Here is a 1,083,133-nt window from a genome sequence, read left to right as displayed (position 1 = left end):
GTGAATTGATTTGAGAATAGCTGGTCAGAGGTGAGAAATGATTAATTCTTTTTTTGCTGGTTATTGCTTTAATGTTTGGTCTTATGCTGCATTTGGACTTCGGAGTGTCCAATTTGGTGAAGAAGAAACCTTATAATCCAAAGATTAGCTGGCAGACATGAAAGTGAAGCAACAGGCAGTACTGGTCTCGCTGTGCAGATTTTCACTAGTTATACATTACTGTCCATTCAAACTTATTCACAATGATGTTGAATTGCTGCTGTGTTGGTAAACCCACAACATGGTTGTTGAATGAGCATTGCAATTCACGGGTAGAAATGGAAGAGCTCTCAGGATCCTCCAGCTACTCTGAGTGGGTGTTATTTGACATTTACAACTGAAGCATATTTGACTGGAAAGTACCGTTATCATATCCTTAGGCTAAACTTCGGAACACAGCCAATAGTAGTATTTGTTCTCCTACCTCATCAATGCCTGAAAAAAAAACAGTTATTATTGCATTTGCCTGTTTGTGGCTGAGAACTACAGGACTTCGCACTTCATCAGGGTGATAAGCAAAACGTTCAGCTGCTCTTTTTTTTAACAGAACTACTGTACGTCACAGTCCTTGGTGATGACAAAAATATTTATTGTTCTGTTCCATTGTGAAGTTAGTGAAATGTTAAAGTCTGGCTTTGAGAAAGACAGAGGAGGACAGCAACAAGATATTGTTTTCTTGACATGGTCAAAAATGTACATTTATTTTCACAGAATGGTTTTAATCTTATACAGTATGTTTCTGTGTACCATTCTGTTCATTTGAGAGCCACTGAACCAAGGAAGTCAAGTTATTTACATGAAAGATCAAATATAAAAGAGTATGAAATTCAGGTTAGATTCCCTGAAAGTATCAGTAAGCCCTTGGCTCTCCTGTTGTAAGTACTTTAATGTCAGCATTACAATATGAATCTCTCAATAGAAATCATTATATAGACACCATAATCCACCCACCCCTGCTGTTATTTCAGTTAGGGAAAAAAAATGCTTTCCAATATCCTGATCATAAGGTTGGTACTGTGGATCATAAACACTGAGGGAAGATTTGAATGAATTATTAAAACATTAGAAAGGTCTTGATTTGAGGCAATTAGGAACTGTGCAAAGTCATTCCTTGTACACTGATTGAAAAATGTTTATTTTTATCATCCGAATGAACAGCAAGCTGTTAGAGTGAGGTTTTATAGTCACAGTTTGATATTTACATTTTTGACAGAATCATTACTAAAAAAATTGAAAAGGAAAAGAAATCAAAGCAGAATCAGCGAGATACAAGATTTCATCTCCCCTTTCCCAGGCATCAGCTTTGAATAAAATATTTACTATGTCTGGAGGCATTTGGGCTGCATGAAATGAAAATGTGTCAGAAAAAGGCAGGAAGAAAGAGATGTATCTGTTTTTTGGAGGGATTATTTTGTTCTGTTTAAGTATTTTCAGCTGGAGGCTGTGTAGAAATGGAAAAGCTGTCAGATATTGGACCTGAAATGTAGACAACCCACCTAGTGAGCTGACAGAGCAAAGAGATTTTGACTTGTCTTGTCACAAGGTGGCAAGCTACAGTACAGCACTAGGCTTAACAATCCAGGGAATAGAAATGTATCCCTTGCTCATCATTCAAACGTTCTTTTTTGTTGAGGTGAACAGTTTGCTTTAAATTATGTCAGTGACTAATGCATATTTTTTCATTTGTATGTTGAACATTTCTGGAGTGCTGATAAAAGCTGAAGGTGCATAATAAAATTATGTTAAAGGCTTCAAATACCACAAATCAGGCATTGTTACCGAATTCATTCGAAGAGTCACAAACAGTCCAATTTCCATACACCCCCACCCATTATGTTCTCACCAGGAAACAATTTGTTACTCTCACATTAACAATCTGGTTTGCTGTTCTTGTTGAGGAGAAAGAGTTGTTTTTTGTAGGCTTATTTACACAAAAAAAAACACAGAAAAAGCACTGGGGTTTGAAGACCTGTGGCGTTCAAATACCAAATAACGAAGCAAAAATCATTTAAATAAAATAAATAAATAAAACTGCATTTGAATGAATGTGTATATCGATACATCTGTCATATATCTAAATGTGTTCTGTTTACAACTGTTCTGTGGCATTGAGTTCAGTAATACTTAACACATGCTGTATTCTGATGTGGTTGCTTCAAGAGATGAAGTATACCAGTGTTTAGTAGATGCATTAAATGTAGATCGGTCTTGCTTGTTCTCTAGAACAGCATAGCACTGGGTCAATGAATTTCTGAGCTGCAATTTATTCTTCTAGTAAATAGAAACCTTGAAATCCTTTGATGCACTGAGGCCCTGTACTGCAGCTTACAGCTCTGCCATTAGTTGACCCTCCTCCTTTGAATTATACGAGAAGACCACAGAGCAAACAATAGAAGAATTAGCAGAAAACATAGAAGAAAGAAAAGGCAAAGACTGCTAAGAATGTGTTTAATCGCCTACTGAAAACAGGAATCCCAATCATTTTAGACTTGAGCTTGCAGACTCATGACTGTTGGCTTCAGTTCCTCACCATTACTGGATAATTGGCATGGGTGCCAGCGAGCTTCACTCTGGCTCTGTTTGATAACAGGTGACAGCTGAACAAAAATAAGGTAAAGGGTGTGTTGTGAAAAATGCTAGTTTACTCAGAGAAAGGTGTTTTTTTTTAATAACGATTGCTTTTTTTCCTCACATAAAAGAATAGATTAATGTTCTGCTATCAGCCCTCAAGACAAAGTGCTGTAAAAATAGCATGTCAAGAACGCACATTGTTGAATATTGTTCTTATTTCTTGTTTATCCTGTGATTCAATGGGGAAAAGGGTATTTCTGTTTTTATGTTGTTTTTTCTTGTTACTTTATTCACCTGGCACATGGTATCCCACAGTTTCTGGCGAATGGTCTCTAGGCTGAGACACAGGCAGTGTTCTTTCCTCTGGACCTCTGTCATCTCATTCTAGGCTGGGCAATGGCAGCATATATCCAAACACATACCGAGCCTCCTGGAATTTAGTACCTGTCCATGCTGACATTAACCAAGGCCTCCAACCACCCAGTTCAACCGTCTTTAAATGCAAACTAGATATGTTGGAAGGAATCACTAATAAATGGTTTGGGGAGAAAGAGGAAAAGAGGTTAAAGGACATGAAACCAGGGTTTTAACAGTTGCACACACTCTGAGATTAATATAACTCCCATTAACAGGATCTGCGCCTGTGGCTGGAAGGTTGCCGGTTCGTATCCTGGGACCCACAGAGAAATCCTGCTCCACTGGGCCCTTGAGCAAGGCCCTTAACCCCAGCTGCTCCAGGGGTATAAATGGCTGACCCTGCACCCTGACCACAAGCTTCTCTCCCTGTCTGTGTGTCTCATGGAGAGCAAGCTGGGGTCTGCAAAAAGACTAATTCCTAATACAAGAAATTGTATATGGCCAATAAAGTGATCTTATCTTATTTGCAGTAGTAGTCATAGTGATCCTGGGCAATAGAAGCATATTTGAACTAAGACCTGATATGTGTTCACAAATAATACTTGTATCTTGTTCACATAACACAAGAATCATTGCTATCTTGGTTTAGGCATGTTCGTCATTCACATTGATTGATGGGGAATTGTTTTAGTGTATAAATTTACTCCAGTAATATTTTAAGCACTTCATAGAATTCCTATGAATAAACGCTATAAGATTGAATAAATATTTTAACATTTGACGGGAATAACCCAATCTAGATAATGCTGCCATTCCATTACTTTTTTTTAAATGTAGCCTCCTTTCAGGAACTTAAGTAAATTGAATGACCTCATATCACTCTGTCTGCCTTGTCTTTCTCTTTAAACCTACACACATGATGAATGGATGGTATAGTATTACAGTGGCCTAAATGTTTTAGGACTGTGGCGGGCTTGGAGAAAGCACTTCAGCTCATCCTTAAAAGTTAATGAGTATTGAAAAGGTAGGACCATGTCTGTTGCCTGTAGCTGTGTGAGCAATGACTCCACCAGGAAAGCTCCAGGCTTTATTCCACTCTCCCCAAGCCGTGTGATGGATATCAACAGGGAAGCACCATTGTGCGTTAAGGTAATTTCACAGTTCTCTTCCCATTTCAGCTCTGTCACCAGATGTACTAGAAATTGAAACAAAGCACTAATAGACTTAAAAGAAATGGTCAGTTGGATACACACATTATTAATGGGCCTAGGTCAGCAGAAAACGGAGTACCACTACTACAGTGGCAAAACCTCATTCTGCATCGAATAACGCATTAGCCACGCTTTTACCAAAAGTCAATTAACACTCTAATACAAACATAGGTTTGTAATGTGATATAGCTAATAGTGCTGCCATTTATTTTTGCAGCAAACATCAGAAAAGACAAGCAAGACATTGATCAAGACAAATAATACAGTTTTATCTAATATTAGGATATTTTTACTTTAAAAATGCTTCTCTACGAGTTCGTTTGCAATACAGATTTTCTCTCGGAGTGTCTGTTTTTAAATTGCATGCAGTTGCATTTCTGCTCATTTGCACAGTTCGAAGACCTGAATGGTGTAAATGCAACATAATAAACTGCAAAATTATCTATCTAAATTGCTAAACATAGCATCAGATTTATTAAAATGAACATTAACTGGTTTCTAATGTGCATCAACATGTAATACTGTATGCTGGGGCTTTTTAGGTTTCAAGTCTAAAACCTTTCAGCTGTTGTCTGTAAGATGACAAATTGTATGACTTCAGGAATGCATGAGGTGGGGGGTTATATCTAGGTACATAAATAAATCTTGAAGCATGCAGCTCAGACTTGTCTACTTAATCAACAGGACATTGAATTAAAGGAGGTCATAGTGGCATTCATTCCCAAAATTGAATGAGTTGTAACACTAGAAAGAATAAAAATATGGTTCAGGCAAACCTGTCCCTGTGCATTTAAATACTATCTTGACAAAAAAAACAGTCCCACAATCCCATATTATTTGTGATGTCCTTTTTTTTATTCCAGATGTGGAGACTAACATATTAACTTATTAGTGAGGGATTTCTATTGTATATATATGACCCTCTCCAGGACAAGCTAACAGAAAATTGACAATTGGAGCTACAAGCTTTATGGACACGTGTAAGTTTTTGATTTTGGGTGTTTTCTCTGTTATTAATTATAATGTAGCTCTGAAAGATGGTGCTGGGTAAGAAAATGCACATAGTGTGTATTGTTGTGACAGTTAATCTTACAAGGTACTGTATATCCTCCCTCCCTATCATTTTAACATGCTTTCATTTAACATTTTATTGCTGAAATCAATTAAATACCAAAGACCCTTTCAGATTTAGACTGTCATTTATGTAGCATTGCATGAATGATGTGTTTTGGACAAGATAGCAGATCTGTGTCAAATTACTGAAGGAGAGTTAAGTTATCCAGATGTAAAATTTGCTGTCTTACTGTATAATGGCTGTTCTGTTGTGTTACAGTTTTATCAGCGCATCAGGTACTCCTGTATGTGTGGTTTATATGAATAAAAAGTAGGAAGGACTAAGAAACCTCATTCACTTCCAGCTGCCAGCAAGCTCAGGGCAGGTCTATTATCCTAAAGGATGACACTCAGTCCCTGTGTAATTCCCAAGAGACAGGATTGTACTGTAATCGCTCTGAAGGAGAGCTGCAGCCGATATGCTCCACTTCAGTTAACTTCAGAATGTCACCTGGTTCTTGAAAAGATTCCACTAGCACTAATTTCCCACCCCCACTCTCAGACTTATCTGCAACTCTCCCACAGTGACTAACCTGGGTTTATTACACCTGCCAGGGTGCCACAAGACAGGCAAAACCACTGTGTCGTTTTTCATCCTCGCTGTAGGCCTGACCTTGTCTGGAGTCTTATTTTTATTCATGGGATGTCTGTGTAGCCAGCTCCACTATTGTACTATCACATCCAGGAAAATGTGTGCAACAATTTTTTACGTTCCCTGCATGTAATGTAGAATGTCCTCAATGCAGAACATATAATATCTGATCTTGGATTTATAATTTCCTTTCCTGTTCTCAATTGTTGAAAAGGGAATCAGGGATTTAAGCAAAGCAATGCTGTCTGATGTATGGTATAGCTTAAACAGTTCTCAATGGTGGTCCTAGACTATTTATGTTTATATTCCCCTATGCATTGCTGCTGAACAATGCAATTGCAGTTTCTGCGCTGGCAGAGAAACATGACTACATACATCAGTCATAGTCCCTTAAAGTGTTTCTGTGGCCCATTGCCATATAGAGGAGTAATTAGTAATTCCAGTAGGAAATAAAATCTCAAGTTTTATGTGAGGATGTTCAAAGTGCAGTTTAAGGGCCATGGGTTGCTTTTAGACCCTATCTCCAGTCACCAGAGACTCTTGGTCAAATCACAACTCTTGACCACCATGTGGAACTACAGTTCCATTCAGAAGACCAGCGTGAAGGGACAAACACACCGAGTACACAAGGGCGTAGTAAATCTTACACGTGTTTTGGAGGGTGACCTTGCAGTTCTGGGTTCAGTTCCAGACCTGGGGTGCTATCTGCGTGGATGGTCTCTCTATGCTTGTGTGGGATTCCCCTGCCTGCTCTGGATTTCTCCCTCAGTCTAAAAACATACTGGAAGGTTAATTGGATTCTGGAAAACTTAGTCCTGGAGTTTGTGTGAGTCTGCCCTGTGATGGACTGGTGTTCTGTCTAGAGTGTATCCTGCCTTGCACCCATTGCTTGCTGGGATAGGCTCTGGCTTCAGTTTGACCCTGAATTGAATGAAGAGTTTTAAAAAATGGATGGATAGACATGTTTTGGTGAGGTGTATCCATGATATAAAGTACAACAGGATGACTTCCACAGACTGCTTTGCAAGACAGTACATCCCACACAATCTGATATATTGTCGGTAGGTAGAGTAAAATGGGCAGTAACTATAAATGTAAGTATTGTCTATTAATTAATATCTTATTTTTCAGATGAAAGAGTGAGGAGTCCTCAATTGTCTCATTTGTGTTGCAGCTTTTAACCATAACCTTTAATTGCAGATGAAAGTCAGTGTTGGCACAGTGTACTGTGTATCCCAGATAAATACAGAAAGCTTGTTGCACAGATACCCTCTTGACATGTGCTATGAGGATTGTTTAGGGTGCACAGTATAATATGAGGTTTACTGCCCTCATGTGACGAAATCCATAACATGCGTAATACTAGTTACCATCAGTTTCTATAGTCAGCATTATTTAAAAATAAATCCTGTTGGATAGGAAAATGCTGCAATGTTTTTTTATGTGCTGCTATCTGCTCCTAAATATCTGCCCCTTTTTTAAGAAATGCTTCAATCAGCATAGCGAATGTGTGTTCTCCGTGCTATCTACATGACTGAGCTGTAGGTAAGAGAAATGAGACAGCTGTCGGCAGAAAGTCCTCCCTATCCTCATACACCTAAGTCTCTTTTTGTACTTCTGTTGTAGGACAGATGCTGTAGCAGCTCTGGAAGTAACCATAGTTTTTTTGCTATAAAATGTTAACCTTTATTCTCATCAAAATGATGTTTGAAGAAAACCGAAATGAAACAGAAGGAGGGTGGTGGCTTCAAAGAGCAAAAAACAAAAATGCAAAAACACAATGCACAGTGAAAGCTTGTTTTGGCTCTGAGGCTGATAGACACCGACCTGTGATTTTTCAAGTAAAGGTCAAAGACATTTAGCAAAGAACCGGCACGGAGTGACACATCAGAGATGAACACATTGCTCTGGCTCTCTGACAAATCATGTCTTTAGACAGAGGGCTCTAAGTGGTCTGTGTGATTCACTGACTGTTCCCACTCACAGCCTCTTATGGCTTTTTAAAGAAACAAGTGGCTGCTTAATACTGTATGGTATGCTGGAAAAAATGAAAACAGAGATGAAAGATAAGTCTGGTTAGTACTAGAAACGATCTGATCACCTTTTCACAAATACTAAGCTCTTTATACAGTATATGCAGACAAAGGAAAATAAAAGAAGCAAGGAAAAAAATGAAAATTGGGATGTGTACTAGTTTTGTAAAGATTAGGGCTTATGTAAACTAGCTCTTACAAAATATTTAAATTGCTTGTGATGTATGCACACAATTTTTTGAAAAATATAATAACTATTTTCACAACTTAAATTATTGCAGATGAACACAGTCAGGGGAAGGAGATGCTTGGCAGAGGTTTATAACATCTGCGAGGCTTGCTAAGGATTTTCTGATGTAATGGTGAAAGGTGCTTTAATGAACACTTAGTCGGGTTTTCCACCACGTGCAGGAAAAAAAGAAAACCTCAGATGATTGGTTTCACTCTGGCAGGCTTGTTGACTTGAACTCCCTCACTGGAAATTGCAGCCAGGCTGTCTTCTCACCCTCCCTATCCGAGATGTATAGGCATGACACCCTCATTCTCCTGATCCTTCATATGTCTGTCTGGACAAACCAAACATGCTGAAAACCTGACAGCATTTTGGTCTTTTTTATTGCTAGGGAATTAGACAGATCAGCCAGAAGCTTGTTATCGATGTCTGATCTGGCCAGCAACAAACGCATTCAAAATAGTGCCATGGTTTGCAGCTCTTTGTGTCTAAAGTTGATTATTTCATGCTAATTTAAAGGGCCCAAATGAGGACTCTGATGTCAGCATTATGATGAAAGATGAGCAAATCTGTTTTTTTTGTACCAGGGATTAGTTTTCTCCCAGCCTGCACAGAACTCTACCTTATCTTAAATGAAATGCTTCATTTTAAGTGACTACATGTTTTAAGTTAATAATGCTGTGTCCATCAATCTTGGCTCAGGAGTCTCTGCCGGCTCACGCATTTGAGAATAAATACTATACTTTGTCCCATTTCAGTATGATCAACTCCCCAAATTTCACATTTGGCAACCAGGAGAATTTGAAAGCTTAGAATGGTGAAACTTCAGACAAGGTTCTTCAGACTTTCTCTGTTCAAAGTTTCATTCCATTGGGTGATTCATGATTTTGTTCTCCGGGGCTAGCAAATGTCTTTGGCATCCTGTGTGGTATGAGTAATGAACTTCAATCCCATACTGCCATTATTCATCCATTGGCAAACTGTTTGCATTTTCCAATAGAAGGCTCTTTATAAGTGACTGTTTTCATCATCAAATTGTAGAATAATCCTGAAATTTAGATCGATCTCACTACAATTCTGTAGGCATCAAGTGACATTTGCATTGGCACTAGCATGATTCTAGTGGATTTCTAAGTCTCTAGGTCCTTAATATCCTTGAAGATAAAATCTTTGGGTGATAGCTACGTCATGGGAGATGATACAGGAAACATACTGGATAACAACCTCAGTAAGAGATAAACTATATTTAATCAGAAACAACCAACACACACCAGTTTTTTTCAGAGAGGTCCAGGTCCCTGTGTTCAAACTAGAAAATGGCATCTATTGCCATAGATACTCTCTAGATTATCTAGATACTTGTCCAGATACTCTATTTTAAGACGTTTACTGACTTGAGGAGCTCTTACAGGTGTGTAGTGAAAGAAATAAAATCTGTTCTTGCTCTGTTATAAATCAGAGGGACCTAACTACAGCTCTGTAAACCCATCTGAAAATGAAATTACTTTCAATTGTTCCTGGCAGTAGTGACATGGAAACTGTTGAGTGTTAGAAATGAGGAGGCAGATGTCACAGCCAGCAATGCAAACTACTGATTCATGTGTCACCGATCCATGCTTTCATCGGTCTGTCATAAATGACTTTGTAAATGACAAATCTCAATGCAATGGTGCTGTGCACTGTGCAGTGTGTTGGTGGAATTAATTTAACACATACATTAGAGGGTTTTTATTTGGTGCTTCTAGTCATAAAAACATACCTTGCCAAGCTAACTGTCTGCGTGCTTTTTTAGGAGTAAGTTAGCAGTGTTAAAAATCCCTGAAAGAGACTTCTGAGCTTCTCTCACCTTCTGGTTATGTAGGAGCATAAGAATGCCTACAAACAAGAAGACACCACTGAGGCCTAGCTCGTTTGATAGTTAGGAAGCAATTTCAGGGACGTCATCTAATCATTCAAATAATGTTCAGGACAGTCTTGATACCTTTACTTTGTACCGCATTACACTAATGCGGTAAATCGAGCACTCTGTGGAAACAGTGTCTTTCTGGATTTGCACTGTTGCAGATAATAAATTTGCTGTGTCTTGTCCTTAATCCAGTCAGTGGATTGTGCTAAAGCACTAAAAGCTCAGTGTCTGCTCAAAAGTGTCTTTTATCATGAAACAGTGCAGCTTGTGTCCACCTGCTCATTGTTAGGAATAGAAGCTGTTATTAGTGTAAGTGCCATTTACCCATAAAGTCTAACGCTCAGTCATTATCTTCAGTTATGTTTAGTAAATTGCAAAGGCCAAATAAATAGTTTCACCCAATTGCCTTCATGTGTTGTTCTAGCATTCCTTCCGAGAAAATAATGAGATTTGCAGTAGAGACACATGCGTTTTGGATCACTAGAATTTTGTGTGCCAGACCAGACTGTACTGTAGATATATACAGTTATGTCGAACAAAAAGGTATGAGCTCTCATTATAGCTGCTAAAATTAAGACTTTGTTTGATAATTAGTCATAAATAATGAGAACAAAATGCTTGTAATGCTTTGTTCCTGTTTATATTTTTACTTGATCTCTCCCAAGTGATTTTGAGACTAATTTTCTCTTTGGGCAAGCTTTGAGAAAATTGCCAGTTTTACTCCTTTAGATCGGTCAGTTTGCCTGCAGGAAAAAATAATGATCATGAAGTTATCTAAAAGGGATAATTATATTTTATGGATATTCTACACTTACTGGAAAGCTATTAAGAGCCAGAAGGTTAGACCATGTTACCATTAATAATTAACATTGTGCGTCCTATTTTCAAATAACTGTCAGTAATGAATGTTTAAGAATTTCGGTTAATAATAAGATCATTTTTTAATTTTACATTTTGTGAATGGCACATAGAAAATTCTTCTGGTATAAAAAGTGCACCATATGTTTTGAAATTCAAATATGCCACCTGAAGATGAAGGCAAATAAATGACAGGTATGTGAGTTGAACAATGTTTAATTGTTTATTTTGATCGACTCCCCTGCCCCTTCTTTTGAAGACGGCGAAAGGATCAATCTTAGTGCAACACTTTGAAAGGTGTTCTGAAACAAATTTGTGACAGCCAGCATCAGTGGGGGAAGTCTGGGCCTTCTCAACAAAGCCTTCAGGCATGTAGCTGAAAAAGACAGCCTAACGCTTCCCAATGGGATACTGTAGCCCAGGCAGAGAAAGAAAAGAAACACAAATGTCAGCAGAGAAGCCTTCAGATGGAAATGGAGGGGGACAGGAATTGGTCTAGCAGACAAGTCTCATCTTTTTGAGCTTTCTCTCCTGTAGACAGATTTAATCAACAGCATTTTTAAGTGTAGCTGCTTCTCTGCAGGACATTATTTATTGGTGTGTTGGAGCCTAGGCCCTCATTTACTGCCATCGATTTTTTTTCCCCCGATGTACCCAGGCCCCCATCTCTGCACAGTGTTAATCACTCAGCTCCACCACAGCCCTGCTCCACGCATCAGGTGGGGGGCTTGAAAGGTTGTGGCGTTGAGTAATATTTCCTGACACTTGACAAGACAAGGGGGCCTAGTTCAAAATGCCTTTCTCACCAAGCCTGATGTTAACCCTTGAAATGCTGGAGAGCCTTTTGTGTGGATTAAAGGTTGCCCAGCCTCAGTAAGTCACAGCGGCTGGTTGTACTGTAGATATCTGAGGAAGCCAAGGGGCAATTGATCTGTTTTAAGCACTGTCCTCCTACACTCACTACCTCAACAACTAATGCCGCTTTTTTCTGTGAGATGAAAACACAAAATGTTGGGAATCACGCACTTCAAAAGCAGGCAGCATCTCCTTGATCCAGCGACCCATTAAAACGGTCAAAAGAAACTTCACATTTCCTCAGAGAACCACTGAATAACACTTAATTAATAAGAATAAGCTCACTCAGCTTATGTTTATCCGGCTGAAGACAAGCCCAGGGAGCTGTACACTGTGCAGACTATACTGAAAGTGCCAAACAAAAAAATCAGCCCAATTTTTTCCCTAGAACACATTGAACTCAAACAATGAGAGCCCCCTTTCTTAAACCTGATTGTCTTTCTTTGATGTCGACTTATTACTTTTAGGTCATTTACCATCTTGGTATTCTGTTATCAGTTTAGGTAATCAAACTGGGCTGGAAACAAAGCCTTGGAGTGACAGAATGTCTCCCCTGCAGCAAAGGCAGTAATAAAACAGCTCTTCAACCACTTTATTCTGCTGACAGTGTTAGTCAAGTTAAGCAGTTGCAGTGAAATTATACGTTTTTATGGGCTTTTTTGAAAACTTAGTGATGATCCTCTTTTTTGTAGTAATTTATGAAAGATAATGTCTCCTAACATCATTGAATAATGTGATCAAAAGTAGCCACAGAAATCTAAGCTTTGGTATTTCATGGCTGCAATATGTGAGTGTATACTCATTTAAAATTCCAGCAGTCTGAACTCCCCTGGGAATATAAGATACAGCAACCACTGTTGCGAAATAAATAAAAACATTTCATCTTTCGAATTGCATTAATGAAATTTCACATCCATAGAAGGGCAGCATATGGTAATGTAAAGTTAAACCAAATGTCAGTATTTATTTGTACAGAAATCCGATCCTTTCCTGCCCCATATTCTGAATGATAAATGTTTTATAAAACATGCAGTGATGCGTGGAATGTGCGAGATCTGATGAGAAACAGGTGTGTCTCCTCCTGAGGTCAACAATGCTTTTGTAGAGTATGTGGTAAACCAGTCCCCGGCCTGATAAGGATTTCGCACACAATCTAAAACAGTATGGCTTCAGCAATGCTTTCTAAAGAAAAGGGCACAAAACAGATTTCGCAAACACCTTTCTTTTGGAGGCGTTATTGTAATAGTGTGCTTCAATGATGTAAAACAATCAGAGTCCCCTAAAAGCACAGGCTTTTATTTTTTTCATTTTTAACCGGTTGCAAAGATGTCCAACCGACTGGTTGCGATTGAAACCTGTTTGTTTATTTCTTTTTTCTTTTATTTTGAAACACTCAAAATAAAATGATGTCCATGTCTTAATTCTGTAAAAAAAAATAAAACTAGTTTTTGTATTTCTACTGTTCTTTAAGTGATTTTATTGACCAGCTTATCTTGTCCGGTTTAGCAATCGAATATCCTAACAAGTTTTAGTACAGGAAACACCATGGTATCTTTTTTTTCTGCTGACTGCGATAAGATCCTAACTTTTAACATCCTAAAGATCACCTTGGTTGACATCTCAATATATTACCTTTAAGTACTGACTCAGAGGAGAGCAAAATGGAAGCTATTAATCAAGAGGCTACTCTCCTGTTCTAAAAGCACAGATAAATCTCTTTGTGGGAGTTATATACAGCTCTAAACTAATTTCAGACTGCAGTATAAAGGAAGTAACACAAGGGGATCACATAATTTAGTCATGGATCTCTAAATGTAATGTGATTTCTTTCTGTTTTTTCCCTTTCTGACTCAATAAAAGTCTACCTGGCTTCAAAGGAGGCTTGAAAATTAATCAGTAAAATCAAATTAAGAGAGTGGGACAGAGAAAGCAGGAAAGGAATTCAGCTTAGAACTCACATTCGGATATCAGTCCTGCACTTAATATCTCTCAATCAGTTTCTGCTGCCAAAGTAATTCTTCAAAATATGAAAGCCAGATCCCACAGATATGACAAACACATCTTTTTTTGGTTGCTAAATCTGTTTCGAATTAAAATACACTGCAACAGAAATATTTTCATGCTGCTGTAGGTTGCTGGGATTTGTGATTTAGCTTTCATTGTTCGACTAAAATATCATTAATAATTTAAATCGTATTTCATGACAAAAAATGTTTCTAAAGGCAATCATTTTGTTCAAATGTATGCTATTTGTTCAGAACTGTAATACGTATGGTCATAGGCCTTGCTGCTCGAAGTGTTTTGTCTGAAGCCATCAAAACCAGTTGAGAATAATAACACACAAACCAGAGACAGTGGTCAGTGGCTAGAGGAATTTTATCCAGGCAAGTTTCTCTTTGTTGTTCAATGTGGGATGAGAAACAAATGACAAACCCCAAGGCTTGACATCAGGCATATGGGGTCTGCCCTCGTCCCGTTGCATTCAATTACCAGTCGGTAGGGTAGGTAATTTCCATATTCAAGCCACAATGGCGCATTGGGCCAGAGCTTAAACTGGTTTCCATGGCGGTAAGTGAAACAGAGGACACAAAACAGAGGACTCCAGTCAACCACAGGGCCATCCTCCAGGAAATGCTGATCCCCGCTCATACAGTTCACTTAACTGTACAGAATGTACAGTACTTTGCCGCTGCATGGTAATTACATTTAGATATGGTAATTAAATTGAGGAAATACATACTGTAAAAATCTTTGCAGTAAAGGTCTTGTATCTGGCAGGAACTGGTCAGGGTGACAAGTAGGAATGGCATTTGGATGTTTACTCAAAGTCTGTGCTCTTCATGTACGTTACTACTATACCAATAGAGGGCTGCGTTTGTGATTTCTATTCTTCCCATGTTGGCCACATCAGTACAGGAACCACATACCTAGGCACTTTTAATTTTTGCTGGGCAGTGGGCACAAGGTAGTGCTGAGCCTCCCACAACAGTCTCCTGTAAACCAACCCTGGCCCTGGAGAGCCCCGATCCAGTGAGCCTTATAGGTCACCAGTTTTTAGAAATCTGCAACACCTGTAAGCTGTTGATGATTCAACCAAGTAATCTGTTTAATTTAGAGAACTCCAGTTCTTGAGGGTTCAAGAGTAGTCATAGATTTTAGTTGTAGTTCATCTCTAAATGAATTAATTTAAGAAATCACCTGTTTAATTGATCACAAATTGCTCCAGTTCTTTACTACTGAACTAGTGCTGAGCTGGGGTCTCTCCTGGACCGGGCTGGGAGATCTCTGCTCTGAAGGGTCATTCTATCACCATGTCCTCTTACCAGACAGACTGACCACAGTGTGTACAGCTCGGTAACAGTGTTGTGTCCCTCTCTTGTGTCTTTATTTTTAGATTTATTCTGCTATTTGTCTTCTAAAGCAGGCTATCTATAGGGGGAATCATTTACTGTTCATGGAAAAGGGAGACACAGCACTTTTACTAGATATGGAGAACTGTAAACCTTCACTTCTTGTAAAGCAAGGAACCAGTCATGCATAGGAGCTGCTTTTATCTTCCCCAAATGTACATAATGTATTCTCTTTGAGTCATAGAAGTATTAATGGACTTAACCATGAAAGTTCAGAAAGACCTCACTGTCACCTCAGCAGCCTTAATTCATCATCATTCCTGATGTCATTTCCTAAATAAAAAATAAAAATACCATACGTAAGGCTTTTCTCCTTTGTGTGAATCTCTTGTATCCCTCCTCCACCCCATCTCCACCAATCTACCCATTGGTTAGCTCCTCAGTCCACCTGTGGGATCCAGCCTCCTCTTCATACAGCCCGGTTGTTCGCTATCAGCCAGGCGGGTTCAGTCAGATCTCACTATGGGTAAACACTCAAACACTTCTCAATACATTTCGTTCTTGCGTGGTATTTATCCCTCCCAAATTGCAGCTTGTCTTACCTGGATATCTTGTGCCTCTTGAAAGCAGATCCCCAAACCCACTTTCATGCCCATGAGAAAATCTTCTGAAACAAATTGTGAAGCCCACTGTACTTCAGAAATAGGTGGAATTTGAGTTTAAAATCGTGTGCATTAAGATATTGATATAACTGAGTTTCAACATATCAGCAACTAAATAATGGTATAGGATTCATTTTAAACCACAGGTCTGCTCAAGTCAGACAGTTATACAGTGCTTTTAATATTATCTGAGAAATTAGTTTTTCTTTGTTGGTTGCCTGCATTAATTGGACCATTTTCTATTTTTCATGAATGCAGGAGCATGGAGGTTTTATGTGGCCAGGGAATTTAAAAATAGGTTCCAGAATGATACACAATTACAGGACATACCTGTGAATTATTTATTGAATATCTCTTCACGATGCTGGCTGAATGTGGCATTAAAGACAATATGTCTCACAGCAGCTGTTGTAATTTTTTTTCAGAGCTAGATGCTAATGATAGTTCTCTAAAAAGAAAACAGCTCACAGCACACAATGAAGTATTGTGGCAGTACTATTATCTGCAGTGTGAATGCATAATACCAGGTTTCTGTAGTTTTTAATCAAAAGCATAAGAAGGTAATCAGGGCTGCTGAAAAGAAAGCCCTTTGCAAAGTGAAAGGCATTAGCAGTAATTATCATGAATGCTATGAATGATTTTGCCAGGTACCTAAGAAGCACATACTGTATAGGCCATCTTTATATTCAAAGTATAGTGTCTTTTTTCTTGGTGTTACAGCATGTTCTTATGCAAGTCTTAGGTTTCGTGCTGTTTCCAAAAGCATAAGACAGCTGTTTTGAAGCCTTGATGATGGGGGAAAAAAACGTTTTATCTTAAAAGCTGTGCTGCTTCTAAGACTGAACCCCATTGTACAATGGGATAATAGTATGCTACATTAAGATGCAATGATGGATTATGTTTATGCCATAGTGCAATATGAGTATTCAGTAATGGATTGTAGGTATGGTATAATGGATTATTAGTACACTAATGAAATGTTGGTGTTAGTATTATTTTTGACATTGTGCATTTAGAAGAAGCAGTAATGGTGGTGGGAGGAAGAGGAGTTGACATGAAATTTGAGGTGACTTGAGGCTGGTACAGAGCTCTTGCAGACCCTCTTAGAGGCTTTCAAAAATGTTTTTGTATTTGGAATGTTTCTCTGCCCTTTTATCTGAGAGGATTCACTGACATTGCCAGGTTTAGTCTCCTTAACAGCTAGTAAAATATTGAAGAGCTTGTCATCAGATGCTTTTAATCTTCATCCAATTGTGAGCAATAAGGAAAGTCAACCTGGGGACATAGTGCCATTTAGCCCTCTTTTTGAAGAATGCAATGTACACTCTCTGGACAAAATATTAAGAACCCCCTATACTCTTTGAATGGCTGGTAATGTTTGAGGAGCATGAGACTTTTACATATTTACAGTATGTCCCCTTTCCAGGACAATACCTAGCTCTCAATCTCTTTGAAATGTAGTGAAACAATGTACAGTTCAGTGACACATACTGTACCATTGTGTAAGAAAGGTTAAAGATTGAGAGGAATTCACTCACCCATCTATCTTGTTTAGTTGCAAGTAACCAATAATCCAAGATCTCTTCGAACCTCTTGAAAAAATTAAGAAGTATCATATTTACAACATGACTGGGTAGCTTATTCCAGACTCCCACTGCCATTCAGCAATAGCTTCCTGTTCCCAGTTTACACCTGTGTGCTCTGGTGTGCGTTTTGTTTATGATTCTGGAGAAGGCTGTTGTCTCTGTAAATGTCTTTAAGGATTTTAAATATTTGAATAAGGTTCCCTTGTAGTTTTCTCTGCTCAGAATTAAAAATGTTCTTTTAGCCTGGCAGTGTAGAACATTCCTTTCAGATAAGGAATCTGGTTGCTTTTCTCTGGCATTTGTCCTGTTGTAAATTACATTTCTTTTTAAGTTTTGTTGAAGACAACGTCTTCTGTGTTTTTACCATCCCTCTTATTTTGGTATAATTTGAAAACATGACAAGTATAATAACTATTCCCCAATCTAGATCATGTATATGTAATATGTAATATAAATTAGGAAGAGTAGTGGTCCTACAGTAACACAACTTCCTGTAATGTTCCACTAATGACATCACCCCGATTTTAAAATGCATTTCTTATCTGTAAGTATCCAATAGCCATTTCTTTATCCAAATATATGCATTATCTTGGATGTCTACAGTCTTCAATTTAAAAAAATACCCTTTTATGTGGAACTATATCAAGTATATTGTCAACTATATTGTCAGTTTCTACATTGGTAAGCACTTTAAACATTTAATACCTTTCCCATTTCATCTGCTCAAATGTTCCCTTTATTTTCTCTGAGACACTTCAATTCATCCTTCACTGTTCTTTTGCTGTCATCGTATGAGGAAAAATAAATTTTTATTATTTATTTCAAAAACTCCGGTGCAATGTTCTCTTTTTTGTCTCTCATGTTTCCGATATATTACCTGGGTTTGCAATTTATTATACTCATTCCATTCCTGGATCTTTTAATCATTTTATAAAGCTTTCTCCTTGCATTGTTTCTTAGTTGATTTGTCAAATCAGTTCGGTCTCTGCTTTGATGACCTACTCTTGGGGTGACTCTGCCATCCATTCTGTCCTGCCTCAGAAGCTATTTTACTATTCTCATTTTAGCCTCAGCTGAATGAAATATTACCACAAAACCGGCTTTGGCTTACAAATATTTCAAAACTTTGTTGAATATGAACCATATTCTATTGAAGTTGTTTTTTAATGTTTTGGTATGGGGTTCCAAAATATGTTGACTAGTAAAGTTTATAGACAGCTAAAACCCTGGAATATTTTTGGAGCCATTTTAGAAGACATCCTATTAGTTGGTTACATAAAAATTATGTAATAGGTGTAAACACAGACTTTCTTCCTGCATAAATAAAAATGATATTTTATTTTAGCCTTGGGTTGAAAAAAAAACTTAAATAAATGCAAAACAATGCTGAGTTCAGTAACTGAAATCCTAAAAGGGAATCAAGATGATAGTCTTTATTTGATGTGTTTTTCTACTGTTGCAGTCATTAATTGAGCTGTAGTCATTAAACTAAGGTTTTGAGTAAAAAGTAGATATGAGATTTGTTCCTGGGCATTGCGTTTGTCTGGGGAAATCAAGAGAGCTGCTGCTTAGTTCTTCTATTGATCTGATGAGCCGTGCCAATGCAGCTTAATTTGCCAATCTGTTGCATGTGTTTTTGCTTGACTTGGGAAATTCTTTTTAACTCAAAATCTTTGCGATGTCAAGACTGCCAAAACCAGCAGGAATTGTCCCTCTCCTCACCACTTAAAGAAAGGCAAAGTGCCGAGTTTTGATGTGTGCTGATATGAATTTCGAAGCGTGTAGAGTTTAAAGTGAAGGAAAAAGGAAAACTTTGCAATTTGTGTTTTTTCTACACCTTGTCCTCCAGGCACAGATTTACAGTCCTAATGTTAACAGAGTAACTTCCAGCTTCAAGGGGCTGAGATGTAAAAAAAACCCACTTTGCTGCTAGCTACTGGTTCCCCCAACATAAATAGAAGTTTTGATATTCATATTATTGCAAATCCCATAGTGGATTCCAGCCTTTGCAAAGTGACACGGTTAATAGCTGAGATACAGTATGTGTGTTGGCATGTATTACTATGAAACTGGAGGCAAGTTTTAAGAAAATATCCCCACAGGGATCGTAAGTATCTCTTGACAGACAACAGGAGGACGTTATCACACATCTAAATGACTTTTCATCAAATGGTTTCTTCTCATATGACACTTCATTGGAGTGGAATCTAGAGTAGTAAATGAATAGAAAAAGAATGGGAGTCAATGGGAAATCCCCCAAAATATAAGAAGGCAAACAAGTGTGTGGTTACTGAACGATGGTGAGAAACAGTGTTTGATCATTTAGAATGTGTTTAAGAAGAACAGAAGAAAACTGGCAAACATTAAGAGGCCATTATACCACTAATTGTACACTATCTTGGGTCCCTCTGCCTTTTAATGTGTGAATCAAGCTTTTGTCTTAACAAAAAGGATTTCTGGAAAACTATATCATGTGATATACTGTAGTATTATCTGTTGTCATTTTTGCTCTCTAAAATGTAGATAACCCTGTCCTTCCTTTTAAAATTTCATGTTGGCTGTCTCTTAAAATGTCATTGTTTTGTAAGTATTCTTATAATTCAAATCTAAGAACTGTTTCTGTAATTTCACCTGTCAGAGAAGTAGGACTGATTGGTCTATAAATTCCTGGTTCAGCTTTATCTTTAGGTAATGCTCCCAATTATAAGTACTGTATAAGCCAAAATATCCTAGCTAGAACATAATATAGAATTATAGGAGTAACAAAATAACAATCCTCACTTCCTTAAGTATAACGAGTAAAATACCCAGTGATTTATTCATTTTTTGGTGCCATAACCTTTGTGCGAGCTCAGTGTCAATTATGCTAAGAAGACTTACAGTAATATTGCTGGAATGTGTTCCATTACATGGGTCATTTTATTGATGTCTGTTATAAGAACATGAATTATTCATAATAGTATGTTTACTGTATTATTATAATCTTTTTTATTAATCCTCTACTACCTTGTAAACATTCTGCTTCCATTTATACAGGTCTTTAACTGTTCTGGTACGATGAAATGTTTCCCTCTTTTCCAATATAAGCTTGGTATACTTTTCTATGTTCTATCTTCAGAGTCTTAGGCTCTGTTATATATTCCATAGAGAGCTGTTTCCTTCTTTTCTTTGTTTTTCCTGTTTACATCCTGAAAAAATGATGAAGGAAAATAAACCTAGTTAAACAAAATTTCTAAGGTCCCTACAGGCAAGCAAAACGTGTTCTAGGAGAAAAACAGTTTAAGTTTTGCCTAAAATAAAGAAAATTGCTCCACTAAACATAGTTAAGTTGTGATAAACCATGTTTCTTCTACGATTTACTCCGTGTCTGTTCTACATCCATGTAGATCCCACTAGAAAGAAAGTCTCCACTGCACAGCAAAGTCGAATTGCTCTTCTTTAAGTGCAAGAAGTCCAAAGCTAAAATAAAGCCTTAGATAAACAGGGCAGGAGAACTGAGGCTACCAATAGGTCAGATGGAGTTTTATATTTTCTTAAAGGTTTGGGGAGGAGGGATTTGCAGACTGCAGTACCATTCATTGTGTGTGGGTACATGTGGTCTCAGTTTCTTGGTTGTGAGGTACTCAAGGTTTGAGCCTTATCAGATGGTTGACTGCTCTTCCTTTGTAGAACATGTGAACCATCCACCAACCCCTGTGGTGATCAGCATGAAGATCCATCAGTGAGGGCCTGATTAGTTCCTGGGCTCCAGCAGAGAACTGGCACTAACTGATCAATCATCAATGATGGCCTGACACTCCCTCTTCTCTGTCATTTGGCAGAACCACAAAGGTCACTAACATACCATTGGGAGCCATTGACAGTGGGCCAAGAATTGAGCAAAAATCTTAACTGTAGTACTGTATGTAGCACTAGTACTGTTAAATTGATGTTTGACAAAATGTTTTTTTTTAGTTCTGACATGTTAAAATCATGTTAGAGAGTCTGATGATTATTATGTAGGGAAAAACAGGACTTCATGAAGCAATTCTTATGTAATTGATAGATCTAGGTTTCACCTTTGTTCACACAAATCCCTGGAAAAACGGGCAAACCGGGATGGTTTTATGACTTGTAAATAGACTGGTTTATTAGATTTATTTGGTTCAACCCCTTAAGTGTGTCTCCTTCATTAAGTTGTCTTGAGCCATGAAATTACTGCTTTCTTGGTTACTGGTTAGTGCATCTTAAAAAAATCTGGGCTAGACAGGGAATGAGGCATTAAATAATGCGCTGACATTTCCAGAAGATTATTGTAATATAGCGTAATAATATAAGAGATTTTCTTAAAAACATACAGTATCTATTCGGTTATACTATATTTAAGAGACAAGCAAACTTCAATTTCCTGTTCTCCTTACGAGCTTCACAACCCATCACTTGACATGGTTGCTAATCCGTGATGAATCATTCCACATTATTGTTAGTAATATTCAAAGCCATGTCTGCCGGTTGCATTTTCTAGCAACAGTAATTATGAAATGATTGTGCTGGCCAACAAAGTCACGAGTTACATAAAGGGCTTGATAAAATCTACATTTTATCGCTGTTCACTTATAGTAGTTTACTTACGTGTAAGGCTGTTAGTTATCTTTTGTTTAGTGAGAAATGAGTTGTCATTCTATCTTAATTAAGGTCTTTAAGAGAAAGTTGATTAATTTTCTCAAATGCAATTAGAGAACAGTGCTACATTTGAAAGCTTGTGAATTCCATGCCATCTAAGGTTAAAACCATACCTTTGATGAAAAGCTTTCAATAAGAATTATTTGAAATTGAAAGAGCAAAAAAGAAGTATGATTAATACTCACTTCCAAAAACAAAGTCACATCCTGTATTAGCAATGTACTGTATTTCTTATCCTATGTGTGCTCCACTGTACAGTATATGTACTATTACTATTACAATTGCTTGTATACTTCAAGGGGCAGGCCATCAGAGTGCAGAGTGAAGAGAGCTGTGGTGAAGTCACAGTGCTATTTCTGTGAAAGAAGGGCTCTTCTGTACCATTTCTCATTACTCTTTGCGTTATAAGCCCTTGAAAGATAATTTGATTACCTTGGTTTTTCTTGACAACTCGATTACGCTTGCAGAATGAGTCCTGTCTATTTAGGATTATGTTTTTTTTAAAGGCTACATGAAACGAAAGTTGGTATATATATATATTCTCATGTGCCCCTTTATCTTCGTGCTCTTCAATAAACAAAGACCGGTGAATTAGCACACCTGTCATATTTCTACTCACAAACAATATACTGTATGTCTCTTTTGTTCATAGATGCCTGAAGCACACCTCTGTGGCATCACACAATGTCCTGCTGATTTTATGTTTTGGTGAAATCTACTACATTTCTAGTAAAAAGTACATTTTTAGGTCTTTTTCCTGATTGATTTTTTTCAGTTATTGTTGTTATACAACCACACACTTTGGATTTACCAATTGTGTTTTTTCCATTTTTTCTATTTTTCAAATGAATTGTTCCATTCTATGCAGAAAAAAAAACTTTTATCCCTGTTTTTAAACAATTTGGCTGGCCTTCTTACAAATGAACAGTTAAAACACAAGCCTAACACCCTGAAAAATGGCCAATTCATAATTAACAGTTCTTGCTTTCAGTTGAAAGTCAGCAGAGACTTAAAAGTGGTCAGTGTAGCAAAGGGTTAACCTTCACACATTAGCAGCACTGTGTCATGCTGACTTCTTACTTTGCCTTTTTTATTTTTGTAAAGAACATCATTAATTAACGTGCCATTGTTGAGCCTGAATGCTGGCGAGGCTGAGATTAATGTTCCGAGGAACTGCTTCTGGGCTAAAGGTCGCATCCTGTGTGTTAATCACCAATGACCTTTGCCTCTCTGAGGAAATGCCTGAGAATGGGCATATTATTGCCACCAGACTTGGCACCAATTATTAACATAATAAAACAAAAAAAGAAGCTGGAGACCAGTGAAAGAAGGGAAGCAGACATTAGAGAAAGACCAGTCCAATCCTTCTCAATCGGCAGCTCAAGAGATTCCAGCCCTCATTCAGAGCTGGGGACTAATGCACTAGGAGACAAATATCAAACACAGGGTCAGACACCAGCCCCAATCCCTGCCTCTCCTGTGTGATGGCCGTAAATATGACAATATATTTTCTATTCCTGAGAGATTCTGATGGACGAAACACCTGTTTCTTATTATTTTAAAGCTTGGGTCGTCAAATAGGAGATTTTGGACTGGGTTTATAACATCTCAGTCTGGCATCCAAAGATGCAAAGCTTTACAGGGTGCAGAAGAAAGGCTCTGCTTCTCCTGAACTGCAGTGTGGTTTTGGGGACGCTCGATGGCTTCACTCCACTTGAGTGAAGAAGGGATCAGGGAGAAACATAGTAAACAAAGTGACAGGTTGATGCGATCTGATTCGCAATCTGTAGAGCTGCCTCCACAGCTGTTCGTTTGGGGCTTCAAACTTTACTGCCAAGTAAAAGAAACCATTGCCTAATATGGCCAAAACTGGAATCACTACTAGCTCCCTTTTATTTTATGAGAGATTATCAATGTTTCATGACACTCTAATAAGAAATGGTGTTCTGTAGGGAAAGCTCAAATAATTTCTGTCATGTTATTGCAATTAGGCTGCAAATCTTCGGCCAAATGTAGGAAAAACAAAAATCAGGAGATTTAAAAATGTATCGGTCACTCCATCATTGGCCTTTAAGGCATTAAAGCAAAATGCGATCATTTTGCCTTTTAGATCCTTTTCAAAAGATGAAGTCAACAAGTCAAATAAAGCACATGATAGTCAGGAAATTCCCAGTAAAAATCAGCTGGAAATATGAATTTGACTTAATAAAATTGATAAAAACAATCATACAAGACAAACTGTACTGTAAACTGTCAAGCATGTCTTAACATAATGGTGAGTTCTAAGTTTAGACTTAAAAACAGTCAAAGAATGTGTTTCTGGAAGGCAATGAGATCTCAAAGGGAAAGAAAGCTTTGTAAATAAGCAGAGGAGACACCCTATCAGTAAGGCTAAAAAGGAAAGGATGGCATTAACGATCATGTATAGAAAATAAAACAGTTTGATTCTATAGAACGTTAAAGGCATCCAGATTTAAGTTAATTTCTCGCTGTAAGGAAGAAACACAGTAGGAATATGAAGAGATTTTTTTTCCGATCCCTATTCATGGGGCAGTGACCCTCAGGATGGTGTGAATGGACAGACACAGCTGAATATAACAGTTTCTTTCCCTTCCTTCCCCTATGACAACATGGGAATTATTAGCAATTACAACCTGTCAGTCTCAGGAAAGTGTATTTCCTTTCAATATCCTCTCACAAAAGCGAGAGTTATTATTTCTTTATGTGACTCATCTTACCTATTTGTGTCTATTTTCTGGTTAAAGTGCCAGGCTCAGAGAAACAAGCCTTGAAATAGCTACCCTGATCATATGTTCAGATGTGGACACAAAAGAGAGGGGAACATTTGCTGTCATCAAGAAAGATGTGTGGGAAGTTAAGATTTGAGGAACAATTTTATGTCTTTTACTGTTAATTTCTTGAGACGTGTTCATTTGCACATGTAAAAAAATAGCACTTTATACCGTACAGTTGTTTTAAATAACTAAATCCTATTGACAAAAGTTGAAACAAATTACACTTGCTATGCTCATTATTAAACTAATTTTTACATTATCAAATCACAATACCAAATGAAACTAAATCTGCTGACACTGAGTTAGCCTTGCATATTTCGTTTTTCATACTATGGGATGAGGTTTTCACCTTTAAAAGAAAGGAAACCAATAAAGTTGACATTTTTATGTGTGGACAGTATCAATTTCCAGCATATAATAGCTGCAGTGAATACGCATAAAAAGAGTACTAGGATTTAGGAAGATTACATTTCTCTTAAAAATATGATGTACACTGAACAGATAGATATAAACCACCAAAGGAAATTTTCAGTTTCCAATTTATATTTTTTATAAATCATCGTCTTCAAGCTGGGGCTTCAGGCTTCAGAAACTGGAGTCCTGTTTTCACTCAGGTGAGACATGAGTTGATTTTCAGATTGATTGGTAATGGGGGAACAATATGTATCCACCTGGATTCAGGCCGGTACTTTAACTTGTTGCTGGTTTATTTCTTGTCTCCTGCCATAAAATCATCTCCTGTTTAGATGCAAAACACCGCTGGTCATATGTTCTTCCCACTGCACCACAGAGAGTCCTTGAAATCATTGTTTCAGCGCAACTAGAGCATTAGAACATCTTCTCAGTGAGTTTATCTGGGGGGACTGTCTTTAATGCTCTCCACTTCATTAGTTAGAATACCTCTTGGAGATGTCAGAGGCACTAATGGAGGGCTTATGACCTTTATAGCTTGGTATTAACACAGATGTGTGGTCAAAGCTTTTCACTCCATCTTCGTTTTCACTGCTCCTTAAGGTTAAAACGCTCAGAAATGAGGGGCATGACGAAGGCTCCTCAGACACAGTATGGATCCCAGCCTCCCTTGTTAAAGTAAAGACGAGGAGTGGTTTTCTCGTTTGCCTCATAATGAGAACACACCTATTGAATGCCTTTTCATTTAATCTGTTTTGAAAATCTCAAACAGCTCAGAAACCAGAAGCCGAATGTACTGTTACTATTGTACTCTGGGCATTCCTCTTATCGCATCTATTAAATCCCCAGATTATTGCGATGAGCAACAGTACATCAACAGCAGGCATTGTCCTAAAGTTGCAAGGTGTTTTATCACAAGAAATGCTTCCGTGTTTCTGTATTAAGACACACCATTTTACAGTGGTGGCCAAGACACCTCATGCAGGGTATTTTTTGTAATTTTCATACACTCATCTGTGCCGAACTTGGAAAAATCACAGCCAGCAAGTGCAGTAATTACAGTATTGAAAACTAGAGTGAAATGGAAACGAGGAACTCCCGTGGTTCTCCAGAATCTCACACCGAATGGATATGTGAGGCAAATTTTAAGTGTTTACATTTCTCCAAACAACAGAGCAATTTTTGATCAACTGTTTTCCTTGCATTTGAGGCTATAAAAAGGGTTAGAGGATTTTTTTGTGCTGTGGACCTCAATGGTGACCTGTGAGATACTGTAAAGAAATAGTTTGGTATTTTCAAACACACGTGATCATTCATTTTGGAGCGTCCTTATATCTGAAATCAGAACATAGATATACCGTTGAACCTTAACAAAAACGTCTGTTCTTTATTTTCCACAATTTGCTGTAAAATTTGGAAGATACTGCAAAATAACACATTCTCTTGACAAAACCACAAGGATGGTGTAGACAACGAGACTATCTAGACAAATGGAAAAGGACATCTTGTAAAACTCAGCTGGAAGCAGTCACTTTTGAGAACTGGAAGTGCAGTCTAAGAGACAACAATACTGCATTATGTTCTAGAGTTTTAGGAAAAAGCAGACACTGAGCTATTGCAGCAATGGTGACTTTGTGTGACTTCCCAGCGGATGTACACCTTCACTGAATGCTATCTGTTTAGAGAGAACTCTCCATCCATTATCTGTAAACCACTCACCCTAGTGAAGGTTCTGGAGCCTGTTCTGGAAGCACAAGGTACTGGGCTGGATTGAGAGCACGTGACCACCCTCCCCATGAGCAGGATGCCAACCCTTAGCAATAAAAAGAACTAGTTTTCATCATAAAGCAATCATTTAGGTTCCTGCTTAATTCTGTGCAATATTTGTATTAGTCATACAGTACGTACTTACAGTCTTACCTGTAGTACCCACAGACATATAGCGTCAAAAGTAAATTCCCAGATGTTAGCCCCATATGAAATAACTCAGGTGTAATGCCTTTTAAATTGGAAGCGGATAGGGCTGATTATTATTAATGTATTTATTTATGCTAAAATATGTATCCACTGTGAAAGCATTGAGACGTAGCATCACATTAGCAGGCTTGACCTGTCAGAATAGTAGAAATAATAAAGCTTGGAGGAAATGTGCAGAGTGAATATGCAAATTACACCGGAACTGTACATGTAAATGCATAATATCAATGAGCATTACCATAAAAACAATATGCATATGAACTCCAGCGTGACTTTTTTCATTTCAAAGAAGCAGGGCTGGCTTCTGAGTGTTTTCTGTTCTTTTATTATGATTATATTGACATTTAGGGATAATATCTTTTAGAAGGTGAAATGCTTCAAAATGTAAAAAAACAAAGAAAGCAAAACAGGGAAAAATATCTAAGGCCTTCTCCTTGCTTACTCCTTATAAATATTTCACCATTATTTTGCAGTTTTAAAATTCTTACATAATACACTTGCCCTTGTTTTTCCATCTTTTCCTGTGGTGGTAGATACTAGGAGAGGTTTATTTACACATCAAACTGTGCTTTCATCCTAATTTGACTGCAGCTTACTCCGTTGTGAGTCTGCTATGGCTTTGGAAAGCTTCCGTGTACTGTTACAAGTGTTTCGCCCACAAAAATCAAGGGAGAACAAGAATCGTACATGGATTCAGTTTTTAAAGCAGGAAGAAGCTTTTTTTTTACGAGAACATCAGGACCCATCTAGTGCTCCCTGCACAACAAATTCTGTCATTGGAATTCCAAATCCCCGAACAAATCGGGGTGCAGTGTGTTCTACCATTTCACCCAGACAGTAGCTGGTCCTTGGGAAATTACTGACACAGTAGAAAATGCTTTTCAAAACCCTCTAAGAATGTCCTTCAGGAACAGAGTGCTGGGATCTCTGTAGCCACCTTGAAGAGCTGGCTCCTCTGTCTGAGGGCTGTGTGCACGGCAACAGTGAGTCGTGTTAGCCAAGGACCAAAGCCTCCATCAGACTGTTAAAGATCGTTAAAGGAGATTGTTAAAGGAGCAGAGCTATAGAAAAAAACCGTGACATACAACAAGCACCTAGAAGTCATTTAGGGAAGAGCCGTGTTATCTTATGTTATCTTAATGCTTATTGTTGTATTTTAAGTATCCTTGATATTTTGTAATATCTGTTGAAAACAGTACTTTATTTTTATGACATCATTATTATTTATTTGCTAAGCAATCGTCTGTGTCTAAAGCATCTAAAAAAGCAAATACATAATACACTATTGTAGATGTCGGCTTCATAGACATCTAACCTTGAAATCCTACTGTAGTCTACATTTAAAATTGTCTGTAGCAGGTAATTCCAGAGCTATTATTTATTCATAAACAATACCTTTTCAAGCATAGCAATGATTTTTTGTGCTTTGGTGGTTGCTATTGATTTTTGGACCTTGTTTGTGAGTGTTTTTCCCATTCAAAGTAGAACTTTAACATTTTAGATGTGTTAAGGAATTATAAGTATCTGTTCATAGAGAGCCACACACCAAGGGAGGTTAAACTTTTAGCCACTTATTTTCAGTTTTCAGAATGTTGACCTTCGTGCATTGTACACATCACTACCATACAAGGCCCTACCATAAGCGAAGCATGTTACTGATTTGCAAAAATGGCAGATATTCATTGTAAAATAAAACGTTCTTTTAAAAAAGCATATATTAAATGATTCTGAAATTGAATGTTGCTAGATTTCATTTTGGCTTCTGAGACCTTCTTGTCTCAATGCACAGATAAAGTTTATTCTCTGTAATTCATGCAGCCATGTCCTCATAGCCTGTTCTCCTGTCTCCTAAACGATCGCCTGACCTTTGTTTTTTGAAAAGTAAGCAAAAGCTATTGAAAATCAAAAGCATCTGAGCTACTAATGAGTCAGATTGTTCACCCAGCCATAACAAACCTGTCACTTCATGATTCTAAGTATGAAACTGCTACGGGCAGGCAGTCAAGCATGATGTGCCTCTAACCAGAAAGCTTCCAGCTCCTAGAATAGCCCCAGTAGCACTCCATCCCCATTCACACAAAAGTAGCTTGTAGTCTAGAAGACTGAATTAAGTTAAGTTTATGAATTTGCCCCTGATGCGAGGTTACTGCAACTTCAAGGGGTTCACTAATTTACTGTATTTGAACCTATCACTTATTTGTTGTAAACTGAAAATTGGACTGAAAGATACCTCTTTTCTCTATTCAGGAAAACACACTGATGGGACAACGAACATGCAAATGGTTAACATGCTAAAGAGGTAAACAATGCCAGGATTACAATGCAAAGAACATTACAGATTAAATATTTATAGGAATGTGTTATTTCATTAAACAATGATAGCTGGTGGTATCTGCTCTTTGGTAAGGTCTTTCAAAAATCTAGCTGCACCTATAAAAATCATCACTGTTTGTTGCCACTGAAATTATATACACACATGTACTGTAAGTAAGGCTTAGTGATATGTTGATTATCAAGGCATAAAATAAACAAACCCTTCCCTGTAAATATGTATTTTGTCTTACTGAAATGGTCCTTTTTCTGCAAATAGGAGAAGATCTGCTTACATTCACTTACAAAGCATTCACTCTTTCCTTAATTGTTTTCACAGCTGCAGAAAAGCACCTTTCAATTATCTGTTTGCTGCTAAAAATACCGTAACTGTCCTATTATAAAAGATTCTCTCCCTTTTTGTGTTTCTAAATTTAATTTGTGCTGTAGACAATAATTACAAACTACGTGGCATTATGAATCATTTAGGCTTTAAAACTAAAAGCTGGTCTGTAAGGTAATCAATTGTGCTTTATTATTTAAAGGAACATGTGCTCAGAATAGAAAAGATGTGGGCGAGTACCAGGTGGATTTGCATTGTGCTGTCCTTGTGAGTGAGTGGCCACAGCCTTTTCATCAGAACATGTAGGAGAAATCCAGAGTCTCCCTTGTTTGCTAAGGTCATTTTTTATTATTGAGCTGTAATGAGCAAGCCATGTTTGATCTAATATTGAAAGTATTTTTTCTTCCTATCTCATTTTTAGATAGTCATAGATGACGCAGGGAGGGATATTTCAAACAAATGAAAAAAACTACTTAAACGTCATAATATAAATATCGGTGACTTATTTCACTTATATTCTAATTATTTCAATCATGTTGAAAGGTATATTCCTTAATAATGTGGACTTTGTTAAATAAAAATATATATTTGTATATCTGGGCATACTGTATGACCTAGACCTCAGTGGGGAAAAGAAACATCTTGCTACATTCAGCATCTTTAGTCCCTTTATGCCCTTCCATGGACTATTTTGGAGCTATGAAGCAGTCCAAGGTCTGATTAAAGAAATTTGTCAAGTTTAACAGAAGATGGTTATTTCATAATTGTACTACAACACATTTAAAAAACAATGGAAGGTTTGAAATAAATTTGAAATTCCTTGAGTGGACAGTAGACATTAGTACGGTTAGTAGTTACTTTTTAAACATTGGTGAAAAACAATTTTCACCAACAATTGTAAGTTCACACCTTGTTGAAGCTCATGAATTCGTCGACAGTGTTTGTCACAAGTGCAAGCACTTGGTGGTGAAAAACTCCAAAAAGTAATTACTTTTTGTCGGCAGTAAATGCAGACAAGTGGCTTGAGTCTAGCAACTGGTTAGTAGTAGCAGACAGAAGATGTGTTTGAGGTTTTTCTTTAGCTGACTGCTGTTCAGTTTAAGGAAGGACTGGTGTCTTAGTACTTAAGGAATTGATGTCTCCAAGGCTGCAGGGGTAAAGCCCAGGGCTACAGTTAGCAGAGAGAAGATAATATGTAAGGCTGGCTACAGTACAAGTTCAAGATATGGGCAGGCTCCGAGACATTCTCATACTGCCAGGCACAACGAGGGAGATTTGTCTAAGGCTGAAATACTCCGTAACGTTTTTCTGGGAAAACAGATAAACAAGCACGCACAGAAACAGAGAGTGTGTGTAAGAGGGCAAACTGAAAACGGAACATCTCGGTTTTTGTAAGGGTGGTCACCAGGGAATGCTTGTGTAAGCAAGGGAAGATGGAATGTAATGCAGTTTCAGGCCAAAAACATAGAAATCCTTTTGATCTTTTTGCCAAAAATATGTTGAGATGTGAAGTTGTTTGTCTCTTCATGCTCTCCCGGACCTCTGTGTGTAGTTTTAAAGATGCAGCCGTCAGCTTGTATCATATTCTCTTCATGCGCTGCTCATAATGGGAGTGAAGCTGTTCTAGTTTCCCTGATGTTTAACACCCACACATTCCCACCATGGTAGGTTCACATCTTCAGAACTGTCCTACATCGCCTTTTACTGTTTACATGAATGGGCTGGTTAATTGAACTTTAAACTGAAAGTCAAAAAAGTTCGTCTGAGTTTAAAAGCACTGCATTTCTGTAAGCTTATAGATTTATCCTCCCCTTGGAGTACAAGTGGAAACGTCTTATCTCTGCGTTGTTGTCAGATTGCACACAATCATCTGGGGACTGGTAAATCTCGGTAAACTGAAGTTGCCTCATGTTGTCTCCCCCCTTGAAATGGGCTGGATTTGTGGGACATGAGTTCTGTCTCCCCTGTGGTTCAGTAGAGCACTTCTTCCCAGACAAGGTTAATGTGATTTAAAAGATGTTTCAGGCAAGACACCAGGTTTAACATTAATGTTATTTTAAAACTTAAAGTAATGATTAAAGCCACTTCCTCTTGCAGCTTTTTTCAGCCGGCTGTTGCAATAATTAGCGCAACGACTCTACAACGCTGTCAGGGAAAGAAAGTGTAAACTCTTCCTGCAGCTGATGACCATGCTGGCTGCCCATGTCACTGTGGAGTGGTGGTGAGGGAAGTGCACTTATTGATCATCAACTATTCTGTTAGAAAAATGGGCCCCAGGATGATTTGAGTAATTTTGTCTGGACACTGCCCCATTGTACCTCCTTGTGCTCTGAATCTCAGATTTATAAGGATAAGCAGTGGTTTCAGTGCTTGACCTACCTGTACTACTTCTACAGCACCACGTTGTATAGACAGTTTTTTTATTTCTCCATTGTCCTTATTTCATTCTCATTTTTCACATAACAGTTTAGTTTCCCTTCCTGCCATCAAATGGTTGTCCAGCCAGGGGGCTCAGGAAACTGATTTTGATATGTAGATATGTAGTTTTTCTTTGTTTTTTTAACTGTCACACATACTGGAGTTTGCATAAGTAAGGGATCGAAATCCTATTTTTAAGTTTCCCAAGTCACACAAATGACCTTTCAGTTTTGTTTTTTTTATGTGAGGAGCACAACTATAACCTTTAAGGATCTGAGCCAGACATCTAGACACGAAGGCATAAAGTGATGTCATACACTCCAAAGAAGCCCAAGTTATAAAATAAGACAAAACACAGAACTCCATTATTCTTTTCAGATTTTTTTTTAAAAAGAGGAAATACTATACCACCTCCAAATTCCCTCCTTACTGTGAGAAGTGAGACCTAACTCTTACTAAACCCAGTTGGTTGGATTAATCTGGCTTCGGTCCCATTATATAATATTCTTTAAAGAGGTTTCATGTTGTTTTCCAGGAGAGCCACGCCTTTGTTATTGATGATCTTTGAAATGGATCTCCTTACTAGTTTTACAAAGAGTGAACATAAATCAGCCCCCCAAGATGGTCCGTGGGCATGAATTCAACCTCTCTCTGTAAATGAATACCCATTTCATTATGGTTATTTATGGGAGTTTGGCCTGCTTTTCCCTTTTTCTGTGCCTCTCAACGGTCTCACAGCAGGTGCCAAGTCTTGAGGGGATGATTTCTTCTGTCGCATGCTTTTAAGAAAATCTCTGAGCAGGATGGGGTGACTGTGCTATGTTATGTGTTAAAAATAAGAAAAGACCTGAGCATATAATACAACTAAAGAAGCAAAAGTCACATCTTTACTCAAATCACCTTGTACGGGTACAACTAACCTACCTTCTCATGAACTCCTGGTATAAAAAGGCTGCCAGCCTACACACAGTGCTTTTAAATGCTACGCAGCATAAATGAGTAACTGCACATGAGGGTTCTGATAAACCGGAGCGTTTTACAAGTGCACATTACTGTTATGTTGAGAACTAAATCAGTTCTTACCAAAGATCTCTGTCCTGTCTCCGAACTGTTTCCCCGAACTTCTTTGGTTTCTGAACCACAGCTCACTACTTTCCTTTGCAGCTGTTTCTTTGTCCAGTTGGCCCCAGTGGATCTCAGCCCAGGTCCTCATCACCCTGGTGATGGCTAGTTTTCCGTCGAGCTGAGCTCTTGTTTGTTCAGTCGTATACCTAATTGAACAAATGATTTCATTGAATCAGGTGGCACAGTGGCGCAGTGGATAGCAGTGCTGCCTCACGGCGATCAGTTGGTTCAATTCTGGACCTGGGGGGCTGTCTGCATGGAGTTTGTATGCTCTTCCCATAGTCATGTGGGTTTCCTCTGGGAGCTCTGGTTTCCTCCCATAGTCCAAAGGCATACTGGTAGGTTAATTGGCTTCTGGGTAAATTGGCCCTGGTGTGAGCGTGGGTTTGTGTCTGTGGCCTGTAATGAACTGAACTGAATTAACCCTGTCCAGGGTGTATCGAGTGTTGCTCCCCTTGCTTCCTGGTATGGCTCCCCAGCAACCCTGTACTGGATTAAGCCGTTAGACAAAAGAGGGATGGGTTTGATGGAATCGAGCTCTTTCATTGTTTCCAGCGAACAGAGCCTCCTGTCCTTGAGGGTCGCAGTTTCTCCATTTTTCTCTCCACCTCTCATTTAACCACTTCTCTGTGCGATCTCTGGTAATACTTTGTGTGTACAAACCTCAAAGGCACGAGGGATACAATGATTTGTGTATTTTTTAAAGAAAAGCATATGCAAAACACCCACTTCTTTCTGTGAGGCCCTGCGTTTCTCCTTTAAATTTAAATTTAACAGGATGATTTCAAATAACTGTTGATTGAGTTGATTTGAACACATCACAGTAATGGTAACACTCAGATAAGTTCTTTCAGGAAACTGCACTATGATTAGTTAACAAATTTTAGTTATTAAATGAACCAGTTTACTGCCCTTGTAAAAGCTAATTTAAAGCCTCATTTTTGTTTCTTGTTTTGTTTGGGATGGAGGGGGCAGTTGATAGCATATTAGAAGACTTTATGTTTTTGTTGCTTGAAAAATCCCAAAGGCACATGACAGAAACCTTTCATGATATTGTTGTCAACATTGCAGCAAAGGGGTTAATGCCTCATTGACCATTTGTGTTATTTCTCTAACGCGTTGAAACAACAGCTGCCATCTCCAAAGTATTCCTTTAGGAATTCCCAAATGTGGTTGTACTAAGCTGACCCATGCTCTGTTTATAAGTATCCCCCTTGGTGATTGATTACTGCATGAAAAATGTAATTTGTCTGGTATTTACGGAGAGATTCACCCTGTGACTCATCAAAGTGTCCCATAAAAAGAAATAACAAACAGCCCTGGGTCTTCTTGTAGTCACTTGGTGTGCTGGTGATAAAGTATATGAAGATTAAACAGCCAGAACAAATGAGCCGTGGAGTGAATTTGGCATAATTACACTTGATGGAATTTCTAGGAAAATATCACTTCCCTTGGTGAAGTGAAATTTGGTGCCAGATTTTCAATGTATGATTCACTTGTAAGCGTTTTGTCCTTGTTAGATTTCCATAAACTGTTAAAAGGCTGAAGCAAGCTTTCACTTGAGTCAGGTACGTAAATCTCCTTCAAGTTTCAACAAGCTTGAACTTTCTCTGTAATCTTCTTTGCCTGAGATGGGCACCTGCAGACTTGGAAGTCTGTTGGCCTGGTTTTGAGCACCACTGTTTCTAGATTTTTGGTTGTGTGTAAAGAACCTCTGCTGTTAGTGTTTCTGATTTTCCTTCCACTGCAGTATTTTTTGGACAAATCGGAAGAAAAAAACATCTTTGTTTTTGTATTTGATTAAATGTTTTCCTGTTTTCTTTTCATCTTTTGACACCCTGCAAGTTTCTCTATGACATAGCATTGACTATAGGAGTGGCAGAGTCCCACTCTGTCATTACTACAAGCTCGTAAGAGACAATGCATTTGCAGGGTTGCTGTGTTGTTGAAAGATGAATGAGCCCTCGTCAGCTAAAGTAATGCCAACTCTAATCCCAGTATCACATTAGTTCCCACGACAGCTCCAATCCCATTGCATGCTGCCTCTTGAGCAAACTGCCTTCCCAGTCGGCCAGTGGTGTGACACGGGCTCATGGCATCTGGACCTCGGAGCTGTGTGTTTACTTTGAGCAAGGGCCTTTACTGGTTGAGCCACCTGGGAGATACTGAAAGACACTAGAATAGTGTTTCCCAGGATCTTCTTAAGGGAGCAACATTTGTTGGCCAGCTAATTTGACCCAGAGTAAAAAGAATAGAAACTAACAAACACAATCCAGACTTTAATACAAAAACAGCAAATTTGTAATGTGACTATATAATAAGAACCCCCTCCTGACCAAACAACCCCTAGAGTGGAATTTTATTTAACCAAAGCTGTCAAGACTAGTTTACTCTCAGGTTTATTGCCAGCTTTGTTAAATTTAGTGCAGTCACAGTGACAACAGATTCACATGTGAAAGATTTATTTTGTTAAGATTCCCTTTCAGTTGCTAGTTTGCACAATCCATGAGGTAGGTCCTACTAAAAGTGACACACCAAAGTGGAATAAATAAGGTAACTCAGAAAACTGTTTAAATTATTGGTTACATATCGGATAGTTCAAACACGAGTGAAGATGTTTTAAATGGTTTATGTGGTTAGAACTGAGCCCTGCTATTTGGTTTGTTTGTGTCCATTAAGGGCATTTACACATTCAGAAGTCTCAACAGAGCAGAGCAAGGCATGTTTAGAGGAGAGCAGAACATCAGATTACCTCAGCTGCTCCAACGTCAGTTGAGACACTACCTAGCGACTCTTCTTTTGACAAAGTCAAAGTCAGCAGTACCACTTTAAGAGATGAAAGTCAGCCAGAAGAAAGCATTGAACAGGCTGTGTTTGATTTGGCTCAGCCTTTCTATACCTCCGTTGTTTTTACTTGGCAAAGCAGACAGCTTAAGAAGACGGAGCCAGAACAATAACCCTGAGAAAGATTAAAACAAGAAAGTTGGACAGGCAGTGCAGCCAGGTATCAAATTTGTACAGAAAGTCTTCTAAGCAAGAAAATTGAATTCTCTCATGTATTCAATGAACTGAACCAAATGTTTGTGGTCACACAACAGTGTATTTGTTAATCTGTGTAAATCTTCTTGAGTAATTGTATTTTTTTCATATAGTGGTTCCAACTGTGTTTGACAGTGTTTCCTAGTAAAGAGGTGTGGTAGAGGAACAGTATGAGTAAAAAGTGCCAGAGTTGTGATGCTGTGTTTCTTTATCCACTGTGAGCCATTGAAAGAAAAGTACTAATCTATTGGACTGTAGCTAGCTTGAATCTACTTTAAGAGATCCACATTGAGGTCTGGTGCTTGGTCATGTAAATAGTGCTTACTTGATAAGCCCAGGGGAAAAATTCAGATTCCTTTCATTATCAAACACGTGCAAACACATCTCCCTCTCCACCTCTGCTGAGGCAGAAACAACAGCAAACCTTCCTGCCGTGCTAGAAAATGCTTCTCCTCCACTGCCAATCTTCAGTTGCTCTTCATTTAAGTGAAAGGAGAAGGCCTTGTTTCCTGTAATTAAAACTGTGGGTGGTGGGAACATGTCGCTGTACACTGAATGAGGTTTTACATCCTACATCTTCTGGACGGAAAACAATTTTTTATCTATCTGCTTATGACAGCTGTCTTGGAAGATATTCACGCAATGAGCCTCCTTTATGCTTAGATAAAAGTAAAAAACAATGGTAGCTAGTTTGTTCTTTTCCTAAGACTACCAAAGTGGGTTTTGTAGTTATTGTTTAAATTTTCCTTTTGTTAAGTGAAGGTCACCAATTTTTCCACACTGTCTCTTTCAATTTTGAGTTCTGAATTACAATGTTTGATGGCGCAGTGGTTAGTGGTTACCCTGTTTCCATCCAGCGGTGTTATGGTACCTGTATATTCTTCCCTTGTTTGCACGGGTTTCCTGCAGGCGCCCCGGTTTCCTCCGAAAGTCAAAAGACATACTAGTAGGTTAACTGGGTTCTGTAAATTGGCCCTGGTGAGAGTGTGTGCGCGTTTGTGTTTCTGGCTGTGTGCCCCGCGATAGATAGGCGTCCCTTACAGGGTGTAGCCTGCCTTGCAACCAAAGCTGCCTGGGATAGGCTCCAGGCCACCATGACCCTGTTTTGGGTCAGCAGTTATTGAAAGTAATGTGATGATGATGTGAATTCCAGTGTTACTTCAATATTTATATCCTGCTGATCAGCTGCAGTCTGATCAACCACAGTAGTGATAATACAATGATTTGCTTGCATCCCCTAACATAAAGCATTCGCTCCTAACCTTTGAAGTGGGGATCCTTACTCATGGTCATGGGGAGTCATAGGATATTTTGCAATTCATTCTTAAATAACACAAGTGGGCCAATAACTGGCTAAAGGCGTCTTTATTAGAATTGCTTCCAGGTCTGTAGTCATTAAGGAGTGTGAGTTCCTTGTAAAACCTGCAGAGTTATAACTTGTCAAGCATATGAGAAAAGAGCACTACTGCAAAACCTAAAATAACCTTTTTTTGTCAAACCCTGAAACCTCTAAGGCCTTAATGACCACCACAGCAGTGCTCCAGCTTTTTGTGTGTAGTTGAGCCTTCCTATTGTTTTGTTTTTGTTTAACTTGGATGTGCAAAGCAGAGACCCAGAGAGCAACAAGGCTACGATTATGAGGGAGAATAATAAATATACAAGGAACTGCGTTATATTGCTGGTGCTTGAGCCAATAAATGTCTTTGCTCACATTGGGGCTTTGGGGTGGCTTATGACTCAGAAGAAAGCTAGGAGCTCCTTGGCTTCACTGCATTTTCTTCTACTATCCTATGAACCCAGATCTGAAGGGAAGACAGTGTTGTGTCCCTGTTTAATTACACACTACAATAGGAATCTTTACACAAAAACTGACTTTTTCTACAGAGTGAAAAGGACCAACTCAGAAAGGAGATGATTTGAAATGGGATTTTAAAAACACATGTACTGTAGATCTAGACTGATGTATTTAGTGAGGGGGTTCAATAAATAAAAAGCTTGACATGTTAGCTCTCCTCTCTAGCTCATTTAGTATCACACACATAATTGTTCACTGTCACAAGTACGCACTTTCAATGGCTGTGCCTAAATTCTTAGTGTAGGAGCAATTACCGAAGTATTTTAATCACCTAATCATCCTTTACATTTTATTAACAGTATCCATATTCTGAATGCATTACTTTGTATATATTATTGTATTATATAGTATATTTTATGTATTATGTTAATAGCAAGAGATTGAGTGGAATTTATACCTATGAAATGATTGTTTTTCTTCCATCCACATCAAGTTGAGCACTGCATGAGTCATGTACCATGAGCACAGTGCCCAAGGATTGAATTTAATAATATAATGTGTAAGTGCTGAGCTTAGCTTTCTTCAGAAAAGAAATTGCCCTTCAATTATATATTTAAAGGGTGGTTATATGGGTTTATCATTTCATCTAGGTTCTTTAGCTTTCGTTTCCCTTTCTCTGTGTCATCTTTGCTATTTGAATACTGATTATTAACAGTTATAATATCTCTATTTTATTTATACTTTATTTCTATGTCCTATGTTTTCAGTTGCATTCCAATATGGGTTATCTGAGTCTGTATTATTTCCTGGAGTGTGAAGAACTGTATTTGCCTGTTGTTTACAGTTTGAAATGCTGATTGTTTTATATATGATTTATTTAAAAGAAATGCTGGTTCTTTGAAATACAGATAAAATGCCATCTAATTGAGTCACAACAAGTTAAAAGACAAATTTTGAAATTACACTTCATTGTCTGCTTTGCTGGATGTGCACACGAAGAGAAATGACATGTCAGAAGAAAGCAGAAAAGAAAATAAAGAGGGACATATTGATTTGTATCATTTCTGTGCGTTTGGAAGAGATTGGAAGGGCGTCGCGTAGGAACACAGCTGCAGGTGGGTAATGATCTGAAATGCTCCTCTGAGTGTAGTGATCTTGAAAGATCAGTCATGCTTCTCGCCTTTGTCCTTGTCCCAGGAATGAGGGTGAGTAGAGTGGGCTGATGTTGTTTGACTCTGGTTCTGTTGAGAGGCATTATAAGCAACATGAGAAGTCACGTTTCCACGAAATAGTGAAGCTGCACAGGTTGCACAGTGGCTCGGTGTTAAGCAGTGCTGCCTCACAGCACTGGGGCACTGGGTTCAGTTCTGGACCTGGGCTGCTTTCTGAGCGGAGTTTGTATGATCTCCCCGTGTTTATGTGGGTTTCCTCGGGGAGCTCCTCTTTCCTCCCACATCCCAAAACATGCTGGTAGGTTAACTGGTATCTGTGAAAAGTGGCTCTGGCGTAAGTGTGAGTCTGCTTCTGTGTGTCTGCCCTGCAATAGACTGGCACCCCGTCCAGGGTGTGTCCTGCTTTGTGCCCATTACTTGCTGGGAAAGGCTCTGGCACCTGCTGTATGTGAGCCTGCATTGGAAGAAGCAGAAGGGAATGGATGCATTAAAGAATGGTGAAACTGCACCTCTCATTTTGGCATCTGTCACCAGATTTTATTTATCTAGGCAGTAGTACTGTATACTACACATCATGGAGAAAAGGGAAAAAACAATTAAAACAATGGCATCTCTCCTGGGGAGAGTACTTTCTTTTTTAGTGTGTTGACAGTCTTTGAAAACCAAGTTTTGGAATGAAACTCCTATATCAAGACTCATTTCAGAAACATCGGCGGTTATGTAAAGCACATTCAAAAGTGGTGATCTGAGACATAATAGAAAGCGCTACTGTATTTTCACCTCAGCATGAGGTATACAGAACACAAATGAGAAAACCTGAAGATCTGGAGCATCAACACTTTTTCAGGCTGCATTCTGGATTGGAATTAACTCTAATCATTTTACTGGTAATTTTGTTGCCCCTAAGTGTATTCTTGCATATACAGTCCTTGTTTAAGAGAACAAGCTCTTTACTTTATCAAACAAGTGGTGACCCATGAAGCACAAAACCCATATGGGTGACAGGAGGGGAAATGAGACATTGTTTTACCGATTGAATAAAGAGTGAAATTAACGATAACCAGATTGGTCAAGCCAGGAGTGGAATTTAGGCAGGACAGCAGAGTTATCATCTCTACTCAAACAAAACCTCTAACAAGAGAGCAGAGAGCTGGTCCATGGCGGCCACAGACAGGCCAGAATCTGCATTGTTTCTCCTAAACCTGAAATTTAACAAGTGATTGGAAACATTCTGATATTGGCACTGGGAGGGAGGCTGAGGAGTGTGATCCTAATACAGCGGGAACATATCTTCTGGTCCTATTCTTTAAAGACGGGAACCACTGCACCAGTTTGCCAGTCCAGAGCTAAAGTACCCACTTCAGCACTTTGCATCATTTCTTCCAAGGAGCTTGCTGCTGTTGCCTTGCCTTGCATGTTCCGATGAACCCCCATACGTGTGTCACCTGTGGCCTAGTGCTCTTGGAAGGGTTTCTGTTGCCCAACAGGTATGAGGCAAGAGCTGGAGTTTGTTGAACAGCTCTGTAGATGTGCTGTCTTGTACCGTAGGAATCTAAAGCTTTATGGTTGTATCATCAGACCTTTGGCCCTGTGCTCTGGGTACTCTGATAAAGAGAGGGACAGAGCTGTGAGCTGATCACCGCTTGCCCATGTGATGTTTGAGGAAAATTACATCAGTCAAGTAGATGACACTATGTGGCTTGAACGCCCTCCTATGCAGGAACTCTTATTGTATCCCAGGACAGGTTTTGTACTTTAAAGCTGATGGGCCATGTTTAGGTGTCCTATGCTATTTAAAACTACTTTCAATTTTGAATTCTTAAAAATTTATATTTAATAGTGTAATTTCTTTTTCATTCTATGTGGCTAATTGCAGACCTCGTGACATAATCCGTTCCAAGTCATCAGTACTACTTAGTTATATTTTTCCTAATTAAATTCTGTCATGAATAAAATGAAACTAATGATCTACCCTACTACCTCACTGTGTGACTTATTCATGGGCTTTACATAATCACTTTTACATGCTACCATTTTTTTTCAAGATTCATACGAATTCTTGAAATGAAACAGAAATGAAATCCACGAATAGAAGCCAAACATGAAAAAATAAGCTTTAATTCTCCCAGTTGGTCTACTCACTGTAGTAGAAGCTCATATTAAAACCGCACTGAATTAGATCATCTCTTTTGGAAGAAAAATAACACATGCAGTTAATAAAAAGTGCCAAACATGTCCACAGTAAGGCAGGGAGCAGAACTGGAGTTTAGCTAATGTAGCCTATCAAAACGTAAGGCTGTGCAGAGATCTGTGATTCTGAGAATTCTGATTCTGAGAGATTCTTTTCTTGTGCGCAGGGTCGTTGCATGCACACCATTGTTTCATTAAGGTGGTGTAGTGCTGTTCTTTAATGCAGGATGGGGCTATTCTCTCCTCCCTGGACCGTGCTTCAGACAAGAGAGAGAGAACTGTTGTGTCTATTACCCGTATTTGCTGTTGTAATGTGGAGGCTCATGCTCCTGTTCAAGGAGTCTGATGTTGCTTTGAATCCTATATAGAAAGGGGGCCGACTGGGGAAAGGATGAGGAGGAAACTCCATATCATGTCAAGAAAAGGAAATGTAATACAGCCTGCCCAGGCACATACTGTAGCCTTCCAGATGGTACATTTCGTTATCATGCGGTATTTATGTTGTTATAAGAAAAGTGTCATTCCAGAAATGTTAAGAGCAAATTTTAGAAATAAATTAAGGAATAAAAATAAAGATTGAATCAGGACAGACAGCAGCTGGGTTGGCTTGCACTTGGAAAAAATACATGTACCCTGTAGTCCGATGCTTAGACATTCAGTATTGCTCTGCTCTTTTAACATATTGCTTTTCTTGATTTATTCAGAAACACACTGGTACGGTGATCACTCAGTGAAATTTTAGCCTTTTTTTAGCTAACAGTTAATCCAGATAATTTTTATTTTGTAGTATGAGTAGCCTTTTACTGTACCTTGATTAATTCGCAGAAAGGAGCACATTATCTTAATTACAATGAACAGCTGACCAGAGTCAACTTACAATTAATGGAGTTTATAACAAAAGTTCGGGAGGGATGACAATCAGACACAGCTGTCAGTAATTAGCAATCACTCCTAACAGTCCATTCCTCTCCCAAACGCTATAAATACCTACGAGATCCTTATCTCTCTCTCTTGCACCGTCTCTTGCATCCCATCTCCACCTCTCCAGCTGCCCCTTGGTGACCCTGCATGGGGGTCCTGGTCTCCTTGTCCTGTGGCCGGGAACCCAGACCTCAGCCAAGCGGGTTAAGCCACAATTGTGCTCCATGACACTTTCATCTTGGGTGTTTGTCATTCCACGTGAAGATTTGATTGGTAAAAGTGACAACGCTATTTTTTCTTTAATTGTTGTGATCACGTCTTTGAGTAAGCTGAGTTTAAGATTGTTTCATGACAAGCTTGAATTTATCTTATCTTAAGTATACAGTATAAATAACAAATATCTTTTAAATAGTAGAAAACACTTGTGGACGTTTTGTGTAAATTGTTGCTTCCCTTAACATACATACTACTTTTGCACAACAGCGTAATTAATAAATTCCACTTGGACTTTTCAGTTTTCACCTTTCTTATCATTTTATTTTTTCCCCCTTTTTCGTCTTCTCGTAATGGCAAGATTTTCTTCTGGTATGACAGATGGAATCAATTTAAAGTGTATTATTTCTACAGATCTGGAGCTTTGGTTTTGTTGGAGACGTCAAAAGGCATTTGTGTTAGGATTGGCATCTGGGACCACAATCCTAGGTTTCAGAACTCCTAAACACACCATTTGTATCCAACATGCAGAGTGTGAGCACTTTACTCACCAGATTTAATTACTTAATTGCTTTGAAGGGAGAAACGATGCGAACTAAGTGGATTGGATCACTACTGAGTGGTCTGTTTGGACAAAATACGAGGTGACAGTGTAATGTAGCTGCGTAAAAGAGTTTTGGTTTATTTTGCTCCAGCTTCAGTGATAAATGCACACATCTTTCACAACCACTCTCACACAACCTTTGTAGACGATGGATCATGACTAATGCAACAAGGTGAGAATTCTTTTTTTATTCATCTCCACAGCACAAAGGCGAACAGGGCTGAGCTTGGTAACCACAAGAATGCTTTTAAAAAGTCGGAAACTCTCACAATCACTTTGGAAGAGGTGAGAAAGCCTTTTGACAAACACTGAATTATAAGTGAAAGGGTACATAATTATATGGCTCCTTGCCAACACCTCCTGTGTTTAACATGGTATATTAGGTGGTCATCAGTTTCTATTTTAATTTAAAAGGATGCTTTTAAATCTTTCAGCAGTTGAAAACACACACAAACTCCTGATGAAGTTTTATGGGTTTTTTTAGGTTGGGCAACAACTTACTTTTTAACCCATGGTGATTATTACCATTAAAAAAGCATCATTTTCAGTCTATTTTGTTTTTGCCCTGCAATAAATCTGGTTCCCATTTCACACTTTCCCAGACAGAAATAGATTAAATACAACACTAACTTGTTGTTGATCTCTTTTTGCTAATAAAACCAATTCTACTAGTGTCAGAAATTCATAAACTAAAAAGGATTCGGGGTAACCAAATGGTGCTTTTTTTCTAGAAAGCAAAACCATTTCTTTTTCATTGTTTTGACATTATTCAGGTCTTCTTATACCAACTATGTGAGTAACTGCCTTTCACGTAGGTTATGAGAACATATCCAGAAGTACTGTAAAAAAGTTGATTCATTTTATTTTAAAAGCCACAAGCACAGTTAACTGAATGGTCTGTTCTCAACACTTGGGCCGTGATGTGCACTTTCCTACAGATCTTGCACTAGATGAAAAATCAGGCCCACTCCTGGCAAAGCAATTTAGAGTTTGCAGTGCATGGGAAACAGCACAGGACATCAGGGAAAAGCCAAAGCCACAGACTCACTAAACCTAAGACCTTAAGTAGATGCACACAAGAGGATTGTGGCAGAAGAAAGACTGGACACCGACCAGTCCAGCCCGTAGGGTATTCTAGTTGATGAATACAAGGCGCAGGAATGTAAAATAACTTTGCTTTACAATTTTCATATGAGACATATGGTTGTAATAAGGCTATCATGGCGACTAAATTATCCTTCTAGAACATCACTGTGGTCAAGATGGGGCTTATGTATCTAATGCCAGTTGCTATGGTGGTGATGTCCGTCAAGGTCAAAAGCAGTGGCAAGCATTCATAACTACTGCTGAGTTTGGCAGCATCCTGCTAACACCTGGATTTATTAAGTTTCACTCTTCTTTAATACTCATGTGCAGTTGCCATAACACACTTATTTTATGAGTTCCTGCTGCTGTCACCTAGCTTATTTTAAATGAACTTGTGTGGCTGGGCTGAAGAAATGTAGTGGACTAGAATATACCCAAAATACTTCCATGCAATCTCTTATCAATGCAAACGTAAATGGTAAATTTTTGGTATAGTTCTGCCTTCTCACTTAAATAAAATTTAGCCAAAACTGTGACGGCGCACACAGCGCTCGAGAACCAAGAGGAATACCTTCTTCTGTCACCACTGCCTCCCAGAGCTCTGTTAATTAGAACCGCCGTGCAGAGAGGAGATTTATGGGGGGGATGAGACGTAGAAAAATGACTTCCTGGGAGATTAAAGTGCTCTTCTTGAATGTTGGTGACATTGTGATGCGCTCTGGTAGCCTGATGAATGAGGAATACTGGATTGTTTGCCTTCCGTCTGAGATGAAAACCCCCAGCTGCTGGAGCAGCTCTGCTGTCACTCTGAGGTGGATGGGACAGGCTGGCATATTGATACACTGCAGACAAAATAGAACCTGCAAGTGTGTGCAGTTTCCATTCTCTTTGTTTACATTATTCGTTGGGCATGACGGATGAAGGCAGAGCGTGCTTTTCCACCAGGATTAGAGGTAGGTACAGAGAGTGAGCTGCCTCAGCAGGGTGTTCCCAACACCTTTCTCGTTTCAGGAATGTGTGTGTCAGATATTGTGACATATTTATGTGATAGTTGTCTGGATAAAAACAATCATTCTAACTTACTGTACATGCCCAGTCTTGCATTGCCAATCCAGAACATGCTGAGCCTTTTTCGGCCCAGTGGTCTTGCCTTTCTATACCTAGTGGAAACTGGAGAAGATACAGACACATGCAGCTGCCCCAGAGGCCAGAGTCAAACCCAGGAGCGCCGGGAGGTGTGTTTCAACAGCACTAACCGTAACCCTGCTCTGAAACAGCAGCAGAGGTTCAGAAATCTGAACCCCCGTCTTTATTAACCACTGTTTCTCTGGACCATGTGCTGTTCTTCCGTAATTCTGGGCAGAACATATCATAACACTCACTCGCTGTTTCTTCACTTCAAATAGCAATATAATGACATCCGCCCCCTCATTTTCATGCCTTGGATCAATGAAAAAAAACAAAAACAACAGCCACTATTTAGTTACATTTTCATTTGTCGTTGCTGCGGATTGCAGCTGTCACCCCCACAGCATCTGCCTGTGCTCACAAGGGAATCGGCGTGGCCGCATTTCTCAGAACACATTTAAGTCCTAACTCTTGGTAGCTGCGCCTTTTCAACATGCACTGTCTATGCATAATGACCCCTGGTACCACTTTCTCCCTTACAGGCATCACTTCAATCTAATTAGCTCTGTTTACACTTAACCAACATCAGGCACTTAATTACATATAATTTCAAATCAGCAATAAACCAATAATCCAGTAAACAAGGGAATTCATTGCTCTTTTCTAAATTCTTGCCCTGTAGCAGAGCCGCTTTTTGTATGTAGGAAAATAAAACATCTTTGTGATTTTCCTCATTTCTAATTTTACTAAAGAAAAATGTTTTTTCCCAGCTCATCTCACAGACACACTTACTCCTGTTTTCTTAATTAATAGGTTGGCAGATGATATGGACTCGGATTTGTCAACCTTATTGTGAAATGGCTGGAAAAAAAAAGTCTCGGATAAATCACATAGATTAAATATTTAAAAAAATTAAAAAACAAGTTGTTTTTTTCCTCGTTCAAGAAAACAAGGAAATGTTCTTGAATTCTTTTCTTCTATTTGGCTATTCCACTGCAAATGTGTTTCCCATATTTTAATAACTTTATTCGTTGTGCTCTTTTAGCTACAGTATGTACTTAGAGGCCATGCTCAAAGTCACTCTTGATACTTCAGTAAAAAAAAAATGTTTCGACTTTTATGTCATCGGCCATACAGTAATTGCGTCTGCAAGTTTTATCATTCTGATTAACCAAAATCTAGGTGGTAACCTGCTCGAAACTGATTCAAGCCTTAATAGAAATGTGATTTTTTTATGTTTTAGGTACTGTTTATGCAATGCATAGATAATCCTGACTGTGGTTCCTTGTCACAGAGAAGGTATCGCTACTCTGGATTCTGTCCAGACGAACAACCAAATATATTATTAGGCTTAAGGAAATGTTCTACACTGAAAAACCGAGAGTTGTGGGAGTCTAGAACAAGCTACCCAGTCATATTGTCAAAGCTTACACCCCAGCTCATTTCATTAAATGACTGGATGATCTCCTTGAATCAATCTGTTACGAGTTGCCAAATGAGTTTAATGCCTCCTCTTTTTTTTGCCGCCTGTTTTATATTCTTTTGTTAGCTTGGCCTGGATTCTGTATATCCAGTCTTTGCATACAGAAACCCATTTTTTTTGGCTTGAGTCCCCCAGGAGATGTGTATTCCTAGAGCAATTGGAAAAGACTGAGTGGTAATTATCTGATATGTGCACTGAGATCTGGAAGGCGGTGTGAGAAAGAAAGCCCGGTGAGTAATGCACGCTTTTTTGCAGAAATAAGTAAAACAACAGGAGCTAGAGACAGATCATTTTTTGTGTGAGTGTGATTCTTTGCTTTACAAAGCAAACTCATTTCTTTCCATTGAGCTGGTCAAATACAATAACATGATGATGCTGGCTTGTTGTTTTTTAAAATCTTTTTTCTTCCTCGTTTTACAGTAATCACAGTTTTTTTTTGTCTTTAAACTCATGTTGTGGAAATACATACCCTATTTCACCTCTTTAGTCCCATAAGGATAAATTATTCTGCTTATTATTGGAACTTGAATGCAAGAATATTGAACAAACTCTTCCAAGGAAAAGGCCCCAAATCCATCTAAGGCCTGTGGGTCAGGTTGAATACAACCAACACATATTGACTCAATCCTGACTCAGAACAAGTCATATAAATGGAAATTGCAGCAAAACAAATAAGAACCCCATCTTCCTTTTATCTATGAAAATGTCACAGGTTTAACATACTTTGGATACTATTGGAGCATACTATGGACTGACAGAGGGTGAACCATCCACGTACAGTATGTGTGAAATCACAATACAAATACTTTCCCAGTCTTTCCTAAAAAAAAGACTTCTTTCCTATGGCTAGGGCTTTGGCCAAAACTAACTCTGAGGTGTTGTAAATGGATTCCCTTTGCTTGAGAAACTAATTCTTTAAAAAAAATAAAAAACACACACTGTCAAGTTTCATGGTTCCCAGAAGGAGCAACAGCTTAATGGAGAAGGCACAGGCTGTGTTGCTGTTATCTGGCAGGCTGAGGACGTTCTAATGCCACAGCATAGCTCTTTCAAGACTGGTCATTTATGAGTCAGTTCTGCATTTCTCAAGAGAGAAAGAATTGTTTAGTTTTGAACAGGAACAATAGCTTCATTTTTCCAACACACCTCAAAAGCCTGTTACAGTATACTGTATGTGAGTATATTATACAAATATAGAGTAAGCTGTATGCAGTTTATCTAGGTTTATCATATTTAAGAGAGTACATGTGTGTCAATATACATATGGTGGTCATTGTATGATATTTACAGTATATACTGTACCTGTATGTATTAAGTGCTATATACAATATATAAAAAACTATAGCTATAATTGGCATTTTTGAGTACAGATAAAAAACAAGGTAGAAGTAGTGCTGGTGTTATAGATTTACTGCATTAAGAAAAGACTTGTATAGCTACATTTCTATAACTGTTCGTCATATTTAATTTATTGTTCTCTGGTTTTAGATTACTGAATTCAGAACATTGCCACCTCAGACTTTTCTAACCACAGAGGTAAAAATATACCTTACTAAATCAGAGCTGTAAATGCAACATTCATGCGCCGTTTGGGGATTTACTTTGTAGAAATGTGTTTCTAAATGAATAACTTTGTCAAATACAAGTTAATTCCAGCTCTGAATCTTAAATGACTGACAGCTACACTGAGCCATGTCCAGTAACACTTATTACCTGGGGTCCTGGTACTGCAGGAAGGTAATAAATTTTGGGAGAGGGACTGGCATGGCCCACTGGCTGATGGATTTCATGAGCAGGAATTGGCAGCAGCTTTAGCTTTAATTGCTTTAAATGTTTTTAACATATTTCCAAAACCTCTGTCGGCCCTGACTTTGGAGCCTTTAAACGACAGGGAAATAGCTGTGTGCTGGCTGGGGGTCAAAGGAGCCCCATTTATTTGGTTCATACCTCTGAGGCACAAAGTGTTCCCCTCCCACTGACTTAACCACATGGACCAGCCTCCTTTCAATTACCTTTGAAACTGTAGATAGAGTGTGAGGCCTGTGTTAACATTTGCTCTACTGTAAGCAGTGGATCTGTGCAGCGTTTCTGCTTCAGCACTTTTCCGATATTTCTTTCTCTAGTATACCCTTGCTCATTCTTGCTGCTTATTACAATTTCTGAAGTTACCTCTTAAATATTTTTTCGAATTAACGGTAGTACTTGATTTCCAAAGGAAATCTGTGGAATTGTAAAATAACTGCGTGCATTTTTTTTATTTGGAAATTGTTTACACTTTGTAGTCTTTGGTTCAATATTGAATCTATCCGTGCCTTGTAAGTATTAACCCTTCTGAATGCTGAATTGGTACACATTTTGCCAGTTAAAGAGAAAAATGACATTTTGTGATTATATAATTTATCAAGAGGAGAGAGAATGACCAAGCTTATATACCATTTTGATTTGTAAGATTCTTTCACTGTACTAAAATGTAACACAGGATGTACACATTAGACTCATTTCTCAAGCTACAAATGAGGCTAGAAAGATTGAATGGTCTTCCCTCATTGGTAATATATTAAAAAGAAAGCGACAAGAACCAGAACGCATTGGGTTTGTGCACAGAAACAGGCATGGTATATTGACCAGACTTATAGAAACAAAATATCTGATTGGGGACAAATGAAAAAAATTACACTGCTTGCCAACACTCTACAGTAGGTCATCGCTATATCAACAGTATATGCCATCTATCAGATAAATGAATAAAACAAGACAGCGAGGATTTTTCACCTTCTTCACAATTGCAGCTGAAATTCTCATTTGAACCCAGGTTATGAAAGATCGATGATATCAGTAAGTCTAGACTGGAGGATTACCAGAGACATTTACATGAACACTCCTGTTTTCTCACCAAACGAGTATTTGGCATTCACAAGGAAAACTCCTGGGTCTAAAAGAAAAAAAACACATTTAAAAGTCAAACTGTTGACAGGTGTGACTGTGGCAAAGCAGGTGACTGTTATTTTATATTTTTCATGTAAAGCCAGAATATGCTTCGCTGATATGAGTTACTTTTCTTCTTGGGCCCCAGATATATTGTACACTGCAACTAGTAGAGGCAATCACCTCAACACAGGCTAAGCTCAACAAACATGGGTTCGAGCCATAGTCATGGCACTAGCTGACTGCGAATGTGATTCTCAAGCAGCAGAGAACAATTGGTTGAGGTTTACTGAGGGCAGGCTGTGATCAATACAACCCATGTGGACTCCAGGCAGCTTCCATTCATACAGGACTGTTGGTGAGAGACACGCCTCTCCTCCAATGAGATCTGAGCCTGCGGTAAGGAGGGCTGTACTGCCTGTGACAAGTGGCATGGAGGCGGCCTCATTCTCCCCTGTGTGCGGTCACGGGGTTTGTAAGCTGCAAGCAAAGCAGAGACCTGAAAAAGACACATCGACTGTTCTAAATTAGGTACCTTAAAATAACTGATCATTCTAAACGAAAAAAAAATCAGTACACACCTACTAAACAAAACTACTATTGGTTTTGTTTGTTATCTGCACTCAATGATCAAAATGTTAAGAATCTTCCATAGAAGTGACCCAGCACAGCCTGGATCAAAACAAGCAGGTGTTATAAATCACCCTTATGTCACCGATTCTTGAAATCCAAGTCTTGGAACATATCTGGGTTTTAATCAGTTTGCTAAGTTAATTGGTCTAGTTAAGTCAAGATTGGAAGTCATTGAGAGCTACAAGATTTTGTTTTTGCCTTGTCAATTGGTCTGTAAACTGCCCACAGTTTTTTTTAAGGAAATTAAATGTTAAAAAGCTAAAAGAAAGTGGTACTCCAAATGATAAAATCAGTTTTAGTATGATGAATTTCCACGGAACCGCAAAAATTCCACATCTACCAACTGACTAGATTGCAAATTGTAGTCAGATCTGAGTCACAGTGAGAAAACAGTCCAATGATACAACCCACAGAAATGTTACTGTGAACTATTTTGTTCTGCCTAAGCATTCTTTTGGTTTGATAAAATCATCTATTCAGTAAATGTTAATTAAAAAGATGCCCAGTCATTTTATGTCATTCAAAATAGCCTGTAAAAGAAAAACAGATTTTAACTATGTCTGCAAGATATTGGAACAAGGATATTCCCTTCAAATGAACTTACAGTACCAAAGGGCCTCATTTCAAACTTAAAATAAGAGAAACACAGACAATTCAGACATGGGGATTATGTAATTTCTGATTTCACTTTGAAACTAAGCAAACAGAAGCGTGTAGAAATGCAGTAGAAGTTTAATTGTGGAGTTTCAGTTCTTAAAGAAAAACATGTGGAACTGATCCGTCAGCCAGTGTCTATATTACTGTCAGCCAGCCTTTGCATTATTTATGGACTCAGTGGGCTGGGAAGGGCAATACCCTCCATGGACTCTAAATCTTTCTGAAGTAACTCATACTTATCAAAATGTGTATTTAAAATAAAGCCAGCTTCCCAGAATTGCGGAGTCCTTTTCCAGATGAACATTGTGTCCGACAACGAACAGACAGTTCTAAAGAAGGCGGGCCAATGTCTCTGTGATGTATCTGAATTGATTAACTGGAGAGCCAAGGACACACACAAATGCACCTTTCAGTAAGACTAATCATTATATTAATAAGGGCAGAGAGTCTCTAAGATAAACACAGTCATACAAACCTCCTTGAAACTTTCATAAGAAAAATGTGACATGCATTCCTTTTTGAAAAGCTTTGCTATATCTTCTGACATACATTTTGTTCTCTATTTTTTTCCGTTTTCCTCACATTTGCAGTATAAATATAGAACTCCTGGAAATGAAAAAGAAAAAAAAAGAATCTTGTACTAGGAACACATAAGAAATGCTCACCTCTTGGTTAACGGCTTATAAAAAGAGCCAACCCCAAGATTAAGCATCTGTTTTACTTGACTTTTCAAAGGTTACGGAAGAGTAATTTGTTTTGCTTGCCAGTTGAAGGTTAGAGAGGAGCTCCACTATGTTTAATGTCAGTGTGCAAATCCAGAGAGCACATGAAATGGCTTTTGACATATTAAAGTTCACTTTTTACCAAGCCAGCCTGAATTACTGCTGCTGACTATAGTGCTGAAGCACCATGCCTGTTGACTGAGGTTACAGTGTGATCATCCTTTTACTTTAGTATATTACACAGCAATATAATATAAAATATAATATCATAATTTCAGTAGGTCTAATTCAACTACCAAAGCCACTGGCTTTATTTTCAGTATAAATTAACTATTGTTAGTTTTCGAATGGGTTCAGAGAGTGAGGATAACTTCTCAGACGTCAGCACAAGATATGATGAGTTAAATAAAAAAAACATTTTTAATGTCAGTTGATTTGTCAAACATTTCCAATATCTGTAATATGCATGGTATGCACCTGTACCATCAGGTGCTTAAACATAATAAAACAAATAAGCCACTCTTTCACGGTCGTAAGTAGGAAACGTTAGGAATGTTTTGGCCACATAATGTCCAACTAATTAGAAAAGGTTCAATTGATGATGATCCCATCGGGATTCATTTACTGAAGGTGGGAAAAAAACTGATCCATGCTGGAAATGTCTGACTGCCTGTCTCACATGGAAGCCTTAGGTACCTTGTGCAGTTGGCCTTAATTTCCCACACAATTACTCAGCTAAATGATTTGAGTGATTTGTCTGCAACCACAGGGCTTGTGTACTTATGGGCACCCCTGTATGCTCACATGTAGGTGTGAGGAGCTCATAGTGGGGGAGTATGAATTTCTCTGCATGAGAGGGTAAAGGTTTCAGATCATTAAAGGGGCAAAGCCTGGACATACTTCATTTGCCAAGACCACAGCATGAGATGCTGTGATCTTCCAAGTGCTATCCTTCAGATTAGACACTACACTGAAATTCTGTCTGCTGTCTCAACTTCAAAGGCCCCAGGGCAGATGTAGCAAGACGAGAGAGTGGTTACGCACAATCCCTGGTCAAATGTCTCCCAAGACCTATTATTTCCTGTGCCTGAAAAAGAGAAGTTGGAATCGTATTGTTAAGCCCACAAGAGCATCGCCCGCTCCAAAAGTATTGTAAAGGTGGTTCAATCATTTCTGAATCTTTGGAAGTTCCTGTGAAAAAGTGCATCGGGCTCATTTGGATTAATTGGTTGGATTAGTAATGAAACTGTGCCCTGCTTCTTCACCCTCTGCGTTATCTAGCTGGGATAACTTACACTAGCTGTGAGGAACAGTGTGGCTATTCCTCTAATGTAGCACATGCAGTCCAAATATCAGGGCTGCTCACACAAGGAAGAAGGATCTGTTTTTTGATATTATGAAGCCATGTGAAAGTATAGGTATTTTTTCTTTTATTTGAAAATTCTTTAGGAACCTCATGTGTTGCTCGGGCAAGTCTGTCAAGAGATATATCCTGATGATATTACCTTTCTTTGTGTACTGTATGTGCACCATTTCCGCTTTGACGTGGATTTACAGTAGCTTATTGTTTAGAGTGAGCTGTGGTACCTCAGCTCCTCACCAGCACATCCCGGGTTCAATCCCAGGTAGGGGCAAGTGCTAATTCGTTCCAGACGGCTCCCAGGTCCACTCAGCCTGCTTTCCAAATAATCCTTCTGGGGGTAATAGGCCCACATCACCTCTACCTCCACTGTTGGATGGTTGAGGAAAAATGGTGGCCCATTCCCCTCTATGTCCTGAAAAGTGACCTACTGTAACTATCATTGTTTAGAGAGTTACTTCCTTTGTTGTAGTTGTGCTCTAGACTCCAGTCCAACAATGTGCACAACATTCTAACAGAACCTGACTGGACCCTGTCAATTCTAAAGCAAAATGTATACAGTGTGCATCAATTCAAGTATAAATCATTCCCTTCTGGAGCAGCTATGCTCAGAAAGTGGTGTGCAAAAGAGAAGAGCTCACTGTAACTATCTAGGTACAGTATGTGTAGACAGATTGGTATTCTGCTGCTGTATGATATTTACTTTCTTGGGAATGTATATTTTTTAACCTCTGTATAATTAGAGTGGCTGAGTCTGTGCAAGATCACATTCTAGATCAGAGTTTGGTACTTTCAGGAAGAGCAATAGTCTACAGCCCACCAAAACAACAAACACATTTACATTTTTAAATTATTTAAAATTGGGCTCCAGATTGCAAACTTTTGGACATCTGAATCAGATTTAAATCACCTGTGAATCCTGACAATTTTAAAACAAATATTTCATTTTATATTAATAGGTGTATAACTGTTCATTAAATATTAGGTCTATGAGTAAAATAATTTCTGGAAGAATTTAGTCTGAAAACATAGAAATGTAACTGTAAATTAATTTACTGTTATTTAACTGTGCTTTTAATTTCTCAAACAAATAATTTAATTGCATTTTTTAAATCAAAGTATACAGAAGATTGCAGACATGTTGGAATTCACTTGATTAAAATAACTGTAGGAAGATACTGTAAATATAAAATCACATTTTATATTTATACTGTATATATAATAATAACACATTTTAAATAAAATTAAACTTTAAAAACTTACATTGGATATCGGTTTACAGGAAATACATCATTTATTTGCTTTGAGGTATTATTGCATAACTCACCAGAAACAGCAAATAATTGATCTATTGTATTTCTAGGCTGCACAGTTAGTCAGTTGTTTCTTTTGCCAGAGCTGCATAACGCTTTTATGTTTAAGCTTGGTGAAGAGTATGTCTAGCGATATCATTTACAATACGCAGTTTCCATTATGAAATCCACTGTGGTTCTCTAGTTTTCAAAAAGCAAATTACAGCTGTTTTTGCTATAAGTAAAGAAATGTACTCTTGTATTTGTTTTTCTGTACAGCTATGTCTGTTTTTTGTACTATGGAAAAAAAATAACGACATTAGAAGTTTGGAAGAAAGCCCAAGATTGTTTTTTTTCCGATTTCATATAAAGGTTCTATCAGTCTAAATCTCCAGACTTCATTATTTTTCATCCACGCGTTACTAGAAAGCTGCCCATACCCGGTACAAATCAAGCTGAAGTCTATCCTGGAAGGGTGATTTGGAAACAGACTTTAACAGAAATCAGCCAGCGTGTCTTTGGAAGGTGGGAGGGAACCACAGCACCTGGAGAAAAATGGCACAGACCCTGGGAGAACATGCAGGGTCCACCCAGAAGGTTCTGTGTCCAAAAAATTAACCCAGCGCCCAAACCAATGTGAGGTTGTACTCTGCCTCCACCATAGCACAGCGCAGCTCTGAGACCGATCAAACTCTGTGTGAAACATTTTAACTGGTCTGATTGTTTTCATGATGCATTCTTACTGGTCCCACAGTTCTTCCACTTCATTCGCATTTCACCTTTACATACCAACATACAACTTCATGAGCCCAGGCAGAAGAAAGGTCTTCAGTGCACGTGGAAATCCAGGACACAGAATTTCACGCTTAGCTTTGCGAACACAGTATTTTCTTTTTATGGTAATCTAGGTAATGTAAATTCCAGTTTTTGGTAATCTAGGGAAAAAAACAGTCCTCAAACACTGATATAGCTATCTAACCCAGAGTTGCGGGGAAGCCTGCACCTATACTGGCCAGCAATGAGCAAAAGGCAGGGCACACACAGACACAGACACACACACACACGCACTCACACCCGGCTCGATTTTCCCGGAAGCCAATTAACCTACCAGTATGTTTTTGGACTGTGGGAGTAAACCAGACGACCCAGAGGACACCCACGTAAACACAGGTGAGCACATACAAACCCCATGCAGAGAGTAGCAACCCAAGTCAGCCCCAGCACTGTGAGGTAGCAATGCTATCCCTAGGCGTGTCTGTCTGTCCTCCGATGGACTGGTGTCTTGTCTAGGGTGTACTCTGCCTCCACTCATTGCTTGTCATGGCTGGTGCCAGTTCCCCTGCTACCATAAATTGGATAAAGTAGTTTGAAGACTGATGGATGGATAAACTTTTGAAATCAGCAGAACGTTGCTTTTACTATACATCCTATGGAAATTCAGCATTTTAAAGAGTTTTCCTTATTGCGGAAATGTAAAATCCTTTACTGACTACTGTACACACAGAAACGAGTGTTGATTTGCAAAGCGGCTGACATGATACACAGTGTGTTGCCCCGGGCTGCATGATAAATGAAACAGAAAACGCCTCTCCTGCATGAACAGAAGATGTGGCAATATCCGTAGATCTGGGGTGTGCTGTCCCTTTAAGGGAGGAGTGAACACGGCTACGTCTTGAGTGGTGGTGCTGTTTTGCTAACAGTATTGGACCAGAGCCTTCAACCCCTTCACTGAATCTTAGACGAGGGGCTTGCAGACTTAAAAAAAACGACCATAAAGTTATTCGACTGCCTGTCTGAGTGAGTGGGAAGAGGGAACGAGAGAGAGAGAGAAACAGCAGGAACAGCCGAGAGAGAGAAAGAGAGAGAGAGGCGCACATTCAAGGCACAGACAGACCAGACACGACATTTTCAGCAAGTGGGAGAAAACAGAGCAGGCTGCAAAGAAAACACTCGGATCCGTGGATTACTGTAAAATAATAGTGCAAAAAAACAGATTCGCGAGAGACAAGAATCGTCCGCGGAACAATCGTGGTGGACGAGCGCTTACGGATTTTTGAAAACAAAAACCCAAACGCAACCAAACAGACCACAGAAGCCGGGATTCAAAAATGAGAAGGTCTCCTAATCGGATTTAGTAGAAGGTAAGGCGGAAACGAGGCGCTTTTAAAGGGCTAGTGAGCCTTTTTACCCCTCCCCTGTCGGATAAGTCGCGGATCAAGACATTATTTACAGAGCCACTACACTTGTTTTCTGCACTAATTGTAATTGAAGGATGCTGTGCGGTCTACAGTAACTGGAGAAAGTAGAAGCAATAACCAGTCCCGTGAGTTCAGTGTACAATAGCTTGCATACTTTCCCGTCTTGGCTAATGCCTCTTTATGGGTTTTTTTTTCTTCCTTGATGTAAAAATCGCATATAATCCAGATATTCCGACTGGTGTCACTGATTTAAAGCAAGCAAGCGGATTTCGTGCAGACTAAGCGCATGGTTTGAATCGAGGTAGCCTAGATTATTATGAAATCAAACACCACTAGCTTCACTCAGACGGTTTCTGTTGTGTGAAAAGTTGGCGTTTTGGGGGGGGGGGGAGGAGGAGATGGTAGTCTCTGTTCCCGAGAACTATGCCCGTCTGAGTGCAGTTGATTTCTCCCTGCTCATCTTTGATACGGGGTTGATCCATCCATTACGGTTGAATGATGGTAAATATCGCGTCTAACCCCTATGGTGTTGGCCGTAAAAGTCCTGTAGCTAACCCGCCCGTCCTGTGTGCAGGTGATTGAGTTTAGAATAAGGGGGACTTCCCGTCGGTGTGCTGAGCCTGGTGTTGTCGGCGCAATATTGTTTCTCGTTTGCTTTGATGGAATTTCATTGTGTGACGTGCGCGTAGCGCTCACCGCACCGGCGGCGTTGTCGCCAGAATAAACAAGGTATGGGGGTTTCTAACTAAACGCCTAATACACCCGACTCTTGAAAGTTTTCTTTTACTAACTTGAATTAAAAGAAAGTGGTATTTCGTGGGGCGTTTTTCCCCCCCCACTGACGTTTTACTTTTTAAAATCTAGCTAGTGGTGTAGTTTTCAGTTGTAAATGGTTGGGCCTTCATGCGATGATAATATTAAGTTTAATCAAGTATTTACAGTGATGATTGATTTATGTGTTGACTAATGAAACGGTTTGATAGCGCCATCTCCGATGGGGGTAATTGCTCTCATCTGTAGGTACGTACCAGCCTGCAGATTTGTTAATATTACATCATTTTTGGGGATGTGCTTCGTAATACTGGGCCATCTGTGAATGCTTTAAAAATTATGAAGAATGGTGCTCTTAATTAAAACATACTAGTTTGTTCACAAAATTGGACTGGTTCCTAAACCATCACAGACAAACTTCACCGCTTCAGCTAAACCGATATGATGAGAAGACCTGATTATTCGTTTTACATGTCTGTTCGATATAAAGTGGCATATCGCTTTTTTAAAATAAAGTGAAGACATGCGTGTTTTCACAATAGAATGTAATGCATTGATTCAAATCAATGATCAGGTAACTCTTTACCACTGCTTTTACAGACCGCATTTGGCACTAATTGTGGCCCAACTAATGTTATTTCTAGTTAACAGTCCTAGGGCTATAACTATTTCAGTCGTTACATTGCCATTACTTTCTGCTCCAAGTTGTAAAAGATAAAACTTGCTTGAGAGCAGTGATTTATGTTAATGCCAATACTGGACCTCCTGTAGTGCACTGATCTAGGACCGAAGAAGTGCTTCCCTGAGCAACTTTGCAGTCTATGCAGAAGGCCCTGGAATGTCAGTATGACCTATTCTCCTTTTGTATCTGTATCAAATGTGTAAGGGGGGAAAAAAAGCTGACCCATCGCTTTTCGTGCAAGAGATCATTGCTGCTTTTGAATTTAATCTCCCGGACACTTATTTTTTTCTTAATTAACGAAAGGGGCTGCACAGCATGACACATCTGGCTGGTTTTCTGCCCAGATCCCGTAGCTCCAGGTCTTCTTCTTCTGCGCAGTCAACTGTGTGGTCGATTTCTAAAGCCTGTCTGCTGCAATTACTGTCGATCTTGCAAACATCAGATGTCTTCTTTGTGGCAGGCCTCGCAAAATAAAATCTTATGACCGTGCTCGAAAACATTCCATTTGCCAATCAAGGTTCAGCCTGATTGAACTATTGTGCTGTTCCTCAGTTCCAGGCGGCAAAAAAAAAAAGACATTTGCATTTGGTCCAAAGAATAAGCAGTACAGACTTTAAACTCTTTGATACAATCTACAATCAAAGCTGATTTTTTCTCCCTGTTAAGACATATTGATCTGAAAGCCATCAGTGATATATCCGTTTGTAGTGTTTTAACTGCTGACAGGTGTGTCTGTAGTAAATCCTTGTCTTGGAGTTAGTTAGGTGCTGAATGATAGCTAGATACAACTGCTGTTGCAGCTAGCGACTTTAGAACTCTAAAACAAAGCCGTGTTTGTTTTGTTTTTCCTTGCATTGTGTTTAAAGAATGTTTCTGAGTTATTGTTTATGTTGAGAAATTTGTATTGAAGGTTGTAGTGTTATTTGTTTTTAAGGTGGTAGTTATGTTATTAAACAAATGTATGTTGTTTCCTGTTCGCTCAGGAAAGCTCAAGTAGCTTTTTAAAACGAAAACAAAAGCAATACCATAAAACACAGATTTTTGGGGTATTGTGGATTTTAGGAAGACCAATTGATTGGCTAAATAAAGGTCTCTCCCTTGAAAACAGAAAAAAATGGTCAATTTAATTGCTAGTGGCAAGATATTGCTTAAATCAGAGTTTGTAATGAGCAAAAAAATTGAATGATGGGTTCTTTTTGGTTTAAGAATGGTCTGGTTTTTCACTTGGTACTGACTTACAAAGAGCTTATATGATCACTTTTTAGTGGGTTCAGTGCCACTTTTAAAGTGTAGCCAAGACACCCCAGTCAATTGGACTTTAAGAGTCTAAATGAGCATTTAACTCCAGAACTTGCCATCAGTGAGTTTTGTGCCTCTCTATGACTTGTTAAATTTTAAATATTTCTTTAACATATTGGTTGTGTACAGCACAGTATGTTCTTCATGTTAAAGATATTATAGACCATATCTGAATGCTGTGCTTGGGCTTTATATTAAAGCACACAACCCTTTCCAATATTATTTTTCTTTGTATGCATTTCTGTATTTTTCTTTGGTTCTTGTTATGCAGCCAAAACAAATCAAAAACGTTTGAAGATAAATAAATTGTGTAAAATAGTCTGAATCCTAGAACAATTAATGAGTTAAACTACTAAACTATAACTGAATGACCGGTTTAATCCATGTTTAATTTCACCCTTATTTTAAACATAGACCGGGATTCTCCTTGTTCAAATAATGACAAACACTCAAGCCAACAGCAATTAATTTAGACTTAGTGAAAATCTGATCCATAAATAACTGCTCGGGAAGTAAAATCCCTTCTGATCAGATAAGTGGACTTACTAGGCATACACTTTTACTTTTTGAGCATTTAATGCTTTGTGCCCTATGCTGTATGTGTCCTTTAAATACAGAATAGGTGTCTGTAATGGCCCAATAGATGCCATATTTGCATAAAGAAGTCAGATGGGATAACAGCTGCTAACAAGGGTGGAGAACCCAGTCTACTGTCTACAGAAATTCTGAAATGCATGTAACCACAGTGTAACAGCCTTGGCAAGCACTCACTGTGTGCAAGGCTGTGCTTGTAAGGTAAACTGGTTTAGAAATTGCATTCCTCCTGTGTCACTGTGAAGGCAGAGATGTATCCTATGCTGTACTTGGCAGACAGTGTTGGCAAACACTGTTTTCATTATATGTTTCTAAACCTTACAGCCTTTGGCAGTTACAGGAAAACCATTATTATACTGACCTTCACTGACCACCTATTCTTCTGCTGAATTGCCAAGAAGCAAAACCTGAAGATTTAGAATTGTAGACATGACAAAGTGCCCTTCTTTTCAAAGTGTCTTTCTACATATCTCTCCTATCCTTGAGGGACATATTAACAGCCTCTTGAGACTGTCAAGAATGTTATGAAAGTGTGCAGTACAGTGGGATGCAAGCAATTATATTGCCTTAAAGCACGACAGTTTGTGGCTCCTGCTTAGAATTGGTGGATAGTACTCTACTGATGATGACACCCGATTCTAGACAGCCCCAAAGGTTCTCTTGGGGAGTTCCAGCTGAATTCCCTCTGGCACTATTCTCTACTTCTGGAATCCATACTGGAGCACACAGGCACTTCTGCACTGAAATCTAGCAATATGGGTGCCCAACAAGGCTGCCTTCCTTCTAAGAACAGATGAACAGCACAGCCCAGCTTTTTTTATTCCCAATCTTGGCTGCTTAACCAAAATACAGCCTGTTATCTGCAGGAGGGTGAATACATTTGTAATTTCACCTGGACACCGGGCCAAAGCCTTCTGAAGTTCAGCCGTCATCACATTGAAGTCACGTTTAAAAAATGATTCGCACCCCAACTGTGTATGTGTGATTATCCCACATTGGTGATATTCTGAGAGGTGTTACATGCCCACTGTTACAAAAACTGAATTAATGGGGAAGCCAAGCTTGTAAAAAAAAAATCTATTTGCTATTAGCCGATTGGAAATCGGGCATAGTGTGTGTATCATGAGAGGTCTTTGAAGGAAGGAAAGGCCGGAGTCTGTTAAGCAGCCGCTGCAGTCTTGTTGGTTAATGTAATGGAAAGTTAAATTACTGCACTTGTCAGTGTGGGTAATTGTACTTAGAACTGAACGCAGCCTTTACATAATTTATATATAGGACAATCCTACTCCTACACTGTTTTTTTTTTCTTGGCTGAAATTAAAATCCTTAATTGAGGTGATGTGGGTAGAGCTTCTCTTCGGGGGGGAGGGGAGGAGGGAGAGGAAATACTGGGCCTGTGGGGGGTGCTGATTTTTCTGTAAAGGGTGAATTACTGTGGCGGGCAGCAGCCTAAATGGCCTGTCTTATTAATGTGCCATGTGCCGTTTCGCTCAGGCTGAGGATTGTGATGAGGAGCATGTGTTGTCCCTCGGGGAAGTGGGCTCCCCCCCTCTCTTACTGCTCAGCCAGGCTGAAAAGTTCCATTACAGCTACAGTGGGCTTCACTGGGGCTTCGCATCTCGTTAGCAGGCGGGACCCCTGACATTTGTGACGAATATTTTTCGGGTGTGCTGTAGGGGGGAGGGAAAAAAAAACGAAGCTTTTTAACATTAGACCTTTGTTACTGCTACAATAAAAAACACCCAATCAATGGCGTAAAAACAGGGAAGTTCCCTTCGTGGTTGTCTAAAATACCATATTTGTGTTTTCTGTTGTTTTGTTCAGTGAACACTCGATAATAGATGAAAACATATTAGTTGGTGATGTGTTTATTTACATTCTTTACTGTGAAGCCATCTTTTACTTTCGGATTTTTTCCAATCTAATAGACATCTTTTTTGTGTGTGTCTCGGTATTGCTGCCTGTATATCCCCTCCCTGAGAAATGAGTGCTAGAATTCAATTAAAAAAATCAACTGGAAAAAAACAACATATTTTATAAAGAATAGTGGAAGGGTGAAGGGGTGTATCACTGTGTATTTGGGTTTCATTCTGACCTGGCCTAAGCTCTGTGGAGTTTGCATGTTTGTGTTGTATTGCTCCAGGTACTCCAGTCTCGTTCTGCTTCCCACAGACATGCTTGCTGGGTAACCTGGTGTGGCTAAGCATGTGCGAGTGAGGCCTGCCTTGAACTAGTGCCCAGTCCATGGGGAAACCCGACCTTGTGTCCTGTGGTTGCGGGATAGACGCTGGCCTCTCACAACCCTTATCAGGAATGGAATAGGTAGAACAGTTAGGTAAGCCAGCAGCCATATCGCCATGCACTCACAACTGGCAACCCACTGGAGCTCAGCAGGTGTGAGTCTGGTCAGTACCTGGATGGGAGACCTCCTGGGGAAGCTACGCTTGTTGCTGGAAGAGGTGTTAATGGGGCCAGTACGGAGCGCTCACCCTGCTGTCTGTGTGGGCCCTACTGCCCAGTATAGTGACGATCAATATATACCAATCACGGCCTCCTAATAATCCCTTTCTATGAACTGGCTTCATCACTCTGTTCTCCTCTCCACTGAAAACTGGTGTTTGGGGAGTGTACACTATGGCTGCAGTTGGATTATCCAGGTGGATGCTGCACATTGGTGGTGGTAGAGGGGATTCCCCATTACCTGTAAAGCGCTTTGAGTGGACTGTCCAGAAAAATAAAGCTATATAACTTTAAGGAATTATTATTATTAGGATTGATGTCGGTCCTTAAGATTCTAAAACAGAAATGCTGGTAGCTGGTAATGCCTTAAAATTGAATTGGGCTTTCATTTTTAATATACAAATATAATTTATTTTCTTCGTTCAGAAATAACCATAAGAGGTGTATTAGACTTATTTTCCTTATAAGGTTTATCTCATGAGTTAAATGTATTTGTGTATGATGGGTAAGGATTGTGACAGTGTGGAACAAGCTACCCAGCCATGTCTTAAAAGCAGATACTCTGGTTTCATTCACGAAACGAGTGGATGGGATCCTCAGATAAATGAGCCCAAAGTGACCCCCTCTCTTTTGTCATTTTTTTTATGTTCTTATGGTGCTCTTCCTGTAGTCTAGTTGTTTCTTTGTCAGCATCTCTGAAATGTGCTGGTTCCATAGTATATTGGTTCCAATCATCTGGTGTGTTCTTATTGCCATTCAGTGTGTATGTACTACTATATTCACATCAAGTCCTTTATATTTCTGTGGTTCAGGTACTATAAAGTAATGCACCACTGTAATGAATGAGACCTGTATGTGTCTGGAATGGAGAGACGTGTTGATATGCAAATGCCACTCTATTGATCCCATAATTAGCTGGCAGCATTAGCCCTGCTTCAGATTCATGACTGCTTAGGTTCTACATATTAATTAACCAAAACGAATCCCTTCATGCCTCTATAATCGTCCGCCTCTGGAGGATAAGGAATCTTTTCATCTTCACTTCTCAGACTGCGCTGGCTTTTGGCGGATTAGATTGGACTTGGAACATGACAGTTTCCTGATGCTGTGGGAGCCTCTTACTGAATTTACTGCCACTTTCCATGTTTAAATTATTTTTTTTTTGTTTGCTCTGACAAAATATCCAAAATAATAACGTTGCTTCATTTAGAACGTCCTGGGAAGAATCCCACACCCTTGATTCAACATAGCGTTCATCACGGGAGGATGGGTGATAAGCGCATGTCTGTTTAGCCTATTTCTTTATTTAAAAAAAGGTATTTTGCTCAAGTCAGCTTAAGTGTAGTAGAATTTCAGGGTGCAGGAGCTTCCTAGTCGTTGCTCTCCTATTTTCCAACCTTGTAACTTCCCACTAATCCTCCTCATACAAGCATTACAGCTGGAGATTTCTGAGGTTTCCATCAAACAACTGTATAGTTGTGGTCTGTGTTACCTTGAGGTAAGAATGTCCTGGAATACCAAGCAGGTTGTTAGTAGGATCTGTATTTGATTCCCTTCCAGTCGCAATTCCCTAAAAAAAACACATCAATTTGTAAACTGAAGTGCATGTTTCATCATGTTTAGCCCTATCACAGCGTTATACGTGCATGCTTATGGGGCTGAAAGGGTTAATTAATTAAAAGACGCGAGCTGTGCGATTTTGCAGGTGGCTCATGGGAAGGACGGGGTTTCTTCTTGTGTTGTCGGAAAGTTTGCGAGAGGAAATTCCCTTTCCTCTGTCATTCCAGTGGCTGGTCAGAGTCAGGAAATGTCAAAAATGAAGCAAGTGGCCCAGAAGGAGTGGTGTTAATGGGATTCCTCTGGTGGTTTGGAGTCTACAGCTAAGCCCTGGGTGTGACGTCCCTACCGCACACAGACCATGTCAGAGCTGAGCTTTGATGCCTGGAGTGCGAGCATGCGGTGGCCTTCTCCCTAGTGCCAGCTTGCGCTCAGTAATCAAAGCAGTAGACTGGTAATCCTGTGTGGTGCTTGGTGCCAGGGGTTGGGTTTCTGGTTTACTCTTGCATTATGAAACCTGAAGCTGTTATGAAACAGGCTTAGGAATGCTTCACTGCGCACTGTATATGTGATTGTTCACATTTTAAATAAACTGTCGGACATTAGACATTGTCCTGGCTGAAATGCAATCCTTCATGCTTAATAAGAATAATGCTTTTGCCATTTTCCATGAATACAGTTCTTTTTTTAATTTGAAATGTCATTTAACAAAGGTATTGATGGTGTATAATCTGTTCTGTAACATCACATGCATTTCTGTCCAGCAATGCACTCCAAGACGAACCAGAGTCGCTGTCGGAATGTGTTTGTTAAAACTCCGCCTTTGTACTGTTGCCCTTTGAAATTGGTTGTCTTAACAATGGGATGTATTGTTCGGTGAAGAAAGAAAGGGGGCCTGCGTGTGTTGTCTGCACGAGTAGGAGTTTTCAGTTATCTACTGGCAATTGTTGAAGAGACGTTAAAGGAATATAAAAAATACTCCAGTGTTAACCTTAAACCCTGAGCTGTTTCCCTAATGAGCACAAAGCACAGACCCGGATGACATCGACAAACGAATCCCAGAATCCACTTGAAGTCGTAGCCAAACGGAGAGAGGAGCTGATATTATTTTTTTATTTATTTTAGTCAGACAAAACAAAAAGACGAGGAGGCCTAAACCTTCTCTTTGGTCACCTAGACTGTTGTGTGTGGTGACTTAAGGGGTAGCTGCAGCTTCACAAAGCTTGTTCTCACTTTGGCCTCCAGTGTTTCAGGAGTAAGATGTGCTGCTGTACAGGACTGCTGTAGCATGACTCATGTTACCTGCGGGTGAAAGTAATTTCCCTCTAGATAGCAATTCATGCAGTATTTATCGCCTCCTGCTGCTCTTTATGTGGCTAAAAATGATTCCACTGTGGCTTTCAAAATCCACATGGCGTCTCAGTTTGCTGAAGGGTAATTTACCTCTGTTCTTTCCTCCTTTTGTTTGATGACCATGTCAGTTTGTGTATGTGGGGACAAAGTTCTTTGAGTTAAAATGAAAACCGACAAATAGTGATGCTGTTCTTGGAGTGTCTCAGTTGGAATATTTATTTCATTACAGTAAAAGGGTTTTCACTCCTAAACCTGTGATTTTTACCCTCCATTTTTGTGGTGAAGTACATAAAAGATGCAAGAAATCCTTCAATGAAAAGCATTTCTACCTACCCTTTTTTTAACTTTAAACTCAACTTGGTCTTGTCAGAACCTGAAACTTATTTTTCTGTTTTTTTTATTTTATTTCCTTAGTTCTAACTTCTAAAGGATGGGAAAGCAGTCTCTGTTGTCATTAAAAATACTTTTAACTTAAACTAGTCCTCTCTACCCTGTCTCACTCCAGTTCAAAACAGAAACAATGTTGCAGCTCATCTGGGATATAGAAAGCATTATATAACCGATTCAGCAGAATTACTTGGGTATTGCCCATTTGAACCACAACAGCAGACAAAAAGAAACAAACAGAAGCAAAGCTTAGCAAGCAATTATTTTTGACAAAGAGCTGTCATCACTCACACATGAGTTAACTTTCCCGTTTAATTTGTTTTGCATCCAGGACGCCCAAATGTGCAATTTGCCTGGAGGTGCATTAAGTGTGTGAGAGGTTACTTGGGCTTGGGGATCTGGCTAAAAGTAACAATGTGCTGATGCATGCTGTGGACAAGGGTGTGTCTGCAGCCTTTCATTTCCTCTTGGCTTGTAATCAGGTCATAACTGGCTTAATTTGACTCATTTACCAACTTTTCCCTGCTCTTCTTAGGATTCTTCTGCTGTGTTTCAGACCCTCAAGGACCACAGTTGGTCCACCCTGCTGTGGACAGGAGTACACCAGATTTTCTGTCAGCTCTTTGGCCACTAATGTAATGGCAGTGAAGCTTTGAAACCCTTCCTTCTTGGTAATGAAGTTTTAGAGATTGCAGTCGCATTTAGGATAAGTGCATATCAGACATGAATCAGCCTGTACTTTGTGTTTAATCATCTGATTTAAAATTGTGATAGATCAAAGCATGTTGTTCTTGGTTTTAATGGTCTAGAAATTGAGTTTACTTGAATTTGCTGTTGAAGGGGCATGCTTGAAAGAGTCCTAGCCTTTCAGCGCTAAATTGAGTTTTTCAGTATTTGTTCCAACTGCCTACCTCCCATTAATTAGTAATTAGCCATTGGGTCTTCACTAAACCCTATTTTAGTAACAGATATGTGTTGCCTTCTAAGTTTAGGTTGATTTTCTAATCTTATTAGCCAGAATGCTTTTAAATGTTGTATTTATGATAATTATGCACCACACAGAGAACATTTATCTGAACGTGTCATTTCACTGCTGGCAAAAATGAGCTTGCAACCATAAAAAACGCTTGAGGCTCAACTGTGAAAGTGTAGGTCTGAAATGCAAGACAAACAGGCCCTGAGAGTAGGGAGCAGCATTACCTGTGAGCTCTGTGTGAAGACGTGATGAGGCAGAGCACTCAGAAGCTGTTAAGAGAAAAGTATCTCCTCTTGTTTCATAGGGCTTTTTGTGTTACCTGGGAATCAGAATTGGCTAATGGTAAAGTTCAAGGCATTTCACCTGATTAAAAATAAACGCCTTGAGTGGAGTTAGTAGTGGGATGGACTGCAACTCAGTGCAAATAAGAACTGTGGCACAGAGCCATCCAGGAACAATCAGCATGAGATGTCTGTGTGTATCCTGAAGGCCAGGCTGCATTTCTCCAAATGGGTGTTGTAACTGCTGCCAAGTTGACAGTTGGCGATTTCGTAGGGAGAAAAAGAATAATAGTCTTGTTCCTTTCCATAAGGTACAACAAAAAGATGTGTAATAAAATCATTCCAGCTACTTGCTTGGATTGCTTTACAGCATTTTACTTAAAGGATGTTTGATTCTGTTCACTGAACTGGGGTTCATAGGCACATCAAAGCTTCAGAAAGCTGATTTGTATGAAATGCTGACACTTTCCAGGTTTGCTCTCAGAATGGTTCTGAATGACAGAGAAATGAGGCGCATAGATAAGCATGGTCTAGTTAATCTCACCGACTGAAATGTATGTATTAGTGCTGTCTGCAGGCAATTTGTTTCTTTTTGTTACCTTTCTGAAGAACAGGCCTGCGCTTAGCATCTACTCTTTATTATTTATTTAAAAAAACTTAAAGAAAGAGGGTCTCAGCGCGGCTATGAAGTCATTTATCTTGCTGATTAAAGAAACTGCAGTGACACACATTTTAGAGCATGCTGTAAACAGCACAGTTTAGGAGACAGAATAATTTGCATTTCAAGGTAGTGAAGAAGATGCAGTTTTGAAAAAGCAATGGCAACTGCGATTAAAATAATATTTGTGAAATAATATTTGTGGTTCCTCCAGCATGTGTGTAGGCTGGTAGTGGGGGAAATGCCACTTGTACTATAGCCTTCAATGCCCTGGACAAGATCTCATTTAGGTACCACCTTGTTTTGTTGTCTGTATAGCTGCTTTAATTATGCCTTTCAGAATTAGACGACATGAAAGTTAAGTAAGATGTCTGCTTCAGCTTGCTTACTGTTTTTCACCAGTTTGGACATCTCTGTGAAGTGGTAATAGAGGGACAAAAATAGGGCCGTCTTTGATTTTGAAGGTGACGCTTTGCTTTTTGTGGTTAGACCCATGCTGGGAAATTCACTTCCCTTTTTCAGTTCCACATTTGAAATATTTCTCAGGTGCAGGTATATATGCTACAGGGTCTTGACCTTCTCTTAGGTGTAGCTGAATTTGGCGTTCATTTTCACCGAGTGAGCTTAGAGGAAATGCGACACGAAAGATGGCATTTAGAATGGCTGAGTTCTTCCAGCCAAACCAAGGCCTTTCTGACCAGTTCACTTACCAGGCAAAGCTCTGGACCTGAGCACACTATTGGTTCCACAAGCGGAGAGAGCTCAGCTAATGCCATCTACTGCTGCCTGTTCCGTCTCTCTCTTGAGTCAAATCCTTCACCCCCAGACAGACTGAAACAGACTGAGCACTGCCCACACCTGAAGAAGGCTCCACAGCCGAAACATTGTGTTTCCTTTCTTTTCTTTTCAGCAGGGAATAAACCTGTTACCTGTTCCCGAGCACTGCAGAGGTAACTGTATTTAATGGGCCCAACACATCTCCTCCATTTGAAAATATTCAATTCCACTCCCGTCAGAGACACTTCGTTGCTTATACTCTTTAACGTCGTGTGCGGTATTGGGCATGTATGGAATATTAGACATTGCCCCCTGTACATTGCATCCTAAGGATGAAAAGCTTGAAAGATGAAATGTTCACAGCCTCAGAGGTGATCCTCTGTGTCCTGGAGAGCCGCAGGATCCTCAGATTTTCATTCAGCCTCTGTGGTGATCCTCCATTAGACGCTGGGTTTTCAGGGTTTTTGTCTAGCCTGACTTCAGTGAATCAACTAGTGACTTTACTGGCCATTATTAGGACCATTTCCAGCTCTTCAGTTGGTTGTGGAACTTGGTTCCTCTATAAACCACTGTGCGATCTCTATGAGTGCGAAAGGCCCATCACTCTACATCGAAACACTGATGTTCTCACTCATTCTGGGTTGTTCTGTGGCAGAATGGCTTGCAGATTATAAGCCCTGTGGCTATACCTTGTACAGAGCCCTGGAGCAGATCAGCAGTGGAGATGCTGCAGGCTGCATCCAGCTCCGAAACATTACCTCAGGCCGTATGAGAAATCCTAAACTAGACGAACCGCTGTGCTGAACCTTCTGCAGTTGGTACTTCTGTCTTTTCCTCGCTGATGGTGTTCAGAAGCAAAGGGTAACAGGATAGTGATTGGTCTTGACGGGTCCACGGTAGGAGCTGGGGCAGAAGCTGAGCGGTCCGCGTCAGTCGCCTTGTAGCAAAGTCTGCGTGAGCACATCCACACTTCTCCTTCGCCTGCGGGAGGGGATATTCTGACACAGGCAGGCGGGAGAGGTGCTGGCTCTTAACCTGACGTGACCTTGATGTGAACAAACATGTTGAACAGGAGAAGGTGTTCACAGAATTCCTAAGTCACTTCAGCTCCCCTGAGGGGCCAGACAGAGGTGAACAATAGGCTGTTTCCATTTGATATTTTTAAAAAATGGAAAACAAACGTATGGTTTTAACTGTAGGGTAAGTGACCTCGGTTTGTGCAAGACTTTGTGCTTGTTCTAAAGCTGTAGCTTTGGTCCAGCTTTGTAAATATGTAAATATGTCAGCTATTGTGTCTTCTGGTGGAATGAGCTGATCCACTCTTTCCTGTAGGGAAATGAGCAAAACCCTTGTCTGATTTCCTGCTAAGTAAAAATTCCAATTCCTTTTAAGGGATTTGATGAATGTATTGTACCATGAGGACCTAATAAAAATGAACATCAAGTTTTTAAGTTCAAAGTTTTTAATTTTCCTATCCAAATGCCTTTGTAAAATTCGTGAACTGATGAAAATATATTTTTTTGCTTTTGGTTGGGAGCTAAATAAGTTTGTGTTATACATGTGCCTCTTTTTTTTTTTTCAGCCTGAAATGGATGGTCTTGACCCCCACCCTGTACAGTGATGAACTGTCAGTGGAGGTGAGCTGGGTTAGGGCGTGTGATGGGCTAGCAGTGAAAGAGCTGTGTCAGTCTAAGAAAGAAAGACCTTTTTTTTTCTTTTTCTTTTTTTAGTCCTTTAACAGGATGAATCAAGCGAGAACAGGTCTCCGTTTACAGTGAGGATCTCGAGCTTGCCCATTCACTGGCACGGTAGGAATAAAGAACCTTGCTCAAGGATATAACCGCTACGCCCCACAGGGGAATTGAACTGGAAAAAGTGCTCCTTATTGAAGGGGCTCCAAACCGTTTCAGGCTTTTTTTTAATTTTTTTAGCCGTTATCCCACCAAATCCTTTGTTACATATGTTCCCCTATCCTCCTTGACTTGCGTGCCACACTTTGTGTGCATTGTTTTGGGAAGCACAATTTCGAGTGGCTTAAAAGTATGCCAACTAGACAGCCTTTTCAAACATCTCTTTGAACTCGGGGTGCTGTCATTTCCTTTTTCAAGTAGTGTGCTGTCCAGATATATGGGAGGGTTTTAGATGACTAGACGACTGGGGACCCTCGAATAAAGGATTCCCAGAAGCTCGGTAAGAGATTCAGAACATATGGTGTATATTTTATATAACATATGGTGTATATTTTGTGAATGTATGGACATAATTCAGTAGGGGTTCACCAGGCTCAAATAGTGAAAATTGAATGGGACTACCTTCAGTTCTTCAGCTTGTCCTCCCTTTCTGGTTTGTCCTGGGAAGCCCTAAAAAACAAACTGGCTTCACACATTTGTCCCACACCCTTTTGATTTAGCCATGTTAATAGCAAGAGCAAGGCACCGCTAATCGGAACGCTGTTTGAGGCTAACGAACACTGTCAGATCTCCTTCATAGATGCTACACAACACAATTTAATCAACACGCAGAAAAACCAGGTAGGGTACAGAGGTATTTTGCACATCTGGGCCACATTGGCTCATCGGGACAGAGTTTATCCCTAATTTCCGTGGTGTCAAGTGGTCAGGAAAGCACGTCATTTTTCCTCCACCTCAGACACCAGCCCACTCAGGAGCAACTAGGGTGAAGCACTTCGCCGAACAACAGAAGTGTCTGTAGCAGGGAATCAAACCCATAAGCCACTGTCTAGTAGACATTGCTGTACATACCCCCGGTTTCAAAGAAACCTTTCAGGACCATTGTTACTGAGCTGGATTTTAACAAAAGCCCTTGCTTGTCCAGAAGTTCGTCGTGGTGACTTTCATTATTTTCACTTCTCTCTATCTGGAGTTCTGCTCATAGCTAATAGCCGAAACTGTAATGATTCGTTACAATCACTCGTGCGCCTTTAATGACGTTGCTGTAATACTGAAATGTATGGTGTTGGCGGAGGGGGGTTAGCTTCACTACAGTACCGTTTGAACTTTCTGCTTTGACAGTCACTTCCTTCTGCAAAACCCAGCATGGCCTCCTTCCTCCCGCCTGGGATAACTGTAGTGGAACTGAACATTTGTTCATTGTGCCGGAGTGGTGATCACGGGCTGCTATCGGAGATGATTAAAAACGGCTCTGTCAGATAAGAGGGAGCAGGGTCTTATCCCCTCTGCGATCTGCCAGCATGCTTTCTTCTTGTTGCAATAACAGGACAGGGCGCGCTGCTGGAATTCTTACGGTTAGGTGCTGAGGGGCTCTTTTCTTCATCTGATGATCACGGCCGATGTGATAATAACACTTTTTTTTATCGTTGTATGCAGAAAGGGAAGAGGATTACATTTAAATGCTATTATGATTAATGAAGCCCTCTAATTTTGGGGATGGGCTGCCCAAGTAAAGTAGCTGCAGATAACTGACCCGACAGAGTTTTGCACATTGCCTTAATGTGTTTAAAGGCTATTAGGCATAATTTAGGGTTTAGTTTTCCCTTCCCCTTTTTTTCAGAAGTTAATTACAGTTTTCAGTAGCACAGCAATAAAGGAGTTGTAAAATAAGAAGCCCTGTGAACGTTTGCCAGCATTTAGATATTACTAAATAAAAGTGCATTTTCTCATAGACGATGGGATATCGTCATGATAGCCTATTTTGTAAAAAAAAAGATTAAAATTAGGAAAGAGTAATTCAGCCCATCGTGTGATCATGTGCAGATCAGACTTTGAGTCTGTTGATCTGAAAGTCCCAGTGTTTGGTCATCTGCTATAGGAAAATCATCGTGATGCCATTGCAGAACAATAGATCAGAAGGCTTACAAAACTGTAATTCGGGTTGGCTTTGTAAGCCAAAGAAAATCCTCTTTCTTTTTTCCTCAAGGCTTTGTTTTGTGGGCTGTGGACCACAGGAGTCAAAAGCAGATCATTTTATACTCTTAAGGCTTCTTCTTTTTTTTTTTTCCCCCCGTCTTCGGTGAGGAGGAATCTATTCTGTTGGCCTCCATCGGTTGATTATTTCAGAGCGGGTTGTCGGGTATCGCCACAAAATGAGCAATCTGTTTGGTGCAAACGGAGTGGATTGGAGAACTGGCTGGCCTGTGTAATTGTTCACATCTTTAATAGCCTGAGTGTTTGCAGATATACGTTGCTGCTGAATTCAAAATGGAGCCCTCGTTGATTGTTGGATATAGCGCTGCAGAGTGCATTAATGTCCCGTGGCTTCTCTCCTGGCTCTTGGGCTTCATGCTGAACTGTTTCAAAGCACATTAATGAAACGGCGAATGTGTGGTTCCCTCCTGTGTGTCTGCTAGCTTTTAGCAGCACGGAGAAAAGACCTGCTGGGACTCACAGTAAATATTGACTGTCTGAGGTCTCCCTTAGCCGTTCTCTGGAGCCTCCCTACTAATGATACAGAGAAGGAGGTGTGGGGGAAGGGGCTGGTAGTTATTGCAGGACCCTTTCCTCCCCTGCTAGACTAACCTGTCTCGAATGCATTTCATCTTAAGCTCCTAGCAGCCAAGAGATTTATTGTCCAATTGTGGAACTCATTAAAGAACTGGGGGATGGGGTGTTGGAGGGGGAAGGGAGCAAGAGAGGGTGGGAGGTTGGACGACAGCCTGCACTCTTTCAATGAATAGTCTCTGACCCAGGGGTTAATGGAGTCTGATGGCAAGACAGACCTGCAACCTTGTTTATTCTTGGGGCTTCATAGCGCAGATGACACTCTGGCCGAATGGATTTATAGGTTGTGGGCGTTCTCATCAAACGGCAGGGGTGGAAGCAGCGGAGTTCCAGGGAGGCAGGGGTAAGAGTGGGGCGAAACTATCCGTGTAAAGTGTGAGCAGTCCACCAGAGTGTCTCGTGCCAAATGACCAGGGGCCGATGAAGAGAGCAGTGCAGACTTTTGTGTGTGTGTGTGGGGGGGTGTTTCCATTCTGAGACCTTTCCGTTGGGGTGTGGAAGTCTGGGACCCAGCCAGTTATTGTAAGATGACACCCAGGATTCTTTCAAGGAGCAGCTGGATGAGATCCTTGGATGAATTAACTATTAACAACTAAACATGCTAGGTGGGCCGTCTCTTCCCTTTGGTAACTGTCCTTATAATTCCATGCTTAGTGTGGATCCAAAGGAAGTAAATGATATCTGGGGGTGGCACAGTGCTGTACCAAGACGCAGTTGGTTGTCTGAGTTTACTTGGATTCCTGGGCAAATGGCTGTTTTTTTTCTGTCCTTCGTTGTGCGGCTTCATCCTCTGTGCCGTTCGTGAGGTGCTATCTGAGGCAGTTGCTCCTTGCTGTTTCTTAGCCCACAGACAGGTCTCGCACCTTTCCTTCGCCCTTGAAGTCTGTTCCCTTGCGATTGTTTTTTTCTTCTTTGCAGCTTCATTATCAGAAATGTCAACTGCTTCCTGTTTGTTCTTGCTCAGGGAAGGTAGGGGAGGGGGCGTAGCAGTAGGGGTTTCTCAAGCGAGTGTATTTCCAGTAATTTAGTCAGCGGGGTCGATACGCTTCACCGACTGTTATTGCTCTACATGTAGATCTCCAGATAATAAGTAAGACTGCAGTGGAGGCAGGAAGCCTTATTTAGATAGCAGTTAGGTCAGGGTGACTTGACTAAAAATTAGTATTAGTGTGGGTAAGCCCACTCCACTTCTGTATTTCTCTCTGCTCCTGGCCTGTTAACGTGTTTTGTAACAGGTTTTTCTCTGCTGGGATTGATGAAGTATTGTTCCTCATCTGGTGGCTACCGAGCACTACTTATAAGTTTCTTCAGCCTGTGCCTTAAGCCTAATGAGACACATGTGAGCTTGGGCACTTTTTCCCTCCCCCCCTCCTTGTATGCTCTCTGCCGGTGCTTAAACCCAGGTGCGTCAAATGAAGCACAAACAAAAATCGGCCATAGTTTCAGCTGCTTTCCTTTGTCACCCCTGTCTTTCAGTTTCCCCCGTGATCTAGAGTTTGCAGGCAGGCGTGCAACATTTGGACAAAGGTGCATGACATGTATTTGCTTGCTCGTTGGTAGCATAAGACCTGGAATTTGCTTTGATATTTTCTGCTCTTTGGAATCCACTGTGCTGAGAAGGGGGTGTGCTCTTTGCCTTTTGCCCAGTGGACCAAGAGTCGATGCAGTGAGGCATGTGTGACATAACGCTAAGGCACTGTGGCCTTCTGCAGTGAAATACGTTGGGTCATTCCATGTCAAGTCAACCAAATCCAGGAAAATTCCCACTGAAAGCTTTTGATTTTATTAATCTTTTACTTAGTGGGAGATAGAGGTCTGGTGTGAAACAAGGCCAAACATTTAAGATCACTTTTCTTTTTAAGGGGGGTTGTTGAATGGTCACATGCTTGACTGGGCGATTTTGAGGATCAAATTGCATCTAGAATGCCAGCAGCCCTATGAATGTTTTGTACAGACTTAAAAAAACACAGGTGTCATGACTTTGTCTGAGGCTAGAGAACCAAGGTGTGCTTCCAATTTAAAATAATTTCTTTATGTTCAAAGTATTGGGATGGGTCCCATCTTTGAAGGTGTTAAAAATTTTGTGGGACATAAGTTAACAAAGCAATTGAAAACATATATGCTGTGAATCAATCTGCAAAACAACAAAAACAGCAATAAAATGCAAGTAACTCTTGTATCCAGGTAGTTTATCATGGCTACAGATATGTTCTCTTCAGAGATACTGTCTTAAAAATAGGTCATTCTTGGACAGATGAAACAAGTGTTGTGCCACTGCCTGTGTTTCATCATGTTCTTTCAGAGTACTTATCTGGCTGTGTGCCTCCTGAACAACGTTTCTGACCATACATGTGAATAAAACATTCTTACACTCTGATCGTGGTAGGCTAGGAGCCATTCATTTATCCTTGAACTTTTTGAATGTGGAAACCACACTAGGTACTGTGTAGCTCTGTAAAGTTTTGTATAGGAATTACAGGAGTTGTTTGGTTTGATCTTCAGATAAGATGCCATTTCTGCATGGTGCAGTGGTAATATGTTTTTCAAAGTTTAGTCTTCTTTATAGACAGTAGTAATCTTGTTCTTTTCCAGAAGCTTCTATAAACCCTCTGGGGATTTATAGAACTGCTAGATGACTTAAAAGCGTTAGATTAATACGGCACTCCTTTTGCTTAGTTTGAGATTCTTCAGTTTCCTTTTGGATAAACGCAACAAAAAGATGAAGTAATCAATGGATCTGCATGAAAAGGAGAAGGAAGAAAGAACCACACATTCACATGGTATGAATACATTTGGAAATTATGCATTTAGAAAAATGTGAATTTTAAGGCTCTATTATATTACATTCCTCTTACATTTTAATTGGTGTTGATTTGCACCAATATTTGTTTTCTCAAATACGCCTTCAGTTACAATTTATAAAGGGTATAAATAAACGTGTAGGATACTGTTGCAGCATGCACAGTGGAGGTGGTTGGCATGGATGTCGGAGGTGATGTTTACTCACCTTAATCCATAGTAGAGCCCAGAGAGGGCTAGCAGTGATTATGGCTGTTCCTGTGGTAAATCGCCTGGGAACTGTTGAGTAATGGGGAAGCTGTCAGGTGAGGTTGTGGAAATTGGTATGGCAGGGTATGAGGCAAAACACACGTGTTCTGCATGAGAGCTTTTTGAAGAGGCACTGGCTGTAGTCTCTTTCCCTCAGTCTCCCCACGGAAAGAACTGCAGCCTCAGCGTTGCCCTATTTTGTTTATACCAAGACAGCTCTTAGTGGTTTGCTTTTTTTTGAGGGCCTTTTACATTTCTCTGGTACCACACGCTTCTGTTGATTTGTTTCAGCCCGTTTTGGTGGTCAGCTAGCTGTTTTCTTCCATGCCATACAGTGTTGTCCTGCAGTAATTAAGACATTTCTCATACTGTGTTTGCTGTGCTGATGGTTTCTGCAGTGTGTGTAATACCAGGATGGGTAAACAGTTGCCTTTTATTTACTCATCACACAACACAGTCATGGTAAGTGCCAATGCAGAGAAAGTGCATTATAATTGTGGGAATGTAGTACTAAGCCGCTTAAATCCATCCATCCACCTCTTCCAGTTCAGGGTCGCGGGGGACCTGGAGCCTCTCTCAGTAAGCAAGGGGTACAAGGCAGTGTACAGCCTGGGCAGGAGCACCAGTCCATCGCAGGACACACACACACACACACACACACCTTAAAGACAATTTTCCCAGAAGCCAGTTAACCCACCGGTCTGTGTTTGGACAGTGGGAGGAAACCGGAGTGCCCAAGGAAACCCACCTGACGTACAAACTCCACGCCGATAGCACACCAGGATCGGGGTTGAACCCAGGGCCCCAGTGCTGTGAAGTGGCAATGCTCACCACTGTGCTTCCACTATGTCGTCCTCTGTTCAAATCATTTAACCAAAATATCCTGTTTAAAATGTGTTTTTTTTTCTAATCTCCTTTCCTATCTTCTGTGTGGCTACCATCTGTAGAGGCTGTGCTCTTTTTTATGATTTGTTAAACCTAAATTTTTCTGTGATGCGCCAGTATAAGAACCTGCTTTAACATTTTCCAGCAGGCTTGAGTGGTAACGGTATTTCCTCTTTGACTTCAAAAAAAAAATGCAGGAGAAGGATCTGTTTTTTTCAGGAATGCAGAGTGTCAAATAAAGGAAGGAAATGGTTAAAGAAAACAGAGGATATTAGTCTGTTGCCCAGGAGATAGCTGTTCATATTGAGAAGTTGCTGAGCAGAGCTGTAAAAGGGCCCAAGTGATAGATTTCAGCTCTTGTAGTGTCTGCTGGCAGTGCTCCAATGCCGCCATGGTTACCAGGAATTATTACTCACTGCCAGCACTGAGAATAAAAGCATATACTCTTGGCTTCTGAGCTGGAGGAGTGGGTTTATGTAATCCACACAGTTTACAGGCTGTGGAGGCTCAGAGAAACAGTGAGAAAATTATTAAAAGCTCTGGTGCCCACATCACAGACTAGAGCCGGTAGGTCTCTGTCCTTTGTTGAGAGTCTTGTTTGTGATTCATATCCGGCTAATCTATTTTCTTTCCATTGTGCGTTTGTATTCCTGTGTTTTATTTGCGTCTCGTGTTTCCTCGTGGATTAAAAGGTAAGGCCGGCCTCTTCTTTGAAAATGGCTGGGTTGTGAGGAGTGAATCGGGTGAGAGCACCACACTGTCCCGGTGTGGGGACTTCTCCTTTTTCTTTTTCTTTTTTTTTGGGGGGGGGGGGTTTGTTTTGTTTTTTTGAAAGGGCACACACAGGGAATCACCCTGACAGGACTTCGGGCTTGGCAAGTAGTTGAGATGTTACGAGCTTCAGAGCTGAAGAGAGGGAGAGTTGGCGGGGGGGGGGGGACTCTTCTGAAGGGGAAGTTCTTCAGTTAGGGGGAGTTTTGTGCCACGCTGCAAGTTTTGAATACACAATTACGATCATATTTCAATATTTCTATGGAAAATCTAGGAGACTTTTTTTTTTCCCTACCTGGTTCCACACTTCTTTAGTCTCATTTTAAATTGTTGTTCGTTGCACTTCTTGCTCTGAGGTCGGGGCTTCTGACCACAGTTGGTGTTGATGCCCCGGTGGTTCAGTCTTGTGCTCGGTGAGCCTGGCAGTCTGCGCCGGTGTTGAGGCATGTGGGGTCGCTGGTATTTCCCTGGCAGCAACTCCCGGTTACCCCCATGGTTTCCCTGTCCCACTGTGCCCGCACAGCGCTTTCGTTTCACTCGCTGGGCTGCGTCTCAGCCCTGTCTCATAACCTTTCTTTCTCCTACTTCATGTTCGTGTTGCCTTTCCCTCCTGCCCCTAATCTCCACTGTCTCCTAATGTTTGGGGCCACAGCTGAAGCGCATGTCCCCTGACCACTGAAGAGGGATCGTTTGTGATTGTGATCTTTTTTTTTGAGCGATTTGTGTTTTTAAGGAATTTTTTTTGCACAGTTTTCCTTCATTTTCTGTTGAATTAGGTTGCTATTCAGATGTGCTAATACCAGAGTTATTCCGGCAGTTTCGGTGATGATCTAGAACTGTTGTAGTGACTTTATAGATTATTGGACTCAAAATAGGTGAAAGAATAGATATTAGATCTTAGGCTTTAAGATGGAATGGAATTCCTTTTGTAAACTAAATTCTACATAGATTTCCTGTAAATGCTAGATTACATTCGTACACCAAATAAAGTTGTGAATATGCCAGATGTGATTATACTTAACAGCAGGCAGCCAAATGAAGGATTTTTTAATGCATCTGCCCTTTTAGCTCTATTCTGTTCAAGGTTTTTTATTCAGGTCGCCTCAAAGGCGCTTATAACATAATGAAAGACGAGCCTGTCTACGTTTTTGTGTAACGCACTGATCGATCCAAGCATACACAAGTTGATTTAAGATACTTTCAAATAAAATACACCTAAACTTTGAGGTCATTAAAAAAGATCCTCTTGGCAGAAAATGTCATGATCCACCAGGATATCGCACCGGTGCCTTTATTAGTTCGATAAGAATTTAGATATACATTTTATTTTTACGTAGTAGATGTCGGCCTCAAAGCAGTCGAAAGACAAAGTGTGATTGTATCTTAAGGTATCAAACCATGCAATCGCAGGGGAGTTACATAGTACTGTAGGTGATTGATACACAGTGTGAGGCTGCAGACTGCTTATTCAGAAGTATATAGTGTAGGGATAAAAGCTTCTCTGAATTGCTGCCACAGCTGTTATGTCAATCATTTTAGTTCCTAATTGACACCATCCTCTCTGCTGCTAGAGCAGGCAAGCTAGATTTCCCATGGCCTATTACTCTCTGGGTTGGTTTGGAAAGACCTTTTCATTGCTTTTTATCCCTTGTGAGTGTCGGCGGGTTACTACAGAACGCTGAAAAACACGTAACCTCTACACTTGACTTGCGCTTGTAGCTAAGCCAATCTGTGCTGTTTGTTCTGCAGTGTGTGTTATGCCCGTGTAGCCTCTTCAAGGCTGTTCAAATATTGAGATAATGTTGATTAACCTGCCAGCAAAAATCTGACCATCTGGTTTGACAGATTGTAACAGTGTTGTAACTCCCCCAGCCCCCTCCTTCAAAATACACACACGCTCCTGAGAGAGAGTTACTGGTTTTGCATTGTAGCATAGAGGTGGATGTGGGTGGTAGAGTGTAGGTTTCATTCACTGTCAGCGCGAGTGTCTGAGGTTGTTGATTACGTGAGGAGCATCGTCTTTGTGGGAGATGAACTGGCATCTGTTGACACGTTCTGGAGTCAGTCATTCTGGCCAGGCTGGCATGTTCTTGTTACCACATATTGTCATTCTCTCCACCTGCTGACTTTCACCTCGGCTTAAACTGCCAGTCCAGTCCAGTCCAGTCCAGTCCAGTCCTGGTGGGCTGGTGTCTCTGCAGGTTTGCTAGGTCTTTTTCAACCCGAAGCAGATGAAGAGTTGGGAGAGGCAGTTCAATTAGTCCGTTTTGAGCCAGTAATCAGCCTATGTCCCTTGTGACCGGAATGAAATCCTACCAACACGCCAGCCCTCCAGGACCCAGACTGGAGAGTCGTGGTAGTGAGGCGAGGAAGCGGCACAGTCAGTGACTGTTAAGTAGCGACTTGGCAATTGCTTGATAAAATCTGTTTTTTTTTTTTTTTTAGGGTGTCGACTAAAAAACAACAACAATTTTTGTTCCTTTTATTATTGTCAGAAACCAAGGTTTTGCCATCTCTGAGGCATAACTTCTTAAGCCAGTGATTGGTGTTCAAGCAGCTCTGTGTTGGGAGTGTCACAGGGGTTCCACTGCAGCAAACGTTTTCCAGATGTAAACAGTTAGTCGTTTCCCTTGGCTGGCAGGTCCTTTATGAAACATTGCATCTTCTTTTTTCCACCATTATTTGATTGGGGCTTCCTGGTTGCCTTTTCCAGAGATGCTTTCTTTGTTTGGTCAGTTTAATGACAAAAAGCAAAAAATGTGGATTCTTGGTGTAAATGGTGACGGCTTTGAAACCTTTGGCTTTTGATTTTGGGACCTCACAAGGCATTCCTGGACTGTATTTTTTCTTTCAGGAAGCAAAAATAGGACAATTGGCACAAGGAGTGGAGCAAGCTTTCTGAACCTTCAGTGGAGGCTGTTATGCAGAGAGCAAAGCACTGGAAATGTGAGCTCAGTGAAACAGGATTATCAAATCGCCCTACATTTTCCTGGCTGGTGCAGCTGTGTCCTGAAGGATGCTGAGGCATATTAGTATCTGCAGAGTTTCTTCCAGCTGGATCTTGTGCTGGAAAGTAATCTGCAAAAACCCACCTCCCTGCTATCTTCAAATCTTTCACAACAAGCAAGAGAAGTCTGATAAGCCTGTTGTGGCTTAGATTATTATCAGTGAAGCCTGTGTCACAATTTACAGACTCCCGGTGGTGACGGGAGCTGTGATATCGGCAGGTTTTTAAACAATGGTTACGATGTACCGAGCCCAGAAGAATTGGGGGCGGGTTGTGTGTAATCTCTCGGTGAGTTTACCCTTGCATTGGTGCATTGGGGTTTTGGGTCATTTTTGTGCTTCTGTGCTACTTTGGACTATTATATAAAAGATTTGCGGACGCTCAATTATGTGGGTCACCCCACGTGCTGAAAACAAACATAACAGACACCATTCCAAAGTTGGGATAAAGAATAACGAATATAGGTATAAAAAGTTCAACATTATTTCAATGTGCAACAGCCACCTTTTCCATGTTGCCTTCTTGTTTTCCGTCACAGATTGCATTATGGGAAGGGGTCAGTTTCCTTTTTTGGCCTCTGAAATTTTGAGCAAATGTGTAGTTGCAGATTAACCCCATGCCAGTAGCCTATAACAAGTAAAGTGCACATGGCTGAGCAGTCTGAGTCCAGTCTCTTGGACACTTATATCAGAGTGGAATTTTGTGAACTTTCCAGGCTCCCTGTGCAGGTTTCTGCCATGAAAGCTCGTATGAAACAAGACACATCTTGATCAGGCCACCCTGTGGTTAATAATTTAAAATATTTAAAAATTCAGATAGGGTGTAGGTTTAGGATTGCATGTAAGCTGTAGAGGATCCGTGTTTATGTAGAGGGCTGAGGTTAATTACAGCTGCAGTTGCTCACATTTCTGAAGCAATTCTTTTCTATTACAACTGCCAAAAATCTGGGAAAAAGGTGTGACGGCAAAGGGTCTGTGTTTTCTTTATCTTAAGGTCATCCCATTGGTATTTTGAACAAAATAAGTTGACATCGAGTCAAGACTTGAGTATCCCATGCTTCTCCAGATTGTGAAGTTTGTCTAATGCCAGAAAACTGCAATTTTAGTTTTTATTTTTAAGTGTTATTTCCTCTGACGATGACCTTGCATTACCTTGATAACCTCTAGTAACCTTTCTCCTAATGAAGGAAATTTTGCAATATAACATGGCTTTAGTGTTTCAGTAGAGCAGCAGTTTTCACATCCCAGTTTCTAACAGCCAAGTGATATGGCACACTGAAAGATTTCGCAAGAAAAGGCGCAAGTTTCAAGTTCATTTTATCTGAAAAGTTTCTTCAAGGAAAAAAAAACCACTGCTGGTGTCTGTGGCTAAATTTACTGTTCCAGACACCATTAGAGCCAGATGACTTCAGATAAACTGGCAAAGATGTGGGGATTTTTTTTTTCTTTACATTTTCAGCAGCAGTTGTAACCTTAAGTGTTTGTGGATATAGGACTATACAATACACCAAACTCTGTTCAATGATACACCTGCAGAAAATCCAGTTATTTCTGATGCACCAGGGGAAAAAAAATTAGCCCAGCTAAATATGCAGCATCTATCATTTTAAAAATAGCATTTGTCTCTTAGTTGCAAGAAGTGCTTTGATTTGTTGTTTCCCGTTTTGAGGAGAAACAGAGTTAAACAGCTATTTACAAAGAAAACCGAGTGAGTTTAATGAGAATTTCATGCACTGCAGTAGCAGTAGTTCCTAGGGCGATGCTACTGTAGGATGGAAGAATGCGACAGTTCTGTAATAAAAATGTTTATTCCTCCAGTGTTTCCAAAGCATATTAGCCCTGTGAGTGATTGATTGGCTTAATGTAAATATATGTTAAAAATAAAAACAATGTCAGTGTAGTTAATGTAGCAGTGGCTTGAAGTCAGTCAAAAAGCTCTCATCTTGCCTACGATAAAAGGTGTGGAAAAGAGAAATATCGAGAGCTTGGGGAACATCATGTTGGCATTGCACCCCACTTTCTCATATGCAAAATGAGAAACGTTCCACAGAACATTTCTTCCCCCCCCCCACAAGATGTTTTTCCACTTTCTACAGTTCCTCTTACTCCTAGAGTAGGTCTCTCCGAGCGTGTCTGACCGCTTTCTCAGGTTGTGTTACTCATGGCACAGGGAACGTGCTCTAAAGTGGAGTCATGCTCCACTCTGGGTGACTGGGGGCTCGTGGAGATGAACACATGTTGCCTTCACCCTGTATCGAGTGTTTTGAAATGTCATCCGTTACTATTTGACATTCCTTGTTTCAGTGTTTTATCAACTTTATCAGCGACTTCTATTGCTGCCTCCCATTGTGAAAGTTAGTGCAAGCTGCCAAGCAGTACAGTAACTGGAGGACACAGGCAGCCACCATTACTGACGACGCTATAGGGTTTTCAAGTGCCCAGTTGTCCATGGAGGTCAGTGTTACACAACAAGCATAGGACACCCTGGCCAAGTCTCACATCAACCCACTCGGCCAGCTCTTCACTGCTGCCCTGCAAATCCCTGTGGCACTGGGCTCATTGGACTGGGCCAGTCCAGATCACAACCAGCCATTTCTTGAATTGTGGAACCTTAGCTACCAGGCAATCAGCAGACTTTTGACACCATTGTTTTAAGTTTTTCCTAGTGGTCTTGCTGCTTTTCATGTTTCACAATGGCACATTATTTCTTTAATTCCTTTTTTTTTTTCAGTGCAAAACGCAGGCGTGACCTTCAGCCAGGCTGGAAACTGTGACTCGACACTGGCGAGTTTCTCGTATTGTGTTTTTAATTATTTGTGCTCCTTGATCATGTCGGGTTTTTTTTTTACACAAAATAGCATTGTAAGCCAGCCAATACCAGTGCAGGGAAGGGCAAGCTGTCAAAAATGAATCTCTGCTCTAGATAAGTGGTGAACTCTGTGAACTTACACAGAACAGCTGGTTACACTTGTTTCCTGTTTTTTTTAAACAATTAGTAGAAGACGCTAATCTGGCAGTGTATTATGCTCATGCAAGTGCCTTTTAAAAGCCTGTGGTGCTTTTGTGCTCTCCTGTCATTAAAGGGGTGTAGATTCCTGGAGAAGTACAAAATTGTTTGTCAGGCAGGTTAAAGACCGAGTTGTACCCCTAAAGTGGATTCATTCTAATGGTGTTCTGCCATCACAGTTTCCAAGATAGGGTTCCTGTGCTGTGTAGCTCTGTGTAAGTAGCATAGTAAATACTGCTATAGGTTAAATATTGCTTCTGGGACCGTATGATGCAGAGTTTAGCCTGCAATGTTTAATAGTTCAAAAGCATTTTCTCAAGGTTTTCTTGTTTGATGCTCCTGCTTTTTCCACAGTGGCGGCTTAGCGATGGCTATTTAATGGAGTCATTTTGGAAAGTCTTCTCATTTTCCCCGGCCCTTTAGAACAACTGTTTGAGGGTTGGAATAGTTTGGTGGAAGTGTTCGCCCCACTGCACCCGCTCGCTGGTTACAGTATAAGATTAGAATTACTATTGCTTTTATCTCCTGTGGAAAATGGAAATCATCTGTAATATGAGGTCAACTGTTCTTTCTTTTACTCATAAAGTTCATTTCAGCAGAAATGGTTGTCTATAGGTGACTGACCTTCCAAATGACTCTTTTAGTTGTGCTGGATAGATGAATTTTTGGGTGTCAGCCAGTGGATCTTAGTGTTCATATAAGATGTGCAATGCAAAGCAATCTTTGGTAGGTCAACCTTGAAGCACCACTGATAACATGTTCAGCCAGCCCTAGCCCTCTGGAATGAAGGTCTTTCAGAAGACTTCATGCATTTTCATGGGGTGCTACATTCTTGTTTGACAAGATAAGGTTCAAGCCCTCACAGCGAGAATGTTCTTTTATAGGTTGGGGGTGGAATGAAAGTGGGGAGGCTGAAAAACAGCGATTCTATTTTTTCAAAATGAATAGGATACCCCCCCCCCCCCCAACAACTGCCTCAATTTTTAATGATGTGACTTCCAGCAGCTGCTGTTGCCATATGTCTAGGTTATGAAACCCAGGCTGCTACTGTACTATGAGTGTTGTTGCCAGTATTGTAGTTCTTTGTCTCCGTTTCGGTGACGTTGCACACGCCACTTTGCTGCTAAAACGTTAATTACAAACTCGACGAGGAATTGTAAAAGCACAAATGTGCAGGCCTTGAAAAAATATCTATAAACAGCCTGATCCTAGTTCTTCTTGAAAACAGGGCATGACGAGCCTTTTCTAGGCCTAGCGTGTACTTTGCAGAAAATCACAGGAGAAAAACAGGAAGTTGAACGTTTTCTTCACTATATTAGTCTCTCCAGCCCCATATTTGAGGTGATAGTAAAACTGGCAGTGGTTGTGGGGGCCTGTAGCAAGGGTGAAGGTAGTGAAGTTATCCATTAGCAGTGCTGGAGTGGACTCTGTCTCTGTTACCTTTACTGTGCATAAGGTACTGTGTCACAGAGGTGCATGGAACCAGAAACATACAATACTTTTTAGTTAAGAAGCTAATCATTACCTTTTTTTAAGCCCTGCACAATGTCATTTATACATCAACTTGGTCATTCATCCCTGTGCACCCTATATAAGGATATACAAGTAACTGGAATAAGTGTTCTATGTTTAATGACATTCACGTGTATAAGAAGTCTTGCAATGGAGTACTTGAGAAAAAAGAAATTGTGTAAAATTTGTGTGTTTTTAGACACTTTTTTTTCTTAGGCTGTCCATAAGATTGGGTATTTTCATAAACCTGTGACAAATCCATGCTATACTATGCCATGGTAACAAGAAAGTGGGCTGCTTTGTTTTATTCTGTAATCCGTCATCTCCTGTTAGGTGTTAATTAGAAGGATGAATTTAAACGGTAATTCGGTGTGAATTGTCATGTTTCTATATATATATAAAATGCGACCTTAATAAAAAGAAGCTTTAAAGCTTTCATGAAGTCTGGCTCGCAGTGGCTGTGCCAGCAGGAATTCTGTAATCTGTTTGCCTCACTGGTAACCTTTTCTCTTCTACATCCACACTGGTTTCTCCTCCCTTTAAATGTTCCTGCTCCACCCTGTATTGGATTTTAATCGCTGAGGTAGTAAGTTCGAGGTAGAGGCTGTTGGTTAACCCTGGTGACCTCCAGTACTTCACAAGCCCTTCCTTGATTTTTTTATTTGCATTATATTAACAGGTTAGTATTTTATGCTAGACTGACAGTTTTCTTTTCTTTTTTCATTTTCTTGCTCCAGGAAAGGAGACAGGAAAGGATTTTTCTGTGACCACGTAACTCCTGGGAGTGTTCCTCAGAATACTACAACCTGCACAGTTATTGCCTCAGTATAGGTGTTGTTTTGTAGATAGCCATAGTTGGAGAACAAGGAATCTGTCTGGAGTTGCCAAGTTCTCAGCGGGGAAACTGAATAAAGCAAGTGAAAAAGTTGCACCTGTAAAAATGTACTGTGCATTTGTAGGATGAAGATGAAGTTTTCTGTACCCGGTGCTTCTCTTGAAATCAAGTTTGCTGGGCACAGGGTGTTTTTTTGCCGTTATCTCATTACTACGTTGCTCCTGACGCCCCAGTGCTGCTGTTGTTACCCACAATATTTTTCTGTGGAACATTACCTCTTTGCCTGTGGCAGTACTCTGAAACGATGTTTAACTGGTACGATGCCTCCTTAGGCCTGTACCTTCCCCTTACATCTTATTTAACTTTGTGGGCTACGCCGGCTATCGGTCTTTACCTGGAAGTCCCCATAAAACAGTACCATGTTTTTCAAAAACCCAGGAAACATTCTTCTGAAAATTTTATCTGGAACACCCTGCCCTTTTTAATGGTACAACTGGACATAAAAATGGAGTGTACGTACCATATGCCGTAAAATGTGCATTCTGTTCTGTGAAATCTTTGTAGTTCAACAGGTTTCTGTCCACAGGTAACCCTAATATTATGAAACTACTTGCTTTTCAACCATAGGACAGCAAAAGTGTGGTGAGGTACGGTGCTGAGTAAGGCATTGGGTTTCTTTTCCACACTGTGATTTCTGCAGTGCATTGGGCAATTTTTGTGATTGTGCAAAGCTTTCTCAATGTAGGAGAGCTTTTGCACACCAAGTTGAAACTATATCGCTTTAATTATAGTACAATCGCGCGTTTTTGAGCTTCTCCGTCGCGCCAGACCATAGATGCCTTGCCTTGATCTGGGGTGAATGAGTGCGTGTTCATTCTGCTTTGCCAGGTTTCCATGTGCTTGCTTGAGCACAATGTTTAGCTTTATTTGGCTGGGCAAGCTGTTTGCCCTAGTGGATTTGATCGTTTTTGTGTTCTTAAGGAATCCCGGTACCAGGTTAGCCACTTTCTGTGAGCACACACTTTTTTCTGTGACAAAGATCCTCTGGCCATTGATAACCATCTAAATATTGTGAAATGCTTGAGTAAACTGAGACGTGTTTGAATGCACGAGCTCCCCCCCCCACTCAAGTGTAATGTGATCTGACTCGGTATTTAATATTTTAAATCCGGCTCCGTTCATAATTAAAGTTATTACATATCTAATTACTTTTCTCATGCCCTTACTCTGACAAGTTATACCAAAGGGAAGATATATACTAGACATTCGGTTCATTCATGTAGTAGGACATCATTATATTGCTGAACAGTATTTTGTCAGAAGTGTGACTCAGTGGGGGACGTAAGGAAGTGTAGGATTCCTGTACACTAGCTTTCATTTCAGGTGTATTCTTTAGTGCATAGTCGCTCATGTTTCTCTGCTTTGTGTCTTTGAGGTGCTGTTTTCTTCTGTCTGCATTCTGCCTTTTGAGAAGAGTGCCATAGGCACATATGAAGCGGATAGGAATAGGGGAAGGAAGAGTCTTTATGGTGAGCTGTAGAAATTCAGAGAGGAAAAGAGCAGTTTTGGGATCCAAGAAGAAACCCTGAGCACTGAAAATCAAGAGGAGGATAAGAAGAATGCTGTGCCCTGGCCTCCTTTTATTTCTCCAGTGTTTTTCAGGGGAGAGCTAATTCCTCCACAGCAGCCTTGGCCTAAATGGCCATCTGAACTGCGTGAATGTGCTTGTGTATTGGTAACGGGCAGGAAAGCATGTTTTTGTGAGAGCCCAGTTTGAATGATTCACTCATTTCCTTTGTGAGGCCGTGCTGAGTGCAAAACAGTGGACCTCTAACCACTGACACTTCAGACTTAACGTTCTTATCCCCGGCTCAACTCCACCTGCAGGTTTAATTTTAATACTCGGATGACGACAGCTGACAGTTTAGTCCTCATTTTTCTCTGGATTAGACTCTGTGGGTTTGTGTTGCAAGGCTTTGATTAGAAAGCCACAACTCATCCGCACTCTGTTCCTCAGAGACTGACAGACGGAGATTCCCAGACTGTCGTAGCTTGAGGATGAGGGATTGAAACTGGACACAGTGCGGAAGGAATAGTGATGATTCCCAGAAGCGCTGAAGCTGAGGCAGTGGTTCCTACTACAGTGTCTGAGCCTGTTGGACTTGTTTGGCGCCGGTCTCAGGAGAACTACATGAGAACCTGGCCTGCTAATTCTAGCTCTTGCGTTACTGTGAAAGTTGGCCTTGTTAGTCCGTAGTGGTATCTGTGGTTTGCTATTACAATGCAGCTTCCTTTCCTCTGTTGATTTTGAAAATCAGGCGCTGTGTTTCGTGTTTGTTTAGTTGGCGCTTATTTGCACAGTGGGGTTTCCAGATCGCTTTCACACTTTCTGTTATGAGCAGACTTGTTACTGTGCTTGGGCTTCTTCTGAGCCGCAACAGACCTGTTCATATACAGTGATGCAGTGTGTCATGCGTGTTCCAAGACAACTGAAAAGATTAAACATTTTTACATTGAGAAAACCCTGACAAGAGGGACAGTTCCCCTTCATTTGCGTTCCCTGTTTCCTGTACAGATAAGATATCGAAGTGGATTTTTTAAAATCAAACATCTACCTCATTTGCTTTCATTTGGTGGAGTCATTTGCTTTCATTTTGAGTGTCATTGGCTAGTACGTATTGAACATATTGAGATGGCAGTCAGTTGGGGTTCAGTGGCTCATGTTGTGTAATTGCTTCTTTCATTAGTGATACGCAATAAAAGAGATTACCATTTGGTGAGTTTCCAATTTAAAAAGAATTACAAGCACACTCAGCAGTCATTAATAAAGAAGTTTGGTTTTAGATTTATAGTTATAGTACAAGGAGAACCAAATTAATAAGCAAATAAAAAAAATGTTTCCTTCCCACAGTCTGCTACAGGCCATCGAACACAGATGAGGGAGTGCATTGTTATACGGTATGCAAATTTGGTTTAAACGCACTACAGGATTTTACGTAATTAGAGACCTATTCATGCTTTGTTCAGCTCCCAAGCAAGTTATTGGAACACACTTGAAGAAGCTCAGCACCAGAATGTTTTTTTCTTTTTATCATTCAGCATGGAATTAATCTCCGCTTGTTCCCTAGCGGCTTGCACTCTGATGCAGCTTTCTATTAATCTATTTATTGCATCTATAAAGTTCTTCTCTTCCAAAAGGCCCCTAAACCCACTGCATGTATGAAAGGGTCTACTGCAGCACACACCTGGGTGATGCACTGCAGGCATTCAGAGCCAGCGGATCAGGTAGAGAAGTGAGCAGCTACTCTATCAGTTGGATGGATTTAAGGTGGGCTTCTAGGGTATGCCAGGTTTTGCAGGCCCAAGTGGATTTTAGCCAGGGCACTTGAGTTAAGAGCCCATACTCTGTCAAATGACCGAGGAGTCAGGAGCAGGTTTTGATGGAAGACAGTGCCTCCTACATGTACTGTTTAGTATCCCTGCTTAAAATACGGTGGTGGTGTTTGGAAAATATGCCTCTTTGTACTATTCTGGGATCTGCTTGAAGTCTGTGAGATTATCCACGATCTGCTCATTTCTCTGGGAACTTCAGACAAGAGAAGATGGCAGTGTCTGGAGAACTGCATTGGCTTCCAGCCACCACTCCTTGCAGAGTCGCATTGGCACAACAGGCAGGTCGGCAGCTGACGGGGCATTTTGAAGTCTCATCCTCCACTGTGCCTCCCCAGGGGCTGGCAGAACCTGAAGAGGACTTATTAGAGGACAGTGGGCTGGCTGAGTTCCACAATTTCTAGATTTTTTAGAAAAACTAATTCTTTCTGACTCCAGCTTATTTTTTTAAACTTGAGATGAAGGTAAAATATTTTTTTACCAGAAGTGTCTAGCTTACTTTTTTCAAGTTTTTAAATGAACAAAATGAGGAGTGCGTTTCGTGCTCATTTGGGGGAGGGGGGGGTGGGAAGCAGTTGTCGGTCAGTCGCCTTTGGACAGGCGTGGACAGTGCTGTTGGGGGATGAATGGAATTGGCAAGGGTACATCTAAAACAGAAGCGATGATGTGTATCACAAGGTTACGCACTTTCTCTGGCTGTCCTGGGATCTGTTCCATTCAAGTGCGCTACGGAAATGATTCAGCGTCACGAATGTGAACGCTTTCATCCTTTTTGCAACTGCTGTGAACTTGAGACCCGAAATCGTGCCTGAGTCAGCAGATATCCACCTTATGTTGCTTGTCAGATAATAAATGGCGGAACTTCATCTTACAGTTGAAAGAGGCACTTTCTGCACGGTGAAAAGGACATAGTGACTCATCATACAGATAGGGATATTAAATAGGGGAGGTTCTGACCCAGTCTGAGTTCTTATTAATGCAGTCAAAGTAAGTGATAGGACCTCAAGAGTAAGCTGATACTTAGACCAGGGGCAAGGGAGAAGGACTGCACAGTAGCTTCCACAGTAGCCACAAAGTGTGTAAGGTTTTTCTTGACCCTTGGTAGCATCGGCACTTTAAGGACTCTTATTCCCCAGGAATGTTGACATTTGTGTAGATCCTGAACGGTCTTATTGTTTCTCAATATGTTGCATGTGGTTAGTGGGAGAATGTTGATAGTGGATGGTCGTTTTTGCTTTTTGGAGTACAAAGCTCAGCTGTGACCCTGGTATAGAAACTGACCACTAGCTCATGCAGCCAAAATAAGGAAAAACGTTTTTTATTCTGTTCAGAGTGATCTATCCGGCCAGAGCTGAGGCAGTTTTGTTCTTTTTATTCACCTCTTCCCACAGGGGCTAATAGGAAACCAACAGCTGTTCTTTCACCAAAAGTCCCAGGTTAGCATTTCGGAGACAGCTCAGCCTGAAATACCACCCTATTTTGCCTCTTCAGACGCGATTTGGGAAAATAACGCCTCTACCAGCTGCAGGAGCTCAGTGAGCAGCCAGTGATGCTCGGTTCTCTCTCCAATCTCTTTCAGGTTGACCATGAGCATCGCATGCAGTGACTCCAAGCCCACTTGCCACCTGTAGAGGGACTCGTGCCGTCCCCGACATGTCCGGACACTCCCAGCCTGTGCCCCAGAGCAGGCGGCCGGTGGAGAGCCGTCATCTGGCCAATCCCCCTGTGCTCCCACTTCAGCTGGCCAGAGCCCACCCGGTAAGCTAAGCCCGCTGCGCCGCACCTGTCCGCGACTTCCGCGTTTTTGGAGAGGTCATCTGTTCTTGCTTTTGTTAACAAAGCACTCCATCACTGCTCACTGCAGGCAGACCCTCACTCCTGCCTGCCAGTTCCCCCTCTGTAGCAAGAATAACAGTTATCTAATGGGGCAGCTATGTCACATGTTTCGTGCGGGATTACTAAACATACGTAAGCTGATATTGTAGCACTTGCCTGAACTCTGTACAGCTATGGGAATGCAGGCAGGGTGAAATTATTTACAGATCAGATTATTTAGCTGCTTTACACAGGTTAAGCAAATGGGTTCGCTCCTCAGTCGAATAGCACACTTACTTTCATGAGAGTTCATGCTTGTATATTTATAGTCATGTGATTTTTCAGTGGCACTAGTGTTGATGGCTTAATAGCACAGGGCCAGAACACTTAGGGATTTGTAAGGAAAAGGGCAGCGTGGATCATCTTGCCTGAACGTGAGAGCATGTGTCCATTTAACTGTCCTCACTCTGACACTTAAAAGCAATGAACCCCTATTGGTCTTCTTGCTGTTTACAATAGCGGCAAAAGATTCTTTTTATAACCACGTTAGAATGTGTTGCATCTTCATGCTGTTTAAGTGTAAGTATGCAATTATGTTCCAAAAACAACATCAAAGGTGAAACAGTCCAATTTCCCCCATGTGGTTTATATTTCAACCTTCTGCACAACTGACTGCATCTGCAACAGGCTTTGCATAGTGTCTAAGGGCAAGATAACAGACCTAGCTGAGCTTTATGTTGTTTTATACCCAGTGCTGTGCCTGCCTCATCTCAAGGCTATGCAATATAACATTAAATGAAGATCTATTACCTAATAGTGGTTAAGGAGATACAGTGATGTTGACGATTACATAAACTTTTATTTTCCTGCTCAGATTGTTAAACTCTGAAATGTTATCTGCCTGATAAAGGCTAACGTTAAAAGTGCAATACTTATTTTTTGGCTTTTTTTACACTGTTGTTCCTTCGACCTGCTCTTCATTCTCCCCAGTTGTCTCTTGATGTCTGCTTCCTCTGTTACAAGCCAGATGCCACAACTTTCCACCTCTGAGTGTGTGGCTGATTTTTCTGTTTTTATTGCACATCAGTTCCAGAAATAGCCATGCTGAGGTTATGGTCTTTATTGATTGATTCCAGTGCTGTAAAAAAACATTTTAATGCTGCTAGTGAGGGACAGGATATAAGCAGAGACACCAAGGGCACCTGAAACCATCCAGGCACTGTGGACTGTTTATCTAGCAGTAATTGGTGAATGTGAAGTAACGTTTCAGTGGTATGAACATACGTGATATGAAGGGCACTCTTCAGCATGGTGCATTCTTTACTGGTTGGTATCCTGTTGTCATGTTGCACAACTAGTCTTTTTATAATGAAATATATTTTTTGATTCAATATTTATTTTCAAGAATATAAGAATATTTAATTCTTTAGAATATTCTCCAAATATTTTGAAGGATTGCACCGGATGAGCGCTCATTTTTGGGGAAATAAAACAAGTGTGTGAGATAAAGGCCTGTGGGTCTCAGGATTTTGGCAGAAACCCATTCTTGGATCAATCAGCTACTATATACAAAATGTGCTAGATTGGCTCACTGGTCTCCTCTTTTTTGTTAATGTTCTTATGTGTGAACATTGTGCTTATTGTAGATTAAAGCGAGGCAGTGCTTGCAAAGAAAACTCCCTTTTGTGCTCTATCACTCTTTACACGAGAGGGTGAGCCATAAAGAGTCTAGCTGCAGTGACCAGCATCCCCAACTGTCACTTGGTTTAAATAATTGAATAAATGACTGGATTAAGCCCAGTCTGTCTTGGTGAGCCCTCGGAAAACTGCGTTTTAAAGGCGTCACATGGCACTCGCTCTGTCACAGTTCACTCCCATCAACAATTAAAGGACACAGAAATACCTCCCTGGATCAGCACAGCTGTGTTTTGGTTTGTTTTTCCTCTCATTTTCTTCTCGTCTTTCCAGGCCTGTGATAATAGGAGATGGCAGTTGTGCGACATGCAGTTAAACCACAGCACAGTGTTTTGGACTTTGTAAATTGCTGTTCTCATTATTGTGTAGTGTTATTACAATTCAGTAACTTTGCATCATTTGCTTAATTTATGACTCAACAGTTGTAGCCCTAGGACTGTTCCGATGAACGCATCTGTGAAGCAGAGGCATTACACCAATAATTGACTCGTGAGACCATGTTACCAGAAGGAAGGTCTCTGTCTTGGGTCTTGACTTAATTGTTTTCACCGGATTTTATTGGATCTGCAATATGAATATTTCCTTGAGAGAGGTAGAGGCAAAAATCAAGGCCTCTGTTGTCAGCCTTAGCTTAATACCGTATTTTTGCAGCTCAGCTTGGAAAGCAAGCTTACAATTTTTTTTCCTCCTGCCCCCCCTGTCATTTCTCTGTGCTTCCTATGCTGATAGCCGCCGAAGAAACACTTCCTTCGGTAAATGCACAGAGACGCAAAAGGAGGCTGACGCAGCCTGACACGATTCGAGCGCATCTTTCTCCACGCAGAAATGAAAGTGGCGCCGTGCATTTCTAAACGTTTCGGGATTTTGCCTTTTCTAGGACGTCGGGATCCCCGAGTACCATGCTCATTCTCGGGACTACAACTCCCACATCGCCCATGGAGGACTGCCTCCGCCTCATCGCCGCAGGCCTTCCCTGCTGTCCGAGTTCCAGCCCGGAAGTGAAAGGTATGCGCTTTCTGTCTGATTTGGATGACCCCGCTAAATACCCTAAACATGGCCCTATGTGTGCCCGGGATTGCCTCTCCTCGCTGATGAGCCAGTGTTTTTGTCTCAGGTCCATTCGAAAAGCTGTCGGCTGGCTGCTCCTCACTTCACTTAAAAGGTTTGCAGCTATGGTACATATTGTGTGAACTGAAGAGAGAAGGTGGTTGACTCTTGAGCTTTTTTGTAAGAATTTTCCCTGCATCCTGAATTCAGCACTGAGGACATTGCTCTCTTTCAGCTGTGCTATGTGCTCGATTGCCTTTGACAGTTCCGTTAAGTCTCTGTGCTTTTACAAGCTTAGCGAAAGGATGAAAACAGATCTTGGATGCTGGATCCCAGGTGCGGCTGACAGGTTTAAGTGCGAGGCTTCCTCTTGTTCTCCCTCTGTGATAGCTGGGGCCTTGCAGATACATTTAGTTTTCTGCAAACATCTGTTACCAGGGGATATAAATTATTTGTGGGCATCATATAAATTTTGCATGGAGGGGAAGAGGCTGCTGCCAGCTTTCAGCCTATTGTAAGCATCGGGCTGACATAAGAGCATTTGTGAAAGGTAGGATTTAGACATGGTGCTGTTGGAAGGTTTTTAGGATTCTAGCCTAAAGGTTCTTTTGTTTCTGCCCCACGTTTTGTATTAAACAAACAAGAATGTTGCTCTAGGAGGGAGGTTTCTTCTACTGCAGGCTCCCAGAAATCAACATTGGATCCATAAGGGTCAATCAACTCAAAATTGGTGTGGAGTGGCCTCAAATCAGTCTTATTAAACCGAAAGTATTTGGGGACGGTTTGGGCACACGCAACCCTCCCCCCCGTTTGGCACCGTCCACCTTCAGACATAAGGTGGCATGAGAAGGAGAGCCAGGCCAGCAGAGTGAGACAAAAAGGCTGGACTTTGCACAGTGAACAGCTCCGTCGGTAATTGACAAGTGCCACCCCTGGTGGGCAGCATTTAAGCTTCTCCTGGCATGGTTTGGGCATTGTTAAATAAAAATAAGTCCTGGCTGGTTCTGTAGATGGTCGCATTTGTCTTCTGTTGCCTTTGGAGGCCAGGGATTGAATTAAATTAAAATCTCAAGTGAAAGTGCTCCCTCCAGGGCAAGTCTGACAGTTGGAGCTGTATAACAGCTGAAATTGGGAGCATTGTATTCTCGTGCCTCCAGACGGTGTTTGTGCTCTTGATGTTGAGATAGTGGCATTCTAATAATTGCTGGAAGGTTTGCTTGAAGGCGTTTACTAAAGCGCTGTTCAGCACAATCCCCCGAGCAGTGTACCGCTTTTCATCTCTGGGGCTTTATTTCACCTCAGAAAGATTTCTGGGTAAATATTTGTTCACCTGTCACTTGCTTCTTGCTTTTGTGTAGAATATTTGTCCCTTATTTACGTCGGACGACGAATTCCAGGATGTCCTAGAACGGTAGCACGGTTTTGAGTACTTTTTACAGGTATTGTGGTGTAATCGGGCCGTCGTCTTCACATTTAAGATTTTCAACAGGTGTGTGTAAAAAGACAACATATCATTTAAGGAGAAAGTCCCTGATATTATAGGATGTAAAGAACTTGCATTGTAAGAAAAGAAAGCTGAGCTTCAAGTTGCATACAAATGAGCACAGGTACTGTGGCTTAATGTGCAGGTGAAAAGCCCAGGATTTCAGACAACCCATCTCTTTGTTGCTGTGAAAGACGCCTTCAGAAAAAAAGACTGTATTGACGTGCTGCCAGGCTAATGAATAGGCAGTGGCACGGCTTCAGAAATGCTAATCAGTGTCCTTCAGTTTCTTTAAAGGTTTGAAATAATACGGCTCTTTTCATGGCGGTACAATAATGACAAGTCAGGGTTTCCATTGATCAAACACCTCTCTCTTCTGGGGCACTTAAAGTGTGAACTACCGTGATTTAAGAACAGCCTTACAAAATTACTCTCGCTGGTGCTTCTAAACTTGAACTATCATTTTCCCTGAATCCCTCTTTTGTTTGGCTTTGGTTTTCTTTTTTCATCTGTTGTCTACTTTGGAATGATTGTCTTTTACTCCCCCCACTTTCCACGTATAGTGTGTTGTGAGATCATTGTTCAGTCGTCTTAAGTGATCACTCCTCCTTCCTCTATCAAGGGTCCGGTTGTATTTAGGAAGTAGAATATAAATAACATCCTTGTGTTTTTCTAATGTGAAAAAAAATTTTCATAACTGAGCAGTAGCAAAAGGATTTCCCCTTGTTCGGTGGCAGTCTCATGATGCCCACGGGCAGATCCAATTTTTTTTTATCTCCCTATCACAGATCTTTGGAAATGAGTGCCTTTCAAAGTCTGTCTTTTCTTCTGTATTTGAGAGCTGTGCCCTTAGTTTATTGCTTTCCAAGTGCGAATCATGCAAATGTCCATCAGTTTTTTGGAAAATCAAGACAAATTCTTGCACAGGTGTCCTCCTCTTTAAGCTTTCTTGGTGATAGGCCTGGTGTAATGATGAAGACCGTCAAGGACAGCACCTGTTCTGAAACTGAGGAGGATCTTTTACGATTTAGTGCCTTAGTGGTTTTTGTTTCTGTTTTGCCGATTTCGGACGTGCAGACACCTAAAATTTGCGTTCAGTATTTACTGGAGATGGGTAGGGATTACAGCAGAAGCAGCTGTATGTGGAATAAATTATCAGGGAAGACTGAGGCTAGGAGGGTTTTTAGTAACAGCACACAGAACAGAGCAAAATCCAAGTGTACTGGGGTACCAGGGCCAATGGAAGCTTTTACAGCTCAGTTAAAAGCAATAATCTGAGTGCCTGTGGATTGGATTCAGAAACAGCGCAATTTATTTTTTGATATACATTCTGATGATGTATAAACAGTGATAGGAACGTGTATGTAAAATATCCAGATTAGATACATTCCAACAAGAAGGAGCTACACAGTAAAACTTGATGCCAGTGGTGGTAAATGCAGATCCTGTAGAATAAAGAACTTGATGAGCTGGAATCATAATAAGCTCTCTCCCATGTGGGGAGAGACAGAAGATGATTTGGAATGAGTGACTTGTGCCAAAGTTATTTGGCCTCTTCAGTAAATTAAAGGTCCAGCTCAGGTTGTAACATTTATATTAGTCTCTCTTCATGAAGCTCGGGGGTAAGGGAAGTCTAATATTAAAATTGGATCAATGATTTTAGGAAGCTGGCCTCCGCTTTGTGTAATAAAGTATAATAAGTGGTATGTCTTCCTTGATGGGCCCTTAAGATTAATCCGGGCACCTTGCATTGGTTGCTGTAAGTATTTCTTGAAAAGCCATGATATGAAAGTAAATGAATCATTGAGGAAACTTCAGAGACAATCTGGCATGATAAGACTGGTATGTTGCATCTCTTCAAATTTATCAGCAACAGAGGAAAAGACGGTCACCCTTTATTAAGGACTCCTGGCAGACGACTATAGCAGTTACCCAACAAGTGAACATCATTATAAGGACCATGTACTAGATATTTGCCAATTCTGCGCAGCACAGGTGATTGAACTCCCTGAGATCCCAGCCCACACAGCCCCAACAAGAGACAGACCCACTTTGCCAGCCCTTGGCTAGGAAGAGTATGAATACACATACACATAGCATCCTAATGGGATTCATCTTACCCAATACTATTAGTCCTGTCATTGCTTCATTACTGGTTCATTACTCTAAAATACTTGGCTGATCTTAAAGAGTGAAGATTTTAGAGAAACCAAAGGCACATTACATGTTCCTTGGCCTGATATCAAGAACAGTCCCATCAGTGGGCTGCTACGTTTGTTTCTGAAGCCAAATAAAGCTGCGATTAAAAAACAAACAAACACCGCAAACAGCTTTTCCTCCCGTCATTTAGTGTTTATAGTGTGTCAATAACAGCTTTGATGCATTTGTGATCTTTGATTTATTTTGAGTATTCCAAGATCATAGGAATGTTACTGTTATGACATTGCTATCACTGTCTGCATCACTGGGAGAAAATCCATTGTGACTCTTTAAGTGTCTCACTGGACCATGCCTTTTAGTTTCCACCTGGACCTCCTTCTGATGCATGGGGAGATTAGCAGCCTTGCTACCCAGCAATCAGGCGGCCGAGAGCTTTTTACTGTAAGGCTGTTAAACCCACTTTCCATGTGTGCAAAGTGGTGTTTGAGGTTGCAACAGTTCATCTGAGCTTAATCTGCTGCATGGTAATCTGCTAACAATGCCGGCTCCCCCTGGCCAAGCAGATGCCCTACTTTGTACTGTGATGGCAGTGGGAGGGTAGCAAGCGAGGCAGCCTGGCACACGCTTCAGCTAGGGAACCCCCAGCGAAGGAGGGATGGTGGACAGTGCTCCGGAGTACTGCAAGCGGGTGCATTAAAACTCAGTCACACTCTTGTAATCATTCCTGAAGACGGGGCGATGGATCTTTTAAAGGTCATCAGAGGAATGCAATAGGTTTTGAGTCTGTGAGGCTACAGAAAGCCATTTTGACATGTCACTGAACCCAGGTAGAGAATGAAGCTTCCATCAGGAGTCAAAGTTGTTAGTGAGTGACCACTGTGTGGCCCACAAATTGAGCTGTTTTGCATCGGCTGCAAAAGTTTGCCATGAAAAGAAAGTTTAAACTGTTGATTGCCTTTAACATTATTCATGGTTGTTTTCACTTGGTGAATGTGCTTTTTATGACAGTGGGGAAAAAGATTAAGTGAATCTCTTGGAGACGGATGTTATGAACAAAGCCTGTGGTTATGATGTAAGGCTATGAATGTTAAATGCATGTTGAAAAGGCTGTTTCTGTTTCACTTTGATAATGCAGAATGATGTTTTTTTAACTTCATTTTCTTTGACAAGACAATTCATAGTTTGCTATTGGCTAAAATAAAAAAACACAAATATTTAAGATGTAATACATTATTTCAGTTTTATACTAAATCTTGATTGCAGAGAGTTTTTAGTTTGACATTCTGTTCCAAACATTTAAGGTGGTATTTCTTTGGGAGGCTCTTCATCCTTGCCAAGACGTCTACTGTAGCTTTTACCATGTGCTTGAAACCTTGTTTCCAAAATCCTTTAAGAACACCTTAAATCAAGAAAATGAGTTGGGGTTTTTTTGTGAAACTGTGGGGGAAATTAGTGAGTTCTCATTTTAATCTTACAGTATGTCTGTAGGAAGCATCTTGTGACTCTTAACTGCTGATATCACATGCAGGATGATGACGTCTGCTCTGGTTTGGTTAGCATTATCCTTCTGAAGAGGGTGTTGTGGGACTTGAGGAACAAGAGTCACTCGGTGCTTTCTCGGTGAAAAATAACCTTTTTAGTCATGTTGTACCTTAACATCGTTCCTAATGATGGTTAGAGGGCTCGTTTTATTTGTCCTATCAAGATCAGTTATCTTTAAGACTAAAAAAGAGAAACCCTTTTTTTAGTCTAGTCACCCCCACCTTCTTTTAATAAAATCATACATTTTTGATAGCATTTTTCCATGCTACTTACTAGTTTGTCTCATAAGTACATAAACAGCTTGAGCACTGAAATTCCTCATTCAACACGGTATGTACACTGCATACGCTGTTTACAAGCAGTGATTTTCTTTCCTTTTGTTAAAGTCAACGTACATAAGATATCCTGATGTTCTTTTTTTTCTCTTGATGTATGATGATATGACAATCGTCTCTCCTTTCCAAACAGTATTTTAGACCATGACACATACCAAGGGAAGGAAAATAAAAGAAAGTGACTTTGGTTAGGGTGACACTTTGGTTAGGGTACCTAGGAAAATGTGTCTGCAGTGGCTGTTTGATCAAAAAAAAAAAGAGAGCAGACAGCAAAGTAGGGTAGAGTGAGATCTTCCTTTCGTCTCACAATCACATGGCACCATATAGTTCTTCTAAACTTCTTGAACATTTAATGACTTGCATTTAATGCCATCTAGTCATTCAGGCACCGAAGGAGTTCTTGAGCTGCCATTATTATAAATAGAACCTTCTTAGAGTGCTTTGGAAATATGTGATCTGGTTAACTCTTTGTTTGCAGGGATTTTTCAGCTGTAAAGCAATTTCACTTTTTTGATTGTTTTTTAGAGGGGATACCGTTTAGTGACAAGAGACAAGAGAGCCCATCGAATTGCAGGGCTCACCTGGGTGACAGCAGGCCAGGTGAAATGAGAAGAAACGAGGTCAGGTTATTGAAACCAAGCCTGGTGTTTTGTCAGTCCACTGGGGTTATCACCCTTGCTAACACCAGGTTTCCAAATATAGCCAATACTCTTAATCTGAGGCTGATGCTAAACACTGCAGTTGGATCTACATTGCCAAGTAGACAGGACCTCATCTTAGTGTGTCACACGCATGATAGAGAAAGACACAACTTCATCACCCCAGAACAATCCTTTCTGTCTCTGTGTCTCAGTTGCATTTGGAATAGCTTCTTGCCTTGTCTGGTTCGCATGGAGCGCATGGAATTGGCCAAGCAGTTAATGCCTGCAGTGAGATAGGAACCGTCATAATGACGCTCCCAACACATTTCAGCTGTGGAAACCACAACTCAGAAGGTCAGGTTAAATTTGGGAATGAGCCGCTTTCAGTTAGAGGAAAGGGAGCAGGTGAGAGGGAGTTTCAGGCCAGGTGCAGGTCCTACCATATTCCGAATGTTTGGTGGTCTGAGAGGTGCAGCTGGGACTATCGCTCCATCTCGAAGCCAGGCCTGTTGTGCTGGATCAATTCGTACTCGGTTCTGCGGATTTGTGCCACGGGCATTGGGATAACACAATGTGTTATTGCAGTGCCAATCTCAACCGGTAATCTGCCCTTAATGTGATGGCAAATCTAGGGTAGAAAAAAGCTGGCTGTTGTGTGTCAGGGATGAGATTATTGTATTATTGTGTGTGCTCGTGCATGACAGCTTATTTTAGGAGGAGGAAAAAAAAAAGATGACCCGATGGTGTGATTGTGAAAGCTGGTAAGACAACATTGTAGAAAAACTGCTAGATGCGAGGAAGGATGACCTTTACAATCAAGGAAAACTCACCTTGACCACCATCTCTGCCGTGGAAATCCAGCCTCCCTGTATATAACTATTATATTGACAATTAATTCTTGGCTTTTCCAGAGTTTTTTTTTTTTACAATTTCTATTTGTTCATTAACTATTACATCTTAGAATGTCCTCACCTTTTGGAGTTGGGAATTTAGCAAGGTAGATTTTATTTAAACACTACAACATTATTTTTTTTCTGTGTTGTTAATGATGGAAGAACTGTGCATTTCACGTGTTCGGTATTAGAGGAAAGCTCATCGTCTAGCCCTGTGTACCAGGCACTTACAGTATGCCACTCGGTAAAGTACAGTACTGGATGGATTTCTTTCTTAGAAGAAGCCTCCCCCCACGCTCACCCACAAACCAGATGTTTTCAGTGCTGCTTGGTGCTGTTTTAACAGCTATCCTGACTTCTCCGAAGTGCTTTGTTTTCTACAGTAGCCGGGCAGTGGCACCCATAGTGCTTTTCCATGAATAAACATCTTCTTGGCAGCTGAGGTACAAGGAAGTGTGGGAAAACCATAAAGAAAGATAAAAAGACAACAATTTGTATGTCATCACTGTGCTGTAGTACACTTCATGCTCTCAGTTAATAGCTTTTGGGCAAGACGTGTTGGAATTGCTCTCGGGTTCTGGAATATGAATTCTGAGAGTAAAAATAATCAGCGTTAACAAAAGCAAACAGCTTTGTTTTTCCACATTTTGCATCCGGTGTACCGAAGGGATTTTCCAACGTTCTGCGAATACAGAACTGAAATGGAGCATCCCCTCAAGATGTAGCTTGAACAACCAGAAATTAACAACTTGACAGCTCAAGAAATAAGTTTCTGTGCTGTTAATTCCACATTTTAAGCTAAAATTGCAGTCATGCCTGCATGATAAGAAGAGAGGAATGGCCTGGTGACATTTCTCAGACTGTTCTTAAGGTTATGTTAGGCTGAGGTGGCTGTTTCCAATGCCAACCTCCCAAAATAACTAAAACCAGTCACTGAAAGAAAACAAGTGTCAGCTGATGTACTTTTTATTGACTTCTCCTCTCTGACTGGAAGCTGCTGCTCAGTTTCACAGTGGCATTGAAAGACACTGTAATGTGCTAAAGGGAGTTTTTTTAATTCCTCTTGTCTAAATCCTTCATTTTACGTTTCTGTAGAGTCGCTTTTGGAGCCTGTAACGCATGTCAGGGGGTAAAGAGTAGAATCCAGGGGTTTTGTATAAAATCTAAAACAGCAGATTTGTATATTTATGTCCAGTTTTAAAAATGCCTTATTTTTTCCAGCTGTTGCTATTTAAATTGGATAATTTGTTCCTGAACTTAACTCTTTGTGAAACGTTCCAAGATATGCATTGGGCGGCACCATGGAGCAGTGGTTAGCATTACTGCCTCGCTGCGCCGAGGCCCTGGATTAAGTTCCGGACTTCGGGTGCTGTCTACACGGAGTTTGTTTTTTCTCCCTGTGTTTGCTTGGGTCTCCTGCCACAGCCGTGTGAAGCTTGGGGTCTTTTACATGTCGGTGAAAGGATTGGATTGCAATGTAAAACCCTAGATAGAGCACAGAAAATACTATTTCGAAGAGTATTTAACAAGAACTTGTGCAAAGTATACAGCATGCCCATATCCACACTGTGTTAATATGCACAGCCACCTGACCATGACCTGTTAATCTGACACAGGATATACTAACTGTTGTGTGGATGTGGTTGTAGTATGTATTATTTGGTTTAAATGATAAACTCTGGGTTTTACTTTTGAGGGTTTCCCGTGGTGTGTATGGATTTAAAAACTCCATCTCACAAACGGGAGCTGAAAATAAGTAAAACAAGAAGAAAACAAATAGACACAACCATACTTTTTACAAACTTCATGGCAGTGTGTTTTCAGAAAATCCAGTGTAGAAGGCCTTTCTCAAGGTTTCTTTTTTTGAATTGGATACATGGATTTGATTCAGAAATGTCTTGAAACCCGCCCAGCCTTGTTTTTCCCCCCCCTATCTTTGGCATAAAGAGAGTTAAGTGCGAACAGGACAGCTGGAGCTGAGTCAAATCTGCATTATGTCATGAAATCCATAACTGAGTATTGTGTTCCCTGGCTGCAGTTAACCTGTGTCCTGAAGCGGACATGTGGAGTTGCGTCATTTCCAAAGTATAACATTCTAACTGAGGAAAGCGTCCGTTAAATACCGCATGTTCAGTAAATGCCATAATCCAAGGATAGTGTTACAAAAAATGTTATTTCTTTAGCTTGAGAGCGATGGAGAAATAATGGGGATTGCCTTGTGACCGAGTGGATAGTTTTGTCTAATTTCCTTGAAACCCAAATAACTGTGATTTAAACTTCCTGAATATCGTTTTCGATATTAAACATTTCGGAAACGGTTTTGATTCAGTTGATTATTTTTTTTTGATTTGCAGGTTTTAAAACGGCCTCCGGTCACACAGCAGCATATTCACTTTTAGTTTCTTAAAACTGCAATTTCCAATCTGGGCGGGGTTGGTGTGCGTCACACGTGGGTTTTCAATCCCAGGTTCGGACCGGGGTTCTGCTGTTGTCCATTTCCTCTAGGCGTGCGAGGGATTGGAAATGCGTACAGAGTTACCAGTGACGGAGGCAGGTGAACTGGTCACACCTAGACCAGCCCAAAGCCACTCAACACCAGCTGCTTTGTTGGGAATTGCCACACCCATTCTGGGCTAGTGGAATATCCCATACTCAACCTACTCAACGATTACCCTTCGTCCAAACAAGTCTTTTTATACAGACAGGCTTGTTGGGAGCCCCTTCAAAATGATATTCAAAGGTGGACTAAGACTACACCCAAATATCCCAGTGTAGGTACATGTCATATATAAATATATAAATCTGTAATAAGCATTTTACTCTCCCTAGATCAGACTGGTGTGGTGTGGATAGGAATGGGAATTGGGGTTATTTAAGGTAGGCTTCTCAGAAGGAATTGCCAAAGAAGCTCATTAAGTCAAGAAGGAAGGTATTTATATGCAGTTCAAATCTGTGATTATCTCAGCAGAGAAGAGAAATCCCCCCAGGAGACCGACCTCTGAGTTTATTTCCTCCTTTCCCTTCCAAGATTCTCTGAAGAGACAGGAAAGATGGGTTTTGGTTTTTATTTGCTTATGTATGGGAGTGTGGATGAATGGGTGGATGAATGAATGCTTTTTTCTTTATTTTCTGGGTGAGAATCATTATTGTTGGGGCTGGACCACTATTTGCACAGGAAGAGACAGACGCTTACCACTAAACTGTAATTTTGTGGTTGAAACCACAACACCAGTCTTTTTGCTGCAACGGCTACATCTAGCAGAGCTGATGTGAGCTCCATGGTCAAAAACAGCCGCAGGTGATCACAGACATTTTTAAGTTTCATTTAAGTTCTGGCCAGCAGCAGCACAAAGTGGCAGGTATCGGAATAGGGATTATATGACTGCTTTTTTCTTGAGATAACCTGCAGTAAATCAAGTGATAAATCATGTGTGCTGCTGTATTCAAAAGATACTTCATCCTTACAATTGAGCACCAGATCCAGGTTGCCCTGAACTATATGTGATGTGCGACTTATGGTAATTAAAGAGAGTCATGCCAATTGATGTAACCTGACTTTCTATTAAACAAGTGCAATCTATCCATTCTTTGTTTACCAAGCTCTTATCTACAGAGAGCTGCAATAGTGAATGTAGAAAGGATGTTAGCTTTCTAAACCAACAGGCACATAATAATGGTCAGACCTGTATATAATGACACTTGTGCACAATATACAACTTCATAATTAGGAAGTTCATGCTTCTGCAAAATTCAGATCCCTTTCAGTTCGTGTCTGGAAGTTTAAAAAGCTCCATCCCAAGTGGCATGTAGGCAAAGCTAGGTCAAGTTAGATGCCTGGAATCATGGGTAATAAGTGACATCCTAGAGAAAGGGGATGAGCAGGAGTTGTGTGGGAGCTGTGCTGAAAAGCAGGAATGACAGCTTTGTGGATGAGAGGCTTATTCCTGGATCAATTTACCAGTTTTTTCCTTTATCACCCCCGATAAAAGAAGACCCTTCACTGTTCAGCTCTACCCCCTCTCCCAGGATGCGAGTGTAATCCCTCTTCAGAGGAGCAGAGAAGGTCGTGTGGCAGGAAGATATTTTGAGCTCAGATAGGATCGAGGATCAGTAGCCCAGGGATCTGAACAGGTATGCGCCAGGGAGGCTGCATTATTGTACAGCTTTGGTCTGATGTCTTTGCATTGTTATCTACAAAACGTACGATCAGGCAGATGCTGTTCGGGATTTCTTTCACAGGACGTTTCAAGAATTCAGTGCCCCAGATTTCTTACAGGATGCCTGTTCTCATTACACTTGGGCGTCCTCCTCAGTGCAATGGATTTTTGTTCTTAGTTCTGTAGCGGCTTGTCTGGTTGCACATGTATGCTCAGTGATGACGGTTGTGTAACTGGTTGTCCGCAGAGTTTATTAGATTGCTGCAAGAATTGATCTTGATGGCTGGCTGACTGCAGGAACACAGGGGCTGGAATTAATGGCCTGCACATGTTCCTTTCGTGCGCATCTGTGTGTGCAACAGACAGAAGGTCCAAGCAAGGTTGAGACTGGTATTTTTTGGTGTCTAAATCAGCTGCCAGCTCTGGTTTACACAAGCGCACACACAGATGCCGGCCTGCGGTCCTGTCAGGCCTGCAATGTTCTGAGCTGATGGGATGTGAGGCTTCCAAGGTTATTTTTAATTCTTATCTCATCATGCTAATAAGCGCAAAAAGCCTTTTCATTAGAAATGAAGGGGAAGGCTTTTTTTTTCCCCCAAGATTACTTTCAGCATCTGTCAAAATGAGTCAGGAGTTTGGCACCAAACCCGAAGGCTCTCTTTGAAGGGTGCTGTGCTGTGGTTTTTGGCCTGGGATAAAAAGGAGCAATTCTGAAGACAGAGAGATAACTTTCTCTTCATGTCTTTCTCCTCTTCTTTTTTTTTCTGCTACAGCCTTTGCCACCTGAATACTAGTGTTACGTACACATCCCAGATTGTGCCTTTTGTTCTTTTTATTTTGGGAATTGCTAAGCGGCTGAAACGTAATGTATTGATACAGTGTATGTAAGACCTACTAAATATATATAAACCATCTCTCAGATGCTGTCCCTGTTTTCATTGTTTTTTTTGGTTTATGTTGCATTTTCTTTTTTTCCTTTTTTCCCTAATCATGTGTACGTACAGGGGATCTGCTACTGATGTACATACCAGCCACTTTCCAGAGACCTCACTTTAATTGATCCCTTGTACCATATAAAGCAGGTGACCAGTATATAGGTTTGGATTCAATTAGATCCAAGTACAATGGAGGTGTTCAAAAACTTTGTTCCCAATGACTGTTGTTGTCTGACAGATGGACACTCATATGTATGGAGAAGACTTTTTCTCCTGTGTCTGTCATTCTGTTAGTCAGTGCTTTTGATGAGGGTTTTTCGTGTCAGTAAAGGTCAGACTGTCAGCTAGGTTGGCATTTCCTATCAGACCTGAGACTGTCTTGTAGTTCACAGATCTGTTTTGATATCTCACATGGACTCACTGTATAATGTGTGCTGCATTTGTGTTAAGGAAAGCACTAATGTTGATTAACTTGGAGTGTTAATGTATAGTAGCAGATCAGTTTTAAACCACCAGTCCGTAAGTCCAGGGGTGGTCACAGGAGTTATACAAATTACAGGACATCCAAAAGGGGAAAGTGTCAGTCTACTAGAAGAGCTGCACTGGTACTAGAAGAAAAAGTACAAAACGGGAAGATAAACATTCAACAAAAATAAAAATCTGCAGTTTCACCAAGCAGTTTCCTACTACAAGTTTCAAAACAACAGGCTTTCACTCACCCAGGCTGTGTAAGAACACACAGACAAGGATACTTTGCAAAACTAAGACGAGACTGATTTGCCACACAATAAGTCCCAAGTTAAATACCCTGAACTCCACCCCTGGTACCTCTTGGAAGAACAGGTGAGCCTCCATTTACACCAGAGGCAAGCCAGGGTCTGTCTTAATGTGGTCATTAGGTCATTTTGTGTGGGATTACTTGCATGTAGGAATGGATTCAGAACATGTTCTGATCGTAAAGACACTTCTCACAACTTTTTTAGATGGTTTTTGGCATGTTGAAAAACAGACCCTTTAAGTGGATGCTCTTATCAAAGATACCCGGTACTTTGAGCAGTCAGGGTCATACTTATTTCATTATATTTACAGTAGATTATTTGTAGGAATAGGCTCCGGCTTTCCCGTGACACTGTATTGGATAACGTGATTAGAGAGTGGATGGATGGGTATTTGTGGAACCATTTAGTTAGGAATTTTGTATTTGTGTGTCGCAGGGAGACGTGGGTAATTGTAATCCTTCATCTGTACTGTATGACTTGTGGATGCAGCCTACAGAGGGCAGTTTGTTGGCCTGACCACCGAATGGAGTGGATATCGGGTTATTAGCAGATTAAAATAAGTTCCTTACACTCAGTGGAGCAGAGCTAGAATGGATCTTCAATATACTTTTTTTTGGACGCTATCTGATTTGACATCCTACTTAAATCCTGCTATTCCTCGTTTTGCATTTGAGATCCGTAAAAACAGTGTCACGTGCTTTGACGCCTCATGTGGTGCATCAGCTTTAAAATTGCTTCCCGTCTCTTTAAAGTGTTGCCAAATAATAAACCAGAGACAGCCAAGCTGTTGGGAGCTTGCATATATAATTAAAAATTAATCTTTATGTATATATAGGGCTGTTAATAAAACAAAAAAAAAGCCAGTTTGCTCCAAATATCCTGCCCCATATAAAGATGAAGCCCAGCCACTACTTGGGTAAAAAGCCAGGGTCTCCCAGTCCTTGTCCCGGTTTTTTTATTCCAGCCAAGCTGTCGGTTACACAACTGAGCCCTTAATTGACTTAATAATAGGATTAATGTAAACTGATTGACAGTGTTCAACTTCCAACGTGTTCGGGACAAAACAGAAAAAAAACGGGTGCATGCATCATTCAACGATACTTGTTAGTTCAATTAGAGCTTCAATTAGGTAATTAAGATTTGGCCACAATGAAAATCCACAGACATAGTGAGCCTCCAAGAGGAGCAGTCAAAGGAAAAAGCAGTGTGTGACCATCAGAAGGACCATTCAGCCAGCCTTCCCTGAAGAGCATTATGAGCTTTAACTACGTCTTCAGTTGTCACTTTAAGGGGCCAAATGATGTTTCCATGCTAGGGGACTAAATGATATCTGTAACCATGACATCTGTGTGGCGGTGTGCTCTTAGTGATTTTAGCTTGTAAGAACCAAGAGAAAGTGAGCACGAAAGTGAAATAAAGAGAGACAGTACACCATCGTAAAATGCATTTGCTGTGTTTTAAAGAGTGCCACTTCAGGAATTTTTAAGAGGAAAAAGCATATTAGAACAGAAGATAGTTTGCTGAACCTCTTAGTTGTTCTTAAAATGTAGGTTAATGGTTTTAATTCTAAATGTGTTAATGTAATGGTCTTGTGGCACTTATAACCCTGAATTAAATACCCTCCAGTCTGCTAGTGTTTTGTATCCACTCCAGCTGTATATGCTAGCTATTGTTTAGGTATTTACTCTACTGCATCTTTATGTGATCTTATGGTTGAATTACACTTTAGCCACATTGTGGTGCTTGTCATTACTGTACTTTTAGTGCAAGAATACAGAAACAATTCATTCTGTTGATTGTTTCTGTTTGTCTCCATCCTTAAAAACGTACAGTAAGTGAAAAACAAAACACTGCAAGTCCTTGTAGAGAAGGTCCTTATTATAACTAAATTCCAACTGAGCAGCTCTGCAAAAACTGTACACCTTCAGAGATTTGTATATGTGCTCATTTGGGGTTAGAAAGTCTTTTCAGAATTTCTTGCAGTAAACTAGATATATTTCTCAGGCATATGGCAGCACAAATGCCCCTATTTATATGCTGAAGCAGCAACAAAAAATACTGGAGATATATTTTCAGATACAGTTCTTGTGTTAAGTACAATCATCTGCAGTTGCCTAATTAGACAAAGTCTACGGGGGGCAAGGTTAGAATCCATTCCATTGAAAGGGCAATGTTTGGAAATACCTCAGTGGCTGTCATTTCTCTTTCTGTCCTGTTGGTTACATGTGAAACCCCCTCTATTAGGTTTCTAGAAAAATTAATTATCTGTATTACATTGGCTGTTTAACGTCAGGCTATTTCCAAGGGCTAAATTTGACAAAATCAAAGATCTTGAGAGAATTACTCTGACGTTAGAGGTTGGGTTGCAGATATGTGCTCTAGAGGTTCTGAGCTTTGAGAAAGTGTACCATAAACATTCAAGCCCTTTAGCAGCCCAGATAGCAATGTTTACCCAATAATACAAAGATTAAAGTTAACACAAGGCCATGCATATATGAAAAACACTGTGAAACAGGCCTTTCACAATCAACCTGTTTGTCTATGGGTAAGGTCTAGGTTGGTTCCCATGGTTACAATGGATTCCCATTACGCTTCAATTACCGTGCCCCACGCTCCCTTGTTCCCATGTTGGCCAGTGCTGAAATGTGGTCTCTTGCCCGAGAAATGGTTTTAAATGGCACTTTCTCACCGGAGCAGGAGCGGGAAGGCCTTTCTTGCAGCGCTCTGTCCTGCTTGTTCCGCGGCCCAGAGGGGCAAGAACGAGGAAGAGGCTGATAAAAAAATGTCTGTCTCCTCTGTGTGCGGGAGCCGGGCAGCCCCCCCCACGACTGTGTTTGGTTGTTGAAATTGAAAGACCACTGCTAGGGTTCAAGATAAAGGCTCTCTGTGTGGCATGAAGAGGTTTTTGAGGTGAGGAACCTTGACCTGGTTTGCCCGCCATCACGGCTGCAAGCTTTGTTTTTCAAGAGCACAGGCAAGCGGAGGAACGCTCTCCGCCGGACAGGAGGGCGACAGCTGTCCGCCTGATAGGTGAAGTGGAGTCTTGCTTGCACTCGAGTGCTCTTTATCTTGTTCACTTTGTTTCTCTCGCAAAATGAACCCTAATTGGTCGTTTAGCAAACTAAATGATGCGTTATTAAAAAAAAAACCTCAGGGTTTGTATACGGACATGCGGGCACTTTTGGAGAGGTATGTGAAGGTTTGGAAAACGGTTGCGAAGATCTCGGACCTCCTTATAGCTGTTGCTTACTTAATGACAGAGTAAGGCAGTGGGTCAAACAGCAGCCTGGCTAGTCTTGCCACATGAAGTCGGATAACTGTACATCGATGGGGCAGTTATGTTTGCATGTTTTATTGCTCAAATTGGCATTTTAAATTTTTACCCATTCAATTTGGGTTTTTCCAGGTATTCGTTAACACAAAAAAGGATTTCTGAAGCAAAGGGAAAAGCTTCCGTATCCGTTTTGAAATGTTTCGAACGAGAGGTGTCCATCATCCAGACGTTTCTGGAAATCCAGCCTGGGTCAGTTTTCACAGCAGGGCTGGGACGTTTGTTCTGGGTTCCCATAATCCTTAGTGTAAAGAATAGTTGCTGTTCCCAGTTTTAACTGCACGGAACAATTGCTTGTAAAGTAAGGGAACAAGTAATATGTTTATTCCATGCTGAAAAAAAGAAGAAAGGAACACAACGTTTCGGCCGTGAAGCCTTCTTCAGGTGTGAGAGAGACAGGGCAGTAGGCAAAGGTAAAGTAGCGGGAGAACAAAGGTTGGGAGGGAGGAGGAGTGAGAGGCGGGAACAGGGGACAGAAAGAGAGGCCAATCAAGGGGTGTGAAGTCAGAATGGGTGCAGAGAGGTGTAAAGGTGTAAATGCTTGTAAAGTATGCAAGGCAGGGTGACAGGGGTTATTTTGTGCTTTGACAGTGCAAGATGCCTATACTGCAAAAAAAAAACGCCACCACTTGAACATTAATAGATTCTGTGCATCACCCAGCAATGCCAGCGTTACGTGCTGATAGGAGTATACCAAGTGCCCACAGAAGTTCTGAAACGTTGGCCACTTCTCCATGCTCTCAGTTCAAGTCAGAAACACCTGTGAAATACAGTAGTGGTTAATGACGTCATCACTGCAGTGAAACAGTTAAGCATTCTCCATGTAAATTAAGCTTCTGAATGATATTATTGAACTGAAATATTGCTGTGTAAACAATCCTTCTACTTATTCACAGAAATTTCATATAACAAAAAGCTCCACCGATAAAACCATTGGAATAAAGCACAAAATGGGGGGGATGGAAAGAGTGTGTGTTTTGTGTGCTCTTATGAGACAATGAAGAAATGTACCATGGCTAATCATTACAGTACAAGAAATCTCAAAGTGACTTTTTGTAAGAATTGGTAAAAAAAAAATCTGTTAAAATGATAAAGGTACAGTTCATATTTTAAGGGCAATAGAGGTTTGTTTGCAACTGTGAGATGAATGTGGCAATCATTTTTTTGTAACCTTATTATTTGTATGTTTTCCCCTCAGAGGTCAAGACTCCCATATACGCTATGAACACGTTTACATGCAGGAGCCCAGCAGCCAGTCCGAAGTGGAGTATGCAGAGGCCAAGCGGCCCAGACTGGACCTGGGGGCGGAGTCACTGATACGACACCCCACTCACCTGACCCCAGCTCAGATGGGCGGAGCCGAGGACATGTCAAAGGTCAGTAGGACGTTTCTCTCAAAGACCCGACATAGGAGATGGGTTGCTGGCAGAGTTTTCATGGGGAATGATATTTAAAAAGAAAACCAATTTTTCTTTACTCTATTTGATTGGTTGAGAGAAGTTCTTCTTCTGGTGCTTTATATGAGAAAAAAATGCATTTTCATTAAAAAACAAAATGTGTAAGAAAAATAACACCAGCATTTGACTTTTACAAAGTTTTCACATTTTGGTTTATGCTATATGTGTAGTGATCTTGGATCAGTTTCTGTGAACTCATAGATAAAGACTCAACCATTTTTAATTTTTGCTCATATATAGAATATATACAGTATTGCAGTTTTTTGTATAAGGTCTTAATTTTATTGAACTCTAAAGAATTATTCCATTTGCCCTGATAGATAAGAAAATGGGGTGGCACTCTGGCACAGTGCTGGGACCGTGGCACCTTAGGTGCTGTCTGAGTGGAGTTTGTATGTTTTCCCTGCGTGTACTGTACATGGCTTTCTTCTGGGTGCTTCAGTTTCCTCTCACAGTCCAAAGACGGACTGTTTATGTTATTTGGCATTCAGGAAAAGTAGTCCTGCAGTGAGTATATATGAGAATGTTCTTATATATTGTTATATATGTTATTTGTGGAACTGTAAATTAATTTGTGAAAATGTTCTTAAAATAATTTGGTTGCTGTAGGGGAAGTTGTGGGAAAGTAGAGGTTGTTATTAGAATAATGGTCTTTGATTTTTTTACTTTTAAATATCTGCTGGGCACTTCTTGCATTTTTATATCTACTGTATTAACTATACCTCCTTTTTGAAAACCCTCTGCAATATGAACTCTCTGAATCAACATTCCAGTTATTTATCATATTATACAAGTGTGGTTGTTGATTAGGTAATGTAAGTTGTTGTAAGCCTACTGTATTTGGAACTGTGGCAGGCAAACCAGGAACAGGTGGTGTATTTAATAAGTTAATCACGTGTAGAAATCAATTAACTTCAAAGTGTACAATGTAATATGTTTAGACAGTGCAATGTTTAAAATTAATGGCAGCAAGCAATGACACGGCAAAGATCTCTGATTTATTCCCGAAGGACAGGTTTAGAATGAGTGTGTGGTTGGTTATAATGCAGTTTGCTAGATTTACCTCAGGAATTAAACTGTCCACACCTACACCAGAAAGTTAATTAAAGATATGCATCAGCAAAAAGGTAATACGATATGTCAGAAAGTACTTGAAACACTGTGGTCAAGAGTTCCAGAAAACATCCTTCTGTAGAATCCTGAAATATTAGTTCTCATAAGAGCACATTTTGTAAAGTAGTGTGTACCCTTTCTAAATGAGGTCTTATTAGCATATGTTACAGTATTTACACATCCGTTGATTCAGTCCAGCCCATAACTACGTTCCTCAACACTTTTCTTTTTGCTCACATTGTGGGCGATGAAAATATTGTGGTCACATAGACACCTACCCTTTTCTACATAGCCCATATATTTTCCACTCTGTAGGTTATTTTTGGATGATTTGTATTTTTTTTTTAAATCTTGAGAGCCTCAACCGGGAAAGGCCGAACGCGATTCCGTACGGTGGGATTACTCGCATTTCCTGGGCTCCTCTGCATCGCATCGCTATGTGAGCGTGCCTCTGCTGCCAGGATTAACCTTTGCCGAGTTTTCCAGTGGGCTGGGTCAGGCAGCGATTAGCGGAGCCGGCAGTGATAAAGATGGGACTTGGCGTCCATCCGTGTGGGCTGGGGGTTTTCACAGTGTCTCGGCGCTCAGTTTCTAATTGAGTGATCCTGCGCCCCTGTGCCGGGCGCTCGGGAATCATTGGAGCTGTTTGCAGTGGAGAGAAAAAACATCAACAAGGTTCCCCCTCCCCACCCCCCCACCTCCCCCTCTGCCAGTTCTCTGCACTCATGCAATTACAGGTGAGGTGACCTTGTTTGCTCTGCCTGATTTTTTTTTTTGCCCCTCGCTTAGCATCTTATTAAATTTTGTTATAGACTCCACTTGTATCGCCACTTTATTTTAAATTTCTATTTCAGTTGCTCTGAGACGTGGGCCGAGTCTGCCTTAACTCGCTCTGAATGTCCCCAGAACCTACTGGAATATATGCCACCTGTCTAATCTCTCTCTGAAGTAAATACATTTCTACTGATCTGTCTGTATGTCGTCCTAAGTAAGAAGAGCTATTTAACTGCTAATTGGGGAAATCTGTGGGTTTTTTTTTTCTGCGAGTCCAGTGTTGGACAGTCATTAGTGAGTCTGGAGTAGTGGAAGGGTCCTGATACATGGCCACTGTCTTTGGATGTATTATCCTTTTTGTTACAATTGGCTGGGCTGAGACTCCCAGTGCAGCCTAAGTGAGAGCAGAGCTTTCAGAATGCATGATGTAATGTTGCAAAGATCAGCAGGATAATTCCATTCATTTAGAATGCAGAGTAGATCATGATTGCTATAATGGCTCCTCTGTCTTTTTTTTTTGTGTAGATAGAGCTCTAGGAATCTTGCGGTTTCAAATGCCATGACAACTGTTTTGTTCTCCTTCGGCTGTGCGCTGAGTCTCGGCTCTCACTGCCATTACACGGGAAAAACCTTTTAAAGGGAAGAACAATGTTCACACTGGATCCAGGACAGTAGATGCTCTGAGCTAGGCAGTTATGTAGGGAGGGGGTGTAGAGAAGAGATGTTTATATTACAATAAGTGGAGTCTTTTGCTTTTTATTTAATATCTCACATCTGCAAGCCTTTTATGAAGACTGGCCTCATGAGCCCATTCCCATCCCATCCTCCCATGGTGACACCAGTCTTGCTGCTGTTTGTGGAGTTGTGTGGATGGCCCAGTCTACCACTGGGAAGTGGTCTGGAATTATTACGGTCTTTAGAGCATTTTTGGGTTTTCCATTAGGAAAGAATCTGGATGGGCTGCAGCTGCCTTCTCTCTGCAGATTGAGCGGAACTTGCTTCTAGGTGACGCAGTTGTGAAACTGAAAGCCAGCAGTCTACTGGTCCGCGAAAGGTCTTGTTAGCATAAAGGTACATTTGTTAGCAGTACTGGAAATGCACTCCCTACCTCTCCTTCCTTCCATGGTTGGGTTCTTGCAAGCCTGTGGGTTATTAACTGCTAACCCCCTTATCGATTCTGGGGATGTCCCCAGCACCAAGGGGTTCCCCATGAAGAGGGTGGTACTTGTGCTTTAAAAAACTCAGGGCATTAGGAAATGCTGATCCTGTAAACCTGATTTCGGAGACTTGTGCTGTGAAACACTTGAAACCACTTTCACCAGTATGCTGTGTGCCTTTTCATCAGAATTCTAGACTCAGGATCCTTCTCCTTGATGTGCTGTATTGTGCAAATGTGAATTTGAGGAGCAGACACATCTGGGCACATGAAGATTGTCTCTCAAGTTCAGTCCTCTAGAGACTTCTTGTAGTAACAAGACAGCAGTAGGAGAAGCGGTGGCGATGCATACCCTAGACAGCTATAGTTTCTTCACACTTGCGTAGAAATATTTATTGATCCAGGTTAAGTGTAGCACAGTCATGTATTTTTACGGTGTAATTATGATAACCTATTCATAAATTAGAAACTCTCGAACAGGCTCGAACGGTATGGCCTACATGAAGATCCACTTTAATTCAACTGGTGAAGCAGTTTCTCTCTCCTTCACCTGATATGGTGTGTCGATCCCGTTTTGTATTTGGAGTGTTTCCCTGCCTGCGTGTAATATTCTTCACTTGTCTAATATAAACATCTTCTGCCAGGTGTTTGCCCCTTCTTGAATCGCATCTAGATCTTTTTGAAATGCATTGGCTTCTTTCCTCTGAAGCTGAAGCTGTTTTCGAGCTGCTGGTGCCTGCAGGCTGCTGCACATCCCCGGTGGACGCCGCACTTTCTCAGTGACGCCCTCTTATATGTGCAAAGCGGTTTGGGGGCGCAAGCGTTATGTAAATGCGAGGGATTATTATTAAGTCTCTATTTTTAAATTTTGCTGAGAGGATTTTCTCCTCTGTCCCAGGAGATTCGTGGCATTCCGCTCTCTTCTCTCATGCAAACTGCTTTCCAGTGAGTTTGTCTCTTCCAGTCAGTGTTTCAGAGCATCCTCTTGGACTAGAACCCGTGAGAGGCTGAAGAATCGCATCGATGCCCCTTTTTAATATTATCTCCACTCCCGATGAAGCTTTGGGATTTCATGCAGAGTACAAACTGTGGCGCGTTATTCACTTTGTGGTGGATATGTATGATTAAATCCCTTTAACTGTGATCTTCTCCATTAAAGGTGGTAATTCAATAAATAACATGGCAGATTTGATTCAATTGCTTAGATGAACCAACAGGTAAAAGGGATTTCATATGGAAGCACTTTCTGCAGGGACAGCACCTGAGTGTGTCATTATGATTTCAGTCTCTGATGAGGGCAGAGCTGGTTGTGAATGTTGGCTGTGCATGCAGAAAGTTTTTTTTTTTAGCACTGCACTTTCTCATATCACATTCCTATGATCTGCCAGGTGAGCTATGAGGAGAGCCCATTGGTTGCTGTAAAGATGTTCTGAGGTCTGGGGTTTGATTTGTTTGTATAGGCGTATATTCTATGCGCACTCTGACTTGTTGCACTTATGCAGCTGCTCATGAGTTTGCATGCATGTACAAACTGGTATTGTCTTTTGTGTATAATTGTTCTGTTTGGGCTTGTTCTACCGTTTGGAGAACTAGAGATTACACTAGAGATTATTGTTGCCTGCAGCAGTGTGGAGGAGTAGTTAATGCGTTGGACTTGTAACTGGGTCCGTACCCTCAGTGGGTGATTGCTTTTGTTGTGTTGAGCTGGGTGTCTTACCCAGACTTGTGAATGGCCCTGTTTTATCAGTGGGTATCTTCAGGTCAGCATTGTAAAGAAGGTTCTGTTCTCAATTGACTTATCTGATTACATAAAGGTTTATTATAATTCTATTATGTGCATGGCTGCCTGAAAGCTTGCATGGGATGGGTTTGATTCTCGACTGGAATGCCTTCTGTGCAGAGGATGTCTGTTCTCTTGTTTGCATGGGCTCTCACTGGGTGTTTTTAAACGGTCTGAGTGTGTGTTTGTGGTCCCTCCATCTGCTCTTTGCCTCCAGGATAGGCTCCAGATTACCCTGGGCCTTCCCAGAATGCTCAGCTTTCTGATCGTGGATGTGTGGATAGGCTGTAATTATATAAATGAAACTAAATGATCTTGCTTGGTTCTGTTCTTATCTGAATTCATGTAAATAAATCTATTGAAAATTCACGTTCTGATGCATGTAATTAATCATACACGTCTTTTGGACAGCTCCACCACACCAGGACTTGCAACGGCCTGGCTCTGAGTCGTTAATTGTGAATGACATAAGAAACACCCTAAGGGTATCATGGCTTTTTTTAAACTGGCTGTAGAGTGGTATTGTTGAATTTGTATTTCCCATAGCCTGGACAGAGTGTGTGAGACCCTGAAATGACTGCAGAGCCTTAAACATCTTTAGAGCACTTTGTATTAGGTTATTGTCAGCAGAGGTGTGGGAAATAGGACCGAGTGCTAGTTTCAGCTCCTGAGGTAAAATCACCGTGGCGTACAAGTGTCTCTTGCTGGGATCCTGTGAAGCGTACATTATTAAAAGGATACAGCAGGCTGCTTGAATCGCTGCTCTCTCTCGGCATTCACTGATTGCATCTGACAGGTCTTATATAACAAGGTTACTGCCTTCAAAGTGCAAACGGAATAGCTTGCATTTCCTAAAGATTGCACTGCTTCTGAAGCAAAGCTTGCTCTGCATTTCCATTTTTGTTTGTATTTTTCTGCCACTGCTGATTTAATAATGCTGTTTTGGGAAACTTTGTTGAAGGCAGCTGGCCAAATTTCATAGTATGTATAGGAAGCAGCTGTATCTCATCTTATCACAGTTTTGAGTTGCTTATCATGAAGATCATTTCAAATTTAGGTCATTCTTATTTGTTATTTTGTCATGCTAGTTCTAAAGATAAGATGGGGCTACTCAAAACAGCTACTAATTACAATGTGCAGCAGTTCTTAAAAATTACATGATAGAACTAATCTTGTCAAAGTGATGCACCCTGTAGTGTAATTAAAAGAAGCTTTTATGGTGAAGTACTAAATGAAAGGGATGATGGATTTTGGAGAGTGACTCACGAAGTAGCAACAAGGTGTTGTAAAATCACCAGATGCAGAAGGCTACAGGTATCACATGTAAACCAAAAGAGACATTGCATATGTTCCTGCTTACCATGCTTTCAAATTCAGGATTGTGTTTGGACGTCTGGGGAATGCGCCTGGAGAGATTTGTTTGACCTAGTTTGTATCTGTTAGGTGTATCAGCAGTCTCTCTGTCTAGCCCACTGTCTGTCTAGTCAGTGTTTACTGGAGGCGGGGGTGGGGGTGGGGGGTTGATCAGGAGCGACAGCTTTTTATTGCACACCTTGTTGTGAGCATTCCACGTGTTTGTTTTTTTTAACAGTGCATGTCTTCTCTGTGAATTCCTGTTAATGAGAAGGAAAATGGTTTATACCTTTCTTTAGGAATATACAAGAGTGTTACATTCCCCTTTGCTCTCTAAGGTTCTTTGTGGTAATGTGTGCAGAGCTGACCAGACATTTTCCCTCCTGTTGTGGAAGTTTCAGATGTATATTAGGTGCTCTGAGACCAAGAGGTACTGTAGTTCTTGGTACTTTAGCAGACCCTTTTGAATCTCAGATCACACTCACACGTGCACATGTTGAATTTATGGATGCTCGTCATCACAGAAAAAGAGTTATTAATTGATAGAGTGGTGATGTAGTTTTACGGTGATTTGGCAGTAGAGTCAATGATCCAGTGATCTTGGCAGCAGTGTTACCATATTGTAAGCTGATCTTATCAGATCTTGGAACCTATGCAGGGCTAAACCTAGCCAGCACTAGAGTGGGGAAAATTCTCAGGAATTCCAGGTTGCCTCTGTAGTTGCTGGTGGTAGACCAATAGATGGAACTCATCCCTCTGAGCTGGAATACCACTGTGAAGTAGGAGGTCCTGTCTTTTGAATGAGACTTTAAATTGAGCATCAATTAAAGTATTAAAGTTCCTGTGGTGGTGTTGTTAACATAAGAACACTTGCAAATGAAAGGAGGCAGTTTGGACTGTCTAGCCCCTTCAGTAGTCAGTAGCTAATGGATCTGAAGACCTCATCCAGCTGTTTCTTGAAAGAAGCGAGTCTGTCAGCTTCAAACACACTTCAAAAAACACACCTGGGTAGTCTGTTTCATGCTCTCTCGATGCAATAAATTTCCATGTGGCCAGATCTTGTGTGCACTAGTTGTGTTGCGCTGCTTGTTCTGAAGCCGTCCACTGGATTCAGCCTGTCAGCGTAGTGAAGTGTAGGACAGTCCCCAGGATTTGAGTTCCTGGCAAGTCCCTGACTCATTCCACAGTTTCAATGCCTTTCACAGTGACCAACATCGTATGCAGTGCTCTAAATGAGGTTTTAGTAGTGCACAGTCCAATTCCTTGACTTTCCTTTTAACTACATTTCCTGCTTTTGTATGTCTTTTTTTTATTACTTCCCCATATTGTCCAGAAGATGTAAATACTATGTAAGATGCACCTTTTTTGTGAACGGCCTCTGCCAGCTCAGCATTACCCCATTTTGTATTTTTAGTTTTTCGCTGCGGTCATATAATACTCTCCCCTTGTCAGCATTAACCATCTGCCAGGTGTTTGGCCGGTCTTGATTCTAAATAGAACTTCTTGACTGACTCAATATGTTTTAATTACGATTTCTTCTTTTATAGAGTTTGCTGATCCTCATATTTTGGTGTCATTTGCAAACCTGACTTGCTGACTAAAAAGGTTGAGAGAGTAGAGGTTTTAACACCCATGTCCTGGACTTGTAAATCTGTCCTCTCTAAAATTCTTCTTTAATTTAACTGGTGAAGAAATGTTCTCACTTCTCCTCTTAATCCGGGACTGAAGTACAGCCCCCACCTGGGAGATACATAGCCTTTGTGCACCAGTAGACTCATTGCACAGCAAATCCAAGTGATCTCCTTTTCTTTGTGTGAAATGCAGTGGCAGCCTTTGAGATAAAAATGCTGTACAAATGAAGGTGATCTTTGTCATTTCTAGGGTCCCACGTCGGAAGACACTGGATTTTAAATGTTCTTGCCCTGTGAGGCACTAGGTTTTGTGGCAAAAAGAGATCATCCAGTTTGAATAAAAAAGAAACCTCCAACATTTACCTACTGCAGAGACATGTAGTTCACCTACTGTTGGTCAATCAACATAGCAGCCAAAAAAAACAGCGTTCTGCAAAAGAGTGTAAAGTTGCCAATATATTTTAAATATTTTTGTCCATTATATTTTTTTATTTTATGGAGGGCAGAGTAAGAGCAAAGCGGGACCAGGTACGTACTGTACATGACCTAGTCATAATGTGTAAAACAGAAATATAAACGACTGCACTGAATACACAGACCTCTTAAACCACAGACAGGCCTCTTGATGTAGACTGCTTTTTATATTTCAAGCTGGGGTGCTAAAACAAGGCTGTTGCTCAGCCTCGAGTGTGCCTTACGGTTTCTGGGAGGTGTTGGGGTGCATTGCCTTCCTGCACAAAATCCTGCTCTGCACGGTCTTCATGAAGAGAGAGGGGTGTTCTGCAGCCTTTGCCGTGTCCCTGCAGCTGTGGGTCTCCAGCTCCTGTTGCAGCCTTGTTACTGTGCAGCTGTTATGATCCACCATGTGCCCTTGACTGGAAACCCCCAGTGGCTTTTTGCATATATACTGTAGCACAAAAAAAGAGGGGGGGGGAGGACAAAACCGAAAACGACCTGGTGGTAAAACGTGCTGAATAGCAAGAGATCTTTATCAGCTGCCTAAGGAGACTGAAGCCGAGAGCTGAGCCCTGCAAATAGATTGTTACACACTGAGGCAGGATGTTTTCTTTCTTCTGTGCTGAATTCATAGACGGTTCCATTCATCCTGCGATGAGATGGTGAAGGAAATATCCGCTCGTAAAATCCCCTCCAGATCATTTCCAGCATGGAGGATTACGAGTGTGCTGCCAGAAGATTTATTTTTTTATTCTAACAGTTTGATTATTCAAACTTTTGAGTCCCAATATGTCACATTAATTTTGCCGTTTTAAGAATTTGTTTTGGTGGTACTTTGGGGAAAATTACAGTTACAGTCCTTTTTCCCCCCCTTGTAGTACTAAACATCAGTAAAGACTACAAAGCAAGACTCATGCATTCGTTTTCTAAATGGAGGAGGTCAGGAGCTGGATCAGGGAAATGGATGAATACACCATGCTCTCACTAAAGAGGGGTGACTTGTCTCCTTCAGATGGTCGTGTGTATTTGCCAGGCTCTTTCTGTGCTAGTGTGAAGATTCGTGCTCTGAGGATAGGTTCAGGAGTTGGCTGAAAGAGGCAACTTTGTGGTCACACCTCTGTGACTCAGTCTCCCGTGGGCGATGGTCTGTTTCGTGTCTCACTTCTCACAGTTTGAAGATTGGGAAATGTTTTAATTTGCCACCTAGCAGATGGAGGAAATTTGTCCGGTCAACATCGAGTCAGAATCCTGCAACAGTATTTTAGACCTTGCCAATTCACACTGCAATGTTCCAGTATCATATAACACTGAAACCCCCCTTAGTTTTCTGTCTCTCTGGTCGATGTGAAAAGCTTCTGACACCAGCTCTCATCTTCCATGCTCTCCTGCCTATAGAAACGATTAAAAAAAACACAAGTACTTTCAAACAAGTACTTAAAAAAAAACTTTTCTTGGTTCTGGTGTTCTTTTGATTGAATGTATCTGTCAGGCTTCACAGTCAGTTAATTTCACTGTACTGTGGACTACAACAGACACCGGTTTGAGGAAAATTGTGTGTGTGGGGCTTGCTCTGTTTCTCAGGTCTTGTGTTCTGACAGGAAGCAGTGGTTTCCAGTGCTGGTCCTGGACCACTCTGCGGTTGATTTTTTTTTCCCCAGCCGAGCTCTCATTTGCACAAGTAATTAATAAGTATTAATTGACTTAATTCTAGAATTAATAGGAACTGTTCGACTGTTTTCAGCTCTTGAATTTGTTTGACATTACCTTTTAACGATTGTAAACGTAAAATAAGATCCCAATGGCAAATAGTCCATTCAAGCCACTTGTAGTTCGATTTAAGGTTTTGTTTAAATATTAAAGCTGGGCTGGAATGAAAAGGACCAGGATTAAGAACCCCTGCTCTAGGTGTTGCCTTTGCTGCTGAGGATGCTATGTTAAAAGTAAGGTTAATTTAATGTTTAGCAGTGCTAGCTTTCCAGCTCCCCTCTGCCCACAATGTGCTTTCATTCCCCCCAGCCGTAGGTGTTGGACAATCTTGGTGTGGAAGCCTCCAGACCCGACTTTTTTCACAGAAGGAGAGGGGGAACTGCTCACCTGTCAGGGGAGACTCCTCTCTCCAGAGGAGCGGTATGCAGCTTTTGACTTCGCCGTCTAACTTGAAGATGGTTCATCAGGTTGGCCGGTTTGCTCTCCTGCTGCAGCCCAGTAAAAAAACCCAGTGTGTGCTCTTGAGGAGAAGGCAGCTTAGAAACAAAACCTGCTGCTGCTGCTGTGTGGCTTTGTCATTTGTTAGGGCTCTTGTCTGTTGTCACCAGCTACCCTGACAAATAGGTAACTCGGTTTTCTAATGAATGTAAGTAATTTGGGAGAATTGGGATTTTTTTATGACCTAGATATTGCTGCGAAAGGCTTAAAACTGCATGAATCAATACGTTAATGAATCATACATGAAATTTGTCTCTTTTTGTGAGCCATTCTCTTGACCCTGTTAAAAATGTATCACTCCAGTGCAGTAGTATTCCCCGAGAGTGATGGAAGGAGAAATACAGAGGTATGATACTGCACCCCAGATACTCCGCTACAGCACTTCACAGTTAAAGATAAGAGGCATCTTTTTCATGGAATGATTTATACAGTGTGGGCTGTCGTTGAAGTACAGTCCTGATGGTTTGTCAGTTTAAACTGCGATTCACATCGTACAGCCCGAATGGTGTCTACTGGGTGCAGCTGAGAGAGATACAGATGTAGTCGATTTCCGTGGATCAAATTGCCCTTTTCTTGCTGACAGTGTAAGCATGTTCAAAACTCCGTCAAGGTGCCTTATCTGTGCTTGTTGTTCGCTCACTCTTGTGTGTCAAGCTTGTGTTTCTGCCATTCCTTGATTGCTGCAGACTGGAAGTGCTTTCAGGGTTTTTTTTTGGGGGGGGTAGAAAAATACATGTGTTCCAACATATCTCCACTTCTAAAGTCAACCTCTGTGTTTATTTTGTGTGTAACTTCAGGGTTTTATTCAGCCTAGCAGTGGCGAGCCTGAGCAAAACAAGCCTGGAAGTGCTGGGGCTTGATACCAGATGCTCAGTCTGGTGTGTGGAGCCACGAGAGCCACAGAGAAGATTTATGACCTTCATAAAAACACACCCTGGCAGGCACTTGTGTTGTAGAAACGCCCAGTTCATCAGCATTGTCTTTCTCTGTGCATTGATGCAATTGCAAGCAGCCTTCTTTGTGCAGATGGCCTCTGTAGGTTCCCAGTGTTCCAGGTTGTTTTCTTCATGAAGGGCTGTGAAGGAGGAGGATGTGCTGTCATACACACACACACTCATGCGCGCAAAAGGGAAGATGTCTGTTATGCTTGGCCTTAGCATTGGAAATTTGAAACTTATTGCAAGGCCAGATTCTGAATCCATGGGCTGGTGATACACACACGTTTGTGTTTTCCCTCTGAGCTCGGGTAGTGTTCAACTACAATGCAGGAAAATCACAAAGCCTTAGTAATACTGTATGCCAGTATTCAATAAGTACATTTTCTTGGCCGTTTTTCTTCAATGTGCTCTTATAGAACGCAGAACCAGTATTGGCAGTCATCACCAGTAGTTCTTTAAACCCTTCTTGCATCACCACTGGAGGTGCTGTTTATTTCAAACAGAGCTCTCTTCGCTATTTGGAAATATGATGGACACGCTTTCTACAGACTGCAGTGGACACAAACTAATGCATCATGTGTGGAGTGTGGATGGCATGTTTGTTTTTTGTAATGTCTGGTGGCCATATTTTGCTTGATCATTATTTGAGGATCAGATAAGCCTGTGTGTGGCCTGTCTCCTGACTTTACTTATTTTTGGTTACAGATTGAGTTCTGCCACTACTGCCACACTCCTAGTAAAGGAGCAGTGAACACTTTCAGCTTGTATAAACAATGCCTTTTGTGATAAAACCCATCAGAACAAGAAACTATGTACAGTAAAGGCTCCTCATCATGTTAGAATTAGGGTTAGGCTGTCTTTTTCTGTTTCAGAAAGAAATCAAAACAAGATAGGAACTATTATGGACTTGCAGATCCGTTCTTAAATGCTGTTTATTCTTTGCCTTGGCCTTTTAAAAAGTAATCTGATGTTCCAATACAGCATTTTTCAAAGACACTCAACAGCAGTTTAATGTAATTCACACAGAATGCTGTGGGCGGTTACTAGCCAAACAAATGGATATAAAGCTTAAGCATGCAAAAAAAACTCCACACCCGGCAAGAGCATACAAATATCGTGCCTAAATCTTGGAGACATAACTGCTTCAGAGGAATTGGCATCAGGAAAAAGCTGTTGACACAGAGTGAAATTAGTGGGAGGTCTAGACACTGAAGGATCATCTGAGTCCCGAGAGAATTCTCTGGTAGAAGAAGCAGTTCCACTTCCCTTTATATACTGGCAGACACGACTACAGTGTTATCTTTGAAATGTTTAAAGCTTGCATTGCTGGAGTATGTGTGTGCCTTGGTCTTTTATTTTTTTCAATCTTGCCGTGTATCGGGTTGCTCTGGATTTGCCAATCGCAACAAGGATGAGAGTTTATTTTCGTTTACCTTTGCTGACTGTAATAACAGTTTTCCTGTGTCTGGCAAAGATTGAAATGTAACACTGGAAACGGAGTGGGGTTCGAGGACCAACTTCCTGCTCTCCTGGAAGCCTTGGGGATACAACCAGAGGGGTCCTCCTTGTCTTGGGAAAGATCTGTTATTGAGGCTTAAACAAACACAAAAAATAACCAAGTTATATCATCAGGCCCACATCCAGCTAAGGGAGGGAAACATGACATATCCATCAAAAAGAGCTGGATAAAGCCAGCAGCATGGTTCCTTCAAACAAAAGATGTTGAAAATATTTCCTCTGTAAGGGGATTCTGGAATAAAAGAGTTTCCTGTGTATAGAAAGAGCTTGCCGTTCAGACTATATATATATAAAAAAGGCCTTATGAAGCTTGTGTTCCATTCCAATTATTTTCATGTTGAACAGATTTTGGTTTTTACTACAGAGCTACAGCACATTAAGTGATTTGTTTGGAATAAATTGTTTTTGGTGAACGTGTCTCAAGAGGGCTGTCTTGTCATTCTGATTACTGAGCCGTACAGTTTTTAAAAGGACATTTTTTAAATAAAGACCTGCTAAGGGTATTTTGTGGTAGTTTGTAAATTAAAGCAGTAGTGCTTTGCTTTCCAATCCCAATGTATAATCAATGGCAGTGCTGCCATACTGTAAAAAAAAAAAAGCGCTGAAAAGTCAATACAAATCAAAAATGATTCCAATCAGCATGATGGCCTGTTTGGTCCTGACAGGAGTCTAGCAATCAAGACTGCGGTTCCCTGTCTGCCATTCTGGTTTCGTCAGGGACTACTGAGCTGCCTGAAACATCAGTTATTTTGATCCCTGATCGCATTGACAATCACTTGATATTCTTTGGATTTGTTATTATAAGCAAGGCATGTGAAATACGCGTTTCCTTTTCTTACCCAGCTTCTGAAAATCACTAACAAGGATAATAATTTAATGCCCCTTTTCTGTCTCAGCTCCTCCCACTCCTACCCTCCTTTCTTCTTGGTAGCCAGTCGTACAGTATATATATATCTAGGGGAACGACACTGCTGGGGAAACATAAATAAAGATCATTGTCAGAGGTCTGGATTCGGTCAGCTTAATCTTGTTTGGCACATGAGAGCACTGCAGCGCAATTAACAGAAAAAACGACAGTCCGTGAGAGTGATGGGTAGGCTGTTTTCTCAGTTCCTTAACAGAGCCAGATTCTCTATATTCTGGCATCTGATAATAAGGTTTTTTTTTCTTCCGTAACATTTCTATATGCCGCTGACATATGAATGATTCTACCATGAGAGACAGGGCTGAATTATACACGTTACTAGCAACTATAATTTTAAAAAATCCCTCTAACCACAGAAGAGGCCCACAGCACTGTACATATGAAACGATTTTGGCAAAGCATTCACTAAATGCTTATCTCTTGAAAACCAATACTACGAAGAATCAAGTTTAAGAAAAACACCAGGCCTTAATTCCCTGGCACCGGTGTAATTAAGGAAGAGCTTCATGCCTGATACAGAAGGGACTGCAGCTCAGTGGTCCAGTTGTAAAAAATCAGTATCAGGTTGTTTTTTTGTGGGAGTAGGAGAAATTAATTACCACGTAGTTTCCAGGACATTTTTAGAACAGTGCTTCTGATGAAGAGCCCCAAATCACCAAGAGCTCTCTATTCATTTTAGTCAAACAAGGTGTCCTCCGGGTTTATCTACCCTTATCTAATACACCGGAACATGGCTAAATTTGAACATTTAATCACTCATTTAGTAATTAAATGTTTGTTTTTTTGTCAACAGTCATAACCACACAAATGTCAGATTGCTTACATGTGATTGGATAAGGCTTTGCCTGTAACTTTCTGAAGGTTGCAAGTGAGTGGCAGTGTCCTTGGGCCTTTTCTTGAAGTTAGACATGTGACAGGCTTGCTGCTCCTCTGAGACACTCTCTCTGTGTTTATCATCTTTGCTCTGGCTCTGGGCAAGCATGCACATTAACTAGGTTACTCCACAGATAAAGGAGAGCTCGAGCCATTAAAGAAATAAAAAAAAATGCAATTAAAACTGCCCTTATTTTTCAGACTTTGTGAAGCCTCATGAAAACTGTGTGAGCTTTAATTTCAATACTTTTTAACGTGGAACTGTTAGTATTTTTTTGAAAGCCGGAATGTATAACCTTGACATGATCCTGCATAGTTTGTCCTCCTCTGTATAACTGGGATTTGTACACATTGAGAAATGAAAGCAGTATTGGAGAGTAAGAATTCTGATGCTGGAGTCTGGAACAGGCTACTCAGCTGTGTTGTTGAAGTTGATGCCCTGGTTTCCTTCAAGAAACAGTTTGATGAGATTCTGAGATCAATTGGCTATAAAATACCAAACAGGCTGGTCTGTTCTCATTTGTAACCTTTCTTATATTCTTAAAGGTCTCTTAAAGTGACAACCTTTGAACACCCCCTAACACTGGCCCTTCAGCCCTGACATTTTAAAACCAGTACAATTAAAATTATACATGCACATACAGTAGATGAGTCCTGATATACAATGATCTTTTCTCTGTTTAATATAAAAAATGTACCAATTGCGATATTAGATTGCTGAGATCTTGCAAACCAGTTGGTTTTTAAAAGTGTAATTATTTACCTCTGAAAGCCCTTGTGTTGTTTTTTTTCACGCAAGACGAGCGTTTATAACATGAATTCCAGAAATGAAGAGTGGTTTGTTTCCCCAAAATGTACAGTGTGTACACTAAAAGTATTTTTTGTTGAAATACATAAATCTAGATAATATACACTCTGTGTGTGTGAGATTACCCAAAAAACCTGGAGAAGTTCTGCCTGGAGGAATCCTTCCTCAGATGTGCCAGAATGTGTAATCCCTGCCAGGGGAAGATTTACAAAACACTAACTACAGGGGCGTGAATGTGATCCTCGTGTTTTCTGGACTTTAATCGTGATGAATGTGCTTTTGCTTTGTGTAATGGTTTGACGATCACAGTACAACATTTTTAGAATTGTTTTAATCAAATCACACAATCTAATCTGTTAATCCTTCCATTATATAGTTTTTTTCTTTTTCTATAGTTTCATCAGGATTAAGGAATTTACTTTATGTAATGTGTATGTGCACAGTAAATCCTGCATCCTGGTAATGTGTAAGTAATGTCAGCTTTTATAGCACAGAAGGATCCAGTGAAACTTTATATAGGTAACTTGGTAATGTTTTTAGCTGTTAGAAACATAATATGAAGCATAGCTTAACCGGGTCACAGTTATACTGTAAAACTGTCTCTCTTCTTGTGCTTAATGGACACGTAGGTTTTCACAGACCACGGTCTGTGCTTTGACCTACTGCTTGTCCTTCAACAAGTTTCTCCGAGTACAGGCCATTAATGCTGCATGACAGGGCTTGGGCTTTTTGTAAAAGACAGGCGATACTTGCACACCCTTCTGTCTCTGATATTGGCATAAAATGACTTTCCCCTTGACATTTAGAGGATAGGCTTCCTGTGGGGCTAGAATTACCACAGTATGCTCCTGATTCCCCCCCAAAAAAAAAACTATTCACCTCGCACCTAACTGGACTTCAGTTAAGGTCAGCAAACGCAACTTCTGTCAAACTTTTACCCCTAAAGATACAGGGGGGAAGCATGGGCAGGCAGGAGCTGTTTTGAATTTAATCAGAATTTAAATGTATCCTATTTTTGTTTTTGAGTCTGAAGCACATCCATTAAAATGCAGGCTTTTGTTGACCATCATAGCTTGTGGAAAATGGCGTCGAAATTTGAAACGTGATGCTTTTCAACCGGCTCCGCTGTGAGAGCCGGGCAGGCTTCGGTGGTGGGTTTGTGGGGCGGGACAACAGTGTAGGGAGCTGCAGTGTGATTCTGGGTGAGTCGAGAAGAGGCTCTGAGAGAAAGGGGTGCGTTCCTGGGCCACAGCCTGCAGGAGGAAGTGAATGACAGTGCCCACCTAGCACATCCCCACTGGGAGAGATCCGCAGAGCCCTGGTTTCTTGGGGTGGGTAAGCCTGCCTTTGAATTCAAGCCAGAGATTGTTTTCCTGATTTGAGAGGTTTTACACTGCTTGTGCTGTCCTGCTGTATGTTTTCAGGTCTCAGATACTGTAGTAATATTGTAAGCATTCTGGTTCCTTTAACGACATACAGTCTGACCTTGCTGCAGTACAGTAGGAGCCACAGGTTCTGTGGTGTCTGTGCTTGCTTCAGGATCTAAACTTAATCGCCTCCAAGTCAGAAGGAATATGTGCTTGCTCAGTGCTAGCATTTCATCTGATGATTGAGCTGCATGCAAACATGGAAGCTTTTATTTAATTTAAGTAAATTTGCATGAATTTAATTAACAAGTTGTCATAAATTTTCTTTGCTCATTTGATGTGGTCTGGACCACAATATGGAATCAAGGGTTTGTGTTGAAATTGAAATTGATTCATGCAATTTTTTGTTAGGCCTGCTTGACCTACAGTGAACCACCTTCCAACAAAATTTTATTTGTGTGTTTTATCAACATTTATTTGATTTATATGCGTCTGCGCTTGTATTTGGGTGCATATGAAGGCATCTCCTTTGCTGGAGTTAATTATAGTAGGCATACATGTACAAAGAAAATAATACTTTTTTTGCAAAATCGAATAAGTGGTACAGCTATAACATGTTTAATTATTAGTCAAAGTGAATTAAAGCTGAATATTTGTTGTTCGCAAAAGTGTATACAGTGGCTTATGAAAGCTGTCCTTGAACATTGTGAAGAAATGTCTCGCTCGGGCACAGTTGGAGGATTTATTGATTCATATGTGAATTTTTTTGAATGATCACTGTCATTAGCCTGCCCTTGTCCTGAAGCACTGATCTTTATTGTACGTTTGTCTGTAGGGAAGAACAGCTTTCAGTCATGGTTCTCCATTCAGGAACATGGGTATCTTGCTCACCTAAGAAATGTTTGACGAAAGCTTGTCCTAGAGTTCTGTTTCGGGTTGGTGGCCATCACGTAAAAGATTTATATTTATAGAAGGTGTCAGAGGGGAAAACAACCCAACAGCCATAAGGAAACCGTTTACTCTTGCTCTTGCTTTTGCTGGGGGTTGATTCCTTTTTGTTTTTGAAGAGTCGTCTCTAGTACTTCTAACCTCTTCTTACAAGAAGCTTCTCTTTGCCATAATAATGTCTTTGTCCTATTTTGCAATTGGGAGAAGCAGTCTGCAATGCATCCAAGGTTTGGTTGCACAAGTACCATGTGCTGTGTAATCATTTTCACAACCTCTCGTAGTTTACTGTGCTGTAGACAGCCTCACAGGCTTGCTGAGCAATGACTGTGAATCTCTGAAGTTTCCAATCAACCTTTTTTTGTTGTTTTCTAGGAGAGGAACAGTACAATTGGGAAACTGGAGCCCATCTCCCCTGTGAGTCCAGCCCAGATGGACGGTGAACTTGATCTGGTACCAGCCAGATTCTCCAAGGAGGAGCTGATCCAAAACATGGACCGAGTGGATCGAGAGATCACTATGGTGGAGCAGCAGATCTGCAAACTTAGAAAAAAACAGGTTGGTGCTATAGTGCAGTTCCATTTCCTAGAACGCCCCTACTTTCTGTTCCCTGGTTAATTCTCTGTCTTTCTTCTATACTGTAGTTTATTCTAACATGCCGACTGTGTAGAGGTTACGAACAAAACGAAGCCGTTCAGCCCATATGGCCAATTTGGTAATAAGTTAATTAAATCAGGGATTTCATTCAGCCCTTTTATCTGGGTGTTCTAGGCTTTAAATGCACCTCCCCATGCGTTTGACTTGTGCCTTCTGGTTTGTTTCACTATTCATCCTGAAGAAATCCTCTGGGTCGTCTTTGTCAATGCCTTTGAGGATTTTAAATACTTGAATTGGGTCCCATCGTAATCTTCTTTTGAAGACTGAAAAGGTTCAATTTCTTCTGCCTGTTAGTGTACAAAATTCCATTTAGCCACATAATGTACTGTATCTGGTTGTTATTTGGACTGATTCCAGGGCAGCAATATTTTCTCTATAGTGTAGTCACCATAATGGTGCACATTATTCTAAAAGATGCCTTGCTTGTGTGTTTATGCAGTTTTAACATAACATTCTTAGATTTAAATTCCACTCTTTAAATATATGTATATTTTGTTTGCCCTTTTAATTGCCTCCCCACATTGTTTAAAAGATGTAAACAGTGTCTCAACTTAAACACACAAGTCTTTTTCATAGGTAGCCTCTTTTAACTTGGCTTCTCCCACATTGTATTTGTTTTTGCTATCTGTGTGCAAAACCCTGCACGTATATACATTAACTGTCATCTACCAAGTGTTTTCTAAGTCTTGAATCTCATCTAAATCTTTAAGTAGTTGCTTTTTTGGTGTTTGATAATTCCCCTAATTTGGTATGATCTTCAAACCTAATTTCTTGACTATTACATAATCTAGATTATTGATCTAAATTTAAAAAAGCAGTGGTCCTAGTAGAGATCCTTGGTGTACTCCACTTTTTACATCACCTCAATAAATCTCATCTTACCCAAGTCATGCTGAGATGGATTCAGATAGAACTTAAATAGCAGAAGAAGAGTTGTAATGAGAGCCAAACGAGTGTTTTAGTGTTCCATGCTGTAAATTGGAAGAAGCTCACAAGTCTTTAAGATTACAAGCGATTACAAAGAACAGCATTTTATAGGCAACACAATTTTTAAGCAAGTTCACCAAAGAAATTCCATTCTAGTACAAAAATGCAGGCACAAAGGAGGCTGTTATGCAAGAACAAATATGAGAGTTTGACAGTTGTAGTTGTATAAAAGACACAAGATTTGAAAGTAAAAGGAATTCTCTTGGATAGAAGCTAGCATATTGTCCACTAGCAAGTTTTATTAGCCCTGCTTTCAGTCAGAACAGCACCTGTGTTACAAATGATCCAGGTGGGTGCTGCACAGCTCTTGTATCCAGTTACAGTTTTATTCTGTGGAGGGGTAGGGCTATTAGCAACCTCCAGGTGCATTCTCCCCCGTCACCCTGACAGACCTGCTCTGCTTCCTGTGAATCTGTGGGCCACATGTGCTGTTGACTTGATTTGCACATCAGGCTGTGGAAGTGCTGCAAGTCAGAATTTAAATCTGGCTCCTTGCACCTAGTTGTGCAAGTACCTTAGAGGCGCTTGGATAAACAGACGTACTGTGGAGCAATCGGGAAGATTTGGAACCTGCCGAGACTTGGGTTAACACTGCCACGTTTACTTCCCTTGCCAGCAGTTCAGAAAACACTCCCGGGAGCTGAGGCTAATAGTTCTTGAAAAGTATAATTTTCTTTGGCTTTCCGTCTTGAAGTGTGTGAATTTCGGCGTGAGCCGCTGCATTGCGGTAATGTGATTTGGAATAATAGCTCTTTTCCCTGCCCGAGCACTGCGTCTGAACACGACAATTAAAGTGACTTTTAAAAACTAGGTTAAAAATGTATAACTCCATAAATAAAACCTTCCCAGAAGAGCAAGAAATTACGACTGAGGTTTTTTTCTGTGCCTGTTAAACCACTCAAATTCTTTCCTAACTGACTCCCCGTTGGCTGTGTGCCATGTCATGTTTTATAAAACAGCATTCCGCAGCAACTTTCTTATTAATGGGCTTTTTTCTTCCCAGTGGTGTATACGGCCTGACTCCCATTCCTCCTTCCCACACTTGGCAGCAATTCACTGCACAGTTTCATAAATCAAAGACACCTGTATTTTGTACAGAAGGAGATGGGGGGTGGAGGGAGAAGTGGGGCTTAGCAAGGGATTTCGGAGAAGACTGTGGCACCATATAAAATAAAACAACTTCTTTTTTTAAGCTGCATTTACCTTCTTCCCCCCCCTGCCTCCCCAAGCTTTAAAACATCTGGAGCAATTAAGAAGTGTGGTAAAGCTTTATTTTAATAGTTCTGGGAGAGAGGCCTGGATTTAGGTTACAGCGCGGCTGTATTTTGCCGATGCGGAGATGCGAGTTTGACTGCCGTGTTTTCTCTTTTCTTATGTGTTTGAGGGATGGGAGAGGACAGTGCTTTGCCGAGCCCTTTTAGCTCACACATCCGAAATCACAAACATGAACCAGAGGATGCAAGTGGAAACGATGTGGAAGGGCATTTAAAACCAAGGCTAGGGAACATTTCTTTACCCAAAGAGTTTTGGGAGTGTGGAACAAGCTATCCAACCATGTGGTTGAAGCTGATACTTGGGATTCCTTCAAGAAATGGCTGTGTGAGATCTTCGCATCCTTATATTCCGCACGACCAAATGAACCTGATGGGACGATTGGTTTCCCGTCATGTGCGTCCTTCCTTATGTTTTTATACACACCGTAATGGGATGGTATGCTTGATGACGAGAGAAGCAGAAAACTAGGAAATTCCCTGCTGTGTAAAGGAGTATGCAGGTCTTCATTGTAAATGAAAATTGAGTTGCCTGATTAATAATAGGTTTGATCCCGTTTCTGCAGCTCCTTTGAAATGGCGTCTCGAACTGCAATGTTTCAGCTGCCTCCCAAATGACAATCAGAGGTGTAGCGTGCCGGAATCAGGGTATACCAACGAGTACACCTTTTTTAATACAACGTCATGTTTTGACATTGTAATGAGGTATTCTACCCCCTGTAATGTCAGAGAGAGAATTGCAGGTCCCTTGGTGTGTAATAAAACTATTGCATTAGTGTAACTCCCTGCAAGAGTTCCCACAGCTGTACACACAACACACACTATCTCTACCACATCTTTCAAATATTTCCTGAAACCTGGTGTGGTATGCAAAACGAATATTAATATGCAGATATACCTGGCTCACCTGAGCTCAGAGCTGTTTTGAATTCAGTCCCTGAATATCTGTAGTCTAGTCCTTAGTCACACACGTAAAAATCTGTCAACTAAAAAGTGACTCTGAAATCCCTGAGCTCTGAAATGTATGGTCTTACAGTTGTTTTGTTTTGTACGAGTTAGTTTTTGACATATTACTGTTCTGTAGTGTCTACGAAAAGTACACGTGAATGTAGCTAAACACAAAATTAGTTAATTTATAAATGGAAAATCATTGGCCTCAGACAGGACAGGCGAACAGCGAACAACTGCGCTTCAGGAAACCGACAGGAGTTTCCTTACGAGCTGTATGCGCATTTTTATGACAGAAGGGGTGATGGGAATCTGAAGCAAATTCATGTTGTACTGATGGAAACTTCAGGACGTGTAATGGACACAGTATGTTTAAACCAACAAATAAGTATTGCCCCTGGCTCAAATTAAATCATTTCCTTGAGGTGTTTCTATTACTGAGTTAATAAGTAAAAAAAAAATGACGTCTCCCAAATTAACGTGTATGAAGACTGTATGTTATGCATCCTTTTTTTATGCAAACACTGTATTTTTTTTCCCTGGGTAGTAGATAACAGGAGAGGATTGCTTGCGCCCTGTGTGTCGATACCTGGTCAAAGGCCATTCCTATTGTGTAAGCATTGTGTCCAGTCCACAAAAATGAATGTTTTATTCGGCAGTGAAGCGACTACCAGCTTATAGTTACAGTATACAGGCTTTGGGAGCAGAAACAGCTTACTTGCCTCAGGATCTCCAGTCGTTGGCTGCCCTTTGAGGATATCTCTTAGCTGAGCAAAATTGTGTCCATTCCTTACATTCCTGTGCTTTTGACCAGCTGTTCTTTGTGCCTGAAGCTGTGTTCAGGAGCACACGGTTTCAAAGACTCTTTGCAAGCTAAATGGATGTGTTGTCCAGTGCAGGACCAGTGAGGGGAATCCTTTCCACAAACTCTTAATGTTTTATTATCATTTTAAGGTCATATACTCTGTAACTTTCCATAAATACATTTCCCAGAAAGTTGTGGCATTTTTCTTTTCAATAACGTATTAATGGAATCTTTTCTACATCAAGTTGAATTAACCCCCCCACTGTAGAGAATTTAGCACTAGTATGTATTTTCTTGCCTGGAATTAATATTTAAATGATTTTGTGACTGTATAATGTAAATTTTTATGATTTTGTTAAATTAGTGAACGTCCTCCTAGCTGTGGATCATGAATTGGATAGCTGCCTGCAGCAGTGAGCTAAACAATTAAATTTAACATAAAACCATCAACATAAAATTTGTTGGATTTTGGCATCTGAGCACTGTGTTCATATCCTTGCCTGGCATTTTCTTAGTAGTCATAAAACACTAGTCAATTCTTAAAGCTGGGCTTTTTTATAAGAGTCCTGAGGGGTTGGTTAAATGGTTTTTAAATGGTTTTGCAGATAATACTGTACTATAGATGAGTATGGCAAAAAAAGTTTTGTAGTGGATGTTTTAATAGACTGATCGTGACCAGGGTGTGTGCTACTGTACATGCATCATCTACCTGTTGGATGTTATTAATCGTTCTGATTCAGTACTGTTTTCCTGCAGTTCGCGGCAGGTTAGCACATCACTTATTTAATCCAAGCAAGTTGAGGTGGTGTTGCCTGCATGATCGTGCTCGCTGCGCATGGAGTGGGAGGGTGCCTTTGTGAGGCCTTGCTCAGGAAGCAAGTTGCTGCCATCTGTTCCTGGGCAGGCGTTCGGTGTGATGGATTCAAGCACATGGAGAAGGGGCAGGAGTTCGAGAAGTCAGCTCACAGCTTAGGCCTTGACTAACAGTGTTCTAATCGGTATACCTTGAGTCTGCATAGAAGCTTCCTTGGAAAAGCAGGATTTGTACATTTTTGATACTTTTAAACCTCAGGAAACAGCAAGTGCTTCAGGTGGAGCTTTAATCCATGTCTGAACTTTGCTAGCCCAAGCCGAAAGACGAGGAGTTCTCTTTAAGTCCCAGTTTCCCTTGTCCCGGTGTCTTTGACAGTGTGTGTTGGTATAGGAGGGCTGCCACATCCTCCCCCTGGAGGCCAAAGGAGTGAGGTGCTCAACTATTTGGCAGGGGTAAAGTTGTGATGCACCATGGGAAAGAAATGTCCATTTATTCAGGAGTGCATTCGAGAGATTGCAGCTGTTCAGTATGTTAAAATAAATCCCTAACCAGGTCTGTTCTTTCACTTCTGGCCTGGAGACCATGGGGGATGGTGGGTACTGCCTTGCTTAGATTTTATGATGTCTGCACTAATTTCTTAAAGTCTCGTGAATAGCTCAGGTGCTAATTACCTGATGAATAAAATGGGCTGAATGGCCAGGATTATTAAACATTCTTTTTTTTGTGTCAATGTGTTTTACAGGTATTGAATCTAAGAGCCTGCTTTCCATAGATATGAGCCACAGATGGTGGGCTTTTACCAGAGCTGAGTGCATATGCAGTACAGTATGTGGGTGCAGTCCTTGACAACAACATGGAAAGCATTGGAACACAGCAGCAGAGATGAGGAAACCAGTAGATTCCAAAGCTCATCCAAAAGCTCAGCTGCACCTTTCCAGATGCACAGTGGTTCTTCTGCTCCACTGACTACAGTGTAATTGCAGATGCGAAGAGATTGCCATGCAGTGTAGAATGGAGAAAGACCTTTTTGTATCTATATGCAAAAAACATAGCATCTTGCACATAGTCAAAACCATCAGACTTGGCCATTGCAAATATTACTTTTTTGCATTTAGTACACATCTTGTCATTGCAGGAATGTGTCAGTGGAAAGCATGTGTTACGAGTTAGGCAAAAAAGCCCTGTTTTTAAATCCCTTTTATTTTCATCCTCATAATGAAAGTGAAGCCCTTCATTTTGCCTTCATTCATTAGATACTGAGATGTGGTTTATTCTCAGGGCTACACTGCAGTCCGGTTTGTCATTATAAAGAGGAGAAGGTGTCCTTTGATGTAGAGTTCATATTTCATGTGACTTCTGAGTTGGAAAACACTCAGTAATTTTTAATTGGAGGCTATTACACCATGAGATTTAAGCCCTATTAAACCTTGTTACATTGCGTCACTGCAGAAGATAGCTATTGGAAGTTCCCCCTCTTTTAATGATGTGTAATTTATTATCAATTTGTTTAATTATTAATGCTTATTCACACTACTTGCTTTTTTTCCCCTCAAAGGCGCAGTTGCTTACTATAGTGAAGACTGGCTGATGAAATAAAAAGAGCTCAAAGTTATCAGTTAGAAAGCAGATACTACAGTGTCCTAGACTGCTTTATTTGTAAAGATAGAAGCAATATAATTGAATATACTTTAGGTTCATTCCTAAACTGTGTGGATAATCTGTGGTATTATACAGTAGGTGGTGTTTCATGATATTGCAAGAAATAGCTTCTTTTTGATTCTCTATCTGTTGTGTAGTCAATTTATATAAAGTTCTTTTGCTTATAATTTGCATATAAAATGGAATTCATTTTGATTCCTTTTCAAAATGAATTCCATTTTCATTTTCATCTGAAGTGTGGATTTTTCTAAAGTATTTTGATACTACATTTTAGTTGTTGTAGATGGAAACAGACATGACAATGTTCAGTATAAATGTCCTTGAAGAAGTCATTTGCAATATGAGGCACTTTACCATTTAATTATTTTCACACCATTTCTTAAATTAATGAAAAGAAACAAACGACGTAGTGGCTAAACATGTCCAAATTGAAGAATAAAGCAATGCTTATTAAGGTCTTTGACTTCTTGAATTTCTTCGGGAATGTTAATTCCCCCAAAATGGGATAAAATACTAAAAAAGCAGAATGAATCTGTATGCATTGTTCAGTGCAGTAATAAGGAATGATTAAGGCTTAAAGAATTGCCTTTGTTTAAAACAATATTCATTATTTCTAGACATTAATTTTCATTTAGCAAAAATGTGCTCACCATGCAACACCAGGCTCACGCAAGGCAATCTCAGATATTTGTCACTAAAGCTTGTTTATATAATGCCATGGAAACCCTTTAATTAATGGAGCCCTGTGGAATTAAGAGCAATTTAAAATAATTAATTTTTTTGCCTTTTATCACTTCTCAGCCAGCATCTCTGCTGACAAGGAGGTTTAAGCAGTGGATGAAAACGAGGGGTTTCCTTGGAAACGTTCTCGAAGCAGAGCGAATTTGTGTTTCTTTCCAGAAAAATGTTGTGACTTGTATGGAAGAGGCCTTTCGTGTATTGTGTAATGTTGGACCTGGGATAAGAAAGGCTTCTGGAAATAGTCTGTGTCCAATTAGTGGAACGGTGAATGGTGATTCAAGAGCTGTTGTAGCTTACTATAATACAGTTAATATATTAATATCTGGAAATGTTTTAAAAAAACAAATCCCATTAGCATGTTACCATATCTCCTTGCATTGCCTCTGTAAAGACTTTTCTCTGTAGATTCCAAAGCAATCAGCTCATTAAGCTCCATTGATTACCTTCCTTTGCAAGATAATACAGAACAAAAAAAAAATGAATGCCAACACTTCCAGGGCGGAGTTCATAGCGCAGCAGACAGCATGTGGACAAAATGGACTGAAGGAACTTCAATAACGTCGCTGTTCTGCTATGCTCTTATCATTTTTTCTAACAGCAACAGCTGGAGGAGGAAGCTGCCAAACCGCAGGAGCCGGAAAGGCCTCTGTCCCCTCCGCCCAGCGAGGCCAAGCACCGGAGCTTGGTCCAGATCATCTACGACGAGAACCGGGTGAGCACACCTCTGGGCGGCCCGGTCTGATCCGTAGCTGCACAGCGCTGGACTTTTAGAATGGCAAAGGGGGGGGAAACCTGGAAAGATTAGGGGGAAATTTGACAGGCCTGCACTTAAAAACAGGCACAAAGAATTCTGGTCAGCCAAGGGGCTTTTGAAAACGCTCTCCGTATGAGAAGAAGGGGAGGGAAAACTCATCCGAAAATCAAGGCCAACACCTGAATGCATAGAAATCTTTCCCTGCATCAGCGCTGGGTTAAAGACTGCTCTTTGTGATGCAAACTAAGTTATCTGACCTCATCGCATGGCCTCTGGAGGTTTTGCTTTGCCAGTTAAACCTCTTGATGTTAAAATGCATCACTGGCGGCAAGGTGAAGGAGCCTTCCCATTCAGGGTCTGAACAGCAGTCTGTTTCGCATGCATGGGGTGGTTTAAGCACAGCACAGTGCAGCCACTGTTCCACGTCAGCTGCCCCCAAGTTCCGTGCCAGTGCGGGCCTGTCATCAGTGCCATCATTGCAAACGCAAGGGGATGTCCCCTTATGAGTTTGGCTGGCCTTCATCGTGCTATGTTAAACAGAGTTGCTGCAGTTACTCCTTGATTAAAACCTAGTAGGAAGAGGAGCAGGTCCGAGACCCGAGGAGGATCAGTGCAGTCTGTTTCATGTTAAACTGGTGTGAAGACATAAGCTGGCTGTAGCCAGGATCCTTAAGTACCGACATGCCAAAGGGCATGGGCTGGCAGGGTTGGGCTGTTGGGGGTCAGCCATCATAGCATCATGAGCTTGCTGCATAACTACACAGTATCGGATACCGATAAACCCGAGGCCCTGAGCGTGACCTTCCTGCTCTCTCCAGTGCAATGCTCCTCTTAGCAATGCTAACATTGTGGGTTACAGGGGAGATGAAATGGATGGCCACGCGTTGCACACTTTGAATGGTGCGTGCGTAATGATGCCTCAGTTAACTGAAGTGTCACTAATGAAATTAAGGTCAAGTGTGCCTGAAGTCTTCACTTTGTATGAATGGTTTAAAGTGGTTTTTATATATAGAATGCGCTAACCCAAATGAAAAAGCTACTTCACTTTCCTGCCTTTACCTGCCTTATGATCTGTATTGTTTTTTGGTCGTTTGGGTGACATAATGGGGTGATAAAATTACTGGAGTGCTGTCAAACACAGGATAAAATACATGCTCCTTTCTGAGGAGCTTGAGTAAGAGTGACAGCCGACTGGCAAACCTCATGCCTGACGGGGGCAGACATGGTAGCCTTACGCCCCCTCTTCGCTGATTTGCTTCCGATAGCTTAAGGGAACCCCAAGTGGTTGTGTTCGCGAGGCAGGGTTACCTCGGAAACCCTTCATGCAATTTCCAAATGTGTTTCCAAAATCATTCGGTTTAATGATAATGGAGTTTCATTCCCAGAGGATATGATAACTGAGGTATTGCAGCATATTGTCGTTCACCTTTCTGTGCTAAGCTGGGAATTAGAGAGAAAACACTAATGAGTGATTAAAAAAGGTAATGTGTGATAATGTATATTGTGCTGGGCTGCTGGAAGTGATAGGTTAATTGCTCTTATAAGGGACTCTAATTACCAAATGCCTTTGAATAGAAGCAGCTGCAGAGTTGAATTTTATGGGGGACAGGTTTTGGGATCATTGCACAAACAGTCTTTTCCAAGACAGGTAGCTTCACATATGCAGCTGTACATCTCGTCTTGTGTGGGTGGCACCATGGAGATCGTGGGGCAGGTTGGACAAAACAATGACGCAGAAGTGGAGGGTGGTGGAGGTTTGGGACATTGACTTCAGCTGAGGCGTTAGAAGCAGAAGCAGGGGGGTCAGGTGGCTTTGGTGGCCCTTCCTGAACGGCGGTCTGGAGAGACAAAGGTGTTGAAGACGGATGGCTGTTGTTGAAGGACTGCGGCACAGACGCTGGTGCGGGGAGAAAAACGGACCTGCCCAGGCCTTCCCCCGGTCCTGGAGATCCGCGCGTCCCCCTTTGCCGACCCTCGCCTCTCTGCCAGCTCCGCTCTCGCGTCAAGCCGTTTCCACACTTCTATAAATAAAACCAGGCCAGACAGGGTTCAGCCCGGCGCAGCTTCTGGGAGTATTTGCAGAACGGCGCTGGAGGCTTTCCAGGGAATAGTGCTGCCGTTTGCCTCTGGCTGTCTTCGATCTACAGAGCCCTTGTTTTTATTTTTCTTGAGGGGAGGGTGGCTGTTTCAAGACATGCACGCTATTTTAAGGAAGCATCTTGCCCGACTCTTCTGATTCATTTTTTTTTTTTCCTTTTTCTCTGAAATAGCCAGTCTGCATGCCCTGCTCCCCCAACAAGTGTGGTTATGTATAGGTACAGGGTCTCAATTCATTGTGAGCTTCTGTTCTGTTACTATTTTTTTTATGAGGGGGCACAGGTGTGTTGTGGTGTGCCTGTTTCTGTGCGCCGGGGTGTCACATAAGTCATAAGGTGCCCTAGCAGGCGATGACTGATCTGGACCTACTGTAGGCTCAACTTTTCTCATTCATTGGATGCTGAGGGGATGATAAGGATAGGTGTTGATCTTCTTTAAATAGTGGGACAGTTCCCTGACCAGTCCAAATTCTTGTTCTCCATTTATATCAGTGTAGTTCAGTATGTTGAGTTACACCTTAATAATAACAATGATTATGACGAGTGCTCATCAGCTGTTGGTCTTATTCAGAGTGACTTGGCCAGACTAGGATTTGAACTACACATGTACTACATCTGCTTTGAAGTAACTGAGTAAAAAAGCCTCTTCAAGCAGTCCCTTAGCTTTCCAAAATCATGAAAACTTGTTACTTTTTTATCTTATGTAATATTTTTAGAGAATTAAATACAGAAAGTGCAATGGTGTGATTCATTATTCAATATTCAGCTTTACTTGCATTACCCCTACACAATCTGCATTAGATGCACAAAAACCACAGATGATCCTGAATTCAAACCACAACCCACTCTTGGAAAAAGCAGGCCAAAGTCTGTTCTCTTAACAGTATTATGTGACTTCATTAGAATACTTGTATTTTGTTATACATTAGTTACCTTTTCTTAAGTTGAGTATGATGATTGTATTTCTTTAATACTTTTTTTACATGCTGATCGTAGATTATCTCCTCTGAGGCTGACAAGCAGCCTTAAGAATGTTAGTCATCAAAAAAAAAAATCAGCTGTAGTAGTAAGAGCACTTCTGGCCACAAGGGGGCCACGCTATCACTTCTATGTCTTAAACAGTTTTTTTGGCATGGGCTATTTACTGAAATGCATGCACATCAAGCTTACGACCAGGGTTCATTTACATCAGCGTTATTGTGGATTTGATTATAGCAGCCTCCTCTGTTTTTTTAAGCTGATGTTTGTGCATTACATTTTGCACTGTGGCTAAAGCTATTTTTTCACCAGCAAACTGGCCTTTGTTAAATCGTTGTAACGGGCTTTGCAGTAGAGCGCTGGTGTCAACAGTCTTGGAGACTTGTGCTATAATTTGCGTGGTTTGTGTGGTTTTGAATAAATGTCTGAGCTGGTGCTTGGTGTGTTGCAGTCAGGTGTCTATACGGTCTGTGTGTATTTATATTGTAAATACCAAGCAGAAACATCCTCTGAGTTTGAATGAGCTTGAATTAGATTAGAGGTTGGAGAAGGATTCAGCAGCTGCAGAACTTGCATTGAGGAACTGCTGAAACAGATGAGAAAGAGACTTGTTACTGTAAGGCTGGAACTTTTATGATGTCCTTAAAACTGAAAATATTTTCTATTACGGGAATGTGATACCGTGCAAATTCCTGCCTCTTTGTTGCTTGGCAAAACATTACCAGGGTGTTGCTTCCGTCGCTGAATTTGACAGTTTTTCAAACCGGTTACTTCCTACTTCTCTATGAAGATTTGTGTGATTTTGAATAAATGTCCAAACTGGTGCTTTGTGGTTGCAGTCAGGTGTGTATACTGTCTGTGTGTATTTGTATTGTAAATAATAAGCGAAAGCCTTTCTAAAGTAACATGACGTAGCCTTCTCCATTCTTCATGACAGTCATAAGACACTGTGTGTATTGAGCTCTTAATTCAATTTTTTCACATGGGGTTTAAAAGACAGGTGAGCAATGAGCATAACAACGGCTGATGGTTGAATGTAGAAGTGAATTACTGTGTAGCTCTCCAGCTTTTCCAGCTGACATTTGCTGTAAAATTTCAGTTTTGTCGCCATTTAGCTACAAGAAATGTTAATGTCGGCCATCACGCATCGAGAGAAGTGAGAAAGGCAGGGGATCAGAGGGGGAAGAGGTTTTAACCTAAATCGGAATATCATCTCCATAGAACTGAAGACCAAGTTTGTGAGTAATCTGACCAAGAGGAAGAATATAAGTGATAAAAAGCAGTGGCCCAAAGACAGAATCAATGGAATGCAGCAATTGACATCATGATTGATTGAATGTAAAGAGCAATGGACAATCCATGTTTTCCCAGGATTTTTCCCATCCTAATCAAATGCACTTTTTGGTATGGTGCTGAACTACGCCTGTCTGCGCACTGCCATGCTTTTACCCTCCTGTCTATCCCTGTAACTTTACCCGACCTTGATCATACCAGAGTTAAAATGTATAAGAGATTCTTTAAAGAAAAAAAGGTCTTCCTCTTTTTCCCTGACCTTAAAGTGCAGCGATGTGTTGTTGGGCTGGAAGGAGAAAAGGGAAGAGGCTGTCCTATTTCTAGCACAAAAAAAAAGCTGGGTTGTTAAAAAAAACCCCACCAGAAATCATCTTTTATTCAGAATAACTCCAGCGATGACCCTGTGTAGGCTGCGCTGGCACTGATTAGTAACTGTGGTTCTGTCTGTGACACTTGCTCTTGTTTGTCTCCAGAGCTCAAGGTGTTCTGAGCAGCGAGGAGGGACCTAGCACTTGAACCAAAACCACATGGGGTAGTGGCTGATGAAAAATAGAAAAGGGCATTTCTCTCTCACTCGCTTGCTCAATCTGCACTCCCCCCACTCTTCTCTCGAACGGGCTCTCCAGCTATCTCTCTCACTCTGTCTGATACTGCTGAGGTAATTGAAGGAAATGAAGTGGGATGGAAAGTGAAAGAGAATTCAGCTGTCGCTGAGGGGAGGCGACTGAATGAATGAACAGAGTGGTGGTGAGGGAGAGACAGTACCAGGCTGTGGGAGCTGAAATAAAAAAAAAAGACACAGGAGAAGGTGCTGGTAGTACCGTATGTGATGCTCGTCCGTTCAGATCTGGCGCGAGAGAGTTTTTGACCTGCGGAAACGCTGTAAAGCACAAAGGGAAAACGAGGGCTTCTCCTCTGTCCTCCTCGCTGACGGTGTTGTCAGCAGGTCTGTACCGGATGAGGCTGTAAATTACAGTGCTGTCTCGTCTCAGTACTCACTCTGAAGGTGACAAGTCTTTTCTCTGCATTAGGCTGTGTGTGTAGAGGGGTGCTTTCTGTTTAAAGCTATAATCATAATACACAGTAGCCCTGATTAAGGTGAAATTATTAGCGGCATTTAACGTCCAGGATTATGTTCTTAATGCCACAGTACTACCACTGTGCGAATGGGGAGAAGTAGTGATAACTGTCTGATTCTGGTCTTTTTTTTCTCCTCATTCTGGGCAGAAAAAGGCAGAAGAAGCCCATCGCATCCTGGAAGGCTTGGGTCCCCGCGTGGAGCTGGTGAGTTGCGCGTCTCTTTCTGTGGGAGAAAGTGCTGGACACTCGCCCGGCCCCCTGTTTCACTCTGACTCCAGTCTCGCTGAGATGAGCACAAGTTGCTGTGTGTAGAGAGGAGGAAGTTACTCTGTGGGTTTAGAGTCTCAAAAAAAAAAAAACCCTCTGAAAACTCTGGAACAGTCTGGCAGGGGAAGGGCTACTGAGGTGTTGAGGTTGATGAAATAAGATTGAGCTGTCCAGAGGAAGGCTTTGTCATTTTTTCTGATTGATGTACAACTTCTGGTTTGTTGTGCCAGGACAGTGGTTTGCATGGTGTGTGGCACTTGATTGTTGCTTAATTGGGAGTATTATGACAATGATGATTGATATGCTGGTGCTGGTCTCCAAGAACTAATTATGGCCTCTGACATTAGAGCTATAAAGATGTTATCTTAAAAAAGGAAGAGCTTTTTGAGGTTGGTATATCTTTCTTTAACAGTGCAATACCCAAAAAAGTATATTATTCATTTAGCTTTTTTCAAGTTGGTCAGACATGGTACAGTATATTTGAGCAGATTGCCAACTTGAGAGGTTTAGATTGTTTTGTCCCACTGTACTATAGCCACACTGGAGCTTCATAAACTGTGGCCATGTGGGGCCGTTTGAACAGGCGGAGATTGCTGAAGTGTAAGTAGCTAGGCTGGTGATATTGCTTGTGGTTAGACCCGTGACTTGCAAGATAACACATTGAGGGGTAAGCCAGATGAATGCATGGTTGCCCTGCTCTGCCCTGGATCACATGCCTCGCGCTTTCCCATTCTTTACTGAGCCTGTGTGAACATATCTAGCATGTAAAATAGCACTCGGCCAGTCTGTGTGTTTATCCAGATGTGGGAATCCACAATGACTTTGTGTATCCCCAGCATGTTTGCAGGGGACAGTTCTTCCCATATCCTTTTATAGCTGTCTTTAGAAGCAACCCTAGAAGTAGGGCTATCAGTATCGGTTTTATGTTATTATTTTCAAGCCACTAAGAAATGAGCAGTAGTGATTATGCTCCACAATGGTCAGTGATATCTCTGGAAGTTTCACAGCACTCTGTGTCTGACTGGGAAGTTATCTTTTGTACCTTTGAGGTGGGAGCAACACCTCAGTAGTGAGCAACATGGATCTTTCCTCCCCCATGGGAACCTTTTGGGTTAAAAATACAGTCCAAATGCAAGAGGGAAAAAGAACTATTAGTACTCTCAAAACAAACCTTTCCAGAAGGTGAATTGAATTCGGAAGAAATCCGATTTGTAAATTGACCTTTTTCCTTTGTTTTTAGATAAGAATCTTTAGAAACTCTTAATGATTCACAGAGGTACCATTGTCATTGACTTGTAAACTGCATAGAAGAGTTTGGAACGCAGTTGTATAAAAACAAAACAAATTTGGGGCTGTGTTAAATGGAACAAAACCCCAAACCAGAAAAAGGGTTTTATCTTCACAAGTTAGGCTGTTGAATCGAAGATCTCGTTGAGCAGCTGCCTGCAACAGAAAAGCAGTTCACTTACAAATGTGACAATTCCGCACACTGACATAAACGTTTATGGTTGCAGTAATTGTCCGTTGTTTTACTTTTATAAAAATCAATTAAAACTTAAGGTTCACAGTAGATTTAGCTGAGGTTATGCATGCTGCCTTGGTCCATATTACACGGTCTTTAAAGATCCCATTAACCTGGTTTGAGAAAGGAGGGCTGTTAAGTCTAACATTTTGATAACGTCATACAGTAGGTAGTCTCTGTCCTCTGTGAGGCTCTCTCAACTGGTGAAGTGATTTCTCACTCATAATGATTAATAATGCTTCCTCACATTCATGTACTGTAGCGCGTTCCTTCCTTGAGCCTTAATTTTGTCTGCAAGTTGGCTGCTGGGACAGTGCCCCATTGGTGGACAAAGTGGAACTCTCCTTCCGCATGGAAAGAGAAAAACACTATACAGACCCAAGGAGGAAGATGAACAGGAAATTCTCGTAGGCTACTACAGAGCTCTCTGTATTGGGGACATAATGACAGTCGAGAGAAGTAGCTGTGAAATGTGAGTCATGTTAGTGTATATTTTGTTTTGCAAAGGAAACTGGCTCATATCACAGCCAGATATGGTGGTTATAGGGTGACTTATTTTTATCAAGTTTGTATGAACTACTCCTTTTTTTTCTTAATGTCTAGATTCAATTTCGGAGAAATATTTTTCGTTTCCTGTTGGCGTACAGGCCACGCTCCCAGAATGATACTCATTGTTCCCCCAAAGGAGCGGTCTCCAGTGTCTTGTGATGCTTTGTAATGATTTCTTGGAAAGCTGTTGAAGTCTGAAGTCTTTCCAGACTGAATTATAGTGACAGAGCTTTTTTCTCCCCAAGGATATCTCTCAGTTGATCATCCAAAAACCACAAACAAGGAATTTAAATCTATTAACAGCATTCAGTTCATTGCGCTATAGTTTTATATTTGCTGAAGTAGACTAGATTTAAATTTTAAAAGATGAATGAGCACACAAATAGATTGATAGTTGGGTAGGTAGGATAGACATTTAATACAAATGTCAGTTCTCGCTAAGAGAAACTAACATTTTTGGGAACAGATGCGTCCCAACCTTCTTGTGATGAAAACAAACTTTCTTCTTTCAGATCCATAGAGTATGCCCTTTGAAATGTCTGACTGTTCTGTTCATGCTTTCATCTTTTCATTTTTTCCAGCCACTCTACAACCAGCCTTCAGACACCAAGCAGTACCATGAAAACATAAAAATGTAAGTACTGTATGTGGTGATAATCCACAATGTCAGGTTAGGGGTCAGCTTGATGTACGCAGAAAATGTTGGCTCTTTGATTTCTCATCTTCTAAAGCTGAACTAGAATCCTGTCAATTTCTTTTAAGCAGTTGCTTCTAAAAATACCCGAAATGCCCACTGCACAGTACCTTTTTTTTACTGTTTTGGGTGTAATTATTTTTCAATAAACGAAAGCACTTGCTGTGATTCAGCTTGACTTTTTTGTACAGTCCTTCTGAAAGCCAAAATGCTCTTAGAGTTCTGTTGTATGTGTCCAGATTACAAAATTATTTTTTAATGTATTCTGAAGCGCCACAGCATTTCAAACCACATAAATAATTGCTTATTGAGGTTTGTTTTACTTAGCCAAGGGGTCAGTTGTGCTTAAATTAGCTTGTGGTAAACCCTTTTCTTGTAATAGAGAATGAAAACATCTTTAATGATTCCAGTTTTAGAGTTTTGATTTTCCAGCTCTCAAGGGTGGGTTGGTAAATCCATAAACCACTTTTTTCAGGTTATCATGTCTGTATTGCAACTATTTTACTTTAGTAGTAGATTTATTTAATTAAAAGTATTTTGGATTTTGGAGATGGGAGGAAAAATGCTACGTTATAGAACCCAGCATTTCTGCTGATTTATATGCAAGTGTATGCAAATTGGATTGTTAATTCAGTAATGCTTCTTGACTGCGTTGTGCAAGATTGGTCGTGATAAATGAGAGAAGATTTAAACTTAGTGTCTTTAACACGGGTGTCATATTAAATTATGCTAACGCAAGCAAACTGGGGTAAGGTTATGTGTGAAATTACAGTAGTTTATTTGATATGGTATAAAAGTGTGATTAATGCTGTTACATACGTTTGGGTATCTGCAGCTTATTTACATGCAATTTATAAAACTTAGATGATAAATCCCTAAAATAAGGGACATTATTTTTCACATTTTCAAAACTCAACCTGCAGCAACAATATTGGATTTGTTTTGTATAACCCTGAATTAACCCTGAACAATAGATACTGTTGGTTTCTAATCTAGAAAGAGAAAAAATGCAAAGCACTGAAAACTCTGAAAGGGTTCCGCTTCTGGGATGATCCAGTTTGAAAAGTGTGTGATGTAAGGCTGAGCATGATAGGTCATTGTAAAGGGCAGTGTTTTCTTCTGTGTGCATAAGGGCGCATACAATCACACGCACATTTTGAATGAGAATCTGAGACTTCTTTTGCATGGATGTGTTGCATGACTCATAGTCATCTTGAGTGTAATGGTTCACCATGTGTTTTAAGGCATTATAGGTGTCAGCTGTGGTTGCAAAGCAGGAGATCAAAGCAAAGTTGATCCTGCCTGTCTGGCACAGCTGAATTTGGAAGAAGTGAGAATTATCGCACTTAGGCACAAAATGCTTGGCTGCCTTTTGAGTTTGTAGCAAGTCGCCAAGGTCGAGACAATTTCAGCCTGCTGAACACCAGAGTCCATATTTGTTTGACGAGTGCCGTGTACCGCGTATGTTTCCCGAAGTCTTCCAGCTCCTTCTGTGAACATTGTTTTGATAAGGTCCTGCATAGGGTTAAAGGTTTTTCTTTGTTTGATGACAATTGTAGATTTTGTACACATTGTAAAATTGTGACACATTGGTTGTTGTTTTTTTAGCCCCAAGACACTAGTACCACTCTTTCCCCGAGTCTCGTCAAACCTAGTGCCACCAGGGGTGGCCCTTAGCACTGTGCAGAAGCAGTGCTTGATCATCCAACTGGACCGGTGGTCAGCACCGCCACCCAGTCTTTCTCTCTGCTGTTCCAATACAGATGCCCTTGTCTCTAAAGATCCATTGTGACGTTTGGGTTGAAGAGGAAAAGCCACTTCTGTTGGTCTATTTAGGAGAAGAGATTAATTAACGACTGGTCAAGTGCCAATTCGTTGGCTTTTACCCTCAACTTTTTTCTTTGCTCCAGCCCTTTGATCTTCATGCTTATTGTGTCTAAGCAGTTTCTATGAAGGCCTCTGTTACTAAATACCTCAGCTGGGCTTTGATCACCGAACAGGCAGAGCTTTGTCCACCCATTTTTCTTGGCACCATCTTCCGACGTGTAAGAGGAGTAGCAGGACTCACCCTGCAGTTCTCTGCTTCCCAGTCATGGCTGCTTCCTTCCTTCCTTCCTAAAACCTTAAGGCTCACGAGGCGAAAGTCATGAGCACAGAGCAGGTGAACCTGGGAATGGAAGAGTATTGGAGGTCCTAGACTTATGGTGCTTCAAGAGGCAACAACAGGGCTCTTCTTGACATCTCTAAATAAGCAGAAATGTACTCCCTGGAGGTGAATATGTGGTGTTACCTTTTTCGTTTCTGGGCCTTGACATACGGATGTAAACTCAAATAGTTTTAACTCTAAACTACAGAATAGGTGCAGCATCACTGAAAAGCCTCTTACATAAAATAGGCAGTACTATGTGTAATGTGCCGTCTCATTCCTTATTGATAAAATTCTGTTTCTCAACCATGAGTCTCTTCCAGACACTTGCTGGACGAGGCTGCTCTATCTCTTTTGCTGTTTTTCTCAGCTATCTCCTCGCCACAAACCATGCTTTCCAAATCCAAACCCACCAGGATTTGGGTTCAGCTCATGTGGTCGTGTGATGCTGATATCCGTCAGGTTTTCCATTCATCTCTTTCGAGGCAAACACAGCTTTGCAGGTTATGGCCACATTATTGAAGTAATTAATGTGGACTAAGATTCCATTAATCAGGTAGAACCTGACCTTACCGCTGACAGAGATTAAGTGTCAAAAAATCCATTTTCTGCCAAGCCTGAGACGAATGACTCCTTATAAGCTGATTACTTCTGTGACCTTTAATTGAAAATTTGAGCTTTAAGTGCAGGCTGTTTTACCCCGGGTTTGCAGTTTTTCTGAGCTATTTTAAGTTCATCCACTTTGTGCTGTCACAAATGTCTGGGGATTGGCAGAGGTTCAGGAGGCCTTTACTACAGTAGAAAACACGGAGTTTCCACAGTTTCTATCTACGCTATGACGATCGAGCAGTTGTCCTTTGGGGTATGTGCTGTAGGGAGTGGCAGGGGGTGTTCCACGTGGAGAGGAGCAATTTAAAATGTGGTTAGAAGCTTTCATTTATGTGAATGTTTAAGAAATGACCTTGTTTTTTTTGCTTTAGAGCAATAGTAACAATTTTCCTAATAGCTTTTTCTTAACATGATCATTATTAATATTGTATATTTATTTTTATAACCATAGACAAAGGCAATGTCAGAGAGTCTCCATCTGCGGGGGAGTGTAGGGTAGTGTAAACTATATGTCTACACACTACAAAGTTCAGCCTCCTGGGGAGCAAATGAGGAATAAGAATTGTTTCTGCATTCCTTCATTTGAATTGATATTTGTGCTTTTTGGTTTTCAGTGCAGTTTTTTTCTACATCCTTCTAAGCATAAACTTAGAAAAATGCAATCAGCAATGCAATCTAAATGTTTAAAATTCATTAGGTGCGTAAAGATGCAGCAGTTGAAAGTTGAGATGCAAGAAGTTCTCTCCTTCCAGCCTCTGTTTCCAGTCCACGTGCTTTTGCTGTGCTTTACTAGAGTCGCACCAGGAGATCAGAGTGAGATTTCTAATCGCTTCACTTAGATTTTCCGTGCAGTGTTAAACAGAGCGCAATAAGAATAGACAAAGGTGTTTACTTATTGACAGTTACATTGAGCTTACATATGTTTTCCTTCATTGGCTCAAGCTTTTGCAGCTCACATTTTCATTTCAGCATTTCATGCAAAATGGGAAATGCTGAGTTAGAAGAGGCTACTACTGAAAAAGACTGAGGTGAGAGTCTGGGGAAGCTTAAATGCTCAAAGGCAAATAAAAGATTAGGATGTATAGAGTTTAATGTTTTGAATTTGAATCAGGGAATTTTATGTTAAATTTGTGTAAAGCACTAGTAAGGTCTCAATTAGAGTACAGTATATCATTTTGCTCACCTGATCCAAGAAATGTTATTGCTGCTCTGGAATCTGTCCAGAGAGGCACAACCAGATACGTTCTGAGGTTTAAGAAATGTCCTACACTGACAAAAAAATATTTTTAGCCTTGAAATGAGAATATTGCAAGGCGACCTAATATATTTTTCAGCATCTTCAAACTCATGAACAGTGAAACATGAATCATAAAACACAAGGGGAACCTATGTGGAAATGCATTTAAACCTGAGAACAAAAGGCACTTTTTTTCCCCAAAGGGTTGTGAGAGTTGTTCCAGATCTGCTGTAGTCTGTAGGTTTGGCATCTTATTTTGGCACTATTAATACCTTATACAGTTACACGAGTAGTTCGAACCAGTAACCAGAGAGACTGTAATGTTAGTCCATTTCTAGATAGGAAAATGGACAAAATTACATCCTAGAAAAGATTTTGTGCTGCTTGTCTGATGTATAATTTGTCTGATGTCTTGCTGGGCTGGAATGCAGTGTTAGAGGGTAAAAATGGTGTTGTGAGAGTCTGGAATAGGCTGCCCAGCCATGTTGTTGAAGCCGGTACACTGGCTTCTAAGAAACAGCTGGAAGAGATCCTTGGATCAATTAGCTATTAACTATATCAAACAGCCTAGCAAATTGCTCCCTCTTGCTTGTAACTGTTCTTATCTTCATATATTGTTTCATTTCTTGGTCAGTTATTACTTCAGAAACTGTGAGACACCTGCCGATAAGTATCTAAAAATAGGACATGCTGCTCTGTTTTTGTTGTTCAATGTCATTCCTAATCAGTTGTTAAGGTCCAAGATGAGAGAAATCTCGGTAGCTTTGTGCTGAGAAATTAATTGTTGTAACTCTTAGGAAAATAAGTGAAGCAAGTGTTTGAATCTTCTTAGGACAGGAGTGTCACACTCCTGTTCATGGTGAGCCTAGGATCTTCTGGATTTAGTTTCAAACTCAGTTGTCAATTAAGCAAGCAAATTATTTTTTTCTTATAAGAAAATGTGAGATGTTTCTTAAGGTCCGTAACTCAAAAAATTCACGTCATTAAAGAGTACAGTTACAGAAATTCCAATATAACAATATATACATTTTGGCATAGACTTTTTATTTGACCCTTCTTTTTAGCTTTGCCAAATGGTTTCCAAGTGTGTTCTTCTCTATCGATCTGTATTAAACAAAGGCCCATTCTCTAACCTTGGATGCAGTAACAATTCTCTTCTTTTTATTTTATCATTGATGAGGAGCAACATATCTTTGCCATTTGTCCCTTTCTCGCTCTTCCAAGTCAAAGGAAGCTCAGTTCATTGCTTTCTAAAAAATTATATCAAGCCTGTTGACGTATTTCAGGCAGCGGATACATGACATTGATTTTTTTTTTCTTCTCCTAGAAACCAGGCAATGCGGAAGAAGCTAATTCTGTACTTCAAAAGAAGAAACCATGCTCGTAAGCAGTGGGTGAGTGTCAACAGCACAGCAGAAAAAACACAAACGGAGGGGAAAAAATTTCAAACTAGCTCTTTAAACACAGATTGTGCTCAACATATTGTTATTGGTGTAGATAGAGGTCGTAAAAACCAGAAGTCTAGTTCTACTGCATTAGGTAATCTGTTCTTCTGAGTTTGGGTGGTGATTGTAAATGTTGATCAATTTTTCTTAAATCTAAATCTGTCTAAAAATCAGTGTGGTTTTATCTCTGTTTTATGGCCTCAGGATTTAAAATCCTAAACAAAAGGGTAAACCCCCCTGTGAGTTTTTGTCTTTACAGCCACGATCAGCTGATTTCCATCTTTTGGAAAACAGATACTTGATTAGAGACAAAGAACTGCTGGGCTTTTGTAGTCCTCTCACATGTGCTGATTTTATCACTTCTGTATTTCTGAGAAAAGACCTGGAGCTGACTGCATGCCAAACTTCCATAAATCAGAAATATTTGTGTTTCTAATTCTGGAGAGCCCACTTAAGAAATCATTAGAGGGGAATGTTCCGAGATGGTGTTGCTGGCAAAAGTGCTCTTGGAGTGACTGTCAGATAGTCGAGTTCTCTGCTCGTCTTCGGCTGTGGGGTCATATTCATGATCTGCTGCTGATGTGGCCTCCAGGACTCTGTTAGGTGGTGGAAGTCAAGGTTTCTGAACTTTCGCTTAAATAGAGCTTCCTCTTCTATGACTCTTGTGGCAGTCAGAGCCCTCCCCCTTTTTAAACATGAGACTGCACTCACGGTGCTTTGTCTTGGTTGCCCTTCCTTTAAGACAGAAAGAATTGTGGTAAGTTTGCTAAACACCAGACTGGGTCTTAAGCACATCATGTGAAATTCACTCTGAGTCAGAAGCAGCCCTGATTTAGGCCAGACATTATAAACAAGGACTTCATCAGAATGGTGTTCTTGGTAAGACTTTATTTATTCTAAAATGCATTTTAAATTGCTTTTTAAAATAAAATGATCAAACAAATCAATTTTAGCTGTACTAAGAACATAGTTGAGTGATTATGACCTACTAGTGCTATTAGTAGACTACAGTATGGCTCGTGCCTTTAGACCTTGAGTGTGCCTGTGACAAAAAAAAGCTGTGGTTAATGGGCTATAAATACAGCAGAGATTGATTGTCCAAATCCGATACAAAAACAGACACACAGAAATCTTAAATGCAGCGGTTCTTGACAGAAAATCCATAGGGCTGTCAATTATTTCTTTCTCTGACTTGAGTTTGAAGGAAAAGGAGATAGAGAAAAGCATGTGGTCAGCACTTTCAATTAGAGCAGTGTTTGGAGAAGGAGGTTTCCCTAGAAAAAAAAAACAGTTTCTTCCTAATTTCTTCCCTTTTTTTGAGTCTTTTTCTAAAGAAACTGAAGTTGGCAAGGAGCTGTGTGGAGAAGGACAATTGGATAGGGATGTCATAAGCATATTTTTCTATAAGAACAAATTCAAATAAAGCAAGAGCAAGTTACAATGTACTGTCAGTCATACAATTTGATATCCAAATACTGTAGTTACCCAGGACAACTCCTAGCTTGTATATCAGGTCAATTCTGAGCAATTTCATTTTTTCTTTATTTCCTTGGGTTAATGATCTGCCTTTTTACACACTGTTGCATGGCTTCTACCCGAGTCAGATCAGATCTGTTGCTTGTAATCTGCTGCTATGTCCTGCTGACCTGGTGTTGGCACACTGTGCAAGTGTTCGTCTTTGGAAAATAGTATCTTTCTAACTGTGACAGTTAAAAGGGAATGGCTGTGAATAACTGAATATATCTTCATGGCCTGGACACTTGAGCTGCTCTTCTGTAAAGACTGGATCAGGCAGTTGTGTTTATATATTACATACCCCCTTCACTTTGTACTGGCACGACTCAAACGTAGTATGCACTGTAAGTTGGCGCATAAATATTCTCAGCCATTGAGAGGAAAGGTTAATTATTTCAATTTCTTAATTTTTCATTCATAGCGTTACTTGTTATTTTTACCGTAGTTTTGTTCTCCTGACCTAGAAAGCGGGCTGATTTTGTCTAATGCTCTGACTCATTTGGATATTTTTACTTCGTCTTCTCTGGACGGAATTGATTTTGCAATTTTAATTTCCGGGATGAGTATTTCACCTTCTGCCCAAGGGAGTTTTCGCGGTTTTTTTTTTACGGGGCATTTACGGGGCCCTTTGGCAGTGTTTTCGACCCACCTGCTCGTGCCTGGGCAGTTTTGACTCTGCAGAGCAGCGGAGAGTCGTGCGAGAGGAGCAGTGGGGGAAGTCGAGAGCAGTCTGTCTGAGGTGAAACTGGCACTTGTGTCCCGAGCTGAACTCCTCGCAGAAAAGGGAACCTACCGTTTCGTTCCGGTGTCTCGGGGACAGGATTCGACACACCACAGGAGGGGCACTTCAGCTTTCAGTCTTCTTTAAAGGGAAAGGCCACATCTGGGGGATGTACCAGAACAGTGTTAATATTATTGCTGCGTTTTTTAATAAGATCTTACCGCAAAACTGTGAGATTAACAGTCTTTTTCTGTTACCATAAAGAATTCTACCTAAATAAGGAAACGAGATTTAATTTAATCAACACCTGGAAATGCTGTGAAATACATTATTCCACACCATTTTTCTGAAGCAGTTTCGTAAAGGACAAGAGGTTTTCTTTTTTATTTGTCTGGAACATCCCCTGGAAACACCATATATAATACATATATACTTCATTTCAGCTGTTGGCTAAATTTGTAGGGAAAAGTGAAGGTGAATTCCACACTGAGATATACAAAGGAAAAAACACATTTTGGCTGAAGATCCTCCTGTTTTTTTTTTCCAGGGGAATTAACCTCAACCTCAAAACTGTAACTTCATTAAAATTCAGAAATGCCTGTGGAAAATTATTATTGTGGATGATAATGGACAGTTATTCTTTAAAAACCGAAGTAAGTTTGTGGGTTTTCTCTCACGGTCCAGAAACATGCTAGTAAGTTAATAGGCTTCTGAGAAAACTGGGGGGCGTCCCGTCCAGGGTGTACCCCACCTTGCACCTGTTGCTTGCTGGTATAGGCTCCAGTTCCCTCGCGAACCCCGAATTGGATGCAGTGGTTAGAGGCTGGGTGGGTGGATTTGGGGCCGTGGCGCCCGAGAATCCTGACCTCACCCCCAGCCCACGTTTGCCTCCGAGCAGGAGCAGAAGTTCTGCCAGCGCTACGACCAGCTGATGGAAGCCTGGGAGAAGAAAGTGGAGCGCATCGAGAGCAACCCCCGCCGCCGCGCCAAGGAGAGCAAGGTGCGCGAGTACTACGAGAAGCAGTTCCCCGAGATCCGCAAGCAGAGGGAGCTCCAGGAGCGCATGCAGAGGTGAGTGGCGGGGCGTGGCAGTCGAGCGGTGGGGTGGGGTGGGGGGCACCCCAATCAGCTGACCTTTCAGAAGCTTGCCGCGGTAGCCATGGTATTATCCCTGCGTCGTGTAGAAAAGCACGGTGAAGGCGTGCTGACCTTGACCTATCTGTTGAGAATAAAATGGGGAAATGTGTCTTTCGGAGCACTGTGAAAGCACAGGTGGACGTGTGGCATGCTTGGGGCTCATGCGGTAGGGTAGAAGGTGAAGTTCCCATGCTGATTTGCTGTACGTGAACTTCTGTGAAGGCCACCGTAGGAAGCAAACGGGCCCTGAAATAATGCAAGTTTATGCAAGAGTTTGTTTAATTTCTTAAAGGCTTGTTTGTTGCAAAGAAACCTTTTTTTTTAATAGGGCATTTATTACACTATGTTTGTGTTCTGTACCTTTACAAAGGTGTATTTGTATTGTTCCTTTCAGAAATCACTTTTTTAGTCTTTAGAGGTGCAGACTGATTTAAAAATTAAAAATGCTATCATTCGGAAAGTCTTTCTCAGAAGCTCACATTACCTTCTGCATCTGAAACCCACTATGGGCTGGAGACAAAGTATTCTTAACTGGCACAGTGGCAGGAATACATTAAGGGCTATTAACTGTCTTCTGATCATGAAAAAGCCATGTTTCTTCTCTTGTGACAGTTTGAGTAAGAGGTCATTACAGTGATTGAGCCTAGGAGTCATTAATGCTTTCTCTGGATTGCCATTATTAAAACCTCTTACCTCTGCATGTAATCAGACTGGACTTTTGGGTGTTTTTCACATTAATAAATAACTCTTCAAGCTGTTTGTGGGGATTTTAATGTCTGCTTTATTCTAATATGAATACCAAAGTAAAAATAAAACATTCATTATCTCTATGGATTGTCTAGTAACAAGTTACTGTTCTGTATGGATTATATTTTTCCCTCTTCCTACATTGAAAAGCTGGTATCATAATTTGTAATGGGTCTTTTCATCTGGGCTGAAGACTGTCTTAGCTGTACCTCTGGCTCGTGTGTTTGAAGTTAAGCGGCAGTAGCCAACCAAGACTGGGTAGTCTCAGACCTGCCTATGCTAAACGCCAGCACTGGTTGTATAAATATGGCCCAGTTCTACTCAGCACATATGTGGGGTTGAGCAATGCTGTGCATTCATTGTTGCTAGAAGTAAGTTGTACTCTTGCACGTGTGTACAAATACAATATGTGGGTTTTGGGGGGTACCCTCTCAAGGTTCTTTGGGTGTGGACCACTGTGTGGCGTTGTGGTATGAATTGAGGTGGCTGTCTATCAGCAGGGTCGGACAGAGGAGTGGGGCCCTGTCGTCATCAGCAGCAAGGAGCGAGCACGAGGTGTCAGAAATCATCGATGGCATCTCAGAGCAAGAGGTGAGAGACGACTGCTCTCCAAATCTGTCTGTATGTGCTTCTTCAACCAAAGGGGAAAAAAATCACCTTGACGTCGTCTTTCCCTCCTGAAAACGCCAAACAAATCTCTGACTCTGAATGAAGTCAGCCCACGCCAGAGCAAACTGTCAGACAGATTGCTTCCTTGAGTGAATAAATGTGGGATGAAACTTTCTCTAGTTTAGAGAATCAGTGTGCCATCACTGTTATTGTGTGACGTGCTGTATGTGGAAAAAAATGACTTGTAAAATTCCTCCTAGTTTGTTCAAGTATTCTCAGTAGTTTTCATGTCTTGTATATACAGTATGTGTGTGAGTTGAGTTCTTTGTTACAAGCTACATGTGACAAAATTGCAAGCCCTCTTATGCAACAGTAGCACACCGCAGTCTGGAAACCACCAACGTGTGGAATAAATAAATCGCACACCCTTCAGTCAGTGCCCGGGCACTAGCTTCACTGGGTGTAGTAAAGAAACCGTTTTTTTTTTTAAAAACAAGAATAATGGAAAAGAAAAACAACATGTGCAGGCTTCTTTCTGTCAAGAGTTCAAACCATCCAACTGTGAGAAGTGCTGTCAGGAGCCGTTTCGAGTTCTTTATTGTCTTACCCCTCCTCCCACAGGCTTCCTCAGCTGCTGTACGTCAGGTTAGCAGTAAGCAATTTGTTTCTGCTGTATTACTCTGCAGGCTTCTGGGTGATGCAGACTGGCACTGTGAATTAACACCTTTAACTGATGTCTTTAACCTCCTGGTTCTGTTCCATCATTTGACTGTTTTAACTAAGCATAAGGAACGTGTTTATAAAGGTCTTGTTATTCAATTCGTTTAGCTGCAATATACTAAAAAAAGTTTCTTGTTTTAAATTATTCTTAATGCTTGATAAACACTCATTGTAGGTGTAGAGACGATGTTAGGTTTTATGTTTGCTTTGTTTGTTTTAGGTTTTGTATTTGTCTTGTAATTTAGGCACTGAAAACAAAACCTTTGTTTGAGATTAAACTCTTTACTACACCTTTGAGAAAGGTGGATAACAGAAAATGGCAATCCCTTCTAGGAATAGTATTTCTCTATATAGATAGATACACTGGCAAGTAAATGAAATGAAATCAAAATGAAAGTCCCGTGCAGCATGTTACAGGTCATTTCTTGAAAGGCCAAAATGATTCCTTTTTGTTTTAAGTTTCACCTTCACACACGAGCAGTGAGCAATTGTGGAAGACGCTGTGCCACCTTATCATCCAGCCACAGCCTCTTTTTCACCAGCCCGGTCTCATTGCCTGACTGGGCTCATGATGGCCGTGCCAGACGGTGACTGTGCTGTGTGCTCCCCGTGTCTGGAGCACTTGGCTTTAGTGCAAGGAGCAAAAGTTCCTTTTCGTCGTCAGCCTTAGCGACTTCTTTTCATCTTGTGTCGATCGCATCAAATTTAGCTTTTCAGAGCTGCCGGTGACCTTAATTTTCTCATCGTTACGGAACGGGGGAGCTGAAAAATATAAACCTGACCGGTACAGTATATAGACAGCAGGTTCTTGAAAGGGCTATGTTTCTGAAGTCGATGGGGGCAGTGACTCACAAATAGACTAGCTGAAAAGGTTGAAAAGGCAGTGGGGTGAAGGACAGCCAGGCGTTACTGCTTTTATACTCTTTTGCCGCCTCAGTTCCCAGGGCGGTGCAGTCAGTGCATTAACGGTTTCAGATGCACGAGCAGCAAGGCTTGGTGTGAGGTTGTTTGCTAGCCTGGTGTGATACCTCAGCAGAGTCAGGTATACCTTTGTTGGCGAGCTTCTCTGCAATTATTTATGATCGCGACTACAGATGGCCCCCAGGCGCACTTACTGTCCCTCTGACTGTGTCCTACCTCTCTCCTCACATCTACTTTTGCTCTTCTGTGCTTTGTCAGCCTGGCGGTGGAGACCCATTATCAAGGGCTTCTGAATCTTACATGTGCTGTCATCGGGGCTTTGGGATTTTTCGCTGTGGCTGGAAACGGCTGTTTTTCGATAACGCTTGTGAGCAGCAGGCGTGCCATGCCACACAATGGGCTTTCTTCAAGCATGAAAATAATAATGCTTAATAATAAATAACCAACTTCTCTAGCAATTGCTAATTGTGTGACATATTGAATGAGAGGTTCAGATCATTTTGAGGGTTGTTGCTTTTTGTGTAGAAGCGGTTTTGTTTCACAGGAGGCATTTTCTGAACAGCACTATTGAATTGAATTAACCTTTATTGTCTCTAAGGGAATTTGTCCTGCTCATAAACATATAACATGTATGACCATAATACAATGCAACAACAGTACAAAACTAAAATACGAAACAACCTTTAACAGCATCACTCAGTCAGAACTCTTCCAGCAGCATAATATTAAAAACAATTAGCTGGTAAAGCGTCTAAACCATCAATAATAAGAATCGTACCTGCAAACAATCACAGTTTTTCTTCTGCAAGCATTTTATATGCATTTCTCAAACAAATTGGGGGGGATTTAATTTTGCAGATTTGCAACTGGAATCCCCAAAGCTATTTCGGTTCAGCCGTCACACTGTTCTCTTCCTGTTCTCCTCCTTCGGTCACTTAAACGGGCCTCTTGGTTGTAGAACTCCGAGAAGCAGATGCGCCAGCTCGCCGTCATCCCCCCGATGCTGTTTGACGCCGAGCAGCAGAGGATCAAGTTCATCAACATGAACGGGCTGATGGACGACCCCATGAAGGTCTACAAGGACCGGCAGGTCATGAACATGTGGAGCGAGCAGGAGAAGGACACGTTCCGCGAGAAGTAAGTGACCGCACTGGGGCGGGAGCACTGGGTTAAAGAAAGAAGTGAAGGGTCCTGCCCTGTGGGCTGAGTCCGCCCCCCTTCGGGGTTGAAGGAGATGGAGGCCCTGGCTGAGCTTCGCCCTCCACTTGTGCCTGTTTGTGCTTCACGAGGCGAGGTTGCTCTCTCTCATGGTTATCCCGCTGCTTGCTGCCTGATGAAATGTGTTCTTTAAACTGATCGCTAGCGCTCTCTCTGTGTCGAGGATGTTTTTGCACTAGTTTTGTGTGCCGAGGAGGACAATGATAGTGAATTCAATTTTAATGTAAGGCACATCGCACCGATGCACTTTGTAAGGTCACAGAGGAATTGTGAAATGCAGATAAATGCATAATAATGCAAATAATAAGTGTAAAAATACTTTCATATGTTTTGTGAAGGAAAAATTTTCAAACAAGGCTTTTTCAACTCTGAATACTTTATAGCCTCCTCGGGAGCAAATACACCTCAGAAAAGGCTGCACTGATACAACTTTGTCTCTTGCTGCAGAACTTTCACTTTTGCCTGCATGTTGTTGTTTAATAATTCAGTTCAGTTCGATTTTTGGTTGGTGTAATGTCCTTTCCAATAAACTGCCACAGAGTGATTTCATAATCAATAATAGGTACATCGTGCAAAGGCATACACCAGAATGGACAGAACAACCACTAGTCACGGAGGGGAGGATAATGAAAGGGGGAGTTCAAGGCCCATGAGTAGCTCATGGATGTGTGCGGGGATTTCTAAAGGGTTCGAGCGCTTGTGCCTAAGCTGTAGAAATCATGGGCTCCAAAATCTCAGATCCAGCATTCTGGGTTAAACATTACTTGGGTCCATTTTCCTGGACCATCAGTTCAGAGAGTGGAAGAGCGTTGCTTAGCGTCAGTCTGCTGTAAAGACGAGAGAGAGCAGAATATACCTTTAGTACAGGTAGGAAAAAATGTATTGTGAACATACCCAAGTCCGCTGTCTCCTAGGTTATTCACAAAGAAAAGGTTGAGGCATTGGCATTATTCAGGATTAAGAATATGGGTATTCAAGAAGAGTAAAGAAAAGCTTCAACTTTGTTTGATTTTGCCTTGGCTTGATTTAAGCTCCATCTGGGATGGATTTTCTCACAACCAGTAAGACATTTGGGTGCCACAGAGGTGTGGAGGTTAGCACTGCTGACTCACCTCTTTTGGGTTCAGGGTTCAATTCAGGGTCTGAGGTGCCTTCTGTGTGGAGTTTTGTAACACGTGTTCCGGTTTCCTCCCATCCTCCAAAGACAATCTGATTCATTAAAAGGGATGGCAGCCCATAAAGCAATTTTTCCCCCAACTTTGCATCCTGTGTTTCTGTGGTAGCCTCCAGATTTCCTCGACCCTTACCAGGAATTCGAGATTTTCTAATGGATGGATGGATGGAATCAAATTTGCCGACCATAAACAGTGCCTATTAAAGCATGGATGTAATGATATGAGTATAGACATATAAATTATGATAAATAAAAATGATCCTCACAGGCTGATCAGTGTGAATATGCAAATAATCACTGTGTTGCAGCCAACTAGAAGTTTAATTTGCAGCCTAATTTGCAGTTTTAATTAAACTTTGCAGCTTTGCAGACATGAGAAATACAGGCTCAGTTCTCTTTATAATCAACCCACAAGTGAGTCCAATATGCATTCCTGGATATATTGCACTGCCTGACTGGTATTTTCCATAAAACATACTCGTATGCTTCAGTGTTATAGAACATATGCTAAGCTTCAATGCTCAATCTATAGATAAGTGCTATAAATAGTGGTCAACGCCACCATCCTGTAAATGCAATTAGTCAGTGACACCATCACACGCTGAAGCTGAGCAAATATGACAGTACTATCCAGCAGGTTTGTGTACATGAAGTAAGCTGCAGAAATTGTTTTCACGGGTCTGCAGTTTCAAAAAGAAGTAAAGGTAGCAAAGACAAATGATTGTAGAAGTTGAATAATGAGCTATGAGCACTTGGGGTCCCAAACGTTGTCATATCAGTCACTTAATTAATGATCCAGCCCGTAACCCCTGAAGCTGTAAAAAATATTCTTGTCGCTTGCCAGGCAGATCAGTGGACAGCTAAGCTTTGCACTGGTATCAATGTTGTGACCTCCTCTTCTTTTTCCTAAAAAATGAACTCAATCTCTCTTGGATGATGCACTGCATCACTTAGGATGCACGCAGGAACCCTGAGTATTATCTAGGCTGTTAGTACCACTTTCTGAACAGAAAAAAGCAGCAGGTTAAAATTTCCCTTAAAGGGAAAATGGTGCCAATTTTCTTCAGATGCAGAGCCTTATTAAATCTGGCCTTCATTGTGTGCTCTCCCTTGTCACTTTGAAATAGCCTTGGCTAAGATTACAGAGTGCTGGGAGGTGGGGGATAAATGCTGCCAGCGATAGATATATCAGTTGCGATCGGTAACAAAATTGCATTAGTTGTTAAACGGATGCAGCAACTAAGTGCTTTATCTTCATTGAGTTTTAACTTAATATGTGCCTCTGCCCTATGAAGAAACCTGAAAGCAGCTGAAGGTGTTATGGCGAATATCCTTTCAGAGATTTCTGTATCCAGCTTGAATTAGCCTTTAGTTACATTAAGACTCATTGGCTTATTCTCGGGAGTATACCAGACTTGATCCTGCCGTAAATACAGAGGGACGTGTGTCCAGTTCCTCTTATCACCTCTGTATCCCTTCTTGATGTGACTGAGGAGGTGAAAAATAAACAGTAAAGACTCTGGGTTGCAGAACTCAACATAAAAAAGGAACATGTGAAACGGGTGAGCTCACACACAAAAAGAAAAAGGTGGGGCTAATTAAATGTGTTTAAGATAAGAAGAGTAGTTTGGCCAGCAAAATGTTGCCTAGATGTACTTCTTCCTGTTAGAGCATTTTCTGCAAATGAGTGATAACCAACTGTGATCTGACGATGTACTGCATCACTGTCTACCCAACCCTGCAAGATATATTTTTATAGATTTTTCTTTAGAATAACCCTTTATAAAATAAGGTTTTGTCTTTTTAAATTACCAGGTTACTTTAAAAACAGTTTAGTGCCATTTCAAATGAGTTATCATAAGAGAAAGCTGATGTGATCCCTGGCGAGGTGGCAGTCCTGTGCTCTGACACCTCTCTTTCCTGATATTTCTCTGAAGGGCGTTGTGAATACTCAGGGGTACAGGGGTGTATGCACAGAAACAAAAGACCAGGAAATTAATAAGCTTGGCTAAATCTAAGGTCTAGTTTTAGGTTTGAATGCACGCAAACATCTCGAGTTTATTTGAACAAGGGTTGGCATTATAAGAGAATCCTAGACAACTGTCCATTTTGGTCACTGGACTGATGAATCCCCTTACCAGATTTTTAATTACCTTGCCAAAAACTGACCTTATACTTCCTTGCCCATATGGACCTGAAAATTACTTCAAACAACATTTATACACGTATTTTGTTTGTTTTTTTCCGGTTGAATTCCTTGGCATTTCTCTGTTGCTCAAATGCCTTCTGAGAAAGAAGAATGAAACTGAGGCCAAGTTTAATGTAATTTTCCTTCAGGAAAATGGTTTATAGGAGTGGCTTTGGAAGACTTTAGTTGGCATGCAGTCTCAAAGCTAACCACATTTAAAAAAAATATAGAATTGAATGAGGTCAGCTGTCACTTTTTTGGTGCACCATTGGTTTCAACCAAAATGTCCACATCAAGCAAGTTCATCTTCAGTTAGAACTTTTAAAGCCAAAGTATTGCGCCTTAAGGATTTGGCAGAAATAGATTTAGAAACAGCTATGATAGTTTTCCTTTTCTCTTTTCACCCTGATTTTGAAAATTGATCAAGACTGTGAGCAATATTAAAATGACTTCCGAAACAGCTGTTTTGATTGAGAAACTTGAGTCGGCTTGACTTTTTTTTTTAGTTTGCTATAAAAAAACTACAGTCTGTTTCTGCAATAAAATAAAAAAAATGAAAATGGTGTCTTTCAGTGAAGCATTGTTAAAGTATCCCTGGTGTTGGAGTGAGGCTATGAATGTTAAATATCTCGAGGCCATGCCATGAGTAGATAATATCTTGCAGTACAAGCCCTGTATTGAAGACTTGAGGCTGTGTGATGTGAAGTCCTGGCCTGCTTATTTCAGTTTTAACCTCTGCCTCATGGGACTCGCAGTGTTAAGATATGTCTGTAAGATTGTGAAAGGAAATTGATAACTTTGTCTGGAGGTTGTCGATACTTCTTTTTTCAGAAGCTACTGTCTTCTCACCAAGAACAATGAATCCAAATTCGTTTTTAAACTAGTGAATTATTTCTGTTGCTCTTTAATTCTGAATGTTCTCATGTGCAGAATTTGTAAAGACATTGCTTTTCATTCTTAGAAATGTTGCCAGGCTACATACTGTGGTTTCTGTCTGTAGTGGGGAAAAGTGGTCCATGTGTTTGTCTTTTCAAAAATCGTTTATTAAAGACCTACTTGTAAGAGTTTATAAAACTACCTTAAAATTGTAGCATACTCAGAATTCGACAGCTAGACTTTGACTCACAGAAGTGATCAAATCACTCAGTAAAAAAGCGTTGAAGAATCCAAGATATTGTACCAAGTTCATTTTTGGTTTTGTGCATACTTGCATTGCACTTCATTTGCATTATTGTAAAGTACTTACCTTTAATGAAGTTTTATTTTTCCTAATTTTACTTAAACATATACCTTTACTTTATGTTCAAGTAAACTTGCACTGAATGTTTACATTTTCAAATGTTATGCCCTATTCTGGGTGTGTGCTAATCATATTAATAATTCACAAAAACTGTATAGTGGTGCAGTTACAGATAAAATGTATTGTTATGGTTTAAAGTTTAAACTGCCATGTTCAAATTGAACAGGTTTGTATTCAGGAATATTATTTACTTTAACTTCCAGCTAATGTTACTGTCTGTTCCAGACAGTCAGTCTTGGTCACACTTCTTTCAGATTTGAATCACGTCAAACTATTGAAGGGGAGATTTTCTCTTCTGTTTTTAGCTGGTTTCATACAAATACACGTGTTATTTCCATGCAGCACAATACATGCCACATGGGTAGTGCAAAAAAAAGCTGTTTAAGTAAGAAAGAAAGTCCCGAGACTTTTATATTACAGCGTTCACTGCCAGTCCAGAATGTGTGCCAGTACTTCTGTTTACATGATAGAAAAGGAGTCTGTCTGGCTTCTTTTGCTGTGGGCCTCAGTACAAAGAGGGTGTTGGTCTCGTTGGAACTGAAGTGAAATCGTGACATTTTTGCAGGTCTGTATTAAGAAAGAAATGTCCTTCCAGAGAATTTGCCTGTACTGTAATTTCTAATTTCTCGTGGCTGTCCGCAGACCTACTGTATATTCGAAAATAAGCGAAGAGTTGCAGCTGAATCCATCGATCCTGTTTGGTAGTAGTTAATTGAACAAAGTATCTTATCAAGGCTTTCCTTGAAAGAAGGCAGTGTATGGGTTTTAAACAGGAGCTGCAATGCTATTTTTATATTTCGGGGTTAGAAAGAATCAGCGCTGATGAGCGCATTGCAAACCACATTAAAAGTCAAATGTACACAGTAAGAGGTGAGTGAATACTATAACCTAGTAAGACATTTACTCAAATGTTCAACTTATTTCAACTCATGGAGCGTTTTTTCTTCTGAAAAAGTGTGATAGGTTTGCTGTAACAGACATAATCTTTGATTAAATACTGATGATGCCTTATTAAGACCTATGTGCACTAAATATAATAATAGAGGCCATTATCTATTGTGAAGCTTTTTTGAACAGCAAAATAAAATAGCTTGGTTTTGTCTTACTGCCCCTAAATCATACTGTTGCTAGAAATTTGAAACTGTTGTTACATAATGTTTAGGTATTGACAACATCTGTGTTTATTGGGCTTGGCAGTCAAGTTTAAGAAGGTTTTGTTATCCATCCTTTACAGAGGACTCCTGATATATGTGTACTGGTGGGCGTGTGGTGGTTGGGATGGGTGTATGTATTCACTTACCAAAGCAATTGACCCTTCCTACAGAGAAGAATGATGCTAACAGCTCTGGTCAGCACAACACTGGAGCTCTGATGTGTTCTGCAGGTCAGGTGGGGATAGCACTTCAGACACAGACGTGTATGTAGACGTATACACAGATTTCTAATTAACAGGTCTCTCTCGGAGATCAAGCCTTAGGTCAAGGGAGACGGGACCTGGTCCAGTTTCTAAACTGAGCTTGGCCGAGGCACAGCTCACCGGCATCACTGGGGTCAGGAATAAACAATTCATATGTCCGATTTTTGTTTTGTTTTTTAATTCGCTCTGTTTTCTTTCTTGGGTCAACAGGTTCATTCAGCACCCGAAGAACTTTGGTCTAATTGCTTCTTTTCTGGAGAGAAAGGTGAGAGCCCTTCCTTATAACTGAGACTATACTGAGACACTGCACACTGTGGGTTAGAAACAATCTTCCTGTGATGTGCTTTTATTCAGCTGTGCAAAGAAGCTTCGGTATTGATATCAGATTAATAGAAGCTAAAGTTGGAAGGAGGAAGATCCTAATGAGTCAGCTTTTAATGCCTAAGCAGAAGTGTCTTCTAAAGTTAGAGTGTGTATTCACATTAGTGCACACATGTATATATACAGTAAGAATTATTTATTTCTCTGTGTGTTTGATCAACTTATAGCTCTATGTTTAACCTTTTAACTAAAACTAATTGAACATGATTTAAAACCTTTCGCTTTCCTTTTACAAAAAACAATGTCCTTATTATAGTATTATAGTAGTAGATTATTTTGGTTTGTGCCCTTTAACAACACACCTACCACATGTCTGTCAACGTGCTTCTTGCAACATCTTGGTGAATTTAATGCTTCATTTCCTTAATCTGATAGCTGGGAATCTGACGTGAGATACTTAAGTGTTTCTTGTGTTCAAAATCAAACCCTTTGACTTCATTATGCAAAGCGTTTCATCTTGCTCTGGAGGAAGGATGTTTTCCGTCTCTTGCCAAATGAAAACAAAAGCAGTAGGGTGAAAATTAGAAGCTTGAACATGTAATAAAAGAGAGGAAATTAAATGGTGGACAAATTTCAAAAGGGCCACAAAGGTCTGTAAATGATTGTTTTTCGGGATGTCACTGTCCTTGCCCTTGAAAAAAAAATCTTATAAGAATAATATTCTTAGTACTAGTTCCACTACGGTTATTAATTTATTGCTGGTATTCTGCACTATGGCTGTAAGATGGAAAGATAACAAAGAAAACAAACAGAAAGCTAATTAATTTCTTGGATAATGAGGCAAAGACTGGAATTAGAGCTCTAAATAATGTATGTGTAATCTTTTAACACCTCAATAGTCAATTAAGGGGAAAGTGTTATAAAAGAAGAGGTTTTCATTCTGGGTATCAGGAGCTATTAATTAGACTCACATTGATGGCGCTAACACACACTGAGTCTCTTCCCTCATTTACCTCAGAATTAGAAGACCCTCGGCTGAGGTAACAGGCACTGCTAATGCTCCTCAGGTCCTTATTAACAGTTGCCCGTCAACCTTAACGAGGAGCTTTGTGTGATGGTCTTTAGATTTATTTTCTTGTTTAATAACCTCTGATGTCCTGTCAGAATGAACAGCTTTTATGCTTCAGTATCTCTACCAAGTTGTTTTATCTTTCCAGTGTCAGACTCCAAAACTCTGCATTTCAAGGCGTCTGAATCCTTTCGTTGTCACCCGAACATCTGTCTGTTGCCTGTACACACCGCAATGCCGCAATAAAGCAGAGCAAGTGTTTCACTAATTAGATTCTCGGCTTGGCAGGGTTCTGGAAATGGCCTAATTTGTTCCTTGAAGGATAATTGTGCATTTGAAAGTTCATTCCTCCCCTCTGTTTCATCTGATCGCTTAAGTCCATGCTCTGGAATCCCAGCCAGATGCATGTCACTGTTGCTCACTTGTGTTTGTTTAGTTACATTAAAGTGCAGCATCGTGCCCCAGTGAAAGTGTCCAGGTGTGGTGGGTGAGCGCAGAGAGTTCGATGAACCTGTGTTGTGTTGTTTCAGACTGTGGCCGACTGCGTCTTGTTTTACTACCTGACAAAGAAAAATGAAAACTACAAAAACATTGTCCGAAGGAATTACCGCCGCCGTGGAAGAAGCCAGGTAAGTGTGTTCTCTTTTGCTCCCTTTTTCTTTCATATCACCCATGATAGTTCATATTTCATGATGTTCTAGTCACCTGCTAAAGTGTTTTTGTTTTGCTGTTCTTGGTTTACAGATATTGACTTATCTCAGAAGCTTATCCAAAATGAACAGTACTTCTTAAATTTGCGGTTCTGGGAAAGAACTTGTTTCTTGCCTTATTTCTTAGCCTTAGCGAAACACTGGAAAGCATTTGTGTGCTAGTAATTTTGCCACTTACAGCATGGCATACATAAATGTTTAAACAGCAGCTTCAAACAAAAATGAATATGGTACTGTATGTATTCCTAAGAGTAGTGGAATAAATAGGTCAGTCCTGGAAATATAAACTCATCCCTCATTAAAAGAGCACTTTTCAGAGTAGTATTTGCTAAAACAAGAATGCATATCCATACCTATTTTTTTTTATATCCGTTAACTTTACTCAGTTATGCGAACTCCAGATGTTTCACTCATTCTTCCATTTTTACTTTTTACTCCTGTCTTAACATAAAATGTAAAAGTGTTAAAGCCAACAAAGGCTGGGAGAGAGGAGGAGTGAGAGACAGGAGCATGGGACAGAAAGAGAGGCCAATCAAGAGGTGTGAAGTCAGAATGGGTGTAGAGAGGTGTGAAATGAAACCTCCAATGAATGGAGAAAATTTGGAAGGAAAGTAGTCTGTCGTTAAGAGAAGGGAGAAGGTGTGATCCTAGTTGCAGGATAATTTTGGTTTCTGAAGTCTTTCTGATGTATGAGTTCGGAAAACCGTCTTTGAGAACACAAAGGAGAGATTAGAGTGGTCATGGCCGTCAGAGGTGAAATGGAAAACAATGGGCTTGGAGAGATCTTTAATCTTCACAGCCCTAACATGTTCTCTGAAGCGGTCTCCGAGTCTCCTTCCTGTTTCCCCAATGTAGATGGCTGCGCATTTACTGCAAGAGATACAGTAAATAAGGTTGCTGGAGGTACAAGATGCCATCTGGGTGATCCGGAATTGTCCTGAGGGGCCTTGAATGAGTGTGGTGTTAAATATGTACTTGCAGGTGAAACAGCGAGCTCTGTTGCAAGGGAAAGTGCCTGGTGTGGATGGTTGCTGAGGGCGGTCAAGGGAGCTGTGAACAAGAAGGTTGCGCAGATTAGGTGGTTGGCGATATGAGATGATAGGGCGATCAATGGAGGGATCATCCTGTAGGATGGAAAAGTTGTCGTTAATAATCCTGGGGATAGGGTGTGTGTTGGGGTGGTAGGGAATGCGGTTGTTAAGGTGGGGGATCCTTCTTGAGTTGATGGTCCGAGGGGTGTTTTTGGCTCGGGCAAGGGCCCCGTCAGTAACACTGCTGGGGTATCCTCTGTTGATGAAAAAGCTGCCCACCTAAACTACTGAACTACTAATGGGAATTTGTCAGTTTTTCACCTACACAATCAAATTTTGAAATCAACTGTGCTCATATGGCAAGAGATGAGTGTACTATAAAATATTCACTGTATTTAGTTTTGACAGTGTACTATCATCAAGTTAATGTATTTGGTCCACACAGGGCTCTTGATATGTGGTCATTATTAAATGGTGAATCATTGTTTTCTCTGTGCCGGGCTTAAGTAAAAAGAAGTGTAAATTATTGTAAGCTGTAGTTTTCCCTTAGCTTTGCATTGCCTGTACAACACTCACTCTCATTACCATCCTGTCTTCCAGTGCTAAGCACCTTAGTTTCTTTAATCAGGAACACGTTAGCAGAAGGTGATGTTAATAGCGTCTAATATAGAACCTGGGTGAAGAGTAACAGCCTTATGTGAATGAAAGTGAAGATTGCAATAAAGGGCTGGATAATGAGTCTGAAGTCTAAATGGATTTTTTTTTAATAGCAACATTGACCTCAAAGAATCGTTAAATATCAGCGATGTTAACGAGCAGGCTATCGATCTGTTTAGGTGCAGAACGCAAAGCAGCAAAAAATTAGGTGATTATCAAAAGGTGATTAGAGTGATTTTTTTTTTTTTTTTAGTTCTGAGATTTTTAGCTTGTAGCTTTTGGTGGTGTGTGTTCATGACGGGTTTATCAGTTACAAGATGTCTCAATTCAGAATGTGCCTTCAGAAATGTTTCTAGCAAGGGAACAAAACATAAAACTAAACTGGTACAGTAGATATGAACTAGATAAAATTTGTTAGTCCTGTAAGGAAGTGTAGCATAATACTATGGGCCTATTTTCTTGTGATATAGAATTAACAGAAGTAGTACCTTATTCACAAAGATAAGGTAAAAAAATTACAAAAGACACGTGTAAGCAGTGCCTGTTTTGACTTGTGTGATAACTGTAACGTCATACTTTATTCACTTATGTAAGTGCCCCTTATGTAGACTAGACAGTGGAAGTCATAGACAGCTGCACACATGTAGATGTGTGTGTATCTTCAGTACAGGTCATATGAAATTGTTTCAATACGAAGATGCTTGTAAAGATAATGGACAACTACAGTAAGTGTTATGACGATGAATGTAAGCATCACTAACTGTAAGGAACAGAGACTTATTGTGTGTTCAAAGGTGTGGGAGGAGCAGTGTGTGGAGGAAGTAGTTTTTTTTTGGAGAATATGAAAATGATCTGAAGTATTTAACATAATATTCTGAGTGATACTGTCCATTTTCCACTCATCATTGATAACGGCACCTCTCAATGTGCGCTAGGAGTGCCTTTGTGTTCAGATAAATCACTTGTGCGGCAACGAGGCCTGACATTTCCATCGCAGCTGGATTTTAAGTGCAGTGTTGGCCCCCCCCCTTGTCGGAGCTACCTGGCTTGTGTTCTGTCGTTACCCCATCCTCTGGATGTGTGGGGGCTTCTGTAGAAACCTTATTAGTAAAATCAGTCATTTGGTTTCTCTCCACATATTTAAGCCTTCAGTGGATCTACAAGAGTGCATGTTTGCTGAACAAAGTCTGGGCCTAATAACTGGTAAGCTTAGTCACATCAACGAGTGGCATTTTGTTTCCTTCGATAAGACCCTGCAGGAAGCTGGTGGCGGGTTCTGTCAAAGACAGTGTGTGGCAATCTGAGGCAGTAGATAAGTCCCTTCAGAGATAAGTCCTGAGGTGCAGCTCAGTTGATAATCATGATTTGTTTCAACACTCGCTCGAGCGCAGATGCACTGTAAGATAACCATAGGAGATCTTCATCTTGTGCCAGCTCGTTTATAGATGCCCACCTCACACCTTGCACCAGTCTTCGGCCAGATTCAGTGAAAACTAGGGCCCTGGTGCCAACTGACAATTGCAAAGCCACCTCTTTGGAACATTCCTGGATTTAAGAATGGGCAGGTGGGCCATAGTTCATATGCTATAGACAGGTTCTGGACAGATTGTACCTGCAGTTGTGGGCCTGTACCTGGGGAGTTGCCTGCTATTTGAAGAGTTTCAGAGACCACCAGGCCAGAGGGCTAGATTTTAAGCATGTAGCCATGCGCCTGTTCTTCTTGGATTAAATCCACTGTTTCTCCACTGGGATTATTTTAAGCGATGGAAACGTGTGTTGTGTGGTTTACTTTTCCTTTGCAACGGCCTAAGAAAATCAAACAGATTTGAAAAAAAACGTTTCCCAGTGGAGGTGTTCGTAGGCTAGCATGCGAAGGAAAGGGAAGTCATTTTGGGGTGCTTTTAATAGTCGCCTGAGGCAGGCGCTCCAAATGAGAACGTGCCAGTTTTAAAAATCAGAAATGTGTGTCAGTCACTGATTTTCAATTAACAAGGAGCAATGTAGAACAACTCTTTAAGTGATAAGATTTACTGTAGGAACATCATTTTTTAATCTTTCGGAAGAAGGTTTGGTTTTCTAATTTGTAAAAAAAGCTAAGGCGTTTTACTGTCCAGATAATGAGTAGTGAGAGGGTGGAGCTGGGTAACTAAGGTGGGTAACCTTAGTTTTCTTTGTGACAGGATTTGTATTAATGAGTCATAATTGCATTTTGCTCGTTGGCTTGTAGGATGCTTGTGTGTGTGCTGTATTCTTAGGAGTGTGAGTGTAACTTTCTGGGATGTCTGTGTGTTTGGAGGGGCTGGGAGTGTGGGGTGCACAGGTAAGAAGCTCAGCTCTCATTTTCTGCAGATGTCTCCCTCTGTCTGAAAGTGCAGAATAAAAGAAGAGTGCTGCGCTGCTCTTCAGAATCGGTGTCCCTGAGGATTAATCACCACTGCCGAGCAGCCCTGTGGTTTGGGTTGCACCACTTGTGGTTTTTTTAGATTATGAATCATAGGCCAGGCTCTGAGCTACTCCAGTATTCCAGTAAATTGCAAAATCATAACTGGAATGCTGTGGTTAGTTGACAGGCTCAGTATGCAAAGTAACGAAAAGAAAAAAAAAACGGAAAGGGAGAGAAAAGCAGTTAGTTTAGCATGACGAGAGAGGGAGAGAGGGAGCTGTTAGCAGGGGCTCAGATCAGAGGCTTCACTGAGTCAGTGCTCAGCTGCGATGAGGAGCTCGGGGCTGCTGTCAGCTTGCTGTGACCCAGCGGAACAGAAGGTGGGTTTTGAGAAAAAAAAATGTCAGGCTATTTTGGCTTGTGCTGTCGTGCGTTTCTTAACCCCCGCGTGGCTGGTGCTTTCGGTAGGAGGCTTCCTGCTGATAACAGCGCAGGGATGTCCAGTCCTGCGGGCGGCAGCCTGTAGAGATTCAGATCAGCTGAGACAGGAGAGGGACGGTTTCAGAAGGAACGCCTCCTTGGTGTCTAGCAAAGACTCGTGCGGGCTTGTCAGGTAGTGTGGTGTGGCCTAGCGGCTGACTGACTGTTTATCTCTCTCAGCTGGCCTGGGATAAACTCCCTGAAACAAGAGACACGTGTCAGCTCTCTTCTACTGCTGGGCGTGTGTGCCTGTGTTTGCAGAAGCAAATTTGTCACACTTTTTGTTTTCTGATTTCAGAGAGGATCTGTTTATGATGTGGTGGTTTTAACTCATTTGAGTCAGAAGACAATGGCGCACCGGCAGGGATTATAATAAAGAGATCTGTTGTGTATGCCTACATAGATCTAATTAATGTATAATGTATATACAAAATTATTAATGTATTGTTTTTTATCATTCAGATTACATCTGGGTGAGCCTCTGTCTTTTGCGGCATGAAACATGTCAAATTATTATCCTTATCCTAAGACACCTTATTGTCTTCCTCATAACGGAAATGTCCTGTAGGTTTTCCGTTATTTCTCATTATAGTGCGGTGTGCCTGTACAGTACAGCACCAGATGCGAATGGCTGTAGCTCAAGGGTGGACAACTTCGGTCAGTGGGAGCCAAAATAAGTTATTGAGAAGCACCTTCTTTCAGTAACCAACTGATCAGGAGCACATTTGATTTCCTACGCAAATAATTAGGTCAATTAAAAAAGTTTGGAATGAAATCTGGAGGGCTTAAGTCTGTTGTCTTTTAGGAATGGATCTGTCCTCCGTGGCTTTAGCAGTTACACTAAATGCAGGGCCCACAGCAGGTTTTAGCTGTTGATATTGCTGAAGCCAGGAGTATCTGTCCCTGTTCCTAGAGATCCGCATTCCTCTCTCCAGCAGCGAGGAAGTTGCACCAAAGCCAGGAACATGGGGGTGAGGGAGAGGGGGAGGGAGCAAAGAAAAAGTTTCCTTCCAGTCGTAGAGACCAGAAGTGTGAAAGTCTGGCGAAGGACTGATTCTTGCTGGCTGGCCTCAAATGTCACATGTTGTGAAGGGTAGGTCTTGGTGTAGTGAAAAAAATCACTGAGGCTGGATAAACAGGTTGTGTTTTGTCTTGACTGGGTTGGAAACGGGTATTTCACTAAAAGGAAAGGACCTTCATCATTTCCCTTAGGGGTGTCTAGGATAAGTGTTCAGGCAGGTGGGGTATTAATGGAGCTCTCTCGCTTAGTTGATTGGTTTCGCTCCTTCTGAGCTGTTGATATCATACATAGTAATGGTTGGTCTTAATGAGTCTTTTCACACAATGTTGTCATGTGTCATTACAAACATTTATGTACAGTATATAGAGGGTGTCAAAGCCTATCTTTAATCTCTTGTTTTAATTAGCTGTAAACAGTTACTGGCTCAGAGGGACAAATTTAATATTTTTCCAGGGTCTTCTCAACGTGAAGATATAGGGCCATGCCAAGATGAGTGGTGGGATCCCTCATCCGTCCCATCCCCTCCACTGGAAACCAAATTTGGCCCCATGGTTTTCATACCCCATGCTAACAAAACCATGCAAAACTATTTTAAAAAACAGGCGCCCCAGTGTAAAAACTGGTGCCTTTTAACAATTTTGTTGAGCTCAATTGAGTGTGGGCTGGCTGGTTCATTGCTTGCAGCTTCCACGTCTCCAGCTGCTCCTCGAAAGACTCCAAGGAGTCTGCTTCAGCAGTCTGGCTGGGCATCTTGTTGCAGACACCCACCAGCCTATGCGCGAAGAGGAACATCTTGGTCTCTCTCCTCTGCGTGCTTTCTTTAAGTTTCTCTCTCCGGTCACCGGAACGTCATATTAACGTCTTGGTCTTGTGTTACAGCAGCAGCAGCAACAGCAGCAACAGCAGCAGCAGCAGCAACAACAGCAGCAGCAGCAGCAGCAGGTGAATCGGAGCAGCCAGGAAGACAAGGATGAGAAAGACAAGGAGAAGGAGGGAGAGAAGGAGGAGGAGAAGCCTGAGACGGAGAACGACAAGGAAGAGGGCTTGAAGTGAGTCGCCCACTTCTCTCTCTCTCTCCTCACTCATTCGTTGCACCAAACTCTTTGGAGAATCTGGATAGGCACAGTTCCCGCTGGTTAAGCAATGGCAAAATGCAGTGCAAATTCCTCCTAACACAAACATACAAAAAGCTAACCATCTAAAACGAACATTTTGGTCAATCGCATGTCTGTCTGTATCACATGTGACACTACAGATCAGTCTTTTACATCATTAACCTGGTTAGCGGTCCTTGGTAGGATTCCATGGCGAATGTTAAAAATGTTGGACAAATTCCAGTGGTTTCTTAGTTTTTGAGACGTTAATCTCGGCAAAGGACATTTTCCCTTAGTGTTTCAAAAGCAATTTAAGCTCCTGGCTTCTCTGTGAATACTGTTGTCATAATCGTATTGCAGTCTTCTTTACAAATTTTCAGTGGGGTGAAGTTCCACATCTCATTAGTTTGTCATTGTAGGAGGTTTTTTCCCCCCATAATCTTTGTACGGGTCAGGCTTCACAACAAAAGGTTTTTTGCTTTACGTGCCTTAATTCCATGTGGTCTTTATGATTTGGAACTCAGCGCAAAAAGCTTTTTTAACAGGGGGATCTCTTTCTTGAGACTTCATTTTTAATTGATCTTACCAATTGAAATGTGAAACCAAATTGAAATGTGCAATTATGAGAAAGCAAATCCACTTTTAATGCTAAAGCTATATCCTAAGTGGAGTGAAGCATCAACACATCCATCAGAGGCTTTCTCAGAGCATACTCTTTTACACACTGCGTGAAGATTGGAAGTTTATTTAATGTCAAAACTATGTGTTCAAGTACGATCAGGTCAGTTTAACCTGCTGCAGGTCTCCAGAATCGGATTACATACAGTACTGTGGGTTACGGTGTCTTCTCCGTCTCTGCTCCCTGCTCATAGAGAACAGCCTCCCCAGTCTTCTCAGACAAGAAGCTTCAACTGAGATCATGAATATGTTCTCAACCAGCAGGCTTTTCACCTTCCAGTACTATAAACTGTCTGATCTCCTTTGTTCTTCTTGGTGATTTTTAAGTCCCTTGACTTCTCCTTTTAATGTGAAGCACATTGACATTCACTGTAATGAAATGTGCAATATAAATTAAAGTGGGGAGCTGCGTCAGCATGCGTAGGCTGCAAAGGAACAAGTAATAGGTTTATTCCACGCTGAAAAAAAGAAGAAAGAGAACACAACGTTTCGGCTGTGGAGCCTTCTTCAGGTTCTTCTTCAGGCTTGACACCTGAAGAAGGCTCCACAGCCGAAACGTTGTGTTCTCTTTCTTCTTTTTTTCAGCATGGAATAAACCTATTACTTGTTCCTTTGCAATATAAATTAAATGTATTAATTACTGGGAAGTAACTTCCATTCGAAGGAAGCCTTGAATTGTTTTGTTCTTTTGGTCAGACATAACGATGCAGGGATTCTGTCCAGGAAACTGAATTAGATTTGTGTGAATGTGAGGTATGACTCCTTCCTCCCTCCCTTTATTAAATCACAGCCCAGAATATCTTTATCACCAATGCCTTTCTCCTGGAAATGCCTATCCAGTGATTAATTTTCTTCCTTTTGTTTTTTCCATGCTTGGAATGCCTCATTTCTAACAAATTCTGAAAGTTTCTCTGCAAATCCAACCAAATTAAGCATGTTGGCAGCAGTTCTGGGCGTTCAGGTTATTGATTGCCTCTCTTCATGGATTCCTCACAAGTTATTTTCAGCCAGAGCATTCCAGAAGTGTCTGTGCCAGCCAGTTCAGTGCTAACCACATGAAGAAAGCGAAGGAAAAGAACAAGAACAAAGAACTGAGACATATTCCAAACAGCACAGCTGATGGTTAAAATAAATCATAATTAGGCAATGGTGCTGGAGTTTAAAATGATGAGATCAAGGTTTTGGTTTATAATCATGGCTTTTGTTTTAATGGAATCCTTTCACACACAAAAAATCTTGCTTTATTTCCCTGTTGGAGGTGTTTTTTTATCAAATGTATTGGCTCAGCTTCAGTTTTATTTTAGCAGATGCATTAAGAAAGAAGATCAGTGTGTAAAAGTCCTGTTTGATTGGTAATGGGTCTTGGGGCATTACCATATTGAGTTCACATCAGTACGCCTCCTGTTTATAGCACAGTTCTCCACGTTTTGTAAGTGCAGATTTTTTATGACAGATTTCCGTGCCATTTTCACAACTGCTATTCTGCCCAGCATGAAGGTTTAGAAAACAGCACATTTTTTTTTCACTTATGCTTCCTATGCTTGTACGCAGATTGAACAGGTTGCTAAAAGGCTTTTTGTGGGACTTGGGGTCGAGCGTGGTGTGATCATTCTGCCTCTTCCCCTGGGCAACTTGGGAAAAATTGGAACAGGTCGGATTAGTCTGTGTTAGTGCAGTCTGAGTCACAGTCGTTTTTCCTCTCCGTCCTGATGAACACAAAGATTTGTTTTAAATCTTTATTGCTGCAAATTTCTGAAACATCCGATTGACTCAACACAGCGTCTCCTCGGGTCTCTTTTTATTTCTTCAGTTACACGACACGTTCCACAACCACTCAGCACCAGTGGTCACAGTTGTTTTCCATTACAGCGACTGGTAATTGGTAACTTTAGCTTCTTAAAATTTCACATCGACACTGTGGTCTCCGTGTTGCTTGTGATGTTCATGCTTTGCGAAATGTAAAAATGTATATAAAAATAGTATGAAGTTCAACTGCGCTTCTTCTGCTGTGAGTATTCAAAACCGTTTTAAAGTAGAGGTCCTGTAATATTGTACATTTGCATTTCAAGGATAGATGTATCTGGATTCAGCTGAGCGTTTTTCTGTGATTGAAAGCTTATTATACAGTAGAGTACTGATACAGTATGTGACAGAAATGTTTGTTGTAGTCTAGGTTTGTAGGTTTTGAGCCTTCAGGTGCTCCTGATTGACGCTGGAATGGTGACCTAGTCTAAAAAGTACTGGAAGTGCTGGAGTTGTTGCTCATTGCTTTGGAACCACAGTAGTAAACTTGTGGCGAAGATGCAGAGCTGGTTAAATATAGGGCATGGTGCGCAGGAGAGAGGTATTTTTTTCACCCTGAAATCTCGAACGGGGGGAGACAGAGGGCCCACTCTCTCACCCAGCTGCAACCAGAGGGAACATCTGGCTGTCCTATATTTAGTGCAGCCTGAAGTTCAGCAGCAGGTTTCTTTCAGGAAGATTAATTAGGAGCCAGGAATGATGAATTCAGAAAGGCCACTTTGCAAATAGCTTTCTGTCAGCTTGCCGATTGTGCTGATGCTGGAAATGCAAGCTTGTGCGAAAGCTATTTGAAGGTCCTTTCAGTGCGAGCCTGTTTTTTTCTTCTTTTTGCACAGTGCTTCACTTTATTGTTGAAACAAATGACTGGTTCATAAAGGACGCTGAAGGAGATTTCTGGAGCTCGTAAAAGCCAGCTTTACAGATGAATTACCTTATTCCCAGTTTAAGACCTATATTTGTGGCTCATCTCCCTGGATGAACCGTTTTCTGGGGAGTCTTTTTTTTTCTTGCTTCTTTCAAAAATTATTTTGTGTGTATATGGACGAACTCGACCCGCGTTTTTTCTTTGTCACCAAGTAAATCCTGCTTTTCAGAAAGTAGAAACTAATATGGAGATAGAAATGGTGTTATCCTTGACTTTTGTTACTGATTAAAAAGTGTTCTGAACTGAGCTATTTTGCTCTTTTAAAAAAACAATCATGTTTGAAATATTATACTGATATTTTACATTCTACTTATTTTAGTACTTTTATATTATTAATATCCAGTACTCTACTGAGATGGTAATTTGTAGAAAACTCTGTGTTAAAATATATTACACAACTTGCTGTGGCAAAGAGTGGATGAAATGTGATACACCAAGCCAGTTACTGGACATCGCCTACAGTAGAGACTTTACAGTCCAGCAGGGCAGAGGCAGCTGCTGTGCGCCACAGCACCTCTGCATCAGGACGTGGTCCCATGTGCAGGGGTGGGGGGGGGGCGACTTCTTCATTTAAACACTGTCCAGGTTCATCCAAACAGAATTGGCTCCAGCTGTTTCTACACACCAGTGGCCCCCGAGGATCACAGGGCTTGAGGAAAACCACCCCAGGCCTTTGCCCACGCCTCTCCTGTCCTCTCTCTCCCTCTCGCAGGGACGACACCTCCGGGGAGGACGGGGAGGACAAGGAGCCAGCTGTTGCCTTCAGGGGCCGCCGCACTGCCAACAGCCAGGGCCGCCGCAAGGGCCGCATCACCCGCTCCATGGCCAACGAGACCGAGGAGGCCGCGGCCCTGCCGCTCAGCAACGAGCTGGGTGAGGTCCCTGCGCGCCGCCGTCCGGCTGACCTCGCCTGCTGTGTGCTTTGGTGTGCCAAGCTGCGACCGCCTCAGCCAGCCCCGCTTAGAAGCTCGGAGATGCAGGTGGCAGGCCAGGTTACAATGTGGCTGAATTAAAGTCGGGCAGCGTGGTGTCGCAGTGGTTTCATTGTGTGTTCAGTTTTCCGGGCTACTATCTGTGTGGAGTTTGAGTGTTCTCTTCCCATTTGCATGGGTTTCCTCTGGATGCTCCTGTCTCCTCTTACAGTCCACAGTCACACTAGCAGGTTCATTGGCTCCTGGGAAAACGGCCCCTGCTGTGATTGGGAGCATGTCTGTGTCAGTCGGTCTCCCTGCCCTGCGTCCTGTCCAGGGGATATATATCCCCCATGAACCCTTTACTGGATAAAGCCATTAGAAAATGGAGGGATGGATGTATACATGTCTAAGACTGTCTGTCTTCTGATCAATTTACTCTGACAGTCTCTGCGAATTGTGTAGTTTGTAGCTTGCACAATTTGTCAAGGTATTACGAAACTAGTAGTGGGGAAACTGTTGAGCCTGTACTTTTATGTATAGACTCAGAAGAGGAAGTTGCCAGTCTGCCCTCTCTGCCCTATTTTACAGACAGGGGTCGTTTGTTCCGTATTTAATAGCTTCATGTGCAGCAGAAGTATTTTTTGCATCTAAATTACTCCACACCTAGCCGAGACAGAACGGCACAAGGAGCTCATGCCAGTCATGCCGAGGAGAGTTGAGTTGACCACTGCTCTTTTGCATCCCCGTGCTCAGGATACTCTGTGCGCCCTGGAGTGCTGCATGATGGGAAGGCAGTGTGACGGGCCAGTGCAGCTGCAGGCTCCCCTACAGCTGAGCGTCTGACAAAGCCAGTCTTTTTATAGGCAGTGTCGTAGTCAGGCAGCTGTGTCAGGAACTTGTCCAGGACTAATCTGCCCTCCTGATTGCCTAGAAGAGAATGATCCCTTTGTCTGATGGTGTCACGAAGCTGGAATGGAACCAGGCTGGTCCTAGTGTTTGCTGCCATTCCCAAACCTGTCATCCCCAGGGGTGTCGGCCTGTACGCTGGCTTCATAGTGACCTTCACTGAGACCCTGAGCTTGATGGGAGGCTAATGGTGCAGCACCCCAGAGCAGATTACAGTGCCTGTGGGAAATAAATTGCCTTTGTTTCTCTTGTCCCAGAGAGAGCAAGAGAAGTTTTTAAAGGGCTAGTAAAGATGAATTTTAAAGCTCATCCGCCCAAAAATATTTCAAGTTCAAAATTTTAAAGGATCGTTACAATGACATAGCTGATTTTCCATAGAATCTGGATATGTTGTTTTACTGTTCTGTTATCCTACTGATTGTGTTTGATCAAGTTTGCTCAGCTTATCATGTAAGGATTTAACCATACTTAGAAATCCTCCAGATTTTGGTCTCTCAGAGACCGCATTTGGACACTTATTCAGTTAAATCTTTAATGAAGCTTTAAAAACGTTTTGTTTGTTAGGGACATCATCATCAGGGACAAACATGCCCGCTTATTATAAAATGATTTATACACCTTGGATTTTTTACAGGTTTTGAACCAATCGGATAGCGTTCAGTACATGTGGCAATAGGTGACTGACTTGTATGGACTGTCTTTTTTGATACTATACAGAAGGGCTGGATCTTCTTCCCGAGTCTCATCGCATAAAATTAATGTGCTAGAAAATAAAGAAAAGATAAGGACAGTGTGGGCCTTTCTTTTCAGATGAGCCACCTAAAGCTGGTGAAGCTCAAGTTTTTATTTTTGGGTTAATTATTTTCAGCCCATGCATTCATTCTGACACTGTCTTGATGAATGATGGAAAAATTCAACATGACATCATATGTCCACTAGAGGGAGCCAGTGTCCACCCATAGACTTGTCCCCGTAACTGTCAACAAAGCTGGCTTTTGGTACTGTACATACATGTATGGCACATTATGTCATGTAGAAAATTAAAAATAAATCATATCCATCAAATAAAATTACATTAGAATAATTATTTCGAGGAACTCTGAAAGAAGATCATATTTCTTTTACTATCGTATCAATTTTGAATGAGTGTCTCCTACAACTAAGGACTAGGATTTTAAAAAGTGCACTTCTTTTTCCAAGAAAAGAGAGTCAGACATTCGGATTGTGTAAAATATGGTGATTCATATGGGTTCCTTCTGTATTGTAGTAGTGTTACACGTAAAAGCCCAGCAGATCTATTTGATCTCTGAGGGAAAACTAAAGCCTGTTTGAAACAAAATGGTTCCTTTGAGGTAAGGTCTGGTCTGATGTTTTTGTGGTTTTATAATAGTTTACAACAGCCCCTCTCAGCAGTGCACACAAACTCACACCTCTGTATTTTGCATTGAATACTGCCTGTGGAGGATGGGGTTGTGGGTGATTTGGCCTTAGCCTTGTTCTGCTTCAAGCAGGGGACTACAGAGGTAAGAGAGAAAAACATGGTAGTAATAACTGTAATGATTAACTGAATTTTATGTGGGCTTCCTGCTTCCTAGTTGATTAAACAAACTGGGTTGAAAGGCAGACTGAAGCACACTAACACTGCCTGCTCTCTGCACATTCTCACCGTCAATAAATACTTGCTTTGCAGCTAATCTAGAGATGAACGAGAGCTCTCGCTGGACAGAGGAGGAGATGGAAACTGCCAAAAAAGGTGAGTGCAAGTTTTATTTTTCCCTCCTCAGGATTTCGTGGTTCCCTCAGCTGTGAATGAAGTCTGCCGAAGGCTTCCTTCTTCGTACAGTGCAGCCACTGCGGAGTGGAAGCTGGCTGGCGGCAGGAAGTTTGACATCTTTTGTCGTCTGCTTGAGTCCTCTGCTCTTTGACCCCTCTGCGCCTTTGTTTTTGTACCGAGGGGCTTTTTCACTTGCTGTTGCCAGAAGCTTTGTACTGCGATGATGAAGGTTAGCGTACTCTTGTGAGGTTTCGCTGAGTGCCAGCGTTCATTCCCAGATGTTTGAAGCGCTCTCGGAAATGGCACTTTAGTGCTCCCAAACGTTGGTGAGCGCCGCACATCTCTACAGATCTCTTCGAACCCGGTCATCTGTTCACAATGAAAAATGAGCTCTGAGATAGCAACATCTAATCGGTGCTCGGGTTAGGTTTATCTGTGCTTTATTTCTTATCCAGTAAACTGTGCCTGTGTTGAATTGTTTGCTTAGTTTTCTAGGAATGTTGGCTTTTTAATGATATGTCGATTTGCATCTGCTGTATATCGTGCGTATACAGGCAAACAAAAACTCTTGGTTCTTTTTTATACTGGGTCGGTAAAGTGGGAGATTTTCCAAACTAAGCTGTGCTTTTTTCACAAATGTTTTTAGATGCAATGAGCAAAACCCTTTGACTGCAGGCTTTCATCTCTGAGTGTGATGCATGGTCTTTTAAATTAAAAACACAGCAATACAGTGCTTTACAGTTTACTCCTAGCGTGAACGTTATTACCAAAGCATCCTAGAACATAACAGTACATAGAGGCATGATTCCAAAATCAGCTGCAAGAATACACATTCAGACAAATATGTTTCAGACCAGACCCTGGAACTGACTATCCAGACATCCTTGTGGGATTCTTGTGGGATGAGGCTCCAGTCCAAGTGTTTTATCCTGAAAGCTAAAAGAAACAAGCTGGTAGCTTTCATCTTGTAATAGCATCAAGGGAAAAAGTCACCACTTTTATTACTTGTTAGTTCCTCGCAGTTCTGACATTTTCAAGTTTTTTTCTTCTTCTTGTAAATAATATAATTAATAGTGGTTAGTATATCGGTAACATTTTAGCCTTGTCTAGTTGTGTACGTCCTGAAATCTGTCTTTGAAGAGGGTCATGGTGGCTGTACTTGTATCTTCCTCGATTTTCTCAGCCAAATTGGCGACAGCTAGACACTTGGCCATTCCTTTCATTCATTCACCACAAACGTTGGAGCGAAAGGAACCCACACATGCGTGCTCAGAAATAGTAGCATGCAAGCAGACGTGAGGGTTTTATCTGTATGCACAGCAGTGCATGGCAGCATAACCCAAAATTGTACGCTGAAGGTTGTCCGTTTAACACTGTTGAGCATGTGCTGCAATGCTGGCCACTTTGACTTTGTTTACTCACAATGTCAGATTTTCAAATCCTTTCAAGGTGGGTTTACCACTAGGTTTCAAACCCTGTTCGAGGATAAATAATGGTACACTGGTGATCTTAAAGATGCATCCTTATATTGATAATTTAATTGGTACTTCTGCATACTGTATTGTAACTGTAGATACGACATCAGGAGGCAGGATTTCCATTGAAGACTCATTACTTCTTATTTTCTTTCAATATAGGAAAAAAGGCAAAAACAACTCTGTCTAATGACTATTGTTTAGCTCTCGGTAAACACCATCAGCTCCCTGTGTGTATGTGGTAGTGAAAGAGCCCTAAGATAATGAACAGGTAAAGTTAGCCAGATCACAGATAAAATCTAGACAGAAAATTAAAAAAAAATGATGGGGTGAGCCTCTGTGTTCACTCTTCCGGCTCTGTGTTCAGTATTGTGTTTTCTCTACTCAGTCGTGTGTGCGGTAGTGGTTAAGGCTCTGGAATCCAGACCCCAGAGGTTTACGGGTTCAAATCCCAATGGGGTACAGCTGTTGTACTTTTCAGCAAGATGCTCATATATGCCCTGGCAGCACACTGTGTTTTGAAAATGGGTATTGTTGTAAATGAACATTCATACCCAACTGACTTAACAAATGACTAAAACAAAACTAAAATTCGGCTTCTCCCCGACAGCCCTCTATGTCTGTGACTTTGTCCGAATGGACAAACAGCCCCCAAGGGCTCCACGTACCCTGAAATCTTGCTTTCTGTGCTCAGTCTACAGTGAGATGGCAGTGGTGTGCTGCCTCTACCCTGACAGCTATGTCCAGTAATCCCATCTGAGGCGTCAGAAAGCTGGGCAGCCCAGCATCTTCCAACATGGCGTTTGTGCCCTGGCCCTTAGAGTGCAGAAGTGGCCATCACCAACACCTCCATTTCACTTGACTGGGTGATCCCACCCTGGGCTGACTGCTCTGGAGTGCGTCCTCGTAATCTAAACTAATGTTTTGAGTTCCAATCCACTGCGGGGAGATGAGCAGACATCGTTGTCCTCGAGGCTGGGTGAGCCTTACTCGCAGGGCGCATATGAACTAGATACTTACAAAAGGTTTATGTAACTAAGAGGTGGGGGGTGGGGCTGGTATAAATAGGATCTGCTGGATTTTAAGATGATTTCTGTAACTTCCATTAAGAAAAAAAGGATAAGCGTCTTGGAATGCAGACGGAAATGTGAAGTGTCTCTCGTTTAGAGCTTTTTTGGTTTGATTTTATAGCATTTTTATGTAGCACTTTATAATGAGATGTGCCTAACTTAGCCAAATGAGGTATTACTGTAAAAGGTTTATCCCTCTTTCCTATAAAACCCTCAATGCTAGAATCTGTAGTTCCTGGCTTAATGATCAGATGCCTGTTAAATTTAATGAAAAGGGTTACTTCTGTTAGGCAGGTGTTTTTTTTTTGTATTATTCGCTCAAAACTCCAGACACCTAAACTGCTTTGTCAGAGGATAAAGCAGCTACATTCTCTAGCCTATAGAGAGGAATTTGGTGTTACAGACTTACATACACTTTAATATACTCTGTTGTACAGTATGTCTACAGGGTCTACATCCGCTACACATTATGTGGTGTTCTTGCAGGTCTGGTAATGATAAAAGGCTTGTGAAGGATTGTATTGTGACCCACAGGGCTATGGGCTTTGTGTAGTAGGACAAGGCTTGTAGTTTGTACTGTAGTCTTCACTCTGCCCCTGGGGTCTGGTTACTGAGGGCTTCAGTCTCAGTTTAAGACCTGTGAAGTTGAATTGTCTAATCAGGACTATTAAACCTTCTCTACTGGCTTAAACTGTTGACAGTCTAGAGATCTAAAAAGCCAGCTGGGTTGTATTCTAGGTGCCCTTGAGGCCCATATTCGGGAGCACCTGCTGTTTCCCGCAGGGCGCATATGTGCAGTATCGGTCTTTGTTGTCTTTCCTCTTACGGTTTTGTTTGTCGCTCGGAAAGGTGAAGCAAAGTGTCGACTCCAGAGAACACGGTGCTCAGAGTAATGGCATCCGTGCCTCATTCCCTAGTCCGTCACAGGTCTGCCAGTGAGTTTTCCATTGTGCGCCTTGGAAAACAAAGGAATCCTGCCAAAACAAATTTTTCCGCACTATTATTTTCACAAGGGATGACAGGTCTGTACACCCCTCCTGTTTCTGGGCTTGACTCCGTATCGAAACGAACAGAGAGGCAGATTAAAAAAAACAACTCGAAGAAAAAATGTAGCAAACCCTGCTGCACTTTGGGTCACTTTTTATGTAAGGCTCCTAATCTGTCAAGCTGTTCCTTCAGCGTGTACAGCCAGATAATCGCCTCCTGCCTTGCTCTAGAAAAACTAACGGAGCTTCAGCGCACTTCAGTGAATCCCGCTGTGTGGAGCAGACTGGAAAGCTTTTGTTTGGCCCCCCCAAACCTACATCCCCCCCTCGCCTGGCCTTGCTGACAACCAGAATGCGTGCTGTACGTTTAAGGCAGTGGGAAAAGGAGAGAGGGAGAGAGCGAGCGAGCGAGAGAAAAGAGAGTAGTAGGGGCCAAGTCTTCCACAGCCTCTGCCAGCCCGGGCCTACTGCCACTTTTTTTTTTTCCTCTGGTTATTAAAGCGCAGTCTGGAGGTCACATTCAGACGAGCTGAGATGCGGGTCAGCCAGGGGAAAGATTAGACCTGCTTTACGACTCCTCCTCATAGCAACGGCATCAATCCTTCTCGCCAGTGGCCGGCTCTTTGCTGTGCTGCCAGGCTGCCATCCTTTTCTGTCCCACACTCCCCTCCCCGCCCCCCCCCTCCGTTCCGCCTCCCTTTCCCCCCCGTCCCTCTCTGTTTACTTGGCAGAGCCGAGGCTGTGGATAGGACTCCTCTGGCATTCACTCGTGTCATCGGCTCTGTGGCAGGGAAAGGATGGGTAAGAGGACCCAGGATGCCTAGAGGGGATCAGATACGAGTTCCAGGCGCTCCGACAGTTCTCCGTCAGCTGCGCCGCTAGAGGCGTCTTGCCCCTCTGCCCCGGCAGCTTCGCCCCGAGGGGCCGCAGCACGTGGCGTCGCCGAGTCTCGGGTGTCAGCGGGGGGGAAGGAGGGCGCCAGACGTTTCGCCCAGGGGGGCTCCGTTCACCTCTGAACCTCTGGGACTGCTGCCTCGGAGCCCCGCTAGCGCCGCCGCCGCGTCAGACCAGAGGAGCGCGGAGGGCACTGGGAGAGAGAGTAGCTGCTTTAGGGACCTCTGTTCCGTCAAGGGATACGGGCGACAGGAGCGGAAAATATGTGAGCCGAAGCCGGCGAGTCCGGAAAAGGAGGTCAAGGGGCAAAAAGCTGTCACGGGAAAGCACCTGTTTTGTTTTTTTTAAAACATTTTTTCATTTGACCTCAAGCACCTGGGTGGGAGTTGAAGCTCTTTTTATTTTCCTTCTCTGGCAACGTCCTGTGTCAGTAGTGTATGGTTTTAAATATCCTGAGCTCCATGCCACAGCGGATATTCTTGGAAAACGGGGTCGTTTATATGAAAGTTGGAAACACAAGTGACGCGTATAAACATGGAAACTAACAAGGGGCACCTGGATTATGCAGTGTCGAGCTTGCGTGAGGTGAGGAAGATAGCATTTCTTATAAAAGTAAAAAAAAATCCTTTCATGGATTGCTATTCAAACAGTTTACAGATTATGGCTTAGTGGCATTATGCAGCTGTGGGACATTCTTTATCAAAATGATTTATCACGGGCATATTTAAATGTTCACTGGCTACCAAAGGTTAACAGTTTTGTATTTTAGGTTCAGCTTGCAGCCTTAATCACCTCGCGGATTCCAGACTCTTTACTGTTGGTGTCATCCTAAGAATGCAGCACATTCCTGGTCTCGATTGTTTGTTGTGAATTTTTCAGAAGAACCTGACCGTAATATGAGTTTTGCTTCCTCTAGACTTCGCTGGGAGTTTTCCTTGTTGTTGATTGCTGGGAGAGAAAACCTTCAAAGATCACAACAGAGGTTGCAATTGAGAGGTGGCCTTTCTGTGACTCTGGCTCGTTTGGTTGCTAGTTCTTGATTGATTGCAGAACTGTTGACGCATCTTACAGAGGCACCTTCTGTAAATTCGTTTTGTCCTCAGTTAATTTACAGCAGGTGCAAAAGTTCTGTAATGATCATTAAAGCACCTGCCAAGACAAGTCCTTTTCACATTTTCGGATGTGTTGACATTATCAAAGCAATCAGTCGTTACCATTGTTAAGGTAAACAGGTACAGGTCATTGCCCTACTGCCTCAGTTAGGAATTGAAATCAAATTCTTCACCTTTGAACCCAGTACAGCAGTGTCTCTGAAAGGAGGATGCATTTCAGAGAGAGGAGCATTGTGGGAGTTTGCACTCATCCAGGCAGTTGTAGCCTGAGTTCAATGCGGATGTGTTCCTAGGAGAGCTAATTCTTACATATGAGCAATATGCAAGAGCTTTATTGGGGTACCGGTACTAGTATTATGGGTATTTTTCCCTCAGAATATAATGGGGTGTCAGTTTTCTCCAGACAGGAGTTTTGTCGAATCCAAATCTTTAAATTGTAGTTGTAGAAGAAATAGAGTATACTGTATCGAATGTGGCTGTGTAACACTGCATTCATCAGAGTTTGTGTGGATTAACTGCCCTCTGCCTTCACTCCTCCCGCTTGGCAGCAGTGGGAGACTGATGGGAGGAGTCACATCTGCCAGGATGGATCTTCCGAGACTTCTGTTTAATTAAGCGAGTTGTGAGAGTTCCTTTTCCCGTGCAGCTTATAATTAAACTGCTGGCTCTGCAATAAACTTATTGTGTCATCCCACAGTTGCATTGGCGGAGAGCTTGTGTGCGTTTTCCTAGATAGAAGGACGCACGACCTACCCTGGTGTGCTCAGGGTGCTTCCACCCTGTCCATAGGTGCATTACAGGCAAAATATACTTTCTGCTTTTATGCAGGTGTGATGGGAGTAATTAAAATACTTGCCAGAGCAGAGAATGCTATGGTGAAGGCAAGGCATTGCTGGACTGATTGAATCAGGTACAGGGATGTCCAAAAAGCATGGTTCATGTTTTGCAGTTAGAAACTAAACAGCATTTCACCATTTGCCTGATGGCCACAGTTCTGCATTGTCATGTCATTTACCAAAACCAGTTTATACCATGTGGTATCGCGGTAAGCCGGAGCCTACCCGGCAAGCAACGAGCGCAAGGCAGGGTACACCCTGGACAGGGAGCCAGTCCATCGCAGGGCACATGCAAGCCAGTCATACACGGGGACAGTTTGGAGGCCACAGTAAAGGCCGAGGGGTGGAAATTTGCCCCAGACACCAGGATAACGTCCTACTCTTATCAAGAAATGCCCGGGGATCTTTAATGACCTCTGTTTAACATCTCATCCGAAAGACAGCAACCACTATAGTATAGTGTCCCTGCCACTATTCTGGGGTATTACCCACACAGACTGCATGGTGGCGCTCCCTGCTGGTCCCACTAACACCACTTCCAGTAGCAACCATAGCTTCCCAAGAGTCCTCCCATCCAGGTACTGACCAGGCTCAACCCTGCTTGGCTTCAGTGGGTAGCTGGCTGAGAGCTGCAGGGTGATACAACTGCTTTAGTTTTGCGTTGTAAGATCTTTAATAAAGTGGATCAGAGTTATTGCTTTGCTTGAGATGCAGTTATTTTTATGTGCAATTTAGAGACTTTGCCTAGAGCTACAGTATGACCTGTTTTATTCCATTTTGACTGGTCTCACAGGTCCCAGTGGAAAACAGAAACATTCCTACTTTCTAAAGAAAACTAAAACTACCCTCTCCTCCTCACTCATCTTCTTTTCCTCATGGTACAGAGACTGAAACGTAATCTCATTTCAACCTGCAACTTAACCTGGGGAAGCAAATTAGTACTTTGGTTGCAGAGCAGTACAATTCATTTCAGATTTTAGCGGTTGCTCACTCTTGCACGCATAGTGATGAAACACAAGAAAATTAGTTATAATAGTTAAAAACTATTAAAAGTGTTTTTAATATTAATGTTACTTACCTGTCTGTGGAGGTTGACTCGCAATAAGGTGCTAAATTTTATAGCCCAGTGTTGGACTTTGGCATAAGTTGTATACAATCCTGCAATCTGTCCAGCTTGCTGTCTAGTTCAATTAGGAATTGTCTCTCAGCTCCTTCTCTGATGTACTTGAATTTTCATTTTTTCAGGGCTGCTTCAGTATGGAAGAAACTGGTCATCTATTGCTAAGATGGTGGGCTCCAAAACAGTGTCCCAGTGCAAGAACTTCTACTTTAATTACAAGAAGAGGCAGAAACTGGATGAAATTCTGCAGCAGCACAAAATGAAATCGGTAAGGCAAAACCAGCATTGTCACAGCATCAGACAGATTGCGGTCTGAGAAAGCCACAGTTACACACACACTAGAGCAAGAGAAAGGCCTCCACTCTTCCATCGCCTTTTGCTAAATCTTTAGTGACAAATTTTCACCTTTGAAGCTAAAGGTGATGTAATGAAGAATCCCTGTGTAACAGAGTGACTTGACAGGAGTATTGTCAGGTTTCGTTCCCAACTTGGGCTAAATACATAAATCGGAGGTAATAGTAGGTTTTACATTTTATGACATTTTTGGAGTTTTTTTTCTTTTTCTGTAATACTAATTAATACTAATAAAGTGTTTTTTTTTATTTAAATCTTAACTCAAATATCAGCATTTATAGAGAAACACTGTTGACATATTTTTGGAGAAAGGCCTAAGAGTTGTCTTGCAGATGCTGAAAGATAACGTTTGACTTTCCCCAAGCCTGTAGAAAGGAATCTATAATTTCACAGAAGCGTTTCCCTCAGACGCGAAAGAACTGTACTGAACGTTTGGGCTGTTCCTGCTTATTTTGAGGAGACTCTGAACTGGTGGTCTTTTCCCACAACTCCCACCCCCAACCCCCTCCCTGCCTCACGACAGGAGAAAGAGAGGAAGGCCCGCAGGAAAAAGAAGGCAGCGCAGAACGAGGAGGCCAGCGCCCCCGAGGAGGAGATGGAGGGGTCGGGGGCTAGCGGCAACGAGGAGGAGATGGCCGAGGATGGAGAGAGTATGTTCCCGTTTGCCACATCCGAGCCGGCCGATTGCTTCGGAGGCAGAAAATGCTGAAGGAGACCGTTTTGTGTATAAGAACATAAAGAATGGTCGAAAAGGAGAATCTGGCCCATCTAGCTTGTTTGCTAGTGGCTTTTGGGAATTGGCTTCAAGATTATGGCCGGGCGGCTTGTTCCACACTCCCACCACCTTTTGTGTAAAGAAGGGCCTCTTGTTCTCGGTTTAATATGCACTTGCACTGCACGTAGGTTCCACTTGTGGCCCCTATCATGATTTTCAGGCAGATCTTATTGGGAGGGACACTGCAGCTCTTTAGTCTTGTGGGTAAAGTCACAGGATATAGATTTCCAGGTCAAAAGTTTGTAGAAAAGTTAAATATCCTGGAAAAGTTGTGAAATACAATGAGAAAGTTTGTATTAACAGAATGGCTTCATGTGTGGATTGTAGGTTACTAGGTAGCACCATGGCTAGTAAATATTTACCTTGGACAGCTGAGGGTTTCAAAGCATGTGATAAACTGAAAAAGTTGGTTGCCGATTGGAGAGTTCTGGGGGTTGATGAGAGAGCTTGAATGCTGTTGAATAAATTATAGACCTTTTCTGGAAACCTATCCTTGAGGGACTTGAGGTGCCCTGTATTTGCACTACTTCTGTATCTGAATTACCAGATACCACGTTTTTCAGTTTGTGTATCGGGCTTCTGAAGGACTCACTGTATGCTGCTTTATTTAAAAAAAAAAAGCTGTTTTCTTTTTAAGTCAAAGCCTAGGAGATTTTTAGTAGGCAAAACATCAGAGCCTTAGATTATCAACACACAACAACAGCAGCTTATGTAGAGTTCTGTCAGTTTTATTAATCTTTTTCAGACACTGAATGAATAAACTTAAATGTAATGTGCCGCCATATTTATACATCTAATATGTACTTGTTCTGTGTCCCCTTCCGTTACATTTTTCCCCTTTCAAGCTGCAGCTAATAATAGCTCAGACACAGAGAGTCTCCCCTCTCCCAGATCTTCGGAAGACAGCAAAACCAAAGAGAACAGCGAGAACAGCAGGCCCAAGTCCGAGACGGAGAACAGCTCAGGAGCCAGCGCCAGCATGGAGGACCCCGCCTCGGGAGACTCCCAGAAGAGTGCGGAAGAGGAGCCCCGTCCTCCCGGCCTTAAGCCTGACAAGGAGCAGAAGGAGGTCAAAATGGACTCTGGGGAAAGTCTCACCGAGGACACGGTTAAGCGTGAGGCTGTGAGTGAGGACGCAGAGCAGCACATGGACTGCAGTGACAAGAAACCCCCAGCTGACACCGAGGCTGAGAAGAGCGCGGGGAAGGGTGCCAAAAAGACCGGTTCCCATGTGGATAGCGACTCCAGCGCCACATGCAGTGCAGATGAAGTGGAAGAGCCCGACACCTCTGACAAGAATAGGTGAGTCCCCTGGCCTCACTCCGTGAGAGAGGGACACAACACTGAAAGTCTAAGGCGTCAGATGTGTTTCACAGAGTTGTGTTGTTCAAACCTTTTTTTTTCTTTTAATTTCCTTTTTCGAGTGTCTTATCGGTACAACAACACGACTCATTTGGTCTATTTACCAGAGTTTTTAATTATCTCAAAGAGCATTTTTTTTCCCCCGACTGTCCCACACTGGTAATAGTTGAGCCAAGTCTGCCTTCATACTTCTTGGTTTTGCTCTTTATTAATCTTGCGGGGGATTCTCCGGCCATCCAGTATTTATTCGACAAGCCCTTATTCCTTGTGAAATGTTGTGGCAATGTAGACTTGAACATGGGACACAGACCTACACACTAAAGCGCACAGGAACAGTCTAGAGACAGTTGTTATTGTTCCTCCTTTGGATAGGAAATTCAGTATGGAGAACTCCCTAGCTCGGGATCAATAAGATTTAAGAAGGAATCTATAGGGTTGCTAAGCTACTGTATACTGGATAACTACAGTCTGCTTTGACACTCCAGTGTTTTGTGCTGTATTCCATCACTTAACGTCGCTGTTCAAACAAAACTGTTCATTTTCTTTTTGCTGTTATTGGCGCAGAATTGCCAAGAGTACCTTAGCTCAGGTAGTCATGCCAGTTGCTCCTTGCCTGCCTGCCTTACTCGGTTATGTGCCGTCCAGTTCCGCTGCCAGGTTCTCCCCCTTCTCTACCTCCGTCATCCGTGAATCTCATGGTGTTTTAAAGGCTTCTGGGCTCCGTGTGGGCAGGAACTCTGGGGCGGAGCCTCTGCACTGATTTTGTAAGGCTCCCCTCCTCTCAGGGAACTGGAACCTGCACGCTTTACTCCTGCCAGACCTGGAAACCTCTGAGTTTACCCCTGTTTGTTGTCCTTTTGCGACAGAGGAATGAGTTGACTGTACCTCCCCTTTGGAGCCCTTCCTTTCCCAGCCAGGGCTGGGTTTGGAGAAATCCCATCAGACCCCTTTTCACACCTGCGTCTTGTGCTCCACACCTGCGCTGCATTTTCCCGTGCGAGTAATGACCGCCTGGCCGAGGTCACACGCAACTCTGTGCAGCCCGGAACGCCCTCTCAGAAAGTTCTGGGTTGCCAGAAACTTGAGGAAGGGGGTACATAAGAGGTGAAGCAGGCTTAAAAAGCAGCAGTGCTTCCACAAGATGATAGTGATGCGTTTTGACAGGGCAGGGGAAGAGTTACGCTGTGGTCTAAGGTTGGCAGTCAGCCAGGTGGGCCCAGGAGTATCTAGCTCAATTTGCAGGCTGATATTTCAGCTCGCATGCAGGGGCCAGCAAGCCAGGGGCAATTAGGAATGTTGTTTGTTTCATTTTCACTTTGCCTGTCCAGTGTCTGAATTATTGGGCCCCCTTGTGGAATAATGGACGGGAGCTTTGGAGCATTAGGGGGAGCTGTTTCACTGTTGCAAGATGTGCCCTTAACAGGCTGAGCAATATAATAATAATAGTAATAATGATTGCTTACACTTATATAGCACTTTTCTTGACATTCCACTCAAAGCGTTTTAGGTAATGGGGATCCCCTCCACCACCACCAGTGTGCAGCCTCACCTGGATGATGTGACGGCAGCAATAGTGCACTAGTGTGTTCACCACACACCAGCTATCGGTGGGGAGGAGAGCAGAGTAATGAAGCCTGTTCAGAGATGGGGATTATTAGGAGGCCATGACTGGTAAAGGCCAATGGGAAATTTGCCCAGGACGCTGGGGAAGCACCCCTACTCTTTAAAAAAAAAATTCCCTGTGATTTTTAATGAGTCAGGGCCTCGGTTTTACATCTCAACCGAAGGATGGCGCCTGCTTACAGTATAGTGTCCCCGTCACTTTACTGGGGCATTAGGACCGCAGGGTGAGCGCCCCCTACTGGCCCCACTAACACTTGTCTCCTATCCAGGTCCTGGCCAGGCTCACACCTGCTGAACTTCAGTGGGTTGCTAGTTGTGAGTCGCAGGGTGATATGGCTGCTGGCAGTATGTTGTTAACAGCTTTTTTGTTTAGTTATGAAACTCCCTAAGTAAGACATCTACTACCTTGCATGCCCTTTCAGATGCAGATGGTCCATTTTACATTTTAGCGTTTGTGTACTGTTTGAAGAGCCTGTTGGTCATTTAGATTGTATTAAAATAAGTAGCTCTGACAAATGCCCCTCAGGCCTTGAAGACATTAAGGAGTGTCATAATTTCCGGTACTGTCTGAAATAAGTAAGGCATGGAACTGGGGTAACATTGCCCCTCATAGTTAGGTGAGAGTAATAGTGGTGAAAGAAAAATTGAATTTCTCTTTTACAGCCATTGTCACAATGTAGCTTCATCAGGATGCAGGGCATTTCTTGCGAAGTACATAAAAATCCTTGCTAAATTAGCAGCGTTTTGCCATGGAGTTCAGTGAGTGCGGTATTACCGTAATGGTGACCATGTTGTTTTTTTAGTCATTATTGGCAGAACTGACTTCACTTTGTCCACTTGTGCAGAACTCTCGCCATATTCATTATGTCTTTGAAATCCCTTGTAATGGCCCAAGGGATCAATAAAGATGGCACAGCACTGCTGCCCTGTTGTCTGGGAAGGACGCGGGGTACAGAGTGATTTAGTGGTGCTTGTGCCTGCAGAATGACCTCGCCCAGGATGAGCTTGCTGAACTACTCCCATGACAGTGTCATCAGCTCTCCGCTCCAGAAACCCATGGACCTCAAACAGCTGAAACACAGGGCGGCTGCCATTCCACCAATTGTAAGTGTGGTTTTGTTTTTTTTTTCCCGTTTAAAATACTACCATCACAAAGCCTTGCGTTCAGATAATAGCTGACAGAACTGGTCAAAGGCTATTTGGGCACATGTGGAAGCTGTTAAATAAGGATGTTGTATACCAAGGTGCAAGGTTTTGTTCATAAATAAGAATTTTAATCAAGCACATTGTGGTGTCCCATGACCATTTTTAGGCAGTTTGACTTCATTATCTTAGTGACATAGTTGAGATTCAAAAGTAAGAGAGCTATGTTGATCAAGTGACGTGCTAGAGCAATTGGTTTGTATGTTGCCAGTGTTTGTTTCATAGTCTTGTAATTCCTAGAAGACTCCTTTAAAAGTGCATTGCAGGGTTCTTTCTTGTCTTTAACAGGACTCTTTGTGCTTTCCCTCCTATGAAAGTGCACAGGATAATATGCAAAATGTTGTTGGTATGAAGCATGATTTTGCAAGTTAGCAGCCTGTCAGTGTTTGGAGTGTGATTTCTTACTCAGCTTTTCATACTTCATATTGACCAAGTTATTATTACAAGACCATATTTCCTTATAGCATGTGCCCCTCACCAGGGCAACTTGAACAATCTACAGTAATACATTAAGTAATTGCTTGTATTACTGTATGGTAAGTTAATGCAAGTACATTAACAAGAAAGTGATATTCCAAAAGTCTGTCAGTTGGTGTTTATGTGAAGGGCCTTTGTAAGCAGATGAGGTAAACAGTTCCTTGGATAATTACGAGTATTGTGGGAAGATCAAATGGTTGGACTTTTACTTGCCAAGTGCAAAATTGTTTCCTTGTTTCCACATGCATTCCTTTAACTAGCCACTCGAAAGTTGAAGGCTTTATTTTAGATGTGAAAAGCAGCCAATCCCACTGGCTTTTTCTTGGGCGGTATTTACATCTGCGCGTAATTCTTTTCTTCCTTGAAGTAGAAGAGTCAGTTGACACTTCAGGAAGTGAAGCCAAGTCTACCCTGTGATTGTTCTTCTTCAGTAAACTTGAAATCCTCGGTGATCATTATCAGCAGGCACAGGAGATGGCTTTCCAAGTTAAAGACCTTAGCGCCTGGTGGGGAAAGGGGCTGTAATTTAGTTCACCGAACGGAAAGCTTTATAGTTGTTCATGTTTACCGCTGTCTTTTTTGTTTTTGTTTTTGTTTTGGCCCGCCCTTCCCGTGCCGTTGTGAAATGCTGCGTTTGTCTTTGCCCCTCACTACGCTGCCACCCAGGCCGGTCGTATTTCACAAAGAGCGGGCCGGGCTCCTGCCCCTGGGTATCCCCTTGCCTGTGCGCTGTGGGAGTCGCTCCAGACGGTCTCATCTGAGCTGTTTACTCCGGAGAAACCTGTGGTGAAGCCACGTGTGGGGCTGGCGGCATTAGTGGCAATTAAATCTAGAGATTAGGGCTGTTCTTGTTCCAGTGGGATTAAGTGGGCCTGCTAGGTGTAGAGTGACTGCAGATAACGATGCTGGTAAATAATTAAGTTCAAGGAGAGAGGGGTGTGTGGTGGCGGGAGCTCTGTGCCCACTGCCCTGTTTATACCACCCATGCGCCACCAGGAGAAGGTTTTCTATGTCTGTCTGTGTTCTCGGGACGCAGGAGATGGCCTCGCAGGGAGGCGGGCGAAATGGCCCCCATGCCTTGGCACTCTACCAGCACGAGATCACTATGGCAGTGGAGTTGTGCCAAGAGGGCTCGCCGGTCTCCAAGCAGCAGCAGCAGCAGCAACAACAACAACAACAGCTACAGCAACAGCAGCACCCAACACAGCAGCAACAGCAGCACCCAACACAACAGCAGCAGCAGCTTCATCATCATCAGCATCAGCAACAACAGCAGCAACAGCATCAACAGCAACAGCAACAGCAGCAGCAGCAGCAGGCTGAAAGAGAGCAGCAGAGGACAAGGAGTCCTCTCATCAAAACCAGGAGCCCTGCCACCACCTGCGACAGAGAAGGTAGGGTCCCATTTTCTTCTTCCCTCCTTAGCAGTACTCGGTAGTACTTGTCTACGCCTCCTCTGGCCAGGTTAGCACTAAGCAGATAGTGGTTTGTCAAGGGGATTCAGTTGCAGAAATTTCGGAAGAAGCAAAACTCTCTAAACTAAAACTTACGGGTCCGAATGTGTATTAATTCACTCAGTTGCTGTTTTTTCACTTTTTGCAAGTGATATGTTTTTGGGAGAAACAGTTGGATAAAAAAAGAAATCGAGGCAGAATGCATTTTCTTCTAAAAGAAATGGAACCAAACTGCATATCAGACATTGAGTGATGCCTTACAGCATTTATAAATGGGTCGATTTCTTTAAAAATTTATTAATTTTCTATTCATAGTTCGAACTTGAATTAAGATCAAGCAAAGTGAGACTGGACATACTGTATATACACGTTGATATGTGGATGTGTTTCCTTTCAGAGGAGAACTGGAGTAGTCTTCAGAAATTCCACTATCGTAATTTTGTAAACAACAGCATCGTGTGTCTCCTATTCTCTGTAGAGTCTGTGCTTCCTAAGGGCTTTTCTCCTTGTAAATGACTGGGGCACACAGGTCTGTCTCATGGCTTCGTGCCCTTTTCTTTTCCAGGTGTAACTAGGTGGAACCTTTAGCTTTAGATAGCCTGATTATTTCTTATTATATGGAGCAGCAGCAGGATAACTCTTGTGTGTTTTCTGTCATCAACTTATCTGTGCTCCATGTGCAGTATGTCCCACCATAGCAAGAAAAATCAAGCAGTCTGCTATTTCTTTTTTAAAGGAGATGTCTTAACTGTAAATACACAGAAACAGTTGCCACCTTTCTCTATAAAACATCTCTTATTGCTCCTTTTTTTTTTTGCTTTTTTATAAAGTAGAAATCTGATTATGTATGGAAGAAATTGGGCCACATATGTTTAATGATGGAAAAAGAAAAATCTCAATATCTTGCCCAACACTAATCAAGGTTGACTCTGTTCCTGGGGCATTTTGTGTTAATTACACTGTTAGAGTAGCAGCATGAGGTGTCCTTTCTAGGATAGTAACCAGGAGAGTACAGAGTTACAGGTGCATCTGATCAGCGATAGCAGTCTGTCATTGTAGATGCTTGCTGAGAGCTCAGGACATTTTCTCAGCTCTGTGTGGCCATGTGCTCATGTTAAAACCATAGACGTTGTATTCTCCAAACTCCTTTTTCCTAATGCAGGATTCCAGGTTCTGCAAGGTAAAATACTTTCTCACGTTTTTTTGGATGAAACACTCAGTATGCCTGGGTTTTACCGAACTCATGGAATTAACAGGCGCTGGCCGCCACACAGTGGCAGCCATGGAGACAGGAGTGCACTGAATGCCAAAATAGCTGTAGCATCCCACTGTGCTGTTACATGAGCTCCACAGCATGTACAGGTGAACTGAGAAACCTGGCGGCGATTTTGGAGGAAGAGCCAAGTGTTCTAATTCTGGTTTAGTTTTGTTGCTCATTACAACTCAGTGTTAGAGCCTCCCAGAAAGAGCTTTGCTGAAAGACGGGCACTTTCACTTCTCTGGATCATCGTTCTGAGATTGGGAGGCCCAGTTTGTTTTTTCCTGCCCTTGTGGCAGCTGGAGAGCTGCACATACTGTACACTTCCTTCTTGTTCAATCTTAACACACTTCAACAAAGCGGATGGTTGGCAAATAATAAAAAGGCATTTTGGCACATATTTCAACAGCCCTTGCTTTGCCAGGTCTTATTTTGTTGCGTCCCGTCAAAAGGCCGTTTTTTTTACCTATCTTTTATATGTCACGTTTTCCCTAAACCCAGTGTACTGTCTTTCGTTTTCATTCTAAAAGTGCTCCCTGAGCATTGCGGTTGTGCATTGAGTAATACCACTCCAGAGCTGTTTGTGTAGTTTTGGGTGCGTTGCTCTCATAATCATAAACAACTTTGTTTCCTTTTTTTAGAACATGTTACCCCCCTTTTCTAGAAATGCCGGGCGGAAAGATTGCAGTGCCATTATTAGCACAAATGAAACTAATGTTGAGGGCCTGGGGCTGGGTTCATCAAAGACCTGAGCTTAAATTTCCCTTTAATTTAAGTGTTTGTCACACAAAACATCTGAAGATGTGGATGTTGATTCTCCTGAATTAATAAGGGCGAAGGTATCCATCCAGTTAACTAGTTAATTCTTAAGCTGTTTTATGATGTTTTAAGCAGAGGATGCTTTGGCCCATCTGTCTGAGTTCTCAAAATTGTGTGACCAAACAGTTGTTGTTTCCAGTTCAGTGGGAAACACACCAGCACCAGGCGTGAGAAAGTTATGCATGTGCTCCCCCCTTCACTCACACACACACTTTACAGCTTTGTTTCACTGTGCTGTACCTAAGACATGCAGTTTAAGAAAACATGTTTGCAGCAGACAGCCATACAACACTATGTGGGGTTGTTGGGATGTTTCTTTAAGAAGCTCCAATAAAAAAAAAATTATGCTCAGGGCTCTTTTTCTCCAGGCTGGTCTTAATTCCGCCCCCTTAACTCACATGCCCCTCACCCTGTGTTCCTACAAATTCGATTGTTATTGAGATGTTTGCTGGTTTTGTGTTTTTTTTTTGTGCAGTCGTGGTGTTTTTCAGTCCAACTGATGTCCTCTGTGCACGGCAGGAAGTCTGGCACAGTCTGTTCTCGCTGCACTGAAATGACATGCGATGTCATGTGGCATGTCCCTTCAAATGGACTGAAGGAGACGGGAGTGCTAACTAGGCTGTTTGACAGGGGAACTGGAAACTGGCACATGGTGGCTTGCCACATCGGCTTCAGCAACTTCATGTTATGTTTTTGCAGTTAGCAAAGCAAGTGTCATCTGTTTTCAATAGCGGTGCGGCATTTGACACACAACGATGATGGGAATTGCTGTAGTTTAGGTGCCCGTATGTCATGACTTAAAGAGTAAACCATCAAAGACGATGCTTGTCTTAGTCATTACCATGAAAGAATACGTTTTTTTTGTAGTGGATGTGTGTGAAGGCTTTTTCATATTCAAGAGAAGGATATGTATCTGTGTCCCAACAGAAATCGATGATAACGAGAGATGGCTGCAGACTCTTCTACATGGATTACGTAGGTTATTCATTTACCACCTTTATGTGTAGAGAATGTAGCACTTTTCTTTTCTCTAGATTAAGTTTAAAGAAATAAAAAAACTACGTGTTGTTTTCATTTAATGGTTAACCTTTAAAATTGTGTTATTGTATGCACGTGTTGCAAGTTCATGCGTGGTCACCTTCCAACCAGTTTCCTGCTATCGCAAGGCAGAGCATGGGTAAAGAGTGGCACATTGCATTCACTGACTGGCACGTTGTGTAACTCAGCTTGGGAGGAAACTGACCAGCACATCTGGAAGAAACTCCTCTTTCACTTTGAAAATGGAACCGTTTAGCATATCCTCAGCACTTTGCCACCTCTCTCTGGGGAAATGTGTGGGTGATGGATCTTCTTATCCTTTCTGTATGTAATAGGTTCTCTGGATTGTCCGTCCCTTGAACTTCAGTGTGGGTGTGGGCGGTTCTCTTGGACACTACCAAAGTCTCAACTTGTCCTGTTCCACTTTCTGTATTTGGCTGAGAACTTTTCAAGGGAGCTGGCTGAGAAACTGAAAGATTGGCAATAGACGTTCTTCAAGCTGGCTAGTTACTTCAACACAGCGCATCGCCTGTTACAGAACTATTCAGATGCAAAATGAAGGAGTGGTCCTTACTTTCACTTTGAACAATCTGTTGACAAACTCCCCACGCCAGAGTAAACAAAATGGATGGGCGGCTTGCTGGGAAAACTGGAAATACTGGGTTTTAAATTTTAAATCATGGAAATAATTGAAAACATTAATGAAAAAGACAACACAAAGAGGGATACAGGATCTAGTGATGGCTTAGCGTTAAGTCAAGGGAAGTAACATTTACAAATCATATCCGATCATCATTGCTACGTGAAGTAAAATCATTAGCTCCCTTGATAAATGAGAGCACAGTGTTTGGGCCCAGAGGCCTTCTGTAACGCTCTTTAGCTCTTTCTGGTGTCCAGCCGTAAACGTTAAACACAAACACTACCTCAACTTAATGCATCATCTGAAGGTGGAACGTGAAATGCTTCTTTAACGACTTACCTCTTCAGTTCCTCCAGGCATCCTATTTTACTTTTTTGCTTTTGCATAGTTAGTTTTCTCGAAGGGGTCATTGCATCAACAGAAAAGCAAATCCTCAAGATAACACTGAAGAAGACAGATGTGGAAACGTCTGTTCTTCTCCATTTTCCTTCTCCTTTTTCTGTGGATTTGGTCTCCAGTGAGATGAGTCATTTCAAGGTCCTGCTGTTACAGGGGGCCTTCTGAGTATTCAGTTTGCCAGCTGCAGTGACTCAGATCACTTCAACAGATGTTAAACATTATTTATTTTCTGTTCCTGGTTCTGTTTGGTAATTTTCATACCAGCTTTGGTAAGAAAAAATAGCTTCATTGCTCTAAACGGATCTCTTCTCATATGTTGATGTTTAAACAGTTACTTGGGAGCTCTTGAGAGTGAGTGATCTTGAACTGCTGCTCCTCCTCTTCTAGATAAACCCCGGTCCTTCTCTCCTCATGCCGAAGGGAAGCGACAGGTTGCAGAGCCGGATTTCAGGCCTACGAACCTGAGCAGGCCCTCGCTGTCACCGTTCCAGCACTCCCCTAGGGAAATGGCCAAGCTCTCCTCTCACCTCGAACCACACTTATTGCACTATAACCCAGGTGAGTCGCCTTTCCTATAAAGTGCATCTCCTCCCTCTGCTCCTGTCTCTCCCTCTCCCCTCTCTCTGGTTCTCTATTTTTCTGCTTCTCCATCTTTCTGCCTCTTTCTCTTCCTTCGTGGTCTCCATCCTCGCCTTCTTCATTTCCCCCTTCTCTCCCTGCCTCCTCCTCCTCTCCCAGTTTCTCCTTCTGTCCTTCTCCTCTTCCTCCTCTCTGTTCTTCCTTTTCCCTAAGGTGTCTGTTTGTCATGGCCACCGGCCTGTGTGTTGTGTTTGCAGGTTTCCCGTCGTCTCCTCACCCGGCCATGCCCTCGAACCCGCAGCAGGAGAGCGGGCGGCTAGCAGCCATCAGGCCCCTCCACATCCCCGAGCCCCCCCCACTCATCTCCTCCGGCAAGTCTGGGGGCTCCATCACAGAGGTAACCTGTCCACCTGCACACACTTTCCACTGCTGTCTAAGGTTAGAACCAAGCAGTGGATATTCACTATCTCATACACAGAATGAAATACGGCCAGCAGCTTTATAACGCTGGCACTCACAGCTGGCAGCCCACTGGAGCTCAGCAGGTCTGAGCCTGGTCAGTACCTGGATGGGAGACCTCCTGGGAAAGCTGAGGGTACTGAGGGAAGAGGTGTTAGAGGAACCAGTAGAGGGTAGCTCGCCCTGCAGTCTGTGTGGGTCCTAATGCTCCAGTACAGCAATATGGTGATAAAAATCCCAGGGTGTTCCTCGAGTGTAACAAGTGTAAGGATTGTTATTAAGTGCTCATGTATTGTAGAAATGCTCGCTTCAAAATATTTCAGTAAGGGGTGAAGCACATTTTGTGTGACATACATCAACAATGACTGTTGACACACAGAGCTCTTGAATGCGTAGGATATGCAGTATATTCTTCACAATGCTTCTTGTGGTTTTAGGGTACTCCTGTGCAGCTCTACAGCTCGGCCTACAGGTCTGAGCTTGGGAAAGTTCCTGCTGGAGCACTGCCAATGGGGATACCCAGGATTGACCCCAAAAAACTGGGTGAGATATCCAGTATGTTTAAACAGGCTTGTGTGGCTCAGCTAGATGTCATAGGATAAAGTCAGCTGTACTGTTTTTCTTTTCTCTCTTTCTTTGTCACCCCTTTTTCTCCCCTTCACGCAACCTTTGCTCATTTGATTCTGGTTCACTATGTGTTCCTGCTGTGATGTCTGCCCCTGTGCTGCTCTGCCTCAAATCTTGCGATCACCATCCCGAAAGAACTCTGGGCCGTAGTCACGCATGGTGCTTTTCCTTCTCGCCTGAAAATGGACTCTTCTGAATTTGTTCTATCGTTGCCATTCTGTTTTTGTCGTTGTTGTTACCATTTTACGTTCTGTAAAGCGAGATGTGAGGCTGGTGTTTAAGGACGCGGTGTAAAAGGTGGGTTTTGTTGTCTCATTTTCCTTTCTCTTTTTTTTGGGATGCTATGTCCTTCCTCTTGCAGCCGTGCCCTTCCCGCTGGTGAAGCAGGAGCAGCTCTCTCCACGCAGCCAGACGAGCCAAGCGGAAAACCTCAGCACCACGGGCTCAGCGCACGAAGTCTCCATCATGAGAGGTACGACACTGCTTCTCTTCCATCTCCCCTGCTCCTTGTGCATCTAAAACGAGCTTTGGGCTCAGAAATCTCTCACGGCTTTAGAGTTTCCTCACCAGCCTTCCGTGCAAGAAAGAGGCAGTCACCTGGAGGCAGGTTGGTGAAATCCCTCCTTACAGCCGCCAGTGCTCTTTAATGTCATGACTCTGAGAAACGTCCAAGAAGAACCTCTCTGTGAAAATAAAAATGAACAACACATAAGTTGCAGTGAGGGAGGGATGCCATGGCCTGTGTTTGAACCTGCAGCCTGTGTGCTGTAATATTTCCCCTGCACGGCTCTGAGCCAAGGCTTTTCCCAGAGAAACCACTCTGGAGCCCAAGGGGTGGGCTCGTGTGTCAGTACAGATCACAAGCTAAGGAGACGCTGGGCAGGGAGGAAGTTCGCCTTCAGCTTTGTTGGCTGTTTAAATCTCTTTAATGAAAATTAAAAAGGAAGGGACAGAGTATCACCACCACTGCCTGCCCCCCCCCAGAAAAATAAAGGCGACACGTTGCCGCGTTGCCACGAGCTGTGAAAGACACGCACGCGGATGGCAGGGGCCATGCGTGAATCGCAGTAGAATCCCTTCTGAGATTGGAATCTCTTCTGTGTTTTTATTATGCCCCCCAAACCTTCTTGGAATTGATGGAGCAGGTTTAATCAGCAGCAATGTTAAACTCTGGTTTCCTTCCAGAGGATTACCTGGACATTTTAGATGCCCAAGTTGCCCTGTTTTGAACCAAAACATACAGGTTGACTGGAGCCATTGTTGAAATTGGCTTTAAAATGCCTTGTTCCTGACAGCAGTGTTTCAGAAGGAAAGGTGGGGCCTGGTCACGAATGAGACAGGAGACCAGGAAGGGAAACCACTTGTGTAAAATGGCTGGTGTAAAATGTTTTTGGTGGACCAGTAGGTGACACTCTTCCCCCGGGACCACATCATTTCAAACCAGTGCACCAGTATGGTGACCGGGAGACTGGTGGATGAGACATTAACCCATTGACTTGAATATCTGAACATTGAAGATCCCGTGGTTTTGTTCATAAGAGTAGGAATGTCCTGGGTATTTTCCTTCTTGGGCTTAGGCAATTCTCAATTTCTCACTTCTCCATTGGTGTAGTTGGTCTACCAGTCTCACCTGGTATCACCAGATGGGGCTGAAGTGGGCGCCTTCTTATAATGTATATATTGCTCTTTGGGGATGAAGAGTGCTGTAGAAATTTGTGTCATTGATTATTTTTCAACGGCAACGGCAGCATTATGTATGTTACTCTAGCTACGTGACAACATGAAGTTTTTCTTTGTCCTTAGTAACAGGAAGAAAAGCTCAAAAGAGACTTGTGAGCCGACAAGCTGTTGGGGATACAACCTGGCTAGGTATTGTGTTAGCCATACACTGTAAACGATTGCTTGAGAATGGGAATAATACTGGATACCAGAGAAAGCCAGTTGCGCCACCTGGCCTCTTGCTGACGGACTCATCCACGGGCTGTTGTTCCAGGTTCTGCCATCCTGGCAATGCAGGGGGGAAGCATCACCAAAGGCATTCCGGGCACTCGAATCCATCAGGATGCTCCCATCACGTGCAGAGGAGGATCCATCACTCAGGTAAGGTGCAAGGAGACCGTGGGCTCAATGAACGTAAATGACGTTCGGCATGGCTGTGGGGCACCTGGTCTCTCCGTTCATCTCCTCTGTAGTAAAACGCCGTGTTGGCACTCTGATTAGGGGGGTAACGTGTCTGGGGCCCAGGGGTTCACTCCATTTTGTCACAGGAACCACAGACTCCCGAAGAGGAGATCAAAGCTGACTTGCCTTCTGTGCTTCTGAAAGTGTTTTCCCATCCCATTCCCACTCCCATCACTATCACACACTCAAACAATAATTCTATGCACTAGACTGAATGAAGCAAAATTATTCCTTTAATTTAACCTTTAAACCTACGCTAAGTGCTGAGTGCACTTTGTGGCTCCAAGGTTTTCGGAAATTCAATCCTAAAACCGGGAGATAATTGAAATCCGCATTGAGCTTTTCAAAAGTTTTTAGTACAGGTCATGGTTTTATGTACATGATACCTGCCTGATGATGTCTAGTGATTGTAAATTCAACTGCTTCTCTGTACTGTTCATGTTTTTTAAAGGTTAAATTAAAGGAATCATTTTGCTTCATTCCGTCTAGTGCATAGAATTATTGTTTGAGAGTGTGATAGTGATGGGAGTGGGAAGGGGATGGGAAAACAGTTCATGGCAAACGTCGTCGTGTTGAAAAGGGGCTTGGAGCGATGCGTCGGGAGAGCGTTTGGAGGCAGGCACTGCGACACGTGGGAGTGAAAAACAGCTGCTTGACCTTAGCCAGCTTGGATGGCATAACCACGCAATCACACTGTATCCCCGTCCCCATAGCAACGGAGGGATCCTGCCTGACTCGGCCCCCTTTTCATCCCAGCCCAGAGGCCGATGTGCGCCGTGAGTGCGTTTTGGAAGAAAGCTCCCTGCGTCACAGCTGCGCGATGAGGGGGTGGAGGCACTTTTCTACCCAAACGGGCAGTTAGGCAAAAGAAAACACATTTGCTTGGGGGGGGGGAGGCAAATCACGTGGTCATTATGTTATTTGACTTAATCTCCAGTGATTTCAGTGCGCGGTGATACGGGCTTAAGTAGAGATAAGCTACATGAGATGTTTCTTACGTCCTTGTTAATACCCCTGAAAGGAGATAGAGAGGAGGCTCAGAGTCCAGGCAGCGGAAACAGTATGTCTTGGCTATATGGGCCCAGGCTGAAGCCAGTTGAGTCTGACATTGTTACTTGCAGGCTAATCTCTCCTACCTCAGGGAAGTATTTTAATCAAACCTAAAGGCACGTGATATCTGGAGATGTGTGGGACTCAAGGAGGAAAAAAGGCAATGCTGTAATATGTTTACAGCAGTTTGGGAAAATGAGGACCGGGTAATCAGGGCTGGTAAAGCATGTCTCTGCAGCTCTGTTCACCCAGAGTCATACAATCTAAAATGACCTCGGAGGTAGCACCAGCCTGATCCTCAAAAGTCATAAATGATTTAACAAGCAGCTGTTACTTTTGTTTTGTAAAGCTTGGTCTTTTCCTTCTGTATGTACTAATATGAGGGAAAGAAACAAAACTGAAGATTAAGAATGTGAGCATTCCACTCTGCACTTGCATTTAGCATATAAATATCCACTTAATTGATTTAGATACCTAATTTGTCACCACAAAACTTACACCACAGGCGATACCCTTTGTCTGACTTTTAGACATTGGGATTCCTTGACATTCCTCAGATGTGCAGTACCTTGTTTAATATTTGAAAGTGACATCAGAAATGGTTATAGAATGTGTGGCTCTATGTTTTGTCACTTTTTCTGAAGCAGAAAGTTGTAGTATGACTCCAGTGCAGGCCAACACTTAAAATAAGACTCTTCTCCAGTATTTTCATCAAAATTCCGTTTTTTGCTGTAATGACAGAGTTCCTTGAATAACAGCGCCTGAGGTTTGTATCTTAGGTAAGGTTCTACATGGTGTAAAGAAAAGATGTTTGAATTGCTTAAGTGTTTTGTTTTGTTTAACTTGAAGGGGACTCCAGCTGAGGTTTTGTACAAAAGCACGATTACGAGGCTGATAGAAGACAGCCCCAGCAGAGCTGAGCGCGCCAGGGAGGAGGCCTTGTCCAAAGGGCACGTCATCTACGAAGGCATCAGTGGCCATATCCTCTCGTATGATGGTGAGTGAGGGGTCAGGCAACTGCTGGGATTATAACAGGACTGTCGCCAGAGTCCATACTCTACACCTGGATTAAAATTAGAGATCCATATTGCGGATGGCACCTAGAGGAGAATTCTTCAATTATATGGTAGCAGCCAACTGTCCTTTTGTCTGAAAATCTTAAATTTAAAACGGAAAAGCCTGTTGTTGTTTTTTGTTTGCAAATTAAATGAGGTTCTTCCGCTGTTAAAGTTAGGTGTTTACAGTTCAGTTTAGCACAATGTGTGTGTCGGGTGATGCTGCACAGAGCTGTGATCTGTAGATTAAAGAGAAAGCCCTGCAGGCCTTGTACTGTATTTCTGAATGACTTTCCCTCACTTTGTTTTACACTTTGCACAGTTCCGGGCTTCAAAGGGACTTTACAGCAGCTCAGCAGTCCCGTCCTGTGGGAGTTCTTATTCTGACACAGCAGAAATTGGTCTGCTATGGCTTTCCCTTCCCTTTGAATCTCGTTCATTAGTCATCACAAAATTCCCCGCCATTACCAAGACGCAGAGACACACTCAAGTTGTCGAGGAGCGTTTGTCAGTTCTATATTAAGACATATTTCACGCAGGTCTGCTCATCATCTGCGTCTCAGCGAAAGCTGACTGTAATGCTGCATCCTTTCCTGCTGTTCTCCAGCTGTAGCCACCCCTGGTCAGTCGTCCAATCACAAGGCTGCGTTTGCCCCCTCAGTGTTGTGATTGGCTTGTGTCTCTCTGCAGGGGCTCCTGGGCAGAACTCTAAAGAAGAAGGCAGGGGTTCCGGAACGCCGGGCGAGATCCCTGGGCTGAAGCGGCCCTATGACGTAATGGAAGGGGGAATCGCCCGGGGGCTGCCCATCCGGGACGCCATGGCTTCTGTTAACTGTGAAGGTACAAGAGGGCCTCGGCTCACACACAGAGCAATCTGTAGCCCAAGCAGACAACCCTTTTAGATTTAATTGGAAAGTATCTGGTGTGAAATAATCCGTGAAATTATAACATCCTAGGTCAAAAGAGCGCATCTGATTGTGCTTCTTGTGAAAGCCGCAGAAAAATATCCCATTTTTAATATTTAAGTCGAATGGTCTTTCCCACCCATGTTGTGCTCGGGCTGGATGAGCGTCCAGAGATGGGCATTTCGTTCTCTTGAGAAACAAGTAAAGGTTTATTCCGTGCTGAAAAGAAGAGAGATGCAAGGTTTTGGAAACGTTGTGTCTCTTTTCTTTGCCTTTCAGCAGGGAATAAACCTTAACTTGTTCCTTTGCAGCCTGCACATGCTGGCGGAGCTCCCTACTTGAATTGTATTCTTGTGTGTTTTGATGGCTTGGCTTGGGGAAGTGTCAATGGCTCTTCTTGCTGTGTTGATCAGGTCTTATTGGGAGAGCCCTGCCGCAGGACCGGCACAGCCCACACCCCTTCAAGGACACCCATCTTATTCCAGGCTCCATCTCGCAAGGTCAGCAACTAACAGCACTCGCCGTCCCCCACGCCACTGTCCATCCTGCACACACCACTCTTGTAACGCACACCCCTCTCGGTACTGTCTTGATCCTGGTCATCTGTGCAATCAGAAGAAGAAGAAGGCAGAAAACTCAAGTTCGGGTGCAATCTGGACTAATTGACTTGTGCACAAAATCTTCTGTCAATCCATTTGACCAAAAAATAGTCTAGTGTTCTCAAAAAACAAAGAACAAAATTAAATTTAAATTTGCCACCGACCTAACATTAACATCCTCATGCGGTGGGTGATGGAGGGTTAGAATTAAATTTAAAAATGGAGTTGAAAAGGACTAGCAGCCCTCAGCTGAGCCTCGTGGATTCACTGCTAACTTCACTGCTGTTCATGAGCAAACCAGCAGCTACAGAAACGAAAGCGACAGCATTGTCCACGGTCGCCTGTCACGCTCGCGTCTGGTGTCCCCGGTTGAATTCCTCCTTGAGCAGCGGCTGACGGGCGCCGTGTTTCCCCAGGGGTACCTCGTCACATGGAGCCCCCAGAGGAGTACATGCGGAGAGAGGCCAAGCAGCTGAAGCGCGAGAACTCCCCGCCGCGGGGCCCGCCGCCCGACGCCCTGAAGGGCCGCACCCACGACGGCCTCGCGGCCCTCAAGCTCCAGGGAGGGCCGCACGAGGGCCTCATGGCTACGGTGAAGGAGCCCGGGAGGTCCATCCACGAGATCCCGCGGGAAGAGCTGCGGCAGATCCCGGAGGTATCGTCGAAGCCTGCCAAGGAGGGATCCATTACGCAGGTGCGCCTGGGTCGCCCACGGCCGCTGGAGTCGCATTCGCAGCTCGTTACCCAGCTTCTCGTAAGTCGACAAACCGACCATCGAGATGAAGCCCCAGGCAGTAACGCATTCCTGTTTAACCTCTCAGGGAAAGGTGCCCAGGAGCCCGCGCTTTGTATCGGACATGTTTTGTTCGTGTCGGGTGGCTGCAGGGCGTCTCGTTTTTGCAGCCCTGGGCGTGACGCCGGCGCCTTGTTTTCCCAGGGCACGCCGATGAAGCACGAGGGCGGGGGCAAGCGGCACGACGTGCGTTCCATCATCGGGTCGTCCTCGCGCTCCTACCCGGCCCTCCAGCACCACGCCGAGCGGGCCCGCTACGAGGAGGGCCTCAAGGGGCGGCCCGGCTCGGGCGTGGGCTCGGCCGGCTCCATCAGCCGCGGGTCGCCGGTCATCATCGGCGAGCCGGGGAAGGCCCACAGCAGCCCCCTCGCCTACGAGGACCACAAGGGGTCCCTGCGCGCCGCCTTCTCCGGGCACGCGCACCGCGGCTCGCCCGTCTCTTCCAGGGACTCCGCCTCGCGCCAGCACGACGGTAGGGGCCCTCCTGCTTTTCCCGCCTTTCCTTTAGTGTGCTCGCTTGCTCAGAGGTTGTTCCCACTTGTTTTTCTTTTCCTCAGTTGTGTCGGTTAAGGGTTTTTCTCTTCCCAGCCACAGGCCATGATTTGTGCAACAGGTTCTTGGTTAGTTAGGAAGTAAAGTGATAGAAGACACAACAATTGCTGCAATTCCTGTAGTGCTCGCCCACAAACGTTTATTTATTTATACCCACAAAAAAGTTTTTATTTGCCTTCTCTCTGTGTCACCTTGTTAGACTGCATCCGTTTCTTTATTCCATTTTCTGCGAGGGTTAATAGTAAGATACCCTTGGAAAAAGCTTTTTCCAGTGGGTGAGGCAATTAGTGAGTTTGTGTTTTTAATCGTTTGTTTCCCTTGATCATGGCAGTGTATGTACAGTATCGTTACCTGCAGTCCCTAAGAATTAGAATCATTCTATCAATGCCTTAAGAATTATCCCTGGATAGATCAGATACACACTTCTAAATACTGGAAAACCTCTTCAGCTAAAAGAAAAAAGCATTTAATAAAGCTGTGTAATTTAATAATATGGGATTTTTTGCCCATAAGCAGGTGGGAATTGCTGATGCTCTTTAGGATGTGTAATGCTGCAGTGTAACCTTTCTGACGGACTTGTCCGCTGGCCGCTGTTCTTTCCCCACAGGCGGCGGGATGGGCTCAGGAAAGGCTCCGCCCCAGGAGAGAAAGGCCACGCCCACTCCGCGAGAGATGAGCGCCACCAAGTCCCCACTGACAGGGGTCCAGGAGCACCACGCCTCCCTGGCCTCCTATGAGCGGCTACTACAGGGCGCAGGGGCAGCAGACATCTACCGTGGGCAGATCCCCCTGACCTTTGACCCTGCGACGCTGCCTAGGGGCATCCCCATTGACCCAGGTACGATTTAGATTGATAGCAGAAGCATTCAAACAGTAAACGCTTTGAGAAGCCACCTTTAAAGGCACTATATAAAATAAAGTTGATTATTATTATTATTATTATTATTATTATTATTATTATTATTATTAAACCTTCGTCAAAATTTCCTATTAATGCAAGTTTCTTTAAGAATTGAAAAGACATTAAGACCTGTTAAATAGGTGACTACTACCATCATTGGGCATCTGCCCTAAAACATCATTTGGCCGAGAAAGCACCTTTTTTTTTTAATCAGCGCACGGTTCTCTTCAGTGCTCCTCATCTGTGTAGTGTCGTCACTTAAAATAAAATCGTGCTTTTGTGTTTATTGTCACAAAAAAAACAAGAACTTTTCATTGACTGGATCCGTTAAAAGGAACCAGCTTTGTAAATCGCAAATGAAAAGACAGGTCCAGGTGGATAAATGTGTCTTTAGGGGAAAGAGATGAAAACGGGAATGGACAGCCCAGTAAGCTCCGCTGGTCAGTGCAGGTGTGGGGTTAGTGTAGTTCTGTTGGAAACCACTGCGTGTGTCCCAGCCTGAGCCCTCCTTGTCTTCTTCTTGTAACCAGCTGCCTATTACCTGCCACGGCACCTCGCCCCGGGCCCCGGCTACGGTCATCCTTACCCCCCTTATCTGATCCGGGGGTTCCCCGAGACGGCCGCCCTGGAGAACAGGCAGACCATCCTGAACGACTACATCACCTCCCAGCAGATGCACCACGCCGCTGCCGCCATGGCCCAGCGGGCGGACCTGCTGCGGGGCCTGTCGCCGCGGGAACAGGCCCTGGCCCTCAGCTACTCGGCAGCGCCCCGGGGTAGGGAATGCCCCCCCCCCCCCCTGCGCTAGAATACTGGCGCGAGGCGTGGAGTCTGGAGTCTAGGGAGGGGTCACAAAAGATTTAAAAAGTGTATTCTTAAATTGAAATTGCATCTTCAGGCAATGATAAGGTGTGCGTTTCGTTAGTGAGGCTTCTTAGCTTTCCTTCATTTTCTGTTTTGTATTGTACATGTCTGCTTTCTTTATAGTGAGAGAAATTAAATTAAAACAGATGAGTACTGGAACCAGCAGTGTTTTTAATCTCAGGATAATTATTATATAGTGTGATTATTATACAGTACATTATCTCCGTAAGAGTTCTTCTCTTTCGTGCAGAGTCCTTTGTCCTTTATACTTCAGGATTAAATACATGTTAAATTACTGTTTTGTCAATGTAACACTGTAACTGTTTCACAGCCCGCATTGGCAGCTCAGATTGTGTACAGTAGGTCTCTTAACGTTGCTGTCCTGCTGTTAAGGGATGCACTCGAACACTGTAAAGTTCTGTGTGTTTCTGTCTGCAGGCATCATCGATTTGTCTCAGGTACCACATCTGCCTGTGCTGGTCCCGCCTTCTGCTGGAGCGTCCAGTTCCCCTATGGATCGCATCACCTACATCCCAGGAGCCCCAAGTCCCTTTGCAAGCCGGACCTACGCTACCCCACCCATCTCTCCAGGTAGGGGCCCCAGCCGGACATTCTGACACCCAAATTAAGAGACCGCGAGGGCTAGACTGCTTGGGTGGAATACTGTAAAAACAGATCAGGGACATCCAGCTTAGTGACTTTCTCCAAATTAAAACAGTTACCTTTCAAAACAAAGAAAAAACAGAGAGAACAGTTTCTAAATCCTTTTATTTCTATGCGTTCATGAGGAGAACAGCACCGTGGTCTGTCTCTGCTCGTGGTTGTTCTTCACTGCTGCTTTGTAAAATCCTGTGTGTGCTGCGTGTTTGGACACACAGGGCCCTTAGTTACAGGTGGCATTTTGTTACCGTCTCAAACAGTGCGGTCTGTTACATGATGCGGTGTCTTTTTTTTAAGTTTCAGGTGGGCCGTCTCACATGGCCAAAATTCCAGGGACTCCGTCTTCAGAGCGAGAGAGGGACCGGGAGCGCGAGAGAGAGCGAGAACGGGACAGGGAAAAGACACCTGCGAATGTGGAGCACGCACCCATCTGGAGACCTGGTGAGAGCTCGGCTCCCTGGCTTACACAGCTTTTCAGCAGAGGGGAAACATTTTTGGGATGAGATGCACCCGTTTGACCCAGTTGGAAATATCGTGGTAACCCTGAAGTGCCTGGCAGCACAAACTGGGAGCATTGTTCCATGCACCTATGTATCCATATGCAAAAAATAAACACATCCCGTTTACCATTGCCTTCACTCTCGCCTTGGTGTTTCCAGGCCACATTTTGTGACAAAGCTTTACAGGAAGCAGGCTGTGAATCTTACTAAATATTCGCAAATCTCCTGTTTTCAGCCTCTTAAGGTCAAAACCCAAGTTATGTAAATGAGTGGAGGAGTACAGCAGATGACACAGGGCGACAGACAGTGCCACACCAATGTAGGTGTTCCAAGAGAGGGCACCTTTCTTGCTCACTTGGCTGTTGGTAACCTAGCAGCAATTTAGTCTAAGGATCACGCCTCTCTCGTGAGATCTCGTAGAAGCCGCTTCATCGATGTGTCGTGCAGTTTGGCGGCATGAAAGGGGTGTAGAATGAAGTGCTTCCTGCCTGCCCTGTCATATCCTGTACGAGTCGGCAGCAGGCACCGCTCTTGCCCGACAGGCGTGTGTCTGCTCTGTTCTCTCCATGTGAGGCTGGTTTTATGGGGGCAGGGGTTCTGTGAATGAAGTCTGTAAAAATGCCCTGGGACATGTCCGCGGGCAAGCACTTTGTCAGCAGAGGCCTGCAGCAGCCTGGGCTCAGCTCGTCTCCGCCTGTCTTTCCCCTCGCAGGCACAGAGCAAAGCAGCAGCAGCAGCGGCCCTCGTCCTTCCGCACAGAACTACCAGCACTCCCCCGTGTCCCCTCGCACCCAGGACAACGTGCAGCAGAGGCCCAGCGTGCTGCACAACACCGCCGGCAAGACGCTGACCGTGGCAGGAGGGGACGCCAACAACCCCTCTGTCCTCAGGTAAGATTACTGAGAGCGAGGAGGAGGGGTGGGGGGGGGTGGTTCGGAGTTCGTTCCTTTCGCGTAGTTTTATTCATCGTGTTGGTTGGGGTTTAACACGGGGGGGTGCGCAAATGCAGACTAAGTGCTTCACAGATTCGGGCAGAGAACGTAGTTGAATTAAAATGTCGAGGCAATGATTGTGAGGAAGTGAATCGGCTGATGAATAGTGGGGCCAGGAGGGACAAAATAAAGAAACATGGCCCCTACAGCGTTCTGACCCTTTTGAGCGGCTGCTGAAGAAGAACGGAAGGGTCGTAGATCAGACGTTGGTTCGTTCCTCTGCTACTCCACTCGTCCCACTGCTGCCACTCCTTGTTTTGTTTTGTTTCTGTGGTCGCAGGCCGTTGTCCTCCGCGGGCTCCTCCTCCTCCTCCTCCTCCTCCTCCCGCTACCCAGTGTACACCCCTCACCTCCAGAGGGCGGGCCCCTCGGCAGAGCCGTACCCCGCTGGCCTGGACGCCAGCTGCGCCAAGGACCTGGCCCGGGGCCAAGAGGGCAGCAAGTCCGAGCGCGCCCACGGCAGGGCGGGAAGCGGCGCCGGGCCGAAGCCCCTCCAGGAACACGCCGCCGCCTCCTCCAAAGGCGAGCCCAAGCCGGCGGGCGCTGGCCCGGGCGCGGCGGCCTATTACCCCCCTCCCCACGGGCCTCAGGGCAGAAACCTGCCGCCTCTGCCCACCCAGCACGCGCCGGCCCCCTCCCTGGAGCCGCCCGCCCACGAGCAGCCGCCCAGTAGGGAAAAGACTCAAAACAAACCGGTTTCCCTGCAGGAGCAGGAGCTCCGAGCTCTCGGTAAGACCACCATGACAGCGGCCAACTTCATAAACGCGATTATCATGCGTCAAATTTCTTGTGATACGGGGAAGCTAGACAGAGGCTCGCTCGCTGCCGACTCCACTTGTGATGGTAAGAGGCCCGGGATCGAGCGGTCCCCATTTGTGACATATTGCACGCTGTGGTGGTTGGCATCATCAAATCAGTATTAGAGCAAATGTATGGAAATACTTCTGGATTTTTAATACAATCATTGACGTGAGGTTTTTGTTTAATTAAATGCAAAGAAAGGGGAGATGTGCGCGATCCTTCTCCTCGGCTTTTAGATTTCACTGAAGATCTCAGCTTTAGTGGTGGCCTCTTGGTGTTTTTTCTAATCTACAAGTTAGAATAAGGCATTCAAACCAGCGTTAATCTTCCTGGCGGCTCTAGAGATTTTATTTTATGAGAGAGTTCAGAAAAGTCTTAATCTCGCGTTAGTGTAGCAGTTATGTTTCCTTATATCACACCTGTAACACAAATTTAATCTTACCATTATTTGACTTTTAGATGTGTACCACAGTACAGTTTATTTTTCTTGTGTGAGGTGTGGTCTAGTACAAATGCTGTATAAACATTATCCCTTGCATTTATCAGTTATTAGCTAGAGTCATTTGTCTTACTCCGTCTGCCCTGAAGGATGCATTAATGTAATCCAAATTAATGAAACGTACAGTATTCCATATTTTTACTTTAGGCCCCTCTATAAAGCCCCTTTCTCTGAGGGTCTTAAGTATAGATGGTTCTGTTGTGTGGCTAAGATAACACAGTGTTGTAATCCATTCTGTTATCAGAGTGCCCTATTGCCCATAAAAACCTCCTGGAATAAAGATACAAAACCTCAAAAAGTAAAGATAAGAAAACACAGAGGTTCTCACTTAATGCTGATGGGTTAGGATTAGGGATAGATGAATATTTGAGAACTAACATTTGTTATCTAATGTGCCCTCCTCCCTACAAACAATGCATGTACTTTACATTGAAGTCGTTTCTGCATTTAAGAATACCAGGACCAGGCTAGAATTAGATTGCCACCTCTTTGTCAGTCAGGTTCACAGTGGGATCCAAAATGCAGAAAGTCAAGCTTTAAAGATCTCTACAAATACACTAGTGTGAGTAGTCTAAATTGTCTGAGCCTTAATTCAAGCATTTGCACAGTGTGCTGCTCTATGATTTGTATGTTGAATGGACTTTGCAAAGTTCTGTCACAGGCAGTCCTTTTTGTCTCCAATAAATACAAAACATGGTGCTGGAGCTTAAGAGCTGCCCATGAAGCTGGTCCAAGCTTTCATGAACTTCAATGCAGGGTTCTTGGCAGTTGTGTAAATCTGACCTTTTACTCTAAAACTTCATTAGAAAGAAGTTGTGTTTAAATTGTAATTAAATGATGCAGTAACCTGTTAATGCTGTAATAGTGAGTTAGGTGAAACAGATGCAGTAGTTGTGGTGAAACTGTTAAAGGTATATTTCAGAAGAGACCACTGTTAAAACTGAAATATTCTCCAGGGTTGTCTTTGGTCCAGGTGACCTACTGTAGCAAGCACAGATGTTGCCTTTTTGGCTTCTCACCACTGAGCTCTATGCTCCTGTGCTTGGGATGGCATTGAGACACTGCAGCTTCTTGCCTTGTCCCATGCATGACCAATGTTTTTTTTTGTGTTCTTTTCTTGCTTATTTTAACAGTGCCTGACTAGAATCAGATTTCCTGAGATCCCCTTCCCAGTGCTTTGATTTAACACCTCGCTTTTGTTTTTTGGGGTCGGCACATCGCTGTTTATTACATGCTCACGTGGGGTGGAATACATACAGATTGGCAGGGGCTCAGTGATTAAGCAGCGAGAGTGGAAGAGACTACATTTGCAACCACCACATGTCTCAAACCAAGATCTCTCAGGGTGTTGAATGACATAGGATAGTTGGATGTTTCCATGCCTTTTGGGTAAAATAAACTGAAGAGATGCTGTTGTAAAAGGCATATAACCAGTGGAAAATAAACCACTACCTGTTGCCAAATGAAAGGCTGGGTCAGTAATTCATATTAATTGATTAAATTCTATTGCAACATTTCTATGGTTATATGCAGTTATTGCGCTAGGTAAAGTGAGTCCTGGGATTTTAGAGTCTACAAACACTGTCAGCAGTACCTAATATAGCAGTACCTCTTCCTGAGTGTCACGTAAATGAGGCGCCAGTGTAGGGTTTCAATAATATTTGAGAACAGTATGATCTGTGCAGGACTTAAACAGTGCAGTGTCTCTTAAAACCACAGTAGTTAATGGGGATCTGGCTTTAGAGATGCTCATGTTTTCCTTGCATTAAAGAACCTGGAGTAGTAATCAGAACCCAGTGATTATTAGTTTCTCAAGGGATGCAATTCTCTTCATTCTGGTTATTTTAATGATTGGAAACGATTTTCTGGAAGGACTGTAAGAGTTTGTTTAACACTGTCACATTGAAAAATGCAGTGAAGGGAAGCTGTTTTACAATGGTCATGTAAATTCTTTTTTTATGGTTTTAGCTGTCATGGCCTGTAGTATCTAGTTCTGTTCTGAGCTAACTCTATTTCGTTTTGATCTTTGCTATACTGTAAGTGTATACTGTAAATCAAAGACGATTTAGCTAGACTAGATGTCTGACTGCAGTTAAGAGCTGTGTGCAACCATATTGGATGACCTTATATGGCACTATAATAAGAGATTAAGTATGATACTTCCAAATGTGTGGCAATGTTTTTTTAGTACAAAAACAGCTTAATGTTTTCACAGTGGAAATGCATACATGTTAATATTTTTATGCATTAACAAACTGAGGTAACTGAACATTTCCTAGGTTTACTGAATTTGGAAAATGGTATGTGTGTAATGCATATATCTATATCTATTTATATATCTATATATGTATTAAGTACTCACTTTTCATGTTTTTATAGTGTCTTTAGCTTGGTTAAAGAAAACTATTTTAAATTTTATATTGAGGGGGTCTTCCAAATGATATTGAGGAGATTATTGAGCATGTAATAAACACAAAAGAGCTTTGCACATTGTGTTACCTGATCATCTTTGTAGTACAATATGATTGTTCTGAACTTGAATATATCAAGCTTAATAGAGTTCAGGTTCCCTTGGGACTGAACAAATTCCCTTGGTTTTAGTAAAGAGAACATCAACTACTAAACTGTACTTATATACAAATGATTGCAGTTTTTAATCTTCCTGTGGTATGGCTCATGATGAAGGTGTCTTGAGCCTGTACGGTGTGTCCAAGCAGGACTGTTTTTTCAGTTCTTTTGTTCTGTGCCCCAGTGTCTTGAACATACTCCTGCAGTTCCTCTTCTGTAGTTGATCAACCTTTCAGCTATAGGCCCGCACTCCTTATGCAGGGGGTTGCCCTTCGCAAAGGGGATTCACACTGCACAATGCCTTGTGATCCCTTTTTCATTTGGAAGTGGTCATACAGTATAATCTACCCCGGCCTCTTCCTGGCTCAGCTTATTGACTTGGGAATCATGAATACAGAAACATCTGTCCCATTGGCAACAAATCCCCCCAGCCATAGAGAGGGGACTTAAACAATGCATGAAGCGTCTTTGAGGAAACCACAGGAGAGTTAAAACTTCTGAACACATTGCTGGAATCTAGATTTTTGTTGGGTTGGGATTGTTCCAAACCCTTTTTATTTGAAAGAAAAACAAGTACTAGTCCACTGATGTGTAGCGATTTATATCAGAGCGTCATCTAATACATTAGTGGTTCTTTCTTAGCCTAATTTTATGTGTATCGCAATGTGAAAACAACAGCGCTGCATTGCCTTGTTTTAATGCTCTATTTCGATTTTTAACAGGTCCAGCCGGCGGCTATAACTCAAATAGTTCGGATGGGATTGAGGCAATAAGTCCAGCTAATTCGCCCGTACAGCTCAATGAGAAAGGCCGCAAACAGAACCACCAAGCTGACAAAGGGCATAATGTTATAGACAAGAGGCACAGACCACAAGGTCAGGCTTTAAGAGTGCAGTGTGCATGGCTAGTTAGGTCCCTTTCACAAAGACCTGAAAAAAGCCTTTTTAAAAAAAAAAAGCTCAGGAGACATTGTAAAAAGAAACAGTGCAGTATAAAAGCTGACAGAACTAGAGAAAAAAGCTAACGTGCTGTGCTACAGATAAGGAGACTAGCTCTAGGGGCGCACATCTCCAGTCCTGGAGGGCCAGAGGGTTTTAGCAGTTGCTTTACCTGAGCCATTGATGACCTAATTCAGGGATTCTCTGTCCTGGTCCCGAGACCCACACACCTCCTGGTTTTTGTTCCAGCCAAGTTTTCAGTTAAACCATTGGATTTGTAATTGACCTACTCACAGGGTAAATTTGAACTGTATGACTGTTATCAGATTTTAAACCTCCTGGAGGTCGCCTTTTAACTCTCCTAGTTAAAATCAAATCTGAAACTCTTGAGTCAGAAAAAGCGACTTGCACATGTTCCAGCTAAGGGTCTTATTAATTCAGTTTAGGCTTCAGTTAGGTAATTAAACTGGAATGAAAACCTCCTCTGTGCCTCCAGAACCAGGATGGGAATCCCTGAACTCATTATTTGCTTTATTGGACAAATTGAAGCCTTTATTTGTTCTTAAGGAGCTGGAGATTGTGAAGGGGCCTGTCTGCTGGACAGTGGCCCCTCAGGCCCGGAGCTGGGGTCTGCTAGTTTAGATGACACAAATTAGCTACCTGAAAACCTCAATGGTTGCTATGCAACAGGCTTCCCATAATTAAAATGTGTCCATGGAGTTGCTTGGTCCTAGCTTGACCCTTTTCATCTGTTGTCGTCCCTAAAAAAAAGTTGCTATCAAAAAAAAAAAATCTCACTTTAGTTTTAAAACATCTAAACTCATATTCGGAGATTTTAACCAGCAGGGGATTATTTCAGATTTCCACTACTCCCACTGCTGAAAAGCTAATGATTTCCGATTGCTTCTGAGAGTTTAATCCCAAGTTTTATCCATCTTCTTATAGATGTAGTAGACTTCTATTAACCAAACCTGGCTGTTGCCTTTACTGCAGTTTAATACTGATAGTAACTGACTTAAGTAAACAAAACTTAAGGAGAATGTTCATTTGCTGGTGTCACTAGCAGAACACAGTTCACTGAATTAAATAAACTAAGTGAAAAAATAAATAATTTGCTTCTCGAAATGTATAAATTAACATGCAGTAATTGGCATGATGATTAATAATGTCAGCGTTACAACAGAAATGTTAGTTTTATTTCTAAGCCCTTTTCGAGAAACTCTAGGTACCGTGAAAATTAACCCTTAAAGCTTTAGTGAAGTGCTAGGGCTTTAAACCTGTCGCCTTTGCTTTTGAAAGTGTTGACACTCACAGAGCCTCTAATGGATATGGGTGATTTGGAGGTGCTGTCCATGAGAAGAATCAGCAGACCCTGGATTAAGACTATTCTCATGCAGAAAGTCCTTACGATAGCCTTGAAAATGACATTCAGCAGATGAAGAAATTCTGAGCATTCGGTTCTGCCATTTCAATCATCATCAAATTGATACTGCACTGTTTAAATCAGTTTTATTTCTCCATTTCAGAACTATTAAAATACTCCTTTTTTGCATCATGGGGTTTGACGTTCTTACCAAAGATCATGTTCAGACTAAAATGAGTGGACCTCCTCATAGGTCAGGCACTGATATCTCGGAGTCCAGTTGTTATCCATGATGTGACCCCTAGATCAGCGAACTTGCTCAGCACTCTCAGCTTAGTGTTGCCTAGTCTGAGAACTGGCGGATTGCAGTGACCAAACTCGTTTTTCTCTGCGTTTTTGTTTCCGTCCTCCAGCTCAACAGAAGCTGTCCTCTCAAGAACCACACCACCCTCATTTACGGCAGGCACCCGAAGGTGGCCAGTCCCCAAGTCACTCTTCCCAGCCCTACAAAGGCAATCAGAGAGTTGTCACTTTGGCACAGCACATCAGCGTAAGTGTCCCCTGAGCTGGTAGGAAAAAACAGTACATTAGGAGGCATCAGTGTTGGAATAGCATTTATTGGGTTATGTGTTCTGGGAGAAAGTACTCTTTGGTGGGTGAGGGTCACACACACCTGCACACAACTTTTGGGATGCAAATTCCATTTGTGAAGTCTTTATTTCCTGTAATCAATTAACAGTGTGTCAGTATCCTGGTAGGAACTGACCTGTATTAATTGAGTTTCCTACCAAAACCCAGATGCTTTATTAAAGCAAGATGGAGCAGTAGTTAAGGAGCTTATTCATTACCGATTGCTGAATTGTCATTTCCTGAAGTCAAGTCTTAGCTTTGCATTGTTTCCTCCTGTATACCTCTTAGTTTTAGATGGGTCATGTTGGAGGAGAGGTTTTGCTGATATTTAATTTGACATCAAAGTAATAATTAAGGTTACTTATTGCATTACAAGCTCCTGTGACTGATTAATTACCAAGGATCTGTAAATAGCATTGTTTGCATTGATGAGTTTGCGTATTACCAAATTATTAGGTGTGTCACCGTAGATCTGGACTTTCTCTTTTTCCTGTCATAACAGGAAGTGATCACGAAAGATTACACACGGCAGTACCAGCTCAACTCCCAGCCCCAGCAGCAGGGCTACCCCTACCAGAGCTCCTCAGTATTGGACCTGACCCGCCCCCCCAGCAACCCACACTCCCAACCGCAAATGCAGCCTCAAGACTCCAACCCCAGCGCTCGCTACACTCCTGAGGGGGCTGCTGGAGACAGGGGCCGAGATAGGTATGTCTGTCTTTCAGCCTTTCGCCCATTCCGTGCTGGAATGAGAGCTGCCTACTCTGAAATATGAATTAGCGGGACTCCCCAAGTTCTGGTCGCCTCAAATCATACTGTCCCCACGGATTGCCCATGGCCATGTGTGTAACCCTGATCAGGGAGGACAGCATTTTGCTTTGTTTTATATTGCTCATGGGCTGAAGAAGACTTTGTAGAAATAATGGAACTCCCTCTTTGTTGAATTGACAATGCAAAAGTCTAGTTATCATCTAGGGATGAGTTGCTTCTTTGTAGTTTGACCTGTATGGCAAGGAACAATGTGCTTGATCTCTGTCCCGTTCTCCTCTGGTGTTCACTAATCTGGGTGGATATGTCAGTCAGTCAATCAATCAAAGTTTTTTTTAATCAAATGCACAACAATACAGCGTGCAGCAGTAATTGCTGGCAATGAAATATCTTCAAGATGGGGAAATTTGACGGTCTGTCTGAAAGATGGGGAAACTTGACGGTTTGTGTGGACGAATGAGAAGGAAGAAAAAGACAAGCGCATTGCGTTTTGTGTTTAGGTCTCCACAGCAGAACAAAGCATCTCAGATGTGCCTGTCTGGAGATGGTATTGAGCCGGTGTCTCCAGCAGGGGGCATATCTGAGCCAGCGTCACATGGAGCGACCTTCCCCGCAGAGCAGGCCGATCAGGGGTAAGGCCAGCTGCCCTCTCTCCTCGGGCCGCCACTCCTCACCTGCGTGTGGGTAGGTGGTTCACGCTTGGGCTGTCCCCATCTTGCAGGGCGAACTCCCGGTTGTCCCCCAGCAACTCCCAGCCCCCGGCCTTCTTCAGCAAGCTGACGGAGAGCAACTCCGCCATTGTCAAGTCCAAGAAGCAGGAGATGATCAAGAAGATGACCGTCAGTGGGAACGAGCCTGACTTCAGTGAGTCCCTCGGCGCAGCTCTGTTAATTCAATGGTGGAGCAACAATGTTGGGAGTGTCCATGTGATCCAAGACCTTTACCCTTCAAAAAGGTTTGACTTGATTAAGAAAACATCTTTCATTCTTCTCGTTGCAGACCCAGGACAACCAGGGACTGAAATATTCAACATGCCGGCTTCCACGACTGCAGGTAAACCTGCAGTAGTGTCCTTTTTGACAGCACAATCATCTCCTCCTAACAAAGCTGTAACTGACCGGTAGTGTCGTTTGGAACAAGTCACAACTTGGGGGCAGGTGCTCCGATTGATGGATCTGCCATTGCTGGAGAGTCTGGTCACCAGCCAAATCAGCCTGCAGCCGATCTGCTGAGTCTGAGTGGTTCTGAGGGTCGGTCCTTCAGATAAGCTGGGTGTGTCTGAGCTAGCCACTCCCCACGCGAGAAAGCTCCCCACACAGCTCTCAGTGGGGAGGAGAACAGAGTGATTAAGCCAGTTCATAGATTGAGATTATTAGGAGGCCGTTATTGGTAAAGGCCAATGGGAAATTTGGCCCAGACACCGCGGTTACTCTTTTCAAGAAACTCCCTGGGATTTTTAATGACCACGGAGGCTTGGTTTTATGTCTCATCCGAAGGACCGCACCTTTTTTCAGTATAGTATATCATCACTATACTGGGGCATTAAGACCCAACAGACTGCAGGGTGAGCACCCCTTCTGGGGGCAGCAGCACCTCTTCCAGCAGCAGCCTTAGCTTTCCCAGGAGGTCTCCCATCCAGGCACTGGCCAGGCTCTCACCTGCTGAGCTCCAGTGGGCTGCCAGCTGTGAGCTGCAAGGTTCTAGAGCTGCTGGCTATATGCGGGCAGCTCTTGGTCCCACCAATCAGATGCAGGGTTTGCTGTTTTTCACTGAAGCATCAGTCTGGATGGTATCTAGTAAGACTGGGATTTCCTATAGATTCTACTGATTCTGTGGCTTTGCCATATGCTACTGCTGTACTTGCAGTGCCAAGCTACTCTTGCAAGTCCCAGGCTGTGCACAGCCAAGACCCCTTCGGATTGTCAATACAGCTCATTACCTCAGCTCAAGCAGCAAAGCAATTTTGTTGTTATTAATATTGTTATGGCTGGTCTGTAGGAGGCTCCGCCCACATGTACTGTATTGCTTGCATGTATAAAGTTAGCTCTTTACAGATTGTTAAAAGTTTCAGCCAGGTGCAATTACACCACCACTTGATTTTCAGCTTTTTGCTTGGGCTGGTCCATCTGCCTCCTTAGACATTTTGAGCCATTGGGGGGGGTGAGTCCAAGTGATGTCACTGGGTATCAGCCGTTTCCTTCAACTAATTGTGAGATTCTGTTATTTCGGCAGTACTCCTTAGCTTAATCCCTTTCTCCTTTTCATTTATGGTTTAGAATAGATGCATCTAGACAGAGGTGCTGCATTTCGTGAAACAAGTGTCCCTTCCTCTTTGCATGAGGGCAGTAAGGAGTTATGTACTCCAAATCCATGGATCTGTGATGTGATGGCCAGCAGAAAGGCTGGGATGGGCACAGAAAATCAGCATGCTTTTTGGTTGCAGATCTGTCCAGTGTGTTTCACTGTACTTTATAAAAACCCCATCTCCAAATCCAGGTTTTTGGGTTTCTAAAATTCATCCACAGCCTATAATACAGTTGCATACACCCGTGAAGACAAGTTAAATTGGAACAATTTAATCATTGTCCTCATTTCTGAAACATTAGCGCTTCCCAAAGTAGGTCCTTATGACTCTTGTTTCTGCAGAACTTGATTTACCTAAATTGAAACCCAGATTTAGCTATTACATTGCTAATTAGACAAATAATTCTGAATTGTGTTCAGTTCTCAAACTGCCAGGCTTTATCACGTATACATATTCATACATAACTTGAAAATGGCCATTTCTGGGATGCACGCAGTTACATTTTTAGTCCAGATAAGGGCAAAACTAAACTTCCTAGAGTCCACTAAGAGTTAAGACCACTAGATAATTAATGTCACAAGAACCAGAACTAAATAAAATCTGCACCCATATTGGGGACCCAAAATGATAAGAAACAGCTTGCTCTATGTGATGCATTTAAGGCGAGGAGGCCCTAACAACGTCTAGTTCTGAAGCTATTTTGGACACCATGCTATTCCAGGGGACACAGCTGTAGTGAGCACAGATAAATTGCAGGACGTTCTTGCAAGCATGCGATACAAAATTATCGCTTAATGGGTATTAATTTTCAATCGAGCGTGATGTCTGTTTGACATTTTTTGAGCATCTATGGACATATTTAAAAGCCAGTAATTTATAACTCGGTATGCTGTTGCCTTGCGCCAGATGGCTTCACTTTGCCCGCTTCAGAAACCATCTGGACTTCGTTTGCAACAGCACTGCCTTGTGTACCTCAGCCTGAGAGCTCATGCAGTGTGCTGGAAATCCATCGCCTCTCTTCCGTTCAGAACAGAGACTGAGAAACACTCGAACAGCACCATTCTTTAACAGCTTCTGCATGCCAGTTTCTAGTGGAATGTTTTGAAGCTGATACGTTATAACGTGGGCATTGTGATTTAATTTTTGAAATGTAAGCCAGGGACAAGAATGTAAAGAAGATTTCGGAGTTTCCACCTTTCAGATTGCACTTTTTATGGGGGGATTCCAATGTAATTGTACAATTGGTAGTACCTTATTTAGGAAACAGGTTCATTGGTTTCTGTCAGCATTTTCTTGTTTGTTTTTAAGCTGCGCTACTTGCATTATAGCTTCTGTAGTGAAATAACCTTGCCGAGCTGTGCTTTTGGCTGCTGTGTATTTTCAACACAAAGGCATGCATACACGTACAGGACCAAATGTGTTAAAAATTCCCCCCCACCCCTTTTTGTTTGCTTCGTTTCTTACTTTTCCTGTCTGGTACCGAAGGGCGGGTGAGGTGTAAAGTGATATCATCTCCATGGGCTTTCTAGGAAACCTAACCCACTCACTTGCACTGACAACAGATGTGACAAAAGTTTTTTTGCTGGCTAAGAATGTGCTGACAGTTTTGTTCTTCCCTTCTCTCTCTCTCTCTCTCTCTCCTCTCTCTCTGTATCTCTCTCTCATTCTTTTATTTCTTCTCCTGTCCCCCTACCTCACCTCACCTCACTCGATAACTTTTCCCGTTTCCTGTTGGTACCCTATTCCTCACCAACCCCCCCTCCCCCCTCCCAGGGCCGATCAGTACTAGAAGCCACACCACTCCAGAAACTTCCGGTAACAACATAGGCTTGGAAGCAATTATTAGGAAGGCCCTAATGGGTAAATATGATGACCAGGGGGAAGAACGCTCATCTCTCAGTGCCAATGCTATTAACCCTCTGGCTGCCAGTGCAAGCGTGGCTACTGCTATCCCCATTGCTCCTGCTGACGGACGGACTGAGGACACTTATTCTTTGGCAGGTCTGCATTCCCCTTTCCGGACTACTCACGTTTTTGTCTTTTGGTAGTCTTTTGTTCATTTGTTTTTGCTTCTTGCCCTCCCCACCCCATCCTACCCACCCCCCACCCAATCCCATCCTACCCCCATACAACCTTCTTTCCTTTAAAACTCCCGCAAAAAAGGCTTCAAGCTTCATTTTATTTTAATAATGATAATCTTCTTTTTTTTTTTCTTAATGTCTACATCTGCTGCTACCACCCTTAAACAGTAATGCCGTCGTTCGCTCAGCTACTACAGCTTATAAACTTATTGCATAGTAGCGTCCCTCGCCTTAGCATGGCAGAGTACAGGGCTAGGAACACTGGTGCAAAGGCTGAGAAAGCCAAAACACTGCCACACGTTTTGTCTATCTTGGAGGTTTCAAGATCAAACTTTACTTCTGAGTAAGTTCAGTTTAAATATTTTTTTCCACAGCCTTCCCAGATATCTTTTTTTAGACTCATACCATATTAAAACAAGCTAGGATCTGTTTGTTAGCTTGACAGAGGTCAGTGTCTGTTTTGAGTGTGCGTAACTGGTCTTGCTTTAGTTTTGCACGTTTATAGTCCCCCCCCCCCGCACTGAAGCGTTGCTCAGAAGCTTAGGGGAGGCATAACTTTAGGATGGCCCAGCTCCGCAGTGCATGTCGAAATATGTCCTGTCCTGTCATGTCATGGCTTCAGACCGTTGAGGGAAATAAGCGCAGCAGAAGCCGTGGCAAATGTTAAATCTAAAAGGCAAACGCGTCTTGTGCTGGCAGGTAGTGGAAAGCCCAAAGGCAGTGGGAGATCGCACGGGCGCAAAGCGAAGTCCCCCGGGCCGGGCCAAGCAGGAGGAGAGAGGCCCTCCTCCGTGTCGTCGGTCCATTCGGATGGTGACTGTAACCGGCGCACCCCGCTGACCAACCGCGTCTGGGAGGACAGGCCCTCGTCCACAGGTACGCCGAGCGTGAAAGTTTTCTTTTTCTTCTCTCCACCTAACTGCTTAGACTGCGCCAATCTGTGCGTCTGCTTTATTTCACACGTGTGTTTGTTTTTTGTTTTCGGTCACGTACAGGTTCGACTCCTTTCCCCTGCAACCCACTGACGATGCGCTACCCCTCAGGCCTGGTCCCCGCCCCGTCCTCCATGCAGCAGGGGGCGCCCGGCGCTCAGAGCCGAGCCTGGGAAGAGGAGTCTAAGCCGCTGCTGTGCTCCCAGTACGAGACGCTGTCAGACAGCGAGTGAGCTGGGAGCGAGAGAGAGAGAGCACGCTGGAGAACCATCGCCCCCTACCAACCACCCCATCTCTGCTGCTGAATTGTTCAAACAGCCTCCCCTCCTCCCAGGCTGCTGAACACTCATGGAGTCCTGGCGTGGCGGAAGATGACCTTCGACCTGCGCCACGGCATATTTACCAGTTTTCTTTTTTCAGGATTGCTGCTGGTTATCCCCTGGCTTACACCCTGGCTTCTTCTGGGGAGTATCCAGTTTTGTGTTTTGTTTTCTTGACAGCCTTATAATGGGGGAAGAAAACATTCGTTGACAGTTTTTTTACTTTGCTCTCTCTCTGACCTTGAAAAGGACTGCCAAGACTCCTAGTCAAATGCCAGTAACAAAGTAACAGTATGCAAAGGTTCTTGTCATACAGTAACAAAGCCCCAGTCCACGTCATGGGTGTGAAGACTTTCCTGATAGTCCAGTGAGCTCAGCTAGACCAGCCCTTGTACAGACTGTGACAGGGAAGAACCGTACAGTACTGCTGAGCTTGTAGAGATCCTGGAAGAGAAACGTCCTGTCAGACTGCTGGATGGGCAGGATTAAGGTCTTCAAAAGTGCTAATGAATGAGCTGAGCAGGGTCTGAGGAACATAGGGAAAAACAACTGAAGCCGTCAGAACATAGTGATTTATTTTGTTTCCTTTTTGTTCAAATAGTCTTAATCAGATGTATTTTGGTTTTGTTTTTGTAATTTTGTTTTTGAATGATCAGGTTAACTGAATGTGAAGGTTGCTCATTTAAGACTGGTTTACAAACACCTTGGGGGAAAAAAAGGAAATATTTTATATATATACATTTACACACACATAGTGGTCTTCTCACTGAAACAATGTTCTGGCCTTATCCCATAAACAAACGAAATGGATCGAAATGGAACAAGTGCACCAGGGCCAAGTACAATTTGAAATAACCCTTCATGGCATCATTCTCCTCTACAGGCAGAAGTGTCCTTGTGTCCTTGTAGACCTTTCAGGATCCATTGTCTGTCTGTTTAGACGTGTGTGCCCAGGGACATGTCTATGGAGTGGCAAAGAGTGATTCTGGGAAGAGTTCATTGTATATGCACCATAACTGAATGTACCCATTGTTTGCTCTGTTTTCATTGTTTGTATACTGGCTTTGGAACTGATTTACCAAAGGGGCAGCTTGTTTCTTCATTTTTCCTCTTCCCTTGCTTGTTTTAACTGATACTTCAAACCAACGCAGTCCATTTTTAGAACTGAGATGTCCCTCAGCAGTGAGCTTCTCTTGAAAAGGATAGGGTTTTTTTCTAGTGGCAATATTATTTTAAGATCCATGTTCTTGGTCCACAGGGTAAATGTGATATACACCTTGGTGTTGTCATGTCTTGAGAGGTTTTTTGTCTTAGGATGGATGGAGCCATATTTTAAAATGTTTTTCTTATACCTGAAGTAGAAAGATGTAGTTGGAGAAACCTGTTTGGTGTGGATTAACAACCAGGAAGCAATTTTCTATCAGCTTGTTTCCTTTTAATTACTACTATTATAAAAATGTATGATATTGACAGTATTGAAGCTGTTTTGGATATCAGTCACTTTGTCATAAATCTTTATTCATTGTTTTGTGAAAGTCCAGATTAGTCAGGTAAAAATACATTTGGGCTTAGAGTTACTGAGTTTTGGATTCATACTGGCACAGATTTCTGGGACTTTGTGTTATGATGCCATCTGAAGATGAAGACATACAGTATGCTGCTCATAAGTTGTTTTGATCAGCAGTTAACAGAAGCTCATGTCAGCTACTTCCGGTTTAACGGTTTAGAAACATTTCTACATCCCAGTTTAGGTTTGCTCATACAGGTGTGTATATATTGCAAATTTTGTAAGAGTTACTGTATATTGTTTCGGAAATGTATATGGTCATGTAACCACTTTGGAAATGACCTCTCATATTACCACTTTGATGGAACCGGATTTCTAGTTCACATCCTGACATTTTGCGCCTTATAGCCGTTACAGCATATCGGACAGTTATAGCATTATCGGATTTTGCTGCCATCAGAGCCCACTGTGGTCTTTTACTGACGGTGATATTCTTAGTTTGAGAGATGGGGGTCTTGCCTTGTACACCCTCCATTTTTCTGCAACATGTCCACATCTGTCTAGCGCTGTTGGAGTACATACAGAGATTTAGAATACTGTAGAGCAACAGAGGACTTCCTTTGGTATATCTCTGATTTACTCAAGACTGCACTTCAGCAAAGCATAAATCCAGTGGGAGATCACACTGTGTTGGCAGTAGATGAAAAGTGTCTGCATCTTGGTTGCATAAGCATTTCTCATAATATCCAGTGATATGATGCTGCAATGGATGTGCAAAAACTCTAAAAATGATCAAGTATAAGGTAACTGGTTAAGAACATGGTGAATGCACTCAAACGATAACACTTATTGCCAAGTTACTGACATTGCTAAGGCTGTGCCTAACCTTGCAGGCTCTCCCAACTCCCAACTGCTGGATACATGCATGTTAAACACAGACCTCATGGTTGTAGCATCTTGTCAGTCAGAATAGCTGCCCAAGGGTCCTTTTTTTCCAGTCTTAATCATTTGTATTTAGTTGTTACAGACAGAACCTGTTCTCCGTGTTGGGTGGAGTACGTTTTTTTTTGTACAGTTAAGTATTTCTAGTGTTAAAGTGCCATTTCTTTAGTAGACAGAACTGGTGTTACCAAGTGACTACGCACAAGTGTTTGAGCTGCCAAGTTGTACATGTTTGATATACATGATCATCCCTCTTTGTGAAAGGATCTGATCATCTTCATAGCTGGAACTGCAAAAAATCAACTGGAAAGGAATGATAACAACACTTTTCCATCTTTAAATGTTTCGGTATCAGACACCACCCAGGATCCTTCTTCTAGCCTTTTTGTAAGCAGAGACAAAAGCATCAACACTGTTTCATGCAAATCCTGTTGTATGTGATGTCGCCAAGTTCAAAACCATGCTGGGCTGATCTAAAGATTTTTGCAAGTTAAAATATACTCAATATTACAGGGATAAAGTCCATATACCAATGTGCTGTTTACACTTCCTTTCTTAAATGCTTTATCGAAACAGACTTAAAAAAAAACGGTTTTACACATGGAGTGGTTTCTGTGTGTGTGTGTACAGGGAAAGGCACAAGAAGAGATTACTAGCCTTTACTAAACTACCAGCTCATTACTTTGTCCTCACTCCCCCCTGTGGCAAACCATTATCTATACACTTGGGAAAAATACATAGTTTATGGGGGTTTTGTGTTTTAAAATCCATCTTGATACTGTAGTAATTAGGACATGTAGAAGGCGAGCTGTACTAATGATGTCTAACGCAGCCCTTTGTGGGTTTAATTTCCTTTTTCTCATTGCACTTAATCACAGCAAAGGCTGCTGAATTCGAACATGACTTGTCCGAATTAAGCTGTTTACCCACGCTTCTGTTAGTGGAAATATTTGATTTGTGCATTCTTTATCCAGTGATTTTATCCCTATTGTAGGAGGGAAGGAAGACGGGCTACTACACCACTACAGATTGAAGAATGCACAACTCAGTGTTACAGTGTGGTATCAAATGTTACTTGTGAAAGTGTCATTTCTGTTGATTTCCAGTAAGGCAGCTCCAGTCTTTTGGTCCTATGCTGCTGATTTTGCATTAACACACATTTAGTGTAATTCAGAGAGTATTTGTTCTTGCTTTGGATTAGATCAGATCTTTGCCCCCTTCTGGTTCAAAGGTGGGGGGAACATCTGGAGCCCAACTATTTCTGCAGAGTGGAGGGAGTGCTAGGGTGAAGAATCAGGAAAACAAGTTCTTTGCAAATTCCTTTGCACCTGACAAGGTGAGCTTCTATAACAGCCACCACAAAATAGTTGCCCAAAATCCAGGTGAAGTCATGCCAAGAGTATCAGCAACTCAGACCTGTTTATATTGTCTTCTGGTTTCTGGTTTCTCAGTCAAGAAAGGGTCAGTAAAAAAAAAACTATGATTGGAACAGAAGCTCATTATTATAGTTCTGGAAAGATAATGTTTGAAACAAAAATCCTCCTATGGTATTGTACTTACTCTTTATACTGTTCCCTTCATATTGCTGTACAATACCCTTTTTGTCTTAATACACCTGTGCCTGTTGGTTTAGAACTCTGAACCACAGTACTAACAACTGTGGAGTTTTAGTCTAAAACTGAAAATAGCCAGGAATGAGACTTACAAATCAGGACTATTCAAATTTTAACACTTACAAAAAAGAAACTTTGTTCTTTTTACAATGTCTGCTTTTTGTTATTGTTGTTCATTTCTTTGGCGGAATGTGTCTTTTTTGTGCTACCTGCTCTGATATCAGTTGACTGTGCAATCAGGAGAACGTTTTTACTCTGAAAGCAACAAAGGATGTTAGTGTTATTTCTTTTGTAATTAAAAAGGAACAAGAAAGGCCAATCTTGTCACAAATGTACAATGGGAAGAAAAAAACGTATATTTTGTACAACCATATTGTGCATAATGATTTTTTTTCGAACCCTGTGTATAATAGAAAGGTTTGTATATAGAACTGAAGAGATGTAAATATTTATGTTGCTTGCTGCAAGATTGGTTTCTTCTACAGAAGAAGATTTTGTTCACTTGTTTTATTCAATATGCCCACCAGCAAGCATTGTGGATAGCAGTGTAAAAACACTGCCTTAAATGTTTAAATAAAAAAGCTTATTGCCATTAAAGATGCTCTTTTTGGTGTTGTCCAGATTCTAGACAAAATAGCTAACACTGGCAGAATTTCAGTTAGCATACACATGCTAGTGTGTAGTGGATTCCTGGCTTTTCATTTGAAAACGGTGCAGTCACATTAGAAGGACACCTATGAAATCAGTTTAATTTCATTTACCAAGGTCACTCCAGGTTTTAACGACATTGATCTTTGAAGATAAGCGCAGTTCGAGAGAGGCAGAGGAAAATGGACAAGAGAAGACACATAAATGGAAGAACAAGGATCAGGCGCCAACACAATGGAAGAGCATTGCTGTTATCAAGGGAAAAAAAATCCGAACTTGTACACTTGTCAACTGCGATCAATGTAAATCTGAGTGAAAAATGAGGGGTGTTTACTACGTCTTCTCGTTAAGAGGGCAGATAAATCGAGGTCGAAAAAGGCTATTACCCTTAAACTCCACTAGGGGTCACTATTTATTCTGGATTAACTCATCTAAAACCCTTAAAAATGTCTTCACAATCTGCAGTGTCAAGATCAGGCTGTAATAATTTGCCAATGTTTCTGTAGCAGTTTTGCTGTTAAAATGTTTGACCTTATCTGGGGAGGTTTGTAGTATAAGTTGGGAGAAGTAAGAATCACAGGGATAAGCAATTTGTTTTCCCGATTAAACCATAAATATCTCATTCTTTTTGAGCTGAAACAACTATTTTCATGATTTACATTATTTTATCTAAACTGTTCTTTTTTTTGCTTTTTGTTATAAAAAAATCTAAGGTTTCAGAAGTCAGTCTTTACTTTGACTTGTTTAGAGGAGACCTTCATGTTTCTAAGGCAGAAATCTGAGTGAACAGGTTAAACACATCGATAAATTCCATAGCCACACGTGTTTTTAACTTTTGGGTTCCTATCCGGCATATAATATGTCATGTTTTTAATTACTTCTGTAATTCACATCTAAAATGTCACCTCTAGTCGCGACTAAAGAAAGTCGCCTCTCACGGCATCAGGGCAGTCCTGTTTCATTATAACGGGTTACTGTGCGATGAAGTTTCAACTGCGTTTCCACCATCTGAAATGCCCAAGATGTGTATTGGACCGTTTCCCTCAAAGGCGTTCACCAAAGTAACAAATTCACGAGATGCATTTATATTTCATATAATTTACTTAGGAAAAAAAAACAGGTTTTCTCTAGGCTCGCATGCCGGCATTTTGTGACGATTCTTGTCTCACCTGCGAAGGTAAGGCCAAAGTTGGCATAAAGCAGTAGTGGCCTCTAGCGGTTGGGGAAAATGAGCCCAAACGACGCAACAAACGAAACTTGTGTTTTATATCAAAGTATTTGACTATCATTTAAAAGAAAAATCTGTTTGACCCTGTAAAACTTTTTAATCCAATCACGGAGTCGGGTGGAACTTTATCAATGCAATATTTAAAATCCTTAGTTTTAACAAAATCAACACATGAGCACAAGGGAAAACAAGAGGTACGGAACATACTCTATCAAGCTACTTTACTGAAAAAAGTCCCAATAACCCAGACTCTAGTAAGCAGCTGAACCAGAAAATCCTTCAACTTACGTGCTCTTGTTAAATATACTGTACGTAATTGCCATTTCAGCGGCGTACAATGGGGAATAATGTGATTAGGGATATTTATAATTATTAACGAGGAAAATGAATCCAGAAAGCAGTCTTCGGAGAAGGACAGTGGAGGATTTAACAGATACAAAAAGATTGGTTTTTAAACTCCCTCCAACCGGTTTGCAACTGCGCCGTTAACTTTTTCACATCAAACCCAAAAAGACCCAGGATTAACTCTGCTCTTATGGCTCATTTGCTGTATCTTACTAAATTCCAAACTTCGTGACCTTTAAAAGGAAAATTCAAAACCTCGTTACCACATACAGTAGGGAAAACAACAGGTGTATAATCTACATTTCAGGTGTACTAGTTTCTTGCATAAGTTGCGAACCGAACCACCTAGTAATGCAAAACGACACCGAGTCGAACGGCAAACGTTTATTTCAAAATTTGACCAGTCTGTTCTTGCCAAGGGAAAAAAAAACACAAAATGCGCAGCTGAAGGTTGATTTTCATTTCACCGGATGCTACCACGACTGAAAGGAAGCTCCGTTCCAGGTAAGGCGTTAGAAAAATTGTTTACCGCTGTTTTCTGTGAATGCTAACACTTCTGAACATCAATGTGTGATATTGCCATAGATAAGACAGTTTTTCATGTGTTTCTGTGGGTGCTTCATATTGGTGGGTGTACACAATATGGTGTTTTATGCGGTTGCGTTTGGGGTGTCCTGTAAGTGCAGTTTGGAAGTAAAGATCCACGTGGATAACTGCCTTTATGCTCTAAGTAGGATGTTCAAAATTTGAATTATAATTTAGTATCTGATTATAGAGTGGTCCATCTTCTCTGAGACGTGTTTATTCAGGCCTAAGCCCGGATTTTGGCAAAGACCCGTCTTCATACAATGGGAAGAAGAACCTTGTCCTTTCCTGTCCTTCATGTCCAACACAACGTCTATGTAGGTGCTCATATCCTAGTTTAGACAGTGCAACTGGAGACATTTTCAAAGCTCGCTCAAAGACCTTTCACTTAAGTAATGATAATTAATTTCAGTCTTGGTTTCACGAAGCCAGTGTGCAGCGCCTTTCATTCTGCTTCTATTGTGTATTACAACATTTTATTGGGGAGGGGCGTATTTCCTTTGTTTAAAAAACAAACAAACACGAGTGGCTAGTGTCCTAAATGAATTCCCAGAGCAGGAAGATATGTGATTGTGTGCTAGCCTTTCTGAGGTGGGCGTATTTCCTTTGTTTAAAAAACAAGCAAGAGAATCTAGTGTCCTGAATTCATTGTCAGGGCAGGAAAAGTCTAGTTTTAAGCAGCCAAAGCTAAGCCTCTCTCCCAGACACCACACAGATATTAAACAGGTCGTCAGTGCTCGTTCTCTGACCTATAAAAGGGATTGTGTTTCGTGTAGGTGGCCAGGCTGGCTGGTGTTTACAGCGAGCAGTGTGGGAAGTGGATAGCTGTTTTTTTTTTGGTGAAGAATGTGCATCAGGCAGGGTCCAGGATTTCCATCTGAGCTGAACTGAAGCACTTCTCTCAGACATCTGTCGCCCACTGTCTGTCTGTCCGTCCGTCCCAGCACGTACCTCATGGTTCCTCAGGATGCAGTATGACTGCTTTGAGTCCAGCATTTGCGCTTTTAGGCGGTGCACACACTTCAAACCTTCTTAACTGACAGCCTATAATGGTATGATCTTACCTCTTCAGAAACCAGCCTGGCATAAAGGCCACTGCCACCCTTTAGATTATAAATGCTTTTAAATTGCGAAAGTGTCCATATTGTGATATATGAAATAATACACTCGCAATACAGAACATGAGGTGTTATTGTGGTTACATTTACTGAATAGACCATTTATCAGTACCCATTTGTCAGAGAGCACAGTATACAGTATGTAAAGAGAAAAAGCTCTTAAATTTCATAGAATGCGTTTCTGATCTGAGTTACATGCAATTTTCATAAAACAATGTGATGTTTTTTTTATTTAAAAAAATCAAAAGAAGAGCAGTTTGTTACCTTTGCTGGTTTGCAAGTCTGAGATTTATGTATTCTGTTGTTGTTATTATTATCACATAATGTTACATTAAAGCTTACACTTTTCTGGTTGTGTATACTGAAGATCCAGTACACTCCTTGAGGGCCTTTAAGTGCTGTAGCTCCAGAACTTGTGAAGTTGATAAACTGCTAGACTATCAAAAAAACATTGCTGCATTTGGTATATGGGGCTACTGAATGCTTCAGAGCAATAAATCTTTATTCTGAAGTCCCTTGCATAGCCTTTCTATATTGGTTGGGTTAAGTTACCAATAAAAGCAGTCAGTGATATAAGCTTACATGCATCAGAACCCACAGAACACATTAGATGTATCTCATATTTTAAAATTCAGCAGTGTTTGTTTAGTGCCTCATGTTAAAAATGTATTACTTGTGTAAAGAAGAATCAGGACCACATTATTTACCTTTAAATGGAAGCTAGAATGAAATACTCCCTCAGCTTATTGCAGACTTTGAAGACAGTGATCATTTACATTACATTACATAAATGTGATATTTTTAGGTTATTTATGTGAGCCTTGGTTCATTCCTGACCCATGCTTAAGAGAACAATAAAAGTGTATATTCATTACATATAATATCGGTTTCTGCCTTTACGCTCACAGAAGACAGTTGCATTTTGTTTTCAAAATCATTTGTTTTCTAGTAAATGTTGAAACAGACTGCAGTTATTGTATTTTTCACATGTGAATTTTGAGATGAAGGCAGCAATAGTAATGTAATTCGATGTAAATCACACAAATTGTTCTTTTTAAAAAATATTTTCCCAAATCATTTTTTTTATCTTTTCCCTATCCCAAACATGCTGACATTTTCAGTTTATTTACTTAGTGTGACAGTATGCATGTTCTAAAAAAGTGTTCTTGAGAAAATATTAATACTCAAAATAGTTCTACTCAAAACCTCTAGATCTTGATTTTAATCATCATTCAGTCCCTCCTCCCTCATTCCTGCGCCACTCCATCAGGGTTACTGCAGAACAGAATAATGGATAATAAGTATGAATAATGGTAAGTGTTGTTTAGAGTCGGAGTGATTTCCCCAAGTTCTGGGTCCGTGGTCCGAACACATTCTGGCAGGTTAATTGGCCATGGTGTGTGTGTTTGTGGACTGGCAACTCGTCCAGAGTGTATCCTACCCTGGACCCCATTGCTTGCCAGAACAGACTGGCTTCCCCAGTGATCCTGTACAAGATAAAGAGGTTAGAAAATGGTGAATGGATGAATAATGGTAAAATAAATATTCAAGGGTTTGATATTGCTCACTGTTGAAAGACAAAGTGAATTATAATCTCATGCAGCCCCAGAGAACAGAAGGATCTTTTTCCTGTTCTTCACTGAATGGGTTGAAACTGAGGTCATTCTGTCTGTGGCACCAGAGACTTGGGGTAACATGTTGATTTTTCATTTGCATGCACTTCTTTCTTATTGTCTTGAAAAGTAGTGTGCCTCTCCTTTCTTTTAAGTGAGAAATATTCCTTTTCAAAAGTTCTGCACTGCTGGAATTGGATGGCTTGTTTATCACAAGGGCTTTACTTTCATCTACATTTGCAATACCTGTTGCTAGCAGAAGGAGTTTTAGTCTCTGGCAATGTAGCTACTTCATTATTACTCTTGGTGTATTACTTGATTGATAAAGTATGTGGAGATATATATTACATATTAGAACACTGAAATAAATTAATAAAAACAGACGCATGCTAAAATCTCAGTCAGACACCTTCCACCCCTCCCCCCCCATCTCTTCTAGTGGGTTATAGCACAAGCAATTCAAAGCAATTTAGCATTTTCTTATGTTTTCATTTTAAAAAACTGTATCAGCTTACACTCTGATGTAAATCATGTAAATACAAAATAAAATACAGCAACAGTCCAGATCTTAGAAATATTTGAAACAAGCCTTTTGAATTAGTATGTCTTTTTTACTTTTCAAGGGATACCAAAGCATTTTACAATAGAATGTTTACAAAGGGTAAGGTGGCAATTCAGGTCCTTTTCCAATTGTTTCGGATGCTCTGTCTTGTTTTATAGTAACCATTTTGCTGTGAAAGCGCAACACTCAACCATTAATGTAAAGAAGTGATTAAGTAAATGGCAGTATGCATGTTTAGGTTTGATTGTGGAAACCTGATTTGGAATTGAGCCAGGAAAGCCTAATACAACAGCTTATAGTGTCTTGACAACAGTATTGACCAGATGTTTTACGATGTAACTTTGGAAGTGCAAAGTGCAGAATATTGGCCATTATTATGAGCTTACTATCTTCAGTTGGCTTAATTAGTTTCTAAATAAAGTACAATAAATGCTGCGAAGTCTCAGAGTGTAGAGTGTAGAGAGAAGAATGACTTCCTTCTGCATGTTGTTTCAGTCATTTTCCATTTCACGAAAGCCACCTCTTCCCTAAGATTTTATTTGGGTCTGTGCTGTATAACATGCAGCCAACTAAAATTTCTCAAGTGAAACACATTTCCTGTCCTTAAATATGAAAAAAGTCAACAGCATTTGCTTCTTGTTAAATTTTGACACGGCCATTTATAATGTACTGTATTTACATGCGCTGCTACACATGTACGTACAGTTTACCTAAAGTGGAAGTAGTGCTTGTGAACACTGGAGGCGATGTGTTTTTGTGACAATATCCATGTAACTGGGGACATTAAGCTGTCAGGGACCGGTTCCTTCTACAAGACTGTAAAAGACTATTTTAAGGTGTTGTGTAATGATCATTTTTTATTTGCTGTGATGTGTAGTGGAATGAAACCCTGGAGTGCCTTTTGTTTGGGAATGACCTAAAAAATCGCAACATCTGGACACAGAAGGGAGAGATTCCCTGTAGTCAAACAGCTATCAACCTTACTCCCTTCTCACAAACTTCTTGAAACACATCTCTGCCATTTTCTCACAGCAGAATTTCTCAGCATAGTTTCCACCAGCCTTTCAAACATCATCCCTTTGTATGAGCATCTGCATCAGGTCCTGCGGGTGGCAAAATGCCATCACCTGCTGCACCTTGTGTTCTGGTCACTGTTATGCTGTAATCTCTGATTTTCCTAAATCCTTCATCTTCTTCCAGGTGCATCAGATTTCATTGAAGCTCTCATCCCAGAGTAAGAAGTGACTGATATTACATCATACAGTACATGATATGTGAGTTCACTCGTATAAACGTACTGTACATACAGTATATGTACAGTATTGTTCCCGTCATGGTGTCCCACAGCATTTAAGCAAATGTGATCTTGTTAAGATTAGGCTCCATTTTGCTTAAACTACTGTCAGGAACTTTTCCTTCGGAGTCTTCTACCCAGAATAGCCCAGGACTTTGTCTGGCTTGGAGGGCTTTCTGCTGTGTGTTCTGGGTGAACCTGATACCACTCCAAAGGTGATATTCAAAGGTTCTTGGCATTATTTTAAGAGAACAAGTAAAGGTTTATTCCATGCTGGAAAGAGAAGAAAATAAATACAACCTTTTGGCTGTGGAGCCCTCTTCAGGTCATGTTATTTTAAGATATGTGACTTTCTGTTCATCACTAGGAACATCTATGTAAATTGGTATATAGGATTACTGTAATTGCTAATATTCAACTTGCTTGTAACTGTTTTTTAACTGTAAGTGTGAAAACTGTATTGTGTTAGTTGTTCCACTGTACATCTGAAGTAGTCAAGGAGTTCAAGTAAATTCATAGACATACCCTCAGAGCTACTGATGGAAGGTTTGCACATTGGCCTGAAGGGTCAAAGGCTGAAGGACTTTTTTCCATTGACTTTTTACAAGGGGATGTTATATGATTCCTTTAAACATCCAGCTAGAATATTGTTGAATCGGTGGGCATTTTTCTTTGAAAAGTTTTAGAAATATGGTTCTTTTATACATGTAGACAGATGAAGCGTGCATTTTTGTCTGCTTTCTGACACTCTGCTTAATAATGTCCCAACTGATAATATCTGTCTGCAATACAGTTACATGTAGAGGAAGGACTGTTGAATGGTTCTTGCTTTTCTGTTTTATACGCAAAACATTAAAGCTTTCAGTTTTGCAAAATAATTCTCAAAATAATGTGCATTTTTCAGTACGTTAAGGACTTTTCTCCTGCTGCATAGATACACTAAGTGACCTCCTTCTCAAGAGCATCGCAGGAAAAAATAAGAAGTCTCCACCTTAAAATAAATATGCATGTGAAAAGAACGGATGAAGTCTTTGTGGGCTATGGTGACAGATTTAAAGAGTGAAGTCTGATGCTGCTGGTACTCTAATGAGAAAGGGATCTGACTCCAGTGTAGAGCTGGAGATCACGATACTCACTTCAAAGGGACTGTTTCTGAAGTGTTAGGGCCGATTTTTCAGTTTTATTAGCTGGCCACATTAATTGTATGACCTTTTCCACGAGTCCCATGGATGTCTGGAGAATTTCCTTCTTTCTGAGCACGACAAATTAAATGCCTTTTCTTGGTAATGAGCTTTGAAAGAAAATAGTGCATTCTGATGAATGATTGTGGTGTTGTGATGAGTTTTTTATTCCTTTCCATTTTCCTATGATTGAAGACTTAAGCACTGCTGTGAATTTCTGCTTTTACACTGAAATATCGGAGCACCTTTTATGAGTAACATTTAAAAATAAGTGTAGTACTGGCATTTTTGTTAAGGTGAAAATGCACACTTCAGTTTTTTGATGCGTTGGTACGTACAGTAGTGATTTTGCATCAACACTGGTAAATAGCCACAAATTACCAATTTAGTATCTCCTCTTTATTCCTCTTTATTTTCCTCATTATTCTGCCATAAAGAATCAGATTATACAGTATATACTATAACACATTGACAGAGCTAATTAATATGACATGTAGGGGAAAACAGATTGAAAGCACATGGCATGGGGTTTTTATAAAGTTTTATTATGATACACATTTGTCTCTTTAAATTATCTTCTTATCCATCATTGAAAAAGAGCATATTTGGGGAAAGATACAAAAATATAAAGGAAATTATGAAGTGCCTTATTGCCACATATACAACATGAAAAGTATTTAACAAGCACATAAAATGTCAAGATGTTAAGAAAAAAAATCAAAATCCATTAATAAAATCTAGTACAATTTTACGCCTTAAGAGTCTTAGAACCTCATCCGTCTCTTCCTCTATCCCTGTTTTCAACTCTACGCAAACCATCAGTAACTTCCTCAGCCATTGGAAAAGCACAGGTCTGGGCACAGTGAAATTCAATTTTTCTGAAGGTAAAAGACATTCAGAAAAAATCCTGAATTTGTATCCAGAGAGAACCCCAGAAGTGAGACCAGTATCTCTTCTTCTGGGATGTCCAATACCGTTTTATTGAATGACCACTTACAGTGTACAGTAAGAATAGGTACAATACAAATGATCAGTAAACTATCTTGTCATTTTCAAAGGGTTTCTCTGGAGTCCAAGAAGTTTTTAAAGTTTAAAATAAATATCTTGAAAATCTTGCATTACAAGATTGCAAGATGTTTGAAGAGTTACACAGCCACATTGCTCTTGCTTGTTGCTAATGGATGTAACAATATAACCCATAACATCAGATTTCTAATGATTGCTTTAATCAGTTAATGCTAAAGATCCCCATTAATCTCTCACCATATACAACAGCTAAACGTTTATCATTATTGCAGCACTCGTAAAATGTCTTCATCATAAGAAAATTGTTTCCCAACAATGTTAAGGCTGTAATTATGGCTTTGATACAAGGTACAGAGCTTTAGTCTTTAAAATCTGCATCCTCCCTTAAATCACTCTAAACTACTAATACGACAAACATCCTTGTGAAACCACATTTCTGCTTAGTAGAAGTATAAAAAAGTGTTTTACTGTCGGTTTTAATAGCCGACGACTTTTTTACTTATTTGGAAATGAAAATGAGAAGACCCTTTTTTTACACTTACATCATTAGAGTACGTCCATCTTTACCAGAATATATATTATTTTTTAGTAATTCCCAGGGCATGTTCAGCTTCTTACTGTACAGCATAAGCATAAACATAAACCATGTTAGTTAAAACCATTCATGCATTTTAATCCAGTGCCAGGTTCACAATTTAGGATTTTGTCTTGTCTTTATATACAGTATGGCAGGCAATATACTATATATATGTGTACTGTACATATTATTGAGTTAATGCAAATGTATATAGAACTTCAATCTTAATCAATTGAGGAAAATAAAGGAAAGAAGTTCAGATACCAAATACTTCATTACCTGCTGCATTCAGTCGCATAATTTGTGATCTGTGAAAGTTTTGCTCCATGTTGAAGTGTTTCTAAATACATAGTAATTACAGTACTATATTTATAAAAAGCATAATTATTAGATTAGTCTTGAAATATACTAAGGCTGACGTGAGCCTAGAAGTAAAGCTGAGCCATTGCCAAATTCCTAACCCAATTATAAATGTTGGGACTGTATAGTGAAGTCATGGGTTTCTCCAATGGAAAGCCACCATCAAGTACTGGGGTTGGAATTTGCCGTTGATGGGTCATAATTCTAACCCAGGCCATAGTGGGTGTTAACAGTCATGTCCACAGCATGGCCTGTAGAGATCTTAATTTTCCCTAAGACTGCGATGAAGGCATTTCAGACGTGTAAAGCACCTATGACTTTCTGAAAATCAAGAAGGCTGATTTATAGACTGTGCTATACACCAAACGATTCATGCAGTCCCTGAATACATCGTTCTTCATGGTAATTAGCGTCATTCATCCTAAATATGTACTGTTCGGAAAGTTGTTGTTTTTTCCCATTATATTTTAGCCACGTTGCAGTGAAGCTACAGCAGCGATATGACTGCTGTAGGAGGAGGGTGTTACTTTATTGCTAACAGGCCAGAGGTTAATTGATAGGTTATGATAATGGGGATGAAGCCAGTTGGATTTGACAGTTTAGGAGAATTTCACTTGGCAATGTATTTTTTAATATTGGCTGAAAAAAAGTACTACAAAGTTTCTTACAAACAAGAAAACATTAGTGGACCATGAAATGTGAAACCTGGCAAGAGTTCAGCTCGAATAAAACTGGCACCAGTCATTCTATAATGTAAAAAAGGGCTTTTTTTAAACAAATTGCTTGTGAATGTGTGCTCCCCTGTCCTCCTGGCACTAGATGGTTGCAGTTCTTGAACCTGCAGCAAAAAGACTGCTTTTGGAATCTCTCTAGCTGCACCTCCTTCTGCTATAAAGTAAGTTTCTTACATATTTATTAAAATATCTTACAGTAGCTGCTGGGACTTAAGCCTGACCCACCTACATAAAGAGGATGTGTTATAGACATTCTGCCACATTTCTTTCCAGTTCAGTTTCCAACCTGAATCGCAGGACCTCATCCCTACTCCCAGTTGCTGCACCAGAGACAATGAGGAAAGTTATTTAAAATTATCCCAAGAGGAACAACATCTTGTACAGATCTGCCCTGTTAATTTAAAAACTCTTTTGGTCTGGTTACCTAGCAAGACCAGTTATCATTCCTAGGTAAGCTTTATGTCTGAAAGATGTCCCAGCTTGCACAGCAAACAAAAAGGAAAAATTACAACAATTACTCTTGATTTCTTCTGCTTTACACTGCCTCTTGACTCCAGTCGCCTTTGAAATTAGTCTGTATTTATCTATAACAATCTTGTGTTGAGAGGTGAGCTCTATGTCACAGTACTGTATGTTACGTAGGAAGTTTCTGTGGCTTGTGAGCAACTGAGTGAAATAAGAAATAATTGGTAAGTTAGTTGATAGATTTTCTTGTAAGGAAGACCCTAACGGTGAACTCTACTAAACAACTTTTAACTTGAAATAACTAATTATAACTGTTATATCTGAGACTCCTTAGATTCAAGTAGGAACATGAATCTGGGCAGGACAGGCAGTGCTGCTGCACTGTTTTGTTTAGTTTAAAATTCTTCTGCAGTATTTATAAACACTGTTGACATGTTGTAAAAATCAGATTTATTATTTGTTGTAGTTCCTGCTTCATGCCCCACTTCTTGGGCCAAGCCAGTGTACCAGGCTTGTAAAATCTCAAAGCAGGGGCTCGCTAAAGGGATTTCCTATCTGTTTTATTTTCTGTCCCACAAAAACCAAATTGTGTGACTCGGCCTCCTAACACACCAAACTCTGGCCCTGGTGCCATTGGTGCAATTAAAACAACAACAACATCAAAAGGTCGGTCACAATTCCTGCTGAATGAAGAGTAGTTCAGCCCCTGTAGAAGCCCATCTGAATTAGGGGTGGAAAACAGCACTTTCTGTACAAACACTGTACCTGTGTGTCCAAGCACTCAGCAATGAGGGAAAAGTAAATTATGGCTGTGTGTTTTAGTGTTGGCCAATTTATATTTTTTGTAATGACAGATTTATAGAAAAAGAGTTCTAATTTCACTATAAATACCCTTTAACCACGCTTTTTGGTTTTACACTAGTCTTTTAGCTGTGATACAACAGCTAGTTCTACATAAAAAGGACTACAAAGAACTTGCAGAAGGTAAATGAAGCAAAACCCAGTCAAAAGCTCTTTATAACTGAGGTGTGAGCTGTGCCCTACCACATAGTTTTCTAATAGTGCTAACCCATTTCTTAATAGACAAGGTCTTTTTAAAAGAAAAAAAGTTGAAAAACTTTGAAGAGTATAATATTAGTCTTTGCAAAATTTTTCCATAATTATTCAGAAGAATAATTTATGATGTGATTATGAAGTGTTTCAATTATGATGAAATAGAACATGACAAATATTCAGACACAATCAGACTAATAAGACTATGTTCACCTGATCACACTGCACAGACTAATGCATGTACAGTACAGTGTGACAGAAGCACAAAATGAGTTAATGGATTTTATTGCATTATTAAATACTTGGTCCTGCCTTAAAAGTGATAGATACTTCAAATTCTCTTTGTCAGAAGAATGTGTATATGTCTTAAAACATTTTAAAGAAATATAATCAAAGCATTAAACTGTATTTTATGACTAATTATCATATTACATACTACACAGCAATAATCAGTTGTAGCACATACTTGTCTGACCTTATTAATCTTCATAAATACATTCTCCTTTGAATTCTTTATGCAGTATATGACATTTTCTAGGCAGTATGTTCACAGAATAATGTATAGTGACCTTTTATCTGCAACAGATGTTAACGTAATAGTTTAAATAAAACTACAGATTTTTGTGTTAGTGATGCCTCCTTTATGTTAACTGAACACTCACCTTTTTCCTAGAACATACAAAAGCTGTTCAGGAAACACATTTTCATTGCCTAGTCTTGATTCTGGCATATCTCTCTTTGTTTATTTAAACAGATATAAAATTGCTAAAGTTGGTTTTCTTTCAGAAACTCTAAATATACTTTCTGGCGATCAGCAATGCTAAATAGGATAAAATCATCTCAGAATGTAAATATTTAAGGTTATATCCTGGCATTTTGAGTTTTTCGCCAATGGAGTTCCGACAGTTCTGACATGTAACAACTATTTTTCTGTAGCTGATATGCAGTTTTCATGTGGCTGAAAACATTTAAAATATTAATTACAATAATATATCAAAAACCTTTACTAACATGGGACATAACTGCTGACAAAATTACACACTAATCCCATGGTTTCTACTGTCCCAGTAGTTTCCAATTTTTTTATTCTTTCCATATCCATTTTTAATATTTTTTCTGCAGTTTAATCACTTTTTTAAAGTTGAAAATGAAAGCAGAGATCCCTCCTGATTCTTTCTGTTAAATACATGTTTTCCAGTTGTTTTGGCGCAGGGGCCAAATCCTGAGTCCCCCTGTCTCAAGGTTCATGTGGGAGATCCCTCGCTTGCTTTTATCACGCTGTCCAGCTAAAGAATGCCACACATGGGCCACTGACCGCCAGAGCAGAAGTGCCCTGCTGTAGGAATGAAGGAAAAGCATCTCCAGATCTGGTCAAACTCAGAAGCTTCTACAAGCGAAAGGAGAGCCGTACTGCAGAAATCAGCAGCAAACAGAATTGCAGCAAAGGCAAAAAACCACAAAAGAGTGTTTCCCTATACCACCTGGACTTAAGCAATAATTTAAAGGAAAAAGAAAGCTATATAATTTCAGATTCCTGTTTGTGGCAACACATGCAGAGACAGACGCAGACACACAGGCACTCATTCGGAACTTTCATGTCCTGCCATTGAGTTTTCAAGTACCTATTCACCGATAGCAAAGAGCCCTCTACCGCAGCATGTCAAGTGTCTCTCTCTCTCTTTCCTCTTCTCGCTCACTGAAGCGTGTTGCCAATCTACACAAGGAGGTGGCGGTGGGGAACTCAGAGGTTCTCGGTGTAGATTATACAGGGGCTGGCATCCTCGCTGGATTCCAGCTGAACGCGGGAGACAAACCACCTGTCGGCGCTGGAGCCGTTGTAGTTGAGGGTGGTCCTGTAAATGTTCTTGGCGTGCTTGGGGAAGATGATGGTCGTGCTTTGGAACCGCAGAGGTTTCTGCCGGGGCTCGAACTGCAGTTCCGTCTTGTAGTTCCGCCACGTGCAGTTAGGGGCCGCTATGACGGTCTCGCTGTAGGAGGTTACGGTGGGAACTGGGGCGCAGTACACATTGTCCCTGTAGTGTTTGTCCGAGTCATACTTCACCTCTGAGTTGCACCTGTCATTTCCAGCACAAAAAAGAAATAAGGCAGGTAAATGAAAACTTTTGCCTCACCCTTGTTCCTGCTTTTACACCTTTGTTTGCTTTTAATTATATAATGATAGTAAATTATATATTAATTGTATATTATTTTATATAATACATTATTTTATATATTTGTTATATTGGATATATTCTATATAGAAGTTAGGTAGAAGAAGAGGTAAAATTAGCACAATTAAAAACAAGGGCTTAGAATGCAGATTAAGGTGCAAGGAGCAGACAAGGAACTAATTAAGTAAAAGACTTTCTGAAGAAGTAGGTTTTGAGTCTGGATATGCGCTCAGGAAACATGACTCTTTGATATCCTTGGGGAAAGAAATCCAGAGCTCTGGGGTGTAGCAAGAGAAGGCCCTATTGCCCATAGAGTGTCAGAGCATCCCAGCAATGAAGAGACTTATAGGTGAGCTTGAGGATTTTGAAGTCAACACAAAACCTGATAGGAAGCCAATGCATGGACTCCAGGACAGGAGTAAAGTGATCACTTGCATGGGACCTGGTCAGGATTCTGGCTGCCGAATTTGAACCAAAACCTGTTTAATTAGCTCCACTTTTCCTTTTTTCTGTTTTCATGCAAGTTCCTGCTAAGAACCACTCTCTGAGCATTTGGTGATTAAAGAAAGTGATTAGTTTTGTTATTGATCTGAATCGAATTAATAAGTCTAGCAGAGCTTAAATGAAATATGGTCGATAAAAGTATAACCCACTCTGAAAAGATTCTTTAATCTGAGCTGTTTTCATCCCAAAAAAACTGAAATTCAAGGTCTAAGCTTTTTCCAACAAAAATTGGACAAAGGGAATAATAATTACAGATATTGTCACTAGATGGCACTGTACCCAACTGAATTTCTGAAAACCACTGAGCCCTATTTATGCTATGTACTGTACTGTATAAACCTACTTCATAAAATGATCAAGTCAGCCATTGTACATGGTGGGAAAATGCCATAATTTAATGCTTTATGGCTAGGTTATTTAATTATTCAAAAGCAAATACTTCCACTGATCAAATCTCTTAATGTACAGTATGTGTTTAATTGCTGGTCAGTATCTACAGTACTTAATCCTTCTGAGACTAAATGAAAACTTTTAAAGAACACAAGTAATTCATCAGATACTAAAGTTCTATATAGGAATAGAGGTTTGGACAAATGTACACTTTCATCACACGTAAAGTGGAATTATTGCTAATATTTTGAATCTCACAATATTGGTGAAATGCTAGAAAATCACTGAATGACAATTAACAAAATATGCATTCACTTTTTAAACGAGTCTTACAAATGCAATGCACAATTCCATGCTTCTTTTGGAAAGATATATATCTAAAATTCTCTCACCTGACTTCACGCTTCGGCTTTGGGCAGACCTCAATGCTCTCCCCAAAGAACACTGGGTACATCCTCGATTTCATCTCCGTCCCAGAGGAGTTCAGCAGCAGGTAAGGCAACTGGGGATAAAAGGCAAGAAAAACTGACTGTTTAAAAGATTCTGCACAACAGGGAATGACACATTCTGACCCAGAAAAAAACAGTACAAAAATACCCAATTATTGTGAATGTCGTGGCTTTTGGAAGTTATATTCTACTGCTTAAGTGGCCAAAACACTCTGAGAGCAACATTATTATAGATGCATTTGAGGTGTGATAAATGTCTGTCAGCCAAAGTTCCTATTTTCTGTCTGCATCCATTTTTCATTGATATCCAGATCTATAAACTGTTTCTGCTCTGATGCCTAGGAAACCACCTTTTCATCGTGCTTCTTTGCAACCAGAAACTGGAATTCGGACAGCTTGTAGTCAGGCATTAAGGAAAGCAGTAGTGAAGTTTTCACTAATGGAATCGGCAGCAACTGTGAAAGTCTGTGTGAGGACAAATGGTTTTCCTTAATTTTTGACAGGAACACCCAGCATTCACATTAACAGTCAACGGCAAGGACAAAATAATGCTGCTAATCCAAGGTTTCTGTAATCACAAGTTCAGATATAGCAGGTGGCTTTTAAGAATACCCTTGTTGTCTATTTTTTATGTTAAATCCTTCCATAGGATAAAGGTGCAGTTACTCTTTTTTTAAGAGAGTGTTGTTTTAAAATGGGTGGACTGCCAAAAGTACTTGCAACATACAGAGTGCTACTACTTTATTAAATTACAAAAAGCACAATCACTGCTTCAATAATAATAATGGGATTTATATTTTCAAAATGCTGTCACAGTTGTAATTGCTTGAGTCTTACTCTTGTCTTTTGTTGTTATACAGTACATCTTGTTGCATGTACTGTATGCAATATTCAGATAGCGTTTAATACAGTTTCTGCTTTTAAACCTAATGTGAGAGCAGGTTTTCGGCTAGTGACTTTTATTTTCATTAGTAAATATAATTTAAGATACGATGCATGTTACTTTTTCATGGGTCTTTTATTCACTGGAGCTGAAAGTTCTTTCGCTGAACTAAGCAGAAACGTGAGAACAATATTCCTTTTGTAATTCAGTTGGGTTTAATGTTCAATCCCTCTGTCTAGCCCTGCAGTGGAGCCAGAGATTTGCTTGACGAAGCACATGTCAGATCAGGTCTTTTGTCATTTAACTGCAAAGCGTTTTATAACTCAGTAAGCCATGCCAATGTTCAGTAACTAAAAGGCAGTTCGTTAGTCTCCTAGTAAACTTTATATTTAAATTAATAATTTGGCACATACAGCATACTCAATATGTACTTTAACCTTTTAAACATATAGGATTTATTTTTACCTTTTTAACATGATCTTAGAAGATTGGGGGGAAATTGCGATAGAGTATTAACGATTCTACAATGTTAACGTATTAACGATTAACTGTAAAAGGCAAAAAGAGATGAATTTGCAGTTTTTCGTCAGTATCTTCTTTTCCTTTCTGTTCCGTAATTTTTGAGATGAGACTACATTATGCAAATGATCAGGTATTTTTCCAGCAAACCTCAAATTAGAATTCAATAAATAACTGAGATTCCCACTTAAGAATATGCTACTGCACATTCCACCAGAGAAGCAGTGTTCAGCATTGTGCTGCACTATACTTATCAGCTAGGAATGGTGACATTTATCTCACTGCTGACATCAAAGGTTTTGGGTTTAGATTTCCATAAATTACAGACAGACAGACTGCCCTGCAGTGTAGGACCATGGGAGTCCACAACTGCTGTTATAGTGTGGGACGTTCCAGTCAGTTATCTTCACTCTTGCTTACAATGCACAACTAGCAGGGAGGGAACCAGCATATAAAACTGTCTTCTTAGGTCAACACCCTAAAAACAGAACATATTTTAGGTCCCACCTGTAATAACCACACCATAAAGACTTAATAGATGCCCTATAGCAGGAGGGTGGTTGTGTGGAATCCTTTAATCTGCAGCCACAAAGACAATATATCTAATAAAAAACAACTTAAATCTAATGTGACAATGTTGTAACTCATAATGTTACAACACTAAGGAAAAACAGAAAACCTTCCTGTCCATTATTGCCACCACAAATGATTAAGAATTGGGCCTTTTGGATACGTATTTAAAAATGCAATAAGTCACACTGGTAGTACTATTAAAACAAAGCACTGTAGCCCATTGGTATTTTAAGTTTTAATATTTTAATATAATGATTTCAAGTACTGCAAATAAGTGTTTTGCTTAAGATGACAGACTCAGTTCAGAATATTTGACACAAATGGGCAGTAAACGAAAAGCTCCCCTGTCTGTTTTTGTTGTAGCTGGAGGAGCAGGAATCTGTCCTTCCTAGTCTCCCCCATTAGGGCACCAGTTTCAGTCCACCTGTTCAAACCATCAGCACACATCAATAAATTACTATAATACTGTTTACAAGTTAGAGCGCGTTCCAGTCGCTGGAGAGGCTGGCTAGCTTGCCAAAAGAGTTATCTGCACTTTTATTTCCAACTAGCTTTGAAAATTGTGTAATGACGTCAGAGAGGTTTCTCACAAACTCCTGTCGTTTGTGAGAAACCCCGTGCACTTTGGGCGGGAGAAAGGTATATTAGAGTTCTGTATGTTTTCTGCAATTTGTGGCCCTATTAGGTAGTGCTTCTCTGCCTGCTTTCACCTTCAAACTATTGTGTGCAGAAAGAACACCACTTTGAAATCTTAAGCGTAAACAGCCTCATCTTTTTTTGAATGCAGTCTGGGACACTAATCTTTACTTTTTCACATTGTCCTGCATTTATGCAGAAGATGCACAAAACATAAAGTCCCTTATCTAACAGTTCTTCCTATAACTTCCCTAAAATTGTCAAAGCAGCATTTACAGTATTTCATCATTCATGTTCAGTTTACAATACTCACATCAAAGCCAGGCTTTTTACTGTACTCCTGAATATAGCTGATATCTGGAGGCCATATACATATCATTTTAATTATTTTATGATTCTGCACACAACTCAGAGGGAACTATAAGCTCCGATGTAATAATGCAAGCCAGCTTGTGGCTTGTGAAAAGCGAAAACAGCAAAATGCCCTGCCACTTCACCCATTTTCCTGCAAGCCCGAGGAGAATAAAAGTAGAATTAAGGATTCCTGAATTATCAAAGCAATGGTCAAAATGTCAAGACAGCAGTCTATTATTCCTACTCGCTTTCTCTTCCTCATGCTGGTTTTTATCCTTCTACTTGTTCCAAATAACACTACTGCGCCAAACCATGGTCCAGCATGTTATTGTGTTTCTTATGACTGTGCCTTATTTAGGTGTGGCACTACAGTACATTTCTTTGACACTGCTGTATATCTAAGTGGGCGATGGAGTGGATTGATCAAAAAAACAAAACCGGTTTAATCAAACCATGGCGCCTTTTCCAACATAAACATTTCCATATCTTTCCAAACGCTGCAAAATTTGCTTTTCCGGTTACCTTTAACCTCTGCTCCCTGCGCATGAACCTTTAGCTGAGATTAAAGAAAACAAAGAGAGCCGTTTGAACAAATAACACTGTCAGCATTTTCCTCAAAAGGCTGAGTTCAGGAGATGAAGATTTACTGGCAGCAACCTAAGAAAAACATGTGTGATACAGAGTGCAGAATATTCAGCAGGAAATACAATGCATTATGTAACTCCTGTGTTCTCTACTGCTAATTTTCTCTTTTGAGGGTACTTTATTTTTTTAAACAGATTTTCATTTGAAATGTTACAGTGGTAAGGTACAGTACTTATGCATACTGTTCACTCCCAGGTGTTTTAAGGATGTGACTTCATTTTAGCAAGTGAAACAACAATAGTTTCACATGTAAGATGCGCCAGTTTGTAGTACAAAGTGCAATACAAAAAACTATTTACCTACTTTATGATTTTGCCTTTATATACGCTGAAGTGAACCAAACATTTGTTAAGACTGTGCCAACATGCTGTAAATCTACGGAGAAAACTTGTGCACAACTTGTGTGAAAGGTGCTATATAAAAATGAATTGAATTGAAATTGAATTGAACAAAACTTAAATAATAAGCCTGATTCCATGTTCTGTTTAATAAAAAAACATTATCCCAAGCTGTCTTTTATTTCCAATAGTCATTAATAAAATGATTAACCTTGTGTGGCTTATAACACCAGCTGACTCAATCGAAGCAAAAAAGAGAGAGCTCTATTATTTAAACATGCAGCTGCAGCTGACAGTGCAAAATTAATCAGTCCTTTCATGTGCTGCCAGCAGCTGTTTCTCCCTGCAGTTCCTGTTGTCCTTCAGTCTTACTGCCACTAGTATGAACAGGCTTTTAGGCTGGGGAGTACAAATGCAGACTATTCCTCAAAAGATGTGCAGACTACAGGGTAGATCGGGGACACCACAGAGACGGTGGGTGGGGGGTGCAGGAGGGGTCATTGTGGATATTGGCATGGTTGACTGCAAAATACAAATTGTGACCTACTCCCCCTCCACATCACTTTCCCAAAACCAGGCTGCGGAAGACGACTCCTCAAGCTTCAGCTTTTGACTCTGGTTATTTTCCATATCCTGACTTTGAATCTGTAAAATGAATAAAGGCACTCTGTCTGAATGTCTGATGGAGCCTGAAGACACCATGAGCAACACTTCTTTATCAGCTCATAAGATGTGCAACCCTTTCATTTATTGAAGGACGCTCAGAAAGTTGGACTTGTCATTGATCATATGAAATCAAAATGTGGCCATAACACAGAACGTTTTACAGTTTGCCCTGGAGTAGCCGTAAAAAGTTACTCCTTACTCCTACACCTGTCTTTGAGTGTTGTACTGTATGTTCCAGGTGCGTTACAGTATTTTCAAGTTGAGCATTATTTGATGATTCAAAATATGAGGGGAATTATTTCAGTAATTATATTTGTTCTCTAAATATACAGTACAACCAAGAGAATTATTTGAAAACAGACCTTTGCTTCCAGTCAATCCAGAACAATAACAGGGAGAACTACAAGCATTAAGTCATGTGCATCTTCTCGAGAAAAATGTCTATGTATACAATTACTGTAGCATCTCGTACTGCAAAATGTAAAAATAAGCGGTCTTTTAATCATTTTCTCGCATCACACTTACAGTAGTTTCTGACAGTCATGCAGAAACAGGAGTACGATATCTACTTATGACAGCCTGGCACAATATAATAAGTATTTGCAAAAGCTTGCATTTCAAAACCAGAAATTCCAGGTCCTTACTCTTCTCCAAATTGCTGTTAGCCTTTAAAGCCATTAATTACCCCAGAAGTGATACTCCACCCTCATCAAAAACTTGGCTTTTCTTTTTCTAGCCTTAAATACAGCTTGGTTGTTTATACCCACAAATGTCTTGGCCTAGTTTTAAAGCAGAAACACTTCAGAATGGTAGGTGGGCCTTGGGTGCTGTAGACACCCTAGTCCTCTCATGGGCTACATTTAAGACACACATAAGGAGCTGACTGCTGAAGAATCAGTGCTGCTGAATTTGGCTGCCCCACAGTATCTGACTGTAACTGCGCAGTTAAATGCAACCCCAATCTAAAGCTGAAATGAAGCCACCGTTTTCATTACATGACGTCTCAAATGAACACCGCACTGAAAGTTTATCTCAGGTAAGGCAGGCTGGTTTCCTGGTCTCCCTGGAAAAGAAAATAGTGTATATTGTTTACTTGAGTGTTTCCAGCCAGTGCATTCTGACTTTCTCTCTATGGCTAAGAAACACATCTGGGAATTTAACTTTGACAAATGCGGCTAAGCCTATTGGAACCGCTGTAAATCAGAACTGAAAAATAAACCAGAGTGGAAAAAAGATAACACTTCATAAGCTTAACTGCCTTAGCAGTGTTTATTGACCTTCCTTCCAGTGCTCGCTACTGGTCCACATGCTGCCTCCATATTAACCCTTATCCCACTGGAAGCCAGTGTGTTTTTCTTCCGTTTATGACCAGAAACTGTGTTATGGTATTTCAGGGGGTGGACTGCAACCAGTTCACAGTGGAGTCGTAAAAACTACAGTATACAACCTTTGTATAAAAATACCGGTTGCCTCATTTTCAAAACGTAACACTAGAAAGTAGATTAAGTACAAAGCTTTTACTTTTGCATATATTGAAGCATCACATTATTAATTCCAATGACGAAGTCAAAACACAATGTGCTTTGCTCCAGCATTTTTTTTTAAACACAGAATCTCACTTGTGTTCAGAAACTGGTCAACCTTTGAGGAAACTAAGGCATTTTTCACCGACCTGAAACTTTTGGAATAACCTGGATCACAATATCTTGCATACAAATGTTAAATAAAACAAGAAATTGTAAATGAAGATAAATTGTATTCCACATAGCACAATTTAGCATCTTGGCACAAAGTGTCTTTCAGTATTCATACAATAACATACCTGTACATTAGTTTTATCAGAGAATAATATCATTCTTAAAAATGTCTTAATTCTATTCCAAGACAGGAAGACGTGTCTTGAAGTTCTAAAAGCAAAATCAGGAATTTCAATACCCTCTTCCTAGAGAGTATGTATTTTAAATGTTTGTTTTGCTAGTATTGCAGTACTACTTCTGGTAAAAGCCTGGAAATGGGTTTTCACTTCAGTCATTGCTAAACCCTGTTCCAATATGCAAGGAAAACTACTGTTCCTTAACACACTATAAAAGGTTACAGTGTGCTGAGCCAAACATCAATTATCAAAGCACCTATTATCCAGAAAAACCACAGAGCACAGGAGTTAACAGCTAGTGACATACAAGGGATTTGCGAAAGATCCCTAATTTTGGGGTTAAAAGCAACCAAATCACACAACTGTAATCTCAGGAAATTAGCTAAGAGCTTCTTAAAATCTCTTAGTTCGCCCCTCAAGATGAAGATTTTAAAACCAAGCAAATTTTTTTAATGGAAAATTAAAGCTTTGTTATCTTGTTTTTAAAAGATTTTTTAAAACGCTTTTCCTGTAAGTCCTGAATGAATATACAGTGCTGCATTCTTAAAAATAAAAGCCAGACTGATAAAAATAATTTTGGACCTGAAAACTGCACTACTTTTTTAACTGAATAACACTCTTCTGTTGCGTATTATTGTGAAATTTGGCGTGAAAGTATAAGCCACCTTGTGAACAGGACTTCGCTAAGAGAGGAAATGAGAGTTGCCAATTGGGTCATTTTTTTGCCTTTTATTCCAACTAAATGTCAGTGTTTGTGCTAGTGATAAGTTAATAGCCCTGTTTACATTTTATGGTTACTTTTCAAGTCTAAATAAAAGCCATAAGCCTTTATGTACATTTTAGTGCTTTACACATGACAGTGAGGCTTTTTATCCTAGTGCATTCCATTGTACTGGCAATTTAAGTGACATAATTTAAATCTTAAACTCAAATTAATTAATTATTTCATCTGTATTTAGTTCATATCTTCTTCCTACAGTACTAACGTGTTTATGTGGTGTATTTGTGTGTTGACCATGAAGCCAATTAGCAGAAACATTAATAGGACTAAATGCTGCAGAGTGGCTCTTGTGATACAAAAAATCAGTGGACTTGCAAAGGTGCAGTGTCAGTACCCTTTCAGAGTCTTGCTCTCAACCAAGCAAGCAAACCAAGGCCCCAGCTGCCCAGGTGTACTCAGCTTTATCAGCACACAATTCTTTTAATACATGTGCAACTATTAGGCTGTTTCTCAAACAAAGGAAAATGTTAGGTCTCAAACCTAACCTGTTTCTCAAACAGCAGTAGACAACTAATAGGATAATTCTTGCATTTCTAACCCCTCAAGAAATTCAACTCAGTACTTCACGAATGCTACGATAAGTGTTTCCTCAGTCCTAAAACAAATAACATGAGAAATTCTGAATGACAAAATTTGGCCTGAAACTACACGTTGTTCAGAGTTGACCAGACTCCCTGCTGCAGTGAAATGTAGATGTGTGGGAGAATAGCTGAACTCATTCGGCAACAGGAGCTGTCCCTCCGAGCTCCTGATTGACAGCCTGCCTCGTCTCGCGCGTCAGCCTGCTGTTCGGAAAGTGCAGGCATGTGGTGGACTTCAGCAAAGTAATCAGTGCATTTTCACAGCTACGAGTAGGGTGCTAATTGGTAGACATTAGCTGCACCTTTAATGTCATTAGTCCAAAATTAATGGGATTACTATAGCTTGTTAATCAAATGTATTGCATTCTGCAAGCTAACATGAGTTAATGCAGAGCATATTCATTTTTTAGTCTGTTAATAGATTGTGTGCTATTATAACATTGATTTAAACTGTTCCTGTAGGAATCAGGTAACAGTTTACAGAGCTTTTAAAATAATATCTAGAGCTTGCAAAACAATGTATGTTGGAACTGGATTTTGCGTTTACAATGACAGAAAACGTAGCACTTCTCAGTGAAACATTTAAATTTGAAAATAATCTTAAATGCAAAACTTTAAGCAAATGATATCACAAGATTTGGTTTAGCTAATACCACATCCTGTTTAAAAAATGCTTTAGAAGGTTTCAAGAGGTTCTAATACTTTAGCTACGATTCCTTATTTCTAATGAGCCATTCTTCTTAGTACTGATGAAGTTTAACTTTTAACTCAAACTAAAACCCCACTGCCTTATTGATTGTCATCTCTACAGTACAAAATAATTAATCCATACAAGACACAAACTGGAAAAAGAATACCTAACATTTTAAAATAATCAAAAGATTTTTGTTTTGATGGTCAGTAAACACCTTTCAGATTTATGTTTGTTATGGTTTACTTAAGTTACAGTACATAATAAGAAATTGAGCTCAGTTGGGGCTCCTTATAAACATAGAATTGATTCCTAGGTTGGCCATTACTATTTCAGATATACAGAAACAATTTCCAAAAATTAAGGCTCTTCCAATGTAAATGGAATAGCATTGTGCTTCTCAGATCGAAATAGTTCCATGCTGTAATTAAGTGCATGCACATTTCTGTTTCAGCGATTCTTACCAGACTCTTCAGTAAACATAAAATAGTAATAGCCAGGTGCAGAACAGTCAAAAATTCCACCTGCAGTAAATTCACATACAGCAAGTCCTAGAGACAACACTTTGCCTGTGTATGAGGGGGTTGGGGTTGGAGAATATGGTTTGATACTGGCCCGTTTTGAGAGGAATTTGATTTGTTTCATCTCCTTGGTTTGGGCATGCAAACTTACTGTAAACTCACTAGTTTACAGGCTAAACCTTTTTCTCCATGTACGAGCTACTCTCTTAAAAGACGTGTTGCATTCTATGTACAGTCTTTAGAAACATGATATTCATTACAAATTTTAAGGAAAATGAATTATCACAAATTCTTAAACCTACATATTTAGGTTTTAGGGTGACATATTTAGATTTACAAAGTACATTTTTAAAAGTGACATAGCTGATAATAAACACAGAAATATGTCATTGTGATTGCATGACTGAAATACAGTCTTGAATCTAATTTGTCTAAAAGCAGTAGAAACTATTTTTGCTCCAACATATAGTAAATAATATAGTATATAAAATTTTATATATAAAAATGTTAACACATGTTCCAGATTTCCAGATTGGCTTTTTTGCAGTTATCTGTGATCTATAAAGAACTGTACAGACAAATCTAATTAATTTTTAATGATGTGAGAACACATTACAGTTTTGTGATACATTACTGCTTGCTTGGTCAGTAAAACTGCATTTGATCATTAAATGCTCTTTGCGAAGAACATTGTATAGGTCTGCTTTGCTAAGACTGTGCAGTGCATAAAAGATCACTTGAAAGTCATCTATTTATTTCCCTGCTAAATATGGTTTGGTAGGATACAAAGATGTTAAATTAAGTATATTGTTTTGCTACAGCCAACCTTTATTTTCGGAAGCTGGGTCTGAAACTTGACAGTGCTTGCTTTAGGCAGTCCAAAATTAAGCAAATAACTGTAACAGAATGGTTTCCATTCTAGTTAAACGTTAGCTGCAGGACCCTGTTGTCAGCTTATGACTTGAATGGCATAAACAGATTGATGATCTGTGTAGGTGACCCAGGTGCATAATATAATGTGGATGGTTCTGAATCATAGCCACCGCCACTATCCTGAAAGTGAGGCTTTATTGTGTTGTGCGTGGATAACCTACTCAAGAATGTGAGGATTTTAGCTAGTTCTGACCGTGAGCTTGCAGAGAGATGTCGAGCCCTTTTCTGAACCTGTCAAATAAGATTTAACTATTCCAAAGCACGCCTTTGCTTTTAACCATGTCATTTCAGCTAGCTGCCTAATCACTTTTAGCATTTTCTTTCTTGGTACTTTACATTTACTGAAGTAACTTTTGAACATTTCCGAACTGGTCGATTTGAAATACTGTACACGTTTCAGCGGTGGTAATATCGCCGTCGTTATCAGCTTGGATCTCCTTACCAGTTTGCCCTCTTTGCTCTCCTTTCTGTAGCTGAATCCCTGCTGCTCCATAGGCGTAGTGCTCCCCCCGGCTCTGCTCTCCAGGATGGCCGGAGACAGGGAGTAAAAAGGTGGACTGGGGCTCGGCGGGAGCCCGGAATCCGGACTGTCAAGCAACCCCTCGCGGGTCTTTCCTTTCAGGCTCTCATCCATCGCTTGCAAGTGTAGATGCCCCACCATTTCTGGGTAAAAACGCACTACAAAACTGAAGGAAACTCACTCCGGGCTTTGCTTTCCGTGTCAAGTCCTAGTGCAACCTGTTATTTATGAAAGACAAGTGTCGGAAAATCCCAAACAAAAGAGAGGGTAAATCCCTGGAGAATTCTCCTGCCGAAAAATAAAATAAAATGCGTTACTTTTTTGTTTTAACAATAATTCCTGTAATTTGATACATATGTATACACTGAACAGCTACAGCTTGGATACTCATAAATATTACACTCACGGTAAGTACAGTAGCTGTCATTATACTGTTAAACGCTTACAAACCGGACAGCGCAATTAAAGATCATACTGTATCTATATGCCATGATTCTTGATAGATAAAAAATACGTCCAGTGGAAATACGATTGTAACATCTGTCCAAAAACCGTAACTATGCATCTGCAATGAAGAAGAGTAATTACATTTTAATATTTGCGCGTAAACGGGCGAATCTGCAGATCAAAGCAATTTTCCTTACCTTCTGGTTAACAACTGCAAAGGATCAACGTCTTTAAATAGACGGTCGCTTTTCCCAAGTACTTTTTAGATCATTTGAAAAGGCAAATCATCCATTAACTTGCAAGACGTTCGCGTATGAAGTGTCGTCCATAGAATCGCGTTAGAGCTACTGTACTGCACGTTATTCCAGTTTACACAACAAAGTAAAACCTTTAAATAACTGACATAGTCGTATTGATAATTTTCATAAAGTTCGTTTCTCTTTATAGTAGTGGGAGCCTTTGCGCTGACTCCCTTCCACTGAAGTGAGCAGCCGGATCTCTGAGAGGTTTCTCTTAATGAGAGTGCCAGCTCTTTTTTTTCGTACCTGGAGCAAATCCAGCCCAGCGACTGGCTGGAACGATTCCAGATCTGGCCAGCAGGGTGAGCTCTCATATACATATACTGTACTTTTGCAGAGAAGCGCACTTCTGTTTTCAAACTTTTATTGAACATTTGAAACGCACTTGAAACTGAGCCCGTCTCTAGTTGCAGAACAGCATAGCTGGTAATTAATGCAAATGGTCTTTTCCACATTTTATTTCATGTTTATATTTCAAAGGCAGTGATATTCATTAAAGTTTTGAAAGACATGCATGTTACGGAGTGCAACAGGGTACTTTTGTCTTTTGATGCCTCCCTATTAAAGCTTTGTTTTGAATTTTTACATGTAAATTTACATTGCAGAGTTAAGGTCCTAAAGGAATGCAGCCTTGGCTACTATTTTTGGAGTGAAAGGCATGGCAGAATAATGTGTGCTGCTTTGCCTGGGAAAGTGTGCTGTGTCTGCAAGACCCCAGACCCCATTGCTGTCCCCCAGGGGTCCCAGGGCCACGGTCCGTCAGCTTCTTCTTTAGAGCAGGGGTCCTCAATCCCAGTTCTGCAGTACCACACACCTGCTGGTTCTTATTACAGCCCATCCTAACAACCTGATTGAAGCCTTAATTCAGCCAGCAAGCTGCTTGACTGGAATGTCTGCAGGTTTTCTTGGGCTCCGAAATTTGGGATTGCATTTTGCTAGTGAAATACAATAGTCAAAAGGCAACCTTCAACATGTTTAGGAGCTGAAAACTGTCAAACAGAGTTCAAATTAATCCTATTATTAAGTCAATTAAGAGTTCAGTTGTGTAACCGAGAGCTTGGATGGAACAAAAACCAGCAGGTGTGTGGTCCGGCACTAGAACTGGGAGCCCTGCTTTAGAATACACATGGAAAATTAGAGTCGAGTTTGAAAATGCAGAAATATGCGACCTGAAGTAGCAAACATTTCAAGTACATCACTCTTCAGTCCTGAACATATTTTTCAAGTCCATTTTTTTTAACTCTGCCAAAAGAAAACCTGAGTCATCATAAATGTGCATTGCTTTCTCACCAGCCTGACGCAGACCTGAACAAGAAGAGTCTTTGTGAAGCGCATTTGAAATAACCCTGTGTTAGGGGTTCGAAAAGAAATATGTACCTGAACCGGGAGGAGAAGAGCGAAAAGTTCTTCTGGTCTTGGCTGCAAGCCATGTTTTGGACAATCACTACAGTATGAGAAGACTTTTCTTGAGTTCAGTGGTACATGAGTTTTTAAAAGAGGCCATACCTTATGTGTTGTAGTCAATTATGTTTGAAACAAGTCAAGGGAAGACTTGTCAGGGTCATAGAATTTCTGTATTCTTTAAATTTCTATTTTTCTGTAAAATTCTTTGTGATTTCATAGATACATGTGCAGTTGCTCATTAAAAGATTAAAAAAAAAGATAGATAAATGTTAGCTATTAGCTATCCTGACAGGACAGGTCTTGTCATGGCAAGCAGTGGGGGCAAGGCAGGGTACACACAGTGACAGACCCTCACACCAGGGCCAGATACCTAGAAATATGTCTTTGGATTGTAGGAGGAATCCCATACAAACTCCACCACAGGAATTGAACCCAGGGCCCCAGCACTGGGAGATAGTAATGCTAACCACTGTGCCACCGTGCCTCCCAGATGCATAATCCTCAAATCCAAATGTTTCTCTGATGTGAAGAAGAGGTTTTAAGTGACAAGATTTCAGAGCTGTGTCTGCACTCTTGAGTACAAAGAGCGTTTTTTGGAGTGTAGTCTCTGCCCCTGATTAAGACTAATGTGGGTTTTCCTCCCCTTAATAAAAGCAAGGGATCCAGACTGTATAATCTTATCTGGGATTGTGAAAATCTGTCAAGCATTTGATTAAGGCAGTTTTTGACATTTGCCTCTTCAGAAGAACATTTGGAAAAGGTTTTGGCCAAGCTCCTCTTGGTTTCCTTCTTTATTGCACTTTTGCTACACGGGGTCGCGGACGCACGCCGCTGAACAAACCATCAATCCTTGCAGGTTGTTTCCATAAGCGCGGCACGGATAAACGGTGACGGCTCAGCACGGGGGTCTCTCTTTGTTTTCCAAGTCCTGAGCCCCCACCCAGCAGGGGAACCGAGGCAGGAGCTGAGGGGAGCACGCCTTGCGTCTGGTCAGGCCTCCGAGTCGAGGTCCGCACACTGCTCTGCACGGTGTAACCCCACATTCTTTCCACTGTCCCCCTCCCCGGGTTGCCCACACCTGCTCATTCCAGTGTATCTGTGCCGCTTCCTGCAGACGTCAAGTCAAGGAGATCCACTCTCCTTCCCAAAAAGGGGTTCAGAGTGCTAGCTGGTACTGTATGTGGTCTGCTTTTGTGTTTTTATATGCTGTGTATAGTATGTATATGCACTACGCTGGAGCGGGCTGTTATTTCACTCACCCTGGCTGGTCCAGTCTACACATTAACAACCAATGTTGATGTTTATATGGTGTAAGGCACTACAAGTGAGAGAATAGTTCACACAGTATTAATGCCCGAATATTCAGCTACTGTCGTATTCCAAAAAGGAGAAAAGAAAGAGACAAAAGCTAAAAAAATCAGTTTATGAGATGTAGATGAGATATGCTACTGCGGGTCAGCATATCAATGCAAAGACAGACAACATGTCACATTGAAGCTGAAGCTCAGCAGGCTTGGGCCTGGCCAATAGCAAGGAGGCTGCTGGAAGAGACGTGAGTGGGATCAGTAGGGGGCATCATCCAGGTGGGGCTTCACATTGGTGGTGGTAGACCTGTAAAGTGTTTTAAGTGAAGAGTCTGGAATAGCGCTGTAGAAGTGTAATTATTATTATCTTCTTGTTTGCTTCCCTGCATCAGCAACCCACTCTACCTAGTTAATCCGAAACCACCAAGCACTTGTTATTTGCAGCCCCTTGCTCGTCCGTCTTGGTGCTGCAGCCCCACTTCTGTATACTCTTTACTCACTTACTGTGTCTGTCTCCGCTCCTCTCTGATTTAAGATCATTCTGCTCCCCGTTTCCCGTTCCTTGTCTCTCCTTATATCGCTTCTCATTTTGTCCTGTATGTCCATTTTGTACAGGCTGCCTTCCATTCTCTCCCGCTGTTGGCTTAGTTATTGATATCTTCACACTGCAGTCTGTTGTGCTGCTCCTACTCTTCGCCTGCACCTCTTTAGTGGACCTGGATTGTCAGGAGCATCAAGACTAATCGATTTCTGACCAGCTTCCCAGGCCACCTCAAGACCTACAGTACTTATACAGACTGTATTTCTGGCTCAATAGGGGCAACAAGAATGGAAATATTTCAAGGGCGGAAAGGAGCAGAAATGTGGTAGGAAAACCTGTGGCAATTTTAAGGAAGGCTTTAATAGCTAGAGGTATACTAAAAAAATGCCCAACTGTGAGAAGGTGTCAAGAAGAAGTTGTGTTATTAATGTAGGTGCTTTGAGGTGGAGATTCAAGAGCTGGTGACAGTCTTGTCAGTGGCAGTGTTGTTTTTTTAGGGTTGTGGGAATGGTATGCCTGTTGTTAGCAAATTTCTGTTCTGTGTTAAAGTGGAGAAAATATTAATTATACCATTAAACATGGGCAAGCATCCCAGATTTGGATTAAGTGGGTGAGTGTGTATTTATTTCACAAAAATCCCGCTTTGGCAGAGAAGCAGCAAGATATTGGGCAGCATTGGCTTTATAGGATGATTAGTATCCAGATGTTGAAGAATAAGATTGATGTTAGGAAACAATTTTTAGGTTGAAAAAAATTGTATAGTACAGAAATCCAGATAAATCTTGTTTTTAAGTGTTGTCGGTCTATGCCATAATCAATCCATATTCTCAAAGAATCAAATTATTCTCTCACGTTAAAAAAAAATCACCACAGTGATTGAAGGGGTCTAGTGTATTTTTGCATAAAAACAATGCATGTAATCCAGCAGCTCCTGTAAATGCTAAAATGGCTTATTGAGAATAAAAAATCTGTTGGCCCAGGGCCCTAACTCTAGATTACTGATAAAAGTCGTCTGAGATCTTTTTCTCATTGGTGTATTCAGTTGCAATAACAGTGGGAAAGCAGACTGGTCACTGGCTTGCCACAGCCAATGTGCACCAGCATAACCCTTTCAGTGGCCTTCTCATTGTGTCTGGGAGGATTCGTAGAGGACCACAGCAAAACACAACTTCAGCTGCCAGGCCTGAGGTTAAAAACCTTCTGAATGTGTGGTGGCGCAGTTCTTCCTGTGCTTCACATTGCTTTAACTTCAGCAGGTTTCCAAAAACAATGGTATTCCATTTCAGTAACTGAAAGCAGGAAGCAAGCAATGCCGTTTCAAAAAGATCCAGATAAACAGCCTTTTGACAGGAGGCATTGCAAATTGCTAATGCTTTAAAAAAAAAAAAATTAGACCGGTTTAGCCATGTAAAATTCCAGGATCCTTGCAGACTATTGAGTATGACAATGCCGAAAAACTGTTTCAACTTGACTGACTGTGATAAGTTCGAAGGAAAAAAAAAGAAACCAGCCAACTGGAAAATGAGATGGGCTGGACTTTAATTGAGTTTGTCTGGTGTGCTGACAGAACCCAGTAGTTCAGTTTTTTTTTTCCACCCATTGGTGTTTAAAATCAAAATAATACTGCAAAACACAAATAAGGATATTTCGTCTGGTGCTCTCTTCCACAATATCTTTTTTTCTCCTTCTATTTTCATAGCCTATTTTTCCATCTTTGGGGACTTGTGGGCTATAATCCCGAAGAATGTTAAGTGAAGTCTGGCTGTTGGACAGCTGTGTGTCAATAAAAGAGTTAGCCATCAAGTAAGTAGTCTAATAGTCAAACAGTTCAGACGAAGGAGATTAGACTGATGGTACAACTGTTTCCACAACCGAGGGACGTTAAGCAAGAAGACTCAATATAATGTTAATTCAAGTCTAAAGGGAAATTGAACCACGCAGTTTGTTTGCTTGGTTTTCTTCACAGAAAATAACCTTGCAGGTGCTTATATTTTTTGTTTAAGATACTACTCCTTCCAAGATAACCTGTGGACTGTGCATTTTGTCCTCACGACAGAATGGGCTAATCGTGTAGCGGATTTCATATGCAGTTACATTCTTTTACTAGTCAAAAGTACTGCACTAAGCCAAACTAAATTAGAAATGTCTCCTGTGTTTTCATAATGAGCTTACTCACAGTTGCTGCAAAGGGTTTTGAGACTGCTTTTGAGAGTAGTTGTTAGCGTCTTTACAAATTCAGATGCAATACAAAGTAAATTATAGTTTTAAAAAAAAAGCAGCGGATGGTCTACTCCAAGGTGCCAACGGTTGAAATGTGGCTTTCTCAGGTAGCTACATTTTTGCCTCTAGAAAAACATATGATCCCCATTCGAGACCTGAGCATTTTTGGAAGATCTGGTCACCCCTTTGGACTTACACTGAAAATCAACAATTCTAATGTATTTTTTTTCCCAGTAGTATTTTGGAATTGGGGGGCTATACAGTGCTGTCCCCATATGCTGTATTCCATTATTTTGTCATCTGTTTTTCTTTGTATCGCTGGACAGGATGCTGCCTTACTGGCTATCTGATTGTTAATGATCGGTATGCTGTAAACCGAATTGTTGTTATTGATATTATAAAAAACAAATACAAATAATATTTTAAAACAGGCAGAATGGCATGGCGATGCAGTGGTGTGCATTGCCTTGCTGCCTTGCAGTGCTAGGGCCTGGGGTTCAATTCCAGACCTGGGGTACTATCTGCATGGAGTTTCTGCGTTCTCCCCATGTTGTTGTGGTTTTTTCTCCAAGTGCTCCAGTTTCCTCCCATAGTCTCAAGACATGCAGTACTGGTTGGTTAATTGACTTTCTGGGAAAACTGGCCCCGGTGTGTGTGTGTGTGTGTGCCCTGTGATGGACTGGCATCCCATCAAGGGTGTACCCAGCTTTGCACCTATTGCTAGCTGGGATAGGCTCTGACTTCCCCAATATCCTGAGGTGGAAGAAGCAGGTAAAGCATGGATGGTTGGAAAAAAAGAAACAAAGTAGTGAACCCTTGACTAAAGAGTCCCCTGTAACTTTTATCTACTGGGTATTCACCAGTAAAATCTGAGTTGTAGTAAGCTCAAAGGCACTTTTAATAATAGCAGTTCTGAGTTTACAGCAACAGAAAATTAATATCAATACGAGTATCACTCAGCTGTAGTTGATTGTATCTTTGATGGTTCAGCAGTTTTCTGTGGTGATTACAGCAAATTGCTAAGAATTGATGCATAACTACCCCAATCCCTTTCTTCCTCTGAGATGAAAACTGAAAATAGTTCATCTTCTGAATGAATTTGTTTCAAGCACTGTCATTACCAGCCTTTTATAAGGACTTATTGTGTATTAATGTGAATGGATTACGTGTCTTTTTTCTGTAATGGGTTAATTTGTAGCCCATAAAAAAACTATTAATTGGAAGCACATTGTAGTCAGTAGCCTGGCTGGCCTTTCTGAATAATGAGAAGTTTAAAAATGTTTCTCTTGCCCCCTGGAGTTTAAGCAACGTGGTCTGAGTGAAACAGACGATCATGTTCTTTCTGCTACTTCTCCTGAAGTTCTGTTACATCTCTGGCAGGCTTCAGCACTTCAGCAAAGACTGTCAAGAACTGAGCAGCACATTATGTAACACACCAATGGAAAATATCCCCGACCGTAGGTCTTGTACGCACTGATCTTAAATGGACTCTTTAGTGTTCCCAAACTTGAACTCGCAATCCATACTTACAGATTTTTAACGTTGTCTTTTTTCTGCATTTCCCAGTTAGGTCTCTCACAAAAGGAAAAAAAAAGAAAGTCTGTGTGAACTCTAACCATGTTTTATTCCCAGTGCGAAGCTGGTCTGCGTTCTCTGGCCTGCGGATTTTTGATGGGGCTCTCCAGAGCCCATACAAAGAACCCAGTGTGTGTGTGTGTGTGTGTGTGTGTGTGCGTACACCAGTCTGCCTTCTCCGGCCTTTCTCTGCTTGCCAGCTTGGTTTGCACAGCTGCTGTTCGAAAGCAAATGTGTGCGTTGGGCTGACCTGTGCCAGTGGTGCTCTCCTGGTATTAAACCTGAGCCTTTCCAGATGTGGACCCCAACATTGCTCATTCTGCAGATGTTGATCCCCCAGGTTGAGTGAATTTGAGGCCGAGTTCTAGTATTTTTACCCTTTGTTCCAAATGCATTTTACTATTTGAAATAATATTGTTGTATATTCCCATTCAAATGCTCTTTTCTTATTTCACTTCATTCATTTGAACTAAAATGTACTTTCTCTTAATTAGATAAAAATTTGAAATAATGCTGATTTCAAAAGGCAAATATAAAGTGTGTCAGGTATAGTTTTAGCTGCTGCAGTTTCTCTATCGCACCCTTTTACCTCCTACACCTTTCACGTACATGTAATACTCAATTTAACAATTTAAAATACCTCATAAAACTAAAAGTTTAGAATAACAAAACAAAAGCCTGTTTTGAAATAGTTTTAGAACAGTGGAGCAATTTTTCAACCATTGGAAGTAAAAATTCATACAGTATGTTCACTGAAAACGTATATAAAATGATTTCACTGCATTATAGTAGATTTGTAGATGTATAGGTGGTCATTTGGAGTATAGAAGACATTTTATTTTGTGGGACCATCAAAATGATTAAGTACATGGTAATAGTTGAAGGCACAAGCATGAATACTGGCTTTGATCACAGCCCAGAAGATCAGATGGCTTCCTTTGTGTACACTTGGAGTGTCAGCCTCACAGCTGTGCAACAGCATCTACCAGGCTAGAAATACTGTATGGATGCACTTACAGTATACTGGCCCTGTCACGTGGGGTGTTTAAGTTATTCTGGACTTTGTCTTCTGACTTATTGAGGGTTATGTGAAGAAGCCAGTGCATTCTGATCTTCTTGTTTGTTGATCTCTAAATCATTCCTCTCATTTCAAATGTTCCCACTAGGTTAATTTTTTCTACTTTCTTCTGATGCCCACAATGTTAATTATAGCAAGTAAGCTTTAACAGCTGTTTTTTAAACATTTAGTGTAGAAGTTGTGTTTGCTGCAAACAAATCAAATGGCTTTAAAGGGGTCTTTCCCAGTTCCCAGTTTCCCCAGATAGTGGGGTTCAGTTTAAAGTGGAGTGGTCACATTTGATTCCTTAACAGGAGTAATATACAGTGTCTGTAGAAAGTATACAGAGTAGAGTAGGAGTTTGGTCTGAGCTAGGGTTAGATTATGAAAACCATAAGGCTGAGAGAAAAAGTGGTGCTAAGGTAAATGTCCCTGAGTGGCCCAGCCTACATCCAATCGGAACATTTGTGGAATGACTTGAAGATGACTGTCCATCAACACTCCCCAAGAGCTTGACGCAGCTTGAACACAAGCACGTAAAGAAGAAAGGTCAAATATTGTAAAATCTAGGAGTGACCTGTCCCAACAGACACACGGCTGTAAGTGCTCCCACAGGTGCCTCCACTAGGTATTAACTCAGGGCAGTGGAGACTTAAACAATTGTGATATTTCAGTAATATGTAATGTTTTGCCCTTAAAAGTATGGAGTGGAATTTGCTAAAGAAAGATTTCTTTCCTCTTACACGAATGAAACTCTTGAGGCACTGACACAAAATGTTGAAGATTTTTGTAAAGGGTATAGACTTTCAATAGGAACTATTTCAACCTGTCAGCCTGAAGAAAGAGGGCATTCTTTTTTCTTCATTTAGGCCGTCGACTACTCTGGATTTCTTTCAGACAAAGTCCTCTTTCAAGAGCCAGCTGTTCACTTCTGCTCTGCACCTTGCTTAGTGACAAGTGTGGAAAATCCCTAGCAGTGTTGTAGGTTCATTAATCTAAGTACTGTGGGTGATGATTAAATATATGAACAGAAAAATTAACAAGGACCTCAATCACCCCACTTTTACTTCTTAAATTTTATGTACTGTACACTACAACAAATACAGTATGTCAACAATTTGACTGTCAGTACTTTTTCCCCTCTTCTTAAGTCTCCACATATGGAGCAGCCAAAATTCACCCGTTTATGCTTACAATAACAATATTTTTCATCTTTAAAATTGAAACAGTCTCTTTCAAGATACGCAAGTCTTTCAAAAATCTTTCTGTTGCTAACACTTAATCATATGCTGCTGTCCTCTTATCTCAATTTTCAATCATAATCCAAAAGAAAAGATAAGGAATTCGACATTTTAGCACTTCAAAGCATCTGATTATCTTTTCCCTGTCGAAGACTGCAAGTTATTTTTGTCTGGTGTAAGTCATAACGTGAAGTGTGATGGGTGTGCGTGAGTATATAAGCAGTCTGATTCAATACCTGGGAGCAAGCTTAAGCCAAAACTCTTATTTTATCACATATCATGGAGCCCGAAAGTCTGTGTTTTATGTAAATTTATCATAGTTAATCAAATTGACATGAAGGACAAACAGGGAGCTGCAGCATTATTTATCATCTGTCGGTAATGCTAGTCTCGTGCCAAACTGTGATACTCGATCCCTGGTTCCTGACTGTTTTGCACCCCAACCACTTAGCGTGGGATACTCAATCAGTTGTCTTTGAGTGATTCACATTTAAACCAGACAGGAAGGTCTGAAATAAGGCATGAGTATGATTCATTTCTGTGTCTGTGGCCATGCCAGCAGGTAATCATTCACATCCTGTGTACATTTTAGATCTTTTGTGCACACATTCCATTGATGTAATTCTGAGGTTGCAGCTACGTGATGCAAAAACCCTGCCCATGCTGATCTTCTAAGTCTGTAATAACCAGCTGTGAAGGGGCAGTACAGGTGTGTGCTGGGCATTCTCTGGTGAAGATTTCCATAAACCTGCAGTTACCTGGCTATACTTCTCTTTGTGACTCAGAGCAGGTTACAGAACAAAGCAATTTCATAGACTGTAGACATTGCTTCACCCAGTATAATAAGGTAAAGAGTTTTCTGTTTGTGTAAGATCAAGTAAGAAAAAATACTTATTATATTGATTGGCTCATCTAGGCAATTAAAATCTCCATGAATTCCAAAAAATGTTTTTCTTAGGTTCTTAGCATATTCAGTACGTGATGAATCAGTTGCGTAAACATACCACTTGAGTTATACAAGTCATAACGTAGTTGAATCTGGATCGACCTACTGTATGTGACTGGGTCTTTTGCCAAAAAAAATGCTTCAGGTTTTTATGTGCCTTGTAATAAAAGCCTAATTTATTTATCCTATCCCTGTAACATGTTGAGTGTGATATTATATTTTCCCCATAAATGATGGTTACCTGTTACTTGTGCTGCTTATCGAAGGGAAAAAAAGCTTTCAACAGAGCCTAGCACTGAGAAGTGCTTCGCTTTTCCGAAGAACATTAATTCTGTTTTTACTCACTACATCTGTCTTGATAAGAAAAGTTGGAATTAGCATTAATTTTGCACCGCAAGTTAACCTAGATTCCCAGTCAGGCTTGTATTCAATGACATTGCAGTGAAAACAATATCTTTGCAAATCCACTGCTCTCTCACACATTGCTCCAGATGCTGTGAGTTGGCACAGTGACTGGTTTTGCAGACAGTGGATGATATATAGCTTAAGATTTAATATATTTTTGACAGCACCACTTTTAAACCCAGCTCTTCCATCACTCAACTGGTAAAGAATAAAAACGGAGATAGGCCTGTTTATTGCCTTTAGGTGTGGTGTAGGATGCATTTAGTAATTTGAGTTTTTAAAAAGAAAACTTAAAGGAGGCTGAATGAGACTTTGAAGCCAAGAGTATTAAACCTTCTTGCTGAAAAGCCATGCATGTCAAGCTAACATTCAGAAAAGTTTTAAATGTTTCACCCTTGTTATTTTAACATTTTTTTAGTTAATCAGTATGAATTAAGTTCCACCATTTTCAGTTGGCATCGTAAATTAATTTGATATTTAATATACAAGTTATTGCTTATTTTAAAGTTTCTGGAAAGATTCAGAAAGTGCTACAACATAGAAGAGACAGAATGTGCTTGAACCACTTTGGAAAGCTAACACCTTTTTGAACAATATTAATGTTTTAAAACTGACTAAGCGTGTCCAGAAAAATAAAGTGTTAGTAACGAAAACATTACAGCAGATGATGTCTAGAGAGATCAAACATAAGGGAAAGTGATTTAATTTTATCCATCATCAGATCAGAGAAGTGCTCCCTTAACTCACAGATGTGTAATAACAAAGGATCAAAACACCTCTGACTTTTCCAGAATAGTGATGCAGGAAGTGTGCATAGTAGATCATATTCAGCCTTACCTGTGGAAATCATGGTGTTCGGAAAATGCGTTTTAAATTGAATCCGATCAATACAAGATAAATATTTTAATGGCCTGGGATACATGTGTATTCCTACGTGTGCAATTCTTCAGGCAGGGAAGGAAAGGTGATAATTTGTTCAAAAGGACAGAAGTACAAAAGGGCACCTGTTTTACTGGAGGTTTCAGTGAGGAGGCTCTTTGTTAAAGGGAAATGAAAGAAGATAAGAGCTGTTTGCTGGAGCAGTGAGCTCCCATCCCAGTCTCCTCCCACAGCTCAAACAGAACTTTAAAGGCCTGCTATGGAAACCAGCCTCCCCTGGAAGGACCATGATCGAGGAAGAGGCAATGGAACGTTTGCAGTGCTTGTTTGTTTAGAGTGTTTGCACAAGTTGGGCATTTTTGTTGCTCAGGAGGCTCTGTGCAGTGGAAATCAATTATTCCCATCAGGTGTGCAACCAAACAACCCATGACTTCACCAGCTTTGTTTTTATTTTTTAAACATGGTCTATTTGAATGAGTGCAGCCTTTGCATAAGCCCAAAGTGTGTTTTTAAGCGCATGCAAAAAGAAAAACAGAGCAGAAGCACTGACACATAGGCATGGCTTTCAATTTCCTGTTTAATATTGTAAAAGAAGATAAAATACGAGCTAAGCCTGAAGAATTTTTCTTTATTCTGATCTCTAACTCATTTTTCCAAGTATTCACACCTGCAAAACGGACACTGAGAAAATGCAGATAAATGCAAAATAAGCAATATATAGACTAGCATTTCTCAGTGCCGTAATCTCTGGGGAGTTGTTATGATGATGCTCAGCACTGAGTAAAATTAAGCAACGTTTAGCTGAACCATAAGGTTGGCAAATGTGAACCATTTCCCCCAGCTGTCTGGGAATGGAAAGGTTAATTTGGAGAAGCAAGACACTGGGAAACAAGAGGAAAAAAAGGCCTATTTTTTTCCCCGTGTAAAAGCCCTTGAGAGCTCAGAGGGGAAGGGGTTGTTTCTCATTATCTTTGCAGAAATAAATATGGCCATATTTCAGAAACGGCTTTTGTTTCTGCTTTCGCCTATGGGCAGAGAGTGAAGAGTTTAGACCACCCATGCTCACTATTCATTGTGGTTTTTACTGAAATGTTTTTTGGGAGAAATTCCCATTGTTGTGAGAAAGCAGCTGATGGCACGGTTATCTCAAGGCCTGGTGGGGTGTTTCTGAGGGCAGGTCAGGTGAGCCGTATCCCTGGCTTGACCGACCTCACTCAGCCTGAACTGGGGATCCAGCTGCCCTGCCAATCGCTCTTGGAAATGCAGTGAAAAAAAAACCCAGAAAAGCTCTGAGCTGAAGCAGAGCACTTCATTTGCTAAAAAGGTTGCTGTACTTTCACATTTGAAATACTTGTCCAACACTACATGTCTGGTGATAAGAACTGAATGGATCACAAACTGGAATGATTTGGAAATATTTCCTATTTGTAACCATGGGATTACTGAACTACTGATTCTGTTTTTATGTGTATTGAACCACTTATGAGCACTGGCACCACAAGGAAAATGATTCTTTATTTTGTAATAGTAACTATGCCTGACATACACCTGTTTACGTAGTGACATATGTACTGTATGTATGCAAAGACATTAATTACTGATTAAATTCTGATAACTATATTGGACTGCCTTTTTCCTAACATGGTTAGTGATAACAGAAATACTGTATCTTCTATCCATTACTTTTCACTACAGTCTCAAAAATCTCCCATTACTAAGAAACTCCAAGTTCCATTCTGATTTTATTTTTAATTTCTACACATGGGATTTATTTCCTAATTTACAGTTACTTTTAATTAATTGGTCTTAAGTAGTTGCTCATGAGATGTTTTAATGGTGGAATACTATTGTTTTTTTAGTCCAACAGAGGCTTACCAAGGGATCATGAAATCAGTAAGTAAACCCTGATCTTTCCCATGGATTTAGGACTCACTTCGTAATCTTACTGGCATTCTGTTGCCAATAGTGTCATTTCTTTCTGTCACTAGAGTTAATTCATTTTAGCGCAGATTTTATCTCTTCAGTGCTCTGTGTTTTATTTGTGATTTCTCTAGAGGTTAATCTTTTTTATAGGCTAGAACCTTGGTTGGTGGTAATGTGTGGGTTTTTTTCAATTTGTTTGAATCGTTGAATGTGTTATGTATTACAAACAGGGCAACGCTACACAAACAGTGCCATCATTCCAAGTCAAACACTGTGTTAAACCTTGACCCACTGAGTCCACAAAATGTACTTTTTGCAATATGCCAAAGTCAAACTGCCTTTATCATTTATTTATTGGTAACCCACAAGTTTGTTCTGAACCAACTTGTGGATTTTGAATAAATAAAAGAAAAATAGAAGGTAAGTTCTCCTATGTTCTCTTTTGCTACTTAAGTCATTTATACATTTTTTCAATGTACTGTACATTGATTTGGTCTCTCTGGTTTGAGACTAGAAAGTTTCGTGTCCTGATCATGTAACGCACACTAATCACATAGCTATGAAAATTGAAGAAAAGTCTGTTCAGAGCCTTCGGTGGTCTGTTATAGGCCTGTAAGCTTATAAAATCAAATATAAAGTAGCTTTATTTAGATAGCAAATATTGTAGAAATGCCAACAAAGGTGTAAATATGCCACACAGATCCCAAAAATTATTTTCATCATTGTTTAGAATAAATATCTCTTCTAATGGGACATCCTATTATGTGATAAAATAGTCTATTGTGATCTTCTTATTTGTTATGAATCAAGGGCACATTTGCAATGTTGCAATCACAAAGCTGTTGAGAAATACTAATAGACTAGAATTTTCACGGATCAAAACAAACTCAACTCAATTTTTATACATGAGCCGAAAGCTGATTATGTTCCAAGAATTCTTTGATACACATTTATTTAGATTAGAGCTTGGCTCTTTTTATGACCCCACGAATATATGATAGGTCTCCTGTGGGCTCAAAGACCTCAAGCTGAGACCTCCAGGGCTCAGAAACCTGTTGCATTAAGTGTTAATAAAAGAAAATAGCCTGAGTCTGGTGAGATTCCACAGGGCCATGCAATCCAATGGAAACTTACACTCTTTACAGACAGCCTTCAGAATCTGTGTATTTTTCCAAAGGTTGAACTTTCATGTAAGTGCAAGTTACCTTTATTTTGTGTTTTGTTGCCTGTTTAACTTCATGTTACTATATGTACTGACTTGTCTCGTCTGTGAGGATTTATTTTGCCTGCAATCAAGCAGGTGCTGGCTTGGAAGCTCCACTAGACCCAGGGTCTTTACTGGCACATAGAACTAGATGTGCCTATGAAAGCTCTACCAAGTCAGCACATGAATGAGAGGCAAATTCTTTACATTTTTCCCTTCACATTGACAAAATGATAGACTGTGGGACTTGCTGCTAAAATTGAATACACAGATCTTAAAGCATTTTGAGGTGTTAAAGGATGTTTCTTGCAGCCTTTCTAATTTTATGCTATTGTCAGTAGAACACATGCATCAATTTATTACATCCTCTTGAATGAATGGAGACTATATGTGTTCTGCTTAACATGATGCTGCTATCTTATATAACAGCTGTGATGTTACTTTTTGTGAGGAGGATTTACATTGACAAAATATTCATTTTTAGCTTCATTATGTAATAATGAGAAAACTTTTACACTACTGTCAGAAGAACTGGGGATTAGAGAGTATCTTTATAGTGTCCACTGTTTACTAAGTGTATTTAATACCACTCCTGTGTATTTCTAGGTATTGATTACACCTGTAGAATCCCGTTGTTCGTTTTGGGGGACAGACATGTTACAAACAAAGAAAAATCCAAACCAGAGTAAGCAGCCATGTGAAATTGTACTAATGCCGTTGTCAGTACCATGACCAGACTTTGATGGTGTAGTTTTCCATTGCTTAAAATTGACGTGGAACTTCCCTTTAGTCATGGTTTGTTCCAAAATGTTAAGAATATGTGGACTGTGCCCAATAACTGGATAACTACAGTATATACAGAACAAATATTGACCCTACCTAATATGCTATTATATACAGAGCCTGTACTATGGAAGGTCTACACCACCCTTTCCAAAGCAACAGATGTTGTGGCCTAGCAGCTTGACCATTCATATCCACAGTACCTTGGGAGTATGATACTGGTTTGACACTGGCACTGAGAATGAGCACATAGAATTCCTATAGGCATGTTTTTCTTTACTCAGTCAATGACAGTCTGATGTCTCACACAGTCACAAACAGGGTAGAAACAAACATAGAATAGAACAACAAAATAGTGCTCTATAATAATAATGTGGACAAGTAGGGTTGTTTTCTGAAAATGACCCTGAGGGTATTCAAACCAGGATGCAATTAAAATCACATCTGTTGACATCCCCACATCATTGCACAAGCCCTGTTCTGAGTAAACAGTCTGTGTTTTGTTGTTGCCCCGTGAAGTGGGCGTATGGATTGCTCACCATCATGCAGTCCTGTCCCGACCTGCAGAACCCCTCGGATATCTCTGACAGCTGCACCAGAAACATGCACCTGTCTTTCCTCCCTGCTCCCTCCCTGTTGTCTCCCAGGTGACCCTGGACAAGAAGCACGGTGTGCCTTTAGTTTGGTTACAGACGGACATTGCAAAGGTCAGAGTGGTCACCTGACTGTGGGTAATCCAAGTCGGGCGCTGTTGCTGGTGCTGACGCTATGGCATAACTAGCAAGCTATTGACCATTAACAGCATTTTGGTTTGGGATTCTACATTTAGCCAACAGCTACAATGTGTTGCTCCTCGTTCGAGACAGAAAGTTGTGTTTGAAGAACATGCCTTAGACTAGGGGTCTCCAACTCTGGACCTGGAAATCTCCAGTGCAGTAGGTTTTGAAGGTCACCCTTAACTTCTTCCTATACATTGGCAACACTTTAATTTTTCAAATAAGCAAGTAATTGCTTCAATTAAGATAGCTCTTGTCCTTAAGCAATAAAGGTTTCTGTTCTAAATGATCTGAAAATTATTTCATAATAATTAATAATTCACTTGTATTAGATCACAAAAATTCATTTAAGCCTTTAGAAATGAGCAGTTTAATAGTTACTAATACTTTATTCCTGCAGAATTTGGGCTCTGAATTCCAATGCCAGCTACATTTTTAATGCACAGATAACATAACACATAATGAGAGGGATAAAAGCAGTAAAAATTAAGGATTCCTGCCTATTCATAACACAGTCAAAAGATAAATCCAGTGAAAATGTGTAAAAGCTCCCTTCAGTTTCTTCAATTGCAGCCGATAAATTCAGATACATATAATAATTATCTTGTTCACAAGGCCATTAATCTTGCAGTGTTTAACAATAGTTTATTTCTAAAGCATTCCAACACAGCTGTGAACACACATCAGCCTGAAGAGAGATACTGAAAGATTTGTTGTGAAAGTTTACCTTAGCATTACCCAGAATTTAGACTCGAGAGCCATATAAGCCCCAGGACACGACATGAGTATTAAGGGAAGGTTTGTTATTATCCCGATTAATACAAATCTCTGAATTCAACAACTTGTCTCTTTAAGAAATATTTCTATTTATAATAGAAATTATTTAAGAATTATTTTTCAATTTACAGTAAGCTACAGTAAACAGGCTTCCTGGTCACTGCTGCTGATCTTCCTTCAAGAGCAGTTTATTTTTACAGCCAGTAATATTGCTTAAAACATCTTTTCCAGATATGGTATCATCACTTTTAGTTGTCAAAGAATGTGGTACAGCACACTGAGAGAATGAATTGATCATGGGATTATATATACTGACACCTTTTGACTTGTTTTTTTGTGATTTACTACACCTGATTTTAATTGCTGTGATTTTGATTACTGTTTTATTGGGCATGTAAGGCTTTGCATATTGCATGGGTTCATAAAAGTGCTTAACTAGAGAGTGATAAAATAATTTTCCTGCCCGCATGGAGTCCTTCTTCTGTTTTTGGCATGTGCACCTGATTTAAAGATGAAAATCTTGGATGAAAAAACCTGCCCAATTTAGCTCTTTCCAAATTGCCAGTCACACTGCTCACATGCTTGGTCTTTCAAGTCACAGTTATCACCACCTGCAATCTGCCACAAGTATGTCTCTTGATCCATTCAAACTTATATGTGTCTATAAAATCATTCCCACAGACGAATTAACTAGTTGTAGCCTGTTAATAGTCTTCTCTTTAAAATGTTTCCCAGAGATTTTAAATGTCTCTATATTCTCTTAAGTGTTTACCCTCCTGGCAGTGTGTCAGTCCAGTGCTATCGGTTACAGAAAAGCAGACAATTAAAATTAAAATGTGGTAGATGTGCTCTCCTTCCTTTGAGCTCGTTCCTTATTTGGTTTGGATGGGCTTTTCTTGGCTTTCTTCACTGCCATTTTTCCCCATCCTTCCCTTTCCTTTTTTAGAGCCATGTATTGTCCCTCGAATACACAGCACAAAGGAGCACGTTCCAGATTTCACACTCTGCTGAACTGAAGATGTCATTTAGATGCATTATACACTGGAGACATCTGGTTAATTTATGTTCTGTGTGCATAGGTTACAGTATGCATTTAAATATTTGTATTATTAACAATGCTTATATTGCTAGAAATCAGCAAATGTCAAATGATGGCGCCCTTGTATTTATCTTCTCTAATCTGCATTTTGAACACAAAACATCTTTTCCTCATGTGACATTTCCTCACTGTTTCAAAATTTAGATTTGATAAAAGAAGTGTTGGTTTCAGTTTTGGATCAATGATTGAATTTACACGAGATATTAAGAATTGAGTTTCTGTTATTTTTTATACCATACAGTATATAGTAACTGGACGTTCATCAGACAGAGAGTATTCTTAATTCTGCTGTGAAGAGTGTGGATTAAGATACAGATGTTACTTTTTTTGTTTAGTAATCTGATACCGTGGTCTTAATGGATAGCTGTTACTTCACGGAAAGCAAAGTAGCTATATTTTAAAAAGTAACTAGATATATTCTATTTATGCTGTACTTTGGGGTTGATTATTAAGGATTTAACAAATTTAGTTATACTATAGCTCGCACTGCTAAATTTAAAGTAGCCAAAGCTCTCATAATTGTGCTTTGGTGCTAGGTTTGTTTGAAAAAGAAACTCAAAGTAATATTTGAAAACATGAAGGGATTTAATAATAGATTATAAAAAGACATTGAAAAAATATCTTGCTGTTGAAAATAGTTAACATCTTCTGTGATGAAAGCCACTTGCTGGAAGTACCAAATATTGAAAATGTAATTACACTTTTTTCACATCAAGAGTAAATTATACCTCCCTTAAGAGTAATCTGTTACTCAGAAATGTACTGTAAAAAACAGAGCCAAGTTATTTTTAGCCTAACCATGCAATTACAGTATTAGTCTGCTGTGATTGTACTTACCTGTACCAATACATAATTTAAAAGGGTCCAATTCTTGCACTGGAAATCATTTGAAATTCATTTTTTATGAAAGGTTTGCATTTGTAAAGCTTCATTTTACCTTATAATAGATGATGAATGGACTTTTGATGTCTAAACTTTCAGAATTGAAAATGTTAGCACTAAAACATAATGTGCTATTTTCTGTAACTGAAAAATGAATTACTGTATAATGAATATGAATATAAATATAAATATACATTTCTCCATATAATTAAAAAATACATTAAAGTCTAGTGTTGAGTATGCTTGTTCTGAATATGATTGTGGAGTAATTGATTCGGTTCACTCCACTTCTGAGATATTATCACCATATTTTTCTTTTACCCCTTTCATATTTGAGTGATTTTGTTAACTAGTCTCGGCAGATTTCTCAAATTTCTAGGTACTGTGGGTTCATTGAAAGGTTAAACCTTCTAGATGTGAGCCACGTTTTTCGGATGCGATAGGAAAGTCAGTTAGCCCTCTGTCCACTGCACAGCTAACCCAGGACTCTGCTTCTAAGCTGTGTTTAAGCTGAGCTCCGTTTAGGACTGCAATCTTATCTTGGGCAGGCTTTCAGCTCCTCAAAGCCACAATTACCGTGAGCCCTCTGGAAATGAAATGAAAAGCAAAACAAAGTGTGGTGGTCTGTAGGCAATTTCCTGCAGAGTTGGAGAAACAGATGAAAATTAAAGTCTATTGCTTTTTAATGCCCTTTTTTATTTCATTTTTAAGTTGTTTCTGCATGCCACTTGTGGAAACGGCTAAATAATCATTAAAAGGGGCACCTCAGCAGAGCAACTGAGTTCGGAAGGGCCTGTGATGGAGGATGAAAGGATGGAGGGTTTATTTGAGCTCATTTTCAGAATGAGAAATGGGTTTTTGTTTCAGTACTGCAACGTCAAAACACTTGACTTCTAGAGCTGGGTTAAATCATAACCCTCGCTACATCTGAAACAGTCCTCTAAAGAATACAGCACTTCTTTCGTGACATTGGTGACATTTCTGGCTCCTATCATTCCGAATCAAGTTTAACCTTCAGTCCTCTTCAATAAGCAGGCTGTGCTAGCTGCATTAACTTCTGATTTTTATCTGAGAAGGCCTTTTCACGTTTCACAACTGTTCATTGACTTAGTACACACACTGCATGGGAGTGCAGTTTCCCATGAAGGTGATTGTTTAGTCGGATCTGGTATTCAGTTTTAAATAATTAAACCTTATTAACCAGTTTGCTAAAACGTAAAAACAAAACAGTTAAATTCCTTTTACAGAAAAAACTCTAAATCTTTTAGATGTAGACGATATACTGTGAGACGTTAATGAAGCACAAATGTCTATTGAAACCCATGGGATTGAAGAAACAAGTTTTTTAGTGTGACTTCAGGACTGATAGTGCTATGATTATTTATCAAATGGGAAGATAATGTACCTCACTTAAAATGTTCTTTTAGTGCAACTAGATTGTGCTGAGTGTAAAATAAAAGCTAATTTCTGCATTTACAGTAATTACACCATCAATGTTGTCTGTGGATTAAACCTGAACAAAGGAGAAAAGATTAAATTGGGGAGATCAGAACTGCCACAGGTCCTCCCCACTGACATATGTTGTTTCTGGTAGAACAATATTGTACCAATACCAAGAGAGGGTAATAGCCCAGAGACACACCAGCAGGAGAATCTTTTACTTGGGACTCATCAGGTGGAGTTGGCCTGTCTGGCTGTCACAAGTGCCCAAGCTTAGGCTGCTCTACACCCCTTGCTAGAATTATAGTATGTGGTAGTCAGTGTGAAGGAGGGTACAAGGGCCCCAGGACACTGTTTAGAATAAAGATCTCCTCTAGTCGAAACTGATGTAGAAGGGTTAAAAGTTGGTTACTAGGAAGTATCAGAGAATTTGAAAAAACAGGCCCCTCACTGGGGATTCTTTTTGCACAAGTTGATGACAAAAAGATTGGTTCTGAATTTCTCAAAGGGGGTGAATATATTTGAATGCATGAAATTCCATATTTTGCAGAGGGGAATGGAAATCGTCTTGTGGTTTAATTTAAATAGAGAGCCACTAAATAGAGAGTCTTTATTGTGCCAAAGGGAAAATGTTCTCCAGAGCTGGAAGAGACCAACTAATCCCTTTTAAAGTTAATCATGCATGCAATTTAAATTGGGTAATAGTTGTATAAATGTTTTGTATGTTTAAAATGTTTATAACATGTTATGTTTCAGATGTTATGTATGCAGTAAATAAGAAATTTCAAGATTGCCATTTTTGTACTTATCATGAGATGGAGCAACCTCCACAGTGTGCTCTTAAGGGAGGAGCTTGAGGTATGAAATAGGGTGTTTTTTAAGAGAGAATAGCAAGAAGTTTAACAGCAACTTCTTTGTTTCAGTTTTTTGTTATTTTTCACTATTGCACTTTAAACATTTTTGCACTAAAGTGCTGCTATAGTACATGCTTGCCTTCAGAACTGACATATTTTCTTTTCTGATTCTATTTTGGTTTGAGATACAGTAACCACACCAAAGTGCTGGTGCAACAAGGAGATTAGGCTGTTGGAAAGTGTTTTCAGTAGATATGTCACTATAGCATTTTATTCCTTTAGCTGTGTTTCAAATGTAAGAGAAGTAGCTGGTTATATAGAAGATTAAAAAGAGTTTACAGATTTGTGGAGGCGTTCTGTTTAAGTTTTTTAGGCCAATACCCACTGATACAGTACTGTATATTTAATAGAAACAGTGCAGTATATAATATATAATGTATAATGTATACAGTAAAATAAATTTCAATTCAAATGCACTGTGTACTAAACTTATACAAGAGAAAACAGAACTCTTTGCAGCCACCTTGGCAAATCTTGTAATGGAGAAATATTGATTGTAAAAACACAGATTGGTACTTGAGCTTGTCTTTAGCAGACTGATGAAGGTGATCTTGTGCTGCCAAGGCTTTCCTAGAGCGGAGGATGAACTGTCCTGCATTTGTAGTTGTCAGCGTGTCTCGCTGTGTCCTCTTGCTCACTGTGCCAGACCTCTTATTGAAAGGTGAAGAGGTGGCTCTAGTAGGGGCTGGCTACCTAAATAAATAACAAGGGAAGATGTGAAACCTACATCTCCCAAAGTGTCACTGATGTTGGTTTTTGAGGTTTTTTTCATCTGAAAGAATAGCACCATTTAAGTAATAGTCATAATTTAAATTCTTCACAAAGCACTATATACCACCCTAAGGATTATGTGTGGTTTGTTTTCATTTAATATGGTTAACATTTGCAACAATTACACCTCTGAGTCAGATCTTAGTACTTCCCCGAGCCCTGGTTTATGAGAGTCCAACATGAAGTAACAACCCTCATTTAGTTCTTGTTTCTTCAACTGCAAAAATCCTGCAAAGACTCTGTATTAAATAATGTGGAATGTTCTCCAATAACAAGACCCCCAGTTAGCTCTATTTTTTCACTGGATGCTTTGTGTTTCTATGAGCTTATTCTTTTAAAGGAATAAAACACTTTCTGTAGTTCTCTGGCCTTCTCTGGGACTTACTTAGATATTTCTGTTCATCTTTGAAGCTAGATTCTTTAGTTCTCCTCCATATTACAGAAATGACAGTCAGGTCAGCAGTGAGAAGAGAAGGGATAATACTAATTGCCATTTGTGCCTTCTTCTTCAGGATGCAGTCGTTGTTTTTCAAGTGATCTCCTTCATTTGAGTCAAAGTAGGCACTGAAGGTGTAGGATCTAGGTCCCTGGGGATGTTAATTGACCAGGAAAGCTCATCCAAGCCCATGTTCTGGTTCACAGATTTTTAGTAGGTATCTACTTTAAATTGGTAGTCCACTGCTAAAATACTAGTAACTTAGAAAGAAAACATCATCAGTTGAATTAAATCACAGCCTGGGGTTGGTGCAGCTGTCTCATTTAATTTTTATGTCGTTTTTAAGATTCCCACACTAGTTTATTATAATTAAAACAGGCTATTTTTAATTAGATAACCAGATGCAACACTAGCACCTCAGTTACAGAAATAAAAAAAAACTTGTTTGCACATACATATTTCAATAATGAAAATAATTCCAGTTGAAATTGCTTGTTGGCAAGTGTGAAAAAGTGCTTACCCCCTTTGTTTTGCAATGCGGTTATTAACAACTGAAGGTAATTAAACTGATAGCAAGCATGTGATCATTTACAGTTTCATGCAATTAGTTACCATGTGTTTCTTTCTGTGTTTCACTCTAAATATTATAAATAAAACAGCTAAAGGAGGAATAAAATTGCTTCCATGCTTCGAGACAAAGTAATGAAATGTTATAATAAAGCAGTCTGTGTGCATTCTACAGTCTTTTCTTCTGTGTTTACCACTTCAATTCCCTTGGTCCTCAAACCACAAAGAAAGCACAAAAGCAAATGTAATTTGTTGTATTGCAAATTTCCATACCGTATTCCCCAGGTGTTTTTATAGTGGAATTATATATCATTGATTTAGCAGGAAACCCTCAGCAAAAATGTAAAAAAATGTAAATATACATTTACAACAGTGCATGTTAATGTATGTCTTATAAGCAGTGTGGTTTGAGAAAGAAGGTTATACCTTATATAGTCTCATGTCTTTTCTTTAGTCAGATGACTTCTCTGAACTTGCCTATTGATGGAATGTTTTTTTGTTCCGATTTCTGTTTCTTTCTTAAGAGCAATTAAATTCAAGCGCTCCATGAATTCAAAGTGATATTGAAGATGATTTTACAGCTCACTGGTTTTTGAGTAAAATAATAGTGCACACAAATAAAGTTTCCTTTTCTAAACTGTCGAAAAACATTTAAACATCTGTAGACATTTTAAGTTTTTCATTGAATGCTGCTGTTTAATTGTCATTAGATGTGTGTCTTGGTTTATGTATGTGGCTGACTGTGGTAACTACATTAGCATAGAAAGAAGTATTCCTATAGGTTTGGAAAAAGGGTGGTGAACATTTAAGGGGCCAGAAAAATGCTTTTCTTCTCAGAACTCAATTTTATTTTACGAATTGTGTTTATCTACGCAATCAAAATAATTTAGGGTGTACAGGCACAAACAGCACAATTAAGTCTAAAAGAGTATAGGCATTGAGCTTTTGTCTCTAGTGCTCCTGATCTTTGTTCTGATTTTAGTCAATAGAGTGATTTTAGTGATAAAAAGCAGAAACAGAAATTTCTAAGAAGCTTCCTAAGAAGCTCATAAAATAAACCCTAGTAATGTTCTCAATGTATAGAGCAGTTTGTTTCAGCCATTCTAATGTCTTATGCCATGCCAGAAGAAATTTTAGTCAAGTGGTTTGAAAAAGATACACCTGAAACGTCTTGAAAATAGGACACATGTATTTAACATTTCTTAACCAGAAGGAAGCTCAGTATGTCAGTGTGTGTCAGTTGAAACATTATCTTGGTGAATGTAATTGATAGTTTAACGCTACGTGAGTCTTGTGTCTGTGTCTGAGTCCCCACTGTGCCCAAATGCTGGATTTGATGGATGGAATGAGGGATGTGAAAATAAATAGTGCAGTAAAAATTCTTATTTTTCTACACAAACAAAAGTGCATCCTAATGATTGGTCGCTCAGTGTGCCCTAGGTTGTCACCATGTTTTCCTTCATATACCATCTTTCCTTGGTGAGATTTCCCTTTCGTAAGGCAGACCCCAATCACATGCTGAAATCTTCTTTGCCCAAAGAGTTGTGGGAGTGTAGAACAAGCTGACCGGCCATATTGTTGAAGCCCATTCCTTGGCTTCCTTTAAGGAATGGGCTGATGAGATCCGTGGATCAAAGAGCTCTTCACTGCCAAATGACCTCTTCTCATTTGCAGTCTGTCCCTTCCTGGCTCTGATTTGTTATTTAAATGGAACAGAGAGTATTCAGTGTACAGAGAAGACATTAGAAAATAGGACATTCTAAATAAAATGGCAGACCTAGCTCAAACCCTGGTGCAGTTTTGATGAGTTGTAACATTTTCTGCATCCATGGTGGAGAACCTGGGTGTCTTCACTCTTACAGCCTTCAAGCCTCGGCAAGCAAGCTGACTTTCGGGGTGGCGGTAGTGATTTGAATGGGCGGTTGACCACCCCCTCCCTCCCAGCTCTGGTAAACAGAGTGAGACGAAACAGGACGAGGCGGAGCCCTGCTGGCGCTGTGAATCATGGTTCAAGTTCACACGTGCACTTCCCACATCCACACAGCGCCTTGTCAGGGCGATCGGTCACTGAGCTCACTCCAGACTGCCACACAGTGCAGTGAGTTACTTTCCCAAGGCAGGACCGCAGCCCTGGGGGTGGCGAGGCTGAATATAACTCCTAGTGCATCGAATTGAAGCGGTCCCATTACATTTCTTTTCAGATTCTTTACTGGATCATTCGTGTGTTCCTGAAATTATGAAACTTTTTATTTTGGACTCAACCTGCACAAAGGCTTAAAAGCTGCCTAATAGTTCTCTCACCCATGTTTTCTTTGTTCTGGTATAATTGTTAGAAAGTGCTGGATCAATACAAGCACTCGCTCTCTCTGGGAGGTGCCCTGTCAAATGATATGAAAGCAGGCATGAGCCATGTCTACAATTTCACTTTCAGCTGCTGACAGCTGCCTTTTGTTAGGAGAAGCAATTGGATTTGATTTCCTTTGAACACCTGACACCAGCTTTTCTCCATCAGCTTCTCTTGGTTGTTCTTTCAAACCCTTTGAGGTCCATGGATGTGGCAGTTACCACATCCTCCTCCTCGTGCTGTATAAATCACCGTTTTAACATTTATAGACATTTGAACAGCAACAGTGTCTTTGCTGTAAAACAATGTCTTATCTCTCAGAAATCCCCTCTCACATGGTTTGGAGCTTCTCCCTCTAGGAGCATGAGTATAAATCATTTTGATGTCCTGATTGCAGTATACATGGCACTATTATAAGGATGTAGTAGTTAATTCCACAACTGTATATATTGGCAGAGTGAGGAATTCCAACAATTGTTTCCATAAATAAAGAATGAAAATCCCCTTTAAAACGACAACATTCCTGTGTTCTGAATCAGTCATTTTGTCTTGGGGGGGGGATGGCAGAGCAGTTGTTTTGAGATACACCTCTAGATGCAGTGTGAGACAGCCACAGCCACTCTCAGCCAGTACCCCGCAGGTGCTAAAGGTTGCTCATGTCTGTGGTAGCTGTGAGTAGCTGGGAACGAACTGCTGAACTTTTCTTGACCTGAACTAAAGGTCACTAAAGGTCTTCCTCTTAGTGTTCGGCCACCCTCTTCCCTGTCTCTCTTGTTTATTGTATCTCTACGATAAACAGCAGAAGAGGAGTACACAGGTATATAAATATCACAATCATTTAACATTATTCTGTCGACATACAGAAATCATAAAAAAGAATAGCAAGGCATATTACATTAAGCAGTTGTCGCTGGTATTAATTATGGGGCTTTTATTTTTTTATTTTTCCCCATTTTGATGATGATGAACTGTTACAAGATGTTCTTAAAATGTAGTGTCTGAAACGTTTTGGAGAAAATTGGTATCGTATGTAGTCAGTAGCTCAAAATATGAAGTGGTGAGTTTATTTCCAAGAAGCAGTAAAGAGACGTGACTCCTGGAATAATCCCATCCTCATTCTCTGCCTTTATCGTTTTCATATACAGTATACATTTAATTTTTGTTGTTGTTTTCAAAACTATGAAAAATATTTCGTGTTGAGGTTTGTTTAAGAATTGTTACTAAAAGCTGCAGTGAGCCATTCTAGCTAAGTTACTGGACTTCAATTATCTCAAATACTCCTTGTTAGTAAAAATCCACTGGTTCTTTGCCTCTGCTATTTCTAACCATTATTGGTTCAGCAAGAGAATAAGAATCGAGGCAGGTGTAAGTCAAATAATTTTATTACCTAACAGAAAATGAAAGCCTTTAAAAAGTTGCTGGTTATGGTCTGTCTCTGCGGGATATATCCTGACGTGAATTTCAGGGCCTCCTGTTCAGACACTGTCCTGCCTTTTCGGACTCTCCACGTAGATATACAGAGGAAGGATTAGGATTTATGAGGCGCTGTCGGGAGGTTTTCCCACATGGCAATTGCTGAATAGGTGAAATTTAGTAAATAATGTAAACATGTGGTGTGTGTGGGACTGAGGGCCATATCATTTATGAGTGACACCTGATAAAACATGGAGCCACTGTTAGACTCAACCATAGTAAACAGTCATAAAAAGCAAAGGCTTAGTTACACAAATAGCAGGCTATTCATGACACTAATCAGCTGCCAGAAATCAGGCAACTACAGTTTGTGAGGAGCTTCATGAATACAGTGTGGTCATTACTGTAGTAATGAATGTTGCTGTGTAAATGTTGTGAGGTTGGGATAGTATCACAGGGGGCCCTTCGGTGTTGCATACTCTGCTTTCTGCTCATTGTTTTCTTAAACATACCAGAAAAAAATGTAACTAAACCTTGGATAAAAAGAAACCTGTCCATACCACATCATCCAGAATCTGCCAAACCTGCTAAAACCTTTGTTTTAAAAAAACGTGGTTCGGAAGGAATTTCTAAATGTTGTTTTGGTCAGAGTCTTGCAATGACAGACTGAACACGAAAGGGGGTTACAAGATTAGTACTGCAAACATGCAGTTTCATGTCTTCCACTTGCGTTTCTCTCCACTTGTTTCTTTCTTGTTTTGCTTCTTTGTTACGTTTTTACTGGTTTGCGGCTCAAGTTTCTTTGAAAGATGGTGATTGTCAGCACAACGATGGGAGGAATATTTAGGATCTGACTGTTTTATTGTATGACAGAGAAATGTTAACATCTGATCTTATACAAAGAATGTTTTGGTTAAGCATGCACAGCAATCAATCACTGTTATTCTAAAGCTGTGGGTTTTTTTAAACGGAAAAACCACCTTTTAAAGGCAGTTTTCAAAAGTAAACAAAACATATACCACATATGTTTTGTTTACTTTTGAAAACTGCCTTTAACAGACAGGGCAGCCTTTCGTCTTAAATCCCTGCTGCACAAGTCTTTCCACAAGGTAATGTTAAGCAGGGAATAAAGTTTAGGGTGTAGCCTATGATTAAATGGGAGACACTTTAAATATATGAGGAAAACCTAAAAACATACCAATGATTCTGAAATATTAATTTTTTTCCCTGTTTTGGATCTGTTATTCATTACACAGATGGGAGAGGCTTATAAAGAATTGCTAAAGAAAAAAATTAAAAATGAACAGCAGTTGCTTTTTAAACATTGTCATTAAAACAGCTCAGTTGCCATCAGAAATAAATACTGTAAGATCATCATATGAATAAGGCTATAGATTAATATATTTGCTAATTGACAATTGCCTATCTACTGTATAGTAAAGCAGTTACATTTGTGTATTTTTCAGATAGAAAAATGTAGACATATCTCCAAATTTATTTATAAAGTGATGTGTAAAGAAACAACAAGTGCTTTCATTTTTATAAGATGTTAAGATTTGTTTTTAAAGCAGGCTCTCTAAAATTAAAAGAGAAAGTATAGTATTGCTCCATGTTTATTTTGGCTTCATATGTAATCCAGAAAGTTTTAATTTAGCCCTGGTTTCTGAGAAATGTTTCTTGTTTCTCTTTTTTTACATTAAACCACTAACTGAATTAGGCTTAACACGGTGCATTTCAGCTATCGCTTTTCCATTCTGTCTGGCATGGCAAATGTTAATTGTTTGTTTGGATTTGTAGTTTATTCTTGTCTTTGGAGCGAGTTGTTCAAGTGATGTTGAACCTTTAACAAGACAGAGCAAGCAGTAACAGCCCTCGCAGGGCTGCTCATGGTGAAAGAGCTTTGATGTGGCTGATGTGCCTTCTTTTTTTCTTTCCTTGTCTGAACTCATCACATTTCACAAGCTGCTGTGAGGCACCACACCCAGAATCCGAGCATTGGTTTTTCCATTTTATACCAATAGTGTACAGATTTGTCATTCCAAATCATTTGTGTTTAAAAGTACAGCACGTTACAGCACAGGGAATGAATCCCTGCATAATCCTCCATGATACAAGGAAGATGTGTCCAACCATGTCTCTGCTCATATTCACTCTTCCTAAGTGGTTTATGCCATTTATTGCTCCTATAGTAAGGACAGTCGCTATTTTCTATTTGATGTATTTTCTATTTGAGTTAGATTTTGTTTTATTTTAACACTGGTCAGTATTCCTCTTGGACATTTGTCTTTTGTGATATTTTCCCCAGTGACATACTGTCTGGCTGCATATGAGTTGTGCTGGAGTTGGTAAAACACACAGGGAGGGGAGACTTCTTTTTTGCTAGCTGGTACGTTTAACATAAAGTCACATGGCAAGGGTTGGGATTGTGCTCAGTTATTTCTTCCAGAAAGCCATAATCAGCTGGTTGGAGGAGGGGTGAAATTGTTTCCAAACATTATTTTTTCCATAGCTTTTAAAAGTGGCTTGACAAACACAATTAGCATCTGTTTTACATCATGCAATGCTTTCCAAAAAAACAGCACAGTCATAATTTGTATTTCATACAAATAACAGAGCCTTTTCAAGCTTGCCGGAATTTGTTTAGCACAGGGGATGTCGAATTCCGAATAAGGCAAGTTTGCCCCTTGTGCGTGTCGTTATTTAAACTGTGAATAATAACTAATCTGTTCTTTCATTGCAGAACAGGCAGCCTTGGTTATGGGATCTATCTTTTTTTAGCTTTGCGGTAAAATCATTTTTTTTCCAAAAAATTCAGATCATATTCACAACTAATTCTTGTGAAATCGTTACCTGTCTTGGTGAGGGAAGATGTGTGCTTCAGGTGTGTTTATTTATCTTTCCAGTGCTCCTGGAAAATCAATTATATAAAGATAATATTGATGATTCTGGTTTCCTGATGACTATGCTCAATTTAGGGGAGGCAGCAAAGTGCAGCATACAGTTGTTAAACAGTTGAGCAACAAGTAAAGGTTTACTCTATGACAAAAAGAGAAGAAAGGAAACACAACATTTCGGCTGTGGAGCCTTCTTCAGGTGTATGTTAAACAGTTAGTCTGGAATTAGGAATGGCTCAACTGAGCTCGGAGGCCAAGAGTCATAGGCTTAATCATTGTCACTGTGCCCATGATTCCCCAAGCTTCAGTTCGTGATTAGCAAAGAACTGCTGGTGAAGAGTGGGCAAGCAGATGTACAGTATAGCTTGTTCCTCCTGGACATCTGGATCAAGCAGCACAGTTGTTGAAGTAGTTCAGGTAGGCAGCTGCATCAGCACACGTAGGCTGCAAAGGAAGAAATAAAGGTTTATTCCAATGCTGGAAAGAGAAGAAAAACACAACATTTCGACTGTGAAGCCTTCTACCTTTGCAGTTGCATCGTTGAAGACCCCTTCACTTGCTTCTTTCAAGTAACGGCTGGATGAGATGAACTACTAACTACAAACTGGAGCAGATGGACCTCCAGTGACCTCCCGTCAGGCTCTGTGCAGTTTGTGTCAAATGTCACATGGCTGTGACAAGAGAGGGCCTTGGAGGAGCACGTCTGCGGGTCCTAGTCCTCCTAGGACTCTACAGGAGTGTTTGTCCAAGCAGTTCTAGTTTGGTTGGATACATAATTAAAACTAATTGGAAAATCCTGTTAAAAGAATGAACAGAGTTCCAGGCAGTTTCAGGAATCTTTTGTGATTCAGTGAATGAATAAAAAATGAAAAATTGCAGCGTTGCATCTACAACACAAGAGTAGGGCATAAAGAGAAGTAAAAATGAGTAATATTTAATGCTTATATCTTAAACTGAGACCTGAAGGTGGTCCTGAGGACTGTGTGAACGGAACAGCACTAAGAATGTAGCACTAGAAAGGCTGTTTGTTCCAGTTTTGAAAACTTAAAATTGGTTTGCAGAAAAAGAATGGGCTGTCTGTTTCTAATAGCAGGTTTTTTGGATGGAGGTGCAGTATGGCATGCTTTGGGCAGAAAAAGATTGAGCAACAGTGGCGTGAGTCTTGTTTTGAAGCTAAAGCAAGCAGCAGTGGTTCATTTAAACAGTGGGAGTGGAAAGGAAGCAGGGGGTTGTTGGTTGGCTTTAGGCCTTTACAACTTCACTGAGATGCAAGCTCTGTAATTACAAAGACTTGCTAAGTGGAGAGCTTTTCAAAAGTATTCTCATAAACTAGCATGACCTGCTATACATGACTGTCTGCTTATGCATTTCCAGTTCCTGCCTCACAGCCCCATCTTATTAAAGTACTGTGGACTATGATTACAGCATTTAGAGATCACTTCAGTTACAAAAAAACATTTGAAAAAAAGTTATTTCAGGAAATCAGATAATAACGGTTCATCTATATCAAATTCTATCCTCTGCCATTTACGATTTCCAACTTGTGCAAAGCTAAGTGTTAGAGCAATGCAGAAACCATTTTATTCTCATTAATTATTCTGAATAATCAGTTATTAAAATATATTATATCAAAACAAACCAGTAAACCAGTATTTTTTACTTTCATAACTGTGATAGTTAAATACTACATAGAGCACCTGCTGAGCTTCCTAATGTATCTATGGGATGGAATCTGTAAGTGGTATCAAGTGAACACTTTTTTTGTGTAAAGAAACCGGTTAAGTGGAATAAAATTAAAATTGCTCACATAGGATGGTAGTGACAGACGTGTTTGTTTTTCAATCAAGACTCGGGAAAGACAGGTTACCAGGAAAGCTGATAACAGCTACCTTTCTTTTTGGATCACGGCTGTCACTCATACTTCTGTTTGTATTTGCCTTGTTGACAGAATATTTCATGGGAAATACTTTATGATCAGATTCCCCGAGTCTGCTTTTGAAAACATGCAAAATTCTGTTAGGGCTATTTACCCTCTGGTGAATATTAGTTTACCTTCATAGAATGAGATGGATAAAGCCCGATTCATTGCAAAATTTTCTGCCCACATATTCTGAGGAGGATTTCAACAGCTTCTCTTAGCAAGAACTTTTTCCTAGCTGCAGAGGTCATGATTTGCTTTAAGGAAGAATCTTAAAGAGCTGGCAGGAACCACACCTACAGTACGTCTGTACAGGACATTAAAATATCATGAAATAATACAAAAATAAAGATGGTCTACATTTCCTCTCAGAAAGTGTCACTGCAAAACTTTTATAGGTGAGCAGGCCTTCATCCTGACAATTTCCACCATTTCTTCTTATTTGCATATTTGTTTGACTGGACTAATGCAAAAAAAATACAATAGTGTCAGCTTTTTAAATTTGTTATGGCTTGCCAAAATGAATAAGCTGCAGCTAACTTCACAGCTTCCTCCTATTTATTTTTCTTGATTTTGTGGCTTTATACTTGTTTACATCCAGGAGCTCCAATTAGAATGATGCTGCGAGGGAACATGTTGGCAGCCGAAGAGTCAAGAGACTATGGGCTGTAAATAGTTACAATTTGTATACTAATTGTTTTTAATTGCTTTGCAGGAATGCTCGTGTGGATTGTTTAGATTCTCTTTCTTGCAAGGTGTTCTCTTTCTTGCAAGGTGTTCTTAGTTTTTGTTCTCACATAGCTTTCTAGACACAGCCTCAGTGGTCAGCAGTTTAAAATGTACAGAAACAGGTTGGAATGACACCGTGTCATTCACCTTGACTTTTAAACAACATTCCTCACTGGAAGGAGCTCTGAACCCTAGCAGCTAGCACAGGGTCATGCTCGTTTCAAACTGTGCTGCTATTTACTTTAGGCCTAAAGGTTAATTAGCTTAATTAAGGAAGAGCCAAGCTGGAATGAAAACTAGAACACACAGGGGCACTCCAGGATGAGGGTGAAAACACACTGATGTATAGTAAATGTTAAGCCTGCCCTGCGCCATCAAGTTAATAATAATAATAATAATAATAATAATTGCTTACACTAACTGTATATAGCGCTTTTAGCGCCTGAAGCAACCTTCAGGTACTGACCAGGCTCACACTGCTGAGCTTCAGTGGGCTGCCAGTTGTGAGTTGCAGGGTGATATGGCTGCTGTTGCAAGTTAAATCTGCTTCTTTTTGTAAATGCGTGTTCAGTGTTGTATACATGCACATAGGGTTTTTTATTTTAATTTGTTTGACACCTGAAATATAAAGTTCTTGAATCTGGCTAATCGGAAGCAAAGCAAGTCTTTTCTCACATTACATATTCGCTTTTCATTCAAAGATTTCTTGTACCACTAATGCATTGCTGTCAGTAAGGATCCCAAAGTCATTTAGCTGTGGACAAATGCTACTGTGAAAAATAAACAAAACAAAGCCATGGTTACATATTTTTCATGAGCTGCATTAGGTGACGGTAAAAAGTTTCATTTTTATATATAAATTATTTCACTAAACTGTATATAGTGGGTGGTATGAAATTATTGTTTAAACCTAAACTGTTTTAGTGACATTTAGTTAAAACAACAATCTAAGCAGTGAAACAGTGATATTTAATATGCTTTTTTTATTATTTTGTATTTACGTACAGTGCACATAGGCCGTATTCGAAACCCTTCCAAACCACATGTGAGGATTTGTGATTCAAAGGGTCCATAAATAAATCAAAGCTGGGATCATGCATAGCTGAATGTAGGGAAATCTGACATGGCTGTCTGGTGACTGTTTGCAGAGCGTGTCGAACCTTGTGCCTGGAATAGGCAGTAACTGAGCAGTCAAGCCTGCTCTGTTAGTGTGTATGTTTGCCATCAGTCATCATGCAGGCTGGAATGTAGGTTCTGCTTTGGCGGGTACGGTATATAATGAATATGCTTCTCGCTTTCATTATGGAGAACCACCATGGGGCTATTAGTTACACTTAATTTGCTCATGGGATGTCTGCTGTCTCCAAAGCTTTGCCACTGCAGTGGCTGCCACTAAAAAGACTTCATTACAGAAAACAATCTGAGGAGAATGTTGTGAATTTTTATGTGGTTGGGCTTAAAAACGTCAGAAATTCTTTCTGGCCCAGTGACCCCTACCACACAGTGCCTACACTGTAATGTGTGTCTTTTTACACAGAGTGTAATGACATTTTACTAGGTTAAAAGAACAATGTTAGCATTGTTGCGTTCTTTCTTGTCAGGATGTGGCCTTTTACATGACCAGTTCTGGAAACAGCATTTTCTTTTTTTTATTATTTTGCATTGAGCTTTGCTATAGGGCAGCACATGGAAAAAAAGAAAAAATGTTTTTTGCTTGTGGTATTGTTATGCAAGTGCAAAAAAAAAAATCACTCATGAATCTAACAGTTTTTAGCTCATTTAAGGAGGATTATACAAACTGATATGTTAGTGTAATGACATGATTGCTTACCTGGTGGTTGAGTGCCGTCGAGTCAGTATCGACTCATGGTGAGCCTATGGACAGTCCCATCATCACTATGCATAGAGTTTTCATGGCAAGGCCTTTTGCCAGGCCTTTCTTCCATGCAGATAGTGTGAGTGTTGTTGCCACCCACACCGCCCTACACTGCTGCTGCCCAGTATGGGTTATTAGAGAACCTTGTACCTGACCTGGGACATGAACCCACTACCCTGAGATTATGAGTCTCATGCTCTACCAACTGAGCTACCTGTATGGATATTAGAATAAGTTGTTCATTTACTTTGCAAGATATAAAACTTACATCATTAAGAGAAACTTGGAAAAAGTGTTTACACAGTTGTTAATTACAGTATTTACCTGACTGCAAAAGTAAAACAGTAGCTGTTTCTGATTAAATCTGGTTCTATTTGCCTTGCATAGATTAGATGTCGAACTCTTCAGACATCAGGCATAATGGCCAGCTTCAATGTCTCTGAGTGAGAAAAGCTTGCGAACTCTCCTTTGTCTTTTGGATCAACATTCCAATTCCAATTCCCTTCATACCAACAAACCAAACTGCCTTTTAATTTTGCTCAACAAAACGTGCAGTAAGATCTAACAGAAGCTCCTCTGAAATGCTTGCTGTGCACAACACATCGGATCCCCACGTGAAATGAGTTGAAGTCTCTGTATCTTTACAGGGGGAAACAGTCCAAGTCTCAGCCCTTTACGAACTCCAGGCTGCTCTGTCTTTTTATAGCCTGAAGACTCATTAGCCATTTCTGGCTGCCACTTCATTTCAGAAGCATTTGGTTACCAAGAAGAATTTAATGTGTACAGTTCTGCTTCAGACACCATTGGGTGAAAATATATGACTGTAAGCTGATAGCATAACAGCATCTGTCACCTTTAATAATTTCAGGGCTGTGAGATCTGTGGAGATGAAAAGGGGCAACACATTTTACAGCACAGCACGTTATTTGCATGTGATCTTGGATGTACATGCTTTATGCTACACATGATTTCCTCAACTGAACTGTAGTTCAATCTCAGAAGAACTAAGTTGAGGTTCACACGACTAGCAGCTATATCACCCTGCAACTCACAACTGGCAACCCACTGAAGCTAAGCAGGTGTGAGCCTGGTCAATACCTGGATGTAGTACAATAACACAACACCTCCAGTGTAGCCTACACTAAAAGAATTCAGATTATAGTATTATAAACCACTGTTTATTTGTGAAGTTTTCTTCTAATTATGTTCCCATTTAATTAGTCTATTTATTAAAACATAGAGTTCACATTAAGTTGTCTTTTTTTCTGCCTTTTGCCATCTTTGTCACTGTTTCACAGGAAGCAAGGCATTTGAAAACAAGCTTCCTTGTATCGGCGTTTTCACTGTAGATGCAGGTTCTTGCAAGTTGTTTTCCGAGCGGTAAGCGAACGCCCTGGTATGGACCACTATGAGAAACGAGGTACGCAGGAGTCTGCAGCATCAGTTTACTTGAAGAATGGAATCTCTGGAATGGCGCTGTGTACGGTACAGTTCAGACCTCCCAGCAGAACAGGCTCGATGCATGTCTGCCTTAAAAAAAAAGCCTTGCAGGAATTCCAAACGAGATGGGTCCCTTACAGCCCCTGTTTGTATTCCCATATTAGCAAGCTGCTGACTGCTACCTGTGGCTCCACTCCATCGTATACTTTAGATAGTGCACAGCTTTGCTGGGCCCTACTGATGGGTGTTGTGACATCTTTGCAGTCTTATGACGGGCGTCTGTCTCTGAATATTTAGAAAGTGACTGCTGCCACCAGTTTGGAAGTTCACTTCCAGCAGCGCAGTCCACACTAATGGGGTCATTCTGTTGTGTACACATCACAGCTCGACAATATAATGTGTTGCGCACCCAGACATGAAAAGACCTTACATTTATGCAATCAGAATAAGAGTGCTCAGAGAGATAGAAATTAAGTTTGTTTTTTTTTTACAAATGCTTTGATTGTTGTGGCTATGTTTTATATTTATCAGTTAATTTAAGTTTTATTGCAGCATGGAGAGTGCTCGAGTCTTTTAGGGAACAGCCTACAGATCTCCAGTGTGGACTAGTGTATGGTGCTCCCAACTCCTGTTCAAAGTTCAAAGATGTGAGTCTTATTCCATCAATGCTCTTACACCAGTTCTTTAAAAAGAAGAATATATTTTAATACTGTCAGATTTATGATACAAATTGCCTGCAATGCATATGATGCACGATGAAAACAATATGTTGAGTACTGTATGTGAGTGCCCCATACTATCAGGCATTTAGTTTCAAGCAAGGAATTCACAAAATATGTTCAAAATATGTCGGATGCTGGTTCATCCTAAATTGAAGTTGTCAGACATGTTGTGAGTGGAATCGGGGGGATGCACAGGAGATATCACGCTAATTGTTAAATAATTTTCTCTCACCTAATTATGTGTTACATCCCTTCTAAAATAGGCAGCATTACAGGGATTCCCATGTGTGCTTTCCAACTGAAAAGCTGAAGTCTTTTTGTGGGAATTTACAAAAGAAGAGGAAGAATGCACAACAAATTCAAGATAATCAGGATCTCAGGGAGTAGATTTACAAACCCAAAACATTTTCTGATTCAGATCTGGTCGACATTTGGGCACCCACCCTATATTTAGTTTCTCAAGCAATCCTTAATTTTTCTATCTGTTTTAATCTTTTTAGTGTAAATAGACTTTCAGTGTGTGTGTGTGTGCTGCTGAGACAGTGAAAATGAGAGTGTTCTGACTTCCAGTTGTATCAGCAAGCTGTGGGAGGACCTACAGTACTGGGGTTTAACAGTACTGTACTAACATGAGATTGAACAGCCAAGTCAGTTCTTATTGTTCCTTAAATTAGTTCTTTATTTTACTGTCATTCCTGCATAGGGTGTTTCTCAAGCTCCGGTTATTATACTGTATGTGCAATCAGGGTGAGTCCTGATCAGATTGGATTCCCAAGAGATAAAAGGAATGCTGAAACAATGGAAACAGTAATCACACACCCATGATGAGGAAGGAATAGCTGGACTTAGTACAGCTGTCTTTTAATGCACTTTTCTTAGGTCATGATTAATAGCATAACTAACCATATAACCTGTTTATAGAAGAAGTAAAAACAATATTAGCATTATAGTGTCGTCCAAAGAATCTGGAAAGCATTTGTTTTCCTCTCAGCTGAACACAAAAGGCAGCAGTGAGATGTGGAATTGTGGACATATTAATGGGAGATTTCAACGAGAGCGTTACATGGTGGCTGCAGTATTCTAGTGAGAGTTCAGGTCTCTTGATCATGTTGGTTTCAAATGAAGATGCAGGGCACAATGCTCTCCATTGTTAACACAACCATTACTACAGTATCTCATACCTTCTTCAGGACAGGACTGCTCTAATGGGCAACAAGCACTGCTAGTTGTTATGTAATATACTGTAAATACTCACTGTCATCATTAAATAAATATACAGTATTACAGTGCACCGTGATTCTGTTTGACTTAAACCTGTTGCTGTACAGTATACATGGCAAAGAGACAGCGAACTTTCTGGCAAAAGAATCATTAAGGCCTTCTAATATACTTATATAGCGCTTCTCTGGACACTCCACTCAAAGCGCTTTACAGGTAATGGGGACTCCCCTCCACCACCACCAATGTGCAGCCCCACCTGGATGATGGTTGTACTAACTTAAAATTCTCGAAGTGTAAAAAATAATTCAGCCTGTGGTCAATGTCTATTATATGTGGTGTAGTTCTGTTTGAAGTGTTAACACAGGTGCCCCAGGATTAAACATTTTACAACTAAGCAAGCAATTATTGTTAAACAGCTTGTCGTTTAGAGCTTTGTGACACTGCGATTATTTTTTAAAAGGGCGCTTGTCAAAATCTTGTCAGCGCTCGCAGCTATCAGGGAAAACAAAGTTTTGATTCAAACCCAAATACTCTTGTTGGTCTGTATATCCCCTGAGGCCTGGAAAGTCAATCCCAGAGTTTTTTTTTCTTTAAGGAGTGTGAAAGTTGCGCTGTGGGGCAAGACTCCAAATGGAAACTGCGAATGAATGAGACTTCGTTCAGTTTAAACATGTTCGTGCTGATCAACTTGGGGGCGGAGGGTGCAAGGTGGAGGCAGCACAGGGAGCACAGTGTTGAAACATGTGCCATTTGTGATTGATGTGGTTTAACTGCTAGTCCATTAAGTTAAACCAAACAGTAGGCCAATGCGGGACAGTCTCCAAGATCTGGCTGCAGAACTGCAGAGGCAAAACACCAGCAGTCGTCTAGCAAATTCTTAGATCGCCAAAGCTGTCAAAGTGCTTGGACTCTCACCTGAGGAAGGTGTGCAAGTCCTGTTACTAAAGAAAAACCTGTGGAGGAAAGAAAAGGCTGTTTGTTGCGACAGCTACTTCATAATTAACTTGAGTCAAAAAATCATATGAACATACAAAAGGTTGCAATCAAGGGGAAGAGACAGCCAGCCCAACCACCCTGTTTGGTAGTTGGTAGCCAATTTATCTGAGCATCTCACCCAGCTGTTTCTGGACAGAAGCCACAGGTTTAGGCTGGGTAGTACAACTGGGTAGCTTGTTCTTCACTCCTACAACATTCCCTGACTGTGGAGTAGTAAGAAAGGAATTTAACTCATGTGTCATGTGTCATAAACACACATACAACACAAATTACAATTACATTTCCAAATATTTTTTGTTCTACCCTCCTGATTTAGAATCCCACTTTTATCACATCCGGGCTCTCAGCTTACAAAGCCCTTGACCGCACACGGGAGGACAACGGGGAACTTCAGGCAGACTCCACTGACTCACCCAATTGCCTTTTAATGTGTCAATGGCGGCACAGCCCTGTACTGTAGGTTTGGTGCCAGTTGGAGGAGAGGCGCATCTCTAACTGATGCCAGAACCTAGAAGGCCTTAAGAGTAAGTGTTCCTGAGAGCTGAGAGTACACTGTCCATCTAACCCCACTCTATTCTCAAAGCACTCAGCCGATGGAGAGACAGAATTTTAAGTTTTAAAAAACAACTGGCATGGACACTGTAGTGTCCTAGACATTATTTCATTCTCGGTTGACATAAAAATAGGTCAGTCGCATTTCCATGTTTAATCCCAACAAAAGTTCCAGCTTTTAAATATCTCTTGAGGAAGCAAACAGATTAATAACAATATTCCTCACATTGATATTATAGCATCCTTTTTAAATGAACATGGATTTTTGATAATCCTCCCATCACCTTCTTCAACATTTCTGCTTTTAATCTGCTAGGTTTTAAAAGGTACATTTTCAGATAGAACAATCTTCATCAACTCGTGATGTCATTAGGCTACCTACAGCAGGCAAGAGTACTCAGATGAGTTTTCATGAATTGCTATTTTGTGTTTATTAGTTGATTACAATTTAAGTGTAGGCGCAGTCCTGCAACACTGGACTCACAGAGCTCTGCTGGGGTAGGATTGGGCGTTAGTCAGTCTGGGTTCTCACAGCTTTCAGGGAAACAGTGATTCTTCCAGCCTGCCGGTGTGACTTTAGGATTGCAGTGACCTCAGTAAGAGGCACACTGCTCCTCCTGTGCTTATTCTCCATACTGACTGGTTGGAGGAGCAGTCTTGAAGTCCTCATTCTCACTGTACTTACTGTAAATGTGCTGGATTCATGTACAGTACATATTTTGGAAATTAATCTGAAGCTGTTAGTATAACTGACTATATACCAGGGTACAGCTGAAAGGTTTGACACTAAATAAACTTCACCCGCCTCCCTCCCAACTTCAGCCCTCAATGTTGGATATTAAAGCTTTATTTAAATAAATTAGTAGAATACAATAATAGAAGGTCTTTTTAAAATAATCTCCTGAGCAAATAGTCAGCAGGGTTGTAATTATCCATTGGTGTGTGAAATGGGAAAACGTTTGACCCATTACCTTCTAAGTCTAGGCTGTACCCAGAATTTATTCTGGTTTTCCAAAACTGTTTTCCAATGCTCTACAACTTACACTGCAGCAAAGAGTTACTATACTTAGACAAACCCCCTCTTCCCTCACAAACACGGGGAATACATTGGAATCATAAAAGAGCAGACTATTTTCAGGTCTGCCCCATGTGATTGTGCACTGTCTGCACTCTCTCAAACCTCAGCCGTCAAACATAATTCAGGAGCACTGAATATTGTTTTCTTTATGGCCTTACCGTACGACCACCTGTCAAAACAAGGCATGAGGCCGGCAAAACCACACAGACAGCTCTGAAATCCCCAGCGCCACACTGATGGCATGCTGCTGGGGCTCTTTACAAAATTTCAACACTAAGGATGCACTGCCGTGCTAATTGTTAACCTTGTCCGTGTTGGGAATGTTTGAATTGGAGGAAATCACACTGAATTAGGTTTGATGTTTCTGATATTTTAAAAATACAAACAATTATCCTGTGGGTGTTAGAAAAAATGAAATGCAGACAAGCAAATGCTATGCATACACTTATGCATTTATGTCAATACATTTTACTTTTTTCAGTTAAATACAGTGCAGAGTGTCATCTCTTACTAGTTCATCTTAGTGATTTCTCAGTTTTGTCATAAACTTTTCTTCCAAGTCAAATTTACACTAATGCTTTCTTTTCCTGTCAAAGCTGAAGTATGTGTAATTAAGTATGTCCGGCTGCAACATAGAGTAGTAACTTCTTAATTGATCATGCTGTTTTCTGGAAGTTCTTATGATAAATCTATGTTGTCATCAGTGAGTGCTGGAAAATAAATATATAGTGCATTCAGGATGCATTACAGGATAAGTAAAAAATGAACATCAAATCCTAGAATGCACAGAAGAACATGATTTGAGATTTAATCCTTTTCTTTTGGGCGTACCTTCTAAAAGATTGGAAATGCAATACATATTTTATATTGCTTGCAGCAAGGCTGTATCATATACTACTCTACACTAGTTCATAGCTACCCTTTACTCTATAGCTACCCTTTGTGTGGAGCAGGTCTGGGATCTGTTTGTCTGTGTGACTCCAGTGCTGGGATTCTGACAGGCAAGAGAGAGAAACTGGAAGGGATTACAGAAGAGTAAATCTGCACAGAGAAATGAAGGAATGTTTTTATGCTTCTATGACTGACTTTTTTTTTTTGCTCCTTTATGCCAAAATAACCTTGAGCACAGCAGCTGAAAAATCTAAACTATTTAATATTTCATGGATAACTATTTTCCACTCCTTTTCGCACAAAAGGCTAGACTGCAGTATGTACACACATGCTCCTTGTTTACTTTAGTAGTGTCTTGTTTTCTGTTTTTTCATATAATACTTAATGGCAAAAACTCTACGCTCCATAAATGGTGACTATCATTATTACTGACAAAATTATCTCTAGCGACGATTGAATTCAGGGGCTCTTGTTCTTTAACTTGTATGGGGGCAGAGAGGAGTTTTAGAATAATATGTTCCAAGTACCATGTCAAGTAAAGAGCTGATCGTCCTTATGTCCAATTAAGATTAAGCCTCTGCCACACTGAGCTACAGTTGAGCTTTCCTAAAGCGGACTGTGTTGGTTTATATCGGTTTGTAAGAGCATCAGGACTTCTCTGCACTCCACACTGCCAGAGCCATTAATTAGCGCTCTTATAGGAAACAGATGACTATTAATAAATTAGAAGCATGCTTTGAGTTCTTTTAATGTACTGCATTCTGTGGCCTAGCTGGTACATGAAAGCATTCTTCGTAGAGTTTAGCCCATTGACTCAAATTCAGAGGGACTGCATGGTAGACAGGTGTGCTGAATGAGAATGGTACCATTCCTGTCCCACTTTCTCCGAGAATGCCTTCTTTATAAAGGTAGGCTTTTAGAAATGTTATTTTTGAAAGTAATTCTTGGTAATGGTAAAATCTGTTGGCTGTAAAATTCAGTCTGTCAAAGTTGCAGGCAACCCCGTTCTCAATTTCTGGAGTTGCTGAAATGCTTCAGATTACAGCAGACAGACCTGTGATGCCAGTGTTGACATTTTTGGGTGAAAGGTGACTGTGCACTGGAGACTGAAGTCCTGCATTGGACCACTGGAAAGGTGAGAGTCTAACAGTTACTCATTCCCTCCCAGCCCCCATACACTGTGTAGAGTGGGAAAATATTTACCTCTCATCTGCAAGAGGGGCGAAACTGGGGAGTGTGAATAACAGCTGATCAGCCATGCCTTTTTTGGGCATGAAAACTGCCGTTATGCTGGCTGTTTTTTCCCCGCCCCTCAGAGCCAGAGCAGTGGAAATCAAACAACAATCGACATTCGCTCACTACTGATGCATTAAACACACATCGCACCCCTCAAAAACAAGTGCACCCCACAACTCGGATACAATGACAATAACTTCTGGTTTGGGCTCCCCTCTTCCACCAATGTGAGAATTTGCAAATCCCCCGACCAGCAGAATGGAAAACCTTGAAGTCTGTCATGGACTAAGGTCTTATGTGAAGGTCTTTCCTTCCTAACAGTAATATTTTAATTCTGTTACCAGATATCATATTATCTAATGACATTAACATACACTTTGATCTGCTTTGAAATTGTACTCAAGCTTCTTCCTTAAACACAGGAAAAACAGCCAGGGAAATATTAGGGGATATTAATGCAGCCCTTACCAAGGCTGAAAGCTACTGAACCTTCAACCTGACCTGAATACACAAAAGCAAAGAGCTCTGAATTTTACTTCACTGCCAGGAAAAGCATTTCCTTTTTTCTTTCTCTCATTGAATTTAGAAAAATATGACTTATGAAAAGCAGGGCAGACAGCCCAGCACAGCATAAATAGTTGCCTGTATTTCATTTGCCATTTGACCTCTGCCAGTCTGAGCACCCCCTTCGGAATCTTGGATTAAATTAAACCCAAATGCCAGCACTTGGCTTCATCCTACACAACAGCTAGGCCTTTTTCCCAGTTCCCATATCTATCAGAAGAAAAGATGTATAATCTCTCCTAATTAAGGTCAAGGATTGTTGACTTGCTCTTTCATAGACTCATTAAATTTAAGTACTATACCCATTTAGATAATTCCATGGACATAGAAGAGAGGAAAATTCCAATATCAAATGACACTTAAATGGCATGATGCCCTTCTTTTTATACATGGGCATGTGTTTTATGTGCGGGCTTGCAGTTTTATTCTTTCCATGCACTCTTAAAAGTATTTGGTCTCATTCTTATTGGGTGCTCAGAATAGTTAATAAGACCCCTCCTCTTACAATGGAAATGTAGAGGCTGCATTCGTTAGAAATACTTGAAAATATGTTAAAACTACACTTTTTTTATAAAGGATTTTAGACATGTAAACAATTCTAAATTAAACATCCCTCAGACGTTTTCAGCAAATAAGCTTAATCTTTTCCTCTTCTCTAGGAAGGTAAGTTTTTGTAAACTCTTTCATTTCATAGTAGCAGCAAGAGTTAAAAAAGTACTTATAATAATTGCTTACACTTATATAGTGCTTTTCTGGAAACTCCACTCAAAGCACTTTACAGGTAATGGGGATCCCGTCCACCACCAGTGTGCAGCCCCCACCTGAATGATGATGTGACAGCAGCTATAGTGCGCCAGAACACTCACCACACATCAGCTATTGGTGGGGAGGAGAACAGAGTAATGAAGCCGATTCATAGATGGGGATTATTAGGAGGCCATGATTGGTAAGGGCCAATGGGAAACTTACACAAACTTACACTTTCTTTTTGAGAAACGCCCTGGGATTTTGAATGACCACAGATAGTCAGGACCTCGGTTTTCTGTCTCATCCGAAGGACTGCACCTTCTTACAGTATAGTGTCCCTGTCACTATACTTAGGACCCACTTAGGTGAGCACCCCCTGCTGGCCCCACTAACACCTCTTCCAGCAGCAACCTTAGTTTTTCCCAGCAGGTCTCTCATCCAGGTACTGACCAGACTCACACCTGCTTAGCTTCAGTGGGTAGCCAGTTGAGAGCTGCAGGGTGATATGGCTACTGGCAATCACAAACCAATACAAAATGCTTACAGTAAGTTCTGTAAGATCAAGCTCTTCCTGCTTCAATGTGTAACTCTTAGAAGCAACCCAAGCTTTTATGATGAGTTTTAGAAGGATGTGTTTATAATCCAAACCTGAATCTTATATTTGTCATCTTGCAGATCTGTGATCAGTTTTGACTTGGCTCACACAAACTGAATACAAGCCTTACAATTCTCCTGGCATAACCCTCTATAATATAAAATCTGTCACTTTATCAAAGGTTGTTTTAAAGACCATGGTGAAGAAAATACTAGCCTTTTTATAGGTGTGACTGCATTAATGCCAGGTGACCTTAATTTAGCATCACACCTGTGACTATTTGATTTAAGGAGGACTGTTGATTCTGAGCAGTAAAAGCCTCTGGTCCCACTTTATGTATTCAGCCTCTGGTCCCACTGTATGTATTCACTTTCTTTAAGACCATGAATTGCCTTCTTTTAAACATCCACCAATATTTGTCAGGTGTGATGGATGCTGTGTTTAACTTTTTCGAAGTGCACGGGCTGGCCGAGGCAGGCATACTCCCCGCACTCCACAAAAGCAGAGAAAGGGCTCTGGGAATGTTTACATGTTGCCTCGCATTAACACTTCAAGGTTACACCACTGCTACCTTCTTGACGTGATCCAGGACAGCTGGCTGCAAATTAGGAACTCTTACTGCTTCGTTAACAGATTAATTGTTCTTTCTGAATACTGCCTTGAAAAGGAAAGCTTATCTGAACTGCTCTAATTAGGAGGTTAATCAACTTCTGATCCACTACGGTATTGAAGGAATGCAAAATGTAATTAAATATACAGAAAAAAAGGCATGCTGCAAAATAGCATTGGTTTCCTGCTCTAGTCACGGAGTGACTCCATCCTTCTGTTTTTAGACTTATCTTTAATCATTAGATTTAATTGTTGATGAATGATTAAGGAATCAGTTGATAATTCTCAGCATGTTAGTGGTTTGGAATAAATCCCAGGTGACCTTATAGAACTCTCAGACCAATGTTGGTGACCATGCTGCGCAGTGAATTAAAATCTTACTTTTTAAAGCATGACAGGGTTACATGTATGATGTACTGTATTTGCAAGTGACCAGAATAACAATGTAAAAATACAGATATGGTGTTTAATGAGATCTGATTCTGACACATTATACTGTATCTTATACTGTAGATGAATAATAATAAGTGAATTTGAAAAACATTTACAAGGAGCGATTTCCAGAACTGGAAGACTGTAAGGTAACAAACACCTCGTCAAATCTGGATTGATGTTTTTTTACCAAGCATTGCTGCATGTAAGGAAATTCCTTTTTACCAAATGATGGTGTGCATCGCTAAATGTGATGTGGCCATTCCTCGAAATTGCTGCATTTTTTAATGTATTTGTAAAGCTGGTATTTTTATTCAAACCAGAAGGAGGGTGGTTTTGCAACTAATGATGGGAGAACCTTATTAGCTATGGGTCATTAAAAATAGCTTTAGTCTACAAATCACTTCCACTCATTAGGAAGTCATGAAACTGCATTACAGCACATCCGCAATGTCAGTTTCATCTTATTGTTATGCTTTAGTCCAGGATTGGACTCCACCAGTTTATTAATCTGATCACAACATCACAACAGACAAAACACATTTTGTACCATTTATTTCCAATGAGTGTATTGCCTGGAAATTGTTTTTATATTAGCACTGCAGGCAATTGGCTTGCTTTATTGGAAATGCAGCATGAAGGTAAGTGTTTTACAATGGCAGATTGTAAGTCAAATTTTTTTTCAATGATTTCTGGAGATTTGGGGAATATATATGTCAAGGTGGCTGTGTGCAGGAGAAATACATCTGCAGTAATCAAAATAATACTAGATACAGCAAACCATATTCCAAATGATTAAAATCTTAAATGGAAACCATGTTTAAAATAATACCACCAGTACATATATACTGTAATCAGTATTTGATTAGAAAGCATAAAAATAGCACTATCAGTTAAACTCCTTCTGTTGGATCAAAGGCACTTTTGTAGAGTGATATTCCCGTTTGGCCGTATTTTACTGCCCTATTAGAATGAAAAGACTGCTTTCAAGTAAAATGCCAGACCTTTTTACAACAAGAGGCCCATACTTAGGAGGTATAATGACCACACTGTTCGTCTTCCACAACCACTCATAACTCCAATAGTTCCTGATTCAAAAAAAATATTTACAGTACCGTTAGGACCAATTTGTTGGATAATAACACTTTTTTCCTTGTTTGGTGCAATTTCAACCTGCCTAAGTGGTGTTATAAAACAGTTTAGCATTTGCTCATGTAAGTAGTTCATTGAACACCTTTGTTGTGTGTTTGTGTACATTGCTTTATGCTGGTTGTTGGCATGTGGAGAACCGTTTAAGAGTAAGGTGATGGACAAGTCCATCAAGCATGTTGTATCTGTCTCAAAGGACATTTGTTTCTTTTTCTACTGAACAGGAATATAGGTCAGGTTTAGTTGCCATGTAAAGGGTGCCTGTTTTATATTAATTATTAAAGAGAACTCCAGCACTCCATACCAGTGTTTTCTTCAGTCTATTTTCACAGAACCACATCTAAAGTTAAATCTCTAAGTGCGTGTTGCCATCTTTACACAAGAGAAGAGCCTGGGACGATTCATGTTTTGTTTTTTTTTATTTCAAAACCCAAAAGCTCCCATCCTGCCACTCCCCAGCTCTTTGGAAAAGCTGGCAAGGCTCTGGAATTTTTTTTTCTTGCTTTTGGTGGCGCCTGTTCTTTTTCCCAGATTTGCTGTTAATCCCTTCGATCTCCTAACAGGCAGATGCTCGTAAGACCCACTGCTGCTGAGGAGTGACTATGCTTAACCCTTCGCCGTGGTCCGGGAGGAGAGCTCTCCTGTTTTTATGACCTCGACAGGCACAATAGAGGCTGAAGTGCCTCACTCATTTATGCATATTATAAGCATAAAAACCTCACACAGTATTTACCATTACTAGCACAGTTTTCATTTGAATGAGGACTTTCAGAAAGAGCTTCACATAACCAGTAGACGAGAGGAAACACTCTTACCTGCTTGCTTTTCCTATTCATTCCATTCACAATTCTTTTCTTCTCCTGTCATGTTTTTGTTTTGCTCTGTGTACTGTGAAGTGCCCTGCGTGAATTGTCTGTAGTTCCAACCAGAGAGGAAGCGATCAGAAAACAGGGAAAGAATGAACAGGTCAGCCAAAGCCTGCTAGAGGGGAGGAGGTGGCTTTCAGACTCGGGAATCCTGGAAGTCTGTGGGAATCTAGACTTCAAGTTATAACTTACCAGTAGATTGAAGAAGATTTAAAACTTGGAGCTCATGTACAGCCAGGTTAAAAAATAATTCATAAAGGATCTAATGCACATGTATGAAACATATTTTAAACATGAGCTTTGTGTGTTTGATTACTGTATGGAATTCATTAGATCTGGCAGGAAATACACTTGTGAAGGCATCTCCATATAATTACTATAGCACCTTTGACATTGTTGTCCTCTAGTTTGCTGTGGTGTCCTCTGAGTTCACTGTGCTTTGCTACACAATACCATGATAAATGTTTCTAAGGCATCTATACCACAGCACCCCCTGAATTCCCAATGGCCCCCCTGTGGTAAAGTGCAGCAAATACCTACTTAAACTGTAGGAAACCACAGCAGATTTACCAAAGTGAACTTGTTTCCTTTTCTGTTTTCAGTTTAACCCCTGCATCCAGATTTCATGCTCCAGTGCCAATAGAATTCAGTAGTTAGAAAGAGAAGGGTTTCATTGGTAGAAACAGAGAAGTGCAATTTCCTGTACTTTCATTATGACTGACGAGTGTCCCAGTGCACAATGGAAGCCAATTTCCCTTCTGCCTGGTTTTGCTGTTTTAAAGTATTCTGTCTGTGTATTCCCATATCTTTGACCGAATGTCTCCCATCTTTGATTTTGAGGTCGGATAAATAAACACTCATCTACTGGGTTCTGACCCTGACATACTCCTTCTTCCTGGTTTGTGACCTCCTCTTTGAAAGAAATAACAAAAACATGAAGCTGCCTCAAATAAATTGATTACTAGCTACATCTAGTTGAAGCTTGCTGAAAAGACCAGCTCATGGATGGCACCCTACCAGGAAACTGGGTCCTGCCTTTGAAAACCTTAGACATCAGTAAATTTAATTGTAACTGGTTATCTGCTGAGAGCATTACCCAGACAATCTGGATAGAGCATGCATGGATGAGCAAATACACAACACTGAAACCTCTGAGAGCTAGTACTCAATGAAACCATCACACCCTGATCTGAAGTAACCACCCTTTGCTCATTTTGGATAGAGAGATGATCCAAGGACATGACATCATTGTTCTTTTTTTACTCAGGCTATTTTTAAATAGAATTCTGAGGTATTTTAAAAATGCATTCTCCATTATCATATAAAACCAACTTTAACATTGCTTACTAGCATTTTCCTTAATTCCTGTTAAGCAGCTTTGTATCATTATGTCTGCTTTTTTGCTAAACATCTGAATTTTGATTCTTTTGTTGCTTTACCCAGAAAATCTGGAAAGAAACTGAAAATGTGGATATTGTAAATTGTTTTTAAAAGCTATGTTTTGCTTTTCAGAGTGCTGGAAGACATTTTCTTTAATAAAATTAGTCCTGGCAGTGGATTATGAGCCAGGCATAGGTTCTTTTATTCGATGTTTGAACGTCTTTGGTGCTAGATTCTTCCGGAGAAAATGAGACAATACATTCAGCTTTATAATGGACAGAAAAGCAACCCAGTTATACAAAGCAACTTTATAACCAAATAGAAGCTTATGTTAAGACGAGATGACTGAACAAGAGCTGGAAGTGGATAGAAAGCATAGAATAAGTGGCTCTTTAGTGTCTTGACTTAAACAGTATAGACAGTACAACACAGTTGAATTGCTCTGCGTTGGGAACATTGTTCAAGTCTAGGTCATTGGAGATGGGCTGATTTTAACCCCCAGTGTAAGAACTAACTCCTTCGACTCCCAAATAAGGAAGAACAATTCTAGACAGCTTGACTCTCCTTCCTTGTCCAATGCTTCCCCATGAGGTCAAGAAAAAAACCCAGGTAGACAACGTAAAGCTTTAGGTTCCTCTGTGAACTCAAACTTGATTATGCTCTTAAGTCACGTGAGTTACCAAGGTTAAAGGAATTATATCAGCATTTTCCAATACTATGACCCTGGAGGTTGTTATTTAGTCACTTAGTTACAGCTGGGATTATATTACCAGTGACACAGGCCGATCCCGCCCCCTCAGATCTTTGGCCCACCTTTCTCATCCCAGAATGTTTTCCTGAGGGCTGTTGAAACCTTCTGAGCTGAGAGGAGAAAACATTATCTGTTCAAAAACTGCTGCCCATCTGCTCCAACCCATCTCGGAGTGGGGTGCTTTTCTGCTCTGGGGGTGTCCATTTTGCACACAATGTCAGCTGTTCAGTTGATCTCTGCAATTAGCTATAATCAGCTTCCCAGCTCCATGGGTGTCCAGTGGAGCTTTCACAAACTGGCACTGGACGGACAGAATGCCCACTTTAATCACCCTGTCTGACATCCAGGCACACTGTTGCTCTTTTATGTTCTGTCTTTAAAACATGGCGAAATTCTCCAATTGCTGTTGCAATCACAGTGCAGCAGAGTGTCAAATTTCTAGTCTTGAGAAATCAGGAGAGCGAAGAGTAAGGTCAGTGTAAGTTAAGCTGACTCTCAAGAGGCTTTGGTTTAATGATTAAGGCCTATCTTTGTTTGTTTTTTTTACTCAAATTTTATGCTTGAACTTTAACTGTATCTGTAGGACCAGCAGTATCTTCAATCACTTCTCCTCTTGCTTAGGCTGAGTTTCCTTTTGATATTTTCCAAACATAGTTTTTTTAATTAATCACAGGGATTAGAGGCTACCAAATGTTTGAGTTAGTGCTGGAAAAAGTGCCTGAGTGATGAGTGTTTGTCTGATGTGGATGTTCCTTTTTAACAATTGGAATGAAACAGACTTAAATAGTGACAGCTTGTGCAACAATATACATGGGAAAAGAGGATATTGACTGAAAGAGGTCAAGGCCACCTCACCTGGAAGCCATTTTAATGCTGAGGGTGTTCATGCAAAGGTTTTAAAGATGTAAGAATCAAAACAAGGAATGAGCCAATTTTGTTGTCACTGATGTATTTGCCTGGTGCAATTATCTCCAACTTTTGCACACATTTATACAGCTGGGTATTTTTACTGGGACAATGCACTTGACATGCTTTGTTCAAGCATTATCTCACCAAGGTTTTAAACCAACAACCCTGGACGTGCAGAGCCCTACTGGTACACACTACTGCATAGAGCAAATATTCACCAACTGTGTAGTAGTAAAAGTAAAGAAACTTTTAAATCCATATTCCCTATATTTACAGCAGCAGTGAAAAGCAAGGAATGCAGTTGGTTCTTTCAGACAGTTCTGATTAAAACAATATCTAGGAATGCCTGTGAAGAAAGCTTTAGGGTTGGCTCAAAGACACTTGATGCTTTATTGTTGTCTATATGGATAGAGGGCTTCTGATCTTCTTCTGCAGCTAGTTTCATCCTTCGGATAAGGAACAGTTTCAAGGAGAACATCTGTTCTGCAGATGTGGAAAGGATTCTGTGAATTGCCCTTTGTAATAAGCAGCATCCTTCACGGTGGTTACAATGTTTCCCCTCGCTGCAAACACTGACCTTGTCCTTTCACTGATTGAAATCACCTTTAATAGCTCTGGATGTGGTTTTTAAATATGTGCACCTTAAAGGCAGTTTTTTTGTGTGTTTGTGCAACTCTTGGGATTTCCTGGATGTGTGCAATAGCCCCCACAATAGTCTGTCCAATCCAGCCCTAATTCCACACAGAAACATGCCTGATCAGAGTGCATAAGCTAACTTGTCCACCACCTGTTTTATTTCATTCATTGCTTTTCTCTGTGCTGTTCTTCCCCAGTTTGAATTGCCCTATTCTCCTGCTGTCCTCACATTTTGAGTTTGAAATTCATGAATATCTCTCTTGCCTTAAAAATGTATTTTTGTTTGATTATTGTTTTCAGCATCCATTGTGATCTAGACACAAAAGGCTAACAGTAAGGGAACAGATCTAAGAATAATATGAATAACAAGTTGAATACTTCCTTGGACAAGTCTTCATCAGATTTCTGAGACACCTGCAGAATCCACCCTGCTGTTCACCCACTTTCTGACTAATGGAGTCATTGCCTCTTAACCCTTGCTTTGAGACATGTTAGATTGGATCTTACATATGTTTGGATAACTTGGTGCAGTAACGTCAATAATCAACGGATCACGTACCATTTGATATATGTGCATTTAATCAATTTTGTGCAAATCTAATCTTGGGGACATCCCTTTCTGTTTTGTGCCCTTAATTGGGCTCCAGATATGTTGAAAGACATTTTGGAGCCAGGACTATCAGAACTATACTATCAGCGTCACTGCAAGTGATGTTCTAGTTTAGCAGAGTACACCACTAGTATCTTCTTTATTCCTTAATGATAGTACTTGAATTTCATGTTCTGTTTTCTTATAGAATTAACAGTCATTGCAGATATATTCATATATGTGTGCAATATGTGTTTAGGGTAAACACATGTTGGATATCATGCTGGCAAATCTCAAACCCCTCCACTGCACAAGCTACTTCCTGTGCTGCTCAAAGCGTGACAGGAAGTGACATACAGTATTTGTTTGCATTTGGCTGCTTCCCCTAACATAAAGTTTTGTCAAGGTGAAACACAGACACCAGGCTGTGAGGCGTTGTACAGAAACCAATTTAGCACTGGATAAGTGAAATGATACTCTTATTGCTAGAACTCAAAAATAACACAGAGGAAACCCCTTTAGGGCACGTTTTCATTTGGAAATTAGTCACAATGAGGGCCAGAAAGAGTATTCTGAATCTGGCCAATTGTATAGTGTAATTGTAAGGTGGATATGATTTCAAGATGAACTGAAAAAGTGACAGTAAACTGATTCTGGGGTTTTATAATATCAATGGATTTCAGGCTATGGGCAAATATGTGTCATCACCAATTAGCACAACATCTGCAACGTATTGAAGTCTTCTGCATGAATAAGTACAAGTTTTGTAATCGATATAACATTGAAAAAATAATAGTATCTTGAAGAGCCAATTATTACGAAGTATCTGTAGTCCACCTGAGTTGTGAATTTAGCCTGGGGGGACTTCTAGGATGGTAGGTTTGAGTGGCAACACACACTGCTGATGCTAACACTTGTTTCCACTTTGTCTGCTATCAGATGACAGAACAACATTTTTTATAAACTGCTTCTATTGAAATTTAATATCTTACACTTTGGTGTAAGAAGTAGATATATTCTTATATAATTATTTCTTGGCTTAAATCCATAAAATAGCCCCACATGTATTCTGATCGACACCAAATTTCAGCATTCAGACAAAGAAGCTTCACGTGTGCCTATAGTTACGTCTTTTCTATTCTGTGTCTCTTTTATATGAGTACTTCATATAAAAAAGAGGCAAAGACGAATATTTACTGTTGGCACAAATCAGAATGTCTCCTACCTCTTTGTATTTCCAATTAATGTTGCAAAACCGAAATGCCTTATCGTTCCATCAGAACATCTGTTATCCAGGTACAGGAGAGAAAAACTTGACCCTGTATAACGCTGTTTCCCAGCTTGTAAGGTGGGGGCGTGAAACACAGGGGACCTGAGGTGCACCTCCAGATCTAGATCACCTCCTGATCTGTCTTAGCCTGTATATAGTGTTATTCAGTATGGTGTATTTACTGTTTATAGTGTTTCCATTTTCATAAGCACAACTGAAGTTGCCGTTAAAGAATCCTAAATGTCAGCAGAATCCATTGACATTACAGATTCTCCTTTGCTACCTGTAGGTAAACATCTGCTGCAAAGAAAATTCAAAGCCATTTTAAAGATGGCCCTAAAATGGTCTGAATGTATACATCACTTTAGGCTTTAAATGGCGGATGCTTGGAGCTGGTAATGGCTGATAGCATTTGAAGAGAAGACAGGATGCAGTATGTTTGGATTTCATTCCATGGTTTGATTAATGGGGAACATTGTATTGTCACTGCTGCTGTATCTAGCTACCGTCGATCTAGGCACTGATGTGCGTGGTGGCAAGTCAGCAGCACAGGCACTATCTGTTTCTCTCACACACTCTGTCTTTCCCTGTCCGTCTCTGATACAGTGCAGGCTACACATGTCTAATCTATCAGCCAGGGGGATTATAAATGGTTGGACAAGAAACATCTATCATATCCAAGCTTTATGCAAAGTGTTGGAGCAGAAGCAAAACCGTCCAGTCTGAGCTGGCGATTGTACCCAGCCCAGCCCTTCTCGCACTGCCTGGCTCAGAGAAATCACCCTGTTTGTGCACGGGATCACTTTCTCACCCCTCCCCACGCACACACCCACCCCTGGCCTCTGCTTGCTATAGATATCCCCTGAGTCATGCCAGGGTCAGTGTTTAGCTAAGCAGAACCAGTGGGTCAAGTTGATACAGTGTCACCAAGGCCTGTTAATTATTCACCTCCTACACGGGCTGAATCATCACGGAACATGGAGTTCAGGGAGTGCGTGAATGCTTTAAACACAGTTTTGGTTCAATCTTAATGAAGGTCTATTGTGCTGGAGGTTTTTAGGAGATTACTCTTAAGAATCAAAGCCTGACAAAATTAAAGTTTACAGAAATGAAGCATTAAGGATAAAAACGTGGAAAATTTTCAAAAGGCATGAGACACTAATCTGAAATATCTGCTTTTTTGATACAGCATCGCTTTACCTCCAATCCATGGTATTTGCAAGAGCCCTCCCATGACGTAGCTTGATGTGAAAATGTGTGAACACTTTTGATTGCTTTAGTCTTATAATTGTAAATGATTGGCATGACGCATAATTGAAATGCAGGGCTATACCCAAATCTCACCACAAGGTGCATAAGTCCTCATTGTAGTTTGCCATCTCTTTACTTATCATTACATTATTTTCCCTTTGTTTTAAATTGATTTGTACCTCATATACGATAAAATACTATCAAAAGCAGCTACGTCTTGATGGCTTTTTTCTCATTTACTTCACCCTTTCTGTTTTTGTGAGGTCCTTACATCTTGAGATGTAAAAATGTCAATTCTGCAGCAGTGTGATGTGCTGGTTATGGTTCTGGGGTTGAAACTGGAAGGTTGTGGGTTAAAGTCCTAATTTGAGCACAGTTGCTCACTGTACCTTACTGTACCATATCTTACTGTACCTACCTAATGGGTACAGGCTTAAATGCATAATAATGTGCAAATTAAATTGTATTGTTTTTTTATTAATTTATTAAGCGAAGAGAAGAAAAGGCATCTTATTACTTTAGTGCAGTACATTCAAGCAAGCTCCCAATGGGTTATTGAAGAGTCTGCAGTTTGGTAAACAGGTTGTTTCTTAGCCATTCATTCACAGTTCACTTCTGTATCTGAAGAAGATCATCCCGTGCTGACCCCAAAAGGCTGAACAAGGGACTACAGTCTTCACATGGTCAGAATGAAGCAGGTAGGAAGGAGACACCTGTTCAGTTTACAGTAGGAAATGTAGCCCAGCTTCTGGTTGTCTTAGAACAAGAGGAATCTCTGGTTTGCTGTGATAAGCATCACAGGTCAAGTGTCCAGAGCTTAATATCGTGACTAACATTTGTATATTAAGTCTAGACTTGTGTGCAATGTTAGATTATAAAAAGAGCCAGACCCCCCCATCAGCAGAGATTCTCCAGATTACTGACATGTGTTTTGAAGTAAATACTCATTCTGAGACCATGTGACCTTCAGATACTCAAGAATTTGAATATACTGGAATGGATTTCTAATCGGAAATGTAACATATTATCATGGAATAAACAACATATTAGTTATAGGATCATTATGTTGCAGTATATGAGACATCCAAATTAAAAAGCGAAAGGAAAAGCTTTCATCATTTCTGCAAATGAATAACATCCCATTTCATTTCTAGAGTGGAGTTTTGTGAGGCACAGGCAATACTTTGCATTGATTGATCTTTTGATTAGTTGTGTCATTCAGTCATTATCAGTTATAAACCTGGGAGAGTTTTCTTTGAACACTAACATGGCTGATACTGCATGACTGAGACAAAATCTGTTGATCTGATGTAAATCTAAAGGGATTAATTAATTACTCAATTAATCAATTGAATTAGTGTAGCACTGTAATCAATATACAGTATGTGCAAGTATTATTGTATTATTGCTTTTTTACATTTTTAAAGCTGTAATCAATATATCCTTTTTTGTTTCGAAGTCCAAATTGTAAAAAGAGGCTGGGATAGTAAGGGAAGCCACAGTAACCATGTGACAATACTCTCTCATCTGGCCTTTTTTTACATTTGGCTTTCCTTCCTGATGTGCTGTTCTCATTAAGATGAATCTGAGCCTGACCTGTGTCTGAAAATAGAGTTTCCGTTGCCAGTCTATGTGTTGCACGTGTGCCCAGACCAGTCCAGTCCTTCCTCAGCAATTTCAGTTTGTCTCACAATGACAGAGCTCAAAAGATGCCTGAGTGTGTTATTTCTGTTGAGCTTTTTGATGGATGTAAAGATCCCATCTATGACAATGATTATCTTATGTTTCAGTTTAAGGCAAATCTGATTTCTTGGTGACTAGCTGTTTGACCTCAATGAATTTCCAAGAAAGGTTTAATGTAGTTTAGCCTGCAGCTATCTACAGGACAATAGCTTAATCTAGCTGTACTTTCTCAGAAGAAAGCAGTGGTCACTGTGCATGAGACACTTTAGAAAGCTGCAGTGTTTGACAAATAAGGAAAATATCTGCTCTGAGTTGTTAGCTCCAATTTTGAGCCAGGCAAAATGGCTAGATTCTATTTTGAAGCTCTATCATCAATTGTTCTTTTGCCCTCAATGCTCACAACCTCTTGAGACCTTTGACCTATTTTAGAAAATATTTGTGCCAAACAAAACACTGACATAAAAAAAACATTTTTTAGGGTTCTTTAGCTGAACGCACCTCAGGTTACCAGAGGTAAAGTGATTAAAACCTACAATTAATGGGGGTTTTAAGTGTTGAAAGGGGAAAAATCCTTTCTTATTATTATCAGGTGGTATTCTGTGGCTATGGAATTTGCATTTCTTGTACCTGTCCTCTTTCTTGTGATCATGTATTTTATCTTGAGAGTGGAAATTGTCTTCTCAGCTGTGTGTGAGCATTTGTACCTAGTGAGTTTATAGCCACGAAAGAGGAGCAGCATTACAACAGCGAGCCTCTGCTGTGCTGTTTGATCAATGGCCATTGGCTAGGATCAACCGATAGTGCTGTTCAAAACAGTAGAGCATTATTCACATTTTGAGGAAAAAAAACGTAACTTCTGGCACGTCGAGTTGCCAGAGGCAGACGCAGTGCGTCCTGCTGCCAGAACTGCATATTTTCTGAGTCAAAATTTGCAAATGTCATAAAGAATCACCCAGGCTAATCTGGTATGAATAGAAAATAGCTGATGTCTGGGAAAATATGAGGAATTAATTTAGGATTGTGTTAAAATAGAAAGCTGTTAGGGAATTGTAATGTAATAACGGGTGATCCAGGGGGACTGGTGAGGAGTTCCTCAAGCAGACAGGTGGAGGATTTTCTTCAGCCACAGCCCCAGAACCGGTTCTCACGGCCGATTGTAACCTGCGCTGCCTTCTTGGGCTATCTGGTTAGCAGGACGCCTTGCACAAAAGCTTTTTATTCAGTGCGCAAGTGGCGCCAAATAAACTCTGAAATACGCTTTTAAAACGTGCTTAAAATGAAACCAGAAGAGATGCATACGCCAACACAACAACGCGTTCCGTTTGTGCGGCCACGCGCAAGAAAATGAAGGAAAGGGGGTCGGGGGGGGGAGCAGAGGATTCTCATGGAGAACAACATGGCGCTCTGGATAGTTAAGGGAGCAAAATCACACCTGGGGCTCCATCCAAAACCCAGCAAGAGGCTGGGGATCAGGGAAGACATTCGCCGCTGCCCTAAACACCAACCGCCATAGTGGGCAGTAAGTGATGGTACAAAAGACGTGCTGTAGGTGAGGACTTCTTCAGCATGAGCTGGTTGAGTGTTGGGCAAGGGGCTGTCCGTGACTGCCAGATCCCCCCCTGTGGAGCAAAGCGAAGGCTGGCTGCCAGTCTGGTACAAAGCAATGAATGCTGGGAAGGAAGGAATAATGACACCTCTGCAGGCATGGGCCAAGGCTTAGCTGAGTGCCGTTCACTGTAGATTGTCCCAGACCTATGTTTCTAAACTGTATTTAATATTTATTTTTCATGCATACTGTACGTTTTCCTGTACATAGATTTGCACCTTTTACTTTTGTTTCAGATCAAAGGTGTTGTCGGCTCCAAAGCCGTACTGAGTACTTGCGCTGGTAATTATTTTTCCCCTTGCTTTTAGCTGCAGAAAACACGGCCGCTTATCAGGCTCCTGATTGAGAGCAACTCTAACAGCAGTTTCTCCAGCTGCTTTTGATTGTGCCTACAGGCATGTGCCCAGAGTCTTGGTGTTTCTGGCATCCCATCTGAGGAAACACTCGTTCCATTTGGGGTTCAACAATTGTCCATGTTTGGCAGACTCCTCTTCTCTATTAATTTCAAGACTGTGGCTAGGGTGTCTGTCTCCCAGCTAAAGAAGAGGGGTGGGGGAAATAATAGCAGGCTGGTAAGGCAAAACCACAGGGCTTTTCACTCCCTCTGGTTGAGCAAGCTGTTCCTGCTCCTCACCCGTTTCCATCTCATGCACTCAACGGAAGGGTTCCTGCTTGGCTTGGACATTTCTTTCATGAATTCCCCAGTCATTTCCCATCTCGGATCAAATTTATGTCCAGTTCCTTGTAAGGGATTTCGTACGGCGATTATCAAAGCAGTGGGCACGCTATACCATTTTAAGGGAAGCAGGGACATTCCAGATCCTTTTTCCTGTTGGCTGATCAAAAAACAACACCGCCTCCATTGTTTTTTTCCCCGTCTATTGTTCATGTTTGCGTTTTTAACTCTTTTCAATGTGTTTTTTTTTTCTCTAACAAAGACTGGTTAAATGACCTGGATGACGTTGGGACAGGAAATCGCAAGGATTTGTAGAGAATCGCATCTTGCTGTCTTTCTCAATATATTGGTGTATGAATGCAGATTGTTGGGGTGCAGTAAATATATTTGATTTCGCCCTGTTTGTAGCGAGGCCAGCCCTGCCCCTTGTTGTCTCTCCTTGACCACTGACACTCTCAGTGTCCCAGGTCCTGCCCCTGGTGCTCAATGCTCTTGCTGTGTCAGTGGCTTTGATGTCAGGCAGGCTGCATTCCAGCAGCCTCACAGGATGCTTAGCTTCCTGCAGCAGAAAATAATGACAGTTATGCAAACCATCTAAAGCCTTTACTGCACATAAAATCAGCAGCAGGGGCTCCTGAAATAAAATCGGACACCATTAAACAAATAAAATGAAAAGAAAGGAAATACCCCAACAACAGGGAAGCTCTGAGAAAACGGACATTCAGACTTTCAGTCACAAATGTGCAGTACTTTTCACAGCTCGTTTGCATCTAGGTTTGAAATAATAATAAAGTTTCATTTTTTCTTCCCGACCAATTCTTTCTTGACCAATAAAAGCACCACTTAGGGATCTTTTTTTTCCAACCGGGGAGAGATTTTGTTATGGTTTTCTCATCAGACTCTCACAATCGTTTTTTTTTTCTTTTGAGGAAATGTGAACCCACTGGTGCAAGTGGTGCTGCTTTGTTTCGCAAGGGCTCAAAAATGAGATGGGAAAGAAGGTTTTGTGTCCCAACCTTTCAAAGACATGATGATAATAAAAACCAAGCGAAATGTAGGACATTTATGAAACGCAAGTGGCAGATTGATACAATGTTGCCTATGATTATTAGGCCACTGGTCCTGCACATGCAATGTCGAGGCAAAGGTAATAGCATTGGTCATGGGCTGTTTTGAGGTGCAGTTAGCATTGCAGAAGCCCTAGGAGACCTTGTAGTGGCATGGCTATAAATCCCATTTCTACTCAGTGTCTTCCTTATGGAAAAACAGCATTAATGCTTTGCGAGTATGGTTTTCCTCAGCTCTCCAGTTCTTACTTAAAAGGATATCCGAGATGAAGCTCTCTGAAACTCACAGAATTTAAGTAAGGGGTACTTACTGAGTTTGCAGGCCCCCCAAAAAAATTTTATTTTCTGGTTTGTTGTGAGGATGCATGCCTGTCTCGGTATGCCCATTTGGGAAGCATTTGGTCTCTAGAGGCATAAAGCTGAAATTCCACAAATGTCAACTGTTCGTCAAGCAGCAGTATGGATTATCACCAGAACAAGAGATGTGTGCTTTCATTATAAATCACTCTGATTTATGATAAGATGAGAGACTTAGGAAAAACTTCTATGAGAAGGCTCACCTTTTATGGTTATTATCTTAAATTGCATTTATGTAGAGTTTCTTTTTGCAAGAAAACCAGCTAGACCACCTGGTATTACTGAGCTGTCATGCTGCAGGTGAAAGCCAGGCCAGAATCTCTTCCTTTCACTGAAAATAGGCCTTTGTGCAGACTCCCTTAGAAGAACCATTCTTAAAATCTTAATGAAACAATTGTACACCTCTTATATCTTCATCCAAGACACCAGTCTCTAATATTTAGCAGTTTCCGGAGCAGTGGAAACAACTTGAGACGTGGACGTTTTTGGCAGCTGCTTTAGATGAACAAGGTTCATCAAATAACAGATAAAATGAGACACGAAAGATGCATGACAGCCAGATGTGGCTCGGGGATTAAGTTTCCAAGCACTGTCTGCGTACGTACACCATTCACTTTGATTTTATTCAGTGTTGCGTTATAGGCTGATGATGTGTGGGCTTTGGAAAAGGGTCTTTGTGTAAATGGACAGTGATACAGGAGCCAGACGTATGAGTTCCATGCCATCTTAAATTTATCAGCAGCACACTCCTCAAAGGCAGTGCTTTCATGGAGATGGAAAGGAGGTTCAGTCCTTGTGCTCATGAGAATTTGGCATTGGGCCGGTTTTTAAATGGTTGCACTCCATTGTGAAGCCAAGAGCAAGATAAATGAAGCTAGGATCCCTTGATCACTATTCAAAGTTCATTTTAATCTCTTCTGGGGGTATTCGCTTCTACCAAAATAGCAAAAAAAATTAGAGAAATTGTAGAAAATTGGGTTTTTGTTTCTTACAAATTGATAAGGATGTATTCTTACCTCAGTGAACAAGTTCCCATTAACCCTCCATGTCTTGCATTTGAAGGCTAAAGTAGGTCAGTTCTGAAAACAAGCCTTACTTCCAGGACTTTTATTGCTGAAACCTGTTCTGAAAATAGGCTGTGACACATTTGTAAGCAGGCAACATTCAGTCTGCGTCTCAGATAATTAATTTCAGAAAGTGAACTCTTACCGACCAGAATACAGACAGGGTGGAGATGACTGTGACCTGTTGAACCAAATATTTGCTTTTATCCTTGAATAATAATTTAATGCAAGCCTTAAACTGCTACATTTGCACAGTCTCGATTCATCTGTCAATAATATAATCTATTGTAAGTTCTTTGAAGAGTGCCTACCTTGAGCTGGAACATCTGACACTAATCTTTCTCAGTTCCTTTTGGATCATTTCCCTGACAAGTTGGGAAGCTAGCAGGCCCATATCAGATCAAGTGCCAGTAATGATAAAAGTCCAAGTCAAAGCCAGCCCGCATTCCTGGCATGGTTCAGTACACAGATAACTGTATACAGATAGGAATGTGATATCCTTTACCAGCCTTTAAAGGCACAATACAAATCCAACATTCAGGTCAGCTTGACTTCTGCCTGTTTAACATGCTCCAAAACTACTGAGCAGTGTACTGTAGGTTGACATGTTTCTGCCTTGACTGAAAGCACTCACCTTACACAGCTAAATTGAACATTACCTGTCAAACCCTTCCGAAGTATTGTACCTTGCTTGATTCTGCTGCTGCTGTGTTCCTTGTAGAAAAGTATGTCAGAGTATATTTCAGGGATCCCGGACAGGTATTTCCTCAACATTTGCATGCATACAGTGGCACATAATATTAATACAAAGGTAGGTTAGAGATGTTTTCTTACAGATTTGATCCCTTTTATATTTGCTTTAAATGCAGGAATTCAAATTGACAGGCCATTACTGGGTGAAATTGTAAGCAAAACGTGACTTGCAGCTCTAGATAATGAGCTATAATGTCCTGCAAATTGATGTTGTTTTAAATGTGTGTGGACACTGAGGCCATGGGATACTTACTGCCTAAGTCTTTCTGTCAAACGTTAATGATTTTCATTCTACAGTGCAACCAAAGATGTTTAGCATGTAGGAAATTACATTCACCATTCGGAGTTCAACAGTAAAGTAAAAGTAGATAAGTGTTTGTTGGATCAGATTGCCTTCACACAGTGTTGTCCGAGCTCTGCGAGACGTGGCTGTGCATTTGCATGGTGCTCTACGTATCCTAAATAAGGACTGTTCTCCCAGACAGTGTTATATTCCAATTTTCCAACACCACTAAAGCCTACATCATTTATCACTCATGCTGTTGGGGACCCACAGAGTCCACTTGTTTTTTCATGGTAGATGTTTCCATCCCTGCCCTTGGTTTATGACTAATGAACCGTGGATGGTCTTGCATAAGATTACTTACCATATCAGTGTTGCAGCCTTAAATTAAGAAGCATAAGAACAGTGGTCTTTCTTCCCATCCAACTTTAGAACCATCTTTTTGGCCAGTTGCAATCAGATTTGTTTTTTCTGACCTTAATATGTGGTATGGTTTTCATTTGTGGCGGTGTTTTTGTGCCAGCTATCAAATGCATACTGTAATTTAAAAAATTGGGATATAATCTAAAGATTCTGAAGGCATTCAGAAATGAGTCTGGCTAAGAGACAAGCTAACACTACTCACAAGTAATTACTGTACACAGAGCGACGAGGGCCTGACATATTGTTTTCTAGCATTGGACTAGTTAAAGGCTCTTGTGAACAGCCATGAAGTGTGACAGAAACAAACTGCGTTTGCACTTGGTTTAATATGTTGGGCAAAACTTGCCAGCTGTAATTTAAGAATTAGTTTTAAATAAGAAATTTCACCTTGTTAAAACAATTTGTTTACCTTTTTTATTGGTTTGGACTTGGTGGAAACCACGCGGAACAAATCTTCCATTTAAACATCTCTCGTAACCTGACCAAACCTTCCCTGTGGACTATAAAATCAGCCACTGTGGCACAAGTTCAGGATTATTTTATTTTATTATTTCTATTCAAAGTGTTGTTAAAATCACTTCAAATGCTGTGCTAACCTGAGCAGATTTTTCCCCAATTTTACCAGGTTTTTCTTTTTCTTTTTGGTACAAGACGCACTCTGTTTAGATCAGTGACCGCTGATCCAGCAAAAAGAAGGGCAGATCCTGCAGAAGTGTTCACCTATTATACAAGGCGAAACAAATTAAAGACTAAGAATACAGGCTGTTGACAGTTCTTTATTCCTAGTTTCTGAGATCTAAAAAAACTAAGCACCCTTTCCCAGCTCAAAAGAGGAATAATGCTCTACGTGAATCAAAGTGATTGATTAAATACTCCATAATTTGATAGGATTGCTTTAAGTACTGTAGTTCTTTGTTCATTTTCTTTCCAATTTTCCAAACCTTTCTTGGCTGAATACTTTTTTACCACCGAGAAATACGTCTGGCAATGAAAGAGCCTGCCATTCATACAAAGCAAAGCTCACTTAGATATTTTCTGTTTTGTTTGTTTGCCTCAGGGAGGATATGCTTTCAAAATGACTTTGTCTGGCACACAGATCACGGCGGATTGCTGACAGCGTTTCAGGCCGATTTTACACTAAGCAGATTCTCCCCTCTGGTGCAGCCCACCTTATCTTCAGGTACTGTAACAACACATGGGGAGGATTTGAGCGAATCCCCAGCCCCAGGTGCTCTTTGTTAACTCTGACATTTAATTCCTTACTTGTTTGCTGGCAGATGAAACAGTCGTGGAGGGTGGCCTACCCATCACAGATCTGTCAGTACGAGGCATCCCTGTTATCACAGAGAGCCAGCATCATTGTTGCATTAATATCAGGGTAGGACATGGTGTTCCTAGCAAAGCAATGAAAGATGTCTTAAGGTGATTAACATCACTGTTATGTTTAAGAAATTTTACTACAGGACCAAAGTATTTGCTTACCTTAGACGTATAGAATGTCTAAATTATCTGTGTGTAAAATAAATCTTATGCATTGTCTTATTGAAAGGCAGATTCTTAGGTCTTTTTGTTCAAGATGTTTTGTGGTTTTTGATGTTTGTTTTTTCTTGATGGTTGGAGTCTAAGCAGTACTGGAACAGAAGGTTGTTAATAGTTAAACAACTTCCTCTTGCTACATTAGTTTTTTCGTGACTCAGTACATGCTCCTTGTTAGCTCCTTGAACTAGAATGAAGATATTTTATCTTTTCCCGTACTGTAGCTCTCTGACCCCTGAACAGACTGCGGTTTACTTAAATGGGAGCATGGTCTGTATTTCCCCTTACCTTAAGGAACTGTTATCTTCTTATTCATTTTTATACACATTCCTGGTTCTTACTGGACTTTTGAGGGCACTTGTCGGTGTAAATATTATGCCTTATTGGTTTGTCTTTTCTTAGTTCTTTGTATGTTGAATAGGAGATTATGAAGCTCTTGTCTTGAGGAGTTAAAAAGCATTAAAGTGTTTTCACTCCAGTAATGATTCAATTGTACGTGCATATGCTAAAGCCACATGAGATTCTGTGGTAAGGAAAAAAAAATATTTCTCAAAGTAGTAGAATTGACCTGTGTCATTAAATATAAAAAAGCAGCCATTTGCCATTAAAGATGGATGAATTGCAATTGCAATGAAAGCAATAATAGCGTTTTGTTATTATAAGTATGTGTAATAACAGGGGTTATAAGTTCACTGTGTTTCTGGTTTGAAAGAGGCTCTGTACGTGTGCCAGGGTATTGCACCAGCCTCAGAAAAGGTTGCAGATCACTGAAGTAAACTAAGAATAAATGTGCACTATTTTCATTCACATTAGATACATTATGTAATACCGAATGGATCAGTTTTAGGCTGCAGTACTCATTCAGGCTCAGAGGCATATTTCTGAATAAATTAAATTATCTCTGTTATATGTTAAGTACTGTGGTATAATACACTACACCTTATATATATCTTAATGTGCAAATAAAATCATTGAAAAAATAAAGTTTTATAAATGTATATGTACCTAATAAAACATAGGTTTGTCCTGACCAAAAAGCAGCAGGATGTGGGTTTAACTGGCCTGCTGTGCTTTCAGATCCTAAAGAGTATTTAATGTTCTGTAGAAGAAATCAGATGCCCTTGTCTTTGAGAAACGTCTTTTTCTAAAGCCCCGTTCATTTCCAGCAGTAAAGACCTCACGTTTGGATTCCTAATTTTCAGAAAGTGAATAGCAGAGATCACTGCATACCAGGCTTCCTGAGCCTCAAACTGCTAGATTGAAGAGGTAAAGCACTTCCCAATAAGGAGTACTACACTAACCCTATACTGTATGTATCTACATCCTCCAGTCTTTACTGTTCTTTAGATAGCAGCTCTGTATCTTTTTATTATTTTATCTTTCAACAATGGCAAAAAATGTATTTTAGAGCATCGGTGCTGCAAGTCTTTCTTGAATCTCTTTCAATGTTTATATTGCTGCTAATAGCTGCTGTAGAAAGCAAGTAATAAAGTTTGGCTTTTCCAGCAAAGCAACTGATTACTTCAATTCTGCAATAACTAAGCTAAGAAAAAGACGCCAGGAGAGTCTGCGTTCCTTCAAGATGAGGTTTGGACACCCCTGCTATATTTCGCCAGAGTGCTGAATGAATACTATACTCCTTAATTCAGCCAAAGCTACCTTATATTACAGCAGTTAAAACAGGCCACACAGGTGAGTCGGGGAACAAAGAGCACAGTATCACATTTGGAGATAAATGCCTCCTTTTCGTAAAGAGAAAAATGAATCCTATTTTATTAGGCTGTCTACCGGTCTACAATGATAGAATATTTCCAATTCCAAACCTGCTAAAACCACTCTGGGGAACCCCTGGCAAAGTGCTGTCTGCACACATCGTTGAACTTCAAAGACCAAATGACACACATTGACTTCTGGGTAACTTCCAGGGTACAGCATGCCTTCCCTGTGTTCTGTGTGGTTTGTGTGATGTACAGTACCTCTTTTTCTGTGTGCTGTCCATTTGCTTCACTCTTTAATGTGTCCTCTGAGGCATGGAGGTAACAAGACAGCTCTCAATTGTACTGTACTTGTTGCCCATGGATCATAAAGTATGATTCATGTTCCTGTAATTGGTGATCACCAGTGGCGCTCGTTCTGCAGTAATAGAGACTAAAACTTTAACACATATTTGCAAGGCCAAAAAAAAGAGAGACAAGCCTCATTAAGCTCTTCTCATGTTTAAGGTGTCTATAAATATGACCTATAAATATATTTCTGGGAGTCACTTCTTCTCTTCACAGTGCAGTTTTCCTACATTTTTCATTAAGCACCTGTTGTATAGTAAATGTATTCTGTGCGTTGTTTTTCTTCTCGTTCATCTGACCCTCTACAGGACATGTGGCATGTAGCTCCTGCTGTATAAATAATTTTTGAACAGGCTGGCTGGCTGGAAAGTGACAGTCAATGAACGTGCAGTGGTGTTACAATCCTGCATTAGTACAGCAATGGGTAACAGGGAAAGGGTGCATTCTTTCATTGTTTCACTTCAGTTTAAGGAGGTTATGGGCAACTTGATTCCACACATGCCTTACTCAACAGCAATCAAGGTAGTTAAGAGTGTTATGTGTTAGAGCCTGAAGAATGGAAATATTTATATTTAACACATGGGAGCTCAGAGGCTTGCTGACACTTGAGTTTTAATATGTTTTAACTGGCACATGAATTAAAGTTTTATAAGCCCGTACTGAGGATTTAATTATGTTTCTGTCAGGTTTCTCTCATCCTGCTCCTTGCCTTTGCCTCTTGCTCTGCAGATTGTTCCCAGAGCCCATTCTTCTCGCTGAATTTTCACCTCTTTCTCGCGGTCAAAGCCTTGAATAGAGGCTGGTGGAGATCAGCATTAGACCTGGTATGTGAGTTCAGATGGCCGTGGTATGCACCATCCCTTCCTCAGCGCAGTGTCCATTGGCCTGACAGAGACCCTAGCCTGGAAAGGCGTGTGGACCTTTGCTAACAGAGTTTGTGTGTGCAAAAGCAGCTGTAGAGCCAATTCTGCTCCCTCACCTCAGGCACTTTACAGCAGCAGAATGCAGAAGGGGGACTTAAACAGCCAAATGAGCTGAAGCAAGGAAGGCAGGCTAGTGGACTAGTGCTCCCTGCTGGGGCCCCCTGCACACCCACCTCTATACCACTACACTTTCATCCCCAAGTCCCACAGTTGCTGCCACCATAATGTACAGTAGTTTCAATCTTACTGTGTACAGGTCCATAGACCTTGCTTTCATAAACATGTCTCTTAATATAGACAACTGATGTAAAACTATTGCTCATTAAGTATTGCAACAGTACATCTGTACTTGTTTTACATAGTCACCATTGATAAACACATACAGTACTAAAATGTCCTTTTCAAACCTTTAGTTTTACATTAGCCATGAGTGGTTCCATAATTGTGGATCCTCATAAGCAAAGGGAAATTCAATATTTTGTTTAAGACGTGTGTGGTGGCTGGATGAGGTATTTATATTTATAAATGCCCAATTTTACTCCAGTGCATGGAATATACATACAGTAGCATCTAATAATATATAACATAGACCTGAAGAAGGCCCTCAAGCTGCCAAGAGCTCGTCTTTCTGCTGCTCCCCACTCTAATGTATGTACCGTGTGGGTTTCTACAGTACATGTATGTATATGGACAGCCTTCAAAATACAACAGCTGAGAATTAGATCCAATAGCAATTGTTGTTCTTTACTCAGAATATATATGTGCTCAGAGGGCATATCTTTGTAATAATTTAATATGCGTTACTTCCCTTTGTAAAGGGGGATACATTTTAATCTCACAGTTTAAAAGCTTTTAACATTTCCTTTGTCAGTGGTACTGCATTGAAAATACCGGAGAGGATCTTGACAGCATGAATGAAGACTTTTTAAGGTCATGTTTCTGTTAATCAGTTTGTTTGAGATATTCTTTAATGATCATCCTATATATATTTTTTGCTTTTCTCCCTGTCTGATGTCATTTCTTTTAGCAGATCACTTTGAAGGGCATCTTTTACAGCTCCTACTTTGTACAGAAATGGTGCTCAATCTTTTCTTGGTTTTGCAGTTGTGCCCAGCACAGCAAACCTGATGTAGTATTCCCGGAGCAATTACTCTCACAGAAAGTCTTGACACTGGGTGCGTTTTCCTTGGCGGCTGTTGCCACGCCTCGACATGCCTAATTGCTCAGCAGTGGTGGGGAGACTGAGCCTTGTTTCACTGTATGAATCTAGTCTTTCACTTTCTGTTGTTTTTTTTGCAGCTGTCTATCAAAGAGGTCGGGGGAGTAGGTATATTTATGTGCCAGATAGCATTGACAGAGCAATTACTACCAGATGCTAATGTGGAAGTCCAGAATGGCAACAGCATCTAACTGCCTTACTATGGTTATAGAGGCCAATATTTTTTCCCTTTAATGCTGAAAGACTTGTGGTTCACCAAAGATCACATCGCAAACTTCTTGAAACAGAAAGCTCGAAACATATGAATATACATATGCAAGAGCATAAATGTCTGATGAGATCTATTGTGCGCGTGTGTGTATTGTACGGTTTCATCTCCAAATGCTAATGAAAAGTTGATTTTTCCTATGGTGGGTTCTGCAGCTGCTCAGAGTCAACTGCATTCCCCTTTGAAGTCTCTTAGTCTTCATGTCACCTGGAATATTACCAAGATTCTTGACCTTCTTAATGGGTCAAACCATTGCAGTGACATGAAGGCTATTTTTTTAAAAAATACATATTTTTAGGATGTTACCTTTAAAATTGGTAGATTCCAGCGACTCATTCTACAGGAATAACTCTGAAAAAGTACTGTATTTTTTTAGATCATTTAGATTTTAGATTTGCTATGCTATGGGAGCTGGTGTGTGTAATCACAGTGTCCAGGTTCGAACTGGACAACACCTGTACTGACAGAACCTCTCAGCAGTAGGAAACCCAGAGGTTTTGCCTTTTCAAACTGCATGCACCGGTTTTTCTCTAATTCAGTCTACAGGACAAAATGTCACATTTATTAAGGTCATCAGGCTGCCAGCTGTGTAGCCTGGGATGGGTCATCAAGCTACTAGCTGTGTAGCCTGGGAGGGGTCATCAGACTGGGGGCTGTGTAGCCTGGGATGGGTCATCAGGCTGGGATCTGTAACCTGGGAGGGGTCATCAGGCTGCTAGCTGTGTAGCCTGGGATGGGTCATCAGGCTGGGATCTGTGTAGCCTGGGAGGGGTCATCAGGCTGGGATCTGTGTAGCCTGGGATGGGTCATCAGGCTGGGATCTGTGTAGCCTGGGAGGGGTCATCAGGCTGGGATCTGTGTAGCCTGGAAGGGGAAATCAGGCTGGGATCTGTGTAGCCTGGGAGGCTGGGAGCTGAAGCCCAGGTGTCCACATGGTCACCTCGAATCACAGTTTTCAAGGTGACCGCGTGGCATCACACTGCTTGTTTGGAATCTACCCTCTTCTTCCCAGGTTGGGCATTTGCCTTATTTGTCCTTCTACTAAAACAGGAAAAGGCTGCTCTCCAGCTTTGCACACCCATGCCTAATTGATGGAGCTTGTTATTGGAAACAGATTGCAGGGAGGTAATTACAGGATGGAGTTTTTTTCTGTTCAACAGCTGTTAATTTCCAGTGCATTTTACAGGATTGTTTCTGGTGATGGATGGTGGGGGGTGGGGGGGTTGTGTATTTGCAATTCATGCTGTAGAATGTACAGAAAAAATGTTAGTCATTCTGGGTGCCAGCTGAAAAAGTTCAGTTCTGCACTTTCAGAGAACCCCAACTCAAAAGAAGGACTTGTATAGCTATTGCAGAAAACACTCATCTCAATCCACTGTGATAAAGTAAGTGTTTTAACACCACTGGACCATAAACTATCACAGATGTAAACATTATAAATAAAAAGTGCTTACAATAGTTGTCTCTTTAGCTGTTCTACTGCACAGTAATGCTTCAGAAACACATTACTTAAAATAACAAGTGCTGATTTAATTCAATTTGATTTAATTCAAGCAGCTAAACAGGTCTTAATAACATGATTTGTGTTATAGACAAGATTTTAATTGGAGGATATTCAAATTGCTCAATTATATCTAAATGACCTCTGAATATTCTCGTTCCTCCTTGATACCCCAGGGCCAGAGGCTAATAGGGGTTGTGTGCCTTGCATCGTGGAAGTTGTGGAAGAGCTGAAACTTAAAAGAGCCCTTGTTAAATGTAAAATCCATTATTAATCAGAGCCAGCAGATGCTGTGTAGGATGGTTATGAATAATGCCATAAGGGAAACAGCCTGATTGCAGCACCGATGACTGACCAGCAGTGGTTTGTTAATAGTTCTCTATTATTTTAGCCCTCTGTGTTAAAACTTAATGAGATTGTTCGAGTCATACAGTACATCATAAAGTTATGGGCCACTTCTTGAAATCATCCAAAAGAATGCCCTTTTAACACTTACAGAAACTCTAATGAGTCAGTTCCAGTAAACAGCATACAAAAATTATGCTTGTTCATTTTATTAATAAATTGCCGCAGCCTTGTAAACTTTAACAGCTGTTTCGTTGCTCATTTGCACTTCTCCACATTACTTATGTTAACAGTGGAAAGTCTCTGAAAGCTAATGCTGTGTGAATCCACTCGTACTCATAGAGGATAATATGATTTTCCATCACTTCTTCAGTAAGAGCTTGACAGACAAGTCTTTAATCTCATGGGGAAAAAAGTAGAGGAATGAATTATAATCAAATGACTTAGAGCTCTGTAATGCCTGCTTTGAGTTTTTAAATGAGAGAAGTGGCACACATTACAATGTGTACCGAGTTTAGCTGTTCCAAAATAATTTTCCTCAGAGACGAGTTAAAAGGAAAATTAACACAACACAGATCTCAAGACAGATCTCTTGAATGCAACTTAACCATGTTTAATAGCAGTGCATCAGCTCGGAGGAGATTTCCTGAAAAGGGAGATTTTCCAGATGGTATATGGAGTATATTGTTACCGCTTCTTATAGTATTTACCTGCTTTTTCTCTTTCAAAAAGATGAAGAACATTATAATTGTTCCTGTTCTGATTGTTGTGTTCGGTCAGGGCTGTAACTCTTATACACGTAGACTCTTGGTCTTTGAAAAGATGCGAGAAACCTATTGATTTGCAATGGAAAAAAGGGGAATTTGTTCAGGTGAATTACTATTTTTATATATTTTGCCTGTTAATAACCTACTAATATCTACTAATAAATATCTGCTAATAAAAGCCTTAGTGCATTGTAGTTTCTTGCGTTGAAGGCTATGAAGCATTGCCCACTTCCAGGTTCAAACACTTATGCATTACCCATTTTCTGGTGGATTAATTAATGCCTTTTTTGCTAATGGGCTCATTAAAGAAGTAACAAGTTCTTAGAACACAGAAGGGAATACAGTTGTTTCCAAATTATGAAGCCCAAACACATTCTTAATTAAGTTTGAGCACGGCAGTTTTTTCAATCATAAACCCTTAGGCTCCACAGGTTTTGATTGATCTCCTCGCTCAATCGTGCCAGTTCACAGTAGTTTGGGTGGAGGGGATCTGTCCTGAAAAGCTGCTCAAACCTCTCTTGGAATGTGCCTTACAGAATCTGAGCATACTTTGAGATTCGGTGGTAGCTTACGATTCTGCCAGTATGTTTTTAGACTGTGGGAGGAAACTGGAGCACCCAGAGGAAAACCATGCAAACACAGAGAGAATATGCAAACTCCAACCAGATAGCATCTTAGGTCCTGAATTGATCATGAAGCTATGTATAGCCCTTTAAGTAACTATTAAAAAGTAGAATTAATTTTTAAACTGTAAAACACTGGAAAAAATATGTACAGTATATTAAAAAATAACTCCATGATAATGATTTCCTGAATTGTTTTTTAATGCTGAACTGCTTTTGTAATGGTTTTCTTACAAGAACAAACATGCACAAGAGAACAATTTGCTCTCGATGTTTCTGAAAGTACAGTAGTACTATACTCTCTTAAATGAGCACATTTACTGTAGACTGTATTAATGTTGACTGGAGAAATGCAGTATTTTGTTAGCTTAAAAATAGTTTGAGAATTGTGTCTGAATGTTATTCACAGCTGGGAAAAAGGAAAGTGAGGAGAACCGTGCACTGGAGCAAAAAAAACCCCTGAAGGTTGTGTGGAATATCTTTGCTTAATTGTTCTTTAGGTCACAGATTTGATCCTCAGGCCAAGTTCAAGGAGATGAAAAGAAGCAGAGGCAGGCTGCACCTCTTTTAAGCCCAGCAGAGGCTGGAATGCAGTGGGAGCTCGGGCTAACACATCCTCTCACCTCCTGGCCGTTTCACTTGGCACGGTGGGCCCCCACCACTCACTCAGTGAAGATGTACAAAGAGCAATCAGTACCACCCACCAATGCATCTCATACTGATTAAAATAATGAAAGAATTTCAAAGAACACATGAACTATTTAACTGTTTAAGACCGTTCCAGAAACAAGCAATGTGCTTTAATCCTCCTGTCACTTTTAATACTGTTGTTGATACACTTTCAGGAGACATGCAAGTGAGTACTAATTTTCTAGTCTGTGCATGTGTCAGGCTGAAGTGACTTAGGCAATAGGTGATATTAACACAAGTAAGAAGTTAATCGAAAAATGTTGTAATTCAGTTCCGAATTGAAATAGACTCACTCATGTGTGTACTTACACGTGTATAATGTTCATCAATCCGTGCTTAGAAGGAGTGTCTTACATAAGGCTGAAACATTTGCAAAGATTGAATTAACTTTCATTTAACTTTAGGTTTCATTCATCAACAGCAGACCCTGGAAAGGGTCCCTAACATTTGTCTAATTTTCTGTGCTATACTGTAAAAAAGGTGACGTCCTCCAGATTAGGTCCACACTCTTAGTTCTCATCCCAAAAATCCCATGACGCTACTCTAAAAGATAAGGTGTGCCTCCCTGGCCATTACCAATCATGGCCTCCTAATAATCCCCATCTATGAACTGTTTCAGCACTCTGCTCTCCTGCCCTCTGATATCTGGTGTTTGGTGAATGTCCTGGTACATCATCCAGGTTGGAGTACACATTGGTGGTGGTGGAGGGGAGCCCCTATTAACTATACTATTGTGCATATTATTATTATTATTATTATTATTATTATTATTATTATTATTATTATTATTATTATTATTATTATTATTATTATTTGCCTCATGGCATACTGTATAAGTGTATTTAAAGAGCACAGAGCCGCAGCTGCCACTCAAATCTCTCTGGCAGCCCCTGTTCATCCCTGCTCACATACTGTTCAACCTGTTCAGCGTCTGATGCAGTTCACACTGTGGGAGATAGTGGCTGCAGCTCTCTTAGTGCTGGTTCCTGGGAACAGATGTGATGAACAAGGAGCGTGTTCATGCTTGGTTATGGCCTCCAGGTCCTCTCACTCAGCCAGTGATTTATTTAGGTTTCCATCTTGACAGAGGCTAAGATTAACATGAATTATCGTTCTGATGAGGCTCGTTTTGTTTACTAAGAAATAAAAAGCAGATTTAACGTCAAGGGTGTTGACACCAACACATTTCAATACATATTAAGGTGAAATATTTATACACTGTTGACACAGCAAACTGTCATTTTTTACACTGTCAAATAAATATTTTAAATAGTATTAACCACCTGCTTGGTATTAGCAGCTGACTTTTAGAGCTGTTTTTTGCCCTGTTTACATAAGAAGACATATCAAATAAAAAACGGAATAAATCATATTTATGCACTTAAAGGTATATACTTGTAGCAGTTAAGTTGTTCTTGCCAGCTGGACAGCTTGTAATGTGTGAATTTCACTTGCAGAGATGCTAGTTCTGCTTACAGTATACATCACAATGACACTGTGTTGTTTTAGAATTAAGGTTTCCTCTTTAGTGTAAATGTAGCATATTAATCACTGTGTTGGGTTTAAACTCAGTATTAGTGTATGAATAGATATAACTGTGCCCCACACAACTTTCACAACAATGTGCGAGAGTGGATAGTTAAAATTTTCAAGTGAAAGGTCTCAAGTTCAAGTGTTAGTGAGAATTACAAAGAAAATGTGTACTGTTAAGAGACGTAGAAAGGGGAAGTATTACTGGGCTGAGATACATATCAGCAAATGTGATGCAGAAAGGAGAGTGGAGTGACCCAGGTCTTTAGGTTAGAACTAGAATTCTAGGTTCAGCAACAGAGACCTCATGCTTCTAATTGCAAGCTAATGACCTGTAATATTTACTTCTTAAGTGGATAATTGGTTTGATTAAGTAACTGAGGACTTAGGTAGCGTGAAAACTAGACCCTGTGGCTGCGGAGAAATGCCGCTGGGTCTTGTACATCCCACTTGCAACACAATTAAATAGGGCCGGACAATACAGTCGCTCTGGAAGTGAGAAGACAGAGAGCAAAAAAAAGAAGCGCATGATAATGTATACATTCAACTGCAGTGAAAACAATAGATGAGAGGAGCTTAAAGATGCTAATTTGTGTTTTACGTCAGGTAACCCAGTAATATCCAGCCATTATTTTTTTAACACTAGAAATGTAAGGATATGGGCTACAAATGTTAGATACTGAGGGGCATTAAAAATTCAAACAAATACACATTGGAACAAACAGCATGTCACATGTGGAATGCCTATTCCATATACATATCACTTTATGACAAGGCAGAGATTACAAGTAAGCTTTGTGGAAAGGCACAGTCAGTAATACCTCTGCGACTATTCATATGAAGAAGCTGGGTTGTTCCAGTATTGTCCATTTTAATTGTACAGTATATGTTGTGATGCAATGTTAAGGGACCACAATATAATAAGAACAAAATGTCTAATAATTTTACTAGACTCATCTTAAAACTATGGGTGTGCCAAACAAACTATGACTATAAGTCCTAGTTTCATTGGGGTAGGTGGGAAGGTAGGAGGGGAGGCTCCCCTTGAACAGATCAGGCTGTATTGATCCTTGCAGGGATGACCATTCAATAACCGGAAAATCAGGAATTCAGAGGAGCAAAATTTCAAGGCAGACTTCGTGCTGAATCTAAATAGTGCCTACTACATTAGGACCAGGAAATGAATGTACAGCAGATTGGCTGTGGCAGCTCAGCACTTCGCTGGTGCTAGGTGGCTAGGAAGGCTTACTCAAAAAGAAACACTTACTGTAGTTCTGTTTAAGGCAGCAGATGGAATAAGAAAAAACAACAAATGTAGGCTTTCATTTCAGAAGGCCTGCTATGTCTGTGTCACCCTGAGCTGGAACAGCCATTACTCAGGGCTGTGGGGAACGTTCCACAGCTGAGTGTTAACAGAGGAATGGCTGGCTGAGCATGAAGCTGGAAAGACTAATTCACAGAGAGAATAATTAGTTCCAAGTTCACACCTTCCCAGTGCCGATACACTCCAGCATTATTTAGCTTTGCCTGGGGGGATGGTTAGAAAAAAAAAAACCTTTGATCTTTCTTTATAAGGTCACTTAAAGAAAATGGGAGCTTGATCTGTAAGGTGTCAATTTAGTAGCGCCCCAGTTACTATAATTCTTGCACCTGCTCCTTTGGATGGTTTTATTTGTTTTTATGGCTTTCTTGTTTTTCTAAATCAAGAACAAGGAATGCCCTAAAGAGTTTAACAATGCAGGTGAATTGCTACAGAATTGCTGCAGAATAGTCTGAGTCAGTTTTTAATGAATACAAAATACGACACCAGACTAGGAACAAAGAAGCAGTAGCTGGATCAAATTAACAGCACTAGCACAGTAATGTGCCTCCTTCACACAGGACATACTATGTAGAATTAGCTGAAAAGAACTAAGAGTTAAGGCCGGGGATATAGAATTTCAGTTAAAAGGAAAATGTAGGTACTGTGCCAAAAGAAAGTGAGGCAGACAATATGTATAACATAAAGGAAAACATTTACAATTAGAATGGATTAATATTGCTGGGCTATGATGGACTGGCTTCCCATCCAGAGTGGATCCCACCTGGTGCCCTTTGCTTGCTGGGATAGGCTCTGGCTCCCCTGTGACCCTGAATTGGATCAAGTGGTTAACCACTTTATGACCAGTATTATAAAATAATTGAAACACTGTTACTTTGTTACTGACTTACACTGTTACTGCTGAAAGCCATTCCTTGCAGAACAAATAGTAAGGTAGTAAGCAAATTAAACAGCTACAAAGGTTTCCTTGACTGTGGCGAAGACCTCAATATGTAATGGTAATTGTTACAATGGAAAGCTACTGTACGCTCTTTTATTTAATTTGCGAATAGGTCCTTTGGCCACTGCCAGTTTGTCTAAATGGCAACCCACTAATACAGGAAGATAGCTTGTATTTCTTTCCTTTGTTTTAGTTCCCCATTTTTTTGTATTCTGCAGATGTTACCCTTTATCGTATCATGTAGAGCAAACCCTTGTTGGCTTCAGCCATATAAAAGGATTATTCTGAGTTATGAAGATGTTCTGGCTGTTGTCTTGAGATGCTGGAATTGGCATCAGCGATATTGCTGCTGCATTCAAAATGACAACACAGCTATAGGTTCTTTTCAACCAGTTAGGCTTCTAAAATGTTTATCACCATATAATTGTCTTCATCCTTTGCAGACATTGTAAACAGAAAGTTTCCAGCTATCTAAAATTGCTGCCAAACAAAGGAGAACAGGATATGAAAATGCCAAGGGGTGTGGTGTCCAGGGTAACAGTCTGCCCTCCAAGAACAACACCCTGGTCTGTAACCAATACCGATCTTTCTCAACACTTGGGTGTTCTCTGAAATCAGTGACAGAAGACCCAGGGCACGGAATACAAAATCTTTATTACAGAAAGTAAACATGGGCCTTAATATGGGTGTAATCATCGCAAAGCTGAAAAAACATCTCTGGTTTATGCAGCCGAACGTTAAAACCTCCACAATTCATGTATTAAAAAGAAATAGGCAGTAAGTTAGTGAAAGAACTTCTGACAACATACTGTACTGTAGCGTTCCTTGAAAATAAGCAGGCCTGGGATCTTTAAGAGATGTTTGCAGATTAATTGCTGTAAAAGGGGAAGCTGAATGTAGTGTTTGTTTGGCTTGCAGAGTAACAGCATCTTTCTTGTTTCGTGTTGGAAGGGCACTAGAGTGCTCTGTGATGTGATGTGATGACACATTCTGTTTGAAATCTTTGTTCAAACTTTTATTTCCCGTAGAAAAGAGAACTGATACAGTACTGTTTTGTGCTTCTGCGTTCATGGTGAATTTCACTTACATTTCTTAATTAATCATTCAAAAGCTCTGGGACATGTGGTGTCATCCATTAGTAAATAACCAAGTACCCCTTGTTCATACAAGGACTTCAAGCTCAGTGTAAAATGTGTAAATCTCTGTATCTTTGCCTTGTGATCCTATGACATTGTTTAGAGATCATCATTCATTGAATTTATGCAGGATTTTTTTTTCAGTGAATTCCATTACATTGATTTTTATCTTCTCCGCATTTCAGTACAATGTAAAATTGAAAAATGCAAAAAAGAATGGTAAAGGACATTAGATATTAAGTGCGGTTTGGGGTTTGAAAACATCAGTTTTTATGTAACCCCTGCAAGTGAATATTTGCTCTGCATCAGTCCTCTGACTCAGGTTTAAATCTACATTTTAATATATTGCCAATTAATTGTAAAAATACAAAGAGTGGTGACTTCTTTGCTGTTTCAGTTGAGATTTTGTCTTCTGTTGAATTCCACAGAAACTCTACTCTCAGACCTATGAAACATATTCCAACATGACTGCAGAAAGTCTTCCACCATTCAGTACCATCCTGAGAGTCCCGCTACATCTGTTTTTTTTTTATTATTTGTGGACAGTAACACAGGGAAGAAGTGAGCACACGGTGGACTTTTTCTAAAATCTAAAAAGTCTTTAAAAACGCAGATGTCTGTGAGGCACTGGGAGCCAAAATCAACCCTTCAAACGTTAATAGATTACTTTTGTAAAACACGTGGCAATGTCAGCACCCTGATGGATTGAACCGAGGAAATAGCTTGCCGATATTAAAATTCATCACCGCGGACAAAAATGTAACATTCTGGTGTCATCGTAGGGTTGGAGACAATGGGAGCTTTCAACCTCCTGAAGAGGAGACTTCAGAATCCGAAAGCGAAGACGGTTGATTTGGAAGGGTGCTGACATCGCTTTTGAGAATATCCTGGTGCTGAGCTACTGTAAGTGGGGCATTGCTGGGGGAACAGACAGATAAATTCCTATGAGGAGAATACACTCCTGAGCCGGGAAACTTGGTCGGTGACCACTGTTGACAGCCTTTCTCATAAGGTTAAGCTGTCTCACTCCTCCTCTTGAGAGGACGTTTGTTTGAAGGGGTGGGTCCAGTTTACCTGTTCTTGATAATCAGTCAGTGCACCGGAGCAAGAAGTGACACAATGCTTGTCCTATAATTTGCATGCTTTTGCCCCTTTTCTGTGCTGACACTTTGTTAGCTGGTGTTTCTTTGTTCCCTTAAAAAAATAACACAGGATGGTAAATGAACAGGGTTCATTTTCTCCCTATGACTATACATGAAGGAAACCTGTTGCTTCACACTGAAGGCAGTGAGACTCTCTCAGTCGTTCGTAAAAGCCTGGTTGTTCACAAAAGGCTATGTGTCTGTTAGATAACGCAACTAAAGGTTATCTACAAAAAAGACCATTCTTTTTTGAAGGGATCCCTGACCTAATATATTTGTAGTTGAATTTCATTTTATTCAATTGAAAATACAAATATTCAACTTACCTAACTTTCAGCTCATGTAGTTTAATCCCGGAGCTGTGTATTCTGAAACTGAACGACACTGGACTGCCACTCTTCTTTCCTAAGCAGACTGGTCGTATCCTACACAATAAATTGAACAGAATAACATGACATTCTAAAAGTCAAGCACCTGCGTACTAAAAAATAAATTTGGTCTTCCCTTATATTGTATACAGGTAAATACTTAACAGCTTAGTTAGAACATTATAACATTTATGAACAAGGAGGGGGATACGTGTCCCATGTAACTCATTTGGTTTTTAGTTAGGAATCTATTTAACCCATTCAGCTGTTTCTTGAAACCAGCCAGGATATTAACTTTTTCAATATGGCTGCACAGCTTGTTCATATTCCCAGAAACCTAGAAAAGAAAGTAAAAATATAAAAGTGCTCTTTATACTTTAGTCTCAGTTTTAGAGCAGTTATATTGTTAGCCATAACCATCATTCACTATAGACAATAACATGCAAGAGCTGAATGTCTTGTGAATGTTTAGAATATTTGGTGAGACAGATCTCAGGTCTCAGGTGAGACAGGATCGAGCACCATTCCGACTGAGTGAACCCAGGGGCAGCTGCTAGGTGGAGATGGAGAGGAGAAGGAATCCTTGAGACGAATTTGAGTTCAGTATACGGTATGTAGCAAGTTTCATAATGAGGGTGAAGGTTACAGCTGTGTGAGATTAACTTGTTGGTATCCCTCCCCAACTAAGGTTTAGCATTTTCATTTAAATTAAGAAAGAATCATCAGAAAACAAAGAGTACTGTTTGGTTGTTGGATTTTAATTATGACATTTTAAATCTGTCTAGAAAATATATAAACAAAATGCACACATTCTTAATCATTTTTATTCTATCGAGACGTCGCAGAACTGGAGTGAGGAGACAGAGGATTGAGCAGGGCTGCTGAAAGCTGTTCCTGTAGTCTGTCACTCAGTCGTTTTACAAAGCTATTCCCTGTATGAATTTAGTTCATTCTCTTATCCAAGAATATTATTCGTCACCAAATTTTAGGAACCCTTGCTCAATAAATCCAATTAAGTTCTCCAGTTCTTTTACCCCTCCAGGAAAGATTAATCATGCTGTTGTGTCAGTCAGGATATTAATACACTGTTTCTAAAAAGGCAAGCTTGACATCTACTAGTATAAAGTCTTCGAGTGCTGAGTGACTTGACATAGAAATAAAATTTGACAAACCCATGACCTTTTAGGTCTATCAAGTCCAAAAGAAAAAACTCAGTCCCTCTAGTTAATTTATGACAGGGCCTGTAATGAACAGAGGCTGGATTGTGTATGCCAGATTCTGCCATACAGATTCTGTATGAAGTGAGTGGTTTTGGTGATACTCGCTCCAGTGTATTGAGAGCTCAGTTAAAACTGCCTGAGCTCATTACACCTGAGAGACCTGCTCAACTTAAATCAAAATGATGTGCTGTACATTTGGTCCAGCACACAAGACTTTTCTGCACAGCAGTGTATTGTATAACTGTGTGTTGTCAAAGTGCTACTGTGCCATGTCAGGTCAAGATATACAACTCCATTCGACCACAGAACAGAAAGGCAGGAACAGGAGGAGGCCTTTCAGCCCACGAAGCTCAGACTAACAGTTAATCAGACCCCACATCAATGTAGATTAGGGGGATACTTTTAAAAATCCATCATTTTTTCACCCTGTGAAAACATCGTTATTAGTAGTAGGTATCCCTCAGATGTTCTCCATCCGTCAACTCACATGTTTAAAAGACTGTTATTATTATAATCTAATATTCTAAAATAGTAATATATAACCAGAATCAGGAACTTTGTCACATACTGTACATTTTAAAATTACTGTTTTGACCCTTGGGGCAATATTATGCATTATATTAGAAGTACTACTGGCTATAACCCAGAGGGGTATCTGCAAGATTTTTTTTTGTCATTCTTGTGAACAGATTTTGAATATTGTGGAAGACTTTTCTCAAGGTGGATCTTTGAAAGTGTTCCAGATTGCTTTGAATGTTTGCTGTCATCTAAAGTAGGCTGTGTAATCTCATCCAAAGATCCCTAATCCTCTTCCACACCTGGAGCTGAATCCACATTCCTAGACAAGGTGCTGACGTTACTTTACACTTTTGTAAAGGCATTTAAGCCAAAATTAACATTCTCTTAATTTTACACATTGCCCAATTATTTTCTGTACAAGGTGTGCATTTTTAAATTGAGTATGAGTACATATATTCTTTTTGGTACAGTCTAAGAAAAGTCTTATTGTAATCTTATACACTTTGAAAGTGAGAAAATATTAAAACCTGCTTCTACGCCAGTAGAAATAGTCTTTAGGACATCGTTCGGAGCTATATTTCAGCATCGAGACCTTCCAAAAGAAAACAGGTCACTTTCTTTTTTAAAATCACTAGCAAACTAGCGTGATGATAGCTCTGGTAAATATTTTAAGAGCTGAAAATATTATCTCAAACATCTTTCCAAATTTCAGGTGTTACAAATAACGGGGCAGCCCGTGCTGAAATGTCCGTGGCAGTATTTTATGAACAGTAGGACATTCCTCAGTGGCATGCAAAAAAACAAGAAAAGAAAAACCTCAGACATAAATAAGGCATACTGGGGGATAACAGGGTCTGAAATAAGGCCAACAAACCTGCCTGAAATCTACCAGTCCTCTTCTGTATATTTGTATAAAGCCCTCAAACCCCATGAGTGCTCATAGCTGCTGACTGCTGGCCACTGCTTGGCCCAGCCAAAGCAAGCATTCAAAACTTTATTGAAGAAGAAATACTGATAGCTTTGTGCTGCGGCTCACTTGGAAACCCCCATAAACCCCCTCAGTGATTCCTGCAAAGGAAGGTGAGGGTTCGTACTGTTTTGATGCAAGTCGGTGCCCATTAGATTTCTTTCACAGGTGCTTCTGCAACCACAGAACGATCTGACAACCATTTCAGTGTTTCGTTCACTCCTGCCCTCAACACCTTCTAAAAGACGGAGGAGCTCTGTGTTAAGTCGAGAGTTTTAAAGAGGGGGTTGAACTTCAAGCGTGTGTACAATGTATTTATCAAACCATGACAGCATTACTTTATAACGGCTATGGCAAAGTCATTGCTCCTAGTCTTATCCTCAGATATTAAATATTAAACTTAAAAATATTTTTTAGGCAGATACGCGAGACAAAATCTCCTAATTTTGCTGAGAATTAAGATAAAACTTTGGGGTTTGGGCTTTGGGAACCAATACATACAATTTAGTGTAAAGGACTTCAACTAACACTTAGAAACGTACAGTTCACAGGCGACCTTCTTAAAGTTCAGAATGTCAGATTTCTTTGTTTTTCTTTAAAAAAAAATCTCAGGCCAATTAAATCTGTCAAGTCTAAAGATAAACTTTACTGTGCCTGACTTAATTTCACTGTGTGCCAGTCAAAGAGGGAAAAAAACACATCTGCCTTTTGGAAATATTTAAAAAATGCTTTTTAAATTATCTGGATCCATAAAACCAGTGATTGTCCTCTCGTGTGCAATCAATGAAACAAAGACTGAGCACAGAAAATATCCAGGACTGGCTTCTCAGCCAAGAGATTGTACTTGTTCTTTCTTCTTGAATACTGTGCATGAGCATGTGTTTGCATGTATCCACTGGAATATGACCTCTGACCCAACAGAGGCTTCTGCACAAACCCCATTGTCCCCATTTCCTGCCTGAAAGCCATCTTTGTCTACTCATTGAACTTTTAAGGATGTCTGAGGCCTGCTTTTTCCACAGTGGAATTTTCCTGCTGCTCATGTTATATCACAATACTGCTTCTCCTTGTTTCAGTTGAACTTCAAGTGTTGTGCTTACACACAGTTCTTTGCCATTCACTGAAACAATAGTTTTACATAGACACTTTGTAAGGAGAGAGCGATTCTTTCACTTACACGGTTGAAATTTATTGCTCTTTATTGTCCAACTTCAGGACTCAAGATGATTTACCTACTGTACTTATTCTGGAAACGTTATACTGACTAAATACAATGGTTATTAGATTGACTGATTGAAATAGTTATTAATGGTTTTAATTTAAAAATGGGCCTTGTATATTTCAGTAAGGAGTGGTATTACTCATCTGATAAAATGAAAACAGAAAGACCTCCAAGAACCTGTTTTAATATCATGTGCTTTAAATTTACCATAGTTTTGAAACCTGATGATATTTGTGCAGGAACATGGATGATTTAAGAGTTTTGTTATAAGAATGTTGTTATTATAGGCAGGTTCACCAAGGACCATTGCTAAAATACCTTCACTGTCATGGCTTGCTATACTGTCAGATTTTTTTTTCTTGACACTGCTTTTATTGGGTGTGTTTAGCGGTAACTTCCATGTTCAGTATCTCCAGGGCCTGTCGCAAACAAAACCTCCTTGCAGACCACAACTGCCATCCTACTGTAGATCCTTGATTGCTTAGTGGTCAAAAGAATTCTCTAGAGAGATTTTAATTTTAGTCTGTCTGTTTGCACTTGTGCATTCTTTATGTATATGGGGACACATTCATTTCACTTGCAGATAGTTTTAAGGTCTTGTGATTAATGTAAATTTTAAACATTTTTGGCTAGGTGTCACTCGTGGTAATGAGTGTAAATGCTAGATAATGCTTCTTTTCATTATGTGTTTGGTGTTGAATTTAAGCTACACAGGCAGGCAAGCCAGGCTGGGAGCTGTGACTTGAAAATAACAGCATGGAAAGTATTTCCTGAAATGAAATTCTATCTCATTTGCCTTTAAATAGCAGAATAAAGATTTTAGGGGCTATGTGAAAAGTCCCAGTCCTGATGGTCGTTACAAGTGCTAAGTGTTGCTTTAATTGCATGCTGTGCAAGAATAGATTTGTTGTAAGCAAGAAAAATGCAGTATTTTTGGTTATAACTTTTTTAAAAATATCTTAGGTTAATGCAGAATGTGTGAAAACACCAGCACTAGTCAGATCACAGTGATGCCACCTTTCTTCTGGCAGTGGACTGGTCTGCACTGCTCTAACATCACCTCCACACAGGCAGGCAAACTTGATACTGGTCGGATAATAAAAGAGGCAACAGAGAAATTGTGAATTGGCTTGTAGAAAAAAAAAGTTTGTAGAAAAAACCCCAGTCCAGATTGAGTAATCTGTAGTGATGATAAGCAAATCCAAATGTCTCAAGAAAAAATAAAAGTTGTTTTTTTTCCGTTGCCTATTTGTGTATGCTAAAAAAAAGTTTCAGAATATATTTCTGTTCCAAAAATCTAGTTGCCACATTAGAGCATGTGGTCAGGAGGGGTTAAAGTAGCTTTATTTTTTTAAACAAGTTTGAATTTTCAAAGGAGCCCTGAGGCAATACAGCATTTGGCTTCTGAGATTTATTTTAAGCTTATTTTCAGTCAAGGTAGCCATTCTGCTCTGCAGGCCAAGACAAATATGTGGTTTGTTTTCAGAACATTAAGACCAGTCTCCCAAACAGACCTGGTTTCCTTGCCTTTACAGTGCGAGCCTTTTTCAAATAAAAAAGGAGGAGATAGTCCCATTAATTTCAGTCTAGATTGCAATGAAATAGAGACTGATGTTAGATAAGCAAGTCTCACTAATAAATAATGGCTTTATTAAAGTATACATTTGAACCATAGCATCTGCAGTTGAAATCAGAACATTTATGTACTGTATGTATACAGCCAGCAAAGACCAGTTTGAGTAAATCCCAATGTGTTGTTGGTCTTATGCAGGTCTTATTACAATATTCAGAACACAAACTTCTTAATATGAAGATATTTCCTGAGACACTGGAAAGAAATTCCAGTTTCCTGGGAAACTCCTGGGTTACTCTTTGAGGAAAAGAAGCATAGATATTGTCCTGCCAATACAATAGATTTGCAATATGAATCATTTCAAGCATAGATGGCGTGTTGATTCACCTGTGGGGATTCCTAGTGGTAAGACAAAGTGTTGGGATCTGCTCATTTACAATGGATCAGCCCTTGCCATATGTGCTATACATGAAAATTGCAGTTTGATGTTGTCTTCCAAAAATAAAATTGACTTTACTGTGACATGAGGATCAGTCATCGGCTGAAAACAACAACAAGAGGAAAAAGCACAGGCCTTTGGTAACCTACTTATTTTATAGTCATTAAAACGAGCTGGAGCCAAAACTCCCTTGTTTTAAAAATTGTCTGTTTAAATAGAATCGTTTATAACCCTCGGTGTAATGTTTCCAGTGTGGGTAACGCTGGATCCAAAGGCTACTGGAAGGCAAACGTGTGGTTCACTTTGAAAGGGGATATTATCTTGGCTTCAGCTGAAGATCGGGAGAGGAAAAAAGGAGCTCCATCATGATGAGCTGTGCTCCCATAGCATAAGCCCAGCAGAATGTGCAGAACTAGCAGGGCCTATGTCCTCAAGATACAGAAAGAGGGAAAGACCTGCAGGTGTGACAAACCAGCCCAGCGAAAGCAGAGTGAGGGGGCTTCACTTTGCCAGGCCTGCATCATATCCCCAGGGGAACTGATCAGCTTTAGAAGGAGCCGTGATGGCGTGTCGAGTGGGGGTTTCGTCATGTTAGTGATCTCCTGTTTTTAGTTAAAGCTACTGTATCTTAAAGGAATACCTCAGGATAAGAGGCTTCTTGGATTTGGTCTGGCCACACAAGCTGTGGAAAATGGCTTATAAAACCATTTGAATTGGCCCAACGGCCTATTTTATTTGGATAAAATTGTAAGAGGATGAGCGGCAGTGCTCTTCTGGGTCCCACGCAAAGCTTTAGGATTGAACAGGCGCTGAAATCCATATGTGTAATGCACAGTATGTACAGCCATGAGTTTATTTACTGCACATGGTTCCAGCCTTTGCATCTCAGAGATTTTCAGATGCAGAAAAGGGAAGGAATAAGCGTTGGCAAGTAATTTATAAGCCAGCAGCTATATCACCCTGCAAAACTCACAACTGGCAACCCACTGAAGCTAAGCAGTAGTGGGCCTGGCCAGTACCTGGATGGGAGACCTCCTGGGAAAGCTAAGGGTTGTTGCTGGAAGGGGTGTTAGTGGGACCAGTAGGGGGCGCTTGCCCTGCGGTCTGTGTGGGTCCTAATGCCCCAGTATAGTGACGGGGACTCTATACCATAATAAGGCCCCATTCTTCGGATGAGATGTAAAACCACTGTCCTGTCTCTCTGAAGTCATTAAAAATCTCAGGACATTTCTCGAACAGAGTAGATGTCTTGCCCAGATTTCCCTTTGGCCTTCATCAGTCATGGCCTTCTAATCTATGGATTGGGTTCATCACTCTGTTCTCCTCCCCACTAATAGCTGATGTGTGGTAGGCATACTGGTACATTTTGGCTGCTATTGCATCATCCAGGTGGGGCTACACACTGGCGGTGGTAATGGGGAGTCCCTATTACATGTACTGTAAAGCACTTTGTGTGGATGGTACAGAAAAGTGCTATATAAGTATAAGGCTTATAACACACTGTCAGACATTTACTCTGCCAGTTGATCTATTAGCACTTAAGTCTACCAAGAGAAGAATTATTAATATCTTGGATCTGTTTTAAAAATCTTGCAAATCTGTATACCTTTTACCACCAGTATTATTCTTCCACTTCTTTTTGTACAGCTTTGTTTTATGAGTTACCGCATAAACACTCTGCTTTGCTTGTCATAATATGCACCCTCACTGTTTAGAGATTTATTTCATACTACAAGGAAGTTAACAAATTAATACTGTCACTGGATTCTCCCCCACCATCACCATCAAGCCCCTCATAAAACAAAAGAGAACAATATAATATAATGTAATAATAACAGAAGATTTATGCATGTAGAAATAAATATTAGTGACCACTGACTACAGGGTGTTTTATCAGTGCATATAGACTTTGATGAGTCTGTCCACTTTAAATGCAGTAGTACACAATACATATGTGAACTTTGTTGAATGGCTTGTATTTTTCTGTTTTATAACAGAGCCATTATTGTGAAGGAGGGCTTATTGAGAGATGGGTTGACAGCCCAACGCAAGAAATATGTCAGATTCCTTTTCTCTCTGGCCTGTTTTAAATGCTCCCAGTGTAAAGTCAAGGGCAGAACTTTCCCCCCTCCCCTGCAGTTTCCAAGCAGAAGCACTGCTGCCTTGGAGCAGTAATTTCACTCTGTCTTGTGCCAAGTGTGCATGAATGAAGGTTTTTTAGCCTGCAAATTCAGCAAACACATGGCCATGACTCTTGCCTATACTGTAATAATGCACATAGTATATACTGAGGGGCATTCAAAAAACAACAACTGAGTACTGGAACCAATAATATTTGTGTTTTTAATGCCTCTTCTTATATAATAAATCACAAGCTCTTTGATAGGATGCAACATGTTCTATTTCACAATTTCCTGTTCCAAACACAGTATTGAAAAAGCTACTTCAAAAAACAGTATGTTTCGCATCTTCAGGCCCAGAGACCTCTTCCCTGGCTTGCCCCCCTCTCCCCCCACTATTGCAGCCTGAAAGTAACTGGTGCAGAAAAGGTCTTTGTTTTGTCTCCGAACAGTCCTTCGTCTTAGTAGCCACATACCTTGTTTTTGGGAACAGCAGTGCTGGAGAAACAGATGTTTTCAGCCCAGAGTATCACGCTGTCACTCCCACGACCCCCCAGATCCTTTCCAGGTGCAGCCCCAGCTAAGCAGAGCAGACAGCTGTCTTCTCCAATCTGCTGAATGAACACTATGGCTGAATCTAGTGTGGTGATGGTGGAGCGATACTCAGACCATCATCTGTTATCAAATGCATTTCATACTGTGGTTTGTGCGCCTGTGTGTGTAAACATGCATGAGTGCGTAATGGAATTTGTCTTTAACTCCTCACTGAGTTTAAAGACAGAATCATTAGTTTACCCCGCAGTTAACAGGCTTTGTGTCCAAACCAGAGATGTATAAACATGTGGCACCACGTGTTACAGTCTGTTCATCATACAGTCTGCTACAGTCTGTATGATGGAAACCAATCTGGTGAACGACTGTTTTGATAAACTATTTCCTAATGACCAGAGAGATTAAGCCTGATTTTGTTGCTTTTACAGTCCTGTTTCATTACTTCTAATCACTTTTTCTGTTCCCTGTGGCTACCAGGATACTTTTTTTATGCCTGCTCTTATGGACAAGATTAATAACCACCCCTGTGTAGCTGTGCTTTCATAACCGTTTTACACCCAGGTCTCTTTTAGCAGTTTGGTTTCAGGGTCTAAAATTTCTGACCTCTAAATGACCATGTTACAGGGCTTACAGACTAAGGACAAAAATTTAACCATAAGTTCATTCTGAAGTTATAGGAAGACCTTGGGAAGACGCCACAGAGACTGCCACGTGTGTCAGTTTTAAGAGGAAGACATACTGAGACTGGTGGGAGAGTTCAAGTGACCCAGGCTTCCACTTTCAGTCAGTAACTCGTTCCCCTCTCGTAGACAGCTGCAATTTGGCCAGACACCTTTGGTGGGGGCAAAGAAGTGTTGTTGTTCAAGAGCTGGCATGTCAGCTCCTCCATTTCCACTGCAGTGTACAAACCCAGAGAGTCCCATTGAAAGGGTCCATCTTCATTCTCCTCAGCCTGGGACAGGACACGAGCAACGTTAGCTGAGATGACAAATGAGCAACTGTTCAAACAAACCAAGGGTCTGGTTGAGGAAGTGATGAGGACTGCCTATGAGCACATAGCAATGTAAGCTGTATTCCAGACTGAGCATCGAGATCACTAATACTACACAGCTCCATTCTTAAGACATTTACACACAAATTCAAATTAATTCCCGTTTTTTTGGTACACAGTTTTACTTTTTCACTAAACAGCCTCTGTTGTGTGGAATTCAGTATTAACAGAAAAGGCTATAGTGGTTTGAAAGAACATCACTGCTTTTCATTACTGCTTTTTCTTCTTAAAATGTGTTGGGCTTTGGGTGCTGTCAGTTTCCTCTTGGTGTTGTAGAAACAGGTCTATGATATTTCTGGAAGAGATTACAATTGATCAGATCTGTAATTGTCTATACAAGACGTCTTGCATAGGTTTTGTTTTTGGAGATTATAATGTCTATTGCACGGCCTTACAGTTTATATGTACCTAATGAGCAAGGCCAGCTTTCTCAAAAATCATATGTGGCCTCTCACCTTTTAATGTAATTATGGCCCTCCGGCTCAGGTTAAAAGCTATAGCTTAGAACAGAAATGTCAGTAAAAGTTCCATATTATGACTAGACATTCTACATGCGGATGAATGGTGTTTATATTGAAACCAGGTAAGGAAAGCAATTGATTCTTTCTTTTTTATAAAAACAGTTCTTGCTGACCTTTATCTCTGTGAAATGAACATAGGTCTATAGTAGGAGTTTGGGGCAATCGGTAAATGTTAGCGCGAGATTTTGTGCGGTATCCAGCTGCTAAAGCACACTATACATTTCAGTGTATGGAAAAGGTGCATTATGCTTCTTTCTGAACATCTGCTTCAGTCATTCATCTGAGATAGAACACCTTTTAAACCGGTGCGTGTGTTTTAGACAAATGAATGTGTTATAACTAGATAACAGAGACATCACAAAAACCGAAGCTACAGAAAAACTGAATGATTCTTAACTTGAGATCAGGCATTTTCTTAGAAATAGAGCACTGCTGTATTTTACTTCCCTATGGCGCTGAACATCATTTCAGGAAAGTGTCTGTCTTTTAGTCTTTGTCTTTTTAGTTTTAGTACAGAGACTCAGACTATGTATGTTTTAGTATGTCTATTAAAAGTTGCAAGACATTTTAAAATAAAAAATAAAACTTAAAGTTAGAGTTCATCCAGCATTCGCACACTGCTACTGTCCATGATACTTTGATTTCCATCTAGACGAGGGTTAGCAATTTGTGATTGGTCTGTTTGTGCATATGTTGAATTGGTGTATTTTTTATTCTCTTTTGAAGTATGCAGATTTTCTTACAAATATTGATTGCTATCCAGCACAACATGGATTCTCGTAGGACATTAAATTTATGTGGGCAGTTTGTAAAAATAACAAATCTCTTTAAGTGGTCCCTAAGTGTTTTATTTTTCAGAGGAACTGTGCTTCTTGAACAGAATTGTTGCCAGACTGTTTTATATCACAAGTGCAAATTTTAGGATCTAAAGCTAGCGTAATTTTATTTTCTGGCTTGTGTGTTATTTCACTTTTGTGTTAATTCCAAACTTACTATGACATCATCCTCTTATTAGGAGTAAAGATAACAGCATAATCGTTGTCATTAAACAAAGGCACTGGTTTGTGTAAGATAGTAAGTTTCTGTTCTGTGCTGATCAGTGTGGTTGCAAACTGTACATTCTCTTCACTTTGTGGTGGGTTTCTCCTTGCATAAAAAGGGGCCTCCTGTCCAATCCTCTGTAAAAGAGACTTGTCCATCCATTTACTATACATCCAGGAGCTGACATCTAGATATTGACAGAAGGCCCTTACTGCATGTGCCCCTTACTTTGTCCTGGGCTCCAGTGTAGATATGGAAGGGATACTCAGGAGACAGTAAAAAGCTGGAAAAAAACACTGCATGAGGCACTGCACTTGTACCTGCCTACTTGCAATCCAGCTACAGTGTTCTCTAAAGTCTCAGTTAAAGGATGGGGGTCTTGGTACAGTCCTTCACACAACTGCCTCACAGCTCCAGAGTCCTTGGTTTGACTCCAGCTTGGGATAACTCAGGGCACAACTCGGATGCTCTGACTTCCCATTCCTTTGGATACTCTGGCTTCCTCTCACCTGCAGGCTGGATGAAACTGGAAGCTCCAAATCATAGTTTCATGGGAAGGGGGTTTGTTCCCAATACATACAGTAGTGGCCTAGAGAAGGAGACTAAAAGAATGGCGTCTCAGATCCAGCTGCTGGAGGGACCTGGGTCTTGTGGTTTCTTTAGCACCTGAACTTAATAAACCTCCATTAAGATTGTCAACCTAATCATTTACTTGCACAATTGTAATATCTCTAAAGCCAGTCTCTGGTGTGCTTGGTAGTTAACTGTAAATTTTAAGTATTCAGCCATATAGAGCCTTTATATTATTATTTGTCTGCCTAACTAAGAAAATAATTGTTTAATTGTGGTCAGAAAAAACCCCAGAAGATTCTATGCTCTGAGAGAATTGAGTTGAGATCCAGTAAGCATGATGATATTCTGATGTTAACTGTAATACTTTTAAAGTGGTCACCTTTTTAATTCAAGTTTTCAAACTTAAAGATAACTCTATCATGCCAGAACATTTTAGTATCCATATTGATATTAGAACTTTTGTGTTTGGAGAGAGAGGCCCAAAATAAAATAAAATATTGCCTGCTGTACAAGTGCCAGAAATCCTATAGCATCCATATGTTTTGTGACTAGCAAAGCTATATGATTTTTGGCAGCTCTGAATCAAGCTACAGTATTTTTTTCATAACGGAGATTAAAAGTTAAAGGCACTGCCAGAATGCAAAGTCCTCATGCTATAAAGAACTTTTATTGAGCATTTTTTACTGCTATAAAGTTACTTCACTCGTTTTTTTGGTCTTAACTTCTTTTTCCAACATGGTATACTGAACTCAGTTTTTTTTTTTCATTTTATTATTACTGCTCATATTTTTGCCAAGATGACAAGAATTTAATTAAAATACCCTTTCATTTTTTTCATTCAGTACCTCTTTCATGTCTCGTGTGTTCTTGTGGCTTAGTTTACCATTAAAACTATGTCATTGATCTGCAACAATGTAGCTCATACTTATCCCAGCATATTAAAAGCACAAGAAAGCACACACTTGAAACACAGATGCTGAGAACATGTGATCCATGAAGTTCGCAAAAATAACAGAAGAGTTAAGACTGAAACACCTTTCCTCTTGAGATCAGGAGATTTCTGGACATTAAACGAATACATTTTTTTTTTCACTAGCTGAAGGGGTTAACAGTTTTTTATTCCTTTCAGAACCCGTTAGTGATGTTGCCAGTATTCCATGAAAATGCTTATTCATAAGAATTTCAATGGTTACATATGGAAGGAGTTAAGAGATGCACTTAGTCAGTTAATATTTAGTACAAGTGCACAATAAAAAAGACCAAAAGAAGCTCCTCTTGGCAAATTGTCACCACAGCCACTGGGTAGGTGACAATGCATGAGAATCTCTGTCTCTTTTGCCGTTCCTGAATTCGCTTAAGAAAATACCTCAATAAACTCGAGAGGTACACTGAATCCAACAGGGGGTGAGATAAAAGTGGAATATTGTGCAATGTAAAGCACTGATTACCTCTTGTCTGGTCAGTCGGTCTTCTCCCAAAGCCTGAGACTGTGCTAATGGTGCAGTGCCTGCCTGTGGAGTTGCTGGATTGGGGCCCAGCCGTGCTAGGACAGACGAAACCTAGATCAAGTCAGTTTCCAGGGCATCTGCATGGAGTCTAACTGCTGCTGTAGGTGAAACAGGAACTGACAGCTGTTTTTGTCCATTGATACCCATAGCAAATACTCCTGAAAGTCACAGCTGTGCAGGATCAGACTAACCAAGGAGCTGCTCCAGCAGCAGATGGAGCAAAGTGAATAAGCCACACACATTCACACTTCACATAGCACTAGGTTAGACTCAGACACAGCGAAAACGTTTGGCTTTTTGTCTGCACTCATTCCCACTCCTCTGAATCATGGCAGAAAGAAGAGTACAGGTATGAATCTGTCAACCACTACAGATAACCAGAGAGTGCAGCCTGATTGGACATGACCATTTACCAGTTACTTTTTAAGACTGCTTTTGTCATCAGAAATACCCACTATTATGAAGACGTTTTAATTGAAGGAGTGCCAATTAAACAGTATTTTAATTAGGAACTGCTGGAACTGCAGACAGAACTTGCCTTTTGGCTGTTTCTTTTCTAAGGTTTTCATGAATGCTGGAGAGGCAACAGAGGGAAGTAACAGGAATGAAATATGTTTGAAGAGCTTGGCAACACCAGATGCTTCAGCCAAGACTTTCCTGTCAACAGTACGCTTTAAAGGGCTTTGATATTGAGTGTCCTTTCGCTTCAAGTACTCTAGATTACTTCTTGCCAAACAGTTGGAATGCATATTCTGTCAAACGTACTGTTAAAGAAAAATCAATCTTGTCCCCCTTACACCAGTATTGATCATATTTAAAATGACATGTGTATGTTAGCATATTAAAATTGTGGACAGAGTATTTCAGCTGATTTTAGCTCATTTGGAATCACTGGCATTTTTTATCGTTATCTACCCACCCTGCTTTGAATGGCCTGTTGTTTAGGGCTCTGCTTTCCAGCAATGGCTGCTTTTCACAAAGGTATGTTCCTCCAGAATACTCACCTGTCAGAGACATTCATCTTTTCACTTACTGATGTGACTGCAGCCCTGCAGGGGGCACTCTTGGACCAGGAGCCAAGAGGACCCTGATTGGATAGTGCACACCCTGTACCAGCAGTCTGTATACAGCAATACCATTCAGGAGCCCCTGAAACCTTTTAAAACATTTTCTGTACTTTATGTACTTTTTGCACATTGTAAATACATTTGATATACTTTGCATGTAAAGACATAATATAATCCACACTACATTTAACACAACATGAACCCTTTAACAATTAGGAAACATTAGATGCAAAAGATAAGAAAAACAAGTCAGCAGCTGAAATCATCTTCACAATATAGAAAAAGCAAAGAAACTGGGTCAACAATGTGTCAGATAAAGACACAAGATTCCTGCGTGATGAAAAAATCTAATAAAAGTTACAATCACTTGTCCAACTTAAGGAGGTTAATAGCTGTAAGATTAATGACAAATCAGTTAAGGATAACCTAACATATGGTACCATGCGAGGTTTTCCTAGCATTCTTTGTATTCTTGCCTTATGAACTGGACAAGCACCAGTGGAGAAGGTCACTTCTGTTGCTCCGATTTAGCTTTCCCTGGCTCTGTAGAGGCCGAATACCAAACTACCAGGGAGAAATTAAACAGAGTGAGGGGGAGAGGAGGGAAGAGCAGGAAGACATTAGACTTTTCAGACACATTTTTGCAATTTTGACTTTTTTATGTATCGGTTTGAAAAGAAAAAACAGATGTGTTTCACCAGTTTCAGACATGCTATCCTTCTTTTACAGCAATCACAGACCATATATTTTTAAATTCTGGGTGGCACATGCTAATGTTGCCAAGTATTCTTTTAAAAAAATTGCCAACTGTCTTTCTGTATTTAAAGGAAGCATGGTTTGGGGCACTTTTTTAAAACAACATCTAAGCAGGTCTGGCTCATTAACCCAGGGACAGCAACCATCCTGGTTACAACACAGAAGCCTCCAATGTCTCCAGAAGCCTCTAATTTAAAGGGTGAGACCTTAAAAGCAATTTTTAATTCAATGGGGTTTTCAAATAAGGTCCACAGGCATAACTGCAATTAGCTGCAACACTGAAGATTAACAAATCTATCACCATCTAGGATTTGAGTTGAGATCGTCTTTTGTTTTTAAGAAAAGGGGCATTCGTATTGTGCCAGTCGTAAATCATACTGTCAGCTTCACAAAGTCTGTTTCTGCTATTGCAAAACTGCTGCTGATTGCTTGGAGGAACATTCATATTTAAATCCTATGATTTTACCCTCTTTTCCAACCTGTTTTCTTATTATTTCCTGTATAATAGTCCTATGCTTTTTTATTAAAGTTGGCTTGAATGGGGATGTTGGAGCATTAGGCATACAGTATGTACTGTAGCCACCTTAAATTCCACCAGCTTTTAAGCATCTGTTTTTGGTCCATTAACTAGTCGCAATTAAAGTGTCGCTTTTTCTTACCACAAGCTCTGACTTACAGGCCTGTTAAAGTGGTTAGACTAAAGTAGTCTTAATCCTAGGCCTGATTGGGACCACTCTGTCTCCTTTTCAGATCAGCTGAGCCCTTAATCAACAGTGCTAATTAATGTGCTGAATGTATCTGCTTGTTTAGACTTTAAGCTTGGTTTCAGAAATACACATGTGAAAGTACATTGTTTACAACAATTGCAGTATACAGTGCCTCTAACAAGTCAACTTGTTATTTAATAGTCTGCCCGCTTAATTTTGACTAAAAACTTAATAGACAATGAATTTATGATGACCAGACACAGATGGGATGACAGTGCACTCTTGCAGTGTTTGTTTTTCCTTCTGCTTAAGTCCAATTGGATACATTCCACATAACACACCATGTTTAAAGATCCCTGCACCAAGACAACCTATTCCAGAAAAAAAAGACTTGGCCCCCAAGAATTCCAGTCCCAATCCACAGAAGTCCAGAAGAATTTGGTCTATGAAATCTCTGTAACTTCTTTAAAATACTTGGACAGATGTTAAAAATGGAAAGATTACTACACACAGTAATTGTAAAATATTACTATACATTTGTACAGTGCTGTGAAAATTATATTTTATGAATGAGAATTGTTTTGTCTTTCAGAAAACAACTTTTTTTTTAAGTATGTAAAGTATACAAGTATACCATACCAAAAGTATATAACCAAACATACTTGTAGAACTACTGTAGCTTGTGTTGCGCTGAACAAAGAAGAAACTTCTCGTGTCATCGTTTGCAACATGGCAACCTTGTTTATAGATTGTCACTCGTCTGTTATTTTTTGTGGTTCATGGTTTCTGGCTGGAAGCCAGCTTGTAGTGGCAGTTCATTTAACTCTTAAACAAAAAGTCAGGGCTGATGATTTCGACCAGAATGTGAAACATTAAAACATTAAAGCATTTGAGCTTTTTTGATTAAAGCAGTTAGTCATTTTCCTTATGAAAGAGCTCTTTTTTTTTTGGTTGTGTTGTTTTTCTTAGTAGGAGAGTGACATTTGGTTTGTACAGGAGAGGACCAATGATTGCTAACCTGAAGATGTACTTCTATCAGAACCATTAAGGATAGATTAGCATGACCTTTGTCCCAATATCTAGCATGTTTTACATGTAAATAACAGCGTTTATTTGCTCAAAGGGACAATTCATAGTGTACTACAGGGGTACTAACCTTTAAATTACAGTATGTACCATTTACTACTATGCTGTTGTATATAAGTAAACAGATATTTTTTGCTTGGAGAGCCCCAAATCTGTGTTCAATCCTGAGGCTGCAGCTGGCAGGGAACTTTTAATAATTCACTTTACAACATTTACAGCACTTCTTCTAGTTGTACGGGTTGTGTGATTTCATTTGTACATCAGAATCTAAATGGAAAATGAAAAAAATGGACAACAAGACAACACATTTATCGAAAGCAGTTTACAGGGATTAGCATTAACTCCGCTTACTGTATTGAGTACAGAATAAAGCTACAGAATAAACAAAATATTACATCACATAGCATAGCTACATCAGGAAATATGTATTCATGTTTTAGGCTTTTACATCACAAAAGACAGCACAGCAAACATATGTAAAAGTACTTGTCGAACAGGCCACTAACATAATGAATTTTGTTTTATTTTCCTCCTGTTTTTAACAGTCATTCATTCATCAGTTTCTTAAAGAAAGAAATAAGGAAGAAAAGGCGCTGCTCTTTCCTTCACTCTACCTAGGTTTGAGATGAGGAAATCCAACTTCTTTAGGGCCACCTGGACTAACATAGTGAACTTCCTTCAGTGAGATTTCCATATATTTGCTGTTTTCATGCCTCAGTTTCTTCTCATTCCTCCCAGCAAGCAGAGACAGAACCAGAGTTCCCATTCTTCCCGAAAAGTTCAAACACTCCGAGATGTGGATCGATTCCAGGCATGGAGTGTGCCACTTTAATGTCTTCATCAGTGCTGAGCCATCTGGAGAAGGCGAGAGCTGTTTGATGATAGCAGGCTGGGACTCTGGAGAATGAAAGGTGAATGAACACTAGGGGTCTTTGAAGCTCCAGTCGTCCGGTGTCCGGTTTCATCAGGGCTTCCATTTTCTCTGACACATCAAATAGCACTGGATGGTTATATAGCGCCTTTCATTGCACGTCAGGATAGATCCAAGCTTCACAACAGTTGCTGACTTACTGAGTGACGTGTGCTGATTTGCAAGCTTGTTCTAGGCTGAACACCACAGGTGTTTGTACCTTTACACACCTCTCATCAAACAGCCTGAATGACAGCTGATACTGGAAAGTACGCCTAATAACCAATTACACCCATAATGCATCAAGAATAACCTGATCTTGAGGCAGGTGACTGAGTACAGAAGTAAATTCAAAAGGATTAAGGGTCTTTAGGACCAGGGATTAAGGCTCCTCTATACGTAGACATATTGGCATTTCTTGATAAGGAACGTCTGTGAAGGCTTCAACATGGATAAAGTATTCTTTTAAAGTAGGAGTGATAGTGCGTCCTGTATGTTCATAACGCTGATTCGTACTTCTGATGATTTTATTGGGATATTCATCTGCCAGTCATGTGCTGTTCCCTACTTACACTAAGCTAGATACACTGCGGCAGTGACCATGATTGTCTTCAGCGATTGTCTGGAACAGGGATGTTGCTAATAACAGGCAGTTGACAGTGCACTATGGGAATTTGAACCTACTTAAAAGACAAATATTGGGCTTAGCTTAGACGTGTATCAAATTAAAACCATGGCAAGTTACATCATTTTAATTAAAATATCAGTGGAGGGAATCTAGTAGTTCAGCCCATTTTCTTCCTGATTGCCATTTAATCACAATATTATGCTAATGAAACTGAAACCTTAGCACTTAAGTACCGTCTAGTTCACTAATGAAATACAGACGTCATGACCATTAAAGAAAAACACGCTCAACAACCTATGTTGAGCAAGTGGATGAGGGGTCTGAGAGCGTGAGGCTGTTTTCTCCTCCCAGCCACAGGAGACGTGCACACAGGCTCGGAGGGTTTGTTTCTCCTTGGTGCCAAGCACAACTCCTGGGCCAAACTGAGAATCCAAAAACACCGCTCTCTTCCCTCAACAGAAACTCCTGGGAGTGCCACAGAACTGATTGAGGATCATCCTTGTCTGCTGCCTTCCAGAGGCTCAGAGTGTATAATCCGTTTACCACACATACAGCTGGATTCACTTCAGATTCGTGGGGATGAATTTCAAGGGAGTGTTGATAACTTACAAGTACCATCCTATGTCTAGCAATTGGATTTTTGTATATAAAATATATTAGTTGCAGATACAAACAGCCCAAGGCTTCAGTGTACTTGTCTGTACTATATTACACACTACAAACAATGTGCTGTATATTTCACACTCACACTGTATTTTTCTGTATATTCTGTATTACTCACTGTAATACTTACTCACTGTTTGCACTGTATTACTCACACTGTGTTTATTCTCTCAGTTCCCTGCTGGGTGTGAATAAATGTGACAAGGCCATAATCTCTGCTCTCGCTGGAGTGGGAGAATGTCCCCAGGTTCATCTGTTTGTCAGTCCCTCTGTTTGCCCATCCGTCAGGCAGTCATGATCTGTAGTATCCCCCCCCCCACCATGTGCAGGTCAGTGATCCCAGGCCAGCTGTTTTATCTCAATTTGTTGAATTTTTATGGGGGAAGAACACGAACATGTGAAAGCCAGGAAGAAGAAGCTATGGACAGAGAGTGGTACATGAATAATATCTCATTTATCAGACTTCAATTAATAAAAACATTTTAAGAAATGCACATTCCATATTTGCAGTAAGAAAAGTCTTGCAACTGATAACCCTCACAGCTGTAGAGTTCTCCGAATGTTTTCTTTTTCCTCCCTGCTCGCCAGGAAGGCTGTGTCAAAACTTTGAAGGTTAAAGGTGTTAAATTATCTGAAGGCTACCTGGTTGTTTATCTTTTAGACATTTTTGAGACACCTACTGCTGGAAAGAATATCTTGTTGAAAATTCCAGTTGTTAAGAAAACACACACCTTCGTAACAAACTCAAAAAGCTCTCTTGTTGTAATCTGAAGCACTGTCCAAAGTACACTCTGATACCCATCTGTGAATATTTTTGAAAATGTAACACACATTCTCAAAGTCTAACATGACACATAGCTGCGAAAAATAGACAAACATGTTACGGTCAAGATTCTCTGAAAGATGCAAACAAATGACGAGATTTACTGAGTGCTTACCAAACTGCGGAAGCCAGCAGCCTTCCACAATTAGTTTTCATAGCCATGTTTAAGAAACTGAATTATTTGTCATCAGCTTTCACTCGGATGAAAAGTTGATTTAGATGTTCCTTGAAGTCTAACCAAGATCCTGTCATGTCAACTTTTATTTTAATTTGAAACACTTTCCTGTTTTTTATTTCTTTTTTTTCTATTGTTTCATTCTTAGAAGTTTTACATTAAATGAAAATAAGGTGGACGATGATAAACTCTGGGATTATAATTAGCATTCATTGTCTGATAAGCCCAGATACATAAAATACAATTCTTAAGTCCAGGTTCGGGCCATCTTTCAGCAGTGTAATCGATACTCCCCTGCAGAGCAGGACTGTGCTGTCTGAGAAAGCTGATGGGACTAGCAGGCACTGGGAAATGGTGAAAGGACACTGGAGAGACTTTATCTGATAAGAAGCCAGACGAATTGTTGGCTTTTTAAGTGTTCAGAAAATGTTGTTTTATTGCAGAGAGTGAAAAGATTTATTTGAGAAAGAAAAGACAAGCTGGCAAGAAAGGCTGTGACGTTCCTGAAGAGTTTTAAACGGAAAAGGTACCTGAATTGCATGAGCTCTTTTGTTTAATAGCTGGTAGACGAGGACTGCACCTAGCGGCAGAACAGATGCAAACTGCAGCACATCTGGTGGACTTTCTGCTGTTTCCTCTCAGCAGTCAGACTGAAACAAAAAGTTTGAAGGGGTACGGCTAAGCCTTTCTTCAGCTACTCATGCTTTTAATTCATATTAATCCATCAAGTAATGTCATCACGTATAATTATGTTTTATTCCATGTAAACTGGGTAGAAAGATATAATTTAATTTAAATCATTCTAGATTCAATTCTATATATATGTATAATTGATCTATAAAGGATAAAATAACTCAAGTGAATTCATAAAATGATTTTCTTTTGAATCAGCATTTATGCCTATATATTGACACTTGAAATTTGATATTGCAGTGATGGTCACTACCCCTTGCTGGAAAATTCAATTAGCTTTTTAGAGTTCAGCCCATTTCAGTTTGCCAACTTCAATATAAAGACAGTAAAACTATTACAACCTGAAAAGTGTTGCACTTGGCATGGCGTCTGTGTGCCTGCAGTAAAGCCTGGACTGTTCAGAAATGCATGGCTTCATTCTGATTGTATTTCAAGGCATTCAACACATTAACAACAGCTGGCACTTGTCCGGGGTTTTCACTCATGCCAACCATTCGAGGGGGTGACTTTCCAGCATGAAGCGAGCATTCCAGTTCTGTCCCTTCCTCCTTCTACTGTTATTGTGAAGTGAGCTTAATAGATCATTTTTGTGATTCACAGCACCAGCAAGTATATGCTTATCCTGTTTAATTAAATTTATAGCCATACCACCAGGCTGTAAGTGATCCCTTTGAACATTTTCAGAAGAGACAGTTGAATTTAACGCTATTAAAAGAAAGTATCCCTGAGTATAATTTACAATCTTGATGCCGGCCTATGGGCTATAAATCTTGCGTAGGTTTACTGCTGTTCCAACTTGTTAAAGGAAGTTATAGGACTTAGATGGCTCCGGAGTTCATGTGCTCCGATTCTCACAGAGCTGCTGAGCTGAGGAACCCCAGGCAGGGCCTTGTGTGTAGAGAGGTCCTGATCTTTCTGAAGAAGCAGGCTGATGGCTGTTCAATATGACCAGCGTGGCAAAGACAAAACATTTGAGCGGCGAAAATGTTCACCTTTTTAATGTAAACATAGTAATTACTGAGTCTCCGTTTAACAAAACAGCTTTATTTTCCTTCTTCTGTCTAGAAAAACAAGAGCTTTGATGTTAACCCTCATCCTCCGTTCCAAAAACACTGGGACACGTTCACATCCGTAGTCTGTTGTATTCCATTCCGGGATGAGATCTATAATTCCAGCACAAATTACAAACATTTGTTAAAATATTATTTGAAAATAGAGATGCTACTGGATTTTTCCAAAGCAACCCAACATCCATGCCTTATGTATAATGCTCCATTAATATATTATTTACTTAACCTTGACAGAAATGTCACTTGTTTTAACTAGTACTATAAAATTAGTACATACAGTATCATATTTTTAGCCAGTTTTCCTTTACTCTTAATATTACCCACGTAGGCAATGTGATTTACAATGTAGAATAATTTGAGCATTCTTACTTATAATGCACAATGTAACCAAAGAACCTAGTTCAAAACATTTTTTTAAGGATTGCTTTTCAAAATTATTCTAGAATTTAGAAAATAATATTCATCATTCATCATTGATACAGCACGTTTGGTGGCTCTAAAAAGATCCCTTTGTGAAGATGTCCATAAAATTACTATCGCTTGACTGGAAGTTCAGTAGCTGATATTTTCTATTGATTAACTTCAGATTATGTGTACCAGATTAAGTGTTCTTTTAGTACTGTACATCCTCATTTAGTTCAAAGTGAGGATTCAAATCATACTGTACATATAACAAATTATGTGTAGTTCCAGAAACTGGTGTGTTTAGATAGGCCTAATAGTGAGCTACAGTATGTCATGATAACCCACAAATGAGTCAGTGAAGTATGAAACACAAGAATAATTCGTTTGGAAGTTAGTTTATAATGGCACTGCTTAGTATTTAACTTGGTCAGGTGGTTGCTCATTATTCAACACTTTACAACCTGTTCTGAAACATAAAAACTTCTTAGGATTTTTTGTTTAAATAAAACAAATTGTGAATAAGGCGTGTGTTTCAGATGAAGAATTCTCTACTTGAGCTGGCCATTCAGACTCGCAAAGCCTCCTCCATTCTGCACAGGGTTCCTGGGACGACTGCCAGAGGCACTAAAAATAAAGAAATGAGAAGAATTTAATCCTTGTCAAAACCATGCCAAAGCTGAAGATACATTAATAGCTGCTTCCAAAGAAAAACATATCATAAGACAATAATTCCATTTATTCAGCCCAAACACTTGATTTGAGATGTACTGTGGAAATTGATTCCTTGTTTTAATTTATCTCCATTTAATGGTAGCTGTACAACAAAAGAAATTCTGCTCACTGGAAACAATTGGGGTATATCTCTTAAGAACTGGGTACTGACTAGTTCAGGCAGAGACAGATTGACAGTGCTTTGGGTTTATTAAGACAAACAACTGCAACAAGAGGTCCACTTGTTTTTTGCCACTGAAAGTAAGTGTTAACATTCCCTGTTGCCAGACCAAGGAACAAAGACGTTCACATAGTCAATATTCTTTTTGTTTCAAACTGAGAAAACACCTGTTGATCTATAAATATTTATACTTAAAGGAAATTACCACATAGAGGGTTTTTATTGCCATCTGGTATGGATTACACATTCTATTCCTGAGGCTGCCTTTTTTCTAGCAAAACAAACAAAATGTTTTCATTTTGGAAAAATGTTGCAAAAGGAACAAAGGTTGGACATGAATGCTCATCCCACTTAGTTTAAATATATTTTTTTAATAGTGCCTTATCAATTACCTACAATTACCTTTGTAAAATATTTTCATTGGATTAGATTTTAAATTTAAATCCAGCATTTTAAATTCAAATGATTACTGTTTTTTAAATGTACTCACACTGTACACAAAAAGTAATATCATTAGTAATGCAAGCAAAAGCCAGCTGATTCTGAAGCCTACAGTTTTTCTGCCCTTGTTCATGCAGCTTGAGTATATATTGTTTTTCTTTCACTCAAGACCCCTGGGTGTAGAGCCTTGTGCTGTGTTTGGATCAGAGATAAAATGTCTCTTATTAGGAATGACTATTGTCTTTCCACAGATGAACCATCATGGAGTTTGTCCTCTTTTAAAATAGCTGGGATTTTGTTTTGCTTTTTGGATGAATGAACCTCATTCTTTCATGTGGTACAACTTTCTTTCTTCTTGTTCCCATGACAGAGCCAGTGCAGGTCTGTTTTCTGGCTGAGTTTCAGATTATTACAGAACTACAGCTGAATTTAAGCTTGGCTAACTATAATACAGCTGTTTAACCCTCTATTATCGGAACGTTAAATATTTACATTGTGCAAGAGTAACGTTACAGTGCAGATTGGTTTACAGTGATGTTTTAGGTTTTGAGCTATGCCTATTGTAACAACTTAGTTACTGCATATATTACAAAACAATACATGATGGAGAAGTAATAGCTAAAGAGGTGAGGGATTATAATACAATGCACATGAAAACAAATATAGTTGTAAGGGAAAACCTCTTGAGATATGATCTTCTCTGGTGTGTGCCAGATGGAAACTCTGATTTGGTTTTGATGGTTCGTACATTGAAAGTGGAGTTTAGTCCAAGGCTTTTTAGGTGCACTCTGAACATGCAAGTTTCAAGCAGGTGTCAGATGGTGGTCAGAGATGACTGATCCAGATGACTCTGGCTTGTCCAGCAATGTGATTCTGTCTTAATGAGCAGGCAGGAGAAACTGGAGTAAGGTGAAGGAACAACCTAGTAAAAGCTTAAGGAGAAAGTGAGCACAGAAGAACAGAGCAGGTGCAAGAGAGACCAGACCCTTCACTGGAGATCCGAGAGGGAAGAATGAAATTATGGACAAGAACAAAAGCTCTCAGGAGCTTGATCATATACAAATAGGTAATGTTCAAAAAGGTAGTTTCCACAAAAGTATTGGGATGACCTCAACTTTGTTGCACGAGGCTTCCTTGAAAACTGCCTAAAAAACCCTGACCGAACTGAAACAAGACTCCTGAAAAATTGAAAACAAATTAGTTTTTTTAAATATCTGCCATTCCAGAGTAGATTCCAAAGAAAATGGAATGATTGAGAAATTGGAAATATTTGCAGTGTGCTTTAAAGTAATAATTACGCCATTTCCCTCACTGACTCATCAAGAGTTATTCTGTTTTGTTCTCATGAATGCTGCTCGGACTGCTATTGAAGTCCGTTCCATTTTCACAGGGATCTGACCTTGACATTATTGTGAACCGAAGCTTAATAACAGTTTGAGGGTCCTCGCCTGGCTGAAATTCTTAGCCAGATATTTTAAGAGCATATTGTTTCCTTCAACCTCAACAGCAGAACACTCGTTAAGTTACGTGGATAGTCACTCAGCAGGTGTGAAAGCTCCACCAAAACCGTAACATAAACTGCGAAATTGAGTAAGTGTATTGATTTAATCTAAAAATGAAGAAAAAAACTAAAATGATGTTTTAAAGTAATCTAATGATTCATTTTTTTCAACCTCAGTCCTACAGTTTCAAATCAGAAATCTATCCGTGTGTTTTAACAATTTTGTTTTTGACGTGATGTAATTAACTTGACACTGCTGTGTTCTTTTCACAGTGCTTTGCTGTTAAGCCATAAATAGGATTAACTGCATTTTTAAAATATAACGCCGTGTTCACTCGTCGTGAGGAAAAGGGGGTGAACACATTTATGGATGCAAAAGTTTTATAAAAAAACGTTAATTTGTAGCCACTATTTTCATAAAAGGTGGGAGAAAATAGGTTGCTGCTTGATGAGATAAGACTGTATAGTAAAGATACATAATATTTAGTAAAATACATATTTTTCCACTCTTAGGGAAATATTTTCATGCTAGATATTGTTCTCCAATGATTGCTGATCCATTAATGCCCTCTACTGTCATCTTTGAGTATGTAATAGTCAGCATTAACATTTATATGTGTAAATAAATTATTCCAGACACACATAACTCTTTGAGTATGTTGCTCCTGTTTTCAGTTGTAAGTTCATGTCTCTGCAGTTCACTCGTGTCCTGTAGCTCATCTTTCACAGTCCAATGTTATTGCTTTATCCCTGCCTTTGGGGATTTTGAATACTGTATTTGAACTGTACCCATCTCAAAAGACTCACGGTAGGATTGTGAGTGTATATGGTCACTGTGCTCTTGACAGATTCCAGAGCACCAATATTTTTTTGTTAATAGTTACTGTTACCAATCTGTCCATTTACCTGTTCTTAAATCAGCTACATGCATAACTTTGGATGCCCATGCCATCCAAAAGCATATTTGTATTTAATAATTACATTAATTGTATTAAATAATTATTTATTAAAAGAATTGGTAGAAAGTTCTACTAAAATAATTAATAGAACTTTATCAAAACTCTATTAAACTCTATTAAAATCTGAATGCACCATATCATGTGCATTTTTTATCCACTTTTGTTGTCACTTACTCAAAGTGAGAAAAGGCAGGACCTTTCTTTTTTAAATTAATATATTTCATAGTCATTATTATCATACAAGTAATTCGCCAGTGTAGTTCTAATTATAATCACCTTAACTCTGCATGCAATAGAAGACATATTGGTCTATAATTGAGTCAATTTTGAATTTTGAATATTTTTTTTAAATCTACGGTAAATATGATTACCTTCACTGGATTTGGCTACCGCTGTTCTAGACATTTAGACATTCCAGACAATAAGCTTGAATTTGAAAAAAAGCAGCGGAGTAGCAACAGAAAATGCGGTGTGGCTCACACTTATTGCAAACTATTAGACATGTAAGGTATTTATTATTCTTTTTTATTTCAGTGTACGTGTGAAAGCTATTGATTTGGATTTGTTTAAAACAATCCATGATGCAATTTGTTTAATAATAAATTCCTCACACATTTTCACAAAAATGTTCAGCTGCGAAAAGTTCCAGAATACATATAAGAAGTACGGAGACGTATTTATTTCTGTTATAGTGTAGAATTATTTTTTTTTTCCTGAATTTAAAACTTTCGAACTGTAATCAGTAATACTTGGCATTTGTCTCCCGTTGAATTAACAACACTACTATATTCCTCAGACGTGCAACCAGCACAGTCGCCGCTAGATGTCGCCTTAGCAACACTGTTAAGGCGAGCGTCTGTTTCTACAGCAACACTGCCGCACTTGAGCCTTGCGCTTGCGCAGTCGGAGCGACGCCGACCTTCATCACGGCTTCCTTTTGAAAAGAAAATCACAATAAAAGTGTATTGGGAGGTCCGCCGGAGCCAACAACGGCGTGTTCACGAATTGTCCTGTTTGAGTTTGACGGAGGCCATCAGTGTTTGGGCTCCTGTGATGAAGTAGCGATGCGAGCCCTTTCGCAGCATGCAAATGAATGTGATGAGTTCGTGGTAGTATCCCATGATGCCTCGCTTTATTTTGGCTGGTAGCTCCGGGAGATGAGCTCGGGCACAACCTCGGTGCGGTCCGAGAGAGCGGACTCCCTTCTCCCATCTACGTTTAACATGCTGCAACACACCTAAAAAGGACTGGATAGAAAGGAAGCTCCGCGTTTGTAAAAGAAAAAATATTTAAATTATAAAGCAGAGACAGGTAAGACCCGTTGTCTTCGCTTTCACCTGTTTTTCACAACACGAATCTCTTTTCTGATTGGTTTATGCGAAACACCTGCTCCTTGTTTATAATACTGTGTTAATACAGAGCCTCCGTCTCTGTTCCAAAAAACACATCTTAATCTCTGGTTACTCAGAGGCTCATTTTGTGCATTTGTCATCAGAGGATTTGTTTGACAAACGAGTTAGGTCAACGGTCCAAGGAGAATTAATAAGCATTGGTTTTCTAGCGCCTGAATCGGTGTTACCAGTAGTGGTAGTTGTCTCCAGTATTTTAATATTGAAAAACTGGGTTGGGATTCCTGTGAGTTAGCTCCTAGGAGTGTGTTATTGTAAGAGTAATGAAGTTGTATGGTTTTGTGCTGGTTCCTGAAATCATTTGAAATGCACAATATTACGTCACCTAGTGTGAGTTAAAATGAATGTGCTGTAATACGACAGACTGTATTGGCGAATTTCCTAACATTCATAGATTCCAGTATCATTTTCTTGCCACTAAATCATAAAATGTTGCGTATCATTAACAAATGTGAATGCACTTCACCCTTAAATAAGCAAATAGGTTGTAAACCCTCAGGAAATCTCCCATTCATTAGATCTGTGGAAATGTGTCGTCGGGTCATGATGATGGTTTTAATTTTGTATGAAACGCGTGCTCGTGTTCTCTGTAGGGCCTGGTTTCGTGTTGGAAGGACTGCCGCACGCACTAGTTTGAATCTGCCCATTTCTTAAATAAGCCTTCGTTGCTTTTAGACCTAGTACTCCGTTTTTGCTCTCATCCGCCTCACAGCCTACGCCAAAACATTGCGTTAATTCCAGTTTCGGAGAGCTACATGCATAGAGCTGGCGCATGTATAAGTGGTTTGTCGGTTTATCGCCCTGTCCGCAATGCAGGTAATATCAAGTACGATTCCTTGCTGCATAGGTGCTGTGGCCCATAGAAAACTGTGTCCTTTGTTAGTCTTGTAGCCCTTGACTGTTGACATCTCCGTTAACAATAGAGGTGTTGCATCACACTGCATGTCGGTCTCTGTAATAGGACTATATTTGCGTTTACAGTAGTTAAGTAGCATTGCTGTTTTAAAATGAATGGGTTCATACTCTCATTTTTTATGGTTTTACGTCTTGGTCCTCTATTCAGCCTTGTTGCATCTCTGAAAATGCACTCAACTGACACACGTCTGTCAAGTTTTTATGTCCATATTCCTTTTCGGTCCCTGTTTATTGTTTATTATCCAGTTTTATTGAGCAAATACCATCGCTTTTTTAAAACTATTAAGCTGTGTTTAGCATAAAATGCCAAAATCAATATTTTGAAGGAGGACTAGCAAAAGAACTGTTCATGTATATTTATAGGACGAAATGTGGCAAATATGGCAGTATAATAGGTGTACCCCAGTAGCCTTATTGTAACTGATGAAAGTAAGCACATGGAATACAGTATGTATCGAGTCATATCATTTATTTTTTTAGAATAGCTAATGTTGACTGCGGTATATACTTTTTTTTGTGTAGGAATAAAACATTTTAAAGTGATACACTTACTTGTGTCTTTATTAATACATTTCTCTCCCCCATTTTTATATAGCATATTTTACTGGCCATCTTAGGTATAAAGAGGGAGTCTTTTCTGATCCTTGAATTCCCGGTTGCTGCTCTTAATGCATTATTTATCATTGCAATCATGTTAGTGCTGTGACTGAAGCCATGTACAACAGTTCAGTAGATACTGGCTTCTCTTAAGGCTGTTTTGTAATGGGGGACGGCACTTCTGACTTTAGTAACCTTGTAAAAGTTCAGTCTCCTTGTTAATATGTAATCATTTGAGACCATTGTTTCCCCCCAGGTCTAGTGTAATCTTATTTGAAGTTGTTTGCACAGGTTATATTTACATTGAAGAATATGGTTCCAAAGCAAGGAAGCTCTCTGGAAAAACTGGGCATTTCTTGGAAATTATGAGAAAATTCTGAAAAAGAATGACAAAACCCCAAAAGGTGTTTTATTTGATTACAGTGTAGCTATTGATAAGTATGATTACATCATTCATATCTAGATTTTATAGGAAGAGTGGATGAGTCATGTTGTAATAGTCATTAAGCGTCACAGCTCGTCATTCTGTAATAGAGACATGTTCATTCTGGGAATGGGCGAACTGTATAAGAGCGTCCCCAGAGAGGAATACGTGTAGGTCAGTCATCATTTACATATTCTTTGTTTTAGGAAAAGCAATTTGAATGGCCCGAATGCATGCCCTGCATTTCAAATTTATATTCCCAGAATCTAAATCAGCAGATTTAGAAAAACTGACATCTTTTGTTCTTTTATATTCCTGAATTCTGTTCTTTGCTGGGAAGTCTCCCCTAAATTCACTATTAGAACCTTGTAACTTACTTCATGGTTTTGAGAGATTGCAATGCAGGTTGTCTTTTAAACTGACAGAGGGTGTGATGTATTGTCTTGGCTTCTGTAGATAATATTCATTAAAAAGATAAGTGAATGTAACATGATAGACTGGCACTATTGCACACAGGTTTCTATATTCTTGTACAAAGACATAAAACATAAGTAGTTTTAATACAAGCGAACAGATGTCTTTATTGTCCAGACAAGAAGCTAAATATTAGGTTAGTGAATGATAAAGAGCGTTCTGCATCTTTGTCTTATTCCATATAAATCAATATGCAATCCAGGAAGCTTTGTATTATCTCAGGGAAAATGGAGAAGCCTAATGGCATAGGAAATGAGTAATGGTCTGAGAGGCCACTTCAAATTGCACACTGTTAGTGCACAAAAGAAGATCATACCAGAGGAGATATTTCTAGTTTTATTTCATACATTGGGTAAAGCAGTGTATTTCAACTAAGACTAAAATTTATCTATGTACACGGTCAAGTTATAAGAACTTTGTACAAAATCAGGCTGACCAGCCCTGTAATGAAAATGTTTAAAGACGTTCTACTGTATATCAGTCTCAGCAAATTCTCGTGATTTGTTGTGTACTCTCAAAGTGCCTGACCTGTATTATACAGCTCCTCTGAATTTCTGTTTACAAATCTATCAGGATCGCACCCACTGTAAGTGCAGTTCAGGAATTCATGTGGCCTGTTGTGGAACTCGGCAGATTTACTGCAAGCCTTGTAACCACCTGGAAGTTTTTATGGGCTGCATCATGCAGTAAAGAAAATTGCTAGTAAGAAATGCAATTACCAATGCAGCAGCAGGAGCGAACCAGGAAATGTGACAATTTATGTATCTGCAGTGGCTTTATTTCATGAAAAGAACTGCAGGAAGCAGGGGAGTTTCAGGTTACTGGTTGTGCAAGAAAAGATGCTTCTCTTAGCAGAACTAAACAGAGGTTTTACTGTTCAAGATCTGCGCACATCCAGTTTTCTCATAATGGCAAACACAGAGCAGAAAGCTCAGTTTCAGGTTGCTTTGTTTGTTCAGTTTAAGAAGTTACGCAGAGGTGTGAAAAAGGTGCATGTGTGATATACTGTACTGTATATTTGCAAGTCAGCAATTATGATTTAAAATAACTGAGTGAATTCCTGTTGTTACCCCTCCTGTTATCACAGTGAGGAGTTTTAGATTTTTGAACACATTTATTTTTACAAGTAATGTCCATACATTCACCATAAAACAATTACATACAGTCACTAATTATGGTAATAAAACTGCTAATAGAACTGAGATACTGAAGAAGAATTCAGTTAAGATGCTTATTTACATAAACCTCTTATTGCAAGTTAATAGGAGTGTTATGTAAGCTCTTTGTGATTACAGTTTTATTAATTTTCTACAAGGATTTGTGAGCCTTTGTATCATGAATGATCTTTTATGTGAAAAGTGCTTATTTCATTTATATCACTGAAATGTAAAAGATTTAACAAGACTATTCTGCTGCGTGGTTCAAGATATCATAGTTATTGCAATTAGAATATGTATTTTGGTAAAGGCCATTGATACAGATCTTATTGTCAGATTGCTGTTCTTGGTTTGATAAATTAAAAACATTGATCTAAAACCAGAGTACCTGAAAGGTAGCTGATTAAAGTTTGAGAGTGAGTTAACAAATGTGATAAATGTTTTATAGGCTTTTATTTCTGATCCTTTATTAGATATTCAGTAATAGAAATAATATTTAACTTTGGATTTTCTATCCTGGAAAGAAGTTTGGTGTTTTTTCTCCTTTGCATTGGATTTTTGGAAATTGCGAAGGATGTATTTTGTGTTTAGATTAGAAATCTAGGTGGGTCTGGAGTGAACTGCTGTTCTTCTGTTGGGTTCTGCGGACCAGCATCATATATTTGTATTTTGTTCTAAATGTGTTCCAGTTGTTTGGTTAAACCTTCGCACTACTGTGATTCTTCATTTCTCTTTTTTTCTTGATCAAATCCTGGGCAGGCTGTTTGGTAAGAATGTAGGTTTAAAAATGTGTGTTCAGAGATGTTTTCTATCCTAGATTTCCCTCTGCCCCCTGCTGTGGCTCTTCCCCGTGGTCCATTAGGAAGACAGTTACTGCACACCCCCTACTGTGAATGGAACAGTACATAAGTAACCTGTTCTACACCCTCAGCATGCTGGATCACAGAGCTGCTGGTGCTCACAGCTGACCACAATGGGGAGTGCAGAATTCTCTAGGCTTAACAAACCAGCTGTTTGTATTGCTCTCCGTAAATATGGGTAATTGTAGATTTTCATGACCTTTTCTTTGTATTGGATTTTCTTAGCAATTAAGTACTGTAATTGTTACATGGTGCTTACAAGGATGTATGAGACCAGATTCATTTTTCGCAGTATCCTCCACTTCGCAGCTCAGCTCCCCAGAGAACAGGTGTATAAAAATTAAAAGAAAAACAGCTATTGGGAATATAGTGTCTTTCTTTACCTGCCTGCTTGGAGGCTTAATAGTAGGTCAGGTCACTATAGAAACCTGGGCACACAGGACTCCTGCTGTGCAGTGGTTGCTAGGGGTGCTTCATTTTCAACAATACAGGGCGTTCTCCTGAGTGAGGAAGAAAGGAGTGGAGATCTGTTTAATTTAATTAATATAATGTATCTCTTCTATTACTGGTATTTTTTACTTTATCAGTTATACTTCACTCATTTGTTAAATGTAGTTCAATCGAAAGGCTCAATGTGACATTTCTTTTGTTCAAAATAGGTCAGTTGTTAAACCTTTTTTTAAAATCTCTGGAGGTTCCAGAAATTAATCTGTTATCCTGATTAAAATTGATGTTTCCTGTAAGGGTGGATTGGTTTTGTTTTTTCTTTGTGTTTCTGTTATTTATCTTTTTTTTAATTCACATTTAAGTGGGCAAAAATCCGGGCTTTCTCTTTTTTTAAATGGAATTGCACCAGTCTAACAACAGTTTTTAAGTCTAATGTGAAGCTGCAGCTCTCTGTGTGTTCCTTAGAATTCTTTGGATGATTTCATCTATGGAAGTGCATTGCTGACATTGAGGGGAAAAAAATATCTCGTAATTACGAAATAGTAAATTATCACATACTTTGTGATTATCACACGATAGTACAATTGTCACATAAAACCTGCATTATCATTAGCTAACTTTCATTTTTAAGTAGTGGAAGTGATAGCACATTCACTCTTGTTTAAGGTTGAGTGTGAGAGTCCTAATGGTTAAAATGATTGTGTTCACATTTGGTAAAAATTGTAACATTTGATTATGAATAAACCCCAGTTGAAATTAAGTCTGTGCATGTTCTGCAGAGCTGGACATTGTCCTGAACACTAAACCTAAAGTCGCTGAATTATCAGTATTTTCTAGGTGCAGCTGTCATTGCACAATGTAACAGGTTGTTCTTACAGTCAAATGATCATTTCTATCTTATAATAATAACAGTATACCATCTCATTATTATGAGATAACATTTTTTTCCCTTGATGGCAGCAATGCACTTCTGTAGTAGTCTCTGCTGGTCTAAAAATGTAATTTCAGTCTAAATATAGCCTTAAAGTATTAATTTTAAAAAATGTAATAAATCACATGATGTAAATGATTATTGGACAATTGCTGTGAACTGAAAGATGACACAAAAGCTAATTCTAATTACCTGATTACTGTGTAAAATAAATGGATGTTGTTTTTAATTATGTTGTGATTTGTATTTCCAGTATCCATAAAGCGATTTATGTCGCTTGACCTTTTTCTGTACAGTGTTTTGAAAGTCTTGTTAAATCTTACAGCTTGAGACACATTAGCGGTCTACAATAAAATATTGGAGACCACTGGAATGGTATAGTTGATGTAGCTTATTACAAAGAATTTGACAATTGCAGAAACTTCTCTGGTGACCCAGAATCTAATTTGATGTTATTTTTTACTTGGGTGGTCTAATTTCTTCCCTCTTCCCAAAACATTCTAGCTACATTAACTGGTGTCTCCCAATTATACCTGCCCTCCAATGGAATGGCATCCCAGAGTGTTTCCAGGGTGGACTCCAGATTGCCTCTACCTATAACATGATTAAGCAGCTGTCCATCAGAGGCCGGATGTGGAGTTGTAGAATGTTTGATGAAGATTTTCTACTCTTTAAGGGAATTACTCTATACATTTCTTGCATGTGGTTTGGATTTGGCCTGCGTGAGTGGGAGAGGTGCTGTAAAACTGTATTCTTTGTTGCTGCGCGCAGGTGCCTGGGTTTCAGCCATGACGTCGGTCAGCCTGGAGAACCAGCTGCACAGTGCGCAGAAGAACCTGCTGTTCCTGCAGCAGGACCACGCCAACACGCTGAAGGGGCTCCATGCGGAGATCCGGCGGCTGCAACAGCACTGCACAGGTAGCACAGCCCCCCATCCCTGGGCACACTGCACACAATCCCGGAATTACAGCCTTCCCGCAGACCACTAAACCTGCTCCCAGCAGTGAAATTTAATATAGCATTTACGCCCAGTCAGGCTCTTTGTCCCGGAATCACGGCCATTGAATTAAAGAAACAACAAATGTAGGTGTATATGTATAATATATCAAATGTATGACTGATCTTGGACTGCTCTATAACGATGCATTCACCAAATTGTATCTTTAATGATAAATTGGTGAAGTGAGACTTTAGTCCTTCAAAAGATCTTTCAGTTTTAATCTTTCTTGAATATAAAAGTGCATATTTATTCATGAGTATTAAAAATAGGATATTTTTCAGGTATTACATTTTGAAAGATTCATATATTTAAATTTTACCAAGTTAAAATACCTTGTGATTTAAGAAAAAATAAGTACACTTTGAGTTGCTTTTCACCTGTTTTGTATAGTTGCCGTTTTCATCTTTATTAATTACAGACTTTTACCAATGATAAATTGTCATTAACATGTCTGAAAACAGTTGGGTTAGGACTGGCACACACGGCCTTGAATTTGATAAATCAAATAATTCTTGTATAAAGTCTGTAACCCCTTTCGTGTTTATACTGTTTTAATCTGAACCACAGAATATATCAATGCAGTTTTTTTTCTTCTTCTGCTTCAGACTTGACATACGAGTTGACAGTACGAAGTTCAGATTCTACAGGTAAGACCATAATTACTTTGCTGAAATGAAATTATATATACAGAGAAATAATACATCCATGTTTTTACCCCTATAAGACTCTTAAGGCTGTGTTTGGAATATTATTATAATTATAAAGTACATCATTATGCTGTGGAAATTAAAAATTAGTTTAGTTCAAAAAGGTTGTTTTCCTTGTGACTGCTCATAAACGTGTTCTTTCCATGGGGAAGACATCAGGGCTTAGAACATGTTTAGACTTGATATTTCTGCTGCAGAGCTAAAACAAAGGAACATTAAAGCATTATACCCAGAGCCTGCATATTAATTGCATGCTGCTCTTGTAGATGTAGGATGAAACCTGATCCAAACGTGAGAATAGATGTGTTCTTGAAGCTGAGGGCTGTAAAGGGTCCTTAGTCTTAAAAATCAAAGCCACATTCTAAAAGAAAAAAAATGCCATCTTATCTCTCTGTAGAACTAGGCTCATAGTAGCTCGATGATGAAATAGTAAGCCTGATGTGAAAGAAAATCTATGAACAACTGGAACTTCATTAGCACAGTATAGTATTATAGAGGCTTAATATTGTAAGAAATAGGGCTTAAGAAAATAAGGAATATCAGAAAAAAGGCCAAATGGGATGGTATGATTAGAGGTATGAGTTCTTTTTCTGCCACACCTTTGGTCAAGAATAATAAATCAGGCACACATGGTTAAACAGATGTTAATTTAATAATTGATACTTCAATAGTTGCTTCCAAGAACCATAACAATATTAAAATAACTCGGATACGTCAGGTGTTGAAATGGCTCAGAGAGAAACATTTTTAAAAATCTGTCACCAACGTATCATAGTCTAAAATGCACTTTATACCTGAGCTGTTTAAAAATCCAATTTAACTTTTGTGAAGCACCACAATGAAAAAGGATATGTTAAAACAGATGTGAATGCAATTGTTTCTAAAGGCTTACACTGCAGGCTTAATGTACACTTTTTCATGCTGTTATCTTATTAATGCCAAACCTTCAGTGTTCCATAAGGAGATTTTTCCCTTCTTCAGTTTTTCATACAGACTTCCAGCACATCTTTATCTCCAGATTTCACATTTCAAGATCAGGAAAAGGCTTTATATTAAAAAATACTATATTGTTTAGAAAGCAGCACAGCAGTCAGACCCTCAATCATGGCAGTAAAATTCAATGAAGCTATTATACCATGACATGATTAATGATATTAATGAATGAAGTTCACTTATACTACTTGCTATGTACTGTATTTGGATTTGCTGTAGTTTTTTACCATGTGAAATTGTTTCAAAGCTGTTCTTGATGAGTACAGCTGTCTGATGCCGGGGGGGGGACTCTGTCTCTTCATTATGGGTTTGTGTTTGACGTTTGTGAAATTCAGGGGAGAACATGATGTTGAGCCTCTGAAGCTGCTGGTTCTGATTCAATACCGCAAAAGCCTTGATATCTTTAATCGCAGAGGTTTTATATTAGATTTTTATTCAAGACTTATATGTAATGGCTAAATAAGATTCCTTAACTTATGCTTTGATAGATTAACTAGAGTATTAATTAGAGTATTAATTTCACAGAAACTGTACAGGTTGAGCAGGTATCTTGGTAATCCTGGTAACCACAAACATTCCCCTAGATCACCTGTGGAAATGTCTTTGGTTGCTGTATCTGATCCCTTCATATGTACTTCTAAAGAAAGGCTGAGCAGAAATAGGGCACTTGTCTTTGATCTTCAGATGGAATGAAAGGTCAATGAAAGGTCAATGTGTACCTCAAAAAGACTGATGTTCTTTTATTGTAGGTCTTGCTTGGGTGAAACTCTATTTCCAATTTACTTACCCTTCATCTACTAGTTTTGAATCTTGGAAGACTATATAGTGTGATATTGATGTCAAAATGGATTTGTGACCTATATTTTATCTATACTCTAGGGAGGAGTACAGGGGAATGATAACAGACATACTGTAATAACTTCCATTTAAATACATAAAAATATTTGTTTAGAAACTGATACTATAGGCTTGTAGGCTAATTATTGAAAGTGTTGTTGGACTAACAATTCCAAAATTAGACAAGCTATATTAAGAACTAGCTTTCTGGTGATACTGATAGTGAGGCTCAGATGAAATAGCTGAGAGAATTGAATCCTTAATGAGCTCATGATCCCATAAAACACCTGGCTTATTTTCAGAGGCTCGGCAGGTTGTTTTTCAGGAATGTAATCCAAAGCTCAACTGCTCTCTTTTCAAGTATCATGGTGATCTCGCTTACAACAAACACCAGATGATTGTGACACACAGAATTAATGTAGCAAAGAGCACAGTGTGCTCAGGCATTCAATATGTAAAATGACTGCAGCATTTTTATGTAGTATTAATTCACAAAAATATCACAAATGTAATCCCTAAGAGTTAAATCTCCACAATATTGTCCCGCTGTGTTATATCATCACTCATCTGTAATCATAAAAATGTCTTAACTAGTTATAAAATTTGCATTTTAGATTTACACAGTGACACGATTTTCATATACAGTATGTAGCTGTGCATTTCTCAAAAAGTACAGTAATACTGTACTGTAAAGAAATCCAGTACAACTGTATAAACCGCACTAATGGAATAGGTAAATCATGAATGATTCCTATACAATGTCTTAGAATAGTGTAGTCGGCTAATAGAATGTTCATTTTTAAAATGACACATTGAAACTATTGAAAAATATAAAAACACATTGAGAAATATGCATTTCATGTAATTCACTTATAATTCACTGTATATGCTCTATGCTGTCTATGCCAGTGTTCTGAGGAAGGCTTTTTACCTATTTTGATTTTTTTTAAAATAGCCTATCCTCTTTAAAAGAATTATTCTAAATGCTGAAACAAATGTGTATAGGGATCACATGAGCAATAGAACAGTTCGGTGTGGCTAATTGTTTATTTTTCAGTAAGGTCTCCTGTTTGCGGTAATAAACCAAGCAAAAGGGAAATTGTCTTGGACACATAATAGCAGGGTAACCAGGTCCTTTACTACAAACCACAAAGCAATGCTGGTAATCCTCTGACCTCCCCAGCCTCTGAATGGTCTTCTCATGGCCACTCCTACTGGGAAAGAGAACAGGCAAGCTGAGAAACGTACTGCAAATGCTGCATGATGTAACCCTGGATACAGGATATAAATAACTTCAGCTTTCACAAATCAAAAAGCATTTTATCAATGTGAATCGCATGTAGTACAAATGCCCCCTTATTTTTTATGTAATGACCTTTGACATATAGCAGACAATGTGAACATGAAATCTTGGCCTCAAGTTTGTCAGCGACAAGCATCTCTCTGAACTGATTCCTGAAGCAATACCATATCGTTCTTGCTTCATCAAAAAAAGACATCCCTGCAAGCTGTATTCATTTTATCAACTTCACACTACCCCTTCTTATTTGAAAAGTGAACCACAGATCTGGTTTAAATAAAACATTTGCCAGAATGAGCAGTTTGAGATTATTCGCCCAGTAGTGTAGTGCTAATGTCAGCTTTTTAATGGCAGATGCTTATTTTCTTCTAGCCAATAGGAACGTGGCATCAAACAATGCATTTGTAGTTTGCATTTGGCGGTGTACTCAAAGCTGATGTTATGATATTAATATTCCAGGTCATAGTTCATATTAACATGAATGTGCACTGAAGGTAGGAGTGGGTATAAAGATAAGCTGGTAGTAAATTCAGATGAGATGATTTCAATAAGCAGGTTTTAATTAAGAATAATTACATTGGGAAGTTTAATTTACTATGACAAAAATCTGTTAAGATGTGATACCTGGATACATTTAGACTTTGTGTTATTTTTCTAATATTTTCATTTCATTGCTCAGCAGAACAACAAAAATGATTATTGATCGCTGTGAATCATCTTTTAGTAATCACTGTAAAGGTGAGAGTTTATCTAAATGATTGTTTTAAAGAACAAATGCACAATCTCAAATAACAGCACAATACTGTAGTTGTAACACAATACAAGTTGTAGACTGTTTTTCTATTAACTTTCTCATAAAATGTTCATGGAAATAAATGTAGTACACATCTGATTTCTATGTTCTATGTCCATGACAAGACTACTTCACAAATTTTGAATTTATTTTCTTTTTAGTACAAGGTTAGTTTCTGATAGTATAAAGATAGCACATTACCCTAACAACATAATCTAATTTCTCTCTGTGACCTACTTGGATTATGACTACTCTGCACCAACAATGTTAAAAGGCTTTTATTCGGTGTATAGAAAGTTAAAATGAGTTATCTTAAAATGAATGAGATTAGAATTGGATTAATTAGATTTAAAAAATTACAGGAATGCCAATTAGTAATTGTACACCATATGCCAACAAGCTTTAGTGCAGCAAGCAGTCAGACAAGAATCTTGCTTTAGGATGTTTTGCATTGTAAGCCAACACTGGTCGGGCCCTGAAACCAGTAGCAGGTATTAAGCTAATTGACGAGGGAAAGTTTTGCAGGTACTTGATCAATCCAGGCTGCATTGGGTTAGGGATTCTGTGCTATATTCAGGGTCACCTAACAGTGATGTTCCAATTCTGCTAAGACACACTACTGAAGTTTTTATTCAGTGTTTTGCTAGTTTGTAACTGTGGTGTTTATAGGTGTTGCATATTGTAAGCGATTCACATGTGGTGAACTTAATTGCAGAAGTACAGTATTTCTGAAATTGTGTATAGCAGGACATGAAGTGCACACATTACAGGAAATGAGAGAGGGAAAGAAATCGTAACCCTCATCTGTCTTTAGATGCAGAACCACCAATAGCAAAGTAACAGCAGTCTGGCTCAGATGATGTAATGCTCTGTGGGTGGAAGAGATGAATAATTGATACTAAGCCCACATGGTCAGGGTGCACCTTTGACTCTCCTGGGCTGCATGGACTGCTTTAGTGAATCATTAAAGACCGCAGGTTCCAGATGAGATATGCATGTCTACCCTTGCAAAAAGGTTGAAGCTGATTAAAGGACATCAACAAATAATGTTTTGGATTTTTACCTACCTCCAAAACAGCAGTCTTTGTACAGGTTCAAAGATGAAGTAATGTGCAAAGGGGTAATTACCCTTAAGCCTCAATTTAGCCAAAGCATTCATAATTCTTTTTTTATAGTTTGTGAAAGTTTAAAAGAAAAATTAGCATTTAAGTTTCAGTGTTATTATTACAGTTGTATGGGTAGTATTGTTAACTAACATTATCCCTAAGAGCCTTCCCAGTGAACTTTTGCTGCCATACTGTCTACTGTTTCTGCAGGTAGCAGTGAACTGAGGTGCGATGAGTTGAGGAAAAAATGTGAAGAACTGGAAGCCCAGCTGAAAGCCAAAGAGGAGGAAAACGTGGAGCTCATGAAGGAGCTGGAGCAGAAAAACGCCATGATCTCAGTCCTGGAGAACACGATCAAGGAGAGGGAAAAGAAATACCTGGAGGAGCTGAAAACAAAAAGCCATAAACTGAACATGCTGTCGAGCGAGCTGGAGCAGCGGGCCAGCACCATCGCCTACCTGACCTCCCAGCTGCACGCCACCAAGAAGAAACTGATCGCCACGTCGAGCGCCACGTCGGACAGCAGCCCCAGCGCCAGCCCGGTCAGCTCTTACAAGCCGGAGCCCCCCAGGGACAAGATGCCGGAAACCCCGCGGCGCAGGATGAAGAAGAGCCTGTCCCAGCCCCTGAGCTCGGACTACTCCGAGCTGTACCGGCTGGGCTCGGACGGGCGCCGGCTGCTGCTGCGCGACACCCTGGAGGCCATGCCGGACCCCACGCCCTTCCTGCTTGCCCGGGAGTCCGCCGACGCCCAGCTCCCGAAGGAGAGGCCGGCGGTCATCCCGCCCATCGCCTCGGAGCGCACGGCCGCCAGCCCGCACCACAGCCCCGCCCGGGAGAGGCAGCACAGGGCGCACGTGGGCGTGGCGCACCGCATTCACCACCTGGCCCCCCCGCCCGCGCCCGCGCCCGCCGAGGTGGAGACGCTGGCCGTGGACCAGGTGAACGGGGGCAAAGTGGTGAGGAAGCGGTCGGGGACTGACAGGACAGTGTGAAAGCATCCAGTCCGTGACGGGAAGACAAGGCAATCACTTCAATCAGCTGCTTTTTATGCAACACTCAGTAACGACAGAAAAACACTCACGCTCCTCCTTCAAGACTCTTGTGCTCCCTGGTAGAAAACTCTTAAGAAAGCATGCCAAAATTTGGTTGAAAGCCTATGTGACAAACATCTTGATTCGCTGAATCCAGCTTCTATAATTTACCATCCCACTCGTTCCTTTTTTTTTGGAAAAATATGCAAAACCACCTAGCCAAAATAAACCTGACTCTATGTTGTTGCTTGCTTCAGTTATGCATTCTGGATACATACATGCTCATGTACAAAAAAAGGTTACACAACCCAGATTTCCATGTTTTCATCCCACCACAGATGTATTATCAACAAGCGAAGACTAACAAGCTTTATGTAGAATGTGCAGCAACACGTTAAAAGTGTCTACTCCCAAATGATTTTTTTTTTGGCCTGGACACCATATACGTAGACGGTTTCCAAAGAGCGGAGTTCACAATTGACGACAAAGCCTTTGCATAGGCAGCAATATATTTAATCTGTGCATATGTAAATGGCAGGAATGGAGTAGCAGACGGCTTGACTTGTGGCGATGTTAGGCAGTTTGTAAATCAATTTTGTAACAACAACTGTTCCTGTACACAATACAGAATTGTAACTTGCAGCCCTGCTGTGTGTTGTTTTTCCAGGGTCAAGCATATGCATTCAGACACTTTAGTGATGTTTTCACAAGGTGTTCACGAACCATGTAGTCCTTGTGCAAAACCAGTATGGGTGGTTTGAATACAGTGTTCCAAGGGGAGCCGTGGTTACACAGGCTCCCAAACATTACTGAATGCCAAGGCGAACCCTGACAAGTTGAAATAAAGACCCTCCAGCAAATGTCTGACGAGTTGTGTGCGTACTGACTGTGAAAGAAGCCTACATCTTTGTCTGGCTCAGGCTTTTCATTTTAAATTGTATGTATGAACCCGGAATTAAGGGGAAAAAATGCATAACATAAAATGAAAATATTTAAATCCCTTAAATGATGAAACAAAGTTAAATCTTTAAAAAAAGGACATTTGTTTCTGACATCTGTGCCACTGGGTCAAATCTCTTAACCGAGAAGCAAAGAGCCAACACGTGTCTTACCAGCTATATAAAGGTAAGTTAAAGTAAAAGGAATGATCTTTCTAAAGTGGAGAGCCTATTTTTTACTTAGGCCCCCATATTTCTACCAGTGGTTGGTTCCCGAGTCATTCCCACACCTCATTTCAACCTTGTTATCATCACTACACATTGAAACTCATTAATATCCCCCTGTCATAAGGATATGTTTGAGTGCTGCTGCTTTGTCAGAAGACCACAAGAAAGAGCTGAAACACTAGAAAGCAAACGTGGATCATAGAGGTCCAACTCACATCACAAGCTGATGTCCCATCTTTCAGCATGTCCTCCAACACTCCCATCTGGGAAAATAAACAGAGTTCAATCAGTGACAAATCTCCAAAAACAAGCATTATCAAGTGCATTCACTACTGTACACCAAGTCATTTGGATACCAGGACATTCATTCCATGAGACTGAGTATGGTTTTTGTCTTGAAGATTAACCTGGTAGCTTTCTGTGTGTGAACGTCTGATGTTAAACTTTTTTTAAATATTGCCAGAACTGTGGTATAACAAAGACCATCAATTTAGTTCCAGACATTATTTACTGTATACCTTATTGATATTCTACACAATAAAATGCTACTGTATCAAATCAATTACATCACACTTGTTCAGGTATTTGCATATTTGTTAACTTTATCACTTATTAAAATCAAGGGCCTCTGATTTTTTTTTCTGACAGAACATCTGTAACATTGCTGTGTAATTTCTGAAATACTTCATTGTTGATTGTAAAAAAAAAACCTTACATGACCACAAAAAACCTTACATGACCATGTACTGTAACACTTAATTCTCAGTTCCAGATGTACTGTGCCTTGTCTTTATCTCTCTTCTTACTGTGCACTGCCTTAATACCCTGGTCTATTCACATTCAGAATTCTAGTATTCTCTTATAAACAGTAGTCCAAATATTAGTAGTCTTATAATTTAGGTAGCCCAGATTGAGGAACCCAAAATCAAATTAAGGCAGGACAAGAGGGTTATCATCCCTAGTCTTAAAAACCAATGTCAATTAGACTACATAGTCAGGACCTTAATTTACCATCTTGACATAGTTATAGGACATTGACTTACATGTCGTACAGCAGGACAGGTTTAGAACATTTTTTTAAAGGTTTCAAAATTCTTTATCCAGACAGGGAATGCTACCTACTGATCTATCACCACTGAAAATGGCAATCTTTTTGTTTTCCTGCATAGAGGTATAAAATCAATTCTGTACCCAAGGACTAAGAAGGCATAGTCTTGTTTAACTTGTGAGATGCAATGGTATCAGGCTACAGCGTGTTATTATATACATAATTTCAACACCTCTATTCAATACTTACACTGATAAGCCCCCTACTCATTGACTGGAAGACCTGCACAACTATACAGGTCAGTAAACCTGGTGAGATGCAGTTCTGCAGATTTTATAGGTAGCCTTAAATAATTCATAAGCAGAGAGCTGGAAAGCGTGTTAACTCTCCTTAATTAGGCAGCCGATTGATCCAGTTAACTCATTCCAACTGCGGCGGGAATGAAAACCAAAAGGCACTGTAGCTCTACAGACCTCGTGCTGCAGGCCCCTGTACTAAAGCCCCCCACGTCTCAGGCAAAAGTGGGTAGAATAAACTCCCAATGGTCCCTGACCCTGTGGCTCCTTTATTTAATGTAAATGTCCAAAAGTCTTTGAATGGCATTTATTAGGTCTCTTCATCTAAATGAGCATTTGTCTTCGCTCATCTTCTCATGGTGCTATCCAGTCCTGATCCTGGAGATCTGGTGAATCTGAAGGCTTTCATTCTAAGTCTGCTCTTGACAAGCCAAATCAATTCACTACTGACTTAACCTGACCAACCAGGGGGTAACCCCTCACAGGAAAACAAATTTGCAACACATCATCCCTTCTGGACATCTCAGCAACACACGCAGTGTGAGAGGTGAGCCTACCTCGGATTCAGATGTTCCCAAAATCAGGCTGCATGCCACAGGTCACGTCAATCACACCACTACTATCTGTAAGGGAAAATAAATACATAGTGCTCTGTCGATCAATCAAATCAGTCACTACGCTAGCCACAAAAATAACTACAGCTTTTCAAATCTTTCTCAAACCCTGCAACTAAAAATAGCAGGACTTACATATTCAAACAAGCTGCTCACACTCCTTCAGTGCCTTAATTTCACAGTCCTGGCTCCAGTACCACATATTCCATAGCAAGACATTACTGATGAAAAAACTGTCGTAAGCATTATTATTTCATCTTTCCACTGAAAAATAGATCTTGACTCCTAAAAGTACAATGTTTACTGCAACCCATTTTAAGCTACATTTCCATGTGCTATAGTTACTCAAATAATAATAATAATAATTGCTTACACTTATATAGCACTTTTCTGGACACTCCATTCAAATCACTTTACAGGTAATGGGGACTCCCCTCCACCACCACCAGTGTGCAGCCCCACCTGGATGATGCGACGGCAGCCATAGTGCAACAGTACGCTCACCACACATCAGCTATCAGTGGGGAGGAGAGCAGAGTAATGAAGCCAATTCACAGAGGGGGATTGTTAGGAGGCCATGATTGATAACAGCCGATGGGGAAATTTGGCCAGCATGCCGGGGTTACACCCCTACTCTTTTCAAGAAACACCCTGGGATTTTTAATGACCACAGAGAGTCAGGATCTTGGTTTTATGTCTCATCCGAAGGACGGGCATGTTTACAGTATAGTGTCCCCATCACTATACTGGGGCATTAGGACCCACATGGACAGCAGGGTGAGCGCCCCCTGCTGGCCCCACTAACACCTCTTCCAGCAGCAACCTTCGTTTTTCCCCAGGAGGTCTCCCCTCCAGGTACTGACCAGGCTCACACCTGCTGAACTTCAGTGGGCTGCCAGTTGTGAGTTTCAGGGTGACATGGCTGCTGGTGAGCAAGAGCTCACCAGCAGCAAATGAGCAAGAGCATTTTCATCTTTTCTTTCCAGTCTCAAATATTGTACGTTTGTTTGACAGAAACTGCCCTAAGGTACCAGTCTCATGTTTTGAATGGGAAAACTAGCATAAGGCATTTTTGCGAATATATGCAAGACATCCTTACCCAGAAAAACAAGCTCCACCCATTTTAACTCACAGCTATTGTCAGTTTTATTTACACGTTTTATTTCATATAGTGGTTTTCATGTCACTCAGTCCCTCTAAAACTACAAAACAATCACACATAGAAACAGTGAATCCAACTGCTTCAGTCGTTTAACATGCATCACGTTATTTTTTTAAAAAAAGCTTTGTTTTCCTTCTCTCGTAATTAGAGACATAATTCAGAGTACTTGGCATCTCTTGATCAAGTTACAGTACTGGCAACGTAAAGGTTCTGTCGACACTTCTCGGGGACCAATAAAAAAAAAGTCAACATCTGCCAACTCATCTTTCACATTGAAAATTACAAACCGCACGGCTATAAACTCTAACACCTTCTGTTCGTGTTAATGCACACTCACTCAAAGCAATGCTCATAAAAAACTAACTGCTATGGTTCAGGTGGGTGGCTGCGTCAGCATGCGTAGTCTGCAAAGGAACAAGTAATAGGTTTATTCCCTGCTGAAAATACGAGAGAAAAAACGCAACGTTTCGGCTGTGAAGCCTTCCTCAGCCGAAACGTTGTGTTAACTGTGCAATGCCTTAGAACTCAATACACCTCTTGGCACGATGCACTTTTGACTTGGACTACCATGTACTTTTGCCCACTACCTCGTATTTACCGGTTCTGTTTCTTATTGACGGTACAAACTATCACTATTACGTAGCGTTTTGTAATGTACTGTCTACATTGTGTGGTTTCTACAATGTACATGTAGGAATAAACTCCTCCATTCTATCATAACCTCTCCCCTCCCGGAACACGCTCTGGAAAACGAAGGTTATTTAGTCATAGCGAAGCAGCACCGTTCCCGTTAGTCTCTCGTATGCTGTATTTTTATTGGATTTATTGGTACCTGAATAAAAAACATACTTACTTTATTTATTTAGGTCTGAAATGTGCCAAGCGCGCTCCGACATCCTCTCTCCGCCCTCGCATGGTCTTCCATTTTATCCCTTACACGCACACACGTGTACACGTACATGCTACTGTCGTCTCCAACAGACAACTCCTAGCCAAGTACGGAGCAACAGCTTCCAGGACAAGTCATCCGTAAAAAAATCTGCATTATTGTTGGCTTCTGCTGCACTACAAGTTCGTACAAACATGCAATATCTCACTTTCCAGGTACGCGCCGCGCCATATTGCCGTCATCCAGGTCTGCTATTCAGAACGCAACAAGACTTCCGGTGAGGTGATGCGGCCTATTCCATTTTAAACAAGCAGGCCTGTAAATACATCTCTTTTAATCTTCGAGACGGCTTAGCCTACAAATAATACCTGTTAATTCTGCATGCAGATCACGTTGGGACATTTCTGCGGTGAAATGTCTGCTGCAATTCTCGATAACTTTCGCTCTCAGCCATTGGCGTGACCAAGAGTTTGCGACAACAATGGCGACCAGACACTACACACAGCACTTTAACGACATTCGCGATTTCGTGCTTAATTTTGAATTTGTATAATTCTGCGATACCGTCAATTAATTTATTTTATTTCCGAGATGTAATGATTAAAGTAATAATGAGAAATAATTTGAAATTGGGACTGCAGTTCCCTTTAATGGTAACCATGTACTGTAAACTGTTGCGTACAGTAAAAAACAGTAATGGAAAATATCCAGTGTTTCCTTCTCGATCTCCCAAACTAAGTTTTATAAATGACAGTAAATATTGTTATAATAAATTAAATACTAGCGGAAGTTTTGAGTGCATTGTTGATGCACATACTGTAGACATCTAAAATAGTTACTATACTGTATATAACATACAGTGCCTTGCGAAAGTATTCGGCCCCCTTGAACTTTTCAACCTTTTGCCACATTTCAGGCTTCAAACATAAAGATATAAATTTTTTATTTTATGTGAAGAATCACCAACAAGTGGGACACAATTGTGAAGTGGAACGAAATCTATTGGATTTTTGAAACTTTTTTAACTAATAAAAAAATGAAAAGTGGGGCGTGCAAAATTATTCGGCCCCCTTGCGTTAATACTTTGTAGAGCCACCTTTTGCTGCGATTACAGCTGCAAGTCGCTTGGGGTATGTCTCTATCAGTTTTGCACATCGAGAGACTGAAATTCTTGCCCATTCTTCTTGCAAAACAGCTCGGAATAATGAGGTTGGATGGAGAGCGTTTGTGAACAGCAGTTTTCAGCTCTTTCCACAGATTCTCGATTGGATTCAGGTCTGGACTTTGACTTGGCCATTCAAACACCTGGATACGTTTATTTGTGAACCATTCCTTTGTAGATTTTGCTGTATGTTTGGGATCATTGTCTTGTTGGAAGATAAATCTCCGTCCCAGTTTCAGGTCTTTTGCAGACTCCAACAGGTTTTCATCCAGAATGGTCCTGTATTTGGCTGCATCCATCTTCCCCTCAATTTTAACCATCTTCCCTGTCCCTGCTGAAGAAAAGCAGGCCCAAACCATGATGCTGCCACCACCATGTTTGACAGTGGGGATGGTGTGTTGAGGGTGATGAGCCGTGTTGCTTTTACGCCAAACATATCGTTTTGCATTGTGGCCAAAAAGTTCGATTTTGGTTTCATCTGACCAGAGCACCTTCTTCCACATGTTTGGGGTGTCTCCCAGGTGGCTTGTGGCAAACTTTAGACGAGACTTTTTATGGATATCTTTGAGAAATGGCTTTCTTCTTGCCACTCTTCCATAAAGGCCAGATTTGTGCAGTGTAAGACTGATTGTTGTCCTATGGACAGACTCTCCCACCTCAGCTGTAGTTCTTTGCAGTTCATCCAGAGTGATCATGGGCCTCTTGGCTGCATCTCTGATCAGTCTTCTCCTTCTCTGAGCTGAAAGTTTAGAGGGACGGCCAGGTCTTGGTAGATTTGCAGTGGTCTGATACTCCTTCCATTTCAAGATGATCGCTTGCACAGTGCTCCTTGGGATGTTTGAAGCTTGGGAAATCTTTTTGTATCCAAATCCGGCTTTAAACTTCTCCACAACAGTATTACGGACCTGCCTGGTGTGTTCCTTGGTCTTCATGATGCTCTCTGCGCTTTCAACAGAACCTTGAGACTATCACAGAGCAGGTGCATTTATACAGAGACTTGATTACACACAGGTGGATTCTATTTATCACCATCAGTCATTTAGGACAACATTGGATCATTCAGAGATCCTCGCTGAACTTCTGGAGTGAGTTTGCTGCACTGAAAGTAAAGGGGCCGAATAATTTTGCACGCCCCACTTTTCATTTTTTTATTAGTTAAAAAAGTTTCAAAAATCCAATAGATTTCTTTCCACTTCACAATTGTGTCCCACTTGTTGGTGATTCTTCACATAAAATAAAAAATTTATATCTTTATGTTTGAAGCCTGAAATGTGGCAAAAGGTTGAAAAGTTCAAGGGGGCCGAATACTTTCGCAAGGCACTGTACATGTTCAAAACTTTTGCACACCAGTGTGTGTACCCAAAATGTCATGATTCTTTTCATATGCTACACAGTACAAGTACTGGACTCGTATACTTATTAGACACTGCACTTTCAAATTTCACATTAAACATGACCATTTCGCAACAAATACTCTTAACACTTAAACATAGTGATTTCACTGTAATTAAAAAAATATATATTACCTTAATCCAAAAGAAACTTCTGACGAAAAGACCAGCTACTCTTCACAATCACAGGCCACAAGAAGTTTTAGAGGCTCTGCGGGTATCACTCTCCAAACATTCCTAGCTACTTTGGCAGTAATCTTGTCAGCTCAAGTTTATACAATATAAACACACTCATTGAAGTAACACATTTTAATTTATTTCACAAACTATGTAAGAACATTATAACTTTGATTGCAATGTAAACTTTAACTTACAGAATGGTAAAAACCTTTTTTTAAGAAAATATACAGTAATCTTTCCTGGATTTCAAAAGTACATTCCACATGTGGACTCCAAGCAGATTTGTGAATTTGAACGAGGCAGCAATGGGCTAGACTGTACTCTGAAGTGCTGCTGCCTCAGTCGGAGTTGAGGCACAGACAGACGCCCTGCAGGACCCAGTGGGAGGCGTGCATGGTAGTGAAGAGGTCTGACTCGAACACCAGGCCTACACCCATCGCGTTTCTTCTCATTGACGTTGTGTACACTGGTGTCCTTAATGTGTTCTGGGGAAGGAACGAGTAAATGACAATCAGCGCAACCTGTTTCACTGAACTCCCCGGATGTGCTAGCTCTGAAAGCAGTGGAGATAAAACCATCAGTACTGTAGCGCAGCAGGAGTTCACTTGTGATGCAGTTCACAAGGTCAGGTAGCCTGCAGGGAAAGACAGCTCACTTGTGCATAAAACAATGCAGTAACTGGAAACTCAGTGTGGTTTCTATGATGTTTGCCCGAGAATTGCACAAAATTCAGCTTCAATGTGTAAAACATTTACTACTGGCAGATATTACAAAAACTGTTTTGCTTGACTTCAAGTTGAACATTGTGAAATATACATTTCTTCCACAAATATAATAAAGAGCACTTCTTCTTTAGATCATTGTGATGTGCTTGTGTCTGTGAGTCTGCCCTGCGATGGAATGGTGTTCCACCCAGAGTGCACTCTGCCTTGCACCTGTTGTTTGCCGGAACAGACTCTGGCTCACCTGAGATCCTGAACTGGAAGAAGCAGTTAGAAAATAGATTGATGGATAAACTATACCACTGATTTTCAAGAATAAAGGTAAATAGTAACTGCTGGATGCGAAGCAATGCCACCCAGAGTGCGTTAATTTATCACCTGCATGTCACAACACATTTCTCAGATTATTCTTTCCGGTTTCTCTCAGTACTTGCACACAAGGTGAAAGTGAGCGTGCTTTAGGAGATTCCTCGTACCTGGAGCTTCAGGCGGTGGGATTCAATCGGAATGACCTTCAGAACGGGCAGCTGCACAACAAGCGCTTTGGGTTTACTGCGAACCAGACAGCCTTGCTCGATATCCCAGTCTGCCCCCTCCAGATACAACCCAGACACAAAGCATCCTAGAAAACAGCGATACTGTTACCCAAAATCATGAATCATTTAAACCATAAAAAAGACTTAGAGCAATACCCCTATGAGAATCTACTTCTCGATTCTTTAACAGGGATATTTACATTGATCTGGATGCGCTTGCAATTGTGAAAGCCACACGGACTTCTGCATTGCCTCTCCCTTTCAAGATCTTTCCTTTCATAGTACACAGAAAGCATGCTATAATCTAATAATAAAGGCTGCTGGCGGCCAGAGCACTGTCAAAAACTGTTGCCTTGATTGTGTTAAGATGGATTTTGATCCCTGAGTAAAGGCAGCGGGACCTCTTCAGTTGGTATGGAATAACACAGTACAATCTGATGTGGAAGATTTGAAGAACAAACATCATTTGGTCCATTTTGTGTACTTTGCCACCATAAAACACTAGGTACAGTAGGCTTACCTCTGCAAAATGTAGTATCCTCTCTATTTCTTAGAATTATTTTAAAAATGCTCTCTTTACATTAAAATGATATCATTATTGAAAATGGTATTATTCAACAAGTATGTAAAAGTCTATTATTAGCACTCTTTAAACTCCATCATAATTGCTTTTTTAAAACTGTAATTATCTCACTGGCTTTTTGTGTGATTCAAAGTGCTAAAAAGGCCATTTTCATCACTACTAATAGTGAGCCCTTTCAACCACTCACACTACAACATAACAAGGAATTCTGTGCGTCCTGTTCAAGTGGAAATTAGATGATATACAACATCAGTTGAAAAGCCTGTATAATTATACCAGCGGTTTCAGGGTTGAGAGGTGCTGTCTGCAGCGTCAGTGCAGTCCCGCTAGTCAAGAGTTCTGCAGTGAGATGAGCTATGAGGAGGGGAGCTGTACCTTGACCTGGCCTCTCGGTGACCTCCTCCTCGGTACGGTATTTGGTGACCTGAGTGTAGAGGGTGGACCGGTCTAGAGGCCAGCAGTTCTTGCGGCAGGTAGCTTGGACCAAAGCAGTGAGATAAGACTCAGGGATGTGCAGTCCAGAGAGCCACATCACATTGGGCTCTCCATCTTCAACCTAGGGAACAGGACCAAATGCAGAAGCAGCATGAGGGGTCTCATCTGATCAGGTCATAAAACGACAGTGCTTATAATTATGATGATTGTCTATTTTAATTATGGCAGGTGATGGGTTTTAAGAAATCTTCTAAAACATGGTGAAATACTGCACAGTAGTGTGAAAATACTTCCAAAAACTTTTATATATATATAGCAAAATTAAAACACTACAAGCAATAATAATATTAAAGATTAATTGGCACATCTATTTAAAAGTGGATGTGAATATTTGAAATGGAAACGTTTATATTTTTTTATCTATTCTGATTTCTAAAACTAAATACTTTTACATCTCTTTAGTATAGTCCTTAGGCTTACCCATGAGCTGTACTGCTCAAACCTCCTCTTGAAATGGATCATCCAGTTGCCCAGGGACTTGAGGGTGTCGGGTGCCAGTTTCCGCCAGATGGCAGGGATTTGACCATTGAAAAGGGCCCGTGCCACTTCGTCCAGCTCGCTGCTCATGCCCACCTCTCCAGCCAGAGCCTGGCACAGCGTGACAGATTTTCACACTTTACAGCTTTACAAATGATTTGTGTTTTAACACAACTTGACGATCAATAAAAGGAACCACTTACAAGCCAATTTTTACTGAGCTCTACGGTCACCCTAAAGAAAATTTATTTTGAAAAGCATAATAGGACTACAAAATAATAAGCATCTCAGCTGGTCTAGATCTTTTTGTAGCCTCTTCAGTCATGCTCAAGTTTTGCAAGTTAGACATTTGATCTGGATCTTTTTTCAGTTTTCTCACTACTTTAGTGTTTCCGTTCCTAGTTACAAAACTCTGAATGCATAACCTGGAGCACTAAATAAGCCATCACTACTTCTGACCACAGTCCGTGAATTTGTAGTTAATATTTTGCAAACCTAAAGCAAGAAGAAAATAAAAAAGGCTGTGAGAAGGAAAGATCAGAATCCTGAGAAATGCATTTCTAAACACTATCTGTTATTAATTAAAAGCAGCAGGAAAGTGCCTGAGAGAGTATGTCATTCCAATAGTTCACTGATACAAGCAAGTATTCATTCACTACACTGCACACCAGCTACATAAACAGCAGGTTTAAACGGTGCAGTGCGCTGCTCACCCTCTGCAGCTCAGCCAGGGAGCGGGCCATGCGCACCACCAGCCTGTTGAAACGTTCCAGCTCCTGCAGCAGCACAACAGAGGTGGGCGAGATCTCCAGGCCAAACTTCTTCCGGATCACGTCCAGGTCAAACACTCTGGGCAGCTTGTTCTGGATGTCCTTGGCAACCTGGCTGATGTACTCATCCCGGCTGATACCTCCTCCAGACTCCCCTATCAGACAGGAAAACAGGAGCTGGAGATCACCTTTGCTTTACTGAGGCTCTTGCTAGAGTGATAAACCTGAGTTAGTGTCTCAATCACTTAAATGTGACAAACATGTGACAAAACACAACGTGAACTCCATGAAGTGTTCCTAAATTGTTAAGTCTGTTCTGGTTTTATGGATTATATAGTTTGTATTCTCATCTTTCTGAAAATGTAGAAGTTTTACAGAAAACGACACTGCTTCTCACTACAGAATGAACTACGCCAATGCAGAACTATAGTAATAAAAGAGAGAAGGTCATCCTGCACGGTCTGTCTCACCTGTCTGTGGCTGCAGCTCTATCAGGTGTGTCCACATGTCCCGGGCTGCCTGGGTGTAGTAGCCAATTTCAGCATTGGAGTGAAGGCCAAACACCTCAGGAGTGTTGGCCAGAGGGAGGGATTCAATTTCCGCTGAAATATTCATACACATCACATTGTTTCTATGCATTTTTTTAAAACTCCAATAATCCTACCACTGGGAGTAAAAAAGACTTTCCATTTTTGATCAAATCAGCATACCTACGTTAGCTGAATATCTAAAGGTAAAGGGTTACTATAATGTAATTATTCTAAATGTTTATTAACATATTAATTACAACATCCAGTTCACATTGCAGGTATTAAAAATGCTAGAACAATTACAGAATTACAGTATGCACTGTTTAAAAATGCTATTTTTAGCTAAATTAAAAAATCAATGTAATAAAAAGCAACAACAGTCAAGTAAAATACTTAAAATCCTACTCATAGATCAAATTAAACTGCACGTAAACCTCACCAACATAGTTATCTTTGGGTCCAGCTTCTGGAATCTTGTAGTCCACGTCCTTGTTCTTAAAGAAATGAAAGGGCTGGAAGGTATCAAATATAAAGTCCCCCAGATATTCATCCATGTAGACAGTGAGGATCCTTCTGTCAAAGCTGTCTATGGCACGGCCTCCATACATCACCTGCACAGCGTTGGACAAAAGATGAGAGAGGTCTATGCATCATGTTGCAAAGACCAGCTTCACATGTAAAACAACAGAAAGCACAGATGAGCCCTACCTCTCCAATCAGGTACTTCAGACTTCCCCATGGAATCTTACTGTCTCCTTGATGGTAGGATTTGGTTAGGTAAGTGTTTAAGATTTCCATGCAAACCTGAAAGGGTTTTGAAAGTACAGTAGCTTTAGCAACCAGCAGGTAACGCATATGAAAGCAATCAAATCTTTAGTATCATCGTGTGCTCAGACAAGTCCGAAACTGTACGGGTCAGTGCAATGCTATGCTGGAAAAGAAATGCATGTGGACTGTTTTTTCTGAGTTATAATAAAAAAGGACCCCTCCCAATTAAATTAACAGACTATCAATGTCAGGCAATGCGTGGATGATTTTGAGGAACATGAGATGTACTTTCTTCTTCCCTGAGCAGAACAACCCCTAGATCTCAATCCTATTGAAAACTGCTATATGTACTTCAGTAACACACACCATCGCCATCACAACATCAGCTGTATACAATTCTTCTAGAAAAACAGACATTTGTGGACTATACGCCATGTCTTGATCTTGCCATGAAACAGTTTTTGCAGCTCACAGAGGCACATCGTTGTATATTTATCCAAGCTACTAGTATGTTGGTCAATGAATGTACAGTATTGAAAACAATAAGGTATAAAAAGAAATAGGCTGGTATGTCGTGCAGACTATGCATTACAAATTAATTGCTTGTGCATTAGAAAGGAAACGATACCAAATACATAATTATGTTGGCATATAATAAATACAGTATTGTACTGTCAGGCAACTATCATGATGTGCCACATTGTCTCAAGGTTACAGTACACATTGCCCAGATACAGTACAGGCAGTGTTGATAGGATAAAGGGGGCTCTTTCTAAAGAGGCACAGGAGCTACACATAATCCAGCTTCACGCGGGTTTGTAAAGACAGACGGAAAGCTAAAGAACACGCTCTTACCTGGAAGTCCGATTCATTGAAATCATAAGGCACATTCCAGCCAATCTTGCCATATTTCCTCCTCTCCTGCACCACAGCGTGGAAGAAGGCCAGCACGTACACCAGGCTCTTGAAGGCTGGGTGAGGGCACTCTGACAGGGCCTCGTGAGGGATCTTGAAGTACGTGGCTCTCATGTTCAGCTTCAGCCCGTTCGGGGGCTCTGTCACCACCTGGGAGGAGGACACAAGGCACAGGAGGTAAGACTATGAAGTGCTGGTGTCTTTCATAGCAGCTGTTAACATTGTGAAAATCAAACAGCTGAATGACAGGAAAACACATGTACAGATTTCTACAATGGATGTGTACCATTGAAGATCGTTCATCATCTACAACAGTCTAAAATTTAACTTGAAAAAATGTATCCCTTATTGAATGATGGCAGCAGCAGGTACTTTATATGTTTTGAGTTTATCCAGCATTCTGTACTTTTTGGATCTCTAATACTTTTGCAATACTAGTCCACTGGCTGCCTTTTTTGCCAACCCACCTAGTTAAGATATCTTTTCTGGAACTGCAGTCAGATGATAATGTCTTTACTATCCTTTAGCTAGGCACTTGATTTTGCTGGACTGGAAGCAGGCCGCTCCACCCACACATACTCTGGATGAGAGAGTTTTGCAACACTTGGAATTAGTGAAAATATTTACTTTACATGGTTCAATTGATACCATGTTTCACAGTGTGTCAAAGCTTTATTTCATGTTCTGACAGTTTGTAAGATAATTACATTTTGCCTTCTTTTTATCAAAATTAAGTATAAAGTCCACACTTCCAGTGATTGCACTCTAAGTAACCTCAACTTCTTCTATTGAAGACTTTTTCAGTAAATGCATCCTACAAAATACCTTGACACTATCCACTGGCTGCCAAAGATCACTGACTGACCTTTACAGCTCACTACCAACAGCCATGTGATTTTATACCATGTATAATTTAAATGTACTTCAATTGTATAACATTGCTCTGATTTTAATTTTCATTTGTTTTTACCAAATCCTATAAATAAATATGTAAAAAATACTGCATAGTCACTCTATTCACGTCAGCCTTAATTCAGAGCCACTGAAATGCTTTGGAATGATATAAGAGCATTAGAAAAGTTACAAATAGGAGGCAACAATTGCCCTGTCTTTTGGTTGCTCCAAGAATATCTTCAAGCCACATCTTGGAAGTCAATTTTGGATTTTAAAGTCAACTTCAAAATCATGGTTGGGTAGCTAGTTCCAAACGCCCAGAGGAGCGATCAAGAGCTTGAGCTACATTATTTATATTGTATTGCTCTTTATTTGTATGTTTTTAATTGCTAAAGGTGACCTCAGTGAAGTAACTCTTAAGATTATAACATTTTTTACTAAAATATTCTATAAGATTAACATCTCAGAGAAATCAGTTATTTTTCCAACCAATTCTAACTAATAAATCACAAATAACAGCCAATTAAAACAGCTAGGTTCAGATTATAAAGCCATGTGCAGTAACATTGCAGCCTTGTCTTATAAGGTACAATTGATCTTGTCTGCACATGGTCTCACTGCACATGTACAGTACCTTCAATGACTTCTGCAGGATTCCGATAGGGAAGTCCTTGGTGGGGTCAGTGGTGAGCCAGAGGCGGAAGTCTGGGTGGGGTTTGGTGATTCTCTCCAGAGACTTCTCCAGCTCCTTCAGCCACTTCACCAGCAAGTGACAGTTCTGCAGCATGAGCCACTGCCCCCGAGAAACAGCCGTCTCTAACAGCTGCAGTGCCACCTGGTGGAGATGGTGAAATAACAAGTATCAACAAGAACATTCCCATTAAAAAACATATTTTAAATAACAATGAACAAACACCCAACATCTATTTCTAATTAAAGTTTTTAAACTTTATTCCTTTCATATTGTGTGAGTACATTGGTTGTGTTCTAAATCAGAGTTTTTCAAATGATGAAGGCAACGGATATTTAGCTTCTGAGTGTTGAATAAAAAAGCTTCATGAAAGTGTAACAAAGATACAATATATCTCACATAAATAAAACACTTAAGCGTTTTATAAAAGCTGAACAGCTGGACTATGTGAGTACATGTAATGATTCTTTAAAATGTATAAATGAAGCCCAAAGATATGTAAATTTCCATATTCGTTAAACATTGCGCCTAATAAAATTTGTTTTTTTTGCAGCATCCATAAAACAGACAGACTCAGAGGAATACAAACCCTGAGTGGATCGATCAAACTATTAAATTGCACAAGCTGCCTTCCCCTCTTTCTATTCTGGTACTGACTGCATACAGCTCCTTTCTGCTTTCCCTACCATTCTTAATGAAGACACCTGATCCAGTGCTTTAATTCATCTCAACATTACAGCTGTTCATATGATTTTCAAATTAGTCCTGAAGATTATTTGGAGCTGTTGATTTATCCTGTTCTGTTTTATTTGAAATCATTGGGACATACTTCTATTGATCAAGAAAATATTCCATTATAATGAGGACACTTATACAGAACATGATAATTTACCCCAGGTGCTCTAGTTTACCCAACTGTGCCCAGCTGTCCATCCAGGAGTCTGACACTCTCGAGTCCTGTTAACGCTACAGACACGAGGACAAGCTCTGGCCTGGCGAGCTGCTGTGACTCTGATTTTTTTTTTAAGGACACTTTAACAACATATATGTCCACCAATGCAATTTATGTATTACAATATACCAGCATTAATTCGAATTTACATTATATTGTGCCCTTCTGTCCATCCATACAGTATATTTTCAGGAATCACTGTATCCCAAGAGGCTGAGGTGGAGAGTGCTCCTGTATGCACAGATTGCAGGGCAAGAATAAGCCTGGATGGGAGACCAGGAGCTAGGCAGGTCTATTTTTACAATTTGGTGTAAAAAAAATTAACTATTATGACCAAGCAAAGTCACAGTGACCACACAGTGAGCTCCTGTACCTTCTCCTGACCCTGGCCCATGGCTAGAAACTTCAGCCGGCTGCCCCCGAAGCCTGTCCTCTCTGCCAGTTTCATCAGATCGCTGGCTGGGTCCGAGCCGGGACTCAGGATGAACACGATAGGAGAGGTGGGAGTGCTCTGCTCAAAGATAGCCTCAAAACTGATGACTGGAGGCTGTACATACCTGGAGGCAACAAGAAAAACAGATAGGGATATTTTACACTTTCAGAACACACTGAAACAGCTGCTTTTTTCTCCTACAGACGAACACAAATTTTCATGACCCGGAGACTCTGGAGTCAGAGAAAGCTGTCGGAAAAACAAGAAGGCACAATGCTCTCTCAGATAGAAGAAATGTGATGAGCATCAGTGTGTTGTTGTGGCTTTACTGGTGTAAGGGTTATCCATTGGAAGGTGTTTTCTTTTAAAAAAAATCTTGCATAAATAATGAAGACAGTCCTGTAATAAAATGTAGACTCATCTGTCGCTAATTATCCAGAACAGAATTACTTCAGAAACCTGGGGATTTAAATTATAGATCAACACCTAATAGCATCAGCTTTTTCTTTTTTTCCCCCAACACCACTGGTATGAATAATTGATTTACTGTGCTTGAGATTTTTTTGGCTTCTTAAAAATTTCATGAGGAAAGCATTCAGGAGATGCACACGCCATTTGGCGACTCCATCAGGTTTGGGTTGCTGTATTTGACAGAAGTCATATATTCAAGCTTCGTAGTCAGAGTCAACCTATGTAACTTGGTCTCCATGCAGCAGGAATTATGATTATGAGCTATTGTGAGATGCTCTCGCTGGGTTCAGGCGGATAAAGGATACGAGTGTCTGTGTGAAAGGAGGGTGACGCCCTGTGAAAATGTCACTCACTTTTCCCCCATGGTCACTGTTACATAATCGGTGACAGCGCGGTACACACGGTCCACACGAAAGCAGCGCAGCAGCAGCAGCTTCTGGAAGGCTGTCAAGACCTCCTTGTATTTCAGGGGGAAAGCGGCTTGTTCTGGCCCATCTAAATCATACCACTAGGATCCAATAAGACAGACAAAGACACCAGATGTCAGTTCAATGGAATACTGATGTAACAACAAACAAACATAAAACATTCTGATACTAGTACACATAGAGTCCTCTCCACCTCCTTTCCTGGTGGCGTATTTTTTATTTACAGTAGTTAAGGGACCAATGTCCCTTACATACATCTACAGTATTCCAGGAAAATGCACATTCTTATTCCATGTTAAATGTAATAACTGTTCAACTCCTGGGAAAGAATACACACATACTTCACATATACATGATCTGAAATAAAGCTCACTGACCCATTTGTAGTGTACATTGTTCACTCAAAAACAAATCATTTCTTCACATCAAGCAAAGAGAAGAGGGATGACAGTATCCTGAGAGATCATTCGCTACGATGAAGTAAAAATCTTTATATTTAAAGGGCAATTATCTGTGAGTTGTATTTAACAAAGTGCTGATCACCTACAACCACAACTGATCACAGTCTCATTTTCAGGACAGGAAATGTGTCTCACCTAGTTGGACAGCCTCTCCCTCTGCTCTCACCAAACAGGGCAGAAGTACAACATTCTGCAGCCTTGCGAGACGCGGAGGCACTCACCGATTTCCACTCCGCCTCGTGCTTCGCCAAGTCGTCGGGCAACGTGCCGAACACCCCGGGGAACAGCTCAGCCAGACGCACAATGTCCTCCCAGCCCTGATCCGGCAGCCAGCTGCAAGGCTTTTTCCGCTTGCTTTTCTCCAGGGAGAGGTTTCCTGAGCAAAGAGGGAGACATTAGCCCTTCAGCCATGTAGCTTTCATCTGTTCCCTACCGATCTGTTACACGGCCCTCTCGCCAATACCCAGCCAGCCTCATCCCAAACATAAGGCAGTGTCCCAGCAATCCCCTTCAGGACTGAAGCAGCATATACCTGCCCTTAATCCAGCTCTATCACCTTTATCCCAAGGACGGAACTAAAGCCCATGCTTTAAACTTAGACCCTTTTAACTTTGTAATGTAATGGATGTTTACCTCTGCCACAAAGTTTTTATATGACACCGCTAATTGGCCTAAACGTCTCAGTCCGTTTCATATCATATTAGAAACACAGGTTGATTTTGAATGAGAATTAATGGTTGATACATTGTAGAGTGTACAAACATGCAATGTGCAGTAAAATATGTATTTCTGTGAATAAATACAATGCTGTTCGAACTCAAATGCTGTAACATTAAAAGCTGTTGATGATAACGGAGTTGAATTACAATATTTTCTGTAAGATTATTGGCATGACAAAATCCTGTCAAACCACTGAAAGATAAGGTGTACAATATAGCTATTAGCACTATTTACCATTTGATCTTAGGCTTAGAGCTACTGTGATTGCAGCTATAGACATGAACGAGATATCAGAACACTTGTCATTTAAAAAATGCTGCCTGCTGAGCAATGCAGAACACTGCAGCAACATAGCTGAGCAGCACTCAGGACAAGCTGTTCATAGTGATTGGAGAGTTTTTTTTATTGAAAGGCTGGGATCATTGCTTACTGTGTAGTCAATCTGTGAACAGTGAGCAATCTCCAGAGGAAGAGAAGAAACCCGCTCATCATTGATAAACCACACTGACGGGTCAGGGGGAAAGTGCCATATTTTGACTGAGCATTTTTAAGAGGCAATCACAAACCAACGTGTTGTTTTTAATATCCAAATTTTTAACTTTAATAAAACATTTAAGAACCATGCAGTAACCCAAATTCCAGACGACATTTAAATGATGCCTTTTGCTTCTCGGTGCTTTAAAGTAAATACAAATGTTTATCCAGGCCACTTCAGAGGAGCTGGTCACGCTTGCAGTGCTGCCTCCGTGTGGAAGAACAGTGACCTACACCTGTGTGGACAGCCTTGGGGGCTGGAATGTGAGAGGATACATCCCGTTGGCAATGCACATGCAGGGGAGCTTCAGTAGCTTTGTAATGAGGGCGTGGAGATGCCAATGCAACAAGGAATACAGTCCCAGGCTGCCCTGTGCAACATACAGTACACAGCCTCCCACAGCTGCTTCAGCAGCAGGAGCCGGTATTGCTGACCCAGTGCATAAACTGTGCCTGGAATGTGCAGACAACAGTGGGGGAATCTTTATATAACAGCACCCTTCCTGCCTGGAGAACGTCAGGCTTCTTTAAACCCAATGTGTGACTGTCTCTCATATAATAACCATGTAATATAACTGAGATTTTAAAAACAAACTCTGGAAAAAACTACATTTCTCAAGCAATTAAAATATAAAACAATCCAGCAGAAATAGCAAACAGATCACTTTCTTATTGTTCTTACCAGAAGCAGAACAATTTAGAAAGTGAGGTTCATTGACCCTGTCTGCTTTAACAGGGCCATTTCTGGCTTGCACTTGCAATTTCCTGCCACACCTTTTAAGCCCTGATTTTTGTGGCTGATCCATGTTTGTTTGTTTAACTTTTAAAATGTCTCTCTGTGAGTAAAACAGCTGACATGAACGTTAAACAGCCTTTGGCAGTTAAAGCAATTATAATTTAGCATGAAACTATATTGTAAAGCAATCTACCCTGCATAGTGATAAAGGATGCATTTGTTTGAATCTGGAAATAATGTAAAAATGCACTATTGATCTCTCTATACAAGCACTGCATTGCCACAGCTGAAATCTTGGCAGCTGTGTCTATTTTAAGGCTATTTATAAGCCTCTTTGAAGAAAACAATAAAAAAAATCTTCCTATTTTAGATTCAATTCTATAAATGAACCCTAAGGGAGAAAATCAAGGGTGTCTTTAAAAAGAAAAGCAGTTTTGAATAAAAACAGAAAACCATTTCCCCCTTTCCCTAAAATCCTCATACTAAGTTGCTGCAGATAGGAATAAAAGTAACCTTCCTCTAAATGCATATTTTTCTCCTGTGGTTTTTGTGTTTTTCGGAGCATTTGGTAGCACATTAGCAGCCTGTTAGGTTTGGTACCAATGTGTTTATGTGTCCCAGGAGGACTGCGAATTCTGTCTGAGAAGGCCACCACTTCAGCCTGTGTAAATGCATTTGAGACCCCACGGGCCAAATCTGCTACTAATGCACGTTCCAGATCTGAATAATGCTTTTGTTGACGATTTCCTAGCTATGATCAGCCTTCAGGCATGATGTCTTTGGTCTTCAGGCCTTGCAAGACCACAATAACCTTAAAAAAACACTTGCATTCATTTGCAGACAAAGTTTATATCAAATATATTATTGCTCTCTACAATATACCCTCTGCCCTGCCCTTATCTGTTCACTTTTGTGAGTTTCCTTCTCTGCATATTTTTCATATACCTATAGTAATTTGTTTTTTGTTGCGTTTTAAAAATGTAATAAAATGTGGTTAAATATAATCTGCTAATTATTTTGAGTGTAATAATCACATTAATCTGAGTTTTATACTGTATGTAGATATTTCATGTCTTGTGTTATCCATAAAATTCTCATCCTAGACACCAAAAGTCAATTCTTATAAAATATCCTGCAATATAATTACTATCACATGCAAGTGTATAGGCAGATCACGTCCACATTAAGTGAAACAGAAGCAGCTGTAAGTATGGTGATGGGAGCGTGGACAGCCCTACCCTTGAGGAAGAAATCCAGCTCTTCCTGTGGTGCTCTTGCCTCTGCCTGCTCTATTTTGATGGTCATGTTAAATGAGAAGAGCAGTTTGTGCTTCTCAAACAAGCCTGTGAACAAAAAATATTGCAAAATATTATCAATGTAGCTTTCTAGTAGAATAGTAACTCCATTTATTACCAAACAGACTAATGATGGATTCCTAATAACATTGACATGCAAGGACCAATCATAAAATAATACAAATATTAGTAGTTATTAATATTACTTCATACTATATTAATATTAATTCATTGTTAAAATACAGATATCTATATTTTTGTTTTCCCATTTGTGATCTAGAAAACAATCAAAATATTTTTTAAAGCTTGATTTGTAATTTATGTTTACCACTACTTGCAACAAGAAGCAAGAATATGCTGCAGGACTGAAGAGTATACTTTCAAAATAACTGAGCAATGAGCTCGCACCGTAAATAGTTTTCTCTTAGACTGACCCTGACACTAACCAGTGCAGCCATAGTTATAGACGTTGTGAGTGAGTGTGTCCATGATGTTCTTCAGTCTCTTGACCAGGATGGAGTCTGGCAGTGACTTCCGCAAGGAAAAATCAAAAACGTCCAGGTAAGAAGCCAGGGAGTACTGGTACATGGTGTTCACCAGCGCCATCTCAGCCAGCACGAAGAATAAAATGGCACCTCTCTTGGCAGCAGGCCTGTAACCATCACGTAGTTTGTCAATGTCAACTGCTGTCTTCTCTGCCAGTTTCAGTTTCTCCGACACCTTCGAACAGCAAAACACAGGAACAAACTCAGTGCCATTAGGCATGGGAAAACCGACTTTTATTGCCTGCATCAATCAAAAAAACACCATTACTCTCTCTTAATGAAAACCCAAAAAAATCTGTTTGAACTGGTTTCACTGCACAAATACATTTAACAAACTTAATAATAAGACCTTCATTCCCTGAATTTACATTATAAGTTTGCTAGAAACTCCAAGCAAAGGACTGAAGGAGATAAAAAAGAAATGAATGATTGCAGAATTAGCTGTTAAAATCACCATATTTCTCAAAGAGTAAATATATTCTAAAACTGTCTCCACTTGAGACGATCTACAGTATGTGAGAATTGATTTTATGGCCAGTTCTGGCATCCTGACAGGAGGATTTACTCACTCAGATTTCTCCAACAAACCCAGCAATATAAAATGGCGCTAAAATTAACTTGTAAAACAAACAGGTAATCATAACCCTTGTACATAACACTGAATATTAGCAGCCTGCCAAATTAATGGTAGGATTCCCAGAGTGCCAGCGGGTGGAATGAGAATTCGGCGATGTGGTGTTGTGGTGTTGGTTCGGCCGGTGCAGGACTCACTTCGGTGGCCTTGGACTTGGTCTCCTCCAGGGTCTGGACCAGCTCCACGTTGTCCAGCATGTTCCCAGTGGAGGTGGCCAGCTCCCGCAGCAGGGAGTCCTCCAGGTCCTTCAGCAGCTTCTTGTTCTCGCTCGTCTCCTGAATCAGACGAGCACGCTGCTCCTCCAGCTCCTTCCTCTCGAAGCCCACAATCACACTGAGCAGCTGGTCCTCCAGACCCTTCAGAGTCACTGCGTGCAGAACAGGAGAGGTCCATTCACAACATACCAGCCTTATTTGGGGAGCTGGAGACCATCCTACAGACTGACTACTCAGGACCTTCATGCTCACTTGCATGCTTTTTATGTAATTCAACAGTACATGAATTACAGAGTACAATATCTGAGTCCAGGTTGACTAAATTTAAAACTGCTTTATTACAATCTCCTTAAGAATAGCATGATAAAATTACACTTTATGCAATCTAATATTAAGATCACACTGATGTACTAACTCAAGACACATGCTAAGACTCCTTAATGGTATTGTACTCAACACAATCAAATTCCAGGTTTGAGTGCTACAGTATCTTGTGATGCTAGATTATTTTTTAATACCTGTGTAGTTAATGACCATTGCCTTTCCAAACACTGAAGGGGAATATTTTGGGTTGGCCAGTTTGGTGTTCAAGTAGAGTTTAAAGTTTGGGTCGTAGTCCACTTCCTTATCACCAAGCACAATGATCTGCCGACCCTGAGCTCCTTTAATGTTCTTCTCGAGGACATTGTCGATCACGGGATCAATGTACTCATCAACGTCTTGGAACAGGAAGGGGAAGCCATACTTGATTGCCATTTCTAGCTGCTTGAGGAAATCTGGATCATTGAAAGAGGAAATCTGGAACAAAATAGTGATATTCAAAACTTCTCAGGAGAATCTTTTGAACACATGCTATGAAATTCAATGTATATTGATTAAAAACATGATTATATGAATGAAATAAAACCAATCTTATAAGGATTTATAGAACACTACAGAATGCAATACTGACAAACCTGCACAAAGTGCCTCTTAGTGAGGAATATTAAAATATTTATAATCTTCAGGTATTACAGCATTTGCTGGTGGACCTGACAATAATATAAAAATCTATCTTACAAGATAGGGTGAAGAATGAGATACAATTAGATTGCACTTGGTGAAATTCAGTCACAAAAAGTGCTTTTACAGAAGGACATACAGCTAAATGACATTTTGCTAGCGCAAAAATCTTGACAACACAGGCAGGTGCTTCCTCCTATCAAGAGGAATACATTCTAATTTCTGTATGAGATTTATGTTTATAACTGTTTATTCTTCTTCTTGCTCTTTCCTGAACATATGTTCACAAGAAAAAAACTACTGCACGACTTATAGCACTCACTGGCTGTGACCATAATTCCCCAAGGGCATTGCACAACTGGCAGAACTCCATCATGGGGTAAGGTTGGCATTACTTAACCCAGGCTCTCCCAGTTCTCCAGCAACTCCCTTCCTGGGCACCAGCAGGCTTACGTGACAGTGAGAAATGCACCACTCCTCCGAATCGTGCAAATTCTCCTGTGGAAGGTGCCAAGTACCTGGTAATGTGACCAGTATTAAAGGACCAATGGCTCTGCAGCACAAGACAACAGCTGCAAAGAAGCAACTGGCAGTTCTACATTGAGTGGGGATAAAATTAAAAACACAAAAAAGACAAATCAGAATGAAAGGGAATATACAGTCACAGCACACTTGATTTGGAAATATTTCTTAAGGCCATACAGTCGATGTACCTTCTTAAAAACTGGCATTTGGATTTGTTTTGTACCTTGAGATTGTTGCGCCCTTCCTTCTTCTTGATCCAGTTCAGGGCTTGCTGCTGGGGGTCAATGCACATGGGAAAGCGGCTGGCCCGTGTGGTCAGGATGCCGTTCTGAACCGACAGCTCGTCTGGCGGCAAGCCTTCAGAGCCCCACCTACACAACAGCACAACGCATTTAAAGTAATGCATGCATGCTTAGTAGGGTAGCAAGGTGGCACAGGGGGTTAGCATGGGAACAACTTCGCAGAGGTTAGGCCTTGGGATCAACTTTGGACCTGGGGTGCTATCTGCGTGGAGTTTGGATGTTCACCCCATGTTCCTGTGGATTTTAGTCGCGTGCTCTGCTTTCCTCCCAGGGTTCTAAGATATACTGGTCAGTTAATTGGCGTCGAGGTGTGAGCATGCACGTGTCTGTGAGTCAGCCCTGCGATGGACTGGCGTCCCCATCCAGGGTGGACCCTGTCTTACACCTGTTGCTTGCGGGGACAGCCTCTGGCTCCCCCATGTACCTCAACTGGAAGATCGGTTAGATAAAGGATGGATGGTTAGTAGTAGGAATAAACAAGGATTGCAGACAGTAGCTACAGAGAAGAAGGCTCCACAGCTGAAAAGTTGTGTTTCTTCTCTTTTCAGCATGGACTTGTTCCTTTGCAGCTATAGGGAAGGCTATGGTCTTTGACCAGTAATGTTTTTTAGATTCTCTCAGAGTTCATAAAACTGAGTTGAGTTGTATGAATCAAGATGTAAAAAAAAGGCAAATTCTGCCATCTAGTGTAGAAAGATATCAACTCTATGAGAACTCACTGACAGATTGGCGTTGATTTTAAAGCTTAAGAATTAAATGTATGTTTTTTTTCCTAAAAAATAAAGATGACTAGCAAATGTAACTGCCCAAGTTATATAATGTTTTTTCTTTTTTTCATACACCAATAAAAAGTAGAGGATTTTCTAAAGAAACAGCATTCCATAATATCATCACTGTTGAAATACAGGACACAAAGCTCCCTCCAGGATACTGTGATGAGGCCAATTAGTTGCACGGTAAATTGGAGGCTACTGGAATTCCCATTGGAAAGCTCAGAAAATTCTCCTGTTAGTTATATTTGACAATGATGGCTGCATCTAAGAAGTTGCCAGCTTCATTACCGGCGATGCTCAGGGGTGCCTGCCTTCCCGATTTCCCGGCTTTGCGGTGCTGGGGGAAGAGTGTCAGCATGCGAGTGCCACTGCCCCGCGGAACACACACCTGCTGATCTCCACCTCGTCGGTCAGCAGGCTCTCGACGCGAAAGGGCTGGCTGACGGGGATGCCCCTCTGCAGCACATCCTGCTGCCACTTCTCGTACACCATCTCTTTGCGGAAGTCCCAGCTGAAGGCCCCCTCATAACTGAGGAAGGCGGCACAGATCAGGCAGTCCCCCAGCAGGCGGACCCTCTTCTGCTTCAGCTCTTCCAGGTCATTGGTCCACCTGAGAACACACAGCACGGGGAGCAGGTATGGTATAGTTAGGTTTTATGCCGACTATATCTATTTTTTTTTAAAAAGGAAATCCACCGCAGTGTTAAATCTTCTTTCAATTGAGGTTTAAATACATGAGGTCTTCTAGATCTGTTCTGAGTTTTTTTCAAATGTTACTCAAAAGCCCTCAGAGTCACCTTTAAATCATAGACAAAACTGCGTGCTACAGCACTGTGATGAGCTCTCCATGCTGCTTACCGGACATTCTCAGATCCCAGTCCTGAGATGAGCTTGTCTGCGGCGATGAGCCGCCTCTCCATGACCTCTGCCTCCGCCTGCAGCTGCTGCTTCTCCCGCATGGCCTCCTCGTACTTATCCCCCAGGGCCTTCAGCTCCCTCTGGATGGCCCCCAGCTCGTTCTGGATACGCTCTAGCTCCCTCTTGCTCTGGAAAAAGTTCTTTTCCAACCTGGCCACCTAGGAGTACAGCAGGAGAATCAACAATCGCAAAACATTCGAGACTTGAGAATCTTCACACACCGAATTCAGCACATGTGGTCCATCTGTGAATCAAAGCTTTCTCCTTGGTGATTTACTGATCTATTGTTGCATCTAGCAATGTGATTTAGTTGTGAAATTATTTTAATAAGTGCTTTTATCCAAGATTTGTACTTTTTATAGCCCTGCAAAATAAAAATACAGATAGTCCAAAGGAAGATTTGTTGCAGATTGAAACAGTGAGCCAGGCATTTCTTTTATAGCCAGGTGGGATCAATTACAATTTTGCTACCGGTAATATACCTGTATATCTGCATATGGTAGGTTCCTTTACCTGCTCCTGAATTAGCTCTGCACCAGCCCATCCATTTTTATATTGTGTAATTAATACAATACCAAACAAGCCAATTCTACCTTTTCTCTTTTGGGTTTAATTTCCTTGGCTACATCGCAGTATCCCATTACAGCTTCCACAAACTTCAGCATTCCAGATCCTGCTTTGCTGATGGCTTGCATTTCTTCAAAGGTTGTGTTTAAGTTCTTTAAAAAGCCTAAAACAAAACATCAGCATTACAGAAGGATTTACAATTCGACACCAGCAATGGAATGCAGTCCTCAACTCTTGGGACTACCTTCTCTAATAGTAGAGAAAACAAAGTTAACCGAAAATAATCTGAGTTTAAGATATTCCATTAGAGCCAAGTTTATTATGTGTATACCACAATTGTACTTTTGTTATAGTAGAGAAACTGCTCAACCACCAAGGTCACAGTTGATCTTCACCTGAGGTGCAAATTCATAAAGCTGATGGACAAATGGACTGGGAAATGTTCTAGGAGAAGCACATATGAATTATGATCTTAATTTGTATTCAGATACTGTAGCTCTATGATATCATTTATAATCTATTTTGTGGGAAATTGTGGTTAGCATTTCTAATGTTAACAATGTTACTGTACCTCTCACAACTTTGACCTGTCCAGCACTGATGCCATCACAGTCCATCTCCATGAGGGATCGCAGGAAGTTGGCCTCTGACATCATTCCTTTAGCACTCTTCCAGCTGATCTCTTTATACCCCCTCATGACCAAGATACACTCACACACTACCTGGACCTGCTTTGGTGGTTTGGCAAATGATCTGTAAAATTTCAATTCAAGAAAACAAAAAGACAAAGTAACATTCATAAAACTGCCAGGTATCTTTTTTAATATTCCTACAGTTAAGCTCTCAGATAGACCAGGGAGGTGTTAAAGACTTATGGGCAGTGACGGTTTCTTTTCCTCTCCCATTTTTAAAGTGGGCAAGAGTGTACTGCACACAGGAAAGAAACGGACTATCACAGCACAGCAACACAAATGAACCATTTCTGGACCCTTGAAAATATAAATACAACAAATAAAACAAACAAAAATACATTCATACTTACATTCTCCTTCACCAGATGCATAAAAACAAAAAATGTCATCTATGTGAATGGGTCTCAGGTAACAATTTAGCATTGAATTAGGTTTTTGCACCTACTGAAAGACACCTTCTTTCTTTCAAAAATGCCTATCAGTATGTCAATATTTACACCTTCTTTGTACACTGTACATTGAAATTATCTCAAAACAATGCAAAACAATGATATTTCAATTAAAAAAAACAGTAAAATGAACCACATCTATTAAATATAAAGCAGTTTAAAAATGATAGCTATTGAAAACATAAAGGCACTATTTATTTTCTTGAAAAGAAGTCTGTGGGATGCTGAAGTGTTAGCATCAGATGTCCATAACAGTGTCTTAGAGTGCTACTGTGCGTAGACTAGCCTAGACCACTGCACCTGATCTCCGTCACGTCAGACTTGTCCAGATCCTGCAGTGCCAGCCTGGCTGCCTCGAGGGCGGGCAGAGCCTCAGCCAGTGAGCTTTCTGCATCCTTCTTCTCCACCGCGATCACCTTGTTCTGCTCCTCAATCTCCACTGCCTTGTCCTCTGCCAGCTTCTTCTTCTCCTCCGCTGTAGGTCAGAGAATGGTTTATCTCACTATTAACACATTAAGCATCAGCACCTGCAGTTGAGGCTGACATCATTATCCAAAAAGCCAGGGTGAACACAAAAGAGGGCGTTAGATGTGGCGTTCATATATTCAAGATGTAATCATGAGATGCTGTTCTCATAAAATACTACAAACAACCTTTCACCATACATACTGTATATATGAAAGTGTTGTGATGATGGGAATGAACGTTTTGTCTATAAATGTAATGAACAGTATATTCTGTTTGCAGTTTGTCGTCAGGTTCTTCTAAGAAACAGCTGAAGGGGATCCTCAGATAAATTACCTAATAGCAACCAAACAAGTTCCTAGAATTTTATAACAAAGTTGTGCTTCAGTTTGTAAGGCAGAACGTGTACATGATGTGGGCCATCGAGATATGCTGTGGGAATGGTCATAGTTAATTTCCTCAGCCATGGCCTTTGGAGTATAATGTTGATCATGCACACTTACCAACAGCCGTGTTGGTGGAGATCTCCTGGAGCAGTATCTCACAGGCAGCAGATTTCTCAGCTAACACCACTTTTTGTTCAGCCAGCTTTGTGTTGAGCTCTGCTAGTTGCACACTTGCCTCCTTCAGTTTATCCAAACCCCCTTCCAAGCGTTTACACTGTCCTGAAAGAAGCAGAGAGTGCAAAAATAACAACACGCCAAATAACAACGCCATCTAGAGCATAGGGATCTGTGGGTGTGATGAGAAATGGTTCGTATTTTGTCTAAATATTTACCCAGTATATATTGATCTTTCTCTTCAAGAAGTTTGGAATACGTGCTGATGAAGTCCAGGTAGTTCTTCGGGGTCACGTAATTGCTGCGTCTCAGTTTCTGCAAGAACTTCTTACTGAATTCCCCAACAGACCCATGCACCATGCACACATGACCAATAACTGCTTCAGAGTGCTGAGATGGGATCATTGGATTTTCACCTGTCATCAGGAATGTCAATTAATACAGTGACTCTACAGGAATGTGTATTATACCTTCAATTAAATTCCCCCCACTTGATACATTCTCTTCTACAGTAAATCTGTATCTCAACTGTGTTTGACATTCTTACACTACAGAAAACATTAACAATTCAACATGAAAAGAAGATTCAATCTTAATGAATATTTTTGTGGTTTCAACATGTTCTATATTTGGCATCGCAGTAACATCCTACTCTTAACCTGTACTTTAAGGCACTGGAGCTCATGCGACGTACCCAGGAATGATTGAGCAACTGCATGCAGTGCCTGTGGAGGCCACGGCAGGAACCAGTCAATCCCAGTGTTATTCACCAGACCTTTAAGAGGAGTAACAACATTCAGTTAATATGTATGCTCTAATTAGGGTTCAACAACCACATAAGCACAATGAGAGGAAATGAGCATGCCTGGGAAGTTTCTGCATCGTGTCCTCAAAGTGTCTCCAACAGGAGACATGCCCAGAACGATGTGGAGGTTGTTAGCACTCTTATTCACAAAATACTGCCAGACACTCTCCTTCGCAGGCCCCACGCCATGTTTCATGGCTTCATCCCTGACCTGTCCCAGCACTGATTCCTTCTCATCATCTGGGAACAGAGCTGGCACCATGCCTGGAAAGACATTGTTTTAGTAACATGCCCCAGATCTACCATTCCAAACTGGTTTGAGTTTCTGCAAATGAACACTGCGTTTTTTCCATTTTCAAAACGTATGAGAAAAATACAAAGAATGTTTATGTAGAAAACCAATTCTGTTTACCAATAAATTGGATTTGCACTCTGTCTTACACCAAAGTATGCCACAAAAAGAAAAAATAGCATGCAATCAACCCCTATAATATATCAATAAATAAAACACATTTCTAACAACAAAATAAAAAAAATTATAAGCACCTGATGTCAACATATTATTAATAAGTTCCAAGAAACCTTCTTCTGCCACATGGGCATCAGTAAAGAGGAAGACCATTTTCTTATTCTCTATCCCTAGCTTCAGGTACAGAGTCTTCAGATCCTCACGGAAGTTATTTTCTGAATAGCCCCGACTCAGGACAATCTCGTACACCTGTTGCAAAAACATTCAAATATACTTAATACTTAATATACTGAAACATTTGTATTTCCTTTCACAACAGAATAAAAAAGAATTGCTTCAGCACTGAGAAGTTTAGTTTCCAACCCCAGAGGTTGTGCAATGATAAAGTATTGCACCCATAAAGATTTGAAACAGCAGGGAGTATAACCTGTGGGTTAATCAGAATGTTGTCTCAAGGTATCAGCTATTGTACTTGATCAATGTATGTCTTCTCCATTCTTTTAGAATGCAATTGGAAAGAGCTGTATGGAGGCAATATGAAGCAAACTAAAGGGAAGGGTACTGTATTCACAACTAAGAACATGAGATACTTCTTTACACAAAGGGCTGTGGGAGTCTGAAAGAAGCTAGCTGGGGCATGTTGTTGAACCTGATGAGCGGACACTGTTTAGGAAATGGCTAGACAAGACAGTCTGATCAATGTTATACTGGAAATCTCACTCACCTCGCACCCAGCTGCAAAGGCTGCCAGTTTGGTGAGGGACTGCTTCCCCGATCCCCCCACGCCCACCAGCAGTGCATGGCCACGGTTTATCCTGATGATCCTGTGGATGCGTGTCAAATGCTCCAGAGCGTCGTCAAACAGCACCAATTTCATACGGGCTCTTGTCTCGTTGTATTCTTCCAAAATTTCCTATGGCAGCCAAAAACCAGAAAAATAGGAATAAGAAAATATACTTTCAGATATATTCCTTTGTGACTTTATTATATTACTTTTATCAGTTTCATGTACAAAAAAGGTACCTTGAAATCTGGCAATAATACTTGTTGAATTGTTTGACAAGAATAAAAACTCCAATAAAATGCTTAGCAAAGTAAACAATACATAAATGTAACAGGATCTATGATCATTGCGAAGAAGAACAACAAACATCTTAAATTATGCACTTCCCAAATTAACTAATTATGAAAGAAAAAATGGGGTTGGGTACAGTAATTAGAAACACGGTTACCTGGAATAAAGCTTTAGAGGCATCATAGTCCTGGATATCTTCATACACCCGAGGCTCTGCTTCATTCAGCGCTGCCCGGTAGTCTCCAAACAGGATAGGGTCCCGGATTGCAGACTCCAGATCAGCCTTAAAATGTTCTTCAATTAAATTCTTGATATGGCCTTGGACCTCAAAACGGAATAGATGAAATTATAAATATGGGTTTTCAAAGTGTTAGTACACTTAAGTCATTGCTGGTGAGAGTGTATTCTGCATATGCCAATCCACATGTTTGGAGAGAAAGAAGAAAATCTAGAACAGTGATAGCATTGTTACTACACAAGAAATATAGTATTTTTAGGAAATTACAAATAATAGCTGTAATCCTAAAGTAATTCCAACATCCATCTATCCGTTTTCTAACCACTTCTTCCAATTTGTTGTTGTGGACAAGCAAGGGGTACAGGGCAGGGTACACCCTGGATGGGACATCAGTCCATCACAGAGCAGACACACAGACATTAGAAGCAGACACTCATACCAGGATTTATTTCCCTGGAAGCCAATTAACATCCCAGTTTTTGGACTGCGGGAGGAAACTGGAGCATCCAGAAGAAACCCAAGTGAACACATGGAGAACATACAGAATCCCAGGTCTGAAACTGAACCCAGGACCTTACCGCTCTGAGGCACCAATGCTAACCACTGCACCACTGTGCTACCCATAATTCCACCATATTCAAATTAAAATATCACATATAATATTAGAAACCTTTGCATGGACATACCAGAACTTTGTCAGTTTCATTAATAAGCCGGTCATGAAAAACACGCAAGCATTCATTCCTCCAAACTCTCACGAACTGTGGGACTGTAAGAAATCTGCAAAAACAGCATTTACAATATATTAAGACTTCTCCCTGCTTAGTTACATCTTTTCTTCTAGATGAAGAACAGATAATCTCACCTCTCTGGATGGGTTAATGTCAATCCGTTGTAGATCCTGGAAAGGTCTCTCAGATTGAAAATGTAATGGAACTTTGATGGAGTGGGAGGCAGATCTTTAATAATGGTTTTGTAGAGCTCCAATGTACAAAATGTAAGCTTATCACAAATAGCTTGTATACACTCCTCAAATGTCTGCAAAGAGAGAATACATCTTGCACTACTATTTTCTTTAGGAGTCCATTTTGCAAAAGTGGAAAGGGTAGCAAGACGGTGACATTACCTTAGTGTGTCCTTTCAGAATGGAGGAATATATGAGATGAAGGGACTCCTCTTCAGGGAAAGGTACATTGAAAACACTGAACAGAGAAATAAACCTGGGGTCTACTTCATTCCTTCCACCACCTGCTTTCCCCATTGCGGCAATAAAGCCAAGATCTTTGAGAATCTTGCAGTTGAGCTCTTTACCCCGATCATACATGCCACCTCTGTCTAGAAGCAGTTTGAGAAGGGCTATAGGCTGCTGTGTCCCATATTCATCAACCTGCAAGGATCAAGAGTTCTTTTAATTATTTGATGGAGGAAGACATCTTCAGAGGGCCCTAGATACAGTATATTGTAACATGTAGTTTACGATTTGGTGTGGCTGGATTTTGAAACCCAGGAGAGTTGTCTCAATGTGGTCTTACCCTTGGCATGTTAAGATCATCCATAAACACCAACAGCCTCTTTCCCATAGGAGGCCCATATGTTTCTTTAGTTCTTTTCTCCACATTTGCTTCAAGGTTTCTTTGGAGATCCATCGAAGTGGTCCGGGATGAGAAATTGATTGTTAGCATTACCTATATGAGACAGTAAAAAGAGTGACAAAGGTGCCAAGAAGACTCCTGAATTCCCATGGTATATGTCTCAATTTCAGATATCTTTTTACTCAAAATCAAATGTGCAGCATTTTAATCCTTGGCTGCATGCCTGCACGTGAATTTCATCAGATCCTCCATCAAACTTTTATCCTTGTACTATGTTTAAGCACAATCTTTTTTAATGCAAAATTTTTTGGACCTACTGTTGTGTCTGTATTGAGATTTTTGAGGAAGTTCTGAGTCGTGGCAGTCTTGGAGGTACCAGACTCTCCCACCAGCACAACAGGGCGCTTGATCTTCACCATCTGCTCCACCAGCCAGCTGATGCGTGTTGTATCCACTGTAGGCACTGAAACAAGCAACAGAAAAGATATGATAATGCGGAGCAGCTTGTACAATAAACTGTATAAATATTGTTTCAAAGAAGAGTAAAAACAGCACTGCTATAATATGCAAAAACCATACAGAAACTCACCAAGGATGTCAATAAACTTGATGTCAGGGTTGTGAATATATTTAGGAACCAGAGAGCTCCAGGGCAGCCATTTCTTTTGCTCCCCATCAAAATGAAAGTCATACAGGGTTGGGAGGTGACCTGCAAAGAAACAGGGTAATAAAAGAAGATGGTTTTTACAACATCACCTACTTATCTGTTTTAAATGGCATGAATTCATGGGTTCTGGTCTGCAAAAAGATTGATGGAGCTTTACAACAATGAGATGATAATACCGCGACTGAAAATGGCTAGATTACCTGGCAGTTCTCCTGGTCCAGCTAGTGTTTTTTCATCATGAACCGTGGACATGGAAGCCAGTCTTTTAATGTACTGATCAAACTTAGTCTTCCCTGATTCCAATAAGGCACCTCCCAGGGAACAGTACAAGGCCTCCAGGAAATAGCACTCCAGTTCGTCTGCCTCCTCCACTTCTTTTTCTAGTAGAGCATCCAGCATCATACTGAGCTGGACCACCTGTCACATCACACCATACCATAAGACCAAGAGAAACTACACACGGCACATAGGTTTAAAACATTTAAAAACAGATACCTCTGGCTATTTAAGAGGTGCAATGTGCCCTGAAGTGGAAATGTCCTAGAAAGCAACCTTTTCCACATTTCAATCTGAAATGTGTAATTATATATTTTTTTCACATTCTTACAACTTACCATGTTTAAGTCTGTTTGCGGAACAATAGTCTTTAGTTTTTCCCCCTGTTTGCCATCAACAATTCCTTCCACTATCATCGCAATGGTGTCAGGAACGTACTTTTCAAACAGTTTATTTAGTTCTGCTTGTTCCTGTCATGGTGTAAAAGATGATGTAACAGTTCATCAGGTAAAACAGGTCCTGAAGATCACATCTGCTAAGAACTGTTTTCACACTTAAATAAGCTCATGTGATAAACTTAAACACTTAAAGATACATGGCTTTTTACAAATTAGTGCCTTTTTATATATTTGTGAGCTCATTATTACTATGCAATATTCTCAAATCTAGAGTCCAAAGTACATCACTGCATATTTCAAAAAAGCATTACAAAAGAAGATCGTTAATTGAACAGATGAATTTGAAAGCACTCTCCTACCTTTGCCGGCCTGCTGTTGACCCACTTTTGCCAGTAGGGTGAGAAGCGTAGGTTTTTGGGATCCACAAATACCATTCCACAGCGGGACACAGTGGCAGGAGAAGCATATTGCAAATCTCCAACCTAAAGAAGAAAAAGAACACATGAAACCACCACTGTAAAACACAATTAGTAGGCATACAGTCTAGTAATTTCTAAAGTGAACATTACTACGGGTTTGCCAATTCTTGTGCCATGGGAAAGGGATAAAATAAGGTAGGTGTGAATGGGGTAGAATGATCATACTGGGCAACACTGAAAAGTTAAGCTGAGTGTTACCTCAAAGAGTAAGGCACAGTGTGCTTGGAGTCGGATACGTTCACCATTAGCCAGGGTCAGCAGCTTGTTGTCATCCATCACCGAGTTCATATTTTCAACCCACAGAGCATCAACATCTCCGTCAAACAAGATATACCTGCAGGACAATCGATATCACGTCTCAGCACCAACAAAAACAGCAATTATAAAAATGTATATCACAGTAATCTGTTCACATCAAGACAACTGAAACAAGTCACAAACAGAATTAAACATTATACATAACTAAAGCCATGCCACTAACAGTTTCTACTATAGAAGGAAATCCTTAAAGATTTCAGGTTGACAGAAAATCCTTGGTCTGCCTCCCATTATTTTTCAGTGAATTTCTATTTTCAACTGGAATTAATGTCACTCATACCTTTGATGTTCAAAGGCTTGTCATGAACAAAAATAATCTGTGATGCTTATATGTGATAAAGAGACATTCAGTAGACTCATTTTTACCTTCTCTCTTTTTTATCTGTGGGTTTATTGATGTCTCTGAATATGTTGGACAGGATGCCATCAGTCCAGTCCCGGGTGATGGGGTCCAGAATGCCATACAGCTCAATTACACTCATTGCTTTGGGGTTCAATGCATACAGCTTAGTCACTAACCCCAGCCTGTAAAACATCACCTTTGTAATACAGCGTATAAAATAACAACACAAGTCCATACACTCACTCTAAAACTGAAAGAAAAAAAAAGCATAATACATAACTTAAACACTAATTAAATTAACACATCTAGCTTTTTAAAATAATTTTTCTGGTGTCAGTAAAAATTGTTTTAAGTAGTGTCTGTACATTATATTCAGTCCCAAATAGTTTGAGGAGACAATTTCTCCTCACTCACCTGGTCTGGGATTGGCACAGGGTGTTGATGACTACTGACTTGCCACCTCCCGTTGGCCCAACCACCATGGTGGTGTGACGGGTCATCATCGTCTCATACATCTGGACCACTTTATCCACCTGAAGGACAAAATAAAACAGCTTTCATGAACTATCTGAAATGTCTTTGGATTTTACAAGACATGGTTTCTAACTAAAATTGTAACCTTTCCCACACATTCAAATCTTCAGACTTTCTTCTTGTACTGCGGTCTTTCCCTTTCCTGTTACAGAACTTGTTGTCTAGCACTGCACTTCTGTCTCCACTGTATGGCTATGTTAACAGCATGTTTTTTGTATCAAAGGAATGACAAGGCTGTATCTTTATGAAAATACAGTATATAACACAACATCCATTAAGGGATTAAACAGCAATCACTGTAGTGGCAGGAGAGGACTGAAATCCCTTACCTGGTTGGGAAGCATGACATACTTATTTTCCTGGATGGTTTGTTCCACGGCATCATTAAAGCTGGGGTAGCGCACACGTGGGCAGTCGAGTCCAGGGAACAGGTCTGAGATGAGCCCCAGGAACAAGGGCACATCCTCAAAAACAAACTTGGGCAGGTTCATGTCCCTCAAAGCTCTCATTAACACCACGTCCTACAAAACACATGACATTTTTATTTCATCTTGTCCACCATAAGATGTTGCGAGGATGCCATGTTCAGGCAAGATGAAAGTCCTCAGCCATAGCCCTCCGTTACCTGACCAGTCCTGGACAACTAGTCAAGTGATGCTTCCAAAGGAAAGGAAGGAGGAAGTGAGATCCTCATGTGGGAAAAGTGCAAGAGATAACAGAAGGCCCTGTGAGGAGCTGGCATTCTGTGTGATGTGGATGGATCCTGTGTGAAACCACAAGTACAGTACAAGTACAGTTTATGCAATGTGAGTTTGAAAGCTTGGTAAGAACCTTAGCTACTTAAATATTGTCAGAGAGGAAACCAGAGTCTAATTAGAAGCTCGAAGAAAAGCTAGGCTTTTGTTGTGGTTATTATGTGTTTCTGCACTGCAAATAACAATCATGTGCTTTGTACCTTAATGGCCGCATGTGTCTGGTTTTCCCAAGACCTGCCTATAAAAACATCAATCGGTATGACTCCCCAACACCTGGGTTTGACGGTTCCCATACTACTTGCTTTTCATGGATTTTATAACACCTGTGTTCTTCACTTTTAAAAAAAACAATCCAGAAATGAAGCTCATAGATGATCCTTTGGCAAAGACATAGGAAATGTACTAGTGTTTGCTTTCTATACAGGGATGCCTTCATAGCAAAAGCAGTGATCCGACAGGTGTGTGACTTTTTGTAGCTACTGTATGTATTGTGGAAGGTGTTGAAGTCATAGGGCAATTGCTGGTTTTAACATACTGTACCTCATTCAGATCTGGAGATCCTCTCTTCAGCTCCCCTGCCATCACCAGCACCGATTTCAGGGCACGAAGGCCAAAGTCATAGTGATGCTGTTTAGAAAGCTGCTCTCTGGCAAGTTTGTATAACACTGTCATCTTTTTAGCCAAGATCTAGATCACAGATAGAAGGATATATTGGATTGAAATGTCAACAATACAATTAATTACAACTTCATTTTGAAAAACATGCAGTTTTATGTTCTTTGGGTAACTTATGACTGCCTATGTGGTGCATTATTTCTTACATGGAGACTTCACCATTAAGCTGCATTAAGCAGTTTTTAAACTAGATTTATATGCATCTCTCTTGTTACTTGGCTAAGAAAATTATTGTTTTCTTCACCTTGGCCATTAGGAAGCCTTCAGAAAAGAGCATGATTTCACAGATTTGCTGCAAGTCGGGCACAATGACAACCACTGGGCGAAACAGGGCCTTCACGGATTCAGGCAGTTCAGTCCGGCCAGCATATCCAGGGTTCATGGTGATAAAGATTCCCATCCGGTCATCCAAACCAATTTCTTGCCCTTCAAACTGCACACAGCACATAGCATCACAATAAAAACTGCACTAAACACAATTCTCTATTATTATTTGCAAAGCTGCAATTCATTGATAGTGTATGTAAAAGTTATTGCATCAACGTTTCCATACAAAAACTGAAGGGATTGGAAACTAAATGCATTAATATTTACTGAAAAAAATCAACATCAGAATTAAAAAATATTTAATGAGTGTGTCAATTAACATAATTGCTTAAATCAGTGGTTTCTAACCTTTCCTACAGCCTGCACCCCTTTCGTTCTCAGAATGTATTCTCATATCCTTGATCAAAAATCACTGAAGCAGGTCAGTTCTCTAAGACTAAAATATATAATAACTATAACATGAAAGATATAGAAGTATATACTTATTTTAACTTTGCAGCAGAATTAAAAATACAAAAAAATACACAATTTTAAAATTTACCTTAAAATACTTAAGTCTTAAGAAACAAAGTAGTTCCTGTGCTTAAACTGCGTTTTCAATGATCTACCTTCTAAAAAATCTGGCGTGTCTCACACCCCCAAATGGTGTGTGAACCCCAGGTTAAGAACCACTGACCTAAATGGAGATTTACTTTCCAGACGGAAGGAAGTTATTTGCTTACATGGAACCTCTTCAGATGCAGAATAAGTGCATTTCTAATGGTCTGGATCTGAGAAGAGATCACTGAAAGCACAGAGGCGTCAATCCTGTTGAACTCATCAAAGCAGCCCCAGGCTCCACACTGAGCCAATCCAGAGAAAATCTTGCCAACAGCCTTAAACACAAAGGTAGAGCAGAGAGGAATTAAGAAAAACACAGTTTATCACAGTGACATCTGAGCTAACGATTTTTATTTTAAGATACAATTTCTCCTTCACCTTATTTTATATTAACGTTTCGTATTAATGCATTGTAATAATGTTATTTACCACCTATGGTTGAACACTGGACCTAATTCTGTGATTCCTCTTATGAGGAACAAGAATGAAAAGGCATTGAGAGAAATACTTCAAATTCATTTTTTAAATTTTTGTTCATAAAAGCACAATTTTTAACCCTTTCAATTAAATGTTATTACCTAATTCATTAAATTTATTATTACATGCACTTTGTGCTCTTGTATCACAGAAGCTACTGATGTGACCTATGAAAGTAAAATCCTTATGAAGTCCAGATGAAAGTCTCCTCATGTACCTACTTTGTAATCCATGCCTTCCCCACAGTTGGTGACCACACACAGCAGGCCCAGGGCCTTGGCCAAGTCTTTCGTGGACTCAGTTTTCCCAGTGCCAGCAGGCCCTGCAGGTGCTCCTCCCAGGTACATTGAGAGAGCCTGGTTCAGAAAGGACAGACTAAACGTACTGAATGCTGACAACAGTAATACAGCTACAAAATAGTGCACCTGATCAGTAGCTTTGTGGACTCAGCACATCCTGAACAAGACGGGATGAAAAGTGCTAGAGTAAAGCACCCTGAAACAGACAGGAGCATGAAGCCCATTCACAAACTGACTTGGCAAAAACATGGGAGAACTACAAAGCATTTCCCTTACAAATCTGTGAAATACCTGTGTGAGTGTCAGATAGATCCGGTCAGTTAGGGGAGTGATGACCAGACGACCGTTCAATCCCATGTATTCATAGCCATAGGAGAAACTAGCACTGCACTGACGAACAAAGAGATCATCCGGTTCGCGATCCCAGTAAAACCGCAGCTGGCTCTCCCACTCGAATTCCCGGGCATCCATGATACTGGAAACATTCCAAACAAGCAGCAATGAGCCGACTCACAGGATCACGCAGTTTCTCACAACACAATCATTACTATATTCCAGATGTAAATTTCAATGTTATTATAATTTTACAGGGACCACAAAAGGCCAGCTTGTTTATGGAAATTAAAGTCTTCGAATACAATTTTTTAAACCATCCATTTCAAGATTCATTTACCAGACATGATTTCATGTGATTTCAAAACTGAAGATTTTTTTTAGAATGATGGTAATGGCATGTAATATTCTTGTTTCAAAAACAAGACTCAAATCCTACCTGTCCCTAACAAAGTTATCTACAATGTCCCTGGCATGGACATCGATGATCAGGACAGTGTTGTATTTTTTGCGATCATTCTTCTTCAGCGGCTGTGTGATCCGAGTGACCAGGTCATCGATCTGCTGGTGCATTTTCTTGGCGTAGTTCTTTAGTGCCTGCTTCTCCCCTTTCTTCACTTTGTGAAAGACGTCTTCCACCTCCCACGTCCACCACACCTGATTGCCAGCCAGCACCACCATACCCTGGTACAGCAGCATCCAGTCCACCCTGAAGCACACAACAGTCAAACATACTCACATTCACAATGCACATGCAACCACATTCCACAATGATTACTTGTGAAGGGTTTTTCGCCATAATAAAAGCAAAGGGATAATATAACTCATGTAAACGATTGCAAAATAAGCACTGTACATTAAAATGAAAATCAGTATTAAACTTTACTTTTTAAGTTATCCAGTCAAAAGGCGATATGGACATGTAAATTAGACACTACAGCTCTTTTGCCTAATATGTACCTGAAAATGGGTCTTGTAGCATAGCACTACTTCAAAAACCAAAAATTAAAATGAATAAAACGTGAAAACCCCTTAGTACTGCAACAGATTTCTATCGGCCACTATAGTTCAGTTTTTACCCTTTGTTTTAGCTGTGTGTCAACTGGTTCCCACCTGTTGCGGTCCTCACAGTATCTGAAGATGGCTTCTTTGGTGATGAGCCTGTTGGTCCTCCTCATCTCCTGCAGGACTGCTGTCATCCACTCCTCCACGCGGCCCTCAGCTGGGATGGCCTGCCTCAGGGTCATCACCTCCCCTTCCGCTGACACCATCGCCACCGCCAGCGTCTCACCGTTGTTGCCCTCCTCAAACTTCAAAGAGGCGATGTTGTCGTACATCTGGTAGGATTAGGACGTATGTTGGTTACAAACAAGAGAAGGCTCTTTGAGGAGTCGTACCTGGCTAGTTTTTTAGTAACTCACTTATCTCATCCAGGCATCTTCATAAAACTCCACTTCAACAGCAACATTTGGCAGATTGTTTCAAACATCAAACCCACTTAAAGAGACCTACCATGCTTATATACCCATCACCCTAAAAAGTAGTGTTGAGTCTCCCTAAAAAATAACCGAAAAGAGATTGTCTCTCATTCTTTTCATCCGGAAACATCTGGATAGAGACAGAAACAATGCATACGAAGCTGCTACTTCTCAATAAAAAACTTTTTTTTTTACAAATATTTACAAGATATAGAATGTTAATGCACAATGTGGAGACTTTTCTATTTTCCATTCCAGCTGGGAAACATACTTGAAGCAAATTTTGAAGAGCTTACATTTTTATTATACTCATAATTTTAACATGGATCTAAATAACACACATATTCAAATACAGGCTTTATTCTTCAGATATAAATCTCCCAATGGCACACATCATTGCACACAATAATGGAAAGATGACAATTCCCTTTGACACTCTGAAACAGAGTCTCCCTCTGCACCTGCTTACTTTGATCATGTGCTCCTGGACACAGGAGGGGTCGCTGCTGCCAAGAATGCTCAGCAGCTCGTCGTCAGAAATGAAGAAGAACCTGGGGAAGGCGTTGCGCTTGGAGTCCAGGTAGTCGTTCAGGCTCTTCTGACACCTTTCCAGACCATCGCTGAGGTTCTGCAGGTCTGACAGGCGGTTCGGAACATGGCAGCACCTTTTAATTACAGGGTCCTTCACTGTGTCCGTCATGATCTGCACAAACACAGACACCCTCAGGTTCACAGCCTCTTCTCTCACACAGCCCGGCCACCGCTTGGTATTGATTCAGGACTTTTCAGAGCTTGTCAGACAAAAACAAAATTCTCAGTATTTCTTCAACCTCCACTGATTCTTTATAGGTTTAAAGAAAAGTATCAAAAAAAGTTACTAAAGAGAAAAAAGCCATTTGGCCTATTCAGTCTATTTGATAGTTAATGACACATTGTTCCAACAGTCTCATCCAGCTGTTTTCTGTTTCTCAGGAAACCAAGGTATCTTCTTCCATACTCCCACAACAATTTGCATAAAGAAGAGCTGCCTGTTCCCAATTTTCAATGCACTTCTATAAAAGTAATTAAAAAAATCAATGGAATTGGAAGGCTTTTTGAAACAAACATACCTTTTTAAATATTTTGTCAATGTTGTCAAATTTTTTGGCCTCTTCTGGCAGCTGAGACCTGATATCCCCGCCTATGAATATACTTTCCAGGTACATCCACTTTCGCTGCACCAGCATCCACACCTGGAAACAGGAATATTAACGCAAGCAAGGATAAACCTCTTTCAAGATGTTTGTTGCTCCTTTATTGTATTATGGGGATTGTAAATGTTGAATGTTGAGCTGAAGATTGAATATCATTTTTTTTAAATATGTCATGTTATGTCATGTCATTTACCAAACTGCTTTATACAATACTGTGTCGTGGGAGCCTACCAGCAAGCAATGAGCGCAAGGCAGGGTACACACTGGACAGGGCACCAGTCCATCAAAGGGTATTAAAAAATATTTCATAGGAAATATGTTCAGGTTGGTATGTGAATTCCAAATAACATGATTTTTCACTTTTGCACAGGGTGCAGCTAATTCTTTAAAATTTGGATCCCACCTAATCTATTAACTCTGAGACAGAGAAGTACAGTAGTCATAAGAGACTAGCTGCAGCCACCTACCGATCCTTTGTCAAGAAAAATATGCGAGAATAAATGTCTTTGTAATTTCCAGCCCGCCAACCTGAGAAAAATGGATCTCAGCTGCTTGCAGCAGTTTGAGGTGGAAGACAAAGTTTCCATATCACCAGGGCTGAGCAAACATTTACTGTGATCAGTTCTCCAAAGGCAAGGGAGTGCTTAAGAGCGCCAGAGTGCTGTGTTCAGGGCGTGAAGAGCTCACCTCAATAACCTCGCTGATTAAGGACAAGCTCTTCTCCCACTGCTGAACAGTAGACAGGAAGGGGCCCACGAAGCGGCTCCCAGCCATGCTCTGCAGGTTCATGGCATTGTCATCCAGGTTCTGCAAGATTTCATCCACTGAGCCCAGGATGGAGCCCCTCTCCTGTGTGCCCTTGTAATACCTCTGAACGGTGAACTTCATGTTCTCCCAGGTATCCACCACATCCTTCACACCCTGGTTACACAGAACAGGCAGAACTATCCTTTACCATTCAGTGGTTCACTTTCATAACATCAGAACCGAACAGAAATGACCAAAAATAAATAATTTTTGCACCAGTGTTACAATTCCTAATTCCGATTCTCACTTTCTCAATGCTGAGCTCCTTCACCGCAGAAGTCACAATCTCACTGATGACATCAGCATACTTGTGAAGCTCCATGGCAAACATGTTTTCCAGAGTGAAGGTGTCAGGATTCATCTCAAAGCTGGTACCCGTTCTCTCCATCAGCTCCTTCCAGTGTCTGAGTCATAACAAACAATATTATTAACTCGTACTGATCAAAAGATAACCCAATCATAACAATGAAGAACATTTCATAAACAAAGCCCAGGCACATGCAAAAGACTCCTTAAAGAGGGAAAATGTCCCATCTTCCTAAAGCACTTCTGTGCCTGTGGCTTAAATATCTGATTCCTGCATGGCTACCAGTATCAATCCCTGCGTGATGCATAAGGCATGCTAAACACTTAATTTTTCCTTTCAGTCAGATTTTCCTAGAAAATGGCGGAAAATCAAACCCACAAAAACTCCACCTTTCTCTCAGAGCCTCATTTTTCAAGTCCAGCAGCAATGGGATGGAGTCTTTGAACTCTTTCATTTTGGCATCAAGGAAGAAGGCGACAGGCAGGCTGCGCACATCCTTGGGCAGCTTCCTGAGGCTCTTGATGAAGCCCTCGATCCCCTCCTGGAGCAGCTGGATGTTTAGATTCACCCACAGGGTCTGAGACCACTCTGCCTTGGCAGCCTATGAAAGAAACAAAGAAGTAGGAAGTTGAAGCAGAAGTAAGGAGATCTTGAAGCTAAGCTTGGACACAAATTACAATTTCTTTTCCTGACAAATCATCATTCAGCTACAATAATGTTTCAGCAAGTGCATTCCTTCTAAGTCTAATTAAATACTAATAAAGCTTTTTTTTCTATTTTAAGCATTTATTTTATATAAAATATTTTTTTATTCTAAAGCAAGTATATTTGGGGTAGTATATACAGAGCATATAGAAAAAGCTTTGATAATCACTTTCTGAGCTTTATAAATGTCATAGATTTGTCTCAAGCCCTTCATCTCTTTCTGCACATTGAGCAGCTCTGGGTACATAGTGATGGGCAGATCGAAGAGCTTCTCTGCGTTTGCCAGCTCCTGCCGGTCCTTTTCAAACCGAGCCAGTTCTTTTTCGTATGATATGAGCACTTCCATCCCTGGTGAAGAGAACAAATATCAGTCCTCTACACCAAAAAATGAAATTCTTACATCGGCATCCACAAGTATAATAAATGATCTTAAACAAAGTAGCAAGGCCCATCAAAAGCTTTCCATTACATAATAATACAAATTGAATCCACCAGGTCCTAAGCAAGTTTACAGCAGCATCCTACTCTGCAGTACAGAAAATCTCTTTTACATGTGTTCTAGTTTGTAGTCACTCATAAAGCTTCCTAGTTTAGGGTGTCTAACCTTTGTCCAAGTTGTCCCCCACTGCACCTGGGCCTTCAATGCTAAAGTTATCTGCAAAAACCAATAACTCCTTCTTAAATTCCTCGGTTTGCTCCTTTGTGATCTACAACAAAACAACATTTAAACAATGTTATTTGCAGCAATTTAAGCCCTTGATAGAATGTCCACTTTGAAAGACAGACTTTGAAACCGTTACCTGAGTGAAAGTCTTCTTCACTCGGCCTAAACTGTGATCAACCTGTCGCGACTCCACAAAGAGGTCATGCCATATCTGTCTGATGTTTCTGGACAGTTCTAATTCCTCTTCAGTTACCTCAAAATACAAAAGATAAATAAATAAATAAGAATCTTTTTTTTTTAGCTATGATTAAATATTAAGCCATTTTCTTTAACTTTGAACTCCAGTCCTCCTGAAGTACCAATTGTTTTAAAAAGAAAAACACAAAAAAACGTAAAATGCAATAATTACAATATTAAAAAACATAAAAACGTACCTGCACTCCGTACATGCCAAGAGTTCTGTATCTTTCTTGAATGTCAGTAAACCTCATTTCCACAACTAAGGACATGTCTCTGATGTCTGCTATGGTCCCCAAAACGAACTTTAAATCCTCAAGCGTTTCTGGGTTTTTCTTGAGGTTATCTGATAGTTGCTGTAAAATACACACAAACATTTAAAAAATATATCTCTGCAAAGAAAGTTCTATACATTATAATCTGGATATGGAAAATATGTGGATATTTTACTAGAAAAAAAAGTCAGTGAAGCTTATGAGGAAATTTTAAAAGCATGACTGGCTAGCAAATTAGTGTCATTTAATTTGTCCACACTGTTTTTTTCCCCAATCTAAATGGTTTTACTGCGTAATGTCAAATTCAATCAATAAAATTCTAGAATCTAACTACTTTTTCTTTTTGGCTGCTGTCAGTCTTCAGACGAACTACAACTAGAATACACAGGCTTCCAGAAATGTGAATCCCTTAGACGCAAGACTTATCACCGTTGGTCTAAATCTCAAAACTACAACACAATTCAACAGTACTATACCGTGTACTGCACAGTACTTTAAAGGTACGTTCTACAAAAGTATACCTGCAGTTCGTCTCTTAGGTTAAACAGGTCTTCTCTGGCCGACTCATTGAGTAGTTTACCCAGAGAGTTCACCCAAGCCTGGGCATTCTCCTCCACTGTCCGAGCTAGGGGTTCTAGATTCAGTCGGATGCACTGCTCTAATTTCACCAAGGGCTGCTGCGCCACCTCCTGACTGATCCTGGCATAGAAATGCAGCTTTTCATCATAGGCCACACAGGAGGGCTTCTTGGCTGCAAACTTCTCCATGACGATGGCTTTGTCCAGCTTCCACAGGGGCCTGTATCTCTTCCAGCGGTTCAGGTAGCGGGTGATGGACATGAGCAGCCTGTGGATGCTCTGGGAGATGGACACGGCCTTCTCAATAACCTGGGGGTTCTGGGAGACGTCGCTGTGGAAGCTGAACACAACCGGCTCGTCTTCGCGTTCCGTGCGCTGGGGAGGGCACTCGATGCAGGTGCCATGCATCCAGCGCACAAACCGCTGCAAAACAGCAGACCAAAAGTAAACCTGAGCAAAAGGAACGCTTCTCTTAACAGGCTCCAAGGAAAATGATAAAAAAATCTTTGGATATTGATACAGCCATGTGTTACAGTACAGGAGTTCATGTCAGGTCCAAACTTAAGCATGTCCATAATAAGGCACTTTATTTTAAGGATTCCAGAATTAAAACAATATTTATTGAAATAACAATAAAAATGTTATTTTTTTCCCCTTCCAGTGCACATTGTCCTAACATTATGTACTGTAGGAGAAAACATTTATCTTGAGCAATAACAGTGAGCATTGTAATGTGCTAGATTAAACTTGAACTTGCTCCCCAACAAACAAACATACCAACCTTTGTGCTATCCAAGCAGTCTCTCACACACTGCATTGTCAGTTTGTAAATTTCATTGCCATTGGGGTGCAATACAATCTCGGGGGCAGACAAGATGGTTTCAATTTGAAACAGTGGCACTTTCCCCACCAAGGCATTACCAAATGTTTGGAGGTTTCTGTTTTATAAAGATAGGAACATAAAATGAATAGACTTAAAGTTACCATTTCTGTAAATAAGTGTTTTGAACACAGGTGGATAGGACATTAGCACGCCTGAAAAATGTCAGTGTCTCCAATAAATAAAACAATATTCATAGGAAATTGTAGTACAATTTGCAATTTATTTATGAAATTTATTTCAAGCATAACTATAGCCTCTATATTCAAAGTCACTGAACCAACAAAAGTAGCAAAAAACAACCTGTTGCAATAAAGGGAATATGTATATGCAGTTAATGAAAATGTTTCCAATTAGGTTTGGGGGAAAACAGTTGTAAATTTTCTAAATTAACAAAAGCAGCCCAGCCATCTATTGCATTCCTGGTTAAGGGTTGGGAAGCCTATTCGGGAACCACAGTTTGCAAGGCAGAATTGGAGCCAGAACAGGAAGCCCACCTCAAGACCATCTTTGTTAGGGTATCATACACTTTGCGTTCCCAGTAGGCATAGTACTGCGCCATGCGTTTGTCTTGGCCGGTGTTCGTGTGCATTATCAAGCCCTCCATCTTGGTTAACAGAGGACCTATAGCAGTGTATTTTCGGGACAAGAGGTTTACATCTTTCATCCTCTCCCGCTCAATAAACTCGAAAAACTCCTTCACTCCTGAAAGACAGCAATAAGAGAAATGATGATTGAAAAAAATACCTATCCTGTAAATAATTATCAAAGAACACTTTACAACGTAGTTTAATGAACTACATTTTTACACTTCAGAATATGAATGTTAAAACTGTGATAAGCAACACAATGTCTTATGCCACGACTACAGCACAAAGCTGCTGAACATACCTGGCAGATCACCTTCTCTTGAAGGACTTGGGAACTTGAATAGGTTTGCCGATTCAATTGATTGTAGTTTGGCATCAATGTCCCGTGCGTTCTTCTGAATTTGGTTCACAAGTGACTCAAACTTGGAAATGGCTTGGGTGCTGCGATTAATAAAGTCTAAAATGCCTGATTGACAGCAAATACATTGAATTAGAAAGCAAATGAATGATTCAGTTTCTGATCACATGTCTGTCATAGTTCAATTTTACAAAAAAAGGAAACACAAAAAGCATCTGTGATTCTATTTTAATTGGTGAGTTAGCTCAATTTGAAAATAAAAATCTGTAAAGAGTGCGATTATATTTCTACTAGGAAAAATGTATAATAATTACATCAAACTACTTGTCACAGAATAAAAAAAAACAGAAGCCATCTTTAATTATTTGAATTAAAGTTAACTGATATACTGTAGCTCCTTACCTAATGAGTTCCAGTTGAGTCTTTTGTACCCAGATCTAAGAACTCTCTGGAGCTCATGAATCTGTTCATCTAGCAAATTAGTCTCAGCTTCATTCAGACTGTCCATCAGTATATGGTAGCGATTAACCATATTCTTTAGCCCACCAATATACCTATAAAACATTCAATTCAAAGCTTTATTTCTGATTCCTCACCCTTCTTGACAAATGTGGAGTGCAGTCTGTTAGTCGTTCAGTGAAGTGTTTGCTTTGTCAATCTGATGCCGAAATTTTTTTTACAATTTTTACATTCGATGATTTGAATCTCTTTTAAAAATCCAGAAACCATTTTTTCAAAAACACAGAATCAACATTCATTAAATTAACCTAAATTTACCTTAATTTTGCACAGAAAACTGTTACAAAATACTGTAGATATGATGTAAAGCATTTCAAATTTTATACTGTAAATGACACATAACATAACATCATAGTAATTACCATTCAGCAGGCTGCCTGTTTAACTGTTACTAACAATTAGAGGATTATTATTACTTTTATTCAGATTAGGCACCTGAGAAACTTGTCCTCCTGCAAAGCCACGTTCCTGGCCAGCTCAGGCACGGAGAAACCCAGTTGCTCCAGGTACTTGGTTTCAGAGGTGATCTCTGTCAGCTCCTGAGAGAAGTTGACAGAGTACCGCACAGGCTCCTCCGTCTTCAGCTCCCCAGAGAGTAAAGCCTTGAACCGACACAATGTTGGAATGAAGGAAAAGACCTCAGGAGACGCGCTCCACTTTCTACAGTGAAGTCAGGATTGCTTAAAATATGATTGCTAACATCAGCTGCAACCAAAGGGAAAATGCTAAATGTCTTTTGGGGTCCTAATACAGGGAGCTATATCTCACCAGTTCTGCAGTATCCTGATCAGAAGCAGGAATGGCTCCTCTTCCAGTGTGTATTTGTAAGAGATTCCTCTTAAGCAGGATTGGCAGTGCTTGCTCAGTTTCCTCTCTCCAGCGCTCATATTTCTTTTCCTCATACTCCTTCATTCTTTTACCTACTTCCAGGTACTTTGCTTTAGCCTGCAAAAAAAAGCAAGAGTGTATTACAGTTGATTCAGATTCTAAAGTATTTAAACAAATTCCTTTTTTCCTCTATGGTATGTGTGCCAGCTCTGTACTGAATCTGAAGAAGGGTATACACCTGAGTATCCTCAAGCAATTTCCTGAAGCCACTTTTCATTTAAATAACAGGAATTCTACCCTAGTACATTTCTAACACACAGTGAAAAATTAATATTGAATGTGTCACGGAAGAGGGGAATAGCATTCAAACTGAACTTACCATTTTTCCCTGGTCACTTTCCAGCATCTCCTCCACCTCGAGGAAGCGGATGATGGTGTGCTTCATCCGATGAAACAGACAGCGCTCCCAGTATATTGCTCCAGCAACTGGGGGCTGATTCTTGTTGAGAGGAGGATTGTCAAGGTTGTTGATAAACAAGGTGTTAATATTGTCAACCTGTCAAAAACAAAGAAACCGTGAGAACCAAAATTAGACAAAGCTTCTGTCTCTGTATCTGTAAGACACTAATTAACAATCCTAAAAGTGACCAGATGCTGAAGTGAGAAATGTTAAGTTAAAATTATTACATATAATACTATACTAAAAATACTATATATATGACACATAAACCATTCTTCACTGTGATGTTCAGAGACAATGGTAATAAATTAGAAGACTTTCCCACCTCTTTACAATACTGCGCCAGAATATCATTGAACTTCTTCATCATCTGGTTATTTATTGCTTCTCTTGAACGGATGTGCTTAAACTTTAAAAGCATGTCAAAGGCAGCCTCCGCAGAACGCAGGGTTTTGAAAGACTGGTCAATGAAGTTGATGGCTTCTCCTTCTATAGCCTATAAAGCATTTCAATGAATTAGGTTTGTGAAAGAAAAGATATGCTGCTACAAAAGGTCACATAATTCTAAAAAGGGAACAAGAACAACCCATAACACTTACATTTATCAAAAGTATCAAAAGAAGATACATTCCACCCAAGAATCAAATTGCATATATGCTGTACGAATCTGCAAATGTGCTGTTAAAGTAAATCAAACCACAGCTTGAGCTCACCTGCACTTCAGTCTTAAAGTCCTCCATAACTACTTTCCATAATCCCATTTTACGTATATTAAAAGGGTCAAAGCTCAGCTCCTCAATGGGTATAACCAGACTGTCCACCCAGCGCAACACATCGTCAATCCGCTTAGGATCTCCAGTCACTGCCTTTAGCTCAGGGCCAAAAATGTTGTAAAACTCCTCAAGGATCTGTAATAAAAAACATTGAGTTTAACTGGTTGCTTAACAAAACAAAAGTATTAATATTTTGTGTCCATTATGTTTTATTTTCATTCAACTAAACTGATGTTTCCAATTTTACCTTTACCATGAACAATCAACGAAGAGGCAAAATAAAAAGCACAAATTATAAGCCTGTTCATAAGTTATTTATAAATCACTGAGACTGCAACATAATTCATTGCTTCTGTATTATGTGTGAGAGGACCTCAATCAACACTGATTCTTCAAGAGAGGTACTATGAAGGACCTCAGTAAATCCTATGATTCTTTGTATAAGTAAAGTACCGGTAACTGCAAACACTAGTTACACTGATAACACATTGCAGCTACATTGCCTGACCAGATTCTGCGAACTGTCTTCTTACAAAATTTCTAAAACCCTGACCCTCTTATTTCACGTGTCAATGTGTACATGTGAGACAAACACTGAATTTAAATGAAAGACAAATGTACTAAAAAATATACATTTTTCAATGGGTTTACCTGTAGGATATTGTACAGGTCCTGGCAAATGGAAGCCATGTAATCTGTCTTCTCAAACAGTCTCTTCCTGTCAAACTCCCAGCGAGGGTCTCTACCTGAGGCCTCAATCTTGCTGCGGACCTCAAAGTACGAAGCCTTCCATTGATCAAGAACCTGCTTGGCATCTAAAGCTTTGGCCTTTGCGATTTCCCTCTTCTCTCTGTAACAGAGGCAAAGAAAAAACACCTCTTTTATTTAATAACACACATCTGACAATACTCACGCTGCCTGAAGAAACACACTGCCCGGGCGACTCACTTGAATACAGTGCGAACGTTGACCACTCTAGCCACCCTCTCTGACAGCTCCCATGCTATTCGCTCCATAAGAGGCACCATCCGCTCATCCTTGTTGTAGTGCCCAGAAATGATCCACACCATCCGCAGTCCGTTCATCATCAGGGGAATGGTATCCAGGATCACGTTAAACCCAGACCCCGTAGCTAGGTTCTGCATCAGCAATTAAAAAGAATTCAAAGGAGAGAACTCTAACTGCCTATCTAAAGGCAATACCGAATTAAACATCCTCCCTCACACTTTGTACAATGGATATTGTTCCTAGAAATATTTGTAAACCATAAAGATATTTATATGGACAAGGAGACTGGTTTGCTTACTTAACTCACTAAAATACTAAAAGAAATTACAAATAGCTTTTAAAAAATCTATTTATTTTCAAGTGTCTACCAACATCACACCCTAAAAGCACCCTTTACGTTGGCCATGTGACTGAGATAATTTCACCTTAAAGTGGCGCTCCAGTGTGCCCAAAAAGCGCACATTCTCTACTGCCTCCACATGGTACTTGCTGAGCTCAGTCACTGTGAGGTCCAGGTTCTGGGTAGTCACAGGATCAGCCCGACTCATCACTTCCAAAATCTTCTTTACCACTGGCAGCTTCAGCTGTTCACTGAGGGCGCTTAAAATGGCAGTGCGCTCCCGCCAAAAATCAATCTCAGCCATGGGACCAGGAGCCTGTGAAGAGATCAACTCAGAACTAAGAAGGAAGCCATGTGTCCCCAACAGGATTCGCAACTAGGAGGCAAATCCCGCATATATCATAAATACAGCCCAGACTGAAAAAAGTGCAGCAAAGTTATAAAGTTATAAATCACAGCTCCCATACGCTTTGCACAAAGAGAGTGTAGTGAGTTGGCATTTTGCATTTTTGGTAGTTTTGATCAAGCAAGTAACTGAGCAATTGATTTTTTACTCAATACAAAATGCAGGCTGCTCAGGTGTGGTATGATCATGTCAACATTTTTTTTTTACCTGTGGTTTCTTCTTCTGCTGCTCCTCAATAACGCAGGTTATTTGCGTTTGCCAGTTCATGACGCACTGCTCCAGCTGCACGACCACAGCTGGACTGGACACCAGCCGGACCACATCACCATCCAAGTCCACATCGGGAATGTGCAACTTAATCTCACCTACAAAACAAGCGGCAGTGCAATCGTTGTTCAAAACAAGATTTGCTAAAGTACCTACGATGTGCTTTAAAATAAGAACCTCATTAAAAATGACATAACAATTTACATTAGTAATAAATATACACAATATTATGACTTGGTAGGACTCATGACTTCTTACTGTAGTAAACTAGCATCTATTCATTGGGATAAGTGTTTTGGCGATTAGAAACAGAATGGTGCGAAATGCATTTTAAATCCGAATTTATAATCTGAGCTCTTGGTCTAAAAACATGGGAGCCTCCTGTGGATAAGAGCTAACCTTCCAGCTGCTGCAGTGTCCTATCAATGTGACCGAGGAATTTGTGGGCACTGTTCAGTAACTCGTCCCTGATGAGCTGTGTGCCCCGAAACTCCACAGGCCTCTCTTGTTCTTTGTGTGCTTCCAAGACGCCATCTTCTTCACCTTCAGCAGACTTTTCTGTTTGTTTGTAATTTGAATCATTGTTTTTCAGCTGACTGACAGAAAGCAGTGGTATAAATACCTAAATCCAGATTCAGAGAGAACATAAACACAACACAATCAGACAGAAACCTTATAATGTTTTGCTCTACTTTTGTCTTTAAAAAATAAGAAATCAACAGACAAGAAAACTAATTCTACTGATACCAAGGGCAAGGAAAGGTTCTACCTACATGACTGAATACATTTTTAAGCATTAATAACGAGTGTCCATTCAACATCCCAATCTCCAGTAATTTAGGCATGATCTCATTAGCTTCCTTCATGTCAAGAGGCTCACATATTGTTTCTAGCAGGAAGAAAAGAACACAACAGCAATAGTTATCAATGAGCACCAACACAATAACCATATATTAAACATCTAGAGTCAAGTCTATTACAATCAAGTATCAAGAGCTGTGAGATACTGTATATATGCAGAAATTAAAGTTCTGCTACGCAGAACAGCCCTAATAATAGCAAAACTGTTCTCCATGCTGCTTTGACTTGATATACAGATATACAGTACACAAAAGAAGAGACCAGAAGTATTTATAGATGGCTTCACCCTTCTGAGTATTATGGAGTGATGAGAACAAATTAATATTCATTCCCATACTTCATAATGTCTACATTCTCTTAAAAAACCATAAACCTAAGAGGTGTCTTTTTCAGGGATACTGTATATTTCAAGAGCAAGCGGCTGCTATATGTTTAGAAATGAGTTTTATCTATGACTGTTCCATAAGGCTGAAAATTATGCAGAATCACCTAGACAAACTTATAATTCCACTTCATATAGTTAAAGTTAGCAAATGTTTTGCACTATCTGATATTAATATATCAAATAAAGATGCATTACTAGATTAATCCTTTACCATCACAAATGAAACAAATTATCATTATTTATACCAAGTTTAAAACAACCAAATACCAAAGGGTTTCACACCACAATCTCTCCCACAGTATGGGATGGGATATTCTGCTTAATGTATATAAAGTTTAAATAAGATCATGTTTTGCTCTGATATTAATATATCAAAGAAATATGTATTACTAGACTCGTCTTTTATCAAGATAAATAAAAAATCGTAGCATTATTTATACCAGAGTTCAAAATAAACAATTACCAAAGGGTTTCAAACCACAGTCTTTACCATAGTACATTCCAGTGGCATATTTCTAAGCTCATCATTTATTTTATACCCACCTTTGGTATTCCTGAGAAAAAAGAGAACATTGGACTCCATTGACCTCTCTGGAACATGATTGAGAGCCACGTGCAACTCAATGTGGTATACTGTCTGGATTTCAATTTTCTGGAGATGATATGATAAGACGAAGACCCATACTTTTCATTTAACAAATACATTTTAACATTTTTCTTAACAAAAAGATAAAAAATACCAAGTAATACACTGCAGGTGGCAAATTGTGAAATCCTGTCCAACAAATTAAGACAACATTGTCTTTAAATCTGAAGTTTACATGCAAGTACTTTGGCACACAAGACAGCATCCACATTAGGAATAGGGAGAGAAAAAGACTTAATCAGAAAACTAGCTCTGTGTCATTTCCTCTAAGGTCTGAAGTATAATTAGAGTAATACAACCAGACATCAGCTGTTTTACTAATGCTTAACAAAAAATGAATAGTCTTATAGATATGTTACTTTTATCCACTGTCAAAGCTGGCCTGTTGTCTCCATGTCACCATCCGACACAGGGTGTGTTATTTGCCCATGAGTTTTAATTAAGATGAAACCTGTTCACCTGCAACAAGGCCACTGACGTAAATACAAAGTAAAGGACAGAGCTTAACCATGTCATCTCCTTACAAGGAATAGGTCACCCTCAGACTGAGATTTCATACTGTGAAAGGCTTACAGTGAGGGGTAGCCCGTCCTGCTCCTCCTCTGCCGTCTCCCTGTGCGCGTCCTCAATGCCAGGGGCAGGGTCCTGAGACCCCTCAGGGTGCCGTGGGGACTCTGGCATCTGGGTGTCGGACATCCGGGAAGCGGAGGTGGATACAGAGTCTCTGCCTTTCCTCTTCTGCTCTTTCTCTGCAACCGAAGTGACTGCCGCGTTAAGAGAAGGGAGGGGATTTCACAAATTCCCGTTTCTGTAGTTTGACCAAATCCTAATGGATGTGAAGTAGAGGCGGAGTGACTGCGGAGGAGCTAATTTGGCACCACAAAGGTGAACTGAGCTGAGGGAACAGCAGGCTGGGAGGAAGGAGCCAGGAAGAAGGTGGGAGAGGAGGGAGGGATGCGAGAGAGACGCACACAGAGGGTGAGGTATGAATGTGTAGAGGAGTGGAAGAGGCCAAGATCAGAAATCTGGTTTCCTCCCATGGTGCTGAATGCTGTTTTTTAACAGAACAATGACAAGATTTGAAACCGAATCCTCCACATGCTTTATGCAAGGTGGACAAGCAAAATCCTTTAATTATTTTTATTCCCATGATTATTCTGATTCCGTTTTGCACCTTATCTTTGCTACCCTTACTGGCCTCCTTCTGGTTGGTCCAGATTGTGTTTCATTTTAAATTAGCAGATAAAACACACGTTTTTTTCTAAATGTGAAAACATATGATGTCAGGTGCGTGAAATCTGCTCTTGACAAACCATGTTCCCAAAGTCACTGTCTCCAAGAGACTTACTGGAAGCCTTGTCACCTTCAGCAGGAACATTACCGGCTGCCCTGGCAGAGTCTGGGCCAGTGTGATCATCCTGTGGGGCGTCTTCTCTGTTCACAGCCTCTTCTGGCCCTTTATAAATAACACAAAATCAATAGCTTGTATTACAAGGGATTTTCCGTATAAAAGAGCACTTGCCACATAAGGTGAAAGATCTGATAATCCAATTAAACATAAGTAAAGGACGCCTTAATAGAATGCACGTTAATGAAATGTACGTGTTATACTATTGAAATATAAGGATACAATATGTGCGTGTCGTAAATTTCGATCGTTACAGAAGAGACCTGGCTTTTTCATGTAATTATTTAATCTAATTCCCAAACGTTAATTCGAGTTTCTGCCCGATAGGGCAAAGGGTTGTCGGAGCGGATATTAATTTGATATAATGTATGCATATTTATCGTGTTTAAAAATGGTAAGCGTGTACACATTTGTTTTTCAACCCCAATCAAAGAGGGATATATAAAAAATAACAATAATGCACGGTTACCGATCTGTACTTCCACCTCCACCTCTTCTTCTCTGATAGCTTTGAAGAACAGCAGCGACGAAGCCGATTCCTCTGAAGTTTGTTCGTTCAAAAACTTAATTATTTTCTGTTCTTCTTCTCCGTCCGCTCTGTTCAGAAGTTCCTCAAAACAGGCCTCGTCTGGGAAGTAAAAGGAGGCGCAGACCCGGTTTCTTATCCATTCCAAGCGAAGATCGTCAAGTGTCATTTTATTTTTGGTTGGCACGTAAATTAACTTTCTTTAGATAAAAGGTTTCATCACAGTAACCAGCCAAGCGTCTTTACGCTGATTTGTATTGAAACTGCACCATACAGCTTGATGTCGCTATAGCAACCATCGCGCAAACCAAGAACACTTCCGGAAACATCACCGCTTCTTCCTATGGCGGCGTTTTCGAGTTGTGTACATTTACTCAGTGACAGGCTGAATATTAGAATAATGACGGCATGACACGATCAAGAAACAGTCTGTTGAGTTTCAGAGACGCGAAAGCAAACCTTTACGCGTGCCACCCGCACTGCTAGGGTACAATTTCAGTTAAGCTCGTCTGCGCTTGGTCTGATGAAACGCATTTGTAGCATTCGCCTTGATTTACATTTGTAAAGTCTACAACTTTAATTCATTTTTTTTATTTCTCTCTCCTTCACTGTACATTCTAGGTATAGATTATCTTTGCAAAAATTGTTTTCATCCCACATTATGATAATGGTAACCATTTGTCTGAAACGGGGACATTAATAAGTTTAGCATAAGGATAAGGACGAACACTGACTGTATTACTAACCATATTTAAATTCTCAACTCTTACCTAATGCAAAAAGAAAACCTAAACCAATTCCATTACCAATCCTAACCCTACCTCAGCTTGCACACAACCCAACTTTAGCCCTCAGAAATCAGTATTAGACTAAACCTAAATTAGCCAATGGAACACACACTGTGACACATCTGAAAAATGCTCCACAGTCAAATAGTTTTCTTTTCCTTTCAGCACAAAATAAACTTAGGTTCCTTTGCAGCCTACGCATGCTGATACAGCCCCCTAAACTTCTTTAATTAACCAAAAGAAGTATCCATGTCTGTTTTTTTCCCCAAGATAATCCTAATATATAACATCTTTAACAGCAATAAGACTGAAAACAGGGACACATATGCATTTATAAATGAAATTAAGACTTTATTAGCTTATTTGAAATTGGAAATTTAAAATGTGGGCAGATTGGAAATCAATGGATTCAAGTAATGCATTTTGGAAAACAATACAACACTGTATATGAAACTTACAAACTCTCAAACTGGGCGTGAATGTTAGAATAAAAAACATTTTTGTTCTTCTTGGAGGCACTTATACCAAATCTACAACATCTAGATTCTAGCTAGGTACATCGTGGCTACTTTTTAATTTCAGCATTTGCAACATTCACCTCGGGGAAGCAAAGACAAGTAAAAAAAATGGTAAGGGGTAAAAGTAGCACAGCATCAGAAAAAGTGAGAGTGCTGATGCCATCTTGGCAAAATAAGAACATAAGTGAGACTATAGATGAGGAGAAGTGCTTTAGGTGCATATTCTCAAGTAGTTTTAATCAGTGTTAATCTTTGAATTCCCAAGTGACTGAGCTTCCATCATCTGCTCTGCAGTTTCAGTTGCACACAGTTTCTCCTCCTCTAGATCCAGAAATAGTGTCCATTTACTTACAGTAAATCCTCTGATCCCGATATCCATATTTTGTTTCAAGTGAAGGCTGTCTTTGTTTATCCATTTTAGATGGTCTTGACCAACCTAGCAATGGTTTTGTTCCACCTTACACGGGTTGAATTGTTTAAAATCTGTCCACATATGGTTTTCCCTGTGTCAGATGTTACAATGTTGTAAGGTAGATTTCCTTGGAACTAGGTTAGATCGGAACACATTAGCAGTTTACGTCTTACACTTTAAAATCAACCTTTAGTTGTCAACAGCCGTGTACAACTAAAAGATATTAATGCAAAATAAAGTTCTTCATTTCACTTGAAAATGGTTCATTCTTAAGGGATTGACATTTCATCACATTAAGTTGTACACCAGGTCCTGACTGTAGTCATATTTTTTAAGGGTAGTAATTATAGCTCTGACTTAACGAGATAAATAAGTGGCACTAATAAAAATGTTGCTCTTGCCAAGACCTCAGCAATTCTGCTAGTTTATAAAAGCATACAGATCAGAAGAACCCTTTAGGCTTCTCTCTAAGGCTTCCAGACTGTTAGTAGAGTATGAAATGTTTCTAAATCTTTTTGTTTGCAGTTCTCATCAGACTGCAAAGTGCTGCAAAAGTTTCTGAAAAGTGGCTTGAGCAACAAACAGTAGCTATTTCAACTTATAGCTTTCAACATATACATTCAATATCTAAAGCATTACATTATGTACATTCAATTATAACATAGAGCTCTTCCTTATGCTATTGTCAGCCACAAGGTCAATGCCAGAAAGCAGAGCTTAAATGTAAGAAACACAAAGGTCACATTACACATATATTCCTAGAATGTATAGAAAGTATATTTCTGGCCTTCATGAGTCAAAAAATATATTAATTTTCTAGTTTTAAAAAGAGCATTCTGTAAGTAGCTCCATCTCTGATGGCTCCTGGATCAAACAACTTTATGCAAATACTCTCCATCCTCCCACACACTCACCACCACAGTTTAGTTTAGTATTGATGAAATATTCACAATGAACAGTGGAGGAAAATGAAATCTCATGTTGAAAGACTGCACAGCATCTAAGGTTTTAAAATCGGAGTTTTACAATAAAACATGATATGTTGGTATTTGGTTGCATTCCGTAAGGCAGTCAGTGCAACAATCCGTTTTAGTACAAAAAAAAGAAAACCAAACTGTACAGCTATGAGGTTCAATGTGAAGCAATCCCCGTTGCAAGCTCTTTGCTCTGAGGCTTTCATAGCAAGCCCTCGTGTTCAAAACTGGAGGAGATGAGTGAGAAGGAGAAAGGGATGAACTTGACGCCTGAGCCAGTGTAGAACTTGTTCTGGAACTCCACCCTGTCAGAAAAAAGAAGCACAATTCCAGTGAGACTAGGCGGCATGATGTCACGTACACTACAATACTGTCTATAGCTCCTCACCTTGGGCAAAGGGATTGCATTCAATCAAGAAATCGTAAGCTTTGTAAAAAATAATTATTTTACAAATATATAAGCTGTTCATGTCATAAAATGAATACACTTAATTTTAAACCCTCAAAAAAAACAATCAACTGTACTTCGCTTCTGAAGCACATTTTAAACATCCTAAACCAGAACAGGGCTTCATAGTTCTAAACACCATTTAGAAAACACAGTCATGCACCGAGAACAGAAAATGAAAAGAAGGGGTGAGTGGGACAACAGGTTTTGTGGGAGGCTTAGTCGTTATAGAAACTTAGCCTTGAACTAAGTTTAGAAACTGCACAATCTGAATGGTAACTTTCATGGAAACACAGACCAGTGCAGCCGCAGTGCGTGCAGGAACGCCGAGAGACCCTCCATGACGAGCAGGATGGAGACGGTGAGTACGGCGAACAGGCCGAACACGGGCACCAGGAACACGATCCCCACCGTGGTGTTTACACGGAGCCCCACTCTCATCACCATTGTCCAGAGGACTTCCGACAGCTCTAACAGGACACATCGGGTAGGAGCAGGAACATCAGAGACGTACCGTGCCCATATTGCTCATTTACAATTCACAGAGGTTTCTAAAGGAGGCTCTGTAAAATTCATGTTATGCTCTTTCGAATATAAAATTTAGAATTTATCGGCTTTATGTCTGTGATATGACTGAAAATGACTATGTCACAAGGTAATTTGTAATGTTGATAAATGTATAAGGAAGTCAAGCACGACACAGGTGTACGACAGGGAAATGTTCTGGGCTTTGGAGTTTGGCTCCTCAGATAGTCAAATATTTAACCACAGAAATCTAAATGCAAAAGTTTAACATGCTAATTGCAGAGGATTCCTTCCTATACTTACGAGCATGTGCAAGGCTAAGGGCCCAGAGACGCAGGTAGGAAGCTGTGTTTGAGATGCATCCCAGACAGTATTCAATGGTGTGGATTGACTGATGCAGGAAAACATCTGCAAAGTTAAACTACAAAACAGCAGTGCATTACTAATAGTTCAAAGAGTTACAACACAGAATTTCAAACCGTTAGCTGCTTCCTCCAATAACATAAATTTGTAAAACTGATTGCAGATGCCATACTCTAATAAGGACAATCTGTATTTTTGTGACAGATTAAATTTTAACATGATTTCTCTGGATAGCTGATAATACCGTAATTCTACAGTAGCCTTCAATGTACAGTGCATTCTATTCCAATCTTCTAGGTACAGCAACAGCTAAAAATGTTTAACAAATCTGGTCATAAACAAAACGCACTGAAACGATACAATAAGTTTTTTATGCAAAATAAAATTGAGTAATATTGCCTGTACCTAGCAGTATAGGTGTCTTCTACTCTTACCATCTTTAAATTGCCTACAGTAGAGATATACATCTTATCCTGTTTCCCTGTTTCATGTTTTCAACTCAGACTCCAATTCTGTATGACTGAGGTCCAGACGCACGTTCCTGTGGTGGAATAAGACACTCTCACGGCGTCTGCCAATGCCCTGCAGATGCGGAGGCTCACAGCAGCCGTCCTTCCCTGCCCTCCGACTACCCTGCGGCCGGTCTCACCTCCTCCGGCGGGCTCTCTCTGCTGGCCGAGTGCTCGGTGTGGCTTCCCCCCTCCTCCAGGTCGAGCGCCCTGAGCAGAGACAGCTCCTCCTCGCTCCCTCGGCGCACCAGCTCGTAGCCCTTCTGGAACCACAGGGGACACACTGAGCGCCACACACCGCGAGCAACGCACCAAGAAAACAACAAAGAAGTTACAAAGGAACCGGGAAAGGTTTATTCCGTGCTGAAAAGGGAAGAAAAGAAACACAACGTTTCAGCTGAAATGTTGTGTTTCTTTTCTTCTCTTTTCTGCATGGATTTAACCTTTTCCTGTTCCTTTGCTACCTAAGCATGCTGACGCAGGTACCTACTTGAAAACATAAGTTATGCAAGCGCTTTCGTGGTTCAAAACAAGTTGCCACCTTGTATCACCAGCTGAAATCCCCTCCCCCCCCCCCCCTAAAGTCTCTACACCTTGTATTTGAAAAATTGTATTTATATCTGAAAAACTGAAATTACATTCTAAAGCAGAGAAAACTTGGTTACTAAACTAAAACCTAATGCCAGAAACGTACGCTTGGGACAAACTGCAAAAAGAATCAGTGAAAAAAGAAAAACAATTTTGTAAAATATACTCAAAATGTGAACTTTCCAAGAAGAGATCTACTAAAGTGCCATGGTACTTGCACGTTTTTTTCATTTTTAAAAAAGAAGACCATCCCCATCCCAGGATAGGTGAGCATCACTTCAGCAGCTAAAAGCTTGCTACGTCTCGAATGACATGTGTGAACTCTTGCTTTGTGGTGGAGTAGATTCAGAATTGAAAAAAAAAAGGCTTAAAAACATTACAGGTTTTTGCTTCCTGATACACTGCAGGAAATCAGAAGTTACAGCCATATCACTCCGAGACTCACAACTGGCAACCCACTGAAGCTAAGCAGGTGAGCAGGTGAGCCTAGTCAGTACCTGGATGGGAGACCTCTCAGGAAAAAACGAAGGTTGCTGCTGGAAGAGGTGCTAGTGGGGCCAGCAGGGGGTGCTCACCCTGCGGTCCATGTGGGTCCTAATGCCCCAGTATAGTGACAGGGACACTATACTGTAAACAGGCGCCGTCCTTCGGATGAGAAGTAAAACCAAGGTCCTGACTCTCTGTGGTCATTAAAAATCCCAGGGTGTTTCTCGAAAAGAGTAGGGGTGTAACCCCGGTGTCCTGGCCAAATGTCCCATTGGCCCTTACCAAACATGGCCTCCTAATAATCCCCATCTCTGAACCAGCTTCAATGAGCTTTCTGGGGCACTATGGCTGCCGTTGCATCATCCAGGTGGGGCTGCACACTGGTGGTGGTGGAGGGGATCCCCATTACCTGTAAAGCACTTTGAGTGGAGTGTCCAGAAAAAGCGCTATATAAGTGTAAGCAATTATTATTATTATTATTATAAGATACGAAAGGTTACAAAGAAGAGGAGACCCCTCAGCTCATCATTATCAGAGATACTGCGGGATGAGTGTTACTCCTTACCCTGTACATGCCAAGAGGCTTTCCACCATGGTGAAGCCAGTAGAGGTAAAGTGGCTTCCCCAGCAGCAGCACCGGCACAGAGAGGACCGCCAGCACCACTAGGAACACCTGCATTCCCGTCTGTCAGGAGCCCAGCACACCACGGGGTCAGAGAGAGAAAGGCAGGGTCAGCAAAAGGCCATCCCAGACCCACAACAAGTCCCTACTCCAAATCACTTCCACTGCACAAGTCAAAAAGTCATCGGTGGACTACTCACATGCTACAACTTGACTGTCAGCCACACAGCAACAAATGTTAGTTAAATGCACACAGACTCGACCTCAGTCTATTACTGTACGGATTGTCATAATATAGTATTTTAGATTAACTATGGCAGACGAGTTAAATAGATACTCCCACTTTAAAGGTTTAAAACCTACTTCCATGTTTCGTTGTCATTTTTATTATTATTATTATTTGTAAATACACCTGTTACTGACTGTTAATGGTAAAACCCCGGGTGCAATTTCATGAACAGTCTGACCGAGTTTCTTTCATTTTCTTCAGATTAGTGCCAGGGTCTCACTGACCTGGCCAGGATACAGGGGCTGTACCCCGCTGTTCCCCTGGAAGAGGAACATGTTGATGAAGTGGATGAGGATGCTGGGAGCCAGTCTGGAGTCCATGGCCGAGAACGCTAACCACTTATAAACGACCATGAACACCAGATAGCCGAAGAGACAGAGCAGAAACAGCAGCTCTGGGAAGAACACCAAGAAGATGTTGAACTTCTTTCTGAAGTGCCTAATTCACAGATAAAAGAAAAAAATATATATAATTACTGGTACAAAGCATGACTCACAAGCTATCTACATAAAACAAACTCCAGAGATGAGATGCTCTTTCTTTGATATGATATAATTAAGGATGGAGCAGCCTAGCAAATAAACAGTTTTATTTTTATTTTCAATGGTGTACTCTTCCATAATAACCTTGGAATTGCACGCACACACAAGATTAAAGGAAAAATAGTTCATCTTCCTTTTCATCCAATGCATAACATTTTTGCAGTGAAGGTTATTTTCAATTGCTTCGTATTTGGACTATGCTCCTGTTGATATCATTATGCTGCTGTCTAGGATCAGTTTTACTGCTAGAGAGATCTACATCAAGCTTTTCTAGAGTGGTTCTGCTGTTAAAATCCTCTATTCAGGTTGCAGGATGAATCCTATTGAGCAGGTTAGTGATCAAACCAAAGGCACTGCCTTCAGATTAAAAAATGCTTTACTGCCGTCTTTTGCAAGTAGTACAAATCTAAACGTTCAAAATCAGAAAGCCATGTTATCAGGAGTAACTATGACATTTCCCCTCCAGTTATTCTAGTGTCTGGGTTCCAGGCTTGTAGAGCTCAATGTAGAAGAAACAAAGAGAACTTATTAAATTAAGTGAACTCACAGGTGATTGAAGACGCTCAGAATGACTCCAAAACTCATGTGAATAATACCCAAAATGACAGACATCTTCATCTTGTAGGAGTTCAAAAAGCTGAGACGATTATTCGCCAAGTTCCAAATCTGGTATCACATGGAAGGAAACAAAATAACCATTGAACCATTAATCCAGTTGTAATTAAATTACCCAGTAAATTTGCTGCTATTCACTAAATGTTTTTAAAGTTCTTCAAAATGTTTTGCATGAAAAAAAAGAGACACTAAGAATACATGGAACTGAAAAATGCTTTTGAATTAATTATTTTAGAAATAAAATGTTGTCACTAACCTGAGGTGATTTATTTACTTAAAAATAACCTTTTGGTCACATCTGTGTGCGTGTGATAAATCACATACTAAGTTTTGACACACACCAAACAGCATTTAAGCACTTAAAACACATCAGTGTTTACTGACACTGATGGAACTGCAACCTTATTTAATCTTTTGTTCATCCATAACTGCTTATTTTGAAGCTAATTATTGGACAGTATAATATATTTCGATGCTTAAAAGTAGAATTCTTCTATTAATACAAAAATGCGCTTTACGTTACTGAAGTATAACATTGCATTACACCAAAAAATATAAATTACAGTTGTAGTTCCATGCACTCACCGGATCTATTCCAAATGGGTAAGGTCCACTGAAGACACCAGTGACGTTGGGATCGAGGGTTAGAAAAGCATTTGAGTGGACATCTGTGTCACTTTAAAAAAACACAAGCATAGTCACATAGAAAAAATACTTTTCAGATCAATTTCACAAGGAGATGACTGCATTGTCACTTTCAACTTGTAGTCTTCACAGATTTCTTGCTCAAAGTCTTCCCAGATCAAGGGCTAGAAAGTTTCTGAGAATTTCTGTAATGTTACTCTTTACATCACTTACTTCCAATGTTTTCCCTCGAACATCGCCCGCACACTCCACCCAGACCCGAATATATTTAGAGACTTGGAGAAACAGTCATTGTAGATGAGCCCCGTGTATAGCGAGAAGAGACCCATCATCAAGATAATGTATCGGCCTTCAAAGAACGTGTTCCATATCTGTTGGAAATAATGACAAAATACCATGTTACCCTAACAGTCATTAAAAACTGTCATAAAAGCACTAAAGCACTTCTACGTTAAGACCGCTTCAGTAAACTCATTATATTTAAAAAATACAGGAAGTTCTTGACATATGCAGCAGATGTGCTCCTGGAAAACGCTATATGTAACATAATGATAGATGTAAACAGGATTCGGGTCTGCTTTCAGACAGAGGGTTTTAAGCCCCAGATAAAAACAATTGCACATATTTATTCAAGAAAGATGTACTACATCTGTATGAACATTTCTAAACTGTAAATTCTAATCGAAAACGTTTTTTAACCTTTAGGAATTTTGAGCACAATGTGAACAGCGGACTTGTTAGTGGTGGGTGGTGATCAGAGTGGAATGTGCACGAGGCTTGAGGCTGTAGGCGTGTCTGGACCTAGCAACAATCCTCAGTCCTTTCACTCTTACTAAGCCTTTTGAATGCCTTTTATCTTAAGAGTCTTGTCAATTCAAATTATTGGCACTGAAAGATTTTTTTTTCACGGAACGTCTCACTTTTTATTACTTTAGGATGTTGTTTTAGATTTTACACAATATAAATATGAAGAACAGACTACGGCAATAAAGCGTCTTTACAGATTGAACAGGGAGATGAACTGTGGTTGGAAGAACACAGCTGGCCAAGAGACAACATTCATCTCGGAGTACCACTGCGTACGCAGAGCGTCTGCTGTCTTGAACACTCTGCTAGTTGTCTCTTCCTGGCTGTGCCCAGGCAAGTGAAAGAGAGAATATGTGTGTCCTAAATTAAGAAGTGGTATACATTCCGAAGACATAGTAAAATAAAAATGTGCAAAAATGAAGAACTAACTCTAAAAACACAATGAGGACAAAAGGCCCAAAATCCCATTAAATACACACAAATACTGCAATATCCTTCATTTATCAAGGGTAGGGCATCAAAATTACTCTCACCTCGTTTCTTGTTCTCCTCAGTTTGGGGTTGTTTTCAAATACTACCATCCACAGTGAAAAGAGAGCCATGACTATCCCATGGCCCAGGTCTCCAAACATCACAGCGAAGAGGAAGGGGAATGTGATAATGGTGTAAGGCGCTGCAAGACATATACAGACCAGATAATGGATCAGCCAGAGCTAACACAGTTAATATCACGTTCACTCTCAATTCAACCCCAAGAGTATGTTGACTGATATATAGACAAAGATATCAAAAAACAACATGACAACCAATGTGGTTTAAAAAACCACTCACTCTGCAGCATCCACTGTAACAGAAACGTACTAGACTGATACCAAGACCAAAACTGTCCCACAATGAAATTATCTAGTCCTCCTGACCCATGTAACCCTGTCATATCAAGTCTACCCAGTAACTATATCACCCTGCAGCTCACAACTGGCAGCCCACTGAGGCTCAGCAGGTATAAGTCTGGTCAGTACCTGGATGTGAGACCTCCTGGGAAAGCTAAGGCTGCTGCTGGAAGAGGTGTTAGTGGGACCCGTAGGAAGTGCTCACCCTACGGTCTGTGTGGGTCCTAATGTCTGAGTATAATGAATGGGACACTATACTATAACAAAGGTGCTGTCCTTTGGATTAGATGTAAAACCAAGATCCTCTCTCTGTGTTCGTTCATTAAAAATCCCAGGGTGTTTCTCAAAAAGAGTAGGGATGTTACCCCAGTGTCCTGGTCACATTTCCCCCTCTTGAAATAACCCCTATCTATGAATTGGCTTCATTACTCTGTTCTCCTGCCCATTGATAGCGGATGTGCGGTAAGTGTCTTGGCACAATCCTATAATCTAATTAAAGTCCCAGGCATTTCTTCATTTAAGGGATCGCATGAAACACAAAATATTCCCTCCTTAAAACAGGAGCTGTTTCTTTTGCAATAGCTAATGTTTTTCACTTTACCTGGATTGACTTCTCTGTAGTTGCCAACTCCATAGGCCTCCACGATGTTCTGAAATCCTGAGGTGAATTTGTTAGTTCTGATGAGTGTTGGCGGTGTCTCTGTGCTTGGTATTCTGTTCACAAAAGATGGAACAGTGGCTCCATTTTTCCTCTAAAAAGAACAGCAAAACTTTGAGTTAGAAATCAGTTACTACAGTATGTGTAGTAACAATATTTCCGAAAAATAACATGAATATTTTTGCAAACATTAAAAAGAGCACAAAACATATACATTGTCTGGCTTCTGTAAATGAAAAAGAGTCACAAAGCCATGATGCACCAGATAAGAATAATATTCTTCATTCAGCAGAACAGTTTCCATAGAAGCATAAACATATTTAAGATGAATATTTTTCTGGGTGTGTTGTGAATATTGTCCAGATGTGGATGATATATCTGCATGATATACAGTACGTCCTTCCATGCCTTACCTGATGCAAAAAAATAAAATGCAAAAGTACATATATTTTGTGGAACCAGGCTTCCTTCAGTAATCATTAGTGTGATATAAACTCCTTTTTTTTCTAATGGTTCCCTTTCCATTAAAACATGAATGGTGTGTTTCAGCATGGCAGGCAGCCACAGAAGCCCACTTTAAATTCTAAATATATGCCCTAACGACACGTCCTTAAAACATTTGAGGGAACCGATACAAATCTGTAGCATTCAATTATGCACAGCCCAGCTATCTGCACTTAAAAGCACAGGAACCAAGGCATCCGATTGAATTATTGATGTAATTAAAACCAGAAATGTCAATTAGCTCATCCAAAGGTCAATGAGGTTTTCTGGCTGACCCGTTTTCTAGAGAAATAAAAATGACAATAAAAACTGCACGTTTCTCAAACTCTCGATACAGCACAGAAGTGCACTTACAGATCCCTCCTCCAGCGCTCTCCTCAGAGTGGACAGGTCATCCACTGGGCACCACACCTCCGCAATCAAACACTTGTTGGTCACGTCAAAACTGCACAGATTCAGGATGTGATAGATGGCCTTCATCTTTTTGACCTGGATCACCCACGTGTAGACAGATTCCGAAGCTTTACTTAACACCTGCTTCAGGTAATCTTCTGTTCTGTGCAGAACCTTTTAGAAGGACAAATAAAGGACAGAATTTATTAAGAAAACTGCACCTTAAGCGCAACCTCTACACATTGCTGCTTGTAGTAAAAAGCAATGTACTGGAGATTTACAAAGTGCTTTTTTTTTTAAACAACAGCGCACTTAGCAGAGCTTGTTACTTTTAAGATTTGCATTACTTCTCACAGCATTTATTTAACAAAAATATATATTACTTTGGTCATTTTCATACATTTAAATGTATCAGTTATTTTTACCAAACTTCACATTGTTTCATATCTTTAATGAACACAGCAGCTCTCATTTGTTGATATTTCATAAAACTGGTGTTAATTTCTGTGCCACAGATAGTGCATCTCAAACATAGATTCACGGTAAAAACAGCATTACAGCTGACACTTTGATTCATTTAGGGGTTGGGGATTCACAGTTCACGCTGCATGTGAATCATGTGCTAAAACATGTGTTAAGTGTATCTTTAATTTTTTTTGCTCTGATAATTCAGAGACTGTGCCAGTGGCTGGAGGGTATAGTTTCCCTCACTGAAGCACAAGGAAGTCAGATGATCAGCCTGAGGCCTCATGGCCAGTGTGATTAAGCACCTGAGAGGGATCCCAGACCCCATACTCCCAAGAGCCTCAATCATTCTCTTCTGATGACATTCTTCTTTAAATCCCTCAAATCATTTTTCCAGGGTCATGCTGCTGAGTGCAAAGAAAGCCGTATATGATTAAAACAACTGCAGTCTGGAACACTGCCTGTGCCCAGCACTGCCCGTGTGAACGCTGTAATTAAAAATCTGCAAGTTTCCACTGTTTAATCCTTTTTTCAGATGAAAAACCAATTCATAGGTTACTTTTTAACCTTTTATTACAGCACCATGGCAGATACCTTCAATTTCAAATTCCTGTGTTACTAGAATCACTGGACGTGTCACTTAACCTCAGCCTAAACCATGATGAGGGGGCCTTCAAGTACATGTTTTGGCAAAGTAACACCTACAGTGTGCAGGTCTTGAATTCGAGTTCGCAGTCCCTCAACAACTTCATTTCTTTCTTCATTACTGCCAGGGTAAGGGTAGAGGTGACAGTGGTAACTGGAAAATAAAGGAGAAAAAAAACATATTTAGAGCAGATACAGCTTTTTTTTTCTTCTTCTTCTTCTTCTTCTTCTTCATTCTCCTTAAAGCTTACGTTGCACAAATGAAAAGAAAACATTTAAACCACAAAAACATATCTTTACCAGTCACATATCTTCTTAACCTTCTGGCCAATCTGCTCACCCCAGTAAGAAATTAGGAACACTACACTTTTTGTGATTTCACCCTGGAAAAAAGAAAACAGAATTTTATCTTACACATTTGTCATGTAAACTTTAATTAGCTCAAAAACTGTATTAGACTGGGCTTTATTTTAATTCTAGCGACTAATACTGATGATTTTATTCCATATAAAAAAACACCCTCTTTGTCACAGCATCGGTTTGGAATTTTATTTGAACTCCAATATCTCTCGCAAAACATTGTGTGCACAAAGTTTCTGGACTGAATATTTCCTATATATGACCCATTAAACTAGCTAGTCTCCACATCTGATCCCACAGAATGAGAATAAAAAGTAGCTTACAATAAAAGATCATTAATAAATCAATAAATGCAAAAATACCAAAAAAGTGCATACTCACAGTATCAGGGTCTTCAACACTTTCATTAATCTCTGCATAACTAAGAATAGTGTATCCTTTACACACCCTCCAGAGCATTCTTTCAAAGGCTTCGATTTTCACTCGTTGTATGAGGCCTGATATGAACCTAAATTCAAGCAAACACGAGAAAATGGTAAGAACCCTAAAACCAGAGTTAATTAATTACTATTAAAATCTTTTGCACTTCTGAGCACCAGAAATGATTTGCATGACCTTGATCTGGTCAAACTAACACGGCACAGTGAGAAAACACACGTTCAGTGCCTGATATAAGTGAAAAGTAAAAGTGAAAAAAGGGTGTTCTTTGCCACAAACATCCTATAGTTACATTCCTGCTCTGTCCACTTCAGATAAGTGCAAATCTATTGCAGGAATAGGGCAGAACAGCACATGAATGCTAACAAGGCTTTGCAATTATGATACAAATCACATGGTAATAAAGAGCATCAGGATCTAAACCTGCTATAAAAACCCATGGAGGGTCTCTCTAGAGTATGTTCAGTCTGCTACTTTTGCCACTCTCGTAGTATTTCCAATCCAAGTCTCCCACTGCCTATCTTTGACTTTCAGGTGTACAGATAAAGATATCTGTATTATCGACCCAAATAAAATTTTAATAATCTTAAAATTATTTGCATGTACAACATCTGATCACTTTTATTAAAAGTAGGTTTCTGAAATCCTTTTTCCATGCAAAGAAAGTGTACAATATGTGATTGTTTATGCACTTCTAAGCCAAAACCATTATTTTTTCCTGTTTTTATTGTTACTTTGTACTTTATTAATCTATCTGCTCTAAGAAAACCAGTTTGAAATTGAAGGTTTTAAAGGGATTTTGCACTTGCACAACATTATTTTATTAATACACATAAAGTGAGTAACTTTAACTGTCACTTCTATATGTGAACTAACATATATCTACAAAATAAATATCTAACAGGATACCTACAAAATAGATTTGTTGCCTGTAATTTAAAAAATATTTTGTGTTTTGCTCTATATTTTGTTGAAGAACACAGCATACACATGCTTAAATGAAAGTCCCCCCATCTTAAACAAGATTTATAATCCCTCTTCAATGCTACTTAATGTTAAGGTTTCCCAATAGCTCATGTGTGCTATGTGGATGTTCTCCTCTCCCAGGTTGTTACACACCCGAGTTTGGCTCCCAGACGCTGCATGTTATTGTAGTCCATCACAGACTCCTTTTCTATGAAAGGAAACTCTTCATACTGGGGCTGCAGGGGTTCCTGCTGAAAACAACACACACCAAGACCACTTCAGTATCACTTTGCTCCTTAGGTTTTCTGTGCCAAGTAAGCCTGTGCATTCACCCAGAAAAAATGTAACGTTACAAATGTCACAAACAGATCTGAATTACTTTATTTCTAATAAAGATGTTGCCGAACAGTGAAATAAGAATTGCAAATAGCAAAAATAGCAAAATGACCTTTTGTTAAGGGCTGCATTTCAACATTTGGTGGAGCAGTTAATGAGTTCTTTAATACAATTCCGAAGTGGAAAAAAAAAACATTCTAACATATCCAGCCATCCATTTTCTACCCAATTCAGGATCGCAGGGGAGCCAGAGTCTATCCCAGCAAGCAATGGGTGTAAAGCAGGGTACACCCTGGATGGGACATCAGTCCATCACAGGGCAGACACACAGACACACGCTCACACCAGGGCCCCTTTCCCCTGAAGCCAATTAACTTACCTGTACAGTACGTCTTTGGACTGTAAGAGGAAACCCACATGAACACAGGGAGAACATACAAACTCCACTCAGATAGTGCAGCAGATATGGGACCAGGGTCTGAAATCGGGCCCCAGAGCGCTGAGACTTCAAGGCTAACCACTGCGCCACCGCGTCATCCTAATCACTCAATACAATACTTAATGCTGCAAATGATCAAGTACAAGAAGGGTGTTTTAAAGCAGATGAACCGCAATAAAACCATCTGCACTATAATAACCCTTGAAAATGTAACCCAGTTAAATAAGGGCAGATTTAATCAAAAGAGGAATGCCAAGCAAAGCCTGCTGTATATTCAGCTCTTTTGAGTTAAAACATGTCCTCAATTAACTGTTATCTGTATAGTAAGGGCCGTCCTTGTTATTAATTCAGGCACTTCAGCAGGTTGCAGACATTTTAGTATTGCCTTTCTGGATAATTTTTTCTGGTCCAATATTCTGGTAAATACTGAAATCAAACAAAATAAGACTTGTGTGATCTCTGACTGGCTTGTATAGTGCATTATTATAAAGCAATTTAAGGCTTTTAGGTTTGATCAAAGGGGCTGTATAAACAAACTGAAACTGCTGAGACACACTGTCACACAAATTATTTTGACTTTCTCTTGCTAACCTTTAAAAGTAGTCATGTGGGGTTTGTTTCTAAAGTCAGAGGTTATTCCTTAAACATCTTGAAACGACCACATTATCCACGTCAGCCACATGGCACAAAGGAGAAAGACAAGTAGCTCGTAAATGTGAAAAAATAAAACCACTGAGTTCTCAGTGCAATTGCCAAAACACAGACAGACATGCTGCCACATCCTGCATCGAGATGATTGGTAAAGGAGTCGACATTTAGCAGATTAGCACAGACTCCACCAACAATTCACCTCTGTGTTTCTCTGGACAAAATTCCTGGTAATCCTCAGCATGTGAGTGTACTCCATCAACTCCAAGAGATTCTTTTTCAGTTTCTCTTTGTTTTTGGTTACTTCACTTAACTCAGCTTCTAGCTTCTGCAACTGTTCCTGGTAAAAATGAAAAAAAAAAATGCTTCATGAATTCATTGTTCTTCTGTACATTTCAGCAATGCGTTAAGTATCCACTGATCCGTTATGCTTGCTAATGCTATAACTGTTTAATTTCACAATACATGGAGGAGTTTATTGCTGTTTAAGAAAACAGAGGGTAAATACAATTTTAACCCCATAGTGTATATTGTAGCACTAATCTCTCTGCTACAGAAAACCACAGACCTTACAACAAGATGGTGGTTTTAACAGCTACAAGCATAACCCACTGCTTTAAAAGTGTATATTTACAATGTATCAGGCCCTGGCTGCTGACAGAGCAAATCATCATCTTAATCGTATTTGCAAGTGCATGTTATGTTAGAAGAGTAAACCATAAAGCAGGATGTTATTTTCTCTAGACAAATACTATTAAAACAGAGTAGCCAATTAAAAACAAACTTACCATTATGACAAGGACATGCTTGGGAAGAGGAGCCACTGGATTGACATCACCTTCAGGTAAGGGAATATCTGCTTTTTTTATTTCTCTCAGCAGATACCCTACAGAGCCACACCAATAAGAAAAACAAGATTATGATGCAGCAGCATTGTCATTGCTTTAGGTTTTATCCTATCTCTGAACTAATGCAATCAATTAATGTTGTACATGCTGTCAATCAACAGTAAGAGGTCTGATAATCTGCCTCAACAGTAACATGTCTATGACACCTAGAGTATTGTCAAGTAGCACAAATACATCATGTAATTCTGTCCCTAAAAAGAATAAATTTTGCTAAGCATATTCTGCAAAAGGTATGTGCACATGTGACAACAAATGTCAGCTCTGTACACTCCTATTACTCACTGGCACTGATAGCCATTACTGCACAGTAGCTCAAGGGTTTCCTAAACACACAGCACTCGGAGCACCTCAGGACATTGCTACTAAAACAGTGCTCCAAAGAGAGAGGGGCTGAAGAATCAGTGATCTACTGATTGCAAATACGCCTAGCAATTGGAAAGAAAAGGCAAAGGTAGTGAAAAGTCTGTCTGCATCAGTAATCTTCAGGATTGATTAGTGCTTCTGGCCATAAAGGAAATTTTAATTCTAAAAACTGTTTTAAGAATGAATCCAAATTTGTGTTTAATAATGCCACTGTTCATCAAAGCAATGACAAGGTTAGACCGAAAAGCCCTTTTGCAATGGTCAGACCTATTGGGAGGAATCAGGTACCTTTCATATGCTAATAAAATGATATTGTGAGAGAAGTGAGACTGAAATACACAGGCAAAAGCACAACAACTTCTACGGGTCCACTGCCTTACTCCTCTACAAAAGCTACCTTTCAGAACAACTGGATGCAGATTTAGTTGATTAGCAATAGACTAGACACCGTAATCTAAGCAATAAAGTGGCTAAAGTATGTTGATCTTATTACTTCATAAGTAGTACCATAAGTGAACCCAGAAACTCAATTTTTTAATTTGGCCATACTTTTCCAGTTCTAATTCTTGACTTCAAGCATCCACTTAAGACATTTGGGAGCTTTGCCGTCTCAGACAGACCTGCAGTTTCCCCGGAATACGTTCTAGGTACAGCACATAACGGAAAGTATTATCTGGAAAGTGTGTGCTGAGAACTTTTCAATATCTTTTCTGGGAATGCAATGAAACACATTTAAAAACTTCACTGCCTTCCTAAAAGATGCTGGACAAACAATTTGTTGCACAGCATAAAAAAAATCTTGAGTCCATTTTTCCCTTTCCCAAGCTTTTTATTTTTTTACTAATTCAAAAAATATCATCTGCCACTCTTTTATCTTCACAGATTGCACAACTCGTTCTATCAAAGGCAAAGATCACAAGTTCCTAAGCCATGGGAAACACAGATGGCAAAATGAACGACATTTCTTGAAACGCAGCAATCAGATATAGGAGCCGAGGCTCATTGACCTCAAATGTTATGTTTCCTTTTAAACATTGAAGCTGATAAATCAACAACGCATCTGCAATTTTGGTGGCAGAAACTTATAGTGGATAGAGGGAAATTTCCACAGGCAGCGGCACAAAAATCTGGGAAAAAAGGAGTGTAACCTGCTGATGATACTGGATTCTAGTGCAGATCCTTAATCCGACAAAAGAGAAATGTGTGCCCACTGAACCAAAGCGTCTCTTACCGAGGATCCTCTCCATTTCCTCACACCTCTTTATCTCGCTGACAAACTTGCGCTGGAAGGAGTTGACGTTGGGGTTAAGCTGTAATGAAAAGAACAGAGGGAAAATAAGATAAGATCAGTTTATTGGCCATATACAATTTCTTGCATGAGGAATTTGTCTTTTCGCAGACACACAGACAGGGAGAGAAGCTTGGGGTCAGAGCGCAGGGTCAGCCATTTATATGGCGTCCCTGGAGAAGTGGCCTTGCTCAGGGACAAGTAGGATTCCTCTGCCGGCCACAAGGTTTGAACTGGCAACCCTCCAGCCACAGGCGCATATCCTTAGCCACAGTGCCAGCACTCCGCCCACTGCGCCCACAATTGCCTTCGGTGTGCAAACAGTGTGTTGACTGTCGACAGTGTGGTATCCACGCACGACACAAAGTATGCTTGGCCAATGAAAGCAACTTTGATCTTATTTGATCCCTCTCTACAATTAACAAGTCTATGTATGACTAGCATCACACTCTTGGCACGACCAGGAGTTTAATTTCACTGTCCACAAAAGACCTAACGAAGGACTTCTCCTCTGGTTTCTATTGATGTTTGACTACAGGCAGAGAGATGATACTTGAAATGTAAAATGAGTGATTTTTCCAGGAATTAGTGGACATTGATTACAAGTTTCCCTACTAGAAGTTCTGACGTCAGCAGATCTACTCATGCTTGCACACAAAACAAAAAGAGGCCAAGCTGTGCTTCAGCGTCATCTCTAATCTTTTAAAAAACTAATAAAATGACAGTATAAAGATGTGTTGATTCGGAATATTTCTGCTCTTTTTTTAACTTTTCTGTATCCGTTTGCTTTAAATTAATTCTCAAACTGCCAAAGAACTGCAAAATGTCATCAATTTTCTTGTCCTACGAATAATAATATGCAACTATAAATTACATTCAGACTCAGTGGAGCAAAACAATTGATCAATGGAAATTAAAGCTGATCTATGATGTACCTACATTTAGCATTAACTCACATCACCAAACCATTCCAGAAAACGCTTACTACTTAGCATAACTATTAACTCAAAGTCAGGTGCACTTTCCAGATCTTGGCAATGCCTTGACATTCCTATACTTCATCTCACTTCTGTCTCCTACTGCCAGCTCTCCTTCACCAATCTCAAACACAGAAAAACAGGAAGAAAACACTGAGCATTTTAGAACAATGCTCATTCAAATTAGCTTTTTCTAAACCTTCTATACACCTCTGTATAAACAGAAATAATTTCCTCGTTAATATTTTTTATATTGCTTGCAAAGCAAGCTGAACTTCCAGCACCCTACCTGAAGGTTCAAAAATGGAAATATGACTGGAATTATTCAAACGACTAGAAGTACCAGACAGCAGATGTTCATGAATATGCAGATGTACCAAAACATGATCCACAGAAAGAGTAGAGCTAAAGGCTTTAAGACCCCAACATAAAACAGTGGTTAGGTCTAGTCTCTAGCCTGCAGGGTTGTGGGTTTAAATGAATATGTGGATGCTACTGTTGTAACTCTCTGAATGGAGTACCGAATACTCCTTCACAGTAAAGTTATCATGGTAAATGCTGATTTGTCCTCATTTAAATTAACTACATAAACCCACAAACTATCCTCCCCGTCATCGGAAAGCAACATGACAAACTTCAAAATGAACAGCAATGCTAAATCAGCAACAAAAACACCATGTTCGCAACAGTAAGAATCAACAGTAATGATGCAGTCCTTACATACTGTACATCTTAGTGAAAGAAAATATGATTTTTTTTATGTATTTACACCTACTTTATGTATGTATTCTTTGCCTGGTTTGGTTTCTGTCTGTGGATTCAAGCTCAAACTGGACTTGCCTGTCCACACAGAGGTGTTTGTTGCTGGGTATAATACTGAGTGATCTAATGTGCGTGTTCCTAAGAGTACATTGTTTTCAACCAAATCAATGACAAAGCACATTACACATAGTATCAGAGATGAATGCTGGAAATCTAAACGGAGCTTATAAATTTACCTGGAAACTCGCTACAAGAAAACTACCAAGTTATAAAGTGACATGCAAAGTTAAATGATTGTAATGCTATCCCATATTTTTTCTTCACTGCCTGTTGTTACTGCTGTTTTTCTAAAGCTTAAATTTAATTTCAGGTTTTCAGTGGTGACTTTATACATAATCTGAAGAATGTGTAGGCTCATAGGATATAATGCAATGTAGCAAAGAAGTCTAAATGTTTTTTTCATCATAAAAATTTGAAGTACATAAATTCCTACCAAATACAGAGTTTAGGGAGAATTGTGTTTACTCTTTTTGTTTATTAATATGTACAAATATATGAAAAATGAATCATGCTATTTTCCACTAAAAATACCACAGATCTATTTTCGTTTTAGGTACATTGTTTGACAATGATAAACTCTCTTCAAACAATGCAGTGTAATCGAGTAAAGTTATTCATTACCGGGAAAGCATCCTCAATTAAGGATGTGTTCAGCTGACACTCAACACAGCATTGCTTTTTATCTGTAATGCACTAACACAATCACATGCTTTATCACACATTTCTCACTGGTGTAGCCTAAGAAGAGCAGCATTCAGTCTCAGCCGATATTACAAAAGCACTTCTATAGACTAACAATCCGGAAATGCCAAATATGTATAAACTGTCATCTGTTGTATCCGCTGAGGTTGTGAAACTATGTAACAGTCTTAGTCATAATTAAGTGTATGAACAGCAGCCTAGTTCCGAATTTAGCGCATTTAAATCAAAATTGGGCTGTTCAAAACAACACATACCCAGCATTTGAAATTTGCCACGCTGGACCTGTCAGTCTACAAAATGTATTTTTTAAGCTCCTCAACACAGTACCCCGACTACAAAGACGTAGTAGTTTAGTGATTTCGCATGGAGTCATCCGGTGTGTAGGGCTGCTCAAACATGTCACGGCAAAACAGTTCAGATAAAAAAAAACAAATTCCGCAGTGGTATAAGCGTTGAGTGAACAAGACTGTCTTTAGCAAAACAGTCACACCATACTCCATTTATACTCACATCCCTGAACTCCACCAAGCCCATCTCGCCCAGCTCGCTGATGCAGTCGTACGCAGACCCAGACTGCAGAAACAGCTGGGCCAGACACATCTCCTCGCTCCTGAACAACGAGCCCATCCTCGGCTACCGGCCGTCCGCCTGCACAGGTCTGCAGAGATTAAAACCCTCGGCGGAGATACACCTCCGGTCAGTCATTAAAAGGTGACACGTATCTGAGCCGCACCTGACAGGGCAACGTCAAGGCAAATCCATCCGAAGCACAGCTCTCGATTTGCCTGCTTCCGAAATCTTTAATGTTAGCTGACGGATTGTAAATTCTCTGAGAATCTCTCCGTATAAAAGAACTAATTCGCGGACAACTTTAAAAAAAGTCCCCTTTCAAGTCCAGTTAAAAAAAACAAACAACCACTGCTATTAAGGGCAGTTTACAATGGATGAGACGCTCACAATCGGCTACACACTGAAACTAAGATTTCAAACGTAATCTCTTTAAACGTGAACATAAAAGAAGGACGTTTTACGTCGCAAGCGGAAACGACTACATCTTCGTTTAAAGCCCATCCTGTCGGCAAGCATAAAAATTAAATAAATCGAGTTCTTCTGACTATTTTATTGACAGATTCCTTCCACGTCGTTTCCAGGTCAAGCTTGTCTTTTCGCTGCCTAGTTTACAGTGCTGTCTTGATACCGGCCGACTGTAGACTTTCCCTGGGATTTGACGGTGCAGGAACAAATATGTCACAGTATTGCTGGCCAAACAAAAGTTTTCATTAGTTTCCGGTGATGTAATAACCTTTATACCAAGCGTTACAGTCGTGCTACTTTTTAAATGCATCAATACACTAAGTACAAAATGCCTACAAAAAAATGAGAAATCACAAGAACCATTAAGAACACAACGTTTACATAAGCAATGCAAGCCCCACCTCCAAAAACACATCATTCCGTATGCAACGCGTCGGTTTTATGTTAAAATACACCTTTCCGGTTTTAGTAAAAATCTTAAGATTATCTAAAAATGTACATCTCCCTTTTCCAACTAGTAAAGCTTAGTCTTAGCTCTTTACATGTTTGAGTTGCCGTTTTCTGACTTGAAGACTTTGAGAATATCATTATAGCAATTCCTTATGACCACTCCCATTCATACAGTACGGCTCACCCTGAAGTTCTTCATAGTAAGAGACCCACTTCATCCAACACTGAAGTGCAGCCCCAACCTGACAGATACTTGTAGCCATCATGCGCAAACTTACCATAATCAGGCAGAGAAATTAGAAATTACTCATCCAATTTGAAAATCCAGTCGTGTTGAGGTTGCTGAGCTTTAGCCTGGATACTTTTTCCACCTTCCTGTCCATTGCAGTTTAATCAGTGGTAATACGTATTCTCAAGGTTATGTGTAAGTAGTGAGACAAAAAATGATAGGAAAGCAGAGCTGAATCTTGAAAAGCAATGCAGAATGATTCTGAAGTTTTATTTCTGATGCCCTTCGTCACAGAAAGAACAAAGCCCAATGTTCTACCATGTAGGAACCCACTGAAACAGCATAACATATAGCAAATATGTTATGAAATATTAAAGTCTATACTTACTAGTAATGCTTCTTCTAAATATCCTGAACACAAATTTGTTCTAATAAATGCAGTTACCATGTTGTTCTGGTGATGTTGCTTAAAGATGCAGAGTGTCAAAACATAACCCTTCACATGTATCCTTATTTAGAATCATTGTCCGTTTTGGTTTGCTTTCAACCCCTTGTTATTTACTCGACACAGTCCAGCATTATAAATTAATTTTATTTAAAAATACAAATTCCAATTTGTGTACATAAATGTGTACAATTTACAAATGTACCATATGACTCAATAAGCATCCACACCCTATTCATGACCAAAAAAATAACACAGTGTAAAAAAATCTAATTTCATACAAAACAGTCATGGTCTAACAATTTGTAAGTTCAAAATGTTGTGTTATTCCAGGCTTGTCGTATCTGATTCCAAGGAGTCCCCAGAACAGATGCTGCTATGAAAAAGAACACCAGTATCAATCCTTTGGCCAGAGACTGGGAGTATGGCTCGCCTGGAAAAAATGCAAGGACACAATTAAATTAAAAAATTGAAGTGTTAAGACACCTCTTTCTATGTTAAGCTGGGTAAATCAGGATAAAGAAATAAGTAACAATATAACAACGCAATATAAAAAACAGATTTCTAACTGCCTTGGAAAACAGGTAAAAATGCATAATGTTAGTTTTTCAGTAAAAGTCGAGGTTGGGATGTACTTCAGTCCGTGTGTGATAATCCGTTAAGGAAATCAGCACTGTTGAAAAAAAAACAAACACTGCAGAGCTCACCTGTGTAGTATCTAGTCAGTGGGAAGGCGAGCTGAGGCCAGCAAACATCATTCCTATCGCAGTCATATTCTGTGTAATTGATCTGAAATCTGCACACAAGAATCACATTCAGTAAGAGATCAGTGCACCTTTAGTGCCTGGGGAAGATGAGGTTTCTATCAATGTCAAGGAAAGCATATGCAACTGAAAAGATCTCTAATCTGTCCTTGACAGTTTTCCATGTGCATGCAGCTTATCTACCTCCTAATCTTACTGATATTTTCCCCTCCCGAGCTTGTCGCAAATATCAGACCTCCTAAATAGGAGGAATCGACCCAGATTTTCAGAACCAATAGTGTTAAGTCCATACATTGTAACTGTCCCTGATGAAAGCTTTACACGCAAAGATTTCCAGTTCATTACTTTGGTAGGTTTGTAATAACAACAACACAAATGAAGACACCCAGCTTGGATCTGTTAAATCCGTAAGAACAAAAGAGCCGGTCGGATGGTATTCAATCTAACGTTTCCTCATCATTTTAAACATCACATCCCGCATCATTAAAACAACACAACAACACAACTGTGAGATCGCCTCACCGCAATGAAGAGATCAGTTTAATTCCATTCGTTTAGTACATGTGTTCCGAATGTCTCGGTGAGGAAGGGGTGAGCGGATAATACCTGGTTTTGGGGGGAAGGGGCTCCGAAGGGATGGCAAGAAATGTCACGGACACGGAGACGGGAAAAGACTGAACAACAGAGCTGTTCACACATGGGGCTGTGTCGCCCCCACCGCACCGGACCGCCCATGTTGTCAGAGCGTACCTGGAGAAAGAAGAAATCAGTTTCAACTCCTGGCCCGTGCAGAGCTGGGGCTAGACCTGGCTGCTATAATCCCCCCTCTTCACTTCACAGCAGACACATACTGCAAAATATACTGGATGTTGCCACATAGTAAGACAAAATGCTAAGTCCCAATGATCTCGATGGCTGCCATTGTATTTATACAGCAGGTTTTAAAATCTTTTTCTCAATGCACCCCCAAAAGTTAACAAAGTCATTAAGAAAAAGATCATTAGACTGCTGGCGCTGCAACGGAGAAAACAACTGAAAAACCCGAGCGATTCGGTATCACAGTACTGTACACATTTCTGTACTGCTTGTTTTGTTGACACTGCCCGTTGTGGAATATGTCAAATAAGGCTGTGCTGAAAAAAGGACTAAAAATGTTTTAGACGCAGCAGACATCAAGGTGGGTGTCCAGGCACTCAGGTGCAGTTTGAGTAAGCCTCACTCACCTAACCTCCACAGCCAGTATTTCCTGCTGTGGCACTCCTGCCACTGCCCCTGCCACGGATGTGGCAATTCGGATATTCAGGTGAGCGGGGACCTGTGTACAGGTGCCAGATATACCTGTTGCATTGCTGGTGGTATTGGGTTGCACACCTGTTTATAAAAAAAATATTTCCATGCTGTAAATGAGATTGTGTATACGAGCTTGTTCCTACCGAAACACGATATATATGATACTACTACTTGGCTTCATGAGATGCCAGCGAAAAATGTCCATTGATTTCAAGGAAGAACAAGGAAAAAAAAAAACATAGCGACAAAAATAAGGAAATCCCTTGACATTATATATCATACAATCAGTAGGAGTGATCATACAGATCGGGTAGAGGTATCCTATTTCTTACAAACAAAGACGGAGAAAAAAAAGTTGACTCTGTTGTAAAACCAAAACTTACTGATTATTGGCACCCATTCTGTCAGGCTGGACAAATTTGAGTTGCCTTTTTTTGCAACGTAAGTTGCGTTCACCAGTGCAGCCAAACCATCCTGTACAGTTTCCCTGCAAGGCAGTGGGGGTGTGGTTTGTACAAACTGACATGAAACATGAGACAGTCAAGGTCTAGATCTGATCTGCACTGCTTTAGCTGTTCAGTAGCATTTACAACACGGTGTAAAGGTCACAGAAGTTCACTTTCCTTCTGATTTAACAAGACAAGGCTAACAACAGGACTGGCATGCCTTCTCTGGGAAGAAGCGTTACAGACCTCAGCTGACTACAGTTAGACATATCCTGCAGACTAAGTCGCAATAAGCAGCCTGTCGATGAATCTTCTCCAAACAAAACGGGGGTAGTTCTGGCAGAAGCACAAAGACCATCCCCAACTGAAGATAAAAAAATAGAAAAGACATTCCATCACAAAATAAATCACAGGATCATGTAGACTTTAATTAGACTATGCCATTGGAAATTAAATAACCATCAACACAACTGCAAACTTTTACAACAATAAATTAAAAATGCCTCTACAGGCCAGTGCTAATAAATGATACTAACTTAAAAAGTACCTCCTTTCTTAACAGTGCTGTTTGTGGTGTTTCTTCAAATATGCAAGAAAAGAGTGCCCATGATACCCTTGTTCTATGTAAATGCATATGAAATGGAACAAAAACCTATCCTGGGTAAATTCCTTTAGAATCATTTTCTCACACAGAACAGCAATACCTGGCTGCCACAAATTAATGGACGTCCTGGTCAACCCACTGTCCCCAGTTTCTTCCTTTGCAGCAATGACAGGCCTCCCAATCTGATATCCTAAAGAAATGTAAGCATTTTAATATCACAAAATTAAAGTCAGATTCTTTACATGGACAATGATGCATTTAAACATCTTTATCAGTTCATCTAATTCTAATGGTTTTTAAAAAAGACAGACCTAATCTTCCTAATATCTGGGGAGGTTAAAGTCGAGATATCCCGAAATACTACAAGATGGCAGGTAAACATTTTGGGATTTAATTACATATTCTCATTAGCTGCCTCTACTCCAGATGCCAGACAGTGATGGGATGGTTACAGCGTTACTATAATTTTATAAAAAGCATCTGTAACAACAAAAAGTGCTAATAACTCAGTATTGCTAACAGTGCATCATTAAAGGTATTATTCTTGTAGTTTTCTCCTTTCGTCAGAATAATAATACAATAACAATAATCTTGGCTTGGCACACCCATAAACCAAGTGTATCTTATGACAGATCCTGTGGGCTGACCTGGATTTCCTGAATTCGTCTGTGAGGCCATGTTCCCACTGACAAACACTGCAGCAAACCTCTGGGTCAGGGTCAGAGGCAGGGTGGCTTAGAAAAGAGAACAAAACAAAATGTTTTTCCCCACCTACAACATTCACTTTTTGCCATTTTTGTTTTGATCAGCAAAAGGAAACAGAAAAGACAGAGAGTACGTGTGGATTCAGAGCCTCATTTTAAAAAAAAACAAGAAATCTTAACAATAAAAACATTTTTCTAAAGGAAGCACATTGGAGTCACATATAACCACAGCAAAAATTGGTATAATCTCGGAGTAAGCAAGCTTTTCAACACAAGTTATACTCACAGTAATTTTACTGGTTTCTCTGTAGCTTTGTCATTTACATACAAATACAGTATCTCCAGGTATAAAAAGTAATTAAAAGGTAAGACTTCGTCATACAAATATTTAAGAAGCAGAAACTCACCATTTGGATTGGAGCACACAGTTCCTATTGTGTGAGTCACTGTTATGTTTGTGAGGCCATTTCCCTTCCAAAATAAAGTGTAGTCAAGTGACAGGGTCATATTTCCACAAAGCCCTTGGGGTTCTGCAGAAAAGTAAGTATTCAAATATTTATGCTACCTCCTTAATTATTCAAAATGGAATTTTTAAAACAAAACATTGTATCACAATACAAATAAAACTAAACGAATGTTGATCATTTTTATCCTCTACATTTCAAAAGGAACTTCCAACTCAAACCTGTACATTGTTTTTATCAAAATCTTTTTAGAACTCTCAAGCAGTAGAGAAAACTATCCTGTGCCCAGAAAAAAGAAAATACATCATGCTTTTATTTATCACCTCCAAATGTGGGCTCCAACGTCTTATTTTCAACTTAAAATCCCAAGTAAAACTCTTTGGTGATGACATCTGTGCAAGTCACCACTAAAAACCACCAGTATAAAGATCAGCACGTAATTATGGCATCCCAATTATGTAGTCAACACTGCACAGGCCTTTGTGAATCACCAGGCTCTCTTTCAGCCAGGTTAATATTCTTTGCCTTTGGACCTACCTGAGTTTGCACCAGGTGGTTTACTTCCAGGGAACAGGGATGACTGTGTAGCACTAAGTGTTCCTGCTCCATTAGGATCAGAGACAAACGTGCTTAAGTCACTGACAATCTCTTCACTCACGCTGATGGTAACAGTGCCTGGAGCCACAAGGTATGCAAAAAATATGTTCAAAATAAGCTATGAATACAATTCTAAAACATATCTAAAGTCGTTTACACCAAAGGAAGCTGTTATTCTTGGAAAGCAAAAAGGGTGATTCTTGTCTTTGCAGTCTGGGCAAAAACTCCTTCAGTTTCAAGGCACAAAAAAAACGTTCTAGTGTCAGGAAGAATGTTGTTCTTTTTAGTCCAAGACCTTATAAATACAATACAAATAAATCCTCTTCTCCCAACACTACACAGCTCATACAACTATACCCTTCACTTGCAAGACCGCATCTGAAGAAATGCATATGTGGTAATCCACTGCAGCAAACATACACACCAGTCCGATTGGAAAACTGTTCCATCACAAGTAATAACCTGTTCTGACCTGTTTTGGAATACAATTTACGGTGGAGGGAAACATATCACGTACAGTACAGTAAGTGCTCACCTCCGAGCCCATTGTTAATGTTGAGACTGAGATCAGGGGCTCTGAGGCACAGGGCTGGATTTGTCTCGCAGGAAGTAAGCAAGACATTGCAGCTGGACTGGAAATTCTGCAGAAAAGCCACAGGGGCGCTCCACATGCACTGGCCAACCAGGGATTGCTGAAATATGGAGGAAAAGGTCAAGCATCCTGGGCGTTCACTTCATTCCTCGATCGTTTTGATGCGATAAAGACCTGCTGTATTACGTAAGGTAACGTTTCAAAGAACACTCTTCGGAAGAGACAGAAAAAGCCAAAAGAGGAGGTACCTGCGGAATTGTGAAATACTCTCCACTTGCGGTGAAAATGGGATCGCCCTGTTTGTAACTATCGAAGGGCACAGCCACAGGGAAAATGGGAGTCTGGAAAAACGGACGCGGTTTGGGACTCCTGGAAAAGAGGACAGGGGCAAGCATTACAGGCCGAACCTCTCGAGGAGCCCAGCAAAGACGATGACGGCTTTGATTAATGGGGTATTTGGAATCTGAACTTGGTTTTCTGGGCTTTTATCTCAAATATTGTTAGAATAGTCGCAGGAGCCATTTTCTGATCACCGAACACTGCTGGGAAATCCAGGCAGCCTCCTGCTGGTAATGAATGCTGTAAGAAGAGTGTGGACTTAAAAAATAATAACTTCACAGGCACCTCTGTGACCACCACGAGCCTCGCAGAATAAAACACAGGGGGTGGAAAAGCAGAACTGGAGGAAAACTAATTCCAGCTCCTGAAGATCTGTTGCAAAGGAAAAATCTCTTTTTACAGAGATGACACGCTGTAGCAGAAATGCCTGTGGGGGGATGCAGGAAAGGGGGTACGCATGAGGTAAGGCTGAAGTGAAATTCTTACACTGTGGCTCCCTGGTAGAAAAGCCCCAGGAAGGGGCTGTTAGCTGGGGGGGAGCACACGCACAGGAATGGGAACCAGTCAGGACTGTTGTTGGCTGACTGCACAGAGCACTGCTGGTCAAAGGGAGGAGTGACGTTCCCGCCGAATATCCCCAGGAAGCACCGGGAGCTGAACAGCTGTCTCGCCTCAGGTGTGCACTCCTGCCACAACCAAGCAGAACGGTCTCTCATAAGCATGGCAAACCAGTACCCAAGCATATTGAGGCCATGCATGTACTACTGTACATGCATGTGGCCAAGATGCCTGAATTAAGATTCTCCTGTGATTTCAGCTGTCAGCACCTGCTACACAATTCTGGAAAACAGCCGCAGCACTCAACATTATTTCCAGTGGAGCATTTTCTGCTCTCCATATCGTTACACATTTTGTTAGCTCTGTTCTCTCAAAACACTCTTCTTTAAAAGCGCCCTTCCAAGTGGGCAATAAAGCTAATCCAGTTCAAAACCAAAAGGCTAAGGTCTCAGAAAACAGCAGCATAAGGTTCATCTATCATATATCTAAAATGATGAATGATAAAAACATAACAGGTATAGAATCCCTGAATTGTATTCAATTTCAGATATACTATGCACACTTAACAAAACTGTCCATTCAGTATTAACTGCAACCAAACAGAACTAAAAGTTTCAGCCTTTGTCCAAGAAATCGTGTCATTTCTTCAAGCAGTAAGTACCTGGTCACAGCAGCAGCGCACGTCACAGGAACCCACCGTCAGATCACAAGGGCATGAGCCAAGGGGCTGGTAGGCTTGATTGGGGATCACTGTTTTATTGTCTAGAAGTCACAGACATGCATTACTATTTCACCTAGGGGCATTCATCAGAACCACCAACTTGACCTTTGTAGCAAACATTAACAAACGGAAAAAACAGGCATCGCTTTCATTTGCTCAGGCTAATAATGATAGCACGTGAAAAAGACATGACGTTTTGGCAAATACGATACTGAATTGTTTTCACTGACTTCAGCTGGCTACCTTCTGTGATATGAAATTCCACAATGTATCAGTCCTGCAACTTTGATAAATGCTGTTTTTAGCCACCAGCATTCAGATATTCACCTTGGCCACACAAAAAAATAAATCTGCATAATGTGTTTCAATGTCACATTTGAATTTCTATTTTCATATTATTTTATTCCACATGTTTAATAGCTATTACACTCAGAAAACCTCGTGTGCTTCAATGCTTCAATTTCTCCTGTACCTCTTCACCCATTCTGCTGTATTCCAGCAATTTATTTTAGAATGTACAGCAGATTTCCCCCATGAAATCTAATCGACTCACCCGAGACGTTTCCAGTGAAGGGGATCTGCGCGTAGATCTCGGCCTGCACCACTAAGGTGTCCTGAGCCACACTGTGGAGGCAGGCTGTTACTTGCAGAGCTTCCACAACACACAGTGCCTCTGGACAGCAGTCTGTCTGATTAAGGCCCCTGCCACACAGCTGCAGGGTTCGATTCAGGCGCAGCGTCACTTTCAGCGTGTTCTGGAAGCGAGGAAAATTAAATGAAATTGGAACTAACCTTCCCACTTTAATGCGTGTTAGAATAACAGTCACAATGACTGACATGCTCATAACGATGTTGGGAAGAAGGATGTCCTTCACGTGGAGTTTTGGTTTGGGGGATTTTGGGCTCAGCCCTGTGAGGAGAATCATGTACAACAAAACCTACCGTTGGTCAATACTGCTCCTAGTATTTAAAAAAGGGACAAACAAAGGGAGTTCCCACACACATACACCACAGCACAGCAATATCAGCCTGATAAACTTGCCTGTCCTACTGTTTCTGCTGTTAGTTGCCACTGCCCAGAGCTATTTCCTGCACAGGAAGCAATAGGAAGGCTCCCTGCAAAGAAAAATTTTAAAAGCCAGCCAGGTTAACCTCAAAATCAAAATAATCCACACTTTTTTTCCAAACAATATAACAATTTGCTATCAGTGCTCTTCAATACAGGCTTACAGCAAACCCACTGGCTACTGTTACAAACACTAAAACAGGACACTATACTGATGCCTTACACAGCCATATAATGTGTGTTTTGACCTCAGTGTTGACGAGGCAGCACAAGAACATTAATCTAAGGATGACATTTAGCTCAAATGCGTTTGTGGTGAGCTCTTCTTTTTCTCCACCCTCTTTTCTCCCCAGCACTATACCGTCTGTCAAACTGGAAAAGAAAGTTAATTAGCAACCTTTACACTTATTTACTGTACATTTGTAATACTTGGGTGTTTTCTTTTTTGATGGTAGGCAACTTTATTTCTCATAATCTTTCTATGTTTATCAAAATCAAACAATAAAAAAGAGGAAACTTGAAGGAGCCCAAATCGATTGAGCCTGGAATGAAATTTAGGGACCTTGGGACCTTTAACGACACATCTAACCAGGACTGAATCCGAATCCGAATATATTAAAATAAATCGCACATTATAAAAATGTCTGCGATCCGTCCCGAGAGAACACTACTAGGATGTCCAGGGCAGGCAATGTGTTCACTTCGCCGGAGGGCTTAGTCTGCTACAGTTTAAATACCCTTCTAAACACAATGAAAATGAAACAAACAGCATCGGGCCGCTTCTTTGTGAATCCCGTACCTGTTGAATTCGATGGGACAGAGGTCCTCAGCATGAATGAAACGCCGGACGTGTTTCCGAGTAAGAGGGCAGTCACGGTCGGACCCGAGGCGAACACGAAAGCAGGTTGGAAAACTGCAACGAAAAGCACCAGGGGTTGACAAAAACGTCACCCCATCTTCAAGCTATTGCACTGCCGAGAAAGCGGACACCAGTTTTCTAAACTAGGTATCGGTAAACCTCGAACGCCGAGCTTTTACGTTGAAAATAAACATTTGAGAGATTACCATGATTTCCAGGGAAAATAGGACGCCAAAGAGTGCTGGGTGTCTGACGATATAACAAATAACATGATATAACTGTTTAATGAAAACCTCATTTATTTTATGATTTCACTGTTAGCTGAAATACTAAGGTACTCGACTAAAACCCAAGAATACAGATTTTACCACCGTACCAACACTGCCGCGGGCATCTTCCATGAAGGCATACAGATATAGCCAAAAACAGAAACAAAATATGCCATCGGACCGTGGCACCATGATCATCGACACGAAAGTTGCATTACAGACACACGGGTGTTACACAGACTGTCTTTTGGTTCAGGCAGGTAAGCGCCATGTCAAAACCGTTGTGATGTCTATGGAAACGAAGCATCGTCCAATCGTAGCAGCCGAGACGGCTTCTCTGTCTCTACAAAGATAGGCAGCACAGGCCTGCTTGTGGTTGCCCACAGCGACACCTCACGGTACTCCCTTGCCACTGCACCCTACAAAACGACAATAAATGTGGAAGTGACAAAATTTGATCTTTAGAATTCATAATCGACTTTCAATTCTTTTGTAACTAAGGGTATAATTGCAGGTTTTAAACCCAAGACCTGCTGGTCTGAAGCTTGTGTGGGTTAATGAAAGAGCTAAAGAGAGATAACACGTTAAGCCAGCAAAGAGGTCGACTATTGTGCAACACAATGCTCAGACACACAGATGCACAAAAAAAAAGAATGACATAATCAAGCATTTTAATTGAACCACTTTATTAAAGGTGAATGGAGTCATTTAATGCTCTCGGCCAGCTTGTTCAGCTCCTGCGAGAGAGCAGTCACAGTGTCCAGGATTCGCCTGCTCTCCAGCTCCCTGAGGCGGCCGCCACAGCGCTGGGCGAACTTGTCAGGGTGCCACAGCGCCTGCTGACGCCTCAGCAGCTTCCGAAAGGCGCCGCGGTCCCCGCGATCGGCCCCGTGCAGCATCACCGACACCATCTCCTGCACCGAGCCCTGCGGCGCCGGCCACGGGATGTCCGCGTAGCCGAGTTTGGAGTCCGACTCGCCCCGGAAGGCGGCCGCACACTTCTCCTCGTATCTCTGCTTCTTGCCCCGGCGGACTTCCTCCTCCTTCCTCGCAGCCCGGGCCAGATACTCGGCGTGCTCGGCCTCCAGCCTGGCCTGGAAATCCCTGCGGCTCTTCGCCTCCGCCTCGGTCTCCGGCCTCTTCCCACGGCTCCGAGCAGCAGACGCGGCCGCCGCCTGCTGAGCCTGCCGCTGCTTCTGGTAGTACTCCCGTCTGACCTGATCGGCCCAGTCCCCAAAATCCTCCTCTTCGGCGTCCTCCCGAGAGAAGTCATCTGACGCAAGAGAAGACATAAACAGATCTTTAAAGAAAACGGTAAAGAGGAACACTTCTGAGAAACCAAATTATTCCAAACTCTTTAAGTTATTAACTAGACACGAGCTTCCGTAAAATAAAAGGATAACCAGGTGCAGCTGGAGAACAGCTCAGAGAAAGAAGGAACAGTGCAGAGTGACATACAAGCTCTTTGTAAAGTATAAACACACCACTGACCATCTGACTATTACTGGGCCTTACCACAGTATATGTCAAGATTACTTCCCCAGTTTGTAGGCACTGTTTCTATTTATAAAGTCGCAACAGATCCTTAAAGGGTACGTTCATGGAGGTAAAAATAAAAATGTCATTAAACCACAATTAACATGACATGAAAGTCAATCCATGTATGGTGATGGCCGTGTGACAGTTTCATTTGAGCTGTAGGAGATCAGTGAATCGGCCATCTCACCATCATACTGTCCAAACGTCTCATAGAATTCATCCTGGCACTCCCCAAAAATCTTCTCACGCCACTCTCTCTCTGGGTCAGGTGTTTCGGGGAAGTTTCTGTATGCTGGTGGAACCCGGCCCTGTGAGAACCCAAAATATTTTATTGACAGAACGATGAAACGTCCTGAGCAAAGACACTTCTTAGACACCAGCACAACTCGTTTGTAAGTCTGCAGAAAAAAAAGTGCTTGAAGGTAAATTCTGAAAAATGCGTCAATTGTAAAAAAAATAATAATTGGCAATTACATACTTCAATACCTCTCTAGAAGTAATATAGACACCAGAATCTGAATCTAAGATCTTGGGAAATGGAAGGAAATCAATCTTCCATGCTCCCAGCAATCTTCAAATGCTGGTCAAGCTAGTCTGTAATGAACTGTAACGCTACTGCCCAGTGGTGTCTACGTGCTCTGCATTAGGGGCCTCTTCCACTGAGACACGTCTTGCTTACTTGTCCCACTTTCATCCACTGCAGAATATCTTGAGGGGTGACTCCCACATTATTGGGCATCTCCATGGCAGCTGGACAGTGTTTCCTGAGAGGGACAACCAGATCATCATAGACTGCACGGAGGAAGAAGGAGAAGGATAATTAAATATTGCACACAAGAAAAGAATTAAGTCTTTTCTGTCACATGCTTGCTGACTGAAAGGATGCGTCCCCCTATCAAAATAGCATATCAATACACTTTTTTTAAATTACCCCCAGAAAATAATTTAAAACTGTAGCTGGTATCTATACTCCATTTCCCCAAATTAGGTATACAGTGATATATGAGAGAACAGTACCACAGTTTTCTCATAAATCCCCTAGTTGTGTACAAATTCTAGTCTCATTCAGGGGTGTTTTTACAAAAGTCATCAATAAGAAGACACCACTTCCACTTGTCGCAGACAAACACGATTTCATTATTCCAAGATGTACACGAACTTCATGCTTTCGGTAGACAAGGCATGTGCTGCCACCCCTTCTGACTCCAGCTCCTGCCCGGGACCTCCTCACCTCTCTTGCCCCGTTTGAGGACCCTTCTCGCCGCCAGGTGAAGCGGCGTGTCGCCTTTCCGGTCCTGAAGCAGGGGGTCCGCGCCCTTCTTCAGGAGCAGCCTGAGCACCGCGTCGTCGCCCAGCGAGCAGGCCAGGTGCAGCGGGGTCCGGCCCTTACTGCCCTGGCTGAAGCTGAGGTCTGTGTCCGGGTGTTTGCGCAGGTAGGATTTCAACTTCAGCAGGCTTCCTTCCTCCACGTATCGCAGCAGCCGCTTCTGCCTCCGAGATGCCATGGATATACTCGCTGCACCCCCGGGGTTACAGCAGCAGACAAAAACAAAGTCGTAGAAACAAAGTCTCCATATTAAATTCGAGTTACGCCTTTGAATACAATTAGTCTACAAGCAGACTGGTAGAAAAGAACTCTCCACTCCTCTTTGCAGATTGTATGTTTCGCTACAAATGTACCACGCACAAACAAAAGCCTATGAAAGCTGACAAGTGACACAGAAGAAGTTTACCATGGATTGTTCTAGATTTAACAAGTCTATACTAATTGCAGCCAAACGTTATGTTGCTAATCCTTTCAGGCGACCAAATCACAGATATTTCTGTACAAAAAGCTAATGTTGACTTGTACAGTAAATACAGTACAGTACCTGCTTGTAGTAAAATTACTTGCTTGAGCTTGTGAAGTCCAAACAGTATATCACTTCCAGATACTAGGTGGTCAAGACTCGTAAAAGTATCATTTATGAACCTTGCATTATGAAGTCATAGTTTACAGCTGTCATAACGTTTTTAAAATTAAGTATCTTAGTTCGTTGTACTTTTAAAAATAGTCATTAATAATTATAAATTCAAGTATTAAGATTATCATTTAGGCTACCGATGCTGTCTGTATATTTTGTAAATAAAATGCCGACTAAACGCCCCTTCCACATCGGTCAGTTTACAATGATACACCACACTTCCGGCCACTGGTACGACAGAAATATATTTCCGAAAGAAATCTAAGAAATATGAGTTCCGGCTTGTTTGTTTTGACAGCAATCGTTTGACAGCAATGGTATTAACCCGATTCGCTTTCTAGACTGCAAAAGCATGAGTATAATCTGAACGTGACAACTACAATTTTTTATGGTACCTAACTGCAGTAAATATTTTCAAAATAATGGAGAAACATGACCCACATTTTAAATGAAAACATGAAAACAAAAACACATTAAAGCACCCATTTACGTTATTTAAGGTCAAATTGTAGATTGGTGTAACGTAAATAACTGTCATTGTTTACTGTGCCCTATATATGATCTGATATACAGTAAACACATATATCTAGTTATATCTGCACTAAACTAAATTAAGTAATAAAAGGTCATAAAAAGGTGTAGTGTTAGAAAAGGGGAATGTTTCTTCAGGTAATTATTAACTGTCTGACACTGAACTCCTTGACTTAAAAAAAAATCTTAGAAATACTGTTTACAAATGTTGATCTGTTAGGATTGGTTGTGGTGTAATCTACAGTAGGTCATTATTGCCTTTGGCATTAAAAAATACTTCTAATAACCCAAATATTAACTTTTAACATCGATATGTTGACATATAAACATCTACACAACAACACTGGTCTAGAAATGAACATACCTCTTCAATTTAATAAAAATGTAGAAGTCTAACAAATTGAGAGATGACATACAGTATTCTGTATAGAACAAAACAAGGATGGCAAAATGTTCGGTTTTTCAATTTAATACTGAACAAAATGTTATTATGAACAAAGTTTAATACCATAAGACAACTGTACTTGTATAACCAAATTCATGTTTAAGAAAATAATTTCTTTTTCATTAAGTTTACTCATCAAGCAGATCTGAAAAAAAAATCATTTAGTTGTTGGTTTCAAATTCAGTCTCTGGATATAGTTTAAAAGTCAAGAACTCTTTATGTAAATGAGAAAACAGAACAGAGAAAACATAGCCGGGACCCATTTCTTGACTAGTGACAGTAAATAAAAAGGAGATTATTTCCCTTCCCAGTTGTATTTTTTAATTTTCCGAGGTCCTGTGTAAACTGAAGGTTTGAAATCAAACCTAAATGAAATTTATTTGGTCCAGGCTTGTCTCAATTACTGTATATTCTCCTAAAGACAATTCCCGATGTCCTTAATCTTCCAGTATTTCCAGAGCAAGAGTGGTGATCATGTAGCTAGTTTTAACTTCTTCTTTTTTGGTTTCATCATCTGAGGCAATGAAATCTTGAAGGCAGTCCTAGAAAGAAACACACACATTAAATAAACAGGGGTACAATAATTCTCGTATTAAATTCACCAGGCTAACTTTAGATAGTACTTACTCGCAAGTTGTGCAGATGGGGCTGAAGGTGCAGAAAACTTCATGGAAGGAAATAAAAATCAGTAAACAAACGCAGTAACAACATACATAACCCTCTGCTACAGAATTAGATCTTAATTTGGCATTTGCTTCAAAATGACACATCATTTTACAAGACCACAAGTAGTTCTACACTCCTGGTGTCACATACTGGGCAACATCCATTTTCTAACTGCTCTGCCCAGAACAGGGTAGTGGGGGAGCCAGAGTCTATCCCAGCAAACACTGGGCACAAGGCAGGATACACCCTGGACAGGATGCCAGTCCATCCCAGGGCATACACGCACAAAGACACACAATACAGCAGGGCTAATTTTCACAGATGCCAATTAACCTACCTAAAGTATGCCCTTGGACTGTGGAAGGAAATCAGAGAGAAAATGCAAACTCCACGCAGAGAGCACCCCATAACTTGAACCCAGGGCCCTGGTGCTGCCAGCCTGCAATAAGTGCATCACCAAGCCCACTTAGCAACATTAAACTACTGAATTAAAGTGAAACAAGTTTCCAGAACATACTTGACAGGCAGACTGAGCACACGTATCCGATCTCAATGAGGTTCCGATGGCAGAAGCAAGCGGCTCTGTAGTCAACGTGTGCAGGAGGAGGGAGGACCAGCTGGGAGCGCTGATCGGCATCGGGCAGGAAGACCCACTGGAGACAACGGATCCATAACAGAGGGATTAACCCAGAGCAAAAGGAAGCATGCTAGTCGCACAGCACACCACACCAGGCGGCTGATGGCCCTCTTAAAAACTCACACACTGATCTCAACCACATGTGCTAACTTAACACCAGCCATGGCTTGGTTAACAAGCCCTTAAAAGATGTTGACTACTTTTGTATTTCTTTATAACAGTTCTATTATAGGGTTAGGATAATGTATGGAGGAGGCTGACTGGGCAGCAGTGTGAAACTCTGGTTAAAGCTCCGGACTCCTGCCATGGGTTCAAATTCCAGCTGGCAATAATGTTGCTGTATTCCTGATCAAAGTGCTTCACTCAGTTCATTGCAACCACCGCATCTGTATAAATAGGTACCAAAAAGTAACCTTGTGAATTAAATCACATCGCTAAAAGTCAGACTAATTAGCATCGTAACAATTAGTCAACACATTGGACTGTGGTCCCCTCCCACATACATTTTTCACAGCTGCTGTTAGATGTCTGCTACAGATTTCATGTTTCAGCATTCTTACCAGCAGATACTGTGCCAGAGCAATCTTCTGTGGTATTTTCAAATACAGCCCCCCTGTAATATCACACGCCTGCAGAAACAGCAAAGGTGCAAACAGCTCAGAATGATACCTGACTGGTATTGCAACAGAAGTATTCAGAAGGGTACAATATAATCAGAAAAATGTCAATCGTGCTAAGGCTCTATAAGCATACTAGCACAATGTTTCCCTCGCCCCTTTCTTTTTCTTTTCAGTGTTGACTAAAACTCTAACAGTTCTCTTGCTTCGGCCTCTAAATATAAATTAATCCTACTGACATACGGTCTCTACAAGACGTACTGGCATCGCTGGCAACAACTAAACATCTACCTGCTGCAGAAGTCCAGAGTCAGAATCCAGGACACATGCGTCTATAAGTATGCTCTGCAACAGAAACAGAAACTAAAAACCTGAATTTTTTCAACACATATTAACAACCACATAGCAGTGGGGGGGAAAAGCAAAGAGATCAAAACGAATCACAGAAAAAATATCTCAAGGATCTTCATTTTAGAAATTCTTACCTCATTCTTATCTCACTAATTAGTGCTGTAACACAAAAATTATTACAGAACAAAGCCTGCTGTAAGAAGAAGGTGTTCCATAAATTTAATTCCTAACAATTTGATATTTTACATGTTTCAATTAACATTGTGAAGGGAAAGCCAAGGGCAGAGACAAATTGTTTTGCATTCATACCTGCTTCTGTGCAGCAAAAATAACATTCATGAAGTTCATGTACTGTAATGCACAATCTTCTGCAGCCTTTATTACCTGGAGAACAACAAAAACCATTAATCCTGGGAATAAATTCCTGAAGATAACTATGCCTGAAAATGACTGCTCACCAGTATTCTTGATTTCATTTCTGGTCCAGCTGGAAAAGAAAACAGACCATATATCACAAAACATTCCATATTCCACATCTTTTTCAATTATTAACTGTCATCTATACTTGATCATCTGTTTCATTGATTTGTCCAGAAATATTCCTCTCTGCTGTAGTTCTGCTATATAACTGATCAGGGGTTACGTTTTCCAGATCATTCATTTACTTTTATGAAAGCCTCTGCCTTGAATAAAGCATATAAATAAATAAAGGGTAAACGAACCAACACAACAGAAAAGATGTCAGAAATTTATGAACTACCTATCCATACAGAAATCTTAATTTGAATTTCAAAATAAAGCAGTAAATATGTGATACACTAAAAAAGCTATGTTAACATTTCATGAAAGACTAGTTAATTGTGAAAGAAAGGACTGCATTACCTTCAAGTTCCTTTGAAAGCCTGTGGATATCTGTCCAGAAACTGTTATGAAAACTAACAGCCCGTTGGCCATCAGCTAAAAATCCAATTAGACATACAAACAAGAGATTTTTTGGAAGACAGCATTGCCTACAAATGAAAGAAAACTCCTACATACTGTATGTCACAAATGGCTGCTACAATCTGTATTTTTCAGTGTAGCCATGAGCCACCAGTTTTTAAGAGTACTGGTGCTACAACACTGAGATGAAGGATACAACAGAGTGCTTTTGCAAGTGATCCTGCCAGCAACGTTTCTGTCTGTTGGCCCCTCACATCAGCTGAAAAAACAGGATGGACAGTATGTTATGCAATCCCTTGCCAGATAACATGGGCTGCTTTGAAAGAGAGAGACTAACTTAAACATCAGAGTGACCTACTTCTCGCCATGAGATTTCTGATCTCTTCAGCAATGAGCTCATTGGCTACCGACAGGAGCTCATATTTGCCGTCTCCACTGCTTGATGCTGCCTCATCTCCTGTAAAATCACCAGCTTTCCAGTGCTTATTGGGGTAAAGGAAGTGACTGCAGAAACAAGGAGCACAACAGGAAATGCGTGATGCTCAGAGCAATGTTCAGCGCTGGCATGCTGCCCACTTTGTCCCTGCCATACTCTGACAGATCCCCAGGACACTTTAACACAAGCACGTACAAGATAACTGATAGTAAAAACAGTACATGTCTGTGCACAAAAACAGAGGTGCGTTTCCAAAAATGATCTAAAACAAGACTGCACTGGCTTTGGAAAGGGAAGTCTTCACCATCAGGGTGCTGTAACAGTTTGCTATAATTTTAAGTCGCCTTTCCAGTAAAGACGCTTGTCTTAGAGCAGGTGGAACTGTAGCATCCGGACGATGCAGGTTCGAGCCTGGGGCATGTCACTCACTCAAAGTAACCAGGATTCCTGAGGCAGAGATGCACAATTAGGAAAGCACCACTGTTGGGATTGGGCTTAATTAGCCAGGGCTCTCTTGGATCCTGGCAAAACTACGCCCCCTGCAAACTCCTGGTGCACTACGTGAACCCCTAAGTGCTGCTTGCACTGAAATGCCTGTATGGAGCTTTCTAGGTTGTGATATGCTAAAATGTAAATATCTCAAAGGTGGGTGGATTGTGGAAGTCTGCATGTATATCCTCATTTTCCTTTGTGTGTTGCTGCAGGGTTCTTAGTTGTGAGCTGACACGTGAAAATCCATAAGTGGCGATTCCAAAATGGGAAGGTATATCAAATAAATGGGAAAATTATTTAAAGTTCCATTATAATAAAAAATATATAGTGTTATCCAAACTCTGGTGAAATAGCAAAAGGCACAGATACATAAAACACACCAGAACAGATAAAATACTAATAAAGGTTTTTGAAACAGAATGGAAAATGGGCAAACGGAACTCAAATCCATCACCCTTGTTCATCGCAAATGATAATACATCTTTACCTCTCCTGACAATGGCTGGCAATAATGGCGAGTTTGTTGCTCCTGTTCATAACAAGGTGCGAGTTCCCCATCAGCATCACAGCATCCATGCACTTGGACAGGGTGAACTGTTTCACAGAGCAATGAAAGTAAACCAAGTGCTGTGAACTTCAACTCTTTTCACAAACTGCAAAAGTTCTTAGAATCCATATTTTCCAGACCTCCACAAATGCAAATACAGAAAAACAAAGGTGACAGATTGTAGGCAGTTTGCTTGCCAGTACGAGCGGCAGCTAAAAGCTAAAACTTTCAAACTGCCTTAAAACCACTTCTAGGTAAATGCTGCGGTTACCTATATATTCTAGCAAGAATACAGCACAAACCGTCTCGTTTACCTCGGGCTCTTTCTGCGACTGTTGGCCCCACCAGATGGGACTAACGTCCACCACGATGACGAGAAGACTGATTTCGTCCTCTGCAAACAGAAGAAAGGAATCACCCCCAATTCTCTGTGACACACAACAAGATTTTAACTTATCTTCTATCGAAAGAATGCCGTAATAACTCAGTTGCACACAAATAATAACGTAATTATGTTTTAGGTAATCGGTGTCCTGTACCAACTAAGGTTACATTTTACATTCTTAAATGAAGTGGATTGTTTCTGGCGTCAAACTTAATAAACAGCAGTGAAATATACTGTACTAATTCCCTCTCATGCCACTGTAACAACTTAAGTAAAATAAAACGAAAGACAAAAAGGCTTGTTTTTAAAGATGCACGAACTAAATATTCCTCGTATTGATCATACATAATAATAATAATCGAAATTAAGTTGAATGAACCCACCAGAAGCCATATCTGCATCACAAACGCAGAAAGATATTCCCCAAGTATCAGAAAGCCATCTTCCTGACAGTGTCGCAGCATGCGGACGTCATCAAACCTCGACTAGTCACTCTGAGCTTGCTCGGCTGCACGAGTGAAATTGAAATACTGATAAATCCAGTATTTTTTAGGAAAATCGATCATTCTTTCAAATGCGCATATTATCGGATTAATAAACAACGATATCCCCCAAAACAGTAAATAATTAAGAGATCTTCTATTTCATCAGCTATTGCACTGAAGGGGGAAAAGTATCCGGCTGTCAAATAATTTCCTTATGTAAAAGTTAATATAATTTGTTTCTAATTACAAAACGTCTGAACTAATTAATCTAGATCGCTTTTATTTTTATAACTTCGATTTTTAAATAAAACAGATTTTACTACGTGTTTGACTTTCGCCTTTTATTTTACTGACTGTCTGAAACAGCCATTCAAGTGGAAATATTCCTGCGTCTTACAGCTGTTGGCTCTTGCCTGGTTTGCACCAGCCACCCTCCGAGAAAGTTGCCTACTTCTGTCTTTCAGAAATGAATGAAAAAGGTATGTTGCCATGGTATATAAATTAGACCACGAATGACCTAACTTTTCATCCTACAGTCTTGACAATGCTAAAATGGTGAAATCGTTAATATATTTACTTTCTTTCTTGTAACGCTGCGTTTTTGGTCAAATGAAATTAAATTTAAGGCCTTTTTGTCTGGTATGACTTTTCTAATGGAGAGAAACGTCCTTTTGGTGGAATTGAACTAGTCTTGCTGAGCCAGTGTGTGGAAGGGTCTGACGAAAAACTGGTATATTTCCATAAAATAACTCCCGTTTATTCACTCCAGCGTGTTCGTTAGGAGGCGTCACAATTCCCCCAAATTGGTTTGATACATGCATGTTGTGATTATTTCCTTCTAAAACTCCATATACGTCCATAAAGTTTTAGAAATAAGCATTAGCACACCATATGTTCAATCTTAAAATTGGGTGAAATCTTACTACCGCTTGCTCGGATGAATTAGTAGTTCAACAAGCGGTGTTTTTACACTTCATTGTTAAGTAGTAACACTGTGGGTAAGAGATAATGTCTTATAACGTACTTATGTCTACTACAGTAGCTCTATGGTTGTGATTTAGTTTTACAATTGTATTAGATTGAGCATTTGCAGTGCCTGGCATTTGTAAAATACTGTACATAAAAGGAATTGGTTTCATTGTTGAGAGGTAACTTGAACAGAGATCTTTGTCATGTCAAAGACCCTTCTGTCTCCCTCAGAACTGGTGGAGTATTTCAGGAATCAGATGCGGCAGGATCCTGACATGGCGTCCGCTGTGGCCGCGATCCGCACTCTGCTGGAGTTCTTGAAAAGAGACAAAGGTAACCGATTCCCGGAAAAAGGGATTGTACTCGGACCCCGTCACGCCTGTTGGTACTACGTTCTTCAAACAGATCAGTCAGCTGAGAGCAGCTTTACATCCCACTGTCTTACATTGAGAGATCAGGGTACTTACTGGAACCATCTGAGTGAAGCAACTCACTCAAAGACTGCAGTAGCCCATTAGGAATTGGACCGCACAGTCCCTTTGGTGGGAAGTCCAGAGCCCTCACCACTACCCCATACAGCTGCCATAACCAAGCCCATCCTGACAGCATCACAGTCATCACCCATGTTATCAGTTCAAATAGGCATTGAAGTTACAAGTCTGGAATTCCAATCTTCATACAGATGGCTGTAACAATCTCACAAGTAAAGGTTTATTCCATGCTGAAAAGAGAAGAAAAAAAACACAATGTTTCGGCTATGGAGCCTTTTTCAGGTGTGTAGTAGTATTAACTAGATAGAGCTGATCCTTTAAACGTGATCGGGGATGGGTCAGTTCTCCCAGAAGTTCCTCTTCAGTTTCCCCTCTGCTGTGGTGCAGGTGAGACCATCCTGGGTCTGAGAGAGAACCTGACTCAGGCCATCGACAAACTGACCAGTGTGGACTCCTCGGTGGCCGTCTCGTCTGGGGGAGAACTGTTCCTGCGCTTCATCAGCCTCACCTCTCTGGAGCATCCGGTCAGTACTGCCTGTCCGTTTTGGCAGAAAAGTACAGAAAACGCCCACTGCGTAGCCGATCCGATCCATGGCAGGTTTTACTGTACACATTGCAGGCCCTTGTACAAGTTCACACATCTTTCTCAAAGTTCTCAGAGCTGACTGGCCTGAAATATCAATCAATATCTTGATTGGCCTACTGGCTCTTACAAGAACTTTCTGCATCTTAATAAGGGTGGGCTGTCCTGCTCTTGGAGGGCTAGTGTGTCTGTGGGGTTTCCTGAACACTTCAAAGTACCAGAAGCCGAAGTGCTGGAAGAAGCTATTTTTTCCCCACTAAGCCAATAAGGATCTGATTGAACTTGTTAAAAGCTGGGTTGGAGTGAAATCCTGCAGACATACAGGCCTCCCAAGACCAGGATAGTCCACCCTTGGTGTAAACCCTGAACTGAAGCTTTAAGGCAGTGACGTAAGTGTCTGTGACTTAGTTTACAACATAGCTCTGCTCTGCCATCCTACATACAGTGTGAAGCCTAGTTTACACTAAGGTAAGGTGACAAAAGGAGAAACTAAACAAATGTCCTCCAGCATCACGGGAGAGCAGTCTCCTTTCCATACCCAAGTGAACATATTCAGCATGCGAGAACTTGTGGGGAAATTGTGAATCCAAAAGGCTCAGATCTTGTAGATGTTTTTTCAAGTGCAGCTGGGGCCCAGGTGTTGAGAACATTTTGTTTCTCCCACCCTGTCCACAGGACTTATCACAATGCAAGAAAGTGATGATTGAAAGAGGAGAACTCTTCTTGGAGAAAATATCACTTTCGAGGAACAAAGTTGCAAAACTCTGTCACACATTCATCAAGGACGGAGCAGTGAGTACCTATGTTGAAGAGTAGTAAATAGCATGCTTCTCTTCAACAGTGTTGAAGTGATATCGACTGAACTTTGTGGAGGTAATTCTTCCTATAGGAAAGACTGATATGTGTTCTTTAGTTGTCATAAAGCAAGTGAGTCCAACCATAGTCCTGAAGAGCCCCAGTCCATTTAGTCTTGTATGTTACCCTAAATCAACTGTTGATGAATACTGGCAATACTAAGTTATTGATCAGCTAAGCCACAGTGACGCAGTGGTGAGTATTGTTGCCTTGCCAGTGGTGCTGTCTGCATGAGGTTTTATGTTCTCATGGGTTTCCCCCCAAGGTCCAAAGACATGCTGGTCAGCTAATTGGTTTCTGGGGGAAAAGGGACCTGGTGTGTTGCATACCTGATTAGAAGTGATTAGAAAATGGATGGATGGGAGGATCGATTAAGAAAGCCATATACTCAGTTAAGGGGCTTCAGGTTCTTATGGGCTGTGAATTTTTTTTTAAACAACCTTACTTTAATATATCATCAAGTAGATAACTTGATTGTTCCAGGTCTTGAGAACTAGACGATTTAGCTCTACTAATGGGGAACTGGGACTCTCCAGGAGCAGGGTTGCTGATTTCTGCACAAAAGCCAGCAGGCATCTTACTGATTTCAGGGCATCAGTTAGCCATAGAGCAGAGAGTATAGCAGACCGCATTCAGCACTGCTGCATTGCTCTGCTGGGCATGAGCGGGAGGGAATCCTGTGTCCTTTCACCTCCTGGTTTTTCCCGCTGTAGAAAATCCTGACCCACTCTTCCTCGAGGGTGGTGCTGCGCGTGCTGGAGAAAGCCGCAGCGGAGAAGAAGCGCTTCACCGTCTACGTGACTGAATCTCAGCCCGACACCGCAGGGCAAGTACATGGCAGCATGGACCCAATAAAAAAGAAATACCAACAAGCGCAGCACTCTATCTGATCTACAATGGGAACTACCCGTCGGAGAGTATCTGGATGATCTATTTTAGTGAACTCTTATTCTTTTGCAGGCAAAATATGGCAGAAAAGCTAAGAAAACTCAATGTTCCGGTCACAGTGATCCTGGATGCTGCTGTGGGGTAGGTACCTGCAGGAATCTCCAAGCTGGAATTTCAAAACCTCCAATAAACTGGTTCCACAGCACAGCCATGTTCACGCGCAGGTATAACCAACACACTGCAAAACCAGCTTTGTGAACGTAGTAATATTTAATGTCACTTGGGCTAAGGGCTGCAGGGCGTAGATCTGGAGGTCAGGTATGTATCCTGCTCTAGACTGCTTATTTGAGTGTGCCAAGTGCCTGTGTACAAAGCACTCAGGAGAATCAGGTGACATAGGGGCTTTTGTACGACAGAAGGGTGCTGTTTATGGATCCAACCGCAGGACAGGAGATTCTTGTTTGTCATTGCAGGTACGTCATGGAGAAGGTGGACCTGGTGATCGTGGGAGCTGAAGGTGTAGTGGAGAGTGGAGGCATCATCAACAAGGTGAGTGGTGTCGCAGACGCACCAGGTCATGTCACAGGATTCATTAACACAGGATACTTTTATTTCTCATTTTAAAACATACTGATTATTTGGTGCTGTGGCATGAAACCGTTTAGTGTTGGGAGGCAAATATTTTGAGGTTTAAATGTATTTTAAATAATAACAATTAAGAAAATTTAAAGACAAGAGCTGTTCAGCACTCTATACTGTGCTAAACATACAGTATGTAATCTGTAAACCATATAATTTACAAACTATCAGAAGTTACATATTGTATAGGAATCTTATTCTAATTCTTTTCTATTGTTGTTCTAATTGTTTTGCAGATTGGCACATACCAAATGGCAGTGTGCTCCAAAGCACATAACAAGCCTTTTTATGTGGTGGCAGAAAGCTTCAAGTTTGTCAGACTTTACCCACTGAACCAGCAAGATGTTCCTGACAGATTTAAGGTAAAGGGCAAGTTCAGAAATAATAATCTCGGTGTCAGCAAAATCAATCTACTTTTTCTGAAGATACTTTTCAGTAGATTGTTCAACTGACTTGTCTTCGCTTCTGATTTCACATAGACGTGCTTTGAAATCATAGTCACAAGTAGAGAGAAAAAAAATATCACAAATTAAGTTATGGCCATCGAGAATGTGAGAGCACTGCTGCTGTTGCACACCGTAGTCATACCAGTGACTCGTTTCACCCAGTCTTTAATTCCTTCATCTCATTGACAACAGTGCTCAGCCAGGCTAAGATCATTCAGACTGAATTATCCACTTACATTCAGATGTTCTGGTGGCATGGTAGCACAGTGGTGACCATTACTGCTTCACAGAGCTTGTGTCCTGGGTTTAATTCCAGGTCCTGGGATGCTATGCATGTGGAGTTCGTATGTTCTGTTTGTATGTTCCCTTGGGTTTCCCATGGGTGTTCTGATTTCCTTTCACAGTTCAAAGGCATACGGGTAGGTTAATTGGCTTTGGGAGAATTGGCCCTGATGTGAGCATGTGTGTGTCTGTGTCTGTGTGTGACAGGTGTCCCAGCCAGGGTGTATCCTACCTTGCACCTGTTGCTTGCCAAGTTAGGCTCCAGCTGCATTACAACTTTCAATTGGATGAAGCAGTTAGAAAATGGATTCATGGATATACAGATATATAGATATTATGTGGCTGCTGCAATAAATGTTTTGTCTTTCACAGTACAAAGCCGATACGTTGAAGTTGAGCACGAATCTAGCAGAAGAGCATCCTATGATTGACTACACACCTCCCTCCCTCATCACTCTCCTGTTCACAGATCTGGGGGTGCTCACCCCTTCAGCTGTTAGTGATGAACTCATCAAGCTATATTTGTAACAGCACTGAAGATGCCAGTAAATTATATATCTAATAAAGCTGTTTAAAGAAATGTCAGTGGAACTATTTTGTGCTTGTTAAAAAAAAATCAGTACTTAGATGTTGAGAAACATAAACCTGACGAATATTTAATCTTCACTTAATGGGACTGAATATTCTATCTTTTGTTTAATTCAGAATTAAAAATAAAATGTTTAGATACTCATAGGTTAGCTCTGGACTAACTACATTTGAAAAACAAATTGCAGATTTGAAGAAACATTTCACTAACATGGAGATTTCCTGGGTACCTGATCATACAGTACCAGAACCAGAATTGCCATGCCTGAGAATAAAAAGTAAGGTTACAAACAACAATAATAACCCCAACATTTACATTGTGCTTTTCTGGACACTCCACACAAAACACTTTACAGATAATGGGGACTCCCCTCCACCACCACCAATGTGTAACCCACACCTGGATGATGAGACAGCAGCCAAAGTACTCCAGTACTCTCACCACACACCAGCTCTCAGTGGAGACGAGAACAGGGTGATGAAGCCAATTCAGATATGGGTATTTTTAAAAGGACATGACTGGTAAAGGTCAGGGGGAAATTTGGCTAGGACAAATTTGGATTTTGTTTGGATTGGCCCTTGGATTTCTAATGACCACAGAAGAGTCAGGACCTCAGTTCTACGCCTCATCTGAAGGATGGCACCTTTCTTTGCAGTTTAATGTCCCCCCTCACTATAAAAGGGGCATTAGGATCCACACATACCACAGGGAGAACACACCTACTGGTCACACTAACATCTCTTCCAGCAGCAGCCTTAGCTTTCCCAGGAGGTCTCACGTCCAAGTGCTGGCCAGGCTCACACCTGCTGAGCTTCAGTGGGCTGCCAGTAATGAGTTGCAGGATGATATACTGTAGTTGCTGGCAAACAAGTGGTTCATTCAGCCCACCTACAACAGTTGCTAATTGATCCCAGGGTAGCCATTTCCTCAAAGTGTCAGCTTCAACAATATGGTTATGGTTAACAATAAGCCCTGTGCAGGAGGTAGCAGGGAAATAAACACTGTTGTATGCAGTCAAGCAATTTTACATCAATTTAAAAAAGGCATCAATGAATGAACAGACTCTCCTTAAGAAGCCAGTATAACAACACAGGATCTGAGCTTCAGCTGTTTAAGTTGCTTCCAGGTGACAAACCGAAAAGGTTCTGAAGAGCATGTGAAATATTTCTCTGAAGTCTCTTCTACTTTACCGTGACTGCAACTTGGTCTTACTTTGATTAAAAAGCTGCATCCCTGAGAAGATTTTGAAAACTCGTCACTCAGCTCAGGGAAAAAGGCAGTTCTTCTGTCATTTGTTTTTCAATTTTACAATTTTTTTTTTGCAACTAGGATTCTAACCATTGTTCACTCTTAGTCTGTCTCTGAATCTTCCTCTTGTTGCTTGCCTGCCGTTTTGGACTGTGAAACACGTGCAGCTGTCACTTGCTTCTCAAAGTCCTCCTCGCTGATCTTGCCCTTCTTGAGCTTCTTCAGCAGTCTGGTGTCGCTGAGCAGCTCATCCATGTCTTCGTCTTCAATATCTGAGCCCTGATACCAGAAAGAATCATCATTAGACTGCTCGTTACAGTTCTGACAGCTGCTGTAAAAAAGTCTGAGATCAATTTTGTAATGCATTCCTGAAGGATATCACCAGGTCAGGTAATTGCTCGCTTATACAATGTTATCGTAACCTCAGCAAGTTTAAAAATCAGCAGAAACTGAGAAACTCTTTAAAACCACATTTAACCAGAAGTGACGGCAATTTCAGTGATAAGTCAAGTCAATTATAATGACTCTTGATAAGTGTTGTTCCACTCTTTTCCTTTTGCTAACTAAACAAGTTAAGGGATTTCCAAATAGCTCAGCCAGAGAAGTCCAGATTTGGGAAAAGAGAAGAGGACAGAGGAAGGCACATGCCAGAACACAGGTTGATGATGGGATTAAACCAGGATCATGTCCCCAGCTCACTGTCACACTCTGGGGCAGTGCAGTGGCTCTGGGGCTAGGAATCTGCGCCTGTGACTGGAAGGTTGCCAGTTTGAATCCCGAGGCCTGAGTAGGAATCCTACTCCGTTGGGCCCCTGAGCAAGGCCCTTAACCCCAGCTGCTCCGGGGGTGCCATATGTATAAAACATTTATAAACCTTCTCTCCCTGTCTGTGTGTCTCATGGAGCGCAAGCTGGGAAATTCCAAATACAATAAATTGTGTTTGGAATAAAGCCAATAAAGTGATCTCTCTATACAGTATATATTTGACAACAATTCCCCCAAACGGCTGAGCACCACCAAGGACAGAGCAGGCTGGGATTCATGTGGCAGGGATCTCTTTCAGAGACAGAGCGACCCACGCTGGCAGGCAGGCGGTCCTGACAGTGAGGGACGCACCTCTCCTCCAGCCTGTGACGTGTTCAAACACAAGTGGCTCCAAGGTGGGCGACTAAAAGGATACTGCCTGCTCTTCCCCATTCACAGCTGAGAGCCGGGACATGAAACACACACACCTGGGCTGTTTCAAAGCAGGTGGCCGGAACAAAAACCTCAGTAAAGAGTTACCTCCTCTCTCTTTCTTTTGGCCGCCACCTTTTTCCTCCTGTCATTCTTGCTTTTCTGTTTGGACCAGGCTTTGTTCTTGACGAAGATCTTCCTGACGGGCTGAGCTTGCTCCCTCTCCTTCTGCTCCGCCAGCATCTTCCTCCTCTGCCTCTGCCGGTTCTTGTCCTTGTACGGGATGGAGTCCGTGTCGATGGGGTCGGGGGTGAAGTCCGGGAAAGCCTTGCCCCTCAGCTCGGGCATCTTGGGCAGCCTCAGCAAAGCAAACCCCCGCGCCAGAGCAGAGAAGTCCAGATCTGGGAACAGAGAGCAAGACGGCGGGGAATGTCCTTCACTTCAGTCGAGGGAGGCCTTGAGGGTGTGCACTGCGAAATCAAAGCTGCTCCATATTGTGGGACTTCTGTAGGCTGATCAGCTCAGCACCAGTGAATCACAAGGATACATTTCAGGTAACTACTGTGCATCGCTGTTTTGCACCGCAGTCTGCAATCCTGACTGTGACTGAAATAGGCCACCGATCACTGAGGCCCTAAGAGGGAGGGAGATTTTCAAGCATGCTGGGCACCCACACCAGTGTATTTACAGCAGCTTATTTTTGCACACACTTTTATCACATAATGTTTTTGCAGTTTTGCGTGTATATTTTTTAAGAGTTTCCAACTGGTTCACTGTATAAAAAGTATACCTAAAGCATAAAGTACGTAAAAACACAAATTACTTATATATGTCATCTTTAATTACTTATATGTGTCTTGTTTAATGAAAAGTACAATATATTACCTTTAGTACCATGCCCACTTCACAAGGAATAAGCTTTTACTGTAATATATTCTTGTGGCAGATCAGCATGTGAATCAGAAAATGTTGGACAGATTAATGGTCCACAAATATTCAATGATCTACTCTACTGCATTATAATGCTTTACACACCTTTCCCTTTATCTATTTTCAATACGTTTCACTACATGTGTGCTGCTGGAGCTACCACAATAAGTACCATACTAGTGTCATTAAGTCATTAGTTGCTCTATCTGGCATTTACTTGAATGTAAGTGTGTAATCTGAAGAAGTACCCATGAGGCTATAACATTTTTAACTCCGTATTTCTATGTAAATTTGCTCAAACCAAAATGCACAACGCTTTACACATCAGCTTTATCCGCAAAGCAAAGCAAAAATCATGAAGATGGAGATAAAGTTCCCATCTCAGGCCACTTCGAACCTTTGACCCTGAAGATGAGGCTGCACTCGTGCTTGGCGTACGCCTGAATGCAGGAGACGAACGCCCTCATCCCCCTCTCGAACACCGCCCTGTCCGCCCGCGCCATGGCCTTCAGCTTGGGCAGGACATCGACCACATCCTTCACCGGGGCCATCTCCTGGAGGGGGCACTGCAACAGACAACCAATCAGCCTGCCCCCTCAACCCCTACTCGCTTTGCTTTCCGATAACATCTGCTGCAATCACGTTGCCTTTTTCATTGCACATTACCAGTGACACTAATGCATAATCCAGTCAAGTTAGATTCTGGCCCATTAGACCTACATATCTTCCTGATTCTTTCATTTTGTCAGGTGTCGGTATTATTCTTGATATAATTTGCTTCTGCATTTATCACAAGTCCAGAACTACAGACGCCTATATAAACCTCTATCCGCAAAACAGGAATGGTGTTTGTTTAACACTGCACCTATCAGTATTCAAGTCTACACAGCAAACAGTGAGAGAAAGCTTTAGGAACCGAGCTCAGGAGCCTATTAAAAAAAAAACCTTTGCGAGAAAAAATGTTAAATGTTATGCAAACCCGTCTAGACTTTCATTTTTAGCAAGCCGACCCGAAGCCTCAGCACCAACTTACTTTCTGGTTGATGGACAGGAAAGTGACGTAAGACTCTTCCATGGGGAGGAGGAAGACGAGAGCGCTGCCCTGGTGGCCGATGCGGGCGGTACGCCCACAGCGATGCACAAAGGCACTGCAGAGAGAGAGAGAGGAGGCTCTGCACTCACAACCAGCTCCCAGTCAATACCCATCCCCGCCCACAGCCCTGGGTTTCGCAAAATCCCGTTTACCCACGTCAGTGTCCCCTCCGTTTACTTCCTCTGGAACTTACTGGAGAGTCCAAGTGCTTTGCTAGAGCCCTCATTACCGTACACACAGGGCTGTCAGAGAGGTTTGTTCGGTAATGTAAGCGAGCGCGAGGAGTGATCAGGGGCACGTCTGGACTGGTACCTGGCACTGCTGGGGGGGTCGTACTGTAAGACCCAGTTGACCTCGGGAATGTCAATCCCTCTGGCCATGACGTCTGTGCACACCAGGATCCCACTGCCGGCCCAACAGAAAGTGTTAGCAAGAAGACAGTGAGATGGCTGCTGACCCAACACATGCAGCCGTTATAATGATGACTTTCAAGCGCAGTAAAATCACTGTCAACTACTGACAGAGAGAAATCAGATGACTGAGAACTCTGTTCTTTCCATCATCCTAACGTTGAAACTAATGCTAATCTTTAGAATAATTAAATCAATGTTGTAAACCTGGTTACAATAACCATGCTTCCAGCATGCATCCACACAGTTGGAAATAACCTTTGCATTTATAATATATACTTCAAAATTCTCTATAAAAGGGTTTCTGGCTCTGAAGACAGATCATGCCACAGCTCTTCTCAAGTACAAGGGTTAGATGCCACTGTTACAACAAGTGGGAAACGGATAACTCATTCTTAGAAAAGAAATAGGCGGTAAAAGTAAACCCCACTTACCTTTTCAGGTCCCGAAACTCTTTAAAAATTTTATGACGCTTATCCTTCATCTTTCCGTGGATACAGAGCACCTTGACATTTTTAACCAAAGCTTCCAGGGCTCTTCCATAATACTCTACACAGGCGCAGGTGCTGGGGAAGAGAAGCTCAAAATCAGCCCCTACTTCTGTCAGGGGAATGAGAACTGCACTTTCTGAATATATTTGAGAATGCATGGAAATCTGTAACCACAAGACAATGGCAGGTTCAGGGTATGCTATGGCTCTGACATCTCTGACAACTGAGTTTTTCCTCTAGTTTTAAATGAGAAAGAGGCTTTTCTAGAGCTGACACTTCCTCTGCATTTTGACCTGGAGTAAATAAAAATCTGGCAGATGACAAACATGACTCTGCCTACCTGAAGAACACCAGGTGCTTCCCGTGCTTGTGCTGACGGAGGAAAGCCACCAGCATGTTGAACTTCTCCTCTGTCCTGCAGACCTAAACACACAATGAACACCGTCTGAGCCAGTACTGTCCTTTCATTGTCAGCACCTTGTCAATACCAAATAGGCAACCTGCTTGAAATGATAGGGTGCAACAGCGCCCTCCTGTCACTTTGTACTCTCACAACACATACAGTATAAATACATCCTATCCTACCGTATCTCCCTGTGTTACTTTTGCACAATCTGTAAATTGTATCGTACATTGAAATTGTATAATTTATTGTATCCTAACTTAACCTAATCCCTATAAACTTCTGTCCTTCTACCCCTCTTAACGAGCTTGCAGATAAAGCATTTCATTGCCGACAACACCGCTGTATGCTGTACTGTCCATGCATTGATAAATCAACCTTGATTGATTGATTGATTGATTGATAAAGGTTATATCCCTACCATCACCAAGGAGACTAGATCTATTTGGCAATTGAGGTGTCTGGTATAATTGTTAGGTCTTTCCTGAGCTACTCTCTCAATGTTTTTAGTCAGAGACACAAGGAGATACTGGAAAGGTGGGAGCAGCCATTTTGAGAAGCTGCTCACAGCTTCAGAACAGCAGAGCGCTGTGGAATGAGCACGGCCCATCCAATCCAGCCCAAACTGTCCTGACAGGAAGTATGTCACATCTCTCTCGGTCACGTCAACCAAGTCCTACAGCTGGCCCCAGACTGGAAGCAGTGGGCCGACGGGGGTCCAGGCGAGAGCCTCACAGTGTAGTAGTTGTGCAGCCTGGCGGGGGTCTTCTGCACGCTGCTGGCCGCCGCGCCCTTCTCCTTGACGGTGATGCGCACAGGGTTGCGCAGCCCGGCCCTCACCAGCTTCTCCAGCTCCTGGGTCTGCGTGGCGGAGAACAGCCCCGTACGCCGCTGCTTGGGCAGGTACCCCAGGATGGCGTTCAGGCTGCAAGACAGAGCGCCACTCCAGCTGGCCATCACTCACACACGCGTGCACGCGAGCCCTTCTGCTCTGCTCCTGCTTCTGAGACAGATCTCTGTGTTGCATTGTATTACATTTATCAAATGACAATGATGACATACAGTAGCTGTATCGATGCATTCGAGGGTGTTGCCATAGTTAAGGGAAAAAAAGCACATAGCTGGCTCACATTGATGGTTTTTTTTCTCACACTGCTCGTCTGACTTTTTTTTAAAGTTGTACGTTATTTAACTTGTTGCTGCTGCTGCTGTTCTGTGGCGATGTTTTCGGTGATTTCTTGAATGTCTTTGTATTGGCACATACAGGCAAATAAGCATTTCATTTCACTTGTGCATATGGCAAATAAACCAAACTGAACTGCCAATAATCACAGTCTACACCATGCTCTTTCACAGCTTCTAAACCTCTGCCATAACTACGGCTGCAATCCGCAAAATCCCCAGCAAGCAGAGACTGAGGACACAGCCTTCCTACTGAGGCTGACAATAAACCAGCAGCAAACCCGGCCCCTGAATTCGTCACCTCGCTTCGAAGCCCATGTCCAGCAGCCTGTCGGCCTCGTCCAGCACCAGGACGTCCAGAGTCTTGACGCAGCTGGCCAGGTCCAGGCCGTCCGCCTTCCTCCGGAACATGTCCTCCAGCCTCCCTGGCGTGCCGATCACGATGTTGCCCCTTTCACAGAGAAAGAGCCGGTAGAACAGGAGGGATCCACCCCACTCCCTCCGATCCAGGCCGCCAGGAGGCGGCGAGGGAAATGACAGTGCTCAGATGTAAAGTGGCCTGCTTTAAACCCCCAAATCAGCAAATGCAAGATACCGCAGGATGACCACGAAACTTAGCAAAGAAAACCCAAATAGTGAGAATTAGGAAAAGCACGAACTCGAGGGGGGTCTGATTATTAGCTTACTTAAACAGCGGGTCCTGCTTTCTTAAAGCCCCACTCGAGTGGATTTATTTGTAGAAGCACAGCTGAGAAATGAAAGAACGTTTGCACCACTAGTTCACCACACCAATCATGCCGTTTCCAGGACTCCCCCAAAAAAACACCCATCCAAAGACAATTTGCGGCGGACGTAGTTACCCCTGCGCTTTAAATTTCTCCACATCTTCTATAGGATTACTTCCTCCGATTAGAAGTATTTGTCTGAAAAGAGATTTTTAGAAACGTCGCATTAGGAAAGCGAACGTTTTAGTCAGCGTGTACTGTAAGGTCCCCCGTGAAGGCCAACCCACTCCACGCAATAGCTAACCTGAACTGAGGGAAGTGCTGGATGAAATGTCCCATCACCTCACTGATCTGCGTGGCCAACTCACGCGTGGGCGTGACAATCAGTGCGCCAACCTGGAAGAGCAAAAAAAAAAACACAATCGCTCGTATGCGTATATTCGTATTTATGTAAAATGACAAGAACATCGGTACATTTAAAAAAAAATAGCTTGACCTCAACTCATTTTAAAATGAACAAAGTATGTATCCGATTTACCTGCATTTTCTTGAGTTTCTCCTCTCTTTTTAGCAGTATCTGCAGGATGGGAATGACAAAGGCTAAAGTCTTTCCGCTCCCGGTGACCTGAATTAACAAATATCAAATCATTTAGTTTTACAGTGTAACGTAAACAAATCAGCAAGTTTGTTTTCGGTCAGTAAATAAAACATCGTGCTTACCGCCTCTGCAGCAACATCTTTGTTGTTCATAAACAGTGGGATGCAAGCAGCCTGTTGAATAAAAAAGGAGTCAATATTTACTTTTTATGATAGGATACGCTTTAGTGATGTTTTACTGCAATTCCTACAGTATCTTCACGCAACACCAGAACACATTGAACTCTAAGAACTGTAACTTATCTTTTAAAGTTTTATTATAATACTTTAACATTTCACCTGGACTGGCGTCATGTGAGTAAATCTCAGTTCACTAAGAGTCTGTAAAATACTTTGGTGCAATTTAACAGGTAAAGTGTCCCATCCACCTTCCGTCACATTCTCCATTTTTTTAAATGTCCAGTGCAAACCCCCCAAAACACGCCGTTTCAACTTCCTGCTTTGCTGTACGTTGTCCGGCCAGCAACAAGTACCGGCATATACGTTCCGGATTAAGGCGTGTAGTACTTTATCGTTATGTGTCATGTCCAGTACATTGGTAAATCTATTTTCTATTTACGAAACAAGTAAAGGGTATAATTCAGGAGAACCAAGCTAAAAATGAAAACTATTTGACAACTAAATGCTGATACAAGTTTGTGATCAACTAAATTAGGTTTTGCAGTCTCTAAAATATAAAGTGGCTATTATATAAACAGGGCAAGAGCATAATTAGAAATACACCTAGAATTCGCTTCAAAATCATATATACCTTCGTAGAGTGGTTTTCTGTCAAGTTTTTTTTATCTTCATTTTATCAGACCTTCATGTATAAAGGCTACCACCAGTGGGTTTAAAGCCATCCAAAAAAAAAACTTCAAATTCATTTTGTCCCGATTCCCTAATTTACTGGTATTTAAGAATTTAACTAAAATATATTTTCCTCAAAGGATTGTAGCAGGTCAATAAAAAGTTCCAGCCAATCTTTTAGTGTACACAGTTTCTCTTCAGAAATGAAAGATCTGCATGGAGGAAGGCACCCAGCTCATTTGACCATTGGAAGCTAATTGGCCAGGGCATCCCATCCAGCTTTTTCATGAAATACTGATATTACCCCTTGGTACCAGGAATAGTAGCGTGTTTCAACCCCCAACTTACACACCTTTGTCTGTATTAGTGGGGGCTATCTATTGGATTTTAGTTCAATTCAAAATGTTCTTCCCCCCCAAGGAGATGGGGCAATTTAAGCAGCAATCAGTGCAACATACCGTACAACACATTCCAAATAAAACTGGGTATAACTTTAAAGAAAACACAGCACAAAGTCCATAAATTGATTTATGAGTGAAAAGATTGCATGTGCATCGTAAGTGCATTTGTTCTCTACTGCAAAATAAAATAATAATCTGCTCATTAGATATTTAAGAAAGTATATGCACATTGTGGGGTGGGGAGGGGTCTATCGGATATATAGAGATCATACCGTCTTTGCACTCGTCGTGAGCCTGATGGCCTCTGGAAGAAAGAAGTTTTTTTTTTGGTAATGTTCCGAGCTCCCTCATTAACAAGCCACACCTTCCTGGTGAGAGCTGCAAGAACCTGGACAGGATGCCAGTCCAGGTCTGGGGCACGAGCACACAGGGAACCACAGCACTGGAAGGGAAACCAGTGGGAGCTGGGCCTACGTGCAAGCTCCCCGCAAAACCACTCCTGTCCGGGATCCCACTCCAAACCCGAGCCTCGCGGGGCAGCCGCGCATTTCCAAATTCCACATGGTAAAAGCAGACCAAACACGGAGTCATTCTGAGATTTCAACGGTACTGCCATTTGGCTCATAAATAATACCAGTTACTTGCCCACATTGTCCATGACCACGACACCGCCCAACAAAGACAGTAATGTTTTTAAAATGCTGTCCCCTAATTAACAGTGAAGCATGCACACACGCAAAGGTAGCACACTCGTTACTCAAGATGGGGGAAAAAAAAAAAAATCAAACACCATTTTTTTTTAAAGAATGTTGTTTTTATTATTTACTAAACCTGGGTTGTAGTTGACATACATCAGCATTTTTTTACTTTACATCTTTACATCGTATTCTGTGGTGTCCGCTGTTACACAAAAATACTCTTGTAATGGCTTTGCAGCAGTCAACTGACCTAGTTTGTTGTCTGCTACAACATCCATATTCCCCCAAGTAACAAAACTTCACCTTGCACATGAATACCTGTAACAAATAGGAAATTAATCGTACAAAATTGTGTTGCTGTTTTGTAAAGTTCTTGTTTTCTTAATCTGACAAAAAGTACAAGTAACTAATTTACACCAGTCACAACATTTGCCTGTTGCACACCCAAACCTTGGAACTAATAGTTAAACTTATCATTAATACACTGGCAAAAAACTCCCCTCACCCAGAAACACTCAAATGAATGTGCCCTGAAGGTGGACAAATATTTCCTATATTTAAGAAAGGGAATTAAACTGGTAGCTGCTTATATTAAACATCACCATGGCCTTTTCAAAAGGTTGCTTACTACAACAAATCATTATGAAATCATTCTGAAGATTTTTCTGCAAAACGATGAGAGACTTTCACCCACAACTGACTGAATCAATTTGCAGTGTTGTATTGTAACAATTTTGGCCAACACAGAATTCAATTTCTCTTTACTCATATCACTTTTACCAAAGAATAAAACACTAGGAGTAGAAAAGCTAGGTGTATTTCTGGTTTCCTCTTTTCAAAGTGACCACAATTTAAACCTGAAATTTATGAGAGCTCACACTGCTTCCATAGATTCCTAGTTTTAGATGCTGCAAACAAACATTAAAATCATTCAAATTAAAAGTTAATAAATTGCTTCCCGCAAACTCAGAGCATTCACCTGCATTATAGCTAAAGATGTTAAATGCTTAGAAATACTTGCCTTTAATTCAAAACATGTAATGTCCTTTTAAAAAAAAAAAGTCTGACAGGTGGATGGGTGAAAAACACATCAGGTAAACAGTGGGGTAAGGTGAATACAAAAAACTGGGAAAGCACAAAGGGATTTAAACATCAATAAACCCCCCCCCCCAAAAAAAACTGAAAATGCATTTAAAGGCTTTTCAAAAGTCGAAGCTGAATTTCCATTCTTGACGTAAATGTTGTGACTTACAAGATTTTGGTAAAATGGTGAAATGCACCAGAAACAAAAAACCTGCAGTTTTTACACGACTCTCCGGACTTCAAAAAACCTCTTTAGGTAATAAATCTGTCCCAGGGTCATGGCTACAAGCACCAGCGCTTCGAAGAATGACCAGAGCACCACTCGGCTGTTCGTGTTGTCGTTAACTAGAAGAAAGGGTGGGAGAGAAAAATTGAATATCTGATAAGTAAAACAATTAACATAAGAGTGAGGGATAAAATACATCACCATACAAAATCACTTTGAGCACAAAGTGTATTGTACTCTCTTCCTTTCATCAAAAAAAGTATTAAATAGATCTTTGCACCCTCTCCACCAGACTAAATTTGTAACTTTTCTACATAGTTTTTGACAGCAGTATAGAGCTCATTGTAGTTCAGGTGGGTAGCTGTGTCAGCATGCGTAGGCTGCAAAGGAACAAGTAATAGGTTTATTCAACGCTGAAAAAAGAAGAAAGAAAGCTGTTGTGTTTTCTTTCTTCTCTTTTCAGGATGGAATAAACTCATTATTTAGAGCTTATTGTGCCATTTATGATGTGCCTGAAGCGATCTGCAAAACGTTTGCCAAAGGCAGGTGCACACACCTCTTACAACTGCAGTGCTCAACAGATCAGCTTGCGTTTGCACAGGCTCAAACACTTAGAAAGCAATCAGACCCAACGACTTACTTGCTCTGTGTATTCTCTCACGGACTTCCATGTACTCCTGCTCGTGCTTGACAGCGGTCATAGCCACAGCCAGCTCATTGATCATCTCTTCCAACTTGTTCTGGTGAGCTAAAAGACAAGAGTTGATATTTAAAACGTGCCTGAGAAATTAGATCTAAAGACCAGCTTGCTTCTTGGGATCAGTACAACACACATGCAGTACCACTGGAAAACCTCAAGGCAAGTTAGTGGCTGAGGAAAAAAAAAAAGTCAACCGACAGATGCAAACAAGCTCTTTAATAAACAGGGAAACCTTCTGTTTATTTGTAATATATGTACTCTGTAATATAAGTAACTGAAAAGAGTTAATTGGATTGGAGTCAAAATATATCAGCTTATCAACCTGCTGAAGTTTGGCAAAATTGCATGAAGAAAAAATTGCTGGATTAAGTCAATGCAACACTTCAAACAACCCCCCTCCATGCCTCCCCAATTCTTAAGAACTACCTTGCATTGCACAACACAAACATGAGCACAAGACGGTGGCTGCTGTGAGGAGTGAGAGGTTCAAAGGCCCACCACATTTTCTGATCGCCCTTGAAAGCAACGGCACTGAGAATCTACCATCAGGAAACCCAGATCTGATCCTTATCAGCAGCATCAGCATTAAGGACTAGATGCCTGACAAGATAAAAACAGCTGTCTGGCCCTGCGGAGAAGCTCAGGGTCTAGGGCAGGGTGCAATGAGTCAGCTAGGGCTCTCCCAGGCAGAGAGGCAAGAGACCTGCCTCTGCACCAACGGGCACTGAAACTGCGAGCACACTGAGCTGTGCTGCCTGTGGTGTGTTAAAAGGCGAAGGACTCGAAGGCGGGTAGGCTAGAGGAGTCTGCTAGGGGCCTCCAGTGAAGAAATGTACAACTTGCGGCCTTCACTTCCTTATTCTCCCCGGACCGAGGTGTGTGACCGAGGGCTTTGTAGCAGGGAGACAAGAAATGAAATGCACATAGCTGGCTATGCGGGTGCATATGAGAAAGACTGGCAATTCTAAATTTATAGAAAAACAACTGTCCTAACTGACATCAACATCAATCATTAGAATATACCTACTTTTTCTGTTGCTAACTTGTAGTGAGTTCACAGTCTTGCAGGAAAGAAGGGTGCATTTAAGACAATGTTGCATTAGTACCCAACAGTGTGCATTCAGGTTATTTTCCACAATTATCTTTAGCTGCCAGGCAACCCACAGACGTTGAGAAACCAGTAAACCATCCATCTATTTGCTTGCAGCAAAGTTGTACTGGCAACACTGTCAAAGCACACCGCCCTGAAGTTCTCAAATCAGCCCAAGCTGAATGATACCAGGGCAACCGAGCTCTGGGGCAACACTCCACCTACCATCCCAAGTATCTCCACCACCTGAGGGAAGGGGGAAGGACAGGAAGAGGGTCAGAGCAAAGGAAGAGAGCAAGGGATAAATGAGGAAAGCAAGGGGAGAAAAAAAATACTACAAAACTGTGTTCCATTTCTTTTGCTCTTATTATCTCAAAGGACAGAACCTGCTTCACTGGGCGACCTGCAGTCGCCACTACCTCCACCTCACCTGCTGTGGCAAAGTAAGAAATGACATCAGCAGCCAAATTAACAGCGAGATGCAGGGAGGTTGGACTGAGCGAGGCTAAGTGGAATTTACCCAGGACACCAGGGTAAACAACTTCTAATGACTATGTAGTCAGGACCTTTATTTCACACCTCCTCTGAAGGTCAGCAGCTCCTACAGCAGTGTCCCGGCACCACAGAGGGGGACAGACACCTCTGACAGCTGCATCTGGCTTCTCTTCAAGGTGTCCCTCCCTAGTATGGACCAGATGCAGTCTAGCTTTGCTTCCAAGAGCTTACATGTTAAGGCTACAAGGTGTTAACACTGCTAATTAACTAATTACATTGTCTCAACCTGAATTTATCGGAAAATTATATTGATGATGGGTAATGTAACAAAAAGTTAGCCTAGCTAAAATATTAAAGTGTTCACATTTCAGACAAATCATCTCATTAAAAGTTGATGAAAATGTTGTGAGGCTTAAATATTGGAACAGGTTTTTAAGCAATAAGCTTAAATAATGTAAGCTTGATCACCACTCGGACGCTCTTACTTTCTGTTGATAGATCTTTTCTGCTCTCTGTTGACGTTCTGAAGTTCGTTTAGGGTAAGACGGAGCTATCCGTTTTAGACTTGAAGCTACAGTCCCACAGGTGTGAAGGACTTGTGTTAGCTCTCACAAATCAAAAACGTGACATTTTTCCACTGAGCAACAACGAACAACTCCTGTTACAACACATTGCACAACAAAGACACTCAGTTGAAAAATGAACCGCTGATTTAGCCAAGTACCTTCTGACATTTCTAAATTAATTTCTCCACCAAGCAACTGATTTATATAAGGCTCTAACTGCATTGATTTGGTGAGATATATCGCATAACCTGTTTTCCAGGCACCCAAGTAAATTACAGCCCTATTATTCTGCAGGCAGACATTTTTCATTAACAAGCTGCTGTCCTGCTCATACTTATGGTCAGTAAAATTTTCTTTTTAAGTTTTATATTTTAAGTCATGTGTACTTTTAAAATCTATTTCCAATACTATTTTAGGAAGGACTTAAAAGCCATTGTCATTATATTATAACTTTTTTCTTTAAATATTAAAGGTATAATAATGCTACAGAACAATCTAAGGCATGTTCCCTGACTTACCAAGTCATTCCTAGATGCTGTTTCTTTCATTGCGATGTGTGTCTTGTACTGATACTTTGTGCCATGTGTAAGTTTAATGAATGCTTTCAAAGAGGCTCTGGGATCAAATAACATGGAGCACAGTAATTCCACAGAGTGTGGGGCTTAAGACAAACTAATGTTGCATCTCCACTGTAAAGAAGCATAAATACATTCTATTGCAAAGCACATACGAATAAGTATGTGATTCCATTTAGATGAGAGATTTTAAAAAAGCAAAATGTACTGACTGCAGATTGCCTGGACAAAAAGGACACACTAGCTGTGATGAACATAACGAGTACTTGTTTCTATATCGCAGCCTATAACAGTGAAGATAAAAAAAAATGGACAGGTGGACAGCCGACAAATTGTTTCTTTGGGCAGCCCAGTAAACTTGTGGCCTCACCTTCTGTCTCCATGTCCTGGCCTTTAGGAGCCTCTCCAATATCGATGGTGAACATCACAATCTTGGGAGTCATTGTGGACATCTTGTTGCTGAAGCAAAACTTGTATGTGCCATCCATGTGGGCAGCAACAGAGTACTTCCCACTAGACTCCCTATCTCCTTTATAAATCTGTTTGCCATCTGGCCCTGTTATCTACAGAAGAAGGTGGGAAAATGTTGTTAAACAGCAATAAAGTAAGATACAAAGTCATTCACAGCACAAGATTTGCACAACATTTCACCCATATATTTGAAACTCTAAACTCTTAATAACCATACAGATACCATTTTTAACTGCAACATAAATCAAACTTATATCAAATATCAAAGTGATATAGAATTCAAGGAAATTCAGAACACATAGTTCTCCATGTGCAGAAAAAATGCCAAGCAAAGAGTTTTCATTACAAAGCATTAAAGCAAAGGAAACACGCCTAGTTTACAAACAAAAAAATATTGTAGGTCTTCTTAAATCACCTTCTATGCATGATCATTCATGAACTATAGCCTACATGCTCTACAAACCATACATAAATTACAAGCAACTTTTAGAAGTCATTTTTATCCTATTTTGCATACAAATCTTCATACCGGTTTATACAGACAGTATAGATAGAGCAGTCTTTTGGGTAATAAATAGACTGTGTCCACACCTAAGATTTGAACCCACAACCCCACAGTCTCACAGACCTAACCACTGCTTAATACTGCCACCCAATATGAAGCTCGGAAACCTCCCACTACAGAAGGAATGGACTGCAAGTAAGAATATAACCTTTCCGTCCAGTTTTTACTTAATCTGAGATATGGCTGGGTGTTTAGGTAGGCAACTCAAAAGAATGCACTGCACAAGCAACATAAATTAGACAGGGAGACTCCACAGATATCTGTGTGAACAGTTACAGCCCAGTACTTTCTTTTCTAACCATTGTTTTTTTCAATTAAATATTTTGGTTTGGTCTCCAATGACTAATGTTATTTAAGGATTTTTTTCTCCAGAATTATTAGATTAATTAAATTTACACAATTGGGCACTAAGTCAATCGACATTTGGACCAAAAACAATACACTCGAAATTTAAGACTAACGATTTGGTCAAGGATCTCTTCATTTTTCAGCAAAGTAATTTCTCCCTTGCCCCTTTCACAAGGTGAAGCTGCCTCACCAGTTAGACACGGTAGCCCCTTGACTCCCGAGCAATGAGTACCGCTGACCCGCTCATGATAAAGGCGATACCTTATTGAGCAGCTGCCCAGGTGGCGGAGGTGATGACGGGACAGATTGTTTAAAAAAAAACATGCATTCAGATATTTCCACCACTGCAGGGCTACTTCACACTGCAAGCCCTTGTGTAGCGCTGTATGGTTCCAGTATTTATCAGGTATAGTAACAACATAATATTGCAGGAGTATCAATTCCCAGAAAATAGTAAGAGATGCGTGTGAATGATTTTCAACAATAAAGGCGGTACACGCCCTACTGTACTTGAGAACTAGATTAGCCATTACATCAAGCTTAAGACGCGACACTACATTCACTGGACTTTAACAGCCGATGAAAAACTAAGACCTTGCTGAGAGGTTAAGAGTCTCTCTCTCTGAGATAAAGTGAATCAACCTCTATCCCTCTACTTCGAAAGCTACGGTTCAATTACTCCAATCGGAAAAGCAGCTTATTAATAAATACAAAAAACGGTACTGGCACATTACGGTAGAGAATACGTATAACCTTCAATTGCTGTCGTTTCGTTGGAGCCTTGATGCACCTGTTAAACTAATACATACTGAATCTTTCGTATCAGCGAGGCTTAGTTTACAGTGCAGGAATCAGACTGCTAAAGCGATCACTTATTTCGACATAAACTTCAGGTAAAAGCCAAAGCACACCTGATGTTTACGTAGGCGGTGATAAATATCTCCATTAGGGATTAATTCCTGGTACAGTAGTCTAAAATGGCTTGCAGTCTGTTGCATGAATCAAACGGGAAGACGAAACTATTATTCCAATGATAAAAACAGGCGACATTTCTAGGTTTAAATCTTATGTTAACGATCTTAACACATCCGCACAAATGAAATGACCTGCAACATTTGTTTTTCTCCAGCAGCGTTAAAGCAGAGAGGCCTACTCCTCGCCAGCTGGCTCGCTCAGATTTGTCTCCACGGCGGACGAGAGCTGCTCCTCTTTCAACTACACGACTGCGTGGATCTGTCACCCCGGCTCGGCCCTCACCTCCACATCAATGTCCAGGAAGCCTCCCTCGGCCACCTCAAACATGAGGCCCATCTTGGTGCCGGAGTTGACCCGCTCAAAGAAGCACTCTTCGGCATGAGCGTCTATGCTGACGAAGTAGCCGGACGCTGTGCTGGAGAAGATGGCTACAAGGACAAGAAGCTCCGACAAGGTAAACATTTTTAAATGTGTTTTTTTGGGGGGCTTATTTCTAGTATTCCCTCGCTTAATTGCAACGAACGGGGAAGGGGACAGAGAATTGAGACACTTCTAACAACCCAGGAAGCCCCCAGCCAGGCACCGCTGCGAGGAGGAGGAGTTAAGTGTCGGAGCAGCAACTGAGGTAAGGAAACGGGGAGCTCCGCTTGCACTGCCACGTAAAGACTTACACGGAGCGCGGCGAGGGACACACTAGTGCGACGCCACCTGCCGTAACGCGTTCTTTTAATCCCTGTCACCGACAGGCGCACGCCTGGAAGTGGACAGCAGTGGGGAGATTTACCTTTTGCAACTGCGGGATGACATCTCACGCGATCTTGGCTCAATATTTCCCCCCCTTTTAAACCTCAGTCTATTCCCGTGAGGCTTATTCTACATCTTGAATTGCAGGCTGCTATGTCGCATCTCCATTAAACCTGTCTCCACTTGTGGTAGTTGCCTGTGTCCCCGGCGTATTAATAACGGACTCAGGAAATGTTTCATCACCGCTGCAGTATCACTCTCAGAACAATGTAAAGTAACTCTCTCATCTCCTATAATATTATTGTCCCGTCTTCTCTGTTGGTAATGTTTGTCTTACCTGTTTTCACTGTTGTATTGGACTGTGCCGTAAAAACAAATGTCCCCCAGAGAAGAATAAAGGCTGAACTGAATTTACGCTCTTTGCATTGTGTTGCATTTACTAACAGTTGACTACAAAAAATACCGCCCACCTCTTCAGTCTGCTTGTCCTGGTGAGGTTGGCAGTGGCGGTGAAAATGTTTTCCCTTTTTGTTTTGAAATTGTGAGTATATTATATAGTTTGCCTTGAACAAAAGTACGCCTTTAAAGTGGTTATGTTTAAGCAGTCATAACATTTTCACCTAAAAGTACACAATGGCTCTAAATTCACAAAACAATAACAGCGTTGTTATGACGAGGTCCCAAGGAATGAATGATTCACTGTAAAACATTATCATCAACATCTCCGTACAAAGGACAATAACAGCTATTTTGTTATTAACTAAAATTTGTGTGGCTTCTTAAACAGACACATATAATAAATAACGCCTTGTAGTGTGAGCACATTCATTATATACTTTCTGGAGCTAAAAAAATAGCTTGGCTTAATTTGTCTAAAGATTTCTAAAGTGTGGTTATATTCTATCATTAAAAAAAATGATATAGGCTGAGCCGGTGACAGCTGTCCACGTCCACGGTACAGTATTGCATTTCAGCAAGAGCTCGTTGGTACATTTCTGTTATAATATAGAGGTAATAATACACAGAATACGAAGACGGGAAGACTCGTGTTCTGTCACCTGATGGTGGCAGCAGAAACAATAAAAACTGGACAGATCACAACAAATGAATCATTTATTTTTTTCTGTAACTCGTTTATTTATTCAGTATAATAAGCTATCAAAATGGCTAACATGCAGAAACCCTTAGTCCCTCAGTCCCTCTGTCTTCTGAAATACGTTGAAATTTAAGTTAAACAATTGATGCATTAAAACTTCACAGACAGCTATCCACCACCAATCGTTGTGTGTTTTAGGTCTTTAATTTTCTTTCTTTGTTCGTGCAAATCGTATTTCTTTTTAAAATGAACCAAGATGGAGCGAACCATCAAAACGATACAAACCCTGTTACTTTTTTTGCAATTAGTTCAGGTCAGAACCCAGGCATTACTGTAACTGGGTTAGTTTCTTGGGAAACAGGAAAACATCAAGGTTCAGATCAGGAAAAATAACGATAATTCTTTTTAGATCTACTCCAGCTTTCTAAAAAAATCCTGATTTCTTTCTTACATGTAAGTGTTCAATTGCCGTATAAGAAATCTCTGATAAACTAACTAGGTGTGCGCTTTTTCCCCCTGAGTGCAATTCTGCTCCCTATTTTTACACGTGTTACCGTGTGTTGTTTGGTAAATAGTTTTATTTTTAACAGCAGCTGAGATCCAGATGACAGCGCTCCAATATGTCGTGAATTAATCATAAGCAAACGAAAAAAAATCCCACAACAGAAAAGCGGACGAAGTTAAGGAACAAAAATATTGACCTAAGAAATTTCCAAGTACATTTATTATGCTGCATCTAAATGTCGCAAAGATTAGGCGTCCGCGAAAAATTGTCGCTGTCGCGATAAATAATAATAATAATAATAATAATAATAATAATAATAATAATAATAATAATAATAATAATAATAAAACTTTATTTATATATATTATAAATAGTCTTAATAGACCAACCGAGCTGTTCGGGGTTTCGTTGTACAGGCTTACAGTATATACAGTCGATTCTGTCTCGACGTGTCCACTAAGACCACTGAAGACAGACCAGGGATGTTTGTTCAGAAGGTGATTCATGTTTAATGAAGTCAGCTACTCGTGAAGCCAAACAGAAGACAGTGCATCGTTAAAGAAAACTTGCATTACAGGTAAATTGCATCGCGTTCGAGGAGTGCCAAAAGAGCCCTCTGTACTTAACAAGGCAGAAGCTGTCAATTGAATCAACACAACCCAATACTTTCTTTTCCACACACGCACAGCACTCACACTCCACCGATCTATTTATACGCCTCGATTTCCAAGTTGACTCAACTTAGCGGCGACCTCCACTGCTCTTTCTGGGATTCTGACATGCGCAGTCGGTGCCTGCGATGCATCCACAGAGACTGGGGCACAGCGGGTTTTGGATTGCAATGGAACCGCTGGAGTTTCAGTCCAATTAAACTCGTATTCCCGACAAAATGGCTGCGGCCGAAGAGGCAACACCGACCGCTGTGGGTGCGTAGGGGTCCCGCGATGGTCTCCGGTAGGCTGCTGAGACGCAACGCATCCAGGGGCAGCGTTAATGCGGTGTTTTGAGTTAGGTGCGGGGGGGAACTTCGATCTCGGACAGGAAAGGAAAAAATAAAAGAGCAGCGCTGCTCCCTTACAAAGAGGCAGGGATGGAAGACTTTGGATCCGCGTTGGAGAAGAACGCGGCGGAGCTGACAGTCATGGACGTGTACGACATCGCCGCCGTGGTGGGGCAGGAGTTCGAGAGGATCATAGACCAGTACGGGTGCGAGGCGCTGGCCCGGCTGATGCCCAAAGTGGTGCGGGTTCTGGAGATCCTGGAAGTCCTGGTCAGCAGGAACAGCATCAGCCCCGAGACCGAGGAGCTGCGCCTGGAGCTGGACCGGCTCCGGCTGGAGCGGATGGACCGGCTGGAAAAGGAAAAAAAACACCAGAAGGTGCGGTATCCCTCTGGCGTCTGTCCGAGCCGGACGCTAAACGGACAAGCCCTGTCACGCTGGTAGCTGGCCGTGTACTGTGAGTGTGGAAACAGGGCGTTTTAGGCACTAGGCTTTCGCCTGAGCAGCGAAGGAAAGGACAAAACTGCGCTAACGCTTTGATCGCATTTTGTTCACCTCTCTCAATTGCTCGAAGATTCAAAACATGTTCTTTGTGTGTGATAGGCGGCCAGCCTGCTCGAAAAACATAATTTTCTTATCAGAATGGCTAGTGAAGAATGCAGCTTGTGAGACTGGCTGTGATTGCGTGACTAAGTGGAACGGACTCGTTACAGAAACGGAAAATATATTTGGCACACTTTTTCTATTCTTGGTATTTCCTGATTTCCTATGCGCTGTCTCTATTTTAGAGATATGACATCCATATTTTATAACTGCCTTAGAAAGAAGAGCGGTTTATCCCGAGTATAAAAGTTGCACGCATTCAATTGTGTTGTGCACGTTGCACGCTAATGTAATGTAGCAGGTTTTGAAAATGCTACTTGTTGCGCGCTCCTGTAATCCACAAGCTTCTCTCTATTTCTAAAACTGTTTAATTGTTATACTGGATACCCAGGAAGGAAAATAAAGACTGGGTTGTTAAATTTGTAATCCAGCCTGATGTTTAAGAATTCGAAGAGGCGCGTTTGCAGACGACAGGATGAAGAGCTCAGACTGCTGCGCCTCTCGGTCTTATTATCAGTTTTGTCATGGTCTGTAATATACTGTGCTTACACCTAAACTGACAAAGCCGCCCTGCTTTCTGTAAGGACTGCGGCGCTCAACATTGTGTAAAACAGTGTGGAGAAGACATCTGGGGAAAAAGAAGCAATAAGTCAAGGGTAGCCACAGTAGTCCTGAACAGTTACAGTCCACCTCAACTGGTACATTTCTTCACTTAGGTAGTTAAGAGATAATCTAAAACGAAAAAATGAATACCCTATAACTGCCAAAGACCACAGCTGGGCATTCCTGACTGAACCAAATTAGTTTAGTACATAGACCAGTGTGTGTCTGTGTTCCAAGTGTTCAGAAATTCGTGCGTTAAGGTTGACCTATAGGGACCTATCGATTGAGGCTCCCCAGGAGAAGGGTTGCCCACCCCTGTATTAAACTGAGGAGCTGCTTTAAGTGTCAATGTGGTCCCATGTATGTAATGCTTTTTTCATATTTTCATATGGTTTGTGGGGGGAAAAACAAATTCTCAAACCTGATGGTCAGAAAGTGGACAGGAGAAAGCAAATTGGAGACAAACAAGCATTTCATCCCCAGAGGCATTCAGTGGTTCTGTCCAGGACTTTTTTGCACTGGGGAAAAAAGCTTTGCAATTTACTTTCCCAATCAAAAAAGAAAAAAATGAATATAAATGTTAAAAAAATAATAAGACAAGACTACTGAAACAACCGTGAAGATGTTCATGACTCATCAGGGTGTTGGGTCTGTCTGCAGTGTCAGTCTCACCTGTATTTGTTGGGGTGTTTGGTCTGTATCTGCAGTATGAATATCACTCTTGTTTATCTTGTGTCTGCGGTGTGAGTATCACTCTTGTTTGTCGGGGTGTTTGGTCTGTGTCTGCAGTGTCAGTCTCACCCATGTTTGTTGGTGTTTTTGTCCTGTGTCTGTGGAGCCAGTCTCACTCTTGTTTGTCGGGGTGTTTGTCTTGTGTCTGTGGTGTCAGCCTCACCCATGTTTGTGGGAGTGTTTGTCCTGTCGTCAGCCTGTGTTGCAAGTGTGGGTTCTTCCCTGTGCTGACCTGTGCCCTCTGTACCAAGGAGCTGGAGCTGGTGGAGGACGTGTGGCGAGGAGAAGCTCAGGACCTGCTGTCCCAGATTGCTCAGCTGCAGGAGGAGAACAAGAACCTGCTCACTAACCTCTCCTTCAAGGACACCGGCATGACTGAAGAGGACCTGCAGAAACAAGAAGGTGACGGTTAAGAGCCCGACCAATAAAAAACAAAAAACAGCACAGCAACACAGAAAACAAGAAAAGTAAAAAACAAAGAAAGGAGCCTGCACAGCTGATTTGTTTAGCATCATCACTGTTCCACAAGCTTCAAGTCATGTCTTGAAGGGTCATGAGGAATTAGCATGCATACAAGTGCATATACTGTATACACCTACATTAATTTCCAAACGAATTAGTGGCCTCTAAATCATCACTGAGTAATCATCAGCAGTAAGTTGTAAGTATTCGGCTCAGATACATTAGTAATGTTGCTCAATCAGTCATCAGTGCTTTAAAATAAGGCCACGAGTCTTTCTGGCATTTGTCGTTTAATACTCTTAATTCCAGTCTAGGGTGTGGGATGAGAATTAATTTAACAAGTTATTAATCTAATACACTAACCTTATAAGCCTTATTAATCAGCCTAATTTCACACCCACTTATTTAATTAAGCACTTCCCAGAAGCCCTGTTGTGAAATTCGGGGCTGCAGTGTGGTTGTGGTATCATTTTCAGTCCTGTTCATCAGTTATCTTTGTAATACATTCATTTCTTCCTATTTTTATCAATAATGTGTGGCTGAACTAAAGCCAGGAGAGGCCGTGGCGCGCAGAGAGGTGCTGGCGGTGTTTTCTCTTGCTGTTCTGTGAGCTGCTGGGGGTGAAAAGGCGCTCGGCGGCCTCAAACCAGCTGCATGGATTCCTGGACGAGCCGAGCAGAGCTGTGCGAGGCACTCTTGTCCGGCGCCCACACACACAGTGGGGCCTTTCAGCGCATAATAATGAACCTCAGCCAGCAGCCGGCATTGTGCGATGTGTGGGTACCGATCAAGGTTCAGGCAACAGTAACGGTGGGACGTTTCAAATCCCTCTGCACAGCACTCGGATGTTGTGGGAGAATTCAGCAGAGTGTAGACGTTCTGAAAGGGTCGTGAATGAGACAAGGCCATTGCTTATTGATCTGAAAATCTTGTTTGGCTGCGTCTGGTGAGATCGGCAGGGAATCGGCTTCACAGAGGGGACTTGTGATTTATCTTGAATCTGATCATTTTCGTTCAATGCAGTGCGATGAATAGTCAAGTTACAGATGGCAGATTTTTTACAGACCTTTTGTTCACGTGAATTTTTTCATTCTTTGATCCTGTGACATTTGTTCTCAAAGGGAAACAATGATCATGCAAATATGTTTAACAGCATTTAGGTGTACAGCATAATAGAGACAAATATTAGGTGCAGTTTATTAACACGCTTACTCGTTTTTTCAGGTAGATTTTATTTTTGATTATGATCATGTATGGAGGAAGTGTAGTGTAGAGGTTATGCCTCTGGGCTCAACTGATGGTTGTGGGTTCGAGCCCCTGCTGCAGACACTGCTGTTGTACCTTGAGTGAGGTACTGCACCCGGCTGTGTGAGAGGGGGACCAGCATTGCTTGGGCTTTATTTCTGCAAATGAATTAATAATAAAAGGGTGCAAAACGGTGAGCTTGGAAAAAAAAAAGGCATTTGTGTTCTCACACAATGTTTACCTTCTAGGTGAATGTGTGGAGGCAATAAAAAGTCTAACAGCAGATAAGGATATACAGTTAAGATTTCATTTACAACATTAAGTGCAATTTTCTTCACCGCACTACTAAACCGATATTGGTTTTCTGGAATTGGTCCAGAGAAGAACAACTTGATGCATTCCAGGAAACTCCTACTCTGTCAGGTTAGAAGAACTGAGCCTTGTTAGCCTTGAATGGAGAAGACTATAAGGAATCTGGATTCGGGTATTCAAAATCGTCACTGGCATCGACCAAGACAGCTCATCTGGGTTCTTCAGAGCCAGCAGGGAAACATGACCCAGAGGGCACAGACAGGAAGGAAGCAGCAGGGAAATGGATTTAATGATGAGACCCAGAGGCACTTTTTACACAGGATTGTGGGAGTTTGGAGGAATGACTTCCTGGCTTCTAGCAGTGGGCTTCTCTCCTTTGTAAACGTTCTCATGCTCTTTGTTTGTAAGAGGTCTGTCCTGACCTTTGGTTCTGTTCCTAAGCCACACCCCACACACACAGGAGGACTCACAGCCAGCCTGTCTTGTCAGCTGGTCTCCGAGTTCAGTATCTAGCACAAGGGGCTTGCTGTATTGTAGTACTAGTTCTTTAATATCTCTTCAGCATAGTAATAAGTGTACTACTAATAAATGTACTGGTTTAGCCTAACTTGGAGATAATGATGAAATAATTCTGCTTGGTGTAATAATCACACCACTGTAATCATTCTTGTGCCAACCTCTTGTTTTAGTGTCAGTTCAGATTTCTGAAGTAATTATCAACACCCTCACTAGAAAACGTTTTGAGAGACATCAAGCATTTAGTTTGCTTTTCAGAATGCTTGTGTTTCAGGCCAGCTGCAGAACTGGTAGGCCGAAGACTGATGCCAGTTTTTGGATCAGGTGTGTTGATGTTGCCATGCAGTCACCAGCAGAGTGTAGGTGTAGGTGAGTGTAGGTGTGAGTCGTGTCACATGACGCCACACGGGATGAGGTGAGAGGGCAAGAGAAAGACAGTACACACGCAAACACACAAGTCCTTGTGCCAGTCTCAGCCTGACCGGCTGCAGTAAAGGGACAGGATGCTATTTTAGAGCAGTCCGGGCACTCGGATGGAAATGCATCCAGTCAAGTGTCTGACATACCAGTTAAGGCTATATTTATTCCGCAGGACACACAACACACCCTGGTGGAAACTCTCAAAGAGGAATTTCCATATCTGCAATCTATATCTCCCATGTCTACATATAGACCCCTGGATCTGTGCTTGCTGTAAACATGATGTGAAATAGTTTTACAAATTTAAATCATGTATTACATACATAATTGAATATTTCATTTTCTATTTTGAACTGCATTTCCAACAGGATATAGTTATGTTACACTACAGTGTAGGTCCAAGAAAGTTTGAAACCTTTAGCAATAATTTAAATAATAAGTGTTCTCAGATCTAATGGGTAGATATAGCCTAAAGAGGCTTAGCACCTCTGATTATGAACATACCAGAAAGTAGAATTAAACCAGAGTTCACTTTTTACTCACCTTGACAGATAGCTTCTGATACAGGTCGGTTTTAATTACAAGTAATACTGTTGTTGCAGCTGGACTTTTGAATAAATTGTTATCTAGTGACTGTCATCTCCCTGTATCTCCACTCTCCTGGCCAAGCTGAGACATGCTGTAAATTGCCATTTTACCATTGCCATAGAGCAATGCAGTAGATTGTCATTTTAAAAATATGACACACAAATATGAAAGTGCAGTACATTTCAGCGTTTGTTGAAAATGTAGTTTACAGACTGAGTGACAGGCTCTCTAAAGAGAGTCTCTGTAGTTACCCTGGATTGTGTATCCAACCCACCTTCCTGGGACCGGGACTGAGGGGGTGCTGGCCTTGTTATTCAGTTGGGTTGCTCTTTTGGTGGCTGTGTGAGCTGAATGACAGCTTGGTTCTGGACCGTCTCAGGCCTCCCTGACGACTCGTGCGTTCCTCTGGGCAGGCATGTCGGAGAGGGAGAGGCAGGTGATGAAGAAGCTGAAGGAAGTGGTGGACAAGCAGAGGGATGAGATCCGCGCAAAGGACCGGGAACTCACGCTGAAGAACGAGGACATCGAGGCAGTAAGAGCTCACTCCCTGCTTGTTGTCCTTGGCTGCACCCACCATTAATCCACATTTTCCAAACTTCATTTCCTTATTTTTTTTAATGGAAATTCTGGTTTTAAAGAAGAAAAAGTGTTAAAAAAAAAACAAAGTGAACCCCAGTCAAAGATGAAAAAAAAAGTTTGATCTGTTTTAGTTTTATGCTGTTTGAGGCCCAAGGATAATGCAAGCCATTGTATCACAGTGTCCGGGAAAGATTGAAATAAATCTGAAAATGTTTAAATCTGAAATAACTACAAACTCTTATGTCTTCACATGCAGTAGGTCTTTAAGACTTTAGAGAGTCTTCAGAGAGCAAAACCAGCTGGTTCTTTAAAATAATCAGCCACTTTAGCAAAGCTGGTGCAATACACAAGTAAAAGTAACTTGTCCAAAATACAATAACTATCCATTCCTAAAATATGCATTAGACACATTCAGTCCAATTGACCTTTTCATGATAACCGTGTATTAGATCATGAGTAGTAAACAGCCTTTGGGCCTCCATGGGAGGTGAAAGTGCTTTTTTACAATGTGACTGCATGCTGAGTTACTGTATATTGCACTCTTTGAGCTGGCAGCTCCAGCAGGTCAGCTGGTTCCGACCTTGACTGCCTGACCTTTCACAAGGTCGGGCAGTGAAAGATGGCGACTGGTAATTCCCCTGATGCCCAACACCAGCTCAAACAGCCAACCCATTGTCATTCAATTCATTTTTATAGAGCGCTTTCCACAACAAGGTTGTGAGGAGAGAAACCAAAAACTCCTTAGTAAAGAGGAAAAAAAATCACTAGGGGTCCAAGGTCCAACCTTGGGCAACCCCTTTGGGCATGCTAACATTATACAAATAAAAAGAAATCAAAATGAAATCCATGCCATCCTGACATGCTCGCAACCAGGGTCGGGCCCGTGCAGCTGAACCCCTGGATCTCCTCTGTGTGTGTGTGTGTGTGGCTCCGCAGCTACAGCAGCAGCAGAACCGGCTGATGAAGATCAACCACGACCTGCGGCACAGGATCACGGTGGTGGAGGCGCAGGGCAAGGCGCTGATCGAGCAGAAGGTGGAGCTGGAAGCCTTCGCCCAGACCCGTGAGCAGGAGCTGGGCAGCCTGAGGCTGGAGCTCAGCAAGCTGAGGGAGAAGGGGCAGGGAGACCCGAGCCAGGGCAGCGAGGAGCCCAAGGTGAGCCCAGCGCGGCGCACCACGCCGGCAGCCGGCTCTGCCGTCTTCTGTGAGAGGACTCCAAACCGGGCACTGCCAGGCATTGTGACACAAACGGGCCTCACGAGCCCTTGATCTCCCAAAAGAAGCGGGATTTCAGTTCATCTCATTTTCAAGGTGCCTCAGTTACTTGTCTGGATTCAGTACGCCATATGGAGCGTCAATAAAACCCCCATTCTTGTGTATTTGGGGTGCCCTCGGCCCTTCTGTTGTGAAGGGTGTAGATTGAGAGCACAGCGTGTGTAGAGGACCCAGGTCATCTCACAGTGTGTCTGGCTGGTAGGAGCCCCAGAGAAATAGGTGGCTGGTAGGCATTGCAGATAACTTGCCTTGAGCCAGAAAGTGAAGCGTTACGTGAGGGCAGATTCACGCCCGGACTAAACATCAGCCAAATCGCAACAATATTGATCTGTCACACAGGAAACAAGCTGTCCAGTAAGAACATGAAAGAGTCTGCAATTTGAGAGGAGGCTGTGTGGCCCACATGACTCATTTGGTGGTTAGTAGCTAAGTAAACTAAGAACCTGCTCCAGCCTTTCCTCAACAACATGGCTGGGTAGCTTGTTTCAGGCTCCCACAATCCCTTTGTATTCTCAGAAATGTTGCACTACAGGAAATACAGAATAAAAGAAAAACATGTTGAGAGAGGGAGTGCTCTGGCCTAAACTAGGAAAGTCATTAAGAGCTTAGGGGGAAAGAGAAATCACAGTGAGAACCTAGACAAAGTAAGATGAGACCTGGAAACAGTGTATTCTAAAAAGTAATAAGTATCGATCTTTTTGTTGAATAGAAACAAATGCATGTTTTATTATGTTACATTTAAAATGGAAATCCTGAAATTGAAATGTATACATGATCAGGGTGGATTATTTAGGAATGTGTGTAAAATGTTCTATAGTGAGTGACAGAGAGAGACATGGGGAGGTTGTGTGAAATTCACAGCCTGATGATTCATGATCTCATTTTAACTGGAACAGAGCCAAAAGAGTTTGAGTCACTCTGGAAAATAGGGCGGCGTGATTAAATGTGCTTACTGAGCTTGTGATGGATCTCCTGTGAACAGTGCTTGCTTCACATTGCGGTCGCATTATGCAGAGAGGGACAGGCAATATCCTGAAGGAGAAATAAAGAAGAATAGACAAAGTTTATGTACATATCCTGCTAGTATTTACATTAAGTAAGCATTTGTGGAACACATCTAACCCCTCATAAACATTTTCTATGATACGTAGCCAAAAGGCTGTAGTGAAATTATGCTTAAAAGCAGGTGTGGTAAATTCTGATGCAAATTATGGGAGGTCAAAGCAAAGTATAAGCCCAGCAAAACCACAGGGCTTAAAATAATGGAAATGTACAGGTGTTGTTCTTGGCTATAGTGGTCAAACTAGATATTAAATGCTTAATTTTTGTCTTGAAATTGTTCCTTGTTTCTCATGAATCAGTATTAAAATATACTGCTCTGTAGTTGGTATAATTCAGGCACTAGCATGCTCACCAGCACAGAAGAGTGATGTCAGAAAGGATAGTGAGGGGCACTGTGAAAAATTGAAATCTATGCCCATTCCTAGTTCAACAATTTGCTGATCAAAGCTTATTGAATTGGAATATCCTGAAAACATGTTATCAGGCCACCTGTATAGGAAATGACCATAATTCAGATCTCAGAACCCAATTACTGCACTATGCAGACTGCTCTGTCCGAGGGGAGATTCCAGATCGAACGCTTTGAGCCCGTTCAGCGCCTCTCCCTGTTCCCCCGGATTGTGGAAGTGGAAAATGAAGAAGAGAGTGAAAATGACGAAGAGCAGGAAGAGGAAGAGGCAGTGTTATGGGTAACTGCACTGTCTGGTTTCCAGGGGTGGTGTGCTTTGATCCTAACCTCATTGTGCTCAGAGTGGCTGTTCCTATAAATCCTGCAGAATCAAGTGCAGTGAGCCCTGCAGAGACGTTTCCTGCAGCCCCTCCAGCAGTGCTGGAGCGTGTGGGAGTGTGTAGTCACGTCACACACGTGGCCTGTGTGTGTGCTGTGATCGTGAATGTGCATGCCTCTCAAGCTCCAATGTGCTGGCCTGCTGCTTGTTTTTAAAGAGTGTTTTTTTCCCCCAAACATTCTGACAAAACATCATCCTTTTAGTCAAGCTGGTGGCAATGAAGTAAGTAACAATTATAGGGTAAAAATTATTATCTGGGAAGGGAAAACCAGATAGAACACGCATAAAGGTTCATTTATTGCTAACTAAATTGTTCATGCGTTATTTGGGTCGCACATAATTGCTGGGTCTGCTGTGAAGTTGTTGAAGTATTGGACTGCCTTTTTTTTCCCCCCAAGTGTGTCGTGCCACTTATTGAACAATGCCGAAATTACCTAAAAACCATTGAGTAAAAAAAGTTTAAAAAAAAGACTTTTAGATTTGTAGTGCTGGAAAGGAGCGTTTGAGAACTCTCCCTAGCATGTGTGTGTTGCAGGAAGCACTGATGTGTTGCTGGATCCCATGCAGTAGACACTGGAATCAGTTTCATCATCCGGGGGACAGCAGTCCTGTAGTGTTAGGCACTAATGTGATGGTGTCGTACCCAATGTTGATATCAAGACAACCACAGGTCTATAGTAATCCCAGTCAAATTTTTCTAGACCCCTCCTGCTCATTTCCCTAGGTTCTGATGTTTTGCACTTTGTGGATCAGCTTGGCCAGAGATGCCTTATGGACACATAACATCAAGAATGTATTAAGGCAAACTGCTGCTGTTGCCTCAGAAAGCCCAGAAGCTCTGCAATGCTAGAAGACCATAGGAAGTGAATTAGCATGCTAGACGTACAGGCATGTACTATACCAACCCCTTTTCATAAAGGGTTCTTTCATTCTTTAAGTTAGATATGACCATAATTTCTCACTGACTCCAAGTAACATCTTGCACAACTGAATGCTTCCCAAACTCAATAGTGCACAGAATCAAAATCCATTAAATCATGGCAAAGCTACATTTGAAAAACTGCACAGAAAATATTTTACACTGCAGTATATCTGAAGAGAACTTGAATTACTCATTACTAATTATATTGTGCAACAAGGTGGTCGGTCTAGAACTAAACGCTTCATTTACAAGTAGTGATAAGCATGTGATTTTGCTAGAGAAGTGTTGGTTTTTGGCCCGTGGACATTTTAGATTGGAAGTTTTGTAGAAGGTGAGACCAAGAGATGCTCAACAACATCTCTCCACGTCCTTTCAAAAGGAGCCGGTGTACGAGGAGGACCTGTCCACAGACAAGGCCGGGCTGGACCTGCAAGACCCAAACCGCCCACGATTCACCCTGCAGGAGCTGCGTGATGTGCTGCACGAGAGGAACGAGCTCAAAGCAAAAGTCTTCATGTTGCAAGAAGAGCTGGCCTATTATAAAAGGTAGCTGAACATCAGGGAGCTTTTATTATTAAAGGGTTAGTTCAGTTACTCAAACTTATTTATAACAAACTCAGGCTCTCAAAGTGAACATGCTGAGATTATAGCAACAACGGAATAAAAAGGTTGAAAAGAAAAACGAGTTCCACTCTTCTGTCAAGGTTACTGACAGATAGTATTATTTTCCTCAGTGCTGGCTCAAACGCTAACTTTATTCCTTTATACTCAACCGGCTCGTGTCTGGCATCCTCTGCAGTGTTCTCTCTTTCTCCTCCACAGTGAGGAAAATGGGGAAGAGACCAGCTCTTCCGCTCCCTGGCCTGCCCCCCCCCAGCCGCCCCGCCCCGCCACCCAGCCAGAGTCTGGAATCAAGCGCCTGTGAGTACCCCCGGGCTCAGGCCCCGGCTCTGCTGAACTGCGTCTCCCACATCTTCTGAGCACTTCTCCCGGCTCTGTCTGCGTGACGGGCGCTGCCTGCAGTCTTAAAGATTCCCCATTCGTGAACCTTAGACGTTCTAATATAGGATTCCTTGTTGTGTTTGCGCAAAATGTCAAATGGAACTAAGGCTTTCACTACACATTTTTTCCTTGCTCTACTAATAAACTCTTCACCTTTTAGTAAGTAATGAAGACATTAACTGCTTCACGAAGCATGATACAGTAGTAATATTTTCTCATTTCTCATTTGCCACTAGGGGGTTATTCGCTAAAATGAGCACTATCAACATACAGTAATAGACTTTGACTTGTTGGCCATTAGAATAACTTAATTGTGGCACTTTGGAATTAAGTATAGTTTTACCTTGCACCAGTAATAGGCTATGAACTCCAGATGGAGTGTGTGAGATGCGTGTCTTAGAACAGAGGACCACAGAATTACTAGCAAATCAATCGTAATCCAGAGCTGAAACTCCCATTCTTTGCGCCTCTAACCTCTCTGCTTGTGTCCCTAATCGCTGTCCAAATGTATCATGCTGTGCGCAGAACACCTCGGCAGTGATTTTTCAGCCTTGATAAACATGCACCGTGTTTCCGGTCAAGCTTCTCCACGTGCCCTGAGTTTTCAGGTCTTGGGTGAGCTGAGCCTGTCACAGGGAAGGGGGGTGCTGGGGGGGCGGGGCGGGATCATGTGCGAGAGTCTAACCTATTTGTGATACAATTATATGTCCTCCCTTCTTCTCTCTCCCCCTAGTGCTGAATGCCAGGTTAAACACAGTAATTTGCTAATTTTTACTTCATGGTCTGTCTGCCTTCTCTACATTGTGATGTTGCTGCAGGTAAAATGAAGGAATGGTTGTCACACGCTTGCCAGCCCTGTGCCAGTCTCCCACTTTGTGCAGTTATAAACACGTGCATGATTTGACTTTTCCCATGTAGCATGTCCTGAACCAGCAGCCCCCTGGCAATCTGGCAGACAGAGCAGACAGGAGATCATTTTCCCTGAGCACCCTGAGGTGGAGTCTGTAGGCCTCTCCTGTGGCCCTGTTGCACTTGTAGGTTAGACCTGTGGATGAACTGAGTTTGTGCTCTAGCACTAGAGGATGTGTAGAGTCCCCTGACTGTAACACTTTAGCATTGACACTACAGCTGTGGGTAGTGCAGAAGAATGTCACTTATTTTTTAAGACATCTAAACTAATAACAAATGAGTTATATGCAGTCTGCAGGATCCTTGCCTCTTTTTTTAACCTTTTAGCGAATCTTCGAAGTGTACGTGTTATTTTTTGCAGCAATGGTTCTACAATCTGAAAAAAGGTGTTTGTCAGGAAAGTACAGTCTTGTCAAATGCTGTACATCTGAGATTAAATCTAATAGCTCAGGCCCCCAGTTCTTTAAATCTGGGCTAACAAAAGATCTGGTAGCCCAAATTAATAGACAGTTGCAGAATACTGCTGGCTGAGTTGCTAACATTTGGCTGCAAAAATAACATAACAGATTTTTCCACAGATTTGAGTCAAACACTACTCTGCAACGTAATGCTTGGATGCTTGGCACCAGCTCCAAGGTTTCTTCATGTACTCTTGGATGAAGCATGCTTAATTTATGAGTTTTGGCTAAAATACATCACAGAAGATAAGGCAGACACATTGCATATTTGAGTTAAATTTGAGAAATAGTCCCTGAGCATGATTACCAATCTATGCCAATTATCCAATGTTCAGTCGAAAAAAAAAAGTCCAATGTGATACATTTCAGATATGATAATGGCTTGTGCTCAAGGCTGTATGATGGATTTTGTGAATTGCCTTGTTTCTGTAGTTTGTTTTAATGATAAAATCTTTTTCCCTCATAGCATACATTCCTGTATGTACTCTATTATAATTCTAACATACATCTGTATGCACACTATTTTAAATCAGTGTCTTTTTCTATATTGAGTTTTTCAGTGTGCTAAATGTTTGACAATAAATTTCCCAAGGTATGTTTCTGCATTAATAATAACTGAAACTATAATAAGCTTGTTAAACCTGTATATAACTCCCCAAATTCAATAAACAACCAAAACTAGCTCATATGCATTAATATAATAATACAGTGCTCTTAGACAGCACTGTTTGAAAATTCTGTTCTAAAAAAATACTTTTAAAGATGAGCATTTGATCTGAAAACCCCAGAGTATTGTGGTTTAGCTTGCTTTTTAAAATAGTATTTTAAGTTTGTCAAAACAGGAGAGGAGAAGCACCTGTGTGTTGCTTTACATCAGGCTGTCATGGAATATGTCAGCTAGTTGTCATTATGAGTGGAAAATGTGATTATAAAATAAACACTTTAGAAGCCTTAATTATAAGACAAAAATGCTTACATTGTTAATTACGAGTTATGCTGAATATGAATATGGTATTAATGTCACGACTACAATATGCAGTATAATATTGTATTGACCAGAGAGATGATGATTAAATCAGATGTTTAGTTAAGACATTGTCCATAAGCAACATGTCAGTGTGTCCCTCTGATGGTCTACTCCAAACTGATGCTCCTGTACCTCTTGCAGTTTGTATTGAACTCCCCTGCCTGTGCTTGCTTGGGCTGCAAAAGGTTTTTTTGTGATGCACAGACATTGTGGGTGCGAGTTTCCAACCATACAGAAAACCAGCCGCCTGCAGTGCATGAGGATCTGTGCGGGAGCAGAGAGGGTGGTGTTTTTACACAGAGGTGTGCTAAGGGCCCGTACAGGTTCATGGGTGGGATGCCAGTTTCAGGGGTCCCTTCATCTTTGTCATTGCTTGACCTATAATATTCACGTCATATGACTCTTGACCACATCATGAATACTTCAGCATGAACTGCGCCTCCGCTAGCTTACCAGGGCTGTCTGATATCTCTGCCCCAAGCGTAACCTGCCCCTGCTGTAGCTCTCACTGGCTGTGCTGTGCAGGAGTGCCCTTGTGTCTGTTCGCCTCACTGTGTGTCAGCTGCTCATCTCTTCGTGTCTGTGCTTTTCCAACCAGGATCTTTACAGCCATAATGCCGATGGTGGCAGCTGGATTGATTCCAGATGATCCCACATTACAGCCAATCAGAAGACTTGTGTCCCTTGTACGATCATTCGGTTGTTGTTTTGTGTCTTTGTTGTTGTTTTTTTACACGTTTCTTCCTCTTTTTCCTGCACGGCCTGTTGCTCTCCCTCTCCCCGCATGTACTGACGTGCACGCTGTTCACTCAGGGCACTGCCGCCTATTCTGATTGGCTGATTGTGGGGTCTGTTCAGTTTTACGCAGGTCGCACCGTTTGGATCAGCCAGTCAGAATCCCCCCCCCCCCCATCCAGTTACTCCTCCCATTTCTTTCACATTCATTTTATAATCCACACTTTCCACCTGTGTTTCTCCATATAGTTGCTAAACCCTAATGCGACTAACATAGGACTAAATCATATCGGTGCCTGTTTGAAAAGAAATAAAATCTCTTCATATTTAAAGAGAAATTAATGCATCTTTGGGACTGTCGTTTCAGTTTTTTTTTGAGAATTAATTCTAACTGTGGCGCCTTGTTTTGACTTAATCCTTTAAAGGCCACATAAAATGCTGAAGTACATATATTGTCTTTTTAAAACCTTAACTTCTTAAGCATATCAAACTGCTGGGATGGACTGGTGCATGAACAGATCCTGACTGGACTGGATGGGTGTTTCACAGAGATGTTATGGAGGGGGCTGGTTGCAATGTGCAGCTGGGAAATTGCATTAGTCTGTCCTTTCTTGTCTGTATACCTCCCACCCCCCCACTCCCTCCTGCAACGTTTTTGATTAACTAATTGCAAGTGAATAATCCAAGATCAATAACAAATTTAAATGATGTGGTAGCCTAACACACCCGTAGATTAGAGATGTTCTACTCTAATCCAGTTTTAAATGAAGTGATAAGCATACTAATACTGCACAGCTATATTTCAAGAAAGATGTTTGAACATCTTTTGCTGTTCTGATAATAATTCAGCACGTCCAACTAATGATGACGTTGAAGCTGTGAATACTTTTTTTTAATTCTTCCTTGGCTATGGTTTTATCTGTAGTTCTTTTTCTAGCTTAAGTAACATTATATAGATGATACCTAAATCTTTTATAGTTGACCAAATTCGATTATGCATTTACTCATATGCAAAATGTTTTGATATATATTCGTTGTTTATAACTTTTTTTTTCTGCTTGCCTCACCCTTCGTTGCAGGTTTAGCTTCTTCTCCAAGGACAAGAAACGCAACTCCCAGAAAAACGTGCGCTTCGAAGACACCTTCGGCAGCTGGGCCAACAAAGATGACGTGTACACGGAGCAGGCGCAGGAGGCCCTGCAGCACCTTTAAACCCGCAACGCGTGACGGAAACTCGGACCCGGACAGCGAGCCCCGCCGCCTCTCTCGTGCATTGCGGGTTTAGACAGGCGCGACCACACACACACACACAAAAGAAGAGCGCACGTTAACCGAGAGGAACTGCATTTCAAAAAGCGAAGCCACCAAAAAGCCGTCCCGCTAGGGGGCGCAAAAGACTCCGCATTGCACAACAGCATTAACAGCTTATTGGTAAGCTTCATAGCCTTTTTTTTTTTTAATTGCTGCAGCACATGTGGACATAGTAGTGTTTTTACCATTTACCAGTATAGTTAAATCTATGCCAAAACGTGTTTGCATTAAAAAAAAATGCACAAGTAGCTAACATCCTCATGGTGCGTGCCAACGGTCCGATGGATGGCGGGCAAGTTGAACTTGCTATTAAGGAGTAACACTGGAACATGAGCTGAAACTGCACAGTAGACGTGTTTTTTTGGGACGCCACTGGATCCGAATGACTGGCGACTTCCCACAGCGGTCTTCAAACGATAGCAAAGAAATGTCTTCTCATTGGAGGCTCGGTGGATACCTTCCACACGAAGAGCGCAAGCAGATTCCACCCGGAGTTTCCTCTGGGAGGCAGGGCCTGGCCAGGGCAGGCAGGGGAGCCCTGGAAGAACTGCACGGTGGGATTGAGAAAGAAGCGGGACGTCGAGACGGGAGCAGACGAGGCCGGAGTGAGAGCCGCGGGCTCGTGGGAGGAGACGGGGACAGGAGAGGAAGGGACAGAGGGAGAGAGAGAGAGAGAGACGCGCGAAGTGGGAGTTCGGGATGACAGAACGCGAGGAAGAGGAGGCAGGTGGAGCAGAGAAAAGGAGGAACTGCGTGCAGATGTGATCAGCTTCAGAAAAAAATAGGAGCAGTGTTTAAAAATGGACACTGAAACAACGTAGTCGGTATCTCCAAAAGATCAGACTCTATCACGTGCCGCTAAGAAACAGCAAGTTGTTATTGGTGGCCCTGCTGTGGTTGGATTCAGCTTTTTACGTTTTTGATGTGTCGGGTATGGGGTACTTGCCTATACTGCAATAGGCAGCTTAGTGAATGATGCATTAGGTATATTTAAATACCTAAATACAGCCTGACGATTAAACTTCCCAGACGATTCCTAAAAGGTTTATCAATGAGGGCCAGGAAGATGTCCCTCAACACCAGGGCCAACAGCCTTTCTTCCAGGACAGAAGCCTTCCTGTGGGCTAGCGTATGCTACACTGGCTGCTTAGCACATGGTGGAGGACACTCACTGTCCCACGTCAGTATCCCTGAGAATTATTTAGCAGACGTTTAAAGCTGTGAATAAAGCTCTTGGAATCTGTTTGACTGTAAACCAATCGAGTGGTTGACTTGCCTGCATTAAAAAATATTCAGTGTTCTTGTCTTCACCAACAATATTGAAAATCCTCAAGGGGGGTTAAGGGGGACCCACCCCAGAGTATCCCTGAAAAGCTTTCTGACTACAAACAGGCAAAAAAATTCTGAAGTAGTTTTCAACAAATACATGTGCTAAGAAAACATATTCCGGATATTGTGCCTTTATAAAACCCTACAAAAGAATGAAAAAAGGAGGAAAGATTGCACAGCACAAAAACTTGATTTTTCACAACTATGTTGTCAAACGAAAGTTACAAATTTTTGAATACCATAATGAGTCGAAACACTGCTGCTAAATACCAGGACTTGTTGTCTACTTTGTCTTGACCATTAAGAGTTTGGGGTTTTTTGTAAGCAGATTTCTTACAGGGAAAATTAGACTCAACATGTTGGGGGTGGGGGGAAGCTACATCATTGTTTGGCTCTTGCGTAAGATTTTTGACATGAGGATGATTTAAGCTGAAAATCCTCCTTACACATCAGTGGAATTATTCAAATATCATATTTTATCTTTTTTTAATTTAATTGACAAAACTGTGTAATGGACTGCATTCAAAGACGTCCAGCTTTCACGGACAGCAGGTCCAAGCTCGTTTTTCAAGGACAGACCAGGTGCCCAACACAGCACAAACGCCAGAAGTCTTGATTGTGTGCAGAAAGGCCCAGTCTTTCCAAATGAAATTGCCAACATAAATCAGATCTGGGGCAATGCAAGCAGTAAAATGGATCTTTAAGTCAACAGGGACCTCCAGAAAGGGACTGAATTATTTTTTTTAAGAATAACATAAAATATCCATTAAAAAGAAGGGAATTCATTCTATATTTTTGATTTGTGTGCTCTGGCTTCATATTTAAATGTTTTGTGATGCTGTAACCCACTTGTATATGATATCCTGTTAAGCTTATGCTGAAGCAAATGGTTGACATTGAATTGTTAAGTTTCTTTTTTGCCATTGTGGATGCTTCAATTTTTCATCTACAGAAGGCCTTTCCTATTTTGATAAGTGCAGTATTTTAGTGGTGGAATGTGCCATGGAAGTGTTTTTGTTGTTTTTTTAAAGCAATACAGTGTTGACTCCAGACATACCTGCTTAATAAAGGATTTACACTCTTCTTGGGTGGTAGAATATTTTCACACACCTCAGAGTAAGCTCTGGGTTAAAAGGTGATATACAGAAAATTGTGCAGAAATGCCTCACTCTTTAAGTGTTGCAAAATTGAGGTTTGAAATAGAATTTATTAGATTAACAGGTGTCAAATGAAAACGCATGAATTTTTTTTAAAAAGCTAAAACACAAAAGTCATCACAATCCATCAGAATTTCATTCAATAAATTTCCCGAAGAAATATAAAATGATTGTGTTCTTGTCATAGTCTCTGGAAAAGCATAGCCCCTTACTCTGCTTGGGGGTAATGTGCCACCTCTATATTAAAGGAAATGGACACTGTTCACAGGTAAAGTGGGGGATCTGTTTTTTTATTTTCTTGGACAAAACCAAGTCTCAGGGTACATCTTGGAATCAAGAACCTCAGCAGAAGGTTCTTAATTGTTTATGAACCTTTTCAATGTGAAAGTGTTGAAAGAAATGACAGAACACTGCCACATTACAAGGAGCAGACTGGGCAGAAAGAGCACATCAGCAAGAAAAACCATCTGTATCTGGAGATGTGCAAACTCATATTCGCAACACATGCACAGAATGAGTACATATGAACGAAAATGAACGATTCCACCACAGTTCAGAGCTTGAGGCTTCCAGTTTTTTTCAAAGGTCAAAGCTCTGCGATTTGTGATGGAGAATCAAATAACTAGTTTCCAAAAGATTTTTGACTCGTATAGCCTTAATCTGAAGGAGAGGTAACATCTCTCTGCAATATCTCCCATTTCGGATGCCGTTCACCTTCTGTCTTTGTGCCTGTCCTTGTCCCTTTGTCTGCCATCATCTTTTTCCCTTTTCGATTTCCTTTCCTTGCTCCGCTCTCTCTCGCGCTTGCTGCTCTTCCTTTCCTTCTCGCACTCCCTTCCTCTGTCGCTACGTTCTCTTGTCCTCTCACGCTCCTCCTTTCGGTCTCTGTCCCTTCCCCGGTCTCTGTCCCGGTCTCTCTCTGGAGGAGTCCTGTCCCTCTCTCTGTCCCTGCGCCACTCCTCCCTCTCGCCTGCCTTCTCCCACCTCCTGTCGCGGGGCCTGTCCTGGGGCAGGGTCCTTTCGTTCAGCATCTGGGGCACGTTGATGGGCTTTCGGAACGGCCTGTCCCGCCCGCCGAACCTCAGCTGGCCCGATTCCTTCTTGCCCCCCAGCCCCCCGCCCAGTCGCCGCGGTACCCAGCCCTTCAGCGTCCTCTCCTGCTCGTAGTCCACAAACAGCTCGTGCTGGTCCACCACCATCTTGTTGGCGTCTCTGTGGGCCTTCACCAGCGAGCGCTCCTCCTTGTACTCGATGAAGGCGTAGCCTTTGGAGAGGCCGGTCACGATGTCCCGCACCAGGCGCAGTCGGCGAATGTCGCCGTACTTGGAGAAGACCTCCCGCAGCCTCTCCTCTGTGGTCTGGTGGTGGAGCCGGGAGACAAACAGCGTGAGGTGGGGGTCTCCAACAACACCCTTGTTGGGGACGTAGCGGGCCACCATGGCCCTCCATACCGCCCGATCGTGGGGCTCCACGTCTGTGCCATCTATGCTCCCCGCTTTCAGGGGGTCATACACCGTCGCCACGGGGGTCCAGTCGTTCATCCTCTGACGCAAGCAGACAACAAAGCGCACAAATGAATGAGCCGGGTTCAGTTTAAGGAGGCGGGGGTTAGTACGAAGGAAAACACAGCCTTCACTAGCCGGTTAGCAAACTTTATTTTGAGAAAAGGACAAGGAAGAATAACGGCAGGTTCTCTCGTCAACTGTCCACCCCACCACACTCCCCCCGGGTCAGAGACCAACGTAAGCTGCTCTCATGCTAAACAAACTACCACAGTAAAAGTGAACCCGACTAAGAACATAAAATATAAAAAACTGCTTAGGAAATATGTTAACCCAAATTAAATACGCGTCACACTGATCACACGGACAATCTTTCCAAACTCGCAGCTGGGAGCCAGTTTAAAAACGCATGGGTGGCATAAGCAGTTTAGGTTATGCTACAACCCTTTATAGTCTGTCCAGCTACTATGTTTTCCTTATGGTAGTAAATAACCCCGCTTAAAAAACAACATAGCATTAAAAACCTCTGTATGTAGAGGGCTACAAGCAGTGTTATACTCACGCCAGTAAACCGTATCTGAAATGGGTGAAACAGAACCTAAAACACACCGTTTAAAGGCCCCCAAACTAGGAAACTTCAGGGTGTGGAAGGAGGACTCTAGGAAAATTCAAATATGCCTTTGTCCGAAAGATACATTGTGACCGCATAAACGATTAGTGCGCATTACAAATGAGAAATTAAAGTAAACTTTATGTGGACCTCAGCAGCAACGAGCGGAAATAATAAAAATGGACTACAGCACAGAACACTACAATTCATTGAACGACTTTCTTGAAAGCCGACTTTGAAAAACATTCAGCGTTTTGCAACTCGCTCATAATCGACTGTAACGCCAGTGTTGCTGAACATCAATATTGCATATTTATTTACAGCTTAACCTTAAATTCAAAATATCAAGAAAGCTCAATTAAAACGACAGTATGGGAAATCAAGATTTTTTAAGACTTACAATTACGTCCTTTTCCAAACAGTTCTAAAAAGCTCCGCAGGGTTTTAGACAGCACGCATCATCTCACTAAATTGTACCTTTGTGCATCTTCAAAAACACTCCGTGTTGAAACCGTTCCCGATCAGAATCCTTTCCGTTTACTGAGAATAAAGGACTGTTTTTTTCAACACATCTATATTAACACAAACCTTAACCAAAGACTCTTACACAGTTTTCAGAGATTTTCTCTGTAATATAAGAACCTGGCTGTAATAATTAAACACAAATAATGAATAGAAACTGTTTTAAGGGTGTAGCCACTTAATTACTGAGCCCATGATTTATCCTATTATTGCAATGCCTTTGTGCACTTTAATGTACTCTTCCAGTGAATGGATTACGATGAATGGTTTACTGCATACCTGTTTACATTGTGTATCCTTTAAAGATATTTTTGTACAGTGTATTGTTTGTTTTGAAATGAAAAAGGTAACATTGCATTCGCATTCGTATAAAATCAAGAATTTATTTTTTGGAGTTTACAGCTTGCATCACAGTAAATCGGTTAATTCATCTCGATTAAAAAAAAAGGTTAAATATAGATTGTCTTCACAGCAATGGGGTATTTTTATTTTGTTCACAATCTTTATTACGTGATAAAAAGTATCGCTGTAACCAAATTCACACACAGTAGCGGAACAAAAATGATCTGGAAACTCCGTCATACGCTTATAAAGTATCACATGCTGCGTTTCACCTGACTTGCTCGCTTGGCTTCACCTGTCACTAGGAGAAGCGTTGCCTCCTGAGATATATACAGACATCGCCGAAAGGGGTTTCACTTTCTGCGAGTACAATTGGCCCAAGGCCGCGTCAGTCAAGGAGGGACTGTGGCAAGTTGCCCAAAGTTTCCAAAAGAAGGAAGTTCAAAGAGGTTGTGCGATGACCAGGGACCCTCTCGCACTGCGAGCAAACAACAGCGAAAACTAACCATCAGACGGATCTGAGCTGACTTCAAAGCGTGAAGGAGACGTTTCAGCTTTTACAGAGACACTTTGTTGAACATAAAAACACACCACCGCGGGCGGCAGCTCCTGCAGCAGTAGCTATGGAGGGGCTGGACACGACCCCTGCTCTGGCTTTCGAGAAAGACGCGTTTGATCTGACGGTGGAGGACGTGTACGACATCTCCTATGTGATCGGGAGAGACCTGCTCAAAATCAACAGCGCCGGCGAAGAGGTGTCCGAGCTGCAGTTCAAAATTGTCCGGGTCCTGGAGATGTTTGAAGCCCTGGTGAACAGGCACAACCTGACGCTGGAGGAGCTGAAAATGGAGCGGGACAATCTGAAGAGCGAGCTGGACCGGCGTCTGAGTGAGGGGTCGGAACAGGGGACGGTGAGCTCTTCGTCTGCAGTGTGCACAGGAGACATTTCTTCTTCCTTGTATTACACTAGCTCGACAACTGGTCGATCCAATGCGCAACTGAAGAGCACTAAGAAACCTGATGCTATTCCTTGTTGACCCAGAATGAAGAACTTTCCCCTTTTATTTGAACTTTTTTTCAAAACGTCCCGTGAGATGAATCCGAGAAATGTTGCGGACAGTAGTTGACTTTTGAGTGTTTTTTTTTAATTTTCTATGTACCAGTTTTTACAATTACACGAGATAATACCTCGAGAAGTACATATTCTGACGTATACCTTTCATATAAAGGTATATAGTAAAAAAAACTATAATGAATTCTGACATTTACGTTTTTTAAAAATAATAAGTACTGCTTTCTAGTGAAGCACGAGTCGAAAAGTGATTTATTCTGTTCTGATTTGTTTTATGTGGGTCGCACTTGTGACCCGTTATTAAATGAATGGGAAACAGAATGACAGCTAACTCCTTCGACTGTGAGAGCAGCTCTTAATGTTCTACGGGAATTTAGAATTTCACACATGTGGACGTGTTCAATTTCTGGACATTGAATTCTGCGTTTAGCTGTTTCTCTCAATAACAAAAACACATTTTATAAATATATACTATTTGTAAAACGTTGCTTATAACCAGACTGCTCAAGCAGAACAGCTCAATTCTTTCACAACACTCATATTAATATTGACAGAGCGTGACTGGTCATATGTGGACATGGGATATAGAAAATAATCTAATTACAGTTTACTTTCAACAGAAGGTTTTGTTCGGGGGAGGAGAATAAATTCGGTGCCTCGTAATGCTTATCCACTGGAAATACTTTAGATTTCACCATTTTGTGCTAATTAACACGCGGCTTTTCTGGATGGGTCTCATCCGGAGAAATGATTCGTATTTTACAGATGACGATCGGTTCGAACAAGATGGTAGTGGACCTCAAGGATCCGAACCGGCCCCGGTTCACTTTGCAGGAGCTGAAGGACGTGTTGCAGGAACGGAACCAGCTCAAAGCCCAGCTCCTGGTGGCCCAAGAGCAGCTGCAGCTCTATAAGAGGTGTAGTCAGATGCGCTGTGTCTCTCCGCGTCCTTCTTGGAAAGGGTTTATTTGAACTAAGAAAACAGGGGATGACGCCGAATGGGGATAATAACGTGGTGTGGTCATGTCTGCAGTGGGATTTTGCCTCAGAGCGAGCCAGCCGCAGTTGAAGCGGATCTCCAGCCTGTACCCCCAGCGCCCTGCACCACGCCTAAAGAAGAGAAAACCACCATCCGGAAACTGTAAGTGTTCCCTTCTTTTTCTTTTGAAGAGCGTCGGTTTTTGTTTTTGTAGATGGTCATCCATATAAATGACCCTGTTTCAGTCTCGTCTATTTCCCCCGCAAGGTGGCAGGCTTTGGAAGAACGGGTTCTGAAAAGAGCCTCGATAAAAGGTGGACATCCTCCTGCATTGTAACGGCAGGACTGCGAGATAGGGGTTTCTCTTGAAGTAAAACTCCTGCCACCGTTTTATTCAGCGAAATGCATTTTTGGCGCACTCACTGCCTCAGATAATTGAATAGTGATGCATGACTTCCTCGTGAGTGGGCTTTGGTGGTGGATGTGTTTTCTGCGTGTGCCTGTGCAGCTTGTGGCTTCCAGGTACCTGGTGCTTCTGTCTCCGGGCTCGTCGTGTTGCCTTTGAGTTCTGGCCGCGCTTCTGTTTTCAACTAACGAGTGTTTGCGCCCTTTTGGAGTTTGACCTCGATGGGAAGTGCACCAGTGACCCCCAATGCTGAGCAAGAGGTCCTTTCCGAGTCGCCCAGCTCTTCCCTCAGCCCGTACGAGTCCGGGCTGAGGGGTCGGCTCTTGCTTTACCCTTTGTGCGCCCAGCCAGCCCGCCCCTGCTTGCTGTCTCCCCGGTTCGTGGGTGTGGTCACGTTATGGGGTTGATGCTCTGGTTGGCTGCTTTCCTTCTGCACGCAACCGACTCTGGGGACGGACTCTCGCCCCTGACTGGATCGGCGTCGCCCGTCCCGCCCACTGGAGCTCTGCCTCACTGGTGTGGTTGAGTTTTCGAGGAGCTGACCGTGTCTTTTCCTTTCCCTCCCCGCCCTGCTGGTGGGACCTGCGGGCCCTGGCTATGGGCAAGCTAACACTCCCGGCTGTCGCCGTACCTGGTCTTTCGAACCTTAATCCCTTGCGCTGGCTCCGTTTTCAGTGCTTAGGCTTCACTGAAGGAGGAGGACAGGCTCTCTCTGGGCTTCTCGGGCGGCAGAGCATTTCCTGTAGCTGCTCCAACCTGGGTTCTTTCTGCCCACTATCTGCCGATTTCGTGCTTCCAGAAGACTGTCTGCAGATTGCCAGGAGACCAGTGTCCATGCTTAAAGAGGCGGTATTCCTCTGTCCTTTAGGATACTCTAGTAGCTGGGATCAGCAGCTCCTCCCACTGGGCAATACAGTGTCACTTTAGCCCAGTGCTCCAACAGCAGACAACTATGTGCTCTGGCTCCAGGTCATAGGCTTTCCAGGCAGCACCCCAACAAAATGGATTGTCCCTGAGGGACACGCCCTGTCGAAATTTCCTATTGAACTTTTAGAGTCCGCTTACCTTGCGTTCCTGTTCCCATGGGCTGCAGTTCTTCTGGCTGTAGCTTAGGCTGGCCGCCTGCTTCTGTTTCTTTTGCTCTCGGTCTGCCATCAGCTGTCTTCCGGCCCAGCCTGGCCCTCGACTTTGTAGTTTCGCTGGCTTCCCCTCTGAATCGCCAGCTTCAGCTGAGGTCTCGCTCCCTTCTCCCTCTGGGCGTGAGGCGCACTGCTGCCTGCACCTGTGAGTGTGGCTTTTTCTCTGAACGTCTGCTTCTGCCGCCCAGTGTTTTTGTAGACTGTGGACCAGTTCATTCAGTTCTCTGAGGGGACAGACAGCATAAGTACTGCCTTGCCCAACAGATTGTGGGTGCAGTTCATCTGGTCCACCAGGGCTGTGTCTCTGGAAGACCTTTGATAAGTGGCAATGTGGGATCGTTGTTTGCCTGCAGCTGCGATTTGAAAATCAGTGGTGCAGCACAGCCCTCAGATAACCAGGGTTCTGCGGTCTGTGACCCTGTTGGATTTGTGACTTGATCACAACCCTGGCAATCTGAGATGAAAGCAAGTTGCTTTCCTGCCTGGGTAGCCCGTGGGTGGTTGTTGTTCATCAAGTCATGGCAGGCTGCCCTGTCAGCTGACCACAGCGAGTACGAGGGTGGAGCTCGGTGGCTGTGTGAGAGCTACTGAGCTGTCCTGGCACATGTACTCACGAAGAGGGGGGGCAGTGATTAGGAGCTTCCCAAGAGGTCATCACTGTGTTTCACAGAACGAGGTTAATGAGAAAAAACCCAGCGTAGATGAGCTGGGACACAGTCATGCTTAAAACACAGACCAGCTGTGTGGGTTTGAACTATTGTGCACAGTGCAGCTTTGCTCTGCTTTTTTTTTTTTTGCCATTTGGTGCTGAGGATATACAAACATACTCCCAAGTGTGCGGCTGTTTCTTTTTTTTTTGGTATGTCCCCAAAATAGTGATGCAACATAATTATTGCATATCGTTTGATTCTTTCAACGAAAAAAAAAAATCTAATATCTTAGAATATTACGGAAGCGCATCGCTGCCACCAAGGGAAATAAAATCGCCCCCTTATCTCGTAATTACGAGATAGCAATGATTACTTCAGTGTTTGTACTGTAACACCTGTTACGTTGTGCACTGAACGTAACAGCATCTAGAAGCTGCCGTGAGCTTGGCTGGCACTTTCGGTTTCATGATCGTGACAGTGTCCAGCGCTGCAGAATTTGTACGGATTTACTTTCGACTGAGGTTTAGTCATAATCAAATCTAGCCATTTTTAGCAAATATGGACAGAATCATTATAAGCACGAGGAGCAGTTTTGTGGGATTTAGACATCAAAGTAGTGATGCTTTCGTTATGAGCAGTTATGCGCGCAATCAGGTCCTTTGCTTAAAACGGTAAATCCGCACGTAGCGACATATGTATTATACAACAATTAATTGTGCTATCCCGTGATCACATAAAGTATGCCAGAATTACTATCTTTTAATTACGAGATAAGGGCGATGATTTTTTCCCCCTTTGCTGGCAGCAATGCGTCTCCGTGGAAAATAATTAACTCTAACCACAAAAACGGAAAAAAGGTATTGTACTCTTTCTGAATGTTATCTGTTGATTTCTTTTCCTCCCCAGGTTTTCGTTTACTAGGAAGTGATGAAAAGAACACGACAGAATTCAAATAACTAATGTTCACCAGCTTTTTATACTAAAAGGATTTGAACAGTATTTTAAACCTTCTGAAAATATGGAAACAGTTATTCCACTGTGCATTAGAACGGATCACAATGACCGTCTTATACACCGGAAAAAAATACTGTACACTGTGAGTACTTTGAAACAATTCTGTTACCTGCCATCTCTGCTGTAGCTCAAGTTAAACACTAAAACCACCTTGTCCAAGGCAGAATAATGAGACAGTGTTGCAGTCTTTTTAGCATGTCTGTTAATACAGTATATCCCTTGTCATTCTGGGAGAAGATGTTCAAGTTGGAAATTGTAATATGATACATAAATGCCAGTCCAAAAGTGAAAGTAGGGATGAAGAAGAAACAAGCAGAATTCCAGATTTAGCTGAAAAGTAAAAAGAAGGAAAAACACTTCAGCTGCAGTTGTGTTCAGATGTGAAATTTTTAGGATCTCCAACTATGTGAAATCACTGGCTGAAAATCAAAAGGCAAAGGCAAAAGTACAGATCTGTCCTATTTACACTGTATTGACTGTTTTCATTGGGTGCTACAAAAAATGATTTCAAGGCAAATCAGTGAGGAAAATATGCACCAGAGATATTACTAACTCTTGGCTATCTGTGTGTTGAGTGTAAAATGATTGGAACTGTGCTGATAAAGTTGTTGACAACAGCTTTTCACATTTATTTATCCCCTGGTGAAAAATGTTAAAAGACCCATTGGACATTCTGCACTGTTAAATGAAACATCTTAACCAAAGAATTAAAGCAAGCAGGATTGTGGGGATCATTGTCTATAATAATAGGGAAAGAAACTCCAATGGTAGAAACGTGCCTTGTTACCCTTCACTTGACAGGGTTGTATTTTGTCAACATGGGTCAGGGGCTGTGAATAAACCATCATCAAAAATGTTACTACGGGCAAGTTGTTTGTGAACTAGTATTTATTTAAAAGTTTCAAAAACATGACACGTGAACAAAACCCTGTAACAACATTCCAGTTAGATCTGTTTTCAGTTTGTTTTGTATCCACTTTTTAAAAACAATTTTCATGGAAGATTGTTTGCTTTTGTCTTTTAAACGGTGTCTAACCCTATATATAGTCTGGAGTTACACAGGTTAGATGTGCATCAAGATAATATACATGTTACTGCTGTTTTCTTCCTGAAGGTGTATAGAACTACAACTACATATGTTAAAGTAAAAAATAACTAAGGAAAAGTAGATCAACTTAGAGTTTGGTGTCTTTAAAGTATCAAGTTGTAAATCCATTATGAAGAGATTCTGGTTATTCACAGATGAAACTAGGTAAATGGCTGATGAACAATGAAGCACATATTTCCTCTCTGCTTCAGGGAATAATGTAAATTAACTGCACTCTTAAGCCAGCGTACAGATTTTATTTAAATACTTTTAACACAAAGCATTTGGTTGTGGACATTTAATAGCTTTCAGTGTTAGAGGTACACAATTTGCTCAAGTTCATAAAATATCTACACTCAGCTTGGCCAAAAAAAAAAAACTTAAAAATAAACAAGAGTTTAACGACAGGAAATTGATTCCAGTTGTCAGATCACGTATACGCATACCTTAGCTTTGTGCAACAACCTGAAACTTTCAGGTACCATAAATAATATTATTGCTAAACATATGCCATTCTAATCTGCAAGCGACCAGAATATAGAATACGAATTTTTGTATAAAAATGCATTAAGTCCTGTTCTACACCTGCATGCTTTGGAAGCACTGGCCTACCTGTATACAAAATATACAAAATGCTTTTAAATCTAGCATTACCACACACATTATATATATAAAAAGTATTGATCTAGGACACTTAAAAGATTGCCTTTTCATATTTTAAGCATCCCACCTGGCAGAACCCATACACACACATTCTCAGCTGCTAAGGCAAAACATTTTTTTAAGGTTTAAAATGTTCTCTATTTTTCCTTTAAAGTAAAACCGTTCGCGTATTCCCTTCATCGAGTACAGGAGCTGCAGACAGAAAAAAAAAAGCTACATCAATGCTTCAGCCAAGGGTGAGCTGCAATCGAAGCTTTGCTCCGATCGCCGTAGTCGTACAGCAGCTCCTCCCCTTCGTCGATGTCCCTGGAGGCCACGAGGATGAGGTGAGGTATTCCGTTGATATCGTGGAGTTTGGTCTGACAGTTTCCGTTTTTACTGTGGTTTATCAGTCTTCCAAATCGACTGGTCTCTTTCGTGGCATCCACACTGCAGGAGGAAAGAGGAGAGAGGGGAAAAAAAACGGTTGAGTGTGGAAATTTGTGAAGCTCTGCGGGGGGGGCTGGGGTTTTACTTGCTGTCGCAAAAATGTGTCCTTTCTTTAAAAAAAAAAAAAAGGTCGGGAAACCGAGGGATTTAACTTCTTAACATCGGTGCCAGCACACCACCCACAGCGCTTCGTTAAATAAGCGCTTTGAAGCCTACCGTGTTTCCTTAAACATTCCTGTTTAGAAGAATGTGTGTACTTAACCCAGTCAAAACTCTCATCTGACCGGAGACTAGTCCAGCCTCTAAGTTGAGGACAGACAACCCAGACAGATGCAGCAGTTAAAGAGGAGTCCTACCAGTAGGTTTTACTGAGATACTGGAAGTAGTACATGTAGCAGCCAGTTGAAGGGTCTTGTGCGTATTCAGCCTCTCTTTTCTTCGCGTCCGTCATCTGCAGAAGATCTCCGTGGTACTCCACCACAAACTGCCCTTTCCGGAAACACGTGGTAGCAAACACTCCCCTGCCTTTTCCTTCAATGTGCTGAACCTATTTCGAGGATTTAAAAAAAATGTGCTTCTTAAATGAGTGATTATAGTTTATTTTAATGGGTATATTATTAATAGGAGAATAATCACAGAGCATAAATAAAACTGCTTTCCCCATCGCTGCTCTTGGACTTGCGGCAGCACCTCTATAGTGGTAGTTTTTCATACCAGGACGTTTCTAAGTCACTTACAGCCATCAACATGCTGAATGTACACTGCGTTTAACATTAATAATATAAGACTATGAAAGACAAGAATAAGCCATTGTACATGACGAAGTATTACTACTAAACACTAATTAATAGTTCTGAAATGCATATAAATGTCAAGGGATTGTAGCATGATGACCAGGCATACCCTATGAAGACTGTAGATATGCTTCTAAAAATGCACGGCATGTATACGTAACGTAACAGCTGAGCCTCGAGACGTTACCTTCATTCCTTCTTCTATTCCACTCTTTATTAATTCATCAATCTGCTTCTTTTCCTCACACTGTTGATACAAACCAAGCATTAGCCCTGGAACTGTGAAAAACATCACACGTGTTTCCAGCAACAGATAACAGGGATGGAATCTCTCGAGTGTGACATGCTGCAGAGAAAGGCTACTGCTGGGAGGTGTCTTTTAACATAACCATGTCTTAAGGCCATCTAGAATTTGGATCATCATTAAAATCATGAAGGGTAGTCACATGAATTCAATTTCTCAACCCGGTTTCTGCAAGAGTTTCCAGTGTCTCTTCATGTGCAAGATTTGCTGCATTACACAAATCAATTATAAACTTATCTGCTTAATCTGAATACATTTTAACAGGCTTATACATTGTCTTAAATTAACAATGCAATAAATATAACAACTAATAGCTATAACAAGATATTGTAAGTGACGGACAGCAATAATCTTACCAGAAATGGAAATGGCATAACCGAAGCTCTAAAAGTAACTTTAAAATAATACAAGTGTTTCCTCTGTGGCTCAGTTTCAGTTCACATACATTACATTATATACAGTTTCCATGGCTAATATTTATATAGAGTTCTGCCATAGCCTGCCAAATAACTAACTTACAGACATTTAGAATTTGTTTTCTATGCTTTCATATCAAGCATTGGAACAGCACAATCTTCCACTGACCTTTAACTCAGTTTTGCTTTTCCTGGAACTTCTTCGTATGGGGAAATAATCTGTGACTTTTCTGTTTTGGGAATTTTTGCTGTCCGCTCTGAAAAGACACACATTTTCACAAATTAGATTTATTCTTATTAAGATAAATAATGTTTCCATATACAGCAGTCTAACACTTGCAGCAACCCATTTAAACCATTCATTTTCGATACCTTCACTTGATAATTATATTTTCATAATTTAAAGTAATCTTTTAAGAAATAGAAAATGAAACCAGCAAAAGTACAACTTGTGTAACATCTAGATTTTAAAAAGCACAGTATTTTATCTTTCTACTTCAGGACTTTGGGCGACAGTTTAATCCGCTGACTTGGTAAATGAGTTTAGCAGCCTAATGCTGATCCTGCCAAATTTTCAAGCGTGATTTCACGCCAGCTCAGGGCAGAGCAGAAAGCCAGACACAGATCTGTCTCTCAAATACAAATCAGCTCTATGGTTGTCAAATGCCTTTTTCTCCAAAGGTTTAGCTACATCCTAGCTTGTTTCTCCCTTGAGGTTCCAAGACTGCACGGTTCCATGATGGAACCCCAACTTACGTTCGGTGTGATTTTACTTTAACCTTGCGCCGCGTTTCCGTTTTTGGAGAGGATCTGTCGGCACCATTGTTTTCTGGAGTCATGTCTGCAGAGGAGTGTAGACGAGCAGCTTCAAGCTCGAGGTATTTCGGCAGGCCTTCAGTCCCCGAAGATTCAAGCCTCTTTGCCTCCGACTCTTCAGATTTAGTGATGCTTACTTCAGGATTTATACCATTCTGCTTCTCTGCACAGAAGAACCAACACATCAGCCTTTAGGGCGTGAGTCTGAAAAGAACCTAGAAATCTGGTTGATTAATACAAGGAAACATTTGCCTACCACGTCTCAAGGATTTTATTGATGAGCTTAATTCTAAACAAACACTACATTCTAATCTAATCATTCTAATTCTAATCAGTTTCCAAGCTGTATTCTTTAAGATAATTAGACCTAAACTTGAACACCTGGGATTAAATTTCTTCATTTTTTTGTAAATAAACGATCTCCATTAACCTTTGGTAGTAAAGATATTTTAAATCTTACAGGTAACGTTTTTTTTCTTCTGGAAGAACGTCTAATAATACTTTTTTAAAGGATCAAGACTTTGCTTATATGGTTCTTTATTAAAATAACACTTGTAATTGAAGGTCTGTTTTCGTCATGTTAAAATTTTAGACTGAAAAAGTTTGTGTATAATTGTTTCACAAGCTAAAATGAAATAAGTGGAATCATAAGATGGCTGCTGCTGAACACAGATGTCATTTATAAACGGAAACAATTTAACAGAGCTTTAACTCAGATCTCCTGACTTGTTTCGCATACGTCTAAAACCGATTCCTTACAGTAAATGCTAAATAAAACGTAACTTCTGTTTACAGTAAATATTCAGAGGAATGTTAAGAGGGGGCACTGGGGGGGTCCAAAAGGTCTAAAGATGAACAATGCAGAGATAAAAGTTTTTGCCTCTCCTCCAGGCTACACTGAGCATCACTAAATAGTAAACGGACCACTGAAATGGAGCTCTGCATTCCACATGAAGATGCTAGCTTATCAATTAGTTCCCTGCGTACAAAGTCAGAGTTTTTATACTTTATGCCTTTATGAACAAATCTGAGAAAGACGAAGTTTTGAACCATACCCTCCTCCTTCTTAGTGGATCCCTGCTGTACAGTACGTTTGCCGGGGCTTTTTCCGTCGTGTATATGTGCGATCGAGTTTTCATCATGAAGTGGAGAACGTGGCTTGCTGGGGCTCAAGAAAGGACGTATTGAGGACTGACCGTTATAAAATATATCCTGTTTCAACACAAGGGAGAGAATGCAGAAAGCAACGTTTGAACATTATTCTCGCCGTTCTTTCACATGACCTTCCTAAGCACAATACATTAGCAGTGTGCTCCCTAGACGTGCTCAGCATCAAGCTACAACAATTAAGAAATGTTATGCTTTGGATTGAAATGTAATATTCATCCATTTTTTGTCCAGTACAGGGTCACAGGAGAGCCGGGCAAATACCGGGCATAAGGCAGGATACGCCCTGGGTGGGACACCAGTCCATCACAGGGCAGACAGACATACACACAGATATGCACACACTCACACCAGGGCCAATTTTCCCAGGAGCCAATTAACCTACCAGTATGTCTTTAGACTGTGAGAGGGAAACCGGAGAGCACACCCATGCAAACTCCGAGAGAACATGCAAACTCCACACAGATAGCACCCCAGGCGTGGAATTGAACCCAGGACCCCAGCGCTGTCTCGCAATGCTAACCACTGCGCCCCCGTGCCACCCCTGGAAGGTGCTCCATTAGAATTAAATTGAAAGAAATTAATTACAGTTGTGTAGGTAACATGCATGTTTCTCGAAAGATGATGCACATCACACAAAGGAGACCAAATTCACCTAAAAACCTATTCCCCCAGACCAGATCATTATATTTTTAAATGCGAGTATACAAAAGCAGAAGCGCATCTTCCTTCTGTGTAACCGACGTAATGCAGATGTTCAAAACAGCACCGATTACACTGTTCATAAACCCCATTTTCGGGTCGAATTAACATGCAGCCCAGATTATTTCTGCAGCCTTCCAACATACTTCAAATAACAGCTCTAGAATGTCTAGGGACATTTATCTTCCTCCCTTTCGGAATTCTTTACACATTCAACAAAGTAACACTGCAATATGGCACACGAATGTCCAGAAATAATCGAGGATGCAGCTGCCCATACAGAATACATTCCTCAGTGAAGCAAGGTACAGTATTCTGTTGTATTAATGTACTAAAGAATTAAAAATTCGCAAAGAACCAAATGGAAGCTTAAACGTCCGCCTCATCACTCCTTCTAATATGCATTTATTATTGGGGTTTTAGCATCATACGTACGTGAAAACATAAGGCTCTCTTACTGTTCTTAAATTTACAACCTGGCCGTGCTAGTGTATACAGTAGTTTATAACATGTATAGTGTGCATAGTTTTCAAATAAACTATACATACAGGCAATGTATACGGGCCGGATATTAGGGAAATAACTTCAACATTTAAAACGACAAACAATATACTACTTTAACATATGTTTGTGCAAATTAATTTGGAATATAAACAACGCAAATGATCTACATAAACATGAAAACTTAGCACCGGTAGAAAAAAAAGCAGCTCCAACTTTTCTAAAGAGGTCTCTTGTACAATTTATATAGGGATACATTTTCTCGTAGTTGTTATTTCTGCATTTTTTCCGTTAAAATATCAATATTTAAAAAAAAGAAGTCGAGACCTACCCCGTTCATTTCGGGTTTGTTTTCTTTTTTTCCTTTTAGCTGCTCCGTGGTGTGGGCAATGTCCTCAGTTTTGCTTTTACCGTGGTTCGGGGTTTTCTTTTTCCCTTGGAAAATGAAAATTAAGGCATTTTACAGGGTCGATATTTCTTGAAAAGCAAAATAAAACCATAACTGCTAGGGCGTCCCTTTTTTTCCTTTTATTTTTTTTTTTAATCAACCCAAGCAGTTTTCACAGTTCCTCCCCTCCGCCATGTTTTTAACTCAGACACGGGGAAAGTAACCACGTGAACATTTAAAGGGACTGCAAACTCTGTGCTTGCACCGCCGCCTCTGTCCAGCAGAGAGAGTTGGGTTCACAGACTCAGTGCACCCACAACGTGACTGGGGGAAAAATATATACGTATGCTTTAATTTTTATTGAATTGATTCGTTTTTAAATGAAGTTTAGTCGATCTCCCCTATTTATCTCCTAGTTTATACATGCGTTTCGATTCTATCTTGTGCATTTCTTTCCTAAACATTAACCTTTTTTTTGCTACAATGAAGGTCGGTTTATCCTAAAGAGTGCAGAAGAAACATTCACGCTGCACATGGAACTTTATGCTGCAACTCTTCAGCTTGCTTATTAATAAGCTGCTCCAATTTTTCTGACTCAACAGTTCTTGATAGGTGATGAACTGATGATGAACGGACAAGACTGACATTGGACAACCTTCACAGCGAGTCAGTGTCTCTCCAGTCCCATTGGTTATACTTCAGCTAGCAGACTTGAGTGAGGGCAAACTTAAAACTCACCACAGAGGGCAGGGTTCACACTAATGGCAAATCCCAGTCAGCTTCTTTAAGGAACTTAAAGTGGGCCTTAAATAGAAAACTGAAATAAACTACCCGTGATTAAAACCCAGTAGACACAGGGGTATTCCACGACCAGAATTTAGAAACCCACGTACTGTGCGTGAGAATTAGATATAAGATCTTACAGATCTCTCTAGGGACTCCCTCAAATTTTCCCAAAGGAATGTCCCGTCTAAAGAAGGGATACTTGCTTTGGAGAATTCCCGACCACCGACCTGGTTTCATCAGCTTCTGGTCTGCCTGAGTTCTCCCTGGCATAGCTGGTTAATTTTATCAGTTAACTCCATCATTATACTACTTCTGCCAAGGCTCTCTGGGTGTTTTTACAGATAAATTACACCTCTAAGGTTTTGAATTAAGGTTGTGTCTAAGCAAATGAGTCAATTGTTTAAATTGCCTCGTCAGGGTGGAAATGAAAAGCAGAAGGCACTAGGCCCTCCAGAAACTGGAGTCTGAGACGCTTTTACTTTAAACCCTTCCAATTCTGCAATGCCTACAAAATGCAGAAAATCTAGACATCTTTAGCTACCACTCCTGCAGTTGTGAATGAGCTTCACCGCTGCACAACACATTCTGCCTGAAGGGACACGATCGATTTCTTTCCAGTACCATCTCCATCGGTATTTTCCAAGTATATAGCACACATGGATATTATATATTCATTAAAAAAACGAGCTCGGCACGTGAATTTCATGCACACAAATTGACCGAAAAACGTTACTCACCTCTCGCCATAATAGCCGAGCCCCAGACGCGAACGTGATATTACAAGCAATGCAAACCAATTTCTCTTAAAGTATTTTAACAGTAACCATAAAAAAATGGGCTGTTAAACTACACTTTTATAAGATGTTGCTCTTTACGAGATAATCCCTACTCTCCTACCCCTATTGGCCATTTAAACAGCCATTCACTTCATATTTCCGTACAAATTATCACCCATTGTTGCTCATGGCCGTCTCAGGCTTCCGTACCACGCTGTGATTGGCTGATTAAATGAATCGTACCCAAACAGTCCGTGAGGTTTGAATTCCATGCTTACGTCCGATTGGCTGAGAAGTTTGAAGGCCTGAAATGTGATTGGTGGAAAACTCTACGATGGCCCCTACAGTGCATTTTCCCATGTGGCTATTGCTACGAGATTCTATACACATTTTGTGATGTCTTACATTTCCAGCACTGCCCCTGTATTGCTGAGCATCCTCTTTAATGACGTTAAGTCAAAACCTTCCGGTCACATTTCAGTCAGATCAAGACTTTAAGTTTCCCTTAAAATAATGTGACACTTAAATTGCTATAAATGTGCATTTACGCATATTGCGTATTAACAAAATAAAATATGCAGATTTAAAAGAAGTGAATGAGGAACGGTGATCTGTTTTACTTGAATGAAAAGTGAGCTGGTCAATATTGGAAGAAATAAACAGCGAGTTTTTATTGTCTGCTGTAAGAAATATGTTAATACATATCAAAAAGGTGCTACAGATCACATCAGAAACAGATCTTAAGCATCGATTCTCGCGGGAAAACTAACTGCCTTATTTCCGATTAGATAGTAGATTTATCTTGTTAAATGGATATTGTGGATTTGTATTCATCCTGGAAATAAAAATTCATTTACGTGATCACCTATTCCCATTAAGGGAAACGTAAAACACCAAGATGCAGTAGAACATCTTAATCTTAATGTATCTAGAAAAAAAGCCTGATTAGTCTCAGGGGAAATACCTAGCATATACAGTATAAGGTTTGTGAGAAACCTTATATAAGAACACAATATTCGGGTGCATAGACTTACATTCAGGCAACAATGTAGTGTATAAAATTGTGATTAAACAACGCAAGGAGAAGTTTCAAATACAAATACACACGAAACAAAAGAAAGTATATGACTTTATTGACCGCTTGTTCATTTTATAATTCATGAAATCTGCAATTCAGTTCATAAGAAATAAATATATAAAATATGGATGAATCCAGAGAAAGTCGTTTCAGTCGTAGAAATTAATTATTTCAAAGAGAAGTAATTAATTGTATGTGTGTGCTAAACTATTCCACAAGGGGTAGCAGCCGAATCCATTGAAATCAGTTGCTAGTTGTATACTCTGAATAAAGCTTTGTTTTCTGTTGCTTTAAATATACAGTACAGGACTTGGTTGGCATAGCAATTTTCTGGAGAGCAAGATGATGAATTATAAAGACGGTTGCAGAACGGGATTAGTTGCTAAGGGAATTTAGGGAGACGTCTTAGACGTTTTCTAAATGAATTTGGGTTTTCCTCAATGTATCGATGACAGACGCGTGAGAAAGGCTACAGCACCCTGTTAGAACACATTCTTTTCATGTTTACTGCTATTGTTTGTAACTGTGCCTATGTCTCTATGACAATAAGACCCTGCTGCAGTTAATGCTGTCATTATTGTACAAGGCAACCAGAGAACAGGGTATGCAGCCGTGCTGACTCATCAGCTAGGGCTGTGGATTTCATTTCATTGAGGCAGAGGAGGCCGATAAGTGAGTATCTTTAAAACAACATAGACGAGGCAGCGAAGGACGCCTTCCTGCAGGAACGCAGCAGCAAAAGCCCGACTCTCGATAGAGGATCCAGTCATCTTCCACGTTTAGTTTTTTTTTTTAATTTTATTTCGCTGCATCCCTTACCTGTCGGTCTTTTCCTCATAGTCGTGTATGGGACTATGCTTGCGCTTTTCTTATGATGCTAGCGTGCTAGCGTGCTAGCGTGGTTACTCCGGCGAGTGATTGTAGTTCGTTTCCATGGCAAATGAATCTAATAATTGATCATTTCAGTGAAAGAACCAGTCAGGCGCACTGGGATGATTGAGTAAAGGAAGCGATATATATTATGTGTGGAACAGTGTGGAAGGAGTGACACAGTCGTGTTAATTTGTTATAATTAATACGTGAAAGGGGCACTCTCCTCATCTTTGACTTTGCTTGTACTGGGGTGTTGGAACAGATCTTGATTATACTGGGAAAAAAAACTATACAGAAGACATGATCATATGTAACCAAGGCAACAGTGAATCTAATAAAATCGCTGTCCTTTCATGCACCAGGTTTGGGGTCGATATCTTGTACAATTAATTGTGACACAAAGCCAGAAAGCACAAGCCTGTTTCGATGCGAGTAATACAAAGAGATCCTGACTGTGCATTTAATAGAAATCATAAATGTGACACAGGAATGACTTATTTCCAATGGGAAGGTTGTTTCCAAGAAGACAACCTATCTATTTATAAAAAAAAAAAACCAAAACCAAACTGTGGCGTTTTATTTTAAGTAGCTGATGCAATGGGCAGGGTCATGTTTTTGATTAAGAACTAGATTAAATCAAGCAAACGTGATCATTACGTTAATTTTTAACTCTAAATACCCCTAACACAATTCAAAGGAACTAAATACTCTTTCATACTTGGACAGAATTAATGGGGACTTCGTGGGCATTCCTGAAACCACAACACAGATCCAGGAACAAGCGGGTTATGCCCAAAATTCTTGTCTTTTTGTCTTCTTTTTACGTTGACCCTTGCCACTCGCTTTCTTGTGCTTGTTTCCTTGTTTAACTGTACTGCTGGAGATCGGATTAATACCGTAAAATACGGTTCAGTAAAACAACGGCAAGACTTGAGCTGTCGAGGGTGAGCCACTTCTTGTGCTGTATAAACCTACAAAACCCCAAACATCAACTCACGTCGGCATTGGATTGATCAGGTAGATTCGATCAGCATTTACCCAAAGCAGAAAAGACGAATCGAAATTAAAATCCGGTTCTCGGCGAGTGCCACAAGCAATAAATGTAAATATTAAGATGATTTTTTTTACAATCGTTACTCGAAGAATAAAACATGTAATAAATTCAAATAAACTACTCCAAACACCAATTTCAATGTTCACGACATTTCAATTATTCTAGTCTAAGGCTCCCTATCCCTCACATCATCTTATATTACAGATATTGTACAAAGAATATTTTAATCCCCCCGCATCAGCAGAGTTATAATTGTAAAGTCTCACCAAAAACCTAACCAAGACCTTCTCAATATGTCCCAAATCGATACTTCCGGTATCCCCCCTAAGGAAGTGCGTCATTCATCGTCACTTCCCGACCAAGGCCACGCCAGTGGTCACGTGATCGGGGCTTTTACTTCTCTCTTGCTTCCCCGATCCGATTAAAAATATAAGGAAAAATGGACCCGAACATTAATTTCGCCGCGCCAAGCCAGCGGGACCGCGTCCAGTTCCCGTGCCGTGGGACCGGCGGCTCCTATCGCGTTTTTCGAGCGGCAGGGACGCGATTCTGGAAGATTCTGCTCTCGGGGGCGGGCGTCACGTGACATCGCACGCGGCTCCGGCCGCTCGGTAAAGATGGCGGCAGTCGGATAGAAAGCGGCGGAGGAGCTATGTAGTAGTCACCTCGAGTCTGCTGCGGTTATTTGGAAGCCAGAACTTCGACAAGTAAGTGTGCGTGTGGAGGCTGCGGGATCGTAAAATGGCCGCCGAAAATTCGTGGACTTCACTGGTGTAAAAAAAATAAATAAAAAAGAATGGGACCGGTGCTGGCGAAACTGTAAAAAAAAAAAATAGATTTGTTTTGTGTTCGCCTTGTCCGCTGTTACGGTGACTGAGCATATCACGAAGAGGTCCGAGGCTTTAAGGACTGGCTTCACAACAGCATTGTCACAGACCAGCCCCGGGCTCCAAGGCGGCAACTCGCGTTTTCTGGACTCTTGGTTCTTTCTGAGCACGTCAAAACACTCTTTCCTCTCGCTAAGGAAGGTGTTTTACAGATGACTCTGCTGGATTTGTAGATTGATTAAATCTTTATAAACAATCTACATTTATCCTCTAAATGGTAAGTATATGTTTTCGTTCATCGAGTGCTAATCTAACCTTACATGGTGTTCTGTAACTATACATTATAAAGCCCCTTGCAGTGTTAAATGATATTTTTTATTTGAAGTTATATTAATTATGGATGATGCACGTTAATCGCGTTTCTAGCCCCAAATAGTGTACAGTAGCCTTATGTTCCCCCACATGTTATCGTATTTAATTATTTTATCTGTCGAATTTTATAACTTAAATTGTAATTCGATGGTTGAAACATTTAACCATAAAGAACATTACGTAGCTAGCACTATCCAAACCCGGAAGTTTATGAATTGAACACGTGTTTGAGTAGAGGTTATGACTCTGAAAATTGACCTTTTCGAATAATACTAATTCTGCTATCACACTTGTTTGGAGGGAAATAATTTTCAAATATACTCTTTGAGACGTGTCGGCTGTATAAATTAAAACATGTTTTCTTAGAGAGGTGACTGTCAAGACGCGTGGGCCATAGGCACATGAACGCACATCAATGTAAATTGACAAAGCTCATTAACAAAAGGAAAATAACTTAATGTGAACGACTAACATTATTTTCCTGTAAAACAATGTGTTTGTTTCCTGTCGTTTCAATCTCCTTGCTTGTAAATACTGCAATTTAAGATTCCCCCTTTATCATATGAGTGACCAAGGGTATTTCGTTTTAAAGTTAAGGTTTTGTAGCTTAAATGCCTTTTTTTGTGTAGTCAAGTGTATTTTGTATGAATACACTTATAGTCTAATCAGGTCTCATGCCAGGTATAAGTGCATTCCGTAATAACTCTGAACACATCCATTGGTGCTTTCTTACCACTCAGTGTCTCCTTTCAAAAAGGTAAAGAAAACTTCCAGTTTCCATTAAAAAGGATTAAGTTCATGAACAGATAATTGGACTGAATATTTGTCCACTTCTGCAATCGACTGTTTGCTGATCCTTAAAATGATGCGAGTGTAGTATTTTAGAGAGGTGAATATTGTCTCGTGCTGCCAGATGAGAGGCAGAAAGGGTTTTAACTTTAGGAATCTTCAGGGAAGTTTGGGCTCTTGTAAACTCTTACCGTAACTAAAGCTATGTAGGATAAGCACTTCAAACATTACTTTTGGTAATAAATTGTGCACTATTGTTACCAATCCCAATGCGTGTTTTAAAACAATTTCCACCAAGCACCAAGTTTATAGCTGACAATGGGGAGCCAGTTTCCAAAAATCCTAACAAAATGCAGAATATGTTTGCTACATTGTTGCTCATGTGGGTAGTTAAAATGTTCATTAATGTGTAATGAGCACATGGTCTGAGATGCATGCTACAGCAAACCACGCACTCGCATCTGCAAATCCTCCATAATGTTTATAGTTATAAATAATCCATAGCAGTGAATGAATGGTTAACTTTTTTCTGTGTTAATCACTAATATGTAATTGGATGCAACAGAATGCAGTAGACCCTGGAAACGAAAATGAAACCTCACTTTCCTGTTATGGGTCAGCTTGTTTCTGTTTACTTTTCTCTGGAGTTTAGTGTGCACCACCAAAAGACAGCTAGCCTGATCTCTAATTTGTAACACGTTGGTGTACAGTGCTTCTTAGTAGTGTGAGATAAGGTATTGAATATTTTTCTCATGTAAAATGCTTATATGACAGTGTATTGAACTTGTCGTTTTTTTTAATTAACTATAGGGCTCCCTTTTCTATAAAATGTATTGTGATTTTGTTTAGTGTTAGCTCAGGCTCATGTTTTTTGCTCCATGGGTGCTTTACTGGAATAAGAAAATGTCCTTTTTGGTTCTTGTCTCTGCTGTGGTAGATGATGGATCCAGGTCAAGATCTGCTGCTTGCTGCTCTGAGCGAGAGTGGGATCAGCCCCAATGACGTCTTCGATATTGACCCTATGGATGCTGGCATGCCATCAGCCATTCAGCAGGTAAGAATTGTTCTTAAAGCAAGTGGCATAAAGGCATAAGATAGAAGAAATATGGCTTGCAGAAGTTTAAACAATGCAAGACAAAAACCCATTCCTGGCTCCAAATTCGGCAATCTTAACTTGTTTGGTTGCTGCTTAATCTGAGATCTCAACTTTTTTTTTAATAAGGCCAATTGTATAGACTTCAACAGTATAGCTGGGATGATTTTCCAGACTTTCCCCACCATGTTATTAGTACTTCTGCAGTATTCCTTATTGGATGGTTAAAGGTTCTGCCATAGTGAATCTGTCATTTCTGAAAAATATTGATGTAGTGCCTCTTAATACTTTTTTTATTGATATACTGGAGAGATTTATGTGCATTCCAGAATATTTCTAGCAAAAATAGACTAATTTATTGTTTACAAATCATGTTTAATTTTTATGTTAGTCCTGTGTCTGCATGTTTTAAAAATATGGTGTTTCTGATTTTTTATCATGTCACTTTAGTGGCGATTGTGTTGCAAAGGGACAGATGCAACATTTAGAGAGAATTTACATTTAAACTTCTTCTTAGAATTATACATCAGATTGGTGATGGCATCTTCAGTTCTAGTTGATCTATAATTAAATCTAGTACCAGTAAAACCATTTCTAGAAATCTAGATTAATAATATTTATACACATCATTTGTTGTGTTTGTGGTTTATTGGTTATGGTTTGATGTATCTGCCTTGTTTTCCATGCGTCTCTTCAGCCAGTGCCTCTGAGTGCCCTGGATCTTGGTTTGGGAACAGAACCACTGACGACCACTATAAAACAAGAGCCAGCAGTGGTGATAAAGCAGGAGCCAGCACTTCCACCCACTCCTACGGTCACTATCAGGGTATGTGCACTTTTCCCCTCTGTAGAATGTATACATCTATTGCTGGGTGTGAGAAGTGTATGCTGTTGAACTCAGTACAGCTTTATTTTGATTAAGAAAAGGCAGTGAAGTGGGACTGATGTTGCTAATTAAGATTGTAAATCAGGTTTTATTTCTAATTATTTTTCATTTTTAATTTGCTTTTCCAATATAGCATCCATGATGATCCTAATGTATGTTATGTCGGGTTGTAAGTTTGGCGGGGGGGGGATTTCTTACTCTCGATTAACATTTTTGCCATTTTACACTGTGTGAAGTCACTCTTGAAAAACCTTGTTAGGCAACCAAAAATATGAATAAGCAAAACATTCAACAAAAACTCTTTCCTTGGCTGAGTGTGTTCCCATTATTTGGGATTGCAATGGCAGTCATGCGTGTATCAGTTTAAGTTATAATATGTCTTATATTCTTATCTCTCTTTCCACGTTCTCTTCATTACAACTGCAGAAGCCTCAGCCATCCACCACAACATTTGTGCTCAATCAGCTCAATCAGCTCCCTTCCCTGGGAACAATTGTTGTGACCAAACCATCTGTTGGCACCACATCCAGACAAACCATTACAGTGGCCAAGGTTGTTCAGACCTCCTCCACGACGCGGGCGCCCACCACTACTGTCCGGACTACCCTGGTCCCACCCAGTAAGGACCAGATCCAGCTGAAAGACCTGCTCAAGACCAGCAGCCTCAATGAGCTGATGAAACTCAAGCCACCTCCAAATATTGCCCAGCCAGTGGCAACAGCTACAAGTAAGTCAGAATTGTTTTTCTTCTCGAGAGATTATAGCTACACAGGCAGCAGTGTTGGACTGCTCTGTTGGTGCTCGCGGGCTCCAAAGTTGCAACACTGATCTTTGTTTTTATGTTTCATTTTTGTTTTCACTTTTCATTTGAAAGAAAACTGCTGGTTAGTTCTCATTTTCAAAGCTAAATTTTGATTCAAGTTTCTTTTTTGGTCCCAACCTGCTCGGCACCCCTGCTTTGAGCAGAACCATCCTTTTTATTAATGCTAAATAAGACTTCTGTTTCTGGTTTCTGGCTCCATAGACTGTAGTTTCAGAATTGGCATTGAAAAGTGCATTGACCCAAATTCCAAAAATACATTTTAAACATCTACCAAAATATTGAACACATCTTTCCTTGGCTTGTAATCTTAAAGCCTATTTTAACAAACTTGTAGTCTGGGATTGTCTGCATTACTCATGGAAACTACAGCATTAATCAGTCTGTGGCGAATGGAAGGCTGGTATCATGAGGGCTGGTAAAAGAGGAGGTTTGTGACTCCATTTGAGGTCTGTTTTCACGTCCTTTGTTTTTACTGTGTATGACAATTTCACGTTTTATCTACATTTATCCTTGTTTTAGCCACAGTAGTTCAGGGTTCTATTTTTTGTTGTCACACAAATTAAAATGTGCATAGCCAGAAATCCTCAGGTTCTATAATTTTGAATGGGTTCACTCTATCAAAGTGTGCTTTGTTCAGTAAACTTAAAAGTTTTCTTTGGCTGCAATGGAGAGAAACATAAGCTAATAAACACTTTGGTCAGTGTGAGGAGGATCCTGACGTTTTCATAGCAAAAACTGTGGTAGTTGCTACAGTGCTTGTTTTGTAATATACCAAATGAAGTAATAACTTACAACTGACATGTAGCATTTCTTAAACATTATTCAGTCAACATGCGAGAAGTAAAAACATTGATATGCTTTAATTTTTACAGAAATTATTGTGCTCTCTACAAAGACAATAAACAAACCAGGTATGAGAATATTACTGGTGATGGTGTACACTGATGCTCGGGGTCTACACCTTAATGTTTTATATAACACAGCACTTCAGTCTAAAAACATGGTGCCTGGGGTTTAGTTTTTAATGTGACAGTGTTTTTGAGGGCAAGTGCAAGTTATTTATTTTTTAATTGCAGCTGAAATAAATAATGGAGTAAAGAAGGAGGTCTCAAACAAAGACGTTGCAAGAATTTGGATCAATGATGACCTTAAAATGAGGAGTTTTTCACCTACCAACGTAAGTATGAGTGTCACACCATGTCTGTCTGTGCCTTGATCAAAGATCTGCCAGGATTTTGCATCTGTTGTAAGGGGAGGGGGGGCTTTTACATAACTCACAGTACAGAAGTAGGTTGAATATTTTATTTTGCTTTTGAATTATTTACAGCCAGAAAGGCAGAAGCTCTGACTTTACTGCCAAGATTTCTTACATTTTTTTTTAACTGGCTACTTGACAGTAATGTTTTATACTAAACATCTTTTAATCTTGCAGAAAATACCAGGCATTAAAGAGGAAGAGGAACCAGAGGAGGAGGAAGAGGAAGAGCTAGGTCATGCAGAGACATATGCGGAATACATGCCAATGAAATGTGAGATTTTTGTTTACTACTGTATATAGAAAGATTAAACTTGGTTAACGTGTAATGTGCAGTCGACATCTGTAATCTGTTGTACTTAAATCTTGAGGTTGGAAGACGGTATGAGAAAGGTGTGGTTTGCACAGAAGTCTGTATGTGATTAGAATGTGAGTTTATATTGAATATTTCTTTTGTATGCAGTGAAAATTGGCTTGCGCCACCCAGATCCAGTTGTGGAGACCAGTTCGCTGTCCAGCGTTTCTCCTCCTGATGTCTGGTACAGGCTGTCTATTCCCGAAGAGACCATTGATAGAGGATGGCTTTCAGCACTGCAGCTAGAGGCCATTACATATGCTGCTCAGGTACAAACTTGTGACTGCTTCTTCCCCAAACGCAAAGCATAAAGTAGTGCTTGACTAACTTATTTTTTCCTCTTCTGCCTGCGTGAATGTACTTTATTCTGTTTTTATTTTTTATGAATGATAGCATTTTAAGTTTCTAAAGTATTTATTTTTTTTCTTTGAAGCAACATGAAACATTCCTTCCCAATGGAGATAGGGCTGCGTATTTAATAGGAGATGGAGCAGGTGTCGGCAAAGGCAGGACCATAGCGGGAATTATGTACGAGAATTACCTCCTTGGTAGGAAAAGGTCACTATGGTAAGCATGGGTTGGAGTTGCAAAGTCTTTAGTTTTTGTCTTTCTGGTCTGTGAGCCGTCTGACAGTAAAAATGTGATCCCGCTTTTCTAGGTTTAGCGTATCCAATGACTTGAAGTATGATGCCGAAAGAGACTTGAGAGACATTGGAGCAAAAAACATTCAAGTTCATTCACTGAATAAGGTAAAGTACACATGTGTGGTGGTTTAGGCTATTTAATGTTAAGATAACATTGAAAATCATCATTATTATTTTCTGGAAAGGAACAAGTAATAGGTTCGTTCCACGCTACAAAGAGTAGAAAGGAAATGCAACGTTTCGACTGGAGTCTTCTTCGGGTGTGAACCAAAGAAGAACCACACCCGAAGGAGCCTTCACATTCTGACGCTACTCACATGAATTATTCTTTTCTGGACACTTGTATAATTTGTTTTTTTTCAGTTCAAATATGGAAAGATCTCTTCCAAGCACAATGGAAGTGTGAAAAAAGGTGTCATTTTTGCCACTTACTCCTCTCTGATCGGTGAAAGTCAGTCTGGGGGGAAATACAAGACCCGGTTTAAACAGCTTCTGCACTGGTGCGGTGAGGACTTCGATGGAGTAGTATCCTTTGATTCACATTAAAAGGTTCTGCATGGAGAGTTTAAGCAGAAATCTGGAATAGCCCAGAACTGTCACATCAATGCTTAATCAGGAGTTTTAAAGTTGATTTTCTTAAAACGTTTTTTATAGTTAATGGTCTTTTTTTACCCATTGGCATCTCTTAGTCAATTAAGTCATATGGCCAGACTTCTTCAAAGCAAGGAAAAGCACCTTTCTGCATGTGAATTTGAAGGACTAACGGAAGTCCTGCTGATAGTAATTGTAATTAAATTTTGAGAAGTCTTAAAAAGCAAGTTAATATGAATGCAGTGATGAATAGTTATGTTCATTGTGGCCTTTTGCTTCAAAGGCTTGAATTACATTGCTGTAATAGTTTAATGGTTAAAATGGTGGAAGCTCAGGTTATTTTTTTAAAGTACCATTTGTTCTTAAGAGATGTTTTTTCCTTTTGCATTACAACAATTCCTTCACTAAGTCTTTAGATTGTGTTTGACGAATGTCATAAAGCTAAAAATGTTTGTCCGATTGGGTCTTCTAAGCCTACTAAGACTGGCTTGGCTGTCTTGGAACTCCAGAATAAGCTACCAAAGGCAAGAGTTGTGTATGCCAGTGCTACAGGTAAGAGGACCTCAAGATTCTTTGTTCTTATATTGGCATTTTGACTCTTAAGGAAAAAAGCAGGGCTTTTAACAAATTAATTACTTTAATCTGAAATTATTTCCTCACATGAGGTCAGTGAGATGGTGATTTTTTTTTTGTGAGCGAGAAAATCTAAACAAATGATAGCAGAATAATATTTTATTATCCCCTCTTAAGCCCCACATAATGATGGAGATACGTGTGGTAGTGAGTTCTTGGAAATCACGTGTGAGTTTGGTAAAGAGCTTGAAGCAACGATTGAGTTCTACCCTCCTTTATGTGGTAACAATAACAACACTAAACGAATGTAGTTGATCAAGGACTGAATTCTACCTCGCTGTTCTAATAAATGTAAAAAAAAAAACCTACCCAGCATTTGTTAAATATTATTTTTGCAATAAAAGCAACATTTAGATAAAATAATAGCAGTAGGTATTTTTATTTCATTATAGCCATAGTATAATATAGGTAACTGTGCTTATGGAATGAAGTAGCCTGCGGGTATTGGCTTTGATATCCAGTATCTAATGCTAATAGAATGCATTTTTGCTTTGTAGGTGCTTCTGAGCCCAGGAATATGGCGTATATGAATCGTCTTGGAATCTGGGGTGAAGGAACCCCATTCAAGGAGTTTAGTAACTTCATCCAGGCTGTGGAAAGAAGGTAAAATGCAAACTTTTTAGCCTGTTGCAACCCCAGTATTTTATCAAAATATATTTTTTTACTTTCAGCATCCTGTAAAGTATAGTCTTTTCCACTAAAATATTTTGTTAATGCTAACTATTCATAGCTCTTGTAAAACTGTAGCTGACACTTTCTTTTGGAGTGAATATTTGTCATTTCTGACTATAGTGCTTAGTACTTCTAGAATGGTTTTGTTCCCTCATTTTAACCAGTAATAGTGTTTCAGAATGAGTGCTGTCATCCTAGTATTTCCTCAGAGGTGAAGTGATACAATCACTGGGGAAGTTGTTCCCCTAATTTTTACAGAGCTCTCAGTGCTGGGTGGGCAAGTTCTATTTAAGGAAGAAACTTCATAACGCTGCCTGAGCATTTTCTCTCTCTTTGGGATTCTTTTTTATTATGGGGCTAGTTGTTTTTCTGTTGTTGGGTTTTTTCTTTCCCTTTTTTTATCGGAATTATTTATAAAAATGTCTTTTAGAGGGGTCGGTGCTATGGAAATAGTTGCCATGGATATGAAACTAAGAGGGATGTACATAGCAAGACAGCTGAGCTTTGCTGGAGTGACCTTCAAGATCGAAGAAGTTCCTCTATCACAGGACTACATAAAGATGTATAACAAGGCAGTTCGCTTGGTGAGAAGTCATTCTTGTTAATACTTGAACTGAACGTACAAAGACTTTCATGCTTAATTCTTGCATTGCGGCAGTGTTAAAATACAATAAAAACATTTGAGTGTCTTTATTTTTGAACATGAAATAAAAAGCTCTACTATGTTTAAGTAGAAAGGGGAGGCGTTCCACAATGAATACTTTTGCCATGCAGGAGTGCTGAAAGTACTTTCATCATTCTAGAAAGTGATGATTAAAACGATTTGTTGGAATCTGTACTTATTGGGTATCTTCTGCTCCGGTGTTGGCCAAGGAGGTTTTAGTTTTAAAATGTTGTGACCTCGGAATCTTTTAGTTACTCTAAATGCCCTCTGAGTGGCTGTTAGCAAGTGACTTTTGCTATATCAAGGGATGGGGAATAGAGTTTAGATTTAATTCTGTCAGTGGGACAAAATGAGTTAAGATCTGATAATGGATCTTGTTGCAAAACCCTTCCAGGTAACATCTTAAATGATTGTGTTTTTTAGGAGCATGTGCTTGGTATAAATTATGCAATATGGTTTAGGTTTTATTTTATTTTAATATGCATAATTCATAGCAACTAGTGAAAACTTTTAAAGATGCTCATTTTATTAGGGAAAGTCAGGTCACCCAGATGAGCACTAATAGAGACAAAACGGCAGCCTGTGGATGCCATCTGTGACAGAATTTGAAGTCTGTTTAGGAGGTTCTACTTTCTAGTGTCGTGAACTTGCCAGATTGAAATTGAGTGTTCACACTCATTCCTAGTTACGAATATATTTTCCGACGCGATTCAAACATATTCAGAAGCTTTGACAAGGTGAAGGATAGTCATGTTGTCAGTGTTGCTGTTTGTGTCGCCGCAGTGGGTAAGTGCGAGAGAGAAGTTTCAGCAGGCGGCCAACCTCATGGACGCGGAGCTGCGGATGAAGAAATCCATGTGGGGGCAGTTCTGGTCAGCACACCAAAGATTCTTCAAATACCTGTGCATTGCGTCCAAAGTGAAAAGGGTGGTTCAGCTTGCTCGAGAAGAAGTCAAAAACGGAAAGGTAAAAATCTCTTCCTCTTATCCTTCTTGATCAGGTTTTTACATCTTAAGTTCTTGTTTTTTTTTTTGCTTGTTGCTTACTTCCTCGGTTTTGTTCCCTAGTGTGTAGTTATCGGTTTGCAGTCCACCGGGGAAGCCAGGACGCTGGAAGCATTAGAAGAAGGAGGAGGGGAGTTAAATGATTTTGTTTCCACAGCTAAGTAAGTGTGTAACTTAAATAATTCACATGTTCTGTTTCTTTTACCACTCCGAGAAAAGGTGGTTTAAATTGACTTGTCTTTAAAAGACCGAGATGGTAGCCTCCAAGTGATTACAGCACCTATTTTTCATAATGCTAGCGGTTTTTCCAAACTGTAATACTGCTAACTTTGTGGATTTATCAGCCTTTTATAATTTGTGGAAACAAAATGTACACTCTTAGCACCCTGTCAAATTGCAATAGTGATAAATCTGTTAAGAAAACCCCAATTGCAGACAATGCCTTTTTCATGTTCTCTGTGGGTTTTAATGATGCTTTAGGATCACGTGATCCCAATCATTGTGAATTGACTGTCTCGATACAGTAAAGAACCCTTTTAGGTAATTTTCTTTAGTTTCTTTGTAGATGCTAAAGATATGTGTGGCAGAAAGCATTTTGCTGGCTGATTTTAGATCTGAAATCTTACAGAAAAAGGCTTGAAATACAAGGCTCCACAGCTGAAAAGCTTTCATTTCTTTTCTGCATGGAATGAACCTTTACCTGTTCCTTCGCAGCCTACCCATGCGGCTCTAGCTCTGCTCAGAAGTAGTTTGTATATGGTTCAGTCACTCAATTGGTTGTCTTTTGCCAGGGGTGTGCTGCAGTCCCTGATTGAGAAGCATTTCCCTGCACCTGATAGACAAAAGCTCTTCAGCCTGCTGGGAATTGATTTATCGGCAAAAAAAACTCCTTCTCCTAATGACAATGCTTCTACTGACCAGAAGGGGAAAAAACGAAAAGGTAATTGCTTCAATAAGAAACGGATTCCTCGCTTCTCTCAAATAACTTTCTCTTATTAGTAATGTTAAGTAACTTTTTTGTCTTACAGAATTATTTTAAAAACTTTAAAACGTTTTGTAGAAAATAAAAGGTTTTTGATATTCAAGCACTTCATGGCACTAAGGGAGACCTTTTATGTTCTGTTAAAATGCATTTGCAAAATTTCTAGGTCAAGAATCAAAAAAAGAAGCAAAGAAACCCCGCACATCTGGCGGTCTCTCAGGCAGCAGTTCTGATGAAAGTGATGTTGACGAAGACTCGGAAAAGGGCTCAAGTGATAACGACAGCTTCAAGTCTGGCAGCTCTGGGGAGGAGGACGAAGACGACTTCAATCCTTTCAGAGATGAATCTAGTGAGGATGACGAAGAGGGTAGGTTTAATAACACCTTGGTTTCCCTATCATGTCTGTGCTTCATATGCAGTGTTGAGTTTCTTAATCGTATGCCTGAGCATTTTTCCTCTTTGCAACGAATCCTGTGTTGCATACATGTTTCAGTAGTTTTACATTTTTTACTGTTTTAGATCCTTGGCTATTCAGAAAAGAGCACAAAAAAGGCAAAATAAAGAAGAATAAAAAGAAAAAGAAGAGCATCGATCCAGATTCTATTCAAAGTGCCTTGTTAGCATCTGGTCTTGGGTCGACAAGACCTAATTTTACAACTCCAGCTGTTAAAACTCCAGCTAGCAGTGCACCTTCAGTTGGTAAGTAGTGCATTACTGTGTATTGCTCTGCATGAAAATACATTTGCATAACTTCAAAAAATTTTAATTGGTCTTGGTCACCTGATTAGTATTTGTTTCGTAACATTGGAGTGTTTTTCTGTTCTCCCCATATCGATTCATTCCAGCAAAAAAAGAGAGCGACAGTAACAGCTGTGTAACTAGTCAAGATGCCGTTGAAATTGCCCAACAGATGAAACGAGCGTTACTTGAACACCTGGAAAAACTTTCAGAAGAGCTTCCTCCTAACACACTGGATGAACTGATCGATGAACTAGGAGGCCCTGATAATGTGGCCGAGGTCAGTCTGCAAACGTTTCTTATTCTTCTCTAATCAAAATGAAGACTGCAAGCTCTTTCCAGCACTGTGTGCATTGTGTTCTTAACATCAAAATGTATCACTCTGTGCATTTTCTGGAAATTAACGTATGTGGAATTTGATTACTTTTTTTGATCACGTTTGATCAACGTTTCTTAAATAACCTGAGCTGAAATACTAATTAAAGCAGCTCATTGGTGAAGGTTGATTATGCTCAGGTGCTGAAGAGATTTAACCTAGTCAAAATTAAGGGGAAAGCAAAGGATCCAATATGCCTCACTTATCAAGGAAACAATGGTAATGGTTTGAGCAGCAGTTGCTGTAGAATGCTCTAGTTATTGATGGCAACCAGACTAGTTGGCACTACATTAATCAAGTCCTGGGACTTCATTTTGTACCCTTTCTGTTGGTTCAACTTGATTTAGCAACCTTCCAGCAGGACGGTGCATATTCTCATACTACTTGTATAGCAGAGCAGAAACAATTCCACAAGATAGCATCCAGAATTTAGTCCAGTGCGGGTTTCGCTTCCAGTTGTAGCCACACACGTTCTTTATTAATTTACCTGTTTGTTCAATATAATGTTTCTAAAATTGTTTCTTTTAATGCTCTGTACATCAAAATGAAATAAATACATTATCAAAGGTCACAAAAGTTTTTTTTAGAAACTGGAACTTGTTTGGTCCTTCCTAGTAGGCCTACTTTTTTGTGGGGGATTTCCCATCTCTGTTTTAAACATATGACCACAGTTTTGCACCTCAAGGCACCAAAGATACCTTGTAAGTTCAAATGAATACATTAGTTTTGGTTCCCACTTACGGTTTGTGGTTAAATTAGACTGTCAGAAACTGAGATGTTCAGGTCTCACTGCCTACTAAAAAAAATGCAAGCAGACTGATGGATATTCATGTCGGAGGCTAAAATCTTGAGGGTTGGAGGTGCAGTTAAGGGATTTCTTGCAAGTCCTTTCTACCTGAGTAGTAGTCTCATTCACGCTAAATGCACAAGCAGAGTTTGACTCATTTTTCCCCCTTATTTCCAGATGACTGGGAGGAAGGGCAGAGTCGTGAGCAATGATGATGGGAGCATATCTTATGAATCGAGGTCTGAGCTTGATGTTCCTGTGGAAATCCTGAATATCACAGAAAAACAGAGATTCATGGATGGAGAAAAGGTCAGGCAGCTGAAGGAACTGGAGCACTGCGGTGTCCTTGAGTAAAAGTCTTTACGCTAAAATGTGCAAACCTGGGAAATGAAAACATTTTTGTAACATTTATTCCTTCCCTTTTTATTTGTCTTTTTAGAACATTGCCATTATTTCAGAAGCTGCAAGCTCTGGTATTTCATTACAAGCAGACCGGAGAGTTAAAAACCAGAGAAGAAGAGTGCACATGACTTTGGAGTTGCCATGGAGTGCTGACAGAGCAATTCAGCAGTTTGGTGAATAGCAGTTTGTTTTTTTTTAATTAGTTAATCATTTGCCCCCTATTCTATGTCCCAGTTTTGAAAAATCCTATCTTGCAAAGCAATAGTGGGTATTAGTGAAAAGCTATGGGATATTAGACTTCTTGGTAGTTAAAGATACCACAGCAGTTTGTAATGGGTAGAGTTGTCTTGGCTCTCTTCCACTCTGGGTTTATATGTTCTGGCTACCCAAATTCAGTAATTTAAGCAATTTATTACTTCTCCAATAGCACTGCTGAATAATGGGACTTCCATGTTTCAACTAGATGGATGTTGTAAAGTGCTATATGAATGCAACAAATTGATTCTTCAGACCAGATAACACTGTTCTTCAGCTGGAATCTGTCTGCAATTAATGAGTGGAATATAGGCTAACAAGCAATATACAGCTTTTAGGGCCCAGCTTCTATTTTGTGGGGGAGACTTGCCACCTGAGCCTCTTCTGCAAACCATTACTTTGTGTAAACTAATACTTTTGGTTGAGTAAATTCAGATATCGTGTATGACAAACCACACTAACCCTTCCTCTTCTGTTCTTTAGGAAGAACACACAGATCTAACCAAGTGACAGCCCCAGAGTATGTGTTTCTTATTTCTGAGCTTGCTGGAGAGCAGAGGTTTGCCTCAATCGTCGCCAAACGCCTTGAGAGCCTTGTGAGTTTTATATTCCAAAGAAGAAAAATCTTGCAAGTTGCCAGTGTTGTGCTTTTGATTGTGCTGCAAATACATTTTTGTTGTGGTAAATCATAGACTTTTCCTTTCTTCATTTCCTCTGTGGTTTTATTTGATCTAATAGGGTGCCCTAACCCATGGTGACAGAAGAGCCACTGAATCCAGAGATTTGAGCAGATTCAATTTTGACAATAAGGTAAGCTGTTTTGTTTTTTACTGTACTGGACATGAGTAATGTATCTTAAGGGAACTTTGCCAGCAGTGGTGCAATTATGCTTTTGTTTATTCCTGCAGTATGGACGAAACGCCTTGGAGATCGTCATGAAGTCCATTGTGAATTTGGATTCCCCTTTAGTGTCGCCACCGGCTAACTTTGAAGGGGATTTCTTCAAAGGTATTGCTTAATCATACTTGTTCCGCACTGCTGCAGCTTTTTAATGTAAGCCTCCTCTCTGTTTAGGGAAAGATCAAATGCTATATAGCAACATGCACTGTCTAAATGTGAAGAGCGGATAAGCATGGTTAATACTGGGCTTTAAGTTGTCCTCTTTATTTTTGCAGAAATTCGTCATGGTTTAATTGGAGTAGGATTGATAAATGTTGAAGACCGTTCAGGAATTCTCACATTGGATAAAGGTAATTGTTCCATCATAACTTAAGAACCGCTTTTTCACAATCAATATGAAGATCTAAATCATTTTACAGTCAAAGTAAACTGTTGTATAATCTATATAGTTATCAAATGAACTGTGGAAGAAATAGAAGAAACCTGAGCGTTATTTACAGCACTTCATTAAGAATCATCTGAGCTCTCTTACGTAGACTCCATTTATTCCAGTGTGAAGCTTTTCTGTTGACAACTTTTCTGTTGCTCCATAGATTACAACAACATCGGCAAGTTTCTGAACAGGATTCTTGGCATGGAGGTCCAGCAGCAAAATGCACTATTCCAGTATTTCTCCGATACTCTGAATGCTGTTATCCAGAATGCCAAGAAGAACGGCCGTTATGACATGGGCATTTTGGGTAAGAATTTCAAAAACTAAAATGTTTGAAGTAAATGAAAGGTTTCTGAAAATAGATAACAGTTTTAACCTAGACTACAAGCCAAGATGTTCAACAAAGTTTCAGGACTGAACAGTTAAATTCATTCTGTACAACTGTTTTGATATAATTTCTGTGGATTATTCTTGCAGATCTTGGCTCAGGTGATGAGAAAGTGAAGAAGATTGATGTGAAGAAGTTTCTCACCCCTGGATATTCTACCTCAGGACATGTTGAGTTGTACACGGTATGTGATTGAATTGGAGTTTAGTGCACCCCAACCTGGGTGAATTGCCTCGTATTGCAGTGGAAATTATCACTCATTTCTATTTAATGTTCTTATGGCGGTGAGCTGTTTTAAAGATATGCTTCTTAATAGCACCTCTTTTCTCTGAGGGATGAGAGTGCTGGACCTGTTTTTCTGTGCCTTAAATTTTGCTACACGAGGCTGCAGTACATTTTGGTTTTCAGCCTTTTATAAATCAATCACTAGCTCGGTATACAGCTTGGGTTTTGTTATTTAACTTTGTGCACCACTTTTTAAATCTCTTGAAAGGTACATTGTGCTTTTCAATTATTGACTTTTTGGATATAATGTGAGGGGTTCTTTTAAAAATGTGTTTCACCAATGGAAAGGAACACTGGCTTTATTGGGTAAGGAAGGTATTGTGCACAATTTACCATGAGCATTGCATGTCTTTTAAACCCCATTGTGTTTGTTGATCGAAAATGTCTTCATTTTAGGTAAGTGTGGAGAGAGGTATGTCTTGGGAAGATGCAACTTGCATTTGGGCTGAGCAAACTGGGCCAGATGATGGCTTTTATGTACAGGTGAGTAGAGGAAATTTCATTAAAAAAAATCTTACTTAGCAAAACCATATCTTATAGAGCCTTGGTCTCAAGCCCAGCCCTTGGGGGACCTAGTTTCTGCTGGCATTTGTACCATAGAGTAATCTGTATTTTTTAGACAAAAGGTTATCAACCTCATTGCTCAAAACATTAGTTTCATTAAAGGGACATGTATACTTATAAAATTCTTCAGAATCTGATAAGAATTATTACAATAATGCAGTTAGTTCTCCTGTGTAACAAAAATATCTGTAGGATGGTATATAGTGCCAAAATTCTTTTCATTTAGAGGGCCATCTTCTGGTTTCCATTCCATCTGGGCTCTTAAACACTTTATTTGAATCAGTTGTTGGCATAATTGGGTCTATATTACAACTGTTTCTGGGTCTTTGTTCATTGATTGTTTTATGATTAAGTGGCCTGGTAGAAAGCCACAAGTGAATATCAGTGGTGAAATGTTTTGCATGCTTTTTAAATCTGCAAAGATTATCCATGACTGTCTATAGTCGAGGTCAGGATAATGTATTAATAAACGCTGATGTTAATGAGTTGAGATAAAAAATTCAAACTTGTATATAGGCTTATTTTGCCATTTAAGGTCAGCATCTATAAGATGATCTTGTTTCCTTTCCCCTCCCTAGGTAAGAAATAATAAGAAGACTGCAATCCTGGTGAAGGAAGTCAATGCCAAAAAGAGGCTATTTCTTGTGTACAGACCAAACACAGGGAAGCAGCTTAAACTAGAGACCTATGCAGACGTCCGGAAGAAATGTAAAAAGGTAAGACTGTGGGGAAAAAATTGCATGCTTGTTGCTTTCAAAATTTAATATTGCTTTTAAAAGCATTTTTTATGTTTTAACATTTAATATTTTTTTTAAATTTTGCTTTTCCTGTTACCAGGTACTTTCAGACGATGCTAAACAGCACTGGATGGATCAGTACATTTCGTCAGCTGACACCTGTTCGCATGCCTACTGGTAAGCCTCTAAAACTGAAGGTGGTGTTTCACTTTCATGAAGTTGAATTCTCCTTTCTTTTCTTGCATTAAACCTTGAATGAAGTACCTCCTTGTTCAACGTTCTCCTCACTCTCCCTTCCTGACAGGCGAGGTAATTGCAAGAAAGCGTCAATAGGGCTTCAGTGTGAAGTTGGGCTCCGCTGCCGAATGTACTATGTCCTGTGTGGATCGGTGCTCAGTGTTTGGACTAAAGTAGAGGGCGTTTTAGCGTCGGTCAGTGGAACCAATGTGAAAATGCAAATCGTTCGTTTAAGAACTGAGGATGGACAAAGAATCGTTGGTAAGTGATGATAAAGTTCCCTCATCCCCACCCCCATGCAAGTCATCAGGAGGCCCCTGTTTACAAGCTTTAGCCCAGTGCTGTTATTTCATTTTGTTTTTATTATCTGTAAGTAGCATACAGCTGTTTATTATAACTAAAAGTTCATATGTTTTGGGCTTATTTAAATTTGGTTCAGGGTTTGCCTACCTAATTAACAAATGTGATTAGTAGTTAGGGTACGATTGGGTAGTTTGCTTTAAGGAAATAATACTATTAGTCTCTTAAGCGTCGGTGCTTCCTTCTACTGTAAAACTATCCAAGACCAATAATTTTTTTAATGTTTGTCATTGACAGGTTTGATCATTCCAGCAAACTGCGTAGCCCCGCTGATAAACATCCTGTCCTCGTCAGACCAGTCTCAACAACTTGCTGTCCAGCAGCAACAAATGTGGCAACAGCTTCACCCACAGAGCATTAACGCCTTCAGTAACACATAGCACCCAGCGTGGACTGGACAGTGGACTTAATGTGTTACATTTAAGAACATGCTCTGTGAGCACATTGTGAGGCAGTCAGAAGGAAACATTCAGGGTTCTTGTCCAAAGAATTTTCTTTCATTAGAAGTTCACTGGAACATTCAACACCTCGCACTTCAGTTCAGAACTGAAGAGACCTCTGTGAATTTCTGGAGGAGAAATGTTGAAACAGATAAAATATTTCTTCCTCTTTTTTTCATAACGTTTCATGTGCTTTCTACTGGCTTCTGGTCATAATTACAGGTTTGTTCTGTATCTTCTGCAAGTGGAGTGCTTGAACTTTATGACATATTACAGTGCTCAGGGGTTAGTTAAAGAAAACAATCACTTTTTTTAACTCTGATATGCTGAGAATATATATTGAAATGCATGTCACCTCCCCCTCATGTTCCTTAATGTGTTGATGCATACATTGTACAAAGCATGGAATTGCAAGTTTACTACACTGCATACAAATGTTTCCTGTTCCTTTCATTTAGTGTACCTTATATTCATGCTTATGAAAATGGTTCTCAAGGTGTAAATTCCTTTTAAGACCATGTTCACCACAGGGTTCAACATGCTAAAATTGTGACCTTGCATGATTTTAAAAAAATATCATCCCTGTTTTCCCTTTGTGGTTCACTTTAGAATAAACATTTCTTTAATCATAGCTAATTTAAACAAAAACATTGGACTTGCAGAATGGCTAGTCATTGATCTTCAATAGTATGTTCATGAAGGTATATACTACCTTTTGTTCTTAAAATCCCCAAGATATCAGTCTGTAAACTGGAATGTCATTTACATTAAGGCCACTTCAACCTTGTCTGGTCTTGATTTATATTTTTTAATTTTCTATTTACACATTTTAATATTTGCTGTCTCTTGAAACAGATCTGATGCATTTAATTTCAGGACGGGACACAAGACTCTTTATAAAAGCTTTTCATTTGTGCTGTAAATGTTATAAGATCGAAAATGTTTCTCTTAAACTGGTATGGATATTTTGCTGTACAAATGTGTATAGTTACATATCTTAAATATGAATTGTTTGGCTTATAAGTAAAATTGATGTTTATAAGATATTGAAGGACAATGTCATTTCATGCTTGCACGAGTTGCACTACTGACAGATTTCATTGTATATTGAAATTAAATCTGTTTAAATTACATTGCTGCAAGATTAGGACATCTTGCATATGACCAATAAATCTAGAAAAACTTTGTGAGTTGTGGCTTGTGTCTAAGAGAATTATAGGAAAAAACTTTTTTGCTTCTTGAAAGTGTTTCAATTTGAAACATTCATTTTATACTTGGTTCTGTGCTTCAGATTAATTTTCCTCATGATGGTTTTCAATGGACATGACCAGAATGTTTTAGAGCAAGCTTGATTTTTTTTAAAGAACATTTTGTACCTCATACAAATGGCATGATTAGTCAAGTGTTTTTTAGAGCAATTTGCTGAATGAGGCAGGTTAGTTTTTTTTATTTTTGTTTCTACTCTTTATTTCTAAAAAGGTATAATGTTTTCTTCTGTACTTCAATGGAGGGCTCAGGTTCAGCAACTTCTGACTGCAAGCAAATGGGTTATTTTTAATTTGTCTGCTGAGAACTAAGAAAATAATCAAAGACTATAGGAAGATGAGATGCAGTTTGCTGCATGCTGATTACCTGATGAGATTAATCAATGAAAGCTACACATTCTTTTTCCAGGCTTGATTGTGATTGATTATGGAATCTGATTGTTTCTATTGCATAATGTATATGACCACATAAGGATTAAATTGTAATTATATTTTGTTGGAGAAGGATCTACAGCATATTGCTCAGGACTATTGGTTGGGGATCTCTTCCACTAGGAATCACCTCATGGAGTGTTTTTCAAGAGCCAAAAGCCAAACCTTCTTGGTTTGGGATTTCTGTTGCACAGAGATTTAAACACTTTTTGCTTTAGTCCTACTGCAAAATCCTGTTTTATGTAAAAAAGTAAATGGATCTACATTTGAGTTCAGTTATACTTTATGCAGTTTACACAAAAATAATAATCTTAAGGTCTATGTACCAAATAAATTTTATTTTTATCAAGTTTTAGATTCCTTGGTAAAACCTGGTATTTGCCTGATAATCCTAACTATAATGTGCTCTCATTGTTCCATACCAGGCCATTCCTAAAATTAACACTTGAATGTACATTATATTTGACTCTATAGTTGACTATTTCTCCTGTTGCTTCACACAGTCAATGGGTTATTTTCAGCTGATGGCCATCCTATTGTGCATGACAATAGCAAATCGTGGCCGTGTATAAACCAGGCTTGTGGACAGGCTCCGGCAGTTTGGGTGGTGAAGAGAGAATGCTTTTGTAAAAAATCTGGCCAGGAGGCTGTTTAATTTTGAAGATGAGCCCACAATCCCCCCATTCTCACACCCCCCAGTTAGGTGCGGAGCACGGAAAACGGTGGAACATGCGTCTCGACAATAGGCAGACAAAGTACAGTGCTAGGCATTCACGAACTCGCGCCATACGTCACTCCTGCTACCCATGGAAAAAATTAGCATTCACTTCGCTCATGTCGTGGGGTGCGAAACGTGGGCGGGGGAGGGGAGCGTGTTACACGATAGGAAGAGGTTAAGAATGGCACGCGTCCCCATTGTCAGACTTAGAAGTTCCTATGGCTGCCTCGTGCTTTTTAGATTTTTATATGCATCTTATATAAACTCATACATTGTATGAGCTAAGTAAACCGCTTATTTTCTAAACGTATTGGGTACGTTAAGCAAAATATGCGGGAAAATAGACCACCTTGTTGTTTTTAACTACCGCTTCCAGACAAACATTTAATCATTTTTGTCTGGAAAAGGAAATTATTGTAATTATCGCAACCCTTTCCTACCATGCATTCTCGATCTAGGTGGTAAAATATTACGACTAAAGTATTTACAGTATGTTCTCTAAATCTATGTGAGGCGGCGGGAACGCATTTTTCTTCCTTGCTTTAAAAGTAATTGCAATTATTAAAATATCAAAAAGTTATTGTTGCACGTTGATGAATAAAAAAAAAACACCTCGTCCCCTTAGTTTTTTAAATTAAAAATACATCTAAAAAAATACGATGGGGTTCTTCCTAAAACCTGTGATTGAATTTTTTTTTTAGAAAGTTTAAAACTTTAATTTGAAGTATAGCTGACGAAGATAACCCATCCGTTATCGTAAGAGTTGCTACGAGCCCGATTAAAGCAAAAATAAAAGTTTCAAAGTTTGACGTGGTCAGTAACCTGATAAAAAAAAAGCCAGGGTTCGGCAAATAATGTTTTTTAAAAAGCGTTGTTTTAAAATAGATTACGACCTCAAAAATATGAAATCTCTTTTCAAAACCGAATTTTAATCGCCGCGGCGTTTCCATATGAGTTTTGGGTCTGACCTCCTCGCTTTTGGTCAAATTGCCATAAATTTCCCATTGTGATGATAGATTGCATTGTGGGTGTCAATATAAAGTGACGGCCATATTTGCCGGTGCGGCTGCTGTAAACAAAAAGTGTCTGAGAGAGACAGAGACGCTTCAGTGAATTTCAGGACATTTTTATTTCTTTAATTTATAATGTCTCTGGGAATGTCTTACAAACCCAACCTCCACCCGCACATTCCTGGGACTTCCGTGAACCAAGGTAAGGCTGAAATATCCGCGAATTCTCCACTGAATCACTGTTTTATTAGATGCAAAATCCGCTGTTATAATGAATACCTGGGGAAAGCCCGTGTCTGTAGTTTTTGTCCAGTTATATATATAGGGTCAGATCCTGAGAGCTGATTCATATCCGCCATTATTACTAATCATAAAAGCTTTTTTTTTTCCGCATCCGCAAAGTAGAGAAACGGAGGTTAACTCTTCGCTGGGGACCGGGTTTGCGGTAGCCGATACCCGCTTTTGTTCGCACGGATGCTGGAAGAGTGTTATAAAAAATGTATCACTTTGGCTTCTTAAATCAGCCCGTTCGGTATCCTCCATGATTGTCTCCCCAGGGCCGATGATTGATCTGGATCAGGAATGTTCTTTTTTTACGCTCTGGGGACACCTAGCGTTCAAAATGGCTTACTGCACGGAAGGCTTACATGAATTGAATGCCTGTAGTGTAGGTGACCGAGAGAGACTCAATTGCCTAAAAAAAAATCACCTCTGAAATACGGAATACCAGCCGAAACGTTGTGTTTCATTTCTTCTCTTTTCAGCACGGAATAAACCTGACGCAGCTACCTACTCGCACCTCTGAAATGTGTTTTTCTAAATTCTAAATAATAATGATAAGTGTCCAAAATTCTCAGAAGCTACGCCAGTACGCACATACAATTGTTTCTGAATTGTATGTGCCACCAATTACCCCGCGGTGCGACGCAGCAAATATACAGAGGCTATCTCACTTTAAAATATAATTAAGAGATTACATATAATTTGAATTCTAATGAAGTCTTACGAGTAGCATTGACAATTGAAACTGTCACGATTTTGCCTTGCGAAATGTAACACAGTACAGTTTAGAGCGTTCACATCTGCAAGCAGCAGCGAATGTAAATCAAGTACAACACAACGTGCCCTGGCTGGAGTTGTTCTTCTGTGTTTCGGGGGGTGGGTCTGGGGTGTGTGGAGGAGCTTCAGAAATGAGAAACGATTCCTTTTGACCTCATTGTCCGTCTCTTTTCCTCCAGTCGGGAATGTCCACTCTCCTTCCACGAGCTTAGCCACACTGCAGTCTTACCGGCCACTGGTGAATGACTACGGGCTGCCATCCTTGGGATTTTCACAGGTAATTTTAGCTCGATCAAACCACCTGGTGGTTAGTCTAACTGAGGCGGAGGTCGTGCCAAGAGAGGCTGGTGAGCAATTCCGTTCGCTCTCCGTGGGCACAGATGTTGCCAGTCCCTTGCAGATGCCCTCTGTGTGGTCAGTGAATTGCCCTTTCTAAGAGGACTCAGCCCAGGAACTGTTCTCCTCTTGCAGGGGACCAGCGGAAATCAAGTGCCTCAAAGTAAATATGCAGAACTCCTAGCCATCATCGAAGAGCTGGGCAAAGAAATCAGACCGACGTATGCTGGGAGTAAAAGTGCCATGGAGAGACTAAAACGAGGTAATTAGTTTTGTTTAAGTGAGTCATTGAATCTATTATACCTTAATCAGCCAACTACATCACAGTGTACTTTGGCTCCGTTTTCAGCAGGTTTTAATCCCGATACAAAACAGCATTCATCTTCCGGGATGCATCTTACTGTGTAAATATAAACAGGTGATCTGTAGTCGCATGCAAACTTCTGACTACTGCAGCCACTACACAAAGTGGAGATGGAGAGAACCACCCAAGGCTCAAGTCCAATATTTTCCCAGGCTCTTAAAACATAAGAGTGGATACAAGCGAGGGGAGGCCGTTCAGAAGATGTTGCCTGTTTTGATAGTTAGTAGGTAATTGTTCCAGCTCATCCAGCTTGTTCCATACCCCCACCAACCTTTTTGTAAAGTTTAAAACTCATTTTCACTTAGTTTGCCCTTGTGTCCTCTGGTTCACGTTGCAGTTCTCCAGTTCTCTCTGAAAAAGTCTGCTGGGGTGGACTGTGGCAGTGTCCTCAAGCATTTCATATGCTTTCTTACGGGGTCCCCTAGTCGCCCTCTCTGTTCAAGGCTAGAGAGATTCAGTCCCTCGGCCTGTCGGTGGTGTACAGTATAGTGACATGATGGCAGGGGCCCTTGAGCGAGCGAGAATGATGACGTGTTGTTTTTCTTTCTTTTCCAAGGGATCATTCACGCTAGAGGACTGGTACGCGAGTGCTTGGCGGAAACGGAGAGAAACGCCAGGTCCTAACCACGGGAACAATGCTTTCACACAGAAACCCTGAACAGCATCTCGCAACCCTGCCTTCTAATCATTCTCTTTTCAGGAAAGCCAGATAGCTTTCCAGGAAAGCCAGATAGCTTTCCAAATAATAATAATAATAAAAAACTTTTGACGTCTGGCCTGAAGAATGCAGAAACGAAAGCTAAAAGACCAGTATATAAAACTATACTTGACATGAACCTCTTCAAGGGTTCTTTATTCTTTTTTTTTCCATAGGGGGATTTCTGATTCTTTCTTGACTGCTTATATATAAAAAAAAATAAAAAAAATAAATAAAAATCTGATGACTTTGCATGCATGGTAGCAAGTGCTCCCAATTAAAATTTAAAACTGCATGGCTTGTACAGATTTAGACTGTAGCAAGGGACATTTTAAGATGGAATAGGGCCTAAGATTCAATATTTTTAACACACTAATACTTAGGAGACTGAGAAAAGGATAGTGCCAAATACACCACACACCGGATTTGGATAAACTATTGTAATAAAGCCATTATTTGCATCTTTGTATGTATTTATTACTCAGTGTAATAAAACTTATTTTCATTAAGACCTGCTGTGTTGAGAGATTCATTTCTGTAGGGTACCATTGCACAACTGCAATTCTGTATCTAAACAGACATAAGATATCATTCAGCTGAGGAAACCTTCATGGTCAGAAGGTGGTTCCTCTTCACACTGGAAACTGTGTGAAATGAATTTACAACTGGGAACAGGAAACACTTTTTTGCACAAAGGGTGGTGGGAATGTGGAACAGGCCACCCAGCGATGCTGTTGAAGCCTATACCCTGGCTTCTGTCAAGAACCAGCTGGATGAGGTGATATTCATGCAACTAAACTGGCTAGAAAGTTCAAAAGCCCTTTGTCTGAAACTGTTCTAATGTAAAGTAACTGCCTGAAATGTGTTTAAGAGAAAAAAATCCATTTAATTTATCAAGCAAGAAAATAAAACACTTGGAAAGAGGCACTGAACTGCATCACAGAGTTAAGTCTTCAAATGTCACTGAAATCATGTCCCAGTCTCTTCTCCTTTTAAGTCTGTCAGTAGACTTTCCTTGAACTGTTTCTTCTTTTCCAAAGTGTCCTTTGCCTTCCTCCTTTTCTCCTGCTTCTTCCGCTCGGTCTCCTTCTTCTGCTGCAGGACCTCCCCGTCTGCTCCTCTGTAGAAGACGTCGAGCTTCTCCTGCAGGATCTCGCGAGCTCGCTTCCTGTTGACCTCTACCGACCGGGTCTGGTGACACTGCAGTCCAAACACACAGGTTCCTGCCGCTTACTCAAAACACAAGATGGGCGAGGGAAACAAGAGGAGGCCATCCGGCAAAGCTTTGATTGCCAGTAGCTTCCAGACCCAGAAATCCCATCTAGCCTTCCTGTGAGGGACCCCAGGGAATCTACTTGTGATCTGAGGCTAAATCAAAGCTTTCAAATCCTTTGTGCTAGGAAACCACACTTGTTTTCAGTCCCAATTTCCATGTATGCTCTCATCATTGGGCTTCACACAGTCCTATATCCTTATAGGCTAAGAATTGAGAATCATGATCTAAAAACAAACAGTAACCACTGAAACACATTTCATTGTGTTATAGTTGTGTTACAGGTCTATATCTCACCAAATCATCAAGCTTCCACGTTTTCTATCCTGGTAGTTGAAAGGGCACTGGAGACAGTCGGTCAACCTCATTATCTCAGTCACCACCCAAAACCTTGCAATTGTTCTTCAGTATCTCTTGCTTGTCTTTTAAGGATGTGTACTCCCCTCTGAAACCGCAATGGCCAAAAGGATATTTAAAATGTCTATGATGGAGCTATTGAAACCTTTAATGCCAAGATTAAATTCAGATTCCTGGCAGCCTCTGACTAGTTTTGCAAACCACTGGCACCAATTACTGAATAAGCAGAGGTTATTCCCATGCTGCAGAGTACAATAAAAAGAAATAAACTATCATAGTTCAGCTCTGGAGCATTTTCTGGGTGTATGGGGACTATGATTTGCAATAATATTTTACTAAACTGGTATTTACAAAGCTATTTTGCAGGAACCTCTGAAACACAGGAAAGTCATTCTGAATGGCCAACAAATAGGTTATATAATCTTTGCCAATTTGGCTTTTTTATGGTGAGTGGAAAAGAGAACGTAATCTGTGCTTCGTGAATATAAAGTATTCTTTATATGACGAACTCAAAGAGTAGCAGTGATCGGATGTTTTAAATTACCTTCACCACGATACCAGACGGGACGTGCTTCAGCACCACGCAGTTACTGGTTTTATTGGTAGCCTGTCCCCCAGGACCGTGGCCCCTTACAAACTGCTCCTCCAGCTCGTCTTCGTTGACGACCGGGAGGTTCAGACAGACTTTTTTCCCGGCGCTGGAAATAGACGACCACGCCAGCGGCTTGCGTGGAAACAGCAGCCACGTCCCGGACAGACCGGACACCAGGCGACACAGCAGAGCCGACATCAAGGTGGACGTCTTCCTCTCGGGACGTCCTGTCAATTAAAGATCTAGATTCACAGGCTTGCAACTAGTTTCCTTTGCAGGTAATTTATTACATCAGGGCATTTGATTGAAAAAGAAACCTTGTTTTGGAATCCTCAATGGGGTAGTTTTAAAAGAGAATGTCTTTGGCTTTGTTTGACATTACACACACGGGGGTAACGTTATTGCTATCCTGAGTTAATAATTACAAAAATAAATCAGGTTGCATCATAATTGCCAGGAACGATGTGCTACACAAATGACGTAACAAAGGTATTGGCAGAAACAAAATAATTTCACCCCACCGCACAGCCCCTCAAGTCAATCAACTTTACACATAAGGTTGTGTAAATCAAGCTACATAGATGGATCGGGGCTTTTGTAAAAGCACCACTATAAATTCAGCAGATTAAAGATCACTGCGGCAGTTTTAAAGAAATGGTTCACTCGGGTTTCTTGAGGCCATTTCTCTGGGTTTGATCCGTTAGAACAGGTTCGCGCTTCCCCACACCACAAGCCCTACCCTAACCCCTCACCTCCCAGGGATCAACAAGCTCTTCTCTTCCTCTTTCTCGTTGCTGTGGCGACTCCACATTGCGCATGGGCGTACTGCCGCGGCCAATCGCAGCGTCCGAAACACAGAGAGGGAATCAGGTAAGGGCATCTTTCTAGCCAATCGACTCCCTCGTTTTTGAAATGACTCAGCCAATGGGAGCGCCATCCTCCTAGGTGTGGGCGGGATGGAGGAAGGAGGGAGGAACCGCCGTTGACTGGCGCTCGGAGAGAGAGGCGCAAGATCGGTGTCTCGCGGGCTTACGCTACAAATACAAATATGGGACAGGCTGGCAGGTAAATCAGGCGTAAAAACGTTTTTTTTTTAAATCCATTTTTCTTCTAAATGTCGTGATCAAAAATGAAAGAGAACACTCGTATGACTTTCACAACAGTGTTTGTCTCGGGGCATTCCGAGATATAGCGGTGTAGATATCAACACAATTTGATAAATTTAGTCCGCACTGAACGGCGAGCTCCGGCAGTCTAGGTAGCAAGACTTTTTCAACATAGCCGCACTGTCGGTCCATTTTTTATGTAACGTATCGAAACAACTGCGTTTGTTTGTTTTTTTTCCACATCTGTTCTAGTCAAAGGGGGGGTGTTTTCCCGAACGCATTGAAAAGTTGGTCCGTTTTTGACTCAAATAATAATAATAATAATAATAATAATAATAATAATAATAATAATAATAAATGCCTCGGGTTTCAGTTCGAGGTAGACGATGGGTGTTGATGCGGTGGCCGATGAAATGAAAATAAATGAACGCCGGCTTTCGGAATTATTTCAGAAATGGAGAACATCCGCTTATTTGGTCAATCCGATGCGCTGTGATGCAGTCAGCGTTCAAGAAAAAAACCAACAACCACCACCAGCCCCCTAATCTCGTTGCATGGAGAGTTTAAACATTTTGTCAACAGTCTAGATGCTCGCTGCTGCTGCGGGACGTTATCAGGATTACAGCTCAGAACAGAAACACAGGGTGACACTTGCCGGACATGTCTTTATTTTCTTGAAAAAATTATCATTTTTAAGAAACAATTAGACGGGAGACTGGGATGGTGGGGTGTTGGGATCTGCAGTTCCTTGTCGGTTTTAGAAATCATTTTGAACGTCTTTGAACGGAACTTTTTTAAGAACTAACAAGGGGCGACACGTAAGATACGCGGTCGTCAGTGGTAAAAAACGTCAGCAGTGTGTGATGTGCTGCTAACTGTAGCAATTGTTTTTGGTCTTCGGAATAATGTTTCCTAACATTGTGATATTCCTGATTACAACCTTCAAATATGTCAAAGTTTATTTTACTAAAACACGTTTTATTGAATGCTGGCGCCTACTTAATACAACTGCAATGCTGATAACTTGTTAAATGCATGCACTGATGTTTAATGGTCGAAAATGTTTTAATTTTATTAACATGTGATGTTTAAATGTTAATGTAGTGTGTGAATGATAGAACAGAAAGCAGTGGATAGGCTACAATATTACTGGTTTTCATTTACAGTCTTTGCAATATATATTGATCATAATGTCAACACAAATGAAAAATACCTGTGCTAGTTTTAAATATGTTGAGGTTTCTCAAGTCTTACTTATTATACCCTTGTTCCACCATTTTTCTCCACTTCTGATTTAAAATGTCCATCAGGTCAAAGTCCTATATAGTAAAGAAAGCAAGTGTTTCAACTTTGAAGTACAAAGCATGATTTTGTACTTTATGCACATCTCAATAATTATATGCATTGCTGTATGTTTCTGTTGCAGGAATAACAGCACCCCATAAGTAAATCCTTCTAGGTGTGATTATTAAAAAATTAGGCATAAGACGTTTTTGCTTCACCCACTCGATCGCAGTCTGAGGCAGTGAGGACCCCAGTGTGGAGTGAGGGTTGCACCAGGCGGAGATCAACTGGAGGAATACAAGCAAGAGAGGGGCTTCATGGAAGCAAGAGATCAAGATGAAGTATGCATTCTGACAAGGAGAACACGATGGCTGTCATCTCTCCTGAACGTCTGTTAAAAACTCCACTAAGACGTGACAGCTTGGAAGCACCCTCCCCTTGTGTCTGAAGCTGTAACGATTCCTTGTTCCTAGGATGACTGTCACAATCTAGTTTGCTGCCCGAACACCTTCTCTATATAATTGGGTGACCATGTAGTGAGTGAGCAAGTTTCCCATCCAATATCTGGCTTTCGTCAAGAAATGGCTGAACAAGATCCTGGGATCCGTTAGCTTCCAGCAGCCCAGCGGGCTAAGTGAGCCAGGTGCCGTCCTCTCATGTGTGACCTTCCTTCTCTCCTGTTTTGTTATGCAGATATCCAATGGGTTTATATAACAAGGCAACCTAAGGATGTCCACAGATGATAGCATTTCTGAAGACGTGTCCACTTCGGCTGCTCTGAGCCACGAGAATGCCGAAACCAGCAGGGGGAAAGAGAGCGAAGCCTCTATCCTGTCCTCCGAGGAAGCTGCACCGGGGCTGGCCGGGCCGGAAGAGGAGCACGCTGCCGGTGGTTCCATCCGGAAGTTGCGCGGGATCTTCCCGACTACCCCCGGGTCAGTGAAGAGCCGAGGTCCCACAGCTCCTCTGCGCAGCAAGAGCAGGTCTACACTTGTTCCTCAGTGCGGAACCGCCAAGGTCACAAGGTCAAGGGCCATAGGCTGTATCCAAGAGGAAATAGCAAATAACTTGTAAGACTAGATGGGAAAACAGTGCACAACTCACATGTTGCACTCTGCAATTACACTTAATCGTAAACGTGTGAATTGTACATATTTTATATGCACAAGCACAAACTTATTGTAGCATTGTGACCTAGTCACTCTTAGACGTGTCAGTAATTCACGTTAGCCTAAAAGCATGCAGGGCCGAATCTGAATGTAGTACTTCCCAGTCACCTGTGAAATTTAAGTCTGACCAGGAATTAATTTCAGTTCTTTGTGGCTTACAGAAATCCATGTCTCGGCGTCGATGAAGGATTCAACTCGGGAAGAACTCTTCCTTCAATAAACCCCAGTCCCATTGACACTCTGACAGCTCTCGTCAAAGAGATCCAAAGCAGCGGAGAGGCCAACCCTGAGATATGGAAGAACTGTGAGGTAAGATTGAGGCACCATTTCACAGCACTAAAAAACCTGCATATTGTAAAAAAATTAAAAGTCCTTACTCGAACCTAAAGCGGGGACACATTCTGGCTCCTGAAGCACCAACGTGTCTGTAGGTTTTAAGTCCAGCTGGACCCTATTCACCAGAATCGGCTTATTTCTGGTTTAATTGGACCACTTTTAACAACTCTTCCCAGGCCTTCAGCTGCTGCTTAAAAGAGACCTAGAAAACCTGCAGACACATTGGTCCTCCTGGACTAGGATCGAGGACCCCTGTCCTAAAGGTCCATGAGTCCAGACTTTATCCCAGTTTTAACACGAGCAGGCTGGGAGTACGTGGCTCCCACACTGGAAGGCATGTTAGTCCTTCTTCAGGTTTATATAATACTTGAGGGTACCATAGCAATGTCCACTGGGGGGCACTCAAGCAAACAGGGTTCCAGCTGGGAATCCAGAGGCTTATCCTCTGCTCTATGCAGCTTGTGTAGGAATGCCAGCGCATTTACTTCCTGTTAATGCTTAGCCAGCAAATCTGCAGCCTTTTTACCTGTTTTTCATGGCTCCCCTGTGGAACAGAATGTGATGAACAGCACAAGTCCATTTCGAGAACAGTTACTGGAAATGCTTTAACACAACCCAGAGCGTTAGGATGTGCTGTCGTGATTCCGTTTCACATTTGTGTTTCTGTAAAAGTCTGTCAGTTTTCAATTAAAATAGCTGGTTTTGTGTAATGTTCTGGCTGTGTTACTTACATTCCTTCACTTCTCATTTTGTAAAAATGCATTTGTGTTTTAACTTACAAATAATGCATTTTTCTGGGATAAATTGTGTGTAAAGTATCGGAGAGCAGTTTTTGTTATTTTTATCTTCCTGCAAGAGCTATTGGTACTGTATTAAAAAAAAATTCAGTCCTTCTATTGTATTTCCCAAATTAGTGTCTGTGTACGTTCTCTAAGGGCAGCTTTTACATTGAAATGGACTGTTTTCCTGCCAATGTCCTCTGAAGTGGTGCGCAGCTGCGCCACACCGATAAAGCCCCAAAAGAACAAAATGCACGTCTGCTCCTGTTTTGAACTCAAATGAAGCATTAGTGTTGAATTTTCTGCACAGAAGCATGCATTACTGCAAAGCTACTACATAGTCTTGCAAATACTAATGTATGATTTATTAAGGTCAGAATAATTTTTGTCTGTCATAAACAGGGCAGATGGCTTCAGCTGTTTCAGTTGGTGGAGAAGCAGTACCAGGATCAGATTTTAGGCCAGCAGGAGCAGTACCAGTGTCAAATTCAGGTAAGCTATATTCATTGAGAAAATTTAAAGTGTTGTGATTCAAAGTGACAGTTCTAAATTGTCTTTGTCGTTCAGCTCATACAGGATGAAATCAAGGCCTTAGTCCAGTTACAGCACAGACAGAGCGCCACCCAAAATGCAGAGGACTTGCTTAATGACAAGCCTGGGGACTCTGCCTTGTCTGGAATCCTGAATGGTGGTCATTCCAGGTCCTTTGTTCTCCACGAGCCGAGCTCAGTACCTTCCGGTCGTGTTCAGGGAGGCCGACATCAACAGCGTCAAGAGGACCCGGCGGTTACCTTGTTGCTCAGCAGTGGCTATGGGACACTTTCTGCCTCAGAACACAGCATAAACAAAGCTGAGGAGTCCAACAGCACAGAGACCACCTCTAGGGAGAAAAATGCAAGGCCAGACCCTCCTCCCTCTGGAAACCTGTCACATCCTCTCAAGTCTGAAGTTGCTTCTGAAGAAACTAACGCTCAGCCTGAATCAAGGGAGAGACTGCTCGATGGAAAAACCCGCGGAAGCTTGCAGTCTGACCCGATCCTTCCTCTTGATCAAAGCAAAGCCAACAGGCGAGTACTTGAGCAATTTAAAAATGACGTCAGTCTGCAACATTTTGTTTAAGTAAATCCTGTCACCACTTTCTGAAGAGTTTCGTTTAGAGCAAAAATTGTTCGGTTGTGAATTGATTGAAAGTTGGTTTACCCTTTTGTATTGGTAAATGTAATGCTTTACATAACTCAGTTCACTTCATTAAAATACATTTTTTACCCATTGTGTGCAGCTGGATACATTGCTTTCCACAAAGGACCTGCCATTCCTCTGAAACTTACATACGTTTCCTTATCAGAGAGGATGATTAGTTTTGTTTTCCATTGTACGAGAGTCCATGTTGCACATGCAGTAGTGAAGTAGCCTGCAGTGTTTTCATCTTGTTCACCTGCCAAGGGGTGTTCATTTCAGTCAGCCATTGACGTCCTGGGCTCAGAAACAGCAGCAGAGGACACAGAAGAGCCGGGCGGTGCAGGATCAACAGCTGGAAGACCTGTCGGACCGAAGCTCAGTTGGAATTCAGGAAGCACACACAGACGCCCGAGACGAAGTAAGCGTGGCACGTTGCCTTTTTCTTATTTCTTATGGGACCTTAGACAACTCCTGAATGATGCGAGATGCCCTGGTTAGTGGAATCTACATTGTTAATTTTCAGGCTGTTCCATTCACTCCCCTTTGGTGGCCAAGATATAAAAATCAAGGTTCTGTAGTTAGACTTAATGTCAGGGTACAGGTGGAAGGTTGTTTGAGAAAAAATACAATTTTATATAAATATTTCTCCCTCTTTCGGGACAGTAATTTGCCCAGAGTTTAAATCCTTAATTTTTTATGTTTAATTATTGCTGAGTCACGATTGACCCCTTGGTCAACTGGATGGTATGATGGTTGGTGCTTGTGCTTTGAAGTCCTGGGTTTGACCCCTTGTTCCGGGTCCAGCTTCTGTCCTTGTGGAATTTGCTCATATTGAATGGGTACTGGGTGTTCTGGTTTCCTCCAAAAACATGCAGATTTGTTTTGATTGGCTGCATATATCACTCCCTGTTCCTCACTGCAAATCACAATGAGAAAGAGGCTGCAGGAAAACAACCCACTTGCTCAATACTCCAGCTGCTGGAATTTATCCCTTTACAAACAGTGTAGACTCATTTATGGATGATCATGGACATTTTTTAATTTCTGTCGTCCACTTATTATTTCAGACAAACATTAAGATTTCAAGCTGTAGTGCTTTAATTGTAGTTAATTATGCTTTCACAGGCATCACACTGATTTTTTTGGTTTCTGCAGAAGGGAAAAAAACAAAATATTACTCTATGTGGACTGTAAAAATACTGCTAACTCCCTGAAACGCCTCTGCTGACATTATTCAGTCCAAAAGGCGACAGACTAAATTAATCTTGACAGAAGAAGCATCAGCTCGGACAACAAAGTGATTAAAGTGATAATGTGAACTGAAGCATGATGTTAGGGGGTTGGAAGAAGTTGCTTGTGATGTTCCTTCAATCTCTTTACGCTTTATCTACAGTGCAAAAGGTTGATAATGCCTCTGATAAGGATCACAAAGCCTTTATTCCTTTATTTTCAACATTAAGAGGAAAATGAGCAGAATTCGGTGCTCTGAACTGAAGTTAAAACACATTTATTGTAAAACATGGTGCATGTGTGTTTTATTTCAGTTTCGATCCAGCTCTGCAGCACAGTCCTCACGTTTGTCCTACCTGAGAAAGCGAAATGACAGCCCAGTCTCCCTGGTATCTGAAGCTTCAGGTAAAAAGCCATCAATAAAGGTTACCTTACAGCTAAAACAAGTGGTACAGAGTGTGATAGGTTTACCCCAGCTGCAGGTCTCTAATATGATGGAAATAGCCCAATAATCATTGTTCTGGGCTAATGAGATTTGATTATTTAAATGATAATTTTACTAATTACGCTTCCGCTTATGGTGGGTTGCTTTCAGGTCTTACATACTGGAAGCTGGATGAGAATGAACTGTATCATCCTTTGCCAGACAGCATTGACAATGGGTCTTATCTGTTCTTTCAAGAGGGATCAATGAATCTGGTATGAAATTTCTGTTAGTGCTGCCCATGCAGCTGCTCTTTCCTGTCTATAAGAACATGAGAAATGACACATTTCAAATCTCAGTCCATTCGGTCACTATTAGATATTCTTGATCTCGTACTGCAGTTTCCTAAAAGAAGCCAAAGTTTTGGCTTCAACATCAGGGCTGTGTTGCTTGTGGAATCATACTCCTATTACTCTTGTTGCATGACTCCAAGGCAGAAATATATTTTTTTGTATGGTGGTAGCCAAAAAATTGTATTCTAAATATGCTACATCATATAGATAAATGATATTCTGTGTAATGTATTATTAGTGCCATTTATATTGTCCACCAGAGCAAAATGTATTCTGTGACCTAAAAATGACTACTTTTTCTTTTTAGTAACACTTGAGCTTACCTGTCTGTTTAACATGCAGCTGCCCAAAGATGAGCAAAGGCGCTCTGTTTCCCTGAAGGAAATTTACCACAGCAGGCAGAGAGAGGATAAAAATCTTCAAGGCAGGGATTCTCCTTCTTGCTCGAATCGGTCAGCTCCACAGGTAAGGACAGATCAGCCAGAATGAACAGAGCAAGTCACCTTCTTCAATGAGAAGGTAAATGTAATGTGGTTCCCAGATCCTGCAAAAGATGCGTTGTGCTCGCAACCTTCCATCTGAAAGATGTAAAGTGCCAGCAAGCCTTTTGTTCTATACTTCACCAAATTATCTAACAGGAAGGTTTATTGGAAGTGATTTTTGTTCATGCAGCTGTTTGTTTTTACTAAAAAATCATATTCATGGGTACATATTAGCATTAAAAACCTTAAGGGGCAACAAGTTGTGTATATAATTTGATTTAACAAACTGGTTTAATCTGTTGGTACTAGATGCCAATCCGACTACTTTTCGTTCACTTAAATATTACATTTTCTAATGTGAAATTAATTGCTGAATGTTTACTATAACCTCGTGAAGATCTGCAAAATACATCTGTTTGCCAGACAGCACAAGTTTGAGTTAATCAGTCACAGTAAAAAAATCACATGTAAGACATCTGTCAAAGTTTTAAGACTGCTACATGGAACATTTACCCTTCCATTCCCTTTTAGGTTTTGACCCTTGATCCGACACTTCACATGAAACCATCAGACAGGATTACTGGCTTCACCTCATCCCCCCAGTTCAGCAGTCCGTCGTTTCCTGCAAATCCAAAAGCTTCAGCTGCCAGAGCTCGCCCAGTCAGCCCGGACTCGATGGCTGAAGCCCCATCTCAAAGCCATACAGACTCTGATTGCACATCCAATGCCAGCAGCTTTTCAGCGGCCCAGGTGAATGGAAACCATAAATACCCTTCAGAAAGGACCTCTGTGCCAAACACGAGCTGGACCTTGCCCTCTACCTCTTGCCAAGCGTCGCATCCCAGCAGACAGCATCCATTTTTCTGCAGTGGAACCCAAGGCTACAGCCTCTTCCACGCCGCAGAGGAAGCCCGACGCTCTCCTCCCCCACCTCGGTCCAGTTTGGATTCCCAAGCGGCTATGCGCAACAGCCACGTTGTAGGTTCACTCGAAAAGACAGCTTCATTGTCCTCGCTGGACGACCCTGTGGTTCTGTCCCTGTAGGTGTAGACTTTGTTGTTTATATATATATATTGAAATTGACTATGTTGATCACTATCATGTTGATAAGTGGTGTTTTGTCTTTCGTCCCCTACCTGCAGTGTGAGGCAGAACTTGAGGGAGAAGCACTCGCGCCATATAGCTGATCTCCGTGCCTATTATGAATCGGAGATTAACAGTTTAAAGCAGAAACTAGATTCGGCCAGTAGACCTCCCAATTATGATGGCTTGGAAAAGACCAATCGGAGTCTTCTTGAGAGGTAAATGGGAGTTTATGCCGCTAAAAAGATCATGCAGAGACATTTAAGATGCCATACACAAAGTATGAAAAAAATGACATAAAAGTTTTTATATAATTTTTCTTTGGACAATTAAAGCTTGCATGTATGGGTTTGTAGCTTCAGGTACAACTCTACAGCGAATGTTTAATTGGAATCATAACAAATTTACTGCAGCATCCTTTTATTCATCTGATTGAAGTTGTTTTCACTTGTGTCCGTTTCTCTACGCCAGATGTGACCATCTTGAGAGAGCCCTCACTGAGGCAAGCAGCTGTATCAGAGACCTGGAAAACAAAAACAGGCTGCTGGAGAAACAGCTGGTACGTTGGTGCAGTTTTTAATCCATTCTAAACGATTCCTTTTTTAGTTGATGGGGTTGGACAAGCCTTTAGAACAGATATGGCCATTGACTCTGTAATGTCTCTTCAAGGTGGACTGGCCAGAACGGTATGACATGGCCAGCGCCACTGTGCAGGTGTTACAGCAGCACCTGGATGAGGTGAAGAACAGTAACAAGGAGAAGGACAACACAGTTAGCAAGCTGAAAGGCAGGGTCAGACATCTGGAGGAGGCTTTCCAAAACGCCTACAAGGTGTCAGATGACAAGGAGGTCCAAATGAAAAAGGAGCACAAAATGTTACAGGATGTGAGTTCCTCAGAAGAGACAAACGACACACTGGTTGTCACTTTTTGTTTTTTTAAGTAATATATTCTCCTTAATCAAACTTTGTGCTGTATAAAATCATTTCACTGCTTATTGTCATGTTTAAGTATGGCTTATTGTCAGTTTATTTTAAAACCACACAGGTAGATGCAGCACCAAACAGTTGCCAATAGTTAAACATTGCGTGCCAGTAGTTAAACATTGTGATATTACAAGGGTGGAATATATAGAAGATATTTAGATATTTGTTCTGAGATACCTATTTCTTTGCTCTTCACTTAATTCCCTTAAGAAATACTGCAATGCAGGAAAACTAGCTAAAATTAATATTGTCCTGTAGTCTGTGGTGTTTGTCTAATGTGTGACACTTTTTTTACAGCTTCTTATGGAATATGAATCCTTAGGAAAAGAACATGAAAGAGTTAAGGTAAAAGTGTTTCCAATAAACCTTGTTAAATGAACTTGTTTATGTTCAACTCCATCTAACTGATTGTTTTTTTTAGGACACGTTGGTCTCAACTGAGAATAAGCTCTTTGATGCAAATGCACAGATATCTGAACTGAAGAGGTAATTAGGAAATGTTTGTTTAAATGAGCTTTTCATCAAAGTTTTTTTTCCGCCTTGGAAGCATCAGGTTCTGAAATGTAGATGTTTTTTTATTCAATCTTATGCTGTGTCTTGTGATTTATTTAGGATCGTTTCGAAACTTGAAGCACAAATAAGACAGCTTGAACATGAAAATATTGTCAAAACACGTCATGCTGCACAGAGCCATTCTCAGGCCTCAGGAGCTGGGTATGGAGATTAATTATTTTCAACTCTTTCATGGTTATATGTATATAGTCTCTGGACTAGTATAGACTTTAAGCTTGCTATTACTCAAACATTCATGCAAAGAACCGCAATCATGTTACTGATTTTAATTGGAACAATATTATTGCAAATATGTGGCAAAAGCTTATTATATGTATTTATTGTATTAGCTTGTATTTCCACTCTTGTTTTTTCTCTCTGTAGTCTATATCACCATCCAGATGTGCTCCACTCCCCTAGTAAAACCTCAGCAGAAGTGGATGTCAGCAGAAGGAAATGGCTGAATCCTGGTGCTGACTATTCCATCTTCACTGGCCGGCCTCTGGAGAAAGATGTGTTCGACAGCAGCAGGTAAATACGCTGTTTAATTGTTGCTGCAAATTAATGCTGGTCCCATATCCATGCTATCCCATTCTTCTCCTAAGCTTTATTATAAGTCTGACTTGAATAGTTTAAAAATGTGATTGTTGCTTTGGCAGGATTTTCCTTTGAGGCTAGGTTTCACATGACCTATTTTTTGTATGCTTTACAAGATCATACACATTATATCCGAAAATAGAATCAAAACCTGGCTGGATCATGCAGAGGTGTTGACTGGGTTTCTTCCATGTTCTTCAGAATATTTTTAGCATTTTATTCCCTTTTTTTAAACATCAGACTCAACCTTTAGAAGGCTTCATTGAAAGACAGGTTTGGAAAAGATCATTAAACACCCTGGTACAGAGAGAAGCTTACTGGTGACCAGTATACAGGTACCATTATTTGTACTATGGTATAATGGAAGGTGTCTCCACTTACTGGTTTTACAGGTGTTATTCACCTCCAGAGAAGGACTCGGCACAGAAAGAGGGGACTCCGGTTAGGGAACCCCAGAAGAGAGAGAGCCCCTTGACTCCGGTAATGAAGGCTCTGATTGAGCTGGATGACATCAAAGGCACTGAGGGCCGGGCCTTGAGAAAATCAGATATCAGCAACTCAAGTAATTGGACTGCTTTGTTATTCTTATTGTTTCTTTGAGTCTTTGCATGAATATGTCACTTAAAGGAAACAACATAAAATATTTTAGTAGAAATACTAAAAGAAATATTGCCTCTACCACTTTAATGTTAACACCCACAGTATGAATAATGTTACTTAAAAACCCTGTTACAAAGCTTCTAGAGCATGGAAGCTAGTAGTGGATTCACCTGCTGTTTCTGGAACAAAACAGTGGGGATTGGGAGGCTTCTGTTCTGTTAAAACTTTCTGTGTTGCTGCCGGTGGATTGCAGGGTTCGGAAGTCGCAGGCCAACTGTGAGTTTTGTTGAGGGGTGTAGCAGGGAGTCAGCCTTGGAGAAAGGGAGCTCTGTGCTGAAGAAACAGAGAAGCCTCTCGCCCGTTGGGCACAGGTCTTCCTCCCTGCCCCCGTGCACTAGAAAGTCCACCACTGTTTCCACTCCAAGTAAGTGTTTATCCTTTTTTTTTTAAATTGTGCATCTGGATATTATCAAGTTCACATTTTAATATTACAAGTGTTTCACAATTCCCCCAAAATGACCATTATTCTTGTAGGCTGTACTGGGGACATGGGGTGTAAGGAGGGATGGGAGGATCACGGGGCAGGCACATGATTTAGAGACACGGTTGATTTACCCAGCATGCTAGCTATGGGAGCTAGGAGGAAACTGGAGCACCAGGAGACAACCCATGTGGACAGAGGGAACACTCCTGCACAGGTGACACTCTGCACGTTTCAGAACTGAGACCACTGCCCAAGAACTGTGAGGAGCCTCACTAAGCCCTGTGTTGTTTTGAGTCAGATCTCAAACATAGAGTATGAGATCTGTGTTGGTAAAACAGAATGCCAGTGAGAAGTATAAGATTGCATTTAAATTTCTGAACTCTTCAGAGATCACAGCTCTTTTTTTAGGAATCAAATCCTAAAGTAAATCCAAAAGTAAAAGACCTCTTCTTCCTCTTTTATTTTTTCTGACAGCTAAGAGGGATACAATGATAACGCCACTTTCAGCAAAGTCCAGCCCAAAGAGATGCCCCACAGAAAACTTTTCGCCAGGGTTCAACCACTTGCTTGGCAAGGAAGAGAACTCTCAAACTCGGTAATAAGAAGCCCAAAATAATCAGTTCTTTCATATTAAGTTGCCTTTCTATTATCACTCTTTTCCTCTTTTCCAGTTGGAAACCAATTCCCAACATTGGCTCTTATTTTTATTTTCATTCCCACAATGAAAATGATGGTCTTAATTGTCTTAAACGTGATGTGGGTGTTAACTGAGATTTTGACCTCTTTTTGCAATTTTAGAGAGCAGCGTTATACCCACATTTTCTGTTCAACCTGTTTCAGGTGACAGAAGCTAGTTCTGTAACCTGTAAAACTTATAATTTTTCATGTGTTTTGATTTATGTAAAAAATACAGGGCGTATTGGAATTAATCAGTTTCCATTTTTGGGCTCTGTAGAATTGTTTAAATGAATTGTTTTAAATACTGTGCAGTAACGGACATGGCTCTAATGAACACATTTCTTCTGCTTGTGTTCTTCAGCTTTGATGTGCACCTCAATGAAATGGGTTTTGTATCGGCTTCACCATCTCACAGTCCACGAAAACGGCTTCAGTTTATGTCGCAGGAAGCAGAAGGTAAATATACATATGCTCAGTGAAGATTTATTCTGTAATATACAATAATGCTGCAAAACAGTTCTTAAGGATCTCAAGAACTGTTTGATTTAATTGACAGTTTGTGAACTGGGGAGGGCGGGGTGGATATAGGTGCATTTAAGTTCAACTGAAAAAGAATATTTGAAAGGAATGAACATGACTGGGACTTTTTTTGAATTAGAACATTATTTCAAGCATGGTTTTTGATTTTGATGCATGTCATGGACTGCCAATATTTTTATAGTAAGTCATCATTCAAGTAACTCTGGACTCAGGCTTGATAGCCGTACAGAGTCGGCACTGCAGGCCGTGAGGCAGGGCGCGGTGAGCAGCCGGCCCACCTGGGAAGAGGATTCGGAGGGTCGTGCGGCTGAACTGCTGACGTCCTACGAAACGCAGCTCCCCTACCAGGCCAGGCTGGAGTCCCTGGCCGAGACAGAGAGGCTCTTCGATGAGCTCACGAGAGAGAAGCAGCAGGTACAAGACATTCAAATCCAATCATTTCTGCTCAGCTGCCTACCACTTGTGCCTAGTACGTAATGGTATGTTTCCTCTGGACAGAACAAAGAAACTTTTGTTACACAGGAAATACCCCTCAAGGATTTCTAATTAACAAACGTAGGTTAGTGGAGTTGAACTATGGGATTGATTATAGTTATTGTTAACCAAACTAAACACATCACATGGGAATACAGTATATATTTCACGATATTCACTTTTTAAAAAGATAAACAGATGAATGCAGAAAAAGTACTGAAATGCAGAAAGTGGCAAAACACAGCTGAAATCTAAATGATGCAGATCTGAGAGTGTTTCATATGGAGAAAATCAGGTAGTTTTTTGACTGTGTACTATTTGTAGGGCTATAAAAAAAGTTAATGTTGAACTCATCCTAACATGGCTAAAAATGCAAAGTAGCCCAGGGAGACAGAAGCAGGCTTCAATAGTTCAGTGAAGTGAAACAGGCAACCAGCTTGAATAAAATACGAACTTCAGTTAACAGTGCTGAAAATAAAATATGGTCTAAAATGGAAAATATACAAGCGATTCTGTAGTGTTTGATCTCTGGTTACGATGGAGTGAAATAACTTTTTCCCTTAGCTAGATCTGGCATATTATCCATAGTGTATATTGTCTGTAGTAACTCTTGCTGCATATTTTATAGGCACAACTACATTTTTATATATTATTGTGAGTCACCCTTGATTGGTGTGTCTCCTAAGTAAATCGAACACTATGCAGTATTTTATTAGATTTATGTTGAACCAATATATTCTAAATTACGAATGTATTGCAGCTCTAAAAATGCTGTTTTCCTTTAAAGAGACAGGAAGAATGTTCTGTAAAGCAGGTCTAGGTTTAATTTCTCACGTCATCATTCTCGTTTGTGTTGATTCGCTGAGTCGTCTAAAATTGTCCCTGCTCATTTTTCATTTGAACAGATCGAGGCTGCGCTGAGCCGCATACCAGGTGGAGGGGGGAGAGTGACCTTGCAGGCAAGATTAGATGAAGTAGGCACATGCTAACACATTTCTATATATACATGGGTTATAGTCCCTTTTAACTGAGGTCTCGGGAGAACATCATCAAGTGGGGAAACAAATGTTAAAAGGGTCATATTAAACTTATCCTGTCGTGCTGCCTCAAACTCTGTAGTTCCTTGTAAATGTGAAAAGATATAACCAAACTACTCGTAATTTCGCTTAACTTTGAGTATCATATTGTTTCACCTGTCCTTTAAACAAGTTTTCCCTTCTCTTTTCAAAAACCCCCCTTTAATTTTACGTGAGCCATTCACAAGCAAAAAATAGACTTCTAATGAGCTTTTGTTGCAGTACAATTACTAATCACATTCCTGCCTTCTGTGTGTTTCAGGAAGCCTTAGAAGATCGACTGGAGAAGATCAATCGAGACTTGGGTTCAATCCGTATGACTTTGAAGAGGTTCCATGTTTTACGGACCTCAGCAAATTTATAGAAATGTCACATAGATGTACAAATTGCACTATATAGATTAACACAGCTATTTGTCAATCTACTCAACATGATTTTCCAATGTACCATATTGTATATGTGCACAGACTGTTTTCTACTTTTAATATTGTAGCATATATTTTCTAGGTTTTATTACAGGGAAAAAAATGTTTAAAAAGGTATATTTTTAGAAATGTCTGGATTTATATAAACATTACTTTTTTAGACACTTTAAAAATAGTATTATATATGCTTACATGCCTTGTTCCAGTTAATTATGTATATTTTATATCTGCAGATTAATTTAAATGGGTGGATATAATGATCAAGCTGCAGTGCATTTTAAAACGTTATTTAGCTTATTTAGGAATATACGAGTCTTCCATTATTGAAGAAATGTTTTTAAAAGCTGTGAACTTGCATTGTACAAACATATAATTTTTTTTTTAAATGTTCATTGATACTTGCCATGTCACCACAAGTTAATTGTACTTGTATGTTCGTGTAAGGCTTCGATTTAAAAAAAATATGTAAGACAGGAGAAGCATGGTGCTGTTTTCACAAAGTGTTTTATGACTGTTCCATAAATGAGAGCAAAAGCCTTTTCTGTTCAAGGCTCTCTGTCAGGTGGAATTTATGGTTTACAAAGCTAGAGAAACTGAAATCTGCATTGTGCATGATTCCATGACTGGAGTAGTTCTTTTTCAGTACTTTCTTATGAAATATTTTTGTCATTGGAGTTATGTGTAGCTTCACAGCCTGATTTGTCAGGTTATGCAAGTCCAGGACTGTTAGTTCAGGATTAGCAATAATCAATGTCTGTGAAAGTTGTTTTTGGACTGCACGATGTTAAACATGTTTTTTTAAACATTCCATGACATTCCTCTTTCAACCTGGATGGAAAAGCATAATCATACATGTACACTTTCTGCCAATCGTGTGCTTGTTTACATGATTTCATCTCCAAATAAACCATCTCACATTGTTTACAGTGACTTTTCTGATGCCAGTTAAACACCAGAGTGCTGTGTATAAAGAAATCGACAAATTACACTGCAGCCAGTTTTGAAATGTTTACTATAATAGCTTTGAAGTAACATCTTTTTCCATCATTAAATTCATTTACTACACATTTTTGCATTGTAGTCTATGTTGTTTAATAGTTTCTACTGAGAGGAGCTGGAAGCTTGATTACTAAATATTAAGCAAGTTTTAAGGCAATTTAAATCAAAGGCTTGCTTCTTTAACATAGTCATTGGAATCTATAGTGGAGGAGAGGTAAATGAAAACTTATAGACCAGAATGTACCTGATCTTTGGGATCTCTGATAAAAAATTTTAAAACAAATATCAATTGTAATTGCTTCAGTGTTAAAGTACAATGTATTCATAAATATTGAAATATAGAAATAACATTTTAAGTAGTCTAATGAGTACAGCATGCTATGTTTTAAATAGGATTCTTAATTTCTGAATTTTCACTCCTCTGGTACACGCCTCTACATAAATGAATCCAGACAAGAAGTGATATGAAATTTTCAATACGCTTTCTTTTTGCTCTTCTAGTTAAAAAGCACTGTACGAGGATAACATGAAACTGTAGATACCAGTACGATGTATCATTATGTAGCGTCAGCATCAGCTGCACCCAGACAGGAGATGGGCATCATCTCCATTAACAGACATTAATCAAACATCACCCAGGGCTGTGATAGGTAGGAGGAAGCTACAGAGTGCAAGTCTGACGACAAAGAACAGGGTATCCGTACAGACTTAAAATGAAACCCAGAAAAAATAGTACAATCACATCAATATAACCAGTCTGATCTGCACAGAAAATCATACTGGTACCAAAGTAAACCTATCCTGTAACATGCAGCATATAACAAGGTAGTTTAGAGGAATTCAGCCTGGGATTTTTTAACATCTCAATTGATTCCGTGCGTTACTGTGGATAAACTGATTTAAAAAATGAAATTATGCGTGCAGGCTGCACTCACTAAGAGTAAAGGTCGTTCGAATGGAAAACATCTAGCTGTTGTGTTGGGTCATGAAAAGTTTTTAAAAAAGGTGTGTATACTGTACCATAATACGCAATACGCTGCCCCCGCAAAAAGCGAAGGAAACATTTTGACAGTGCCGGGGAGGAAGATTCATATCACTGTCATTATGCAGTCCATTCGTCACTCCCGGTAGTGTTCGTTTGAATACACACGCACTGCAGGGAATTGTTTACATAAAATGTTAAATTGGAAGTAATTGCATCCGTTTTAAAAATAATTATCCATTATTGTCATTACAAATTACAATATACACTTCTCATGTAATTACAAATTAAAATATTGTTCAAAGTCGGAATTAAGGCATATAACTGTTAAAAACATTTAGGACTTAAATAGTACTTTGTGCTTTTTGTTTTTATTTTGTGCGGGTCGTGCAATATTATGAATTCGATCAGTACACCGGAAAACACCCGTTTCCAGCCGCAACTGAAATTAAGAAAAAAACATCAGAACATTTTTTATTTCCATTGTATTTCAACACATGGCCGGAAGGCGGCGCCATTTCACCGGTCCGTGCTGTGCCGGCGGGTGTAATGGAAAGCAGGAACGCGAATCGCTGGGGAAGTCGGAGGTACGGCGGAGTGGGCAAGGCTTGTTAAGCGAGCCGAAGCTGCCAAACCAGTCATTACATTTTCGGCTAGCTAGGGCCCTCCCACCTCCTCCTTCTACCTACCAGAGGAGGAAAAAAACACACACAAAAAGCTAACTAGCGCCATCCTCACAGCTTTGTTCTTGCACAGAAGAGAGAAAAACAGAGGGGTAGGCAATCAGTGCGGGGCTGACAACACCAGGGGATATCGAAGAGTCCGCGTACTTTGACTCGTCAGTATTGCACAATGTGACACCACACCGCTTGCCTATCTTCTCGACCACAAAAATGCAGAAGGCCAAAGCATTTTTAGTCCGTTTGAGCTAAAAGCCAGTTGCCCCCCTCCACAGCGTCTGCAATGCCGAATTGAAACACTGCTCCGTCCACGACACTCGCCTCGCCTGTCAGCCCGTCCCAGTTCAGCGGGACCCGAGCGGAAAACCTGCACGGAATTATTATTTTTCACCTTTTAAGCCCCCCGTAAGGTTTTCGCTAACGGGAAATGTCGTATGTTACGATTTTTGCATACGGCGGCCAGCCAGGGATTATATGAACACGTCTGTGATCCCGAAAGAGGAAAGAGCAGTGGGGCGCTTCATTACTTCAATTTTCGGTGAGTAAAAATAGCGGAAATGTCATTGTATCTTGTTTATAGGCTGATGAATAATAACAATAACAACAATAATAATAATAATTGAACATGCTGCGTTGTTGCTAGGAGACCAGCACTTGTGAGTAGCCGAGATGTGAGTTAACTTGGGGTCAGTGTAAAGACTGGAATGCTTCTTCTTTTAAATGAGGATTAGTGATGGAATAATCCTAATATGCAGACTACATACATCGTATAACCACCTAGAGGGGGTTGTAATGGTGCACGGTTTTTAGCCGTTTCCACTTGGTGTTTTTCAACGCGTGTTCTGCATTGCATTTCAGGATACGTCAAAAAAGATACACCGTTTCGTTTCCTTATAATTTCTAGTATAGGTGACCTTCAAAACAAGCGAGGTTATCCCTAGTCATGATACACGATCACATGATGTGATTGCTTTTAATGGCGGTTAATGCCCCATCTTCTCAAATCTGCCAGCACGTAAATACCACCGCGTTCACCCCTATTGATATTCTGTGCCTCACCTGCAAATGTCACACCGCAGCTCCGTTTCACGGCAGAGGAAGATCTGCACTGCCCACCTTGGCATTTTCGAGCAGTTTGATAGTTAGCATGAGTTATTGTTTCCCTGAGTAAAAGCTTATTATGTATTAATACGTCTTTATCGGTTCCTTGACATTTATTTGTGTAGCATACGAAAACGGTCAGCTATTTACTCTTTCGAGGGGGTCCCTCGGTGTTATTAGTTGCGATACCTGGGCTATTTTTCAGGGAACCGATTCAGTAGCTGTTTTCAGGTTGTCTTAAATACGAGGTGCACCACTCCAGGGCATGTTTTCACTGGGACGGCGAAGACAGCTTCGCCTGTGCATATTAATTGGTTGGTGTTTTTTCGCGGTCTGCTTGCAAGTTTTGTGGGTCTAAAGTGGCTTTTTGCTAATCGACTCTGTGCATTTTTAGATTTATGCTGCAGTAAATTGTGTCTGAGCTGCACTAAAAATACCCTTGCTGCTTCCACTGATGATGAGACAAGTCATGATCGCACATAGCAAAAGTCAACAATTTAGCGCGGTGCAAGCGTCGTCAGTACTCAAGTGTTCACGGATAGTGTTTCACATACAGTGGAAGTTATTTTCCTGTTTAGCGGAGTTTTCTTTAATGAAACTGAGTTAAATTCTGTGAACGTGTTTCTTGATATTCTGGTTAGATGTACATATTTTGATATATTTCTGCAGGATTGCAGTGTGACACAACTGCAGTATTGTAATCTTGTCCCTGAACAGAGAATTAGTCGTTTGTGGGTCTGGCATGTGACCACAATTTGTGTCATTTATTTATTTTCTCCCGCTTGGTTTTGGGCGCTCAGTTTGCTGTTATTCTTCTATAGCGTTTACAGACTGCAAACGACTGGTCTACCCAACCAGTACTCTAAGCAGGGGATTTTGTATCCTGGTGTGCTAATGGTTTCTTTTAATTCATCAAATCCAAAAGACTGAACAATTTAACTGTGATCAGTTAACAAGTATTGATTGAAGTATTGATGTATTTTATTAAGTAATTGAGCAATCATTTGGTTGAAAAATCCCACACAACACTGTCACACAGCACTGACACCGTATATTCCAGCTCATCAGTAAGAGTGTAGGGGGATATTATTGCCATTACAACCCAGTGCACATGTTGCTGGATACTGTTACATGAGACTAACTTCTCTGGCCATCCTTTCCCAGCAGTGTAAACTGCGTGCTGTTAACCGCTGGATGAAACTGGACACTATCACAGAGCTCGACTCTCTGAAGAATCGCTAGATCTCCACGCGTTCTGTCACAGCAGTCTGGTGTGATAAAAACAGGCAAACTCATTTTCTTGGTGTCCTACATGTGCTCCGAGATTGCCTTAAGGCTGTCGAGCGAGACCATGTTTTTGCATTCATTCATCCATTTTCTGATCATCCCGTTCGGTTTCGTGGGGTAGCCAGAGCCCATGTTTCCACACGGAAACGGAAGGACAGATATTTAAAGGATGGTTTCAGGTGACATGAGCCTCATCCTTCCTCAGCTGCCTCTGAAAGCAAGCACAGTGTTCTTGCTGTGTTTATGTTAGCTAGATGTTCCACAGGCCTCTTGGGTAAGCCTGTAGGGCCCTTGCATGGAACATTAACGTCTGTCAGACTGGAACAGCTATTATCCTTTCAATTGTAAACTGTCTCCTTCTCCCCCCATTCTGCTGTGTGCATGGCGTTAAAGGAACGATCTTTCTCAAGGAGGTTTGGAGGGAGTTTTGTAGGGTTCGCATGGAAAGGATGACTTGCAAACAAAAGCATTTTTTTCCCCTTTAACAGTTGGAGATACTTGCTCCACCCGCCTTGATGCTGCTATTAAGTGAAAGGACTTGACATTCCTGCAGGTTTTTGGCTGTCTATTTAGAAGGCAGCTTGAATAACATGAGGAAACATGAAAGTTGTTTACCAGGAAAAGAGCTTTCCAGAACCCAAAGCCAGCGGAGAGCAGTTTGAGTGGCTGGAATCTGTGTTGGGATGTGTAATTCTTTCTCGCTCCTACAACAGGGTGGATCACTGTTATTTCCTATGCTGTTTAATTAACATCAAGCCTCACAGCACTAGGGTTCAGTTAAATTCCTGGGGTGCTGTCTGTGTGGAGTTTGTATGTTCTCCCCGTATTCGCATGGGTTTCTTCCAGGTGCTCCAGTTTCCTCCCACAGTCCAAAGGCATACTGGTATTTTAATTGGCTCTTAGGGAAAGTGACCCTGCTGTGAGTGTGTGTGTCTGTGTCTCTGTGCGTAAACCGATGGACTGACGTCCTGTCCAGGGTATATTCATCCCGGTTCATGCTGGGATAGACTCAGGCTCTTTCACAATCCCGAATTGGATAAAACGGTTAGAAAATGGATGGATCTTAAGAAATATATACAGTAATATTCTGTACTAGCAAGGTTGTAAGGGGGCCTTTCTTTGTTACAAGAAAATCTGACCTTAATGCAGGAGATTTTGTCATTTCATTTGTATTGATAACAGAAAGGTAGGTACACATACATGTGGGGAACTGCATCAGTGTGTCTCAGTTGCAAAGAAGACAGACTCACACCTGAAGAAGGCTCAACAGCCAGAACATTGTTTCTTCTTTCTGTATTTCAGAATGACTTGTAGCTCTCCAACAGTTAACAATATAACGAACCAGAACTCGGGTATGGGATTTCATCCTTTGCCTGCAGCCTTCCCAGTGATTTCACCTGAACGCAGTAGTGATTGTTTCCAATACACAGAAGGCGTGAGGTGGTCAGCGTGCTTGCTGGCAGTTTTACAAATGTGTGAGCTCACAGAAAACAAAACTTGTGGTTGGCTGTTGTGGTCTTCCTCTTTCTCATGCAGAGCTGAAGGTGAAAACGCTGTGGATCCTTAATCGGCTCCAACCCCCAGCGGGCAGTGTTTACTCACATCTCAGGAATATGCTGCTAGCCTAGTTACGAAACAGTGCAGTGCAGCTGTAAACATTCAATAATGAGATTTACCTGTACAAAAGGCTCTGTGGTTGTACTAGAGTGCTTTGGCATCTGCCCATGCTTGCATGTACTTTGCATGCCAAAGTGAAAATGGCATTAAAACATCGCAGCTGGGCCTGGAGCTGGGCCTGGAGCTGGGCCTGGAGCTGGGCCTGGAGCTGGGCCTGGAGCTGGGCCTGGAGCTGGGCCTGGAGCTGGGCCTGGAGCTGGGCCTGGAGCTGGGCTCTCCCCAGGCCTGGAGCAGCCTGCTTGGCGTTTCTCTCCTCCACACTTTCTCTGAGTGATTTCCGCTGGAAGGGCTGTTCCTGTAGAAAGCCACCTATGACTCAGCGCTGTGTCACAGACATTGTGGTTATTATTGTCAAGCAGCAGCCTGCACGGCCCCACACATCTGGGGGACATCTGCCACCAGCGGGCTGTCTTGTCCATCACATTACAGAGCACAGGAAAAGGTACGGATGAGAGGAGCCATTCAGCCTGTCTAGCCCGTTCGGTAGTGAGTCGTTAATTAGTCCCAGGACCTCATCCAGCTGTTTCTCGAAACGAGCCAGGGGTTTGGCTTCAGCGGAGCGGCTGGCTAGCATGTTCCAGATTCCCACACAATTAAGTGGTACACTGAGCTGTTAGAAAATTAAGCTGTCAGACTTTCTGGTTCTTTCAGCAGTCATGCTTATCACTACCTGCTTCCTTGCACTTTGGCTCTGACCCTGGGGGTGTCCATGGCCCAGTGGGGCCCTCTGCTCCCATCTGAAAGCATCGCTCAACCCACAGCAGAATCGAAGGAGACGTTTGTGCATATCTGTCTTTAAGCCATTATAGTGTTTGATGATGTTTTCTACACAGGGCATCTTCCTGTGTTCTGCTGTCATGGCTCTTGATGTTATTGCTTCTGAAGAACAGGTTTTGAAAATGCTCAGGGTGCGAAGATAAAGGAGTTTTCAACCTGCTTTTGATATTGTATTCCAGGTGTACTGCTGTTTATTGGGAGCGTGGTGGCGACAATACATTACTGCTCATTTCTGAGTACGTTCCAGTTAGAACATTTCCATACAGTTGGTTAACGCCCATCTTACAAAAAAGCATGATGTCTCAGTGCGTATGCTTCGACAGGAATCTCAATGGCGTTGTATGAAAATAAAATGTGTGCCCATGTGTTTTCCAGCATTAATATAGTTATATGCCGTATAAAACAAGACCAACTGACTGAGGCCACAAAGAAGTAACCTTTACGGCGGATTATCATATTAAACAATTTGGTTTTCTTTAATTAATCATGTTATGAACAAACCATTCCAGAAAGAATGAGTCACAGCATCGATTGCTTGATCACAGGCCACTAATGTCTGCAGTGCACAACCAGCCCCGGCCAGCGATTCCAGCCCGCAGAGCCTCCTGTCTGAGACTGAACTGGTTCACAGACCGGCAGGGAGGACGGGGGCTCTGGAGCCTGGAAAATCTGAGCTACTGCGGGTAATGAAATAGGCTTTGTTTATTAAGCGGCTGTCTCCTGCTCATGAGCACTTCCATCATTTCCTTGGGTCTCGGTAAAAACCAGGCTCTTAGCTTTTAAACCCAGTGCCTTGGGGGTGAGTTTTGCCATCATGTTTCTGTTTTTATTTTTAGTACGTAATAAACAGTGGAATTCTTGTCTCAGAACACCATTACTGCTTTGCAACTAAATTCTTTTTGGGGGGGTGGGTTTGGCTGTTATCTGTAATTTTCCAATAAAAAGGAATTCAAATTTCTGTTCCACATGAGATGTTTTATTGTTGAAGTGCTGTAATTCTTAATTGCCAGTTTTGAAACCTCATATATTACATCCTTTCAGAGACGTTCACATTGCCATCTGAGTGACATATTTAATGCTGTTTTGTTTGACTTTTTATACTGAATGTGCAAAAGTAAAAGGGCAGTTAAGCTATCCTAGGAACAAATTCTTCTGGTGCCTCCTAACATGCAGGGATTAACAGCCCATTGATCAAATGTTAAATAACAAAACAGTCAGAAAAGACCCACAGAAAAAGGAAGCCAATAAAACATAGTTTTGATATTATGTGTGATGAGAACAATCAAGCGGTTTTGACCATCAAGTATCTCCCCATTCGTTTTAAGATTCAAATTTGAGGAACATGCTGGGAGTCTTCCTTTTCTAATCTGATATCGAACTTGAATTCTCTGTGAGGTTTACCTGGTTACATTTTCGTCAGGTGACTGGATTTTCTTACAGTGGGAAATGAGATGAAGGCCGAGTGCAAGAAGAGACATGTTCTATTTTAAATTCCAAACGTTTTCTGCTCCGGAGTGTTATTTTCTACCTACAGGAAAGGCAGAAGAGTGCTTGAGTGCCGCATTTCTTGAGTGTCGGTGTGTGCCATGCAGACTGCTTGCTTCAAAGTCTTGTTCTGAAGGTCTCGAGAAGCCGCAGCAAAACCGAAAAGGCATGATTGCAGAGACATGTGAGCTTATTTTTATTGCCGTCTTCACTTGAACTTGTTAAGCTATTTGAAAATATTTTAAGAAAGGAAGGGAAGGTGCAGATTGTTCACTTCAGTCTGGGCTTCTGGTCGTTACGTAAGTGTTCTGTACTGAACGTGCCACTTGGATGTTCTGGGGGGAGGAGCGGGTCCGGTTTAGTTGGTTGTTCGATTTCTTTTACAGTATAGGCCAGTACCATGGATGGATCGAGACTTTCTGCGGATGTGCAATTGCCTGTTGCTGCAAGTCAGTCTGCCTTACTGTACCTAGTCTTCTTAAAAATGAAATGCCAAGAAAATAGTTCTTATAGAATAGAGATAAAGCAGTGTTTCAGTATATATCTTCATGCATGTCATTGTGTTGAAGATTGGTAGAAATCCATGCTGCGGCACGGTACTGTTCACCTAAGGCTCATAGTATTCAGTGTTTATTTTTAAGCACTCGATGCCCCTTGAAATTTAACTGGAGCTGATTCTGTTGAGCAATTTAATACATCGAAACACTGCGAGTGAAGAAATAAGGCTGCTGTCCTTATTGTGCGCTGAGAGTTTTTTCCTTCGCGAGTTCCTCAAGCACAGTTTGTAGGTGACACTGAGATAAGATAAGAGATAAGATCACTTTATTGGCCATATACAATTTTTTGCATTAGGAATTTGTCTTTTCGCATACCCCAGCTTGTTCTCCATGAGACACAGACACACAGCCAGGGAGAGAAGCTTGGGGTCAGAGCGCAGGGTCTGCCATTGTACGGTGCCCCTGGAGCAGCTGGGGTTAAGGGCCTTGCTCAGGGGCCCAACGGAGTAGGATTCCTCTGCCGACCATGGGATTTGAACTGGCAACCTTCCAGCCACAGGTGCAGATCCTTAGCCACAGTGCCACTGCTCTGTGTTACGGTAATCACAAGTACAACATTTGAAGTCATTCTAGTTAATAATGCTAAAAAATAACAGAAATGGATTTTAAGTTTGTATAAGTGTTACGTTTGTCTGGAGGTGTCTTTTTATCTGCAAATCTCGCTAATTAACAGAGACAGTAAAAAACAGAGCAATTCTAGTGTTTAGCAGTGGGTTACGTTGCAAGCGTTGAAGTAACAAGTAAAGGTTTATTCCATGCTGAGAAGAGAAGAAAACACAGCGTTTCGGCTGTGAAGCTTCTTCCGGTGTGTTAAAGTATGCTGCTAGCAAAAACAAGGCAACCATGAATGAATAAGATCAAATTGAAACTGATGGGGAAGAGAAGAAGTCAAAGGATCCAAATTAAATTACATTGTAAGAAATTAGATTTCCTTATGGAAGCTCAGAAGGAAGAAAAAACAGTTTAGCTTGGTTTTTTCTTACACTGTAACAACTGATTTGTGGTCTCGAGTACTTAATTAGCTTTTTTAAAGAGGTGCTTTGTAGGTGTGCCTGTTGTGTGCCGATGCCATAGTGGATGAGACAAACCAAATTGGCCTGTTGAGCAAATACTGGTTCCACTGTGTGTTCCTTTTGTATTCTGTCAAATGGCCCCTGCATTCCATCTGCATTCTGTGAGGGCTGTGTCTGTGCGCAAAGGTTTCAAAGGATCTGACTAGGGCTCCTGAAGGTAGCAGCAGGCACTGTGGAGTGGCTGGGACAGCGCCGCATTGAGCAGAAGTTCTAGAGTCCACACTCCTAGAGGGAGACGGAGCAGACACGAGGCAGGGGGCTACTTTCTCCACCTGCCTGATGGCGCAGCATTCCTGAAATTCTTGTTCAGTGCACAGAGTTGCTCATCTAGATGCGGAGTCTGGGAACTGTCTCATTTAATTCCATATTGTTCTGTCTCTAGGCATGCTACTCTGTAGTAACCTTTTCTATGAAGAACGAATGGTTAGAATTATTTTCACGTCTTCCTGGGGGTTCAGAGAAAACAATAAGGGTTAAACTCTCTAGAGTAAAAATGACGATGGGTTACATAGTCTGAATGTCAGTGTGAACTGTTTTCAAACACTGGTAAGTTGGCAAAATGTTATTCTTTGAAAACAATTAAAAGAAGAAATGTTTGAAGTTTACAGACCTGAAATTTGGCACATAAGATTAAATCATGGCAAGGTTTCTAGATATGTTCAGGACAGGTAAGTGTGTTACATGGTTTGCCCACCAAATTGGGTCTGTCACAAGAGTTTCAATCGATTTCTTCTCTGAAACAGCTCGGCCGATTCGAATGAAATTGGGTATTTTTTACTTAGGTGTAGGGCAGGAGCAGTAGCTATTAGAGACTAGTTGCAACATTGAAAAATATGTCTGCAATGAAAAAATCAACCCAAACTACTTAGCAGAAGGGAACCTTTAATGTCAATTTCCCTCTTTAGGCAACTGTTCAGTCTGTTAACTCCAGACATGGTACTGTAGGTATTATTTTTGGCATAGTGAACTTAACATATGATATAAGCAATCCTACATAAACCACAGTGGAATCTGTAATCCCTGGTATTATGTTCTCACAACTCAGACTGCCTCTGTTTTGGGAAGCACTATACCAGTTGACTTGCAACATCAGGTGTTCCATCACACTGAAGCCTGCATTGCTCTTACACCTTGTAGCTTGCAGCAGAACGGTTTACGTGACCCCATTAAATGGCCAGCTTAAACCTTGTTTGTCGTTGCAGTTGCCATACAGCAAAAGAGGGGCCATTCATAACCCAGAAAGGTTGTGTGACCACTATGTTGTTCTCCTGTTCACATGCAGCCCTTCTTGCAGATTTTCCTCCAATTGTGGGGTACATCATCTTTAGAAAGGTTAAACTGAAGTATTGCAATATGGGAGCTGCTGCCCGGCTGCCATTGTGCCCTGTGAATTCACACGGCCTCTGTCCTTGGTTGCGCTGGGCTGACTTTGTCGAGACTTTCACGCCCCCCATGTTGTAGGTGCCCTAACTGCCTGCACCAGGCTGGAGTGGAACTTGGTAAACTGGAGCTTGCTTGGAAACTTGTAAAACTGCTGTTTTGTAGTTGATTTATGTATCTGCATGTGTATATATTACAAAGCACAGTAATTAGTTGGTACTGAAACTTTCATACCCTGAAAAGGATTCTGTGTTTCCTCCCTGAATATGTGTCTATTTCAGCCCCCTTTTGCCTCTCTCTGATCCAGATGGCTTTTTCTGTCTGGTCAGAAGGGTAATTGCACAACAAATTGCTTTTTCGTAATATGTTTTCCTGGCTGCCAAAACAAATTGTGAAAAGCCTACTGTACTATGTCTTCAGCATCGATATGAGCAAGGCTGGATGAAAGATTTGACTTTTGTTGTCGTGAGGTCCTTTTGGGGATATCATCTGTTTTTCTGACTTTTTTTCTGACTTTGCAGGGCTTTAGTAATCTTGTGATGAAAAACTCACAAGGGTGCTTAATTTACATTAGTGTTTAGAAAGCAGTGTTTTGCTTTTTTTATTCTAATATTCTTTCCTTTTTGCTTGAGCTTTCTGTACTAAGTTTATGTATAATTGTGAGCACCAAAGTGGATTTTTATTTTTATGGAATTACACTCCATCTTTACACTATATCAGCTTTACAATTAGCTTGTAAAATTCTAATTTAATTTGCAAGAACAATTCTGTTTTTTGATGCTACTGCTTTTTTTGATTAGCTTTAGTTTTCAAAAACTGAAGTAAACAGCAGGATGGGTGGGTAGTATAGGATTCTAAGTGTTTTTATTTGATAATTTAATACATACTGATTCCTGTGGCTGTTTAAACTACTTGGAACAGATGGATATGATCATTCTGTATTAAAACGTTCTGTGTTAAACACTCTGTTAACTTAGTGTTGGGGTTTCGAACTCATGCAATATTAAAGATAATATACTGAAGTTCATTTGCCTGTGATTATGTTTCAGATCTGACGCATTTAGATTGGATAAATGTATTTGTATTGTTTTGTGTACCAGCTTTTGTCCTGTTTTAAAGATATGGGGCCAAAGTCTTAAATGTTTTGAGTTTCAGACATTAATTCAAATTTCAGTGAATTTTCATATTTTTATAGTTAATAAGAGTTCCACGAACATATAGAAGTCCTAAGGGGTCAACATTTCTATTTGTTTAATAAATTAGCTATGTAAATGTGGAAATTTGTGGAAATTTAATTCATAACATTATTTACATAGCCCTACTCTATTCTTTATTTTATTCTGTGAAATTCACCATCCATACCATTTTATAAACTATTGTAAAAAAATCACTTAAATTAATCAAAAACCTTATTCAACATTTTCTTACGTCTGTGAGATGTCTTTCTGTATGTTACAGCAAATCTGAATTTTAACAAACCTTTTAATCAGGATAGGATCTTCCACCAATACCTGAATAAGACATAAGCAGAATGGAAGTCAATTCTGAGATCAAAATTGAGTGTTCACGGATGAATTTGCAATTGTTATTGACCCTAACTCTGGAACTCAGACTGAAGTCTAAACCAAAAGACGGAGAAAAAGCAGTTCATGAAAATCGCACAGTCAGCATCAGTGGCCTAGGGCTGAACTCAGAATCTCTTTGTTAAAATGCCTTTCACCAATGGACAGCAAGGGTGTTTAAAGAAGAATTTCTCTACTACCAGTTGATCAACTGGTAACAAACAGAAGACGTAAAAAACTTTACAGTTCAAATAATTTTGCAAATAAACATCGGGTGCGTGGCCTCATCATATTGTAGAATCACTTTGTCTCATAAGAGCCAATGCAAAATGCATGATAAAATTAATGATTAATGGAAATGAAACGTGCAAAAATTAAACTGAAAAAGATTTCAGGCGCTTCTTTTCAACCCTCTGGGGTCATCATTTAGAAACCAAAGGTCAGGCTGTAAGGAGCTCAGAGTGTCCTGACTTGATCAATTGCCTAATCAAGCCAGTTATCCAGGTCCTGGTGCTGGAGTGTCTGCGGGCTTTCTAGGTCTCTTTAAAGCAGCAGCACCTGAAGAGCTGGGAGAAGCTGTTAAACTGGTCAAGTTGAACTATAAACCAGATGATGTAGCTTGTTAAGTGCCGAGTTGGAATGAAAATAGACAAGCCTTCCAGAAAGAGGACTGGACACTCTTGCTCTACATGTTTGACTATTTGCACTCTAAGGTAAATTTCCTGTTTTGCACTGACGTGTTTTTTCTGACTTGTTTCCTGAGCACGTGGTGACACAGTGTTATCAGGAAGTTCTTAATTGTCTAACACATCTGTCTTTACCACAGAAATCCTGTTTAGATCTTATAAGCTCGTATTTATATTTTTTTTTTCTTGCAAAGAGCTGTTAAGTGTACAGAGGTGGGTACTACTGTCTCCAAAAAGCTTCTCCTCAGAACTGGTGGAGACTTTTGCGGGCAAGCTTTGTTCATGCAGAAGGACTGCAGAAAGAATCTTCTTTACACTAGCAAATGTGTCCTACTGTTCTTCTAGAACGTGCAGCCATTTTCTTTCCAGGAAAAGAGTTTAAGTGTTTAAGCACTGTAAAAGCAGTTGTACCTGAGTGATCTTGTGCACCAGAAAGTTTTTATTGCTTTTAGTCAAAGTCCAACCACTTTATCATTCGCATTTAACCCTGCTGAAAACAAGTGTGCTGCTCAAGCTGAGTCTTTTGTTTCGACACTCAACAGCAGAGCGCAGACTGAGGCGTCACGGGCTTTCCTGGAGAGAGGGTAACGGAGCCGCCTGACTTTCCCCGCAGTTCCCCTCTGTACTTATGAGGCTAGTGCTGTTCACACACAGAGCATCACGACCCAAGAGTGCAGCCTCTACCCTGGAGTTCAGCCTGGTAGGTAACTCGAAACAGGCTTTCTCATCATTCTTTAGCCCTAAAACACAGACACCCATGCAGTGGCCACTAGATATGACCTCATATCTAGTGATTGAACTGGTAGCGCCGAAACCTGGAGTTGCTCTTCCTACAGAGGACCAGGCGCACATTTTCCATGAACTCTTCCTCTCGGGCAAAGACTGTGACTTTAAAAGGGAGTCGTGAGTCCTGCTAGGACTAAACCTACGGAAAGGGGCAGGTCAGCTCTCAGATGAACGCTGCGCGGTTTAAGTGGGCCTCTGTCCTCTCTGACCTGACTGTCTGCTGAACTTTGAGATGCATCACTCTCTAGGGCTAACAGGTTTATCAGACTTGACTTAATCTTGATTTCAGATGTCACCTCCGCTCTGACTATTTCTGCCGTTACGCGTGTTCTTTATGTTGTTTTTTTTAATCTTGGGTTTCCCCTTTTTCCCTTTTTCTTTCTTCCTATTGGTTAATTGGAAAAAATGCTTCCCAATTATCGTGTTGTCAGCAACACAAAAATCAGAAAGACTTTCTTCCTGCAGTCTGGATCACCCCTCACAGTCAGGAAACAGTTAACATGATCTTATCACAGCATCAACTGTCTTAAATTTCCTGTTACTGTCACTCTTTCAAGTTGCCTTTCAGATTATGCTGTACTTCTGTTTTATTATTTGCAAGCATTACTGACATCTTGGATTTAAAGCGAATTCCTTGAAAAAGTTAATCATTTCTGTAATTTCAGATATGAATATGGTACCTTAACTGAATTAGGAAATGAAAGCGACTTCTTCCCTTTACCATACGTGTTCATAGAAAGTGTAGGGAGCTCTGTTACTAGGCTATTCATTGGCTATTCAATCTTCAGACAGGCTGGTGCCGTACTTTTTCATGCATTAGCTTCACATGAAGTAATATTGATATTTCTAAAGTTATTCTATCAATGACAGTAATCTGTTTAACAAGAGTTGGATTGTAATCTGCAATTTAAATTCTCCCAACCCGCCCCTCTTGGGGTTACGTGCGTTGTAACTGGCAGCGCAGCCTGGGGGTTTGGCGCTGATTGGCGGAGAGGGGTCTCCGTGGCGCTGGGATCCGAGAGAGCTCCTTCTGACTCGTCCCACCCACCCCTCACCAGCGCTCCGCCAAATGCGTGCCGCTACTTGGGAAATCCCGGTCTCATTCGGCAGGTGGCATGACCCAGACTCGAACCCATGATCGTAGAGCTCTGCCTGTGCTTCATGGGTCAAACCATGCAGGGGAGCTTCATGTTGAATTCTGAACCTAGAGAGTCTGACGGCTGTCTTAATCTCACAGTGGGTGTTTTTTTTTTAATGCCAGGATTTTCATGTCCTAATCAAACCCTCTTAGATGACCAAAACTTGGGAACGGTGCTTGGATTAAAGCTGTTCCACGGGTGTCGGATTCTTTTCCAAGCTCTGATCGGTGTGATTCGGGATGATCCTGTTCGAAGCACCTGGGCAGAACTCGCAAGGGGTTCCTGCTGCTCGACTAATGGCATCTGGGGCTCACCATTGAAACCTGCTTCCTTAATTTGTGGCCTCGCAAAAGGTGCTGTTTATTCCTGTGCAGACGGCAGAGGAAATATGAGCAGAAGTGTGTCTCTGGGATTTCAGTACTTTTTGGCAGGAAACTTCACCGTGCCGCGTTCATTTTATGACAGAGAGCTTTCTCAGCGTGTCTTATGTTTAACTTTTATAAGATGCTGCGGCTCATTACTCCCACTCTGGCCCTGTGCTGCAGAGCTTTCGAAGGGGCATTTTAATAAGTTCATTAAATGCAAACATGTCAGAGCTGGGAGATTTGAGTTTTATTAACTTTAATCCACAGAATAACATTGAGCGTTCCAGCTATTTTAAAGAGAGAGAGGGGAGTTGTTTTGCCATGTGTACATGTACATTGGGATTCATATTTGTGCTGTTCTTTCAGGATGTTCACAGCACAATAAACAACACAAGATGCACAGTAAATAATACTAAATACTGACAGTAAAAAAACAGTAAATAATCAATAATGACAGTACTACAAAGCACAATGGGTAGTACAGAACAATAAACAATGAAATGCAACACCTCTACAGTCCTAATGATTGTTTCTTGCTTTTTGCAAGACCTAAGTTTCATGTAGTTCCAGGGCTTATCCTGGTTTCTCCAGTGTTGGGGACACTGAGCACCCAAGCCTTCCTCTGGATGTGACTGTATGCTGGCATGGTTAGCAGATATCCCTCATCTACTGGCTTATCCCAGTTTTTATCAGCATGGTAATGGTCCTGGACAGGAACGGTAGAAATATGAAGCATGTTTGTTTCGGATGCATCAGGGAAAGTGCTGGTGGAATACTACACTTGGCTATGGCCGTGATGTGATGATGAAGGTAGGGAGCCCTTCCTCAGACCTCAGCATCAGCCTTCTTACCCCTTTCCCCTTCTATGACCTCTCTCCACCCAAACACCCCCATAAGGACCCACATCTGTCCCCGATTTTAGCTCCAGAAGTCGACAGGCCATTGCAAGAGAACTCCCCAAGCAGCTTCGTCTGGCGAGTGAGGCAGGTGGACGGGCGCGTGGAATGAGAGAGGGGGGTGGGGGGAAGAAGAGAACAACGCTTGGCCAACGTAGCTCGGTGATACGTCCCAGGTGGAGAAGGTGGAAGGCAAGGCTGCTGTAGGCGGTTGGCTGTACAGCAGGTGCAGTGAGTCAGATCCCAGACCTCAAGAGTGCAGAATTAATGTGCAGGCGGGAGGCGGCGGATTGTCATTCGGAGTACCGAGATCGGCTTGCCATGTGATTCTCACTTGCTGTCTGCTAGAGAGCTTGCAGCCACAGTAAGTCACACAGTTCAGCTGAAATGGAATGCAAAGCCTTCCTCCTCCTCACAGACTCAACTGGTTCTGTTCACACTCTACGTGCTGGGAGGTGTACCAGAATTGTAACATTTAGTCATGCCAATTTTAGAGTATGAGTTTTTTTTTTGTTGGTCACCTGACGGCTTTGATTCCCTTTTATCATAAAAGCAACGTATGTTCTCTTGTCTACTGCAGCACCTGTCTCTTGTATTTTTCTCTTTCTCTTTTGTAAATGTTACGTAGATCTGTTACTGTAGCAGATCTCCAAGTCGGGATTGAATATCGCTCGTAACTGGCTGCATTTAATTTTGTCTTGATGGTACCATCACCATAAAAACAACCAGCAGGTTCCACTGTGCTTCTTTAGTCTTCTGCCATCAGTGAACTGACACTCAAAGTGGCGTATGTGTGGCCCTACTGCACATTTTAAAGTTCGTCTTGAAGTTTGTCATAGTGAAGAACAAGGGTCACACTTTGAGTAAATCTTATGCAGTATAGAACTATATCCTGTATCTCCCCGTACCAAGAAGGTTTTTGTGTTAATACTGTGCCAAATTGGGTGCTAACACCAATTTATCACCCCTACGCTGCTATAATAAAATCTCCTACCACTCCTGTTTGCTAAAGATCCAAAGATCTGTTCCCAGTGGCACAGTCTTCCCATATTTTGCTTTATTCTTTATTCTCACTGAGCTGTCGAGCTCACTGGGACTTGGGAAGAGATGCACGCCTATCAGAGCAGAGTGCAGATACTGGTGGTAGCTCCTGTTTGCAGAACTCCAGGCTTGTGTTTCTAACTACCTCCTTTTTATGTGATGGCGTGCAAGCTTGAATATGGCCAGTAGAGGTGCCTGTTGGACCCCGTGTTTGCAGAGGAAGCACTTTCAGGGCCCTGTAGCCAGACTGTGCTTCTCTTTTTCTTGTGTGCTGATCTGCCCCCTCCTGCTCATTGACTAATGGTTTATGGATGCAGACTGCAGTGAATACAAAACCCATAAGCAGTATTAAATGAAATGAAACAAATTATTATGACAGAAAATTCAAACAAAGAGCCTAACGATGTCTCGTGTTCAAAAACAATGTTACAAATCGGTTGCCAGGTGTCTTTGGCTTAAATGCTGTGCTCGCAAGCAGTGACAAATTATATGGAAAGCTTCCTAGTTTGCCAGCATGCAAACACTGTACCTCTTGGGTTGTGAGCTGAGGGATGCTCAGTGATGGATATTTCCTTCCGTTACTGCCCTGGTGCACTGCAGCATGTAAAAAACAACAGGAGAGCAAACTTCCATTCCATTTGACTTGTTCACCACTGACAAAATACCACATTAAAGCTTTCTAATAATATGTCCTTCACGTTGGATATGACCCCCAGGTGGTGGGAATGCAAAAATTGCCATAGTTTAAAAAAAACTCTCCGCACCCTGAGGCCATAGAATGATGGTGCTTAAGATGCACTGAGCGAGGAAATACATAAAGGAAATGCTGATTCCTTTATCAAGGAAATCTCAGCAGTCCCCAGCCTGTCTCTGGGGATGCGTTCGTAATGACACTGACGACTTGCTGTTTAATTAATAGACAGGGTTGCGTGCGCAGAGTATTGTGTTGGGTTACAGGCTCTGCTCAAGTGGTGTGACTGCGTAACCTGACCTGTGTCTTTGCTGGCCACCCTAAACCTACAAGCAAACACCCATCAATAAATTAAAGGCAGTGGGGAGGTTATCAGGCCTGTCCTCTGAAGTCTCTGCCTCAAGCGTACAGTATGTGAGTAAACCATTAGGACAGTAGTTCCCACCCCTGGCCTTGAGTGAACCATGAGTCTTCTGGTTTCATTGATGCCTTCAATTGATAAACATGCTTGTTTAAACTGTTTAACTCTTTTTGCACTAAATATTTGACATGGATTCTCCTCGACTCGTTTGTAAAGTATAAGGTCCCTCATTTTCCCTCTCAACTACTCTTAATAGGTGATTGTTTGACGATGAGAGGACAGAGTGGGCGTGGATACTCCCACAGAGTGAAAGACTCCCACAGTGATTGCTTCTTTCCATCTGCACGGGTCCGGTCAGTTACATTTCAGTTCTCACACCTGAATGGGGTGGGGGGTCGCTTCGGATTACAAACCCCAGTTAAAAGTTCAATTCAGCTTTTTGGAAGCTGAATGCAAATGTGCCTCCAGTAGAAAATTTAAAGCCCAACGAGCCTGTGTCAAAGAACTTGACCAGGACAAAAACCAGAAGACACAGGAGTCCCCCAGTCCAAGGTGGGGTCACAGGTTGGGGTCCCTACTGCTGAAGTTGCGGTGACTTCCTTGGTAGAGAGTGTTTTAGGGAAAAGTGAGTATAATTACATCATGTGTAAGAATTCACAGTGTGCAGCTCAGAGAAAGCCTGGAGGAGAAGCTTCTGCAAGTATCCAATACCAATGTACAGTATCTTGTAGTTCCTTCAAGCGTTTAGTCTGTCGTCATCCTGTTTTATTTGTATTTGTTTTGAAAAAGAAAAGGTTTTATTTAGTCAAATAGCCTGAAATGCACTAAATGAGGTGTTGAAACTGTAGTGTTTAGTGCATAAAAAGACACTTCTGTATTTTGCTTCGGATGTTAGTTTCATTCTTGTTTTAGATGCGAGTTGCATAGAAAGTTCAAATTGCTAAGGATCGAATTCTTATTCATACTTCTGTTTTAACATGCATTGTCAAGCCTTTCTTTTCTGCCAGATATCAACAAATGCCCCAAAGGGCAGTATTTTTTCTTAATAAGAATCCAACCTAAAATTTAATAGGTTTGCAAATTGCTTTAGAATAATAATTTAGAAGCAGGGTAAAATTGCCAGACATATTGTGTTTAAAGAAGCTGCCCTGATAATAATATGCATACTGTTAGCTTTTCATTTTGCACAGTTGCCTAATTTTTTGTCATTTTTTCTATATAATGCAATGTGTAAGATACAGCTCATTGTAATTTTAATGCCTTTATTAATTAATTTTTAACATGATTACATAGATAACATAGATAAAACACCTTCGAAAGCAGGAAGCAGAAAAAGGCAGTTGAATGTAGTTCAGAAAAAAGATGTTGATGCGCAGGCACAGGAAATGGTCAGAGAATCTTGTATTTTTAGTTCTGTGCCTTGACATTTGAAAATGTCACTTCCCAGATGCACCCTTATAAAACTTAAACTACATTTTTTGTCTGTCTGAGAGAAACTCCCGTAAATGGTAAGAAGCTGAGAAGCAAAGCTGTTGTTCTTTTTCTCTGAAATTTTCCAGTCCCATTTTAAAACGTCTCGGGCTTCTGTTTATATTAAGACATTTGTTGCATAAGTGTTGTACGTCACACCTGCACTGACATAATCTGTGAAAACTGAAAGCTGGTTCTTAGCGCAACATGCCTCTTCTCTCTCCACAAGTTGAAATTATATCTTATTTACCTTACTGCTAACCCTCTTAAAGGAGAAACGTAATGAATTCAGTCATATGATTATGGGACTATAGATGCGTGTTAGAATGGGTTAGAAGGTTTATTCTTTTTTCCGTTTGGTCAGAGTACAGCCTGTCTGTGCTAAACTTGCCGAGTCTATTGTTAGGTTTCAGCTAATGCTGTTCGGTTATGGAGTCTTGAGTCAGCTGGTTTCAGCAATGACATTATGAGCTCCATGTGTTCTGCACGTGAGGGTGTGGAAGAGATTCTTGCGAATCATGCGAGGGGGTTCATGTTTCACTGTTGTTTTATTTTACATCTCATGAAGTCACAAGGGAAATAGCAACCAGTAAAAAAATGAGATAGCCCCTCACCTTTGACCCTTGGCAGCAATAATTTTATGATAATTGTGGTGTCTCTGGGGTTGCTTCTCTTTATTATTACGGCAATGTCAGAAATCATCCCAAGACGTCTGTGAAATCTGAACACTCATAAAACTCTATCTGCCACCTGTGTGCTTACTTTGTAATTTTATCCAGACCACAGACTCAAGAGCAGTACTAGTTTTCACTTCCTTATTCCTCATCTGCTTTGCTACACTATTATCTTTTTTGCAAAAGATTATTTCAGTTCATGTCTGCAGGTCATGTAGAATGGAACTGTGATACTAAAATGCACTTCCTATACTGTATATGTTTGAGAACCTGTGATGCGTATGTGATTTCAGTAGACACATTGCTGCTCATTACAATCTCCTTATTAGATTTGTCCCCCCAAGAAAGGAAAAATATACAATTTTAACATGGCATTTATGACATTGTATTAATCCCTTTGTTGGGAATCTCAGTTTTTGTGTTGTTTGTTGGTCTCATGTCACATGTTTCTCAGGAAACATGTAAAGTCAGCAGTAAATTTTATAACCTTAAACAGGCTGAGTGAGCAGACCAGTAAATGTGTAAACACAAGGTGATAAACGCAGTGATCTCTTTGATTTTGGCGTTATTTTAGCATGATAAAAACTAAAAAGACAGTAGCAGCTGTGAGCACAAAGTGCTACTGTAGTTAACTTCTCCATCCCTGGTCGTGTTATTTATTTGTTGTCCCAAACAGATATCCGAGACATCAAACAACACTGTAAGCGGTGTTGTCTGAGAAGCCATGTATGGGTCAGTTCAGGCCAATAATTCATTAAATTAAATTATAGAATATAAAAGACAATCGAACAAAACTTCCAAAATAGATAGCAAATGTGGAAATTAAATCTGTATGTTCATGAAAACCAGTGTGCTTTTGAAATCTCAGGAATATCATTAAATAAGCATTAAAACATTCAGAAATCCAGTCACGTAACGCTATGCTCTGTATCAAAGTTACAATGGTCTTCTAGGCTCATTTGGTTGGTAAAATGTTGAGCTGAATGTGTTTATAAATGCTGTCGTCTCCTAATTGCTTCGGCTGCCTGGCTATCCTCTCTCGGAGACTCTTCCTCTGGCTATGAGTCACAGGGATAATGTAAAATAAAAATGACAGCAGTGCTTCTTGTCACCTTTACTGTGCTCCTTGTTATTCCACTGGCTGAAGATGCTTTGTTTCCCGAAAGCTAAAAATAGAAGCTTTTTGTCACGTATTATTTCCCCTGAGTTTGTGCGTAGATGTGTGTGTGAGCTTGTGTGTGCAAGTGTGTGTTTGTACGTACAGCACAGTGTGTGTGCACATGTTTGTATGCATTCTTCCATGTGTGCATGTATGTCTGGGTGCAATTTCACTGGAATATTAGGCCACGGAAATTTAAGTTAAAAGGAATCCTGGTCATGTGCATATCCTCGGAAAGCAAATGGAACAATACCTCCCAATGTAATGTTGGGAAATGCTATTTGCTGAGGTTGTTATTATAATTTGCCTTAATGTTTGTCTCCACATCAGATTGCATTGATCTGTGTATGTGTATGGCTGGGTGTTTTGTACCATTTTGTTTCCAAAAGGAAAACAAGCACCTTTAGTACAGGATTATTTTCCAGCTAGAGAAAGCCTCTGCATTCTTTCAGCTGCCTAAGTAACACCACTCAGATTGTCAACAACACATGTGCCTGAGCAACAGTGACGCTGATCAGCCTGATGTGCTTTTTTCTGAAACCTGTGAGCATCATTTAAATCAGATGCTGTCATTTTCCGGCACAGGGTGTGGATGTTGCATCCAGCAGATTTGTTTACATGTGAACGTCCTGTGTGTCTTTGTGTCATTAATTTTGGCCAGAGAGAGGTGCTGAACTGAAGAAGAGGTCAGACCCTAAGGGACTCTGCCTCTCACAGGAAACTCACTTGGAGTCTAATTGAAAGGAGTAGGAAGAAGACAAATCTCCCCTAGAAGTGTTTTATGTCCATTCAGTACAGTATTGGCACTTATTAGTCACTGATATCAGGGTTACCAGGACATTGAAGCTTTCTGAGAAGACTTACAAAACAAAATGACATTCAGACCATGGGATTGGATGCTGTCACTTACTCTCTAATGTTTGTCAGCTCTGAAAGACAATTCAGAACATCTCTGAAAAAGCTCAGTTTAATTGGTTTGATCATTAGTCTCTCCTGTTGGACCTTCTCCTCACAGCCAGCTCTGACAGAAATTAAATGGAGCTCTAGATGAGCCCTACTGAACTTAGTTTTGGAATTTGTTCACTCTGCCTGTAGGCATTTAAGCCACTCTCTGGTTTCAGATATCTCCCTTTGTCTACCTTGTTCTGCACATGTCGGTATTCTCTCAGTCCGTATCTGGGGTATCCTAATTTCCAATAAAACTGAGAGTTTTCTAGTTTTGTTAGTGCATTAAGGATGATCATTTCCTCCCTGCGCCTGTATGGTTAAAGGTAGATTTTCACTGGACTTCATGGTCCTCACATGATCTGTCAACAACACCATCATAATTTGTCATGAGGGCTTGAACTGCCTGACTTTTTGCAGATAACAGCTAAATCGTTTACTGCCCTTTTGACATTTGTAACACAAAGGATGCAACCTCTTTATCCCCCGTTTGCTGAAAATATCTAGTTATCTTTTGCTTTTTGTTTCTCCCAGATAAGATGTTCTCTGCTGAATCTTCCTGCCTCTGGGAGAAAATTCTCAGCAGTTTAGAACCAGAATTCTCACAGTGGAATACAAATCAAAACATAAAGAAGATTAAATCATAAAGGAGTTTAGAAATGAAAACCTTTTAAAAATAAACATAAAGATGTCCCACAAAAGTTATTTTTTAGCTACCTATTTGAGAAGATGAAACTATGTAAATGACTCACAAACACGTCCTAAGGTATAGTTATGAATAACAACACAACGTGAACAACCTAGCCCTTTGATGGTTGCCTGTGCAGGAAAGAGTGTGAGAGAATTTCTCTTTGGGCGGGTCTTGTACTGTTCCTTGTGACCACTTGGAAGCTTTTTACAGCTTTGTCAGTTTGCAGTCTGCAGATGTACTGTACCTGCACTGCACTGGATAGGCATTTATTAATTAATCTAATCAACACAGGCAGCTGTTCATAATGGATGCTTCATCTTTATTACAAACAGTCTAGGAAAGAGACGAAGCCTTGCATCACACTGTGCAGAAGACCTCCTGTCACAGATGCCATCAAAGGTGCCATATATTTGAAGTATTACAGGCTGGAGGAGATCCAGACACTAATGGTATTTGGAAGCGAAGCGTCTCTTGCCTTAGCTGTGTTTGCCCTGATGTCTGTGACAAGGAATTACTTTATTGGAGAAACTTACGGATTCTGGACTCCCAAGAGCCCTGCTCTGACAGCTCCATGGATCGATTTGAGCAGCCGAGACTTTTTTTTTAAGGAACAAAAGGAGGATATTGTGGCCGAGTACTGCTAGTTGCTTCTACAGGTTACTTTATCAAAGGCTCTGAGGCAGCAGCTGCAAGTCTATGGGTTGCTGATCCTTGATACTGACTTGCGGTTCTATCACATCTTAATTCTATTCTGGTTGTTTAAAAAGGGGAAGATAAACAACCTCTAAGACAGAATGGCAAAAATGAAGCAATTACTGAAACAAAATGGCAAAATAAGGTTCTTCATCAGCAGGCGTTACAGTTACAGTCACTTAGTATTGAATAACGCAGTGGGTGAGATGCTAAGCAATAATGTACTTAATACAGGAGAATAGAAGAAGAATAGAGAAACGGTTATTCCTGACAAAGGAATAGATCATTTGGTTATCCCGTGGAAAAAAACAAACATGCAGCCCGCTCTGAATCATTTCTGTTGCAACGTACTGTGCACATGTTTGTTTTCGCCGTCGCCTTCCTTGCGCTCGTGCCGGAGCCTGTGGGGCGTGTTTCTCCAGGCAGCCTGCCAGCAGCTGCGGCGTGGGGAACACACCCTCGGCCGACCTGCTGGGAAGGGAGGAGAAGCCGGGCAGCCACACGCCTCCGTTTCTGCACGTGTGCAGTCTTCCTGTCCTGTCGGCCCCCGAAACACAGTCACGTCCAGGCTTTGCAATTTTGCCCTCCTCTGGCTTAAGGGGAAACAAACCAGTCTGCCTATAAAAAAACAAACCTTGGTCACATAGCCTTCAGCCCTGGCTGGGTAGAATATCATGTCTTATTTATGGGGGGGATCGTTCTGGTTCTGAAAGACAGCACTGAGAAAATCATTCAGCTCAAGAGCATGAGTGCAGCTCATTTTCCTTCAGTCAGGTCTTGCTGTTGGGGGCTGCTCTTCGGTTGTCCATCTGCCTGGAGCCTGCAGCTCGTGGAACATGGTGAAGATCGGTCTGCCCCACATTGGGATTATCTTACATCCCTGTGGCCAAGGACTGGCTGGAGTCCAGGGTGAGCCTGCCAACTCACACAGGGCAGAATGGCAGGGTTTCCAGTCAATTCCAGTTATGGGCAATGTGATTCCAGTATGAACAATGGGAGAAGCTGTCTCGATTGGAACTTGAACTTGAACTTTATTGCCATATGTAACCGGTACTGGTACAATGGAATTCTTACTTACAGAAAGTCTCTCCATTGTAAAACAAGTGTAAAAAACAAAACAAAGTGCAAACAGTGCATCAAGACTATATCTTTGCTACAGGCATTGTTTAGATGCATTTTACAGGGCTGCAAATGGAAAAGCAATTGCGATTAAATGAAAAATAAATAGGAATCTTTTTAGAAAAGACAGGATCACGAGATTGAAATCCCCAAAGTATTGTTTTCTCATCTATCTTTGGAGAGAACTGAACAGAATCCCAAAATTAAAATGTACAGTATGTCGCTTTCTGGAACTGAACTGGTGTGAAAGTCTTTTAGCTGAAATGGGCATCTTACTTGTGACAATGAGCTACGCCGAAAACCCAAGCCCAGTGATTCAGCTACTGGTACCGTGTGTGTTCAGCTTCTCTTAGCACTTAATAGATTCTCAGGAGGTCTACAATACACTGAAAAGCACAGTAGAAGAAAATGCTCTGTTGGGATTATTTTTTTTACAGTTGATTTGCATTACACGTATCTGCAGTGTTTCTGACCAGGGGACTGAACAGATTGCCATTTGTATACTGTGCGTGCAGAATTTAATTTGCAAATCTCTCCTTTTCCACCTGTGTGGAGTGCTTATGGCTGCCTTGTGTTCTTTCATGTCAAGGGGCAGTCTCTGTATGTTTCCCTTCACTGTCTCTGTCTGCCCCATTAGACTCTGTCTTGGTGGGGTTTCTGTGGCTGTCTTTTCGACTTCTGCTTATTAGGCAGTTTATTAAAAACATGGTAGTCCAATCAAAGGCAGACACACAACTGTGAATGTTCCGTAAGTGGCAAAGGTAAAATGTGCTCCAGACACAAAGCAAACAGTGTTTCTATAGTGTCAGTGTTTTACTTAACTAAATAAGCCCAATACAGTGAAGGGAACAAAACTCCCTCGATAAACAAAGCACTCTGCTTGAACTCCAGTAACTGTGTCACTCTCTGGTTACAGGCTCAATGTACACCGTGGAACATTGCCTAAACTACTAGGTAACTGCACATATAGTGCAGAGAGATGTCAGTGGTGTATATTTGCAGAGCACTGGTCTTCTTCATAATGGGAGTCTGGTCACAGGGCCCAGCACTGTGTCCAAACAATAGCAGGAAATGGAAGAGAGAAGTGAGAAAATATTTTTGGAAGCAGGTGCTTTGTCCTACACCCTGTCCTACATTCCCTCCCTAACCAGGTGGATGGTACCCTAGGTGTCCCTGTTAATTGGCAACCTATTTTAATTAGATCTCACAGATTCACCTTTACTATTAAAGTGATTTTCAGCACCAGGGTCAATTCAACAATTAAAGTACAAGCAAAGTCAGCTCTCTAAGCTGTGGTAATTAAAGATATGAGTGTCATTTACTTATTATTGTTAAGTAAAAAATAGATTAGTTCTTATTATTAAGTATATTATTTTGTAAATATTATTTCTTACTGATTTAACATCAGCTAATAATACCATATCGTGCTATGCTAGATGCTAGGTTGACAAAAGTGTGGAGAATTGTGGTGGCTGTATTTTCAAAGAGGGAGCTTACTAAGCCTGGTATGAACTGGTTTAAGGGAACTGTTCACTGTAAGCCAACGTGTCTGTCTGATCACTGATTGAAGTTGTCATTTTGCCTTGCTCCTTTCGAGAGCTCACAGTGTGCATATCCTTACTGAACCGGATTTAGTACCATATAATTACAGCTCTTATCTTTGACCTCCAAAAAGGGGGACAGCACTTTGATCTCCAAGGCTACACCCATGCTGCCTCTGTCCCCTCTCTCACTGCGAATTAGCAGATCATTGGAAACTTGTCCTTGAGTAAAGCAACTGGATTACCATTTCAGCTTGCAGCATTGCTGCTGCGTTCTAGTTCTTAATGGCTCTTTGTAAACCAAGCACATGTCGTGATTTGTTATAAATGCATTCTGAGTCGTGCACCCAGGTGGATCTGGAGCCTAATTGCTATTCATGATTCCACAATATGTGAATGAAACAGTGCTTGAAAGAAGAATTAGAAAGGACCTATAGGAAGGTAGTTCCATGTTTGAACCACAACAGCCCATCAGTCCAGAGCTTATCCTCGTTTTGATGGGTTGAAATGAACAAAGACCCATGACACCCGACTGCCACCAGCAAAAACTGGAGCTCAGGGTCAGCAGCATAGACTTGCACCTGCAGCCCACCAGTCATGGGTTCAGAGACTTACCCACCATGATGCCCTGGAAGGGGGCCGTAAGCGAATGAACCAAGAGCACACAGACCTGCAGGTGCTTGCACGCGGCAGTGCCCCCTGCCACACTACATGCTGATCAACACACGACTCAGAAAAACGCATTCGCTTGTGGGGTGCAAGGGATTTCCAAGTGTGGCTGAAGCTGCATCTGTGTCCCTAAAAGGGGAAAGAAGTAGACCACACAGAGGGCTGCGATGTGACGGAACGTCTGCCTTCATTTACCCCTTACTGAGAAACATCAAGAAATCTGCTGCCTTGGAAAGAGAAAACCGTTGTGCCAATCTTTCCAGTGGAAGGTAAATCTGCTGTTCAAGCTGTACTCTCTCTGTAACAGCTAGAATGGTTGCTGCTTTCTTCAGCTGGCTGCAGGAAACAAAAAAAAAACCCACACGGTTGAGCAGAGTGGCGTTATGAGAAGAAAATGCCCTTTTATGGTAGGCTGTGATGGGCACTGTTTTTAGCCCAAGAGAATCCCAGTGAACTGTTCTGTAGATATGCTAACTCACCATGAGTGCACAGGTCCCTGCTGAGGCTGTCGCTCTGTAGCGTAGCCAGGAGACCTCGCGAATTTCAAGCAAAATGTTGAGATGTGAGTCCCGAAATAAAACTTGCCGATTTCTTTTCAGGGTTTACCTGGGTAATCGAAGCGTGGTGAGAAATGAGATTTTTTACTCATCCTAACATTTGCTTAAGATTTTGCATTGGTTTCCACCGAACACAAGGCAAGAAACTACCTCCCACACAACATTACATTCTGTCCTTTATCAGGAGAGAAATGCATGAAGCAAATATTCCAGCTTTCTGATCTTAAATATCATAAATGATGAATGTGTGTGAATATCAGAATTGTATCTGAATTTACTTTCTGTAGGTGAACTTTGAAATGGATAAAGCATTTTTGAGTCCCTGCACCAAAAAGGCTGCATTTTCTATTTAACTGTTATGTTGGTAGGGTTGTTCTGGCGAAGTCACTTTATCTGGGTTGTTTTTCTCTTTTCCTGATTGTAATGAAGCCTCTTTTTTCATCACCTGGTGTTCAGTGTGCAATGGCCAGTCCGTACAGGAGGTTATATCTCACCAAGCCAAAGAAATCCCTAACCTTTCATTAACCCCAGTTGGGTTTGTGGATTTTCTGACTGTCCTTGTCTCTGGACTGAATTAAGTCATTGCTCTCCTGGATGCATTTGCAACTGAATGTGTGGCATTATTGTCCTTTGACAAGTTAACAGAGTGAGTTTGAGAAATCAAGATTATAGGGTCAGTTATAATGCGAGAGAGAGGTCAGAGCTTTACCTGGTATTTCTGCAGGATAAATTAATGCCTATCGTGCTGAAAACGCCTGTGGTTTATATCTGATTTTTTATTCCGTAGTGTATTGTTCACAACAAGACAAAGAATCAGAAAATCTCACTGAGGTCTTCCACTGCCTATGTTGGTTTTGAATGTTTTAGCAGTTATTACTATGTCCTGTGCCTGGCAGGTAAATTACAGTGTCTCTGGATGTTGGGACCTAACAAACAGTCATCAGGGAGCAAAGGTTTTCAGACACTTTTTCAGCCAGCAGATTATATTTATTAACTAATTATTTCTGAAACTGATTTTGACAGCGCTTTTTTACTTTCACTCATTTCTTGTTTGCATGAAGTGTTTGTGGAAGAATTGCATTTATTTGCTGAAAGGACATTGTTAAAGACGCCTTTTGAAGGTTGGGCATTAGGGAAACTTTGCCATCCTAGGGTCTGAGTCTAGCTGATAGTGACGCTTTTATTTTGTTGCTTTTTTATTGTTTTACTTTTGCCCTAATCAGGCTATGGGATGTCTCTAAGCCTAATCCTGGACGTTTTGTGGACACTTTTCTTATATTTAAAATTAACACTACGCAGAGGAGAGGGATGTTACTGTTAACAGTTTGAAAGATGATGAGACTTCTCTGTAATCTGTATGTTTTATCTTTTATTTAGAGCTGATGCTATTGTGGCTCAGTTGTGTCTCCTGGTGCTCTGATTAAACCAGTTAGACTGACTGGAGATCCAGTCTGTACTGGCCTCCTCAGTGCACCTTCACAGGCAGGGAGGGAAATCAGGTGGTTTTCATGTGCTCCAGGTCAATAACGAGCCCTCGGGAGGAGAGAAATCGGATTATTGAGCAAGACGCTCTGAGGCCAGTGTAGTGTTGCGGTGAACATACCTGTGTATAAACCTTGCATTGAGGAAGGCTGGAGCTGTTTCGTTGAAATTCCCATTTTGTTCTGGGAGGTGATTCAACAAGCTTGTGACACTAGATAAACTGTGCAGAACCTCTTACTTGTGTCAGACAGGTCCTGTCATGGAATTGTCATAGGGGAAGGGTTAGGATCAGGTATGTGCAATGTGTCAGGATATTCCAGACTCCTTTATGAAAGCATTCATGTATTTGAGGAAGGAGTGTGAGAACTTCGGAGGTATCAGATGCCACAGCAATACCCCTGCAGATGTTTTTGACACTGATAATTCCTAAAAACATCTTTTATTTTCCTTTGTTAGAGGTCAGAGGTCTTTTTCATCTGTCATTTTCCCATGAGTGCGATCTTTGCTTTAGTTACTGTAAGGGGATCCGGCTCCGACAGCCTGCGAGGGGAGGGGAGGTAGCCCCTGGGCCCAGACAGCTGCAGAGCCTGCTGCAGAGCTGGCAGGGGTTGTGAAGGGATCCACAGCGAGCTGGGGCTTTTCTTCCAGAGGAGTGAAGGGCCGCGGGCACCCTCTCACAGGGCCCGTGAGACTGATGCACGCTGACAGGACAGCGGCAGAAAGAGACGCCTGCTAGCTTCTTTTGAAATTCCGGAGCAGAAGAGCCGGGCCCAGTCTGCACATAAGCCATGACGGAGGCACAGAAATAAGAGCCCCAGTCATGATCATTCTTCGTGAACGGTGCATTAACGGTCTTTTATCCTGAGTACAAAAAATGTAAAAACGGGAAAAGCTGTACTCTGGGGAGTGTCGTTCGTATGTGTAAACCATGAGATGAATGCCGCATGATGTCGTTCAGTTTTATTGCAGACTTTGGCTTTCGTAGGCTACACAGTCCAGTTATTATTCTTTGTTTCACCAGTACAGTCAGCAGCCTTGTTAATTCCAGATGGAAAAAGAAAAATCTCTCTAGCTCTTCGAGGTCAGGTTTGGAGAGGAGAGTCAGCTTCCCCTTGTGTGTAAGATTTTCATTTTCCAGTTTACCGCTCTGCACACAGTTCCCAGAATTAGCCCATTGGCGTCTGGCATTTCATCAAGAAAGCAATATGTTTCTTGTAAATATCAAGCTTCATTTTGTGAGACCTGGAGAAGAGGTCTGTATAAAGCTTCCCGTTGTTAATTTAGCTCTGAGTCTCACTGCCAGTAATTGTGTGTCTCAAAGAGTTTCACCAGAATAATAAGCGTATAACTGTAGCACATTTGTCACTGTCCAGTTTGCTTGATTTACGGTTAATTGGCTTAAACTTTAAAATTGCGCATATAGCCATTTAAACAATTTTGATTGGGAATTTAAAATGCTGCTCTATTTACCCCCACCTTCCAGAAATATGCTCACTAGGTAAATTGTCTCTCGGACATGTCCCTGATGGGTGAAGAAAGTGTCCCACCCAGGACCAAATCCTTCTTGTGTCAGGCTTCCAGGGGAATTACTTGTAATAGGTGGTTCTGTGATATTATGGATGCGTGCTCTAAAATTTCAATACACAGAACATTCCTTATTCCTCATTGAGCACCCATTAATGTTCAGCTATCGGATCATCTGGAAGAGACACAAGCAGCAGATCGGATCTGTTCTGGGATGGCAAGTCTTTTCAAAGAGGCATAAAAGCCAAGCAGATGAGTAACTAAAAAGCTCAGAGCCAATTCCTGGGGTTTCATGCTCTCTCTTCCCTGTAACTCATAAAATAAGTGTCTCTCTTTTGTAGTTTAACGTTTAAACTCCAGAATGATCTTTTTAATCATTTTGAGTGGTGGCACAGGGAGAAACACATGGCTCCTGATTATCTGAGCGTAAATCCCCATGGCGGGTGATTTATTACAGTAATTTAAAAGCAAACAAGTATAGCGACACACTGATCAGCTCGCAGGTCTGTAAGTAAAGCTGGCTTTTTCTTGTCTCGTAAAAAAGGGGCATGTTATTTTTTCTTTAAATCTTTATCTTTTCTTAGCGTAATTTCAAGAGTTGGGAATCACCATTCACTCTTCTGTCAGTCAAGAAGGGGGATCTGAAAATGAACATGGTGCCTGAGGTCTGAAATCTTCCAGCACACCTCTGTCGCAGAACACAAGCCCTTGTTGGAAGTGTGTGTACAGGTTTTGCCTTTTGATCGTTGCTGACGTATTCGGTGTAGAGGAAATGACACCTCCAATGACAAATAGGCTGCAGAACCATGATAATGGGAAAACACCCAGTCAGCATCTTTATCTATAGTGGCGCTAATTGTACAAAATTGCCCTGTGTTTTTTAGTGGCAGTTTGTAAATGCATTCTGGCTCAAACGGTATTTTTGACAGTTGTGGCTGATTTAAAGGGCACATGTAGATGATGGAATCTGAAAGGATGGCGTTTGCTGAGTACCGGTGTATTTCCCAAGCTTAGTAGTCACCTTGATCAGAGAAGTCAGAAAGTCAAGTCAGGGAGAGGAGGAGTACGAGCACAGGATGTGTTTATGTCAGAATTTCCATCTTCGCGTGAACCGTGGCTTTTAAAAAGTGCCTGAACAGCAGTTTTGAGACCGCCCTCAGCACAGAGCACATGAACACAGGATTTATGAAAGAAATGTCACCTTTCTTCCCACCATACTGTATTCCTTTGCTTGAGAATTGATGTGAGGAGAAAAACCTTCTACAAGTCCAGTCGGAAATATGTTGCCAACTTCACACAATTCCTATAATTGTCTCTGTAATTGTTTTCTCAGGTAATTCAAGTATACTTTGTTTGAAAACATGAAGGCAAAGTGAATTCCTCTTTTGATTTCTGTTCACATTTTCTTCTCAGGCTGAAGACAGCTGCGATTGAACCAGGGATCGCTGGCAACGCAATGTGAGTATAATTACTACCACTGTCATTATTATTAATATCATTTTAATTCTTCTGTTAATTAGACTGTCGGTTTTGAAGGAAATGATTGCGGAATGCTGTGCAGAACATAGGTGGTTGTGGGATGTAGGAAGATCCCGGCGTTCGATCAAATAGCACACTAATCTTCAGAAGAGGAAGTTAAGAGTGAGGCTGTAAAGTGTTCGAAGCCCAGATGGGACTGTTTTTGAATGGCTTTGGTTGATTTCTATTTTTGCTTTGTTGTCTGTGAGTTCACCCAAGCAAATGAGATTTTTTTATGAGGAGCTGATTTTATATTGCACAGTGTTTTAGTATTGGGACTCTGTGTGTAGTTGTTTTTCTTTCTGGGATATGTTTCTGTGAGTAAAAGAAGAGCAAAATAATGGAGTAGAAGTATAATGGAGTAGAAGCAGAAGAATAACAGCACAGAAAGTCAATTCAAATGATCTGCCCTTGGAACTGGTTATGTGAAGACAGCACGTTACCTACTCACACCCAAGTCACACACTGAAGTTCGGGCTTCTACACTGGCTTTGTGAAAACATTAGAGGCTGAGGTGGTGAAATGCTTTTGTTTCCCCTCCTGGAATGCCTGGGCTGTGGAGAAAAAAAAAGTTCTGTTAAAAAATGTGGTGGCGAAGTTGCAATATGGTGTAGGGCGCAGGGTGCAAAATGCCACAGGGCAGTAAGCAAAGGGCCTGGAGGCAAGAAACCACATTTGGAGCCCTGACAGTGTCCAGCCAGACAGGAACTTAACTGGATTCGATTAACAGCCATTTACAGGCTGGAGCTGTGATTTTGTTACAGAAATCTGGTGATGGCTTTGATAAGGCCAGAAATGAACAGAACGCAGACTGCGGCTGACAAGTCTTTTCATTTTAAATAACATGTCCTGCTGAACGAGGAGCAGAAAAAGCAGCTGGTGCCCAGAATAAGAAAGCCTTTTAATTGGTTCTCCTCACGCCTCCTGGTCCTCTGCAGGTTCTGTCCTCCATTTTTTGCCATGTGCAGCTATGATGCGTTCGACATTTAAAGAAACGTTGGTTGGGTTGCTCTGTAAAATGAACGCAGTGGCTGTTGATTCAGAACGTTTTCCCCATGTGCGAATGAAACATCGTTCTTCCAGCCGAAAATACAAAGCCCTCGTGTTTTGTGACTACCCTAGGCTCTGTAGCTTCAGTTCGTTCTCAAGAGCTTTTCAAAAGTTTTGGAAAGGTTCGGGAAGCTTAATTTTGAAATTAAATAGGGGGCTTTGAAAATTGATATCAGATCGGTGGGGTTGCAAAACACCACCTCATGTTTAGGCAAAATCTCAGGGGTTTCAGTGATCTAGTCTGTTTGTCAAATTCCAGTGTTACGTACAATTGATTTTGCTGTTCTATGACAAATGCAGCATCTCTTTATTCTTTTAAAAGTTCTTCATTTCGTTTATAATGATATATACCACATATCCAGTGGCGAGCTGACCTTTGTGTGATATCTATTAGAGGCAATTCTCGAATAGAATTTTTGACACTCTAGTCTAGACTAATTCACAAACGCTCCTCTGTGAATAGTTTATAAGAAACAGCAGGTGGTCCATTGGGCTGTGTGAAATGCATGTTTGGATTTGTATGATGACAAAAAAAGGAGCTATCTGCGAATACAGAGCAAGGGAAAAAGCTGTACACATGCTTACACTATGTGTAGTACAAATATAATTTGTAAAGCTCTGGGCCTTTTTCTCTAAGCAAAACATTTTGTTAGGTCCTTGTTTGAAGAGCTTTGTGGCACTGGTCCTCAAACTTAACATTTGTATTACTGTTTGGTTTTATCCATCACGCATGCCTTACTTCTGATACCCTGAAACATTCCTGTTGAGAGTGACCTCCTGTCTTGGATCCCATATTTTTTAATATCCAGTATTTGTAGCTTGTTCATCAGGGACAGTCTGTCATTCTAGCATTTCTTGGGTGATTTGCTTTTGACCTGCTCTTGGCTTTGGTTTGTCCCTGTTCTTTGACCTCTTCAAAGTACGGAGCATTAAAGCGATCTGAACATCCCTGAATCATTATAAAACAACACAGTGAACATGTTGCTGTCGTGCTAATCAGCATACTCTTACAGCATTATTACACCACGCTGAAATGTAATCTTTTTGTCTTGCTTCCCAAAATAAAACATGTTTTGATGAACACTTTGATGAGCAACATTTTAAGTTGTTTGTTACCAGACAGGACAATAAATATCAAGCCAAACTCTCCAATAGCTTCGGCCTTCCAGAAACACAGTAACATTCACATTTTCAAAGGTCGAAGTCGCAAAGGGCTCACTTTGTTTTTGGCTTTGACATAAGAAAGGCAATATGGTTGTAATTCATTCATCTATCCATTTTCTAACCTCTCCTTCCAATTCAGGATCGTGGGGGAACTGGAGCCTATCCCAGCAAGCAGCGGGTGGAAGGCAGGGTTCACCCGGGTCAGGACGCCAGTCTATCACAGGCCAGATAGATACAAACACAGTGAGGCACACACACACCAGGACCACTTTCCCCAGAAGACAGTTAACCGACCAGTATGTTTTTGGACTGCAAACCCCGCAAACACTTAATGCAAATAGAGCCCCAGGATCTGAAAGGAACCCACTGCGAGGCAGCAGTGCTAACTACCGCGCCTCCATGCCGGCCATAGCCTTAATTATCCATTCAAATTATGTACCTGCAGAAAAAACTCACAACTGGCAACCCACTGAAGCTAAGCAGGTGTGAGCCTGGTCAGTACCTGGATGGGAGACCTCCTGGGAAAAACTAAGGTTGCTGCTGGAAGAGGTGTTAGTGGGGCCAGCAGGGGGCGCTCACCCTGCTGCTCATGTGGGTCCTAATGCCCCAGTGTAGTGACGGGGACACTATACTGTAAACAGGCGCCGTCCTTCGGATGAGACGTAAAACCGAGGTCCTGACTCTCTGTGGTCATTAAAAATCCCAGGGTGTTTCTCGAAAAGAGTAGGGGTGTAACCCCGGCATCGTGGCCAAATTTCCCCATCGGCTGTTATCAATCATGGCCTCCTAACAATCCCCCACTGTGAATTGGCTTCATTACTCTGCTCTCCTCCCCACTGATAGCTGATGTGTGGTGAGCGTTCTGGCGCACTATGGCTGCCGTCGCATCATCCAGGTGGATGCTGCACATTGGTGGTGGTGGAGGGGAGTCCCCATTACCTGTAAAGCGCTTTGAGTGGAGTGTCCAGAAAAAGCGCTATATAAGTGTAAGCAATTATTATTATTATTATTAAAATAGACAAAAAAGTATTCCTTGCCTCATTTATTTTATGCTTCTTTAGCCGAGGTAGGCTTTTAAATTGAGCGTTCCGCCCTGCAGCCTTTGTCTTTCACGTCTTTTGTTGTGATCGAGGTGAACAGAACGACTGCGTGTTCCGCGCATTACATGTGTTTGTTGTCCTGTGCAGATGTGCGTGAGCCTTCTCCAACAGGCCCTGCGTGGTAAACAATCGTACAGCCAGTGCTAGCATATTGAAAAGGGAGAGAGTGGGAAGGGAGGGGAGGAGAGGGTGTGGGTGCAGTAAAAACGTGGAGCCGCTCTGATTAGCCGGAGGTTTGTCTTCCTCTGGCGTATCATCTGGCTGGAGAATCGGAAAGCGGTTCAGTGCAAACAGCCTCCTCCTTCTCCATGGCAACTCCATCTCATGGTTCCAGCCGAGGAGCAGGAGCAGGAGAGGGAGAGGGAGAAACCAAGGGGAAGAGCGCGATCAATTCTCCTTTTCGTTGACTCGATGTCTCGCTGCGCTGACAAGCACGCACCGCACCGCGCTCTCCTTGTGCTGTACTGCTGCATGCGGGTCCCGACGAGCTGCAATAACAAAACAGCAGCCGGGCAGGAGAGATCCGTCGGCGCCTACACGGACGTCTCACAAGAGAGGGGCAAACGCAGGCGCTCTTCCCAGATGGAATGCGTGAAAATGTGGGCAAGTCAAGATTCCCCAAGATGTATCAGAGGTAACGAAAGGACCTTTTTTTTTTTTTTCCTCCTGTGCAAGGCAGGGTACATTTCCACTCATGGGCATTTCATATAACATGAGACCGCAGATGGAGGCGTGCATGCAGAGATGATGTCCTTCGCCCGTTTCTACCATTGAGATCAGAAATTGCAAACAGAAGAAGATACGGTACGCGACCAGGCCGATGCAGCCAGTGCCAGGTGCTCTCTGTGGGTTTTCTGGGCACAGCTGTGGTTGGAAGATGTGAACCGAGCTGACTTAAAACATGTCATGCCGATCAGTTGTGAGCCAGGCACCTGTGAGGAAATGAAATGTCTGCAGAAAATATAGATTACTGCATTGCTCTGTGACACGCAGAATCGATAGGACCATTCGAATGCTCTGATCACCGTTTCTCCCCTCCCTTGATACTTACACAAAACCTGCTTTCTATCATTATTTTCTTATGAATCATGCTAGTGTTGGCTATAAGTACACTGAGACGAAGTGTGTGTGTGCTGGGGGTGGAGGCGTACTCCTGACATTTCGAACAGCACAGCAATGAATCACTTCAGCAGTTTTTAGTGATTCTTCCTTCAGTAGTGGACCTTATGCCCACCCCCCCCTTCTGCTTAATTGTTTTAAGGGGGGCGATATTAACGCTGCCACGGCGACCAGACTTTCACTCACAAGCACATTTGTTTTCTGGAGAAATACGACACAATGTTTCGACAGGATTCCCGTTTTATTTCTAACATGCGGATAGAAATAGCGATGTGCTTGGCCCTTTTGAACGGAAGAAGGTGCTCCTTGTTTCTGTTTGTCCATTAAATCCAGTGAGTGAGGGAACTGGGAGCTGTGGGTGTCAGTTTTACATCTTTGGCTGCTCTCCCTTTTTTGACGAACTTCAAACTGCATCACTGATGAAAATAGAAAAATGAACAGGTACATGAAATGTTTTTTTATGCACCCTCTGAGTTTGGAGTAATTAGAAAAAACTGACATCCTTAGGTGCTGGAAAATTCCGTTTCTGGTAGCTAATGGCATGTTGACAGGTCCATATGGTTTGAATAAAACCTACCATTGAGCACTGTGTTTGTCTGAATTCCTTCCAGTGTCATTCCAAAATATTGCTCATTCGATCCAGGTAGAGCGTGTAAAAAATAAAATTAATTGAAAACATTAAGAAAATACTTAAGCCAAAAAGTGAACATCAGCTTAGTTCCAAATGGATCCTTTCCTCAGTCTGATGTTCTCTGGTGTTTCTGTTTCCTGTCACTGTATGAATACAAGAATGTTTACAAAGGAGAGGAGGCAGTGCTGCCCGTTCAGTTCATGTGGTATTTCATAGCTACTTGATCGCCCAGCAGTTTCTTGAGAGAAGCCAGGGTGTCGGCACCATTGGCATGGCTGTGTACCCCTTTCCACACTACCACAACTCTTTGAATAAAAACGCGCCTCCCCTTTTCATCAGCTTCTGTGTAGTTGAGACACAACTTAGACACAAAGAGTAAATTTTGTGGGTGTGAGATTTGTTTGCTTTATTCCATTTGTTGTTTTTTTTTAATATTCGCCATCAGTTGGTTTTGATTGCACGGTGCTGGTATTGGGGTCTTAAAAACCTTCTGGATGATCAGGAATAATTGTTTCAGTGCATATTTATGTTGATTATCACTGATATAATTTCAGTTCGATATGTGTTTATTACGGTCAGATCAGTAGGTAAATGCAGATTTTAGCATTTAATATTTGAGGGAGTGGTTTCTCTGCAACTTTCTTTCAATGAATGCAGTGCAGTGTTCAATTGCCAATACATGCCAGTCTATTTCCAGGAAGTAATCAATGCACTCATGGTATAAAATGGGAAAAAGGATTTGTGTTGATCTGTTAATATACCTCTGCTGCAGTGTTTAAGGTGCTGTGCGGATAAAACACCCACAAATGCCTTTATTTTCTAAAATCCTCCTGAAATAATGTGTGTACAGTAGCCTACCTTTTCCAACAATTGTTAATATATCCTGCAGGGTTTTGCTAGTTAAACTGAGAAGTAATTCTGTATCTCACAAGTGTCTGCGACAGATACAGCCTGTTCTTTAAATGGGAAAAAATAATTGGATATCCAGGATTTCCTTGGGCAGGTCTCCAGTTTTTTTAACCTGACCTCTGATCTCTAGGGTTGATTGAACTTGTTGAGTATCCAGCATCATTCCTCACAAAGGCCCAGAGAGCAAACAGACCAGTTCAGAGCTATTTACTCCAAAAACATCCCCATTTAAATCTTACTTTCTTGCACATACCGTGGGATTCGACGCACTGCAAGTGCACAGAGATTCATATGATACAGACTAATGTGCCGTCTTCATGTGCTTCCCCCGATGCTGTTAGGGTTTCCAGAAAGCTTTTGTAATCCGGGCTCCCTCCACTTTTTGGAAGCTAAGATCTGGTGATGTGGGTAGCTTCTCAGCCCCGAGCTGCTCTAGCTGGGTCTCCACTTGCTCCCCGTTCTGGGCTAACTCCCTCTCTCTTCCTCACTCTCCCTCAGTCTCTCAGCTCTCAGCTCCCCGTCTGATAGAGTGCTCTGTGTCAGCAGTGAGGGTCAGCCTTCAGCAAATAGGCTTGATGTGAGTGGAAAATCTGAGGTGACATTTTAAAGGTCACATTTTGGAACACTGGTTGGTCCTCAAGCTGTTCTGTTCCTTCATCTGCTGTGCGCTTTGGGTTATCTGCAGCAGAAATGACTCCTCTTACCTTTTTTGCTCAGGAGAATATCTATATACTGTATGTAGGTGCTGCTTATGTGCAGTATTTGATTGGTCTTGGGCAATAAGATAATGATCTAAGAAGGCAGATGCACAGTCGTTACTCATGGAATGGTATGGAAGTATCTGATGTGCAGATTAATGGCAGTCACACACAAGCAGCCCAGCTGGGATTAGGAAAGATACAATAAAGAGGTTTGCATTGCAGTGACAGGCCTCCATAAAATAGCTCCTTCCTTATGACATGGCCAAGACAGAAAGGTACTGATAGGCTGATTACTAAGTTAGCGTGCTTTTCTGAAAAATAAATCCCAGCCTGAGCATTTATTCTCTCTCATGACAATGATGCCGGTACATTTCTCTCCTTAAAAAGAGTGTGTCTTGTGATGTTGTGACAAACGTCTTTGTGAATCAAATGGGGCTCCTGTCGAAGACCACATTTGATTGGAATAAGCAAAGGGGGGTTTTACTTCACAATAATTCTTAGTACCAGTAACTGTTGAATCTAACCGAGTCTGAAGCAATTTCATGCTACGCCCACCTGGAAGCCATGGAAATGACTGTCTAAATCCATGCATTTTGTCGTTGCGATACTCTTGAACAGCACAGCATCATTCCTGGTTTTTTTTTATTTGCGCTCTTATGGTTTCTGGTCTGTGGTGGGTGAATGTTGCTTTTCAAAGCCCTGTAAAACGCAGTGTGGTTTGGGAAAGAAAGCTGGGAGAAAATGACAGCAGGCAGTGTGGGAAGTGTCTGCACAGTAGGGACCCCTTTTTTTTTGCCTTCCTTGAGCCGGAGCGCCCGACACTTTTTTTTGTCCCAGCCCACTCCCCCTGTGAACGACCTAAGGAGTACTCGAACAGTAGCAACCAAAGCTCTACCTTAATTCAGTAATTCAAGTAATTCCTCACTTCTCCTGATCTGCTGTGTGGTGGGCTACTGGTGCAGAATGGCTGCTGCACTTCATCCAGGTGGATCTGCACTTCAGTGCTGGATAGATCCTCTCCTACAGTATATGGAGTGTGAAAGGCACTTTGCAAATGCAATACATTATTATTATTATTATTATTATTATTATTATTATTATTATTATTATTATTATTATTGAGCCCTGGGTCTGAGGAAGTTGGATTGGTCTTAGTGAGAGTGAGCTCATCTGTGGGGGTGAGCCTCTGACGGTCCAGTCTCTGACCACTTGGAAAAGGAAAAGGAACAGCGCATTTTCATTATGCATCCATCATCTCCAAACCCTGCAGACCAGGAATCTTGATCGGAAGGAAACAAATGTTGTTGTTTTTTACCTATGTTCATTTAAAACAATAGTGTGCTGTCTTTTCATTTGTTTCAGTTATTATGGTAGATTCTTATTTAAGATGCTTTATTTATTTAGACAATTGCAAAACGCATACAGCGAGCACAATGTTCTCTCCTACCCTTTGCTAGATGACATTAAAAAAATAAAAATGATCAAGAGTTGGAAAGCTGTAGAGTGTAAGATGCACCGTGTTGTTTAAACACTCTTGCTGGGGGGGGGGGGGATTTATTTAGAAGATTACTAGCTTCCAGGTCCTATTTCCTTTCATTTATGGCATCTCTTAAAACAAGCATCCTCTGTGCATTAAATCCGGTCACATCTGCAGTAGCCAATTCTATCGTACTTTTCCGTCATGTCGGAGGTCTCAGGGGTCACAGTCGTGGCCTGCTGTCTGCAAGCCTCTGTGAAGGCACTTCCCCGGGTCCACACGCAAGTCCTGACCCTGCTCCTGCTCGGAGACATTTCCAGCGCGCTTTTGTTTTGGCCTGGTGGAAATACACAGCGAGTGTGACGAAACCGTTTGACGTAGCAAGAGAGCGGAGTCGTGTTTCATTTTCTACTGCCTGTTCGACGCAGGGGGTTCAGGAAAGGGGCTTGTTCTGCAGCCAGACGAAGGTGGGCCAGCCCTCACAGCTGTGTCTTCTCCTCACTGGTAACATGGTGCCGGGGGTGACGTCCCCTGGTTGTCTGATTAAAAAGCAGTGATGCAGAGAGTGGGGGCGGGGGGGGGGGGTAATATTTTAAAAGGCATGTTAACTACAACTGCTCTTGTAAGACATAAGCGGTCTGTTCACTGGGTGAACAGCTACTAGCTGTGAAAGGAACCCTGTCAGTAAAGAAGCATAAGCAGAACTGTGTACTGTGAATGCCTTGAGGGGTCATTTCAGCCTCTTTAGATCAACTTGTAAACCCCGGAGGATCACATTGGTTTTGGCCTTACTTACTTAACATGACAAAACCCATAAGATTACTGTAGGACGGCTGAGCTCTCTCTGTGTGCCAAATGATGCCTCTTACGCTGCAAAGTGAGTGTGTGAAGCAGGGTTCTGACTTGGCTTGTCAGTTTCCTTCCCGAGCTTCTTTCTGACTGCTGGAAGGTTACACAGCTGAAATAAAGACATCTGTGAAGCAGGCTGCCCATGCAACCGGAGGAGTACTGACCAGGGGTGCAGGGTGAGCCCTGTAGTCCACCTCTGGCCATCGTCATTAGTCCAGCCGTGTCCAGGGGTTGGCCAAGCGGTTGGAGCCTGTCAGCTGGCACAGTCCACATCCCTACCATTCCCACAGTGATGTGTTGAAACCACATTGGCATAACAAATTGCCAGTTCAACATGTGGCTCAAATAAAAAGTACCACATTTCTCTAAAGGTTTTTGTTATTTATGCCCAAGCCTTCTGTCTTGCATCTTTTTATGAAAGCAGAAATTAGCAATGTGTACTGTATGCATATCATATCTGCGCATTTATATCTGTAATCAATATGTTGAAAATCTTCCCTTTGCCACTCAGGACAAAAGGTGGAGACTGTAAACGTGGCCAAGAGCGCAGGGCACGTACCCTTCTAGCTCATACAAAAAGCGAAGTGGTTTTGGAAGGGTGTTGTTTCTTTGTTTCATTCTTTCCCTTGCAGCCCTCGATTTACGTAGCTCCTCGATGCTATTTTTAGCCAGGGAAGCATTGTGACGAGTTCACAAATGCGTTTATTTGGTAACACGGCAACGCAAATGTAATTCCAAAGGGGGTGTGGGGATTTGCTCGGTTTGCAATACGAGGTTTACTGACACAAGACTGCAACAAACAGAACAATCCTGTGGTGAGCTTGCAGGTACTGTAGCTGAACAAAACAGGGACCTTTATCCCTGAGCTGCCATTATGCCTCATAGATTCAAATTAAATTACCTTCCTGGCAAACAGGAGCCAAACAGCTGCAGTCTGGTAATAGCCAAATCACTGGAAAGGATTTTTTAAATATTTTTCCCTCACATGCTGTCTGGCTTCACTGTAGAGTTAAATCTAGCTGTGGTATGGATTTACTCGATTACACAGTCCAATGTGAGATTTTTATGGTTTTAGAGTTGATAAAATAATTTGAATAACAATCTTGGCATGTTCCTTTCCCGTAACGCTTTCCAAGCTGGTTTTAACGGCTAATGGCACACATTAACTGAAGCTACTGATTGCTAGGAGTCGGCAGTGTGGGCTGGGTAACTGGTCACGTCACACAGACGGCTCTGAGCCTTTTTACAGTGACATCACAATGCAGCCTGTTGCCTGTGGGTATGTTGACCCACGTTCTCACATAATGTAAGCAGTGCATCATCTGTTCCAGATCCTTTATGAATAAGGGCCAACAACCAGTGCTATTCCCTGGCACCAAGCCTCTGTATCATTACAGCCTGAGACATGGTAAATTTCTTCTTTTCAAAAGGCAAAGCTGTGCACATGGACTCCCCCAGCATCTGTCTTCATCATCCTCATTGAGGAAGAAAATTGCTTTACATTGGAAATTTTTCATTTCAAGTCCACTTTTCATTGAGCACATTTTTGCCTCCTTGTTGTACCACAAAGAAAATCAAAGGAAAAGAACTACCTTTCAGTCTGATGGCTAAATTGGCCCTGCTGTTCAGCAGTGCTTTCCAAAACTCCGGTGAGTTTTCTTATATAAAAGAGCACTCTGTTATATATGCTATCAATATACTTTGTGTTCTCACAGTTCTTTTGTGCTTTAAATACAGGACTCTCTAGAGGAGCAAGGCTTTTTCTTCTGCTGCAGTTATTCTTACATAACACAAAAACACTTCCAGTCCTCCTACTGTTTAGGAAAATGATGTGCCGGTTAGCAAATAATTGCAGTAACTAAGGTGGCGTGACAGAGCAAACATATTTGCTGAAATTGTTTAGTCAAGGGTGTGGGGCTATTCCAACATCAGCCCTCCCCTGCACTGTCAACAGCCTGTCACTGTGTGGTCTGGGAAAACCCCTCACACCAGGTGAACAGCCTTTTTCCCAAGATCATCAGCCTGATTCCCTCAAACCCACGTTCTGTCTCAGTCTTGCATGGGCGCCTGAAATGTTTCCATCGAATAGCCTTTGGTGCTCTGGACGCGCTTTACAGCAGTAGGGGGCATTTTCTAAAATTGCTTTGCCATGACATGACTGGAGATCTACAGCCTTTTGTCTGATAATACCGACACTGTAGCAGTTGGTGGTAATTTTCCCTGAAGAAAAATAATATGAGATATGTTACCTTGTTTCTGATGACATGGGATGATACAGAACATGGAAACACTGTGGAATGGACAGCACAGAATTATCCTTCTGTTCTATTTTGTGGTAAAAGATTTATGGTGAAGTTTCTTAACTAGCCTTTATTTTTAGAGTCAAGAACAGTAAGACTAGGGATTCTGTTTTATGCAGAGGTTAGCTTGCAACAATCTTTCTATTCTTTAACACAGACCCTCTGTAGTGCGGTACAATGGCATGCACAGTAGGGGTGTATGAGCAGTATTGCAATACAGCACGGTCTGTGAGAAGGACAGTAATGTTTGAAAAGGGCTGAAATGCACGCTAGTGTTTGTTGAGAATCCGCAGTGTAGCTACAGCACAGCTTCTGTTATTCCGGAGAGTGTTCTCCGCATTTGTTTTGGGATGTGGCAGAAGCTTTGTTTTAGCAAGACAATTGTCTAACCTGGGTGTAACTTGACAGGAACCATTGGAAATGAATTAATTTATTTTCCTCCTTGTAAATACTGTAGGCATGTGTCAGCAGGTGTTCATCATGAGTGCATGACAAATTTCATTGTAGGTTTATTCTCCGTAAATGTTTCCCCATTATTGCAGAATAAAATAAAAATACATTTCAGCTGTTTGGCATTTCTACAAAGAGTGCAACTAAGTCTACTGTTTCTTGGATCTGTTTTTTCATGGAAGTTTTAATTATTCTGTGTGGATTAATGCAGCGCTGGTGCCAAATTCAGCCTACACACTTCACTTTATTCTAGTAGGCAGCGATTGAGCAGAACGTGCCAAGGGGATCATGGTTTTATGTATTGATTAAATGTTTCCATAAATATGCATTTTTCTTCTTCTTCTATGCCTCTGACAAACACTGCTTGCTTCAGCTACACTAGAGCAGTGTGTGACCAATAATTACCCCAGATCTAGGAACATAACAAAATAGAACTGGATTTCTGAAGTTAAAAAAAAGGATAGAAATGTGCTAAATTATACTACTTTTTATCACTCCTTCAATTCTTCTCATGCTGTATGAGTGCACTGTTTTGGAAATAAACCACGCATGCAGTCTCAACCCCACTGATGCATAGCAAGCTGCCACACCTATTTTTGAAGACGGGAGCGACCAGTGACGTGAGGGTGAGGCTACAATGCATCATGGTCTAGCTTTAGCACGACAGCAGCTGGATTAACTCGTGCTTGATAGGGTGGGGCTGCTCTTCCTCTGCATTTAAAAGATGAAAATATGAAGGGAGGTGGAGGGTGTCCAAAAAAACTGATGCTTATGATTGGCTGGGCCTAAGTTTGGAAAGATTGTTCTATAAATTGTCCCTTTAGTCTGTCTATAATTTTTATTGATTAAATTACATCTCCATAGCCAGGTTTTCTGAAGCATTTCCTACGGAAAACCCATTATGACGCTGAGCTGCCTGCTGTAAATGGCATTGAGATGAGGACGTTTTACAGTCCTAATGTTTTTGGGGGGTGCATCTGTGTGACCAGGGCTGCACTCCCATTCAGCCTCGATGCAGTGGGGGGCTGATCCCTTCGACCAGCCTCCTCTAGAAATCCTGAAAAAAGTTATTCCCCTCCTTCCTGAAAATGCAAGAGAGGAACTCCCAGGAATCCCACAAAAACAAGAGGTGTGTGTAGGTTGGATTTGGCACCGTTGAGGTTTTGCTGTTGATGTGGGTGGGTGAGGGGGGTATTTTATTTAGGTATTTTGGGAAAGCAACGGATGCATCCTAAGGGAAAGTGGTATGTAGATAGACCTTGCCCTACATGTGACTAGCGCATATTTGCTGATTCTGGAAGAATCCCATGGTATGGCAGATGCATGCTGAGATTCCCACATGCTTTTTAACACTTGTGTTGTCTTGTGTCTCATTTATAAATAACGGAAAGAATAGATACATTTACAGAGTCCCCGTGAAATCTTAGAATTATAAATGTCTACATTTATATGGAAAAGGTCGTCCTGTGAAATGTCTGAATTTATATGGAAAAGGCTAAAGGGGAGGAGGAAGTGGTATTTGACGGATCAAGGCACTCGCCGGCCGTCCAGCCTGGTGGCAGTGCCGTCCCGGAGAGGATTAACGCCGGGGCAAGGCAGGGAATGCTGTCTTGAAGCGGCCGAGACGAAGGGGTTTAGCACTGCTGTTTTGCTGCTCACCGAGGTGCACAGTAATCCCTCCTCTCATAACAAGCTCTTTGTGCCAGGTGCGCAGATGCTTGTACGCCTACATGTCTTGCATGGTTGAGTGCAGTAACAGAAGACACTTGGTTTCTGCAGCAGCTCAGCAAAGGTGCCGTGCTGTTGACCCTGTTCAGATAACTGGAGCTCCTCGAGCGGGCAGCTGAACAGGCACGTGTGTTGTGACGAGGAAACGCAAAAAAGGATCAAGTTCAAAACCGCTGTGTAGTACAGCGTGCTTGTGCATGCATATCGACTGGTGCACTGTGGGTATTTTCCGTGGTTCCGTCAAGTCTCTGAAGCATCGGTAATTCACAACCTCTCTTAGAGATGGAAAAAGACAAAAGATACGAGCACCTCTTGGTTCTTTATGGCGTTCAGAAATATCCAAGCTCCACTGACTGATATGACTGCATGCGCCCGCTCATCGGTGGAGCTGAAAAAGCAGCAGCCCCTCTTCACGTCGAAGCCAGCAGAAGAGGCTCTCTGCGGCACTCTCAGACATGAGTGCTCCCTTCTGATTTAAATTAATCCCTGTCTGAATCAGGGAGTCGGAACACTTTGGCAAATTTCTCTTTCCCCCTTATTTCATTACGAAACCTGAAATGATCTCATTTTAAAGGGACTTGATTCTCCTCCTGCCCGTGGTTTTGCATTGCTCAGTGGTGATAGTAAGAACAGGAGAGGCTGAGTGAGCACAGCTGTGACCAAACTCCCAACCTGCTACCTGGTAAAATGATCACAGGTGGAGGAAGTAGTGTAGTGGGTGGATAGATCTGCTGTTCTTTCTCCTCAACCATCACTCATTTCATACTTTGTTTCTTCCCGTTTCTTTCTAGGCATGCATTTTGTAATTGGTCTGTGTAACCTTTCTTGAGCAATAGCTGAAATTTTGCAAGTGTTTGAAAGAGGTGTAGCCTTTTTACAGTGATGTCTTGGTGCTTCTGTATCTCATTTGCTTTCTCATGTATTTGCTATATAAACACCTCTAAGTGGGCTAGTGTTAAGATGTTTCAAGAGCAGGTGTGGTTGGTATCACTATGTTCCCAAGTGGAGAGTTGCTGTCCTGTAGGCGCTAAACTTGCTTTGCATAATGTAGTGCTGTTACCCCCAATTGCCTCATCTTCTGACCTCTGGCCTTCACATTAGTGGTACACCTGGTTGGTGGAGGACTGAAAGCTTCTGGCAGCATGCAGCTAGTAAAAATCAATTGCTGATTACTTTTCAAGAGCTATCAAATTGTGTGGACTGTTGCCATGTTGCCGAAGTGCAAGATTTCATGACATAAATGAACTGTAATTCCAAGTCTCAGGCCATCAGAGGTTACTTCATCATATGGTTAAGCATATGATGATATGGTTGATTTGAGCAGTTTAGGTGATTTTTTTAATTAAATCTGAATATTCTTAGAGAATGTGTATTTATAATGTACTACAGTATTACAGTAATTTAGGCTGGAATACTGTGTCTAGTATTAATATACTTTCTACAGTAGTTTATTTAATTTTTGGATGGGCAAGTCAAACCTGTAATCCATCCATTTTCACTCCAGAGGTGTAGAATGTGAATGGACTTTGGGCAGTGAATTGTGCAGTGGTGTGTGTGATGTGAATTGTAAGATGCTACCAGCCATTGTAGAAAGTCTTTTTTGATTTTGACAAAGCTTTTCCTTCCTGCTGCTCAACCCTGTCATTACCTACTAGGTCAGTGATTAGTACACTGCAACATCTAAGACCATTGACCCTTGATGTCTTGAAGGCCCTGCCAGCAGAAAAGGTCTAGACTGGAGAATGGACCCTTCAGCCTTGTGCCAGACAGCCAGATGAGAATTTAGCGTGCCGCTAAAAAAAATTAAATCTCTGTCATATTCAAGGTGCACATTCCGCAAAGATGTCCTTCGTTTCAAAGAAAAAAAAATGCTTTTCAGGTTTTCTCCACACAAAAATAAAAAGTGTTTTTTTTCTTTGAATTACGTCTCGTCTTTCTATAACTAATATCTCGCTCATCATCCTTGCTGAATGTATAAAGCAGATAATTGTGCGTATGTAATAAAACAGTATATGCATACCACATATAAAACAGTCATTACAACAATAATATACTTATACACAGTAGCTGCAGAGAAATCAGTTGGGACTTTTAAATCCCATTGTGTGTAAATATTTTCCGTGAAAGGAAGCATTGCTACAATAAACTTATACGTACTCACGTGTCGTACCCATTTCTACTTATATGACTTATACAGTATGGGTTGATCTGTAAGGCAGTTGATATTGTGATGCTATGTTGTACAGAAGACTAATAGATAGGGACACCTGTGCTTAGCAGACACTACATTCTGTCCATCAAAGTGCTTTATGGTCACATTGTTCTGTGTCAGGACCTCATACTTCAGGACATCTTAATGCACACTGGGACTGCTGTGTATTTACACCCTAGCAGCCTTGAGCCAGCTGCCAAATAGATCATAAATCTTGCATGTAACGACCTCATGAAAAAAGACAGTGACATTCGCTGTATGCGCGTCAGCAGAAAACTATTCAGCATTAACACTTCAGGAAATGTTGCTTAAAACAGTGTTTCATGGCTGGCCATGATTTCCATTAGATACATAAACAGTATCTGTCAAACTGCAGCACCATTTCTGTATAGGATCAGAGAGGGATATTGTGATGCTTGACCTTTGAAGTTGAAAAGTACTATATTAATCAAAACCTTGATGTGTCTGAAGGCAAGAGTTGCATGTTCACTGAAAGAATGATTTCTTTTCATTGTGGTTTTGTGATTTACTGATGATAATTACATATATTGCGAAACAAATTCTTCAAACTGCACCTATCTAGAAAAGGTGCAATACATTCATTGCAGCAGTTTAATACATTTTAACTCTTTGTGGCTTAGTGCACTTGGCACACTTTATTTTTAAGCCTGGTGTGGAATGGAGGATTAACTTTGATTCTGCTTCATAAAGTTCTTTAAAAGGAAGAATCGATGCTTTTAGAAGACCTGAGGAGATTCAGTAGACAAATATCTGTTAATCTTTACTGTCTAGAAACTGTCTGTGACTGATATATTATAAATTTGAATTTTTAATGGCCTGCCGCTCGGAGTATCTTTGTGCCATCTATAATTCATAGCCAAGGAGTGAAAAAGAAAATGAACTTTTCGGCCCACAGCTCCTTGGAGCAGAGATGAATATTCACAGGATTAATCTGCAGTCTCAAACATTGCAGGATCTTGTTTCTGCTGGGTTTGGAGGTCAAGTCAGGAAAAACAGTGCAGGAAAATTTCAGACTTTACAATTTTCCAACCATAGACGGTACTTAAGAGCTGTGAGGCTTTTAATATCCGAAACATGATGGAAAAACATGTTTTGTTCATCTCCTTAATGGCTCACTTAAACATTAATAGAAACACTGAAAATGGTTTGTGCTGGCTCAAGTCTGAGATGTGTCAGATAAGGGGTCAGGTTTTATAACGTTCAAGCTGTACATTTTTAGCATTTTATTACATCATTTTTAATTATTTTAATTTTGAATTATAGCCTAATTACTGTTACCTTTCCTTTTTTAGACTTTTATTCCCCATAGTGTGCTGTCCCAGTTTATTCTTTACGCCACTGTGAGCCTACTTCGCAAAATCTCCTAATCGTCACCTCGGCATACAGCAGAGCTGGACTCTGCAGTGTGCAATGAGATAAAAAATAACATATCTGCCAGCAATGTCTAATCTTCATAATGAGGTTAAAAGTTATTAATAGTGTAGAAAATGACATTATTTCTTCTTTGTGTTTTATGAACGAGGCAGGTACTGTACCACTGGGAGTGATAATATTTCAAATATTTTTTGCACATCCCTGCATACTATACGGAAAACATCTCAATGAGAAACACAGGCTTGTAATTGCACGCTTCCAGAATGCTACAGAATAAAGTTCCATTAGTTTGCCTGTGGACTTATAAAACTGCTAATGCCAAGTTGATATTTAGTCTTTGGTGCTGTAGAGATGTCACTAAATCACAGTAATTGACAAAGAGAAATATTAATCTCTTAATTTAAAAGTAAAACCCCACTGGATTGTATCTATTGTCCAAAGTCCACCTCCATTTTCTAACCACTTCATCCAATACAGAGCCTAACCCAGCAAGCAACAGGCACAAGGCAGGATACACCCTGACCAGGACACACACACTGACAAAAAAACACACGCAAACTTACACTAAGGTCAATTAACACACCAGTATGTATTTGGACAGTGGGAGTTCAGTTATAAACATTACTTCATTTTACTTTTTGTAATACTCCATAATCCTTTGGAGTTGAGAGAGATGTACAGTCAGTGCTAAGAAAGAAAAATATTTTTTTCCATTGTTCTTACTTGCACAGGAAAGCAAAAATGTCTCTGCTCCCGAACATAATTGTGTAAGGTAAATAGTACAGGCATACAAGTCACAGAGTCTTAGTGGCTTTTCGGAGGAATGCTTTGTTTTGCTTTAATTGTGTCAGGACTGATCCGATTAGTGCATCTTTGAGCTTATAATCTTCCTCTCTTGTCAGGGAGGCCCTTTGGAAATGTTATGTAGATTGTGTTATACATTCTTGGTATTTAGGGGATTACTGTGCAGTCAGTACCAGTCCACATTTACGTGTTGCCCATTGGAAGACTTAAGGAGTGAAAAATGACCTCTCAGTATTATACAATTTTTTGAATCTGAAACGTATTTGAGTGTTTTCATTTTTTTTCCTGAAAGTGATATAGCCATAGCTCGTTAACCTTGTTCTGCATGTCTACAATTCTTTAATATTCTGTGTGTGCTCCTTATCTCTCCCTGTTTTTATTTCTTAAATTGTTTGCTATTAGAGTGCAGCAGGGAAGTATTTCAGTATCACCCAGGATGGACCCTGGGCTTTAGCAGTGCTCTTTCTCCTTTTGTGTCGCTAAGCTGATGTGCCTCCTCCTTTCACTTCCTTGTCAGTCGCCTTTGAAATGGATTTTGGGAGCAGCTGGAGTAAGTGGAAAACCAAACTGAAGAAATCACATAAAAAAAATAATAATCCATACACTTATAGCGCTTTCCTGGACACTCCATTCAAAGTGCTTTACAAGTAATAGGGACTCCCCCCCACCAGTACTCCCCACACACCATCTACCAGTGGAGAGAAAAACAAAAAAGTGATGAAGCCAGTTCAGAGATGGGGATTATTAGGAGGCCATGACTGGTAAAGGCCAGGGGGCAATTTGACCAGGATACCAGGGTAACACCCCTACTCTTTTCGACAAATGCCCTGGGATTTTTAATAACTTTAATACTGCGCCATTACCATACTGGCTCCCTACTGGTCCCACTAACACCACCTCCAGCAGCAACCTTAGCTTTCCCAGGAGGTCTCCCCTCCATTACCATGGCCAGGCTCACACCTACTGAGCTTCAGTGGGCTGCCAGCTGTGAGCTTCAGGTTGATATATCTTTCTTTCTATATATATGATTTCTATATATATGGTGATATATATAGAGCTAAAAAGAATCAGGCACAGCACACGTCATAATGGATGGACCAATAAGAAAAGCATTGGTGTTGGAAAATATAACTTTTTTTATTCTTTTCTAAGCGATTGTTTTTAACAGCTGAATCGGTCTTTGTAAAGTGACATTTCAAAGATCACACAAGGGTATGTCTGTCTCACTGGGCAGCCTTTGCTCACTTTAACCAAGTCTCACCAGGTAACCAATTAGTGACGTGCAAAGAGAGAAGTTCTAGTCAGCAGAAAGTGATGGGGTCCAGGTACAGAGTAAATTACATTTTGCACGCCGTGTGAGTAAGTGTTCTCTTTCCCTGAATGCTGAAAGAATGCCAGACTGGAGGAATGTTCCAATAAGAAGATGAAGGAGAAGATTAAATTATTTTATATAAGTGCCTTTAAAAGTAGCTTCTGACAGTACAAAGAAAAACTAATTAAATTACCACAGGCATCAGAACTGTTCCTTGAAAGATGGCCTGAGATCAAAGAGAAAAAAGTGATCCTTTTTTGATAGACTCAGATAGACTACTGGAGAGCACATCTTTTAGGAAGCATGCTTTGTGTAGAGCTCATGACGTTTGAGATGAACATTTTTTACTGTGCCTGTTAGATCTTTAACTGCCCCATCTGTCACATATTACAGCTCGGTGTCAGGGAGCAGAGCTGTGTACAAGCACATTTTAAATGACTGTGACCTCTCCCTCTTTCTAAATGTGTGTCAGTGTAACTGCGCTAGCAGAATACACTTTTGAAACTGTGGTTGAAAACGGAATGGAATCTGGATTGTACCCTCATGGTGCAAGCTCAATATCTTGAGTCTTTAAAAAAAATATTTGCTCGCTTTTTTAAATTTCTTTGCTGTCCCTTTGCTCACCTTGTGTATGAAGAACATGCTTTTCTCTGTAGAGCGCTGCTCTCCCTGCCCTTGCTGTCCTTCCCAAAATGTAGATCTGCTCTTGCCTGCAGTTTTCCCATACCTTGAGGGTGGGAGAAACTCTGGACTCCTGAGCGCAGGACTCCTCGGTATTATAATGACCGAGGATAATCCGTATTAGACTAAGGGCGCTCACCATGTGATTCAGCTAATGATTTGGAAAGTGCCTTTTCGTTCTTCATCACCTCAGCAGCAGCAGTTGCGCTCCCAGGTTTTCCTCATCAGGAAAGAGCTAACCTCTTGCATGAGTGTGGAGTTCAAATGCATGGTTGGAAACCAAGGCTTCCAGCACTTGAGGTTTGGGGACACTTCTCGTATTCGGCCTGGTTGGACCCCCCGGGGGACAGTTGTTTGATGGACCGATAGTCTTGGAAAAGTAAGGAGTGTTTATCTTTAAATGCAAAGATAGATTTTCTCTGTCTGTTGCTGATGATCAGAAATAAAAGGAGGGTGCAGTAGACAACATGTTGTCATTACAAAAATGAAATCGGCTTGCTGGGTCCCAGGGCTTGTTTCAGTGAAAAGGAAGGGTGTCTTGGTAGGAATCGCAGTAAAACTGAATTACGTCATAAGATTGCTGGAAGAATTTAGTCTGTATAAAATTTAAAGGTGGGGCAGGTTTAGTACAGGGACTCAGTTTCATCTTCAGAAAAGGTCTGTTTGTGTTGATACTGTCATTATTCTCATGTTGTTGTAACATGGCTTCTGGAATTCTACCAGAGCTCTAAATATCGTCTTTTTCCCTCCTTCCACCAGGTTTCCTCAATGAGCATCTCACCAGCGGTTTGATAGAACATTTCTAGAGCCGACCGGATTTCTTCACACCGCACAGCAAGGCTTCCGTGCTCAACATGCTGATAAAAGAATACCGTATCCCTCTGCCCATGAGTGTGGAGGAGTACCGCATTGCACAGCTCTACATGATACAGGTAAGCAAGGCTGGCTCCTGTTGTGGTCTGTTGTGCTGCTTGATCGTGGCTCAGCTTGGGATAGCGTCTTACAGGTCAGTACGGAAGGCAGGGGAGGGGATGGCTATTATTTCAGAAGACTAATCAGTGTGAGTGAAGCTGGTGTGACCCACATTTCTTTTTTTCACAAAAGCTGATCTATTTCAAATTGTAACTTGAGTCTTTCTGAAAAACCACCAAACTAATGATTACATGTAAATGCAGGCTTTTGTTCCTCGGCTTGCATTTAAACAAAGGCTAAAACCTGGTCGGTAATGCTCTGATCAATACGGTGGATTAGGCTACGAAAACAGACTTTAGTTGCGGATAAATGCCTTTGGGATTTGCCTCTCCCTAACTTAGCAGGATAGGAAAAGATTTAGGCCTGGGAGCGCTAGTGACCACAGGATGTACACCTGAGCTAGAGAAATATGTAAAGCATAAGACTACGCATGCTGTGTCATTTGCATTGTGCATAGGTGGTTGAGTTGATATTGAGCATTGCTGGGTTGCAATCCCATTTTTATTCCAGTTGTTCTAATTTAGCACACAGCTGCAGTGAGGTGTGGTATTTAGAATAAAGCTCACCTAAATAATGCAAGCCAGAGGCTCAGATTTATACAGATTAGTTCTAACAGCATTGCCCAGTAATAAAGCTTATTTCTGACTACATGACGAAAACCACTGAGTAATCTGCAGAGATTATGGTGATTAAATTACTGCTGAATGTTATTGCTTGTTGTTTTTCTGGAACAAAGCCAGTCTTTTAGATTTTTTAATCAGATTTCTTGAATTGCAGCGCTGGGGGAGGGCAATTGAAGCTTGCATCAGCAGAAGAGCTGCACTGGAAGCTAACAGTGTGTTTTGTCAGGTTTTCATGACATCAGACTAACTAGCGTTCCAAAGAATACACACTCCCGTGGAGTGCCTTCTCCTGAGTGTTTTATTTTAAGGGAATGAGCTCCCTTTTTTTTCCACTGCTTCTTAAATTGTTGTCAGTCCCCTGAGGCCACCAGGAGATGCGGCCGTGCCTTGTGCTAATTTGCTGTGATGATATTATCTTAAACTTGTCTGGAGCTTCAGACAACGTTGGCTAATGGTCTATAGGTGCTGTTTGTGAAAGAAATCAAGACACTGAAGACAAACAAAGCCGTTTGCAAAGAAAGGATTTTTCCCTGGAAGACTAAAAGCACTTGGGAAACGATGGTGGAGAATATGTAATTGATTTCTTCTCCAGTTTACATTTAGATTCTGTCTAGGACTTGTCGGAGCGCAGTTACAGAGATTGATGATCTAGGATGCATATTTGAAACTCTAGGAGACAGCACCTGTCTAGTTAAACCTTGTAGGAGGCCTATATGTAATCCTGATGCACAAAACCTTTTATTTCCAGTTATTTGCAGTACTGTGTTTCTTCAGTGCCTTGCTGTGGATGTCTTGTCATGGCCAAGTTGCATATAAAGTGCCACAGGTGCTGCACTGTGCATTTCTGATGAAGGAACAGTGAAGATGCTGCAGACGTGAGAGAGAGAGTGGAATACAGGAGACTGCATAATGGCTGTTTTTCATCCAGCACTGAGTAGCATGTAGCAGATATACAGTAGGAAGCAGATCCTTACAGTGAAAGCAAACCTGGTTACGTTCTTACTAGCTAGTAGCCATAACTTATTAGTTACATATGTGGCCTGTGCTCCCACTTTTACATGCCAAGCTGCACTCTTCAGGAGCCTGTACCTTATCAGTGGGCATACTGTATCAGAATTGTGTCAGACAGTGACTTTGCTTCTGCGGTGTGCGGTAGTGCAGTACGTGGATCAATTAATGATGGGAGGCATTATTTTAAGGAAGTGGCCTTGCAGGTCACTTGAGGTGAAATGCACTAAGCTAACCAGCCCCTTTTAGATTGTTAAGATCTGTGTTCATCGCTGAGTTTGAGTCATGTTCTCTTGAGGGGACCACGACAAGAAGGAGACGACAGCAGGGCCTGTAGGATTTGGCTTTTAATATGGAACAAAATAACAGGTGCAACTAACAAATGTGATAATCACCTGTGTACAGCAATCCTATCTTGGAACTAGGCAGCCCTCAAGTCAGTGTTCTCATTGGCTACACGGGGAGGTGGGAAAGTAGCTGCTAAGCATGGTTTCAATGTGAAAAATCCCATCAGTGTGAATAAAAAAGGACACAGCATTTCTAGCTTTCTTTTGTGAGAAGAAGCACTGATGGCTAAATATTTAATAGCAGTGAAACCATTGGTGCAAACTCCTCTCCAGAAGAATGGACCCCCTAAGGTGTTTTTGCTGTGGAGAGCCCTCTACCGTCCTCAGGGTTAGACAGTTTTTGGAGGAACAGAGACCTTCCTTTTCAGTGTCATGCGTGAAGGATGTACATTGCAGCCGAAAGGGCACTGCAGACCTGCACTCTGGGCTCCATGGTTACTGGTGACATCATCAAGTGTTGCATTCACAGTAATGATTTGTTTGCGGAGTGGAGAAGGGTGGAGGTTGGTGGGGGGGGTGGTTGCTGAGAGAAGATAGCCTCTGCTGAAGCCTCTAAGTTGCTGATGCAGCCGGTGTCTCCATGGCAACCGGTGCTGCTGTTCAGAAATGTCCATCTATAGCATGAGGCTGCAGGCGGGCTGGGTTAACATGCTTCCTTTGCTCTGGAATCCTCAGGAGAAGGAGGCCCCAGATTCCAAGGGTCAGCACCAAAATCCCATTTTCAGTATCAAAAAGAGGATTTCAATGTGCTGTGCCGAATCATTCATCTACCAAGCGTTACCAAGAGAGACCAATGCCTTAATCAGAAATTTTTGTCCCAGCCTTGTGTGTTGTGATTTTCCGGCCAGGGCTTGTTGTGTTTTTTTACCCCTTCGGTTTTAATGACTGCAGTTCCAACTCCATATATGGATTTTTCTCTCCTTAATGATTTGATTTTCTGTGAAAAGATGTGAAGCGAGGGAATAGAGGGTGCTCAGGTCAGCAGCTTGTGAGCAGGAGCTCAGAAATGATGCCAGAAGATTGTGTCAAATAGGTCTGTCCTCACTGTGAGCTGAACAAGTCTTGAACTGCAGTGTCTGGTCTGTGTGATCCCTGTAGCCTGTTTGCCATTCATGCCTCTCAATCATTAGGATGTTTTATTGCATCACATTCTTCATCTCACAGCATTTGCTAATCAATAATAGTGAATTTAAATGAGGTTATGACTTGTGAATTCAAGTATGCTAACTGATCTAAGCTCATTAAAGTTAGCATCTAAGTGTATTTATTTCATTACAGTGTAATGTACAGTATGTGTATAAGTGATAAGTGTCTTAGGCTGACTATGATTGAATTTGCACTGACCAACAGGAAGGTCACAAGGTTTTGCCACTTCTGTTTCTATTAGTATTTTACATGCTTTCTTTTAACTTATTGTATATACAATATGGCATTGTATACATTGGTGTGTACTGTAGTGTGAACCTTAATAAAATCATTGATTGCATTTAATGTTTTGTAAATTATCTAGCAAAAACTAACTTAAAACATGTTTTTCAAGAAGGTCTTACTCTTGACCTTACAGCAGGTTTTAATTAAAAAACTTTTAACACCACAAGCATGAAAATGCAGAACGTAGAAGTAGGATGTAAACACAAGAATAAATCTGTACTGGCTTTTTTGAAGTTTTCCAAAATTGAGGAAGAGGATAGGATGAAGAGACCGCTACCTGACATTTCTCAGGGAAGAAGAGGAGGATGAGGAGGAAGAAAGATCCACTTTTTTGGATTCCATTCAGCGGAGAGATTTGAAATGATCCAGTTAGATTGTGACTGACTGGAGAGGGTGTCATTTGTCACTGGGCTAATGAAATGATTTTTGCAGGCGCTGTCGGGCTTGTGTGAAGCCAGCGCCCCTGTGAACACAGCCCCTGGTCTGGCTAGCCTCTGGTGCTTCCAGGCGGCTCTGTGGGTGCTGAAAGCAGACTGCTGGTAATGAATTACATGTCAGATGTAATGAAGGCGTGGAGCAGCTCACTGCTTACAGGGCTGATGGAGGCAGGGTCCAAGGCCACAGCTGACCTCTGCTGTTTGCCGAAGGTATTCCTCCACAACCAGGCTAGGCAGGGCATCCCTGAAGCACAGCCGTTCCGAAGGCTGTGCAGGTGCTTCTGCTGGCAGTGTGGATGCAACCTGATGAGTAAGCAAGGTGTCAGAAACTCTCCGCCAGTCTACAGGCTCTCTCCTGAGCAGGGCTCGATTTTGGTGCTCGTAGGCCCTAAGCACTTTCACTCTGAAATGTGCAAAAAGAGGGGTAGACGCCAGTTGAATCACGTTGATTAACATGATGCACTTTAAACTATTCTCATGCTAAACCACATGGTTGATGGAGCGAGTCGAGCGACCTCTAGTTTCCAGAACAGCCGCTAGATAGAGTATGATTATTGATTTGGAGCACCTAGAGTCGATCGCAAGCATGTTGTTTCAGCTCGTTTTTCATTAGTCACTAGTGTTTCCCTCCACTAGGAGTTAGTCACTAGGCACTGTGCTGCTGAAGCCTCTGTAAACCACTTGCCACCCCAGTATCAGGACACTCTGGTGCTGCTGCTGCGGAGCTGCGTCATCACTTTTTGCAAAGTGTATCTGTGGAATTCTTGAACTGTTCTGATGTGCACGATCCTGGTTAGCCAAACCAGGCCGACTTTAACAAGAATTGCAGTTAAAACCTGGAACACCCGATGGGTAGTCGTAACGGGCGGAATGCTTTTGTTAGCATTCTGAGTGCCGGATTAAATTAACCAATGGTTTTTACAAAGTAGTAGACTGGATAAAAACTAAAGATACAGTAGGTGGTGAAGGGGCAGAGCCATGGGTTGAAATTCAAACCATTTTCACCATAAGAACAGTTTAATTCGGCATGGCTGGGCTGTGTGAGAAATTCCTGCTTGCGAAACTGATTAAATGTTTTGTGAATACTAAAACTCACTTGGTCTAAGTAACTTTGTGCTTACTTGCATGGCTCCGTTGGTGTGTTCTGCTGTTTTTTTCTCTTTGTTACAATGACATTTACTAAGTTGTGCATATGCATTCAAAAATTTGTAAAAGGTAGAAGGACAGAAAGCTAGAGAAAGAGCTAGGAATATTCCTAGAGTAATCCATGTACTGATACCATTTCTTTCCGCTTTTGAGAATGTGAGTCTGAAGGCCTGCATGCACTAAGTATTATTATGTATCATATGGTACAGTATTTACCCCTACATGGAAAAATCCTTTAATTACTCTTGGTGTATTTTATGAATCTTTAATTTTTTCAGCCTGTCTTGTTACGATCTGTAAAACCTCTCATACAAACTCAAGCAGGGGATGAGAATGTTAGCCGAGGTGCTTAGAGAAGACGTATTACAGAAGTAAAGACGGGTTCTTCAGTACAGCAGCCCTTGCTTTGGCCATGAGCTTCCATGTATCTTTGATGTTTTCTTGTGTTCCTGGAGTATACTCAATGTCCTCCAACTCAGCTCTCTGTTTGAGTTTTTTTAATGAATGCTTGCTTGTCTTGGGGGCTTCAAGGATGTCAGTGGTATATGGGGAATGCGGTCCCTGGAGTTGGTGCTGTCTGTGTGCATGTCAGCAAATCATTCACTGCTCTGTGGAAGATTCCCATCTTGAATCAATTCACTCTCTGTGGCTATGCACTTTAGACCTGTATTCCAGTGTGTACAATTCATGCAAATCAGGCTCCTGCTCAGCCACCCCCCTGTCCCTCTGCTCAAGAGATTTACTTAAAATGAGATTGATCTATTTCCCATTTGAGCTTCATTTTAAAACCCGTCTACTTACACCGTGTGCTCTAGGTGCACTCAAAGATTGGTGGTCACACAATAATGAGTTTCATAACAGCTTGATCGTCTCATACTTGACCTTGAGCTTCTGTACTAGGACAAACTAAGCCTTTTCTGAGTAAAGAACAAGGAGATGAGAATCTTTATTTCATGTTTTTCTCTACTCGTAATTATACATTTAGAATTGTATGGGTCTGGAATTATTCTTCTATTGAGCTAGCAGTGACGAGGTCAATGACCTGCTTGATTTCCTGTATGTCGGAACTGAAAGCCGATGCAGTCTTGTAGTTTAAAACAAAAAGAAGGAGTTGCCTTTGTGATTTCCACAGGAAAAAGGTGCAATGTAGCGTGCTTACACTTTTTTTCTTTTTATTTAGGTCTTTTATAGTTAATTTAACACTTTTGGCTTGGTCTCCTGCATGCCCTTCAGATACCTTTATGAACATGAGACATCTTGTGCAGCACAAGTCCTACTCTGGTTGACTTTTCTCACTAAATCGGGAGCAAGTCTGAATCTGTGAAAACATTGTTTCTTGGAGTTTGTAGCTTAGGTGTTAAATTTAAACATTTTTCTTGATCTTTCCTAATTGCATGACTCTGCGTTTCCGTTTTCTCCTCCACTGTGTTTCATCTCCATTGTTGTTTCTGTGCAAGAGTGCTGGATATCATGCAGATCTCTCCACTGCATTACTGTCGGGAGTTTACCTAGTTGCTTTATTGTAAGCAGCTACTAAAGAGTAGTGAATTTATTTCCTTTTTTAATTCAGAATTGCTGATTTTTCTTATACCCAACACATTTAGAAGCAACATTTGTTCAGGACTCTTCTTGTGCCTGCAATTCCTGTACTGTACAAAGAGAATGAGGACTTGCAGACATCCTACTCCAACACCTTTCAAATTGGCAGGGCCATCTGTCTTTTGACACAGTGCAAGCAAGCACTGTTTCTTACAGGGGGGTTAGCACAGGCTGATGTCACTGATGATGGGCTGATGCCTGCAGGTGACCAGGAAGCCCAAGGAGAAGACTCAGACTACTTAATGGTCACCCTGCACTGCAACACAAATACACTACTCCTTTAAGATATGATCTTTTTGTAAAAAAAAAGTATTTTGTGGTACCCGAGAGAGCACTGTACCCATTTATTGGAAGTCTTGTGTAGAATTTGTCGGAACCTTAATTAGCAACAGGCTTAACTAGAAACAGTGCTTGTGCAACATCCCAGTAAACAAAAACAGCAACACCCTTCAAAGACAGGACTGAGCTGGAACCAGGCAAGCAGTGTGGCAATGTGTCGTGTGGTTTCTGCATACAGTAGCATACACACCAGTAACAGCTACAGTCACGTGCAGTTCATCTTAACTGATTTGTCGTAAGTCCGAGGAGAAGATCTACAAAGCGGATATATCATTTTGAAAGGAGAAGGCGGAATGAGCATATTAGCAGGAGAACCCTAATTAGCCCTCCTACATGTTCTAGTTGTAGTGGTTTCCTGTGTTTTTGCAGTTTATTTGCAAATTTTCATTGTATCATTTAAGTTAAGGGGGAAAAAATGATCAAAACAACGTTAGCAAGAGCTGGGGAAAATATCCCGTCATCTTAAATTCTATCAACAATTAATGCTACAGACAGTTGCTGCATCATACCAGTTATTCAACTTTTACAGTGAATTAACTTTTCGAATGGAGTGGTTTTTTAACTGGTTATTTATAAAACCTGCATCAAAATGATTTAACCTACATACAGTGCATTAATGGCCTTTATGCTTTATGAAGCATAGTGTAATTGTAATATTCATTAATGATAAGCATCTCTTCATCAGCATTCTTTATTAGATACAGAGTTTCCCTAATGCCTAGCATGGCGGTGCTAATTGTGATTGCGATAGGGACTTTAATCCAATAATGGCTCTTCAGAGGGCGAGAGTGATGCTCTGTGTTTACTCTGATGTTTTGCGAGACCCATCTTAATAAAAGCCTTTAAGTAACTGGCATTCTCACTAATCATGGTGCATCTGGTCTCTGGGCTCCCCATTCTGAGGAATATAATGCTATTACTGTAGCTGGGAGAGATCTCTGTCACCATCTGTCCTGCAAAGCTGTAGTTGGGGAGGATGGAACAGAGTGACTCCAGTGCTGAAGGAATGCCCGGCTTCCCTCTCCAAGAGCACTGCTTACAGTATGCACAGGATGCTTAATGAATAATAAACCAGTTATTGCAGGAGCAGTACAGCAATTGGGGTCATAGCCTGAGAATCGTTTCTAGACTTTCTCTGGTTTCTTTTTTTTCCTGTCCTGAAGATAATTGGAATGTGTGCCTGTGAGCAAAACGAATGTTACTGTCTGCTGAGTGGGTTTCAATGGGGTGGGAGACTGGGAGGATCTTCAGCATCTGCTGTAAAGCCTGTTTACCTTCAACGGATGAGGGAAACACACATTTCTAAAGCAATTTATAACCTCCTGCAGCAATTAAGGAGTCCTGTAAAACCGTTGTTAAACACTTACTGAAATTGGGGTTTCTGATGTTTGCACCAAATTCAAAGCAAAGAGTTTTGTTTCCCTTAGCAAAATCAATAATGTTTAACCCTTTTGAAAGATTTATCACCGTTCGTTTGCATCATATTTTTTTTCATAGTTGCAGTGTGCCAAACATTCACAAACAAACCCTTTCTTTTGATTTATGACATGTTTTATCATACTGCTTTATGACATAGCAAATAGCTTAGTTTCAGTTTCCCTTAAAGCAATTTTTGTTATCTAATGTGCTGTGTTACAGTCCGTTTTTATAAAGGTCCTGCAAATATAAATACGAGATAGTTGTGTATGTAAATACTCACGAATGAAATCTTGTCTGCCTGTTTGCAACATATCCTACAGTATAAGTGTTTAGTTAACAGCTTTTTACTGCTATTCTGCTTTCAGAGCTTGTGACATGGAGCAGTCTCGAGTGAGAGGCTGGAGCAAACCTAAAACAAAGTGGTGTTTACAGTATCTGTCAGCTCATCCAATTCCTTAAGACACCTTTACCAAATTATTGTAGTTAAAGGGAAGTTGCAAAACTCTTGCTTTTGAACTTTCCCCACCAATGGATTAATGTCCGTAGTTAGACTCTCCACCTGCTATGTGTCTCTGAATTGGCAGTCTTTTCGATTTCGCTTATTTCAGAATGCCACAGCAGAGTGGTGTCGACAAGTGACTTATCTTTTGTCAGGAAGCTGCTGACTCCCAGGAGTTTGAAAACCCATCTGGCCTTCACCCTGATCTAGTGTTTCACCCGGATGTTTGCCAGAAACTTTTGAGATTGATCGGGCAGGACTGCAGGTTCCTGTAGCTGCTTCTCTGTGGCGCAAAATCCACAGCTCCAGCCTGACGCTCTGGTGGCACAGGAACCATGTGTGGCTCTCTTATCAGTCACTGCCTTTGTGTCTTAATCAGTGATCTGTTGATGCAGCTTCTAGATTTCCTGGCCAGATAGCATATACAATATCCATTGCCATTTTTCCTAGGCAGGTCAGGTTGCTTGGATGCCTGCCAAACAAAGTCTTTCCCTGAAAATTAAATTACAGAATTGCGGACCATAAACCATATTAAATGCTTTTGAGTCATAAATATTTCACCATCCTGCATTTTTTCTCCGGGATAAAGTGCAGGCAGAAGTGGTTTGCCAAGATGCAGAAGAGACACAGCTGTGCACAAACAGATTTTCATGTAGTGTTTTTTTTTGGTCCTCCACTCGCTTATGCTGTTAAACACGGTACGAGTGTGTTAGTGGAATTTTTTTTTTTGTCTTCCAATGTGCGCGAAAAACAGTTTGCTCCGTATAAGTTATTCATAGCAACGTGTCAGAAGCAAGTTTTGTGGAGCGTGATTTTGTGATGCTATTTTCAACCACGTGCACTCTACTGCATTAAGCTAGCACAGTACAGCGCATGAAAGATGATTACCAGCAAATGCGTTTTGACCCACATGACTTCTGTAAATGTGTTGCTGTATGTGCAAATTACATTTCCATCACTTCTTCAGCAAAATAAAAACTCCAGCTGGACGACAGCTACAGTGTTAAAATGTTTCGGAGATCTAAGATACAGAAGGATGCTATAAATATGCAGCAGCAGTTGCTTCTGCTTCTTGCTTTTTATCTTTAAAGTTTTTCTGCTTATTTGGCATTGAGTTTCAGTGTATTCAGGGCTTGACAGAGGATCGTACACTTCTTACAGCATGTCACGTCAGTAAAGTACATGAAATCATTAGGCCTTAAGGAAGCTTTTACATCTCACCGTGTACCATTAGCTGTTGTCTGCTGTTTTCATATGAACTTTTACAGTGGAGAACATGTCTGACAAAATCACCGGTATCCTTTCAGTTTTCTTTATGATTGTCTTTCCTCCCCGGTCAAAGGTTGACAACAACTGACAGTTGCTTTTTAAGGTTATGTTTATTATCTCTACATTTTTTACGTCTTACCAGTTCCTGGTCAAGATATACAGTAAAGCCATTTTCCTTCAAAGATAAGAAAACTGTTGAAGTTTATTTTGCTCTTGCCTCATGTGCGGGTTTCAGTTTGTGGTTTATATTTTCTGGGACTGAAGAAAGGGAGATGGTTGTGAAGGATTAGTCAAGATGTCTGGAAAGGCACAAGTGAGTGTGCGCCTTGGAAAGATTTCTCAGTTAAGACTGTCTACAATAGTTGGAACTAACTTTACCAGATACCAGGATGAGGTGAGAGACGCACTCTCAATGCCCTGTGGAGATCAGGGAATGTGTGAGGGAGTTGGTCTTCTGGTGATGCCTGCAGTGACGATTGCTCTTCCCTGGGCTTTCCATTGCAGAAGAAGAGCCGTGAGGAAACATGCGGTGAGGGCAGTGGGGTGGAGATCCTGGAGAACCGGCCCTACACAGACGGTCCTGGTGGCTCCGGACAGTACACTCACAAAGTCTACCACATCGGCATGCACATCCCCAGCTGGTTCCGCTCCATCCTTCCCAAGGCTGCTCTGAGAGTGGAGGAGGAGTCCTGGAATGCCTATCCCTACACCAGAACAAGGTGAGAACAGAAAACGCAAAAAACAAACCTGAAGGTTCCTGGTCCGTGTAACTTGGGAAGATGCAAAGCATGGTGCGTGTACCCTTTGAAGGTGCAAAATGCCTGGTGTATGTGTCCGTTGAGGGTGCAAAACGTCCGGTGTATATGTTGATTGAGGGTGCAAAAAGCCTGGTGCGTGTACCCTTTGAAGGTGCAAACAGCCCAGTGTATGTGCCCATTGAAGGTGCAAAATGCCTGGTGCTGTGTCCATTGGAGGTGCAAAAAGCCTGGTGCTGTGTCCATTGAAGGTGCAAACAGCCCAGTGTATGTGTCCATTGGAGGTATTCATTGAATTTTGATATACTGTACCACTTGTACTGAGAGTGTGAAAGCAATTTCATAGTTACTGTCATGGGGGCAAGTGCTACAACGAAATACAATGTCAGTCAGTAGTGCAGCAGCAGACATAGCAGGTAAACTGTGGAGTGTGGTTATAGGAAGGCATCTACTTCCACTAGTTAATGAAGGGGGAAAGTTAGTCATTGGTGTGCCTTATAAGAACTGGTAGCTATACCTGATAGATGGTACCCATCATCACTGCATCAGTCAGCTGACATTCAACAGGAGGCATTGAATATTTTATTATTTGATTATATCCGCTACTCTTTTGCTTGGATGTGGGCATTCTAATGAGCTGTGTGTTCGTATTTGTAAAGATAAGGAGACAAAAAGATACAATGATACAGTGTTGACGAACAGTTTTTTCCAGCAACAAGGACCTGAGAAGAGATTTTGTCTGTCCCTCCAGACTTTGTGTTGCGCCTGTGTGCTTGCTTAGTGTATGAAGCTGTAAAGGGACATGTGAGAATCTGTCAGACTGTTGTATTTCCGTTCTGTGGGCTTCTGTGAGCACATGTCCCAGGAGGCATACTGAGATATTGCCTTGAGCCGCGCTAAACAAGTGAGATTTTGTCCTCAAGCTACGAATCTGTGCCTCATCAACATTGCTAATGTCTCCAGTCCACGTTATTTTTACACCTTTGTTTATGTATTTGTTAAAAACCCATTAGAAAGAAAAAAAGGCTGAATTCTCATCACTTAGATTACTCTTCATAGTTTAGAGGGAAAAAAACAACTTGATTGGAGAACACTATGAACTGCTTGCCTGTTGCTTTTTTAATTTAAAAGACAAGAATGAAAGGTTCCTTAACTGCTGTTCTTCTGGGATCGTATCTGGCCCCTGTGGATGTTTTATACGCTTTTATTAAAATTAACGGTGAGCATAAAAAATGAAAGTTGAATCTGTTTCCAGTTGCAACTCTCTCAGCCACATTCTTCAACTCTGAACAACCAAAGAGAGCCAGAAATTTTCCCAAGAAATTTTGGGTCCCACTAAAATGTTTCAGAATTATGTAACGCAGACTGAAGAGGTGTGTGAGAGAGCCGTCGGAAGACGTGCGTCCTCTGAATGAAATCCGTGGTATCTCTTGGTGTGGGGTGCTGTGGGCTCTGGACAGAACGCCTGTCGATCACATGCTCCTTTTGTCAAGCCATCGTTGTGGAAAGGAAGCGGGACGGAGGAAGGGGTGGGTGACAGGCTTATCAGAGAGGGGCAGCAGCTCCAGCTGAAGATTCTGATAAAGTCTCCTGTTAGCAGCCTGGCACTTCAGCTGTGGCTGAGTGCTCCTCTGAGACAGGAGATTGTTCGTTCCATTCTGGTCTTCTGTACTGACCCCCCAAAAAACCCTGATTATCCAGAGCACTCTGGATAATCAGAAAACAGGAATGGTCTGATTTCCCAAAATAAAAAAACGTTCAGTTAAACACATAACTTGGGGGGTTGATGGGGGCTAAAATTCAATTCACTGCGTTTAAAGACCAGGGACACCCTGAGAAGTTAATTTATGTGTTTATAACTTACAGCATTGATTGTTTTTAATTGTTTGTGGTTGTGTTTTGATTCCTTCATGACAAAATGTCCAAAGGGCCTCCTGAGGTGAACAGACTGGGTACACTGGGCAGTCATGCCTGCGAGTCTCCACAGCCCTGCTGGTTTTACCACACCGCAGCAAAGATGAACAGACCTTACAAGACCACTGACAAATAGGCTGGAACCAGAAATGTCTATATTCCTTTATTTTAGGATGTAACACCCCGTTGACAAAAAATCTTTTTCAAAAGAGGCAAAAGTGGTTCGGCTGTATGCTTTCGTTTTTCACCCTTTCCTCTTGTAAATGATGTGTACGTTTTGTGTTGATAAATAAAAATGGTTATTTTATATTAGTTATATTATTGTATTAATAAATAATAGTCCAATCTGTCCATCTCAATTCATTGCATCTCATTTCAAAGCATCCTTGAAAACTGTGTTTCTGAACCCGAGCTGTAAACAACAACAAATGAAACCATCGCAGCAATGATTCTTAACCTTTCTGAAGTCATCTAGAAGCCGGATTCCAGAAGTACTTGTCATTCGTGGTTAACATGAGTATTTCTAGCTGTTCTGCTTGATGTTCTGTGTAGAGATGCTTCTTAAGGCTAGTGGAGACCCAGACCTCTCCAGCCTAGGTGAGAGACTTTCAGGGCAAGCAGGCCTAAGGATCCAGCTCATCTGGGAGACTCGCCCAGCAGCTTCTCTTAAACGTGGAGCAGCTGTTTGGAGAGGTGGTTAGGACTCTGTTCTGTGGTCCAGAGATTCAGGAGTCCTAATCCAAGGCAGGATGCTGCTCTTGTATTCTTTCACAAGGTACTTCACTCAGATTGCTCCAGCAAATGCCCTGCTGTCTAAATGGGTACCCTCCAGGTCACCACTGTAAATGAGAATTTGTTCTCAATTGATCCATATGGTTATATAAAGGATTTGAAAAAAGAAAGGCTTTCACAGATCAATCAGACAGCAACCCACCCGTCTCACCTGCTAAATTAAAGAGATGTGACACAGCCAGCGCTGGCCCCCACATTTCAAACAGCACATTACAATAAGACTGCATCTTCAGGGAAGAGAGAGATGCAGCCTCCTGTCGGAGATAATTGTCTCCAGCACTTGACCTTGGGCCTTCCCAGTATCAAGTGCAGCTTTCACAGATTAATAATCACCTTAGAACTCAGGGACAGATTACACACGCAAGCACTCTTTTGTCTCAGTTTAGTCTAGTACTGTGTGAATAGGATAAGCTATGAAGAGGGTGTACGATAGAGAGTTTTCTTTTTTCTCTTTGTGGATCATGAGGTAGCTCAGAACTTTGTATCATGTTACTTTTTTGTAATATCAGACTAAACTCCGTTTTGAATTAAATGCATAAATGCTAAACAAAGGCACTGTTATTTATTTTTACCTTGATCAGGTTAGGCAGGTTTTGTTTCTGCACACAGATCGCAGAATCATGACCAGTAGCAGCAGTTAGTACTAGTTACAGAAACCCAGCTGATCTCCCTAACCATTTTGCAAGAATGCAAGAATGGCAACACTGATGGCTTTCTGAGATGAGCAACACTTGCCTAGAAGAGCAAGAGTCTATGAAGGTAGACCTCAGGAAAGGGGGGTTATAGTGATGTTTTGTGATACTGTTGATTGAAATGACACATTTAGGAAGTTCAGACGGGCAGTAATTTGTTTTACAGATTATATACAGCTGCGTGCACAGAGAAGCATTCCATGTGCTATTCTCAGGCTCGGCTGTGTGCTTCTGTTTTTCAGGTATACCTGCCCTTTTGTGGAGAAGTTCTCTATCGATATTGAAACTTATTACAAACCAGACCCCGGAGACCAGGTGGATGTTTTCAACTTGTTGTCTGCAGAGAGGAGGCAGAGGGTTCTAGGTACGTTAATCTTGTGTGACTCAACACCTTCTGGATTCCTTCTCCATGCTTTTGTTGTAGTTATATCTAGATTTAGATATTTTTTTTTGCTTCCAGTGTTTGTGGAATTTATTATCAACCTATGAAGGAAAAATGCTTTGACCTTTATCAGCGTGTCATAATAAAACTCTTTAAACTACACAGGCCATATTGCACGTTGGACTGTACATAGTGCTTAGCTAAACAGTTGAAGTTCTGAAGTGACTTACAGAGTGTAATCGACAATACAGTGACTTTGCTGGCTTTGACCAATCCAGTTTTATTTTGTCTACAGCCCCAGTGCCCCCTGTGTGGAGGTGAAATGGTTTTGAACCTGTTTGGTGTAAATCTTTCACAAGGCCACGGGGTTAGGGCTCACCTGCAGACAGGTTTTCCATTTAGCGTCGGGGATAAAGGCTCCTTCTCTCCCTCTGATAAGAGGAAGATGGCTAAAATTGAGGTTAAGAGGCCACTTCATTAAGTGAGAGCAAGGGCCCTCAGCACACAATCACGCAGCTCCTTCACATCAGATTAGTTGTAGTTGCTGTCTGGACCCAGACTTAACGCTGTTCTAAGAGCAATCATGTCACCAAATAAATGCCTCATTTGGATCTTCTCATGAAATGAATTGGAAGCTGAGGTGACAGGGACTAGCTACAGTATTTTCTACTTGTATTCTTTATATTGTCACTGAAGTGTACAGCTGTGTTACTTCAACGTTAACTCAAGGAATACATCAGGCAGAATTCACCTCATTCACTGCCAGTAAAACACAAGGGTACACGTTGAAATAAATTAACTAAATATTCAGAGTTCTGTGGTTTGTCTAGAAATTAAAAAAGAAAAATGTGGCTTCAGTATGTCTGGCTAATGGTTCGATATAAAAAAACAATGTCTGTTATTTTTAACTTAATTGTTTCACAAGAATATAATGAGAATAAACTGAGATCCAAACAAGTAAATGATTTAACTAAAGGCTGACACAGCCGTGGTACCAATTGCAGTGTTTAAAGGCTCTTTCTCTGTTTGCTCTTAACAGTGACACACACAGCAGTGGCTGCTAAAGTTTAACATACCCTCTGGTTTATAATTTTATATAGGTTTCATCACCCAGCAACACAGCTGTTATGTTTAACCATGCAGACACACCACATGGTTGGGGGGTTTTGCTTTCCTTTATCAGAGATACCCAGAGGGTCCTGTTAGCGAAATGGTGATGTTTCTCTGGAGAGGAGCTCAGCATGTCTTTGCCTCTGATTCAGAGAAGCCTCTTCCAGAATTCTTAAAGATACGTTGGCAGTTTGTGTAGCAGTGACGAACAGAGCAGCAGGGTCTTTTTCACCTTTCTGTTACATGAGCTGTGCTGGCACCCTCTTCAATCTGGACCACAAACATTTAACATGATGCTTTTTTCATGAAATGGGCACAGGAAAGCTCACTAGGGGCAGTCTTCAATTGCATACAGTATAAAACAGTGACATATTACCTGACCTTTAAATAGATAATTATTCAAAGCAGTCTTAGGGCAAACAGTAATGTAATTGTATGTAAATTAGAGTAATTCTAAAAAGATTAACACAATGCTTTAGCTGTAAAACCTTCTTAAGTTTTGTCTTAAGTCTTCACAGCCGAAACATTGGGTTTTACTCTTTTGTTTCTACTTTTTATCATATACTACTTGTTCCTTTGCAGATAAATCATCAGTGCAGCTTTTTGCTCTATTTGGTTGATGATTTGAAAGCATTATTTTCTTTTGAAAATTAAATCCAGGCATTCCTGTGAGTCTTTGAAAGAGGAATCTGAATAACTCTGAGATGATGTTAAGGTCTCACAGAAGAAATAATGTCTTTAAATGATGAAAATTCGTTCATCCATCGTTATTCATCATCAGTGTTAAATGATGAAAAACACTCACCCATGGTCCTGCCTGTCTATGTCAGGCAGTTCCTAAACACCATGGACATAAGCAAAGGCACCTAGAGGCTATTAGTCACGATTATACTGTCATATTCTTCTTTTATTTAGCAGTGTCTGTAAAAGATCAGATCATTTCCAGCAATGGCCAAGGTAAAAGAGTTTTGTGATAAAAATCCCGAAGCCCACACGTTTCTGAAATTAACCAGGTTATTCAATCCCACGCAGATCCCATCGATATCGTGAAGGATCCCATCCCCCCGCACGAGTACAAGGCCGAGGAAGACCCCAAACTGTACAAGTCCATCAAAACCAAGAGGGGCCCCCTGACAGAGGACTGGATTGAGGAGTTCAACAACAACCCCGGCAAGATGCCTATCATGTGTGCCTACAAGCTGTGCAAAGTGGAGTTCCGCTACTGGGGCATGCAGTCCAAGATCGAGAGGTTCATCCATGACGTCGGTGCGTGGTGCTCTCTTAATCCTTCCTGCAGCTGCGAAATTCCCAAATGCCTGCAGAACAGCTGGAGTGCAGTTGCACAGGGACTGCAGGGGCCTGGGTGACCATGAGCGTCAGTCACAGCATGTTGGCTTGAAGTCGAAGCCTGCTGGTGGTTTGGTGCTTACAGTCTTGTGCTACAGTGCTTTACACTCCCTGTGGGGGCCACCAGATGTGTCAAGGCTGAGATTCTCAAGAAAGAGAACCTAACTGTCACGTTCTGTGGTCTGTCTATCAATTTTCTAACTATTTCTTCCGAATCAGGGTCTCAGTGGAGCCAGGTTCTATACTGGTAAGGCAGGGTACAACCAGGATGGGATCCCAGTCCCATCGCAGGACATGCAGAGCCATAAACACACTCACTCACGTCAGGCCCAGTTTTCCCAGAAATAAAACTACTAGCATGGCTTTGGGCTGTGGGAAGAAACCAGAGCACCTGAAAGAAACCCACACAAACGTGGAGAATACATACAAACTCCACAAAGATGGCACCCCAGGTCAAGAAGTGAACCCAGGGCCCCAGGGCTGTGAGGCAGCAATGCCAACCACAGTGCGACTGTGCCATCTGCATTTTAGTATTCTTGGATTGAAAAGAGGCGTATTAATTATATTTCAAGTTATTGAATAGTAACAGTACATACTGTACAATATGGCAGTCAGACATGGCTTGCCCACCTCACCCACTGAACCATTGCGGACGACCTTCTTCTTGGCTCATTATAATTCAAGTTCCTTCTCTGCCTAAACTCACATTACAGTACATCAAGCCAGAAGGACTTCGGTTTATAGCAAAAGATTTACTGACTGAAGAGACTGCTTCACTCCATTAATCTGTTGTTTTTTGTAAAGGTCTTTAAACCCTGTCTTCTCCCTTCTATTACCTGAACTAATCCTTAAAACGCACTTAAAAGCACTTGGGAGCCTACTGTATGAGGAGCATTTATCTAAACTGATTATTTGAATGGAGTGAGTCCTGGGATGCGTTTCTGTAGAATTTATAGCCTCAGGCAGAAATTGTGGCAGAATTAAAAGTGGTATAAAAATTCACTTGCCCAGACTCAATTAAGGTATCGGTAGGGGTTCCTGTATTCACCAGTCAATGAGTGGATCTTGCTGTGTGTGCCTGTGTACAATGCCTTTTCTGACACACACAGATCTAAAAGCACTCTCCATGTCTCAGTTGTGAGTAAGTGAATGGAACCTGGACCAAAGCATTCACAAGGTGACATATGAAGGGAAAATAGTTCTCCGAGAGTCAGGCAAACCTTCTGCCTGTCTTTTCTAAACAGCGCCCAGAACAAACATAAATCAGGTGTCCAGACAGTGCTGTTACTGCTTTCCATTTTCTGTGAAAATCTCAGAATCTCAGAAAACTTAAGTCCCTCTGCAGCATATGATCCATCTCCTCTTCCTCCTCCTCCTCTCAGATTTGCATTTCCTATTTTAAACTTTCCCTCCTCCTCGCCTGCCGAGCGCTTTCAAATGTCAGGGCTGTTGAGGAGGGGAAAAACACAGCTTTGATTATAGTTATATAAACAGAGAATTGCAGGCACTAATTCCTATCATCAGCTTGATTTCCATTCAAGACATATTCTTGGTTTATTTTAGGCCTAAGTGGTGTTCTTATCGCAGTGTGTAGGTGGATACCAGGTGTCAGCTAGTTTTCTAAAAATCTGGACGCTTAGAAGTCTAGAAGCCGTGTGACTATCTCCTTAATAATTAACTTGCTTTAAATGAGAACCTATTGAAGGTGTTTTATCTATGCAAAACCACACTACAAAATCATAGCCCCAGTGACTGCATTCTGAGTTCATTTCCTTTTTCTGGCTCATTGTCAGTTACTAATTTTAACTTTTTTGTGTTGTATAGCCTGTCTTTTATCATGGCCTTTATGTCATTCCCAGCTGCTGCACTTTTGATTTCAGAGCATCTCTGTATATCTGTTTAAGACAGCTAGATCCCCACAGTTGCTGAAAATAATTATGGTGTGCTCAATTCATTTTGTGCTAGCGCTGGAGTTATGCACGACTGCTTACGTCATTTCTCAAAATAGAGCACTAATATAAAAGCGTGCAAAAATACCAGTCTCTGTGTAGATTTTGTAGCAGACTGCCTGCAACACTTTGATGCCTTTTTGTACACAGCATGCATTTTGGCAGGTCTAAAAAACATATATATATATATGTTGGCAGTACAGTTAACTCATCATCTTCTCTTTATACAAAACCCTGGGTCCCCAGACCTGCCACAGTGGTGGCATTAAGAGGTATGAAATGCAGAGAGGGTATGTTTGCAGAAGAAACCATGGCACTAAGCTAACATGTCTCTTGAGTATATTTCCCATCATCAGTTCAGCCAGGCTGATGTATTCTTTAGCATTTTGCCCTTTAAAATTAATCTGGTCTTAAACGCTGCAAAATTGGCTAAGGAAAGAGCACAGAAATATCAACAGACAGATTTGAAAGAGCTTCATGCACAGGCTGCTGAGTTGCTGACATTTCTGTCTACCGTTTTCTCCTAATTGCAGTTGCTTTAGGATTTTTTTAGAGTAAAACGTGTAATAACACAAGATATACTCACTTATAGCTCAATATAATTGCTTTCCACTGAGGTTCTGTTATCCCAAATGGCATATTCCTTGTCTTTGGTATGAGGGCACACTAAAAATGATGACATCCCTTCGGTATCACTCCAGCCACAAATGGTGGAGTTACCCACCCCTGGCCAGAAAGAGTGTGCTTCTGTTGTGCTTCATTGTTCTTCAGTTCTTAATCCTTCCATGTCAGTCCAGTAGGAGGACTGAAAATCAATGAGTGTTCTTCGTTATTTTTGTAAAAGGTGAAGGAGCACAGTTTGGGAACTGTTCAGCCCAGTGTTATGGTTGCTGCACCCAATAATTCACACATTAGTCTGCTGTGGCTAGCAGCCCAATTATTTTGTGTCATGTAGAACTGAAAAACTGTCTGAGAATGTCAGTGTGGCAGACATTTAAAGCAGAGCTGTCATGGGCACATGACCGATGGGCATGCCAGTTTGGCGTGGTGCGCGGCTCAGGCCCACAGATGTCAGCTTCATAGCCCTAGCCGCTGTGTCAGTAATCATCTTGCGTCATCGCTCAGTGGTGATGTGAATTAAGAAATCACGTCTGCTTTCAAGAAGGAAATCAGGCTTAGTAATCAGGCTTATTTGCAGATAAAGGACTACTGTACCAGAAAATGGGAGACGTTTTAGCCCGATGCTGCACTGGTGTGATGGAATCGTCACAGATTTGGAAGATTGAAGTTTACGGGTAACTGTCTGGTAAATGATAATGAGCTTAAACACACTCACAAGTTGGAGTTTTGCATAATTTAGTTAAAAAATTGACTTTGATGTGCCATTTGAAACTGAAGATGCTCATTGTATTGGCTCCCGGGCCCCTTCGACGTCCGACAGCCGGGTGTTTCAACCTCCGCCTCCAGTGACGCCAGTTCTCCTCGTCGCCCCCTGCAGGCCTGCGGAAGGTGATGGTGAGGGCCCACCGCCAGGCCTGGTGCTGGCAGGACGAGTGGTATGGCCTGACGATCGAGGACATCCGCCAGCTGGAGCACGAGACGCAGCTGATGCTGGCCCAGAAGATGGCGCAGTTCAGCTGCAGCGAGGAGGGCGAGCAGAACGGGGCGGCTGCCTCCCCGGGAGACAAGGACCAGGAGGCCAAGGCCATCTCTTCCATCGAGGCCGAGGAGCCGCCCAGCGACATGGCTGACTCCCTGCAGACCAGAGGCGGGCTGACCAAACAGTGGTCCACTTCTTCCAAGTCCTCCCGCTCGTCCAAGAGAGGAGGTGAGCTCCGTCGGGGCTCTGAGGGCCACTTTATCTTCGTTTCCTTTCTCTCGCTCAGGCTGCTTCAGTTATATTGGCTGTCAATTCCGTGGAGTACCTCAGGGGTCTGTGTTAGGACCATGGCTTGTCTTCTCTGATTTCTATCAAGAGATTAGATCCTTGTACAGTCAGTGAAGTGCTTTTTCATGAGAATGGGCAAAGAGTGATTAAAGAACAGTGGAGAAGAAGAAAAAGACTTGGAGAAAAGCTCAGAGAGTCTTGAAGACTGGGCAAACACAGGCAGATGGCATTTAATGTAGACATGTAAAGAGTGTAACATGCAGGTAGCAGGTACAAATACAAAATGTAAAAAGTTGTGCTTTCATTCTTTTAGTTACTTTTTAAGTTTAGTCATAAGGTAGGTCAATTCTGAACAATTCTCATTGAAGTGTATATAACATGTTTCATCCAAAATATCCCAAAGGGCTTCAGATTTAAGAGGGAGCCACATCAGCCGTCAAACAGGTGCAGAAGGGAGTTTAATTAAGGGGGGAAATACTGTAGAAAGAGACAAGCATGCCAGTCCATGGTGGAATTCAGACAGACACTAGTGTTAATGCTCTTGCCCTTATTAATGGTTAAATGGCAAAAAATGGCAAAAAAAGGTTTAGTTGACCTCTTAGGAAGTATGTCAACTCCTTCAGAACAGTGTCCACTGTCCTTGTACAGGAGATTGTTTTGTCCAGTTGTGGTCCAGAGTTAAGAGTGCCTCCTACTTGTCCACCAAAATTTGGAAAGACAAACCAGAGGGCACCAATTTCCACAACATCCCTGGAGCAGCCATAGTGAAATTCCTTGCTCAAAGGTAGCTACAAGAGCAGCACCCCACCTGGGACTTGAACATACGACCCTCATGTCACCGCGAGCGCTAGCTATGGAGAGCTGCTCTCTCCATCAGAAAGGCTTATGGGTTTTTGTTGACACATCATTTTATTTTTAACAACATTTTAGAAAAAATGAAACCATAATGTTACGATATACTGCATAGCGAAAAGTGTGGAATTTAAATCAAAGGATGTTACATTCTAATTGTGCATTGCATTATTTAACCTTATTTAGAACGCTGTGGACAATTTGGTAAACTTGTTAGCAATGATGATTTTCGTTCTTTCCCTTGATTTTTCCCCTTGCATTAGAACATCTAGCAGTAGCATTTTGGGGTACAGGCTTCTTTAGCACAGCAGACCCCCAAATGCAGGACAATGGCCTTCAAGGTCAGACTCAGTCTGTCTGTGCAGTGAGGAGGTGTAGAAGGTAAAGAAAGAGAATCGTTACTGCTTTCTCTAGGCAATCGTGCTGCCATGCTCCGGGACTCAGAGTAATACCGGCAGGCTGATGCTGATAGACCTCCTGCATGTGGGGACAGTGTAGCACAGGGGTGCTGAGAGCCTGTATTCCGGACAGATGGCGGGCCTCTGATATACATAGGTCTAGTCCTCCTGCAGAGCCCTCTGCATTTGTAGCTAAGTTAATTAAAACATACTGACTGAAAGCTTTGCCTAGGGGCAGTTTAATTTAATACTTCGTTGTTTTTAGAGGAACAAGATAATACTTATCAAGTGTCCCCGCTGAAACTGTAGCTAAGCCGGCCATGACAAGACATTCAGGAAGTGGCTAACACCTTTGATAAGTTTGCTTGCAGAGGTCATACCGGTAACTCTTAAACTGTCTCTTAAAAAGACATTTTTGATTCCTATGTTCCTGGTTTAAAAAAAAATAGCAAGTAAAAAAAAAAACATACAGAGGCCACACCAGGGGAGGAGCCTCTGCGCCTGCTGTCACCTGGATGAAGTGACGTGGCGCTGCCCTGGGGCACCGTATTTATTTGCCTCGCCCCTGCGTGGTGTCGTGACAGCTGCCTCTCTTGAGGTTACTTTTCACGCTGACAGTTTTATCAGCCGCGCTCCCTGCGAGTGACCTCCCGAGCAATGTGAGAATGCTGTCACCATCTGGGCTGGGCCGCACTTCCCTCTGTATTTATAGAAACTATTAGCCTGGCGGCGCTGACGTCAGCGCCGGGGAAACGCGCCGCTGTCGTGCCCGCCGCATTCCGAAGGGGGCTGGGGTGATTGAGGAGGGGAGCAGGCGAGCCGAGACCGCGCTGCAATTAGCCTCTCTCTCTCTCGACGAAGCAGGAAGGAAGGAGGGAGCTTGAAGCTTAGCCCCTGCTGTACACAAATAGGACACGCTCAGAAAACAGCTTGCAGTGGGTGGCCTGCTTCCCGTTTCCCAGATCAGGTCTGCCCCGGGGCCAGAAACTGTGAAATCCCACCTCCTGGCACTGCTTTCTGAGGACAAAATGGCACCGAACGCTTGTGACATTCAAACAGCCAGAATATGTTCTATAAACGTTTTTTTTCTAGCAGTAGTGGTTACAGTCCCGGTGAAATTGTTTATCGGGGCCTTGTTCTGCACATTTCGCAAAATAAAGGCACGAGCAAAATTTTGTTGGATTTAGTACGGCATTGTGCTTTTGCTGATTGAAGGAGTCAGATTACATTTTGATTAGGAATACTAGCATATTCAACTGTGTCATAAACTATGCACTCATTCATGGTGTGGGATTGCAGTAATAATCCCAGTATTTTAAATGACCCTCTGTTTCTCAATCCAGTTACAAACATTATCAGTTTCATGGATTATTGCATTTATCATGTGATTTTTGTCAGACTGATAATCTTATTTTAACTTTTTGTTGCGAAAAATGTGCTGTCTCTGGCTGTCAAAAGCGTTCTCCTGTCTGCAATAGCCTATGTTTTGCAGATCTTTGACATCTTCGAACATGAGGTTTCTTCCTCTGTGGTGTTTTTTTTCTGAGGGATGTTATAACACTGACCCCTCAAGTATAAAGTTACTCCATACAGCTTGTCTCATTTGTTTTAAAATGGGTTAAATGTCTTAGATTTATGGTGCTGTAATATATAAGGCATTCCCTATACAAATATCACAGGACAGATCAAGTTATATAGCATTTGTAACCAGACTGAACATCACTTATAATACAGTGGCAAAGGACGTTTTGGCTGTGTTTGGAGGCAAAGTAAGCCCCAAGAGATCTGTCTGTCTCTAATCACACCACACTTTTTTTATTGTTTATCTCCCCTATTTGCTCTAATTTAGAGCACCCTTTGTGGTGGTGGAGGGGAGTCCCCAAGCACTGTAAAGCAGAGTGTTCAGAAAAGAGCTCCATACTGTAAGTGGAAGGAGTTATTTACAAGAAAACAAGGTAGTTCTTCAGATCCCCACAGCAGAGTTAACAGGCTCTGCGGCAGGCCGGCATCAGGGCCACAGGACTGCTGCTTTTTCAGTCACCCCAGCTTGGGAAAGCACGGCAGCTTTAACTTCACACCAAGCCTTCAATTCCTCCCGGCTTTCAGCCAGGCCTCGTCATCTCAGCACTACAGTGCATCCACTTAGGATCCCCGCAGGAGAGCCAGCAAAGCTCTGGCGCTTTTCCGGCAGCGCCACGCTAAAGGCCCGCTTTGTTTTCCTCTCCCGGGTGGCAGGGAGCCCCTCTCGTCACAGCATATCAGAGTGGAGGATGCAGAGCATCGCGCGGGACTCGGAGGACAGCTCGGACGACGAGTTCTTCGACGCACACGGTGAGCGGCTCCCCCGGCCTAGCCACCATCCAAGAAAAGGATGGTGTTGTGCGGGATGCCAGAGTACGCACCCATCCTGCCAACGCTGCAGCACCCACCGAGGCGCAGAGAGCAAGAGCGCCAGCTCTCTTTGGCGCAGGGTGTTTTTGGCCTGGTAACAACTGCCGCCTGGGCCAATCAAATCGCAGCAGCACGTTGGAACTGTGACTTGTGATCCAAAGATGAGAGTGATAATAATAACAACTCATCACCGTTATGGCAATAATTTAATGAGAAAGATGCAAGCCTACGTTTCCAGTTTTAATTGTCCCCTTTATATCCTGTTTCTCCGCCTTGTAGGGAAATTCAACATTAACATTATCTTTGTATCCTTTTCCACAGAGGACCTGTCAGACAACGAGGAGATCTTTTCAAAAGAGATCACCAAGTGGAGTTCCAATGACCTGATGGATAAGATAGAGAACACAGACACAGATGAGGTCCAGGGTAGGCATATCAGCGGGAGTAAATTTAAAAGCCTTGAAAGGTGCTCTTGCTCTTTTTGTGACTGAAAAGAGCCTTAGGCTCTTGCGTGAACTGCTAATAGGTTATGCAAGTCTGCTTGTATTTTTCCAGGTCAGTCTAGATTTATGCTTGCATCAGGTAAATAACTGGTTTTTAAAAGCACATTGAAGGCTTCTCCCCTCGGGAGAGTTAGTCAAGCTGAACACAAAATCCCATGTTGCCTTAGTGTTGAACGTAGAAATCGCTGAAGGTGAGTTTGTGAACCGATTTCACATTTGGATGCAGGTTTTATCAAAGAAGAATACTCTGCGCGATGCACAGACCTTAACTGAAACAAAAATCGAGTTAGAAAAATCCCGTGCTTTTAAAGTTCAGTGCATTGATTATTGACAGTTGGTCTGCTTGTTTTCTGCTGTGTGACATTTTGGTGAATCTGTCCTTGGAGCGTCATTTAATTTTCAGGAGGCACGAGTTGGATCAACAAACGATGATCAAAGTACGAAGTTCTGTTTTATGTGAAGGCAGATACATAAGCAAAAAGCTTACACAATGGATAATGAAGTGCTATTCTTTCCTGCTACTGCCTTTAAGGGTTGGTTATTCTGTTGACTCAGTGTCATTGAACCTTACCCTCTTGTAAATTCCTGAGCCTTTGTTAATAGGATTAACCTTAAAACAACAATGTGGCTGAACCCTTATAGTTGACTGCATGTGATAGAGACTATGTGCGTTGTCATCTTAATGGAGTTTAATAAGAGTGTATTTTTTCATGTGTCTTACTAAAAGGTCCTGTGATTGATATCATACACTCAATTAAGGCGGGACAGGTTACAGAACACAGTTGCTCATACCAGTCTAAGCAACCAAACTCGTTTTAGTTTGTCCAAATTATGGTGATAGTTATGCAGATCTAAGTAGAAGTGATCTAAGTGTTATGTTAAATTTGAGATTATTTTGTTAACTGAGATGCTCTATCTTACTCTGCAAATAAACCCAGAAACCTGTAGGCTTTTCATGAAACTTTCAAGAAAATCAGAAATAAAGTCAGCGATAATAGTGAATGGCCAAAAACATATTGCACTGGGCATTTTACTGATACCTGGGGCGTTCTTCCTATATTCCCTTGAATCTGATTCAGTTCTCTTTATTTTCAGGAGATCTTTACCAGGACACCTCAGTGTGCTACAATGTCACTTCAAGTGTGGAAAGACTCAGCATGATTGAGGTACACGGCTGTCCTATACTGTACCTGTCACACAAGAACTAATGCTTAATGGAACCTAATGGATGCAAATCAAATTCAATTACAGTTGTTTAGCTATGATACTAGTTACCTCAAAAACACAGCTTCCTGCAGATCATTTTTACTCTTGTATTCTATTCACATATTTTAATGTATTTCTGCTTTTTAGCATTCAAAACTGTTCCAAGATCTGCTCTGTCTGCAGCTCATTACATGGAGATGAGAGTGGCTCTATTCAGGCATGTTTAATGCATTATATGGCTGCAACTATAGCTGCATGGTTAATAAGTTATTGCACAGGTTGATTAGCTGGGCCAAACAGTCCTGTTGCTAACTAGCACCCAGGGCTGCTTGAGATAGAGAGGACTGAGTGATTTTTTTTGCTTTGCAATCTCCATCTTAACCTGTACTGTTGTGTACAGATTCAAACCTCTGTTAAAGGTACCAACGATAGTTCTGCCCTCCCTACCATTACAGTGACAAGAGTGACGGCAGTAAGTAAAAAATAAAGAGCTCCTGCACTTGTGGTTTGTGTGGCTTAGAGATTAGATCATAGACTAACCCTGCTAGAGCATTAGAATTGGACAGAGAACCCCCACTTGTGCTAGACTAGAGTATGTAGAAGCGTTCAGAGTCTTTTGGACATGTGTGAACTATGTGAAAAGTCAGAAAGATGAGGAACAGCTAAAAACAAAGAAGAGCATTTAGGTAATAATCAAACTCAGTGTATCCTTTAAAATGTTGCTGTCCAACATAAATAGGATATCCCAAATGTTTGGAGTCTGTGTGAGAAGATTTAAAAGCTTAATTTTTTATTTAATCAACAGTTGATCAAATTAGTGGTCTGGTTAAATATCCTGAAAGGGGACACATTTGATTGCTGCACCGTGACACAGCTTGTAAGCATCTGTTTCAGGCATCTGGTGTTTGTACAGAGTTATCAGGTGGAAATCAGTCGCTCTTCAAACAAGTAATTCTTTAAAAGTCATGAAACATTTTTCTGCTATGTTAGGATGTTTTCCGTGATCATTTTAGATATTTAACTATGCAGCTAGGACTCTAGCTCCTAGAAGAGAAACTCCTAGAAGAGTTTCAGCTTGACATCTGACAATGGTTTTGGAAATGATTTTGGCATTATGCCATGTTCCCCTCCAGGAAAAGCACGAAGTGAAAATGGATGGAACTTTGTCACTGCAACATTAAATTAAAATTAATAAATTCAAAACATTTCCTTTACATTTAACTGCAGATAATGTGATGAACTAAATATGTGAATACTAGAAATAGTATTCGTTCATTTCAGCGTTTAAGTTCCTTCTTTGCTTTAAATTTTTTACACTATACTGTAAACAGGCGCCGTCCTTCGGATGAGACGTAAAACCGAGGTCCTGACTCTCTGTGGTCATTAAAAATCCCAGGGCGCTTCTCGAAAAGAGTAGGGGTGTACCCCGGTGTCCTGGCCAAATTTCCAATTGGCCCTTACTAATCATGGCCTCCTAATAATCCCCCTCTATGAATTGGCTACATTACTCTGCTCTCCTCCCCACTGATAGCTGATGTGTGGTGAGCGTTCTGGCGCACTATGGCTGCCGTCGCATCATCCAGGTGGATGCTGCACATTGGTGGTGGTGGAGGGGAGTCCCCATTACCTGTAAAGCGCTTTGAGTGGAGTGTCCAGAAAAGCGCTATATAAGTGTAAGCAATTATTATTATTATTATTATTATTATAAATGGCTATTAGTAGTTGTAGAGTCTTCACTAATACTCCAAATAAGAAAAATAAGTTGTCTTCCAAGTTTAGGATTATTATTAACAGTAATGACATTATGTATTGTACTTGAGGTTACTGTACTGTACCCTGTACATACATCTCCGTTCTGTTGCCAAGAATATTGGTCTGCATGTCTCATACTGAAACGGTTAAGCATCCAGCTAGGCTGAGCTGTGAAACTGCAGGGCTGAAATGCAGCTCAGACAGGCTCTGGGATTAGTGATCAGCATTGCCTGTAAACACTGACTGAGGTACATGAAGCAGAACACTCAGCTGCTGAGATGTAAGTGAAAAGCAGCTCGCCTTATTTCATAAGTCATAGACCTTTAGTGTTTTTAACCAAGAAACACATGGCAAATTTAAGATGATGTAACATAAAAATAAACACAGAAAATAAAGAGCTGCAATAAATTTAAAGACAAGCAAATTACTTAAAAGGAGCCTCCCTATAGCAGGAACACAATACGCCAGTTATGATGAGGCCCTTTTATCAATGAAATGTGCAGAACAGTTAACCATACCTTGTGCACTAATAGTGTTAGGCAGCTCATTTGTGAAAATGTGATACAATGGTGCATTTTATTGCTCCAAACAGATTGCTTCAGCTAGAATTAGCTGGAACCCTAATCTATGCTAATATTTGAGACATGCTTTTTGTTGTCTCTGTTTCAGTTTCTCCCTCCATGCAGAGATTAGATAAGCCTGTGCCCTCTTTATCAGCGGCTACTGAAACTTTATTCATGCACTACCCTGAGCAGAAGGCTGCTATTTTTAGCCTGCAGCCCACTATTACTTTCCTCAGGGACTGGGAGGCACAGGACTGATTAGAGGCTGGCAAAATCCCCGACCACCTTAGACCCTGTTTGAATATTCACAGATGGTGTAGGGTGACACGGTCCACAGCTGAACACGTTTATTTGTGTTCTGAGGTTCTCATTACAGCCGTTAAATCTGACACTTACTCTAAGACTGAACGCCACTTGAATAATAATAATAATAATAATAATAATAATAATAATGCTGTCTGCTACATTTTCCTTTATCTTCGATTGCAAAAGATTGCAATCAGTGCTATTCAGTGGCTGTACAGTAGCAGGCATATTACACTGAAATATTACACTGAAAAAAAATGTTCCTGTCTTTTTAAGCACAGGTTGGTTCATCTGAAATACCCAACTCTGCCTGCATGCTCTGAGGAGGGTGTTTTGTTGTTTTGTTTCACAGTGTCTCGTTCTACTGCCGTTTCTTCTAGGAAACGATTTCCAATTCAATGTAATAGTCTGATCCTCCTGGCGCTTGTTTTACTCACATGTTCCTTGCTTTACGTCCGGATGTTTGAGCCATGGAAGCTCTCTGCATGGAGGGAAGGCATGGTGGGGTTTGGTTTAGTTCAGGCCTCGGAGCATGGGTGAAGCTCCTGAGGTCCTGTGACGCACACGGGCTACAGCCACCTCCCTGGATCCTTTCCAGGACGGCTCCACCCAGCAGTCCCAGCAGCCCAGCAAGATCCACGTCCTCATCCTGGTCCTGCACGGGGGGAACATCCTGGACACCGGCGGCGGAGACCAGAGCAGCAAGCAGGGCGACGTCAACACCATCACCACGGCCTTCGAGACGGTGATGCGGGTGCACTACCCGGCGGCTCTCGGCCGCATCGCCATCCGCCTGGTGCCCTGCCCCGCCATCTGCACCGAGGCCTTCTCTCTGGTGTCCAAGTGAGTCCACGGGGGTAAACCGCCATGGCGGTCAGCCGAGATGTATGCTGAAGGCACTGCTGACAGTCAGCCCACAGCCGGTTTGGTATTTTGTAAGGAAAATCTTTCCAGCTAATGGCCAAAGGTTATGTCCTCTCCTCACATGAAACACCACTATAATATTGCCTACAACAAAATGTTTTTTTAAACCTGTGTCCATTTTTATATCTTAATGCTTTTGTGCCTGAACACATCTCCTTTTGTGCTGAAGTAATTTCCACAAAATATAAGAAGATTACACATCACTGCAACACTGCTTTAACTGTAGTTTTACCCCCACTCCCCACAAACAACAGCATGTCATTAATATTTAAAATATCTACAAAAGAACATTAAATGATGTACATTTACACAGAAATGTAGGTTGTGTAAAAAGAAGACGACCACTAAGTTTTCTGCGCTCTGTTTCTGCTCGGCAGCCTGAGTCCCTACAGCTATGACGAGGGATGTCTGTCCAACAGCCAGGACCATATTCCGCTAGCTGCCCTGCCCCTGCTGGCCACTTCCTCCCCACAGTACCAGGAGGCGGTGGCCACGGTGATCGTCCGGGCCAACCAGGTGTACGGTGACTTCATCAAATCGCAGGAGGGAGTCTCCTTCACTGGGCAGGTCAGTGAAGGGTGATGCCCAGTCAGCAGGCGTGGGCACTGCAGTCCTCAAGTCACCATCTGTCAAACTGCAGCGCTTTTGCAAGAGCAGCACTGTGCTATTCTTAGAAATGTGTCAGGAATCCTGACCTGAGCTGTATATCACTCACCTTGAGAAATTTGCATAGCAAAGCTACATTGTCACTACAAGCGGTGTCTGATTGAAAGCCTTGTGAAGGCATTGCTTAAACTGAGTATTTTTAAGCCTGGAAGAAATATGAAATGCAAAAGTGTACTGTAAAAGCATGTAACTGTGATTTCAAGGGGTAGAATTGCTCTGATTGTACTAAAATAGATTCTTAAATTGAAGCAGTTTGTTTCTTTTAAGAATTAAATTAGTTTTATTGTGTTGTACTGTGTTTTTTTCAGATTTGAAACTGATGTGTGAAATGTATTTGGATAAAATTCTTACGTACAGTACACAGAAATGAATAATTCACATAAGATACACAGAAGGAAATTAAATAGGGAATATTGAAATTGATCCAAACTATATAAAATTATTTTAAGTTACATGATACAGAAAGTTCTTTACATGTAAAAAAGATCAGACTGATACATTTTTATTATTTGCTTTGATGCTAAAGAAGTTACAAGTTGCTGTGACCACTGCCTGCTAGCCTGAGATGTAAGCTTTTATCAGGTGTCAGAATTCCTCCGCACGTTTGATGTTCCTCCTACAATCTCAAGTGTAAAATTAGGTTTTTTTTAATGCTGCAGTATTATTTCCCAATAGAGTACCAGTAGGAGCCTCCTTGATGTAAAGTGCAAGGAATGGTAGTTTTTCCATCTTCAAGCTGGAGCAGATCTGAGTGCGGAGACGGATGGTTTGTGCATCCTCTTCCTCCTGTCATGGTCTTTGCTTTGTGTTGCTTTCCAACGCGCAGGTGTGTCTGATAGGAGACTGCGTGGGTGGCATTCTGGGATTTGACGCTCTGTGCAACAGCAACCAGACAGTGTCAGAGAGCCAGAACAGCAGCAGGAGAGGCAGCGTGGTGAGTGTCCAGGTAAGAAACTGTGTCACCGCTCAGCTGACACCGGAGGTCGCTTTCCCTTTGGTTCTGTGACCTGCGCGATGTGAAACTTCATTCCAAGATGGTGCTTGGTTTTTACTAATGGAAAAAAAAAGAATTTTCTGTTTGGTCGATGCCCTGTGATGACTGGCCAACCAGTGTGTACCCTGCCTTGCTTGCCAGGCCAGGCTTCAGCTCCCCCATGACCTTGAACTGCAGGAAGTGCTTAGATAATGAATGGATGGCATCATGGTCTACCTGTTACCATATACACATCGAGGAAGAACGGTGTTTGGATTACTGTGTGTTTGCTGATGGATTGCTCTCTGTACGGGTTATTAATTGTTCCAGCATAACATGGTGTTTCCTTCTGTATTGGACTCAAACCACCCTTGTACCCAGCGCTCTGTGCTCAGCTTTGTTTTTCCCCCCCCATTTTATGAAACGTCTCTTGGTTTCCATTTATAGAACAGCGTTAAGTGTTCTGTTCATTCCTTTTGCCCAAATCAGCTGATAGCCGTCGTGGCTCCTTTTTTTTTGGCTAAGCAGGACAACGACCTGCTGTCCCCGGGAATCATCGTGAACAACAGCTACTGCTCCGGCAGCTCCAACCTCGAGGGCAGCCGGCACCTGAGCCGCAGCAACATCGACATCCCCCGCAGCGGTGCCGACGACCCCAAGAAACAGCTGCCCCGCAAGAGGAGCGACTCCTCCACCTACGAGCTGGACACCATCAAACAGCACCAGGCCTTCTTGTCCAGGTGATCCAGTCAGGGGAGAGGTCGGAAAGAGGGGTTGATCTTCCTTGCAGGAGCATTTTGTTTCCTTTATATCACTTCCTGTTCTTTACTACTAGGAGGGCAAACAACAGTCAGGTCATTTCCCTGTAGATTGTGTAGAAATGCTATGCTTTCACTGCGATCTGTTACTCTGCAGGATGTCTCGGGACATCTGTGCCATCAGTTGTTGTCCTGACGGGACAGGTATTGTCAGATTATAACGAGTTGATACAACAGGCAACCCCAGTGGGGCAACGGGCTCTCTTACAGACTTGACAGAAAGACTGGAACGCGGCTGTTCAAACTCTCTCTCGTGTCCTGTCCAGCCTGCACTCCAGCGTCCTGCGAAACGATCCCAGCTCCCGCAGATCCAGCAGCTCCACAATGCTGGACGGAGGTTCCCTCGGGAAGTTTGAATTTGAGGTGTCCGACTTTTTTCTTTTCGGCTCCCCGCTGGGCCTCGTGTTGGCGCTGAGGAAAACCGTCATCCCCGCTCTGGACGGTAAGAAACCCTTTTGCTTTTTTTGGGGGGGGGAGGGGGCACTTCTGCCAAAAGCAGCCGTTCAGCAAACCCTTCTCTCGTTTCTCCCGCTGAATACCGCCGTCTCCTTGCCCGCTTGCAGTGGCTCAGTTGCGACCGGCGTGTCAGCAGGTGTACAACCTGTTCCACCCCGCTGACCCCTCGGCCTCCCGCCTGGAGCCCCTCCTGGAGAAGAAGTTCCACCTCCTGCCTCCCTTCAATGTTCCTCGGTACCAGCGGTTCCCCCTGGGAGACGGCAACTCCACACTCCTGGGTGAGTCGGCTTCGCGGCACCGGAAACCCCACGCAAGACTAGAGCAGAGGCCCGCAGTCCTGGTCTGAGGGGCGGCGTGTCCGCAGGTTGTCTAGGTCTCTTTGAAGCATCCGGCACCTGACGAGCTGGGAGCAGCTATTGAACTGGCCCAATAACGAGCTGACGAGGTCAGCACAAGTCCAGCTGGACTGAAAACCTGAGGACTCACTGGCCCTTTAGGCCAGTGTTGGAGACCCCCCTGGGTCTTTATTCCTGGACTTTTTGAGTTCTGTTTTTCTTGCAGGTGTGAGAAAACCGGTGAGAGTGATTTTGTGCAGGGCATTCAATTCAGGCGACTGAATACACTTGCAAATCAGTAGACCTACAGTACAGTAACTGGCCAGATACCAGTGCATTTTCCTCAACTGTCTTTGAACTTTTACCAAAAAAACAGGATCTTGATGTTCACAGAGTCTTAAATCATAAATCTTAAACCTTTAGTTTTCTTTGTACGTTCAACATCGGAAGCAGGCTCGTTGCATTTCAAACCTTTGTTTACAAAGAATTAGTAGTCTTTATATGACATGTGCTTGATGTGTTTTGGGAGGTTTGTGTTCATCTACATGTTATCATTAAATTGTTGTTGGACTTATTACAGTCGGCCCTTACAGTCTAGTCTCCTATGTGTTGCAGCTTTCATATCTCCATAGGTAAGGAAGTCTTTGTAGATTCGCACTCTACAGTGGCAGTCTGTGCGGTGACAGCATGGGTCTACATGAGATAAACAGTACTGTATCACATCCGCTACTGAATCAGCATGGAGCAGATATTCAGTCTCTTATCTTGTTCCTCTGCTGGGAAACCCACAGGGCAGGTTGAGATGTCAGGACAGTTGCTGTAAGGGCTTGACTCTTATTGGTCTTGTTGACAGTTTGTGGCTACATGTCTGTTCTTTGTTTTTTTTTCCGTTTGTTTCTTTGTCCTCCCCTACCCCTACCTCCCTGCTTCTAGTCGAGACAGTCCAGAGCAATCCCATTATCCTCATGGAGAGCAGCGGCTCATTGGCTGCTCTCCGCTCCCAGGAGGGCATCAACGAGACCAGTATACCAGTCCCGGTTCTAAACTGGCAGGACGGCTCCATAAAAAATCCAGCTGCCACGGAGTGTGTGTAGTCTTTCCTTACATGGTTTTTTTTGCCTGTCTCTTGATTTCTCTCATGCCTCCTCGTTGTGTTTGCGATGTGCTTTATCTCGTTCTTGGGTTTGCGGGTTTTGTTAAGACACCTTCAATCTGGGAATGCCAGTGGCCCAGCTTGCATTGCATAGCAGTCCCAGCTATTCCTGCAGCTACTCTCTTCTTGAGTTCAGTTTCTAATGCTCCGATTGATCTTTAATTGTCATACAGGAGAAAGAGTGCGTAACACTGTGATCTGTCTTACGTATCCTAAATCCAAAGGCTGTATTACTGAACTTGGAGAACAGCATGCAGGACTTACTGGATAGGTACTGTACGTGCTGTCTTAAACCTGGGGCAGCTTTCCCGTCTATGTGGTGGTTCACCGGAGTTTTAGCATTTATACAAATGCACGATTTGGTTTGTAAATTGTAGGCTGGAAAATCGCTTTGATGCACAATATTTTGTTTTGGATGACTGTCTAGGGGACAGATCAAAGCAATCAGCTGAGAAATAGATCATTTTAACTGGAGTTCTTTTCAAGACTGTTCTATCCAGCTCTGTGCTCAATGATGTGCGAAGATGGGGCTAAAAGAATGGCTTAAACTGAATATGCAATGTTATGCTGTGCTGTGGTCAAAACTTTTAAAGTACAGACACTCTCCACTGTGTTATGCACAGTGACTGCTGCATTCACACCCCCTGCTTTTCCTGTGATGTTTTTGCATTTGTCCTAAATCTTACTGATTAAACATTTGGCAGTTTAGCTGGCTTGAATAAAATGCCAGGCAGAATTATCTGTGTCAGTTTAACAACACTTGTCAATTTTAAGGTGAGGAGGTTGTTCGTGCTGGGATGTTTCTAAACACAAGCTGTGGCCTTAATTAAATCTCAGTACAACTCCATTTTACAGTATTGGAGTTGCTACTTGGGGAATATGACATATCATCGATAAACATAAAGCAAAAAGAGATAAGATATGTGGGAAATAAATTTAATGATTGTTTACTCAAACTGTATATGCAGCACGAATATCGTCTTTTGTTGTGTATGTATGTTCAACATAGAGGTTCTCCGCTTAGGTCATTTTAGTCTGACGTTTTCACAGTTTTGCTGTAAAGTTTTCTCAAAGTTTCTACACAAACAGCAGTTAGACTTTAACATACCGTGTGAAGACCTTTGCATTGACAGCTACATTAACGTTGTAGTGCTTCTTTATACATGACCATAATTAATGAAGCTATTCTGCATGATCTCTTGTTCATCATACAAGAACACTAAAATTAGATGACATGGTATTGGAAAACTAAACTTGTGGCTGTTCGTGTGTGAGATGTTAATGATCTGAATTTGATCTGCTCTATAGTTCCAAAATACTTCTCTTTTCTGGGGAAAGTGAGAAAAGGATGTTTCTGCTATTGATAGAGGGGAAAAAAGGTGCTTAAGTTAGCGGTACAATTGACTTTTTAGCTGTATGTATTTTGTACTGAATTAAAATTGTAAAATGATTAACAACTTCATGTCAGCACTTCGCCCTGTTTAGTCTCTCATTTCAGAAACTAGAGCTTTTCAGAGAACATTTCAGAACTGTGTGTAATAAAGTGCTTCACCTTCCTGCTGGAATTCTCTTTCCGTTGGTGAACCCTGCAGTTCTCTTCAGCTCACGGCTTCAGATACGTTCGAAATTATCTTCTGTCAGTGGCTGTGGACGGCAGTAGGCAGCACAGAGCTGAAGGCTTGTAAAACTCGCTTCTCAAGCTAAAAAGTCGATTGTATCGTTCATTTAACGTTAATGAGAGACAATGAAAACAAAAGCAGGGCCATTATTGTGTTTTTTTTTTCCTGTATTTGTTCCTTGTATCCCCATTTTGTGTGAGGTTGGCTACTAACCTCGATGTGCCCCCACAGCATTTTCTATGTGGCAAACAGCATCTCAGATTGCTTGGTTTTACACACACACCGGTAAAACCAACTTGCATCCGAGTTTCTCCGTTTCACCTTCTCCTGTCTGTGTTTCTGCACCGGTTCCTTCCTCTTCATTGTCTGTCCCTACACTTCTCAGAACGTGTGCCTAATCGGATTTCCTTGTTTCGGCTCAATAGCAGATGTTGTTCAGTCTCATGGTGCTGTCTTCGTGGACCCTTCGTCCCCCTCCTCCCCCATTACAGCCCCTCACTGCCGGGGCCTGCGGAGAGCCAGTGAGGTCAGCATTGCCAGCCAGGTCTCAGGAATGGCAGACAGTTACACTGCCTCCAACATAGCCAACAGTAAGTGTCCCCACTCCCCTCCCTCCGCCTGCACGACACACGGAGCTCACCGGCACGGCGCACCCACACGGCTCTCGCGCGCGCGTGGCTCCTTGGCCCGTCCCTGGTTTAACCAAACTGCTTCTCAGTCAGACAACAAATTTTATTTTCTGTCACTAGGCCTAAGGGCTGCTGAGATTCTTGCAAGGGTTTTAGGAATCTGGGCATTGGGAATTCAATCTTGGATTGCTAAACGCTCTGATTTATCACAGAAAGGTTTCCAAAGGGGGTATTTTTGTGTTTCTTTTGTGTGCAGCCTTAATGCACTACTATGTCATACCAGCAGAGGTCACTGAATAGTGAATAATGATCACTGTTCTCCTCTTGACAGACTTGGGGCCACATACTGGGCTCATACAGTAGAGCAGACAGGATACTTTTAGTATGTACAGTATGTGTGTTCTCATGATTTTTGAAAAAGGCAGTTAGCATTAACTTCAGTGTGAGATGATGATCTTCTTATCGTAATGTACAGCAATGTCAAGTGTACGTTTTATATGAAAGGATATACACTGTACGTACTATCTTTTCCCGTAATTTTTATGAAGTACGTTAATCTGAATTTCATTGTAAATTAAATGCTTAATTCCTTGTATTTATTCAACACATATAATACCAGAGGATCTCAAAAAACGTTTTACATATGGAATTGGACACCCTTCATCCTGCGCTGAAGTGTAGTAGGTGATGGAGGGCTCATTATGCACCAGTAGACCCACTACACAGCAGATCAGGTGGACAATTATTTCAACAAATGGATGAAGGGGGAAGTTTTAAGGAGGGACAGTTATGCAAGCCCACAATTTACAGTTTAGGCAATACATCAGGATTAATGCCCCCTGCTCTTAATTGCCCAAGTTGTTGGGACATTGGTTTAACATTTAAAAGATGGTAAGGTGTCCCTGGTCACTATAGTGCAGCACTGGTTTGGAAATGTATTGCAGCCATAAAGTCGTCAGCTGTACTTTAGCTGGTGTAAAACAAGGCATTCAAAGGCATTCATATCTGGAGTCCTTGCCAGTAGAGTTAGTTGTGTCACTGAGCTGATATAAAGGGAACTGGGCAAAACAGAGATGCAGTGAATGTATTTTGATCTACAGTAGAAGCCCATTTTGCTTCACATCAGAGCATATATTTGTGCTTTGCTTTAAATTTTACTTTATTTATAATCACTACCGTTAAAGGTATCGTTTATGTGTTGAACCCTGTAAAAAATCGGTCTGATCCAAGAGTAGACAGGTTTGCTTAACTGATAGAAACCCCAAATAATGGCAGAGAACTTAAAGGGATTTATCTAGGGACAACAGGACAACAGCATCCAAGAACTGAATACTTTGTGAATGTTTGGAATATTAAGTGAGACAGGTTTGGCTTAACCCACTTGCTCAATGGCTGGCCTCCTGGCCACAAGACAGGGAGGATTGAACCCAATTCAGAGAGCAGCTAACCAAGGGGCAGCAGCAAGGCGCAGATGGGGGGCAGGTGGGATACTTGAGACGAATGCAAAGAGAGATGTGTTCAATATACAGCATAGAGCTATTTTCCGTGATTATGGTGATGAGGAGCAGCTATGCGAGTTTGACTTCATTTTCCTTCCTAAATTTCAGTTCATAATAACTTCCATTATTAATGGGGCAGGGGATTGGCCAGTGACTTTTGGGGATCTTAAAAATAAAAAAAAACAACTAAATGTGTAATTTTAATTTAATTTAAAAAAGGCAGTTTAAAAATGATTAATCATCCACACCTAGAGCCTCTGTTCAGCATAAAAATAAAATCCACAATTAAACAGTACATCTCACACGCCCTCGCTCATTTCTTTTCAGAAAACTGATTTAGAGATAAATAATTCAATAATCATCCCTGGCATAAACCACAGTTTGTCCTTGACAACTCTCATGTTTCTTGTTTGTAGTTTCCTGTTTGCAAATTTTCAAGGGATAAATTGCATTCATCTTGACCACGTTTGCAGTGCTGTGCATACAAAGAACAGAATCTGTTTGCTGCATTTCTCTTTCATTGGTCCATGTTGTTTTGTGTGCGCAGAAATCAAGGAGCTTTAATGTTGTTTTCTGTCATACGTCAGGACTGTGGCCCAAAATGTTCCCCTTTCATCATATTCACAACCTTCAGAACAGATTTTGTAATACAGAAGAAATTCTGTGCTGAAGGAAGTCTTTATTCAACGCAGAATACGGTTTTTCGAATTGTAGAGCAATCATACAGTAATGCGTCTCTTCCCAACCCTGGACCTTGGGACCACAGGACCAGCTGGTTTCCATTCCAGCTGGGATCTCGAATGCGTAATTAAAACTGTAATTGAACTAATAAGGTGATTGATTAGATCTTTTAATTGCTTTCTGCTCCTAGAATGTGCATATTTAAAAAAATATGTATAGGTGAATTTAAAATCTTTTACTGTTGCTGTAAAACAATTAAAAGTGTCTAATTAGTAAATTATTACTTAAATCTGGGGGTTCAATTAAAAAATCAAGGACTCAGCTGGAGCACAACCCACTGGACACAGGGATCACCTGGACACTGGCTGAGAAGTCTTTCTGTAGGGAATATCTAAAGGCATAATGCAAAGGCTCTTATAAAGACTAGCAAATGTTTGAAGCTTTTTTAGATTAATATATATACGTGATAGCACTGCAGTTACTCGATCAAAATAATATTAGCAATGACATCACAAAGAATTCATTACGGGACTGAAAAAGTTCAATAGCCTAAAAATAGTGCAAAAGAAAAGTAGACTTCTGAGGCTGTTATCGTTGTCACAGTTGGACCCCTTAAATCACTGTGGCTGCTCCCTTTTCCTTTCTACAAACGAAATATTTATTCCTAGTGTTACTAATGTGTTTATTTTTTCATGTTTATTAATTTTTTTTTGTTTTTTTTTTGTTTTTGTTTTCTTAGCACAAGCATGCCAACTTAACCATTCCAAAAAACTAAGCCTTTTATCCCAACTCGCTCTCCCCTACAATAAGTCCTTTCTAAGAAGCCCTTCTCCCAAGTCCCGTAGAAAGTCACAGGCAGACAGAGGCAGAGGCCCCGACTGCTCGAATCACGTAGAGAAGAGCAGTTCCTTGGGGCCTGTCCGCAGTCCCGGCACCATTTCGCTGATCCCGCCACTGGATATTGAGCAAGGTATTCTGGAGGGGGGAAGCCAACATTGACATCACTTCCTGTCACAGCCTTCGGAACGATAGCCGCCACCACTGCATTAGCTCCGCTCTCCTGCAGAATCCGCCTCCCACTCCCTTCCCCCTCCTCTTCAAACTTCTTTAGTGTCTCGTACCCTCTGCAAATCACTACTCTGCCTATCCCCTCCAAAAATCAAACCCTGTCCCGGCACCGCCGTCCAGTCAGGTCCACACTCGGCAGGGGCGTTTCCCAGTGGCGAGACACCCACTGTGGGCTGGGGTTTCGCGCCCACTCCACGACCTGGAGGTTTTAAGATGAAATGTAAGCTTTTTCAATGCCTGCAATGTAGCACGTCAACCTGAAAATTGAGGAGGAAGGACATACCTCAGACACGGGCTCATGGGAAGTACTGATAGGGAAGCTAGTGTCCAGGGATTTGGCTGGTGAGGCTTGTGAGGCTCACCTTGGCCAGGTGGCCCAGTGGGAGTGTCACTTTGGCCTCCCAGATGCAAAGGCATCTTGAGAGTACTGAAGAGCCATGACTCTGTAGGTTCTCCAGGGTTTCTTAAATCATCAGGACACTAGACAACTGGAACAAAAGATTATGACCATCTGAAGCTAGTCAATCATCTGATCTATTGAGCACTTAAAACTCCAAGATGCTCCAGTCCAGCTTGGGCCACTCTTGTCATAGCCACCTGGTGTTAACTCAGCATTAGACTGACTTCACTTGACAGATGATCAGTGGTATTACAGCACATTGCTCCCCAGCCCTCGTAGCACTACAGCTGGACAGGGTGAAAGCTCAGATGAAATGCCCCTGCTTGCAAGTTCCACAGTAAAGCAGAAATGAACAGGGCAAGCCAGTGTTTAACATGAACAGGTGAAGCGCCTGGTGTAAGAGTTCTAAGTATAGCAAGCTTGTGTGTCTGTAATCTAAAGGAAGTAGACATGCAAAACAGAGCGAGAATATAAGAACATAAGAAGTAAAACAACGACTACATCATTCTTAGCTATTACTGGAGGACGTGTGATTTTTTAACAAATGCCCTGAGATGAAAACAGTTCAGTATATGTTTGAACTTTTCAAGCAAAGCAGACACAGGGAATATCTGGACATCTAAATTACATAACAGGGCAAATGTTTTTTTTAATTACTTTTTAAAAACGCAGATGATAAAATAACATCCGTGCAAGGATTCTTCCCCAAATTCCTGTCATTCACCAGTGAGAATTGTTTGAGCCTGCTTTGAGCCAGGCTTAGATGTTGCTGAGGGACAGTGGGAGTTCAACCGAGAGTCAGATAAAGGGAGATCTTGGCTCTAATGTCTTTGGAATATCTGCCCTGCTGACACCGCCTGCTCTGCTGAGTTCTTTTTTAATTTCTTGCTGTTTTTTTGTTTTTTACTGGCGCAAGCTTCTACTCTAAGGAAAAAACTTACAGTCACTATAACTTAGTCATGCTACGAGAATGCCTCTTGATCTGTAGTACTGTAGGTGCTTCTTTCTTCCACTGAGGTTTGATGTTACTGCCAAACATACCTTAACGAGAGTTAAAACTGGCCCTCTGCTCTTCTGTTCTGGTATGGGGGGGGACCCCCACATCAACCAAGGATTTTTAAAAAAATGAGGGGTTCATGATCTGCTTTACTGACTACACAGGAGCCTTGCCAAGCAAATGCTTAAGTAACATAGTTGGAAAGAGTAACCTGGTAAAAAATACACTGCCTCTCAATATTGTGAACGGATTGTGAGAGGCCCCGTATCTCGGGCGGCAGTAGCAGGTGTTTTGCGCCTGGCCGCTGTGAAAAGCAGTGCTGACGTGGATCTCTGTCCTGGCAGTTGCGGCGCGCTGGTGGGGAACAAAGAGGATTGATTTGGCCCTGTACTGCCCGGACGCGCTGACTGCGTTCCCCACTGTAGCACTGCCACACCTCTTCCACGCCAGCTACTGGGAGTCCACAGACGTGGTGTCCTTTCTGCTCAGACAGGTAGGGTTGTTCTGGGGGGGTATTCGCAGTACTACTCTCTCATAGATCGAGTGCTAGCACTTCAGCAAGCGTGTCCATTCCTGAGGAGAGTCCCAGAGAGTTCGGTCAAAACACCTAAATTATGAATACACGTTATACCCCATAAATAATCTGTTCTGAGTAACTTTATGCAACACAAACCTTAAAGATTTTGTTTTTGTAATTTGTCAAAGGGGGTGTATTGTAGTATTTATGGGCCTTAATATATAATTTTGCTTCTTCCCTTGGGCGGTGTGATGATACAGTTAGGAGGATGCTCATTTTTCTTTTCCTATCAAAGATAAGTCTCAGCGAGTAGCTTTTGGTGCTGTGAATAGTTTCACATGGCTGTTAATCTATGTCTGTCTCCGGGTATGTGCTGAACAAAAAAAGGGGATCCACAAAGGTCTGCATGTGATTTTAATGCCGTGCTCAAGTGTGCAGGACTGGGTGGAGGGCAGGCATAGCTAGCAATTCTGGGCACAGCTCCATGAGGTACTGATACCTGTGCATTGATGATGGCCTGCAGGTGATGAGGCATGAGAACTCCAGTATCCTGGAACTGGACGGGAAGGAGGTGTCAGTGTTCAGCCCCTCCAAACCTCGAGAGAAGTGGCTGAGGAAGAGGACTCACGTTAAAATCAGGGTAAATATTCCCCGATCCTTTAAGTGTCCTAACACTTAACAGAGTGGACTGTCCAAAGTACTTTCACATGCTAGTTTCTAGGATTTATCTTTCCCATATAGAATAGCGATGCCTCTATTGAGCAGAACACTGGGAGGTTCAGCTAGCTTTATTTATTTATTTTTCCTTTTGATAACTACTTTAGCTTCTAAATGGACGGAAGAACCATCAGGTTGTACATCAGGTACTACAGTAAGCACGTCCCCAGACTGGGGTCAGACGTGAGCCAGGCCATCCTGTTTCAGGTGCCTATGACCCACATTCAGAATTCAACACAGAAAATCTTCCACTTCGAGATCTCAATTATTTCTTCGGTTAGGTTCACAACGCTGTTGCGCCACTTTGAAGTTTGTGTGCGAGTCGGAAAGGGCCTCTCTGCCAGCCGGTCTAAAGAGCGCTCGCATGTTTCCGTCTGTACGCAGAACGTGACGGCGAATCACCGAGTGAACGACGCAGTATTCACAGAGGACGGGCAGCAGGTGGTGACCGGCAGGTTCATGTACGGCCCCCTGGATATGGTCACGCTCACTGGGGAGAAGGTAAGGCCGTCCTCAGGGGGCACCGGGGAGGGCGGAGAAAACGTCTGGGGAGCTCGGGCGCCCTGGAGGGCTCTGCCCCCCTCAAGGAATTGTCTCCAGTAACTAGAAAGACGCCACTCGCAGGTCATCTTACCGGCACAACCTGCTTATTCCACCTCGCTCCGTGTTTGTAAAGAGAAACATAGCAGCAGAAGCTGAGTCCAGTGCTTTTTGTTCCCAGTCTTGGAGACCTGAGGTCATAAACAGCTCTTTTATGGTGTGCAGTGAACAATCTGAGAAGGACCGCCGTTGACTTTCCTGCTGGGGATTATAAGTCGAGTTCTGTTTAACTGCGTGTGGAGGATGCAGCAGTGCGTAGGCAGAAGCTAGTGTATGCTTTGACCCACAGAGGGGTACTAGTGGGAAGCGTGGGGGAACGTGACCAGAAAAGTCACATCCCGCTATGCGGAGAGGGTCTCAGAGGGCTAAAAGTGAATGCCGTGATGATCTACGCTGCTCTTGAAAAGAGGACGGGATTTCAGGCTCTTGTCACTCGGGGGTATAACCGCGTTCGTGCTGTCTTTCAGGTGGACATTCACATCATGACTCAGCCCCCGACTGGGGAGTGGGTCTACTTCGACACCGAGCTGACGAACAGCAGCGGCCGCATCTCCTACGTCATCCCAGAGAGCAAGCGCCTGGGCATTGGCGTGTACCCCATCAAAATGGTGGTCAGGTACGGGGGTTGGGGGGGCCCCATTTAAGGTCCGTCTAGCACAGGAGACAAAGCAGCGTGCCCCCACAAAACACCAAAGCCAAGGCTCGGGAAGTTACTGGACCTTCTGAAATGGAAGCCGCAGCTGTGAAAAGCAGAGACACAAACGGTTGTAAGCCCAAATGTCAGGGTCCAGGCGGTCCTGGTTTTTTGTTTCAGATACCGTGTGGTGGAAATGTAATCGTTAAATACAAGGGGGTGTGGCCTCAGGTGAGTTTGGGGTTGAACGAGGCCAGTCTACGAGACAGGGTACATTGATGACTTCCTTTCTTAATCACTGTTGTCCTGACGAGGACGTGATGACCACCACAGGAAGCTCTAAGCTCTGCTCTCCTTCACGCAGGGGCGACCATACATACGCGGACAGCTATCTGACTGTCCTGCCCAAAGGGACGGAGTTTGTGGTGTTCAGCATCGATGGCTCCTTCGCCGCCAGCGTCTCCATCATGGGCAGCGACCCCAAAGTCAGGGCAGGAGCCGTGGATGTTGTCAGGTAGGAGCTGCAGTCGGACCGGCACCTCCCAGAAATTCCCCCCGAGGGCAGAGCGGAGAGCTGTCACCGCGAGCAGTAAGAACCTCCAAACGCGGGACTCGGTTTCATTACCGAAGGGGACAAAAATGTGCAGGTGTAGGATTCGGAGCACGTCTGGGAAGAAGATGATTTAAGTGATGGTGCAGCTTGGGCCTTCTGAGCCACTGCAGCCAGGACAGGCGCTTGCCCCCGGCATCAGAGGAGCTCAGCGGCCCAGATGTCGCTGCCGTAATTGTGTTGCGCCATGTCACTTGATTCCTGGTCAGGGCACATGGTGAGCAGGGTGCTTGCTGGGGCTGCTGCAGCGATGCTTGCAACTTGCCAGCCACCTGGGGGCTCGGAGTGATGCCTCAGCTCTGCAAGGGCACTGCCCCTCCTGATGGGTACCGGCAAGGAGTGTGTCCGCCGGCCCTCGTTCACCCCACTCAGGTGCAGGACTCTTTGGAAAGCCGAGTCTTAAAACGATAATATTGTAATATTGCAGTATTCTTGCTTACCACTTCTACATATACCAGGAGGAGCTAGGATCAGTAAGATAAGATCATTTTATTGGCCATATAGAATTTCTTGCATTAGGAATTTGACTTTTTGCATACCCCAGCTTGCTCTCCATGAGACACACAGACAGGGAGAGTGAAGCTTGGGGTCAGAGTGCAGGGTCAGCCATTCATACGGCACCCCTGAAGCAGCTGGGGTTAATGGCCTTGCTCAGGGGCCCAACGGAGTAGGATTCCTCTGCCGGCCGCGGGATTTGAACCAGCAATCCTCCGTGCCACTGCTCCACCTGTAGGTCCCATGAGTCCTCATCTTCAGCTGTTCTGCTGTACTAGCAAGTAGTTGGTCAGGCGAGCACAACTGAACGTGTGCACCTGTCGCTGTCTGGTAGGCACTGGCAGGATCTGGGCTACCTGATCATCTACGTGACGGGGCGGCCCGACATGCAGAAGCAGAGAGTGGTGGCCTGGCTGTCGCAGCACAACTTCCCCCATGGCATCGTGTCCTTCTGTGACGGGCTGGTCCACGACCCCCTGCGCCACAAGGCCAACTTCCTCAAGTCACTCATCACCGAGGTGAGAGCGATACCCAGGGTGTCTTGGTGTTTAGGTTAATCAGTAACCAGGCCCTCTCCTAGATCCAGGAAGCTGATCTGACAAAGTTTAATCCTAACAACTCTGATACTGTTCTGATACTGACAGAATCACTGTGTCTGCTGTACCCTCTAGGGAGCATTTCTGTCCTCATGGTTGTAGTTCATGTCTCTACGCAGTGGGATCAAATTCAGATCCCATGAAAGAGTAGGTCTGCCTTTATCCTTTATAAAAAATATGGAAATTAAGTGTTGCAGCAAACTGTCGTTTTAATTTTTTTTTTACAGATTGACTGACATTGTGGGGCAAATGGGTTGGAACAGACAGGAAAATAATAATGCTTTACAGTTCACACAAAGCTCATAATTCTTCAAGCTTATCTTTTTTCTCCTTTTGCCTGTTAGTCTTATATGAAGATCTATGCTGCATATGGATCCACAAAGGATATTTCGGTGTACACATCCATTGGATTGTCGCCTTCTCAGATTTACATTGTTGGCCGACCCACCAAAAAGATGCAGCATCAGTGTCAGGTAGGAATCTTCTGCAGCAGGAGTTCGGAGTTTTTCATGCCGGGCTCAGTAACCGTATCTGTGTGAGAGAGGCGGGATTAAATCACTAACCGCTAAATCTTACTCCTTACCACCTCATGGATACCCACGTCGCGTGGTTCTCAACTCACAGGAATGTGGAGTTTGGAAGCCGTGCTCAGTTAAAAGTTAAACAATGAAAACCAAAATAAAACCATCTTATTTACAGAAATTGTATATACAGAAGTGTTTTTCCACACGATGGAAATTTTGTTTCTCACTGGAAGAAAGGTGAATTTCAATATGACCTAACTGATCAAAATACAAATATTGTAAATGGTATTGCTTCCCTGTCTTTTAGATATGCTTCTTTGATTATAAGGGACAGGGGAGATAGGAGTCCCCAAACCTAGGCAATTTCAACACAGAAATTGCAAGGTTAAATGAGAATATGCATCAGTAGTCCTAGAAATCACAAAGTCACAAACCCTGCCTGATGTCGGCTCTTCAGTCTGGTGTAGATTCCCAGTCTTTCTGCACGCCGTGATCTAGGTCCCGCAAGCGCGACGCCAACATGGATCTCACTCGCAACGTGGTTCACCGAATTTCCAGAATCACTAGCGGCAGACGACTTGAAGTGCTTATTTTTCTGCTTTGAAAACCGTCTCAGCTGGTGTTCCAGTCAGCGAAACCAGTCTACACTAACACAATCTGGATTTTTTAGGGAATTAGGCAGTAGATGAGGCCGGTTTCCTGATTATCCCACGTGCTTCAGAGGTGTTGGTCTTTCTTCGTTAACTAGACCCCCGTTCTTTCCCTCTTGGCTGTGTCTCTTGTGCCGCAGTTCATCACGGACGGCTACGCCACCCACCTGTCCCAGCTGGAGTACAGCCACCGCTCCCGCCCCGCCAAGACCAGCACGCGCATGGTGCTGCGCAAGGGCAGCTTCGGGCTGGGCGGCAACACCGACTTCCTGAGGAAGCGCAACCACCTGCTGCGCACCATCTCCTCCCAGCCCGGCGGCGCCCCCGCCCCCGCCCACGCCAAGCCCGAGCGGACGCAGAGCCAGTCCGACAGCGAGAGGGAGCGCGAGCGCATCGAGCGCAGCCAAAGAAGCATGAGCATCGCGGCGGGGTGCTGGGGCCGGAGCAGCAGCACCAAACTGGAAGCCGGAGCGCTGGGTCAGAAATAGGCCGAGCAGGGAGAGGACTTTCGGCGGCCTAGGGACTCGGGACGGGAGCAAAGGGGGGGGAGGGAGAGCGAGGAGCAGGACTTGGCAAGTCAGTTTCGGGGGACACATCCGGGAGGGTGGGGGGAAGGAGCAGAAGCAAATATGGTGCTACAGTTTTTTTAAAAAAAAACAGGAACAGCATCAACAAAGGAAAGGCGTCGAGGATACAGAGAAGTTGTGCTTTGAGCATCACAAAAAAAAAAATGCAGGCCTTAAACCAGTGCTCGGTGTTCCTGTGAGGAACATTAGCTCTCGTGACTTAAAATGGGGGGAAAAAAGAACCACTGGACGGAAGAGTATGCTTTTGGATGAAATGTCATTTGATCAGGAATGTGCTAAGTTCTGCATCTTTTCTTATCCAGGTTTCCGAGAGACTCTTTACATGTAAATACGTGCCTCCTTCACCTTCGCAGTATGTTAAGAAAGGTCAGTTTGGGGTGTTGTTTGTGTGCAGCCGTGTGGATCTTTTCTGATGGTTACTTGAAATTCAGTGCGGGAGAGTTCACTTGTATACATATTAAAGACCAGTGGTGCTTCTTTAGAATCTTGCTGTAGAGTAGTACTAGGCAATAATGAATCTCTCAATGCATATGTTACAGATCTACAGAACACATTTTTTAGCACGGCCTGCAGGTCACCAGAGGCCTTATCCAACACATTTCCTTCCTGTGTGAGATCAAAAAATGGTTTACACTAACAATATTAAAAAATAAAGCAGGAGTGGTGTGCAAAGCAAGATCTTTATTGTATTAAGAAAAGTAACTCCTTTCACTTTTTTCAAAAATAACTCAGTTTTGGAGAATATCTTTATCTCTGGAAACTGCTTGCAATACCTCTAGTAGTGTGTCCTTCAGTCTCTGCAAGAGTCTGTTTCACACTTGCATTGACCCTTTAAACCCCACTGAAGCACACCAATCCTCATTTGCCTGGAGTGCAGAAGCAGTTTGGAAGAGATCACTTTCTTAGGCGTCTGATTCAAGAAAGATTGTTTTAGAAATAGCTAGGATTAAAACTGAACATTGCTCGTCAAACAGACTGTTCCACAATATTCTGGAATGATTTAGTCTGAACATAGCTGAAACTATGATGGTATGGGCAAATGTGAAAAAAATGACTACTGCTTCTTATCAGAAGGGGCTTTAATGATGCAAAACAAGTTCCATAACATTTTGTCTTTTCAAAGGAACTCTGAAAATTTAAGAGCTTCTGACAGGCTATGTTACTGTAGATCTTCTTGTGCAACGTACACTTGCACAGCATAAATTCCACTTTTCATCTTTTAGTAAAGGAGAACATTTAATTGCATGCATGCCTTAGACATGCAGAGGAAGTGGCGAGCTTTGGTAAAATCAGTGCATTTAGGGAGGGCTAACTGGTTCGAGGTTTGCCTGACTGGCAGAGGTGATCATGCGGGTTTTAAATGAATCACTCTGCAGGAAAGCACACCTGGGCTTCACCTTGACCTTCATAAAAGATCCATACCTCCCCACAGCTCCACTCACACCTCCACATTCTCTAGCGGAATGTCCTGGGGGCAAACTGTATCAGCAGTCACTCAAAATCAACAAAACAGCCAAATCTTTTTTAAAGCTGTAGTAGCTCAACTGTATAACCTCATTGTTTTTGCACTAACTTTAGAATGGAGATCTTGTTACCATCTCATGTGGCTACATGTTGTTATCTGTAGTGCATGATAGCTATTATTTATTGCCTATCCCGGATGTGTGTGTGCGTGCGTGTATACTTTCTTAACTTTCAGGATATAAAAAAAAGTTAACGTGCCAAAAAGGCAGTACATGTGAGTGATTAAGCATGGAAGGGGCCATATCCAAGCTTTCCATTATATTACAGCCGGTCCAGAGCTCTGGACTTCTATTTTTCATTATAGTTACGTGATTTAGTTCTACAGATATTTTACAAATGGATTAACTATAATCCAATCTGTTAATAAATTCTGGGATCAGATTTCCCCCCAGAATTGAAATTATGATCTCATATAAATCTTGTCATCTATATGAAATGTGCAGACATGTCAGGGGTGTTTTATTATTAACAGTTAGCAATTGTGTGAGTATTTTGGAACTGTGATTTTTTTTTTACAATGAAGTTACAAGAAAAATTCCAGTATAATTTTGTGCTTTAAAAGTTAGAATGATTTGCCTTGTACAGTATTATATTTTTGTTACAATCTGTGATATTGCAAAACACTGGAATTGGTAATAATGTGTTCTTTCTGAACATGTGTGGCATTATATTATGACAGTAAGTATTCTGGAAAATTTAGATATGGCCTAAAACCAAACCATAACTGTAGAAGGCAACTGAATATGAGCATAGGCGGATGGTAAATAACAAAATTGCAAGCTCTTTGAAAACTAAATGTGTAGATAGTGTAAAGATTCTGTAAATGTTATGAAAAGTAGGTCTATACAGTCGAAAGTTATTTATTTATGTAGATATAAAAGGTGATGGATCCTTCAGGTTTTATTATATTTAAAAATGTAGCCTTTTCTGTTTCAGATGTATAGAAGTTATTTTAATGGACCAAGAATAATGTATCTTGTCAGTGTGTATAAGTGCAATATTATCACTCTTCATAGCTGAGAAACAGAAGAAGAACGTCATGTGCATTGACAATCAGTGTACCATGTGTACTGGGTCTACACTCACTGGCCAGAATATTAGGAACACCCACCTCCCGGATAACATATTTAGCCTCTGCATGTAGCAATACTACAGCACCGCTGCTGACCTGCGATCTAAAGAGACCTTGTCACACACCTCAGAAGGTCTTGAGATGTCTGCTGCTCCATCACAGCCCATTCTTCATGCAGGCCTGTCTCCAAGCACTTGAGTTGTGTCAAGAGCCATTGGCAGTGCGAATGAATGGCAGGAAGGTGATAGCAGTCTGTCTCACGCTTTACAAGTTAATCATGCATTGTCTAATGCCGAGGGAGTCTGTTCATTCCTCATATTTTGGGTAGTGAGTGTGTAACCCCTTTGATAAACCCATAGCACCATATACAGTAATAGCCTTTTTCAGTTACCAATAAGTAGTACTATAGCATACACACAATAAAACTGTACCCTTTATTACAAGTAGATAAAATAGCATCTTATCCGTTAAGTCAGAATCCAACAGTGAATAGATCTATACATCTGTGAATAGACATGCTGAGTGATGGGTGAGCTTGTTTGGGAGCCAAGCAATATCTACATGTTTTCCTAAAAGTTGTTTAAAAGAAGAACCAATAGTACTTTTCTGAAAAAGAAATGACTTATCCTGCATATTCATAAGTGCAGTAAGGGGGTTTTGCCTTGTGGGGGGTGACTTTTTGTACCATGTAGCTTCGATCTACACAGCAAAGAGAGGCCTGTTTCTGGCTTTATCTTCAGGAAATCACCCCCTGCAGAGGGTGGGGATGGTGTAAAGTGGTTGCCAACAGCCATCAGAATGGAGCCAACAGATCTTGCTGCCAAACTATTGACGGGTAAATATAGTACCAAGGGCAGTCTACAATGTGCAGGAGTATTTTAGTCATTGTTGGTAAACTAGGGCACAAAATTCACCAAATGGGTGAGCACACGCTGAAATTACTTGATGCTAATTTATCTTGGTTATCTACACAGATCATTAATGCCACGTTTCCTTTTGTGTCATCTCATTTCGAATTTGAGCTCAAATGCTCCGAGCCTTTTTCTCGGCTCGCCGTTTTAATTTTTGTCCCCATCAGATCACTGAAAAGCAGAAGCCACTCCACTCACAGCACAGGAGACCGAGAGCTGTCTCTTTGGCACAGCACACACAGCAGGAAGCATGTTAGCCTGCCACAGCACTGGGCTCTGCCCTGGACATCGTCCAGGGCTCACTGGTGTGCCATTGTTTGAAACTTCCCGGGATCAGATTGTATGAGAAACTCACAAGCGACTTTGCTGCAAAAACCCTGAAGCGTTCAGCATGGATTCTGCCTATGTGGTTCAGTGGGACCTGTAAGAACTTTCTTCTGAAATACAGTGTGGGGATGCACTGCAACAAACATACAAAAAAATGCTCTTGGTCAAGTTGCCTTAGGAGACTTTACTATGCCTGTACCAGAGATGGCATAAGATATTGCAGACTGCAGAAAGTATTAAATAGGCAAGTCACAGAGGACCCTAGATATGTTCTGCAGTAGGCCAGCAGAAGCAGATTTTTCCCTTTGCTGTTCTTAATCTGAAAAGAAGCCGGCAAAGCAGGACAAACATACTTACTGAGCGTTTCGCGTCTTTCAGATATCCTGGGCGAAGATGTTTTGAAATATTTACTACTGTCCCTTTACTACTAAAACATTTTATAATAAGAAAAAATATTTTTAAAGGTTTATATTTTACTAGGTCTATAGTCTTGCAAATATTACAGACCTTTTTTTTTTCCATTTAATTCAGTCCGATCGAATTAATCGTATGTACAGGGTCCTGATAGATAATACACCACATGGTCACCATCAGCAGGGGAAAGCAGTTTTGTCCACATTGTGAATCTGTACTAATCGCTGAAGTTCACACCACACCACCAGATATAGAAGAATTTTTTGTTATTTGACTTGATACAGCTCACAAAAAAAGCGGTGTCCATTTTATGCTGTAAACAGTACTTCTTAACCAGCAGGTTTCCTGAGTGGTAAGTACTCCGTTCCAATTATTGTTCAATATCAATAGCTCTACTAGTTAGCTTTGCTGCAGTAAATCAGAAGCCTTATGTTTCCTTTCATTGTTTTATCTCCATGAATATATTGATGAATTTAACGGAAACTTTTGTATGTTTATTATATTTTATTTATATGGAATTGTCAAATATGGGCGTAGGTGAACACAATAAAAATACTTAAGATTTTCCTAGATATGAAGGATGACTGCATACCAATTATAACATCAACACTGAGAAATAAATGTTTCCAAATTCAATCTGCTGCTTAACAGTTTTTTTTTATTTTACTGTATTAATTTCAAAATAAGTGTGTTAAGATAATGTTTTAATCTACTGTGTAACACTTCACACCTGCATATTTCTTCTTTCCTGGCTGTTAGTGCAATGTTCTAATGCCTGGGTGTGCTTTGTGTACAGTATCATTGTATGTAATGTGGATTAAAAAAAATTGGACAGCTATTTTATTCTTTACTTGTGTTCTATGTACAGTGTATAAATAAATATTAAAAGGTTAAAATGATTCACACATCATAGAGGTTTTTTTCCCTGCTAATTTATTTCTCTTTGTAAAGTACTAAAAATTCCCATCTGCAAGGAAATAAAAATTGGTCTTGTACATGTGAGGACCTCAGATCATTAACAATGAATAAAATACCAGTCAAGTTGGACTTTTTTATGCTGAAGAAAATAAGTCTTTGATGGTTGAAAGGGATGTAGAGAGGTGTTACTTAGCATGTAGAGTGAGGCTCACAATTGGATGGTGAATATATTGGCTCCTGACTCTGTGGGAACCCATACCAAAACCGTGAGCAAGGTTTTACTATGGCCAGGGAAGGACTCCTCCCAAACAGCTAGGCCAGACAGAGGCAGACTGTTAATGAGTAAAGAGCAGAACTTTATCGATTCATCCCCAACCTCTTCTGAAAGGACAGCCCGTCACCAATGTTCGCTTGCTGTGAAAACACAGAAGGCATCTACTTTAGTGTCCTGCCCTTGTAATTTTTCTTCCTAATATTATTATTTTCTAGCAGACACCCCTAACCAAGATGAGGTGCAAGACATGTATAAAAAGCATTTAACAATCATGCACACATAAAATGCTTATAAGGTGAAGTCTGGCACAAGCAGGAAGAGCAAGACTACAGCTGCACCAGGCAAAACGAACCAGCACGCAGGCAGTGTGGACACCAAGGAGCAAGGAAGGTAGCCTGGTGGCCTGACCATGTCTACAGTGAGGAGGAGCAACAGGCAAACCACACTGCCAGCCTCAGTCAAGCACACACTGACAAATACAGGTCAGAGCTGAGAGACCACAGAGGCTGTCTGACCAGATGAGTGCTGAACAGGCGTTGAAAGGTGGTCTGGGAAAATGTGCACATGTACTTCTGACTGACACATCTGCTGCTCTCTTGCTTTATACTGCGCTGATGCTGCAGGAACTGTGATGTATCCATTATCAATTTGACAGTACTAGAATAGCAGTTCTGGTGCATCATTACTCAGAAACAGAACAATTCACAAGGAACATTCTGCAGACTTGGAGTAATACAAAAAATAGGATTTGCTTTTTATTTCTAACAATTACCTGTTGATGTCTGTCCAAGTGAGACATTGGATTAGATTAAGGCACTCATAAACAGCTTAGAACCATCTTACTTAGTGAACCAGAAACTTAGTTTGGCCTAGAAATCAAAGCTACAAGTGTAGAAGTCATGAGTGATTTAAATGTGCATTTCCAAGGGCAATACAGCCAGATAACTGAGGAATACAGTAAGAAACCTAGAAAAAGCATGCAAAGGAGCTATAAGGAGTGTCAAATATGTGTAGTTTGACACCTACCACAAACTATGCATACTCCCAACATACACACTTGGAGCGGTCTGTGGACATGACTGTGAACAGAAGAATTTGTGGGACTGTAAGTAGAAGAATTTATCACGAGTTTCATTCGGTACCTTATTGATCTCTTTGTGTCTGTCCTTGCTGACAATTTCTTCCAGTACTTCTCCCTCTCCCCTCACAAGCCTGTGACCAAACAAAAGAGTTTCGTTGGGGTAAAAAATATTTAAACACTGGCCTAGGTCAGCAACTAAGCCCACATTTCAAAACCCTTCACAGCAAGACGCGTAGTTCTCATATCTGTGGCAGCTATTGTTTGCTGTAAACCAGGCATGAACACGAGTAGTGCTCAAAACACATCCAATAGTGCATTATTATTTTTCATTATAAACTTGCAAAACAGATGCCAAAATCCTGGCCACTGTACAGCACAATTTATAAAGCAAATACAAAAAGAAATCAATTAAATTCAGTAAAAAAATTAAATGACAAAAAAAAGAGGCAGGCGGGGGTTAGGTGTGCAGAACGCAGTGCAGAGTGAAAAAAGATGTCAATCGAACAGCAAGCAATGCGTAGGTCAGGAATGCAGTAAAGAGGTGTCATCGAGTGGAGTGAAGTATCTCTTGAAGGACAGTGTGAGACATCACAGGTGCTGGGTATTAGGAGGAGTCTTAGGGAGGTGTTGAAAGGTGGTAAAGACTGAGCAGTTCTGATTTCAATGACGAGTGGTGAAGACAGCGGGAGCTGTAAATGAGCATGTCGACCTGGATGTGTCCACCTCCAGAAAGCCAGCGGGCCAGCGTCACGGTGTGGCACGAGAAACCAGGTGAGCACGGCAATTCTGAGAGCTGAACCGGGGAGGGGGGGAGCAGGAGGAGAGCTGCACCAATCTCTCCGGGAGAGCACCAGGGCCTGGACTAGAGGTCGGTGAGGAAGGGTCAGAGCTATGGCTATCGCTCAGTAAGAAGAGCGGAGATGGGCTGGGAACAAGGGAGAGAAAGGGGTCAAGACCTGGGGTTCTAGAGAAAGGAGGAGGGGGAGAGAGCGGAGGAGCCGAGGGGCACAGAGATGGACAGGTCGACAGAGGAGGGAGAACAGGGAGTGAAGAAAACAAGGTCTGATAGAAGCTGGGTGGTGATGTCAGAAAGATGCGAGAATGACCTCTTGATTTAAAGATTTGAAAACAAACTCCTCCCCATTAAGTCAATTCCTGGCAGAGAGATGCTGACAGGAAGAATGCCAGGTCTGGAGGCAGCTTCTCTGGCAAAAATGTAGTGGTCAAACGGAAAGAGAAAGTGATTATACTGCAGTGCTTTCCTGCCACATGAAACAACCCAGGGGTCTGGAGGGAATGTCTCTGAACCAGTCCAGTACCTTGTCCTGCCTGTCTCCGGATCCACAACCCTGCGGATGACACTCTGCTTGGCGTCCCACTCTTCCTTGGTCATGGGCCTCTTAGTGGCGATTCGTGCCTTCTGCTCATCTGTCATCACTGTGAGAGAGACAAGCCTGTGACAGCACTTCAAAAGGCTACAGTCCACTTGATCTGCTGTGCACACAGAAACTGACTATGCAAATATTAACATATTAAAGGCTATGCCTTTATCTTTGGATGCTTGCAAAGATACAATATCTCGGAAACCATTATAAATCAGAGTAATTAGTTTCACAGTACAATAGCATTTCATGCTGTAAATAATCAGTTCTTATTTCTGACTCTTCAACTCCTTTACAGTTCAAGATTTTCATGTCTTGATATTACATGTGAAATTAAATCTAGAGGTATTGCTATAGATGGCAAGACACTGAACCTTCCTGCTGCCTCTGGCCCTGCTCACCTGGCCTGAGCCATCTGGCCCTGCTCACCTGGCCTGAGCCATCTGGCCCTGCTCACCTGCCTTGTGCTCACCTGATCCTGCTCACCTGCCTTGTGCTCACCTGGCCTGAGCCATCTGACCCTGCTCACCTGGCCTGAGCCATCTGACCCTGCTCACCTGGCCTGAGCCATCTGACCCTGCTCACCTGGCCTGAGCCATCTGACCCTGCTCACCTGGCCTGAGCCATCTGACGCTGCTCACCTGCCTTGTGCTCACCTGACCCTGCTCACTTGGCCTGAGCTATCTGACCCTGCTCACCTAGCCTGAGCCATCTGACCCTGCTCACTTGGCCAGAACCATCTGACGCTGCTCACCTGCCTTGTGCTCACCTGACCCTGCTCACTTGGCCTGAGCTATCTGACCCTGCTCACCTAGCCTGAGCTATCTGACCCTGCTCACCTGACCCTGCTCACTTGGCCAGAACCATCTGACCCTTCTCACCTGGCCTGAGCCATCTCACCCTGCTCATCTGAACCGGCTCACCTGGCCTGAACCATCTGACCCCGCTCACCTGACCCTGCTCACCTGGCCCGAGCTCCACTGATGCTTCACTCTGCCATGTCTCCAGTGCGGTGGGAGCCTTGTCCAGCAGCAGGGCAGGAGTCTGAGGAACAGCAGCCTTCTCTGCTTTCTCCATTCTCTTCTTCAGCTTCTTCATTTTCTTCTTCATTTTCTTTTGCTTCTTTTTCTCCTTCCTTTTCTCCTTCTTCTCCCTGGCTTTGATCTTCTTCAGCCGACGTTTGGCCTTCCTCTTCCTCTTGGCCTCACTGTCACTTGACTCCGCCGAGGAAGAGGAAGACGAACCAGATGAGGAAGAGGAGGAAGAAAATGAGCTTCTCTTCCTCTTGGCTTTCGTCTTGTCTCTTTTGTCATCTGCCAAGCCAGAACACACATCATGCTTTCATTTGAACTCACGTCCATCTGGAAATACCGTAATGCATTATGACCACTCGCGCTTATGTAGACTGAATCAAACCTGTCTTCCTGAGGGAACCTGCCTTCAGGAAATATGAGAGAACACTATACCTTCCAAGATAATTGACACAATTCAGGGTTGAGCTGTAAACTTCAAAACCCACTACAGTGAATGACTGAGTTTACCATTGTGTAAAAGTCTGCAATTGTCACCTTATCTTCTGGAAGAATGTTTATTTTAAATCATCCAATTATTGGCCTCAGGAATAATAAATCTTTAAAAGGAGGCTAAACCACATTTAACTTGGGTCTTTGGTCAGCACGTGTATTTTTCCTAGAGGGGATGAAGTAATGTGTGAAGGGGGGGTCGGGGGTCAGACCTGGCTTCTTGCTGGAGGGGCGCCTGCTTTTCCTTTTAGGAGAAGGGCTCGTACTGCTGCTGGAGGAGGAGGAGGAGGAGGAGGAAGAACAGCTCCTCTGTCGTTTCTTCTTTGCTTCTTTTTTCTCCCGGGCCTGCCTGCTCTCACTCCTCCCCAAGGACTGGTCCCGGGACCGGCTGCGATCCATTGGGCTGTGCGGCCCAGTCCAGCCCAAGATGCCTGGAGGAATATAAAGAGCTGAGTCTGTTCCAGGCAGGCAGCACAGCTCCGGGTCCACTTCAGTCTAGGGGAATCTCCTAACAGGCGATGAAACAGCAACGAGAATATGCCCTGTACAAGCCAGGGTGATCGAGGTTGTGATCGCATTATTACACATTCGCTTGTGCCGTCGATAAAGGTTCATAAGCAGGCAGCTTTGAAGGGTGAGACTGCAAGTCTCCAAGCCGTTTAGTAAGAATCAATGTAATCATTCTACCCGCCAGGCAAATGACATTCTGTTAAAGGAAAAGATCACCAGATGGAGCAGTAAAGGTCCCGGAATCGCACACGTTTTAACATCTAAAGTCCTACCTGAAACGGACAGATACGGAACTATCCCCAGTTGTTAAACCTAGTGTAAGGCCACCCTCCTATTTTTGTAATGATACCAAATTTATTATTTTTAGAGAGGGTAAAGTATAAGCTGATAGGTAATAATCACATATCCATAATGATCATTCCTGCTCATAATTAAAAATAGCTGTTTTTCGTCACCGATAATAAGATGAAAAGCAATTAATGGTACACAATTCCCTCCACGGGCGACGTCACGTCAATTAGGTGTCCCGATGCAGTCCGCGCGCATGCGCAGGTGGCAGAAGGCCATATTCTCGCTGCGGACAGAATTTGGCAGCAGATTCAGTTGGAATAAAAAGAAATGAAATTTCTTACTTACCCTTTAACCACTACTTAAGTACTTCACTCCTGTTGACACTCGGTTTCCCAACACATTTAGTAAGCCGCTTCAAAAAGGTAAGTTCCTTTTATGCGTTTACTAGTTTCAATTAAATCTGTAAAATGCATTAACTAGTTATACATTTAGCTTGACTCTAAATACAGTATGTAAATATGCTTTGGAAGACAGCTAAGTATATTTTAATTAATCTGTAGGTGCATTTGTTAACACCGGATCTAAGACTACTGTTCTATCATGTTTTTATACCCCAACACTATGTGCAACGGCCAATAGCTTCCCTCTAGAAAACTCAGTCCAGAGCAAAAAACTATCCGGTTTCTCTTGCGGACTGTGTGGGATCAACAGACTCTAAACGTATACTTCTAGCAGAATCTAGTCTCACAAATATTACATTTCACACTTACAACTGTTGTACACGCAGCCATAAAAACACATTAAGATAAACATTTTTTAAATGCTCAGTTTATTATAAGACTCGCCCTAAAGGCAAGCAGCACACTCGATGCATGAAAATTCTCCTTTTTACAAAAACGCTGTGAAAGGATGATCACGGTAAAAAAATCACTGTGAATAAGTCATTTATTAATATGCTCGTAAAACGCTTGTACTGTACCGCGCTCTTTCAAAACACAAATTTCTGGTAGCTTTGTAGATCTACTGAGCTTTAGGAGGAAGGACAATTTCACATACTGTATATGACAAAAACGTATTTTTTCTTGGGCAGTTCAGTTTCCTTCCGGGTGGCGTAACTAGGTGCGTACCGTGTCCTGGATTAATACATCTTGCAGGGGAGCTCACTTGCTGGGTTGAGCCGAGCTGTGGTTCTAGGTCAGAGCACACGGCGTACTCGTGGAATTCTGCGAAGGGGGAACTTTTGTGAACCCGTCGGCGGAACCCTCCCCCTCCACCAGTTCGGGCTGCTTGTTGCACATGGGGCAGAGTTTGTTGCGCTCCTCTGAGGACCTCATCCACACAATGAGGTTCCAGCGCTGGCCTGCCGTGATGGGCAGCGCCCCGTGCAGCTGCTGCCCCCGGTGGAGGAGGCCCTCCGTTACACGGTGCTCGACTTCCACACACTCCGATTCATGGATGGGAACCTGCAGAGACGGAGAGACACTGAAGCTAAGCAGGTGTGAGCCTGGTCAGTACCTGGATGGGAGACCTCCTGGGAAAGCTAAGGTTGCTGCTGGAAGAGGTGTTATTGGGCCAGCAAGTGGTGCTCACTCTGCGGTCCATGTGGGTCCTAATGTCCCAGTATAGTGACGGGGACACTATACTGTAAACTGGTGCCGTCCTTCAGATGAGACGTAAAACCGAGGTCCTGACTCTCTGTTGTCATTAAAAATCCCGTTTGTCGAATAGAGTAGGGGTGTAACCCCGTTGTCCTGGCCAAATTTCCCATTGGCCCTTATCAATCATGGCCTCCTAATAATCCTCATCTATGAATTGGCTACATTACTCTGCTCTCCTCCCCACTGATAGCTGGTGTGTGGTGAGCGTTCTGGCGCACTATGGCTGCCGTCGCATCATCCAGGTGGATGCTGCACATTGGTGGTGGAGGGGAGTCCCCATTACCTGTAAAGCGCTTTGAGCGGAGTGAGTTGAATAAATATCTCAATTTAAATGTCTCCAACAATTTATAAAACCCCCTAAAATCGAGCAATTCAGCAGACAAATCCAGACAACTCTGCAGGTGGCGGAGGTAGTAAATGTCTCATCAGTCACAAGCACAACACACAGCAGCAGACCTCAGCTCAGTAAACCCCAATGGTGAGTTTAGATTGTAATGTTGTTTTATTTTAAGGTTCCTGATGTCAGTTTTATTTTGGACCATGAAAATGAATAGGTTCCTGTCTTTTCTGAAGCTGCCAAATCCTCGCTCACTCACCTCTTTCATGTTGCCAAAATACAGGTTTCCCTCGGTAAACTCCTGGCCTAGGGACACGTTCAGTGTGACCTCAGCGTTGTCGTAGTGGTAGCTCAAATCCAGGTCCTCACCCAAGGCGTACTTCACCACAAAAGCCTTATGGCTGTCGAGACAGTCCCCTCCGCAGTCTGGGTAAAGGAGCGCAGTAATGGGGCGGAGGTAGTCGACGCGCAGAGGGGTGATGAGTCCTTCATCAAATCCCAGCTCATTTAGCAAGATCTGTGTCAGAAAATAAAACACAGTGAAAGAAGGCACTAGTGTCATGTGTGTCATATATATATGTTCATTTGAAAAAGGTAAATTGGACATTACTTTTGTTTCAGAGCTAATATATCGTCTATGCTTCATCTTTGAAGTGAAAAATATACAGTTCTGTTTAAAACTCGTTTATCACAATCTGCCTTTTGCTAATTCATTTAATAATTTTGTTACATTTGGGCTGAAAAGGAGGTCAAGTGTTCTCATACCCCATAGTTGTTCATGGTGTTGGGCCGGCCTTTGGGACTGTCGGACTGCTCAAAATTCTCCAGTTCCTCAATCAGGTCTGTGCAGAACTGCTTCGTGAACACAGGCAAGCGGTAGACTCTTTCTGCTTCAGGTGGAAAGAACCATTGTATATTACTGAAAGGCTTAAATCCATTGTGCCTTTGCTTTAATGTTTTGTGCATGCACGTGTAAGAACCTTAAAATCTGATAGACATCTTTAATGAGATTACTTGCACACATAAATCAGATTACACTTAATTTAATGCCCTTTGGTACATTAAAACCGGAAAGTCATTGTAAGGAATCTTAAATTATTTAATGCTGCCAAAATTGTATTACCTGCCAGGGGTTGAATGAAACTGTGCAGGCCTTCTACTGTAGCATGTTTTGAGCGTGAATAGTTCACAATCTGCAGAAATTCAGGGGCCAAGTAGGATTCCTAAAGAGAGCAGAAGTCAGTTCTGTTTCTTTTTTAAAAATATTTTAATTTCACATTTCACAAACTTACATGTTTTTTTTTCTTTTCAGTTTGTGAATGAGCAATTCATCTGCTTCTACAAAAAGGAAATGTATTCTACAGATACAAGTTTCTAATCACACAGCATTTCAATTGAACTAATAGTGGTTGTAGCCAGCACTGCTGCCTTACAACTCTTGGGCTCCTGGTTTGATTCCTGATTGGGAGACCTTTTGTTTTGAGTTGGAAAGTTCACTTTGTGTAGGGTTTCCATTTCAGGGTGCTCCAGTTTTCTTCTGTCTTCAACGGACATGACATGCTAATTGGTGTCTGTAACTTGTCCCTGTGTGTGTCCTAAGATGGACAGGCATCCTGTCCCAGGCTAGCCCAAACTTTACACCTTGTGCTTTTAGTTGGGGATCCAGTTTACTGTGATCCTGGGATAGAGTAGCCATAGCTGATGGATGGATGAATTTTGGTTATGTGGCTGTAATGTAGTTACACATCATAAAGGGATAACAGTGCTGTTAACCGTACCTGTAAAACATACACATGCCTGTGCAGGGGCTTATAGAATTCACTTATGAAAGCTGTTCTTTCAGCTGACTTGACACCTAGTTGTCGTCGTCTCTGAATCTCTGCTTCAATCTGGGGGAAATATTTGTAAAAATTAATTAAGGGCTTGTAAAATGGCATTCGTGCTCAGAATCGTAAGCGTAAATTGACAATTGGTTCAGAACAAAAAATAATATTTCTGTAATTTTATTTCAGTTCTGAATGGGGTGAGGGGGACTATTTGTGAGTTACCTTCTTCAGAATGTCCTCAAAATGCTGGTTAGTTGTGCATCCATGATTTCTCAGCACCTGAAACGGAGGTACACTTGTGAATTTCAAAAGCTTACAAACATCCACTATAGATGGAATCAAGCAATTAATTTAGATGTTATTGTGAGTTATTCTCAAGTGCCACTGTATATATGCTACATGCTTATATTGGAAATGGTACATACCGCCTGATAATCTTTTCTGAACTGCAGCTCAGAAATGAATTTAACGTGTAATTTATATTCTCCAAGATAAATATTGTCCGTGCAAAAACAGGCACAAGAATAGAATTTCTGTCCTACGACACCTTTTGTAGAGTCCATTTTTTATGATTTTGCTTTATGATTTTTATGATTCTGCATAACTAAGTCGTTGAATATGAATTCAGTTAAATTGCTCTCGTTAACATTTCTGAGCTTTCTGAAAATGCTTTTGAAAGTGAACTTCCGTTTGCTTATTCTTTCTACGACCAAATAAAAGAAATGGTAAAAACAGTTGTTTTACTTAACCCCCGGATGTTTTTATCATGTAGCCCAACTCTAAATGTGTCCGGAAAGAAACGTCCACCTTGAAGACATTGGTTCTCACAAACAATACAAAACACAACGAGGCTTCAATATACTGTATGTTTTCTTAGGGTCAGCAATGACGAGTGTCATCAAAGTGAAGAAAGAAGAGAAAGAATGTAATGGCAATGCAGAATCCGTGAAGAGGTACAAGCACGTCTATAAATATATTACTAAAGGAAAATACTCCAAACATCTCCCCGATCATAAAAAGAGAACCATACGGAGGTGTGCTGCAAATTTTGCCGTGGAAGGTAATATTTCTATTTTTAATAGAAGTACATATATATATAAGAATTGTATGTGAAAAGACCTTATTCCTTGTTTAATTTGCCCTGTCTCTTTAATACATTATCCGACGGGTTTCCTTGCAGTCCGTCAGTAAAAACCTTCCGGTTTTGGGGGAGCAACAAGAAGACGTTGAAGGGGCTGCGCCAAAGCCTCGCTAATAATAATAATAATAGTAGGGAGAGCTGTAAGGGCTCACCGGTTTAGTCCGAGTGAGGGGAAACGCGAACGTCGGTGAAATTATTTCGCTTCTTTTCCGTTCGGTGCGGTGGCACCTCGTACAAGAAGTCCAGATGTTGAGTATGGACTCTTTGCAAGTGGCCGAGGAGGAGGTCGTAGAATCCACCTCCAACAGACTGGAAGATATCTACACCTTCCTAGCCGAAGGCTGCTATCCTCAGACCATGAGTCCCATAAGGAAGAAGAATCTGAAGCGATATGCTCAGAAATTCATCATAGAAGGTACCGGAAGTGTGCCGACACGATTAAAACGGGTCTCGGTGGCCTCTGAGCATCATTGTACAAGTGTCGAGGTCAGGCGTCCCCACTGAATAGTTGTTATATCACGTAGAGCACCGTATCGAGAGAGAGAAAAAAAACTGCCTGCTAAATTTATATCGTCGCAGATTCAAGGCCTCGTTTTGTGCAGAGCAGAAACCAGTGGCTTCCTCAGAAACTGTACAGAGGGACTTCATAAAAAAAAAAGGGAAAAATGTCAAATTAGCCCTGCCAGAGCTCATGATGAAATCGTGCTCTGGTCATATTAACTTCACCTGTACATAACTTGTCATGAACATAAGTTTTAGATATTAAATTACAATACATTTATGGGAAGATTGGGGGTGCCTATGGAAAGTGGCCTTTTGGAAATCAGGTCTGCAAGAAGGAACAGGCTGATGCCCGAAGAAGTCAGAACTCCTGGTCTAACAGATGTTACTCATAGTTTTGCCATCTGTTTTCTGAGGTAGAACATTCATATTGTTCATCGTATTTTGAAAATGTTTTGCGATAAATGTCCTGAACTGTCAAAACAGAAAAAGAGACACAGTTCTGAAGTCTAAAAGATGGCATTGGAGTCTGTTCTGAAGAGTTTTTCGTTGTTTGTAAACCGAGATTTATCGCTGGAGTTCAATAGCAGTTTTGAACTTTAAAACATGTTCTTAGCTCTGGTAATACCATTCAAATAATTCCTCCTTCTTCTCGTTTTTAATGGAGGAATGCTGTGCTTTTGGTTAACTGTGAGAAAAGGATAGCTGCAGCCTGAAAAGAAGTCTAAACAATGTTGTTTTTCCTGGGGCCCGTGTATTGCCAGGCGGTCGGCTGTTCTACGTGGGGCAGAAGAAAGAGGAGAAGCGTGAGGTTGTGATCGACGCCGAGAGGAAACGGCAGGTGTTTCTCGAGTGTCACTTCAGTGACATTGGCCACCACCTGGGGCAGAAGAAAACCGTTCACAGGATCCAGAGCAAATATTACTGGCTTGGAATAGTGAAGGATGTGGTGGACTGGGTATGTAGAGGTGCTCTGATTGGGCCACATGCACTGTCAAAATGAGTGATGGCGGGTAGTTGCCTTTTATTAAGCAGCAGCAATTAGTGAATATCTTTTGTATTTTGATTAAACAAAGAATTTTGCAAAGACTGCTTGTAGGGTCCACTTATACATAAGAAGGGCTAAACAGTATTCTCTCATTTATTACCTACAGTATCTCTCTCATTTGATTGATAGAAGTGTGACAGGTAGCCAGTTTGTCAGCTTTGATAACATGGCTGGGCAGCTTGTTCCAGACTCCCACAACCCTTTGTGTAAAAAGTGCCTCCTAGTCTCAGTTCGAAGTGCACTTCCCTGTAGTTGCCACTGGTGTCCTCTGATCCATGTTCTTCTGTGAGTTCTAATGAAGTCCAGTTGATTTCTGCCAGTTCCCTTGAGAGTGTAACCGGGCTGTTTTCAGTCATTGTTCATATTGTGTTAAGTGTTTTCAGTTAATGACTAAAAGATTCTGTTCTTTTGGTCTGTTGGAGAAAGATATTGGTCACCTTCTCTGGACTTTTCCTTGTCTGAATAAGCTCTTGCTCCTGCATTATTTTAACATAACATCCTTTAATGTTTTTTCTGCACTTTTATATGCTTCTTCTAACTAGAAGACAAAGTGATGGCCAGAAGAAAATTGTCAACATAACCTAGCTTTTTCATGCTCAATATCTCACAGGTTCTGTGTATGCTGTATGATATTGTTATCTGCATTGAATATACTAGGTACTTGTCTACATTAAATATCTGTTGGTACCAAGGGGTAGGTAGACTAGGGAAAAATAAACTGATTTGTTTTTGCATTATGTTCACCTGCTGAAATTTGATTTTAAGCATGACATAAAAACATCTGGCACATGAGAAGGAAGAACGTGTGTTAGTAACGAAAACAGTTCATTTTATTAGAATTTGATTTACTCACTGAATCATTTTAAAGTGCTACATAATTATTTGGGCAAATTTCACAATTTGAAAGGGTTTTAACTGATGAAATCGAGGCTTTTTCATGAGCAAAGTTTATTATAGCACACATTACAAATAATCCTTGGATCTTAAACCATTAGTTTTTATGATATTTTTGATAATTGATAATGGTTTTTTATGATAAAGAAAAATTCTAAAATCAATACTTACTGTAGTGTAATAAACACTTTACAGTATATGAATTTTAAATAGGTCTTTGTTTTTGTAGATTCTCTTTACTGAAATCCTGGCCATTTATTGCTTTAAGTGCTATTTGCTGATATGTACTTATTAAAGTTTCTGACTGTGAATAGGATTGAATATTGTTAACGGACTGTAACAAAACCCTTCTTTTTATCCCTGTTTATTTTGATTCTTATTGTGTGTTTTTTAGATTAAAGTCTGTGAAACCTGCCAAAACGCCGAGCGTAATAAAAATATGTCCAGGAAAGTGCGACCCATCAAAGTTGAAGCTCCCTGGGAGATCCTTGGCATCAACATTTTTGGTAACCCAACATCTTATAGCAATCATGTCCAAAGCGAAAACACGTTTTTAAAAAGGATGTGGCTGGAAATCCAGCTGCATGACTGTAAGTCATGCCTAAGCTCTCAAAAGTGAAATAAGTAACATGCAGAGTATCAAGCTTTAATGCAAACAGGGATTTTTGGCTGCGTTTTTTTTTTACTTTAAGTTTCTGAGTATCTGGAAACTCATGAAAGTTCGTTGTCTCTTTTCTGTCAGTTGCCAAGATTTTTGTTTAAGTACTGGCGAGCATAGTGCTGGTCTCTCTCGACATTTCTGTGAAACCACTTCAGTTGGAGTGATTGCAGTTCACAGAAAAACCATACCACCTTGTTCCTGAACTTTTTGGAAAAGATGGCTTTTGGAAAAGATTGCATGTAGTTAAAAACAAACTGTGATAAATTATGTTGCTCTTGAAAATTCATGCAACTAACTTTTTTTTTTAACAATCTCATTGTGTTTTTATGACCCATAGACAAAGTGGTGAATAGGGTATTGGTCTGTCTGCGTTAAACAAACTTCTTCCTTTGTGTTTTGTTTGGGTTCCAGGTCCTTTTCCAGAAACAAAGAGAGATAATACGTACGTTGTCGTAATAACAGATTATTTAAGCAAGTGGGTAGAAGCTGTTCCCATACAGAAGAAGGACTCTCTGTCAGTAGCCCGATGCATTTCTTCAACATTTTACAGGTAATATAAATAAGTGGGACTTCATAGACCTTAGAACATGAGACTATAAGTACGGAGGTCATTTTGACACATCTGGGCCTTGTTGAGTAGCTAATTGATCCAAGGATCACATACAGACATTTCTGGAAAGATGTCCAACCAGGCAGCTGGATGGATGGTGTGTTCCACACTCCTGCAACCATCTGGGTAAAGAAATACCTTCAATTCTCAGTTTTCAGCACACTTCCATGTAGTTTCCACTTGTGTCCTCTGGTTTGTGTTCCACTCTTCATTTGGAATGTCACATGAATTCCTCATTTTAGTTGTTCTTTAAACTTGTAGAAACGTGCTTTGATCTTCACTACTTTTAAGAAAAATCCTAAACGGACTCCTATTAACATCAGGGAAGAAACTCGGCGATAGTGTTTATAAATATGCACCGTAAATTAATGACTACTGCAGATTATAACAACATGAACATCAGATTCTCATATTGTTTTTGTGTGTCAGTACAGTGCAATGAAATACCTAGTTTGCAGCAAAGGTTGCTTGTGATTTAAATGCTGGTTATCTTTGATTATGTGATTAAAGTGTTTTTTTTTTTCAATTTGAATCCAAAACTAGGTTTGGGTCAGCTAAAACAGTGTTTTGCTGTCAAAGCACGGAATTCTGTGAAGAGGTAAGAAAAAAGTTGTTTGTACACCGTGTTCAGCTTGTGCTGTTTGCACAAGTTTGCTCTTCTGTTTTCGTTTTCCTTTGTGTTTTAGCTCACTGTCAATTGGAAGCCTGATTTTTGTCTCTTCTCAGGTGACCAAGCTCTTGTGTGACAAGTGGAATATAGTCCAGAAAGTCTCTCCTGTGGATCAGCCTCAGCTCTCCGCCCTGTATGACCGCAGCAATGACATGTTGAAAGAAGCCATCAGACAGGTGGTGACTGAGAAACAGGCCGACTGGGATGACTACCTCGATCCTGTGCTGTTCGTATTCAGAAACTCCATCAACCCCACTACCAAATTCACACCCTTCTATATAATGTTCAACAGAGAAGCAAACTTACCAAACGAGGTGCGAGATCATAAAGATTTCTTTTTCAAATGTACTGTTATTTACTACAAGGATTTTTTAAAGGCACAGCAATAAGGAAGAGTTTTGTTATAAATTAATATGCAGTTACTGTGCCCTGCAGAGCTGTGCTTTGACGCAGATCTGTCTGAGAATGTGTTCTATAGTTGCAGAGTGTTAGACCTGATGAAAAATCTCTTCTATTCCATCCTGCCACAAGTGCAATGCACAATTTTTAGACCAGTGGTTGGTCTGATGGTTGCTTGTGCCAAAGATCGTGTGAATTGACTGGATGTAATCATGTTTGACTGTGAAAGGGAAGTCCTTGTCTCCACCGGTTTTTAACCCTCCCGTTTTCTTTGGAAAGATCGAGTTCGACCCCCTCAGGGATCACCAAGGGCAAGAGGGGTGCCCCATCAAGGATGAGAGTGTGACCAGCTTCACCGCTGCAATGCAAGAGCAACAGAACACTGTGAAACAGCTGGTAAATGAGCCGTCATGTGTTTCTCTAAGTGCGAGCCTGCCAAACCGAACACACGGCAAATAATGAACAAATGTATAGAATTCAGGTTTATTATGAATTTTGACAAAAATGCGGCATTAACATTATCCTTCCATTAATGCAACTGTGTATTAAGTGAATAAGAACAGGTACCTTGAATCTTCATTCCTTCATGTTTTCCATTTCTGTGTTGTCATCATACCATGTGCCATAAGATGCAAGATGGGCATGAAAACTGCCAGTAAGAGCAGTGGCAGTATAAAAAGAAACAGTGCTGCACTAGGGTAAGACTCCAAAAGGAAAAATTAAAGTGGTGATACAGAAGGGATACCTTATCAAGAAGAGTGGAATTGTGTATTAAAGGAGAGCTGTGTTACATTGTGGATTGGCAGTGTCTCTGCTTTTCATTCACAGGTAATAGCCAACATGAATGCGGCTTACAAACAGGAAAAGAAGAATGCCAAGCGGAGAGCGCGGACCATGCCTTCCATAACGTTCAAGGTGACAGACCCCATATTTGGACCAGGAGACTCTGCACAGCTTAAGAAGCTCAAAGAAAGTCACTACCTGTCTTTTCCAGTGGAAACTGTTCTGACAGCAGACCAGACTGGGCCTGATGGCAAGAAGAGAGACTCGGAGTACACTCCTGTTCCTCATGTTCACTGAAGATGCAGGAGTCTTGGAGGTGTGACATGGAGACGGACTTCCACACTGGTTCTGTAGGGAGTTCCTGCATTCATATGCAGGAAGCAGCCCATATCTTGGCATACGCTTCATTGTCTTGAACATCTGCCTTAATGTGCACTGTAGATTGCACAATATTTTGGGAAGCGGCATTGTCTGTCCACACTACAGACAGAAGAAGTCCTGGAGAGTTTCCAAGCGAAGAACAAGCTGAAGATGAAGCCATGCTTTTTGAATCGGGTCTCCGGCTCAACTTGGTTTTGCATGCTACTTCTTCTATAACTCCTCCAAAACACAAAGACTGTGGAGAGCAGTTTAGCTGGTTTCCCATTTACTTTACTCTGTTTCAATTTGCAACTAACTTTCCGTTTACAGCAAGATACTTCACAGGGATGACTTTTCATCAAAATAACATTTGTTATTTCACAGTGAAGCCATCATTGACTTCAGAAGAACTTTGGGAGATCATCCTTCAAGCCAGGATAATAAAATAACAGAGAAGAGATTTTTTCATTCTTGCCTCTGACCCTTTTAATTTATTTTGGTTTAATTAGGTACTCCGGATAGAATTAATCGGAGACTAAAATTGTAACCAATCTCGAAGAGCCCACATTGAAGTACTGCATCTTATTTTCTCAGTCTTAATGCATATGAACTAAGGTTTTTGAAAACAGATTGGATGCTGGAGTTTCATGTGACAGTGTGCCACAATATTCTGTATATTATAAGTACAGATTATTCCAATCTCAGTGCATATGGCTTTATTTATAAAGATCACACAATCGGAGGCATGTTTGCGATCTGAAGTTCTGCCTCATCAGTCCCAGTCTAAATGTATTCATTTTTTCGTGCCCTCAAATCACTGTTGTTTTTTTCATTACTAACAAAGTTGAAATGACTAATTGCTTCTCATCCATGATCTTCATGGGCTCCTGTTCAGAGTATCAGTAATATTTGTCATTTGTAGTATGCTAAACATACAGAACTGTTGAATAGTATTTTGGAACACATGAAGATAAAATAGAAATGCCATTCTATATTCCAGGATGAACTGCACCAGCTCCTGCAGCCTACTTTAGAAGTAGACTGTGCCCTGAGGTAATCTCAGACGTGATGTTGAATGTGGATGCTAAGCCTACTGAGCACCCTGAGTCTGGTTTGAAGGCAATAAATCTGGTTTAATTGCCCAGTGCGGGCAAGGTCTAACATTATTATTATTAAGCTGTTCCTTACGAGTGGAGGGCCATCACTTCAGAAGTAGAGCCAGTTATCAGTGCTTGTCTTAACTTATCTTTTTCAAATTGAACTGTATGCAGTTCTGTATCAAATGTTGTTGTTGTTGTCATTGGAATTCTGTAGGGTGCAGTGGTTCTCAGTGCTGATCCTGAGGGTTCCTTTGGTGCGAATAAAGAGACAGGATCGAGAGCCCCTGGCAAAGTGTGTGGTGGCCAATGACCTTTCTAGAATTTTTGTGGACTCAAGTGTTTAATTTTGGTTTGCAATAACTTATTTTCAGAGATGTTCACTTTTTATTTCTAATGGGTTTCTCCTGCATGTGCAGCTTTGTAAGATGTGGGACTTAATTTCATATAGGTGCGATTTGTTGAATCCGCTTTCTCCCAGCTGACATCTCATTCAATCTCACAATGACTGTGCTGCTTAAAAAAAACACCTTTTCATACTCTACATGAATGTGGTGCAAACGTAGGAGGGGTATGTGGATCTGTATATATATTTTGCCCTTGTAGGGAATTGTTTGGATTTGGAATAATAAAATAACTTTAGTCTTTCAGCATGGCTTTTTGGTTAATTGGGTAGATTCTTATGCCAGCAGCACTAAAACTGTCTTTAGAAATGTACATGCTTTCCTTTGGATGTGTACAGTACAAAGTGCTTTTTACACATGAATGTAAATATATGGTCTTATCTCTGAATCATTTTCTACTGTTAGTGTCTTCCAAAAAAAATGGTAAATGACAAAACTGGATTAATTTATTTGACTGTTTCAGCTGCATGTTCAAAACTGCTGCCCGAGAGAGCTTTGTTTCATCTCCACTCTTTCAGAACAATATTTTATCTGGTCACTTGCTCTGTGATGAAACCCTTTTGAAAGAGTGGACCAGATAAAGTGAAATGAGACTTGCATATTTTAAAATGCTCATGTAGGTGTCGTCTTGTCCTGGGGGTTATTTTTATATCTGCGGCTGTCATTGATGGTATATTCTAACGGTTTAAAATCTGAAGCATTTTCTAAACCACTTTCCAAAATTCATAACTATCTTTATTCTGCTGTGTTAGCTGAAATGTAACCATTATGTTAGCTGTGTCTCTACAGAAGGGGAAAAATCAGAGTGGGAGTGTTTGAGACATAGGAAGCAGTGACAATATTCTTCAAGTTTATCATCATTTGAGAGTGGTTAAGACAGGGATAAAGGGAACAATCTGACAGCAAATTGTTATGCATACTGATGTTTTCATAACGGTAGTCTTGAAGTATTCTATTTTTGGGAAAGCTATTGGGACATCTAATGGCTGTGCATTAATCTCCTGTGTCATTGCCACACTTAAATTAAAATTGCAGTACTCACAGGGGACTCAACCAAGCTCCATTGCAGAGGTAAGGGCATCTCAGTCAAGCCCTTGTGTACTGTACATAAAACGACGGGTCATACTACTACAGAGTTCAGAAACATATGCAAAATAAATATTTATCAATGAAAGCAAACGACCGTCCTCTCAATTTAGTTTGTGCACTACAGTATTCGGAAGTTGGTCTGCAGCTGGGGTTCTAACCGAGACAAAGATGAACAGATAAACTGTGGAAATAGACAACTGTGGCAATGGGTGGTTGCGTTCCACTGTTTCACAGCTCCGAAGTACCAAGTGCAGTATAGCAACGATGGCACGCTACAGCCGAGTCGCGTTTTTCGGGAGCAGGAACTATAGACCACTGCTGGATTTCAGTTAACGCCGCAAGCAAAACCTCGTTTCTCAATTGTGAAGAAACTACAGACACCTTGCGCAAAAAAAAAACGTTAACACTCAGAACATGTAAAAGAGGTGAGAGGGGGTAGGTAGCAGATCCCCTAGATATGCAATGAAGTAAGGTTTGGACACATTTTGAAACATATCCAACAGACCAATGCAAATAGCAACATGTTACAATTGAGAATTTTCCGGACTGCATTTGGAATTTGATGATACTGTGGGTATCGTTTGTCTCTAGCTCTGACCTCATCATTATTTCCACGAAAATAGTTAAATATTAATTGCTTTTCTGTCTTTTTAAATGTATCGTATTACATCATTAGTATATTAGCAATAGATTCGTTACAAAAACGACGTTTTTTACATTTCTCTTATACGAGCTACGTCCTAGACTCATTCATCGCAGGATTATAGTGTCGCGCAGGGGACGTCGGCAGTAGCGCCTCGCTTCACAGGGGCGAACTGGTTCCCATTACAGTTGATGTAATCAAGGCTCGATTTCTGTAAGAGCCGCACTCGGCGAGCGGCGGTTTTCTCGCCCAGCCTCCAAGGCAGCTTTCCTAAGGCGGCGTGCGGAGAAGGCGGGGCTCGCTCGTCTTTCCTGGGCTAAAGATGCACCGGCCTTCCTCCGTGGTGCTCCGCGTGATGTCCCAGCGCAGTCGGTAAGCTGGACCGAATGTGCGCCCGCTTGTCAGGTCGGAGCTGCCAGAAAGAGCCGTCGGCTCAGTCCCGTGGGAGCGAGGGTGAGTTTAACAACCGCAACTACAGAACTGTCAGTGGGTTTGACATTTTTCGTGCTCAGATGTACAGCATTCAGCACTGCAACATTTTCACCTTGGATTCTTCCTTCTGATTCTATAAAGCAGCCACATTAGTAAATTATAAGTGCGCAGATATTTTTTTCCCTTCGATTTAATGTCACGTTTATTATAATGACTGAGAATAAAAAAAACGCGCTTCGTATTTATATTCAATAATCTGTAACGTTGATACCTGTGGAGGCGATGGCATTTTCGAACGCGTCTTAAACGAATTATTTCTCAACCTTCCGCGATGCCTTTAATAAAAGGTCATGTGTTTTACATCCAGGTAAGAGGGAGACGGTATTCCACTGAGATTTACGTTTTTTAAAATTTTTCGTTTTTTTAAAAATATTTGGTTTTAGTCATGTACAATTCCAATTAGTAAAACCTAACTCATAAATTTAGAATAAAAAGAACACCGCGTTTCGCATAAAAATGTATTTTTATTTTATTGGTGTTTATATGTGTGGTCTGATCATTGCACCAGTGAGCGATTGTTGTGAATTGTTTCAGGCGCAGAACATTAAAAGATTGTAAAGTTGAGGAGTCAATAATAATAATAATAATAATAATAATCAATAATACTCAGCACCTGCTTATTCTCTTATTGATACAGAAGTACAACTTCCAGTATAATGCTTAAATATTCTCGTGACTGATATGTTTAAAGAGTATTGTAGTCTTTTGTCATAGGAAAGAATCAGGTGTGGTATTTGAATATGCTTGCTTAGATTATGCTTGTTTAGGAAGGAATCTTTGCAGCTTCCTAATGTTATTAGAGACTGTTGGCAGACATCTGTTGTATCTGGTATAAGTGGTGCACACTGCACGTGTTCACTGCTTTCTCTGTGACTGTTCTCTGTGGTTTGGTAAAAACGTAGAACTTTGAAATTCGCAGAAAAGCTTTAACAACAGAGGAAAGAATTAGTAGATTCATTATTTTTCTGCTTTGATGAAGGAGCCGCACTGACTCTTGTGGTTGTGATCTGGACCGGGCGAATTTCTGCAGTATTGTAACGCAACGGGGGCTCAGGCGGGCGCCCTTGCCGCATTAGGTCGGCCCCCCACCGTCGGGGGCTCGAACCCGGGACTCCCGCGTCACTCAACGGGGACCCAGCCCGGTGAGCTAAAGAGAGATCTCTCCACAGCCCAGTAGCTGTAGTCCTGCTATCACAGGGAAGGGCGGCGACATCACCTGCTCTGGTAAGCCGGCTCTTGCACACCCTGATGGCCGTATGCGTTACAGTATGTTGGTGCAATGGGGGAAAAATAAATATTCTTCCTCACAGAAAAACCCAAACCCTGTCATGAGCACCTGGCTTTAGGGCAAAGACTAATAAAGCTTTTCTCAAATTGAATGGTTCTGCGATGTTATTAATCCCGCAAAAATGTAATCAAATTCAGAATTCTTCTGGCGTCCTCCATTTCTTCTGGTATCCTTTATCACATGAAGCGTGTGTTCAGAAGGGCGGTCGATGAAAGCGGGAAAGGCAGGCGGCGGGGACTGAAGTCCCAGTCGGGGGTGGTGGTACACATCCAGGGCCCAAAATCATCTTCTCTTTTTCCAGCCCAGCTGCTGAGTGCGTTGGAGACCCCAGTGGCCCAAACCAGACCTCTGCTGGGTAGCAGTAACGATGAGGGCTGTGGTCGCCGTGGCCTGCAATCTGTTGTTCATCCTGGCCGACATCATGGTCACCACCCTCTTGTACATTCGTGGGACCAGGATAAGCCTGTTCATGGAGGACTTGGGTAACTTCGACCTGTTCTGTTCTACGGTCGACTTGTGGGTGACCCTCCTAGTTCGGGTCACCTTGCTGCTGGGGGCTGCTATCGGCGTGTCGAGGAACGTTACGGAGGGCCCCCGGAGGGTGGCAGACTCCCAGAACCTGGCCGTCATCTTGTGCCTGGTGGTCATGGTGTACGCCGTCACCAAGCTCCTGCTCTTTTCGGAGCACGAGGCCTCGCTGACGCACAGCCCCTGGTTTCTGAGCCTGTTCTCGTGGACCTGCGCCTCCTCGCTGGGGACGGTGCTTCTGTGGAAGCTGCTCGCCAGAGTCAGGCCGCCCAGGCCGTCTCTGAAGATCAACGCGGGCAGCGAGGACTCAGGAGACAGGGCGCCGGTGCTGGGCCCGGAGGACTGCAGCGGCGACGAGTGCGAGGAGGAGGGTGAAAAGTGCAGTGACAAGAGGAAGGGAGAGTCTCGTTCCACAGCGACAGTGAGCCAACTCCTGGCCTACTGCAGGAAGGATGCTGGTCTGCTGGGGGTCGCCTTCTTATTCCTCCTCATCTCTGCTTTGTGTGAGTTTTCCCTTTCGGAATCGAAAGTGTTCTGCATTTAGTCTCGTAACATTCACCCGTTTTGCCCAGAAAACTTCAGTTGTGGGCCCAGATGCTCTCATGAAAGGAAGATACCAGCGGTGGGCATCAAAAAGCTAACGATTGCAGTGGTTGACATTTAACAAGACTCAACACACTCCCCTAACAAATTTAGATATCGGCATGATCTATTTGTCTTAAAAAACTGGCCATTAGAATTTCAGACTTTATTTTTTCTGATTTTGCAACAAGCAGTGTAATAGTTGGGTTTTTTGTAATGGCCGCAGATATGCAGATGTGCTTAGTCGTTATAAGCTGCTGATGTTGCAAACCTGTTAGGGTTTTTGATTCCCCCACAGAGTATGACATCATGCTGTTGCTTCGCATGGCCACTCTCCTGACCTTCGTGGTTTGGTTTTAGCAACTGTTAAAGTGCAGCACCTTACTGTCATTGCCAATTCCTTTTCGAAAGCACGAGTTTCCACTGACTTCGAAATGACCTGCAGGTTTAGTAATGGTAGATCTTATCACCTGTTTGAATTGATGACTGTATTAACATCACTTTATTGACCACATACGTTTTCTTGTATTAGGTATTTGTCTTTTTCACAGACCCCAGCTTGCTCTCCGTAAGACACACAGACAGGGAGAGAGAAGCTTGGGGTCAGAGCGCAGGGTCAGCCATTTATACGGCACCCCTGAAGCAGCTGGGGTTAAGGGCCTTGCTCAGGGGCCCAACAGAGTAGGATACCTCTGCCAGCAGCAGGATACAAACCGGCAACCTTCCAGCCACAGGTGCAGATCCTTAGCCACAGTGCCTCCGCTCCGCCACCAAGGGCTCTGCAGTCTGTGGATTTGAATCCAGACCTTCACCGAGAGCAGTTTATTCTGGGGATTTGAACCCGGATCCTCAGTGACTGCAGACCAGCGCGCTACAGGACGAGCCACAGCGCCGCATTGCGCATTTTAATGTTGTAAGCCTGTTAAACTTGCCTTGTACTTGTTTCCTTTTCCAGGTGAAGCCTTCATCCCTTATTACACTGGACAGGCGATTGATGGGATTGTTATTCATAAGAGCATGGCAGACTTCACCAAACCCATAATCTATTTGACAGTCTTTGCACTTGTAAGGTAAATCATGAAGACTGACCGATTACCATGACTTTTATTCCTTATCATACAGTAGCTCTCATGTCTACTGTATTCAGGCTTGTATCGGTTTTCCCTTGAATGACAAACGCTCACAGTAAGCCAAGCATTCCCTGCTCTCCCATCTCCAGTGTGCAGAACCTCTTGTGTAGCAGTGGCTTCTGCTGCTCTCCGCTGGACAAGCAGCAGTAGGAGAGGGTACAAACAAGAGAAGAATGAACTTGTTTGGGTTTTTAGCAACTAACTGTCCAATGTTTTAATCCTGCCACTTCTGGAAAGATGCCAGGCTGTCAGCTGTGACAACATGGGTAGTTTACAGTCTCGCAACGTTTTGCCTAGAAAAGGTTTACTTGTTCATTTGTTACTCTGGTTGGTGTTTCACTGTCAATTCTGATTTTTTTTCTGTTTTCTTTTGCCTGGGAGTGTTTACCTGATTACTCTTCTCAGGGCTGATTCCATATCTGGTTTTAAAATTACTCACACTTATATAGCGCTGTTCTGGACACTCCACTCAAAGAGCTTTACAGGTAATGGGGATCCCCTCCACCACCAGTGTGCAGCTCCACCTGGATGACTCTACAGCAGCCATAGTGCACCAGTACTCTCACCACACGTCAGCTCTCAGTGGGGAGGAGAACAGAGTGATGGGGATTATTAGGAGGCCATGATTGGTAAGGGCCAGGGGAAAATTTGGCCAGGACACCAGGGTAACACCCCTACTCTTTTTGACAAACGCCCTGGGATTTTTAATGACCACAGAGAGTCAGGACCTCGGTTTTACATCCGAAGGACGGCGCCTTTTTACTTTATAGGGTCACTGTACTGGGGATTAGGATCCACACAGACCGCAAGGTGAGCGCCCCCTACTGGCCCCTTTAATACCTCTTCCAGCAACAACCTTAGCTTTTCCCAGGAGGTCTCTCCATCCAGGTACTGACCAGGCTCAGTTTGCTTAGTTTCAGTGGGCTGCCAGTTGTGAGTTGCAGGGTGATATGGCTAATCGTGATGGCTTTTTGTAACAGAGCCTTGAACTATTCATGTCCAGGCAGCATTTAAACTTGGCATTAAAATGCAAATTGTACAGCAAAGGAAGCACCCGCGTTGAGGTTAATGTGACAAGTGTCCCTTTATGTTTGGCTTTGTTTCCAGCTCCATTGCAATGGGAGTTCGAGGTGGCGTTTTTTCCTTGACTTTTGCCAGACTGAATGTGAGATTACGTAACCTGCTCTTCAGGTCGCTGGTCCACCAGGAGATTGGATTCTTTGACGAAAATCACACAGGTAACAATAGACTACTTGCCTTTTCTCTTCATATTAAAATTGCTGCAAAGTTGGAAGACAAAAATCATTAGATTGTAACTTTTGAAGTGAGGCTTTTTTCTACACGCTCAATAAACTTGATGCTATATATTCCCATACATTGTGCTTCCAGACTTTATATAGTGAATATAGTGATGTTTCTTTTTGTCCTTTATGGACATGATTGTAGGACGGGGGTAGGCACCAAGCATGATTTTAATAGGACTGAAGTACTTAAAACAGTAAGTACTGTAGGTAGGTTACTCTAATACACCATTTTTGAATGGGACCACTATTTACCCAATATTTGTACTGGAGTAAATGTACAGGAGTAAATTATTATTCTTACGGTCATCAATAACACATGGCCTTTAATATAAAAGCACAGTTTTTGCTTTTATGTAAAAATAAATGCTAGAATGTGAGGATGGGTTCTGGTTTAATGGAAGGGCGCGAGTGCCGTGCCACAGTGAGGAGACAGCGCAGAGTGGTACCCCTGGGGTTGTGAGTTCAGTCCTCTGGTGTAGAGCATGCTGCTGGCACTTTTGAGCAAGGTGCTCTCCCCTTTTTGCTCCGTTCAACCAGCTGCGTAAGTGGAACTAGCATTTCAGGGGCTTGACCTCAGAAGGGCAAGAGTCCCATCCGCGAGGAAGTCTTGCTCTTCCGTTTCGCTCCACACTCGCTGCAGGGAAGTCAGGGTACTGTGCGGTCCAGTGAGCCAGCTGAGCCATGGATTGTGGTCACTCAGGACAGTGAAGTCTTGCTGTGTCGCCTCAGTATGCCCGAGCCTGACTCTGCTCGGTTCCAGGCGACATCACCTCTCGGCTGACCTCGGACACGACGCAGGTGAGCGACCTCATCTCGGAGAACGTCAACCTGTTCCTGCGCAGCCTGGTCAAGGGCGTGGGTTACTGCATCTTCATGTTCGGCATGTCCTGGAAGCTCTCCCTGGTCACCCTAATGGGGTTCCCCTTCATTGCCATTGTTTCCAAGTTCTATGGGGAATACTACAAGGCAAGTGCTCTCCTGCCCTGTCCACACTGTCTCTTTGCTCTCTCATGCTGCACGCTTGCACAGGGGCTTCTTCGCTGGAACCACACAAGCGTGTTCCTTTAGGCTGCATGATTGCATGGCTCATGTCCAGTGGGTTGTGGGCTGGAGTCCCTGCTGCAGACACTGCTCTTGCACCTTGAGTGAGGTACTGTACCCCAGTTGCTCCAGTCCTCCCAGCTGTATAAGTGGGAACCACATTGCTGGGGGTGGGGGTAATACCTGCAGTGGACTGGTGTCCCTCCTGGGGGGGTCACAAGCTGGCTTGTTCATTTACCTCTACAGAAACCAGATGAGCTCTGGCCTGATAATGAGGTGGCTTACTGTAGATATGGAAGTCGCCTACATATCGCAGTTACATGTCACAGTAGCTGCATGATGCAAGGGATTTAAACAGCGGGCGTGCCTTTCAGCAAAGCCTTTTTACCCAGGTTACTCTAATTAAAAGCCTAGAAATACATGTGATTTTGGTTCTAGCCAAATTCATGGATTTCAGATGAAATGATTAAAAACACAAATGCCTCACTGAAGTATTTAACTCTTGGAAGAACTTAAACATCTATTACTTTCTATGAGGAATTAAGAACTTTAGTGTTTGAATATAAGGTCCTATACATACGAGTACCTGCCAACCGAAGAGCTTTGGCCTAAGCGATTTCTGCTTCTCAAAGACTTAGAAGGACTGCTCTCCCAGAGGAGGGCATACATCTCCAGGATCAGAATGCTGTGGTGTTTTTAGTTTAATGATGTCACCCCTTTCACACAGAAACTCGCCAAGGAGGTGCAGAACTCTCTCGCCCAGGCCAACAAGGTTGCGGAGGAGACGATCTCATCCATGAAGACGGTCAGGAGCTTTGCCAACGAGGATGCGGAGGCCGACAACTATTTTGCGAAGCTTCAGGAGATGTTCCAGTTGAACAAGAGGCAGGCTGTGGCCTACGCCTGTTACATGTGGTGCAGCTGTGTGCGTACCCTGCTAGAGTATCACACCTGGGCTTTCTCACTGCGAATACCCACTCGGGGGCAGAATATGCTTTCGATTTGATTAACATTTTCAGTATAAAGTGCGAAAGACATCTATCCAACTGGAGACGAAATAAGTGTGGGAGACAGAAAATAAAATGAATGTCTGTCACGTTAAACGTAATTTTGGCTCTGTTGTGAGGGCAGCACAGGGGTTAGCGTTGCTGCCTTGCAGTGCTGGGGCCCTGATCTTAATTCCAGACCTGGGGTGCTGTCTGCGTGGTATGTGTATGTTCTCCCTGCTGTCCTGTGGGTTTCCTCCAGGTGCTCCGGTTTCCTCTCCCGGTCCAAAGACATACTAGTTTGTTTTTTTTTCCAATCAAAATAAACGTTATTTCAGGGAAAACATCTCAATCAGTGCAAGTGGGTGATGGGGCCGGATGCGCGCAATGAAAGAGTCCCTCCGAGCCCTTTTCCCTGTCCTGGAACTCTGGAACCTTTCAGAGCTCCCTCGCCTTGGAGAAACCCCATTTGGCGACGTTACGTTTCAAGAACATACTCGTAATAGGTTTATTCCATGCTGAAAAGAGAAGAAAGGAAATGAGGCTCGACAGCCGAAATGTTGTTTCCATTCTTCTCTTTTCAGCATGGAACAAACCTATTACTTGTTCCTTTCCAGCCTACGCATGCTGACGCAGCTACCCACCTGAGCTAGTTTAGTATAGTAGTAGGTTAATTTGCTTTCTGGGAAAATTGCCCCTAGGTGTGCGTGTCTGTGTGTCTGTGTTTGTGTAAGCCCTGCGATGGATTGGCATTCTGTCCAGGGTGTACCCTGCCTTGCACCTGTTGCTTGCTGGGATAGGCTCCAGCTCCCCAGCAAACCTGAATTGGATGAGAAGGTTAGAGGATGGATGGATGAAAATGCAGCAAGATTTTGCAGTGGAGTAAAATGCTTTAAAAGATGTGGTCCTGGAAAATTTTGTGTGGTACACTGTGATCTTTCACATTGCGAAAGACTGCTTTCTACTTATACATTGATATTTTGTTGAATAGTTATCCATTGAACTTTCCTTAAACTTAGCAGATGCTGATGCTGGAAAAAGTTTGTTTTTTATGAAATTGATTTTCATAATCGTCTTAACATAGTGCGGGGATGTTTTAAAAGATGTGAAGTCAGCAATTTACAAATTCAAGATTGATTTTGATGTACATAGAGCTCTCTTTCCACCAGGACCCCACTCATTCGTGTCCAAACGGCAGTGTTACAACGCAGAAGTGAAAATGACGATATACAGTTAGGTTTTAATGAATTTTTTATTTTTCAGATCTCAGAGCTGGCCATGCAGGTCAGTATTCTTTACTATGGAGGACATTTGGTGGTGTCTGGGCAGATGACTGGTGGAACCCTGATTTCCTTTGTCATCTATGAGCTGGAGTTAGGAGAGTGTTTGGAGGTAAATAGAATTAATAGGAACCTTGTGTGCACCCTTGCATTATTGAAAAGCTACAACAATGTTTCAAAATATATCATCTTCTACCATTGGTGTTATGAAATCCAAGATCCTTGTTTTCCCTGTGGCCACACTGATGAAACTATGCTCACAAAAATGCATTAAAGTCATGCACAGCTTGCTAACAGGAGAAACTGGAGGAGACTCCAATGTTGTGGGGCAGTTCAAATCAGTGGATGAAGAAACTGATCTTGGATTAGCAGTTTTTTATCTATTTCATCTGCATTTAAATCTGTAGAAAAACTGTGCTGTACTGCATTGATCAGGCTGATCATTTAGGATGCTAATCAAGAATAGTTTTTAAGAAATACATTTTTCACATTCAGGAAATGCTTGCTCATCACACATTTAGAACTATATTGTTTTATTCCGAATCAGACTGAATTTAAAGCAGATGAAGCTTCTGTCCTTGTAGTTTTGTGCTACTGATGGACTTGGGCATCTGTAGATGGTGGACATACATGGCTGCAGTGAATTCAGTGCACTTGTTTTGGAAAACCTGTGAACACATTTAGCCAAAGAGGTCAAATCAAAATGTATAAATTGAAAAATAATTAATCAAAAACTAAAAAAAAACCCAGTAAATCGATAAATCAAGTCATTCTGAGAACCGTTTAAAAAAAATAAGATGAATGGAGGTCAGATTACAATCCTTCCCGGGGTTGTCGATGACACCAGTGTGTGAAATGTCTTGCAGGACATTGCGTCAGTGTACACGGGGTTAATGCAAGGAGTGGGGGCTGCGGAGAAGGTCTTCGAGTTTATAGACCGGAAGCCCAAACTGTCGCACAATGGGCAGCTGGCTCCAGACACTTGCAAAGGACTAGTGGAGTTCAAGAATGTAACGTTCTCCTACCCCACACGTCCTGACACACCGATACTAAAGGTGAGTTCAGTGTTTTGTAAGTATGTACCCAACACTACCATCTTTCCTGAAGGACTACAATGGACCTTACATAATCATCACAGATAAGGCATCGGTAAAGCAAATAATTACCATTGTTACTAATAATAATCTTTTTTAAAACCCTTTCAATGTGTGTGCTCCCTTATACCGTGGTAAACTCTAACATTAGATATAATGTAGTCTTGATATGATGCTTCTTATTTCTGGTGAATACCTTGGAATCCCCTTTACGCAAGCAAAGTGAACTGAGATCGGAGATCTGAGCGTGGGCGTGTCTGTGTTCCAGGATGTATCCTTCACGCTGAGGCCTGGCGAGGTCACTGCACTGGTGGGGCCCTCAGGCAGTGGGAAGAGCTCCTGTGTCAGTCTGCTGGAGAACTTCTACCGGCCCCAGCAGGGCGAGGTGTTCCTGGATGGCCACCCTGTCCAGGAATACCAGCACAGCTACTTGCATGCCAGGGTCAGTCTGAGGAGGCAGGGTCTCTTTCCCAGCACTGTGTCTTGCCACAAAATGTTTGGGGTGGTGTGATCTTTATTCCCTGATTGAGGATGTCTGTAGCTCCTTGAGGGTTAGACATCCTCCAAGACCAGGGTTAAGGTCCATGGATGTAGTTCTGTCAAAACGAAATGGCCTACACTCTTTAACCTTAATGTGTATTGCATATGCTCTTGTACATATCTCTTAAATCTATCCTTAGTTCACCAGCATGTGGTGTCCTATCTCCTCTGCAGAGGAAACGGAAAACAACTCTGAATAGAAAAGCATTTTTTTTTAGAAACACACTCATTTGAAATCACCCCCCGCCAACACACACACATGCACAAAGCAAAGCTTGATTCTGGCTGCAGTGAGTGTAGTTTCCATTGTGTAATAACATTTACAAAGGCCAGAAATCCAGACCTGTCTTGGAATGAAAAAACTGCCAATAATTTATCTTCACATTTCTCATGTTTTACCCAGTTGAACCACTAGATGGAAGTAGATATTAGTCAGCTTGGAGTATTTTGCAGAGAATGACATGTACAGTAAGTCAAATTGTTTAACTGTATTGGTTGTGGGGAATCTGTGAACCCCAGCTCTTTTGATGTGTCAAGGGGAGTTTTGTTCTAAATGTAGAAACAAAAAAAGAAAACACGGTTTAAAAAAAGAGACTTGCTCATGAAGCATATGTTACATTTCTTTCCAGGTGACTACAATGCATATCTTTTATGAGAGTTTAAACTAAGAGATGGCAGTTAATGGATTTTAACTGGTTCAGGCACACATAAGCAGCCGATTCACAGCAGACAAACAAACTGAGGCCATCTGAACGGCATGTTTTCCAGGTGTCTCTGGTGGGGCAGGAGCCTGTGCTGTTCGCCCGCTCGGTCCAGAACAATATCACCTATGGTCTGACTGACTGCTCTACGGATGCAGTTGTCCAGGCAGCTATAAAAGCCAATGCCCACGAGTTCGTGACTCAGTTGCCAAATGGCTACAATACAGGTAACTATACTGAAGCCTCCAAAGTGCTGTAAGTCAGTAAATGGACATCTTCTTTCTCCAGTAAAGTAAAAAAATATATCATAATGGAGTAACATCCTGAAGAAAGTATTTGGCAAAAGAGGTACAACCAGAAATATCAAAACACAATTCATCTGAAAGGCAAAACAAAGGCCAGAATGAACAGCATCAGAAGGGCTTTTGGGCAGTTTTAATTATCATCTCAAATCTGGTTTGGAAGTTTAAATTCAGTCTGTTCTGAAACAACATGGTGGAGAAAAGATTTACTGCATTAATGCAGTTAATAAAAATGTTCTGCTTCAGATTATAAACAGACAGCTACAAAGTCCAGTACTCACAGATATGTTACCCAGTTGTCAAATGGATGCAATGCAGGTAATCATACTGAAGTGCCAGAATACTGCAGGGTATTAAGCAGACAGTGATCTCTTCCTTTCGACTGTAAAGTCAGAAAGTAGAGCACCATGGAGTAGCTGGAGGAAAGAAAACGGAACTCATCCTGAAACTGTGGCTGTTATCAGCATTTCTGCCCAATTCCTGCACATTAGGGTCACACTGTGGAGGATACAATATTGTCCACATAAAAGATTACATGCGTTAGTTGTACACGAATGTCTTTCATGGCCAACGAAGATGAGAGCAGAGAGTGGACCCTACTCTTAACAAGTGTTAAGAGGAGCGTCCACACGCCCTTGTGTGTTTCTGCAGGGGTCGGGGAGAAGGGTGCCCAGCTCTCCGGCGGTCAGAAGCAGAGAGTGGCCATCGCTCGCGCCCTGATCCGGAATCCCCACGTGCTCATCCTGGACGAGGCCACCAGCGCCCTGGACGCGGAGAGCGAATACATCGTGAGTCCAGGCCGTCTCGTCGCCTGTCCTGTATCCGCGCAGGGGCAGAGGAGGGAATAGTCTTCCTCTGCTGAGCTGGCAGGTCATCTGCAGCTGCTTCCAGGGCTGTGTGAAAGTAACGGAGCTCACCTTGCCTTGGAGGAACACACACTCACTGGTGTACGGCATGCCAGCTGTCTACGATCCAGAATCTCGAAACATGTTTTACTGAAAACTACAGCATTGTTTCCTATTATTTTTCAGACTGTACTGAACTCATCAGGTCTGCTAAGCAAACTCAGCCATTACTGGGAGTCCAAATTGATCGGAATGATTAGTGAAATATTGGATATATGATCTCTTTAGGACAGAGCAGATGGTTGTTGTTTTTGAAAGGCTTCGCTGCAGTAAAAACATTTCGCTGTTAGGGAAATCCCATTAGCTTGTTCTAAAGTGAAAAGACCTTAAATTGTTTTATCATTCCTGACACCATTATGTGGTAAAGATGATATAGTTATTTCCAGCTGACTAATATTTCTCTCACACTGACTGGCCTCAACATTGTCCACAGCATGCAAATCATGAGAAAAATGCAAATCATGGTTCAGACTCTCTTTGAGTAAATATTTTACAGCATCTACAGCAATGCCCTTTTTAGGCACAAATAAAGCTACCGATTCTTTGCAGTAAATGCTGTCCTGAGCAACTTATTAACTCACTTTGAGATAAACGTTTCTCCAGGGCAAAAAACAGCAGGACTCACTGCAGCTGACTTCTCTTCTTCTCCCCCCTCAGGTTCAGCAGGCTCTGAACACTATCATGCACAGACACACCGTCCTGGTGATCGCGCACCGCCTGAGCACAGTGGAGAAGGCGGGCAACATCATTGTGATCGACAAGGGCTGGGTGGTAGAGCAAGGCTCCCACAAGGAGTTAATGGCAATGGGGGGCCTCTATTCCAAACTGGTCCAGAGGCAGGTGCTGGGGATAGAGACGGGAGCCGACGTTCTGAACCCCCCAAAGAACAGTATGTGGCACCTGGGAAAATCAAAACTGAGAAAAGAGGAGAGCAGCGATTCTGAGGAAGACTTCCGTTTGTGACGAGGTTGACCATCAGAAATCTGGTGCTATAGAACTAGGACATACTGTACTGTGTTTAGTGGTATTATTATTATTATTATTATTATTATTATTATTATTGTATAAAACATGAATCCTTTCCCTAATACTTTTGCTTTGTGGTAAAGTCATTGTATCTGGTCCTACCTGCCTCACTTAAATAATATACAAACTTTCACAGAGGAGGAAGGTGATAAAAAAGCAACCATTTTGTTCCTGTCAGATTGTGTGTGCTTCATTCTGAACTGAGTAGCTTTCTTACAAAAGAAATATGCAGATATACTGGTGAAGTGGGGGGTGACTTCAGGACAATAACCGAAAAACAAGGTTTCGCATATTTTAAATTTCTAAGTTCCACTTACCAATTTCTAAACAAGGAGCCATGTTATCTGCACATCTGCTGCCCAGACTGTGCGCCTGGAGTTTTAGACTTTAACCTGTGAATCATTCTTGACACTTCTACAGGTGTGAGATGTCATGCTTCCCTACCTGACTGTACGCTGTCCCAGATAAGTCCCCTTCTCTCGCTATGGTTGTACAATGTCTTTGCAACTTTGACGGCCCAAAATAATACAGTCCCTGGTCCAAAGATACCCCTTCACCTTTGCAAGAGACCAGTGGGTGGTAGCTGCTATGTTAACAATAAAAATGAAGCGTATAGCACACAAGTAGCACTAAAATAACACACCAGAGTGCAAGTTCCAAGACGTTTAAATTCTAAACATTTTTTGTACTAGTTTCAGGGAAAATAGATGCATCTCAATTTTAGTGGGTCAAGCAAGTTTATCTGACTTTATCTTAAAGTCTATGAAATCTAGAAAACACTGTAAAGCTTTTCCAATATGCATCATGTGAATACACAGGGCAGACCTTAATATGTTTATAATAAATAATAAAAATATATTGAGTTGACTATTCCTCTATGAACATGCAGAGTTGCTTTTTTTGTTCCGTTTTTCGTGTGTATATGTTAATTTAGAAATACCAGCTGTCCTTAATGAAAAAATACTCAGTATTCTTTCAACAATTATTTTGTAGTTAATTCCCAGATTTCCAACAACAGCAGAAATGCTGTAAGATGATTATAAAACTCATGCGAAACTGCGGTAACTGAGCTGCTGGAGGCGATATTAAAAACTAAGCACGTTTCTGAGAACAGAGGTCTGAAAATCGGTGGGATGTACTGCTCTAGCCATCGAAACACTTTATTAGTGACGTCAGTGAAAGAGCATTCTCTGACGTCACCGCCGCTCCTTCTCCCTGATTTGACACTTTGGGACAAGAAATCTACAGCACTTCCGGTTTGGAAGCAGTTTTTTTTTCCCCTTGTGTTTGAGCCAGTGGGAACCTCAAGCAGGATTATCAGCGCACAGCCAAGTCAGATATGTCCGGGTTCGGTAACAAATTGAGTTCTTTCTCCATCTCGCAGCTAAACGAGTTGCTGGAAGACGATGAAAAACTCAACAAAATGATCCAAGAGATGGATGAGGTAAGAACAGCGACCAGGATTGCGGTTATGAACAGCTGAACATTAGTCACTTACATTAACCCTAAAACAAGAAGAAGAGGCCTGAGCTATTGAGGTTCTTAAATTGCATAACTCCATACTTATAAATATATAAGGAAGTAGCTACAGAAGGATAGGGGTCTACACCATTTGAATCCTTATCTAGAGAAGAATAAACAATTCTGCCTAATTGTTTCTGTTTAGTCTATTGACAGCTGAGATTCTCACTTTGTTGTGTGGTTCCTACTTTTCTGTTGTTTCTAATGTAGCCAAGTTAATGTTTCTTCTTTTGTCCGCGTTGCCTCGTCTTTTACAAAACATACCAATTGTTTTGTTTTATCGGGGCTGTGTATTCAGATAGCTTTCGTCCGAGCTGTTCAACAACGACGAAGTAACTTTTACAACATTAGAATATATATATATATTTTAGGATGTTTGCTAGAAACCAGGTAACGCCTTGTGTGTCAATATAGTGTGTACGGTTTACAGCAATTGCAACACGGTTTCCCTCACCTGTCACTTAATCTCCTCACTTCGGGTTACACTTCACAGTAGTTTTAAGTTTTTATCTGAAAGGTAAATGTTTTTATTTCTCCTAAGAAAATATTGTGGGTAGCGTCGGAATTGGCTTGTTTACTGTGTAGCAATAGAAACATACCGTGAATATAAAAATAAATATATAGCTACATACCTAGCAGCACCGATGACGATAACACTTGGATTACGCAGCGCGAAACGGGTTTTATATGAAGCTGGTTTTCGTGCGTCAAGCGTTAACTCCGAAAGGAAGTCTTTTTGATACGAATATGCGCAAAATAGTTCTGTAGGAGCAAAGCAGCATTGCTGTAGTACACATACAGTCATGCATTATTTAGAAGGTCAATTTCTGTAAATTTCCTGGAGTTTCTTGTGCTCCGTATGGAATTAATCCTGTTTCAGAATCTTTACTGTAGGGCTACAAACTTGTCCTTAGAGTGTTGCTGCTGCTAACTTCGGATCGTCTCAGGTGTAAAGCGCAGACGGGTGCCGATTTTTAAAGGGGGTCTGGGTTTGTCTCCCAGCCGCTGGCTGAAGGATAATTGTGGAAATTGTTGCATCAGTGTTGAAACCAGAAGACGCATCTCATTGGAATGATCTGTAACACTTCGCGGAATACCAGCCAAACGCTTAGGGCTTCATACGGTACGTCTGCCAACCCACCAGGGCACGTCTGAAACTGGTACCCTGTCATTACTGACCATATTCGCCAATTTCCTGCCGTTGCACAAAACTTACAAAACAAAATCTTCCAAACGTCTCACTGTACAGCTTGTCTGTCTTCACATATAAATTGTCTTTATTATTACGTTTAGCCATTACAGAAAGGGAAAAAAATGATTAATTCCAACCGCAAAGAAGGCACCGTTGTTGGCTTTTTCGATTTTTTTTTGAGCAAGGCGTTCTGCTGCATTTTTCTTCAGCATGCAGGGAAAGTTACCGCAGTAGCTGTAGTGTTTTACACCGTTGCACTGGTATGTGGTTCTGTAGATTCACCAGCAACTCCACCGATTGACTGGGCAGACCTCTGCAATACGGCGTTTCTCCGGAAGCCCTGCATTGAGTGGCCGTTAATGCTGTATTTTCAACGTCTGTGTGTCCGTGAGCGGAGGGGCAAGAGTCCCAGACGTGCGATCTATGTAGCTACTCAAGGGACAACTTGTAAAAATAAATTAGTTGTAAGTGCTGTTTAACTCTTGTGTGAAACCACACCATTCTATTGTAAAACACCCATGTGCTTTAATGTTGCCCATTATAGGAGATAAGCGTTCAGGTAAATTTAAGACGAGTGCAAGTGTGTGGTGTGCTGATTTAGACTTTCTTATCCTACCTGTATATATATATATTATCTTATCCATACATACATCTCTGCCCTTACATTAGAGGTGCTGTAGTACACTATTATAGACACATCTGATTACATTTAGGACTAATTGTTCAAATGAAGACAGGAAAGACAGTGAAAAGAAGAGGGATTGAGCATACAGTAATTTTCCCAGCGGTGACCGGAGCGCTCAGTACTTTTCCTTCATGGAGTCACAGTGGTGGCCGCCAGTTCTGACACCTACGTTCGCCACAGCTTGCTTGGCACGCTCCCTGTTAATGAGAGCAAAATCTCCTCACAAAATCTGAATGAACACAGCGGCCCTGACAGCCGGGGTCTCCTCGGAGTGGTTGGGAGCCGCTTTGAAAGAGACAGTGGCACCCCTGACCTTCTGTAGCTACCCCGCCAAACGATCTGAAGGCTTTTTTAAAACGAGTCGTGTTTGAGCTGAAATACCGACGTTTGAGCGGGCATCCTTGATCATTATCTACCAGGAAAAGCGTTCATTCAAACCATTTATTATTTTTTTGCATGTTGCTATTCGCAGCACAGACTTTTCATTGTTATTCGTCATACAGCACCACTTTCTTTTTTATTCTATCAAAATGAACTTTATTTCACAATAAACATCTCCCAGTAAGCACACACTCATGCGAAGTCACGTAATCTCTGCTATATTACAACGGTTCTTAAATGGAGCGGTTGTCCTTTTATTGATCAGAGCAAGTGGATGCTGGGGCTGGATTTGCACAATGAAAGAGTCCCTCCAAGCCCTGCCCCTTGTCCGTGCCCTTTCCCTGTCCCGGCTCTGGAACTGCAGTTGTCCAGTCCTCTGCAGGAGCTCAGGGCACAGGGATTTCTGTTTTAGTCCCTTCCAGCCCTCTTGCCATCGAGAAGCCCCTCTGAGGTTCACCAGGAACCTCTCCTCCAGCTCCCTCGCTCCCCACTCTGTGCTGTGCGGCTTCCCTTTTGCCTTGCTCGACCTCCTCGAGTCGAGACAGCCCTGCAAAGGGGCTTTGCCACTGTTGCCTCAAGTGGAGATCACGGAAACTTGTCTTCTTACAGGGCCTGACATGTCTCAGCCTTGTAACACGAGACAATTTCAATGCATCGTCTTCAGCTGGAGGCATAGGGGACGTCCCGAAATAACTCCTCATGCAGCCCTGGAAGCCTGTTGCGGTCAATTATCATGCGATTATTGTCTAGTATTGCATAAATTAATAGCACTGTGGGTGAATACAGAATTGTTCATGGGAAAATTCTAATGAATGTGGGTTTTTTTTCAGTGCCTTTTGTAAAATGGCTAGGTCAAAATGCACTGGTTACTTGAGGGAAAATATTGAATTTCATGTTAAAAGGGGAAGGCTTGAATTATATAGAGGGCAGATTCCCTGGCGGACTGTTCCAGTGGATATCTCACCATGGCGCTGTCTCCTGGGACACTGATGAGGATGTGTTCCTTTTCCTGGGGGTGGAACTAATAATGAAGTCATCTGGATTGTTTTTTATTTCCTGACCAGAAGAGAATGAGCTGGTAGCTGGTATGAAAATGAGAAATGTCAAGTGCAGGGTGAAGCTGGGGTGTCACCTCACGCGCACGATCCTCACCTTTCTACTTCACCTTTTAATTGCTTCAGTAATTAAACAGCTGCACTGTGGTGGCATAGCACGACTGTGGTGTGCTGGACTGGGAATCCCTGGTTTTGCTGAAGTGTGCACCACCAAGAAAATCCCTTTGTGAGCAATCTCTTATTTCAACATGAGCTTGTCTTCATCCGCTGGTTTAAGGGTCAAAAATATATACTCCTGAATCCTGTTAGCGAAGGAGTCTCGGAAATTGTGTGTAGTAATGGAAGCTGCAAACCGCACACACAGTGCAGGCTTTGAGCGTGGCTAATCCCCGATACTCAATCCTCATCCTTGTTAAAAGGAGGGGTGGATCTGCAGTGCGCTGCACTGATTTCTCCGTCCATCAAGGAAACGAGTGGAATAATACCCCAGTGTGCGATCTTTTCCCTTGAGCCTTGGAGCCAGTGGAACTTTCATTTAGTTTCACGCTCCCTGAAATTCACTCAGCCTTAATCCCAGAACAGTGTATTCTGTGACTTTGAAAGGACGGGCAGTAGATTACTTTGGTTCAGCAGTCATAAGGTAGGGGTCTTTCAGTTTTTAAACACCAGTTTATACAGAGACCAAATGAGGGTGCTTTTAATCACCAGCGGGGAAAACCCTTTCCCTCACACAGCCTGTTAGTTACTGTACAAACGGAGATTTAAAGGTTGTGTTACAGCTGTATAACAAGTTGAAAGTATACCATAATTATTTTGCAAATTATCTGCTGTTGGGAATTCTGAATTGAGGGGTTATGTTAATAATAATCAGTTCTACATTAAAAAAACACCTCTTGAAATGCTGTTAAAGAGAGTTGCAGGGTGTGGCAGCCTACTTTTTTATGACTCTTTACTAGATGAAAGTGATAGGGAATGTTCACCTCTCTTAGAATGCTGCGTGTCAAGCAGCTTTCAACAGATCCCTTTGGAAACTTTGGATGTTTCTGAATATTCACATGCTTAATTGATTGGCTGAGTGGAGCGTTAATACAAATCTGGAGCTCCTGCTCATTTTAGTAGCTGCTGATTCCAGCATTGGGTGAAACAGAGCTGTGGAATGTTCCTCTTGGATGGGCAGACAACATCAGCCTACACACCTCAACCGCACAGACGCGGAGTCGTCCGCTTTTCGGAGGCAAAGGAGCCTGAAGTCAAAATATAAAAACTATTACCTGACCTGAAATGTTTGGTGTTAACAGGGACCCTGTATGCATCTGACAAGAAATCTTTCGCCTTTGTGTTGTACTTGTGTAGATCTAAATGAGTCAAATGGAAATGCAGTGTCCAGTCCAAGCGAGACTAGATTCTTCCTGCTCAATAAGAGAATATGGATTAGTACATCCCTTACTCCCCTGTTTTTGACGCCTTGCGAGATTCTAAGTGCGCTCTCTATGTGCAGTTGGATTTCTCTGAAGGATTGTATTGTTTGCCGTTTGATTTTTATCGGTAGTAATCTGCCAGCACTTGGAGTCGGCGTGATGGCTTATGGGAAGGATGTCCTTTGCTTTGCTTGGAAGGGAGAAGCTGGTGCTCGGACTTGTTTGATTCCACGGCCAGACCCAGAATCTCCCAGCATCCTCCCTCCGGAGGCAGGGCAGACCCTGCCTGTGGTGGGTGACACTCATGTATGCCTGCAAGGATATAGTCTGTACTGTATACATTTTGGGAAAAAATATAGTTTCTGGTTCTTTTGGGATTCAGGGCCCCTTGCTTGAGCAGTATGCCGCAAGTGAAGCCAAGTTTAGATATTTAAGAGGTGGTTTCATGGTTAGCAAATCATTGTTGGGTTTTAGGGCGGCTTGCAGTCACTGGCGCTGTTTTTAGGCACCAGGACGCCTTTTCCGCGGTGCAAGTGGTGGGGAGGTGAATTAAGAGACGTGGTGCCGTACAACGTCAGAATTAGCCCGAAAGCAAACTGTGTGGGTGGGAGAGGTGGAGAGCACCATGTCGGAGAGCCCATGGAAACAAATATTTGATCATGTCCCCACAAATACAGACGGCGTGGGTGCAACGGAGGTAACGCATTTCTGTAATCCAAATGGCATCTTCTTAATGCCAACAACTTTAAGAGGTTTGCTTTCTGACCCTGTGCAGTTTCATTATAGTATAGGACGGTCTAGAAGAACAGATGTGTGTGTGTGCTTATTCTGGCTTTGTTTTCTGATTTCCTGTGCTTCTTTCTAAGAAAAAGGCCCTCAGCATATTTAGGGGAGCAAACCAGAACTCTTTTTTTTTATCAGACGAAGGACCTATTTCTATTCAATGTCTAAGCCCAGGCTGCCTCTTGCCCCTTGTTTTTCGACTCATTCTTCATTATTGCAGCTCTTTGGCTGTCTTCCAGGGTGCAGGCAGCTGGACTGGAGTCAGTGGGCCTTTGACAGAACATGTAACCACAGACCTTGGCTCAGTGCTGTGGGATTTCAATTAGCTGGGTTTTTAAAATTCAAGCTCAGCACTCTGTTTGATAGCCCTTTAAAAGAACAACAAATAATAAAGAGACAAGCAGTATAAAATTGTGCTTTTGTGTTCAGAAATCGAGCTCTGGTCACTTTTTTAATGTCTTCAGGGTCCAGTGCTATAGAAGATATCATATTGTACATAATGGCTTAATCACCATGGCCTGTACAGCTGAAAACCAGAAAAATATCATGGAAAGCAAATTATGCAGAGTATCCAAATCAGCCATAAAATTGTCAGTGCATGATTTTTCCTGCGGTCTAATATGTAGGCAACTTTTTTATCAAGAGCTGAGCTTAATGTAATATTAGTTAAAATAATTGCCAAAAAAATAGTGTTGAATGGTAAAACTGGAGTACAGGAGAGCGCTTTCAAATATAGACACAGGAAATAAGAATTGAGAATCCAAGGTTTTTTAGATGTAGATACAATTCACCATGGTTGTAAAGAACTCTTTATTTAACATTAATTTAACTTTATATAATATTATTTATTCTGAGCATTGCAGTGTTGCAGTCCTGGGTTCAATTCCAGGCTCGGGATTCTATCTGCATGGAATTTGTATATTCTCCTTGTGTTTGCATGGGTTTCCTCTGGGTGCTCTGATATCTTCACATAGTCCAGAAACACACTGGTAGCTTCTGGGAAAACTGGCCCTGGGGGGGGAGTGTGTCTGTCTGCCCTGCGATGGACTGGCGTCCTGTCCAGGGTGTATCCTGCCTCGTGCCTGTTGCTTGCTGGCTCCCCTGTGACCCTGAATCGGAAGGAGTGTGCCCCCCTCTTGTAGGGGCTGTCACAATGCTTGGTGTTTGTTGTTTCAGGTGTCTGGAGAGGCTTTAAGGTTGAGGTTATGAGTCTGGCTTGCAATTCAACAATTGGTTGAATAGGAGCAAGGGAGTGAGGAGACCAGGACAGTGTTTTCTCTCCCTCTGGAGAGATCGCGGAGGGGGGTGGGGTATCGGGTTTCATGGCCCTGCGCCTGGCCGAGGGAAGGCATGCCTGGTTCAGTTATAAGGGGGTCCTCGCGGTGTAGATGTCTGTGGCTCCTCTGTTACCCAGCCGACTGGGGGAGCCCCCAGGAACCGGAGCTGAGAAGAGGCACATCTCCTGGTAGGCCCACCTTAGGGGAGGAACTCCTATCCCCGGTGCGGAAGCTGAGCCGAGGAATTTCCCTTGGAGGTAGAAATGACGGCGAGAGAGAACAGAAACTTTCCTGGCTCCCCCGTGATGCCCAGGGTGTGGTGGAAACCTGGGTGCCTGGTGCTGGTGGGCCTGAGATTTCGGGGGGTTTCCTGGGGTAACAAAGCCCCCGGGAGGCATGAGTTTGTCGCTGGAGGAGGAGGACTCGTGGGCAGTAAGGGACAGGTGGAAGACAGCCATGGTGCCGATGCCTGTAGAGAGCGGGGGACCCTGCAGCCGCCCCCAGCATGGCTGTCTGAAATCGTGACTTGGGGGTGTATCGGAAGGTGCTGTACCAGGCTCTGTGTGACACTGGAACAGCGTGCAGTTCGCACTTCTCTTCCAATGGCAGTGCTGTTCAGGACTATTCCTGGCTCCAGCCCTGTACTGGGAGACAAATGTGTGTTTACAGAACTGACGCGTTCTGTGCATTGCAGCGCGCTGTGTGGGAAAAGAGGGAGTCATATATGGACTTTGGATCTGTGTCATGTTAGATTGATAACCTGGAGGGACTGCCCTGGACCTTTTTGAAAGAAAAGAAATGATCCTTTTCCTCCTTGAAATATTCACTGGAAGAGTGTTAAAACTTTTTTTTTTTTGCGAGTAATTTTAAAGAACGAAATATCCAAACATCCATCCATTTTCTACCCGTGTTATCCAGTACAGGGTGGTGGGGGAGCCGGAGCCTTTCCAAGCAAGCAATAAGCACAGGGCAAGATACACCCTGGATGGGACGCCAGTCCACTGCAGGGCTGACTCACAGACACGTGCATGCTCACAACGGCGCCAATTTCCCCAAAAGCCAGTTAACCTCCGGTATGTTTTTGGACTGTGGGAGGAAACCGGAGCACCCTGGGGCAACCCATGCAAACACAGGGAGAACATACAAACTCCATACTGAGAACACTCCAGGTTCAGAATTAAATAATATCACTAATTATATCGATTTTTATGATGTACTGCTTAAACATAGCTTTGGAGCTTTTTTTCAGTTTCGAAGCTAATTTTGCAAACGTTGTGATAAGGAACACCATGACTATCATGATTGTCTATCAGTTTTCTATCATTTTGGGGGGGATCCAAATTAAGTCAGTATTTTCTTTTTCTGAACCTGCACTGTCATAAATGGCTCTAATTCTTGCATATTTTAGAGGATGTTGTTCTGTTGGGGGGGAAAAAACTGCTGTCTTTTTGGCTAAGTTGAATTTGTGTGACCTATGCACAGCCCTAGTGTGAGCACCGCGGACATGCAGGTGTTGGCCTGATGGGTGCAGAGAGTTCTGTGGGGTGACCATGACAGGACCGTTTTCTTGCCTGTGTGTTGCCTCAGGTGCAGGATGTGCAGCATATGAAAGAGACGACGCTGGCCAGCAATCGCAGCCTTGCAGAACAGAACCTCATGCACCAGCCCAAACTGGAGTGCCTGAAGATGCAGTTAACCAAGAAATATCAGGAGCTCCAGGACTGCTTTGAGGCACATCAGATGAAGACGTCCAAGCTAGGTAACAGTGCTGCATTTTTATTGTCATTGCCTCGGTCATAGAAGAAGGGGAAACATTTCCAAAACTTTGTTTTGAAGCAAGGTTGTTTTTTCTTCCTACTGGATCCTTAAGTTAAAAAAAACAGAATTTATAACTTAAACAATGGTCACTCTTCCCAGGTTTAAGACTAATGGTATTTGAAAGAGTTTCCGACAGCCTGTTGGATTATGGGAGAGGTTTTAAAGGGTTACACGTTTACTTTGCAGTGGTTTATGCAAAGCTGTTTGGAACTGAAAGCTGTTTGAGAACAGACTCAAACAAGGTGGGGGAGATTAAACATTGTAGAAGAAAGAAGATTAATCGGGAGTGAGACAGCTGAAATTCTAATATTGTCATGTGACTGAGGCCATGACTGGATTCTGCTTCTCTTCTGGCTGCTGTAGTCAGTGTTGAATGTTTCCCAAGGCTAGTTTCTCTTACTAGACCGGTTTGGCCAGTTTTTGTTGTGGCCTCCAATGTAAAACCACACTAGCACTGTCCTTGCTCGTACCTGTGACTAGGGTGGCTGCACTAGAGGGCAGGTTGGGCTATACCTAAGCAAGCTGACGTAGCTCTCAGTGCTCTGTTACAGACTTTGTTGGATCAGTATTTTGTTTCTATGCAAGGGCTTTATTCCTGGAGTCACCTCAGGAAGTACAGGTAGTCCAGCGTTAGTGTTATTTACACCACACCTCTCTGGCACACTGTCAAGTGTAGGTGCTGCTTAGTCATGTGATACAGGGGTTGCTAGGCAACCTGCTAGACAATACCAAGTGTCTAATATCAGCTCAATCTCTCCCCTTTGATTAATTTGTATATTATAATATTATGGCACAGCTCACATTGCATGATAATTAATAGATGTTTTCTAACTTGGGGTAAAACAGTAAGAGCCACAGTTTTCTAAGATTTTTCTAACCACAAATTCTCTGGATTTTTTCTACCTCACTGTTAAAATAAGGGCCATAAACTGAGATAGAAGTTCACAGGCTAAAACATTATTAACACTATAGAATCGTCTGTGTGTCAGCTTATGTCTGGATGATTCTATCTTGCAAGATGTTAAGTATTACAGGACAGCTAACAATGCATTCTCTATCAGTTTTATTTTACCCAATAAATCCCATTTTCTCATTTGTTGACTTTTCTCGGTGGTAGTGTTTTCTTAATCCAGACCTCATGATTCTCAGCTCTTCCAGCGTATCAGCATAGTTCTTCTCTTTCACATAACAGCTCGTTGGGTGGGTCCAAACTTTTCTTCCCAAAGGCAAGAGCTGAACTTCACATTCTATTCAGTACTCAATAAACAGACAGGTTAATAGCAACTTTTTATTTAACAGATTAATAGCAATTTATTTCTAGGGAGGGTGAGAGATTGCTGTGGTTGAAATGTACAGTAGGTAACCCAGTTTCACTGTCCCATTGATGGATTTGTACTGTAACCGGAAACCCCGGCTGTTTCTCTCTGGCTGTCTGTGGGTGACCCAGCTGAATCAAATCTAGCCCTGCAGGCAGAGGGAAGCATTGTTCGATCTGAGTCATGGTGTTTGGGCTGCCTGTATCGCCCCGAAAATCCATCTCTATGGCAACGGCCATCTCATAAAACCCTCTTCTTGCACAGCAACAATGCAGGACACTTGAGTGACGAGGACAGCACTATACACCCGAGCGGCGGGCCCAGGGTTCATCAGAGAAACAGTGTTGCTTTGTACACGCTGTCTAAAGGCAGGACCAGCTGAGAAATTCGCCAGTCTTGGCCTTTCAGTGCCTGGCAAGCAGCCCCACCACGGTTAGCTAATATCCATCTTTTTTTATTTTCAGACAAATTTCTATTTTGGTTTTCCCCATACACAATAAAACAGTACAAAATAATTTCCCCGCACCATACTAATAACCCCTCATCCACTCCTTTTAGGGCTGGATTGTAATTTTCAGCCAAGGGACTGTAAAAGGACAGTCGGATAATTACAGTGGAACCCCCATCCAACAAGGCTTTGACTGCTGTATGTCAGCAGGACCCCCCAGTCCCACTATTCCCCAAATAGTTGTGCAGTACCCAGCTCATGTACCATGCCAAGCACTAGCAACTAATATTGAGAAAATATGTTTATGTGAGTTATGAGGGTGTAATTCTGAAACAAATATACGGAGAGCTGGAATCTGAAGGTTGCGTCGGTCGTTCATTTTCTTGGAACTTAATGATAGTTGATTAAAACCTCCATAAATATGGAGGCCCTGGTCAGGATAGGAGCTGAGCATATTTAAGGAAAATGATTAAAAAAACTGTTGTTCCAAGATAAGCTGGAGTAGGTCAAGGAATCCTTTCTTCCGGTTTTGTTTCTTTAAATTATGTTTCCTTTCATGTGTTGTAAGTTTGAATGTTTGCCATGTAGTAGTGCTCTGTAAGATAACCACTAACCGAAGAATTCGAACAAGAATTCTCTAGTTTGCATAAATCTTCGTAGCATAGTAAAACATGAATGAAACAAAATTGTAAATGCTCAGAATAGTATGCCATCTTACATTTTTGATCAATCCTATTGATGAACTGCAGAATCAGGAGAATCTGTGATTTGTAGAATTGATTTAAAGTGAACAGCTCTTCCTGTGCTCATACTGTACATTGAGCAATCTGGTAACTAGCTGGTAGTTATCAGCTAAAGCCTGATAACATTAGCTAACTTTGAAATACAGTATATGACCTTGAAGAAAAGTTCCTGTTAAAGATCACGTGAAATGTTGCTCAAACAAGGTACCTGTAAATGCCGGTATCATTTGGTTTAAAACAATTTCCAATGGCGTGCAACTTTCTGAATTTTAAATCTAATCTTAGTTTAGTAAATCACAAAATTGCTTCACATGCAATAACTTGAATTGTTTTCACTACTAGACCGTCAGTGGCACTTTTTATAGGTTATACATTTGGCATTTTCAGGAGTGTCTCAGTAGTTTTCCCACAGTGTGGTGAAGTATGGTAGTTGTTAGAATTCCTTGGTGACCAAAGACAGTTGAATTGGGCGTCTGTGAAATGCTGTGCATAATGCCTATGGAGAGCTGGTTACATGAACCCTTTTATCAGACCATTAGGGTACAGGGGACTGAATGGGCTGGATCTGATGACTTTGCTTTCAACTTTTTTTTTTGAGTTTGAGTTACCATGGGCTAGCTTTGTACTGTCAGCACTATCTTAATTTATTCTTATATTACCTGGAAGTGACTCTTGGAAACAGCCTGTAAAAAGAACTACCTTAGGCAACAAAAAACACACTGCAGTCTAGTTTTATTGGTTTAGAATGGCAGGTGACTGTTGCTTTTCCCATGTCAGCTAGTAGAGTCGCCTACATTTCACCTACAGTGAGGTTCTGTAACTGATGAAGGTTTCATCCAGAACTTTAAGGGTATGCCATAACTGACCGGCTGAGGTCGCTTGGCCCACTGCCCTTGTGCAGCTCTCGGGGATCAGCCTGGGGTCAATCCGAGGCTGGACAGTCACATGTCATTAAAACACAGAGATCTAGACAGAAGCGGCAGTTGATCCCACAGTGCTGTTTCGACCAGCTGGGTGCTGTAGGTTAATTGTTCCTGCGCAGGCTCATTCCAAAGAGTTTTTTAGAGATAATCCACGCCCTTGGTGTCTTCTCTCTGCTGCTTGAAAGACTATTGATGTGGTGTTCTTGTCCTGTCTTTGTGAGTGCAGGGCGCAGTCAGATATTAACTGGTAATTTTCCACAGTCGCATCGTGAAACAATATTAAAACAATGTCACCCCTTCTTCGGGGCTAATGTGACTTAAAAGCACTGAACTGTGTTTCAAGTTGTGGAAGTACAACTCTCTGTATACCTGACCATCATTTTAATCAGATTTAGACACCTGTATTTAGGGAAAGTAAACATAGCTTTACACTTAAACATGTCAAGCAATTTAAAGTCTTTGTCATTATTACAAAGAATTAAAAAGAATGCGCTTTACCACATTGTGGTGTATTTATGTTATGTTATTACACGTTACTGTTATTGCTATTTTATCTATTTATATACTGCACCTGAGTGACTAATGAGAAACACTTTTCATTATACTATACACCTGTATATGCCAATAAAGTTGAATTGAATTGAATTAACAATGCGTTAAAATAGAGTTCTGCTTTTTATGCCAGTATTGTCATACTGGTGTTATATATCAATTCTTTTAAATCCATGAGTCAACTGCTCCAGCCTCTCATCTGCTCCTCCAGTTTAGCCTGTGCAGAATACTGATGCCTCTATTTATGCAATGGCTGACTCATTTGACAGCTGATCCTTTTGTTCAGAGATACACGGGAGATCGAACCCAGTCTCGTAGCTTCTCACTCTATTGAAGTAGAACAGACTGTGGAAAGAAAAAACAGTTGTCTTTCTCAAGGGTGATGCACGTAAATCCTTTCGGGAAGAGCTGTGTAGCCCATATTTAGTGTTCCAACTGTCTACTTTTAATGTCTCTTTAAATCAGCCTTTGGACAAATCTGCTGACACAATAAAAATGTGCTAATTGTTAACACATTTGCACATAATGTCTCACCTGCTGAGTGTTATACCTCATCAATCCCTCAAACACAGTTTACCAGGGAATTTGTTCACTAGTTGAAGAGTCCATTCAACTCGCACCCCTGTCCTGTGCTTTACCTTCTGGTAGACGTGAATATGGTTGCAAGTTTACTTTTTCTAGCTGTTAAATGAGAGATTAAGAGAATTGTCCTTTCAATAGAATAAATGCTGCATGCAGGGTAGAACAATCACTTCTGCAATATTTAACATAATGCTAAAAAAATAACATATACCCAATAGGCTTTTCTAAATTAGGATCTAGTGAAGAAGCAGTGAGTGCAAAAAGTAAATTATTTTCAGTGGAATAAAGATGTATGTAGGATAGAACAACCACTTCTACAGTATTCAAAATTATGATAAAAATAACCCATACTTAATAGGCTTTGCTAAATTGGGATAAAGTGAAGAGGCAGTAATTGCTGATTCATTTTGCAAAGGGAGTTGTGTCATTGCAAAATAAATATGTGGAACACGAGCCTTATTATAAAGGTAGTGTAATTGTGAGCACACTGAAGCATTTATATATAGATAAGTCATCTCCCTCCTACACTACATGAGGAGGGTCTTGCCTGCATCCTTTCTCCCGTACCACTGCAGAGTCCTGCCTCTGTCCTGCCTGTCACAGCCAGAGGAAAGTGTGGTCAGGGTTTGAGTAGATAATTGACTGTCATGACCAGATTCTCATCCGCCTTGGAACAGCTCCGAGTGCCTCAATTACAGGTTACAACAGCTGAAGCCGTAATTAAAGGGTCTGAGTTGTTCAGAGCGACGGCCCGCAGTGGCTGGGCGAGATCTTCGGATCCGACAGCTCGCCCCCCCATGATGTGAATAACGTGCGTTCTCGTCCGGCTGTTTTCAGATAACCGTGCGGGCAGCGGATCGATCGACACGCTGCTGGCCCTCCTGCAGGCAGAGGGAGCCAAAATAGAGGAGGAGACGGAGGTGAGTGTGTGCCCTCTTCTTTATCAGCACCAAAGTCGTGTGCCCATCTTGGCCCAGAGAGTCAACCCTTTCACCCTCAAGGAGAATATCTGCAGAATTCTAACCACGGGAGCTCGTGTTAAGATTATACAGTGCATTAGTAAGTCTTTATTTAGATAAGTGGCACACAGTGTGGGTCATTAGTTTCTCCCTGAGACATTGCTTCTGAGGAGTCAGCTCAGTGAAGGGCTGTCTGCTTAATTTCTGGCCTTCAAGGAATGTCTCCTGCAGAAGGCGTAAAGGTACTGAATCTCTTCAGTTATGATCAAAGCAAAGCCAGAGGGGGGTCCGAACGCCTGAAATTAAAAGAAGGAACCCGTCCTCGACATTCAAACCCCCGAGTGGAACGAGGAACCAAGCTGAAATTAAGAGGAAGATGCTTTAGGAACGCTTGCTGGTTTGTGAATGCAGCGGTCGTGGGTGGTCGTGGGCCTATCGTGGGTGGATAGGCCCTTTTAGATTCCAGAGGACCTCATCAACCAACAAACAGCTGAAGGAGACGCCTCGACTGTTCCTGATGTCTGGATGGAGGCTGTCCGGAGGCCCAGCAGAGACTCAAGGTTCACATCACCATGTAGCTGTACAGCCTCTTCCAAGATTAACTGGTGATAACGGGCATGATATCTGGATAATAATCAACACAATTATAGATTTTCTTTAACTACTCAGTTTCCTGAGGGAAAGTGTGACCTTGCTGCCACAGCAAATATGCTGCTTACATATGGAATCCATTTAAACTATTTGCGCATATAGTAGAAGTGCTAAATATTTTAGACATCGCTGAGTTTTCTGTGCACTGCTCATCTACAAGCGTGTCCAGGATATGTTCTGAAAGAGAGGGAATGTGCTGTAACATACAGGCGGGGATGACTAATAAAAGCTTTTCGATCCAAGTAAAAGCAAGACTTGTTGCCTACGACATACCTCATCTCCAAAGCTGGAAAATCCTGCTTCTTGGTTTATATTCTGCAGTACTCTCAGCAGCACTGTATATTAAAAAAAAAAATGCCCTGACCGCTTTTGCTCTCGCGGTGCAGACTGCACCTTGGTTTGCATGTATGAGCTGTGCTATCCTGAAGAAGACCTGCTGGGCTCTGTGTTTCCACCGTGCACACTTACTACAGGTGTATTTTACAAGTCTAAAGGTGGATTGTGTCTAGTGCAGGACGTGCCAAATGTCAATGCAATAATGATGACAGTTAATTTCACCCCTGTATTTCTTCCTGTCCCCGAGAACTCAGGTCAAACCACCTTTTGTCCCTCTTCCTAACAGGTCATCGTGGTTGTCAAAACCCCAAAGCTGCTGCCTCTTTTCAGTAGAAATAATGCATCATACAGGGTATTTAATCTTGTTGTGTTGTATAGGTATTGGAAGATCTTTTTATCATGGTGAAAGACTGAGCACAGACCTAAGCTTCTTGAGCTTGTCAAGCTGGTGATGCTTCTGGACTGAGTAAAACCGCTCTTGTCCTTGGAGTAAAGGAGTGCTACACTGTGACATGCTGCAGTAAGGCACTTGCCGTGGCCAAGTTTTTAAGCGTTTCACCAACGTGATTGTTAACTTCGTTTCATTTACCCCCACCCCTGTCAAAACCACATCCTTCCCATGACTTCTTAAAATGGAAAGCACATATCAAATTCAGTATCAATTAAAAAAAAAACACCCAACAAAATCTGTATTTGCCTTGCTGTTCTTTGAGATGAAAACTCGGTTGCTCCGCTTGGGTTGCCAGCTGTGTGCTGGTGGACGGAACTTCCTCACTACAGGGCGTCAGCTGTGCCACAGCGCCATGCTCGATCGAGGGTTCATCTTCTAGCGGACGATCTCCTTTGATCGTTATAGTGGTTTTCCTTATAGTGATGCACACTTTGTTGCCTGTGCCTTTTTTTGTCCCCTCCCTCTTCGATGAGAAAAGGCAGGTCCGTTTTGCTGCTGGCCATGAGGTGTGGCCAGCGGTGATTTCAGCCTGTGCCACTTGACTGATACCCCTCTCCCCTGGGCAAGAATGTGCATGAAAACATCAAGTAAAGATTCTCTCGATGACTAATGCAATCAGGACCATGCTGATAACATTAACGTTTACTGGTGTATCACAGCTGAAGATTGTATTTTAAAGCAGCATGGATTTAAGCTTGACGCACCGTCTGGTTCCTGTAATCCGCCAACACTGTTGTTTTTGTGCTTCACACAGGGGTTCCAGTGTCTGATTTTTACATCCGCCCTGTGTTTTCTCACTGCAGTTCACCTGTGTCTTAGAGCTCTCGCTCGACGTTTAGAAAAGCAGGAGGAACTGCAGCGCGTAGGAATAAATGTTCGGTCTCAAGCAGAGGTGACAGTGTGGCCTCTCTTTGCTCCCGTGCAGAACATGGCGGACTCCTTCCTGGAGGGCGAGTCGGCCCTGGACGTGTTCGTGGACGAGTACCAGAGCAAGAGGAAGCTGGCGCACCTGCGCAGGGTGAAGATCGACAAGCTGCGGGAGATGGTGCTGAAGGGGCACCGGCTGCCCCAGGCGCCCGTGAAGCTGCCCCGGCTCCCCGAGACCCGTGCGGCGGCGGCGGCCCCCGAGAGCACTCCGCCCACCTTCGCGGTGGACACTAGCACCCCCCCTGCCCCCCTGCCCAGGAGAGTGCCCCCTCTGCCTCCTGTCCAGCCTGTTCCTGCCAGCGTGGCGTCCTCGACTCCACAGGCCGCTCCCCTGCCCTACCCTGCCAGTCCCTACCCCCCCATCCCCCCGAGAGCAGGCCACGCCCTGCCCACTCCCAATCTGCAGCCTGGCTACCCCAATGCCTACATACCTCCGTACGGCCCCCCGCCCATTCCGCAGAGGCCCCCCCCTCACTTGGCACCACAGCCTGGGTTCATCATGCAGTGAGAGGTCAGGGGTCAGAGGTCAGGCGGCTTGGACCAGCGCTCCAGATTGTCTGGTTGCTCCGTTCTAGGTATATGTTTTTGCTTTGGATCGCTGTTGCTGCTGCGCTGGGGGTCATTTCAGCTGCTCTGCACACATCCTGAATTGCAGGCAGGTACTCTGTATGCTGTGTGTCAGTTGAATGTCTGGATATCTTAAAAAAAAAAAAAAAAAAACAACAGCCACTATGACAGAACAGTGAATTACAACACTCAATTTGAATGGGAATGCGTGTGTTTATTTTCAGTAAGAGAAGGGGTGGTATTTGGTCTGGTAATTGTAAAATCGATCAGATTCCTTCCCACCGATTGCTTTTCCTACACAGCTTGCTGCATGCGGTGAAGATTTGTCGAGCCTTTGAAGGGAGAGGCTGCTGTGTTCCTTTACATCTGGATAAGGGAATCTGCAGCATTTCTTGTTTTAGTTCTGGCGTTGAAAACGATTTCCTCCCATTTAATTATAGTAGTAAACTTGGATAACATTGAACTAGTCACTTCCACCTTTTTGAATTGTTCTAGATATGGATCCTCGCAAAATAAGAACATGTTATATGCAAACGGACTGAGATTATACTGTGCTATTTTATAAATGTGCTAAAAATATATACCTAGTTTTTAATCGTATTAGTTCAAAGAATTTAAAATTGACCAGGTTAAACTAGCAAACCTGTATCCAAAGGTGTTTGTATTTGTTAATCCTTTTTGTTCTGTATATTTTTTACAGTAAATATTCTGGGAGGGGGGCTGCAGTAGTTCCTGGTGGTTTTTATATAAAGGTGAGTGATTTAATACTTAGGATATTTCAAAGTAACTAAAAAAACTGGATAATATATAGATGATTGTTGGGGAGAAATACTAGGAAGCCACAAAATGATTTTGATGATAAATATTTGCACTGCATATGTTTCACAGAAATTATTATATGAAGCTGTTCCTCCTCTTTTCTTTCCAAGATATGCATTATGGTTGCAAATTATGACTTTCTAATTTTTTTCTTAGACAAGTATAACCTATATTTGTAATGCTGTTTTTGCAAATTTCAGGGACTATCCATGTAATAAGCATTTCACACACACTGATAACCGGATGGTGCTTTTCGAGGTGCTCTAGAAGCCCCCCACAACAAAGCAGTGATGTGCGATTAACCATGTTATTCAATAACGAAAAAGAAATGGCACTCCATGTCACAGAATCTCTCTCAGTGAAATCTTTGGCTTCTTTGCGATGGTGAGCGGAGAAATGCATACAGAAGTGGTGGATCAGTCTGTGGTTTTGTTTCTGGATGCGTTTTTCCAGCTTGCTTTCTTTCGTCCACACTCTGGACCAGCTAGAAAGATTTTCAAGACGGGTCAGGTGTGGAGGGGGAGGCTGTCTGTTTCTCTCAGCCCTAGCTGGAAAAATGTACAGAATTTCCTTGCTCAAGAATAAGCAGTAAAAGTGATGGCAATTAACGCAGGACTCTTTAGCCAGACTGTGCTTTCTCCTTCAGCACTCTAGCTCCGGATGCATTGGAGAAATTGCGTGAGGAGTGTAGAGGGTGTGAGAAAAATGACTTGCACGCACATCCTAATGGTTTCATTGAGGTGCAAGCCCCAGAAAGCAAGAATTTGCCATCAAGCTGGCATTGATTGCCCCTGTTACTAAGTGTTTAGGAAGGTATGTACATAGTCCTTGTCAGAGATGACCCTGCACTTAACCCATTACTTGCTATTGTTTTATTCCAGACAATTGGAGTCTCAGCATTTTCTGTACATGGAAGTAAAACTTAAGAGTTTAGAAGAATGGCAGCCTTAAGACGTTAAGCTACTTAGGAAATTACCAAATTTGTTTTACTTTGTGGCTGTTCGTTGTTAATCAACAGCAGTGGCCCGTTACCTTTCAACCGGTGCCACCGAGTTCTGCTTCCTGAGTGATTGTGCCTGTCAGCACTCCCTCGCTTGTCAAGACTGCCTCGCCTGGTCTTGAGACTGTTTAACGCAGGTGGTTTGATCATCTCTAGTTTGTCAGGAACCCAAAATAACTCCCGAGCCAAGGGAGTCTTTTTCTATCCGTTTTATTTCGAATGTGGCAAACTTTCAACTCACTTTCTGTTTCATTTAAAAAGGATCATTTTTAAGATGTATTGCTATGCATTTACAGTATAAAATGGGTATATGTAATATGCCTAAGTCTGCTGTTTAGGTGTTCAAGAAAAACATGGCTTAATACCTCTCATGTAACACATCTTCAGTGGTGTTGAAATGCACTGTTTTTCCTCCCCCCTCCCAACTTCACAAGTTTTCCTTTGCCTTTCTCCCTACCATACTGCCTCCCTGAGGTCCAGTAATCTTCTAGTGTAAATACTTTGACTTTTGAATTAGTTTATTTATGTCACGTTCTTACACTGTTATACAGATGTAAATCTGAAGTTTAATGTTTTCAGATACTCTTATCAGGTACCGGTGGTGCAGAATACAAGTCTAACCTCCTGCAGGCATACTGTCCTTAATGCGCTCTAAAGCTAAAGCCATTGCTCCTAATCCTGCTGTGCACAGGTGCTGTCTGAGGTTAAATACTCAGATGCATTTCTTATGACTGACAGGGTATTTTTAGAACCCACTGCTACACTACATGTTAAACTCAGTGGTCTTTCTGTGCTGTTTTCTGAATGTGGCCTTCTTTCTACGTCCCTACATACTGTATCAGCAGTGATATCCTACATATACTTCACTTGGGTTTGAAAGTGGTTTCTTTTATAGTCTGAGGGGGTATCAAACAAGTTTTTAATGTTTTCCAACATTGTTTTATGACCAAAATGCAATTTGGCTTAACCATCATGTTGCCAAGGTGCTGAGATTCCTCCTTGAATTTTGCCGTGTTCTCTGGGCTGAAGGACTGAAATGCTGTGAAACTGCTCGACAGCCGTTAGTGCCTCTGCTGTGCAGTGGATGCCTGGGGGTTTGTGGCGAGTCCCTTGGGGGGGTGAGAAAGTGGGGGCCTCCCTATCTGTTCAGTGAGTTTCCTCATTAAGGTGGTACTATACATCCCTCCTCTGGCTCCGGGGAGGAAGATAGGTGAAGTGTTTGTATTGTGTGTCCCCTGCTGGGCTGTCTCCTGTTAAGGATGCTGTTTTTGATGTGCTGCCCAGCTTTGCATGCCCATAGCAAAAGGCATTGCATGTGAGATTGGTCCATCATGCACTGCAAGGTGGCCCTGGAGTCTTGATCAGGTACCTCAGCCACAGTCTTGGTCCTGACTCTCTGCTGTGACAGATCCCAGTGACAGCAATGCAGGAGTTGCACAGCAGTAACGTGCTCTGTTTGTGGAAACTTGAAGTGAATCTGACTCCGGCTCACCTCCGATACCAGCACTGCTAATTCTCACTCTGAATTTCACAGCAGCATGGCGCTTCCTCCTGGCTCTGGCGCGCTGATGGTAGCCAGTCAGCTCCAGCGCGTCTATGATCATTGACCTCTTGGCACAATAGGATTTCTTTTAAGCTGGACACAGGTTTATATCAGCAATTGTCCTGCTTGAAAGCCTCCAGGCATACGTCTCTCAGCCTTTGTGAATGAGTTCAGTATTTGTTCTACTTTGTGTTTAATAAACCTCTTGAATTCATAAATTGGACTAGCAAAGACCTCATTGGTAAATACGATACCTGGCTAGAACAGAGACTGGGTGCTTATACTGAAGTTGCTTGTCATAGGATCCACTACCATAGGATTCCAGAGTAGCATGTTGAGAAAAAGCCATCAGCCCCTAGATTTAACTCTTGAGATTTTCCAGCACCTAGTTGTATTTTGGGCATCGTGATTTTGGAAAGTTGCTGTTTCAGAGATCAGAAAGTTCCCTATTTCGCTGTTCTAAAAGCTTAAGTGGAAAAAAAAAATTTGCCTTTATTTTCTACTTAAATGTGCTTTCGGTAATTGCCAAACTACCTGTGAGAAAACCAGCATGTTTTTAAACATGATTGTGACTTTGTTTTTTTTTTCCCTAATGTGATTCATTTTCTTGTCTGCATTTGAGCGACATTTTTCTCTTAAGAACATTGTTGAGGTGTCCCATCTGCCATGACTAAACAACACATGCAATATCGATGCTCTGTAACATGGGCCTCGGAAAACAAGATGCTCTCAGACAATGCTGTTTTATAATGTAAAATAGTTTCTTGTACACTCCTAATGTAATATAAGTTGATTATGTATTGTAATACTGTGCTGTATGACTAATGAAGATTGTAGTGGTGGACTGCATAAGTTACCTCTGACTATTTTAATTCTATTAAATAAAATGTTTTTATATCTGTGCTGTTTTACCTGCAATTTGTTCAAATAGGTATTTTTTAATTAGAGTGGGTTAAAACACATGACAAATAACGGTCTTTGCACACTTCGGAAGATTATTCACTGCTCCTGCTTTGTAGAGATCTGTGTGAGAGCATGTTTTCTGAAATCCTAGTTTGTTTGTTTTTTAGCTCTAAGGCCATTGCACGCCAGATCCTGTTCTTAATCAATTTTCTTGCTTGCGTTAATACTGTACATAAAGTAAAAAATGGCAAACATATCAAACAGTGATGATGTGCTAATTGTTGGAGTATTTTGTTTGTTTTTTTCATTATTTTCAGTTAATAACTAATTCCTAATGAAATTAATGCTGACATTTTGGGGAACAACACCAATAAACCTGGAAATACCTAATTTAACCACAATGGGAAATCTATGCTTGGAAACTGAGCGCAAAAGCTTTTACTTTCAGATCCTTCCTTGACAACGTAACGTCTGCTGCTGTCAGACTTGACGTGTCTGCAAAACTCACTCTGCTCTGGCAACTTCTCTTTTTGAATATTGAGCAAGATATTGGAGAAACTGGTGTTCCTATAGTCTGTACTCGGGGCACCTCATATCCAACCCTTCACCTGGAGAACTTTCGTCCAGCACGTTTGACAGGTGACCATAAAATCATCTGTTTCGTAAGACATGGTACAGTTTGACTGTGTTCTACTGCAGCAGATTACTTAAATTAAGTAATTAGAAACCATTTGAACTAAGATTTTGGTCCTCATGGACCAGAACATTAATTTGCTAAACTTACCAGTGTATCCAGTCATTAAAAGTGATTTAGCTTGTGCTGCGAGACTTATGGGACTGTAGCTCTCTGTGTCCGGGACTGGAGCAGCCTGCTGTAAGGTGTGTGTTGAATCTGAGCAGTGGGTGTGGAGAGACGCACAATGCGCTCCTCTGTGAGAGTTCTGACTGGCCTCCTTTCATCTAGACAATGGGGCACTGATGTCTTCATTTAAACAGGCACACAGGGACACGTCTCCCATCCTTTTTCCCCAACAGAAGACACTGCAGTGGATTGACTTCATTAACTGTGCCATTGAAATAAAATTTGAATTAGTTCAGTGAATCGAATAGGGTTTTTCTCAAATCAGTTCAGGAATTCATGCGAGTCATACTGGTGTGCAGAAATAGTGTTACACACACACATTCATCCTGGACGGGATGTCAGTCCATCACACAGCACACACAGACACAAACACGCACCAGGGCCAATTTCCCCAGTCAATTAACTTGCCAGTATGTATTGGGACTGTGGGAGGAAACCAGAGCACCCAGAGAAAACCCACCCTAACATGGGGAGAGCATAGAAACCCCAAGCAGATAGCACCTAAGGTCAGGAATCGAACCCAGGACCCAGTGATAGCCATGGCACTACTGTACCACCTGTAAACATGTCTCATTGCTGGCCATACTAATTGTCTGCATTTCTTTCCTTAAATGGTCTGTTCATGTCTCTCATTTTAATGGCCTCTTCTCTTCTTAATTTGTTTTCCCATCAGTCCTAGTAGAGGTGTATTTCACCTAGCTACAGTATGACAGTTGTGGTAATGGTGATTATTTGCGATACCCTGGTAGGTGTTTGAAGATGTAGGACCTGCAACATTTCAACATTCTAGAGCGCGGTTGGCTTATTAATGAATCCCGACATTTCTGTGTTGCAGGAAGTGCTAGCTCTCCCATGTGCAGTGCCTTGGGAAATGTAGCAGACACATTCTGCTCAGGCCAGTGTTCCCCTTTCCACACTATCAGCGTCTCGCAGCTGTATCCCAGGAAACCAAAAGCCTGAGAACAACAGGAGGGATAATCCGACAGCAGCTGTGACTGTAGCTTAGCAAAAACAAACCAACTTTTGTTTTTCCTCGTCTTCATGTATCTCGAAGGACATGTACAAGTCAAGGATCTCTGACAATATATATATATATAGCTGCCTGATAAACAAATAACCTTACTTAAAGCAGTCTGTGTAAACATCTAAAAAAATGGCCTAATTTCACCTCATGTACAGTCTTTTAATTGCTCCAGTACTGTAATAATTGCTACTTGTGTAATGAAAAGGCTAAATAATGCCAGAAATTACACTAGCATGTTATTTAATGGCATTAATTATGAAGTGTCCTATAAAGAGTACCAGATTTAGTGTTTCTGCTGAACCCTCCCGGGTTTAGCTGGTGTCCTTAATATCCTCTCACAGCTCCTGCTTAGGGTTGCAATAGTGCTAGGTTTCTACTGGGACTTTGGTTGCCTGTATGTAATGGAGTTTGAAAAATGCAGGCTTAATCTGTGTGAAACAGGCAAGACCTTTACAAAACATCAGAAATACACTCATTTTGTACCATTGTCCCATATAGATATCCTGCAATACTCCAGTGTTCTGGCAGCACTGTAACTCCAGAGTCTGTGATTTTTGAAATAGCCCTCCTGCAATCTGTTAGATTGTAAGAGAAATACCTTAATGTCAGTGATAAGCCAGTCATCCGATATCAGAAAGCTCCTCCATCCAGGTACATGTCACGCCATTCCGGAGCCTGTCCTGGAAGCACAGGACACCTGGGGATAATACACACAGGGACGATTCCAAGACACCAGTTAACCCAGCTCGCGTGTCTTCAGGAGGAGGAAGACATTGCATCCAGTGGAAATGGAAGAACACCCAGCAGGCATCCTCTGGCCCAATTCGAACCCAGGACCCCAGACCTGTGAGGCAGCAGCTCCGTCCCCCATGCTACTGTAAGTGACCATTGCGTTTCGTGTTGCAGCAAATACGTTTGTTAAAAGCAACAGGCTCTCTCTGCCCTTTAAACGGGGGACACTGCAAAACCACCAAACATCCATGTGAGCTTTTCTACAATGTGCAATACTCCATTGTTTTCTTTCCAAATGGTGGAACAATTTAGCATTTCCAGTTTTGATTCCCACTGAACCAAAGCCCCGATTTCTGGTAATCAGCCACTGCTTGCAAAAGCAGTTTAGCCTTTTTACTTTTTTAAAAATGCTACGGAAAATAAGACCATTGAATAACAGCGCCATCACCTGTTAAACTGATAAGACTCCTGATGAAGGAATAGTGGGGTTACTAGGCCTGCAAAGAATCTTCAATTGTCCATTGTGAGGTTTCAAAAACTGAATTAAAACCGAGATCGGAATTGCAAAGTTGTCACCCGTAAGCGTACAATCACGACAGCTTGTTGCCCAAATCATGCCTCCGCACTGCGTCTGTCACAGTGAAAAGTATGCCCTACACTACAGAAGAAGGGTCTGAGCTGTACAAGGAGCTCAGGCTAGCAATTCTGCAGATATAATTTAAATAAATGCTGCAAATAAGTGCTTCTGCATAAAAATGTTTTAGTATATTTTCTTCTCTAGGACTGTCAGATAAAGACTACAATATGTTTCGTTTATGGACTGCAAACAGTATGATATTTTATAAATATTTAAATATTTTATAAATATTTAACAACCAAGTTATTACAACTCAAATATCCATTATCCACCTATTCATTACCTTTTGCTCATTAACATAATTATACGTACTCAAAGTTGTTTTGCATTTCGCACTAATACCTATGCCAAAAGCTAGATTTTACAACACAGATGTACTTCACAATTGTACAACCTGTAAGAACTAAATAGCTCGACTCTTCGTTTGGCTGCGAGGCTACTGAAACGGAAGCAATGAACTTGGCGCCTATGGATTGTTTTCTTCTGTCCGGTTCTGCTGTAGGCCTATCGCCTGTCATACAGCAGCAGGCGATAGCGTGAGGTAACTGTACCACAGTAGAAGCAAGGCAAAGCAAGAGAAGGATCGGAAACTAAAAAGATCTGAGGAAGTGCCTGATGGAATCACGCTCCGTTTGGCACGACACCAGCAAGAGCAGGCCTGGCGTAGGGGCTGGCGAGGAGCGAGAGCCGAGATAAAAAAAGAAGAAGAGAGAAACGAGGAAATCTGATGTCAGAAAACCGATGGGGGACAGAAGGCGTGGGCGCTTCTTGCTCAACAAAACGCAGCACCTCTCTTTACGCCCAGACCTTTAAAATTAGGAACCGCTAAAAATATAAAAATTAAACAGCAGTGTGGAGCTAAAATAAAACAAAAATGCTTTAGTTGCACAGGACTAATATTCACTAGTGTGGGTCAGCAAAAGTCCACAATCTTTCTAAAAAATATATATATTTTAAGTAAAAGTAAAAGTGAGAAAGGCTTAAACAGCACCATGTAAGACTGTTTGGGTCAATTCAACATCTTCCCTGACTCCTGTGAAGTTGATCAAGAAGCTGAATGAAGAGTTGGGAGCATCTGCACCAAAAAAAAAAAAAAAAAAAAAACTTAAGTTTCCGAGGAGACCAGAATCGCAGCTCTGTGAATGTGTTGATAGCTGGGGATGGCAGGGCTAGGGTCTGAACATTATACTGTAGATCCTGTTTCCTTCATTTTCCCCAAAAACCCAAAGAACAAAAACAGAGTTTTGTGCTTAGCTCAGACTCCCTATCTGAGGACTGAAACAGTGCTTTCGTCCACAGCAGTTTATACGAACACAAGCTTTTATGATTCGCTGACCTAGCCAGAGGCGTTGTGCTAGTAGCCTGTCTTTTTAGGCTGCGGAGTGCTAATGCCAAGACCTTTGTACACACGGACCTCACTGCTCATCCTAGTTTGCATTCTTAAAGAGTACATACTCATCATTGCAGACAGTCCGAGGAAATGTGGACTGAAAATCACTGTTCACCTCCAGTGGAAGTGACCACAATCCAGATAAGTAAACAATGCCCCTGCAAAATCAGAACAGGCCATTAAGGCCTGATCTACCAGAATTACACTCTTAACATTGAGAAGGCTGAACAGGTTTTAGCTTCCACACATCTTCCTAAAACTGCAGCCTGTCCTGATGATTATTAAAACCACTGTCCCACAGCAACATGTAAATCGTCTTAGATGGCAAGATTACTTTTTGAAGCAAAACATCAAGATTTGTTTCCAGAAATAATTTACTGCCTTTCGCACTCTGCTCGTATTAAAACCCTGAAGTAGTGAACCATACCATTCATCTGTATGATGCAAAGCTGAAACGCTTGTGCGAAAGTTGGGAAATGCAGGCGAGTGAAGTTACGACGGGAAACAGGTGTGAAATCTGTGCTTGTTCGGGTTTGCAGGGTGGTTGTTCAGTCACAGTGTTACGATGAGGGTCTATGTTTTGTCATCACAGAGGAAGTAACACTCAAGGTTTCATAAACTTTTATTGCTCATTTGACATTTACAGTCATTACAGATAACCACAGTAATCTTTACTAAAATATATTAATGGATCTGAGAGTATAAAGACATCCTTTAAGAAAGAGAGAGAAAACATACTTTATAAGACCCCTTTAGGTAAATATATATCATTCGCCCCATTTAGAAAGCACCCTAGGCAGGTGCCGAAAATCCTTCATAACACCCTTAGAAAATATTTACAAAATCATTCCAGAATCCACGTTTCACATTTATCTCCTTGTTCTTCATCGCCATAAACAGCAGCATACTCTGAGTTCTCATTATAAAAAAGGAGAGTGTTAGCTTGTGAACCTTCATTTCGTTCCAGTGGAAAAGACTATGTGTAAAAACGACAATAATTCAAAGAAATTTCCATGGTTCGGATAAATGTAACTCCTAATGTTCCCAACACTAACAAGTACAGTATAGCCATTGAGGGGAACTGAGACTCTCACAAGAGCTCCTGAGAGAACAGTGGAGCAACGTGGGAGAACAATGGAGAACTAATACAATAAATCAGATGGAAGACAAAGACAATACGAGGGGATGTACCACTACTACAAGAAATAAAAACTGAATATAGTGTTTATTACAGAATGTGCAAAAGTGAACTTTTGATTATTTTCATACAATGGAAATAAAATATCCAGGCATACAGAGGTGTGTAAAAGCATGGACTGTAAAGCTGGCTCAAACTGGAATTGCAAATAACTAGAAACTTTGATTAGACAAGACTGGTCACTTCAGAATAGTGCTGAACAGGTATGTGGATTTCCCAACCAATATCGAAATGGTAACCTAGCTGTTGTAGGCTGGAAAAATCCTCTCTTTAAGACCTTCTGCCACTCATGGCCACTCCTCTGAATATTTGGGACAACAGTGCCAATACACTTCATTGAACTCAGATCGCTTTGCTCAGAGATATGATTTTACTTGATGCAGCTTTTGCAAGATGATCTAGCCTCACACACAAGTCATAAGGATCCATTTTTGTGCAGCCTTCTTTCCTGAGCTGAAGAACTACAATTGCTTCTGGAATGAGAATCCACTACAGATGTGGAAAAGCCAGACACCACAATACTGTTTCTGGTTTGTGAATTAAGGGAGCTTGTTGATCCATTCCCAAGGGAAGAAGCAGTTTCGCCCTTGCCAAAAGCATGTTAATGATTGTGCTAAAGAAAAGGCACTTCATTTCAGCGATGACCCATCTCTGCAGGTTTAGGAACTGCTGTCCAACTGTGGTCACACATTCATCTCTGAGTAGGTTTGTAACGTCTGTACTTAATGTTGCATGCGGCACCATTCACTGTTAGATAGCACATACTGCATTTGTTTAAGCTGTTGCAAGATCTGCTGTAAGTTCCTGGTGTCTTAGTCTACTGCAGTGGTCACAAACCTAGGTGACTATGCAAACCACCAGATGGAAGTTTTGCAGAGTGCAGGACATTTTCAACAGCCCCTAAATAAAACGGGAAGTGCAGAAATAAGGCAAACTTTCTAAAATGAGTCACTAAGAAGAAAATGCATTAAAATTGTCCACGGCTTATCAAAAGCAGCAGCTAGTGCAGAAATGGAACACAACCCAGCAACGGCCTTCACAACCTCTAAAACGCCCAACGAGTAAAAACAGCATGACTCTCTTTTCCCAACTTGTCAATTAAATTGTTAAAGGAGAAATAACATACAAATATACAGTAACATTGAGCAGCAATAATATTTATCCGAAGCCTTCTCAGTGAGAAAAATATTGGTAAGATGTATAACCTATTTGTGGCTTCCTGGCACACAGCAATGTGATTGTGCTTCTAGTAAAACACAGTACATTCGGGTATTCATTATTCTCAATTTAAAAACAATCCACACCATAAGGTTTCTATGTAAATACTCTGATTTAAAAAAGAGGGATACCTGGATGTCCAGATGACATCGATGTAATCAACTTAACCTCTTGTACTCGGGCAAGAAATCTCTGACAGACTCACAAACCAATCCGTAACTTTTCATGAGCTATACGGCCAGCATGTTACTTACTGATCTGTATTGGAGAGTAATTACAAAGCAGCCAGATGGGTTATCACTGGGTCCATGGTTCAAAGGCCAAGACATTTTTCGAGAGGCTGAGAAATAGACACACCCTTTAGGCTCCCTGTGCCAAGTACTGTATTTAGAAATTCTAGGTTGTGCTGTGGAATACAGGTAACAAATGTCTCCCTGGAAGCTAAAATAAGCAGAAGATAACCCATCTTTGCTTAATTTAAGTTTTGCTATCTTCTGTAATTTATTTTTTTCAAAGCCCATTAAAACATTACACAGTGGTGTGCATATAGATGAGTAACAGCACTGGTAAATCTCCCACATTTGTTAATGTGGTTTCTCTGCCTGCAAACTGATGTGCTTTGCAAATTCTCTTCTTCTGTGCTTGTTCTTAAACCCCTGAGTTGGGTGTGAACAGCATAAACACCTCCTTGGTGCTGACACCAAACAGTTCACTCCAATTCAAAAAGGTTGTGACTGATCAACAGAATCATTTTCTAGTATTTGCCCTCAATTCAAAAGATACTTCTTTTTGCTGCTTTTCTATTAATGAAAAAACAATGCCCTTTGCTAAAACTTTGAAAAAAAAACAAAAACAAAAATATATTTAAATGGTAGACCTACATTCCCTTTCACCCCTATAATCCCTTAAATTCCTTAGAATCTGAAGTGTCTTGCAGCAAGATTGCTGAAAACGCATTGTTTTATGTCCAAGCAACACCAGAAATAAACATAGATTTCCATTTCTAAATAACTCTGTAACAGTCCCCTTTTTGTTTCTGAAACCAACAACGCTGACTAAAGAAAACAGTCTACAGCAGAACTGGATGTGCTACACACTGACGGTGTACACTATACACAGGTGAGTGCAAACGCCAATTTAAAATTTCAAAAAGAACGTTTCTTTTCCCTATTAAAAAGGTAGGCAGCAGAGAAGAGGAATGAGAGACAAGCAGAGTGAACCGTTAAGATTTGGCAAGAAAAATAAAATAGTTCAAAGCTGTTGCCGTAGCCCCTCTCTGGGCGCAGGAGAGACTCCAGCTCGTTCTGTCACCTGCGGATCTTGACCCAGGGAGGACGAGACTGGTTCTTCATTCTTCTTCTCGCTTTGTGTGTCGGTAGCTCATCTTGTCCAAAAATCCTCTCCAGCTTCCATTTTTTATCTGAACTGTGTAAAAAAAAAAAAAAAAAAGAAGACAGAAATAATGAGAACTTTGTAGCCTTTAGGACTCATCTCAGACACACACACGGGGGCAGGAGGCCCCTGACACGCGCAGGAAGGAAGTGTAGCTCAGCCAGCAGGCCTGACAAGAACAGATATAAGCGATTTCCTTGACCCTTTCCCCTTACGAAATAACAGCTGTTAATTCCCTCACTCGAATCGGGGCTGGAGATCCGAATAACTGTAAGATCGCAAGTCAGTCCTCTCAAGCTGAGACGGCAGTCTTCGCTCAGGTGTGATCTTCAGAAATAAGATTCTACACCACCTGTTTGGTAGTGGGGTGGCACAGTGGCACGGTGGTCTGAGTGAGGTTTGTAAGTTCTTCCCATGCTTGAGAGGGCTTCCTCCAGGTGCTCCAGTTCCCCCCCCACAGTCCTAACAAATACAGGTCGGTAAACTGGCGCTGGTGTGAGTGTGTGAGTATTTGTGTCTGTGTGCCATCCAGGATGTATCCTTCCTTGCACCCACTGCCTGCTGGGATAGACTCTGGCTCCCCCATGACCCTGAATTGGTTACAAAATGGATGTCTGGTAGTACCCCACTCACTAAGAGACCTGACCATCTCCAATTGTGGCTAAACGGTTCTCAGCCGCTCTTACTGGGTTTGCCTTGGGCCTCATGGAAGGTTTCTGAGCCAGGGGAGGTTTCCTCATGACGGCGGGCTTCACCGCTGCAGGAGACACGGGCGCTTGCTTCAGGAAGCCGTTCCCGTCGCTCATCTCCTCTGAAGGAGCCCCGGCCAGCTCGTAGTGCTTCTTCCGCAGCTCTCCCAGCCTCAGTCTTTCGCCCTCCAGCTGCGCCTCCAGCTCCAGGACCTTCACCTGCAGGACACACACACACCCCCCCCCCCGAGTCAGCGCCGCCACCCTGGCCGAGAGACCCCGGCCCTCCCCGTCCTCCATCGCCCCCGCTCCACCCCCCTGTACGAGCCACGGGCGCACGACACCTGGATGGCTTACCCAGAGTTTGCAAAAACAGAAGGCAACACTAATGATTCTGAAGCAGCTTTCCAGATTGAAGAGCAGTTGTGAGATGATAAAACCGGCCTGCTGCAGCTTGTTACGGCCTTCACTGAGGCAGTGAAAAAGGCCTGTCGAGGGGCCTCCTTGAGAGACTCAATTGCTAGAGGCGCTTGCCCAAGGGAAGGTTTTGCTCTATAATCATGGGTTCGAGCCTCGGTTGTGTCTCTGGCCGACTACGACTGGGATTCGCCAGGAGGTGGTGCAAAATCTGGCTGCGTTCTGGCTGATTCCAGGCCCGCAGTGCAATCAGTGAGACACGCACCTCTCTTCCAGTCACCACTGCCCTCAAGGCACCTGTCCAAGAGCAGGAGCACCTCAAGGCACCTGTCCAAGAGCAGGAGCACCTCAAGGCACCTGTCCAAGAGCAGGCGCACCTCTTGGACAGGTGGCTTGAGGGCAGGCAGGTTGGAGGAATCTGCCTGCACCTGCTCATTCTCCCCTGTGTGTTGCTGCAGAGTTCATTAAAAGCAAGTCGTTATGTGAAAAGTGATTAGCTACTTAATACTGAGTATAGCACAAACAGTTGGCATTTATCCATTTAAAAAAAGGCCTGTTGGGATAATCTAATAGGGCTGTGCAATGGTGAAGCCCCTCAATATCACAAGCACCTACCTGGGACTCCATCTCCTCTTTCTTGAGCTTAATCAGGGACATGCCTGAGAAGTCCATGGTGTCTGTGAGGGACAATAGTACAAATTAATTCCATACAATCTAGAACGAGAAAACCATTCCTAGATAAAACACTTTACACCTGAATACAAAATGGTTTTGAACAGGGATGGACCTGTACAGAACATTTGACTTCTTCTCTAAACAGAACACATGCTGTAAATAATTAAAATCAGAGGTTGTTTACAGGATTAAGGAGACGCTGGATATTCAGTCTATGTCTAGAAGCAAAAACAGATGTTGGACTAGAAAGCCTTCTTGTTGGCAGGAGATTCCATCTGCTAAGCCAGTACGAGAGCAAAAGTGGACTGTTCAAAGACTGTTGTCCGCTGTAATGCTGTGTTTCACCACCCCGCAAGGACAAAACCACACACACACAAAAACAAGCACGGGCTTATACAGCGTCCAAAACCCAAGGACTTCGCGGCCGAGTGGGCCGAACCCCTCACCTTTGTCTTCTATCTGCTCCTGCCCGGTCTTGGTGGAGGCGACGAGGTTGGCTGCCGTCTCGTTGACATAGCGGGAGGCCTGCTGCAGGGTGGACAGCCTCCTGCTGCTGCGGTCGGCCTTCACCTGCGTCAAGGGGAATGAAAGAGCTGCTCAGGCCACACGAGACTCACGGGTGCTTTACACGCTGGGGCCCTGGGGCCGGCTCTGGGCCTGGGGTGCCATCTGCGGGATCCTTGTGTGTTCTCCCTAGGTTTGCATGGGCTTCCTCCCACAGTCCAAAGATTCTGGGAAAACTGGCCCTGGTGTGTGTGTGTGTGTGGGCCTTGGATCGGGCGAACCAGGAAACTGCCTGGAGCCTCCAGGCCACCAGGGGGCCCCCTAAATGTGCAACTCAACATAATTTTTTGCAACTGGCACATTCAACTGTCAGTCAAACATTCCCTCCAGTGGCTCTTTCTGTTGCTGCTCTGCTAATATAGACTTTTAAAGTTTGTTAGTTATAAAATATATTATTATTTTAAGTGTAGGAATGAAAGTGTAGTAGTTTATTTCACCCTCGATGTAGGAAATGACTCATCTTTGCCGAAAGAGGACAGTATCGGTGCGGTTTCAGCTGCCGCTACACCTGAAAGCTGTTTGTGTCGTTTCAGAAAGTATTAAATGTTGGGAGGATCGATTTTGTTAATCTTCCATTACATCTGACAGCGCTTCAGAGCCGGTCTTGTGCAGAGAGGCCTCACCTTGGAGGCGGCCACCAGCTGGGCCGTGCTGGCGGCGATCTCGTGCGAGCACACGATCAGCTCCTCGTACTTCCCCGTGTGCAGCACCACCTTGTCAGCAGACTCCCTGCAACACAGCCAGACAGCGCTGTCACTGCATTGACACACGCGAGGCTAATAACAGAGCACTGCAATGGGCATCTGTTACTGTTACAGTTATATAATGCAAGCTTTGCCACAAGCTTCTTAGGCAGGATTTGTAAGACAAAGACAAGTGAAAGAAAATTTCTGTTAAGGCCACATTCATGAGACGAATATACTGTAGGGAGATTAACCATGTTCGATACAGCCAAACAGGCAGCACGCAACAATGGCGCCTGTGTGAATCAGAACTTATTAGCAAGGCAGCCAACATCTCTCCCTCTCTCTTAATAATGAAGTTAAAAATATCATCGCTGCGTTTCAATGTCATAATCTGCGAGGCGGGAGTCCTGCCACAAGAAACTGTTTTTTACTCCTTCACAAAATGATCAAGTGCTTACAGAATTGAAGAAAAAGGACCGATTCCTTTGAAAGATTTGTATATTGACAAACAATCTGCATCATTCAACCAGTAACAAGACTTCCCTCCCACAATCACACTTTTATTTGTTTGAATGTTTTGAAAAAGACTGAAATTTTCACATATCCCTGATTGTTTTACACATCCCAACATTGTGAAATTACTTTTATTATAGATTTAGACTCTTGTCGTATTTCAACAAGAAAACTGTAAAAATGCCTTAGCAAGATTGAGCCGTTTTTCTTTGTCTGACGGCTGTTTTTTGTTTTTGTTTTTTATGTGTTGCTATGTATTCTGTGTTGTTCTTTATGTTTCTTAAGTCTTGCTAAAATTTTCAATTAAAAAAAAGACACACCAGGCACACATAGGTTACACAGTGAGTCTTTCACAAAAATACGTACACAAACTCTCTGGATTAATAACATTTTTAAATGCACGGCCCTCATCCTTACTGTAAATTGTCAAGTGGCAATGTTTTAAGATCTGTCTTCACAGCACGCAAGAAGACTTATTCAGTGGCTGGCGGTCAGGCTAAATGTATGGCTTGCCAGCTACAGTATGTACTGTGGTTTGCCGTCCCAGAGATGGAACCAGCAGTGTACTTACACCATCTGAGTGGCTCCCCAGCCCACTGCTTTGGAAGCTGAAATCAGGCCTTCAGTCCAGCGGGAATTTTTTGCGTAGAATTCCCTTACTGATGCTGCCCCCTGAATGACCAAAACATCACAGGAACAGCAGAGTAAAAAAGCAAATAATTAAATTTTCACATTTGTGTTTCTCTTTTGTATGAAAAAGCCGGTGGAGCTGAAGCCGCAACTGGTCCTGCTCTTTGGCACCTAGGCAAATGAACTAAGAGCTTAACTTCCAATCCCATACTGATGACATCTGAGACATCTCATGCGTGCAAAGAGTAGAAGAATTCAATTTGACAGAACTCCAAAATGGACAGATCACTGGCCCGGTGTTCAGTGTTTCAGCAGTTTAAATTTCATTGCAGCACCTTTTCAAAGTTATCTTGTACAGTACATCAGAACATCAAGAAAGATGATCTGACGTGTCTCTGATTGGCTGGAGCCGGTCTTGTTTGGTTGCTACCAGCTAATCAATCCGATCTCACCCAACCATTTCACAAAATAAACCAGGATACCAGCTTCAACAAACCTGGACGCTGTCTGTCCCAGACCTCCACATCTCTTAAGTACATCCAATACTGGTCACCTCCCATATACTGTATTTTACAAGGCCACGTCAAATGTATTTCTTCCATTGATCATAATACAGGAGTGCTTCAGTTTAAAGACTCACCCTGCCACTTTCCACTATCTCTTTCTGCAGATCTGTGGAAGCGATGACCAGCATATGAATGGCCTGAAGGCAAAAAGAAAGACCTCAATATATGTTTTACAATTGCACCCTGGATGTCCCAGAGCCTGCAACAGAGATTAGGGATTAGGGACTATGCACGACCTCTTGAACAGGAAGCAGAAACCTGTTCAGACCCTTTTCCTCTAAAGTTCATAACGCTCAAAAGTCATAAGCAGACAGGCTTTCAGGGATAATTTAATTTAAGACTGCTAAACTCTGTAGGCACTGCAGTGTTTTAGATTACAGTCGAAAAGTAAAACTAATGTAATAATTACAGGCAAGACAAAATGAAAAGCAACTGGAATTTTAAGGAACCATCTTTCAGTCACCAGCACAAATACTGAGTCAAGCCAAAGTGGTATAGTTTTCCTTCTTTGGGTAGTGCACTCCATAGCATGCCTGCAAGATTAATATGTACCTGCTGCATGTGACAGACATGGCATCAGTGGCACAACGATACTTATTGGGAGACTGATATAAAAAGAAATTGCCAAACTCACCTTCATCAGATCTGTACAAGAGTTGAGGATTCTGTAAGGATATGAAATACATTATAAAACTTAGGAACAGAAATAAACTGTAATATATAAAATTGTGTCAAGACTGTTTTTCATTGTAAATTCTGTCTCTAGAAAAAAGAATGATATTGCTGATTGTGGTGTTATCAAGTAAACTGTACCCAATATTGTAAACTCCTGGTTCCATTTCATACATCAGCAAACATTAGGCAGAAGGATGAGGAAGGACAGTGCGGACTATTTTAGAGACCATATCTGACCTAAGATTAGTAGGTGATAATGCCACAGATTACATGGATAATCATTCAGAACTGACTGTAATTTCTTTCTGTTTAAAACAAAGCAACGTTTTAATAAACATTCCTTCAAACACTTTAGGGAAAAATACAGAAACTACAATCAGTGCTACATCTGTGTATAATCTGTGATTTTTTGTGTAGCAAAAAAAGAGAGTTGGACACTGTACTGACCGCTCATTGACCTCTAGCTTGACCCCAGTGGTGTCTTTCCTTGCCTGGTTCATCATTTCCTGTTTATACAACAAAAACACTTACACTATTATAGTTTAATGTTATACTGTATAATGTATAGCTTAGTTTATAACATTAACATCAGTGGAGGATTAAAAACATTTCTAGGGATATCAAAATATATCCTAGAATACAGTATAAGCTGTCATTTTAAAGGGATAATGACTCAGTTACAAATGTGCAGTGTTCTCCTAGCCTTTGACGTTTACTGTATGCTGCTGCAATTTACTCAGTCATCTGAAAGTACAGACACTAACATAACCAAAAGCCTTTGAACCATTTCAGATTAAAATAAAAACTGTTCTACAAAAGAAAAGGCCATTCAGTTCACACAGCTTGCCTGCCTGGTAGATAACTGATCTTGGGATCTCTTTAGTCACATCTTGAAAGTAACCAGGGTATTGGCTTCAAGTGTGCCTCCTGGTTTCAATAAGATGTGACAATGGTCATTTGCGTAGGACACAACACCAAGGGCAAAAAGGAGTAGACACCAACCCGCCAGTGACTGACAGGGGAGTAGAGGGGGGGAACGAACAGTGCAGCACTGTGAGAGGCGCTTACATCAATCCTCCTCACGGCCTCCTCGATTGCAGTGGAAGTGGCTGCCATCTCCTTGTCCACCAGGTCTCCCAGCTCCTCCTGCTTGATGTCCATGCCCTTCGGCCTCAGCTCCTGAAACACAGCCCCGAGCCCATGGAACCTCACTGGAGCCCCCTCTGGTCACAACTGGAAGTACAGCCTCGCTGGACTGGAGAACCTCTACATTCTGTCTGAGCAAACAGCTCGTCAGATCTGCAGCTGACTGGCCTGCAGTGTTTAACTCAACTTTCAGGAAGCTGATTGTAAAAGGAACATTTTCTCCCTTGTGACAATCCAACCTAAAATCCCAAAATGTAACGCACTGTTTTGAATGCACTGCAGGAAACTGATAGCACCTTCTATTGTTGGAGAACATACCGCTTCTTCGACCTCAACGGTAGCAGTAACAGCTTCAATAAACAATCATAGTATATTTTTAGCATTGCAATTGCATAGCGTTTCTTACTGAAACCCTGTAAAAGGCTGCAGGAAATGCTCATTTTGAATTGCGCATTGAATAGCACCGCTTTTTTTTAACAGTACCACTACAATACTTCTTCAAAGACATCTGTCTTTGCTGCACCCCGATGTGTTCGTGGGGTCAGTAAACCACAGCCGCTGGAAGCCCCGGTGCGCTCACCTGACCCAGGCGCAGGATCTGCTGGATGATGGCCCTGATGGCCGAGGGGTCGGCCCGCAGCAGGGACTGCTTCGACTTGAGCTCCCCGAGGTACTGCAGGCTCTGAGTGCCACAGCCACGGCAGCTATCGGTCAGTCCTGCAGGGCAAAACAAGACAGGAGCACGCTGAGGGGTTAAACTCAGAGCCCCGGCTAGTGTCCGCCCTCTACAGTCCGTACAGTCTAACCTCCCTAAACCGGCGCAGGAATAACTTCCCTAACTGATATTCTGCGTATGTCGCCCCCTTGTGCCCCTACACGAAGTGGTGAACTAAGTGGGTTCACTCCCGTATCTCAGGCCCTTCCGGATCCCAAGGGATCAACAGCACTATTCAAATGCAAGAAACGAATCGACTCCAATGAGCACGGCCCGCGGGAGTCATTCCGCGGCTGTCCCCTGCTCCGTCACACAGCGCCTGCGGCGGCTCGGCGGCTCGGACTCACTGTCCGCGTGGTCCGTGGGGGCCATGTGAGAGGTGGCGCTGGCGTTCACTATGGTGTCGGCCGTCAGGTGGGAGAACTGGGCGAGGGCACGGAGCAGGCTGCCCCCGTCTGAGGACAGAAAGCACAGCCGGCGGTCACCATCACGCTCTTTACACAGCAACTGCAGGAAACTGATAGCGCCATCTAGTGTTGGAAAACACACTGCTCCTTTTATCAATATCGGTACCTGTGCTTGGAAATATTGCCATTACTGGACAGAACACCGTTATGGCAGTTTTTGGGATGCCATTGTTTCAGGAAATATGATATTAGGAAAAGAAGTAGGTTTTTCAAAACGGAACTGGAAAGAAAAGGCAGTACACATCTAGATGATCAATGTGAATGACAGGATTTTCATACAGTAACGCAAAGCAAGTTGGATATTTCTGCCTGTATTATCTTACTATATTATGTCAAGCCATTAGGGCAGGTGAGAGCATGCACCTTTTTCTCCAACTGCCAATCATGTGTATATTGTTTTCATTCATTCATTATGACAGCTCCTGCCTCACCACCCATATAATTGAACTTAATCCAGCTTTAGAGCTGTGTCAGGTGTGCGGGGGGGGAGTGCACCTGTTCAGGAGCCTTACCTGCCATATTCTTCAAGTAGTCCGCGTGGCCCTGCTTCATATTGTCAATGGCGCCCAGCGTAGCCTCTGCCCGGCTGATGAGGTAATCTGCAGAGCAGAGAGAGACAGACGCATGCAGAGAACCATCGAGGGGATGTGCAGTTACAGTATGTCTAAACAGAGGGAGATTATTACAATACTTGGGCTATTGTCAGTGACACTGATATGGGCAAGGCTGACAACACTGTGAGCATGACGTTTTTCGTCTTCTCCAGTGCCTTCAATACTATCCAGCCCCTACTGCCACGAAGGAAGCTGGAGGAGATGCAAGTGGGTGCCTCCATGATCTGAACGTTGTTGTATTATTGTATTATTTTATTACACCGTGCTGTGTTGACTGTGCTAAGCTGCTGTTGCACTGCAATTTCCCTCACAGGATCAATAAAGTATCTAACTGACTTCCCAGCAACTGCCTCTGCTCTGTGCTGATGGAGCACGTTATGCTGATAGAGCTCACTGGTACCGGAGCCCAGTGAGTGCCAGGGCAGCTGTGTGGTTACCTGGGGAACTGGTGCAGCGGACGTGCAGGGGGTCGTCCAGCTTGGCCACAGCATCCTGGATGATGTTTTCAGCCTCAGCCACTGCACCCTGCAGCAGACTGAACTGCTCCTCCAGCATCTGCTGCTTCAGCTGCTCCTCTCTGCTCAGCTGGAACAGGCGTGCACACAGACACACAGAACCGTGAGCGCTCAGCCCGTCTGCTTCCTGCCCCGCGCGGGTTTTCGACCCACGCCCACCGAGCGCATTTCACCGCTCGGAAAATGGATCAGATTAAAAAGGTAGAAAGCACCAGGCTACATCCAGAAACCCAGTGCGTCCAGTCCACTGCTGGGAACCAGACACTGGGGAGAGGGGAAAAACAGAGCCCAGCCCCATCAGATTGAGAAAAAGCAGTGAAATTCCCTAAATCGCTCCTCACCTTGAAGTATTGTTTGAAACCTATGGGTGGCACTCATGCTCTTTCTAGGGGATACGGGGTGGTACCGGTACAGTGGCGGCGTGTGGTGCCCACCTTCTCCCGCAGTTTGCCCTGCAGCTCGCCCATCTCCCTGGAGGTCTTCTCGCGCTGCTGCTGGAGACTGGCCTCCTGCGTCTGCAGGGAGGTCCTCAGGGTGGCCAGCTCGGCCTCGCGCTCGCTCACTCTCCGCGCCAGCACCTCCTTCTCCGCCTGCAGCCCCGCCAGCGTGCCGCTCAGCTTCTCCCCCGCCTGCCAAACACACAGCAGCTTTGTGACTGGCGAAGCACCCGGCCACCTGGTCACTATCAGACAGGAGCGCAGGGCAGGGCAGGAGAACTCATCTCGGCTTCATTGCTCAGTGTGCTGAGGATTCATTTAATCACTCGTTCAAGGAGGTGGCGTTCCTAGGATCTGTCTAGAAACCGATAGGAAGGTCAAGTAATATCTATCAATCTTGCATAACGTGGTTGTTGTGATGCAGATGTATAAAGCTCTAACTGCAAACTTTAAACAATGCAATTAATACACGCACCTCTTCAAGTCCAGTAAGGACAAGACGAATAAGGGTTTTGAGGAGATCAGGCCAATGAGTTTAATGACAGCCTTGCTTTACCATACAAAATACCAAACATACCAATTACCAAACACTCTAGCTTTACAATACCAAAACACACATCAGAGTAACTCATCTTTCAACTGCTCTGATGCAGTCCAGTATAGAATTTCGCAACAGTCGGCTTCTTATTTTATTGCTTATAAGAAGGATTAATGTGACAATAAAGGCGCTGTTAATATTAAAGTGTAAAGCAATGGAGTGGTTCAGAGGGACTGCAAGTTGAGGAGCCCTGTAAATTGGTTTTTTTGCCAAATACATGACAGTGAGTCTAAAATATGAGTTTTTATATTTTAGAAAACAGCTAAAACCTGCTACAACTTGCTTGTTTACACTCTTTATCATGAAAACTAAGAGCTGTAACAATATAGTTATATTCAAATTACTTGAAAGGTGGTACTACCTTAGATTACTAATGAACTGTTTAATAATGTGCTTTATTTCTAATAAATTCACATTCCTTCAAATTCTGTCTGTGACACCCCAAGCCCAAATGAATTAAACCTTTCCTCTAGAGTGCAGCAGAAGATTAGATCAAGTCGCACACTTCAACACTTTCTTCTCTACGTTCGTCTTTGCCCAAGCCTCAGAAGAGCTCGACAGGAAGCCGTACCTTCTCGTTACTCAGCAGGGTGTTCTGAACGCGCAGCAGCTCCGTCTTCCTCTCCCCCAGCTCTCGCTTCAGCTTCTCCATGTCGAACTTCTGCTCCTCCAGCTGCAGGGGGCGAAAACCGAACTGATGAATTTCCAGTCCGTTCACGAGCCGGCTTCGGCGCGAGGACAGAAGCTGAGCTCAGGTCAGACAGGGGCGGGAGTGTGGGGCAGCGGTCGGCAATGAGTTCTGTACTCATAACTGGAAGGCTGTGGGTTCAAATCCCAAGTGAGACGCTACTTAATGTCACTTGAGCCCCTGAACAAGATGCTTTGCCCTCGCCGGTATAAATGTACATTGCTTTGGATAAAGGCGTCAAGCCAGTCAGCAAAGGTTTAACAGTCAACAGTATTTTCCTTGTTTCTGGCGGCCTGCGAATGGCCTCAAGTGGCAGTACCTTCATCTCAGCCTCCTGCTTGATGCGCTCCATCTCAAAGGTCAGCTGCTGCTTGGTCCTGGCCACCTCCTCCTGGGTCTGCTGTGTGGCCGACAGCATCTTCACTGTGTCTGCACTCTGCACGCCAGAGACATTACACACCTCAATGGGTGACAGATGGGGCACTAACCAACACACTTACTATCCCCTGTCTGCTCTACTATTTCCATTACTGAAAAAACACCAAAATACCGCTTCCGTGAAGAACAGCTCAGACTTTTATGTCTCTGTTTCATAACTTTATTGTCTCCCGAGTCCTTCCACTGCTCTAAAATGACTGAAGCAAAAATCTTACGATTCCTGCTGATCAGTCAAGTTTCACATCGATTGGCCCATTTTATAACCTATCCATTTCTCAGAACATTACGGACATCCATACTATATGAACACAGAAATTAAAAGAGACATGACTATTTAATTTGACAAGGCTGACTCGTCCCAATCATTGTGATTTCTTTCTGGGATATTAAAATGAAGGAGATGCACTGGATAAAGAAGCATATGTCCCCAAGTCACACAGCTGCAGGATTGTGCTGCGCTCACGTTACCTTCCTGAGGAGCTCAGCGTGGCTGGACACCAGCTCGGCATGCTTCTCCTTCAGCTTGGTGTAGCGCAGCTCTGTAGCCTGCGCTCGTTCTGCAAGGACAGGAAGGAGACAAGGAAAATTTGAGGTGCTGGTCAGTCTTTGTGCTCTGTGCCTTTCTTCCATAATTAATCTATAAATATGTGCATGAGAAAGACAGGCAGCATGGCCACCAGCAGGTATTATGAAGAGTAATGAAAGCATTCTGTGTGCTTTTGCAAGAGTGGACACTTGTTTGTATATACTTCTAAACTCAGGAGGCTGTAAAAGTTTTTAAAACTTGACTGCTTCCTTTCATGTTTTAGCATTTCTATTTTATTCTTGCCTGCTTTTTAAAATTATTTATTTTCTTCCTATTGCCATTTTTGTACACCACCTCGAGCTACAAGGGATAAAAAAGCACCACAAAAACATTATTCGACCTGACACATCATGGCATGCGCATGTTTTGAAACAATTTGCACGCGTGTGACTGGGAGTCACTGGAAACATCTGTCAATTTTTCCCCCATTTTGGACCGCACAGATTGCCGATGTGCGTGATGTGTGCAAATGTTGCTATGAATGGGGCCTGTGTGGTGTGCGCTGAGGTGCTCACTCTCGGCCTCCACGTAGCTGACTTGCACAGTCTCGCTCTCCGCCTTCTGCCTCCTCAGGCTCTCCAGCTCCATGCGCAGCTGCTCGTTCTCCACCAGGGCGCGCTGTTTCTGCACCCGCTGCTCCTCCAGCTCTGCCTCCAGGCTGTTGATCTGGGACTTCAGCTGGGTAATGTACCGCTGGGCCTGAGGAAGACGGGAACCAATTAGTCCACTGCACATTCTTTCACTCCGAGATCCCCAAAGTTAGCAAGGACCTCTGAACCTCATTCCCAACCCACGATTCCCAATCTCACTGTTGTGATTCCCTGTGGATGTCAGAGAGGAACAGAGTCCTTCAACTGACTTGAATTGGGAACCTAGTAGTAAAAGGAAGGCTTAACTAATTTTAAATTGGATCTCATCTGCAAATGAGCCATCAATGAAATTGGGATTTGTATACAATAATATAGTGTTACAAAATGTACCCAAGGGGTAGGTTATAATTCAAGGCCTGTGAGAAATGGCACAAGTTCTTGATATCCTCTGGCACTGATTTGGTTTAAGAGTAATAAACCAAGGCACACTTCATCAAGTAAATGTACAATCAAGTAAAAAAAAACACAATGTATAACATGACAGAAGACTTTAAATGCTATCATGCACAAAACAATGCCTTTGAGAGGTCTACTGTACTTTCTGGAGATCCACAAACCTAGAGTGCGAGCTATGCAACACCGTACAGGCCATTAGGGGAATATCCATCCTACTTAAAAGAACTGGTCCCAGTGCTACATCTGCCATCTTACAACATAAGATGTCCAAAGGTGAATGGGAATCAATCTCCATATTCTAAAGACACATCCTCAAACTAGTAGAGAACATTTCTGGTCTGTGGATTCCACAATAAAGGAAATCACAATCAAAATAAAAAATAAACAGGGCATCAAGCTCTCTGTAACTACATTCAAATTGTCTGAATAAGGCCCTAAGAACTGCAAATGTTCTAGATTGTGTAGTCCAGCTCATGGACACCTGGATAGAACCAACACCATGCAAGCACCAAAGAATCCATGCTTGGCATCAGTAGAAAGAGTAGCTCAATTAATGCAAGACCCTGCATAATAAACATAGTAACAGAGTTACTTCTACAGGTATCAAATTCCCTGATCCCTAGTTAAACATCTCTCACTTCACCTCAGCTTTGATCTTCTCCAGTTCGGCTCTCAACAGCTCGATCTCTCGCTTGAGGTTGTCTATCTGGACGTCCCTGTGCACCAACCAACACAAAACATTCATTATTCTTCATTTAGTTTGTATGTCGTCCCTCTGTAGTTACTGTAAGTTCCATATCGCTTTGTAGTAAGGAATACTGGTCTTCTTTTTCTAAATAAATGCTCATTTTCCCAGGACTAGACTTAATTCAAAGGTTGAATACGGGTGTTCAGAGACAAAAGATCAGTTCACCTAACACAAAGAGCTTTCTTCGCCAAACAAGCACTAGGGGGAGATCTAACCACATTTTTCCAAGTTTGCCAGATACCACAGCAGTTCTGTTATCGTTGCATTTTAATATATTCATTGCTTAACGATACATTTTATCAAGTGGCAGCTAAATAAAGGGAAAGTAAAGATCCTCACCTGTCATCAAATCCACCATTAGGAGGGCCAAATGTTTGATCAAATATATCAAGCAGCTGAAAAAAATTAAGCCAAATTAAGACAAATGTGAGATCAATGATACTTAATATGGGTACAACAGAAAAAGACACACCCTGCCCTTGTTCGTTTTTCTTAAGTCCCAGATTTTGTGATAAAGACACTCCAGCAGGCCTTAGTTTAATTAGGGGTCCAAGAGGAAACTTAATCACTTTGCTGTGATGCAATTTCAAATTGCTTTTAAGAGGAAATGATTAGTATTACTTTCCCTCTTAATAATAGAGCCAGCAGCTATATTACCCTGCAGCTCACAACCAACAACCCATCTCAGCAGGTGTAAGTCTAGCCCATACCTGGATGGGAGACCTCCTGGGAAAGATAAGGTTGCTGCTGGAAGAGGTTTTAGTGGAACCTGTATGGAGCACTCACCTACAGTACTATAAAAAAGTACCACCTGGCCTTTATCAACCATGGCCTCCTAATAATCCCCATCCCTGAACTGGCTTCATCACTCTGCTCTCCTCCCCACTGAGAGCTGGTGTGTGGGGAGCGGACTGGCACACTTTGGCTGTCGTCGCGTCAGCCAGGTGGAACCGATGCATTTTTGAACAATTTCTCCCAGCTGGTTAATTTTTAAAAATCCATTACAGTTACAGTGCTAGTTGTTTGTGTAAAGGGTTGTTTGTACAAGGGATGACTCGGGGGGCTCCGTACCCGAGGCTGAGCCTGCGCCAGTGGCGTCTGCTGGGCGGGCTGGACCGGCTCGGCCATCTCGATCAGCGGCTCGGGGTCTTCGTCCTCAGGGTCCTCCTCCGGGATGACCACCACCGGCTTCACGTGCTCTGCCAGGGCGGAGGCCCGCAGGAAGTTGGGCGGGTGCTGCGCCCGGAAAAACCGAGGTTAGGGCGAGACAGGGAGAGAGCGGAGGGGCAGGGGAAGGGAAAAAGAGAAACACAGGCAGGAGGCTGATGAGAAACTCATCAGGGCGTATGCCCTCGCTGAAAATGACACACCTCAGCAATTTCAAAAGCTCCTGTGAGGTGTAAATGCAGAACACTAAAGTCACAATGATTATTTTCGATTATTCGGAGGAAGGAATACTAGGAGCTCACAGAAATTCACGCAATGCTACTCGATCCGTGTAAAATGTTTAATTAGGGACGCTGTTCTGGAGACTGCGCTCTGTGCTTCCTTGTCCTGTGCCCTGTCCGCCCCACCCTCCTCTCCCTCAGCGTGCCACTAGCTGAACCCCCTCCTCTTACATCAGGCAGCTTGGGGATCTGGATGAGTCTCTTGAAGTAAAGCATGTCCCTGGCTCGATTGAAGAAGTTCTTCAGGCTAAAACACAAAAACAGGCAGGATTGAGTAAATCTGACTCAACACGGCCTTCGCTTTTGAGTTTCGGACCTAATATTCTGGTTCTGAAGCTCATCCCTACAGACACTCATTTCTCTGCCCCTCCCCTGCATGCTTGCCCAAAGTGTTCAGTGCAAATAGTAGCATGTTATGTAAAATTCATGCTCCAACTGTAGTTGGCTAAGTTTCAACACAGTGACCCATTTGAAGAAGGAATTCTATTTATATAAAATGAAAGCGATTGGCATGACTATTAGATGAAAACGTTTTACTGCAACTCAATGCTGTCCTTCTACATTGGGGGGGGTAAGGATTTTCACTTCCTTAGTTAAAATGATTTTCAAAGCTGATAGAGCTGGGAAAGGGAATTTGCATCTATTTAGGTGAAGCAGGAATGCTGTCATGACAGGTACCATGCCTTCTGTGTCTAATTATAGATCTTGCTAAAACATTAATGGAGCGAAGTGTAGTCACCTGTGGAACTGGTCATGAAAGCGGTCTCTGTGGCCTTGAAGGGTGTCTGCAGGCAAACCTATAAGGGGCATCGGAAAAATCAGGAATAAAAGGATCTCTATACTCTTCATAACAGACTATGCTATTTTTAATTAAGAATGATTAATAGCTATCATAGCCATCAATCATAATCGTTGTAAATACTGCTACTTCCATTTGGCCTTCCACGCAACTAGATGTCATGCAATTATAGCAGTGTTTATAAAATCTTTCTTCTTGCCTTTCAAAAAACAAAAACAGAATGCCCTCTAAAAATATATAAAGCACAACTCTTCTGTGCAAAAAACGCAACGCCTGATTTACTGGATACAAAGTTTTAGACAGTAAGTTGCTTTAGAACACAAGTTGTTCTTGTCCAATGATCTGCAAAAGAAATTCAAACGGTAATTAAAAAAACCTCTTTGCGAGAAGGCTGGGCTTTGCAGGGTGCGCTCGAAGGGAAGCTGATGCAAACACGAGACAAACGTGTGGTGTGTGGTCTGAGATGGGGAGTACCGTCTGGGTCCAGAACTTACAGGCATGGAGCTTGAAGAGCAGTTTGACACTGAAGTGGTACAGGTGGCTGCAGTCCTGGATGACCTGGATCAGGGGGGACAAACGGCACTGGCCTGATGTAGTTGTGGAAATTGCTATGGATGTGTTGAGCTGCCTGAAAACTGGAAGGAGGCGGGAGACAGAAGCACACAGACACAAGACGCCATGTTAGGTCAAGGAAGAAAACACCACCACGGAACTGACCAAGAAACAGGACAGAGACACGTACATTTTAAGTCAACTGGTCAACCTAAAAAGTGAGCTCTGACCTCCATTTTGACTAGACACATAACCTGTCTGAGGAGTATACCAATTACATAAGTTGCGCAAACCCAAAATTAGCAGGCTGGAATGCCTGGCTTCTGTCCACCTACATATTAACCTTTGAGTTAGGTTTATCGCTCTGTTGACAGCTTTTTTTTCTGAATGCACTAATTAAAAAATAAGTCCCATTAAATGCTATTGGATTCAATACTGTTTTCCAAATATTTGTTCACTAAGATGTTGTTTTGTACATTTTCTATAAGAGCAAAGACACTGAAAACAACAAGGTTTTGAAAACTGAAAAAAAAATGGATCACGTGACCCAGTGTCAGCAAACAAATCCCCTGGCAGAAACCTGACAGCAAACCCACTCACATTCCTGAGGTCTGACCAAACCTGCCAAAAGTAGTAAATGAGCAGAGATCAGTGAATGCCCATGGAGCACTGTCAGTATAATGTGCTTTAAATGCCCAATGGCACATTGCAGAAAGAACTCGTACTTGAAATGTTGAGTATTAAAGTGAATCCTTCTCTGCTCATAAAATCACCTGTGAATTACTAAGCCTCTTTATAATTAATTATATCAATTGAGAATTCCAGTAACATAAATAATTCATAGGATAGTTTCTAATCATAAGGTGACTGAAATTGAGTCAGATACTATAAATATACTAGACTTGTTTGTCTTGTTTTTTCATTTATCCGTAACAATAATTTTGCCCTTTGAATTTCAAGGCCTAAAATCCAGTCCAAGTATGCAACATTCACACTGTCAGACTGCTTCTTTTTATGTTCTATCTCCACATCACTGTCTGAAAAACAGCTGACCTTTATTTTTCAAAACTGAAGGTAAAAAAAACCTTAAATTTAGAAAGAAGCAACATAGGCTCGAAATTCCAGCTGAATAATACTCTCTTTCCTAAAGCACAAAAACTGAACTGAGCAGTAAAGCTCTGGTCACAGCACTGCGACAGGGCCCAGGAGCCTGGTCAGGCCAGCGTGTCACTGTGACAAGAGCTGCACTGTGCGCCCAGAGACTTCAAAACAAGTCAGCACCTGTGGGCTGTGACCACAGCCCTGAGCTCTACCTCTCCTGCCACTGGTCATGTCAAAAGGCTGCTATAATAACATCGCAAATCGCTGGCAATTCCAAGATATCGCAAGGAGAATGCAAGAGAAAAGAGCAATGCTTTGCACTTTCAACTATTTATATCGATGAGGAACGAGGTGTTTAAAATAGACAAGAGGACATGTGTCGGTGGGTCTTTTCACACAGATCTGTTGTGTGCTGTACACCACCCCAGCCAGTGCTTCAGATGTGTTTATTTAAAAACGAATGACATTTGATCCACCCTCATGCCCAGCCCTGCAGGGCAGTGTAACCTGACGATACTGTTCTAAAACAAAACCACCCGCGCTTATGAGGAGCTCTGTGTGTCTATCAACTGAAAGCCTCACTCATTAAAGTCATGGGACAAACTGTCATGAAATAACTCATTTCCAAGAATTTAGCCTTTTATCACATTTATATGACTTATTAGTATATTATTGTATTAATCAGTTATTTGGCCCAACTAATAAAAATTAAAGGGCTGGTGTATTAAACATACAATTTAGTGTATACAATTGTTCCTTGGATCTGAAACAAAGCCCTACGGCTTGGCCAAAAATAGAAACAAAACATAGACATAACATAACATGCCACAGTGTTTTATACAAATGCTGCTAACATGTTTTCTACACCCATGTCTGCTTATTGGGCTCCTTATTCAATGCCTCAGGAGCACACGTGAGATGCCTCCTCACCTGTCTCGGCCAGCTTCAGCTCACAGTCAAGGTAGTCAAACACCTCCACAGTCAGCTGGAAACTAGGGGAGAGGGAACAGGAATCAGTTCAGAATCCGCACTCAAACCGGTTTTTTTCTTTCCTCTTGCGAAATGAGAATCAAAGGGTACCCTGAATGTGCATCTTCTGACTAGATTCCCAAACCTCCAAGTATTTCGGCAGTTCCCGTCTCCAAAAAAACAACAGTTTTACTGGTAGTTAATTTGTTCTTCAAGCCACAGTAAAGAGAAAAAATTTCACCCCCAGTTTTTTTCTCAAAATAAATGAAAAAAAAAACTTTCCAGCCAAGACCACAGCCTGAGGTCTCTGCATGATGTGCAAGCTTCACGGCTTTGTCACTCTCGTAGTTGATCATTTTTCTATCTCTCCGTGCCATACGTTGTGTACAATAACTAGCAGAGTACAATAAGCAGCGGAGCATTTCAAAGTACTTGTTATGCAAACGAGACGCTGAAAATAGCAGTAATTGCCGCTGTGCTGCACATATTCTACATCAATCAATCAATCCTGTGCAACAGGACAGAGCAGGGAAAGGACTTTCACAGGTGTCTGCTTGTCTCCTAGGTAGAAGCCAATTTTGTTGCACAAATAAATGCCGATTTGAAAAACAGTTTTTGGAGGGTCGAACTGGGGTTTTAAACTGGTGTCACCCAGACACTCAGAGCTTGTAGCCTCAAGAGTTCAAAAAAATGTTTAAAAAAATGAAAATAAAGATCAGTAGCAGAACCACAGTGGTATCGTACAGTATGTGTGTAGAGGGTTGTCATCGTGTGGGAGTTTGTGTTTTATTTGTATGAGAGAGAGGTTAAAGAGAAAAAACGGTCTGGTTAACCCTGCAACAGCGGTGAACTCTGTCCGGTATGAGATAAAAAAACCCGCCGACCAGCACGTCAGGGGAGAACCAGGCCTTTCTGGAAATTTAAGGGGGTTACATCACCACACAGGGCTCATTGCCAAGGAGCTCTGGCAATACAGTGGTATGATATCCAATTGAAGATGAGGGTGCCTTGTGCATGTGGTGTCTGTCTCCTCCATCGTGCCCTGGGAACCCCGATTTCCTCCCACTCCCCGAAGACCCGCAGGGCCGTACACTGCCCCTTGTCCTGCTGGCCACGAGGCCGCAGATAAAAATAAACTCAATGGGCGTTCTGCTGCAGGAGCTACTGCTACTTTGAGGGTCAAACCAGAGAGAGGGCACTCTGCAAGGTGCTGGGGAGCCCCCATGCCCTGAAATCACAACGCAACCCACAACACTGGCCGTGCCCCCTGTCCCTCCCCCCCCCCCGGCGAGCGCACCCATCTTCCACTCACACATTGTTGACATCAGTGCCCGCGGTCCTTTCCAGCAACTCGTCCGACGCCTCCAGATTGGGTTGAATTTCTGAATGCTGTGAAGAGAAGAAATGAAATATCGCCCTAGTCAGCAAACAAATAAAACATCCCTATATTGTTGACTTAAAAAAAAAAACTTCTTTAGCTTCCCAAAGCAGTTTGTTTTAAAATGATATGCTAAGTATAAGGTTTTATGAGCTAAACCCAGGTTAAGGGAGATGCCTTTATTTGTTTGCATTCCATCCAAACGTTTGATGCGCAAGATGCAGATCCAAGCTTTGGGCTTTGTTTCTCTTACACAGCCTGCAGCTCATCTGGGCTTGGCAGAGCTGGACAGTGTCAGGAGGTGGTTCCCAGCACAGAACTCTACCTATTCAATTATATCAGAAGGGCAAAGTTTGCAGATGCCGTAATGTACAGTAAGAATGGATGTCTCAAACACACAAGACTTTGAGGGGACTTGACACAAGTATTCGAAATTCTCAAAGAGATTGACAAGGTCAACCTGGAGGACTTGTTCAAAATGAACAGTGAAACATAAACGAGAGGACACAAGTGGAAACAATGCGGAAGTGCTTTTAAAAGAGAGAAAAGGAAGAGAGAAAAGGGGGCACTTCTTTACCCAGAGTGTTGTGGGAGTGTGGAACAAGCTACCCAGCCTTGTGGCTAAAGCTGATACTTTTTTTTAACTTCCGTGAAGAAACAGCTGGACGAGTCAATTGACTCAATGAATGAATTAACCCTTGAATTAATTAACCAGTATCTATCGAACGGCCTAGAAGGACTGTATGCCTTCCCCTCATTTGTAACCTTTCTTCTGTTTGCTTGTTATCCATTTGGGGTGGAAAAGGGGAATCCAGTAAAACAAAAGCAGATAACAAATCTGCTAGAAAATGTAGAAAAAGAAGAAAAGAATGAATGTCTGGAAGATAGATAAATTGTACAACTGTTCTCAGACCTAGGTGCACTTACTGCTAAAGAATGTCACTGTCACATATGCTTAAAGCTGAACAAGTCTTTGAAGATTAGCAATTCAAATGAGAATCTCTAAATTTTATGCAACAGAGACCTGATTCTAAATTAAAACAGCATTATCTAACAAAACTGTGACATCCTTTCATAAAGCTGTCTTTCCAGATTTAAACACAATAATGCAATACAAATCAAATCTACAACAGATAGAACTAGTCTAGTATCTCCAGAGCTGGGTAATAATGAATGCTTGGGTCAAGTCCTGCTCTAAGAGTGCCTCAATACCAGGCCATGAGGTCCAGTGTGTAATTTTTGCAGATTTTGCAGGATTGTACCACAGTCAATATTCTGAACACAAACTACACAGGAAAAAAAAACACATTCAAAGTACATGCAAGCAGAAACATGATACTTCACTCTGAGCTAGACAAACCTACCTTTGTATGGAAATCCATCTTCGTACACAGAAGCTTGGAATAAAGTGCGACAAGTTGTCCATATCGATCATGCAAGTTCCCCTTGGAAGAAAGCGAGAAATAATGTGAGGGAATAGTCTTCTTCACTTTAGTCCTAATGCTTGATTAACTACTAATCAAACCACTTCTGGGTTTTACAGAAAAAATACATTACAGCACTGACTGCATTTATGTTTATGACTAGCGATATATTATTAGCACGCATTAAAAATGTCCCAAGACACAACATGCATGGAATGAGTGGGAGAGGAAATTTCTCTCCACAGGAATATAATCATCAGGCCTTTTTACCTTGGCTTGACAGTAATGATTAACTTATCGCACGTACTGTACCTCAAGCAAGTAGCATGTCATGCCTGAATTACTTGCTGAAGCAGCCAAACTCATACCAATTTTATTTTTACTTGCTTTAAAATTTTTAATCACCAAGGTCTACTAGTGTGTGTGGGGGGGCATGGTAGCATAAAATGTAATATTGTTTCTTCACAATGGGTTCAATTCTGGCCTGGTGTGCTGTTTGTGGAGTTTGTACAGTATGTTCTGACTATGCTTCCTAACTCATTTTTTATGTTCCCATCTCTGCATCCATTTTTCTTTTTTATGCAACATGAATGCAGTTAAAATGCGGTTATAACTTTTTTCTTTTGATTTGCATCCGAAAGCAAATCAAGTATAAAAAAACACTTTCACTGGCAATGGTATCGTTATCTCTTATCTTGCTTGACACAACAAACCTGTAACACAATTTCCCTTTCAAGGCTATTTGTTATGCAAACGGGACACACAAATCTACTGCACCATCTTCCCATTCACCTCTCCATTCAGCTCCTGCCACCCCAGTTCTGCCACTGAGACAGCCAGTCAGCAGGAAACTCACCCACAAAGCTCCCGTCTCAGTGATGGTACTCCGGTGTCTCATGCAGTCCTGCAGGCTCTGAAAAGCAAATTCCCGCTGCAATCAGCCTCAGAACATGAGGGTGATGACATCCTACATGGCAGCTGCACTATCACCTTCGAGCCCAATTTCATCCCATCCCAGAAGCTCGGCAAGGCCAACAACCAAGTTGTTGCTGCAAGTGGTGTTACTGGCCCAGGAAGTGGTCCTTTCCTATAGGTGTCAGTGAAGCTACGATTTCCTACATCTGTTTTAGGATCTCTCAGGATTAAAAGAACTGTGCAAAATGCAAGGAATTAACCAAAAAAGCTAAGCAAGTGAAAGAAAAACGGAGCACAGTACTAAATAAACAATATTCTTCGGCATAACAAGGGCATTACAGTATTATCGTCTGTATTGCAAATGAAAATAATTCTGGGTGTATAATTTTAAACTTAAACTATAAACTTCTGTCACTGAATTCAATCAGGTGTGGTTAATCCCCACCAACTCAAGAGCCACTGTCCTGCCTGTTATGCAGAAGCCTTAACAACTGAACAAATACAGTGTGGCAGGATCTGGCAGTTGTCATTCTAAGTAACCCTTCCCTTCAATTAACCAATTAATTACAATCCTGAGGTATCTTCAGCCACTGACGGAAGGCAGCTGCACAACACGGAGGCTGAGGTTGGAAACTCCTGATGGGCACTACCATGCAGATGGCACGAAGGCGACGGCCCCACTCACGTTCAGGTGCCCATCTCGCAGGACTTTGTGCAGGACGTGGCAGAACTTCCAGCTCAGGATGGAGCTGCTGGGCAGGGGCAGGCCCAGGGCGTAGGACCAGAAGGTAAATGCCCCTTTCTCACGGTGGGTGCCAAGAATGATTCATGCACTTGTGTCAAGGAAGGACTTCGAAAAAAACAAGCAGGAGAACGTCTGCACCAACGCTGTATGAAAGCATGACCTCTGCACATTCCCTTCAGTTTCTCAGTCTGGAGTAACAGCATCCACCCCCCACCACCCTCCAAAAAAAGCAGACTAGGACACATGAAAATAGATGTCAAACTACACCTAAAACACAATGAATGTATTCGCCACAAAACTCTTTTCAATACAACCAAAACCCCCCAAAAAAGCATAGATGATCTGTATCTCGTTAATTTGAGGCATCAGGATTGTGAGTATTCATTAAACTAAATGGGTTAAAGTCAATTCTTCAGGTTCTTACTGGCTGCTGTAACAGTCGGAAACAGCGTGCGATTACAAGGTGCTCTTTGCTGCAGGGTTAACAAGAAACTAAGCTATTAAAAGAAACATGCATTTTTATCCTGTATAGACATCCTCTCCAAAAGAGACAACGAACTATCCCATATTACCAAGAAAGAGAATGTGGAAAACACAGTGGTGTCGTATTATTGTGTCAGAAGGCATTCTGTAAGAATTTATCCTAAAAGGAATGCACACAGTGCACTTCTAACACACAGTACATGGAATGATGCATGTTCTACGAATGCACACCACATACTGTAAATAACTTCATGTTATTTTTCTATGCTCCCCCTATCTCTAGTTAACATGATATTCATTTTAATGGCTACGGGCCAGAATTGCTCAGTATTCACAGTGTATTCTCCTGCAGTGACAATGTGTGAGGGGCCGAATGAGCAGAGCACGTCCCCATTGATTGTCTAGCAGCGTGCAGGAGCTGCGTGCGTCTGTCCAATGGTTGTGTGACGCGGAGTGAAACAGAGGATACTGCGTGCATGTTTCTCCTTCACCGGGGTCTCGCTGGTATTGATGGCTTTGCTGATGCTGGCCAACTGAAAGAGAAGGACAGAAAGGATCAGCGTCATTCACAGGGCCCCAGCACAGATCCTGCCAGACCGTTCAGCTGCTGAGTCAAGCAGTCCAGAAACTGGCTGCACAGATACTGTAGGTAGACAATGCAAATGTAAAGACAGAACAAATACAATTAATATACGTGTCTGGGGAATTGTTTAGATCATTGATTTAACATGTTATTTCTTTTCTTTTTCGGATACATCATAATGTTAAATTATTAAGTAACACATATTAATTTTTAACTGATAGGTATCAACAAGAGTACATTGAACAAAGCAAGAAAACAAGAATTTTGATAAAACATGTATTTGACTCAAGGAGTTGAGGCAGCATCACTGCTATAAATTTACAATATGATGTCACAGTGCTGGCCAAAGTCCCAGGCCGCACTCAGTCAACCTGAAGTTGGCACAGAGCCCTTAAGACCACAACAGCAGACAAGAGCTCCTGAAATTGTGTGCTTTCTTAAAATGAAGGGAGGGCTGCCACCCTGGGCAACATGCCATCTCTGAAGAACGAATCATTCAGCCAGGAATCCTGGCCCTCTGGAGTTTCAGGTGAAAGCAGGGCCCAGACAAAATGGTTTTGAAAAGTCTCTTGTAACAAGAAAAAACACGTTCATCTACCAGGACTGTTCCCCATGTGTTAATAGACACGTAAAGGTGACGCATTAAAAACAGAATTCCACGCAACCCACCATGTCAGTCGTCAGCATAGACAAGATATTCTGAGAAATGTAAGAATATTTGAGAGCCCAGGAAAACTACTGCATTATCTAAAGAATTCTACATGCTTTCTGGAACACACAGCTCAAAATCTAAGAGCGAATTCTTCAATATATAGAACTATACTCTTCAACAGTTAATTTGTTTCCTCAAATACATTATTTTTCCCCTTTGAGGCAGTAGTTTCATTTTACTTCATGTTAACTAAACCAGAAGGGCGTCTGGCTGCTTGAACACAAAGTATTTCAGGTTTTCATGCATTAATTTAAAAGTTTAAATTTCATTCGTCTGCTCAACAGTAATTACATTTAAAAACAATTCTGAATTAATTTAATATTTGTGTACACAGTACATAATAAAGTTGGGTAAGTGGATTACCCCCGGACTGTGAAGCATACCAAACCACTACTGTGAAAGGTTTCTCTTTCAGTCCAGTACCACTCGCTGTGGGATATTCTGTTTCCCTTAACCTGAATAAAGAGGAGGCTCATTGTGACCACATAAAGGGGTGTGGACAGACCCCGTGGGACTCGTCCCCCTTCTCTCTGCATTCTTATCCGAGTGGGAAAACACCAAACAGGGAACACATGCCAGGACATATCCGTCACCTCCTGAGGGGGAGTACAGTATGTATCGTGTCGAGCAAACAAGAGGCGTTTCCCTACATACAGTAAAGAAAACTGCAGGAATGTCAACAAAGATTAACTGGAACATCAAACGCCAACAGGTTATGTGTGGTAATATAATATATGATAATAATAATTTCAAATAATGACATTTAGTTTCACGTCTGTGCTGACTAAATGGATTCTAATCAATCATAAAAGGAAAGCTTTGGAAGAGTGTGGTAGTCTTTAAATGACTAACCTAATGGCCACAGGTGTATTTTATAATATTCTTTCTATATACAGTTGTATTTAAGCTCAATGATTGAAATCACATTTAAGTAGTCTGATTTAAGCCAAGAAAGCCAAACTCTATTGTCAACCTGTTTCCGGTCAATTAAAGGTTCACTATTCGCATCAGATGTAAGAGGGTGTAACTAACTAACTAAAAACGCCCTTTGATTTTTAATGACCACAGAGAGTAAGACCTTCACTCTCATCTGAAGGACGGCACTTTTTTACAGTGTAGTATCCCTGTCACGATACTGGGGTATTGACCCAGCATTGTGGGTGGGAGAGTACTTCAGTTGTAGTCCTAAATAATGTCTAAATGACATAATTTAACATATCCCGTTTAATAGATCACAATAATATTGTTCCACTTTATTAATCCACTGTTTCTATTATTAGAACTTCTGATTTCTTGATGACCTACAAACCCTGCTGGACTGGGGCTCTCCAGGACTATGCCCTATGGCATTGTGCTGTACGAAATAACTAAACATAGTCAGTCCCCTGATACAACAATGATGCACCAAAACAATGCACTGCTAACCCAGTGCAGCAGCTGACTGCTACAGCACAATTCAAGGAAGTCCGAAGAAACCGATTCCAAAGTTCCTTTCAGATGTTTCGCGAAGAGGTCAGCCACTCTGTGGGTGTTTGCTCTCTATTCCTAAAAATACAACATTGCTTATCAGGGCCCGCAGTGCAACAGGGAAAGGTGCCTTTTCACTGAAGTCCATTTATAGAAAGAGCAGTGCCAGAAGCATTACTTACACATTTAGGCACTTAAGTGACCAGCTGTATAGTCATTCTGTAATGTTATACAAAAACTGATCCATGGGTTATCATGGTAAGTGCATGTGTACTGCATGTTTACAGAAACGCCAACAAATAATGTTTTTTTATATGAACAAAGCTCACCTACACAAGAGGACAGCTGATTGATTTTCCCGGACTTTTCCCACCTCGCTATTCCCACCCCGAAATCAATCAAGGAACTTTACCATCCTCCCGTTTTTAAACACCTGGAAATGCCTCATTCTGTCCACCCCAAGCAATGATCTCATCTTGCAATAAACAATCAATATCTTCAAGACGAAACTCTCCGATTTTAATCCGAAAAGGGAAACAAAAGTCTGGACACGGACCAGTTTCCTCTGTTAGCCAGGCTCTCTTTTCACACGTGCCATTAAGTTCATGCTGCTGAGACGCTGCCCATTACAGAGCAGGCCTCTAGACTGCTGGTGGGCTCTACAGAGGGGCTTCCTTGGCACAGTGGCACCAGAAGCTGCAGACGCCCTCCTCTCCTTGTCTAGGAGCCCTGGGTGCACACTGATCCTGACCTACAAAGTGCCCATTAACAGCTATGCCAACACTATCCGCTCAGCCAGCACTGAACGTGACTCTGGTAAACAGCGCTGAACTTCACTTTTTCGATATTTATATAAAAAAAAACAGCTGAAAAATTTCTCGCAAGCTTTTAGCGCAGACTTGCAAGATCGTCTTGCACTGGATCACAGTATATGACCTTCTGCGTTGCCCCGAGCAATATCAAGAACCACAGAGCTCTGCAATCTGCTCTTTCCCTTCCGCTGAGGGCAATCCCAGCGTGCTTCATTAGGCACTGTACTGACAGCATTGTCACAACAGAAACTGGCATCCACAGGGACTGCACTTAGAACACTGGCATTTTAAGCTTAGTATGCAAAACAGGTTTGTTAGAAGACGTTTAGAAAAAAAAATGTTAAAAGAATGTTTGTTTTGAGTGGGAGACAGTTGTGGTAAGCATGAGGACAATTTGAAAGAGTTTATTTTCAAATTGTAGAAGAGCCAATAGCTATTCTAAATCACTATACAGTACATTAATTAAGAACAAGAATACAGTCCTTCCCAACTTTTCTTGCTTTCAGTTAAGCAAGGAGGCATTGACAATAAATATGATTCTGTGGATAAAATGGGAAAATAACTATTTGTGTGCTATCACAGCTTGAAAAACATTTCACTGTTGAATAAACCTAGCAGGGACCAAAGATCCCGACCTGATGGCAAAGCACTCAGATGACATTGACGTCGATTTGCTAGTACTTGGGTCCCAGCATTCACTGCAGGAAAGCAAAGAAATGTACAAAGAGCTCACTTTGGAGGACACGGGGAACTGAGATGCATTCAAACAAGCAAAAATAATCTGAATTTGATCTTCACCTGTTCACTGATAAGCTTCTTAGTGCCCTTAAAATGTTCTAGTCTGCACTGATGAGTCCCGAGATTGTATGTTAAAAATAAAAGATGAGAGGACAATGGGATGAGGTGATCTTGGAGACAGTGCATGCAGAAAAAGCCAGGGAGAGTGTTTGCTTCATAGAAGTAGGCATTTTTGGGGATTTTAAGACCACATGCAGTCCTGTTAGTGTTCATTCATGTTTGCCTTGCCCGCCCCAGCCCCATCGCCCATCATCAAAAGCATTAGACCAGCACGCGCGGCTTAAATGATCCTTTATTCCTGGGGACACATTTCTGCAAATGATCTCAGAAGGAGAAGAAGGCCCGTCTGAGGACGTCTGTAGTCAGTGAGCCCCCACTGCATAAAGGCGTCATTTAGAGTCATCGAGGGGGGTGATCTCACAGCACACAGAGCTCTACTGTGGCGTCTATGAACAGAGATCCAAGAACCGGAGAGACGGCAGGAGAGCAATCCAAGTTAATGAAGACCCCTCTTGTGGCGGCACTGGTGTCCCCGGTTCATTATAGCTGGTGAGCAGCACACAAAGAGAAAGACAGAAGGAGAGACAAAGAGGGACTGTGCCAGGGGCGAGCGAGGGCATCGGCCCGGAGACTCTCTGGACATTCTCCAGGCTCTGGTGTGCACTGCCTGGCACCTCTCTCCCGGCAGATGGCTTCTGTAAAGCGCTGCCACAGGGAAGCCTCCATAATGCATTTAAAGTGCCTGCCACTTTAAAAAAAACTGCGGATTAGCCCCACCTCGTTAAGCTAACTCAATATTCGGATAATTCAGGCAATGACCGAGTCGAATAGAGATTTCCTGGCTGACTGGACACTTGGACTGCGATTAATGTTTGCTGGTGTGGCTAATGGCCCCCTTCTCCCGATCGCCAGTGGCACCCATCACTCCGCAGCCCACGCTGTCATCCTGAGCGCTCGACAACACAGGAGCCTCCGCCCTTGCTTAAACAATAAAAACGCAATTAAATGGCGAGCAATACAGAAGCGCGACAGAGGACAGACGCAGCCGATTTTCGGATTCTTAGTGCGAGCAGCATGTGAAAGACCGTCTTAACGCAAGGCAGCTAAATGGGTCAAGCAAAGCGACACACATTGCATCCCCCTCTCGCAGCCTTCAACGGAGCCTGAGCCCCTTGACGAGCATCTGTATCCCAATGAGAGCTTCAAACGCCTGGTGTAATCACCTAGACTAGAGAGCCAAGGGAGACGCTCTGCTTACCTTTTCGTCTTTGGTTTTTAACAGCACCTCCTGTACCTTGTGCTTCGACATCTTGCAGCAGCCCTGCCACAGCCCTGACTTGGGACGGCAGCAGCCCTGTGAGAATGCAGGCTGCTCTATGCATCAGGCACCTGTTTATGCTGGTTCTTATCAGCTGAATTCAAAGGAGACCTGTGTGCCAGCCTTCAAGGTCACCCAGCAGAAAAGCACCAAGGACAATTTCACACTGAAAGATTGCATTAAAGCATGCCAAGACTTGAAGCAGTTGATAAAAAAAATCTTAAGACACACACAGGAAACGAGTACCATTAAAGCAAAGCCTTTAAACCAGGATTTCTAATCTTGGTCCTGGAGAACCCCCCAGTCCAGCAGGTTTTGCACGTGACCAACATGGCACCAGTTTCTTAAGATATGGATTCATTCCATTGTGGTCAATAGGTGATTTGTTAAATTAAGTAATGTAAGGATAAGTTAGGTCTTAATAGGACTAAACAAAGTACTCTTATGCCTTCAAAGACCAGAGATCTCTTAATTACACCAGATCAATTGCTGGATTGTGATTCACCATCCTTTCCATGGGATAGCTTTATCACTGTAATCTGCCAGGATGTCTCTGGGCTGTGGGAGGAAACAGGAACACCTGGAGAAACCTCCGTTAACATGGGGAGATCGGGGAGAACATGCAAACTCCACGCTCATAGCACCCAAACCCCAGGAACTGAGCCCAGGGACTCACAGTATAACTACTCAACATAATTCCTATAAGGTATAAAACATTAACATGCATAAGTACGCTCAAAACAATATTGAACACTGTATAGTTTTTCCTCATGGAAAATGTAAATAAAAACACAAGAAAGACCCTAACTAAGCCTTATGAGAACTTTGGAAAATTGAATGCATGGTGAAAACTGGACAGTCCCATTAGCACACAGTCCCATTACTCATCCAGGTGACAGGCGATGATTGGGGCCCTGTTAAAACCAAAGTTTTTAACTATTGTCTTTTAAAGCCATTACAATGAATTATGTCCTTACTTGGTACTATTAGGCCTGAAAGGAGGGCTTCACCTTAATAACAGAAAAAAAGCTGAGATCTCAGGCAGCTAATGCACAGACTTGTCTTTCGCTGGCGATTAAGCAAAGCTCTGCTCAAACAACTTCACACTAATTTATATACCTCATGGGATCTGTACTGCATAGCAGACAATTAAAGAACTGCTTGTAACATTTACTGTAAAACCTTAGAACATGCTCAAAAGTGACATAAATATCAAGAGCAGTATTAAGGCAGCACAGTAATTCTTTCAACCCACAATACGCCAGTACTACATCATCTACCCTTGTACACCTTTATATGTAACATACCCAATTATCACAAAACAGAAAATAAATTTGAAAAACGAATCCCACTATCAAGTAGAGTGAAGTACAGTATGCAGGGTGAAGTGATTTTTTTCTACCATCTGTGCTCATATAATGACAACAGAGGAGGAGCCACTCAGGGCAGATATGCTGGAGAGAAATAATGTTTGTTCCCCCCTTTTCCTCCTGTTCTGTAAAGAGCAGGGCCGCCAGTCATGTGCTAACCCACACAGCTGCATTCCTGCTGCAGTCGGACGAGCCAGGGGAGTCCAGCCGGCCGGGCGTGTGGAGACAGAGAGTTGAGGGGTGACAGGGAGGAACACAGCAGGGCCACTCCGACCCCGGGCACCCGGTCAGCGTGCTCTCCGCCCCCCATTCTAGAACCTTCCCAGCGTTCCGCTGCGGAACACCCGTTTGTCAACAGTGGCAAAAGAAAGACACACTGAGGGCATAAGAAAGCGAGCTGGGGACTTTTCTGGGAAATATCAGTTTTAAAATTGACATGGGAAAATGGATTTATATACAAGACTTCCTTACATTAGCTCGCATTGTCACGCATAAAAGGGAAGTTTTTCAGGCGTGACATGCCTCCTGTGGTCCTCCTTCCTTCTCCCCCCCGAGGAAGCAGGAAACGTGCTCAGGCAGCGCTGCACTGCCGCCATGTCTGCTGTGACTGACCACGCTGCCTGCTGTCGGAGAGGACCTGACCCTCCAGCTGGACTTGCTGGACAAGAAAGGCAACACAAACCTGGGTGAAAAAACCCTGGGATCTTCTTTCTTTCGGAAGGATTGCGTCATGGAGTACGACATGACTGACTGCTTTCACAGGGAACAGCAAGCTGCCTGGCGGGGGAAGGAACTTCGGTCTGATGGAATGCCTACAAGCAAGGTGTGCACTGCGGCACAGCAGCACAGGGTTCGAAGAGAAAAAAACTTTGTTCTTCAGAGTGGGGGGGGGGGGCAGACTCCCAGTGAGGTTTCTGGCTTTCATTTCTTCCAAAATGGGACGGTGGTTTAAAAGAAAACCCAAAGCAGGTTTTCAATGTGGGACCTGGTTTATGGAAAACAGCAGGATTTAAGAGTGAGATTTTGTTCCGCTGCTTGTTCTGAAAAAGTCATGTTATAATAACAACAAAGAGTTTAATTCAGTGCTCTCTCAAAATAAACAAGGGTAAATTTTAAAATCAGGACATGAAAAAAACCCAACACAAAATGCAACAATAGGTTTGTGTTGTTTGGCTAGCAGCTATCATCTACCTGAGCCGAAAGCTTAATACCAACCACAATATCACACTGCAGCGTTGCTGCCTGTGTCCATAACCTTGACATGTGTCTTTAAATCCAGCTCACACAAAAGAGAGAGGAGTGTTGTACTGTAACTCCCTGGCTGAACTGCTACGCACCCCTGTTTAAAGACTGAATAGAACTTTTTCTCACAAAAATAAATACAGTACTATTCATCTCTCTGTAAAAAAAAAGTTCAGGACTTCTAATGTCACCCTCCTGTAATAGTGAAAAGAGAAAGAACATTTCTCTCACAGCACTGACAGCAATGAATAAAGTGATAATTTACCTCGTGAAAATGGTCTGAATTCTACCCACATGCTATTTAAGGAATTAAGAAGATTTAAACTTCACACTTCTTGACAACCGACAGTAGTGAAAGTCATATTTTAAAATGAGAAACATTTTTAAGTTATCTTCCCCAGTTGGCCTGGCAGTAATGAAATTTGTTAGATTAGATTTCTATCTATAATGCTGTGAGACACCAGCATTAAACTGTCTTAATAGTTAGTAATTTGGTTTTGGATGCAATGTATGATAAATGTGTGATTGTCTATTTACTCACTCTTTTTTACAGCACCGCTAAAAACATACTGTAGCTGTTAGCCCGTATAACCAAGCTGTTTGCGTCAACTCAGGTAACAATGGTACAGACACGTGAAATCAGACGATGTGTCAGCACAAGGTATACAATGACCCTGTGGTTCTGCACAGAAACAGACATTGCACATTACAGTTTCAGTGGTCTAGAAGACCCGCAGGCCATACTGCATTGCAGTAGGAGAGATTGCAAAAGTAGGAAATGTTTTTTTCCCCATGTAGTAGGGGATTCCATCCACTCCAGAAAGTCTTTGCTCTTAAATATAAAGGATCAGATGACATGAAGTTCCCCAGGGTTTGAGGGAATACTGCAGCAGTGCCACGCACAGTGCTGCCTCTGAAGATTCAGTTGCCTGTATGTGCTCTAGCTCTTGCTCACACCTGTCCCTGACCCTGACAGCCATAATGCAGTGGCTCTGGAGTCTCAGAACTGTGCACGCTGACTCCAATGAAACAAAACTCCACCCCACCCAGCACACTGACGCAATGATAGCTCTGCAGCCAGTTACACCACTGTCCCCAAGGCTGTGGACATTATAAGGCAAGATTTGCTTATCAAGTTATACAAAAAGTGCAAAGAAGAGGAAGAAAATGTAATTTCCCAGCATTAATCAAGACACGAGCAACCAGTCAACAACCTCATTGGAACGGCTTTCATGTGTGCAGAGAAAAAATATCCAAACACCAGCAGCCCCCAAGGCACATCACACAAAGACCGTATCTGTGTATCTCTGTACACTAACGCTTTCAACTAAAGGCTTTCTAAAGAAATGATCAAGGTGAAAAACAGAAGATTATTGCCAATGAAAATACCAAAAAAAAAATCACCCCCCAGTGCCAATAGTAAAGTGAGGTACACCGGGTCTTAATGTTTGCTCAGTAGGTGTCAATTGCCTTCACCAGTGGATGTAAAAATAAAAAAAAACCTCTTGATTGCAGTTTGCTACTGTTCAGGTCTTATGCCTCAACTACAGGCACGTGCTAACTCAATTTTTTCTCCTGCGGTGACTGTTCTGCACACTAATTGCTCAGAGGAGTTTGTAAAGATCTCTAGGCCAGACTTAAGCTGCTGCCGTTAACCATTGCCTTACAAAATCATCTACCCAGCTCCTGTAGCTGAATATTACAGCCACAACCACAGGGAAAAGCCTGACACTAGGAATGGCCAGTCTCCAGAGGGATGTATGATCATGGGGGGGGGGGGGCAGTTAAATTAATGTCCTTCATGTCCTTGTTTCTCTACATAGCCTGTAATAATAGTCCCTTGGGCTGGCCCTACTGTATGTATACTTAGGATCTTTAATAAAACAAAACGTTAAAGAGTTTTAACTTCATATACAAAACGATCCTTGGACCATCAGTGCAAAGGTGCAGATTCTATAGAGTGTAGGGAAGCAGAGATGTAATGCAGTATTGCTCTGGAAAAGCCGCAGCTTAGAGGGCAGCAAGAGATCAAAGAAAAGCTGGGCCTCGTCTGCTGCCATGATTGGGCGCACCTGAGGAACAGCATGAAGACGACAGGTCTGGCAGAGAAAGGCTCTTGAGTGCCTCGCGAAAGCCTGTTTGCTGGAATGTTTGCAATCCCAGATGCACGACACAACTGCAAAAACAAAATCGCTTGGCAAAAGCCATCAGTCCACATTATTCGAAGTCATCGTGAGTCACCCCACAGCTGTTTTTGCTTGAGTCAATCTTCCTTACTAATAATCAGCTGAGGCACCGTACTGCACCACATAAAAAACAATACTTAAACACTACAAGTCACAACACCCTGCTATAACAGTGAGCTTTCTAAAGCTCACGTTGAGGTGACGTTGAAGCTAAGAGTGGAAAGATTCGTTCAGACTCATATTAGATCTCTTTTAACCAAAAACAAGGCGATGTCATGCCTCAGCCCCGGCCCTTCCTTTCCCTTTTCCACGTTTCCATGGAGACCACAGGTGCCTTCTCAGGCCATGTCGTAGGGAATATACTACCTCCCTTGTAGGGTCCGCATCCCTAACCACAAGAGGTCTCACCGCTAGGTAGGTCAGGCCTACGTGATGAAGCCCAGACCGCCGCAGCACACAAGAGGGGCTTTACTGCTTCTGCCGCACAGAACCGGGCTGGCTTCCTGCTGCTTCCCCCATCCGATTTGCATCTTGATGAAATGGCATCTTTCATGTCATCATGACGACATGACAAGGCACACGTGCTCAGTACAGCTGGGTGCACATGTGGGCTGGGCTGGCGCAGAGATATTTCTAACAGTCTTCAAACAACAGCCCCCTTTTTCCAGCTCTGGTCGTGCGTGTGCATTGAAATGAAAGGGCAAAATAATTCAGATTTTGTCAGTTTGCTCTCACTGCATTGCTGACCACCACTGCCTACAAGGGCAGTGAAAAACATTCCCCAGTAAAGCTCTCAGTATTCAGCTGTACGTCTGCTCTTAAGTATTCTGCTTGGTGCTTCAAGACAATGATATAATAGCCAAGGGGATAGAGGAATGATTCCAGAGCACAGTTGTGCGTGCCTGTCTCAGCTCAGCTGCTGTCCAAAAGAATGCGTCTTGTCTCAATGGTGATTACATCAGTCAGTGAGAAACAACACGTTCCTCAAGAAATAAAGAGCTCGTCTCTAGAAGCATGGGCCTTCCCACAGAGCACCCCACATTAACTTGCTAAAAAATACGGGCAGCACTTCATTAATAAAACTTTCCGACAGACAGAAAAGTGAACTTGCTTATTTTCCGAGCAGACGTCCTTATCTAGGGGTATTTACAATACATAAATGATTTTTCTTTCCTTGTGTAATACATATATAAAATCTACATGCTGTATGTGTACACACATACAGGACATAAAGCTGAAAAGCAGGGGAAAGATATGTCCGGCACAATCTGGCACGGAAACGATAGTGCTACACCACACAAAACGAACCAGAACGCAGGCAGTGTGGACACCAAGCAGCAGGCCTGGTGGCCTAGTGGCCTGAGCACATTTACAGTGAACAAGAGCAACAGGCAAACCACACTGCCAGCCTCAGTCAAGCACACACTGACAAATACAGGTCAGAGCTGAGAGACCACAGCCGCTGTCTGACCGGATGAGTGCCGAACAGGCGCCGACAGCTGCTCAGTGATCACTGCAGGCACGGCAGGTTATTCCAGCACTGAGGAGCCAGGGTGGAGACAGGGCAGGCTCTGGAAGTCCGAGAACGGGGAGGGGGCACAGGGAGTCTGGTGGGAAAGGCGGAGCAAAGAGAGCAGTGAAGCGAGACATGAGACTGGGGATCGGCAGGGCCAGAGAGGTTGAGACAGGAGTGGGCAAGGACTAAAGGTTTGAGTTAAAAGCTTTAAATAACTTGACACCGGGAGGATACTGATGCATTACACATCCCTTTACTAATTCCCGGAATTATCTTTCTTCCTTTCCACAGCCGGCTCCTACACTTGTTTATCTTGTTCAGGACGTGCACTTTCACAAACGCAGTGGAATGAGGGTAAAGCTGTTTACAGTGCAGCAGCTGCCCTCTGCCCTTTTCCGCACTGTATCTCTGTGCTTCTGCAGGTCCTAATGGACTGTGCCTTCAGGAATTTGGGAGAGAGGGTGAATCTGCAGTGGAAACGAACAGCCAGAGCACGTGTACACAGCACTAATCATTTGGGACCACACTTGACCTTGGTTGCATTAAAAACACATGAGGAGCACTGGAACCTGTGGAAGGCCTGAGCTCCAACATCCATCCTACAGAAGTATTACATTTGCAATTAGTTTTCCCCAGATATCTGAACAGGACACACTCTGTTAACTCCCTTAGAATGCGTTTCAGCATTTATGCAAAGTAATTGTTTTTATTCATTAATTCCCATCCATCTGTTTACCTTCTAACGGCTTCATCCAACTGAGGGTTTGCGAAGAAGCTAGAGTATCCCTTCAAGCAACTGGTGCAAGGCAGGATACACCGCCAGTTCATCACAGGACACACACAGACACACACAGCAGGGCCAGTTTTCCCTAGAAGACAACCAAGCTACCAGTACTGTATGTCTTTGGACTGTGGCAGAACCCCCCCCCCCCAAACATGAGGAGACAAACTCCACTCCAGGTACGGAACTGATCCCAGGGCCACAGCGCTAAGAGGCAGTTATTCACTAATTTGAGCTTGGAAAACGATTTGCCTTTGTAATAAACCGTTTGAGGCAAGTTCAAAATCCAAATCTATACAAATTATGCATGAAACTGAAACTGAAAAGTAGGCATATTGGAGGCTTTTATCATTACGGAAGCCTGCTATCTCTCACTTTATAGCTAACAGAATGGGAGATGATTCACTATACTGGTCTGTTCCTTATTCTCCGTCAAGCTTTTTTAGGGTGACAAGAAATCTGTCCTCGGGCATTGAGCAGATCTCACTAAACCCGGGAAAACCTGCTAGACTAGTTTCTATTAAGAAACAAAGCCACTCAGGGCCCGGATTAAATTGTTGAGAACGTACTGGATCAATGTCAGGGTCAAGGGAACTCCCATGATTCTGTCTAATGAGAAAGACCTTCATATTTTACCTGTCCTGGGCACATGAGCAGATGCATGAAATGGCACTGAATAATACTTCCTAGCACAATGCAGCTTCACTGTTGGGCCACAGTCCTCGGACGCACTTACAGACTGTGCCTTCCAGCAGCCGGTAATGATGAGGAAAAAATGAATACGTGTGCTGGTGCTGCATTTGGAAATTATAATGCCTTGGGACAGATGCATACAGACCAAGCTGCATCCTGCGGTTAGTGGTAAAATGTTTACTTTGGTAAAACATTTCTTTTCAATCAACAGTGAAAAAACGGCTTTGAAGATTTTCAGGATTTGAATTAGGAGCCTTCATAATCTTCTCTGTTCAAGACTCACAGCACTCAGTTGTTTTAGTGTGTCAATGTAAGGCATTTTCCAGGAATGCATCTGACTCTAATTCTCTGGACTGTTTCCAGAGCATCAATAGCTGGAGTGTCTAATTTAAAGTCAGACAGCACTACCTGGGAATGAAAATAAAAGTCCCATTCATTAATTTAAGATACCTATACTACTGTACAGATCAAATCATGTCATATAATGATATTTTCAACTGCAAATCGCATTTAGCAATTTAACTGGCATTTGAAATTTATCCAAGATATAGCAGTCTAACAGCTGCATATCTTATCCACAATGACAAAGAATTACAGAATAGATTTCCACTTTACTGGGTGCGCAGTCTCATGCCTTCCCACCTTACAGATCACCTTGCAGGCCAGGAGGTAATTCCCTAGTGAGTGAAACAGGCCGTCCCCCAAGATTGGTGTCTGTCTGCGGAACTTTCCTCATCACAGACGACAACGCCAGCTGCCTCCTGTCCATGTCTATTTCATTACGGGTTCCTAACGAAGCGCCATTTTAATCAGGCTCTATCTTGCACAGATAACCCACAGAAGTGACTTTCACGATGGGGGGGGGGGGGGGGTGGTCTTGTCTAGCGCCACACGCCATAAACACTGAGGCACTGTATCTGCCCTGAGTCCAGTGAAGCTCCTCATCAGGACTGTTCCAAGATTATCTTTCTGATCAGGTTCGTTGTTTGAGCACGAGTGATTCCAATGCGATTCTATCTAAGAATGTTTACTTAGTCTGCTTATGATAATTATTGCAAAATCTAGTTTCTGGTCGACAACATGGTGGAAGGCCTGTGGAAGAGCATTAAAAAATCCAGACAGATGCCATTTGGAAACTTTCAGTCTCTCTCTTATGCATGCGAAATGTGATGTGTCAGGGGATGCAGTGATTTCTAACCTTCTAAAACCTTAACAATCATGATAGTGCTTTCTTCATCTTGAGTCCACTAATTAGCTTGCTGCCCGTTTAATTTGCTGCTCATGGACTGACTCCCTAGGGCCTCCCAGAATCACAACACTGCAGGTCATCAATCTTTGTCCAAGCTAAGGTTTTAACATCGGAGTGCATTCAATTCTTCCTAAAAAGAGGAACTAATTACATTCCTCAGTGAAAGCGTGCTGACTTTCTACGAACTTTCACATGCTAGTACTACTGTAATACAAAATCATTAAGAAGCAGCAAAACAGACTCCACACTATTATAGAGGTACCATTATGACTGCTTAAAAAGAAAGCATACATTTTGTTCAAAGCATACTGACACCTTAAGATGCACCAGCCCAGTTTGCTTTCAAGGGGGTCCTGCTAGTCTGTTCAAAATTCGACATAAAAAAGTCAGGTCTGACCTAAAAAAAAATGTTGCAGTTATACGGAAACAAATACAAATATTTGTATCACTTTATCAAGAACAGGATTCACTGTATACTGAATGACTCCAAAATCTGTTTCCGTGCGATGTGACCTCCACTGTGGAGGTCGGAATCGCCCCAGCCTGAATGGCAAGAGGGGAGGCCCTCGGCTCACGCCCTCCTGCTCTTCGTCCCCCCCCCCCCCGTCTGCATCATCATCATCATCATCACTCCTCCAAGTTTTTCCCTGTGCTTGGAGTCTGAATTTCAGAAACAAAAAAGACCTCAAGAGGGCGTTTCCCATTCAATCATTGCTCATCCCGAAAGGTGCCGAGTGATGGGATGAGATGAGCCCGTCCCGCTCGGAGCGAGACCGGACAATTTCTCCCCGCTGGACTCGCTTCCTCCCGGAGCTCGCCGCTCGCCTTTTCATTTGGTTTTTGTTATCCATACGCCGCTGGTCATGCAGAACCCCTCCAGTTCTGTTCAAGGGTTCGCACTTCCCAGATGTTTCCGGGTTCGACTCCAGCTCAGGGGACCAGTCTTGTGGAACAGGCATTCTCCCTCCCCTATGATTAATTTAGTGTGCAAGCTGTGTGCTTTTGTCCCCTTCCATCTCCCACAGAGATGAGGTTTGATTGACCCGTTTGAACTGCCCCGTTTTGGGAAAGGGGTGTCAAGGAGAATTAATCTTTTTTGGGGGGGCTGTTCGCATTACAGTGGCTGTGATAAACTGATAAACTGGACCAAATGGCCGTAATGGGTCGAATGTAACAGAAAACCCACTGGAATCACAGGAATTTCCGTCAAGTCTGAAGCTCCATGCCCCAGGGGTCACGGGAGCCTGTTTTCCGAAGTTGTTTGCTGACACCCACGATTAAGCTGCTTGAACAGGTATCGCTTGTACATCAGGCCGATCACGTTAAGTGTAAGCAAAGCCTCCGACAACGTCCTTTTCATTGAATCCTGACGTGCACAACTTCCCTAATCAGCTGGGAGCAAGTCGGTGGTAGCTAGGGAGGCGCCCTCGCAGGGCTACAAGGAGGCATTCATGCTGACGTTCGCCCGTAGCTCAGGTTAAAAAAACAAACGTGGAAGAATGAATGTTTTCATCAGGTGTTGTTTCGTAGCCATCATTTGTGCACTCACCTTTGAATGACGTATTTTGCGTGGAAGACAAACTTTCTAAAAAGAAATCACCACCTTGCCGGTTTATGTATGTAAACCAACACCAACCAGTCCCCTTTTCAGCAAAATACCGCAGACTCAACTGACCTGTCAACTGTATATTGAATTCTTAGCAGTTATTATCCACGTCGGGATTTTAAAAGCGCGAATTTAGGACTTTTATAACGATGCATTTTGAGGGGTCTTTTTTTTTAAGCTGTCTGAGTACTGTGAACTTATTTTGGGACACTTCCCTGTCTAGATTTAAGCAATCTCTTTAATTAATGTGCAATCTCCTCCCCGCCACTGCGCTCCCCAGCCGGGTTTCAACACCGAGAACAAAACAGAAGTAATATTACACAAACAAATTACAAAACAAGGACAGTTAATGACCGCTTTGATAGCTACGGCTACACAGAACAGACACCGAATGATTGACATCATGTTTCTGCCCTGCACATTTTTTTTTTTCAGCTCAAGAAGCCAACCTAGGCTGGCTACCACTAAGTAAACACCATTTCCCCCACAAAATGCTTGAGTTCTCTTCGAAAGATTTCACTGACATGGGGACGACGACACCTTTTGAACTCTTCCCGTCTTGTCACGTAGGACACAATGTATACGTACACGTGAAATTAATTCTATTACTCGCCCAGTTGTAGGACTTTAAATTATCAATGAACCAAGCCCACCGGTTTACAATGCGATATTCTCTTTACCTGCTGCTTGTCAAAATGCTCTTTCTCCGCCCCCAAACTGTTCTCATTTCTTCTGCTTTTCACCCTGGAAGGCACCTGTCGTATCGAATTCATCCTCCGCTCCGGCAGCTCGGGAGACGAATATGCCTCTGCCTCTGGTGTCGATTATGCACTTGATAAAAAATCACCCTTTTGTTTTTTAAAAAACAAAAACAAAAACAAAACAAAAAGCAAGCCGGGGGATACGACGAGCTGGAGCGACCAGTCCAAACGACGCGCGTGTGTTTTTTGTTTTTTTTTTTCCGGTTGCCCTTTAAAACACAAAGGAAAACAAAACAAATAAAAACACAAAAAGCCCCCCCCAAAAAAAAAAACAACAGCTCCCGGCTGGCCGCGCTAGTGCAGGGGCTGGCTCCGCCGTGCAGAGTTAAATGAACGCAGCATCATGGGAGAAGGAAGAAAAAGGCACTGCTGTGTGTTTGCGATACGTGGATCCCAGCCCAGGTTGCACAGAACACGGACATAGCAACGCGCTTTCCTGAATGGGCGGAATGAGAGAAGGGGGGGAGGAGGGATAAGAGATCAGTCTAGAAGAAAAACTGTATACAGTTTTCCCCACCAATCAATCAACGCACAAAGCTGCTGGGAGTCGGATTCACGTTCCGGCCATGCCCGGTAATGTCTTTTTTTTTTTTGGTGGCGGGCTCTGCCAATGGGAAACTCCCCTGCGAATTGGCCCCGATCGTATCAAGTGCGATCAGATTTTCATTAAACGTTTGGATTTGCCTGCTGCAGAAATCAGCAGCGGCATCTGCCATTATAAATACACGCTACACAACGTCAGTGCATTTTATTGGGCTTCCACAGAAGTATTCAGACGTCTAGAAATTTCATATGTTAACATGGATTTCCTATTGCATTATGTAGGCTATATAAATACACTGAATGTATAAAACGGATTGCAGCGTGCTGCTTATTTGAATATGAAGTCGAAGAGTTTAATTAGCTGATATTTATTTTAAAATGTATTTTGTATCTTTAAAAACGGTACACGACATATGTGAGAAAGTTTTATTTGAGCAATTCCGATACAAATAACAATGACCATTTAAAAAAAAACATACAATCTTCAGAAAAATACTGTTAAAAATAATGCACTTTACAAAACCTAAAAAAAAACAATTTCAGAGTACACTTGTGCTCAAATCTGAATTGCACAGTATTGATACATATTAGGTTTATAGTTCTGTTTTCCGTCCTCATGTCTGTAGTGCTTTTTGATATGTACAAGAACCAACGGTAATAATATAGGGCAGTTTCAACCACTTCCCTATAGATGTTCACAATACTGTCAACAGGCACGAAGAAAAACTCAGTACTGACGCCTCTAGAGACTCTGTCTTCACGACATAAAGTCACTGTACTTCTGCAACATGTCCAAATTGTTCTGCATCTCCTTACGTCAACTGCTAGAAAAAAAAACTCACACCCTTGTACACTGGCGGAACTCTGAAACGAGGGGCAATCTGTTTTCTTACGATTCAGAGTGCAAGATACCACTGTAATAACATTCCCACTTGCCCCGCTGCTGCGTAAATATTGCTTTTTAGAGGATTCAAAATACATAACACTCAATTAGACAACAAAGGTTTAATTTAAACCGAGAAGCTTGGTAAATGAGGCTGGCAGAATTTCAGAAAACACCTTACCACTGTTATAGTGCACGCATTTAGTATTTGAAATGTGAGGGAAATAAATTAGCTGTCTGAATGTACATCACGGTAATCTCACGATGTCCTCACCAGCAGTGAATGAAGTAAAACAAGTCACTGTATCCCCTGATGCTGTAGTACTGTACCTTATTAGAACGTTCTGTCCTCAACATTTTAGCTCATTTATAATTTAGAGTAACACTCAGGTGAATACTAGAACAAAATATCTTCTTTGAATTTGAAAACTATCACATTTTTAGCTAATGTTCCCAAATTTGCAGATTTTTCCGTGCTAAAAAAAGGTGTGAGGCAAGACTTTGACATTATCATGTAATGAGTGGAACAGTAAAATGACTGTACAGTCAGACAAAATTTAATGGAAATAGGTTTACTGGCAGGAGACAGCAGAGTTTTAATAGTTGAAGAACTGCTGTCAATTAATATTTTAAAGCTATTGTGGACCTTTCACAAGCCCAGAAAACAAATGATATTCACTAGACCTTGAATGCCAATGAAGTTTCCTCAACATCACTCATTTAGTGTGAAGACAATCTGGGATCAAGTTAAATCTAGGAGTGAAAGCTTGTTTCACCCCTGTGGAAAATACGTCTCACAGAGCCCAATGTTTTAAATACTGCTGGTTTTAAAAATCTAGATTTCTCCAGGTTAATCAGGGGAAAACTACTTAATACTTTTTTGAAAGCCCAGGTATCTCTAATAAAATAGATGCCCACTCAGATTCAGTATGAATCATTTAGCTCTTCATTTCTGACCTGTTAAAATAGTTTCTATTAAAGAGTGCCATGTCTTAGATTACTGTATTTAATTGCTCGTTTCATTCCAGTTACTGTACTGTATTTGTAAGGTGAAACTACATGTTAGTGATTGTATGAAAAAGGTTCTGACATCTGTATTAAAACCCGCAAACGTCATATTTTAGGCTCTAGTGTCTGTGGTGCACCCTTAACAGTACATTTGTATTTCTAATAGAGAAGAGTTGGACTTCTAACAACAGTTTTGTCCACAAATGATTCAAACATAAAAATGCATATACTTAAATATTTCTTTTATAATTGATGTGTCTTTCAGATAATAAAATTATATTTTAAAAAACCCAAGCCAAGACTAATGCCATCTAAAGATCTGGTAGGTCAATAAATCTTAGATCTCATGTGCTATTTTTTCCTATAGGCATTAACAATATATTTTACATGGAAAGTGCAACCACATTCCTGTTGACTACAGATCTCTTTTGTATTTAATACAGAAACTGAAACTCAATTTCTGCTTTTTGGTTACTCCTTTATAATACTTAAGTCATTATTTTTATGTTGCTATCTAAAACTATCGAGGTCTAGGCAAGTGAAAACAGATTTTTGCATTACATTTTGTTTCCAGCATTAATTTAAAAAAATAAATTACTGTTTATTTTTAAAAAACTTTCGCATTCTTTAAAGAATGAATTTATTATCACATGCATAAAATACAGCGGGACTCTTTTTTAACTTTGTGTCTGTTTGCATTGTTAGCATCTGAGGAAACGCCTACCCTAGCTATTAGACTCTAACAGTGGTCTAGGAGCATAAGACATTCCTTTTTTATGGTACATATTTCTGCATCCCTGTGCAATCCAGGCATCCCAGCGTCATTCAGAACTTTCACCTCCACCCACAGTTCCACGGAGATAGCTGGCTTTGAACACATGGGTAGCCTTTGCAGTCCAATTCACGGCCTCCCAGATACCTGATGCGTCTTAGAGATTAACAGGCAGCTGCTGTGTGTCCAGGTTTAAGAGGCTGCCTGCTACACTTCTCTTAGAACAAGAATTTTGGTGCTGTGGAATCAGAAAAAATAACAGTAAGACAAACTGCATCTTTGTTTTCTACGCTTATATTGAGACACAGAATACTCTCACATCACCACTCTCCTAAATCCAAACTTTTCTGCAGTGTTACTCTTTTATGCAACAGGACTGAAAAGTGCATCAGTCTGTGGTTTAATCTTTGTGTTACCCTAGTGAATTATTTCAGCTGGCCACTGCCAATTAATAGGGCGGAGTGGTGGCTCTGTGGCTATGCGCCTGTGACTGGAAGGTTGCCGGTTCAAATCCCACGGCCGGCAGAGGAATCCTACTCTGTTGGGCCCCTGAGCAAGGCCCTTAACCCTAACTGCTCCAGGGGCGCCGTACAATGGCAGACCCTGCGCTCTGTCCCCAAGCTTCTCTCTCCCTGTCTGTGTGTCTCTGTCTCCATGGAGAAAAGCTGGGGTATGCGAAAAGACGAATTCCTAATGCAAGAAATTGTATAGGGCTAATAACGAAAAATTATACATTATTATAAAACATTATACATTATTATAAACATTAATATAGAGTTGTATTTGCACTTGACTTGATTTGATAGCCTTTGTTTTCCCAGCCTGTATTAAGAAACAATATTTACCTTGGAGTGCGTGGAACCTTCAAGCAGCTGGGTGTCTCTGAGGAACTGTTCTCTGCTGTCCAATGCCTCAACACTCTATTCAGAATTTCAGAAACAAAACACCAGTCAACGTACCACATTACCTTTAAGATCAAGTTTTAAGCCTTGAAGTCGGTATTCAAAAATATAAATAATTGTAAACAGAAAAATATAAACTTCAGTTTATTATAAAGTAAAAACAGTCCTCACACAGCAGTCCATCCATCTGCCTTTAAATCCTGCAAAAAATCTGATCTTTTAAAAATATTAACTCTGGATGGTACTTCAACTAAACATTTCTATTTCAGTAGGCTTGAGTGGTGAATGACTGTATTAGACTGTGAATGACAGGAGATTATAAATAGAACAGCGCATTATTACAGGATTGTGTGTGCCAACCTAATATCATATTATTTCACTCAAGTTACCCTTTGTGTGTGAAAGTGAAGCAGAAATACCTAGAGATTCTGCAAATTAGGCAATAAAGCCGCCTGTGCTCTATGTAGCAAAATGTCACAGAACAAAATGCAAGATAGCATGACACAATTCACCCCTAAAAGCAGATTAACAAGGCAGCTCTACAGTAAGAAGATTATGGAGATTAGGAAACCCGATTGATTGGGGAAGCCAACACGAGATCATTCAGACTGACAGGGTTAGTGGGCTAGCAGGCCACAGATCTCTATGAAACAAAAACAATAAAGCACCCCCACATATAAAGTCCAACAAACTCACAATATATTTAAATACGTTCTTGTAAGTTCAATAAAAGCACAATATTTAATAATGTGTTTCCTTTAACAGTCAGGGTAATAATTGTTCTTATTCTTTCGAAATACAGATCTGAAATATATTAAGGCATATTGTGAGTAAATAAAATGCATTCTTTTCTCATAATATTATATGGAAATACAGTAAGCATCAAAGAAAAACAACTGTGCAAGAACTGATGTCACCATTGTAATGGTAAAGCAGAGCCCTATTAATTTATTTTTAAAAGGTTGACAAGTTTTCTGGCCTCAAAAAAAGAAATGCAGATTTATGAAATAAGAAATGGTGTTTGATCTCTAATGGGCTTTGCTAATCCCTGCTGTCTGGTGTCAAAGAGCCCTAAGCCAGAGGGAGCTGCTGGTAGAGGCGACATACCCTGCTGCTGCCACTGCTGTCCAGGCTGTGCGCTGGGCTGGCCGGTCGCATAGTGCTGATCTCCAGATCAGCAACCATCTGCCTGGACTCGGCCACCAAGCGCAGCAGACGAGTGAGGGATGGCTGTTCATCCTGCAAAAAGGGTCACATCTTCACTCCTGCCTTTGATATTCTAGGAGCTCCATACACAACCACTGGAATGGATTTCAATGTCAAGTGTTTGTCACATGACAAAGCCATATTATGACAAGTGGATTGTGGGAACAGAGGACAGCAATCCCCATTCCCAGGCCTATATCACAATTTATTGAAATGCAATCCATTCAAAGTTCAGACCATTGATCAGGACTTTATTGTGTGAGAGATCATTTCTTCACAGAGAGGTCTGACGTGGGTAATTCTCATAAATTCCCCTTCATTTGTTCTCTCATTGGCATTTACTTGAGCGAGGTGAGGTGCAACTGCAGCTCCCAGGAGGAAAGCAACCTCTCCCTTTCCAGGATGCCAAGAGTCCGCTGCTCCTATCACAAGCAAGGAAACGACGCTTCGAGATTTCCCGAAACAAAACGAAACATACAGTACAGCCACAGTCAGGGCTACTCAATCTGAAACATGCGCTTCCTTTGAGGACAGATGTAAAAAAAGAGAATCCTCACGCTGTTAGCAGCTGCAGAGCTGGGACCTCCTTCTCCATTTACAGTATCTTTGGGGGGCGAAACTGCCAGCTCCAGAGTGCCATTTCCCAGGCGTGGGCTCCCTCTCTGCTTCCGACGATTTGAGGCAGGAGAGGAGCCCCCCCATACCGCAGAAGAATCCAGGTGAAGGGAGCCGAGGTCCAGCCTTCCCTGGCTGGGAGAAGAAGTACAAACTCAAAACTATGAAGAGCAGGTACAGACGCTACATCTTGTTCATTCGGCTCTTGTCCTGCTGTACAGTGTTTAAGACGGAATTATTAGGTAGGTTGTGTTATTGTTTTGAGATTATTGTTATTTGCAAATGATAAAATATGACTGTTAAAAATAGTTTTTCAATAAGCAGTGACTAGCGTACAAAACATCAGCTTACCTGTTTGAAGGGTATTACATTTACCCAAGTGAAATCACAAGCTCAGTGGTGCACTGAATATTTAATTTACTATTTAAAAAAAACAGTATTTATGACAATTGTCAATAAAATTAAAACAGTCCATATATTCACAATCTAATATTAGTATAAGAATGCCTAGTGTTTGTAACCCTTCAGGACTCCATGACATATGTTGCCCAAGCACTTCAGCTAGAAGGAGAAAATGCCTAGAAATAGTACCTAGCAGGGTGCAGCGGTGATGTGGTTCCACAACCTGCACCGCATGACAGTTGCCTTGAATCAGCTGCTTCTTCAATACACTTAAAAATTGCAATCCACTCTAAGTCTGTCATACAGCACTCTGCTTCAGCCTCAGCTCTGCGAGGGGTCAGACTTCCTACTTCAGTACCAGCAGCAGCAGCAGTTGCCCTGTGTCCTGCTGTGCCAAGAGCTGTTTGACAGGCAGGTCCTGCTGCCTTCTCTCGGCCTTCACAGCAGTGAGCACACCAGTCAGCCGCCTCTGGTCTGTGATGACTCAGACCCGCTCCTGAACCTCTCTCGGCTACCCAGCTGCGACGTGGACAAGCTGCAGCTCTGTTCAAGCATGTGCTTTCACTCCACGGTCTGAGGTGAGGGTCTCCCTGCTGCGCCCTGGCTGCTTCTGAACAACACTGAGGGCTTTCTGGGATTCCAGACATCGTCTCGCCAACGGGTTTTTGCTGCGCACCTGTAATGTCCCTTGATCTAATCCCTAGCTGTGCAGCCCTGATGTTCTGCTGTAGGCCCGGGGGAACACCTCCTGAATGTTTGCTGTGATAGATTTCACCATGAAGGAGATCTCCTGCTGTCCCCTCGTGTCCTTGATCTAAATGGGATGGTTCCATTTCTGTGAAAGCTTTCTCCAAGAATCTGACCGCAGGGCGGCCAGGCTCACTGCTGGTCAGCACTGCAGGGCAAGCCTTATAATGCGATCTTGCCATTCTGGTGCTGCCCTTCTCCTCTGCTCTGAGAGGCTGAGAAGTCTTCGGTCTTACAGTTTCATTAATCTCTCTACAAGCGTCTGAAGGCTCATACGCTGTCTGAGCGCCGATTCCCTGCCTCCAGCACTGAGGGTTATCTGCCTGTGTCAATGTTCTTTGCCGTCTGAGTTTCACGCTATCTGCTGGGCTCTGCCTTTTATCGTTTCCACAGCAATCTCCTTCTCTCTCTGCACTTTGGCTAAGCGTAATTGCCTGTTCCTCATTTCTGCTTTCATGTTGAGGTCTGAGGGATGTCGAAGAGGAATTTGCACTAGAATTGTAAAAAAACTATAGTTACTCTATGCCTACATTGATTAAACCAGTTATTAGTTAAAATATGTAGTAAGCTTTCTTAAAAAGTTGAAAAAAATAGTGCATATTTTAGTGCAGTTACATATTTAAAATATATAAATTACAGTTTAAACTGCTATTAACAAAGCTAATGCTAACATATAGACAATAATATATAAATAACAGATGTTCTCTAGTATGTGGTAAAAGAACACATTGTTACAATTTTCAGTTTAGCTAAGGCTGGCATAACGCTGACAGCAGGAGAAGGCTCTGCATTTGTGTTTCAGCATGAAGCAGACATGAATGCCCATTTTCACCGAGGAGGTGGTGTCAGTTTGCACAGTACGCACACAATAGTGATTGTCTGCCAAGCTGTAGACAACCAACAATGAAATTTGTGAAAAGGGAAAGCAGTGACAAAGAGGGAGAAAATGAACTGCCAGAGGTGAAAATCTAGACATTAAAAACAATTAATGCTTCAGGTAACCATTATTAATATCTAACTAACTGGTTAACTCTTTAACACATGTAAAAAATATTTTTTCAGAAGGATCCTTATAGCCCAGACACTGCTGGACTGAATTATCCAACAGCCAAATGGGCATGCTGGGTCAGCTGGCTGGGTTAGGGTGGGCTTCAGTCATTCCAGGTGCTCTCAGGAGCAATCGCTGAGCGCTGCAGTGATTTCTGCAAGGACAGAAAGTACTACACCTGTTCTCCCATCGGTGCCCTCTGTCCCGTGAAGCACTTTGAAGCTCGTAACAATGCTCCAACAAACAGGTGTTTCAAGGGGGCACCCGCACAGGACCTCATTTCCCCTTGGCAGTACATGAGTGGATCAGGTGATTTAATTATACATCATTACTTTTCATTCTACATAACGCAAGTAAAGGTACTCATAATCAGTTTTGTAGCAGGTCAATTATAATAATTAGTCTAATCTAAGAGTTACATATCTAGATCTGTTGTTTAATCAAAACCTACCCTACAAGCTGCACATTACATTTTGATACAAAACACAATTTGACTGAACATTTATTCCACTTACTGCTTTTAACTTCCTCCTGGAATACTATTTTTGAGCTTACTTATCTGTTTTTTCTGTTTCCTTTATCCATATGTATCCAGCGTACTGCCTCACATATCCACTAAGCAGGGATTACATAGTTTGCCAAGAACAGGAACACGTCCTTGATCTGTAGCCATTAAACCCACTTATGTCTGCCACTTTCAGCAACTGACGCTGGCACCAATTCTGCTCCTACAAACATCCCTGAGCATACCACTCATACTGATATTTTAACAAGCGAATGAGTTCCATCCTGCAGACGAGACTCTAAAGTGAGGTGCTGACTAAAATCCCACAGCACTGTTTATAAGACTGAATGTGTTAAATCCAGTGACCTGGCTAAATTCCAGTGTGGGCTTGCACAGTCTGGCCTCTCTGAATGTCCCTCTTGGTTTGGTTGTTGAAGCTGTTTCTCGCTTCTCCTCCTGATCTGCTGAGCTGTGGGGCTGCTGGAGCGTAGTGGCTGCTGTGTATCGCCCTGATCGGCTCTGCACTTCAGGGGTGGATGAAGTGGGTCCCCTCCTATGTTTGAAGTGTTTAGGAATCCTTCACATCGAAAGGCACTATACAAATCCAAGCATTCATGTTTTTTATTAAAAACATCCGATTTCAAAAATTTGTGCATCCATTCAGATGCTCACGACGCTCACCTATATGCGTTTCTGGTAAAGACTAAGTTGGCATAAAGAATCACATCCCATTTAATCCAGCATTTTGCAGGTAGGATTTTGGCCAGGCGACCATCACGGGCATTATTCTGCACATGGAATCACACATCATCCGTGTTTGCACGCCGGCTCACCTTCCCTCCTGGGCCCTGCCCTCCCTCTCCTTCAGTCTCTCTTGTGAGCTCTCCAGGTTCAGCTGAAGGAGCTGGAGATCATTCTGCTGGTTCTCATACACCTGTGGCAGAAGGACAGCCAGAATTGCACGGTCACGCTTGCCCTCATTATTAAAATCACACCTGACACACAGCTTGCTCTTGTGGAGTTTGACTTCTCAGAACTACATTCAGGAAAAGGAGCAAAAATAAATGAGTTTGCACCTTAACCTTCTAAAAGCAATGAGATCAGAAAACCATATCAGACTGGTGATGGAGTCTTACAGCACTGTTGTGAGAACTGTGCTTAATAGCTTCATGCCCTTATTCTTTTCCCAATTCCAAAGGTCTACATTTCCCCATGTTAAGTGCATACTGCATATATCATTTTGTTAGACGGGAGATTTATTACAATTTTATTTTAATCATAGGTAAATTTCCACCACATCCTTTCAAGTTACAAGCTGGAAACATTTAAAAATTCTTATTTTCTGACCAGGTATTTCCACATTAACCTATGCTTTCACCAAAATACAATATTTAAATACTTTGGTCTTGATAGGAGGCACCACAGCTTTATACAATATTATCTAGGACAGCCTAGTGTTTTTTTACAATAAAAATAAAAAAAGTTTTGGTTGCTTTTTAGTCTAGTATTTTTTTCAGACATAGACTGGAATGCTAAAAATGAACATCACATCTCCCGTGATGGAATATTCCACTTAACTCCAACAAAACAATTCAGTGCAAGCATGCAGCCGGATCCTTTAAATGCCAGAGAAGTAAGGTAAGAAAATGTAGGTGTGTTTAGTTATGCCGAAAGACTGGATTCACTGTCCTCCAGCGACCCTTTTTAGTCTGCTTATTGAGGACTGCTTAACAAGCAATTGTTCATTAAATATTGGTTCAAGACATCTCAAAATGAAACCTCAAACAGAAATTCTCCAGATTATTGTAGATGCCTTTCATTTACAAATATGACAGGGTGTTAGACGTTTTAGAGTTTCCTTGACTGTATAAGCTGTCAGTGTGACTAGCTGGGATAGGGTGGGCTTTAGTCAGTCCAGATGTCCTCAGCAGTGTTTTCTGAGCGCTGCAGTGATGTCAGTGATGACACCAGTTCTACCATCAGTGTCGGCTCTCCTGCAGAGCACTTTGAAACTTGCGGTTAATCAATTAACGAATTATGGTTCAGACAGATGGGTGTTTCGAAGGAGTATGTGATAACTCACAGGGTTTGCAGTTATAAGTATCAATATTGAGATCTTTCCTAAATAAATGAAATTACTTTTCAGTGTATATAATTCATGTAAACATACTCAGTAGAATCAGTTTTACAGTGTGCATACAAGCAAGAGCACTCTGTCTGAAAAAGTATTCATAATGCTATTAACTAATATCGAACACTTATACGAGTTGGGTGAAAAAGTGAGAGGAGATAAAATAGGTTTTACTATTTCCTTTGTAATGCTAGCAGCTGAGGTTTAAACGTGGCTCAAAAGTTAATTGCCCGTCTCCCCAGTCTGGCAGCCCAGAAGAATTCCTCCAGCCTCATCCCCGGCTGGCCTGACCATTCAGGCAGGCACCTCCTTATGGGAAGGTCACGTGAGCTCGGTGCCGGTGGGCGTGTCTGTGTTTCTGCGGAAAGCTGGGGACGGGAAGGATACCTGCCGGAGGCAGTGTAACTCCATCTCTGTGCGCTCTTGCTTCGACCTGGCCAGCTCCAGAAGCTCGTCTTTCCTCCGCTCACCTTCACCTGGGAAAAGAAGCGGTTACGTTCCGCTGCGCAGACCTGCGCGTGGCTGTACAGATCAAGGGGGGAAAGGCCCCTGTCATAGAGCTGTCAGGGGCGAAAGCTGATCGCCTGGAAAATCTAGTTTTGCTGAGGGCCTCTGGGCAAGTCTTGAAATTACCACCATCCTCCAGGTAAGGTTAGAGTGAGGGTTACTCTACAGCCTGACAAGAACCATCCCAATGAAAAAAAATCTATCACTTCTCTTTTATCTGCCTTCATGTTGTTTCTGGTTTCCTGTCACTGTCTCTCACTCCTGGATACAGTGATTTCCTACACTGGACAAAGGCGAATCCTTCAAAAGGTGGTAAGCTTGGTAAATTCATCCAGAAACTAGACAGACCTGAGGCAGAGTCACAATCCACACCTCAGTCATTTTTCTTTATCAATAAATACACATACCAGACACGTTTAAACAAACCTACTTGTATATTAGAGCTTATAAACCTCACAGTCCCATTATAGAAACAACATGTGGGTGACTTGAATTCAATGACCAATTGTAATGCTTATTTAAATGACTAATCATTTTAGCAATATAAGAAGCTTCTTCCTGTTCAGGAATTCTTGTGATCCTGTGGGTGTGGACAAATCACCAAACTGGGGTAGAACAGCTGATTCACCCTGATAAACAGGTTTTTTAACTTTCATGCCAGTTCTGATTAACTGACATTTCTGCAGATTTACAATGATCCTTAACCCAAAGTTCTGAAGCTTTTATATAAATGAAAAGTAAAACCCTTGAGAGAGAAGTTCTTGAGAGAGAGCTTGTAAGGACAGCACAATAAGCCTGTTGTGCAAACCTACAGTGGGTCATTAGTACTACATACCTGCCAAAGCAAGCTCACTTTGCAAAAGCTGAATCTCTTGTTTCAGTCGGATCACATCTTCCTTTTGATTGTTGTTCTCTGCGGTCTTTTCCTGTAAGTCGTCTGTAACAATAAAACACTGTCATATCAATGTTTTGCATGCAAAGTGGTTTCATTGTTGGGGCCTTGTTTGTTTAATCGTGTGAGTTTGAAATCTTTCAACCTGCAGCACCACTTAACATATCAAATATACTGTACGTAGCACTAGTGGAAATCTACTCGATTGTACTACACTCTGGAATTTCAGCATTCCAGTGCTTTCCTGCTCAAGCATGAATGTACTTAGTAAATGCAGTTTTGTCTCTGCTGCAAAAAGGGCACTTTAATGTGATGTAATACATGTTAATAATACAACATTAATATGTAATAATGTGCACACACAGTAAACTAAGATCTCGTAAAACGATTATGATTATTGTAGACGTTCCATTAAAAACGGTTATATATAATATCCAATATTATATTGCTGAAATGATTTGTCATCAAGGAAAGGCCAACTAGCAATAGACTTTAAAAATACAAATGCAAACATTTTCAAGACTCTTACTTCCAGCTACAGTCTACACTTTCAATTACTGTGCTTTGATTTATACTGCAGAACAAGGAAAAGGAAAATGCAGGTTTCTGGGTGCTGTGGAAAATCTAGGTCGATCATAAGCACTTCAGTAGTTCCCCTCCTTTCATCTTGTGTCTCAAATACCAGTATGAGCAGAGCAGACCTCCCAGGGTGGTGGATAAATTAACTAACATTTACTTGTGGTGCTGAAAGATCTCTTCGGTTTTGTTACCAACAGACCACAGCAGCAAAGGCAACACAAAAAAAGTAGTACTGAAAAACTGCAAGAAAAACTTACAACACCTGGACATTTCTACATATCAAAGGCCGAAAACACCTTTCAATCACCAGCAATGCTGTTTCCTAGAGCTTGGACTGAATAAAATCAGTTATTACCCTAACATTAAGACTTCGACTAAAAAAAAATGGTCAGATTTATCAACTCAAGTCAATTCGTTTAAAAGAAGCCGCGCTAAATCCGTATGCGAGAGAGCAGACGGACACACTCATTTTTGTCCAACAATATCCTCTAACTGTGCCTCTTCCTGCCGCGGGGGGGAATGAAATGTGAGCAGCGGGAGTATCAGTGCTGCCTTCAAGCACTGAAATCCCCATTGTCCGTTTTCTTCTCAGCATACGCGCAACGCTCAATATTTCATTACCTCTGAGCTTTGCGGCCTCGCGTCTCGCTTCCCTCAGCTGCCGTTTGTATTCCTGGGCCTCCTTCAGGGCCCTGTCCTCCCGCAGGCGGCACTCCTTCACTGCTGCTTCCAGCTTCCTGAGGCGGCCGGTGAGGTCCACGATGTGCCTGGTGGCCTCCACCACGTCTTCGTCCTGGCGGGGGCTCAAAGAGGACCGGTAAGAACCACGGGGCCCGACTGCAGCACGAGTACAGGCGTGCTTACAGGATTACGAGATGATGACCTTAGTCCGGACAAGATCAACACTCCGACCTGCCCGCCCACCCGGTGGTGGGTAGGAAGAATGTGGAAGCAAGACATTTAACTCTCAGCCACTGGGAAGGAAATGGGGTTTGAATCTGTAACTTAACAAATCTGTAAGTTATTTCAGTGTTGATTTGCTGTAAGGTCCCTTTCACTCAGCCTGATCCACACTAACTAAAACACACTGCACACGGAGTGATTGTTGCACTACTGAACATACCCATAGTTGTCCTATAATAATGTAGAAACCCGACCCTGGCCAGGGGTCATTCGTGACCTGGCTTTGAGTACATTCTAACCAGAAACCTGTTGTATGGAATATTTCAGAAATAACTGAAAGGCGGGGATAACATTATGAGGAATAACCATTGTGCCACGTGTGAAAGTACTACACCCATTCATGGTAAAGACAGAGGGTGACCAGAGCTGTGCTCAGACTATAAAACTCAACGTAAAAGTGCCTCAGAATTCAGAGCACTTCAGGTGAGACACAGCTTGTGTGTCTTATTTGGTGTTCTCCAGCAGTGGCCTTTTTCCTTACAAATCAAAACTCATTTCATATCTTTGCTGAACTGCACCGTGGCTTCTTGCATCTCTACGACACCTTCTTCAACATCTCCAACAATATTTATATAGCTTTATGAAACATACAATTTGCACTGCCTGGTCTTAATATCATGCACATTACCTTTAATTTCAGCATGGCACCAAGTTCCTGCTCACGAGCCTGAAGCTGCCCAATTTGAGTTGACAGTTCTAATACAGAGGAGTTAAGACTCTGATTTTTCTCCTGTTACAATGACAACATAAAGAAATTATTAATAACATATATTAAACCAGAGCCAATTTACTGACCAGACAACATGCACAGCCAATCATCATTTTATTCAGGGAAATATCAAGAGTAGCAATGCACACATGGGCTAGATTTATCCTGCCATTTGACTAAAACACTGAGTTCAGGATGCTGGTCCTAGTAGGCCTAACAGCTCAGGTTGTCCACTCAGTGGCTCACAGTACATGCAGATGCAGCTTTCTTTGTGCAGCGGTAGTAAGTGATAAGCATCTTTGCTCCTTGAGTGCCCAGTTTTTGCTGGTTTTAGAAGCAACTTTCTCTCAAATAAAATAGTGATTCAGACCTGGAAAAATATTCCTGATCTGACTCCGCACCCCCACATAAATCTTTCATTTAATTCATGAAGGTCCGAGATGGAATGCCAACGAGAAACAGACATCAGGGATTGCTGACCCATACTGTATGGATATTTAGGGAAGCCAAGTCACCACAGGGCCTGTAACAGCACCTACTGGTTTGGAAAGTGGACAGTCTGGCGAAGGGTGTAGCCAAGGCTTTCGATCGCAGCATCTGAGCGAGCAAGATGGATGAGACAAGCAGGCGGGACAGGAAGAACAAGCAAGGAGGGGAAGGCAGGAAGCAGCGCGACCTGTAGGTCCTGGCACTGGCTGGAGGTCTCCTGCTCGCGTTCACTGAGGTCCTGCAGGAGCTGCTGCGTGCTGCTCAGAGCCGACTGGCGGTCCAGTTGCTGGGCCTCCAAGATCCTGATCCTCTTGGTCACAGCTCGGATGATTTCGTTCCTCTTCTGGAGCTCATCTGGGATACCGAAAGTTTACAATAGTGACCTCAACAACAACAACAATCACAAGCAAAAAAAACAAAACAATTTGCTTTACTTGACTTTAACTGTTCTCAAACTGATACTGCTTTGTAAAACTGCGGATTGCTGGGCCCTAACGAGAGACAAAGGAACACTAGGTCATGCGCAAACTGACTAGCAATTCCACACTGTGTCCCTGGTCTTTTAGACCAGAAACAGCAAACTGAAACTGTCCTTGATTTAAATGATTTTACATTTTTGAGTAAAAAAATAATTTAGACAATGTCTTGTCTGACATTGAGTCTTGTCAGACAAGAGTGACGTGGCATGTGAAACCAAGCGTTTTGTATGGTAGGGACAGCTAAATACCAGATCTTCCAATACATTCTAGTCTTTGGCACAACCAACTATATTAAATGTATATTGTGATCAATTACCACATTAATCATGCACTAAAAGGTCTGGTTGGACACACATTCTGCAGTGCAACAGATGGGAAACTCTACAGCGGTTGTTCTTCCTAAGAAAACTCAGCTTTTTTAACGTGTGTACTAGAACAATGGCTTTATTCTATAGAACACTCATTAAATCAGTCCTCATCTTCAAATGTGGTAGACTGATTTGGTAACCTTAATACACACAGTAAAAACAGACCGAGCAGGAGAGTGAGGCCGGCCAGAAAAATTATCAGTGCACAACAGCTACAGCTGTCAGATATCTATGTTACACAAATAGTAAGTAAGGACAATACAATCACTGACTTCCACAACTCCCCCTGGCACACTGAATTTGAGCTCCCTGCATCCGGGCGTTGATTTAGGCTGTCCAGATTCCAGTGCAATAGACCCTAAGGTATCCTTTATTCTCACGGCTATTAACCTACTTAATTTGGTTGCATATTTTACATTCTGTATACATTTATTTTTCTTTCTCATCATATACAGTACGTATCTTATGTCGTTATTTGTTAACGGGTTCATGTCTAGTTTAACGTACTGTGTGTTGCGTTATGTCTTTTACCTGCCTGTAAGGCAAGTTTCCTATCTGGGACAATAAAATCAAGTTGGTAATAGTATCCAGTACTACACCTGAAATTAACCAGCATTATTACATGAAACCCCTGTGGGGGTCTAGAAGCCTCACTGTCCCCAGCGCTGAGCTCTTACTCTCAAAGCGTGCACATCTCTGCTCCAGGGTGAGCACCTTCTGCCGGTCCTCCTCCCAGGCCAGGAGCTGTTTCTGGTGGGCAGACACCATGCTGTTGAGCTCCCTGTCTCTGTCCTTCAGCTCCGCCACCAGCAGCTGCAGCTCCTTCCGCTGCTTCTGGATGGTGGCGCTCTCGATCTCGACAGCAGCCTTCTGCACAGCAGAGCACAAACAGCAGAGAAATATTTGTGCTTATGCGTAAGACGTTGGAATAACATGGAAAGACCCCGCAGCACAGCATGTAACATTTTAAAGGTTTTTCGTAGCCCTCTCAAAGAAACGCCAGGACATAGAGAAATGGTCTGCAGCCATGTATGCCTTTGATGGTTTACTGCAGAAAAAGTGGAAATTGCAGCAGTGTGGATTTCTATGATTGTACTCTTTGATTGTATTCTCAGTATTTCTGAGGTCTGGGATACCCTGTCCTAATGCTGAACGAACAGCGCGCTTCCTTAAAATCACAGTCCTTTAAGAAACCGCGCTTCATCACGGGGAAAAAAAAAATCAAGCACACTTTTAAAAATAAAAACAAACACTCGTCTGGAGCAGGACAGCTGGTCCCCAGTCATACAAAAGCTGCCCAACTCTAGAAAGAAAACTCTGATTTCAGGTTTCTGCCAGAGCAAGAGCTGAACTGAATTCTTCATTGTGCCCACTGGCAATAACATGGTGCCTGAATTCAGTGCCAAGATATATGCCCTTGGAGAAGTAAGAGTCTGAATTATTAACAGGAAGCATGCTGAGTGCCTAACACACAGGATAGTGATGATGTCCAATGACCAGGTCCACCCATGCTCCAGTAAATCTGATATCCTGTGATTCTCTGTGGCTTTCACATCTCACTGGTAAAGGCCACATCTACTTATCTGTAAATATATAATTGGCAGTAATTCCATTAATTCCAAGGTATAGTTGTCACACTATTTAAGACTAGTTCAAAGGCTGGTTTAGGGATAATGGGACTAAAGCAAACTAAATAAATGGAGATGACCATGAAAAGCAGAATAATTTAAAAACACGGATTAAAAATTAAATCTACCAATAAGTTTTGGAAAAATGGAGTATTCTAAATGTCTTCAAAGAGATTCTCAATAACAGTGTTGCACTACAATAACTAATCTTTATAAGTAATGTTCATAAATGATCAAACTTTAATTGTACTGCCACCTTCAGGGCACTACTAAATAATAAATGGAAACAATTCTGCTGTAGGTGCTGCTACAATTACTGCCAAACCCACAGTAATAGCACAGTTGGACTGGAAGAAAGAGGATTATTCAGAACAAACTCTAATGACGTAAGTGTAACCAAAGATATAACAGCCATAAATCATGTATAATCCTGAAGGAACTCTTCAGAATACAGTCGGAATTGTTTCAGCCTCTTTGATGTCTGTGGTCTCGAAATGTGATTTAGATTGCTGCGCCCGCGGTGTAGACCTCACAGCCAGTCTTCTCTTACGTGAACATGCTTCCTTCCCGTGATGGGCTGTGGACAGTCAGAAGGGAGGTCCTGCAAGGGGTCTTCCGTCTGTAACGTCACCGCACTTCCGAAGTGAAGTCGTGTTGGAGGTGGCTGACTCTCTGTCAAGGATTTAAAGCTGTGCTGCAGAGACCCAGAAAGTGCTTCTTTTAAAAAGCCTTGAAATGTATTTTTTTTTTATTGAAAGAGAGGCTGTAATATATTATTTATTGTTTTATCATATTTTAAATGTATTTGTTATTATTATATTTAGCATTTTTGATCCACTGTATGTTATGAATTAGAATAATAAGGATTACTCATTAAGGGTTATTAACAAGGATTTCTTTACTGTTGGTGCGCTCCAAACATATACATACCCTTGACTCCATTTTAATAAAACAAAATAGCAAGTTTACAGTGAATATTTGTTGCATAAAATAAAACTTGACACACTATAAAACTATTAGTATTTAATATCACAAAATCAGTCCAAAATAATTACACATTCTTCAAAATACACAATATTGAAAATATTCACACCAGACAAAACTGTTGAAAATGAGTGCTATAAATGCAATACTGAACTGCTTTGTGGACATCTGGCAGTTTTTCAAAATTTCCAGAATATTTTTAAAACTTCCATTTAATTACACAACAAGCACTAAATGTACACTTTTTCTGCTATTTAAGCATCAATAAATAAGGTCTAAAACTGGAAAGAAGTTTTAATAGTATCATGTCTACATCTTTTTGTGCCACCTGCTAAATATTTTAAAGCGCTCTAATCTTCATGAGAGTGCAGTCTAATTTTCAAACTGTCAGATCAACAATGATCTAATGAGTCCCAGGCAGCTCAATCAATAACCAACCACTTCCAGCTTGTATAGCTCAGGGTCAGTTCAAACTGCAGAGATTGCCAGTTTCAGAGTATCGAACGCCATTAGCCCAATGAAAGCTGTATTTCCTATATATGGAGCTCCCCAAGACTTCTATTTAAGGGTAACAGCCAGCAGGTGCTCAATAGCAGCATGACGCCTCTGAAGACATATTAAATGAGTTCAGTTAAGGTTTAACTGGAGAAATTAAACCCTCCTGCACTGGTCTGATGCTGCTGACAACGTAAGAAAAACTACAACTGTTGCCTTAAGACCCCCTTGGACAGGTGCAAGGCTGGACAGGTAGTGCTGTGGTAGGATGGGCATGAACTCTCCAGGTTATCTTCTGCTTAGTTTTCAATTAACATTAACTCCAGTGACTAAGCTGGGTGCATGTGAGCTTGCAATGTTGTGAATACCAGCAAGGACACCCCCTTATGGGATACTAGTTCTACTATAGGCACTGTGTGGCTCACAGAGGGAAAAGCAGTGAAGAGGCTCTGACAGTGCCTATTTAGGAGGAAGACATGCACTTTTTATATCTCTGCCTTCTAACACAAAAATGTGTGGAACATCCGGTTCCATTTTAATCCAGTAAAAATACGTTGACAGTAAAAGCATTGGCCTACCTTTTTTACCGGAGTACTGTGCCATGGGTCCATACAAACACCTGAGGAAAAATAAGAACAATCATTTAATTAAAAATAAGACCTTCTGTTCAAAGCACTGATGCACTCCTGGTCCTAGAGGTCTGCTATGTCCTCTGATTTTCATTCCTCCCTGAACTGTTAATGGGTTGATTTGAATCACTTGTTCACTTGATTGCTCTGTGTTGCACTGTTTCCAGGTTTTCACTCATTGATGGTTGTATGTCACCTATAATACCTGGTGGATTAGGAGTGAATATCGCTATCACCTTAAAAGGTCTAAGGATTCTTAACACTTACACTTACACTTATAGTATATTGCATATACTTTATTCCTCTCAAACACTTACAATACTAATGTCAGAAATTACACTTCTACAGTGCAGTTATTCATTGTCGCGTTATGGTAAAACACAGTTTGCAACAGATATGTACACTAATAATTACTCTCTTAGTAACATGACACAGTGGCTTACAGTCAAGGGGATCTCAAGCTCAGTTCTTTGATGGCCCGGTGTCTTCTGGTTTCTTGAACCCTCAGCTACTGTATATTTTTGGACTAATTATATAATTAACTACACGATTCTATTAGTCTTCTTCTTACTTGGATCCAAGGTCAATTATAGGTAACTGTACCTTTCCTGTAGTGGAGGTTTTGAGCAGTCAGGTGTAAAAGACTTTGAGGGAAATGCTAGGCCGCAGAAAAGAATTAGGTGGTTTAATTGACTCTTAAGGTTAAAACAAAAACAAGAAATTGCTAGGTCCTCCGGGAATGGAGTTTGTGCTTCCTTGTTTAAGATGAGGTACAATATACAAGGTTTTCTGAATCATAAGAAAGGCATAGAGATTAATTGATTCCATATGGTGACCAAGACAGATGGATGCTACAGTATATAGTGGAATTTAAACAGAACCAGGGAGTCAAACTACTGTGATGTGACTCCTGCTGGATAAACGCATCTATGTTAGAATCCTGAATTAACTTAAATTCTTCTCTAATAAGCCAAGATGACCCAACAACAATTACAAAGTAAAATATGCAGTAGCAGAACATTTAGAAATTCATTTAAAAACAAATGTTTAAAAGGTCGTTTTCTCCCGTATTCTCAATAAAGTGTGTCACTTGTGAAAAGGAAGGACACAACATGGGAAATCGCTATGTTCCAACTTTCCCATCAACAACAGTCCAACTTCTTATCACAGATCCAAGAGAGGTTGACAGTAAGTAAATTCTAATACAACTCTCGCTGAACCGGTCCCGATAACAGCGGTTTCCATGGCTACGGATGAACTCGGGGAGTCTTCACAGTACCTGCAGGGTTGGACAGAGTGCCACAGGACAGCACCGGCTGAGCGGTGTCTTTTGAACTGATTGGTCTTTTTTCTTTTTCCATTGCATAGTAGGCATCCCGACTCCTTCAAAGTAAAATGCAAGAATAGTCAATGGAAAGGATTCGTTACTAATTTGCATGAGTTCTCAACCATACTCAAAACGTTTTTTTTTGCTTAGTGTGCGCGTAAAATCAAATGTTATATTAAACAATTTTATGTATTACTTTGTATAAGTGGAATAAAGTGTAGTTCTTAAGATTTATGGGATATGGAGTTACTTTTTTGTTAGCTTTTCACAATAAACTATTAAATTAGTTTAATGCTTCCAATACGATATATCTACCCCGTTCATGCACATTTTTCGGAAGGCTTAATTTAAACCAGCATGAATTTCACAACTATTCATTATTTATTTTGCTAACATTCGACAATTTAGTTACTTTATTAACAACATCGACCAATGAACGTCTTCGGACTTTTTCTACGTATTATGCAGGGCTCCAAGCTTCCACACGTAATTTAAATATTTTGGAAATTAAAAAATATACATATATATTAACAACTTGAGGTCCCTAGACACAAGTAGATACCTATAAGATTTCCAAGTACTTTCAGAACTTAATTCGTGTTAATAAGGTTATATCGTAACAAAAATGACTGCGTATAGTTTACTAGATATAGTTTTACCACCTTTTTTACTTACAGAAATATTTCTTTAATAATTTCAAACTGCACATCATATTGTAAATATAATCCCCAAAAGCAACTGCAGTCACTACAGGGGGACCACCCCCTGCATCACAATAGCCTGTCGCAAAATTCAGATAGTACCCAATATATTTATAAAATCTTTTAAGGTACTGTTAATAATGCACCTAATTAACACTACATGTTGTTTAAAAAGTTAACACGAAGTTTATGTCCTTTTACAGGTCAGAAAAATAAAAAAGTAGATGGATTTCTTTCAGGCATTTGTGAGAGCGCTCTTTGATGCTAAATCTAAGCGCCCGCTGGATAATCAAGGACCCCGACCAAGACCAGAGAGGAGAGGTGTGCTTTTGGTGATCGTTTATTTTTTAATCATCATTTAGCAGTACTTAATAATGCTTAGGTTTTCGATTGGCAGTACATAAATTAAGGGTTGTAATTACACGGTAGGTATTATTTTAAAAGTTATCTTATATTTATAGTTCATTGTGAAGTTCTATCGTGGAAATGAATGGGGTGGAAAAGTCGCTTGGGAGAGAGACCATATTGGTCTTCTTCATATTAAAAGTTTTAACAGTTAATAGGTTTTCGAAAAAAATATTTTCTCATACTCTGATTTGTAATCGTATGCTTATTCACACAATGCTTTTCTTCCAGAAATAATCCCAGAGATGAATGTCTCTGTCATTGCAATGATACGCCGTCTCCAGAAAAGTGGTCAGCACTTTAACAACTAGCTATATGAGATATGGTTTCTACCATTACGATTAAGAGGGGTTACTTTTTTGACGTGGTTAAATATGCGTTTTCCTTTATCGAGAAATATATCTCAGAAGCGATGTCCCTAGTAGACTTTTCATCCATTTATCATATTTCTGTGCTTAAATATGTGTCGCTGAAACCGTCGTTTTCGTTCTAGGTGAGCCTTCTTTTGAGCTCTGGTCTCTATGCAGTCAGTGGCATCGAGTTGCAGGGTATTGATTATCGCACTGACGAATAATTAGAAATGTAACATACTCGATTGACTCCCTTTTATATAGCGTTCCATGATGTTCATTTTTCATAGACAGTGGTAATATTTTTTTCCAAACTGCTGACGGTGGAGACACTAATTGATCAGTGAGGCTGATCATGACATGCAGTCGTACAACTAGGGACTTCCTACCTTGGAAATTATGTAGTTCTTTCTACATTCCAAGGCTGCTGGGTGCTGTATAGAGCTTTCCCATATATCCAGTACCAGAAAAAAACAGCACTCCTGTAATTATCTGTATTTTTATACAGTCCTTTTAAAACCAAGGCACAATGTTTTTAAGGTGGGTAGCTGCGTCAGCATGCGTAGGCTGCAAAGGAACAAGTAATAGGTTTATTTCATGCTCGAAAAAAAAAAGAAAGAAAACACAACGTTTCAGCCATGGAGCCTTCTTCAGGTTCACCTGAAGAAGGCTCCACGGTCGAAACAATGTTTTTAAGGTGTGTTGTATTTTTTTTGTGTTGCCAGACGTTTTGGTTTCCATTTATTCATCATGCAAATATTAGTTTATACTCGGTTGAATAATTTCTTTTCTTGATTTTATTTTGTTTTACATTATGTGTGCAGGTACCAAGAATGCCTTTTATTGTACTTATAAAATGAACTTTACAATATAGAGTTTATATAAAATTACATTTATTTTCTCATTACTGATATAAACATGACCATGTAACACAGGAAAATCAGTCGTGTTTTACAGGATAGTTAGTTTGCACAATGCAGAATTTAGTCTGATGCAACTTAAAGAAAGGTTTTTAGGTCTGAGCCTTAGCTAATACTGAGCTTCATTTTTCTATGATTCACTAGATGGCACTATTAGGCAAGTTATTTTGGTTGTATACACACCTAATTTGGAAGTGCCAGTTGTCTACTTCTGTCTATAGTGACAACTCCGGTGCTCACACAGGACTCACTAAAAACCTTGTCAAGTCTGATGTGTGTATCTTGTAAGTGTCTTAAGAAGGAACTAAAATCACAGATAACTGTGGTGCACTATGGGGAGTTGTGTGGTGTTAAGATTTTCCTCAGCATCCGATAGAAGTTTCGGGTAGTTTCAAATGTATCGCTCAATTATTTTGTTTTGTGATGACAACTACTTTGTTGTTGTTAGTCCAGAAATGACAGGCTGGCTATGAGTGAGTTTCCGGCCCTCCCACTCATTTTGGCATGCCACAAGCCCCTGACTGAATTAAAGGAAAGACTCATACCTCCTTTGATGTCACCACGAGCACCAGCGAAGTTACAGGGGTTGCTGTTTTGCCACGTTAATATTCCTGGGTCGGTAGCATTCCAGGAAATTGTAGACATCTTGTTAGAAAAAAGCAGGTTTGTCACAGATGACTCATCCTAGGGGAAGGAGCTTTCTGGGGGTAATCCCATTCCATGCATTTCCATTTTCCCTCAGGCAAAACCTGGTGATTAAAAACGGGAATCTTCTATTATTTATTCCGACAGCACTGAGGAATTAAATAAGAGCTTCATTTCACCTCGACATAGGTGTCCACAAAAACAGACACCTACTGATCCTGCTGTGGGCAAGTTGCTGAGTCCTGGGTATGACACAGGTGATGCTCAGAACAAGCTCCTTTGCTGTTCAGGCTACTTGGAAGTACTTGTTTGGCAGTTTTTGAAAAATATTTGGTCATTTTGCTCAAGTCTGTCGAATGTTCTGTTGTGAGTTGCTTCATAATTTAGTGGAGTGTTGCTCAATGGCAACAGTCATTAAGGAAATGGCTAAGAAAGTCAATCTGTGCTGCTAACTGGTATGGCAACCTTACCTGGATCTGTCAGTGCTTAATAAGAGAAATCATGGACCTAGTACCTGGCTTCCCAAATAAATGCTACCAGAACGAACACATCAAGCACAGCTAGGTACTACTTAGTTTGGAAATGGTGGTTGTTAATGGACTGTGATTCACAACTTCAACCCTTGTGCCTGCACAGAGGGAATGAGAACACCATCCTGTGATGCATATTCTCGGCAGAACTATGTATCCTTTACATACCACAAGCAGGGATGTCATTAAGGGGAGGCTGTGAGGACCCCCAACGTGTTAGAATGTCACACAAAGCTTAATAAAAGAGAATCCCCAAATTTGGCGTTTAACGAAGTGCAACTAGAGTTCTTGCAGGAATTGGGTGTTGAAGGTGTTTCATTAGTCCGATGCCTGAGTGTAAGGGCCAGAGTGCAAACTGCTCTGTGATGCTCCTGGGATCATTTTTATTATTTAATCGAAAATGGTTTTCAAGCAATCTGTTGTGAAAACTGAATTGATAATAATTTTCCATTTTTCTTTAGACAATATAACATGGCTACTACTGAAAATGCTGAATCAGGTTCACCAGAGAGCAAAGTGGATCGCAGATCTGCTGACTCAGATGCAAAATACCCATTGAAAGTACTCTACTGTGGAGGTAAGGTGGCAGTTGATTCATTTTAGGATTGCAAATGTAATAAATGTTTTTATTTGCAAGTGCAGTTGTTGCCGAGGCATTCTTATTTTAAATATCAGAGGTTCAGAAATGTGTTTGGCCTTGATGGAAACCACCTTTTTATGAGTCATGTACTCAGGACAGAGTAACAAACACTGCTGATGTATAATGTAAAATATTATACACAGGTGGCAGAAACAGAAATTCTAGATTTGCTGACTTTGCAGAATCCACTTAAGAAAAAGAGGTAGGTGTCTATGCAAAACATGCCTCTTCTAGATGATCTGGGGAAGCAGTTAGAAAAGCAAGCAGAAGCTAAGACATACAGTTAAAAGTATAACATTTAAAACCAGGGATGTTAGGCTTATTCATTACAGTCTCCCTAAATTTTGTGCAGCTAAGATGTGTGAATATTATACATTTCATTATAGGTTGCACAAAGTGTTCTGAACACTTCTGTTTGCATTTGGTTTTCAAATTGAAAATGAATGACAGTTCTTTCCTCCTTTCCAAAGAACCATCTTCCAGATGTGACACTTTATAATAAAAAAACGTGTCGTCCTTTTTCTGACTGATTTTTTTTAAATAGATGTGCTGTCAAATTTTAAACTTCTGACAATTGAGGTAACAGCTCAACACGGCAATTCTGTCTAGGATTAATGTATGTGTTGCTGATTTCTTCTAAAGCCATGCGTCACTGCTGTTTTTATTGCATATTCTAGTTTCCCTTATTGAGAAATGCCCCAGGCTTCATACACTTTTCTTTCTGACGCAATGCCCACAATAAGCATATAGTCATGCTCTCAGGGTGTAATGGAAATGTAAGCACATCTTTTAAAAGTGTGCTGAAAAACGGATTTACTGTATTTAAGTGTACATGCATGTAGACAGGCACTTGTCTATTTATTTTTAGATAGACAAACATTAATGTGTGTTGCCATCCTTACACTTGAATACTGATAGCACTTTGGTAAGGAAGGATATCCGGAACATAAAGTGTTATTGTATTTGTTTTGACTAATGCTAGGAAAACATGTGTTGATGTCATGGAGATAAATGTCTTTTTTATTTTTAACTCCTTGATGCGCCTTTTAATCAAGGTTTTCTGAACAGCGAGCTACTAGCCAGACATTTTTAGCGCTTGGGATTTTCCAAACGAGTAGCTCAGCATATATCTGCATATGTCTTCACTTACTGTCGCTTGTTCTTGTTTTGCAGTTTGCTCTTTGCCAACAGAGGTATGTACAGAACAGCCTTCCTTTTCAAAATGTGTAGCATGTTTTCACAGTCTTTTATGCCTCAAGGAACTTCCTATATTTCATGCTGACCAATTTAGATATGAAAAATAATACCTACATAATACAGTTAAATAATTTTTTTAGATGCTGTCTAAAAAAAAGTACTGAGGAATTATTCCTCTTAAGAGGTGTGAAACCCACCCTGCTCTGGCAAATCTCCAAATCAGGATAAGACAATTATCTTTAAGGAATTTGACCACTTCAAACCTGAGATAGAAAAGTCATGCTGACCTTTTTTTAAATTCCTTTGGCATTGTAATCAAGAACAAATTGTCCACTTAACATGAACATCACATACATGACCACAGGGTGCAGGGTCCTTTTGCTAAAAGTAAACAGGTTTGTGGGTCCTCTTATTTCTGAACTTTCTGATGATCTTGTACTGTCTGCTGTCCTCCCAGTATTGTGAATACATGCCGGAGCCTGCAAAGTGCAGGCAGTGGCTGGAGAAGAACTTCCCAGATGAGTTTGCAAAGCTAAGCGTAGGTAAGTCTAGGCCAAAATTCTGTTTTTTTTTTAGTATTTTCATTCGGTTTTACAGAATGAAATACAGCATAATCAGTGTTTCGCATTTTCATTTTTTATTTTGCACACACCACCCTTTAAAATGTCTGCGCTAGTTTGCAAAACAAATTCATTGTCCTCAGGGCATTAGATGTTTTTTTAGTGTTATTAACCATTATAGTTACAGTGACAATGCTTAATATTATTATATATTCCTGTTCTGTTGAAAAGAATCTAAGATAAGATCACTTTATCAGCCATATACAATTTCTTGGATTAGGAATTTGTCTTTTCACATACCCCAGCTTGCTCTCCATGAGACACACAGACAGAGAGTGAAGCCTGGGGTCAGAGCGCAGGGTCAGCCATTGTACAGCACTCCTGGAGCAGCCGGGGTTAAGGGCCTTGCTCAGGGGCCCGGTGGAGTAGGATTCATCTGCTGGCCACGGGATTTGAACTGGCAACTTTCCAATCACAGGTGCTGTGGCTCTGTGATCCTTAGTTAATCCTCAACGTTAATCTCAGTACTTTGAAAGGTAAATGTGCAATGATACACACTGAGGGAAACTAGTGACCAGAGCCATTTGTAAACTGTGTTTGAAGCAAAACTTCAAGGACTGAGATGTTCAGTGAGAAGCAGTTCACTTTGTTTTGTAGTTTGCAGAGTTTAAATGTTTTTAACCGGGAAGCACAAATTGCCAAAGATAAGTTTAAAGGTACTCCAACAAACCTTTTCTACAGTCATTCAAGTTGCTTTTAGATTTCTGTCTCAAGCAGCACTACAGGTGTAATTCAGGAGACATAGTTTCCTTGAAAACAGTTTTTCTTCCCCAGTTCTTGCTTTTGGCATTTCGAAGTGGACAGCCTCACTCTGGTTACTTGGAAAAGAGTGAGTCAGCAGGATGTTTTTATTACTCAAGTACTGGTTTACTGTAATTAATATACTGCTTACAGAAGAGGCCTGGTCTTAGGCTGCAGGAAATGCAGGAGAGAATGAAATCACTTTTTTTTCTTTGCTTTACTCGACTTCTGTGTCAGCGTTCCACGCCACCCAGGAGCCTGTGCTTGTTGACGCGAGCCGGCTCGTGCTGTGTGTGGCGTGAACGGCCGTGACGGAGCTGTCTCTTGCAGGGAATACTCCCAAACAGGACAGCGGAGGAGGAGAGGCCCCAGCTCCCGGGGAGGAAGAGGAAAAAAAGAAGCAAAAGAGAGGTGAAGGCGGTGTGGCGGGATGCGGTCTTTTTTTATACTACCCTTCCTCTTTCACGACCTTAAAAACATCCTGCCCGGCATTATAATAAACACTTCATTCGAACCTGTAGCCATCGAAAAGAAAATACGGTGTACTAGTACCTCCCTACCTGTGAAACTACATGTTTTATCCCCTGTTTTCAGAAGAGGACTTTAAAATGGCTGCCATGCAGCCAATTCATGAAACTTTACAGTGCGAATTGGCTGAATTTGATCACTGAAAGGGACTTGCAGATCTGCTCCTGGGTGCATTACTGGAGGCACCCTAAGTGAAGTACCTAGCTCAGTGACAGTGACCCACTTGGAATTTGAGGCCACAGCCTTCCAGTTATGAGTCCAGAGCCCAAAGCACTATTTTTGTGTTTTTGCTGACTTGTGTTTTGCCTTCCACTAACATGATACCACTGCATGGGTTTTTAGTATACTTGAATTAGGCTTCTTCATTTTGCCCTGCTTTATTTCCATCTTGCACTCTTCTTTCTGCAGACTGTGAACTGCTAAAGTGACTAGGTACACTTCATTACCAAACCGTTACCCATGCTTCCCTGTTTACTCCCTGTGTGACTCAGATCTCGTGGGAAGAAGGGCAAGCATTTCTCTTTCAAGAGAGTGGCTTACTGCAGAGACTCAGTTTTGCAGTCATATAAAACGGACCATTTTGGTGTCATTTTTATTCATCAAACTATTTGATCCAGGCTGTTATCTTCTTAATTTCTACACCACGCTATGTGTTGTAGCAAGTGTGTGGTCTTCTTTAGAAATTAGGATGTGGTTTTGATAGGAGTGGATAGAATGTTTCTCACATAGGCTAGTGAGCGCTGCTGTTCAGACCAATGCTTGTGATCTCTGGGAGGAAATCTGTATAGTTTTGCAAAACTATTTGGCATTCCCCACATCCATGTCCACTCCTTACCACACTCTCAGAGGAGGTGTACCTGCAGTCAGGACACAAAAGGGCAGCACCCAAAATGATGATGTTAGGTAAATTGCCGTAAAATTCAGTTCAAAGACACGTGGAAATCGAGCTGTACATATGCACTTCTTTGAGAGCTAATAAACTACTGTTAGTACACTACAGGAAAAAATACTTCAAGGAATCATCAAGGTAACGAGAACTAGGCTAAAACTGGTGAATGTTACAAGTACCCCAACCTGCTTTCACTGTAATGTTGTGCCGAAAGCTGAACTCTGACCCCTGCGCCTCTCTCCTTTTAGGCGGCCGAGGCCAGATTAAACAGAAGAAGAAGACAGTGCCCCAGAAAGTAACAATAGCCAAAATCCCGAGGGCAAAGAAGAAATACGTGACTCGAGTGTGTGGTCTTGCGACTTTCGGTAAGAATCGGGCCCGCGTGTTTCGTGTTGGCAGTTTTGGGATGTCCACTTGACAAGGGGATTCGGGGTTCGGCACACGGGGGTGGGACGGATGCACTCTGCAAAGAAAGAAAGGCCTACCACTGCGGTTTGCTCAGTAGATATCACTCCCTGCTGAGCGCATTCCAGACGTGTACTGCAGGGAACGTCGATCCACGTTCGTGGGAAACCACCCCGCAGTGTTAAAAGCTCGGGAGGGATGACGACGACCGAGTTCAAGCGCTTCCTCACCTAAAACATTATAAATACGGTATATTATCTCCTTCCCTCCCTCGCTTATGTCTTTTGCATCCCTCCTCCCCTCCCATCTCTACCCCTGCAGCTGCCCCTTGGTCACTCCTCCCTCTGCGTGGGTCCTAGTCTCCTTGTTCTGTGGCCAGGAGGCTGGCCTTGGCCATGCGAGTTTTAGTAAAACCAATATTAACCCATTAGACTGCAGATGAAGAGCTAGTGAGTTCAAACATGTTTTTGGTTTAAAAAGACTCTGATGTCAGCATTCCTGCTTTATTTTGGGATGGAGTTCCAAAGATAAGGTAGTAACAAGTACAGGCTGCTGCACTTCTGGATCAAGGGATCAAGTGGCTGATGTGGTGGCAACAACAAAATGTAACAGACAACAACCTCCCCTTTTGAGCCCATTAAACCAAGGTGTTGCAGTGTTTTCTGTCGTTAAAGATAATACTGTCTTTAGCAAGGAGTGCATCATTTGTTTGCAAAATGAGAACATGTAGCACAATGTAACTTTGCAGACATAAGGTATCTGTGAGCCTAAAACTTCTCTTCACATGAATTTTCACTTGTTACAATTCAAAAGAGAAAATACAAATATATATTACATTCTTATATATATGTAATTTCCCATTGGCCCTTACCAATCATGGCCTCCTAATAATCCCCATCTATGAATTGGCTACATTACTCCCCACTAATAGCTGATGTGTGGTGAGCGTTCTGGCGCACTATGGCTGCCGTCGCATCATCCAGGTGGGGCTGCACATTGGTGGTGGAGGAGAGTCCCCATTACCTTTAAAGTGCTTTGAGTGGAGTGTCCAGAAAAAGCGCTATATAAGTGTAAGCAATTAGTATTAGTATTATTATTATTATTATTATATGTTATATATAAGAAACATTTATTTTCATGTTAACCTTAAATTTGGTTTAACTATTCAGTTGAGTTTCAGAGTGAAATGACACATATACTGTATCTGTTATATACTGACGTTCTGGGAAACATCAGCCTGGCTCAAGCACATTCAGGTCAGCTCTTCGTAAGGCTGAAGTTCTGTTCCAGGTTCACATGGACACTTGGCTTTGATTGCGTTTTTTCTCCCTCTGTAGATATTGACCTTAAAGAAGCACAGAGATTTTTTGCTCAGAAATTCTCCTGTGGCGCCTCGGTTACAGCAGAGGACGAAATCATCATTCAGGGAGATTTTACAGATGACATCATCGACGTGATTCAAGAAAAGTGGCCTGAGGTAAGGAGAACCTGAAGGTTAACATCATAAATAGAAATGTACTTTCCTCTAGGTTTTCATCCTTGTGTCCGTGATGATAAAGATCAGTTTGTTTTTTCACATGCTGAATTTAACGCTTACCTTGCACAGCTGCCTTTCAGCTGGAAAGAATGAGGATGTCTAGAATAAAACAAGAAAAACACCCACCAAATGATGTGACAGCAATCACAGCTAGAATGAGACACGCCACGATAAAATATCTGCAGCCCATTCCTGTCCTATTCTTCTGGCGCAGACGTCTTGAAGCTTCAGGGCAATTTGAGGCTTGGACAAATCCCTCCTGGAATATGTACACACACACATCTCTCCATCTCAAAAAATAATAAGAAGCATGTCATGTATTACAAAATTTGCAGACGTTCCAGGAGTAAAACAGAACTCCACTTTCACCGACTCTCGGCACAGAGAGTTTCTCCTGCACCCTGGGCCACCAGCCAAGATTTATCCACCCACACATCTACCTCCCTCCCCAGTCCCCACACAACACTCCCAGCCCTCACACAAAGACATTCTGGATCCCGGCACTGACCCTTGCTGAACTCCATCGCCTTCTCCCGCAGTGACATTTCTTTTTAGGTGTCTCTTACAACAGTCAGTTAACAATTTTCAACGTTATTAATGGTGCTTTAAACAGTGATTAAATATTTTTAATTACTCCTTAACCTAAATGGTCACTATCAATGCTTTCCATTTATTATGGATATGTATGCAGATGTACATAGATATACAAAACAGGAATTGATTATTTATCTCCTTTCCCAGATGTTACTAATTTCTGTTGCTTAATGTTTCACAGATAAGTAGCTCTGATAAACAAGTCTTAGGACAGCAGACACATGGCCAGACACATCACGTTGTAAATGCAATGTTTTACTTCTTCATTTTAATATTTTAATACGCCATTTATGCATGTTACCACACCATGTTCATGAATACATCATTTAAAGCGAATAAACAGAAGTGGAAGCATTCATCATGTAGAGCTTTTAATCCTGCATTAAGTATTTTGCTTGAAGCAAAAACACACTTTCAGTAATTCATATCTTGCATTTTATGCACTCTGTATTGTAATTGAGGAAAATAATAAAAGAACCTAATAAATGTACCAACAAATAACCTAGGTGATTGTGTAGACCGTATATTCTAGATGCAGAATCCACCCCCTTTTTTTCCTTATGGGGAAAACTGAGTCACAGTAAGGCTCGTATCTCAGAAGCACATCTCCAACATATTTGGGTACCACTGTAAAAACAAAATGCCACTCGCAGCTTCTCATCTGGAGCATTTCAAATCTGGTACAAGGTACAGTATTACAGTATTCCTGATGGTGACTGCTTAGAAATCCAGCTTCATGATTTCAAGTTCAACACCCCATTGATGAAGGTCTTCTGAATTGTAATGACCAAAAATGGTGCAGTTTGTCTTATCAATAGTGGGGAAAAAACAGTCTAGTTTTATCAAGAGATCCATCTGAAAAGGTATCTTGTTCTCCCGGGTGTGTTGCGTGAGCATTGCGGAACAGGGGCCTCAGTGCTTGTGTCTCTTTGCGTTGGCAGGTGGATGATGACAGCATTGAAGATCTTGGGGAAGTTAAGAAGTGAGCCCACCTGCACTTTTGAGAAGGAGCGCAGCATAACACAATGACCTGGCCAAATACAAACACTCATACACACGAGTAAAGGCATTTTATATCTATTTTATTTACTGTATAGAAACTGTGGACCGGCCCCTGCATTCATTTTTTTCATTTCTGTATAGCTGCTTCTCTCTTGGTTGCCAAAGGTCTGACATAATTGTGAATTACTTCAAAACACTGCACTAAAGTAATCTTTAGGTTAATAAATAGTCAATTTTGGTCGCCTTGGATGACTTGTCATTTCTTTATTAACATTTCCTGTTTTGCATGTGGCCTCACTGTGGACACACTGTCTTTTGCACAGCAGTGTTGAAGCCTCTCGTTTCTAGACTCTGCAGAACGCCAAAGAATTCTCTTCACACCACAACATTTACCAGATTTACACGCATATACACCTGTATGCACACATTTACAGTGCCTTCCATAGGTATATTGGGACAGCAAAGTCACAATTGCTATTTCTGCTGTGTGCTCAAGCAATTTGGATTAAATACCAAATACCAAGTTTGTAGGTACTGCTTTAATTTAATTTAATTTGTCCCAATAAGTATTCTCGCCTAAATTGCTAGGATTGAACACAAAAAGTGCTATAATTCTAAAACGGCACAACATGTAAGTGCAGAAATACCCAGAAATAAAATGTGACATTCTGCACCTTTACCTCATTTTAATCTTTTAATCTCAAATCTGCTTGAAATTGCTTGAATATACAGCAAAATATACAGCAAAAATAGCAATTTTGGCTTCACTCTCCCAATACTTCTCTGTATACATTCAGAATAAAAGTATGAACTAAGCAAATGTTTACACAACCCCTAAACCAGCAGGAGTGCGAGTGTTTTCACAGCTTCAGCAAAAGTGCTGACCAGCTTCTAAAATAAGTTCTTCTGTAGTAATATTCATTTCTAGTCATCCAACCATCTTTGAGCAGCTTCAGCTTCCTTTCTGAGAGCAAAGCAGTGAAACGGGCACTTGCACTGCTCGGTGTGGGTGAGTCATTTTCGGACTGCCTTCCCACCAAGGGACCTGCTGGGACGGGTGTCTGAAGATAAAGGCCCTGCCGAGGATTTCTAAATGGGGGGCGACGAGAAACGGAAGGAGCCAAGTATCCTTTTCCGTACTAGTGAGGATCGCCAGCCTTCCAGTCCCACTTTGAAATCCTTTTCGATCCACTTCTCCAAACCTTCACGAAGTGCTGAGAATGACGGGGACACTATACTGTAAACAGGCGTTGTCCTTCGGATGAGACGTAAAACCGAGGTCCTGACTCTCTGTGGTCATTAAAAATCCCAGGGCGTTTCTCGAAAAGTGTAGGGGTGTAACCCAGGCGTCCTGGACAAATTTCCCATTGGCCCTTAACAATTGGCCCTTATCAAGCAATATCAGACACTTGTATGTCAGTGAAAGTGTGAGCCACTATAAGCAGTGAGACCTCACTATAAGCATTGGGCCCCATATTGTAGGTTGTATGTAGGGATAGTTAGGTGTTCCTCAAGCACTTACAGAAACATGTAGTCAAAGACAGATCAGCTCCTTAGCCAGTTTTTCTGTTGCCTGTCAAATGCTTGCTGTTAATCTGGCTAAGTGTAAATAAGCTTTATTTGCTCAATCTTAAGGTGACCAAAAATCAAAGAGAAAGCACACAGTCTTATTTATGCATCACTTGTTCTTTTGTGTGTCTTTCTAGTCTGATGTAAAGCGGGGGTTTTCAACTCCAAATCTTGGAACCTCGGCATCTGTTATCCCGCAGGTCTGCAATGTCTTTAAGTGTGTAGATAAATAAGTCCCAAGTGGATTAGTTGAGCCCTTCTCCTATGTCCTATAAGTCAATGAAAATCCTACTGGATTCCAGATCCCAGGATCATAGTTGGAAACCTCTGATATGAACTTAAAGTCTTTGTTCAGAAACCTATAGATTACAAAGTACGCAGGTTAACCCCAACAGAGCAACAGCTTAAACATATTGCTTTTTCCTATTGCCTCGCAGCACTGGGGCACTGAATTCCAAAGCTGGATAGCTATCTGTGTGGAGTTTGTGGTTTTTCCCATGTGTTTCCTCTGAGTGCTCTGCTTTCCTCCCACAGTCCAAAAATACAGGTTAATTGGCTTATGGAACAATTGGCCATGTTGTGAGTGTAAGTGTGTTTGTGTCCACTTGCCGGGCCAGGCTCCTGCTCTCCTGCATGCTCCAAAATGAATGGGAACCTATCTCCCTATCTCTCTGTTCGAAAATAGGAACCTACAGCACCTCCCTATTCCAAAACTGTGTCCACCAACCAGGAGAGACCATTTTTAACCTAGGGATTTTCTCTACAGGAAATCAAGTAAGCCTTGTTCTCACCTGATGGGAACTTTTCTTGTAAGTGGAGGGTGACGGTGAAGAGAGGATTTAAATCAAGGGTGTCCAAGGGGCTCCTGCAGGGACCAGGTTCATTTGTTTTTTCTACCTGAGCTCTCACTTACATACATGTATTTGGATTAATTACCAATCTAGCTTCTTAAAAATAATAGCTGCTAACCAGGCTTGAAGGTGTTTTATTGGGGTGTACCTTAAATTAAGTGAATGAGTAATTAACTACAAAAGACCTTAAAAAACTCTGTCATCTGAGAAAATAATTAGGATAATTGTTCAGTTGACAACTCAGAGTATAGCAACAGTCTGCAAATACTGGACCCTCTGCAAAATGAATTTGAGTTCTGGATTCCATATTAAATCTTTGTATCTTTGGAAAAATCAGAGCTCTTTGGTAGGAACAGTTCATAACACATTCACTTCATTAATGGAACCTCCCTGTAACAGACAGCTGACAAGTAACAGACTGCTGAGTGACTCTATCAGCACAGTTGCTCATCTGCACAAATGGCATCAGTGTTTTAATTTTGGGGCATTGTATTAACCAGCAATGCCTAGTACTTTCAAAACAGCATTGCACCATTGTCTGAGCCCTGACTGGGTTGAGACTGTCATTGTCTCACCATTCAGCTACGATCCCTTGCAGTTTGCAAGCGATCAATCATTGATTTTTAGCTACAATCATTGCAAACTCTCCTAGGTGCCCTGTAGGACACGGTATGTGTGTCTACCTGTGCACAGCCTTCTGAAGGTACAGGGGCTAAAATGAATTTGAACAGCAGCTCAAATCAGGGAAAATGAAAAAAGTGCAATAAAACTACGAGCAAGTTCTATTTATGAAACATCTCTGAGTATTAAATATTTAAAACAGTAGTGCTGCCCCTGAAGCTTGTATCTGATCATGTCCTTTCAAACAAAACAGATCAGCATCCCCTCATTGGCAACATTTTCTTTGCAGTGTTGTGGTTAACCTCTGTTTTATTTTTAAGTGAGAAATGGAGGAACTTCATAACTCAACTTCATACTACAGAATTTTCTGGTTCTTGGAAATGTTTGACTTCTGTAGACATGACGTAGAGGATGTAACTTTGAGATATATATATAAAAAAGCTTCATAGTGCCTGTTTAGATAAAGATCTTTGTCTGTTACAAGTGCAAAACACACTGCTGCTGTTTTTGTTCTTCGGTTTTTCAATTGTTGTTAAAAAACTGATGATGAACGACTCGTGTCCAGAAGATGAAACCACCTGCAGGTTTGACGGAAGTGTCCTCCTTTACGTTCTGCCTCCAGTGCTTTTTGTGGAGTGTTTGCTGGCCACCTTGGGCAATGGGATTGCCCTGTGGATCTTCTGCTTCCATCTGAAGCCCTGGAAGACCAGCACGGTATTCCTCTTCAATCTGGCCCTGGCGGATTTCCTCCTCAGCATCATTCTCCCTTTCCGCACCAGCTACTACGTGAGGGGCAAGGACTGGATCTTCGGAGACGTCTTCTGCCGCATCTCGCTGTTCATGCTGGCGATGAACCGCGGAGGCAGCATTCTGTTCCTCACGGCGGTGGCAGTGGACCGCTACTTCAGAGTGGTCCATCCCCACCACCCGGTCAACTCCATGTCCATCGCCAAGGCTGCCTGCTTTGCTTGTGCTCTCTGGGCTCTCGCCATAGCGATGACAGTGTACCTCCTGACAATGCCACACCACTTTTGTTTCGAAAACGCAACACACTGCGAGAGCTTCACGACGATCACACATCACGGCTCCGACAGCGTGTGGCACGAGGCTCTGTACTTCTTGGAGTTTGTGGTGCCTTTGGCTGTTACCTTGTACTGCTCCTTACAAATCATCTGTCAGCTTAAGGGCAGACAAGTGGGCAAACATTCAAAGATCAGGAGAGCTGTCTATTTCGTCGGTGCGGTGGTGATGGTGTTTGTGATCTGCTTTCTCCCCAGCAATGTCACCAGGCTGGTCATCTGGGCCAAAAAGGCTCATCACATTGAACACTGTGACTCCTATAAATCCCTGGACGATGCCTTCTTCATCACGGTCAGCCTGACCTATCTCAACAGTGTGCTGGACCCTGTGGTCTACTACTTTTCCAGCCCCACGTTCAAGAGGATATACAGAGCTGCTGTGAAAGGAAGTCTTCACAGGCAAGATAAAGAACATGAAGAACCTGGTGTTGAAAAGATGGTAAAACAATCAGAGGACTGGACCACTGAATCTAATCAGCCTGCCCAGTCAACCCAGACAACAAACAACACATTATGGTAAGGCCAGTGAAGAGGACTGAGCGTGAAGGTTTTGTTTTAATTACAAGAATAATTAATTTTCCCATTTCAGAATGCATATGTGTATCCCTGTTATTCTGTAGTATGAATTGTTTTTCTCTGTTCCTGTTTTGTGCAGTATAAGGTTAGTTACGACATTTTTTTGCCTGTTGCTGTGCATTAAAATGGTGTTTAGACTGTATAGGTCTTTTAATTTCAGTTTAATAAATAGTATATTCTGCTATAAGTTTTTGATATTGACTATTATTGTGAATATTTACAGTAATTAACAAATATCCATCCATCAGTTAGTTAGTGCCTGTACACCCTGGATCATTCAATTGCAGGGCAGACAGTCAGACAGTCAGACACAGACACACTCACTCCCGGGCCAGTTTTCCCAGAAGCCCGCATGTCTTTGGATTGTGGGAGCATACCAGAGCACCTGGGGGAAACCAACAAGAACACAGGGAGAACATGCAAACTCCACGCAAACAGCACCCCCAGGAATTGAAAACGGGGCCCCAGCGCTGTGAGGCTAACTATTGTGCCATAATGCCTCCCATGAACAAATATAAGATTAAATTAAAATTTTAATCAACTTCACAATCCGGAAGTGATCCGTATACATTATTGGACTTACAGCAAATCAAAATACTGTCATACTGTGATGTTGTTGCCCTAATATACTGTATGTCCTTAAAACACAAAATGTTGTACTGTAAGTATAAAAAGGAGTTCACTGAGGTTAAAGTGTGGCTGGTACATTTTACGTGGTACAAATCTGTGAAAGATCTGTTTCAAGTTTATACTGTATATAAAACTTGTCTGATAAATTACCTGTCGAGTGACCTTATGGACAGCTCATAAGAAACATCTTTCAGACAGTGGTAAAACGAGTACTGCTTACGGCAGCAGCCATATCATATTCTCATAAAGAGTAGGGTTGTAACCCCAGCGTCCTGGCAAAATTTTCCCCTGGCCTTTACTAAACATGGCCTCCTAATAATCCCCATCTCTGAACTGGTTTCATCACTCTGTTCTCCTCCCCACTGAGAGCTGGTGTGTGGTGAGTGTACTGGTGCACTATGGCTGCATCCAGGTGGGGCTGCACTTTAGGGGTGGTGGAGGGGAGACCCCATTACCTCTAAAGTGCTTTAAATGGAGTGTCCAGAAAAGCGTTATATAAGTGTAAGCAATTATTAATTATTATTATTATACCTCAGGACATACAGCTTCACTTGTGAACAACTTGTAAAGATCAGACTCACAAGCGCCATCTTGTGGCAGCAGATCGGAAAAAGGTGTATTCCATGTTGAAAGGAGAAGAAAATAAACACAACGTTTCTGCTGTGGAGCCTTCTTCAGGTGTGAAGAAGTGTCTTTTTGTGAAGACGTTTCTTTTCTTTTCTTTTCAGCATGGAATAAACATTTACTTGTTCCTTTGCTGCCTACGCATGCTGACGCAGTTCCCTGCTTGGACATTAGGAACCAAGTAACAGACGACATGTGCTTTGTCCCTGAAGCACAGGTTACATTTTGGTCCGATACTGGCTTCGCAATACTACTCCCCAGACAGTGGTGAATTGTACACGAAAAGACCTCCTCCAGCCACTGGAACATATTATGTGATGTCATCTTCTCTATTATGCTTAATAGCCAATTACATGAATATGTGTATCTACTGTGTATGTAGCACAACCAGAGGGCACTTGTAAATGGCTAGATTCACTCCAACCTTTATCTCTTCTTCTTGGTTAGTAACATGGCAATATAGGACCTGCACAGATGAACAGGTCACATGGCCAGACTACACCTTGGATAGGATGCCATCTGATTTCGGGGTGCAGAAACACACACACAAGCACACTGTGTCAATTCAGAGACATCGGTTAACTTGGCCAGCGTGTCTTTGGTAGGAGGATTTTGAACGCTCCCCTGCAAACACATGAGCATGGTGAGAACTTCCAGACTATATACAGAAGGGGCCCAGCTCAGTCCAGAGCTGAACCCGGGACTTACAGATCCTGAACATGAGAGGATAAAAGGTCGTAACCCTATCATGCTATGTTTCAGGAGCAGGAGGAAACTGGAGCACCCATGCAAACTCAGGGAACAACCTGGAAATTCCACACAGATAGAACCCCAGGTCTAGAATGCAACCCAGGAGCTTGGCTCTGCAAGACAGCAAGACCGCGCCACCATGTACACAGTATGTGCTATATGAAGTATAAATGTATCTGTTATGATTAAATTGAATAACTTAGCAACTGATGAAAACGAATGGCTAGCAAACAAATGCTGTGAGTGTATGGAATTTGTGCTGCAGGAAGTTCTTTTATTAGTTACAGCGCAGGCCTTCACAATCGATGTAATTTGACAACTCATCAACATCACATCGATTTAAAAGCCTCAATGAAATGGAACATGAATATAAAAAGTATTATTATATTATATATATAATTAAACAATAGTTCCTCATTCATTGCAGCTAATACACTCCCTGTATGCAAGTATTTTCAAAATGTTTCATTAAGTAGGGGATTTCACCAACTGTCACCCACCAGTATTTGTTAACAATAAGTTGGTGAATTCTGAGCACAAGAAGAAACAGGAACTGGAAAATATACAATGCAACCTTGAGGCAGTAAAGTAATACTTCGAGAAAATGACCACATTTTGGCATGTGATTTCCTTTGACTGGTCAATTTCTGAGGAAGTGGCTTGGTCTCAGTGCAATAAATACCTTCTCCTCATCAAGGACCTTATCAGTCTCTAACATCAGCCCTGAATGTACAGGAACTATGGAAAGCCCTGCCTTCAACTGTACTCTCACCAACAACTGGTTACCCCTCGTCTTAAAGCCAACTCTTTTCATCGAGTTCATCATCGGCTGCGTGGGCAATGGACTCGCTCTCTGGGTGTTCTGTTACCGGATGAAGCCGTGGAAACCGAGCACCGTGTACCTGATCAACTTGGCTCTGGCTGACCTGCTGCTCATCTTCTGCCTGCCGTTTCGAGGGCACTACTACGTGAAGGACATAGACTGGGTTTTCGGGGACCCGGGCTGCAGACTCATGCTCTTCATGGTGGCCCTGAACCGGGCGGGCAGCATCCTGTTTCTCACAGTCATAGCGCTGGACCGCTTCTTCAGGGTGGTCTACCCCCACCACCCCATCAACATGGCGTCCGTCAGAGGCACGGTCAAGGTGTCCTGTTTCACCTGGGGCCTCACCTTGGCCTTGACGTCTTACCTCGTTTTCGAACAGAAGGCCACAGAGAGGAACAACAAGACGCTCTGCGAGAGTTTCGACTTGAACGCCGAACTTGTGGGAACCCACCTCTGGCACAACGTCTTTTTCATCGGCGAGTTCATCATCCCCAGCATCGTCATCCTGTTCTGCACCGTCTCCATCTCTGGCCAGCTCAAAACCAGGGGCATGGAAAACAACGAAAAGATCAAGAGAGCCGTGGTGGCCGTGAGGGCCGTGTCGGTGGTGTTTGTCTTCTGCTTTCTGCCCAGCAGCTTGTCCCTGATCGCGGTGATGATAGTCAAGAGCGCCAGGCACTGCCGGGCTTACCAGATCCTCGCCCAGGTGTTCTACAGCAGCCTGGCACTCACCTACTTCAACAGCATGCTGGATCCCCTGGTCTTCTACTTCTCCAGCCCGACCTTCCGCAGGGCGCTGAAGAATGTCTTCAGATCCCTGGTCTCCAAGATGGACAGAGGCACAACAAAGATTCCGAAATCACCCCAGCATGAGTCTGAGGTATTTTGTACAACTACGTCTCTACCTTAGTTACACTACAGGGCTCCAACAGCGTGTGGCTGGATGCTTTGTCTCCTACTTGCCCTGTTCATTCAGCATTTCCTGTCAGTTTAAGGACAGACAAGCAGGTAAATATTCAAAGATCAGGAGAGCCGTCTGGTTTGTCGGTGCGGTGGTGATGGTGTTTGTGATCTGCTTTTTCCCCAGCAATGTCACCAGGCTGGTCATCTGGGCCAAAAAGGCTCATCACATTGAGGACTGTGACTCCTATAAATCCCTGGACGATGCCTTCTTCATCACGGTCAGCCTGACCTATCTCAACAGTGTGCTGGACCCTGTGGTCTACTACTTTTCCAGCCCCACGTTCAAGAGGATATACAGAGCTGCTGTGAAAGGAAGTCTTCACAGGAAAGATGAAGAACATGAAGAGCCTGGTGTTGAAAAGATGGTAAAACAATCAGAGGACTGGACCACTGAATCTAATCAGCCTTTTGAGCACAAAACTTCATTTTAAACAGAAGAAACATAGATCTTCCTACTCCAGAATTCATATTTACATACTTTTATGTTTGATATATGTATGATGGTATCATATTTTTAAAATACAACTTTTTGAAAAGGATATTATCATATGCTGCGAAGTGCTGTTCATGATGTATCCAGAAGCAGTTTTAAAGGTCCTGATTTAGCAGGATGATCTGATAATACGACCGAAAGTGACCTGTAATTGTGTATAACGCTTTGTTGGTTGTGTGTGATGAGTAATTCCTCATCTTTCTGTGTGTGTGACCTTTTCACTTCGTAGTTTTAAGTCATTTCTGTTCTGAAGAATGCAAGAGCAAACAAATGCCTTCTTTCTTAATTGCCCTCAGTCTGAAAGGATATCATCAACAAGCAAAACCCATGTAATGTCTTTTACGTGTAATATACTGTATTGTTATCGCAAAAAAAAGCTGTTGATAACAGCAATGCATTGTGGCAAAATACCTACCAATAATATCTGAAAAACAGCCTAATATAAATATTTTACATAAGATGTTATGTTAAATATTGAATTTAGAGATATGGTTTTAATTAAAAATATATTTACACCGTACTCATGAATGAATTTCACATTTTAAAAAATTGTAGTACTAATGTATTTCCAAACATAATAGTATATTCTGTTATAAAATAAGTACTTGGGTTTGAACCTCATTTGGGATATTTATAGTGATGAGCATTACTTTAATTTAAACTTCACCGGAATTATTCTTAATCAACTTCACGTTGTTGGAAAACAGCAAAACAGCGTACTCGTATGCTATGATGTTGTTGCCCGAGAAACGTATCTTAAAAACACAAAAAGTATACAAAGACGTTTCCTGCGATTACATTTCGGCTACTGGTACAGAAATAGCCTTTCATGTGGTATGTATCTTGAACGTACGGGTTTTAGTTTTATTTATGTCTCAAACTTTGACTTTCGTCACACCTCTAGATACACAAGCCCGCTTGCAAAACCACAAACACGCGCGCCATCATGTGGCATCAGACTGTAACACTGTAGTGTTAATTCACTGGCGAAAATATTATGAACCTCCGGTGAAGAAGAGACTTGATACCTGTTCGTTTCATTTTGTGGTATTTTACTGTTGGATGTATTGTATAATGTGCAGCCATGGTAATGTGAATGCGATTTTTCATCTAAGGATGATGTTATGTTAGTGGAAGTAGAACAGTTCTTCTGTAGACCAAGATTCAATTGTGAATCTCTCAGGGTCGCCACACAGTGCTGTTCACTAGGTAGTGGTGAATGTTGCTACACCAAAAGGCCACCCCTCCAGCCACTGGATAATTCAACATTATCTATATTCGAAAAGGATGACATGACCTTCCCTAACAGACTCAATAACCAATCACATTAACACATGTATATCTGTTACGATATGCACCGGCTGTAGGGAGACCAGAAGGCATTTGAAAATTCCTTGGTTCATACCAACGTTTTTTGGAAAGTCTCTTATTCTTGGTGTCATGGCAACATGCTTTGGCACCAGCAACACGAACAACTCAGTTTTCAGCAGTACTAGGGGATGCAGCTGTGTCTTCATCTCAAGCAGATAAAAAGGTAAGGTTCAAAAGCACACACACTGCAGATATTTTTCAACAACATACAGCTACTAAAAGTGTCATTTACCAAAATGAAATCAATTTCACAACTTCAGAATCAACGAGAGCCACTGCCATAAGATTATTTGGTATTAGAGAGCCCCAAGGTATATGTATCTGCATTTCTGATATAATCTGAAAGTTTAAATCTGCTACAGAAACTGCTAAGCATTGACTATGCACACCTATATTTGCAGTTCAAATGAGAAACTGGAAGTGACTATTATAGTTTTGAATAGTTATTTACTTATAGCCACAAATGTGCTATCCTGGGCAGAAATGTTTCTACATAGGCATTTTTTAACTGCTGTGACTGTGGCAATTAACAGTTTATTTTTCTTTACACCACCTGAGAGAAACTACAAACAAGGATATCAACTTATCTAATTTCACGTAACAGCTTAGTTTAGCTCTCTTAAAATAAACAGAGAAATGTAAATATTCCATTTACTATTATCCTTTTTGGTTAGTCTGAAATGCGTTGGGAAAACAAAAGATATTTCCTTAGGTAAGAGGCTGGCAGATAAAGATATGAACACAAGAAGGAGCCCATTTAAGAAAAAACCTTTTACACATATGGTTTCAATGTGCTGCAAAAGACAGAAGGGAAAACGATTGTAAAAACAAATTAAAATCCTTACTCTGCCCTTACTCATCTCCATTAATCTTCTCGAGTTCCTCGTCTGATGTTTGCAATATGCTTTTTCAGTGTGTACATAGCACATACAGTATCCATTTGCAGCAAAGATAGCTAATATACTTTCATTCTTTATCACAGACTTTCCTTCTTTTCTGGAACTCCTTGTACTCTGAGCCACAGAATCAATTTAGTATATAAATCAGACTGGTTTTAAAGACTTCAATTTTGTAAACTAGCAAGGTGATTTTCAGATGTGTGTGTTTTTTATAAATAAAAGACTGCCAACATTTTCACGCCAGATCATATACAGTACAAGATGCAATAGATTCATGGGTGAAGCATCTTTTATAACACCATTTTTAAGATGCAGAAAAGTAAAGCATTTCGTTTTACAACCTTTCTGTTGAGAACCTTTCTGGACCCAGGTGATCCATCAGGTCTCAAGAGAGCAACTGTTCTTCTGGAGTCTCTCTGCTGTGAAGATTAATTTCACTCTCTTCTGCTCTGCCTGTTCTCATTAGAAGCTGTATTCCAAACCACAACTTCAGTGATCGTCTCCCCAAATAAAGGGTAGAAAAACAACTTACAACTACAAAACCGATAACATGTTCTCCAATTATTTGTGTATGTAAAGTGTGTTAATGGATGTAGAGTATGGAAAATAATGCAGTGATCACATCCTTTTACTCTACATGGAGGGACAATGGAGGTATTTAAAATCATCTGAAGACTCATAAACACTTCAATATATTGCTTACAAATCACAGTCTTTCAAAATCGTTAGCTTTGCAACGTGTAATCTGAGAAAGAGAAAGCATGTTTCGTTTATGGGCACTTTGAAGATCAAACGTTTTTATAACGAGAAACTAATAAGTAATGATCACTTTCTGAGCTGAACGACTGATCATTACAAAATTCATGCAACAAATATTTTGATTTTAACACAAGTAAAAGGTCAATACTATCTCTCAGTATTAACCAGTTGTTTTCTAAACATGGGAAAAACATTCGAAAGCCCGTTCCTCGATATTGCATATCGCAAAACGTTTAGCAGCCCGTGCGATTATTATTCAGCGTTCTTTCCAACGAAAATACCGCATTTTCAATATATTTAAGCACATTATCACCCATCAGCATAAGGCGAAGAAGTCTGTGCAAAAGACAAAAACGGCAACTTGAAAATTGAAAAAAAAAAAACCCACATTCAGCGTTTACTTTGCATACTTCTGAGAAAACTCCAACCCCTGGCATTTCGCTTCCTACTGCAAGTGTAGAAGGCTTTCGAGGAAGTGGTTTGGTCTCAGCGCAATAATTACCTTCTCCTCATCAAGGATCTTATCAGTCTCTAAGATCAGCCCTGAATGTACATGAACTATGGAAAGCCCTGCCTTCAACTGTACTCTCACCAACAACTGGTTACCCCTCGTCTTAAAGCCAACTCTTTTCATCGAATTCATCATCGGCTGCGTGGGCAATGGACTCGCTCTCTGGATGTTCTGTTACCGGATGAAGCCGTGGAAACCGAGCACCGTGTACCTGATCAACTTGGCTCTGGCTGACCTGCTGCTCATCTTCTGCCTGCCGTTTCGAGGGCACTACTACGTGAAGGACATAGACTGGATTTTCGGGGACCCGGGCTGCAGACTCATGCTCTTCATGGTGGCCCTGAACCGGGCGGGCAGCATCCTGTTTCTCACAGTCATAGCGCTGGACCGCTTCTTCAGGGTGGTCTACCCCCACCACCCCATCAACATGGCGTCCGTCAGAGGCACGGTCAAGGTGTCCTGTTTCACCTGGGGCCTCACCTTGGCCTTGACGTCTTACCTCGTTTTCGAACAGAAGGCCACAGAGAGGAACAACAAGACGCTCTGCGAGAGTTTCGTCTTGAACGCCGAACTTGTGGGAACCCACCTCTGGCACAACGTCTTTTTCATCGGCGAGTTCATCATCCCCGGCATCGTCATCCTGTTCTGCACCGTCTCCATCTCTGGCCAGCTCAAAACCAGGGGCATGGAAAACAACGAAAAGATCAAGAGAGCCGTGGTGGCCGTGAGGGCCGTGTCGGTGGTGTTTGTCTTCTGCTTTCTGCCCAGCAGCTTGTCCCTGATCGCGGTGATGATAGTCAAGAGCGCCAGGCACTGCCAGGCTTACCAGATCCTCGCCCAGGTGTTCTACAGCAGCCTGGCACTCACCTACTTCAACAGCATGCTGGATCCCCTGGTCTTCTACTTCTCCAGCCCGACCTTCCGCACGGCGCTGAAGGATGTCTTCACCCGTCGGACACCCCTGACTCTGCCAGGACCTCAAGAGAGAAAAAGGCGCATTCAAGATTCCGAAACCACCCCAGCATAGATCTGTGGTACTCCAAGCACAGAAAGCCCTGTGCTTGGATTATTATTATTATTATTATTATTATTATTATTATTATTATTATTATTAAAATAACACAGAATTTCAGTATCATTACGGGCAAAAGTAAGGAACAAAAACGATCTTGAACGCTTTTATTCGAAACTGAATTTGAAATGTGATTGATTTGGAATTGAATCCATTCATGCGCTGTGAAAGTTGCCTAGGCAAAGTCCACTCCGCGTCTGTGATTTAAACCCCAGATTCCAATCATAAATCGTCTTATTAGTCTTAATCATAAAGTCTGCATTAAAAGTCTCTCTCCCTCCTCTCTGACTCGCCCCTGAGGGCTCCGTCGGGCTGTTTGTGACTTTGCTACAATATGATACGAGATACAAGTTCGCCGAACTGTTGAAGTAAGAATGCAAATATAAGCTCTTCCCTCTTACCCTTTCGTGAGCTATTATTCTGTTGTGCTTTTGGATATTGTTTTTGTTTTGTTCGTTCTTAAGACACAAATGAAGTCGGAGAAATGGGTTCATCTCGCAGAAGGATACACGGCTGTCATCAGAAAGGAACTGCCGGCTTGGTTATATTTCGACAATGAGCCCAAGATGAGCTGAACATTGAGAAAAAGTAATAGGAGGAACACGGGCTGCTACAAAAGAAAGGTTCCGATTGTGAAACTCAAAATGAACAGCTCTCTCCTGAAGATGCTCCAAACCGAAACCTGTTTTTCCTATCTACTTAACACCCTGCTTGCTCCTTCACAAGCTTACGTTACTATATACTGCATGCTGATGTTTCTATAAATGATGTTTATAAACATTCTATCAAAATCATAAAACATTTGCTGCTTTTCTATAACTGCGGGATTTGGGTGATGGTAGCTTGATACTTTAAATGTTAAACGTAAACACAGTTAACGCTTTGTAAAGTTTGAGCTCTCAAGCGGCGATAAGCATTGCATCTGTGACTTGTAAAATTAACATTTGAATATTTCAGGGACTTAGCAACGTTACTCATTGGCTGAAGCTGCAATGGGAACTGATGTGATGTCGTGTTGAATTAATGCTTGAAAAGTGCCTCATCCACGCTTTAATTAGTTACTGTAAGGGCTGTAGGATGTTTTCAAGAGCAGGGAAAAGCAGTGTACTGAAAACTCAAAATGAGCGATTGTGAACAAGCCTCAATAAAAGAATTTTTTAAATCACCGAGACTCATTTGTCTTCATTGATCTGTACTGGAATGTAAGCTCTTTTATTCCATGCTGTCAGTCTACAGATGGACCGTTAGAAATGAACAGAACAGCAGAAAATGCCCAATATGGTGTTTTACCGTTAGAAGGCTCACATTGGGTGGTAGAGTTTAAATTGTTGCAATTCAAAAAAGAGTAGGTTTGTTAAGCGGGTGTCACCTGAAAAAGATCCGATTGTTTTGGGTCCGAACGCCACAATGCATCACGTGTACAGCTATTTGGGCTTTTTCAAGGTCAACGGCAAAACACAAACCAGAGACAAGCGGAAACTATAGGGAAGCACCTCCAGGAACTGAGAACAGGAAGCAGGTCTTTGCAGAGAGGCTTGTGGGTGCCTGGAACAAGCCAACCAGCCTTGCTGTTGAGGCCAAGAACCCGACTTCTTTCAAGAACTGGTTGAATATGACCCCCATATCAATCAGCTAACAGAAACCAAATGAGCTTAATGGGCCAGATGACCTTCTGTCCTTCTCCGGCTTGTCATCAGGGAACCCACTTACTAATAACCTCTCTTGTGATTTCATGTGGGTCATTCTTGTTCGCTTCAGCCTAAAACAGGGGTGAGACGCCAGGGCTCCTGTGCGCCTTCATTCCATGCCAACTCAAAGACTTCAAGGCCTTAATTGCTGGGATCAATGCAAAGGCAGTTCCGGAACCCGGGACACAGGCACCAGGGTTGCCTGCCTCGGGGCCGAGGAGAGTGGCTTCAATTCCCTGCGCAGGGCTGTCCAGCCCTGGTCCTGGAGAGCTGGTGTGTCTGTTCAGCTTTAACGAACCCAGACCGCTTGATAATAGTGTAACTGGACTACTTGAACAGCTCTCTGGGTTTTTCTGATTTACAGAGACCTAGAAAATCTACACCGAACTGTGTCACTTACTTACAAGGCAATTGTTTTGCTATGCAAACTAGGCCCTGGTCCAGTAAGTCATGCTCTGTTTTCAGGCCACATTGCACACTCACTGAGACAGATCCCCCTGTGTTAGTACACCGAGGCGTTGGAATTGCTTGTCCAAGTTGATCCAAACCTCTGTCTGGCTGAGCTTTACAAATAACAGCTAAAATATTTGACACAAGCAGTACATTTGAAATGCAGTATTGTATACATCTGTCTTTTATTGGTAGCTCTACATCCGATCATTTCTAATTTAAAAAGCTAATGGGGAAGCGGTTGGCAGGTGGTTCTTTTTGTGCTTAAATCTCTTCTTACCATTAGAAATTCACCTTGGGTTATCTGGCCACAGAAACAACGGAAGAACAAAGAGTAACGAGTATTGAAGAATGCAGCAGAATGAAGAAGAAAGATGGTTGCTGTCCTTGTCTAAACCCCAGTTCTGCAGAAAGTAAAGCCATTGTGTATGCAGTAAGCTAAGGGAAATCAATTGATAAAATCAGCCAACTAGGACACCCAACAGGCTCAATTTGCATATGAAGTTAGGAAAGAGACTTTCGGACTTCTCATTTTATCACAACATCACGAAAATGAAAGCAACTCGCTCTTTCTAAAAGGCCTTACAGAGTAGCAGCAAATGTAACATTGGTCCAGTCCAGCTTTTTAAAATGACTACCGTGTGCTCTGAGAGATCTGATCGGGCTAGTAAGAGACTAATATGCACATGATTAGAATCATAACATAAACAGTTAAGAAACTAACCTTTTATAACTGCTGGAATGCTTAAGTTACATTTGGGAAAAGTGGCAAAGGTTTTAAAACAGTAAGAATACCACAGTTTTCATCCACATAAACCTCTAGTCTGCCTTCATTAGCATGTGAAGCATGTTAATAATTACACAAATGTCACCGTGCACTTATGCCAACACTAAACATGTTTATTAGTTTCTTGTCGGTGCAATAAACTGTCCACTCTGAAGAACTGGCTGTAGAACAGCGGGTGTAAAGATACACCAAGAGGATATAGTGCATTCGTGCGCTATTTGTAACATGGTTTCCTTCTTAGGATGTTAGTTTCCATTCAAATCAAGTACAATGGCTTTTCATAGAGAAATATGCCTAATTCCCCAGGCAGCTGGTTCTAGTGCTTATGGAACATAAACAAGGGAGCCACACCCTTAGGTGCTCTTGAGAGTCACCCGTGAGACTAAAGCTTCCCATCTGGGTGTCATTCTGTGAAACGAGGTTAAAAAAAAACCTCGGCGCCCTTCGAAAGTCATTTGCATGGGAACAAAAGGCGAGATCCAGGGCGATGCACACATAGGTGCAGCCGCACAGATCAGGGTCTGAAGCTGCTGCCTGCAAAGACAGAGGCTGTAGGCGTGCCAGCCCCCGAAGGGTATCGCAGGGATGGCGAACGTCTCCTGCTGCGCGTTCGAGGAGCCAATCCTGGACCTGGTCCTGCCGCCCGTGCTCCTGCTGGAGTTCGTGTTCGGCCTGCTGGGCAACGCGGTGGCCCTGTGGATGTTCGTCTTCCACATGGACACGTGGAAGCCGAACAGCGTCTACCTCACGCACCTGGCGGTGGCGGACACGCTCGTGCTCTTCTGCCTCCCCTTCAGAGCCGTCTACTACCTGCGGGGCAAGCACTGGATGTACGGCGACATCCTGTGCCGGATTCTGCTCTTCCTGCTGGCCGCCAACAGGGCGGCGGGCATCTTCTTCCTGACGGCGGTGGCGGTGGACCGCTACCTGAAGATCGTGCACCCGCTGAGCCGCATCAACCGGCTGGGCCTGAGGTATGCGCTGTGCGTCTCCTGCGGACTGTGGGTGCTCATCGTGTCCATGACCGCTTACCTCCTCACCGAGCCCCACTTCTTCCTGCAGAACAACCGCACGCAGTGCGAGAGCTTCAACATCTGCCCGGGAAACAACCCCATGGCCACCTGGCACAACGTCTTCTACGTCATACAGTATTGCATCCCCGTGGTCATCGTGTCCTTCTGCACCATCTGCGTCACCCTGCAGCTGAAGACGAAGACGAAGGACACCCAGGGCAAGATCAGGAGGGCGGTGAACTTCATCCTGGCCGTGGCCCTGGTGTTCTTCTTCTGCTTCTTCCCCAGCAGCATGTCTCGGATCTCCGTGTGGGTCCTGCAGGCAAAGCACACGGACTGCAGCTACTTCAGGGAGGCCAACCTGGCTTTTTACACCTCTGTGTGCTTCACCTACTTCAACAGCGTACTCAATCCCCTGGTCTACTATTTCTCCAGCCCCTCGTTCAGCGGGCTGTTTCAGAAGCAGTTCAACAAGCTGTTCTGTAGGAAGACGCCAGAGGAGAATCATCGGCCGCCTGAAAACACAAACGTCGCCACTGCATCTACTGGCGATATATAAGAGCAGGTAATACAATACTGATTTGTTTAAGACCAGGGATTACGGTTCGTTAAAATCAATTTCCTGAAGAAAATAAATCCTGGCATATCTACAGTAGGTGTTTCATTGACTCTGGTGATTTAAAACATGACGCCTTTGGCCATGTGGTGTTTTTTATCCTGCTGTTTTTACAACATGACAATGGTACAGGCCGAGTTCCAAAAACATTTGCAAATGCAGAAAGCACTGTACAAGTTGCATAAGGCAGAGGTCTAATATTAACAAAGATTAGAACACAAAACCCTACGATAAGGTAACAACAAACAAGAAAGATTGTGAGTCCTGAGTGTCAGCACGTTTAAACTTGGCAAGAAAAAAAGAAACCAGAATTTAAAGTCTGTTCCGAATTCGAGATAGACATTGCAGTCACGCAATCTTTAAAGCATTAAGTGAAGAAAACAAGTTGAGCTACAAGAACCAACGTTTACTTTTTATGAAATAAAATGGGGGATAACTGATTCTAATTGCAAGATATACAGAAGGCAAGAAACATTATTGAAGCTTAATATATGCTGCAAATAAAGGTGAAGCACTTTGAAATGAGTGACAGTAATGTCCTTTGGTGGAAATGTAACAGATGTGTGCATATAAAACTGCATCAGTCTTTCTGGTACTCATGTCTAATGGCTCAGGTGATTATCATCAATTACAAACCTATTTCTTGCATCAAAATTCAGCAAAGCTCATTTACAAACAGCTGATGACATTATTAGAAGCTGTAAACCTTTCGTATGAAATGATATAACAGCAATGGTAAACTAGAAAATGGAAAACAGTTAAGAAGTCAAAATTTAAGCTGCAGTTCCAGACCTAAAAGAAAACATTTGTCCCAGTGGACTAGGGTGCTTTGAACTGAATATAAACGGATAGTAAAAAGGCAAAAAAAATGGGTGGAGGTTGTTTAACTGGATAAAAAACACCATGAGCATTAATTATGTCCCTTTAGCAATTAGGCTGTGGGAATCACCTAGGGCTCTGTATATGGGATGTTGTTATGTAGTCTTACATCAATAGATCTAGCTGGTTTCTCCTGGAGCCTAACTTACAGATGCATGACAGTGGAGTTGTGTAGGTTTCTGTAAAAATAAGTTGAAAGACCACTAGTACGTCATGAAATGTTATCAAAGTAACCGATTTGTCTGATTGTCCCCAGCCTGCTTATCAATTGTATAATGAACAATCATGTTATACTGTGTAATGCATAAAACTACACATTAAATATTATAAAGTATGAACTGAATATGTAAAATAAATAATAAATCATCTTTTTCCCCACATTGTTTGCAGATGGTGGTTCTTCACCACCACTGAAGGAATTTCTAAAATTCATTCCAGATTACAACAAAGTGTTAAAACTAACTGCACAGTAACAAGAGGGCAACTCAATACTATATAAATTTCCACTCAATAAAGCCTTTTAAACCTCTCAAACGTGTGTGATTTTAAGAACAAAAAAGTTAAAGCAAAGGCTGGATCATTAGTCACAGATAACCCTATTATTGTGCTTTGAAATCTCAGTTAAGTATGAAATCTGGCAAACCAGAAGACTGTGATATTTACTGTACTGTAGTTATTAGAACAGGAGCAGCATGATGGTATTTTACACAGCACTGTTTAGCTATGCATTTGTTTAAAGGGAACTGTAGCACTGATTATGCAAACAGCTGAATTTACTTACAAAAATGTCTATTGTAGATTATGTGCTGAGTGTTGGTTTCTATATTTTTTTTCTTCTGTGTTTGTAGTTATTTCTCTTATCTCATGAAAAGTAGCATCTACCTGAATACAGGTACAACATGACTAAAAATGTTGTGAATGTTACAAAAGTGTACATGCAGATTCTGTCAAATAAAACTACCTCTATAACATGTATGATTTTGTGAATATAATGGCTTTTACGACAAATTGATATACAAAACCACACCAAAAAAGCATTAAACATTGTGGCTTGTTCATTATTTAGTGTCAAATGCAAATTAAACATACACTACAGAATTGAACTTCTAGTACAAAGAGCAGAGAGGTAAATACAGCATGGTAGACTTAAAACTGTAACACCTGATCTAGTGCCAGTCCAGTTTCAATTGAAAATTTAACGATAAATTAATTCCAAACACAATACAATGATACATTTTTTAATTAGTTTTTAAGTTTTTAATTAGGTTCAACGTGACTATACATACAGATTCACAATGACGATTATAGTAAAAGCTTTCATGCATTACAAGCATCTATTTTTCCAATCTATTTTAGACTCTGAAAAGAAAGAATTGGCACGGAAACTTGGAGCAAGAAAACAAATGATTGAGATATTCAAATGTTGACATAGAATTTTTTTTGAATACCTGCCAAGTTCAAAAGTAACCCATATAATAAAATATTCAAACCATATTAAAATTCACTGACTGCATTGTGTTACAGAAATGAAACAGCGTGGTTCAAATACACACATTACATGTCCAATGTTATTAGAGTGGAATTGTTACATATCTTGCCATAGGAAGATATAGAAGATCAGAAGTGCCCATGGTCTTTGCGCTGCACAATCTACTTCCATCATCCCTCATAATTCTTCAGGAACTCCTGTAAAGTATCAGAAATATGATGATCAAACCACATTTGTCATGAACTTTCCTCTTGAAATAAAGCCATTTTTTTAAAAATATAATTGACGAGGTTCAGAAGAGATTGCTGATACGGCCAAAGTCAGAACAGGTGAAAATCTTTTTTTTTTTTATGGTCTTCTGTTGGTAAAACCTGTTTGTAAAAAAAAACGTTTCATTTGTGTAAAATATGCATGCTGCACAGAAAGGAAACAGCATTCCCTCTAGAACAAAACCAAGAGGAAGCACCTAAAAATCTACCACTTGCACTGCTTATAAAAATGAGAAGGCACACTGAAGCCAAGTTCACATCCTACTGCGATGCAAGATTAACAAGGGCGTGCATCTTTTGTGCAGAATGTAGTTAGAAAAGATCATCTTGGTGGGGCCTTTGTCACGTTCAGAACTACACCAGTTACCTGCAAAACCTCAAGGGCAGTCATGTTGGCGGGCACGTGCTTCCCCCTGAGCTTCATATGGTCGGCAGCCAGAGTGGCGGCATCATCAAGGCTGTAGAGGAGAAATCGCAGGAGGTCAGATTACATTTCGCCACGCAGAAAACAGAACCCCCCACTCTGGCGGGCTCCGACAATGCTGATGTTAAAACAACAGCAGCAGCCTCTTTCCTAGTGATGGTTCTGTTGGTGCTTTAGGTATTTCCATAAAAACACACAAGAGGTTCAGCAGCCTCTGGGCTTACGTGCAAAACACCTGGGAACTCGCATTGGCCCGAAAAAGCAGGAAGTTACGGTTAATTAGAACACCAATGCAAGAAAGAAGGATACGATGGGTGTTGGTTGTCTTGAGGGACCTACCGGTTGCTGTTTACGAGGTAGTCCATGAGATCCTTCACCTGGTTTGTTACTATCACATGGTGCTTCAGCAGAGGAAACAGCTTGCTACTCACAATCTTCTCATAAAGCTTATTTCTGCACATGAAGTTCAACACCATGTCTTTAATCTGAAAACGGTAAAACAAATGGGGGTATACAGGGATTTATGAGACAGCATAAATGATTTTAACATTGAATGCAGAAAAACATACTTCACGAGGGCGGTTCACTGCTCAATAATCACTGTATCAAGCACACACTAAAATTATCAAAGGCTAACAAAAACAGTATAGTGCAAGTACAGTAACAAGCTCTAGATCATATTATGGGAATTTCGAGTAGCGGCATGAGGGGAACTACATAAATAAAAAGAAATACAGGAAGTCATCTTTAAAAAAAAAAGTGGAAAGTACAAAACATATCATCCTGCACCATACACATTCTGGAAGACAATACTCACCTGAGTCGAAAACCCAGCTACTTCTCCAGTGTTCATGTGCTCCTCTACTTGCTGAAGAACTGTGACCAGATTACTGGATGACAGGAAGCCCTGTGGGAAAAGCAATGTTCTTTCAGTCCTGCCAAACAGGTTCATTTACTCTTTACAGCTGGTCTAATTAAGGTGTGGGTTCATACTCTGACCTTTCAAAATCTCTTAGCTAATTCCCAAATCTTATGCTGTTGGAATCAAGTGGTCTTTCCTTTCTATGGCCATTTGGAGTCGAGATCTTACAGATATTTCAGCTGCTCAAAATGGATCAAGCTGGCAGCTCTTCTTTGCTCCCATTGTGACCAGATTCCTATCTGCCTTGTGTTTACGTAGATGCACAGTGTTTTCCGTTATCACTCTCTTCTATCTGTATATCCAAATATTTTGTGGGAATTAATGTTTTTTTACAAGAAGTGAACAGTGTGGTGGTTTCCCCACAAACAGGTCATCAAAGAGAAATTAAAGTATTGTTTCCTTAATGCATCATGTGTCTAAGAAATAAAATTACTTTACACAAGAGCCACTGAACAATGGCTTTTGGCCAGGTGAGGTGAGATTGCCTGAGATGCCAACCAAAACCAAAACAGACTTGATTATACTGAGAGATCCAGGCTTTGCTCTTACTTGGACTTGCTGCTCCTTTTTCTCAGAGCATGGAATCAGCAGAAGAGAGCCCAGAGTAAAGGCTGGCAGGTCAAACTGAGCAAACTGCTTTGCAATGCCAATCAAGTCTAGATCAAAAAGGACTGGGCACCTGCAGGCAAAGGACATGCAATGTAACATCTCTGCAATCTGGCTTTCACCTACAGTACATACCATCTGGTTTATGCCATCGAACAATGAAATGAGGACCAAAGTCAACTGTCTGTTACACTGATAGGGAGTAATGGTTTTAGAACAAAGAAAACTTTTCAGCAACACACTTTTTTTTGAGAAATCAAAGACAGACATGTTATCTCTTTATCTAGTACCTTTCCAGGGCTCAATTCCAGGTAGTCAATGTGTTTAGAAAACTTACTTAATGTGGTTATAGAACTTACTTGAGAAGAAGAACAAAGGTCTGATAGAACATTTCTAGTTGTTGAGGGCTGAGGGGAATAGAGGCTGAAATTCAATGGAAAAAAGAAAAAAAAAGCATGACTTTCTTCTGTTTAGGACACGTACATAGTTAAGCAGTACAAGCTATGTAATTAGTTTAAGATGCACAATTTGCATAATTGCTCTCAAGAGTGTGCCAGTAGTTAAGGAAATAATGGGTTTGCTCTGTGGTGTCTAATGAAGACAGTATGTAATTTAAAAACTTTTAGAGGTCTTTCTTCAGCTATATGTATTTTGCAAAAAAATAAACACTGCAGGTAAGGAAAATAAAGTTTGAATGTACAATATGACTTGTACAAACTGTCAACCAAGAAAAAGAAAAAATGAACATAATAAGTGGAAAACCATCCCATTAAGTCACCTACCGGAGAGAAAAGGAGCCAAGATGACACTCTTCCAGGCTCTGATGAAATTAGGAACCTTTAACAGAAAAAAACACCTTTTACAGTAAGGTACCAGTTTAACATGAACCACTGCATTTAAAAATTGCAGGGATTACCGAGATGAAAAAACTACCTATACTTACCTGCCATAAAGAATGAACCGCAGTTAAGGCCACTAAAACTTTCCGCAAGTAACAGGTCTGAAAAATAAATCTGGTTAGATTCTCACGGGGACTATTAAAATGACTGTGGAAATGGTGGAACTTTACAGGTCATCAGTAGGTGTCAGAGTGAGATTTTTAATTTATGTTCTTTCATCTAGGACACAAACTTATTGGCGTATAAGGCAAATACCAGAGAATTGGCATCACATTATGTCTAAAAACAAAATCCTAGTATCACTCCCATTTATTTTCATTTAAACAAAGACTCATTAGATTCCTTCAATGCTGGTGACATCTTCAGTCTTTATTGGGCTCATAAGAAATGTACAGGACTATTAATCCTTATTAACTATGTGTTTACTAGATGCTGAGAAAAATACTTTTGAAGGATGAGGATCTAATCTTTCCTCACCATCACGACAATAAGACTCTGAATGCAGGAACAAATGTGAATTAAACTAATGATTTGAAGTCATGAAGTTTGCCCTTTTGTGATACATGTAGCTGCTAGAGCCTTGATGCATTGGGACACTTACCATGCTGAAACTGATCAGCTTTTGTAACACCCCGTTCCAGAGCTGAGGGTCATACACCTGGTACTCTAAACTCAGCTCTGCTACAAGCCTGACCGCCTGTGGGAGGAACACAGACGAAGCTGATGTCAGAGAAGAGATACATGACCCCCACAATGCACAGCATGTCATACATCTGTACTCAAATCTGCAGTTTTAACTTTTCTGCTGTCTGATAATCTGCCTGAATCACTTTGTATTTGATACCTCTTCTCATTTCAGGGTAATGCAGATGCTTAGCAGTGTTCTGCTTAACTCTCTGGGCCAAATCCTCAGCAAGTCTGCACCAATACTTAAGAGAGCATGGATCTGGTCTTTCGGCTCGCCAGCACTCCTACCCGGGGCTCGTGGCTGTGGTTCTTCCACAGTCCTTTGATCATGCCCTCCTTCGGGCTGCTGTGAAACGACTCCACAGTGTAGGGAATGTTCAGGACTTCAAACTCCGAGAGGTAGATGCAGTACTTCAGGTAGTGTCTGCAACAATGGGGAACAACACTCTTAGCACCTCATAGGGGTGCATTTACTCCACTGAAGATCACATTTTCCAAAGAAATAAACGTATGCAAAAACAATGAAGTAAACATTAATTTAAGACTAAATTCTAAAGTTTTTGCTGAAATGCGACATAAATTGAAATGACAGGGATGCAACAGTGCCTCGCAATAGGTGCAATGGGCATGTTGAAGAAAGAAAAAAATAAATGCACATGAAATGGAAAAAGGACCTACTTAATTTTTTCAATAGACGTTTTGAGGAGGGACTCCAGAGTTTTTGTGTCGGCAATTTGGATGAGGCACATCAGCGCTCGGCTTCTGTTTCCAAAAGTCAGTCGAGGGCCGGAGTTGGATATGGGCTGGATTATAGAGAAACAAAAATCATTTTTACACACACACACGCACATTCTACAGAAGCTGAAGCTGTGATGTGGTGTTCTTGTTTTCTAGAAAAAAAAAATCTCAGCCTATATAAATGAACTGGTTCTGTAAATTAAGCTTGATTGTGACTTACGGAAACTTCTGCAGTAACAATGGCGTACAGCATTCGTGCACTGAAGTCCATGGGGTACATCTGGAGCAAGTAGATGACTCTGGGAGAATTTCAAAAGACAAACATGGCAGGTGCCCTTAAATGACCTCTGCTGCAGCAAACAGGTGTTTTGTTTGGTTTCGCCCCCTTGCGTCAATGCTCAAACTCAAAAGCTGGGGAGTGTGATGGAAAACAAAAAGCCTCAATTGGAGATGATTTGAATAAAGTAAAATTGTAAAAGGATCTCCACAGTTTCCACTGCACACCCCACCCCTCTCAGTTTCCACTTAGGTCTAAACCAAGCCAGATGCACAGTAGATTCTCATGGTAAATATAACCACATCTTCTGTTACTTTACATGAGAAAATACATTCATTAATAAACCACGAGGCATCTTTTCTGGAATGGCAGGATTCTTGGAATAGTCTGTACCCAAAACAGCCCGTCTCAGAGATATTCAAAAAGCCCTATAAGATCAACAAGCCACAAACAACCCAGTCAGGAAAAGGCAAGAACAGTAACAGGCCTTATGTCCTTCAGCTTGTACAGAAATGAAATACAAACTGGACCCAGGTGTTTTTCTCTCAGTTTTCATGTTATATAGTCACCCTGTAGAATGATAAAAAAATCTTTCAAAAACTGTGCTTTTACTCATCTATGCAGTGCTGTTTTTAGTTCTCAGCAGGCTGAGAAGACAAACACAGCTGACAACTGTACCTCATGAGTTCTGGGTCTTCCTGGATGTCGGTGACATAGTGCTGGGTGTTATTATCCTAATAAGAAAGAGATCCATGTTAAGAAACCTCAGAATCTTTTATCCAAAATACAATCTAGAAATAAAGAACAGATTCGTGACAAGCTACTTCATTACTGAGGGCGTTCTAGGAACTGCATACTCTCTCCTATCTCAGGGGATGGGACCAAGCAAATATATTTTCACACAAGCAAAAACCTCAGGAGAACACATTTAATTTTTGTTTAGTCACTCCTTAATACAAGTCCCTTGAGAACAAATACTGCCATCAGGGAGTTAATAATCTCTTGAAACAGAACAACTGCAATACGAACCCAAAACCTCTCTTACATTACAAATAAACCATCTATGCTTTAAAAAAAACAAACATTGTCTTGGAATGGGCCTTCAATGGGGTAGCTGGTGGATGGTAGACAGTAGCAAACTGTGTTACATAAGAATGTAGTCAGGGAGATAGAAGCTTTTTTAGTGCGATAGCTATGGAAAAAATACTATTGTGTTACGAGAATGATGTCATACTGAAACTGGTACTCACTTTTACTGCAGGCGCTGTGCTTTGACACAGCCATTTGTCCAGCAGCAAATCCCTGATTTTGCTTAAATCGATGTTGTTTATTGATGCGATTTCTCTGGCCACGGCATGTATGTCTCAAAGAAAAAACAAAACAATTGAAATGTGTTCTGTTAACAAAATTACATTTTGTAAATGCTTCTTTTCACTCCTTAAAGCTCTGCATGTTTCTTTTTTTCCCCCCTGTTCAGAGTCACCAATAGTTTGTCCACTCAGCTTTACCACCATGACCTGTTTCATGCTTCTTCAAAACCGAAATTGTGCCTTTCCTAATTTTGAGATCTTCCAAAAGGAGGTGCACAAAATATCTGTCAAGTTAAATTACCGGGGTAGTTTCTGCCTGCGGGATTCTTTAGCCGCTGTTCAATGCTGCTGTGCTCATAGAGGGAGACGATGAGTTTGGCAGGGAAACCGGTGGACTTCAAATACTCGGGAGAGTTTAAATGGTACGATATGAGCGTATTCTCTGTAGCTGACCGCTGGTATTGCAGTTTGAGCTTCTCCAAAAATATTTCCGCTTTTGCGTGAGCTGGATCCTGTGTGTGTGTGGGGGGGGAGAAAATAATGTAATATTAAAAATAATTTAAAAGCAACTTTCCCTTTATGGTCAGAAAAATGACAGGAGGCTGGTCTCACAATAAATATTTAGCGAGTGATGAAATTAGGAGACGGCGAAGATCTGTTACAGGTTGGATGTAAATGGTTTGCCGTAAGCTGTGAAAGACACCGAGGATATTCTTTGTGGAATTGCAAGGCAGAATTAGCAATATTCTCCTGAGTGTCACTGCCATTTGGTTTTCCTTAAGGCACACACCTTTAAGAGTTGTTACAAAAAACTATACACAAAATTAAGTTCAAACCTCAGGGCTTGAAGTCTTCAGCCATTTCTCTGCTAGAAGCAAGCAGAAGTTCAAGGAGGTAGTCTTAAGGATACCTGTGGGAGAAGTGTTTAGTTTTTTTTAATGAAAAGGCAGTAGAAGGTGCTTCTGGAAAAATACTAGGACACAAAAAACAGTTTAGTGGTATTAACTCTCAAACAGCAAAGGCAAATCTACAGAAAAGTATATGCTATATTTCAGCTACTCTATCGCAGGGTGCAGCATCTCTTGATTAGTGAACCACATCCATCTTAGTTTCATTACACCAAAAAATGTTCAAGTCACATGTTCAAAGGCCCCACAAGTCACTTAACCTACGTAAACCATATCCAATAACGCATTCTTACATAAACATTGCACTAAAAAAGAAAACCACAATATCAGGCCATACTGTCAAACATGTCAAATCCAAATCGTGGGATGTTATAATGGTACAGTGCTCTCGCTGGGCCTCATTTGCAATATCGTCTTGAAGAAAGAAGACTATGAGGCGATTTGAAACAAGTAAAGCACTGTCACTTCAAAGGCACTGTCATACTAAACCCAACGGATTTCTTCAGACTGAACACTAATACATGAACCAGGACGCACACCAACGGTATGTGACGTACTTTCAAAACCTAGACTAGGAGGCACGTCTTGACCCAAAGAGTTATGGGAGTAACCCTTGGGGTAGGAGCCGATGAGATCCTGGGATCAATAAGCTACTATCAGCAGGCCAGACAGGCCAAATGGCCTGCAGTTGCTATCTGACCTTCTTATGCAGAGCATGCGTAGATGGATAAGGAGGCTGTGTCAAGCCAGGGTTTGCTGAGGAGTATGGCAACTCTGTCTGGAACTGACCTGTGGGCAGCTCCTGAGCAATCTTGTGAGCTGCAGCTGCAGCCCATTCAGGGTTTTTAATAGACAAAAGGTAGGTCTTGATGGTTTCCATTGTCTTTATGGTTTCTTTGGTCATCACATGAGGCTTTCTTCCATTAGACGGCTTCAGAGACTGAGGCTTCAGTCTTTTGTCAAAGACATGATTGACTGCTGACATATAAAGTTTATCTAAGCACACCTAAAAAATGTTAAAAGCAAGAAAGCAAATAAGTTCAGAGGAAATGAAAACAAAAAAAAATACAAGAGACTATACAAAAGATAACTTGGAAGAGAAAAGCAAACAAGCAACTGAAAGGTTTTATTAAGAAACCAAACGTTCAATGGCCACACACTCAAAATCACAGCCCACATACACATCAACTCTCACATTGCACACAAGAAAAAAAATCACAACTTACCTTCATCAGTTTAGATATGAGGAGCAGTGTGGGAAAAGTCTCTTCACTGAGCTCAGCAGCTGATATCATTGAAATACAAAAACAAAAACAAATTGAAGCAACCCTGGAGGTAAGAGATTCATGCCTGCGTGAACATTTTTGGGGGAGGGGAGGCTCCCTGTTCTGTAGTTAGTGGATACAACTATGAACATTTCTTAAAGGACCTGAACAACCTTGACTTGTGCAATAATTGTTCATTTATCCATTGATATCCTGAGGCATGTGTCCCCAGAAACAGATACTAAAACCTCATCTGAGACAGCAAAGGTAAAAAGAAAATGACACTGTATTCCCTGTATTTGGTAATTACACTTAAAATGACAGAATTTAAAAATGAAAGTGACTGAAAGAGGTTTTATTAGAAATGCAACTGGACACTAGCTAGTTGGAGTCTCACGAGATCTTACTTACAGATAATCTTCCAAAAGTAGAGAGAGGTCTTAAAGAAGATGAGGTGAAATGGCAGCCTAGTGTGTGTAAGAGGAGAGCGCGGCAAGGAATTCTCCTGCAGGTATTGGTGCTCTATATCCATAGGTGTAGAGACGCGCTTGTAGGACTTCAGGTGCTGCAGCAATCCTAATGCCTAAAGAAACACACAAGAGACGTGCTTCAGATTCACACTCATGTCTGTTGGGGGGGGTGTTTTTTTTAATCTGTATTATTCACAGTATATACTGTTCCAGCTTAATTTTGATCACATTCTTAACTTAAATAAAAAGGTTAGCTAAGAGCTTGCACTATTCTTATACAGTGTTATTACTTTAAAAACCCTAAAGGCTAAAAAATGTAAAGGTAATAAAAGTGTTGAAGACAACGCTTCAGGAAAAAAAAACACTTTTATACATAACCACTTCTAATTTTAAGACGGTCTAAGTATTTTCTTCACCTGATCAAGGTGAAAACTTGTGATTTTTTCATCCGTGGTCTGGATTACTCTAAGAATGCCTTCAATTGTTTCGTAATCATAAGGGCTGAGCTGTAAATGAAAGAAAACACACAAGAATTTTACATGGCGAATGCACACGAATGAAAGAGTCCATTGCAATACTTAAAATAAATCAAAAGGACATTAAATCTTCTGATGTTAGACTGCGATGAGGATGTCATAAGCACAAGCAGTGACCTGACCTTGATGATGGCTGTATTTAGGCTGATGACAAGCTCATTTGCACTCTTGAGCAGAGGGATAATTTTGAGGGCTCTGGCCAGGGCATCACTGTGGTCCAGAGTGCTGCCGATGTCTGTTGCTGGCTCATCTTCACTCTGATCAATGCTTGTACCATGAAGCAGAAGAGTCTTAATGTACAGATTTAAGGTAGAATCAGTCTCTAGGTTAAATGTGCTGAAAGAAAAAAAAAGCAGTCATGTTATTATAAACAACAGCATTCACTACACTTACAAACCATCAAATAACAACCCAGATTTAACTCTTTAAAAACATTTAACCTGGACGCATGCAAAATAATTTACATACTGAAAGGCCTTTGTTAACAAGCTAAATGTTAAATATAACTCAAACCGATATATTGCTCGTTAAAAAAAAGATTTTTACCGGCAGTATTTTAATATTAATTCAGAGTTGACATTCCGGTTCTTCACTAGAGTAGAAATCAGGTCCCTCTTCTTCTCAGGAGTCTGTCTGAATACAGCCTGGAAAGAAATCTGTTAAAAAAATGTTCTGGTTAAATGGTACTAAGAGATTAACAGGGTGATTTGCAAAACTGCATTTTAGAGTGAATCTTGTTCCTGACCTTCTGATAATAATAGTGGGAGTGCTACTAAACCACTTCAACATTATCTAAAACTTAATGCATATCTGTCTGGGATTGCTTCAGTGCTCCTTTGAAATATAGCCATGATTCAATGACTGATTGCAAAAGTACACGAAAGGCCAAACCACTATGCTCTACAATAATAAAAGCAACACTGCCAAATGCATATACTGTAGCTGCAGTCAGAAAAAAAAAACATAAATATGAAAAACTAAAGTTCACTTGGGTGATCTGAATGCCCAAGAAGGAGCTTTAGATGAATGTCCCCAGAAGCAGCATGGAGCTTCATCTAAATAATGCAATCTTCTGAACAGACGGATTGAATGTGCAGAAATGAGCCCGTTAACTACTCTGCAGGCACGTAGATAACCAGTTTCTCCACTTGTTCTCAACACTCAAAATGTCAGGCGTATACGTACACCCAGCTTCCCCAGCTCGATGCCCCACTCAGCATCAGCAATCAAGGACAGGAATTTCTGGTGTTCCTCCCCTTCTCCATACAAAACGGAGAGGTGGGCACCTATAGCAGCCACAGCCTAAAGGAAGAAAACAGCATTTCACATCTGCTCTGCAGCAGAGCTCCTCCTAGCACTACTTCAAAAAGAGACGCTTAGTCTGTTTTCACTTCAAATTGTAATTTTCTTAGATAGCTTTTGTGTTGCATGCCTGCCAACTTTTGCACCATCTACTTGTCTGTCAGAAAGCTACCTCTTCTGATAAGAGTCACAGCGGGCCTGTCAGAGGTTAAGGGTGCTACGTGGGACTGAGAGCACACAGCTGACCTTACCCTAGGAAGGAAGTACATCAAACTGCCACAGAGACAGGGCAGTTTAGAAAACAAATCAGATCTAGCAAGCATGTTTTAAAAGGGTGGAAAGAAACCAGTGCACCTACTACACATCCATATGAATTAAGACAGAACATGCAGATGCCACATAGACTGATGCCCAAGGCTGGAGTTGAACCCAGACTTCAGCAGGCTGTGAAGCACTAAACACCATGCTGGCACTCACTTTATAGTATATCTGAAACAATTACCAGAATTTTGTTGTAGTTTTGCCAAGTGTTGTTGATTACGTGCCAGAGTTTTTCAAACACATCTTTCTTTGGTAACAGACAGCAGTACCCTATGGCCAGGTCACAGTCCACCACTCTGCAGTTAAACACCTTCATCATGATGGGGGAAAAAAAGTTAGAAATAATAAAACAGATATGATGAAACTCATAACGTTTATCAACTCCCATCTGGAGGCTTTCTTCAAGCTTGCAGAATGAGACATTTTGAAAAGACACACAAAATAAATCACATTTAAGAACAGATTAAACTGACAGACCTTGATCAAACTGCCAATTGCAAGTCACAAACCAAGTATTTGATGGTAGGTTTCCATTGGTTAGAATGAAGAAGCCCATGACAATTAAAAGCTGAGCTTGTAATTTTCAATCAATCATGTGGAAGACATTTCTGACATAAGCGGTATTTGAAACATGGAGACAAACAGTTGTATCAGCCAACATATCAGACAGAAAGACTAGAGATCACAGTTGGAGATTTCCTTATAATTTACTTTTTAAATCATTTTAAAGACTATAAAAACTATATCAAAATTCTTTATAATAAAATGAACTATGTAACCATATTCTCACCTTATGCAATAAAGCCAAAGAAACATCTTTGATGACAGAGATGGTCCTCTCGCCCAGTGACACCACAAAGTTTCTGTCTTCAAGGAGATGCTGAAGATCATGTAGCTAAAATGAAGGGGACTTACTGATGAGGGTTTTGACTTCCCACAGAACTTGAGCTTTTAAATATAAATACAATCTGCTTAATTTTAAATTAACTATTTGACACTTATAAGTACTTGAGTGCTTTTGCAAGGTTTGCATGTTTCTTATGTACTGTCATAGCTCAAGCCATAAAAAAAGAAGCTAACTTTATGCTTAGCTCAGACCTGGATATGAGGCAATACTTGCTTGACAAGTGAACGAAAGGGTTTGTATTTTCTGCACTTCGTACGAAGCTTAAAGGGAGTCAGTCCAGAAGACTGCACATCACGGTGCAGAACCACGCACCTTGGAGCTCAGAGTCAAATCCATGTTGTTAGATGTGATGTGCTGCAGACACGTCCCAAAACAGTTCATCATCAGCCTCAAGGCCAGCTCCAGTTGGCTGCACTCATGTAGGTTCTGAACCATCTCATTAATGGGGCCCTTGATTTGCCTGAGGTGGTTTTTACCTTCAGGGGAAGACAAAACAAAGGTCAGATGCACCCAAAAAGTTGAAAACTCACTTCAGACAACTGCGAACATCATGGACTATAAAAGAATAACGAATCTTAAAAATATGCTACCACGTGTCATGAAAGTGTACTGATGCCATTTAAAACCTTATCAGAATAAGGTCTAGGACTGTAACCAGTATGAAAGGCTTCCTGTTACCTTCAGTATAAGAGCAGTTGGACAAGCAGGAACAATCCAAAGGATAAAGCTTTGAATCTAAAAGAAGAAAATCAACAATAATTCAGAATACAACACAAAACACCCATTACCTATCAACGTACTTCTATAGTAACATTAATATATTAGTATATGTTAATAACAAAATAATACAAATGACAATGTTACTGGTGTTATTGTGCAGTATTTTACATAAAAAGTATGCCTTTAAAGAGGCATCATCAATGAGGAGCGTTCAGAATGCCATACCCTCTGAATGGGGTACAAAGCTAGTAGTAATTTTGTACAGAACAGGCAGCACTGTTATGGGATCTAGAACTATGCCGTCCTCATTGAAGAAATCCTCAAAGGTCCACTCTCCATAGGGATCCCTGTCAGTCCCCAAAGAAGAGGTCTGCAAACAGAAAGGGAGACCATGACAGCTACTACACAGTCTCAAAAAATAAAAAGCCAGTAGGCAGTGGAATTACTGTAAAGATAAGAAGCAAATCTTGTGCAGTGAAAGCCCATTACATGCAACTCTACTGAGCACCAAGAAAGAAAATGTACCCCATTTATCCATGTTCTTACAAAAAGTATAGGTACAGGTAATTGTCTTAATGTTTCTGGCGTCTCCTCACCTTTGAGATGAAGCCATAGTCATCTATCTGACACTGCCTGTACACATCCATGGCAGCTAAGGTGTTTTTGCAGAGTTCCTGGCAGTCGAGTAACAGGTCTGCAAAAAGCCAAGCTTGATGATCAATATTAACTTTAAGGTTATTAACGTTAAGTTTAAATCTGAATAGTACATAAAAGCATTTATCTTTGTCACCATTATACTTCATGCAATTCAGCTTAAGATATTTAAAAAAATACACTGAACAATCACATTAGCAATGCAAAAGTCATCTATGATGAACATACAGTAGTTGGCAGCTCACAGTCCATAACCAAACAGACAGAGGTACCTGCACTACATATAGTGGCTGCCTGACAGGCCAACTCATAGATCACAGCCGGAAGATTCATTCCATCAGGGATTATCATAGGCGTGTTGGCTTTCAGCATCTGGCAGAGGTCCCGTGCAGCATTGAATAGCACTTGCCCAGTCTTCTCATTACAGTGATGTTGATACAATTCGCTGGAATTAGAACAAGAGGGTGCGGCACAGTGAGGTTTTGTTCTCCGGTCATGGCGAGAATGTGCAACCGAGACGTATTATTCCCAGCAGGTCATATGGCACATGCAGCCTTTGAGGATCAGAGTGGGCAGTTTGCGATTAAACTGAATAAACAGTGGTAGAAAAAAAATGATCAGAAACTTAAATGCGTTCCAAATTTCAGAAAGCAAAGTCTGGGTGTGATCTTGCTGGGGTGCGCTCAGGAACTGGGGTTTGCCATCTCCGGATTGGAGAACTTGAACTGCCCTCTGTTCTGTGACCTCGGGGTCAGCAGTTTTTTAAGGCCCTCTGCTACTGCTACTCACCAACAGATCTTCAGGGCCTTTTCCACCTTGCCCACAGCCAGGGCCCTCATGGCCAGGTCTGCTCCCAGCTCCTCCTCGGAGCGCTGCAGCAGCAGGGCCAGCCGGTACAGCCCCGCCTCCGTGGAGATGGTCTTGGTCTTGCCATCCGGGTCTTTCGCCACCACCGAGGCCTTCTCCGTCCGGGCCCGGGACCGCGTGCTCTCGTAGGCCCGGATGTGCTCCTCCTGGAACTGAGCCAGCACCGCAGGGCTCTCGTAGTCCTCCAGAGACAGGAAGATGTCGAAATCCTCCTGCGGGTTTCACACATAAAAAGAACACTGCAATCAATGGGACTCTCCTGCTTCTCTCTGAAGGAGAGATGGAAATCAACTTTGGAAATCAAAAGAATGATGGCACAAATTAGAACACAACTTCTTAATTCCTCAAGAGACACCTTGGCTGCAGGGTTAAGTTTATAACGTCTTTGCCTCTTATCAGCAACAATCTTAGTGGCTAGCCCCAGCGGCTCACTGTTCAACTTCTACTGAGACTGGAAAGGGAATTCAATCAAATTACAAATCAATTAGAATTACATACCTGTAAGTGGGCAATCGCTTCAAACATCTTCAGATTATTTTCACACTGCATTCTTTTTAATGTGTTGTCTGTCAGACAGAAAAAATTAGAAAGCATTACAATTTAAACCCAGCAAGACAATTAAAAAGGTGGGGGAGAACAAGACCCCTACCTTTCTGAATGCTCAGCAGAAATTTCAATATCTCCACCATCACATGGGCCACAGCTATTTGATGGGTTTTGCGCTTCCAAAACAAAAGAAATCAGATTAGACTTGTGAAAAACCATATGAATAATCTGTCTTGTTCCAACCTACGTCTAGTAATTAATCAATTTTTCTGTTCAGGTGGCTTTCAAACCTTGAGTCAATAAATCTCAGTTATATTCTAGCTGGTTTTTCTTGCTGGGTAGAAAACAAGTCTCATTTAGCAGTATTCTTCTGCTCAGCCCCACCTCTTCAGAGACGTCTGTCTGGTCCTGTAGCTCCAGGCGAGCCCACATGGCCAGCCTCTCTGCAATGCACTCTGCTTCCTCGCCAGGAAGACGCTTAAGTAGATTCAGGCACTCCTCCCTCTGCAAAATAAAAGTTACAAAAAAGCGCCTTTGGTTTTTTTTTTACTGAAACATCCATCAAACACAAAAATAACAGGTGCGAATAGTCAGAGCTCAATGTGTGGGCTGTGAGACGAGAAAGGTATCTGACCAAACTACCAGTTTTTGCACTAACAATGTAAGCAACCCAGACTACTTTCCACAAAAGAATCTTTGGCAACACAAGCTAGTGTGTCAGAAACCAGTCTCCATCGAGCCTCTTAACAGAGTTCCTAGCAATTACCTGATGCACTAACACATAGAGAGCCACCACTTTAAGGGGTTCAATTCCAAAAACATATTTTGTTAAACTGGTACTAAAACAAGATCAAAATGTATATGATGTCAAGGGGTTATTTTTTATTACGAGGCTGATATCCATCTATTTTCTAACTGCTTCACCCAATTCAGGGTCAGGGGGGAGCCAGAACCTATCCCAGCAAGCAACAGGCTAAGAGAAGGATAGGGACACTTCGGACCAAATGCTCACACATGGGGCCAGATTTCCCAGTACTCAATTAACCTACCAGTATATCTTTGGGCTGTGGGAGAAAACCACAGTAAAACCTGGATGAAAATCTTGTTTCTTATGGCACCCACACCTTTTTTTGTATTCGTCTGCGTTTCATGCCCTGTACAACACCCTGTGATTTATTTTTATGAAGGGTACTTTACAATAAGCTTCTTTAAAAACATTTTTCTAAGATTAATTGTCCATGGCCTGAACTGCATTTTCCCAAAATTAGAAATGCATGTTTCATGACTTTCAAAATGCATGTTCAGGTTACATTTTTTGGGGCTTGACTGCAGAGTAGATCCATACGTACTTTCCCTTGGCTGATAAAATGAACAATGCGGAGAATGTAGATTTCAATGGTGGACAGCTTGTAGGCTTCAGCCACCTTCAAAGCATCATCCAAGGAAGAGGGCAAGTCCTGCTTCAGAATGTATTTCACCATTTGCTGTAAAGGAATCAAGACATGGTGCCCAGGTTTACAGGGGAAGCCAGTTATGGAATTTAAATGCATGTAATCATCATATGTGAAGTGCAATACTTTAAAAAATGGAGCAAATAACTGTTGTTTTATACAGAGAAATTTGAAAATAAAGAATTTGAGCACACACTCTACAAAGTAAAGAACACTGTGCAAGAGCTCCAGAAATGTTTTGACACTAACCATGGCCTGCTTGTCATCAGAAAGGCTAAAGCCTCTAATGCCATATCCTCTTAGAAGTTTCTTCATTTCCATGAGCCTGTAGCTCTCCTGAAGCTGAAGGACCCTGATAACAATTAAACAATTACAGTTTAAAGTGTACATGTGCCTTCTACAGTAACATTTCACTTTCAGCCGTGATCACCAGGACTGAGCTGCAAACCTAGTTTGAAAAGTCTAAACTACAGGTTCAAGCTGCTGCTCCACTTGCCACGAATAGCCGACTTTCTGAGAATAGACGGATGCATGGCTGGAAATGCAGGGAGAAAGATTGAACGGATTTCAAAACTGACTTGGGATGATCCATTTCCAGGTGTTGCTGGACCAGATGCTCCACTGCTTCACTCCAAGGAACAACAGCCTTGTACATGACCTGCAGCACTGCATCGAAGATGAGCTGGGAAAGAGGACACGCTTGGTTTACATGCCATCGCAACACAGCAGTCTAACCGAAGGCCGCAGAACATGCGGTCCTGCGTGACAAGGGTAAAAAAAAGCATTCGCCTGCACACATAAACCTCGCTATTGTCACTGCGGAGACTGAAACATGGGGAGAGCAAAAACAACGGCGTTACAAACTACAGGTTAAGCAAGGGGGTTCACTTACATCCGTGTCAGTCATGCAGCTCAGCACAGCCATAGCTTTGGCCTCCCCCTCCGTTTCAAAGAGAGAGGCAGTCCGAGAACTGCAACGCTCCAGCAAATCCTGTTAGACCATCCACAACAAATTCCGCATTACTTTTTCTACCAAAAAGAGCATTTTTCTTTCCATTTTAATTTTCTTAAACAATTTAACTCGAATTAAAAATATATTGTAATAAATACATATATATCTATTGGATAATAGTTCTATTAGTTTCGGTTTAATCTGGGCCTATACAAAGACGTAACTGGGAAAAGTGTATAGTGTTAACAGCTGGAAAGAAATGAAGACTGAGAATGCACTGTTGTATTGCAATGATGCATTTTGACCCAAGGTCTCGCTCCGAACCTTAATATACTGCAGGAGCAGCTCCTCCAGCTGCAGGTTGTGCTCTGCAGCGTAGGGCTTTATGACTGTCTCCATGGTGGATGGAATGAGCTCCGGTGCCAAAACCTTGTCCAGCATGAGGAACGCGATTGTTGTCATATTCTCCTGTAACGACACAAACCATGGGTGACAAGTTGGATATAGGGGAAAGTGCATCTGAAACCAAGAGCAGGAAGCACTTCTTTAAATAAAGGGCTGGGGGAGTCTGGAAGACACTACCCAGCAGCGTTCTTGATGCCAATACCCAGAGTTTCTTTCGAGAAGCAGCTGGATGAGGTCCTTAGCTCAATTAACTGACTAATGAACGGGCTAGACAGGCCCAACGGCCTCCTCTCGAGTAGACCCTTCGTTCTTATGAATCTTCTTGCAAAACACTTGGCTTGCAGCTCACCTTTTCAAAGTCCGAGAGTGGCAGTCTGCAATTGTATTTTTTATACAGGTCCAGCATCTGTCGCAAGTTGCGCACCAAAGCTTTCAACTGTTCGACTTCTTCGCAGTCACCATCCTCCTTCTAGGAAATAAAAGATGCTGTATTAGGCCAGATAAGGTTTTTGATGTCCTCGAGCACCACTTGAGGAAACACAGAAGCCATTGGTTCTGGCCAACACATGGACATAAAGATCAAAAAAAGGCAGAAGATGATTATTTCATAAGAAGGAAAAATGTTACCAAAGGAATCCAAAGCCATGAAGAAGACAGTCCTAATTCATTGGGGTTTCGAGAAACAAAGTATAGCTCCGCCATTTCCAGTCCATTTTCTGGCCAGTTACTCTAGTGGGGGGAAAAAAAACAACAACAATTACATATCGAATTGTCGGTCATACCTCAGAAAAAGGGAAAATGAATACGGACTACCTTTTCAGTTAGCTCTAGGTTCCTTGACCTTTGTTCCAACCATCTTACAAGTGACTTCTGTTAATGGAGACAGAGAAGATCAAATTAAAAGTCAGTGTTGTGCAAGAAAGTTAAAATCAGCTACCTGATCAGACATACATCGGTGGAATAAACAGAATAACATTTAAAAAATTGTTTTATTAAGTTTAAGACTAATTTAAATCCTATATTTTAGATGCTATAGATGCTAACCTGTCCTTTTGGGACTATTCGTCTTACAAATGGGGTGATCACACTTTTAAACCACAGGCAGAGATCACGAGATGGGACATCTTCAGGGATCGTAGAGAGTAGTGTTTCCAGCATGTTTTCATCAAACTTCCTCTCAAATTCGGGCTGCAAGTGTTAATCAAAAGACATGAACATTTTTAATCTTAGTTCTTCTGGAAAACTGTGCTTCAGGTATTAATTGTGAAATAATTTGCCTCGCTTCCCTTTCTCAGCAGTTGTGAACATCTGTATTGTCTCACTGACTGATGATCTTAGTGTGGAAGAGAGAGTAATTTCGAAGATTTATTTTTAATACAACTATAACATATGCAAAAGCACATTAGACTGTGCAGCAACTTTAATTTTAATAGACTTAGAAAAACTAGAGATGGAAATGAAACTTGCTTGGTGTCTCAGCCACAGGTACTGAGCACTCCTGAGGTCTCGCTCCTTCAGATACCACATAATGTCACTCAGAAGGTCAGTGCTGTTCAGGAATTCAATCCAGGAGATTCCACTGCACATTAGGGGGGAGAGAGATAAAAAGAAAGGAAAATGTTATTAGTTCTGGAGAGACCCAAGGATTATAGCCCTCAAGGACTAGTTATGCACGTCTGAGAGTAAGTTTTAATATTCAAAGCAGGATTATAATGATGTGGCAACAATTACGAGTTGAGTTAATTATTGAAAGTGAAAGCTAACGTTTTTTTAATTACAACTATCCACATAAAAGCCTTCAAAATCAGGCAAGCAGGATATTTAAGAGCTCACAGAACTCTAATCCTTCATTTCACTGGCACAAAAAAGAAAATGCTGAACACACCTAAATTTTTCTGGTCCACAGGAGCCATAGAAGGTAGTGAGCTTTGCTAGAGCTTCCAACACCTGGGGAGCGAAACTGGATTACATCTCACATAGAAGAACGAGCACGTGAATATAGTTCAGAAAGAAAACAAACAGGTAATTATTTTTTAAAAGATGACTTTGCCAGGTATTCGAGTGTTATAAAACCACTCTTATTTTTCAATAATTGGATGCATGGCTGTGGATAGTGGAAGGACAAGGACCTACAGCTATGTCCGTCTATTGCAAACGCTCATTTTTAACACTCTGCAAACTCCACTGTGCTTTACAGGCGAGTTGACACCGATTGAAGGATGCTGCTGCAAGCACAGAGGTGCCTAACCCGTCAAAGGATTTGCTGTTTAGCCAACGGCAGAGTCGGCCCTGGCCAGATAATGCCCTCCCTACCTTGGTAGCACTCTGCGTGTTGTGTGCCACTGCATGGGGAGGCATGGTCATGTGTGGTGAACTGTAGTTCAGACCTGGACCAGAGACATGTGTGCACAGAATGGAACCTGCACAGTTACAGCCTGTACCTGTTGACTGTCTGAGACAGATCTTACCTCAGTCAGCAGGAGGGGAAGTTCCTCCATATATGCGGACGTCTTCTGTTCATCTCTCTTCAAAAGCTGTTAATGATCACAGATTTTACTGAAATGAAGTCTGGCTGAGAGGCCACATTTCGTTGCTTTTTATTTCACCTAAAGAGACTGGGCAATTACGGCACTGTCCTGAAAAAACATAAAACTTCAGAGCTGCTTACTTTGTTCTTGGCGTAATTTAACATCTCCTGTGCGGTGTCAAAGGTTGGCCAGGGAGTACTGATGCAGTACTGCACAGTAAACTGCTCGTCCTAAAAAGGAGACCTTGTCATTTAAACTGTTTATCAAGCAAACCACAATCAATTCTCATATCCTGTCATTATTGTGAGCAGTACATCCATAACAAAATCCTACACATACCCACAGATGCTATGTATACTGTGACCTTGCATTGTCTGATTTGCACTTTAGTGTTAGCTCCGTTTAAAGAATACATCCTTTCATATCTGAGCTTTGTAGCTAAAATACACTCCTGTAGTTCTCTTTAATTGACAAGAGGAAATGGGGGACCTCTTCCCATGGACAATCACAGTGGATGACAAAGGGTCATTTGCGTCAGAAGGAGATCCATGCAAGCCACTGCATAAACACATTTTAGATCAATGTGACCCCCTACAGCACCGTGTGATGCATCCTACCTTTCCTTCAGTGCTCCCTATGATACCATTGGCATGAGTACTTTCCACAGTACAGTTATCTGAACAGCTCAAAGACTTTATGAGCACTTTGGATGTGGTTTATGACACTTCACAAAACATTAGTGTGGCATTAAGACTATACAATGTAAAAACACACCGCATGATTAACAAAAGAGAAGGATTTTTTCCAAATGGAAGAAGAGCAGCTAGACATATCATACTCCACAAAGACTTGCAAAAACAAAACTGTACCCTTCGTATACAAATACATAGTGTTGCCAATTACTCAGAAATAATGCAAGGCCATTGATTTCTCTTTGGGAAATATCATACCACAATTTTGTGCAAATTGGTTTTGGCCTCTTCTACCAGCTCCATCCAGACAGCTTGCCCATAGCCCCCAGCAGAGACTGATGCGAGCTTTTCCAGCACAAAGTTCAGCCTGACTTTGTAGACAAGCTGGGCAGAAAGAGGGAACAACAACTCATATATACTGCGCCCACACAAACAATACGACACACTGTCCATTAATGATCAGAGACAATGGCAGATATTCAGGCTGCAAAAAACACTAACATACTCAAAAATCAGAATGCACATTCAAATTAATGGTGAGACATGTGAGGGTATAATACATATTTTCAGATATCTACCAACATGCTACTTTTATGAAAGCACTTCAGAACAACACAGTCCAAACATGCTAGTCAACGTCAATGACTGAAAGTGGCTTTCAAAATACATTTGCACAATATGGCTAATAACACCATGGCACAGTAGGATTAAAGTAAAAATGATTTTAAAAAATCCTTCTTGAAAGTCAACGATATATCGGAATCATAGTACCTCAACATCAAGTCCAAACTGGATGGCAAACTGTTCTGCCTCTTCAAATTTATGCTTGTAGAGGAGACGACTCAGCCTGTTTAAAAAGACACATGGATATAGGTTACTGAATTCCTTTGTGTCTATATGAAACACAGGTATACAAAATTTATTTTTAATGCTTCAAACCTATTTTCCGGCAGGGCTTCTGTGAGACATCGCAATACTATGGCAGACACCATACCCTCGGAACTGCAAAGCAATTAAAAAGGGGTATTGTTGAAAGTGGGAAAGAAAACACGAGGGCTGTTTTTGCAGTCTGATCAGAGACTGCTTTGAAGAGCCTTTTTAAATTTAAATGACTTGGAGTTCAGTTCCAACTAGAATTTGTGAAATAGTCCATGAATGTAAAATATTTTTTTAATCAAACAGCTTTCAAGATAGGAACAATTCAATAATTATTAACTGCACTTAAACACACTGAAGAAAAAAATATAGTGCATAAAAACAAGTATGTCATATTGACAACCTCTAATAAAGGAGAATACATTTGTACATGTGGTGGTGCTTCCAGTGGTGTGAAGATAATTAATAGCCACTCAATAGGTAATCTAAACTACATGTTTTTAAATTGATTACTACACAAACTGTTTTCTGTGAGGAAATAAGCTGGAATACCTCTCTTTGTCACCTCCGTTTTCATACCTTTCCTGGTTTTCAGAAATTCCTTCAAGTAAATATATGGTGTCCTGAAATACAGTGAAAAAAGGTGTGATATGATAATACTCAAAGTGAAAAAACATTTGTTCATATCTCAAAAACCCACTCATCCATTTCAAAAGTGATCTCTGATGAATAATGGACACATGCTACACATACGGACACATATTCTTCATGTTGGGTCGGTGATGCTTTCACAAAAGGATATTATTACCGTGCTGATTCCAATTTGGACCAGAAAGGAAACATCAGAGACCTCCAGTGAATAGAGCAGGCTCATTGAAGGAACCGAGTACACGGTCAGGTTCCTATTCTACAAACCCAAAAAGAGCAAGAATGAGAAAGAACATTTTTATCACTACCTGAAATGCATTCTATTCTGATGTAATCTAATCCTATTTTTTTTGTGGTAGGAAAAATTCATCTCATAATGCTCCAGTTGTCAAGTCAGTTCAATCTTGAATTTAAAAAAAAACGTAAATTAAAAATGTGCATTCAACACGCTGGGAATTGGTTAACTACGGCAGATTTAATGATCTGTGAACAATGAACATGCTGAAAAGAATTATTCACTGGGATAAATGGACCAGCGAAAAAGAAATGCTTAAGAAAACACAATGCCTTATACCAGTAAAAATAAAGGGGGTCTTGTATCACCTGTGTGTTGTCCTGTGCCGTCAGGATTATGAGCTTCAAATTTGCATCTTCTTGTCTGTATAAAAATTAAAGATTAAAAATGAGTTTGAAAACAAAGACCTGGAAATAAATGCTGAAGCAAAAAACTAACAGTGATGAAGATTTTACGTGGCCACAGAAGCAGAGTCTCCCTCTGTTGTAAGCAGGAAGTCCTGGATACACTGCGATGGCCAGCACCACACCATAACCAGAGAGTATATATCCCACATGCTCAAGAAATTCTGCAGGGAGAACACGAAACAATGTAATTCAGTACCCATCTTGTTAATTTCTCGCAGCAAAATACATACTCATTTTGCACATAAAATATATTGGATCTGTCACACGGGCCAGACTGCTTTTTTGTCCTGGGAAAAGGTCCTTTAAGCTTTTCAAATATTATTGACAAGATTTTTACACACATCTCACCTCATTGTCCAAAACAAACATCACATTTCCCAAAATCTGGGTCTTTCTCACACCTGCAAAAGAGCAAGACACACACTTAGAAACATTTCAAAATTCACATTTAGTTCCTAATAGTATATTAACATGTATCTATTACTGTATATATACACATGCTAAATATACATTAAGATTCAATACAAAACTTAAATGCTTTGTAGGCCTGAGGTGATACTTTATGAATTGATCAGTGGGGTAAAATTAAATTTATGAAGCTGGAGTGGATTTTATAAGACCATGCAACAAAATTATTATGAAATTCACCTGTTACTAAACTGGAATCCATAACATTATTAAGACACAACGTCTTCTGAACCAGGTCCACTTTCCATGTGGAGAGCACATGGTCTCCACTGCCCTGTTGACATGACAAGACATGAAAGAAAGGCTCAGTTCACTGGAGACTGGAAGAAGAGATACAGTATGTTGAATTCAAGCAATTGGCACCATGACATCTAATGGGACAGCAACTGGTAAAGTATAACTGATGGCTTACATAAGACACCATTAGGTAAAGTGTTCAGTCCAGGAGTCACAGCAAGTGAAGACATGCCCTTGGTTATTTGGTCCTATGCTAAGCTGCAATCACTGCGCATCGATTTAGACAACGGACATGAAACAATGCAAGTTGAGAGAAATAAATAAGTAAACAGTCTCAACGCACCCCAATTACAAGCTGTATGTTATTTGCCAGTTCAGCGATTTCAGCATGCTGGCACCCATGGGTGTGTCGCTCTTCAGTGGAAAAGAATGCAATCTTGATTGGATTCTGAAGCTGAAAATGAAAGGACACTTAAGTATCAAATTGAGCCAAATGAAAGAAAAAAGTAGAGATGAAAATTACCTCACAAAAAACGTTCTGACATGATAAAAATTTGACCGTAAGTTTGAGTATTTGTCAAATGGTAATTAATTACACATTTCGGAAAATAGTGGACCTATTTAAACAAGTACCAAAATATTTTTAAAGCCTTTAACAAAATTTCAACAACTACAAATTGGATATCAGAAACAATTCTGAATATAAATCACTTCAAAGTGACAAAAAAGGACATAGGTATATTGCAATTGTACATAACATACCTCTTTCAAGGTGCCAAAGTCCGTTTTTGCTATGGCTAAAAAAAGAAAATTCATTAAAGGATGTATACACCATCATCAAAAGTTATATTCATTTAGCTGTGAAGAAGATGTTATCAGTGAGTAACTGCTCAGTGAGTAATTCAACCGTGAATTTGTAAATATCTTAAATACAAAGATAATTGCCAATTTCTTCTGCTTTACAGAAACACAAACTAATAGTACAATATTACACAATGTTTGAACAGTGACATGTAATTTCATCATATTGCTTTTAAAGAACTGGCTTGATACAATGGGGACAGTTTTACGAGAGGAAGACAGGCATGATATAACAGGGGGTACAGCTTACCCATATGAATTTTTTCCAGCTGAAGGTTGGAAATTTGAAAGAACCCGTCAGAAACAAGGAAGTACATGTGGTAGATTCCTGCACACAATGAACAAAATATGTTAGACCTTTGGTTGCTGACACAATATAATTCCATTCATTCGTTTTAGGCAAAGCAGACTACCAGGAGAATCTCATATTCAAACATTACCTGGAAGTGATGTGTCCTCCTGAATGAGCAGGTTTTTGTAGGTCTTTTCATTGTCACAGCGGGGCTTCGGCACTAGAGCCTACCAAAGCAAAACAAAATAGTATTCTTTTATTTATAATTCACATAATGTTTCAAGTGATATATCAGACTTGGCTACTGCACTATGCAGGTAGAAGATGTATTATTCTCTTCTGTATTTTGCTAGTCCTTTACTATGCTCTTATGAAATACCACACTCTACAATGCCAACACTGTGCAATTCACACTTCCTTTGGGCTTCACATACCATTATGCTCTGTGTTTAACAGTTCAGCCCTTGTAAATTTGTTTGAATTAACGCATTTGCCAAACTAAAAAAAAAAAAGTGAATAAAACGTACTTTTGTCAACACTGTCTTCTTCTCCGGCACATAATTAAGGTGGATATTTCCATTTCTCTCCCCGACCACCAGAAACTGTCCTTCCTGGCAGAGACCCACTGTGTCAACATCAGAGTCTGAAATAATGTTTTTTTTTTAAAAAATTACAATAAGAAACATTTCACAGAAAGACTTTTATAATAGTAAAAGTGACAAGGTGTAGGGACTGACCAAACTGAAGCTGTAACAAAACCGACAGGCAGCTCTGGTCCAACAGTACCACAGTCTTATCGGCAACCACAACACAGCCATTTGAACTGTGAGAGGCATAGAGGTTAGGGCTGGAAATCACCTACAATACACAGAAAAGGCAGGGGGTTAATTGACTGGATTTCATGTACGCTCTGGACACTACAATGAATTTCCAACAAGAAAACAGCCAGCTGTCTCAAGAACCGTGATTCACCATCCTCATCCTGGGGAACCTGTCTCTTCTGGGTTTGCACCAGGTGAGTTTGTAAACATGGAGTAGTTTACCTTACTTCCAGGCCTTTAAAAAACCAGCTCTTAAAAACCTGAAGGAGGTTTGTAAATAGAACGAACCCTGTGCCAATCAATGAGTTTCAAGACTGCCCTCATTCATGTACCACAGCTGAAATATAACCGATTGAACTTAAGCAGAAGGAAAAGCAGAAACCAAAGTCCAGAAAGTGCAGAAAACAACCAGCGGCACATCACTTAAGGGCTGCAATTAGCACTGGTGATGAAGGACCCAGTTTGAATAAAAACCAGTCAGCACAGAGGCTCACTGAGCAGAGGTTATCAGACCCGCTCCTAGAGAGCATCAGCTCCAAAGGCACAATCCACCTCCTTCTCTCTGTACAGCACACTCGAGGAACATCACAGGCTGAATGTGTAAGTCCTTAAAAACAGCCCATCACGCCGTGTTATACAGCACTGATTCTCCTTTCAAAACATCTTCCATCTCTGCTCTATCAGCAATCGCTTTATCCGTCAAGGGCTGCTGCGAGCCCGAGTCTAATCCGTCGGGACATCATTTGACAGGGCAGGGGGGCGCGCACACAACTCATCAGGGGCGAGTTTTAGACACGAGAGGAACTGAAAGGCGTTGTCTTTCGTATGTGCGAGGGAACGGGAGCGCTTGGGATAGAATTAGCCTACAACAGCGCTAATCGCTCTCTCAGCACAACTGTGTCCCCTGTTAATGGATGGCTGGCAGTTTTAGGAGATGCCTTGGAAAGTGGGTGACGGAACACGCGTGGGAACAGTATTACCTTTTCAGAAGAAGAGATTTTGACCAGTGTGTCCACCTGGTAAAGGGCACTACCGCACTCCTGTCTGGAGTCGATGCTCAGCCGACCTGTGCCCGTGTCGTCGTTCGTCAGAAGTTCCACGTGGGTCCACATCGCTCAATCCTGACACGGCCGAGAAAAAATCCTTTCAAATTCAAATCGGCAGCGGTGTAATGAAACTGTTCCATAAACCCCTCCCTTGTGTCAAGAAGCTAGTTTCGCCGTTAGATAATCACCGGGGCACATTCATGAAAATAACAGAAGCGGTTAAATAGAGTGTCTTCTCATTCCTCCACGGCGAACAGTAATATTTAAATCACATTGTGGATTGCAGTATAATTTCATACTATATTGGCTACATTTTTCTAATTGTAATTAGATTAGAATCAGTAAATTCTAATAAAAGTATCACTGAATTTATGCAAAACTTTTTTAACGCAAATACAAAAAATGATTAAATAAAGAATATTACTAGTGATAATCCCTCAAATTAGAAATACGAGCACCAAAATGCAATAGCATCGTATGACGAACAACAATAACGTCACCCACGTTATTAAGCAAAGACGATTTTTATACAAACTGCATAGACTCTATTGATAACTATAAAAATTTTGCATCGATTCACCCCGGTTGACATTCCAAACATAAACACCACCTGTAGATAGGAGAACCTCCGCCCAGCCGTCAACATTGAAATTTGGCGGGATTAGAAATCCGAAGTAAATGCTTCCGGTGTCAGGGGCGTTTCTATGGAAACCTACAAGCAATACAGCCAACTTCCTGTTCAACAACTTCTACAGCTACTAGTGTTCTGAAGTGTATTTATTAAGCAATATGTGGTACACGATGTTAAACATTTTGTTTCAATAATATTATAAGGTCGAAGCAAAACGGAAAGTGATAAATTGTTCGTGAACTGGCATCACTTGTCTCTTGAGTTGCTTAAGGAAGCTTTTCATATAGTATAGGTTTGTTTATAAATTTATACATAAAATAAGAAATAGATCGTGCGTCTTTAAGAAACAATACCCAGATATGTCTTAACCGAAAAATAACATAAATAATGATTTTGTGCACTGTTTTTGAGATTATTTTGACACTGTTGTCCATTATTTTAAAAAATGAAGCATGCCGGACAAAAGGCTACAGACGTTGTCTAAAATCAATGGATAATTTTTACCATTAAGAGATCATTTTTACTTGTCTTATTTGAATAAGAATCAAAAGATAGTGATAAACATTATATAGCGCCTTTAAAGGTGGCTTCCCAGTAAAGCGCTTTACAGAACAAAACATAACAAAAACTGCTTTCCTTACGATCTGAGGGATTTTTCATGGACACTGTAGTCATGTAATAATTGTATATTTAATTGAAAAAAGGTTGTAAGTGTTGTTATTGTTTTAAACCACACAAAGATGTGGACTGAAGCCGTGTTTCGCGAGACCTACATTGCTTTGCCGCACTGTCCCATGATGCACCACGCCACAACATCCGGGAACTGTGTGCTGGATGGGGAGTTTCGTGTTCGGTTGTGTGAAGCAGTTGGTTTGGCATTAGGAAAGATTTAAGCAATATTTCATTTCTGAGGAATCGAACATGGCGGTAGGTGTATAAAAAGATGTTTTTAAGCTAGAGTGCCGATGTTTTAAACTCGTATTGATGATTATTTTGGTAAAAGAAACATGTTTTTTAAGAACCGCATTTTAAAGAAGATGGCGTCACGGCAGCCATGTCGAGATCGCCGTTGAATCTATTCACAAAACAAAAAAAAAAGCTCTCGGGCTACGGTTATCAGTTACTGTATTGTTCATTAATCAAAAGTTGGAAACCGAAATTTGTGTATACTATTGTGATTGATGAAAGGATTTGAGAGGAAACACGTTTTAACACGAGGCACAGTTCTTTTGGAACCGCAACAATTGATCTGCGAATCGTCTCGCATCCGCAATTAAAAACCGAATTTTGTTCGGATATATTTGAGGACCTGAAGCATACGTTGACTGTGCTTGGGCCACTTGATAAATTTAAATGGTAATCTAATCGAATTTTAGCTTTGATCTTTGTTACAACCATTATTTTATGTAACTTTAAATTGCGACCGTTTTAACTCCTATTAATGGCTGAATACATAACTCTTTAAATGAAATTTTAACTCAGTGTGCACTCATAATATAAAAATATTTACAAATATTTTAAAATATTTATTCTTCCCGCTTCAGGTTAAAACGTTTTGTTTCCTTAAAATGCAGGCCAACGACGCTGACCAGGACGGGCTCGTACGGAAGAAATCCTCCCCAGATACAGACAGGAAGAGAGACGGCACAGACACATCGAAATCTCCAAGAAGTTCAAAACATCATCACTCAAGATCTCGGTCACGCTCAAGAGACAGAAGAAGAAAGCTGAGTATGTATCTCAGTGTTAAAATATCACAGTTAAAAGTAGTAGTGGGCAGTATGATCACCACAATTTCTTGTGTTCTTTCTGATAGCACCCTTTTCTGAGTTGAATTAACAGCCCTGTCTTTAGAAGGTAAACACCAGTTTGCGCAAGAGTCTTTTGCATTATAAAGGGGTGGAGGCCATTCCAGTTCTGTTTTAGGCAACCTTAGCTGAAAAGAAATGAGTGGAAATTGTGTACTTCTTGAATTTGGAACAGTCAATCAATGAGCCCCTTTTAATTTTAAAATGGTCGTTTTCTTTTTTATAGAGTTTATAGAGGCTCTGTAGAACATACCTGAATAGTGGGATTTAATACTAAAAAAAATGGTGCTGCACATTCTTCTGAGATGTTTTCCAATTCTAGCATCCAACAGCTCAGAACTCCTTCCGTGGGGATATTCATTCATTTATTTTCTAAAATTGTTTGACCAGAATGCCTCAATAAAATGAACACAGCTTGTGTCCACCCCGACGCATCCTGTCTGTGCTGGTCGGCACAGGGATTTCAGCCTGGTCTTTCCACTGTATGCCAGAGAAATTAATCCCAGAGGCATAAAACAGGTTGTACTTATTTTTTCCTTAATGCAGTTTTTAAATTGGACTGTATTTGCGGTTTGATAGTGTTCAGTGGACGCTCCTTTCTCCCAGGGATTTTGCTGTATTTAGTTGCCTGCTGTAGCATACACCAAGCAATAAGGCATGAAACAAATTCTATCAACAAAACGTCAGTTAATTGTTCCAACTGTGGTCCACTTAGTATTACACGGTGGATTCTGTACACAGCATTATGAGCTGTTTTTCTTTTCAGGTGATAAGAAGCACAGAAGAAGTCGCAGCAGAAGCAAAGAGGTAATTAATTTTAGTTTTTTGAACTCACCTAGGGATAAATGTACAATTTGTTATAATTAACTTGATATTTAAATGGATGGTAAGTACCAAGACAGATTTTTTTCTAATAACTGTAAGTTAGTAAATCAGATTTATTGGTGGACAATCAAGAGAAGCATGGATAAATTTATCAGGGCGTGACGGTAAATAGATTTGTTTTTATTTTGACTTTAAGAGTACAATTAACTGTCTCTTGTAGTGTCATTATATAACTATAACTGAAAAATAGAAATTGAACAATTGTAGATGGTGGTTTAGTATGTTTATGTAGGAGCGTTTTTTTACATAACTTTTGTGTGTAGATCACATGATAACATTTCTATAATAAATCATACTCAGCGTGCTAATGCACGAAGAGAGACAGTGAACTGAAGACGCTGCAGACTCAGATAGCAAAATTATATGCCTACTTCCTGAAAAGGTAACTATCAGTCATTCAAACTCATATTTCCCTTCTTAGAAAAGATCTTGATTTTTTTATTTCAAGTTTGTGCTCCTTTGGTAACTTGAAGAGGTTTTAACAAATTAAGTTTCATGATAAAAACGATCAGTACGTGACAACATTGTAAGAGAAAATGCCAGAATCACATCTGAAGAAATTCAGTTAGTACTTAGATCAGAACCTACTGTGATGTATGTACTAAGTGTTTTCTGAACAGAAATGAAAGTGCACCAAGAAAAGTTAACCATATGTTTAGATTGAGCTGACTTTATTGCTATTGTGTGGCAATAAATGCAGTATTTGTTTCAGAATTTCTATGAATGACTGCAGTTTTGTCCATTATTTTAGTTAGGAATTAAAGTGGTTCCCCTATAGAAAGGAAATTAGCAGAAAATATTTTGCCTAATAGATTTGTGATCATCAAATTTTTTGTAACTGGGAAAGTTAATTTTGCTTTTCCAGTTTGGTGAGATCTCATGTCCTCTTGGTATTGCTTATACCAGTAAGCACTGTATATAATCATTGTGTCACTCTAATGTGGTTACACAATAAGAACATTCCAGAACATGCTACACCAGGAGAACTGTCAGATTTGTGGTGTGTTTCTATTTACTTTGTCACCTGAGAACAAAAGAACTACTGGCATTTTTTTCTGGACATTCAGAAGCAATTACAAAAAACTGAGTAAGATGTATACTTTTACATATGCACCAACAAGACAGAACACATCAGTAGTGAAAAGGTTAAAAGAATTTGCATTACTAGCTGGGAGAATTTAGTGTAGAGAATTAAGGGAAATGATGAAGAAGCACTAATGCAAAATATAGATGCAAATTTACAGATTAGTGTTATACTGTGGCACAGTACAGGCAGAAACTGCATATGCAGTTATACGCATATATTGAAGTGCATATATCTTATCTTGTTTTTTTAATGTTTTTGTACAAGAACACAAAATAGGAGTTAAACTCAAATCCATTTCCAAGTAAGGGACTACACGTGTAAGGTAATAAAGGAGTTTGACTAATTCAATGATCATTAAGAGCTCCATATTATATATTATGTATATGTTGTAAGCAGCAATATGTGTGAAAGCCTGATGGATCAAGACTTTTGCAAATCCTTTCCGATTCTATTGACTACAGTAAGAAACTTTAACCTTGCATCAAATGTTGGGGAGGGGGGGTTGGGCAGCAAAGAAGTGACTATGTGTTACTTCTCTACATGCGTTAGTGGATATCTTTAATTCTCATACTAACTCTTTTTGTTGCACTATTTTCCTGAAAGAACCAACTTCTTCTTAAAACAGGCACGAAGAAGAGATTCGGAAGACAAGCCCTCCAAATCTAGCAAGGCAGAAGACCAGCAGGACCGGGAGCAGTCGGAGAAAGGAAGGGAAAGACTTTCTTCCGAGAATGGAGAAGAGCGCCACAGGCGTAAAGAAAAGAAATCTTCCAGGGGCAGAAGTTGCTCCAGATCAAGGTCAAGGGAAAGGTAAGTGTTTCCTCCTTGTGAGGTATGATGGCTTTTCAAAAGTTTTAAGCGTTGAAATGTTTTTTTTAAATTAAATTTCTGCTCTTTTTTTATACGTAATTGGAAACCTGTTGTGACATTATACTTTGAGATGTTGGAAAATTTGAACGGGTTTCAAATTCCACATACATGTTCCATAAAAAGTGACAATTTAATACAAGCTGATGAGGGTAGACAGATTAATGTTGGAAGACGGCTAGCGTGGACTTCTTACAGGCATTTTATTTCTTGGTTGTTGCAGACGTCATCGTAGCAGAAGTCGAGACCGAAAGAAGTCGCGCTCCAAAAGCAGGGAGAGGCGATCAAGAAGTAGAGAGAGAAAGCGCCGCGGCAGGTCACGTTCCAGGTCCAGATCTAAACACAGGCACAGAAGTAAAAGTCGCAGCAAAAGCAGGTTAGCTATTTTCAGATAAGTACAAGAAAACATGACTTAGACTGGACTAAGATACAATTGAGTGGACTGGCCTTAAAACATCTATTTTTGAGCTTTAACATAAACATGCATGATCCTTACATTACTCAAAAACCCTTCTCGCTATTCCAGGCACCTGTTTTAGTCTATGTAGAATCATTTAAAGAATCAAGCCATGTAGGTTTTGAACTAAGTAAAACTGATCGATTTAGAATTTCTGTAGTCTGTAGGTCGGATTTAATTCCGTTGATTAATACAAGCAAAAATATAATGGGTCTTAAAGACATCAAGCACTGTCTTGTTGTTTGAAGTAATATAACACTTTTATATATTAAAGGGAAAGGAAGAAGAGAGTAGAGAAAGTACGCAGATACAGTAGAAGTCGCAGTAGGTCTGTAAGTCCTCCTGCTTTCCGGGGCAGGAATACTGCGATGGATGCACAGGAAGCACTTGCCAGAAGGTAATACAGCTACTGTAATGAAACGTTAAGCTGGAATTCTCTTTTAGTGTGCACTAAAAAGGGTTATTTTTGTTTTAAATCAGGCCAATGAGAGGTTATTGTACTGATACATGGACACTTTCTTCCACAGATTAGAGAGAGCAAAGAAATTACAGGAGCAGAAAGAGAAAGAAATGCTGGAGAAGCAGAAGCAGCAAGAGATTGTCACAGGTAAGAAAGTTCTTAAATCAGACAGTGATATGAATTGATATTGATATGAATTGGCTAATAAGCTGAGTCAGAACAAGTAAAGGTTTATTCCATGCTGAAAAATAAGAAAAGACGCAACATTTCGGCTTTGGAGCCTTCTTTAGGCATGGGACCAGGCCTTCCACACCTGGAATGTTGCATTTCCTTTCTTCTCTTTTCAGCACAGAATAAACCTTTTACTTGTTCCTTTGCAGCCTATGCATGCTGACGCAGCTACCTACTTGAACTACTAAAAAACTGAATGTCAGATATGTGTGCTTTGTAAGAAGATGGTTCCATGCTCAGTAGTAGTTGTAACTGTGAAATGCATTTGGCTTCTGACTTTTAGACTAGTCTTATAGACTGTGTACAGTGATATGTTTTAGAAAAGATTATTTTTAAGACTGCGGTGATTCTAAATAAATGGAACATCAGATTCACGGTCCTAATTGTTTTAATTTACTTTTGCAGTGAGCTTGCCTAATTGTTTGTTCTTTGTAGTTGCTACCACTGGTGGATCTGTCCTGAACGTTGCAGCACTTCTGGCTTCTGGGACTCAGGTCACTCCTCAGATAGCGATGGCTGCACAGATGGCAGCTTTGCAGGCGAAAACCCTAGCCGAGACTGGGATAGCAGTACCCAGCTACTACAACCCAGCAGCTGTAAACCCAATGAAATTTGCAGAACAAGAGAAGAAGAGGAAAATGCTTTGGCAGGGCAAAAAAGAAGGGGTAGGGATTTCTTCCTTCTACTTAAATAACCAAAGAATATTGATGGTTGAAAGTTCTTAAAATAATTGGATCATGCATGCATTGGACTGGTACTTGTCTAGGATCGCTTGTTGTGATACTTCAGGGAAGTCTTACACTACTTGTTTTGTCTTTTTACAGGACAAATCGCAGACAGCTGAGCTATGGGAAAAGCTTAACTTTGGAAATAAGGACCAAAATGTAAAATTCCGAAAGTTAATGGGCATAAAAGTAAGTATTAGAGATGCATGTTAATTTCATTTAATGTGTTTTGGCACAGAACTGAAATCTAAAGGGCATTATTTCACTTTCAGGGTGAGGATGAAGCTGGTGCGCCCAGCATGGTGGATGACGAGAGTTTGAAAACTCTGAAGCAGCAGGAGGAAGTTTTTAGAAATCTAGATGTTCAGTATGAAATGGCGCGTTCGCAGACACACACGCAAAGAGGGATGGGACTGGGTTTCTCTTCATCAATGAGAGGAATGGATGCCATTTAACACCGTTGTATTCAGCCTTCCTGCATAGCTTCTCAACAACGCTGGAAACTTTGTAAAAGCTTTGTGTTCTGATGTAAAGTCTTTAATGAAAAGCTAGTAGACTAGCTTGCATGGATGTTGCATTGGATATGTAATTTATTGAATACTCACCCATTTAAAACATTCATTTGTAAATAGTTTAGTTAAATGCTGATGTTGCCTCAGCATTAGGTTTCTGTACATCTTTTTAAAATATGCAGTGGTTTAAGATGACTAAGAAGAGGGGGGTTACAATGGAGCTTTGGATACACACAATTGCTATATCATGTCTTTGCTTTTTGTACTAAAATTGTATATATTTTCATTTGTTGAAACATGAATGGAATATTGTGTAGATGTAAAGTACAATGATTCATTATTTTGGGTTGCCAAAGGGCACATTATCCACTATGAATTTTTAGGGGTTATAGCTTTTTTATGTTAACACCTGATTAAAAAATCCTGTGTTTTTTATGGAAAGGCTTCACTCCTGAGAATATTTCATTTATTCCATCCTTTGTACATCAAGCAGGTGGAGGGGAATGAAATCACATTGTAGCTGCAGCTTTTTGTATTCTACCAGTCAAATCTACAGACCATAGATTATAGAACGGGCTTCTTTTTATGTTAGTACTTTTTTGCAGCTTAGAAAAACCAGCCTTATTCCTCCCCCTTTAAGTGACACAATCATATCAAGGATCTAAAACATGACTTTCCTTTTGTCATAGCTTGAGTCGTTCCGTTTTTAGTTAGTGTACCTTACATGGCTAAAGTGATCAAAGATTTGGTGGGGGGGTGTTTATGCAGGTGCATAATTTAAAATACCAACTAATTTTAACAAACTACAAGTTTCTGTAGTCCAATTTGTATGGTTCTTTAATAGTTTTCCCCTGGTTGGATTTAAGTACATCATGCTATGTCCATTCTTTTGGACAATACTTGGAACATAAGAACAAATTAAAAGGAACTAACCAGCCTGTAAAGGCAGTGTCAGGGTTTATTTGAGAGGACTGACTTGATTATTATTCCCTTTTGAATAGTCTTGAATGTACACTTAGAACAATTGAAGGATAATCCTGGTTGGACTAAGTAATTTTGATCTTTCTTTTTGAAAGATAAAGCATCTTCAGTCTTATTGCCTGTAATGTTTTAAATAAGCAGACAATAAATGGTGCGTAGGATATTTTGTTTTTGGTCTCCAGTTTTGTGTTGTGATAATGGAATACATTTCATTTAAAACCTTTTCATGCAGCGTGGAACATAATTAAAATGATCAGCACCTTTTTCCAATACCAGTTTGAAGATCTGTAAAATCATTTACATAATGCAGCTAGTGGTAAGAAAATGGATTTAATGTCATTCTGTTATGCAATATCCAAATTGAAAGCATAGGTATTAAAATGGTAGGAAATGTACTAGAGATCTAATCTTCCATGGCAAGAAGCATTAAAATGCATGATAGTGGTGATCACAGTGAATGTTGCCAAATGTGTGGATGAGTCTTGCAGAGCCAGGAAGGTGGTCAAAAACCTTGGTCCTAACATACCTTTTTACCTCAGCTGTGCAAGGTTAGAATGAACAAAAAAGCAACTATAGATCAGGTAATTTATGTTGACTATGAAGCCATTAAATTGGTTATTTTGTTTCCACTGTTTGCAAAGACAGTCTTCTACCTGGTATTCATATAATGCTGGCTTCCTGGATCAATTGAGTAGCAGCCTCCCTGCCACAGCAGCACCCAAGCAAGTATCTATGCTATACACTTGAGTATAAAACTTGAGTAGGCCTCAGTCAGTTTTCCATTGCAAAATTCCCACTTTAACATTGTTCCCTGATTATGTCTCTGCCTTGAGAGAGCACTTTTGATGGACATACTATAACTGTACATACCATACGCGTATATATGTACCACAGAGAAATTAACTTGTTTTATTTACATATTAAACTTGAATATAATACATGTGCAACTCCTGTTATCAGGTTGTGGTTAGCAAATTCTAAAATGAGAAGCAAAATGGGATATTCACTTTGCCGTTTCCATAAAGCAGAGGCGTCATTCAGTCCCATCCAGTTTATTAGCAGAGTCTTCATGGATTCAGGAAACAACTTGCTGACCAGCTCCTCAGCTGGAGGCAGGTCTGCGATTCTGTTGATGTGGCTTTTTTTAAATCCCTCTATCTGCTTGCTAATATGGGCATTTGCAGAATTAAACTGCTGCCCCAGCCAACTGCCCACTGCAGAAAGCAGACAGCTGTTGTACACTGACTTCTCTCCAGAGGTTTGCCTTTGCACCAGGTGATCTGTTGCCTTCAAGACCTGTAACACAATGTCTGTCAAACCCTTCTCGCTGAATTCCTGTGTCATATATTGCTGCATGTGATCCAGTAGAAGTAACATCACTTTGATTTGCTCATTGTGGACATCATTTTTACGGCTCTGTAGAAAATATTCCAGGCTTCTAACTTTTTGGGAGACCTGATGAGAGGGATCTTCCATGTTTTCTGGGGAGCAGTAGTTGTGGTCGGCTGTAGGAACCGAGTCAGATGTATCATATGAAATGTTTACCGTATCTGTCTCCGTTATTGAGTTATCCCCTAAGATACAGAAATTATGTCCTGGAGTATTTTCTGTTCTGAGTCTGCGCATCCAGTCCTCGTTGTGTATTTCAATAAGGTCATCTGGTGGTGCAGGACACAGCTGGACACTCAAATCATAACATGGGTTCAAGGGTTCATCATTTATTCTTGATTTCCACAGTTCCTGTGGAGATTAAAAAGACTACTATATTATTGTATATTCTTGTCCACCTTGGGGGTGTCAATTGAATGTAGGTTTGTCAAAAAAATCCATTCTACGCTCTGTTGCTTTTGTACAATATTTAAATCAAACCTCAATGATTACTGTCACTGATTGCTTTTGATTAAGGTTATCAACTAAATACAAATACGTTGAGCACCTGCAACAGAAAACTGAAGACTGGGTGTTTGAGATACACCAATGGAAACATACCTGGAACGTCTCAAGGACAAACAGCTGTTCCCGCTTGCTATACATTTCAAACGCAACACGGAAAAGCCCTTGAATGCTGTAAAACCATAGGCGGTTAGTCCCACATGGGAGCCTCAATCCGTGAAATCGGAATTCTATTAAGAAGCACAAAAGAAGACATTAGAAAAATATGACTCCTGTTTCAGATATACAAATGGCACTTAATCTTAAGAACAGAACTCACCAGAAGAAAAGCTGAGTTTACTTGCCAGTCCTTTCTTTGCAAACTTTGCATGGAATCTTGTGTGATTCTCTGTTCGGATGCCTGTATTCGAAAATAAATCGGCTCCAAGAAAAAGTGGAACCAGACCCTCCTGAAAAAAAATAAAACTTGTATTGGCTCTTCGCTCCTTAAGTGGCTCTTAATCCTCCAAATCCTTAAATTTTGGTAGATTTGTTTCCTGTATTCCAGCCCGTTGTGATTTCACAGTATTTCATAGTACGCTGATATTGCTAGTTACATCAGTGGACATCAGATTTTACTGTGGCTTTTATAGCTAAATAATAATAATAATAATAATAATAATAATAATAATAATAATAATAAATTAAGCTCAGACAGAAAAAGAAGCTCTTTTAAGGGATTCTTAATATTAAACTTGTATATTGTGATGTTAAAGACAAGTGATTTACAATATACAAAAAAAACAATACAGAAAATTAAGACTCACAAAAAGTGCTATTTATTTTGGTATGATATTCCACAGCTTTACGATAGAGTAGACTGTCACCCATCTATCCAGACAGTCAGTGGGAACATAGTCATCCAGAATCACATGAGAAGATGGGAATAAAATGGTCTATGTACAATAGAAACGAGCCATATGAGAGTCTTAAACATAAGCGAAAGGATTTTAAAATCAACCAGTTTATTACGCACCTCTGCATCACATTTCTTGCAAACTTTAAACGTCCTGGGGCCTGCGAGGTAAAGAAAACGAACGCTTCTCATACCGACGTCCCACTGCGGTAAGGACAGAGACTGAGCCTGCGACGCCATGTGTACGGTCCCAATTTGCACAGGAATGACGTTCGCTTCCACTTCACGTTAATATTTCTCATCTGAACCTCAGATTCCCACTGATATCATCGCCCGGCACGTAAGGCACCCAGACGATTTTCAATTAAGGGTTACCCCCAGTGCAGACGAAAAGTTTTTCTATGCTCCCTTTTGTTCACTTCGAACATACAGTATCTTCTCTCTCAGTATACAAATAAATATTATCCACTATCTGCTACCAAAGTAAAGCTGTTTATTAACACGATCTATACACTACACACGACTGAACACTCTAATGGAGTGTTTTGGTACTGAATACCAGCACTTATATTAAGGCGTACACACATTTCATCTACCACTTCCTCGGCTCAGCCCCGTTTGCCTATAAAATCAAAAGCACATGTCGCTTTGCCTCCAATCCGGGACCTCGTTCTGTTACCTCTGACCCCGTGACCCCTGACCCGCGGAGGGACGAAGATGTCGGAGGTGGATTTTGGAGACACGGAACTGTTCCAGCAGTTGGGAGAAAACAAACCCGTAGCGATGCATATTCGTTTCAAGGATGACGAAGAAAGTCCCGACGAGCTCCAGGAGCTCCGGGAGAGGTTGGAAGAGTGCGAACAGACGATCACCCGCTTAAAAGCTGAGAATATCCTTCCGTAACGAGTGGCAGGCAGACGGTGCTGGGCGCTTGTTCTGTGGCCTGTAAGCAGGGATGAGAAATCAAATCTCGCTGCCCGCAAAGCCATTGGTTAAGAGTGCGGGGTTTCTCTCTCGCAGGGTTTTGCACTGCAATAAAAAAACTCGTGAAAACCGTTTTCTTTCTTCTCTAACTGGATTGTAGGTTTTAGTTCTTCGCTTTTCGCACGCTGCCTAGCGTGTCACTTGGTAAATTGTACTTCAAATTTGCGTGGTGTTCGATAAATTTTAGGATGTCGATCGCAAAAAAAACGGCAATAGATCGATGATCTTTCAAGTGTTCTTTTTCCCCGAATCCGAGATCATTATCTTCACTTTTTGTTCGTTGTCTTTTAGTTGAGCCGTAGTTCTGGACTCGTTTTCGTGTGTATGTTTTAGACGTAGTGAGGATCGTTACTGCGTGATTCAGTTTCGTTGCTTCGATAAATCGGGAATTTCGTAGTGGTATGTTGCCTTATGACATCCACGCACGGAACGATTAAAATGGTAGAGAGGTTTGAAAATCACATTTATTTTAATAAGCATTTTCATTCGTATGATATGTCGGTCTTCGCAAAAACGTGGGACTTATTCCGAATTCGTTCTCGTTGTTATTCTGGTCATGGTCCGCCGCACGCGTGGGTACTGTAGCCCGTGTTTATTAACTTGCTGCGTGTCGTTCCACTGTCATTAAGCGCCGCATAAATGTTTGATCCCCTAAAGGTAACAATCCTTGCAATGTAGTACACGGATATTATTAATATCTTCCTCTATATTCTGGCCATCACTGGGAAGGAGGAGATTAATGGAATGTGAAAGTATTTATTTTTTTCGGAAGTGGCACTATGGAAAAGCAGTTCTAAGGCGGCAGTTTTGCAAGCTAGCAGCCTGATAATGTGAACGAGGCTTTGTGAAGCTGGCTGCCGAATTCTCTGTTAACCTTGCTCCTGTCGTCTGGTGAGCTAGGCATTGTGTGTTCGTTATGAGCTGATCTTGAGTCTTAAGTTTTTACACGTTTGCATGTTAGAAATGACTCGTGCTCATTGGGAGTCCGACAGTCAGTATTCTGAAAGAGATGGAACTTTTATTTAAAAAAAAATCCATACTCAACCCCAGAGGCTCATTAGAGCTTACACAGTGGCAGTGTGACTTATTCCCATGACTGCTAGTCCTTCACAAGGTTACCCCCAGCAATACTGTTCCCCTTGTGGAAAGCTGGGTGCACTCGAGCTATTGATGTGAGATTGTTGCTCGGGTGTACAACAGCGGTGTCTGCAGTTTGAACATAACCCCACAGCCTTCTGATTGAGTCAAGCTGTAAATACTGCACTGCTACCTCTCATCCGCTACATGGGACTGTTATTGGGCAGCGGAGCACTTTTATAAACAGACTGCTCCAGCTATGGTGTTCAGGGGGACGTTTCGGCAGGTCCTTCCTCCCGGCGGCTGTCACTGCCCGAGGCTAGGACTATTAGCCCTTCATCCCTATGGATAGCATGTTGCACTATTGTACTTTTTGGACACTCAATCTGTACATACAGTGACATATTTTACAGTGACTATGAGTGTATTTTGCACACGGCTAATATATTTTGTATTGCTGTTCTTCATTTTTTGTCTATTCTAATGTCTGTTTTTGCTTGTCTTGGGCTGGGCTGCTGTAACACCTCAGTTTCCCTTCGGGATCAATAAACTCTTATCCATCTGATCTATGTATCTACACTGCCACCAGCGTTATTTGCAGAGCAGTCTGGGAAAGAGTCACAAAGGTAGCCTCTCGCGCCTTGTGATGGTAGATGTGTATACCCACTGACTACACGCAGAGAGCTGTTTGTTTTTAATATACTTGATACAACGCAGTGAGACTTTTTTTTTTTAAAACAACAATTTTTAGATGTTTTTAGATCTCGGAAGCACTAGGACAGGCATGCTGTCAGCATTTCCTTAACATCCAGCTCACATCAGGAATTGAAGAGAAAGTTAAAAATTTTGACACAGCCAAGGTGAGCATGCCATTTCGTTACCTTTGAGAATAAACTGAGAACAGTGTTTGGTGTGCGGGTGGCCTCAGTTATGTCTTGAGCTGTGTGTGTCTTTGTACATTGACTGGGATTGATCGCTGTGTTAAATGCTTCTCTTTCAGTGGGATAACGGTAGACGACTCCAAGGTAGACGGCCCACTGCTGCAGATTCTGTTTACAAACAACGTCATCTCAAAGTAAGGGTTTCAATTCTCCACCTAGAAAAAAATAGGTTTTCCCTCTGTGGCTCCACTGCAAAATGTTATTCTGCCTGGCAGCCCCTTTTAAAACTTCAAGAGCTTGTAGCTCGACCCAGACATGCAGGCTGAAAGACCTTGAAGACTGGCTTAACTCTTCTGGCCTTTTGCTGCCTTTTTTCTTTTTCTCTTTTTCCTTCGCGTATCTCTTCCAAATCTCTGGTGTCCCTTCTTCTACTCCTTTATTCTTGTTTTTTATTTTATGGTTGGATATACACAGTTTGTTCAGGTGCCAAGTCTTTCATGCCATGATGATTCTTCACACTTGTTCATTATTGTATATAGTACTATGTAATCTTCTTTTTCCTGAAAAAACAATTTGAACAAATTGAACGTAAATTAGTTGCACTTCCAGTTCATGTTCTCTGTGGTGAATGGTACGCTTTCTTGACATCTAAGTAAGATATATTAAAAATGACATAAGCTGAGCAACTGTCTTTGCTTTGTCTTTCTTTCAGGCAGTTCCACCAAGACATTGAAGACTGTATTTTCAGTCTAATCCAGAAACACGAAGAGCAATTGACAAGTGATAAAGAGAGTCCCTCTTTTAATGTTAGGCCTCAGGTACTTCCCGTTCCTTTCACTGTGATTTTCGTTAGACCATTACGTCTTTGTATGTTGAGCTAGTTTATGTGTGACGACATTGAGGTTACTTCTCAGGCTGTTTGTCATGTGATAAATGCTAAACTGTTTTTCCAAACTCAAAACTGGTCTAAATCCCCAGTCCAAAGAGACATCAGTCCAGACATTCATTTGAACCTGGGCTGTGACATTAGCTGGCTATGTCCAGAATTTCTGGGCTGTTTCAAAACTGATTTAGAAGTGCATTCCGTTGCATAAAACATCCCATCAGTTTCCTTTTGTTTCTTTATTTAGCAACATTTTAAAAATTGCTGGTGATTTTATTTTTCTTCCCCATGCTGTTTCTCTAGCCATCAAGTTTTGTTCTGGAAGAGCACCATAAAGTGAATACATCCAGTACGATAAAAAAAATCAAGGATGCATTTAGCGTAAGTTGATATTTTTTCCATAATGATTGTTTTCTGACTTTGTTTGTGTGATTTTAAAGGTATGAAGGGTGACCCTTGTGAGTCTTCATCGCGGAAGTATAATAATCCTTTTGGTTTCTGTTCCGTTTTAGTTTGTAGATCTATGCGTGATCCTGTTTGTGTTTGTTTTTTCAGGTTGTCGGGAATGTTCTCTATTTCACCAGCTTCTGTCTTGACAAGCTTGGGCAGCCTCTGTTAAACGAGAATCCCCAGCTGACAGATGGATGGGAGATTCCCAAGTATCCTCTGGAATCGCTGCTCACTGGGAGTGTCGGCTACACCTGAGTGTTTTTAGAAGTCTAATAATCTGATGCAGAGCAAGCAGTTTCTGCACTTGCTGGGCATAAGACAACTTGACTCTTCAGTGAAAACCACAGTTCTTGTTGCAGAAGATTTTTGATAACTTTCAAACTTGAATTTTGTGACGTGTGTGTAGTTTCTGATGCAGATCAATGCATAATTTTTATGTTTTTTTTCTCCAATTTTAACAGTTGCAATGCCTATAATACTGAATAAAATCTATTAAATGTAACATTTTTGCAGTTGGTACAACAGGTATTATTCAGACATTTAAAAACAATGTTTTGGATTTTGGGTCTTGCCATGTAACCCCTCAGCATTCATAAAATGAGCCTTTTTGTGTAATGCAGCTCTCTAAAATTAAAATTCCTGAATATGTGTCCCAAAGATATCAGCAGGTATTTGGCACAGTTATCTCTCTGGATGGGCAGGAGGTGCAAATAAAGGAAAAAAGGTCCAGTAGTTTTTGTACATTCAAACATTATTGTCATTTCCATCAGCTGTGCTGTTAAGTCAGATTTTTTTCTTTGCAGACCCAAACCTTGCTGCTTCAATTGTGGTTCAGATGCTCATCAGCTAAAGGACTGTCCAAAGGTATAACAAATTTAATCAAATCAGTGGTTTAAAAAAATGTTTGCAATGGTGTATTTGGGTGCTAATTTCCTATGTTTACTGATTTATGCAACTGAGTTTGAGTCACTGATTTATCGCAGAGAGGAATGTTTGCTTTTCAAATGTGCGCCTAAAGCGTATTTTCACTTTTTAAGCCACGGGACGTGGCCCGGATCAGTGAGAAAAGAAAGGAGTTTTCCCAGAGCAGCAGTCAAAGTAACCAGCGCTATCATGTCGAAGAAGTGGAAGAAAGGTTTGGAAAATACAAACCTGGGCGAGTGAGGTAAATACGTTTACCATGCATGTATTGAAAACCTTCTAATGGGTATAGCGAACGAACGCATCAGTGGTACAGGACCATGTTGATGCTACAAGCGTATCTAAGCACATATGTAGTTGTCTGAGGCACAAGTGGGTAATTGCATGTTCTAGAGTTATGAACTGTTATATTGAAGGATAGAATTATTTGGCCTGTTACTGTTCGTATTATGAATGGTTTTGTGAAAATGGCAAGGTGCAGTAAGCCTCATTACTCCTGGGAGTTTGCTGTTGTTTTTAAGTCAGTATGCATTTCTTGAAGGCTGCAGTTCGAAGGTTGTTCTGAGAGGAGTTTGCTTTGTTAATGCCCGGTGATGTCGCTGTTCGCAGCGAGGAGCTGCAGGATGCCCTTGGCATTGAAGAGAACACCTTGCCGCCTTTCGTTTACCGCATGCGACAGCTGGGCTACCCTCCGGGCTGGCTGAAAGAAGCGGAGATGGAGAACTCCGGGCTGACTCTCTATGATGGAAAGGGTATGTTGACTTTAATAAATGAATTCCTTTTCCTTTCCAATGGCTAACAAATTGCTTGCTCACCCACAATGCATATCGGTTTTCCAGTTTGGCCAATATTCGTTTTCAAAATGTGCTCATTTCCTTTTTCATAGCGGGAAGCGATGGAGAAATTGAAGAAGATGAGAACAGCCGGAACCAGCAGATCTCCTACGATGTGTCTAAGCTCATAGATTTCCCTGGGTTCAATGTTTCTGCACCAAAACACATTATGGATGTTAGTAACTACTTACCTTTTTGTTCAGTGGCTGAAATGTACATAAACATTGAGAACTTTTGTATGTTCATGGAAATGTGATTGTCTGTTGATTCTTCAGCAAGTCTGTTTTTTTTTAACGAACGTATTTATTTTTTTAGGAGTGGCGACAGTATGGTTCCATCCCAATGCAGTCAAATCATTTGAAAGAGAATTTTGCTGCTTATCTCTCGAGTAATTTTCCAATGGTAATCTCATTTCTGTCTCCTTTGTTTTTTTATTTCCATTATGTAAAACACAGTCCCGAGAATTTGGTACAAACAGCTGTCAGAAAAATGGTGGTATGGCCGAATACTCAAATTCCAATACCACTCTAAACCCTTTTGATCAGATCGCACTGGGAATGGATTTCGGCTGCTCCATCAGTTTTTCACACCTGGTTTGTACCACATTTACAGGCACATAACATAAGCTAAAATATTTCTCTGTCTGCTTGTTTACAGCCAACCTCAGACTCAAAGAAAAGAGTTCATGACTGGGATTCATCTCCTCGGAATCCAAAAAAGAGGAAATCGGACATTTCTGACAGTGTTAGGAGCTTGGATATGGAGGTTGATTCAGGTACTTTCTGTGTACAGGTGCATCAGGCTTGTAGACAACATTCAGGAGAGGTAAAATGCAATAAACGTGTTCAAGTAAAGAATTTTTAGTCTTATTCTTTAGTTGAAACATAAATGTTTTCTGCTAAGAAATGTGCATCGAAAACTCAATCAAATGGTTTGACTTCAGGTTGGGATTTTGTATTTTTTTTTCTGCAGATGTTGGCATGCAGATGTTCCTGATTAACAGTCGTGTGCATCTGTCTCTAGGTTCCGAAACTCCGCGAAGCTCCAGGAGTTACAATGACTTCCCCTTCCAGCCTCCTCTCCCACCTGGTTCCCCCGCCTTGGGTACGCCACCACCTCAGCCCTGGGGCAGCCCACCAGGCACCCCCCCGAACTTTATCCCACCGCCGCCACCAACTCCCACTCCTCCCCCTTTGCCCAAGGGAACTCCGCCCCTGACTCCCTCCAACGGCTCCCCGGCCGTGCGCGTGCGCGGGGGCGAGGACTCCACCGACGAGGACGGCCTGACCCTGGAGGAGCTGGAGGAGCAGCAGAGGCTGATCTGGGCGGCGCTGGAGAACACCGAGGCCAACACGAACAGCGACTCGGAGATCTCCGCGGGCACCCCAATCGCCACCACCTCCGCGGCCTCTTCGCCGTGCCTGACGGACGCTGAAGCGGTCGCCCAGGAGGGGGTGGAGAGGCTGGAAAGTTCGGACGCCTCCCCCGGGAACGCCGACTGCGCAAACAAGGCGGCGCCGGCTGCCGTGAGTTCAGACGTTGGCGGTGATGATGATGATGATGACGACGCTGATGTGATTGAAGTCGAGAAGGAGGCACTGTGTGAGGTTGGACCTGGAGGCCCAGGCCTGGCTGCAAGTTCAGCTGTTGTGAAGCAGGAAACTAATGTCCCAGAACACCCTGGCAGAGAGACTGAGGAGAGTGGTGATGCCAGTGAGAAAGTGGAATCTGTCCCCCACAGGAGTAAGTTTGCAGAAGGAATAATCCCCTTCGAAGACACCGCTGAATACACTAATGTTGCTGAAGCCACTGGCGTCTACCTCAGGATAAGAGACTTGTTGAAAGGTTCCCCTCGAAACCAAAGCAGAAATAAAAAGTGATATCATCTGGAGCAGACAGGCCAACAGAAGTGGTATAAACCTAGGAATTTGTTAAAGGTTTTTTTTTTTTACAGTTTTTAAGTCTGCGTTGTCCCAGCTGCATTAAGGTTGCAGTTTTAATGAATGTGAGGAAAGAAAAGTCTTTTTTTTTTGCGTAGTTCATTTTAATTTTGTTTTTTTGTAAAAAAAAATAACCCCCTGTAAGTGTAAATGGGTGGATCAAGGCATGTACAAAAAAAATGTAAATGATGATGTTAGAAACAGATTGATAATGGACTGATGGTGCTTGTTTTATCATGGGAGTCATGTGACATTCTTTGAGTCTGGTAATGTTCTGTTTTAAACTAATTTTTTAAAAGAGGTTTCCAGTCCTACTTTCCAGTAAAATTCAGTCTTTCAGGGATTTTGAGGATACAGAATATTTCAGGTATTTTTTAAAAATGGTCAGTTTTTAATGACCTTTGTGACTTTTGTAATCCATATTTAAAATGAAAAAAACAACAACCAGTCTACAGTGTTTAGTAAACTTTTTATTAAATTACTCAAAACATGTTCAAGTAAAATTCAAATTTTAACGTGATTGGATTGCTGCTGTTTCCTTCTTTGTACCAAGTAATGATAAAATGGATACAATATGCAATTAAGTGCTGAGAACGTTGTCACACAAAAAAAAACACTAGACTTTCTTAAAATATAATTTGTAAATTTTAGCTCAGCGAGTCTCTAAGCAATATATCATTAGTTTTCAGTTTACAGTACTGTAGAGGGCGGTATTTACTAATCCAGAACAACACAATAAAGAAGTGGCATTTAGGGGCAGGCGGAGGAATGCTTTCAATATAGGATTCCAGATTCTTACCGATGAGAGAAGTCTTTAAACACAATACAGAGGTTTTCACTGTTAAAATTATTGTATGTGACTTGACTAAGCATTTTGGTGTTAATTCAGTTTATCAACATGCTGTAAAAGAAACGTAGGCAGTAAAAGAAACTGTTACGTCTTGGTAGAACTAATGATCTCAAAACGTAGAGAAATGTTATCCTTTAAAAAAGGTTAGTATTAAAGCAACACGTGGCATTACGTTATTTTTGCTGTCTAATGCAATCTTGGAAATATAAAAAAACACTGTAATATTCTGTAAGAATAGTTTATACTGCATGCATAATTAAACAGTTTTTAATTTGTCCTGCAGTCCTCCTGCACGTTATTTCCTCTTGTTCTGTGCTATGGATGTACACACATGATAAACGTTATGGTGTGACATTACTCGTAAATATATAAGCGAGAATATAGCAGGGAATGCTTTCTCGTTAGTTCAAGCCATTACCTTGTTCTAGGTTTACTTGAATTAAGCGTACTGTACGTTTTTGTTACTGATTTACTGATTAGTTACGATGAGGAATTGAGACTGTACTGACAGCAAGTTCTTCCGGTGGAAGCAGACAAATGACCTGCCAGGTGGTCTCCATGGAGACGGCGGGGAGAAAAAGACATGGCCGCCTGTCCTCACCGCCGTGTCAGAGCGGGGGTTTAGGCAATCTGGAGTAGGTTGCGTTATGCTTTGCCTGTCTTTTCCTCGGCTTTTGACATTTCTCTTGCTTACGTAAGTGGACACTTGCACATTTTTTTAAAGTTCGCCTTTAGTTTCATTCGGATGTGGTCCATAGTTTGAGTCAGGATTAGAGTCATACTGACATCCACTTCAAGTTGTATTTTATTATGTGAGAGACATGTAGACAGACTTTTGAAATAAGATGATGCGTATCCTCCCCGTATTATTTTTTTTCCTATCGTTTGTTTTAAACAACACCTAGCCTGTGTGTAATAGTGGTATAAATATACCAAACTCGGCAAAATCGTTTGTTCTTCATAGTTTATCAAATTACGTACCCCAGATCTCCAGTGCATCAATATCTACACTGTCTGTAGCAGCTGGCAGGAGGAATTAAATGAGAAATTCATGAACATCTGCCCTATAGTCACACTTTTATGGCTGAGTAATGCCTCAGTTATTATTGATGCGGTTTATCGGATGCCCGACTCCAGATAGGCAATCTCCATCGTGGTGAACATATTTAAATTGTGAAATATTGTAATAATAACGCTGACAAGCCCTACTTTTAAGTCTCTTTGTGTCTCCAGGGGCTAGCAACAAAAGCAGCATTTGTTTTACGTATACGATGACTAGATAAAGACGCCAGTGTTAGCGAATCAAGCTCACCCTATATATATATATGTGTGTACGGGCAAGTACACACACAAATATATATATCAAGACGAGAAACTTCGCCGCCGGTGTGCGTTAAAGACCGATGACGCAGGTAGCAGCTGACCGGTTAACCTTTGTCCCGAAGGAGACGATGACAGAACCGACCGACACCGAAGAAGTCAAATAATTTTTTAAAAAAAAAAAATGCCTGCCGGGTCAGAAAGGCAGAAAGGAGCAGGCGGCGGTGGGCCGCTGACGTCACTCGTCGGAGGCGCTGTGTGTTAAACCTGCAGCAGGAAGACAGACTGGGGCTGGATCGGCCCGGGAATCGGAGAGCTATTGGGGAGGTGTCTTGAGAGAGAGAAAAAAACATTGTGATTACGGGACCTCAAAGCAGGTAAGCGAATCCACCCGCCTTGGCATACGTTGTGACAGCGTGTCTTGGATGCCCCGGCTCCGTGTTGCTCTCTTCTCCTGCTTCGGAGAAGCGGATAAAAAAGGCGCCGGATCCCGTCAAGGGAACAGGGAGTCGCTGGTCGTGTTGTTGCCTAACCCGACCGATTCCCCGGGCCTTAGCTCGGCTCCCTCGCTCGCAGACAGGGCGGGGGTGGCGTGCGGGGAGAGGGCCCCGTCTACCAGACTGAAGGGAGGGAGGAAAGGGAGAACGACCCCGGTTTCATAAGCGAGGAAAGATCAACAGTGTTTATCCCCTCCCCCGGATCGGTCCCGGGGGTGCCTTAGCTGCGCTCCGGGCCGGTCGTGACATTGGCGCTAGCAAGAAGGTATGTCACTCCCGGGCAGCAGACCTGTGGAGTTTTGCTGCCCTTTTTAATAAAAAACACGAGTCCCGTGTTCATCGTGTGGGGGGTCGGCGTTGATGGTGCACCTTCTGGTAAAACGTTAAGGAAGGGCGAGAGGAAGACAGCTCTTGGAGCTGAGTTGCCATTACAGTCCAGCCCCTTGCCAAGTTCTTCTTCTGCAATTGTTATTCCTCATTCTGATTCGGTTTTATTTTCCTCTCCTGAAGATCCGCGTCGACCTCATCTCCTGCCTGCCTCCTTTTCTCGTCACCCCTATCGCCACCCGGTCGTCACTGAAAGGGAGAGAGCTTGTAGCCACCGAGTTTGTGGTAGCAGATGAGGTCCAGATGTGCCACCTCAACGCTCGCCGGCTTTGATATTACACCCAAAAGAATCGACGTGTCAAGTGTCTTCTGACACGTGGTGGGCTCACGCTGAACGCTGCCTATCGATCGGTCTTGGATCGTTTTGGTTTCGTGTGTGCTTTCGTTTCGAAAACAGTGCGATCTTTATTCGGGGGGGATCCCAAAGCTGTCGACATTTTAAAAAAAGGACTAGTATTTAGAAATGCGGAATCATTAAAAAGCTTTAACTCAGGTAAGGTGTGAGGCAGGAATCCTCCTCTTCCGCGCCTGGCGTTTTTTTTTTTTAAATCGGGGATCGGGGTAAGCATTTGATTGTGTTGTAACTTCAAAATGCTGCATCGTTTTGGGATTATTTCCTTTAAGAATGTGGGCGGCGTAAACCCGCATGAGGGGGAAATTGAGAATTTGTCTGAGTGCATTCACATTCTCTTTCGCGTTATTTGGAAATATTGTTTTATGACACGATTCAGTACTGTGTAATCCCTTGCTTTAGGGTTGAAACGGTGAAGCAGCGAGATAGGACGCATATATAGGGTACTAGGTCGAGTGTTTAACGACGTTTTGAGAAGCGCAAGTATGAACCCGCCAACCACGAAAGCGAAGATCAGATCTAACACTTGTTATTTTCACTTACGCAGGAAAGCTAACAATGTGTGATCTTGCAAATTCATTCTGGGGGGTTTATTTTTCAATGCGTAGATTTTGGAAGAGAATATTGTAGTACAGAATAGTCGTGTCTCTGTGAGGTTGATATGAATGACTACAATTGAGAACCGCCGAGTCACGGTTAATTGTGCTCTTTAACTGGTGTCCTACTTTTGAAGCACTGCTGACGGAATGAAAATAAGCAGTCAGGATGTCTTTAACTGAGTTGGAGCAGATAATAATGTGCTTGATGTCGGTGTATTGCCCGAATTCCTCTGCTCGAGGCTCAGAACTGACATTATAAAAGCGCAGGACCTTGAACAGTGATTTACTACACAGCGTTTGACTTATCACATCCGCACAAAACAAAACACTAACATGTTTCTAGTGTTTTTTTAAACAAAATCTTTCCAGTTATTTGCGTGGGAGTGAGCCTGCTCTGCTGCCCTGATATTTATACTTTGTCCCCAGCTCTGTTTTGAGTTAACTGTCCAGTCACAGCATTTAACAATAAAAAAGTGTTTGCTTTTTGTTAAAGGAGACAGTATTGTGTACTTCATTACTTTACCTTTTCAAATGATTATTATTGATCTACATGCCCTGCGGGTTAAAGAACACGATCCCTGGTGCAGGGGCAGACGCTAAATGCATTTAAGACCTGTTAATAGTGTATAAAGAGGAATGATGAGCTATATAAATAGCGTATGATGGGTTCACAGTACGGCCACATCTCACTGGTGCTCCAGTCTCTCCGTCTCAAAGTTTGACCGACTCTGTGGATACATTGGGCTCCATGGCAAAACCAATGCGTCTGTGGCTTTGAAAAGTGTTCAGGTGCACAGTATTAGCAAATCGAGCGGATACCACTCAGCTGCGGTTTGGAGTCTTGTCCCCCGATGCTCACATGTTTTGTGCGTACTGCTGTGGGTAGATGTTGGAGTCTCGGCTGGCCCGATGCAGAATGTCCAGACAGTGGCCCAATGCTTTTTGAGTTCCCTTCAGTGTGTGTAGATGGATTGTAGAGCGCTGGAGTTCGGTTTTGGAAGTGCACTTAAAACCTCAGACAGATGATTCCCCACCAGCGGACCGTGGTGGGGCCATGGAACACGATACCCAGATGGGTGAAGCCGATACCCTGGATTCTTTCTAGAAACGGCGTTCCGGGAGCCGCAGACCAATAAGCATCTAACTAGCAAACAGGCTGGACGGGTCGAAGGGCGTCCTCTCGTTTGTGAGCGTACTTCGGCTTGTATTGAATCTCGCTTTTCCGGCCCCGGTTTTCCACTGGCGCTGGAGGCTGATGCCTCCGTCCGCTCGTTAGGAGAAACCCAATACGGGGCTCAAGGACGGCACGTCCTTCCCACCTTGCGCAGGCACGTGCTCACCTGGCCCGGCGACAAGTCCGCCGAGCTGCGCGGCCCGTCCAGTCGCCAGCGTTGCACTGAGAGCCTCCCTGAGGGCCGGGGGGCTGGGCAGGAAGACTGGCGTCCGGGCCTGGCCAAGAGCAGAAGTGATACACTCTCTCCCTGGCCCTGTTCGTTATAAACCTGTCAGGCTGTGCAGTTTGAGACTCGCCGCTGACGTGTTGATGTGTTGGGCTACCCCTCCCTGTCGAACAGACCTGTCAGTTCAATTCAGACTACTTTATTCATCCCCAACGGGGGCAACCTAACTTGTTTTTTTCTGTCTGGTAACCTCGTCTGCAAGGAGCATTGATGGAGCAGGTCTTACAGATCGCATTCAAGTCCTCAGCTTGTAAAGGCTTGGAGCAGGTGATCCAGGTAGTAGGCTGATTTGTTCAGTCACTTCCGAAGTGGTTATCTGTGGCTGCCACATGTTGTTGGCGTTTTCCTTCTGAATAAATTTAAAGCCCTGTAATTAAAAATGCCTGCTCTAGTGGTCAGCACAAAATTGTTCCGAGTGTTTAGAGATTGGTGATAAAACTCTGGAATTGTCTGGATGGCAGTGGTGGGAGGCGAGTTGCTAATCCCAGCTCTTCTCTGTTTTTGTTTTATTGCTCTCTGGTTGGCATCCCAGCTCGGCACATTAGCTCATTTGATCAGTACTCTCTTTATGAAAAATGTAGTCACTCTCGTCTTGCTCACTGGCCTGAAAACTGGGGCAGCTGTTCAAGCATGTTCTCCTCTGACAGACCCTGAACTCTGGACCCATGTCCGGATTCGTGGGTTTGGTCCAGGGATCGTGGGAGTCTGAAACAAACCGCCCAGCCGTGTTGTAGAAACTGATACTCTGGTTTCTTTTAAGAAACATATGATCGTTGGATCAAGAACTGCTAACTACCAAACTGACTAGGTTAGCCAGATGGCTTGGTGTGATTTGTACCCGTTCTTATGATCATCTTTTAACCAGTCAAGCAGTTCCACACCTTGACATTCCCTGTGCTAGGTGTACGGCTATTTGAATTGTAAGTACCGCTGGTGGAGTGCACACTGTCACGACAGAAGACGTCTTTTTGTGTGCTGTAAATCTGACATGGTTACCCCATCTATGGCAGATATTTTAAGACCGGTCTTGGGGTACGTGAACCTACAGTCAACAAAGCGGTCAAACCAGTTTAGATCACGACTATTTGAGCCCATATATGTATTTATCTTTATGAACCCAACACTTCATTGGATGCAGTGTTTAGTTTTATAGAAGGGGTTTGTGCCACAGTCAGAGATGGTACTGTACGTGTTTTGTACATCCAGGTCATATTAATGTCTTTTGTTGAGCCATGAAGGAACTTCTTTGTCATATGTTGAACCATTGCTGTCCGGCTGTGAAATACTGCTGTACGGAGACTGAGGACCTGCCGACGTGCTCCTCTGCCAGATACGCCCCTTTGTTAGGGCCATTCGTTTTTTAAAAATGCTGCAGTCTTCGCAGGGCCTGTCAGGAGAGTTTAGTGCCACAGGTTTGGCTATTTGAAAGTCCTAAAGAGGCATGTGGAGTAACGTCCTCCCTACCCTGGCATTACTCTGTCAAATGGGCACCAGCAGTGGGGGAGTCCCTATGACTTGGCACAGAGTCAAGTCAGCATTTCTTTAGTGGGGTAGTAATGAATGTGTTTTCAGTGCAGTCTACAGAGTTGCTACAAGCCCAATGGAAATATGCATTGGAGCTGTATTAAAAATCAGTGAAGAGCATTTTTTGGGGGGTTTCTAGTAACAGAACATGTAGAATCTTGCTCTCCTGGTGTAGGAAGATAAGTAGGGTTTAGTCAAAAAACTGTTAAAACAGACAGTGCAGCTCACCTTTTATTTAGCTATTGATAGATTAAATCTTGAAAGTTCCTGTGTTCTGAAAAAGCATTGACTTGTAGCCTTCAATTATTCAGAATACTTTGTTTTCCCATGTTCATGCCTGAACCCTGTGTGAAATAAGATTTCATGTGTACTGGAGCGTTCCTGTGTTTAGAGATGCTCTTTACCTGAGAGGTCATCAAGGGGCTGTTGGGCCAGCTTTGAATGTTCCAGTGACAGTACAGATGAAGTCAAGGGCATTACTTTGCAGTTTCGTAAGACCATGCGCGTCATTTCTATATATACAACATTGTGAATGTTTATTAACATGTACTTGGCAGGCTGAGATATGCAATTTGAATAGATGGGCAATATCCGTGCCTTTTCTTTCTTTGGTAAGGCACATGTTTGATGTGTTGTGTTCTAAAAGAACTGTATGGAAAATAATGGTTATGTATTTTTGTCTAATTTGTGTGTCTTGCGTTGGCAAAAATTCCTGAAATTTTCATTTCTGTCATGAAACAAATGCTGCTGGGTAGTAAATAAAGGAGCCTTAAAACTTGGGGGTGTCTGGAGTAATGTCTGCAGTACGTGCTGGTTTACCTGTTATAGAGGATCTTCAGATATAAGTATGTCTGCAGAGAGAGTGCCGGTTCTGCGGAGATCTTTATTAACAGGAGGCCAGGTGAGACCCTCTTTGCCAGCAGCTTGTACAGTATTTGTCCTCCCAGCTAAATTGGCACTTAATGGCTTAAGCAGATGTGTTATTTATTCTTGCAAAACACAGCCCGGTTTAGCACTGCAGGACCGCAGATCAAGACATCAGAAACACTATTTTCTTTTCGCCTCTAGCAAGGTGCTTGCTGTGCAGAGGGGAGAGCATGCAGAACAGGGAATGGGTTGTCTCTGTATAGACCAGTGCTGGGGCACAGGCTGAGAGAATGGGGATTTCTAGACTAATTCAGTACTGCACTTTGGAAGGCAGGTGCAGTTGACCTGATTTGGTGTGAAAACTTTTTTTAAGACTTTTTGAAACTGGGGACTGAAAAGCTAAGTCAGAATTCGAAATGAGAGGGTCTTATTGTACCAGTGAACATCCTTTTTTAGTAGAGTACTAGCTTATTGCCATATGTACATGTACATTGGAATTCTTGTGCACGCTGATCTCTTAGGACATACACAGTACAACAGACAACACCACACAATATAGACCATACATTACAACATAATAAAGTACGCAACCAGAACAATATATGTGTAGTAGTGAAAAAATAAAAAAACATGGTAGACCATGAAAAAAGTGTAAAGTGCAGACGTGCATTGAGTCTGAGGCATTGCAGTTAGCTGTTAAGGATGTGTACTGCAGGAATTGCCTGTCTAGTTGTCTTTAGGAATCACATACAAACCAGGACTGGGCTCAGCCTGAAGAAGGCCACACAGAGACTGCAGATGATGCACCTTTTGATCCCTCGCTCTGTTTGTGTTGTCCTGGAAGACTTTTCTTGGAGAAAAGGAGCAGGCCCTTTCTGGGAGTCCTTGCACGCGCTCCAGAAAATGCGGCACAAGGCACATTTCCTCACTGACACTATTTTCATTTGACGTTTCGCCGAAAGTGCAGACACATTAGTTTTCAAGATGGTCTACAGAACACACCGCTGTTCATTCTGCAGTTTAAGAAGCTGGTGCTAGTTACTTTTCACAGTGAAATTTGTTTGTTTTTGATTTGTTTGTGCACATGGGCAAATTGTGTTAATCATTGTCCACTGTGGTGCTGTCTATAACACTAAAGCACCAATTGGTACTGAGGCAGGGTCAAGTTTTCATTTGATCAATACAAGCTTATACTGATCAAATTAAGCTTTATAAATGGCAAGATCTTTATAAACGGCAAAAAAACGCTTCAATGCGGCAGGTTTGACTGTTTCTGGATTGATTTCCAAACTGGAGAAATGGCTTTGGACTGATACGGCTAGATTATTTATTACGGTTGGCATACTGTGCTCTGACAAAATCTGTTAAAATGATTTTGTTCAAAGGAAAAAGCTGGATGTTTTGGGGAAGCACACGAGAGAGCTACCAAGATATCTGGTCTCTCTGGGGTTGCTGCAGACGTCTTCCCAGGGAAAGGGATTAGTGGGGGCCAGGAGGGGGCAGAGGCCCAGGGGGAAGGCTGTTTCTCAGGGTGGGTGTTGGCCAGTTCCTCTGGCTGCCAGAGGATGCAGAGGTGCTCTGCATACAAGCGAAAGAGAGAGCGCAGCTGGGCTCCAGTCCCACACCTGTGCGAGACCCAGCAGGAGACCTTTATGAAGCAAGAAGTCCTCCTGTGTGGCAGGATTGCTTCTTTGGATCGAACGATAACTCCAAAACGTTATCACTGTACGACAATGTTTACAGCCAGCTGGACTTAGAAGTCCTGACATTTGTTCCTGCACTTAAAGTGAATGTAACCCAGTTGAATATTCTGATGTTTTTTAGGTTAGCAAATTGTTTTGTGCAAAATGTGCATATATTATTTTTTTACATGCAGAAAATCTGAATTTGTAGACATTTTTAGGGATGAAGGGTGGGATACATTCATAGACTCATATTTCATTCACAAGCAATGACTCAAGAGTTAATGGAAAAAAAAACCATTTTGTTCATGTGTGGTGAAACTCAGAAAAGCAGTTCTTTTTGTTTTTATTTACACAAAGGAAAACTTTGCAGAGTGTGCACCTTGAATGTAGCCAAGATTTTGTTTTTTTCAGTGGCACACGATTCACATCTAGCTGTTAGGGAGGTGACTGGCCAGTGTCCAGCTCCATTCTGCAGTCTTCTGTCTTCTGACACAGCTCTGCAGTTTCACATGGCCAGAAGCTCTGATGCAGAGACTTTTTCTGCTCGTGGAACTTTCGAGTCCCAACAGGCCGTTAGGGGTTTGAAAGGCTTGCTGGGGCTGGAGTTAAAGTTTTGGGCACTTTTCCTTTTCTAAGAGTGATTATATGTAGTGATATGCTTGATGGCCCAGATGGCACGCTCAAGCAACACCTGCTACAAATCCTAATGTGAAGAACAGAAGAGAACAGTAATTAAAGTGTTAACTAAAACCATCTATGTGCACACCTAACACTTGGATTGTCTTACCTGTTTGGCTGGCTTGACACAGCACTGCCTTCTAAACTGGGCAAGTGAAGAAGCTTAGAGCCATTTAAAGGGGAACTGCAGTCCCAGTTTCTCAGACCGGTTCCTAATTAAAATTTTACCAATTGCGATTTAAACACAAAATCATGAACTTGGTGAGAGTACTGCATGGTCTCCATTTTGATGCAAACTGCTGGTGAGAGTGAGAGTTTGCACAAATTGCATCGTGAAGCTGCCCTTCCTGCTCACTAGTCACCGCAGTGACTAAAGTACTGTGATGAACGAGCAAATAAGTACAGGTTGTGCAGCAGGGATTCTACTGCAGAAATGTTCCAATCTGATCTGCATGCAGAGTTAACAAGTAAATCGTTTTTTTCAGCAATTGAGAGCAATATTTCTATTGGGTTAAAAGACATCTATGGACAAGCCTGTTTGTTTACAATGTAATAGGGCAACTTCATGTCACCAGAAGTTTTGTTGCCTTGTTCTGAATCGCAGAATGTGGTGCTGTGCATACTTGAAAATGTTGTCTATTTTGTAATGTAAATTGGAGGTTTTACACGTTACTGTGTGCATTTCATTGTGATTTGAAATGCACTCATCAGTGCCGATTCTTGTAAACGCTGATGTATAAAAGTAGCATTGCAGTGCTCCTTTAACTGCACTTTCATGAATAGGCCCATAGAAGTCACAGATTTTTGTAAAATGCAGAAATATATAAAACTAGTCAGTGTTTTCTTTTATGAACTGACGACACTACACGACACTAATGTGCTTTTCTTTTCCAACTTCAAGCTTGGATAAAACAGCATAATGTCTGCTATTAAACACAACTAAATTGGCCTGGTTGTTTCATAGAAAATGAAAAAATAATCACAGTTTTTGGAACAGCTGGGTGACCCTGCACTGCTGCAGCAAGAGGACAAGTGCACTGCTTGTTTACAGACATACAATTAAGTAGTGTTCTGCATCCTTGTCCAAAAGAATCATGCCATTTTAATAACTTAATTAAATGTCCATACAAAGCCCGAGTTTGAGGAAGAGGGGCTCAGACTATCAGCCCCAGGGACACTGTTGATGCTGCAGTGCATTGCTTCAGAACCCGGCTCCTCTTTTCCAAGAATGAGAGACTGCCTGTATTCATTCCAGGCAGTCTGTCACTATTGATCAGTCAATCCTGTTGAGTTAATGACCCTACAGGACCTTGTCGGTGGGCCATAGGGCCCAGAATCTGAGATTTTGAGGAGAGCCTGACCCCTTCATATCTCCTACTTTGTTTCCCAGTATTTAAGCAATAGACACAGTACACATAAAGCACTTCCTCTTTACTCTTAAGTTCCGTTGTTAAAGATTTATTTAAAAAAAGCAATTTCATCATAACTGGGACTTGCACATGTGACTAGAGGTAATGCTGTTTTTGGAACTTGAACACGGAAAAAGCAAAAGGGTTCATCAACTTTTTTTTTTGTTGAGGGCTGTTGCCACAATAAGCAGTCACTCTCTTTGGTAATAGCTGCGCGGGTAATGTCAAAAATAATTTTTAGACATGGATGTATTCCAACATATTACATCACTGTTCAGGATTTCACATCACCCTTTAGAAGAATCTGCCTACCCATTAAGCTGTCTTTTGTGAAATTGCTCCCTTCCTATGCAGGATCGTAGGGATGTGAGTGCTTACTTTTTGCGGATCCGTGAGGAAACAAGGAGCACTGTCTATGCTGGTCACACTGCTGGCAACCCAGGGTGATTTTTCCATTTTCATTTGTTGAGCTATGGCAGGTTAAAAGGAGATAGTCTTGTAATCTTGTCCCCTGGATCCTGCATACAAGCGGGATTTGGCGTTGGGGACTCAGATGGGAGCTTATTGAAGTGATCTCCACGACAGAAAAAGAGGGGAATTGTGAGCATGTGTCTTGCGCAGCTTGGGGCTCAACAACGTTTAGTACCAGAGAGAGCCCATCTGTCATTAACTCCCTGAGGTGTATCCCACTCTTTAACTCGCCTCATGTCTCGTCGTTCAGTAGCAGAGAGGCAGAGCGTGACTGTATTGTTCTGCACAACCTGACAATTGAACTCTAAAGCAGTCGTTTGGAATCCAGTGGGGATTTCTGGGTAGTACGACTTGTGTGCTTTGAATAAATTATAATATGGAAATAGAAATTCTAAAAATAAAATGATGAGGATCTGCATCACACTCTGCAGTAAGCAATACAAGCCAGGACACAGAAACTGGGACGACCTGGAGCTGGAGACCTGCATGTGAGGACAAACTCATAAAAAAAAAAACATATCGGGGGCCATAGCCAAACGAATTGTGCATTTCAACATGCAAAGGAGAGTTTTTGTTAATGCATTTTTTTGTTGTCTTCCATCTGCAATGCTAATGGCCTTAAATTCCATTATGCACAAGACGGATCAGCATGCAGTTGCAGAATACTGGCGTTAAAGGCCTTTACTAGCAGTGCATCTAGCTCATCTACAGCTTAGGTGCTTCCTCCCGAATCCATTTTCTTTTTTAATTAAGACTCTAGCATCTTTTGCATAGAGCATTTAACTCTTTGAGGTTTTCTTCTATTTCTTATCATGTTATTAATGATCAATTGTTAATTATTCTGACATTATATGATATAGGAACTTTAATACTTGTGATTATTCGAATGTAGCGTGTGCTGGATACTGTGTATGTGATGGGGTTTGCCATGTGTTTAAATAATTACAGCAGTAGGTCACCGCAAACTCAGATCCGACAGTCCAGGCAGTCATCAGAGGAGCTGCTTCCAGCATTGTACAGCTAGCCGTACTGCAGATATACCAAGGGGCTTGGCTTGGCTTCCTCCACTCTCCTCCTTCTCCAGATAATGCGTCGGCCAACTGGCCGGTATCGGCTGTCACCCGGCTGGCCTAGAGAAATTGATGATCTGTCGCCCACAACGCCCAGAGAAACAAAATATTATTGGCTGGAATATTTAGAGAGCAGAGCGTCATACGCTTGCAGGTCATGTCTTGAGATCCACGGTTTGTGCTGTTAAGGACATCTTTCTGAAAGCGGAGAAGGAATCGAAAACTAGTAGGGCTCTGGCTCAAGTGAAATCGTGTTCTGCAGCAACTTTTTCCATCCTCAATTTAGGCAGATCTGTGCAGAGCCAGGAAACTAATCAACCACAAATAACTAGACATGGGAACTAATAATTAAAGAGGTCGTGGGCCTACTTATTTGATTGCTTAAGCAATTATAGGGCCATCTGATCTCACTAAGGATGCAGTGGCTATAGGATACTGCAGTAGAGTGCAATGATAAATGAGGCCTTGGCTAAAGATTGAAGGAGCCGTGATTTCTGAGGAAGTCAAGCTGTGCATCCGAACAGCCTTTCAACAGTGGTGCTCGTTTTTTTGTTCTTGAAGGGTTTTGACTTGTTTATGTAGTACAAGAAATCTACTGTGCTCTCTAAAAGCAGCCCCAAGGCATTCTTCCCATGAGTCACTTCTGCACAGCAGAAGTTACTGAGACAGTCATAGAAGTCCTAGCTCTGAAAAAGAGATTTTCTCAGTTCTGTTTATACTAGGAGTCCCATGACTTGGGCTGTTATTACAGAGTCTGCTGGGTTTGGAGCCAAAGAGCTGGGGCTGCAAACGGAGAGGCGATGGTCAGAGAGCGTGGGGCGCAGTGGGTCTGGCCGGAGGCCCAGACAGGCAGTCAGATTATAGCGAGAGTCATGCAGCTCAGCAGATTACTGCTGCTGTTTACCGCGGGAACAAAGCAGGGGAATATCGGCGTTGGTTTCGTTTTTTGCCAAGTGGTGACTTTCAAAGGCTTCGCAGCGCAGGGCCTAAGAAACTTGTCTGAGCAGAAACCTCCTTCCTGAACCTTTTTTCCCTGAACGCTCTAGATGTCTAGCTGCTTCTGTTTGTCTGTAATGAAACTGGAATAGTGACTCACTAGTTCTGCTTCATGAGGATCCACCCTGGGTGGGTATTTTCTTGTTTTGGCCCAAGAAAAGCCATGCTAGTATGAAACTTTTTGGCTTTCTGACCACTGGGTCAGAGTCTTGTGAGCTGGTCTTCATCTTCCTTTCTTATTCCAACATATTGGGGTGCTTGACTACACACAGAACGCAGGGAGCTGGCATCCGTCTCTAGAGCTGTTCACCATTAATATGTGGCACGACGACGCTGTTGCAGACAGGATCAAGCTGGGGTGCCAGTCAGGTTGCCCGTCCGCAGGCCTGTGCCCCCGGGCTGCGAGGAGCCTCTCTCTTCCCTGCTCCCCGGCCTGTGTGAACAGTGGCTCTTTGTGTGGGCTCCAGCGGCGCATCTTGTCCATGACACAGCCCCTTTATCAGAGCCCCTGCATGCTCTCAGTGAGGTCAGACTGTGGAGGCGTACGGAACCTTTTCCACAAAGGCCTTCTTTCCCAAGCTGTGAGATTCACAAGAATGACGCTGGGGAGTGAGAGAAGAGGATCCCTGACACCCGTCTTGTCCATTTGCCCTTAAATATCGTGGATTCACATTGGGGGAGGAAAAAAAATTTTTGCTTCTGTGCATCCTGCTTCTCTTTTCCTGCACTCGTGATCATAGGAACATCAGAATGGCTTCCTTTTTTTGTGGCCCTTCATCCCATCCAGCTCATTTGATTTTTAGTAGTTGTTTGATCCGGTGATCACATCCTGCTGTTTCTTGGAAGAAGCCAGGATGTCATCCCTGGCAGCATGTCTGACTAGCTTGTTCCATACTTCCACCGCTCTTTGCGTAAAGACGTGCAGCCTGCTCTCGGTTAAAAATATACTTCACCATGTTTTCTGATTGTGTCTCCTAGTTGTCTTTTGTGGTGCTGCTGCTGCAGACGTTCACCAGGTTGAGTTTGTCAGTGTGTCTTAGGATTTTGGATGCTTAAATATGGTTCCCCAGTAGTATTTGCTGATCAACACTAAAACAATTCAGTTAATGTAGGATAGTGATTTGACCTTAGGAATGCATCTGGGGATGTTTCTTTTCTGGACTGTTTGCAGTGGGTCAATCTTTTTTTTTTGTAGCGCGGTGCTCAAAATTGTACTCAATATTATAAATGAGGTCTTACTTTTGCATTTTGTCATAACGTATCAGCTGCCTGAATGTAAAGAGTGAACTCTAATGTTACTGTAACTCTCCCCCTTCTTATTTCTCAGGCAGTAAGTGATAGGCAAATATTCAAAACGCAAGCCCCAAACTTGTAATGGAGAAATCTGTTGATACAGTGAATCCAGGGGTTGGGTTTCTGTTTTTTCAATGATCCACTCTTCAGCCAAGGCCACATGCCTGTAGCCTCTCCAGAATGTCAGCGATAACTTTGGGCTATACGATTTTTTTTTCTGTATAAACATAGAGGCCTCAGATCCATCCGAAACGCCATGAAAATCTACATTTTGATGCTTGCTTGATGTGTGCGGAGAATGGGGGGTTGAGGCAGTGAGGTCGGGAGAAAAATCCCTCGCCTGCTCTTTCTGCCTGGAACAACAGGAGGACAGAAAGGCCTGAGATAAAGAGCGAAGTGTGCCTGCAGTTGGGATGGGGGGGGGGTTCTTATGGAACTGTACAGTGCCAGTGCGTTAAGGGAGCACAGAAGCTGCAACACCAGGGTGGCTGGGACTGAGCTGAAATTCCAGTCCCATGTTTTCACGGGATCTTTCTTACTCCTTGGCAACACCTGATCAGAGAAGAGTTAAGGCTTTGGTGGCTTACAGAGTGAGAGGCTGTTTGATTAAGGGTAGCAGTGTGCAGAAGGCATAGAGAACCCCAGACCCGAATCATTCTAGAGTAGTCGGAGACGCATTTCCAGATCATTTTCTTGCCAACTGCGATTTGCATTTTGGGCTAAATGCCTTTTTGTCTTGTAAGGGATAAAGAGACTTGCTGACCCGGCAGATTCAAACTTGTCCTTAGTGCTCTGTTTAAATCTGAGACTGTTCTTCCTTTCCATTTATCTGTCTTGTAACCTGCTTGCTGCCCTGTGCACCAGCTGGCGCAGTGGGGATGAGTGGGTGATAACCAGTTTTCAAAGGATGTTTACATTTCATGCTTTTTGTTGTGGTAAACTGTTAATACACGGTTAAGATAAATAATATAGGAAAGTAAAAAAATGAGGACCCTTCTATTTTTTCGTGACTACAGGTCGCCAGGCCGAACTCGAAGTCTATACTGCAGCCAAATCCGTTATGAAAATCTTAAAAATAAGTGAAACCAAAGTCTTTGAGAATGTTTTCCCAGCTGATGCTCATAGCAGGAACTCGTATGTGTGTGGAACTGGGATATTACTGACAAAGTGCAGAAGCTGTGAAATGTTCTTGTTGCTAATAAAAGGGCAGACTGCCTAGTTAATTAGGAGAAAATGGTACATGTCCACCTGCAACATGACTGTTCCGTTTATCTGCCTTTCAGAAAGCTGCGGTATTGCTATGGATGTATGATGTATAACTGAGTACTTTGATTTTGTGCCAAAAACACAAAGTTTTATATCTGATCTTTTTTTATTATATGCATTTGTTTGGTTTTTCACTTCTCAGTCCCAGGTTTCAAGGCTGAAAAGTGTGTTGGCAGACACGAGACCTCTGCCGCTGCCTGTGTAGGTGTTTGGATTGCGCCGGCTGTAATTTTCATTATGAAACTTGGCACGAGACTCTCGACTCTTCCATGTATCCGCTCCTCTGTGGCAGCCTGCCAAGTGACCTTAGCCATGCCGTGAAGGGAGCCATGATATCGGTGCTCAGGGAGCAGAAACGAGAGCACTTTCTCATGCAAAGTAGGTCACAGCGGTTGCTGTGGTCCTTCACCCAGAAGGAGAGGGTTAAAATCCTCTTCTGTCCAATCAACGTCCACATGTTTGGAGCTGCATACAAATCAGATTTCATTTTTCCATTATACTGGTGATCATCTCCATATACCTGCTGGGTATGTAATACACTTGACACAAAGATATAAAAAACACAGCCTCATATTTATGCAACGGCTTGTGAAAACAAAGCCTCTTATTCTTCATTCAGTCCCAGAATTGGATTCCTATACCCTGTCCAGCTGAGAGCCTGACGATGTTCTCCTTTTCCAGATCGGCTTTTTTTAAGCCCCAGCCTGCAGAAAGTAGAAACGGGGTGCATGCTCTCATCTGACCTTTTTTAAAAACCTGGCCAGTCTTTGGACAGCCTTCGTTTTAATGGCACAGGCTCTGACACACCTCTTTGGCCGGCCCTGTTGCAGGGCTTTTTGAGCTCTGCTGTGTGTGCTATTGGGCCACTGTGGACTGTCCAAGAAAAGGTGTCGGAAGCTCTTCTGTGCACTTCAGTGCTGGGGGTCTCCTGTGAGGCTGTGAGGAAAACCTGTTCTGTCCCCCGTTGTCCCAGGGTTGCTATGGCAGCGATAGAGGGCTCCGAGAAACCCAGAGTGTTAATAATTTACCAAAGCTGTGTAAGCGTGAAGACTTGTCTTCCTTACTGCGCGTTTGAAGATCGCTCTCTCAGCCTTTTTGATCTTGGAAAGAAACTGGGGCCTTGCAGCTTTCTCCCTGAACTCCGCTTTTACTTGGATCTGCATAGCTGGAGGAAAAAAAAATAGATCCCTTCTTCTAATCCAGCTCCCTGCAGACCTCAGGAGTTAAGCTAGAAGCAGTGATAGGGACCCTCACGTGACTTGCTCTGACTGGGGGTTCATGAAAGGGAGCTGTGGCTGGACTGTTTGCTCAGGAAGAGGTCAGTTTGATAAATCCCCAGAGAGTGGAGTGTTCAAGAGGCAGAGCAGAGAGTGCAGTGATTAATTCCTAAGTCCTCTGCGGCCTGTTACTGCTCCTCAGAGCCCAGCACCGTTTAATAGACACGGGCTGGAGAAGCTGACTCCTGTTGTTCTGTGCACAAGACAGCTTCTTGTTTTCCTCCTCTCCCCGAGTCTCAACTCCTCTAGTGGCCACTGTGAGACTTGTACTTATAGACGAGCCAGCTGTAACTGTTTTTCCGAAAGGTGAAATGGGGCACGCCTGGCTCGTGAGATACATGCGTGTTAGTTGGATAGGGTTTGTGCAGTGTGCTGTTGAGGACTCTCAGTCTCTTTCCCAGGCCTTGACAGCTGTAATAGCTAAGCTGAGCAAGAAGCCCCTCAGGATATGCCGGGCCAGGGTTAGTGTTTTCTGGCGCTGGTGATCATTTATTTTATGTTTATATGTAAGGGAAGCAATCAGAAGCTTCATGTTAACCGGGCACTAGCTGTTCAAGTAGGCTTTAAGACCAATTAATCTCCCTTTCCCTGAGTGAAGCCTACCTCTTTTATCTGATAATCCGCTGGAAGCCTCAGAGCACAGCACTGGTAAAAAGCCTCATTATCCTCCGTTTACACATACCCATCCTCTACCTGTGATACTAAACACCACATTAGAAGACAGAAGGAAGACTGGAGACACAAGCTATGCCATAGGGGTACCATTCCCCCTGAAATGCAGGAGTGTGAAGTATACTGTGTATACTTAGAAGAGAGAAATGTTTGTCATCCACTTAAGATTCTCAGAACCAGCATGTCGCCAGTTTATATCTGATTAGTTTCATTTGAAATGTTTTCCTGCACTTTGTACAAGATGCAGAAAGCTGCAAGTAAATAGTGATAAGTAGCAATAAAGAGCTCCCATCTTGTTGCTTCCTGAGCAGTGGAATTTCCTGTAGTTTTCTAGTCATTTTGCAGCTCAACATGTTAGAATGATACTGGTGGGAGAAGAATGGTTTCTGCTGGCACCGTGAACCAGGTTTTGGAAGGTTCTCATTTCTCGTTATATGGTGATTTCCGTCATCACTCTTAAAACTACATCACCTGCCATAACGCTGGGGACCCTGGCTGAGGTCTGCTCTCTTGTCTCTGTCCTCCACACTGCAGTTAAATGAGATGAGTGAGGTCAGCGTGTTGGTCGGCTTGTGACTTTGTATTTTTAGAGAATGAATCAGTCAGGCACCAAACAGGGCTGGGAATCCATTAACTGATCCACAATTGTAAGCAATGCTATTATAACTACTGAGAACGTATCCTTTAGCAGATTTAATTTGGTAAATGTTGAAATGAGATTGCCAGTCTCGGGTAGTTCAGCTAAGATTCTTATCTGAATCAAACTGACAAGCTGCTAGAAAAAGAACATAAAGAACATGCAGATGTAATATAATAAAATGGTAAAAGCAATTGTTAACTGTGAGGCTCAGTCCTTACTGCTTTGAAATTCATTAGTTGCATTTGATGCTATTTTCAAACAAGTTTTGTTATTACATTTTAAGAGGTATTCCGTTTTGAGAACGAGAAAAATCCATTGTGCAAAAAAGATACCCCGTAATTGTAAACATTGACATTGCCTTGCGCTGAAGTTGTTCTTTCATACAATATCTGCATCAGGCCTTTCATCATCTCACTCAAAATCCTCCTACACGCAGATAGCCTTCAGGAACGGGCTCCTGGCTGAGGAAGGTGGCAATCCAGACTGCCATATTCTAGCTGGATTCAACAGACACCCTTCCCTTTCTGTTGCAAGTGAGAAAATTAAAAACATGCCGTGACTGGAAAAAATACTTTTGTACAGGAGGTACACAGAGTTACACTGTGCAAGTCTGATTGTTAACTGTTTTCCATTTGGTTACACAGTTCTTCAACAGGTTCACCAATCTGGTAATATAGTGTAGCACAGAAATCACTGGCCAATGTTTAGCAGCCCAATATTAATATTCTCATCAGGTCTGGCGGCATGATGGTCTTTCCATGTATATCAAGGACATCCACCTGGGACATTATGCAAATCTGCAGCTCTAGTGCCTCCAGTCCTGAATATCAATGTGTGTGTTGTTGAATTAATTATACATCTTTGATATCTTGCCCAAACAAGACTCATACCTTATTGTACCTGCACCTGCAGGTTCCTCCCCGTCAACCTTGCCTGTAGAATTTGGAAAATGTGCATTATTGCAAGTATAGGTCATTAAACATGATATTGGACCACTTTCATCAAGTGGTTATTTTTTCCAGTGTGTGTAAGGACCTCAGTGGTTTTTAGGTAGTGAAGCTCTGGTATCAATTTACAGATGGTGAGCTTATTGATGGACAGTTCATAAATAAGAGTGTCATTACTCTAATGCCTGCAGCTGTGTGAAGCATATATACTGTAAATGTCAGCAAGCAGAATGAGCTACAGTGCAGAGAGAAGCCTCTGTCGCTGTGCCAGAGAGAACACTGATGCAAAATGTTGTATTTGTCATAACTGGAGGCTCTTAAAAACTTAAGAAAGGTTACCAAATAGAGTAAGAGGCCATCCGACCCATCTAGCCCTTCTGCTGGTTAGTAGTTAATTGATTATAGGACCTCATGCAGCCCTTTCTTGAAAGAAACCAGGGAAGACATTTACCGTCTTCAGGAACATGGCTGAGTAGCTTGTTCCAGTCTCCCACAACCCATTGGGTGAAGAGTTTTAGAGTTGATTTGGGTTTTAAATAAAATCCACATTGTAATCAGCTAATGGAAAGACTTATTTTCTATTAGCATTATCGGTAATACAGAATAACTCATGCCTTGTTATTCTGGTACTGTATGTAGTGCCATCACAGAGATTGTGTTCTGCAGTTCTCGGGCTTGTGTTACTGGTGGCCTGAAGTAACCTCGCTCTCAGCACCGTGAGAAAGGTGACAATGCCGGCTGTCCAGCCTGAGAGACGCGTCTTTAGGCTTCAGTTAACCTCCGATTGAAAGTTGGAAATGTGTACACATTGACAACGTTTTTAGAATTTCACGTTGTATTTCTGAGCAGGCTTCTGCTTCAGTCCGAAAGAGTGCCTGCTGTGGTGAGGGCTGAGACAGCGCAGCGCGACTGGGCCTCCATCAGAACTCCGGGCCGGTTCACAGGAGCGTTCGGCCACGTGCGGAGCTTTGTGCCAGGTTTAGCCTCTTTTCTGAGTGGATACCTCCCTTATTCACACACAAGGTTCACAAAAATCCAGTCTCAGCGGCTTTGTTGTGTTAAACGAGTGTTTAATCGTCAGGCGTGGGTTTTTTTCCTGTGCGGGCGGCTTGGCGATCCCGGTGACAGCGCAGTCAGGCGGCCGGGCCTTGTGTGTGCCTCCTGCCGCCCCCCGCTTTGCCCTCTTCCTTCTGAGACCGTGTCGCCCTCACGCTCTTTCCCTCTTCTCTTCCTGCAGGTTTTCTTTTTTTTCCCCCCCTCAGCTCCTGCCTTCCTATCCCCCCCCCCCCCCCTTGCCGAAGACGGGGGGGGCGTGTTAGAGTGGGGCGCGGAGCGGCTGAGTCAGTGGTTGGGAAGGGCTAGCCCCCACCAGCAGACAAAGGCCAGCGGACTCCCACAGCACAAAGGGAACGATGAGCATGCTTAAACCCAGCGGGCTGAAGGCTCCCAGCAAGATCACCAAGCTCGCCGGTGCCGCCACCAAAACTGCCTCCGGTAAGAGCCCCCGTTTCTTAACATCCCCTCGCTTGTTGCCACAGCAACTGAGTCCGCGAGGGCCATTGTGACCGGCCTTTGTCATTAAAATACATTTCTGTGACTTTTTTGTGTGTGTGTGTGGTGGGGAGGGGTTGATTTGTGGCAAGTATTTGAAGATTTCTGAATTTTATTTGGGCATGTTGTCCGTTTGAAAATATTTCTGGCTTCTCTTCGGTATTGTGTTAAAATAAGCCAAACTGTGCTGCTGAACAATTTCCAAGAAAGCTCCCCAGAACACAGAGCACGTATATTATGGGCCAGTCATCCCATCCCAGCCCATTTGCGGACTGTTTTTAAGAATCAGTCGGTTCTTAAAGTCGATTCATCGAGTGACTTGTAGCCTCCTACTTCCCCGGAGGTGTTGAAAAGAGATCTGGGGAAATGTTTTGAAGACCACTGTAACAAACCGTTTTCATTTTGGACATGAGCTGTAGCCAAAGAGAGTGAACATAACCCTCATTCTTACACCTGGTGATGAATACTGTCGAATCCCTTTGTAAAGGTCCTGGCATTGTTGTAGTTATTATTTTATGATGTTCTATTGTTGGGGCTTCCTCTCCCTCCACAATGGGTGATTGAGCCGTCGGAGCTGAGAGCAGAAACAGCTGAAAGAACAGTTCATTAATCTTCCTGTCATTCTCACCTTGGTCACATGTAGTGTTTTTGGCTTGCATTGGTGTATAGGTACAGTGGTCTTTACCTTAATCGGAGCATGCATGCCAGGAGGATTCACACAGGCCACATACTTAGTGTGTAGATTGAGCTTACAGTTATTAAAAGATGAATGAATGTGTCTGTTGCCACGTTACAGCATTAACTCTTGGTATCCACGGAAACTGGAGGCCTGGTTTCTGACATGCAGCCATGCGCTTGTCTTGATGTGAGCTGCTGTATTAGGAGGCTGCACATTGTGCTTCCCATTCAGGAGCAGGGCTTTTTCTTAGTAGGCACAAGAGGGAAGTGATGGAAATCTCCCCAAAATCTGCATGCAGGATTAGGATCTGCCCTTACTTGCCTTTCTGATACAAAACAGAAAATTGGCAAAAAATACTCTTGTGTTTCATTAAGTCTTTTTACAGTTTTACTTAACAGTTTAAGTGACGTGCTTTTTTTTTTAACAACGAGAAAATCCAGTATAATGCAGTTTGCTCTTGGCACAGAGGTTCATTGGTATGTCTTCTGGTACCTGTGCTGTTGCCATGGTTTCCAAGATTCTGTTCTATAGAAAAGCAGCCTGTTGGTGTCCTGCTCTCCGCGTGCTCCACTGCCTGCATGCCCTTGCAATGAGCTGTTCCAGAAGGGAGAACGCAGTTGTGCATTTGTATTGAATTAGAATGGAAACAGATATTCGAGGCATTTCCGGCTTATTGTGTCATTTTCAATGCTGAATAAATTGTTGCTATTTACTGGTGGGATACTTAAATTCTCTCCTGTTTTGATCTTATTCCTTCAGATTTGTATGTCTGTGTGCATTGCAGAGCAGGCCTGCTTCAACTTTGGACCCTTCAAGTGCGTTGCTTTGATGAAAGCAGCTCCTTAAATAAACAATCGAGTTTATTAATCAATAAAGGAGCTGTTGCACTAAACTGCGGTGTCTTGAATTAAAAGGTCTGGTAGTTAAACAGTAGGGCTGCAGGGTTACTGGCAGGCACTGATTGCACTTTGTTCTCCGAAATGTGACTCTGGCCTAGATGTGGTGCTGCATCGCGCTGTATGTGTTATCCACCCGTAAGGAAGGTTTACTGTCTTTTTGCTGTCTGCTGCCAGTGGGTGAAGGTGATGAGAAATAATTGCAGTCTGTCTCCTCCTCAGCCCCAGCCAAGCAGGCCTCCGCAGACAAGTCTGCTCCGGGGCCAGGCCCGTCCGAGGTGCAGGAGGACGTCGCGGGTGATTTTCACGTCGGGGAGCGGGTTTGGGTCAATGGAAACAAGCCCGGTTTCATCCAGTTCCTGGGAGAGACCCAGTTCGCCCCGGGACAGTGGGCGGGGATCGTGCTAGACGAGCCCATCGGGAAGAACGATGGCTCGGTGGCCGGGGTGCGGTACTTCCAGTGTGATGCCCTGCGGGGCATCTTCACCCGCCCGTCCAAGCTCTCCCGCAGCGCGGGCGCGGGGGCGGAGGGGGAGGGGGAGGCCAACGGCACGCAGACAGCCCCGCCGTCCCGCGCCACCTCGCCCACCCCCACCTCCACCTCCGCCAGCCTGGCCTCGCCCACCGCCCCGCCCGCCACCCCTCCCGCCCCTCCCAAGACCCCCAGCGCCGCCACACCCACCACGCCGGGCGCCCTGACCCGCGCCGCCAGCGAGTCCATCTCGAACCTGTCCGAGGCCGGCTCCGTGAAGAAGGGCGAGCGGGAGCTGAGGATCGGGGATCGCGTGCTGGTGAGTCTCCTGCTGGCTCTGATGGACAGCCCTCGTCAGCGTGGGAATGAGATTGTACTGACGTCTCCATCCGCAGGGACATCTTTCTGTCCCTGGAATAGGGACTCCAAAGGGTTAGGGCACTGTCAATGTCAACATCCCATGAAAAAGTACTTACAAATTAGTCCTGTCACTTTGCATAAAACGTGTGCACCTGGCTTTGTTAGCTTGTTAGCCAAGATGACTATTTAGCAAATTAAGGTTTTGCTTACAGAGATTTGGCTGGTTTCATCCTTTTTTAATGTTCTAGTTTTGTCATAGTTGAATGCGTCATGCACTTACCCAGCGTGCTATCTGTGTCTTTTATCATAAAGTTCTTTAATTAATCAAATAAAACTATATATTAACCATGAACAGCTCACCCCACCCTAATTACCTGGCCTGTTTTCAAATAATGCTGATTTTGGACATAAGAATATAGATGTAGGTTAAAGTATAGAAGATAATCTGTGTACATTACAGGCTTTTATGAAGTTAGAAATACATCCATCCATGTTTGGTGAAGGCCAATTGGTATAAAGATGGGATGTTTGCATTGGAAATAGAAGAGTTTTAAAAATGCTTTTGGTTTCTGGGAACGGAGAAGAACATTTTGCCAGATTGCAAGCTCGTTTTAAAAGGGATTTGTGTGTGCTGTGGGGCTGCCACCCTGTGCATTTCAAAAGATCTCCTTGGCTTTCATCATCTTTGTCTTGGCATGAAGTTAGCCACCGTCTCTTGGCATGTACATCATTAGTCCACTTCAATCCCACGCGCTCTCCCACCGTCTCTCCCGTATTCATCCTGCTCAGGACAGAAGGAGCGCAGGCCGTGTGGGGTGTTCAGTGATGGCTGTCTCACTTTCTTGTTTATATTTACGGCTGTTTGAACAGGAAACTGATGGTCTGTTATGAACTACCACAGGAAGAGGTTCAAGCAGCCAAAAATAAACAGGAGCGTATTTCTAATCAGACCATGTGGTCAAAGGCTGATGTTTCTCCATGAAGGCAGAAGTAATGTTTTTTCTGTCTCTTGTAGTTGGGATCTACTGTACAGTAACTACAGAAAACATTTAATCTCTCATTTATTTTAAAGCTTAATTAAACTATAGACTAGGTTATTAGTTCTTCAAATTTGGCATAAACAACTGTATCTAAGCACATCTTAGAAAGAATGACAACCAGAACTGTAAGAATCTTGGAATGTGTTGTTGTGAGGAGTGGGATTTCTAAAAACACATTTATTGATCTGATTATGAAGATCAGATATAAAATGAATCATACATCCTGGTGAGAGATCCACCTTTGTCAGTTAGCTTTACGCTTAGCCTCGCCTGTTGCTGAGCTGAGCCTGACTGGCCTGTTCACAGTGCCTTTGACAAAGACCACCCAGAGACAGTTTAAAAATGTGGACACAGGGTACTTCTGTACCCAAAGGGTTGTGGGCTTATGGAACAAGCTACCCAGCCCTTGTGGTAGAAGTGCACGCTTTGGCTTCCTTCAAGAAACGTCAGGGTGGGCTCCTTGGATCAGTAAGCTAACAGCCACCAAACAGGCCAGGTGTGCCCAATGGCCTCCTCTCGTCTGTAACCGAGCTGTGTCTCCTGGCAGGTTGGGGGCACCAAGGCGGGGGTGGTGCGCTTCCTGGGAGAGACTGACTTCGCCAAGGGGGAGTGGTGCGGGGTGGAGCTCGACGAGCCCCTGGGCAAGAATGACGGCGCTGTGGCCGGAACCAGGTACCCGCCTTTCTCTGCTCCTTTGTGTCGGTGGCATCGGCACTTTGGTGGTTAACACCGGGCCAGGGTTGATTTCAACTCAGACATAAAACACGGCATGCTCCAGTCCCGTCTCATCTGAGTCCGGACAGACAAGCTCCTCATTGCTTGTGGAAGCGTTTCTGTTTTGTATGTGGAATGGTTCCTGCTGTCACCATTGCCTGTGTTTGAAAGTGTTCACTATGAGTACTCTGCCCTTCAGGTACTGTGTAGCTCATTATCCGAAGCACTTCTTTACTGTCTCCGCCATGCTGTGGGAAAGGGAGGCGTTTGTGGGGATGTTTAGATATTTAGAGGGGCTCATCTTTTCTTTCTGCCTAGGTACTTTCAGTGCCAGCCGAAGTACGGGTTGTTTGCGCCCGTGCACAAAGTCACCAGGATTGGCTTTCCCTCCACGACGCCGGCCAAGTCCAAGACCACGGTGCGCAAGGTGGTGGCCACGCCGTCGGCCCTGAAGCGCAGCCCCAGCGCCTCCTCCATCAGCTCCCTGAGCTCGGTGGCCTCCTCGGTGAGCGGGAAGCCCAGCCGCACCGGCCTGGTGAGACCCGGGGCCTCGGACCCCTGCCGCCCGCCTTCCTTGCCCACCGGCTGTAATGTTATCATCTCCCGCCTGCCATTGCAGGGTGTGACTGCCTTTACATGAATGGGCTGAGAGGCTGCGTTTGATGCCAACCCAAGATCGCTGCTCAGTTTGTTTTAGCAGTAGTTCTGTCAGGCTGTCAATAGTTTTGAACCTTTATGAGTATAAACTGTCAGTGTTCCTTTACGATTTTTCTTTCGTCATCTTTGCGTTTGCAAATCCTTCCTCGGTTTCAGTGCGCTGTGTGCATAACAGAGAGGAAAATGAGGTGCACAAAAAAGTGGAATAGTGCAGGAAAATTGTTTTTTTAGCGGTCTTGTGCACACAGGATGTTTGTGTGCAAAAAACAAGAATTTTGCAGCTGAGATTGTGCAGTTAAGTAAGGGGCTACACATACAGTAGCAAGCACCGCCAGAAGAATTGGATTACGCTGTTTTGTCCTGCACTGGGCACTGCCAGTTTGATCTTTTTAAGGAAAAGAAAGCTGAGGCTGGGTGTGCTGTTAGACTGCAGGCAGCTTTCAGTTGCATTCGCTGTGGGAGTGACCGCAGGGCGGGTGAATGTCGGGCGGGTTGACCTACTCTTGTTGCCCACTCCCGCCCCAGCTGACGGAGACGTCCTCGCGCTACGCCAGGAAGATCTCGGGCACCACGGCGCTGCAGGAGGCCCTGAAGGAGAAGCAGCAGCACATCGAGCAGCTCCTGGCGGAGCGCGACGTGGAGAGGGCCGAGGTCGCCAAGGCAACCAGCCACGTGGGGGAGATCGAGCAAGAGCTCGCGCTGCTCAGGGACGGCCACGAGCAGGTGAGGCCGGGCTGGCTCGCTCGCTGCTGCCCCCTGCCTGCCACCCATGCTCGTCAGCGCTTGCAGCAGAATCGGAGTATTCTCAAAGAATTCCAAAGGCCATCTTTCCTTTTTTCTGTCCTTGACTTTTCCCACCTGGGATGTGTTATATAGAGACATGCGGAGTCAAATAGGGAGTCATAAACCTGCACATGTGAAAGGTGTCATGTGGTAAAATTCACTGCCAAACTGACGTAAGACTTTCATTTACCTCACTGGCGTGTCATTATTGACAGGATGATATCAATGGATTTTAAAATGCATAGTCTGTTTTTTTTACATAAGTGCATCACATCAGGGGTGTGCTATACGGTCGTCATGAGGGGTCGTCATGTCTACTGGTTTTCTGGGTCTCTGGGTCTTGGGTAATGCTGCCACATCTGAAGAGCTGGGAGAAGCTGTTAGTTGGTCCAGTCAGGCCATTAACGAGCTGGTTTAGCTCGTTAGTTGGAATGAACACCCACATGACTGATTCACAACAGTATGTGGGAGTTCTAGTAGTATTCAATGGCACATTCCTGATTTACATCAGGCTGGCTGGCCAGACCCGCAGTGTAATATTACAGTCAGGCTATGGCGTGTGGTAATAGTGGTATCATTCGGTATCTCTGACTGGTGACTCCTGTCTGTGCTGTGTGCTCCCAGTATGTACTGGAGATGGAGGCCAAGATGGACCAGCTGCGCACACTGGTGGAGGCTGCAGATAAGGACAAGGTGGAGCTGCTCAACCAGCTGGAGGAGGAGAAGAGGTGAGGGTCAGGGACAGGGGACACTGTCCTCTTCCACAGCGCTCATATGGGGGCCCTTAGCTGGAGAAGGAATTACGAAAAGGCTGGAAATTTAGAATTTAGTTTTCCCAACTTTTATGTCCCGTTGGGTAAAACAGTAGTCTGTCAAAATCTCTGCCACCTAAAAGTTTCTGTGATGCTGTGCAAAGAAGCAAGACAGTTTCCTCCATTACTGGTTAGAAACATAGTGGGAGAAAATATCATTTTTTTGGTGAAGGCCCAGTGCATCAGTGCCTTGGGGTGACTGTGTTGCTTTTGTGTCCAACAGGAAAGTGGAAGACCTGCAGTTTCGTGTGGAGGAGGCTTGTATTACCAAAGGTGACCTGGAGGTAAACAGACACCCAGAAACCTGGAGCCTGAGGCTGCTTCAGGGGATAAAGATGAAATGAACTGAAAACGCAAATCCACATAGATCGGCAGTTGAGGAAGCCAGAGCTCTGAGATTAGTTTTTTGGGTTTTTTTTTCTTCTTTTTTTTTCTTCTGCTCAGCTTGGCACCTCCAGCTGGGTGGCAGCATTGGCACAATCTTTCTAATGACCCTAGATAACCACTTTATTTTCTTATTTTTGTAACAAGCACCAGTCTTGCTTTGCTTATTTTAATACCTAATACACAATAATCATCCTTTTCGAATCTCAGGAGAAAATTTTTCAAAGGTTAAAACTGGCAACCTTTGGTTTAGTGTTCTCTGTGTCCCAAGATTAGTTACTCTTAGACAGTGGGCTGTACAGATTTATGGTGCTTTGTCCCTGAGTATATGTGGACATATTAGGATTTGCAAATAATTGCAAATGATTGTGGTGGTTATTTCTTTTCTTATCAGCATTCAATATATTTTTTTGCATCTTTGCATATTTGCATAATGCATATTTTCTCCTTTTGCATTATAAAGATAAATGAATGGTGGCTGCAGTATTGTGGAAGCCAAAGAATGAAAAAATTGTGTCCCAAGAATAGACAGGAACAGCTCAGAGGAAATGGACAGAAGCTGGAGAATGGAAAGTTTGAATTGGAAATCTGGATATTTTATGCCTAGGGATAGAATAGATAAAAGTCGTATGAGATCAGTAACGGATTTAGGTTTATGTGTGCTCAGCCACGTTTTTGTCTTAAGTGTTACACAATCTGACGGAGCCTTGCTCTGAATATGCTTTCAGTCGGACTGCTTTGGGAGGGTTCTCTACAGCCTGACCAGTTTTTCCGAGCCTAGATTTCCTCTGCGGTCCCGTTTAATTTCGAGGTTATTGTAATCTCTGTGCTGTAGCGAGTTCAGGGTCACCTTGCTTTCATTAATAAAAGAATGAAAAGTAGCCTAAATTGGTGCAAGCCTGTTTGTAGGAAGGCTGCAGTGCAGGTATTTAGTGCTATGGAAGTTACCGAGTAGAGCTTCAGAGAACCAAACTGTGCCAGTTTTCCCAGCAACGTTGGGTGTCTGTGAAGGCATTTAAACACACTTTGCCGCACTGTCCAATCTGGCGTAGTAAATAATATGACCCATTTTCTTTTCCCTGCTTAGAAATACTACAGAACTTGCAAATACATTCATTCTCTTACCTTGAGGTAGACACCAGACCTGTCACTCCATTGCGTTTTTATTATAACCTTTTAGTGGAGTGCATTCTGTCTGCTTTGTGAATTCAGCTTCCTTGACTGTTTCTGCCAAGGCTAATAGCCAGCCATTATAAATTGCACAGCAGCCATCTGGTTATGGGGATGTATTGTGTCCCTTGTCACTATTTATGAATGTATGTATATATTTGTTTCATCAGTCCAGGAAAAGCCCCCAATTTGCCAAAGACACCCTACGTTGAAAATCTGATTTAATCAAAAGGAATGTTCTGCATTGAATTGGTTCCAACACTAACTACACAGTTCTTTCAGCATCAACTTTATTAATTGTGTGCATGTTACTCTCCAGTGATATTTAAAAGTGCTCTGTGGATAATAACTCAGATGATGTGCTGTAAACCCTTCAATGAAAGTGATCTGTTATTGCTGCTGTTCTCTTGGTATCCACTGGTGTGCCTTAGCGGACTGACACTGCAGATGTCACAGCTGAGCAAGCCACTGGGGATACCTTAGCGCTATCACACAGCTCCCTTTTAATTTTGTTTAATTCCAAAACTCATGCAACCTTATTCTTTTTGTTCAATCATTTTGAGTTGAATTTTGTTTCATAAAAAAAAAACGCATTAAAACCAGAGATCATTTGAGGCTTCTGGGGGTTTATGGTATGCATTTGTATTAACTCCTCTAATACGCATTGAACTAAAAAAAGGCTTTGGCGATGCTTTAGAATAAGCAGCAGTTTTACGTTCTTATGGGCCATGCTATGCATTAAGCACATTAAAGACTTGATGGCAGGGACAGGTTTTACTGCTGTCACCACTGCTGCTTACTTTGACGTGTGGCCACTGGACCTTTTCTCTGTTTGTGTAAAAAAACAGAGATACACTTACTGCATGATCCTTTTTTGTCCATAAATCTTTTCTTTCTTGCGATCATCTCACCTTCGATCACAACAAAAACAAACCCATTGCCCTCAGCAGCAGCAGCAGCCCCACGCTCCCTCTCTTGCCCCCACCCCTTCTCACCCTCCTACTCTTCTCAGCCACTCCCCTCCCGGTGAAAGGCGCTGGCAGCACGGCCTGCATGTGGCTCTTCTCCCATCGTGCTGGCATGTGATGGTGGCACTGGTGTGTTCTCTTCCTCTCCCTTTTTACTAACAGACGCAGACCAAACTGGAGCATGCCCGCATTAAGGAGCTTGAACAGAGCCTGCTCTTTGAAAAGACCAAAGCTGACAAACTCCAGAGAGAGTTAGAAGACACTAGGGTAATGGATCTTGCTCTGTACAGTCTGGGTAACAGGCTTCCTCAAGTCCCCAGAGAGGCCCAGGGGGTTGGGGGGTGATTTAGGTCACCCATTATCAGCATTTTCTCATATGTCACTCAGGGAGAAGCAGAAATACTTGATGAGCCTTCAAGGCTTGACGCTTTTTTAGGCAGGCCTCAGTAAAAGCATAACAGAGTGCTGGTTGAATAATGAATAATCTACAGTCAGACATATCAGAAGTTAAATGCCTTTTTTCAGTTTTTTTTGGTCCTCACCCCAGGGTGGTTACCCTCATGCAGCAAAAATTAAAGCCCAAGGCAACCAATTGTGAAACTGGTGTAAAGGATTTTATCCCAGCAGATAATTCTCTTAACATTTTTTTGTCCTTTGTTTTAAAGATGACAAAACTGTATTGCTCCTTAAAGTACTACCACACAAAAAAAATTCTGAAATACGATGTCAGGTGGGGGAATTGAGCTCATGTTGTAAGTCGACTCATTTTTTTGCTTGCATGGCGCATTTATTATAAGAAGCATAGAAGTTGTTGAGTAAAAAACAGCAGGTGGAAAAGATGTCTGAGCACTGCTGATTGGAAAACCACAGTCAAACAAATTGGATTAGCAACTTTATTTCAGAATTGTAGACCAATTTAAGGAATAGGCCAGTAGTTTATTAACATGCCAATAACTGCAGTTTTGAGGACCTGGATAATGATTGCACATTCATTTCATATTAATAACTATATATTTACAAACTCTGTCAATGGTGACAGCCAGGATTATCAAAGGTCATTCCAGGGCAGTACTGTGTTCCAAACAGACCCTAAACTGGAAAGCTTTCCACTTCATGTGGAGGAGTAGGCTTGGATGGTGATAAGTACTCTTGAGACTTGGCTGTGTGTGTCCTGATGCCTGCGTCTGTGTTCCACCAGTCTTGGTGTCTGCCCTGGTTTACCTCCTGCTCTACTGCACCGCACCCATGAGCTCATGCTGGTGCCACTTCCCACCTGCCTCTTCCAGCCCGTCTGCTTGCCTGGGGCTGTCCTGCTACCGGCTCCTTCCTTTCCTCTAGACATCTACTGGCTTTGGTCCCTTTTTTCTGATGATTTCTAGGAGCCTGGAGTGCAGACGGTGGCAGAATTTCTTTCCGCAGCTACTTGACCTCCCTTCGTTCCTCCATGAAACTAGCCAGCTGAAGTTAGCTACCTCTTATGGTACAGAATACACTTCAGAGATTCCCTTTCTGATCGCCAGTCTTTTTCTAAGCAGGCTACTAAGGGTTATTGGGCAGCAATTCAGATGTTTGTTTAGGGCCTGCTTGGAACAGACAGCTGACCTGAAATGTCCCAGCAGGACGAGACTTAGCCAGTCATCCCAAAGAATGTTACTTGTTCTTTCAGTCTTTGCAACCAATATCTTGGTTGCAGAAATGAAAAAATGACTTTTGAGAGAGAAATGTGATGTTCTGTAGGTAGCCACCGTTTCGGAGAAGTCCCGAATTATGGAACTGGAGAAAGACCTGGCACTGCGCGTGAAAGAGGTGGCAGACCTTCGGCACAGACTAGAAACCTCCCAAGGCTCGGGAGACACGGACTCGACCACTCCGTTGCTGGAGGAGCTGAGCTCAATGAGAGACCAGCTAGCCTCAGTGAGCAAAGATCACCAAAGTGAACTGAAAGCCTTGAAAGAGAAACTTGAAAGCTCGGAGAAGGGGCATCAGCAAGGGATGTCCATGTTGAAGGCAACTGTCGAGAAGCTCTCCAAAGAGAACGAGGTGCTGAAGACCAAATTGAGCCACGCGGACAAGGAGAACTCGGATGTCATTGAGCTCTGGCGCTCAAAGCTGGAGTCTGCCATTGCCTCCCATCAGCAAGCTATGGAGGAGCTGAAGGTGTCCTTCAGCAAGGGGGCAGGAGCTCAGTCGGCTGAACTAGTAGAGCTGAAAAGTTCCCTGGAGAAGATCAAGCTGGGTCACAAGACTGAGCTTGAGAACATCGGAGTCAAGCGCGATTTGGAGAAGGTGGCATGGCTCAAGGAAGTTGAGGACCTGAAGGCCAAGCTGCTGGAGGTGACGGAGGAGAAGGAGAAACTGGTCGAGAACCTCAAGACCAACCTGGAGACTGTGGAGGAGCAGCATCTGGTGGAGATGGAAGATGTCCTGAGCAAGTTGCACAACACTGAGCTGAAGGTAAAGGAGCTGGAGGAGCTGGAGAACGTGGCCAGCGAGAAGGGCAAGCTCATCGATAGCCTGAAGGAGCAGGTCAGGCAGGCCGAGGAGCAGCTGACCGCTCTGGAGTCCTTGCGGAAAGCACAGGCTGAAGGTAATGAGGAGCTCCAGAGACTGAAAGCCAAGCTGGGGACAGCAGACGCCCAGTCAATCTCTCAGGGCAACAAGGTGCGTGTCCCTTCATCTCATCATCTTATGTTGTCACCATGATCACAATATCCTCTCATTCTAGATATTAACGCCCATTACCGTTTTGTCTTTAAGCTATGTACCAGCTTTTTAAAAAAAGATTAATCAAAGCCTTCCTATTCTGAGATGGTGTGTATAAACTCTTAGAACAGATGAGCAACTTTTGCAGGTTGATTGGCAAACAAAATATTGAAATCTACATTTTCCTTACAATGCCCCATTATTTTTACTTCTGAAATGGAGTAATTTTAGTGCTATTGCTTTTAGATTTTCATTGCTTAGCTGTAAAGCAACAGTCTGTTGGTCAAAACTGAACTAAGTCCCTACTGTCCTCAAAATTTATCTCAAGTATGACTTTTTGGTAAGAAAGCAGAAACTCAGGAATATCTTGAAGGTGTTTATTAAAGTCATTTTTTTTTACTTTTATTTTTTTTTACATGGATGTGTTCTGTTCACCTCTATTTTTGTTTCAAGTTTTGTTCCCATTTGTTTTCCCTTCACCCATTTCACCAATCGTGCTTCAGGTCAGTGAATTGGCCAGAGAGCTGGATGGGAAAACACAGCAGGTCTCTTCTCTAGAGCAGAGCCTGGCTACCCTCAGCCAGGATAAGAGCTCTCTGGAGCAGCAGCTGGAGAGCCTGGTAAGTAACCACTTTACTGTAGGTCTTGCGGTCCACTTTGCTACTGGAATGCAGGTAGGTCCATAGAAACCCAGAAGCTGTTCATTCAAGCAGAGTGGAAATATTGTGTGCACATTTCACAACAAAAAGCACTGTTTTAGGTTATCGACTGAATACATAAAACATTTTATTGAAATTAATAACGTTAAATAGCGAGGTTTGTATTCATAAATAAGGTTAACATAATGAAGTTCACATTAATTTTTTCTCAATTAAAAAGGATTCTTAGCGCGTCTCAAGAAATTGATTTGCCACTAGGGGGCGATGTGACTCTTCCCGTTTCCCTTTGAGCAATGAAATGTTTCAGAGATGCACCTTCAGTTATATCAAAGTTTTTTTATTTTTAACAGAGATACATCTGCTTGTTGTTTCTTGTAAAAATTTGTAAGACGTCTTAAGTGTCTGCATATTGGAAATGTTTCTATAACAATTAACATCCCATTTAGGTGAAGTTATTGGTGCCTCAGTGCCAGCGTAAATCTTTGTTCTCTTGGCTTTCTAGAAACAAAAGCTCGATGGAGCCTCAGATGATCAGAATAAAGTTCAACGCGTTATGCAAGGTACAGTGAATATTCTCTTGGTGTGATTAGTACTTTTAGGACTTACTACTTAGTTTTACTTAGTTGTTAAGCTCAATATGTATAAGGAATGCCACATTTTCACTATTTAAATACTAGTTTTGTGATTGTGATGTGAGCATCATCTGTAGTATATATTTTCTATATGGAGCCTTTTGTAAATGATCCTATATCATTGAGGTTAGTGGTCCCTTTCAAATCAACCAAGTTGTCGCAGTGCTCTCTGTGCATGGCCTGTTCTGCGATTCAGAGGTTAGGGGTGCTGCTGGGGGTCCTGTGGTTCGGCAAAAGATTTTTTAATTTAAAAGAGTTATTTTGCCCCAGAAACAGAATTTTAGTGGCAGTTCATGTTGGTTTATTATGGTTTTATTTTTTAGATATTTCTTGATATTTGTTTCCCTTTGGATTTTAGAAACACTTGAGAAACTCAAACAAAAAGAAGAGCAGTGCTTGTCCTTGTCTGCGGACGCAGAGACTATAAGGAGCCAGCTTGCAGGTTTTTTGCCTTTCCTTCAAAGTGCTGTAATAATATACAAAGATGACAGCCCAACGCGCACATGCAACACATTCACACACATATTTAAACTTTACAGACTTACAGTAAGTTGAGACACATGTACAGTCCATCAGCCCACTGTCTTCCACAAAGGAAAAGATGTACTATAGACTCCAATCCTGGTCCCACAGGGGCTGCAGGTTTTCTAGGTCTTTCTGAAGCAACAGCCCCTGAAGAGCTGAGAGAAGCTACTCAGTTTATCCACTTGTTTGCTGCTTTAGCTCATTAAAAGCTGGAAAGAAAACCCACAAACACAGTGGCCCTCCAGGACCAGGACTGTCTTCTCCTTAACCATGCCAAAGGTTTTTGGGTCGTCATGTTATTTAGGAGACAACAGTTTCTGCCTTCAAGTTCTCAGGCAAGAGATGGCTGTATGTTCAACATTGCCGAGATATTTGTGAGTCCGAAACATTTTGCCTTTAGATTCTCTTTGCTTCTACCCGTGCATTTGACCTGCAGTGTAGAGAGAATGTTAACGTTATTTTCTGTTAATTTGCTTTGTTTTTCCTTCCTATTGTAGCAATGGAAAGGAAAGCCAAGGCAAGTGATGAGAGACTGGAGCAACTGGCCCAGGACAAAGCGAAGCTGGAGGGCGACATTTCAGATATGATGAAGTCATCGGGGGACAGCTCTGCCCAGCTCACCAAAATGAACGACGAGCTCACTCAGAAAGAAAGGTACCCACCGTGCCCTTTCCCTCTCAGACTGTAGGCTCTCCTGTGTAGGGGACTGCGGTCGAGACGTGGCTGCTGTGCTGAATGTTTGTTCCAACAAAATTCATCCAGTCAGCCAGGAAATGTGGATTACACAAAGACACCTCGATCCATTAGGTTTCCTAGCTTGGTTTCCATACCAGAAGTAATCAATCAAAGGACAGTATGAAATGTGGATGCGACGTTTCTTGATAAAGTTGTAATACCTGCGTCCACCATATATAACATCATTGCTGAAAGTGGGTGGGTGTGGTTTGTCTTCATCCGCCTGCTTCAGTACCAGTGCGGACTTCTGCGCTGCTCTCTGCCCATGCCTGTCCTCACCAGGGAGGTCCTTTTCACAGGAGGCTGGAGGAGCAGCAGAAGCTACTTGGGGAGGCCAGCGAGAAGGCGGCGCGGGCCGAAGAGAGTCTGCAGCTGGCCCAGGCCCGCGCCGAGCAGGCCCGCCAGGAGACCGAGGAGAAACATCGGGCTGGACTGCAGGCTCTGCAGGAGAGGCTGGCAGAGCTGGTAAGGACGCCTTGCAACCCGGGCTGCAGGTTAACCAGGGTGGCCATCGCTGGCTTTCTGAGCGGTGGAGTAGTCTGTAGAGGTCTGCAGCCCGTGAACCTCTCCAGGTGAACTCTCCATGTTCAGGAGAAGAAGCTGACTGGAAAACAGCTTCCAGGTTTTTTGTTCAGGAGTTTGTTCAGCCACAATGGCTGCCCCCTCAGTTTTGTTTGCAGAGAGGCTTGCTCTAAACAGGACTCCAGGCCAGAGACCTCACTTGCCATATGTATAACACAGCGTGCTTCTTGTGCTTTAATGAACACGCCAAAGGCTCTTCAACCTGTTTTTTTTTTTTTCCCCATATCAGGAGAAGGATGTTGCCAATAGCCAGGCTCGGAGCAAGGAGCTGCAGGCCTCTCACGAGAAGACACTGAAGGAAGAAACCGACAAACACGAGCAAGCACTGAAGGAGCTGCTGCACAAACAAGAGCAGGCCGAGCAGGCCCTGCACAGTTCCCTGGACAAGAACAGAGAAATGGAGACCCTAATCGCTGAGCTCCGGCAGCATAAGGAAAAGGCCATGGTACGTGCTTTTAATTTGCAATAACGCATAATTCAGAAAGACACCTATTTTTATAAGTTGGTTTTCCTTGATATTGTGTACCATATGTCACACCTGTAGTCACTATTAGCCCACTTATAGACACTTCCACACCATTGCAGTGTTCAGTTTTCCTGTCTGAAAACCACTGAGCATTCCTTACAAGTAGTGAGCTCTTCAAAATGTGTCAAACGAGGTCTGTTGTGTTAAAGGGCTGCTCGAGATTCATTCCCTTTCTTTCCGATTGCTTTGCTATTTTTTTAATTGGGTAAAAAAAATAATATTCTGTGCACTTTGATCAGCAGGATTGCTTTTAGCAGCCTTTCATAACGCAGCTCAGTTTACAGGCCAGACAGAGCAACAGAATTTACATGTGGCTCTCATTTAGAATTATTATGACTAGGCTATGTGCAATACATGTACAGTATATATTTGTGAACTGGTAGGCTTTCCTTTTACGGGTCTTTAAATCTGTATTTTCTTTTCAGGTTAATTGCCTGCTTGAGGACCTTCTGTGGTTTTTCTTTGGCTTTCTTTTCACATTTATTATATGGGTGTTTTTAACTGTAGATTCAGACATGCAGAATTGTTAGTTAGAATGTATATACACCTTGTCCAAAATATTAGGAACCCCCACTGATAAGGTTTTATATCTATGTCCAAGCAGCAAGGACACAAGAGCACCACAGAGTGCGTTTTATGGTGCTGAAGTGTGAGCAGATTTGTCCCATCAGCAGGGTCTCCCTCTAGGGATGTTACAAAGGTGTTTTTGTTATATAAGGGGTTGAACTGCCTGCTTTTTGAGATCTGGGGATTGGTTTGGCCATGAAGCCAGTTTCAAGCACCTTGCTTTCTACTGAGAGCATCTGCATGTTTGTCTGGCAGTTCCTAATATTTTGGCCAGTGAGGTACATTCATCTACAGAGAAATAGATTTGTAATAGTAAACTAGACGTGCTGGTCATTCCCCACCAGGGCCGTTTGTGTCACTCTTGTTGTGGATTGAGGAGGCTCTTCCTTAATCTACTTATATACCTGTGTGAAGAGTGGAAGTTGTTTCATTCATGGTTTTACTGTCACATCCCTAGCATACTTTTCCAGTAAAAGTAAAAGTGCAAACCAGATCTCCAGTTATTTACTGAAAGCAGTAATAGTAAGCTAGCACCTGCTTCACACAATTGATGCGTTTTTTACTGTTACCATTCATTTCCTGGGAATATAACATGTCTAATTCCATCCAAAACTGAATTTCTAATTCCATTTATAAAAGTTCTAAACATAGTCTAGAACTTAGTCTTAGTCTTCTATGTAAAAGAAACATAAAAAACACAGTTAACGACCTGCATAGAGGCTGTCAGAGTAGTCTTTATGCATACTAATGATTCTGCAATAATCTGTGACGGTCACAAAGCACTCAAAAGGTCACTGTCCCTGCAACGTGCTGTCAGTTTTTTTAAACAGTTTCCTTAAAATACGCATAGCAAAAATTAGCGTGCACATTAATTAGAATTACTTGTGGCCAAGTGAAATAATGATATCCTGTTCCCTACAGCAGGGAAGGTCAGTCAGTAATTCCGTCTAGGCCTGTAATTCTTCCTACACTACCTTAATCGTGTTTGTGCATTCATGTTTGAAAACCGTATTGTGTTTGAAGCAAATGTACAAACACTGATATTCATTATGAATTTAAAAGCAATGATAGGGTGGTATGTTGGCGCAGTGGTTAACATTGCTGCCTCTCAGGACTGGAACGCTGGGTTCAATTGCAGACCTGGGGTGCCATCTGAGTGGAGTTGTATTTTCTCTCTGTGATTGCATGGGTTTCCTCTAGGTGTTCCACCTTCCTCCCACAGTACTAAGACATACTGGTGGGTTAATTGGCTTCTGGGAAAATTGGTCCTGGTGTGGGTGTGCATGTCTATGTCATCCTGTCCAGGGTGTACAAGAACAAGACAAGAGCAGGCCAAGCAGGCTGGGATTGGCTCCGGCTTCCCCTCGACCCTGAATTTGATGCAGGGGTTAGAAAATGGGTAGATGGAAAAACAGCAGTCCTCACTTTTATTATTGAAATGATCTGTCCCATCTCATGTTATTTGAGTTAGGATTAAAACACCGAATGGAATTCTATGTGTTTTTTTCTATGAGATGAGTCTTGGAATGGATAATGGATAAACATTCAAACAGATTCTAACAGGCAAAGATGAGCTTTTGATTGAAATAGCACCATGGCTGTTGTTAACGAGTATTGTCAGGTTCTTCATCGTCATCTTCGTCTTTAGACATCACCATTACCTTGATCATCATTAGGTTTCTCATTGTAACCCACAGTAACTCCCAAATGTTAAGTTGTGGTAGGGTTTTTGGTCACTTGATGTTTTTGGTCTTGTCTTTACTTCCCTACTGGTCCTTTTTTGCTTGCATGACTTTAACCCACCCTGTTGTGTTTTGGTTCCATTCATTTGCTGAATTCCATTTTTTACCTTTCCCTTCCCCTTTACTTTATTCTTATAGTCTCTAACTGCTGAGCTAGCATCCGCCCAAGGGCTGACTGAACGGTTAACTGGGGAAGTGAGAGAACTAGAATTGATGAAAGACCAGCACTTGAAGGAAATAGAGGCGCTCCATGCTCAGAATGAGATGTTGCAGGAGAAGGCTTTGGATCTAGAGCTAAGGTTGTCCTCCATGGAGGAGAAAGACCAAGATCTGTCCTTGAAACTTGAGGAATTACTGCTCCTAAACAACCAGCTTCTAAAGGAAAAGGAAGAGCTGTCCTCCCGAAACCAACAGTTAGATCATGAAAGAGGAAGGGTGTCCTTGGATAATGAGAAGCTTTCTCAAGCTGTGGAAGACCTGAGAGCAGACATTGAGAAAACCACAACAGAAAACAAGAACCTCAGGATCTCGGAGCTGGAGCTGACGGCCAATGTGGAGGAACTTCAGAAATGCAATAATGAGAGGGAACAAGATCTTCTGAAGTACCAAAAGGAGATTCAGCTTCAGGAGTCAGTGAAGAAACAGCTGATGGAGGATTACGACATATTGTACCAGGAGAGAGACAATGCCGTGGATGAGCTCAGGCAGAGCCGTGAGGAAATGACGACGGAGCGCGAGAAGCTGGTTGCAGAAAGAGACATGGCAAGAAGTGAGAAGTACTCCCTGGACATTGCTCACTCTGAGCTACAAACCAAATGTGTCTCATTAACCAGAGAGAGGGAAGAACTTAGTGTCACAAATTCCCAGCTGCTCATGGACAAAGAGATTCTGGAGAAAGAGAAAGCAGTGCTCCTTTCCCAACTTCATACGATTATCTCTGATAAAGACGCCCTTTTAGCAGAAAAGGAGGAGCTTAAGAGTCATCTGAGTATTGCCAGAAAGGACTTGGACAAGTCTGTGCACGATAATCGTGAGCTGCAAGCCTCCAAAGATAGCCTGGCTAAGCTCCTAGAAGAAATTAAGACCAGCAGAGAAGTGACAGACTCTGAGCGTCTTCATCTCCTTCAGGAGAAAGAGGACTTGCTGGCAGCTCAGAGGAGAGTGAGTGCAGAGAAGGAGCAGCTCCTGAAGGAGAGGGAGGAGACTGCTGAGATGCTCCACCTGTCTTCCCAAGAGTCTTTGGTCGCTAAAGAGAAGTTCCAACAGGAGATTGCAACATTGACCAAAGAGAAGGAGTCCCTCTCTCAAAAGCTCACAAAGCTTGAGAGGGAATTCCACTTCTTGCAGCAACAAAAAGAGGCACTGGAATCCAAAGCGCTACAGCAGGAGACTGACAAAAAGTCCTTCCTGAAAGAGAAAGAAGACCTGGAGGAGAAGCATGAGAGAGAGCTTTCTGAGAAGGCAACATTGGCTCAGGAGAAGGACCAGCTTCTAGAGGATATCAGGAGATTGAAAAGTGAGATTGAAGAATCTGCCAAGGAGAGTGCCAGTTTACAGGCTGCAAAAGCTAGTCTGTCCTCTTTGCTGCAAGAGATTAGTCAAGGCAAGGAGACGTTGGAGGCTGAGAAAGCATTGCTTCAGCAGGAGAAAGAGGAGCTGCTCGTTCGTCTTCAGAGGGAGCGGTCTGACAAGGAAACCCTACTAAAAGATAAGGCTGATCTGGAAGTTAGGTCTCAAAAACTGGAGGAGGAAACTAGATGTGCAAAGGAGCAACTGACACAAGAAAGGAATAAGCTTAAACTAGAAATAGACGCCAAGGCTGCCAACAATTCAGAGCTGCAGAATAGCCTGCGACTGTTACACCAAGAGAAAGAAGATCTCCTCATTCAGGAGAAACACCTCCGTGCTGAGAAGGAGTCCCTTTTCCAGGCAAAGGAACATCTTGAATCCCAGCAGAAGACCAGTGATGAGGAAAGACGTGGCCTTGAAGCTGAAAAGGAGACCCTGCTTACCAAGATTGAGGAGCTGGAGAAACATTTTGCCACCTTGGCCAAAGAAAAGTCGGAGCTCCTACAGTCAGAGTCAAGGCTAAAGGAAGACTTGGAGTGTCTGCGTAGTAACCAAGAGATCACAGACTCCGAGCGCTCCAGATTATTTATGGAAATGGAAGTGCTGCGGGCATCTCACACCACACTTCTCTCTGAAATCGAGACTCTTCTTCACGAGAAAGCCTGTTTAGAAGAGAAGCATAAGAATCTTTGCGAAGAATCATCTGCCACTGCTAAAGAAAAAGCAGAAATCGCTGCCAGTCTGAAGGAAGTGCAGTCTGAGAAAGAAACCCTACATAGAGAGAAGGAGGAGCTGAAATCTCTGCAAAAGCAGCGTGAGGACCGAGAACAAGAGCTTGTAGCAGAAAAGGGAGGCCTGGTGTCTAGGGTGGAGGAGTTAGAGAAAGAATTGACCTCCTTAGCAAGAGAAAAGGCCGAACTTGTAGTCTCCGCATCCATCCTGAAGAAAGACTTGGAGTGTCTCAGGAGAGACCAAGAGAACACGGATTCAGAGCGCTCCAGGCTGCTAATGGAGAAAGAAGGACTCCGGGCTGCTCACGAAACACTGCTCTCTGAGAATGAGGCTCTTTGTAATGAGAAGACAATATTCGAGCAGAAGCAGAAGGCCCTCAGCGAAGAAGCTGCAGCTTCTGCTAAAGCCTATGAAGAAATGTCTGCTAGCTTGAAAGCTCTGGAGAGTGAGAGAGAGGCCTTGCTAAGAGAGAGAAGCGAAACCATCCTGAAATTCTCAGAACTAGAAGCTCTTCACAAAAATGCTTTGTCAGAGCGGCTTGAGGTACAATACATGCAAATACTAACCACCTCACTAATGTGAAGCAAAATGGCTTGGTTTTCTGCGCTTCTGATGCAGCATATTTTTTTAACTACTAATTCCATTAAATACATTAATTTTCCTTCAGTTCTCTGCAGATGGATGGTATAAACTGCCTAGATCTCTGTGGGCTAAATGCCATCATTGCAAGAGACAGAACACAGCAACTAGGAAATCGCTTGGGTTTTTGAAAATGTTTTCACATGTTGAGTGCGATGATGCATGAGAAATGTCAAGCATTCTAAATCACGTCTGTTGTAGTCCTGGTGGATAAAAGAAGATTCAATGGTCTGGGCAAAAAGTGGAAAAATGATGATTGTAGAAATTGAAACAGCAGGTGTGTATCACACCAATAAGATGTTGAATTTCACTGGAAATCAATGACTTTAGTCATGGTCTCTATCATCTTGTGACCTATTTAAGGATGAATACTTATAACAACATAACCACCATCTAATGACAAAGCACATTGTACTAGTATTCGTCTTTCATTGTATACATGTATGAGTTCATAAAAACTTGTTTCATAATGTGTACTTATACGTGAATATTATTTCACAAAAAAATATTTTTTATCCACCATTACTGAAGCAGACAAAATTGCCAGCAGCATTTCAGTAATCTAGCTGTAGATTGCCTATGTTATAATTATTATTTCTAAACATGCAATGCAGTAGTTAAACACTAGTGCTGCATTCTAATCCAAAAAAGATTCATTGATAATTAAATGGCAAGAAAGTAATTTTTTTTCTATGAATGGGTTTCAGTGAATGGGCATTGGTTATCTGCCAAATGGTTTAAAATCATGTGGAAAATGCTCCTGGGAGAATCAAAGACTTAATATAAAGTGGAAGTATCAGATCTGTACAATATTTTTTAGCTGTTTTTTTTTATCATAGACAGTTTTAAAAAGCCTGAGGAGGAAGGGGAGAGGGAGAAATCCCGGTATTCCTATGTGAGCTCAGCCTACAGTCCTACAGTGTAATTTGTTGGGTTTTTTTTTACATGATTCAGGGGTAGCTGGAAAGCTACTTGGGAGCATGATTTATTAACACAGCCTTTCTCCTTGCGCTCAGGCTGCTCAAACAGCCAAACAGGAGGCTGAGTCCCTGCAGCAGGAGAAGGCGGAGGCTCTCGGCGCCCTGGGGGAGAGCAGGAAGACCATTCAGGACCTGCAGCAGCAGGTGAGGTCTCGGGCACTCTGTGGGTTAACCAGCTCTTCTCCCCTCCACAAGGAAGAACTGCATGCTGTCCGTGGCTGTAGGGCAGAGCTGGAGCTGTTCAAGAAACTACTACTTTTCGAAACTGTATCTGTCATTCTTCCTGTCAGACTGAAAAGCCTACAGTTCTTAGCAGGGTGACTGTAGCAGCTGATTTCTTTTGAAAGATCATTTGTATTCATACTGTTCTTTATATTTATAGAGTCTTTAACCTTTATACTATTATTGGAGGGATGATTTTTATAGCCATAGTCTTTCCATGTATTAAGCATTAACTCAACTCCTGTTTTTTTGCTTATTTAATTACCCTCATACAAAGTGTGAGTGCTTCAGTGTCACCTAAATATTGGTCTGACTTGATCGATGGTTGCTACAGTGCACTGCGAAATGCAGTAAATGGGTTGTGGAATATGGGCTGTTTTTTGTGACAACCTGTGTGGGTGGTGAAAATAGAATAGCAGAAACACACGTGCCTCAGGACTTGCTTGCCAACTTAAAACGTGTGCTTGCATAATAGTCCAGCTGTCTCCTAATCAGAACAGTGCTATGGGCACTGCTTCATAATGCCATTTGCAGCTGTAGGGCCATGGAATGTGCATGTCAGATCAGCTGTGATATTAAGGCAAGCTTGCTCTCCGTTTTCATTGCAAGCTTTTTTTTTTGCCCAAGTCCAGCCCTCTGTTGTGTGCTGAGTGCAGATTTCCCTGGCCTGGCTTGCAGGCCAGATGGCAGGTGTGATGATGCAATTGCAGAAAAGGATTAGGATTAGAGACAGGGAGAAGAATGCACATGTGGCTGTATTGTTGAACATGACAGATCTTCCTGATGTTTTCTGTTTAGAAAGGTTTTACTTTTTCCTGTGCCAACCCTGAGATGTCAAACTCTTAAGTATTTGTATTTACAGAGAAATTGTGTTAAGACCAACAACAGCTTTTGCATATTTTGATTTTGAAACACTGCATATCTTTACTTATTGGTTTTGCAATACTTGTCTGGCATTCTGTTGCCCTCTGTTAACACTTTATACTAAAAATTGGTCTTCCACCACCTGAAATGGATACTTGATGCATCTTGTAGCTGTAAAACTGGGCAACTGATTGGAATTTTCCATCTTCCATTCAAAACAAAGTGTGATTGAGATGAGTTTCTGTGGGTTTATTTCGACACGTAACAGAAAAGTTAGCCTTTGGCTTACTAAACTTGTCTTTGTGTTTCCCATTACAATTATGAAAGCATCATCAATCTCTCAGAAACAATCTAGAGGTGGCCCTGATATCCTATTCCTGAGCCCATATGTATATGATTTATTTTTGCCAGTTGTTGAACAAGTTTTTTTTCCCCAACAGAACAGAAATGATTACATTATTTTCTTCTACAGCGAGAACAATGAATAAGTGTAAAAAACATTCTTCCAAAACTAACCTCTCCTTCACTTTCCTATCTGCTGTTCCTCTTGTATCTCGTTATTAGCAGTGATTGTAATGTAGATTAGTTCTGCTTCTCTTAAAAGCCGCTGTATTTTATACCACAGATGATATCATCACTTTCTAACTCATCCATTATTTAATCTCTTATTTTTGTCTGTAAAAAAAAAATGAAAAATGAAAAAATGAACCATCCCAAAGTTGTTTTTGTTTCCAATCCAGAAGAGTGAAAGATGCAAGCAGAATGGTCTAGTGGTAACAAATTGTTTTATAAGAAAATAAAACACCATGTTGTAATGCCAGAGTCTGATACCTCTGGAGTCTGAATTTATCAGAGCTGAATGGTCCAGAAGAATCCCCGGTGGTCTGTATGTGGGAAGCCAGGGCTATCCTGCAAGGACTACACATTGGCTCTTTGACGAGAATGTGTTGTGACAGAGACCACAAGCCGCTGTTGGAAATGAAGTGGACGGCACTGTTCTCAATGCTGGTGTCTGATTGGCTAAAGAGATGACTGGGCTGCATTGATTGGCTGCTGATGGGTATGGGCTGGGGGGGGGGGGTCCTCACAGCATCAGCAAGGGACTTAAGAGTGTGTTATGTAATCCAGTGCCAGTTTCATTGTGTACTTGGGCGAGTGGCAAAGACTGAACCCTTACAGTCCATAAAGCACTCTTCGCTCTTCTGGGGGCAGTCCTCCATTATTCATAGCCTTGCTGCTTTACTTGGGAGCAGCTGAGCAACAACAGGAATGGAGGTGACAGCCTTACAGCAAAGATACTCCAGCTTGTATGTCTCTCGTTTTAAGGTACTGTACGTGTGTGTGACTTTGTTTTTATGTGTCGTTCAGGCTGCGTTTGTAAATACGCTTGCTTCCCTTTTGGGATTTAATGCGTGAAGTAAGACTTCTTTGGAAACCAACATCATATCTTCATTCATTTATTGTGTAGTGCGTTTTTTGAAGCAGCGTTGAGTGGAGAGATATATAAGCACTTACCTGTTTTGCTTAAAGCTGCGCGCTTCAAGGAGACAAGCAGTGACTACCAGTTCCCATGCAGTTTCTGCCGTCCGCTGAAGCGCTGGAGTGAATGGCTTAACTCGGAATAGCTGTCATAGAGTATTGTAGAGAACAGTCTTGTGGAAAGTGATCGGCATATCACAGAACATGTTACTATTGCTATTTGCATTGTAAAGATTTTTTTTTAAATCAATGTAGTCTATTTTTTTCTGAATTATCGAATGCAATGGATAGATCTGGACAAATGTAACCAGCCTGATGAGTACACTGCAAATGCAAATTAAAGAATAAAATTAGCTTTTGATTATGAGCATTTTAGATGCCGTTGGAAAGACCTTGCTTTCTCTCTCGTGTTTCAGTAGCCAAGACAAAACGTCCTCTGGAAGTTCGACAAAATCTGTGCACTTGTTGTTCTGTAAGACCTTAAAGTCTGAACAATTTAAAACTGTTCAGAACCATGTGATCAGTAGTTCAGTGCTATGTAGAACTGTAAGTATGAAATAGAAATAACATTTTCTTAAGTGCAACAGTGTCTTTGTCTGCTGCATTTACACGAGCCTTGTGTTGGCATGCCACTCAGTGTGTGCTTCTTAGCTCTGTGGTTATAAGATGATTGATAGAATAATGTTTGTGCTAGGACTCATTACATTTGAACGGTATTGGAATTCTGTACATCCACTTTTCACTTTATTGGTAGAAAAGCTCGTTTTGAAAAATGCATGAGACATCTATACCGCAGATTTACTCGAATGTCTCATTTTCTGTTTGAAGAACTTGTTGTCGTTCAGGACAGAGGAAAGAATATAAACAGTGTGACATGTCACTGCGCTGTTTAGAAGTGGTGTTGTGACACGAAATGCCCTGCCTGGAGGAAACAAAACAACAAGATGTAAACGGGAACTGGGGAGAAGTTCTAGGTTTCTGAGTGTCATGAGAAGGTCCTGATTGCCTTGCCACACTGGCAGCTGGGGACGTTGACCCAAAGGAAGTAAAGCGAGCCGTCTGCTGACACGGGCCGTGTGACGAGTCATGTTGCCTTCACCCTGCTTTCTTCTCCTTCTCCTTTGGCAGCTTGATGCTTTGCAACAACAGAACTCAGAATTTCAGGAGGAGCTCAACCTGTCCAAAGAGCAACTCGGCTCGGAGAACAAGAGGCTAGGGAGTCTCTGCAAAGAGATGTGAGTACCAGCTGTTTGTACGTATTCTTTGCTTATCTATGTATGTCAATGGGTATTTGTAGCATTTTCTTGAAAGGGGTCAAATGCCAGACTGTTTTTATACATGGGCATGTGTGATCATCTTTGCTTGGTTTTCTTTATAATTCTTTAATCCTCAGTCTTCACCACTAGGAAGATTTTAAGCACATTTTAATTGATTTGTATATTCAGATATTCATGCTGAATTTCAGGTAATACGCAGTTCTTACCCCGTTTGTAAGGAAAAATAAGAGATCATAGTTTTGTAACGCACTGCTGCACTGTCCACAGGCTCATCTGGTGAGCGCTCAGTCTGTTTCCACACCAGTAGCTGCCATTTTGATTAAGGTGTATTGAAACACACAAGGACTGGTTTTAATTACTGCACGGGATGAAGTTTAACCGCAGCTACATCCAGCCTGTCATTCCTCTGGTTAGCCGTCAAGAGAGATGTGTGCTGTAAAAAGCCAGCTGTGTGAAATTTCACAGTCCGGAGTGTGACATCTTGAATCCTCTATGAAGGTTGCTTTCGGATTAGTCAAAACTTGAGAGCTTTTAAAACATTTAATACTGTTTGTGATACGGGAATCCATAATGTCACAGATGGGGCTGATAAACCTCTTCAAGAGTAGTTTAGCATGAGAGAAAGAGAAGGAGCTAGAAACGGCCCTTGTGCTTAAATGAGACAGCTGTGAAAGTTAAGAGTGGCATCGCAGCCACCGTGAGCCTGATGTCCACGCCAAGTCCCCCTCCTGATCTCCCCTGTGTTTTTTGACAGGTCGCGGCTGTGTGCTCAGATTCACCGCCAGAGTGGGTTGATTTGCAGGGAGGTTGTAGCCTGTTAACAGGAAAGGCGAGCCTGCGGCGCTATCGGCTACCCTCACAGAGCTCTCATAGTTTATTACAGGGAATGTGCTTCCTTCTTTTCCGAGAATACATATAACATTAAATCTCATACAAAAACAAAATAATCATCCGTCATTATTTGCTAGCAAGCGCTAACTGATGTAAGATAATGATGTGAGACACATGGAGTGGAGTTCTGACTGCTTGCATTACAAAGCTGCAAGCGTCCCTGTTTTCATGACTGCAGTGTCTGTTGTGACATCAGCTGCTGTGTGTATTAGAAGCCTGGAAGCCCTCATCCATGACATTTTCAGCATGCTGCATGGTTAGAGTGCCCTTTGGGGTATAATCTATATCGGCCTCATTACTGTAGGCTTTACTATGAGCCCAGTTCGTTCCACTGCTAATGGAAGTCTCTATCGGACAACAGTAATTGAGTAGCTATGCAGAAGAATGGCTTATTCTCTCCAGGATACAACGCATAGATGACGTTTTTAATCTGGAAGGGAACAAATATGCATTTTACTTTTTTTATAATGGTAGAAAATTGCAAGGGACTGTTTCATTATGGCTTTCTGATTAAAAAAAGGGAGTTTTACTTTAAAAGAAATATTGCTACCTATTCCTGAAGAGATCCCAGTCTTGTTGCTTAAAATATGAAAATTGTGTTATTGCCAATAACAAGATGTTGTTTATTTCTTTATATAATGAGAAAATGCGATAAGAATCGAGCTTAAAATGTTTTAGGTAAATGTAATACAGTTTTGCATGTTCCAGCTGTGTGTCCTGCACTTGGAGCGCATGTCCTGCATACTTTTACTCTTGGGGTACGACCCCCAGAACAGTACACAGCAGCGCCTCAGTTCTCCCATCATTCTTATTATACTGTTTGTGTGCTGTGGGTCATGAAAGGCAGTCTGAAACCTAGATCTAAATCAGGCTTTCATGAAGCATTTATAGTATCGTCTCATCTTTTATTTGTTATTAGTTTTTTTTCTGCATTAGATTAACAATGATAAACTGACCTGAATATCCATGCTGTGATTCTGCCTGAATTACAGCTTGACTTTATTTTTTTTTAACCTTTGATTCACTGGCACTCATGCACCTCTTAACAGCTTTGTGATAATTACAGTGGACCTGTCTAGTCACAGAGTGCTCTTCACTGAGCAGCTCGTCTGCCTTCCATCAGGAAGCAGTGGTGAACTGGCCCTCTGTTGGTTGTGCAATGAAATGGGCAGGACACATACTCTCTACTCCAAAGAAATTGAATAGACTGTCAACATTTTGGCCTCATCAAGATTTGGCCGCCAAAAATCCATTTAGCTTTAGGATCAGCAGCAAATTAACTGGGCCATGAGTTCCAAAACCTGTTAATATTTTCATCGGCTTACATATCCAGTCTTTAATTCTGGGCATCTAAATACCTCCTTGCCATCATGAGATGCAAACTTTTTTTCAGAAATGTTCTGACTGGTTTTCCCAAAGGTACATCCTTGAGCTTTTATATAACTGCATCTTTTCTGCTGAAAGTGCTCGGCTTGTCAGACACTGTCAGTGATGTGTGCATTCATTACCTTGGGTTCCGTCTGCTGATTTGCCTTCAGGTTTTTGTTCTTTGGAAGTTGTCTTCCCATCCAATAACTTGATGTATGAATCACAGTTTAACTCTTCATGATGCATTTATTTTTAGACTTTACAGTCTGAAGCATCAGTAAGAATGCCAACAGCTGGAAAATGTTTCCTAATATAAACACATTTTGTAGCTTGAAGAAAAATCAGTGCACTGTGTCCACTTGAGACAAAACCTCTGGATTTGTGTTTTCATATGCTTTTCTTCACCCACATGCACCCACCCACCCACACAACACATGCACACACCTGCTTGAAATGTGTGATCATATAGACTCAAGAGTAGAGTCCTGATCCCTGAATAGGATGTCAGTAGTAACATATATACAGGCCTTTCTGGATAAAGGAAACTTGCTTCCCCAACTAGGGAGAGCTTACAGAATATGTTATCATTCAACAGAAGAACATCATTTTTCCATCACAGTAATATCGCCAGACTGCGTGTAATGCTGTCTTTGGCCATAGCAGAAAGGCTGATCAACACATTTGTCTTTGCTAGAATTGATTAGTGCAATGCCCTACTTGCTGAGGTATCTAAATTCACACTTAACAAACTCCCAATATGTTCAGCCAGAATCCTGACCAGGTTGTGTATAAGCAATCATTACGCCTGTCTGGGAGTCCTTCCACTGGCTTCCTATCAGGGTTCGAGTGGACTTCAAAATCTTCATGTTCACCTATAAAGCTCTACATGGCTTGGCACGTCAGTACCTGTCTGACTTACTATCTTCCTGCTCCCCACCTTGCAACCTTCATTAGTCGAATTCTGATCTCCTGTCTGTCCCCCAAGCTGGTCTGCACTCTATGGGTGAAAGGGTCTTCTCTTGCTGCACCCCAAAGCTCAGGAATTCTATCCCTAAGGATATTAGTGAGTCACCTTTCCTGCGTGCATTTAAATCTAAACCCAAAACCTTTTTTTTTCATATTGGTTTTAATTAGTGTCTGAGTCTGCTCCATTTTCGAATGACCTTGAATCTTCCGCTGCACCTCTTTCTGCTTTGTGTTTCTTATATACTTATTTTGCTGTCCTTATAACTGTTTTACAGCTACTGTAAAGCATTTTGAAATGCTACTTTTAAAGGTACTATATAAAATAAAGTTTATTTTTATTGACACAGGCCAGTGCTGCTAACAGTATATTTTGAAAATACTGTACATTGTTGATCATCACATCTTTTTATAAACATAGAATTTCTTAAGTAACCCAGTGCCACATTGATTGTTTTAATGTGCCACTTAATTGTGTTCTGCCAGGATATTTTTGTGCATATTGAGTGCAGACATGGGTGTCATGGTTTAGCTCTTGTGTAGATACACCATTTTTTTAAAACTATATATAACTTTTGAATTTTATGGGTACAGTAACATGTGGCTTATATAAAAAAATGAATTGCTTGGAATCTAGGCAGGTGACGTTTTGAGCCGCTTCCACCCTGTTGCCCTGTAAATGAGTAAAAAGATGTCTCAAACACGTTTTGTTCTTAGCAAGGGGCTGTTGGCTAACTAGAGAGAGCTTCGGGAGAGAAACTGGCCTTTCCCGTCAACATCGAACTGTAGAAATCGGTGCGAGTAAAACCCCTCGTGAAGAGACGTGGAAATCGCCAGCCCAGCCTCTGCGGGCTTCAGGAGCAATCAGGGTGTCTGAAGGAGCTTGATGAAGGAGCGGGACTGATTCAGCTAGAAGTCGGCCTCAATCGGCACAGCTGCCTCGCAGCCTGAGGAATTAGTTACAGATGGAGCTGATGAGAACGACCTCCACGCTTGAGCGGCTCCGTTTCAGGAACCGATGACATGTTTAATAACCGATCTGCCGCTGGTGCCGCTCAGGATTAGAACGATTTTTCATACATTAAACCTGTTTGGGTAATTCTGCTGTTATGTCAATGGATAAGTCTCTAGAAGTTAATCAAGCCCTGTACTATGAAAACTGTGTCCTGGGGCAAATATGTTTAGTACACATATAAATGAGACCACAGAAACTTTCTCGACAGGACAACAGCAGCACGCACCAGAAGGAACCATGTTGCACAAATAGTGGGAATGGCCTGCCTGACAGTGTCCCACAGTTGTATGAATAGGCCTGCTATTCATAGTTTATTCAGACTGCTACTTAACTTTATAGGTACCCTGTTTATCCAGCAATACTTAAAACTAATTACACACCTTAGTGTTGAGACACTGAATGTGTCTGTATGACTGTATCTCATAACTGTTCTTTTTAAAACTGTTAAAAAAACGGTTGAGGATGTTTGCCTCTTTTCTTTCACTGCTGTGTTTTGATCCGTCATCGTGTTAGTATGATTATCTCTGCTCTTGTAAACGGTCCTTTGATCACTGAAGATCTCATCTGGATTCATGTCCAGACTTCCTGAGGTGAACGAACCATCATCACCAGCCTAACTTAGGAGGTTTAGGTTTTTGGCAGTCAAGTGTGTAGGAAAACCTTTATTTATCCAGGCTGAAGAGTACAGGCATCTTGCTGAAGCAAAAGCAAAATGTAACTCTCTAGGGACACATCCACATATAGCACTGGCTTACAAACACGTTAGGGGATGCGTGACAGCTTACCCTGTGCAAAAGATCTAAAAATGACACATCTTGGAAGTAAAGTCTGTATTGGTTCTTTCATTAGCTGAATCCTGTTGGGGGGTTGGGGGGGTGAATTGGACGACATGCTTTTTTCTCTCTCATTGTATGTGCTGTCATGCCATGAGCCAAACTAAAACCCACCCTGAAGTGAAACCTCTGTACATTCTGGCCTCCAGCTGCCCTGTTTTTTGCACAGTCTTCGGGTCATTTCGTCACGTGGCACGCATTTTGCCCTCTCACAAGAGGAAGCTTTTCAATAACCTGGCTTAATTTTTTGTGGTCCGAGTTGCAGGATTTGAAACAAGCTGACTTTGTGGCAGGCTTTTGCTGTTCAAATGTTCCTAAGCTTGTGTGATTTTTAAAAAAGACATTGTTTTTAATATTCAAGCCATATCTCGGCAGTGCTAGGAGGGAGAATGCAGTGAGAAAAAAACTACTATCATCCGATTAGCATATATATTGACCTAGATTGCTACTCCTTTTTTCTGTTCAAAGCCCGGCCCCCCTCACCATCCTCTCCAACTACCCTCTTTCCCAGTCTCCCTTCCCATCTCTCCTCCATTGCTGTACTCCCCTGAAGTTGCCTTGGTGACGGCGGCCTTTCTCGTCTTTGCAGCGAGGAGCTGAAGCTGGCGGCCAGTCAGAAGTCACAGCGCCTGGCCGCTCTGCAAGACGAGAACGCCCAGCTGACCGAGGAGCTGGGCCGCAGCCGAGAGGAGGTCAGCAGTCACCAGAAGGTAAGACCCCGTCCTTAACATGGGCCAGTATACAGGCAAGCCCAGACACTCAGGCTCACACGCATTTATTCCATTATTTCCTCTCTAAGAGCGCCAACCACAAAACATTAGGTAGGAAGGCATCTTGAAATTAGTTATCACAATTTCTTAAACATTGACAGTTTTTTTTTTTCATTTTTCAAGACAAAAGCCGGATACTTTCATGGTCAGAAAACGCTTTCTGTCTGGGTGTGTATAGTTGCTGTTTAACCTCATCAGAAGTGCCTTTAGAGTATTTACAAACCTCTTCAATAAGTGCAGGTACAAAATGAGACAGACAATTGCAAGCAAGAATAGGCACAATAAAATGAAAATAAAAGGCAAGTACAATAATGCTAGTTCAGAAAGTGCAGCACAACAGAATAAAGAAATGAATACATGAATGAAGTACTAAGCACCATACCATTTGCAAAGCTGTGCAGGTAGTGTGGATACAAAACAATTATGTGGACACACTACTGGTATGTGTAGCAAGTGAATAACATTATTGGAGGCCACCACAACTGCTTCTTATTTTGAAGCACATTCAGAATGAGCGATTGTGTGTGCCTGGTTTGCGCTGACTTTTTTTCAGCTGTAGCTGAGCTGGCAGATCGTGAGCAGGTGCTGCTGGAAGGTCTTTCACATTTAATGTGAAAGGATTCTTATTCACTCCCGAGTTGATGCCTGTATCTAATGAGGGATTTGTGCATGCTGGCAGAGTGTAGTGACACTGTGGAAATCACCAGTATGTTCTTGAAAGGCTTTACCGCTCACCTTTATTCACTTGTTCTCAGTCCTCTCCACAGCTCAGTTAGGAAGGAGTTACAGAGCAGTAGGCGCCACTGACATCAAAGAGTCGTCCGCTATTCATACTGGGCTCGCTGTTGAACAGCCACGCTGTGAGAGAGCCCCAGGTGCACAAGGGCATGCAAGTGTGCCGGTCAATCTGTTCCAGCATAGGAAAGCAGCTGACAAAAAAGAGCTCCTCTATTTGAAATCCAGTTTAAAGAAAAGGTTTTTAATGAGGTGTTTTGCACACAGCAGATTGAATTAAATTTCCCCGATGAGCATTTTGCTGCCTAGATGGTGATAAGGACATCAGACATCGCTCAAAGCACACAGAAAGCATTTGCTTTTGCTAAATGTCACTTCTGTTGGGAACTCGGGCCTGTTAGGTGACCTTCCCCCTCTTGTTTTAGCTGGAAGAAGAGCGATCTGCCCTCAACAATCAGCTCCTAGAGATGAAAAAGAGGTAAGACACCTAACAGAGCAAAACCCTCCATTAATTCCAGCAGCTGTGTCCCTTGACTCCTTCAACTGCACAAGGTAAACCGTATTTCTGCAGTACAGTAAGTGTTGGACTAGCTGCCCAGTCATGGTAAGAGGTACCCTAGCTGATGGAGAAGGGACTTCTGTTGTGCTTTTCAATTTTCTTTGAGTGATAAGGATGGTAGAAGTGGATTTTCATTGTTTCCAGAGCTAACTTAAATTAATTTACTCTGTGTTCCAACCAGGATGTCAGTAATGGAAGGATGTCAAAATAGTCAGATATTAAAATGTAACTGTGGTTTCATAGTAAAAAATGAATTGCAATATTTTAGGTATCCTATTTAAAAGAACTTTAAAAAAAGATAAGTTTTCTGCTTTTATGTCTGTCTCAAAGGATTTAGTTCTTTTCTACAGCTAGTGCCGTCATTATTTTTAAAGTGGATTTCTTGGTTCAGGATATATTTTAAGGTTTGATTTTCACTATCCCTTTGTGTCTATTTCCTTTACGGCATGCTCTGTTTTTTTCCTTCAGTCGCAGACTGGTTTGCCTGTTAGTATCTCTTCCTAATTAATTAACAGCCTCTGAGCTGTTACTGTGCCTAAAAGCAAACAGATGTTTACATTTTTTGTTATTGGCATGATTTAAGCATTCACTAGGTGATACAACTGTGAAAAAGTATGTGAATTCTTAGAAACGAGAAAAACCTGTCATTAACAAAACTATTATGCAACTACATTTTATTCACTGAGCAGGAACCACACAGGACTTTAATGGAATATACTTCCAGTTCTTCAAGCTGCAAACTGTTATTACACACATATTTCCTTTTTACTATTATTATTACTATAACACGTGTCTTTACACTGTTTCCATGTGCCAGTGAAATAAAAAGCATGATGCCATTGCAATACTTAAGTGGGTTTGCAGTGGTCCAAAGTATTCATGTGACGCAGGAGGTCTCTGGGAGAAAGTTACTGGGAGAAAAACAGTAGAAACATAACCAGATTGACTCAACACAGTGAACTATACACTGTGCCTGTAGTGATTTGTGATTGTACATATACAGTGTATTAACCCAAACTGCTAGTTCTAATCTTTCTGTGTTGTTCTAATAATTATTAATATTAATATTGACTTGGAAGCCATCCTACTTACCAATCTTTCTCATCGGAATCCTCTTTTTCCCTTTCCTAATCTTGCCTTCCCCTGCTATGTGTGTCTGTCTTTGATGGTAAGACTGAAAAAAGTCTATCCGCGTTATAATAAATGATTTACATTTCATGTGTTTATTGTTATCATTTTTTCCCAATCTAAAACTTTCTTGGTACACATCTTATTTTTGGCTGCTGCCTTTCCTTACAATGTCTTGCTTTTTTTTTTAGTTTTAAATTGTATTCCAAGCTGTATTTCAAATTTGTTTTCTTTTTATTCCAAAACATTTAAATGCAAACTTTGGATATGTTTCTTTCTCAATGTACTTGGCGTTTCTCTGCCATGTTTCTAACGTACGCTTCCTGTTATCTTGCATTTTTAAAGCTTGCCCAATAATACTTTAAGGTACCTGCTTCGTTATTAGTTTATTCAGATTTATTTGGTTACTTTTATGGTGTGGAAAGAATCTGGGATAAGCCAGCAAGTAAAGTCTAACTCATGAGCACAATGATAACACAAATAATAGGTTCTTTCTTTATTATTGTGGAAACTGTTGAAATACCCCTTGGTGAAAGTTATGCATTAAGCAGTGAAATAGTTATCAACCAGTCTAACTAATTGTCCCAGATTGTTTTCATGTCTCTCATTACCTACCATGTTAGCCAAGCCAGCATGTCATTGTTGTGGCAATTTTATGTGTCTTTTTGCGCTTATAAAAACATTGTTTTTCAAGTTGTCTGCTTAGATATGCTGAACATCTCAAACCCTCATTGTGCCCCCATGTTAAACGGAACCATCAATCCGCATTAGTCCCCAGTTTCTCTTTCTTGTGCTCTGACTGAACCTGAATTGGGAATTTCCAGCATGCTAATGCCTTGATTAAATGAGCATTGGGCAGAACACCCAATACAACTCCCGTTTTGTTCTAAGAATCCCATGTGAATTAACAGAAAATCCAGTTCCCATAAATTTATAATTGAAGCTATCCAATTATGGGTACCCATGAGTAGATTCTGGTCTATGATGCCCTTGAAGGATTTGTTCCCTAGATTTCAATTTGAAGAAGATTTAAGTCTCATTTCATGATTCTAAATATTTTGATTTTAGAACATTTCTAAAGTATTTACACGACCTTAGACGTCACTTAAAGCCCGTTTGGAGGGGTGTTAGCAGGTGGGGTCAGCAGAGAAAGCAGAAAACAGTCTGTGTTTGCATGAATGTGGCTTTTATATTTTATTGGTAGACTTCAGAGACATGTCTGGATTGTTTTTTGGCTCACAAACGTGTCTGTCTTCTGAGAAAAGTGAGCACATGCAGGTTATACAGTATAATGTGTGCAATTCTCCTAAAAATGTCCTGGGAACCTAAGAAGTCTTTATACCTAAACAATCCATCGTTAGTGTGAGAAGCACTAGGAGCTGTATTTCATCATCAAAATCTCTGAAGGCATAGTGATGGAGCATGTACAGTGTTGCTCAGGTAGTCTACACTGAAAATAATTCATGGGTCCATTCACAAATTACTACACGTAATCATTGAGGATTTTAAATATGATATACGAACATGGCAGTAAAACATAATTGCATCATCTACAGTCCCTATTCTTACTTGCAGCTCATATAAATGACTTGGTGAGCCATAGAGATGCCATTCTTACTTTGACAGTGCACGTTCTTTCACCAGATTTGTTTTGGATTCAGAACTTCCCCATTTTTGATTAGCTGTATTCGCATGAACCCAGATATCAACAGTAGATACATGCTGAAAGGCCGCATCCCCATCTGTTTCTCCCAGTAGCCGAAGATGCCATCTTCCATGCTTTGTTGACTTTCTTCTGAGGTAATTTGTTCTTCTGCAGAGAGGCTTTAACAAAGAAAGGATGCGATGAAGAGAAAGCTTCCTTGCAGAACACCATCCAAAAAACTAGTGCCTTGATCTTGGAGAAGGACAAAGAGCTGGAGACACTCAGAAATGAGGTAATGTGGGCTGACCTTCGTCAGAGGAGCCTAATAAATTGGGGAACTGCTGTGGTGTTTGAAGGTGTGATTCCAGAAAATGCAATGCCTGTGCAGACTTGCCATGATGATTTGAAACCCTGCCATTCCCCCGTGAGAGCAGCTAACTGTGCCTGTTTTAAGCTCTGCTTTGATCTACCGGGCTTGTTTTTAACATGAAATGTGTTTCGTTTTGAGCTCTCAGAAAAGCTGTGTCCCAGTGTTAATTCTGCCTTCTCACATTTATACTTCTTTTATGACAGTATAAAAGACTTCTGATTTAAAATTTTTGCTGAATAAGAACAGAAAGAAGCTAGCTGGAAAGTCAACTGGCCCATATAAAAACCGCCTTCCTGGAGCTCGGGGGTGTTGCTGGGTGTGGAATAACATGGGGCTGGGTGCGATTGTGTGATTGGCCAGGTTGCCGTTTTGAGAGGGGAGAAGCTCATGGCCAAGACTCTGCAGTCCACAGTCCAATCTCTGGAGACGGACAAGGCCAAACTGCAGGAGACGGTCCAGAGTCTGGAGGAGAAACTCGCCCACAACAAGAGCTCAGTGGAGAGTGGGGGCTCCTCAGGTAACCCGTCCTCCTGGACCTGAGTGTGCACCAGTCAGCACACTGCAGGGCCCTTGCTTTGGAAAGACGCTTCGGCAGGCCCATCCCACAGTTAACGCTGACATTAACCCCTTTCTAAATAGCAACAGGTTCAATTTTTTAAATCTCTTAAAAGATTAAAAAGGGCTGTTTTAAGTCCTCCGGGTTACGGACATCTACTTAGCAAGTAATACAATAATGAAACTATCAAACGTAAAGCAAAAATGTCCATTTCGTAAACTTGGAACTGTTGCGAGTGTATTATTTAACTGTGAGATTGAAATAATTACCGCTGCAAGGACAGCATTGACTGGTCAGTTCTGACTGAGATTTACCCTATAGAGATATTAAGTGAAAAGTCTGGGAAGTGAAACAGCGTGGAGGTGAGGATGTGTCATTATTGCTGTGTTCCCTGTCGTTCTCAGGTGATGCTGCACTTGAGCAGCTCAGAGAAGAGAAGGAGTCGGCGGAGAGCCAGGTAAGAAGGGGTACCGGTGAATCTTTGCAGTTTCATTATTAGTATTCTGAAGCCCTTTGTCTGTTTATTTTTACTGGAAGAGTGAAGATTCAAATTGGAAAGGCTGTTGAAAACGCTTGTCTTAGACTTACAGCAGCGTCAGTTTGAAAACTATTCTTCAGGTCCAGTAGCTTAATTCTCTGGCCTTCAAGTGGCTGAAGAATGCAACTTGCTTTTCTCTTGGTAGTCCTTCATTGTGGCCATAAAAATGTATCATTTTGTGTGATTAAAATTTGAGAAGGGTGTTATGTTTAATGCGCGCGCACACACGCACAAAAACTTGCTCTTTCAGTCTCTGAAAAGAAATACCTTAAATCTCGGTGTCCCAAGTGGCTGCAGCGCATAAAAACATATCTTGTGGTCCCTTTCTGACACAGAGGGCTTTCATGTTCTGTAGCGTGCAGTGTAAAAGTGTAGCACGTTTCTCCTTGGTATCCCACTCCCTGAATTTAACCTCTGTTTTGTTTCCCTTTCTCCCTTATCCCTGATGTTGGCAATCCTTCCCTTCAATCAGGACATGGTTTGTTACTGTCTCTCATCTTGTCTGTTCCAGCATGCTGGTTTTCGTTTCCTTCGACTTATTGGTTTTCTTCCACATTAGAATTTCTTCTTTCTGTGCTAATTGACTTAGGTCCTTGCATGAGTGTGTATTCTGCATTTCATGCCAATTACTGGTCTGTCTTGCAAGTGGCTTCTCATTTGTATCTTTTTTTTTCCTGCTCTGACACACAGTGCCTTGCAGCACAGCTCTTTCGAAATATCACTGATCAGTACTCACAATCAGTTTTTAACTCGGTGCTGTTGCGCGATTTAATGCGCTTAGTCGACGCATCTGCTACCATTCCTAAAAATGGAGGGTATAATCTAATTCCTACTAGGTTTCTTCCGACAGAAAACAAGTTAGCTGAAGATGTCATTCTGTCCAACAAATAAACACCTCATGCTAAGGTTCTTTGTCATCACATAACCCAGAGGAATTTCTATTTTTCTTATTGACGTCTGGGTGTCTAGTGGTTAGGGGGGTCACTACTGAGTGTGGTTAGTCAACTGGGTGTGCTGGATTTGATGATGGTATTGGTGGGTGAATTTACCCACACAATGTAATAAAAGGGTCTGTGGTTTGGTAGTCTAGTTTGTGGGAAGGTCTTGAACTTCCTAAGACAGGAAGAGAGTTTTTGAGAGTGTACAACTACCAAAATATATTTTTAATAACAGTGGTTGTGATATTTGCACGTTTTGGGCGTCGTATTAGGAAGAATTAAATTTCCCATAATGCTTTTTTTTTACTCTGCTTGTTTGTCTGATAGTAACATGGAGGTTTTTCTCTTCTGTTGGGTCAGATTGATTTCCTCAATTCTGTAATCATTGATCTTCAGAAGAAGAATGAAGAACTAAAGGCCAAACTGGAGAAAATGGCTGAGGCAGCACTCAATGGGAATAATCCCAGCGAGCTGGACAACTACGACAGGTATGTGGCAACTGTGTCCCTCTTTATCTGCGTGTTTTATTCAGGTGTAGGAAAGCAAGATATTACTGCTCGGACAGGGGAACTGTTGTCTAATGTTTCTGTCTCCGGAGTGAGGGGTTGGAAATGATTAAGTGTGTGCAGGGTTGTGTTGTTGTTCCAGTAGAAGTCTGTTTTCACTGGTAATCAAATAGATTAGGAAACCTCTGACACCAACTGCAGGGGAAGAATGAATGACTACAATTATCAACTGGGAGGAGTTGAGTGTTCATTATAAAGGTAGAGGGCAGAAGAGGGACAATGCAATAAAATAGATTGATTAGTTTAGTGATAGAATAAATTAACAGCTGAAACTTAAGTAGCTATTAAAGACGTATCAAGACTTTCAATCCCTTTTGTATTCTTCCCAAAGCAAAAGGAAGAATCTACGGGATCTAATTCCTAGCGAGACAAAAAATAATCTGCACTTTTTTAATAAAAGGACAGGCTTCATTAAACCGTGCGGATTGTTAACTTCATTCTTCTGGAGTCCTCCTGTAACTTGATTTTCGAAGTGAAGTTAGAAACGGGCGACCAGCTTCCTCATCATCACATTCAACTCCGGAATTTACAATTCCGTATCGGAACGGTGGAGTTTACAGGACTCCCTTCTGATTTCCCTGCGGTGACTTTTTTTTCCACCCCCCCCCCCGGCCCCTGTGTTTGTCTATTTCATCACATCATCATCCAGGTGGGGCTGCACACTGGTGGTGGTGGAGGGGAGTCCCCGTTACCTGTAAAGCGCTTTGAGTGGAGTGTCCAGAAAAAGTGCTTTATAAGTGTAAGCAATTATTATTCTTCTTATTATTATTTCTAGTCTGAAAGAAAGCCAGTCGAAGAAGAAGCCGGCCCCTCGCCTCTTCTGCGACATCTGCGACTGCTTCGACCTGCACGACACCGAGGACTGCCCCACGCAGGCCCAGCTGCCCGACTCGCCGCCTCACACCGCCTACCACGGCAGCCGCACGGACGAGCGGCCCTACTGCGGCCTGTGCGAGGTGTTCGGCCACTGGACCAGCAACTGCAACGACGACGAGACCTTCTGACCCCCCGCCGCGGCCCTCCGGCCTCTCGCCCTTCCTCCCGTGCGAGAGCCCGGATAAGCGCTGGGGTGCGCGGACCTGCGCGCGTGTTGCACACAGCTCCCCCTGCCCGCTCGCGGGGTCCGTTCTCTCCCCCTTTACAGCCACGCCGGGCCCATGAGAAAGATACCACCCTGCTAGCCTGGCCTTGAAGAGAAGCCCCCTCCCCTCTCTCCCCCAACTCCAGCTCCTTCAATTCGGAAAGAAAACAACAATTAAAACCGAACAAACCTTCGAGTTTTTCTTTTTTTTGAAACAATTGGCACTGTCCTATAATAATTCCATTTTGTTTTTGTTTTTTGGGTTGAGTTTCGTTATGGCTTGTGAGCGTTTGAGCTCGATGTTGCTGAAAATGTTTTTTTTTCTTCAAACATTTACGGAAACAACAGTACTTGAAGGCGTGTCCTACAAAACTGGGCTGGGAAAGTGGAATTGTAACGATGCACGTTGCTGCTCTGGCTGTGTAACGTCCAGCAGTGACTTCAGCGACATGCAGTACAAAACTACAGGAGTGAGGAAACGACTCCTGATCAGTTACCATTAAGGAGGTGAAGTCCGGTTGTAATAAACTATTGCACTGCACACTTTATACTACAGCTTCTCTTCCCGTTTTAAGTCCTTGGCTCCTTTTAATCGCCGTCACATAATCGTGTTTAAATTATCAAGGCATTTTTAAATATCAACAAAGAATAGATTTACTGTCAAATTATTTAATGTATCGCCTTGTCTTTTTGTTTGGGGAAATCTGTATGTTTGGCATCTGTATAAAAAAAAAACATAGAATAAACAAAGACTTGTGGATCATATTGTATCTTCCATTATAACTGTAAAATATATGTGGGAAAGAAAGCTTGACCTATATAATTGTAAATACCGGTTGTATTTTTCTGAAAAAGTGTACGCTACATGACACAAGGAATATGAAGAATATTTTTCCCTGTTACAAAGCTGGGGTTCATTATTGAATGTATAGTAATATAACTATTGCAGGGAGAAAGGCACATGTAAAGACAGTATTACCCTAATCACAGAGTGGGCTGTATCTACTTTAATAAATGGTTATAATCTTTAACAGTGGGCTGGAGTCAGTCTTTGTTTTGAAGTCCAAGTGGGGTTCAACAAGGCGCAGCTGTTGAAACATGCTTTTCAGAGTGAAATCGACCACTTCTGGTTATTATTTTGTACATTTCTGATTCATTTCACTTTCATACATTCGAAACCCTGTGAGCCCAATGGCTAGAAAAATCTTTTGGAGCTTTTAGGACTCTGTGATAAGGTTTAAAGGGATGAAGAGACCCCTTTCTGAAGTGAAACATCTGCCTTCCCTCTCACCTATTTTTTAAGCTTTTGTTAATTTTGGTGATCGCAAATGCACCCATTTAACTTTACCTTAACTCCCAAGGATTCTTCAAGTGATCACAAGGTAAAATGCAAGACATTGGTAGAAATACTGGTAAAGAAGATGAATTACCTGTAGTTTTTTTAGTCTTTACCTGGCTGCCTAATATAAATAACATTTTAGAAGGTGGTAGTTAATGTTTAGGAACAATGCGTCAACCCTCCAGGACTGATCAGAACGGAAAAGCTCAGTGTTTGCTAAAATCCATTTTTTAAGTTTCTTTTGTCTGTTTTAACATAGATCTTGGTGATGGCCCTTGTATACAGTCAGAGACAGAAATACCAATTTTTATTAAGAAATAAAAAGATCCAGCAATTTTTTTCCTTTCCCCTTGAAGACTTTTTTTTACCTGGCTGTTTACTTCTGCTTCACTAGAGAAAGCCTGTTTGCACAGCTCATATTTTATTTACAGAAAGCTTTTCTTAAGCTTTGCTTAAGAAGATGGAAATGGCCCGATCAATTTTTGATGACTTTGTGATGGTTGAAAAATGCTATCAAACAAAAACAGGTCTTTCCATCATACAGCAGGTTACAGATGGGAAGATGCCGTTCAACCCATCTAATGGGTTTGCCTGAAGGTATTTAATTTATCCAAGGATCTCATCCTGCAGCTTCTTGAAATACCAAGGGTAACAGCATGCCTAGGTAGCTTGTTCCACACTCCTACCACCCTATATGTACAGACGCACCTCCTGTTCTTGGTTTCAAATTTACTTCCAAGCGGTTGTCACTTTTGTCCTCAAAAACCTTCTGTTTACTGTCCAGGTTAAAAGGGGGAAACCAGGGGGTCCAACAGCTTCCCAGGTCCAGGAATTAAAAACTTGTCATAAATGATACCTAAGGCTTATCAATAAATCATTAACTCGATCTGGGTTAATTTCAACAACACAAATACCAGCAAATTGGTCAAAATAGACAACATAAAATATGTTTTTCCCCTGCTACCAGACCTCCTGCAGTGGTTGTTTGTGCTCTCAGCTCTCTTACTTGTAAATTTTGAAAATCGCATACAGGTACTGTAACGCACTAACGATCTCCTGTGTGGAACACATCATGGCATTTAACAGCTTTGAAATGTTACATTCTCGAGAGAGATGCTAAAATAATAGAAAATCTTGAGTTTACATACGTATCCACCGCCACCCAAAGGATAGGTCAACAATTATTTGAAAAACACATATTAAGATGCAGCGCTTAATCTTAATATGTGATCGTTAATCGTTACAGTTTGAGAACAGTGTCTCCCTGTGGGATAATAGGATGTTACAACCTCATTTTTTTCTGGCGAAAGGATGCCTTTAAAACACATTTGTGGTATGATACTTGTAAATCACTAAAAAGAAAAAAAGCACAGAAACGTCGAGTGTACAGTTGGAATTTCTTCTGCTAATGCAATTCCCGTAGTCTGCAAAAATAAGGAACAGCCTAATAAATTAATAAAGAACGCCGCGTGAGTGTTTTCGCTCGTCACATGACACCTCCCTGCATTCCTCCCGTCACATGACCCGCTGTCAGACGGGGCGAAGATGGCGTCGCACTTGTCTTACGGAAGAGTCAATCTCAACATACTGAGAGAGGCTGCGAGGAAGGAGCTGCGCGAGTTTCTGGATAAGTGCGCTGGAAGCAAGGTAATCCGTTGATACCGACGGCAGCATTCAAACTGTCTGCACTGTTCGGTGTTTTGTCCATAAACGGGAAGCACCAGGAATTAGCTTCCCGAGTGAGTAGAGAAACAAATGCTCTAAAATAATGCACTGCTTAGATCGTTCCCTTTCTTCCAAGGTTTGGCATGCAGAATTTGGTTATATAAAAAATGATTCCTCTCAGTGGCAATTTTTTATTATTAAGTATTTATTAGATGCTCTACGGTATGCAGTAAGTGTTTTGCCATCTTCATGAACTTCAAGAACCGTGCTGTTCGACTTCATCCTTGTCAGCTAAATAACAATTTGGGTCCAGCAACGGATTTACCCTGATGCAGTGTTGCAAAAAGTTTCCATCGTACCTATAATTCGTTTTAAAATAACGCCATGACTTCGATCTCGGGACTTGATTCCTGTTTTATGGTCTCCCTGCACGTTTCTTTTTGTGCAGGCAATTGTCTGGGACGAGTACCTGACGGGACCCTTCGGGTTAATTGCACAGTATTCCCTGTTAAAGGTAGATCCGCTTTTTTCCCCTTGTTTCAGGAACGTTTCTGCTATCTAATTTAAGTTTCTTGGTACGTGGCGCTGCCATACAACCATAATTTCAAGTGGGTAGTTGCTGAAGCCTTGTGCAAGTGTGAGTGTTCATGACACCCCTGAAGAGGGCTCCACAGCAAAACATTGTGTCTTTTTTTCCTTTCCTTTCCTTTCAGCATGAAATAAACCTTTACCTGTTCCTTTATAAATGTATTAATGTTGTCTCCTTTGATTAATTCTAGAAACCTGGAAGATATTGGGCAAGCGTGGTTGTGTTTCTAGTGTGTGTGTCTTGCTTTCCATGCTTTGACCCTTGTTAAGTGTCTTGAATAAAGGAGTCTGGCTTATTACATGCTGCTATTCTCGTGGGTGCTGTGTGTGTGTGTGTGTCCTAGTACCGTGTCCTTTTGTGCTTTTCAGGAACATGAGGTGGAGAAGATGTTCACTCTCAAGCCGGGGCGCCTCCCCGTCGCCGATGTCAAAAATATCATCTTCTTTGTCAGGCCCAGACTGGAATTAATGGACATCATTGCTGAGAATGTGGTCAGGTCTGTTACCTTGCCTGTGTGGACAGGTATAATTTAATCTAATGAAAAGCAAGTGTTAGCTTACACCTGTGGCAGCTGTGCCTTCATTGCTCGTCCGTTAGTCTTGCTCTTCGCCAGAGCTGTCTATAAGCAGCGTGTGCATGTTAATCACAGTGTGACAGGGCACAGGCACAGTAGCCTGGCTGTTGGCACTGCTGCCTCGCAGGTCCTGGGTACAGTTCTTGGGACACTTTCTTTGTGGAGTTTGCATGTTCCCATGGCCCGATGGGTTTCCAGCTGGCGCTGTGGTTTTCTGCCACACCCCAGCGATATACTGTCAAGGTTAATCGTCTCCAGTATGTCTTTGTGAGTGAGCGCATCCTGCCTTGTGTCCCATTGTCTTCTGGGTTAGGTTCTGACTCAACGCATCCCTGCTTTGGACTAAGGCCATTGAAAATGAATGGATGAATTTATCATTGCATTAATATCATTATATTAGTACTCTACGAATATGTTTTAACTCCTAAAACATTTACAAAAAATACCGTAGACGAGGTGTTACCCATTCACCTAGGCCAGCTCAAATAGCACTGTTAGAGTACCAAAAGGTAATCAAAAAGCTTCAAAACTAAATGACTTGAAGTTGACTAACTGGAGAGAGCAGACTTGGCACAGAGCATTGAAATTCATGCATTTACAGAAAGCTTATTTGTGCATCTAAAAAAGGGAGTGTGTGTTAAACAGAGCCATGAAACCTGGTCTGAAATGTTGCTTGTTTGGGGAATATGGCTTCCTTTCCTGTCGTAGCTGTCGAAGAGTTGCTTTGTCTTTAACTGAAGAAGGTAGTAGGCATGAGGGCTAAACCTAGAAGCAGCAGTAACTGGCTGTATTGGAAAAGAAGACAGTGCCATCAGCATTAACCGGGACTCTGAAGAGCACAAGGCCTGTCGTCGTGGTGACCGAGGTGCAGGCGAAGAGGGCGGCCCGCCTCACTGTGTGTGGTTTCTCTCCCCCGCCGCCCGCAGCGAGGACAGGCAGCGCTCCCCGCGGGACCTCCACATCCTGTTCGTGCCGCGGCGCAGCCTCCTGTGCGAGCAGCGGCTGAAGGAGAGGGGGGTGCTGGCCTCCTTCATCAACATCGACGAGTACATCCTGGACCTCATCCCCTACGACGGCGACCTGCTCTCCATGGAGTCCGAGAGCGCCTTCCGGGTAAAGTCCTCTTCCACCGCTGGCGTTTGAGATCTCCACAGCCCTGCCTCCCTTCTCCTGTGACAGAATTCGCCCACATTTCTTCTCTTCGACCTCAGTGCTGTTCCTCTGGCGCTGGCTTGTTTGGCACTTTTACTCGGTGACAACAGCGATGCAGCAAGTACTATTGTCTCCAGTGCTAATGGGTTGTATTGTAATTAGTCCATCAACATCAGACATTGAGAACTGAGATGCCTATCATGCACATTGTTAACAGAACACCTGAATGTCATTTTTAAGATCTGAGTATAGACTTTGTACATATTTTAGAAGTGTGATGGGATCTGTTACTGAAGGATTCAAACATTCAGATAATTCTGAAATGTAGACTTGAGAAGTACTTGGGTCAAGAAGCTTTTTGCACATGATTAGTAGGGCTTTACGAAGTCTGCACAAATGATATATCCAGCAACACGTTTACAGTCTTTCTGTCTCGGCAAACACTTTTTTTCCCAATATCAACAACACTAAACAAGCAAGGACAGTTTAACTCTGGATTTAAAACACAGTAAAGCCCAACATCTGGTGTACATGTGTAGCTTTTGAGGCAGGCTTTGATAGTGTCTGTTCTTCGCGATTAACAGGAATGTTACCTGGAGAATGACCAGACCAGCCTTTACCATACAGCTAAGGGGCTGATGACTCTGCAGGCCCTCTATGGAACCATCCCTCAGATCTTCGGGAAGGGCGAGTCTGCACGGGTATGGGACTGTGGGGGCCGGTCAGGTCACATTGAGCTCGCTCTGCTGAAATCACTGAAACGTGTGGCGTGTTTTCAGCATCTCGGCTAGACATCTAAAGCAGAAGCATCTGTCTAAAATTCAATCTTACTCTGAATACATTAGCACTTTAGATTAAGCTTGATAAACAGGGTCTTGATAGATATCCCATTGATGATCAATTTACTGTAAAGCATTTCTAGAATGTTATCCAAGAGCATGGTCAACTGCTAAGTAGCTAATAAAAATACACTTGTCACGTGTTTGCATATTTTCAAACTTTGTTCTCGCCTGCAAAATTGTATTACCTTTGTAGTCAAGACAGATAGCTTGACCGCAATGTTAGCACCCCGTTACCTCATCTCATCCTTCTTCAGTCAAGCAAAGCTGGGCTTGATCAGGGCTGGGTGGGAGTTCTGTAGGAAAAGCCAGGCCCCTGCTGTAAGTGGTGTTGGTCAGCCAGTAGGTGGAGCTCTTGGACATCACGCCCTGGTAAGTGAGCAGGGAAGGTGCCGTCCCTTGGATGAGCTGCTAAAACTGAGTTCCTACGTGTTCATGGAAATATTTCACCATTCATCAGAGGGACCATTTAAGACCACTGGGAAAGACAAAGGTTGTTATCCCCCAGTATTGCTGGCTAATTTTCACTCTGAGCTTGAACGGTCTGGCCTAGTAAAAGTTCCCCCTTAATTCAGTTCTCTCTTCCTCGTCTGTCCTGCTGTGTAGTGGAGCTTAGGCCCAGAATAGCTGCCGCGCAGGAGGGGCTGCACGTCAGAGGTGGGAGAAGTTGCTCTCCATCTATTTGTAAATGTAAGATACTTTCAGTTCCCATGGGATGAAAAGCGTTATACAAGTGCAAGGTTCTATCGTTGTCACATAGATTGTAACAAATGCTGAAAAGGTCCTTTTGAAAGTTTGATTTCTCTTCAACATTTCATCACCTCCTAAAATCTTCTTTCCCCACGTTCGTCTCCTTCGCTTCCACCGCTACCTACTGCCTCCGAACTGGCGCGCCGGTCACGTTAACGCGCCGCGGTCCGTGAATTCGCTCTGAAGCGGAGGCTGACTGTTTTCCAGCACGTGGCCAACATGATGCTGAGGATGAAGAGGGAGTTTGCCGGCAGTCAGAATCAGATCCTGCCCGTGTTCGACACCCTGCTCCTCCTGGACCGCAACGTGGACCTTCTCACGCCCCTGGCCACACAGCTCACCTACGAAGGCCTCATCGATGAAATCTACGGCATCACCAATGGTGAGTGTGAGCCTGTGAGCCATCGCCACCAACTCCAGCTCCCTGGGTCGTGCGGGCTCAAGCACCCTGGATTTTTTTAGCATCTTGTCAGTGCGGAGGGGAATGCATTTGAACTTGTGTTCACGCGTGGGAGATTGCTAGAGGACTAATGCTAAATAACTATTACTTCTTGTTCACTTGAAAGCTAGGGGCTGGCTAAGGTTTTCTGCGAAGGCGGAATCTGCGTGTATCGAGATTGTAACAGCTTTTAGCCATTCCGGGCTGGAAGGTGGCTGTGAAACTTTCAGGAAAATAATGACCAAACAAAGCACTTAGTTAAGAAAAACAAAATCTGAACTGAGAAACCGGAGTACTGATTCTCAGTGCCCCATATTCACAGAGATTCACTTTCACTGGACTACAAAGATGTCATCATTTTATTCTATGAAATTAGACCTTTTTGTCTGGATGGTCGGCTGTTTGTTGTGTTTTTACTAATTATATTTCCATACGTAACCTTCCATTTATGATTGTATACTAATGGTATAATAGCTACGCTGTACCTCCTGTATAACTGAAGTGTTCTGTCTGCAGGCTATGTGAAGCTTCCTCCAGAGAAATTCTCTCAGAAGAAGCAGGGTGAGGGTGGAAAGGACCTGCCCACAGAGCCCAAGAAGCTACAGCTGAATTCTGCTGAGGAGCTGTATGCCGAGATCAGGGACAAGAATTTCAATGCAGTGGGAGCTGTGCTAAGCAAGAAGGCTAAAATTATCTCTGCTGCTTTCGAGGTGAATCCCTGGAGCTTGTGAACACGACTTCTCCCTGTAGTATTCCAGGGCAGGAACTCATTTGTGTGCTGACATCTTTAGCCAGTAGATCCAGTACAAAAAATCAGAGAACTAGTAAGGGTTAATTTAATGTCAGTATTTAAGTGTGTATACAGTAATTCTGTATGGAAAGGGTGTCCATTACTATCTCTTAAAGTTAAACTGCAACATGTATACAATGTACAACAACAGTTGCCAACAAGTTTGTGCTGACTAATAATGAATAGTATCATGTTTTTTTCCAGTGCTTTGTATAGTACTGTCTTAAAAACTACACAAGCTCTTCAGAATTGAAAAGCACTACAGACCACTAGTGGATATGTTCATTATCCAGAATAAATTTAAAGAATACTTAGGATTTTATTTCCTTGTGTCCATATTGTGCAAAATCCATGTGCAATTAAAATAATTGAATTGAGTTATGTTACTTGTTTTGACTGTCTGACAGCCATGTGATTATAGGACGGAACATGCTGAGTAATATAAGGCTGATCGTAGTGCTTTTTTATCTGACCTTTGTTATTCATCTGTTTTAGGAGCACAGAGAATCAGATACGATAATTAAAATGCAATAGATGTGTTGATGGCTGCAGTATGTGCTAATAAAACGAAAATTGGGCTCACACATAGCCTGGCACAGATGTACAAGTTAGTTAATGGCCTCATTATCAGTCCCATGCCCAGACTTGTCAAAAGCAAAACTATTTTTTCTAGTGTGGTAGTATTGTTTGAGGGCAAACTTTAAAGAATGTTTTTGTTCTTAATTTAAATTTGCACTGCTTCTCTTTGCGTTTTGAGATAATGGCTTTACAGATCCTTCACGTTGTCTGTTGTCTTTTCCAGGAGAGACACAATGCCAAAACCGTGGGGGAGATCAAGCAGTTTGTATCACAGCTGCCACACATGCAGGCTGCCAGGAGCTCTTTAGCAAATCACACCTCTATTGCTGAGCTCATCAAAGATATCACAAGTATGAAAAGCCTTTTCTCATTTTTTATTTTCTGTTTTTTTTTTACAGTCTTCTACTGTGCCGTTATGCAAGTATTTTAAAAAAATTCTGCTCCTTGAAGCGTGATGTGGTACTGGTTCTAAGATGAAGTGTTTGCGCGATCTATTGTTGTTTTAAAGTCACTGGGGGCTATGTGTTATTTAAATTGTATCTCTTTGCTGTTTGTATCGGCTTGATTTTTTTTTTTTAGTTTAATATTATTTCTAATTAAATCATTCTTTTATGTTTCAGCCTCAGAAGCCTTTTTTGATAACCTGACTGTTGAACAGGAGTTCATGACAGGAGTGGACACAGATAAGGTATTGACACACCGGTGGAATTTCTCATGTGTCACACCTGGCGATAACCACAATTCGGTCCTCCAGCCAAAAAGACAACAACAAAGCAGCCTGTACTCCATCTTAACGACTGAACACACTGTCACGCCGTCTTTCATGATTAGAAATGTATTATTTGTTGTTTGTTGCTTTTGAGAAGGCTCAGATTTGTCCGGTTTTAGTTGTGTAATCTAAATGAGGTGCCCAGCTCAGAGGTGCAGTAGCAATGCCCCCGCCTGGGATCTGAACCCACAACCTTCCCACTAACAATCCAGAACCCTAGCCAGTACTGTACACTGCTGCCTGTTGCTGGCAATAAATCAGGAATATGCCCCTGTCGTCCAGGTGAATTCCTACATCGAGGACTGCATTGCCCAGAAGGACCCTCTGATAAAGATCTTGCGGCTGGTGTGCATGCAGTCTGTGTGTAACAATGGACTGAAGCAGAAAGTCCTGGACCACTATAAACGGGAAATCCTGCAGGTATGGCTCCTTCAGATTGCTGTGCAAATCTGAGTTATCCTAGAACTCTTAGCAGTTAAGAGAAACGTCTTCATTTAAATGCTATACTGTTAATGCAACTGTGAGTTCACAAACGAGACGAGGCCTGATTGGCTGTTGCCAGCTTATTGATTTGAAGACTTAATCCAGCCATTTCTTGAAATTTCTCAAGGTATCTGATTGAGCAGGCTAGTTAAATAGCTTGTTCTAGACACCCACAACCCTTTGTGTGAAGAAAGGTCTACAGTTTTCATTGTCTAAATGCTTGTTTCACCTGTTTTCTGGGTGGAGATTAAGATCTCTCCTCTTTCTTACCTTGCTGTTTGTGCTTAAAGAATCCAGAGTGATGTATAACAAAGTATGAAATGTCTTCCATGATAGTAGGTGGTCCTAACACTCTTTCTCTCCCAGACTTACGGTTATGAGCACATACTGACCCTCAGTAACCTGGAAAAGACTGGCCTGCTGAAGCCTCAGATCGGCACCAGGAACAACTATCCCACAATCAGAAAGACCCTCAAGCTGTGGATGGAGGATGTGAATGAGCAGGTGTGTGTTCCTGGGAACAGCGGGTTGATGACCGGTCTTATTAATATTGAAATCAGCAAGTGTGCTCCTTTATGTTCCCAAACAATGGAACAACACAATGGAATTGCTAAATGGTTTACATAAATCAAGTTTTGACTTCCCGAAGGACAGTTATTTGATTTTTCTACAATTATTTTTCCAGAAGAATTGTAGTCAGTGTAATGTAGCACAAAAGACATTAGGGATGGAATTCCGCATAGGCTGAACTTTACTCCCAAGAAACTGATCTTGGGAATTTTACTCCCAAGTTATCACATCATTTTCTGTCTTGCCTCCTCCCAACCCTTTTATAACTTAAAACAAATATCCCTCTCAATGGACTATATGCTCAAAACAAATAGCATCAGAAGCAATGATGGTATCTGACTTTTTGTGCTGAGCATCCTCTCAAAATGCTGATCAAATTAGGACATTGCTGCAGTGCGGGAGAAGGGGTACATAGGAAATAATCAATACATTTCCCAGCATGCATGAAGCTAATAGACACCGGATTTTGGATTGTTGATGGTAGCTGCAAGGTCATGACCCTGGAAGTCAGGCAGCAGGTCTCCTCTTGTTGCAGAACCCCAATGACATCTCCTACGTGTACAGCGGCTTCGCCCCCCTGAGTGTGCGCCTGGCGCAGCTGCTGGCCCGGCCCGGCTGGCGCAGCATCGAGGAGGTGCTGAAGATGCTGCCGGGGCCCCACTTCGAGGAGAGGCAGCAGCTCCCCTCCGGGCTCCACAAGAAGCGTAAGTCACCCCCCGGCCACTAGCCCAGGCGGCAGATCCGCATTGCGGGCACATACCCGGACCTGCACGGTACGCAGTGAATCCTACACGGCATGAGTCCGTCAACAACCAGAACACATGCATGCATAAGCTTTAAACAATCCTCTCAGTAATAGACAAGTAAAGCTGAGTCGTCAGTGAATGTAATACCCATATGGCGAGAGGAAAATTGAGCAATCGATCAGTTACCTGTGCACACTTGTACTATATTTAAAGGATAATCTAGTTTTATAGCACTGAAAGTAAAAATAAACTAAATTGGTGCCCTGATGAAAGGAGCTCAGATTTATGTTGCAAGGGGTAGGCATGACGGTGAGTAATCGAATTGACCTTCAGCAGTATATGATACCTGCCAGCTGTAGCTGTTGTGTGCCAGTAACTTTGCGGGCTGCCTTCTCTATCCTGTTCAGTTGGCATTTATGGCACGAGTCCACTCTTGCCTGGGGTAGAAGTACACGCTGCCAGAACATTACTTTGTCGTCATGTGGCTGAAAGCTCTCACGCCAAGCTTGTCCAACAGTTTGAAGATGTGTTCATTTACCGAGCTGAGAGACATTTTCGTGGGCTGTTTTTACCGATTTGTACAGCGACAGGTTAACGTATCGACAGAAAGTGACACAATAATGTGACCGATTTCACGTAATTATAATTGCCGTGATTCATATATTTTATAAATATTAAACAAATACAAAAAATGTTTTGTGGTGTTGTGCATTGCATTTCTTTTAAACCTGTAGATGCAATGTACTTTTGTCAAATGTTAAATATCTAATAGCTTTAGGAAATGAAGATGCAGGAAATGTAGGGTCGATTAAGTTAATAACTTAATAATTTCTGACATAATATCCCTAGATTTTATAAACGTAAGACAATAAACTTAAACCAAGACTTGTTATAATCACTTTAGGAAATCTAGAAATCAGGGTTAAAAGGTGAATTATACCGTATTCTTCCGAGTTATGGTCAAACCCCTGGCTTTGCTTCTTACTGCACCTTGCTGTAAGGGAGCAGATCCCTGCTGGCGCAGACTAAATAAATAGATCCGCGTCTCTCACCTCCTGTTCACATCTTTGCCCTCAAGACGCACAACCAGTAGGGAAAGAGGCAAAATGGGACACGGACCAGCTCTGAGTGCGGGTCTCTGGGGTTCTGTTCGCAGGCCAGCAGGGGGAGAACAGGACCACGCTGGTCTTCTTCCTGGGAGGGGTGACCTACGCCGAGATCGCCGCCCTGAGGTTCCTGTCGCAGATGGAAGAGGGGGGCACGGAGTACGTCATCGCCACCACCAAGCTCATCAACGGCACCAGCTGGATCAAGTCGCTCATGGACAAACTGGAAGCGCCCCCTTTCTGAAACCACCGGACTGGTTGGATCTGGGGGTGGGGGGGGGGGGGTGGATGCGGACTTGATCGCCCCCGAGGTGTGGAACATAAAATGAGCGCGCGTTTCAGAGGAGCTCTTGAGGAGCAACCGTGGGGCTGTACAGAGTGCTTTGCGGCTTGTGTGTCTGCTAGATTAAACAGTGGAGGCTTATGTTGTATCTCCCCTGTGTGTATACAGTATATAAGCAGCGTTACATGTTTGCCTGGATTTTGCACTGCATTGTACAGTATGTTTCAGAGCATCTACAAGGGTCAGGCAGGCACAGCACAGTTCACGGGAAACTGCCGGTTCTGAGAGAGAGAATGGGGGCATTTCACTCATTCGTCTTTCTCAGTTCCTCATTTCCTCTTTGAGCTGAAGTGTGCCGCTGAAATCCTCCTGCGGCACAGGCTGCTGTGGAACAGCCCCGGCAGGCCAGAGCTGAGGCTCGAGACTATACCGAGGCAAGTATTGCATTAAAGCAGCTTCTTTGTGCAGAGCCCTGTCAGCAGGATACTGAAGCACCCAGTCAGTCTGCTCACTTACAGTACCTTTTGAATGTCTGTCCATTCTTATCAGTTTCTTTTTTGCATAGTTATGTGGTCTCTGTTAAAGTTGGCTGTAAACGAACAAAGTAGTAAACAGTGTTACAGAAAGAAAACAAGGCTGTTCTGTTGCAAATACTGTACCTGTTCCCATGACTGCCTCTCATTTGGTTCATACCAGGAGGCAGCATGTGACGGGGAAACATTGTCATGGAGGTTGCATTGTTAAAGTCGTCCAGCTTGATTTCCAGAATGCACATCAAGTCCAACTTGTTTGTTGTCTCCTTCCCCAACTGTGTTGAGCTCTGTTGTTTTCTGTAGTCCGGAAAACACCTGAAATTTAAAACCGTTCCCTGTCTCATTACCCATGCACAGGCAGAACACATGACGAAAAATTTCTACCTGCTGAACCTGAAGAAACTGTTATGCCCGTGAGAACATTATCTGTATTCGCTTTATAGTAATTTTACGACATCGTGCACAATCTTAAATTAGCCAGCCCTGCAGCGCTACAGGGTTTATAAACCTACTCAAAGACTACCTAAGGTGATGCTAGATGCAGCCTATAGCCTAGTAAATGTTAAACACCGAGAAGGCTTGTTCACTCGCAAGGCTGTGGAAAGCTATTGACAGGTCACAGGAAACAGGAGTGCAGGCCTTCTTCAGTGGCCTTGCTCTCTTGAGGAGCAATTAGTGCTAACAGGCTTCCTGATCAGCGGATAATGGCCTGCTCCTGTCTGGAGGGCTTGCCGCGGATGAGGCAATGATTTGATGATGGAGGACGCTGATTAAATTAAGAAGCCATTTTGCTCTTTGTTTTTAGTGAATGATGACTTGGGGTTTGTTCTCGGATGGATCGATCTCTTTCCTGTCTGGGCTTTCTGTTTTATATGAGAGGAGAGCGGGCGTCAGCCCCTGAGAAACTAAGTTTGAAAGAAAACTAAATTACGTTTCGGTTATGAGACTGAAAACTTCATACCGTGTTAAAAATAGCACAAGTTGTGTGTAAGCGAATACAAAGAGTAAGCGGTCGCAGCCTGGTTAAGGATTGGTTACGTTAAGGACTGTAGCGGTAGTATCAGATTGCAAGCGTGTTTTCTGTAATAATGTCAGAACAGTAACAGATACCACACCCTCCAGCTCACCTCTGTGTCCGTTAGTAGATTCATTAAAAAAAAAAAGAATTCAATCACCCGTCCTGTCGTGTTTGCGCCCTCAGTAGTAGGAGAGGTTTTTAACTGGGGCTGTTAGTCCTGAGAAATCGAGAGCGATGAGGAATTGACTCGTCACGAATTAAAAAAATAAAAATAATAACCCCTGAAAATGTTTTAATCGATATCCTTCTACCAAAACAGGACTACTAAGATATTTAAGATGTAGTTTGCCGAGCTAATTCTGGTGTTCGCCGACAGTAGTATTTCGAGGGAGTAAAACAGCAAGGAAAGCCTTTTAATAGTTTAGTTGAACCTCGTTATTCAACGTGAATTATTGTTTTTTTCTGTCGTATTGTTGCCTTTTACTTTCTCCATCGTGCTAGAACGTGCAGCGATTAGTACTTAAATCCATGTCTCGGGTGGATCACACAACCAGACTTCATGTAGAAGGAGCAGGTGTCTGAAGAGCCTTGAGCTCCCATTAGAGAAACCCGAGGGTTTAAGGCTGTGGTCATCAATTTAATAGACCGTGGCCACACCTATGCCTTGAGCGCTTGTTCTGACGGCGATGGCCCACAATCTCTTCAGAAGAAGAGAAAACAATTGGGATATATTCGCTGCTGACGCTCGTTCAGAGGGACACCACAGTACTGGAACAAAAGTGAGTGCATTATTTATGTTTATATTATGTTTTTATATTATTATATAATAATGATTTGCTTTTTTACGAAGTGGAAAGGAACGTAATGGTTTGCAATATTATTTACTCTTTTGCTACGACTCGGTAAACAATGTTTAATTATAAAAAAACTATATATTGGTAATTTTGTATTAATTAAATGGGGTGTGAACTGAATTATTTTAAGATGGTACCGGTATGCTTATTTCTGCGTTGAATAAAAACATCGTCTAGATTATTCGAACAACATTTTTCATGGATATTGTGCATGATGTTCACGGTCAGATACAACACATAATACTCGAAAACAATTAAAAATGAATTATGCCTGATAAACTCCAAGTGGGATTTGGTATTTGATTAATACAATATTTAAAACCTAAGGAAAACAAAATCTAAAACACTTCAAGTCATATACCTGTTTTGATCGTATACGCTTCCAAGTGATTGCTAAATTTGTATTTTGAAATTTATACAACCGTAAAGCATCTGTTGCAATTTTTAATAGCCAATAATGTGTTTTCGATAAGAAAGGTGGAAAACGCACATTCGGATTAAAGTCAGTTTAAAACTACTCAGGCTACTCCCGGAAGCGCGGTTCAGAACCATGGACAGTTACCTTGCGCCGGTTTTGAACACGGCAGCGCAGTTGCCTGTACAAAATTAACTGCTAAATTGTGCTTTTTCCGAAAACATATTAGCTGTTTTCTGAAACACGCCTTCCTCTCCGTCATACATTCTTGCAAAACATTGTCCATACACTAGACTCCAGCATTCAGTATTTAGTGTGTGCCGAGGTTCAACAGGTAGCCAAGACTAATCTGTAGTTCTCGGCAGTTTTATAAATTCATTGCAGTGTTAAGGGAAAGCATTTTTATTGATACACATGAAAGTGCTGATAGCCCATGGAAAGATCTATAAAAAACGAACATTAAGAGCAATTAACGTATTAAATATTAATACAGTGAGTGCTTGAGAGCACCACGACTTACTGAATGGATTTTGTATTGCAGTTTATTTGGCGGCGGGGAGGGCTTGTGACGTCGCAAAGATTTAAGTTTGATTTTTGTAGGTAAAAGGGCAAAAAAGAGTAACTGCCGTGAAGGGAAAAAAGATTTTGAATGGTGTGATGAAAATGAACTCTCGTTAAGAAGAAAAAAACAAAACAAAGCAAATCCAACAAGACGCAGTTGAAAAGCGGGTCGTGGTGTCCTGCCATCTGCAGTGTTCCTAACGGGCTCTTGTCCTGAACAGCAGCCCGCTCGACGAGCCGACCAGCGAGAGGAGGATGGATCTGCTGCAGCTGGAGAGACAGCCTTTCACCCTGCGCTTCCTCTGGGTGCTGAAGGAGCTTCTCAAGTTTGTGCTCTTCAGTTACACAGTGTTGCTAGGAGCTCTCCTGTTGGCCGGATGGACGACTTATTTTCTGGTTGCAAGATGAACTTCTCTGATTGCGGAAAGGCCCAAGGTCTGCTTACAATATCCCAAACAATCCCCGTGCAAGGAAAAATGTGCTTCTGTGGTTCTGTTCTGTGGTTTCTAAATAGATCTTGCATTAAGAGTTTACATTTCAGTATTCAGTAGCGCAAATACCCATCTTTTAAACATATTCTGTCCTGTAATGTAATTACTTACTAAGCAAAGCTAAATGGCGTATTTTTAATTAAATTAAACTAAATATGTGCCTTTACAAGTCTCGAGAAATGCAGTGTTTTGTTTCATGTTTTGAGATTTCTGTTGTGTATCGCGACATTATATCTGCGTATTCCTTCCCCTCGTATAAAATGAACGAGATCGTTCTTTTTCAGTTTTCATATTAATAGGTTGGATTTTTTTTAATCTCTCTCCACTTGTGACACTTGGGCCTGTCAGTAAATGTGTGATTTGAAAATGTTTATGATGTCCTGTTACCTGTTCATAACACACCCCACCACCCCCGGCTCAGTCACAGAGAGATCACTACAAAATGGCTGCTCTTTCTGCCATTCAAAACATGTTTGTGTCGAAGAAATTATAAAAGATTCTAAAAGATGCGGTAGAGGAATGAGCATATTTAACGAGCTCTTATTGAGGACTTTCTGTCCAAGATCAGGTTTTGGTCAGTTATGTTCGTGAGCTTTATGCAGAAACAGTTTCATCTATATTTTGTAATCATACCCACATTTTCAGTGTGGGCCCGAGAGAGGCTCTATGTTTAATTGCCTGATATCTTGAAAAACACTTCGTTTTAAACACACCTGTGTTTGTTTAGTTTATCAGAAATTATTTAAACTGATCCGTTAAAACTGTATTGAACTCTCTTGTCCGACTGTTTCAGTCACACACGTACACAATGATTATTATTGATAAACGGTGGACCTGTGCACCTGTTGGATAAAAGACAGCCAAGAATCCGTCTCGGAATAAAAAAATAAAGTTTTTATTTCATGCGTGTGGGAGCGAAACACGCAGAGATGCTCGGTGTATATTTCTCGAAATATTTTTAAACTATAAACTTAAATATTTTCGTAATTTATCACGCACATCCCCCTACCTCCCTATTTGCTAAAGATAACGTCTTTTAACACAATTGTCTACTTAGGTTCGTAGCAGAGCATTCCTATATAACAGTATAGAATTACAGAGCAGCCCCTGTGTCCAGCATTCTTCCAACCCATTTCAAACCCAACCCCAAAAAATGACCAAAACCAGATGCATTTCAATATTCAGTAAGTGATCATACTTAAGGATTTCAGCTGTAGATTATTTTTTTTTAAAAAAAAAAACCTTGGAGCTTTCAAACAGTTGTTAATGTTTACAACAGTGATGTTTTTTTCCCCTTTGCTTTTGTTTAGTCCAACTGTTTTATTTTCCGTGTATCCCCGCAGGGTCGTAAGGCACTCATTACATTGGACACGACCTCTTGTTGTTATCCAACAGTTATTCTTTCTGAATTTGCCAATTTGTTCAAGCCGTGGAATTTATAACACACGCAATATTTAGAAAGCCTAACAAAGATTATTTTAATTTACAGTGGAGGTTACAGTACAGTATATTATCGCGAAACTCCATGCTGGAGCTCTCTGGTTAATGTTACTACTAACTACACTGACTATAAAGTAGTTCATTTTGCTATAATGTCTTTAGTTCTTCAGTTCTATTTATGTCTTTGAGTTCTTAAAATGCGTTTTTGTTGCATGGAATTCCAAAAATGTAAGCTGTTATACATCTTTAGGCGTCCGGTTGACCTTTTGTTTTTCTGTTGAGGTGGGTAGCTGCGTCAGCATGCGTAGGCTGCAAAGGAACAAGTAATAGGTTTATTCCATGCTGGAAAAAAAGGAGAGAAAACACAACGTTTCGGCCGTGGAGCATTCTTCAGGTGTGAGTTTTAAATGCAGCGTTCAGGTTTTGCGGTCTTTATATTTTTCTAAATAAAAAGTGAATAGAACTTAGCTTTGTAAAGTAACCGACACGCTATTGTTTGTTCTGCTGTCGTTTATTTTACCGAAAGATTCCGCTATTTAAAGATTTTAAACAAAACAGATCCGAGAGAGAATGAACATAAAGAGGGTATTAAACATTTTTAAATGAAGCGGGGTTTTTTTAATCCAAAGAAAAAAAAATATTTGATTTTATTACTCCGTGGATTTTATAAATTTACTTATGGGTTTTATTCATTAATGACAGGTTTCAGCGCTTTACCATTTAGATCTAGAACTGAGCTGTGAATTTGACAATCTTTTTGTTTTTCTTTCCGGTAACGTCACCGGCTAACCAGTAACCTCATACAGTATAAGAGACTCCCTTTTCCGTGAAGGAAAAATATTCTGCTAGCGCATTTCCTTTGTCCTTTTGTCACTTAATGTTCACAGAGGGTATGTAATGTTTACATGCACTTAAGTTTCAATAACCTTAGGCTGCTTGGCTCTGTTTTCATTACATTTTAGAATAAAGCTTAGAACTTTAGGTTGTTTCATGTCTCCCCAGTGGCATTGTTAGGGGGTTGATTTTCCAAAGGTTTATGCATTAAGTAAACACTATTCACGTTGTTTCTTGGAAGCAACTACCCTTATTGGAAACTACTACCCTTTAAAGTGGTTCCTTTTTCTGTCCAAACAAATAGGGAACAGGAACAATTTGTGAGCAGACAAAAACAACAAAACTCTATATTCCTCTCATTAGGAGAGAGGTGGGAGAACTCTGTGATATAACCAATGTTACTCCATAAGATCAAGCTTGCTACAGTACATCCTTGATTCCTACAGTACAGCTCTTAACGCATTGCTGAATTAACGGTTACTTACCGCATGTAACCTGCTAAATTAGGGGCTCTCAGTATATTAGTATATTGCCCCCCGCAATCTATTACTGTATTGGAAATATGTAATACAATTAATTTTAGTGTTAACAAGATACAGTATAAAAGATACGCATGTGTTACAACAGCATACGGTATATCACATTACTATGAATGATAAAAAAAGATGTAGATTAGATTGGTTTTAAACTTCACCGTCTAGCTCCGTTTATACATTAATGTCTTTTTCACAGTGGGAAATTCCCGGGAAAAGTTGGTGTACCCAACCTAGAGATGTATCCTGTTCTCTCCAGATCTCAGCAGTTAAGCAAGGTCACACCGCACTTTTTGAAAGGATAGGTATGTTAACCCTATAGTGCCAGGTATCCTAATTTTTCCACCTGGGTATTGCACAGTCTTGGCCATGTGAAGTTTGCCACTTATACAATTAGTGAAGCAACTTCTCACTTCAATAACTGATTACTGTGTCACAAAGGTTGCTGCTGCACAATCACTGCGCCACATCACCCTGGTAAAAAGCGATTCATTAGAAATGAAATCCTGGTCTTGTCGCAGGGCTGAACTAGAACTCTGATAACAAATCATACTCTACAATTCTCCGAATACTGTCAAGAGCTAGACAACCGGACATTAGGTCAGAGATGACAGAAAGATAATTTTGCAATTGAAGGAGAGTTTCAGATAAAGAAATAAGTACTGTGCAGGTATTAGCACTGTCACGGTAGATTGAACAGGATTTCTTTTGCTTTGCCTTTTTCGGTACGTGTTGGCAGAAAATATGCAATTTCTTTTGTTTCAGTAAAATTGCGTCTTATCATCATCACTAATTTATCCGATTTCCGATTGATCTAATTAATCTCGGCTTGTGGGTAATTGATTGTAGCGCATCGAGCTAATACTTCTACGAGTCCATCCTTAATAATCTCCGTGCAGTCCGCGGCTCGACACAGTCTAATAAAGTATATGTATAACATCTATTATTATCTCATTGTTTGGAATGTTTCTACCTAATTGGTTTTAGTGGGTTTAGCGGACTGTAGGAGATCATTGGAATCCCGTATCTTCTAAGAACTGCACTAGAAACGGGAGCACAGTACTATACAGTATGTACTGTAGCAGGAGTCTGGAAGTCTGAGTGCCTCTGTGCTGCAAATGCAGATTGCATGATTGAAATGGACGATGACGAACGGCGTAAAAACTGGTATCACTCATGCACGGCAGGTAGTATCTGTAGCCTCGTGTTGGAATATATTCTAAATTAATAGTTATTTAGAGGTCGCCACCCCCCGTTGAATTCACTGATTTGAGCAAGGGAATAAAACAAGCCCAGAGGGATATTCACTCAATTCACATGTTGATATCCAACGTTTAAACCACGTTTCTTTTCCAAGTTTTTCTGGGATTACAGAGTAATAATCCACTTACTTTGTTACAAGTGCTGTTAAAGTACTAAGGAATCAATTCTTTCCAATTGTCAGAAATCTGTTTTAGCGGCAATCTTTGTATTTAATACTGTATGGAAATAATGGACTTTTTAAAAGAGTTCTCAACTTTTGATATTTCGAAGGAGGTACAGTGACTACCCATGCACTGCCAGACACGTCTTTAACACAAGTGATATAAAACTGCTAAAATAACTCAAAAGTTAATGATTAAGCTTCCATTACCAAAGGAAGGCCTTCAATTAGATAGCGTGAAAATGTTCTAAGACTAATCTGACTTTTGTTTGCCTTTTCATCTGTAGGATAGAAATATGTTAACGTGAAACAACTCAACTTTTATGATACAGTATGTTTTACTATTCCGGGAAGAATGATATGAAGTGTAGCATCACATATCTGGGAAAACAAAAATTTAATGATGTTATAAATGTATTCCCCAATTCAATTTCGTACCAGAAGGACTGTGGTAGCAATGTGATCGTTAGCATCCTACAAAAAACCCCGATAAATATAAAAAATAAATATACTATTTTAAATGGTCCATAATTCTTTTCAGTTTTTACTTTCTTTTTAACCCTTTAATCTACAATCTTATCTAAAATTCAATAAATATTGGCCAATAGTACAGTACTGTTATGATTTCTTTACATTTCTTGAAAACCTTTAACATTAAGTTTGCTCAGCTTCACACGTCATATCGTACATAGTGATAAATGATAAAAAACTAGATGTTTCTTTGTATCACCCGGTACCAGTATATTCAACTTGGTGAACACCTCCTATAAAAAACATTTTCAACGTTTTGCAGTAGAATGTAGTAATAACAGACGTGTTCAGTGTCAGGTACGTTGTTCTAATTACAAAAATGCTCTAAACTAAAATCAAGGTGATTACTATTCATTCGTCTCCTTACAGAACCTTTTTGCTTCATTACTTTGTGAATGAAATCATCTCGATGCTTAACTATACTGCCAAGTGACCTCAATAAAGGCACAGTTGCACAGTTTGAACTTATTGCCCGCGCTACAATATAATACTTTATCATCAAATAGAACGTTTTTTCTCAAATGTTATAAAAAATCAGATCTCCTGTAATGTTTTTATTAACTTACAGATAGAGTATAATTATTATACTACATTTTCTTGTAGAACGTTGATATTTGCATTCAAAACATTTTGCAGCTTGAACGGTTTCTGTCGGATTAAAATGTGCGAGGAAAGCAAAGCCGATTGATGAGATTCTAGGTACTGTACATCTCTCTTTTTCTGGTGGAATATTATGGCTGGTGGGGCAATAGCGTTTTAATAGGGGGGGGCTCTTTGTAAATCTGTTGGATCCTGTGAACGCACCCGATTTAAAGCAAGCGTACTTCCATGCTGAATATACCTTGCATTGCATCTGATAAACAAATGACTTACTCGAATAAATGCCACCTGAAAATTAAACATTAAGTATTGGATGCTGACGAATGTCATTGAGTTATTTCTGATTTAATCTAGTGCATTGTTTTATTTAAACAGCAAAACGTTTTACGCTGTAATTATAAATTATTTCAATATATCGGGGCAAAATCTATGAAACAATGAAGAGGTCTGCTCGAACAGCTCGGACGCATATACAGTACAGTACTTAACCTGCGTGAAATGTTTAAGCTTCCTGATGTTGAAATACGTTGGAAACGCACCAGCATTTTAAAGCAAATGTTTAACTATCGCTTTTTTATCACAGGAAAGATAAAATTCTTTTGAAATGTAATATGTAATGATACTTAAACTTGCAACACAAATTGCGCATGTTCTCGCCAGACACGAAAGATGCTTGTAAAGCTTTCTTAATCCAAGGAGCAGCTGACAGTTTTACTGCTCTTGAGTAAACTTTAAGTCGTCATATTAAACAGCAACTACTATTCTTTTCCTCTTCCGTCTTCCATTCACGTTTCTTACTAGTGTCTATACACGCGATATGATTGTTTAAGCGGAAACTCTTGGAGAACAATTATTTATTTCTCAGATACAGAAAAACGAACCGGTACTGTGGTTTCAGAACATATCGGAACCCCCGACTCGTTTTCCATTTTGATTACGTTTTAAAAACTCCTCACAACTAAAATCCTGAATTACAAATTACAACCCACTAAATAAACTCTTAATTACAACCAACCTCCTAATACAAGACGATTATCTTCGCCTTAATACGTTTCATTTGAAAGAATAAGCGATTCTTCCAGCATTAACGATTTAAATTCGTAAGGTCTTTCAAAGAAATTGGTTTCACAAATGCTTCTGGTAAAAAATATAAATATGGAAAAAGCAGAATCGTGTGCAATTAACTTGTACATGTATACTACAGTATAACTTGCCACAGTTTACTGTGGTATAGCAGCTACCCCAGATAGACAAAACTAGTAAGGAATAAAGAGCTATGAGTGTATAAAACTACAGTAGGCCATTATTGTCACAGACTGAACACCACAGCTAGACAACTGACAAGAGTGAGGGTGATTTGCTGGAGTATTCGGAATTATTTAAGTAAGGAAAGGCTACTTTAAACTCATGTAATATTTCACTTTTGTTTGATTGTTTAGGATATTTTCACGAAAGCACAGTTCTAACATTATTAGTCCATATTAAACACAGCAATAAGAAGGGTAAATTGGTTGGTGTGTTTCTGATTATGCAAACAAAACATCAAGTGGAAAACAATGAGGAAAGAGTAGGCCTGACTTACGGCTTTATAACAAAGGTTATATTAAGAGTTAAATTAAACAGCAAAGTTTAGACCAGTTTTTTTTAGGAGTCGCAAACTCAATTTCTGCACAGTCTGCTGTTTTCTGGTTTCACCTTGGCCCTTAGTTACATAGATGGTCTAATTTTGTAATTTGCCTCACGACTAACACTGCTGACCACACTCCAAGGTGCTCAGCTATATAAGAGCTTAAAAAAAAACCTATATACCTTGGCTTCAGACTTTCTGTTCGGGTATCAAACCGCAAAATTAAGAAGGTACTCTGGCAGGTAGTCGGAGATTAAATGATTAAAAGCCCTTTCAGCATGTGAATTTATTTTAGTTTCTTTTTTGCCCGATTTCAGGTGAACTGGGGTTCGCTGCTTACTGTCAATGTTGCGAACAGGATAAAAAAAGGCAAAAGCCACACATTTTATATCTTGGAATATACTGTAGAAGAATTAAAAATATATTGCCATACAGTAGAAAAATTAAAGGTCATTATATTAATTGGTATTATTGTAAGGGATTCAAGTACAATTACAAAACAGACAATTTCTGATCTAGAGTAGTGCAGGTAAGAGAAACCAGATGGCTTTCTGGGACTTAGAGGAATGTCTTATACTGACAGGCTGAAAGAACTGAACCCTTTCAGTCTTGTTCAAATCCTCAAAGGCACTGACAAGCTCAACCCAGTAGATCTCTTCACAATTGATCACAGGGCACAATTGAAAACTGAGCGGTAGTGCTTTTGAAACCAAGAACAGGGGGTACTTCTATACCCAAAGGGTTGTAGGAGTAGGGAACAACATACCCAGCCATGGTAAAGCCAATAGCCAGGCTTCTCTCAAGAAAAAACTGAACTGCTAACCACAAAAGAGACAAGATGGGCCAAATAGCCTCCTCTCACATTATATAATACTATATTCCTCACATTCAAAGTTCCTTCGATGCAAATAATTACAAAAATACACATCAACAGTACATAATCTTATAAATGAAGTAAAAATATTTGACCTGAAGGTGTAATAAAGAAGGAAGATACCAGCTGTGAAATTTAGGTCCAGAAGCAAAGAAATTTATAGAATGTAGGACTATTTCATGTTTTTGAAAAATGTGTTTATTTTTCTCCAGTGTCACCCAAATAACACAGTTTGCAGTCTCCAAGCTCTCATTAAATACATGTTTAAGACATTAATCTAGAAAGATCCTGATCTGAAATTATCCCCCATAAAAACCAAATCAGTAGAACTGGTTCTGACTGTCATGAATATCAGTTCAGAGAAAAGGTCAAATCTTTAGTGCATGGAACTGATGTACATTTATTCAGTAGGACAAACAATTCAATTATTAAAGTATATTTTACCCCCAGTTTATTTTCCACAGGATTGTTTTATTTCTTTGTTAATGTGAAGTCTAAAGCCAATGTGCTGATGGAAGTATACATAATATGTGGTTACAGTTAACATTAAGCAGTACACAAAAGGTTCAGCTAAGAAAACATCTTAAATTAAAGTGCATAAGCTGTCCAACAGGCTCCACAGTTGCCCTATGTCTGGTGATAGCCATCTGTCATTTTTGTTAACTGGAAACAGTTTTAAAAAAAAAGATACAAAAGTTTAACCCTGCCACAGTCACACTCAATTAAAATGTATGAAAACAAAGTTATATAAAAGTTTAATATTCCCCCAACAGGTTCAAAATAGCTGAACACAGATCAAGCTAATATCAATAACAAGAATAATAGGCATAACATTAGAGATTAATAGAAACTTTATTGCTGTGACTTGAAAACTACGGGAAACATTCCTGAGAAAAAATCTTAATCCACTTTCTATAACAAAGGAACGATGAAACTCTTCAGTGTCAAATTGAACTCGTTTTCTCATAATGAGTGCCATCATAAACAGGAGTCAGGAGGGATTCAGCTAGGAGCTCCTGAGGTACAGGTGACATGACTGAATGCCCATCCTTCATTTTTATTGTCTGCTATGGCTTTATGACAAATGCCGTCAATGTGGCAGACGTTGCAAATATAAATACTTTTCCTAACCAGCTATTGTGTTTTTAATTGCAATGCTTTCCACTCACAAGGCCCAGTTACAAACACACTGGCTGGGATTTCACTAATATCACCTGCTCACCCTAACCAGTAACCTTCAGCGCCTGAGAGATGACTCTGACATTATCCACAGATGAGCTCTTACACTGCACTTCAGGTATGTAGATGTACTTTTCCCACAATAAGTGCTCATACTTACAAGTTATTATTTAAACCCCACCCCATCTCCATTTTTCCTTTTATTGCAAAAAGGGGAAACAAGAAAATACTATGCAGCACATTCACTGCAGAGACCTTTGTTCACTGATCACAGATCTGGCACATATCATGCTCTCATCATTTACTAAAGTCCACATGATCCACATTTCTAAGGGGCTCAGTTTATGAACGATCATGAGCTCTTTGTATATACAGGGGTCAAAAGCATTGACGGGCCGCCCAATTCCGAATGTTTTGAAGCCAGGGTGGAAGACCAGGGTCACATTCATTCTCTGCAGGCACATCCCAACAAAGACATCATCTATCGGGAAAATTTCAACATCTTTGACTGTAAGATCTAAACCCACCACAGTCTTCCGAGACATGAGGTAACCCCCTCCGCCAGCATAGGGAGGGTAGGTATTTTTGGAGTACATCTCCTTGGGGATAAAGTACTTGTTTTTCGGGTTTCTGATCGGATGGGCCACAAAAATGACATCGCCAACAAAGAGATGTTCCGTAGGGTTTAAGTCCTTGAGGTACTCCACAATGTTACCCGTGTTCACAAAAACGTCATCGTCCCCTTTGAACACAAACTTGGCACTCTGGCACTCCTGTCTGAACCAAGACAGGAAGTTGACTTCTTTGAGCGTGAGGTTGAAGAAATTGTCCACAAAGTCCCACTGCAGTATATCTCTGAACTGCTTGCTTTCGTAGGACAGGAGCTGGTGCAGAGAGTGTGCTCTAACTTTGTCTGATGATTGGCCAACGAGAAACACCAGCTTGACTTTCTTGCCTCCTATGGCCACCTCTTTGCCCCAGGTGTTCCTGATCGCAACCCTCCGGTCCACGTTGATCGCCGTGGACTTGATCGCAAGCAAGAGATAAAGGTCATCTTCGCACTTCTTGGGCTTAATCAAAACCGGAAATTCCCTGCAGTGTTTGTATTTCATGAAAGTGCGATGCATTTCAGGAAGGTCCTCAGGGATCAGTGAGTCATTGACACTGACATTGACCTCACAATTGAAGCTGGGCTTCTGGGGCGTTGCAGTTGTGTAAGTGGGTTTTGAAAAGGTATTATGTTTCCAAAATTGCCAAGCTTCCCTTTCTGAACTGTCTGTAGAGAATGCAGGATCACTGGTTCTAAATTCCACTTTCACAAAGAGAATGCAAATTAAGAGCAGAAAGAACAGGAAGTACCAGGTCGATAACCTTAGTGATCTTGATTTGCAAAAGTTCATGGCTCTGCAAGAGAAAAAAAAAACATGACTTTTTAACTAACACCAACGAAAAGGTCTTTGTTAAGTATTAAGTGACAATATGTATTCTCTCTAACAGAAAGACTAGTGTAGTTTTCATTATAGTGGGGTCTGGGCAGAGAGGAAGGGAAAAACTGGTTAAACTTGTTTTGTTGTTTATTGCTTATCTTGCCTCTGTTCTGATGTTTAAAATAAAAATCTGACCTAAACAAAATCCAACTTTCTCCCCTCCTTAGAGGTTAGATGGGTGACAGGTCATATTTACTAGATCCAAACGTACAGTAATAAACTAATTCTAGCTTTTAACATCAACATTTTCCAATACTGTCAGGCAGACAATATTCTTTAAGGGTCTCTTTAAGTTTAAATTTCACAAACACACTGCGTTCTCCCCCACTCGCTGTACTTTTCTGTGAATAGTTTAAATTTTTGCCTGTCTCCGCACACATACATTTCATTACTCTTAAATAACTCTAAATCAGACCCCAAATCATTTACTATACTTTCACATTTAAATTAATCCTTGAGTATTTTCTCTTCCATTACTATAGTTAAAGTGCGTTTCCTGGACAATGTTTTCCTCCATATGTTATGTAATGTATGTTTATTTAGAAGAACTGTCTAATAACAGAAGCAGCAACACCAACAAAGTACTGTAGTTATAAGAAAAACTAGAGAGACTGAACAAACCTTCTACCGAATTAAAAGAGCAGAGCCTGTTGCATTTTCCACAGCTCCTAGATCCAGAATTCCAAATGTCAAATCATCTGTCAACCAGTACTTTACCATTAGGTAGATGCCAGCAATGCCTATCATACTGATATCCACCATCATAGGCTACTTTGGGAATTTGCCTTGAGTGGGTGGAGTAAAGTTGTGACATGATTAGGGAAAACTGAGCAAATCAGCTTAACACTGTGCGTCAGTGACAACCACATCTTGTTTGATTAAATAGGTAGGGCCATTGCACATAACTGGAAAAAAAATTGTGAACAGTGGGATAGTAGATAAGTGGTTATACTCTAGAGTTAAATCTGAACCTCATTTACAGACCCAAGTAAACCCAGTGCAGTTAATAATTTAATATCTAAAATGTGGCAAAGCAAACACACCCTTTAATATGAATGTATCAAAAGTTCAAACCTCCACCCACAGTCTTTTTAAAATCTAGACTTCCTTTGATGTGTAATATGTTCACGAATCACAGTTTGCAGGATTTTGCCATTTGACAGGATAGCAGATTTGAGTAAAAAACTAACTTTTGCAACAGAAGTTTGAAACGCTGAGAAAACCTGTCTAATGAGCTATCTGCCAATATGAAAAGCAGAGTCAGTTGTACACTTTACTCCAAAATCACAGTAAAGTACATACAGTCGAGTTCTTATACAGTATCTACTGGGTCTTTGGTTAGCCAAACCAGTTTGCCCTGATTCCAGAATTCAGCACATAGAATCCTGACCAAAGGATCACATTACCCCTGTCATGACGTCCTTGCAACAGCTTCCTATCAGGTTCATGGCAACACTAAAATCCTCATGCTCACCTATAGGGCTCTGCATGGCTTGCAACCTTTGTTAATCTGAACAAGGCTTGGGTCCCCTCTTTGTCCCCAAAGCCTGTCTACACTCGGTGGGTGACAGGGCCTTCTCCTGACTCTCCCCCTAAAGAACCCCAAGGATATCAAAGAGTCACCAACTCTGAATGCTTACGGATATAGACTTTAAACCCTCTTCTTCAGAAAGGCTTTTACTTAATTGATGTCTGCCCCTTTACATCTTGTACTGCGTTCTAAAATCTTGTTTTTAATTACGCTAACTCTTATCTTCTGCCATTGTTTTCTTTCTTACTGTAAACTGCTTTGAGAAGCTACTTCTAAAGTTGTTATATAAAATAACTTTATTATTACTAAACGAGAAGTATATGTCACTCTGATATGCTAAGCAAGAAAAAAAAAACTACTTTGTAGAAATGGAAAATAATTGTATTCACTCTTAGTTACTAGACACTACCAAGTCGTATAAGACATTTAGAATAAATAGTTTAAATAACAAAAAGCAAAGAAAATTCTATTGAGTTCCCTACTTTTTCTCAAAGTTTCCTCCCTCGGTCAGCTTACACAACTCCAAATTTTAACTAAATTCCACAAAATGTCAAAAATAATTAGGGCTCAGAAAATGGTCGCTATCTTCACAAGTACAAGCTGAATGTGCTAAAAAAACCCTCTAAATCCTATTTAAGTCAAACCTTCTTTTCTCTTTTTCAATAGCTTATATTTGTCTTTCATACTGGCACTCCCTAAACTTTAGTTTCGGAAAATCACTCACAATTCTCATTATATGACAAAACTATTCTGTCCCAAGGTAACAAAGATATTTGCTCAGTTTTTAAAAGTTAAAAGCGCTGCCATACCCTCTATTCAAGCTGCTTGCAAGGACACCGGCCACTGTATCTCTCTCGTCTCCTCTAACACTATTGTAACGTCTTTTTAATCCAATAACTTCAAACTAAACATCCGTCGGTTTATGAGAAAGAGAATTTACCTGAAACAGCAGAAAGCATGCTTACTCATACCAGCCTTGAGATATCTCAGAGGGGACGCTGGGTGATGTATGGCTTTATACATCAAGAAACGGTATTTCTGGTTATTAGAAATGTCTGCAATATCTCGTTAAATAAGACCACAACTATAAAACGGTTCGCACAAACGTCCGCCGTATTTCAAACCAAATGCAGTCAAAATCACCATATTTAAAATACTAACAAAATCAGCTTCCATCTAGATAACACTTACAAATATTATGCACTCAACGGATAAAAGGTTCGTAACAATCCACATCACCACTAAATCAGTTTCGTGTAGTCTAGGATATTGCCAGAAATCGGACGTTTTAAAATTAACCCCACAAAGAAAGCCGGGTTTGGTCATGGTCTCGGTTTTCTGATAATGGATGTGCAACCTACACTTTGGAAGTAGCCCAGCTACACCTGATAATCTCTCTCATGTGCTTAACCAATCCGTCGAGGAATTAGTGATTGGAAAGTTTCTCGCATCGAAGTCGATCTACACTTAAACCAATGCTAAAAAAAGAAAAACATATACATTTTCCTATACAAATAGAGTCAATAACGACCGTGGTACTTACCTAGTTGGTCTTGAACCGAACGTTTCCAAAACAGCGAGAGGGTGAATTAAAACAAAATCACCGAGAGTCGCCTCGCAGTTACAAGTTCATTTCTGGAAATGCAATGCCAACAGCAGTCAAAGAAAGCGGGGGTCTTCTTTAAAAAAAAAAACCCGGAGGGCTAGATTACTATAACACCGTATTCTAACACCTCAGAAGAGCGAAGTAAGCGGCACAGTCTTCTTGAATCTCAAAATCTCAAAAGGGCGTGGAAGTTGTGCGGGTGCCTGGAAGCAAAATTGCAAACGCCTGGTGACTGGGTGACGCTGAAGCTCTCCGTTAAGAGCCGCCTCTCAGCCCTGGTCAAACATGAACACCCCAGTACGGGGTTCAGATGTGAGGTATACGTACACAAGAATGTACCTATACCTGTGTAACTTGTAACCTGTAACTATGCAGGGAAAGGTAGAATAAGAATTTTTCCAAAAAAATGTCGACGCCTTTTCTTTAGGAGAATAAAACAGTGTCAAATACACGGGCCTGTAAAATGGAAAGGGGTGGCCAAAGGCTGGTGGAATATCAGTTTGGAAAAATGATTTTTTCTGCACTTCTCATTTATAAATTACATTATTTCCAAAAGACAAAAACACAAACTAAGCCGCGATGAATCTCGAAACTCCTTTTTTTAACGCTCTGGGAAGTGTAAAATAAACTTTATTAACTATATTCATTACAGTTAATAACTATATTTATTAACTAACTCTAGAACCCGAATGTCGAAAAAAACGCAAGTCTAGTGCGAACTCGACAAGGGGTAGCCGTGCCTGAGGAAGCTTTTCGCTCTGGAGATGAGGTACCCTGCAGGACCTGTTTCACACTGGGGGAAAAAAAATCAAAGCAAGTTCAAGCCACAAACGTAAGACATGGTTTTGCGTGACAAATGCTCGCACTTTCCGAAAACAACAGTTTTTAAAATGCGCAGAGAGACGCTTTGTGAAGACCTGCACTTAGTAGTATGAAACTCTAAAAACATTTCATTACGTGTACCAAAAAGTCTAGGACGTCTTCAAAAGTAAGCTAGAAGTTATTTAATGATTTAAATACACGATTAACTTCATGTTCAAATAAAGTCGAAGCATGCTATATAAAATTATGGATTCCGTTTCCAATTCCGTTTCTTGTTATATTATCGTGTCTATAATAGACTTGTATATTACGCCAGAGAATTTCTCAAGATTGTGAGATTGTGGTAGAGTGAATGGGACTGAAGAATCACCAAGGTAACGGGGCTGGATTTCAGCCGCTCCTGATGTGAAGCTCATGCATAGAGTTTCCTTGGTGATGAATGATTCAGACATACGGCTTTTATTCGTCCGGAGTTTCCTTTAACTTGCTGTTCCTATCGGCTTTTTCTCTTTTATTCAAAAATAGAAGCCACCCATGAATGTCCGAGTGCTTTATTCGCTTTGCACATTGCACATCAAGAAAAATGAAACCGGCTGCAATGCTCATTTACATTTCTGGATGCGTTTGATATATTTATACACCAGAACTTTATCACAGTGAACACAGCTCCTACATTTCAGTTTTTATCCTTACATTTTCTTAGATGTTTCTATTTTAGGACCCACAAAACCAAACATTCCACGGAAAAGACTGAAAAAGTGGACGGGTGTTGTACTGATTGTTAGTATAGAAATCTTTAGGTCACCCCTGACGCTTCAGTAATGGTCTTGAAAATATCAGTGCCTGTTGTTGCTCAAAGCAGCTTCTTGCTGAAAGAAATCTGAGCAACCTGATGTAATTTCAAAGTACAGTATAGTATAATAATAAAGTATAGTCTACGGATAGTTCTCTGTGAATAAAACACTTAACGACAATTCCACATGCCTTTAAATAACATTGTGTATACTCCATTTTGTTTTATTGAAGTGTTCCGAAGTGACAAGCGTTCGACACTATTTTGTGTCTATTTGTGTTTTGAACCGAGAACACAATACAGCCATCAGATTCCGGCTTTCAAAATCCCCAAAGGCGCAAAGACAAGCAACTGAATGTCTTCAGAATTAACAGTGAAGCAGTGAAGCAGACTGAACTATTGAAATGCAATGGTTTCTTCCTCAGAAAAGCAGAGTTTGTTCAGCTGTAGGCAACGAATGTGCGACCCTGAGCCCAACAGTGACGGGATCGGTTTAACAGCTGAGCCCATTTTTGTATTGAAAAAAATATGTATCTCAAATATTTTGGGTGTTTGATGTTGAGTGGATGAAAACCAAACAGAAAAATATCACCAAAAATATGTGATTGACTGGCCAGGATTCTGCACACTCACAATCAAGGGGACCTGCATCATGAGAACCTGGGATTACAGTCCTGATGATGATGATGATGATGATGATGATGATGATGATGATGATGGGAGTACTGAATACAGTAGGAGCAGGGGGGCGAGGCACAGAACCAGTTAAGTAAAGACACTTAAAGAAGAAGGTTTTGAGTGTGGATTTGAAGGAGTTTAGAGAAGGTGACTCTCTGATATCCTTAGGGATAGAGTTCCAGAGCTTGGGAGCATAACAGGAGAAGGCCCTGTCACCCATAGAGTGTAGATGGGCTTGGGGGACGGACAGGGGACCAGAATTTGAAGAGTGAAGGTTGCGAGGTGGACAGTAGGGGGATGATAGCTCAGACAGGTACTAAGGTGCCAAGCCAGGCAGAGCCTTATAGGTGAGCAGGAGGATTTTAAAGTCGACACAAAACTTGACAGGGAGCCAGTGGAAGGACTCCAGGATAGGAGTAATGTGATCACTTGCACTAGACCTGGTCAGGATTCTGGCTGCCGAATTTTGCACATACTGGAGTTTGTTCAATGTGGATTTAGAAACCCCAGCGAGTAGAGCATTACAGTAGTCGTTTCAGGAGAAGAAACATGTGTTGATCAGCTTTTCAGCCACAGTTAGCGATAACATAGGACATAGTCTAGCGATATTTCGGAGATGAAAGAAAGATTCAATATGAGTTTTGACAATATGTTGCATGTGTGGGTCAAATGTCAAGCCTGAATCAAATATTACCCCCAAGTCTTTCAGTTTAGACTGAAGTTCAAGTACAGTACCATCCACAGATAGGGTTACAGCATTGGCCTTACAAAGTTGATGAAGGGTGCCAATAAGCATGACTTCAGTCTTGTCACAGTTTAGATGAAGGGAATTTGGAGTCATCCATGTTTTTACGTCGGAGATGCAATGAGATAGAATAGACAGTCACATCAATGTCAGGTTTAGTATGGATGTACAGTGCCTTGCGAAAGTATTCGGCCCCCTTGAACTTTTCAACCTTTTGCCACATTTCAGGCTTCAAACATAAAGATATAAATTTTTTATTTTATGTGAAGAATTACCAACAAGTGGGACACAATTGTGAAGTGGAACGAAATCTATTGGATTTTTGAAACTTTTTTAACTAATAAAAAAATGAAAAGTGGGGCGTGCAAAATTATTCGGCCCCTTTACTTTCAGTGCAGCAAACTCACTCCAGAAGTTCAGCGAGGATCTCTGAATGATGCAATGTTGTCCTAAATGACTGATGGTGATAAATAGAATCCACCTGTGTGTAATCAAGTCTCTGTATAAATGCTCTGTGATAGTCTCAAGGTTCTGTTGAAAGCGCAGAGAGCATCATGAAGACCAAGGAACACACCAGGCAGGTCCGTAATACTGTTGTGGAGAAGTTTAAAGCCGGATTTGGATACAAAAAGATTTCCCAAGCTTCAAACATCCCAAGGAGCACTGTGCAAGCGATTATCTTGAAATGGAAGGAGTATCAGACCACTGCAAATCTACCAAGACCTGGCCGTCCCTCTAAACTTTCAGCTCAGACAAGGAGAAGACTGATCAGAGATGCAGCCAAGAGGCCCATGATCACTCTGGATGAACTGCAGAGAACTACAGCTGAGGTGGGAGAGTCTGTCCATAGGACAACAATCAGTCTTACACAGCACAAATCTGGCCTTTATGGAAGAGTGGCAAGAAGAAAGCCATTTCTCAAAGATATCCATAAAAAGTCTCGTCTAAAGTTTGCCACAAGCCACCTGGGAGACACCCCAAACATGTGGAAGAAGGTGCTCTGGTCAGATGAAACCAAAATCGAACTTTTTGGCCACAATGCAAAACGATATGTTTGGCGTAAAAGCAACACAGCTCATCACCCTCAACACACCATCCCCATTGTCAAACATGGTGGTGGCAGCATCATGGTTTGGGCCTGCTTTTCTTCAGCAGGGACAGGGAAGATGGTTAAAATTGAGGGGAAGATGGATGCAGCCAAATACAGGACCATTCTGGATGAAAACCTGTTGGAGTCTGCAAAAGACCTGAAACTGGGACGGAGATTTATCTTCCAACAAGACAATGATCCCAAACATACAGCAAAATCTACAAAGGAATGGTTCACAAATAAATGTATCCAGGTGTTTGAATGGCCAAGTCAAAGTCCAGACCTGAATCCAATCGAGAATCTGTGGAAAGAGCTGAAAACTGCTGTTCACAAACGCTCTCCATCCAACCTCACTGAGCTCGAGCTGTTTTGCAAGGAAGAATGGGCAAGAATTTCAGTCTCTCGATGTGCAAAACTGATAGAGACATACCCCAAGCGACTTGCAGCTGTAATCGCAGCAAAAGGTGGCTCTACAAAGTATTAACGCAAGGGGGCCGAATAATTTTGCACGCCCCACTTTTCATTTTTTTATTAGTTAAAAAAGTTTCAAAAATCCAATAGATTTCGTTCCACTTCACAATTGTGTCCCACTTGTTGGTGATTCTTCACATAAAATAAAAAATTTATATCTTTATGTTTGAAGCCTGAAATGTGGCAAAAGGTTGAAAAGTTCAAGGGGGCCAAATACTTTCGCAAGGCACTGTATATTTGTGTCTAGTCAGCATAAAAATAATAGTTCAGGCCATGTCATCTTAAAAGCTGACCAAGTGGAAACATGTAAATGCTGAAAAGTAGGGGACCGAGTATCAAGCCCTAAGGAACACCAGACAGAATCCAATTTCACCTGAATTGTAACAGTGTGTTCTAGAATTTTTGCAAGAAAGGGTAAGTTGGAGGTGGGGCGAAAATTGTTTAGATTGTCCAGAGCCATGTTAGGCTTTTTTGGCACAGGGGTAATGGCAGCAGGTTTGAGGACCGTTGGTACAACGCCAGTGCTCAAGGATTCATTTATAATATGGAGGACAACAGGGCAGAGAGAAGTAAAACATTATTGAAATAAAGTGGTGGCAACGGGATCTAATATACAGGGGGTGGATTTCATATGCAAAACCAGTTTACTGATGGATACAGAGTCAAGAAGAGAGAATTAGAAAGAAGGGAACCAGTAATGTTAAGCAAGCAGGGGGGAGGTGTGCTATCTCTTGCGCACATTGCACTATCTATACCCCTTAATCACTTACGTAGATATTAAGCCCTCTACTCTCACTGCTTCCATTTTACCTGTCCCAATGTCCTCATGTGTGTGCCTTGTGACATAGGCCTTATTGCAAAATGCTGGGTAAAGTCCTGTCTTGTGGTCTTTGCTTATGGGTTAGGCTCTGGGTTACTGTAGTCCTTATAAGGAACAAGCTGCATTATCATAATGGGTAAAACTACCAGTAAGATTTGTTTAATTTTTTTTTCTTAAGTACATATGTACTTCCCCTTACAGTCTATAACAGGATAGTTCATCCTGGAACAAGAGCAATGATAAAGCTAGTAATATTATCCTTCATTTCACAATATGTGGTGATGCTGTTTGCCTTTTGTTTGTTTTTTTAAACGATACTTCCTTGCATTCATTTTAAAGGATTCCAGAACTATTTACATATAGGAGGGGAGTGACTTAAACTCCCAGTCTTATCTGGAACTTACGTAGGGAATGGGTGGAAGTTATTCAGAAGTCCCGATGCCCATGAGCTCAGGTGGAGGAGTGAAACATTGCTTTAACAATCGCACTAACTCTTACTACTTCTTTTATAAACTCACAATTCTGTCTTGTCCTGGGAACAAGGTTCTCTCTGTTACTCAGAAATTGGAAATATTTTAACTATATTTTGTGTCTAGGGATTCAGCAGAACTTTCAAGTTTCTTCTATTAACAATAAAGATATGAAACCGCAATCGGTCTTTGGGTTGCCCAAGGTAACATCAGTAATTAGTTGTTTCGCACAATAAAAAATAAGATATTTAAACTTTAGAGGGTGATCCTTAGGAACAATGTCATTTTAAGGCGATTTATAACAGGTGTGCATGTAGATGAGTTGACGCATATAGAGCCAACTTCGAGAAACAGAACAAACAAGGTAGCAAATGTCACAAAAAGGAAAACAGGACTGATCTGATGAAAAGAAGAGACATCTTCCTGTAGCGCTGAAAGTTGAGATGTTTATTAAGTGTCTCAGCCTCTGCCTTCTTCAGACAGCACAATCTGATTAGACACACCTGGTCATTGACAAGCCTCTGCTGTTGTCCTCCATTTGGATAACTGGACGGTAAACTCCACAGTCAGTGGAGTAGGCTGGTTAGGGGCGACCTCTGTTACTGCTTCCACCTCATTGCTTTTTTTTGCTTTGCCTTTACCTGAATTGAGACATGAATGATCAATATAGTATTGCAGAATCTGAATCTCAGCTGCACACAAGGCAATACTATAGAGACAACTTACAAAGCTTTAAGTAAATTGTATCCTTGCTTCACTGCTTCAAGATAGCTTATAAGCAAATTCCAATGAACTTGTTTCACACACCTACTCTTCAGATGTACCAGGTAGATGATTAATTTTACTGGTTTCCTTCGTGACATATTAACTTGTTACTTCATTTTTATGAGGTGTAACCTACAGTAGCTCTCGCTACTGACAAACGTCTGTGTAATATCATGGTCACCTTGCTTTACCAAAAAGGAGAGCAGCTTTTCTAAGACTGTCAATATTTCGTAATGAGAATAAATCGAGGGTCTTTCTGAATGCAACACAAAATTACATCACTTGGTCAATAAGAAGGTCTAATTTCAAGTTAAAAAATCAGAGAAATGTTGAACGATTTCTTCTCTCCCCACTCTGGAAATGGAGACGAGGCAAAGCCCTCTTTTTCATGAGGGTGCACGTAGCAGAGTTTTGTAGGGACAGTTGATCTCAGGTTTCCTGATGGGTCACATTGGTATTTACCTTTAGGAGAGGAGCTGGATCTCTGACTTGCTGTACTGTCTTTTCCCGATTTGGTCTTCTTCTCATCTTTGACTTTTTTTATACTTTCCTGGAAGGAAATGAAAAGGCAGGGATGTGCGACAAATACTTTTCTACCCAGCGGACAAACACAGGAAGGGCCATGTTTAATAAAATGCATGTAAAGGTAGATAAAAATGGTATATGTATTCTGTAGTATTTTAGTGTTCACAGCCTTATCACACCATGCATTTTTAAATGTTATTTACCCTAAAATGGTTTTATAGCTACTGTAACATTGATTTCCATCCATTTTAGCCTGTCCTGGACACACGAGACACAAGGCAGGACTACAGTGTGGATGGAATGTCTGTCTATCACCCACACAAGCTCACAGGGACAATTTCAATACAAGTCACCTAGCAGGTATGTCTTTTGGAAGGGACAGGAAAAGAGAACACCTGGAGAAATGCCATGTAGATACAGAGAGAACATTCATACTGCATGTGGTAACATTCATTTGCACAAATTCCTCTTATGAAAGATCTATGGCTACTCTATATTGCATCTGGCTAATGCCAAAACTGACGGTGAGATGCTTCTTCTAATCCTCAAGGCTTAATTAAACCTTTCCCCTTTCTTGTGAGTCCTGTTTTTGGTAAGCTGTTTGTGTTTTTTAAAATGAATTACAAAATAATAACAGTGTTCCTACAGTATGTGTGCTTCTGCACATTTTTTTTAATGATATGATAAGTGCAGCAACCAGGTAAACACAAGACACATGGCAAATATAGGATGAGTCACACATATGTCAAAGAAGCTGCAAATGAATGAGATTCGAGAGTTTAGAAAATTTATAAATAATGTAGGGAAGTAATAAGAGGCCTAGGTACGCACAGATAATGCTAGAATCAATGGAAACCATCCAATGCAAATGTTTGACTTGTGTAATATTTTGGCAACAATTTTGCAAGTAGGACATTGCTGCCAAAGAGAACCAGGCAACCAGAGCAACTAGTTTAGTTCCTTATCTAAGAATGTGTTACACACAGGGAATGTTGAACTAGTTCAAGTAGTGGTGTTTAAATGTTATTTACCCTGCAAATAATTTAAAGCAAATAACATTTAAAGTGTTGATGTTTGAAGTTACTTAAACACAAGAGATTATGAGGAGACTTACCAAAAGAACAATAATAATTCCTTACACTTAGTGTACACATAGTGCTTTTCTGGACATTCAACTCAAAATGCTTTATAGGTAATGGGGACTCCCCTCCACCACAAATGTTTAACCCCCAAAGTGCGCCACTACTCTCAGCACACATCAGCTATGAGTGGGTTGGAGAACAGATTAATGAAGCCAATGTATACAGTAGATTGGGGTTATTAGAAGGCCATGATTGATAAAGATCAGGGGAATATTTGGCTAGGACACTGGGGTATAGTTCCTACACTTTTTTAAAAAACACCTTGGGATTTTTAATGACCACGGAGAGCAGAACCTTGGTTTTAAAGTACATCTCATCCGAAGCATGGCACCTTTTTAATTGGGACACTAGGACCCACACAGACTGTCCCACTAACACCTCTTTCAGCAGCAACCTTACTATTTTCCAGGAGGTCTCCATCATCCAGGTACTGACCAGGCTCACACCTGCTGAGCTTCAGTGGGCTGCCAGCTGTGAGCTGCAGGGTGATATAGCTGTTGGCAAAGTACATAATCCTGAATGATACTGCCCAAGATGATCCATTGAATTATGTCAGGGTCAGCAATGACATGTAAGACTCACATTTACACAAATTTAAGGCTGAGAGCAGTAAACCTTTCATTAATAGTAGGTTTCTGCCCAGCTTTTTGATTTTAACTGATTCCTTCGGATCTCTCTGTAAACATCTGAATAGGATCCTCTGATCAATTCGCTTCTAGAAATCAAGCAAGCAGGATGAGTGGTCTCCTTTCTTTTGTAACCTTTCTAATTATTTGTCTTAATTTGATTTAATCTCTTTTTCAGTACTGATTTAAGTACATTACCCCTTTTTAAAAACAGTTCTCCTACGAATTATAAGCGAGGACTCTAAGAAATAAAGCTGTCTTCTGCAATATGTAAAGCACCGCACCTGTTTCCGTGTGTGCTGACGTCAAAGTGCGAGGTACGCCCGCAGGATACCTGGGACTGAACGACGATGTACCTTCTCCCCAGCAGGCAGTGGCCGGGCAGCCTGACTGGTCTGGAGAACGCCGCAGTCACACACCGTCTCGATGTGCCCCTCTCCGGACAGCAGGCTCTCCAGCGCCACCCAGGCAGAGCCCAGGGTCCGTCGCACGGGAGGCTCCTGAATCAGCTCTAGCTGAGGCTCCTTCTTCTTCTTGTCCTTCGGCTTTCCCTTGCCGTCCTGGGACAGGGGGCAAACGGGGGACATGTTCACGTGTCCATGGGCCTCAGCAAACAGCCTCTCCTTCTTCTTGTTTAGCTTCATCCTCAGTAGTTTAACTATCTCCTAAATCCGTTATAGCGCCTCAGTGCAGCTGCAGCTTGCTTTTTTTACATTTTCCTTTACTCGATGTGAAGCGCTTTGAAATAGTTGGGCAAATCATTATATAACAGACGCTAGACAGGTACAGAATTCGCAATAATGTGATGTTTTCCTATCACTACTAAAGTGATGACATAAATATCTGCCTTGAATATCTGTCCTTATGATGTCTCTATGACGACATAATAAGCTGCCTTGTCCAGAAACTAACAAAAAGTTCACCTATTATGTTACAGTAGCATTGTCTGTGTTAGTTAATCTGTGTTATCAGATAATCCTGTTTTAGAACACAGTGGCCTCCAGTCTCCAAGGCAAAGCATTCTACTACCGATGATACTACAGAACTAGAATGTTCAGAAACCAGATATCGTGCATCGTTTTGCATATTGTAAATGATGAGGGATACCATTATGAGTGTGAACTGAGCATGTTACTCATTTAACTGAACAGCATGGGTTTCAACAGCTTGTAATGTTGACTTGTCTATTGTGGGGCCTAGATTCAGAGATGTATTAGTGTTTTAATATTAAAGAGTCTAGTCTGAATTACAGAAGCAGATCCTAAAATCTACTTGCCCTGTTTATGCCTGTGCAGTAAATAGATTGATGCATCTACCTCTTTCCTTTGCGTCACCAATTTTTTTAAAAGGAAGATTTTGAAATAAAACCGTCTTTCTCAGAAGGAAATATACAAAACTTTCCATGGTTAAGTAAAGGACCTTCTAAGTATCCAAACAGGAACAAGCTGAACAAAAACACATTTTTTGACAATTAGTTTTCCAAGTCAGCGCATAAAAGCTGTCAGATCACAGGTGATCTTGCTTCATTGGTTCCTCGTACCCTGGTGGAGCTCATCTCAAACTGAAGAGCCCCTCTTTTATTTCTTTACCTCTTTCTCCTTCCCTGCTCCCTTCTTGCCGGATGTTGGTTTTGTACCAGTGTTCTCTCCAGTGTTGGCTGGCCAGGACAGGACCTCAAGACCCATACAGACAACACATTAAATGAAGGGTGAGTCATTAAATGGTGCTTTCATACTGCACAGCTCTTGAATTTGTAATTAAGTTCTTTGGCGAATATAAGAACAGCCCTATTAATTCATATATGATTTGTAAGTTTTGCACGTTTGCATTATAATCCCTTGAAATCCATGGACTGTTCCACGAACATCAATATGGTGTATACAGAACAGTAGCAAGGGGCCGGGGGCTCTGTTTGAATTCTCTTCTTTAAATTCACACTTCCTAAGCAAGGCCTACAAGCCCACTTTTGCCCATTTGGTTGTAAAATATCATTTATATCTCATTATATTTTTCACATTTCACATGAGGGAATCTGTGATGCAAGGCACTCTTTTAATGTTTTGTTTTTCTAATTTTCCAAGACGGAAAGTTATGGGGGACATACAAGCACAAAACAGCCTGCATGATCACTGGGCGATGAGCACTGACAAGCACGTCTCTAATGTCGAAAAAGACAGGAAATCAATTAACTGAACAAAGCGGTATACTTAAGAACGTTCTTCAAATGGAAAATGAAAGAAGGATAAATTGGCAATATATGAATAGACAGATGCTATGATAAGTTGGAAAACAAGATACGATTATGGAGCCGTGCATGATTCTAGCTGCGATTGTACCTTCTGTTCTTCCACTGTCACTTGCAAACCTCTGAGAAAGAATCTTTTAAGGGCTGGCAGGTCCCGTGTTCGATGGACAGCCCTGTACTCACTGTCCATCACCTCCTTCCAAATCACACCTGGGGTACGGTGAATAGTCACTGTGAAACAGATGAACGTTTTTCATTAGTATGGAAAGCAGAAGAGTTTCCAGGACCCGTCTGGGCATGGCACAGAGCGGTGACACTTAGGGCTGATGCCTGACAGCTCTTGGGTTCTAGGTGCGATTGTAGAGTTTGCACTCCAGGGGAGAGCCACTGTGCTCCACTGGCTGTTTTATTTGTACCAGCTGGGAATCGAACTCGGATGATTGGTTTTCTCCTACCAGCCAAAGGCTTGCTAACTAGGTGGACTGACGTCTGTAAGCTGTCCAGAGTGTGGGTCCACTCTTGCGCCCTACACCCTCTCCACGAATAGCCTTTCTGATGACGGATGAATTTCTTTGGTCTCGACAACATCATTGCCGCTACCTACTGCTGTCGTTTACATGGACGTGCTTGTTATTAATTAAAACATCCGCATAGAAGAGGGAAATCTAATTGCTGATTTATCAGATTTAGGAAGCTCCCCAGCCACACTGTCCACCAGCAGAACTAACACTAACTCATTATTTATTAACCCATACTGTTGGAAACAGTCAACTCTAACTTAACTGGTTAATATTTTACAATTGTTCAAACATAGCTTGAAAGAAATGGTATGTTCTCAGTGTGTTCTTTGAACCCCATTAAATGCATATTTTCTTATTAACTACTGAAAATACTCATCATCTACAAGGAATGAAGGAAAACTGGCAGATTCTTTAAGCTTTTTTGAAGTTTCTTAATCAAACTGATCTAAGAAGCAACCAAGCAAGAAGTTTCAGTATAGTGTTTTCAGTAGACACATTTCAGTCGCACATGCAAAAGCCAAACAGGTTCTCACTTAGTTATTATGTCTGGAACATTTACCACACCCTGAAACAGTGAGCCGTAACATCAACGAGATGTGGTTTGGGAGAGGCTATGACCCAGACACTGGGGTCTACTACTTATTTTTTTCATATGAGTTGATCATGGGACCAGTGCTGTGAGGATCAAAGATCTCTCCAAACCGATGGGTCAAGTGCTACATAAGCTTGTTTGAAATTAAACGTTTTTTTTTTTAGCAAAATGAAAGTCTTTTTTTCTTTTTCAAAGGCTCAACAACATATATGTAAATACCCTCTGTTGTTGGTACACATTTAAAATTGTATGCAGTGTAAAATGATCTATATTTAAGAATATGAAATTGACCATACTATTTTTTCCTGAAGAGAAGAGTTTAAACCGACACAGAAATAGAGTGAAATGGGTTTTGTTACAATAAGAATCAGGATTTAAACACACACTCATGGAAACAAAACATCCCCCTACATACCAGCACCTACATAGAGTCAACATTAAAAGAACAACTCTCAGAAAGATTGTAGCTGTTAGAGATTAAATTGGGAACTATCGGTTTGGAGAGATTTTTGATCCTCAGAGCTCAGACATGTTCCCTGAAACAGTATGCCAGTCTCTTTCCTGTCTCACCAAGTTCCCTTGGAATAGCCATCAACACAGTACTTGTCTGCTGTCTTTTATTTGACTTGGTTTCTTTCCTGCCACAACATAATCTTGACTCCTTCTTGCTTGTTCAGGGCCTGCGGCCCTCCAACGATAGTTGCCCCTGGTGTGAGTTGAAACAGTTAGCCAGGTCCTACATTATCCATGTCAAAATCATTCCAAATCCTATGTCCTCCAACTTTGCCTCAGCCATCATGTAACCTAAGGGCTCACCTTTCCTGATCCTTATAATTTCCAGAAAAACGTAAAACTGAGGTCCTGACTCTCTGTGGTCACTAAAAATCCCAGGGTGTTTCTCGAAAAGAGTAGGGGTGTAACCCCGGCGTCCTGGCCAAACTTCCCATTGGCCCTTACCAAACATGGCCTCCTTATAATCCCCATCTATGAATTGGCTTCATTATTCTGTTCACCTCCCCACTAATAGCTGATGTGTGGGGAGCATTCTGGCACACTATAGCTGCCATTGCACCATCCAGGTGAGGCTGCACATTGGTGATGGTTGAGGGGAGACCCCATTACTTGTAAAGCACTTTGAGTGGAGTGTCCAGAAAAGTGCTATATAAGTGTAAGCAATTATTATTACTTATTATTATAGCAGTGATAATAACATGACAGGTGAAATTTTGGGGAGTGCACTGACCCTCTATTCCATCAGGAGGCGCTGTCCGCAAAGGGTAGTTGCCGGATTCCTCATGGCTGTCCCTCTCTGAGGACTGGGGTTCCTGAATGATCTCTCTAGCTCCTTCTGTTCCGGTGAACACAGTCGGGTCTGCAGGGTTTTTGAGGCTACTGCTTTTTTGTTCCTGCCAGAACAAAGCATTCGTGTAGTTAAAATGATGGGCAAATAAAGAACAGTTTAGCTACTGCTACCACCCCGATATCAATTGTGCATACACATCAAGTTCAATTTAAAATATCCATTTTCACGAGCAAGGTGCAAATTAAGCACTCTGTGAGCACCGCTGTTTGAAAATCCTGGCAAGTTCTCACAATAGTTTCAAACTATTTCAAACTATACCTGATGAGGAACTTACTGGGAGCCCGTCTGACTCGTACTCTGTCTGCTGCACCAAAGCCAGGGGATTATATCCAAGAAACTCATAGGTGATGAGGAAGCTGTAAGCTATGAAGGGAAACTCGTTTGCTGTCTTTTCTGCCTCCAAACAAGGATCTGGAATTCCTTTCAATTCACCAATCTTCACAATTACCACACCTTCTTCTGCAATTAATTCTGAAAAAACACAAAACCGCATATTCACACACTTGTTGGACAAGCGCCTGCAGGACAAAAACAAGCTGTGAGGACTCACAAAAACAGCTCTCTTTTATTTGCACTTACATGCCAGCATGCCATATCATGCCAGCAGCCATATCACCCTGCAACTCACAACTGGCAACCCACTGAAGCTAAGCAGGTGTGAGCCTGGTCGGTACCTGGATGGGAGACCTCCTGGGAAAAACTAAGGTTGCTGCTGGAAGAGGTGTTAGTGGAGCCAGCAGGGGGCGCTCACCCTGCAGCTCATGTGGGTCCTAATGCCCCAGTGTAGTGACGGGGACACTATACTGTAAACAGGTGCCGTCCTTCGGATGAGACGTAAAACCGAGGTCCTGACTCTCTGTGGTCATTAAAAATCCCAGGGTGTCTCTCGAAAAGAGTAGGGGTGTAACCCCGGCATCCTGGCCAAATTTCCCCATCGGCTGTTATCAATCATGGCCTCCTAACAATCCCCCTCTGTGAATTGGCTTCATTACTCTTCTCTCCTCCCCACTGATAGCTGATGTGTGGTGAGCGTTCTGGCGCACTATGGCTGCTGTCGCATCATCCAGGTGGGGCTGCACACTGGTGGTGGTGGTGGAGGAAAGTCCCCATTACCTGTAAAGCGCTTTGAGTGGAGTGTCCAGAAAAAGCGCTATATAAGTGTAAGCAATTATTATTATTATAATTACATAGCCGGGATTTTATATCTGGGGGATGGGAGGGGCAGGGGCACCCAAGTGAGACTTTTAAATGAAACTGTCTTCTGAAATAAGACGTACTACAAAAGGTGTACTACTATCGCACTCTTCCCCCAGTAATCTCTGTCTGAAATCCTGAGCTGTGAGTTGTGAGTTTCAGACGTGAGTTGAAGCATGCTGACCAAGGGGCATAGATAATGTCACTGCGCATGTACTGTCTTTCTTCATCCGTCACACACACGTCACAGGTGTCCTGTGTTTAAATTATATGTTACTCCGACACCCCTTGGCAACCTTGTTAAGAACCTGTGTATTAATGCAATATCTTTTGTATATGTTCTGCATGCCATGAATTGGCCTTTTGAGATACAGTCTCCTTCTTTTGAACAGGTCATCTATTTACTTAGTTTTCAGTGGCACCCAGGTTTTGCATTTTTAACTCCCCTGGAATTATTGGAGAACATGGCTGGTCAGTGTGACCCTCACGTCTGCACAGGACAGATGTTTGGCCCTTCTCCATTCACACCTGAGCCTAGCGCCAGTGGCAGAGATAAGGCGCTACAGGAAGGGCTAGAGTAACTCTTGTAGACCCCACTTCAAAGTCCCCCCAGCAAACTGCAGATTGCTCCTGCCTGGATTGTCTGTCTGTACTGATTTGCTTTAGGCTGGACGTGAAAATAAAAATAAAAGCTGCTTCCACATTTTGGCACAAGAATGCAGACCAAAACTTCTCATTCACCTGACTCCAGACAACCATCTCCAAAATGCTAACAATGACTTTGTATTGGCAGGAACACCTTTGCCTTTCACGCGCTAGGAAATGGAATCTTTAGCATTTGATCAACAAGGCAAAAACCTCCAATGGATTCTTACATTACTTCCAAAACGGTTTATTTTGGATTTATGTTCCAGTAAGTACCATGGTGTATTTTGTGAGTTTTCTGGATAACGGCATTATCATCAAACAAAATAATATTGAGGAAAGCCATCTGAACCATAAAACCATGAGGTCTGCATTGGTTTATTGCTTGACCCAAACACTGGACGAGAACACACATGAGGAATGGAGAGAATCATAGAGCTTAATCAGTGGTCTATAAGAGCTACTAAAAGAGAGTGAAGGGGAATTCGAAATTTCATAAAGTATGATAGCCTAAGCCAAGAGTTAGTGTCAATATTAGCAGTAACTAATAATGTTAATCTGACATCAGGCCCTTTGATTTTACTTGTGACCCAGGTTGCTAAATGAAATCGGGAGAATCTTGGCAGTTTAGAAGAACAGAAACGTGCTTCAGAAGAGAGAGAACAAATATAGACAACTAACGGGGTTCAAACATTTGTGGCAGTAAGAGTAACTTTACATATTGGTGGTAAAATCTATTTTCTTGTAAAGAAAAAACAAGGAAACACAACAGCAGGGCCTGGTATGTTAACTAGATAAGGCTGGAGTAATGACACTGCCCGTGGATCACATCCCAGGGAGAGAGAGGCTACTGTATGTGATAAGATGTATGCACAGACCTCGTTTCTTGGCCAAGCCAGAGAAGCAGTGCCTCTCATCGGGAGAAACCCGGGCGTCGTCCAGGAAGATGAGGCGGGGCAAACTGTCCAGGGTGTAGCCAGGGTAGGAGGGTGCGAGAGTCAGAGGGGCCCCCTGGAGCACCAGGCACCTGAGGCTGGGCAGTGTGGCCAGGGCGTCCATCATCCCCACCTGATCTCCAAACCCAGAGAAGCTCAGGTCCAGAGAGACCAGCTCAGGCCTGCAGAGGGGCAGATAAGGATTATTCTGGGTGATTATTATCCATTGGCTCCCACCAGATCCTGGTTTACTGCAGCACAGCATGTTGACATGTTTCCCAAAGCATTTCCATGCTTGTCCTATGACTCGATTTCCAGAATAACCCACTGGTTTTATAGAGCTTTCCAATACCTCTCAATTATTCACTATTATGCTTACATTATAATTTCACAGTGCTTTACTATATTTTACTGCTTTTACCATGGTATTACAAAATTTGTCTAGGGAATTACTCAGTGCACTTGGTTAAGCCTGGCCAGCAGAGGTGACACTTAAACAGCTCCGTGACCTACAGAGAGGATTTTCAGAATTAAAATTAGGGATTTCTAGTCTGTCACTGGCACTGATTGACTGACTTATTTCCAGTAAACCTCAGTTATGATATTCCCTTATATACATATTATATACATCCAATTGTATACATACAATTTATAGATTCATCACATTCACCGTGTCCAGAGGATTTCCAAAATGCAAAGGTGCTGTTTAATTTCCAATTCAAGTGAGAGACACCTAATCATGTCAGATATGATCAAACTATTTCTATTTCTTCGTAGATTCATTTGCATGGACTGGGAATTAAAGTTTAATCAAATATCTTGTGTCTGTTCTGTGTTGATGATGTGATGTCCTCTGATCTGTCCATTTTTATTAAAATGGGTTTGTCTCCACCTACTGGTGAACTACAAGGGAAAGTATACAAAGTTTGCCTGTACCTGTAAATAAAAATGTTGTTCATAGGACTCACAATTAATGTTTGCTCTTATTATTATGTCCTATTTTGACTGAAGGTTCTGAGAAAAGTTATACATTAAACAAGAATATTTATTTTAGGATATAAATGAATAAGCAGTAAATATTAGATTCCAAGAGGATTAATATCAGTTTTTGCATCGTTTGCTGATCACAGAGTTCTGTAATGGTACCAAAAAAAACTACAAGAAAAAAAGTATTTTTAAAAGCTTGCATCTTCTTTGACAGCCACATATTAAGAAACACTAATATTCTTGTTTCCAACAATCAGTGTCTGATTAAAAAAAGTTGCATCAAAACCTTTCTGTTCCTAAAAAAAGAAGAAAGATACAATATCTAAAATGGTAAAAATCTATACCATCTCCTGTAAAGAAAAGCATGTGTAGTTTTTTTAAGAACTATTTGGAATATAAGATGAGAAACATTGTTGTAGAAAGACCACAGATCTTATATTTTTGATGCTAGAGATGATGTAGGATCCACAGTGTGCATTGTATTCTCAAGCACTGGTCACCACTCATTTTGAAGGCTGGGGCTGAGATTAATGTGTGTTGTGTGTTGTGGAGTACTGAGAATGCTCTGTATTGGAAGGTGATATAAGAATAAAGTTGATTGATTTATTGATTGGTTAATTAGGTTGGCTGGTTGGCTGCTTGATTTTTTTATTTGGTTGATTGTTTGATTTGGTTGATTTGGTGGATAGATACTGTAGAGGGCTGAAATAGAGATACTTCAATTCTTAGGTGTGCTCAGTTATGGTGCAGAGGCTTGAGCAATGGTTTTATAACGGTGAAAGATGAAACTCACCAGAAGGCTGCCATCAGATATTTGTAGTTCGTGACTGAGGAGAGCCGATTGTAACCCAAACCCAGGTGCTGCAGTCCAGGTGGAGGATTTTTGCAAAGACCCTTCATATCAGAGATCTCATTGGCACAAAGCTCAAGCACCTGGAGCAAGAAGATAGCATTGCTACAGGTTACCAAGAGCAGTCTCAAAGACAGAATAGTGGTAAATATTATGAGCTGAAGTTGTTCAAAATTTGATGTCTGAGGTCTGTTTTAGTAACTTAACTCTTCTCTGGTAGTTTTACTACAGCCTCATGTCAAGACTTGTTGTGTGGTACTTTAATATGGAATGTCATGACGTTCAATTATACATTTAATATAAAATTTATATAAAACAATATACATTTAAATATTCATTAATCCCCGGGCCCTTAAAAAAAATTAATGACCTTATCTAGATATTAAAACACTTACTTTGAGTGCTCTGGGCAAGTGGTCTGAGTTTATTTCAGAGATGTGGTTTCCACTTAAGACAAGCTCTTCTAGGTTGATGAACCTGAGCAGCCGTTCATCAACAACTGAGACCTGAAATACATTGGGGGGGCATGAAAAATCAAAGCCTCCAGACCTGCTCACTGCAGTCGAATAGCAAAGGTTGGACTTGGTGTGCAGCTTACAGAAGCAAAATTCCAGTTGCAATTGCCCTATATGAACTTTGTTTTATCATACATTGGAAAGAGGATGGTTAGCAATTTCAGATTTCTTACCACTAGGTGTTTGTGTGAAGCAGCATTTCAGACTGAAGACAACAATCTGCATGCATCATAAATGACATTTCCCAACACGTTAGGAGAGGCATCAGCAAGAAACCAGGTTTTCAAGCCCCACCTGATTCTGTTTTTGAAGCGCAGAACTATTTTTTAACAGTAATAAAGAAGGTACAGTGTTTTATGATGCTTTTGGCTAAAATGCCACTTAAATCAAAAGCAAATGTAGTCAGAAAATGTTATATTAAAACTTTACACTTGACTTAGAGTTCAAGGGAAAAAACAGCTTTTTTTAATTCTTTAAATGTGGTACACACTGCAGTGCAGTCAGGAAGACTTATCATTGACATGATGTCCATGTCTGAAGCTGTTTTTTGTAGTTAAAATCATTTTAAGAATATTTTGACAATTTCCTTCTCTTAAACATTTTTTTCACTTAAACTGGTAAAATATAACTATAACACATTAAGCATAACATTGCTTCACAGATTAAGACAAATTCAGGTTTTAAAGTGTTTCTCCCACAGTCCACAGACATACTGGCAGGTTAATTGGCTTCTGGGAAAATAGGCCCTGGTGCAAGCTTGTGTGTGTCTGTGTGTGCCCTGCGATGGACTGGTGTCCTGTCCAGGGTGTATCCTGCCTTAAACCCATTGCTTGTGGGGACAGGCTCCAGCTCCCCGTCACCCTGAATTGGATTAAACAGTTAGAAGTTGGATGGATGGAAAAAAATATAAACAGATAAAATTGTGAAAAGCATTATTACTCAACCCTGCCATCTCAATACACAATAAAGGTAATCTTCAATTGATGTAAATAACCACAACATGTTTGTTTGCCATAAAAAACACACATAATCTGGTGAATGACAGTATAGGTGTCCCCTTCCACTGGAGGGTCAGTTTTTAGACAAGGTGTCCTGTCCTGGTCCTGGACTGCTGGTCAGTGGGATTGCAGGTTTTCTAGGCTTCTTCATAGCACAACAGCACCTGAAGACTTGGGAGATGTTGTCCCATTAAACCAAGGCAAGGTGATTAGGTTGTGAAGAGCTGAAAATAGGAAAGCAGGGATTGCCCGTCCCTTACATGACCTCATAGTCATTATGTTTAGTCATTAATGTAGTCACTACCATTTCCCTATGTGACGTCTGTCAAGCTGATCTTTAATCTGAGGCTTTGGAGTGCATTTCTACATATCCTCCCTAAAAAACCAATTTGTCATCCTAACATTACCCTGATGGCTATCACCAGTTGGGGAGGATGTGTCAGCTGCAGGATGACATGCATTGAGAGTCTGAGGTCGGCTGGTTTCTGGGTTGAGTTTCCATGTCTCCGGCATTTTCCGTTGGCTTACAACACAAAAAGAGAGTGGCCACTCAGCAGATCAAACTGCGATAATGATGACCACCCAGGAACTGCGTATGCTTCCCGAGTATAACGGAAGTATGCTTCTTGAACTACGCTGGTGGAGCTTCCATCTTGAAGTCCGTGTATGGACAAAATCGATCAGGCCTACTTGACGTTGAAGTGTATTTTTTAAACACGTACATAGGCAAAGTTTTCCAGCAACATAACTTCTATGTGGGAAACATACAATGGTTCACTTCGCCCTGAAAGACATACTTTGGCTAGTTGTAGCACGGCAGGAATATAGACAAATACAAACGTTTTGCCTTAAAAGCTAAGTAAAAGTTTAAGATATAAGATTAAGAAGCACCAAGCAAATTCTCATGCAACAAACAAGATTTTGATCTCAGTACATGTCCGTGTACATTTATGATCTTCCTGCCATTTTAAGATTATCAAACATTTTTTGAAAAATGAGAAACAACGCCTAATGTTACAAATCCTTAAATCAGTCTTCTGAAGGATTTCTATAGATTTAGAAATAGACCTGCATCCATGACAAGAGCTCAGCTGACCCATTTGAGAATTCCACAGTCTATTATTATTTTGGCATAATAATACAGCTACAGTACAATTAATATTGTACTATAGAGTTAGTCTAATTCATGATAATGACTATATTAATTATTTTTTACCTTCATTTAGCACATTTTATATCAAAGGATCCACAAATACTAGCTCACTTGGCATTTCCTATTGTTTAATAAGCCAACCAAGATGCCCTTTTCAAATGAAAGAAAACATCAGAAGTAAGGGAATAAAATGATCCTTATACTCACTCCCTTGTCCACAATTCGAAGTTTCGTAAAGTATTTGAAGATGAAGTCACTACAGATAGGGCCATGGCTCCTCACTGCCATCTCCTTCAGTCCCCTCTCCTGGCCACAGGCGTCCTCCAGTGTCCATGGCGACAGAGTGCCATTGAGGTATTCAATCAGTGTCTCAGTCTCTTCCACCCCTGCACCTCCGAGCTCCTGCTCTCCAAATCCAGAACTCCTTCTCCAGTCTGGAGCTCTGTTAGGCTTGTTCTGCACGAAGGAACAAAGTTTTTTTTTTAAATCAAACTCCTGTGCAAAATCCTGATGCTAACAAAACAAAAACACCAAGTGAGACAGCATTTTCTTTAATTCTATTTCTCCCTGGTTTATCAATCTGCTTGTCTTCCAAAAAGTCCAGTCTGGAGTTAAACGAAGAGTTAAACCCAAAGATATACAGTGAAGGAAGAGAGTGAGAACTGAATGTAGGCCTCTGGAGACAAATCTTAAGAAGGGTCAGATACGAACCCAGGGCCAAGACTTTGAAATTAAACATCGCCACATATGAGTAAAGAAAATGCTCCATCACAGAACACAGCATTTACCTTAGGCCTTCTGGTGTTTTCCTCGCAATAAACACAAAGTAATCTGCTAAGTAACAGGCCAGTGTCTGTTTTCTGTGATTAAATAAAAAAGTAATAAAAATGACAGGACACGGCACTAACAATGCATTCAAGACAGAATATATGTGAGAGATGTGTGCACAGCTTGTTTGCACACACAAAAAGGATTTAGCAGCTCACCCAGCTTCCTGGACCACATGGGAAATCCTTCAAGCACAGAGCGCACAGCTGCTGCTGGAAGGCAGAAGAAACAGTGGAAAAGCTCATCCCAGAAAGAGTCAAGGAGGATCAAGCCATCAAAAAGTTGACCATCGAGTTGAAAAGACAGAAAATGCCCTTCCAAAAGCTTCTAGTGCATTATGTTTAAAGGGAATCTTTCTGTTTCTCTAACTTCTTTTAAAGTTCTGTTAATGCTCCTGTTCTGTTTACAATTTGACAGCGACTGAGATACAGCAGGCCAGTTCTGCATGGTTGCTAAGCAACAGAAGTGGCAGCTCCAAGACACTGATACAGTATACCCTGGCTGTTAGCTCTACTCAAAATTAAGACAGCTAAAGACTCACATTAACCTCCTTTAGTATGTTGGGCCAGTGTTACCTCCCCATCACAAACATTTTCCAATTCACTGTTCTACCTGAAAGCAGTCTTGCTGATTTGTTTACTTCCCACTAACACAACTTTTTACATTGCTTAGTGGGGGGTAATTTAAAGGCATACAGTACATTGGGAGAGCTCCAACACCTGGATTTGTGTTGACGAAGGGCACTAAGCAGCCAGGACACATTACTCTTTTAACACAATACTGTCCATGAAGTGGACTACACATGCTACATAATGATGTTGACCCTTGCTGTATACAGTTTATGTCAACAGTTTTTCCTCCCAGTGTTATGAAAACGCAAGAGATAATTAGTATTTAACGCTGTAATGTGTGTGACTATACGCACTTAAAAGACATCAGAACATTGAAAATGTTCCTTGTAAGATAATACATAGTACATAATATCTATATATGTAAAATATGGAACCCACTGTTGAATTTTGAATTGGAAAATATTTGTCCCATTTAACATCCCATTACCTGATTTTTGAGAGCAAGAATCCTTTTTTAAAGGGCATTATACAACGTTCTATTTAAAGAAAAAACAAAATATTCTGTATTATTCCGCTTTTAACCCCATTTCCCATGATTCTTCTTATTGTTAGTTTCAAACGTCATTCTGCGTGTCTAGATATGATACCATCTAATTCTATAGAAACAAAGATAGCGGTAGATTATTATATATTCTGGAGAGTAAAACATTTTGACTCATTTCTTCCTTGAACAAGTCTCAGTGTTGAATATAAATATCAGGCTTAAGATTCAAAACTTCAGAATCTTCTTCAGCTTGGCAGGAAAGGTGTGAATCCACCACAATGGACTGTGAAACAGGTAGGAATAACGGCACATAGCTTTCTCCTTCATCACTTCTTGCATTTCCCAAGACTGCTTCTAGAGGTTTTCTGACTCTTCACTTCATTTAAACCAAACATATACCATTGGCAACCATAATATTTTTAATGTTTTCGGATGACAAAGCTTTTGTCAATTGTGAAACTAAAAGACAGTCCTGAAAGAGCTTTTGGGTGAAGGCTGTGTGGATTTCTTAGACAATCAATGTGTTACTTTGATGAAACTTTCAAAACTGACTCTTGAAGTAATTTTGTGTATATTACCAAGGAGGAAAAAAAAACTTATAGCTCTCAATATATTTTGCCTCTAAGCTCCCATGTGAATGACAATCTAAACACCTCAATGTCTGATATGCAGAGAAACACATGCTTCAGGATATGGTTTCTTGCAAACATCCTTTGGTATTGTGACTCTTAAAAGACTGCAAGGCATCAATAGACCTGCAGTGTTTATGTATTTTTTGTGGTTTGGACACTAATTTCTAAGTGTCTAAATCAATATTTATTAATAAGTATTTTAATAAAACACTTATTTCTTTTATGTTTCAAAAATAAGAAACCAGTATGTGTTATTAATTTTTAGCCTTTTAATTGGACTTGAGCGATCCACAACTTACTAAGGATTTGAGACTGCACAATACATTTCTTGAATGTTGATGTCCAGAATGGAACAATTCTGTCTCCTTTCTTTCACTTTTAAGTGACAGCAATAATACCAGTCATAAAATCCTTTGAATTAATGCAAGGGGAGTTATTGCGATACGTTGCACTCTGAGGAGAGACTTACCTGTAGGTATGGAAAATCGTTAAAGATTTCTGTCACAAAAACACCCATTAAAAAAGAAGAAACTTCCAAGCATTGCAAGAAGGCAAGAAAGCTGTCATCTGGGTATGACCTATAACTTATAACTTATAATCTCTCTACAATGAAATGTGGGTTGTGCTAACTGCACTGGAAAGACATTTTGACTTTTCTGACAAAAATAACTAATTCACCTGCACACCTCTAAAACAAGTTTCGGATGTTTTTATTTTCAGAAAAAGAACCATTACAATGAGCTTCCAACAGGAATTGCTAGTTTTGAGAGGCTGTACAAATTCAGCCTGCTGACTGTAAATCAGTGATCTGCAATAAAAAATACGTCTGCCAATTGTACATGCAGGCTGCATATTTGGCCCTCATGCATGGATGAGGGCTGTTCTGTATCTCTGGTTGAAATATCTAATCTGCTTTTTTAAAGAAGCCCAAAGTTTCTCTGTTTACTTAGAAGTGCCGCATGTGTAAAATTATTTGAAAATTTGCTAGTGCTTATTATCTTGCTGGTATACCATCTGTTGTCTTGAAGGTCATGACCCACAGAAACTGCATAGCCAACAACTTATCTAAATTTGTCATTGTGATTTATTTTTCTGAAAGAAAAGCATCCGAATAAGGATGATATATAACACCACACAAAGTCTGCTACTTACAAAGTGCCTCAGTCGTAGTGGTTTGCTCATTAGATGTTCTGAGGAAATGATGTGACTCGGATACTTTAGGGCTCCTGATGTGATGTCCGCAGTGTTTTCAGCATCTGTGTGTGTTTTCTTCCTGTCCAGGAATACGGCTTCTGGTCCTGATCACATGCCTTGCTTTCACTGCTTCTGTGCCAGTCACTACAAGTCAAAGGGAAAGGGAAAACAGAAAACAAGCCCTTGCTGTACATGTTCGTAATCTGCTAAAAGAATATGTAAGTACATACAGTTTCCATCTGGGATGCTTGCCTCTTTTTTAAAAAAGAAAACTGCTGTCTGTGTGTAGTATTGAAGTTCTGCTCAATTTTTTAAAGCACGGTGACTGACCGTTATCAAACTCCTCACAGCAGAAGCACAAAAAACATTAAACAGTTTGCAGACCCACACAAATGATTGCAAGATTCACACATATTGAAATAGATCACATTTCCATCAACTCTTCAGTCAGCCAGCGGGATCACATTGTTAAGCACTTAGACGTAGACAAGAAAAGGAACCTTTTCGTCATACTCGGTAGACACCTGTCATCCAACAGTGATGAACATAAGTCATTCATTATCGTTACGATAATGAGCGGTGGGATTTTCTGTTTTTGTGCTTCCCAGGAACGACATGTCCTGAATATCGAAACCGCTCGTTCAAAGCTGAAGGGGATGCCAGAGAATGACATGGAGAACGTGGCTCAGACTGTCTGCGTGTTTCAAAAGTACCTTGACAGCATGACTGAACATCACAAGAACCTGAGCCCCGGACAGTCTTTCAACCATTCCTTTAACTTAGTCAAAAACCAGTTCCGTTCTTTAAAGAAACAGATAACACCAGCCTGTAATGATGATCACGTGCTCATAGAGGTTGCGAATAACACGTGGGAGCAGAAGGATTTAGGCTATAGGGTGCTCAAGCAGTTGAAATTATGGGTCGAGGAACTGAAAGTGGCAAATTCCTAATGAGCTTGTAAACGGGTCTTGGTACCGCTTGATTTTATGGAGCATATTCAGTAATAATTGCACATCAGCATTGAATAATTCTGTATTACTCCCAGCTACCTGCAAATTGCGAAAGAATGACATTATTAATTTTTGCAAACATTATTTATAGCAAGACCCCCCCAAAAAAACTCAATCACCTTCCAATGCCTTTGTAGTGACAGAGGTGGATTCCATTGAGCCTCTGAATTCCATTGAGAGGTGGCTCTGAGAACTGGCCTCCTGGACACCAGTGAATAAAAATAGTGGGTTTCTGGAGCCAGACACTCTATGTCATTTACACCCCCTTAATGAAAACAGATTTTTGATCATTAATTGATAGTAATGGGGCAAGATGAAGCCTCGTTAAAAATGGAATGTTATTTTATGCTGCACAGAATAATGCCACCTGACATGCGCCTCTTGCTTGAACGCATTACAGGGCAGAATGACACAAGAAGAAGAAATATATTTTTACAGTGGTAAAATATCCTGAAGCACTAACACCTCTTCCAGCAGCAACCTTAGTTTTTCCCAGGAGGTCTCCCATCCAGGTACTGACCAGGCTCACACCTGCTTAGCTTCAGTGGGTTACCAGTTGTGAGCTGCAGGGTGACATGGCTGCTGGCTGTTATATGTCATATATGTCAAAATATGTCATATGTTGACATATTTATTATTTAGAATTACAGAGCAAGGTGAAAAATTATTTTTTTTCAATGGTATTTATTTATTAAACAACATGTATATTGAAGTATTTATGATTTAGAACAACACGAAGATGAAAAAGTATATTTTGTTTTACAGTGGTATTTATTAATTAAATAAATAACTTATACAGAGATATATTTATTTTTTGTTAAGATCAAAAGGTTATTTATTACAGCTGTCCCTTTATTGATTGTATCTGTGGCCTTTCCAGCACACTAATGAAGTATTATTTTAAAAAATGTATTTCTCTACATTTGATCAGTTCATGGTATTTGATGGTCTTCCCATCCTTATCTCTTCTGCTTTTATTCTTCAAGTGGATGAGGCTCACAGGACTCGTGACTGCACTACACAGTGTGGGTTATAAATCTGGGGGGTCCCTAAGATATAAATCTAATTCTCAGTGCCTCAGACAGAGAGAAGGACATCTCTCAGATATTCTGTAACGAACCTATTTTATTAATTATAAAAATATCAAAACACAATAAATTGTGAAAAAGGAACATGGTCATCAATGAGACTCACTCTGCCCTCTGACATTGGAAGAACTCTACTACAAGTTAACCACTAAAGAAACCCCAAACTCAAATCAGACAGATGCAATAGATACACCGTGCCATAAGGATCTGACCCAGAAGGGGCTGTGGTCAGAGCAGGCCACTGGATCTGAAGAATTAAGCACACAGAGGCCCAGATTGGTAGTGTATGGAGTTCAACTATCATACCTAGTCTATTATTCAGAACAAATCCTCTTTCACGTACCTTTCCTGGCCAGTCTGGTTTCTTCTGCGCCCCATTGCCTTTTAGTCGTCACACGTCAATCCATTTCAAAAGGTCTTTCCCCTTTTTCAAGGAGGCTTTCAAGATATATCTGTAGATTTCCTTTGGCCCTGCCCAGTGCTCTCTGGCACCAAGGATTTAAAGAAGTAAACTAAAGGTTTAACTTCCGCTCATCGCTTGGTTTTGTTCAATAATCTCTGTTCAATAATAATAATAATAATAATAATAATAATAATAATAATAATAATAATAATAATAATAATAATAATAATATTGATTAATAATCTGTGTCATCTACCGCCCTGAAAAAAAGCAGAAATCCTGCTTGAAATGAAAAACGTCAAGACAGAGAGCAGCTCTGGGCTTTGTTACTCCTTCCACATTAGATGTAAAATGCTGCCACTTTTGTATTACTGCTGCTATTGTTGTCAGTTTTTTCATTTTTGATTTGTTTAGCTCTGTGCTCTGGCTGCCAGTGATTTTCCAGAAAAGACTAGCCTCAGAGTGGGATGTTGATGTTAAATAAATTCTTAAAAAGCATGTTTGCGTCGACCAATTAACGCTTTCGGTGTTAGGAAACCACTTCCTTTTTAAGACCAACGTGCTACCCACTTTTTGAAAATATACCCTCCACTTCATTAATATGGAGCACAAAAAACTCCTCAATGAAAGTATCATATACGTGTGATAACAGCTTGGTATCTGTGTCAGAGGTTATCACTTATCACTTGTGTTGAGGTGGTAGGTTACTTAACTTTGTTGTTGTTGTTGCTGCTGTTTTGCGTTTCTGTGTTGGTGTTTCCCTTAATGACTTTTATCAGAGCATACATATAAAAAAGCAATTCATTGCACTTGTGCAAATGACAAATAAACTAAACTGAACTTTTATTACTAGGGTTCAAAAAGTATTATTATTATTATTATTATACAAAGGAGCCCACTTCACCAAGCCCTAACACAGCAGCAAAGCACTATATAAATGCATTAAATAATTATTGTTGTTTTACAATGCTGAGCGAGAAAACCTTCTGGATCCTGTTGCCTCTAATCATTATTTTTAGGGAAACAAGCAATGACATTGCTTGGCCACTATTGTTATCAGGTTACTTTTTTCAGATGACATCAACCTTTTCAAAAATCTACAAAACCCCTATCTTTTGACAAAAAGGCCCCTTTTGGAAGAAAAATCTAAAATACAGCCCTGAAACATTGGATACAGTGTTAGGTTATGGCAAAGAGACATACTCAGGACTGGTCAACTGGTCACATGTTGTCACAATTTGATATAAGCATATGTCATAGATCTACAGCTTCTACTGGTCACAATGATGGCTAAAAACTTTACTAGCCTGTGATTTTTCAAAGTAGACCCCCTGTTGAAGACAAATGTCAATCAGCATAATGAATTTAAATATATCTGTTCAATAAAATATCTGTGCTACAAAGATTTCTGTTTTCCTCATAATTACTGTGAAACTGATGCTCAGTACAAATATACAGATATACCTTCATAAAAATGTCACAGTTTCATGTAGGGCTTGACAAGCTGTCTCAAGTGAACATAAAGATAGTACTAGTCTAGTGACTCATCAGGAACCGAGCTAAAATTAATCAAGCTGTCATCACTGGTGGAAAAGGATGTGTTCAAAGGCAGAATCTGATGCAATCTGTAACTGACGTTTTAACGTCAACACCAAACACTTATTCCATTACAACCTGGTACTTTCACTTTACAGCCATTCATGGAAAGTAATCCTCAACAGTGTATTGAAACGCATCACTGCATGGCTTTTATGAGGGATGTCAAAACCGCAAGAAAAAACTGCAGATATATTTAAAATAATTTTCTAAAATACTTTTAGAAACCACAATACTGTATTCTAAACTAGTCTGAACAATATTTTAGTAGTATGTTCTTACAGTTTGCTTTTATATTCCTGTATTTCTATTACTTTTCTATATTTATTAGTTGTACATACTGATGTTTTCCGACACTCATATATACAATAAAGAAAAAAAACGTATCTGTCCAAAGAACACAAAGTTAAACGCTCTACAAAGTTGTAGCATATGCTTCTAATTGTTTTATATGCCTCATATTTCTTTGAGCTGTGAGGATTGCAGTATACAGATGTTTAACACAATCTAATCTAAACAGTACTGTTAGGTAATACTACATAATCATAGTTTCATTAGGTAATACTACTATGATCATAGTAATAGGTCAGCTCTTTAAAGAGCATTTGAACAACGGATGACACCCAAGTAAAAGAGATCATATTTAATAACATGGGGGAGAGGGAGAACATTCCTGTACGATCTGCTTCACACACTGGAGAAAAGGGAGTAATATTCAGCCTCTACAAAAACACAGATAGGTGTGATGTTATCTTGGTATTATTTAATGTGACATTAACACTATCCTGTGTTCTCTGAGCATTATTTTGTGTTAATGGTGTGCACTTTAAACTTGGCCATAAACACAGCTATTAAATCTGAGTAATGCTTTTTTTCTATGTCCATCACTTTGTCTTCCTGGGTTTTCAGTGGGAAGAGTAAAGGATGGCCTAGCACATATTTTGGAGGATGAATGTGTGACGTGTCCCCTGCGTTTGATCAAGTACTGTAGTGATGGGATGAGTTGATTAAGAATTGCCATAGAACCCTTTAACCTTTGCTTTAGTAACCTACAGGGTTGCTAAAAAGTTTCAGGGGCTTTTTCATCTATTCTTTAGATGTGGTGGAAGATTAATAACTAAAATAACTTCCTGGAACTCTGGTAAGCCTTCCAGTGAACATTGTAAATTGCTGTTCTCTTTGCCTTTTATGTTTATGATTCTACCACATCAGAGTGATCTGTTAAGGAATCCCCTTTCATTTGTGATGTATGAGAAACAACATATTCATAAATCATTGAGCGCTACGTTTACCCATGCAGCATGCAACACTCCTGTCTGCTCATCCATGCATGGAAAGTTTGTTTCAAGTGTTGAAGCCCTCCAGTGGTAGGAAAGGGAGGCTCTGCTTCTGAAATATACGAGATTTTCAATATTATATATTTTAGAGGACGTTGATGTAAAGTTCAGCTGCTGTGTACAAATAAATGACTGAAAAAAAGGATGTTCTTGATGTTGCAAGAGATCACCTGTCTTAAAAATCACTCTCAGTCCCTCTTCAGAATTATCATCCTGTCTCACTTCTACCATTTTCCTCTTAAAGCTTTGAACACGTTGCAACACTAGCAACCTTCCACTCACCTCTTTCTGCACTTTCTACTGCATTCGAGCCTATGGGCCCTACTATCCTTTTGTTAACATTTACCGACCTGGGAATCTCGACTCCTGGTTCTTATTCCTGGTTCTGTTTCTATCTTACCAATCGCACTTCTCAGATCTCCTGGCACAGCTCTCTGTTGCCTCACTCACTCTCCACTGCTTCTCTCTTTAGTTTAGTTCTGCTCCTTGGGACTTCTGATCTCCCCTAATGGCTTTTTATATAACGTCTATGTTAATACTGCTCTCTTTTCCTCCATCCGATACCTTTGTCTCCTCCCATATTAATGCCTGTCTCTCAGCCATCTCCTTCAGGATGCAATTCCATCATCTCCACTTTAAACAACATCTCCATTTCTATTCTTCCTGACACATGCACCATCTCCTCCTCCTCTGCCAGAAACTATAGTGTTCCTGTGTTCTTGATCTGTCTTACATTTATTCCCATCATATTTCAACACTCGAACACTCACAACTTCCCTTTCTGCAGCAGTGGGATAAAATGCCTGTTGAAATCAGAACTGTTTAGTCCCCAAACACCTTTCAACATCTCCTTAAGACCCTCATGTTTAGCCAGCACCTGTGAAGTCATACAACAGATACTTCACTCTTCTCAATAGCAACTCTTTACTGGGCTTATCTACACATTGCTTTCTGTGCGATAGACATTGTTTTCACTCTATGCTGAATAATCTGCAGTCCTAACCTGTGCCTGCATCACATGTCTTGGCTTCCTCTACTTATTTGTTATATTTACATTATTTTGTATAGTTTGTAAGTCACCAAAGCAGGAGTGGCAGGTGAGCAATTAAGGAATAAACACAAATAATAAGAACACAAGATTTAAATTGTTTCAGACATTTAGACAAATGTCATTCAGCTGTTTTGGAAGTAATGTAACCACGGTCATTGTATAAAAATATTTTGTATGCTTCCCTTTCTTGTTTATGTTTCTACATGTAGAGACGGAGTGAAGCCCTTAAAAGGTCAAAAGGCTTAAGCAGAAAATCGTACTCAGCTTTTTTTTTAATTCAACACATACTGTAAGCCCCCACCCCCTGATTCTAAGGAACACAGAAAATACTTTAGTGATTTTGATGAAAGGGTCATGATGCAGTCTCCTGAGTCACATTGTCCTTTTGTGATTCAAATATATCTTGTCTTTGAACTTCAAGAAAATTAGTTGAAAAACTAAACATTTACTGCATACAGTAAGATTCTGGATGGGAGTTGTAAATTACATCCATTTAGCATCCTGGAAGCTTTTAAGACTCTAATAATAGACTCACTAACAACTCTAGTTATACAGAGATGTTTCACAATGACAATCTCAAATTTCCTTGGATCACTGTCACAGAGATGTAAATCACACCATGATGTCATCGAGATGCTTGTCACTGCCTTCCAGATTTCAGCAAATGCATCTGGCTGTAGATGGGTTGTTTTTGTTCTGCTTTTTGATTGGTCACAAAAATTAAATCTTGCGGTTTTCTGAGAGCTTCTGTTTGAGATGGACATTGAACTGCAAGGATAATCCTGGTTGTTGTCACTTTAATCCTGCCCTGCGAGTCAACTGAGGCAAAAACCTCATAGCCTGCGTTTAATGTGCACATAAGAAAGTTTAAAAACAGGGGGAGGTCATTCCACCCTTTCAGCTCACCTGGCTGCTAGCAGCCAAGTAATCCAAGGATCCCATAAACAAAGTTCTTGAATCGGTTTCGAGAGCATGGCTGTCTTCCAGACCTCTGGTGTGAGGCATGCCAAGATAACACACTTCAAAATGATCATCTTTTGCTGACTGTGCAGTGGTAGATCTCACCACTAGTGGAGCTTTTGGCACCAGTGTTCAGCTCTCTGAGCTACTGCGCTTCCTTTGCATCGGAACCTCTCCTGCGTCTGCTCTCCACTACGCCACTTTAGCAGGTGTAATCCCCACCTACACCCGATTATCATTCAAGTCAAGTTCAAGATCAAGTTCAATAATTTAGTGCCACAATGACCAGTAGCATGGATTGGGGTTTGGTGAGCTCATACAATTAAACATTAAGACATACTGTAGAATGCAAATCTACAATATAAGGCCAATAATAAACAGTATCCACTCAACACATCTTCACATGCCATCCTAAACAAACACCAGTAATTAGATAACAGTGAGACCTGATAAAATGAATGAATACAGTGAATTATGCAAAAATTTCAAAATTAAAGAGCTGAGTTCATGCATCTCACAGCCTCCATACGGTTATGGAACCTAGACGTCCTTATCTTGATAGACCTAAGCCACATACTGAAAAAGTCAGTTTTGGTTGTAGATAGATATTCAGTACCCTTTTGTGTAAATTTGATGAATCCAGTCTTTTGCGCTTAAACACACATACGGAGAACACGTTAAACAAAACCAAGCACAAACAAGACACAGTGTCAGCCTGAGTTACCTTGTTATTCTTCTCGTGACTAACGTGACAATACTGTTTTTGGATTGTGGAGACAGAAATATTGCACAACATTTAAGTGAGATTTTACTCTTATAAAATCTGTACTTCATTTAATATCTTAAGATTCTTTGCATTTTTTATTGCTTCCCCACGTTATCTGGCTCGAGGATAGTCACCCTTAGAGGTGGCTGCAACTTCTGGGTTTCATTGCACCCTGGATTCGCAATGGGCTGGAATCCGAATTCACTGTTCACTCAGTTGATCCTGATTACCACTGATTCCAGGTCTGTGCTCATTGCGGATTGAGAGTCACCTATAAAACCTTTTGGACTGCAGCTCAGCTCTTCAGGACCTGCACTGAATGTTGCTGATCTAGAAGTTGGAAGTGTTATGTCAGTTTAAACACCTGTACTGTATTTTTCATATTTAGCAGTTCACAACCCTACTGCTTGCCTCAGCATGCCAGTACCATGAATGTCATCTGCCAGGCATTGGCACAAATTTTTTGCACAGTTTGCGTCTTTAATTTTGTCTGCGTCTGTTAGAATTTCCTTTGTAGCCTCTATAATCTTTGCTGATCATCCCATTTTGGTATTCGGATAACTGACTCGTTTGCTAACTGTATCAGAATCTAGATCACTGAGATAAATTAAGAAACTATTAATACAGTTTAACACAGACCACTGTGATAACTCCACTAATTCCTTTACTCCCATGTCCCAATACAAGCAACCCCCACTATCTGTGCTATCTCCTATCCATTAAGCAGATATAAATCCAGATGTTGAATGTCTGTCCTAAAATGTGTTAATTCATCTTCTTCAAGTATATCAAAAGCCTTCTGAAAATCTCAATATGCCATTATCACATGCTCTATTTTTTTAACAATTACAGCTGCAGCTTGCTTATAGAACTTTAAAATTCCCTTTTAGGTGCTTCCACTTATTCTAAATCTATATCGACTATTCCCATGATAGAGTACGATACTCATTTAGTTACAGATCATTTTCTTTCCTTTCCTGTTCTACATCTGGTCCAATTGTGATCCAATACTGGGCACCACCACAGGCTGAACAGGTTTGTTAAATACACCAGCAAGCAGGTCATTCATGAGGATAAAAAGGAGCAACTGTCCTCTCAGTGCCCTACATAGATGACACTTATTGCAGGCACATTACACATAAACAAGTCCTAGTAAGTGTAATGCGAGTATGAGTGTTGCTGAGAACTAGGCAAAGGTTATGCCTTTGTGTGATTAAGCCTCGGTGGAAGAGAAACTGTGTGGGGACGATAGTTCCCTAAAAAAAAAGTAACACAACAGACTACCAAATCAAAGCTCTTTGAAGTACAAGAAAACAACTGGCTTTTTTCACTCACTTGGTTTATATACTGGATTATGTTTAGTAGGGCTAGCTTGTTGTCTTCACAGTACAGCTCTCAATCCTTGCTGCTGATTCTATTTGTAAAGTCAAACATTTTGGGCAAAATTGTGATTTGCAAAGAAAGCAAAGTTAGATGTTTGCTCACTTCAGCCCTGTTGGAGAGATGAATATGGATGTGGATGGTGTGTGACGTAGAGAGTGTGCTATTTGTCCTCTGTGACTTAAGAAGAATCATCTTGGATCTGTGAAACACTTGAGGTTTCTGAAATACAAGCCCCTGCCAGTGAAATTTGACTAAAGACATTTTTACTGCTCTTAGCATTAAAACATAAATCTGTGAACAGTTATTTTCACACATGAAGTCTGTTCTTTGCCCCATCTGTAGTCGGTTAACAAGTGAGCATTCAGAGGCTTGCATGCTGCTTAAAATGTCAAATCACAGGCCCTCCATTGGAGAACTCAGCAAGGGAAAGCAAGGGTAAGGATCACGCTAAATGATAAGACGTGCATATTATTTGAATACACTTAATTATACACGTGTGTATAACTGTAGAGTCTATATAGCCTTGCTCACATGCTTGTTTGTCATTTATTACACTGACTATATTCTGCTACATATTTTTAAGAGTAATTACTTGGAAAAGATGGCCGAGCCAACCTGGACTTTAAAATCACCTATGACAGCTCTTCCGAAATGTCACACACAGGGCCTCTCAATCTCAATCACATATACAGAAGCATCGGCAGTGAAAAATATCCTTACAGCTATGTGCTGTTCATCTACGATTACATTTACAAATTTAATCACGTATGTGTGTCACTGACTGTAATTAGACAAACTATATAAACCGCAGGACACGATTCCCATGAGAAATTCAGGGTAATTGCCAAAATTACAACTGACCCCAAGTCTAACAGTCACCCAATGGTTTATTTTTAGATCATTGCGTATTCTTGTTAGAATTCAGAGGATATCCCCTCGGTTTCCTCTTTTCCATTGCTCATGAATACCTGCGGTGTCTGCATTATGTTGTACTGAACATTTAGGCCAACACCTCTATTTCACGCCCTCTGAGATGTAGATGCCGTGCAAGAGCTTATCTTTCTAAGATGATGGTGATTAAGTACTTCCATTATGAATCAGGAGGCAGTATTAAATATGGAGCTAGATGAGCTTTTTGTCAGAGAAAATCAAACTTTGCTCTTGAGTTCACTTTACTCGCTGGTAGACTTAGGACTTCTCACATCATGGGACTCAGCAGAGGTAAGGAAGGAGACTTCTTGTGACTTCTGGAACCCACTATGCCCACCATTCTGTTTTTGGCTTGTATTCTATACGTGCAGACTTACGACTGCCCAAGAGATTTTCAATGGCATTAGGGCTTCTCAGTTGTGGGCCCTCCAGTCCACGCCTTTAGACTTCAATTTGCTAATCCAGCTCTTTAATAATTTAATGGGTAATTAGATGAACTTAGAAATAAGAAGTTAGTGACATTAAAGTACAGAAATGGAGCTCGGAAATACACACTGACTAGCAGACCATTACTCTAAAAGTTGTATCTTGCCCTAGGTAATATTCTGCTGTATTTGCAATAATATATATACTGTATATTACAGCAACTTATCGGAAAAAGGCCTAAAAAAATCATTTTGATTTTTTTTCAGAGCAATTACAATAGAATTGTAGCATAAAAATAGTAACTTATTTATTAATTAAAAAACTGTTTTTTCTCCACAGGACTAAAAACTCTTATGTTCCTTCATCTCTTTGGTTTCATTTTATCATATCCTATACCTATAAACATCACAAATATAGCTGGGACAATACTGAACGACAGCAGAGCTTTTTTGGATAAATATGTAAGTTATAATTTTGTATGTATGTATGCATTCTGGATGCCTTCAATACTATTTTGGTTTTGAGATTGTCTCAGTATTAAAGGACAATAACAGTGTTTCTTTATCATTAAGACACCCTGACTAACTGCAGGGGAAGGTTGAGTTAAAAAAAGTTTTTAAATCCATGAAATGATTTCGTCACATCATTTATAAACATCATGACCAAGATTGTAATACTCACCTTACATTTTACATAGTGCGCCTCACACGTTTCCCTACTGGGCAGCAAAGTCTCATGTTTGAATAAAATTTCCTCGTCCGTCATGCCCTACAAAACACGTTATTTAGATGACAGCTACAGCACACCAGCACCACGCTAAATCAGGACCACAGCATGCTCCAGCCTTTTTCTATGAAATGACATCCTGTATTCAAGTATAGCTTTTTTTTTTTAGCTGTATGCAATAGGTGTCCGTTTTATACGGTATGTTTGTAAATACCTGTACGCGCTGTGAAATCTTGACAAAATTAAAACACGGCCGAATGAACCCCTGCGATTGGTTCCCCTCTAGCCACAGCGCTTTAACAGCAGCTATGCGTTCTAATCGCGTTGCTAAAGATTTTGTTTCTTGTTCGTTTCTATTGCAGATCACAGAGTATAGCCATCTTGGCAACATCACGCACCCCGTCCACGGCGTTCCCGAACCCACAGCTGAGAATGTGACTCTCAAACAATTAGCGAACATCTTCAAGAGCTTCATCCACAATCTGAAGCTTGTGGTGCAGTACGAGTTTGAAGAACAGATTCTAGAACGCTTCAGACAATTGAAACAAGACCTGATCGTCACATGGGAGGCTATGGGGTCCCATGGCGAGGAGCTACCTTGTGTCTGTGCTCCTACACCTGCCCTCGCCAAACAGCAGCTGCACGCAAAATCTCTTCTTGTCCTGTTGAACAGGTGGCTGGAGAAGATCAAGCCATCACCATCTTAAGGTTTAGAAGTCCGTCGATTGTATAGTGCAGTGACGGAGAGGATTCGTGAGGGCCAGCACAAAACCACAAAATAGATTTTTTTTTCTAATCTTTTTTGGTTTGGTTGGAAAGCAACAACTTTACATAGCTTTTTGTTAAAATCACTATCCACTATTTACATACTTTCTTGTGAAACACAAGCAGGGCAAACCACCTCTTCTACAGTATATGGTGTACGTAATTGAATGGGATTGTGTATTTTGTGAGATTTAAATATTTATTTTCAACCAAAATCTTATTTATTTTTATTTATTTAATAATATATTTTATTGAAGTTCGGGGTATAATGTAATATTTTCGGCTTCTGAAGTTTATTGTATTTACTATGTAAAATGTATTTTAAAAATCATGAATAATACATTTAAAAAAAAAACTATTTTCTATTCATTCTTGTCTACGGCAGACGCAAGCAACACTGATCACGTACCACAGCTGTTCCTGATTTTCTATCCATCTCAGATTTTAATGACTTAATTGAACCAATTAAGGGACAAGGAAGCAAAATCATTTGAGCTTTCCAAGTTTAAATCTGGTGCTGCTTGAAAGGTGCCTCAAAAAAAGTCTCCAGTCCTTATTCTGCAGAGCCTCAGTCCAGGAGGTTTTCTAAACCAGCATTAAATGACCAAATTGTGACAAATAAAGCAGGTGATTTCTGAAACCAAGTAATTTAAGAACCAGACATGGTACTGAACTCTGCCTGAACAGCTTACTTGCTTAATTCATTAACACAAGGTGAAGATTTCTGCTGTAGATACTGCGGCACTCAAGGACAAGTGTTTCATCTACAGACGCAGATGGTGTCACGTCTTAGAGCAGGAACGGACTGGCAGCACTTGGGCACACACCCGTTTCGGCCTCGGCAAACTCCAAAGGAACTTGCACTGCGGCCTGATTATGCGTGCTAGGCTTTTTTTTTTTGGAGTTTGAGCTCATGCAATTGCTCTTGAAAATTCCTACAGCAGGCACATTGAGTAATGAAAAGTGGAAGCCAAGGCTTAGGTGCAGTACTTCTACTGTCAACAGGAAGCTTCAGAGCTATACCTTGAAAACTGCTGAGCTCAGGTAATGGCAGAGCATGACTGATTTTATCATTCTGTAGACTGACTTGGTATATTTGTTTTCCCCCACATCACGCCTGTGCGCAAAACGTTTAAAACTGCAAACTCTCATGCATTCAATTCCAATTTTCATTTTTAGGATGTTTTCACTGAAATGACTGCACTGTATATTGCAAGAATAAAGGAGGTAATGGATTGGAGTGAAAGGCTTTCTGTACCCACGAATCTCTCTGAGATCTTCCCTGTAAAACCACAGCTATGAGATACACAAAGTGAGCATTTTTAAAAATATCCTCCGGAAGTTTCTGGACAAACCCCAAAAAAATATTTCCTGTTACCAAACAAGGTCTGCGTTTCGTTAAAGTGCATTATGATTTGGCAGATACAGTTTCTGTGCATAAGGGTAGCAGGAAACCCCAGCTGCTTAAGTGATCCTTCTTGCAATCCTGCATCAATGTTTGATAAAATTTCAGTGCTTAAACTACAAAACAATACAGCAAATCAAATCAATTTCCACTTCTAAAACACACGACACCAAATACACTTCATTCATATTCAGTCCACTTGGTCCACTCATTACTACATTTCTAAAACGCTAACACACAAAAACCTAAAAAAAAAAGATAATGCAAGCTAAACGCTAGGTGACACGGAGATCCTCGGTACTTTTTGATTTTGAACAGCAAAATTCCAGGTTGGCTTGTTCCGATTACACACGTCTAGAGATTAGTCTCTCAGAGATAAAACTATGAGGTCACACCACAATCACATGTCCAGTGTACAAAGACCAATAAACATCAGCTGTGGTATCTCGACTACATCTCTGAAAGGACACGGATCAGAACGTAAGTTTAAAAAAACAGAAACATACACAGAAGCTCACCTGTCTTGTGAACTCTTTTATTGGATCAAAAATCTGAATTCTGTGCGAGACCAGTTGCATACCTCATTCTTATCCTGCACATCTCCTACAAGGCCTTCAAGAAAGCACCCCCTGCATTGCGCATCACTGCTGTAATGGCCACAATGGCTCTGGATATCTGACTTTTCAGGTCTTCGGCCCTCCTCAGGTAAATCCTGTGCAGCATCTCTTTAAGGTGATTCCACAAGAAAGTCGTGACTCAAATGGTTTCCGATGTGGGTGGAGTGGGGGGGGAGGGGGAATGTTTTTTAAAAAAGTGCTGCAACCAGTCCTTTGAAGAGGACTCCCACTTGTAATATAACTACTGTAACACTTTGACAAGATGTTCCTTCCTTTTTGAAGTTTACAGTACTGTTTGGGTGGGAAGGTAATATTTCCTGATCTTAAGGTCAAATGTTTTCAACATAGAAAAAGAAGACTGGTAGCAATATGCTGGAGCTCTGAGCCCAAGTCTAGTTTTCTAGTTGAGGCTTCGGACAGCCGTTGTGGCTGTCATCTGTTTCAGAGTTCTCCTGGGTTCCAGCTGCACACTGCTTGGAAAAGTTCGGTGATTAAGATGAGTTAAAACGATGTCTAGTTCTTTCTTGAAGTCCGTGCACATCCATGAAAGAAACCAATGATCTCAACACATCATACCTTTAAAATGCATACACAGACAAAACATGAAATTAAGCTTATCTGAATTTCAATTTTTGCATTTTGTTCCATGCCTTGTAACTCTTTAAATTTTTCAAATAATAGATAATAATGACAATAGAATAAAATTGTCAAAACCTGAAATACAAAAAAAATCACTGAAACAAAAACTAGGCCAGTTATTTACAAAAAGAAGGGGAGGAACCAGCTAAAATACACATTTACAATTTCATATCCAAATTGAAATGCCTTTCAGTTCCATTTGAATGGAAATCTTAAGCCTGCAGTTCTACAAACACCAATAACACAAAAAACATTCTGTAATTTCCAGAAACAAAAAAAGCTTTATGTACAAATGTTTGCAAAGCATCGAAGAGATCTTTATAAAATTGAACTAGACCACTTAAGTTTATGACCTAGAATGCAAACCTTCAAAAGCAAATCACATTGAAAAAGAGGAATGCAGAACGGAGGCAATTTCAAGACACGAAAAAGCATCTAGTCAACCCATTGTGCTTTTGTCTTTGCATAGTCCCCAAGTTTGCTGTTAAATTAGTCAAATTATTCACACAGCTCAACCAAGAGTACAGGGTTAGTCAAAATGTTTATCGACAAGTATAAATGCCAATTTTTTTACTAGAGTTTTGTTTTTTCCTCCAAAGATGGTGAAAGGATTGTAAGGTAACGGTTATAAACTTTGATATTTATGCTTTTGTTTGAAACCTTTTTTGTCACAGTAACCCATGTAATTAATTTGTAATAAACTGTCAAAGTTGTCAACAGCATTTTGACTATCCCTGTATGAAGTGGCTTCCCACTGACTGCCTCTATAGATATAAAGTTCCTGAGCCGAGAAGAACTTTGCCGAGTTTTCATTAAAAGCTGTATAAAAATGAAAAGCTTTGCAATGTAACACCAACCCCCTGTAATGCATTGTTAAAAATGCCTGTTATCTTATTTTTCATGCTTGTGCTTAAGCACTTGGAATTTGTATTTGAAATACAGGATTGATTAGACCTGCCAATTCAGAATGACCTCATGTTAAGCACAACAGCCCCTTTTACCAGTACAGGAATAATGTGGATTGTCTACACCTTCCACTTGTGAAGCACATCTGTATTATTTAGGATGACTGAACTATGCAAACTGCAAAGATGTCAAGAAGTCCTTGAATCTTAAGGATTTTAGTAATCTCTCATTAAGAAAGCCTGAAGGGCTAGACAGGGATAAGGGTTTAAAAAAAAAAACTTGCTTAAATCCTTTTACTGTACATCTCAGTCATTTGATCCAAGTCACTTACACATTTTCAAATGTTTCAATATGGACGGGAGTTTTAAAAATTACAGACTTCTGCCATGTAGCAACACGGCGCACACACAGTTTTAAAAGTGCATTACTTATAAACCACTGATTCACTAAAAAGTTGCAGAGACCTTCAAAATTATACAGCATTTTGCACAACCCGGTACTTATTGCTCTCAAGAGAAGGAATTTCTTCCATCTGTTCCTGAAACTCCTTAAAAAAACATACATTTCTTGATGAACACAAGGCTTTTGTCGTGCTACAATTGCAATTTCAAAGTGTTTAAAGGCATCAGGGAAAGTTCTCCCAATTCCACAAGAGCGTGAACCGCCAGATGAGGTGAAAACAAAAACACGTGCCAATCCCGAAATGGAAAGTGTGTCTTCCAGGCTGCTCCTGTAACAGAACTCACGGGCCGATTCTCCAGGATTCCTTTTGAAGTCAAATCTCATGGCTGAACATTAGATGAGAAGCCGAACAGAAAAGTTCTAACTTCTAACTAAAATCCTAACTTCTGCAGAACATGCCGTCTCTGAATATTCAACGACCCCACCCCTACCCCAAACAAAAAATCAGAGACTGCCACTTACAAGCTACATCATGCATTTCTAGGCCTAAGATGTGAAAACAAGTACTGTATTGCCAACTCTAAGGCACTGGTAACTTGCTTAACCATCTTGCACTTCATTTAAAGCAGCCTCTACTTAATTTCAGTCACAAGAACAGACTTTATTATGACCAGCAGGACAGGCGGACAAAGGAATTCCATAAAAATATATTTCAACAGAGCCAAAGAACGCAACATGTGGGAGTATAAAAAAATACCAAAACACTTCAATGAAATAAATGGGGTAGGGAAAAACGCAGAACTTGCTTGCTTACACGAAAATGCACATTCAGTGATATGCCCCTGATTTTATTCCATTGTATTTGGTAGAAATAACTCAGAATAATCTAGTGTATATCCCTGAGCACTCAAGCATAAATACACAGCCCGCCTTATTTAGCCCTTCACCTAGCAAAAAAAACAACAACAACAACAACAACATTTCACTGTAAAAGTATCACATTTGAATAATTAAGAAAGTCTAATACAGTCATACTCCATACAGCAGCTGCAGAAGTAACTTGTTCCCAATTTTCAAAAGCTCTCCAATACTGGTTTCTGTTTCTTAAAAGTATATAGGGGGTTTATGCAAGTAACAGACTATGTACAATTTATTGCAACAGGCATCAGAAGATGGTTTGGCTTGAGCTGTTCCCTTTAAAAGAAGGCTGTCATGCTGTACCTCCTGTTGTGCAGAGGCACGGTTCTCTGAATCCCATTTCGACAGGAGACACTCAAAGGAGGGCTTGCAGTCAGCTGACAGTTCCTGTTCAACATTTTAAAGCATTAAAAACGCTGCACAAAAGGTAGCTTCACATATGCAATCCCAATTCTCAAACAGTTCAGATAATGGCAATCGCATCACTAAACCAAAGATATGGTCAAACCAACAGATATGGCAGAAAACCCAACTAAGCTGTAAAGATAACATAAATGTGATGCAAAAATAGCGCTCTTTGGTTTTTTTTTTAAATATGCACAGTGAGCTTAATGCTTTTGTGCAAGAAGCAAGAAAGAGAACACTACCAAGATGCACTGTCCTGCTGACTTTGTTTTTGTACGACTTTTAAGAGTAACTACAAAAAAAAAAGAAAAAAAACAGCCACAATCTGGCTCATCCATTCAGAGTCTCCTCACTGATGCATCTCCTTATCTCCTGTGGCTCTTCCGGCGAACAATCTCTGCCCCAAACATGCTAGTGCAATAAGCCAGCAACGCTGAAACAGCTCTTCAGCCCAGTGCGTACCTGAGATCTGCCCTCCAGCTACCTAGATCCACGTGCTGCCAGGCTTGACAGGGGAGAGACAGGTAAAGCACCATGAACAAACAAGTGGAGGAAAATGCGCCCGTCTGGCTCACTGGCTTACAAGTGGCTTACTGATCCACGAATCGCGACCAGCAGCGTCTTGGAGGATCCCACGGAACCTACTCAGCCACACTGGCTGGGCCGCTTGCTCCAAACCCCTCACCTCCCAGACCTCCCTTTATTAGGTAGCGGGACTTCTGGGGCTCATGGGAATCCACGTGGACATTGTGGAGAACGGGAGCCCGAGCTGTGGTTGTGCAAGAGGCATGAGGAAGAAACGGAGCACAAACGCAGGAGCAATCGCGAGTCTGCTAAAGGAAGGAGTGGCGAGCGAGCTCTCTCCCATTCTGGCTCTGCAAGCTAGGACTCTCCAGTTCGCGGGCTGATCCTGGTAACGGCTTGTTTGGCTTGCTCTGGCAGAAGGGAGGGGTCCGACAGGATGGATGTTGTCGTGCTGAGCTGGCGCAGTGTTTGCAACACCACTAGAAAAAAAAACACACACAACAAATGCACATGATTATAAAGGGAGAATCAATGGGCCAACTCTTCAAGTGATCTAACAGTTTTACAAAGGAGCCTCAGCAGTTTGACATTACATTCCTCCCCCCCCAGCAGATGTGGAACAGGCAAAACCACAGTGCAGGCTGAAGACTTCTCAGATGTACTCTGCACAAGCCAAGCAGCACACAGAGCTCCGAGGTATTACATCTCACATCTGTGGCTGACCAAGCACTTCTGTAAGGTAGGACTAGCTCTGATGTACACCAGCAAGAATAAACCTTCCAATAACTAACCATTTTCTGCCTATTTGAACTACTGTTGCAATGGGGATCACATTGGTTTACAAGAAAGATTTTACACTTCATATGGAAGTATCTGCAAATATATTTTTTTGTCATATAATCAAACATCTGTCCTAAAACTCTTCTATGAGATACTTGGAAACATGACAAGATACTGAACTACAGGCTTTCTGAGCATAACAACCTTATGCTAAACTTTATTATCTTTATTCAGGATAAAATCTGCTCATCTTCTATAGATTTACACATCCTGTTTGTTAGATCGGTGAATTCCCTTCATTCTGGGAAAAAAAGATTATTATATACAATGAAATAAGTGTTCAATGTTAGATAAGGAAACCGTGTTAATAAATTAGTTATCAGAGTTACAGTTGTAGGCCACCCACTTGTACATAAACTCTATACATCTAAAGAAAAAACGCCTGTGCAGAAATGTGCCTAACTTCATCTCTTTACATGTTTAACTTCGCCACTCAAGTTGATCTGAAAGTCCATGCATGCTGGAAGAGTAAATGGGTGCCACCACTGATCACAGACTCTCACAGCCATGTCAAAAAGTCCTACTATTTTACAAGTTTAAAACTAGTCTCGTATTAACAATAAATATTTTAATAAGGGATGACAGCGCACTGACAATGATCTCCAAACTTCAGGCTTTCTGTACAGTGTACAAGCTTTCTACTACATTGTGTCCCATGGCTCACACTTGGCTTTGTGGCTGTCACCTCTACCAGCTCTCAGCTGCCTCTACGAATTCATGTAATGTTATAATCTCAACTGAGTTCTAATGTCATATTCGCCGTTATGTGATCACTGTCGCTTGAAGAGCAAAAGCACACACTGGTGTTGCACTTTAAACTTTAAATGCTCTTAAGCGGGAAATATAAAAATCGACAGGGCAAGATCTAGGGGACCTGCTTCACAGATTGCCTGCAGGTGTCATTTTTGTAGTTTGATCAAGGTAAAATGTGACGCAGTAATCAACATAATATCAACGTGCAAAATCCTAACAAGTCAAGAATAATTTCTTTTGAGTGTTCTCGCCTCTGGAAAGTCCAGATAACACAAAAGGAAGCAGTCAGAGATCTTCCTAATCAGCATTTTAACAACTTTCCTGTTCCACACTTTTGCTGCAAATTCTAAAAACAGTAAAAGATAAGCATCTGAAGATCAAAGGAGTAAATATGTTTGATTTTTCTTATGTTTCAAGGATCTATTGCATGTACTGTAACTTTAAAGACCACGCGCCAAACAAAAGAAATCTTGCAGGCAGCATGTAGCCGAAATTGCACAAGATTTACTATCAGGCAAGCAAGCGCGTGCTTCTACCCAATTTTGATTCACAGAGCCTGAAAAAAAAATAAAAAAGAATCTCCTCTCGGAAAGCGGAGTTTGGCGGAAATCAATTTGATCAGTACGGATAAAAAAATGCTTATGTTCTACCGTGCAAAAAATTATTTAAAAGACAGCTTATCGCGGTTTCCCAAAAATATTTTATGAAAAAAAAACTGCCGTTTCTACAAAGATGGCGTGATTCATCTAAAGCAGAATATACAAATAATAGGAATGTAGAAATAAATGGAACTCAACTGTTGTCACGAAACTTTTAACCTCCATCACAAAAACAAAATCTCTGCGCCGAGGCTGCAGGAGTGCTGAATTTCAACTGGTTTTGTGAAAAGGAAAATCAAAGTAATAAAATGAGGTTCGGAACCAAATCTTATGTGAAGTGGGATTTAAAGTGAGGAAGCCACAAAGAAAAGCGTGTGCATCATTTTGTCTAGACCAAGCAGAGACAATTGTTTTAGAAGCTACAACAGCTGTCCTTTAAGGGTGTCTCTAGGTCGTGTTTTTCCCCAGTTTAAATGCCTCTTTCATCACCAGTCGTCTGCCAATGGCCAGACGGTGCTGTCAATCACCAACGTTGTCCTTCCATTCTCAACATGATCATCCCCTGACCTCTGACTGGACAGAATGGTTGCCTTCTTTCGAGGTGTATGGGATCAGGTATTGGAGGAGAACAGAGTTCTGGGCTCATTTAAGGAGGTTCACATGTCACATCAGACCACACATGGAACTCACAACAAAATGGGTGCTCCCATTTGTTCTGATTAAAAATAAAAGGTGCAAATGCTTTAAGACAGAACGTTTCTTTATCAGACTCTGAAACTCTGCGATGCACATGATTTATAGGGGAAGCTAAAAAAAATATTTAAAAGAGCCTAAAAGGTATTAAACGCTACAGCAGATACCAATCACCATCTAAACGGAAAACATTTGCAGCAGGGCAAGTAAACATAGAAGCAGCTCTGCAAAACGAGGCAGCACATTCATAGGTGCTTGAAACTATTAGCGTTCCTCAATAAAACGCACTCCCTCTCTATGTGATAATACAGCAATTTTTAATCTTGCGATTCAGGCAAACGCAGCAAGTTTTTTAGTGGCAACGCAGTCAGCCTTTTCTTGGGTTTCTAGTCGTCTCTAAATGCCGAAAATTCTTCATTCTCGAACAATCTGCGTAGGCATCAGTACTCACTTGGGCGCAGAACGGGCAAGGAGCAATGTCGATCAAGCCACTGGAGTGTAGTCTGACACAGCTCTTCCGTGCTCGTCGTAGAAACCATCCCGTTGAATGACTCAAACAATGGCTTTATGATTATGCTGAACTGTTGACTCACAGGTTAAGGTTCAATTGAAATAAATGTTTTGCTATTAAAAAACAAGCATGGAAACGCAACCATCAGAAGCATAACGCAATCCCAGTCGTGGTCTTGGAGGACCACACACCTGGCTTCTGTTCCAGCCCAGCCCAGTCGCTCAACAGAACAGGTGAAGGTTTATTCCGTTCTGAAAAGAAAGGAGGCAATGTTCCAACTGTTTCAGGCTTCTTCAGTGGTGTCAGGTGCTCCCTTTCTTTTCAGCATGGAATAAACCTTTACCTCTTCCTTTGCAGCCTACACATGCTGACTCAGCTCCCTGCTTGACCTTCAGTCACACAAATGAACCCTTAACTGACTTAATGGGATAATTCAAACTGACTGCTTTGAGCTCTTAAATGTCTTTGAAGATGTCTTTTTTAACTGCATGTAATACAATTGAGAACAATATTTAGCCAATATTGAGAACAATATCACTTGCAAATATAATCTTACAACTTGTTAGTTCAATTAAGTCGTCAATAAGGGTAAATAACCTGGGCTGGAATGAGAGCCAGCTGGTGTGGTGGGCATTCAGGAAGCCTTGGTGAAAAGGAACTTTGAAAGGAGAAAGGTTGTACGCGTAGAGGCTGGATATTCCAGTTCTTCTGTGGTTTCCGGTTTTAAAAGAGCAGGAAAAATGGCAAAACAATGACCAAATCTCTAGCATTTTTAAAATAACAGTCTGTCGATACTTCCGCCATTTTAACTTGAACAGGACGGCCTAGTGTATGCAGCAGCCTTTGAAGTCTAACTCACAAAGCTTCCATGGTCAGGTCTGGTCTTTCTGACCCAGCCTTTTTCCGACGAGGAAAAAAAATTAAGACAATTCTAGCTAGGGCAAAAATGCCAGAATCAACAGATCTAGTTATGAATAACTCATGGTTATCAAGATAAAATGTAGCTCATCTGTCAACTGATCTTTGTAGAGGTAACTTGGGAGATATCTACGCCAAATCTCTCAAGTACTTTCAAAGGTGGTGGCGGTGATGACAAACTCAGATGTGCATCATCTGTCAACACGTAAATTGCCCCGATAATGCCTGTGAATACAGACATGAAAAAAAAAAGATTACAAAATGATTACGAATTCCACAAGCGGGACATTCCGAACTTCTGCTGTGACACGTTTTATTCAAAAACTTTTCTTCCCCTTTTCAAACCTCCGGAATACGTAGGTGGGCAACTCTGGGTCCTTTCTCTGGGCTGCAACCGAGCACAGACATCTATAGACTTCTCCAAGGTGCTTTTCTAAGTAAAAAAGTTGCTCGAGAAGTGTTTTTAAATGGTTTTATAGAATGAAAACGTGAACCTTCTGCAAAACCTGCAGGAAGGGAGGTGTTTAATATAGTATGGGTTGTTAAAGACCGTTCAGCTGCTCTCAATCTTAATCCGGTGGAACCCTAGATTTTTGGTCCAACCGGGCTGGTTAATCACCAGTGTTCACTGATGCCTACAGTATATGTGACCTGCTTGCTATTTACACTTCTTATACACTCAAAATTTCAGGGGGTTTAAAATGAAAAACATTCTTTAATACTGCAGATTCTTAACTAGAAGGTGGTAGGTACTAAGACCAGAAAGGTAGCTGCTTTTGGAGACTTAAGCAAATTACTTAGATCTCTCCGATTGCTCATGCTGATAGTACTCAGCTATATACACAGGTACAAATAGAAGTCACTTTAACGTTAGCATTCCTGCCTTGCAACGCTGGGGCCCTGGGCTCTATTCCAGACCTGCAGTTCTGTCTTTGTAAGGTCTGATGTGGGTTTCTTCCGGGTGCTCCTGTTTCCACCACAGTCCAAAGACATGCTGGTGGGATAACTGGCTTCTGGGAAAACCGACCCTGGTGTGAGTGTGTCTGCATGCATCTTGAAATACAATATATACTTAATAATAATAATGAGAAGGAGGAGGACTGGAGACCAGAGATACTGCAAGGATACCACCCAGAATTTCCAGTTCTGCAGTGTTCTGTTCTTCACGTACTCGTCGAACGTGTCCCGCATGTGGTCGAAGCGATGGCGCGTGATTGGGACGCCAGTAGCCGGGAGCTGCTCCTGGCAAGAGCTGCAAGAGACACACGTTCATCTCTCCATTCCGACTGAAGAGCTCAGAGTGCGGACATGCAGGCAGAGCGCCAGACAAAGGTTATCTGCTGGTCATCGTCGGGGGAGGAGGGTGTTGGGTTTGTGAGTTCTCACAAGCAAAACACATGCCTCAAGCTTGCACACAAAATCAGTTCGTTTGGATTCAAAACTTTTAAAAACACACCTGGGCAATACGTACTGGGCAATAGGACCACAACAGAAAATTCAAAATACCGAAAAGTTTGGAATACTTTCACAGCTGTTTACTGTAGGCGCTTGCACATCTAGAGTGCCTGTGCATTTTGTCACAGATGTGCACAGGGAAACGCCAATGTTATCAACATTCTTTCTTTCAGAGCGAGCTCTCACCCAGCAGCATCACTCACTTGATTGAAGCGCTGAGCTCTTCGATCTCTTCCTTGAGGCGCCTGGCTTCTTCCTGCATCTGCTGGCGCTCCTGCTGTAACTTAGCGATGTACTCAACTGTCTTCTGCAGAGTAGCGGCGTTACTGATCTGGGGGGGGAGACAGAAGAACTCCTGCACCAGTGCTTTCCTTTACCGACTCAACCCAGAACCTCATCCTGTCTGTCCGCTTGGGTGTTGTCGAAGCTAGAACAATTGTTACATTTTCTAGTTCAACGAGAAGTGCTCATTAAGAGCACATTTGGGGTTTTTCAAGAGTTTCATTAAACAACACTTTTTTTTATGACTACGACTTGTCAACTAGGCCAAATTTATGTGGAACTAAAAAAAAAAAAATCTTATCTGTGTCTATTTTAGCAGACAAACGCTCGTTTCCTTTGCGGGAAGGAAGATTTCTCTGTAGGGCTCAGGATTTATTTACAGAGTATCTATCCTGGCTATCTCTCAAAAGTAATTTGTGGAAACCCACAGCACTGTCACGCGTACACATGCAGGCCTTTTATTCAGATATGTTTCATATCAATAACACATCAAACAAAATCCTCCGTGCCAGCTTACTCGAAATAGATCAGTCTTAAAGTGTCAGCCCATACATAAAAACCAGCTTAATGCTCATTAAATGAAAGACAACCCACCGGTTTTGAATTGGACTGAGATTTCAACGTTGATACCAAACTGCTTAAGGTTTTAAAACCGATCTTGATGTTGAAGCGCCTCTTTTGCTCAGCAGAAATGTGACTGCCTCTGCGGCCCTGCAAAGACATGCACAGAAAACGTGAGTGCGTACATCCTCGACCCGAACAGTTCCATTACACGCCTTCCCTTGTACAACACCACTGGCTGATGTTAACCTGTGCCATTAACTACTGCTGCACCGTCCTCATTTCTGTAGTGAAAACAGCATTACACTTTGGCATTTACTGCTGGGAAATACTGCTGGTTCACTAATATCTGTAATGAAATGGTGCTGATTATTATACAGGCTGTTTGCATAGGGCAAAAAAAAAGGTTGCACAGTATATGTAATGGAAAGGATGCCCAGCACTGGAGGAATCGAAATGCGGAAGACAGAGGACAGGGGAAATGGAGCGGCGTGCAGATAGAGAAACAGGAAGGGCAGCAGGAACCTTCATGACCATCTGAGGCTCCGGCTTGGCGAGGCTGGCCGAGCTGCCATGGGGGGACTGGGGGCTGGGGCACTGTTCCGAGGCACAGGGGGACCCCTGACTCGAACGGCGGCCGTCTCGCGCTGAAACACAAACACAATCCCACCACCGTTACCTCCAAACCGACCAGGCGAAACGAAACGCTTTATTCGAGGCACGCAAATACGTTTCTCCATCGCGGTGGAAACTCTCCCGACTGTCTTTCCAGCTTTGGCCAATCTGCCACCTGGGCAAAGTCCCTACCTCTGGCTTTAGCAAAAACGTATCTAGGTGCAGATACTATACTGAAACCCCAGGAGAAATGCTTCAGCTATGCAGTGGCCTAAAAAGCAAACATACTGGGACCAAAAAGTGTCCCAGCACCTCTGATCACTTGAAATTACCGCTTTGAACACAAGGATTATTTTGTTCTATTATGATCACTGGCATATACAGAATGGTTTTCAAAATAAAATGTATATTGTACTTATTACCAAATCTTATGATAACAAAATACACACCACCAGACTTGAAAACAAAAGTAACATTTCTGACTGTCACAATACTTTTGGAGGGCACAACACAAAATATTAAAACATGGGTTAAATCCTTAAGGTCTCAAATAAGAAAGGGTTCAAAGAACCAGGCATGCCAATGGAAGGAGGACCAGTTGCTCATGTGCTCCGACTCCATCCATCTGTTTTTGAATGGCTTTATCCAATTCAGGGTCGCGGGGGTGCTGGAGCCCCTCCCAGATACACCCCGCCTGGGACGGGACACCAGTCCATCGCAGGGCCAGTGTTCCCAGAAGCCAATGAACCTACCAGTCCTCAGACCGTGGGAGAAACCTGGAGGACACCCGCACGAACACGAGAGAATGTAGAGACGGCACCATAGGAAATGTGCCAGGGCCCCAGCGCTGTGAGGCAGCACTGGTAACCACTGCGCCACTGGGCCGCCCTAGTACAAGATCAGAATTTCGAATTAAGGTGTCTATGGGAACCTCATGTGGGACGTCCTGGAAGAAGAAGCAGAAAATCACACACCCAGCTCCCCAGAACCCTACCGGCTGTGGGGGAGGGGGCCTGATTCGTGCAGGTCGTTAAGCTGTTCCTCTCTTCTTTGGGGACGATGAGGTGTTTCGAGTTCTGAGCTTGCAGTATGTGGAACTCTGGCAACCCTGAAGTCTGAGGAACAGCAAGAAAGCAGGTAACGTGAGGAACATCTCAAGGATTCGCCCAGGGAAGTACGATCTCTATTACTAAACATCAGTAAGGACCATTTCCACAGACGCATTTGAAGAACATTTTAGCCGCAACTTACGGATGCCTTTTGTCATTTAAATCGGAATTCCTTCATGCGTTAAAGAGCAAGCAAGGACACATTATGAGGGAAGAGGCAGGTGCCTCTCCAAGTGCCTTTAGACAATTAGATTACTGGGTACCAATCCACTTCAACACTTACCCTCCCAATGGCTGTGGGTGCAATAACGACGCCCCCTGAAGGGACACACTCGGTTTTCAGGGGTCCAGGGGTGACAATCACAGCACTTGGCTGGCCAGGGAAGGAAGCTGAAAAACACAATCCTTGTGCTCGCTATTTGACACTCAAACCCATTCACTTAAACAACTAAGCCAGCAGGTGAAACCATGATTAACTGACAAAAAGAAAAATTCAAAATAGAGTTCAAAGGGGCATTTTAGTTAAATTTTGGGGGCTTACAAGTTCAAAAATTCATTCTTCACATGTACTTTGGAAGGCTTCTACCCAGGAGTCCGGCCTGAGCCACAAACCCACAACAATCTAACCACAGCGGCAAATCAGACCAATTTAACTATCCGGGGCAAAGCGCAGCAGTAGCCAAGAGGTGAATACAGCTCACTGATGGCATCAGTCATTTGATGCCTTTTTTTGGGGGGGCATTCTGCCTTTAAAAATGCATAGCTTGGGCTTCCAGAACCATTAGGTACTCCACCTCCACCATATTCAGGTAGTGTAACAGTCAAAATGCCCACGGAACACAAACCACGCTTTTGTGAGTACGAAGACCTGCGGAGACGATAAAACTAAACCCTCCTGGGAGCACTTCTGCCACCTTGAGTACGACAAGAGAAACGCCCTTGGCCGCACCACCGCTGGATATTTTGCTGTATACTTCTCATACGCAATGACACCTGATGGTTCACGTACAAGACCTGTAATTATTCATTCAGAAAAAGCATAGCACATTTGCACAGTTCCTCTGCACTAAGGAAATGCCACTGCTGTTTAAAAAAATAAGAAATGACCCATGAATTCATAACAGATATTTTATATACCACCTCTTATATTATTCTTATTATTATTAATCCATCATCATCATAATACAGATGAGAAATGATAGAGGGGCGAAGGTTACCTGTTGCTAAGAACGTAACTGGTTTGGGAGCAGGCACAATTTTGTGCAGATGCTTTGTCTTCTTTCCTGAGACGGAGGGGTTGATCGGCCTGGGGAGGGCGAAGGGCTGGGGGCTCTGCAGCGCGGGCAGGGGGCGCGGGGGCGGGGCCAGCCTGGGGGGGCCGGCGGGCCGCTGCGGCCGGTGCAGGGCCAGGCCGGGGCTCTGGTTGAAGCTGGTGGCGGCGGCGCTGGGCGTCACAGTGGAGGAGGCGGTGTGCGTGATGACCGACGGAGGCAGGCCGTCCGGGGCGGCGCGGGGCAGGCCGGCGGGCTGGGGGGCGGCTCGCGCGCCGGCTTCGGCGGCGGCGGCCGCGGGCACGGGCGGCAGCGAGGTAGAGAAGATGGGCGCGTAGCTCGGCCCGAAGGCGGGCCCGGCGGCGGTGCTCTGGGGCACGGGGGCGGGTCCCGGGGAGGGAATGAGCTCGTGGTCGAGGCTCACCGAAGGAATCTCAGCCGAGAGGTGGACTGGCGGCAGAATGGAAGCCTGGCGCGGGAAATAAAAGAGATTCTGAGGCCGAGGGGAGACCGGAGAGCCCAGCCCACACCTCTGCTAGCTGCAGAGGGTCACCCCCACAGCAGGACGTTACACCGCGAGCCGAAAATAAAAACCCAACAGCACTTCATGACCAGCCCCCCGTAATGCTTGCGATTCATTAAGCATCCAATTAATGAATGCATGATTAATTAAGAGACACAACAAGGAGACACCCCCCGACATTGGAGCTCTGCATTCCCCAAAAAAGGCACCAGCCCTTGATCCAAAGCTCAACAGGGCACAGGCCTCTTGATGAATGATGCTTCATACACAGATATAAAAAAAAAACTAAAATCCAATTAAATGAAAGAAATAGCTTTCAGACATATTACAGTCTGCTGATGGAAACCTTAATTGCTGTAAAATGAAGCGCACTGCACTTCACTTGAGTTTGCTAACGCGTGATGCTTTCATATACAATTGTTGTCGTTTTTTTTACCTGAGTAGAAGTGCTGTTTGATAAAGATGGTATTGAAGTGACCGGAGGCCGTACAGTGTGAAATAAGTCTGAAAACACAAACACAGCAATTGTTAACAAAAACAGTGTCATCAAGTAAATGATAAATCAGGATGCTGTGCAAAAAACCCAAACACTAACCACCCGTTTATGTATCTTTTGGGTGCATCTTCACCAATAGGTAGGGAGCTCGACTCTAAACTTTCTTAAGGTTTTAAAGAGTGCTGACTGGAGTGTTCAAACATTTCACATAAAGTGAACCTGAAGTTGCATTCTTAATTAGAAATACCTCTCACACCAGATCATAATGATACCAAGAGCAATCAAAGTTGTCCATTACTCTCTGTTCAGTCTTTCCCTTTTTGGTAAAGAAACAAACATTAAGGAACTCACCTTGAAAAGGCTCAAAAGTATCCATGAAACCTAAATCTGGCTGGAGAGGAATCAATCCTGGTTGAATCATATCTGCATTTCCAGCATGTGCTGTGAGGAAAGAGAACACAGAAAAGCAGTTGCACTTTAAATATAAACAATTTTAAACAATGTTTTGCCGGTCAATACAACATGGGTGCAGCCCATCCTGTCCACCTCTAAAGTGTGACCAGCAGCTTCACGGGTGTGCAGATATGGCACATGACCTGTTAAATATCTGTGTGGCTAGTTGGTACAAAGCTCTCTAATGGAGAGGAATACAAGGACTGCCAGCTGCTGTTGCAACCAGGCGATGAGCTGCACAGCGAACTAGACAGAGAACTGGGTAGACCAGACATAGGCATCTCCAAACTGAGAGGAGCAGGGTTGTGCGTTCTCAGCTAAGAGAAAAATCTACCCGACCCACAAGTAATGTAAGCCTTTCTGAAAAGAGTAGCATGATAAGAACACTGAATAGCTACTTAATATTCAACTAACCAAATTTACCAGTTTCTTCAGGTTATGATGCGTTTAATGGATAATCGTGATCACAGCTTTGCATATTTGTTTTGCCAAACTTTTATAGAAGCTGAAAATAAAAATGTGACCATGCACAGAAAGTACCCTGTTGATATTCAGATTCTAACACTCAAAGCACCACCCTGCAAGATCAGCCTTTTACCATTCCCAGCTCCACCAAGACAACCCCTCCCCCAGTTAACTTGCTGCCTTGCTCCAGATCTTCAACAAGAACCCGCCCCAAACCCCTGCCCCGCCCCCCGCCCCGCCTCTTGTCCCGCCCCCACCCCTGCCCCGCCCCCTGCCCCGCCCATACCGATCTCCCTGGGGTTCGGCCACGCCTGGTGCGAGGAGAGGGTGGAGAAGAGCGTGTCGGAGAACTCGGACATGAGCATGTCCATGTCGAAGAGCTGGTCCATCTCCATGGGCACTGGAGACTCCCGGCTCTTGCGGCCGGACGCCCGGGCCGCCGCCGCCGCCTCCTCGTCCTGACAAAGGGAGACACGGAAAGTGTCCGGACAGCACTCTCCGAACAGCGAAAACTGCTCCCCGGCTCCCTTCGGGTTAAAAATGCACAGCAGCCAGTTAGCGAACAGCATGCAAGACCGCGGACAGCCCGACCAGCGGAAACAGTGCGCTGCACACCTGCGACAAGAGGACAGCGGGGTGTCCTCCCACCCTCCTCTGTTTTCCAGCGTTTTGGATTTACGTGGAACAAAAACACAACGCTGCATGAATCTGCAGTATTTTTTAACCACAATACTCAAATTAAAATTTTAGTTTCCCCGTTTTGAAATAAACTAATTGATTAGAGTTGCATCAGGATACTTACACAATTGATGAACATGACATGAACTTAAACCTCTTAAGTGAATGTTTACAAACAGACAGGATCCTTGGATCGCTGGATATCAATTACCTAAAGTGATGGGATATATACAGAGCCCACGCTGCTGATCGAGTGTCTCGGTTTCCCCTTACGCAGTACATGAACCAATGCAACCATGGCGAAAGCACTGACGTGCCTGCAGCAGGCTAGGCAAACTCCAGTAGAGTGTTTCAAGGGCTCCTTTCGAATTAAAGCTGTTTTGGTTATGAAAAGCTAAAAACCCCAAAGCAGTGCACATGTATACTGTTGTGTAAGGGCAAAGGTTTATTCTAAACTAGAGATTGAAAACTTGGGATCAAAATCTCATTTGCTGTGAGAGTTACCAGTATCGTATAAAAACAGCTTTAATTTCCAATTTTTTAGCAAAGCCATACCAAGACAAGTGAAATACTTTAGGGCAGCGGTGCTCAACCAGTCTTCTCCCACAAACATTCTGGGGGACCCCATCATCTGCTGGCCCAGTCACATCACTGTAATCTGAACCCCCAGAGCTCTCTCCCTGTCAGGCCCTTCACACACAAGCAGGCCCCAGTTGGTGAAGGATCTACCATGACTGCTTTAAGACTGAGCCAATCGCACCCAGCCTGAGCTCAGCCCCAGTCGACTTCTTGAGAAGAAAGCTAGGCATGAAATCAGTCAAAAAAAGAGCTACACAGCGGCACATGGCCCGAAACAGCTTCTCAGGCTGGATCACGCTGCGTTGTTGATGTTTACCAGACAGATGACAACTGCCCAGGGGCACAAGATTTGTCCCCTGCAGGGCGCTTTAGTCTTATAGCAGGACTAAAACAGCAGTCTACCGCCTGCTTCCTGGAAGACCACAACTCCCTTTTTTGGGTTTAGCGGTTAAATCTTTCAGGGAAAACACATGCGTTCCGATAAAGTGGAACACGCAAATTTAAAGAACATTTTGGCAACTTGAGTCTCACAAATCTCTGGCTAGCGGGTTCATTCTCTGTTGCTGCGGTTTACAAACTCCTCCATTTTGTGCCTCTTGAAGCTGAGATCTCCAAACGTGCAGCCTTGAAAACTAAATATAGAAAAGCAGCTGCTAAACAGAGCAACAGACTCTCCCTTTCAAATATGCTTTGCAGCCCCAAGCCCAAATTTCCCATTGTGATCGACAGATCTTTTACACTGCGCTTGAATAGGGGAACGCTGAACAAACACACTAGCAACACTAGGTGGCAGTATTTGCCATACAGTCTGCACAGAATGACTGTATAAGGTTTATCATTTGATCTCTGCTGTAGTTTAGGGAATTTCTTACTCCTTCCAAATAAAAAACATTACGATATGGCACGGGAGTAAAAAGGTTGAATACCACTGACTTAAAGTGGAGTGATATTTTAACAACACCTTTGCAAACAAATTGAACTTCGAACATAAAGCAGTACCTTAAGCAGGCTGGAGAGATCATCATCTTTGTGCTTCTGCAACTGTAACACAAAGTACAGAGCAAAGTTATACCTGGCATTTTGTAACATGTCAACCAGTACACATGATCACACCCTGTTTACTGAAGGTGTACGGCACAACTTTATCTCTGGGCTCTTATTTTGTCATTCATCAGGGGACACACTAGCCAGTGCTGAAATCTGTTTCTAGCTGAACACCCACTTTTCAGACTCCTGCATCAAATATTTTCATAATATAAATATTATTAAAACATTACATATAAAATAAACTAAAACAATATAAAATGTTTAACATTTATAAAAGGATACAAAATCAATATATCTAAAATATGTACAATTTGTATGCAAGACTTACTGAGTAGTCTAAGCTTTGAAGTTCTGAAGACTTCAAAAGGATCATACTAAAATTATATATTTGCTTAGAACTACATCAAGTATTTGGAAGACCCATAATTTCTGGAGTTAGTATTGTTTAATGTTTTCACTTGTAATCACAAGAGTCATGTACAATGACTTATCCATAACAGGTATTTGCATTCAAGAAAAAAAAGTGTTTTTTAGCCAAGCTCGCATTTCAGAACTTTACTTTTCATACATATTTTTAATTTGAGACCTCAGAAAACCATTACCCTTTTTTTGAAGTAGGTACGCCACTTGTGATATTCCCTTATAACTATTTCAATTCTTCTCTTCCAGTTTTTCCCATCTGTTACTATAGCCTTTAGGAGAGACAGAGAGAAAATATTAGATCTCAAAGAAGAACTTCACTGTAATGTACACATGTAACGTGAACAACCACAGAAAGAGAGACAAGGTACATTGGAATACATTGAATAGTCAACTCAATGGACATCTAGACAACCAACAGTGAAATACAACCCAGAGGTCACATGGAAAATAAAAACAAAGTACTTTTAAAACTTATCATTAAATATAAAGTATTTTTTAAACTGGGGACTTGTCAGGAGCCAAGCTCCCCACTAATTTTGTTGAAGCTGATACTGTGGATTCTTTCAGGAATCTTTGGATTAGCTCCTCGGATCAATTAGAGACTAAATACCACGCAAGCTCAATGGTCACGTCCAGGTGTTCATCTGTTCTCATGCTCTGCCTTCGTGGAGCTCAGGTTTCTTTTTAACTGCATGGACAAAGGCAGCAGGAAGCCTTTCAGAGCCGCGGGACGTATCTGAACGCACCTCCGGTCGGCGATGATCTTCCGAGTCGATGGACCCGTCCAACGGGGTGACGAAACGGCAGACTGGGTTGTCTCTCTTTTCGACGTCTGTGAAGAAGCAGTCCGGAGATCCGCTCAATGCCAAGACAGAAAACGGCCACGTAGTGCCTCAGGCTCAATACCCATCTGCACTCTGCACTTTTTACATGGCCTACCATGTTTTGTTCTCATTACTACATATTTATTGTCCCACAACAGGTTTGTTGCTCCTGTTGTTATTTTTTATGTATTGTAATGTACTGTCTACGTTGTGTGGTGTGGTCTGTTGTACTGAGACACGAATGGGTAGTCCAATGCACGTGTACATATGGTAAAACACTCCTCTACACCTCTAATCTGTCCCACCTGCGACATGTTAACAGACATAACACAGTGGCTTAAAGACAAGAGCGTCAGAGCAGTTTGCCTACACTTCTCATTCCCCCGTGTGCGAGCGGGGGTTTCACAACCGAGATGTAAAAAACATGCAATTGGCGATTCCAAATGGGATGGATATGACAAAAATAACTGGCCATCCCAAATTAAAAAAATAAGTAAAATAGCATTCAATCACACGTTGCAATTTCTAGACTGTTTTACGTGGTCTCTTATGGGTTTTTATTCCATGACGACCACATTAGATTATGTCCACCTCCATGTCAAAGCCTCCTTAATCAGAAAAATCTTTTTCTTTGTATTTTCAGAAATGGGATACTTCCCAAACCTTCATGATGAATAAATAAGGAGCTGAAGGAGAAAATAACCACTCTAATTCCTAAAGTGCTATTTTTTTAACCTTTAGAACACACCCAAACCTGGTGCTCAACCCAAGTATAAATCAATGTCCACATTTCAGACTCTTAGGAAATACCAACAACCTCCACGCTGCAAAGCAAACGCAGACATGGGAGAAGTGAAGTCTGCATGACAGAGCCCATGCCACCTGCGCCTGGGGACTGGTCATCCTGACAAGCACACAGAAGGCCAGATCGCAAGCTCTTGCACTTTTATTTTAAGGCAACCTGGTTTTAAGGCTGCCAGCAGAAGCAGCAAGCTAAGACCACTGTATTTAGACAGTGCATATTTCTGCTTGAAGGCATACTTTTAACATATCAACAAGACAACTCATGCCTGTCAAGAACAAGTTACAGCTGGTGCCTCCTGGAACATTAACTCTGCACTGCTCAAGTCCACATCCACCGGCTACCAGTATTACTCCAAACTGATCTTAAAGCAGCTGCAGTAACGACAAAAAAAACTCATGTACTCAACGTACTATTATAATAATAACAACTAGAACTGTTTGTTCCCAGGTCCAGGCTAAACATGTTGGAAATGTAACTTTAACTACTGTGTTTTGTAAGAGAAATACAAACTTGTGACTTAAAACAAAATGCAATGATTAAATGGAAACAACGTCTTCTATTTAATCAATGAAGCCTCGAATGACCTCATCAAGGTGGGATGGAATGAAAACCTGCAGTTGTGTGGGTCACTGGCACCTGGATTGGGAACCACGGTTCTAAGCTTAAACTGAAAAGCTGTTCTTTCTGGACAGTTATTCACATGCTTACGAACCTAGCTCTGTTTTTCAGTTTGCAATGTTCAGACATGAAGAGCACTTACAGGAAAGCTTGGTACAACAGAGCACTAAGGTTGCACTGAAGAGTAAGGAGCTTACATTGCATGTACCAGGCTCTCCAGATGGCATTGTTCAGTCGGATTTTGTCCCTCCACAGCAGTTTCAGACCTTTAAAGTTTTTCCACTTCGGTGACACCAACTTCCCACTACAAAAAAAAAACAAAAATGGTAAAAATGATTAAGCATTCAACTACCAAATACCTCAACTACCTATATACTCCAGCAGAAAGTCAAAGACAACATGAAGGCAGCCCACAGCTAAAACATATTCCTTTTTTAACTGTTCCTGACAGTCTGAAAAAGCTATGCTTTTTTGATATATGCAACACATGAAAAGATTCAGTTTTCCATCCCAAACGAACAAAATAAAGCACTACAAAATCACTTCAAGGTGCTTGATTCATGCATATCAACCTCACAAATGGCTAATGGGTGCACTGTGGTATCCAGACAACAAACGGCTTAGGATGGGATTTTCAACACAAAATCTACATGTACTGAACTCTAACTTTTAAAATTGAATGTTGAATATCTAGAAAGGCGTTATAGCTTATTAGTCCCATGACTATTTAGATAAAGATGTTGCTGTCGCCTTGAAAAATATGCCTATGACTATAGATCTGACATATAACTGAAAAGTTTCCAAAATGTAACTAGATGGTTCTTACTGCCATATACTGTATGTCCTAGTTCTGTAATCTTGGCTTCAGCTAATCTCTTCACTGTTTAGTAAAATCTCTGTTTAGTTTTACACAAAATAATTGCGACACACAGGTCAGTGAGGTTAAGGCTGATGTTGCTCTTTCTAGCCAAACGTTAAACAACTTGCATTTACGAACCTGTGTTAGTCTTTCGAAATCTGGGCAGCATGCAGCGGGATATTTTTTCTGAACATAATATTAGGGAATATTTGGGCTGATGGAACGAAACAAAAAACGCATCCCACACAATTGCTGGAGGTCATTCAAAATTCCTAAACATACAGTCATCAGAGAGAGCAGCAAAGAACCAGCAATAGCTGAGGTTCAGAAGGTTAGGGTATTTTTTAAGGAGTGTGGAAAAAGGCTGAGAAAACGCGTCTTGATAAACCCATCATGCCCACTCTCCTTAAACGGAAACAACTCAGGCACTCCGATGTAACATACAAAGTTAGTGTTCACGAGCAGTGCAAACGCCGCAGCATGAAGGTTTTTCTTTGATGCATGTGAGGTTCAGCACTTCAATAAAGGACTTCCTTGCAAAACTGATTAAGTCATCGCAGCGAGTATGTTCTGATTATAAACATGCTGGAGGTCAGCAGGAACTTAATGAAAACCTTGTGACGGCAGCAGAAGAGCAAATTGAGCACTGGCGGAAATGGCTACCAAACACCTAGTCAAGTACATGTAGCATCTTCAAGCCGCCGACGGGATCAGCTGACCTTGAGGTCAGGCTGTATTTTGCATTTCCCTTGCTTGTTCAGGGTGCTTTTTCATGTCGCTGCCGAGTCCCGCTATGTTGACAGCAACATAACGCAAATACTCAACAACAAAAAATTAACATGCGATAAAAAGTCATCACTACTACGGTCAAACTGCTTTAAGCATCACGCACCGTTTGAACCTTTTTCGCCATTAGTCCACGTTTCCCAATAAACGGAATGGGTGACGCAGGCAAGGTTACATCGCTGACGAGATGCTGCTCTCTTCCCGGCACACAGCAGAAGAAGCTTCCACCACTGGGATTATGTAACTCTCACTAAAGCGTAAACAGTTGGGCTGCATCCCTCCCAGTGCCTTAAGATGTCGTGACAGGGGCTAACTGGGAACACGCAGGTCACGGCAGCCGTTTAAACAGGAAAAAGAAAAATGGGACGAAAGCAAGCAGGCAGTGTTATTTTGAGGAACAGACGGAGCGCGGTGTTAGTAGTTTATTAGGTCAGGCCATTGAGTATCTGGTTGCAGGAGCCGCACACAGGAATTAACGTGACTCGGTCTGCACTCTCCGGGTAGCGGAGCCTGGGAGCCGTGAAGGAACAGGCTGAGGGATTTTCCCCCACGCTGAACCGTATGAGCAAAGAGTGAAACAGAGCGCGCTTGGCTGCGGAGTCTTCTTCAAGGGAGGGAGAGGGGAGGAGGAGTGGGGACAGAAGCAGCAGGCAATGGCTGGGGTCGATCCTTTCGGTTTTCCTGGTGCTTGTGCCTCACCTGCTTCCCACAAAAGCATAACAGCTCTAAAACTGTTTACCCACATTCCAGTCTGGGCAGACCGCGGCTCCAGGTACTGTGTCTCAGTGAAGCCAGTTCTCATCGCCAGGCTGAGAAAGAGGAGCCCAGCCCTGCCTCAGCTGTCTCTCCTGCTCAGGAACTTTTTTGCACCAGGAAACCCGAAACCCAGGCCCTGTTTCTGGGGGATAAAATAACAGCAAATGCTGAACAACAACTCGTTCTAAATATAACTCCAATACTACAGAAAACCCCGAGCGACGAACCCTTTTTAATGCGAGCCGAATATAGTACAGCGCTTGCCAGCCGGCCGATTCAAACAACAACCATTAAAGCCGAGCGCTGTGGAGCTATGAAACTTGACTCCCATACATGGGGATCACTACCACAGACAATGAAGGTGCAGAGTACAGGGAGCTTGCATCTAGGGCATCCAGCGAGGGGTACACTGAGCTCCCCCAGGGTATAAACCTTCACACCTGCTGCCACAGTTCCCTCTGGTGAAAGGCTGGCGTGTCACGGAACATGTTATTCAAGCACAGAATCCTACTGCTCCAATAAAATTCACAAGGGAGCCGTGTGAACGGATCACAGACATCCACTAGCACACTGTAGATCACTACGGCATTTTGACTTTTTCAATGCAAGCACAGATTGTCACTGCAATCTGCTTTTATTCATACCTCATAGGATTGAGGACGCCACCCACTTGCCCCAGTTCAAAGTGCTTAATGAGGTCATTTTCTGTGTGAAGTTCTGTTTCCTAGAACTACTGACCAGCACAGACCACACTTACAAGACCGTAGAAAGCACGGTACCTTGTGCCGAGATATAGACCAAACACCCCCCCCCCCACCCACTAACAGAGAAATGACTGGAAGCATTCAGAAATAAAAAAGGCAGTTTTAGAACTTAACAGTATAAAATTATGATGGGTGGAATTCTGAGAAATTAAATGTAATTCCATTCATACTGTACTAAGAGGCCTGTAATTAAAATCTATTCATACTCGACCAGAGGACCTGCAATTATGTGGTCATGGGAAGAATATTCTATTTCAACCCATAAACAAAACTAACACTCTGAAACAGCCTTTTCATTCAATAGTGCAAGAACACGCGTACAAGTACAAAGACAATGCAGTTGGGAGAACAGGAGTCAGGAGAACTGAGTGGTGAAAAAGTCAAGGAACATCTGAGCTGCTTCTTACTGCAAAAAGAGCACCAAGACACAGACACCCTCATTCAGATAAGAAACTGCCCATGTGACCTGCTTACAAATGCATCACAAGACACTCGACACTCCACAGCAGGGGGGGGGGGGAAATAAAATATGCTGATTAAACAGACTATTTTCATGTCAAATGGTGTTTTAGGAGTTGCTGCTAGTCCATGATTTAGAGTCAGGATTTCGGACAAACCACATTTGACTCGCCCGCAAAACAAGGCACTGAAAATGTAAAGGCTCTGATAAGTAGACAAAAACGGGCTGTGACTATGTGGGGGTGGGGGAGAAAGAGTGGCTTCCACTGCAACACTCATTTCAGTTAAGTGTAAAAAAAACACAAAAATGTCACTTCTGTACGATCAAAACATCCACCCTGAAAGCATGTGGACTCCAGGCAGAACCATGCAGTGGCACAGACTACACCTGCCTTTCCAGCGCACTGCGCAGCAAACAATGAGCACGAGGAGAGTGAGCGACAGACATCACCCGACGCGTCGGGTCCGATCTCTGTTGCAAGGAAATCGCGGCCGAGATTCCGCAGTGCTGGCACAGCGTCTGCGCTCCGTTGGCACGGAGCACCGGCAAAATCCCCAGCCGAGAAATGGGGAATTCGGCGGCTCCAGACTGGGCATCCCGGAGAGGGCAGCGCAAACGCCCCGGCCGGAGGCTGGGACAGAACCCGCTGCTACAACAGGCTGCAGTGAGGGCTCTGATCGCAGGCCAGCTTATCAGCGCTCTTCGCCCGTGTCCCCCGGAGTGCCACTCACTCATGCACAGGCTGGAGCTGCTGCACCAAGTGTCCTTTCATCAGCTGGACTGCAGACACACACTCAGGCCCGTCGAGGCCAGTCTTATCAGCCCTCCACTTATCACTCCACACTGGCACCAGTACCTCCAGAGGACCCCCTGGCACTCCGAGAAAAAGACCACACATCGCACAGGCACAGAGGAATGATGTATGCAAACTGCCAGCAGAAGGAGACTGTTCTCCCTCTTGTACGTTACTTATACCTCCTGTGGTAGGCAGCTTGTGCCTGGAGTTCAGACTATCGTCTCCTCGCCAGGGTTCTCCTGTTTTATCTCAGCAGCAGCAATGCCACAGCAAGCCTGGGCGCTCGCTGAGAGCAGGTCTCCTCGGGTGGGCGAGCCTCCTCTGCGGCGCCTTCGTCAGCAATGAAGAAAGTGCAAGAAGGCCTTAACGCTGAAAATCCCCCTGCAGAATGCACTGACCTCGATTCAAGAAAAGCACACGGACTGCAGATGCACCAGACTGCCGTGGCCACACCTCACGTCTCCAGGAAGAGGCGCTGCCCCACAAAGAGGGGGGGGGGATCAACCCCGTGGGGCAGGTCTGTGAGCCCAGGCGTCACGGGTTCGAGCTTGGCTGAGGGGAGGGTAGGGTAGGAACGGCCTGCCCGGGCTCTCTCTCTCTTTCGAGAACCCCCGAGGCTTCTTGGGATCTAGCAGGCAGGCCGACACGGAAAACCCGATGTTTGATTCCAACTCGGGCGAGCATCGCCGTTTAAAAAAAAAAATGAATCTGCACCATCTGCATCGGTGATGTGTCCTTTGTGTAACATGACCTGGTGATTGGGCTCAGTACATGCAGTATTACTGCTCCTCTCATCTGGTGAAGGGCACAATAGCTAAAAACAACACCTCCGAGGGCGAGAAGGACTCTCACCCCAGCTAGGTGCTGGGATTTTTCAACACACAAGAGGCTCTATAGCAAACCAGGAGTTCCGAAGCCAGATCTGTAACTAAAGGAGCAATACCCCAAAAAAAGGATCTCATCCTGGGAAGGTGAAGTATTTCCATTGCCATTTGCAAGACTAAACCTTTGATAGCTAGAAATATCCATTACCTTCAGTTCAGTGACAGGTTTACTTTTAATATTTCACATTCCAAAACAAAGGCCTGCAGTCAGGCTTTCGCTTATGAGAGAGCTTTCAATCCATGTCTCCAACAGATATTTATAGCAGCAAACAAGTGCCAAGGTGGTCTAATGAGATACATAGCAGCTACCTTGTGTGCCTGTATGTAAACCAACCAGCTTTGACCTGACCTCACAGACTGGCAGCAAACTGGGCCAAAAAAACAACACTCCTGTTCAGAACACACAGAGACAGCCGTTATAATCTCCAGACACATACAGGAGGACTCTGACTGTACCAGCACATGGAAAAACAAAAGCTCAGAGCCTATAGCTATAAATCGTTTTCTTAAAAAAAGAACTGCAAGCGTATGTTTTGACAGATGTGTTACACAACCCAGCTATGCAATTCCAAGTGACAAGTAAAGCCCCAGAACCACCTCCTCAACAAAGTGCCGGAGGAGGTTTCAGTCTAAGATTCTTAAGTAAAAGGTTGTAATGTTTCAGTGCCACTTTCATGTCATGGGGCACAGTGCAGCATGGGAAAAAAAAGAGGAAAAAAACAACTTTCACTTCGTATTGCTGTGTTTTAGAGACACTCGTTTCTCTTCACCTACTTTTTCTTCAAATCTATTTGTAAAATCAATTCTTATAGAACCACTGTGTTGGCGTTTTAATCACAAATGACCACTAGCATCATTGATGAATCTTTTACAAAACGCGAGACGGGTTAACTCCAACTCCGGACTGAGACCGGTGACATCTGTGACTGAGACATCAAGAAAGACGACAGCCCTCCTTTCCAAGCCTGGGCTGAGAGGACAGTCCTGAGGATTTATTCTCCACCATTTAAATCCGGAATGATGATAATAAGGAATTCTGTGATGATCAGGGATTTTTCATCAACAAAAACAGGATACAGAAATGGCCCAACTGAGAGGCAACTGTTAAACAGTGTGTATGTTTTTTGAACGGGGATCAGCTGGGATCACTTCATTGTCATCACCAGGTCTACAATAAATTGGAATACAGCACATTGAGAATATTGAAGAACACATGAACGTGCAGCCTGTAGACACACAATGCAACCACTTCCCATCATTCACAAGATGTTCTGTTTTTACCTCGACTGGATTCATAACTTCTGCACCCAAGCTAAGGATTTAAGAAAAACAGAACAATCACTGTTTCGAAAGAGTCCACCCCACCTCCCACTATTCAGATATATATAGAATTCATCCTCATGAAACACTCACTCTTAGCCACCTCATGACCTCAGGAAGAGATGACTGGCTTCTGAGAAAAAGACACCGACGATATCCTGAAAACATTCTGTTCTGATGGTACAATATGATAACAGGGTAATGTACCGGGCCTTACTGTAAAGGTTTTATTTAGAACGTCCTCAGACAGGCATGTACAGTACTTTATTTTAGATCCTACAGTGAAAGAAAAACGTACATTCATTAAAGATTTTAGAAAAGAAACTGGGAAATTAATTGAGAATAAGTCCCTTGCCAAAACGCTTTCCATTCTATAGACAATATACAACTGTATACAATACGTACAATCCCAAAAGAAAGAAGGAAGAATACTCTCCATAAAAGATGTACAACACTCTCCAGCTTGTCTCTATAGGAGAAGCAAAGCGTACTAACCGATCAATTATATATCAGGCAGCCACTGCATGGTCACTACATGTCAAGAGCTCATGAGCTCAGATCCTCGAGATGCCTTTCCGAGAGATTAAGTCTTAAAGCCCTGAACAACCTGGGAACAAAGAGGAAATAAGACAAGCCTTAGGGGAACTCTGTGGCCACAAATGTAACAGATCAAGGCCTGCGATGAAGCAGCAGACAGCTTCCCAAACCTTTTCCTCCAGGAAGGAAGGTTTAGAGCTATTTTCTCGGACTAACCCAAGAATCAAGCCCCCACTAGCCATGCAAAAGTTCTGCTCTTCCAAAACCTGCTCTTATCTCTTATCAGGACGTACAGTCCCTGACAAAGTAAACCCACACCGCTCTGAATTTTCAGCACTGCTGAATAGCTGAGCCAGGTTAAGAAACTGCTGACTGAATGAAGATCTGCGCCACAGCTCTATCAAACCAGACGACAAGGTGCTAGAAAACATTGAGGTTTTGTTTAAAGTCTACCTGATGTTCGGCTTACAAAAAGTTACAACAGTGGTCACAAACCACACAGAAGAAAAGGTCTGAGCAGATATCTTTTGTTCTTATTTCGCAAAGGTTATGCCCTGATTGGCCAGTTTCGCAACAGCACACAACAAACTGGTATGCATGTACAACATACACTGCACGTCAACATCATCAATGGAAACACCGGCCACAGCGCCCACAAAACAAAAGGACGTCTAGGGGTTTTCCACTGAATGAGAAGGACTGTTACCGTGTGGACGAATAATACTGGTAACCAATGCAGGGACTGGAGGTCACAACAGCACTGCCCCACCCAGGACCTGAATCTACAACCTTCCACTTTCGCTGGATCCCGAGGTCCACAGAGCTGTCTTGCAGGGAAGGACAGTAAGACCCACTGTCCAGCAGATTTCCCAGCTCTCTCTGGCGATCGTTGCCCGATCCCTGCCCGCCCTCTTACTTCAGCCGGATTGTAACACCAGGAGCAGGAAGAAACTGGGAGTTTAACTCCAGCTTCCAGAGGACACGGGGACGTTGCTGGGGATGGAGTAGCAGATGGGGAAACGGGCGCTCTTCACTCCTCCGAGAGGTACAAATCAGACCGCAGCTTGCTCTGAAACCGTTCCTTCTGGTGCCGAACGACAACAGCCGTGTGTAATCCTCCAACGCGCCTCGAGCGCTCCCTTCCTGCCCGCTGGTCCGATCGATCCCGGGAGCAGCAGGGTGGGAGTTACGGGCTGTGGCGCTCAGAATCAGGTGAGAAAAGACCAGGCAGGTAAAAGCTCATTCGCCCTTCAGCCGCAACGTGGGGCTGAAGGAAGGAAGAGGCGGCGAATTGTGAGGTAACATTCAGAGAGCCGTTTTACCACTCTGCCATCCGGATTATTAGACGTTTCTAGATGGTAGACAAAAACGCCACAACGTTTTGTTTTGATGATGATGATTTGGACTTGTGCTTGGTCTAGATGTTGAAAAACCAAGGGTATTCAGACCCTGTGATCCGGATCTCTTTGAAGCCGACAAGGTGAACAACGCACCATCAAAATCAGCCCACGTCCACTCATGACAAGATATTTACACCCTGAACCAGCTGCCCAGTAGCTGGATGGGAGACCTGGGAAATTTGAGGTTGCTGCTGGAAGGGGTGTTTGTGGGGCCAGCAGGGGGTGCTCACCCTGCAGTCCGTGTGGGTCCTAATGCCCCAGTATAGTGACGGGGACTATACAGTAAAAAAGGCTCTGTACTTTGGATGAGACATAAATCCAAGGTCCTGACTCTCTGTGGTCCTTACAGATCCCAGGAAAGAGTAGGGGTGTTACTTTGGTGTCCTGGCCAAATTCCCCCCTGGCCTTTACCAACCATGGCCTGCTAATAATCCCCATCTGTGAACTGGCTTCATCACTCCACTCTCCTCCCCACTGAGAGCTGGTGCACAGTGAGCACTCTGGTGGTGGTGGTGGAGTCCCCAGTATTATTGTCTTCATTATTAATAATAGCATCGGAAGAGAGCTGTCCGAGCTGTTACTCGCTGTACTGTGCTCATGAGAACATGGTCGATGCTCCCATGTTCCTGGACAGACACCTGTTCCGTGGTGAGGGATGGAGATGACCTCCCAGGCATATGTCCGCTGCACTGGCAGACAGAGAGCAAGCGCACGTCGGAATGAGAGTGGACTCCCGTCGTTGTTCTTTTTTAAACCAGCACAAGAACCGGGACACAAACCTGGTGAGTGAATGTGACCCAACGACGGCCTGCGAGCGCACACCGATCCGAACAGAGGATGTGGCATAGCAAGGGTCACAGTGGTTTCATGTCTCCGGACTCTGCGCTTGCAGGCAACACTCAACAACTTGGATCAGGCCGGGACTGGTATTTAAAACACAGGATAACCACACACACACACACCTCCCAGGCCACAATGAGCCAGAGGTGAACCCCCTCCCCCCACTCTGCCTACAGCTCTTAATTAGAAAAGAGATCGTCATCCGCTCCAAAATGGGGTAATTAGGCGCTTCAGGGTCAGGACAGAGGCTCTAAAAAAGAAAATTCCCCACAGACTGACAACCGGCGGCATCATTCAGACTTTTTTCAAACGCCTTTTTAATGCCGAGCATCTACCACAAGGCTTGAAGGCCAGCGGAGAAAGGGTATCTGTATCTCTCAAACGAAAGAGCATGTCTTTCTTGAGACAGTTCCACAGCCGTTTAAAAGCACAACCCCAGAACAGCAGCAGCTGCGGGCTTGCGATACCACACGACCCGGAGTGAAGTTTACACGTCATGAGCTGTGACGCAAGGCAGATGAAATCACATTCTTCATATAAATAAGTAATCAAATCAGTGATATCTTGACTTCACCCCCCAACTGAAAATAAGAGACTCCATTACATTTTAAAGAGATCAAGCGCTTTCACATAAAACGCCACACAATGGTTCTTTAAACTACAGATTAAGAGTTAAAACAAGACACCTAATATAAAACGACAGTGCCCATCCCTAATGACATAATACAACTCCAACATAATTACAATTATTTACTTACTCCTAGCCCAAAACCTCTAAACATTCCCCGAACTGCCGACGTAAATAAAATGAAGAGCACAGATACACAAAATATACAATATACATCTTCTGTTTCCTGTGCAATCGGTATAATAAACGCAGCTAGGTGATTGTTTCCTGTATGAAGCTAGCAGATTAATGTAATGATAGTGTAATGAGCGAGGTGTGTATTATTGCACGGCTATCGTTTGTTTTTAAATAGCATTTTCATTCTGTGCTGGGTACGTTTTGTGGTGATGCCAGACACACAAATCTCCACGCTTAAGGATGAAGAAAGTTATTCAAAGTTGAATTGCAGATAAGACCACACGCTATTGTATCTATGCATCATTTTATTTGACAAAAACGTGATCAAACTTGACTTCACGGCTGTCGGTAAGATGCAATATTTCCCAAAGCGACGAGTTTTGCTTGCAAGTTCTACAATGCAGGGCGCTACGTGGCCGGTGCGGTTACGGAGCAAAACAGGAAGGTACGCCACTCGGGTGTCAAAATGTTTTGTGAGCAAAACGAGCAGCAGACGCTTTCGTTTTAAGCGTGAACCCCAGCAGTTCTCGGCTTCTCTCCGTTCGCCCCGTGTTGGGTCTATCACGGGCAACCTCGGGCGAGTGCGCGGCGCCGGCCCAGACTCCAAAAGACAACACAAAAATAAACCCACTTCGCGCAGGCACAACGCAAGGGTGCCAAAACGCAACACCGTTTTGGGTAACAAAGGGACAAAAGACGGCGCCGCGGCGTGCAGGCTGACCGCGGAATACGCTTATTGAGGGAGGGAGGGAGGGGTGGGGTAATAAAACTCCCCAGGAAGATGATAACGCACCACCGAAAAATAATCGGGCACCAGCCCCCAGCCTGCAGCAGGCGCGCGGCCCGCGCTCGCGCCCCTCACCTGTACGCCAGAGTCATGCACTCGAACAGCTTGGTGAGCGACGCGTCGATGGAGAGGTGCGACGTGCTGGTCTTGCCGAAGCAGTACGTCTGGCAGGTCTGCTTGTTGACCGTGTCGAAGTCGTAGCCCTTCTTCGGGGGGTGCTCGCTGTGCGGGGAGGACACCATGAAGTGGCCGCTGTGGATGATCTGCGGCTCCTGCCCGTCCGGCTTCTTCGGCCCCAGGTTCGGCTCCTCGGCGTCCGAGTCGTCGTCCTGCTCCTGTTTGACAATCACGGGGGCTTGGCGGCGCGGCCGTAGCTCCTTGGTGGCCATTGCTGCCGTTATTGCTTTTTTTTTTTTTATTTGTTGTTTCGCTAACTACAAAAATACAAGCTCCATTTAAAAAAAAAAAACTATTCTGCGCTTCGGTGGGAAGGGGAACTCCTCGCAACAGTCATTTTCGCAGTCGCTGCTCCCCTTTCTCCCAGCCCTGCGCGCAGGCAGGCCAGCCTGTGGCTGAACCCAGACGGCGACGTCATGGCCAGGACACGTAGGCGATTGGCTGAAATCTCAGCAACGCCCACAGTCTGACTTGATAAAACTGTGCATGCAGGCGAAACTACGGGGGGGGGGGACGTCTGTAACAATACGGTTTCTGTGCATTTTATTGAAAGAGGCCATACGGAATACGTAGAAATGCGCATTTGTGTTGCATACCCATATGTAGAAAGAGTTTCTTTTATTCTGTATGATGTCTTTAACAATATTCCTGTGCGGATACGAAAGAAAACAATGGTGGTTTTGCATCACTAGTTGTTGCTCAACTAGTTCCCCAAAGTGCAATGAGTAAAAGAAAGCTCGCAGCAATCTGTAACGCAGTTATTATCGACATCTGATATCCACAGAGTGAAGGAAAGCAACGAGAAAACTGAAGTAGCTGGGATCAAGAACGGCGTTTTTTATTTTACAGTAAGCCATGATTGGTCATGACGTGGTGCATAGTGTCAGTAAAGTTAAGACCCGAGGGTTTAACGTGATTAACGGGGGAACAAGAAAAGCAAAATGCATTCTCAGAAACCCCCTTCAACCTTTTCCCCTCTCGTGATGGAACAGGTTAAAGCCGTTCGGATACGATTCTCATTTCCAACGTAGTCAATGTGCTCTGTATCAGAATGTCAGCTGGGCACTGAGCACTACTCCTGGAAAAGCAGATCGTTTGGCAGAAAGTGCCCTCTCAGGTTCTCCTTATCTGCAGTGTGAAATTGCACCACGCCTGGTTTCGACCTGGCCTGACATACTGTAGTCCCCCCGCCAAAGATAAGACACGACCTCCACTCGGCGCTGTAGTCGAGATGTACACGGTCTCGCGTGTGTGAATATACAGTATATATTACACAGCCACACATTTTCGAGCCCCTTTTTCCAATTCAGCGAGTAACGGGCACAAGGCAGGAGGTGGCAGACTGCAGAGGACACCAGTCAAAGCACAGGCACAGACACCCACACCAGGGCCCATTCTCCCCGAAGCCAATTAACCCACCAGTGTGTCTTAGTACTGTGAGAGGAAGCCAGAGCACCTGGAGGACCCCAGCAAACACAAGGGAGAACATACAAACTCCACACGCACAGCACCCCAAGTCTGGAATTGAACACAGAGCCCCAGCGCTGTGAGGCACCCATGCTAGGGACTGCACCGCTGAGCTGCCCATGAGTATAGAGCTGAATTATTGCAGGTGTAACACATTTCATACAGGGACTCATCCAGCGGTTTATTGAAGGAAACCGGGGTATCAGCTTCAACAACATGGCTGGGCTACCTGATACTCCAGCAGCCCACTGAATTTCATGTCAGATGAGTGGGGGAAAAAAATAAATAAAACCCATATACGAGTTTCTACTTGCATTTGTGAAGCCTGCTGGTCGTGCTGTCATGTCAGCACACAGCTTGGCTGTTGTTCTGATCCACAGGACGTCTGCAGTGCTGGGAAGGGCTGTCCCACAGCGACAAGCCTGCATCCACTGCACCTCACTGAGAGAGAGGGGAGTGCAAGAGTCCTGCACTGCAGTGGACCCCACAGATCGAGCACCTTTCAAGCCTAATGATGCCGACGCTCCTAAGAAAGCACAAAACACCGATCAGTATCCACAGGGAAAGGGCCACAACAGACACTTTTACTGAGCTTTAGTCTCAGCTCGTTTCGTTCACGGGGACAAAGATATGAGGCAATACCACTGCGAACACATGGACAGGAGATGTAGAATCACACCAAAGCACTGTAATGCTTTTTACCGATTTGAAAAGTCAACACTGTGGAAAAAATGTTAACACAATGAAACAAGTGTAAATAGTACATATACTGTATATATAAGAGATGTGTGAGGTTTCAAATATGTCCTCTTGTTAATTTCACAAATTGTTTTCCTATATGTCTGTTTTTGTTTCAAAGATGATAAAAAAATCCCTTACATTTGTTATTTTTTTGGCTGTCTTTGTTATAATAATAATTTATAATAATTGCTTACCACTATATAGCACTTTTCTGGACACTCCACTCAAAGCACTTTACAGGTAATTGGGACTCCCCTCCACCACTACCAATGTGCAGCCCCACCTAGATGATGTGACGGCAGCCATAGTGCGCCAGAACGCTCACCACACATCAGCTATCAGTGAGGAGGAGAGCAGAGTAATGAAGCCAATTCATAGAGTTCATAGTGTTCTAAGGATAATTTAATAAACACCTTCAGCATAATCAGTTGAACCACTCGTAGCACATCTGTTGATCGTTCCTCTAATGAATTATACGTGCCAAAAACAAGCTGTTTTGTGTCTTTTTTATTAATAAAACAAATCCATTGTACATGAAAAAAACAACTACTGAATGGAATAAATAAGTCAAACCCACACACAATTATATTGAAGGCAAAAAGAAAATGGTCCCAAAAATTATATTGTTTTACAACTTGCTATGGATCTAATTGAAAAGGTAAACAATTGAAGGTGATAGCCAAACTTGAAATGAAGAAGGTATCTCAACAAGTTCATCTCTGAAATTAAAATTCCTACACAACTGTATTTCAAGCAGAAATAACCGTTTGATTTCTAGTTAATACATTATATAATCTAAGTGCCAGCACTTCTGGACTGTGACTGAGGTATTTGCAGAACCATCTCACCAGATCCACATTTTTAATTAAAATTAGCATATTGATCAAATGCAATAACTTGCTGCTTTTGTGTTTTTTTTTTTAAGAAAAGCCTTAATCCAGTTTTTCATCCTCAGACTCCAGCACAAAAAAATCCCTGATTCCAGGCTGCCTTCTATCAGACATTTCATTTGATGGCTCTAAACTTGCATCACAGTCCAGTTGTTTGTTTTCTTATATATAATTTGTAAAGACAACAGAAGCTGTAGCCGTCAGCGTTAACTAAGCACCGTGGGGACTTTACAGAAATACCTGAAGCACACGGAAGGACAGGAGGATTTGCACTGAACTGTAAAGTGTGTGCCAAGCAGCCTGAGCTTCTGCAGGCTAACCTCTGGAAACTCAAGAGGAAGCAACATCAGAATGACAAGAAACCAGGCAACGTATTTCACATCAATCGGAGCCAACTGGTTCAAATGCATCGAGAGTTTTTAATACATGGTCAAAAATGTAGTGCTGTCTAGTCCTTGGTAGTATATAATGCCTTGCAATTTCATTTTCCTACAGAGAAAAAAATAAAGCAATTTACAAAGTCCTGCATTTGCGTTGTCTTTGACGGGGGCCGAACGCTTACTTTCCCAGCAAAGACACGAAAGCTGTGCAGTGCCGAGCACTGTCCCAAATGTCACAGAGGTCCCAGTCAACAACCCAGTCAACTCAGAAGAGACAGATGTGCAGATTTTCAGCATGCTGCTCTGAGGTTACCCTTTTACAACACCCAAAAGGGTCAGATATCAACCATTTAACACAGTATATTCTGACAGTGTCTACAATGCTGCTCATGTTATTGTTAAACGATTCACTTATATACCATTTTGTTTTACTCTAAACCATAAGGTACAAGTGGAATGTTCCCTATGAAATGTGAATAAGTCCAAAAAGAATGATCAGGAATCCAAATATACATATTTAAATGAAACAAATAAAAAAAAACTAACAGCTCAAGTAAATAACCAGTACTGTGATTAGAAAGCATAGAGCTTTAATATTGTTTTAAAAATAAAACTTCTTCTGTGAAGTAATGTGACTATGTGCCTGTCAGAGCAGGATCTCAGGACATACTATCTGGTGCTACCTTGGAGTATGGTTACAATTATATACAAGAGAGAAAGAGTCCACTGACCTATGTTTGTTGCCCTTTGAAGGTAAATTAAATCTAAATGTCATGCTCTGTACTTGACACACTGTTTCAGGCAGGAATGCTCAATGTTAACAGCAATAGTTCATGTAGAGAAAACGATGTTTTCTTGCCCTGCTGTTGCAATTAACCCACATTAAAACATGTAAATGACCTGAAACATCCATCCTCAATTACCATCACAGTTTGGAAATGGCCCAATCGAGAATTGTTTCGGCACTTCTGTTCAGGCATACTTGCTGCAATGGGTAAAAGTTAAAAACCTCATTAAAAAATAGGGCACTTATAAAAACAAAGTGTGGAAGATAAAACAAAAATAAAACACAATAAAATAAACACAGCTTATCACTGTTTTGGTAACAGGAGGCGCATGACAGAAGTGGAGCTACGCTACAAGCTACGGTCTTCACATGAAAAGCTAGATTCAAGACCTGTACCATTCTTTTAAATAGTCTTTGTTGCTGTCGTTGTTGTTAAATAAAGAAAATGTAAAAAAAATAACAATAATATTTAGAATAATAATACAGCAGCACAAACAACGGTGATCTTGACATTTATAAACAGTGCGTTGACCCTCCTGAGAAAACCAACCCCTTTTCACAGAAAACCCAACGGGAGGAGGAGCAGGACGACGCGGGGAGGAGGTGACTCGGCGGCCGCGGTGCGGTTCACAGGTGCGGCGCTTCAGTGTTTTTCGGGAGGGCGGGCGTGTGCTGGGCCGGTCTCTCGCGGCGGCGGCGGCGGGAGGGGAGTGACAGGGCTATGGGACCCCCAGGGAGGCGCCGTCGGGCCGCCTCGCCGGGGGGAAGAAACGGAACAGGGGGGGAGGAAACCGCCGACGCTCGGCGCTTTAACTCTCCTCAAAGTCCTGGGCCGACTCTGTTTTTACCCTCTTGGGAGGCGGGGGTCCATCTTCCGATTCCTTCAGAAAAAGCAACGGCGACATTTGGAATATAATAATCGCCATGTTGAATATAGCAATATACTGAATGTCAAAATCACAATATATAATATAAAGCACTGAATAGAACAATCCCAATATATGACAAAGAATAGCAATATACCGAATAACCACATTGTATAATAAAGAATTCAGGCTATTACGATATAATAATGACAATATTTGACATAAAGAATAGCAATATACTAATTAAAATAAAAGCAATGTACTGAAAACGGCAATATAGATATAGATGTAAATGTCATCTGCTACTTTTCAATGAATGGTTCATATTCTGTGCTGTGAAGATTTTCACAGCTGATTCTGTTCTATGAGTGCTATCACATGTAACGATAAGGTATACAAAGAAACAGGGAAACACCTTTTCCCTACAGTGGGTCTGCACGCCCGCTGGCTGGGCCTGAGCGTGCCGACCACACCTTCTTGCTGGAGCGGAGCTGAGGAGCTGAGCTGTACCCCACAAGACTGAGGCCTTGTGACACTGCTGGCCAGCTAGAGATCATTCTCCAAGCAAGATCGCCTGCTCTGGGGGCTGTGCTGGAGTCTTCACTCGGACTGAGACCCGAGGACACTTCGCTCCAGTCAAAGTGACGGCTCATGGCCTTCTACTGAGACGCTACTCATTTGACTGGGGCAGAGTATTTCGGCCAGCGAATGTGCAGAATGTGTTTTTTTTTACCATGCCAAGCCAATGCTAAGACTGATCACCACTGTTGTAATGAAGAATGCTCTCAAAATGACTGCTGTTCTTGCGACAGAATGTAAAGGAATTAAATTCCAAGGTTAATGAGCACAGAACACAGACCCTTATTCAGGCAATACATTTCCAGTGGAAGATGGGACCTTCTACAATATAAGGGCATGTGTGTCTGAAGGTCAATCACTACTAAACCACATGACCTGAACCAACTTATTAAATATTTCCAATTCCGGAGTTAACCATACCCCCTAGTACTCAGTTCACAAGACCTTCACGTGCAACACTGAGCAGGGGCAGACGGTATATTGCTATCTGACAGAATAACCCTACTTGACTTTGACTTTGACATTTACATATCAAAAATACTCCAGTATTCAAGCAACTGCATATTATTTACCATGCAATTTGTTAGAATATTACTTATAATTGCACTGTACAGTCTTTTAATGATTAAACAGTTTATGTTTCCATGTTCTATTAAATGTCTAGTAAAATTATATGTAATTATCCTTACTGAAGGGTAACAGGCAAATGAATCAAATTCCCCATGCAGCACTTGAGAAGGATTAATTGAAATCATTATACACTCCACAAAAAGCTGGGAATTAGATGTCACGTAAGACAACTGTACTGATTTGCAACTGAACGAGCCAGTTCTTTACCTGAGTGGCTCTGTCCGTTTCTGAGAGGGGTTCTTTCTCTCCCGAAAGCTGTGCTTCTGTCTTGTCTGAGCTGGCTGCTGGGTTCTCTGACAAATGGGGATTCTTGCCTGCACATGAACCGAAGATCTTTTAGAGCACGTCAAAACCAAACTGAAGAACTTGCCCTCAACCCCGCTTAAACCTGTTCCTAATAAGCCATTTCGAAGCTGTTTTGGAAGAAGTGTCATTCGGAGAGGAATTAGTGTTATATCTCTCAAACACAGTAATTAGGACACGCTAACACATTGAAAACGATAGCAATTAGACCTCACAATACTGCAAAAAATGCACGAAACACTGTGGTTTCACATTCATCTACAGAAATTTTGGTTTTCTATTTTACTTTCTACTGGGAAGATGTGAATGGTTTTCTGAAATTTTGAAAAAGTGAACACTGTTACATAACATACGCATTAACTGAACACATCCAATCACCAAAACTGTTTACAGGTTGTGGACTGCGCTCTCATGGTTTCAGACCCAAACAATAATAGTGTAGGTGAGTAACAACTTAGGATACAATGGAGCCACCTGGTGGTACAAATGTGCCATTACAATGAAAACGCCTCTGACTGCAGGAGCACCCACAGAGAAGCTCATAACAGAAGCTCAAACAAAATGGCCTTCACTATATCGCTCATTTCTACCAGTTTTACCTTGAATTCATACACACTACTGATTATACACTTCTTACTCTGCATACAAGTTAAAAATGTGCATGTCCAAGCACACAGAGCCTTCAACTCTTCCATGCTCTGGTCTTAACATTATTGGGGAATAACAGTTATTCTGGGCACAGTCCGAGAAATCCTGTCATTGTCTTTAACCGCTTTAGGCAGAATCCTTTTTAACGTCCATGGCTGGTCATTTACAGACCTGAGGTCAGGGACTGTCCTGCCTACAGTCCTTTAAAGTCAGATTCCTGCTGGGCTTCTAGCCAGGAGTTCTGAACTGACTCTCCAGGTCAAGAATCCAGCAGCTTTTCTCTAGGCCAGCTGAAAGCTTGAAAATTCCCAGGTGTAAAAGGTGTGAAATTCCCTGGTCTCAAGCTGTTTACATTTTACAGAGACCGAAGAAGCCTTCTGGTTCGAAGGAGTCCATAGGGGCATTCAAAACACCAACGGATTAAAACCTGGGAAAATTAACAGCAAGTCTGAGTTCTTATCCAAGCTGTGATTTCCATTACATAATCAACATCTCAGGTGGAAAGAAAGGCAAAGGCCTGAGGAACTGGCGTTTCTCATCTATGCCCTGAATGAACTGTTTGCATTTGTATAGCAGTCTATACAAATGCATAGCAGTCTGTAGTTGCACCCTTAACCCCAAAAGATCCCAGAGTGCTTTACATACAGGAGGAGACCCCACTTCATCCAGCCCCTGGGGCGATGCCCAGCAGCCCCTCTGTCATCCAGAGACAGAGACAGAGCCTCGCTGACTGTGGGGACCAGGACGCTGCTCAGAGCTGCAGTACACAGCCCCACCACGTCGCCCCTGCACTGACCCGTCTTGCTGTCTTGTCCGGGCTGGTCCTTGGCTGGGGACTGGCTGTGGTCGGTTTTGGCTTCGTTGCTGTCTCCCTGGGAGACCGCCATGGGCTCGGGCGCGGGGCTGGTGCTGCTGCTGTTCTCCTGCTTCACGGGGGAGGAGTCGGCGATGGAGCTCTGGTTGCTGTTGTCATCTGCGAGAAGGAGGAAATGAAACGGTTTGAACTGGTGGTGGTGCAGAGAAGCCCGGGTCACGCCAATGGGATAAGATAAGAGATAGAGATAAGATCACTTTATCAGCCATATGCAATTTCTTGCATTAGGAATTCGTCTTTTCGCATACCCCAGCTTGCTCTCCATGAGACACACAGACAGGGAGAGAAGCTGGGGGTCAGAGCGCAGGGTCAGCCATTGTGCAGCGCCCCTGGAGCAGTTGGGGTGAAGGGCCTTGCTCAGGGGCCCAACGGAGTAGGATTCCTCTGCCGGCTGCAGGAACCGGCAACCGGCAAACTTCCTGCCACAGGCGCAGATCCTTAGCCACAGTGCCACCGTTCCTCCCAAACTTGTCCAGGATTCGGAAGAGCGCAGAGCGCCACTACAGTGGGATGGTAGTGGGTTATGGGTCCCTGGGCTTCTGGGAAGGCAGAGGTCGTTACGACTTGCCTGGCACCTGCAAGCTTCCAGTGACATGAGTGGGGTATGCATCGCCCCCCCCCCCCCCCGGCTCTGCCCCCCTGCACTGTCACGTGCGTCTCTGACGGGGGGGCGTCAGCCGTCAGAGGAGCACTTCTGCAGGTCCTCATTCTCCCCAGTGGCCAGGCGAGTCTCACAAAGCAACTGCCGGGTCCAAACAGGATGTGTATACTGAGCACAAATACCTGGGGATTCTCATTCTTAAGAGCAAAAAAACTTGACCATCCCCTGCCTAGTAATAACTTTGTGAATCTGCTCCAGCGGAGCGGAAACCAGGAGGATAAAGGTAAGCGATAAGATACTGGCTGAGGGAAGCAAAGCAGCTATTGTTTGTTTTAAGCCAGGGACCAAGGGAACAACAGGCCCACACTAACCACACAGCTCAGTATCAGATCCAACTGGGGAAGAGAGATCTGCAACACAAATAATTATTTTTTCATGCAAACTAACAGTTCTCTACATCTGCTAGGACCCTTGCAGGTATATACAATGATAAACGGGCCTGCCCGACCTGTAATCGGGTAGCATAATTAACGTATGTAACTAGGCCTCACCGTGCATGTCCATCATGCCAGGAGAAGAGCTGTTCTCTGGGGTCGTCACCTCTGAGCCACACTTGTCATCCTTGCCTTTCTTCTTGTTCTTGCTCTTCTGAAACAAGACAGTCTTTACACTATAATCCTCCAAAAAAGGGTTTGTCAACCATTTGTGACCGGACGGGTTCCCTTTAAAAAAAAAAAACTCTGCTCATTTCAAACAGCCGCAGTGTTATTACCAACAATGTCAATACCCACTGTAAGCACTGTAAGACTAAATGTAAAACTGGGACACTCGTTTAAAACTCGATGAGACAGAGTGGGGTGAAAAGATTCTGTTTTTTGGGGGTCTATTCTGGACATTAAATTAAGGAACCTGTCTTTGCTGCTTGGATCCCTGTTGGAAAACACCCTTATCCACGGAATTCCGTCCTCGGATGTAAAGGGAACCACTGGAAACAGGCCACCTCCTCCAGGCACCATAACAACTGCTGCTGAACAGACAAATGATAACTGGAGCCAACAATCTGACTCCCGAAAGGGCATCTTGCTTTTCCCAGACCTGTACAAGACGGTGTTTATTCTGAAACCGAAACGTTCAAGGGAAGCTGAATAAAACACACCGTCAGCGATTCACTCCAGTCCCGTAGTTTTCTCAGTTTGAGAGGTGAATGCTGTTAAATGTTTATAAATATTATTTATATAAACTAGGGCCCAAATGGACTTCAAAGCGAGAGGCAGACACGGGGGGAACAAAACTGGGACACAGTGAGACAAGGGCCCCCACTGGAAAGCTGATGCATGTTAAAGACTTACATCATCGGTCTTGGGTTCTGTCACAGGGACCCACTTGTAGATTCGGAGAGAGGTGTCTCCCACAGTCACCCACTTTTTCTCCCTGCGAAGACACACACAAAGAACAAAAGACGGGGTCAGTTTCCGTGTTGGGGCAGTGGTGCAGGGGTTAGCATCGCTACCTTGCGGGGCTGGGGTCCTGGGTTCAATTCTGGCCCTGGGGTGCGGTCTGTGTGGAGTTTGCATGGGATTCCTCTGGGTGCTCTGGTTTCCTCCCACAGTACAAAGAAACCGGTAGGTTAAGAGGCTTGTGGGAAAACTGGCCCGGGTGTGAGTGAGTGTATTGGTGTCCGTGTGCCCTGTATGGACCGTCGTCCCCTCCAGGTGGTACCCTGCCTTGCGCCTACTGCTTGCTGGGACAGGCTCCAGCTCCCCAGTGACCCTGAATTGGATCGAGCAACAAGAAAGTGGATGGATGGATTGTCTCGAAAAGTGGAGACATTTTTAAGCACACTGGGCTTCTTTTCCCTTTATGTTCTTACAAGGCAGGGCCCTTAGGACCAAGAACAGAAAGCAATACTTTGCAAAAAGAGGGGCGGGTGTCAGGAACAGTGTGCCCAGATGGGTTGTTGATGCTGATTTACTGGCATCTTTCAAGGAAAAGCTGGACAAGATGCATGAATCAGGTAGCTACTAGCAGACAGCTGAGCTTGGCCTCTTCTTGTCTACAAACCTTTGTAGGCTCTTGGGTGAGAACCTCACCTAATATTGTACAATTATACAAAAGCTTGCCGGAACAAGATTTTCTTTCACATTTTCTGTTTAACGGGTATGACCTTTACCCCAAATACTACTTTTAACATTCAAAATGTCTGGTTTTACTTATTCAGCTTGATTACACAACACATAGCCCGGTTCTACAAAACTGTACCAAGATTCGCATGCAAGTAATATATAATAGTGTTTTCTAACTGAAAATCATGTGTTGACTGCTAAATTATTGTTTAGAGGACAAATTCTGAATGTTTGCTCCACTACTGGAAACCTACTTTTAAAAGTTAACCATTTTAATTTTGCATTCATGTGAACAGAAACCTCATAATGTTATAAAGCTATTCTAAACCTACACTGATATCCACTTCAATTGCTCTGGGAAAATAAAGTAACCTATTCTTTAAAGCATATTTTCTGTGCTTGCGTTTAACAATAAAAAATGCTAACACATAATGTGGTTTTGGCCTACAGTCGCCGGATTTATGATTAAAGATGAAAATACCAGGGGGTTCAACCATCATTAAGGGCTCTTCGTGCAAAAGGAGACTCAAAGACATCCTGACCCACCAGACACCACCCCCTCTAAACCCGTGGAGAGCTGAGACAGCGCCTGCCATGCCAAACAAACAGTCTAGACACAGAAGATGCTTAATTCTGCTCGATTGTGAACCACTGGGCAGAAATCCAGCTCTGGCACTGCGGAATCTCACACAAAAGAGTTCCTGGCTATAGCTGTGCGAGATAGCGCTGCGTGGTACCCATGACAAAATTTAACCCATGGGACAGACAGGCAACAAAGTCCAGAGACTCGCGGATTGGAGACGGCCAAAGACGAGCGTCATCCCCGAGAGCGCTCTTTGTGCGCCTCTGACCTTCGAGACGGACCGGATTTGGTCCACTTGGATGTGAAAAGCATCTTCGGCTTTAATGTGTAATTGTTGCATCGATGAGATAAGCAAGCCTCCTATTGTTACTCTCATGGTCGTTGTCACGCGAAAATGCAGGGTGAGAAGCACAGCAGTTTGCAGAGAAAATTTGGAGCACTGTAAATGCCTAGTTAGCGTAAAGAGAAACGTCCCCTTCTCTAAAAATATAGAGTTTATCCGATCAAACTGGATCTTAATTTCCCCTGCTAAACCCGTTTCTGCGTGTCCGTGCATGTACTGTTTTCCCCATTTTAATTACTTGGTCACTAGCTTGCCTCTAATTAGGTCCCAATTTCCATAGACTTGGAACCTTTAATCTAACCAGCAGTTAGACGGGATTAACCTTGGTGCTGTGTTGATGCGAGAGTCCCTTTTCCCTTAACATATATTTACAAATTATATAGGATTCTCATCTTTACCGTTATACTTCCTACGTCCCGATACGCAATTTGAAATAACCCCACATAAATTCAAAGAGGCGGTCATCGTATTGTAAGAGTTAGAAATTTTTACAGAAATATCATTCCAAAAATGTGGGAAAAAGTTGACTTTAGAACGAGCAATCTTCTGCAATGTCGAGGGAAATATATCCAAATCGTGAGTTTATCCTTAAAATACATTAAACCGTAAAAAACAGTTCCCGGGATTCCGTTTTTATTTCCATTACAACAGATTTTTAGCCCTCCAAGGATGTTTTTTATATATTTTCTTAAATCGACCTACGATGCCCTAGTAGAAAAACGACGACTGTTTTGTTACGTAAATCCTTCTTAAAACAATATTGCATGAAAGTGTACCTTATCTTCGGATTTCAAAACACAGACCGATATTTCACAACTGTAAAAGTAATGTGTTGTTCGTTCGCTTCAATGTGCTTTTTTATTTTTAAAAAGTCTAACATATTTGCGTGATCAGCCATGCACTACTTCCTACTCCCAGCCCCCACTGCACGCTACATCTGTTTGCTCTAAAGAGCGACTCTAAGCGCTAAATTTAAACCCCGAGACCGAATAAAAACTATTCTGACTCTAGAGCGCCGTCGTCATAGTATAGTTACAAACTGGAGATTATTGTTATGATTTGTGCGCGCCAGTGTCCCGGAACACTCCGCGCCACACAAAGATCCCTTCACCCGGCATTACAGCAGGCAGAAGACAGCAAAGGCTTCATGTGACTGCAACGAAATGGCTTCTGGGTTCAACCCACATTAATTCTTAATGGAAAAATCCATTTAAAAATTGCTCAAACCTTCGCTTTTGCGATCGGTCCGGCGGCTGGCACGAAGCGCAGGAGCGCTTGAGCACACCTGTGCCAACAGCACGATCCGAGCGATTTCAGTTCAAGATGACCCTTCTCGTTCATTTCATTCTTTCTTCTCCCTCTCTTCTCTCCTCCTCCTCCCCCCCCCAACAAGCTGGGCTTTCTGCTCTTAGATAATGAACCGTGGCTTTTTTTTTCTCCTCTTACCATTTTCGTACTTTCTCAATAGCGGCCATAACACGCTTGATGTCATCTTTCGCTCTGCTCCTGGTCTCTGCGCGGACCGACCTGCCCGACATTGCTGCTGTTGGTATAATATTTTTTAAAGCTCGCCGGCAGTTCAGACACAATGCATACACTCAATGTAGAGCTTTGTGAGGAGGGAGCGCGCCTGCGCCAAGAGAGCACAGAGCCTACAGCTGCATGGCAAAGCCAGGCTGGAGCTTTGTCACACAACTCCGAGCTACAACAATGTAGACAGAAGCAACAAAGGCTTCAAAGTTACATTGTTCACAAAGAAAGTTTCGCGAAAACTTCTCGAGTTGACACACACGATGCTGAAAGTTGCAGACGTACTTCCTGTTTCAACGCAACATTCCAGATGGGAAAGAAAAACAGTCTAAAAAAAAAAAGACTCGAACGGGTTTTGTTTCGGTTAAATTGTTTTACGGGTTTTCTTTTTTTTCCCGCACAATGCACTCGTCCAAGACGTTTCAGTGTCTTTTAAGACGTATATTATATATTTTAGAAATTATTTGTTTCTATGTTTGGATGAGAGGCATGGAACAGCTTTCATTGTGTTTCATCATATTGTTTTTTCATTATGTGATATTTAAACGCATTTTCATAGCAAACCAAAGTATTCTTAATACAAAGAAATTGCCCAGAAGAATAAAATCCAATACATAGTCAGATATATATTTTTTAAAAGTTATTTTGCGGACATTTATCGTTTCAAAATTAGTGCAGTCATTTCAACCTTTAAACTATACATATTATATAAATCAATATAAATAATAATAACACATCAATAAATATCTAGGTAAAATATTTTATTTAAAACAAAAGTTAAGATTTAGAATCTGCGGTAAGCCACTCCAGCTTCTTCTTTTGTAACTGTAAAAATGTTCAAATACTAAAGAGAGCAAAAAAAAATCCTAATTTTACTGACAAAGTGTTGAAGGTGAAAGCAACTTCATAACACACAGGTTGGCAGCTCCATCGACGAGTGGTGGGAAGCATCACAGCCTAGGACAACACAGACTCTCGGTCTGTCTGACCCTCTTCAGAAGATGCAGTTTCCTGGACAAAAACTGGAAAACCCAGTATGTCAGATGTCAAGGTGTCTATCGTGATTTCTTCAGGAATCACACTTTCCAGCAGAGACTCCGAACCTGTCAATTCAACCCAATAAAATAAAAAAAGTTAAAAGTGGTTTCTTCACATGAACTCAACAATATGCCCATCACTGTTCAATGTTACAGGAATACATATAATCAATAGAGTAAATCCTTAATAATTCCCTACACTTATATAGGGCTTTTCTGGACACTCCACTCAAAGTGCTTTACAGGTAATGGGGATCCCCTCCACCATCACCAGTGTGCAGCCCCACCTGGATGATGCAACAGCAGCCAAAGAATACCAATATACTCACCACACATCAGCTATCATGGAGGAGCAGAACAGAGTGATTAAGCCATTTCATAGATTATTAGGAGGCCATGACTGGTAAAGGCCAGGGGAGGAAATCTGGCCTGAAGAATGTCATATGATTTTCACCATTATTATTTCATCCATTATTACCATTAACTACTTAAGAGAGTCTGGTAAGCCATACTCAGTAACATTTTGTGATCTACATCTTTTGCACTGCATTATAGTCTTGTCACTCTGGGACAAGTCACTGCAGAAGACCAAGTAATTTAGTACTGTACATACCTGTAGAATCAAAGCTTCCCAGTTCCAACCTCCCCCCTTCAGGATTTAGCCCCATCAAGGTGGAGAAGTACTCGGCTAGCTCCTCTTCAGTCATGTGCTCACCTAGGAAAAAAAAAAACATTCCATAACGTGTTTCACATCCCCATGTAAACGTCTCATTCTGATTATTTCAAGGACCTTCAGCCATCCGAATGACGTCCTAATCCTTATTATGACATCATAAATCAAGCATAATACAGGAGACTGAGAGAAATAAGAGTTAAAAACAAATGCATGTTTTAATATTTTAAGTTTTATATACTATAAATGTCACAGCTCAAGGGTTGTGAAAGTGCAGCTGAGCTGATTAAGGACTGATGATACCAAGTGGCTGGGTATGAAAAAAGTATGAAAGATCCAAAATTAAAAATGACAAAAAGCCACAAAATGCCTGCCTTTTTTAATTTAAAGGATTTTTAATTCATTAATATCATGTGTGTATATTACAAGAAATAGGGAAAAGTGCTGCTCTTCATGTGAGCTCCTGTATAAAGTGCAGGCCCGCCTGCAGCTCCCCAGATTTTGTTTCTGTTGTTTGCTCTAATGATGAAAATACAGCACAGAACATGTGGGAACAGTCTGCTAATGTCTGAGAATTAAGGTCCAATCTGTTGTATTCTAACAAATCCTGATGTCACTCTGTCAATATTGGAATAATATGTCCCCTCAGACACTGAAGGTAACAAATGGACAAGCTGTCTATAATCATACCCAGAGCATGTGTGACATTTTTCCAATTGATCTGTCAGATGAAAGCAGCAACTTTAAAAGATGCTTTGTTACTTTGGACTGGAAGCAGTCTAACATACCTCTGGCCTGCAGCAGCTGCAGTAGCTCTCCCCTGTTCAGTGTTCTCTCCCCATTCTCATTTTCATAACCCAGAACTTGAAAAGCGTGCCTCAGTTCATTCATAGATATCCCAAATGCTGGGCGATGGTTTACATACAGTTTTATAAAATCTGCCAAATCAATGTCGGTCACATACTTTCCTGTATCTACATACTGGCTGAATTTGACCTCATTCAGCATATCTTCAAGCTGTGAAAATAAGGGAAGAGAGGTATATTTCGAACAGACAGCAGACAGTGTTTCTTTACACAAAAGTGTACAGGAGTCTAGAAGAAACGTCTATGCCAAGCTGATATCCTGGCTCCTTTCAAGAAAAGGCTGGGCATGAATCTGGGATTGATACGTTATTAGCAATCAAACAAGTTAGATGGACCAAAAGCCTTTCTCCTGTTTGCAACCTTTATTATGACAATAGTGATCAGTTTATAGTAATCAAGACTAATTTATTATTAATAATATTAAATATAATAAGGGATACTAAGCACATATGGCCTATAGATAGAATAGGTTAAGAGCATAAAGAGTGTTTTGTTCAGCTCAGACGTGGTGCAAAATGAGAGATTTAGTGCAACACAAAATGGCATCAAGTCAGGCAAGTATAAAACTAATAAGCATTTCTTTAGACAGGTGAAACTATAAATGACTGAATCATTCAAATTAAAGCTACATTACATTTCTTCAGTGAATGTAAAAAGCTCAGAAAGCAGACAGAGAAACAGAATGAAAAACAGGAAGAAAGAAACCTTTAATACAGATCTGACTGCCAGCATCTCTGCAAATCTCCAGACTGAAACCCTTCTCTGAGAATTGTTTCCGATGTTCAAGATACTCAGAGCACAGAACCATCTGTAGCTCATGATTTGCAAAGATGATCTTTGTTATTATTTCAGCCTTCAGTGAGTGGACTTATCTGAACCTGCCTCCTGCTCAGAGGGGTAGAATCCCAATGCCCGCATGACAAAAGGGATCTCTGCCAGGGGGATTCTTGTAGACACCTGTCGGGTCTCCATGGTGTCAATTCCTTGATTGCGCAGCTGGCAATAGTAAAAATAGTCTTCCAGTTCCTAGATGGACAAAACAAAAAACAGTACTGTAGCTCCCATGTTGTGTCTAACAATGAACTTAAATGAAGCGCGTCTATAAAATTAAAACAACAGCTTCATCTTTCTGTCTAGGTAAAATAAAAGCCAACTCATGCACTTCATAGCACAAGAATTAGATGAGTGATTTGATCGCATAAGAAAATGAGAACAGATATTTGCTAGAAGGTGTCTAACTGAGCCTGTTGTGTGTAAAAAGATGACACTTTTCAAAGCATTACTGTGAATTTTATTATACTGCCTATACTGCATTCAGCACCACTGTAGTACACATTGAAGTTCTATGTGCCTGCACAGGAAGTTCTTCATGCATTGATAATACAGCAAAACAGACAAGGTACAACTAATGATTTGCTTGTGTATTATCGACTCCTTTCATACATTCAGACATGGATGATAACGTCTGCTGTATTTCAGAAGAAGCCATTTTGGTTTTAGCACCTTCAGTGTTAATTTGTTACAGTTTAACTACTATTTTTGTTAGATTCCATATGGCATGCAGTTCATTTGTTAAATATATTAGAAAGTGGGGTTTAATAAATCTCCTCACCCTAAAAAGCTCCCCATCTCTCCCACCTTCAAGAACACTGTAAAAGGGAATGAGGTCCTGTCCTCCAAGAGACGCTGCTGCCTCGAGAGCACTACCACAATGCGAGAGAAGGAAAATCACTCACAAAGCCTAAACACGAGATCGATAGACAGCATGGCCTCTACAGGGAATTGAGGAACACTAGCAGGCATTCAGAGTCAGCTTGTGTTAGAATGCTTTGAGAGCAGCAACAGGCAGAAGTCAGGGTCATTTTGCAATGCAGTTAGAAGTAAAAACGTAGACAACATTTTGCATTCAATTGCAATTACAGTACTTCTCTTTGAAAATGGAGAAAGGTACTTGCTCCCAGTCCATTTGCTCTGGAATTGCTTGCCTTGAAGGTAAATGTTAGTAATGCTGAGCACAAATCTGTGGAATGCAGCAGAATGGCTATGGGAGGCATGTATACAGTACGTGCTTAGAAATTAAAATTAAACAATAGGCTTCTTTATTATTTGACTACAATAGACTGATGAACTCACTTCAGGTTGATTTCCCAGGTGAACACTGTGCGATCACTGCCCCCTGCAGTGAAAATTCGCTGGCCATCACAGGAGCATGCAAAGCTAGAGACACCCAGTGGGTGACAGATGAGGGCAGAAGATTTATGGGGATTTCCATCTAATGGCAAGATCTGCAGGCCAACCTGTGAACATCACAGCAAGACCCTTTAACAAACAATAAGTTATTTATAATACAGTCACGCACAGTGCTGCATGGTTTTGCATACTGAGTCTGTGGCTACTTCTTAATAACACTAAAAGCTGTCATATTTCAAAGTCAGTACCAATGAATGATGACAGCATGATTTATATCGGCTTAAAATTATAATGTACAGTATTTAAAATGTACTAGTCATTGCCTTAGATCCTTCAAATATTGTTTTTTACACATTACACAATCTTGTGAAGAGAAAGTATCTGACCTTGTCTTTTGTAATGTAACTGAGATAGCGAGCACTTGGGTCTCCACCACTTGACACAGGTAGAATGGCAATCTTCTCAATTGGAGACCCATATGTTGGCCCAAGAAGTGTCTTTCTTCAAAGAAAATCAGATAAAAATAATATCTTCAAATCAAAATTTAAGTAAACTGTTCACTAATTGCCTCAATCTAAACCTCTCACAAGAAGAAGATAGTACCAAGCCTATGATAATTCCACCCTAAAACATTAAAATGCTTTGTTTTAAAAGACGCTGAAGTTCTTCTGTTCCCTGTTACCTGCACATTTTGGTGGTGCAGTTAAAGAGCTTCATCTTGTACTGGTCATTGGCGGTGAGGATGAAATTCTCCTTGGTGATGGGGGGGTACCAGGCCATGCACTTGGGGACGGCACTCTGTTCGATGCAGTCTGTGCTCAGGAGCCTCAGGTCATCCTCCTTACTGTTTAGATCATACTCTACCTGTAAGTGAAGTCAACCTATGACCAAACAGCACACTGACAAACACAATGTGTAAATAAAAGCAAAAGAAAACCATATGCAATTTAGCACATACAATTGTATGGAAAGAAATAACTGCTTACCAGTATAGTTTACTCAAGAATTATATATATATGGGCTTATAACAAACTGTTAAAAATACAGATGCTTGGTCAACACTAGTTCCGAATAATACACCATTTAATTCCACACTCCTGGGAGTAAGCTTGCATTTCTGAAAATTTAAACAATGTAAGAAAACGGATTAATTAAATCATTAACAATGCTCTAGCATTTTTCAGTCTTCTTACCAGCACTCTATCCATTCCAAGAGACAGCAGCCGAGGCTGACTGCTGTCAAGGTGGACTCCGAACACGAGGTCCTGAATGTGTTTATAGTGGGAGTGGTGCCTCCCCAGGTACTTCCACGTCTTCCTGCCATTGTTAGAGGAGAGTCTGAACACTGTCACAGTTAACCCTGCATCCTGGAACAGGACAAATGCACATAACTATCAACGTGCAGGAAAAAAAGGCTAATGAGCCAGAGCCCAGTTTCTGCTCCCAAGGATCATGCTTTTTTCAGTGAGCGTTAATTTGTACACATGAAGAACTTTGAATTAAAAAGGAAGAACTTCTTTTAATACCATATTGCAGTTTGAGCTTGTGTTGCTTTCAACACATAAAATGTTCAGAAACACAAAGAGTTACTCTTGAATTTGTTTTATGTCTCAAGAACAACTGAATTTTCTGTTGTTCAGATTCATGGATATTTGTCCATACAACCATACGACTTTCACAGGCAGAGCGAAACCGTACTCACAGCAGTGGCGAGGAACTGGGAGTCTCTGGAGAAGGCGATGTGGGTTATACTCGCCCTGGCGTATCTGAAGGGCTCACATTCGTTTTCCAAGGTCAGACCATCAAGCACATAAACACTCCCATTATCAAAACCAACTCCTAAATAAAATCCTAAAAACGTTCAATATAAAACATAAAATTATTCATTTCTCATCTATGGAAATTATGTGTGCATTGTGCCCGAATTTGGGCCTGTTCCTGTGGGAGGTTTCCCTCATTTATTATCAGTTTGTGCTTTTTCCCCATTTTGCAATACGATAGTTACCCTTTTTGAGGCTTTCAATCTCCTATGATGGGAGATTATTTGTACTTAAATGAGAAACCTACTCAGAAAAATGCCTACAGTGGGGAACATACACATGAATTTAACGATAATCAGGACCTCCAAGTAACATTATTAAGTGATTGCCACATATGGAGGCTTCTAACATACTGAATGTTTTCTTAGAAATAAGAGATTAGCATAAAAACACAAGCTTAAACCAATATGAAAGCATTATAGATACTTCAATTCTGTATGAAATGTGTGCGTTTTATCTAATTGATACAATTAAAGTGTTCCGCATCCCCCCCCCCACTGTTTAAGAAAGGTCTTGGGTATGTGTTGTACAACCACTCTTTCACAAAGAGATCAAGGGTGCCAGTTAGAGATGGAATTAATGCCATTACCTTGAGGATCATACATCATGCACTGGATATGTTTTTCAGTCTCAAAGATTCTGCTGCAGATACACGTCTTGGACTGATAGTCCCACACCTTGAGGATTCCACAGTTGCTTGCCATGGAGACAAGGGGCCGGCCTGGATGGCATGCTACAGCGTGCACAGCCTCAAAGTGCTCCTGCACCAATGTCTCTAGCTTGCTTCCCTCAGCAGTTATGTGAACCACAGTTGCATTGGTAGTGGAGATCACAAAATTCCTGACGGGCAGATAATTGGTAATATTTATAATGCTGCATTCTCATAAAGCAGCAATGAGAGTAGAAGCCATAATCTGTTTTAAACCCCATGAGTCCCAATTCATTTCAGCCTTCTGCTGTGGTTCCCAAACTTGCATTTCTAAAGGCATATTTTCTAGCTGTTGTTTTTTTACAATTGTAGATCTGCAATGGTACTCTTAAGCTTTTTATTTATTAACAATTTAAGTTAAGAGTGAAGTTGATATTACACAAATCCCTGTACTACTGCAAAAACCTCTACACAGACATGCACAAGGAGAAAACACTTTTTACGTGGAACATTCCCGTAATTTAAAGATAAATATTATACATACAAATACAAAAACAAGGCATTTGATTTGATGTAGAGTGTAATATTTATTTATTTCTTCAATTACTTTTAATTAGGTCTATTCACACAGCACAATCCAGATTCAGTTCACTGACACATATTGCAGCATTCATCTCCTAAATGTTGCTATTGGATTGTCCTAGGTCAACCATAATGTTATAACGAACTAGATCTAGCTGTGGAGAGGATAGGAAATGCTTCATGCTGGAAAGCTAGGAAACCCTGCAGTGCTGTTGCCTGTGAATCACATTTCAAACTCTTAACATCTCATTGCAACTCACCTCACAGCAAAGTGCTTGGCCTCAAGAGTGCAATCTTCTGGATACCCTGAGGTGTTTCTGGCTGGAGATGGAAGCTCTTTTGTAAAGGAAATGGACCTGACTGGACTCAGATTGAAGTGACTATACCAGTTAATCATCTGGATGTTTTCATCATAAAACTTCACATGGCCTCTTGTGTCACCTGTCACTAGGAGGCTGAAGCATTGCAAGCATAGAAAAACAATAACACACAATAAAGCACAGATAGCTTATTTTCTATAGCTTTCGCAGTCACACAAAAGGCAAAATACAATTCTAAACCTGGTATCAATAGTTAATCCTTTATGTGAATTTATGTACAATGTCAAACAAAGCTAATAAATAAGTACTAAAAATATATTTGCAATATGAAACCAGGCTAAAACAAGAGGTGCTGGTAAAATCAAGATACACCATTGGGCCACAGAGCAAATAGACACTGTTACTATATTAAAGCCTAACAGCCTCAGAAAAAGGCCCTTCACAAGTGGTACCAGTGCAGTTTTAAATCTTCATATTGCTACTTAAAATGGTATCTCAGCTATAGGCACTCAACTAAGAGATGACTGCTTGTTATTCTACATCTCAGCTCTACAATTCCAGCAAAAACACTTAACAATGACAGGAGAGCCACAACAGCACTGTACTGCAAGTAACGGCACTATACAATGGAAATTTTTTCAGCATCGGTGGCAAATTGAAAATGAAAAGCTCAACTGTCTGCCTTGAACATCATTACGATGAATCATAGAATTCTCCAGACCAGAACTACCATACAAATGTTCTAATTGTTGTAGACTTGTTTGTAGTCTATCAGAAGAAAGCACTGCACGAATTCCAGGCTGGCTAACTGTTATAACCAGTGCTTGTCAGGATCCGCAGGAAATTTAAAGAAATATTAAGAAAATACCAAACAAGATTCTCATACAGTCTACCCAGAGAAAGCAGAGATCAACGCTGAAGTTCAGAAAACAAATTGAGTACATTTTAAAGGTGGTTCATGGTTCACGTTAAACACAGAAGTACAAGAAGGGTCAGCCTTTGAAATAGGAAGAAAGTCATCGGTTGCTGTGTGGAAACAGATGGTTCCCAGAGGGACGACGTAAAATCATTCACCTGTCTGTCACAGTCAGCACTGTAATGCCATCCTTTTGCAGATGAATAAGTTTGACAGCTCTTTTGTTATGGGGCTGGAGGAGTACTGGAGTGCGAATTGTGTCCCAGACCACCAGATTGCCAGCGGAGGTCGCTGTGAATGCAAGGGAGGGTCCAGAATGGAAGACAGAGTGACTGAAGGATCCCACAGTCTTGTTGAACGTCTGTGGGAGAAGAGAGGATTGAAGTACTACTTCAATTATTAGTGTTTTTGTGGAGGGGAGATTTCCCTGTTGAAGGATAATATGCTACTGTAAGTAGGAACACATCAGAGGTCAATATTATAACTGGTACAATGTTATGGGAGTCCATTATTCCTAAAATATATTCCAACAACTATATAAAGCATACCTTATCTGTGAGCTGCGGGACTGTGTATTTCAGTTTGTCATTGTCCTGTAATGAGAGGTTAAATTTTAGACAAGTAAAGATTCTTTGCATGGAATTGCATTATAATATATTGTAGATGGTGTTAAACTATTGTCTACTTAGCTTTTTCAGGTAAGGAAAAAAGGACTTGGTTGTTGAAGAAAGAAACCTATAGTATTCATAGCCCCATATGTTAAGCCTTAATGCATTGCATCCAATTTATATTTAACCACACTACAATTTAAGTAAACAACTTAAAATGCAAGCTGAAATAAAATAAAAAGACCCAAAAAGCATCTTACCCAGGAATAAAATACAACTTGACTTCCACTGTTGCTGGCGATCTGAGTGCAGTCATTTGGATTAAAAATGATGTGATTCTATAAAAAAGCAGTACGCTATATTACAAAAAAATCATATTTACACAATGGTATTTATACATACTGTATATATTAGCATTCTATCACATTTTTAAAGAATGCAAGAACGTACAATTTCATAAAAAACAAAACATTTTCTATCATTACCTAGAAACCATTTTGTTTTTCACTCACAGCAAAACTTTGTGGACAAGTGACATATTTTTTTTCTAGTACTAGTATAGTCATATTATTAGTACTATTTTCATAGTCCTAAAACGCACCTGCAACCCAAATTCTGGACTCAGGTTTGCTGCACAGACAGGACCTTCCACCTCACTGGTCCAGTCCCAGATACAGACTCTCTGAGGAAAGATCATATAAGACAATCCAGATAGGCACGTATAACTCAGTCTCCAGAATTACAAATAATTGAAATAACAAGTAATTATTATTGAAATAAAAACAATTATCAATATCAGCTGCAGATGACCCACTGGTAGACTAATCCTGCTAGGTTTCTGATTTCACTAATCAAAGCTAGACCTTGTACTGTGGTGTACCAGGTGTTTTGTGAGCCATTAGGCAGCTTTCTTCCCTTTGGCAGAACATCCAAACAGAAGGACTCATCACAGTGAATAGGGACACTCTTCTGTAGGAAGTACCACCTTAAATTAAATTAAATTCAATTACTGGGTGGCTAAATTCCACTCTGGGTTTGTGGAATCTGGCCTCTCTAAATTTCCTCCTAAACTCAATGTCTGAAGTACTTTCTCACATATCCACCTGATCTGCTGAGCTGTAGGCGTTGCATTTCAGTGGAGGATTATGTTGTTCTCCTCCCATATGTAAAGTGCTCCGAGTTCCTTCGGGATTAAAAGAGCTATCTAAGTCCTTCTTATGACTAGGTGCATTGAGTTGAACTCAATAAACTTAAATTCTATTTAATTCCTAGAAATGGAAATGGCAACCACCAAATCATCAGAAAGCCACTCGTCCTGGTCAGATCACAAGGTGAGGGTGGAAGGTGGGGCAAGAGCATGGCCATGTTCGCATCTTATTTCAGGAACATGGATGAAGCACCTGGTGTAACTCCAGGCAAACTAGGGGAGAGCTTCACTCAGGAGGTACCCCCATGCTGTATTCAAACCCGAACCTCAGAGCTATAAGATAGAAGCTCGAACTCTCATGCCATCATGCACCACACAGACAGCTTTGTGGTAAATTAGTTGTGACATAGGCAAAATGGAAAAATGGTAGCTCTTTAGACAAAAGTGCCTTAACAAAAACTCCCATCGAGTAGCATGCTAGAGCACACTTTAATGTACTTCAATCACAGTGTACCTGAACTGCTTCTGCTCCAATCGTAACCAAATACTTTGAATCCTTAGTCAAGGCCATAGCTACTACACCCCCATCTGGGTGTGAGTCAAAAAGGGTCTGCACTGGAATCCTGCAAAACAATCATTTAAAGAATTATTTCATGAAGAACTTACAAATATTTTATTTTAATCGTTGCTGGCTATTGATTAACGTCATACCCAGAGTATGAGTCCCATATGATCACCAAACTCTCTGGACCTCTGTCAGCTGTGGCCACCCACCTTCTGTCCTCACTGACACACAGACACGAAATGGGACTGGAGTGACCCTGGGAGAATTCATGACAAACAGGAATTGTTCCAGTTACTTAAACATGTATTTCCTATGCTTAAATTATTCCAGCCTCCTAGAGACCCCCTCTGAAATATGGCATCTTGTGATGTAGAATTTGAGGCCTTTGGCAGAACTCAAAGATTTTGACACTTGCCAAAGCTTATTTTAGCAACTCCCCTTCAGTGCTTTCCTAGTGCTGCTGATGGTTTCTATCTGGTCAGATCTGCTCCTTGTGCAGCTTTGTAGAATACCCCCACTCGTTTGTTTCAGCGGATAGCACAGATTAGTCAGATCACATGCACAACAGTTGTGCCTACATTTGCAACATCTCTATTATTTTATTACAAGCAAATATACAGAAACCAGAGCATGTCTTGCCTGGAGAATATGCTGAGAATTTAAGGTATGATTATACATCACTGCAACATGAGCACAGCCATAGAGGATCACCAGCCTATCATCATCATCATGGAGACTGTACACAGGAAGGTCCTGGTTTATCCCAAAGGCCCACTCCAAACTCTGAAAGAGAAACATCACACCAACAATGAAAAATAATAATAAAACGTACAGATGATAGGGGTAAATCACCAATTTTGGCCTAGTGATTATTTTGCTAAGCAAACAGACATAGCTCAGTTCATACAAACATTTACTCAGCATACGTTTAAGTGTATAATATGTACAAGAAACCATAGCAATATATCCTCAAGCACAAGGCATTATATATAAATTGTTTTAGGAAGGAACACCAATGTCTTCCACAACATTCCACAAAAAAATACTATGGGTCATGAAATGTTCATAGATTCCATCATTCAATGCTGTTGTATCACAAAAAAGCCGGAACATGAAACACAGCAAAGCATCAGAAACCCCCCATCTTCATCAGCAGGACAGGCATGCATTCACACATCTCTTTATCCTATCGTATTGTATCACAGTGGGAATAAAACATACCAAAGGCTGGGATCTGATGCCGGGGGTATTTTTTTCTTCAAACAGAGTCCTGGGAGTGGCCGTGTGGACTTGGGAGTATTCTGACAGTCCGGAGGCCTGCTGGTTGCTCACACCTGGGTCTGGCTCATGCTCCTCTTCTTCACTGGGATCTGCTTTTCCACCATGCTCCCCCTTCTTCTGTGCCTCTTCCTCTGTCCGCAACCCCTCTTTTCCAGAGGATGGGCCATGCGGGTCTTGCTCGACCTGTTCTTGTATGGTGCTTGTGCACAGCTCAGCAGGCTGCGTTTCTGCGGGCTGCTGCTTATGTACAGGCCTGCTTTCCTCTCCTAATGCTTCCTCGCTGCTCCTAGTTCCTTCTGCAAGTGACATGGCTTCCAATCTCCTCTCAGTGTCTCAGTAGTCCCTACAGAAAATGTGTGTATAGCATACAGACAATCTTCAGTTCTCCTTTAGCTTGGAATGCATTCATAACTGAGACCTGTCCTCTATGCAGAGTAAAATACAACTGATTCAGAACAGCTGAGGACAGACAGAAAGTTAAAAACAGAAAACTAAAAAAAAAAAATCAACATATTTCTAGGTGAGAAGTTATTTACTTACATGTTCAAGACAAAGTGTATCTTTCCTGTAGTTAACTGGATGCCACTGAACAGGTTTTAATCAGCTCAAATTGTGTTATGCTAACTTATTAGAAGAAAAACCTCTGAACTGTAAATAAATTAACTTCACAATGTTGTAATTTATTTATAATAACGTGCTAATTAATGACTGACGGATTTGCTCATTATAGTACCAGTACCTAAAAACACGCCTTGAAAAATGGCGATGCACAGTTTCGAGCCCTAAAGTCTTTATTTCTTTACACTGCCCGTTTCAAACACAAACCTGGAAAAATGCTGCTGATTTTGACAGTCTACCGATTAAAACTACTGATTTGATCACACCAACGTTTCGTATTCATCACACAGAAATTCATTTAAATGAAAAAAACGTAAACAACTAAACGCATTTTAAAAACATGGCGTGAACAGTATTTTTTATGCCATTTGATTAATTTCTAACACTGGAGTGATATTATGTAGCTTGTCTTAGCAGTGCGCAGGTGTTAAGGATCGTGGAATTATCCGCTCATTCGGCTTAACTCCTTTCCGTATTTTGTACAGATAAAGGAATGAATACCTTGCAGTTATATGTAGTTACGAATTCACAGAATTATTCAAGGAGGGCGCACAATTATTTAAACTCTAAAAAAAAGCCTGCCAAAAGTGTGAGAAAGGAATACCCAAACACCTTGCATCAAAACTTTTTGAATCATCGCTGATTTTAAATGGGCGCGTTTCGCTTTTCCGCGTCCTCCGCATGACGATAACTCAAGCGCAAAACCTGCACCTTCACACATACCTGTCTAACCAATATTTGGCAATTTAAGTAAATCTCTCCTGGCAAATCAAAGACCAAAAACTGTTACCACTTACACAGCTGAAAACGGTGAAATCAAAAGACACTGCCACTGAAAAGCGTCCTGTTGCTTGGATACGAGTCATGGAGACTCTTGGGATACTGGCGGAGTTACGGAACACGAGAGCACAGAGACAACAGTACTGTCATTATAATATAACTGAAACTGCATTTATGTTGTAGACCCTTTAACGATTAAAATACACTGTATTGGCAAATGTATGTAATGGCAGAAATGAATAAAGACATCTGAATGTGAATTTTGGTCTTTATTTGTATTCAGATCATCAAAAGAAACTTGATCACTTAGTGCAGACAAATCACAAAGCTACCAGGGAACCATGCAGTCACGCCACCCTCAGTGACAACGCTTCTGCCCAGACCTTCACACTTGGACCTCCACATGGATTGCTCTCGGGTACACAGTAGTTATCACTCTCTGTGCACTGGAACAGGTAAAGGCTTAATCCATGCTACCAGGAAAGGAAAAGAGACGTGTTTGGCTTCTTCAGGTGTCAGCATTAAAAGGTGAGCATGAAACAGTGAAATCGAAAGACACTTCCACTGAAAATCGTCCTGTTGCTCGGAGACTGGTCTCCACATCTGAAGAAGCGTCCACAGCCGGAAGTTGTGTCTCTTTTCTTTTCCGTTCAGCACGGAGAAAATCTTTAACCCTTCCTTTGCGGCCTACGAATGCTGAAGCAGCTCCCTACTTAAAACTCTCCGTACTGTACATGCTGACATTCACCAGGGTAGTCTGCGCAAAAGTCCACCTGATGTGTTGCTCCTACTAACCAATGGTACTGAGGCTGGTGCTGTTTCCTTTCTGTTTCTCTCAGATGACGAGACTTGACATTCAGCAGGTTAAACTGCCTCGTTGCCTGTGCTCAGTAAGGTGATGAAGTGCTGAAGAATCTTTGCCACTTGAATAGGACAGCCATTGA

The 1,083,133-nt window shown here is 41.5% G+C and overlaps 42 protein-coding genes and 4 long non-coding RNA genes across 146 annotated transcripts; 22 read left to right on the top strand and 24 right to left on the bottom strand.

The window, feature by feature from the left end:
• Positions 1-56,289: 56,289 nt before the first annotated feature.
• Positions 56,290-231,124, top strand: ncor2 (nuclear receptor corepressor 2). Of its 23 annotated transcripts, none has more exons than XM_069182244.1 (50): positions 56,290-56,767; positions 91,131-91,309; positions 93,939-94,066; positions 111,563-111,740; positions 130,039-130,221; positions 138,144-138,257; positions 143,894-143,950; positions 146,666-146,718; positions 152,098-152,164; positions 155,350-155,522; positions 156,836-156,926; positions 157,566-157,589; positions 159,544-159,722; positions 166,093-166,147; positions 167,803-167,901; positions 174,434-174,603; positions 178,767-178,927; positions 181,565-181,627; positions 189,267-189,409; positions 190,019-190,145; positions 191,116-191,572; positions 194,239-194,359; positions 195,972-196,329; positions 199,394-199,441; positions 200,931-201,101; positions 201,380-201,519; positions 202,019-202,124; positions 202,570-202,680; positions 204,012-204,077; positions 204,202-204,308; positions 206,289-206,436; positions 207,185-207,334; positions 207,813-207,899; positions 208,415-208,752; positions 208,936-209,263; positions 209,951-210,181; positions 210,775-211,020; positions 211,547-211,699; positions 212,066-212,209; positions 212,981-213,158; positions 213,541-213,989; positions 217,851-218,003; positions 219,843-219,979; positions 220,562-220,767; positions 221,328-221,459; positions 221,549-221,691; positions 221,827-221,880; positions 224,906-225,133; positions 225,913-226,089; positions 226,209-231,124. In XM_069182244.1, exons 2-50 carry the CDS (start codon positions 91,205-91,207, stop codon positions 226,376-226,378), a joined length of 7,707 nt encoding a protein of 2,568 aa, XP_069038345.1. In that variant the 5' UTR covers positions 56,290-56,767; positions 91,131-91,204; the 3' UTR covers positions 226,379-231,124. The 23 variants fall into 23 exon arrangements, with proteins under 23 accessions (XP_069038345.1, XP_069038346.1, XP_069038344.1 ...); XM_069182245.1 differs by having other exon boundaries at positions 156,833-156,926; positions 174,440-174,603; XM_069182243.1 differs by having other exon boundaries at positions 156,833-156,926; positions 174,437-174,603.
• Positions 231,125-239,499: 8,375 nt separating this feature from the next.
• On the bottom strand, positions 239,500-258,308 carry rflna (refilin A). The gene is made up of 4 exons (XM_006640244.3): positions 257,989-258,308; positions 257,267-257,632; positions 246,774-246,883; positions 239,500-245,391 (listed from the first exon to the last, which is right to left on the bottom strand). Exons 2-4 carry the CDS (start codon positions 257,483-257,485, stop codon positions 245,058-245,060), a joined length of 663 nt encoding a protein of 220 aa, XP_006640307.1. The 5' UTR covers positions 257,486-257,632; positions 257,989-258,308; the 3' UTR covers positions 239,500-245,057.
• A 100,065-nt stretch (positions 258,309-358,373) lies between these two features.
• On the bottom strand, positions 358,374-363,115 carry LOC107079790 (uncharacterized). The gene is made up of 3 exons (XR_001480706.2): positions 363,030-363,115; positions 359,418-359,489; positions 358,374-358,553 (listed from the first exon to the last, which is right to left on the bottom strand). It is a non-coding gene; the product is annotated as an uncharacterized lncRNA (long non-coding RNA).
• Positions 363,116-363,407: 292 nt separating this feature from the next.
• Positions 363,408-378,506, top strand: ccdc92 (coiled-coil domain containing 92). Of its 3 annotated transcripts, none has more exons than XM_069182142.1 (4): positions 363,408-363,969; positions 370,644-370,790; positions 371,478-371,519; positions 376,819-378,506. In XM_069182142.1, the coding sequence occupies exons 2-4, from the start codon at positions 370,661-370,663 to the stop codon at positions 377,601-377,603; spliced, it is 957 nt and encodes a 318-aa protein (XP_069038243.1). In that variant the 5' UTR covers positions 363,408-363,969; positions 370,644-370,660; the 3' UTR covers positions 377,604-378,506. The 3 variants fall into 3 exon arrangements, with proteins under 3 accessions (XP_069038243.1, XP_069038242.1, XP_069038244.1); XM_069182141.1 differs by lacking the exon at positions 363,408-363,969 and adding an exon at positions 364,808-364,883; XM_069182143.1 differs by lacking the exons at positions 363,408-363,969; positions 370,644-370,790; positions 371,478-371,519 and adding an exon at positions 374,281-375,447.
• A 7,158-nt stretch (positions 378,507-385,664) lies between these two features.
• Positions 385,665-434,138, bottom strand: dnah10 (dynein axonemal heavy chain 10). The gene is made up of 79 exons (XM_069182090.1): positions 433,711-434,138; positions 433,182-433,289; positions 432,407-432,582; positions 431,731-431,839; positions 430,715-430,830; positions 430,341-430,563; positions 429,882-430,039; positions 429,354-429,584; positions 428,869-429,059; positions 428,572-428,770; positions 427,861-428,055; positions 427,473-427,643; positions 427,067-427,243; positions 426,628-426,804; positions 426,295-426,461; positions 425,743-425,894; positions 425,284-425,448; positions 424,890-425,097; positions 424,294-424,450; positions 423,456-423,935; positions 422,857-423,015; positions 422,559-422,675; positions 422,363-422,465; positions 421,928-422,106; positions 421,443-421,654; positions 420,994-421,150; positions 420,627-420,860; positions 419,856-419,978; positions 419,216-419,449; positions 418,382-418,605; positions 417,708-417,977; positions 417,227-417,410; positions 416,858-416,992; positions 416,282-416,434; positions 415,477-415,665; positions 415,098-415,244; positions 414,132-414,323; positions 413,683-413,801; positions 413,292-413,450; positions 412,806-412,941; positions 412,488-412,610; positions 412,069-412,200; positions 411,655-411,871; positions 411,377-411,496; positions 411,105-411,250; positions 410,728-410,880; positions 410,322-410,582; positions 410,061-410,233; positions 409,882-409,975; positions 409,115-409,282; positions 408,607-408,795; positions 407,960-408,131; positions 407,474-407,677; positions 407,303-407,383; positions 406,827-407,024; positions 406,552-406,713; positions 405,884-406,058; positions 405,014-405,195; positions 404,469-404,605; positions 403,816-404,033; positions 403,346-403,567; positions 402,106-402,253; positions 400,874-401,153; positions 400,278-400,507; positions 399,408-399,681; positions 398,905-399,009; positions 395,898-396,052; positions 395,141-395,295; positions 394,257-394,440; positions 392,875-393,075; positions 391,287-391,496; positions 390,372-390,467; positions 390,103-390,274; positions 389,604-389,735; positions 389,077-389,288; positions 388,307-388,474; positions 387,767-387,947; positions 386,749-386,894; positions 385,665-386,035 (listed from the first exon to the last, which is right to left on the bottom strand). The coding sequence occupies exons 1-79, from the start codon at positions 433,934-433,936 to the stop codon at positions 385,889-385,891; spliced, it is 13,935 nt and encodes a 4,644-aa protein (XP_069038191.1). The 5' UTR covers positions 433,937-434,138; the 3' UTR covers positions 385,665-385,888.
• A 747-nt stretch (positions 434,139-434,885) lies between these two features.
• Positions 434,886-456,041, bottom strand: LOC102693384 (V-type proton ATPase 116 kDa subunit a 2). Of its 3 annotated transcripts, none has more exons than XM_006640242.3 (20): positions 455,211-456,041; positions 452,143-452,221; positions 450,429-450,526; positions 449,843-449,980; positions 448,371-448,465; positions 447,195-447,321; positions 446,754-446,836; positions 446,514-446,607; positions 445,305-445,517; positions 444,390-444,540; positions 443,432-443,571; positions 442,305-442,462; positions 442,032-442,122; positions 441,379-441,497; positions 440,514-440,727; positions 439,944-440,063; positions 438,445-438,567; positions 437,736-437,853; positions 437,206-437,377; positions 434,886-436,764 (listed from the first exon to the last, which is right to left on the bottom strand). In XM_006640242.3, the coding sequence occupies exons 1-20, from the start codon at positions 455,325-455,327 to the stop codon at positions 436,662-436,664; spliced, it is 2,553 nt and encodes an 850-aa protein (XP_006640305.2). In that variant the 5' UTR covers positions 455,328-456,041; the 3' UTR covers positions 434,886-436,661. The 3 variants fall into 3 exon arrangements, with proteins under 3 accessions (XP_006640305.2, XP_006640303.2, XP_006640304.2); XM_006640240.3 differs by having other exon boundaries at positions 448,371-448,468; positions 455,211-456,037; XM_006640241.3 differs by having other exon boundaries at positions 438,445-438,564; positions 448,371-448,468; positions 455,211-456,037.
• Positions 456,042-456,987: 946 nt separating this feature from the next.
• On the bottom strand, positions 456,988-466,467 carry tctn2 (tectonic family member 2). 2 transcript variants are annotated; one of them, XM_015365981.2, is made up of 18 exons: positions 466,240-466,466; positions 465,804-465,917; positions 464,981-465,054; positions 464,492-464,693; positions 463,879-463,979; positions 463,146-463,345; positions 462,569-462,689; positions 462,264-462,420; positions 461,669-461,806; positions 461,075-461,197; positions 460,611-460,697; positions 460,064-460,153; positions 459,606-459,723; positions 459,297-459,400; positions 458,847-458,994; positions 458,230-458,373; positions 457,567-457,655; positions 456,988-457,292 (listed from the first exon to the last, which is right to left on the bottom strand). In XM_015365981.2, the coding sequence occupies exons 1-18, from the start codon at positions 466,328-466,330 to the stop codon at positions 457,171-457,173; spliced, it is 2,223 nt and encodes a 740-aa protein (XP_015221467.2). In that variant the 5' UTR covers positions 466,331-466,466; the 3' UTR covers positions 456,988-457,170. The 2 variants fall into 2 exon arrangements, with proteins under 2 accessions (XP_015221467.2, XP_015221468.2); XM_015365982.2 differs by lacking the exons at positions 458,847-458,994; positions 459,297-459,400 and having other exon boundaries at positions 466,240-466,467.
• A 334-nt stretch (positions 466,468-466,801) lies between these two features.
• Positions 466,802-469,915, bottom strand: nfkbil1 (nuclear factor of kappa light polypeptide gene enhancer in B-cells inhibitor-like 1). Its single transcript, XM_015366401.2, has 5 exons — positions 469,543-469,915; positions 468,903-469,187; positions 468,351-468,463; positions 467,859-467,979; positions 466,802-467,405 (listed from the first exon to the last, which is right to left on the bottom strand). The coding sequence occupies exons 2-5, from the start codon at positions 469,174-469,176 to the stop codon at positions 466,837-466,839; spliced, it is 1,077 nt and encodes a 358-aa protein (XP_015221887.2). The 5' UTR covers positions 469,177-469,187; positions 469,543-469,915; the 3' UTR covers positions 466,802-466,836.
• A 24-nt stretch (positions 469,916-469,939) lies between these two features.
• On the bottom strand, positions 469,940-476,146 carry gtf2h3 (general transcription factor IIH, polypeptide 3). Its single transcript, XM_006640238.3, has 13 exons — positions 476,068-476,146; positions 475,614-475,693; positions 475,240-475,346; positions 474,183-474,328; positions 474,021-474,083; positions 473,765-473,794; positions 473,341-473,369; positions 473,192-473,266; positions 472,823-472,876; positions 472,475-472,543; positions 471,795-471,930; positions 471,239-471,275; positions 469,940-471,153 (listed from the first exon to the last, which is right to left on the bottom strand). Exons 1-13 carry the CDS (start codon positions 476,075-476,077, stop codon positions 471,084-471,086), a joined length of 906 nt encoding a protein of 301 aa, XP_006640301.2. The 5' UTR covers positions 476,078-476,146; the 3' UTR covers positions 469,940-471,083.
• Positions 476,147-476,379: 233 nt separating this feature from the next.
• Positions 476,380-481,902, top strand: eif2b1 (eukaryotic translation initiation factor 2B, subunit 1 alpha). Its single transcript, XM_006640237.3, has 9 exons — positions 476,380-476,648; positions 477,370-477,471; positions 478,017-478,153; positions 478,888-479,004; positions 479,781-479,893; positions 480,028-480,096; positions 480,429-480,504; positions 480,831-480,956; positions 481,695-481,902. Exons 1-9 carry the CDS (start codon positions 476,636-476,638, stop codon positions 481,848-481,850), a joined length of 909 nt encoding a protein of 302 aa, XP_006640300.2. The 5' UTR covers positions 476,380-476,635; the 3' UTR covers positions 481,851-481,902.
• Positions 481,903-481,989: 87 nt separating this feature from the next.
• Positions 481,990-490,649, bottom strand: ddx55 (DEAD (Asp-Glu-Ala-Asp) box polypeptide 55). The gene is made up of 14 exons (XM_006640383.3): positions 490,506-490,649; positions 490,290-490,340; positions 490,108-490,194; positions 489,874-489,965; positions 489,705-489,767; positions 489,146-489,295; positions 488,398-488,587; positions 487,600-487,682; positions 487,203-487,334; positions 486,671-486,763; positions 486,299-486,413; positions 485,663-485,831; positions 484,444-484,736; positions 481,990-483,438 (listed from the first exon to the last, which is right to left on the bottom strand). Exons 1-14 carry the CDS (start codon positions 490,611-490,613, stop codon positions 483,262-483,264), a joined length of 1,803 nt encoding a protein of 600 aa, XP_006640446.1. The 5' UTR covers positions 490,614-490,649; the 3' UTR covers positions 481,990-483,261.
• Positions 490,650-492,208: 1,559 nt separating this feature from the next.
• On the bottom strand, positions 492,209-499,842 carry tmed2 (transmembrane p24 trafficking protein 2). 2 transcript variants are annotated; one of them, XM_015366153.2, is made up of 5 exons: positions 499,491-499,842; positions 497,220-497,412; positions 495,439-495,459; positions 494,064-494,171; positions 492,209-493,542 (listed from the first exon to the last, which is right to left on the bottom strand). In XM_015366153.2, the coding sequence occupies exons 1-5, from the start codon at positions 499,668-499,670 to the stop codon at positions 493,418-493,420; spliced, it is 627 nt and encodes a 208-aa protein (XP_015221639.1). In that variant the 5' UTR covers positions 499,671-499,842; the 3' UTR covers positions 492,209-493,417. The 2 variants fall into 2 exon arrangements, with proteins under 2 accessions (XP_015221639.1, XP_006640298.1); XM_006640235.3 differs by lacking the exon at positions 495,439-495,459 and having other exon boundaries at positions 499,491-499,839.
• Positions 499,843-502,068: 2,226 nt separating this feature from the next.
• On the top strand, positions 502,069-520,514 carry rilpl1 (Rab interacting lysosomal protein-like 1). Of its 4 annotated transcripts, XM_015366149.2 has the most exons (9): positions 502,069-502,931; positions 504,743-504,893; positions 508,448-508,566; positions 509,550-509,768; positions 511,496-511,639; positions 513,040-513,206; positions 513,483-513,581; positions 516,655-516,742; positions 517,871-517,962. In XM_015366149.2, exons 1-9 carry the CDS (start codon positions 502,644-502,646, stop codon positions 517,874-517,876), a joined length of 1,281 nt encoding a protein of 426 aa, XP_015221635.2. In that variant the 5' UTR covers positions 502,069-502,643; the 3' UTR covers positions 517,877-517,962. The 4 variants fall into 4 exon arrangements, with proteins under 4 accessions (XP_015221635.2, XP_015221633.2, XP_069038379.1 ...); XM_015366147.2 differs by lacking the exon at positions 516,655-516,742 and having other exon boundaries at positions 502,070-502,931; positions 517,871-520,514; XM_069182278.1 differs by lacking the exon at positions 511,496-511,639 and having other exon boundaries at positions 502,071-502,931.
• On the bottom strand, positions 510,815-527,633 carry snrnp35 (small nuclear ribonucleoprotein 35 (U11/U12)). Of its 4 annotated transcripts, none has more exons than XR_001480684.2 (2): positions 527,087-527,176; positions 510,815-510,920 (listed from the first exon to the last, which is right to left on the bottom strand). XR_001480684.2 is itself a non-coding variant. In XM_006640234.3 (2 exons), exons 1-2 carry the CDS (start codon positions 527,174-527,176, stop codon positions 521,299-521,301), a joined length of 924 nt encoding a protein of 307 aa, XP_006640297.3. In that variant the 5' UTR covers positions 527,177-527,633; the 3' UTR covers positions 520,863-521,298. The 4 variants fall into 4 exon arrangements, 2 of the variants coding, with proteins under 2 accessions (XP_006640297.3, XP_015221638.1); XR_001480685.2 differs by lacking the exon at positions 527,087-527,176 and adding an exon at positions 523,101-523,223; XM_006640234.3 differs by lacking the exon at positions 510,815-510,920 and adding an exon at positions 520,863-522,132 and having other exon boundaries at positions 527,087-527,633.
• Positions 523,868-529,683, top strand: rilpl2 (Rab interacting lysosomal protein-like 2). The gene is made up of 4 exons (XM_015366155.2): positions 523,868-524,475; positions 525,402-525,553; positions 525,670-525,777; positions 528,717-529,683. The coding sequence occupies exons 1-4, from the start codon at positions 524,188-524,190 to the stop codon at positions 528,736-528,738; spliced, it is 570 nt and encodes a 189-aa protein (XP_015221641.1). The 5' UTR covers positions 523,868-524,187; the 3' UTR covers positions 528,739-529,683.
• Positions 529,684-530,148: 465 nt separating this feature from the next.
• Positions 530,149-537,864, bottom strand: kmt5aa (lysine methyltransferase 5Aa). Its single transcript, XM_015366151.2, has 8 exons — positions 537,615-537,864; positions 536,035-536,138; positions 534,389-534,545; positions 533,274-533,496; positions 532,687-532,774; positions 531,985-532,044; positions 531,360-531,550; positions 530,149-531,003 (listed from the first exon to the last, which is right to left on the bottom strand). The coding sequence occupies exons 1-8, from the start codon at positions 537,622-537,624 to the stop codon at positions 530,793-530,795; spliced, it is 1,044 nt and encodes a 347-aa protein (XP_015221637.2). The 5' UTR covers positions 537,625-537,864; the 3' UTR covers positions 530,149-530,792.
• A 1,519-nt stretch (positions 537,865-539,383) lies between these two features.
• sbno1 (strawberry notch homolog 1 (Drosophila)) lies at positions 539,384-560,335 on the top strand. Of its 3 annotated transcripts, none has more exons than XM_015366403.2 (32): positions 539,384-539,403; positions 543,584-543,700; positions 544,437-544,565; positions 545,052-545,352; positions 546,525-546,625; positions 546,881-546,977; positions 547,167-547,327; positions 547,492-547,625; positions 547,717-547,807; positions 548,066-548,227; positions 548,710-548,845; positions 549,424-549,529; positions 550,029-550,182; positions 551,046-551,228; positions 551,330-551,427; positions 552,058-552,206; positions 552,415-552,615; positions 552,768-552,947; positions 553,094-553,266; positions 554,327-554,458; positions 554,589-554,724; positions 555,290-555,402; positions 555,545-555,616; positions 555,715-555,814; positions 555,982-556,056; positions 556,300-556,446; positions 556,617-556,711; positions 557,209-557,295; positions 557,955-558,092; positions 558,214-558,290; positions 558,418-558,611; positions 558,948-560,335. In XM_015366403.2, the coding sequence occupies exons 2-32, from the start codon at positions 543,584-543,586 to the stop codon at positions 559,088-559,090; spliced, it is 4,182 nt and encodes a 1,393-aa protein (XP_015221889.1). In that variant the 5' UTR covers positions 539,384-539,403; the 3' UTR covers positions 559,091-560,335. The 3 variants fall into 3 exon arrangements, with proteins under 3 accessions (XP_015221889.1, XP_015221888.1, XP_006640443.2); XM_015366402.2 differs by lacking the exon at positions 539,384-539,403 and adding an exon at positions 541,029-541,365; XM_006640380.3 differs by lacking the exon at positions 539,384-539,403 and adding an exon at positions 541,029-541,762.
• Positions 560,336-562,592: 2,257 nt separating this feature from the next.
• On the top strand, positions 562,593-565,540 carry LOC102691966 (cyclin-dependent kinase 2-associated protein 1). The gene is made up of 4 exons (XM_006640233.3): positions 562,593-562,777; positions 563,814-563,911; positions 564,106-564,232; positions 564,891-565,540. Exons 1-4 carry the CDS (start codon positions 562,711-562,713, stop codon positions 564,956-564,958), a joined length of 360 nt encoding a protein of 119 aa, XP_006640296.1. The 5' UTR covers positions 562,593-562,710; the 3' UTR covers positions 564,959-565,540.
• A 356-nt stretch (positions 565,541-565,896) lies between these two features.
• On the bottom strand, positions 565,897-568,077 carry mtrfr (mitochondrial translation release factor in rescue). Its single transcript, XM_006640379.3, has 3 exons — positions 568,006-568,077; positions 567,206-567,480; positions 565,897-566,231 (listed from the first exon to the last, which is right to left on the bottom strand). Exons 2-3 carry the CDS (start codon positions 567,449-567,451, stop codon positions 566,001-566,003), a joined length of 477 nt encoding a protein of 158 aa, XP_006640442.1. The 5' UTR covers positions 567,452-567,480; positions 568,006-568,077; the 3' UTR covers positions 565,897-566,000.
• Positions 567,806-584,154, top strand: LOC102686034 (M-phase phosphoprotein 9). 7 transcript variants are annotated; one of them, XM_015366369.2, is made up of 26 exons: positions 567,806-568,123; positions 568,199-568,318; positions 569,786-569,984; positions 570,337-570,578; positions 570,974-571,121; positions 572,330-572,419; positions 572,495-572,994; positions 573,386-573,524; positions 574,651-574,741; positions 574,932-575,035; positions 575,456-575,578; positions 576,127-576,635; positions 576,738-576,896; positions 577,150-577,237; positions 577,348-577,563; positions 577,961-578,008; positions 578,085-578,149; positions 578,276-578,377; positions 578,600-578,746; positions 579,205-579,374; positions 579,666-579,836; positions 580,371-580,491; positions 580,936-581,030; positions 581,296-581,528; positions 582,494-582,562; positions 582,927-584,154. In XM_015366369.2, the coding sequence occupies exons 4-26, from the start codon at positions 570,373-570,375 to the stop codon at positions 583,026-583,028; spliced, it is 3,696 nt and encodes a 1,231-aa protein (XP_015221855.2). In that variant the 5' UTR covers positions 567,806-568,123; positions 568,199-568,318; positions 569,786-569,984; positions 570,337-570,372; the 3' UTR covers positions 583,029-584,154. The 7 variants fall into 7 exon arrangements, with proteins under 7 accessions (XP_015221855.2, XP_069038174.1, XP_069038177.1 ...); XM_069182073.1 differs by lacking the exon at positions 568,199-568,318; XM_069182079.1 differs by lacking the exon at positions 567,806-568,123 and having other exon boundaries at positions 568,143-568,318; positions 582,494-582,547.
• A 1,570-nt stretch (positions 584,155-585,724) lies between these two features.
• LOC102685831 (membrane-associated phosphatidylinositol transfer protein 2) lies at positions 585,725-689,733 on the top strand. 17 transcript variants are annotated; one of them, XM_069181904.1, is made up of 29 exons: positions 585,726-586,288; positions 597,878-598,035; positions 616,552-616,596; positions 637,298-637,470; positions 648,132-648,346; positions 652,023-652,144; positions 654,305-654,538; positions 658,067-658,396; positions 661,942-662,037; positions 662,419-662,523; positions 663,696-663,766; positions 664,207-664,278; positions 667,026-667,270; positions 667,729-667,918; positions 668,844-668,963; positions 669,519-669,730; positions 670,075-670,250; positions 670,372-670,542; positions 671,533-671,685; positions 673,797-673,961; positions 676,920-677,150; positions 678,990-679,138; positions 679,686-679,802; positions 680,264-680,380; positions 680,947-681,095; positions 681,478-681,627; positions 682,553-682,736; positions 683,159-683,287; positions 684,129-689,733. In XM_069181904.1, the coding sequence occupies exons 4-29, from the start codon at positions 637,393-637,395 to the stop codon at positions 684,474-684,476; spliced, it is 4,329 nt and encodes a 1,442-aa protein (XP_069038005.1). In that variant the 5' UTR covers positions 585,726-586,288; positions 597,878-598,035; positions 616,552-616,596; positions 637,298-637,392; the 3' UTR covers positions 684,477-689,733. The 17 variants fall into 17 exon arrangements, with proteins under 17 accessions (XP_069038010.1, XP_069038009.1, XP_069038005.1 ...); XM_069181909.1 differs by lacking the exon at positions 597,878-598,035 and having other exon boundaries at positions 585,725-586,288; positions 668,844-668,951; XM_069181908.1 differs by lacking the exon at positions 597,878-598,035 and having other exon boundaries at positions 585,725-586,288; positions 673,800-673,961.
• A 4,610-nt stretch (positions 689,734-694,343) lies between these two features.
• Positions 694,344-699,401, bottom strand: ogfod2 (2-oxoglutarate and iron-dependent oxygenase domain containing 2). 8 transcript variants are annotated; one of them, XM_069181929.1, is made up of 9 exons: positions 699,049-699,401; positions 698,846-698,902; positions 698,576-698,686; positions 697,921-698,020; positions 697,563-697,687; positions 697,057-697,314; positions 695,782-696,265; positions 695,148-695,262; positions 694,402-694,509 (listed from the first exon to the last, which is right to left on the bottom strand). In XM_069181929.1, exons 1-7 carry the CDS (start codon positions 699,184-699,186, stop codon positions 695,993-695,995), a joined length of 1,062 nt encoding a protein of 353 aa, XP_069038030.1. In that variant the 5' UTR covers positions 699,187-699,401; the 3' UTR covers positions 694,402-694,509; positions 695,148-695,262; positions 695,782-695,992. The 8 variants fall into 8 exon arrangements, with proteins under 8 accessions (XP_015221608.2, XP_069038030.1, XP_015221606.2 ...); XM_015366120.2 differs by having other exon boundaries at positions 695,859-696,265; XM_015366119.2 differs by having other exon boundaries at positions 695,930-696,265.
• On the top strand, positions 699,364-707,579 carry LOC138224476 (gypsy retrotransposon integrase-like protein 1). 2 transcript variants are annotated; one of them, XM_069181924.1, is made up of 8 exons: positions 699,364-699,683; positions 701,030-701,223; positions 702,602-702,713; positions 703,280-703,418; positions 704,022-704,076; positions 704,205-704,462; positions 704,827-704,943; positions 705,376-707,579. In XM_069181924.1, exons 1-8 carry the CDS (start codon positions 699,407-699,409, stop codon positions 705,625-705,627), a joined length of 1,404 nt encoding a protein of 467 aa, XP_069038025.1. In that variant the 5' UTR covers positions 699,364-699,406; the 3' UTR covers positions 705,628-707,579. The 2 variants fall into 2 exon arrangements, with proteins under 2 accessions (XP_069038025.1, XP_069038026.1); XM_069181925.1 differs by lacking the exon at positions 699,364-699,683 and adding an exon at positions 699,817-700,179.
• A 907-nt stretch (positions 707,580-708,486) lies between these two features.
• abcb9 (ATP-binding cassette, sub-family B (MDR/TAP), member 9) lies at positions 708,487-723,004 on the top strand. 6 transcript variants are annotated; one of them, XM_069181923.1, is made up of 13 exons: positions 708,487-709,376; positions 710,395-710,639; positions 711,005-711,734; positions 712,769-712,883; positions 714,051-714,181; positions 715,008-715,045; positions 716,016-716,213; positions 717,538-717,666; positions 718,421-718,609; positions 718,917-719,090; positions 719,957-720,116; positions 720,843-720,979; positions 721,754-723,004. In XM_069181923.1, exons 3-13 carry the CDS (start codon positions 711,071-711,073, stop codon positions 722,057-722,059), a joined length of 2,241 nt encoding a protein of 746 aa, XP_069038024.1. In that variant the 5' UTR covers positions 708,487-709,376; positions 710,395-710,639; positions 711,005-711,070; the 3' UTR covers positions 722,060-723,004. The 6 variants fall into 6 exon arrangements, with proteins under 6 accessions (XP_069038024.1, XP_069038023.1, XP_069038022.1 ...); XM_069181922.1 differs by having other exon boundaries at positions 708,488-709,295; positions 715,008-715,213; XM_069181921.1 differs by having other exon boundaries at positions 708,488-709,376; positions 715,008-715,213.
• Positions 720,303-724,774, bottom strand: LOC107079771 (uncharacterized). 2 transcript variants are annotated; one of them, XR_011182961.1, is made up of 4 exons: positions 724,276-724,774; positions 721,678-721,813; positions 721,109-721,186; positions 720,303-720,955 (listed from the first exon to the last, which is right to left on the bottom strand). It is a non-coding gene; the product is annotated as an uncharacterized lncRNA (long non-coding RNA). The 2 variants fall into 2 exon arrangements; XR_011182960.1 differs by lacking the exon at positions 721,109-721,186 and having other exon boundaries at positions 720,303-721,084.
• Positions 723,370-744,970, top strand: vps37ba (VPS37B subunit of ESCRT-I a). Its single transcript, XM_006640232.3, has 4 exons — positions 723,370-723,566; positions 732,022-732,193; positions 737,654-737,736; positions 740,139-744,970. Exons 1-4 carry the CDS (start codon positions 723,462-723,464, stop codon positions 740,646-740,648), a joined length of 870 nt encoding a protein of 289 aa, XP_006640295.2. The 5' UTR covers positions 723,370-723,461; the 3' UTR covers positions 740,649-744,970.
• Positions 744,971-750,221: 5,251 nt separating this feature from the next.
• LOC102684818 (huntingtin-interacting protein 1-related protein) lies at positions 750,222-794,277 on the bottom strand. 2 transcript variants are annotated; one of them, XM_015366409.2, is made up of 32 exons: positions 793,666-794,277; positions 777,122-777,185; positions 776,110-776,252; positions 775,366-775,422; positions 774,450-774,530; positions 773,020-773,096; positions 771,669-771,730; positions 769,580-769,720; positions 769,026-769,083; positions 768,458-768,533; positions 767,910-768,074; positions 767,178-767,233; positions 766,734-766,806; positions 765,560-765,743; positions 764,927-765,015; positions 764,340-764,456; positions 763,904-764,005; positions 762,732-762,926; positions 762,220-762,367; positions 761,681-761,767; positions 761,049-761,156; positions 760,567-760,703; positions 759,909-760,019; positions 759,288-759,346; positions 758,800-758,830; positions 758,240-758,302; positions 757,541-757,641; positions 756,394-756,499; positions 755,653-755,776; positions 755,147-755,208; positions 754,112-754,333; positions 750,222-753,458 (listed from the first exon to the last, which is right to left on the bottom strand). In XM_015366409.2, the coding sequence occupies exons 1-32, from the start codon at positions 793,756-793,758 to the stop codon at positions 753,450-753,452; spliced, it is 3,201 nt and encodes a 1,066-aa protein (XP_015221895.2). In that variant the 5' UTR covers positions 793,759-794,277; the 3' UTR covers positions 750,222-753,449. The 2 variants fall into 2 exon arrangements, with proteins under 2 accessions (XP_015221895.2, XP_015221896.2); XM_015366410.2 differs by lacking the exon at positions 793,666-794,277 and adding an exon at positions 782,283-782,386.
• A 424-nt stretch (positions 794,278-794,701) lies between these two features.
• Positions 794,702-815,325, bottom strand: ccdc62 (coiled-coil domain containing 62). 4 transcript variants are annotated; one of them, XM_069182146.1, is made up of 17 exons: positions 815,233-815,325; positions 814,510-814,613; positions 813,180-813,220; positions 811,673-811,816; positions 810,172-810,364; positions 808,835-809,001; positions 808,078-808,179; positions 807,108-807,279; positions 805,851-805,952; positions 804,896-804,984; positions 803,211-803,311; positions 802,744-802,971; positions 800,267-801,316; positions 799,618-799,810; positions 798,962-799,093; positions 797,798-797,872; positions 794,702-797,190 (listed from the first exon to the last, which is right to left on the bottom strand). In XM_069182146.1, the coding sequence occupies exons 2-17, from the start codon at positions 814,589-814,591 to the stop codon at positions 797,110-797,112; spliced, it is 2,952 nt and encodes a 983-aa protein (XP_069038247.1). In that variant the 5' UTR covers positions 814,592-814,613; positions 815,233-815,325; the 3' UTR covers positions 794,702-797,109. The 4 variants fall into 4 exon arrangements, 3 of the variants coding, with proteins under 3 accessions (XP_069038247.1, XP_069038248.1, XP_069038249.1); XM_069182147.1 differs by lacking the exon at positions 802,744-802,971; XM_069182148.1 differs by lacking the exons at positions 800,267-801,316; positions 802,744-802,971.
• Positions 815,326-815,540: 215 nt separating this feature from the next.
• denr (density-regulated protein) lies at positions 815,541-826,508 on the top strand. 2 transcript variants are annotated; one of them, XM_006640231.2, is made up of 8 exons: positions 815,541-815,683; positions 818,570-818,685; positions 819,922-819,941; positions 820,403-820,487; positions 821,637-821,717; positions 822,972-823,088; positions 824,466-824,605; positions 826,201-826,508. In XM_006640231.2, the coding sequence occupies exons 2-8, from the start codon at positions 818,580-818,582 to the stop codon at positions 826,243-826,245; spliced, it is 594 nt and encodes a 197-aa protein (XP_006640294.1). In that variant the 5' UTR covers positions 815,541-815,683; positions 818,570-818,579; the 3' UTR covers positions 826,246-826,508. The 2 variants fall into 2 exon arrangements, with proteins under 2 accessions (XP_006640294.1, XP_015221466.1); XM_015365980.1 differs by having other exon boundaries at positions 815,559-815,579.
• A 3,275-nt stretch (positions 826,509-829,783) lies between these two features.
• Positions 829,784-831,077, top strand: LOC102684424 (hydroxycarboxylic acid receptor 2-like). The gene has a single exon (XM_006640370.3). The coding sequence runs from the start codon at positions 829,846-829,848 to the stop codon at positions 830,899-830,901; it is 1,056 nt and encodes a 351-aa protein (XP_006640433.3). The 5' UTR covers positions 829,784-829,845; the 3' UTR covers positions 830,902-831,077.
• A 2,533-nt stretch (positions 831,078-833,610) lies between these two features.
• LOC138224489 (hydroxycarboxylic acid receptor 2-like) lies at positions 833,611-834,999 on the top strand. The gene is made up of 2 exons (XM_069182122.1): positions 833,611-834,667; positions 834,875-834,999. Exons 1-2 carry the CDS (start codon positions 833,702-833,704, stop codon positions 834,920-834,922), a joined length of 1,014 nt encoding a protein of 337 aa, XP_069038223.1. The 5' UTR covers positions 833,611-833,701; the 3' UTR covers positions 834,923-834,999.
• Positions 835,000-838,777: 3,778 nt separating this feature from the next.
• On the top strand, positions 838,778-839,888 carry LOC107079750 (hydroxycarboxylic acid receptor 2-like). The gene has a single exon (XM_015366024.2). It carries the CDS (start codon positions 838,833-838,835, stop codon positions 839,808-839,810), a length of 978 nt encoding a protein of 325 aa, XP_015221510.2. The 5' UTR covers positions 838,778-838,832; the 3' UTR covers positions 839,811-839,888.
• Positions 839,889-843,365: 3,477 nt separating this feature from the next.
• Positions 843,366-844,622, top strand: LOC102684232 (hydroxycarboxylic acid receptor 2-like). The gene has a single exon (XM_015366037.2). The coding sequence runs from the start codon at positions 843,366-843,368 to the stop codon at positions 844,350-844,352; it is 987 nt and encodes a 328-aa protein (XP_015221523.1). The 3' UTR covers positions 844,353-844,622.
• Positions 844,623-846,342: 1,720 nt separating this feature from the next.
• kntc1 (kinetochore associated 1) lies at positions 846,343-874,078 on the bottom strand. 4 transcript variants are annotated; one of them, XM_069182201.1, is made up of 64 exons: positions 873,995-874,078; positions 873,319-873,459; positions 872,255-872,375; positions 872,045-872,160; positions 871,666-871,744; positions 871,476-871,553; positions 871,127-871,161; positions 870,708-870,818; positions 870,308-870,401; positions 870,008-870,060; positions 869,708-869,820; positions 869,561-869,615; positions 869,118-869,216; positions 868,862-868,932; positions 868,373-868,435; positions 868,205-868,280; positions 867,692-867,817; positions 866,882-866,971; positions 866,682-866,747; positions 866,099-866,160; positions 865,681-865,792; positions 865,258-865,401; positions 865,027-865,083; positions 864,841-864,942; positions 864,563-864,682; positions 864,133-864,276; positions 863,749-863,847; positions 863,435-863,538; positions 863,106-863,208; positions 862,755-862,889; positions 861,790-861,909; positions 861,509-861,581; positions 861,358-861,425; positions 860,782-861,071; positions 860,265-860,437; positions 859,935-860,032; positions 859,564-859,708; positions 859,297-859,353; positions 858,931-859,094; positions 858,502-858,606; positions 857,893-858,021; positions 857,274-857,390; positions 856,635-856,744; positions 856,211-856,424; positions 855,969-856,058; positions 855,494-855,665; positions 855,044-855,102; positions 854,607-854,823; positions 853,746-853,819; positions 853,211-853,421; positions 852,850-852,962; positions 852,278-852,333; positions 851,543-851,621; positions 851,263-851,387; positions 850,873-851,008; positions 850,499-850,594; positions 849,942-849,998; positions 849,781-849,835; positions 849,358-849,421; positions 848,942-849,071; positions 848,288-848,377; positions 847,810-847,955; positions 847,414-847,504; positions 846,343-846,974 (listed from the first exon to the last, which is right to left on the bottom strand). In XM_069182201.1, the coding sequence occupies exons 2-64, from the start codon at positions 873,448-873,450 to the stop codon at positions 846,948-846,950; spliced, it is 6,711 nt and encodes a 2,236-aa protein (XP_069038302.1). In that variant the 5' UTR covers positions 873,451-873,459; positions 873,995-874,078; the 3' UTR covers positions 846,343-846,947. The 4 variants fall into 4 exon arrangements, with proteins under 4 accessions (XP_069038302.1, XP_069038305.1, XP_069038304.1 ...); XM_069182204.1 differs by having other exon boundaries at positions 868,889-868,932; XM_069182203.1 differs by having other exon boundaries at positions 873,319-873,481; positions 873,995-874,039.
• A 739-nt stretch (positions 874,079-874,817) lies between these two features.
• Positions 874,818-882,191, top strand: rsrc2 (arginine/serine-rich coiled-coil 2). 3 transcript variants are annotated; one of them, XM_015366089.2, is made up of 10 exons: positions 874,819-874,942; positions 875,590-875,746; positions 876,590-876,630; positions 878,421-878,605; positions 878,886-879,038; positions 879,394-879,516; positions 879,647-879,726; positions 880,246-880,475; positions 880,635-880,724; positions 880,808-882,191. In XM_015366089.2, exons 1-10 carry the CDS (start codon positions 874,937-874,939, stop codon positions 880,988-880,990), a joined length of 1,248 nt encoding a protein of 415 aa, XP_015221575.1. In that variant the 5' UTR covers positions 874,819-874,936; the 3' UTR covers positions 880,991-882,191. The 3 variants fall into 3 exon arrangements, with proteins under 3 accessions (XP_015221577.1, XP_069038051.1, XP_015221575.1); XM_015366091.2 differs by lacking the exon at positions 878,886-879,038 and having other exon boundaries at positions 874,818-874,942; XM_069181950.1 differs by lacking the exon at positions 879,394-879,516 and having other exon boundaries at positions 874,818-874,942.
• Positions 882,192-882,927: 736 nt separating this feature from the next.
• LOC107079766 (uncharacterized) lies at positions 882,928-885,434 on the bottom strand. The gene is made up of 4 exons (XM_015366092.2): positions 884,937-885,434; positions 884,241-884,370; positions 884,018-884,151; positions 882,928-883,768 (listed from the first exon to the last, which is right to left on the bottom strand). The coding sequence occupies exons 1-4, from the start codon at positions 885,054-885,056 to the stop codon at positions 882,938-882,940; spliced, it is 1,215 nt and encodes a 404-aa protein (XP_015221578.2). The 5' UTR covers positions 885,057-885,434; the 3' UTR covers positions 882,928-882,937.
• A 49-nt stretch (positions 885,435-885,483) lies between these two features.
• On the top strand, positions 885,484-893,910 carry zcchc8 (zinc finger, CCHC domain containing 8). The gene is made up of 14 exons (XM_069181949.1): positions 885,484-885,707; positions 887,697-887,737; positions 887,878-887,952; positions 888,471-888,576; positions 888,945-889,022; positions 889,197-889,300; positions 889,750-889,815; positions 889,895-889,955; positions 890,129-890,256; positions 890,622-890,764; positions 890,899-891,020; positions 891,161-891,247; positions 891,503-891,620; positions 891,869-893,910. Exons 1-14 carry the CDS (start codon positions 885,534-885,536, stop codon positions 892,723-892,725), a joined length of 2,160 nt encoding a protein of 719 aa, XP_069038050.1. The 5' UTR covers positions 885,484-885,533; the 3' UTR covers positions 892,726-893,910.
• A 283-nt stretch (positions 893,911-894,193) lies between these two features.
• clip1a (CAP-GLY domain containing linker protein 1a) lies at positions 894,194-954,951 on the top strand. 9 transcript variants are annotated; one of them, XM_069181939.1, is made up of 28 exons: positions 894,196-894,329; positions 895,081-895,332; positions 914,283-914,539; positions 916,394-916,962; positions 918,591-918,715; positions 919,076-919,292; positions 919,940-920,137; positions 920,822-920,925; positions 921,233-921,293; positions 923,694-923,798; positions 925,269-926,192; positions 926,738-926,854; positions 927,396-927,453; positions 927,884-927,967; positions 928,548-928,704; positions 929,085-929,250; positions 929,597-929,812; positions 932,341-935,046; positions 936,159-936,266; positions 939,816-939,922; positions 945,624-945,744; positions 946,965-947,017; positions 948,572-948,592; positions 950,046-950,163; positions 950,602-950,758; positions 951,202-951,254; positions 952,634-952,761; positions 953,615-954,951. In XM_069181939.1, the coding sequence occupies exons 3-28, from the start codon at positions 914,458-914,460 to the stop codon at positions 953,841-953,843; spliced, it is 6,984 nt and encodes a 2,327-aa protein (XP_069038040.1). In that variant the 5' UTR covers positions 894,196-894,329; positions 895,081-895,332; positions 914,283-914,457; the 3' UTR covers positions 953,844-954,951. The 9 variants fall into 9 exon arrangements, with proteins under 9 accessions (XP_069038044.1, XP_069038047.1, XP_069038045.1 ...); XM_069181942.1 differs by lacking the exon at positions 926,738-926,854 and having other exon boundaries at positions 894,195-895,332; positions 925,269-925,985; XM_069181941.1 differs by lacking the exon at positions 923,694-923,798 and having other exon boundaries at positions 894,196-895,332.
• Positions 954,952-956,782: 1,831 nt separating this feature from the next.
• vps33a (VPS33A core subunit of CORVET and HOPS complexes) lies at positions 956,783-967,227 on the top strand. Its single transcript, XM_069182162.1, has 13 exons — positions 956,783-956,906; positions 957,373-957,438; positions 957,882-958,009; positions 959,014-959,200; positions 959,824-959,940; positions 961,036-961,210; positions 961,784-961,977; positions 962,860-962,986; positions 963,257-963,324; positions 963,688-963,825; positions 964,255-964,392; positions 964,994-965,162; positions 966,361-967,227. Exons 1-13 carry the CDS (start codon positions 956,805-956,807, stop codon positions 966,552-966,554), a joined length of 1,803 nt encoding a protein of 600 aa, XP_069038263.1. The 5' UTR covers positions 956,783-956,804; the 3' UTR covers positions 966,555-967,227.
• Positions 967,228-978,502: 11,275 nt separating this feature from the next.
• LOC102683209 (N-acetyllactosaminide beta-1,3-N-acetylglucosaminyltransferase 4) lies at positions 978,503-984,502 on the bottom strand. The gene is made up of 2 exons (XM_069182166.1): positions 984,068-984,502; positions 978,503-980,910 (listed from the first exon to the last, which is right to left on the bottom strand). The coding sequence occupies exon 2, from the start codon at positions 980,904-980,906 to the stop codon at positions 979,749-979,751; it is 1,158 nt and encodes a 385-aa protein (XP_069038267.1). The 5' UTR covers positions 980,907-980,910; positions 984,068-984,502; the 3' UTR covers positions 978,503-979,748.
• Positions 984,503-990,445: 5,943 nt separating this feature from the next.
• Positions 990,446-1,011,391, bottom strand: LOC102683004 (leucine-rich repeat-containing protein 43). 5 transcript variants are annotated; one of them, XM_015366434.2, is made up of 14 exons: positions 1,011,287-1,011,391; positions 1,008,804-1,008,989; positions 1,006,062-1,006,115; positions 1,005,283-1,005,531; positions 1,002,805-1,002,915; positions 1,002,353-1,002,492; positions 1,000,516-1,000,754; positions 998,073-998,269; positions 997,679-997,841; positions 995,414-995,553; positions 994,667-994,750; positions 993,434-993,637; positions 991,247-991,334; positions 990,446-990,660 (listed from the first exon to the last, which is right to left on the bottom strand). In XM_015366434.2, the coding sequence occupies exons 2-14, from the start codon at positions 1,008,831-1,008,833 to the stop codon at positions 990,527-990,529; spliced, it is 1,833 nt and encodes a 610-aa protein (XP_015221920.2). In that variant the 5' UTR covers positions 1,008,834-1,008,989; positions 1,011,287-1,011,391; the 3' UTR covers positions 990,446-990,526. The 5 variants fall into 5 exon arrangements, 4 of the variants coding, with proteins under 4 accessions (XP_015221920.2, XP_015221917.2, XP_069038264.1 ...); XM_015366431.2 differs by lacking the exons at positions 1,008,804-1,008,989; positions 1,011,287-1,011,391 and having other exon boundaries at positions 1,006,062-1,006,342; XR_001480704.2 differs by lacking the exons at positions 1,008,804-1,008,989; positions 1,011,287-1,011,391 and having other exon boundaries at positions 990,571-990,660; positions 993,412-993,637; positions 1,006,062-1,006,347.
• LOC107079788 (uncharacterized) lies at positions 994,629-1,011,445 on the top strand. Its single transcript, XR_001480705.2, has 3 exons — positions 994,629-994,785; positions 1,008,933-1,009,063; positions 1,009,454-1,011,445. It is a non-coding gene; the product is annotated as an uncharacterized lncRNA (long non-coding RNA).
• Positions 1,011,446-1,013,770: 2,325 nt separating this feature from the next.
• On the bottom strand, positions 1,013,771-1,021,003 carry LOC138224503 (uncharacterized). Its single transcript, XR_011183002.1, has 3 exons — positions 1,020,920-1,021,003; positions 1,020,477-1,020,563; positions 1,013,771-1,014,331 (listed from the first exon to the last, which is right to left on the bottom strand). It is a non-coding gene; the product is annotated as an uncharacterized lncRNA (long non-coding RNA).
• A 2,202-nt stretch (positions 1,021,004-1,023,205) lies between these two features.
• Positions 1,023,206-1,055,200, bottom strand: mlxip (MLX interacting protein). Of its 4 annotated transcripts, none has more exons than XM_069182232.1 (17): positions 1,054,691-1,055,200; positions 1,043,819-1,043,925; positions 1,042,121-1,042,206; positions 1,041,554-1,041,643; positions 1,040,904-1,040,945; positions 1,038,934-1,039,174; positions 1,038,081-1,038,170; positions 1,037,670-1,037,737; positions 1,036,657-1,037,179; positions 1,035,723-1,035,829; positions 1,035,325-1,035,445; positions 1,034,241-1,034,362; positions 1,033,749-1,033,865; positions 1,033,076-1,033,203; positions 1,032,546-1,032,669; positions 1,030,440-1,030,569; positions 1,023,206-1,027,582 (listed from the first exon to the last, which is right to left on the bottom strand). In XM_069182232.1, the coding sequence occupies exons 1-17, from the start codon at positions 1,055,002-1,055,004 to the stop codon at positions 1,027,461-1,027,463; spliced, it is 2,532 nt and encodes an 843-aa protein (XP_069038333.1). In that variant the 5' UTR covers positions 1,055,005-1,055,200; the 3' UTR covers positions 1,023,206-1,027,460. The 4 variants fall into 4 exon arrangements, with proteins under 4 accessions (XP_069038333.1, XP_069038334.1, XP_069038336.1 ...); XM_069182233.1 differs by having other exon boundaries at positions 1,038,934-1,039,105; XM_069182235.1 differs by lacking the exon at positions 1,054,691-1,055,200 and adding an exon at positions 1,046,010-1,046,199.
• A 2,184-nt stretch (positions 1,055,201-1,057,384) lies between these two features.
• bcl7a (BAF chromatin remodeling complex subunit BCL7A) lies at positions 1,057,385-1,068,388 on the bottom strand. Of its 2 annotated transcripts, none has more exons than XM_015366228.2 (6): positions 1,068,054-1,068,388; positions 1,064,908-1,064,989; positions 1,064,110-1,064,203; positions 1,062,880-1,063,056; positions 1,061,340-1,061,446; positions 1,057,385-1,059,938 (listed from the first exon to the last, which is right to left on the bottom strand). In XM_015366228.2, the coding sequence occupies exons 1-6, from the start codon at positions 1,068,143-1,068,145 to the stop codon at positions 1,059,867-1,059,869; spliced, it is 624 nt and encodes a 207-aa protein (XP_015221714.1). In that variant the 5' UTR covers positions 1,068,146-1,068,388; the 3' UTR covers positions 1,057,385-1,059,866. The 2 variants fall into 2 exon arrangements, with proteins under 2 accessions (XP_015221714.1, XP_006640424.2); XM_006640361.3 differs by having other exon boundaries at positions 1,064,110-1,064,206; positions 1,068,054-1,068,383.
• Positions 1,068,389-1,068,883: 495 nt separating this feature from the next.
• Positions 1,068,884-1,082,271, bottom strand: cfap251 (cilia and flagella associated protein 251). 3 transcript variants are annotated; one of them, XM_015365994.2, is made up of 21 exons: positions 1,082,207-1,082,271; positions 1,080,732-1,081,134; positions 1,080,150-1,080,293; positions 1,079,657-1,079,766; positions 1,079,460-1,079,568; positions 1,078,400-1,078,480; positions 1,078,059-1,078,136; positions 1,077,739-1,077,783; positions 1,077,349-1,077,551; positions 1,076,215-1,076,409; positions 1,075,313-1,075,563; positions 1,074,606-1,074,754; positions 1,074,097-1,074,270; positions 1,073,586-1,073,767; positions 1,073,290-1,073,404; positions 1,072,847-1,073,010; positions 1,072,326-1,072,416; positions 1,071,596-1,071,739; positions 1,070,636-1,070,864; positions 1,069,788-1,069,889; positions 1,068,884-1,069,240 (listed from the first exon to the last, which is right to left on the bottom strand). In XM_015365994.2, exons 2-21 carry the CDS (start codon positions 1,081,098-1,081,100, stop codon positions 1,069,095-1,069,097), a joined length of 3,081 nt encoding a protein of 1,026 aa, XP_015221480.2. In that variant the 5' UTR covers positions 1,081,101-1,081,134; positions 1,082,207-1,082,271; the 3' UTR covers positions 1,068,884-1,069,094. The 3 variants fall into 3 exon arrangements, with proteins under 3 accessions (XP_015221480.2, XP_015221481.2, XP_015221482.2); XM_015365995.2 differs by having other exon boundaries at positions 1,082,133-1,082,221; XM_015365996.2 differs by lacking the exon at positions 1,082,207-1,082,271 and adding an exon at positions 1,081,332-1,082,100.
• Between the last annotated feature and the right edge of the window lie 862 nt (positions 1,082,272-1,083,133).

This window comes from Lepisosteus oculatus, chromosome 22 (genome assembly GCF_040954835.1).
Source record: "Lepisosteus oculatus isolate fLepOcu1 chromosome 22, fLepOcu1.hap2, whole genome shotgun sequence".
NCBI classification, from domain to species: domain Eukaryota; kingdom Metazoa; phylum Chordata; class Actinopteri; order Semionotiformes; family Lepisosteidae; genus Lepisosteus; species Lepisosteus oculatus.
Note: the sequence above shows the minus strand (reverse complement) of the source record. Positions and strands in the feature narration are given on the sequence as shown.

Bases quoted from the DNA above. Each gene is read 5' to 3' on its own strand.
- ncor2 (XM_069182237.1), top strand. From the start codon at position 91,205: ATGTCCGGACACTCCCAGCCTGTGCCCCAGAGCAGGCGGCCGGTGGAG. The intron at 94,067-111,562 runs GTATGCGCTTTC...TTTTCCCCTCAG, and splicing joins TTCCAGCCCGGAAGTGAAAG to AGGTCAAGACTCCCATATAC. The intron at 212,210-212,980 runs GTGAGAGCTCGG...TTCCCCTCGCAG, and splicing joins CGCACCCATCTGGAGACCTG to GCACAGAGCAAAGCAGCAGC.
- rflna (XM_006640244.3), bottom strand. From the start codon at position 257,485: ATGGTGGGGCATCTACACTTGCAAGCGATGGATGAGAGCCTGAAAGGA. The intron at 246,884-257,266 runs GTAAGGAGATCC...TTTTATCCCCAG, and splicing joins AGAGCAAAGAGGGCAAACTG to TTGCCTTACCTGCTGCTGAA. The intron at 245,392-246,773 runs GTGAGAGAATTT...TGGAAATGACAG, and splicing joins AAGCCGAAGCGTGAAGTCAG to GTGCAACTCAGAGGTGAAGT.
- ccdc92 (XM_069182141.1), top strand. From the start codon at position 364,823: ATGCATAGAGCTGGCGCATGTATAAGTGGTTTGTCGGTTTATCGCCCT. The intron at 370,791-371,477 runs GTAGCACAGCCC...CTTCTGCTTCAG, and splicing joins GCTGCAACAGCACTGCACAG to ACTTGACATACGAGTTGACA. The intron at 371,520-376,818 runs GTAAGACCATAA...CTGTTTCTGCAG, and splicing joins ACGAAGTTCAGATTCTACAG to GTAGCAGTGAACTGAGGTGC.
- dnah10 (XM_069182090.1), bottom strand. From the start codon at position 433,936: ATGACACTTGACGATCTTCGCTTGGAATGGATAAGAAACCGGGTCTGC. The intron at 408,796-409,114 runs GTAACCGTGTTT...TGGCTGCCATAG, and splicing joins CCTCTAAAGCTTTATTCCAG to GAAATTTTGGAAGAATACAA. The intron at 404,606-405,013 runs GTACAGTAACAT...GTTTTGTTTTAG, and splicing joins ACAGGTCAAAGTTGTGAGAG to GCTTTTTAAAGAACTTAAAC.
- LOC102693384 (XM_006640240.3), bottom strand. From the start codon at position 455,327: ATGGGCTCGTTGTTCAGGAGCGAGGAGATGTGTCTGGCCCAGCTGTTT. The intron at 452,222-455,210 runs GTGAGTATAAAT...TTTTCATTACAG, and splicing joins GCTTGGTGGAGTTCAGGGAT to CTTAACCCCAACGTCAACTC. The intron at 447,322-448,370 runs GTGTGTAACAAC...GCTTGAATTTAG, and splicing joins CGTCTGGGAGCCAAACTCGG to GTTCATATCAGGCCTCATAC.
- tctn2 (XM_015365981.2), bottom strand. From the start codon at position 466,330: ATGATCATGGTGCCACGGTCCGATGGCATATTTTGTTTCTGTTTTTGG. The intron at 463,980-464,491 runs GTGAGTCGATTA...TGTGACTTCTAG, and splicing joins CTTCACTGGAAACGTCTCGG to ACAATAAAACAGTGATCCCC. The intron at 458,374-458,846 runs GTGAGTGAGGCT...TTCTTTCTCCAG, and splicing joins ATACTGGCTGTGGAGGTTAG to GTACGCTCTGACAACATGGG.
- nfkbil1 (XM_015366401.2), bottom strand. From the start codon at position 469,176: ATGGCATCTCGGAGGCAGAAGCGGCTGCTGCGATACGTGGAGGAAGGA. The intron at 468,464-468,902 runs GTGAGGAGGTCC...TCCTCCGTGCAG, and splicing joins CCTCAAACGGGGCAAGAGAG to TCTATGATGATCTGGTTGTC. The intron at 467,406-467,858 runs GTGAGATGGCCG...CTCTTGCGTCAG, and splicing joins GACGTTTGGACAGTATGATG to ATGACTTCTCTCGGGAGGAC.
- gtf2h3 (XM_006640238.3), bottom strand. The intron at 473,795-474,020 runs GTATCCTTCATC...GTTTCTGGACAG, and splicing joins ACTTGCAAAAGCACTCTGTT to ATATCCACAGGCTTTCAAAG. The intron at 471,931-472,474 runs GTAAGAATGCTG...CGTTGTCTCCAG, and splicing joins CTCTGGCACAGTATCTGCTG to TGGGTCTTCCTGCCCGATGC.
- eif2b1 (XM_006640237.3), top strand. The intron at 479,005-479,780 runs GTGAGTACCTAT...TTCCCGCTGTAG, and splicing joins CATTCATCAAGGACGGAGCA to AAAATCCTGACCCACTCTTC. The intron at 480,097-480,428 runs GTAGGTACCTGC...TTGTCATTGCAG, and splicing joins ATCCTGGATGCTGCTGTGGG to GTACGTCATGGAGAAGGTGG.
- ddx55 (XM_006640383.3), bottom strand. From the start codon at position 490,613: ATGGAGAATGTGACGGAAGGTGGATGGGACACTTTACCTGTTAAATTG. The intron at 488,588-489,145 runs GTGACGAATTCA...TCTGTCTTGCAG, and splicing joins GACATGGGCTTCGAAGCGAG to CCTGAACGCCATCCTGGGGT. The intron at 486,414-486,670 runs GTACCAGTCCAG...CTCTCTCTGCAG, and splicing joins GACCCCCCCAGCAGTGCCAG to TGCCTTTGTGCATCGCTGTG.
- tmed2 (XM_015366153.2), bottom strand. From the start codon at position 499,670: ATGTTTACCTTGTCGGAGCTTCTTGTCCTTGTAGCCATCTTCTCCAGC. The intron at 497,413-499,490 runs GTGAGGGCCGAG...CTTCTTCTGTAG, and splicing joins TCCTGGACATTGATGTGGAG to ATAACAGGGCCAGATGGCAA. The intron at 494,172-495,438 runs GTAGGTGGAGTG...CTTGTCTTTTAG, and splicing joins TGGTGGAGATACTTGGGATG to CTCACCAGAACAAGTTGGAA.
- rilpl1 (XM_015366147.2), top strand. From the start codon at position 502,644: ATGGAAGACTTTGGATCCGCGTTGGAGAAGAACGCGGCGGAGCTGACA. The intron at 511,640-513,039 runs GTAACTGCACTG...TCCTTTCAAAAG, and splicing joins AGGAAGAGGCAGTGTTATGG to GAGCCGGTGTACGAGGAGGA. The intron at 513,207-513,482 runs GTAGCTGAACAT...TCTCCTCCACAG, and splicing joins GAGCTGGCCTATTATAAAAG to TGAGGAAAATGGGGAAGAGA.
- rilpl2 (XM_015366155.2), top strand. From the start codon at position 524,188: ATGGAGGGGCTGGACACGACCCCTGCTCTGGCTTTCGAGAAAGACGCG. The intron at 524,476-525,401 runs GTGAGCTCTTCG...CGTATTTTACAG, and splicing joins AGGGGTCGGAACAGGGGACG to ATGACGATCGGTTCGAACAA. The intron at 525,778-528,716 runs GTAAGTGTTCCC...TTTCCTCCCCAG, and splicing joins AAAACCACCATCCGGAAACT to GTTTTCGTTTACTAGGAAGT.
- snrnp35 (XM_006640234.3), bottom strand. From the start codon at position 527,176: ATGGCAGACCGAGAGCAAAAGAAACAGAAGCAGGCGGCCAGCCTAAGC. The intron at 522,133-527,086 runs GTAAGCGGACTC...TGCTTGCGTCAG, and splicing joins CATGGGAACAGGAACGCAAG to AGGATGAACGACTGGACCCC.
- kmt5aa (XM_015366151.2), bottom strand. The intron at 531,551-531,984 runs GTAACGTCTCGA...TCCTCGAAATAG, and splicing joins GAATAGAAGAAGGAATGAAG to GTTCAGCACATTGAAGGAAA. The intron at 531,004-531,359 runs GTAGGACTCCTC...TTCCTCCTGCAG, and splicing joins TATCTCAGTAAAACCTACTG to TGTGGATGCCACGAAAGAGA.
- sbno1 (XM_006640380.3), top strand. The intron at 551,229-551,329 runs GTAAAAATCTCT...TTTGTTCCCTAG, and splicing joins AAGAAGTCAAAAACGGAAAG to TGTGTAGTTATCGGTTTGCA. The intron at 554,725-555,289 runs GTGAATAGCAGT...TCTGTTCTTTAG, and splicing joins CAGAGCAATTCAGCAGTTTG to GAAGAACACACAGATCTAAC.
- LOC102691966 (XM_006640233.3), top strand. From the start codon at position 562,711: ATGTCTCTGGGAATGTCTTACAAACCCAACCTCCACCCGCACATTCCT. The intron at 563,912-564,105 runs GTAATTTTAGCT...CTCCTCTTGCAG, and splicing joins CATCCTTGGGATTTTCACAG to GGGACCAGCGGAAATCAAGT. The intron at 564,233-564,890 runs GTAATTAGTTTT...TTCTTTTCCAAG, and splicing joins CATGGAGAGACTAAAACGAG to GGATCATTCACGCTAGAGGA.
- mtrfr (XM_006640379.3), bottom strand. From the start codon at position 567,451: ATGTCGGCTCTGCTGTGTCGCCTGGTGTCCGGTCTGTCCGGGACGTGG. The intron at 566,232-567,205 runs GTAATTTAAAAC...TTTGGACTGCAG, and splicing joins CGTCTGGTATCGTGGTGAAG to TGTCACCAGACCCGGTCGGT.
- LOC102686034 (XM_069182076.1), top strand. From the start codon at position 570,373: ATGTCCACAGATGATAGCATTTCTGAAGACGTGTCCACTTCGGCTGCT. The intron at 571,122-572,329 runs GTAAGATTGAGG...TGTCATAAACAG, and splicing joins AGATATGGAAGAACTGTGAG to GGCAGATGGCTTCAGCTGTT. The intron at 579,375-579,665 runs GTAATTGGACTG...GGTGGATTGCAG, and splicing joins ATCAGATATCAGCAACTCAA to GGTTCGGAAGTCGCAGGCCA.
- LOC102685831 (XM_069181903.1), top strand. From the start codon at position 637,393: ATGCTGATAAAAGAATACCGTATCCCTCTGCCCATGAGTGTGGAGGAG. The intron at 667,919-668,843 runs GTCAGTGAAGGG...TCCAACGCGCAG, and splicing joins GAGTCTCCTTCACTGGGCAG to GTGTGTCTGATAGGAGACTG. The intron at 683,288-684,128 runs GTAGGAATCTTC...CTTGTGCCGCAG, and splicing joins AGATGCAGCATCAGTGTCAG to TTCATCACGGACGGCTACGC.
- ogfod2 (XM_015366122.2), bottom strand. From the start codon at position 699,186: ATGGACTCTACAAAAGGTGTCGTAGGACAGAAATTCTATTCTTGTGCC. The intron at 698,903-699,048 runs GTATGTACCATT...CCTCCGTTTCAG, and splicing joins TCAGAAAAGATTATCAGGCG to GTGCTGAGAAATCATGGATG. The intron at 698,687-698,845 runs GTAACTCACAAA...TATTTCCCCCAG, and splicing joins TTGAGGACATTCTGAAGAAG to ATTGAAGCAGAGATTCAGAG.
- LOC138224476 (XM_069181924.1), top strand. From the start codon at position 699,407: ATGTGTCCGGAAAGAAACGTCCACCTTGAAGACATTGGTTCTCACAAA. The intron at 703,419-704,021 runs GTAATATAAATA...ATCCAAAACTAG, and splicing joins ATTTCTTCAACATTTTACAG to GTTTGGGTCAGCTAAAACAG. The intron at 704,077-704,204 runs GTAAGAAAAAAG...GTCTCTTCTCAG, and splicing joins GCACGGAATTCTGTGAAGAG to GTGACCAAGCTCTTGTGTGA.
- abcb9 (XM_015366115.2), top strand. From the start codon at position 711,071: ATGAGGGCTGTGGTCGCCGTGGCCTGCAATCTGTTGTTCATCCTGGCC. The intron at 714,182-715,007 runs GTAACAATAGAC...GCTCGGTTCCAG, and splicing joins CTTTGACGAAAATCACACAG to GCGACATCACCTCTCGGCTG. The intron at 719,091-719,956 runs GTCAGTCTGAGG...CATGTTTTCCAG, and splicing joins ACAGCTACTTGCATGCCAGG to GTGTCTCTGGTGGGGCAGGA.
- vps37ba (XM_006640232.3), top strand. From the start codon at position 723,462: ATGTCCGGGTTCGGTAACAAATTGAGTTCTTTCTCCATCTCGCAGCTA. The intron at 732,194-737,653 runs GTAACAGTGCTG...GGCTGTTTTCAG, and splicing joins GATGAAGACGTCCAAGCTAG to ATAACCGTGCGGGCAGCGGA. The intron at 737,737-740,138 runs GTGAGTGTGTGC...GCTCCCGTGCAG, and splicing joins AAATAGAGGAGGAGACGGAG to AACATGGCGGACTCCTTCCT.
- LOC102684818 (XM_015366409.2), bottom strand. From the start codon at position 793,758: ATGAATTCGATACGACAGGTGCCTTCCAGGGTGAAAAGCAGAAGAAAT. The intron at 775,423-776,109 runs GTGAGTGGGGCC...TTTGCTTTTCAG, and splicing joins TGCGAGATGGGCACCTGAAC to AGCCTGCAGGACTGCATGAG. The intron at 758,831-759,287 runs GTCAGTACAGTG...ATATCCTTACAG, and splicing joins AAGCTAGAGGTCAATGAGCG to AATCCTCAACTCTTGTACAG.
- ccdc62 (XM_069182146.1), bottom strand. From the start codon at position 814,591: ATGGAAAAAGAAAAAAGACCAATCAGTTCAAAAGACACCGCTCAGCCG. The intron at 799,811-800,266 runs GTACTATTTCTA...TTCTTCTCCCAG, and splicing joins TCACCGCTGCACCCTGCTAG to CCAGGGAAGGCTGGACCTCG. The intron at 799,094-799,617 runs GTGAGGATTCTC...CCCTTTTTGCAG, and splicing joins GCTCTGCAGCTGCTAACAGC to GATGAACAGCCATCCCTCAC.
- denr (XM_006640231.2), top strand. From the start codon at position 818,580: ATGGCTACTACTGAAAATGCTGAATCAGGTTCACCAGAGAGCAAAGTG. The intron at 821,718-822,971 runs GTGAAGGCGGTG...CTCTCCTTTTAG, and splicing joins AAAAAAGAAGCAAAAGAGAG to GCGGCCGAGGCCAGATTAAA. The intron at 824,606-826,200 runs GTAAGGAGAACC...TTGCGTTGGCAG, and splicing joins TTCAAGAAAAGTGGCCTGAG to GTGGATGATGACAGCATTGA.
- LOC102684424 (XM_006640370.3), top strand. From the start codon at position 829,846: ATGATGAACGACTCGTGTCCAGAAGATGAAACCACCTGCAGGTTTGAC.
- LOC138224489 (XM_069182122.1), top strand. From the start codon at position 833,702: ATGGAAAGCCCTGCCTTCAACTGTACTCTCACCAACAACTGGTTACCC. The intron at 834,668-834,874 runs GTATTTTGTACA...CTTTTTCCCCAG, and splicing joins CACCCCAGCATGAGTCTGAG to CAATGTCACCAGGCTGGTCA.
- LOC107079750 (XM_015366024.2), top strand. From the start codon at position 838,833: ATGGAAAGCCCTGCCTTCAACTGTACTCTCACCAACAACTGGTTACCC.
- LOC102684232 (XM_015366037.2), top strand. From the start codon at position 843,366: ATGGCGAACGTCTCCTGCTGCGCGTTCGAGGAGCCAATCCTGGACCTG.
- kntc1 (XM_069182201.1), bottom strand. From the start codon at position 873,450: ATGTGGACCCACGTGGAACTTCTGACGAACGACGACACGGGCACAGGT. The intron at 864,683-864,840 runs GTAACATTTTTC...TTTATTTCCTAG, and splicing joins CATGGCTTTGGATTCCTTTG to AAGGAGGATGGTGACTGCGA. The intron at 859,709-859,934 runs GTGAGGAGACGC...TTCTGTTTGCAG, and splicing joins ACTATGGCTTCATCTCAAAG to ACCTCTTCTTTGGGGACTGA.
- rsrc2 (XM_015366089.2), top strand. The intron at 879,039-879,393 runs GTTAGCTATTTT...TATATATTAAAG, and splicing joins AAAAGTCGCAGCAAAAGCAG to GGAAAGGAAGAAGAGAGTAG. The intron at 880,476-880,634 runs GTAGGGATTTCT...GTCTTTTTACAG, and splicing joins GGCAGGGCAAAAAAGAAGGG to GACAAATCGCAGACAGCTGA.
- LOC107079766 (XM_015366092.2), bottom strand. From the start codon at position 885,056: ATGGCGTCGCAGGCTCAGTCTCTGTCCTTACCGCAGTGGGACGTCGGT. The intron at 884,371-884,936 runs GTGCGTAATAAA...ATTTTTTTTCAG, and splicing joins GCAAGAAATGTGATGCAGAG to GAGGGTCTGGTTCCACTTTT. The intron at 884,152-884,240 runs GTGAGTTCTGTT...GCTTCTTAATAG, and splicing joins TAAACTCAGCTTTTCTTCTG to AATTCCGATTTCACGGATTG.
- zcchc8 (XM_069181949.1), top strand. From the start codon at position 885,534: ATGTCGGAGGTGGATTTTGGAGACACGGAACTGTTCCAGCAGTTGGGA. The intron at 887,953-888,470 runs GTAAGGGTTTCA...TCTTTCTTTCAG, and splicing joins ACAAACAACGTCATCTCAAA to GCAGTTCCACCAAGACATTG. The intron at 888,577-888,944 runs GTACTTCCCGTT...CTGTTTCTCTAG, and splicing joins CTTTTAATGTTAGGCCTCAG to CCATCAAGTTTTGTTCTGGA.
- clip1a (XM_069181939.1), top strand. From the start codon at position 914,458: ATGAGCATGCTTAAACCCAGCGGGCTGAAGGCTCCCAGCAAGATCACC. The intron at 935,047-936,158 runs GTACAATACATG...CCTTGCGCTCAG, and splicing joins CTTTGTCAGAGCGGCTTGAG to GCTGCTCAAACAGCCAAACA. The intron at 951,255-952,633 runs GTAAGAAGGGGT...CTGTTGGGTCAG, and splicing joins AGGAGTCGGCGGAGAGCCAG to ATTGATTTCCTCAATTCTGT.
- vps33a (XM_069182162.1), top strand. From the start codon at position 956,805: ATGGCGTCGCACTTGTCTTACGGAAGAGTCAATCTCAACATACTGAGA. The intron at 959,941-961,035 runs GTATGGGACTGT...ACTGTTTTCCAG, and splicing joins GGAAGGGCGAGTCTGCACGG to CACGTGGCCAACATGATGCT. The intron at 961,211-961,783 runs GTGAGTGTGAGC...TTCTGTCTGCAG, and splicing joins AATCTACGGCATCACCAATG to GCTATGTGAAGCTTCCTCCA.
- LOC102683209 (XM_069182166.1), bottom strand. From the start codon at position 980,906: ATGAACTTTTGCAAATCAAGATCACTAAGGTTATCGACCTGGTACTTC.
- LOC102683004 (XM_015366431.2), bottom strand. From the start codon at position 1,006,148: ATGAGCTTTTCCACTGTTTCTTCTGCCTTCCAGCAGCAGCTGTGCGCT. The intron at 1,000,755-1,002,352 runs GTGAGTTTCATC...GCCCCTCTGCAG, and splicing joins TATCTGATGGCAGCCTTCTG to GCCTGAGCTGGTCTCTCTGG. The intron at 991,335-993,433 runs GTACATCGTCGT...ATTTCCTTCCAG, and splicing joins CACTGCCTGCTGGGGAGAAG to GAAAGTATAAAAAAAGTCAA.
- mlxip (XM_069182232.1), bottom strand. From the start codon at position 1,055,004: ATGGCCACCAAGGAGCTACGGCCGCGCCGCCAAGCCCCCGTGATTGTC. The intron at 1,040,946-1,041,553 runs GTAATGGTTTTC...TTTGTGTTACAG, and splicing joins GTACCTACTTCAAAAAAAGG to TTGCAGAAGCACAAAGATGA. The intron at 1,037,738-1,038,080 runs GTGAGTTCCTTA...TTGTGTTTTCAG, and splicing joins TACTTTTGAGCCTTTTCAAG to ACTTATTTCACACTGTACGG.
- bcl7a (XM_006640361.3), bottom strand. From the start codon at position 1,068,145: ATGTCGGGCAGGTCGGTCCGCGCAGAGACCAGGAGCAGAGCGAAAGAT. The intron at 1,061,447-1,062,879 runs GTCAGTGCAGGG...GTTCATGTGCAG, and splicing joins CGGACAAGACAGCAAGACGG to GCAAGAATCCCCATTTGTCA. The intron at 1,059,939-1,061,339 runs GTAAAGAACTGG...CTTTTTCTGAAG, and splicing joins AAACGGACAGAGCCACTCAG to GAATCGGAAGATGGACCCCC.
- cfap251 (XM_015365994.2), bottom strand. From the start codon at position 1,081,100: ATGTCACTTGCAGAAGGAACTAGGAGCAGCGAGGAAGCATTAGGAGAG. The intron at 1,079,767-1,080,149 runs GCAAGACATGCT...GAATTCTCCCAG, and splicing joins ATTCTCAGCATATTCTCCAG to GGTCACTCCAGTCCCATTTC. The intron at 1,071,740-1,072,325 runs GTGAGGAGATTT...TTGTCCATCTAG, and splicing joins GAGATGGGGAGCTTTTTAGG to GAACTGGAAGACTATTTTTA.